Source organism: Equus asinus, chromosome 1, assembly GCF_041296235.1.
Source record: "Equus asinus isolate D_3611 breed Donkey chromosome 1, EquAss-T2T_v2, whole genome shotgun sequence".
NCBI lineage: Eukaryota > Metazoa > Chordata > Mammalia > Perissodactyla > Equidae > Equus > Equus asinus.
The window spans coordinates 177,690,593-178,844,025 of NC_091790.1; the positions used below are offsets into that span (position 1 = coordinate 177,690,593).

The following is a 1,153,433-nucleotide window of genomic DNA, read 5'->3' on the forward strand; positions in this document are numbered from 1 at the left end:
CCCTTTCAGACACCTCAAACTCAAATCTCCAAAATGGAAATGATTATTTCTTTGTCACCACCGCCTACCCTGTTCACACAATTTTCCAGTTGGAGAAAATAAAATGGTAAGAAACATGCTAGCAGTGTTGAACATAAAATTGGCTGTGTACATTGTAAAGCATAAGTCCCGGCTCTATTTATTCTGTGACATTGGCAAACTGTAATTTTTTCTTTAAGAGAAAAAATTTTAAAGACAGAAAACCTATAATCTCTTTCCTGATATTCACTGAATGATGGCACTACCAACCTGCAGTTTCTACTTAATGGCTTTCTATTGTCATTATCTTAAATTTTTAGTTCATATGAATAAATTAACAGAGATCATTCTCTGTACAAAAATTTACCGTCCTTCATTTATTTGACATTTCAGTCACAATTAATTTTCTTTTAATTATTACTATTATTTAAAAATTATGGAACATAGATAAAGCCTATTTTTTTCCTCCATAGCGTCTCCTCTATGTCTAAGCTGTTCCAACAGCCTTTGTGCTTTCTTACTTCTTTCTCTCATATTCATTTTGTCCTGTTTCTCTCTTCCCTTGTCTCATTCATAATTCCTGAGAGAAGTTGTCTGGAGTTACCAGCACCCAAAGAACAAGAGAAGCAACCAGACACAGTGTGAAATGATAACCCAACTCCATAACATGATATCTGAGACTTTAAATTCAATGGTCATTGCCACTCTTCCTCGTGTCATCATAGATCACCTTCCCACCACTCCTCATGCTCTAGGCATGCCGTCCTTTCAGTTCCTAAATTCTCCTGAGTCGTCTTTGCCTCCAAACCTTTGCATGTGTTCGAATACCCAATTCTCCCCCTACCTCTTCAATTTGCTAACTCTTACTCAGCATTTAAGTTTCAGCTTAAAGCATGTCCTCAGGGAAGCATTTCTAGACTCCTCAGATGAGGTTAGGCAGCCTTGTTGTAATCTCACATTACATATCGTACTTTCCATTAATGAGGCTTATTTTTATGCTTGGCTACAGTGGGTCTAGAGTAGACTTTATTCTGGGGATGGGTGAACCATACTAGTAAAGTGTGACTCTTTTGGACTCTCTACTGACTACTACAAATATTCGAGGTATCTCAGCTCTGTTTCATTGGAACTTGAATGTCTCCCAGCCATGGGTGAACTCAGGGGATTTTCTAGTTTCTAGTTCTCTTATTCTTCTTTGCCCAGGTTTATTGATTTTCACCCATAGATTCAAGTAAATTCCTATGCAGATTTCTGGAGCTCTTTCTCTAAAGAGCGCCACTCTCTCCTATAATTTTCCTTCAAGATTCTAGCTACTCAACCTCCCAAAACTCTGATTTGTCTCTTCATCTCAGCAAGATCACCATGCTCTGCTTGGGTACTCCTCTCCTACACTGTGGTCCAGAATATGTTTCTACACAGAAAACAAAGATTATTTTAGGGCTTATCTAATTGATTGGTTGCCTTTATCTCAGGAGTCACAGTCTCATGCTATCCATTTTTAGTATCCAAAAAAATTGTTTCATAGTATTTATTTATGGCAAGAGAGTAAGTCTGGTTCTAGTTCCTCTGTTATAACTGAAAGCAGAAGTCTCAATAATCTTATTTAATTCTTAGTTTTCAGAGAATCATTTAGGGAAGAAAAGAATGGATGTGGAAAGCAAGTAAAAGGCTATTGTAGCAGTCAGTGAGAAATGGCGGAGAGTGGTATGAGCAGAGATGGTTAGAATTACATGACTTTAAGATACATTTTGGGGTAGATTAATGGGAGTTAGGGGCTAAGGAGGAGCGCAGACTCAAAGACTCTCAGTCTTTTGGAGTGAACAGCTTAGTAGATGGTAGATCATGTACTCAAATGAGGAATAATGGTGGAGGGAAAGGTATAGGGAATAAGATCAGAAGCTCATGGTGAGATGCCTATGAAACATCCAGGTGGATAGGGATTGTAGAAGGCAGAGGAAATGTTAGCATAAAGATACAATTTTATAGTCTGCTATGGAAGATGTGTCAGAAAGAGCATCTGGCCGTTGAAGACTTGTGGGCCTCATCCATAGTGTAAAGTGTTTATCAGGAAGCAGCAGCCAAGTCAGCATCTACATTTTCAAGCCCTTTTCTATCAAGGTGGGAAAAAGTCACTAGCGCTCACCAAAAGAATATACATGAAAATGATGTGTGACTTCTAGACTGAAATGATTAACAAACTGTTGAGTCTTCCCCATGGTCTCTTTTTTTAATCTTCCAGTTGAATGGGAAAATATCTTGTTATCTGCAAGAGAGAAGATCCATGAGATAGAAGGAAACTGGATATCTGAATTAATGTATAGAAGACCTCCTGACTGGGAATGCACTCACATTGGATTGTAATGTGAGTTAAAAGTTATAAAAGTTAATATCTTTTATTGAATTAAGCCACTGAAATTGTGGTTTTATGTGCTATAGCAGCTATCATTACCTTAATCAATCAGGAGGGAATAAGATCAGCTAGAGATAGAGTAAAGAGAGAAGAGAAGTTAACCAAGAAATCCAATATTTTATAGTCAGATAGTAGAAGAGAAAGCACCTAGAAATATGTAGATTAATAGTTGCTATAGAGATAAGAGTGAAACCAAAAAAATAATGCAATATTACTGCAATCAACAGTAAAGAGCATTTCGAGAGAATAGGCAATTGGGTCAAAAGTTGATAAAGCTCAAGAAAGACTAAAACGGTATCCATAAGAGTTAGCAACATAAAAGCCACTGTTAATTTTAGCAAGAGCCAATTCTGGGAAAACAGATGAGATGCAAATGTGTGCAAAAATATAAGGCAGAAAAACATAGGTATAAAGAGATACACAGTTTAAGAAGAGTTTGTTTATTTTAAACTTGGGGGAAATATTATCCCAAACTTAAAACAAAATTTTAACGTAAAGGGGGAAGTGTAATAATGAGGGAGAGGTGGAAGAAACATAAAGGCTAGGTGACCATTGATGAGATGAGGACCTAGATTGAGAATGCCATCTATGAGTATATAGAGGTGTTTGTTTTTGATATAACAGAGCAGCACATTCCCTTCACTAAAAGAAGAGAGATGGAAGACAGAATGGGTGCAGCTAGAATTACATTTAGAAATACAGTGGAGGGAAGTGGAGGCAGCGCCACATGGTGGCTTCTATCTCCTCTTGGGAAGTTTTCTGCTGCGAGTTGCTCCCTACACTGATGAAGTCAGACAAGCATGAGGGCTGTGTTGAGGAAATATAAAATACTGTGGAAGCCTATGTGATAATCTGGACTTTCTTAACATAGCTTTAATGACTGTAAATACTGGTGTTTCTTTGTCTTTATGAGTATAGAAACTATGTCTATTTTGGTTATTATTGTATCTCCAGGATCTAACATAGTTCCTGGCACATAGAAGGGCTTAATGAATGTTTACCAAGGGATAAACGCCTAAATAAATAACTGAAAGAAGAATAGTGTGGTAGACACCTTCCAAGATGACTCCCAATGATCTTTGGCTCCTAGTATTCACGTGCTGTGTAGTCACATCCCACAGTGTACCAGAGTTGGTTGGTGTGACCATAGACCACAGTAGAAGTGAAAGTGTGCCACTCCTGAGGGTAGTTTATAAAAGCCTGCAGCCTCCATCTTAGATCACTTGCACTGGTAGAATGTCATGAGCAGTACATGGTGAGGAATTGAAGCTTCCTGCCAACAGCCATGTGAATGAACTTGGAAGCAGATCCTCCAGCCCCACTCAAGTCTTCAGAGACTGGAGCCCCAGCCAACAGCTTGACTGCAATCTCATGAGAGACCCTGAGCCAGAATCACTCAGGAAAACTGCTCCTGGATTCTTAGTCCCCAGAAACTATGTGAGATAATTATGTTAGTTGCTTTAAGTTGTTAAAATTTGGGGTAATTTGTTATGCAGCAATAGATAGCTAATACAGATGGTAAGCTATTTTTACAGAACATTTCAGAACTTGTTCTCTTTTTTTGCAGAACATTTCAGAAATTATTCTCTACTTTTACTCTATCTGGAGGGAGGGTTCCCCAAACTTCCACCATCCTTCTTGTCCCTACTTTTGACTGGTACTGTTTCACATAGAGGGGTCTTTTCAGCCTTTAAGTCAGTGAAGGAATTAGGACAAAACAAGTGCTCCCCAGTCTCAGGGAATAATTTACATTTCCCCCATTTGTGCACAGGATCATAAAAAAAAGTCTCCCCTCTTTATAATATAATAATTTTAAGAGTCTAGTATTTCTATTTAGTAACAAAATGTCACATGAGTACAAATTTTGTGTCTAAAGGCATAAGATACCACTCAACTGTGGTATAATGACTTTTTTCTCATTTTGTGAGATATTGTGTAGACTGACACAGAAGATGTAAAGACTTTTGAAATTGCAATGATTGCCCAATCCACACTGATTTATTGCCATATTTGACATGTTCTTCAGCTTTTCTCAAAAGCAAAAGCAAGTCAGTATAATAAATCATAATTGACACAAGCCACAAAATGCACTTTCAGCATAGGATGACTCCACTAATGCTTAGTTTTGTTCATCCCATTTCCAATTCGAAGTAATTAAAACCTCAGTAATAACAAATACAAAAACAAATTGGAAACTTTATTTTAGAGGTAATTAATTTTGGATGTGATACGATTCCTGCTCAAGTCGAGTATTGATTTTAATTAATGTCTGCTTTCAAAATGAAGCATTACATGGTAAAACCTATCAAGGATAGTTTAAAAGTTCATTATATTTTTCAGAAAAAGTAGCTTAATGAATTAAAATGAATACTGCCTGTTATTTTGTATATGGGCTTTTCTATTTTCAGTGACTATTATAAATAATAATTCTAGAATAAAAATTTTAATGAGTATCAAGTTGATACAGTTAATTGATAATTTCCCAAATAAATTTTGTTAAACAAAATAATATCTATTTTATAAAAATAAATTCTTACTGTATGAGGTTTCTCACCTTATCTATACAAAATATAGTGACATATAACAACTAAATTTTTAGATAACACATTGTTTCTTTTAGATATATAAGGAAAGTGCATTTTTCCTTTGTATCTTACTTAAGAATAATATATATTAAAACATGGACCTTTCTTCATTTGTGAAACTCGGTGAATACTGCAGTATTATTACACATTTTTTGTCAAATTTCTCATATTTATGAAAAATTTGATTGACATAATCATTTACATTTTATATCATAGTATAACTTATATATCTAATTAGCAAAAAATGTTTATACTTATTTTATGTCATATTACCCTATGCCATAGTAAATAGATTGTGATCTAGTTTACATTTGTTTTATTTAATAACTAGAGTGACATTCAATTCTTTGGTTAGATTTGACTTGTAAAAGAGATTACTTTGAAGCACAATTAGCATTGTGAAATTTGCTCTAAAATCATTTCAACACATATTTAAACTTGTTTTTGTTCACCCACAATGTAGGCATGCGTCACTGTACTTTGCATCTCACCCATCCTGAATGACAACTTGAAGAATCAACATATCAGCCAGGATACTAGAGGACCCTTAATTCTTAATCAAAATCCATTTCTATAATACAAAGAGAGCACATTCTTGGGTATATCCAACATCCTCTTGTGAAAAGTATGTGAAACAGAAGCATTATAAGAATTATAGCTGAAGAGCAGTCTCAATTGCTTATATGTGTGCATGTTTACACTAAAGACTTCAACATTTCCATGCTATATTTACAGAGAGCAAAAGTGCAACAGATGCGTGCGTATACAATATATGTTTCACCTAACGTCCAACTGGCTATTATCAACTGGTATTCATTAAATTGGAGCCTGATAGTTCCTTGAGGGCAGGGACAGACATCTCTCCTGCTTCTTGGTACCCACGTTCTCCCCACCATCCCCATGGTGTCTAGTACAATGTACAAAGCAGGTGATTAATAAATATTTTCAGTTGAGTTGACAATGCCTATGCAAACACTTCTTTCTCAGTCTGATAGCTCTTTATCTGTTGCTAGGCCTTCTTTTGTGGTAACGGGGTTAGAGATATATCACAATTGTACTTATTTATTTTCCCAATACTAAATAATACTTTTAACATTTTTGTTCTGCCAAGAAATCTTATGAAGGTAGACATAGAATAACCAAACCACTAATTTAAAAACACTAGTGTCAACAAAGAAAAAAATGCTGTTAATGGATTTCAGTTCCACTCGGTATACCACTTAGATGGACATCATTGTGGTGTTTGGCTGTTCACACAAGAGAGCTCTCAATCTCCAGACACCCTTGACTGAGGCACGAGATCCTAGACTCACACATGAAAAGGCACAAGCCAGCTCACCTCACCCAGCAACCCACATTAAGCTGTGCTCCTCCAGTGGGGCTCCAAAGAGCAGCACAGTCCCCTGCTTCCTTCTTTGCTTGGAGCTCCCAATCATAAATGCATCCCCGTTAATTTTCATTATATATTTTCACTATACATTTCATTTTCATTATATCAATGAAATATAGTAATATTTGATTAGTAAGCAAAACTGACAAAGTTGAGTGATTAAAACAAGGGAAAATCTAAAATTTTTCATAATTCTGTAAAGATCACACATTCTATAAATAGTTATACAGTAATGGTGTCTAATTCTATAATGGTTATCCAGGAACCATGTCTGTAGATCCGACTGCCCTTCTCGGAGGCTGCATAGAAGCCAGGTTGACGTTCTATTCTTCACTTTTACTCCACCTAGAGGGAGGGTTCCCCAAACTTCCACCATCTTTCCTGACCCTACTTTTGATTGACATCATTCCATGAAGAGGAGTCTTTTCAGCCTGTAGGTCTATGGAGGAATCAGGACAAAACAATTGCTCCCTAGTTTCAGTGGATAATTTACATTTCTCCCAGTTTGTAAATATATCCAGTTCTCTGTCTTCTGCCCAGAAAAGGCTCCTTTTCAGGCATCTCTTCTTAATAAAATCCTATAAACCTGAGCGTGCCTTTCAACTCATAATTTCATTTCTGTTAATTTATCTTCAGATGAAAAAATTTCAAAGGAGATAACTTTATGCATTCAGACTTCCACTGCAACAGTATTTATAATAGTAAAAATTGGAAGGAATCAATAATATATTCCCAATAGAGAAATGTTTAAAAATCTTTGATTTAGTCATTCAATGGAATATCATGCAAACATTACATTATAGTTATGCAGACTGGCTTGTAAAGTGTAAAAATCTGCTGTCAAGGATACGAGCAGATATTTTTCCAAAGAAGACATACAGATTGCCAACAGGTACATGAAAAGATGTTCAACATTACTAATTATTAGAGAAATGCAAATCAAAACTACAATGAGATAACACCTTACACCCATCAGAATGGCTGTAACTAACATAACAAAAAATAACAAATGTTGGAGAGGATGCAGAGAAAAAGGAACCCTCCTACGCTGCTGGTGAGAATGCAAACTGGTGCAGCCACTATGGAAAACAGTATGGCAATTTCTCAAAAAATTAAAAATAGAAATACCATATGATCCAGCTATCCCACTACTGGGTATTTATCCAAAGAACATGAAATCAACAAAACAAAGAGATTTATGCACCCCTAGGTTCTTTGCATCATTATTGACAATAGCCAAGATGTGGAAACAACCCAAGTGCCCATCAATTGATGAATGGATAAAGAAGATGTGGTGTATATATACACAATGGAATACTACTCAGCCATAAAAAAGACAATATCAGGGCTGGCCCCATGGTCTAGTGGTTAAGTTTTGTGTGCTCTGCTTCAGCAGCCTGGGTTTGGTTCCTGGGCATGGACCTATACCACTTGTCGGTGGTCATGCTGTGGTGGCGATCCACATACAAAATAGAGGAAGACTGGCACAGATGTTAGCTCAGGGTCAATCTTCCTCAGCAGAAAAAAAAAAAGACAAAATCATCCCATTTGCAACAACATGGATGGACCTTGAGGGTATTATGTTAAGCTAAATAAGCCAGATAGAGAAAAATGAACACTACATGCTTTCACTCATATGCGGAAGATAAACAAGCATATGGATAAGGAGAACAGATTAGTGGTTACAAGAGGGGAGGGGGATTGGGGGAGGATGAAAGGGGTAAAGGGGCACATATGTATGGTGACGGATAAAAACTAGACTATGGGGGGTGAGCAAGATGCAATCTTTACAGAAACTAATATATGATAATGTACACTTGAAATTATACAATGTTATAAACCAATATGACCACAATAAAATAATTTTTTAAAAAAATCTGCTGTCTCTCATTCGATAAGGAATCTGTATAATGAGGATCTTCTACAATAGCTACCAGCCCCAGAATTATGCCACCCCTGCTGCTCTTTGCACCAGTGAAAAGGGGAGCCACATGCCTGACCACACTCACTTCCAAATACGTCTCCTCCAGGTAATCTGATGAGTGGAATTCCAGCTCGAAGTGAGTCTGAGACATGCAATTTTTTGTACTTTCTAGGCTGTGTATCCTAAAAGGGGTTGGAATGCATATTGAGGAGAGTAATCTACAGGATCTGTTACTGCTGTTAGGAAATCGACAGTTGATTTTATCCCGCATAGTTTTAACAACTAGGTAGGTGGGGAGGAGCCAACGGGGCACAAGGTATAGAATCAATGAGCATTTTTAGGATGTTTAGAAATGATATGTTTAGGAGAAAATATTTATTATTATTTTAATGTGAGGATGCTTAATAATAAAATGTTTGCCAATGACCAATACATTCTAAAGTCCAATCAAATTAATGAAATCATAAATGATAAAATTGGCAGGCTGGTGTTGCAAAAAGAGAACTAAATTAGGGATCAATAGATTTGGGATTTAGTTTTGTTTTTTTGACCAACTAGATAGATTCCTCAGTAATTTCATCATTTAAGTAAATAACTAGTTACTTAAATGAGATCTCTGAGCAATCTTAGTTTCATTGAAATATTAAAGAGGGGCTTTCTAGGGGCCAGCCCAGTGGCGCCTCGGTTAAGTGTGCATGTTCTGCTTTGGCGGCCTGGGCTTCGCTGGTTCAGATCCCGGGTGTGGACATAGCACCGCTTGGCAAGCCATGCTGTGGTAGGCATCCCACATATAAAATAGAGGAAGATGGGCACCGATGTTAGCTCAGGGCCAGTCTTCCTCAGCAAAAAGAGGAGGATTGGCGGCAGATGTTAGCTCAGGGCTAATCTTCCTCAAAAAAAAGAGGGGCTTTCTAAATTTCTTTCTTATTTTTAAAAAGTGTTAAACTTCACCATTATTATTATCATGATTACCACACTATTGACTTACCATGTAAATTGTAGTTTATTTAATCTTATACTTGGGAAAAAGAGAAACCACTTGTGCCATATAACTCACATGAGCATAGTTGTTACTCTTTCCACAACAACAAGCCTTGAAAAATTAGATTGTATGAACATTAGAATATTCCACGTAAAGAAAAAAATTTCACCAAACAAATGTTTCTGTTGTGCTGGAATCTCTATGGTGTCTTATAATTGCTCATTACTGATAGGACATTTATTTTTCTTCCTTGGATAAGGAAAGGAGCTAGTATTTACTGACTAAATGGCATATCAGGCCCCGTGTTAGATAGTCCTGCAATGCCATCCTTCAGCTACAGAAAGCATTAAACAATCATACCAGTTGGATTTCCATGGCATTTTAAAATACACAAAGAACATTTGCAAACTTTATCCCATTTAATCCTCACAAGAATCCTAAGGGATAAATAATACTAACCTCGCTTTACCAAGGAGGCAACTGAGGTTTAGATAAGTAATCTGCCCAAGCTCACACAGCAAGCAAATGACAGACCAGAATCCAGATGGGTCTCTGTGCCTCAAAACCCACATCGTGCTTTAACTATAACATCCTGGCTAAAGCACTTGAAGAAAAACCTTCGTTAATTGACACCAATCTGCTAGAGTTCCTTCTTCCCTTTTGCTCTGGGCAAGATGGCACAATTCCAGGCAAAGCCTGCACTTGCTCCCATTATGTTACTTTCTTGATTGGTGACCTACAAAATGTAGTCATCCTCCCCTCAAACAAAGATTGAAGCTTCGCCTTGGTAAGTGTGCACCCTAGTACGAATGATCAGTTGATAGCAGTACAGCACAATGTTGCTTTATTGTCTTTTACTGTGATTGAATTAGCTCCCAGAAATTACAGCTCTAACTTATTTACATTTTCGTAGAAAACGGTATTGTAAAATATTAACAGGCATGTGCAAGATATATCAGATGAGGAAACTTTCTTCTCCCAGCATCACTCTTGCAGTAAGCTCGTAAGACCAAAGTGATGGTGAAAATGAGCTCTAGGTGCTGGGCACAGAAGCAATGAAGTTGTCCTTTGGAAAATCTTGTCACTGAGGAAAATCTAGCAGTGCCATATTGCCAGAAAAAAAAGTGGGAGCACTGAAAAAATATGAGACCCTGGTGTGTAAAAAATAGAGCAATAAATCTATTTTCCATCATATATAAAAATCAGCTCATATTTGAATTTACTTCAGAATAACAGAATAACATAGGAGAAAGAACGATAAGCAGTAAAAATTATTATTGCTAGAAATAGATACAGCCCTGGGGTAAGTTCCTTAAATGGAATCAGAGTATTAAAAAGAGAAGTGATCTTACAAAATCATAAATCATTGATTACGATACGATTTAACCTTACCTCCTGAGAATCTATGATGTGTATATGTGTGTGTGTGTATGTGTGTGTGTGTTCAGGGGATTAGAAGTAGTTTTAAAGTTGTTTTAAGCCATTAAGTTTTTTTTTTTTTGACGAGGAAGATTTGTCCTGAGCTAACACCTGTTGCCAATCTTCCTCTTTTTTTCTTTTTTTTGCTTGAGGAAGACTAGTCCTGAGCTTACATCTGTGCCAATCTTCCTCTATTTTGTATGTAGGATGCCTCCACAGCATGGCCAACGAGTGGAGCAGGTCCACGCCTGGGATCTGAACCCGCAAACCCAGGCCACCAAAGGGGAGTGTGTGGAACCTTAACCACTCTGACACGGGGCGGCCTCCAGCCATTAAATATTTTTAAAAGCTAAGAAAGGAAAAACAAAATGCTTCAAAATATAACGTGGGATCTATTTGATTCTATTGATGGTCTATATAAGGATTTTTCCTACAACTCCTGATTCAATACTTCCATTCTTTATCACACAGGACCATAGGCTATGAAATATACCTAATCATATTTTTGTTTAGGAATACATATGCATTCTTGGCACTGAACAATTAGCATTTTTTGTGGGAGCACAAAACAAAAATCCATTCATTCTCTTATGTTTCAGGATAAGGATACAGATAATCAAAAGGCAAAAGGTAAAAGAAATCTAAACAAAATAACCATCAACTGTTTGCTCACTCAGAACAACTTTACAATTTAACTTGGGGAAAAAAAAGACTTAGGAAATAAATCATAACCACTTCAGTATATAATAAGATATTAAGTGGAATTTTCCCTGTTATCTCAGAATTTTAGCTAAGGGCCAAAACCACAAATTAAATGCCAAATTCTAAAGAGAGTTATCTCAAAACAAAAATTGGGATGAGACCCTTAACGGAAAATTTCCTAAGAGTCTATAGAGCCAGCTCTGGAACCACCAGCTGGGGAAAGATGCAGTGCTCAGTTCCCTAACAGGTCCAGTGTTTGTGGTAAGAGGGTTTTCTTTTTTTGTACCATCCTTTTTTTTTTCCTCCAGAGCCAAGTGATTAGGAGAGGGAGGATGATTCTAAGTGACTCATTCATTGGTGCCATCCCAACTAAAGAAATTAAATGTGGTGGATTGAACATACATATTTACCCCTACTCCTTACAGAAGCCCTACTTAAATAACAGTTAACAGGAATTTTTTAAGGAACAATACCACAAGAACAAAGAAAACAGGAGAAAAAATAATTTCAAAAGCAGACAAATGGAGAAAAATCAGAATTTGAAAATCAGGATGAATGTCAATGGATCTACCAGCCCTAAGAGAGCTGGATCCTAAACTGGCAGTGGCAAAAGCCAAGAAGCAATCCAGTTTGCATTGCTGATCCCTGAAAACGTTCCACCTGTTGGAAGCACCAGATGCTTTTAGAAGTAAAGGGAGAGATAGACTGGGTGGCTTAGAAACAACAGAAATTTATTTCCCACAATTCTGGAGATAGAAGTCCAAGATCAAGTCACCGGCAGATTCAGTGTCTGCTGAGAACTGGCTTCCTGGGTCACAGAACAACTTCTTCTCACGGTAACCTCACATGGGGGAAGGGGAAGTTCTGGTCTCTTCAACACTTAACGGGCACCGTTTCATGAGCCAGAGCCCTCATGACCCAATCACCTTCGAGACTCCCCACCTCCTAACACCATCATATTGGGGGAAAGGTTTCAACATAGGAATTTTGAGGGGACACAAATATTCAGTCTATAGCAGAGGTTCAGTCTGGAAGGTCCAATATTCAAATAATGAGAATTCAGAAGGATGAAAGGAAATGAAAGGGAGGAAATTATCAAAGAAATACTTCAAAACGTTTTGCAGACAGAATAAAGATTCATAAATTGTAAGATCTAACTGAGCGCCAAGACTATGGATTCAAAATAGATCCACATCAAGAGAAGATACAGTATTTTCCAATTTCAAAAAAAAAAGAAACAAAGAAAATCAAAAGGGTCTAAATTTTGGGAGGGATGGGAAGGGGCAGGGGTGAAAAGAATGGATCTAGAATGTAAGTAGCTTTGGAAGTCTCATCAACACCACTGACAGCCAGAAAAAAATAGAGCAGTTATTTCAAAATTCTGAGCAAAACTTATGTTCAATCTATAATTCAACTCCCAGCCAAAATCAATTCAAGATAAGCATAGAGATGTTTTGAGATAGACAAAATCTTCACTATTTGCCTCCTGTGCGTACTTTCTCAGTAGCGGACCTTGGAAACAGACCTGGCATAAGTCAGAGGTGAAAAGGATCCCCAGGAAGACGATGAAAGGAGATCCCAGGAAGAATGGTTTGCAGGGACCTAGAAGAAACCAGTCCAGATCGAAGCCGAGCAGAAGTTTATAGGGGTATTTTCTCCAAAAATACTAAAAATAGAACACCCATTGTGTCTGAAAGCATTGAGAGAGGATTTATAAAATTTATTTGGTGAAAAATTGAGGTGGAATTGTAATGTGTACATGGGACATCAGGAAAATAAACAGAAAAGACTATTTTAATTCCAGGGATGATGAAGAATTACACAAGAAAGGAAAATAATCATGGTGTACACATGAATAGTATTTACAAGGTCATAAAAATGTAAAGTCTTTTTTTTTTCCGAGGAAGATTAGCCTGGAGCTAACATCCGTACCCATCTTCCTCTACTTTATATGTGGGATGCCTGCCACAGCATGGCTTGCCAAGCAGTGCATAGGTCCACACCAGGGATCTGAACCAGTGAACCCTAGGCCGCTGAAGTGGAACCTGCAAAATTAACCACTGAGCCACTGGGCTGACCCCCAAAATGGTAAAGTCTTAATACTGATCAAACCAAAAATTATAATTTAACTATCTTGGGAGGATGGAAGGGAAGGAATTTTATGTATGCTGGGCAAGAATCTATGTAAAATATAGCCAAATTTTCCATTTGGGAAGTCAATAGATATAGGAGGATCAAGAAGCAGCAGTATAAGCATGTTAGAATTGACTACCAAAAGACAACTAAATGAATTAAAGGCTTTTGCTTCTGGAGGAGGAAATGGTGCAGGGCATTGATGGCAAGAAGCTACTGTGTTTTTGTGAAGAGGCTTGCAAAACATTAACTAAATATGTGCAGTTTAGGGAAAGAAAACTTAAAAATAAAAAGATGAGCCTGTGTGAAGGGCAAGTGCAACTTGTTCCCGGCTTAGATATCTGCCTAGGCTGTAGAATTGCTAGTGTGTACCTTTGCCTGCCTGAGAGGAGGAAAGGAAGTACCAGACTGAAAGAAGAGGAGGCAGCCAAGCGGAGCCAGCAGCACGGGCACGGTAAGGATCCAAGTGTTGTCTAGTGTATGTTTTCTAGCTGTCATAGCAAATCACCACAAATTTAGTGGCTTAAAATAAATTTACAGTTTTAATTTACAATTGTACAGTTCTGTAGGTCAGAAGTCTGACACAGGTCTCCCTGGGCTAAAGTCAAGGTGTCATTAGGGCTGCCTTCCCTTCTGGAGGCTCCAGGAAAGAATTCATTTCTTTGCCTTTTCCAACTGCCAGAGGCCGCCGACATTCCTTGGCTCATAATGCTCTCCTTCTGTCTTCAAAGCCAGCAGAGGCCGGTTGAGTCCTTCTCACATCACACCACTGTGACCTCCTCCTTCTTCCTCTCTCTTCCATTTCTAAAAGCCCTTATGATGACATTGGATCCACCCAGATAATCCAGGGTAATCTCCAAGTTAAAGTCAGCTGATTAGCAACCTTAATTCTGTCTGCAACCTTAATTCCCCTTTGCCATGTAACATGACATATTTATGGATTACAGGGATTAGGATGCGGCAATCTTTGGAGGGACTATTCTGCTCCACACACCTAGGAATGGAATGGACAATTTAGAAGGCAGCTGGGCTTCAGCTATATGGCTAGAACTTGACCTGAGAGAGATTTGCACTGGTAAACCATAGGGTATCTCATGACAAAGGTCTGTAGGGCAGACCAATGTTTGCAGGCTTTAAGTGGGGAAAGGCAGAGTCAGCTCTGTATCATGCATGTCAGAAAACTTCGTGGAAAGAAACTCCAGAGAATCCATGTATTTGCCCAACTGTCAAGAGCTAACTTCAAATACGCTCCAAAAGGCACAGATAGCCAATCCATGATAGTCGGAGAAGTGGCAAAAACCAATAAGAAGATTGTGTCATACTGGTAAGTGAGGAGATATTTGCTGCTTTTCTCTAATATCTCTATCTGAAGCCCAGAGGCATCAAAGCTTTTGGAAGATTTAGGAAGGGGAATCCTGGAAAAAGAATGCACAACCACCAAGCTACTCACGTCTACGTATTCTTGGAAAAGAAGAAGAGCTTTGAATCCATATAATATTTATGTTGTAGACTTGATTGGAGTTTAATAAACAAAAGTGCCCGGAAAATTTACAGACTCTGACCAAGACGCAATAAAAGATGGTAAAAGTAATTTACAGCGTAACTATTGAGGACAGTTAGTGAAAAAAATTTAACTTCTCATATTTTTGCTTCTATGAGTCTATGTTCTTCTATATTCTTCAGGAACCTGTTACAAGTACATTAAAATCTGGAAGGCCGATTCAATCTGTGTGTAATCTAGATTACATTGGCTCTGGGGAATACAACAGAGGAGCACGATGTTTCTCAGCTGAGCTAAAGGACCGTGTTCTCTCCTCAGGGTCTTTACTTATTTTGAAACAGGAATAGTTCCTTTTAAAACTATATTCTCACTGTAAAATGAAAGAAATGTGGCTCAAGTTAAAAGTGGTAAAATCTTTTTCCATTTGCTAAGCAGTGATAGAATGACTGGTGCTGTTATAAATACAAGCAATGAGTTCATGCCTTCATGATCTTCAAGTATATAAATGTAATCAACATTTTTCTTCTCAAAGGTAATAAAAGCAGGAGAGGATCAGAGAAGGGATTTGCTTTTGTAATACAAACTGTTCGCCTTGCTGTCACATTCAGTCCCTTCGCTCTTACTCATCCACCCTCTTCAACATCCTAGAGAACCCTTCAGGGATGGAGCAACAGCCCAAAGATTGACGGAGGGTATGGGTTAACATTTTCTGAGCTGTTTCAACTCTGACAATGGAGACTTATGTATTTTTCCCTGAAAGATTTTAGAATAATTTTTAACGTTCAGAACCTAAGATAGCAAAACGCTTATCAAACCATTATGCAATCATAAAACAATGTATTCTCTTGATTTTGAGTTTCTTTATATCCTTTTATTTTATACATTCATTCTCTCTTTCCCTCTCTTTTTTTCTGTTTTTTACTCCATGTAGGAGACATCTCTATTACTTACCCATATTCATTTCTCCTTTCCTTCTAGGCACGCTGGAAAACCAATGAGTTGGAAGGGAACTGATATATGTCGTATCTGTGTGGAGATGTTTAAGTTGACAGTGCAAGACCCACCAGCACTCTCTTTCCCTGAAATTGGGAAAACACATGCTGAGAAGGAGATGCCAAAAGCTCAAAGCAGCCTGGATTACTGAACAACCACATTCAAGGCAGCTACCCTGCTGAGTCACTTGAACTCTCAACTGGCTTCACATGAGCAAGAAATAAATTTTTCTCTGGTCAAGTCCCAACTATTTTAATTTTCTTTGTTACTGCAGTATAACCTAGCCCCTCCTGACTGATTTACTCACTTTGCATTACCTATTTCACCATTTGGGTTTTTGTTATTTAATTTACCCTCATCCTTAGGCACTTCTTCATGTTACTAAACATGCTTGATCGATCTTCAGATTTTAACTTGCCAAGTATACATATATAAAGATACATAAGCATAAATGCTACAAAGAACCAGTTTCAATATAAAGCTAGCAGGAATCTGGTCCATTCAGTGTGAGTCTCAGGTTTCTCACTAGGGGATATGGGATATACTGAGCTACTGCTACTTGAGAAAGATGCCCTCCTATGGCTGGCTACATTCAAAGTGTGTTTATGCCAGAATCAGACAAACTCAGTTTTTAACTCTAATTCCACCACGACAAGTTCTTTGACTCTGAATAATGCTAAACTCTTTCAGTCTTGGAGGAATCTGCAAACTAGAGAAATGATATATCTAACTTAGGCTTTGGGAGTGATTAAAGATAATAAATGCAAAAATATTTGCCATAGAGTTGACAATCAATAAAAGATAAATATTATTATTAATATGTCCTTGTTTTCCTGATAAGATTTTGGAAGTTAATCAGGTTGTAGAGGCTTCAGGGAAGAAAATAAGGGTCCTAATTGTGCCCCTTTTGTTCCCCAGCCTCGATGTCTCTTTCTGCTCAACTCTCCTCTACTGATTTCCCAAATTCTTTCAGAGATTAGTTCCAAAATGTATCTACTTAGGTAACTGAAGAGAAACATGAGCCAGTATTCTTCTCAGACTAATAATAATCTTATTTGGGCAGACAGCACATTTGAATTCCTGGGATGGTGTTTATTTCTTGTATCACACACTGTTCATGTTACTGACATTTGACATGGGACAAGCTTTGTAAAGTGTACTAGGCTTCAAGAAAGCAACATAGGAACATGTTTCCAACCACGTAAGGCACCTGGTCTGAGTTTGGTAAGCGATTAGTTAGCATAGAACCTCTCTGTTGTCAGGGAGAGGCAGTGTGGATTAGTAATTAAGAATATAGGTTCACACCCAAGGTCTGTCACTTACGATCTGTGTGACTGGAAAAATCGTTTTTGCCTCAGTTTCCCTATGAGATTGGGTAACGGTAACGTTACCTACATCATAGTTTTGCTAAAGAATTAAACAATTTTATGTATAAATTTAGAATAACACTTGGCACCTAATAGGTGCTCCATAAGTGGGGCTATAATCCATATTATGATAGAAGGAGATACATTAGAGGGTCAATGATTAGTTTTCTAGAACCTTGGTTTATACCAGCTTCTCAGTTGTACATTATCTGTTGAGTATATATCCTTTCTTATGAGGGTAATGAGAGAATCCTCCAGGGCAACAGACTCCTCAGCTTCTCTTTCTATTTTAAGGAACAGGAGAAGCTGTCTAGCAGTAATGTAAGTAAAAATGGATGCTTAGAGAAATTGGCCAATGGCAAATTTCAGGATTTAGCAACAGCCCAGAATTATAGGTGTTTCTTCACTCTCAAATTTAAAATAACTAAAGCCAAATACAGCTGCTGGAAACATAGGGAAAGTGTGAAGTCTCCAGGCCTGGCCAGTCCTCTGTTTGAATGGAATCAGTGGAGGAGGAGTTAATTGTGAAGGAAGAGGAGAGAATAAGATTACAATAAGCTGGGATACACTGGCGGTGTTCTAGGCCTGCTACCCATGCTGTGGGTTGGAGAACAAAAACCAGCAAGTAAGTTCTAAACCAAGACAAATGTGTTATGAGCAGTCTAAGTCTGTTACCATAAAAGTCGGCCAGTAAGGCAAGGGAGAGGGGCTCCCTCCTTAGTCTGAGGGTCTAAGTTCATGTCCAGGAACTGACGGGAACATCAAGGATGCGGGCTGATGTATTGCATAGCTCTCTGGAAACTTGTTATAAGCAGGCAGGAGAAGTAGTTGGTAGTATTGGCTTGACAGCTGCCCCTCTTCAATAAATTAATTCATATATTTAAACATTTATTAAGCACTGAATATAGGCCAGGCCCGGCCCATTGGTTATGTAAAGAAATAATGATAGGAACAGGATGGGATTTAAGAGTAAGCTGTAGGGGGCTGGCCTGGTGGCCACGTGGTTAAGTTCACGTGCTTGCTCTGGCAGCCCAAGGTTTCACCGGTTCGGATCCTGGGCACAGACATGACCACTCATTAGGCCATGCTGAGGTGGCATCCCACATAGCCCAACCAGAGGCACTCACAACTAGAATATACAACTATGTACTAGGGGTCTTTGGGGAGAAGAAGAAGAAAAAAGAAAAAAAAAAAAAGATTGGCAACAGATGTTAGCTCAGGTGCCAATCTTTTTTTAAAAAAAGAGTAAGCTGTAGGACTTGGTGCTGATTAGATGGAGGTGGTGAGGAAGAGGGGACCTTCTCAGATTTTGTGGACTAAAGAAGCACCAGTTTTGGAGGAAAGATGAGTTTTTAGTTTCCACTGCACTGCACTTGCAAGACCACTAGAATGTGATTTTTTTTTGCCTTTTAAAGACCACTGTTACTGGAATAAGGAAGGCAGAAACCTACCGTTAGTGGTTTGAAGAGAAATTGGGAGGTGAGGAAGTAGAGATAATGATTGTAGTCTGCTCTTACAAGAAAATCATGAAGGAAGACACACTTGGTACTATAATTATAAAGAGACGTGTGGTCAAGAGAAGAATTTTTTTTTAATGAACAAATATTTCAATAGCTTGGTAAGAAGAATAAATCAGGAGAGAGAGACTGAAAGAAATGGTGGACCATTGGCTCCAGAAGAGTCAGGAGTTCAGATCAGGCTTGGAAGAATGAGCATTTAGCTAAAGAAGGAAAACCTCATTATCTGGGATGGGAGAAAATCAGAAGTTCTTTCTACACATGAAGGGAAGAGATTTGTTTTGGGTTCCTCAGATCAAATTGATGGCATTATATTGAGATAACATTTTGGCTAGAAATAAAGGCGAACGTAATGGTTTTTAACGTCATCAAAAGTGTAATGGATGATCTAGAGTGGTTGTATGTTATTTTTGACTGGAGATGGGTAAGAAACAGGTAAGTGACCATTTATCAGAAATGTTTACACATTTGAAGCAGAGCAGCTCATTCCAATGACCCAGTCCAACGCTGATTCTCTGATTTTCAGAAGTTAGTTTACACATTTGCTTTCTACTCTAACACTATCCTAGACATTTTTCAAAGGTGTAGAGAGCAGGCAAACATTGATTTTAAATTAAGCTTGTAGGAAGACTTTAAATCCCATGGTTGTCTTTGATAGAACGGGGAGAAGCGTGTTTTAACCTTTAAATGGTAAGTAAATGAAAGTAGCAATAAACCTAAATTTGGCCATGTGTGTCTTTGTAATGTAAAACAAACTTGAGGACACATTCCCCTGGAACTTATTTAAATAATGGAATTCTTCAGGGTTGTTGAGGGAAAAGAAAAATATGATTTTTCTATTATGTTTCATAGTAGAGATGGTGGTAGGGTGGGTAGAAGGAAGCAGGATGTGTAGATGTTGAAACATCAGTCATTAGCTTCTGACTAGCACAAGGTGGAAGAGGAATCACCCCTCTTATGCTAAAGAGTACAATTCTCTTAATACAATTAACGATTATGTTAATACAACCAACAATTAACAATATAGCGCACTCCTGACTTACATGAGCTTCTCAAATAAAAGCTTCCACTATAGAGACTGATTAATTCTTTTTAGATAATAGTACTGAATCTTTAAAAGCAATCACTAATGCTGGTACTTATTTATGGTGTGTGTACTCCATATTAGATATTCATTTTAGAAAGATTACTTTGAAATCGAGTACGGACTGAAGAGTAGAAAGACTGACAGCAGGGTTCTCTATAAGAAGGCAGGTGCAATATGCTATCCAAGAGGGACAGAGCCAGAAACAAGGTGCATGAGGGGTGAAGGGAAGGAAGCTGCATCTGAGAATAAACATTTTCAAACTCAAGAGCAACTTTTCAAGGAAACAACGTGGATCTAGCATGGACTATTCTTAAATGACACGAGATGGCTCCTAATGATCACTAATTCTTTTTCTGTGTGAAAATAAGTCATACCTTTAATAAAATATCCTCGAATCAACAAAAGCTTCTTTGATGACTTCAAGAAGCCACCAGAGGACGATGGCCTGAAGGGCAGTTGGTGAAGCAGTTTAGATCAAACCCACTACTTTGCCAAGAAGGTCTTCTTAATTTATTGATGTAGATACAGCTATAGATACATAGATATATAGGAAGAGAAGAAACAAGAGAGAACGATAAAGGTAAAATGTTAAAACTAGAGAACTGTAGTTCATTATGGTTCCATGTAGTTTTACCCATTGTAAAAAACGTACTCTTCTGGCGCGTGATATTGATGGCGGAGGAGACTGTGCGTGAGCGGGGGGGGGGGGGCCGGAAGGGTATATGAGAACTCTCTCTAATGGCCGCTCAATTTTGCTGTGAACCTAAAACTACTCTAAAAAATCAAAATCATTTTTAAATGGGTTAGTTAATCAAACAAAAAGTTTAGTTCAGGATAAAGAGAGGCTCAAGGAGACTTTCAATACCCTTAATTTCAAACATACACAAAAATAGGCTTATCCACAAGACAAATGAAAATTTCCAAACCAAGATAGCATTATAACAAATCAAATACTTAAGAAAACATCTAAAATCTTTGCTATAATGACGTTTTCTTTTCAAGAGAGGAAAATCAAAATTCAAGCATTATTTGTCCACAAATAATTTTTAGAGTTTATGGTTATTTTTTTCTAACCACTGTTTTCGTTTTTTAAATTCTTTCTTTTCTTTTCTTTTCTTTTTTTGAGGAAGATTAGCTCTGAGCAAACATCCGCCACCAATGTTCCTTTTCTTTGCTGAGGAAGATTGGCCCTGAGCTGACATCTGTGTCCATCTTCCTTTATTTAATATGTAGGATGCCTGCCACAGCTTGGTTTGATAAGCAGTGAGTATGTCCCCACCCAGGACCGGAACCAGCCAACCCCAGCCCACTGCAGCTGAGCACAGGTACTTCACTGCTTTGCCACCAGGCTGGCCCCATCTAATCACTGTTTTAAATTGAAAATATATAAAATGTGAAAGAGGATTATTCCACGAACACACAGAGGAAGAATTATCCTGAATCTCCTACTACACTAAATATTCCTGAAATGGAAAAAATGCTTCCTAACTTTTTCTGTTCTTTGACACAATTTTAATCATTGAATTATATACTTGGCATAAAATAAGTTTAAATTATTTTATAGTCAACCGTGATAAGATGCTAAGAGGCTAAGTATGTAATGTGCTGTGATTTTCTCTTAAACATAATTATGCCTCCTTCAGACGGACTCAGAGTGCACATCGCACTCAGCTCTGGACCTGTCAGTGAGGATCCTCCCAACTGTTTTATGCCTGATGTTGGGAAAAGGCAGTAACAGCCCCTCTAGCTAAACTCCTAAGAGTCATTAGGAACAAAGATGCAAAGCTCAGGCAGGTAGGAAGTAATTGCTTTTTAGGTAGAAAGTTACTAGTAGGACAAATCTAAATAAAAGATTTGACTACGTTGCAGAAAGTAAAATTACTCTTCAGCCTTTTCAAAAATTTCACTGCAAGAATACTGAGAAGATGCTGTTGTGTCAATCATATGAGCACAAAATTTGCAAGGTGCAAAATATAAGCTAAATCTATCCTCACAATCCAAAATACGTGGTTTCAAGTAAAATGACATCTGCTTCTGACAAACATCTTATAATTACAAAAACCGTATTTTACTTCTAAATAAATAAGTTACTTTCCAGACCATAAATACTTAATTGATCCAACCTAATGACTTCCGTTCAAATATATTTGTCATTGACTATGGATGAAAGTGAGCAATAATGTATGTGAGCCAAACAGGAAGAACTTATTACAGACATAGTATAAGAAGTATACTTATATTTTACTCCCCCCTTGATTCCATGTTTTATTCAGTGACTGTCCCATATTCTGTAGTCTCCCAGCACTTCCACGAAATTTACGAGACAAACACATTCTGCAGAGAAAACACGCTGCTTCCCCCATCTGCCTCTATCTTTATTCATGTTAGGGACACTTTGGAAATAATTTGGAGAGTAAGGAAACCTATGGGAAACCACGGACATTTCACAACCACAAATGACAAGCCCTGACATCAGACAATTCCTAGACACACCAAAGTGAGATGGTCAGATTTAGCAAACAAAAACATAGGACATCCAGTTAAATTTGAATTTCAGATAAACAACGACATTTTAAAAATATAAATATGTCCCAAATATTGCATAGGAGTGCACTGAAAATTACTTTTTACTAAAAACTATTCATTATACCAAAAAGTTATTCATTAAATTTTGTGCATCATAGTGCACTAAAGTTATCTTGTGCTAAAAAATTATTCATTGTTTATCTAACATTAAATTTTAACTGGGTACCCTGTATTTTATCTGATAATCATTTTGCAGATGCAATGTCTTTCTCTCCTATTAGACTGTAGTTCCCTTATGGCAGGAATGGAGTAATTTATACTTGAAAGGTTAACCTCTAAAGCAATGCCTGATACATAATGGATACACAATGGAAATGTGTTGAATGAATGAATGTAAAGGATGAAATTTAAAGAACTGATATAGATAGGCATAGATAGATAGACAGATAATTTACCCTATAGCTTATTTTGTTAGTATAGCTCAATAAAATAGTTCTTACTGGTACTGGCAATGAGTGAAGCCAGAGTTCCAGCCCCACCAAGGTTACTCCTTTGGAAACTAGAATGAGCAACAGCAGAGCTGTTATTCTCTTTCTGGCTACAGCTGTGGCTGTGCAGTGGGTGGAAATGGACACGACCTTCTTTTTGCACATGAGACATTTTGACGCTGACGTGAAACTTTGGTTACACTTGAGGAAACCACAGTTCTGGCTGAAACCCGAGATAAAGACCCACTAGAAGATCCAAGTCTTCAATTGAATATTGAGGAATTAAACAGAGAGTTTATGGTGAAAAGTGAAGAACTCTATGACTCTCTCATGAATTGCCACTGGCAGTGGCAGTTCACTCTAAAATCCCAGATGAGACCCCCACAGAAGCAAGATGTTCATTAAGCTACCCAACTGTCATACTAACTGTATCCTGTTTTGTTATTGTTTTTTTTTAAAAAAGTACTCTCCCAGGAATGTACTGAACTTTGTATGTAACTACAAAATTCCAGGACTTAAATGTGATTGACATGATAGCACATAATGTAAATGAACTTCACTAGCGTGCACACACACACACACACACATATCTAGAATATATATAAAATATGCAGAATATAAAAATATATTTATAAGTATAAATACATAAAATATATAGAGAATATATCTATCTGTATATGGATAAATAGGTAGACAGATTGATAGATCAATTCAGACTCTGAATGAAGGTATGTGGTTTTACAGGTTTATAACTTTAACTCACAATGACTAATATATATTGATCAGGTAATATATCTCAGAAATGACCATGACCCCCATAAAATTGTGAAATGTGAAAACATTTTATACATACAATACGTTTTTGACGTTCCCGCCCTTCAGATGCCTTCTCTTCTCCCACACCTGGGCTTTTGTAATGACCTATTTTCCAAGGACCTGAAGCTCCTGAGCCTCCCACTCCATCACCCTCCCCAGGACTGTCAGGTCTACATTGGCTGGTCCTCCAAGTCAGTGTTCCATTGCCCAGTCACAGAGATTTGGTTGCCAGCCTCCTCCCCATACAAACCTCAATAGCAACTTGACCACTCCTTCAAGGTTGGCTTTTGTGCCTTCCCAGGTGAATGACAATAATTTTAAATGTGAGAATGGAATTAGCAGAGACCACAGGACCCAACTGCCCTTTTCAGTAGGGTAACTTTGATTTCAACAGTTGTTTTGTGATCTGACCCAAAAGAGTGGCTAGTGATGTGACTTTTCCACCAAGTAAGGGAGGAGTTAGGCTGATTTTTGTTATTGTTGGATTATTTCGGCAAGCTAGTGGGTAGACTCGATAACTGAGACCTCCTGGAACATCATACACGCCCCAGAGCAAACCTTGTTTCTAAACAGTTGAAGTTCTTGGAAGTATCTTTTAGGGTTCCCTCTTTCTTAGTGTTTTAGGCATAAGCTCCTCAGCTAGAAAACCAGTGTTTCCCATAGTCTCACCCCACTCAATCTGCCCAAATTTAATTCACATTGTTTTTAGAGCATATGACATCACCTTCTTCCATTCTTGTCCCCATCCCCCTTGACATCAATTTTTTCCCAGCTAGTCCTTCTTGATTAATTACACAGCTCTAGGAAACCTCCCCTGACTACTCCAGTCCATATTAGACAATTTCCCTGACTACTTAGTGTACTTCTAGTTTATACACACACTTCTTGCTATGCAAGCAAAAATTTTCTTCCTAAGTGAAAACTCACATGAACAATCATCAATCCCCATTATAATTCCTGTAGAAGTTGCAGCATTTCTATTTTTATTCATGGGAAGAATAAGATCAAGCATCAATTTCTTAACATTTATACGTATTCCTGAATAAACATTCTAGATAGATTTGAAATTTGTTATTACACAACTACAATCAATTCCAGAAGAAATAGCAAATCATGTCATTAGCTCTGCACATTTAACCTTGTGTTCAGAGGCTGTGGATATTAGTGAGAGCAGGGAGTAACACTCGAAATACATTCAGAAAGCAATTTTCTATGCAATAAGCTTTCTTTAAAAATTTAAAGCTAAAGTACTATTTTTGAGACAAGAACACGACACAGGAGTACACACTGTACAGATAACCGACATCAAATGGTTGCTAGGAAGACAAGGGATAATTCCAGAACTTGACTTTCTGTGCCTTAGAGTGGACTCCTGGAAGGCTCCAAATTGGATCTCATATAAGTACAAAAATGTACATATAGCTAAAGGACATATAAATGAAAATCTTTGACAAGCTCATGACTTTTTAAGGCTCAGCGCAGAGAGGCTGACGGAGGACACCACCAGCTGCCTTATCTTTTCATTTAGGCTTCAAATTAGTTCTCAAACGTTTAGGGAACACCTACTAACTGTTTTTGCCTCTGTGCTAGGAGCTGGGTTATAACAACAAATAAGGCAAACTCCCTGCCATCAAGGTTCTCACAGTCTAGTTAGGAGACCGCCATAGAAACAAGCACGTACATTTCCAGCTCTGAGGCATGTATTGTATTTCTTTTGTATATCTTTCAGTCAAGCAATTAAAAAATCTTCCCGCGCGACCCTGTGCGAGGAGGCGCTTGGGTAGTCCCGTCCGGGAGGACCATAGCAGAGTTGAAAGTGCCTCCAAGCAGCTGTGCACAGCAGGACAGTTTGATTGGAGTCTGGGCAAGGGGCAGGGTCTGACTGGTCACAATCAGGGCTGGAGATTATTTGCAGTCAACTGCCCTAGAGCTAATGGGGTCGGAACTACTTTGGTGATTTGGAAAATGGAAAGAGAAAGGAGAAGGGAATCAGTTTGCCCAGGGGTCCCCACCCACTTTCTGATTGGACCTACTTAGCATCTGCAGGAAGGACAACAATAAAATGAAAAACATTTCCAGGGGTTACCCCAGAGGTCAATCACTGGCTGTGCGGGACAATGGGAGTCTGGCCTCCTCTCCTCTTCCAAAGGGCTGAAGGAGTTTTAATGAAGAGACATTTTCTCCGCGAAGATTCTAAACCGCAGCGCGTTCTACTAACTCCAGGGCTGCGAAGCCCGTGGCAGGGGCCGGGGGGAGGGGTGGCGCTAAGTGAATCGCTACACTGGGACCCGGACCCTGAGCGACAGCCGCGCCCCTCCGCCCCCCGCGCGCGACCCCGGGCGAGCCGCACGCTCCCCGCGGCTGCGCCCCCGACCCCGCCCCCGCCGCCGCGGCGCGCACAGCCCGGCCGGAGCGCGCTCCCGGCACACAGGCGCCGCTGCGCTCCGAGCGCTCAGACGCGGCCGCGGCCGCCCAGCGAGACCGCCTCCGCCCGCCCGCCCGCCGGCATGCGCCTCGGCTAGCGGCTCCCTCCCGCGAGCCCCACGCGTCCTTCACTCGATTATTCCTCTCTCTCTCTCTCTCTCTCTCTCTCTCTCGCACACGCACACACACAATCTCACACCGATCTGTACACTGGAGGAGAAAACATTTCCTTCGCGCCCCCTCCCTCTTCATCCCGAGAAGCTGAGGAGCCGCGCCGTGGGGGGCCCCGGACCGTCTGGAGATGCGAATCCTAAAGCGCTTCCTCGCTTGTATTCAGCTCCTCTGTGTTTGCCGCCTGGGTGAGTGAGAAGACCTCGGTGGGGCTGTCTCCGGGATCGTTTTGGACACGGGTGGGGAGATTTCAGCACATTCGGTACTTACTACCGCCGCCATCTAGCAAGGAGGAAAAAGGGACCGTGGACTGGGCATCCCACGGTGTGGGCGGCCGCGCGACTCTTGTCAGCAGCGTGGGAGAATGCGCCCCCTCCCCACCTCGCGCCTCCGCCACCTTCCATCTGCCGGCGGGGATGCGTGCTGCGGCCGCCAGGAGAGAGGTCTGCCTGTCGCCGTCCCTGCCCTCACAGCTCTTCGCCCTCCTCTTTTGCAAAGTGTGAAAAGAGCCTTTTAGATACACATGAGATAAATACAACCTTGGTGCGGGGCTACGTAGTGTATCGCGGTTTTGCGGTTAAGTTCTTGCTACAGATAGGATGGATTTGGATGAAAAATACACTTGCCGGATGCGAATTTAATACACGCACGCACACACACACACACACACACACACACACACACACACACACGCCAGAGCGCGCCCGAAAGGTAGTAACAGGAACAAGTACCAACCTGACTTTTCAGTGTTTTCCAGTACTTTTAATTTAGTCACTTTCAAGTCTGGGCAGTCACTTCAAAAAAAAAGTTTCAATTAAAATTTCTATCAAGTTCTGCCATTGCCACCAAAGTCAGAGAGGACCTGTAGGTTGATAGATGTATTCATGGATTCATCTGTCATCCACCACCTTCCAGGTTACACATTTACTACTGAAATTGCTTTCTGAAATAGCCAGTTAGAATATTTATCTGCCAAGCAGATTCAAGTGTTCTAGTCATTTTCTAGAAGAACTGTTAAGACTGGATTTTGCATTTTAATCAGGAAATGTCTTTTTTCCTTCTTGAAGATGTTCTACTACGATGGAGTATAATTGGTTTGGAGGCATTAACCTAAAAGTTAGAAAATATACCTTAGTTTGTGAGTACACGTATTTTACTTTTTTCAGTTGGAGGATCCCAATTTTTTTATTTTAGATTGTTCATAATAAAGTAGATATTAACCTACATTTTCATCCAATAGATGGTGCTCACAGTAACCTTTAGAAAGAGAAATCATTTTCATGTTTTAGCTAATGAGAATTGCATTGCAAATATGGTAATAATTGCCAATAGCCCCCCAGATACATGGACATAATTTAAATGCCAAAAGGCTTTATGAAAATCCTCAGGGGTGATGTGATATACACGTTTACATTTCAGACTTGCGGGGGAATCTGGTCCTGGTTTTCTCTAAAACCATACATTTGCTTCTGGAGAGGGAAGACGTCTTTTGAAAGTGCTGTGATCATCAAATACACACCTGTTGAATTTACATTTCCATTATCGATCTGTTTTAACAACAAAGCCAGATCCTCTTGGTACTTAGATTATCATTTGAGGTAAATTTCACTGTGGTATGGAAAGAAACCAGAGAATATTGCTTTGTACGCCATGCAAGTCACCTGCCCTGAGTGTGTTGTGAATTTCTTTAACTGAGAGACAATTCGCGTGGCTTACAATTCATCTTTTTAAAGTGTACAAGGCAGTGGTTTTTAGTATATTCACAAAGTTGTGGAACCATCACTACTATCTAATTACAGAACATTTGAACCACCCCAGCAAGAAACTCCATGGACAGTGGTTCCTCACTCTCTCTGACCTCAGGCCTGGCAACCGCTCATCTACTTTCTTCTTCTATAGATTTGCCTATTCTGAGCATTTTATATAAATAGAATCATCACAATATGTGGTCTTTGGTGTCTGGCTTCATTCACTTAGCATAATGTTTTCAAAATTCATCCATGTTGTATCTTGGATTAGTACCCAATTCCTTTTTGTGGCTGAGTGATATTCCATTCCAATATACAACATTTTGCAAAGTCTTTTTCTCAATAAAGCGTTATTTTTAGGTTGTTGTTTTTGGTTATATAGATTTCAGTTTATTAGACATTTTCTTTAATACTTTGATGAGGTAAAATTTAACTGTAAAGAATTAGATTGTTGAAGAATATCACAAGTTTATGTGATAATATTGAATGTAAGCCTGTATTAGAACTCAAAATGTGTTGTATTTGTTTGAGACTGGCAGGTGGCTACTTTTGTTATCCCTTCTCAGTTTAACATTGTTGCCTTCAGGCTGACCTAGGGGCCAGGCAACCTCAAATGGGATGAATGTCTTGATCTCCAGGTAGCACGGTTTGAAAAACAGGCACATTATCTACAAATGAAAAATTCAGCCTCCACTTCAATGACTTTTTCCTCAACATCTGCTGTAGTATCTGTGGATGTGTTTATTACTCATCTGCAGTGTCCTTGGAGCCAGCGAAGTAGCCTAGCATGTGTAATAGAACTCAGGAAAGGTCTGTCAACTGAGACTTGCTGTGCAGGATGACAGTTCGGATACAATTTGAATGTTAGGCTGCCATTCTTACCATTATCCAGGAACAAGTTGTAGAATTCACTAAGGTGTTCCTTTTTAGCAGTTAAGAATGTCTCAATGACCTTATCACTTTCTCTGTCCAAAATGTCTCGGTGTGTTGAATTGCACATATAGACCAATTGCTTCTTTCAAGGAACTCTGCAACCAGAAAAATTCTCATTAGATTATTTGAACTGAAACCAACCCTTTCTTCCCAAATTACTACTGGGGATCACTAGGGAGTAAAGAGGAACATCATGTTTGTTGTTTTGGAGGGGGGGAGTGTTAAATACATCTGTGAGTTCATCCCTCTGGATAATTCTATCAAGATTGACCTCTGGCCTCAACTGTTTTTCCAGAAGTAGCTAAATCACACTTCACTTCGCAAATTTTAGTGTGCATCAGAATCACCTGGAGGACCTGTCAAAACACAGATTGTGGGGCCCACCCCGAAGAGTTTCTGATTCTCCCAGTAGGTCTGGGGTGGGGCCTGAGAATCTCCATGTCTAACCAGTTGCCAGGATGTGCTGATGCTGCTGGTCCACGTCCACACTTTGACAACTACTGAGCTATTTTGACGTTTAAATGTTACCAAACTTTCTGGATTATTAACAAATTCTTATTGTGGACTTGATTTCTGATACCTACTTAATATTTTTTTTTTAAATCACGTGAGTAACACAACATGGAGATTCTTATTCAGAGAGGCAGAAATTAAAGATGAGTCCAAAATAATTCCCTAAGTGAACTCAGACCTTCTCTAAATAATTGAGTGGTTTTGTACTAGGTGGAGAGCTAACGTAATGACTGCACAACTCTAGTTATTATTTAGTCTTGACCCACTGAACAGGTAATGGGGAAAACTGCATGGCTTTCCTGTAAGGAGGCTTAACTGTGAGTCATACGGGAGAGGTAGGTGTTTTAAGAGCTTTTAAGGAATGGTTTCTTTCAACTAATGAGAATTCAAGATCTTTGAATTGAGTGAGTTATAGCCCTGCAAGGAACGCTAAATTCAAATGGTTAAATATTATTGTTAAATATGTAATAAATCAGATTCTGAACTTTTAAGTCCTGTCTTACTGCTTTAAGGGCCACATTAGGCACAAGTTTTACCCAATTCCTCTGCGAGAATTAATTGCTTAATTTACCCTGAGTATGGAATTGGTGGGATCCAATATGTTGTGACTCTCAGCTTGGTCTGTTTATCCTCTGAAAACCAATTGTAACCGGGAATAGAAAATATTCTTGCTTACCCCCCCCCCAGTAATAAATTGTTTCCATTCAGGAAAATTACTTACTTTTGATTTGCAGAGTACCAGTTTTTTAATTTCATCTCTCTCCTTTTTATGTAGATGATGGTTGCTTCCACTCAGGGCTGTTTGCCAAGATAAATCATTTCATTGATGAATTCATTTATGCTCACATGTCTGCACTAGCTATTTGGGAGCCTGCTTAAAACTTTATGTTGTGGGAATTTTGCTTCTGGCAAAAATTCAGGTTTTTCTGGAAGCGTGAGCTACATTTCCCCATTCTTCTTACCCCAGAGAGATTTGAGGTATGTCTAACCTGGTAGCTTTGCTTGACCACTCATTTGCCAACTGTTCAGACTATAGTATGGAAATGGAACCCCCTTCCCCCGCCTCATTTGAGGACCTCAAAGGAGGGGCTTGATTAAGAAGATGAGCTTGTATTTCATTTCCATTTACCATCTACTCAGTGTTTGCTGGTGCATATTTACTGCTGGACATTTTATGTACATTTTCTTGTATCACTCTCCCCGAAACCATTTGAGGTAGGTGTTTTCATTTTTCACATTTTACAGCTGAGGAAACAGAGGCACAGAGAAGTCAAATGACTTACCTAACATCACACAGCCTTTCTCAATCTGTATGTTCCTCTGACTCCCAACCATGAGCCTTTTTCTCCTTTCATTTCTAGGAGATCAGTTTGCTGTTTGGAATTTACCAGCTTGCTTCATATGACGTGTGATGCTACATTTCAGATTCCCCTTTGCATTCTTGAGGATGTCCGTTCATGATTTTCCCTATGTGCTCCCATATTACTTTTTTCAAGAAGTAAAAAAAAAAAATTTTAATTAAGGCGTAATTTACCTTTTCTAATGCGCCATCTTGAAAGTTTTGACAAGTGCATATGGTCATGTAACAACCACTGTAATCCAGATATGGAACATTCTCATCCCTATGATTTTAACTACATGTGTGCTAAGTGCATGACATCTACCAGGCACTAATAATTAAGCAGTGTGTAAATACACAGAGTCCTGATACTCATGAAGCCTACAATCCAGCTGATCTGATTCAATTCCCATGTTGAAAACCTCTTTAAATCTCATTTTAAAGATACTTTCTTTGTTTAGAACTAGTTGAGAATAAGAGTCTTTTCCAAATATCTCTTAGTGTGTTAAATATCTTAACTTTCAAATGTTTTAGAGTGTCTCTTACTTCATCAGGAAGGCCAGTGGGAAAAGTCAGAGTCAATTTAAACAAGATACACGGATGTTTTGACTGTGCTTAAACTTTTAATGTCTTATTAGGAGTCATCCGTAGCAGCAACTTCAGGTTACAAAAGGAAGGCAGTTTTTAACTGTGTTTGTAATTCTTCAGAGACGTGTATAATGTACTGTATAGGCATTAATGGAAAAATGATTCGATCATATTGCGCAGTCCTAAAACACGTATTTAAGAACTGTGCTGTCCAATACGATAGCCCCTAGGCCTGTGTGGTCAGCACATGGGGCAGTGCAGATATAGAACATTTCTATCACTGCAGAAAGTCTGTTGAACAACGCTGTCTTAGAATCAAAAAAAGCTGATCAAGTATCAATGGATAGCACCTATGAGAAGTTGTCAACTACAAAGACTTCTAAAGTCATGAAAATTATTTGAAGTGTTGACGTTATTTAGGCTATTTTTGGCCTATGTTGTGTCAGCTGTATGAAAATCACAGACACATTCTGGCGGCCTTAGTCACAGGAGCAATAGATGAAGAAAGTTTATTGGCCACTTTGTGGCTTTTATAAACTAAGGTTGAATGGGAAAGCTTAGCTGCTAGTTCAAGAGAGAGTGCTCTGTTCCCACAGCACACGTTCCATAATTTGTTCTAGCATTCACTGTATTGTTTTGCAATGTATCTGTCTCCCCCACTAGACTAGCTCCTTGAGGGCGAAGACTATTTCATTCATCCTTCAACTTAGCATTCTTAGATTTAGTACCTATAGTAGGAGTTGAATAAATCTTTAATGCATAAGGTCATAGGGAGAGAGTACTGTGGAGCTTCTTAGACAGCAGTAGCTTTTTGCTATTGAGATCAGCCAGTTTCCTCTGACCTTTCCTTCTTTCGATGCTAATCCCAGTTGGAGAGTTAGATCAGCATTCACCTTGACCCATCCATCTTTAATGCCACTTCTGGCACCAGAACTTCACTTTTTTTGATTCTCCTGGAAATGCACATAAGCATCACCTAGATGCAGACACTATCTGTATGGGAAAAATAAAGCCCCCATGATTGATAAGGCATGTGTAGTGGCAGGAGCAATTTTGAGTGACATTTAATTCTAGATGAGTTGGCACCAATGAAGCTTGGATATGTTGCAGGGGGCGGGGCATCAAGTCAGTGTGTGTGTGTGTGTGTGTGTGTGTGTGTGTGTGTATGTTCACCTCTTAGGGAGAGAGGGCAGTGGGGATAAGGGTGTCAGTAATGAGGAATGAAGCATCTTGAACCCATGAAGACTGTATTTTTTAGTCAGTCAAAAGCCATCATATTGGACTAAGTCCCCTCTAGTCAAACTGACCATAAGAGGTAGTGGCCCAAAGTAGTTCTGGTAACCAGGTAAATGACAGAAAGTACAGTTACGTTATGTGGATATGCATGCCTTTGGAATTTGTCTGTAGTTTGATCATTAATTCCAGAGATGACGTACTTCACCTGCCTTAGCCCTGAATGTAGCAGATGTTCAGCAAAGATTTGAATTGAGTTGAATTCAAATGGAACAAGGCATGGAATGAGTTAGAAATCCTCACAGGAGTTAAAAACAAAAAGAAAGACTTGCCCTTCTATTAGGATCTTTGCTTTATTTTCTTTTCACTCACTACCCTTTCTTTCTTCCGTTCTTTTTTTTGTTGCTATTTCCTCTTTGCCTTCACTTCCTTTAAGCACAAATTTAAGATTAAAAAAACTCAGCATCACTCAGTATCTTGATGAAGAGTTTGATAGGGAGGAGATTGAAGCTATTTGATACCATTATTTAAAAATATTTTTACTGTGTTAATATAATTTAGGGAGCTTAGTAATTAGCATAATTTTAGAAGTATGGGTTAACATTTCTTTCTGCCTAAAAATTCTAATGTGTTAAAATGGGCAGGTTGTCTTTTTTTTGTTGTTTCTGATATTTGCACAGAGATATTAAAGTAAATTCAATTATTCAGGGTCCTGGTTAATGTGAGCTTTCTGGTCTCATTCAGTAAGCATACATCAATTTATGTACACATTGATAAGAGATAAATTTTTTACACATTTCCTTGTAAGTATAGTCTTCATGTATTTGGAATAATTTATTAATTAGTAGGAAAGAAGGATTTTCTGTTAAAATATTCATAACAATGACTACAGGTACCTTTCCATTCTTGGAGAGTCATTCTATTCTTCTTTTTCTCTGCCTTCTCCATTAGAATTTACTCCATAATTTTTCTGTTCTTTCACTGCCCTCACTGGACTGCTTATTTCTTGAATCCTAAAGTTCTAACATATTTAGCTAAAGATGAGTCTAGAATATTACACCATTTCTCTGAAGTGATTCACTCAGTACCTTGCATGGGAATAAAAGAAAATGTTGCTGTTTAAAATGACCTCTTTTAAAGCGGAGATCATGGTCCCCACCAGAGTCCTAATTGTGTGCTTAGAATAACAAAATGCTGCCCAGCTATGAGGAACTTTCTAGCTTTTTTTTTTTTTTTGAGGAAGATTAGCCCTGAGCTAACATCCGCCACCAATCCTTCTCTTTTTTGCTGAGGAAGACTGGCCCTGAGCTACCATCCCTGCCCATCTTCTGCTACTTCATATGTGGGACACCCGCCGCAGCATGGCTTGACAAGCGGTGCCACGTCCACACCAGCGAACCCAAGGCCGCTGAAGCAGAACATGCAAACTTAACTGCTGTGCCACTGGGCTGGCCCTGAACTTTCTAGCTTTTCTCCTGGTTCTCAATCACATTGTCGTCAGATTAAAAGTTATTTCTGTAATGACATTTTCACCCTCTTGCCTTTGACACGTTTTCTTGAATAGGATACGTAAGCGTGGAATCTCACCTGGTATACAGAACTATGCAGAATCGTGGTCTCCCTGGAGAAGCGTATCACACATACGATATCATTGTCATGTTTATTTCAGGGCAAAAAAGGGTTGATAACCATTGAACCAGGTCAGTGGTTCTCAATCCTGGCTGCACTTTGGAGTTATCTGCTGTTATGGACTGAATGTTTGTGTCCCCACCACGTTCCCGTGTTGAAGACCTAACCCCCAACATGATGGTATTTGGAGGTGGGCCTTTGGGAGGTAATTGGGTTTAGATGAGGTCGTGAGAGTGGAGTCCCCATGATGGGATTAGTGTCCTTATAAGAGGAGGAAGAGACACCAGAGAGCCTCTTCTCTCTACCATGTGAGGACACAGTGAGAAGGCAGCCGTCTGTAAGCCGGGAAGAGAGCTCTCTCCAGGAACCAAATCTACCAGCTCCTTGATCTTGGAATTCTCAACCTCCAGGATTGTAAGATAGAAATTTCTGTTTTTTAAGCCACCCAGTCTGAGGTATTTTATTATAGCAACCCAAGCTGACTATACACCTGTGGAACTTTGAAAACATATTGACGTCTGGGCCCCACCTCGGATCAAGTACATGTGTGGGTGTGGGGCCCAGACGTGATTATTTTCTTAAAATTTCCCTGTTGATTGCAGAGAACAGCCAAGGTTTAAAACCACGGATCTAGGTCAACCTTGTGATACTACTAATCTTGGTTCATTTTTCTTAAGGTAGAGATATTGGCAAGTTTCACGCTATCCTAAAACAAAGCTAGTGCCACAGGACAAAGGCCCTGGAAAACTTCCCATCTCTCTCTCCTCCTCTTAAGGCAGTTTTAGTTTCAGAGTAACCCTAGAAGGAGGAGTATGGACTATAGTGGTTGACCTCATACTCTTTGCAAGCCAGAGGAACTTCAGGAGGCCAGACAGTCTTGGAGTTGGTCCAAAGATTCAAGTCAATCAGCAAGTGGGAGGATAACTGAACTAGCCTCCGAGATAGGATTCCAAGTGCATTTGTCAGGACATAGCACATGATATCTTTTGTTTTGTCCATGATAGATATTCTTGCTGTTTCTTTGTCTTGTTTATTTTCTTTCTCCATGCATAATTTGTTAGAGTCAGAGTTGTTTTCTGTTATGTAATAGATATGATTTAGCTAAATTTTTTTCATTTCAGCAATTTATCTGTGTGTGTGTTTAAAATAACATTTACATTGTTTATCAGGACTACGCTATTTATTTTTACTGTATTTGAAAAGCACTAATAGCTCCATTTAAAAGTTACTGAAGAATTTTTTTGGATGGTCCAAACAACTATTTTAATATTCTTAGTCATTAATGGTGAGGACACAAGCACAAATCAATTCTGTGAATCTTTTTTGAGCCTCTTCTTTGTGATAAATATTTCCCTAGAGAGAATATTCCTGTAGTGATCTGCTAAGCCTTTGCAAGAGAGAAAGATCCATACATAAGTAGCTCTCATATATGGCAGAGTTTGCAGAATATGAAAGTGTGAGTTGTATGAGAGTGTAGGCTAAATTCACCTCTGGCAAGGTTTCTAGGAGGAGATGGGGTTGGATGTAGATCCTGCGGGGTGAATGAGTAGGGCTTTGGGGGTCACCGTGGGGGCGAATGGCATTAGTGACAAAAAGGATGGCACACACAGAAAGATGGAATGGAAATGAGAATGTGGTCTTTGGAGGGAAGAAAAAATTGGGAGGGATGTGTAGTAGTTGAAAAGTCTCCAATAGTAGGTAGGATTTCCAATGGCTAATTGAAAGGTTTGGAGTTTGAAGTTTATCCAGCATATAACAGGGAACTATGGAAGGATTTTGAGCAGTGAAATGGCTTAAGTAGATCTCTTTGTTTTAGGATGATAACTCAAGTATCAGAATATAGGGTGGATTGGAGCAGAGTAAGACTGGGAATCAGGAAGCTCAGTTCAAAGACTGTTATCCTGTGGTAGCCAAAGTGGAAATTTGATAGATCATTTGGAGGTATGATAATACCATCCTCCTTATATAATACTTTAATGTTTAACAGGTACTTTCAAATATGTTACCCCATTTGATATAAGTATAATTGGTCTAATTGCTAGGACTTGGTGCCATTCTCTGGTGAGCGAGTCCTTGGTGGTCCTCAAGGGAGTGTCCTCTGTGGAAAGGTGAAGATGTAGAAAGGACCACAGAGTCAAAAAGATATTCAGGGAGGGGAAGTAGAGGCAGCAATACATACAAACTAGAGAAGTTGATAATGGGAAGGGAAGAAGAGAGAGAAATAGAGGATAGTAGCTTGGGAACTGCTCATTCACTGAATAGTAGAACTCCAGATTTGTCACCACAGGACAAAGGAATTGAAGCTAGACATTTCCTCTGAACTGATTCACTCAGTGCCTTGAGAAGCAATAAGAAGAAATGGTGCTGCTTAAAATGATGTATTTTTATCTATTTTAGTAGAGATCATAGTCCCAAAAACTTTTTTCTTTTGGAAAGGATGAGAAGAATTAGGGTATATTTGTAGTGTCAGGCTAATTTTATCAAGTCTAATCAAAACTATTTACTTCATTCACCTTTAAAATTCTTGTAAATACAAGATTTGTAAGTACATTTGTAAATATAAATTTCCTTTTTAAAATGGGCACAGGCACTATTGTGACATTTCAGTCAGTTGTCTGACAATAAATAGGCTTTCTTCACATCCACGATTTCAGATTGCTTGAAGGCTATCATATTCATATTTCATAAAGTGATATCTTTGTAAATTGCTTGCAACTTGTGTTTTACATAAAAGCAGTGCTATGGAGAATAATCCATAGAATAGGCTTCCCAGAACTTGGTTTTAAATTGATTTTAGCAATTTTTTTTCTTCTAATTCATGAAAAGTACTATAGGATTTTGCTATCTACTGTATGTCTCTTAGGCTACATTAAGGATACGTGAAGTGGTAAACTAATGAATCATTCCGTTTAGGAGAGGGATAAAGTGGCAGCTTTGTCAAGGATCGAAATGTAAGCATATTTTTCCCTGTGTAATGAAGAAATATAGCTGTATAAGAGTTGGATGCAAGGCTTGTGTTTACGAAGCATGGTTGATTGGATTATTCCTAAGTAATATTTGGTTATGGTAAATTTTCCTTTGATGGCCTCCAGAGTGGGGAAATGACGTGTGCAATGCATATATATAATATATATTTATATAAGCATTTCATATATAAATATATTTATATGTATATATGCATATGATAAATAAATAAGGATATATGTGTATTTTTTTCTGCTTCTCAAAACTGACATTGCTTTATTTTGAACATTAAAGGATTATATCCTTTGGGAAAATTGTTAAGTTAAATGGTAGGAATTATCCTGGGTATTTTGAACCTGACTTTTTCCTGCCTCCAACATAAAGAAAGGACAGGAAAAAGGTGTGTTTCTTCCCATGCCCTGAGTACAGTGCTCTCGCTCTCCAGAGGGGTTGAGTCCACTTTAGATCAATGGAACTCATTTCACCAGATCTTTATTGAGCAGTTACTCTGTGCTTAACGCTGTGCTTCGACTTTAACAGCTTTCTCTTTGAGGAGTTCATCCGGTTACAGATATAAAATGAACCCTGGTGGGAGCATACCAGAATAGAGAATAATGAAATAAGTGTTAGATTGTATGAATCAGATTTTTTAAGTCTGTAGAAAGTCATACAAAGGAGAGACAAAATAAAGATGTGAATTCGTTTAAAAACTGTCTATGAGCATATGAGCAGCACTTCCTCCTTTGGAATGTGTAACATTTACTGTTTCATCCCATAATTTAAAGCTCTTTTGTGTCCCCCCCCCCACTTTTTGCTATATACAGAAACAAAAAGATAAGCCAGTATTAGTCATTTCATATTATTCAAAGAGAAGCTTGAATATAGAAGTTGGTTGGGTTTTGCATCTCTAGTCTGAAATGCATTTAGTTCTCAATATTCTACCATACCTCATTCAAAATAATAGTGTAAGTAGCAAAATATGTAAGCAAAGTGTGGATGTTAGAACACTTTTCTTGTATGTTTTGTTCAGCCTATTGCTAAGAAAATGTCACATAACTTCTGTAATTAAGTCTTTCCCAATTTGAGGGTTAATTTTTGGTGGTGGCAGCTGCTATTTTATCACAAAGGTAAACTTTTGCTGCTAAAATTTCAGAGTGAGTTGATATGAATGTGATTCTTGCCTAAAAGTCTATAAAAATGAGGCAAGAATTTTGGATATAGATGTCACTGCTGTCTGGAAAATAGATTCTTGGAAAGAAGCACAAGGAATGAAATCACTTTTAATTAGCCAAGAATGGCTAGTACATGTTGCCCTTAAATCCTTTAAGATATAGCACAATCTGGGCATCATCCATCAACAAGAGAGTATCCCATAATGCTTCTCACTTGCCTACGTCTCCAACTTACTTTCTTCCTAACCTTTCATTACTTCTTAGCTGCTTAGTATTCTTGGCAGAAGAATCCAGAAAACACAAGATGCTTCTTAGTTCCTCAATAATTTCTTCAAAATTTTATACCAACTCCTCCACTCCCCCAAAATGATAAAATACCCATAAGAAAGTACACTAGTTGCCTATTTGGTGGGAGCTTTTTAACCTTCTCAAGGGAGCTCCTCCTCCTCGTCTTCCTCCGTCTCCTCCTCCACATTTTTAAATTAAAATCCTACAACATCTGTCAATTACAAAAGAAATCTTAATTTTTACAAACATGATGAGAGATTAAGCTGTATTAGATTCAATGGCATTCAGGTAAGTAAAGATAAGAAAATATTTAGCCAAATAGTCTCTGTACTAATGGTAATGGCATATAAACTCTTTAACCGTGAAACAGATTAGGTCTTCTCTCAATACTGGCAGAGAAAGTGTGCCTCCAAGCAGCAAGTTTTCCCTTATAAATACATGGGGAGTGCTGGCTTGTTTAGTGTGAGGCTTTGAGACTCTCGTACATAGTCTGCTGGAAATTCGTTTGGGTGATTGCACTACTGGAGAAAACTCACTGAAAATAGGTCATCAAGAAAAGATTGATATAGACTTTCTTGTGTGAAAGTAATTAGGCTTGTTTATTGCATTCTGCTACAATTCAATATGCCAGACTATGCAGTTTCAGTGAGAAAATATGTTCACATATAATCCCACTTAGGATTTGTAGACTCGAGTTTAGGTTTCCAGTGATTGATGCTCTCAGGATGCTTGGGTGGTATTTAATAATAAAGAATGAAAAGTTTTTTGCATATTATATATTCTTTCTCACTCACCAAAAAATCTCAAACACACATAATAGTTGATCAAAACACAGCTGGAAGTTCCACTATATTGAATATCACACACACACACACACACACACACACACACAGAGCCATGAAAATAGCAACAAACGCATCCCCTGTTAACCTAGAAAATCCTCACCTACGTGTTTTCTTGCTAAAATGTGTACAGTTCAGTGAACACACTATAATCATGACTTACTTGACATAAATTATTGCTTATCCAAGACCAGTGTTAAAAAGGCCTTTTGCAAGTTTGTCGCAGTGGATATTGAAATGCTTTCAGGAACTTGCATCTTAGGAGAAGGACTATCCTTTTACATTGTGTGTTTCTGTAATTCTCAGAAAGAAATTCTTCTGCGACTGACTGTAGTAGTGAAACGCAATAGAGGAACAAGAGTCTCCATCCATGGAAACCACTGAGAAAATAACAGATAGGATTTTGTGTTGTTCCTACACATTATTGGGAAGGACCCATAGGTTCATATGACTCTTGGTGTCGTATGATGCCCTCCCCAAGGCATGCAGGGTCCTTCAGAACCTGAACTCAGGCTACCTGTCCAGCTTGACCTGAACCTCTGCACCTGCCCTCCTTCACTTTGGGTCAAGCTTTTCCTTTTTCTTTGGTGGCTTGCGGCCCCTTGCATTCCTAGTTGTCTTTCATCTCTACTGTGAAGCCTTCTCTAACACATCACTGCTGCCTGCCAGAGAGGGGGAAACACCACTAACATTGTGTTTCAGTTGTTCCCCTTGCACTCTCTCTTGAAGGAGTCTAGTCTCAAATACAGGCGCTGTAGATGTTGATACACACACTGGGCTCTAAAGATCCCTGGCCCATATCGTAGGTGCTCAGTAGATACTTGTGACATAAATCAGTGAATGAAATTCCTTCCAAAGCAGTCACTTTAAAAACAGAAAATACAATAGGATCTATCCAGTCAAATGTTAAATATTGCCCCCACCTCAACTCATTCAGCACACTCTTGAGCAGAATAAGAGACTTGGGTTTGCATTTCCAGCATTCGGAATTAGAATTCACTTCACCCTCAAGTTCACTCAGTCCCTCTTATTTTAAAAAAGTAAACTAAAAGTAGGTCAATCAAACCACATTCTCATTTTAACAGATCCAAGAGTCTATATAGATTTTGGGCTGAATTGGCACCCGATCATGGACAACTTCCTAAGGGCTTTTACTCTTGGCATTCAGACTTTTAGGAAAGAAAATTAAGTGATTGGAATAGAGTACAATAGTGAATGCAGAAGAAAGGAAGAAAGATGACTGTGGCCAGAAACATGAGAGAAAGAGAACTATAAGTTTCTTTATTCTAAGTAGCGGTGGGAGAATCCACTTGTTGGCCTGCACAGCGGATGCACCATTTCTGTGGCTAAGTTTCCCCTATGTTTCCTGTCAACCTAGGGTTTTAATGAAACAAAGAGATACCGGATCCCTCTCGCTAACACCTCCACATCCCTCCAACACCCCAGCTAGTGCCAGCCAAGAGCATTTCTCTCAGCTCCTTTTATCCTTTCTTTAACCAAGAACAAGATCTGAGATATGTGAGATCCTGCTTGATTCAAGTGTAGAGAAAGCTCTGTGTATTTTACAGCCACTGGTTACCTGTTGCTGTCAATACTGTATTGTCAGCATTTTATCATGGCTCTCATGCTTTAAAATTTTTTAAAGCATAAGTTTTATATTTATAGAGTTAAGCTATTTTCCTTGGAAAAGAGAGCCAGTGTTCTTGACACCTCGAAGTCTTAAAAAATGTGAGAATAGCAGAATTATGCCCTGCCCTGCTTGGGGACCCATAAAGGATATTCTAAAACTATCTTTTGTGACAAGAATCAAAGTTTCTCCTCTTTGGGCTGCTGACCTTGTTTACAGTGTAGCTGGAGAGTCCACAATAATGTGTAAAACATGAAGAGATTATGGAAAAATAGATTGCTAAAAATAAAAGTCTATCAAGATGGGGAAAATATTTAGTGAAATACTATAGAAGTTAGTGTTCTGTTCAACAAAAATAGTTTCAATATTTGTGAGACAAATAGAAGTATTTACACAGGCTTCTGTAAATTCCCAACTCTGTGAACAACAATGATAAGAAAATCCAATTCAGGAAAATTTATCCTGGTTAGAATAGGACAGAGGACCCACTAAAATACATAATCACTTCTACTGGAAAAATGGTTTTTATTTTTAACTTAGTGTGAATTGTACTGATATTGAATAATAGATGATTTAAGAAATTATTTGGAAATGTTTGTTTTAATATCCCAGGACAGAATATAATCATTATAATTTAATAAATATAAAATTAAGAGACAGCAACACACCTGTGGAAAATAATTACAATACTCAGCTGTTTAATTAAAAAAAGAGAGTGCTTATTGAAATAATGATACTTGATAGAATATTAACAAGGTTATTAAAAGTTTAAAAAGCTGTTATTTTATTATATGATAGCTAGTAATAGCAATATTTGATCTGATGAAGGATTGGCAGATAGCTGTAAGCAATGATTAAAGTTCCTGTGGGACTTACTTTGGGAAAATCGGGTTTTAAAATACAATTATATAGGGAATGAGTGAATTTAGTGAAGTTTTAATATTATGAGCACAGAGAAGAATTGGGTGGATTTAACATTAATTTTTAAGGGATGTGATATTTTCATCCTACTGTTTAAAAAGGCTTTAATTAGGGGGCTGGCCCCGTGGCTGAGTGGTTAGGTTCGCGCGCTCCGCTGCAGGCGGCCCAGTGTTTCGTTGGTTCGGATCCTGGGCACGGACATGGCACCGCTCATCAAACCACGCTGAGGCAGCATCCCACATACCACAACTAGAAGGACCCACAACAAAGAATATACAACTATGTACTGGGGGGACTTTGGGGAGAAAAAGGAAAAAATAAAATCTTTAAAAAGGCTTTAATTATTTTAGTTATTTGAAATGAGGCCTGGGTCCAACATTCAGTATGAGAAGCCTTGCACCGAATTCAACCATTGTGGTTATGGTTCTTTGGAGGCAGTATTAGTCATAAAATTATGTGTACTCTATGATTTTGGAAAAGCGTAGTATGACTTGGGGAGTTTTTGATGAGAAATTGTCTTCTGTGACAAATCAGAAGGGGCGATATAATATTAGGAAATGTAGATAAGAGTTCTTTGAGTGACTTTGGAAGGACTTTCTCCCGTCCTGAAGCAAGGCTCTGGGAATGCTTACAGCTAAAGGTCACATCTTTAGCAATAGAATTTTTTTTTTTTTGTATTATATCCATTCGTAAATAAAGCATTGGTGTTTTCTTTCAAATTATTAGCTTAACATATGATAATACAAATTAATCAGTAAATGTGGTTAAAGTAATGGATATTTCTTCACATGCTGTCAGTCTACCATTAAAAAAAACTCCTCTCAACTTCTGCCTCATTTCTCTCTTTCCATTTACAGCTAAACTTTTGGAAAGTGTTTCCTATACTCACCATCTCCATTTGCTTCTGAACCCACTCTGAACAGGATTCTATTTCCACCACTCCATAAAACTGTCCTCATCAATCTCACAGTGTCCTTGACATTGCTCCATCCACTAGTCAATGTCCTTGGTCCTCATTTTATTGACCTACGAGCAGCTTTTGACAGTGATCACTGCCTTTCTGGCAACACTTTGTTCACTTGACTTCCAGGACAACACACTTGCCTGGTTTTCCTGGCTGTCTCACTGACCACCTGTTTTGCTGCCTACCTCAGTCACTTCTGCTGATTCCTTCTCATCTCTTGGCTTCTAGACATTGGAGTCCCTGAGACTCATTCCTTGGGACTCTTTTTTCTGTCTACACTCCTTGCCCAGTTATCTCGTCCCTATATTCTCTACATGGGTGACTCCCAAATTTATATCTCTAAACCAGAACTCTTATCTGAACTCCAGAGTTGTATATCCAACTGCCCACTTAGATATTAATATACCTCTCCAACTTGACATGTCCAAAATTGATCTGCTCTTCCTCCCACCCCAATTCCTAACTTCCACTGCCTTCTTTATCTCTTTTTCTTCTTTATCTCAGTAAATGACAACTTCGCTCTTGCAGTTGCTCAGGCTAAAAATCTTGAAGTCATCTTTGATTCTTCCTTCTTTCTCACAACCTGGATCCAATCTACAAGCAGACTTTTCCTGAGTTATCTTATCTTATGACCTCCATGCACTGCTGCCATCTCTTCAGCCTCCATCATCTCTTGCTTGGGTTATTGCACTGCTTTCCCAGTTGGTCTCCCTGCTTTGCCTCACAAATCAGTAGGGTGATTTTGTTCGAATATCCTGTCACTTCCCCAGTTTACCGTCTCACTCCGAATAAAAGCCAAAATCTCTACAGTTTTCATCAAGCCTTGAATGATCTGGCCTCCTTTCACTTCTCTAATTGCCTGCCCTGCTCCTCGCTCCTCCCTACTCCTGTCCTTGCCTCACTGGCCTCCTTGCTGCTCCTGAATCACCCAGGCACGTTCTCCTCCAGGCTGTGTTTTTGCTGTGCCCCCTTTTGAAATGCCCTTCTTCTATATCTCTTGATGGCCCAACTCCTCACCTCCTTTGGTTTTGCTCAATGTTACCTTTTATTGAGGACTTTCCTGGGCACGCTATTGTAAAATTGTAACCACTTGCCTCCCCCAAATGCCCTCTGTCTCCCTTTCTTTCTTTTCCTCTTTATACTTATCACTTACATATAAAATTTTAAATTATGTTATTTCTGTGTCTCCCCATTAGATTGTAAGTCCCCTGAGGGTTTGTGTGTGTATTTACTCTCTAGCCTCAGTCTCCAGCACAGTGCCTGGCAGTGTCTAGGTGCTCAGTAAATATTTGTTGAATGAATGAATAAATAAAACAACCCCACTTTTTAGTTGGATTTTGCTTGAATTCTATTTTGGCTGATATCACCATGTCTTTCTTTAGTTTGCATTGCCATATATAGCTTAAGCTATCCTTTTATTTTGACATTTCATGTAGCTTTTCATTAAATGACCTTTGAAAACACCATACAGCCAATTTTTGGCTCTATCTGAAATCTTAGTGTATTTTTTTCAACATCTTTCCTTCATCTTGTGTTGTTATTTCATATTTATGCATCCTCATTGGTTTGCGTACTCTCTGGTTTTTGCTTTATGCACTGTCTAGTCTTTGCATTTATGTTTTCCTGGGTCATATTTTTAATTCTTCTTTAACTTTAACTAGTAGAATGGCTTAAAACCTTTTTCTCTAATTGTCCGAAGGAAAACTGTTTATTTGAATCCTTCTCTATCGCAGACATGAAATGCCCTACCCACCACCAACACCTTCTTCCCACACCACCAGCCGACGTCCTCCAACTTTCTCTCTTACTGTTACTTGGTATTGTAAATACAAATTTGTTATTTTAAATACAGAACATTGTTACTAAGCTATTATTTTTTGCATTTTTATTTGGACATTCAAAATTAGTTCAGCAACCAGCTGTGTAACATATATCTGGATTACCTTTTATGACTTAGAGCTTACACTTTGTTGTTTTATACCATAATTTTATCAGTTTTGGTTGGAATCCTCCTTGAATTGTTTAAAGGAGACTTAGGTGACCTGTTTTCTGTATCAAGACATATATGTTAAAGTCTTTTTCTTGACATATGAAAGACAACCTGGATGGACATGAAATTATTTGGTTACAACCTTCTTTTTACAAAATATATGGCTCTGATTTTTTATAGTATGGCATTTAGAGTTACTGGGAAAAGAATGGAGTGTTCCACCCAAAGCCATTTCTTTCCTACCAGAGTGGCTGCAAAAAGAAGGCAAGGGTGGGGGGAGTGGAGCAGTACCCTGGTTTCTCCAAAATGCAATGCTTGTCTGGTAATGAGAAGGGACACACCGACTTCTGATTGTTTGGGACATTAGACCTCCAGATGTACCTGCTTTCTCTCCATAGTCAAAATAATTAAATACATTAAAAATTATGTATTTGCAACTATAAGGGTTAACATAATTATTTCACAAGTATTACATATGGCTTTTCTATGTCGCCATTTAAAGAGTAAAGTCATTCTACTTGATATATCTAGAGTTCTGGAAGAATTTCTCATTTATGTATACACACGTGTATATATGTGTGTGTGTGTATATATATATGTATTTCATTCAATGACTCTTAAGAAAACAATCCAGTCTTTCTGAAAAGGCGTTGGGATTTGACCCAAAAGAAAGATAATAGTCATTTAAGACCTTTCAAAATGGGCTAACCTTTTAACCATATATAACATTTTCTGCATGATAGTGAATTTCCTTATTCTTTGGGAAAGTCTTTTTCACCACTATAAAATTATCATTGCAAATCTTCAGAAATTATATAAAATATACAAGAATGTTTCACCCATAATTCCATCAGAGATAAATATTTTTAACATTTTGTTTTACCTCTTTCCTGATATTTTTCTGAGTAGACACACACACACACACACACACACACACACCACACAAAGGGAGGGAGAGAAGGGGGAGAGAGAGAGAGAGAGAGAGAGAAGCATAGATTTTAAACAAAAGATTGCCCTGTACAAATGGTTTGGTGATCTGCCGTTTGAATTTAAAATATAATGAATAATTTGTCATGTCATTAAACATCATGATTTTAAATTGCTGAATTAGTTAGAATATTGTTTGATTGTATGTGGAAGAAACCCCAAATGGCTTTGTGGCTCAAAGAAGAATCAAGTTTATTTCTGTCTTCCTTGTCAGTCCAGACTGGTGGAGCTCTCTCCTCCAAAGTCAGTGGAGATGGTTTACACTCTACAGTGTCAGAACGCAAGGTCCTTTATCTTGTTATTTCACCATCTCTGGGGTGTTATCCTCTTCCCCATGTCCCTGAGGTTCACAACCATGTCAGTATGCCAATCAGTGGGAAGGAGAAATAGGGGAATGACCTGGCCTACATTTTCACTTTAAAGATGCAGAAGAGAAGTTGCACTTTTCACTTTCAGAGCTTATCCAGGTGTCTACAAGGAAGACTGGACAATTTAAGTTTACTCTGGATGGCCAGGAGCCCAGCTAAACATTTTATTACTGTAGAAGAAGGGGAGAATGGTTATTGGGGGAACAATTAACAATCAGTCAAAATAGTATTCCATTAAAGTATGTTCTGACCAGTTGTTTGCTGTTATTCACAATGTATTAATGAACATCCTCATACTTCTGTATCTGTTCCATTGTAATATTAACTTCTCGTTGACAGCCAAGATTTTCTGAATATTTATCAGATGCCAGATACTGTGCTAATTATATATATTTTCTCAGCTAAATATAATAGTCTTATTAGGTGGCTACTCTTCTTTATCCTCATTAAGGGATATGACTGAGGAAATCGAGACTTTGAAGAGTAAGTTTTCTTTAGAAAGCTTAGAAGGGTAAATGAGACAATGTTAAATAGCTCAGTCACATTCAGAGGCCTAATAAATGGTAGATTAACATGAGATTCAGATCTAGGACTGTCTTGACTTTTGAGTCCAAGTCCTAACTCCTATTGTCTGATTATTTTTTTTTAGGGTAAATTATTGGGACAGAAAGTTATGCCACAAAGGTGTGCGTATGTCTAAGGCTGTTGATTCACATTGTCAAACTAGCCTCTGGAAAGAAGATACCAGTTGATGCTTCTATCGATGGTGTATCGGAGGGTCCTTGTGCCATTAGAGATTTAAGAGGCAAAAAAAAGGAAAGAAAATCCACTCATTTTAGTTTGCATTTAGTTTACATTTTATTTATTGGTGAATAATAAGGTTAAACACTTAAATTCATATTTATTATTGTCTATTTCTTTTGTCGTGAATTGCCTTTTGTGCAAATCTTTTGCTTTTTTATCCCATTGAGATATTGTTCTTTTACTTAAGAGTTATTGTATATTATGTATATACATATATATAAAATTCAGATTTTACCCCATTTCTTTGAATTTTGATATACTTTATTGGGTTGGGGGAGGATGTATTGTTTACATTCATTGTTCTTGCCATATGTAAAATAATTTTGGAATGTATCACTCTGAAAGTGAATAGACTTTAAAAGTGAAAGATAGCCTAAAAATGTCTTGACAGTTAACTCTTGCCTGAAAGTATCACCCTAATTTTAAAAATGATAATCCCTCTCCTGGAGTGTGGAGGACGGAAGTGAAATATGATGTCTGAACCCTTTTATTTGCATAAACTGATGACCTTTTTTATTTAAGTATTTTTAGTTATTTTGAGATCCAAATGCTTAGAAAAGATGTTGATATTGTTTCTCTTCTAAAACAAAGGATGCGCCCTGGGTTTTTGGGTCCATAAGAATAGACATTGGCCTAAAACAAGTCTAGCTGTGACCATAATGAGAAAAATAAATAAGACCTGTCTCTTCTAATCTTGTTTTTGCCCCTAATCAGTCTGCAGGTGTGGAATAATCATCGTTATATATTTTTTGGAGACAGGTACTAGAATTCTAGTAGTTTTAGAAAATAAGACGCCTAGGCTGTTGACAGTTTTGGGTGGGATTGATCCTATGAACTGACTGGAATTCTTGCAGACCACTTGCACTAAAAATAGCAATGCTCCTTTTTTTTTGAAGATATTTATTGAGATATGTAAACAATAGTATTTTAAAGGAAACGTGAACTATAGGAGAGAGTAGAGATTTTTATAGATGACAGGATGTTGTGAAGCCTTAGTGTATAAAGTTGTTTTATTGTAGCCATTGCTACACTTTTATGATTCCTCTAGTGTTACACACTATCGATCCCAGAAATAAAGATCTCTTTGTCTTAAAGGATCATTTGAGAGTCTTCTTGATGATTCCAATTGGCCTTATGAGGGAAGGATGTAAAAGGAATTGGCAACCTACAGGCTGTACACCAAACAGTTTAAGGAAATAATTTATAAGGCAATATAAAAGAATGAATCTTTCAGACACCCAGGCAGATCTCAAAGAAAAGGAAGTTTAGCTGAGCATCTTTCCCCTCCTTGATGTATTCTTCTCCTCTCCTCCCCAGACACATAATGCTTCAGGCTGCACTTGGAAGGCCAGCATCCACTCTTTCTGCGTCTTCTCCGGGTCCTTCTTGCCAGGAGTTCTAGGCTCTCTAATTAGCCAGCTGTTCTGCCTCTTTTCCCAATCAAATCTCCATTTCTTTATCTTGACTACTCAGTTGCATATTTCTTCACCAATTATCTATCTGATCAGTGTAATTCATGCTGGACTGTAAATGACCAAAATTAATAAGGACATATGTACATTTTAAAAGAGAAGCACATTAACGTCGATGATTGTGTAACTGGTATAAGTATAAATATTTTTGAGGGGTTGAGAACTCAGGCTCTTGGGGGTGGGATGTTTTCTGTAGCTCCGTACCTATGACTCCAACCTATTTTTCCCTCCGTTGGCAGTTTGCCTTCATTTCTAGGTTGGTAGTGAGTTTATTTAATAATCAACATTGCCTATGTGAAGAGAGACATTAGCATGGTTAATATTTTCATTATTAATAATAACCATTTGTTGAGGCATTCATGGTACCAAACACTCCATGTCTGTGCTCTCCTATAATATTATAATGCTATGATAGACATTATTGTTGTTCTCCTTTTTATTTGTCTTTTAGCTTCCTTAAACTCACAACTGGAAGGTGGCAGAGCTAAGATTTGAACCCAGGTCTGCTGATTCCAAAGCTTCTGCTTTTAACCCCTGTACCGTTCAGTGAAAATGGCTTTATTCATAATAGTGATTGGAGCTAAGGTTTGACATAAGTTCATCTTCGCATACACATTTCAAAGAACTAATCTCTTTGGGGAAAAAAATGTAACATGATTTTTTCAAAAACCAGAATCTTGAGTTTTTTATATTGATACTTTTGGTTTCAGGCTTACTACTGCCATGATGCTTTCAGAAGTATGGACGTTTCTCATTGTCATTCTTCTACCTCCCTTTGTGCGTTCCTTTCCCCTCATAGCCCAGAGCACAATGCTGTCTGGTGGGTTAGTCTGTCCCCTTTGTCACTGCCTATCTTAACACCCATATTTCACCAAGATGCCTCCCTTTAGCTAGCTAGAAGGGCTTCTTCACTTCCCCCACTAAGAGGGAAACCTGAGCCACAGTCTTCTTGCCTTTCACAGCGTTTCTCCACCTACAGTAGTGCACAGCAACTTTCTCTGCCTCTTTCTCCAAGCAACATGCAGTGAATACATTTACTGATCCATATGCAGAAGGAGCAACTGATCAAGAAACACTAAGTGATTGTGGTGGCCAGAAATACAAAGTAGCATGATGGTATATAAGTCAGAGTTATCCATTTCATGCATTCATTACTCATTCAACATTCAATTAGCGGTTATTTTGGTTTTTGCTGAGGAAGATTAGCCCTGAGCTAACATCTCTTGCCAATCGTCCTCTTTTTGCTTTAGGAAGATTAGCCCTGGGCCAACATCTATGCCAATCTTCCTCTGCTTTGTATGTGGGTTGCTGCCTTAGAAGGGCTGATATGTGGTGTAGGTCCACATCTGGGATCCAAGCCCACAACCAAGGCCACAGCAGTGGAGTGTGCTGAACTTAACCACTATGCCATGGGGCCAGCCCCTCAACTAGAGGTTTTAGTTGTTTTAAAGATTGGCACCTGAGCTAACAACTGTTGCCATTCTTTTTTTCTTTTCCTACTTCTTCTTCCCAAAGCTCCCCAGTACATAGTTGTATGTTCTAGTTGTGAGTCCTTCTAGATGTGCTATGTAGGGTGCCGCCTCAGCGTGGCTTGGTGAGTGGTGCTAGGTCCACGCCCAGGATCCGAACCTATGAAACCCTGGGCCACTGAAGCAGAGCACACAAACTTAACCACTCAGCCACAGGGCTGGACCCTCAACTAGAGTTTTAAAGAACTCATTATTTTCCCTAAAACCTTACAATATGGTGATGGATCCATTGGATAACTTAGTTTCAGGGGGGGAAGAAAAGGACAAGAAGAAGAAGAATTTTTTTCCAAGTAGGAAAGTAACGTCCATTGGTGGTATATTTAAATGCTATAATAGCAGAAAGTGATACCTGAAAATGTGTAGAGAGAGGTATGGCCTCTTCTGGTGCTGAAACAACAAACCATATAGGCCTTTGGAGACATCCAAAAATATGTGCACCTCTCATAGATTTCACCCTAGTCACTGGATTCCCTTCAGAGATTCCCTTTTAACCATGGAAGTATTTGATGGGTTTTCTCATGTACTACGCTTGGTGTTGGTATGAAAGAATTCAAAAGAAGCAGGACGTAGATGTTTCCCCATTCCAAAAATGTTTTTGTTACATACATTTCAGAAGGTGTCTCTGCTATTAAAGGAGTTTCTTGGAAGTCTTTTCAGATGCTGTTTTGGGTAATTATAATATAGATATAATAGGTATCATTTCTGTTATATTCAAACTATTTTCTAGAGCATGAGAAGCTGAAGTTTGATGTCAATCCTTACTGGGTTTTTTTTTTTTTTTTTGGAGAATCGTGTTTTTCTTCCTTGCAAGTGGCAAATCCCTTTGTACTACTACACTTCCTTTAGGTAGATGAAAGAATAATCTTGAATGCGCTTCTTTTGAGTAAACTGAGAAGTCTTCGCAAGAGGTTCTGCTGAATACTCTGCTTGCTGATTTATACCTCAGAACAAGGTGGATGCTACTCTAAGAACAGGTACAGCTTGCTGCAAAGAGAAGTATCTCATGTATTTATAATCCACCAAGGGTGCAGGGCAGCTCTTGGTAAGTAGTTCAGATTGATTAGCTTCAGGAGAAACACTAATGCAGGGTGTATATGCGAGAAGTGAAAGAAGGCATGGAGCTGAGGAGTTAATGATGGGAGGGCTTGAGGAATTGCTCTGAGCTGACACTACGGAAAGAACCCAGCAAATCCAACCTAATACTTCGGTTTATCCATTATCATAAAGCCTCAGATTATTGCTGTGTTTTAAATTTTCCTCGATAAAAACCTGCCGTCATTGTTTTCTTCTTTCTCTCTCAGTTTGTCTTAACGTTCAAGTCCCAGGGTATTAAAAATTTCTTAGCTCCAAAAGCACTTCAGTACTGATGGCCTTCACTGGACTGAAACAATAGGGACGGGAACATATCTCTATGTTCTTCGTCTTCTTTGCAAATCCTTCTAGGCATTACAGTTCATAGCCCAATTCAAATTGATTACATTTGCTTTCTATCCTGACTCAAGCTGTCTCTAGCTTCTAACACTTGGAAATGTATTCGTATATGATTTCCAGATCTCTCAAATACGTTTTCTGCATCTTTCTTGCTTCATTATATTCTTAATATTTTATATGTAACACTCTGAATATATGAAAGATAAATTCCACTATCTGTACAAGTTCAAAACTTGTTTTTTATGTTGTCAGAAATTTTATTTTATCTTTAAGGTTACTGAAAGCTCAGAGTTCGTTTGAAATGAATGATCAGTTATGGACTTTATCTCGTTTTTTCAGACTGTCTCTCTCCTGAAAAAGCTTGGATCCTGGAGCTCTTAGAAGTTAGAGCTGAGGATAGGAGTGGGTGGGTGGATGTGGACTTGGGAGAAAGGGAGACCCATGCCTCAGGCCTGGGCAAGGACCAGATCTTATTGGAAGGCTTTGTAGCTCTGTACAGGCCAGGCTGTGACCGTGGAGCAGCTTTCAACTGGAGTTTGACAGATCCCCTGAGGCAGAGTTAAATGGAGTATATATGGATTGAGGGGGCCTTTATGGATTATTGGAGACCAGCTAGGCGCCTGGGACAAGGGAGAGGTTTTGTTTTTTTTTTTTTTTTTGAGAAAGATCAGCCCTGAGCTAACTGCTGCCAATCCTCCTCTTTTTGCTGAGTAAGACTGGCCCTGAGCTCACATCCATGCCCATCTTCCTCTGCTTTATATGTGGGACACCTATCACAGCATGGCCTGTCAAGCGGTGCCATGTCCACAACCCAGATCCGAACCCGCGAACCCTGGGCTGCTGAAAGGAAACGTGCGCACTCAACTGCTACGCCACTGGGCCAGCCCTGGGAGAGTTTTTAAAGTAGAGGCAAATTCTGGAAATATCATTTGTGATTCAGGACCTAGTTGTGTAATAGCAGTGACAACTGTGTTCTCCGTGGGTGAACATTGGGGCATGTATTGCTCTTGGAACAGACCCAGATTCATTTTCTGGAGAAAATTCTGGCCTAGTCAGTAGATAACCCTCATGGCCTAAGTCTGAGCAAAGGTGAGACAGCCATTCACTGAGGCAGAGCAGGACACAAGAACAGGCATTGAAACCTGAGATACAGGTATCAGGAATCCGTATTTGGTTTTCAGAGTGGAGAGGTCAAGTTTGGAAGCTGGGAGGAAGTAAGAAACATGACCAGGGAGAGGGTAAATAGAAAGAGTGAACCGAAACTAGATGCCAAAGACACGATAATAAATATGAACCAGGGTCAAGCCCCGGCAACTCAGGAAACCAGTACAGCCCCGGAGAGACCTCTCATCCTTCAGGAGAGAGTACAAACACTACCTCAGCTCTGATGCCTGGCTCTGTCCTGAGAGAGTCACTCCCTCTTCTGTGAAACCATATTGTTCTGATGTGCCTTTTGTTGCTTGGATCCCATTGTATGGAAATTGTTTATACATTTTTCTTCCCATTCTAGTCTGTGAACTCCTTGGTGCCAGAGACTAGCTTACGATGGGGCATATCAATGAAGTTGACTTCACAAATAGATCCTGGGGGTCTCTTTATCTGTAGAGAGAACCAACAAATAGCCTTGATATATTGGTTCATTCTGGATTATGGTTAAGGGTGAGTTGTGTTGACCCAGTCTGTTCAGATGCCTCTCCCTGCTGCTGTAAATCTTTGCATTGGTCGAAGGGCATAGGAAATATGGACATACCTGGAGCCAGAAGTTGTGTTTATGTATTTTTTGATTGGCACTGTGATCAGCTTTTGGGATACAAAATGAAGATTATGAAGTCCCTGCTTGTAAGGTCTAATACTATGCATGATGACCACTGTTTCCTGCACATGACCTGTGTGCCAAGCACTGCTAAGTGTTTTCCATTTGTAATGTAATTTAATTGTAGCAACAAACTTATAAGTTTGTCATATCCATTTTACAAATGAAGATGAAATAGAGGGAGATCAAATAACTTGCCCAATATCATGTAACTAGTAAGTAGGAGAGCTTGCATTAAAGTGTCTGAGGCCAAAGAAAAGGGAGGATCTCAATAGTATTTGTCCCTATGTGTACCCCATTCTCCATTCCTGATTTTTACCACCGTGAATGCCCTTAGATTCTGAGTAATAGTGTCTGTTTCTTGAAAATGAAAGTAGTAACAGAGAGCACTATTTTAAGAAGTCCCTTCCACAATCCAGGCAAAGACATTATGCTTGCCAGTAATCTCATTTTCATATTCACAACTGCTCAAAGTGAGAAAACAAAACCAAAAATAGGGATGAGGCAATGTAATGTAAAGTTCCTAAGCAATGTAATAAAAGCTAAATTTAGTTAACTAGTATTACAGAAAAGATGTATTTTGTTAAACTGGTTAGTAGTTGGGGAAACAGAACAATGGATCTTAAAATCTTTTCTGTATGTTTGTTCCAGGATATAATATAAAACATAGATCATTTTTTAAAATGTTTCAATTGAATATTATGGAATTATATGGTTACCAAAAAAATGTTTTTATTGGTTAGTATTTTCCAAAATTTGATGAAATATTTCACAAGTCAAACCAGAATTTATTTATAATTAGTCTTTTGATATTTTATTGCAGGAGAGTCTTTTTAGAAAATAGTGATTACTTGGCTTTTGATTCTGTTTACTAAAATGATGTTGAGTAATTCCATAAATGCATATGAGAGCATGGAAGATTCTTTTGTTCCAGTTACTTGTTATCCTGAATTTTCTTTCACTTGTTACAATCCAGTGTCATGAAAAAGTTATTATTGATTTCTTTTTTTTAGTTTATTTATGAATGTTTATTTGTAACATCCTTCTTGGATGCCCACGCAGATGCAAAAATCTTGGAATATTGCTTTCTATATTTCTTCAGGATTCCATAGCCATGTAGGATAATGTAGAAAAATCAGCAGATTTACTTATTAATGTAGGAGAAAGAGAAACCAGAGGTGACAGATGCCTACCACAAACTCCCTATTCTGAATGCTCCTAACATTCGTTCAATGCACAGCACTTGCTATGAGTCAGGCACAGGGCTGGGTGCTGAGAATACAGAGGAGAACAAGACTGTCCAGTCCCTTGCCGCCGTGGAATACCATTGTTGTACATACGTGATGCTAATGCAGTGCAATTGTGATAGCATCACTTAATGAAGGTTGGGCGGCTGTTCTTTGTGGTTAAGTACCATATAACATATTGTATGGTGATTTTTAAAATTAATTTATTTAATTTGACAAACATGCACATTCTTCTTTCTGGCAGGCATGAATTTGCTAGGAGTTCTCTAGTTCAAACTTAATTGCTGATATCATTTGTTTACTTAAAAAGCCTTTGTTATGTTCTTTTATTTTGGTGATGAAGATTGGCCATGAGCTAAAATCTATTGCCAATCTTCCTCTTTTTGCTTGAGGAAGATTGTCTCAGAGCTAATATCTGTGCCAGTCTTCCTTTATTTTGTATATGGGACACTGCCACAGCATGGATTGATGAGTGGTGTGTAGGTCCACGCCCTGGATCTGAACCTGTGAACCCTGGGCCGCCAAACTGGAGCGTGTGAACTTAACCACTACACTACTGGGGCAGCCCCACGTGTTCATTCTTTAACAATGGAAAAATGGTAGAGGGATTAATTTTATTACAGACTTCTGTTGTTAAAGCACTTGACTTCTCTGCTTTGAATGGCTAAAGGTTACTAGGTTTTAAGATAATTAAAGGAAAATTAGGGTTCTGTTGTTCATTTTTGAGTGAAATTGTAACTATTAAGGAGCATCAAGTCAGTGGAATATAAATGCAAGCATTTTTATTTTTGACCTAGTCATTGTGCCCAGCCAGCCTAGGTTGAATTCCACTTTCCCATCATGTAATGGCATCCTGTGCAGGTTTCACAGCTTTCTGCTTCACTTTTAGATTTTAAGAGTCCAGTTCTGTTTAAAAAACCAATCTTGAACTCAATTTAAACCTCATCTTTTACCCATCCCTTAGCTCAAGCCTGAGGAATTTAAATTATAGAGAGACTTGATCTACCATTTGGCTCCTTCCTCCTCCTTCCTCTTAAACACTCCTCTCATTTGAGAGTCATATAGGAACAAAAAGAAAGGCTTAGTCCTCTAGTAATCCTCTCCTTGTTGGTTGTTGCTCCTTCTCTGGTTAATGCACTCCATGGGTGGGGTCCAAAAGCTGAATCTTTGTGGGGGCTTGTGTTTGCTTTCTCTGTATGGGCCTGTCCCCACTGCACAGATCCCTGACGTGGGACATCTGGTTCCAGATGGTCTTCCTCCATCTCAGCCCCCACAGCCACCCCACACTCTCTTCCTTCTGGGGTGCCCTTACCTGGCAGCCAGCCTCTTGAGTGGGATACCTGAAAAACGGCTTGCCCTCCCTTGTCTCCCCAGTTCTCTTTTCTTTTTTTTTGAGGACGATTAGCCCTGAGCTAACATTTACTGCCAATCCTCCTTTTTTTGCTGAGAAAGACTGGCCCTGAGCTACTAACATCCGTACCCATCTTCCTCCACTTTATATGTGGGATGCGTACCACAGCATGGCTTGCCAAGCGGTACCGTGTCCCCACCTGGGATCTGAACCAGTGAACACCAGGCCACCGAACCAGAACGTGCGAACTTAACCATTCCACCACCAGGCCTGGCCCCCCCCTTCCCACCCCCGCCCCCCGCCACCCAGTTCTCTTTTTCCCTCAGGGAGAAACTGGAAGATCAGCACACCCACTTGCTAAACACATGCCCAACCAGAACAGGAAGTTATTTGGAGATCTGTCAGTGAAGGCTTCCAGGCACACTCATGTAGCAGAATAATACAGAAAAAGTAATTTATATCCAAAGGAGATCTTTCACTTGAATTTCTGCTTTTTCTTTTTTCTTCGAACTCTTAAAGTCCAGATAACTTACAATTTTTTTGTCATTTAAAGACCAGAACACAGTCCTGTATACATTTCTGATTAACTTTTGGCAAATCCTTGAATTTAATTCCTTCTGCTTATTTCATTTATTCATTTAATCGTTCACTTTTTCAACTGATATTTAGAGAACATCTACTGTGTGCAATATCATTCTTCATGTGCTGGTTTCATGTTCTCAGCATGTTCTTAGATGACCATAGTTACTATAATAATTATTTTGAGTTTTAACATGTTGATTATTTCATTTTAACACAGTAAATAACCTTAACTCTTTGTTACCATTCCCATGAAGCAGGAAATGTATGTTAATTCCTTATTAATTAAATTTTAGTGGGGCTTATAATCAGAAGATATTCAGATAATTTTGTCCTGTGAATTTGAAAGAACAGCTTCCAGAGTTTCTAGAATTTGAAAGAATAACTTCTGTAATTTCTAGAATTTATGGTTGGGCTTCTAAAAATAATTAAAAAATAACTTTCACGTCAGCACTACATTAATGAATGCAAGCACAATTTTGTTCAACTCCCTGGAAAAATAACTACATTAAGTAATCTATAATAGTTCAGTTTTGACATAGACCTAAGAATTATACTTTGACTTCGATAGATTCAAAATAATTTCGTTTTTACTGCTTACTAAACTTGTTCAGTTTTATTTAAAGACTTTTTAAATGAACTATATTTATGTAGATTTATGTCTCCCTTTAAAACACTTACTGTTCTTTTACTGATTTGAGTCTTAGGATGTGCTTTTCATGTTGATTTAACCAAAGAAACTGTAGATAATTTAATTCTGCAGCAGGATGGACGGTGAGGAGGACTTTTCCTTTTCTTTGAAAATGCTGATATTTGTCCTTGGGTGAAAACCAAGTGGCCTGAGAGTTCGGTGTTCAATAGAAAACCACCAATAATTGAGGGAGCGCCTTCCCCGGGGCTTACAAAGAGAAGAGATCTACTGCAATGGGCCAGCAGCCCTTTCACTCCTTCCCAGCCTTTGTGAGGAGGGTCCTCGACAAGGGAGACACAGGGTGACTCATCGGGGACAGCTGCCTTACACAGTGCTTATGGTGAAGGGCGCTTCTCCCGGCTTCCCGACCTCAGCCTACAAAAAAGCCATGTAAATATGGGATTAGGCATGAGAATCATCCAGAAGGGTTTGGGGTTTCTGTAAGAAGTGGAAATTGACATCCATAAGAAGATTCAAATCCAAGGTTTTACTACAAGTTGCAAATATATGCAGTGTTTGCAGTGATTTCTTTGTTCTTGTCTTTATAGATACACACACACACACAAAGTGGGCAGCTAGGCTATAGAAGTGTGAAGAAAAACAAGGATTTGTGACATGAATTAAAATTTAGACCTGCTTTGAAAATAGATGACCTTTTCTGTACAGTTCTGCCGCAGTGAACCTGCAGCGTGTTTCTGGTAGATCCCCTGATCATTTTCCCACTACCTCTCCCTTTCACTCTTTTTTTCCCATCCCCCTGTTGTACCCCTCTCCTAGATTTTTGGCAAAATTGACAAGAGGCAGTGATCATAGTGAGGACAAGTGGTTTCCCTCCTATTTCACTCTCCTCCACTACACAAAGGGCACAAGGACCTTGACTACATACAACATTGCTTCTCAAATAAAATTTGTAGTTCTCTGTCTATATGGTAATACTCTTATCCTCACTGTAATGTTTCCATGGTACTTTTTTCTAGGAAACTGGAGAACTTAAGTCTATTCATGAATCTCTGGTCTCAGAACTTAGCCTGATGATAACAGTTTTAAAAGGGCTCTGCCTCCATTTAAAGGAAACAATTGTTCCCAAAACACAGGGTCTGTGATTGACTAAATACTGTATTAGAGCTTGAAGATTAAGTCTGGAATGTCTCCTGCCCTGTGAACCTTTGGGTTCAGAACATAAATTTCAGATTTAAGGAGGCACCTGGAGGAGTATTAATCACTTTCTGATATACAATTTGGTAATTTTATTCTTATACTTAATAGCAGTTTGTATATAAAATTATATGGATTGTCTTCTTACTATTGCACTGGAGGTTAAATAAAAGGAATTTTTTTATTAAACAATTGTCCATTTTGTTCAGCCTATTGCAGTCTGAGATACAGTTTAATGTTTTAGATCCAGTGTCATAAAGTAGGCTTCCATAGTTCAAATTAAGCTTCATGGTTTATAAAGAATTATAATCAAATTGAGGATTGTTATTGTTTGTCGAGCACCTAACTTGGTATTGAGTTTTCAAAAAATAAGTTTAGTTTGAAGATGTTTTAGGTGGTTGGCTTTTTACTCCCTTTCAAGGGTAAGTCTTGGATGGGGCATGGAAAGTGGCAGTAGGTTTTGACTATACATGTCAAAGCATGTCAGAGACATTCATTGGCTTGACATCATTTGTAGAGTAGTTTGCTTGTTCTTCATTGCCTCATACCAATGAAAATAGCGAATTTTCAGGTTACACCTACACTATTAAAAAATAAAGTTTATTATCTATACTTGTGGAAGTTAAACGGGTTGTATTCAGTATGCATATAGAATAATAAGTTGTAGTCATTTTTAAGTTGACAGTTTGATGTAATGGCATACTACTGTATTATGTTTACAGAGAGATTTCCCCTCAGAATGACTCCTCGATTTTAATTCTGTAAGGCAGATATTAGAATTTAAACTTAAATAATTCTCTTACATGTGAGTATTTTATCTAAACATCTTATCTAAATAAACACTATTCACAGGAGTTCACTTTCATCAGTAAGTAATAATCTGACTACTCAATAGATGGTGAAAGAAAGAATAAAACAGCTTATATAGTAAGAGAAATTATTATTTTTATTATTATTTGTGTGTGTGAGGAAGATTCTCCCTGAGCTAACTCCATTGCCAGTCCTCTTTTTTTGCTTGAGGAAGGTCAGCCCTGAGCTAACATCTCTGCCAGTCTTCCTCTACTTTGTATATGGGATGCCTCCACAGCATGGCTGATGAGTGGAGTAGGTATGCACCTGGGATCCCAACCTGCAAACCCTGGGCCACCAAAGCATAGTGCATGGAACTTTAACCACTTGCTCATGGATCCAGCCCCAGAGAAATTATATTTTTATTTACAAATATCACATTAATAAAAAAACTAGAGTAATACATTTTGCTATTATTAAATGTACAAGGACAAGTCTGAAAAATAATTTTTAAACAGAGTGATGTTTGTTAAAAACCTTGCTCGTTGGACTGAAGATCTATACACCATGAGAAACTACTTACGTGTGTTCAAAATGAATAAATATGCAAAAGAATTCCAAGACATTTATTTTCCATTATTGTATCTGGCTGAACAACTAGGAAAAGATATTTTATAAATGAAACCTTAAATTTCCCATTAATTTATTAGGAGGTATGTATATGCTGAATGATTTTGCATTTTATTGTTTGGCGATGGATCAGGACCATATATTAAACAAATGATCTCCGGATCTGCCTAACTTTTCATATGGTTTAATTTAATCATAGGTGTAGGAGAATATTTTAAATGATTAGAAAATAACGTCAATTTTCTCATGGTTAGGAGAGTTTATAGATTAAAATGTGTGGAAAGGTCTGAGGTCAAGGAGTTTTGAAAATATGTAAATTATCATATTTTAACAATCTAATTTATCTCATATAGACATATATAAACTTTTCAACTTACATACTTAACAAAATTAGGAGTAATTAAATGCTCTACACTTTTTCACATGTGTAATGAAATTAAATTCTGAATTTTTTAGATCATATTTATGAGATACTATTTTCAAATGCAAATTAAATAAGACCGAGTTATCATTTGAAGGCTGTATGCTCTTGTTTTAAGCAGATTCATCTTCTCATTTGTGTGCCCAGTGACGAAATGACAATTGAATTTAGATATTCAGTCTTTGGGTACAGAACAGGAAGAAGTTAAATGGCCCATGTGAGAATTGATTCGATGACTTGGTGTTGGTCATGTCAGGTTCTAACCAAGTGTGCCAAGTGTTGTCAAATAAGCGTAGAGGAAGAAGATACCATGTTTTAAATTAGAGATGGTTAATTACTTGCTTGTAGAACAATTATGAGTAAGTTCTCTTTAGGGTTTTGGTGAAATGTATCAGTGATGATTAGTTAGTTAGGATCTGACCACATAATCACAATTTTATGTGTTTAGCCAACTGGTGTTCAATCGCATATCTATCTAGTTCAGCCATTTCTGTAGCAGCTGAATTTATGCATCATAAACAGCATATCTTATCAAATGTGTGGTTCAGTTGTATTGGAAAAGAATATCAAGTATACAATATTTGTATTTCTTAGTTTTTATTCTATTTTTTCTCTTCCTTTTAAGAATGCTGGTGCATCCACCCTTTATGTTTCTTTCTGTCTGTGTTATATTTTTAGTTTCTGCGTCAGATTTATTTTTTCCCAGCCTTTCTAGTGAGGCTCTAGAATGGTCTTATACTTCTCTAATGATTTTCTCTCTCTATTTCTACTACTCTTTAATTACAAGTGACCATGCTTTAGGTAAGCTCCTCCTAAAAATTAGGAACTTGAATAAATTGATATTTTAAAATAGGTCACTAAATAACCATTTAGATCCTAAAAGTGTTCCTAGTAAGCAGTTTTCAGGCTAGAATAACATCATGTATGACACCATAGAGATAGTGCTACTCATCTTTTTGAAATAAATGCCAAATAATCTTGGATAAGGATTAGTGAAGTGCAAACATAGAGCAAATTATTTTTGTACATGGAAAAAAACTATAGTGTTGAATCTTCCATGGAATATTCATTGGTGCCCGAAGATTTTGTGGAGATTTATTTAGGATTTGCAGGATATTCAGCAGACGTATTTAAGCTTCAGTATTATTGTGACATTTCTGATTGTTCTGTGTATTAAGTATGAGTACTGTTGTTATGTTTGAATCAATTTGCTTGCTCTTCCATTTTGAAATTTAAGCTTTCATCTTGCTCTTTACATCTTGCCTTTGAGACCTATGTAGAGCAGAGGGTGGGGATGAGTTATGTGGTGAAAATAGGGGAATTAACTGGAAGTCTGAGTATCAGATTGAGGCCTTCAGGCACACTCCTGCATCCTGGTCTCCGAATGCTAAAAGCATGTGGACGACAGATGTGGATATTTGGCACTCTACAATGAAAAATCTGTGTTATCTTGTGATCACCATTCGACAAACTCCACTCACCAGGTACATCCACTCTGTATTTTAGTGTCTTACTCGTAAATAAGAAAGATCAGTCAAAGACAACCAGATATTTAAGCAAAGCCTCCAGTATGAAAGTCATCAAAACAAACAAATAAATAAACAGAAAAAAGGAGCTGAGAAGAAAGTGAGACAAAGCAGAAAGTAGAGTGAAATTTTGTAGTCTACTCAATATATTTAGAGAGATAATAGAAGATTTTACATTCATAATATAAGAACAAGATACTTTAAAAATATCGCAATTAAGAGAACAAGAAAGAGCCTTTAGAAATAATGAGGAAATAATGGTTGAAATAAACAATCAAATATTAGGTAGAAAATTTTCCTAAAAGTAGAACAGAATTCCAAAGATGTGAACAATAAGAGAGAGGAAATAAAAGTAGACTATCAATCCAGAAAATCGAGTATCTAACTAATAAGAGTGTCGTAAAAAGGAAAAAGAGAAACAAAGGAAAGAAATTTATGAAAGAAATATCAAGAAAATATTCTAGTTCTGAAGAACATGGATCTCTAAATATGAAGAGCCAAAAAAGACGCAGTATAGTCAGTGATAAAAGATCTAGACCAAAGGAATATAATTTAAAAAATGCGAAATACTGGGGATAAAGAAAAGATTCTAGGGCCGGCCCAGGGGCATAGTGGTAAAGTTCACGCACTCCACTTCGGTGGCCCAGGGTTCACAGGTTTGGATCCCGGGTGCAGACCTAGCCCTGCTCATCAGGCCACACTGTGGCAGCATCCCACATAAAATAGAGGAAGATTGGCACAGATGTTAGCTCAATGACAGTCTTCCTCAAGCAAAAAGAGGAAGGTTGGCAACAGATGTTCGCTCAGGGCCAATCTTCCTCACTAAAAAAAAAGAAAGAAAGAAAGAAAGAAAAGAGTCTGAAAGTTTAAAGAGGAAAGAAAAAACAGACTCAATTTACAAAGGACTAAGAATAAAAAAGGAATCAAATTCCTTAACATCAACACTGGAAATTAGAGGACAATGGAGCAGTACATGCCTCGAAAAATTAGGGGGCAAATTTATTTTCAACCTACAACTGTGAAGATACAACAAGACAATTTCAGACATAGAAAAATCTCACAGTTTTCATCTCATGCACTTTTTCTCAAAAGCTGCTGGAGGATATGCTTCAGTGCTCCAAAAAAAAAAGGGAATAAACCCATAAGGGATTCATGGAATTCAGGAAACCAAGGTTGCAACCAATGAGATAGCAATCAGAATGAAGGAAAATCTGAGGATACCAGCCAGGCAGTGGGCTGTGGTGCTACCAATTGGAACAGAAGGATTTCAGGGGAAAAAATAGAAATGTTATATGACAGAATTCATTGACTGCATCAGATAATTTAGAAATCGATACATGTTTTAGAGCTCTGGAGATGTTTTACAGATTTGGGGAAAGTTAACAATTGGTCCTGAAAAAACTAATCCAATTTTAAAAAAGGCATGGGTTATCTGCCAGAGAAAGACAAAGCTGGTTAAAAGGCAAGTATAATCATAGTACATAGCATTCATCAATATTTACATAATTATAATGTTGAATATTTCTAAAATATGTCCATATTGAAAGTTTGGAAAGACAAAAAAAGGGGTTATTTAAGTTAGACGGTAGGGCCAGCTGAGTGCTGTAGTCGTTAAGTTCACAGACTCTGCTTTGGTGGCCTGGAGTTCATGGGTTTGGATCCTGGGTGTGGACCTACATACCACTCATCAAGCCATGCTGTGGAGGCGTCCCATATGCAAAATGGAGGAAGATTGGCACAGATGTTAGCTCAGTGACAATCTTCCTTAAGCAAAAAGGAAGATTGACAACAGATGTTAGCTCTGGGCCAGATTTCCTCACCCCCGCCCCCAAAAAATAAAAAGTTAGAGGGTAAATACTTATCTATCAAAATAAAAAGGCAATATATAATTTCTAAAATTCAGAAGTCAAGAAATCATAGTGAAAGTATGTTTTCTAAAGTTATGGAGTTAAGTTACAGAAGAGATAGCTAAAAGAGTTGGAAATTGTGGCCTCTGGGAAACTGGACTAGAGAGGTGGAGTGAGATGAGGCAGGTACAGCTGTCTCCCATTCTCAGTCTTGCAGTAGCACTTGAAGGTTTAAATGACATGCATGCGTTATTGATAAAAATATTTTTTAAAAGAAAAAAAATTACCTTGGAGGCTGTTGGAAGTTTGCAGAGTAGGCGAGAGTAGAAGAGGCCGTCTTTGTCTTTCTGACTTCACTTCTTACTAATCATCCCTGCCCTCCCTCCGCCTCAGCCGTGCTGGCCTCCTTGCTGTTCCTTAACCACATCAGGCTTGATCCTGTAGGGGCTTTGCACCCCGTGCCAGGACTGCTGTCCCCTCCGGAATCTGCAGGCTCCCTCACTCATCTCCTTCAAGTCTTTGCTTGAATGGCACTTTCTCAGCCAGGCCTCCCCTGACTAGCCGGTATACAATTGCACCTGCTTATTCACCTGCCTTATTCTGCTCCAGTGCTTTTCTCCATAGCCTTTATCACCTTCCTCCATACTATACGACTGACTTATCTATTATCTTCCTTGCTTACTTCCTCTCTCCCCTTACTAAAATGAGAGCTCTGCAAGGATACGATGTGGGTTGATTGGTTAGTTGGCTTTTCACCAGTGTATCCCAGGTGCCCATGATGGTGCTGGGCACACAGTAGGCAATCAGTATATATTGGTTGAATGAATCAATTAACTAAGTGGAGGAAGGAAGGATCAAAGGAAGGGCAGAAAGAATGGAGGGATGGGTGAAACACGGGGCCCCAGTTAGGAGGCAAGTGCATTATTTCCTAGACAAGGTGGTGGTGGTTTGAGTCAAGGTAAGTGGAGAGAAGTGATTTGAGTTAGATTTTGAACAGAGTACTGATAAAATGGTGGGAAAATACGGTTATTTCTAAAGCCAAAATTTCATCAATTTTGTGAACTGAAAATAAATAAAACTAGGATTCTAATATATGTTACTAGAAATTAACAACATTCATAGCCATGCAAAAATGAAATTTTGAAATAATTGTTTCATTTAAACCCGTAGAAGTTCTGGATTTGGAGTGAAAAGAAGAATGGTACAATAACTTAGCTAACAACAGTAAAAAAAAGTTTTTGTAGAAGATTTTCCAACAGTTTTATAATCTATTTAGCTTGGGTGTAGGTTACTGAGATGAAGATTTTTGTGCTTTGGGATATAAAAACTCATATCTAAGACTAATGAAAGGTGTTCAATATTGCACTTAGTCTTTTTTCTATTGAAAAAACATTACATTCAGTTCTTATTGGTAACAATTTAGGGAAGCAAATTGTTATCTATAATGTTTGCTTAGAAAAGAAAGCCTGTATATTTCTTAATAATTATATAGGTACACAGTTATGACTGGCATGGATTTAAGCTGTGGGATAATCAGAAAGAGATTCTGTGTTCTCATTCTGACTATATATTTGAAAACACTGGTTATGGATTAACCTGATTACATAATAATTGGCCAGTTTAATGAAATAAGCTCTTTTTTTCTTGTCCCAGGAATAGCAATAACTAGTTAGTATGCATTGTGATTTTCTTTCATATTAGGAATCAACATTTCTCTATTGGATCACATAGAAAGTTACTGTTCCTGCCTCCATTCTGATGCACACCCGAGTAGATAGGAACAGCTGCCCTCCCACTGTCTCGGGTTCTTCGCTTCTTCCTTTTCTTGTCCTTCCACAGCCCCTCCCTTTTCGGAAACCTAGATGGGTGGCAGGATGTGGTGGGAAAGCGTGCTTGTAAAAGACTGCAACTTCTCAAGGCCCTTCCCCCTGCCGGGGGCTGCTGAGAGGAAGTTTCAAAGTGAAGAGAAAACGATACAGAGGAAGCAATCCCATTCTCAAGTAGTTTGCAATGGAAACACAATTATTTCGCCAAGCAGTTGATTGTAGCACTCGTTCATGACTCTGCCTTTCAGAGCATCAGATCTATCATATCATATCTCATATGTCATATAAGAAAAAGCATTATATATTAGGAGCCTTTTATTTATATACACAGACACACCTGAAATACTTTTTGTTTTAATGAGCTGTTCAATGTTTCATTAAACTATTCAATATTTTAGGCACCTAGACAACTGGAAGGTCAGTCACTACATTTATCTCAATGGCAAATCTACACAGGAAGAATATAACAGGGGAAATTCATTAAAGTTCTATTAAAGAGTTCTTAATAAAAAGTAGAGCTGTTATGAAAAGGGAAATGTCTGTCTGCTATATTTGAAATAGAAAAGTATGATGAAATATTTTCCAGTAGTATGAAAACTAAGATTCTTTTACCCATAAAGGGCTAATATATAATTGAATATTCCAATAATTGAACAGAAGTATTAGTAATTTTTTAAAAACCCTGTCAATCCAGGAGAGAGTTTGAAGTAAATTTCATATATTTATTGTGAACTTCAATCATTTTATATGAAAATAATGACAAGGCAAAGTTTGCATTTCATTATCGATGTTGTGTCCCTGTCCACTGTTAGAGAGCAGTCAAGTATGGGAAACACAAAACAAGAGATTTTGATAAAGTTGATGAGATTTAGCACTGCTTTGTGTCCTGTATTTATTGATCCTTTTTATTCATTTTTGTGTTAAGTATGTATTGAGCACTTATCCTGTGCCTGGTACTAGAGAGAATTCAAGGATTGACTAGTTTCTGCTATTAAAATGAACTCCAGATAGAAGGGAGACAGACAAGTTTTGCATTCAATGAAGGAGGATGACAGCTGCCGTTAGCAGAATGTATGGAAGCACAGATGTTAGTGCCTTTGGTAAAAAGGGGTCAAGGGAAGGGGAATTTTTAGGGTAGCAGGCTTGAGTGTGTTACAAGGGCCCAAGAACACAGTCTAGTGAGGAGAGAGAGATTGAAGCCCAAGAAGTCCTGGAAGAGGTAGGAGTTGGGAAAGTGTGGAGACACTTTTCTCTATGAGATACAAGGGGAAAGAAGTCTATGAGTGAAGGTTAAAGGTAATTGAAAGGTGGAGAGGAGGGAACTTGCAAAATTCCCTGTGGAATGGCTTCTGTTTTCTTGGTGATAACAGAATGTTGGGTCAGCTCCTAATAGTAAAGGGAGAGATTTAGCACAGTCACTGGTCTGGGAAATGTTGATGACTAGAGAGGGGTAAATGAATTATAGGTGACAGGGAACACTCCTTTGAGACTGTAAATCCTAATTTGTAGTTTATTCATTCGGTGAATATTTACTGAATACCTACTGTGTGCCTAGATTAGGTGTTGAGTATGCAGTGGACAAGACAGACTCATTTCCAATTCTCAAGGAGTTCACAGCCTTGCACAGTAAACAGATAGCAAAAAATTATTACACAAATTATTATTCAGTTATAATTGTGAGACTGTCTAAGAGTCATAATAGAAAGGACTTCTTTGAAGAAGAGGTATTAATATACCACATGAAGGGTGAGAAGCCTTGGATGTGAGTAAAGAGACAGAGAAGGGAGAGAGTGGTGATACCCAGGCAGAGAAATGGCTGAGCAAAGGCTCTGAGGTTAGAAGTTGCTTGAGAATATTAGGGCAGTGCTTGCCCCCCGTTGTGTCACGGTGCCTCTGGAGGGTGACAGGGGTGCCAGATATTCATCTGTACAGTACTTCTGTGTTACCCTAACATGCTGCAAAATGATCATTTCCTAACTAAGTCATGATATTAAAAAAGTTTGAGAAGCCCCCGTGCTAATATTATAAATAAGTCCACAGACAGCTGGCTTGTAACATGAGAGTTTATCTTGGGGTTACTTACAAAGAGAATGAGGCAATTCTCTTACCTTAAACAGCATGTATGAGGGACATTTTTCTCTCATTTCTTTTCTATTGAATACTGTCAGTACAATGGAATGGGTGGAATTACAAATTATTTAATATTTAACCAAAAGAATTCTCAATTTATTTACACAGGCAAATTAAATAATTCAGGAAGTCATTCATAAAGTTCTGGCAAAAGTAATCCAACTAACTTACTGGGAAAAACTGGAACTGTTGCCTGGAATTACACAGCCGCATGGTCTATGTTTATTTTTTAAATTGCATACTTATCCTCTTACCTCTATATTCAGCACCTATTTAAAAGAAGCAAAAACCTGGCTTGGCTTTTCTTAGCTGTATGTTGTTATACCTCTGTGGAATGATGTGTGTTTACTGCTGTCTTAAATCATTGGTTTGTGGTTGCTTGATATTATCTGAATTTTTAAATCACTACTTCTTTTTGTTTGTGTAGAAAAAAATTTTTTAGCATAATTTAAATTTCTGGTAGTGATTTGTGTTATCACTTGCAATGGTGCATATTGTTGAAAGTCCTATGTAAGCTTTATGCCTAGAAAAGATTCCACTGCTCTTTCTTCTTGAACCCAAATGTAAACTTCTGGAGACCCAGAGAGTGTGAAAGGCGTGGAAGTGTGTGTCCATGGCAATCTGCTAGCTGTGTGCAGGAAGTTACAGTGGCATTAAGCCATGAAAAGGATCAATTGTTTTTGTGAAAAATCCTGAAGACATGCCTTGAATTCAAACAATCAAGTTCATTAAAATCGTAAATCATCTGTTAATCTTTTTTTTTTTCCTGAAATATCCTTGGTGGTCAGTGGTGTTTTAAAGACCAAAATGAAAAATATGGTTAAAATCAGAACATAATGGGATTGTCGAAGACCACAGAATAAAATCTTCAATGCCTTTTCTTCTTGAAGAGTTTTAGTGAGAACTAGCTGTACGTCTCCTGACGATAGAACTGAACACGATGTGCGGTTTATAACTTTGATGCATCGATTCACTCGTGTGCCAAGCACCATGCTGGTTTTACAGATGAAGACCTCCCGGGGTTTTCTTGTTACATCCAGAAGTACTGCTAGATTTCCCTTATATAATTTAGTGGCCTGGGCATTAAGGGCTACCTTACATGAGGGGCTGATAAAATTACATTAATTCTTGTTGAATGTGCCATGAGATGGGGGTGATCTTTCACCCTCTGAGGAGAGCTGGATAAGGAAGGCCCATAGGGCATCACAGCGTGCTGCACACAGGCTCCTGCTGACTGCCAGGGGCTCCGTGGGAGGTGGAAAAGCTGTGTCAGGGCGATGCCGTTGTCATCACTTCCCCCGGCGTGGAACACCACCCCAAATCACCAGACACTCCTGATCAGGAGGGAACAGCGCATTATCTGGCCACTGTAGTAACTGGGGGTGTTCAGGTACAAAGTGAGTGCACAGTCTCAAGAGGTCTGGCTGGGCTCTCCTTGGGAAATGCCAAACTTCTTGGCCGATAATGCTCCTTGCTCTGATACCAGAGAGTCTTCTGGGAGTTCCATCCCCACAAGAAACGTTCCTTCTATTTAAATATTATACGAGGCCAAACATTTCAGTTAGTTGGAGATACATAGATAACGTTTAAAATGAGGGAGTTGACAGTTTCTGAAAGCTGTTTTTCTTGAGGTTAAAAAAAAGGTGGTTTAAAATAATTTGTATTTCAATAGCTACTATTTTCTTAGCTTGCCACTAAACTTGACTGACGTGTTAAAGAACTTTAGGCTTTATTCTGCTAGTTTGTGACCTCCCTGAAGAGGCCCTGTTTTATTTAATCTGTGCATCCCTAGTGCATGGCGTTTAGTATAAAGCCACTAACTGTTAAATTAGTTCTACACAAACATTCCATTTGTTTAGCATCTTTCTGATGGAACAAGGCATTCCACAGAATTGGATTTTTTAAGTAACTAAAATATGTCCTTTAAAACACAAAATATTTATTTTAAAATTTCCCAGTTTATGATAAAAATCTTTCTAAAATATAAATAGGTTTTTCAACTTTGTTAAAAATATCTTTAACATAATTTAACTTTTTAAATCACGTCTCATATCAGTATTCTCATCTGTAATAATTCCTTAACGCACTGTTAAAGAGTGAGTGCCATTTTTCACAACATTAAATAGTCCATTACTGGTTTTGAGGTTGTCTTTCTGACTTTTAATGGTGGTTTGGCCAACTTCCTCAACTATTCACTGTCATTTTTGATGCTATTTGAATTTCTTGCCTCGGATTTTCTCCTTTACATTAGACACAGTTGCCTATATTAGGTGCATTACTGTGGGATAGTCTTTGTGACACTTACTGTCTTCAGGATTCTTGATAGTTGTATGTATGTTGAGGATGTCAAAATTTCACCTCTAGGTATTGCTAATGTGACATAAGAGGAATTCTGTGTACTCATTTGCTTTGGAGATATTCTGTAACTATTCAGCTTTTAAAATCAATTGATTTCAGTTTAATTAAATTGAAATTTGTATATTATTGATTGCTTACTTCTCCTTTGGATCTTTTCAAATAGATTAAGTATGTTATTGAGTAAAACTGACTATAAAAACATAGGTAAAAAAATGTATATTTCTCCTTCTGTTAGAATTCAGTGAATGTATGCCTGAAAGTGTCTTCATGTAAAATGACTTGCCACACCCTATTTGGTTGCAAATTAAGTTTTTTGTTTTGCAAAGAAGATAATGAATCAGTAAAATTCTGAAGTTGAAAAAAAAGGAATATTGGGATGAACTCCAAATGTAAATTAAATATATATATGTCTGGACTAATAGCTATGTGTACTTTATCCCTAGCATGCATTGATATAATTATTATGCCTATTCTGTAGATATGGGAATTGAGTCTTAGAGAGAAACCTCGACTTGCCCACAGAGGTAGTAAGCAATATGAGGCCATTTTAAACAATGTAGTTGGGTAGTATCTCACATGGAACATGAAAGAAAGGGTAGAGCAAACTCCTGCCTTAGTAATACATTAAATAACGTGTGTTCATTCTACAAAATAATGTGTAAATAGAGTTCAGTTTGCTTCCCAGAAGAAAATATTATTGCTTATGTTAATATATTGTCTTATCCTTTATAAACACATTCAAATGAATTAATTCATTGGATCCCAAACCACTCATCAGTTAGGAGGACCTTATTTTTCAGATAAACGAACCGAGGCTCTGAGGAGGCAAGTGACTCTTCCGAAGGTCCCCAGCTGGGAAGTTTAGAAGCCAGGATTCACATTCCTAGCTGTTCTGGCCCTAGCTCTAATTCCAGTCTCTTTCCATTTGATATACAGCTTTTCAAAGTATCACAAATGAAAAATCACTTTTTTTTTTCCTCCTTAACTAGAGGACGAGTTGAGCCGTTGTGGGAGGCACTTTGCTGCAAACTATATGACATGAATATAAAATCGTCAATGAGATGTAAGTGCTAAATATAAAGACACAAGATCACTAAACATTTATCTTTTGCCTTTTCTTCCTGTAATCTATGTTTAGTCAGTATGACCATTTAAGAATAAATATGGGAGAAGAGAAGAGTATTATTTTTAGTGAAAAGTTTAGCATTTTTATATTTGAGTAGACTTGGAGTGGTAATTGTAGCATTTCTTGTTAATCATAGATCTGTTCAGTCACTCCATTGTTTTTTATTGTAAAACTCAAAACGTGAATAAAATAGTATTCACTTGAGTACAAAATGGGTATTATGAGATTTTATTTCTCAAGTTAAATCAATATGTCTTTGGCTAGACAGATAACAGATTATCAATTAAACATTTTCCACCAAAAAATATTTGTCATTAATGAAATTAATGGCAGAAGTACAAACTTCACAAAAGTGTGAAGTCATTCAAATGTTTAAAAAATATTAGTGAAAATATAAGTTCTATTTCAATATCTTAAGTCTTCATGATATATCATATATAAACTTCAAGGCCTAAATCCCTTCATAAAAAACATATTCTTTTTTCCCTTGAGGTGCAAAGATGCTACCCTTGATCTGTTGTAAGATGCTCTTTTTTATTTAAACATCACCATTATCACATTAGACACTGCGGGAGTATGTTAATTATCTCGAGGTGTCCCAGTGGCCCAGTAACTCCGAGGCAAAATGCCAGCAGAGTCCTGGTTGCCATCCAGGTCGAGAACACTGCATTAACTTGTTCAGTCTCTTGACATCCTCACAAACAGAACGGTAAACCAGGAGAGAAAGCATATTTGTTCCAACTGAGTTAACTATTCCAAAATAAATAATATCCAACCCCTGGCCAACCATTTGTGATTGTATGTAAAAAGTAACTAATGAGCTGTATTCTCCAAGGCTGTTAATTATGTACTGAACAGGAATGCTTTTTAGATATTGTTCCTCTGAGTGCACTAAACCTGGGTTATCTAGGCAACCTAATGAGCATCTTTGAACATCTGTCACTGCAGAGAGCTTTCAAGTTTCAGGCAAAAGTTGGGAAAAGCTGTTGCAACAGTGGATGAGTAAGACCTAGTGCTGTCATTGGTCAGGATAGGTCACCAACACAAGACTTGAAGATAAGTGTGCTGTAATTGATGATCGAACTGACTCCTCTTTTCTTAAAGTAGACTTTGGTGGTTCACAGAATGAGCATTGTGGAGACACCAATTCCATGGATATGGAATGCACATATCTGCATGAGAAAGATAGAGTACAAGTGAGGTACTTTGCAAAGAGTGGAGGCATTGTGGGAGGAGCGGGGGCCATAAAAGTATCAAGCAGAGGGAAGTGAAGCAAATAAAATGATTCTGCCAGCTAGATAGAACATCCCTATACTGCGCCAATCAATTAAGCCAATTGGATTTGAGCAATTTCCACTCACTTCAAATAAATTTTATAACAGAGCAAAAGAAGATGATAAATAATAATCACTTGATTGTCTAGTGGCAAAGAAACATCTAAACCAATAAAGCAATAGATGTAGTCATTTTTGTACAGTTATGAAGAAAATCAATGACTAATATAGGTAAGTGCTTATTAACAATTGAAAGACAGCTAATTATGGATGTCATCAAAGCATTTAATCCTTAAAATTTGCCAGTGGGGAAAGTGGTTCTAAAATGAAGAACTTCTTTAAAATGCAAACAGTATGAACTTTTAAATAAACAATAATCTTAAACTGCCTTAAGTCTTCTGAAACAAAGTGTAAATGTTCTAAAAATCTTGCTTTTTAAAATGTATTCATTTTGGAATGTAGCTAGGAAATTAGATAAGGATAGTCCCTTTAAGTTTAATTAAAATTAAATATTATGTTTTTCAGTGTTCACATTGTTCTTGTGGGACTCAGTTGAAGGTTTGAATATAGGAATTTATATTTCCATGTGCATTGAGTGTCCATACGTATCTTTAAGACTAAAGAGTATCAGGCACCAACAGTAAACAAATGAATAATTTTGTGACTGAACAAGCCCATGCTGTGCCCATGATGTAAATGTTACATTGTCTTTTGGATTTTGCTTCACTCTTGAAAGAAAAAAGTAAATACTTGAAAAATAAATTCAGAAAATACGAGTTGGTAGAAGCATATTTTTTGCAAAGAGCTTAAAATGGTTTAACATACCCTATCTTTTGTTGCAATATCCCTGTTAGTAAACAGGAGCTACGTATCTTCATTTTACAATTGTAGAAGCACAAGCAAGGACTTGGACTTGTCCAAGGTCGCCTCTCAAAGGGAGAGGCTAGATTTCTGACCCTAAGAATTAGCGAAAAGAGAAACAAAATTTTGATGTGTGTTTACAGTTTAAATTAGGTGAATCTACTATGCTCACCTGATTTCTGACTGAAATATTGCCCAAGCCTAAGTCGACTTAATGAGCAATAGTGTCTGACTTATTAAGCTTGTAAAATATATTGGCAAATCGAAAATATTTTAAATCATTAAAAATCCAGTGAAAAATTACCAGTCTGTTTATTATAATGAATATGCTTCCTATGAATAAAAGTTTCTTTTTACTAGACCGGTAAAACAAAAACTCTAAATGAAACATGTGACAAAAATGAATTTTCAGTCAGTACCGTGGAAAGAAGTCAAGAAAATCTTTCTGCCTTGCCCAGACATAACTACATAATGAATCAGTCAACACACTGGCTGCAGTTTTAACATGTGATCCACATCTATTTCAGAATAGATTGCCAATTCGTAAAGTTGCCAGATTTGCCTGTTTAATAAGATAGATACTTATGTTTGGGCTTAATTTTATCTAAGCAAAAGAGTATTGTATTAGAAGTAAGGCACAAATTAAAATAAGGCTTTTTCAAGGTTTACCATAAAATAGACAATCCAATCAATCTGATCCTCATGGCCAATAAGATGATGTGTGAGTTGGCTGCATTATTTTACTATGGCTCTTGTTTTTCACTTTCTTGGCAGCTAAAATGCTCAGATTGCCTACCATGTGTAGACTTGGCTATGGTTTCCTAAACTTAACTTAAAAATGCTGTTAATACTAGCTACTGCATGCAGTCTCTTGTGAAGAAGGAGAAGCTTTTACTACAAAATCCAAAATAAGAAGTGAAAAATGTGTTTCAAGCCTTTTTGTTAACCAGTCTTCAAGATGTATTTATACATTTGTCTCTGACCTATTTCGCTGTAGAATCAGGGATATTCTTTCAGAAGTGCATATACATTTAAAATTTTTAAAATACAGTATTTAGGTAATACAAACTCATAAAATACATACAAAGCATCAGAACATATAAAAAAGTAAAAATCACTCCCAATGGCACTGCATGGAGAAATTGACATTTCTGAATATATATATAATATTTTCAAAATTGTATCATAACTGTTGCTAATGTTTTATATCATGTGCATTTTGCACATCAGGAAGTATTTTTGAAACATGATTTTAATGGATTCACATTGTTTTGTATTATGAACATTACATAATTTATTTAAACTTCCCTCAATTTTTGTACATTAACATATTTTCCAATTGTTCACTGTTATTTTCAGTACTGTAAACATCTTGGTATGTGACACTCTCCTCATTTCTGTTAATCTTTTAAAATATATTCCTTGGAATGGAATTACTGTCTCAAAGGATATGAAGCATTTTAAGAATCTTGATAACTCTTCCCAGCTTACATTTCATAAAATTTATACTAGTTCCTGCTTCTGCTTGTATGTAGAGGAGTATCTAAAGATATTCTGGGCATCATTGAACATTACAAAGATAAAAATAATAACATTTGACAATTTGATAGCTGAAAAAATGCTATCTCAGTGTTACTTTAATTTCTGTTTCTTTGATACTTAGTAAAGTCTAACAGTTCTTTATAGGTTTATTAATTAATTACATTTGCATTTAAAAAACTTGTCTGCTCATATATTTGCCTTTATTGGTTTGTAAGAATTCTATATGTTTGGAATATATTGCTATATTTGTTCATTGTGCTTTAGCAGTCACCATTAGCTTAATATTTGTAATTTGCGTTTCATTAAACATTTTTCTGTAAAAGTTTTGAATGTTTTGTACTCAAAGCTATGAATATTTCTTTATGATTTCTTTTGTTTCTGCACACAAAGACCTTCTCCATCTTGTAATAAACTAAATATTCGCTTACATTTTTTTCTTAGTTTTTGTGCATCCCTTTTTAATCATTCTTTGATCCACTTGGAATTTATTTTGATATGTGTGTGAAGTGTGATATAACTTCTTTTTCTGAATAGCCCGTGTTCCCAGTATGGGTTGAACTTTCCTACTTTCCTTATCTGACTGTGATGTTTCCTCTATCATGAAAATTAAACTTGTATCTATACTAGGTTCAAATTTAGTGCTATATCCTTTGTTCTATTGATCTGCCTGTCAATTTATCTTTTAGTAACTGGTTAACCAAGCCCCCACTATTTCACTCTTTTTCTAAACTTTATTATCAATTATTATTTTCCATTTATGTTTCTATATGAACTTTAGTATAATTTTGCCAATTAAAAACATCCCGTTGAGATCTGACTTGTTCATTAATATAAAAAGAACTGATATCTTCTCCACATTCAGTGTTCTCATTTAAGGGTGTGGTAGGTCTCTTTATTTGTTCACATGTCCTTGTATATTAATAGTAGTTCCTATCTTTATTTATGCAGTTCCTTGATGTTTTATGCTTTCCATGGTAAGTGTGAATGGAATCCCATTGTATCCTCTAATTGGTTGTTTTAGTGTGCCAGTTGTCCAAAACCTCCCAAGCGATCCTAATCACAGAGCTACACAGCAGACATTCTTGCTCTGCATTTCAGTGGAAATGCATGGGCATAAGACTTCACAACAGAAAGGTTATTTGGATTGCTAAATCACAACACACTATTATTCTACAGATAGCAGTATAATAGTATAATAATGTAATAGTACATAACACAAATATCAGAGCACATTATTTTTATAATTTGATGAATTCCCTGTTTTCTACCCACTTTCATATGCATTTTCTTAGACAAATTTGGTTCTCTTCCTACTCTTATTATTTTTAGCTGTTTCTTCTAATAGTTATTTTTGCACATGTTCTTTCTCTCTCTGGTCCCATTATCACTATCTCATCAACAATTGGGTTTTTCTTTTATGTTGGAATAAATTCACTGTTATGTGTTAAGCAATGAATTTGTGCCATTTTAGTGTTTTCTTGGTGTTGCAGAAGGTTGACAGGGAAAAATGGGATACTTCATCTCCTATAGACTTTATTTTTATGTTAAGCTCAAACTAGCTTAATGAAAACTTTCATCACTCATATCATTTAAGCCTAAGAAATAAATTTTTCAAAGTTAAATCACCTTTTATTTTAGTATCCAAAAAGTAAAGAATTCTTCAAGTGAACTGTTATGATGTTGTAAAATCTTATTTATTAACTTGAGAAGATAATCAGTGATTTATTATTACGTAGAAAAAGCAGGCCACCAAGTAATGAAATAGTATAATTCAGTTTATGTAAATGATACATTTATTATATATGCATAGAATAACATCTAGAAAATCTTATATACATGCACAAAATTGTAAAGAATGGTTATCTTTAGGAGACAGGATTATAGGTGATTTTTAAATTATTTTTGCTTATCTTTATTTTTCTAATTGATCTGAAACAGGCATGTATTACTGCTCATGTGATAAAGATCAAAATCATTAATATGTTTTAACAGAAAATATCTTAACTTTAGAAATACAGATAAATCACATTAGGTTAAACACGTATATCTAAATATAAGAAATTACACTGGCTACTTTTCTAAGACAAACCTGTGAATATTTTGAACTTTCATTGAAAAGTTTTGAATAGGTTTGGTAGACATGCTAGAGTATGACACCTGCACTCTAGTAGCTTGTACCTTTCCAGAATTCCCTATCTTCAACAATATGAATTCATGTGCCTTCCTGTTTGATAATAAATTGCAATTTATGTTTTGAGACTATAAAAAGTACTTTTATTTTTAGACGTTTGCAGAGGGGAGAAAACCAATGTAACTCTTCTAACATTGGAAAGCAGCTGAAATTGGAAAACAAATGGTTTAGGAGGAAAATAATATATATGTTTTAAAAAGCAATATGGTTTTAAGGCATTTGGCTACATCTGAAGTGATTAATAGTAAGTATAATATTTGAACTATTACTATATCCTAAACAAACCTGTTATCTGAATCACCGTAATTAGCTAAATTATCTTTTTTGCATATATACCAGATACAAGTTAACATTCCAGATAGGTAAAAACAGGCTATGTCATAACACAATTAGACAGCAAGCTAATCCCTAACATTGAATGACGGGAAACTCCACAGAGAAAGTTTGCCATGTGTGATATTATAGACTGCATGCTATTCTCATGGGCAGATTTCATTTTACTTGGAAATGTTGCCTTAGTTAGCTACTCAAGTTTTTGGGTTAGCTCACTTGGATAAAAAACTCAGCTTTCTTATCAAACAGAGGCATTTACAATAGAATATCTGAAGAAATAAAGGACTTTTTTAGCCAGGGGATATGTTCACAGGAGTTCTTTAATCAAAAACTGATTCTCTTCTTAAAGGAACTCCTATTTCTGATTTTATTTTTTTTCTTCTCTGAGAGAAGACTTCTATTATTTTGTTTCCAGGAATAGATGGTTATGACTGCTGTAACTGTCAACCTTTTTTTTTTTATCACTGCCACTTCAATCTTACTCATGTCTGACTATCAAGTGATTTAGTGGGTAATAATTGCTCTGATGACACTAGAGTGTCTCCAGGAGTTTCCAGGTCCTTCTCCAAGTGGTCACCAGCCACTTTCTTCACCCACCCACGCCCCAACCTCTTTCATGTCAGTTAGAAATGGGTATTTATTGCATACTCTTCTTTAATATTTTCTCTTAAAATATACTCAATGTCTGAAATATATTCAGCTCTTTTCAGTCAACTCAGCAGACTATCTCCTTTTCTTTTTTAAAAGAAATCTAGATAAGAGGAGACAGTAGCATGCAAACAAAAAGTGTGAAAATTGCTATGACGCTTGTATCATGGTGGGCTGTCCCCAAGAATAAGTCCCTAGTGGCTTATGCAGACCCTCCATGAGAGCCCAACTGGCCTCTCGAACCTTTTCCACAATTTGCCACTTCTGGGTGCTCATGCCCTCCTCTGCCTGGAATGTTTCTCTCCCTCTCCCAAAGTCTCTCTTCGTCAAAGTCTTACTCAAGGCTTTAAAGAGTCACCTCTAATTCTGTTCCTTTTACTCTGCTTTTCCAAATTTTTATCATCAACTGACTTCCTTTTCCCTTCTTCTGAAGTTCCTTAGTGAAATATGCAGGTATCATTTACCTTGGAAAAGTCCACTTTGAGAAATCCAATTTTAGAATCCTCCTCTTCAAACTTCTATCTGTGGTTATTTTCTACCTGAAGTTTCTTTTTCTATGGACCACTCTATTTCTTCTCCCTGTCATATCTTTGGCCACTTTATAGCATCAAAATGTGTGTGTGTGTGTGTGTGTGTGTGTGTGTGTGTTTTGTCAGAGCAGTGCTGCTAGGCTGTATGGTGGGGGGCAGGTGATAAATTTTTGATCAACATGAAGCAGACACTTTCTTTAGGGTAAGGGCAAAATCAGAGGCATTTTTATAATTCAAAATATTTATAATGATATTTTTAGTAGAAAATGAGCGCTTTGCTTTTTTTTTTGGCTTGAAAAACTGAGCAAAAGAAATGCTAACTTTATATTTTCCATGATGTAGTTATCAAAACTTTGATTTCCATTATCTGAGTGTAAACAAAAATAAAGGAAAATGTATATATACACACACATACATATACATAATACAAATTTGCAGGTATGTAGGTGCTCAAGGTAAATACAAGATAGAATATATTGAAACAAACATTTAAGGTTACCTGAAATAATATAAAACAAATTTATCTCAGTTTTGTTAGCATGTCAAAAAGCCACTTCATGAAGAATATTTTTTCAGGATAAATTTTAGAGTAGCCTTAAAAAAAGATATACTAATGTCTATTTTCTTGTTCTGTATCATGTGTACAATTCATTCCTGAAATTTATTTCTTGGTTTTATCACTACAAAACACTCACACCAAAACAGACCTGGCAAATACTTTTAAATGGAAATAAAACATTAAAGCTAAAGAAACTAAAACTCACAGAAACAGAAAAAAACATTCTATAGTTTATTATTTTAATTTATTTGAAAATGTGTAAGCACTTTGATAGATTCTATTTTATATAGGATTTGCTGGTTTTCAAAGTATATAATACAACAAAAAAAAGTAAAACTAGCTTCTTTTTTCTTGCTCATTGGAGCTATCACATCTCATCTATCAGACATCTAAGTAGAATTTTAAAAGTGGGGTACTCTCTCACGCCCAAGTTCTATGTAATTAGCATATGAATGTGTAACGGATTATTTGAAGTAACAATTAAGGGAACAATACATAAAGGAACTGAAGAGAGCTACCAACACCTGGGAATCTTGTATTGAAAAAAGCTTTCTTAATGTAAGTAATTAAAAACCAAGGACAAATGCTCATTGTGTAGCATTGAAGCCCTACAAGGAAAGCTAAAATCTGCTGATATTTTGCTGTCATGTTTTAGACTGAATCATTAAAACAAAAGCTTGCTGTTTTATTGATTTCAATGGAATACTTGTTAAATGTGGGTTTTGTTAGGTATTTGAATCTTCTGAAATCTTCAACATGCATTTATATGACAAAATGTCTCACTTTTAAAAAATATTTATATTTAAAACATACAATAGATGATAAATCTTTTCCCTATGACCAGTGCAAAGTTTCAGAGGAAAATTCCAAGTGATGGCCAGGTCAGTTCAGGTATACAGTCAATTCTCTGTAATTTAGCTGTCCAAATAATTCCTGTAGGTGAAGCTCTAGCCCACTGTATTGCTTCATTTTGTTTCTCTTGAAGGCATACGTGCTATAGGGCTTTCTGCTCAGACAAAACCCCTTAAGAGAGTAACCAGTAGCTCAGGATTGTTAGGAATCCTTGATATTGGGGAAGGCTCAGAGGGGTGCAAGGCAGGAACCATGCATTATTGTTCCCACTTTCGTCACTTACTACCTGTACAAACCACTTACAGTTCTTTGGCATAAATTTCCCTATCTCTAAATAGGCATTTTTTTTTTTATAGAATGTTAAAGTCTAAGTCAAATGACCTTTGAGGCCCTTTCTAACATCCAGTTGTACATATTCCTTGATCTTGAAGAAACACTTGTCCCCAGAATTTAACCTTAAATGACTACCATTTTAAGGGACAACTCTGTTTGAAGAGTAAATTATGAACCTAATATTTAATTTTTAAGTAGAAAAACAAATATATACATGATTATTCGTAGCAGCATTATTCATAATACCCAAAAAGAAGAAACAGCCCAAGTATCCATCAGTCAATGAATGGATAAAGCGTGGTATATCCATAGTCAAAATAAAAATGGCACCAAAGTTAAATGGGGAAAGACGACTTTATTCAAGGCTATTGCAATAGGGGAGAGAAGCCAGAACCACGTCGGAACTCAACTCTGATGAAGCAGAGGGGGTATGGTTTTTTAAGGACGGGGCACCGTTGGAAAACTGCTGCAGGACGTTAGGGGGAAGTCATAGGCCATCTGTGTTTGCTAATTGGCTTTAACCAAAGGAAAAATAAACTCATCTTTATGACAGAAGATAGTTTTTGCAACTTGGAGCAAGGCACCCCAGCAAAGTTAGGCTCCTACACTCCCACAGAAACTGGGGGATGAGAACTATTTCCTTTTATGGTTGCATTTCAAAGAGATGGTTCCCCTATCCTTGAGAAGTACATTCCTGGTGGTAAGTGTGGCTATTAGAAAAGGTTTACATCTCAAAGAGGTAGAGAAAGAATTAACAAATACGTTTTCTAAACTAAAAGCTCTCAGAAAAGGGAGGTCAGGGGCCTAGCGTCAGGAAGAAGCCTGTCCAAAGGTTAGTCAAGCTGAGGGGAACTTTAAGGCCTTTTGGTCACCATAGAATGAAATATTATTATGCAATAAAACGGAATGAAGTACTGACACATGCTACATGGATGAACCTTGAAAACATTAATTATGCTAAGAGAAAGTAGCCAGTCACAAAAGGCCATATATAGTGTAATTCTGTATATATGAAGTGTCTAGAATATGCAAATCTATAGAGACAAAGTAGATTAGTGATTGTCTAGGCCTGGGGGTTATGGGGTTGGGGTTGTGGGTGGCAACTAAAGGATATGGGATTTCTTTTGGGGGTGATGGTGATGTTCTAAAATTGTTTGTAGTGATGATTGCACAACTCTGTGAATATACTGAAAGCCATTAAATTGTACACTTTAATGGATAAATTGCATGATGTGTAAATTATCTTTCAATAAAACTGTTATAAAAACAAACGTGTTGAAATGTGCTAAATCGCCAATGGAATATTTACCTATATTTATGAATAATAAAAATTTTAAAACAAAAACAAAATGCATTTCTCCAAGGTAAGTTTTGGTTTTGAATAATCTATAGATTCAGAATGTGTATTTCTGGTAGCTGTCTTATTTTTAATTTTTATAAAATAAGTTAGTAGTTGCTTATTACCGTATTGTACTAATCATAGAGTATATGACACGGAAGAGAGGAAGATAATTTCTGCAATATCCTTAGATGTTTGCATCCCTGAAATTGGGAACTGTCAGTAAAGAGAAAATAACCATGTAGCAAGAGTAATAAGAAATAGAGTTTCTTTTGCCACCTGATGAGAAAGATAAATATACATATGATACGGTATGGTATAAATAAATCTTTGCATTCAAATGAAAGCTATATTGATAGAACCCCAATTTATGAATAAATATTGTTACACTAGTTCATTAGTAAACTAGCTATTTGTATACTTTTCTACAGAAACAGTTCTGTCCACCTGATCAGGTTCCAAACCTAGCTCATAAGGTTTATTTTACCCATAATGCAGCTGACATGGAGTACTAATGTTAGTACAGTCTGTGATTAAGGGACAATGGTGCAGGAAGGAGGAGGATGAGTTATCACATCCTCATTTCTTGAGTGCCAGCGTGGCTCCAGGAAAAATTTTGAATTATGCAGAGTAAGACTGGCTTCCATCCATTTTCTTTTCTGTATCCCTTGCCCCATGTGCAAGATCTGGATCCCCTATCTGTAGGTCATGGGGCATCCACTACTTTTATGATGCCTCTAGCTGCCCGCTGCATTATTCCACTCAGGCATCTCTGTTCCTCCAAGGGGCAAATTCACCTTCCCTGTCTAACGTAACCCTTCTTCCAGCCAACATACACACATTTAAATACCCATTTCCTCAAGGCAGCTAATCTTGTTTTGCATTATAAAGGAAGCAGATTTTGAAAACACGATAACCTCTGGGTGTCCTAGAAGGATTTACAGATAAAACTTGAGTTGAAAACCTACAAGTAGCTCTAATTTAGTAGGAGATTGAACAAGCTGCCCTTTCTGACCCCAGTCTCTCTTTGGGATGAACCTCTCTAGGTTGCTCCTGCTTTACCCAAATATTTACTTGGTCCTTGCGTAAAGTTCAGCATTCTTTAGGTGTGCCCCCTAAAATTTACGCTAACTACCAGAACCGGGACAATGAAGGCTATAATGGTGGTAGTTGGAGTTGGGAGGAGACATTGGGAAGGTGACATAGAAAGGAGTAATCAAGGACCATTTATGGTATGAATAATTAGGGCATCTTATTTTTTTTAATTTGGACACACACTTTTCTACACATTGATAAATTCATTTTTCTTGGTTATAGATTGGGCTTATGGATACTACAGACAACAGAGAAAACTTGTTGAAGAGATTGGCTGGTCCTATACAGGTAAACATTTTATTATATAGTGAGATTCAACAGAAAATTTTATTGTTTTCTATCTATTTTTGTATGTAAAAGACGACTTTGTAACTCACGTCATTTTAACTTAGCTACATGGATATGCAATTAGATTAATAAAAGTATATCATATGCATAATGATTTTTAGTGGACTTTCCATTAGCGAATTTGATAGTGTAGGCATATTGGTATCAGATAGAACTGGATTTGAATCCCAGGTCCACACTAGCTATATCTCCTTGAAAATAATTCATAACCTACCTGAGGCTCAGTTTTTTCATGTGTGAAATGGAGCGTTGTTCTGAGCATTAAATGAGATAAATGAAGTTGACATAGTGCCTCCTTATAAATCAGAGAGCTCTCAATAAATGTTAAATACTATTGTTGTTATGATCACAGTAGTGATTTTTTTATGCATTTAGTAAATTTTGATGGGATTCTTGCTATCAGAAGGAGCTTCTTTCTGAATTACTGTGCTGAATTAAATGGAATCAGAGTCTAAAATGATTTTGTACAATTTCCGAACTTGGCATAGAGCATCGTGAATAGCTGAAGTTGGCTTAAAATAGTTACAACCAGAAATCCTGATCAGAAACCCTAAGGGAGAAGAGAAGCTTTAGGCCTGAGAGGAAGAGCGTGGGTGGAATCTGGATGGACCATGATATGCCTGTGACCATCTGAGACAGAGTTGAGGGGTAGAGTTGGGTACTTACTAGAAATGAGATTGGGTTGATAAGATGGAATTGGATTAGAACGGCTTTAACATGTGCCTAGCCAATTTGGATTTTATTGTATAGATGCAGGGCAGCAGCATGATGGATTTTTGTAGATAGACGTGCATTTTATGTCTTTTTTTATTCTTTCTTTAAAAGTAGTAAGTATTCATTATAGAAAATTTAGGAAACACGTTCAAGCACAAAGAAGAATATAAAAATCATTCTTTCCTCTGTCCATGGATATCCACTAAAAACATTTGTATATTCCATTTGGGCCTGTTTTTATTATATTACGTTTGTATACTTTGTACATAGAGTTTTGCATCCAATTACTCTAGAAATTATTTTTGAATATTTCCTCATTTCAGTGATGATTCTTGTTGATGATGGTACTTAATGTCTGCATTCTATTCTATTGAGTAAAGGTTTTATTTTTAACTATCCATTATTTTTGAATATTTAAGCTACTATAAACCATGAAAAATAGGTGAATAGATTGATATAAGTTTTTATTTGTATTTTTATCATTTATGTATATCCTTGTTATGTAATTACTGAGTAGAAAAAAAATAAAGGCCTTCACAGTTCTTGACACACACAGTCTAATTACCTTCCAGAGGTTACACTAATATATGGTATGAGTACATGGCCATCCCACTGAATGCTGTCCACCATTTGATTGATTTGATTTGATTGACAAAAGGTAGAGTCTCTTTTTTAATTTGCATTTTCCTGATTATTTAATTTCTTGAATCATCGCTAACAACAGGCTCTAGGTTAAGGTTTTGGGAGGACATATAATAGATAAATACTACTTGAGGTAACGGATATGTGAATAAGAATGGTAGATGTGAACAACTAGCATTCAATAGTGGGTGATCCATTGTTTATCCTAAAAAATTTCAATTTTTTTTTTTATTGGAAGTGTACATGTTATTATCTATTTGAATAGATTTGCATCTTAGTTTCTCTAGCCCTGGGCCAATTTTTCTCTATTATATATACCACTCATATAACATAAAGATTTTAAAGTAAGTTATTTTGAGTAATAAGTAAATATAACTTTTAAATACTTTCACATTACATTTAAAGTAGGAGTTTTAAGTAAAGTAGTTAAACAGAAGAGGAAAGATATTTGCCCTTAGTCTGACTTTATTAAAATAATACTAAGGCTAAAATAATATTAACAATGAAACAATCATCAAAGAAGATCAAATACAAAGACAAGTCCAAAAGAAAAAGTAAAAATTTTGTAGAAAATAATTGCTAACATGTTTTTCTACTTCTGAAACATTTGGGAATTTTGAGTATTCAAATATATTTCTGGTTATATGGCTCAAGAATATTGTTACTTTTAATGAATTACTTAAGAAAGTCTCCTTAAATGACTTTGATTATAGTAAAGAAAAGCCAAAATGCTTCTCCTAAAAATTTTTTTTTGGCATCTTTATATTCTTTAATGGTAAGTGTCACTTATTTTTACAGAGGGGAAGTTGGTTTTAGATAGTAATATATATGCATTGATATGAAAGATGAATTTTTCATCTGTTTTTATATGTACTACCAATTGGGTTCTAAGTTTAACTGATGTAACAAAGTATCATATTATTGTCTTTTCAAAAATGTTTTATACTTTGTAACTTTATATCTGACAACTATAACCCATTTTGTCTTTCATTTTCTCCAAAATTGAAATCCTAGTGTTTTGTGAAAGTTACAGCTAAATTTTGCCTCTAATAATTATGAGAAACATGTTAGGAAAGACTACAAATGCTTGGAGCACGTCCCTAACCATGGAAGATGACAGCGTGATGGATAGCCCCCCTATTTCCCCTGGAAAATATCTGCTGATGTCACCATCTGGGCATTATTTAATACAGGGTATCTTTTTAAAAGATTTATTTAGATATCAGCAGTAGTCGTTTGGGAATGCTGCTTCCAGGATAAACTTTTCTCCAAGGAGTTTTTCATGAAGATTAAAATTCTACATGTTTTGGCCTGTTACATTTATATTTTTATTTTTAACTATCAAGAATATCACAAGCCATCTTTTAAAAATTCACCACTCTATTGTTGTTTAGGTCATTTTTGCTATGGATAAAAAGTAATATTATAGCTGTTGTAGAAAACTTGATACATAGAGGTATGTTCATAGAATAAAAAGCATCCTGGTTTAGTTCTGTTTACTAACTTTCTAGTTTCAGAAGTAGAACTGAAGCAGATTATTTTCCTCTAACCAGCGAACCTTTAAACAGAGAACGCAGATATTTACCAGGTGTGAGTAAATGAAAAACAAGCTTCGATGCATCCTCCATTCTCCCTAAACCTAGACTCAGAAGATGGAGGACCTACAACCCAGGGAGAGAGAGGCTTACAGTTCTTAGCATCGCAGGCAAGGGCCAATGTGTGTTGACTGATGGAGTGGTAGTGGTGTGTGTTTTCCAGCAGCCTGGGTTCCCAGAGCAGATGAGTGTGCCTCATCACGTTAGAAGACAGCAGTTTTACCAGTGGCTTAGGCAGATAGTACTGTGGGTATGCTATTATCTTAGGAGGAAGTCACAGAGCTCTTCCTTTTAATGGGCTAATTGCATATAGACATGGCACCTATAGAGTGGCCAGGCTCTCATGGATGGGTCTAGGTGTAAACAATGCACAGTTGTTTGCTTTATCGTGAAGGTGTACCCTCCTGCTCGTAACTTAAGCCTATGGCTTCAGCTACTTTAGGAGACAGTCTAGTGATCAAAGGGGTAGACTCATTAAAAAGTGTCGTTTGCTGTGGGGGGAGGCGTCGTAGGTCTCAGAAAGTGATGTTCCAGAGTTGGGATGAGAGTAGAGTTTCAGAGGAGGACATTTTACAACTGCTTAGCTCAGACTGAGTGTGGATTGGTTATTTTGTCTGAATTCCTAGAGTGTCAAAAAGAAAACAAATGAAAGCTTTTATCCAAATAAACGTATCTCTCCCAAGCAAATCACACTGAAGCCATGTGTTTAAAATGTGGATTATTCACTATCAAGTTTAGTGTCTCTTTTTACTTTTAATACAAGTAGTTAAAGGTTAGGAGTATTTTCAATTTGTGTGTTTATCATCCCATCTCAAAAATGAAAAACTGTACTAACTGTATAAGATTTCAGAATAATTTAGTTTTAAGATTCTTAAATTTAACTAATCGATGAATGGCTGAAGTAAACTGGTTTTGACCAAACTTAGCCCTAGTTTTTTTCTAACAGCTTGTTGAGCTATATGTTTCTGTTCTGTCTTGTATTGTGCTGTCATTTAGATTTGTCAGATTAGCTGAAAGTTTAGAAGGAAGGACTTGCCCTTGAATATTTGTACATATAGAATTCTACTAATAAAAATTACTAAGACCCTCATAACATCTGTCTGTAAGAGAGCTCATTGCTTTACCATAAGCCATTTAAAAATATGGTAGGCATGTCAAATGTTTTTTAAATGGAATCACTTAGGCTAAGATTGTTTATGAAAGATTACACAATTATAATATGTGAAGAAACAGTAGAAATCCCTGCTGGCTGCCAGAAGGGTGGAGAAATCGAGGGTGGAAGAGGGGAACAGGTATTACTCTTCCGGTTGTACTGTTTCACATAGGTTAAAAACAACTTTTCTTTTCAGGATGCATGCTGTAATTATGCTGAGAAATGACAGGGTTGGTAAATACAGTCGACAGTCCCTTTTTTAAAAGTCATTATGGGAAGATGAGCACTGAGACGAAACAGGAAATTGTAAATCTGGGAATGTCAGCACTAAAATCCAGTTCTTTTCATAGTAACTTTGTTTCATTTAAGGGTTTCAGAAAATGAATTTCCTTCTTCCTATTAACCTTAAATTTTAGACAATGACTAAACAAAGACAATTCAGTGAAAAAAAAAACCTAAGTCATTAGACCTTTCTTTTTTGATGTCATGAATCATAGCCCTCGATTATCATCGGAGGTGTTAAAATATTCCTTCTGTTTGAGTTGTTAGGTCTTCCTAGTTTGAAGCAGTGATAAGATCATGAGAACTGGATGGACCTTAACGGCCCCCTTCTTAGAAGTAGCCACTATTGAAATGTAGTCTTTATTTCCTGGACTTTTAAAAATATTCTGTTTCTTTTTCACCATGCTTTAAAGCAACTTGAAATTGAAAATTTTGTATTGAAATATTCTCATGTGTTCTTAAACCTAGACACCTTTAATGTTTTAATTAAAGAGTTGCGTTGGATAGAAGTTAGGAGTCACTATTAGACACTTGGCTGAGTACCCTAGAATGAGGGCGACTTTAAATACTGAATTGATTCTGTTTCCTTGAATAGAATATCCTGTCTAAATAGTATTTCCATTTCAATAAATATACATACTAGAAGATGCTACTTATGGAAAACAAAAGAGCCATAATAGAAGGTTGTGTGTATAGTGTGGTTTGATGTTTCACATTTATTTTGGGAGGTATTTGGGTTTGGTGTTTTACTTCTCTAACCTAGGAGAAAGTAGGCCAAACAACTCAGACAGGAAGTTTGAAACCCTGTAGAATAATGGCTGATTTCTGTTTTGTCCAGGCCTCTTTTTATTTCTAGAATCTGAAATATCTTTTTTTTTTTTTTAAGATTTTATTTTTTTTCCTTTTTCTCCCCAAAGCCCCCCAGTACGTAGTTGTATATTCTTCGTTGTGGGTCCTTCCAGTTGTGGCATGTGGGACGCTGCCCCAGCGTGGTTTGATGAGCAGTGCCATGTCCGCGCCGAGGACTCGAACCAACGAAACACTGGGCCGCCTGCAGCGGAGCCCGCGAACCCAACCACTCGGCCACGGGGCCAGCCCCCTGAAATATCTTTTTAACATATTCTATTTTCCTCTTTGACTCATCATTGTTTATAGTAAAGACTGTTCTTTTCTCATTTCCAACTTAGGATGAAAGAGCAAGTTCCAGAACTTTGTGTCTAGGATTATCTCATTTCTATACAAACTTATATATTAATACGGGCAACCTTTTAGCAGTGGTTACCCCTGAGGAATGGGACTCTGGAAAGCCATGGGAGATAGGAGACTTCACCTCTCACTGTACACTGTTTATATTGTCTAGTTTTTTTAACGAGTATTTTGAAACAAAGGTTTTCAACTTACTTAGATTAGTTTTAGCTAAGAAGGGCAAGGTAGTTGGACAAGAACTACAGCTTTGTGTTTTCACCAGTCAGAATTTAGTGTCTCTGCTCAGTGAGAGGATGTCACAGACATCTAATCAGAGCACTTAGCATCAGGCTTCCTGGTCATCACTAACATGCAGGCTGACCAAGCAGCTGGACTGCTCTCTATTTCAGTTTTCTTATCTGTAAAAGGTTTTTAATAATGCCCTACTTAACTGTGCATGGATTAAATAAATATTGTAGGAAAGCTCTTTGAGCAAATACACCACAAATCCAAGTGATTATTATTTGGCAGTGTCTTACTTAACTTGAGCCCAAACAGATTGAACAAGTCTGGGCGTATCTAGTAATCTCACAAGAGGATTTAGAAGGAGTTGATTTGCTTGAATGCAAACTATAGTCAGGTATTTCCTATCATCTGTATATCTTTAAAAGTTTAACTAAGATTTATATTCTAAGCAAACTTTTCTTATGCTAAATGTGATGAGTAGAAATGCCTCTTTGTACAGGCTGAATAAGGTTCAGTTAAATGATTTAAAACTCAGAATTTATTTGTCTGCAGCTATCACCTAGTATAGAATTGAAAACAAACAAAGGTGTGGCTGCAGAAGAGCATCAAAAGTAAATACTCATTGCTAAATTGATCTAATAGTAAAACTATATACTAATGAGTATTCCCCCATGAGCAAAGTTAAAATTGCAGAGGCTCTCTAGTCCAGCCTCGTAACTAGCTCTACTGACAATATCTAGTAGAGTCTTGAATAGATTGGACAGTCCTTTGGCAGCTCAAGATGAGAAAATCTAGCTGTTTCTCCTGTCTGTGCTCAGACTCCTTGGCTTCATGTCTGATGTGTTGCTCTCCTTCCTTTTTCTGGACCTCCTTTATCTCACTCTCTATGGTCTTTACTCTGGCGTGCCCTAGTTCACATAATATATCTTTCAGCAAGAGGAAAAAAAAGAGAGACTATTCCATGGTTAATAAAAACCGTATAGGATCAGGCCACAGTTTGTGTTCTCACACAAAATTCATTGAAGTGTTTTCAACTCTTAGGAAAAATACTATTGCAATTATTTTAAGTTGACCTATGTCACCTTCCTATTTTATGAGTCAGTAAAGGCCGAGTGCAAGGCTTTTAGTTAGTTTTTTATGTTTTCTGTATGGTAATTCTGACTATTTAAACCAAGGATTTTCAAAGAGCAAAAAGATGAGAAATATGTAAATGACACATTTCTTATGTTCAGAAAGATTTCTTATTAAGTGAGCTCTAGTTTTGTGACTGAAGCACAGAATTACAAAATTTATTTTGAAATATATTCAAATATGTTTAGGACTGATTGATTTTATACCCTTTTTCCATGGAAGGTATATATGTATCTATATAGTTATGTCGCTATCCTGCTACCTATGAATACCACCTGTCTGTTTTGACCATGCAGTATGTTTATTCAGGTAAGAAACCTCTTGCTTGGGCCAGAGCTAGGACTTTTCCTGGCTGGAGTGCAGAGGATTCTAGAAGTTCCTTGTGGCCTCTGAAACACTGACCTCCAAACTGTTATAGACCGTTCAAGGAGCTTCTTAACTATCATGGCATATTCTGGGACACTTATAACAACTCCCTGGATTCATTCCTCAAACTATATGAGCCTTGAGTTCCATGGGGAGGGAAGAGAACTTGAACCCTATTTAGAGGTAGGTTCAGAGCAGTGTCTGATAACCTAGGGAGGTGGGCCTGATGGAAGTCAGAACCCTGGGAGAGGCAGTAAGGAGTCTCTGAGAGACAATTATTGTGGCAGAGGAAGAAACCTGGCAGCAGCAGCTGAGTGCAGAGTGGAATCTGACATCACCAGGAGCAGGTTCCAGGTTCTGTGTGATGCTCCTGGCTTTGAGGGACCACTCCCCATCCAGAGCCTACCTCGCTCTCAAATGCCTGCATGGGCTGTCCTGGAAACAAAGAGCCCAAGCAACTCTGCTGTGAGGTTCCTTCTCAAAGAGCAGGAAATTAGAAGAGGAAGACCGTGGGAGTTCCAAGATGGAAGCATGAGGCAGGCCAGTGCAGGTGCAGGCTGCCGGTCCAGTCAAGCAGCCACCTGTGGCCAGGGAGGTGATGGACAGTCTTGAGGAGGGAGCAGCATTGGTCTTAAAATCAGATTCTTGTCCACCTGGGCTAAACTTTATTGCTGTAGGAGATACTATTCAGCTCTCTAATTAACAGAATAACTTTTGATAACAAATAGAGAAAGAGGAGGCCCAGGCTGAGGAGACAGAGTGTGACAAGACTACAGATACCTTTCTGATCAGTTGCTCCCAATGACAGGATCTATGAAGTGTAGAGATCCTAGCTATTATCTTGATGAGTATCATGAGTAACGATCTGGTGTATGTTTTTCCCCAAAATGAAAATTGCTTCACTTGTTTCTCATTATAAAAATAGTACATGTTCATTTAAGAAAAATCATATATGTGACATATAAATATATATTTATATATATAAAATGTAACTTTATAAATGTATTTATACTTATGAATATAAATATATATTGTATTTATAAATGTATGTATATTTATATATAAGGTAAATATATAAAATCTAAAATTTATGTATAAATATATAAAATAACTGGAATTTATAGCAAAATAGCTATAAATCATAATGAATTGAAAAACAGGAAAAGCTGTATTTTGTAGCCCTTCACCACCTTAAAATTGAAACAACAGCAGAGCCACCCAGCATCAGTGTCAAAGCAAATTCATAATTTGACATACGCCAAAGTAGATTATTTCTAAACTGTGAATGGCTGATCTAGCTTTTTTACATGTGTGGTCCCTGTCCTTTTATATTTCATGAATATCTCTAAGAAGTAATAGCCATTTGCAGCAATTTTTGTAAATAACATATAGTTTTTCTTCCAAAACCCCAAAAGTTTGTTCTTGAAGATCAGTTGCGTTTATGCCTGTAGTGCCCTCTTAGATTCTTGAGAAGACTTTTAGGTTCAGTAAATCTGTGTTAGAATATGAAGGAGTTTGACTTCGTATCACTTCCCTGGTTTGCCTCCTACTTGAATGTGATTATAGACTTTTCAACAAAGGAAACGTTAAACTTTCGAGATCATTAGTTTAATTAACTGATACTTACTGGGTGTATAATATAGGAGAGGAAGATAAATCCTCTGCCCTCTCTAGGTCCTTCTGGCTAGCTGAAGAATTTACTTGATGTGAGACAGAATAACAGGAGAAAATATATCAAAATTTTATAACATGAATACATGGGAGAAATCCAGGGAAACTGGGTAGCTCTCCAGAATGGCCAAGCTGCCAGCTCAAATACCATCTTCAGCTAAAGACAAAGGAGGATGTTGGGGGTAGTGTTTTGGGACTTCAAAAGGGAGGAAGGCAATTCACAAGGAATTGGAAAAGCAAATGTTCGGTACACAGAACTTTGATAAGAGTGGGTTTAGCGAGGGTCCACCTCCTCCCAGTCTGCCTATGCCCAGAGTTATCCATGGTGATATCTTATCTTAATCTTTATCTTAAATTTCTCCTAAGCAGTTAGGGGTGAGGTCAAAGTTTCTTTCAGAGTCTTTTGTTCTTGAAAATAATCAAGGCAAAGAAACATATTTTGAGGTGGCCAATTCCGATCCCCGAAAGTAACATGAGCCAAACACTGTGCTAGGTTCGGAGGATGAGTGAAGAATGGAAGCAATCACAGGCATGCCAACAACAGTGGTTACAAAGTGTGATAAATGCCTCAGTGGTAGATTGTGGTGACCAAGGGGTTCAGAGAAAGCTTCCCAGAGAAAGGGACTTTACATTGAGATAAAAGCATAAAATAGGAGCTAACTAAGTCAAAATGGGTGAAAGCTTGCTCCAGGCAAAGGGAGCAGCTCCGCTAACCTGTGGGTGAGAGAGAAACTGCTCTTCTCCAGCCTCTGTAATAGTCTTCCTACCTTTGGACAGAAAACTAAGAATGTGGTGAGAGAAAATTCTTAGGGCCCATAAATTAATTCTGATGTAACTGGTCTCCTTATCCTATTGAAAATTCCAGATAATAAAATTTACACTATATTTTGATGGGCCTGACTTAATTCTTTAGTTACTGACTTATTTGTATTAAGGGATGTTAGGCATGATTTTACATCAACATTTTAGTTAGTAAACTAAAGGAAGAGGAAGTAGTAAAAAAAAAAGAGAGGGGTATGAGGAAGGAGGATGTGGTTTACAGAATCCAAATGGGAGAGGGTTTCAGGGAGACAGGACTAATCAACGTTGTCACGTGACTTCACTGGGAGTTCAAGGTGAGATGAAGATGATGGAACTGGCCTTATTGTAAGGGAAGCAGGTTTTAGCGGGGGTTCTTTTGCTAGTCTGTCTGGGGTTGGACTATCAACTGCTTGGCTTCAAAGTAGACACCATAGGCTGCACCTCTTTTCAGTTTCCTCATTTGTAAAAAGAGCTAATAACAGTACCTGCCTCAAAGGGTGCAGCAATGATTACATGAGTCAGTCTGCACATGGCACTTAGAATAGTGCCTGGTACATTTAAAGTGCTCAATAAAGATGTTATTTAGAGTCTGATAAATCTTCTGTAATATTCAGGACTTGTTTTGCACCAGGTTTCTATCCATCACACTGTTATCTTTCTAAAGTACAGAGGTGATTATATTATTCTCCTGCTTAAATCCTTTCAGTTGCTCCCCATCACCTGCAAAATGAAAAATGGACTCTTCCATGTGGTATCTAGTGAGTTTCCTGATCTGGTTCCAGCCCACCTAGCCTGTCCCATCCCCCATACTCGAGTTTCCCTCTGCCTGCTGCCATATTAGTGTTTTCAAAAGCAGATCCCTCCTTCACTTTCATGTACTATCCCTGTGCCCTCCTCTCTGCAGTCCATAACACGGGTACATAGCAGGTCACGTGTTTTGTTCATCTTTCCTTTCTCAGAATGTGGCACATGGTATGTGCTCAGCAAGTATTTATGCCATGAATGAATAAAGCTGAGAGGCAGATAGTGTTTTCATTTTACAAATGGAGAAAGAGAGAGATGAAGTCACTTGCCCGGAGTCAAAAAGTGAGCAGAAGACTAGAAACTTGACCCTGGGTCTTGACTCTCAGCGTTTTTTTCTGAGAATCCTTATGGCCACATCTGTTCTTTTGTTTCAGTGATGTGGCTCATAACATAAGGCATACAGCTGTTAGATTTTTGAATTCTTGTGTAGATATAAAAAATGCTGGTTCCAAAGCCATTCTGTTTGATATGGTCTCTTTTTGCTTTATGCATGTTTCTTTTTTAAGGAATGTGTTAAGAGCAGTCACTTCTGAAAAGTGGAATTGTGAGTGCCTTGTATTGTCATCTCTGCTTGCCCCTATCTTCTAGCTTGTCTACACTAAACATACGCTTGTTTTATTATCAAGTTGGGGACAAGGGGCTTAAAAGTCTATTTAACATCATATAAATTTATTTAAATTAGTTTTTATTCTATGGATGATTGACAAGTTGTTTTGCATCACAGAAAGTCTTCTGCCCTTCACATTTCCTCACTCTGTAATGGTCTGATGGTTTATGTATCTGTGGGGCCTGTATCTGGACCCATTTCTACTTGACCATAGCAGGTGAACTTCTTTACTGATCAATAAAGTCGGAAGTACGATATTAGTCATCTCTATCCTTAAGGAGTTGGTAATAAATTGTAATTATGTGGAAATGGATAATATTCCCTTGGAAAAGGGTCATATCATTATACATTTGCATTTCACCCAGACTTGATCTAGCCAGGATTCCATCGAGGGCACTTAAAGTATCACACAACTTGATTTTCTTCTCTGCTGTGGTGCAGTATATTCGCTTTGCATTCATTTCACATCTGGGATCATTATCCCAGCTCGCTGAGAATCAATTTCTCATAGTTGATTTTCTGAATCACTGTCAGCTCAGTCACATTTTCTACATCATTTACCAGAAAGTATAGTTTTTTAAAAAGTCAGAACAATTATGCAGGTAACCTATAGCCTTGATATGCCCTCATAATGTGCTTCATGAACAGCAGTCACCCACCCCTGGAGCTCAAATTCTTCTGCAAATCGATTGATAATGTTGCTGACCTGTAGATCAAAGCGTTGTCCATTCCAATTCACCATTTTCTAAGTGAGTCTCTATTGACATGAAAGACTTCATTCTCTTTTGAAAGGAGAACAGTTCATCTTTAGAGAGCAGCCTCTATTGTTTCCTTTTAGCAGAATAATTACATCTTTAATTTCTGTGGAGATAATGAAGAAAGCCAGTTCGGGATGTGTTTATGTGGCTTCAGAGTAGATTTGGGGAGAAGGTTCTATGACTTTTAATTATGATCCTTCATTCCCAAATGTACGTGTTTTGGTAAATTATAATAACTCTTCTATTCCTTTCATTTATGGAGATTGCTTGTTCATGCTTAAGAACAAGAAAGAGGCTTGATTTATAATTTTTATGCCATCAACATTTTTAAAAGTAAATTGAGTAGAAAATTAAATTCTAGCTTATGATCCAAATTCCTCTAATGTATCTGGCCTTTGTTTAATCATTTATGAGTTATCACTGCAAGACATTTATATAGATTAGATACCACAGAGATCTAAGGAACTATGTTTATTTGATCCTAATTAATATTTGACCTTAAATAGATAATCACAGCACTTTCCAATTTCCTAATGTTAAGCAATTAAAAAGCAAGCGACTGTTGGCCAGATAAATGTTAAACTTTGCCAAGTAGATATATGCAAGTTTTTCACCATATTTAGACTGTGTTAAAATAGATTACAAGACATGTTGAAATTTACATACCTTCGAAAGATTGTATGTTATAGGTCATCGCTGAAAAAAGTGTTTATCTGTTTAGTTATGTTAAAATTCATGCTAAATTATCATAGATAGTAGTTTAGTGTATGTTTGTTTGCTCACAGTGTGTGAAGATACATCAAATAAAAATAACTTTTTGTAACTGCGTGAAAGTGCTTCATATTTAAATAACATTAAAAATAATAAAATACTGGATTAGTAAGGAATTATGTTTTCTTTTTTTCTTTCTTTGTGAGGAAGACTTGCCCTGAGTTAACATCCATTGCCAATCCTCCTCTTTTTTTTTTTTTTTTTTTGCTTGAGGAAGATTAGCCCTGAACTAACATCTGTGCCAGTCTTCCTCCATTTTGAATGTGGGTTGCCTCCACAGCGTGGCTGAGGAGTGGAGTATGTCCACACCCGGAATCCCAACCTGCGAACCCTGGGCCACCAAAGCAGAGTGCATGGAACTTTACCCACTTGGCCACGGGGCTGGCCCCTGAATTCTGTTTTCCTAATTGGAATGTTCCTAAACTTTTGCATTTTGCCCCTTTTTAAAAAATGAAATTGCCAAAGGAGCAATTACAATGGTAAAGAATAAAGAGAACATTAAATATAGATAGTTTATAATCTAGACCGGTGCTTCCCCAGCTTTAGTGTACATAAGTTACTGGAGGGCTTACTAAAATGAGATTGCTGGGTCTGACTTCCAGAATTTCTGATTCAGTAAATCTCAAGTGGAGACTGCAAATTTAATATCTAACAATTTCTCAGGTGATCCTGCGGCCTCTGGTCTGGGAAAACTCATATTGTCCTATCCAGAATCTACATCAATCCCTGCTTGTATTGCCTTAATTTTTGGAATGAATGAATGATCGAGTAAAAAAGATACAGCATATTTGTGAACAAACTTATACATGTGAAAGTGCTTTAGCTCTCTAGATGTGGTATCTTGATATGACAGCATATTATTAATGCTTCTATTTAATATATTATAAAATTTTCAATGTTATTTTGAAACCTGCTCTCTGCATCAGTAAAGAAATGAGATGAGTTTTTGAACAATTGTTAATACAACTACAATTAATTTACTCATCTAGACAGGGACCTCTTTACTTACATAGGGAAGTTCCTGGCCTAGGTGGGTCCAGTGCGAATCCCTCACCATTGAGTCTGGCTACAAGCTATCTTTATCTTGAATTGCTCTAGATACATTTATCTCCAGCAATTTCCAAGGAACCTTCTTTTTCACAACCTTTTTGAAATCATTTTTTCTTGACCTGACTACCCAAGAAGTTATATCCTGATGATATCAAGATTGTATTATCAGTTTCTGGATTCTTTCTCCTTTTGTCCCTTTTTTAGTTTCCAAATTTCAGTTTTATAGTCCTCCTAAACTATGTTGTTAATAGCGATTTCCTCCTAATTTCTTTGGCTGTTAGTCATGTAACTTAGTGCTACTTTCAAAACTTTCAAAATAGGGTAGAAGTATTTATGGATTTTTTTTTTTAGTAGATGTTGTTCACTTACTTGTTCAGTAGCTGTTTGAGTTAAGTAGCTCATGGAATTGTCACTTTCAAGTCACTACTGTCAACTCCACAGAATAAATTGTTCTACTGCTACACACACAAATTACATTTTCTATCCTTGGGCTGTATTTTTCCTGGAATTTAGACTCTAACCCTGGAAGATGTTTTCGAAAATTTTAATAGTTGTCCATAGAATTTGAGGAAAAAGGCATCTGTCAGATCTCATTATTCTAGCAGAGGACTTGCTTGAAAATCTTACAGTGGACTCTAGAGCTTGAACTTGTTGGATAATCACTTCATTCATTCAACACATTTTAGTGGAGCACTTCCTATCTGGAAGAAGAAGACAAAAAAGACTAAGTGCAAATATCTATCAGTGAAGGAAATGACTCATGGGGACTTGTGTGCCGTGTAAGGGTGCATCCCATTCATGAGTGTCGAGTACGGTCATTTTAGTCTATTATCCTCCGGAGATATTCCAAAATTATAGGGATTAAATTTACACAAGATTTCTAAGGCTGAGCTTTGTCTTATTTTAAGTAAATATTACTTTTTGATAAATTTTCAAAATTGAAAGTTTTGAAAAAAATATTTTTTAATTTTCTTCGACTCAACTTTGACCCTTGGCCTGGGAGGATTCGCAATATACCCGCAGGTTATATGGAAAGTCCCAATTTAGTCATGCCTCGTAATGACTCGGTCAATGTTGGGGACTTCTGAAAAACTACTGAACACAACCCAGTTCTCACTAATCTCTGCAACCAGCCATAACTACTACTCCTTTGCATTCTGGACCTCCCTTCCTCCACATCCTAGAGACAGTGTGCCAAGTATAACATCTCAATCCGCTTCCAGTGCAGGGAGAAGAAATTCTCTCTCCTTGTTAGCCATGGGATATCCCTCATAGGTTAAAGACAGCCTCTTCTCCAAAACCCTGGGAAGATAGTTAGACTTAGTGAGAGGATCATGTTCTCAAAAGTTTCTAAGAAGCAGCTTGTCGTTTTGGTCAAATTCTTATCATTAAGCATAGTCCAGTACCTTCAGGATAGAATTCAATAGGCACCATATCCTGATTGTGACCTCTCCTTCACTCATTGAAAGTTCTGCACCCCACCCACGTGTGTGTACTATTAGATGCTGGTCAGGACTCTGGGTTGTTAGTGGCAGAGAAGCCTGAGGAACACTCATACTCTGATCTGATTATGAGTGGGCAATATTTGTTGAGTGTCCTGAATTTGAAACAAGAATTTTCCTCCTAATCAAAAAAATTAGGAAAGGACCTAGTGATTTCCTACAAATACCTAAAGAACTGTTCAGCTGTATAGAGCCACTGTTCGGCAGTGTGGAGGGTCTTTACATTCCTTCCCACCTCCATATTCATGTATGTAGTGAGAGCCCCAGACATCATATTTCTAACAGGAACCTCTTCTGGATTTTAAGGCCTGTACCTCAAAGGACATGATGAAGGGGAATATAAGTCTGAGAGGGAATCTGAAGTCTCCCCCGTGAGAGCCTGTGGAATGTAAGAGCTGTTTATCGTCTACACTAATCCTAACATCAGTTGCCATGGCTCTTAATCCATTTCTTGGAAAAGAGACAACGCCTAACAGGGTAGAGAAATAGAGCCTGTGTTAGAAATAGTGCTGTCGCCTAGATTTAAGGGTATTCCCTCAGTGGAGTACGGATAGGGGAAAACAGCTACACTCTGAAAGACCACCTTGACTTGCTAGGTCTCAACCTAGCGGAATAAAATGGGGACTAAGCTGGAGTAGTGGTCTATAGGACTCAGGTCTTTTAAGACAGAAGAGTCCCAAAATTCTGACAGATAACTCAGCGTTTCTCCTATAGAACCCCTAGGATCTCTGAGAAATGGGAGAATTAAGACTATCTTTATATCCCAGGTCAACTTTGGGAGATATGGGGCCACTGAAAGATTAAGGGGGCCTAGAGGGGCAGATAATGTTATTCTGAAGGGATAGCATACCTTCGGCCTGTAGTCTCAACCTTCAACATCAACACAGCCAGGCCTATCTTGCATATTTCACTTACCATCTACCAGCTCTCTGAATATTTACTGGCTTTGTCCCTCCTTGGACAGTAGGGCTGGGGAGTGGTAACTGAAAGGGGTTGGTATGAGTTCTACTCCCTTAAGTTTGTTGCCAGCCTGCCAAGAACACAATTCCCTCACTTTGACTGTGAAGAACCCAGTCTAACCTGCTTAAATCTCATTCAGTTTTTCGAATGTCCATGATTGCTAACCCTGGTCTGCAGGTATGTCTGCCTCAGTCCCTATAATCTATATACACACAGGTCAGTTTCTTCCTAGCCTCTCACCTGCCTGTGTCTTGCTAATGTTATTTACTGATTCCTGCCCCTCTGCCCCTTTTTATCAACTGATGGATTTCAGAGTCAAGTGATCCTTTTATTTTTGCCCTACAAATGTGATGGTCTGGTTGCCTTGGTTAACTTATTCTTAAAGGGTGTTGGATTTTATAAGATAACATAATTAATGATTGATATTTTTCTGTACAATTTTCCTTGTCAAAAGAAGAGAGAAAATTTAAGTAAAGTTATTTTTAAACAATGGAGGTGTCTGTTTTTAAACATATTTAGAGTTATTAACAAAATTGCCTTGCCAACGGCATAATTTCATTTAATTAAAAATCCTGTATTGCCTTCAAATCTCGACAGAATTACATCACAACACTCGTTAAATATGAAAACACAATTTTTTATGTGTTATATTGACATTGGCACAGCCCTAATATTTCTAAAAAGTACTTATGACTACGCTAACAAAGCTGATAATGTAAGGTCTTCATTTAAGTAACATTGTTGAAGAATACTGGATTGTGATTATATAATTATGTTTTATCCATGGTTGATCAATTTGTTTTCTTTGATTTCCTAGTTTCTTATTTTTATATATCAAAGTTGTTAAAATAGGAGAAAGATTATTTTAAAAAATAAACTAGTTATAGTTAACTAATGAAAGCAAAGTTTAACTTTTGGTGCCATAAAATGTCAAACTTGTCACCTTTCTCCACTCCCTAAGAGACCGTGAAGCATGAGCACCTCAACTCAAAGCAAGTCCCTGAAACTTCTCCTTGGGCACCATTCTTCCCTAGCACCCTGCCCAGTCCTCAGCCATCCCACACGCAACTCCAGCCGCTACCCTGAGTGCTGTCTTTTTTGTCTCAATAGGACCTGCTCTTTCAGGCAGCACCCCCTTCTCAGGAACTTGCCAGATGTCTGGTCTTCCATTTCTCAGACTTGCATCTGAAGTCTAAGGCATAGCTAACTCTGTCCTTGACAACTTCATCCCTCAGTACTTGTTCTCAAATTATTGTTTTACTGGCCTGATGAAGTCCACTCCAGTACAGTAATAGGAGCTAATGAGTTGATGGGAGCCCTCTCAGGGAAGGTGTTTACCTATCAGACTACTTTTATAGGTAGAATCCTTAAAAGAATAATTTCGTGAAAATCTCAGTCATTGTTTCAGTTTGTGAGGAAGATAATTTTGGTCAGCAAGCCTTTTTGTGCCCGTTAAATCATACCAGATAAAAGAATCATTTCACTTTCATCAGAAAAGATTAGATGTTTTGCTTGTTGTTTCATGCTTTAGCTGCTTTCTAGAAGCCATAAATCAAAGAAGTTATTACTACATTATAGTTTCTCTAAGACTTGTCACTCTGTTTTAATGTGATAAGATTTCTGTAGTGAGATTAAAAATATAGGTGTACAAAGATGTTAAATTGAAGCTTTGGTTGTAGTAACAAAAATTGGAATCAACCTTAATGTCCAAGAATAGGAGAGTGGATAGTGTGTGTGTGTGTGTGTGTGTGTGTAAAATAAGTTACAGTATATCGATGCTGTGGAATACCATGCAGCCATTTATAGGAGAATTACATATGCCGACATTGAGTTATCCCTAAGATGTCATTGTTTAGAGACAACAAGCAAGTCATATTAACAGGTGTAATATGATCCCATTTATTTAGAAAAATAAGAAGAAAAAAGACTATGGATATATACACATATATCCAAATGCAATGCATAGACAAAGGACTGAGCTCTTCCTCTCTTCTTCCTCTTCCCTTCATTTCCCTTCCATTTGATTTCTTCCTGAACATTTCAGTCTTAAAGCCATTAGGAGAGGTGAAAGAAAGTAAGTATTTGTGCCAGTGGAATGAAGCAACTGGCCCAGAGCCAGGTGCCAGAGTCCAAGTGTGGTGAGGAGGGCACCCACAAAGCAGGATTGACTGGGGCAGAGTATCAGATGTTAAATGAGGTAAGGAGGGCATCCACAGGGCCATGGCCTGGCACAGAGAATCAGAGCCTTAGTGATGATACAAGGAGAACATTCACATAGGAGAGCTGCCGGGTGTGGGGTGTTGGAACCCACATGGGGTGAGGAGGATGTCATCTGGGGTGGTGGCTTGGCTGTTCATTGTGAGGTGTTTGTCCACAGGAAGTAAGGAGGCTGTCCGCTTTGAGAGGGGTTTGCAGTAGAATGTCAGAGCAAGGTCATTAGGTAGGAGGGGTGTCCTGCATGGGGTGTAAGAATCTGAGAGTGGAGATGAAGGTGTTTCCACAGAGGCACCATCCTCTCAAATAGTGAATGAAAAAACCAGTCTTTATTATGTGCTTGAACCTCTTCTGTAAGTTTAAAGTTGCTTCCAAAGAAAAGGTTATGCACCAACCAGTTAGTAGGACCTACCTTTTAAAAAGGAGTAGGAGGTGAGGAGGAGTAAAATGGAGCCTTTTAGCATTTACTCTATAGTCATGTGTGTTGCTCTTTCACATTGAGAATACAAGCAAATTTTAATTAATAGAAGAGAAAGGGAAATACAATATTGCGGAGCCCACAAATATCTGCCTACCAAAGCAGAAATTCGATTACACTAGTTTCAACTATTGAATTACCCTCTAGTTTTAATTGAAAAAGAAAAATAATTCAATTGGAAATCCTACATTGAGTTTAATGATTTTTCTGTGGAAATGTTTGGATCAGAAAACAATAGAAGGACCTCAGAAATACATCATTTCATGTGAACCTCCCTTTATTCAAGTCTGCCAGGGATTCTAAGGAAAATGAATGAAAGCAGGATGTTACAGTGAGATTTTGTTTTGTAACTTTTTAAGTTTCTGTGACTTAGCCTCTATTAGAAGAATTTTGTTTGTGAGGCCAAATTCAGACTAAACTAAATAGATGTACCATGGTAACATTATCATTCTGGGTTCTAAATAAGCGTTTCCTTTTAATATGTGTACTGAAATGTCCTTATATGAGAAACTGGGGCACATGAAATGGAGTTTCATGCTCCATTGAACTGAATTCTCTGAAGCTGCATAGAAATGTTTGGAAAGTTTTAGTGGATTTATTCATTTTAGTGACCATATTTCCTCTTATGTTTGTAAAACGCATATTGCTGTGCATTTTAGTTATTCTGAAAATCTGAATTCATTTATCTCCTGCTTCAGAGACCACTCATGAGAACTAAGAGAATTGATAAATGCCAATAAATACAATAACAATAATTGTAGGTGATGATCATCAATTTATTCATTCAGTGCTAGTCCCTGTGGATACAGCAGTTGACAGAACAGATAAGGTAGTGCTCTGATTAAGCTTACATTTTGTTAGGGAGAGAAAGACTGAAAAACAAATAAGGAAACAAGATAATTGCAAAGTGTGAGAAGTATTGTGGAAAGAATAAACACAGTGATGTGATCAACAATAGCTTAGCAGAAGTGGGGAGGGCCTTTCCAAGAGCGGACATTTCAGCTGAGATATGAAGAAAGAGGAGGAACCAGCCAATGAGGAGGAGGGGTGTGAATGTTTCAGGCAGGGGCATGGTGAGTGCAAGAGCACCGAGACAAAGAAAGAGTTGTGTGCCTGAGTTAAAGAGAAAAATGGAGAGAGTACATAACCACTTATTTTTTGCCAAGCACTGTGCTAATGGTTTCCCCTATCTTAGCTCATTTAAGTCTCTGAGTAATCCTGTGAAGTTCATCCTCATATGATCCATATTTTTAGGTGGTAATAGTGAGGAACAGAGAGGTAAAGAGACTTATCCATGATTAGTCAGCTGATAAGTGATGGGGACAGGATTTTTATCCAGGAAGTCTGACTTCAGAACTCATGCTTTCAACATTGTACCATGCTATTTCCCAAAGAAAGCCCTATGCACACGTAAATTGTTCTTGTTATTATTATGATAAAGTTTCAGTTACCTTGTATAGCTTAGAAAATTCATCTATAGTTCCATATTTCATTCCTTAAAGAATGTTGTGCCCTGCTCTAGATGTCAAGCTTTCAAAGAATATGGACAAATTGGAGAGCGTTTGGAAGAAGTGCCCCTGATTGGTAAAGAGTCTTGACATATGTGAAGCAGGTGTGACTATATCATGAAAACAATAAAGCTCAGGAGACTACAGTGTCAGTATTCATATATTTACAGGACCTTCATGTGGAAAAATAACTGAACATTTTGTTTTAGCCCCCAAGTAGATACAATCTGGAGAGAAGTTACTTTTGGAGAACTTAGTTTGCCAAAGGGAATGACTTTCTAACGTAGAAAAATCCAAAGTCGGAATAAGTTATGCTGGGGGAGACAAAGAGATCCTGACAGCAGAGATGTTTAATCCTAGACAGAAAAGCTTATTATTAAAAGTGTGGTATAAAGGATTCAAGCAATGACTGGATAATTGAACGAGGGTGGTTTTTCCCATTCCTGAGATTCTGTGATCGACAGGCTATGATCAGAAGCCGGGAGAGTCAGGCTTGCCAGAGCATGGCATACAACCCCAATACCAGATGTAGGTGAAAAAGCAAGGTAAGATCCCAGACAGGAGAGTTGCAATTAAATATCAAAGCCTCATTGTCTTCTCTAGTTATCAAAGGGACTGGTGATCTGGCTTAGGCAGGAAAGTACCTGTCTTATTGAACATGTACTCGGCTTTCTACACTCAATATCATCTCCTTTTCAAAACCAATCCTGACACCCCAGAATTGTCTTTACTACATTACCTTTAATTCTCATTGCATTATTTTGTTCATCCATATGTCTTCTCCTTCTCGATCCTAGACTCACTGAAGGAAAATTCATATTTATGTTTTCAGATCTGAAAGAGTTACCCAAAAAAAAAGGAACTAAGACAATAAGGAGCAGACCCCTACAGGTCCAGAGAATAGGATCAGAAGATCAAAGTTGGATTTGGAAACCTAACATATTTGTGGGCAGCGTTCGCTTTCCTATTACCCGTCAATGTCCCAGACATGTGCTCTTTGAACATGGTATCAGAAGACTAATTCATAAAATATATTTTTGATTTAGAGGATTGTAAGAACCAAGCAGTTCAATACGAGGCAGATGAGTTATGATGGAATTAGATCTCAGATCTGGAAGATTTCCTCTATTTGGTTTTCTAGAGTTAGATGGGATCACAGTGAATTAGTTGAAAAGAAATGTTGTATGCTAAGCCAGTTTGTTGATTTTTAGAGATATAGTCTAGGGTCAACTTCTTGAAACTCCCAAAATTTTAGATAGATCTCCTAAACAGAGGATAGAAGTGGCTTCCTGGAGCTGAGATAGTTATAACCTCATTGTTACCTATCACTGATAGTTATAACCTCATTGTTATCTATCATTGGCAATACTTTTTGGTATTACTAGTGTAGCTGTCTTGAACACCTTTTAGAAAAGTGATATTTATTTTTTGGTGATGGACTGTGTGAAGACATGGATATTGCATTAACTAAGCCAGAGCAAACAGAGGAATTTGCTCTTCTGCAAGTGCATTGTTGATTTTTACCTTGTTCTTAATTTTGACTACTCCCTAGTATCAATTAGTTAAAAATATATAAAACAGATGTCAGCTGGGGCCCCCCGACCTTTCAGAGATCTGTGTTATGTTGGCTTAAAAGCCAGCCTGCCTCTTCATCCCTCAAGTTGCGCTGCCTGTGGAAGTCCTAAGCCCTCCTTAGGATTTCTGTAACTTTCAAGGGGCCTCCCTTCTCTGTGTCTGCTTCACTTCCTTTGCCCCAGCTCCATGCAGTCAGGCAAGGGCAGAAGACCTCATCCAAGAAGAGAATCTACTGAAATCTATTGTTACTGAAAAGGCTGTTACAGAATCTTCCACAAGTCTGGACGCAGAGTAGAAACGAGTTAAGATACTTCTGAATCCATGCAAAATATATTTTATTTTGCATAATAGATAAAGCCTTGAAGAGTCAATTTATTAGAAATCAAATATGGTTGACTTACATGACAATTTTAATATTTTATCTCTATTTGGGATTGATAGTCCCTTGGCGGTCACTCATAATATTTTAAAGTCTTTCTCTCCTTTAGCCTTTTTATGTATATACTTAAAGAATAGGAGCACTTGCTGGTTTAAGGGACTGTTGCAATAAATCTCTTTGCAATGTAAATGGATTACCAGCTTGTTTTATCTGATTTATAAATTGTTATGTACTGGAATTACTTATATTCAAAAACTCATATATTAAACCTCATCACTAAGAAATGAATTAGGAAAAAAAAAATGAAAGAGCCAGTGTTCAGACTTCTGTGCTCTGTTTACAGGAGTTTCCTGACTGAGACTAATTAAAAAGTAAGTGGAGATTCAGAAAGCAGAAAGGCTAGAGACACAGCAATAGACTATGTGGTTCTCACAAGCTGGTTAACGCCACATTAAAAATTTAATTATAGTTCATGATTCAACTTTAAGATTTTTAAAACTAGGCAATAAATTTGCTATCTTTAAATAGGAAGTTTGACTTAATTATCACTTAAACACTTTTTATTTTCTCATTTCAGACTTTTAATTTGGGTAATAAGGTTTCATCATCTATTTCTTTTATATTTCATAGGTTCTGTTAGCTCTCATTGAACTGTTTTTTACAAATTACTCATGAAAAACAAATTTTAGCTGTCATTATTTTCCTTAAATAATATCCATATGCAAGTTCTGTCTATAGGGCTTTCAGCTGGTTTGGAAGGACCACGATACAATAGCAAGCCTGAGAAAAGGTAGATTTATGCAAAAGGCAAACAGGCCTTTAATTCTTTGGGGGATTTTTTTTCCAATTCTAGCTCTTTCTATATTATTTTAAGAAACATTTCTGATTTTATTATGTTAGAAAGAGCAATCAAAATGATCACTGATGTCATATAATGTTTATTATTATTCAGCAATATACGTGTTTAAGGAATTTACTGCCGTTACATTATTCTTTATGTTGTTGCTGATGAGAGCACTATTTTATTGCCACTTTGCAAACAGAGTAAGGTAAAGCCTGAATTTTCTCATGGACAGAATCATCAGGCTAAAATTTTTATATCATTTTAGTCCCCTGAAACCAGCTGGCATGCTCTGAGAGGATCTGAGAATCCATAGTACCACTCAAGCTGCACCCACGGCAGAGAATTGGTCCAAAGAAGAGTTCAGTTAGGCCACCTTTATGCCACTCCACTTGATCATCAAGGCTCTCTGAGGAGAGCTTAGTGTAGACCGTAGAAAACTATGGCTCTCCCTCCCCCGAAACTAATGCATGGTTGCAGAGTGGCCATGGAGGATGACCATGGAAGAGAATGACTTAGCAATGAGTTCCCTGAAGGAATAGAAACTGTTCCCTCTTGACTGGTAGCACTGTCATCCTCAGTCACCCAAGCCAGAGTCATTCAAGTAGTTATTCACTACCTCCCCCTTCTAATTCCCACTGCTAATCAACTCCCTGGTCCTGAATTTTCCTTGTTTCTCAAATCTGTCTCTTCCTCTTTCTTTCCACTTCTCTCTGCCCTAGTTTGGATCCTCACTATTCTCCACCTGAAGAATATTAGGTGACAAAACCTGTTGCTGAAACCTCTTGCTAAAACTCCTAACCAATCTACCTGCCATCAATTTTGTCCTCAACTCTGTAACCGTAATTACCTACATAAAACTTCAATATGACGATGCCACCTGCAACTTAAATCCCTTCAATAGCCTACCTAAAAAGTTCACACCTCTTGTCCTGGCATTCAGAGCCTCATCATCTGCTCACCTCTACCCATTTCCTCTCCTCTCTCTGCCTTGCATTTTATGTATCAGCACATAGAACTTCCTGCTGTTCTTTTCTAATAACGATTCTTTCTCTTTTCTGTGCTCATACTATTCTTTCTGCCTGGATACCTTCAGCCCTGACTTCCTTCCCCACCTTTAATGTGATGATACTTACCCATCATTTAAGATTTATCTCAGGCATCTTGGCATTCGGGAAGCCTTCTTTATCTCTTGTCCCATTTGGATTAGATACAACTCTTTTGTGTCCCTAAAATATTCCATGCATATCTCTGCTGGCATACTTATTAGATTCTATTACAATTAACATTTGATACGTCTTGGGTCCTCACTAAAACATGAGTTCTTTGGTGACGGATGCGATTTTATTCGTCTTTGAATCCTTTGCACCAGACGTATTCTCACACTAGGAACTCCATAAATATTTGATGAGTGAGTGAATAAAATGAACTAAAAGCTATATTTAATGGAATTAAGTTTTGATGGGATCTGGAGATAATACAAAATATAGAATTCCTAGCTGGAGCAATGGATTTGTGGTATCTACCCACAGATTTCTTCTTAGTCCTTGCCCGTGACCAGTAGCATGCATCTAGATCTGATTTAAGAGAGAATTTTGTGATAAGTATATACAGAAAGGAGAAACTGATGGTTCTATGTAGGAATTAAGCCAGAATCTTTGGTCTTATAGGCACCAAAACAATGAAACAATGCTGTAGGAAAATTTATCAGAAGTCCTATCATAAATAGAAAGAGATCAGGTTATATATGTGTCAGACATCAACTCTGAATCCTTGGTACCTACCAAAGGCATGAAACAGAGCCACAGTCATATTGATAATAGGTATGTAGACAATAAGCATTGACTACAGACATGATGGTGTTGTCACTGTCACTGTTAATCTCTTGTGCGGCTACGTCCTTGCTATAAGACATTGGCTCATCAGTTATGGAGAAGAGGAAAAGTTTATGACCACAGGGGAGTTTATAGTGATTCCAAGACAACTTTCAGAGCTATTCTACAGGAAGAGTTTTTCTTCCTGAAACCAAAGAGTAATTTCCAGGGCTGTTTTTTGCTTCCATATTTGCTATCTCCTGGGAAATAGCCAGACTGCAGCAACAAAGAAAAGCAATCTCGCTCTGTGTCTCTCTCATCATTCCACAGATAGTTTGCCTGCCTCTCATTGAGGTCAGTTAGTTAACAGCAAATGCTGCAGAAAAGTCCTGCAGTTAATCAGCCTGCATTGCCTTCAGTCTCAATCCTGAATATTAAACACAGTGAACTCATTTGGAGAGAATCAGGCAAATATAAAGGTCATAACATTAATCACAAAGTTACCTAAGCCCTGAGCCTTTTCTTCCTTTTAGAAGTGATGGCTTGTCAGGGGGTGATAGAGCAACAAGAGCTCTTCGTGCTTCCTGGAGATTGTTAAATTTCAGTTGTGATTTTTCCAATTTTGATTAGTCAAATATTTGATAGCAGGCCACAGCAGAAGCACTGCAGTCTTGGGCTTCGTCACTATCGTTCTTAACATTTTATACTTAAAATGAAAGATGACAGAGGATGCTGTGTTTGTAACTGCTTAACAACTTTTTTAGAAAAACTAGCTTTCCCTTCCATACCAGATGTGAGATGGAGGGCAGAGGGAGGAGCTTCAACATCCTTTGCCAGATCCTCCAGTTTTCTGACCTTTTCTGGTTCCATCACACCCATCCTGCTGATCTCCACTGTAGGACTGAAACTCTGCCCTCTCTGCTTCTCCATCAAGGCTACTGAGCTTGCAAAAGCAAGGCACAAACAAAACACGAGCAGACACTTTTGAGCAGTGTCTCTACAAATTCCTGGTCTCCCACATCAGCAGACCCCTCAGTGCTTTCCATCAGTCTTAAATGTCCACTATTTCATTCTCCACTCTTTTCCTCAAGCCCACTCTCCTACCTGCCTCTCTCTTCACAGCTAATGACCCTGCTTCCAGTTTTCCTGAGAAAATAGGGAAAGGAGTTAAGAAGATTCATACTATCTGCCAGCCCGTTTACCTGTATTATCTCATTTACTATGCACAGTCTGAGAGACAAGAGATTATTATTCCTGTCTCAGATAACGTAACTGAGCCTCACTTGCTCAGTGACTGAGGTGAGTGGTGCCTAGAAGTGGTGAGGCTGGGCTGGAACTGAAGTCGGCTCAACTCCCAAACCTCGTTCCCTGCCATGTCGTGTGATCCTGGTCTGCACCTGAAGCTCTGTGCTGTGAACTGTCAGATCTCTCAGTCCCTCATCTCTGAGTGTTTAGAGACAAATCCATATTTTCTTGATTTTTTTTAATGTTTCTTTTTCTCTCATAGGCCAGTAATCCTCCATCCTTGGTCTGCATCTTTGCCCCTTCGGGACCTTGATCATGACCCTCCCATAACTTCGAGCTCCCTCTCGTAATAACTCTTTCCCCTCAATATATATGTATGTTTAAATCTCTTTATGTCTTTAAAAAAAATCTGTTCCTCATCCTTGCGTCTGTCTCTGGATGCTGCTCTATCACTCTTCTTTCCTTCATAGCAAGCTTTTTAAAAGCACTTTCTTAGCTATTTTGTCACCACCAGTCACTCTTCTGGCTACTGTGGTCTGAGTTCCAGGTCCATCATTTCACTGAATATGGGGTTTGGAGTTAAGAACTATCCAAATCCCACAGTTATCTTCAGTATGATACCTACTTTGGGATAATCCACCATTGTTGAAACCATCTTCTATGACTTTTGTGATACCCTTTTCTCCTAAATTTGCAATTCTCTTTCAGGCCACTCATTCTTAATTTATTTTTGTGCTTTCTCCTCCCCTCTGCTCCCTAAATGTTAGTGCTCTCCAATGTCTTATCATTGACCCTCTTCTCACTTACTGACCTTTATGGAAATATTTCATCCACATCCATAGTTTTAAATCACCACCTCTATGCTGATGTTCCCCAGTCTCTGTCTCTAGTCCAGACCTCTTAATGGCTCCCAGACCCATATTCTTGATTACCTAGTGAAATTCCTTGGAAATCTTAAAGTCTGTAGTCCAAAACCACATTCAAAATCTTGCTTTCCGTCCATTCTCCGTACAAACATGACTGGTGCCATGATACACCCAGGTACGCCCAGTGAGGATCTTAGGAGTCATTCTTTGTCCTTCCCCCTTGCTCACTTGCAAATAGGAATCCTTTAAAACCTTCCTAAATCCTTCAAAACAACACCCTACCTTTAGTCTTCAATTCTGCTGTGTTAGTTTGTACTCCCATAATTTCTTGCCTTAACTAAAGCTTCTTTACTTCTCTATAGGATTTATTTCACTCTCTGATTAAAGCATTGGTTAATTATGACCCATTATGAGTATCATCCTATTTGTTCTGCTTATTGATTTCATTTATACCCATCACAGATTATCAGGTTTTGATTTCTTGTCTTCAGAGTAATAATGTTTTACCATGTGAGTGTCCTTAGATCTTTTTCATTTTGTGTTATTTTTTTCCTGTGGTCTGCAAAAAATAAGTTTATTGCATTATGGAGCAGTAGTTTTTATCACTTTTTAAAAGATTTTTGTTTACTTTGTATTTTTCCAACTTGAAAAAGTCCTATAATTTTAAATAGGAACTTTGAAATAAATTTCTCACCTCTCTCTCTCCCTATTTATGCTGAATTTCGGTTAGTAATTTTCTTAACCATCATAGTGCTTAAGGAACATTTGTGCTAGCACTTTCCCAAATAAATTGATAACTACCTCCGTGACCTGTGTAACCCGCTGTCAATTGGATATATCAGCCAGGCTCGCAAAGTCTTTCTACTGTCCCGACGTGAGTATTCCATTAGGATAAATAATAAAGGAAAATGCAGTCTTGACTAAACAGCTTCTCATGGGAAATTGTTTGCATTTGATCTACTTTCTGTGTAGTTTTCATAGCAGCCATCATCTGCATTCGCCAACTGCTTTGCTTTTTCTAGCTCCAAAAGCCCTTAGCCCCAAACAGACAGACACACTGATTTGTGCATGGAAACACATTCTCGTTCTTGTTTTCAACGTGAGCAATTATCTCAGGCGTCCTTCTTTCTTTGTTTCAGCCAGTTTATGTATAACATTTACTGGTGTGACGTAAAATCACTTAATGATGGTTTTTCAGTAACTTGAGGCTTTAGTTTCTTATTTTTGAGGAAGCCTTCTTTCTCGAACAGCTGACTGCAGCATCAGAAAAATGTCTGCTTAAATATATCATCTTTCCATTTTGCTAGAGTTCTAAATTCGATGTTACATTTTCATTGAAAATAGCACTGGTTTATTTCATTTTTATATTTTAATAAACTGAAATTTAAATCCAAGTCGTTCACTGCTGTGATAGCTTTATACTGTTTCAGTGATTTTTTAATTTGGGCTTTTGGTATATTTGCTAGCATATATAAAGCAAGCCGCAGTAATTTATAAAGCTGTGATTTATAATGTCTGGAATCTTGAATGGAGTTTGTCAATTAGTAATAGATGCTACAGGCGTTACCACAGTCCACACTTCAGTATTACATTTATACTTGCCTTTTATTAATATTTTTGTATGTATACGTGTAGAGACGCAAACGTTTTCTTACATCAAAACCTGGACTAGGAAAGAAATTCATTAAGATTAAAAGGAGTATATTTTTTTCTTAATAATATCTTGATCTTTAAAGAATCAGTTTCTAAGTCTGCTCTTATTCAAATCTTGTTAAAGATCAGCAATTTACGGTAACCTTGAAAAGAAATCAATATTGAGATTTTCATCCTACTTCTATGAATTTTCAGTGGACCTATGCTGAATACCTTACACACTATTGGTAAGATTCACCAGGAATAATGCAAAGAAGTGAGAGGACAAACGATCCTTTTCTTTGACTTTCTTTTCATTTTCATCATTTTCTCACTTTTTTACCCAAATATTAAAGACTTGCATGGGCATTTTGTTTTTCTACTCATTCCCTCTTTATTTTACGCTTTAGTTTTCTTCAGTTGATATTTCTATGTTACAGACTGTGGAGTGCTATTTCCCTACATAGGATGTTTTTTCGAATGTGTTTCTATTTAGAACACTAATAGGTCAAGATGTATAGGACATGGACATTGAGGGGTAGGTAACTGTAGATATCTTATTGAAGCATTTATTCATTCAGGAAATGTTTATTTAGTCCTTAGGTGTCAGATCCTAAGAAGGGTGCTGACAGACCTATTTTGTTCAAATAAGTACAGAGTGTCTTGGCCGTTTGGGTTGCTATAACAAAATGGCATAGACTGGTGGCTTATAAACAACAGACATGTATTTCTACAGTTCTGGAGGCTGGGAAGTCCAAGATCAAGGTGCCGGCAGATTTGGTGTCTAGTGAGGACCATTTCCTGAGCTGCTATCTTTTTTGCTGTGTCCTCCTGTGGCAGAACGGGTGAGGGAGCTCTCTGGAGTCTCTTTCATGGGGCACTAATTCCATTCATGTGGGCTCTGCCCTCATGACCTAATCACCTCCCAAAGGCCCCACCTCCAAATACCACCACACTAGGGATTTGGTTTCAACATATGAATTTTGGAGAGACATAAACAGTCAGTCCCTTGCACGGGGATTCTGTAAAAATCAAACGAAGACGAATAGAAGATGCCTATGAAAATGTCCATTACTTATGCAGCCTCTTCCTTCCTGCATTCCTGCCAGCTTAATCTCTCTGATAAGGCAGCTGTGAGCTTCCTACTCTTCCAGGGCCTCAGTGCCCACACTGGTACCCAGGTGCATTTGATCACAGTCTGCCTTTCCATCTCCCTCTGTACAATTCCTGGCATCTGCTCTGCACTCATTGGACCTAGCTGATCTGCTCGCTTCTCTCTGAGCATTGCCTGCACTTTTCTGCCACCTTGAGGTTGTTCAGGTTCATCGCTCAACCAGACATACTCTTGGTTCCCTTTCTGCCTGTCAGATTCTGCCCATCCCTTAAGGCCTGCATTGTGTGTTTTTCATATCCACGTTTCCTCTCCTTCATCCCATCGACTCCTTTAGGCATTTATCTACTTTTTATTTAACGTGCCCCCAACCTTCTGGGATGCAAGAAGAAATAAGCAAGCAAACAAATGTGAGCTCATGCATTTCTCCTACAGAGCCTAGAATTGCTTTCTATTCTGTTTGGAAAAGAGAGTGAACAGGATATAAATATTGAATGCTGTACATTCATTTGGTGCACAATGACTATTTCACAAGCATTTAATTTGTTTCTACTATGTGCCAGACTCAGAGTTTGGCAATAAGATATAGAAAAAATAGATAACAGACGAAATACAGTCTGTTAGGTGCTCCAATAGAAGTAAGCAAAGGAGATTTATAGGAATGGTACGAATTCAGGTGAGTCAATAAAAGGATGAAAGAATGGATGAATATGTGAATGAATAATTTATTTTAGTTCTCTAGAGCTAATATTTAGTACTCTGCAATCCTCCTTATGAGTAACTCACCCTGATAATCTTCTGCTGCAATTACAACAGTGTCCTAATTTCTTCCTTCACAACAGTCGCTAATACCACTCAGGTGAATACAATAGAGTTCCTATGAATTCTGTTCCTATGAATATGAATGAATCCTGCTGTCTCAGATGCATCAACCTAGCTTTACAACATGGACTGAGGTCTCCAATTGAAACATTAAAAATATTAATTTGGGCATTTAAAAAATAATGTTTAAGTGTAAGGTTAATCTGTGTTTCATTATGAAACAACTAAAATATATTTAATGCTCTTTTGATCTATGTTTCATGCTTGTGCACAGTTTTAGCACTCTAATAGTTTACTTCCTCTGTTTTTCTGTTTATGATTGAAACATGATCTTTTCAGAGTCCTTTGCAAAAAGAACCTCAAGTTCTTCTTTTTTGTGAACTTTTTCTGTTTTACAGCCTTTTCACTAAAAAAATTCCTTTTACCGATTCTGCCTCTTTTATTTTGTCTTCTAATCACAAAAATTAAGGAGGCTTCCTGAACGTGTACTGTACTGAGCACCATGATCTAGTAGGTGTTTTCAACTGGGTCTACACTGAGTATAATCATTTGATGCACTTCATACATAATCCAGTTACTCAGGATCATTGTGCTATAAAATGTCAGACATCATACAATTTGGACATCAGATCTTTCTCGATATCCTTCAGCAGAAGTTTCGTAGATACTGCTCAAGAAAATTGTCATATAACAGTCAGAGGTGACTGGCAGTTGAGTTTAGAAATGTTTCAATTGGCCAGTTTTCTTTCTTTCTTTTTTTTTCTATTGCCATTTCATCTTAGATCCCTGTGAGCTCAAACTCATAAAACAAAAGACTTCCTCATTTTTTTGTCTGATTCAATAAATGTTTATTGAACACCTACTATGTGTGAGGCTTTTTAATAGATGCTGGAGTGTGGAGACAATAAGTAAACATAATTAATATCTTAGGAGAAGAAAAATAAAGTAAGGAGAGGGAATTGAGAATGACTAAGAGAGGGAAATGATTTCATATGTGATGTTCAGAGAAAGCCTCTCCTTTGAGATGCATTAGAGCAGAGACCTGATTGAGGTGAGAGAGTGAGAGAACAAGCCTTGCAGATATCTAGGGTGGAGTATTCCAGAAAGAGATGGCAGCAAGTGCCAACTCCCGAGGCCAGAAAAGAAGCCAGTATGGCTAGAGTAGTAATCACCACAGCGATAGGAAATGAGATCAGAGAGGATAGGAGTGGGGACATCATGTAGGATCAGTCAGCCATCTTAAGGAGTTTATATTTTATTCTGAGTGAGATGAAAAGGTATTGAAGGGACCTGAGCCAAGAAGTGACACACCATCTGATATGTACTTTAAAAGATTACTTTAGCTATTGATTGTATTAGTCTTCTTATGCTGCATAACAAATTACTACAAATTTAGTGGCTTAAAACAACACATATTTATGTCACGGTTTCCATGGGTCAGGAGTCAGAGAGGAGGGACCGTTTGTCTGGGTTCTCTGCTCAGGGTCTCATAGGTCTAAAATCCAGGTTCCAGCTGGGCCATGTTCTCATTTGAACCCTGAGGTCCTGTTCCAATGTTATGCAGGTTGCTGGCAGGATCACTCCCTTGTGGTTGCAAGATTGAGATCCAGGTCCCAGTTTTTTGTCTGTCTGTTTGTTACCATCTTAACCATTTTTTCTACTGTGGTAAAAATCTCATAACAAAATTTACCATCTTAATCGTATACTTAACAGCAGTAGTGTTAAGTATACTCACATTGTTGTGAAACAGATATGCAGAACTTTTTCATCTTGCCGAGCTGAAACTCTATACCCATTAAACAACTCCCCTTTTCTTCCTCCCGCCATTTCTTGGCAACCACCATTCTACTTTCTCTCTCCCTGAATTTGATTAATCATACAGTATTTGGCTTTTTGTGGCGAGCTTATTATTTGTTTGCTTTTGCCGTTTGTCAGGCTAGGGGCACTTTCAGATCTTAGGGGCCACTCTTAGTTCCTAGCCAGGTGCCCCTCTCACAAGCTGGTAACTTACTTCATCAAAGCTAACAGGAGAATCTCTCACACTTTCAATCTCTCTTTCCCTCCAATTTGCCAAGGTGAAGCCTTCTGTAACATCACGCACGTAATCACAGGAGGGAGTCCCCGTCAGCTTTGCCATATAACGTAACCTAATCAAGGGAATGATTATCTCATCATATTCACAGGTCCTGCCCACCCTCAAGTGGAGGGGATAATACAAGGTGTGTACACCAAGGCATGGGAATTGTGGGTGCCATCTCAGAAGTCTGCCTACTGTGTAAGTGGAGAACAATTATGGAAGGAGCAAGAGAAGAAACTAGAGACCAGTTTAGAAGGCACTAGAGATATCTAAGCCATTGCTTCTCAAAATTTAATGTGTATTTGAGTTTCCTGGAGATTGTGTTAGAATGTAGATTCTGACTTAGTAAGGCTATGGTGGGGGCCTAACTTCTAACAATCTCCTAGGCGACAGTGATGCTGCTTGTGGATTAGCAAGATCTAGGCTGATGATAACAGTGGCTTAGGCTAGGGTAGTATAGTGGAGACGACAAATGATCTGATTAGGGATATATTTTGAAGGTAGACCCAAAAGGGCTTGCTGAAGAGGAAACAGAGGCATCAGGGATGACCTCTAAGTTTAAGGGATGGCAAAGATTGTAGGAGGAACTTGTTACAGGGAAGAAATCAAGTGTTCAGTTATGGATATGCTGACTTAGAATACAAATAGAGATGATCACTAAATGCTATGAACAATAAATCATATAAATCATGTGCGGTGTTACTAGAGACCTAAAATTTTATGATTCTGTACACCACAACGATGAGACTCTTCCTAAGTGTGCTTGGAATTTATTGTACTGTTTTTAAAAATGTAAGCAATAAAAAAAGGCCTTATTGATTTGTGCAGCAATTTCTCTCTCTGCTTCTGTTACATTGACATTAATCAAACAAGCAGTGTTTTCTTGTCCCTGTGCCAATGTTCTTTACTGTGAAATTAACATATTATTTCTCAAATTATTAAAGCTGCTCGTAGAAGCGAAAATGTGCATCACTGTGCATATTTAAAGCATGTTGTACTCAAGCACTCTCCAGGAATAGAGCTAGATTTTAAAATAAAATAAATTTTCAGTACCTATTCATTCTGGTAGATGCCTCGCTAGGAGACAAATTGCCTAATTTTGCCTGGTCATATAGGCAGTTTCATGATGTGACTAATTATTATTTCTTTCCTGGGCTAAGTTATGCAGTTAGCTTTGTCCCATATTGAGAGCTTGCATGGAAATCAATCTTTACTGATTCCTTTATTACAGAAGGAAGATGGCCGAAACTAGGGTTGTATGGAGGGTCTGTTTACTTAGAATTTCTCTAAAAAATCAATCATGTAAAATCATGGCTTACCCACACTCATTTTCTGAAAGAAGAGCATTTGAAAGGGTCCAAGTTGAAAATTGTGCTGCCACCCTGCTCTTTCATGGGATGGCTGCAGAAATGCTAGAGTTTAACCAGAAAAAAAGTTTAAGACTTGGACTTGCAACATTTCATATATTTTAATAGACTTTTAAGTAGAGCATCCCTGTTCTTAGCACTGCTTTGGTGCTAGCGAAGTTAATGTCCAGTAACTTATGGTTATGAGAGATGGTTCTTGGTTTTGGGTAGGGGTGAAATAAAGGCAACACAGGGTAGTTTTGGTTTAGAGGACTGGTCATTCTGTGGAACACGTGAAAATTCACTTCACTGTAAGCCAAATCTTTCTAGGAAGCCCTGGGTTTTTTATCTTGTTGTTAAACAATAAAACTTGGTAAGTTTTATGACCAGAAAAAAAAGGGGAGAGGGAGAGAGAGGGGGAGATATTTCAAGGAAATCCTAGTGATTATGTTTTTATAAATAAGATCCTGAGCAGATGGAAATTAAACCAAAACATTCAATGGCAGGGGTGACGGAAGGTCTGAAGAGGCCTCCCCTAATGGAGAGTGCTGAGCAAGTCAGAACTTCACACCTGTCATCTGGACACCTTTCAATCTGGAACTCTGGGCTAGGACTGACTCTCTGATCTGACAGTTAGGCTTTCTGTTGATTTGGCAGAGTGTGATGGCTAAACAAAGCCATTTTTCAACCCTACGCCGATGTGGTTCTTCTTTGGGCCTCTTTTTCTTGTGTATTATATGAAAACCTAGAATCTATGTCTCACCATAATTATTTTATGAGTTAGTTCAAAGATGTCTCAGTTTTTCCCACTATTGTATCAATTTTTATAAAATGTATTAACTACTTTATAAAATAAAGTTTATTTTTTGCTTGATAACTTGAGAAGCTAACTTCTTCCCCTTTGCTTTCCCTAGGAGCGCTGAATCAAAAACATTGGGGAAAGAAATATCCAACATGTAATAGCCTCAAACAATCTCCTATCAATATTGATGGAGATCTTACTCAAGTGAATGTGAATCTTAAGAAACTTAAATTTCAGGGCTGGGATAGAACATCTTTGGAAAACACGTTCATTCATAACACTGGGAAAACAGGTAAAACGTTTGCATTTTGTTTGTGGCTTTAGTATGTTTTTTAGACCTAGAGGATGTTTAGATTAGTTTCATCTCATTTTCCTTTGAATAGTGCACTATGAACTGGATAGAAAGTATAGGTAGAAAAAATCAAGTAGAACATAGAAAATTGGAAGTTTAGACAATGTTTTGAAAATGTGTTCAAAAAATACAATGACCAAGGCCTGGTCCCATGGCCCAGTGGTTAAGTTCGCTTGCTCCACTTTGGTGGCCCAGGGTTTCTCTGGTTTGGATCCTGGACGCAGACCTAGCACCACTCATCAGGCCATGCTGAGGCAGCGTCCTACCTAGCACAACCAGAGGCACTCACAACTAGAGTATACAACTATATAGCGGGGTCTTTGGGAAGAAGAAGAAGAAAAACAATCAGATGGGCAACAGATATTAGCTCAGATGCCAATCTTTAAAATAAATAAATAAATGAACAAAATGACCAAAGTCGTAATGTCATGTTCTCCAGTAATATGACAATATTTATACCTCCACTAGAAGATGTGATAAATATAATGAAATATATAGTTAATGTAATTTAATAACTCCATCACTGGTTAGTCACTTAGTCAATCAGGATTTCCTTTTCTTGAGCATTATAGTTCGATCTTGTCTGCTCAGCCTCATCCTATATTCCATATTTGGATATGAAAAAAGCGATCGACTATAATTGAATTTTAAGAAAAGAAAGTACTAGCACTTCTATGTAGAAAGTTTCAAATTGTATACTATCCTGGGGAAGCACTCTCCAAGTGCTTTTTTTTTGAGACTATCTTTTTAAAACATGCAAAATATAATACTACAAAAATAATTCCAGTAACCAATAGATGGACAAAATAGTTTTCAAAAAATGAAAAACTTTCCTTTTCTCATATTATATTTTTTAACATTTATTTATTGTCATATTTTAAGTGAAATTGTATGTATATCAGGAAGTTAGATAAAAACAAATATACTCATGGGAAAAAAATTAGAAAAAATATTCAAAATTATAACAGTAGCTATGTTGGGATGGTTTTATCATTAGTGAATTTTTTCTCTATTTTTCATATTTTGGTAATATAGTTATTTGAATATAGTAATTTAATTTTAGATCCCGTTAGTGTAGGAATTTTTCTGCATCAGTGACTGATACATAATAAGCACTCAATGAGTATTTGTTGAATGAGTAATTAAGATTATTACATGTTATAGTATATTAATTAAATACATAAAAATATTTCGTCCCAAATCTTAACATTTTCATTACCAGTTTTGAAGGATGTTACAAAGCAGTCAAGCATATAATCTCCACTCTGTTTTTCTTAGTGGGTGTGGTCAAGCACTTCATTTTTAGAGCCACAATTTTGGGTTCACTACTGGCTCTTTAAAGTGCAATGTGGAACCTTGAGCCAGTTACTTAACCTCTCCATGACTCAATTTCCTTATCTGTAAAATAGGGATTATAATGGTGTCTCCTTCATAGGATTGTGTAAGGATCAAATGTTTAATCCGTGTAGAGTAGTTAATGTAATGCATGGTGCATTATAAGTGATAAATAAATGTTGACCATTATTGTTATTGTGCTGGCCATTATTAAATGGAAGTTTATCTCTCTAGCTGGTTGGCCAACATGTGGGATTCAGTCCCTAATGCCAGCAGTGGTTTCTGCCTAATGGAACAAAGACCATTTAAATCTGATTGAGAGATATTGAAGTCTTACATTAGGCTCTCAAGAGAATCATTAATTTCTAGACGACTTGTAGTACCATCAAATAATATCTGCTATGGAACTCAAATAGGAGAGTTTAAGATTTCGAGGGTTACTACTTAGGGTTCAAACATGAGATGGCTCAAACCTCTTCAAGAGGAATGGGATTCCCAGTCTCCTTGCCACAGCCTAGGACAGTTCTGGAGTTTGGTGAAGCCCAGCGTGATGTTTGGAGGGGTTAGGAGGTGGGACAAAAGCAGCAGCTCGAAAAGGAGTAGAAATGGGGTGAAAGTGAGAAGGTGAGGGGCACTCCCAAGAGAAGGCTTTCCTCTCTCCACTCTTCTGTCCCTTCTCCCTTTACTCATTCCCCTCGCTACATCAAATGCCTTAGGGAAGCCGAGTTTTGGAGGAATGACAGTCTCAGGACACTGAATAAACAGGGCAGGTGCACTGGCTGGCTTCTGCTATTAAAGTTGTACAGCAGTTAAGTTCTTTGGTTTAATTTACATTGGTGGCAACAAAATATATTAAGTACATTGTACAGAGTTACAAGTTCAGCTTCCAAAATGACAGCTCAGTATTTTTTTAATTTATCCAATAAATGACTTTCTTTTTTTAAAAAATGTTTTTCTGTTGTTTTTTGGTTTTTCTTGCCAGGGAAGATTCACCCTAAGTTAACATCTGCCAATCTTCCTCCTTTTTGTCTTCCCTTCCCTCCCCACCCCAAAGCCCCACTGCATTGTTGTGTATAGTTGTAAGTTCTTCTGGCTCTTCTGTGTGAGCCGATACCATCACAGCATGGCTACTGACAGATGAGGGGTTTAGTTCCGCCCCAGGAACTGAACCTGAGCTGCCAAAGCAGAGCACGCGGAACTTTAACTGCTAGGCCATCAAGGCTCGCTCAATGATTTTCTTAACGTACTTTTAATAGAAGAAAATTTAGCGGAAATCTGTAATTTTTATTTTCAGAAACTTAGATGCAACTTTATTGTTTTGTTTTGATTTTTTCAGTGGAAATTAATCTCACTAATGACTACCATCTCAGTGGAGGAGTTTCAGAAATGGTGTTCAAAGCAAGCAAGATAACTTTTCACTGGGGAAAATGCAATATGTCATCTGATGGATCAGAACATAGTTTAGAAGGACAAAAATTTCCACTTGAGGTAAGTCAGTAGTTCTGCTGGCTACTATTTCATTTTCTAAATCATTGAGATTTTATTAGTTTGTAATCATGTTTTATAATTTATACAGTTATTTCCTGTTTACTTGGCTAATGTCTGCCTTCCTCACTAGACTAAGCTCAGTAAGACCCATATTTGATTTTCTACTTCCTGGTAACCTAGAGTGTCCCGTTATGGAGGATCCATAAATGTTGATGAGTGAATAAGTGATAAAATTCTTTCCATAAAAAAGAAAAACAAAGGAAAAAAAGGGGAAATTATACCAATATACTAGAGGATCAAAGAAATGCAAATTAAAATCAGAAAATTTTTTGGCTTTAAAATTGGCAAAATAAATATAATAGATAATGAGTATATGGTGAAGTCAACACTTTCATACATGTCTGAAGAGTATAAATTGGTAGAATTTCTGGGAAACAGTTTACTTGTTGTATCAAGAACTTTAAATGTTTTATCCTCAATACCCATCGTTTCAATTTGTAACAATTTAGTCTAAAAAATCATTAAAGTCATGCTCAAAAAATTATGTGCAGGGGCTGGCCTGGTGGCGCTGCAGTTAAGTTTGCACATTCCGCTTCTCAGTGACCCTGGGTTCGCCGGTTCAGATCCCGGGTGCTGACATGGCACCGCTTGGCAAAAGCCATGCTGTGGTAGGCGTCCCACACATAAAGTAGAGGAAGATGGGCACAGATGTTAGCTCAGGGCTAGTCTTCCTCAGCAAAAAGAGGAGGATTGGCAGCAGTTAGCTCAGGGCTAATCTTCCTAAAAAAAAAAAAAATTATGTGCAAAGATTTATTTACAGTAATAAAAAGTTGAAACAAAAGGAAATGATTAAATATGTTATGATGGAATGTTATAAATCATGTAAAAATCATGTTTTGAATGATTTATTTACACGAAAAAGCTTCATCATAAGATATTAATGCTTTTAAAAAGCAGAATATAAAATAGTATACACAGTATTATTATTCTGATTTTGTAAAATATGAAAACTAATTAAATAGTGGCTGAGGGCACAGAGTCTGAGTCAAATGGACTAGGTTTGAATACTGGCTTCTCTGTTTAGTTATTGGCTATATTGACTTGACATTGTATGAACTATTTAATTTACCTAAGCTTCTGTTTATCTTCTGTGAAATTGACATAATAGTCACAGTACCTGCCTATAAAGTTATTATGAGGACTAAATGAGAGAATGAATTACTACTATTGTAAAAATAATTGAGGGAAACTAAGAAAACATTAACAGTGATTTTCTCTGGGTAATGGCATTATTGGTGCCTTTACTTAGCTTCTTTAAAATTCACATATTTTCTAAATTACCTATAATGAAACTGTATTATTTTTATAATCCAAAATCGTTACTGATAATAAAAATAAAACTGAGCTAATTATCTCTTAAAGGACTAAAAAGTTTTTTTACTGTGGACAATTATGTTCAAATTTATAGCTTCTAATTTTTTTAATATATTAAATATCCTTAAAGAAAAGCACACATCAACTTTGGTTTGTCAAAGTAATGAAAGTCAACTCACTAAACACGTAGGATTCTCACTTCTGAGGGTTTAGCTCTCTCACAATATTACCTATTTAAAACAAAGATGAAAATTAAGAAAAACCCTAACAACTACAAAAGCCCTCAGCCAGCAAAATAAGTGGTACAGAATCTGTGTGCTAAACCACATATGTTTTTCTTATTTAAAAGCCCCTCAAGCCATCTATCAGAGGTATTATTTGTGTGTTTGTTTTTATTGAGATCATGATAGTTTATAACATTGTGAAATTTCAGTTCTATTTGTTAGTCACCATACATATGTGCCCCTATACCCCTTATGCCCACCCCTCTGGTAACCACTAATCTGTTCTCTTTGTCCATGTGTTTGTTTATCTTCCACATATGAGTGAAATTATGTGGTGTTTGTCTTTCTCTGTCTGGCTTATTTCGCTTAACATCATACCCTCAAGGTCCATTCATGTTGTTGCAAGTGGGACAATTTTGTCTTTTTTTATGGCTGAGTAGTATTTCATTGTATATATGTATACCATATCTTCTTTATACATTCATCAGTTGATGGGCATTTGGGTTGCTTCCATGTCTTGGCTATTGTCAGTAATGCTGCAGAGAACCTAGGGATGCATAAGTCTCTTTGAATTGTTGATTTCAAGTTGTTTGGATAAATGCCCAGTAGTGGGATAGCTGGGTCATATGGTATTTCTATTTTCAATTTTTTGAGAAATCTTCATATGGTTTTCCATGGTGGCTTCACCAGTTTGCATTCCCTCCAGCAATGTATGAGGATTCGCTTTTATCCACATCCTCTCCCAACGTTTCTTGTTTTGTCTTAGTAATTATAGCCATTCTACCAGGCATAAGGTGATATCTCATTGTAGTTTTGATTTGCATTTCCCTAATGATTAGTGATATTGAACATCTTTTCATGTGCCTATTGGCTGTCTGGATATCTTCTTTGGAAAAATGTCTGTTCATATCCTCTGCCCGTTTTTTGATCAGGGTATTTGTTTTTGTGTTTTTGAGTTGTGTGAGTTCTTTGTATATTTTGCAGATTAACCACTTGTTTGATAGATTATTTGCAAATATTTTCTCCCAGTTGGTGGGTTGTCTTTTCATTTTGTTCTAGGTTTCCTTTGCCTTGCAGAAGCTCTTTAGTCTAATGAAGTCCCATGTGCTTATTTTTTCTTTTGTTTCCCTTGTCTGAGTAGACAAAAAGATGCTAAGACCGATGTCAAAGAGTGTACTGCTTATATTTTCTTCTAGGAGTTTTATGGTTTCATGTATTACCTTCGAGTCTTTGATCCATTTTGAGTTAGTTTTTGTGTATGGCAAAAGATAATGGCCTACTTTCATTCTTTTGCATGTGGCTGTCCAGTTTTTCCAGCACCATTTATTGAAAAGACTTTCTTTTCTCCATTGTATGTTCTTGGCTCCTTGTCAAAGATTAGCTGTCTGTAGATGAGTGGTTTTATTTCTGGGCTTTCAATTCTGTTCCATTGATCCGTGTGTCTGTTTTTGTACCAGTACCATGCTTCTTTGATTACCATAATAGTATATTTTGAAGTCAGGGATTGTGGTGCCTTCAGCTTTGCTCCTTTTTCTTAGGATCACTTTAGCTATCCAGGGTCTTTTGTTGCCCCGTATGAATTGTAGGATTCTTTGTTCTGTTTCCATGAAGAATGTCATTGGGATTCTGATTGGGATTGCGTTGAATCTGTGGATTACTTTAGGTAGTATGGACATTTTAACTATGTTTATTCTTCCAATCCGTGTGCATGGAATATCATTTCTTTATGTCATCATCTATTTCTTTCAATAATTTCTTATAGTTTTCATTGTATAGGTTTTTCACCTCCTTGGTTAAATTTATTCCTAGATATTTTATTCTTTTTGTTGCGATTGTAAATGGGGTTGTATTCCTGATTTCTCTTTCTGTTAGTTCATTATTAGAGTATAGAAATGCAACTGATTTTTGTAAGTTGATTTTGTACCCTGAAACTTTGCTGTAGTTATTATTTCTAATAGTTTTCCAATGGGTTCTTTAGGGTTTTCTATATATAGACTCACGTCGTCTGCAAACAGTGAGAGTTTCACTTCCTTGCTAATTTGAATACCTTTTATTTCATTTTCTTGCCTAATTGCTCTAGCCAATACTGTGTTGAATAAGAGTGGCAAGAGTGGGCACCCTTATCTTATTCCTGTTCTCAGAGAGATGGCTTTCAGGTTTTCCCAGTTGTGTATGGTGTTGGCTGTGGGTTTGTCATATATGGCCTTTATTATGTTGGGGTACTTTCCTTCTATACCCATGTTATTGAGAGTTTTTGTCATAATTGATGTTGGGTCTTGTCAAATACTTTCTTTGTGTATATTGAGATGATCATGTGATTTTTATTCCTCATTTTGTTAATGTGGTGTACCACATTGATTGATTTATGAATGTTGAACCATCCCTGCATCCCTGGTATAAATCCCACTTGATGGCTATAATCAGTTTGCCAATATTTTGTTGAGAATTTTTGCATCTACATTCAACAACCATATTGGCTGTAGTTTTCCTTCTTTGTGTTGTCCTTGTCTGGCTTTGGGATCGGGGGGATGTTGGCCTTGTAAAATGTGTTAGGAAGTGCTCCATCTTCTTCAATTTGGGGGGATAGTTTGAGAAGGATAGGTACTAAATCTTCTTTGCATGTTTGGTGGAACTCTCCAGAGAAACCGTCTGGTCCTGGACTTTTATTTTGTGGGAGGTTTTTTTTTTTTTAAAGATTTTATTTTTTTCCTTTTTCTCCCCAAAGCCCCCCAGTACATAGTTGTGTAGCCTTCGTTGTGGGTCCTTCTAGTTGTGGCATGTGGGATGCTGCCTCAGCGTGGTTTGATGAGCAGTGCCATGTCCGCGCCCAGGATTCAAACCAACGAAACACTGGGCCGCCTGCAGCGGAGCGTGCGAACTTAACCACTCGACCACGGGGCCAGACCCTGTGGGAGGTTTTTGATTACTGTTTCAATCTCTTTACTTGTGATTGGTCTATTCAGATTCTCTATTTCTTCTTGATTCAATTTTGGGAGGTTGTATGAGTCTAAGAATTTATCCGTTTCTTCTAGATTGTCCAATTTGTTGGCCTATAGTTTTTCATAGTATTCTTTTATAATCCTTTTTTATTTCTGTGGTATTCATTGTAATTTCTCCTCTCTCATTTCTAATTTTATTTATTTGAGACTTCTCTCTTTTTTTCTTAGTTAATCTGGCTAAGGTTTGTCAATTTTGTTTATCTTCTCAAAGAACCAGGTCTTAGTTTCATTGATCCTTTCTACTGGGTTTTGTTTTTTTTTTTTTTTTTGTCGCTATTTCACTTATTTCTACTCTAATTTTTATTATTTCCCTCCTGCTGATTTTGGGCTTTGTTTGTTTTTCTTTTGCTAGTTCTATTAGATGAGGTTTAAGATTACTTATTTGAGATTTTTCTTGTTTGTTAAGGTGGGCCTGTATTGCTATGAATTTCCCTCTTGGGATCACTTTTGCTGCATCCCATATGAGTTGGTATAGAGTATTTTCATTTTAATTTGTCTCCAGATATTGTTTTGGTTTCTCCTTTAATTTCTTCACTGATCCATTGGTTGTTCCAGTAGCATGTTGTTTAGTCTCCACATATTTGTCACTTTCCCAGCTTTTTTCTTGTAGTTGATTTCTAGTTTCATAGCATTGTGGTTGGAAAGGATGCTTGATATGATTTCAGTCTTCTTAAATTTATTGAGGCTTGCCTTGTTTCCACCGTTTGTCTATCTTTGAGAGTGTTCCATGTGCACTTGAAAAGAATGGATATTCTGCTGATTTTGGATGGAGTGTTCTATATATATCTATTAAATCCATCTGTTCTAGTTTAGTTCCACTATTTCCTGTTAACTTTCTGTCTAGATGATTTATCCATTGATGTAAGTGGGGTGTGGCGATCTCCTACTATTATTGTGTTGCTATTAATTTCTCCATTTAAGTCTCTTAATAGTTGCTTTATGTACTTTGGTGATCCTGTGTTAGGTGCATATGTATTTATATGTTATGTCCTCTTGGTGGAGTGTCCATTTTTTCATTATATACTACCCTTCTTTGTCTCTCATTGCCTTTTTTTTAAATCTTGAATTCTACTCTGTCTGATAAGTATGGCAACACCTGCTTTCTTTTGTTTGCCATTAGCTTAGAGTATCGTCTTCCATCCATTGACTCTGAGGCTGTGTTTGTCATTGGAGCTGAGATGCGTTTCCTGGAGGCAGCATATTGTTAGGTCTTGTTTTTTAATCCATTCAGCCACTCTGTGGCTTTTGATTGGAGAATTCAATCCATTTACTTTTAGAGGGATTATTGATGTATAAGAGCTTAATACTGCCATTTTATCACTTCTTTTCTGGTTGTTCAGTATTTCTCTTGTTTCTCATCTTGTGTATTTCCAACTGCCAGTTCAGTTTGGTGGTTTTCTCTGATGGTTTTCTCAGTTTTCTCTTTATTTATCATTTCTGCCTCTGTTCTGATTTTTAGTTTAGTGGTTACCATTAGGTTTGTATAAAAGATCTCATAGATGAGATAGTCCATTTTCTGTTAGCCTCTTATTTCTTTAGTCTAAGCAGGTTCCATCTCTTTCTTCTTCCTTGTCTAAGCTATTGTTGTCAAAACTTATTCCATTTTATGTGGTGAGTTTGTGATTAAAATGAAGTGACTATAGTTATTTTTGATGCTTTCCTTCCCTTTATCTTTAATATTATAATTAAGTGTTTGCTAACCAGTTCTGATAGAGTTACAATTTTTTTATTTTGTCTGTTTATCTCCTTGCTCAAGGCTTTGTAAGCCCTTTCTTTTTTTTTTTTTTTTTTTTTTTCAGGTATAAGGGCCTTCTTGATCATTTCTTGTAAAGGGTGTCTTGTGGTGATGAACTCCCTCAGCTTTTGTTTATCTGGGAAAGTTTGTATTTCTCCATCATATCTGAAGGCTAATTTCACTGGATTGAGTATTCTTGGCTGAAAGTTTTTGTCTTTCAGAATTTTGAATATATCATTCCACTTTCTTCTAGCCTGTAAGGCTTCTGTTGAGAAATCCACTGAAAGCCTGATAGGGGTTTGTTTGTAGGTTATTTTCTTCAGCCTTGCTGCCCTTAATATTTTTTCTTTGTCATTGACGTTTGACAAGTTTACTATTGTATGCCTTGGAGAAGGTAATTAGGGGTTCCATTAGCTTCATTTACATGTAATTGCAACTCTCTCCCCAGGTTTTGGAAGTCCTCAGCCGTTATTTCTTTGAACAAGCTCTCTGCTCCTTTCTCCCTCTAAAATACCTATAATCCTTGTGTTGTATTTCCTAATTGTCAGATATTTCTAAGAGAATTTCTTCATTTCTTTTTAGTTTTAGTTCTCTCTCCTTCTCCATCTGCAGCATTTCCATATTTTTGTCCTCTGAATTATTAATTCTCTCCTTGATAATATCAGCTCTATTTTTTAAGGATTCCAGATTTTTCTTTATCTCAATCATTGTGTTTTTCATCTCCAGCGTCTCTGATTTTTTTTCATCATTTCAATATCTTTTTGTGAGGAAGCCCCTCTGCTCATTAATTTTATTCCTGAGATCATTGAACTGTCTTTCTGAGTTTTCTTGTAACTCATTGAGTTTCTTTATGATAACTTTATGATAACTATCTTGAATTCTCTGTCATTTAGATTGTAAATTTCTGTGACTTCAGGTTGATTTCTGGGTACTTGTCATTTTCCTTCTGGTCTGGAGTGTTAATATACTTCCTTATGCTATTTGATGAGGTGGACTTTTGCGGTCACATAGCGGTAGTATCTGGTCACAGATTCCACCTGTCACCACTGGGTAGAGTAGGGGAGGGCAGGAGCTTTGTTTCCTGAGTCTGCTGCTACCCCTGGAAGATGTGCCTGTCCATTGGAAGCCATGCTGACAGAGTCCATCTGCATTTGCCTACTGGCTGCTGGTGCTTTACACACATAGGTGCAGGCTCTCTGGCAAGGATCTCTTGCTCTGGGTGACTGGCTGAGCTGGTGTGCCAAGGTGGGGGGAGGGGCACTTTCTTCTTCGTGTGTGATCATGTGCTCTTCCTCTCTGCAGTCACTGTCTGCCCATCTGGGCTGCTCAGCTTGGTGTGGATACCCCCACAATTGCTTAGCTGCCTCTGTGTGGAGTGTTCCCACAGGCTGGGAGGCAACTCTGAAAGCACAAGCATTCCCACGGAGGGCTACCTTTTCCCCGTTCTCCTCTCAGTCACATGCTGGCTGCCACATGAGTCCTGCACTCTAGATTGCTCCTGCTTGGGAAGGAGAGGAGATCTGCTTACCTCCCTCCACTGCCTCCTGGGGGAGTCCAGCACCCCCACCTTCAGACGTATGGCTGTGTGGATCTCTCAGTTGTCTATTGTGTTCTGTGAATGTCCTCTATTGGTTTAGGAATGTCATTTTCATTGTCTCTTAGGGGAGGGAGACTAAGGGAAGAGCTCACTCCACCATGATCCTGATGTCACTCTCTGTGGTTTTTTTAAAAAAACCTTCTCCAGGTAATTGTGCAAGCAAGGAAACTAAGGGGCATCAAGGATGCTCTTTTTTTTCCTGATCTCCCACATCCTATAAACAAATCTTCTCAGTTCTGCCCTTAAATGATACGGGAGGTTAGAAAAAGTTCACAGCACTCTTGTCTTGGATTATTAAATGCCCCTAATCTGGTCTCCCTCTCTCCAGCCTTGCTCCCTCCCCACCCCTGTGAGCTGAGATGATCAACAACTTTCCTTTGCCCTCAAGGGAAAGCTGCTGGGACTGCCTCACAGTCCTTCCTGGTGTGGCCCTGCCTACTCCTCCAGCTTCATCTCTCTCTTCCTCCCTCGCATATGCTCAGCTGAAATCACAACAAACTACTTTCAGTTTCCCACATTTCTCGTATTTTCTTGCCTGCTAGCCTTTTCTGAGCCAGTCCCTCTGACTTGAACACATGTTCATCTCTTCTGCCTTTTCATCTGTCAGCTTTTAAGCTGCCCATCCTTCAGGGGTCAGCTTAGAAATCCTCTCTCTGAAAAGACTTTAGTGAGAACTTAAAACTCTTGCTATTTTTCAGGTAGAAGCAGAAAGTCCTTGAGAGTTTCACGATTAATAGAGTACAGTATGATAATGTCCAGAAATGGTAACTCAGACCATCAAGAAAGGCATGTCTGTTCAGGAAAGAATAAAACCATATTTGAAAGAATTCTAGAAAAATAGTTAAAATAACATGTGATAATTTTTTACATTTGCTAATTGCTCCAGTAAATCATTACTTCAGTGTCCCCTGGTCATCACAAAATGCTAATTTCTGTTCTAGATGTGTCTAACTTTGTCTTTCCTTCCTCACTGAAGGATGGTCAGTAATAGTAAATGTCATCGTATGTACATGTAATTGATAAAGTCTCTTGAAATATACTGTTATAGAGTTATACGGTTTATAGAATTTTTATAATAGAATTTATTAAATTGGTAAATTATTGTCTCTTTGCTGACTTTTGTGAAGTCTTCATATGTAATTAAGCTGTCGTTGTTTTATTTATAGATGCAGATCTACTGTTTTGATGCAGACCGGTTTTCAAGTTTTGAGGAAGCAGTTAAAGGAAAAGGAAAGTTAAGAGCTTTGTCCATTTTATTTGAGGTAATCCTTATACATAGATTTAGCATTAACTTTTTAATCACATAAAATATTGATGTGAAATATCAAAACATACTTTTTTAACAAATAGAAGAGCTTACAAGTGGAATGATAGCTGGTGGTCATTTTCAAAGAGAACAACCCCTTGGCTAGTATGTTTAAAAGGAGGCTCTGGTATTCGTTAATTGCTTCCGTCTCTTCCAGCTTCTGTGAGTGCACTGATTTGCTTATTTGTACATGCAAAGCATCATAGCGATATAGCAGTAACCGTGAATCATAACGTTTTAAATTGTACTTTTCTTAGTGGAAAAAGAGTTATCTGGTTTTTGTTTATTTGTTTTTACCTTGCTGTAAAAAAAAGGTGTGCATTTGGAGGACATTACTTTTGACTACTTAAAATGCAATTCACTAATCTTTACATTTTATTGAACAGTCAGTCAAATATTTTGTCCCATTTTTAGAATGTCCTTCTTCTTTCACAGGTTGGAATAGAAGAAAATTTGGATTACAGAGCAATTATTGATGGAGTCGAGAGTGTTAGTCGTTTTGGTAAGCTACTTGTAGAAATCTCTTTTTCAAGATTCCACTTTGGATGCATATGAATTTTTACAATATACAAAAATCGCTTGTTCCAAAAGGAGGAAAGGAAGACATTTTTAAAGAGGAGATATCTCATACTTCTTACACTTGACAATTTATACATTTCTCACTAAAAAACAATTTATCAGAAATTTTTGTTGCATAAAAACCATAAAATGTTAATGTAAGTAGGATGTTGAAGTTTTATAATTTTATTCTTGAAAATAATCTAATTACATCATGCATTTAAAATGTATTTATTCTGTCTCTGCCTTGTACATCACTTGAAGATTCTAATTTCTAGCCAGTTAATTTTATAAAAATCTTATCTTAAAGTGAAAAGAAAATTGTTTACTCAAGTTAAATTTTTTTCCCCATTGGTTTCCTTGATAAATCGTTTGCTTTACCGATAAGAGGGCATGAGATTTTTGGAAGGTGAATGCTTACAAAGGACAAGATGCAGTATGCTTTGCTATTGTTCTGCGTGCTATCTCCTGGATCCTGTAATTTGTCACAGCAGATACTTTTGACAACATTGGCAAAAGACATCAAGCCTGTTATTATTATTTTATTTTTATTAAGTACTCACACACAGGGTATTAATGCTGCCCTGAGTTATCAATAAAATGAGTATTATTCCTCTCCAGGAAGCTGAAAAATTTGAAATCAGAAATACAACTCATATAGATCCTTGTCTTGAAAGCAGAAGCCTGGCCTGTGTTGATTCATCTTTGTCAATTACATGTGAGGACCTGAATTAACCGAACTTTCCAGAAGTCAGGAATATGTGAACTCCTGCCATGCAGCTTTCATTTTTTTCTTAAAGGTGCAGTCAAAGGCAAGATGTAGCTGTTATCTCCCTTTATCCACCTAGATTGCAAAATTCAACATTGACTGTCATAAGCCACAGTTAATTTTTCCCTGATTTAGTCAGAAATTGGATTCTATCCAGACTGAAAGAAGGCAGCTAATTTGAATTCTTACACTTAAACTTGGATCAAATGTGAATTCTGCTTGTTTCTACAGCTTACACCAGCCTGTGGGGACAAGAGTGGTGTTAACACTGGGTTGTCAGTCCTGACTTGTATAACTCTGGCACTTTGGCCACTTTCTCTTGAGGCCTCTTCAGTTATTTCTGAGGGTCTCTGGGAGGGTGCTTATATGAGTTTAAGAAACAATTTGCTCATTTTCTTTGACTAAAGTTTACTTTTTCATATGTACTGTCTGCAAGCCATTGAGGGAGGCACCTCCTCAGAGCCACTGCTGCCGTATAATACCCTCCCTGAGAATATGGATTCCATAACAGCTTTATCCTGTCTGTCTCCTGGCTCTTAATTCAGAAGCAGAATTTACAGACTGTTCGTCTGGCTGAGAACACATGCTGGTTTGCCCTCCTTTACCCTCGCTATCTTCTGTCTCTCTACCCTGCTGCTGGTGCACTAACGTCTTCCCGCCTCTTTTGCCAAAAAATAAAATCTTCCACGCCTATCAACTCACCCACTGGATACTTAATATTTCAATAAACTAAGCAAGGAGACTTAAAGCTGTTCAGCTGGTAGATGGTAGAGCCAGGCTTTAGATCCTGGCCTGTCCACAAGGTCTGTTCCACTATACTGCAGAGATTTATGTGAGTTATGTGTTTCAGAACACAGGAGCTGTGTCAATTTGATTTGAATGATTGTTAGATATGGTCTGACCAAACTAAATAAGCTAAGTATTCCTAAAGTTAAACGTTTCCATTTTGAGAGTTCTTAGGTTAAATCTAGTCCTATTTCAAAGTCTAGAAAATCTCCCCGTGCACAGTGAACTTGTCTTCCCACTATTGGCCCCCTGCCCCTGCTGCTAGGAACCTAGAGCGTTAAAGGCAGCGCTTGTCTTTAAACACTAACTCTGGAACCGCAGCTAAACTCCCAAAAACTGCTCCATATTCTCCATATAATGTGAGTTATCCAAAAAACGACACTTTTCAACCATCATCCAGATCATAAAGTCTATCTTGTTACATCATCGTTGGCTGGTTGCTCCTTTTAAAATATTTCTCTCCAGGAGACAGACCAATTTCTCTTCCCTTCCCTTCCTTCTGCCGTCCCTGCTCTGTGTTAGGCGTTGTCCTATCCATGGAGTGGTGAGAGAGGGTGATGTTGCAGTGATACAAAGATAGTACATTAATATTCCCCAAGCAGAGCCCACGGAAAGAGAACTGTTAGTTCTCCTACTATCAACCTCTTACAGAAGAGAGATCTGACTGATTGTTTAATCACCAGTGTATATTCAAATGGATAGTAATTAAACGAATGAATGACGGGTCACAGAGTAGTGTTGGCTCAGGTGTGATTCTCTCTTGTGTTAACAATAGGTTATTCAAATGAAGCACATGGTGTTTGCAAGCCACGAAAAACCAACTTAATCCAATTTTCTCATAAGATGATGGTGTAATTGAAAAGCACTGCTATAATAGAAAAGTCTTGTGATATCAGACAGAAACTTAAGACATGTATGTACATAACAGACAAAAAAGGGGCCAAAATAGTTAACACGTCCATAAGAGAGACTAGATAGGTGCTGTTGAAGTTCAGAGGCAGGAAGTATGGATTCCATATTGGGGTAAGGGTAGGAGAAATCAAAAACTTTCTTCTAGTTCTCTCCTTTCTTAACTTTTCCCCGCTTTAATTTTTTTTTTCCAATTTCAAGAAAATTCTCTATTTCACCATACCTGTTCAAGTCTCACCTCTGTTTTTCCTTTTCTGGCCTGTAGCTCTCTTGGTATCATTTCCCCCTTAATTTAGCAGTGAGTCCATTTCTGGCTCCTTACTTAATTAGTATTCTCCACATTCCCACAGAACATTTGTAAGATAAATTTGTCTTCAGCAGAAAAACAGTTGTAGTCCATTGATGATTAAGAAGAAGCTTATTTAATCAAAATTTTCAGATATTAAAAACATAAATCTGAAAATGAAAAATATTCACATATTAAAAATAAATATTTTTCTCAGTTTCTGAACACTTTGAGTCTGAATTCTAACAATTTCATCTTGACATAAGATGAGAGGAAGATGTACTTTTAGAAGTTACTAATTAATCCATTAATCCAAATATAACTTGAGTTTTCTAATCAATTAAAACTAGATTTAGGTTGTGTCTACACAACACTATCAATTTAGTCAATAGGTTTTTACTTCTAAGATTCAGTCTTATATTCAGACTGGAAGCAGTTATCTACAACTTTAATTATTAACAGCCTTCCTACTTCCTTTAAAAGTTTTTGTATTGTGGAAAAATAGCATTCGCGATAATCTAACTTTTAATCTCATGTTTTTCTTTGAGCCTTTCTGGGTATGTCCAGTCCTCATAGAGTTTGGAGCTGGACTAGACGGTTGAGATCATCTAGTCCAGTCATTTCATTTTATAATGAGCACAGTGGGGCTCAAAAAGACTCAAAGCTTGTACAGGCTTCACTCTTCTTGGGGTTTTCAACCCTGGCTCCATGTTTGAATCACCTGGGAACACTTTTTTAAAAATGCAGGTATCCAGGCCCCACCACTAGAGATCTGAGTTAAAGTGTTCTACAGTGGGGTCTGGGATGTTGGTATTTTTTTGAAAGCTCCCCAGATGATTCAAATAAGGGGTGAAACTACTGGTTTACGTTGTGCCACCTCACTTAGACTAGATTAGATTGGCTTCAGGGACTATATCTTAATGACCTAAATCTACTAGATGGAGCAGAGGACATGTCCACGGCTGGGTCGTTGAGGATGGGAAAATGAGTTAGACACAGCTCTCTCTGGTAAGTAGATTGCTGCCTATATGAGTGAGGGCTGGTACACAAAATGCTAAATGACCAAGGCAGTGCTATTAGTAAGTGCTATTGGAAAGATGCAAAAATAAAAATGAGACTATCCAAGGAAACAGATATAATTGGATTGTTTCAGGGTTCTAAGGCTAGATGGACCATTCAGGAAAGCTCTACTAATTTTCTGTCAGAATTCTCTATTCTAGATACAAGTTATATATACTTGTCTATATAGCAACAATAAATCAATATATAATTTTGTGTGTATATATACTATTTGGAATATTTAGTATAATATATATTATATAATACATGTTATAGTAATAACATATATATTATCTGGAATATATTTTCCACTCTTTGTCTTGCTTTTTACTCTCTTAATAGTGACTATTGATGAATAGATCTTGATTATCATGGACTAAAATCCATTGTGTGCCATTTCAGAAATCTTAACCTACCATAAGGTTATGAAAATAATTTTCTGTGTTCCCCTCTAAAAGCTTTATCATTCTGTTCACATTTAGATCCACAATCTATTTAGAGCTGATTTGTGATTATGGTGTAGAGAATCAAGATTAACTTCACTGTATGAAGTAGGGAATCAAGATGAACGTTTTTCCATAAGTTGATACAGCACTGTTTATTGAAAAGGCTGTCCATTCTAACTACACAGTAATTTTTTCTGTCATAAGTCAAATGACCGTGTGTGTGTGGATCAGGGCTCTCTATTCTCTTCCATTGATCTCTTTGCCTATCTTTGCTAAAATATCTCACTATCATGATTTCTATAGCTTTATATAATAGGTCTTCTTATCTTAGAGTGAAAGTTCTCCAATAACCTTGTGATTGTTCAAGATTGTCTTAACTTTTCTTTGCATTTCCATTTAAATTTTAAGATCAACATTTCAGTAAACACACACACACACACAGAAAGCCCTTGTGGGATTTTGATTAAAATTTCATTGACTCCATAAATCAATTTGGGGGAAAATCAACACCTTCACAATAATGAATCTTCCTACCCGCAAACAAAGTATTTCCCAGCATTTTAAGATTTTATCTAATTCCCTCAAGAAAGTTCTGTAACTTTCAATAGAGATATTTTATACTTCACTTGTTAGAATCACTTGTATTTGATATTTTATTACTATTATAAGTTACATGGTTTTTAATTTCAGTTTCTATTGTTTGATACTGGTACATAGAAATATAATTAATTTTTGTATATTGATCTTGTGTGCAGTGACTTTGCCAAATGCATTCATTAATTCTAAAAGTCTGTAAATTATTTTTCAGTATTTTACATGCACAATCATATTGTTTGCAAATTATGATGGTATCATTCCTTCCTATCCAATCTTTGTGACTTTTGTTTTCTTTTTCTTACTTTGTTGCACTGGCCTGGTCCTCCAGTTCAGTGTTAAATAGAAATGGTGACAGCAGGACATTCTTGTCTCATTCTTTATCTCTAGGGGAAAAGCTTTCAACAAGTCATCCTTAAATATGATGTTGGCTTTTGAAAATAATCTTCATCAAAATAAGGTTTTGTTTTTGTTTTCCATGAACTGGTATTGACTCTTATCAAATGCTTTTACTCTATTGCGACGGACATATGATTTCTGAATATTTTCTGTATGTAATATAATCTTTCCAGAGTCTTGCTGGTGTAAAGATAAAACATCTAACCTAATATACATAAGAATGTTTGGAATAGGGGGCTGGCCCCGTAGCCGAGTGGTTAAGTTCACGCGCTCCGCTGCAGGTGGCCCAGTGTTCCGTTGGTTCGAATCCTGGGCGCGGACATGGCACTGCTCGTCAAACCACGCTGAGGCAGCATCCCACATGCCACAACTAGAAGGACCCACAACGAAGAACATACAACTATGTACCAGGGGACTTTGGGGAGAAAAAAGGAAAAAAATAAAATCTTTAAAAAAAAAAAAGAATGTTTGGAATATGCCAGTTTTATCACCATTTTTGAAGTATATCTAAAATTTTCCTAAAATTTCAGTTCTGATTAAATACACAACCAAGCGTATGTCTCTGTTTCGTAGAAGCTTTGAAAAGCTGAGTTCCAGTGTTGGGATTCCAGCTGAGATGTATGTTATTACTTTGTAGGGAAACAGGCTGCTTTAGATCCGTTCATATTGCTGAACCTTCTGCCAAACTCAACTGACAAATATTACACTTACAATGGCTCATTGACATCTCCTCCCTGCACGGACACCGTTGACTGGATTGTTTTTAAAGATACAGTGAGCATCTCTGAAAGCCAGGTAATCTTGGAAATTCAAACAAATGAAGTCATTTAAAGCAATTTAAAAAGTATCATTTTCTAAGCTTTAGTACAGAATACCTGTTTTAAAGCATTTGCTGATGCTTTTGAAGCAAATATGTTAAATGATATGTTAAATTATCTTCTTTACAGTTGGCTGTTTTCTGTGAAGTTCTTACAATGCAACAGTCTGGTTATGTCATGCTGATGGACTACTTACAAAATAATTTTCGAGAACAACAGTACAAGTTCTCTAGGCAGGTGTTCTCTTCATATACTGGAAAGGAGGAGATTCATGAAGCAGGTACGTATTGAAATAGAATTTTCCTACAAACCTCACAGATTCAGCGTTGTAGGAGGTAATTGTGGTATAATGGAAAATATCCAAGACTTAGATTTCTAAAAATATTTTGATTGTTAGCTTTATAGCTTTAGGTAAGCTATTTAACTTCTCTGAATTTGTTACCACGTTTATAAAATGGCAATTAAAAATATCTTTTCTTTGCCACATGAATAACCCCATTTTGCAGATGAGAAACACTGAGATTCAGTAAGGAAAGTGATTTTCTAAAACACAAAGGAATAGATGGCAAAGCTACATACACACCTCCAACTTTATGGCATCTGCCTGTGCTGAGAGCTATAAGAGAAGAACGAACAAGGGGCCAAGGTGTTCAGAGCTTCTGGTTGAGGCGATCAGAAACCTCCATGAGAGAACCACATTTTATTTCTGGCTCTAATATTTGGTATTGTCTTCTTTTTTTATTTGCCCCCATCGGTATACTCTTTACTTGTCAGATCTTTTTTCTTTTTTGCAAGTCCCATAGTCATTTGAAAAGATGGCAGTAGAAGTAGACAGAAAAATCCTTCCTTTGATTCCTTTGCTTTTGCAGTTCTTTTTTTTTTTTAAATTTTGTTTATTTATTTATTTTTATTGAGGTGACATTGGTTTAGTACATGGAGCCAAGTCTTGACTCATGATTTGGGTTTTAAAGTGTGTCTTTGTGTTGGCAGCTCCCAGACAAGAGCTACCACTTAGTAGGCATTGAAACCAAAGGCACTGAATTATTAATGAATTGAAAAGGTCTTTTCCCCGGCTTCTTTCTTTGGGGGAAAAGGCGTTTGTCCTTGTCAGGCCCAGGCGATGGAGAAACGCAGGGGGAAAGTCCCTGGAGTGCCCTCCGTGTCTTTTGAAGCTGACTCAGCAGTCAGAAGCTTTGTCAGTGTCAGAGGACACAATCAGTTGCATCTACTGACTTGTCCTTTTTAGTTAACACTGAGGGTGTCCTGGTTCATGAAAGAAATAGTTGAAGTGGCCTTTGCTTTGGGGACTTAAAACCCTTCCAAGTACATGGTCTTCTTTGATCTCAGCCCTGCAATGAATTTTTGGCCGTGTATAATATTAATTTAATAATCATCTGCTTTTGAAGATTAGGCCTTAAAAGAGCATAGTTCTATTGTTTTAATGTGATATTTGTGAGAATTGTTGATCCTTTAGCAGCAACAGCAGAAAATAGAGCACAAGACAACAATGATGAATGGCTGCATTTAATGTGACATTAAGTTTCAAATTAAATTGCCCCAAAGTGAGGAAATTTAATTATATTTCTACCAGCCATCCTAAATACTAAAACATCCTGTCTGGTAAATAATAGACAATTGATTAGAAAACAGGAACAGATTTAACCATCTCCTTTTCTAAAATCGAGATGTCCAAATAACAAATTAAATAAATAAAATTCTTTTTTGACATGGGCTTTCATCAGTTTTATTTTATTAAAACCCTTCAGTGGCTCCCCATTGGTTTTAGAATAAAACTGTTTAATGTAGAACATTGTTGTTTTCACAGTTAAGTGATGAAGGCTGAAGGTAATAACAACAGTCATAGCAACCATGTATTGTGTGAGCCAGTGTTTTCAACCAGGCATCGAACCATACAATATCTGATTTAAATCTCGCATCACTCTTATAAATTGGCCTCATTTTCCTCATTTTACATTGTAGGATGCTGCTATTAAGTGGCTTGCCCAAGTTCACAGAACTATAAAGGGCTGGAGTCAGTGTTTGAACCAGATCTTCCTGATTCTAAAGCCTTCCAAAGCTCACTCCACTTGGCTTTATGTTTATAAGGGAACATAACTCCTGCCTCTACAACACACTGTCTCCTTTCTACTTTCTTGAACTGAATTTGAGAATGAGAATTGAATTTATGTTCAGGATTTAATCTTTATTAAATTTAATCTGAAAATAAGTTTTTATTACATGAACATTATAAAAAGTAGAAAATACAGATAAGCACACAAAAGAAAATAAAAATCCCCTATAATGTCACCACTTAGAAATAACCACTATGAGGATTTGGGTGAATGTCCTTCCAGACCTTTCTCTTAAATTAAAGATATATTATTATAGCTCACAAAAATGAGACTCCACTCACCTATATCTGTTTATTGATTTTGTTTTACTCACTGATATAAACACCATTCTTAATTTTATGTAGTATTCTATTGAATAGTCATAATGATTTTATTGAACCAATTCCTCAGTTTTGGACATTCAGTTTATGCTTATATATTTTGCTTTTATAAATATCTAACTTCTCATTTTGACCCAGAGAGAAGTAAGAGGTGGCATGAAAATTGTCAGAATTCTCCTCTCAAGAAATGCATTGTAGAAAAATACATTTTACTGAATACATTGCAAAAACTATGTGATATCTGTATATCCATGTATGCTCCTTGAGGGGAGAGACTAAATCTTATTCATTTTGCATTCATAGCAGGAACTCAATAAATGTTTGTGAATGAATACATATTTTAGCAGATCCTCAATCCTCCATTTTTGCATTTTTATGTAGAGCTGCCGTTTATTAGGCAGGCAGGTCTTTTGGGCATCATGGAATGGACACTGGCTCTTCTAGAATCACAGAATTTAATAGAACCATCTTACCTTGAAGAAGTTAGTAAAAGCCATCTCTGCGATAGTGAGAAATACATGTGAACAATACAAACATAGCTTGAGTGTCCAGTAGGTGAAGTTCAGCTTTATCCCATGGCTTCAAGCCCCAGATGCTTTCCCCCGCCCCCTTATCCCACAGCAAGCCTCTCCCACTAGGAAGCAGGGGCCTCTTGAAGCGCAGCAGAAAAAAGCTTGGGGTTTAAAGTCCAATAGACTTTTGGTTTCAAGCCCCAGCACTAATACTTATTAGGTACATAAAAATTCTCAAGTTACTTACTTTCTCTAAGCCTCAGTTTCTTCACCTATAAAATGAAAGTTAAAAATGGTCACCTTGGGGCCGGCCTGGTGGCACAGCAGTTAAGTTCAGTGCTCCGTTTTGGTGGCCTGGGGTTTGCTGGTTCTGATCCCAGGCACAGACCTACGCACCATTCATCAAGCTGTGCTGTGGCAGGCGTCTCACATATAAAATAGAGGAAGATAGGCACAGATGTTAGCTCAGGGCCAATCTTCCTCAGCAAAAAAATAGATTGTTAGCTCAGGGCTAATCTTCCTCAAAAAGAAATAGAAAAAATGGTCAGCTTGTAGGGTTATAGTGAGGTTTAAATGAGCTAAAGTTTTCAAAGCAGTACAGTTCCTTGAACATAGTGTGCTCCAGAGTTATAGCTACTATTGTTGTAATGTGTGTGAGAGAGTGTGTGTGTATATACTCATTATCTTATTATTATATTATCATTATGTATTATATTGTATATATCCATGTGTATATATATATATATATGTATATATATATATATATGGAGAGAGGGAGAGGGGGAGAGAGAGAGGCAAGCTATCCCAACAAGTATGGGGTATTATTCAAGATTTCCACGTTTAAGGCTTTGTTTGTTGTATAGAATTATAAACACACTTCAAATCTCATTTGCTAGCATTTTAATATTTTTAATGCAAACTTTTTAAAAAACAGTAAAATATAGAATGTCTCAAGGCAGGGAAGCATGAAAGGGGTGTCTTTATAGCATAATGTTGTACTTGAGCTATGAGAAATTTTCTGTAATTTCCTAAAAAATGTCATGATGAATTATACATCAGTAGACTCACCTCCTTGAAGGTCTGTAGTTGTCAATAGCATTCATTGAGGTGACAGGTACGTTCACACTATGCTTTAACTGTATACAGAAAAGTGACATGAAGATTGTTTACTTCTTAGGAGATTATATGTTACAAGTTGAATGGTTGACAGAGTTACTGTGTGTCCCTAGAGAAGATTGACTGAATTAGGTAGAATTTGAGATTTGTTTTGACTGTTTATCTAAAATGAATGATGTAATCATTAAGAACCACAAAACAATGAGATCATTTCTAGTTATTATTTTTAACATTTGTGGCAATGTTTAGTTTTGTTAAGATCTGCTGCTCCCTCTGGGGAACTCACAACCTCAATATTGGTTGTTTTCTGAGTCTGTAAATCTTCAAGCTCCTCTCACAGTAGTTGTCAAAGTACCTATCTCGGTTTTTTTTTTCTTTTTTGGTGAGGAAGATTTCCTCTGAGCTAACATCTATTGCTGATCTTCCTCTTTTTTTTCTTGAGGAAGATTAGCTCTGAGCTAACATCTGTGCCAGTCTTCCTCTCTCTGTTTTGTATGTGCATCGCTGCCACAGCATAGCTTGACAAGTGGTGTAGGTCCACACCTGGGATCCAAACCTGTGAACCTGGGCCACCAAAGTGAAGCATGCTGGACTTAACCACTATGCCATGAGGCTGGCCCCTCTCAGTAGCTTTTAAGTGAGGCTCATAAACCTCAAACAAGGATGTTGTGGCTTTATCAGTGTGCATTCACAAAGTACTTTTGTCATGGGCTGTGCTAAATACCAAACTTGAAGTCAGTGGGAAATAACTGGATAAAACCTAGTGACATCTTAGGTAATTAGGCTATTTTTCTTTGCTACTCCCGAAGAGTTACCACTCTTGTCTTTTCACCTCAGTGTCTTTTTCATGGTGAAAAGACATTTTTACTCATAATCCATGGAGCTAAGACTGGACCTTCGCCTCAGGGCACCTGCCCTTCTTCCAGGGTGGGCACAAAGAACAGCAAAGGCAGAAGGGGACTCGTATCTCCCCTTGGCCATCTGCATCAGCTTTCACGATGAGCTGAGAGACTTGTCGCAGCGCGGAGTCATCATGTTCTCCTCATTTGTACTTCTCCTTCATTTATTTTTTCTTTTCTCTTTCCACCTTTTTTTCTTTTTCTTCGTGACACTCAATGCTTTGCTTATTCATCTGTTGGTACTTGCTCTGCAAGTCGTGCATGCCTACGTATGACGGATTCACTTTGGTGTAAATTCACCGAAGTAATGAGAAGATAAATGACTTGGTGTCGGCTGAAAGTTTGTGAAGCTCTTACAACTTTTAGTGGGAAAAACATGTAATTTTGAAAAGCACAACCCGCTTTGAGCTAAATGGCAGATTTTTTACAAGTTGATTTTGCATTCCTCTGTAAATGGACCCATTATATTTCATAGCTTAGTAAGTTGAAGGATCAGAGGCTATCATAGGAATGAGCTTCCTAAAGGCAGGGACAGCACCATCTTATTTGTATGTCAAGAGTGCCTGGGACCAAGTGAATGAGATTTGAATGTTAAAAATAAGTTTTTAAGTAAGAACGTTTATTGCTCCCTGTTAAAGGAGACTACGTTCTCCTTCTTTAGATGTGAGGGTCCTTTGCATTTGTACTGAAGCTCTTACTTGTATTCCACGTGACTTGACATGAACCCAGGTTTGTCAGAGGCTGGCTCCTAGCCAAGGGCTTGCCGGAACCAGATTCTCCTTCTTGGCCAGCGTTCCTTAAAGAATCATGAACTATGACCTAGATCATATGTAGCTTGTGGAAAGGAAGTGGGATGTGTGAGTCAGTCCTGAAGAAGGAAATGGGACCTCAGCACAGTTCTGAACTCCCCATAATCAAGGAAATTATATTTTTTTACTATTTTTTATTTTATTTTTATTATATTATTTTTATTTTTAAAAATATGGACTGCTTCACAAATTTGCATGTCATCTTTGTCCAGGGGCCATGCTAATCTTCTCTGTATCATTCCAACTTTAGTATATGTGCAGTGGAAGCGAGCACTGTTAATATTTTTATTATATCACTTGGTGGTTTGTATATGTTGATCTAGAAAACCCTTCTTGACTTTCAATCCAGTTAATGTGCTTTATAGAGTATATGTCCTTCCAATAGCATAATTCAACCAATTTCAATAAGTAATATAAGGAAAACCTGAAAAATTTAGCGCAAATTAATAACTTATTTCATGGCCACCCAGCTTTATGTGTGGATACCAAGTAGTGTATATGGAATTAACTAGGTTGTTATTTAAAAGATCCAATCCTACCTTTATAGAAAGGTGATGATTTGGCAAGATCACAGACTACATACAGAAGTGCAGGCTGTTCTCTTGAATATACTCTAAAGTATTATATCTTTTTTCCATAAAATCCCTGTATTTCAACATCTAAAACATAAAATTTAGCTTCGGCTTTATAGTGTATTACTGTTATTGATTATGAATAAACAATAAGAGTGTTTTTAAAATAAACTTATAATTAAAATTTAAGTATAAACTATTAAACAAATTACCAGTAAACTCCTACAGATTTATAAAGAAGAAAGAAAAGGAATGAAAACCTGATGGCAAGGAAATGCAACTTTCTTTTTAGAGTCCTACTTTATATTAATGCTGATTCTTAAGATTTGAAGTATCCGCTGATTTCTACTATAAAGGCAAGATAAACATAGACATCCTACCAAAGTAGTTTGTGCTATTTAAATAGTAGTGCTTTGGGTATTGTGCAGCTGGTAATTTATATTTTTCTCGAGATTTTTATGCTTTGTGGACATGCATAAAACTTTAATGCATTTTAAGATAGTTTCATCTTTGGGGAAGAGAATAGTTCACTTTAAAACATTCCGACTCTCTAAAAAGTGGGATTGATTTTTGGAGGACAGAATCTACAAGTGATATTGTTCAGAACTGCTTTCAACCTCCTAAAAATGGACTTGGGAATTAAGAAGCAAAGCCGAGACAAGCCTGTTCCTCCAATGACAGTGCATATTGAGTAGCTCGCTTTTAAGATGATTTGATAGTCTTCTGCCATCTGGTGGACACTAACAGAAGTGTCACTAGCTAGAGTAACGATGACGAAGTCTAGACCTAAATTAGAATACATTTTCTTATTCTGAATTCATGTTTTTGACAATGAAAGAATTGCCTCTTGTTCCCAAAGGAAAACCTTATTTTAAATTCTCAATAAACAAAAATAACATCATAGTTTTTACAGTGAAAGCGTCTCTCTAATTCATATAAAGTTGTAGATGCATTTCTTTATGTAAAGTATATATAGTTATATTTTTCTGAATCATTCATATACGATTGCTAGCATAGCATAAATGTGCTCAAATTGCTAATACTAAATACTATATGTAAAATTTGTTTCAATTTATGAGACCAGTTGTTAGTTTTGGGTGCCCTCCTGTGTTCATGAGATAAACTGCAGACTACTATAGACAAAAGGCTTTTTGGTCACATTCTGATGCTGTTAAGCCATATTTTCATAGAGTCCTTGAAATACTTTTTGTAGCAGTGACGACTGATTCCCCTGAGTCAACTATATGTTCTCAGCCAGTGGCTTTGTAACTTCAAGTGTCCCCTGAAAGCAAAGCCTGGCTTCTGTGAGCATGTTAATTAATCTTTAGCCTTAGAGACCTTTCTCTTGCCCTCTTTTGCAAATCTATCTGACCTATGAAGAAATTGTACTTATTACTTTGCTTCATTAGCACAATATCATATAATTTTATAATTTTTATTCTCGCAATTAGTCCAAACTATCTCATTATGAATGTATCTCAGAAAGTATCATAGGACTCTTTCTGATGGGAGTAAATTTTTGGCATGATTCCCAGCATGGGCTTGAATTCGTTTGAAGACGTCCCTGAACTATTTTCAAGGATTTTTTTCAGATGAGACAAACAGATCTTCTAATTCCCTGAAATTAATTGCTTAATCTATTTAAGATGCCAAAGTGGGATTTTTTGTCAGCAGGTCTGAAAAATACTGAGATAGACTGTCTTCTATAATTGAATTCTCCTCGTCCTGAGCTAAACATGTTTTTCAGGTACCAAACAAGAGAAATAAAAACACCGTAAATTTGAAGATATCTTTTGTTCTTTATTTCTAAAAATGAATTCATATGCCATATATATTCAAGACAATGTTCTGGGCAATATGGAAATAAAAAGCTGTAGTCCTTATGTTTGTAATCTACTAGAGAAGTTAAGACTCGTTCAGAAAAAAATAATACGAGAACATGCAATTAATGCATTAATAGTGATAAAACAAGACAGGCAAGTGAAACTGACGCTGATCGCTTCAGCAGAGATCACAGCGTGTGTAACAGAGGAGACAGCATTTGACCAAGACCTTTCCTGAATTGGGAAGGTAGGACTTGAACAGATAGAGACAGGAGGGAAGGAAGAAGTATTTCAGATACAGGCAATGGCATAAACAAAAGCTCCCCAGTGGGAAAATGTAACTTTTTATCTTCTATTGAAATAAAATACAACAAAAATTTTCATAGAATAAGTTTTACTTGTTAAAATCCTAGAGGCTGACAGTTGTATTAATAACAGTACTTTTTTTTCCTCTCTGAAGTTTGTAGTTCAGAACCAGAAAACGTTCAAGCTGACCCAGAGAATTATACCAGCCTTCTTGTCACATGGGAGAGGCCTCGAGTAGTTTATGATACCATGATTGAGAAGTTTGCGGTTCTGTATCAGCAGTTAGAGGGGGAAGACCAAACCAAGCGTGAATTTTTGACAGATGGCTATCAAGACTTGGTAACTATGAGATCGATTGTTTCATGTATTGATAAGATTGTAGATTAATTTTCAAGGTAAGAATTCACACGATTGTGTATTGTTAGACTTTGCATGAAGCCCTCCAGTGGAGAGGAAGGGAAGCAGAAACCATACTATGCTAAACTTACAGGGAGTTACACTAGTTTCTTATTTGTGTTTTGGATTCCAGGGAGACCATGACTTTGCCACGCAGCATGTAGAGCAGACACTTAGAGGAGACGTAGGAACTGGAGATCATCCAGTGTAGCCTCTCCTTATAAAGAGACTCAAAGAACAGTTAAACACCTTGACTGTGATCTTACAGTTATGGAAAGCATGGGGCCTGGAATCTCAGTGCTCAAATACTGTCATGCATTGTTTCCCCCATGATACTATACCAGCTCAAGAAAAATAGAGTAGGGGACTTGAAAGTGTTTTCTTTGCCTCGAATTTCCAAGTAACAGATGTGAAATCAATTGAGTCAGAACTTTCGGGACATGAAGCAGGTAATCCTTAGGAAAGAATCCACTCTCTTCCTCCCCACCCATACACATGAATTAAAGAAAATAAAGTACGGATTCCTTCTGTGACATGAGCATCTCATTATTAAACTTTGCCTTGGTAGAGAAGTGTTGGCCATAGATTGGGTGAAGTTGAGAAAACTCCGTGTGAGTGTGGCTTAATGAAGACCCCACTGCAGGTCAAAGACGCTGAACTCTGCACTCAGACAGCTGGAGGCCTGCAAGCCCTAGGAACCTGCATTTAAACAAAAACTATCCTTGTTATCATGGTGTTGAATATCATCTGGGCAAAAGAGAGAAAATTCTTAGCAACTTTTTAATTCACTTGTCTAGAACAGAGACTCTGTGAACTGGGAAAGTTGTGGAATTTATGGGAATATACTATTTTTCATTTCATAATGATGTGAAGATGATAATTCTATTACTATCTGGCTTATATATTGTTAAGATAAAGAGATACATTGGTTTCTCATTGTGTTTTTCACATTTTGCTCCTTGAAAATGCCATATGTTTGTCTAAAATATAAATTTGCAGTTTTGAGAACTCATTTATGAATTTGATGAATTGAAGTTAAAAGTGAAACTTTCTAAAACTAAATCTAGTGTTTTTTATGTTTTTTCATCTTTTTTGTTTTTTTTGGTGATGAAGATTGGCCCTGAGCTAACATCTGTGGCAGTCTTCCTCCATTTTGTATGTGGGATGCCACCACAGCATGGCTTGATGAGTGGTGTACAGGTCTGCACCCAGGATCAGGGCCTGCGAACCCCAGGCTTCTGAAGTGGAGCATGTGAACCCAACCACTATGCCACTGGACCAGCCCCTAAATCTGATTTTTTGAAAGCCAATCCTATGTGTTTAATTGTCCAAAATATTAATTTTCAGTTTTGAGTACTCGTTTATGAATTTGATGAATTCAAGTTAAAAATTAAACTTTCTAAAACTGAGCAAATAAATGTCTAGTTTTTCAGTATCTTCCAAATTTACAAATATCATAAGTTCAACTTAACAGCATCTCATAAACAACTTCTTAGGTTAATAAAATATAAATGTTTTCATTGACAAATGAGAAAAAGCTTTCTGAGGACAGATATCTGGTATGTTAGTACTCCTATGAGAATAACACGTTTGTATAATGTCTTTCTTTTAGGGTGCTATTCTCAATAATTTACTACCCAATATGAGTTATGTTCTTCAAATAGTCGCCATATGCACTAATGGCTTATATGGAAAATACAGCGACCAGCTGATTGTTGACATGCCTTCCGATGACCCTGGTAAGTGCTCCCCTGATATGGCTTTGTATTACTAAATAAAATGAGGCTAGTTTAATTACTAGATGCATTGCTGCTTTCACTCTGACTTTACGTTCTATTGGCTAAAAGGCAAAATCATTTTGGATCATCAGGTAATCTTGTGATGCATGGAACCCATTTTTCATTCAGCCGATCTGGTGCAGGACAATAAGTAACTTTATTCTTAATATTGAAGTTTTCTATTTGTAAAATAAGAATGGTAAAACCTATTGTCATGTCTGTAATGGTCATCAAATGAAAATAGCTATCTAAATGTTAAGACTTTTATTTTGGATAATGGAGAGTTGGTTTCATTTGTGTTTATTTCTTTTTTCAGCCCCAAAAGCATTTTGTAGTAAGTATATCCATGATCCTAGAATCATGAGAGGTGCTTAGAAATAACTATACAAAGCATCTCAACAGTTTATCTTAGATATTTTTATCCACTTTTTATGATTTGGTGATGGGGAGGGGGAGTGCTTTCCTCTTACTTGATTTGCCAGTACTGTTTCACAAAAGTAAAACAAAAAAGTTGTTTCTAATTGTATTTTATTTGCATGCATCTTCTCTAAGTATTATGGGAAAATCTTTTGATCTCAAAGCATATGCAATAATGGAATGAAATGTTGACCATCATTATTTAACAATTTGCAAATTTATATAATTAAAATCTTCCTTTTGTTGGTAAAAGCAATTTTAAGGTAATAGAATGGATTATATATGTATTTATTTGTATATGTATGTATATACACACACACCATGCATATACATACTCATAAATATATGCAAACATACATACATAAATGTAAATATTCTTTGGTCATCCCTGTCATTAAGCTACTCACTGAAGTTTTTACAAGTTTTTAATGGAAACGAATGATTACAAATTATATTAATTATAGCATATTCCAGTTTTACTTGTGGAAGGAAAACTGAGGTGCATTGATTTGCCTTTGTGGTCTATGTGCCCTAGGAAGGACTTTAATCTGCTATGAGCTTGTTCACTGATTACCTCATCCTAGTTTTTCTCACTAGTTGAATTTTTAAGTTAAAGAATATATGTCAGAGCATTAACTGTTACATTATGTATCCTTCCAAACCACAGGGTACAAAACTTGCTAAGATATTTCTCAAGTTAAAACATCGATGACTGATGAATATGACTACTATCATGATGGCACTATCATTATTTAATAATTTTTCTTATGACCTGCCTCATGGCCTAGGTATAACCATCTTTCCTATTGCTTTTATTTAGCATTGTTTTTCAAAATCAGGTTATTTTTAAATGGAATGTGAGCTCTAAGTCTTATTGGAAGGTGAGTATCAAATTAACTGACCATAGTTTCAACTATACCATATCATGCTCCTCCATTGAATGTCATCTTTCACCAAAGTTCCCCATATTGATTCACCAGGAAATGACATCTTTACCAGTGCAACATTGACCATGTTGGCCAACATCATAAGTGAATCGATGAAATATGGCATGTAATAATCTCCTCTGATCCCATTGTGTATTTTAGGATAGGAATTATATTGAATACATTCACTTAATTTTACTATCTTGGTTTAATTATGCCAACCTAATTTCTGTACATAAAACTATTTCCCAGGAGTTTGCAAACAATAATTACTTTTAGCTACTTATGTTGTGCTTTTCTTACTCTATCCACTATGCCAAAATTTTAAACCTTCTGAATTTGTTTTTGAGAAGCTTATTGCATATGGAAAAACAGATCAAATGTCTATTTTCTGCAGAAGTGATTTCTGAGTGATCCTTTTAGACTGAATCTATATTGGCACAAAGTACAACATTCTTGTATCACTTGTTGCACTTTCACATTTGTACAAAATAATAAATATTATAACTTAATTTCTATTTATTCAAAGGATCAGGACACTGTTGAACTAATGAGAGGCTAGTTTGGATGCACCATTTAATCGCCATGGATGTCTCAGTCCCTTAAAGCATTTTGTACAGTAATGATGTTTTAGTAAAATATGGTATTTGATTTGATGTTTCACTCTAATATTTCTCTTAAAAGGCAAGGGTTAACAACTTAGATAGAGTATTCCTTAATTATTCCTACCAAAAGTTCTTCATCAAAAGCCAATTTCCCCAAAGTTTGGGGTCTTCCTATTTTTTGTAAAGAAAATATTAGTTCTCTTAGATCTCATTCTTTCTGATCTCAAAGGCTGTAATGGCATTTCAATCCGTATATTTTCAACTCATTATTGAAATTACATTATCTTAAATATTGTTCCTGTGAGATATATATATATGTTACAGTGAAAGTCTTGACAGCAGTGCTGTCTTGTGGTTTAGCATGATGGTGCCTATGAGATTTGTGAATTTTACGATTTATGTGGTTAATATAAATATAAGTGGCTATGGAGTTTGCTGCTCATTTCATAGTTTTTATTAGTACCATTTCATCCTGTCAGTCATGTTGTTTCATGACCTTAGTAATGTTATTATTTTGGGTCAGCTGTTTTCTAAATACTGCATTGTTTATTGCTTTTGTTAAAAAGAAATGAAGGAGGTAATTGTAATTGCCCTCATTCTTTCAGTCATAGATTTCAATTATTCTAATCAATATTTGTGAAGAAAAAACTCAATCTTCCAAATTGTGCATTTAACTTTGGCTGATTTAATGCTTGTGCATTTTAATTATACTTGTTGTGTACAATACCATAAACCACTGTCCATTAAATCTAATTATAAATTGCTATTTTAAAATCAATGCATAAATTCATATTCAGAAACAATTTAAATTTGTCAAGGAAACCTTTTTAATGTTAAACAGAAATGTATATTCTTTTAAAATACTTTGTAGAAAATATTTATGAATAAATAATTCATAAATATATTTATTTCATTGTAACTAAAATAATTGTGTTCATTTCTCTTCTATAATATAGAGCTAATTATTATACAGTTATAGAAGACATTATTAAGTACAAGTTCTAGGTTCATGATAATTTTATGTGTTAAGTTTAAATGCCTGGTGAACTAGATCAACACATTTTCCTGTTATTGTGTGCTTTTCAGTTGTGTAACATTTGTGTTTGTTAAATCACTGTACATCTGTCCTTACTCTGCCTGCACCATCCTGTACTGTGGATGTTGTTATATGATGATATTCAAAATCACAGTTTGAAGAGTCTTCACTCTGCATTGCTTCTACCTTTAGCACTGTGGAATTTGGCTTACCTTCTAACAATTAAATAAGCCTTGCTTGCCAACCTACATCAGTGTTGCCTTTTTGTGTTATGGAATATTAATGTGTTACTAACATGCTCTTTTAGAAAATCTAACATTACATGTGCCCCAAAACAAAACCAGGATGAGCCAATACCTTTTATTCAGTTATCATACAAATATGAATTTTAAGTGCTCACTCAAAAAAAAGCTATTCACAGCCTTCACTACCCGTCTTTTTGTAACCTTCATAGAGTCTGTTTTGATGAACTGTAAAGATTCCGTAAACCAGTATAATGTTTGAACTATTTCATTATATCAGCCTGAGTCAGACGAGTAGCTACTAAAACATCAGTTGTTTGTGAGGGAACAGCAGCCCGAAGGGTACCCAATTGTGAGACCTTATGCCAATCACCAGAGCTAGACCTTGGGTGCTGTGAACTCTCAGACCCAAAAGTATGCTTCAGAATCTCCAGGAAGATAGAAACAATATTCCAAAAATATTTTATTTCAAAATTGTTCCCAAGAAGCTCAGCAAAAGATTTCTAGATTGTTTGGCGGGGGATGGGGCCGAAGTGTTTCTGGGCAACCCCAGAATTTCAGTCAATTCAAATGATCTGAGTCTAATAGGAAACCAGAAGGAAGATCATTCCAAATGGGTTTATATTTACCAATATGAAGACACCCACACTTGGGGTCTTCACCCATGAGAGTGCCATGAAACCAAAAGGGTCTCCAAGGGCTGCTTGGGCCCGTACGTTCTGCTCCTAGGGCCTAAAGGGAGCTCAAAGAAAACTTCTTACTTCCTATTGCAGTAAACAGCAAAGCCAGTTATAGCAGAACTCACCAATACTCCTCAGGGGATATGATTGGGTAAAATCATGTATTTTAACTTATTAGGAACTGTAATCCATGTAGTTAATTTATACTCTTGTAAAAGGATAAAAATAAATCAAATGCAATACACACAGAATATTGAAAGGAAAGGAAATCAGTCCTCAACGTGATAATTATATATACCCCATATCTACCATGACAATTAGTAAGAAAATTACTTTTGCCCATTAAAAATATGAAGTTAGGTGAAATTAGACCTTTTTTTTTTTTTTTTTTAATTTAAAACACTTCCTGGGGCCGGTCCCATGGCCTAATGGTTAAGTTAGGCATGCTCTGCTTTGGCAGCCTGGGTTTGGTTCCTGGGTGGAACCTACACTACTTGTCAGCCGCCATGCTGAGGCAGCGACCCACATACAAAATAGGGGAAGACTGGCAGAAATGTTGGCTCAGGATGAATCTTCCTCAAGCGAAAAGAGGAAGATTGGCAACAGATGTTAGCACAGGACGACTCTTCCTCAGCAAAAAAAACTCCCTTCCTTAAACATGTTAAAGAGAACAGACTATTGTTGAGATTTTTTTCCTTAGCCTCTTAACAGAGAAAAATCTATAGTATGATAGATGTATCACTTAGAAATATTTGATTATGCTTTGCCGTTATTAACATTAAATTATTTCAGAAGTACATGAAAAGGAGTGACTCCATTCAAAAGCATTTTTAGTAAACTTACATATTGTCTCATGCTGAATTTGAAGATTTTTACATACGTGAACTTCTCCAATTGTAGTTTTTAAAAGACCATATTGAAAGTTCTTATTTGCCTCTTAGTTTAGTGGCATCTCATTTTTAAATTCAGATGTATTGGTTTCCATGAAGGCCGTAGAGATGCAATTGTTTCAGACTGTTGAATCACTTTAATTTGGAAACATAAAGAATAAAGAGCATGAAAAACAGGGTAGGAAAAGGGTTTCATAGAGACAAAAATAGAAAAAGGAGAACACTGACAATCCAAATAAAAGTTTCCAAACTCCTTCATGGTCAGTTTTAACAAGAAAAAAATAATAATTGTGAGTTAAAATTTAGAACTGTGATTGTTCACAGTGAATATTTTCATTTTTATGGTGCAGAAAATTGTTCATGGTAAGTAACTTTGAAATAACTGAATAGTCAAGACTATTAATTTTATCTAAATCCTCTTGGGAGCTGGGCTCACTTCTAAATTTTACTTGAATTCTCTTCTAAATAGAATTCAAGCATATAACTGTATTTTATGGTTTTACTTTTCTTAATACCTAGAAATTTTCTGATAAAAGTAAATTCAAGAAAGTCTACATTATAAAACAGGCCTGGGTTCGATAAACATTTAATGTTAGTTCAGTTATGCCTTTGAAAATTCTTTAGAATTTCATTATCTATAGATAATAAAAAAATTAATTCCATAGAATGCATTCCTTTGAGGATATATAGAGACATAAAACGTAGAATATAAGCTGCACTGGGATAGTGAAGAGCGTAAACTTTGGAGATGGAGTGCAATTCTATAAAATAATAGGACTAAGAGGAGCATCATTGTAATAATGCTCAAGCCCTCACAGTTACCCTGTCTCCCGTCTTCCTGATGACCTAGGCGGCGCAGATGAGGAGTAAGGAAAACTGCTCCTCTGGCCCCTCGGTAATCTGGCAGTGGGGCTAGATTTCTTGTTAGAGAGAACCAGCTCCTAATCTCTCCTAACATTTAGTGACAGACCCTGTTTGAGGATTGAGATATCCATATCCTAGAAATATACTGATTCTGGTCAGTTGGGAAGAGTAGACTGGAATGCTTCTAGTTGTTGCATTTTTTTGCATAGACAGCGTTAGCTGAGCTTCCCAGGGGAATCCCTCTGATCCGTTCTTCCCGCTGTCAGCCTAGGCTGGACCTGCTGGAAAACACGGCATTTTACCTGGTGCAGGACCTTGCATACAAATAGGTAGGAGCCCATATCCAAAGAATAAAAAGAGTTATTTGACGCTCAGTCAGAAGAGGAACTTAAGGAATAAGTAGCTGAGTAAGAAAATAAATCCTGTCAATTCTCCGCCAAATCTCTGGCATTTCCCTCACTGTGCTTTTGTCAGCCCTGCTAAGGATGAAAGTAAGTCTGCACTGATGAAAAATTATTGAGGTTTCTTTATACTCAGTTATGTCAGCCTCAGGGTCCTCCTCTCCCTTCTTAGCTTCAGTCACTTGGCGCGGGAATGGGGAGGGAGTCAGAGTGGAGGGTGGAGATGAAGATTTTGAATGCAGTTTACGACTGGTTCACGCAGTGCTGTTCTGTAGGTTTAGCAATGTTGAAGACTGAAATCTGAAATTTTTATTTTGAGAGATTCTGTATTTTCAAAGCTGACAGTCTTTTTTCCCCCCTTCTTTCCATCCAAAGGTAAACCCACAAGGCTAAAGTAGTTGAATAAAAATTTTAATAATTTTGTTTTTAACTTTCTAGAAGTTGACCTCTTTCCTGAATTAATTGGAGCTGAAGAAATAATCAAGGTATCGTAGCAATTTTTTATATTCAAATGTTTTAAAATTAAAATGCCTGTTTTTAGTTATTGGTTAGGCTTCAGATGTTGCATTAAGAAAAGTTCGTGCTGCATTATTCATTGTAGGCTTAGTTGCTGAGCTTTAAAGATTTATATAATTTAGATTATAGATTTGTATAATTGATATACATGATTCTTTTAGGAAGAAGGTCGAAGGCACTTTGATTAGTATAATAAGAATAAGAGAGAGAAAAAAGGTTTGGTGATAATGAAAAAAATGAACTTTAAAAATAATTATAGCAATGAACTATAAATCGGAGTATTTTTAGTATTCAGATTTTTCTAAAAAGCTAAAATATTTAACCAATTCTCAGTATTGATAGTTTATTTATAACTTAACCAGTAATTGATGGGTTAAGAATAAATATGAGCCAAAATATAAATTGTACATATTTTTTGCCCATTTAATTTGAATATTTGTGTTTGGACTATTCATGTTATAAGTGTCAGCTACTAGCATGCCTTTTAAGTAAATGGGTATTTAAGAATATTTGTAAATTTTAACATTGTCTTTTTTTAAAAGAGAGAGAAAATGACTGGTGTGTCTTATATTTCATCCTAAGCCTAAATGTACTATTCATCTTAACTGAGAGTATATGTTAAATCTAGGTGCTGTTGTTAATGTAGTATGAACATGTGCATATGTGTGTATGATCTCATAGAATGTGATAACTAATGCTATTATCTAGCAATAAATAGCAATTAGGTTGTGTTTTCACATGTCTGGTTACTTTAATAACGTATATCTTATTGCAATTCTCTCTTACAAAGAATTATTTTACCAAAATGATCAGTCCACCTTTCAACAAGAGTTCACAGAATTCAGCTAAGGATATCTCTGTGTGTGTGTGCACGTGCATGTGGATGTGTGTGTGCTTAGGAATGATCACCAGAATCAAGTCAAAGGCAGGAAAAAAAAGTTATTTTTACACTGTAATTCAAATCATTGGTTTGAATGGTGTCTTAGTTTGGGCCGCTATAACAAAATGTCATAAACTGGGTGACTTATAGACAACAGAAATTTATTTCTGACGGTCCTGGAGGCTGGGAGTCTGAGATCAGGGTGCCAGCATGGTCTGTTCTGGTGAGGGCCTTCTTCCGGGTTGCAGACTGCAGCTTCTCTTTGTATCCCCACATGGCAGAGAGCAGAGCAGATGCAAGCTCTCTCGTGGCTCTTATTTTATGGACACTATCCCATTCATCTAATCCTCCACCTCATCTACTCCTAATTACCTCCCAAAGGCCCCACCTCCTTACACCATCACATTGTAGAGTAGGACTTCACCATATGAATTTGAGGAGGACACAGACACTCAGTCCATAACAATATTCCTTTCCACTGATTCACGCAGGAAAGAATGGTGGAGGTTGACAAATACCTGGAATGTATGTGTAATCGTTTTTAAGCCTGAATAAGGAAACGAATAGTTGGGAGAATGTTTCTCAGCTCTTCTTCAAGTAGAATGCATTGCTTTGAAAGACAGAGTATCTCCAGCATATTCAAGGCTTTTCAATAAAATTTTTAAAACAGAAGCTGTGAAGAATAACAGGTGGGACACAGATCAAAACCACAGTGGAAGAGAGATTCACAGTAACTCCACAGAAAATTATAGGAAAGAGTATCCATTAAAATATTTGTGGTTTCAGATATGTGTAAAGTAATCATAGACCATGAATGATATATTCTTCTTGAAATGCTGACATGAGGCAATATGACCTCATAGAGATCTACAGGATTTTGTTGGGTAGGATTGATGAATGACCCCTCACATTCATCAGATTCTGAGAGGTGTCTGAACCTCATAAAGTCTAAAATCTACTGGAAAAGAAAGAAATAGAAGGGATATGTGTGTTTATGTGTGTATAGTTTTTTTCCCCAAATGATCTAACAGAAGAAAAGGTTAGTGGTGTTATGTTTTAAGAAAAATTTTATAGAAATCTACATAGCTTATGGTAGGAGGATGATGAAGTGTGTTTGTGTGGGAATATAAGCAAAGAGAAAGAGAAGCAATATTTGGATTTGATAGAAATTGTTAGATCATATAGAGAATATAGCTGACGTGTCTTGTGGGAACTTTACTGCGAAGGGGAGGAGAGAGGTAGAATGAGAAATGGAAGTTGAATCAGAAATTTTCCTGTGGGTGTTCCTTTTAGATAGGAGAGATCTGAGTTCATTTAAGCCGATGAGAATGTTCCATTTGAGAAAACAAATTTGAAAACACAGAATAGAGGGAAAGTCTCAATTGTATTCAGTTCTCGAGAAGATGATAGATAAGGGATTTAAAACACATGTAGAAATTAGGAAGGAAGGGGACCAACTTTTCAGTTAGAACAGGATGAGGGGCAGGGGTGGATTTGGTTGGTCCCTATTTTTGATGTTTTAATGTTAGGAAGGAGTGGTTTTTTGTCAAATGACTTCTGTTTTCTCTGTAAATGGGGAGACCTGCTGAGAATGACGGGAGAGGATAGGAAAATGGAGTTTTGGATGGAGCAGGAAAAAAGTTTGAAAGAGCCTTGGTAGAGGGTAAGCGTATGGAGTGATATCAGAAAACTAAGCAAATATTCATTCACATTTGCAAAAATGCAGAAGAGTTCAGAAACTCCATATTGCTAAGCTTAACACTGGTCCTCAGCGGAACTCATCAGATTATAAAACAAATGTTTGTGAGAACTTCTAAGGAAAGAAGTTATATCTGGCACCAACAAATTTTCACCAAGAGCAAGTCAATGCAAGCTATTCTTGTTTTCTTTCGTGTGAAGTTTTTGGGCTTGTAAATTAGGAGAATATTTTACTCAAGAAATTATTTGGCGGAAGCTCTTGGATTGTCCTTGTGAACAAGGTATCAAGCAGAATGCAAAATTTCATGAAGAAATTCTGACCACTAGTGAGGAAATTTGTCTAGGGAATCTAAGAGAATATCCATTTTTAACGTCAATACAATCCAGATCATTAAAGCTAACTTATTTCTCAGGGTTGTTACATATGCCTCAAGAAATACTTAAAACCAACCAAATAATTAACCTCTGGGTAATGAGGCGGTCATTAAGCTTGAAAGCTTGTGTTTCATACAATGCAGCTTTTCATGTGTGTGAGACACATAACCCTGAGTACACATAGTTTAACATTCAGGTTCTTTCTGCTGTATTGGTCAGGTTCCACTGACCAACTGGTACTCAGTCACCTTTTCTTCTTTTAAGGGATGTGGCCTTAAAAGATATAATAAATGACAATGCTAACAAACTGACGAAATCATGACTCGTGTGGACTAAAAATGTCATATCTTGATACCTTTGGCAATTTAGCTTTCTAAACATATGATTGGACATATTATAAAATGCACAGTTAAAAAAAAAAAACAGAAAGCATGGGTCTTAGTTGACCTCTAGCCAGAGAGCTCCTGGAAAACGCTACAGTGACTAAGTGTTTGTGAGAGACTGGGTCATCTGAATGGTGTTTCTCAGAGAAAAACAAAATTAAATAACTAGTACTAGAAGTATATTTTTGACAAGTTGTCTTTAAAATGTCTGCCTAAGACTTCAGTGCAAAGTATTTAAAACAAAATGGAAAACAAAAACAAAGTCTCTTCCTGTTCTAAATCTTCCTCTTATGATGGCTTGAAATCCTCTTGATTTATTCTGAATATATACAATGAAATATTCTGAATATACAACTTCTTTGGTCTTTGAAATAAATCGTTTCATTGCCATTCCATATTACAAGAAGCTAATTGCTATGTAACTTGCTGCCAGATGAACTAAACAGAAACAGAAAAACAAGAAAATAAATAGCATGCTAAATACCACTCTCAATATATAAATACAACCACAATATATCTTCCTTTCAAAGCTGCAGTATCTATTAATTTAATTGCTTTCTTCCATGGCATTAAAATAAAGGCAGCCATAAATAGGATGTCTTCGTTAAGTTTAATTACTCTCCCTAGAGGGTGAATGATCAAGGTTATAGGATAGAGGCCTGGCTTCTGTGGGATGGTGCTTTATGAGGAGAAATTCCCAAGATCCCACATGAGAAGATTAACAGTATAATGCAGTATATAAGATATTATTGACTTTGTTTTTCTCTTATTTCCTTATGTTCCGTTAAATCTTGTTTGCTTTTCAAAGGAGGAAGAAGAGGGAAAAGGCATTGAAGAAGGCACTATCGTGAATCCTGGTAGAGACAGTGCCACAAACCAAATAAGGAGAAAGGAACCCCAGATTCCTACCACAACAAACTACAATCGCGTAGGGACTAAATACAATGAGGCCAAGACTAACCGATCCCCAACAGGAGGAAGCGAATTTTCTGGAAAGGGTGATATTTCCAACACATCTTTAGATCCCACTTCCCAACCAGTCACGGAACTAGCCCCAGGAAAAGACGTTTCTTTGACTTCACAGACTGTGACCGAACCGCCACCTCACACTCTGGAAGGCACGTCAGTCTCTTTAAATGACGGCTTTAAAACTGTTCTCAGATTTCCACAGATGAACTTATCTGGGACCGTGGAATCTTTAAAAACAGTTTCTATAACGGAATCTCAAGAGGTGTCTACTGATATCAGTGAGGAAGAGAGTTTATTGACCGATTTCAAGTTCAATAGGGGAGCTGATGATTCTTCAGGCTCCACTCCTGCAACTTCCGCTATGCCATTTGTCTCTGAGAACATATCCCGCGGGTATGTGTTTTCTTCAGAAAACCCAGAGGCAATCACGTATGATGTTATTATACCAGAATCTCCGAGAAATGCTTCAGAAGATTCAGCCTCCTCAGGTTTGGAAGAATCTCTAAAGGATCCTTCCGTTGATGGAAATGTGTGGTTTCCTAGCACTACAGATATGACAACACAGCCTGATGTTGGATCAGGTAGAGAGAGCTTTCTCCAGACTAATTACACCGGAACACGTATTGATGAAGCTGAGAAGACAACTGAGTCCTCCTCTCCAGACCCACTGGTGTCACAGGGTCCCTCAGCCACAGATATGGAAATGCCACATTATTCTACCTTTGCCTACTTCCCAACAGAGGTAACACCTCATGCTTTTACTCCATCCTCCAGACAACACGATTCGGTCCCCACTGTCAAGGTGGTACACTCGCAGACAACTCAACCAGTATACAATGGTGAGACACCTCTTCAACCTTCCTACAGTAGTGAAGTCTTTCCTCTAGTCACCCCTTTGTTGCTTGACAATCAGATCCTCAACACTACCCCTGCTGCTTCAAGTAGTGATTCGGCCTTGCATGCTACGCCTGTATTTCCCAGTGTTGATGTGTCATTTGAATCCATCCTGTCTTCCTATGATGGTGCACCTTTGCTCCCATTTTCCTCTGCTTCCTTCAGTAGTGAATTGTCTCGCCATCTGTATACAGTTTCTCAAATCCTTCCACAAGTTACTTCAGCTATTGAGAGTGATAAGGTCTCCCTGCATGCTTCTCTGCCAGTGGCTGGGGGTGATTTGCTATTAGAACCCAGCCTTGCTCAATATTCTGACGTGGTGTCACATCAGATCACTACTCATGCCGCTTCAGAGACATTGGAATTTGGTGGTAGTGAATCTGGTGTCCTTTATAAAACGCTTATGTTTTCTCAAGTTGAACCATCCAGCAGTGATGTCATGATGCATGCACGTTCTTCAGGGCCTGAACCTTCTTATGCTTTATCTAATAATGAGGTCTCCCAACACCTCTTCACTGTTTCTCACAGTTCTGCAATACCTGTGCATGATTCTGTTGGTGTATCTCATCAGGGTTCCTTATTTAGCAGTCCTAGCCACATACCGATGCCTAAGTCTTCGTTAATAACCCCAACCGCATCCTTGCTGCAGCCTACTCATGGCCTCTCTGGTGATGGGGAGTGGTCTGGAGTCTCCTCTGATAGTGAATTTCTTTTACCTGACACAGATGGTCTGACAGCCCTTAACTTTTCTTCACCTGTTTCTGTAGCTGAATTTACATATACAACATCTGTGTTTGGTGATGATAATAAGCCGCTTTCTAAAAGTGACATAATATATGGAAATGAGACTGAACTGCAAATTTCTTCTTTCAGTGAGATGGTTTACCATTCTGAAAGCACAGTCGTGCCTGACCTGTATGAAAGTGTAAATAAGTTGAATTCATCTTTACAAGAATCCCCTGTTTCCAGTTCTAGCATAAGGGGCATACTTCCAGGGTCTCTTGCTTATACGGCCACTAAGGGTTTTGATCATGAGATTAGTCAAGTTCCAGAAAATAACTTTTCAGTTCAACCTACACATGTATCTCAAGCAGTTGGTGACACTTTGCTTAAACCTGTGCTTAGTGCAAACTCAGAACCAGCATCCTCTGACCCTGCTTCTAGTGAAATGTTCTCTCCTTCAACGCAGCTCTTATTTTATGAGCCCTCAGCTTCTTTTAATACTGAAGTATTGCTGCCACCTTCCTTTCAGGCTTCTGATGTTGACACATTGCTTAAAACTGCTCTTCCAGCTGTGCCTAGTGATCCAATATTGGTTGAAACCCCCAAGGTTGATCAAATTAGTTCTACAATATTGCATCTCATGGCATCAAATTCTGCTTCAAGTGAAAACACGCTGCACTCTACATCTGTACCAGTTTTTGATGTATCACCTACTTCTAATATGCACGCTGCTTCACTTCAAGGCTTAACCATTTCTTATGCAAGTGAGAAATATTTTGAACCAGTTTTGCTTAAAAGCGAAAGTTCTCAGCAAGTGGTACCTTCATTGTACAGTGATGGTGAGATGTTCCAAACTGCCGATTTGGAGATTAACCATGCCTTTCCCCCAAAAGGAAGGCATGCTTTTGCTACTCCTGTTTTATCGATTGATGTACCATCCAATACACTTATAAATAAGCTTATATATTCTGATGAACTTTTCACCTCCACCAAGGGTTCTATCACTGATGAGGTATTTGCTGGTATTCCAACAGTTGTTTCTGATACACTTGTAACTGCTGATCGTTCTGTTCCTTTAGGAAATGTATATGTTTCCATTACAGCTGTTTCTCCCAACAGAGGTGATTCTGTAACCACAACCAAGTTGCTGTTTCCTTCTAAAACAACTTCTGAGCTGATTCAAAGTGCCAGATCTGATGCTGATTTAGTAGGTGGTGGTGACGATGGTGATATTGATGATTATGATGATGATGATTATGTTGACAGAGATAGAGATGGCTTATCCATAAATAAGTGTATGTCATGCTCCTCCTATAGAGAACCACAGGAAAAGGTAATAAATGATTCAGACACACAGGGAAACAGTCTTGTGGATCAGAATAACCCAATCTCTTATTCACTCTCTGAGAATTCTGAAGAAGAAAATAAAGTCACAGATGTAATATCAGCCAGTCAAACTGATATGGACAGAAGTCCTAGTAAATCACCACCAACAAATGCCCTACCCCAAAAGCGCAAATATGGAAAACAGGAAAATGACGTTGAGACTGGTAATGCCCTGCTTCCTTTCACCCCGGAATCTAAAGCATGGGCAGTGCTTACAAGTGATGAAGAGAGTGGATCAGGGCAAGGTGCCTCAGAGAGCCTTAATGATAATGAGACTTCCACAGATTTCACTTTTCCAGATGCTAATGAAAGAGATGTTGATGGGGTCCTGGAAGCAGGTGACTCAGAAATAAATCCCGGATCCCCACAGTCCTCAACACCGATTCTTACTAGCGGACACTCAGACGTGTTCAACATTTCAGAGGCAGGTTAGTTATGCATCCAAGGGATAGATTGAGCTGTGGTGGTTTCTTCCTCAAAAATTAGAAGAACGATGGAAAGAGAAATTTGGTAAAATGACATCATTTTTTTTTGATCAAGACATTCAACAAATCAATTTTCAGTTTTTGAAGTATGATTTTATTCATTATTTCAAATGAATACTTGACACATTTTGGTTCTTAATTCTCTACAAAATAGATAAAGTGATTTTTACTTATTGTCAGTTTTTCTTATTCTACAAGATGCCTATTCCATGTGGGAGCAATTATGTGTGCATAATATAATTTTAGTATGCTGTTTTTTAAATGATAGATTGGAGTGTGCTGTTTTTATATGGTTTTAATTTTTGTGTTTACTCATGTTCTAAAATAGGTTGTAAACTAATTCTATTGAATTATAAGCTCTGATAGTAATACGATATAAGCACCTCAATCTGACCCACCCCATGGAAAGGGATTAGGTAATTGTCACATCCACCTCAGCTTGGAGAGCTTTAAAAAATTCCTATTGTTAAGTTTTGAGAGTTAATGGTAAGATTTTTTTTTTTGTTTCTAATTTTTAAAAATTGTCTTTGTTTGATTATCTTAACATTGCCTAAAGAGGGCAGTGTGAACTAACAAAATACATTTTACTTTGTACTTGGCTGTTACACACCTTTCTAAGAAGTTAAATAATGGGCATTAATATGCATAGTACGTATAGGTATTGTATGACAAGATGTAAAACACTAGAACATTTTCAGTAGAAATGCATTTCATTTGTTAACGTATTTTATGCAAATTAGTTTGTTGGCCAGATGTTCTTAGAGCAGATTATTTGCAGCATATATAATACAGATGTTTGCTTTAAATACCAATGGGGAAAAAAGGGAAATTCAATACCATTAAGCATATGAAATACTAGATAATTTCATTGAAATCATAAGAATTTTATAATTTGCTTTTATTAAATTTTAAGGCATTTTTTAAGTTCACAATGAAAATATTTAAATCTCAGCAGTAGATCAGAAATAACGTCTTGCACTCTTATTGCATAAAAGTGGTTACTTATAATCCAAAACATGCATACCAGTCTCATTAGGATAATTTTCCTCTTTGTTATTTCCATCCCCTGAATTAGTTGTATATTTTCTTTCAGTGTATCAGTAATTAAAAGTTCGTACATTTTGATAGAGAAGTTTTTCCACATTCTGACTTGATACCTATTTAACATTGCATTCCAGTTTAAACACTTAAACTCTGATATGTGAGAATGAGTAATGAATCCATAGGTCACTGCATTCATTAGTGTTGCTATATATATGAATTATCTGGCTTCAATTACAGTGCTTGTTTTTTAAATTTTATTAGATTTATTTTAAAGGAAAATACCAGCAATCTATCCGTTTTCTATCTTACTAGGTAGTGACATTATCAATATGTTTTTGCTAGATTATGCTGTAATGGAAAGACTATATATATTGTAAAATACCAAACCTAGAATTATTGACTAACACTTAGCAATTTCTCTTCAATGCACTAATTAGATTTATTTAATTATTAAGACTATGTTCTCCCACTGATGAGGAGAAAATAATCGGAATATAACATCCAACATCATCAAGTAACATAATTCATGAAGTTAATTAATGAAATAAGATCAAACAACATTAAGGAAAAATTCTTGCCTGTTTTTAAAACTATGTCTATAAAAAATCATATGTAGTCTGTCTTATCCAATAATTGAATATGCTTCTTTATCAAATGCAATAAACTTATTCTGAAAATTATAATTTTACAATGTAGTCCTAGAATGTAGAATAATTTATAGGATGTAGTCCTCAAAATAATATGGATAAGGCAGTTATTAGCATCTGCAATTTATGAATGCATAAACCGAGATCTAAAGGTACTAGATGACATGATCCAGGTCACATAGGCAGTTAATGCAAAACTGAGACTGGAAATATGTCTTACTAGTGTCTGTCTCTTAGAGACTATGCTTTCATGGTTGAGGACAGTAAAACATACATAATGCCTAATTTGAAATACCAATATTATACCGTTTTATTCTCAAAAGTTATTTTAAAATATTAATCTTAGTTATTTATTTCCTAATAACCTATTAGTAGATTCTTGTCGTATCGTTTAGGTAACTCATATACGCTACTGAGCCATATCAAAATAGACATTTTAGTCTCAACTAATAAATATAAAAATCAATACAATTAGTATTCCTTATCATAGAATAAAAAGCAACAGTTGATTGTACTTTCATGTGGTATTCCATCTTGTATAAAATATCTAGGTTTCACAATATGTAATTACCATGGATTTATCATTCTAACTCCTCAATTAAAGATTTTATTTTAAAATCAGACCTCCCAGAGAACTTATGAGGAAATTCTATATGCAAGACTCTATGTGTGCACATGTATGGATAGTGTGTGTGTAGTGTGTTGTGATATATATGGTAATTTGCTACGTATTTTATGTTATATGCATTACATATATGTCACATATATGATCATACGTATCTCATACGTGTGTGTGCATGCATATATATCAATAAGATATGTATGTATCTATATATATACCCATATACATATTGCTGTGAATATTTGTGGTCATTGAAGACCTGTGTATTTATATAAGCTCATTTTGTATATAAATTAATGTACACCATTGGTTCTCAGATTTTAATGTGGATCAGAATCACCTGGAGGACTTGGTAAAACACAGATTGCTGGGCCTTCCTCACAGAGTTTGTGATTCAGAAGATTTGGGGTGGTTGAGGTGGAGACCAAAATTTTCATATTTGACAAGTTTCAGGTGATGCTCATGCGGCTATTCTGGGGACCACACTTCAAGAATGACTGATACAGATAATAGTGTTAACCTCCGTTCGTAAATTACTAGGTGCCAGGGACTTTGCTAAACAGATATTCCAGTTATTACCTACAGACTTTCCATTCAGGTAACAATGTTACAGTAGAAAAAAATGTGAAAACAATCGTGTATAAAACAAGATGTTTTCCTAAATTTTGTAAAGGAATTTTCAGTGCATTCTCTATCAAATTGTGTAGACTTCTAAGTGAGCCTCACCACAATACGTAATTACCAGAGCATATGATTAACATAATGGAAAGTGAAGCCTGAGCTCCTCTCACAAGAATATTAACTATAGCTCAGGGATCAGTTGATTTACAGCTTTGAATTCCACTTTTTTCTAGCAAATGCATCCATAATTAGAACAAGCATCTTGTGAAATTTGGGTGTCATTTATACTCCTTTGATACATTTCCTAGATGAGTGGATTAAATTCTTGCCCCTTTCTGCATCATGTCTCCTGACAGAAGGAAGCTATCATTTTAAATCTTAATTTCCCTGCAGTTAGATATATTTCAATGCTATGTTTATAAATTTGTTACTCTCAAATTTATTCTTAAATATTTTGAGTTAAATTTATTCCCTTTGTCTTGTATCACTAATAGTAAGATACTTCATATAAAAGCAGCAAATGTGTCTGGTGTGAAGGGAGCAATGCAGACACTAATGGGAAAGTTAAATTTAATTCTCCCAGAAATTCTACAAGTAGACAGGATGTGGCCTCTTACTTTGAGGCAGTGTTGGATATTGTGGTAAAACAGTTCTGATGTTCAATCATCATGGTTTTCCAGTGCACACACCTCACAACAGAAGGGAAGGATTGTGACTGGCCACTGCACTGGTACCCTGCTGTTCTGAAACTCTTTTTAACAACTTGGAAGGATAGTTCCTGTTGCAGTGATTTGCAAAGTGCTAGAACAATGATGTATCCATTTGGTCACACAAATAGTCATTGCCATCTCTTAAAATTAACCCAAGGACAGAATTTAGACTTTTTGTAATTTATACTTGCATATTTGGAAAGAATTTCTTAGATCTATGTATTCCTTTAATCCACATGCAATAGTATTTTTATTTTTGATAGAGTAAAACAGTTGATAAGAAGGGGATTTTAAAAAAACTTTTTAAAACCAACCTAAATTAAAATTTGAAATAGTTTGCTGGATTGAAGCTGTCCTGATGTAAGGGTTATCCTAAGATTCTCTCTTCATTAAATTACGAATTCCTCCTAATTATTTACCTAATTGCAGGATTAAAACTAATTCCATTAAAATTAATTTTGGAAAAATCAAGATTATATACAGTGATTCAGTAAGTGGCATTGTTTTTCCTGATTATTTTACTTAAAAGCTAGGTAGTTTTCTTACTGTAACATTTCCATTTTCCTTTTAACAAGCTTTTCAAGGCAGTATGATGCTCACTTTTTGCCATGGCACCCCTACCTGGCTGCCAGTCTCTGTGTGGATATTATTGTTCTTCAGCTCTGACAGCCTGCCTTACATTTTAAACTTTATTTTACTTAAATTGGCTTAAAATTATAGACAGTTTTTGCATCCTAGAGTTGAAATTTTAAAGGTAAGCAACAACAATGAAGGTTAAAATTATTCGGTTGAAAATTGTTGTGACTTTTCCTTAAGCTTAAATATCAACTCTCTCAATTCTTTCCGACTACAGAGGCCAGTAATAGTAGCCATGAATCTCGTATTGGTCTAGCTGAGGGGCTGGAATCCGAGAAGAAGGCGGTTGTACCCCTTGTGATCGTGTCAGCCCTGACTTTTATCTGTCTAGTGGTTCTTGTGGGTATTCTCATCTACTGGAGGTAAGTTGAGTGTTAATTTCGGAAATGTATTTCATAAAGCTCAGATTTTGCCCTTTTTTGATCTGAAAGTTCTTCAAAGCATTTTCAAAATTCCTTCCACTTGAGAGCTACCGTTAATTTATACAGGTAACTATAAAAAAGGGGAATTCGTGAATCCAAAGACATAATAATAAAAGATTTGATTGTTCTTCATGCTTCAATCAAACAAAGGGAAAATGGAGGAGCTTTGGGTTGGGTTCAGTTAATATTTAACACAGTATTTTGACAGTTGTACTTTCATATTAATTTAATTAACATTCAAACATTATCATAGCATTTAACATAAATTTAGACTTCTCAGCTTAAATGCTCCAGCTATTATAATTTCAAAAGGTATTATTTAGGAAAACATAATTTTTGATAGAGTAAATGTTGGTTTTTTATAACATTGGATTTCGTACAAGATGTGTTATCAATTGCATACTAACAACAAAAAAAGTGATACATGAAGGTAAAAATCAAGCAATTAAAATATGAATATAATTGGAAAATAAAGTTAATGACTATATTAAGATGCATGGGATTTTAAAATTCATTATAAGTGACCTTGAGGGTGAAGTATAACTTCACTCTCATCTATAATCTATTAAAACCTTTAAAGGAAGAGGAAAATCACACTCATAAGCTTCACATCCTATAGCAAGCAGAACACACAGCAAATGAGGAAGTTTACTGGGGACACAGTGTAAATCAGTGTAACTTATAACTACGTCTGTTGGAAAACAAGCTCTTTATGATGATATAAGGAGTCATATCTGTAAACTAAGAAAGGGCATAACTTAGCACTTATATTTTTGTTTTAGAAGAGAATTTTGTTCAGAAGATCTATAATTAATTCCTTTTTGCTTAGTAACATCTTTCTATGTGTTCATATCACTGTTCTTTATGTGTTATCCCAAAATATGTTCTCTCAGTTTGTTAAAAAGTAATTGCTGGAGCCACCCCGTGGCCTAGGGGTTAAGTTCAATGCACTCCACTTCAACAGCCCAGGTTTGTAGGTTTGGATCTCGGGTGCACACCTGCACCACTCATCAGCCATCCTGTGGCAGTGACCCACATATAAAATAGAGGAAGACTGGCATAGATGTTAGGTCAGGGCTGATCTTCCTCAAGCGAAAAAAAAGAAGAATGGCAACAGATGTTAGCTCAGGGCTCATCTTCCTCAGCAAAAAATAAATAAATGAATAAATAATTACTGTGTTTATTCACAGTTTTCACTCTGTTAACTACTGTGGGAAAATATAAAACAAAGAATGAATGAACAAACAAGTGAATGAGAATCACTGCTTATTGAGGAGAAAGAATTTTCCATGAAAAATTTATAAAATGTTACACAAGAGCAAATGTATGGCAGCTGAAATCTCTGATGCCAAAAGTGGTCAGAGAACAAAGGATCTTGATAGGCCAGAATGGACAGGGTAAATGTAAAATGTAGGGCTTGAGATGGATAGGATTCAGGAAGTGGAGATAAAGGAGAAGGGCCTTCCAGGCAGGGACACAGCTGGTGGGAAGACAAGGAAGCAGGAGTCAGCTGGGTGTGTCTGAGTCAGTGAGGCCTGGCACGTGGAGTTGCATGTGGTTGGACGTTGGTTGCCTAAGGTAGAATGTTTTCATGACCAACTGTGTTTCATATCTTACTTCCTTTATAGAACAGAGTAGACTGTGGAATATGGAGAACAGATCATGCTTTTGTTATCCTACATGAGTTAGGAGACTTTTTTGTCCAGAACATGATGAAAACAAAGCTGCTTTCTTCACTAATACTTATAATTGCCAATGACTCTTGTTACAGAAGATTCCAGGCTCAGCAGAGTACTGTGAATACAGTACATAATCCATAAATGTTTGCTCAATAAGAATTCATATAGCTTTTCTCCCTGTTCCCCAGTGGGCTTGTTGGCCAAACTTCTTACCAACATTGATATCATGTTTGTTCAGATTACTGGTTTATATCTAATCAGATTTTCCCTGCCAACCCAGTTTTTTGAAGCTACTTGGAATTGAGGTTAAACAAATTTAAAATAATATGGAAAATAGGACCAAATTCTGTTTCACAGTAAATAGTCTTCGAATAAAGTTCTAATGAAGATGTCAGATGGTTTACACTTAGAAGATTGAAATAATTACGAGTTTTTTAATCTCCATTTCTTAATATTTCAAGTTTATTTTCTGTAAATTTGCAAATCAGTGTCTTATTTGATATTTCATGGAAAATTAAAATCCGGAATGATTTTTATCTTCTATTAATAATGGGTCATCCCATTTGTATTATGTGAAGAAAAACTATAAAATTACAAGTTGAAAAATATTAATTTGACCTTCACCAATAAGATGTTTCTCGTTTCCTCACAAATAACACTTTACATATCTTGAATACAGAGTGCATTAGTTTAAAATCTGAACACTCGATGGTTTTATGTATCTATTTTATATCTAACTATCAAATGTTTTGATAAAATTTGTCACTACTACTTATCCATTTCAAATTTAACGTGTCTGTCCTACTCACATCCATTTAAAGTTAGCTCTCTTCAAAATGTAATTTTTTAGATCAATAATAGTCTGGGGTATTTAGATCAATAATACTCTAGAGTATCAATAATGCTGTATTATTTGCTGAATCACAAAATGACAGCGCATTCTTCAAGGTTTGTTGTGTGAATTGTTCAAATGCCATTGTAGACACATTTTGAAACAATATAATTTTACTAGCCAATATGGAAACATTTTAGATCTTTGTGAAATCTACAGCCTGTGGAAGGGTTTAAAAATCTAATGACATATAAACAAGAGTCTAATAGTAAAGTGTTCCTTTCGGGTTTGTCCAAGTTTGTGTATTTAAACATTTTTATAACTTAATTTTTTAGGGAAAAAAATAAGCTAAAAGTGGTATAATAAGTCCTCTCTTTTGTCTAGTTTACCTAACTCAAGGTGGTCCCCTATGTTTTGTGTACACCTTGAGAGAAAGCATGTTGTAGCAAGAAGACAACAAATTAGAGGAGGTAAAATCTGGATCTCTTCTCCGTTCTGCCTGGCATTTGCTGTATGGCTTTGTGCATGTCACTTACCCACCTAGGAATTAGTTTCCTCTTGTTACCCTTTGTGGGAGGGTTTACTGGATCATCTTTAAGATTGCAGTCAGACCTTCTTTAGGGCTTTTTGATGAATGCAACACAATGAATATTGTTTCATCTTTGTGTAGGAATCTAAAAAACGGAATAATAATTACACATTTCTGGCTTTTAATTCTGAATACTGAGATGAAAATGTGTAAATTAAATAATCAGATTAACATTGATTGATAGGACCTATGTCTACAAGTTTACAACAGTCATCACTTTTTTCATCATGGCTGAGTGATAATTAGCAGGAGACACAGTTATCAACACTTAGCACATCGACGTGAAGACATTCACTGCTTATACAGAACAGATGGACGATAGATACTGAATCTTGTCATACATTAAATAATATGCCTGGAAATTATTTTCCAGATGTTTTAAGGTATAATGTACACGAGCCAAATTGTAAGTTTCTAAGATGCAAAATTACTTCATTAAGGAAGATTTTCAAAAAGTTCTTTTTAAAGAAGACAAAGGGCAAATTTTTGAGAGCTTTTTTAAGAGTTAGAACCTAAAATATTCCAAAAGTGTATTCAACAAAATGACGTCAAAAGCAGTATGGAAAAAACTTTCCATAGACACAGTTGTTCTGGCTTTAGGGAGTGGGAAGAAAAGCCGTATAAATTCTCTCTTGATCTTCAGTACAAATTTGTGAGTTACTGAGTGGAGCTCCCAACCCAGAAGTGAGGCCTCCTAGTACCATACCCCTTTTATGTAGAATGTCACTTCCTAGGTAAGACTGCATGCTGAAGTATACCTCAGCAATATAGAGATGCTCCACCCAGAATTTATCCTGTACTATTTTAATTTTTCCCACTTATATAAGCTTTTTGATATGATGTATAGGGTTATTTTGTTACTTAACGTAAGTAATGTTATTGGACCACTTACTTTCTAAAACCAACAAATATTTGATTATGTAGCTGAAAAGAGTAGAGTTGGTATTTACCCAGATACTACGATGAATATTAGCAACATGTTGAACTTCAACACCAATATGTTTTAATTTACTTTTTTCTATTCTATGAGATGCTACCTTCTCTCCCTTCTCTCAGATGCATCCTCTGTCTACCCATCCCCCCCATCTTTCTTTAGGTATATATTCCACCTCTCCCTCCCAAATTTTTTGAGATTTTAAGTTATCCCATTTGAGGCTCAGGTAGACAAAATTTTGAGTGTAGCTGAATAACTTATGGTTGGTGGGATTTACTTGCTACTGGAAATCCATCTACTCATTCAACATTTAGCACCTATTGTATCCCTGGCACTGTTTTAAGTGTTGGGTTTACATAATTCAAAAGACACGGCCCATCTTTTAAAAAAATGTAATGAGGATAGGAACAAAACAAATATATTGCAAAATAGTTACCCTAACCACCAATTAATAAAAACATTTTAAAAAATAATAGAGGGGCCAGTCTGGTGATGTAGTGGTTAAGTTCGTGCACTGTGCTTCAGCGGCCCACCGTTCACCGGTTTGGATCCCAGGCATGGACCTACACACCGTTCATCAAGCCATGCTGTGGCAGCGTCCCACGTACAAAGTGGAGGAAGATTGGCACAGATGTTAGCTCAGGGCCAGTCTTCCTCACCAAAATAAATAAATAAATAAAATAATAGAGAATAATGTCTAGGAAATGAAGGTCATCCTTGGATTAATTAAGCACATTTTTCAGAACACACACACACAAATGTGAGGGTGAATGGAAGTTTGTGTTTGGAGCAGCGGAAACAGAAACTGGAATGCTGGAGTCTGCTAAGGAACTCTGAGGCTACTCACAGGAAGATGCCACTGAGCTATCTTTAAGGAGGACAGTGTTTACCTGGCATATTAGTGAGTGAGGCATTTTGGTCAGAAGGAGAACCATGTTTAAAGCAAGGAGGAGGAATACTGAGTTAGGACAGAACAAGGCATATTCTTGTGATCTACAACCTGTTTGTATTATTGGACTGCAAACTTCAAGGAGAAAAGTCAAAAAAGGTGAGGGCCAAGAGAGATAGGGTTTAAGTACTGAAAGATCATGGGTACCATAGTCTAAAAACCCGTCAAGTACAGAACCAGAGCCAATGTGTCAAACTAATAGGAAGATAGATACTTGGCTCGATACGAAAAAGATGTCAACAGTAAGAGGCATATCACTGAAACAGGAAGGTCTTCTCCTTGGGTACCATCTGGAGGTACTTAGAAGGAAATGAGTTTTGAGTTAGTATAATAAAAAACTATCTAACAGCTCATAGGGAAATGAGCTTCTTGTCACTGAAGGTACTCAGACTGAACCTTCTTTATATGTCAGAGATGCTGTTGGAGGGATTCTCCTATCAGCTGTGATGTTGTACTAGGCTGTCCCTTGATGCATTTTACAACTTTAAGATTTGTTGAAAAATAAATAGAAACCCTTTCACCAGCTTGTGTGACTATCTTTTAGAGAAATCAAAGGGGTTTTGATGCTGTGATCTTAAAAGCAAGTATCAAAGCTGGTATTTCCATATCAGTGTGTCAGAACATGTTACATCTCTGGTTGCACAAGTAAGCCAAACTTTCCCTGTAGTTTCTTCTCCAGTCTGGTTTCAATTCTACTCAGAGGTGGACTTTCAATAGGACAGTTGCTTTGTCTTGAGAGCTGTGGCCCACATCCTTCTCATTCCTCATTCCCCTGCCATACTGCTGCCACTTTCCAGGATATGAGTGTGGCTCAGGCTCCCTTTGGCACTTGAATTTTGCATCCACTCATCTTCCTCCTGCACCTTCTGTTCTTTCTTGAAGACATGCTGCCCTTCTGTTGTCCTGATTATCTATAGTCTCAAAGGGTTGATTATCAAAGGCTTATACCATCACAACAGAGGGCTAGTTTTTGTTATGCACGCTATTGCTTTTGGATTTTTTTTTTTTTGCTTGTGACGTTAAGGTTATAAATAAACTATAACTTTATACTACTCATACTTATAACAGTGAATTCATTGAACAGATATTTGGGGGCACCTACAATATGACAGCCACTGTTCTTAGCCTTGAGGACTAAGCCTGCAGTGATTAAGACAAAGTACTTAGCCTTTGTGGGGCTTGCATTCTGCTGAGGGAGGACCAACTGAAAACATGTAAGAAAAATAAACACATACATAAATAGGGTATTTCATATAGTGATATATGTGCCAAATTTATATAGTGCCACAAAGCAAGCAAAAGGGCAAAGAATAGTGACTTGGTGGGATGGGCTGGTGCTTTTAGCCAGCGTGGTCAGGGAGGGACTCTCCGAGGAAGCGGTAATTGAGCCAATGCAAAAATGATGGGAAGACGCAGGTGGCCAGGCGGAACAGCAAGAGCCAAGGCCCTGAGGTGGTACTGACAGGGCCTCTTTGAGGGAGAAAGAGAGGTCCAGTGTGGGCTAGAGCATAGTGGATGAAGGAAGGAGTTGTAGGAGATGAGACTGCTGAAGTAGGCGGAGGACCAGGTCACAGATCTTAGCTTTTACTGAAATAATTGAATTTCTTTCTAATCCAGTGGGAGGCCACTGAAGAATTTTATGCAGAGAACTGATTACTGAAAAAATATCCCAAGTTATGTGTGTCATATAAGAACAGGTGTTATGTTAAAGTTCCTTGGGATAAATATCTTGTAGCTTGAATCTTTAAAATAGAAAATGAGATTGGCATTTTCACTCAAACGGGTATTTCTATTTCAGCTTAACCACTCATGAGTAATATTTCAAATAAATTAAATGACCCACATCAAAGAGTGTCATTAGCAGTTTGAATTATCTAAATTCTTCAAATTAAGAATGGTTTGCCTTAGTTTATAGCAGGAGTTGGTCTTTGCTCTTCTCAATAGTTTGTAATGTGCTCTTACCAGATGTTACTCTTATTATTCGAATGAAAATAGATTCAGGTGACATTGTAGGTCATAGTAGTCATTGATTCCAAATATATTCACTCTGAAGAACCTCATCAACAAGGCTAGCATCTGTTGAAAGGAGAATCACCCCTGGTTTTGGTTATATGCTCTTTATTTCCTCACTTTGTTCTGTCATTACCGCATTATCATACTTACAGCATAAAGCTGCCTTCTTTTTCCATCAAAATGTTACCACTGTAGAATTCCGTTTCTACATAATCATAGCTTGCTGCCTTTTGCTAGCAGCTGAGTGTGCTCAAAAGGGCATGGTCACTTAAATAGTGAGTGAAAATAGCTTTGGACATGCTCTCTTTTCCACTCTGGTCCTGTCCAAGGTGGCGGGACACACTGGTATGTACCAACAGTGGAAGAGTAGCCAGAACAGTGAGATGCCCTATCTCAGCAAAGTACTCTTGGTTCCAACTACAACTTCAAATGCCGTCTCTGCTGTCTGCATGTCTGGTATCTGCTCCCTCTTCTGCATCCGGTACGCGTAAAACTGAGATAAAATTGGAGGCCATGAAATTCTTTAATACCTGTGTTTTGTAAAATAGATATAGAGTTTTGCTCATGATTTAATTCTGGAAATTTCTGTCATAATTTCAAGCAGCTCAGAAATTGTCTTATTATCCATTGTCAGCCAGTAGTATAAATTGCTTTCTTTTCTTTCCAGGAAATGCTTCCAGACTGCACACTTTTATTTAGAGGACAGTACGTCCCCTCGAGTGATATCCACGCCTCCCACACCTATCTTTCCAATTTCAGGTAATAGCTTAAAGTGTGACCATGAGTAGCTGGTAGAGGGTGAATGACAAGCACAATATTGGAAGATTTCTCCTTACTGGAGAGCTGTGCAAATGACTATAGAGTAGGTTAGTGGCAACACAAATATTTATTACATTGTGTTTTAGGCACCCAGGTTTATACTTTGTTCTCATTAATTGTGAACATTCTTAACCATATAGATTATATGGCAAAAAAAACATACAGTTGTTCAGGTGTAATATATTAAAGAACATAAATACTTATAGCAATTAAATATCGGTTAAGAATAATACTGACTTCCAGCCATTTCAATTCCTTTAATGGAAACCTAAACAACAAAAGCAGATAAATCAATGTGGTAAAGGTGGATAGGACAAAATAGCAAAAATAAGGAGAAAGTTTAGTTCCTTTCTGATCATCTGAGTTTATGTGCGAAGAGATTTAACTACATTAGAAAAGAAAAACTATAAACTGGTGAGGGTAGAAGAAAAAGGTGAGCACGAAGAAAGTATGCTTGACTGAAAGACTTAAAGTATAAAAATGTCAAACAGTTGAATACCTGGGAAAACATCGACTATTTTTATCAGAACTTACCTGGTTAACAATATTTAAGAATAGCCATGGTTATTTTGATTAAGATACCCACTGACCCTAGAATTCACACTATAACTAACATCACAGACACTTAATTAACATTTTAGAACATTTCAGAATGAAAAGTGGTAAGAAAAAAGGAGTTGTCTAGAAATTTGTGAGCTATGGAAGAAGTACTGGAGGATAGAGGATGTGACAAGGACAGAGGAGGCACCAAGCCAGGGAAAACAACAGGAAAAATACATCTACGTGGTCATTTTACAGAAGCATTTTTTAACCTGTCTGATATCCCATATGTTAGAGGCCCAAGTTCTACATGACGTTATCTTCTGAAAAGAAGAAAACCAGAAAAGGATAAAGAGAAACATTTTCTTTCTAATTTTCAACAGGCATAGAAATTAGAAGTACTTTGGTCTTTCTCCTCTTTTAGCACCACTCCATCTTTAACCATCCCTGTCTTAATTTCTCTTTTTCTAGTTTATATTAAAATTCTGTATGTTTTAGTACAGCACAGTTTCTCAGTAACATACTTAGAATTCTGATACTGGCAGCTCTCAGTTGTCTGTTGCATTTTGATTCCCTTCCCTTTCAAACATACTTTTTCTACATGCCCCATCAGCGTGGGTGTGCAAATTAACCATAATATTATCCAAGTCCAACATAGTTTATTATTAGCAATAAATAGAATAATCCAAAATTCGGACCTTGTCCAAGAAATCCAAAATCCCCTGTTCTGCTCTCAGTAGAACAGTGATCAAGGGCATCTCCTCATTTCACCTGCTCAACTCTCAAGATGTGTTCCTCATCACCCAAATATGCACGTTTTCATGTAAAATCAGAAAATAAAAAGATGGATTAGTCTCACTTACTTGCAGACCAATTCATAGAAGAAATTGCCAAAATACATGACTGTAAAGAAAAAGTAGTCACTTTGCTTGTGAAAAAAAGGTTAGCTGTGCAGGATAATATCAGTGGGTTTGAAGGACCTTTACTAGAAGAACTAATAATTTAGATGTGACAAATTATTTCTGTTTTCTTATCTAATTATAAAAGTTACTTCTAGGCAAGATCCTTCTGTAGGTGTGAAGGTGGAATTGCACCTTTGTCTAGTGTTTCTTAAGCTTAACTGGCTAATTCAATTTTAGTATTCAGGTACACTCATCGAAGAGAGAGAACAGATGGATTCTAATTTTTTTTTTAAGTCAATAAATTCTTGGTAACTGAAGCTTAAAAATATTAAATGGCCTAGATGCTGAACATCTGTTGATGTAAATAACTGTTTCTAGCGAAATGTGTTTGATGTTTGCTTGTCAGAGAAATCACTTGTGAAATTGCATACTGTGAACTAGTAATATGTTTAATCCAAGGAAGTCTTTCCAGGAAAAAGAAAAAAAAATAACAGAGCCAGTTAAAATAATTTGGCCCCTTCACAATTAATTAACAGATCCAGTGACTTTGTTTATATGGCATATTTTCTAGTTAGAATTCTTGAAATTTTACAGATTAAAAATCCCAAAGGTTTTTGACATTATCTTTAATGAATAGTCTACATATAAATGTTTTCTATTATTTATGGAGAGAAGGAAAGAATGTTTTCAAATGTAAACATCTGACTATTTAACTGTAAGACATTAAACTGCACAATTTTATAAAACTAAACTTGTACTGTATATTATGTTTAGTCCATGGTGAAATTGAAAATATATTATTTCCACATTTTTTTTACCAGAATTTACATGCAACTCCCACTCGTGTTAAAGAAAGTTACCAGTAGAGAGCTGTAGTCCATTGATAGGAAGTGAGGCTTGGTGGTATTTACAATTTAACATTGAAAATTAATTCTTTTCTCTTTAGAGTATGAAAGGAAAAGAGATTCCTTCTCAAATCAGAATTCTAAAATGCAGATTATGATTGATAGTAAATATAGAGAAAATTGTTAATTGTTGTTTAATGTTTCATTGAATGCTGAGATTCTGTTGGGATTATAGGAATAATTAAACTTTGAAGTTGTTCTGGAAGAAGGCACTTTATAAATCTTTATAAATGAGAGGAACACTCATTTCTGTTTAATTATCCTTTCCAATCTAATTTTTTTATTCACTTAGATGATGTTGGAGCAATTCCAATAAAGCACTTCCCAAAGCATGTTGCGGACTTACATGCAAGTAGTGGGTTTACTGAAGAATTTGAGGTATGATTTTAACGTCTATTTTAAATAATATGGAAAGTAGTAAATTTCAAAGATTCAGCAGGAGACTATTTCTTGAGATTGAAAGCATTTTCACTTCTAATGAGAATATTAGTTCCATAATCACTTATGTGTTTAGGAGATGTGTTATGGTTGTCATACAACTTAGAAAATTGGTTTTCCATTTTAAAAGCCAAATTATACTAGTGGAAAAATCAAAAACATTGTTAATTCTCTCCTGTAAAATACAGAACTCAGTATTCTTTTTTTTAAATCTGAATTAGTACACTGATTCCTTTTAATTTTCTAAATTATATAAATTATACTAAACTACTAAATTTCATGCTTTTCAGCCAAAGTACATATAAACTCTTAATTGTAAGTATTACAGCAGTGTAAATGCAGAAGCATTTATAATACAAGGTATAATAAATATTATACAAGGTAAAATCCCATCTTCTCAAGAAAATATGCATTTGCAAAAAACATTTGAACTTCACAATCAGTGAAAATTTTTCAAGTAATATTCAGTAAAATACTGTTAGGAAGGGCATAAAAATTTACTGCAAATTTGTCATGGCCCACTGAACTATCAGTTAAGCAGGTTTTTCAAAATAGGGTGCCGTAAGCTCAGAGTTAATAATAACAACTACAAAAAATAAAAGTGACCGTTGTTGAGCCCTCCGTAATATGCCAGTCATTGGACTAAATGCTTCTCCATTCAACCTTCACCCAACTTTGGAAATTATTTGTATTTATTTCTGTTCATACTACTGATGAAATCAACTTCCACAGAAGTTAATTAGCAACTAATAAGTAGCAGGGCTGGAATTCAAACCTAGGTCTATGATTTTAAAACTCACGTCCTTTCCATGCCAGCAATCAAGGGCTCCTCACTCCCCTCTGGCCTCTCCCCTCTAGGAAGCATCACATTGCTCCCCCTCTCCTAACCCCAAATTGCCCTCTGGACGTCCCTCTTTGAAGCACTTTGAGCTCTGATCCCTGTGAGAGGGTTTCCACCATCCTCAGTGCACCCAGCAACTACTTCCCAGGAGTCATATCAACCAAGACATATTTAGAGAAGGAAAATGCTGTAGATTAGAAAGCTTTAAGAAATCAAAAGAAATAGAAATGAAATGTGGTATGTTTTCACTAAATTAAAAATAATAGAAGCCAGTTCATTTAATCTTAACAGAAATCTAAGTCATAGCTACATTGACTGTGATGGCAGTGTGAGGTATACTTAGTCAAGTGAGGTTTCCTTACTTAGTCAAGTAAAGTGGAATATATAAAAAATTACATATGTAAACATCAAATTAATTTTTCTTACCACAATAGAGATTACTGGGTGGTGCAGTATTAACTCATAGAAACTATTAGGCATACATCAAACAAAATTGTAATTGAAAGAGAGAGAATATGTCAAGGATAGGTCTAATCTTCCAAATGTTAAAAACCATCAGGAAGGGCCAGCCCCGTAGCCTAGTGGTTAAGTTTGGCGTGCTCCACTTTGGCATCCTGGGTTCTGTTCCCAGGCGAGGGCCTACACCATGCTGTGGCAGCAACCCACATACAAAATAGAGGAAGATTGGCACAGATGTTAGCTCAGGGCGAATCTTCCTTAGGGGGTAAAAAACCATAAGAAAAATATACAATTTATAATAAGAGTTGCTGATAGCATATGCACAAAGGCAGATTCACAGTTTTGACAACTGTAAAATCATTTTGAACATTATTAAACAGTTCATAATAATTAAATTAATAAAATAACTTCACATTTTTACTCAAAAAGTGTTTTTTTAATTCCATTGCTTTTAACTCACAGTCTGATTCAATAAAACTTTTCATTAACTTAATAATTAGCTTAATGACTAATAATGCTATACCTTTTAAGTGGTTCATATATTAAATTGTTTTTAAATCTAGAGTCAGAACGACTTGCTGGGAAAGAGGCCTTAAAAGCTTGTTTGGAGAAAGGCTGGGCCATTTGCTGATGAATCAGATTCATATTTGGGTTATGTACTTTCTCTAAAATGATGAGGCTTTCATGTTATCATCTTAATACTAAATAATTGTAAATTCCAAACTAATATGTTTAGGTAGACAGCATCACTGAAAGGATTTAAATTCATTTTAAAAGAGAATCAGCAGAAATAATTTTTCTCTACCCATTGAAGTTTTAATTAAAAAGAGATCTACTAATTAAATATGTAGAAAGTAATGTTATCTAAATTTTTTCCCCAAAATGGCATATATGATAAAAAATTTTAGTAGATTTTTAATGTTTTGACAGTTCTAAATCTGTTATAAACCACCTAATAGGAAGCTGTTTACTCTTTAAAATTACTCATAGTAAACAAAAAAAAATGTGTATCACTAATTCAGAGTTTCAAATAGTGCTGTGGTGGTCAAATAAAATTATATTTGAGTGTTAGCAAATCTGACTCATATGATAAAATGTGTCATAAAATATGTGGTTTTTCTCATCTCCGTTTTAAAAATTCATCATATTATTATACCACTGTCCCCTTTTAAAAGTGTTTAAAAGTGTTATTTTTTCCTTTTACATAAGTATAAGGTTCCAAATTGTTAGAAGTTTTGATTTGCATGCAACTGTTTGAAACATTCTGTTTAGTTAGTATTTGACAAATGTATTTATTGCATGATCATAGTTTTCCATTGTAAACCTAATATGAACGCTTTTTTTTCTCATTTGTCGTGTGCTGTGGAATTTGGTTTCTTTACTTTTTTGGCATTCATTCCCTCATTAGACACTGAAAGAGTTTTACCAGGTAAGGCATTATTTCACTGCATTTTTTTTTAGCCAAGAAATAGTTGTAACATGTAAAAAAAAAATTTTTTTTTGGATAGATTATTTTGTTTGTTTTGTCTCCCTTATTATATTTTAAGGCACTTTGTTTGAAAGGATGTGTGTTAAAATGTTGCACGTACAATTTCTTTGCAGGAAGTGCAGAGCTGTACTGTTGATTTAGGTATCACAGCAGACAGCTCCAATCACCCAGACAATAAGCACAAGAACCGATACATAAATATCGTTGCCTGTAAGTATGTCCTTCACTCAGCTCTGACTTTGTGGTCATTGTCACTGCCTGCTTTTAACTGATGTCCCAAAGTCCTCTGATAGCCGACTCAGTGTAGCTCTTTCAGGACCTTTGTATCAGGAATAAGGCTAGTGTTAGGTAATACAGACTGTTACATCACCCCAACTTAAACACATTCTGCAATTAATGACATCGTTTCTTTTAAACAGAACAAACTCAAATTTTAATCCAGTCCTTTCTTCAGGCCCCATGGGTTGTAAGTCTTCATATGGTTTCTGTCACTGTTTGTATTCCATACTCCTGTTTTCACTTGAGATCTCCCTACTTTATGTGAATTTACTAACCAAATGAGATTTTCTTTAGACTTTATTTTTCCTTCTACCGTTTTCCTCCCTTTCTTGCCATTCTTTCAGGATTCTTATAAAGAGTTAGTTGGATTCATTCTTTTTATTCCTTCTTTTCCTTTGTTCTGTTAGCTGTTCTCTCTCTTCCTCTCCTCGATGAGCAACTTTCTGGCTCTTTTCTTGAATGCGAGTTTACCTATTTTTTCCTATGAAATTACCATCGTTTTTCTATCTTCTTAGAGCACCTCTTGTTTACACCTGTTCCCTTTTATTTTCCTTTCTCCTCCATCTCTTGAAATCCACCTTCATTCTCCCCCCAAAACTTCTACTTATATCCTTCCTTGTATATTCAGTAGGCTCCCTAGATTTGTATGAACACAGTATTACCAGCTTGGTTATTTAAATTCTGGTTCCATTCTAGTTTCTGGAAGCCAATGAAGCTGCACTCTCCTCCCTTTTTTTTTTTTTTTTAAGATTTTATTTTTTCCTTTTTCTCCCCAAAGCCCCCGGTACATAGTTGTATATTCTTAGTTGTGGGTCCTTCTAGTTGTGGCATGTGGGACACCACCTCAGCGTGGCTCAATGAGCAGTGCCATGTCTGCACCCAGGATTCGAACCGACGAAACACTGGGCTGCCTGCAGCGGAGCGTGCAAACTTAACCACTCAGCCATGGGGCCGGCCCCTCTCCTCCCTTTTGTTATCACATTTTCTAAATAGTTTGCATAGGTGCCACCTTCCTTTCCACAGGGCCTACACCAATTTTTATTTTATTTTACTTTTTTGCTGAGGAAGATTTGCCCTGAGCTAGCATCTGTGCCAGTCTTCCTCTATTTTGTATGTGGGTTGCCACCACAGCATGGCTGCCAATGAGGGGTGTAGGTCCACACCCAGGATCTGAACCCAGGCTGCCAAAGTGAAGCATGCTGTACTTAACCACTAGGCCACGTGGCCCCCAATTTTTATATTTTAATAGAATGCTCTGCTTCATGTTTGTCTTCCTCAACTGAAGCAACTTTCCTCATTGCACATAAAAACTCAGTTATTTCTTGGACAGGGTGAGGTGGTTACACTATTCCCTCTACAAGCTAAACAGAAAATACCCACCAGGTGATTGGGAAGGGGGTGGAGGCTAACATTTGTGGAACACCTACTCTGTACCTGGCACTGAAAATGCACTATTTCACTTAATCCCTGAAACAACCTGGCAAAATAAGTAATAACAGTCCTGTTGTAGAGACGGAGAAAAACAACCAAGAAAATTTACCCAGTAACAACTCTTCTAAAAATATTAGAACCAACATACAAAAATAGGTCAGCCTGGTATCCAAACCCGTGTTTCCATTGCCATATATCTATTTCGACGTAAATTCCCTCCACCTTTGTGAGCTACTACTGTCACCGAAGTATCAATGTCCCAGAATCTCTCTTTAACTTGTCATGGTTCGGTCTGTATTCACTTCTTCATCCTTAAAAAGAATAGTCTGGCCTGTGAAGCTACCAAATTTCCTTCTAGTAACACCTTTCTTTCTTATTATGTAGTTCCCACAAGTAAATATAGTTTTTCTGTAGAACTGAAGTTAATCCCAAACTTCTTATTTTAGCACATTTGAATTACCGCAGTACACCATGTATAAATTACCATACTCTTCCTCCCCTTTTAATGGACAGTGCAGGATCCACACCCTCTGTTCTTGGGCATCTGTTCTTCTGCCTCCCTTTGCAGTAGTTTCTCTTGGAGGTTCTTCCCTTAAAAGAGCTGTTTGCTGTAACCAGTCACAGAAGCTTCCTAGGTCCCTTCTGCTTCCTTCTCTACTTACTTTTCCTCCATCAGCCTCCTGTTCAGAGTGTATATGCTGCCATCCTTCCTTAGCTTCCTAAGACTCCCCGTCACTCTTCTCTTCCCGTCAATGGCTCTCCACTGTTCCCAACTCCAGGATCCACCTTTAGAAACCCATCTAAGACACCAGCTTCAGGTTTACGACCTCTATGAAAACGTTTATTGTCTTCCCAAACCAACACGATTTCTGCCTTCATATCCCCCTAGTACTTTGTAGCTCCCTCTTGACACCTGAACATTCCTTTCTGAATATATGTCCATTCTCACCTTCTACATTAGAAAAGTTCTTGAAGGTGAAGGCTCTTGTTATATTTATCTTTATCTTTGTCATCTCTGTATCTCCCAAAAGCCTAGTAAATAGTTTTTGCATTGATTTTAATTGTATTTGATAAATTATTATGTAAATATAAATGACCTTTATGCTGAAAAGTAGTCCATGCTATAGTGAAATATTTTGTTTTTTTTATTACAGATGATCACAGTAGGGTTAAGCTTGCACAACTTGCTGAAAAAGATGGCAAACTGACTGATTACATCAATGCCAATTATGTTGATGTAAGCATGTTTTAATTGAAATGTTTATAGAAATTATATTAGACTACAAATTTTTTTAGGCTATGAATTTATTATACCACTGTGCCATACATATACTAGTGCTTAATTGATAGATAATAAAAAATGCAAATCAGCAGTAAGAGATCCCGTGACTAAACAATTTCAGATTGAATAACACTCAAGCTGTTATGTTTGGTTTATCTCCCTGGTGAGAGAGGGAATTCAGGTTGGGATTGTACGTTCAAGGCAGAATATATATATTCAGATAGGTTTATAACTCCTTAAATGTGAGGGGCAGGACCAGTGTTTATTTTGAATGTCCCACAGCTCCTAGCACAATGCTGTATATATAGCAGATGATCAATAAATCCTGACTGAAAAAATTTCCAAGCTAGTACTGGCTAAAAGTGATCAGTAAACCAGTTATCAGCCTTTATCCTCTTGGACATTCCTCAAGATACCTACCTTTGTGGAACTTATTGGAACTCTTCAGGGACTGTAGACCACTCACTCACTTACTGGTTTTTCACCGTGGTCAGTTGAATGTCAACAGAACTCAGTTGTTTTCCTGACACTGACCTTGCGGTCTAGCTGCCTTCAGGTTTGCACTGTGTGGGACACTGAATTCAAAGCAGTGAGTACCAAATACAAGTATACAATGGGTTTGTTATAGGCAACCACCTCGTGCTTCCAGATGAGGAAATATGTATGTCACACTGAATATGGGCTTTGGAGTTAGAACTGGTTTTGAGTCCCAGTTTTCCCATTAGCTAGTTCAGGGAGCTTGGAAAGCCACTTACGCCTCTGAGCTTCAGTTTCCTCATCTCCAAATCAGGGACGGTGCTTCCATTTTGCAGAGAGATTAAGGATTAGAATTAGTGTTTGTAAAGCATCCTGGCTAACCATGGGTGCTCAGGGAAGGATAGCTATTAATGATTAGCATTGCCCAGTCCCACCAAGGAGGCGGTAAGGAGACAACACCAGAGGTTTCCTGACTGTTGCAGACAACTGAGCCCCAATGCCTCAAACACTTTTCAAAGCAGCACATTTAAGGACCAGTTGGTAAGCCTAGTATGTAGACTTAGATTAAATGCACTTGGACTAAAGGTGCATACAATTGTGTTGAAGCAAAGAGAGCTCTTTTTTCTTTTTACAAAAATCATGGTTAAAGGAGAGTTTCTGTCTTTGCTAGTATTATCAAGTTTCTTCAGCTTTGCAAGTGTGTTTTCTATAGAAGAAATGTGCTGACCGTAAAAATTTAAGTATTGTACAATTTAAAATGGTGTACAAATCAGTTACAAAGAAACACTTGTCGTTTGTTTCTTTAGGGCTACAACAGACCAAAAGCTTACATTGCTGCCCAAGGCCCACTGAAATCCACAGCTGAAGATTTCTGGAGAATGATATGGGAGCATAATGTGGAAGTTATCGTCATGATAACAAACCTCGTGGAGAAAGGAAGGGTATGTGGGTAACCTATTGTGTCATCCCTAAAAGAGTGATTAGAGGTGCTTTAAATTTCTTTTAATAGAGACGGCATTAGGAAGCAGCAAAAGTTATGGAAGCTAGTCAGGATTCATTTCTAGGAAGTATGACAGTTAAAGGGAAACTGTTAACATTATAGATCAAAAAGTTTTACTATAAATCAAGCTATCTGCTATTTAAATACAGTCCTCGTACTATGAGAAAAATTAAAAGGGGCTCATTGAAAAGCAATGGAGGGTGAAATAGATTTTAATTCGCAGGAGCTGGATTCTAGTGCTGGCTCTCCAGTGACTCGGTACATCTGGCCTCACTTTCCTCATCTGAAAGGGGGAAATTTGGACCAGATCATCTCAAGTCCCTTTCAGTTCTGTGATTCTGTCCCTGGTTTCCTCTACAGCTAATCTGTAATCATTTAGGAGGGAAAGAAAATATTTAGAATAGTGAGGGAGTCCATTCCGCTCACGGTCTCAGACCCCTACTGACTTCAGGGATGACTCTTATGTCACACATTTGAAATATGGAAATAGCATCTTTTCTTTCTCTTTTGCAGAGAAAGTGTGACCAGTACTGGCCTGCCGATGGTAGTGAAGAGTATGGGAACTTCCTAGTCACACAGAAGAGTGTTCAAATGCTTGCCTATTATACTGTGAGGAATTTTACTCTAAGAAACACAAAGATAAAAAAGGTGGGTCAGCAAAGGATGGACATCATCAACTGAGTGATCCATCTGGTCCTTTTTTAAGTGAGTGGGTGGTATAACCAAGACAGGGTAAAAAACATATAACTAAAGGCACTGAGAGTTCTTATCACAGCTCTGCTTCAGTCTCAAAGGTTTCTTTCAAGTCTCTAAATGCCAGCTGAGGCTTTGGAGCTAGGTTGGTCACGATGCCCATGGTCTTAGTGGATATGATGCCCCATAGGATAATGGCACATTCAACTAAAAATAGTGGAGATTGACATAATGGAAGCAAAAGAACCAGAACAATGCTGTATTGGTCAGGATTCTCCAGAGAAACAGAACTAATAGGATATATATTTATAAAGAGAGAGAAAGAGATTTTAAGGAATTGATTCAAGCAATTGTGGGCACTGTAAGTCTGAAATCTGTAGGGCTGGCCAGGAGCCTGGGTATCAGGTAAGAGTTGATGTTGCAGTCTTGAGTCCAAATTCATCAGGGCAGCAGGCTGGAAAAACAGGTAGGGTTTTTGTGTTGCAGTCTTGAAGAGAATTCCTTCTTCTTCAGGAACACTCAGTCTTTGCTCTCAAGGCCTTCAACTAATTGGATGAGGCCCACGCATATTATAGAGGGCCATCTGCTTTACTCAGAGTCTAGGATTTAAATGTCAATCACATGTAAAAAATATCTTGACAGCAACATCTGGTATGACTGGTGTTGGACCAAACCACAGGCCACCATAGCCTAGCCAAATGGACACATAAAGTAGCCATCACAAATGATAGTGTGCTTTTTCTGCTTCATTCTGGAACACCAATATCAAGCTATAAATCCTGAGTTGATATTTAAGGACCCTGTGTGTGTGTGTGTGTGTGCATGCACGCACACGCATATGTGCCCATGTGCATGTGTATGTTCCTGTTATTGGCTGTCTGGACTCTTCTAGGGCTCCCAGAAAGGAAGACCCAGTGGGCGTGTAGTCACACAGTACCACTACACTCAGTGGCCTGACATGGGAGTGCCAGAGTACTCATTGCCCGTGCTGACGTTCGTGAGAAAGGCGTCCCATGCCAAGCGCCATGCAGTGGGGCCTGTCGTTGTTCACTGCAGGTGAGTCTCAGAGACGAGTTTCTAAACCCACAGAATTGCTTATGCTAACAAAAAGGGAATCAGTGGAACAAAGGTTTTGCCAAAATGGAAGTGATTTCATGAAGTGAGAGGGATGAAACTACATATCCATTTTCATAAATATCGATCACTGGGAAATGAGTATGCCAGATGCAGAATTTGATTGCTGAATATTTCAAAGCATTAGGTATTTTTATCATATTTATTATTCTATTTGATTGTTGAATTAGATTTCAACTCATTAACTGTGTGAGGCAAGTAGAACAATATTTTGTTATTAAACATTACAACATAATGTCATAGGATAAAAATGTTTAAGATGCAACCTCCATTCCTAGGAGTTCATAGTTGCTTGTGGAGTTATTATGCCAGGTTTACATTAAAGAGACTGAAGCACACAGAGCGTGAGGAATTTGGTAAAATACTTTTAAGTCATTTTTAAACAGTTTGGGTTCAAAATCCCTTTCTCATTTTCCTGAATTCTTTCTAATATATAATATTGAATGTGTTATCCATTCATTGTTGCTTAAGAACTTTAATATCCAAGACTGAGTTGATGAATAGAAATAATGATATATATATGTTTTTTTAATTAAAGATTTGCACCTGGGCTAGCTACTGTTGCCAATCTTCTTTGGTTTTTTTTTTTTTCCTTCCTCTCCCTAAAGCCCCCCAGTACGTAATTGTATATTCTAGTCGTGAGCGCCTCTGGTTGTGCTATGTGGGACGCCACCTCAGCATGGCCTGATGAGCGGTGCCGTGTCCATGCCCAGGATCCAAACCGGCAAAACCCTGGGCCACCAAAGTGGAGCGTGCAAACTTAACCACTCAGACTCGGGGCCAGCCTCCAAATAATGATATTTTAAAGAAAAAGAAAAATACTTTACGAGTTTTAGTCTAACATTTTTCAGTGAAAATAAAAATAGCAGTTAACATTTACTGACTGCTTATTCTGTGCCAAGTTTTATGACCACAGAAATCAAATGCATTTCTGTGTGCAATATTTTTGTCAAAGCATTGTCTGTGTTTTTACAGAAGCAAGTGTTTTCCTTTGATATACAGCTTATCTGACACGTTCTAATTACCTATTTGAGGAGTTATCCTCAGACAAAGTTTGAGAGACCTACCTTGAGTTTTTTTATCTGTTAACCTGAAGATAAGCTGAAGGAAACAGGAAAATGCAAGAAAAATAGCTCTGAAGGTCAGGAATTGTTTCTTAGCAAATGGAGAAGGACCAGCGTATTGTGCAGAGCAGGTACTAATTTTCCTCTCTAGCACTTCCTACTTGTCGGAGCATTTGAAAAGAAACCCTGTCTATGAATTCTTTCCCTCCGGTAGAGGCTTTGAAGAAGTCGATAGATAATGGTCCTTTAGAAATGACTGAAGTTATGCTTTATTCCTCACAATCTCACTGAAATGATATTTTTAGCTGAAAGCCTTATCAAATTCTTTTTCCCATTAATGCAGAAACCTTTACAAACATGCCTGTCTGGCAATACAGACCCAGGGACCTTTTCTTTTCTGAGTTTGGTTTCATTTTTCTCAGATTAAATGTCTATTTGTTATGCTGTCATACATAACATTTTCATTGTGTAATATATAATGAATAATAAATATAAATATTGAAAATTTAAAAATCTCCAACAGAAATAGTCAAGTTGTAACAAACAAACACATTAGATACAGAGAACAGATTGGTGGTTACCAGAGGGGAAGGCGGGTGGGGGGAGGGCGAAAGGGGTGCGTTTGTACAGTGACAGATGAGAACTAGACTTTTGGTAGTGAACGTGATGAAGCATGTACAGAAGTCAAATTATAATTATGTATACTTGATATCTGTATAATATTATTAATCTGTGTTACCTCAGTTAATAAAAAGGCAAAGAAATAGGTTGTTTTGCAGTTTGACCTCTAGCAAAAAGTGAAAAAGGAAACTTTGTTATTTGAAGCATGGTGCTTAACTACTACACTGCTTACAATTTTGGACTGCTCAGTTAGTTGTTATGCAGCTCATTTGCTTGGGGAAAGAACTTATTTTAAGGTACAAGACAGCCAGTAGTGACCCATCGTCAAGTTTATTTTATGCTTGATATTGAAACAGTTCTCTCTTTGTGTTCCCTTCAGTGCTGGAGTTGGAAGGACAGGTACATATATTGTGCTAGACAGCATGTTGCAGCAAATTCAACATGAGGGAACTGTCAACATTTTTGGCTTCTTAAAACACATTCGTTCACAAAGAAATTATTTGGTGCAAACTGAGGTATGATGAAAAGGATAATTTTGTATATCTAAGATTGGAAATGTCACTAAAATGCTAAAACTGGATAGACCAGAATTTGGATTACCCTTTAAATAAGTCTTGTAGGGCTGCTGTAGTACGGTACTAACAAGTGGGTGGCTTAAAGCAACAGAAATGTATTGTCGCACAGTTCTGGAGGCTGGAAGTCCAAAATTAAGGTGTTGGCAGGGCCCCATTCCTTCTGAAATCTCTAGGGGAGGACCCTTCCTTGTCTCTTTGAGCTTCTGGTAGTCCCATGCATTCCGTGGATGTCGCAGCATGATTCTAATCTCTGCCTCCATCTTCATATAGCTGTCCTCCCTGTGTGTCTGTATCTGTGTCCAAATTTTCCTCTTCTTGTAAAGACAACAGTCGCTACCTCATCATAACCAGTTACATCTACAAAAACCCTATTTACAAATAAAGTCACAGTCTGAGGTACTGGGGGTTAGGGCTACAGCATATCTTTTAGGGGGGGCACAATTTAACCTGTAACACCAGGTACTTGCATACAAGTCATGGATGGGCCAGCTAAATTTTGTCTATTTTGTGACCAAATGGAGAATGTCTTAAAAATGACACTGGTTACAGAAAAGATTCAAAAAAGAGTAAGTAGATTGATCAAAACCCATCCCTGCCAGCAAAATCCTCCTTTTTCCTACAGATAGTGAATGAATGGATTCATTTCCATATTTTAGAAATATGAATTATGCTCAAATGATTTCCCCTTTTAGGCCCATATAGTTTACCCATCTGTAACACAGGACAAAGTCTACATATCTGTGTTTTATTTTCACTATTTCTAAATAAAAATGAATTTAAATTGAAAAGTATGGCTAGCAGCATGAAAGCATTCCAAAACGTATGACTGAGTGGGCTTTAAAACCAAACCAAACTAAATTTCATTTTATCAAGGAAATGTCATTCTAGTCAGAGAAGACAAGGGAAGAGCCCCATAGTACATGAAATAGAAGATAACTATTAAAAACTGTATAGATAATTGTGCTAAACTATGTATGACTGATGAAAAGGAGAATTGGAATGGACAGAAGGGGAGGACCCGTCAGAAGTAAAGAAGTTAGGGAAGTCCTTGTGCAAAATGTGGAAGAGGGTCTCAGGTTCAAGGGTGGACAGAGAGGGCTTTGCTTCATCTCCCAGAATCTTCCTCCTCCTTCTCACAACTATCAATACACAAGAAATAAAGGGGGGAGGGATGAGAAGAGTTTTTCTCCCTCTTGACCTCCTTCTTTCCTCCATCTGACTTCCTGCCAGGTCTGGTAAGCAAGCATTTGTGGGTTTCCTCCCATTTTGTAAAACTCTTTTTTGTCTGTCAGTGGAAGATACTCTCCACTTTTTTACCTACAGACATGTAAGGAAAACCTGAAGTAGTGTTCCTTATTGTCATTGTTTTCCCAGGAACAGTATGTCTTCATTCATGATGCACTGGTTGAAGCCATTCTCAGTAAAGAAACTGAGGTGCCAGACAGTCATATTCATGCCTATGTGAATGCGCTCCTCATTCCTGGACCAACAGGCAAAACAAAGCTAGAGAAACAATTCAAGGTGAGTTCTCTTGGGAGCCTCTTGGGTGTCACCACAGAATCAAATGTTCCTACATCTTCTCTTTTGAGTCAACAAGGCCATGCGGACGGCTTGAGAGCACCGTAAGCAAGTGGCTTTGTATTGTTCTTTACAACAGGCTACAAAGCCACGTGGTAAATTTCAAGGAGCTTAATTTTGAGTAGCAAGAAGAAAAGTTGTTGGAAACCCTAGACTAACTTTTATAAATGCAGACTTGGTCTGGGAAAGGAGGGCACAGAGCTTAACAGAATGAACAGGCAGAACTTATAATACAGACTGTGTAAGTGCTCTTTTTACTTTGAAAAAACCAGACCACTTAACCATGAGTGCTATGGCTCAGGCTGTTCATGCTACTCTTTGGAAAAATCTATCTCACTTAAAGCCCCAGGACTAGAATAGGCCACGCCACAACAATAGCTTCTTCAACCCCAGTTTCTCCCACTCACCCTGTCGTGAAGCAGTGAGCTAGAGAGGAGAGCGTGTTTTGTCTGATATTGTACCTCCTGCAACCCCAGCCCTCTAACTTCCAGAAATCAGTCAGCAAAGAGTTCAGAAAACAGCTGTTACCAGACCTGCCAGCTGGGTTGGGGGGATTTGCAGAGTTGTGGCTTCCCAGAGGAAGGGAGGCTATGTTATTTTGCTCCACATTATTCCTATACTAACCTCTTACTTCCCAGGATTCCTAGAGAAACAGGGACAGTTTCTGAAGAAGGAATATCTAGGAAGAATGTGTAAGACTCTGGAAAAATCCAAGAGAGTTAACAAACCTTGAGATAGCATTTTTTTCTCTCTCTTTTCTCCCAGCCTACAACATAGAAGATATTAGTCACTATGAATTCCGTCTGACTTTTTGCCTTCTCAGCACCTTTTATGCTTTTGGAGGATTGAGAGAAAGGTTAGGGGGTGAATGGTGAACTTAGAACCTGCTGTCAGGAAAACATAAATGTTTTACTCAGCCAAGCTTATCTGAGTCATGAAGGAATGCTTTAACGAGAGAAAAAGTGCACAGTTCGGCTTCCAGAAACAGATAATAAATACACGACATTAACATCACGTTGTTAGGATAGCTTTTCCCTAAATTAAAAAAATATATATATGTTACCTATTTTCAACAGAATTTTCATTTAAATATCATTTACCCCCTAAACAATTACAGAAAATAATTGATATGGCTAATATTGAATAACCCAGGGTGGAAATGGAAAAATCAATTATGAAGTCAGAATCCAGTTAAAAAGAGAGACGGTTGACTCTGTTTCCTGTTAACGTCCTAACTAGGGAAAGGTAGGGGGTGTGTGCGTGTGTGTGTGTGTACTGTCCTATAAGAAAAGGTATTCGTTTATCCATAGAAAAATTTCTTCAAAATAAATTGCGTGTCTATTTATTCAACAAATATTTATCAAATACCTATCACATGCCAGGCTTTTGTGTTCGATACTAATTTTAAAATTAACATAGAAAAGCAAAGAGCCAAAAACATCCAAAGCAATGCTGCAAAATGAGAAATAACAAATAGAAATTTGCTGTAATGTATATGAAAGACTTGTTATGCAGATATAATAATTAATATTGAAAAACAGACAAATGAGCCAGAGAAACTGTGCGCATGTGGAAGTTGTTATGTGATAGGTATGACATTACAAACTGGTGAGGAAAGGACAGACTAATCAATAAATGATATTGGGACAATTTCCATGTTGAAACAAGTAAAATTAGTCCCTACCACACCTCAAACACTAAAATTACTCAACGTGGATTAAATACTTAAAGATGAAAGCAAAGTTTTATAATTATTATAAGACAATACTGGAAAATTTCTTTTGAGGACTTCAGGGTAGAGGATGGCTTCTTAAATAAAAACATAATTTACAGAAATCTTAAAGAAAAACTTAATAAATTGGCTATCAGTGTCTGTGTGGTTAAAGAGAACAAAGACATTGGCAACTTTTTAAGAGTATAGATTTACACTCAAGATGTCAAAAGCCCCTACAAATTAATAAGTGACAATGAAGTAGAAATATGAAAAGGCAGTCATTAAAGAAGAAATCTAAATGGCTAATGAACACTAAAGTTCACAGTCTCACAATAATTAAGGACATGCAAATCAAAACCATGATATATCATTTTTCATCTATCAGTCTGTCAAAAATTAAACACTGATGACTCTTAATTCTCTATAGAAACCCTTACATGTGTGCACATTAAGAAATATACAAGGGATGGTTATTGCTAAAACGTTGGAAATAGCAAAACATTGGAAATAACCCAAACATTTACTAATTGTGGAATAGATAAAAAGCAAGTAGATTATTCGTGTAATGAAGTACTGAAAGAATGAATAAATCCAACTATATACATATATATGTCCAGGCGCATACGCACATATCATGCAATTTACCTCCCAAGTGTAGGTGAGATTTAGGTGGAGGAAATGGAGGGTGCACACCCACAGAGGAGGACAGGAGGAGGATCCTCCCATGCCGAAAGTCAACCTAGAGTGATCTCTGCTTCCTCCAGCTTCCCTGGTGTAGAACATAAGTGTGCCAGAGAGTTCCCTAAACCAAAGTTTAGTTCAGGGAATTCTTGGAAAATATAGGCATATATATTTATATTCAGTATCTTATCTTGATTGGATCACATGCGTGTCTATGTGTGTGTGTGTGTTTGTGTGTATATTTATATTCAGTATCTTATCTTGATTGGATCACATGCGTGTCTATGTGTGTGTGTGTGTTTGTGTGTATGACTATTTGAGTGACTTCAGTGAAATAATGTGTATTTTTCTTTGACTCCCTTTCTCAGCTCCTGAGTCAATCAAATATCCAGCAGAGTGACTATTCTACAGCCCTAAAGCAATGCAACAGGGAAAAGAACAGAACTTCTTCCATCATCCCTGGTAGGTTATGTTGAATCTTGGAAAAAGAACTTTTTTAATCCTAGAAGCCTTGTAAGTAACTTGACAATATTTGTACATCTTGGAACAAAAGTAGTACATTCATATTTTTCTAATTATTCCTGATAATGTAATGTTAAAAAGGACTTTAAACTGTGAAGTCTCATCTAAAGATGCAAAATACCATAGAAAAATTAGCTTAAAGGTCAGAGACACTCAACTTGAGAAATGCGCTTACGTTTTGCGATTTGGGGGTGGAGGGGAGACGTACAGCACTGTGAGCATGGTTGTTTACCACAAGTGTTCTGTGTTCCAGTGGAAAGATCAAGGGTTGGCATTTCGTCCCTGAGTGGGGAAGGCACAGACTACATCAACGCCTCTTACATCATGGTAAGTCGGAGAAGTCACTGGGGAGAGTGCCTGCCAGTACCAAAACCAGAGTGGGCTGACTGAAGCAGTGACTGCAGACATGGGCAGCACCGTTGGTGGACATAAGTCAAATCTGCAGGCCCACAGCCCACAGGAGCAAGTAAAATCACATCTCTTGATGTTTTTATGGTCTGGGACTGGAGAAACCTCAAGAAAGGCAAATGAGTAGATGCAGAAACCAAACTCACCGTTCAGGACTGATGAATAGATACAAAACAGGCACCCATCTAAGAGGCTGCATTTCGTTTCCCAAGGCAGATTCCCTGAGCAGACCATGGACACACCAGCTTCAGCAAAGCCCAGTCTCACTGGCATTACCTCTCCAGGTTTGCAGCACAGTTCTCAGTCTGCAAACTGGGCTCACTGGGCACCTGGATTTCTGAAGATACAGTGCTTCCCTTCTGCGTTTAGATCTTCTATGAGAAGGATGAGTGCTTTAGTAGCTGTCATGTGGCCTTCATTTCCATTTAGGGTCAGTCAGTCACAGAGCTTGGGTTCAAATGAAAAAGTCCTAATTCCCATACCAAAACCACTGTTCCAGTTATCCATGAAAGAAAATACTGAGTAATATACACGAAACAGGGAGATGTGTGGTGCTGGCATATCAATACATGCCACGCTTCAAACGAGCCCACAGGGGTTAGAAATGGGATCTGAGAGACCCCAGAGCAGAAGGGGCTAAATGAGGCATGATTTTAGTAAGCAGCAATGTGGAAATCATTATTAACCCAATGGCACCAGCTTCCAGGTTTCTGCAGCAAAATCTGCAAGGTGCCTCCCTGGTTCCTCTCCTGTAGAGGCAGCCGAGGTGTCTAGACACCAAAGGTGTTCCAATGCCAGTAAGTATGAAATTTGGCACTCTGCTGTTGGGCCTTGTGGGAGGTGAGAAATACGAACTGACCTCTAGATTTCCACTCTCATCTAGTGTAGGAGACATGGCCCACATGCCATTTTGATAAGTTTGCTCCTGGAGCTGATAGCTGTGTGAACTTGGGCACAACGCGTAACTTCTTAAGCCTCAGTTTAATCATCTGTAAAATGGAGATCACAGTTCCTATCTCATAATACTGCTGTCAGGAGTGACTTAAAGAGAAGAAAATGCTTAGTGCTGGACCTGGCATAGAGAAGGTAGCCTGTAAACATTGGCTATGGTAATCACATTGTTATTTATAAACACAGTCTAGAAATAAAGACTGCCTTGACTTAAGGTGCATTAACTTAAAAACGTATTTTGAATGTTTCAAGTCATATGTCAGGGCTCCTTATATCTTTTCTTTGGTTTTGTAGGGTTATTATCAGAGCAATGAATTCATCATCACCCAGCATCCCCTTCTCCATACCATTAAGGATTTCTGGAGGATGATTTGGGACCATAATGCCCAGCTAGTGGTTATGCTTCCTGATGGTCAAAACATGGTAAGTCCCTCAAATCACTTTTGTACTTTCCTTACAGAGGCAATAGCAGGTCACAACAGCCAGAAGTCCAGCTTACAAACAAAGAAAGTAATTTTTTTTCAATTAATAAACTAATGTCACTGGAGTTGCACCTCATCTACTATGAGGCCTGATTTGGTTGTGCAATCTCTCAGGTCTGAAACTGTCAAACAACAGTTTTAAATAAAAGTAGATTAAAATTAACTTAAATTTAAGTATTTTATGACATTTCTTAAGAAAAATTAGAATTGCAACTATGAATGAAATCAGTCCATATACTTGTGTTTACTTTTTCTTTTTAACAGAACTTGTTAGGATATTTGAAGATTCCCTCAGTGTGAGGGCATCCATAGAAATATGAAAAAAAAAAAGAAGACCTATTTCATTGAGCCCTTGCATATGTACTTAACTTCGAGATTCACGTCTTGTCTGTAAAGTTAGACTGACCGTTTCAAATGACGTTGGAAATTGCTTAGCCCTTAAAATCCCTAGAATCTTCTCTACTTAGTTATCAGTTATAGAAGCAACAACTTACTGTTGTTAATGATAAGCTAAGAAAGCAAACTAACAAAGCAATAGTTTGATTTCTTAAGTGTGTTATTTTATTCTGCACATCAGTCTGCTTTAAGGCTTAAGATTTTGAGTAAATTTTGAGAGTCAAAGATTTTGAGTTGAATTTTCTATGACAACCAGTTAACTGCATTTCACAGTCTGACTTAGACATTTTATTAAAATCTAAAATCTTCTTTGGTATTTAATCCTCCAGGCAGAAGATGAATTTGTTTACTGGCCAAATAAAGATGAGCCTATAAATTGTGAGAGTTTTAAGGTTACTCTTATGGCTGAAGAACACAAATGTTTGTCTAATGAAGAAAAACTTGTAATTCAAGATTTTATCTTAGAAGCTACACAGGTATGGACAAAATTTAAGTGACAAACTTTTCATCTTAAGTACATGTGTAATATATGCTGATTTAAGGATCTTTTCTAGAAATAAAAAGAAGAAATCTGATTTCTTACACATTGAGGCAGATTACCCAAATAATCAATTTTAGTGTACTTGTCACTTTCATTTTCAAAATCTTACCGAATCATTAAACGGTCATCACTAAACTTCACCGTTCTTCTACACACACGGGAAATCAAAGATTTTCTCTTCTACTCAAAGCAGTTGCTGATAGAACTGAAACTGAAAATAAACACAACAAAAAGATAATTTCGTTAATCCTAATTCTCATGTTTTAAAGCAAGTCCTTACCTTGTATTCTCCTAAAGAAAATGAGAGAAATATTTCCTACCATTATGAGCTCACTGCTCTCTGGACAATGGACAATGTGTTGATAAGTGAAGAAATGCTTTGGAAGTGTGTAATACAATAAACTAGGATTGTTTTACCAAATTCTTGGTTATCTGCAGGGCATCAATATGAATTCTTTGTCAATAATTGTATATATAATTATAATACAGCACATAATTTACTGTACCGCTACAGTAAAATACTAAAAGATACTAATAATGATGAATAAGTCAGGTGAGATTCAGAGTACCTTCTCAATCAGAAAAAGATTAAATCCTCTTTTAGATGGTCTAAATCTTTCACTTTATTATCTTCTAACTCTGAAACTGGTAAACCATATACAGTATGTAAGATTTACTATTCTCCAGAATATTTGAATGACCAAAACATATAAACTTGATAATGCAAATAGAATAATAATGCAAACAATATAGCAATAGAATCGTTTCCTACTTGATTAAAACAAAAAAATGAACATGTTGATTCCAGTCCCAGATGAACAATGTGGCCTTGGGAGAGCGAGTTACGTTCCTTATTTGTAAAATGAGAGGCAGAAATAAGAGGAATACTATGTTCCCTGAGAGCATTTGACATTCCATCCCAATTTCCATCCGTTCCAGTTGTTCCCTAAACACTTCAGAAGCACCCATTCAGATCTGTCCTCTCTGGTACCCTCCTCCCATCATTCTCCCCAGTTAGTAAAAAGCTTATTATGAGAGTAATAATCATTAGATACCCATTATCTTGTCGTACTCATTATCTTGATTGCTGATCATGTCTAATATCTAGCTTAGGCTTGTGTAATCAGCACAATTTTTCTCCTGGTATTATGCAGAAAATAAACTAGAGAATAAGCATTCATGGTAGATCCCAATTCTGTATGTCTCCTCTATGGAAATAGCTGCTGTGAACACCTTGATCACCCAGGAGTCTAACATAAAGATGGGCAGTACCTCTAAACAATGGTCAGGCAAGAAAGGAAGACTCAAGTGGACAGTTGCACAGCTTCAAACATTTATAAGCACTTCCCCCCAAAATACGACAGCATTTGAGGTTGGTAGAGGGGTGAAAGTATACGCTAAATAGATCGGGATTTGTTGTAGTGTCCAGGAGATTTGGCGTAAACTACTGAAATCAGGAGCTGGGGCTTTTATTTCTTTATTTTTATAAGAGTTATTTTTAAAATGTATGAAACATTGAATAGATTTAAAAGAATGTTCATAAAATATGTACAAAGTATTAAAATAATACAATAAATGAGTTTAAGGAAAAGAACACAGCCTTTACCTTTGCAGTCCCTCACATGCCCCCATCCCATTCCATCCCTTCCTACCTGCTTCCTGAACCGTGTTTTTTGCTGTCTTGGTTTACTTTATAAATTTGCCATTTGCCTATTTCTTAACACCACGTTGTTTAGTTTTGAATAGTTTTGAACTTCATATAAATTATGTGTATTTTTCAGAGATATACTACTTTCCTTCATCATTATGTTGCTGAGATTTACCCATGTAATTGAGTATAATTCAAATTCATTTATTTCTGCTGTTTAGCGTTCCAATTTATAAATTACTTTCTTCCTTCTACATTCGGGTTATTACTCGTTTTTGTTTGTTCATTTTGTTTTGTTTTGCTACTACAAACAGTGCTGCTATGAATATATTTAGACACATGGGAAATTTTCTCTTGTGTATACCTGGGAATTCCCCTGCTGGATCACTGGGTATGAGCATCTTCAACTTTCTTCAGCTTTAAGTAATACCAACTATTTTCCAAAGGGGTTCTGCCAGTCTCCTCTCCCATCAGGAATACATGAGTGATTTGGCATCTCTACCTCCTGACAAGTGTTGTGGTGGGGATGAAATGGCATCTCATGCTGGTTTTAATTTTCATTTCTTGTTGCAAATGAAGTTAAATATCTTTATTTCCTCTTTTGTGGAGTTTCTGGTCATGATTTTGGCCCATTTTTCTATTGTTATTATTTTCTTATTGATTTATTGGAGGTTGTTTTATATTCTAGATACCAATCCTTTGTCAACTACACACGTTGCAAATACCTTCTTCCAGTTTGTGATTTGACAATTTTACTTTTTTCATGATCCTTCTTGGGGAATAAAACTTCTTAAGTTTAATTCATATGAATTTATTAATCTTTTCCTTTTCCACTCTTACAAGGAAACCATCATTTATTGTCTTAAAAAATTCCCTTCTGAAATGATAAGGATAACTGTCCTACATTGTTTTCTAAATTTTTTATAGTTTCACCTGGAATTGATTTTTTGTATTATATTTTGTGAGGCAAGAGTCCAATTTCATTATATTCCATGTGAATAACCTTTGTCCCAGCGTCATTTATAGATCACCAATACTAGTTTATTCATAAGCCAGATTTCTCTGTATGGATGGGCTTGTTTCTAGGATCTCTGTTTTACTCCTTTGGTCTCTTTGTCCATCCCTCTGCCAAAACCACCATGTCTTAGTTCTTATAGGTTATAATAATTCTTGATACCTGGTGAACTAATCTCCTATCTTATTTTTCTTCTTCGGTATTATCTTGGCTATTATGGACTTTTGCAATTCCATATAAAATTTAGGTTCTGATACTTAGTTTTAAATGTCCTGTTTTACTGAGGACACTTGAGGAAACTGGGGTCAGAGTTTACGGGATTTAGAGTCACATAGATTGTTTAGTCACTTAAGCAAGAATCGGAGCTGGGACTGAATGGGAACCTGGATCTCTGCCCTCCTCGCCGGCATTTTCCCCACCGAGTCATGCAATTTTGTCCTTCCCTTAGTTATTCTTGAGTAATATGGCTATCTGAAAAAATCTATGCTATTTTAAGACAAATTTTAACACCAAAGATTTCTTTTTACAAGTTCAAATTTAGCGGCACAGACCCACCTTTGGTACGTCCTTCCACGGCTTGATTGGCATGATAAACCCACAAGCAAGTTTTATTTTTAGAATCAAAAAGGGACTACATCTACACCTGGTAAACGTGGCATCACAGCAATTCCTTCCTTCATGACGGCGGTCGGGCTGCAACTACGCTGCTCACTCGTGCAGCCTGTTTGGTTTTATTACTTTACTGTAATTCCTGATTTTCCCCAGTTATTCCACTCACAATAAACTGTCACTCACCAATATGACTCTTTTAAAAACATTAATTTTTCTTCATTCTTATAGGATGATTATGTACTTGAAGTGAGGCATTTTCAGTGCCCCAGATGGCCAAATCCAGATAGTCCCATTAGTAAAACTTTTGAACTTATAAGTATTATCAAAGAAGAAGCTGCCACCAGGGATGGGCCCATGATTGTTCATGATGAGTAAGTTCTACTCTTTAAATCATTTCACACTAGAGCATGCTCTGGGTGTGTGTATATTTCATTTGTCTTTGTGCTAACTAATACTTTAGACCAATTGTGGTGATTCAGCCAGGGCGGATTGTCTAATTCTTATGAACAAGGTTAACACAGAATAGATTTTTCACTTCTCTTGGAGCTGCTGTTGAAGGCAGAAGACGAGTACTCGATCAAGAATTTGCTCTTACATTGTATGCTGAGACTACTTTGTGTGATGAGTCAGTATTTCAGGACTTGAGTTTTTACAGGTGCTAACCAGAGAGACATTTCTCAGCCACTCATTTCCTGGAATAGGAGTAAAATTGATTTATTTTTTATTTACCAGAAACAGAAATCTTTATCCAATAGATCTTTCCAGTCTTCTGTTATGAACAAATAAAAAATGCGTATGCTGGAATTATATGTTATATGCATATTATATATAATACGTGTTATGTAACATAACCTCAGTCAGATCATTTTGATTTATTGCCAGCCCCTTCCATAGTATAAAAATAGCAAAGGCGTAAACAAATATTAAACTTTTATAAAGTATCCCATTACTTATATCATAACACTAGCCAATATTTCAAATTAAACCATAGTTCTATGTGCAATAAAGTAAAGAAAGACAATTCATTGAAAATTTCAGTGTTCTTACTGCAAAGTTGTCAAGGCTGCATGCTCTGTGAGTTCCAAATGTGAAAGTGTGATACATCTGAATGGAGTCTTTGTCCCTTCCCTTTGCTTCAAGGCATGGAGGAGTAACAGCAGGAACTTTCTGTGCTCTGACAACGCTTATGCACCAACTAGAAAAAGAAAATTCCATGGATGTTTACCAGGTAGCCAAGATGATCAATTTGATGAGGCCAGGAGTCTTTGCTGACGTTGTAAGTAATAAAGCAGTGAACCAGACTTTTCACTGTTAAGAGTCCTACTTACTTCCCAGAGGCTCCCAAAATCATTTTATCACATATCAAAAAACATCACATTGGCTGATAACATTAGCATGCAGTTTTTTTCAAGCTGAATTACAAGTACTTCAGTCCATGATTCATAAAACTGGAACAATAAAGAATAAACATTTAAAGTTTATCTTCCAGAAAGTTGATGGATAGAAAATTTTAAATCTCATGCGTGCCTTTTGCAAGACTTATTCTGAAAAATAGCCTCAGTAGAAGCACTAACTAATCTGACTTATCCAACAAAATAAATAGTTGTTTTCCTGGGGTTCAAGTTCTGCCTAGCCTCAGCACAATCAGAAGACAGACCTCAAAGATTTAGACGCTGGACCTGTTCACTTTTTTTTTTTTTTTTTAAAGATTTTATTTTTTCCTTTTTCTCCCCAAAGCCCCCCAGTACATAGTTGTGTATTCTTCGTTGTGGGTTCCTCTAGTTGTGGCATGTGGGACGCTGCCTCAGCGTGGTCTGACGAGCAGTGCCATGTCCACGCCCAGGATTCGAACCGTCGAAACACTGGGCCGCCTGCAGCGGAGCGCGCGAACTTAACCACTCGGCCACGGGGCCAGCCCCAGGACCTGTTCACTTTTTTCTCGAGCCACATTCAATTTCTGAACTTAACAACTGGCTAATTCTCGGGTACTTTTAAAAAGAAGGAGCGACTCGTACAATCAAGAAAGAGGCACAGCACATCTGGAGAGAGAAGTCTCAACTCTGAAAATAATTTAAAGTTTTTGTTATTGTAGAAACAAGGTCTGGAAAGACAATAGGGAACTTAGTGCAAATGCCCCAATGGGAGGAGCTCAGGTGGACATCGAAGTGTAGGCTCCCCTCCGGCTCCCTGGTCTGCACGTGTCTAAGGGCCTTATCAAGGGTGCATCTTCAAAGCTTTAGCCCAGATCAGTTGTCCAGAAAGCGAGGTAATCCTTGCACACATGCACTTTAGAGGAACCCCTATTAAAAGTCTTATTCAGGCCAGTTGAGTTGTATTAGTCTTGCCCTATGAGAAATAGCTTTCCAGAGATTGAACTTTCACCCGTTTCCTGAATGCAGTTAATGATGCACTGGTTTACATGTAGTCCTAATAGTTTTCCACTATGATGCTAGTCACTGGCTCACGTTCTCTGCAACTGCTTTCCCTCTGCCACACCACCACCAGAGTTGACATCTGTAAGAGAAAAACTCCTTTATTCTTCTGTGTGGCTCTACTTTGAGACCACAGCAGGGCACACGCATACCCTTGCAGCAGGGCATAACCGGTCAGGCTGGTGGAGTGTGAAGAACACTTGGTAAACGGTGGATCTTGTGAAAGGCCTGCATTCTCTATGAGTCCCCGAGATGACAGTGATCTCAGATCTCTCCATAGACAAACCCAGTGGATTGCCTAGCAGCTCAAGAAAGGAGAATGAGTAGCTTATTTTTGAGTGGGTTACAGGTGCCTAGTGCCACAGGCTTTACACGCAAGTTGATAAATCAGTAACGGAACCCTGTCACATTCCCTTGTGATTCTATGAAGTAAATGAATAAGAATGGAGTGTTTCCCATTAGCCAATGTAGGTGGGCCAATTTTCTAGGTCAATAAATGTTGGCTAATTGAAAAACTACTTTAAATTTAATCAGAAAGAGACATTAATATAGATTGTGTACCTCTGCTGAGTATAACAGAGCCCTTCACACACTGCCCGCCCATGAACAGTGCTGAAGTGTGACTAAAAACATTCCTTCTTTACACAAACACGTGTCTTCTCTGAGCCTCCTGTTTGTAACCTCCCATTCTCTGTTCTCCAGGAGCAGTATCAGTTTCTCTACAAAGCAGTCCTCAGCCTCGTGAGCACCAGGCAGGAAGAGAATCCGTCCACCTCTCTGGACAGTAATGGCGCTGCGTTGCCTGATGGCAATATAGCCGAGAGCCTGGAGTCTTTAGTTTAACCCAGAAAGGGGTGAGAGAAGTCTACATCTGAGCATTGTTTTCCTCTTTCTAAAATCAGACAGGAAAGTCAGTTCAGTTCTTCTGTTTTCTGTTTACTTCCCATCACCTGACAGTAACTTTCATGACATAGGATTCTGCTGCCAAATTTACATCATTAACAATGTGTGCCTTTTTGCGAAACTTCTTGTAATTCACTTATTGTGTTTAAACTAAAATAATTGAATTTTCCAGTATTTCTAAGAACGGACTTGTATTTTTTTCATATTGATTTTAACAGAAAATTTCAATTTATAGATACTAGGAATTCACAACTACATAAAACATGTTTGTTTTTAGGTGTCAAATTTTTAGCTGTATTTGTAGCAATCATCAGGTTTGCTAGAACTGTAACTTTTAATATAGTAGATTGTAAATAAAACACCGTGTTCCCTATGATATTCAACATTTTACAACTGCAGTATTCACCTAAAGTAGAAATAATCTGATACTTACTGTAAATACTGCTCTAGTGTCTCCATGGACCAAATTTATATTTATAATTGTAGATTTTTATATTTTACTACTGAGTCAGTTTTCTAGTTCTGTGTAATTGTTTAGTTTAATGGTGCAGCTCATTACCTGGCCTTCCTCTACAGTCTTCTGATATTGTTTTGTGTTATCTCAATGATTAACTCTGTTTTAGCATGTAATTTTAACTTTTATGGAAAATAGAAATGCATTTGTTTTGAAAGAGATGTTTTTATGAGAATAACACCTTACCCAACATTGTTTAAATGGTTTTTATCCAAGGCATTGCAAAAATAAATATAAATATTGCCATCAATTTGCGTTTGCTTGTGAAGTGTTGTGCTGGGGCATTTTAGCAGAAAATTGTGGACATGGGTCCCACTGGGATGATGGAAGTGAGCAAAGGTTGATGAGATCAGACGGTGTACAGAGCTCTGATTCCCAAACTGCGCTTTGAGGCACACAGGGAACGCAAGAATTTTGCTTTTTTGAGGACAACACAGCAACATGTACTGACACTGCACGACTGCTACTAATAAATTATTTGGACCTAGCTACTTAATGAACAGAGCCATTACGTATTTCTTTTAGCTCAGGGGAGCTATGAAAATGTTACTGAGAAACTAACGGCACCATGTACCAAGAAATGTTGGGAAACTTTGGTTTAGAACCCACTGGGAGTTAGAAGCCGGCAGATTTGCCTGTCAGGGACAGGCCAAGCTGATTTAGAAGCCAGATGGATGGAGAGACAAGGACCAGGAGGTCATAAATCCCAGAGTGGAAAAAGATAAGACGTCCCATTTAAGGCAAATTGTCAGGATCCATGAGCTGTGTGGAGCAGAAGTGCAGGAAAACAGGGAATCATAAGCTGACTCTGATACTGGAAACAGTCCCCGGCCTCGCCAGGAGTGCCTGGTGAGAAGGGCACTAAGCCCCAACAATGCGTTAGTGCCCTAGACGACAGGCCAGGAAAAGTTCCCTTTAAGCCAGTGGTTCTCAGAGTATAGTTCTCGGACCAGCGGCACCAGCAGAACCTGGGAACTTGTTAAAAATGCAAATCCTGGGTTTCCATCCCAGACCTACCATATCAGAAACTGAGGTTGGGGCTCAGCAGTCTACTGCATGTTAAAGTTTGAGAACCACTGCTCTTTAGCAACAGCAATTCAGAAAGCCTCCAGTTTCTTCAAGCAATATCAGGAAATTTCCACCAAATCCTTCAAATAGAACCAAAATTAATTAGCTTTCCTTTTTTTTTTTTAGCTTTTCTTTGAAAATAGTAGTCCTGAAGAGATATGAAATAGGAAAAAGTCCAACAAATACTAGAGTGTAACAGATCACGAAATGTGGGTAAGCGCTGCTCTGCAGGGGACAAAAGTCAACGTGCTTCTTCCTCACCCTCTCAGGGAGGAAAGACCCTAAGGGTAATCTTGACTCCTTGGTTGATTTTCTAACCTTATCTCGTAGCCCTCTTGTTTTATAGTTTTGCTCCCCCGCAGTGGCTAATCATAGATTGATCTGAACCAGGAGTATGTCTGGTATAAAAATAAAAAATTATTTTGTATATTTTTCCCTTAGCCTTTGTTCCAAGAACAAACAGCCTTTGAGGGGATATGGAATTTTTTTCCTCCATGGTTGTGTATTAGTGAGGTGCTTTGCAGAATCTCTTTCAAGAGAAATTAATTACGCAAGTAACATGTATGATAATTAAGCATTTTATAAACAAATTCTAATAAATATACCAGAATTATAAAGTCCATCATAGTTCTGGCACAATACTCCTTGAGAACTTAGGGCAGCTGCTTCTTTATTTGTAATTAATGCAAACTTTTAATACATACATGTTCTACTGAATGTTACATAGGAATCCTACTTAATTTTCATATTTCTGACCTGAAACCCCCTAATTTGTTAGCATATAAAATGACTTAGATCATTCCTCTAATATACAAAACTTGGAAAATAAGATTTCTTTATAAGCAGATAACATTTTAAAATATTTTACTAGAATTGAAGTCCACTCACAAATGGCACATAGAAGCAGAAATACTAAGTAATTATTTAATTAAAATTAACTTTTTAGGGGCCAGCCCCGTGGCCAAGTGGTTAAGTTCGCGTGCTCTGCTTCGGTGGCCCAGGGTTCGGATCCTGGGCACGGACATGGCACTGCTCATTAGGCCATGTTGAGGTGGCGTGCCACATGCCACAACTAGAAGGACCCACAACTAAAATGTACACCTATGAACTGGGGGAATATGGAGAGAAAAAAAAAAAAGCAGGGAAAAAGAAAAGATTGGCAACAGTTGTTAGCTCAGGTGCCAATCTTAAAAAAAAGTCAAATATTTTTTTAAAAATTTAACTTTTTAGAGAAAGTGGGAAAAATTACACATTTGCCAAAATAAACAGAACACATTCTTTTATTATTATAACCATGACTGAATATCATCCACTCACTTGTTAATTGCAAAATATTCTGGTTCATTAGAGGTCTCCTCCCCACTAGGACATTATTGGTGTGGTAGAGTAGTAGATATTAAATGTTAAGGCATATAAATGAAACACACTGCACCAGTTTTAAGACTCTAGACATCCTTTGCATTAAATTATAGTTAAGTTTTTTCGAGGTAATCATTTTTGAAAAGAAAAACAAGATTTAGAAGTGAGAGTAAGAAAAACTGTGGGTGTAAGATTGAAACTTCTCATTACATACACAACAATAACTTCTAATCGGCCCATCAGTTGTGACACATTCTAAGCAGGCCACAAGAGACACAGACCTTTGAAAAACTTTCCAAATATGCTAATTTGCAATCCTTTCTCTGCAACTTTGGATGTGCCATTCGCTACATCTCTCACATCCTTATTATCTTGCTTCTATCCTAGGGGAGTTTCCTCAGTTCCGAATGACCTACACAGAGAAATGAACTGATGCAGGTCATTTTTTCCTTGCTCCAAACTTGCTTAATGAAGAAATGTATTGAAAACTGTAGTGTTAAGGTTCCTGATGAAAAGTATTAAAATAGAAAAGTCTCTTAAAGCACTTTTACTTCAAGTAAGTGTTTTAATGGTTTTTAAAGGAAATTAAAACTGCATTTCTTGGGCTGTTTAGAGAGTAAATGAAAAACATTCCACCTTTTGTCTGTACAGTTTGTCCAGTTCTAAGCTCATGGGGATACATAAAAAGGTTCAAAGAACCACCTAAAGAAAAAATGAAATAGAAAATTAGGCCAATGAGGAAAAATTGCTAACTGGGGCCATTACTGTGTATTCACGGAATCTACCTACATGCCCATCTGCTTCTAGGGTGCCTTCCTGTGACAGATAGTATTTCCCCAAAATAGCCCAACAATATCTTTCATCCCACATGTGACCCTTTTAAACTCATCCCATTGAGAAGTGGGGTCTATGGTCCCCCTCCTTGAATTTGGGTGGACTTGTGACTATAGTGAAAGTGATGTTATTTGACTTCTGAAGCTAAGTCATAACAGGCAATACAGCTTCTGCCTGGTTTTCTTGGGATGTTCACTCTTGGAACAGCACCACCATGCTGTGACAAAACTCACACATGGAAAGACCCATGTGGAAAGAAACCAAGGTTCTGGCCCAGGGCCCTAGCTGAACTTCCAGCTGACAGTTAGAACCAACTTGCCAGCTATGTGAACAAGCTGTCTTGAAATGGCTCCCCCAGCTCCCAGTCAACACACCTCCAGTGAGACCGTGTGGAACAGAGGCAAACTGTTCCCACTGAGCCATGCCCACATTGTAGACTGATGAACGAAATAAAGGGCTGTTGTTTTAAGCCACTAGATTTTGAGCTAGTTTGTTACAAAGTGATAGTAGCTTGAACTCTTCTTATACTTCAAAGCCTAAAAAGCTATAAACTATGTTTCCCAGACTCCTTTGCAGCTAGTCTCCTGGACATGAATTATGTTCCACTAAACACAGGGGCCATAAGTTCTGGAAATACAGATGATGTCATTTTACCATGCCTTGTTATATTATAATAAACCATATATTATGTATTTGCTTATGCTTCCTGAATTGCTGGCAACCCTTGTAGATTTAGAAGACAGAGACCATCTATATTTGTTGAATGTCGGAGTGAGAGAAAGGAAAGCATCAAAAATTACATCCAAAGCAGCGAGGAAGATAGCCATTTCCTGAGACCATCATCTTCGTTAAGCATCTTACATATTAAACCATTTGTGTAATCTCAGCCAATGTTAAATCTCAAATTTCATAGACTAAAAATTAAGTAGGACCACTTTGGGTCAGCCAAAATAGTTAAGGTTTTTAACATTATTAAAGTATTTTAACAACCCATGCCACTATGAGTTGCTCTTCCCTCATCTTTTCTCTTGGTCTTCTCTATGTTTTACAGACCATGCCAATTTCTTTCCTCTACCAACTCCCACTTGATTTCTACCTCCTTTTAAGTATTTCTCTTAACTTAGGGAGAAGAAATCTCCTTTATCAATAGTTTGCTAATAAGGCAGGCATGGTTTTTCTTTGTTGGATTTGTTGGGTTTCTGATCAAGTGTGGGGACTCGTTTCACCCTATGCTAGCTTCCCCAAGAACCTGGCTTGCAAGAAATGAATGCAGATTATTGTAGCCAAATGCTGGGCTGCTGCTCAGTTACGCTGGCAACAGCCCAGAATCATCTTCAATCAAACAAGACCACAGCAATATCAGTGCAGTTTCATCAGGCTCTCAGGCTGGGAGTAGGATTCCCAAGGTTTATGAATGTGTTCTCCAGTGCTGTGGTAATGCTGTCAATCAACATAATACTAGAAGACTCTAGAAACCTTCTATTCTGGTACACCACCGACTTAAACTAGAGGGATGGGACCTGTTGACCTTGCAAGTTCAGACTCTTTAACACTGTTTTACAATTCTTGCTAATTAATAAAAATTAAGAATGAGTGTTAGAACTAAAACAAAATTGAGAAAAGGAGGTTATTAGATTAGCTGTCGGTGACTATCAAATGTTGCACCAGAATGGGCAGCTTTTCTCACTGGGTCCTTTCCAGTGGAATTCAGGTCTGGGAAATGGAGTTCCATTGCAACCCATCAACAAATGTAAACCATTGCAAAGAAAGCTAACCTATACAACATAGAAAGATAAGATTAGCTACTTTGCATGGCTGTGCAGATTGTGCACTGCATTTAAGGAGGAACTAATCACATCACAGACATTGAGTATTTAATGTGATTAATATTTATTATTTGTATATTTATTGTGAAAATTTTCCATCAGAGCATAGTAAAGCATTTTGTCCTAATCAATTATATATCTAGGGACAATTTCTTGACAGAAGTGTCCTGAAGAAGGAGCACCTTTCTCTAATTCTCTAAAAAGCACAATGCGGGCTAGTGGTGGCCCTAGTAACCAGCCATAATAGAGGTTTCATAAATCAGAGTGCTTCCCAATTTTTATCAAGTATTTTAGGTGACTTCAAATGCTGATCAAATTTCAGTATTGAGTCTTATCATCTTGGGAAAGCCATTTAACTTTGGGAGACACGTTTTCTCTTCTGTAAAATCAGAGGCCTGACCAAATGATCACTCTGGTCCTTTCCACTCTACAACCACTTTAAGATTCTTGTTATGGAGCAGATATGTCTACGGCTGTTTTGAGCAGCATGGATCTTTGAGGAGTCTTCCAAAGGTATCCAGAAGACTGAAGCAAAATCTCAAAGCTAAAAATCTCATTAACTTTAACATAAACTTCAGGCAAAAATGCTATTGCAAAAGAAGGAAGAACACTAATGTTTAAACATCTACTAGGTGTCAGGCATTTCTTTTATATTATCTCATTAACCTTTATAATCGGCCTGTGAGTTACTGTTACCCTCATTGTATGGGGAAGGAAACAGGTCATAGGTTGTAGAACCAATCACACTGCTTCTCAGAAGACAAGCTTCAGCGTCTTATGAGTCTAGAACAAGGAAAACTGGACAACACAAATATCAATATTATCTGGAAGAGGCCAAAAGAGGTACAAAGATTTGGAAGACATGAGCATTAAGTCTACCAAAATAGTTAGACCAGCAAGTGACAAACTATGGCTCAAAGCCAAGTCTGCCCATCACCTGTTTTTGTAAATAAAGTTTTATTGGAACACAGCCATGTCCATCCATTTATGTACTGTCTGTGGCTGCTTTCACACTGCAAAGGCAGAAATGAGCAGCTGTGATGCCCTTTGGTCTTCAAAGCTTAAAATATTTACTATCTAGCCCTTTAGAGAAAAAGTTTGCTGACCTCTGTTAGAGCCATATGCTTATAACTATAACCTACCCATTGATCCTCAGATCCTACCACCACCACCTTTATTATTGAAATTTCTGCTGGAAAATTTGTTATTGAGAGGCAATGCAGTGTTTGATTACATCTGTCTTAACTCAAGCTCACTGACACTTCCTTTTCTAGCACTACCTCTAGCACTCACATTAGATCAGCTCTTCAATCATATACTCTTTATCACTCATTGTTGTCAGAAAGCCCAAATCAGTTATTGCCCCAAATCGATAATTATATTGAGAGCTCAACAGGTTCCTCCTTCCACCCAAGGTGCTGGTTCTCTAATTCCATCCCACTTGGGTGCTCTTCCAGATTGGAGTGGAGTCAATGTGACACAAGCTGTATTTCCTAATTGATTATGTTGAACTCAGTGTTGTGGTAAAAAAAAAAAAAAACAAGCAAAAACAAAAAAACCTGCCGCAACAGAATTTATTTATTTATTAATATATTGATCTCCATATATTATTTGTGACAGATGGGACCAGGCCTTCATCAACTTTGATCCTTTGCAAATAGCATAGATGCTTTCTCAACTTCCATATACTCCACATATAATAGCTGTTTATTTCAAGGGAAGAATTGGGTTCATATGCCAGGATATGAGCACAGGCCATGAAAGTCAATCAGGTGTTTCATTTATATCTCTGAAGGAAAATATTTATGCCCCATGGAACAAAAATAAAACAAGTTTTATTTGAAATTTAATCTTTTCTAAACAATTTGAGATATAATTCATATCCCACGCAATGCACATATTCAAAGTATACAATTCAGTGATTTTTAGTATATTCACAGAGCTGTGACACCATTACCACAATCAACTCTAAAACACTTTTATCACCCCAAAAAGAAACCCCAAACTCATTAGCAGTCACTCCCATTTCCCCTCAAAACCTCCCTAGGCAACCACTAATCTACTTTCTCTACATATAGATTTGCCTAATCTGGACATTTCATATAAACGAAATCATGCAATATGTGGTATTCTGTGTCTGGCTTCTTTCACTTAGCATAACATTGTCAAGGTTCATCCATGTTGTTGTATGTATCAGTAATTCATTTATTTTTCATCACCAAATAATATTCCATTGTATGGATATGCCACATTATGCTTATTCATTTGTTAGTTGGTACACATTATGGCTTGTTTTGTTTTTTGGCTACTACGAATAATGCTGCTATGAATATTCGTTCACAAGTTTTTATGCGGACATATGTTTTCCTTTCTCTTGGGTATATACCTAAGAGTGGAAGTGCTGGATCATACGCTAACTCTATGTTTAACCTTTTGAGGAACTACCAAACTGTTTTCCCCAGCAGCTACACCATGTTATATTACCACCAGCAGTTTATGAGGGTTCCAATTTCTCACCATCCTCACCAACACTTGTTATCACTTTTTATTATAAAATACTGGTGGATATGAAGTGGTATCTCATTATTGGTTTGATTTACATTTCCCTGATAACTAATGATGTTGAGCATCTTTTTATGTGCTTATTGGCCTTTTGTATATCTTCTCTGGAGAACTGTCAATTCAGATCCTTTGTCCATTTTTTAAATTGAGTTATTTGTCTTTTTATTGAGTTATCATAGCTCTTTATATATTCTAAATACAAATTCCTCCCTTATTTGATATATGATTTGCCAAAATTTTCTCTCATTCTGTGGGTTATCTTTTTGCTTTCTCGTTGGTGTCTTAAGAAGCACAAAAGTTCTGAATTTTGATGATTTCCAATTTATCTATTTTTTTCTTTTGTTTCTCATGCTTTTGGTGTCATTTATTTAAGAAACTACTGTCTAATCCAAGGTCATGAAGATTTATGCCTATGTTTTCTTCTAAAAGTTCTATAGTATTTGCTCATACATTTAGGTCATTGGTCTATTTTGAGTTAACTTTTAGATGTGGTGTAAGGTAGAGATCTAAATTCATTCTTTTTCATGTGGATATCCAGTTGTTCCAGCACACCTTGATGAAAAGACTATTTTCCCCTGTTGAGTGGTCTTAGCATTCTTTTCAAAAATCAATTGACCATAAATAGTGGGAGCTATTTCTGGACTCTTGATCTATTCCTATTTTATTCTTTTTTCATGCTATTGTAAATTGAATTGTTTTCTTAGTATCGTTTCATTCATCAATATTATATAGAGACACAATTGATTTTTGTATATTAATCTTTTATCTTGCAACTTTGCTGAATTCATTTATTAGTTCTAATGTTTTCTTGAGAGTTCCTTTGGATTTTCTACACATAATATCACACCATTTGCAAATAGAGAGAGTGTTACTTCTTCCCTTCTGATCTGGAGGTGTTTTATTTCATTTTCTTGCCTAATTGCCCTGGCTAGACCCTCCAGTACAAGTTGAATAGAAGTGGTGAGAGCAGACATCCTTCTCTTGTTTCTGATTTTAGGGGGAAATCCGTCAGTCTTTCATCATTAAGTATGATGCTAGCTATGGGTTTTTCACTGATATGCTACATCAGGTTTAAGAAGTTCCCTTCTATTCCTAGTTTGATGAGTGTTTTTATCATGAAAACGTATTAGATTTTGTTAAATGCTTTTGCTGTGACTAATGAGGTGATCGTGTGGATTGTGATTTAATCTCACCTGTCGCCTTTTCCAAACACTAAAGAAAAACTATAAGAAATGACCTTTACTAAATAAATCATAATGTTACAAACAAAGCATAAAATAGCACTATTGCAAAGGTTTGTACGTAGGTAATCTAAATAAATCTAACTGAATCAATTTGAAAAATACAAATACAGCTGCATGAGGAAATTTTTTCTTACTAAAAGATATACCTTCATCGGCTGATTATAGGAAAATATATTCTTGTAAGAAAAAAGTTGCACGATAAATTAACAAATAGCACAGTCATTATCATTTTCACATATACATGAAAAAAATACATTATATAATTATTAAAGTTATCTGGTAATTACTGGCATCTCCTGTTCTAAGTATTTTTATCTTATACTAAAATAGAGATTGGTATTTCAAAAACACCACTGTATTCACTTAATCAAAACTTATCGCGCTTTAAAAAAGCACATTGGCAAGCATGTTTGTCGCATAAACGTTCACAGCTGTGTTGCCTAGAAAGATAAGAACAAAATATAATTCTCAATTATGGTTTGATTGTGCTCCGTGTAGTATATACAATGCCTTCTGCTTTAATTCGTTCCAGTATTGGTCCATAGATCTCCTTCGAAAAGGGCCCCATCAGACCTTTAGCTTGAATTTCACCTGGAATAAAATGAATTTGTAATTCCCATTTTAAAGGTGATGTTAAAGGTTAATTTCCACAGCAAGAGTCTCCATACAGCAGTACACTCAGAGTCAATGAATTGTTGGAGGCCTAGGCATTTTTAAGATAGCTGCTTAAATGTCCCCTACTAAATTATTAGTTTTGATTGATTAATTATTACTTCATCAACACTCTGTAAGGAAAAGGGTTTAGATTGAAAACACAGTTGGACTTAAGGATAGCGTCAAAATTTATACATTAAGCTACATTAACTACTGCCAAGACAATCAGAGAATAAAGTACAGTAAGAAAGTAAAGTAAACCTAACTGGTCTGCTTTATTTGCTGATGTTATTTTTTTTAAAAAAAGCACAACATCAACAAAATGAATTAAAACCAGTCTGATTTGTTGGGCACCGGCATCTGTTAGGATTACTGAAACAGTAAGTCTGGGCACTTGTCTTAAAGGCCGTGGTGACCTCATCCCTTAGTACAGTCATATGTCGCTTAACGACACAGATACCTTCTGAGAAACGTGTCGTTAGATGATTTCGTCATTGTGCAGACATCACAGACTCTACTTACACAGACCTAGATGGTTAGCCTACTACACACCTAGGCTCCGTGATACCTATCTTATGGGACCACTGTTGTTGTTGACCAAAATATCGTTACACAGCGCATGACTGTACTTCTTCACTGTGGCTCCTCAATAACTAAGCAGGTGGTTTAATTTGATATTAGCTGATATTCTACTGTGGATATGTTTTCTCATTATTGTACATTTATATGCTTTGATGATTTCTCTCCCCCCATGGTTTCACAAGAGCCAAATGGGGTATTATATTCAGAGGTAATACTTACTGAATGTATCTGTCACCTTAAGGGGAAAGTGGAAAGTTGAAAGTTGAATCATTTAGTCCAAAATATTTTGAGCACTGATAATAGGCTGAGGTATGAAGATTAATAAAACACGGCCTATAGGCTTGAAGATCTGGGAGTGAATATCCTCTGCTATTTCAGTGTTACCACCCCCAAAATACAAAAAAACAAGGAAAGAAACCAAGGGAGTTAACTTTCCCTCGGGACCGCTTATGTGTTATTTCACTTAAGAGTCACGACAACTCTGTGAATTAGAGATAACAATCCCCACATTAAAAATGGGGAAACTCTGGCTCAGAGTTTGCACCCCATCACTCAGCCATCCTGTGACTGAACTGGGACAGAAATCAGGTCTAACTCCAAAGCCCATGTTCTCCATTCACCACAAGGTGACCTCCAGTCACTTCCAGGCAGCCAGGGCTTGGATCTTCTGAGATATCTCACTTTTAGTGAAGGCCAGTGTCATGCTCAAGAGTAATTATTTGATGTCCAGGCACTGGATGACTTGGAGATGATATGGAGATAGACTCGGTCCTCTAATGAAAGAACTTACCATCAAGTAACATCTTGGCCGCCATAGCTGTGGGTAACCCCACAGTTTTAGCCATGGCTGAAAAGCCATTGACGTCCCCATAAACCACAAGATCAATAGTTTTACTTTCTAAATGTCCAGAAGAATGTCTGATTCCAAAGCTGTCTCTCATCACAATCATATCTTTCTCTCCAGGGCCTTAAAACAAATACAAGACATGTTTAAATGCTACTATCATCACAACTCCAATATTGTATTTCATCTCCTGCTCCTGCCCTTCTGTTCTCACAAGTTTCTCCTTCTATTATTTATGGTCCTTAGACAATTATCTAATACATCTCTCTACCCCAAAGAACAAGTGGAAAACTCAAGGAAATTATAACTCTGATCACATTCCTCTAGCCAGGTTGGTATCGCCATGGCCTGGCTATAGACACAAGGGCACTGCTGTAGAGACCACCTACTTTTCTCCCAGAACACTCCTTTAACATTTCCCTAGTGCATGAAAAATTAAAATAAAACTAATATTTTTTTCCTTTCCCATATTATTCAAGTCCACTCTTACTTAATAGTTCTCTTGTTCTTCCCTCTGGAAAAATAGCCCAAGTGCTCCTTCCCTCATATTATACTTCTCCAATCCTACTGCTTGGTTCCAGCCCTCCATCTAATTCGCTAGTTGTACTAACTACATCTTATGGTCCTTCTTCTGGGATGCTTAGCTAATACACCGTAGCCTACCATAGGAAAGTTTCATGGCCAAATGCTTGGAAAGCGCATCCACAACAGACTCCGCCTGAGGGACTTGTTCATCCCCAAGTAAGCCCAACCTGAGGAGCACAAGAGATGGCTGCATTAGTTTAGTCCTATGCATATTCTCACTTGGAAGAAGAAGGGAGCTCCTTGGATTTTATCTTGAAAGGGCAGAATCACAAGGTGACAGTCCAAGTTAAGTTATAGGACTCTCCTAAACTGTAAAATATAACAATAACACTAGTAGTGTTTTAACCTTTAGACTTATCCCCAGGCTCCCCAAGGCAGTGCTCCTTGGAGCAGAACTAACACATTGTAAATCCACACAGTTGCAAGCTTTCTACGAGTTAAATTTACAGGTTTGTTCTCCCATGTTAAGGATACCAGCATAATGTGCCACAGCCATGTGAATGAGTGTTTTAAAGTCGTTGGAGAAAGACTGGGAGAATCTCCTCCAGGAGAGAAAAAATATCCCACCTTTCTCAAAAACTGTGTAGTAAAGTGTCTCAAAATAAGTCTTTCCCAAGTTGTGATTGCCATTGAATTTCTCTCTTTATCTAACTTTTTATCCCCACATGCCCACGGTACATGGTAATCTCTCTACAACGGGCCAACATCAGAGCAGCAAATTAATCAAAGATAATGTAAAATGTTTGGTTCTGTCTTGACCTTTCTTTGACTAGAAAGGACTAAGTAATCACTGATCCAATATTTTCTCTTAGTTGATTGGCAGGTGCCTACCATTCAGCAGCCTCCAGCTGGGTATCATCTCCTAGTTTCTTAAAGACAGCTTCCTTAAGCACATCATGCTTGGAGGAGGGTGAAATTCCAACTAGATCACAGAGGAGTTCTTTCTGGTTAAAAAATAAAGATAAAAATTCTAAGTCCCTTATAAAATAAAAAATAAGTTGAGAAATTATCCTACTAAGACTTTAGACCTCAAATGCACCTCAAATTTTAAATTAGAAATAATCAGAAATAGTAAATTATAACACATACATGTGCATACACATGTTGCACACCCACACACCAATAAATGCAAGGTATTCCAAAGTGATATTTCAGCAACAAAAATGGATCATAACACCAAATCAATACTAAACAGATGGTACCATATTTACCATCACATTTCCTGCCTTTTCATGTCCTCTCCATCACTTTTTCATCCATTCTCCCTCACCCCCCAGCAGTCCATTCTGGCCAGGATAAAGTGGAAGGAGCTGATTACTATGGTTGCCAGTAGCAACCAGAGTTCTTCTGTAGATTTAAGAGATGAGAAAGACTTTGTGGATAATAAAATCTCAAAGGAAGAACACTTAAACAGTGGTCGTAGCTTTTTCTCTGCTTTCTGAACAAAACATTTTTACAGGCTCTCAAGGAAAAAGTCATGCTTTAGATTAAGGATCAACAAACTGGTTCAGAGGCCAAATTTAGCTCACCACCTGGTTTTATAAATAAAACATTTTATTGGAACATAGCCATGCTCATTTGTGTATGTATTTTCTACGGCAGAATTGAGTAATCTGACAGAGACCGTAAGGCCCATAAAGCCTAATATATTTACAATACGGACTTTTACCAAAGAAAAGTTTGCCATCCCCAGTTCTAGACTGTAGCTACCAAGATACTGGGACCAGCCCCAAGAATGCCTGCACCCACCTTCCTAATCCAGCTGCCTCAACCTCAGCTTCACTCTATAGAGACTTATTCACTCCTGTCCAACAAGTACATTTATGAAAGGTAAAATTTAGTTTGGAAAGGCTCTCAGATACACAGTAAACTGAACTTAAAAGCAACTAGCTAGCAAGAATACCAAAGTTTCTTTGGGAGACTCACTGGGATGAGCAATATTGATCCTTTTCTCCTTGTGATAAATATCTAGCATTTCCGCTGGAATATAGGCACATTAATTTAACTTAGAGATCAGCTCATAACAAGCTAATTCCTGGCAGTTAGTGGAAGCTCTACTTTACGTTCAGTCCAAGCCTCCAAAGTCCCTTCCAACCCTGTGACTCTAGGATTTCATACAACACAGATATGGACATACACTCAGTAATTGAAAACAAATTACTCATGGTTACAAATGGCCAAATGAAAGAAGTGATGGGATTCGGGGGCTGGGAATCCAGTTCTTTGACACCAACAGCAGTTCTCCTGCAGTATCAGTTTCAGGAGGCCCAAGCTTAGCTCCTGTCACTGGGTTACCACTTAGACAAGTGGCAGAGCCCAGAGCTCAATACAGAGAGCAAGTGCAGCTGTCCCCAGGACTGAGGGAGCAGTCACGTAGTAGAAGTCACTGCAGGAAACAGGTGAGTCACCTCCATGTTCTCTCCATCCTCCCATAACGTGAAGGGAAAGAGGACTTTCGGGTTAGGGTTTATCTTCCTGCACATAAGCCACAGAATGTGTTCTTCTGCTGGTCCAAACCAAAGTTCAAACCTGACCATTTCAGAAGGCATTTCTGAAGAGCAGCAGACAATGTATAATTCTGGAGTCACTTACCCAGGTGACAGGGTTGGCCTCAGGTCGAAGGGCAGGAAATGTATCTCTATTTAAAAGACCCAATTTTACAAATCCATTCAAGGCTTTGGCATATCCCTGTTAACAAGAATTGTTAAGCAGTATATGAAAATTTTCTCTTCAAAGAAAAAAAATTAAAAAGCTTTCTTTGAAAAGAAGGATCTATCTTTGTAACTCATTTCGCAAACAGGTTGAAAACAGTCATTTGTATTACTATTATGGATGCAACCACCTTCAGGTTCAAACCAAAATCAGCAGTGTCACAATTCCACAGGTATACATAAGAGACCTTGCAAAACTTGGGTCTTTACTTCTGTTTCGGGATTACATGTGAGTGGTATTTTCTGACAGCGTAAGGGCACATTTCCTCTTGTGTTTTATGCTTTCAGTTCAGCAGAGTAGTATTTAATAGAACAGTTGTTCTCTCTCTTATAAAGGAAGAAGGACCTTGTAAGACTACTGCCCCAAAAGCAGATAATTCATTCATTCTATTCATTCTACTGATTAAAAACCACTATCCTAATGCACTTAGGGAGCAGGGAAAAAAACAGAGAAATTTTTCTAAAATGTCATCACTCTGATAAAAATTCCACATGGGTCCTTCATTGTCTACAGAACAAGTCTGAAGTCCTTGGCATATTATATAAAACCCACCACAACATGCCCCTCCAGCCTGACTCATTAATCACCATTTCTACCACTCACCATGCCCCGAACATGCTGTGCTCTTCCAGAGACCTGGGCCTCCGTGCATGCTGCTCCTGTGCCTGGAACGTGGTAGCCACCTTTCCTCGCCCATAAAATGTTTACTCCTCCCTTAAGGCCCAGCTTAGCATACCTACCGAGCCCCCTAGCTGAATGGGCACTCTCTTCCTCTCTGTACTTCTGTAGCATTTTGTACATACTCTATCACAGCACTTAACACAAGTGCTACTGGACTGTAAGTCTAGAAAGTGTGTGCATGAGTGTCCTTCACCCCCACGCCCTCACCCCATTATCCAGCATTCCAGTATGCTGAAAGAGATCAAATGACGATGACGTGAAGGAAGACCACAACAGCATGTTCCCCCTGTGAGCAAATCGGGGGGGGAAATGGGAAGGCCCAAATAAGGGGCTTTGTAGTTGCTGCAATTACTGAGAGAGAGAAAGAAAAGAAGGAGGAGGAGGACAAGGAGGAGGAGAAGAAGGGCAGGAAATTATTTTAGGAAGCAATAAAGTTATTAAAATATAAAATACTTCCTGTAGTCATTGGTTATTTTACCACTTAATGTGTGGTCAACTAGTAATTTTCACATTTCTGAAAGGTTGTATTATTCAAACTGTTCAAAGGTTACTAAGTAAAGAATTCACATTTACTTGCTCTAACCCAATGTAAATACACTTTAAAGAGGAAAAACAAAAAAGCAATACCCCCAGCTTGCATCTAAGACCTGACAAGTGCCAAAGGTCCCTTCATCTGACATCTCAAACACTGAGACATTTTCTATTTCTTAATCTCAGAAAATGGTGAGCAGATTATACAGTTTTTTCAGTGGCCTCTAGAAATGAATTTATTGTGTGTATTCATTCATCCATAAGCAGTTAGCCAACTGCTGCCATGTGTCAGACTTACACTGCGACTGAGGCCACAGAGATGAAAAATGCAGTCCCCACCCATGAAGAAACTGTCGTCCAGTAAAAGGGTCAGATAAGTCAAACAGATACTGCCTGGCACACAGTGAGCAAAACGACATGACCCCTGATGACCACAATTCAGTAGAATATTATAGGTGCTATGACACAGGCAAACACAGAGCTATGGGGACACAGAGGAGGAGAAACTCACATAGATGTGGGGGAGGGGAGTCAAGGAGAAGGAGTCAGGAAAGACCCCTGGGGAAGGTGATATCAAGCTGGGTCTGGAAGGACAAGCAAGTGACAGGCAGGTACAGGAGAGCAACCAAGACAAGAGTCTCCCTGTCATCCTTTGATGATAGTGCCTCATCTCCAATACGGGAAAGAATATTCCAGTCACTGAAAGATTGCAGACATTGCTCAGGATGGTGGCCTTCATGGATATGAACACTGTCACATCTTCCATCCTCCAGGAATCTGTGGGGATGCCTCTCATCTATCCACATTCTTGAGAGCTTATTCAATTTTTAAATCTCTCGAAGCCTTCAATTCCTGGGTCTATATGTTTGGAAAGACACTATACCTAACACTAGCAGGAAATCCTAATTCCTAAACTCCCCCCAAAAAGTTACTACTTATACTCTTAGAACAAATTGAAGAAAACAGAATTAAGAAATCTGCCAGAGCTGGGGATGGTTTGGCTTCAACTCACGCTAGAATCTCTGCTGTGCCTGAAGGCTCGTAGAACATCCCAGCTTCCTAGATCTCCTTAGGATGTTATCACTGACATCTCATTTGATTCCTGGACAGTGAGAACGTCACATTCATGAGAGTAGAGGTACCCGCCCTCCAGGAGCTTAAAATCTATTTCGGGAGACAAGAAAAATATATATATAAATCTAACTAAAAATGCTGGGATGTAAATGCTAGGTGCCAAAAAATGCAATAGAAGCTCTAAAGAGTAAGAGATATAGTGGTTGTCTTCTCTATAAGAATAAATAGGTGTTAGACACGGAGAAATGAGGCAAACCAGAAGCTGGTCTGTCCTGTGCCGACACTGTGCAAATAACCTCTGCTCTTACAGTAGTTTTTTTCAGTTATTCCCTGTCACACATGAATAACACCAGCAGTGTTCACTGCTTCCTGCTGCCTACCTCATGTAGGGAAGGGGAATGGGAAACGTCCCAGAGGAGGGAGCTGTGATTTTCAATTCCATGGTATGGAAAGCCTTATTGAGAACAAAGTCCTGAAGGAGCTGAAGGAGAGTGGTGCAGATACCTGGGGGAAATGTTCCAGGCAAAGGTAAGAGCCAGTGAAAAGGGAAGAGAAGGAGAAAGCATGCACAGAATTGAAAGGTTATCACTGAGGGGCCCCTGCGTCTTACATCTTCCAGAAAAAGTAAAAAAATTAGTAAATACTCAATAGACACACAAGACAAATCCCTTCTCTGGCCCCAGCCAGGAAATCTCACAGGACAGAGAGATCTGAAATCAGATCTCTGATTCTGAGAGATGTAGCTGGTTGTAGTGGGTCGAGTAACATCTCTCTTATAATTCACGACCACCCAGAACCTCAGAATATGACCTTATTTGGATCTTGATGTGAAATTAATCTGTATTGAGGGTGGGCCCTAAATGCAGTGACTGGTGTCCTTATAAGAAGAGGAGAGGACACAGTCAGACAAACAGAAGAAGGTGATACGGAGATAGAGGCAGAGATTGGACCCATGTGTCTACAAGTTAAAGAACACCAGGAATCGCTGGCAACTACCAGAAGCTAGGAGAGAGGCATGGGACAGTTTCCCCCTCAAAGCTTCCAGAAGGTACCAACCCTACCCACACTTTGACTTCAGATTCCTGGCCTCCTGAGTGGTGAGACAATAAATTTGTTGTTTTACGTCACTCAGTTTGTAGTAACTTGTTATAATAGTGCTAGAAAACTATTACACTGATTTGCTCTGGTCATACTTGAACTACTCTTTTGTGGTTAACAAATGTGCAGTGGACATTTATATTTATGCTTCTAGAATCTACACACCATTTTGTGGTAAAAACATTTTAGATTGCTTTGTGAGAAAAGTGACGCTCACCTCATCTTCAGCTTTAGGGACATAAAACAGAGGCCAAAGCAGATTGGCACATTTTATCCCACTGACCTCAGGGGCTAATGAGACAGAAATTATATTTCTAGCTATAAAGAAGACTTTCTTTTTTATTCTCACTGGATTTGAACCTAAGAGGCTGGAGTTGCTGCCACCATCTTGCCACTGTGTGGAGCCTAAGACTGCCGCCAATACTTGAAGGGAGAGCCAGAAGGTGAGGAGAAACCAAGTCCCATTGAGGTCACTTGACCCCCAAATCTCACCATACCTGAAGCTGGCCCTTCGTCTGCCCCCTACTCCTCATGAGTCAAAGATTCCCTTTATGTTCAAGCCATTTTGAGTTGTCCCCTAAAACATTCAATCAAGAGGGTCCTCAGAAAATAGACCCCAACCTGGTTTATCATCTTAATTATTCTGATTACTAAGAAAAATTAAGGGTACACATCACTTGCATGGAAACAGGCAACATACTTCATGTAAAGCACAGTCGCTTACCTTATATCTCAGCGTCCCCCGCAACAACGTGTGAGCAGACGGAATGCCATAGATCTCAGCATATTTTGTACTGTCTCTGTTGGGATAGCCTTCCAAATTTAATCCGGGGAAATAATCCATGGGAGTAACCACATCAAGAAATGAGCCCCCGCCTGCAACATTCACAACCTGAGGAACACATTGAGAAGACACACGTGGGGTTACAGCAATCTGTTCCCTTTTGCATTTATCTGCATTATTTGCACAATAAAGACATTAAAGTTTTAAAAGAAAGCATAGAGGATTTGGAAAAAAAATTGTTAATGAAATTACCAGAATCAGCATCCCATACTCAAGCTGTTCAACTAATCATAATTCACAAGGCTACTGTTCTCCCAAGCTTTAAAATCTGATTAAAGCATTTCATTTTTTACTAAGATCTTTTCTATTTTTTCCTGCCCCTAGATAAGACGGTACTGAATTATGTTCCACTACATTTTTGTTTTGTTTTTAAATAAATAATAAGCTAAAAGCAACAGATGAATGCTTGCTATGCTCAAATAGCAATAGCAATATTCTCACTCTGTTCTTTTTCTTTACTCCCATCCCCTTCTGAATGTCACGTCAGGCACCAGTCTTGTACATTTCACTCGCACGGCTAGCATTTATGGAGCACCGACTCTGCAGGTGCCAGGGATCACACTCACTGTGGAGGGAGTAAGGAGAGTGATGAATACGATACAATTTCTGTTTCCACTCCCTCCTTTATTCATTGACTGTCTACCAAGCACCAGGAGCTGTGCTACAGCAACTATAAGGAGCTCACACCCTGGACTAGACAACCTATGGTGCATGTTGGGGACCAGGAGGAAGGGAGATCTCCCCTCACAACGACAACGCAATGAAGGTATGGTGAAACTCAAAAAAGTGCTACCCCGTGATCTTCCTGATGTGAGAAGTTACATCAACTTCCAACTTCTTCTGGTTGCTCAGTACTCCTCTTACCCACACCCCTCCCCCCAGCACACACACTCAAAATGCAGTGAGGCATTTTTTTCCTTTAATTTTGATTAAAGGATTAAATTTTTCTTTTAGTATCTGAGGTTTATGATCATCCCTGAAATAATGGAAAACATCCTGGAGTGATAAAATCAGGGCTGAGGATTCTGGTTGGGGCTGCTGGTGAACTGAACTGTGTCCTGTTTGCACCACTGTGAACAATTTCTGACCACGTCTAAAGGTACACAAAACAATGTACGAGGGAGCTGCCAATGCCATTCAGACGGATTCTGAGGAATTCACCCAAAGGAATCTTTGCGTAAACTTAAAGATTCCCAGAGTTTATTTGTGGATGAGTTCTGCACGTGCCTTGGTATGAGGGAGAAAACGGAAGCGTATGTACATGTATCTGACGCCTCAGGAGGAAATGGGCTATGATGCTGACTGCAATGTCAGGTCTGGCCACAGCTCTCCGGTTAAAAGGCTCATTTTGCAGAATGTCAACACTATCTAAAATTCCAAGAGTTGGAATCTGAGGGAAGTGAGGAATGCTTTTCATTTAATTTTCTTATGAAACTCTTCTGGACTGCACAGCAAACATTTCCAGAGGGACCACTTCTGCACTACTTCTTTAAAACCAATTCCTTCTCTCAGGATTCTAAATTTCTAAAGAAATCTAACAAGAAGGTAAATGTTAACCTTTAGGGTCTCTCTCCACACCCATCTCACTTCTCTAACCTATGGCAATTCTAAAGTTTTGTTTACTTGTTTGAAGTTTAGGACATTTCTTTAAAGAACAATTCAGTAAAGACTACTATATTCTAGCACTTTACTAATCAGAAATAAATCAGCTGGTTCATAAATCTATCTGGAGAGCTTTGTGAAAAAAATAGGCAAAAGTAAGCTGAATGGTAACGATTCATTTAGAGTGAGTGACAGCTGCAGATGCAACCGGACCCCAAAATTACTGGATAATCATCATCATTTGATATCAACTCAAAGTTGCATTTCTAGTGACATATCACGGGGTTCATTAATAAGCCCTGTCCTGTTTAGTATTTTATTAATGACTTGGATGAAGATAGATATTTATCTATTTGGAAGAGAATATGTATTTTTTTTCTGACTTGACAATGCTCACCCCCAAACCCACTCTCAGCAGAAAGACTGGCTCATTACCCACTGCTGTGGCAGGCTGCTCCGAATCCAACCCTTTCCCCACACATGCACCCGCACCTACACCCACACGTCTCCCAACCACCGAGAATCACTCACAATAAGGTTGATTGCTAAACTAACCAACACAGGAAATACACAGACAATCATTTATTCAGGGCCCACTGTGTGCCAGGTGTCTTATATATATATGACTTTTAATCCATGTAACAACCCACTTTTCAGAGGTGAAAACTGAGGCTGAAAGAGTCACCCAGAGGCAGATTTGAGTCTGGGCCTATCTGACTCCAATGTCCATGTTCTTTCTACAATACCATACTGTCCCCTTAATTGTGCTTATTTGTGGATCAGTTTTTGAGAAGGATATTGATTGACAAGATACAGCATTCCAGATTATACCACCAATGATGCATCTGAAAATTGTGTTAAGGATGGTTGCAGGCAACAGAGAGAGCAGCAGCTCTTGATTTCCTACAAAGGAGGGGCTGGGTGTGGCAGCCAAGCTAAGGCAGGCAATGGCAAAGAGCTAGAAAACCCATCTCAGAGCTGTGTTCGCAGAGCAAGCATGATCCTTCCTTAAGAGTATTTGGTTAGCTTCGAGTAGCTTGGGAGAGGAGGCTGAAGGAGATGACAAAGCTCTGCCATGTCACGCCCTGGTGCCACCAATGTCCCATCACCCATGGAGGGAACAGAACTAAGAGAGACATGATCTCTGTGTCCAAATATGAAGAAGGAAATCAGATTCATTAGAATTAGGATTAGAAGTTATAAATTAGAAATAGTACCAGTGGCTGGAAATTACTACAAGGACATAGGACAATGAGACACATCCTAATTCATAGGCCTAAGTTGCTGGAAAAGTTTGTCTTCAACTTTAAGCAGAAGTCAGAGAGTTCACCTGGTTCCTCTGTTATGATTCTGTGAATTATATAAGACCTGCTCCATGGTGGAGGGTGATGGTGGCAGCGAGGATGGAGGGACGAGAATAAAAGAGAAGCTTTAAGAAGTTTAACAATCTGGGTTGGGAGACAGTCTGATACACTTGAATTACTGAGTGAATGATACAGCATTTGGAAAATTCTTAGACACAGCCCATCGAAGTGTGGGAGTTCAGACAAAAGGATAGTGAACGGGGGCTGGAAGGGTCAGGAAAAGCTGCATCCACAAGAGGAAACTTGAGCAGGACCTTGAAAAAAGTATCATTTTAGCAAAGAAAAGCAAAGCATCGTGTTTTCTGTTGGTGTTCTTCACAGTGTCAGGGAGATGCAAAAAGCACTCTTTTTTATAAAAGGAGTTCAGGATGAAAGGGAAAAACTTCAAATTCAACAACAACAACTTCTGCTGCCTGAAAATCACCTCTTGCTTTTCCTGAGCTCTCACCACCTTCAATTTCTTTATGTAGCTAATATTTGCTAGGGACTTATGACACACTTGACAATTGTAACGCAGATCATCGAGCCCTACTGCAAGAAGCTTGCAAGGTGGTATGATCATGCTTATCTTCAGACAAGAAGCCCAAGGCTCAGAGAGATTAAATGGCTGTTCTAGTGCCACCCAGCCACACTGGCAGAGCTGGAGCACGAAGCCAGGCCCACTGACAACAAATCCCTTGCTCTTTCTGTTGCACGGGTTGCACTCTGCTGACTCCTTCATTGTTATCATCTTTATCATTTATATGGTCTCCTGAAAATAAGCATTTTGCCCAACTGAAGCAAAAAGTTTTCCTGCATGTTAACTGATACCAAACATTGGCCAGTCTCTTTTCCACGCCTGCAGAAGGGGGAAGGAGCTGTTGAAATGCAACTGGAGATAGGCTGTGGCATATAAAAAGATGTGTGCCTGGTAGAAAATCAGGCAGTTTCTAGGCCAAAGCTTCTTGATGCATAGAATTGAGGAACTGGATGAAATCTAAGTGCCCACATCACACATCAGGAGGCTGATGCCCAGGCCCGGCCTTTGGTGACACTGTGAGGGATGCCAGCACTTGGACCAGAACTCTGGGGTCCTGTTTCTTATGCTGAAACATGTGAATATATCTTTCCAGCATCAAATTCAAGTGTCCTGCTTGTTTAGTAGAGTTTTAAGTGCAGCTGTGGTCCTCTGCTGACTACATCAGTTCTCAAATCCACCTGCACATGAGAATCACTTGGGGAATTTTTAAAGATCCCAAAACCCAGACGAATCAGAATCTCTCAGGAGGAGACCAAGACATCAGTAGTTTTTAAACTGCCCTGGTGATCCCCATGTGCAGCCAAGGCTGTGGGCCACACTCTACATCATAGGCACAGACGACAACGGCTGATAATAACATTCACCTTGTTTCTAAAGAAATTCTTTCATTTTGCTCATTTGTACACAAAATATATTTTGATTCACAGATACACTAAGAATCTATAATACTGCTTCCAGAATAATCTATTTAAAACACACAACTGATCGCATAACTCATCACTCCCTGCAGGGCGGAGACAAGGGTAAGGTGAGGGAGATGCCTAGGACACGAAATTGAAAGAGAAGCCTTCCGTCTGGTCATGTTTCTTCCCAAACATGAGTCTTCCCTCACGGTTAAGAGGATAAACTATGAAGGCAGACAGATCTGATTTGGATACTGGCTGTGCCACTTGGGATTTCTCTAACTGCGGCTGAGTTAGCCAAGCTTCTTATGCCTGCTTTCTCCTTAATAAACCTGACAGGGTTCTAAGAATCAAATGAAGTCACTGCTTAGCATAGTCATGAGTGGCAGCATCCCAGCTGGCACCTTCTTAGCCTTCGAGGATGAGCACATCTTGTCTTCTCTGCTAATTTTCCTCCTCCCAACTCCATCAAGGTCAAATCAGTTGCCCTCTCAACTGTATTGTGTGGCACTTTAGCAAACTTAGGAAATTCTCTCATTGGACTATAGCTATTTATTCCAGTGTCTGTCTTTCCCGCCATGAGGCGATCTGGTCAAAGGGGAAAGAAAAGTCTTTGGAGTTAGTGAGACCAGGGTTTGAATCCCAGCAGAATGATCTTAAACATTCTCTTTGAGCCACAGTTTCCCTGTTGTAAAATGATGAAAATAATACTAAGCTTCAAGAGCTCTTCTATTCTGGTGCACAGCAGCTGGGAAAGAAAGCTTAGTTTCTTCCCCCGACCCACTAAACCTTCTATTCTAAGAGCTACCCTCATTCCAGCTGTGAGCTCTCCGAGGTCAGGAATTTCATTCAGGGTGACAACCTTTGGTCCCTTGTCCCAAGTCCAGCACATAGTGGGGACTCAGTAAATGTCTATCATGCTGAAATAAATTGCAAGAAACTTTACACATGCAGAGAAGATGAGAAGTGAGTTTGCAAATTGCAGAAACAAATTGCCAAGAAGGCAAAGAGGAAAGAACAAGCACAAGCTTTGCTGGGAGTGGTGAGGAGACCACAGCAAATGGAACAGAAATTGTGTACTGGGAAACAGCGCAGAAGGAGAGAGCAGAGGACAAGCAGCACAGCCATGGTGAAAGGGCCTTGGTTTTGGGTGAGAGAGTTTGGACTTTCTTAGGCAGGGATTGCAGGTTCATGTCTCTAAAGCTGTGATTAGGCTCCTTCACCTTGCCATTGAGCAGATAGGTGGCAGGCTGCATGATGTTCATCAAAACTCCCATGGGACTCCAGCTAAACTTGTATCGCAAAGGATTGTCCGAATGCTCAGGGGCTGGAAGCCCCCCACAGTAGGAAACGTAAGATTCAATCTGAAATTAAAGAATCAATAAATTAGCGAGAATTAACAATAAATTAGGGAGAATAACTTATCTAAATAATTAATTGAGTACATTGACACAAGTGAAGGAAACTTGCTACAGTTTTTCCTTTCTTAAAGTTACTAAGGCTTTCAAAAATACATCCTTAATGCCAAATACATCCTTGATCAGTCACAGTCATATTTGATATATATGCATTTTCTAAAAGCCCTCTAGAGATTGTGACTAACATTAGTTAAAAATCCAACTATTAGTTCAATTCTGCTTGGTCAATTCCTCTTGAGTTTGGTATTCAAATTACATATTTGATTATAATTTGATTATATATTATAATATATAATTATAATTCATTAGTGTTAATTAATTAATAATTATAATTAGTTTATTCTATATTTGATTATATATACTACATATATATAACCTGAAACATTTAATTTGATTCATCACACTTTCATATCCAACATTTCCTTCTCATATGTAAAAGATACTTCATTGCCAACAGATTAACGATATTCCAAAGAATTTTTCCCACTTTTAAAAGTCAAACCTTATCTCTAAGGCAGTCTAAATTCTTTTATTAAAGAATATTATATTATGGTAGCATCTATTTCTCTAAAAATTTAGTGTTAAGACTTGGACATTGTTTTACCATACAAATATTTCCACTGTTACAAAATTTTACTTGAAATTTCCTGCCAAAAGTAGGGGTTAGAATATAGCAGCTTCTTTAACCAAAATTACAGAAAGATTATTTCTGTACACAAAAGTCTAGACCTTTTAATATTTCCCTAAATGGACTTTTGGATGTAAATTGGGCTCACCGTGGCTCCCACTTCTTTGGCCTTATCTATTGTCTCCATTGCCAACATATGATCAAGACCAGGGTCCAATCCCAATTCGCCAATGACTGTGATGCCAGCATCTGACACACTACAATAGGCGGAAAGAGGAGGAAGGAAAAGCTGGATATAAAATAAAAATAATGCCATGGTGCTACTTTGTTGAAAATGACTGACACTTACCTCTTTTCTAACTCTTTGAGTGCTGGTGTTATGTAGCTTGCAGTGATCATGTTAACTTTGTTTGTGATACATGCGTTGGCCACAAGAGGATGCAAGACATAAGGCAACAAGCTTAAAAACAGAAGAAGAAATTAATCAGAGATCTTCTTTCCCAAGCCTACCTTGCAACGTAGCTTGAATTGCGTGAAACTCTGTCCTAAGGCATCAGTCTGATTATATTCTCTCAGAAATGATCAATGACTCTGCGGACTGTAGGATAAATTCATCCAGTTATCACACTTAAAACTCTCCATGATATGACTTTCACCTAACCTTTCCATTTTTCTCCCCCGATCTCCTTCATAAATCATCTATGGGAACCAAAGAAGCTATTGTAATTCTCCACTCACAGCCTTTACTTTTCCAGCTCTTGGAAGGCTCCTTCCACCCATCCACCCCCATTCAGGTCATAATCTCCTTTAAGAAATGTCTGAAAAGGTACCTCCTCCAAGAAGCTTTCCCAGATTCCCCCAAAGCCTCTTTCCTAGGCATGCATCCAGCTACTTCTTCCTAAAATTTAATGGAATGTATTCCATTCATCCTTACATGTCTATGATTTTCTGTCTTGGGTCCTCTACTACAAGATAAAGTTGTTATTCTTTTTACCTCCATATCTCTCAAATGGCTATCAGGAGGGGGTTAAACTAAGCCAAGGTGGCTCATGTGTTACACTAAACAGTAGTTTAGGAAGGGCCAGGGGAGGAAATAGGCTTTAATGGCATTGATTGGTGTAAAGCTATGAAAATGGCTAAAAGTCTATAGGTGAGCAAAAAAATGAAGCTGTATTCAAGATTCAAGTTTGATTGGGTGTTCTAAAAATTCGGCTTGTTGTCTTAATTTGGTGCTGAGACTACAATCACAAAACATGAATTTCCATAAATGCTGATATAAATGACCATAATTATATTCTATCCAAGAAATAACAAAACACCCTGTCAATTGCATAACAATATTTAAGTTCTACAAGCGTATTGCCTATTTGGTAAAGCAATGTACAAAGTACCAACGAAAATATAAATACAAACTTATAAACATTATCATACTATATCACCATACTTGTCAAATTCATCCTGTGTACTTCATATTTTCTCTATTTCACATAAAACAAAACAATAAAACCACCTCTCAGGCACTTAATCCTCCTCAGGTCAATAGAATGGACTATTACTACTCAGAATTGTTATCATGTGGAATAAAATTATGTACACATTTTGTCAGTATCAATATGAAAGCCATTGATTTTTGTTTTTTGGGTTTTGTGTGTGTGTGTGTGAGGAAGATTGGCCCTGAGCTAACATCTGTTACCAATCTTCCCCTTTTTGCTTGAAGAAGATCATTGCTGAGATAACATCTGTGCCAACTTTCCTCTATTTTATGTGGGATGCTGCCACAGCATGGCCTGATGAGCGGTGCTAGGTCCACACCCAGGATTTGAACCTTCAAACCCCACGGCGCTGAAGTGGAGCACACAAACTTAACCACTATGCCACCAGGCTGGCCTCTTTTTTGTTGTTTTTTTTTTTTTAATAAAAAAGAATTATTACTAAATATGGTAGCCCTTTAACAGCCAACAAACAAAATGCTTTCAAAACTCTTTGTTGGAAAAGTGTTACTAGAGAATATATAATGACATTATCTTAAAGGGTAAGTGAGGATCTTTTGTCACATTTCCAACATTGAAACCTTGCCTGATAAAATTTCACCAAGACCTAATATTTTTAAACTTTAGCATTATCTGCACTAACCTAATAACATGTTGAGAACTAGAAGGGTAGGACTTTGATGGTGCCTTGTTTAGAAAGAGATTAGAGTTCACAATTCACTGTATATGTGATACAGTAACTACTCAAGGGGACATAACTCGAATTATTTGAGCAGACTCCAACCCAATTAATCCAAATAATTGGAAATGCCACTTGTGAAAACAGAGACAAAATACAAATGGAATTTTTAAAAGTAACTTATCAAATTTGATTACTACTTTGCATTAAATCATTAAAAACTAAAATTGAAAAATAAAAATCATAAGGGTTTGACAGATCATTATAAAATATTTTGTGAAACGTATTTTTTACTCATTTTATTTTGCTAGTCCGTATCACTGTGATTACATCAAAACATTCTTTCTCTAACTTAAAAAATAAAAAATTACTTAAGAAATAGTACAGGCTAACAATCTTTAACAGCATACCCACTACTCAGCAACAAAACTCAACTAACTGAGGAAAATTAAATACAAAACAGATTTTTCTATTGTTAAATCTTATTGACGGCCATCAGTTTGCTAAATTTTAAAATTTGAACATACTAATAGATTGTTTACTTTGCCCATTATCTTGTCATATCATAATTCAGATTTAGTTCCAAATATGTCTCATAATGTTATTTTTTCTTTTTTTTTAAATCAAGAAACAATGTTATACTTAGTTACCCATGTGTGGCAAAATAAATTCTCTTTGTTTTACTCAGAAGGCTAGAACATTAAATTTTGAATCAGGACTTATTTTCATAATCATATCACTGACAGACAAGGTCTACTGGTCATTAGTAAATTTTTGCTGAATAAAAATTAATATACATTAAATTTGTATAAATTGAATAACATTTTAAGTGCCCAAAGTGAGCTCACATTTAAATATATCAAGAGAGAGCACAAAAGTTCTCACTTAGAATTACCTTTCATTGTAGCTGTTTTCCAAGGCTGTTTTTTTAAAGAAGGACATCACAGAACTTCCTCCAAAGATATCACTTGAATCTGATCTAACTATGAAAGTGACCTAACTCTGAATGAGCAGGTAACTTTCTTCCTTCTATCTTGGAAAAATTATATTCTGAGAATAAATAGCTATTCTTAACATTTTGGTATTTTCAAAACCAAGTTCAATTATAGAGTGAACCTCATGTAGCTCTATATCTAGAAGTTAGATATGCATTTTTATTATAGTAATAAACACTGTATTTCAAGATCTGTTCCTATGATAAGACTTAAGATGGTCATAAAGCTAGAGAAGCTACATTTTCATTTAAGCTGCATAAGTCTAAAGGATAAAATAGCCACCAAAATGTATGAAACATGAATACCTCATGATCTAGCAATTCCACTTCTAGGTGGATAACCAACAGAAATGTGTATATATGGTAACCAAAAGACAAATACTAACATGTTCACAGCAGCACAATTCATAATAGCCAAATTTCAGAAACAACCTAAACATCCAAAACCGTCAAATGGATAATAATGAGATATTCACACGATGGAATATTACACATCAGTGAGAATGAATAAACTGCAATTATAGAAAACAACACAAGCAGCTCTCATAATCACAATAGTGAATGAAGGAAGACAGCCACAAATGAGAACATACTGAATGATTCCAATTGTACACAGTTGCAAACAAGCAAAAACTAATTTATTTGTTAGACGCCAGGATAGTGCCCACTCTTGTGGAATAGGACTAGAAATGGAAGGGCTTCAGGGGTACTATTATATTCTGTTTCTGGACGTAGATGATGGTTACATGGTGTGTTCACTTTGTGAAAATTCATTGAGCTATACGTTTACGATTTATGTACTTTTCTGGATGCACACTTCAATTAAAAAGTGTACTTAAAGAGAAAAGAGACGAGAAAAGGAGAAAGAGGAAACACAGAAAGAGAAATAGCAACAATAAGAACTAAGCATATGGCAGTCATTTCTCACTAGATACTAACCTGATGACAAGATCCTGTGTTGCCACCAAGGAGCCCAACTTCTCTTCTTGTTTACCAATGTCCACGCTAACAGGATTAATATTATATTTCTTTCCTAACTGTTCAATTTGATTCTTCATGTCAGAGCCTATTTCAAGAATAAAAAAGTCTAATTTTTAGATTTCCTTCACTAGTCAGGGAGTAAAACACATTTTAATATCTCCAAAGATAATTTTTCAAAGTTTAAAAACAAAATAGTCATATAAAATTCACAGAGTAAACATGCTTTAAAATCAATTTTTCTTCTTCTTCTTCTTTAAAAATTAGGCTTTGCTTACCTACTGTTATTTCTATGTTGTCATCTCTTGACAGGTATTCCAGTACAGGCTCAGATATGTAACCAGTTCCAAGAACCAAGACCTTTTTCTTGGTGCCTGAGAGTGTCTGAGTACGCTCCCTATAAATAAAAAGGGGGGAGGGGGAGAAAAATTTAACAAAAAAATTTTGAATAACAAAATCTTATCCCCAAACCAGATTAAAACTTAGACTATGAGGCAATAATTTTTCCCACATTTCTTCCAATAAGAACCTCAACAGGAGCTCCCTATACCAACATTTTTCATTAACTATTTTGGATTTTGTATGATGAACAACAGACCGTGACATTGCTGAGGTGTGCGTCCATAGACTGTCCTGAATTTCCGATACCACCAGTGAGGTGCAGATGCTCGACCACTGCCTGGCTTACTCACGATCGAGCAGCTTGGTCGCACACTTTATCCCTCCAGGGGACGTGATTCAAAACCACGCTAGAGGCTTTACATCAAAAAACCTTATTTACTCCTCACAACAATCTGAGAAAACAATAACTTGAGGAGGAGATTATTTTTATCCATATTAGACATTATTTTGTCATTTATCTTTAGGGCCACTTGAAAACAGTTAAAACCATAATTTTGAAATGACAAATGCCATGGGTTAAACATAGAAATCTAAGACAAGTTACTAGGCAGGATTTTAATTCTTAAACAGTTTATTCTGTTGGAATCTGTACCCCTGACAGACAACTCATTGTCTTTCCTACAAACTATGACTTCCAAGACAGTGATTAAGTCTTATCCACCTTTGTAAACCCATTAACGCTCAGAACATTTCGTCTTAAATATGGAAGATACTCGTTAAAACTTTCAAATCAAATTCTCAAATATCAATGGAAAACCATGGAAATGGTCTGGTGCCAGGGGCTTATGCAGCAGGCTCTGTTGTTGGAATCTTTTAGGCCAGGATGTCTCTCAAGTTTTACCTTTTTCATTAATTATAAGTGAATAGAAATAAATATAGGGGGGTGGGGATGGGCAAAATGGTACAAACTTGTAGTTATAATAAGTAAGTCATGGGAATGTAATATACAGCATGGTAACTATAGTTAATAATATTGTATTGCATATTTGCAAGTTTCTAACAGAGTAAATCTTAAAAGTACTCATCACAAGAAAAAAAAATTCTAACTATGTATGGTGACAGATGTTAACTAGTCTTATTGTGGTGATCATTTCACAATATATACAAACATCAAATCATTATGTTGTACATCTGAAACTAATATAATGCTATATGTCAATTATAGCTCAATAAAAAAAGTTGTAATAATAAATAAATAAACACAAATATAAAATGTTCCTGCCTCTCTTCACCCCCAACACATTCATATTACTGATGAAGTGAGGTCTCCTTTAACTACCATCCCCATCCCATTTCACCTCCCAGAAAGAACCATTATTATTTGGTTATTGTATGTCCTTTCTAACAACACTTTTTGTAGTATGTGTAATTAAAAAATATTATTTTGATGTCCAAATATAAAATGTTCACAATATACTTTTGAAAACTTGTTCATAGATTCTAATGCTGTCCATCTCATCAGCAGCCCCAAACTCCACACTCCAGGCTCCAGGTTAATAATCACTGTGTTAAGTGATGAAGAGAACATAAGAATAAGGCAGGGTTCAAGATAGATTAAATTGCCTTTCAAAATGCAGTCTTCACTGTCAGTCTCTTGGCACAAGATTCCACCCGGGAAGGAGGGCAGAAAGTCCTGGCAATTGGAGCCAAGTAGACCTGCTGCTACATGAAATATGATGTATAAGGGGGAGATATCATCGTGACTGGCCACATTAGACACATCATTAGGATTAGTTTATAAGAGATCATCAGATGATGAAAATCAAAAGACACAGAGAGGGGGCCAGCCTGGTGGCACAGTGGTTAAGTTCACATGTTCTGCTTTGGCAGCCCAGGGTTCGTTGGTTCAGATCCTGGGCGCAGACCTACGCACTCTTATCAAGCCATGCTGTGGTAGGCGTCCCACGTATAAGATAGAGGAAGATGGGCATGGATGTTAGCTCAGGGCTAGTCTTCCTCAGCAAAAAAGAGGAGGATTGGCAGCAGATGTTAGTTCAGAGCTAATCTTCCTCAAAAAATTTTTTAAAATTAAAAATTAAAGGAAAAAGAAAGAAATCTATGAAAAATAAACACACATGAAGTTTCCTCTGTAAGTGACTCTCCGATGGGTTTATAGAGCTAGCTGCTTTTTCAAAAAACAAATTATACACTCATGGTATTATCTTATGCCAGAATATTTCATTAGTTCATTGACACATAAAAAGTAAATATAAGCAAACTAACACATATGCAAAAAGCATAACAGTATACTTGATCTGACCAGATCGTGTATTTACTTCTTGTAGGCAGAAAAACTGAGAAAAAAGGATAAGGCAGTTTTGTGGTTTGTTTTTAATTTTCTCACTCTGGTTTCTCCAGAGAATTCCACGCCTGAGTTATTTTGTTAAATGTGCAGAGACCACTGGAGGAGATATAAACACAGATCCAGTACAATCAGCTGAAGGGGACCAGAACATTCCAAAGAGATGTCAATGTTTTCAAACTTTGAGTAGTAAAATCAACAAAGGAAACAAAGGCCTTAGCTAAGTTCCTTTCTAAGAAAACTATTCTCCAGAGTAGTTTTGCCACATTACTTTTTGGCACCTTCCTCCTCGTAAGACTCTCCAGGGAAAACTGACCTCTACCATTTTCTTTCCTCATTTCTTTTCTTAATTTCTAACCAAGAGCCCATTTCCCTAAACATTATATTAAACAAAAGAGAGTCCAAGAAAAACCAGACTGAAAGCACCACAGAAAGGGTTCATGTGCTCATTTTCCTTTGAGAAAATAACTGAGGCACGACAGTATGCAAAATGCTAGAGGAAGAACAAGGGTTTCCCCAAAGGACAAAAGGATGCTACAATATCATTCAGGGAAGAAGAATTCACACTGGTTTCAGCCAGTCACTTAGTTTGAATTTCCTATATTTACCGACATTTTCAAAATTTACATATTGAATAAACCTAACATCACAAATTCACACGGAAGCATTAAAAAATACTCATGAGATCCAAGATAAGAATAATTGCATAAAACAAGAGGATTTGAACAATGCTTACCTGCTCTCTCGGAGTTTCTGGATATATTTATACTTATCAGGCAATGTACCATTGGATGTAATCACTGCCTAAATGTATATGACACAAGACATCTCTTTAGTATCCACATTTTAGTCCCAAAAACATAGGCTTGTGACTGATAGAGAAGAGACAGAGTGACAGAGAGAGAAGGACAGAGAGAGACAAAGAGGAAGAGAAAGAGGAGAGAGAGGATGATGGTGGAAAAAATACACTCATGGAAAGAAATTCTTTTCATAACTTACATCTCGCACCACAGGAGAAAAATTCTGACTTTCAAGAGGTTGTGTTGCGTCTGACAATATCTGAAACGAAAATAAGATTGGTAAGAGATCAATGACATTGCAAAGAAGGCTTCTTCATGTTTGTATCCATATTAAAATATTAGTCAAAAGAAAAAAAGAATTTAGACTACAATTATCTGAAGATCACTGAATAGAAATAATCGGTAAGAGAAGTCAGTCTTCCACAAGCAGTGAATTCTGCCCCAAAGAGCAGGTCATTTTAGCACAACTTCCAGTTTTAAAACTAGAATGTGATTACAATCACCTTTGCTTGCTGGAAACACAAAACAGCTTATCCTTGCCCACCAGCGAGATGTGTCATACTGAGCATGCTGGCAAATATCACAAGCTTTACAGTCGCTCCTCCCTCAGAGGGTCTCTATCTCACTGCAAAGTTCAGGTTGCTCTATTAGAAGTCGAGAATGAGTCTTCCAGACAGCAGGGCCACCAACCCTGCAATAGGGAGTTCTCCTCAGATGAATATTAGTTCTACATATAGGCACATTAGCATTTCAAAGTCCGCAAGGAAAATGACTTGAGCAAGTAGACCTCAAGAAGTCATCCACACTCTTCCCATTATCTCGCAAGAATGTCAGATGGTCAACCACAAAAGCCACATCTCCCATATTAACATCCTTCTAGTCCTCCTCTTTTCTTCCAAGGTATCCAACTCTTGAATAGACTGCCAAGGGATAAAGGTCATGAGTCAGCATGGTTGCTTCTGTTGGTCAAGCCCTTAGGGAGACAATCCTTCCTCCCCAATCATAGGCTAAGGTCCAGGACACTCACCCAACTAAGAAAGAGCAAAATGTACCTAGCAGATGCTGGCAGGATAGTATTTATTTACTTGTTAAAATAAATATAAAACTAGTTTTGTGTATCTAAAACACAAGCCATCTAGACTATGTATTCCCAGATATCTATTCAGGTAAGTATACCTATAAAACAGGGTATACTTTGGGGACCCCATGGAACTGACACACCAAGGGTCCTCCCACTGCTTCTTTTTCCCAGGCACCTTTGGAGTATCCCCTTCTCAATCAAACTTCTCCACCTCCCCACCACCCTACAGGCCAGGAGCCACGAGTAGACAATAAAATGAGGATCAAATTTCACTCGGCATATGATTAAACCACCAAACTCTTGTGTGTCTTTTCACTCTCTCTGCTCTTTATGTCAATTCTACAGCTTTATTTAGGCCTTACAAGAACCATGGGAACTACCTCCCACCTTTCTTCCTTCCATTTATCTCCAATCTAAAACACAAATCTGATTATTTCTCCTGTGCCTATTTAAAATAATGCAGTAGCTTTCCATGACCTTTATGATAAAACCTCTAGCTCCCTATGTGACCTACAAGGCCCTCTACAGTCTGGTTCTGCCTCTGCAACCTTGGCTTGCCCTTTTGCCTCATACCCAACACTTGAGTCCTAGAAACAGCTCAGAGCTGCTTAGTTGCAGCATGCTTTCCCATGCCTCTGTGCTAACCCATGTAGATGCCTCACGTGCTATTCCTCTACCTGGACCTCTCTTTTTGTCCTCCAAGATGCAGCTGAAGAATTGCCTCCTCTGTGGAGCCTTTACCAAAAGCTGCCCCCAAGCACACCTTGAAAGTAGGAACTGCACTTGGCATCTCACCGTATGCCTGCTACGTTATAAAATGGTTAATATTTAATAAATATATTAGTGGATACAGGAAATAATTACTTAAAATTAAATGGATCTTTTTCCTAAGAAAACTGAATAATTGTCATGAGTCCACCTAAAGAAAGGCAAACAAAAAAGAAACGAAAAGCTGCTCAATTACTGCATTTACCTGTCTCCCTTGCTAGAATTCAACCATTACAACACTAGAAGCACAAGGGTCCTGAAGCATATGGTATGTCTTGTCACTTTCACATATAACACATTGAGAGCTCATCACTCTTTCCTAGATTAATTTCAAGCTATTTATTCCACTGTTAAGACCCTTCCCAATATGGAACCAACATAGTTACATTTTCTCCACCAGACTTGACAACTCACAGAAACCCAACGTCAGGTTAACTCCCACCTTTCCTCTCCTGTCTCCATCACATCGCATGCCTCCCACTCCCATGCAAAGGAACGAATCCTATACATCTGTCAAGAGCCAGCTCAAATGCCACCTCTTTTATAAAACCTTTCCTGATTTTACCCAACAGAACACGACCTCTCCCTCCACAACTACATTCACATCTTTCCAACAGCTGTCACATTGCACTTTATGGCAGGGTTGCACTCTTGTCTCATCCCCTTTCTGGACCTCATGCTTCTGTAGGTAGAAGCTGTGTTTTAATTCTCTTCATCCATAGCTGTGTCTTATTCCAACAGACACTCAGTAAATATCTCCTGAATTCAAATGAAACAAAACTTCTATATTGGTTCAAAATGATAGCCTGTGCCCTGCAAGCTACAGGGTCTGGATGGCCCTTAAGTCAATAAGGGGAATCTGGGGGAAAAGGACCACGCATATACTCTAAATACAGTTCCCACACAGTTAGCAGAAGAGAACATAGACAATATACTGAACTTTGGGGGGTAAGCAGATACACATATATCAAGACTATGAAATAGAGACAGTCATCAATTTTCACAAATGTCCAGTGCTTAAAGCTAAGGCTGAGATAGATGTCCCCAAAACAATCCCACCATAAAGTTTGAAGGACCATAGTCATGTAAAAAAGGAAGGAGGTGTGAGCAGTTTAGAGAAGTTGGCTTAGTCATCAGAATCTAAGCAATACCACCTCTGTCAAAACTTGGAGGAAATAACCAGAGCAGTAGTTGCGTTTCCTGCTCCTTTGGCATTGCCCTGAGGACGGGCCATGTGGTTCAAGGAGGTAAAAACATGCAGTAGGTTCACTGACTTTCTCATCTAAGGAAACATAAGTGGAACTCAGAGCAACCACAGCCTCAAGAGTGTGAGGGGGAAATGCCAGAAAGGATAGATTCAGAAAAAGTGAAGTTCCATGTAAACTCTGTTCCAAGTCTCTGGATGACCCCCCAGCTGAGCACGTGCAGGTCAGACTGTTGCAGCCCAGGTACAGATGAAAGAGCTGAACTTTTACTAGAGCTACCCTCCCACCTCAGGGGAGACAGTGTTTTCAGCTTAAGTCTAGCCAAGCTAATTGTCCACTAAAACAAAAAAACCAACACATTTCAGAGAAATGTAACATTCCAGAATCTCCACAGCATAACTACTGTATTCATATCATCCAGGAAACAATCCAAAATTATTCAACCTAAGAAAACTATGAACTGATCCATTCTTAAGGGAAAAGACAATCAATAATGTTCAACCCTATGCTGACCCAGAATTTCAGAAATATGAGGCAAAGACTGTAAAGTGGTTTTTATAACTATGCGCCATGTGATAAAGTGCACTCATGATAAATGAAAAGATAGAAATTCCCAGCAGATAAAGAGGAAAAAAAAAAAAACAAATAGAAATTTTAGAATTGAAAAGACAATATCTGAAATAAAAAATTCCCTTAAAGAGCTGAAGGAATTTATTCAATCTGCAGGGAAATGATGCCAGAGGGAAATGAATGAACGTCATCAAAAACGGTAAACAGGGGCCAGCTCCCTGGCGAGTGGTTAAGTTCATGCGCTCCGCTGCGGTGGCCCAGGGTTCGGATCCTGGCCGTGAACATGGCATCGCTTATCAGGCCACGTTGAGGCGGCATCCCACATCCCACAACTAGAAGGACGTGCAACTAAGATATACAACTGCGTACAGGGGGTGTTTGGGGAGATAAAGCAGAAAAAAAAGAAAGATTGGCAACAGTTGTTAGCCCAGGTGCCAATCTTTGGGGAAAAAAAAAAGAGGAAGATTGGCAACAGTTGTTAGCCCAGGTGCCAATCTTTAAAAAAAAAAAAAAAACGGTAAACATCCAGGTAAATTTATTACTACTTCTTTTATATATACATGCCTTTCAGCCACTTCGACATTTACAATTACAGAATGTTAGAACTGGAGGGACCAATAAGATTATATATTAAAACAGCCTGATTTTACAGGAGAAACATCTGAGGCTCAGAAAGGAAGGAGTGCCCCGCTCAAGGCCAGAATGCAGGTCGATGTCTCCAGTGACACCTGGCATTTGTACTGTCCTTCTCACGTTACTTTAATCCCTCAGCACCAATTCCAGACCCACTACAGATCCAACACTGAATAAGCAACCTTCTCAGCCTTAACTTCTCTTTGTCTTAGTTTCCAAATCAGTAAGGAGGTTAATAATGGCACCGACCTGATAGGGTTCTCATGAGCATTTAAAAATTAAATATAGAGTAAGTTGAATATAGTCTGGCACATGGTAGGTGCAATATAACATAGTGTCCAACCATGATAATGCTAGCTGCCTGCATTTTCCAAAGCCTATTATGTCTTCCTGTGGACATATTCCAGGAGGAAAAGTAAAAGGTCAAAATGAAACCACACAGGAAAGAAAGGAAGATCACAGCCTGGAAGTTTCACTTATTCATGCCCCGCTAAGTACTGTTTCATTTTAGTGTGAGAGCTCCTGAATGAAAGTAGGATGAAAAGGACAAGAGCTACTATTCATAGCTTTGGAATCATTGTCAGAGGTAGACATCATTACCAACAGAAATAAAGCAGGATGGGCATGAACATAAGATAAATACTAAAATTAGAAAGCTTATCTTTGGCAAAGAAAATGGAATTTAGATAACACAGTAGTATTTTAGTAGTCAGTCACTGATCACAACAAAAAATACATGACCTTGGCAAAGCTGTCACTCAACTAAGCATTAGTGATTAAAATCCAATGAAATTTTCCATATTTCTGATTTTTCAAATCTGTTAATCACAGCACAGTAAGAATGCTTCAATATGAACTGACTTAGCCAGCAGAAAGAATTGAATATAAAGCAAGTCTTATCTCACATGTCATGAACACTCTTACGCATTCTTATGTATGCAAAATATGCATAATGAGAGACAAATGTAATTGTAGTTAAGCATGAAGGCAGTTATATAACCATACTTCCCATGAGACAAGTAAGCAGAATATGCAAAATAAGGGTGTCAGTAAGTACTTCGGGGAAGGGTTGGCATTTCCTTTTACAACAGATTTCTTAGATACAGAAGACCAGAACATTCATAAGATGACTCCGTAGTTCTATTAAAGCCCCAGAGTTGTTGTAGATGCCACCGGTCTGCTTACCATTTCTTCAACATAAGGGTAAAGCATGTCTCCAAAGTACTCTGTGGCTTCAATTGGAAGCTCTGCCGGCAAATTGTCAATGGAACACATCAGAATTCCAGAGCCTTCAACACTAGGAGAAGCAATATGCTTTATTCAGATGTACAAAATGCTATTTGTAAGCTCTAACTTTTCCAGATGTCTACTCCATTATATTTGCTTCATAACCATCTGTAATTTTGCACCAAAGCATGTAAGAAAATAAACAGGACTTTTCAAACAAAACTTTTTCCTTCTTCAGCAACTCACCTCCCATTTGAATATAGTGTATATGGATTTAAGTGTTCAAATTTGCATGTGGTTTTTCTACCAAATTTTTTAATACATTTAAGCATATCTCTAGAAATTTACCTAGCCTTCATAAAGATGTAAAATACTGAGTATTTTAACACTAGTATATAAAGGTAAGTGAACGTATTATTATGCATCTAACAGCTTTAGCAAACTCACCTGTCATGAATAATGTGCTGGTCCGCATCATACATGCAAAAGGGATGCTCTATTGTCGTACACTCGGTCATAAACTCTATAGATCCTCCTGTGTCCGCTGAAATGTCACATATTGCCACAAGTCTGAAAATAACATCAATACTTAGCTGACAGCATGGAACTCCGAAGTCTCCAACAAGATAAAAAAATGAATAAAAATGTAAGGTGCTTAGAAAAATTTTCAAGGTGGATGCCTACTATTTCCTAGGCTCTTAGCTCTTTTTTCTACAGCTCACTGCTCAGGACACTGCATTCTTCTGGGATACACAGACTCTTCCACTGTGAGTTTCAGTCTCCACAAGGAGGAGGGAGAGGAAGAAGGAGGAGGAAGAGGAGGAGGGGGGAAGAGAGGAGAAGGAAAAGAAATAAAAGTGGGAAATCCCTTCCCTAGAGAAATTGTTGAAAACAGACTAAAGTTAACCTACTTAACCAACTCCCTCCACCCTGGTTAGTACAACATAATTTTACATGTTATTATATGGAAATCTCTAGAATTATGAACAAATGTCTCAGCTCAGCATTTGAAATCCTTTAAAGATTGACCACAATTTTCCTGCCCAATCTCCAATTACCACTAGCCTATATAAACACTATACCAGAGCTAGACTGTCCCGCTCACTGTCTTAAATTGTGTTTTGGTGGCTCCATATTTATCAAGCACCAAACCTACCACGTGAAATTCTCGTTCTCCTCACCCCTCCCTCTTAAGGCTTTGCTGAGCCCATGCTGTCTTCTAAAGTCTTGTGATATTGATTGCTTCTAGCATTCCCTTAGCATTTACTTCATGCCAGCTATGTGCCTGAGGGTAGCAACCATATCTTTTACTCTTCTCTATCCTTTAGCTTAGCAGAGTGCCAGGTAGACCGATGTTCCACAAATATTTATTGATTAATTAATTGAACATTTAATAATCATTTGAATGTATATTATATGTCAGGCAATGTACTGGTTACTTGTGACCAAGATAAATAGGATCCCTCTCCTTAAGATTAAGTTCTAGGGCCGGCCCCGTGGTTGAGTGGTTAAGTTTGCCTGCTCAGCTTCACTGGCCCAGGGTTTCACTGGTTCAGATCCTGGGGGCGGACCTAGCACCACTCATCAGGTCATGCTGAGGTGGCGTCCCACATAGCACAACTAGAAGGACCTGCAACTAGAATATACAACTATGTTCTGGGGGGTTTTGGGGAGAAGAAAAATAAAAAAAAGAGATTGGCAGCAGATGTTAGCTCAGGTGCCAATCTTTAAAAAAAATGATTAAGTTCTAGGAGGAGGGGAAAAATCATAAACACAGGAAAATGAATGATCATGATTTCAGAAAAAGAACCAGAGTAACAGACTAGAGAGAGATGGGAATGGGGAAGCAAGAGAGGACCTCACTGGGGAAGCTACTTTTGAGCTGCATGTGGAGACACAGAAGCTAAGAAAGAGTTTCAAGAAGGAGGGAAGGTTAACTGTTAAATGCTGCCAAGAGGTCAAATAAGATAAGGCAGACAACTGGTCATTAACAGGCAAGTCCTGTGATATGTGGATTCCCCATGTGTGATACCCTTACAGTGAGCCCTGCTGCTAAAAACTACCATCATTGCTGAAGTAAAGTCCCTACCTATGTGGTAATGCAGGGCAGCCTTCAACACCAGCATCTGAGAATTTGCCTGGAGCCAGGAGACTCTGAGCATCTTGGCGGGTTAGGAGACGAGGGGTGTTTTGTTCCCAGTAGATCCCATTAATTAAACAAGTTGTATATGGTGCGATCTGTAAAGCAACTTCCAAGTTCAACAAGATAGGAAACAGCATATTTCAATGCAGTGTGCTGAAAGACAGCTACCAGCAAAGTCCATGAGAAATCATTTAATGTTCCTTCTAATTGATTTCGTTATTTATCAGATCAGTGGCCATCTTTTGACGCAAAGACAATAAATACCCACCTAGATTTCAGTGTAGAATTACCCCAGGATAGAGAAATATATGAACATAAATATATTGTGTGTTCTATAATGTATTGCACAGCCTAGAAAAAGGAAAAGAAAAGAAAAAGGAATCAAGTGGCCTAGCACTCTACTTCCAGCTCCACCACCAGTGGAGTGTGACCTAAGTCATGCTACCTCAGCTTCTCTGGGCTCTGTTGTCCTTACCTGTCAGCTAGGGACAGTACGTACCCCAATTCTCAAAGGAATGCTGTAACTATTAAATCAGATAACTCTGTAAGGTCCATGGGTAAATGTGCTACATACATGCACACATGGTAACTAGGTCACTATAAGTTTTAGGATGCATCCAATCACCAACACTTCTGTGATTGGAGAAAAGAAAAAGGATGGAAATTTACTAGATTCAAAATTTTGCAGCTTGAAACTAGTTTCAGAATTTTTATTTTTCAAGCATTCTCAAGCTACAGGTGAGAGTCCTTCTCTATAACACGCTCTATATCCTATAACACTAAATCTAAAATCTAAAGATGCTAGAATCTAGAATCTAAAAATGATTTGTTGTTCAAACATACTTAAAATTATTTAAAACATTCATTTTCAAAATAAATGAATGCATTTTTGTTTTGTTTATGTTTTATTGGCTTATTTTGAGGAGGACTGTTACATGACCAAAGACTACAGAACACACAAACACATTACTCTTCTTATAAGATGGGGTCAGTGTGCCAACATCAGAAGGATTTTAATTATAAGTAACTTTTTGTCCAGTGGGGATGGGTTTGTGTTTATATAGCCACACTATTTCACCCTGGCCCTGTAATCAATGGCACGCATTTCAAGACAGTTGGCTGAGGGTGTGATTGCAATTTGTGGCCATAGAAGGAAGAAACCTATGTTGAGAGCAAACCTCATAAACACTGTGCTTTGCCAACAGTACTAACTAATCCAGGATAAATACAGAAATCAGCAATCCACGGGAAATGTTTTAGAACTACTGGGCACATGCAGACCTGAAGTAAAGACACAAACAGGCAAGCAAAGGGCATATCCACAGAAGCCACCCAAACCACTAAGCAAAGGCCACTCCAAACATCGATGAAGGCCAACAGCTCCTAAGGCTGACTCATGATACCCAGAGGGCTCACAACAAGTCAGTATGGGGAACTGAAAACCAACATCCACATTCGTAACTTCTCTCCTTGAAAATAGTCTCGCTATAGTGTATCATGAGCAACCCACTCAGAAGCTGAATACGATACTCACATCAGTACTAAAGCGGCTCATGTAGCGCTCAGGATACTTGTCATACTCTACGGGATCATATACACCATCTGTTTTCCTGACAAGATGATGATGGCGGCTTAACACCGTCCCATACACTTTTCTCAGGTCTTGCAGAGGAGAGAGAAATGAGTAAAGTGGGTGACAAACGATAAAAATTTATAGCTGTACAATATTATAACACAGAAACTGTTTAAAACAGTACAAGATACATAGTCAGCGTCCCCCTCTTACCTCCAGTTTGGCAAACTTCTTTTAATTCATGTGGTTCCACATACTCACAGGGTAGTTCATTGAAGATATCTTGGGCTCCCTGTAACAACACATGAGTAAACATCTAGAAGTCAATAGAAGAAGAGCCAACACATTTTCCTGCAAAGACTCCAATTCATTCTCCCCACAATGACGTAGATCCGCTTGTCCCGCCCTGCCACCAGGACCGTAACATGCAAGTACAGAGGAGTTTCTTGCACACAGCCTGCAAAACAGATTTACTCCAGTTTGAATGGCACACACTGGGAGGGGCTTTCATTTTTTACTTAAGTTAGAGTAAAAACAAGAGTGTTTAGAAATGAGAGTACAATAAAATATTCCTATTTGCTTTTTGCTCCATTTCAGAAGTTATTTCAAGTGGGGAAAGTAAAACATTAGATGCCCATCTCACAGTATAAAACAAATAGTGATGTCTTATTTCTAAAATATTTTACAACTGTAAGTTTCTCTGGGGGATCACAGATGTGTGCTCAAAACCACTCCACAATGAAGAAAGCATACATTCCAATCCTGAATTAAGCTTCCTAACATTTTATTGGCAAAACTCCAAGTCGTCTTGCAAAAGTTACCTTCTAGGGTCACTTTCAAACTTTTGGACATCTCAATGATGTAGGTAAAACAGATCACCCTAAGAACAGACCTTTACACCGTTAACAATGAGTTACCCCTCTAAAAAGAAAAAAGAAAAGAAAAAGCATTCAAAGCCTCTGACAGCTTGGAATCAACTAAAAGCAAAGAAAATAAGTTTGGACCATTACTGTTCTTTACTATGGGCAAAGTAGATAGGTAAGAAAAGTTTCAAAAATAGAATGCCCATTCACGAAAAAGCAGGGCTCTGAACGCCCCACAAATGCCCCCAGCCTTTGCATTAGTTTCAGAGTTTCAGACTGCTTTACAGAAAGAAGACAGGTGGAATTTACCTTCGATACATTACCAGTCCCAGTGAACACAAATGTTAAGGGCCCTATGGACTTTGGCATCAAACCCAGAGAAATTTCATAGCCAGCATCACGGACAGCTTGCACAGCCTGACTGCTGTTCCTGTAGTTATGAGCCATGCCAATGTGCTGAAAGCAAGCACATGATTCAAGTGAGTCTACCACCTGAGACATTTTTCTACTTTTGAAATGTAACACGTATTTTCAAAAAAGTAAACAAAATAAATATCTCACCATAAAAGGTGTGTGATGTCCCAAAGCAAGGAGCCTTAAACCCATTCCATGTAAAATGTTGATCATTCCTATTGCAGAATCAGACCAATAGAAAGACCATTAGTTGGGAGGAGTCGAAGCTGTTCTCTCTGCCTATTCTCCAACCTGTGGTGCTCTGAGGAAGCACAGACCACAGCATCTCAGAATTGGAAGGGGTCACAGTAGCCATCTTATGCATCCCTTCAGCTTCCTGCCATCAAAAACACCAACCCAGCTGCATCCCCGTCTATTCCCTCCACTTTCAATCCTGCTACAATGGAAAGAGTGTTTCTCTTCTTCTCTAAGGTTAATCTCTCCACCTTTGCTCCAGATCCCATTCCTTCTTGCCTCTCTAAAAACTTCACTTTTATTCCTTTCACTATCCTTCTCTATTGGGTCATCCTTACCAACATTTAAACATACTTCCATTCCTCCCATACCAAAAACAAATGAACAAACAAAAACAAAGCCATCATTGACCCTATGACCCCCATCAGCAATTTTAGTGACCTAAATAGCTAAACTCAGTGGACACTTTTCAGATCTTGACTTACTTGTCAGAGACATTTGGCAATGTGGAGCCCCTCTTTGTTGGAACACTCTCTTCCCTCAGCACCTCTGACTTGAAAATTTTCATCCCATATTTCTGTGCATGCTTCTTCCCATGCCCATTCCTTTTATGTAAGTGTCTTCTGCCCTTTCCTCATATGTTAATCAGCCTCAGAATTCTCTCCCAGGCCCTATTCTCTTCAATCTCTTCATTTTCTTCCTTAGCTAATGTCACCAAGTCCTAAATTTCAAGTACTTTCTGTATGCTGCTGACCCCAGGTCTGTATCTCTAACACAGATATTTTATTTCAAGCCCTAACCAACCCCACCTTATAGAGTTCTCAATCTGGATGTCTTGCAAATAGCAAAAACTCAGCATGCCTGTAGCAAAGACCTCAGCACCCCTCTCCTTTTTTATAGAACAGAACTTTCCTTCTTCATAACCCTATCAAATTTTCTTTGCTTTTTATTCTGAAGTCAACTTTTAAAGGAATAATTTATGTACAATAAAATGCTCCAATTTAAAGTGTATAGTTTGATAACTGTTAACAAATGTACACACCCATATTACTACCAACATAATCAAGATACAGAATAATCCCCCCACCCTAGTCGATCCTCCCAATCCTTGGCCCCAGGCAACTAGTGATCTTATTTCTGTCTATATAGATTAATTTCTTCTACAGTGTCATATAAGTGAAATTATAAGTATATACTCTTTTTTTGTGTGTCTGCTTTCACTCAGCATAATGTTTTTGAGATTCATATATACTTTGTGAGTATCAGCAGTTTGCTTCTTTTTATTGTTGAGAAGTTTTCCATTTTATGAATATGCCAGAATTTATTTATCCATTCCTCTGCTGATGGACATTTGGATTGTTCCCAGGCTGTTAGGAATGAAGCTACTATAAATAAGTCTTTACAAGAAAATAATTCATTCTCCTTGATAAATTATCAGTGGAATTTACTTTGTACATTGATATTCACGTTTCTTATTTCTTCTTGAGTTGGTTTTGGTAATTTGTGCCTTTCAAGGATTTGTCTATTTCATCAGCATTGTCAAATATATTGGTCTACTGACAATATTCCCTTATCCTTTTAATGTTTGTAAGACATATAGTGATGACCCCTCTCATATTCTTAATATTGGTAAATAGTGGCTTCTCTTTTTTTAATCAGTCTAATCGGAGATTTATCAATTTAATTGATTTTTTTAAAAGAATCAGCTTTTGATTTAATTGATTTTCTCTATTTTTTTTCCTGTTTGATTTGATTTTTCTCTCTTATCTTTTTTATTTCCTTCCTTCTATTTGCTTGCTTTGAGCTTAATTTCTTCTTCATTTGCTAGCCTCTTAAGATGGAAGTTTAGATCACTAATTTGAGAACTTCTTTTTTTTTTTTTTTTTTTAGATTTTATTTTTTTCCTTTTTCTCCCCAAAGCCCCCCAGTACATAGTTGTGTATTCTTCGTTGTGGGTTCCTCTAGTTGTGGCATGTGGGACGCTGCCTCAGCGTGGTCCGATGAGCAGTGCCATGTCCGCGCCCAGGATTCGAACTAACGAAACACTGGGCCGCCTGCAGCGAAGCGCGCGAACTTAACCACTCGGCCACGGGGCCAGCCCCAAGAACTTACTTCTTTTTTAATAAAAGCATTAAATGCTATAAGTTTCTTCTAAGCACCACTTTATTTGCATCCCACAAATTTTGGTGTGCTGTGTTTTAAATTTTCATTCAATTCAAAATATTTTCTAATTTTTCCTGTGATTTCTTCTTGACTCACGGGTTATTCAAAACTACGTTATCTTCCAAATATTTGGAAATTTTCTATAAATCTTTCTATTATAATTTTAAAGTCAATTTATTATACGCAGAGCACAAACTCTATGATTCCAAACCTTTTAAATTTATTAAGAATTGTTCTGGGGCCAGCCCCGTGGCCGAGTGGTTAAGTTCCCTGCTCCGCTTCAGCGCCCAGGGTTCACCAGTTGGGGTCCTGGGTGGGGACATAGCACCGTTCATCAAAACATGATAAGGCGGCATCCCACATGGCAGAATTAGAAGAACCTACAACTAGGATGTACAACTGTGTACTGGGGAGCTTCGGAAGAAAAGAAAAATGGAAGATTGGCAACAGATGTTGACTCAGGGCCAATCTTCAAAAACAAAAAAAGATGCTTTAAAAAAAAAAGAAAGGTTGTTCTGTGACCCAGAATATGGAGCATCTGGGTGAATGTTCCACGTGACTTGAAAAGACTGTGTATCCTGCAGTTGTTGAGCGGAGTTTTCAATAACCGCCAGGTGTGTCACAGTGAGTGCTAATGTTTTAGTGCCCTACATCCCTACAAATTTTCTATTTGTTCTGACAATTACAGACCATCAAGTGGTCTAATCCAATACAGAGTTATAACGTATGGTGGTGTTTCTCAACTACAGAAGGTTCAAAGTAACATTGCGAGAAAAATCAAGTGGCGCTTTCCCCTAAACTCCAGCTCTTATTCTTTCTACGCTGCTCCTCTGTTGGTTCCTGTCCTGTACCTTTTTCCTCCCTTTTTCCCCCTCCTGCTCCCCAATGACTCACTGCCAAACTGACCTCTCCTTCTAGTCTTCCAAACAGAACTACCCAAGAAGCCAGGGCCTGTCCATAGTTGTTACCCTCCTCCCTGCTCTCTTTCATTTTTAATATTTGTAATAAATACATTTTAATGATTTACCTTCTTATTCTATTCCTCTGATATTCATCACCCTTAGTCACATCTCCATGTTTATTTTTATTGGTGGAAATGAACACTCCCAATCCATTGCAACAGAAAAGAGAGGAAAAACGAAAAAAACAACTATTGACTCCCCAGGCAAATTTAGAAAGTGGGTGACGTCAAAGCCCAGGCATACCTACCTGCCACACCTGCCCACTGTCCAAACGCCACTACCCGAAGTCCTCTATGATCCACCATTTTCTCATAATCAATAAGTCGGATTTCCTGAAGAAAGGATAAACAATTTCTCAACCAGACCCATCAACATTAATTTCAGTGAGGAAAGCACATATATGAGCAAGTCTTGACTTGCTAACATAAGTTACCATTAGGTGCAACATGAAATATTTAGAAAATGCTGGGTCACAACCCAATGATAGGTTTGTATTACAGGTGAAAGAATGGTCCTAGCAGGGTGCTAAACACCCCTTGATGGTAGTCAACAAAACAATAAAGGCATGATTTTCTTTAACTTTTAGTCCAGCACCATCTACAAATATATCTACGGCTCACTCATCTTTTCTTTTAGTCTCAAAGAAAACAAGTCCCTCCTGAGACTAATCCTATGAGCTAGAGCCCAGCTCTTTTCCATGTCCTCTGAGACCACTCTTCTTGAACTTTTTCTCTTTCCTGCATCATCTCTTTTTCCATTGCTTCTTCCCCTCCATTCCAAATACACCCAGATCTCTTCCACCTTAAAAATAATAACAACCCTCCCTCTCAAGTCCATACACAAACCTATATCTCATTCTCTTTCTCTCCTTCCCTCCCTCTCTCTCGCTCTCTTTCCCTCTCTGACTCTCTCTCTCCTCTTTTTTTTCTCTCTCCATCCTTTCACAAGTAAGCTTCATTTAAAAAGTAGCACATGATGCATCCTTTTCACCTCCTCACCTTCACTAAAACCACATTCTTCCACTTTTCTTGAAAATCTTCCCTCTCTCAGCAATGTCTTATGAACTCATGCTTAAAAGGTATTGACACATTGGCATTACAGAATATTTTAAACATTTTATTTCCTCAAAGATCATATGATTTCTACCATGTGCATGAATTTAATAATGTTTAATATTCATGCAACTCCAAGTAATTGGTTACAAAATGCTGCCAAAAAGCAGCCCTGCTGGGTCCGTTTTTATTAATTTGCTTGTAATGAACAAAAGTTCATATAATAAAAAAATGTTTCTAAAGTACTTTTTAAGGAGTTTATCTGCTTAAGGTGAAAACATTCTTCTTATAATATTATTTCTATTAATTACTTTCTGAATTTGTTCTTTAGAAATACTGCAAATTAACTACAGCCCAGCTCTCGCATACATGAAATTAGTAGGCATGATTCTATATGTCTATATAAAATACATTTGCCTTCATTGCTTCTACGTTTGTGAACTCTCCTTTCCTGTGCTCTATTCTCAGATTCTAGTCGAGTTTCCAATGTTCTAGCATCCTTACGCCAGGTCTTGGACCTCGGACTTCTCTATCCACACCCACTCCCTACTCTCATCCAGTCTCATGGCTTTAGATTCCATCAAGTCTCTGACAACTACAAAATGTGTCAGGAGGAACTGCCCTCCTGAGCTACAAATTCATATCCAATGGTCCACTCAGCATCTGCCTTTAAATGTCTAATGGACAAATTAAACTCGACTCTTGATCCTCCCATCCAAGCCTGCTCTTCTTGCGGTAGCATCATCTTAATCTATGGCAACTCCTTTAAGTTGCTCAGGTCAAAATCTTGAAATTATCTCTGACTCCTCTTTCTCTCAGATTTCGCATTCATTTCATCAGTGAATCCTGTAGGATCACACCTCTAAAATACACCCAAGCTTTGTCCACGCATCGCAACCTCCATTACCACCACCCTCATGCAAGCCACCATCACTTGTAGCCTAGAGTCCACACTAGCCTAGATTAACAATCTTATCAATTTTGTTACCCTTCTTCCACCTCCCACTATTATCCACACAGCAGGCAAAACAAGCATTTTAGAACATGAGCTACTCTAACCCTCCACTCAAAAAGACCCTCAGGCATTTTCACTATTATTCTCTCTGTTTGGAAGACTCTTCCCAGATGGATATGACTTGATCCTCCATGTCCTTCAAATCTTTGCTGAATGCCAACTTCACAATGAGGCTCCCTCGATCATCCTATTTAAACTAGCATTGTCACCTCCCCAGTGTGCAGCACTCCTTTTCTCCTTCTGCATCATATTTATCTCCATTACACACATCACCAAATAACACGGGAGATGTCTTATTTATTTATCATCTGTCTACTCCCACCAGAAGGTAAGTTCTGTGAAAACAGGGATATTTTATTGTCATTGCAGTAAAAGTGGCAGACACATTGTAGGCACTTGGCAAATATTTGTTGACTGAATACTCTGTATTTTAAACAGCTAATAGTTTTCCCATAGTATTTACATCTCAAAAAATTCTTTTTTCCTTTTTGAATGCTAATAATGTAAAAATAGTCTTCAGTCCAGGTCTGTCACTACAGAGCTGTGCAACCTCAGGGAAGTCACTTCACTTCTCTGAGCTCTAAAAGAAAAATTAGGGTGGTGGATTACATGATCTGTGATGTTCTTTTCAGCTCTAAAATTCTACGTGGTAATATCTGACCAACAGGCCTTATAAATTGGTAATCATTTGTGGGAAACACTTCTATCATTGTTTGCATTTCAGAATACAAAAGGAATGACATATGTTTGGTTCCTCTTATTACAAACTCCAAACTTGCTCCACAGAGGAGCCCTAAGAGCAGCAGAACTATGCAAGCACTAACTCACAGGTCCCCTTTCTCATTCCAGCGGATAACATGGTATATTTCTTAGGTGCCGAAAGAGAACTAAAACTCCATTTGACAGTTAAAAGTAAAAAAATATTACGTTTCTCTGTTAACATTTATGACCATTGGTCACTAATTACCTGTTTTAGGATCTCATCCAATAAGCTCATATTGGCCTCCTGAGCCTTTATTGTGTGCGAGAAGAAAGCATAAGTCTTCTTGGACATTAATTTTTCCTCTGGGGGTCTTTTCACTCCCAAAATTAGACAAGCCTCAGAAATATCCTCCTGAAGAATGCCACCAGCTTTGACATAATCCTGGGAATGTAAATTTGGTTAAAAGTTATTCCACTAATTTGTTGCATTCTATTTTCTTTAATAAATAAGGGTAACAATTAAAGGCACCACCTTTTGAAAGAATAAACTCTGTAAGGACCAGAACAAATAATAGAACAACTATTTTTAATATTTTTACTTGCTAGGTAAAGCTAAATCTATCGTGTTTGACATGTATAGTAAAACAAATTAGAAAATTCAGCACATACTTATATTTAAGAACAGTTTATAGTTTGATCAAAACCACTAGCACACATGATTTAAATATATTTGTGAAATGTATATTTTATACCAACAATGCACTGAAACATTAAACACTAAATAGTGACATTATGCCACTATATTTTTAGAAGAAAGAGATGTCTGTAATATTTTTCTTCTTCTTTTGGTTTAATTAGTGTTTATTATTGCCCTACTCTGTACAATGGACTGTGTTCAAGATGAGATGATAAGATACAAAGAAAAACAAACAAGATCCTTCCTGTAAAGGAGCTCATGAAATATAGTAAAACGAAATCAGGAACACAATAAATGAGGCTGAATTCAAAGAACATACGATCAGCAGAATCTAAGTGATATATTAGTTTAATGGATAGTGGGATAATTGCCAGGTGAAATGAAAATATGGAAATTTAAATTAATCTGAAAGGCTGGGTAGAATGTGGAGATATGTAGAGGGGAAACACAAGGTGGCAATATCAGTAAGAGGTACTGAAGGAATATATACAAATATGGAGGCAGGAAAGTAAGATGTTTAGGGTATGATGGGTAAATCAATCTGGAAAATAGACTGAACATTATCATGGGTAATATGAACGTCATTGGATAAAAATAGTAATCATCGACATTTATAAATAAGTTACTATGTGCTTTGCTAAGCTTTTTGCATGAATTATCTCATTTAATTCTCATCAAACTCCCATGATGTAGGTGCTATTTTTATCACCATTTTATCAACGGGATACCTGAGGCTTACACAGTTAACTGAGACTGCACAGCTAATACATGGAGGCAGTAAACAGTCATTTCAGATTTTTAAATCAAAGAATGGCATTATCCAGGTAGAATAAAAGAGAATCAAAGGTGGCAGTTGAATTAAATGAAGATAAATCTAGTTAGGAATCTACTTCAAAGGAAAGTATAGTAGACAGAAGAGAGAGTAAAAGAATGAACACAAGGTTCACACGTGGTTTTTTTGAAAATGGTCTATTTGCCCATTTATAGTAGACTGGTTAAATAAACCACAATAAACCATGGAGTAATTACTACACGGCCACTAAATGGAATGAAGCAGATCACTGTGAACTGACATGGAGTGATTTCCAGGATACACTGTTCACTAAACAAAGCAAAGTGCAAAAGAGTATATAGAGTATCCAACCTTCTGCATAACACTGAAGGGGAAACAAGAATACACGTGCACACACACATGCTTATTTTTGCAAAAACAAATATAGGAATGACAGATCAGAAACTAATGAAAACCATAACCTGTGGAGTGGATGGGAACAGGATGTAAGGGGTTAAGTGGAGACCAAGCCTTCTATACATTACATCTTTTTACATGGTTTTAATCTTTGAAACTTGTAAATGTTTAACTTATTTGAAAAATTAAATTAAATCACAAGATTTAAAAGCAAACATTAGAATTTAATAGAAACAAAAATAAATGAATCCAACTAAATATCATATTGACAATGAAACCACATAGAAAAAAATCATTCAAATAACTTTGAACACAGTATTGTGAATATTCTTTGTAAGATGTTTTCCAAAGGGAAAAAAAAACTTCAAAGAAATATTAAGCTCCATTTAATAGGTTTATTGTTGTAATATTAGAATTGTGATTCCAAAACTATTTTATGCATATTACAGGATAAAGCAAAAATTGTGCATTAATGTTATGAAGAATTAAGATTTTTACTTTTGGAGAAAGATGCAAACATAAAATTTTGAAGGTAAGAAAAACCTGCCATATTAAATTTCAATTGGGAATATCCTACTGACTCGTGATTAAATAATATATATGTATATGGGTGTGTGTCTGTATCTATGTATTTCTTAGCTCTGTCCACTAAATGAGCCCAAGAGCAACAATATCTCAGTAACAATAAGCACATCTAACACCAGATATCAGATCCTGGTTTCTATTTACGAAAAGAAATCAAGGCTCCCTGATGAAATGGCTAATTCTAGGAGCGGGGCAGAAAAAGCACCAGGTGAGGCTAGAACAATTTGTTGTTGCAGGAAACAAGAGAGCTCAAAGATAAATGGATTCATGTCTAAAGGACACAGGAGCCCCCTTAAAGGGACTCTCACCACCCCAAATTTGGGATAATTGGAACATTAAAAAGAATAATGGTTAATGCATTATCATACATTAAAAGAAAAAGACCTGTGCATCCATAATGGTACTCTAAACAGCAAGGGAAAAGGGAAAAACTAAGGGAAATCTCTTTTCTACAGAGAATACCAGAGAATAAACTTGGGAGGGTGATAAAATCAGAAATTCATCACTTTGTAAGCCTCTCTGTAAAAACTGATTCAGGCAAAGATTATCAATGGATCCTAACTAACATCATTAGCTGAAAGGTTGTTGAGGAACAAGAAATTCACAAGTCCTAAAACATCCCACAGATGACTCTGTAATTGCAGAGGGAGAAAGGTAGTTTTGCAATGGAGAGATCTGGTGGGAACCACACCTCAGGCAAGTGATCACACAATCCTACCCAGGTGACGACCTGATATTTTGTGTTTTTGAGGTGATACAATGGGAAGAATATATATCACTTATGTAATGTACATGTCAAAAGTGTTTAACCTGAATCTAGTCACGAGGAAACAACCAGAGTAGTTACATCCAGAAGGTCACTGGCCTGGACTCTTCAAAAAGAGTCAATGTCATTGAAATAAAAATCAAAAGAGGGGTGCTATTCTCAATTAAAAGAACTAAAGAGACATAACAATAAATGCAGTGAACTTTAAGCTTCAATTAACATAAAAGACTATAAAGGCATTTCAGACAATGGGGAATTTGAACATGGACTCTCTGAGATGATGTTACGGAATTATTAATTTCTTAGGTGTGAAAATGATTACAGTAGTTATGTAAGAAAATGATTTATTCCTAGGAGATGCACAGTGAAGCAATTAATAATAAAGTGTCGTGATGTCTGCAACCTATTTTCAAATGGTTCAAGGATGAAAAAACATATGCATACCTCTAAAATGAAAATGAGTCAAATCTATATCATAAGATTATTGTGAAGAGTAAACGGAATGTCCACTGCAAGGGGCTTCACACAGTGGCTGGCAAGGTAAACTCATGAATAAATTCTACCCAAAAAAGTCTTTCCTGGAGACAAGTCTTATAAGTCAATAAGACAGTAGTGTCATTGATTTTTGTCTCCCCTGTCCCAGAATCAGGGTGACACATGAAGGAGAGAATAACTAAAGGATACTCTCTCCTTCTAAAAGTAATCCCTCTACCCCTCAGCTGAAGAAAGCATGGAATGGGGTGAAAATAACACTTTTGGCTGAATTGTGGACTTGAGTAGGGATTCTTTCTAGAAATCTCACTGTAATTAAAGGAATATTGTCATATAATATTTAAGTGACACTAGAAAACATTTTATTTACATTCAGATGCTCCTTAATTTTCATATACAGGTTCATTTTTTTCCCACATATTTTTTAAAAATTGGCGATATTTACCTTATCATGAATGGCCCGGCGATTGGAAGGCTGAATTAAGACCTTGTATCCCAGCTGCGTGATGCCTTTGATGTGCCGGGGAGCCAGAGGTGCCCTTCTCTCCCAGGCATTCACATCCTCCCTCCTCAGGGCCATCACAGCTTTGTGGTGAAGCCCTTTGGAGAAGCAGCGCACCAGCCTGTCCAGTTGGGTCCTATGTGCCCGCAGCATCTTGAAGCCTGGTGACTGTAAAGACATCGTGAGAGAACAGGACAACAGAAGGCGGGAGGGCTCACAGATCAGTTCTGGTCTCCTAAGAAATCTGCTGTAAAATCCAACCAACTCACATGATAGCAGATGCCAGATAGAGAAGTGGGGAGGGAAAACCTGGAAATAAAGTGTTCCTTTACCCAAACAAACCCAAATTTCCACAAACCAGGTTACTTATTTCCAAAATAAAAACAAGTAAAGGGCAACTTACAGGACACTAACCAATAACTGCTAAGCGGAAATACATTTTTACATACATGTTTTACCAAACATCTATTCCACACAGAAGTTTTAAGCAAGTCAACCTACAATGCAAATACAGGAAGATAATGGATGCCAACATTGATGGCATAAAGTTTGGAATCCTTTAATTGTGCACAAGATTCTTGACAATCTAGCTCCAACCTCTTTCAAGTTTCACCTCTGACCGTTCCCTAAACTCGTGCCACTCAGACTGTTTTGCAGCCTGTTGTCCATCAGTGAACTGCCTTTTACTTGTCTGAGGTAAGATATGTACAGAAATAGAAGGTAAGCACTTAGAAACCTTTATATCACATGATCATTTTTCTAGCAATTCTTTGTTATTGAATTTTATAAAAGTATCGGTCTCGGCAGATTGGAAATTTAAGAAAACAAAACAAACATGTTCCTCCACCACAGGTGCTAGAAGTTTAAGAAGAGCAGCTCTAACTCCCCCTTCCCAACCTGAGACCCTCAGCCCCACCTTCACTGACCCTCTTGTTCCTCCAAAAGTGCTGTTCCAGGGTTTTCTCTCCTTACCACATCCTTTTGCTATTACTTTAAACCCAGAATTGTCTTCATCAGTTTTCTAACTGCTATTCCAGATTGCATAATTTCATTCTTTTATTTAATCAAGAAATGTGTACAAGAGGTTTACTATGCATGCACATACAGCAAACTTTATACAAATTGTTAAAGCATAAATACCAAACAGTATTCTTTCCCTCTTCAGATGGTTACACACATTTAGTAGTCAAATGCCATTTCAGATGATAACTTGTTGGATCATTTGGATACTAAATCTTAGTTTTCTATGTTTAAGATTGGTATCAAAATACTATAGGGATGGGGCTGGCCCAGTGGTGTGGTGGTTAAGTTCCTGCACTTAGCCCAGGGTTTGCCAGTTTGGATCCTGGGTGTGGACCCACACACCGCTCATCAAGCCATACTGTGGTAGCATCCCACATACAAAATAGAGGAAGACTGACAACAGATGTTAGCTCAGGGCCAATGATCCTTACAAAAAAAAAAAAAAATTACTGTAGGGACCAAATGATTTCACATCTTCTAGAAATTTCCAACCAATTACTGCTAACATATAGCAAATTCTTATGGAACACATTTATGTTACATCAGACTGCAAACTCTCAATCAGACCCATCTTACAGATGGGGAAGTTTTGTTCAAACACTGGAGCATACAAGTACGTTCCTGGGGGCAAACAACTCCTTGCCACCCGAGATAAAAAATGTATAGGTCAGCTTACAACACAACAGACTAAAAGAATAAAGACAACAGCAAGGAGTCCAGCTAAGAAGGCTTTAGGAGGAAGAGAGGCAGGAAGAGATGACACTGCACACCGCAAGTGAGCCGCCGATGATGACTCAGCCAAAATACCAATATTCAAGAGTTCAGTGAAAGATTGGTATACACTATCTCCAATTTGGGGTTTATTTACATAGTTTTGTTTTTAAAAGAGATGACATTAGGTCCAAACACAAGCCCAAGCCCATAGCATTTATTCTCCCCCAAGCCAAAGGAAAAGCTGCAACGTCTCATTGAACTTGAATCCCTATGTTCTTAAAGAAAACCCATTTCAAAGACAAGTGATTCATTTGAACACACTGATCAGCCCAGAAATGGACCCATCTTCCCAGCAGGGGCTGTGTTTCACATGCCATACGCGACCAAGTGACCTTACAGCCTTTATTCTTAGTAGCAATTCTTGGCACTAACATGAGGGAACAGTGAGGTAATTTAATCTCTCCCCTCAGTCCAAACTTGATTTATGATCACAGCCTCCTCTCACTCAGTCACCTCCCTCTCCCTCCTGGCCACCTGCTTCGTCTGGGGTGGGGGGTTCGGTGTGAGAGGAGAGATACAGACACACGCACACATGTAATACACACACACATGTTTGCAAAGGCAGGCTTTCTATGGGAACTAGGAAAGGAAAGTGACAGGGGCTGACCTTCTGGAGTTTATTTGGGAAGTTGTTTCACTTTCACATTTTGTAGGGAATTCTTAAATCATAATTCCTGTACCTTTGTTTTTAAACAAATGTAGTAATAGTTACCGCTGATTTAACATTACATGCCAAGCACTATGCCGAGCACTTTACAGATGTTATTTCATCTAGTCCTTGTAAAATATTATTAAGTAAATGCTGTTATCCTCATTTTACAGTTGAAGGAACTGAACTGGAGTCTGACTAGATTTCTTGCTTTTAAGCAGAAGCAGGATTCCTAGCTTAATATGTAACACTTGGGATTTTCTTTTCATTGCCAAAGCCTGCAGATGCATAGGACAGCAACTTTAATAGCTGTAGTAAATGATTAGTTCTCCTCTCAGCATGGGCCGTGCCTCTACCCATCGCTTTCCTATGTGCCACCAAAAATCTTTCCTGTGTCCCTGCCAAGGTAAATTCTAAGTTTCTGGGTGGTTAGAAAAAGATTTGATTATAGCAGGTATGATGATGTCAGCAACCACCTGAACCGTGAAACTTGGTCTCAGCATAGAATTTTCCAGGCCCCATTATTCATTTCATTCTAAGGTTACCAAGAAATAAGTAACAGTAAGGATTCTGAATTGCTCTTAGGTAGGGCACTGCAAGTGTCTGGTGGTAGTTCATGGAAATGCCCAAGTGGGCTGTTCTCAATTTCCCTGCCCTAGATTTTGTGGGCTTTCTCTAGAACATCAGGAAGTAAACGTGATGTACATTTCTGGCAATGCCTTCAGTGACACAGAGCAGGAAGACCCCTGGTTTACACTCTGGTTCTAGTGAGGTTACTTGACAGTGCCGATGCTGATGAAGCCTGGAACACAAGCAAACAGGATGTGGAAAAGCCAGAGGAGGAGAGGTGAAGGAAAACAAAGAACTAAGGAGAATAAGGAGGAGGAAGAGGAGAAGAGGAGTAAAGGGGAGAAAGAGAAGCTTCTCATGGTCAGGGGGTGGGGGAACAAGACCTTTCCCCTGACAATTTCAAAGTCTTCCCTTCAACACACGAAGGGCCAAAGTTGCAAAGAGCATAAAAATGAAATTTAAAAGATTCTTCTCTATGTTTTTGTAAAACAAGAACAGCACTAAGGTATCCATTTTTACCTACCTGGGGTTGATTAGGAATTTGAAATATCTCTAAAAGTTATGGGAGCACCATAGTGAATTGCACAGCCAGGCACTGAGATCGGAGGACAGCCAGTGGACGGACTCTAGCAACAGAGTCTCACAATACAGCGGACTATATGATACCACCTCACCTCTCTTTCCATCCTTCAATCTGGGGAAGACCTACAAAGTTCTTTTGATTTAAAAATTATCTTATCACTGCAATGTACACATGAGAATAGGGGGCAAGAAAAATGCTTAAATGCTCTTTGTATTTTCTATCCTTTTCAAGAGAAATGAGAAGGTAAACGGTCATTAGAGAGAGAGACAGACAGACAGAACAACTGAGCTTGGCACTAGACACATATCCCACCATTTTCTTTCAGTGACCATGAAATAAACCATAGTCACTGAGTACATCATCAACCTAAATCACATAAAGGAACCAAAGACGATTTTGAGAGGTGTATTTATAAAAGATTATATCTGAAGAAAAGACACTCTCAAGGGCAGAGGACCTCAGATGCAGCTGTGAAGGTCCTTTCAAATGGTGAGCAGACTGGTCTTTTATACAATTACATATATTAATATAGAAGAAGCTAATAATTTGCTTCTAGAATGAATATTTTCTAATTTTTAAACAAAAATATAATAGAACCTACATTATCATTTTGATTGATCATCATTAATTATGGGAGAGATATTTTAATTTTCTCTTTTTAATTCAAAAAAATACTTTGTGGGTACTTAAGGTGTTAGAACATGATGTTAGATACTTGTAAAGAAGCAGCAATCCAGTCCTTGCTCACTGTCATGGGATCCAACAGGAGCAGGATGGGACAGCTTCATCTAAGTGGCCCCAATCAAAATCTGATGGTGAATTATCAATTACTGATTATAACTGAATATTAGAGTCAGAATGGACCTGATAATACAGACAGGGTAGTGAGGCCCATGGAAATAAGGGATGTTCCATGCTTCATAAAAAGCATTTCCCAAGCCTCTATGGATTAATCGTAATAAAACAGTCAGCTGTTCTGGCATAACTCTTCAGTGTAACTGGATTAGGTTATATTTACCTGCTATTGTTCAGGTAGTACTTATGCCATAAAAAAATGTATTTGATTTGTGCAGGTTTTCATGAGTAAGAGTGGTAGGTGGATGAAGAGAGCTGAGGTCTACACAGAGCTGTTTATTCTTCTATCAAATATTCAAAAATCCTTTAAGTCTCTTCAATCCTTTCCATAGCATCAACCTAATCAGAAAACTTTTTAAACTCAAAGACCACCTACCCAAACCAGAACAACATGCAAGCAAATACAAGAGCTTAAGTACAAAAAGGGCTAGGCTTGGCTCCTCCTAATTTCTGTTGCTTCCACCGGGACATATATAAAAAATTACAAATTCAGGGGCCAGCCCCATGGCCAAGTGGTTAAGTTTGCGCGCTCCGCTTGGGCGGCCCAGGGTTTTGCTGGTTCAGATCCTGGGTGCGGACATGGCACCGCTCATCAGGCCAGGCTGAGGCAGCGTCCCACACAGTACCAGAGGCACTCACAACTAGAACATACGACTATGTACTGGGGGGCTTTGGAGAGGGGAAAAAAAAAGAGGAAGACTGGCAACAGATTGTCTCAGGGCCAATCTTTCAACAAAAAAAATTAGAAATTCATTACTGAAGAAATTAAGGCCAAATCTTCCATCTCTAGCTCCCGTAGTCACAGATGTGCTCTTTGTCTTTATATTTTTTTTTAAAGATTTTATTTTTTTTTTCCTTTTTCTTCCCAAAGCCCCCCTGTACATAGTTGTATATTCTTTGTTGTGGGTCGTTCTAGTTGTGGCATGTGGGATGGTGCCTCAGCGTGGCTTGACGAGCGGTGCCATGTCCGCGCCCAGGATTTGAACCAACGAAACACCGGGCCGCCTGTAGCGGAGCGTGCGAACTTAACCACTCGGCCACAGGGCCAGCCCCTGTCTTTATATTTTAGATCTTTAAAATAATGCCACTAGAACATAATTCAGTGACTCTAAAACCATCAAACCACATGGGGAGATTTCTCAATGCTGAGTTATTTCTAATAATCAGGCATTCATCTTAACTAAATATTGAGAGCTTAAGGATAGAGTAGCCTTGAGTTGAAGGAAATAAAGTAATAGATGAGAAATGCAAATGATTTATATCTACCCTTCCAATTCATTCCAGAAACGCAAGTGTATTTAAAAAGCCATTGTTTCCCACGAAGCCCTGATACTGTAAATAAGGGTGGGCCATTCCGTGGCTGTGAGTCCTGGTTCACACTACGTATTTGGTAGCCAGACCATAATAATCCTAGAGAGGTCCAAAAGAGTTCCAAATTAATAGAACATCTGGTGATGGCCTAGAACTAACCCAAATACCTCCCAACCCAAGGCTTGTTAGAACTAGGCTTGTACGTGCAGCAATACTCCACACTTCCACTTCCGGTTGCATAGGTACCTTCTTTTAATGCTTCCACGTTAAACTGCTTATAAAATTGCCAGCCAGAAGTTTAAAAAACAAGTAGACTTATGGGGGTGGGGAGGGGGAGTCTAATAGTATTAATTAATCTGGTCTGAGAATATTCATATGTTCCCAAGCCCATCACCTACTCAAAGTCATCCAAAGATACAAGACCCCTGACTCTCCTGGTCTCTAGCCCACAAATTTAGTTTCATTGAGATGGAACGCAAAGTTAGTTCTGAATTGAAGTCTAATCCAGAACGTTTATCTGCTTATTTGTCTGTCTCTTTGCTGAACTGTAAACACTTTGAGGGAATGAATTGTATTTTATTCATCTCTGTTACTGGCGCAAAGGAGAACTCAAACGTTTTAAGAAAGAATGAATGAATAAAAGAGCAAATTTAAATGCACGTCATAAAGACCTATGCATCAGAGAAAACAAAACAGACACGATAAGAATGGGGACTTACATCCCCCCTCCCAGACCACCACAACACCTCACAAAAGATCTATTCTCTGCCAAGATCTCATGACCAATGAATGTTATGAAATGCAACATAATACGTAGGAAAATCCAGACCTGGGAGCTGAGACATTTAACTAGCTTGGGGGTTCCTTCTCAGTTTCCTCATCCAGACTGGAATATAATCCTGGAGTCCCTTTTAGTTCTAATATCCTGCTTCTATTAAGCATGGTACTGACTGGGCACTATGGATTACAAAAGCATTAGAATTTTAAAACATAAATGCGTACTCTCACTGAAGAAGATCCAGCTAAAGTACACTAAACAGGGAAACCAAACACCAAAAACACTAAGGAAGATAAGACATTCATCTAGGTACCTCCATTAACTGCAGTGACTGGGAGCCCAGAGCTTCCAACAGGAGAGGGATGCCTCAAAGGCAGCTTGGCTCTCCTCCACAAATAGCCTGGGTTGCTCCGCTCTCCACTCACTCTGTGACATTGATATGTAACTTAACCTATCTGTGCCTCATCCGCAAAATGGAGTCATATTAACTTCTACCTCTCAGGGCTGTTGTGAAGTTTATCTGAGCTAATGTGCATGAAGTGCTGAACATTGCCTTGCATGCTGTGAACACTCAATAAAGGGTAAGAAAAAGACTCCAAGCCTGCCCACTCCTCGAAGGTGAGCGCAAGCACACCACTCAAGACACTACTCTCCCTTGCTCTTTGTCACACTGTCGTAAGGCCTTCACAATGGCCTTACCTCTCTCTCCCCTCTCTGCTTGTATTTTTCAGGGGAAAAAAATGGAGTCCAATGAGCCCTCTATTTAATCTTGTATTTCATCAAATTTAAGAGACATTTTTTTCACATTTTACCATCCCTGAATAGGGATGCATCTTAAAATTGATAGCATCTTAGATTTGATGAATATGATAATAATGTTGTTGGTTATTTCTCATACCAAATGTATAGGGTTTCTGTGATTCCATGAATTCCATAGAATTTTCTGTGGCCTCACCAAGAAAACTTGCCACTGTTTATAATGTTATTTCTATGAGAAAATTAATACAAGAATATTTGGAAAAATGAAAACTTTTTTGTTAAATGGGCACAGCCTACACACCAAAGATCACTTCCAAAATCCTGAGCCAAGGTCTATTAAGGCTTAAATAAAGGACTAGTTAGTTAGGGAGAAAAATTTCAATTGCAAATAAATCAAATTAAAGTTCTGATGATGCTTTCACCAATAACAAGGGAGATTGATAACAAGTAGAATGTTCCAGGGGCCGGGTGGCACAGCGGTTAAGTTCGCACATTCTGCTTCTCAGCAGCCCGGGGTTCGCTGGTTGGGATCCTGGGGGACATGGCACCACTTGGCAAAAGCCATGCTGTGGTAGGTGTCCCAGGTATAAAATAGAGGAAGATGGGCATGGATATTAGCTCGGGGCCAGTCTTCCTCAGCAAAAAGAGGAAGATTGGCAGTAGTTAGCTCAGGGCTAATCTTCCTCAAAATAATTCATTAATCAATTAAATAAAATAAATAAAGAATGTTCTGGAGAGTAGGAAAGTACTTGGGTAAGTTGGCTTAAACCTTTGTCCTCCTAACCCACTTTGCACAATGGCCACCAGTTTACATTGCCAGAAGGTGTAGCCCCAAGTTCACTCATCTTCAAGGGGGAAAAACGGGGAGGGGAGTACAAGCGACAAACATATGCAAAATACACACACACAGAGACACACAGGCACCCACACAAGGTGCCACCGGTGTTTTTTTTTTTTGTTTTTTTTTTTTACTATTATAAAGTATGCGAAAGCCACTGCCCGAGTCAATGATCCTCTGTCCTTGTATAGTTACATCGGCATAATCACAACTACATCTCCACATTCCGATAACTGATGAGCCACAATATCAAAAAATGTTCATCTTTCTTTCAGGTTGGGGAACACTCTCTCTCCCTCCCTCTTCCCACGCCCCACCGCACTTCACTCCCCTAAAATGAGAGTCTAAAAAGCACATCTCTTCTGGAAGTTGTCAGGACATTTGGCCCCGTTCAGTCAACCAGAGTAAGCGAGAAACTGCTGCTACCCCCGTCCCCTCCCGGCTCAAGCGCTCACACTGGCCGGCACAACGCCTGCAGGGTCTCGGGGGTTCAGGAGACGCTGCCGTCCCGGGCGCCCAGCTTTCTCACGCCTCCTCTCTCTGTTAGAGCGTAGACAAGGAGCAACAGCTTGCTGGGGGGAGGGGGGACGACGGGGGATGGAGGCGGTTGTCTCTATCTCAGAGAGAATGGCCAGCCCGAGATGGCCAGAGTGAGAAGTTTTGTGATCAGTTTGGCTACGCAGGCCAGAGTTGGAAAGGTCAACGGCAACGGCGCAGAAAGAAAGCTGGGGAGGGGGGGTTGTCCCCACAACCTCCATCAACCACCCCCCGCAGCCAGGCATCCTAAAGAAGCGTGCAGTCCAACAATTAACAGGGTGTTCGTTCTCCAGCTTCAGCACCAACCCTTGACTCCCCAACAACCGCACCGCCCCCCACACACACCAAAAAAAAGAAAAGAAAAGAAATCCAAATGCCATCTCTTCCCTTTCCTATTCAGAAATTCCCGAGCTGAGCCGGCTGCCCTCCTTCCCTCGGAGGGGAGGCCCGGCAGCGAGGCCCCAACGCCCTTGCTCGCCCCGGAAACGGCCGGGGTCCCGAGTCGGGTCGCTGGGGCGCAGGGAGCAGGAGGCCCAGCTCGCCCACCCCTCGGCGGACCGCGGAGTCCCGCCGGCCAGTCCAAGCGCACGTCGCAAGCTAGGTGCCCCGCACGCCTGCTCAGCCCTCACCGAGCACCCCTCCTCACCTCGTCCTCTCTGGGGCGCCCACCTGTCCCGCCCCCTCCGGGCTCCCGCGTCCGGGCAGCTCAGGCTCCGAACTCCCAGCAGAAATTGGGATGGGCTTCAGGGGAGGGGTGTTTGCTCAACTTGTGAGCACGTCACGCCTCTCCCTCCCGCAGCCAATCAGCGGCCGCCCTGAGGGAACAACCTTCTCCTCCGCCAATCGGCGGCACTGCCAGCTCCTAGGTCATGCCCCGCCCCTGCCCCAGCTCCTGCCGGAAAACCCTTCTCCTTTAAGATCTCCGACTTGCGTCATCAGCTGGGGGCGTTACGTCTTTCCAGGACAGTTATTGACCAAGTTTGTAACCGTCCATAGCAGAGGACAGGCGGAGACGGAGAAGGGTGAAAAGAGTCCGAGAGTTGCACGCTAAATAGATGTGTGTACCCCCTGGAAAAAAAGTTACGAGTTCGGGTAGATCACGTTTGTTCAGCGATATGCAGTTTTCAAAGCATTTTCACAGCTTCGTAACAAGCCTGTGAAGCCAGACAGTTCTTAGAATCCAGCAAAGCTGAGTTTTAGAATACAGCAACTGAGACTGAGAAATTAAGTGTAGTGCATCCACATCCAATGAACGTGAAGAATCCATGTGCATACGACAAAGTCCAATGTGCTTTAAAAGTCCTAACTGAGCGGCTTTAGAGGGACAGGGATAAACGCATTTCATAAAGACTTAGCCTCAGTACTACAGGCTAACAAAACGCCTGAAGCCCCTCTGTGGTCTTAGGGAGTCAATGGCCAGAGGGTTATCTTCTCCTGTTTTTATAACTTCTCCAACAGTTACACTTTTCTCATATCTGCCACAAACGTGTTTACTATTAAATTCTCATGTCAACAATCTAGAGCCTAGAACATTCTTATAAACTCCACTCACATCTCCAAATGCAGAGAAAATTAGAATCTTCTCTGGATGTTGGGATTTTCCTCTGTCTCTTTAACTCCACATATCCAAAATTGTATTCCTAGTCATTCCTCTATAGCCTTCCCTTCTTGCTGTGTTTCCCAGCTTTGTTCTTGATATCACCAACTTCCTAATCACCACCTAGCCAGGGTTGAAACAACAAATTTGCTTCAGTTCTTCTTCTGGCCTGTCAACCTTACCCAAGGTATTGATTCTATCCTTTAGAATCCCTCTATTACTCTCATTCAAACCCCTTTTTGACACGACCTAGACCATATTGCTTTAAACACACAACTCTGATCAACTCACTGGCCCAGGCAAAAAGCTTCTGGGGCTACACACTATTCGTAGAACATTATCCAAAGTCCTTCACACAATGTGTGAGTTGCTTCAAGATATGGCCCAAATCAGCCATCTCAGCTTTATTTCTACAGCAGAACTAGCCTGAAGCCAACACTGAAACACAAGCTGTGCTTTGCTCTCTCTCTAAGGATTAAGAGCCTGGATCAGAATCCTTACTATTCCCCCTCAAGGTCTAAATCATGGGCAAGTTACTAAGTTTTCGAAAAAAGCCTAGGCTCCATTATCTGTTAATAGGATAATAATAGGAACTACTTCGTGGAGTCATTGTGAGGATAAAAATGAGATGATGTCCAAAGTGCTCTGCCAAGTGTCTAGATAAAGAAACTGGCAATTATTATCGATTTTTCCTCAAATATCTCATATTGGCCAGTTATCTGTCATTCTCATTTACAAAAATGTCCACCTCTCTAAAACTAACCCATTCTTTAGGGTTCAGCTCAAATGCCACTTTATCAATGAAGCTTTCCCTGAATACTCCAACCAGCTAAGTTCTCTCCCTTCTCTCATATGTATCTACCTTTCCTGTTGTACTCACCACAGTCTTTCCTTATATAATAGTTTTCTGTATTTATCTTATCTCCATCCCTCACCTGTCATCACTATCAGATCATAAAAAGCTTAACAGAATTAAGTATAGGGGGCTGGCCCCATGGCCAAGTGGTTTAATTCACACATTCTGTTTCAGTGGCCCAGGGTTTCACCAGCCCAGGGTTTCACCAGTTTGGATCCTGGACACGGACATGGCACCACTCAGAAGGCCATGCTGAGGCGGCATCCCACATAGCACAACCAGAGGCACTCACAGCTAGAATACACAACTATGTACTGGGGGGGCTTTGGGAAGAAAAAAAAAGAAGAAGATTGGCAACAGTTGTTAACTCAGCTGCCAATCTTCAAAAAAAAATTTAAAAAAAGAATGTGGCTGTGCCTAAAAAAAAAAAAAAAAAAAGCAAGCATATATATTTGGTCTTACTCTCTTTTTTTTTCCATTACTTCTAAAACAATGCTACGCATGTAAGAGGCCAGTCAGCGTCTCAGAAGGAAACAGATGGCACAATCCAACTGGTAAACTAGGAGACTTGAAGGGATTAGCTGTGTGCAGGGATAAAGGAAGGCAATAAAAGATGGTGATGCACCCTCAGACTAGCAACAGTGACAACTACTGTAGGCCTTAACAGGGCCAGGGGAAGAGAAGGTTATCAGAACTCAGAGTTCTAGCTGTGGTGTAGCTGAAGCTATACAGAGTGCCACCTAACAATGCTGGCTTTTGGAAGGGAAGGAGCTGCCTAAGTAATCAATGACCCCACCCAAAGAGAAAGCCACGTAAGGCAGGGGTCAACAAACTTTTTTCTGTAAAGGGCCAGAAAATGAATATTTTAGGCCTTGCAGGCCATAAGGTCTCTGTCACAAATTACCCTTTTCTGCCATTTGGAGTGTCACAACAACCGTAGACAACACTTCCATGGATGGACATGGCTGTGTGGCATAAAACTTTATTTATAAAAACAAACTGCAGGCCAGATATGGACTGAGCATCACAGTTTGCATGTCCCTAGCTTAGGGAATGAAGAATCCTACTTTACTCTCCTGCCCTCCCATCTCCTGCTGGTATCTTTTACTAATTGAACACAAGGAAAGCCAGAGGGTTGGCACGGTTCATAAAAGTCAGCCCCCGGGGACAGAGCAAGTAGAGATAGGGCAGAAGTTCTGGAGGCTGCAAAGAATATCCAGCTCAAAAGGTCTTCAGCAAATGCTCATTGAAATGCATGAATCATACACTTGGTCACTGTGAATTACTTTCCAAATGGTTGAACACTCCTGGGAAAACTACCAAAATTGCATTCCTGAATGGGCAAAGCGGGGAAAGGGACATGGAAACTCCACCAAGGGCCCATCAGGCTCAGGCAGCTTCTCTTTCTTTACTTTGAAATCTCATGCACCTCTGACCTACCACCCCAATAAAACATTAACCTGGCCCAAATCCTTCCTCTGTGAATTCCAAATTACTCTTCAAATGCTTGTGGTGTTCAGGACTTTTGCAAGATGTGCACACGAGAAGTACTATTTCTATTAAATACTAGTAAATTCTGTTAAATACTGTTAAAATGGGGGATTCAAATGTTTTTTGTCATAGTGATAATTGTTGTAATAAGTGTGACAGGTCTCATTTCTTCACAGTGAAAAGGGACAATGGGTGACAGAAAAAACCAGGTTGGATATACCCCATGTCAGCTCCCACAGCCAACCTCTCAGACTCTTTCAATATGAGAGAACCTTCCACCCATATGGGGTGCTAGGTTGACACTCCCAAAATTGGCAAGTTGGTTCTAGGCCACTGAAGTTGGCTACCTTTCTCCCACCTTCTTTGGCTTTCTCTCTTCTCTAGTTGGTCCTTACTTTGGTTTTGTTCTTCCTGAGAGACCATGAGAGTATAGTTAGGCATGTGGGCATTGGAGTGAGCTGGACCTAGACTTACTCCCTCCTTTTCCAACTCGCTCACAAGTCATTTTGTCTCTTTAAGCCTCATTGTCCCCATCAGGTCACTGAGAAACATCATAAGGTTCTGAAGAAGATTAAGAATGCATGTTCTCCATATATGTGAGCTATTATTGGAGCTTACTATTATATTCTGTTTCATCCTCCCCTCCCGCTTCTTTGTATTCAAAGCCCACTCTCAATCTTAAGTGAACTTTACCATAAAGAGAAAAGAAGTAGACATTTGAAGGCAGGAGGAGGAAGGAATCCAACATGCTCTTAAGTTTACTCTATTGATTTCTCAAGACTTTATATTTTTTATGTGAACAGCAATTTTTACATCACCTCTAATCTGCCCACCCTAATAAAATATTCTACTTATTTTAAACAGAATTTTCTGATAGAAAGGACAAAGTCAAATGTTGTATAAAATAAGAAATAGTTTAGAAAAATTTCTAAATGACAATCACTGTTGTTGCCTAACTCCCTAGTTATCTTGGGAATGAACATACATTCTTTACCTTCAAGGAATTTAAAAACCTGATCAGGTAAAGCAAGAGCGGGAACCACCCACACAGATAAATCGCAATTCCTGCAAACAGATTCAGTGCGGAGATAGTGACGTCCCCCGGGATTGTTTTTTTCCCTACCCTTAGATGAAAGGAGCAGAGAAAACTAATTGCTAGTTCACCTCCTCTACCATTAACAGTCCTTAGGCAACCTTCCTGAAAAAAATTCGAGAAAATTCCAAGCTTCTTGGCATTTCCAGGGTCAACCTTTGTTAGTTTCTAACGTTTCAGAAAGTCCCCAAGGGTCCGTTGCATCCCTTGAGTTACGCATGCCGGTGAACCTCACTGGGCAAGTTTGCTGCCCATGGTCACCTGCTGAGTAACTGTTATTATAGTCTACCGGGACTTCTAAATTTTCAGTTACACATCACTGTATTTTATAAGTTAAGTGAGAATTGTATGCCATAATAATATAAGCTAATTTGGGAAATGCAAATTTGGGAATATATATCCCTAATGATGGATCTGATATATTCAAATCAAGGAAGAAAATCAAGTGCTCCTCCTCTCAGCCTCTCTTGAATGAAAGTCTCAAAAGCGAAGATGTCTTGAAGGACTGAAAAAAGATTGGAGAAAGGAGGGAGGAAGTAATTAAAGCCAAAATAAAATATAAGCGTAATTGAGCTGGAGACAACTAACAGTCCAGGTTTAGGAGGTAGAAGAGTCAGGACTTTTCTCTTTCTAGTTCCAGTCTGGGTCAAGTCCTGAGCGAAACCAATCTTTTACAGTAGACGTCTCACTGTAGAGATAGGAAGGAGAAAGCAACATACAAATTATTTTTTGCAGTATAAGGAGTAGCAGCTAGGAAAATTAATCTCAGCGTAGGCAAAGTCACAGCAGGAAGCAGAAAATAAGATGGAGAAAGTACCCTGACATTGAACTGACTCTCATGATAATTGCCATCTGTATAGCTCATCAGAAACAAATATAATAGAATTTGAACGAACAGAGAAAAAATATCAAAGAAGGATGTTCCCATTGGATGGTGTAATGTTGACACTGCCCATGACAGGCACAGGCCTTTCTGTCATTGTCATTTTCTATTATTGAGTGACCCCAACCTCCTCAAACAAAACAAAGGCAAAAGCCTAAAAGACAAGAATTAACTAAATAGAGTACTGTCTGGGCCTGTATACGCAGGTTAACTCCAAACGTTTATTAGCTATTTTATAAACATAGTTAAAATAAACACTTCCAGGGCTGGCCTGGTGGTGTAACCATTAGGTTCCCTTGCTCCTCTTCAGTGGCCTGGGGTTTGCTGGTTTGGATCCTGGGCACAGACCTACACACCGTTCATCAAGCCATGCTGTGGTGGCATCCCACATGGAAGAGCTGGAAGGACTTACACCTAGGAGATACAGCTATGTACTGTGGCTTTGGGGAGGAAAAAATAAATTAATTAAATAAATAAAATAAACACTTCCTCTACCCTAAGAAGCTAAAAACCTAAAATACCAAAGATGTGTCAAGACAAACACCACCACAATGTATAAACTCCTAGGAGCCAGAGGCCTGTGCTCGGTGTCTTTGGAATCCAGTGTCTACTGGTGCCCACCACACACTGGGGCCTCAGGGATCTATGCAGTTATGTGAAAGAAGTAGATTTGGACCACAGATAAAACTGGGAAATGAAAAAGGAACAAAATGAAGGAGAACAGGAAAACCAAGGATAAAGAATGAAGTGAACGGAGGGTGAGGGGCCCACAGCAGGAGGATTAAGGTGAAGTTTACTCCCTACAAGCAAGTCCAGTGAGAGGAAAACAAGGAGAATGAACTGCTATAGAGAACAGAAAAGAAAAGTGATTCAAAAAGAGCAAAGAGGTCTCACGTTTTGTGAAAACACCCAAATCTTAGAATACCTCTGTTGAATTTTAAGAAGGGAATTAAGTTCAAGAAATCTTTCACAGCCAGGAACACCGTCTCCTGTTTCTTCCACCTCTCTTTCTTGGGCACAGGCTACCTTTGCCTGCTTATGTTCTGAGCTTCTCAGCTTCCCAGCTGCTGCCAAAGCTCCATGGGTCGTAGAAGCATGGCTGTGCTATCTGGCAAGCCCACAACAGCAAAATACCATCTCCCCTGACAGGAGGGGAACTGCGGCCCTAGCACCTAATGGAGTTCAGTGCCCTTTGTAGTGGGTGGAATAACGTCCCCTCAAAAATTCGTGTCCACCCAGAACCTCAGAATGCGATCTTATTTGGAAATGAGTCTTTGCAGATAAAATTATGCTAAGAATCAAGATGAGATCATAGTGGATTTAGGTGGGCTCTAAATCCATTGAAAATGTCCTTGCAAGAGACAGAAAAGAACACACAGTCACCAGGAAGAAGGCCATGTGAAGACGGAGCAGAGATTGGAGTTATGCTGCCACAAGCCAAGGGGAACCAGAAGCCACCAGGAACTGGAAGAAGCAAAGAGGGATTCTTCCTCTAGAGCCTAAGAGGGAGCATGGCCCTGCCAACACCTTGATAGTGGACTTCTGGTCTCCAGAACAGTGAATAATAAATTTCTGTTGTTGTAAACCACGTAGTTTGTGGTACTTTGTCATGGCAGCTCTAAGAAATTGATACAACTTTAAATCACCAAAGGTCTAGGTTGCCCTCCAAGGTTGGGGTGAGCATTCGTGTATCACTGTCTGAGGACACAAAACAAAATGAAATCATACAATCAACAAAGAAGATGGAAACATACATAGCTGCATAGGCAGAAATTTAAAGTCAAGTTTTCTTCACTAGATTGATCTTCAGAAGACTGTTTGCTCTAAATGTCTAGAGAAATTGAACATGGGCTACAGCTTCACTGTGAGCTCTGAAATCAGTGTGAAATACGGGTAGGCTGAAGCTGTTTGATTCTACTTTTAAAAGACCCGTGCACTGAGCTATGGCCTCTAGTGACTATTCCTATGGATCTTGGAGAAACAACCTTATAACTGTGATTTCTACAAACACATTTAGCAAGAGTACGTCCCTTACAAAAATGTATGAAAAGGAACTGGTGGAAACAAAGTTGTTTTTAATCACTTCCTCCCTGACAAGTCTTCTGTAATTCATGTTTCCTCATTAGGTAGGCTGACAAAAAGCATATCAGAGAATGGTGAACGCGATCTTGAAAACAGCATCATTGTTATTATTATACATGGTACACTGGCCACAACAACCCCCAGAATGTGATTAAGGAAAAAGTCAGAGGGGCTGGCCCTGTGGCCCAGCGGTTGGTTTCACGTGCTCCCCTTCAGCGGCACAGGCTTCACTAGTTTGGATCCCAGGCCCGGACCTACACACTGCTTATCAGGCCATGCTGTGGTGGGTATCCCACATAGAAAGTAGAGGAAGATGGGCATGGATGTTAGCTCAGGGCCAGTCTTCCTTAGCAAAAAGAGGAGGATTGGCAGCAGATGTTAGCTCAGGGCTAATTGTCCTCAAAAAGAAAAAAAGTCAGAAAAGTATCGCCTTCAAATAAAACAGATGAAAATCAACAAAATGGAGAGATGAGTGGCCAACTTTAGAGAGTGTTTTTAAACAAATTGCTGAAGGTACAAAGGAATTTCCCAGGTCTCCTTCTGTCTTCTTAAGAAGACCTCTATGGGATACAATCATATAAACATACGGTAAGTTAAATGCTTGTTTTCTGCCTGAAGCAATGATATAGTAACAGAAGAGTAGTGAGATTCATGGAATCTAAAAAAGGTAAACAGAGTCTGACCAGGCCAGCAAGGTGTCTGTATCCCTACATTAGAGACACGGGGGCAGATCCAGATTTTGGGGGGCATGAAATACTATCTGGTGGATCTTTTTTAATAAAAAAAGGTAAAATTGTAAATTCAAAATTAAGTACAAAAGTAAATACACCAAGAAAATAATTCACAGTAAATTATTAGAGGCTTGAAAATTCACGTCCCATTCTTCTGAGATCTCTTCAGGCAATTTACCAAAAAAGCTTGTACAAAAATGCTTCCTGGTTGCAATTCTGTCTTCTCTACCTAGAACACTCTATAGCTCCCACAGGGCTCACGTAAGGGTGGGGCCAAAGCTGAAGTCTTTTTACTTTATGTTACATCTACTTCTGTAGAGAAGGTTGCATCCAGCTGTAATAGAGACTTCCCTGTGCAAGAGAGAATGCACTGTCAAGCAGTGCCATGTATTTCTCATCGCAAATTAATAATAAACTGATGTATTGCTTGTCAATCTCTTTTGAGTTCAATTTGCCTGAGTCAGTCCGTAAGAACCAAAAGTGAGTGATAAGAATGAGGGAGCTTGAATGTGGGAACTCCAACAAATAATGTCATCCTGGTAGAACAACTAGCCGTACCATATATTTGACATCTCCAACAAAGACTGTCCGACTCCAAGCCCATATGTCCACTTCGCAAGAAATACTTGACTCTTTCCTTTCCCAGACACACACACACACACAAGATACACCTCACTCCATTCTCTAAGGAGCAATTATGACCTCAGTTTAGGATGAATTTATATCTAGTACAGTAGTTCTCGACCTTGGCTGTGCATCAGAATTACCAGGAAAAAAATGTTCTAATAAGGATATATGCAAAATAGATTTTTAAAAATAAGAGGAATAATCAACTCCGTTGGATCAAGGGATACACCAGTGCCTTAGTTAGAAAGAGTCACACCATGTTTCGCTGAGACAAGGTCACAGCAGTGCAGTTCATGAAATGCAGAGTAGAGGAGGAGATGTGCTTTTTAGAAGATAATGAATTGAGTTTCATGCATATTTAGTTTGAGAAACCTGCAGAATATATCCAGATAAAGATGTTTCATAACCACGTACTACAATTACATTCCTACTCATCTTCACCTCCTGGCGGGGTTGTGAGCTCCATGAAGTCAGATAATTTATCTTATTCACCTATATATCCTTGGTGTCCAAATCAGGGCCTACAATATAGAAGGGGCTCAATAAATATTTGATGAATGGATGAACAAACAAACGTATGGAGTAAATGAACCAGTATTTGATAATTGTTTAGAAACTGAATTATCTAGACTGATGCTTTTCTATGCACTTGCCAAGTCCCAAACAGAGACAAGAATTCTCTGATTCCTGGAGCCTTGACGGCTGGAAACCCTAATTCTCTTATTCTGTCTGCTTGGCTACCAGGTTCTCCCCAAAACTACCTTATCTTGGATTCATGCTTCCTTACTCCACGTGCCTGCAATTCACAGCACTAGTCCTAGTTATTACTCTCTAGCGCTGACTGCTCATCTAGAATGCCAACTGTTGTCTGTGCCCATATTCTCTGTATTCTGTACTCTGCCCTCCTTGCTGCATTTTCTCCAGTTGTAGCTGGATCCCAATGCCTATGACTGTCCTCACCTGGTCCCTTTCAATTTGTACTTCTTTCTATAGTGTATCAGTCAATGTACTAGCAGGCAAAAAATGGGACACACAAAGGCTGTAGCTGAGAGAGTTCAATGAAAAGTATTATCTAAAGAGATATGGACAAGGCTAAGGGAACCAAAAGACTTGGTGAAACATGCAGGGACTGGTAGGAGAGAGAAATCATTGCTACTCCAGAACTTAAGGGGCAAGAATGGGGAATAGTGTTTGCAGAGCCTGGAAAAAGTTCAGAGCTGTAGAAGAGGAACTTCTGGACAGAAGCTGTAACCACAGAATATAGCCACTGCCAAACTGTGGCCGAGCAAAGCTGGGAGAGGGGAAAATACACACCACAACCTGTTTCTTCTGCTGCCTTCCAATCCCCTGCTGCTGCCTCCCTTTGGCCGAACCTAGCTGAAAGTCAAAGAGCAAGAGAAGCCTGATAATGGAATCCAGAGAGGTCAATCCTGCGGCACACAGCCTGGGGCATGGTATGGATAAAGGTATGGGTCGGGGGAAGCAAACAGAGAATAACCAGTACAGTCCACCCTGTTTGCTACTCAGCTTCCACTCTTGACCTTTGTCTGGAGGAAGAACTTGTGACCCTAATGTAGGAGAAACACCAAACCTCACAAGTCACAGTATCATTGTTGAGTGATGTCAGTTCTGTCATATTTCCTACTGAAACCTAAATTTTAATGTTAGCCACCAATAGCACTCTTCATAAAATGTGAGAAGAAGAAAGGGGGAAAACAATTAATTAACTTAAAACCAGCTGCTACAGGGCTCTGGTCACAAGACCTAAACTGGTAACAATAGCTTCCCTGTTTTACTGTTCATTCCCTTACCCTCTACCAACACCTTGGCCAAATAGAATTCTTCATCTAGTGGAGTTACCCAAACCTTCTCTCCTGCAAAATTTGAGTCCTCGGTGATGTTGACTTAATTAACCTCATACAGTTTTCCGTTGACTAGTGCTTTGAGCTTGGAATCCTCGACTTTAAGTTTATCCTTTATGTACACTCTCCAGAGCAGCCAGAAGTGTCCAGTCCATTCCACAGTCCACCTCATGCTTGTCATAGCAACTAAGTGCCACAGCTACTTGATCTCTCACTTTGTCCTCTCCCTGAACTCCATCACATGCCACCTTCAAATGGCATCACATATGAGTAATGTGACATTATTGTGTGTTACATTGTATCCCATTTCCTCCCAACAAGGTGATTGTCCATGCACTCAAATATATGAGCATCACAATTCTAGAATCCTATTTTGAGGATCTGTCCTCTGGGGTCACTTCTGGGACCATTATCAGCTAGGGTCTCAGGGGGAAAAAGATAGCTCACAAAAAGAGTCCCTTGGCGTCTTTTTCTCCTCATACTCCAAACTTTGGCTAGTTTGGTCAGTTGACTCAACTCAACAAGAAATCTTGGAGCAGACTCTGGGAATGCAATCTGTAAAGGTCAGCCTCTTGGGGCACTGAACAAGTAAGAGAAATCTGGAGAGTGGATGTGTTGGATCACTCAGATAATAATCAGCATACTTGCTCATGCTGACATTTAAAAAAACAACCTAACTGGGGCCAGCCTGGTGGCTAGTGATTAAGTTTGCCTGCTCTGCATCAGCAGCCCAGGGTTCACAGGTTTGAATCCCAGGCACAGGGAGCTACACTCATCAAGTCATGCTGTGGCAGCATCCCACATACAAAATGGAAGGAGACTGGCACAGAGATTAGCTCAGCAACAATCTTCCTCATTCAAAAAGGGGAAGATTGGCAATGGATGTTAGCTCAGGGCCACTCTTCCTCACCAAAATAAATAAATAATAAATAAAGCTTTTTAAAAAAAACACTCTAACTTGTTTTTTTAAGGTATAACTCCTGAATTATAAATTTTAATGTTGAGAAGACTTTTAAATCTTCTTTACCAAGTAAAAACATCAATATCTGTCCCTCTATATCTACTAATCTAAAAGACTATACGAACATGTGTATGTAAGATTCTCTCTGTTCTAGAGGCCCCGGACCCCACTGTCTACATCCACTTCTAAATGGAAAGATCACTCAGCAAATGTCAACATGCCTTATTATTATTTTACTTTGATTGTATTTTCCTTTTTAGGTTTAATGAATCTGAATAATTTGCTGATGCAATTTTGTTAAAATGGAATCTATCAGTTTTAGAATATAATTTATTATAAATTATATTTAATATAATTATAACTGGAAATATTCTTCAATAATACTGTACATGTTTGCTAATGTCATTTGGAGCAAACAAAATTACCAGAGCATGTGTGGACTTCTTTTTTTTTAATTTCCTGGCACTAGTGAATGCTTGAGTCTAATCCTGACAATAGTAGCAGTCTTTGGAACTGATACCCTTCTCTTTCTTGAATTTTTCTGACCTGTCATGATGGCATGCAAACATAAATAAATAAATAACCCATAGGTGTGGGTTATCCATGTAAATAATTTTCTTTTTAAGATTGGCCCTGAGCTAACATCTGTTGCCAATCTTTTTATTTTTTCTTCCCCCATAAATCCCCCTAGTACATAGCTGTATATTCTAGTTATAGGTCCTTCTAGTTCTGCTATGTGGGACACTGCCTCGGCGTGGCTTGATGAGTCATGCTAGGTCTGCGCTCAGGATCTGAACCAGCAAAACCCTGGGCCACCGAAGCAGAGCACACAAACTTAGCCACTTAGCCATGGGGCCAGCCCTCATGTAAATAATATTAAAATATAGTGTAATATAAACACTAAAGAAAGTTTACAAATACTAAAGTGTTTCAATTGGACAACTTATAGAGGTCTGCTACTGATGGATGGAAATTAATTTTAATGGCACTGATTATCCTTAGCTTTAATATGGAGTGGAGGAGTGGGGAAGTGGAGAACTTAGGAAGTCAGGAATGTCAGGGAAGGAGAAGTATACTGAGACTGGAGAAGCTATGCAATCACTGAGATAGGGTCTCATTGAGGCTCAGCATCCTGGCTGAAGAGCCGTCATTTCTAATTAAAAGATTTTAACTGGTTAATCACAAAGGGACTTTGATTAACCTCAAGATCTGCTTCTCAAGATTCAGACATGATAGAAAGTATATAGACTTGTAGAAATACTCCAATATAAACTCCTAGGGATCTGAGTTATTTTATTTTGATTCTTGGCATAGTATTCCTAAGGATATTTTGATTGGCTCATGGAGAAGATTGATTCATGTGCTAAGGTTTTTAAAACAAGAATGTAGGAAAACTATATAAACAAAAATTGCAGTCTTATGGGTGTCGACACAAATAATCCATAACCAACCTATAAATCAAAACTGGGATGAGTTTATTATGAGCCAGAGTGAGGATTGTAACCCAGGAAGGCCTTAGAAGGCATTCCGGATAAGCATGGATTTCAGTACAGTTTTGTATCTTTTTAGAACAAAGAACGTACATTAAAGACACACAGGATACATTTTCATCAAAATTTCAAAGAGGTATTCAGTTGCAAATTAGCAGGTCAACATGACCCTGATGTCAGGAAAGGGACTAATCCAGGAGGGCGTGACCAACAGGGCGTTACCAATAGGGCGTAGGAGGGGAAGAATGCATTCTTATCTTAAAAGACTGCATTCTTTACTTTAATGGTTAAGCTGATATACAATGTATGTTTGATAGGCCGTAAGTCAGGCTTTTTAGTTCAAGCTGAATCAGTTTTGAACCCATATAGTTACCCCATATACCTCAATATGTAAAAATCTCGTCATGAGAAATTGATGAGTTCCTTAATGTTTTCTATAGAACATTAGTAAAAAATATGCTGCAAATGATCAAAAAATACATTAAAACCATAACCCTAAAGGTTTCCAAGAAAACAAATTAAAAAATAAAAAATATGAACAACAGAGAGTGGTGAAATAAAAGGGGTGAAAGTATAGGTCGTAATCTAAGACTATAATGTACATTTTAGAACGTTTTAAGGGAGAGATTTTTAAAGTATAAGTGTGTACAGTGATAAAATGGCAAAAAACATAAACAATAAGGTAAGTATATAGTAATAAAATGATAATAGGAAAAGTTACCCTATTTGAACACCTATATGCCAGTTATTGTGAAAAATGCTAAATCTGTAATATCTCATGCAGTCCATATGACACCCCATGAAGTAGATACGAATAGCCTCAATCAACTTGAGGAAACTGAGGCTTAAAAATGTTAAGCAAAGCCACTCAGATCTCTGCTGAGGAGCTGAGCCTGGATCAATTCCCTGGTGGACTCCAAAGCTCGTGCTCTTAACCACAATGCTATGACTCTTCTCAGAAGAAATAATTGCACAATTGAGTCTAAATTAGTAATTTTTTTAGTGAGGTGAATGCTTTTCGATACAATTTCCTGTCCTGGGTGGAACTTGCCTGTTCTACATGGTCTGAACCGTGGAAGCTTCTGTCTTCTCTAGGTGGGAGCCCCTCTGACTCCAGCGCCTGCTTCTCTCACTTTCAGAATCAATAGAAAATACAGCCTGTCTCTACAAAGATGGTCAATCCATTTCCAATGCTTGGGTGTATACTTTATGCTCTCTGAACTGAAAGAAATGGGTAGATCTAAGGGCAGAGATGGAGAAGAAGATGTGTCTGGAACCTCCTGACATAATCATTTTATAGATAATCATAGGTAAGGAAATTCTAAGGTGGCAACAAGGACCTTTGGAGAAACACTTGGGGGGAAAGCAGAGGTGTTTGAAGATTACCAGTAATGCACAAATGAAAGTAAAACTAAAGTTCTAAGAGACAAAAGGAGGAGGTGAAGAAAGCCCAGATGAGGTAACAGTTTTGGTCACACTTAAGAAACACCAAATATGAAATTGTGAAGAAGTGGGATGCTTGGGAAGTACAAGATTGAGGACTGGTTGGAGAATTGAGTAAAAAGCAAACCAATAGTTTTAATTAGCTAAATGACCGTAGCCAAAATGAGATAAGTGTGTAAAATAGAAATATGAATAAATACTCATTGCTCACCAGACTTCTCCCTTACCGCCACTAAATCTGCCATCCCCACCAGAGGGAGTATCTGCTCCTCTTGATAAAAAAAAGGAGAAGAGGAAGAAGAAGAAAAAGAAGGACAAGGAGGAGAGGAAGAAAATATCACTAGATTAAAACTCAGAGGTCTGATTGTGATAGTTCAAAAATAAAGGATGAGACAAGCAATCTCAAGGTATGTTTTAACTCTTGTCTGTCAGCTTCTCATACAGCTGACTTTAAAGCTTTAGTAACCATGTTGTTGAGGCTTTGCAGAGGATTCCCCCTCACCAGCCAGGATGGCTTTATTCCCACCCATTCATATCCATTTCATGGAACCAAAGATAAATTTGAGGAAGAAGGAGCAAAGGGCTTCTCTCCTGCATGTCTTTCTCTAAGCCTCTCACCAGCACCACTCATTATTGTTCCCCTTAACTGTCCATTTTGGGTGAAGGAGAAGAAGCAGAAAGAGGTGGCCCGTGTTCAGGCTACTGCTGCTGCTGCAAAGATAAATAGACTTATTTCAGCATGTGTATATTTAAAGCTACATTAGCATAACGTAACTGTTATGTGTGTAAATAATGGGAATAAAATAAATGAGAAAAAGAGACGAAACTGGAGAATGGAATTTCCTTTTTTCCCTACCTCATTAAGAGTATTAAATTTGTCCAGAGTTTCCTGAGGCCTGATCATTATACACAGTATATACATCAGTTTACAGCTTGCACCATGAATGCATTTCACTGCCTTTATTGATGGCGTATTGGTTTTCTAGGGCTTCCGTTGCAAAATACCACAGACTGAGTGGCTTAAACAGAAATTTATTTATTTTCTCACAGTTCTAGAGGCTTCAAGTCCAAGCTCAAAATGTCAGCAGACGCTAATAAAACATAGGCCGTCAGCTCTTTGACATTGGTCTTAGCAGTATTTTTTTGGACCAGTCTCCTCAGGCAAAGGCAATAAAAACCAAAATAAACAAATGGGATGTCATCAAATTAAAAAGCTTCTGCCCAGCAAAGGAAACCATCAACAAAATGAAAAGGCAATCTATTGAATGGGAAAAGATATTTGGAAATCATACAACAAATAAGGTGTTAATATCCAAAATATATAAAGAATTTATACAACTTAATATTAAAAAACCAAACAACTTGATTAAAAGTGAGCAAAGGACTTGAACAGAAGTTCTTCCAAAGAAGATGTATAGATGGACAATAGGCACATGAAAAGACGCTCAGCATCACTAATCATCAGGAAAATACAAATCAAAGTCACAATGAGGGGCTGGCCCAGTGGCGCAGCAGTTAAGTGTGCACATTCCACTTCGGCAGCCCAGGGTTTGCCGGTTTGGATGCCGGGTGTGGACATGGCACCCCTTGGCAAGCCATGCTGTGGTAGGTGTCCCACATATAAAGTGGAGGAAGATGGGCACGGATGTTAGCTCAGGGCCAGTCTTCCTCAGAGAAAAGAGGAGGATTGACAGCAGATGTTAGCTCAGGGCTAATCTTCCTCAAAAAAAAAAGAAAAACCCACAATGAGATATCACCTCACATCTGTCAGAAAGGCTATTATCAAAAAGACAAAAAATAAGAAGTGTTAGAGAGGATGTGAAGAAAAGGAAACCCTCATACACTGTTGATGAGAACGTAAATTGGTGCAGCCATTATGGAAAAGAGTATAGAGGTTCCTCAAAAAATTAAAAATAGAACTATCATATGATCCAGCAATGCCACTTCTGGATATTTATCCAAAGAAAACCAAAACACTAGTTGGAAGAGATATATGCACCTCTATGTTCATTGCAGCATTATTTACAACAGCCAAGATATGGAAGCAATCTATGTGTTCACTGATAGGTGAATGAATAAAGAAGTGGTATATATATACAATTAAGTACTACTCAACCATAAGAAAGAATGAAATCTTGCCATTTACAATAACATGGATGGACCCAGAGGGCATTATGCTAAGTTACATAAGTCAGACAGAGAAAGACAAATACTGTATGATTTCACTTTTATGTGGAATCTAAAAAACAAAATAAATAAACAAAACAAAACAGATTCATAGATGTAAGATACTAGTGGTTTTCAGAGCAAAGAGGGGTTGGTGGGTGGGAAGAAATAGGTGAAGGGGATTAAGAGGTACAAACTTCTAGTCACTAAATAAATAAGCCATGGGGGTGTAATGTCCAGCATAGGAAATATAATCAATAATGTTATAATAACTGTACGGTGACAGATGGTAACTAGATATATAGTGGTGATCTTTTCATAACATATATAAATATCAAATCACTATGATGTACACCCAAAGCTAACAGGATATTTTATGTCAACTATACATCAAAAAAAATATCAGCAGATTTAGTTTCTTCTGAGGCCTCTCTCCTTGGCTTGCAGGTGGCCAGCTTCTCTCTGTGTCCTCACCTGGCCTTTCCCCTGTGCGTACACAACCCTGGTGTCTCTCTGTATGTCCTAATATCCTCTTTTTATAAGGACAGCAGTCAAACTGGGTTAGGGTCCACCTAACAGCTTCATTTTAACTTAATTACCTCTTTAAAGGCCCTATCTCCAAATACCATCACATCTGAGGTACTAGGCGTGAGGACTTCAACGTACGAATTTTGAGGGGAACAAAATTCAACCCATAACACATAGTACGCATATACTGCAACATCAGCCTTGCACTGTGTACAAGCCATATTCCTGCTGCTCTGTCAATGCCAGATTAATAGTTATACCTCCTTTTCTTTCCTCCTTTGTGCATGTTCAGAGTTGACTGACACACAGTTCTTATTGTTGAAGTATACCATGAAGTAGTCTAGTGACAATAAATAATTTTCTGGAACTCCGTTGGGGTAAACTGATACCTATCAGGAATCAACTAGTCATGAAAATGTTGGCATGTGACTAGAGTCTGACTGCGTGGATCATAGAGAATCCTGAGGAGTGCATGATGGAGCAGTAGAGAAGAAAAAAGGTAAAAAGAGTATGATTTGAAACCAAAAAGAGCCAATACAAGGAGAAGTTTGAAGTAAGAAGGAGAGAGGGCCTGAAGAAGTTTCTAAATCAAAGCATAGACACTTGAAGAGACTTCTTTTTAATTCTCATGACCACCAGCATGGGTGTGCCCACACTTCAGAGGGCAAAGGAGAGTTCATAGACATGAGAAGGAAGACCCATATTGATGAGAAAAATCGTGCAGAGGTAGAATCAATAGAACTTTGAAGATGCCTGGAAAACACGAGGGAGAGAAACGGCAGAATTGAAAACATCGGAATCTAGTGGGGAGATCTTGACTAACAATAGGGTAGTGAGCAGAGCTGAAGAGTTATATTAGATAAACTGGATGCAATGTTCCAGCACGATATCTAAAGGAGAATATATAGTAGGAACTTGGAAATTCAAGAGTAGAGTTAGAAAAGTTAAGGCTGTAGATAAAGATTTGGCGTTTACACACGTAGATAACACAAATCAAGAGTTGGTGAGGATACTGAGAGAGAAAAGAAGAGAGTTGTAAAAGCCTGTATGGAAGGGGAAGATGAGACCAGAAGTGAAAAGAAAGTGAACCAGAAGAGTGCAACAGACTTCAAGAGAAGAAGATACTTCAACGAGAAGGTGGATGCAGGTAAATGGTTTAAAAAGCCTTTTTATTTTACATGACAATTTGATATCTGTAAACTTTCTAACCATGTTGTCCTGGAAATGTGATAAAAGTGAAATGTCATGTTGATACTAAGCAACATAATGAACCCTGATTGAAAGATTGCAACTGGACTGAGAGTTCTAGAGATGGCCATATACACCTGGTGAGAAGCCATAATTTTGGCCTTCACTGAGCACAGTCACAAGAGAGGACCTTGGAAGATACAGCTAAGAGTTGTTAGAAGAGATATTGGCTCGTGTAGGACATGGGGTTTTCCAAGTCAGGACTGCTCCCACACTGGCTCAATATGGATCTTACCTTCTTGCATAGAATGTCATGAGGGAAGAGGGAACAAAGAGAATAACTCCTGGACGGAGGAATAGATTGGTAGATTAATTGCTGCAAGGAATACCAATAAAGCACTGAAAGGAAAAAAACCTGTCAGAACAGAATTACATATCCTGCCAATGAAAGCCATTCAAAGATGAAGGTAAAACAAAAACATTTTCAGGCAAACAAACACTAAGAGAATTTGTCACCAGCAGTCACGCACTATGAGAAATATTAAAAGAAGTCCTAAATGATGAATGAAGAAAAAAAAATGGTAAATGTGAGGGTAAATACAAAAAACGTTTTTCTCGGGCCAGCTGTGTGGGGCAGTGGTTAAGTTCGCACATTTCGCTTTCGGGGGGGCCCAGGGTTCGCAGGTTCAGATCCTGGGTGAGGATCTCCACATCGCTTAGCATGCCATTCTGTGGCAGGCATCCCACCTATAAAATGGAGGAAGATGGGCGCAGATGTTAGCTCAGGGCCACTCTTCCTCAGCAGAAAGAGGAGGATTGGTGGCAGATGTTAGCTCAGAGAGGCTAATCTTCCTAAAAAAAGAAAAATTATAATTTTTAACTTTCTTTAAAAGATAATTGACTATTTAAGGCAAAAACAATAGCAATGTATTATAGAATTTATAATAAATGTGGATAGAAGATGTATAACAGTTGTGTAAATGATAGGGTGTATAAAAGTATACTATAAGATTCTTACATTTATTATGTTGTACATGAAGTAGTATAACATCTTTTGAAGGGAGACTGTGATAAGTTGACAATGTATATGGTAAACTCTAGAGAACTAAAATAATAGTGTTACTCCTAACCACTAAAATAATATAACAATATAATAAAGAGATACAGTTAATCAGATAAAAGGGAGGGAAAAAGAATTATAAAAAAAAAAATCTATCCAAAAGAAGCAGAAAAGGGAAAAAAAGGAACAAAGATCAATAGGATAAATAGAAAACAAATAGCAAGGTGGTAATTTTTAACCCAATCATATTGATAATTAAATGTGAATGTATTCCAATGAAAAAGGAAGAGAAAGATCTTTCTCTCTGCAGAAGCACACACCGATTCCTGTGGAGTGTGAGTGTGGGATGTCATACAACTCTCTTGCCTCTAAACAGAGGCAGAAACATAGGGGAGAAGGGGAAATGCTTCTTACCCAAAGATTTCAACGGGAACTCTAGTATAGGAAGAGTTCCTGATGCAAATTGAGTTCCAGGCTCATTTTAAACATCAAAGAAACAGAATTCAATATTGGGAAGTAGTATTTTTAATGTGAAAACAAGGCCAGCTGACATTATTTTCAAGGAAATTCATCAATTATGGAATAATCAAAATGATAACCAAATGTTCATGGCAATTTATTCCTGAATGTTGCAAAGGAAAGTTTCACATGCTGCCTCATGAGCTGGTACAAACTTCTCAGGTCATGAGATGCTGCTTTTTATTTATTCCTGAGTTTTACACCTCAAATATTAAGCAACTTCTTCGCACCAAGAGAGAGTAAATGATAAATTCCTAGTGGACGCAGGTCATATTAATTAATCCCTTTATTCTCATAAAAATCAAGTATGGTGGCTAACACAGTAGGTACTCAATAAATGTTTACTGAATTAATTAGAGAAAGAAAGGAATAGTGATGCACAAGAGCTAATTGGAGCTGGATTCTACTAACTGATTGTTAAATATTTGGAAGTTTCGAGAGCTTGTTATCGTTAGCTTGAAAGTTACCAAGATGAGAGTATTTACACCATGGAAATCACCAAATATTATGAAATCAGGGCTTTTTATTGGTGGAGGAGGGAGGAGCTGGTTTACCAGAACACCACTGCCCATCCCTGCTACTTCCACTCTACTCTGATCTTTTTACCCTGGAAGCATCTCTCCTCCTGGTGATTTCAGCCTAGGTTTAATCAACTCTGAGAGATGGCAACAGAGCCAAATAGTGCTTTCTCTGTTCATTTTGCAGAATCTGGAATATTTTGATCGATCACAACTCAAGAAAGGGTTGGAATCTGGATGTATTAGGAGATCATAATCTGGACTTAGATATATATGTGTATATGTATTTTTTCTCTCAAAACAGTTTTAAGTACATATTCATATAGACTTATGAAAAGCCTAATATTTAAAAGTTAACACTGATCAAGGGAACCCAAGGGAAACGCTAAACAAATTCTGGCAAACTAAAGGAATTGATGATATTACAAATGGACATAAAGTTTCATTGACATGTTCTAGAAAACAAGGAAGCTCTTCCCTCCATTCGGTAGCAGCTGCAGAGCCTGTTTTGTGCCTTGAACAAAAGGCATGAAAATTAATCTTACAAACAGTTTTACCAACATTTCGAAGCCAAGGTCCTAATATATTGAGCATGGCCACTTATGAGCATTCCCATGGCTCTTACAAAGCATCACTCTGACTAGACTCTATCTACAAAAAAAAGAAAAAAACATTAAGTGCTTCATCCCCAATGCACAACGTTTCAAAAGCATTATTCATGCCTCTGGTATTTATTTTAAAAGAATCTTTGTTTCAATTCAATGAGAAAATGCAGTCAAATAGATTGATTTTGAAAGAGCACTAGTTTCAAAAACCTGGAAATTGTTATTGCCTTCTTGATATTGAAACTCTTTATTCTTTCAAAAAACCAGATGTAGGTAGATAACTTGGTGAGCATTTGGAACTAACAGAATTTCTTATAATTTGGCTACTCAGAGGCATTGACCCTTATTATTCTCAGGTATATAGTAATAGAAGTAAATAATTGTTTTTATATTCCTACTATGGGATGTGCTATTTAACATAACCATGAATTTCCCATTCTTTAGGGGTCAAACACTGATCACCCTGAGAAATCCAATGTAGTTCCTTCTACAAATTCAACCTAGAGAAATCCCTGAAGAGTATCAGAAGTGTGTGAAATAAATATCCCGGGATGAATAAATGGGGCTGTAAGATGCATCTGACCCAAAATTGAAGCAGTTCTGAATAATCTTCTTTACCCCTTCCCTCTCCTCTGAATCCGCTCAAGCACAGATTTGTCTAAAGTGAGTGAAGCTTAAGCCGCCCTCTCTTACATGGACCACTTTCAAAACCTGAGAACATCCTCATGATGGTTAGCTTTATTTGACAACTTGGCTGGGCTGCAATCCTCAGTAATTTAATCACGTGCTAATCTAGATGTTACTGTGAAGATATTTCGTGGATGTGACTAGAGTCCATAATCAGCTGACTTTGAGTAAGGGACATTATCCTAGATAAACTGGGTAGGACTGATTTTATCAGTTGAAAGGCCTTAAGAGTGCAGCTGAGGTTTCACTGATGAAGAAGAAATTCCACCTGTGGACACAAAGGTGTGATATTTTAATCACAATGAATTGAGAGAAATATCTTTCCACTCTGACTTGCTCTCTGCCACACTGGCAGGCTGGCATTGCAGTAACCACAGGAATTTGGGGGATCTTCCTAAGGGGAAGTTGAGCTGGAAATACATTTAGTGTTAGTTTAGTAAATATATTTGTGGTTCGCAGTCACTTCCATGAATAGTTATTTCTAGCTATTGCAGCATAGGAACACCGTCCAGCATGTTCCTACTAACACTGTGCAAACGCATCTGGAGTCTGACACAAAAGTGCAAGGCCAGAGGTCATAGCAGGATAGGAACATGTCCCACAGCATCTGGGACCAGATATATGTGGGGTAGCAGAGATTTAGAAAGGTTAAAAAGGTGGATCCAGAAGCCAGTCAGTGAAAAGTCCTTCCAATTATCAGACACGTAAATTTTAAGCAAAGGAGATGATCCTCATTGACATCTGATGGAAACGGAGGCTATCATCCATGAAGAACCTATTCAATAATACATTTATATACAATGATAAATTCACTATACAATTTTTTGGATGAAAATTACTTGAAATAGATTTTATCACAATTCCTTTGATTATAGAATACAAACTTGTAGCGGCACTGTAAATGTTACATGTTTTATACTTCTCAATAATAAGAGAGGTATATTGACTGGTTTATATTGACTGGTAATAATGACTGACTTTATACCAGTTAATAATAAAAAATAAATTTCAACTGGGGCCAGCTTGGTGGCATAGTGTTTGAGTTTACATGCTCTGCTTTGGCGTCCCAGGGTTCACAGGTTCGGATCCTGGGTGTGGACCAAGATACTGCTCATCAAGCCATCCTGTGGCAGCATCCCGTATACAAAATAGAGGAAGATTGGCACAGATGTTAGCTCAGGGCCAATCTTCCTCACCAAAAATAAATAAATAAATAAATAAATAAATTTCAATTAACCATGGTAGATGAAATACTGAGTTATCTTCTATTCTCTTTATACCAAATGCCATATCATATGGTGAAGTGATCAAAGGATCAATAATACAGACAAAAAAGTATTAGCAAGGTGTGGTCAGATAATTGATAATAGTAATGTTATTTTTCTTGATTTTATGATATTTGTGGTATTTATCACCTTTTACAAATGTGTAACTTGTGATTTCTTTTCTCGTTCTAAATAGCTATTCACTTTTGTATCTAATTTTGCATTGATAATTTTGTATTCTTTTTCTTAAAGAGTGCCCCTCAAATAGAGTAAGCCTCAGACCTCACAAAACCAGGATCTTCCCAACCTGCCTCCATGTTTGTTTGTTTGCCTGTTTGTTTTGATGCCCCTCAGCATTTTCCCCACTTCATCATACTACCCACAGCTTCCCACTAAGAGCATGCCTTCACTTCCTTAATTCCCATTTCCTTTTCCATCTCCAAACAGGAAGGCGTTGTCAACATTTCTGCCACTGTCAAAAGTCTCTTGGTAACAAGAACTATAGGATTGGAATTGCAGAAAAGATGGTTATAAAGGAGAGCCATAAATCAGACAATCAAGGATTGAATAAGGCATTTGAACTCAATCATATGAAACAACTTTCCAGGCTTGAGATTTCTGCAATTACAAGAGTCTATTCTTTATTCCAATATGCATTCTCTTAGGATTTTCTTCTCTGCTAGAGACTATGAAACAGTTTGAGCTAAAGTTTTAAAGCTAAATATGCCTCAACGTATGCTATGTTAATATAACATTGAAAACAGCTCACCTTAGGATTTGGAGATCTGCTCTTATTTCAGAGTTGAGAGATTCTTCTAAGAATAAATTTGCTTTGGGTAAATGGAACCTGTAGAAAAGGGCAAAAAAACATTAAAGTTAATAGCAGCTGAGCTACACTTAAAAAAAAAAAAGAAAACACTCTACTAAATGTAAAAATCTGAAATGATATATTCTCTGGGGTTTTTTTCAATATGATCTTAGTGGAGATAGTGAAGTAACTAACAGATTAGAGTACTGAAAATTCCAGCCTGTCCCAGTATGATGGGATGGATCTTCGCGCAACAGTTTAGGAATCTTATTCATAATAATATTTAGGCAAAATTGTCTTGTTGCTAAGGTTTATTCCAGGAAGTAATGGATCTGTGTATAGCACTATATATATAATTGAACAGCTGCTCTGAGAAGAAGGAAAGTGAACCCAGAGTAGGAGTAATAGTCTTGGCAATGAGGAGGTAAAAGGCTCATGATGAAGACCCAGACCAGCTCCAGTAGGAGAAAAGGGGAAGGCCAGGAAGGGAATTTGAAGAGGTTAAGATCATGGAGGGACAGCTGTCCCAGGTGTACCTGCCAACTGTTCCTACACACCTGCCATGAGCAGGCCCTTATAGCAGACACCTGGGGAGTTTCCCTGGCAGCAGAGCCTTCCCTGAGTAAGAGGAGCAACATCACCTTCAAGCATCATTTACTAAGATTCAATACATGCGTAGTTTGGGCAATGGCAGTACGCCAAGGAATTTCAACACATTTTATACCCATCAGTCAGGAAGTTCAAATCTGAAACAGCACCAAAACGCTCAGTTTTTCACAATGAATTATACCTCCCTTCTCTGAGTTCCCATAATCATTTGAAAGTCTTAAGATTTTTTTATTATCTGCTATGTGCTCTAGTTGTGTCTTTGGAAATCAACTTCCCTTTCTAAGGAAATAGATTGTGTCTCATTCACATCTTCTTACACTGTGGTTTGCACAGCAGCTATGGCAGAGATGGGTGGGAACTATACTTCACAACTCCCCTTGCACTTACATGTGGCCATGTGACTAGTCCTCACCAATGAAATGTGAGTGGAAAGTCATACTTAGGGGCCAAGGCTTTTAAGAAGTACATGTGCCTTCTCTACGTTTTTCCCCGTCCGCTGGCTAGATTCACATGACCACAAGTCCGTGGGATCATGATGTCACAAGATGGAAGGAGTCTGGCTTCCAGATTCATTGCATGGATGAGAGCCAACTAGGAACACCTTCCTCAAATTATGATATCATGACATAAATGTCTATCATGTGTAAAAAGCAGACATTTCTGTCTTCTTGTTCCACAGCCAAGCAAACTACTAAAGCTCTCCACATAAAAGGCTTAATATAAATTTGTCAAATTAAAAGTGACAGGCAAAGATAGGCATTCAAGCTCCTGCAAAGAATCCCATATACATCCTATTTCATTCACTGTAATTATTTAGGGGGAGGGAGAAAAATGATGGAACGTATGACTTGTAAATTAAGATCAAGGCCGAAATATAAGATAGGAAAAGGTTCAATGCCTGAGTTTCAATTAGTCATGTGAGGTGTCCAGTTGTAGTTTTGCCATCTAACAACCATTCCCCATTCTTCCAGAAAGATCACCAAGAGGAGCTGTCCCTGGCCTCTTCAGGGTGAGAATGTGAAGTTGGAGCTGCTGCAGCCATCACACCTTGGCAAGATGAGAGCCCATCTGAAAATGATATTAACCTGTGGAATAGACCAATGCCAAGGGATGAAGACAGATTATGTTCAGCCCCTGGAACTAAGTGGATCTGAAGCTCACACAACCCCTGTACATTTCTCTTATAGAAGACAAATTCCTCTTCACTTAAGCCAACTTGGATTGGGTTTTCTGTCACCAAGATTGTAAAAGTTCTAACTCATAAGCTATAGAAAGTTTTGTTGTATAGGCAATACACCCTGCCACGTCTGGGTGCAGTTGATAGCTGTGCCAGATCCCTTTGACGGGCAGTCATGGGCATCAGGCTGGAGAACAAGGTACTGGAAGCTGTGGTGCTTACAAATGAAGGTCTGGGGCTATGCCAGGGCTTTACTCCCCTCCCTCATAAAATCTCCATTAATTGTCCTTCTCTAAGCCATCACAAATATTAAGAAAGACCAAAATTCTTTGATAAGGGTATTTCCGCAATTTTATCCTTAAAGTGTCTAAAAACTCTGCATTTTAATTGCTCTATAATGAACAAGCTGAATCAAAACAATGTGTTGGCCACACACATGCAACGTCTCTACAAGTCCCTGGCCCCCTCTTTCCCATCCTCCTGCCACCCCTATGCTTTTCCCATATAGAAATTCCAGAGCTACACTAGCTGAAAGTTGAGTTCCAACATTTTGCTCAATAGAGAGAACCAAAAGCAGGACCAAAATGGCTCTTCAGAACCCAGATGTAAGACCTAAGATTTGCAGTGAGATTGGTCTTGAGAGTCAAGGACCAGGAGTCGATGAGATGATAACAAAGACAAGGTTAGTCAGAAGGAGTGAACGGGATGCTGTCTGAACTGTTTTGGAGACAGAAACTAAGGAGAGCAACCAGGCTTTCATGAGATCTTTGTGACATGTTGTCTCATTTGTTGCCTTGATCCATTTAAAGGACCTAGAAAATGACCAAAACTGGGGCTCAGAAGTTCCTAAAGACACAAGGGCCAGGCTCTATTTATATCAACATTTGGAAGCCAAATACCCAAACTTCTCACCTTTTTGCGTCTCTGCCTCCCCACTCACTAGACATAAACACTACGTGGTCTTTAACAGGCAGTAGAGCCCCAGTTTAGGTCCCCCAGACTTTGCTTAATGGACTCCCTCCAAATACCGTCCCATATACTCACAGATCAGTTTCAGACAGTCTGTTGAGGAGGATAAGGAAAGTCACTGGCTCTAGCTGCAGTGTACTGGGTCACGAGTTCATATTCCATTTATGTCTCCAATAATTCTATTTTTTTCCTTTGCATTAGGCGTTCCAAGATAATGAATACTTCCATAGCAACAAAAGTCTGACAATAAACTGTTACCTTGATTTTCACATTTTCAAAGAAAAATCCTTCAATGGCAATCAAACCAGAAGTCTCAGCAATGGACACGCAATAATGGCTACAAGGTGAACAGCTTTTCTCTTTCATTTTCAAAGCAACATCAGTGATTGATTTTCTTGGAAAGGAATTTAGATTGGATTAGATGATCTTTTTTTTTTTTCCAGTTGTATAGCTTGTTATTAGCAATTAAAATATGCAGTTGCTTTTGAACCACACTGACAATAAGTGACTTCAGAGGAGATTTATTATATTCTGACACAAATGATTTATAAATGCAATTTTATTTTAAAACTTCCATCCTTTCTGTCCTTCTGGTTGCAATTGTCAAAGTATTCTGAAAGCAGAAAGTATGTGCATATTGAAAAAAAGGTACAAAATATTTCAGATATAGTAAATGCCTTACAGGCTGAATTCAAAGGACAGCTATGGCTGTACCCTTTTTTCTTTGTTTAACCAATCATCTTTCTTCTATGCACAACATACTTTAGGGACAACCCCCCTTACATTGTGTGAAACCAGAAAACACTTTGTAATGAGTGAAAATTAAGGAAAGACTATACTTATTACCCATGAAGAAATTGAGTTCTGGCAGCTGGAACTTAAGTTCTGGCCATTTCGAGGGTTTAGGACTCCCAGTGTTCACCAGCTATGACTCTGTAAGGGTTTGACTGGACCCCCAGTTAAAATACAGAGGTGTGCAAGGGGATCCCTGAAAGTTCAGAGCTTCAGCGAGCTCAGCCTAAGTCCTGAAAGGACAGATCGCCAAACGTCCACTCTAAACATTTTTAGACTGGCTTGAGTGGGTATAACTTTAAAAATGAAATACTCGTATTCACTTCGTTTTTCTGGACCTTCTGATTGTGGCTTTAGAGGGCCAATAATATAGCACTCCTCTCTTCCCTACCCCAATGGATACAGGAATCTGACAGAGATCAAAGTATGAACTTTATTATTGATATAAGCTAGAAGGAGGATGTGGCTTCAATGTTCAGCCTCAATGGATGTCATAACATTTTGTCACTGTATTAAACTTATCCCTAAGGGACACAGCAATGAATCTATTGTACCAAAAGTTGAGACCAGGCCCTTGGCCCCTGTGAGCTCATCATGACACTGAATCAACAGGCTAAAGAGGGGTTGACTGTACTGCTGGGGGTTGATTGATCGTAAGCGAAAAGGGAAAATTGAGCTTGCTAGTATATAATGAGAGAAACAAGGAGTTTGTTTGGAAAACAGGAGATCCTCCAGGACATCTCTTAGTCCTATCATGTCCTGTGAGTGAAGCCCACAGAAAACTATGAAAATCAACCCAAGGAGAACTACTGATGGCTCAGATGCCCCAGGAGAGAAAGTTAGGGTCAGCTCACCAGGCAAAGAATCATGACCAGCTGAGGTAAATATGGAAGGTCAAAGGAAACATGGAAAGGGTAGTGGAAGAAGGTAATCATAAATATTAGCTATAACCATGTGACCCTTTGCAGAAACAAGAACTGTAATTGCTTTGAGAGTTTTTACTTATTTTATCTGAATATTTTTGTCTTCTTACCTCTTTCACCTGTTATTATCTAACATAAGATGTGCTAATAGTACTTAACTAAGTATTTGAGTTAACAGGATATCAAAGGGGGAGTGTGAATCAGCCAGGACAAGAATGAACACCCAAAGACAAAAAAGAGACTTGTAACCTCTCCTGAGGAAAGATTAGCATGTTTTTCAGGTGTATGTGACAGAGTTGTAGCCAGTGAGGTGGAAGTATGACTTATTGTCATAATTTGAGATTAAGTATGGTTTAAGGAGATGTGTGTGGATACCAAATTAACAGGGATTGGACTGGGGTAGCTTGTCGATTTCGTTAGGTTGAACTACAATTTTCAGAATTCCCTTTCAGGTAAGTTTTTGATTAAGGTGGGAAAGATACAGGCGTAGAATAATACATGTATATACCTATCTGTATATAGATATAGATATCTATAAATATATCCATAAATATTTATGGATATATTTATGGATATATTTATAAATAAATATACATATAGATGTAGATAGAGATCTTTCCATCCTGACTACCTGAGCTGTGGACTTCAAGATCTAGTACCAGAGGTGATGAGTGTAGGTTTTCTTTTGTTTTTTAAAGATTGACACCTGAGCTAACACCTGTTGCCAATCTTCTCTTTTATTTTTTCTGCTTTTTCTCCCCAAATCCCCCCAGTACCTAGTTGTATATTTTGAGCTGTGGGTCCTTCTAGTTTTGGCATGTGGGACGTCACCTCAACGTGGCCTGATCACCGGTGTCCTGTCCTCGCCCAGGATCCAATCCAGTGAAACGCCAGGCCGCCGAAGCAGACCACATGAACTTAACCAGTCAGCATGGGGCCGGCCCCTCATGACAACAGTCTTATGGAAACTTCTTAACCAGATCCTACAATCGTTCTGTAAGGTCAAAACCCTCCAACAGGGCTGCTCGGTGGCGCAGCGCTTAAGTGCTTTGGCGGCCCAGGGTCTGCCGGTTCGGATCTCGGGTGCGGACATGGCACCACACATCAAGCCATGCTGTGGTAGGCATCCCACATATAAAGTAGAGGAAGATGGGCACAGATGTTAGCTCAGGCCTAGTCTTCCTCAGCAAAAAAAGAGTAGGATTGGCAGATGTTAGCTCAGGGCTGAGCTTCCTCAAAAAAAAAAAAAAAACCCTCCAATAAATCCTTTTAGTTATAGATCTAGATCTTGTAGCTCTGCCTCACTAACTGCATTCTAATACAACAGATTTCAAAGATAGAACCAATAGAATTTGCTGTCTTATTGAATTTAGAGTATAACACAAAGAGAGAGATAAAGAATGACTCCAAGTTTTTTGCCATCAGCAAAAGGAAAAGCCAACCCACAAACGGGGAGAAAATATTTGCAAATCACATATGCAACAAGAGGTTAATTTCCAAAATATATGACAAATTCATACAACTCAACAACAAAAACATGAACAACCCAATCAAAAAATGGGCAGAGGATCTGAACAAACATGTTTCCAAAGAAGATATACAGGTGGCCAAAAGCACATGAAAAGATGTTCAACATCACTAATTATTAAGGAAATGCAAATCAAAATTACAATGAGTTTGTACCCATCCTAATAGTTATAATTAACAAGACAAGACATAACAGATGCTGGAGAGGATGTGGAGAAAAGGGAACCCTCATACAGCACTGGCGGGAATGCAAATTGGTGCGGCCACTATAGAAAACAGTATGGAGATTTCTCAAAAAATTAAAAACAGGGATACTATATGATCTAGCTATCCCACTACTGGGTATTCATCCAAAGGACATGAAGTCAGCATTCAAAGAGATTTATGCACACCTATGTTCATCACAGCACCATGCACAATAGCCAAGATGTGCAAGCAACCCGTGCCCATCAATAGATGAATGGATAAAGAAGATATGGTGTATATCTTCTTTATATATATATATATGCAATAGAATACCACTCAGCCATAAAAATTGACAAAATTGTGCCATTTGCAACAACATGGATGGATCTGGAGGGTGTTATGCTAAGCAAAATAAACCAGACAAAGACAAATACCATATGATTTCACTCATATGTGGAAGACAAATAAACACACTCAGATAGGGAGAACAGATTAGTGGTTACCAGAGGAGAAGGAGGGAAGGGAGGATGAAAGGGGTAAAGGGGCACATATGCGTGGTGACGGATAAAAACTAGACTATTGGTGTGAACACGATGCAGTCTATACAGAAACTGATATATAATAATGTACACCTGAAATTTACACAGTTATAAGCCAACATCACTTCAATAAAATAACTTTTTAAAAAAAGAATTATTCTAAGGTTTTTGGCCTGAGAAACTAGAAGAATGGAGCTGCCATTTACTATGAAAGAGAAGGCTGAGATTGAACAGATCTAAGGGAGAAAGTCAAGACTGTGTTTATAGCGATGTTGTCTTCGACATGCCTACTAGACATCTCGATGGAAGTGTCAGGTAAGCACCTAGATTTACAAGTCTGAAGTCCAGGGGAGAGAGCTCGACTGAAGATAAAAATTTGGGAGTCATCCAAAAGACCATAGATAGTACTTAAGCCACGGAAATGGAGGAGGTCACTTAGGGAGTGAATGGAGAAGAAGAAAAGTGATCTGACAATGGAAAAATGGAAGAGGAAAAGAGTTGGAAAATGAAGAGGATCCACCACAGGATACTAAGAAGGGGCAGCCGATGAGGTAGAGAAAATGATGTCCAACTGTGTCGAAAGCTTCTGATAGATCGAGATAGATGAGGACTCAAATATACCGTTGGATTTAGCAATGGAGAGGTCGTTTCTGACTTTGATTGGAACAACTTTAAGTAGAGTGATGGGGATGAAATCCTGACTAGAGAGATTCATGAGAGAATGGAAGGAGAGGAAGTGGAGACTGAAAAGTCAATCTACTTTTCTGAGAAATTTTGCTGTCAAGGGAAGCAGAGAAATGGTGGAAGATGGTGGGAGATATGGGATCAAGGGAGCTCTTTTTTTAGATGAGAAATATTACAGCATATTTATAAGATAATGCGAATGATCAAGTAGATCAATAAAAATTAATGATTGAAGAGAGAGAGGAAGAATTGCTGGAGTAATGCCCTTGGGAAGGTGAGAAGACATGGAAAGACCAGAAAGATGTGGTGAAATCACTGGTGAACCCTTGAGCTTAGCAGATATAGATATAAGGACAGAGTCTGTTTCCGTTTACTGCACTGTGAAGAGAGGACCAGGACACAGCTCCTTTTTGCACAGGCAGATCTGAAAAGGAGAGAATGTGAAGGGGCAGAGCCAAGCATAGTCAATTTCTTCTCCAAAACTTACTGGTCAGATAAGCCAATCCTCTTCCCACAGGGAGAAGAAGGCAAAAGGGCTGGGAGAAGCTGCAAGTGTCTCGGTTGTATCCATTCCCTCCCTGGGAGTAGAATGGAAACTCCTTTCCTTCTAAGGAAACCCCAGGAGTAGGGGATAGGTGTTCCCTAGCATGCAGCATCATTTAATAGTACCCAGTGGGATACACATTCTGCACACCGTATTCAGAGATTTCTTTGAGACACTTAAAGAATCTGGCCAATTTTATGGAAATATTCCATAGATCTCCCTAATGGGATTCAATTGAATTACCATAACAGAAAACAATCTTGAGCCCCAACGGTGGAAATCTGAAGCACAAAGAAATTATAAACTCTAGTAGCTGTTTTTCAAAAATATTTCTGAATTCCTGTTTTTTAACTCACTTGAAGTTCCCCAGTTCTGGGGGCCGGCCTGGTGGCGCAGTAGTTAAGTGCGCACGTTCTGCATCTCAGCAGCCCAGGGTTCGCGAGTTCCGATCCCGGTGCGGACATGGCACTGCTTGACACGCCATGCTGTGGTAGGCATCCCACGTATAAAGTAGAGGAAGATGGGCACGGATGTTAGCTCAGGGCCAGGCTTCCTCAGCAAAAAGAGGAAGACTGGCAGTAGTTAGCTCAGGGTTAATCTTCCTCAAAAAAAAAAACGGAAAAAGAAAAGTTCCCCAATTCTTAGGTCACTAGCAATGACTTTTCGCTAGCGCCCCTTCAGTTGGCACCCTTCCCTATTTGAGGTCTTCCCTCGGAGCTGGAGCTGGAGTTAAAAGGGACTTAGGCCTACAATTAAAAGCCAGCGAATTGAAAATGCTGTAAGTAATCCACGAGTCAACTCACTTGTAAGATTGGGAAGCACAACCTTGTCAGTAAGTCCCACATGGAAGACAAAGATGACATTGGTCAATGACTTCCTGGACAAACTGTAGATTGCATCAAGATTCTGAAGTTCCTGGTACAACTGCCTTTGCAAGAGCACAGGCTACCTGGTATTCAAGAATCCCCAAAGGGGAAATGTGAGAATTCCTTTGGGAGGATATAGAACTTCCTGCCCAACTGAGCATGTCCTCAGTATCGGCAAGAGTAGAGAAGGTTATCATTTCTGAAGAGTCCTTCCAACAAGAAAATTCTCTCCCTCTAAGATCTTCAATGACAAAAGCAAAGTTTTAGCTGTTTAAATGTAATCAAGTTACTAACAATTGAAAAAGTTAGGAAGGTTTATGAAACACAGCTGCATAAAATGATAATTAATTTTATTGCTGACACTACTTTAGCATTCCAGTTGAACTTGGGGGAAATTTGAGATTTTAATGCAGTGTTCACATGAGGAGGGTTAAATTTACAATATAGTTGTAGCTTTCCTATCCTGGAAACTACTCATTTAACCTAGGAGAATAGCTCCATAAATTCAAGTACAAAGGACAGTAGATAAAGTGGCAAAAAAAGGAAAATCATGAGAGAAAATCTCTCCCATCTGTGGTGGAGGTTCTCAGAACTGACTACAGTTAGAATCACTTGGGGAACTTTTTAAAAATGCAGATGTCTGGGCCCCACTCCAGATTAATTGCAGTATAGTGAAATGAGGGGTGGGGTGGGGGAAGGGCACAAGTGATTCTGATGCACACCAGGGTGCAGGACAATGGTTCTCCATCTTGCTGCACTTAGAATTACCTGGGAAGGTCTTGAAACTTGTTGATGGCCAAACCACACCTTAGACCAATTAAATCAGACTCTTGGATTGCTGGAAACAGCATCAGTATTTTCAAAGCTCCCCAAGTGATTACAATGTGCAGCCAAGGTTGAGAACCACTACTGTGGAACCACTGGTCTGATGAGACCAACTGCTTTGGTTTACTTTCCTTCTTAATTTTGGTATAAATAAATTAATGTAAGTATGTATGTTCCATTAATAGAAGAGTATATTGGTATTGTTTTTGTACCAAGTATTGCATTGGGAGCAGAACTTTCCATCAAAAAGAGACTCAGGCAGAATAAGACTTGAACCATACAACGAGTCCTGAGAACTCTCCTCCGCCCATGGGCCTCGCATGGTTTCAAAGATGGAGAAGTGTAGAGAAAGCTATGGATGAGAAGAGGTGGAAGCTGCATGTTCAAGGTCACAGACAGAAGGAGCCTCGGTGATTGCAGAACTACACCTCCAGGCTTCAATTTCCTAGTCTGACTTTAACATGAGAGAGAACTATAGCTCTATCTTGTTTAAACCACTATTACTACTAAGTGTCTTTGAGCAGCTGAACCTATATCCTCACTAATACAAGTCCTGACCAGGCAGTCTTGCTCTAAAGGAATATCCCATTCGAAAAAGTGCTTTTACTACGTGTGGTTGTTACTCAACCTCAATAACCAAAAACTTTCCATAACTTCAACACAACGCCCTGTGAGCAGTCAGAGAGTCTCCCACGCAGTGGAGATTTCCACTCCTCATTCTGACACCTAGGGAGATGTGCCTCATATTTTGCCTGTGAATGACTTTCAAAGTTCAGACTTTGCAAAGGTAAGTTGAACAAAACATTAAAAAAATTTTTTTCGAATACATAAAGATGTTATTTAACATAGTGTAATATAAAATTCTTTCTTGTCTAATGCAGTCAATGCCAAAGTATGACATGTATTTGGAAGTTAGATCTTAAAAAATATAAATTTTCCAGCTCTCAGCCGTGATGTAGGTACCATATTCCCATTTAATAAGTGAAGCAATTCCAGAACATCCGCCTCCACTCTCTTAATTCAATGTTTTTTTCTATATTATATTATCTCATGTTGCAGCTAGATGTAATTCTAAACTTATACTATTTTTCTTTTATAATTATTGGTGTCTCTGTGAGTTGTAGGGTATAATAAGGAACCAGTTAAAGTTTCAATTTATGATTTTTTTCCTTCCAATTGTACTTATGCTGCAATTCATATTGTTACCACTGGATGGCACCAAATTTTACCTTTTAAAGTCGATTTTTGGTTGAAGTTGAGACTGGTGCACAGCAGTAAATATTTGTTAGGAAGTTAATCAAGAACTAAATACTTCAATCAGGTAAAATCACACCCTAATCCCCAAACCAACCAGCATTTCTGCACCACATGTTTGCAACTGAAGAAACAAAATATGTGTATAAATGAACTTTACAATTCAAAAGTGCTGACCACCAATGAATGTTTAAACTTGAAACTAGATTAATTCAAAGGAAAATTGTTCAAATATCTGAGTCGCAATAAACTCCAAGACACTTGCAGTACAAAGACACGGAAAATAATGCAAATATGCTCCAGCTACATGAATTCAGGTTGGAGAATATCTAAAGCTTGTGATAACCACGTATTTTCTCGAACAATCTGCTCCGAGTTCACTCGATGTTTCGTTCCCTTGATGGGTTTTCTCAGTCTTGCTGTGGTCTGTGAAGTCATCTTTTGATTTCTCTATCTAAGTAGCCTCCTCTTAATCCTCTTTCTTCTTCCCTCTAATGGTCATTTATACATTCAATCAAAATTGTACTTTAATCATTTCATAATATATACATTTCACAATGTATCAGATCATCATGTTGTACACCTTAATATATCTCAATAAAGGCAGGGGAGAAAACATGTATTTTATATACTGACTGGTTGGGTATCATAACCAGTCTTCTCATACACTAACAAGAAAACTGTGCACAGGAGAAGGAGGAAAGCCAGGAGAGGATAGTGAGTGGATGGCAAGAGAAAATTCTCGTAGGACAGTTCCTTCCTTCCAATTGCTCAGACCAGAAATACTTGGAATTATCCTCCACTCCTCTCTTTTTCTCACACTGCAGATTCAATCCATTGACAAACTCTATTTTCTCTACCTTCAAAGCACATACAGGACTGCTATGGTCTGAATGTTTATGTCCTCCCAAAATTCATATGTTGAAATTTTAATGCCTAATGTGATGCTATTAGGAGGTGGGGCCTTTGGGAGGTGCTTAATTCATGAGGCTGGAGCCCTCAGGAATGGGATTAGTGCCTTTATAAAAAAGACCCCACAGAGCTCCCAGCCCCTTCTGCCCTGTGAGGATACAATAAGAAATCTGCAACCCAGGAGAGGACCTTCTCCAGAACCCCACCAGGCCAGCACTGTGATCTTGGACTTCCAGCCTCCCGAACTGTGAACAACAAATTTCTGCTGTTTATAGGCTACCCAGTCTGTGGTATTCTGTTAGAGCAGCTCAAACAGACAAAGACAAGGACCCATCACTGCACCCTATTCCTTTTCCCAAACCCCGGTCCAAGCCAACATCATGCCTTGCCTCAGTTATTTCAGCAGCCTCATAGCTGTCTCGCTGCCACCACCTTCCCCCCTCCCTCCAGTCTACTGTCAACACAGCCACCAGTGGTCCTGTTAAGTGTGAAATATCACTCTGCTGCCAAAATCCTCCGATGGCTTCTTCTTCTTCATTGATTAGAAAGGTTGTGGGTTTTTAGGTGAACCTTTATATTTCCTAGTAGCAAAAATTATACGTGCTCATTGAAATCAACTCCATCATTTCTAAAATGAATAACAGACAGTGAAATTCCCAAGTAACCTCCTCTTCCTAGAAAAACTACTGTTTACAATTTGATGTGATATATTTTTAATACAAATGGGATCATATTGTGATATTCTTCTGCAAGTTACTTTATTGGCTTAACCTTACATCTTTGGACATTTTTCCTTGTCACTATATAGAGACCTATCTCACTCTTTTTAACCACTGTACCACAGTGATATGTTGAATGGCTCTGCCATGATTTGTTTAATGAATACCTGGTATATGGACACTGGGGTTGTTTTCAGAAAAATTTTTTAATAATACTTCGATGATCATCATTGCACAGGTGTTTTTGCATGTACTTGAGTATATGTCTGTAGGTGAAGTCCTAGAAATGGAATTGCTTGGTGACAGGGAATAAGGGACATAAATTGATGTCATAACGTTGATTCTCCTAGTGCCCATGTCCGTACCCCTCCTTGTGAGGAAAAGCTCCTCCTCCCCCAGTTCTCCCAGGGTTCTACATGGAAATCACAGGGCTTTGATATAACCCTCACCTCCCCTGGCCACAGCACAGATGATTACCTCCACCTTTCAGATGAGACGGATGAGTCTCCAAGAGCTATGATGACTTCCATGGTTAGTGAGTATATAAACTGAAAGTCAAGCTTAGGTCTGCATGACTATTAGATGCATTCATTGTCACATGCTGCACTTTGATGCAAATATGAATGATTCTGTTGAAAACCATCTGAATATGGAAGCCAATTAGATTCTCTGGGACTCAGGATCTGAACTCTGGTTGGGTTTGTGCTGTTTTCTGAGCAAGAACAAAAGGGGAAATCCTCACCCTGGAATCTAAATCTTTTACCTTCACAGAACCACAGGTCAGTGCTTCCAAGTAGCTGAACATTTGGATTTTAGTAATAAACCATGGACGGAATGTTTTACATCTTTTCTGGATGTTTGGGGACTGTGGAAACCAATAGAATGTGGTTAAGCACAGTGTTTACAGTGCAATGCTCTGTTAATTGCAGCATTTGTGATTCAAGGAAAGAGGAAAACTGCTAGCAACAGAAGCATAGAGACATTTATTTGGACCTGATAAAGCACTCAGATACGGTTGATATATATAATCTAGCATGTGCTTGTAGTGATAAGGGAAAAAAGAGTAAGACCGCAAATTTCCTTGCGTTATATGCAACGTGCTTCAATAAGAGAAGTTTGTTTGCCTGTGGTAGCAATCTCTCTTCTTACTCTTCTCTAAAATTACTGAGGTCTAGAGCATACGTCCCTTTTACGTTCCTCACCCAATCCCCATCCGGTTCTCAAGTGGACGGTGTTGCTCTGACAGAACACACCTGCCTGAGGCAAACCCGTGAAGCCAGCCAAGCTGCCTTCAGCCCAGGCCCTTCCTTAAAGCATCTGTCTTTCCTATTGTAATAAAATCAACATCAACAATGATGATGATGATGATGATAACAGCTGACATATATTGAACATCTACATATATTCCTAGGCCCAAAGGTCTGTGGCCCATACCTTATCAAATATTCTCATCATCATTTGAGATAGATATTACTATAACCCCTGTTTTACAGAAGACGATCCTGAGCTCCTAGTAACTGCCGAGGTAAGGAATAGGTAAGGGATAGAGCCATGCCCCAAACCTCGATTGGCCTGATTCTTAACGCCCTTGTTCTCAAAACGCCCTCTTGTGTTGTCCCAGGGAGGCCAGAGGCCAGTGAGTGGTCCTTCTCCGTGTTCCAGATTCCATCACCCCTTGCCCTTCATTCTGACCAGAACTTGCCAGTTCTGTGCCTTAGCTCAAGGCTGGGGAGTTTTGTTAACTGATCTCTAGGACAAAAATGTGCTTGGTTTATGAATTCTAACATCCGTTTTAAACACAATTATATGTGTTTGATATCATTGTCTTGATGTAAAGATATAATATCTTGAAGCAAAAGAGTGGCCTTGATGCTGAGCTCTATGGAGAGAGATGTGTTAAGCGGGCAGAGATTTCCAGATTTGTCCAAAAGACATTCCCAGTGAAAGGTAGGAAGCAGTAGGGGGCAGCAGAAGAAAGCCTCCTCTGCAGGCCACTCCTGCCCTGGGACACTCCTATCCCGGGACACTTCCTACCGTGCCTAAACGTTGCCACACTAAACCTTATTCGTTACACCAAAATAAATTCTCTCCATAATTTTGTTAATTCCATTTTATTACTTGCCCATGAGGAAATATGCTGGAGATACTCAGGAAGTACGCTGAAACTGTAGGATACATAATACAGGCTAATTATAAGAAGGAAAGTCCCCCCACATTAAATCTTGGGTTCCATTATCTTTGAGGGTCAATGGAACCTCAGTCTCTAAGGATGCTTTTTAAAATTGTATCAATGCCTATCATCTCCTTCCAAAACTCCTCCCCAGTTTTGTGAACCAAACTTAGAACAGTTACGCCTCGAAAGAGGAATGGACTTTCAGATTTCTTGAGGGTTGATTGTTTATTTTGCTTTGTAGGCTTCCTTGCATGTTTTTTAAATGTATATTGTATTTCTATATGGTCACAACTCTTAGTTGAAAATAACAGAAATACAGCTCAAACTAGCTTAAACCTAAAAGGTGACTAGGAAGTTCAAGTGAACACACAGAAGGCGTGAACACACAGACACCGCTGAATTCAGGGGCTCCAATAATGGCATCAGCCTTGGTCTCTTCCCTCTGTCTCTAAACTTTGCTACCTTCTATGTTGGCTTCCTTCTCAGGCATTGTTCCTGTTATTGTTGGACGAGATGACTCATGGGCAGTTTCAGCCTTAAAATTTACTAGCATAAAAATTCATGCAAACATGTTCTTTTGCAATAGCTCTAGTAAAAGTCTCAGAATTTGTTTAGCTGACTTGAGTCCCATGCCCAGATTTGAAGCAATCATGGTAGTTGGAAAGTGCACAGCTCCAAAAGGCTGGGCTTGTGCCATATATGCCTACCTCTGGGTAAACCCCAACCCAACACGTGAATTGAGAGTGGGGTGGTCAAGTCCTCAAAGAGTAAGAAAAGATGTTGGCCAGGAAAAAGATGCCCTCGACTCAACAAAGTCTGTGACTTAATCAGACTATAAACTTACCAAGAGTAAGGACTACATCTGGTAATTATTTATATTCCCCACATAGTACCCAAAATAGTGCTATACATGAAACTCATAAATATATTTTTATTTACTAAGTTTCTAGCTGCCTGAGTTTAATGGGTTAAAAGAAACATTTATCTAGATCAAAAGATATAATGTTTCCCTCCCTAAGTAAGTCACTGTTTAAATTCCACTATCTATTGAATAAGGATCATGTACAAGACACTATATATAGTAATTTTATGCATATTATTTTATGTAGTAATTAGTCCAACTCTGTGGGGAAGCATTGTTATTTCTTTCTCAGAACAAGGAAACTGAGCTTCTGAGAGGTTCAGTAGTTTGTTCAACACTTCCTGTAAATAAAGGGTGAAGCTTGGAGAAGTTTTTGATTCTAATACTGAATTCTTTCCACTGGACCAGAGGTGGACATTTAGAGGCCACAGATGTGTTTGGACAGAAAGTTTTGTTGAAAAATTGAAATAGAATGCTTCTAGGAGAGACCTGTAATCACATGTTTATGATATAGACCAATCTGTACTGACTGATCACTGACCTCATCACACGTTTATCACACCTGCCTGGGCTCCAGAAGCATTTGAGTTAGGGCCCTGCACAGGACCACCACGATGGGCTTAGAGAAAGGAGAAGCCATTCGTGCTCCGCAGGCTCGCATCAGTGTTATTTCCTTGTTAGAAGTGCAATATTCATACACTTTTGAAAATGACATCTAAATTACACAGTATTGGTGCAGTAATAGACTAAAAGAAAAGTAGAAAAAAATAGAGAGTACAATAACGATGAATGTATATGATAAAAGTGGCATTTTAATCAACAGGAAAGAATTAACTATTCAATAAATGGTGTTATCCCAACTGGCTGCACACTAGGGGAAAAAGATTAGACTCTGTTCACACTATGCAAAAAGTAAATTCTAAAGGAAGTAAAGTACCAAAAGAAAATATTAAAAGATATTTTCATAACTTGGTGATGAGGAAAGTCTTTGTATGCAAGTCATGAAAGTCAAAGCCATTGAAAACAAAAGGCTGAAATGTTTGATCAGATAAAATTAGGAAGTTCCATTTAACGGAAGGCATCACAAACCTGTAACAAGCTATGGTGAGCAAAGGATGTTTGTAAAACTGATGAAATTACAATCAACTATGTGGAATGTACCAATGTCAATTTCCCGGTTTTGACTGTATAATATACTACAGTTATGCAAGATGCTACTGTTGGTGGAGCCTGGGTGGAGAGTGTGCTGTGTCTCTCTATGCGTTCTTTTGTGCGTGGCAACTTCCTGCGTATCTATATGCGATGGCTAATTTTATGTGTCAACTTGACAGGCACAGGGGGTGCCCAGATGAAACATTCTTTCTGGGTGTGTCTGCGAGGATGTTGATGAGATTAGCATTTGGAGCAGTAGACTCAGTAGATTGTCCTCTTCAGTGTGAGTGGACATCACCCGATCCACTGAGGGCCTGAAAAGAACAAAAGAGCCGAGGAAAGGGGGATCCACTCTCCCTGCCTGACTGGCGGAGCTGGAACATCAGTATTCTCCTCCCTCAGACTGGGACTCGGACCAGCAGCCCTCCAGAGCTCATAACACTACACAGGCTTCCCCAGGTCTCCTGCTTGCAGACAGCAGATCCTGGGACTTCTCAGCCTCCAAAATCAAATATATATTTATATCTTCTTATTGTTTCTGTTTCTCTGGAGAGCCCTGATAAGCTATAATTATTTTAAGATAAAAAGTTAAATAAATAAAAGTAAATATGTGTGTGTGTGTGCACTGAAGAGTTTTTTTTTAAACCTGTGTTTAGTTGTGGGAAGTGATAAACATATGGGTATCTGTAGAGAAAAAAAGCGAATAAACAAAATTAACATTTCCATGGAACAGCATTGCCAAGAAAAGCTCAGGTTCTGAAGGCAACAAAACTGTGCTGGAGCCCTGGCGCCTGCCCTGGGCAGATCTGTGCACGTTTCTTAACCTCTATCAGCCTCAGTTTCTCATCTGTAAAATGGACTTCATAATAGCTCCCACACTGGGGCTATAGTGAGTAGTAAATGAGTTATCTCCTGCAAAGCATCAAGCCCTGGGCCTGGCAAATAGTAAGTATTCAATACACATTAGTTATAATTAAAATTATGCTCATTCATATTTAAAGATATTGTATAAGTGTCAATATCTTCATAATTTTGGATTTTTGTCATAGTTCTAAGCCTGGTACAGTATAAAAAAAGTTATGAGTTGGGTCCAGCCCGGTGGCGCAGCAGTTAAATGTGCAAGTTTGGCTTTGGCAGCCTGGGGTTCGCTGGTTCGGATCTGGGGTGTGGACATGGCATTGCTTGGCAAGCCATGCTGTGGTAGGCGTCCTACATATAAAGCAGAGGAAGATGGGCACAGCTGTTAGCTCAGGGCCAGTCTTCCTCAGCAAAAAGAGGAGGATTGGCAGTAGATGTTAGCTGAGGGCTAATCTTCCTCAAAAAAAAAAAATGTTATGAGAGCTATTTTCAACTTCATTTTTGTACTCAAAAATAATTTATGAAATCTTTCATAGGAAACAATTGGCGATTTAATTTTCTTCACTCTCTATTTCTCAGCACGCTGGAAAGTGTATTAGGCTATTGGCTATTTAGTCTTGGAATTTCGCTCACGGTGTTCTCAGGAAGCGTTGCCAAGGAGCACAGATGAAATCAGAATTGCGAATCTTTCTTATCCAGATCTCACTGCTAGCTCCCTCTCCGATGGCTGGTCATATTAACAACTAAAGTGAATCGTTATAATGTGACCTTTAAATTGCACAATCTTTTTTATTAAAAAATCATTATTTACTCAAATGGCAGCTGGGAGCCCGGAGCCCATGGTCACTTACAGCATTTTCTAATACAGGCAATTTTCTGTCCTAGAGACAAAACGTGAATGGACCAAATATTGGAATGATCAATGAAACGGGTGTGAGAAACAGAAAAGTAGATAAAGACCCAATTTAATGTCACTGACCAGTCTCACTATCATGAAGACATCAGATGTTCTGGAGGCATTGTTTTCACAACCAAGTACTGAAAGTTGTTTGGGTGGAGATAAACACCATTGGGTAGAAGTGGACATAAGGAAAATTCAGGAGGTTCACAATTCGCGCAAGTCAATCAGCTCATCAGTCCAAACTATTTTACAACTAAATTTTTTGAAATTAGAATTTATATTTTCATTAAAAATTTCAGATGAGAAATGCAAAAAAAAATAAGCATGATATAAATTTAAATAGCTGTAAAACAGCACATTCTAGTTTTTTATGAGACAAAATTTTAAAAGCTTCTGTCAGGAACGCCAGGGGACTCTAACTAAAATGATGAATTCCATGATGTACCCAAAAGGACTATTTGCCTTGAGAACTGTGACCTGTAGCAAATGTTTGGGGAGCAGCTCTGTTCCAATCAAAGGAAGAATTTGCAACCTCTTACTGCTGCTATTAATTATCCTCGCATCCAGGCATTTGAGATTTGTGGAATTTGCGAAAGTTGTTAAAAGCCCAAAGAAAATCTGATTTGCCAAAACTTAGCAGCATGTTATGGTTTTAATAAGGATACAAATCTGGCCCCAGTTTGATTTGGCACTGTTCTTGGGGTTAAGCTGCCCTGGGCGCTGCTCCCAGAGCCCATTGAACAACGTCTCTGGACATGGACAGCTCCTATTACTTCTCAGTATTGGTCAGGACTCTTCTGATTTTGAGCGACAGAACACTTACTCAAACCAGCTTGAGGAACAAAACACAAAGAAATAGATGGGCTCATATAACCGCTAGTTCCGTTAGGAATAGATGCTCACTTAATACTCAACCTGCTTTCTCATTCTTTCCCCCTTTGACATATAAAATGTGATGTTACATCATAATTATTTACCAGAATTATTTATAAACATATGGACTAATTACTTAACAATGATACAACCTGTATTAACCAACTGTAGTGGTCCAGGGGATAAACAATCCTCTAGAGTAATTGACCCAGCTCAGTCACTTGCCCAAGCTAAACTAATTGCAGTGACCAGACTTACAATCAAGACATTTTGATTGGCTGTGCCCAAATCGTGTGTTCTCCCAGATAAAGGGGTAAGAGAGTGCTAAACAGACCTAAAAGTGTCCAACTTAAAAAAATTAATATTTATTTGGTATTTAAAATGTTCCAGGCACTAAAATTACAACGAATATAATTACTATAATTATATATACTTATATAAATACTTACATATAATATAATAATAAATATACAAAATGTAACATAAAAATAATATATTTATGTACTTATATGTCAATTATTACATATATTTATAAATATATAATATACAGTTATATAATATAATAGAATAATATAAATATAAAGAAATATATAGTCACATACACTTATATAAATACTATAATTATAACCAATATAATTAATTAGTAAGCGTTGTACCCATAAGATTGCCTCTCATCCTTAGATCACCCTAAGGATCAGGTGTTATTCTTACTTTATAGACGGTAACACTGAAGCTTCAAGAAGTTAAGCAATTTTCCGAAAGTCTCAGTACCAATGATTAGAGGCTCAGGGTTCGATCCTAGGCCAGCTGACCCCTCTTGACTATTGCACTGTGCTGCTGGAAGCAGGCGTAACCTTTGTCTTCTGGTGTCCTTATGTAGTAAACATCTGCACTCTCTTTGATCTTCAAATATTTGGCCTTCACCTTTTTCCTGTGAAATTTCAAAGTAAATTTTTTTTTTTTCCCTTTTTCTCCCCAAAGCCCCCCGGTACATAGTTGTGTATTCTTCGTTGTGGGTTCCTCTAGTTGTGGCATGTGGGACGCTGCCTCAGCGTGGTCTGACGAGCAGTGCCATGTCCGCGCCCAGGATTCGAACCGACGAAACACTGGGCCGCCTGCAGCGCAGCGCGGAACTTAACCACTCGGCCACGGGGCCAACCCCTCAAAGTAATTTTGATAGTCTGATCCATGATTGAGGATATCACGGCTCAGGGCGGGGCTCAATTTACACAAGTGAGAAAACCAAAGCACTAAGATGTCTCGTAAAGACTAGACCCTTCTGCCCTTTAAGCAGAGAGCAACTCAGAGCTGAGAGCTTGCAAGGGCATGAAGAGGGCAACATAAGTGGAACCTCCCAATGGCAAGTCCTAGGGAGAGGGGAAACAGGCAATGGTAGGATGGTGGTCCCTTTCTGGTATAATTATTCGTCCAGGACATCCATTCTGGAGCTAAGCTATGAATGCTTATACCCTAGTTTGCGCTAGCATCAGTAATATTTCTCAGATTCTGTAAGGCAAGTCAGCTTTAGTCTTCTTTTTAAGTTATCTGAGCTCCCGGAATTCATGCCTACTGAAAGTGGAGTCAGTGTACCGATAACAGCTTGCATTTTCTGAATCAAAGAAGAGAAGCTCAGGACATCACAAATAGCACAAGGAGAGAATAAATACAACCAGAGATTCCTTGTCCTCAGGCTTTGATGTTAACACTGACGAAATACTTCCTACGATGACATGTGAAGGGATTACACTATATTCTCAGTGAAATTTTCCTTCAATTGTTTCCTTTATTAACGAATTCTGAATTGATATTCCAGAGATAGCAGTATATTTTATTAAAAGCTTATATAGAAGCATAAATATTATCCAAGGCATGTGCATAGTAAGGTGATAAATGACTTCTCCGGAAGCACATGCAAATTAAATTAACCCTGGAAGCGAAGTTCTGCTTTTTCAAAAGAATCCCACACAATCTGCTGCTTTCCCCCTGCTGAGAGTGCTAATTTATTTTTTCTTGACTAGAAAACCATGAGAAGATCTCTCTTAAGCCTGGGTTTTCTATTTATTAATTTGTTTCATTGATTTTAAGATACTTTAGCAAGAACCCTGCATCAATGGTTACAGTATTTTCAAGCTATTTAATGAAATATCAGACAATATGTTTCATAGTAGAAAGAGAATCCCTTTGGAGTGTTAAGCAGTTTGCTTCCTGCATAAGGCATCAAAAGACAAACAGTAGCAAGTACTTATTACAGCCTCAGAAGCCCAGGGACTGCATGGAATTCTTTGGTCAACAACAGATACAGAGAGACTAATATTAATTTTCTAAACATTTTATTTAGAAAGCAATTCAAGTAAATATGTTCAAATAAAATATTTAGTATTAACAGTGGTTGTTTATGACTTTTTTCCTCTATTCACAGGAGCTTGAAAACTCAGGGAAAAAAATAACAGCATTGCTCTGCTTGTCAAAGGCAATTTATACCATAGCTTATAGGTAGTTAGTAAAGACACCCAGGTTACATGACTTCTCTGTGTCTCCATGCCCAAGACTCTGGTTTGAAAACTGCTTCTGTTCTAAAAATTAACTTGTGGCTTTAAATATTGTCAGGGTAGGATAGCATAGCTATACTACTGGTGGTGTGATCTTCGGCAAAAAACTTAGTTTCTCTGAGTTTAATTCTTCATATACAAAATGGACCTAATTTCTAACTTCCAGGATTACTGTGAAGATTTAATAAGATAGTGAGTGCATATAAAGAACTCATACATCTCAACAACAAACAACCAAACAACCCAATTAAAAAACAGGCAAAAGATCTGGACAGACATTTTCCAAAGAAGATATACAGATGGCCAATAGGTACATGAAAAAATGCTCAACGTCACTAATTATTAGGGAAATGCAAATCAAAATTACAATGAGATATCACTTCATGCCCATCAGAATAGCTATAAGTAACAAGACAAGAAATAACAAATGTTGGAGAGGATGTGGAGAGAAGGGAACTCTCACACACTGATGGTGGGAATGCAAACTGGTGCAGCCACTATGGAAAACAGTATGGAGATTCCTCAAAAAATTAAAACTAGAGGGGCTGGTGGCATAGCAGTTAAGTTCACACAGTCTGCTTCAGTGGCCCAGGGTTTGCCAGTTAGGTTCCCGGGTGCGAACATGGCACCACTTGCCAAGCCATGCCATGGTAGGCATCCCACATATAAAGTAGAGGAAGATGGGCATGGATATTAGCTCCGGGCCAGTCTTCCTCAGCAAAAAGAGAAGGATTTGGGACAGATGTTAGCTCAAGGCTAATCTTCCTCAAAAAAAAAAAACAGTTAAGACTAGAGCTACCAAACGATCCAGCTATTCCACTCCTGGGTGTTTATCCAAAGAACTTGAAAACATGAGTGCATAAAGATGCATGCACCCCTCTGTTCATTGTGGCATTATTCATAATAGCCAAGACTTAGAAACAACCTAACTGCCCATGGATAAAGATGTGCTACATATACACAATGGAATACTACTCAGCCATAAAAAAAAGATGAAGTCTTGACATTTGGGACAACACGGATGGACCTTGAGGGTATGATGCTAAGCAAAATAAGTCAGAGGGAGAAAGTCGAATACTGTATGATCTCACTCATAAATAGAAGACAAAAACAGCAACAACAACAACAAACACATAGATACAGAGGTTACTTTGGTGGTTATCAGAGGGGAAGGGGGGAGGGGGGAGAGTGAAAAGGATGAATGGGCACACGTGTATGGTGATGGATGGTAATTAGTCTTTGGGTCGTTAACATGCTGTAATCTACGCAGAAGTTGAAATGTAATAATGTACACCTGAAATTTATATACTGTAATAACCAATGTTACCTCAATAAGAACAAAATGGGAAAAAAGATAGTGAATGCAAAATATTTAGTATACTTCCTAGCAAATAGTAGATGTTATATGGTATATAGCCCACAAAGTCCGATTTAGTCATTTAAAAAATTGAAAGAAAAATTTAAACATTAATATCAAACTCTGGAATCGAGAATATACAAGTTGTTTTTTGCAAGTAAGCTTCCCACTGAAACATAACTACATATAGTAAAGTGCACAAGTCATAAGTATATTGCTCAATAAATGTTTAAAATATAAACACACCCAGGTAACCAAATCAAGTAATAGGACATCACCAGTATTTCAAAAGTCGATTCCTTTGTTCTTTCTCCCGGTCACTACCCACTTCTCAAAGTTAACCCATGTTCTGACTTCTAACAGCATAGAAGAGTTTTGCCCATTCTTTAACTTTATATAAATGGAATACACCTTATGTACTCTTGTGTCTGGCTTCTTGTCCTTTAACATTTTGTCTTGAGATTAATCTATGTTGAGCATCACAGTACATTATCATCATTGCTCCATTGTATAAATACACTGCCATTTATTTTTCCATTAGAATGTTGATGGATTTTTGGAGCTTTTACTGGCTAATGCTACTATGACAACTCTCTGCACCTGTTTTTTAGTGCATATATGTATGCATTTCTGTTGGGTGTAATTTCTGTTGGGAGTGGAACGGCCCCGTCATAGGGTGTGCATATGTTTATTTTCGGTAGATACTGCTGAACCGCTTTCCAAAGAGCTTGCATCAATTTGCACTCCCAGCAGCTGTGTTTGGGAAGTCCACATGCTTGCTGACACTTGGTATTGCCCGTCTTTTTTATTTTAGCTATTGTGTCAGGTGTGCGATGGTATTCAATTATTTAATTTTAGTTTAAAATTTCCTGAATTATAATGATGTTGTAGACTTATTGACCATTTGGAAACCCTCTTTTGTGAAGTACCTGTTCAAGTTCTTTGCTCAATTATCTAATGGCTTGTCATTTTCTTGTTGATTTGTGGGAGTTTTCTTATACTCTGAATATATCTTTAACCAGACACATGGATGGAAAAATCTTCTTTCCCTATAAATCTTTACTTTTACTTTTGTAATGACCTTTTGATAAATAAAAGTTGTTGATTTTAATGTGGTCCAATTTATCAATCTCTTCCCTTTTAGTTACTAGCTGTATAAGTAACAAGTAGCATTAAAGACAAACAACAGATTCAGAAAACAGGGCCTCAGATGTTGAAATTAAGATACAGAATACAAAATTACTAGGTGGGAAATACTTATAAATGAAAAAATAGAATCTTTTAAATGAGAAAAACAACTGTTTAAAACTTCAGAGATGATTTGAAAACTTTTATTATTTTTACTGAAAATCACATGCACAGAATTGGCTTAATCACAACCCTTGAATCATGACACATTAGAATCATTTGCTCCAAGAATGGCCTTTTTTCATTTGTTTTATCCCAAAAATATAATGAACATTTGAAAATTCACCACCTAATCCAAGAATTAGAATATTAACAATAACTTACATTTATTGTTACTGCTAATACTAATAATACCACCTCAGTGGATAGGTTAGCAGTATGTTAAGCACAATTGAAAGCAAATTGAGGAATCAAAAAAGAGAGCTTCAAAACTACGATAATCCAACACAAAGAGATAGGAATATGGAAAATATGAAAGAAAATTTAAGAGATAAGAAAGTTCAAATAAGATGACCTAATTGGAGTCTAAGAAAGAGACAACAGGGAGAATGGAGAAAATTCAAAATATGAAGAGGTGATGACTAACAATTTTCTGGAACTGATAAAAGATAACAAGTATCATATTCAAAAAACCCATTAAAACCAAAGCATAATATATAAAAATTCACACCTAGAAATATTGTAATGAAATTGGAGAACAAGAAGATTGAAGCAAGTATTCTTCAGTTTAACCCATCACGTCTCTTGGGGCCAGCCAGTGGTGTAGTGGTTAAGTTCACACGCTCCACTGTGGCGGCCCGGGGTTTGCAGGTTCGGATCCCAGGCACAGACCTACACACCGCTCATCAAGCCAGGCTGTGGCAGCATCTCACGTACAAAAGAGAGGAAGATTGGCTCAGATGTTATCTCCGGGACAACCTTCCTCAAGCAAAACGAGGAAGATTGGCAACAGATAGCTCAGGGCCAATCTTCCTCACCAAAAAGAAAAAAACCAAAAAACTTCACACCTGCAAAACAGTTAGAGAGAAAGAACTGATGGATAGATCACCAGCAGCTATGCCAGCATCCTCAATTGCTGGAGAAAAGTAAAATAATGTATTGAAAGTTCACTGGAAAAAAAAAAAACTAACAACCTAAAACTATAAAGCCATCAAAATTAACTTTTAAGAACAAAATTTTCTTTAATGTATGTCTGAGTGTGGTGTCGTCTTTGTAGGAAAATAAAGAAAAACTGAAGCACATAGTGATAGAACTCCACTAAGAAACTTCCTAACTACTTCAGGAAGAAGAAAACAAGTTCAGAAAGAAGGTTTGAATGCAAAAAGGAATGAAGAATTTTAAAGAAAAATTGTAATTGTAGATAAATCTAAAGAAGTATTGATTTGAATTAAGATGTGCTAAGATTCTTGTCTGGAATAGGGGTTCGGAATCAATTAATTTTTGATTTTGTTAAACATGAATGGTAAAATTTCAAGAATAACCACCAATAAAATAGAAATAGGATGTATAACTTTCAAACTAGTAGAGGAAAAATATGCAACAAGGAAAAACCAACATGAAAACAAAATAAGCAAGCAAGAAAGAAAAAAGTAAATGAGGCGAATACAAAGCACAAAGTTGAATGGCAGGAAGTGGTGAAAGATTTCGGTACGAAGCCAAAAAAAAATAACTGAAAGACAGCTGGGCCAGTTATTTTATTATCAAACAAAATAGACCTTAAGACAGAAAACTTTTTGTGATTTTTTTAAAAGGTCACTATATAAAGATGAAAAATTCAGCTAGTCAAGGTGGTTTAAAAAAATTTAACTTTGCATACACCTAGTAAAATATCTTCAAAGTAAACAAGAAAAAGATAATTAAAAATACGGTGAGAAATGGACAAATCACCTGAAGAGGGGGAGATTTCAAGACAGCTCTCTCTGTTATTGGGAAGCCAGTAGACAGAAAAGGTTTGAACAGTGCAATAGCTAGATACGTAAAGAATCCTCCACTTAAAAAAGAGAGAATACGTATTCCAGTCAAGCAGAAAGGAAAAAAGTAAAAAACTGACCACAAGCCATAAAGCAAGGCTCAGGACATGTAAAGAATTGGTATCATCCAGACCACACTTTCTGACCACCATGAATTAGGTTAGAAATTAACAACAAAAAGAAAAATTTTACAACAACAAAGCAAATTCAAAACCACAATTCTAAAGAACTTGTGGGGTCAAATATTTCATTTTGAGCACTGAATCACTCAAATATAGAACTAAAACAAACAACTATAGGAAATGCGATTGCAGAAAATGAAGGCTTTAAGTTTTGGTACTATAAAAAGAATACAACATGCAAAAATTTGGAAGGGAAATGGGAATAAGTATAAGTACTATATTTTTAGCATCTTTCTTAGTGAATAAAAATTTTTGCTAAATTTTGATAAAATCAAGATTTAACTACATAAAAATTTTATATTTTTATACTGAAAGTGATTTTATACTGAAAGTGACACTACTGAAAGTGACTGAAAATACAAGTGTAGCTAACAACATTTGGAAGGTGGGATAAGGAAAGAGCTAAGAGAAAGTGTAAATTGCTGATTTTCCTATTTCCTTCTGCAAGGAAAGTATTGTCTAAAGTTGCTAAATTAAAAAAATAAAGGGGACAGCCCCAGGGCCTAGTGGCTAAATTCAGTGCACTCAGCTTTGGCAGCCCAGGTTTGGTTTCTGGGCATAGACCTACACCACTCGTCAGCAGTCATGCTGTGGTGGCAACTCACATACAAAATAGAGGAAGACTGGCACAGATGTTAGCTCAGGGTGAAATAAAAGATTAAGTATAATATCTAAAGTTACAAAGGTAAGCAGAATTTTTAAAATAGATACAAATTGTCCAAATTATAAAAAGAAAAACATGCACACATCAAAAAAAAAATTTCCATGTAGCGAAAGAAAGACTATGGAGAAAGCATTAACAGCAACATAATATAACAAAAAAAATAAAACCTAATATATTTATTATATCAATAAATATGAACTGTGAAAATTCTTCTGCTAAAAAATTCATATTTGGTAAATTTTTAAAATTATATATCATATATTGTATATAAAAATATACATTACATATTGTATATGAGATCATATGAAATCTGGTTTTTTTAACACAAATAAATGGAAAGATATTCCTTGCTCATGGATAGAAAGAATTCACATTGTTGAAACGCCCATACTACCCAAAGCAATCTATAGAATCAATGCAATCCCTATCAAAACTCCAATGGCATTTTTCACAGAAATAGTAAAAAAAATCCTAAAATGTGTATAGAATCACAAAAGATCCCAAATAGCCAAAGTAATCTTGAGAAAGAAGAACAAAGCTAGAGGCATCACACCTCCTGGTTTCAAACCATATTACAAAGCTATAGTAATGAAAACAGTATGGTATTGGCATAAAGATAGACACAGAGATCAACAGAATAGACTAGAGAGTCCAGAAATAAACCAACGCATATATGGTCAATTAATTTTTGACAGAGCCAGAAATATTCAATGGGGAAAGGATAGCCTCTTCAATAATTTGTGTTGGGAAAACTGAACAGCCACATGCAAAAGAATGAAACTGGACCCCAATCTTACATCGCATACACAAAAATTAACTTAAGATGGACTAAAGACTTGAACATAAGACCTGCAACCATTACACTCCTAGAAGAAAACATAGGGGGTAAGCTCCTTGGCATTGGTCTTGGCAATGACTTTTTGAATTTGACATTAAAAGCAAAGGTAACAAAAGCAAAAATATGCAAATGGGACTACATCAAACTAAAAAGCTTTTGCATAGCAAAGGAAGTCATCAACAAAGTGAAAGGTAACCCATGGAATAGGAGAAAATAATTGCAAACCACATACCCAATAAGGGTTAACATCCAAAATAAACAAAGGAATTCCTTCAACTGAAAAAAAAAGCCAATTAAAAATTGCCAAAGAATCTGAATAGACGTTTTTCCAGAGAAGACATACTAATGGCTAACAGGTACATGAAAAGGTGGCAACATCGCTAATCATCAGGGAAATGCAAATCAAAACCACAGTGAAATATCACCTCACACCTGTTAGGATGTCTATTATCAAAGAGACAAGAGACAACAAATGCTGGTGAGGATGCAGAAAAAAAGGAACCCTTGTACACTTTTGGTAGGGATGTGAACTGGTACTGCCACTACAGAAAACAGTATAGAGGTTACTCAAGAAATTAAAAATAGAACAACTATGTGATCCAGGAATCCTACATCTGGGCAAATATCCAAAGAAAACAAAACCACTTTCTTGAAGAGATATTTATACTCTCATGTTCATTGCAGCATTATTCGAAATAGCCAAGAAACAGAAACAAGCTAAGTGTTCATCAATGGATGACCAGATAAAGAAAATGTGGTATGTATTTATTACGGAGTATTATTCAGCCGTAAAAAAGAAGGAAATCTTTTCATTTGTGACAACATGGTGTGACACTATGATTTATAATAAGAAACAGATATTTGATCTTCATTCCTGTTTCAGGCACAGAGCTTCCAAAACCCTAGGAATTTCCCGTGATGAGAGCAATAAAGGTGTCTTCTGTTACATTAATGAGGTGACTTTTGAAAGCACCTAAGAATGGGGCCTGGTTGCCAGGGGAACCAAGCATGTCAACAGAGAGTTGGAACTTTCAGTCCCACTCCCCTGACCTCTTAGAGGGGCCAGAGGTTGAATTAATCACCAATGGCCAATGATTTAATCAATCACATCTCTGTAAAGAAGCCTCCATAAAAATCCAAAAGGACAGAGTTTGGAGAGCTTCCTGGTTGGTGAACTTGTGGGGATTTGGAGAGAGTGGCACTCTCAGAGAAGGCATCGGAGCTCTGAACCCTGCCCCCATACCTTGCACTATGCATCTCTTCTGTATAGCTATTAATAAATTATGCCTTTTTATAATAAACCAGTAATCTAGTAAATAAAATGTTTCTCTGAGTTCTGTGAGCCTCTCCAGCAAGTTAGTGAAATCCGAGGAGTGGGTCTTTGGAATTTCCAATCCATAGCCAGTTGGTCAGAAACACAGGTGAAAACCTGGGCTTGCGATTGGCCTCTGAAGTTGGGGTGGGGTGGGGTGGGGTGGGAGGAATCGGGGCTGCAGGGTGGAAGGAGGCAGCAGTCTTGTAGGACTGAGCCCTTAACCTCTGGAATCTGATGCGATCTCCAGGTGGATAGTGTCAGAAATAAGTTGGGTACCCAACTGAGTAGGACACCTAGTTGGTGTCTGAGAATTGTTTGATATGGGGGGAAAAATCTACCCATTTTAATTGGGTGCATAATTGGACAGGGATGAACTTAGAGGATATTACACTAAGTGAAATAAACCAGAGAGAGAGACAAATACTGCATGGTATCACTTATTTGTGAAATCTAAAAAGAAAAAAAGTCACACTCATAGAAATAAAGCACAGAAAAGTAGTTTCCAGAGGCTGGGGGTAGGGGAAACAGGGAGAGGTTGATAAAAGAGTACAACTTTCAGTGATGAGAGGAATGACGTCTGAGGATCTGATGCATAACGTGGTGACTAGAGTTGATAACACAGTAACATATAATTGAAATTTGCTAAGAGAGTAGAACATAAATGTTCTCACCAAAAAAAAAAAAAAAAAAAATAGGTAGCTATGTGAGGTGATGGATGTGTTAATTAATTTGCTGGGGGGAAATCCTTTCACAGTGTATTCATATATCAAATCATCATGTTGCACATTTTAAATACCTTACAATTTTGTCAATTATACCCCAGCAAAGCTGAAAAAAATAAATACAATCTGTTTTACATAAAGAATAAATATAGCTCATATTTACTGAGTGTTATAGGCCAGGAGAGTGAGTAACATAAATAACACAGTCAACCTTAAAAAACAACTCTCTAAGGCTTATTAGCCCTATTTTACAGACGAAGGAACTAAAGCGCAGAGAGAGAAGATAACTTATCCAAAGTCACGTAACTGGGTAACTGGTCATTGAGAGAGACAGGATGCCAACCCAGGTTTCCTAGCTCTGGAGCCTGATGGCCTAGCAGCCCTGTGCTGCCTTAACAGTCCAAAAAGGGGCACATTTAAAATATGTGTTTTTATTGGCGTAGAACATTTTTCAGGAAGGATATACTAGAAATTATCAAAAAAGTAGTTACCTTTAAGGAGAGTGCCTAGCGATGGAAGACACTTTTGCTTCTTATTTCAGTCTCTCTATTATTGTTGTTGTTTATCTGGGGGAGAGTTAAAGACTGTCATTCATATATTGTACACATACAAAAGAATATTTGGAGCCGGCCCAACAGCCTAGTGGTTACAATTGGCACATTCTGCTTTGGCGGTGGGGGTTCCATTCCCTGGGCACAGACCTACGCCACTCATTGGTGGCCATGCTGTGGCAGTGATCCACATACAAAATAGAGGAAGATTGGCACAGATGTTAGCTCAGGACAAATCTTCCTCAGAAAAAGAAAAGGAATATATGAAACATCCATATATATTTTGAAGCATAACAATAAAACAAATCCCTGTGAATCATCCATGTTAAAAACATTACTAGTACTGTTACACCTAGAGCTCTATTGTAACTTTCTGATCATGGGAATTAGTACTTTAAGTTTTTTAATTACAAAGTTCCACTGGAGGTATTTGGATGTCGCCACTACACCATTTTTGTCTTCTTTACACATTTCTAAATATTTTTAAGAAAACAATAAATAAACTGGAGAGGTGGATTGGAATGTTACATTCTCAAAAGAGTAACTGCTGTGTGTCCCTGTCACAAGCAGGGATGTGACAGCACGTTAAGCTTAGCAATGCCCTTCAGCAAACTGATGTGTACCTCGCTTGAGGCAATGTGGAACACTATTGAAATATCCATTGTAAGTTTATATAACAAGTTATTTTACAACCTCTCAAAGGGTAAGTGAATTCCAAGGGAAAAAAAGAGAGTTTATACAAGTACTTCGCTCAAAAATAATAAGTGCATGAAAAAATTACTCACGGCTAAAGATTCTCCTCACTGTTAACGATAACATGAGAACTGATCTCTGCCGGTACCGTCAGCTTTTGTCATTCTACTCTTTGTCTTTGCCAACATCACTTTTGGTTTAAAAAAAAAAAAAAGATAAAAGCACCTGAAAACCTTGAAACCCAACGATCTTTCCTACATGATTCTGGGATGACAAACAAGTATTGTTCAACTGTTCCACAATAAGATTAAGGACCTTTAATAATAATGTCAGTGCACTGACAATACTGTCAAAAGCTTTATTCTAATTCTGAGCACACAGGCAGAATGAACTGTGTCTTCAGTGCTTTTAGGTGTTCTTTTAAAAACCTTTAAAAACCTGGTCCCATATGAAATCTTCAGCACTTAAGGGAGAAGTTTCAATTCTTGAGAAAGCTACTTAGATGAAATAATGTTTTTCATTAGCAAATTGAGTACCAACGAAATTTTTCGTCAATTCAAGTTTCTTAGAAATAGATTTTATATAATACATTTTTTTCAAGTGATGGTTTACTTCTTTCACTGCAAACTGTTGAAATGACAATTCAGGAAATTGGATGGGAAGATGCTATTTGAAACACTATGCACACAAAAAACTTCTATCCTTCAGCATAATCTTGGTGTTGCTGACACAGATATGACTTCAGCATAAGGATCTTAAAAGTATGAGCCAATACAAACCATGTTTCTAGAATAATCTATATATTGTTAAATTATTCATTAATTAATAAATAATAGTTATAGTTATTATTGTTCTTATTGTTGTTTTATTAGTAATGCTCCCTTGTGTCACAGATTGGAACCCGACTCTGAGACGTGTAGCCTGCAGGAGGTTTGCTAGGGCAGAAGCTGGGCCAGGATGCAGGCCCAATGAAGGTCTCATCTGACCCCACGGGGAGCTCTGGAGCTGGGGTAGGCCTTCAGAGGTGTCCAAGTTGGGGCACAGGAGCTAGGAAGCTACACTCCCTAGTTGGCCAGTCTTTGAGGCAGGCTGCCCTAGAAGGAGGCCAGGTCTCAGGAAGAGTCAGTTTTCTTCAGCTGAAGGCAATCCCGAAGAGGTTTGACAGCCGCAGACCCTCTGCCAGCAGTATTCCCAGCAGCTGAAAGGGGTCTGGGCAGCACATCACATGTTCATCACATGTTATGGGTTGAATTTGTCTCTCAAAATTCCTATTTTGAAGCCCTAACCCCTAGTACCTCAGAATGTGAACTTCTCTGGAAATGGGACACTGCAGAAGTAATTAGTTAAGATGAGGTCATACTGGAGATAGTGGGCCCTTCGTCCAATATAACTGGTGTCCTTATATAAAGAGGGAATTTGGAGACAGACGCTCACAGAGAGAACCAGATCTCATCCGAGACCCACAAACCCACACTCAGTGATTCATCCCAGAGTCAGATCCATACACAGGCGCAGAGACGAGATGTAGAAGGCATCAGGGAGTTTGCCCCAGACGCCGCCTTCTTTTTAGCTAAAATTTAGGACAACTGCTTGTCCTAACTCGAATAATGCTTTATCTTCAGAGGAGAGAAGGAAACTCCTTCTGATGGAAGGCTCCTAGGATCGTTCCACGAGGCTCTGACCTTCCTTTTCAACATTTGTTTTAATAATTTAGATGAGGACATTGATATCGTGATGACCAAACCTTGAATAAAACAGACCTTGGAGGGATGATTACTTGTCTGTCACAGAACCAACATCCAAAAAGACTAAACAATGGGTAAACCTAAATGATGAAATACATCACACGAAAATGTAATACCATGTTCTTAGTAAACATATGTTTAAATATAGGATGAGAAATATATGATTAAAAATGACTCGTGGGTTTTCATTGACCGTTAGCTCACTATGAGTCAACTGTGAAGAGTCCAGGAGTTAATGAGATAGCAGGCTTCATTAATGAAGCCCACATGGAAAGTAGTGATCGTCCAGCTCTACTCTGTGCTGGTCAAACTACACCTAGGGTGCTAAACTCTGTTCTGGTACCACATTTCCCAGAGTTCCTGCCAAACTAGACACTACTCAGAAGAAAATTTTCAGAATGGTTAATGACCTTACATTACTCCATATAGTGAAGAAAACTGAAGAAACTGGTGAGAATTGCCCAGAAGAAACAGAAAAGAAAGATTGAAAGCTCACTTTAGAAAAAGGATATGTCTTGTTCTGAATGGTCCTGAGACTCAGGTAGAGCCAAAACCAGTGGATAGAGGTTTCAGAGACGCCAACAACCATTAAAATCAAAGAGGAACTTAGTAACCATTGGAGCTATGCCCAGAAACAGAAGCCTAAGTGGTCAGTTTCTGCAGTCTCTTAAGCCCTTGCCAGGTATGCTAGAGAAAAGACTCGTGCATCAGGTAGAGGATACACCTTTTGTGAATCTAAACTCTGTGGTTCACCCATTCTTGACCCACGTCTCTGCCCCACATCTCAATGCATACTCATTCACCAGCCCTTTTCACTTTATGTTTTACTCTTCTATCTTCCCGACCAATTATAGGCTCACAGAATCTTGGACTCAAAAGGGACCCAGGAGGCCCTCTGAAGCAATTTGTCACCCTGGCAGAAATCCTATATTTAAACCCCTGAGAGACAGGCGTACATCACACTCTGGCTGAGCTCCCCTCTGACACATCTCCCACTGCCCTCCTTCTAGTGTCTACCCACTGCCTCGGCCCTCTCACCCTGCATCTGTACCTTGCTGCTTCGAAGCAGTGTAGTGTAGTGGCTGAGAGCTTGGACTTTAGAACCAGACGTCTTGACATCCAATCCTGACACTACCGCGTACTAGCTGTGTGACTGTGGGTAAACTGTATAACCTCTTTGTGCATGTTTTGTCTTATGGAAAACAGAGATTCTAATACTATCTACATTAGAGTGCTATTATAAAGATTAAATGTTTTAAGTGTATAAAACACTTAAAACAGTGTGTGACAGATAAGCATTTAGTAAACATTAGCAATTATTACATTATGCACGCTCTTTCTTCTCTATCCAGGGTCTCTAATCTTTTCCAGAACCGCTACCTGCTTTTCACTCCTCTCTTTCCCCCAACAATACATGCACTCACGACCTTAACCGGAAGGCTGCTGCAGGTGGCTCTGAGTATGGGGAGGGGCCCACTACATAGTTAAGACTGCTCCCTACTATTCTTCTACCTCGACAATTTCCCCTGTTGCATCTTATAAATAATAAATGTAAAGACAGTTTCCAAAGGCCCATTTCTTGAACTAAACCGTGTCATGATGTTGGTAAAATAACATTCTATAAGAGAGCTAGTGTTGGAAAATATGTGCAGGTCTCTCCCTCTGCCGATGTCACCTTTTCTCTCATGCTGCTGGTGCCAACACTTCTCCAGTGGCTCAGTGCCCCAGCAGCCTGCTATAGCAACCACATAAATGTGGTCCACAAGCTCCCAAATTAATTACCTTCATGGAATAGTTACTTTGCTAGTCTTTACCAATCCTTTTCTAACCCCACCTCCATCCCAAAAAGATCTAAAATATGGGACAGGCAGAGCCTGCACAATTTTCCTACTTCATTATGACCACAAGTTTATTAGGAACAGAAAAGGTTTCCTTAAGAGAAAATACAAATTAAGAACATTAAGTTACTGCCATCAGAAACTAAAACTCCCCCTGCTGCCAATATCTCCCTTTCCTGGATGTCCTTCATGTTGGTCCTGGTGGCAATAGTTTGGCTTCTCCAGCTCTTTCCTCGACCCACCTCAATTTCCTCCAGGCAACTATAGCACTATTTCTTTCCGCCCTCAGCTGGGTGCTTGGTTTCTTGGATTACTTGAAACCCACCGCTAATTCTCCAGAGCCTTAATAAAGGAGAGTGGAAGGGGGCAAAAAGCTCTTTCCTTGCTGTGATACCATAGGCCCTATGCTATGACCACCGTACTTTCCCATTCCATGTATTTGTGGGGCGGGGGGGGGGCAGTGCATGGAGGGCAAAGAGTTGCTCAGCAATCACCTGTCACCTTTGGCTTTAATTCTGATGTCTCCTCCCAATCCATTCACAGATCCTGCACCACCACCACCATCGTCAACAGATTTTCCTAATTCACACCACATTCTCTACTAGTGTCATGCCACAGCTAAACTTGTTAATTACAACACAGCCTAATTCTACTTCTAACTAGTCCTTGGCTTCGTGACCAGGTCACTTCCCTCTCCTCCTTCAGTAGAGGGAACGACTCAAGGGGAGAGGCCAAAAGAATCTCTTATTCCAATTTACCATGGTTGATTAAGGCAACCGTAGGAGTGATGAAATTGACCTTTCTGATCACCTACAAATTCTAAGCCTGTAGAGAATTAAAGGAAACCAAATCTTTGGATGGTGCCTGATTCCATGTAGCATAGACACGTCCTTTTCACAGGGGATTCTTATCTGAATGCAGTTAGAAGCTTCTTTTTCTGAGACCTGTTGTAGATTACCTTGAAACAATTTAAATGAAGTTTCCAATAAAAATCCAACAATGCTGTACCTAATTTTAATTCACACTTCTAGGTATTTAAAAGACTTTTAAATATTAAGTAATTAATTCAAACGCCAAAAGGCAGAGCTTTAATAACATTTTAATAACAGGAAAACCTAGTAGGCCACAAATGTTTCACAATTAAGAAATGTGTGATATGGAAAAAAAATCAGATATTACATATACATAAGATATAAATATAATACATGCATATATACTCAGTAGGAGAGCCAATGGGGTTCATTATATGTTAACTGGAAGAATAAACACAAAATCAGGGATGGAATTAAGCTTAAAACTCCAAATATTAAGTTCTTATTGCCCTCCAGAAAATGCTTTATGTAACCCAGAATACAGCCCTCCCTCTTTTTCTTTTGATAATTTCTATTAAACAGAAAACATGAAGAAAGGGAAAATGTTCAAATGTGCAACAAAACTTGAACTGTTGTAAATATACTTTTTCTTTAAAACTAAGGGGAAAAAGTGAACTCAAAGCCATAAATTTTTTTAAAATTGAGATTGAGTCCTTTTCAAGGTATCAAAGACAAATACCAGAACATCTTAACTACATTACAAGTTTTCATCACAATACAAGGACTAATATCTGGTTTGGCTGAATGTTTCCTTAATGGACTTGTTTCATCAAATAAACAGCCTGGTTGTTTGCAAAGTAGATACATCTTAAATTTTCTGAATTTTTCTGCTTTTTATTGGAACTACTTCTTATCACCTTTTGAATTGCCTATTTGTTACTTCTGGCACCACGGTACATAGTTCACAGCACAGGGAAGGACTATAATGCCCAGTTTCTAGCCTTTCATACAGTGTAAAAACTGGCATCTAAAACAAGTATTTGCTCTCCTGAATATAGTGACAGCTTTACTTCTGCAGTCCAATTAGGTAAGTCATGGTGCCTAATATAAATTCTCCCTCTGCTAGACCTAATTGATAACAATTAAATTTCACCGGTAGGTCTATTCCATATTATTTTAAAATGTACCATCCCAACTGAACCACAGGTGATAGATGCTGTTCTGTAAAGGACTCTCAAAGGTAAGGCTACTTTGCAATTACAGGACAGCATGAAACCTCCATCTGTCTGCCCTTCTGTGTTCAATAACCACAGTCCTTGGGATCCAGCCAGCTAACAAAGGACAATACATTGCCATCCTTCTTATTAGATTATGCTGTTGACAGTATGATAATCCATGTGTGTGAGCAAGGCTGAAAAGAAGGTGAGCGATCAGAATGCTCTTTCTTCACAGCAAGCCTGTGAAGACCGTCATTTGGATTTTGGCAAAAGACACTGCCCTCAGAGCATCCCTGACTGGAGTTCTGAGTCTGCACTGTTCAGATTGTATCCTCAGAACATCTGCTTGATTTGTTTGTGCTTTGCCCACTCCCCTACCCCGTGTTGTCAGTTTCCTGGAGGCAGGAAGTCCAGTGTGTATTCCTCAGAGCTCCCTCGGGAACCGGAGATCCTCTCTGAACAGTGGGTAATCAATAAGGACTTGTTAGACTAATTTGTGTGCCACTCCTGTTTGCCAACAGTGCACAGCTATACCACATGGCTTGATCTAGTGCTTCAGTGAATACCTTATGGGTGCTTATAACAGTGTCACATGATGGAAAAGAACAGGGACAGAGGATCCTAATACCTGGATTTGGATCCCAATTTGCTGCTCACTTAGGTGTTATGGGAGAGTCTCAGAAAAATTCCCTTCATTGGGCCTTCAGACTGCTTGACACTCTCCCACAGAGAATCTTGAATGTCACCTTTTTCATGAGCTCTCTCCTACCTATCTTAGTTAAAATTACAACCACCACCAGCTCCAATCCAGAAGCCCTCTCCCCTGTCCTTTCTTGATTTTTCTCCATTGAACTTAATACCATCTCATATATTAGCTTACTTATTGACTGCCTCCCCTCTCTAGAATGTAATCTCCATGAGAGCAGAGACTTTTGTCTCCTTTAGTGTGTCACCAATACTTGGAACAATGCATGGTGATGGTGGACTCTCAATGAATATTTGTTGATGAGCAATATATCTACTACCATTTCACCCATGAGGAGGAGACGGAATTATTAGATAGGGACTGAACTAGGGCCCATTGCTGACTAGGGACTGGATGGGTTCCTTTCTCACAAGACGGGCTACATATTGCAACAAAGGAAGAGAGCATACAATATTTGCCAATTTCTTATTACAAGGCCCTCTTTGTTTAGAAGTTATGCAAACGTAGTCTTTGTGTTTCTTCTGGAGAATAGGAAGAAACTCTCCCTCTAGTGTCCTATTTAATAGAAATTATCAAGAGAAAATGAGTGATGACTAGATTCCAGGTTACAAAAAGCATTTGCTGGATTTGGCACCCCAGAGAAAGTTAATGGATGGGGGTCATAATCTCCCCTTTGGGAGATGGTACTTCAACATGGCAGAGAATCAGTTCAAAGGTTCAAGAATGTTTGCTTGTAGTCCATCCCCAATCCTGAGAGGGTAATGTCATATCATAGCCCAGAATCCTTCAGTGATTGAAGAATCTCATCTTCAGGCAAAGGACTGGAAGTGGCAAAGAAACATCTCAATATTGCTTAGTATTCTATTTGACAGAGAATAAATGGATTGAAAATCTCTTTACCATGTCTGTCTCTTGGTGTCTTGCAATTTTCCATTTTATTGCCATTTTAAAGAGTTAGAGAATAACATCGCCTAGAGAGAGAAGTCCTGTGAGAAAGAGCTGTGCAAATGCTGGCAAGTATACATGATAAGAATTCTTCCATCCTTCCTCAAAGGGTTCTAAGGCCAGTTTCTTGGATAACTGTTCACTGGGAAGAGGGAATGCTTAGTTTGATTTGTTGTTGGCATTTTGTTTTAAGACTTTTGGACAAATAGTCTGATTTGAAATTGATGCCTAGGGACTTGAAGTGCCATTAGAGCCCAATGATTAGAGTGGGAGCAAATGGGAACCAAGTAATAAATGGTGTTATGGCCCAGATTTGACTCATGATGAGTCCACTTGTTCCACTTGGTTCATGGACTCAACCAATGGTTATTTCTCTGATGCCTGAATGTACATACTTGGTACTTGGGAGAATTAACACACTAATTCCTTGACATGTGGGATAACAGCAGTTGCAGTGAAGAAGACCAGGTGGAAGCTTCTGAATCTTTCCTTATTCTAGCTGAGATAGTGAATAAAAAGCAAGAGACTTTCATTTCCAGTTGTGATATAGAAAGTAACAAGAGACTACTGCTCCAACCCTATTGTCAACAAGCTGAAAAAGCTTAAAAACTAAACCTCCGCTTTATTTAACTAATCAGGGAATTGAGGACACAAAAAAAGTAAACTGAAAAATGGAAAGTGATGAGCTGCCTCCATCACTGGCAGAGCATTGGGAACAGGAGTAATGCACCCTTCACAACGGTAAAGGGAAACCCATCAAACTTTTAACAAGCCTCTGGCAGCAGTGCATGTGGATTGGGATCCTGAGGAGCCCCAGCCAAGTGTGAGTGTGTGCCTTCCCAAATCTAACATTTCCCCACAGGTTTTCACCAAGCACACAGGGTAGATATATCAAAGATTGATGACAGCGCAGGAAAGCCAAGAGAAACACCCCCTGAAGTGCTCTCCAGCAACCCTAAATGCTGGTTACTAGGCTATGGAGTGCAAAGATCTCTGGAATCTGAGCAGAGCTCTGATATCAAGCACTTCTGAAGGGAAAGTCCTGATTTTGCCAAAAAAAAGAAAAAATTTAAACCAGAGGTCAACTGAATTTAACTAAAGTTGCAGCAAAGTCCAGATTCAGTTCAATTAAAAATTAGATCGTCTTAGGGTCCCATACTGAAGGACTGCCAGAAAGATTACATATTGTTTACTTTAATCTCCACTATTCTCTTACACATAGTGTCTGGCCATACAAACAACGTAAGACATAGGAAGAAGCAAGAAAATGAGATCCACGGCTAAGAGAGGAGAACTGTGACTAGAAGCAGATTAGGAGATATCTCAGATTGTAAAACATCCCATAATTATGAGAGAGTGATTTCAAAGTAGTTATGATGCACGTTAAAAGAGGTAATGGAAAAGATAGATAATATGTGCAAATAGATGGAGAATTTTAGCAGAGACATGGAAACTATAAACAAAAGTTAAATGGAACTGTTAGAAATGAAAAATACAGTATCAAAATTAAGAATTCAAGAAATAAGCTTAACAATACACTGGATCCTACAGAGGAAATAAGTAAACTTGAAAACAAGTCAATAAGAATTATTCAAATTGAAATGCAAAAAGCAAAAAGAGTGAAAAGTGAAACAGAACATCTTAAATTTCTGGGACAATATCTCGGAGTCTACTATAAACATAAGTGGAGCGCCAAAAGTAAAGGAGTAAAAAAATGGAACAGAAGAAATATTTAAAGAGGTAATAGCAATTTTTTCCCAAAAATGATAAAAATATATCAGTTTATGGATCCAAAAGTCTCAGTGAACCACGAATGGAGTACAGCACACACACATCTGCACAACATAGTCAAACCACCGAAGAACAAAGTAAAGAGAAGCTCTGAAAAGGCAACCAGAAGAAAAAGGCACATTATATTCATCGGAAAACTGGTATGGATTAGGGCTTACTTCTCATCAGAAACAATAAAATAGCTAATGGAAAAGACTAAAAAAGAATGGAAAAATATTTTAAAGTGCTATAAGGAAAAAATTTTTCAAACCTAGAATTCCACATCCAGCAAAATTATCCTTCAAAAATGAAGAATAAAAAAAGACATTCTCAGGGGCTGGCCCAGGGGCATAGTGGTTAAGTTTGTGCACTCCTCTTTGGTGGCCCAGGGTTTGCAGGCTCAGATCCCAGGCATGGACCTACACATGGCTCATCAAGACACACTGCTGCAGCATCCCACATACAAAATAGAGGAAGATTGGCATAGATGTTAGCTCAGCAACAATCTTCCTCAAGCAAAAAGTGGAAGATTGGCAACAGATGTTAGCTCAGGGCCAATCTTCCTCACACACACAAAAAAAAGACATTCTCGTTGGTGACAACCTGAGATTTTTTTTTTTTTTTCCTTTTTCTCCCCAAAGCCCCCCGGTACATAGTTGTATATTCTTCGTTGTGGGTCCTTCCACTTGTGGCATGTGGGACGCTGCCTCAGCGTGGTTTGATGAGCAGTGCCATGTCCGCGCCCAGGATTCGAACCAACGAAACACTGGGCCGCCTGCAGCGGAGCGCGCGAACTTAACCACTCGGCCATGGGGCCAGCCCCATGAGATTTTTGTCTCCAGAGGCCATGTACAAGAAACACTAAAAGAAGTTTCTCATCCTGAAGGAAAATGCTATCAAATGAAAGAGTGGATATGAGTAAGGGGAAAAAGCACAAAAAGATGTTATTATATACATATATATTTTTTAATTTATTTAAAAGCCTATCAATTATGAAAAACAAAAACAATAACACGGTAATGTGGGGTTTATAATAGATACAGAAGTAAAATATATAAGAATAAGAGAACAGAGGTCAGGAGAAGAAATAAAAGTACTTTTGTTGTTTTAAGATCGTTACACTTTTCATGAAGTAATAGAGTATTATTTGAAGGTACATCAGGATGAAATATGTACCATAATCTCTAGAGCAAATGTTAAAAACAAATGCAGATAAATACTAATAAAGTAAAATAATAATAAAAAATACTACTAATAAAAATATTAATAAAATACTAATATTAATGAATTTATTAAAGTAGTTGAATACAAGGTCAGTATGCAAAAATCAGTTGTGGTCCAAAACACTTTAAAATTATATTTTTAAAATATAATTTATAATTTCATCAAAAACATCATACAATTAGGAATAAATGCAACAAAGGGTGTGTAATACATCTACACTAAAAACTGTAAAGCATTGCTCAGAGAAACTAAAGAAGACACAAACAAACGGAAAGACATGCCTCCTTCATGGATTAAAAGATTCAATATTCTAAGTGTTTCCAGTCTCTCCAAAAGCAATTCAATCCCAGTCAAAATTCCAGCAAGGATTTTTATAGAAATTTACAAACTGATTCTAAAATCTTATGAAAATGCACTAGAATATCCAAAGCAATATTGAAAAAGGATGAAATAAAAGATTTCCACTGCCTGACGACGACCTGACAGCTACAATAATTAAGACAAGGTTGTTTTGGCCTAAGTATAGACCATAGATCAATGGAACAGAATGGAGGGTCGAGAAGTAGACCAATACACATATGGTCAATTCAATGCGGAAAGGAAAGTCTTTTTAGCAAATGCTTCTGGAACTGGATAAAATATGGAGAAGATAGACTTCTACCTCTATGCAACCATACACAAAAATTACTTTGAGATGGATTATAGACACAAATCTAAAAGCTACATCCATAAAGCTTTGAGCAGAAAATACAGGTATATATTTTCGTGACTTTGAGATAGGAAAATGTTTCTCAAATCACAAAAAGCATTAACCACAAAAGAAAAAAGTTGATTATTTAGATTTCTTTTTTAAAAAGTTCTGCTCATCAAAGGCACCTTAAAAAAATGAATAGTGAACTCACAGACTGGGGAAAATATTCACAGTATATCCTTAAGAAAGAACTCATAGCTGTAATATACTTTTAAACTACTGGGGCCGGCCTCATGGCCTACTGGTTACGTTGGGTGCGGTCTGCTTTGTCGGTCCAGGTTCAGTTTCTGGGTGTGGACCTGCACTACTCGTCGGTGGCCATACTGTGGCAGCAACCCACATACAAAATAGAGGAAAACTAGCACAATGTTAGCTCAGGGCAAATCTTCCTCAAGCAAAAAAAAAAGAGAGAGAGAGAAAGAGTGTCAACAGATGTTAGCTCAGGGTGACTCTTCCTCAGAAAAAAGTGAAAAAAACCTACTACAAACCAACAATAAAAAGAAAAACAGAGGCCAGCTGGTGACACAGCGGTTAAGTTCACACATTCTGCTTCTGGCCACCCAGGGTTTGCCGGTTTGGATCCCGGGTGCGGACATGGCACCACTTGGCAAAAGTCATGCTGTGGTAGGCTTCCCACATATAAAGTAGAGGAAGATGGGCATGGATGTTAGCTCAGGGCCAGTCTTCCTCAGCAAAAAGAGGAGGTTTGGCAGTAGTTAGCTCAGGGCTAACCTTCCTCAAAAAGAAGAAAAAGAAAAACAACTCCATTTTTTTTTAACAGGCAAAAGACCTGAACAGACACTTAATAAGAGAGGATATGGATATAGCCAATATCACATGAAAAGGTGCTCAAAATCATTAATCATCAGGGAAATGCAAATTAAAACCACAATGAGGTACCATTTTACAGCTCTTAAAGCAGCTAAAGTCAAAAAGTACACCAGTACCTAATGAGGAGGATGCAGAGCAAGTGATACTCTCATACATTGCCAGTGAGAGTGAAAAATTTGTATAACCTCTCGAGAGAATTGTTTGCAAGTTTCTTAAAAAGTTAAATATCTACTCTATAACCCAACAATTCCAAAACTAAAAATTTACTCGAGATGTATGAAAACATATGTCCACAAAAAAAACTTGTACATGAATGTTAATAGCAACTTGACTCATAAGAGCCAAAACTTGGAGATAATTCAAGAGTCCGTTAACAGGAGAATGGGTAAACAAGTTATGATATATTCATTTATTGGGATGTTAACAGCAAAAGGGACAAAGAACTGGTACTAGGAACAATGCAGATGAATCTCAAAACATTACGGTGAGAGAAAGAAGCTAAAAACAAAAAATCCATACTGTATGCTTCCATTTATATGAAACTCTAGAAAAGCCAAATATAATATATAAACAGAAAGTAGATCAATGATTGCCAGGGATCAGGATTGAGGGGGCAGAATTAACTTGAAAAGGGCACATGAGAGTTTTTGGGGTGTAGGAATGTTCTATAACTTTTTTTTTTTTTTTTTTTGAGGAAGATTAGCCCTGAGCCAACTGCTGCCAATCCTCCTCTTTTTGCTGAGGAAGGCTGGTCCTGAGCCTACATCCAAGCCCATCTTCCTCTCTTTTATACGTGGGACGCCTACTACAGCATGACTTTTGTCAAGCGGTGCCATGTCTGCAACCAGGATCCTAACTGGCAAACCCTGGGCCGCCAAGGTGGAACGTGTGAACTTAACGGCTGCGCCACTGGGCTGGCCCCAGGAATGTTCTATATCTTGACTGTGGTAGGTTACACAGTTGTATACAACTTGTCGAAATTCATTGAACTATACACCTATGATCTGTGCATTTTGTTATATGTGAATTATACTTCAATGGCAACCAATGAACCAAACTAATTAACTAATTAATTAATTAATCATTGTTCCTGGGAAAATGGCAAAGGTTTATAACACCCTTAAAAATCTAAAGGTTGCAGGGGTGGCAGTCTCCAGCACATTTCCATTTAATTCACCTATGTGGCCCCTACAATACTGATGGATCCTGAAGAACGACAGTAGGTGTTTTCAAATTCAATCCAGTAGTAGACCCAGTTGCAGTTGTGGTGCCAGATGTGAATTATTTGCTGGAGCAGATTAATACGATTTCAGATACATGATATGTAGCCATTGGTCTGGCACATGCATTCTTTTCCATCCCTCTCAAGGAGGACCAGAAACAATTCACATATGTGAGATGGACAACAGTACACATTTATGGTCCTCCACCAAGGCTGTATTAACTCTCCTACTTTCTGTCACAATATACTGCAAAGAGGACTAGACCTTCTGGACATTCAGTGTGACATGACCTTGGCCCACTATACCAAAGATACCATGATAATCGGACCAGATGAGCAAAAGTAGCTAGTCATGTCAAGATTTTGGTAAAGCACCTGTGTTCCAGAGGGTTTGAGATAAAGCTTATAATGACTCAGAAGCCGACCACATCAGTAAAGTTTTTTAGAATTTCAGTGGTCTGAAATGTACGCCAGGATTATCACACATCAGGTCTGGAGACAGTACATTTCACACTAGCAAATATTGCTCCAACCCATTTACTGAGTGAATGGAAGGTTAACAGCTTTTAAGGAGATCCAGAGAAGTAAAGGGCTCCATGTCAGGTTTAGGCTGTAGTACAAGCAGCCCTGCCACTTGGGCCATATAATCCAGCAGACACTATGGTACTAGAGGAATCTGTGATGAGAAAAGATGTGTGGAGTTTATGGCAAGAATCATAACATTAGCCACCTAGGGTTCTGGAGTAAGGCCATGGCATCTGCGGTAGAAAATTAGGTGTAGTAAGATGAAAATGGTACATCAGAGATCAGTCACAAGCAAGGCTAAAGGGCACAAGTAAGCTGCATGAACAGATGACCAGACTCCTGTGGCATCCATGAATATTGCAATGATGCCTCTCCCTCTTCTCACACCTATAGCGAGTGTGCTACCCTAGGCCCAGAGGACAAAGGTGAAAAAAGGCCAAGCTGAGTTCACAGATGGATTGGTTCAGTGTATGTGCAAGCCAAAAATTGGCTGCTGTTGCACTATATCCTCACTTGTGATGGGGAGGGGGTCTGAAAGGGAATGATGACAGGAAAATCCTCCCCAAAGGCAGCCTTTTTGGCCTACCTCTGGAGAAGAGGTGCTCAAAGGCTCCGCCCCTTGCCTCAGTTCGGGACATCTCCAAAGGACTCTCCATGCTCCACAGCAGGCTGTGGGAGTGGGTGAGGCTTCTGTTACCACCGCTTCACGGTTCGACTTCTCCCTCCACCCAATCCTGCTTCCCTCACACCCTTACAGACGTCATTCCCAATAGCACATCTCAATAATCTCCAATTCAGTCTGTTTGCCAGGAAATCCAACTTGCAACAATTAACAAAAAGAATCAATGTAATAAGTCAGGATTAAAAGTCCTACAGTTTAGAAAGCTTGTGGAAGGCCGGGAGAAATGTTAGTTCTGCCTTGAAATTCAAGTTATCCATTTTAATACTTGGTTTTTAGTTCTCTTCTTTCGGACTGCGGAGACATAATCCTTGAACTCTAGTGTAGACTTGGTGACATTCCAAGTAGGACTGCCACTCCACTACCTGAAAGCAGAGGGCGCTTTAGCCTGGAACATGTGCAAACAAATTACTTACTTTCCCACTATTTTTCTGCAGCAAAGAGAGGGTAGCTCACAAAAGGCTAATGCTTGCTGGCGGAACTGAGAGTTTGCTAGAGAGCCACTTTTATTGTATATATCTGTGTTGAAAGGCAAGGATGGTAATTAATGTCTAATATTAGGGGGAAAGACACATACAGTATAGGAACAGCCATGCTTGGGGTATGTTACTCAAAGGGGAAGTATTTCTTTTCCCCTTTCCTTTGTCAGGTTTTTTTAATTGGACCTCAGGTGCACAGAACTGCATTAATCATAATCCTAAATTCAAACAGATTTCCAACAATTATACATAAAAGCCTCTCTTTTATTTATTTGTTGTTCATTTGTTGGTTTGTTGGTTATAACATAATAAACAATTGTAAAGTCATCACTCAACAGAAAACAAAATGATGACAGTAACTTACATCCCCTGCCTGTCACCTTGAAACTCGAGTTCATTGTTGCTTCGCTTCCCTTTTATTATAATTACATTACATTTATATGTATTTATTAACAGCGTATGCTTTTGTCTGGGTTGTTTTAAAATTTATAAAAAGGGTATCTTTATCGTCTTTTAGTGTGTTATATTTCACAATAAAATAGGATTATTTAAAGGTTTTGTGCAGGATATAATCTTTGGGGACTTTTCACTTCAAATTACATTCCTAAAAATCACCCATATTGTCATATTCATGTTCATTCATTCATTTTATTGATCTTTCTTTTTCTATTTTAAAGATAACGTGTTAACGCTGAGCAACACAAAAATCTGATCCATTTCTAGAAATTCATCTATAGATATCACCTTTTTTTCTTATCTACTCTGTAAAGTACATTTTTAATTTTTTTCTTCATTTCTTCTCTTCTCTTCCAAAATGTCCGTATTTTCTTTACTACAGATCTTGTACACACCTTGCTTTTTCTTTTTCTAACATAGTTTCAGGGAACCATGGAATCTCTTGCTTAGTCTCAGGAGGAGGGGTGCTTGTTCTTCCAGAAAACCAGAACAGAGAAATTCAAAATGCTTTAATATAATGTCACATTTGAATACACCCTGTGTCTACACACGAACTTTGTTCTTGTGGGTCCCTTAAACCCACCTGAGGCCTTACACCAGTTGCGTTGTTTGTAAAGATTCATTCGGTTGGGCATAAAGAAATCTCCTGTGGTATTGAAAACACATCCCTCAGAGAATAAAGGACCAAGCTGTTGGGCATAATGAAAACCAAGTATTAAACCTAAGCCGTACAGGCTCTTCACACACCTGGAACAACAGCCTGAGGCTTTGGAGAGACAATGGCAGAAAATGAATCTCATGTGTATTCCAGATGGTTCTGAAGGATCACAGACAAAAAGCGCTTGTCCCCACCCCCTTTTCAGAGCAACTCCAATTAAAATTTCCTCCTCCTCTGAGCTAAATACTAACAGTTAAACGGTTGACTAAACCCCTGAGATGTGACTGTTTATCCTGATCCTCTCAACTTGCATGCGAATGTGAAGTCATCTTGCAGGAAGAACTTACATACATGCAAACTACTAAGATTACACCGTCTTCTTAGTGGGTGTGATGACCAACAGAACACACAGATCTCCACACTGAGATGAATATAGTTGGGCGTTTAAAAGGAGCTGAGCTCCACAGTGCTGGAGAGGCTGGGGGAGAGAGAGAGATCCCCACGCAGCTCTGAGCAGGACCAGTGGTGGAGGCTGCCACATCTCTGCAGATACAGAAAGAACACAGTTCCAACGTTCACAACAGCTTTTAAAAGAGCAAATATTTTCTATTCATTCTAAAGAAAATTATGTTTGTGAGACTAGAAAATTGTGTGGATGCAAATTCTCCAACCTAGTAATTATCTCTGATCCATTTCAATAAGCAAAGGTTTGGGGGAATTATTCGCCTATGAATCATTTTCACTGCTTTTTATTTGCAGAATAGATTGGAACCGTATGAATAAGAGACCTTCAACTCCTATTAACACTTTTGCATGCAACTGAGGCTCTCCAGAAATTAAAAGACAAACATTGGTAAATCAATAAAAGAAAACATTATTCTATTTCACCTTGGGCTCAGCCACCCACTGCCTCTCTTCTCTCCATCCTTGGAAATTTTTCTTTTGAGCTGACCCAGCTGGAATGTAGACAGGCAGTGAGGAGGTGGGGGTGGGCTTTGCCGCTGAAGGAAGCTGCTTGAGCAAAGGTGAGACTTCATGAGGAGGGAAAAGTGAAGCAAGCCCTTTGGCTGGGCTGCAGGGTTCATGTGGGGAAGGGGTTGTAGACAAGGAGGCAGTTTGTGGAGGAATTTGAATTTGAATATCGGGGGATAATCAGAAGCCACAGAGGCCACTGGGATGTGTGTGTGTGTATGTGTGTGCACCTGTGGGATGAGTGATGTCCAAGGACTCGAACCAAAAAGAAATGGCCAGTAAGTGGCAGTAGATCATCAGAGTACCACAACAAAAACTGAAAGACTGGTGTCAGACCGCCCACGACTAACATATTGGCTCTGCTACTTGCTAACTGTGCATCTTTGGGCAAGTTAATTACCCTGAATAAGGCAAAATTACCTCCTTTTGAAAATGGGGGTGATATTAGCAATTCATAATTCATGGGGTGGGTGAGGGGAATTTTATTTGCAGAATTGATTGGAACCATATGAATAAGAGATCTTCAACTCCTATTAACATTTTTGCACGTAATTGAGGCTCTCCAGAAATTAAAAGACAAACATTGGTAAATCAATAAAAGAAAATATTATGTTTATTACATAAAATCATCTATATAAAGTACCGGACAAATCGTTGGAGTAAGTATAAATATTAGCCACTATCATTATTAATTCAGGAAAATTAATTCCATGAGATGAGTAGAAATATCCATCCACTATTGCACGTAGCTATGATATAAAGAACCCAATTATCAACAGTAATGTAAAGCAACTAGGACATGTGTTTTTTCATTTTGAAGAGCCTTAAAAAGTGTCCTTTTCTTGGGATAAACCATTGCAGATTCCTATTTAAAACATCCTTAGGGCAAAGTGAACTTTATCTCTTTAAATTGCAAAGAATAAACACAGGTGAACTTCAACTTAAGTTTCTCTGTAAATTTTCTGTGGGAAAAACTTGGCCCAAGTCTAGGAAAAAGTTAACTCATATGTTAAAGGCAAGTCCATGCGGAGACCATACGGTAACAGCTCCATCAGCTGGGCCTTGCCTCCCTCAGGAGGAGCAGGGTAGCTATAGATTGTAGCAGATGGAGATTATGTTTTCTTTGTTTGGCTTTATGGGTCTGAGGCACAAGAACACGATGGAATTACTCACTTGCAGAATTAGGCAATTCCATACCACATAGTGCCTCCAGTTTTCTTTTTATTCAAGGAAAGAGGAAATTCAAAGGAACAACCATGCTCATTTTCTAAATAAGCTGCTTAAAAGTCAAGATTTATGTTACCAGTTTAAGTGGGTGGCTGTAGGAGGCAGAGGAAAGCTTACTGACATAAGGATGGAGTATCTGAGATCAAATCTCAGCTCTTTATTTAGGGAGAAGTAAGAGAAGGGAAGGGTTTTTTTGTTTGTTTGTTTTTATTGAGGTAACATTGGTTTATAACATATATAAATTTCAGGTGTACATCAGTATATTTCGACTTCTGTGTAGACTACAGCGTGTTCACCACCAAAAGTCTAGTTTCCATCCCTCGGTGTATAAATGCCCCCTTTATCCTTTTTGCCCTCCCCTCACATCCCTTCCCCTCTGGTAACCACCAATCTTGTTCTCTGTCTCTGTGTGTTTGTTGGTTTACTGAGGGGGAAAGGGCTTGATTTAGATGATCCAAATTTTCTTCCAGGTCTCAAATTCTGATTTTACATTAGCCACATTTTACATTGCAGTGTCTCCTAACTCCTCCAAACCAGATATGATCTTTCTCTCCATTAAAAATCTGTAAGACTTTCCCCTCCTTTAGAACACTTGCTATGCTTGATTCTGGATTATAACTGTGTGTCTATCTCTTTACTTCCCTGTAATTGACTGTAAGATCCTTTAAGGCAAGAGATGTTTTTTATTCATATTTGCATGATCCAGCAATGTATAAAAAGAATTACATACATCCACCCCTGAGAAGCTGGTTATTTCTCAATAACATTCTTGATGTCCTTCATTGACTGTGAGTCTGAGTCTTTTTTCCTTTTTATCCCAGCTTTATTGAGACAGGATTGATGAAAAAAATTGTGTATGTTTAGATAGTACAATATGATGCTTTGATAAACACATACATTCTGAAATGATTGCCACAATCAAGCTAATTAACATATCCATTACCCCATATAGTTACCTTTTCTGTGTACGATGGGAGAACACTTGAGATCTACTCTCTCAGCAAATTTTAAGTACACAATACATTATTATTAACTATAATTGTCGTGCTGTACATTGTAGCTCCAGAACTTATTAATCTTATAACTGAAAGTTTGTGCTCTTTGACCAATATCTCTCCTTTTCCCTCATCCTCCAGCCCCTGGTAACCACTATTCTCTACTTTGTTACTATGAGTAACATTCATATGGAGTTTCCTCCATGTTGTTGTAAAGGATAGGATTTTCTTCTTTTTAGGGCTGAATAATATTCCATTGTGTGTATATACAACATCTTCTTTGGATAAAGTGTCATCTGTGGATGGACACTTAGGTTGTTTCCATATCTTAGCTAATGTTAATAATGCTGCAAGGAACATGGAGGAGCAGATATCTCTTTGAGATAGTGATTTCATTTCCTTTGGATATATACCCAGAAGTAGAATTGCTGGATCATGTTGTAGCTCTATTTTTAATTTTTTGAGGAACCTCCACACTGTTGCCCATAATGGCCATACCAATTCACATTGCTACCAACAGTGCTCAAGGGTTTCCTTTCTCCATACCCTCGCCATCTCTGGTTATCTTTGCAAGTCTTGTGAGGTGCATCCCAGCCCCAAAGAAGACACAGGCCAAGGTAGCAAAGGCAAGAAATCTCACCCCCCTGAAGAAATCAGCAGTGCCCAGTTAAATATGACTCAAGCTACATCTTCTAAAACATTCGCAGTCTATCCCACCACAGTCCTGGTTCCTTTGACACTTTAGAATCCGAGCTTCCTTGATGGGAGCTTCATACCAGCTTCTTTGTTGGATGGAAGGATAGATGGATAGATAGATGACTGGATGGGTGAACATGGACAAATATTACCTGTTCTTTAAGAACTCTCTTGAATACCACCTCTGCAATGAAGGTCTGCCTAATTTTCCTAAATGAAAAGCAACCTCTCCCTTATCTATAAGTCTTATGGACAGAACTTTTTTTCCTATTTATCCACAGCAGTATCTCCAGCCTTTGGTGAGCAGTCAATATTTGTTGAATGAATGAAGCCTTTGATTACACTTCTGTCACAGAATAGATCACGGTTTATATCCCATTATAGTTTTCCTTTTATTAATAAACATTAAGCTGTAATTCCTGTGAAGGCAAAACTCACCTTTTCCCTTAATTTTTATTTCCTTCAGTTCTTACCACAGTAGTAGATGGTCAACAAGTATATGTTGAATAAAGGAATTAAGAATGACACATTTCTCCAACTTTTCCCCAAGAGCAATAGAAGTTGCAGGTCAATGGCCTATAATATTGCTCTAGAATTTCCTAGCATCCTTTAAAGGTCTGATCCCTTCCAGTTACATATTTGGAGGACATATTTCTGAGCACTTCAGGCCACAGAAGTGATCACTCACTGTAAGTGAGAACCAAGCAGATTTGAGAGTTCACGAATAAGAGGCAGGTGCATTGAAAGAAGGTTTGAGACAATTGCTAATCTTGGAGAAGACTAGTTAAGGGGCAAAGTTCAAAGAGAAGTCAAGGGTAACTAGACTCACATAGGGGAGTCTGAAATAATTGATTTTTCCACCACAACCAGGGTTTCAGAATACCAATAATGAGTAAATAAATGAGGGCTTGAAAGAAGGTCTGGCTACAGTAAGCAATTCAAAATCTCTCTCCATATTCATGCTATGAATTTCTGTCCCTTAGCCTGTACTGGACTATCTTAACTAAACTGATTCTATTGACATTTATTACTTGGATAGCAAGACTAATGTTAAACAAAATATTTTTTGTTGTTAGTGCCATCAATTCCAACTCCTAGTAACCCTGTGTACAGCACAGCTAAACGCTGCCCAGTCTTTTTGCGCCATCCTCTTGCCTTCTGGCGCTGCATCAGACAATGCTCTGCTGCTGTTCATAGGGTTTTCAAGGCCAGTTTTTTTCAGAAGTGGGCAGCCAGGTCCTTCTTCCTAGTCTGTCTTAGTCTAGAAGCTCCACTGAAACCTGATGGGTAGCCCTGCTGTCGTTTGAAATACTGGCAGCATAGTTTTTAGCATTACAGCAACCCTGAAGTCACCACAACATGACAGTCTACAGAAGGATGGTGTGGTTCCCTGATGGGGAAACAAACCAGGCTGCACAGGTGAGAGCACGGAATCTTAACCACTAGACCACCAGAGCCGGCAAATGAAATATTACCTTTGACTATGCTTCCTCAAAATTTCTCAATTTTGTGACCTGCCCTTTTGTGCAGTCCATTGCAACACTCCACCATAATCATATATTGCTGCTTCCTCTGCTCTGGACCTAAGGCCAAATGCCACCAGCTGACCTCCTAACGCTGTTGTCCAAGTTGGTTCTCGGCAGGAACCAATCAAGGAATAGGAAGCAAGAAGCTGCAAAAAGAATGGCAGAATCAATGAGAGGCTTGAGTTTGGTGAAAGAGGAGAGGCAGAGGCCAGAGACTCCAACAAAAACCAAGAGAACAACAAACCCCAAAGCCATGCAAATAGGCAGAAATCAGGAGACTGACAGGAATTGGAATTTGCAGGAAACCAGGTAGAGGCAGGTAGACGGAGAGCGGCAGCAGCACACACACACAAAACTGACAGGGAAGAATGTGCTGCCCCTGACTTGATTCCTCACTAACGCAGGAGAGCATTGGTCCTAACTAAGGCTGGCTAAGTGGACTGTGGCAGAAGATGACAGATCACAGCTGGCTGGAGAGGGAGGTCAGAGGCAAGAGTCCCGCCCTCTGGCCGAGACAGTCCTCAGACACTTAGGAAAGACCAGGAATGGCCAGCAGCAGCAAAATGCTGGAAGTTCTATTGAGAATGAGACTTCAAAAAATGGACAGAGGACATGAGCGGGCAATGCACAGATGACGAGAATATAGAGGTGGTCAGTGAACATAGGAAAACAATTCAAGCTCATTATCAATAAAAGGAAAGCACATTAAAATGCTTTTTATAATTGAAACATAGTTCACATACAATATTATGTTAGTTTCAGGTGTACAACACAGCGATTCGACGTTTATATACATCACAAAATGATCACCACAATAAGTCCAGTAACCATCTGTCACCGTACAAATTAAAACGCTTTTTGTTCTGTCATTTCAGTCCCAACCTTTGCGAGGATGATACTTGATGCTCGGTAGGGTGCCAGAAAATTTTGCACCACGCACTGCTGGTGAGAGTATGAGTGGAAACATCTCTGAAAAACAGGTCAGTCATATGTAGCTATATATATATTATTATTAATTATATTATATTATTTACTAATTAATAATTATATATTAACATATTAATTATATATTAATATAGTTAATTAATTATATGATTATTAATATACATATATAATAAACCACATAGAATCAATTCATTCTCTCATTAATGCCACAAGAAGTTTTTATTTTATGCCATGTGGTAGGTGCTAAAATAGACACTTGCCATCAGAAGCTTATGGTATCATGGGGAAGAGAGGAGTTAATCAAATAATCACAGATATTTATCATTACACTCTGTGATACGTGCAATGAAGGAAAAATATAAGGTATGAAACCATAGAGGAGTCACTGCTATAGTCTTAGTGAGCCAAGAAAAGTCTTCATTCCTCAAGGCATTGATATTTAACCTGAGATTCAAAAAGTCAAGTTTCAGGGGGTGAGGTTGGAGGGTCCCCGCAGCCAGGAGTGATTGTTAAATCAGGACAAACAGCAGAGGCCTAAGCCTGGAGGTGGAAATGCCTTGGTGTGTTGTCGCTTTTGTCTTCCTGTTGAAGGAGCTGAGAGAGTCGCAGTGTGCGGGTTGTGCAGGACACAAGAGAGGACGTGGCAAAGATTTAGGCATGATTACCCACCTTCCACCTGGTGGAGAAATCTCTTAAGCGTGACAACATATTGTTTGGGGACTTCCGCAAGGTAAGAGTGAGGAGCTCAGAGGTCCTGCTCCCCAGCAAAACAACAATTTAACTGGTAAAAATTATATATATATAAAAAACATATTATTAATTATTATATTATATATATTAAATTATGTATATACAAAATAATCACTAAAAGTCCCTGGATATTGTTCTTAAGGGTATACATACAGCAACTGGAGAAACATTCATTCAAGGAAATCAGCTAAATCCGGGTAATAATTGTGAGAGCCTGTGGCATTTGAACTCTGGCCCCGTCCCTTATCACCCAAGCCTTGGCTCCATGTTACAGAAGCTCTACCCTGGGGTCCTGGGTGCTCTGATGCAGGCAGGTGCAGTCAAGAAGACAGGGGCCACCTCGCCCCCCAGTTTCCCCCTAGACGGTGCAAGCTGCCTGCATTTCTCATTCTCTCTCCCAGGCCCATGTTGTAGAAACTCTATTCAGGGGCTCAGAGAGAAGCCCCTGCCCCATGCGGCCCCCCACTCATGAGGCAGAAGCTCTACCCCAGGGGCAGCAGGGCAGAGAATACTGGGGCTTGGGAGAGCAGGGAGACAGAGAGCGACCTCCAATAAGTGTGAGATTTCGTTTGGGGGGACGACAATGTTCTCAACTTAGATTTCAGTGATGATTGCACAACCCTGTGGATTTACGTTTAAAAATTAGATTGTACACTTTAAATGGGTTTTTTGAATGATACGTAAATTATACCTCAGTAAAGCTGTTTAAAAATTTGTGTGAGGCTTTTACTGACCTTTCCTCATGTTTTAAATGTATGGAAAGGAATTGGTTTTAGGACAAGTTCCATGGACTCTCAAATCCATTAAGTTCATGTCAAACTTCAGGGTCGTGCTGGGTGGTAGGTGTGGTGCAAAATATATCCGTAATTTTTGTTTTCTCTCCCTGATACCATAATAACTTGTTACAATTTGAGGAAAACAGCCCCCCAAACTAACAGTATAGTCAATTTACTGTCCTACTTGGTTATATATTTACAACCAGTTTACCTTGGAAAGTTCATCAATGAGCAAAGTTATGTCGCTCAGTGTCGTACATTACAGGATAACCTGAAATTTTTTTTTATGGTTGAGATAAGTATTTGGTTACAACTGCTTTGAAACGTCTCCAGGCTAAACTCATTGCAGCCCTGCCCTATAATATAAAAAATTAGCTTTTGATGATTCGTTGAAGGCAAGAGCAAAATCAACATTACGTCTTATAGGAGGCCAGCCCCAGTGGCCTAGTGGTTAAGTTCAGTGCACTCTGCTCTGCTTTGATGGCCCCGGATTGGTTCCCAGGTGTGGACCTACACTGCTCTGTTAGCGGCCATGCTGTGCTGGCGGCCCACATACTAAAAAATAGAGGAAGATTAGCATAGATGTTAGCTCAGGGCAAATCTTCCTCAGGAAAGAAAAAAATTTACATCTTACAGGAATCTTGGCCCTGTGTAAAAGTTTCCCTTAGACTCCTCTATGCTAGTGGTGTAGCAGTCTGTATCAGCACATTACCTAATCTGACTCTTCAATTTTCATAATGGAATTTTAACTCTATCCTCCATCTCTATTGATTTTTCAAACATTGTCCATTGATTTAATTAGCAATATATATTACAGATTATGTTACCTTAACTCACTGATGCTCAAAGTTTTTTAAACGTCCATTAGGAGAAACACAATATTCATGAAAAAGTACCTGAAATACAGTCTAACTACACCTGTAGAATCCGTATTTTTAGAAAAAATTAAAAATTGTATTCCTGAATCAAACTGCTTAGACCCCTCAGCACTTGTTTTTGTTAAGTTGTACTTTGACATTCTGCCAGTAGCCCAGGCTGAGCAAAGATATATAAAACAATTTTTAAGAGTTGGGTGTTTATTATAAGGACATTTCTGAGGATGAAATTCACTGCATCCACTCAGCGTCTTCTCTAGGAAGACCTACTCTGGGAATTTCTACCCTGTCTCACTACTAGTGTAGCTTTACTTCTTCCCAGTAAATCTCCCTACAGTTACAGTCAACCACGCCACGGGTGTTTCTCTCTTTTCACGTTTGCCTTTCGAAAGCGTAAAAAGAAGTTTGTGTCTCGGTGCCATGAGCCAACAAGACGTGGCCGAACAGTTTCATGTACTAAACCCAATCCAGGCTTGATTTTGGCTTTCCTGCCTTTAATCTCTCATCTAACTTTAAACTTTATTTTCTTATTATGTTTATGCGTTTTAGTAACTCATTTTTAAATTCTTCTGGGGTGAGGAAAATAATTTTTAATGCCGCTAAAGAAACCTTTCTCAGAATGTGATTCCTGCTAAATCAAATGAAATTCTGAGGGCGTTTCAGGTAGTCAAGTAGGAAAAAAAATCGTGCTTCATCACAGGGGTCCTCCTTTAAGTACTACTCTTCAACCTACTCTGCCACTCAGGATAGAATGTCATTGTAGGGGAAGAAAGAAATGATCTTTTGTAACTCATTTCTGAGGCTTTTTAATGAGCCTTGAGGCTATAATCTGGGGAAATTCAGGTGATGAGTGGAGTAAACATCCAAACACCATTTTCTGAGATGCCAGTGTGGTATTTCTGCTCAGGATTCTTTGTTCTGAGATATTTGCACTAGGACCCATGGCTGTGATGGAGTCAAGAATCCAGTGGCAATGGTACCTATGGCAGCATCCTAGGCAGGATCTTGGCTATTCCTTAACTCCCTTTATTTCTGTCTAAGTTCAGTTCAAAGCTCGGTGATCCAACTGGTGAGCAATTGGGTCTGTGAGCTAAATGATTTCCACTCAGTAAATTCCTTTTGTTTTTCAGATATACAGATTGGTTTGTGAGTTGTCCTCAGAAATCTTGATGAGTGCACAGGCCACTCTCATTTTCTTAAGGAAAGGGGCTGACACTCTGGAATTCTGGGAGGACCCACTTTCTGATTCAGGAAGTAAATACTATGATGCTGGTATCTGACAGGTGGTCCAGTCTTTAAACAAGCTCTGACAAAGGAGGGAGAAGCAAAGAAAAGGCAGAGTTTATTTTTTGTCAGAAGATGCTGAAGAACACAAATGCCATTTCTTCTCCTTATTTTTTAGGATGCTTTTAGCTCCAAATAACAGAAATCACAACTCAAACTGGCTTGAAGAATAGGAGATCTTCAGCAGACTCAGGTATTATAAGACCTGAAGCTTACACAATTTTTGAGGACCTCTTCATGCAAAAGAATGCAAAGTTACAAATTTCATACTGCTAGGCCACTTTCCAGGTCTTAGAAAGTCCTATGCAAGAGAAATGTCTTGATTTTTAAGCTTTATGTTAAATCTACCTCCAAAAATGATTTATACCTTCCATCACAAGAAGTCTAGAAGTAAATTTGTAGTAGGTAATCAATTCAGCAGCTTGATGATATGATTAAGGATGTAGGTTCCTTGTAGATTTATTTGCTGCCATCTTCAGCATGTTCTTTTCTGGTTATCTCCCCTCACGGTTACAAGGTGACTGCTAAAGTTCCAGGCAACAAATAAAAACACTAAAATATCCAGAAAAAGATGCTGGCTATTGCAATAAGGCAAGGAAAAAGAAACAAAAGGCATAAAGATAAGAAAGAAAGAAGTAAAGCTGTTTTTATTTACAGATGATGTGATTGCTTATCTAGAAAACCCTGAGGCATCTACTAAACATCTACACAAGATATTAAACAAATTTAGCAAATCACAGGATATGAGGTGAATGTACAAAACTCCATTGCATTTTTATAAACTAGAAGTAAACAACTAGAAAGTTAAATTTAGAAATAATTCAATCTACAGTAGGACCAGGAATATATAAAGCATTTAGAAATAAATTCAATAAATATGTATACGATCTCTGCACTGAGAACTATAAAACATTTTTCAGAAAAGTTAAAGAATGTCTAAATAAATGAAGAGATAAATCATATTCATGGATTGGAAGACTCAATATTGTTTATGTCAATTCTAAGTTGATTTATCGATTCAGCACAGTCCCAACCACAATTGCAGCAAGATTTTGTATAGAAATTTGCAAGCTGATTTTCAAATGTGTATGGAAATCCAAACTGTCTAGAACATTGAAAGAAATCTTTAAAAAGTAATAATAAAGATTTACTATAAAGTTACAGTAATTAAGATAGTACAGTTTTAGAATAAAGATTGACATATAAGTCAGTGAAACAGCATGCCATGTCCAGAAATAGACCTTCAATTGTATGCTTATTGTATTCTCAACAAAGGTGCCAAAGAAATCCAATGAGAAAAGGAATGGTTTTCTGACAAATCGTTCTGGGAAAACTGGATATGCATAAGGAAAAGAAATGATCCTCAACCTGTACTCTAATATCATACTCCAAAATTAAATTAAGATGGATTACACATAGACCTAAACATAAAAGCTAAAACCATAGCACTTTTAAAGGAAAACAGGAGAAAATCTTAGTGACTTTGGGGTAAGAATAAGTTTCTCAGAGAGGATGAATAAAAGAAAAAAAGATTCATAAATTAAATTTCTTCAAAATTAAAAACTGCTGATCAAAAGTCACAGTTAAGAAAATGGATAGGGAAGCTACAGACTGGGAAAAAATATTTGCAAAATATATTTCTGATAAAGGACTGGTATCTAGGATATATATATAACTCCTAGAACTTAGTGATATAAAGATGAGCCACCCAATTAACCAAGTAAGTAAAATATTTGAGTAAATAGTTTATAAAAAAGAATGTATGAATGGCTAATAAGCACACAAAAAAAGTGCTCAACATCATTAGTCATCAGGGAAATGAGATATCACTATATACCAACCACAATGGCTAAAATTAAAATGACTAATCACATCAAATATTTGCCAAACATGGAGTAACTGACATTCACGTGCGTTTTCTTGTGAAATGTAAAATTTGACAATCACTTTGGAAAACTTTCTTATAAAATTAAACATATACCTTCCTTCTAACCTACTAATTCCACTTCTAGATGGTTACTCAAAAGAAATAAAAACATGTTTCCACAAAAAGATTTGTATAAAATGCTTATAGTAGCTTTACTCAAAATTGTTAAAAATTGGAAAAATTTCAGACGCCCTTTCATAGAAGAACGCATAAAAAAACTGGTATATTTATACAATTAAATAATACTGCACAACTAAAAAGGGAAGAAACTACTGACACATGGAATAATATGAACAAATCTCAAAAACCCAAGGCTGAGTAAAAAGTCTTACACAAAAGAGTGCATATTGTATGATTCTATTTATTTATATAATAAATTTTTATACAATTTATACAAATATTTATATAAATAAATATATAAAGTTCTAGAATAGGCAAAATTAATCTATGATAGGTAAAAAACAAAAAAAAAACCAAAAAAACCCACCCATGCTATTGTAAGAATTTAAATGTTCCCAACTCGTTAGGTATGAAATTGGATCTCACCATGGTGATTGGCATTTTGATGATTACTAAGAAGCTTAAGCATCTTTTCACTTATGGGCCTTTTGGTTTCCCCATCTGTTTAATTCTTTGTCAAGTTTTGACCTATTTTTCTGTTAGTTTTGTTTTGTCATTTCTTTTTGATTTATAGGTTTCTTTAGTCAATCATGTGTTGAACATTTTAGCCATTTTATGTATTGCAAATAGCTTCTGTATACCCACTGGCTCCATCTTCCTGCTGTAAAATTTCTTCGTCAAAAGAAGTCATGTAGTATGATAGTAAATGAGGAATTAAGAGAATCCATGGATGGAAGTGCTGGCAAAAGCAATTTGTACAAGAAAGACAAAACTATACTGTACAGAATAAATGTCTATTCCAGCAAAGACAATGTAATGTCCTCCACGAGGAAGGAGGCCAATGTATCATACCAGAGGCTCTGCATTGGATTCTAGTATTGGCAAGGTGGTCATTCATCTATAAAGCCATATCAGTCTTAGTGAAAAGGAGGTCCGTTGAACCCATACATAACTTTCACTCTTGCCATCAAGGTCACTAGGTTTATGAACCCATTGGACAAGTACTGAGATGGCTGGGGAGAGAGAATAGGTCATCTTGTCCACCTGATAATTGAGAGATTCCATCACAGTTGACTCCCACTGATGACAGTAACATGGGACAAAAATATCTTCACCTGCTGGGCCACTCAGCAAGGTCCATTCATTTATGTGTTTCCAAATCTCCTTTTCACGAATTTTCCAACCATGTTGCTTCTGAGTCCTTGACTGAGAATTAGCTACTGCTTAAGAATGAATGTAGATGCATACTTCCTGCCATCTTTCCTTCGAATGGGCTATCATATATGTTACTCAAAAGCTCTTTCCAAAGAGAGGATTTCCCTCATTCGTCTTTGAAGTTTTCCCCTGTTTGGGATTATAATACTTCAGGGTTCACTTCTGACTGGTGCCCACATATCTTGTAGAACAATCTTTAAACTAGGCTCGTACTTTTCTTCTCTCAGTCAATTATTATAGCTAATGCCCCAACAGGCCATAAATATGAGTTAAACTATAGGTGACCTGAAAGTCTGGAGCATTCGCTCTTGCAACTTACTTGTGACTTTAGGATTTAATCAGGCCCAACTTGAAGTCTACTGCCTTCTTTTGAAAATAGAATCACACTCCACAAACTCAACTCTGTGGCTTAGTGGATCAGAGACACCTGGTTCATACCAGGAAGCATAGATTTTAAAGTTATTTGATGTTCAGTTGTCAGGAATCAAATCTCTTCCAGGGCTCATTACAAATCAAGAGATTTTTCTAAAATTAAGCGTAATTATTTGAAGAAGAGGACATGATTTTGCTCTAAAACCTAAAAATCTGCTCAGTGAATCTCCTCCTGAGTTTTGACAGTCCCCATACAGCATTCTGATCTGCCACTGACATTTATATCACCATTGAATTTGTTCCCGAGCTGTTTGAACAGACACCTGTACCAGCTCCGAAGACTTATTTTGCTCTGGATCCCACCCAAAATTTTCACCTTTCAGGCCACTTAATAAATAAGTCCAAGGAGCATCCTCAGATGTATATGTTACCTCCACAATAAAAAAACACCACGTGTTGTGATTTTTTCCTGAAAGGTATAAAGTGTGAGATGCAACAACACTTTCACTTTGTATGTGCTGTCTTAACATATCCCAGACCACTAGACCCCTAAAATATCACTGAAGTGATGGGTTCCTGAATTTTCATTGGGTTTCTCTCCAAACTTCTGACACTTCTGTCCCTACCAAGGCATCTGATAGACTTGCAACTTCCTGCGTAACAAAGTCAATCAGCATGATGTAATCAATACAGTGTTTCAGCATGAGCTCCTGAAGGATGGTGAGACTGTCAAAGTTTCCTGCAGTTTAGTTTGTGCACAGAGCATGAGACTCCCCATAGCTCAGAGGGAAGACAGGAAAAGTGTACTGCTGTCATTTCCAAGTGAAAACGAATGGCTTCAGGCAGTCTTTACTCACCATTACAGAAGAAAGGAGCATTAGGTAGATAGCAGCAGTATGCTGGGCCCAAAGGATAGGTCCATTTACTCCAAAAAAGAAAACATAAACGAGACACCAGCTATAATTGGAATCATCCCCTGATCATGTTTTAGAATCTACGTTGATCTTCTCCAAGATCAACTTATGTTTGGCACAGGCCAAATAGATAAATGTTATAGAAATAATTATATTTGTATCTTTTATGTGTTTGACACTAATATTTGAAAGTCCTCCAAGATATCCAGCAGGACAAAATTGGCTTTTGAAACTAAGAAAAATTATTTGTCTCTTGACAAAGCCTAGATTTTAAGACTTGGCTCACCATGGATTCCAAAGTTCAACTCTGAGATTCAGAGTAGAATGAAAATCTTTTTGTTCTGGAATTGTATTTTCCTCTCCTAAGATTTATGCCTCTTTGTTGAGAGAGCCTGTCTTATAGACAAGGAAGATATGGTAAAAATACTCCCATTAAGATCACTCCCTCATCTCAGGAATGTATTTCCAAATCTCCACCTCTCTCACTGCAAGACTTCATTAGATCCTCCTTTGAGAGACTCTCACTTCTCTTTCACAACTCTTTTTATACTTTTAATTATTTATTAGTTATTTCTAATTATATGTATTATGACTGGGATCCATCACAGCATGGACAACGCCCCTTTATTTTACTATTATTGTTATTGCCACAGCATTTAGTACAAGGCTTGTCTCATGGTGGGCACACAATAAATTTTGGTTGACAGACCTAATTACCTTTCATAATACTTCCCAAATTTTTCTCTCAAGCTTCCATCCCAGAACTCCTATGGGTTCTGGGGTAAAGCCTGAAACAACCCCCTATCTATTTGAAATTTACTTGATTTCTCATATTATATTTTAAACTCACTCTATAAAACATTTGTGCTTAATTAGACAGCAATATATATGTGTGTGACTTTTGTATAAATATGTATGAAAATGAAAATGCACCATGGATTACCCAGTGGCATACAGCATTTTCCTCCAGTTTCTGTGGGACTGAGGATAGTCCTGCCTTCTGGTCTGCTTCTCATTCTACTTTTTCATCATACTACTTTTCTAACTTTTTATATAACACATTAAATATAGACTACGTAAATGAAAAGATTAAATTTTCTCAAAGCTAAAAAATATCCAACCAACCAAATCACAGAGTATTCCATCTTTTACTTTTAGCAGTAAAAGTAACTTTCCTATGTTAATATAATCTGTTAATATAATATAATCTATAACTTTCCTATGTTAATATAAAAACATTTTTTAATAATCTGGGAACTCCTCCTCATAGCTAATTAAATTGCAAGTTTCAAGAGTGTAATTTCGTCTTCTATCATGGGGATATTAAAAAAAGAGCCAGCCCCATTGATGAATAATTATTCGTAAAGGTGAGTCAATCCTGGTTCCAGTTCTGGCTCTGATAAGCCCTATTCCTTTACTGTCCCAGGACATTTATTATCAGACTCTGCTGATTCCAATATTGTTCTTAGATAGGATAGCTTAGGATGTTCGGAGTTTGGAATCAAAAGACTAGACCATTTTGGGGGCCAGCCTGGAGGCTCGGTGGTTAAGTTCACGCCCTCTGCTTCCACAGCCTGGGGTTCACCAGTTCAGATCCTGGGTGTGGACTTATGCACGGCTTATCAAGCCGTGCTGTAGCGGGCATGCCACATATAAAGTAGAGGAAGGTGGGCATAGATGTTAGCTCAGGGCTAATCTTCCTCAAAAAAAAGACTAGACTATTTGGTTCTGCCTTTCACGACGTGAGTGACCTTCATTTCTGAAGTCCTCAAAATCCTCATCTGTAAAATGGTCCTGGTTAAACTTGGTCTTCCTAACTCACAAAGCTTTGTAGAGAGTAAAATGTGATCGTATACATAAAAGTTGTAGAAATGTAAGACAATACATATACAAATATTGTATTACCATTGAGTCATTTAACTCTTTCCTTTCCGAATCTACTTGGCTTCATCCCTCCCATTGACATGCTGATTATCTGGTAAATTTCAACAGTGATTGAACAGCTGTTATGTGGCAGATGCTGTTCCAGACATTAAGTAGTAGTTAGATAAGATATGAAAGGTTAAAAATGAAGAGCTTACCCACAACTAAAATATACAACTATGTACTTGGGGGATTTGGGGAGAAAAAGCAGGAAAAAAGAAAGAAAATTGGCAACAGTTGTTAGCTCGGGTGCCAATCTTTAAAAAAAAAAGACTGGCAACAGTTGTTAGCTCAGGTGCCAATCTAAAAAAATAAAAATGAAGAGCTGAATGTCCTTCAAAAATTAAGATTTAAAATACAGTTAAAAGTTGTTTACTTTTTGTATAGACAAGAAGTTCAGAACCATCCAGTTGCCTGCCTTGTGATAGACCCTTCCTGAAGAAAAAACCCCATGCAGCTCTTTCTGCATACAGTTGCTATGATCTGCACCAAGTGCTTTGGAAAAAACTTTCCTTAAATTCTCAGTTCCGAGAATAATGCACTAAAGAGTATCAGAGATATGCTCCGACTGTAAAGAATTATAAAACTAGACAAAATATGTGAAACAATCTTTTCAGTCATTGAACAACAGACAGTGCAGAACGGCAGTCCTTGACAGAAGGGAAATCTATGAGGTAAACTCCACATTTAAGTGGGCTTTCTGCCTGGAGGCACCTTACAAAGCAAGGCACAGGGAAGTGAGTCCAAACAGACAGTAACCATCTCACTGGATGGAGGGAAAAAATACCAGCGTGAGGGGCTGCCAAAGCGGCTGGAAACTGTAGGATAGGGTATGAGAGAGGAATGCATCATATAGAGAAAGGAACTCTAGAAATATGCATGGGGGCCCCTCGAGTGTTTGCCCATATATTTCTATGTATACATAGGGAGAAATTCCATGAAGCCTGATAGAGAATAACTACTGGGGGACTCTGAACTAAACAGAGGTTTTAGAGTTTGCCCAATGCTAGGAGATGTTGGAATTCTGACCAGCGAGAGTGGAGAGAACTTGCTGAATACTCAAGCATTCAGCTGAGACCCCCAGAAAAACTGCATCTTACTATGGCTACTACTGACTGCTCTAACCAAACCTAAACCCAGACTCCAGAAGGATAAAACTGACCCACTAGCAAAATGACTGCCTGCTTTAAAGACTCACCACTATTTAAAGGATAGAAAAATCTAAACTGTCAAGACTATAGTACTCATATGCCTAGCATACAATAAAAAATTAATAGACATACAAAGAAGCAGGAAAATCTGCCATATAATCTGAAGAACAAATAAGCAGTGGAAACACATCCCAAGACGACAGAGATGTTGGCTTTAGTGGGCAGGGACTTTAAAACAACTATTGTAAAAATCTATGATAATTCAAAAGAAGATAGCAGACATAATGAGTAAGGAGATGGGGAATCTCAGCAGGAAAGAAAAGTGTACTATAAAAGAAGAATAAATGGATATTCTGGAACTGAAAAATATAATATCTGAAGTGAAAATTCCACTGAATGGGCTTAATAGCATATCTGACACTGCAGGAGAAAAAATTGATACTCTGGACCCCACAATTGGGTGGCCCCTTAACCAGTACCCAAATGAATATGTCAGATGAAAAGACCTAATTGACCCCATCAGAACCTGTCTGAGGAATTAGAACCTTTAAGTCAGAGTTTCTCAATCTGGCACTATTGATACCTTGGACCAAATAATTCTTTATTGTGTGGGGCTGCCCTCTGCATTTTAGAATATTTAGCGGCATCCTTGGCTTCTATTCACTAGATGCTAGTTGTACCTTCTTCACAGTTGTGACAACCAAAATGTCTGCACACATTTTCAAACGCTCTCTGGAGGAAAATTGCCCTCTAGTTGAAAACCATCTCTCTAAGTGAATAAGAGAAATAGATCACTGGATTTCAGGCTATCCCAAAGATTATTCTTGTTATATGAACATATACACTCCGTTCACACTTATAAATAACTTATAATCACTGCTGACTTCTGTTTTTCCTGATAGAATGTAAATTTCAGGAAGATAAAATTATATGGTTCTTATTCCCTACAGCATACCCAGCACCTAAGCTGGTGCCTTGCACCTTGAATGAATCAATACAATAATGAATGAATGCTGAGTTTTACGTCTGGTTTTCTTAGGACTCAGAGTGGCTATACAACCCTGAGGTAGTTTCCCTTTTCTGTATCACCTTTCAATAAACTCCTGCATATCTATGTTTCTTCCTCACTATCTGAAAGAGTCTAACCAATATAAATGTTCTATTGTCATTCACTATGTACTGTCTCTGCTTCTCAGGAGAGTAACAGATCCAGTGATTCTCTTCCTTGATAAAACAACAACTATTGGAGGGCATCTTTTTTGTGTGTCTTAAAAGCCCGTATCCCCACTTTAAATCCTTCTACATATCTTAGTTTACCTTACTTTTTAAACATTTCTACAAAATATTTACAGTGCGATATTACATAGTATTAGTCCAGGAATCAGACAAAAAAACAATGTGAAAAGTACAATTAATGTTTAAGGTGATAGGACTGTGAGTGTTTGGGGTGAAAAATGTTTCGTGACATGATATAACTTACTGTAAAAGATATTTTTAAAACTTTTTATGTGAAATTTTAAATTTAATCAAAAGTACTCAGGATGTATAATATAATCTTGTTTACCATCATCCAGCTTCAACAGTTATCTATTCCTGGCCAATCTTATTTGATCTGTGCCTACATCCACTTCCCTTCTCCTATATTTTTAAGCAAATCACAGACATCTTATCATTTCACCCTTAAATAGTTGAATACATAGCTCTAAAATAACTATTTTTTAACACAAGCAAAATACTTTTTTCACATCTTAAAAAATATGTAATTCCTTAATTTTATTAAACACCCAGTGTTCGAATTTCCAGTAGTCTCAGATGTCATAAATGACTTTTATGCTTATAGTTTATTTGATTGCATTGGAACTGAAATGAGATTCACACACAGCAATTGGTTATTCTACTTTTAAGATCTTTTTTAACTGATAGGTTTTCTTGTTCTCTCTGTCTTGGTCCCTCTCTTCCCCCCATTCTCCCCTCTTCTACTTCCCCTCACCCATCCCCTCCCCTTTCTCCTCTTCCTTTCCCTTTCCTTCTCTGTCTTTCTCTCCCTTAACATTATTTGTTGAAGAAACGGGTTGTTTGTCCTGTAGAGGTTTGTTCCAAACTCTGGGTTTGGCTAGAATTTTTAAAAGGCAAATCCTATTCAGAGATATGTGCAAACAATTTACATTAGTGGAGGGTTTCATCTACTCCAGATTTGGTTAACATTTAACTGACAAATTACATTTCTATGGTTGGTCATCAAAAGACCTCACCATATTTGTTTGCTGTGATTAGAAGGCTCTGAATTGGTCTGGGCTTCTAGATCTCTCACACACAAAAAGTCCCTACTATTGTCATCAAGAAGAACAGAGTGAAATCAAACTGGAGATCTTTTCTCCATTTGGTGATAGATTTCTAGCTCCACTTAGGGACTCATACGTGAGGCTTTCTCTCTTTACTCTTACACCTTTGTACCCAAGAGCAACGTTTGTTTGTTTGACAGCAAAATATTAGCCCCAGAGACTTGTATTGAAGGAATTTTATTTCATCTTTATTTAGTAACTTAATCTCCATAAGACCAATAGCAACATGACTTCATTTGACACCAATGTCACCTCAAACTTGAACAGAAAACGAGCACAGTTATTTGTGATAACTTTGTGCCCACTGAAGCACATGATGGATTTTGACTTTTCCTCAATGTTCACTATGAGCAACATGTCACAATACAAGCAGAAAAATATAATAACGGAGGTAGATTTTCCTAACAAGGTCATTTAAGCATCAGGCTTCCTCTTCTCTATTGTCTGGAGTGAGATAACATATGCTGGACTGAACTAGCAGTTGAACTAGCAGTTCAACACCAAGAGCGCACAAATGACCAGTGTGTTGATTAATATATTTTTGTTTGTTTTTAGGTAGTCTGCCCTGGAGATGGAATGGACATATGCATTGATTTCTAGAGGCAATGAAATTTGTAACAAGATATCTTTAACTTACAAATATGTTTATTTTTTGGTTTTTAATTGACCTGACGGAAACATCATTTCTTGGGTGAAAGTAATCTGTGGTTTTGGCAAAAATGTAGCAAGAAAGCAATGTTTTATTTGTATCAAAATTTTTTCCAAACCAGTCAACAGCTTCATATTCTTACCCATTGAGATTTATGTTTGTCTTTAATTTTCATGCTTTTAAAAATGCTGTTTGGTAATAGAGCAAGCCACGATCCCTTAAAATCCTAAGCTTCACGTGTAACAAAAATTTACCCATTACAAGAGTTTAAAAGTGACAAAGAAAACATTTTTGTTTCTTCCCTAATTTTGAATTTGATATAATTTGTATTTTCTATGGTATATTTTGGGATGACCATTTTATAGAGACAAAACATACCTATTACAGTTATAATTTGGTCAATGCTTTGAGTTGTCACCAAATGTAAAAAAAACTATGATTTCTGACATTGCTAACTGCCACTAAAATAAGGGACATGTGTCAAACAGGCTGCACAGATTCTGAAAATTATGACTCCATGGCACCTTGTGGATTAATTTCTTTCATATTTGGAAAGGAGCAAAGTTCAATAAGAAACTCACTAAGAGTCAAACTTCATTAACAAGTAACTGCTTTGATGAGGCCCCTAAATAACACTTTCATTTACTACTGAAAAATCGATACCTTAGTCCTAATCTTGCACAATAACTTGTTCTCAAACTAAAATTTTGAAAGTTTGAACAAATTATATCCTTTGGGAAGAGATTATTGGAAATCAGGATTTGGGATCTGTTTTAAAACAAAATAGGAAGGAACTAACTACTTACATTATTAATTCTGTTCTATATTCTGATTTCCAAAACTGAACAAAACATAAGACCCGAGGTCAATAACTTTCTAAAGCTGCTCCCTGAAGCCCTATGGCTGTGCCATCTTCCTCTGTGCCAGAAGTCAATTCCAACAGAGAGAGCGGAAGATAAACCACCTCCCTCTGCAGATAATCCCATCACTAGCCACTCTTCCTTCCTAAACATGAAAGAATGTGCTGGTTAACTTCTGGTAAAAAGAAGGTAGACTGGGATGAGCCAATTTGCTGTTCATACTTTAAGAGTACCTGTTTCATGAATGAACACAAACATTTATGTAAGCACACACAGATATACACACATAGATTTAGTTAAGGGAAAAATAGTCACCTTTTAATACTTGTTGGGGGGGGGTGGATTGTAAGGTCTTCCACTGACTATTAGTTAAGTAGCCCTTGTCATCAGTTTTTACCCTCCCCTCAATTTAATCTCTAGACTCATATTGTCTTTAGGGAGATTCTCCTTGATGTTTAGTAAGCTCTAACAGCTTTGTCATAAGTCAGAGTTCATCGATATTTCACCTCCTGACAAGTAGTTCTCTTGAGTGCTTATTTTAGAGAATTTCCTTTTCACTTCTCCTACTTAATCACCACCACTTCAGGCTACTCAACCCTGTGAGCAGACAACCATTTCCTTTCGCCTGCCTTCTCTGGAACGAATGCACCATCCCAAATTAGACCTATACAAAGTCATTCCAGGTTACAATGACAGATCCTCCCTCTCTCTCTCTCTCTCACTCTCTCCCTCCCTCTCCCCACAGACCAATTCCATCTTTCCATAGAAGACTTCTTGTTTCAGTATAAGTCAAAGCACACTGGCATGGGTTAGTAGATGGGAATACCACATACAAGAACTTCCTAACTGGAAGTATTTTATGGCTTAGTAATTTTCCTCAATAATGTTCATTTTGTTTTCCACCAGTAAAACTGTGTCACCTTGAAAGTCTGGAAGAATTACATCCTGGGGTTTTGAAAATAAGTTCAAATACTTATTGAGAATTAATTCAAGAACCAAAGACCATTTTCTGCCCTTTATAATGACCTCTGACCTCATTCTGTTTACTCAAAGAGAGCAAATGCTTTCAAGATACAGACTATGCCACCTCGAAAAGATGGTTACCCATAGACTACAAGACGCTTCCCTAAACTTCCTCTGTGGCATGGGCAGCTATGAGGGAATGTGGCCAGCACCTGGGACACCATTTTCCAGACGGCTGTGATATTCAGGGAGAGATGGCACTTCTGCCAGCCGCGCAGATTCAGAATCCACCCAGCTGTGGAATTCCAAGACCCTGCATCTCTTCCCGAAGTCAAATCTAACAAGGATCTGATCTCAGCAAAGGATAAGGTGGGGTGTGGGGAGGTTAGGAAAAGAGAAACATAGAGATTCGATCCAATGATCGCTGGGCTGGGACTTAAAGCCCCAGAGTCTGAGGGCGACGGGATGGCGAGGGCGTGCGCCCTGGGGCAAGAGTGGGGGAGTCTCGACCCGACGTCTGCACGTGGAATCAGGAGTTCTCTGTTCTCGGGAACCCTCCCGGCCATCTCTTTGCCCGGGATCGCTGGCTCCTTCAGCTCGAAAGGGGCCCGGGTAGGACTTGGCTTGGAAGGCCCCCGGGGCCTGCTCACCCACTCGCCTGCGGTCCCCCCGCCGTGGCTGTCCATCACCTCCCTGCCTCTTGAGCGGCCGAGAAGCCCTTCAGGTCACGGGCTCTCCGCGCCCGGAGCTGTCAATCCTTCTCCGTCTTGAAATGCGGGTTCTGGTTGCCAAGGAAATTGCCGCCGCGCCCCTACGATGCCCCCGGCCCATCTCCGTCCCTCGTCCCGCCTGTCGCTGCCCGGCTCCTCATTTCCTTGAGCGCCGCCGGACCAACAAGAGTGAGGCGGGACCGCAAATGTAAACTCGTTCCCCGCTCCCCTCTTGCCACGGTCGGGGCGCTCCAGGAGCTGGCCAGGCCGGCCTGACCCGGCGCGGAGAGGCAGTCCTTGGGCTCCCCGGAGCCTGCGCTCGCGCCGTGCATCCGCGGTGGACCCTCCGCCGCGGCTGGGCCTGGCGGGAGCGCGAGGCTGAGGGAGGGGTGGAGACGCACCCGCGAGGCTGGGGGCTGCGGGGACCGGGTGGCGAGGCGGGGACCCCTGCGTCCCGCTCCCCCCAGCCTCTCTCCCCAGATGTGGCCCCGCTGCAGCGGGATGGCTGTGCTGGGCTGTGAGCTTGTCTAGCAGCTTCTACTGAGCAGCTAATAGTATAACAACCCGGCTTTGATAAATCTGAACTAATTACCCCTCTTAATTAAAGTCTTTAGCAGTTGTTTCACTGTTTTGGCAAGAAAACAGGGGAGACTTGCAGTTAGAAAACAGCAGAGCCCGAGCTCACAGCGGAGCTGCTGATTAACACTTGAAGCGTTTCAAGGACCTGGCACCCGCCGCAATTTGGTTTTCATCCATGTTTCCTCCCTGAATGGAAGCATATTCGGCTATAAACATATACACGCACATAAAAACATAGAGGCTCTCTTTGCCAGCTGTGTACAAGTCAGTATGCGCCTTCAGGATGCTAACAATAGATATCCGTCTACATGGTATTATTGCAATATGTGTGTGGGGATGTATATTACACACATCTCCTAGACAGATTGTTCCCATTTAACTGAGCACTACAGACACATCAGACGGCCCAGGACAAAGGCACCCTTCTGTTAGAAAACTCCACATCTTCTGTCTCTGAGCTTCATCAAATTTCATTACTTTACCAAAGTTGTAACTATTTGGAGAGACTATTATTCGCCCTTGGTGAATTTTTCGGTTCAAACTTTGGGTGATACTAACCCAGGATTGAACTTTTTAAAATGGAGGAAGGATGAGGGAGTCAGAATCAGTGATCTCTAACTGAATAACATGAACAGAGCCCTAAAGTTTGTTGATTAAATAAGCATGTTCCAAGTATTTATTTCCAACAGTCGATGAATCAATTTTCACGTGCAAGAATCAAAACCAAAATTCAAATTCATTCATAATGAACCACCCTTATCTAACGTGTATGTGTGCATACGTGTGCTCACAAATGTGGAATGTGCCTTTACAGACACACATATCTATGCGTGTATATATAACATACACACAGTGTTTTGTTACCTCAGGGAAAGAGGAAATGATCATCAACAATTGGCAGGCATCTTGAGACGGCAGAGTCAACACAATGGAAATATATACAATAATAAAATTAAAATGGTGCAGCATTCCCGGGTAGGATCTCAATAAATACACGCAGAATTTGTTTTAAAAAACAAAACAAAACAAACACCATCTCTCCACCCGCGATAAAAAGTTTTTCCAAATTAAGAAAAAAGTCAGAAAACAAACAAAACCCCCAAATTTTCTCATAATCGTTAGTGCCTATATAGAATATAATACACAAAACCATTTAGCAGGTGCATGCAAGAGGCGAAATGCCGGGGAATGCAGAGGCGTCTGGTCGCTAACGCATGGGGCTCAACATGCCCTGGGTTTGCAGAGGAGCTTGGATCCGGAGGTCCAGCTCTATTCTGCCGCTGCCTCAGTAGTGGGGACCCTGGCTGGGGCTGGGAGGGGACTTTGGCCTTGATCACTGGTGGCCCGGGTGGAGCCCGGTCTGCAGGGGCCCAGGGGGCGGCAGCGGCGGCGGCAGAGGAGGCAGCGTCGCGGGCGCTGGCTGCTGTAGAGGGGGCGGCGGGTCGGCTCCCGGCTCCCCAGCAGGTGTGCGCGCCAGCCCCAGGCTGCTGTCGTGCAGCTTGCGGACGTGCTTCTTGAGGTCAAAGTTCCTGCAGAAGCCCTTGCCGCACGTGGGGCAGGTGAAGGGCTTCTTGTCGTTGTGGGTGTGCATGTGGAAGGTGAGGTTGTAAACCTGGTGGAAAGCCTTGTTGCAGATATTGCACTTGAACTGCTTCTCCCCGCTGTGGGTCAACTTGTGGTTTTTGTAATTGCCTGAAACAGACAAATGACAGGGACGTGGATAGGAAAAGAGAGCTTGAAAAGGGAGGAGCGGACGGGTCGAAGGACAACGATGCAATAGAAACAGCTGCCGCAGCTCGGACAGCCGGTGCAGGGCTGCGCTCTGCGCCTGCACGTCTCTCCCCAAGTTTGTTTTTTAACAGCAACAATGGAGCCGCTCCCTCCACATTTAATTACATAAAAAGAGAACACGCGGTTGAAAAGAAAGACCCCCTCGGAACATGAACCACGTCCTTCTCTATTATTAATTAGACGTGGAGGTAGGAGGTTGGAATGGCAACATAGGCGCCAGTAACTAGCTGCGTTTAAAAAATCATTTTCTAAAATATCCCGAAACGATTAGGGCTTTCGGTAAGACCACCGTGAAAGACAGCATCTCCCAGGTTCCATACCTTTTTGATGAAATCCTTTGCCACAGAATTCACACACAAACGGTTTGTAGCCTGCGTGAATGCGAGTATGCGTGTTTAACGTGGAACTTCTATTAAATGCTTTGCCACACTGGTTACATTTGTGAGGTTTTTCCTAAGCGGAAGGGAGAAAAAGCAGAGAAGTTAAGGTATTTTGTTATTAAGTGGAGTCCTGCAAACTCAAAAACACACTAATTCTCTCTCTCACGCTTTTAAGCAGAACAAAGGCAAACCATACATGGCATTTCCCCCTGTCCAGCCAGCAAATTTTAAACACACCTTATGCTAAAGACTAAGTGTTTGTCGGCCATTTTTCTACAAACCGTTCCGAAGTAAACCAGGTGAAACTGAGACAGTCGAACTCACCTGGGTGTGAATGATCTTGTGCCTGCACAGGGTGCTGGCCTGCCGGAAACCCTTTCCACACACTTTGCAAACGAAGGGTCTGGCTCCCGTGTGCACCGGCATGTGACGGGTTAAGTTATAATGCGCGTTGAAGACCTTAAAGTTAAGACACATACTGGTTAGCGCAACAAGCACTTCGAAATCAAACCGGGCAGAGAGAGGGGAGGGAGGAGACAACCTCATAACCAGTGTGTACAAATAGTCACAAACGAAAGTTAAATTAAATTAAAAAGGAAGGAAGGGAGACCTCCCTTCTACATGGTACTTGCCTTTCCACACACTTCGCAAGTGAAAACTTTGGGCTTGGCATTAGGAGAGCCTCGGCTGAAGTCAGAGGTTTTGAACGCGATTTTTTCCGACAGAAGCTGGGCGCTTTCTTTCATGTAATGCTGCAGCTGAGCCTGAGACAAGTCTTTGAAAGCTACTCCCGCGGGGTACTTCTCCACCGCTGGGACCACCAGTTTATTCCTTTCTGCTAAATACGTTTTTGGCTGCGGGTGCAAAGGGGAACTGAGAAAGTAGGAGGCCACCGGGTGGATGTTAACGCCGGGCGCCGGGTGGCACGGGTTGTCCCCTCGATTCAGGTAGCACAGGGCTCCCATGGCGTGAAAGGAAGAATGGTTGACCACGCGCGGCCTTACCAGCTTGTACTGCTGCAGCGGCAGCGCGTCGCGGGCCAGGTCACCCTTGAGACTCAGCGCGCAGTTGAGCAGGTCGCTGCAGCTGAACGCGGGCGCTGCGGGAGCCGCTGCCGGCGCCGCCGGAGCCTCCAGATTCGCCTTCCGCGGCTCCGAGCCCGTCATTCCTGCCTTGGGACTCGTGTCGTAAGCCACAGGTACGAAGGGGATCATGCAGGGGATCGACGAGTTAAGATGCAGAGAGGGCTTGGGATCCCCCTTGGGCACGGCTCCCTGCAAGAAGTGGGGGACGGGCAGGGCCCTGGGCTCGGGGGTGCGCGCCATGATTCGTTCGATGGAGAAAGCCAAGGGTTTGGAGGTGCTCATCATGTTGCCCCGGGCCGGAGCAGTCGCTAACATTTTGGCAGTCCCGTTGTGGCAGCTACTGTCCATGTCTGAGTCGCCAGCGTCCGTCAGCCGGGGCCGGGCTGCACCGTCGTTGCCTTGTTCCCTGCTTGTCACAGACCTGCGGAGAGGGGGACGGGCACCATCACCACCAGCAGCCTCCTCCTCCTCCTCCCCAGCATCACCAGCCGAACCTCCCTGCTCAGCCCAATGGACTCCTGCCAGCCCATCGCAGAGTTCTTGGCGCACCAATGACTCGGGGACAATCACTACTTATTTCTATCAATAGAAAGTGTTGTGTCAATAACGCAGCCAAGATCTCGCCAATCGTTAACTTCCAAGAGGAGAAGGTAAACTAGATAATTGCTCAATTCGCTTCCAACAGTCAACAGGAAAACTTTTTTTTTCTCTGCAGTCAGTGACTACTTTTCATTGGTGAGTGAGGTTCCCCCGCCCAGAAGAGGCGGGGGCGCTCTCCGCAACTCCGCGCGCCCTCCCCTCGGCGCACACACTCTCAGGCGCGCACTTCGCTACCCTCCGCGCCCCCCCGCCCCCCCTTTGCTGTTTCCTCTGTCTTTTTAATTCTCAATCTGCTTAACCAGGGTTTAGAGGCCAAGCAAATCTGAGATCAATTTTCTCGTTTAGCTCTAAGTGACATCATCTAAAATCATTGTGCAAGGGCTAAATAAGGAAACGGAGTCTAACTCAGGGGCAAACGCCAGGCTATATTTATCAAATGCCAAGCTCCACAAAGCCGCGGCCGGGAAGCCTCCGGCTGCGAAATCCTAATTTTTCTTGCATGGTTCCGCCCGGCTGGGTCTGGGCCCGGGTCAGGGCTCCTCTACAGCCCTCTTTCTTCCTCTAGGGCCCAGGGCTGAGTGCTTCCGGCATCCCGGAGTCTCCGCCGCCAGAACCGAGTCTGGACCATTTGGAAGACGCCAGCAGGTAACTGGCCTCCCAAAACACCCCTGAGAATTCAAGGCCTTGGGAGGCTTGCTATGTGTTTGTGGTTTGTAAACGTGATGCTGAGACATAAGCTTGCGAAAGACACACTCTAGCCACAAAGTTGAGGAGGAGTTGCAAGGAATAAGCTGGTATCACACCAAAAGAAACCTGGACGAGGGCCAGACCCTACCCCCGACACAAACACCCACGCGCACTCTTATGCCTTTCCACTGAAAGCTGGGAAAGTGAATTTCTTCTAAGTACTCTGATAGAGCTCTCTTGGAGCAATTTAAATAGTAATTGTCGAGCGGAAAAGGGAAACTATTGATTCCCTCCCTCAACCTCCCTACTGCTGGTGTCCGCACGCCTCCTCAAATTAGCGCAGGCTGCAGCCAGGGTGTGTGTGCACCGCGGAGCGGCGAGCACTGCGACCTGCGGGGCGCGAGTCGTGGCCACAGCAACGCTTCCGCCTCCCAGAAAGAGAGCGGAAACCTTGCCTCTGCAACGCCCCCCATCCAGGCCTCGGCCAAAACTCCCCGGGAGGAGCCGTAGAGCGTAAGGAGTGTTTCCGGAAGACACCAGTGGCTGCGACCCCGGCTGCGCGGGTTCTCGCCACTTAGGAGGGCGCCGCCCGGAGCGCGCCCGCAGCAGCGGCGAGCACCCTCCTTGTCGCTCCCCTTTGCAAGCCTGAGATCGCGCGGAGCTTAGCCCTGTGACCAGGTGTGCCAGGGCCGGGCGTGCACCGGCAGCTGCGCAAGGAGGACTCGGCGGTCACGAGCCCGCGCCGGGAGGAAGAGGAAAAGCGCAGAGGTGCCAGCTCAGGGCCTTGCAGCCTGCACGCCCCTGTGAATGGCCTCCCGAAACAGCCCAGTTTACCATCTACCTGGTGAGTTACCCTGAGCGGATGCTTGTAGAACGGGTGGTGGCGGGTGCCAGACATCGGGCCAAACGGGTGTGGGCGTCCTCTTCCTGCAAGAGCTCTGGAAAGGATCGGTCGTGGAAAGCTGGATGCAAGCGGACTAGAAACCCTGGGATTGTTGAGCCCCTGACCACTTCCATCCCAAATGCGAAGTTGGACCCCAAACGGAGGAAATTGACCTCAAAATATTCCCTCCTCCCTACCCCATTGCCCAGCACACGCCAGGGGCCACTCACTCTGGCTTTTCGTGGTTGTATGCCCCGCCCCCGCCCGGCGAGCCGAAATGGGTGGAAACCGAAAGAGCCGGGTCTGGGAACGTGCCTTGTGCCCTACAGCGAGGCATAGCAGCTGGACGGGTGGTGGGGAAACTTAATTGCTGAGGAAATAGAGGAGGAGGCCTCTTGTTGAAGTTGCAGGCAGCCAAAGAGCCAGGGAGGGGAAAGGTCTGGATGCGACCGGCCTTAGCAACTATGCTTGGAAGTGCCTCGTTTCAAGTCTCAGGTAGCTTCGGACTGGGAGGGCAGATGCAGCGGTAGAGAGGTGCAGAATGAGGCGAGCGCGGAGCACCAGGGCCGAGTCCGGGACATCCACAACGCCGACGCACTTCGAAGCAGTTCTTGGCCCGGGCGAAGTCACGCAGGGTGCGCCCAGGCTGGAAATTTTCTTTCCTTTTGCTGCTGGGGCCGCACAGCCCGTCTTCTCTTCTGCCCTGCTCGGACAAAGAGCGCGGGACGGCTTTGCTAGGGGAAAGGGGTGGGGGCGTCCCACGACAGATGGGTCGCGGTTAAGACTTTAATTGCTCCCTTTTGGGGCGGATCAGGTTTCCTTTCCTACCTGCCACTTCCCAACTTCGAAAAATCCCCCTCCTGCTGCACTCCTCCGACACAGGGCCAGGTTTAAAGGAAAAACAAGGAAGCATGAAACTACCCGGCTCTGGAAAGCTTTGGAGCGCCCAGCTGACTTGTGCAACTCACCCGCTTCCGGAGCGTTACCTGCCTTCTTGACTGAATGCCACCAGTTTGTTTTACGTTCGTCGCGTGTCCCTCCCTCTTCCCTGCTCCCCCTCCCCCACCGCCTCCTCCTTAACGGTATCAGAGTCTTGATTTGACCTCGGTAAATTTCTCCTTCGGCGGACACTGAACTAAAAAGGAAAATTATTGGCTTAGGGCATACGTGTTTCGTATGGCTAATATTTCAACAATTTGCTTTTCAATGGTCTTTTCGGGATTTGCCTTTTTGACAAGCGTTTGAAAGTATAGTGTCATTTGAGTAACGCAGATGTCGTAAATTAGCAATTATGCCTTTCCTTTAAAACATAGAACTGAGCTTCCTAATCCTAAAGATGTGAAGAGATGCTTTATAAATCCAGGTCTTGATAGTCCAACATTTGTTAATGAGTATTCTTCATTCAAAACCTAACCTAAAACCTATGTTAATTTTTTAAAATATCTGTATTAAGTAAGGATTGTCTTAAACAAAATGTTAAATGTATTTAGGAATGGCTTCTATTTTATTGTCCAATCTATCCAGTACTTTGGGGTTTTTTCCAAATACATTTGAAAAATAGCAGAAAAATATCAATAAAATCAGAGCATTGTGGCAAACTTAGGAGTTTCTAAAACTGTTCAACACAAAAATTGTTTATTAAAAGAACTCAAGGGAGCATTGTTTGTTTTGTTAACGGCAAAATCGAAACTCAGTTATAGTTTCTTTGGATTTTCTTGGAAAATCCTATAATTCCCCCTTTATTCGTCAGAGCTGATGCTTCATTGTCCCTCCTCTTCCCGACCATGAAAGGCAGTATTTATCTGCCCTACCTACCTGCTTAAAATCCTTGTGGAAGGCACGTTTTAAGTGTCTGGTTTATCCTGCATGAGATGTCCTGAGGGAAGCAGAACAGTCCTTGATATGAACAGAGGAGATAACAAACTCTAAGTTAAGACCTTCTGAGAAAGTAAGGAAGAAGTTCCAATCCTCTAAAATAAAGTTTTCTCTTTTCTAGGAAATCTAATTTTGATTTTAATGCTTTCTAAACTGTATTCTTGATATTACTCAAGAACTTGCATAATTTTCACAGATGTTTTATTTACATCCTAGTCAAAAGCAAATGTGACTTGTCAAGGTTTCTGCAATCTGAAATAAAAGACAATATCATAGAGCCATTAATTACCAAATAATCCATAATCTTTCATCTCTTCATCCTTAATAAGTCACAAAATACTGTTGAATCTTTTAAAAATAAAAAATGGATTGGGAAATATTATACTTTATCCAACCTTCTGCCAAGTGCATTAATTTGTCCCTGGTCATGTTTTCAGGCCTTTCCAACATCCACAACCTCTGCCTCCTCATCAAAAACAAAAGACTGCTTTCTCTTTGCTTTTTATTAGCTACTACAAACTAAATGAGGGGGAGATTATTATTCTGACAACTCCTTCTCTCTAGGCGTTCAAATTCATCCACACTTTTTTTTCTGTTTAGTGAATAGCACCAAGGCAAAGTATCTTCTTTCTAGAGGAGGAAAAACATTCCTAAATTCTTCTACAGTTTTGCTCAGTCTTTATCTCTGACTGGTCTTTTGTTATTTCTTGTGTTGTGTTCTTGGAGGCAGCGTGATGGAATAGGACACAAATAGGAAGGGGTCTACAGGTTCAAGGAAAGAGTCTTGTTGAGTATCTCAGATTAGTTAATGAATACATGGTGGGAGCTAACTTTCCAGCACATTAATAGACACATGGGCGACAAGTTCAGCTTTAAAACTACTAGTGTGCTTTTAGTTAGTTTGGTAGCAAATAAAGAATTCTTGCTAATTTTGTCTAGCTAGCATGTGAAGGGCAGTATCACAGGTTAGGAGTACAGGAGGAGTCAGTCAACTCACAGAGCCCTCCTTTAGTTTGGGAGAGGAGAGGTGGGAGACAGGTTTGACTCTAGACAAACTATTTCTTTTATGTCAGGATTACTATTTCTTTTATTTCTGCTACTATTTCTTTTACATTAGGATTTCATTTAAACCTAGTGAAATTCTTCTTCTCAAAACAGCATTTACATATTAAATCCGTTTGTAAAAGTAAATGAAGAGCCCTAAAGGTGAGAGCTGTTAATGAGCTGGCAGGCCTTACAGACAACGGATCACCTGCCCTGGATTTGTTTCTGCTCCCCCACTAATGCTGGGATTTTTCTCACCCGTTCCCACAGGCCTGTGAGGTGTGATCCCTTCAGACTACCAGGCTCCAACTCAGGGCTGGACTTGATGGAAAAAGAAGTTTATAAACAAGCAACCCAATTTCTCCAAATTATTCGAGGAGCTGCCTAGAAGTCAAGCAACAGAACCCAGCAAAGTTTTGCTTGCGATTTACAACGATGTTGTTGAAATCTGGGAGGTGAACAATTAGAAGACGACAGCCAAAATATGCTCTCTTGCCCTACGCTGATAGCTGGTTATGCAATTGGCTGATCAGCGTTTTGCAGCCGTCCCCAGATCGTTGTTCAAAGTCATTTTGTGGTTAAAATAAAAACTACATTCAACAGACAGTCTGACTCCTTCCTTGATGCTACCCACGAGGGTTAGGGCGGTTTTGATGTTACTTTTAAACTTTCTTCCTTATTTTTCATGAAATAAAAGTCGGTAATACAAATAACACAGAGCAAAGAATGAGGTTAGAGAAATGGAGAAACAAGAGAGGGAAATCAAAATCCTTGAGCCAGAAATCTCTGAGAGCCGTTTATAGATTCAGTTACCTCCTGGACCCCGGCCATCGGTCGCTCCCACCCGGGAGCGTCCCGCGCCGCCCCGCCGTCCTCGGCCGCCCCGCCGGGGCCTCCATCACCGCGGCCGCCTCGCGCGCCCAGGCCCCGCCGCCCAGGGGAACTGCGTCCCCGCTGCTGGCGCAGGATCCGAGGCCCCCTCCTCACTCACGGTTCGGTTGCCCAGCAGAGCCATTTAACAGAAGCCCGAAGTGGAACAGAAAAGCTGACAACTCTCCCCGGTCGGGCTCTCCACTTATTGGTTCTTGCGCACGAGTCCCAAATAGTTAAAATGACGTTGGCAAGGCCGGGGGCGCCCGGGCTCTGGGAGCCCGCCTCGGAAGGGCCGGGGGCGGTGGCCAGAGCGTTTTGGAAGGGGTGGGAGCGAGGCGCCACTCTTGCAGCCCGCCGCCTGCCTGACCTGCTCGCCCGCCCGCCGCGCCTAGCGCGTCTGGACCAGCTCCGCGGGCCAGGCCTCTTGGTGCCGGGTCCGCCAGCGCCGCGCTGTCGCCAGCCGGTCACTCTGACCTCTGGCCTCCGGGCCGCCACCGCCCCTGCGGGCCCGGTGGTCCATGTGAGGCGCGATCGCTCTCCTCCTTCTCGCCGCTGCACCCCCGCGGGTCCTGCAGCGCTCCATCCCCCTAAAGCTGGGAGAAGGGCGGGAGTCTCCTAAGAGTTTCGGGAGGGGGTGCGGGATCGGGTTTAAAGACCGAGTAACAGATGGCGGAGGACTCCTGTTTGAAAAGTTTTTGAACAGAACATTCGCTAATAGACTACTTGCTTTGACCACTCAGGGTGTAACTGAAGGGTCATTCAATCTAGATGTCAGGTGAAAGAGAACAGGCCTGACCCTGTGGCACGCCCAAGAAGGCACTAGGACATCTTTTTATTAGTTTTGCCTGTCATTTTGAGTTTCCCCGGAAAACTCTTTCTTAAGCCAATTTTAAACGGGGGGAGGAGGGCACCTCAGAGTTCTCAAAAAACCTCTCATGCCCATTGTCATGTAAGGTATTTTTGTGCCCCTCACCCCCACACCTCCACCGATCCTCCCTTCAAACCGTCGGGATTGTGTTTAGAATTAGTCGGTGTCTTCAGACGGTCCGGGGAAAGGGAGAGAATTTTCTAACTAGATCCTCCTGCTTAAGACAGTTTCCTTTTACTTTCCCCTCTTGGTCCCACCCTCCAATTTGTCCTTTCATTCCGGTTCCTGAGCTCTCCCTGTCAAGTCCTTCTTCCCTTTTAAAAGAGGCAATGGGATGGCTGTCCACAGAGCACAATACCCCCGCGGCCACCTCCAGCTGGCTTCCGCAGTCCTGAAGGGGAGGACACGCTCAGCCCCTGGCCGGCCCCCTCTTTTTGGTGAGGATGGACGCTCTTCTCCCATCCCCCCCTCCATCCCTCCCTTAGGCCTCTCTCAGATCAGATCCTACAGGCGTTCTACAGGTTTCAAGAGGTGAGCTGTAACATCCAGGCCAAGAAAATCCCAAGAATAGGCTTGATCCGTCATTAAAGAATCTTACCAACTTTTACAATATTAAGTTAAATTATTGCCTTCTTAGGTTGACTTAATTTGGAAGTCTTTTTTTTTCCTTCCCAACGTCTCCTCTTTAAGTTCAGTTAATTCTTTGGTTCACTAACAGCGGGTCTGCCCTCACAGTTTCCCATTAGTTTCACAGAGGAAGAGGCTACTGGAAACACTGCGAAGCGTTAAGCGCCTCTCGTCGGTGTTGACGCTGGCAATAGAGGAACAGCTTCTAGTGGCCCGCGGTGACCTCGAGGGGCTGGCCGGCTGGTGTCACGAACGCAGCCCGCCGCGGCTCCCGGGCTGGGGTGGTGGCCCGGCGCCCCTGCCAGCGGCGAGGTCGAGGGTGGGCAGGGGAGCTGCGCGTGGGTAAAAAGCCGGAAGAAGGAATGAGGCTGTGAATCATTCAACGACTGAATGGGGTCCGTTCCTGCGGCATGTGGAGGGGAATAAAAACCCTCCTCTGCCTAACCCTGTGATTCACAGCTTCTCAGAAATTTACATAATACAAGGGCGTACACGTAAACCTAAAGGACAAAAATAATAATTCAACAGCACATATTCCATTTTCGCACCATGGGCCTGGATATGTTCCCAGTGTTGGCACATTAGCTGATTTCCAGAATTTTTTACTCACGATGGAGAATAACTGAACTTTCAGACCACTGTTGAAAGGAGAGGCAGAGAGGAAGAAAAAAGGGAGGGAAAGAAATTGGCTTTAATGACGCTGATTTAGGATTTCTTACTAAAGGCAAAAAGTTTTAAAAATTAAGAGCATATGTTGTGTTCAAAAGGCGGCCGGCATGACAGTAATTGAGATCCCTCACTTTCCAAAGGATCCGTACCCTTTTTATTTGGCAGACATCAACGTTTTATTTGAAAAGCAAAGTCATTACCCCTTATTGTTAATAGGAAATTCCACTTTATTATCTCCTTAAATAAGTGAAGGCCACGACATCTACTGCAAGAGAGACTCCACTGTCAACTGGTCTCCACTAGCCAATTCAAATATAAGATGGAAAAGTTAAAAGTGGCAGCTACAGAATACACGTGATTGCTGTGCTTTCGGATTAGTTCCTCCCCCACCCCCACCCCGCATTTGAACTCAGATGCCACTAGTAAATTCAAATTCTGGAGCCCCACTGGCGGTATTTTCTTAAGGATTCCCTGTGGAACGCGGGGCAAGGAGAAATCCAGGGACAAAATTTGTGGGATCCCAGTGTCCCCTTATTTTAGCCTCTAGGGCCGCCGCAGAGCAGGTGCCCTTTGGTCTGCGCTGTGCCTCAGCCAAGGGCATCTGGCGTCCAGCCGTCCCCCGGTGGGTGAGCAATGGGGCCCTACCCTCGTGTTTAAGCGCCGCGTTCTGGTCACGGGAAATCTGAAATGGGAAAGGGCTTTCTTTCCCCTCCTCTGCCTTCTGCAACTTACTGTTATTCCGGCTTTCCTTTCCTTTGCAAGACCCATGTGCAAAATTGGCTATATTCTCTAATATTCAATCCAACCCATAAGTAGTTTCCAGTCGTTATTTTAAATTAAGTTCTAGAGCTTTTAATTAAACCTGTACCGGCAGGAACTTGAGGAGAAAAAACGCACTTTTTCAAGTATGCAGTGAATTCTACACCCACCTGGCCCCCAATTATTGCCCCATAAAGAGTAAATTATAATCCCCCTCCTCCTCCCCACCTCTTCCTATCCTTTTAAAGCTGGATTCTTCAATTGTCTGTTGAAATTGAGAACAACCTTTCCTTCTTTCTTAGAAAGCTCTTCCTAAGTACTCCTACAACTCTTGGTCCCAGACATTTTAAGGGCTGGAATAAATGATGCCGGTTCCTGCTTGTTTTGGCCCTCCTAGCCAGGGCGCGCCAGGAGGGCCACACAGCTAGTGGGCTCCTTGTCAACCAGAAGGGATGGTGGCAGTTCCCCTTTGCCTTGAATTGTTTTCCTGTAAAATGGGACTAAATCAAAGCCCACTTCATTCTTGGGAGGCTTTGAGATTGAAAAGAGTGTGAAAAATAAAGCTACTTTACATGTGAAAAGCTATCTATCACCTTGTTAAAAAGTTCAGCTATAAACTTTTCCAAAATAGCTTTCAGACAACTGTATTTAAAAACAGCCCTTCTGCTCAATGATTTGATTTCTGGCTATATACATGGAAATGTTAAACTACACGTAAAGAGTCACATTTGCTAAATTATTTTTCACAACCTTGAGGACTTTCCTTTTCCTTGGGGGCCTGCTCCCCACGTTCAGTCCTGAGTTCCCCAGGGGACATTTTCTTCTGTAGATTCACGAATTAACCTTTCACAAAAGCTTTTCAAAAATCCCAGTTTGATTAAAGCAGGCTTCGTCTCTTTAGAAGCAGTTATGCATTTCTAAAATTAATCAACTTTCTGATAGACTATCTTAATTACATGAAAGAACACACCTAGCAATCACAAAATGCAACAAAAAAAAAAACTGGGCAGTTTGAGTGAATGACGATGAATGAGCTTCTTCGATACAGCAACTTGGAAGCGTGTTTTAAAAATTATTATCTGACTTCCATGGGAGGAGAGAGGACTTTTCAGAAGCCCTCCCCTGCCACAATCTGCAGCTTCCCTGGCCTTTCTGGGCTTCATTTTCCACTTTATGAAATCCAGTCCTGTTGTGTTCTGACCTTTTACTACATAACTCCTCTTTAATGAACCTTTTTTTCTACCTCCCTATCAAAATCTCCTTCCAAAGTTACAATTAGTTTTGCTTCCTTGGCGTTTTAAGGAAATGCTCTGAACAAGAAACTTCAGCATTTCAAGTTTTCTTTTTGCCTGTCACAACAAGAGAGGTGTTACCTGTTGGGGATCAGGAGGGAGGTAGTGGCAAAAGGCAAACTAGGATTAATTTAAAGCAGATAAAGGAAATAACGTGACACACCACTTTCAGTTTTTGCAAAGGTACATACTGAGAGTAGGGCCTCCAGAAACAAGTCTGTGCCAGGGCCCAGGAAAGAGCAACTACTCTGCCTGATGGTTCTTGAGTTTGGAATCAACTCTTTACTTCCTCTCTGACCTGAGAACCACTGATCCGACGGATGGAAGCATGGAAGGAGATTTTGGACAAATCTAGAATATGTTTATTTGCTGATTAAAAAAAATTTTTTTTGGCTCACAAATAAGCATACATATACAGCCACCCTTAATGGGACGTTGCAAAGTACAGGGAGATCAATAGCATGGTGGTATTCCGGAGTGGGAGGTGTGTGTGAAATCCTGTTCCTCGGTCTGGAACTCAGACGCTACAGGCAGGCGACCTTAAAGGAGGGATGGTGGTGGGAAACATCCCTCTGGTTGAAAAAGTAGTTCTAGTCCGAGGCCAAAGCGGGGCTCAGTATCTTCCACTGTCGCGAGCGAGCAGTTTCTGCCTCCCCAAGGCCACCGCGTGCCTGGCCCCAGCACCACCAAGGCGCGCATCTCCCTGGCCGCGGAAGTGCTGGGTAGTGACCCTGGGGCGCCCTCGGCCGGCGCTGGGCCTCCACTCTGTCGGCGTTTTCCTGACAGCCTAGAAGGGCTGTCAGTTCAGCACTCCGGGGCAGAACTTGGTGCTGGCTGCCTCCCTCGGCTCCTGCGATTTTGGCTCGGCTGCCGAGGCTGGGCTTGGTTCGCGCTGGGGCGGCTTGCTGCCTCCTCTGCCTCTCTCGGTTCCACTTCACATTTCCCAAGCGTGTGCACACCTCTGGTCAGGCGTCCAAACACTTCTGGACGCCATTCTAGGCTTCCTTAGACTTTGCAAAACATCAAGGAACACCAACTTGCCCCTGATATTCTCTTGAATTCAACCTACTGGGCACAGGCTGAGGCCTGGGATTCCTCGCTTGTGGTCTGGCACCTCTCGGATCATACTTATCCGGTTTCAGAGCCCCTGACCAACATCATCCCCAGTGGACCCAAAGTCGCGTCTCCAGCTGCCTGCCTTCCCACCCGCAGCTCCGGGACTGCTCTCAGCAACGCCGGCCCTTTCTGGAGACAGGAGTCGGCTCGCCCCTCCCCGTCTCCTCCTCTCCTCCCCCTAGGCTGGCCGTCTATATAACCCCAGGACTGGACAATTCTAGCCAGTCCACGGACACGCCAGGGGCGGGGCTGAAGATCCGCAGAACTGATTGTGATCTAGAAGGACCCTGTGCCGACGACGCTGGGGAGAATGGCCGGTGAGAGTTGCAGAGGCTGGCCTTTCATGGTTTCTTCTGAGTCCATCCCCACATCACGAAATAGTTACTGATCACAACTTACTACATGCCTCTAATTCTTACAACCACCTTCCTTATGAAGTGCCCATTTCAGAGAAGTTAAGTAACTTGCCCAAGGACACAGAGCTCGGAAGGGGAGAAGAGGTGTAGCTGTCAGGACTCCAACCCAGGCTTTTCTGGATCCAAGGCCCCGCCCTCTTTACGGTTCCCCAGGCTGCGTCATGTGCACCCGTTCCTGGCTAGTTCTTAAATCAGAGGGCTTCTTCATTTGGGAGACATAGAATTCATTTTCTCTCTCCTCCTCTTCTCTCAGTAGTACAAACTCACACTCCAGTGCCTACTTCTCCCTTAAAACGATCAAATATTGCACACGGATAAAGGTCGCGATTGACTGTCACTCGTGACTTCTGGAACCCAGGCTCCGAGCTTTGCGTTCACAGCCTGTCCCCGCCTCTGCTTCCTTAAATATCTTAATTCAACGTCAGAGAGAAGAGCAGCGTAAGGCCGCTCCGCACCCCATCTTTTAGCCAACGCTGGAGAGTCTTGCCCGGATCTCCCTGTGGGGGCACCGGCCCGGTCGCGTGCTTCGGGGACGTCCCTGCTTCGGGGTCCCCGCTCTTCTTCGCCTCTGCCCAGCCGCCCAGGCCCGTGGCTGGACTCCAACTGCAGCAAAGTACCGGGGCCAACGGAGCCGCCGGACTTCCCCAATGTTCCTGCCTACCCAGCGACAAGGACGGGAAGGGAAAAGGAGACCCGCTCCCCATAGCGTCCCCCTGCATAGTACTGGGGCCGGGACGTGGGGAGGGACACTCAGTGTAAGGACAGGATGTGCACTGTCCTCCGAACTCCAAGGGTCGAGGGCTGTCGGCTGGGCAAGGGGTTGCCGCGAAGGCAGCAAGCGCGCGGCGGCCGACTTGGCTGCTTCCTGGCCAGGAGATGCCCCGCCGCCAGCGGCGCGTGAACATCTTTCAGGAACATCAATCTCTCACCTCCCTTTAGGGACTCGGACCGGGAAGTTTCCATCTTCTGTTTTGGGAGTAATAAAAACGACCAAGCTCTTGCTCTAATCTCTCCCTTCTAAATGCGAGGGGCTCGGAAGGCCGGGTCTGCGCGCCTGAGCGGGCGTCCCACCAGCGCCCGGTGCGCTCGGCCCCCAGCACCCGGCGGCCGGGCCTGGGGTCCCTGCGGGACGCGGCGCGGGGCGTGCCCCTCTCGGGAGGCAGACGGCACAGCAGGAAGGGGTTTCGGGGCTCCCTGAGCGGCGACAGCCAAATGACCTCTTTCCCACCAAGCGCACCTTCCACGAGCTCAGGACCCTCTCATCCACGGTCGCCGCGGGCGTAGGAGGGCGGCGCCAGGCCGGGCCCCGCTAAGACCCCGAGGGGCGGGGTGAGAGCCCCGAGACACCGTGCACGGGCGTTTTCGCAAAAGTAGCAGGAAATCTCTTCTCCTGAGACGGACAATGAATAAGAACTAAAGGGAATTCAAGTGGAAAAATCCATGAATGCAAGAACGACCCACAGCTGGAGCTCAGAGTTTCACATTAAGCTGTGTGTGTTCTTTCCCTTTCCGGGAAAAGGCATTGCTACTATTTTTCTCCAACAATGTTTGGAGAAACTTTTCTTCTAGCCGTGTTATTTAACAAACCCATTCCGGCTGGAAACTAGACTGTATGAATTATTTTCTCCTGCAACACTCACCAGAATGTCCTAAGAATGTACTTTTTTGCCCTTCCGTCAAACCATTTAGGAGGGTAGAGCAAGACATGTTTTCGATGAAATTCCCTTTTTAAAAATAATACTTTCTAAAGAACACCACTTGGCTCCCTTTAATAGACAGATGTTTTGGCACTCACCCTAACAGCTACACACACCAATGAACAATTATTAAGTCATTTCAAGCAATTTGCAGTTATGTTGAGGAGCATTTCTGGGCAAAAACCCAAAAACGACTTTTCATTCTTTTTCAGAGTTACTTTATACATTTCTTTTTGTACACCTTTCTGTGGCTCAAAGGTTATTCCAGCTACTCTTCATAAAACTGTAAGCCTCTCCATTACCTGACTTTGACTGCTTTGTTCTCACTGTGCAGCTTGGAGTGGGGAATGGAGCTTCTAGAAATCTCTTGGGTATAGAAGGGAAGGAGGAGCAGAGAACATGAAAATCTGGAGAGAAGCTACAAGAAGCTGACCAGCAAAGAGGGCCAGTAGGCAGGTTAAAAAGGTCAGACCAGCAGCAAGACCCTCCTGCTGGCCCCAAGTACTTCCCCCGCAACACATGCTTTCCCCTTTATTTCTGAAGTCTATCAGCTAGATCTTTCTTTGAATGTATATATACGGCTAAGAGGGTGTCATCAGTCATTGATACTTTAGGACAAAATAGCCAGTTACTCTGAGATGAGCTGCATCAAGGAAATAGACATTTTACTTAAAGGAAAAGAAGGGTAGGTACTGTCGAAGTACAGAGCAGTCTGAGCTGTGCAGCAGCAAGTTTGGGGAGGGTACCAGTGGGCAATTTAGGGTAGCATGACTGGACACCCCATGGCTTGAAGAAAGGATGGTATTGGGCGTGAAGGTGGAGAAGAGAGGGAAGGAGAGCAGTCCCAGACAAACTGCCTTTCAACAATACTGAGCTGGTAGAGTTCGTCTCTAATCCAGGAAAGGGGAAGAAATCTCCTTCCATGTTTATTTTGTATCACAGGGTCTCTTACCCCTAGGACGCAGAAATTGAGCCAAAACCATATTGTATAACAATTCTGGACTAAATAGATTTTTGTGGGCTAGTCTGGGTACCTAGTCACCATTTATACTACCACGGGAGAATGAATTTGGAGGTCCAAGAAGTTGTTTCTAATTGCTAATGCCAATCTGTTGCTAATTGCTAAAGTATGAATTGCTGTTAGTAATACACAATGAGTATGTAGTCAACATTGCTTTTGCTAAGGAAATATGCTGCATAGTAACTTTTTTAAACCAATGTGTGTGCCCACTACATGCGAAGCACTGTTAATGTCTTTTACTCATTTGACTGTAAACAAAAAAATAAAACGCAAAGCCAAATTCTTGGGATGTTTGTAATACTGCATTTAATTTATACAAATCTAATAAATACAGAAGGGGGTTATGACCAAATGGATTTTTATTGCCTGTAAGCCGTTACACTGAGAAGAAGAATATGGTATGTTGACAGCAGCACTTACTATCCCATACTTTGGGACTTTTTACACTTGAAAAAAGAAATGTTCAGAATGGAACAAGACACGAGCCTGGTGGATGATCTAGTCTATATTTGGGTTTGATGGTCCTTTAAGCCCAGGAATACACCTGCAGGCCAATTCAGAGTACTAGGAACCAGGGTAAAGTTTTTACACACATCACAACAATGGCAAATTAACTATGAAACAAACCTTGCACATAAATGGTAAACTGTCAGGGGCACATCATTTTAACAAGGGTACGATAGAGCTGGCGCAGTGATCAGAAGTGGCTTCTTCTCACAATGGTGTATTATGAAAAGTACATATCTCACTTCACACGCAGGACATCACTTTGATGTGACTACAGAAAAAAAAGTCAAATATTCTGGAAAAAATGTTTATGGTCCAATCGCGCACACAGCTGAAGCTCATTTCAGGTCAAGTTACACAACAAAAGAGGCTGATCTTCAAAAAAAATACTTGGCATTCTCCCCTTTAACTCTGCTTCCAGGTTTACTTTTTAAATGTGGAGTGAAATACAAGCATTTTTATTTGGTTCAACAATCACTGTGATTACAAGGACAAGGTCAAAATAAACAATGTCAAGGCCCCTCCTCCTTGTCCTTGTCCAGAGCGGTGTGTTATCAGCCTTCTTCTTCATCACTGTCTTTCATGGTAATGCCCTGCAGTCCTCCTCCTTCGGAAACAGAGGCTGTCGCCTCCTCTACTGTCAAGCGTCTGTGTAGAGTATCATAGGTCTTGCTGTTCAGTGTGCCTTCCAACACACCCTGCAATCGGAAGTCCCTATAGGTTTTCTGGAGGAAGAAGAGAGAATTTGCTTAGATAACTTACGGATAACATCTATGGATGTATATATATCTATATGTTCATGCAATCAGTTGGCATTTCAATAAATGATCCTGGACAACCCACTAATGGATTCAGATTGTGGCTGCCCATGTCAACCACCTTATTGGTGTATTTCGGAGGAGAAAATGAAATGAGGAGACTTTGGATGGTGCTATTCAAACTACAATGACTATGAACAGATCAAAATGTTGTGACTATCAGAAGACAAATAAGCTTTCCCCCCAAATATTACTAATTGCACAGAATTAACTATTTGAATAACCTGCAACAAAGATAAAATATGTACTTAGTACACTTTTAATATGAAGGCATTTTTAGTTTTTTTTTTTTTTAACGATTGGCACCTGAGCCAACATCTGTTGCCAATATTTTTTTTCCCTTTCCCCAAAGCCCTCCAGTACTTAGTTGTATATTCTAGTTGTAGGTCCTTCTGGTTGTGCTCTGTGGGACACCGCCTCGGCATGGCTTGACGAGCAGTGCCATGCCCGTGCCCAGGATCCAAACTGGCGAAACCCTGGGCTGGGAAGCAGAGCGTGCAAACTTAACCACTTGGCCATGGGGCTGGCCCCGGCATTTTTAGTTTTTCAATTGAGGAGTCTTTCCTTTAATATTGAAAAATACATTACATTTTATAAAATGCATTAGCTTTTGGGAAGAGGTTTGTGGAGGGAGAGGATCAACTCTTATCAATAAAAGAAGTTTGCACTTTTAGCTTTTGTGAATTATAAAATTTATATGTACCACTGGGTAAAAATTTGTGTACACCCTAAAGGTCTGTATGAATTTTGCCCTTTCCTTTTCAAATTCCATTGGAATGTGAAATGTCAAATTCTGGCAAAGAGCTTCCCGAGATGGGCTAATAAAACATGTATTTACATTTTTTGGGGAAGCAGTAAATTGTAATTTGGTGTATTATGTCCAAAATAGAACAAAAGGCATCTTATTGTTTATATAGTGATTCTTAAAAATAACAGAACTCTGGGTTCTGTCGCACTTAAGATATGTAATCTACATAACTCCTCAATTTTCTTTTCCCCTTAAGTGTAATTTTCTTCATATATGATTTTTCTATGACTAAGCAAAACTGGCATTTTATTACTGATTTTTAAAATTGCAGGAAAAATCTAGAATGAGTTCAATGGGGAAACAAAGAACAAATGAAGATATCCCATTCTGTAGAGGTACTTCTAAGGCCATTTTAAATGCTAAATATCTTTTAAGCTGTTTTTACTGTCCTATGTTAGATTTAGAATATTAAGCAGTCAGATTTCAATGGACTGGCCCAAAAGTATCACTACATATCAACGTGCCACTGTTGTGTTCTAAATGATTGCTAGAAGGCTTTATTTTGGTTTGTACTTAATAGATGAAAAAAGTCAAGGGGAAGGAATGTTGCATTTTATGGTTCAATATTATAACTCCAATAGCTGGAAATTAACATTAAAAGATGCTTGATTTCACTCAACACAGTAGAAGGAAAATATAATATTCAGACAGTTGAGCTGAAGGTGCTTATTCACATGAGGTAGAAAGTGCTGATGGATGGCATCTTAATCCCCTTGATATCACACCTGGGTTACTCACAGACTTCTGGGAAGGAGGAGAACCCTTACAAGCTAGTGGGACCATTGGTATTTTCACATTTTATCTTCTTTCATCTGACTTATGCCCCACGGTATCACACCAAGTTTCAGAAGTAATATGCCAAAAGTAAGTATGGAGGATGAATAAATTTTTCATTTGGATAATCATTTGTTATAAATAAAATTCATATTTGAAAAGTCCACCACATGCCCCCAAATAAACGGAACTGTGAGGAATGCTATACAGTATCTGAGGTCAGTGTCTCAACAGCAGGTAAAGTTTAGATTCAGAGAGGTTTTTTTTCTTGAATGATCAAAACTATTTTCACTTGGATTTTAATATTTTAAAACACACACAACCACCATTCTCACATTATCTAAGTTATGAAGCTTAGTACTGCTAAGGTGGTACTCTCCTACATCAAAATTAGTGGTAATTTGCATCAGAACCTGTGAAGTAACTCTGAAAGTTTGCCTGGAGAATCTGGTAACTGATATACACGACATTATTACCATACAGATTTGTGGTTAGCCTATAACAGTCTAATAGTTAGACTGAAAATGTATCAGGCACACAAAATATTCATCTACAGATGATGTATCTGGGGATATAATTGTTTTATTATTTATTATTATTATTATTGTTCCAATGACAATTATAGACTGAGTTTGTGAGTTCCACTTTATTTTATTAGAATGACTTTCCTTAAACTTAGCATAATTATCAGTAAGTTGGCCAGGACAGATTTGTATTGTGGATGTGCCGTCCTGAACGCCTTCTAATTTACATATAATTAAAACTCCATATCCTTATTTTATTAGCAAGCAATAACCAGTTAGGGGAGCTGAGGGCAGGTTTCCCTGCAATCTCTCTCTCTTTTTAGAATTCATAAAATGTTATTGACACTTGGACATCCTGTGTGGCTGCCAATGAAAGTCTGCTTGGCTCTTATATAAGACAAGTGCTGGCTACGGGGTGCCGCTCACTTGTCTTCTTTTCTCCTAGTAAATGTCGTATGGTCACCAGGGAGAACACAAATCCATCAGCCATTTTGATTTGAGGATTCTATTTTTCCCCCTTCCCAAATAAGTCTGATCTTATAACTTTGCAAATAATTTCTTAGTCCTAAATATTTTGTGAAAATCTTACTGGAATTTGATTTTTGTTAGTGAGAAACATGAATGAACCAATGAATGTCTATGAGGGATAAAGTTGGTTATCACATAAATCTTGATGGCATCTGGGTTTCCATGGGCACAGAAGAATGACAATGCTTGTGAGCCGTAAGGACTAGATTGCCAGGGTGCTGGACTCCTGGGTAGAATACACGACTCTGCTGTAACATGAGGCCACTTCTAAGTGATCTGGATGGAAGGAGGCCTATTCAGGGCCCTTCACAATGCTAGACATGTGTTATTTAATAACTTCTTAAATTTACCGGAAAATGATCATTATATACATAACCATATAGGTTCTGAAGAATGATGCATCTTTGTATGAAATTGGTTAGTCTGTTTATATTCAAAGCAGGAAAAAAATAATTAAAACATTAAATCATTAATTCATCCCAATTTTCACTGTGGAAATAATCACTTTTAGTTATTAAATGAATCCCTAGGACTTGATTAAATCTATCAGCCCAAGAAAGCACTGGCTGAGTCTGGGGACTTGCTTGTGGAAAACAAAATATGGAAAGTCAAACATATTCATGAAATTTAATTTTATATTTATCAGTTTTGACTATTGGTAGCCATAATGAAGAATATATTAAAATAAGATAAATCATTGGCTTAGAGCACAATGGAAATGTCACCATGTAATGTGTAAAATTATTGTTTTTTTCTGTTAAAATATTCATTGGTGCTTGATCTTTAACTATAATGATGTACGAATATGAGAAAAGGAATAACTTTGAAAGAAAAAAATGATGGGCTAATAAAAGATGGAGTTTTACTCTAAAAACAAAGTAAAGAGCTTAATCTATCTATACCAATTGGCTGAATATGGAATTTCCGACGTCTTAAACACAGTAGACATTGGCTTGAAAATGTGGCTGATCATAAGGGTAACCAGCTAATCCCAACATTAGTCACCGTGTAGACTGAAACCGTAACATATACATGTATTTAGAAGGTAAACACAGATTATCCTGATTCTGTTTAATGAAAAACAAACTTCATTTGAAAGCTCTCCAAGTGACAGTTACAGAAACAAGGAAGAAACAATGGAGAAACTAAGGCAAATATGAACAGGTCATAGTGTGCTTTCAGTTTCTTTGTAAAATGAATAACACCTGGTAAGAAGGGTTCTGGATCAAAGGTATCTTGTACATTGAAATATAATGTGTTTAATAATATTAAAAATTAGCGGGTGGCTAGAATTTTACATGCTATTTATGAGTAATCATGATTGCTATTACTGCACATTATAGATCTGCTTCTATGTTCCAGATGTGCCAATTTTTTTACTTTAAAACAGAAGTTTCCTGTTTTGGGATCTTTCTAATCTGTGATAAGCTGTGTATCTGTGGCACAAAAGAATCTGTATTTAATCAGACTGCAGGAACCAAGAGAATGATGGAAATATTTTAAGGTGGATAGAAACTTCCTTTAAGGATGGAACACAGTAGTTATTCTCAAACTTTAACATTATTTGGAAAGCTTCTTAATACATAGATTGCTGGGCCCCACTCTCAGTCTGATTCAGCAGGTCTGGGGCAGGGCCCAAGAATTTGCGTGTCTAACAAGTTCCCAGGTGATGCTGATAATGCTAGGTCAGGAATGACACTTTGAGAATCACTGTGTATACGTGTGTGTATATATACGCATATCCACGCACATTAATATGTATGTGTATATATACACATGCAATAGTGTGTGTATATATGTATATAGGTGCATGTGCATATACGCACATACGCATTTGTATGTACCACTTTGATAAATGGTACTAAAGTGGAAGTAAAGGTCATTTGTTTAAAGGAACAGCTGATTCTCAATAGCTTATAGTTGTGTTTTTAACCATAAGGTAGGATTTGTCTCAATTAAAGAAAAAAGTTACACTTGGAGCAAATTTTGTGCTTCCACTAGAATTTACAAAACATGAAAAATCATGTTGAATAAAATATATCATTTTAAAGCCTGTATTCACTAAATATAACATGTATGTTATTACCTTTTCTCTTGAGGAGCAAAAGTCAAAATGGCCTTGCTGAACTGATATGACATCTGTTAGTAGTTTTCGATGGTACCTAACACTCAAACTGATCATCTCTTACATATAAGAAGTGGCATGCCTCCCAAAGAATTCAAGCAGTGATAATGTATTACTTTCATATCAGGACATAACAGAATAATGGATATTCTCCTTATCCTACTGGCAAATACAATTCAAATGCCGTCATAATGATAAATGATCCTAATAAATATGAAGGAAATGTATTAGGAGAAACATTTCTATACTCAAGAAAAGTCATCCAAAATTATTGTGGACCTACTACAGTTAGGTAAATGTGCTAGGGCCTTTGTGTACATTATCTTAAAATGTGATTACTTGATAACAAAATATTTTTTATTAGTGCAAAAAAGACAAATTTATTTAGTAATCTAACTGAAAATGGAAGCAAACAGCAGCACATCATTGCTGAAAGTGACGTTTTTAAAGTACTTACATCCACTCAGTTATATCAAATACCATTTTCTTCTATGTCAATATCTTGCCATTATTCTCTATAGCTTGGTGGGCAATTCACATCTAGACACATTTTGTTTACCTTCACAATCTTGATGAGTGTCTTCAGTTGGTAAATATGAAGCTGAAGGTCTAATCTATCAGCCAACCACACACAAATGACTTTCATGGAATTGCTGTACCATTGCTGGAAAGAAAGATGGGGGCAGAGGGGAGGAGGACAAAAAAGAAAACAACCTGTGCAGTATTCATTTAACAGATTCGGTAATGAGGGGGTAATGAAACACTCTGAAATGACCACAGATCAGCACTTGAAGTCAATAATGCTATAATTTCCTGTTAACAGAATTGTATGTTTTGCTAGAAAATCTGCTAAGTTGACCTAGGCTGTTCTTTACATGAATTAACATTACCGTCTTTCAGCTGTACCGTATTCATGGGAAACAGTGTTTCTGCACTTGCAGCCTGGCAGCCTGCTTTGTAATTTGTAGGTAACAATGGGTACTAACTACATGTTATGGGACTGAATGGACTGCCAAACAGCAGGAAAAAAACAGGTAAATTATTTTCAAAGGAAAATTTCCTATTAGCCTGTATGTATGTAAAAAATCAAAGAGTAGATGCGTTAAGCCATAACACATGTAGTCAATACCTAGAAATAACATTTTAAAGGAGTAATGACAAAAAGTACTCACAACTTTTTTGAACGGCAATCCTCAGTCACACACTCATCTACTATTGGTTGTTACATATTTGTCAAGATGTTCTAAAACCACCTAAAATAAAGATCTGACATCTTAGGAGGAATCATCAGGATGGAATTCTTGTGCCTTATAACAATCACGAAACAGATGTCAGTTGACCACATTATGAAAGGAAAAGATGCTTCATTTTGCAAGTTTTTGGAGGGTTCATATTGTTTTTTCTCTTTATAACAACTTTCTGGAGGGAGAAACTGAAATTCTTCTCTAATGTAATTTCCTGTTCCTACATAATGCCTGTGAGTATAGTAAAAGGAGAAATTTTATTCCTATTTTCAGAAAAAGGCAATCTGCCATCAGTGGTGATATTTTCAGAGATTCAGTGACTATGTGCCAGAGGTAGGTTCAGGTCATGCTGTAAGAATAATAATGCTACTCATTCAGATAACAGTGAGAAATATCAAAGCCCATCTAGCACTTAGGAAATGACAAAAGAGTTTTCAAGAGAAGGAATTTTGTGCCTTATTTGTGTATACAAACATAGTGACATTACAGATCACATATGTGTGTGCATCTTTTCTTAGGTATTCAAACAGAAAAAAAATCTTAAAAAATATTTTTCTTTATATAATAAAACAGTAAATTCAACTTCTAAGAAATCTCCAGCGATACAAATAAGTCTGAACTTCATCTGTACTTGTACTAACATTGTTTCAATAATATTTAGTATAAGAAGTGGTATTTTAAGCATAAATTACAGATGAATTAGTTTCACATTTCATCAGACTTATTTCTATTAATTTGTTAGTATACTGAACATGCATAAAATAATTAAAATGAAGAACTGATTTACTAAATACTATGATATCAAATAGATGAACGAACATTTCCAGTCTTTAAAATGTGGAATAGATCATGATTTTAAAAAAATGTTACTTATGTATTCAATTTTGCTCTTTCCTAAAGATCAATTTCTTAATTTTCAGGACATGTAAAGTGTCAGAAATAAGTTTTATAAAATGAGATACTTAAACTCCTAAATTCTTAAAAAATAAACTGCTAATGAATTTAGTATTTCAGCTGACATATTAAATCTCAAAATCTTCTATAGACTTTAATTTCTGATATTTAAATTCCATACTTCCTTATTTCAAATTATTTTTAGCCTCAACTTCCTGAGTTCTATTTTAACACAGGTAAATATTCACAGGTATTAGTGATATTGAATATGAGTATACTGAATTAAGACCCTCACCCCTACACCACTCTCCAGATAATTTGAAAGCTAAAATGTAGTCATAATGGTTATCACTCTTAAATAATAGTGCTTCTGCAGGGGATAATAAATTTTTCTTTTTTTTCAGGGCGACAAAATATGATATATTGTACGAAGTCCAGCATAACATATTAGTTAATCTTAAGTCTGTTAGACTGTAAAGTTACCATATATGGTAAGTTATATGAATTTGAGGAAAATAAAAATAATTTAAGATTACTACATATGCATCTTTATGTTCTTAAAATCCTAACATCTTTTAAAAGTAACTTCATTTTTCCATTACATATAAATGACACTTATGGTTAAGTGATAATTGAAAGGACATCTAATAATAAAGAAATTTATTATTAATATAACTTCTTTAAACACAAGGTCAAAATTATGACTTTAGAGAAACACATTTTGGGAATAAAATGATCTAAAGTTAACTATAAAAATAGAGAAAAAAGAGAACTATTGTTAAAAAAATGCTTAAGCTACTTTAGCATCATCTTAAAAGCAAACAAATTATTCTATAAGGAAAATTCTATAAGAAAAATTATTCTATCAGATAAGAATGCATATTTTTCATTCCTAAATCAAAGCATTTGGAGAATCCAGCTAAATCAAGCAAATGAGAAAGCAGTAGCTTAGCTTAGAGTTTCTTTTGCTACTAAGAATGAGGTAACAACAACAAAAAACCCAGTAGGACCGTTTCTTTCTTGTATATGGTGAAATACACACAGATACCCCTAAACAAGCAAGCAAGCAGACAAAACCATCAAACGGAAATCACTAGCACTTTCCTATTTCTGTTGCTGGAATTGATATGTTCTTCTTTTGGATGTGGAGTATGCTAGGTCCTGTTTTTGCATCTTGAGAAAAAAGTCAAAGGTAGGTTAGCTTTCTTCTCCCCACACCAAACCAAACCAACCCCCCAAAGCAAACAAAGAGGAAAAAAACCTGAAAAGGGTGAATGTGCAGTTTAGAGTAAATGTTAGAAAATGTCCTTCCATTTTGGAAAAGTTAATTTTATAAAACAACTTGGTTGACTATTCTCTTTTCCCTTCAGGGGATGACAAGGAAAGGGCGTCACAGCTCACACCGAAGTCCTGGGCATGGCATTACGGCTTTCTTCTTTGCTTGGGTCAACTTAGGACTAAAGCAGTAAGTGTATATTCTACTTTTTTTTTTTCTACAGCAATCCATGACAGCAGCCTACCACTTAAACAAAAAATAAGGTTTTTTTTTTCTTTTTTGTGGTTCATTCAGCTCCTGTAAGGGCATGCATTTCTCACTTCATTTTCTTGAGATATCTCTTTTAAAGCAAAAATAAAAGAAAAGGAAAGGCTAGGGTTGACTCTGTGAGACCCCTGTATTTATTCACACTTATTGTGCATGACTGTAGACTGGTAAATCATATTAGCAGCCCGTCTCCCCATCAAGCTGCTACTTGCTTTCCAGCCCTGGGAAGGTTCAACAAATCAACAGGAGCACGGAAAACAGAACATCAGTCTAATCTAGTGTTTAAGGTGAAGTTTTCAAACCCAATCTAAGAAGATCTTTAGAGCAAGCAACAAGCTGAAGGGCTCAGAAGGTGGTATTGACAATGAAAGAGTGTTGAAATATTGAGAAGCGCAGCACTTGTGCATTTTTAATAACAAGAGGGTCAACAAGGACACAGCTCCCTCAGTGCCAGGAGTTGCCACTGACTATGGAAATTGCCACACCAGAGCTATAAACGCTTGCAGTTCATCAGCTTTCTTAAACAGTTCATCAGCTTTCTTAAACACCCTGAACCCCCTCAGTGGACCTTTAGTCTTGAATTAACAAACCAAAGCAATGAAAGAGGGTGCAGTCTGAATGGCTGGCATTGATCCCCAACTGTGTTAGCACTGCTACAGGCCCTGAAAAACTCTCTCCATTGTCAATAGAAATTGACAAACCTTCTCTCCTAAATAGTGCAGCTGAGCCGGGCGGGATCCACGCAGCTGTAAAGGGCTCTGCTCTTGGGGCCGGGGAGCACTAACAATGGAACAAGCATGAGCTCTTTGTCAGTCCCAGACTCGGCAATTTTCTAACAAGGATTAAAGTTGTTTCTCCGCAGTGCTGGTGAAAAGAGATTTAGCAACATACCGTGCTTTCTTCATGCAAGTTAAAGAGAAGTAGCTAAGGAATTTCATTATTCTGTTGACTAGTGAGAATACAGAACAAATATATTAAATATGCACAGCTCCCTTTTCTGCCTGATTTATAACATTTTGAGGATGATTCAATTAAATATAACACTTATTGCCTGGAAACAGGCACTTCACATTTATTTTGGAAGTCTTATTTTTAAAAAGTCCAGCTGCTTGCCACCTGGAATGAGGTCTCAATACATACTAATGCACAATGCCTTTAGCCCTTCTGTGACTGATATTCCTAAATCTAAATCACAAGACCACATAGGGTTTATATATCGTGGCTGCTTCAAGCAAATGATTTCTGTCAGAATGTGGCTTCTGATGATGATGGCGAGGTAAAAATAGCTGCTTTGCTAGGGAACAACTCTGTGATATATTTGCTGCTTAAGTGTTTAGCTTTTTATTGATTATGAATTGGTACAACTAGTTGATATATTTCCATTCTTCTCCAGCTATGCTTATCTCAATAGGTGAACAACAGTGGAAAAAAAAAAAAAAAGAACCAACACTTTTTAGTGCACTAAGATAGGGAATGGCTAAATTTCCACAGTATGTATGTATGTATGTATTTATTTTAAGAAAAGCTGTCTGTTTTACAAGTGTTGAGGCACCGTGTTGAAATGAAATACCATCTGAAAATCTCACCTTAGGAGACGGGTACCTTTTAAACGCTAAGTTGAATTAAATAAAAAGAACAAAAAATAGTATTTTTGAAATGCTGAAGGTTTTGGTAAGTTGAAAAATACAAGCCATCCTTTAGATCATTTTGTAGCTTTAGACAGCAACAAAATATTTGGAAATGTTAATACCCTACAGTTCCACAAGTATATTAAAAATATAAATATCTCACTATACACTGAGCGTTCCTTTTGTCAATAGTACATCTATTTAATAGAACTAAATTCCTGGCCACTCATTTCCTATTTCTGAATGCTAAAATGCAAATTTAACATAAATGGTAAATTTGATACAGTAATACCAGCATTTACCCCCCTATTCAAGGCATCCCACAAAAATGACCATTTTTGGTTCTACAAAACAGACCTCCGAAACATAAGCATTTTTTAAGTGTAAATTTTTTGCTGGTTTGGAATAGGAGTAAGGGCTTTTTTAAGGAAAACTGAAACCAGCCAATTATGGTTAAAAATACCGGAACTGTTCAACCCAGCCTATACCTATCAACATTCCCAGTGAGCCCCAGAGGCAGACATTCATGGGGGAAGAGAGAGATCACATCCGGACACGGCAGCTCAGGGCTGGCTGTCACACACCAAAGGAGAAGAACATCAACCCAGAAGCTGAGAGGGCGAGTAGTACTGGCTCCTTTATGCTCCTATGGGCTTGACTGAGCCTACCTGTCACTTGCTTTCTCTCTGCCTCAGTTTTCTCATCCGTAATATGGAGGATAGATGATATGAATCTAGCTTTAAAATAAGATTTTTTTTTTTTAAATTATGAAGGATCTGTTTTGTCTTTTTTTGTGAGGAAGATTGGCCCTGGGCTAACATCTGTTACCAATGTTCCTCTTTTTTTTTTTCCTCCCCAAAGCCCCAGTGCATAGTTGTATATCCTAGTTGTAGATCATTCCTGTTCTTCCATATGGGATGCCACCACAGCATGGCCTGAAGAGTGGTGTGTAGGTCCGTGACTAGGATCCGAACCGGCGAACCCTGGGTCACTGAAGTGGAACGCGTGAACTTAACCACTCAGCCACAGGGCCGGCCCCTAAAATAAGATTCTTATGCTTTCCAGAAATACGGAGATTAGATTTGACTGTCAGAGGAATGGGCATGATTAGAAACAATATAACTTGTGATTCTTGTAAAAATGAACTGAAGGGAAATGCCAATTGTCATTCTTTTTCTTTTTATATGCTGCTCTTCTCTGCTAGAAAATGCAAGTCTAGAGTTCCAGGACTTTCCATTACTTGTTATTTTGTTTGCTTTTAACTCATTCATTTTGGCCTTTTAGTAAAGTACAGACATATAAAAATGAGACAATAAGTATAATGAGGAGTGAATGAGATTTATAAAGAACTGTGAGGTACAATTTTTCTTCTTATTTTTTTGCATTCTGATTATAAAGCCATTTGATCTTTTTTTAATCCTCCATAGGAAGTTCAAGTGCATCAGTTAAAATCTCATTTAATTCTTACAACAACCTCGATGAGGTGGCTATTATTATTCCCACTGCGTGTATGTGGAAACTGAGTTTAGATTAAGCAATTCACTTCTACAAGTTTATACAACAAGTATAAGTGGCAGGGTTAAGATTTATACCTTATATCTCGAGGTATAAATCTCCAGAGTCTGTGCTCATGACTACGAGGTTATCCCATCTCTTTCTAGAAAATAGTCTGGATTTCTGTTCCGTTAATAAAATCTCTGATTCTTTAAGGGTAGTTTATTGCTTCCAGTCGACAAGTAAGAAAACAACCATCACCATTCCTGGAGGTTCCTGATAGGCATTGTAACACAGGATTGTGAAGTAACACAGGACATTCTTATGGATTGTTTCAAAGAGGCCCATCACATTTTCTTATAAGTAAACACAATCCGCATTTCCAAAGACCAAAGATATTTGTAAACCCCAAAATGTAAATAAAATTCTTGAAAAGAGTCACACTTCCTGTCAGGAGAGCCAACCAAATGGCTCTGTGCCAGCCATCTCCCCCATGTCCCCTTCTTAAGACCTTTTAAAGTGCCATACACCCTAATGCTTAGGAACACTGGAAAAAAAATGTTTTCACTGAAACAAAACAATGCAAAGTGAAAAAAAAGATCTTTGGTCCATTCATAAGGGGACTCGATCTATACATGCAGCTTTCTTCATTTTTTTATTTTTATTTTTTTTACATAGAACAGAGAAGCATCTGATTCATGTCTTTTTTCTTCTTTGTTTGACAACCTCATATTCAGGGTGATTTTCATGTTTTAACTGGATCAGGAAGTCTGCAAAGGAGAGTTCATGAGCACTATGGTGTCTGTTAAAAGAGGGAAAATGTAAAATGTGCTAACATGAGAGGGTACGCATACACTACCTAATAAATACTTGTTGAATGTTGAAAACACTTTCCCACTCTTTAAGTTCATTACTTTTCTCCCCAAACTCCCCACACCTTTTCTTTTAAAAATAACCAAGATATTTCCAGAATTAGATCCTCTACAATTACAAAACAGAGTAAGTTACATAACAGGATAGGTTCCATAAATTGGGCATGGCACAAGCTCTTTTCCACTCACCACTATTTCATTAATTCCACATTCCCTTCATTCCAAAATGGCCAGAAAGCAATATTATTTAACGAGTATATCTTTCTCCACACTACATGAAGAGCATTAAAATCACTACTGTTCTTCCCTACTCATTATCAAGTAGGCAAGTGCCTCTCTCAGTTTATTCTGTAGCTCTGCTACTGGTGCTAAAAAGACTAGTGACTATAAAGTGAAAATTCCAGATGGTCAGTTGTTCCTCACTCTCCTACCTAATGACAAATGATGGGATGCACACTGGCTTGGCTAATCTTTTGACTGAAATGACGAATCAAAGATTTGGCTGAACTCAGTGGTCAATCCAGTACACTGGTGTATGTACCAGTTTGAGGCACAGACAGTCTATGAATGGTTTATCTGGGCGCTATGAGCTTTTCATCTGGATAAATAACTCATTTGGAATACTATACATAAAATTTTGGTCAATATTGCATTTAAAACAATAATGCAGAATATGGATAAAAATAAACTAGACTCCTGGAACTGCTATTAAATGGCAGAAGTTTGTTTTGAGAAAAAACCTAGACCTGAGAATCAACTTATTAGCAGGTCTTTCTGCTCCAGTTTCCTTATAAAAAATGAGAAACAATCATTACAAAATTATTTCGATAGTTCTGTAAGGACTGGAGTAAACTGCTACCTTTCTGTCTCTGACTCATGGTGTACTCCCACAGGAACCACTTTCAGTAAAGTGAATGACCTACTGCTCTGATATGTTGGGTTTCTCTATATCTATGGTTTCTGGACATGCCAGTCCCTTGGTCTGGACTTTTATCTCCAAGCACGTCTCCCTGGCTAGATCTACATGAACCTTTAAGACTCAGTTCAACCATTATTCCTGCTCTCAAGCCAATACTATTTCTTACTAGGCAGAATTAGATGCTTCCATATTTTCTGCTCATAGAACTCTGTACAGTTGTCTTTAAAAATATTGCACAACGAGCAATATGTCTGCCTCAATGGGTTGTGAGTATCCACAAGGCAGCAAGCGAGCCTTATTTTTATTGATATCTCCAGCCCTTAGCAGAATGTCTGGCACATTGCATGCACTACATTTAGCTGAAGGACTTAATGCTTTTAAATATTTGGAATTCTAAAGTGCTACATATATAATAGCGACAGGGTAGTTTTTCAATAGAAAAAAAGGGAGGAATATCAGAGCCAGGTTAATTGTTAATTTGAATCGCATGTTTCATTAATAAAAAAAAATTTAACAGATGTTAGCTGTAGAAATCATCAAAAAGTAAACAATTGCATTTGGCTAAAGAAATTTAACAGACTAAACTGGAGCTTTAAGTGTGACAGTCTAATTTCATGCTAGGGGATGAACTCAAGGAGAGAGTACCGTAAGCCAACAAACCCCCACGTCTATGTACATATATGAGTGCCCACACATACACTCTTACACACAAAGATATGATACCACTACAGGCTGAGATGTTGATGTGCTCAGCTCTTGGACTGGCCCTCCAGAGTTTGTCCCTCAAGCAGGGAGCTCCAGCATATGCCCGTGGGTACTGGTACCCATCCCTGGGGGTTATCTGAGGCTGTGGGGCATGTCTGGAAGTGCCGCCTGTGCATCTTCACCACTAAGTGACATGTCTTGGGTGCCTTCTATATTTGTTGGCATTGTGACTGTTTTTTTAAAAAAGGCAGAAAAACATCATTGCTGTGGCATTGTTGACTTCAGTTTGAGGGAACATGAGAGCTCTCTCCTGGGAGCTGGTATAAGCCTGGCTTTTGAGCAAAGAACCCATGAAGGGCAGAGAGGGAGAGTGTGCCCTTATCTCACAGTCATGGCATTTGATATTGCAAACATTGCAGCTAGGAACAAATTCTGTGTTGCCCTAATTCTGGGCAAGTTTCCAATCATCCACTTGAAACAGAGAAATAAACAAATTTCATAGATAATCACTATTATCTCTTTTGAAAGCGCACTGGATTTTAGTTCTCCATAGTACATCCATCTAAAAAAAAAATCTGTTAATACCTACGCTCGAGATGAAAACATGAAACATTTTTATGTAGAAATTAACAACTTTTTCAAAAGACCCTTTTGGTCATAGAAATGTAAGCTCCCTTAGGGCAGGGACCTTATCTGTCTTCTTTAACATTGTATTCTCAGCCTCTAGCAAAGTATGTGGCCAATAAATACTGGTTATATGAATAAGTGATTAATAAGAGGGGTTTCAATTTCCTATTTTAATTAGAATCCTACTGAGTAATTGTGACAGACGCATCCAACTATGTGGGACAAAACTGATGCACAACGTTTTATTCCCAACATCCACCACCATTCCTTACACATACTGAGTGAGTGGTGAATTGGATTTGTTTGCTAAACCTCATGCATTCAAAATATCACCTGAATGGACATTCTACATCAATAAACACATACATTATACATGTATAAGACAGGCAGTAACTGAGGGGAAAGTCAACAAAAAGAAATGTGGGGAATATATGGGACCAAATCAATGAGGATCCATAGAGCTAAAGTGTGGGAAAGTGATGTATTAGAATGCATACATAGGAATATGGCTGGAAAGAATCTGGTTCAGCCACATTCAAATACTGCATCCTATTCCTGACTCTAAATCCTAAACACAACAGAGAACACTCTGAGACGTTTCAAAGGACAGCCACAAAGATCATTAAAGGGCTAGAAAACGGCCTATGAAGAGAAGTTAAAAAATAGAGACTATTTCAGAGAAAGACGAACTCTATATGACTCCACTCATAGGTGGAAATTAGTATATTGAGAAGGAGATCTGATCGGTGGTTACCAGGGAAAAGGGGGGGTGGGGGGAGGGCACGGAGGGGGAAGTGGTGTACCCACAACATGACTAACAAAAATGTACAACTGAAATTTCACAAGCTTGTAATCCATCATAACATTAATAAAAAAAAAAAAAAAATAGAGACTATTTCTCCTGGAGTAGACAAGTATGACAGGTGCCTTAATAACAGTCTTCATATATAGGATGAATTATTCCCTAGAGGATGCTGGCTACCTGCTTTTTGTTCTTCACTGAAAGGAAAAGGGGAAATGGGCTCAACAAGCAGCATAGAGAATTTAGGTGAGGTAGGGGTTAGAACTTTATTTCAAACAATATATTTTGCCCATATTAAGATAGCAAAATTTAGATGGCTTCTTACCTAGGGCTGAGCCGAGATCAGGAAATTGAGGGCTCTCTCGAGTTTGGGTGTTTATAAGTACGTACCTTTGAAAATTGTTCTTTCATAGTTTCCTTTCAACACATTCAGGAAACACATCTAGTGATGGTTTACCACAACAGCCGCTTCCTTACACAGATTTTGTTTTTTAGTTGGACTTAGTCAATAGTGGCGATCTGGTTGCCACTGCTGCGCCCACTCGCGAATGGCACTGCCCTTGTAGATGGGGCTGGAGGGAAAGCTGCAGAGGGCGTGGTTGACAGAAGGGGAGCTCAAAAAGCCACAACAGAAAATGGCTTTCAAGCCATGTGTCATCTGCTTATGAAGTTAGGTTCGAAGAGAAGGAGAGTAGTAGCTATCAGTTCTATGAACACATCACCCTGGTCAGCTGATAGAGATGCTGGTCTCAGGGGAGGCCTGGGGACATTGATTAATAAGTCACCAGTGGCCAGTGGCAGTGCAAGCATGCAGTCACTGTGGAAAAACCAGGCTTTGCATGGAGAAGTCACAGTTTCCAGACCGTCTTAAACGTGAAAGTAGCCTGAAATCAATACTAAATAACTTTTGAAATGCTCAACATGTTGCTTTGTGATCATTTCAACTATCTTTTATAAAATCAATAGAAGATTCTAATTTCTTCAATGACTACTAAGTCGTTATTGGCTTGGGTGAGTGAATGCAAATGCTCATTTATGCATTTGGTGCATAAATTTAGAAAAATTTCTCTATGAAAATGAAAGTTCTGTCATCTTCCATTCATCAAAGACAAATTTTACCATTGCTAAGAGAGTTGAGGTGCTCAAGAACAATCTCTTTTTCCTATTCAAGCGAAAACCTCAGATCAGTTTGCATGTGAGTTTTCTTTTTTTAAATTCTGAGCACAATTAAAGGTGAGTTTAGGCTCTGGTGGAAATCTAAAGAGCATCAGCAAATCGGAGCACTGCTCAGCTTTTGAATTGCTTTTCTACTTCTCAGTTCTTTTAAATGGTTTTCTATGGCAGGAACATTTTTCTTAATTAGTCACAGCTAATTAGTGTTCTGGCATAGACAAGTAATCAGAAATGTCAGAGCTGCAAAGCTACATCTCCCTAATCCTTTGATAATAATTTAGCCTCCTGGGAGGGCCCCAAGCTGCGGTAAGTAGTGACTGACAATAAGGCAAAATTAGGTGGGCAGCCGACCATTAGGATAGAAAAATAAAAAGCACTACCCGATCCTGCTGAGCACCATCAGGCAACTAACTGCACCGCCAGATGAGGTGCCTGTTTAAGCCTGTGTTGTTAATTAGCTGATTCTACCAGACCTGCCACATATGTCCAGGTGCCTCATGCAAAGATGTGTATTTCTGGGAATGTGCCAAATGACAATTGTGTGCCATGCTCACATTTCAAGAATATAAGTAAGAAGTCCACATATTTCTTGAAGATTCTTTTGAATTATCAAAGAAATAAGATCAACAAGCTACAAGACATTTTCTTGTTGAGTTTCTTTCAGGCAATTAGGCACGCTTATCTCAAGTTTCTCAGGTTTTAATTCACCAACAGCTTAGATTCAAATGAGGGCCTTTGGCTGCTCTGAGCTGCGTCTGGACTTGCCAAAGCTATTTTGGCACACACCATACATCAAAAGTAGATCCTTTGATAATTTCTTACACTTACAAATAATAACTTAACATTAAGGATTCTTAACTAAAGCGAACCAGACAGCTGTAATTCGAGAGCAGAGGTTTTAAAGAGAAACAAACTTTAAGGAAAAAAATTAGCTGAGGAGCAAGCTCTGCATGGCATTTACTGAGGCAGACGACGATATATAGAACCAATTTGACTATGACTAGCTTAAAAGGGGTCAAACAACTTCAATGAGTCCAAATACTGTAGGAAAAACAAAGCAGGAATATATACAATTAAAAAAAAACACACCTGGAAAACAATATGTGAAAGCAGCTAAACAACACAGTATTATAGCATGTGAGATGGGAGATGAATGAAATGCTGCCCCTGTAACACATTTAAGAGTCAAACTCTTATCCTTTAGTACACAATGAGGTACCAGGATATACAACATAACAATGTTTAGGAATAAATAATCTCAAATAGCCTTGAGCTATCATTAAACTTATAGCATCCATCCCTTTCTATTGACGGAAAAGCAAAATAACGGTTATGACATGCGAGTGATATTAACATTTAATTTTGAGTATTGATAGGAAAATCATGGTTGGGCAGAATGGGCCAATATTTAATGTTTTATATTCGACTTCATTTTATATAGAGACAAAACAAAAAAGAAAATACTCTGCAATGGGAATCTATACTAATTTACGTAGTCTATATAAAAACTTCCCAGTCATTTGAAAGTGAAAGATCACTGAAAAGAGGAAAACTGCTGTTTTTAAGTCGATATTCCCATCCAGGAGAATATATGTATAATACTGTAGAATTGTAAGACATGCAAAAAAGCACAGAAATCTTCAGTCTTAATGGGTTCCAGCCTGCCTTCCTAATAAAGAGGCTGATAACATACACAAAGAAATTCATCTAGGGAATACGATTGAAAAAGTAGATGCTCAGTTCTAAATACATACCACCAGGGGTATCATGAAAGAAGTTTTGTCAATAGTTACTTTTCCCCATGTTCTGCTGATTTCAAGTATTCTTGGGAAATCAACATGATAATAAACTGAATCTTTAAATAACTTAAAAATAGTAGTGTTGATCCGAGGATGAATAAATTCTTGAATCAAAAAGTTTGGGCACTGCTGTGAAACATTACACTCAAAACTTCTGAGCGGCCCCCTTGTCTTATTGGGGAGTTCAGAGACAAATGAGAGCAAAGAAGTGCAAAATCAGTTTTATTTTGAGAAGCATATTCACTTGTAATAGTTCCAGTTTTTTTCTTTTTATCTTACCATATCTTAAAATGGCTACTGAACTCATTTATATAGTTTGGTCAATTTTACTTAAAATGTTTAATTTAGAGTTGTTTTACTGAAAAGAATTCTTTTCAAGGAAAGTCCTGAGAAAGGAATCCTTTTAAAATGCTATTTAGATGAATATAACTGATTAACTATTATTTAAAGAATTACTTTTAATTTAAGACATCACAACAATATTTAAAAAAAAACTCATTGGGATGAAACTCCTCAACAATTAAATATTTAATCAGTTTATAACACAAGAGAATGCTTAATCTGCATGATTTACCAATTAAATACTGCACCCTGATGTGTCTTCAGCAACATGAGGGCTAAAACAAAATTGTTTCAAAGGGAGTTAAGATGGGCAATGCAGAATGACTGTACAAGGGCTTAGAGTGAGGTAGGTGTATTGTTTGTCCTGGACAATACGATGCCCCTTAACTGCCTTGGGATTGTAACATTCTTGGACATTAGGAAACAACCGAAGAGGGTGCTCTTGTGGCCATTACTGTAGATGCCAGTTTTGACTTCTGAAACATCACTACTTCCCAACCCAGAGATCCAAAGCTCTCAGGGAACATGGCCAGCTGCTTCCCTGACACATGGGCACCTGTGGCTTGCAACTGAGTGTCCGGAAACAAGAGAGTGTGGGAAGAAACATCATAGTAGGTATTCAGAATGGAATTTAAGAATTAGGAAATCTTTCTCATACTTTTATATTGGGATTAGAGAAGTTGTAGATGGTTCTGATTTGATAAAGATTTTAAAGGCTGCTGACAACGACCTTTTGTAGGTAAGAAAAAGGACATTGGTGTAAGGGATTGCCTACAAAGCAGAAAAACTTTCTTTTGGTGAATCCAAGGTCTTTCCTCCTACAGGAGAACTTCTTTTAGATTTTTCTTACCTAGATAAGAACTTTTTTTAATTGAAAAAGTAAATAGAGCATGTAGATTTTAAACTTAGCATGTGTACTAATGATCACTTGAGAGGCAGAGACAGCCTCTGTTTAAAATATTCTGGTCACTCAGAAAGACTTTGGCATGAATACAGAATATAGGAGTTTCAACTATTTTCCTAAATTTGGGGTTCAGAACCATGGTGGTAGACACATAGAATGTCATATGACACAGCTATTCTTTTATATAGAAACTCTTTTCCACTGCATTTTGCTATTGCTTCTTGCGTGATATCTTGCTTTCACCTGGCCATCACCAAAAAACTTAAGAATTCCTACTCTGGGGTGCAAGACTCAGAATGCAAACAAGGCAGTGATTTTTGTTGCCATTCCTAAAATTAAAATTAATTTAATTTAGTTGGCTTAAAGTCTGGGAGGGATTTCAGAAACCATCTGGAGCTCTAGACCAACTTCTTCCGTCTGTGTGTACTAACTATAGCGAGTCTTAAATAGGTGACATAACTTCTTGAAACTCACTCAGATAATAATTGGCAGAACTGTGGCTGGAACTCAGGTTTCTGGATTCCTGGTCTAGCCCTCTTCCCACAACACTGTTATACCATTTCAAATTTCGTAAGTCTGAGGTATGGTGGAGACAGTATGGACTTTGAAACTAGACAGACACAATAGCAAAGTCTGGTTCAACACTTAACAAGTCACTTATCTTCTCTGAGCAGGAGATTCCTTAACCCGAAAATAAGGATGAAACAGGGATGATGGAGTCTTGTCCAGAAGGTTACGAATGATCTAGGTAAAGCACGCAGCACATTTCTGGTACATGGAGGAGCCCCAGGAATGGTGGTGGTGACAGCTAAGGCTATCATTATTATTTTGATGATTTGAAAAGATTAGGGATGTAGCTTAAACAAACTGTTCCTTTCATTAACAGCACGGATCTGCCATCATTTATTTATCCTTTTTTGAAGTTATTTCTGTTTTAAGCAGAAAGTGTTTTTATAAGTTTAACCACTTTATGGAATGAAGGAGAATGTCTTAGTATTTGTCTTTTTTTTCTGTGTGTATGAGGAAGACTGGCCCTCAGCTAACTTCTGTTGCCAATCTTCCTCTTTTTTTCCCTCCCCAAAGCCCCAGTGCATAGTTGCACATCCTAGTTGTAGGTCCTTCTAGTTCTTCTATGTGGGACGTGGCCTCAGCATGGCGTGATGAGTGTATATAGGTCCATGCCCAGGATCCGAACCCGTGAACTCCGAGTTGCAGATGTGGACCACACAAACTTAACCACTCGGCCACCGGGCCGGCCCTGGTATTTGTCTTAATAAACTTTTTTAATCTTCCAAGGGTAGTTTTAGTTTTAACATTTTAAGATCTAATGTAAAGGTCTAAGATTATCCTATTTAGGGCCTTTAAGATAATACAGATTTTAATCATCTCCCTCTTTAGGACTTTGAAGTTAAGAAATAAAAAACTTTCGATGGAGGCTAGAACAATAATAATAGCAGTGCAAGATGCCCAGGAAGCTGGGTCATGGCATACGGCTGTGTGGGTTGTACATCAATAATGGTGGGAGGCACCATTCTCCTTCACAGGTGCATTCCAAAACAATGGACATAAGCCTTCGGCAATGGTCAGTTTTTGGCCGTAGTCACTGATACAATTATTTAAATAGAACCCTAAGGTATTTTGCCACAAATACCAGGAGCAATTAAGATGCTCAATTGATTAAAAAGTTTTCGAGTCCAGTGATCAGTTACTAGTCTCAAGGAAAGTTTCACAGAATTTTCAATAGTCTTTCCATAGGTAGGGTATCATGCAGAAAAAGATTATTTAGTAAACCACATGAGTTCTGTTTCAAAGTGTTGGTATTAGAGGCAGGATGAATACCTGTCTGACAAAATAACTGTTTTATGTAAAAATATTGCTACATGTGGTATTTTTAAAACTAAGTGAATTTCACCCGGGTAAAAAGCATATCCTTCTTAAGGAATCAAGCTCTCTCATCACATGGCCAGAAACTATAGCCCCTGTACCCTTATGTAGGTTGGTTAAAACCACTAAGTGTTGACTCACTGTAGTGCGTGTGTGCATGTGTGTGTGCGTCTTCCTCTGCATCTGAAGTTGGGAGGTTCCATTTCCTTACTTACTCAACAACTACTTTAATTGGAATAGCAAGAAGTTTGTCATGATGCCTGAATAAAACTGTTCTCTTCAATCTTTTATCTGTAATAGACTAAGGTTGCTAACGGTATTTATAGGGTCATTATTTTCAACTGTTTCTTGACACCTAACAATATTATTTCAAGCTCCAGCCAAGTGGATTTCCAATAATTATATAATGTCTCTCAGTAATGATCTGTTGCTTAAGACACACATTCTACTTTACCTTTCAACACACACTTGATAACCTCTCATTTACGAACTGTAATTGAGGCAAATTCAGTCTTGGCTAATTAGGGGCTCTTAGTACCCCCTCATACATGTTACTCTTGATGACATATCCACAGAATTAGAGTTTATTTTTTATTTTTAATTACAGTAACAAAAACGTGCAACTTAAAAATATTAGAGTGTTTAAGGACAGTATAACTATTTTACAAATAACAAGCCCAGTGTTCTAGTGGGGATACGCAAAATGACAAAACCATCGCAAAACAGAATGGTTGTTTGTCAAAGGTTCCTTTTAGAAGCAAACCCACAGCGATGTCAGATGCTTAGGTATTGAAAGGAAAGTATACACAACCAGGACAATTAAACTAGCACATCATTTCAATGTTGGCCACCTTGCACCCACTTTAGTTAGCTCCCTTTGTTTTTGTTTAGAAGACATAACAATCCTTTATTTATTTATTTATTTACTTTTTATTTATTTTTTTGGAGGAAGATTAGCCCTACGCTAACATCTGCTGTCAATCCTCCTCTTTTTGCTGAGGAAGACTGGCCCTGAGCCAACAGCCGTGCCCATCTTCTTCCAGTTTATATGTGGGACGCCTACTACAGCATGGCTTGCCAAGTGATGCCATGTCTGCACCCGGGATCCGAACTGGCAAACCCCAGGCCGCCAAAGTGGAACATGCACACTTAACCACTGAGCCGGCCCCTAGTCAGTTCCCTTTGTTATTGTTGCCACACAAAAAGTCTTCAGAAGAAGTTTGCTGAACGAAGGGGAGTTGAAGTGGGGAATACCTTTATGGAGAAAAAATTCTACCTCTGTTATGAACTGACAGCAAGCTTTGTAGTAAACATGTAACCGAGACAAAAAATTGAAGATGTTAAGAAAACATACATACATACCTACCCCTATCTACAATGGCCTATTTCCAAAATGACTCCACCTTTTTTCATCATAGAATATGTGCTTTAACTATACTTACACTATGAAGAAATATAATGGGAATACATCAATTCAACTTTCCTTTTCTGATCAACATTTTTGAAAATTACCCCATAAGCCAAAAAAGTAAAAGAGAACTTGGAAGTGAAACAAATACTTGTAAATTCAGAGCAATACCAAATGGAAGCAGAAGTTGCTAATACGGTTTCAGTATTTTGTAAAAGAGCCAGCTGGATGGATGATAATTTTTCTACCCCTGCAGGGCATCAAAGCTTTTAGGAAATCATTCTTTTCACACATATTAACACTTAGCTTATTAAAACAGATGATACTTGTATTGTAAAACAGCCTGGGTAGAGGCTAGAAACATAAAGTATGAAAGGTAAGACTTCTTTTGACCACCCAACCTGACAAACAGTGAACACTGACAGGACAGACCACGGTGGGATGACGACGTAGCAGGACCTTCTGTAACTGCCACAGCTGAAGTGTCACCATGAAGCCCGTGAATTGCTGTTATGAAAACATTTGCAGTAACTTGCATAATTAAATGAAACTGCCAGAAAAGCATTTCTAAAATGCAGAGAAGATGTACATAAATAAATACAGTTCAAGGCAAATATTACATTTCAGAATCAGCATTGTGGGGAATGATGCAAAGCTATGTCACAAGCAAAGTACCACTTCCTTTGAATTGACTTAAAGAATGACAAATGAATGACAACATTGTTATTGAAATGCACTGCTCTCTTAGTCTCCTGTGCAGATAGTCAGTAAATGAAACTCGACCATGGTATTAAAAACCACAAGCCCACATTTCTAGCAGTGGCCATGCCTAAATGAAAACTTTCATACTGATCAAACGGCAGCAATGTATCTGTTAGCATACATCAGTGCTGTAAATCATGATAAAAATGTTCAATAACACTAGAGTTCCAGAAATTTGGCTTTACTGCAGCTTATTTCTTTGTTGAACTGAAGAGTATTGTATTGGGTTAAAAAAACTTTTATAGTCGGGGCAAAATCCAGATAACAAGATTCTGTTTATGGAATGCTGTGAAGGCAAGGGAAACGATGCTGTACACAATGGTAAACTGATTATTGTCTTGCTTGTTAAAATTAACCTTAGAATGTTTTTGAGACTCTCATTCTAACAGTGACAGTTTTCATGTACAAAGAAAAGGCAATTAAGGCTCCTGTCAGCAGTCAAAAAGATAAAATTATCAACTATATTAGCTGCATAGAAGACAAGGGACAAAAAACAAGAGCCTGCTTTGCAAGCATACCATCAAATGCAACTCGCTCCTGGACAGTATGACTATAATGCCAGCATACCTTGCAAGCGGAATTACTTACATCAAACAACTTTTCTATATACATTTCCTCATTGATCTTTTCTCGAAGAATATCCTGGTTTTGCCGAACAAACATAATATAGGTGTCTGCCAGATCCATTCCTGGTTTCTGTTGTGAGGGAAAAGCATGACGAATAAAACAATATAAGGTCTTAATTGTGAAAATATTATTTAACCACAACCCCAGAAAATCATTCATTATATCATTTCAAAAATTACACTAGGGGCTGGCCCCGTGGCCAAGTGGTTAAGTTCGTGCACTCTGCTGCAGCGGCCCAGTGTTTCGCTGGTTCAGATCCTGGGCACGGACATGGCACCGGTTGTTAGGCCTCGTTGAGGTGGCATCCCACATGCCACAACCAGAAGGACCTGTAACTAAGAATATACAACTATGTACCAGGGGGGATTTGGGGAGACAAAGCAGGAAAAAAAAAAGATTGGCAACAGTTGTTAGCTCAGGTGCCAATCTTTAAAAAAAAAAAAAAATTATGCTAGAAAAATATGCTCAAGACCAAATGAACAATGACCACCTTCAGTACTAAAGTAAATAAAATTTTCTTATGACTATAACTTGAGGTCATAGTTATTCATCACTATTAAAATGATTAGAAATATGTGGTTGTAAACTAGTAGATACCACTTTTTAAAAAATGGCTATCTTGGGGCTGGCTCCGTGGCCGAGTGGTTAAGTTCGCGTGCTCCGCTGCGGTGGCCCAGGGTTCGGATCCTGGGCGCTGACATGGCACTGCTCGTCAGGCCATGTTGAGGCGGCGTCCCACATCCCACAACTAGAAGGACCTGCAACTAAGATATACAACTGTGTACAGGGTGGGGTTGGGGAGATAAAGCAGAAGAAAAAAAAAAGATTGGCAACAGTTGTTAGCCCAGGTGCCAATCCTTAAAAAAAAAAAAAAAGAGAAACAAAGGAAGATTGGCAACAGTTGTTAGCCCAGGTGACAATCTTTAAAAAAAAAAAAAAATGGCTGTCTTGAAAGGTCAATATACCAAAGCAGTAAAAATGAATGAATATTTCAAAAAGTTCCCATATGCAATAATCATTTCCTAATGGCAAATACAATTTACTTTTCATCATTTCTGGCTGGTTTATCCATATATTTAAAAACAAAAATGTTAGCTTTCGTGGGGTTGCCTTCCTCAACTACCATGGGTGCCCAAGGAATACGAACCTGAATAAAACATTATTAGTAGATAGTGGGCAAAAAAACATTTAATGTATTATAAAGTGAAACATAAACCAAAATTTTGTAGATTATCCTTGCTTCTACTCATTCTTATTTATCAACATTATCCCAAGGATTTATTTTATTTTATAAACACAGTAAGAATATTGATGAACCAGTCTCTGATGAAGAGCCAAAGGTGTAGATCACATAACTTTCCAAAGTTATCCAACATTTGGTGTCTTCTAACGTTCGAAGAGATAGGGGAGGTAATATAATTCCTCCTTGCTATGGAGTCTACTAAGTCAGTACTAGGAAGGCATAAAAACTTGAATGGCTCCTAAAGAGTTTTCCTTCTAGACTTATCTTTAGTTCTTTCTTACATTTCATATAGCTGGACTAGCAAATGAAAATACTTATTTGCATGATCCACACCTGGGGTTGATTCATAATCTGTATTGAGTTATTCATTTGATGAGAATATGGCTTTAATAATAACAAAACGGTAGAACTGATGCCCAAATAAGTCAGTCTTGCATCATTTCATATCTATAGAATGCACTTATTACCTCCATCAACAGACTCATTTTGCAAAAGTAAGTATGGCAAAGAAATAAAGTGAAAGCAAATGGATCATTTAACTATTACAACTGCTGGAAAAACAACTCAAGGTACACATCCAAGTGATGCCAGGACAGTGACAGCACCTTCTACTTAAATAAAGGACAGAAAGTTCTCACCGCTTTTTTTGTTGGGGGCAGTATATTTTACATACAATGATAAAACTGCCCCTCTCTTAACCAGCATACAGTAGAGGCAATGAGCATATCTTATTAATAAAAATCAATTTGATCTTTTGGTAACAAAGTTATTTCAGGGTAATGAGAGTTACAGCAAGTTCTCACTGCTCTTATATTTAGCCTAATGGGAAACATATACTACATAAATTCAAGGATCCCTTCCAATATAACTTCGATACAACAAAATTAATTATCAGGTATAATTTGAAACAACTACTTATATAAATGTCTTCTCTGGTCTTTCCTTCAAGAGCATCCATACACAACGTAGGCAATATATTCCAAACCTAATGGAGGCAATTTACCAAATTCATTCTTTCACTATTTTTCTGCATCATAAGCTATAATAAAACTACAAGGATAATCAAGAGAAACCTAGTGGTTTCTTCTTTTTTTGGGGGGTGGGGAGGGCGTGTTATACATCAGTTTTTCAAGTGAAGAGGCAGGTTAATTTGTACAAAGATTAATAACTATTATGAATACTTGAGGACAACTAACCCATAAGTCTCTACGCCCGTCAAACTTTGTCAAAACACTGAAAATGAGAACATTCAGAAAAGATACTGCTGCAGAATGAAAATGACATAAGAACAATTTTCTATACATTATAATAACAAGTTAGCTCAGCTGAGCTTCAGTCAGGTGCTTGGGAACAAAACGCTTTGATATATGTAATAATGAGGCAGTTGGGCACAGCCCAGCTAAACTGGGAATTAAAGAATAGAAAAATGAGAGGCTTGCCTTGCCCAACATTTCGTCCCATCCCAACCCCATTTTCATTTCTGCTTTTCAAAAGTGTATGCTTAGAAGTTTAATCTAGTCAATCACTTCACCCATCAGACTCACTGGAAACTAAGTTATGGCCAGGAGGACTGGAGAATGACTTTCAACCCTTGCCATAGACTCTATGGTAATTTTTTTCTGTTTCCTTGATTACTTTCAAGATAACGTTAGACATCAGGAAACACAGTCCAGGAAGAGTTTATCTTCTACCATCTAAAACTAACAAACACTTTACTGTTAAGCCTAAAAGAAAACTAAATGCTGTTCCTTTTGGCAGACCCAAGGGATATAATTCTGAAATCTGTAGGATGAGATAGTTTTACAACTTTCTAAGGAAATAAGAATATGGTTGAGGGAGTGAGGTAAAGCCCATTTAAAAGTTTATTTCAACAAATTAAGTGTTTCTGTCTTTTTCTTTTTGAAATTACATTTTTTCCCCTTTTGGCAAATTAAGATCCACTTGCCTGGAAAACAAAACTGAGAATTACTACATTCCTCATTAGCATTATTTCTTCCTTTATCTTTGAGCTGTTTACCTATTCTTGAAACTGTGACATATGGGAATTTCACACCTAGTGAATATATTTTCATGTAGCTTGTGGCATGAGACTATAAGCATTAGAAGAATATACACAAGTAAGAGTAACTATAACAGCTGGTGACATTTACCAATTAGAATTAGAGTTCTCTAAAACACTTTATCCTTCCGTGGAGTATGAAGGGTAATTATCTCCGATAAATTGCTGAAAAAGATGTAATTTTCCGTTTAAACAGTTTCTACTTACAGTACAAATGTGTTTGGATAGAAGACATTATCACTGGTTCAGTGCACCTTTGTGCAAAGACTGTTTTGTGGCAGTAAAATTAACACACTTTGGAAGTCACTGCATCTAATTCCATTATTACAAGTTATCATGTTAGGAGACGAAGTTTAGTTAAAAAACAAAACTGAACACATTCTGTTAAGTTTTTGTTTTTTGGTGTGTAAATGAAAAGAATGCATGTGACTGCATTGCGGAGACAGGATATTGCTACACATTCTGGGCAAGTGGGTGTCCACCAACCTTATCAAAGGAGCAGCCTATTAAACTCCAACGACTGGGGATTTGGATGAGTTTTTATCAAGAATGTTGTGTTCTAGGGAGCTATAACTAGAAATCTTTTCTATATTGGTAAATTAGAGTTTTTAACAAATACGAGACAATAACCATTAAAAACCACATAGCAAGCACACTATATGTTAAATAGCACTTAGAGAAAGTAAACGCTTTTTTTTGTTCTCCCGTTTAAACCTCTGAGATCCTCAGTTCACTAAGCACTAACTTCTCCATCGTGTTTGTTAGGGTAGTAATCTCTACATCAAAATAGGAGTTCATGAATTATTTCTAATTTGATTCAGAAAGAACAGAATGTGGTTAACAAAGTGACAGTAAAAGGAAATAAAATCTAAAACAACTCCCCAATGAGCATAAATAAATCAATAAATATGGAAGCAAATGAAGTATGGTGTAAGGGGAGTTCCTCTGACATTGGCTGCGCAAGTTAATAGAATACACCAGTGAATGAAGGAGCTTAAGTAAGGGTGCAGACTCTAGCAAATTTTTTTCGAGTGTTAATCACTAGTTAACCTAGTGAGATGAACATGCTGTTTAAAAAAAGAGAAAAAAATTCCATGTTAATTATATGCTGCAAATGCTCTTACTTCCTGCTGCTACACCTAATCCCACAGGTGCAAGCCTTCACTTTCCCCATTCAAGGGTAGGTGGGTGCAACGCTCCAGTCATTTTTCACAGCAACAGATTTAGATACAGAAGAAGCCGCTTAACCTTCCCCTGGAGGTTAACAATACACTGTGCAAACACTGTCATCGTGTCTATTTAGCAAGGAGACAAATTTTTAAATATACTATTCCAGTCTCAAAGATTAACTTGTAGCTACAGTATAATTGGCTTAATTTTAAAGCACAGTTCTCATAACCTAGAAAAGCTTGCCTGAAGAGACAATCGAGTGGAACTGTGATATCCTGATTTGTGATAATCTGCCTGCTTCCTAAATAAAATACCTGTATCCAGTCATTATTACCATTTCAAAAAAATTGATCTTGTAAGATTTAAAACAGTAGCCTGTCTTCTCAACTTGAAATTGTAATAGGAACAATTTCTCTCCCAGCTGTGGCACTTCAGATTCAGGGACAGTCTATCACTGATCATCAGGCAACAGGGGACATAATTCTACCAACACATAACTTATCCTAGGTATTGTTAACAACAATGTATTTTCTTTCAATGTTTAATATATTCTTTATTACTTAGCATTTATGCAGCAATTTCTATATTTTCATATTTGAGTGCAAATGTTCTTAAAGTTAAACTACTCCAAATGCTTTTAAAAAGCTTAAGTTATATGTTCTCAAATACTTGAAAGAATAGAAGGTTTTGAGTATAGCTGTATCTTGTAAAAAATACGTATTTTACCAAATTTTCTACAAAGTAGAATAATTATATTGTATTCACACAGAAAAGCAAAAGGAAATAAACAGAACTGAAGCCTTCAAACTAGATTTATTCCAACTTATATTTTAGACAAGCCCAGGAAAAGGAATAATTTATAAAAGGTGGGGAGAAAATGTAAACGGAAAAGCAGGAGGATATAAAACTTTCAAGATTTTCTAATAATGGTTTATCTAATTTTTTAAAACAATAAACGAAGGAATTCCCATTGTTTTAGGAATATTCCAAACTATTATTTCAAGCAGTGAATTGGCCACAGAGTAACCTTTCTCTTTGTTAAATTTAGCAGTACTCAAAGTCCCATTAATTAACACCAGCACGCATTTTTGAGTCCAAATTGTGAAGTAGAGAATTTTGAATTAAAGATAATGGCACCCACACCCTTTTGAAAACACCTTTAAGACTTGGAGCATGTAACAGGTGTGTTTTAAATATTTACATTTGATTCAGTCCCACATTTCTAAGGGACAGCGTCCATTACTCCAGAGTTCTGCTCTGGTTAAGGGTCATCTGTCTGTGCCCTATGAGTATAGTCAGTAAAAAAGCAGATTCCTCCCATTACGCTATGAGAATATCTTATATCAGAATCTGTTATAGTTAATGCTCCTATAACTTATATAGTCATATTTTCATTCTTCAAGTTCACATGAATCCTTCATAGTATTTCTTCTAAGTAGTGACATTTTATGTATTCATAGATCTCAGCACTAGTATGTTCAAACATTTTTGTTGTATCACTAGGGAAAATCCTTCCAAAGAGGAGGCTGTTTTAAATATTAGAAGTAATACTGAATAATAGTTTAAGATATTAGCCTGAAATACTCACGAAAAAGAGACAGGTTGATTTTCAACTGAGACGTATGGGCTCAATTTTAATCTTACTATGCCTTGCCCATTTGGGATTATGGGCATCTTGTATCTCTCTAGCTGTTTCTGATCTATAGTAAGGATCACTAACATCTCAGAGTTTAGAGGAATACCTGCTGATACAGGAGTACCAGACAAGGAAAGTGCTAATATGTGTATCACACACTAGCTTTGTACTATTATTTTCATGAGTAATGATTATGATGATGATGAAGGTATGAAACCTCTCAGTTTATGATAATGTTCACTAACCTTTCCCTCCTCTATCTACAGTTGTTACATCAACTATAGAAACTACACTGAGACTTGAAGCAGTGAAATTAAAATGCACTAGGTATTATTTCATCCAGCTTTCAACATTTAGATGGACTGGGGTTGATATACTCCATCCCAATTTGGAAGCTTTCAGACTTTGGTTTAAAGGAGAGCTGAGGATGACAGAATGCCAGGGCCCAGAATCACTCCATGGATTTACCTTATATGAGAAGAGCCAGACAGACAAAAAACAAAAGGAATAAAGATGAGAGAAGCAAAACGCACATCTAGGAAGCACAGCAGGCCACCTCCCGTGGCTGTCTAATGTAAGACTCTGAATCCGGTCCCGGTGAGCCTCTCTGCCTCTCCGGGTGAGCATGTCAAAGTGGGCAGGTGCTCCATTCCCCATGTTCTGCCTGGTTCTCATTCTGATGTAAAATACTGAGTATTCAAGTGGCCTTATCTAAGTAGTAAACAAGATCAGAAGCAAAGGAAGGAGGGAAAACACCATTGTCACGGAACTGACCAGCTGTACCTTTAAAAGTCGCCATTGATAAACACAAGGTGCTTAATATTCTAAAATGAAAGAAAAATAAATGAGAGACAATTGAATATTTTTCACTCTGTGGAAGGCAAATGGTTCTTCTTTTGGAAAATGGTCACATTCTGAAGCAGGGGCTGGAAACTGCAGAGGAATGCAGGGGAGCAGGAAGCAGCATTCCAGGCAGAAGCAATAACAATCCTATTTATTTCAACAGTGCTTTGCATTTACAAAGCACTTTCTAGAGAATATGTTCACTGAATTCTCCTAAGAACCTAGTGAGGGAGACAGCACAGGGATTATACTGTTATCTACAGCTGGGAAAACAGGAGCCCACAGTCAGGCAGCTAGCTGGGGGCAAAGGTGGGGCTTGAATTGAGAGCCTGGGCCCCATGTCAAGTTTGTACACTATAGAGCTGAATTCACGCCACATTTGGGGGAGTTAGGAGAGTAGACATCTTTGGCAAGTGTCACAAAGAAGAGAGAACACTTGAGAGAGTTATTAATGAACATGAGAAAGATAAGCCATCTCCATCTTCTCAGGACAGACAACCAGGATCAGGCATCACCACTAGCAGGCCAATTAGTGGGGAGTTTCTCCTCTGCTTCCCCATTGTTCTTGGTCCCGGTAATCCTTACCATGTTCTCCAGGTCTCTTTAGCTGTGTCACCTCACCGTCTAGCACAGAGACCATATGCAATGTGTGGTACAATGTTAACAAGACAATTTTCAATAGGCATTGTACATACACACCAAAATGCCCTATAACTAACACGACCTATAGAACAAAATTCCAGAACACAGTTAGAAAGGACCTTAAATGTCATCTGGTTGTATTTCCCTCATAATGCAGAAATCTTCAGCACCGCATCTGGCAAAGAGTGGCATAGATTCTAATAATATATCACCTTTGTAAAAACAATTTTAATTATTTTAAAAAAAGATTTTGCCTTACACTGATTTCAGTTCTGCCTCCCACTAGTTTTTAGTCACTGTTCCTAGTTCTATTCTCTTAATTGATACAGACTGAGGCTTCTCCTGCTAAATGGGAATGCTATATGTTGAATGGGACTCTTGTCTCAGATTTGCGACTGTGAACTTACGGCAACCACTAACCTGTTTATAATCTTTACAGTTTTGCCTTTACCAGAATGTGATATAAATGAAATCATACAGTATGTAGCCTTCTCAGACTGGCTTCTCTCACTTAATGATACGCTTCTAAGATTCATCCATGTCTTTGCATGGCCTGATATCTAATTTCTTTTTCTTTTTTTGCCGAATAGTATTCCAACTGTATGGATATACTACAGATTATTTATCCATTTACCTAGTGAAGGACATCTTGGCTGCTTCCCATTTTTGGTGATTATGAACAAAGTTGCTATGAACATTTGTATGCAGGTTTTGATGTGGACATAAGTTTTCAAATCAGTTGGTTAAATACCTAGGAGTGCAATTGATGAGTTCCATGGTAAGACTATATTTAGCTTTGCAAGAAACTGCCAGTCTTCCAAAATGGCTGTACCATTTTGCATTTCCACCAACAATCAACCAGAGTCCCTGTTGCTCTGCATCCTTGTCAACATTTTACTATTGCCAGTTTTTAAAAAATTTTATCCATACTAACAGGTGTGTAGTGGTATCTCATTGTTTTAATTGACATTTCCCTAATGACAAATGATGTTGAGCATCTTTTCATATGCTTGATACCTGTATGTCTTTGTTCTAATTTTTGCCCATTCTTTAACTGGGTTGTTTGTTTTCTTATTGTTGAATATTAAGAGTTCTTTGTACATTTTAGATACAGTCCTTTATCATATATGTGTCTGTGGCTTGTCTTTTCATTCTCTTAACGGTGCAGGCAATTATTAAGTTCAACTTGCAATTTTTTTCTTTCATGGATGTTTTTGGTGTTGTATCTAAAAACTCATCACCAGACCCAAGGCCACATATATTTTCTCTTACATTTTCTTCCAGAAGTGTTATAGTTTGCATTTTACAAGTAGGTCTTTGATCAGTTTTGAGTTAATTTTTGTGAAAGGTGAGCCGGTATTCTTTTTTTCTCATAAGGTTCTCCTTAAAAGACTGTTTCAGGAAGAATGATGGCTGGAGTTTTAGCATAAAAAACAGTAACAGTCAATAGCACCTCACATCTTTTGAAGTTAGGATTCACAGGCATCAATAATAGAGGTGTCATGTCCAGCTCTGAGGGAGAAATTCCTCCCTTAGTAATCTGACACGGCCAGACCACATCTACGGTTTAGTATGCGCTGCTCTGGGGGCAATCTGACTTACTAATGACATGCTGTTATTAGCACCCTCAAGTCAATTCTGATTCCTAGTGGCCCTCTGTACAGCAGAGCAGAATTCTTTTAGCGCCATCCTCTCACCTTCCTGTGCTCTATCAGACAATGCTCCACTGCTATTCATAGGGTTTTCATGGCCGATTTTTTCAGAAGTGGGTGGCCAGGTCCTTCTTCCTAGTTTCTCTTTACTCTGGAAGCTCCACTGAAAAATCTGTCCACCATGGGGGACCCTGCTTGTATTTGAAATATGAGTGGCATAGCTTTCAGCATCACAGCAACACACAGCTGCCACAGTATGACAACCAACAGACGGGGAGTGTGTTTTTCTGAAACAAACACAAGCCACAGTGGTAAGAGCAAAGAATCTTAACCACTAGATCATCTGGGCTAGTGACACTACCAATAGTGACACTGGTAAGCTGGAATTCATCTAGAGAGTGAATGGCATGATAAAGAGTCTGGGTACACTTGCTATAGCTGTTTTCATGATCTGTCTATTTCCCTATCTCTTTCATCTCTAGATACTGAACAGGTAGGGGACAGGAAATGCATATTTTCATCATGGATGCCCAGGGCCTAGCACTCAGTATGTGTTAAATAAATACTTAATCAGTGAGTTCATGAAGAAGTTGAGTATGTCTAATACAGAAAATGAGAATTCCTTAGACAATATACCCCTTTGAATACCTACCATATCTCTTGGGAAGAGGAGGCACGATAATTATCATCAAATATTTGAAGGGCTATCTTGCAGAAGAGGGTTAATACCAAGGAAGAATTCACACACGTACAGAATTTCAACTCATTATACCTAAGAGGAGGCTGTCCTATGGTGAGCCTGCAATCACTGAGAAAATTAAAAGAGCTTGAACGAATCTTTGTGAGGGGGTTTCCGCATTAAGGAGGAGAGAGGATGAACTGCTTTCTGCGTCTTTCAACTCTGAAGTTCTGTGGGGTCTTACAGATCTGGTACAGGGTCAAACTAAGAACTTCAAAAGCTATGAGAACAGGAATAATTATGGTGTCCCATTCCATTTGTAATTCAAAATAACACAACTATGCTATAAAATGTATGTTAGGAATTCCAAAGAAGTTCATGTGTTCCTATGATTACTTCCTATGATTACTTGCCTCTTTCTTTTTAAGATGGCCAATATAAACTCTCCTTCCTAATTCTCCCTTTCTCTCTTCTGTGCTGCTGCTTTGCAGGACCCTACACATATGATTATTTCTGCTTATTGCCCAGTACTGACTTTCTGATTCTAGGTACAAGATAAGGAGTATGCCAAGACTTCTTTGGGAATCATTTGTAAAAGAAAAACCCAAAGGGACCCTATGCAAAGGCAGGAAAGTCTACGGCCTTTTCATTGAAAATGTCCATTTATAATAATTGTAGCAGCATTAAATCTGAGTGACTAGTCCACAGTATAAAATGCACTCACACATTTTAGAGATAAGAGCTACCTACATCTGACATACAAAGCTGGCCAGTACTCAAGCCACTAACATTCACGACGGCGACCCAGAGCTGTGATGCTACTCAAGTAAGGTCTTAACCAAAGATGAGATGACTTATACTCCATCTAGTTTTAAATTTTAAGTTTTTTTTCCCCATTGTACGCTAATTCTTTGAAAAAGTGATACATATGGCAAGATATATGATTAAACAGAACGTCTTAGGCCTTGATCATATATGTAATAGGATTTAAACTAATTTGTTAGCATTATCAACTTAAAAATGCTGCCCTAACTTGTTCATTATATTTATCATGTGAATTTTTTCATTGTAGCTAAGTAAGTTTCATAATTTTCTCTCATGGTATCTTAATCTTTGAACAAATTTACAGGTTATGAATTATTTCCCAAGAATTTTGTGAAAAACTGAATGTTAATATAAGCGAATATTGATTTATAACACTTTTGTATTTAGAAAACTACTTCTTTGATTTAACTGGCTCATCTCTATTGTGACTTTAACTCCCATAAGAAACCTGTTACAGCTTTCACATAAAGGGAAGGGAGAGTGAGCATTTTTCTATAAAGAGTGTGAGGTCTTTTTTACCCCATCTGAGAGTGCCATAACTACCCTCTGCAACGAGCTGACAGGTTCTCATGATGAATTGACCTCCTTAAGAGCTCCCACATCACAAGCAAAAAAATACACTGAGCTCCCTTGCCAAGCGTCGTTGTGAGGGTTAGTGCTTACTTAAGGAAAATAAACTACTCCCAGAGGGAACGGCACTGGTTTAAAGATTTGAAATAAACCCATTGTAAAACAATTATTTTTTTTAAAAAAGAACTATATAGAATTTTTAAAAGCAAATAAAAAAATACTTACTGGAACATCAACATATTTTGCAGCTGCTTTCACCTTAAGTGGAAAAGAGATAATTATGAGAATTATTTTCTTCACTGTTAGATAAGAACTATGACAACAGTCAAAAGACAGCAGAAGAGAACTCGTTCAAATACTTACAGTGAATGACAGAATGGATGAGAAGAAAGTGCCTTCATCATATCTTGACAGCTTAGACAACACCCCTTCCAACACTGAAACAAACTATAATATAGGTTGTAGTGAGCATTTCGAATATTACTGTGCATACAAACTAATAACTGGGCCAACAATTCCTGGACCAACTTCTCCCATGGCACAAACATCCAGAATGTGTAAACTGACAGCTGAGGGGCTGACTGGAAATGTTTACTCCTTCATTTTGAAGATAAACTCTAGGGTCTTTTGCATTGCTGGAAATACTACACACACGTTTTTTAAGATAAAAGAATAATGTGTAATAGGAGTCTGGTCACTACAATTTAAACCATTAGTAAACAACTTTAAATTCCTGAGCCTATTCCTTCAAACAATTTTCAACTTCAATATCTGTGTTTAGAAGTTCTCATCACAAGAAAAAACATTTTGTAACTATGTATGGGGATGGGTGTTAACTAGACTTACTGTGGTGATCATTTTGCAATATACACAAATATCAAATCATTATGTTGTACACCTGAAACTAAAATAACGTTATATGTCAATTACACCTCAATAAAAAGATACATATTTAGAAGTAATGATGTTCAAAGCTGGATCCAATTTCTTTCTATCATATATCAATTGATCACCCCAAACTTTTTCTATCTATGGAAGAGGCTGAATAGAAAAGAACAGATAATGAAAAGGAGGTGTAACATTCGGCGCTCTAACAACATTGTAACAAAGTCTGAGATTACTTAACAAATAGTTACTAAGCAGTTCTAATTGGGACATATAGGGATCATCCCTGCTTTTAGAAGCTTACAAAGTAGTTGGGGAGCTAAAACAGATACACAGACTGCAGGGTACAATAGAAAGAGCACTAGACTGAGAGTATATATCCTCATTCTATTGACTAGGACTTTCGCATATAATTAAATGGAATAATCACGTACGTGTCAGAATAAATACATGGGTTTACATAATTTTGCTTTAGAAAGAAAATGCAGATTTCATTTAATTCTAGAGGCAGGCACCACCTGGAGAATCTTGCCCAGTAGAGGTCAGTTACTACTATGTGGGCTCAGGCCAAGCACTGCACCAACCGGTCACCCATCAGTTTAAGAGCATGCGTGTGTTGGGGATGCGGGCATGGAATTATACTTAGTCTCAAAAGTGTTTTACATTTCTAAAATTTTATATTTCTATGAAATGAAAGTTAAGATGTGTACTGTCATATAAATTAAAATACGGAGAATTTTATCTCATGGAGCGGAAGCATTAAGATCTGACATGAAGATAAACAAGCGATATTAATAAGGATCTACTGCTCTACATCTTTCCTCTTCAGAACTAAAATAATATGCACTACTGACAAATTACACATTCCCAAAGGGAAAATCCTGACAAGGTTTTTTAAATACGAAAAGGGAAATTAACAAAGGCTGGTTTTTGTTCACATAGCAGCTTCTTCAACAAAGTGATAATAGTTCCAGGGACACAGCTTATTGGTCTCTGGTGACCAGAGGACTCGCTCCGAGTGCACAGGAGATAATCTTTCCTCTATGGCTGATCAATTACTGCAAAATAGTTTATGCAAAAGAAACAGAAACTTCCCAATAGGTTTCTCCATCACATCATTTGCGACATGATGTAAGAACACAGAAACAAAATCATGCAAACTGCTAAAATTTTTATTTTTAAAGAAAGAGAATTATCTATGGTTGGTTAGTTATCCTAAGGGATACAAGCAGCAAAAAACACAAAAATACAAATTGCTCACAACTAAATGCCAATTTAGCACTTTCTTCCTGCCTATTAGGGTTTCTTACCAATCACAGCTGGCTAACTCAACTTGATGTGGTTTGCAAAGACCCAGAAGACCAATACTCCAGGGCTATGTCAGACCAGGGGAAGGGAATTCCAAACTTAATGGCCCTCTGTGGAAAATGCCTTGTCTCTTGTAACTCAAATCTTGAGAGCCAGTGTGTGCTGGGTGATCTCATTTGCCACGAGGAGAGCGACAATTGCTATGGTTACCAGACAACCTGAATCACTGAAGGCTCTAGGGCAGTACCTGGTTCCTGGTGCCTTCCAGTGAGGATATGTTTACACATGTGAGTGATGCTGAGGGACAAGGCAAGGTAGAGGCAAGAACCCTGTGGATGGATTTAGAAGTCTGAGTTCAAGTTGTAGCTCTGCCACTCTCTGTCTATGAGACAACAGTCTGGACATTTATCTTCTCTAGCTTCAGCGTATTCATCAGCAAACTGGGGAAGATGACAGCTGTCCTGCCCATTACAAGGATGGTGTGAAGATCAGTGGAGATGACTTATGTGAAAGGACTGTGAAAATGGCAAAATACTAGAGAAATGTAAAGAATTAATATTATTGATATGATTAGCTAAGTCACTATCCACTACATAAGTTTAAAAACCTAAATCCATTAAGTCACAAGCTAATGGGGGTAGCTTTAAGATTAGTTAGTAATAATGAGTTTGGTTATAGGCGAATAGGTCTAATTCAATTAAATGATATGTATGAAGGCAGAAGTGAGTTGAGGCTGTAAGTCAGAAGACTCGCATTAGAATCTCATCTGTTTCTAGGTCACTTGGCTGACAGGAGACGGGGGAGGCTTTGAACACAGGTCTGGCTCCAAAACCCATTGTCTTTACCATCATGCTACAGAGTTGTATCCAATAAAATGATATAAATAATGGGCCCAGCATACACCAAGCACTCAATAAATGTTATGTTATGATTTTTATTGAGAACTTAATACAGGAAATACAAAAAATGAGTCTTAGACCCTTCCTTCCAGGAAGATACAAACTAGTGGGAGAGAGAGACATGTATAGGACTGGTCATGACACACGGTGGAAAGTGTTAAGGACCAGTGTAAACAGGCAAACAGTGTAACTGAAACAAGAGGAGGGAAAGAATGATTTCAACTGGAGGATATTGGGTAAGCTTCATTTACAAGGTGGCACAGGAGCTGAGGCACAGGATAGCAGAGAAGAATGCATAAAATGACACTTGGAGGCCTATTAGCAGATGAATTTAGGGCATAAATTTTCCCACCACGGCATCTGGCAACCTTTCTAGCTCGTCTTCTCTTTAGAGTATGAAACAGCATTGGGGTCTATCCCAGTCAGTCCTGTACACGGACCTGTGGTCTGCTGCATGCATGTCACAGCATTCTTTGTTTCCATTTTAACAATAGTGGAGAGCCTCTCCTTGGGTTTCTCCCTACCCCAAGTGGTCCCTGGGGTGGGGGTGGGGGTGGGGTCGCGATTCAGCAGGGACTCTAGTGCTTACACGACAGTGAACAGCGACTGCTCCTCCGCGATCAACCAGGTGAGCCATATGGTTCCTACAGGAAGGTTTTCTTTATAAGATTCTAGTCAAGGCACACGTGGTGGAAGAGCTACCTTAAAAACCAAACTCTATTAACATCAAGATTGACTAATAATGGTGTTTTTCATCTGGCTTTTAAATTGCACAAAACAGCAAGATTCCAAAGAAACCCAGTTCAATGCTGGGTTCAGTTGCCGTGTCTTTAACTGCTTCCTGTGAACTTTCTCCGCACAGCTCAGAGAGTATATAAACACTTACGGATTTGCCTTATGCTCTCTGTTCTCCTGAGTGTGTCAGGCTGGAATGAAACACTGTAATCTCTTTGTTTCCCTGCTCTTTATTGTGGATGCCATTCACTGGGTTTGTTTGAATAATATTTAACACCTAAAGTCTGTTTGGGTAATTACCAACTTTGTCTCATGATGCATACTCTTAAGGACATTAAAGACGAAAGCAGTTTGAAATGACTGGTAGAATGAAACAAGAAGTATGCTACGAGGCATGTTGGTTTACATCTCCCGTTGAATTTTACCAGTGTATAAAATTCATTTTCCTACATGTATGGAAAGTAGAACCACAAATTTTAAGAAGTGATAGAGAGGATTCCAGCTATGGATGGGCGGGTTCAAAACACAGTTCTTGCTTGTTTCAGCTGTGACATTTCGTGAAGTAAACAAGAGATATTTGCATCACTTAGGCTGCTAGTCATAAAACCTTCCACAGAAAAGAGATCCATTCATAAATAAGACTGATTATGAAAAAGCAGTTTTTTTTTTTTCAGGGCAGGGATTAGTGGGGCTGGGATATCTATTAGCAGATGTTTCAAATTTATTTGGTAAGATCAGGACTAACTACTATTGTTAAAAGTCCACATGGAACCAGAATATCATGCACTGGAAGAAAACAGGTTTCCTTACCTAAACCAGAATCTTACTGTTACGACACAATGCAACTCTCTTCCTCATCCTCTTTACTCCACTGTGAGTCCACTTCTTTGAACCTTTGTTCTGACTCCTAAAAGGTCTTTCCAGATTATACACATTTGTATTAAGGATGGACAGTATTTGACAGTATATATTTATTCACAACATACCTTATTCCATAAAGTATCTAAGGCAACTTCCAAACAGCACACCTAGCCCAGATACTGGTGAATTCTCCACACTGTCTTCTCTCATTGGTCCTTTTTCCCTTGCCCCCACAAAGAGAATAAACTATCTTATTTTGTATTTCTTCTTTGCTAATGGTGTATATTATTCCTGTTAAGCATCTACTTGGATTTGAACAGTTGTCCTCTGACTATGTGGCCTTGATTCAAGCAAGTAAATTTAATCAAATTAATCTCACCAGATTGAGAGTTTGAGTTGGGCAGATATTTTAATTACATTATCTGGGCAGTCAGGTAGGTTTTGTCCTCTGTCCCTCCTATTCTTAAGAGAAATTCAGGGGAAAATATTCTAGGTTATCAGAAAGAATATGCACGTGTGTATATGTATTTACAGGTATATATTTACATACTCCGTGAGAAAACATACACTCTCTCCTTAATTTCTTTTTGCAATAACTGAGGATTTAAGAAGTTGAATATCTTGCTATTATCCTTTAATTCACACCCAGAATCTACTGAGCCCCTATTACTGGAGCACATTAGGAGAGTGGTCCTTCTTGCATTCGTTGCTCTGTTGACCACTTCCCCTGACCAGTGCTTACTCACAGCCCTCCCAGACTTTTTCAGCATGCTCATCATTACACACAATGAATTCCATTCTCATCTACCTGACTTACAGCTGTCCCCCCTGTATTACCTGTCCAAGCTGGCCCCACAGCATGAATGCCTGTGTGGAGCAAACAGCACAGGAAGGACACACAGGCTGGTCAGAACAACCTAGACAGAAAGGGGATACCAGAAGACTGGGAGTGAAGCTACCACTTCCTCTCTGCTCTTGTGGAATTCTGTGTGGTGTCATGGAAGGATTACAGGCTTACAGCCCACAAAGGCCATATCCTGACTCTGCAGCTACCACATGACCTGAGCCCTTTGGTTCCTCATCTGTGAACAAGGGGATTGGACTCTGGTGATCAGGCCTGCCTTGGGGGATGAGGCCACACAGGTAGGGCTCCAGGCCTCCTTCCTAGCCTAATCAGAACAGCTCTGCTTTCATCAGTGCTGAACATATACATATTATATAGATATTCTAACATATATTCGAAGATATTAAATGTATCTTATAAAAATGTTTGAAAAGTCCCTGCTAGATGACCTCAGTGTTCTCTTCCGACTTCAGTGCTGTGTGTGCTATTGGACTGTAGGGCCTGAGAAAAGATGTGGGGCCCCAGAAGCCTCTATAAAGACATGTAAGGATTTTTGTTTTAGACTGAGAAAAGGCTGCAGGTTTTCTTTTCATCTAATACTCCTGTTTTTTTGATGAGGAAACTGAGTTGTGCAAGGAGACCCAGCTGTTAACACGAAGAAACAGGAACAGCGTCCAGCCCTTCTGACTATCCCACACATCGACCGATTTAATTCAACATAAACTGAGAATACGTCATTTCTTGTATCCTTTCCTTGACAAGATTTAATGTTCCTGCTATCATTTTTTTTTCACAGTAAAAAGTTATCTCAATTCTTTTCTGTCTAGAAACATCTTTGGTTTTTTTCCCTTTAAAGTGGCTTTTCATGTCTCCATAGACGTTCCAGTTAGAGTACATCTGCCTGAGAAGAGCAGCCACTGATAGAGGATCATTTCCAATGGCTGAAATCTTATAATCACATTAACAGTTTGATCCCATATCCCTCCTCTGAATTCCAGACCCAAATATCTGACCGTCTCCTTGGTATCTCCTCCCTCAGACATCTCAGAGGCAGCTCAGTCTCAATATGTCCAGTACTGACCTCAGGGCTTTCCCTCTCAATCTGCTCCTCTTCCAGGGCACCCTGCATCAGTAAACTGCATTAACATCCACCCTGTGCTTCAAACTATAAACTTAGGAGTAATCCTTAATGTTTCCCTCTGTCTCCCCATTACTAACCCCTTGTCTTAGTCTGTTCAGGCTGCTATCACAGAATACCATAGACTAGGTGGCTTACAAACAGCGAACATTTGTTTCTCACAGTTCTGGAGACTGGAAGGTCTATAACCAAGGTGGAAGATTCAGTGTCCAGTGAGGACCCATTTCCTGGCTCATAGATGATGTCCTTTGGTTGTGTTTTCACATGGCAGAAGGGGCTGGGGAGCTCTGGGGGGTGGTTTTAATAAGGACACTAATCCCATTCATGAGGGCTCCAACTTCATGACATAATCATCTTGCGAAGGTCTCACTCCAAAATACCATCACACTGTGGGTTGTTTCAACATATGAATTTTGGGGGCACATTCAATCTACAGCACCCTGCCCCCCACTGTATATCTTAAATGTCTTTGGATTAGTCCACCAGGGACCAAGGTAACAGCTTCCTTACTATCCCCTCTGTAATCTTCTTATAACGCAAATATGATTAATTCCCTACCCCGACTCCCTGCCTCTCCCACCCTTCAGTGACTTCCCATTGCTCTTAGGATGAAGACATTAAACTCCTCAGATCTGAAGTTGGGCTTTTTAACCACGATTCCACCCTGCCTCTCTGGGACAGAGTTGGGAATCATCAGGATGCAGTTAAAGCCGGAAGTGTGAAAGTCACAGAAATTGGTGGAATGAGTTCAAAAGAAGACTAACAATGGAAACCCAAGGAATACCATCATTTAGCTGCTACATGGAGAAAGGACACAGTTTCTGAGCATGTAAAATGTGTGTGCAATTGGGACACATGCTGTTGAGTGCTATGTGTGATCGAGAGCCCTGGCTCATTCTCAAATTATTTGTGAAGACATGTGGGATAAGAAGAGGATATCAAGGTGGGATTGAAGAGAGGAGGTAATAGGAAACAAGTGTTGCTTCTTTTTATCCAAATGTAGCAAATACACTTATCAATATGCATGGAACAATTAAAATATGGGAATAAATACCTGGGATACAATATAAGGAATTCACTATTCTACTCATCTACTTTATACAGAGTTAATTAATATGCTATAAAAATGTCTAGGACATGACTCTTGGAACTTGACAGGGTAAAGACAGTTAACATAGATGTTACATATTTTAATTTTTACAGCCTTTTTCACTTTTTATTGATTTCCTGGAGATCTAGAATCAGCAAGTACATTGGATTAGGAATCTAAAGCTCAGAGGTTTGAATCCTGACTCTATCACTTATTAGGTGTGTGACTCTGGTCAGTTTACTAAACTGCTTTGAGGATGATGTTCCTATCTGTGAAATAGGGTAAGCTCACCTATTTCATAGGTGTTGTGCAGTTTGAATAAAATAACACACGTATAGTGGCTGTTTCACAATAGGTATGTTATAAATACCTCCTCTAAAAAAATCACTTCTTCTTTAGTGTAGACAAAGGTGAACAGGCTATTTTAGAGGCTGTTTTGTTTTTAAATACACTGGAGTTTAAAGGTAGTCTGTTTGACAGCCTGGATGGAGATATTCATCAGGGCAGTGCTTCCCAAAGGCTGGCTCAGGAGGTCCTACATCAAAATCACCATGGCGACTGGTTACACTTGCACATCCCTGACCCTCTTTCCAAACTTCTGATTCAGAACTGCCGTAAGGCAGAGCATAGGAATCTGCATTTTAAAAAGCTCTCAGGGGGGCCGGCCCCATGGCCGAGTGGTTAAGTTCGTGCGCTTCACTTGGGCGGCCCAGGGTTTCACCAGTTTGGATCCTGGGCGTGGACATGGCACTGCTCATCAGGCCACACTGAGGCGGTGTCCCACACGCCACAAGATGGACCCACAACTACAATATACAGCTATGTACTAGGGGGACTTGGGGAGAAGAAGAAGAAGAAAAAAGACTGGCAACAGATGTTAGTGCAGGTGCCAATCTTTAAAAAAAAAAAAGCTCTCAGGTAATTTCTTGGCATGCTAACATTTAAGAACTATACTACAGAACTGTATTCATCTGCTTAATGAAATAAAAACCACCATTTATTGTTACTTCCTATGGAAGCTTCACATGGCTTGTTCAAACTACCAAATTAATTTATTTTATATTTTTAAATCAAAGAATTAAAGATTATTAATAATTGCTATTTGACTGCAGGAGAAATGATCCATAGAGAAGAACTATAATCTAGCCTTGATTTCCAAATATAACAGCTAGTTACATTAGGCTATTTAAATTAGGTAAAATTAAAATTTCAGTTCCTCAATTGCACTAGCCACATTTCAGGTGCTCCATAGCCACATGTGGCTAGTAGTTACTGTATTGGATGGCATCCTTATCTTGTTCCTGTTCTCAGAGGAATAGCTTTCAGTTTTCAACGTTGAGTATGATGTTGGCTGTGGGTTTGTCAATATGGCATTTATTATGTTGAGGTACTTTCCTTCTATACTCATTTTATTGAGAGTTTTTTTAAAAATCATAAATGGACATCAGATTCTTTCAAATGCTTTCTCTGCATCTGTTGAGACAATTGTGAGATTTTTATTCTTCATTTTGTTAACGTGGTGTACCATGTTGACTGATCTGCAGATGGTGAACCATCCCTGCATCCCTGGAATAAATCCTACTTGATCAGAGTGTATGATCCTTCAGGATAAACGCTTTTTTCATCACAGACAGTTCTGTTGGATAGTGCAGATTACTAGAACACCATTTCTTTACTTAACTCAAATATACCACTTTTTCAATTAACCAGATGCATTTGATATAGAAAAATTTAAATTTCTCACTTTGCCAGAAACAAATGCAGAGATGTTATGCAGCCCTGCTGCCTCCTGGGCAACCCTTCCTCCCCCCAACCAAATAAAACTAGTTATCGCCTTTTCTCCTTGGTGCCTTTTTAACACTTTATCAACTGCATGCTAGCATGCAACTCAGTGACTCCCATTATGCACCCTTCTCACAAAAGACAACTTCCCCAGGAGAACTGTGCTGACGGGGAAGCCTCCATGTGGATAAGATTTCCGTGGATAGCTCATAGACCAAGAAGCTGCTGTGCTGGGCTCCTGGGAGGATGGAAATCTCATTGTTCTTCCTCTTGGGGCTTCATTCTCCAGGTGTTCACCTCTCCCTCCACCTGACGGATGGTTTTCCTGGTAACCTTTTCCCTGTCCACTTGTTGGTGAGTATTGGATGTGTATGTGTAGGTGTTCTTGTGGTGGGAGAAGTCAGAGGAACAAGAACAAGTTGGTGAGGTGGTCCTATTCTAAAATCATCTTTCTTTGTCACTGTGTTCCACCTCAAGACGTGCTACCCAAAGAATTTGGTAAATACAAAAAAAACTTGAGGAAAAACCCCCAAATTAACTATAATCCCACCACCCACAGAACAGCTCTGTCAACATCCTGGCATTATCCTAACAGTCCTTTCTCTATGCCATGCAAATTCAGGTCATATTTTACATTTCTAAATATTCATTTTTTTCACTTAATACTATGTTATGAAACCTTTCATTTATCATTAATTGTCTTTGAAAGCACGGTTTCTTAATACCTATATCCCACAATTTACTGTACCACATCCCTCATGTTAGAGATTCAAGTTGTTTCCAATTGTTCATCAGAAACAATGTGACAATATCAACGTATATATATTTTGTGCATCTCTCTGAGTAGTAGGAAAAAATGCAAAAAGAATTATTAGGTAAAACGGTACTAATGTACTTGATATAGTTCCAAACTACCTACTTATAACAATTTATAACCATATATAGGCGATGTGAGTGTTCCACCTCATCTTTTCTAAAACTGGGTGTTAGCTTAAAAACATCTATGCTAATTGCTCTAAAAAATAGTATATCACTGTAGGGTTTTTATTTTCCTTTGCATTCCTTAAATTATTAATGAGGATTAATATTTTTCATCTCTATTGGGCATCTCTGGTTTTTTCTCTCTTTTCCAAACAACAGGTCCTTTGTCTACCATATTGGGGCTGGTTTTCCTTTGCTGTTTGTAAATTCTTCCAGTTGTTTTATGAAGCCTGATTTGCAGTTCTTTGACGGAGACTTGCGAGCGCAAGGGCTATCTCTGCTCGTATGAAAGTGGCCCCTGGAGCACATCCATTCTGTCTCCTCACTCCTCTTTCAGTTCTCAGTGCTCTCAGGTTCTCAGTCTCTTTCCCTATCAGACCTTGACCTCAAATGTCACCCATGGCAGTCTGTTACACTGTAGTGGGATTTTAAATCATCTAATCATTCAAGGGAACACTCCTTTATGCTCCTTCTCTATTTATACAATTAAAGACCATAGCTTTTGTCAAAGATATTTGAAGCATCAACCAGGAAATTGTGGAGGACTCCTTGGAGTGAAGAACCTCAAAAACCACCCTCCCAGCTCTCTCTTTCTGCCTCTGAGACCAGTTCTAGAGCCCCAGGGCTGTCACCACAAAAAACAGGCTAAATTCAAGGACAGATGACTACTCACATCAGCCTTGGAGATGAAGACAAATGCTAAGAGGACAGGAATGTGAAGTAGCACGGTTATCACCAGAAGTCAGAGTTATTTTTAAAAGGACAATTCTAAGAAAAGCCAAAATTATAAACAAAAAATCAAAAGTTGTTGACAGAGTCTTCATATTTTGCTCATGACTTTTCTTGCAGCTATTTTTAAAACTGCTATTTCTCAGTTAAGTATTTAGAAACATAAGACATATTTCTAAACATTCTCAGTTGAAAATGATTTTTTAATTTGATTTAAAAAGGCGAATAAATAATACATTACCTTTGAAACTAGGAGTGAAATGATTTCTTTTACAGTGTTGTCAATCAAATCATCTATTTTTGAATGGTACTGTTGCTAGATATTAAAAGACAAAGATGCATTAGTTGACATGGACACAGAACTTTTGTCGTAAGTCATAAATATTTTAAAGCTATCAGTTATGACATATCAGATTTACTTAAAATGATCATTTTGAACATTAGAAGAACAAAACCTTGAAAACGATCTACCCAATCAGCACTTTTTACATTGTGGTCTGAAAATTTTCCCATGTGCACTGTTGAGTTAAGCAGCTAATGGGGTTATTATATAGATGAATTGAGTTCTTATTCTTATTCAGGCGGAGGAATGTGAAGGATACTTTTTGTCTTCTCCTCTATAATTAAGGTGGCCGTGTATTTTTCTAAAGGGTTGGTTTAGCTGGAGAAGCAAAAAGACTAGAAAAAGATTTAATTAATACAGCATTTCATGTCTGACAACTCTCATTCATAAGTTATTTTAAATGTGCTCTAGAAATAAAATGAGCTCCCAACTGTTCACTCTAAAAGGACCTTTTTGTCTGCACGGGGAGCAGCAGTTTATACAATTCTTACAATATGCTCAAGCAAGGGCAAAATTAAAATTTCATCAACAAAGGTGAATAGATGGTAACAAATTAATAGGCCATAAAAGGTATAATGAAACGGCACTCACTCCCCATAGTTTTATTACTGCTTCCTCATGAAAAAGACGCCTTTAAGTAAATACAAAAAGATGTATTTAAAATAAACCTGAAAGACTCTTTTTTTTTTGCTTTCTTTAGAGAATCTGAGAGTGTTCCATTCTTAAATTAGCGGGAGCTTCAGCTTCTACAGCTTGTGAAGGCACATTCATTTAAACAGTAATTCTTCCTTTAGAAGCATTTATCTGACAGCCGATTGTCCCCAATAGCCACTTCACAGAAAATGTGACTTGTAAAGACTAACCCTATCTGGATGGTTCAAGGCTTCTTGGAACAGCGAACATAATGTGTAGAGCAAAAGTGCTCAGGTCAGTAGAAACATTAGAGCAACTTAACAGCTGCTCGTTGAATGGCTTCCTAAGATGTAAGTTTTTGAAAGCTACTTTTTCTTCTGAAAACATGTCTCAAAGTTTCCACACAGAACAAAACATCAACTTAGGTCTGCTTTGGAATACGCAGGAATGATTTCCCCCCATAGGCTCTGACAGTTACAAGTGGTCATCTACCTGCATAAATAAGACAGAAAGGAAGTATAATTTTGAAGCACGTGAATTATTTTCTTTTTCTCTTTCTGTGTGTGTTGACAAACGGTGTAAAATGAACCACACATATGTGAATGTGGAACTTTCTCGACATGTGTTCCACCCAGTGAAGTGAAATACTAAGTGTCTGTCTCAAAGCCTTACTGATTTCCAAACTTGTGCTGCCCAGAGGACACACGGAACAGAAACAGAGAGGGGACTTCTACTGCAGGACTGCTGACACTCTGGCTTTTAGAACACTGAAGAGAAGGGACAAGGGGAGAAAATAAAGAAAAATAAGGCAGAAGAAAAAGAGCCTGAAAAAGCTGGCTGGTAGTTGAGATGGCAGGGAAGCCCCGGACAGATACATATACAAAAAAAGGACCCGGCTCAGGCTGAAGCTGTCCGGCAGACTGGGCGGTGGAGGAGATTATGCAAATAAGCTCTGGCCCGGCTCTCCCTCCTGCCACTCTCCTTTCATAAATTCAGGTCTGTGCAGCAGGAGGAAATGAAAGACCAGACTGAGGCTCCTCTTTGGGGTGGAATAGGAACGGGACATAGGAGATGGGCTTCAAGCTTCTCACTTCCCTCTTACATGGAAAGTGCTACAGAACATACAGGGATGGAGGCACCCAGATCTCCAGCTGGAGCTCCATATTCTCAAATACACTTTATCCTCAGTGTTTAATCTCTGTTTGCTATAGATTTCATTTTTTAACTCAAATGTAATCCAATGTCATCAGAAGGCTATTAGACTTAAAACAGTAGAGCTTCCACCTGTTAAACTTTTGGGTTGTACTGATTTTGGCAATTCTTAAAATCAAGAGATGAGCCATTAAAGAGGTCCTTTATATACCCTGGGAAAGCCATAGACCTGAGGAGCCATTAAATTCTCCTATAATACTCATCTTTAGACTGCTATTTTCTTTGATACCTGATCTAGTCAAAAGCAGTGAAAGGAAGAAGGCAGGAAAGAGGGAGGGAGGGAGAAAGTTAGAAAGGAAGAAGGAAAAGTATATATCTTAAATGTACTACCTAAAGGGGCAAACCGAAATAGCATAAGCTTTGTTAGGTTTTTGTAATGTGAAAGTTTGCTATCATAAACTTATCTGAACAGCTCTGACTTACACTAATATTAAAACTGCTGGGAACTTCCAGAATCTGCTCTAGCTGCACAGTTGATAGAGGTTGCCTGGGAGCATTGTGGTTGGGAGTGGGGAGGTGGCCTCAGAATTCCCATTTTACATATACATTCTGCGAAGAGAATAACCCACATATGCCACATGCAGATAATAGAAAGTTAGCTAGAAAAAGTTATTCCTCAGGGGATTCAGGATAGCTTGCAAAGAAAAGCACAAAGATACAAAAAGAGATCACAGACAAGAACAGGTTTACCTGCAGAGACATTTACATTACCTAAGCTAAAACGGACAGATTTTTCATTTAGATTAAGAGGCCAAATTCTTGAAAAAAAATCTGCAAAGTTTTAGTCTTCAGCAACAAAAACCTATAAGATTCCTATCAGAATATTTCAAGTTGGACTGATAAACCTATACACTAGGGCTCTCTGGTAGATTACAGTCCATTTCTTCTTTTTTTTTTGAGGAAGATTAGCCCTGAGCTAACATCTGCTGCCAATCTTCCTCTTTTTGCTGAGGAAGACTGGCCCTGAGCTAACATCTGTGCCCATCTTCCCCTACTTTATATGTGGGATGCCTGCCACAACATGGCTTGCCAAGAGGTGCCATGTCTGCCCCCGGGATCCGAACTGGCAAACCCCAGGCCGCCAAAGCAGAACGTGCAAACTTAACCGCTGCGCCACCAGGCCAGCCCTATGGTCCATTTCCTAGACTAATTCTCCCCACATCTGCCTTCAAAAATAAACTTTGTGCTCTGCTTTTCCAGCAGATGACTCAGATTTAGATTAAGATAACTATGCAGGAATTCTCACTTCATCGAGCCCAGGGAATTCAGAGATCAGGCACAGGGTTGAACGCCTGGCCCCTCTACACTCAGGTAAACATGATTTCACCTGACTGTCCTCATGTAAACACACAAGAAATGAAGACTAAACAAATGCCAGTGCAATCCAGCATTCTAAAAAGATTTTGGTTCTTCTCTTGGGATGAGTTTTAAAGGTATTGGGTTGTTAGTTCTGGAAATGGAAGTGTTTTACTGTAACTGAGAACAAATCCTGCACAAGTAGGGGTCCCTGAGTTTCCCCATTAATGTGCTTTCATCCTCAAAGGATGGGCCATGGGATGCAGTGGCTCTTAGGGCAGATGATTGCCTAAGGCCCATGCAGTCATCTGCTTTTTGTAGTAATGGCTAATGTGGATTTCTAAACACGGGCGGTTTTGTGATCTCAACATCTGTCCCTGAGGGACTGGCCTGAGATTGCTGACTCATTACACACAGCTGTCACAGGAGTAGATCATTCACTCACTAATCACCCTATTAAACACCGTTCTGGGCTGCGGCTGAGCATGTTTGTATCATCATGTGCCACGTAAGAAAACAGAATCACAATTTAGGAGCACAGAAGGGGCTGCATTGTGAGTAAGGAGTAGGGAAGGTTTATCCCAGCAATGAAAATATAACAAATTTATTGACCATTTTGGAGAGGTGATTTCCTTATAATTTAGAAAAATATCTCTGCTAGGTTTACCTATGTAGCATATATTTTTATAAGATTTCAAATTGTGTAATAATCTAGTTTTTTCAACAACTTTATTTGTTGCTTACCACAGAATGGGGTCCACTGGCTCACGTATGCATGTAATATATTTACTAATTTGCAAGAGTTTCAAAACTTATCTCAAGCACACAGAGAGTGGGAAAGCCTGTGCAATTATGTGGGTATATTTACTGGAGATTAAAAGCAAAGCATAAAATTCTTCTTTTGCATTCAAATTCTTGTTTACCACTTTTCAGAGTTGCTAATGGGTTTTACACCTGTACATTTTGAGCTATATTAATTGTGTGAAAGTTGTGGGGAACTAATTGTCTCTGGTGAGAAGATACAGGTGCAGACATAATGAACAGTAGCACATTACTCTTCAAAACCATCCACCTATTAAGGTAAAGAATCATTTGACAATGCAACAATGTTTTGTCATTCGTGTATGTGCCTGTTTTTCTTTTTAAGGACTAGAGTGAGTTGTTTCTTATAGGGGAGGATTTTTAAAGCAGTGACAACAAATCCGTCTGTTCACTCAACAAATATTTACTAAGTGCCTATTGTGTGTCAGGTACTACAGTGTATATTAAACCAAGAACAATTGGATAAATCCAGTATTAATGGGAAGAGGCAAGGTGATTCTATAAACCCGATGAGAAACGAATGGGCTTATGAAGAGACTTAAGATAATATTCTTGAGCAGACAAAGGCACATATCTGGGTACTGAAAAACATGAGAAGGTGGATATGAGCCACTGATATCCAAGCCAACTGCCTACTCATTCAGATAATTAGAAATAATAAATCATGTTGTAAGTGATCAGAGAATGATAATTACTGAGCATTCTATAACACTTATGCATCAGTTACCTAGTATATCTGTAAGGTTGTATGCTATGGTATTAGAAACACATCTTTTCCCCTTGAATTGCTCAAAGAATGAAATAGGTGTATACAATAAATTATCGCCAAATAGCTAAGGTCAACCTACGAGTTAAATAAGTATGAAATTTACAAAGAGTGGGCCCTCTCATCCTCTGTCTTAGTTATCTAAGCTCTTCTGCTTGGATGAGAATTGTTAGCCTAGTAGAATTGCCCCGAATTTGACTCCCAGGTGTCAACTGTAAGACTTGTAAGATTTAACACACCCATAGAGCAAAAAAAATTTCGACTTATCAAAAAAAATATATATATTTAATCAAGTCAATCTTGTATGCATAAAAGTTTTCAAACCATGTTTCTCTGAGGTTCTGGAAACAACCCCACATGAGGGAGGGGAAAGGCTCCTGACACAGGCTTGCCTCTTTCCTGCCTCTGCTTGTGGTTACATGTCAGGCCAGAGTGGGAGGAGAGACCTTATTATTGCTGGGCATGGACCCCACTAAAATCCATAACTGGGTTCTTCTGTATGAAGTGACCTTGAGAGTGGCCTCCTGGTCCTCAAATTCAGGGGTTACCCTGATATATGCTGTATGTCATCCAAAGCCCCAAAATCTAAATCTTTCCAGTGTTAGTGAAAGTATATACTACAGATATATGCATGTTGAAAATGTTAATAATCACTCTCCTTCTGCATTTATTTAGAATTTAGTTTAAAGGAGGGTGAATTCACTGGGTTTTAAGTAATTTTATCTTTAAAAATCGAAGAGTAGTTTGTAGATTCTGCAGCCTAACAGGGAAGAAACATTCCCCTTGACATTATTTAAGGTGTAAGTATTTACATGTGTTCTGATGTGTCTTTGGGTATTGCTGTGTTACTGTAAGCTGTTAGTGTTATACACACACATAGAAACCAAAAACATGAAAATAGAATTATATTATTTTAATTTGAAAAGATGAAAATAAAATGTACATTTAAAAAAATAATACTTCAAATGAAAATGTGCTTTTACGAAAAAAATAATGAGACTTACCCACTGACTACCAAACTGGATCATGCCATGGGAAAAAAAAGATGACGAAGGAGAACACGGGGGAAGAACAAAGAGATGATGAAAAAATAATTACAATGGGAAAACCAAAGGCAACACAATGTCAACTTAAACAGATAATCTAAGAAAGATAAATCCATTTTCACCCAATTACCACTCACAACAAAAAAGAAATCACAGGGCAAAAATAAAATGCATTTCTGAATACAGAACCAAACAAAACATAAATCAAACTGAAACGATGGGATATTTATTGAAAAGAATGAAGCCTAGTTTTCAAGTATGTTTCTACTTGATCTCTAAAAAATGGAAACTTTTGAGTAAATAAAATTTTTTGGATGCAAACTCTGAACACTCTAGATTTGTATAAACAAAGTAGGTAACTTGCTAGCTTTCTCATTTGCTTGTGAAAAGCAAGGTTTATGTAAATACACAACACCTAAGCGGCCAAAAGATAGACCCAAAATTCAATGGCCACTTGTAAAATTTCAGGCAGTTGTCACATAGAAAAGAAGAAACTGACATGAGTGAAGGCAAAAAGGGCACTCCATTACTTTAGTAAAGGAAAGATCAAACACATGTATTGGAGAACTTGGTCTTTTTAGTCTAATCAAGTGAGAGGCTCCTGGAAACAGCATCCTCCTCTGCCAGGGCACCTGGTGCTGCGTTTCCACATGTGACACTCAAGCCACTTACCTCCTGTCCTCCATCCAGGGCGCAGAGTTTGGTGCTTTGCTTTTTGGCATCTACTAATACATTAAACATTGTACACACAGAAGCTGGAATGCGCAAGTCAGTTGTTTTGCTTGCCTTTTGCAGCTTGAGTTCAAATGCAGTTCTTGTTCTATCATCAAAACATGAATTCAGAGTAAGAAATTCTGACATATGTCCCACCTGTTTTGTAAAAGTGAAATCAACACTATAAGATGCTAATTTAAAACATGCAAATAAGGAGTGTGGCATTGCTTTGGAACTAGTGGGTGAGATGCTCTTCTTTTCAGGCATCTCATATGAAAGATCGGGCAGTGATATTTTATATTAAACATGGCTTTTGTAGTCAATCAGAAAATATCTTTACTCAGAGCTATTTGTTAGGCCCAGTGTATCACTTTTAATGGGAAAAACTTATAGTTTCACTTAACTGCCTGAATTATCATCCAAGTAGAAAAACCATTTACTTCTCTGTATTAAACCAGAACAAATCCTCTGTATGAGGGTTTACCAAATCAAAAAAAGTACAAGTCTGGAAAACTCTAAAACATCATAATTAATAAGCAACAGAGAATGTGTAAGTCTTTTATGTCCTTTAGGTTCTCTTTCAAATACTCAAAGTTGCATAAAGTTTCTGAAAGAAACTGCATAATAGGCAATTTGGAATTGGTTTTGCTAAAGTATCCAAGGACATCCTCAGATTTGAGACATCAGAATCACAGACGATGAACATAATTTTTTTTTAAAACATTAAATAATCTAATTCATGGCCTTGCCTTAAGAGGCCAATATTCTAAAGACAGGATTTTCTTGCTTTAAAGAATTCAAGATTATTCAATTTCTCCAACTAGTGTTTGCTATTCCAATATGCTGCCCACACTGTTCTGGTACATATCATGAACAAGGACAAATGGTTGGCTAATTAGGATGCAATACTGATTCTGTAAGATTGAAAAAGAAAAACATGAGGGGCTAGCCTGGTGGCATAGTGGTTAGGTTCACCCAATCTGCTTAGGCAGCCCAGGGTTTGTGGGTTCAGATCCCAGGCATGGACCTACACTGCTCATCAGGGCATGTTGTGGCAGTGTCCCACAGACAAAATGGAGGAGGATGGGCACAGATGTTAGCTTGGGGCCACTCTTCGGCAAAAAGAGGAAGACTGGCTACAGATGTTAGCTCAGGGCCAATTTTCCTCTCAAAAAACAAAAAATATATATATAAATGAAAGCACATTTGGAAGAATCCAAAGCCTCATAACTTATTTCTGGTTAAGTTCTGAAGCATGTAAATGGATATCTGGAACTCATCTGATATGGACAGAGAATACCAGACAACAGAACAACTGATGGCATTGATCATCATGCCATTTCACAGCACACAGACATAGTACATAACACATAAAGTACTTAACAGACCTTTTCCGTATGTCTCAGGAAGTACTGCCTTGGGAATTTAAAGCACAGTATTCCCAGAGAGATAACAATAAGCACAACAGAAATGATTAACATGGTATGGGTACTACTGATGATGGCAATGGTTAGGAGGCCTGAACAAAAGTATCAGGCCAATTTTATCAATTACATGGGTTCCCAGAATTTAGGACAGAGAACCTGATGTCCATTGAGTTTTGGAACAGTAGCACATATTAAAACTTTTCTTGTGACAATTATATAACAGGTACTTGGTGGAAGGTGGTATTTTGGGTGCTGGCATATTAAGCAGCAACTTGAAAACACATGTCTACCTTTTGACACAGGCCTCTATCATATCACTGGCCATTAGTTTAAGTCTTTGTTCTAAGTGGTGGGCAAATTCTTGTTCTGGCCAGTGTAGATCAAGGACAAACATTTGTAGTGCATCAAGTTTCCAAAAAAGGTCTTCTGATGTTGCTGAGCCATTGCTAGAAGAAAAAGAAAAAATGAAGAACATCATGAACTTCACTGTGAGTGATGGGGATCACCAATACATTGTGTCTTCCTTTCCATATCAGTTGCCATTAGTGGGAAAACACTACATAAAATCTCTAATGACCAATAATTTCTTGGTTCAACCTTCTAACTCTTTTTACTTCTTCTTAATGAATAAGGCAAAACAAGGACAACAAAATAGAAATAATTATTGTAGTAAGTTTTCACAAAAAGGGGCAAAATGGATAAGAATACTTTACTAAGGAAAAGAAATCAAACTGTATACATACGAAAAAACATTTTAAGTGTTCTTTACCAATCTCTAGACCAAAGATAAAATACACAAATATTTCCTCCTGGAAATTCAGAAAAGTATGTTTTATGCAAGAAAATCCACATGAGAGCAACTAGCACCCTTCCACTTCTATTATGCATATGTGCCTCTGTCATCATGATCGCTCTGTCTGTTTGCAGGTATGTAACATACTTAAGTTTCTTAATTTTCTCAATTGCAAGTAAAGGTGAAACAGGTACTGAGAATGAAATACCAGGCTGGGTGGAAGAGAAATCTTGCTTCAATTTTGAAATGCTTTGTGCCTTTCCTAGCTCATAATTAGACCTAACAGTACCAGGTATTGTCTAACACAGACATGACATTCAGGGTGTTCTGAAGTTGGAGCATAGTCCTGTATTTCACGTCCTTACATCTATCTAACTGTGGAGCCAAGATCTGCTGTGCACTCACTATGATGGTAAAGTCACGCCGGGGGACTATATTTTTACACCATACATGAAGGTAATTTGTAGTTGAGTACATATAATATCTGGGCAAAGGATAACACTATTACTTTCCATTATGCAAGTATATAGCCTAATAGGGAAACAGATGTTTTCCAAGTAAAATATCCCTATATTAAAACATATTGAAACTTAATTATAAAAGAGAACAAAAGAAAAGAAAAAGGCTGCTGTATGATTCATTTCCCCTTATCCTTCTGACAACTGTTTAACATATACTAACCTAAAATTTACATTTTTAGTTTACACAAAAGAAAATTAAAGAAATACAGTTTATTTTTTATCACAAAGGGATTGTAGAAAATTTTTACAAAAATAAAGTCATTTTAAATAACCACATTGTTTAGCTAAATATATCTTAATTAGCTAGCTTAAAAAAATCACCTCCTGCTCTGGCTAATTAAAAGCTTATTCCTGCCCCCTACCCCTGCCTCAGCATCTTAGCTCCATCACCAACCTACTTTGCTTTCCTCCTCCCATTCTGTCAGTAATTTCTCATGATCTCCTTGTCTAGCCAAGATGTCCTCAGAGTTCATTTCTCAAGGGACCAATCACAGCAAAACACTGAACACTAACCATAGCACCTCACTCACTGAATAACTCCCAGCCTTAATGTTCAGCGCCCTCAAAGTACCATTAAACAAAAGAGCCAGACAACCATGCTGACATCGCTGTGAAAAATGTTTGAAAAGAACACTACATTTAATTCTTTTTGCCATTTATATAACAATACAAGGAAAGAAATAACCAAGCAGAATCCTCCTAGACATCCATAGGGTACCATTAGGTAGATCAGAGGAACTATGTTTTAAGAGTAATTGAATATAATTGGCAAAGAAGCACATCTACTTCTTATATTTTTTTTACTTTGAAGAAATACAAGTAACTCTTTGAAACAGGTATATATTCTTTAACTGCACGACAAAACAATAACAACCATCATCAAAACAAAATCCCAAACAACAAAGGTAGAATTCTATTAAAAATGGACTTTCTCCTAATATGTGACAAATCTTTATAGAGAATATAGATAGGTGCTTTTCTCTGTTTTCTGACACTATGGTAAGATTACGAACAATAAATATGCTTAATTGGGAATATAATTAAGATAACAAGTGTTTGTTATAATTAAACAGATAAGTTTTGCCTTGAGCTGGCATACACAACTTGCAATTTATTCAGAACTTTCTCATTTTAAAATTATTTCTAATCAGTAACCTATTCCTAAAAAGTATTATTAACAGATTAAAGGATTTAAACGTAAATAATGGAGTCTGAGATAATTTCCTAAAAATGCCATCAGGAAACTTGCCTTACTGGCAATTCACGTTTAGAGCTAAAAACAAGAATGAAGACTCTGCGTACAGGAAGGGATCTGGAGGAGCGCTTAAGGCGATTTATACATCAGGAGATAGGGATGTATCTTCAGACTAATGGTTACTTTGATATTACTTCTCTTTATCAGTAGTTGTATTTTTAATCCCTTATATATGTAAAATGGAAATGTTTTTGCTATTTAATGCTTTATAACAAAAGTTCAAAAAACTAATTGCAATGACATTATAACATAAGATAATTCTGGGCACCTCGAGAAAGAACCTAATGTTGATAACCTTGGCAGGTAAAGATAATAAGGACTAACTTGTGAAACATATTTTTTATTTGCCCAGAATGATAAAAGTACAAGCATTTTATTTAAAAAGCCATAATGTGCCGTGATTCCTGTCCTGAGACACAGGTCATTTTACAAAGGGGCTCTCAATAATGAGATTCAGAGTTTACACATATCTCAAAGCTAATAAATACTAATGACAAAAACATCCCCAAATTTCACAAGGTAATGTCCATCGCACAATAGCGTTCTTGGTTAAAATCAAGGGGGTTAAACAGATAAGGAATAAGGAAGAAGAGGAAGTTAAATTATAAAACTGCATGAAGAAGTAAAAAAAAAATCATAAACTTATAAAGGTTCATTATATTTCCTCGATAATTCCTGAGCACACACAAGACACCACTCTACACACGATAATGGCCCAAAGCATTTCCCCGTAAGAAAAAGATTCCCGTGTAACCTAATATCCTACTAATTATTATGAGTACAGGGATGATTAATTTGGAGAAATACTGCCAAACTATTCTGCAAGTATCAGTCTCTTTCTTGGTCTTGTCTTCTCTCTTTTCTCGACTGTATGCAGTCCAGACTGGGAATAGATTTGACAGGTGGTGGCAGAATAGGTAGGAAGGATGCTGGACAAGCTCTTAACCAGTATGTTCTTTGGAAGCAGGAGATATTAATGATAGGAGTGAGGGCTTTGCAGTCAAGCAAACCTGGGTCAAATCTTGCCTCTGTCATTTACTTACTGTGAGACACTGGGCAAGTTTTGTTTCTTAACTTCTTTATGACTTTGTTTCCTTAACTGTAAAATGGGGATAAGGACATTTACCTCATAGGGTTGTTATAAGGCTTAAATGAGAGAAAGAATTTGGCACTGTACCTGAAACATAATAAATTCTCAATAAATGGTAGTTATTTTTCTTCTTCTAATGATTATTCTTTCTAGCTGACTTCATATGGGATCTTGAGCAAAGCGTGGACTATTGAGTTCATTTGATTGCTCTGATGCTAATACTTTGGAAACTACACAGTTATGAAAGATAATGATGATGATTGATGATAGCAATAATAATAACCATGGTAATAACAATCGTAATGTAGAATAGGAGTAGTTATCATTTATTGACAGCCTAGATGTCACAGGCACTTTTCATAGATTTTTAACCCTCACAAAAACGTCTTTAAGTTAGGTGTCATAACCATTTTACAGTTGAGGAAACTGAGGCTAAGAAAGACTCAAGGATTAATAAGCTAGGATCTAAATTCGGGGCTGATCGATTTCAAAGCCTGTGCCCTTTTCACTTTAATGACTCAGTTACTGAATCTGCAGTAGGTAGGCTCATCCCAGCGTGGAGTCAATAAATATGGTTTTTACTGATATAAAGCTTATTTAAAAACAACAAAGCACACCAACTGATATATGAAAGCACAAAAGAACAACTTGCTAGTGTTGGGAAATAAAGGAAAACTGCTTCTCTGCAACCTGCAATATTGTTTCTTTAAAGGTGAGATTAAGATAAAAATAGAAAGAGATTATATTCTTGAAACTGTTCTTACAATGGTTCTCCACATGTACAAGACAAATCTGGTGAGTGGTAACAAAGCGAGAGCCAACCAGAAAGCCTAGACACACCGTTTAGCACACTGATCGCCTGAATATGGAGAACTCTGGTTACATCACTTAGACTAGAGTCTACAGCCTGGGTCACAAAACGACCCCTGCCCTACAGATTACATATGAACTATGTCAAACCAGTGAGTGTTTTTTTTAAAAAATAGACATCATTTATCATTGATATGCTAAGCTTAGCTTAATAGCTTAAAAAACGGAAACAAATATAACCAAAACATAGTATTCCTCAACCAATGATGACAAATGCCATGCAATCTGAACACATCTGCACAGAACACAGCCAGGCCATGCACTAGCTAACACACCACCAGGAAATAAGTGAGGAATACACACGTGGACTCATATAAAGAAGCCATCCACGAAGGAGTAGAAAAGCTAGGAATCTGTGGAAGATTAAGAGGCAGACTTGGAACTTTTGGAAGAGCTACATTGGGAAGACTGTTGGCGATATTCCTGTAAAGAAACAAACAACGTGGGAAGGGACCACCATAAGCAATAACTACAGACGGCCAGGTGTAAAGTCATAAGGTCAGGATTGAAGAGGCAGACACTCTACGGACACCAGGCAAGATACCTACTTGACAGGCTGCCACGTCTCTTGCTCAAAACCTCTGTGAATTGACTGGGCGATGGAGGACTCCATGAGATCGACGTAGCGGACAACCAAGGGCACAAAGATTTCTTGCAAGTGCTTGTGAAATTTTCCATTACATAAAAGTGCTGAAATAGTCAAGCAGAAACAGTGTTTGTCAGAGGAATAATATCAGGCATTTGGAAAATGTGGGCAAAAAAACCTTTTCTTGAAAAAGTCTGACACAGAAGAACTGATAAAATACAAATGATAATGGATTTTGCTCTTCATATTGAATATTATATCATGAAAATGGATCAAAAAGTATAATTGACCTTCTATATATGGCTGTCAAAACCTCAAATAGATTCTATCTCTATAAAATGTTCCTGGCAGGTGGTTTGTTTCTACTTTTTAAGAGGTTTACTAACACATGAGCCATATAACCACTCGCTGGACATTCAGGAGAGCTGCCGGATCCCCTGAAGGTCTTGATACACCTAAATACAGCAGTTAAACACAGTTACAATCCTTGTGCTATGCTGTGTATCACAAAAGAGCCAAACCTATTCAATTCTAAGAGCTACGCTTGATGATTTCTCAGAGATACAAATGTTTAATGTAGCAGGAGGGGGCCTGTGGCCTCGAGAATGTCTATTCTGATTTATGAACTTTTTAGTTCCTTATGAATTTCCTTTTTAGTCATCCAATTTCCCATGTCTTTAAAAACAGCACATCACATGCAATTTTCAGTGGTCCATTTGCCTTTAATGAACTGTAGTATGGAACATCCTCCCCAAAGCAGGTGCAGAAGTCTTAGAATTTGTGCTACTGGGGCAAGACTGCTGGGCAAGGTGTACCTACCTCCTCCAGAAGATGGATGCCTTCTCTGCACAGGACACAATCTCATTATAATATAGGTCAGTGTTGTAGACTGAATGTCTGTGTTCCTTCCACCCCTGCCAATTCATATGTTGAAATCCTAACTCTCAACATGATCGTACTAGGAGATGGAGCCTTTGAGGGGTGAGTGGGATTAGTACGCTTATAAAAGAGTTCCAGAGAGATCCCTCAACCCTTTTGCCATGTGAAGACATAGCAAGAATTGAGTTGTCTATGAAGTTCCGATTTTTTGGAGCACGTGGCCAAGGGTGGAAGCACAGAAGGTGGTTAGTGCTCAGTTCTTTGCTGCAACAGACCAGGTGAAGGATGATGACGGTGGTGGTGACTTGGATGAGAGTGGCAGAGGTGGAAGATGGCAGAAGCCTCTCAGTATTCCCGCTCTCTTTTATGGATTTGAATAGCCGTATATGCTTATAGTTATTAAATCTACTTACTAACAACTCTAATAGTGTTATTGTCCTATAAAATACTCAGCTAAATATGCCAATTTCTCACATAATCTTCTTCAGGATAAAAATAATCAGAAAGCCTAAATAGTGTTTTAAAACTTGGGCAAAGTATGTGACGCTTACAAATTCCCACTACAGATTACTTTAATCAAGTGATTCTGAAATTTTTCAGAGGCTGGAAAACTACAGACATGTGAAAATAGAGTAGGAAGTAATTCTAAATACAGAAGGAACAAAAATATTGTTTTTTTTTCCTATCTCTAGCTCATATGGTTTAGTACTTTTTGTGGTTAATCTTTTCTGGCTATCTACATGCTAAAAGATTTCCTATTAATGTGGGAAGGATAATCATATTTAAAGATAATCCTAATGTTATCCTAATGATGTTTTCATTAGCACACTGAAAGAAGCTTTATTTATTCCTGGAGATTCAATCATAGAGCTAGACAGTACTATAGATCATGTAATTCAGTCCTTTTATCAAATGTCACCCAAATAAGGATGGTGAACATTAAGTAAGAAATATTCTCATTCAAACCATCTAAATCATTGTGGTAAACAAATAAAAAAATACACCCAAATCTTAATTTATTGGTTCTCCACTTAAGAACTCTCTATCTCCTCCTTGCCAGCATTTTTGGAGTGTCGATCATGGTGGCAAGTCCTTTAAATGTACTCTCTTATTTAATCTTCACAAAAACTCTATGAGGGAAGCACTATTATTTTTTTTCAATCTTATCAATAAGGAAACTGAGACAGAGAATTCAGGACACTTGCCTAAGGTCATTTAGTCATTAGAGAGTAGAACAAGGATTCGATATCAGAGACCCCTCTTAACTTCTATAGATTATACCATCATCCTTCAATTTACATTACCATAAACTATTATCTGTCTATCCGTCTATTCATACACCCGTCCAATATACCAGCAGCACATCAGCATCTTTTAAGACCTAGAAACGTAGATTATTTTAAGTCAAAAAAATCTTGCAAGTGACAAACACATTATATTATATCTTAGATGAACTATATGTTTTCAGAATTGGAATTTGAAAACCCACTTATAACAAAAAGTCAAGAGCTTGAGCAAAACTTTATATTCAATGAACTGAAAACTAAATTAACACTGCGAAAATATTCAATATGCTTATATTACCCATTGAAAGCTGGATAATTTTACATTGGTGTTCAGCTAGACTGTATGCCTAGGCCTTAATTTATACGGCCTACTAATAAACAATGTAAAGAACCTTAGGCTCTACATATTGATAGGTTCTGTTAAGCACTGTCATTATTTTTAACTATACCAAGACCAAAACAGATACTTATGTAATAAATTATTACAACTACAAATGAGCACTCTACCTCATCAATTCAAATGCTATTTAGTTTGTTAAAAGAGGTAGCATATAATCCCACTCAATATTATTACTAACGTTATAATGATTCTAAGAGTAAGTAGTAGTTGACTCAAATGTATTTCTAGCAACAGCTCTCTTTTTTAACACACTTGATAAGCACTGAATTCATTATCTTGTTCAATAAGTCTGCTTCTCTTCTTATATTCCCATCCTAGGAGTGAAAACAGAGATTGTCCGCCTGATCACTAGACCAGCATCCTGAAAGTTGTACTACAGGCCTTTCCTTCACTTCCTACATCCACTTAGTAATCAAGAACTGAGTATTTTATATCCTTATTATCCTAACACATCCCATTCCTCTCTTCATCACCACTGCTCTTGTGCTATTTCCAGCCTTCTCATCTCAGCCTTGACTAATGCGATAAGCTCTTAGCTGATCTTCAGACTCCTAATTTTCCCTCTGCCAATCCATCTCAAAATCTCAAGCAGAGGACTTCCTAAAATATAAAACTAATAACATTCCTTCCAAAGATTATAATCCTTTAATGGATCATCAGGACAAACTCTAAAAGCCTTAGTATGGTATGAAAGCCACCCATGATGTGTCTTAAAATGACCTCTCTGGCTCATTTCTGTTGCCTAACACACCTCCTCCTTCCTGTGGTCCAGCCAAATGATTTTCATGGTTCAGCTGAAGTATACACTTACTCCTCCAACCTTTCTCAAAATGCTTCGTTCTGCTGTCCCCTTGTCCAGTTACCGGTTTTCCCCGTTTACTTTCTACCCTGTACAGGTTTCTACTGCGATCCAAGCTATACTTCTGCACAAGTGCACGTCTGCACTTGTCTCCCTGTGGGTTGCAAGGTCCTTGAGGTAGGGACTATGTCTGTATTCCTAGTATCCAGCAAAGTCCCTGGCCCCGAGCAAGTGTTCAAATGTTTGTTGAATGAATGATTACTTGGATATAATATTAATCATAATGGATACACTATTATTCATGAAACTGTATAAGAACTTACTGAGACCTGCGTATCTCTTCATATTTTATATAAAATATATGGCATTGAGTAATCCTGTTAGGGGAAATCCTATTTTTTTTCTTTTATTATTTTTGAGGAAGATTACCCCTGAGCTAACATCTGCTATGAACCCTACTCTTTTTGCTGAGGAAGACTGGCCCTGAGCTTACATCTGTGCCCACGTTCCTCTATTTTATATGTGGGATGCCTGCCACAGCACGGCTTGATAAGCAGTGCTAGGTCTGTGCCCGGGATCTGAACCTGCAAACCCTGGGCCGCTGAAGCGAAGAGCATGAACTTAACTGCTACGCCACCAGGCCAGCCCCAGAAAGCCTATTTTTGACCCATATGTCCAAGATCAGACTGCTGAACATTCTACTGGATATGAATATTGGCTATTTTATGTCTCCTATTTTAACGAATGTAGCTAAGGGAGAATTTTCTCTGTTCAGTTGTGACTCTTGATAGCAAACTATTACATCCTGTGGAGTTAGAGAAAATGGAGATTTCTTATATTTCCAAAGACCTGTCACAAATGTTGAATTCTGGCCAAAAGTCTGCTCATGATTCAGGAGCGTGTTTCTTTTTATTTTTCAAAAATCAAATTATAAATCCATATTTCAAAGTTTTAGAAAACTGGAAGTTGGCGGTATTATTTCTTTGGTAATTAGATTCAGGAAAGTGGAGGAGGGAGAGGGAAAGAAGGAGGGGAAGGGATGCAGAGATGGAGAGAGAAAGAGAGGAAGTGGAGAAATGAGAAAATACACATAGAAGGGGAAAGAAAAGAGGAGATTTGGTTTCAAAAGGCAAGACCACAGAAACATATGCTATACTATACTCACAGATGTAAATGTGTGCTCTTTTTTCTCAATTGCTCATATGTAGCCCCAGGCAACAGAAAGAGTGCTTATATCTTCTCCAGATGGTTTAATAAAGATAGGCTATGATTTGAGGCTGCCAATGGCTACAAGATACCCATTTTAATAGCTCATTGGAAGAGGCAACTTCTCAGCATGGCCTCATCCAAGAATGCTTCTGACCTTACACCTGAGGTGTGGAAGTAGAAAGGACTGCTCAGAAGGAGTCTCAAATAGTGGGACATAAGTCGAGGACCAGTATCTGTTTTGCTTTGATAAAAATAATCGTTTATTCCAAAAGATTCCATGTTTCCTAATATCACCTTGTCAGAAAATAATAAAGCATCAATGACATCAAGCCCAATGGTACAATTAGAAATGACACAAAGAAAGCAAAAGGCTTAAATAAAAGGTAAACTAGGGATGCAGATGTGCCCAATTATTTTGAGCATCCCAATAATTAATAAACTAGTGTTGACTATTTACATACCAAAAAGAGTCTTACATTTACAAAAGTACTTGTCATAGGCTTATAACAGTAAGATTTCAACAGAGAATTTAAACTATGATCCAATTAATAACAATTACTGAGACAATAATCACTGTGTAAATGAAGAATAAGTAGGTAAGAGAACTTATGTATTGTTTTTAGGGTAAAAATATGCTGTTGACTCCTGAGCCCACATAATCAAAAAATTTTATATTGTGCTGCCCCCTTCCAATTAGTCAGCACCAGCAGACTACTAGGAGGAATAATTTTCTCCCCTAAAATTCTAATTAGGCACCCATGACCAGCAAGACAAACAAACACCACCAATCACAATAAAAACAACAGACTTTGCCATAAAACAATTACTCAAGGGACTACAAATTGTATCAATACTAAACAATGCAAGCAGAGTGGATTAAGATATAAAATTAATAGGTCACTCTCCATGTGACAAATGCATATAACAAGGATCCCCACTCCAGGAAATACGAATACGGGCTTCAGGAGAAAAGTCAGGAGAGCTGCAGGCTAGAACAGCATTATGCAAAAGGGAAAACACAAACCAAGCAAAAAGTCCCTTGAGATCTAGGAATAGCACCCAGCCAAGAATCAGGCACATTACGTAGGCACTCAATAAAAGTCTGTTTATTGAATAAATATCAATAAAAATCCACCCCCTAAAGGAAACTCTGAGAGTATCCCATTGAAGTTTAAGCAGAAAACTCATTGGGTCTTAGTCTTCCTTTAACGAAAAATTTGATAAGTAATTTTGTAAGTTTGGTAATTAATTTATACTATACTATCATAGTAACCTCCTAAAACCACACCCAACTCTTCCTTTCCCCTCAGGGCACTTGTTAAAAAACAGATATTCATCCATCCATCCGTTTATCCACCTCTCTCTCCACCTAACTAGAGATAGAAGGTAACAAGGAGTGAGAGTACTGATGTTATTATATTTCTTACTTTTTGGGAAACAAAAACAAATCCAAGTTTAAAACTATAATTAAAAATGTCACAGTATAGTACACATAACTGAGTTATGTTTCTACAGTCTATTGCGTATAGCAGTAGATAGTGCGTATATGTCCATATCCTCCACTAGATTACATGCTTTTTGAGGGCAGGAATTGTTTTTTATCCCTGTATCTGCAAGGTGACTGGGATTTGTAAATCGTAGGCATTCAGCACCTGTTTCTTGGAGAATTAATTCAGGAAAAAAAATCAACATAAACATTAACCAAGGCTGAGGGCAAAGATAAACAAAGTCTCTTGGTCCAGTAGTTCTCATGCTGTCTCTTATGAGACTGACATTAAAGCCAAACGGAAAAGTCTGTAATTCTATTCCAGTTACATACAGCCTTCTGATCTTTGGGTTATGTCCCATACTACTTGCCCCCATAATGGAAACAACTGAGTATGGCTGTAACATGATTGACAGTGCTCAAATGTGGGGCTCCTGTGCTCATGGCCTTCAGGAATTGCAGATGCTTCTGCAAATCTACTGTGAAGGACACATAGGCACCTTAAGAGCAGGTGATTTTCTTTAGGCCCTAGGTTCTAAGAAAATATAAATAGCAGATTAAAATTTTAAAATGTCTACATGTAGTAAAAAAACCAGAGCGGTACTGTGGAATTCAATTAAAAAAAGCTAGTGCCTCCTTGCTTTTATATTTCTTTTACTACACTGGTCAGTAAAACAAATTCTGATGTACAATTTTGAATTCAGTGAACTCTGGGGATTGGAGTTAAATACACTCTCACATTTTAGTGGTCATTTCATCATCTGTAAAAGTGCCTATCTATGAAACTAGGCTGGCGCACAGCCCTGCTATAATCTAGAAGTCATATTCTTTCTCCATTGTTCCTGGTATATGTTTGTATAGATATAGCTACAAGCACCAATTCGTGAATTTCAGATACACAGCTCATTTAAGCACTTGAGGTAGAATAACACGCAGGCGTCAGCCCTCTATATTTCAAAGCTTGAAGATTAACCTAATATACAATATGGTGACCTAACAGTTCTTCATTTGAAAGAAATCTGAAAAATAATCTCTGATACAGCCTAAGTGTGAGAATAACCCAGCGGGATTTCCACCCCTTCATTTCTTAATGAGTTTTTTGATAATGAGAGGTGACTTTGCCAGTCACTCTGGGCTCTATTATGGCTAATTTGACTCCACTTCACTCTCCTTGTTAATTATTAACACTAGCCTTTTTATCCTCATGAGACCACATTCCAATTTTTCTTTTTTCGATTTTTATGAGCCCATCTTTATGAAGGTGAAAGTCTTGGAGAAAAGGTTTTCACTTAGTGTAGAGCCCGGACATTTATTATTCGTTTAGGCAGAGACGCTGTGACATTGATTACATAAGCACGGGTGTTCTTCGGGATGGCTTTAATGTGCTAGCAATGTGAAAAGGCCGTTAATTAAAGAAGAAGCACCGTGGTATTTTTCACTTGGGAATCAGTTCCCAATAGAATGGTCATTTGCCACTTGCTAGCATATCCACAGATTAAAAGGTGACTAGCTCCGAGGGTTTGCCTTTCACTAGTGCTGAAAGAAATGATTTGTGCCATTTGCAGATGGCTTTCATTTGTCAGAAGCGGTCACTTGCCATATCTATTATCGACAGGACAAATGTGGATAATAGTATGCAAAGATAGAATCTATTTTTACCAGCTTTATAGTCATTCAGCAACATTTAACTATCGTGCTACTTGCTTCATTATGAAAACATTTATTTTCCCTCAGTTTTACTACATCTCTTTTTCAAAATTATTTCCTTAGATACCATTGAAAGTGATTACCCACCTAATTATCTCTTTAGATGTGGGGAGTGGATCAGGGTGGAGGGAGGCAGAGGGGAGGGGCAAGCAGGAACTCAGTCTTTTTTGGACAGACACGAAGGAGCCTGAGTTTGTTTTCATCATCGGTCCTGCTCTGGGAATCAGTGGGCAAATCTGCGGGGGCGGGAGAATGGGGACAGTCGCTGAAACTGTGGTGCAGCTGGTACTTTTCCCTTGAGGAAAACCATATTTCATCTCCAAGGGTTCTTAAGGCTACGACTCATCTTAATCATGACCAACTGTTAGAAAAGACACAAGCCCTAGACAAGAGTTTTTTCCCCTCCTTAAAATAGAAACCAAATTTGCTGTCTTGAATCCCTTTCCCCACTAATTAGTTCGGTCCCTGGAATTCTCATCACAGACGTTTCCTAACATACATGCTGAGACAATCTACACCTTTATCTGGTCCTTTCCCTACCCTTTAACTAACGCTCTTCCTCGGCCCTCACAACTCAAGGCCTTTATAAACATTTTCTGAGGTAAAAATACAAGTTCAAGGAATCTTCTATCTTTCTTAAAAAGATATTACTTTATAAATGTCCTAGAATCTGCTTTTGTTACCGTAGACTGAGACTGAGCGGGGACCAAGTGATCAGGACCCATTTCACCTCTGTCCCTGACTCCTGTCAGCAAGTCCCCGCCCGGGCACATCACCTCTCAGGGATTTAGTTTCTTCTGCTGGAAAATAAAGAAATTTGTCTAAGATCCCTTCCACTCTCCAAAAGATAAACATCTATTTTTAAATATCAAAGCCTAAAAGATTTTAACAAAAGAAAGATGGTAAACAACGAGTGGGGACATCTAAATTATTCATTAAAAAACAAAAACATTTCAGCTATTAAGTTTTCAAGGCACAAATAAAGTGCAAATTCTAACTAATATCTCCATTAATTGGAGACACGTTAGTAATTTTTATTTTGGAAAAGCAAACGGAAGTATTCAACATTATTAGTAATAAATTACAACCACTTAAAAATCTATATCAAATTAGTGGTATAGCATATGTGGGGATAACAGTAAGCACTTTTATTCAGCAAATTATCTCCCATTCCATGATTGGACATTTCAGAGCAATCTTTTCCTACCTTACCCCTGGCTAGATAAAGTTTTAATTAATCAGAATTGGGACTGTAACTCTAATTGGGTCAACACGGTCCTGTCGTGCCATGGCAGTGATGTAAGGATCTTTCTTTCAAGGCGGGTTTAAAGGATAGAAGTTTTATGTTTTCCCAAAAGCTTTCTGAAAGGACAATTTGGGTGCAGCTATAGGTTGACATTTAACATCTGAACTGAATTCCCTAAATCACCATCGGAATATCTCAGGAATTTAGTAACACATACAGAATTATTAACAATATTCTTCATTATTGTCAAAGGTGGTATTAATCACAAAAAAATTTATGTTTTACCAACTGCTGAGATATTACTCAGTGTTCTTGGCTTTGGATAGTAACTTGCGAGTTTGAGATGAAAGTCACTACATTCTGCTTCAATTCCCCAGACCACATTATAGTCCCAATACCAAAAGGAAATTATGACACTGGGGAACTTTTCTATTTACCTCCACTCCATAGAAGAGCTGTTTTTCTCTGAAATAATTGATGTTTTCTAAAATCTGTTAATCACTGCAAAATCGAAGCCAAGTTCTAGACTTACCTCCCAAATTGATAGTACTCAAAAGAGATGAGTAATAAATGCTTCTGTGTTTTGAGTAACGTACATCAAAATAACATAAAACAACACTTTACGCATTTAATAGAAGCCAATGTTATAGAAATTATTTAAATCAGGAGGGGAATATGAAACTCTTTTGAATTAAATATTTGCAAGTCTGGCTGAAAATCAAATTTCTGCTATTCTCATTTTAGTGTTCCTTTTTCTATAATTCTCATACATTCATACTTGTAATGTAAGAGCTCTTCTTAAAAATAAATATTTGCGGGCTGGTCTGGCGGCACAGCAGTTAAGTTCGAATGTTCCGCTTTGGTGGCCCAGGGTTTGCTGGTTTGGATCCCAGGTGCGGACATGGTACCACTTGTTAAGTCATGCTGTGGCAGGCACCCCACATAAAAAAATAGGGGAAGATGGGCACGGATGTTAGCTCAGGGCCAGTCTTCCTCAGGGGGGAAAAAAAAAGAGGAAGATTGGCAGCAGATGTTAGCTCAGTGCTAATCTTCCTCAAATAAACAAATAAATAAATAAATACTAAAAGATGCTAATTCATTGGAGTTGCAGTAGAGGTTCCCCAAGAAAATTCCTAACATCTACAATGTTTGTTTTCTTCATAAAATAAATTCTAATATATTGAATAAGTTAAATAATTCATCTTTACTGAGTATGAACTTAATAAATACCTCATCTTTGAATAAATTCCAAACTAACTCTATGATCAACTCTTGAGTTTTCATGCAAATAGGGAAGCAGTGTTAGAAATAATCCTATACTTATTTATTCTCATTTAGGGACTTAATGTATACTATGTGTATTTATTTTTGGCAGGTTTACTGTTCTATATTTGTCTTAAAATAATATTAAACCTGATGTAATTTTTCTTAGCAGAAACTGAATGATGATAATGATGATAAGAGACTAGGAAAGGCAGAGGGTTATCCAAAGTCTGCTAGCTGACAGGAGGGAACCAAACTGGAACTTAAAACCTGGCTGAGGAGAATTTGCAGAAGGAATGATTCACATATGGATTATTGAGTGTGGGGTTAGCAACTTCTGAGAGCAGACATTGTGGCTGAATCTGAAGTAGGAATTGTAGCTTTGCTCCTGGACTTTGCAATAAGATTTTTTGGAAGTGAAATTGGATAGGAGAATGAACAAGATGGTCAAAAGAATTAAGACTGAAACTTTAACAGACTAATATCTGTAATATTTATTTAGCACCTATTATACGTGAGCTACTCTCTTATTTAATCCTTACCATCAATGACAACTGTAGGTACTATTATTTTCCTTCTTTTATAGACGAAGAACCTAAAGTTTACAGAGGTTAAGCCACTGTCAAAGGTCAAGTAGAAAGTGGCAGAGATATATGAGAATCTGTCTGGCACCAAAGTCCATGTATTAATTAGTGCAACACGATGCCTCTCTCACTATAACAGAGGTTCTTAACCTGGTGTCCAAAATCTGGATGTCCATGGGGAGTCTGATACTACACCCAGTTTCATATCTACGTGGATTCTTTTTCCAGTAAAACAACTGCAGCTTTATCACGGACTCAAAGGGATGAATAACCAAAGAAAGTTAAGAAATGATGGACTAGAGTGATGAACAAAACCAATAGAGTAATTTTTTAATACATGAAGATAAATGTAAAAATAAGGATTTACACATAAACCTAGAAGTACGTAGTAGTAATGTTCTGGAAAGAGAGCAGCAAAAAGATTTGTAGCTTTAAACACAGCAAGTTTGAAATGTATCAACAGTGTGACAAAGTTCCTGGGAGAGTTAGAGCAGCTGGGGGCTGCAGGAAGACAGAGGAGACGGAAGGCAGCTCTCATCGGGGTCTGGGCTACTCAGCTCACATTGCGCTCACTGTGTTCTCGGCACCACACTCCAGAGCAATACTAAAAAACGGATTCAGGTCTATTCAGATGAAGGTGATAAGAATGGTCATAGGCTCAGAAATGCTATCATGGGAGGAAAAACTGAATGACCTGGGAATAATGGCTTGGAGAAGGAAATATGAAACAGATGAAGACTGTTACATTGATCAAGTAGAATTAGTCAGAACCAAAGGTTAGGAGGAGGCAGAATGCAAGTAGGTTTACGATTAGATTAACTGTATAGAACAGGGAGTTAGTGACCCCATGATCATTGCAAGTGTTGAAGCAAAGGCTGTCAGTAGTAACCAAACTTGGGTTTAACGGAAACTTTAAACAATCATCATAGGAAAGGCCCAAGAATCTGTATGCTAACAAATGCCCCTCTAAAATCCTGATGAAAAACTGTGTTTGTACTGGCTGCTAGAAGACCATGGACCAGAATAACTGTGAAAGTTATTACCGCATTGGGAAAGAAGTCTCAAGAGAGAATCTTCACGTTCTCTTTAATTTCTAAGTACTGAGAGAGCAAACCATACCACAGAGCAATATTACACTCTCTTCTATAGAACTCAAACTGTCTCAGGCAAACAGTATCATCACAATGCATGTTAGGAGAAGCCTTAACATAACATGATTTCTAGAATAACGATAAATTTCTAAGGTGTCTTTCAGAGACATAAGTATTTTTAAGTGCTTTAGGAATGTTAACCTTTGAAGATCTTTTGATTCACAGATACAATGAGAAGAGCACCTATGTTATCAGTTCTCAATAAAGGCGGGAAGCTAGGAATAAGAGGAATTTCAGAGGCCAATGGAGCAATGTGGGAGTGTTGCTGGTCTCCCACAATCCCTGGCCTGACATATTCAGGGAGGCTGAGCAAATGTTGTTATCTATGTCAACTCTTGTTGGGTGAGTGTGAGAGCTCTGTAAATACATAATAACACACACAGCAGTCTCCCCATCCTTCCCCATTTGACATACTAAAGAAAATGCAAGTGCTTACTGTCATTTCTGAGGAAATTATTAAGCAGTTGGAAAAGAGGAAAACTATCCCAGGAGTCTTGTGGTTGAGCCTCTAGTGCAGTATCCATATCCACTGTGAATAAAGCCCAAAATTTCTCTGCATGCTCTGCCAATAAATCGGGCCACCAGGCAAAGGCCTACAAAAGGAAGAAGAAATAATGTAAACATAGATTACTTGTCAAAAACATACACTAATATGGTGCCCCTTGAAAACATGTCAGTAAAAGTGAAATTGTAGTAGAATGTTGTAGAGTATGATACCAAATGTTTTAATATTTCTACTAACAGAAAGAAGAAATTTTGAAAATAAATACACCAAAACATTCACAGTAGTCATGTTTAAATTATTAGATACAAGGAAATTTTTTTGGTTTTACAAATTTTTCAAATTTCTAAAATTGAAATTCTAAATTAAACATGGTTTTTTTTAAATAAAGCAATGAATGTCATTTTACATTTTAATTCTATTTTAGATTTGATATTTTATTCAACGATGTCAAATTTGCTTATTATTTAAATGCATACCTATATAATTTATTCTCACATTTAAAAAATACTACCTTTTACTTGTAGTATTTTTTTTAATGAATCTAAGTTCTAAAGCTAAAACACACTTTCATTGAGAGTGATTTCCTGATCTTCCAATGTAAATTAGGTTCTCGTAGACATCTCTCTGATGCATGTTATTTTTATTTCACGGGTCTTAGCATTGCATATGGGACTACATATATGAATTTTTTTTTTTAATAAAGAATTTTTTTTAAGTCTTTTTTGCTTTTCTTTTTTTTTAAGATTTTTTTTTCCCTTTTTCTCCCCAAAGGCCCCCAGTACATAGTTGTATATTCTTCATTGTGGGTCCTTCTAGTTGTGGCATGTGGGATGCTGCCTCAGCATGGTTTGATGAGCAGTGCCATATCTGCGCCCAGGATTCGAACCAACAAAACACTGGGCCGCCTGCAGTGGAGCACGTGAACTTAACCACTCAGCCACGGGGCCAGCCCCCATATACGAATGTTTTAATGTCTGCCTCTTAAATTAGACTACAAACACTAGAAAGACAAGTCTGTGTCTGTTCTGTTTATTACTTTATACTCAGATAGGCATTTTCTAATGTCTTTTAGGTAATGGAAAGAATCACTTTAAAAAATCTCTGTTTAGGTGGGTGAAAATAATATTTGCTTTCTAGAAAGTTCTTGAAAATAATGTGGCCTGACTATAAACCACAGCACCAAGCCTGTAAGCTCATGGATCCCAGAAGCAGGCTACAAGCCCATGGACCCTAGCAGCAGCCCCACCTGCTCATGGTCCCTGCCAGCCCACGCACCCATAGATCCCAGCAACCAGTCCACCCAGACTCTCTGGCTTGGCTGACTGTTGAATGATTTTCACAGTGGAAGCTAGTCCGCGAAGACTGGAAGAGGTGATTGCTTCTCCAAATGCACAGACGCCAATGCAAGGCTACAAGGATCATAAGAATCAAAGAAATATACCACCAACAAAAGAACAAAACAAAGCCCCAGTAACCAACTCCAAAGAAATGAAGATCTACAAACTGCCTGAAAGAGTTCAAAAATCATCTTAAAGAAGCTCAGTGAGCTATAAGAGAATAAGACAAATAAATGAAATCAAGAAAACAATATATGAAAAAAAATGAGAAGTTCAACAAAGAGACAAACAATAAAAAAGAACCAAACAAATATTCTGGAGCTGAAAAATACAATGACTAAAAGAAATTCAATAGAGAACTTCAATAGTAGATTTGATCAAGCAGAGGAAAGAATCAGTGAACTTGAAGACAAGTTATTTGAAGTTACCCAGTCAGAGGAACAAAAAGAAAAATGACTGAAAAAGAGTGAAGAAAGCCAATCGAATTTACAGAACGTCTTCAAGCAAACCAATGATATGTATTATGGGAGTCCCAGAAAGAGAAGAGAAAAACAAAGGGGCAGAAAGATTATTTAAAGAAATAGTGGCTGAAAATTTCCCAAATCTGGAGAGGGAAATGGACATCTAGATTAACGAAGCCCAAAGGACACCAAATGGATTGACCCAAGAGGTCCATACTAAGATACAGTATAATTAAATTGTCAGAAGTCAAAGAAATAATTTAAAAGCAACAAGAGAAAATTGAATCATCGTATACAAGGGAACCCCCTCCCCTCCTAAGACCAATAGCAGATTTCTCAGCAGAAATCTCGGAGGCTTAGAGAGAGTGGTAAGATACATACAAAATGCTAAAGAAAAAACTGTCGACCAAGAATACTATACTCAGCAAAACTCCTTTAAAAATGAAGAAGAGAAAGACTTTCCCAAACAAAAACTGAGCAAGTTCATCACCACTAGACCTACCTTACAAAAAGTGCTAAAAGGAATTCAAATTGAAACAAAAGGATGCTAAAGAGCAACACAAATCTATATGAAAGTATAAACCTCACTGGTAAACATAAATATATAGATAAATGCTAATGTTATACTGTAATGGTGGTGCATAAATCACTTTTAACCCTAGTATAAAATCTAAAAGAGAAAAGTATTAAAAATAACTATTACTACAAAAATTTGTTAATGGATACATAGTATAGACAAAGTAAATCCTCACATCAATAACATAGTGTGTATGTGTGGGAAGTAAAAGTATAAGGTTTTCGTATATGATTGAATTTAAGTTATCAGTTTAAAATAGACTGTTACAAGCTCTTGAGTCCAGTTGAGAGGTAAGTCTTTACTTATCAACAATTACTTTAAATGCAAATGGATTAAACCCCCCAATCAAAAGACAAAGACTGCTGAAGGGATAAAACAACAAGATCCAAGTATATGCTGCTTATGAGAGACTCTAGATTTAAGGATACACCTAGGCTGAAAGTGAAGGAATGGAAAAAGATATTCCATGCAAATGGTAACCCAAAGAGAGCAAGATGGCTATATTTACATCAAATAAAATAGACTTTAAGTCAAAACCTGTCTCAAGAGACAAAGAAGGTCATTATATAATGAAGAAAGGGTCAATCACCAGGAAGATAGAACAATTATAAATATATATGCACCCAACATCACAGCATCTAAATATGCAAAGCAAACACTGACAGATCTGAAAGGAGAAATGGATAGCAATGCAATTACAATAGGAAACTTAATACTGCACTTTCAATGATGAACATATCACCCAGACAGAAAATAGCAGACTTGAACAACACTATAGACCAAATGGACCTAATAGACATAAACAGAACATTCCCCTATCGGCAGCAGACTACACATTCTTCTCAAGCACACACACAACATTCTCCAGGATAGATCACATGGCTAAGTGAAAAAAAAAAAGTCAACAAATTTAAGAAGATGGAAATCATCCCAAGTATCTTTTCCAACAGCAATGGAATGAAATTAGAAATCAATAACAAAAGGAAAACAGAAAAATTCAGATACATGTAGATTCAACAAGACAGTCTTCAGCAACCACTGAGTCAAAGAAGAAATCAAAAGGGAAACAGAAAATATCTTTAGACAAACAAAAACAAAAACACAACATACCAAAACTTATGGGACAGAGTAAGAGCAATACTAAAAAGGAAGTTTACAGCAATAAACCCCTATATAAAGAAGACAGACATCAAATAAACAACCTAATGTTACACCTCAAGGATCTAGAGAAAGAAGAACAAACTAAGTCTGAAGTTTGGAGAAGAAAGTAAGTAATAAAGATTAGAACATAAATAAGTGAAATAGAGAATGGAAAAATAATAGAAAAGATCAATAAACCTAAAGTTGGTTTTTTGAAAAGATAAACAATATCAACAAACCTTAGTTAGACTAACAAAGAAAAAAGGAGAGAAGACTCAAGTAAATAAAATCATAAATGGAAGAGGAAAAATTACAACTGACATCAAAGGAACAAAAAAAGATGATGAGACTATTATGAACAACTGTACATTAACAAATTGAACAACTTAGAAGAAATAGATAAATTCCTGGAAACATACAGCCCATCACGACTAAATCAAGAAGAAACAGAAAACTTGAACAGACCAAAAACAAATAAATAATTTGAATCAGTCATCAAAAACCTCCCAAAAAGAACAGCCTGCAGGACTAGACGACACAAATTCTTCCAATCCATGAACACCAGATGTCTTTCCACTATTTGTGACTGCTTTACCTTCTTTCATCAGTGTTTTATATTTTTCAGTGTACAAATCTTTAACCTCCTTGGTTAAATACATTTCTAAAAACTTTTTCTGATGCCACTGTAAATGAGATTGTTTCTTAATTTCCTTTTTGGATAGTTTGCTGTTGGTGTACAGAAATGCCGTTGATTTTACATCCTGCAATTTTGCTGAATTTGTTCATTAGTTGCAACAGCGTTTTTTACAGAGTTTTTATGGTTTCCCCACACAAAAGCACATCATCTGCAGAGATAATTTTACTTCCACATCTCCAGTGTGGGTGCCTTTTGTTTCCTTCTCTTGCCTGATTGCTCTGGAATGGATTTCCAGCACTACGTTGACAAAAGTGGCGAGAGTGGACATCCTTGCTATATTCTGGGAATATACTGCTACATTAGAGGGAAAATTTTCAGTTTTTCACCACTGAGTTATGATGTTAACTGTGGGCTTTTCACATAAGGTCTTTACTGTGTTCAGGTTAAGTACCTTCTATACCTAATTTGTTGAGAATTTTTATCATGCAAAGTGTTTAATTTTGTTAAATGCTTTTTCTGCATCTACTGAGATGATCACGTAATTTTTATCCTTCTTTCTGCTAATGTAGAGTATTACAATGATCTATTTGTGTATGTTGAACCATTTTTGTAACCAAGTGAGATTTATGAGCCTTTTAATATGCTGTGGAAATCGATGTGCTAATATTTTGTTGAGGATTTTCACATCCATGTTCATCAAGGATATTGGCTTGCAGTTTTCTTCTCTTGTAGTGTCTTTGTCTGGCTTTGATATCAAGGTGATGCTGTCCTCATAAAATGAGTTTGGAAGCATTCCCTCTTCTATTTTTTTTGAAAGAGTTCAAGAAGGATTGTTCCTAGGCTTTTCTTGATGAGAGATTGTTGATTACTCATTCAAATTACTTACTTGTTGGTCGTTCATTCAAGTTTTTTTTTTTTTTTTGATTCAGTCTTGATAGGTTGGATGTTTCTAGGAATTTATCCATTGTTAAAATGTCCATACTACCCAAAACAATCTATAGATTCAATACAATTGTTATTAAAATTCCACCGGCATTTTTCATAGAAATAGAAAAAACAATCCTAAAGTTCATATGGAACCACAAAAGGCCCCAGATAGCCAGAACAATCTTAAGAAAGAACAACAAAGCTGGAGACATCACATTTTTTTATTTCAAAATATATTACTAAGCTATGGTAATCAGAACAATATAGTGCTGGCATAAAAACACACGCACAGACCAATGAAACAGAATAGAGAGTTCAGAAATAAACCCATGCATATATGGTCGACTAATCTTTGACAAGGCTGCCAAGAATACATGATAAGGAAAGGAGAGTCTCTTCAATAAATGGTGCTGGGAAAACTGGATATTCACATGTAAAACAATGAAACTAGACCCTTATCTTACATCATACACAAAACTCAACACAAAATGGATTAAAGACTTAAATGTAAGACTTGAAACTGTGAAACTCCTGGAATAAAACATATGGAAAAATCTTCTTGACATTGGCTTCAGCAATGATTTTTTGGATATGACACAAAAGCTCTGATGAAAAAAGCACAAATAGATAAATATGACTACATGAAACTAAAAAGCTTCTGCACAGCAAAGGAAGCCATCAACAAACTACAAAGGTAACCTACGGAATGGGAGAAAATATTTGCAAAAAATATATCTGATAAAGAGTTAATATCCAAAATATATAAAGAACTCCTACAACTCAGTAGCAGAAAACCCCAAATAACTTGATTAAAAGATAGATAAAGAACTTGAATAGACATTTCTCCAAAGAAGACTTACAAATGGCCAACAGGTATATGAAAAGGTCCTCAACATCAATAATCATAATGTGATTTTCAAATGCAAATCAAAACCACAGTGAATTATCACCTCACACCTGTTAGGATAGCTATTATAAAAGAAACCAAAGATAAATTTTCTTGAGAATGTAGACAAAAGAGAACTCTTGTACACTATTGGTGGGAACATAAGTTGGTACAGACACCACGGAAAACAGTATGGATGTTCCTCAAAAAATTAAAAAATGGGGCCAGGCCTGGTGGGCCAGTGCTTAAGTTAAGCACGCTCCACTTGAGAGGTCAGGGTTCGGTTCCTGGGCATGGACCTACACTGCTCTGTTGGTGGCCATGCTGTGCTGGTGACCCACTAACTAAAAAATAGAGGAAAACTGGCATGGATGTTAGCTCAGGGTGAATTTTCCTCAGGAAATAAAAAATTTAAAAACAGAGGTATCATATGATGCATCAACCCTACCTCTAAGTATAAGTCTGAAGGAACTGCACTCAGAATCTCAAAGAGAGATCTGCACTGCCACGTTCAATACAGCATTATTCATACCAGTAGCTAAGATCAGACATGGAAGCAACCTAAATGTACATCGATGGAGGAATGGATAAAGAAAATATGATATTTATATATAATGGAATATTTTTCAGCCTTAAGAAGGAAATCATGCCATTTGCAACAACGTGGTTAAGTGAAATTAAGTCAGACAGAAGAACAAATACTACATCATCTCACTTATGTGAGGAATCTAAAGCAGTTAAATTCACAGCAGTAGAGAGTAGAATGGTGTTTTTCAGAGAATAGAATGACTGGTGGGAGTGTGAAACAGGGAAGGATTAGTGAAAGGGCACCACATTTTGGTGACACAAGATGAATAAGTCCTACACATCTGCTGTATAGCATAGTGCTTATAGTGAACGATACTGTATTGTATACTCAACATTTTGCTTAGAGGGTACATCTGAGTTAAGTGCTCTTATCACACTCACACAAAAATAATGTAGACTTCTCTGGGTATAGTATCTCAGTTTTGTTTTAATTTGCGTTTCTCAAATTATGAATGAGTTTGAACATTTTGTCATATGTTTAAGGGCTTTTTTTTTTAATGATTGGCACCTGAGCTAACAACTGTTGCCAATCTTCTTTTTTTTTTCTTTTCTGCTTTATCTTCCCAACCCCCCCAATACATAGTTGTATATCTTAGTTGCAGGTCCTTCTAGTTGTGGGATTGGGACATCGCCCCAACGTGGCCTGACGAGCGGTGCCATGTCCGCGCCCAGGATCCGACCCCTGGGCCGCTGCAGCGGAGCGCATGAACTTAACCACTCAGCCACGGAGCCAGAAGGGCTCTCTATTTTTAGTGAACTGTTTTTCAGGTCTTTTCCCCCTTTTTTAAATTTAGCTTTTGGTAGTGTTATGACTTTTTAACCAAACAACTATAAAACATTCACACTTCTGTGATACAGATATTTTTGTTATTCTTCCAATTAAAATTAATCATTTAAGAGGATTCATCATAGTATAGCCAGAGAAGTCCACATTTACGTTCAAGAACTTTCTAAGAACATGCGAGATTTATGGTTGCAAAACTTCATTTAATTTCTTCAAATGTAAATTAGATTCAAACCACTAAGCTCAAACCACAAAACAGAATGGACTATAAAATATTAGCACATCAAGCATTCTCTTAAAAACTTATATCAAAGAATAACGTTCAATATATTAGTAAAAAATATTACCATGTAACTAACTAGCAGATGGTAAATAGAAGGAAATGCTGACTAAAGGAAGAGGGTGCAGTATAAATAACTTTAGAGTTAGGGACATTTTAATGCCCGGCTCAATGTTTGTAACTTCAACTTTGCTGTTACAACGATATCAATGTGAAAAGCTGTTGGAAATGGTATATTCTACGTAAAGTGAGCTGTTGCTCTTTGAAAATGTTATCTTTGAATAGTTTTTGTTTAAATAGCTACTAGATTGCGTATATGACAAATAATATAAAGGTAAAAGATAAAATAGCATTCAGTTTCATTCCATATATCCTGTTCCTGTCTTTTAGAGCTGTGGTGGTGACACATAGAAGAACCGAGACTCCTCACTCTGAGAACAGAAATCCTGGTAAAAATGCAGTGCTACAAAGAGAGACATTTTCAAAGCCTCACTGCCAGTTCACAATAAAAACCTTTGCAAAAGGTTAAAATTAAGAAAATAACAGTCATGTTAGGTCAGAAATGTCTCAAGACTGGGGCTGGCCCCGTGGCCGAGTGGTTAAGTTCGCGCGCTCCGCTGCAGGCGTCCCAGTGTTTCGTTGGTTCGAATCCTGGGCGCGGACATGGCACTGCTCGTCAGACCACGCTGAGGCAGCGTCCCACATACCACAACTAGAAGAACCCACAACAAGAAATATACAACTATGTACTGGGGGGCTTTGGGGAGAAAAAGGAAAAAATAAAATCTTTAAAAAAAAAAAAAAAAAGAAATGTCTCAAGACTTTGAGAAAAATTTCCAAAGCTCTTTTTAAAGTTTACTTGGAGGACAGAACCATGATGAGGAATGGAATATAATTTTCTTTTAAAAAAAACAGCTTGGGGTTGGCAAGACTTTACCATCAACTCAAAATTTTCCATTATGTTTTACAGAAGTATGTATTTATATCTCAAATTGTATTCCTTGATAATATTGGTGGATGTAAGCCAATCTGTGATGAATGCTTATTGTTCTCCTAATGATGGTCAGAGAAAGCTTTAAGCAGTCACTGTCTTTGAAAATGAAAAGCAGTGAGGGTCGCAGGCTTAGAACACAGGTTCAGTTCTACCACCCATCCTCTCCTCTTTTTTGCCATCCGGCTGGGTGGCCAGCCATTCCACCCTCAGTTGGTAGTGGAAAGAGAGGCTGTATAACTTCCTTCCTAGAGTATTCTGGGGGATACTTCCTTCCTAAAGTACTTCCTGGGGATGGCTGAGGCTCCACAGCATGCAGGTCTTGACCAAGGAAGAGAAAACCCCTCCCAGAAATGCATCTATGTATAGGGCACCAATCAAAAGTCAGGATCATCTGGGTTAAAGTTATCTTGGCTCTACTGCTAATAGAAGGCAATGCTTAATTTGATTAAGAAATACAAAACAAAACTGGACTGTAATCCTATAGCCATACCATTTCTATCAAAGTTCTAACAATAAATAAATCTGGTACAGTGAAAACAACGTATGTGGCAGGCTGACAATACTTTGAAAGCTGTGTTTGTTTACTGAATGTAGTCAAAAACAGTGGCAGGTAAGAATGAACCCTGAAACTGGAAGCAGAGAACTGAGTTTTTGAACTTGGTGAGACTAGAGTGATCATGGAAAAATCAGTTCCCTGGGTGGATTTCCATTTGCTCATCTGCAAATTGGCAATAACAATCAATACTTGCCCTAGCCTCCTCCAGGGTTGTTTTGAAAATTCAATGAATATGAAAATCTCTTGCTGTACAAAAGTAAAAAACTATTATTCATTACCAGTCATTACAAAAACGAGTTGAAATTCACACAGATCTTTTAATGTGAGTTTAGATGTTTTAAAAATAATAATGTCCAACATGGACTGAATAGTTTCTACGTGCCAAGTACTGTTCTAAAGGCTCTTTATACGTTATCTAATCCCTTTCAAGTAAATGGTATAATTATCCTTATTTTATATGTTAGCAAACTCAGAGATTAAGTAACTTGCCCAAAGTCATACAGTTGGTAGGTAACAAAGCAAGGATTTGAATCCAGGCTAGCTGGAGTGTAGAGACCAAGCTCTTGCACATATAACATCTTCTTAATTAACTATATATTTCACATTATCTGTCCAGCTATCTATCTGTTGGTTGGTCGGTCTGTTTATCTATCAATCATATTTTGCAGATCACTGCAGACTAGTGCTACTGTCCTCTGATTTTTTTCTTGCCAGAGGATCTATTATGATCTGATTTGCTTATATCTTTTCTAATTTCTTGAGGTCTGAGGCTTTTAATTACTTTTACTCTCAAAATATAGTAAAAATTTATAATTTACAAAAAAACAGGAGGATGGCTAAATGAGTAAAAACAGTGAATCTGATTTTGGAAGGTATTATGTGTTTATTTTTCCCCACGAAAAGATCAGTTTGTAATCCTGTATTTTGTGGATGATCCTGAAAGCTCTGGAGACAGTCTAGTGTCTAGGGTAACCTCCCACCCCCAACATACACAGAGCAGCGTGATGCTGAGGGGCAATATTCTAGAAATTTTTAAGCTCTTTTAGAGCCAGCAGAATGGACTAGAACCTTCAGGGTGACACCTAAACTACTGTCAAGCTAATCATAAGTTTTTTGCTGCTCTTGATTCACCAAAATTCTCTCCCTAATTGAGCTTGTACATGAATATAAATACATAAATAACCAAATGAGATGATGAGATGAAAATACTTCAAAAAATGTCAGGGTAAAGTACTACTTTATTATATATTTAAAAATTAGTAATTAGCAAGCATTTTTGGTAGGGTATTTATGCCCATGCAATTTCATTTGAGAGTCACTACTGCAAACAGAATTCTGCCTTTATAACATAGCTTTACAAAAAACACTTCCTGGTCATCTTCTAAAATGAGACATTTCTTGGACCAGAGGCTAGTCTAACCCTCTATCTAGTTCCACTCTAAAAAAAATGTTGGTTTACCTCCCTGGCTATCCAGATATAAATACTGTCATTAAGATTAATTCAACTGTTGAGATTATTGTAATTTAGATAGTAGTTGGTGGTAACCACATCTTGTTCATGACAGTTTTTTGCATAAACGCACTTTAAGATGTTCCTTAGATGGCATGCTGGTGGAGAGGATTAAGAACACAAATACAGTCGTGTCATTTAACTATGGCAATACATTCTGAGAAATGCATTATTAGGAGATTCTGTCGTTGTGTGAACATCAGAGAGCGTACCTACACAAACCTAGATGGGATAGGCTACCACCTCCTAGGCTCTATGGTACTAATCTTATAGGACCACCGTTGTATATGCAGTCTGTCACTGACTGAAATGTTACGTGGCGTGTGACTGTAAGCAAAAACAAACAGAGAAAAAAAAGCCCTCAAATCCTCTTTCTCTTTTGGCTAGAATCCATTCAGAAGCATAATCTGGTTCAGACACTGATGTCCGTGTGAGTGAGCACATGCACAAATATGTGTGTCCGTGCGAAACTCCTCTCCCTGTCCTGGCTCTGCTGCTCGAGCAGCCCGGGACACAGCCTGCTGAGCGCAGGACCTATCAACCACTTGCAGTCAACTGAGGGTTAAGTTGCAAATACTAAATTACTGCTAGACATCCTTCTTGCCTATGGTGTCACCGATAGGATGGACAACATTGTATTTATAATATGTTAGGGACTTTAAATCAAGATTCTGCTGCACTAATAAGCAACAAAGTAACAACTTGAGCTGTGCCCAGGTTGCTCATGTTTCTTCCCTCCACCCCTCTACTGATATTCTCAGTGCTCCCTCCCTTTAGGCAGAGTCCTAGGATATGCCAGAGTGCAAGGAAAGGACGAGAAAGACAGAAAGGAATGGGAGGCCTCCAGGCTTGCACTGTAATCACCCCCTCTGTGTTTACATCCATGCTATGATGCCGAGTGTCAAACCTGGCAGCAGAACCAGGGCACGATGACCCTTCCGGCCGCTCGATTTAAGATTTAAACTGAGAAATAACAATGTGGTTCGCTAGCAAGTACTGGAGTCTAGAGTCTTGCCTGAATCTTCACTCAGTCACTAATCAGCTGTGCACCTCTGGCAAGTTGCTCACCCTTTCTGGGTCTGTTTTCCTACCAGTAAAATGGTGTGTGTGGGGCAGGTGTGCTGGTGAGGGCATAAGGCTTTCCCATCAGCACCTGGGACTTTCCCGCTTTGTCAAATTGAGTGGCCCTGGAAAGACAGCTGTCAGAACAGTTTGCCTACATTTCTGGTCAGATGCGGTCTCCTCATGGGAATGTGGAGACAGCCTTAAAGATTTTCTGGAAAGGAGCTTAAACTATCTTTCTAAAGAGAAAACACAGAAATTCAGAAGAAAAGTCCGAGAGGAGAGATGGAGGGGCCTTCAGAGAGCAGGGAGGACTGTCTTATAAGTAAGTTATTGTCAAAGATCTGAAGGACACGAAACCTGCCTAACTGAGAAAGTGCTGAAGGATAGAAACAAGCTCTCAGCCCTGAAAAGTAAAGCACCACTGCGGTGAGAAGCAGAATGGAAATGAAAGGAGCTGACAGACCAGCCACTTGACGGTCTCTCTGAGGCAGACACATTAACCTCCACTGAGGGAGCCGAGCTAGGTGCACTTTCACAGAGAAAAACAACTCTAGCTTGAACATCCAGCAAAATAAAGATCAGTGTAGAGAGCAGCCCACCCATTCAACTCTGGAAATGACTTTGGAATCAGACCACTTCACTCCCCAAAAGTGTTCAGAGAAAAAGGTGGATCTTCTGGTTAAAAAAAGAAAAAGGCAAAAAAAAAACCCAGAAAAAGATAAAACCAGAAGCAAAATATCAAAATTCTCTCAGCTGGCTTTTACTTAGAAGGCAGCAGTAATTATGCATACAATTATTAATAAGACACACGCACCGAAATAGTACCATGAAGATTAGCCCATTCAAAGAAATACTATCTTTAATCCTAAGGAGAGGAACTAAGTTGGCTTTAAAACTAATATCAGAGTGGGTTCTATCTTATCTTCACATAAAAGAGTTATTCCATTCCACTAGAAAAATAGTGGGAACAATTTTACTCACCTCTCTTCCCTGAGGAATTCCAAGAATTTGGAAGCATTGTGGAATGGAGAAATGCCATAGTGTTACAAAGCATTTTAAAAAGAGGTCATTATAACAGTTCTATATATTGGTATATGGTAGTGATAGTTATGAATTTTGATGATCTCTGTTCAATAAAGTCAATTGCATTTTTGTGGATTAGAAAATAAGTAATATTTACATTTTAATTGTGCTTGGATACATTATGCTTTAACAAGCTTGAGTGATTGCATGGAACATAGAACATTAATTACATTTAAAAGACAGGAGAGTTATTATTTCCCTTATTAGTGCAGGAAAATCAAATGTTATTTTTGTGAAATGTATGGGAATATTAGATGTACCTGTTTAGGTGAAATATAGTGTAACTGGACATCCCATCAGAAATTTTTTTAAATTTAAAAAGGTCTAATACTCTGATAATGCCTTTTAACAAAAGACAAAGACAACACATACATATATTTTATCCTATAATCATTTCCATTGTAACATAGCGGTGATACTAGCCTACAAAAGATCCTCCTGGGAATTCATTTCAAATTATTGAAGCAGCTGTTTCTTCAGTTTAAAATAAAATATCTATAACAAGTTCACACATGACAGATGCAAGGTAAAAACTAGATTCCACAGTGTGAGCTAAAAGCAGATGTTTTGAATGATCATATTCATAACCACATAAAATAAATCTTAGTTACCTAGAGTAAGGTTTTGCTTAAAATGTACTTCCGTAGCTCTTTATATTTTTTGAGAACTAGGCTTCATTAAATATAAGTATTCTATAAATTCTTATGTATCTGGCCCTTTTATTCTTGCTCATTTCATGTGCTTCCTCAAGAATAAACGCACTAATGGGCACTGAAATTTATTACATTTATTTAATTCCACATATTTTCCCCACTTAATTCAAAGTCAGAAACTCTTTTTTAAAAAAATAAACTTATGACTATATGAAAGAGTGACACTTTTAAGTCTTAAAATAAGCAGTTTGCCTGGTGAAATACTACTCCATATCTTTAGCGAATGTTAATAAATAATTAGAACTTCTAAAAACCGTAAACAATGCAGGTGTAGAGAAAATTTAATTTAAAGCAAAGCCTGATGGTAGAAGTAAAAGACTGGAGTCATCAGCTCTACGGTTATGCACGTCTTCTACTCCATTTTATCTTACTTTAGCACTACTTTTCCTTTTGTACGTTGATTAACTTACATTTCTAAACTAAGACACTCCTGGCATATGGGGATAAGCAAGTGATTTGACATCAGAAGATGTGGTTTGGGTTCCAGCTCTGCTTCCTACTAGTTGCACACCTTTGGCAGATCCCACGAGCTGGCCCATGTTCCTCAGAGCATGACTGTTGTCAGGAGTAGATATCAAATTATATACATATATAAATTCCTTTGTAACATATAGGAGCTGTATTTCTAGGAAATGTACTTATGTTCTCAGTTTTCTGCAGATAAATGGCCAGATGCGTATCAAAACCTATGGGGCAGGCCGCTTCTTTAGTGTTGTTCCCACTATGGCAAAGCATTCTGTGTATGCACATGACAGTTAAAACAAGTCACCTCCGCATGATGCTCTTCATTCTGCTGTAAGACTTCTATGCAGAGCTCTGCTAGATGAAGAACCTCTTCCAGCTTTCTAGCAGGAGTTGCCTGGTTCATGGTCTCTATAGCAAAAAAACAAGTCATAATAATGTTACCTTGAAAATAAAAAGCCAGACAGTCTAAGATGTAATGATGAGACCAGGGTGTGGAATTAGAATGAGAAAGCATATTTTTTGAGAAATAAGAGATGCAAGAAATATAAATGAATACATTCATAAATTAAAAAAAAAAGCAGTTCACCAGATTGCAGAAAATATTTCACCCGCAAAGCAATCACAGGGAACTGCAAGTGCTTTACTATTTAATATATAAGAGCTAACAGGTGCATCAGAACATTAGCTGCTCAACTTCTGCAACAAACAAGTTAGAATTCCCCTCAAGGTCAGAAACACAAAGAGAGCAGATACCAGTCTTTTCCCTCTCTCTGATTGTATTTGCAATACAATACCATTCTCACCAGATGAGTCATTCCTGGCATTAACAAAACCCATGCTTTTTTGGTGCTGTTTAAATGCCCAGCCTGAAATGTCTATAGTTTATGATGATCTTAAATTCAAGAAGTACAAAGTCACCTAAAACAACTCTGACAGCTTGCAGTTAACTGATTTCCTCCGCTCCTGTCCCGCCTGCCATCGTCCCACCCCCTCCGCTCCGCCAGATGGGGGAGAGGGGCAGGGAAGAGTTCTTTAAAGCTGTAGGTTCTTTCAGCATTAAGGCCAACCTGTATAAAAATCCCAGGCCACAACGAGATTAAGAGCAGCTACCTGAAATTCAGCCACGGAGAAGGCAAGGTAGTTGATTTCAGAGATACAACAAACTGGCAGAAATGAGAGGTGCCCTGTGTAAGGAAACTGTTCCAAATTGAATGCGAAGAATGTCCAGTTAGGACACTAAAGACACATGTTGTCTCAGACTCACGGACTCTTTCTCTACCCTAGTAAAGAGGTTATAAAGAAGGGAAATACAATTTTCAGAAAAAGAGCTCTTCCTGTGGAACCTAAAGAGTCTTTTTTTTTTTTTTTCCAGCAATAGATCTTTTCCCTCAACTTCTCCCTAAAACTCCAGCCTTAAATTTAGAGACTCTTTCATTTGCTCTTAACTTGTCCCCAAGGGATGTAACAGTAATGCAGTGAAACACTGCTTATGGTTGGTGCTTGTTCGTTAAATAGCTATTATATGCTTACTATAGGTCACAGTGGGGGGTTCCCATCCCTCCCCCCACCCCCAACCCGGGTACACATCCTACTAAATTTCCCTGAAGCATGGAAAGCCACTGCTCCTCTGTGACAAGGATCAAAGAGTACTATAATTCTTCAGAAAAATCAGCCTGCCAAACACCACATAGCTGAATGTGCCTACAATGTTCTTAGCTGTGGGAAGTAGGAAGAAGTGTAACACATGTCCCTGATCTTAAACAACTCAGAATCCCCAAATCACTACTGAAAGGATCCTTAGACATCAACTATCCAGTTTTCCATTTGTTTCATGGACACAACATCCTCAAAGAAGTGTGGAGTCAAGGAGGCTCATGACTTTGCACGAAAATCTACTCCACTTGAGGGCAGCTCTAGGTATCACAGTTGAGTGAGGAAGACAAGACACTTAAGAAAAGTTTGGAAACAATATAAAGCAAACATAGCAGTAACCCAGGAGATGTGAGGAGACAGATTCTGGAAGCAGGTGGGTTTAGGGGAAGAATCAGCAGAAAGGTAAGCAGGACCTGGGTAAGAAGAGGAGAGATGTCAAGAAAAGAGGGATTGTATGACAGAGAAGTGGTGAATTTCAGAGGTGATGATGACAAGGATGGTTACAAATGTTGTCATTTATTGAGAGCCAATTATGTGTCAAGCACAACACCATATTTCCCATGTGTTATTATACTAATTTCTCGTAGCAGCTCTAAGTCATTGATTTTTCATTCATCTAATTCACAGATAAGGAAACAAACTCAGAGAGATGAAATGGTGAAGGGGAGACCTGAACTTAATGTGGTCTCTTATCACCTCTGCCTTGTATTTGCCTGGATTCAGTACAAACGTGCTGGGGAAAGATGGGTGACGCGCCTCAGGTCAGATTGTGGCAGGTTCTAAGTAAGACAATAAGTAGACTGGATGACTATATTCTCTAGATAACTCAGATCAAATGTTTCTTAGCAGGGCTTCAGAATAAATTAATTTTAGAAAAATATATTTGGCGGTTGTGTAGAACAAGGAAGGAGTGGTAAGGTTGTGCAACATGGAACTTGAGGGTCACGTCTAGTACTATGGAGAACTATGGGAAAATGGTAGTAGGAACAAAAAGACAAGGAAGATGTAGGGACACTCTGAAGAATGAATCTACAAGCCCTTGTGAGTGACTAGAAATTACAGGCCACAGAGGAGAATGGCTCTGAGGTTTAGAGACTGTCTGGCTCAGAGAATGATGATGGTTGACGAAGCTAAGAAATGTGTCAATGGGCCGTTCCATATCTTTTAGGTCTCATTACCACATAAGTATAACCCAAAGGTAATTATTCTAAATTAAAAAGATTATGATGCATTGCAAAATTTGCAGACACACTAAGTTAGCCATCTGGATCCTCTGTCTGGCAAACTCCTAGTCATCACTCAAGAGCCAACTTTAACGCTACCTTCAATGTGGAACCTTTTCAGAGTTCTGGAGCTGAATGAGTTGCTCCTCTTTCTCAGTTCACCTATTACAGGCTCATGAGCCTGTTACTGGTCTGTGCCCTGACCAAAGTCGCAAACTGGGTCTCATTATCTTGAGCTCTCATTATCCTGATAGGCTTTGGATGACGGCAGGTATTTACTGAGAATGCAGTAGTAAAATTTTTTTAGGAAAAAACATGTTAAAAATTCAATCAATACCCAAATTATTTTATTGAACCTTGTGTAGGATTGCAAATAGCTCTTCTGTCACTAATACACCCAAAGTGGATGAACCACCAAGTCCACAGACAAAATGTGGCTATATTCTGAGAACACTGCTCAAATAACTGATGAATGCTGTGTTCTTAAATTATTAAAGAGTTTTTGGAAAATAGTTCTCAAAATAATTTTTAACTCTCAAGAGCATAAACTTATCTTCTTAATTTCTCCATTTTTATATTGAGAGTGTTGAATTAAGTTGAGGATTCTAAACCCAGGGGGCCAGGAATAGGTTTTAGGGGGTCCTTGAATCCCTTAAAATTTTCTGCTAATTTTTGTGTATAGAGGCATTTTTGGGGAGAGAAGGATAACTTTCATCAGATTCTCAAAGTGGTCCATAAGCGAAACAAATGCTAAGAATCACTGAGCCATATAATCTCCAAGATTCCCTCTAGCTAAGAGATTCTATGGGTTCTCCAGATGGTGGGCTTTATCTATGTTGGATTATATTACTTCAATGTATTTACACACATTTATATTGTGTTCTTCATAAGGAAAGGGAAAGGTAGCAAAATTTAATCATTTTTATCATAGAAGAGGAACTCATTTTTCCTACATACTTTAGTACACTATTTACTGAATCTTCATAACCATTCTGCAAGTTAGGGAATCATGACCCCCTTTTCCAGATTAGGAAAGGGTGTCTTGGAGAGGCTGAAGAAGGTGCCCATGGTCCTACAGACACTGGCTGAGAGGGGATTAAAATCTTACTTCTGGTGTCATCCGAATAATGAGACAATGATTTGAGTACTTTTTCATTTTCAATTCTCTGAATAACACAAACACACACTCAAAACAGAAACTTGTGAAATAGCTGAAAGTCTGAGGAGTTAATAAAGTCATCATATCCTTAGCCACAAGTACGCAATAATGGAAAAGAATCACAGAAACAACCTACATGGGAATATGTCAAAGCTAGCTTTTACATTTGACACCATCCGAAGCAAAAACTCTGAGAGTACGCTGTGTCCTACTGAAACTTGAAGTCTAAAACATTTTATTCTTCCTAGATTAAATTTACTGAGAGGATTGAAACTTTGTACTTGAACATAATGGCCACTCTAATGCTTTAAATAAATAGCATTTTTATCAAGTACACTACCTACGCCATCTCTGGCTGTCACCCATTCGACTACAGACAAGAAGTTAAATGCATTCTACAGTCAGATCTCTATTAGATAACAAAGTTATCAACAGCTCCATTAACAATCTGAACACTGTGAATATTTGAAAATTCCTCCCTAAAATGTTCACATTCACTTTCACTTTTTGATACATTTCTACAGCATTGTAAATGTCTCTACATTCTTCAAGCTTCACGTCAAGTTGCTGATTGTTGTAATACATTTCAAATAGTGACATTTACAACAAATATGCCAAAAGTAGCAAAGTTTTTTGATGACTTTCAATGCATTGCTCTTGGCTATGATTTCTCTTCATTTTGAAACATTTTTACTTTTCTATGATAATTCCTTGAAGCAATTCCTTTTAATTATACGTCTATACATTTAGGCAGAGATCTCACTGGGGAAAAGGTAGGGAGGTGCGAAAATGTAAGATGATGGCTTGACTGTTTTGCTTTAATTTTGCTTCCCTGATTCAGAGAGGGTGCATATTCCCAGCACATTCATAGTTGCTTCCTTTCCTGCCATTTCCTGTCAAAGTCCCTGGTGGTGGATACACAGTGATACTCATAGTGAAGGTTGTGAGGGGACAAGGGGAGAAGACCAGTAAGATCATTTCAGTTCCTTTCCCTTGATATAAGATAAATAGAAATTTGTAATGTATTTGACCTTAACTTTTGACAGACTGATTGTATCTGTACTTGTAGCTAAACAAGAAATTGAATTCAAGATGGTGTTGGGTTGGACCATGGAAATAATTCTATCACTATACTGCTTTGTCTTCTCCGTCTTGCACCTAGGTCATAATAACCAGCTCGAGTGCATCAAAAAATAATTCCTGAATATGCACTCGGATTTCCCAGTTGGTTCTTCAATATCCCCAGATTTTGTGGTCCTGAATTTGATCCAACAAACACTTATTGCATGGAAGGCACTGTACTAATGACTGAGGGGATACAAGGATGAACATGATAACATTTCTGCCTTCAAAGAATTTATGTATCTCTCTCCCTAACCAGCCTATAAAGTAGAGGATAGCTATATACCATCCATTTTTGGTCACTATGAGGAAATTCTGTAATAAAGCTCTGATAGAGAATTACATGCACTAGTATGCAAGAACAGGGTTATAAACCTGCAAGAAATATGATCAAAGATATGTCAATAAGAAGGCTTTAAATTGCTCACACATATGGAAGTCTTTAGAAAGAAAGTATTCTTCTAGTGAGTGTTGTGAGTTCAGAAACTTTAGACCAGAGAAAGTCAGCAGAAGCTCTAGCTTTTACTCTCTCTTCTGTTGCCTTCCCTCTCCCTAAAGAACACAAATCAGATGGAAGAGGATAAAGCCCTGACGTTCAGGAGATAACTGAGGTGAGAAACTCTAAGACTTAAGAAGGGACTATAGGGATAACTGCAGGTTGTGGGAAAAAAGATGAGGAAAGAGGGGCAGGAAACAGGAAAATGACCACTATCTAGGGGAAGGAGTTAAAGGAAAGGCCACAGTCTGGGAGGAGGAGGGAGAGCAGCAACATGAAAGCACTCACCTGGACACTCTGGAGGCCCAATCAGTGAGGCGCTGCCTTACGAGGTTTAACAACACAAGGAAGTTGAGTCAAGGGTACAACATCTGATTTCTTCTATCTGGAACCCCAAAGTTTATCCAATGGCAAGGACTGTCACCATCCTCTCTGTGGACTGCTGGTTGGCAAAACTTATCTACCCTCAGACTCAGCTGAGAATGATGGAATGAATCCGTCCGTTTCCTTGTGCTCCCCGCTCCACCAAAGTAGATAGTGATTGCTCCCTCTCTCTCCTCCCCCTACAGAAATATAAGGCAACACCACACTACTCATTGCGCTGCGTACTGCTATGAGCACACAGGTGATTTGTACAATGAGAGAGGTTGGAAAAGGTTTCATCTGACCTACCTCCTCCATGTTAGATGCCTTCTTTCATTCATAAACTCCTTTAGGCCAATCTAGCTGGCTCAAGGAATTTCTACTGGCTTCCTAGAATGTTCTAATCTGGACATTCTTGTCTGGTGTCAATGTTTTCCCTCTTTGCATGATCCAGATTGATGATTTAGGTGGAAAGACTAAGGTTTATTGAGATTTTATGACGAATCCATCAGCTCTAGACACAGCAACCTGTGGTAAGTGACACAGTGCCAGAGCCTAGGACAATCTGGTTCCTGGGAGTCCTAATCTCAGCCAGATAGCAATACTCATAGGCCTTCTCACCCCAAGAGGAAGGGAGGATGGGAGAGCAAATACTTTCTCTCCCATTAAACAAAACAACCCCTCATCTTCCAAACCTGCCTGTCACGTTTTTGTTTTTGTTTTTTTTTAAGAGTTTGACTAGGTTAGATGATTCTGGGGGAACTCTTTCTACTTAGTCCCCTAAAGGGAATGGTATAAAACTTGCTGGCTAAGAAGACCGTCTCAGAATCTAACAGAGAGGTGGTTTCTAAAACTAAACCCCATTTCCCAACTCTTTAGGATCAACCTGACCTATTTGCCCTGACATCAATCTCAACTAATGCAAGAGAATGACGCACCATTGACTCTTTCCTAGTTCATCTGACTGCAACCTAAATGCTATTATGGCTCTGAGCACTGGAATGTATATTGCTCTAATCAATGAGTGGAGTATCTTCAGCATAGATCTGTGGTTCTCAACTTCAGCATGCCTAGAATCTCCTGCAGAACTTGTTAAAACACAGATTGCTTGGCATCACTCCCAGAGTTTTAGATTCAGTAGGTCTTGTGTGGGGTCCAAGATTTGGCATTTCTAACAAGTTCCCAAAGTGATGCTGATGATGCTGGCCTGGGGTAAGCACTTTGGGAACTACTTTGTTGCTGTTAGTGCCCCTGAGTGGATTCCGACTTCTAACAATCCTGTGCACAGCACAGCACAACTCTGCCCAGTCTTTTGGCACCATCCTCTCATCTTCTGGCACTGTGTCAGACAACGTTCTGCTGTTATTCACAGGGTTTTCATGACCAATTTGCTTGAACTTAGGCGGCTAGGCCCTAGACTTAGTCTGGAAGTTCTGCTGAAACCTGTCCACCATGGTGCTGGTATTTGAAATTCCGGTGGCAGAGCTTTTGGCATCACAGCAACATGCAGCCGCCACAATATGACAACCGACAGACAGGTGGTGTGATTCCCTGACTGGGAAATGACACTGGGCAGTGGTGGTGAGAGCGTCAAATCTCAGCCACTAGACCACCAGGGCTGGCCTTGAGAACCACTAGTGTTTATGAACAACAGAGTTAAAAACAAAGGTGCCCTCTTTAAACTTTAGATTACTTCCTCTTTTACCTGAAATCAAACTACATCTTTATATAAACTTTATCTTAGGAAAAAAGATAACTTTTTTTTGGTAGAATCTGACCACATTTTACCTTTCTGTAATGCTATCCCAGATAGGATGGGGTACATATTTGGAGAATCCTTGCACGTACGAATGAAAATAATCTAGGATGTTATTGCCTCCCTACAGCTGTTTAAAATCCTTGAGAATACTAATGTCACAGTTGTTTGAAAACAATATGTCTGTGGCCTCCTAATTCCAAGGCTCCCTTTGGGGCCAACTCGTTTAATGACCCTGTCATTTCAAGCAACAGTTCCGATTAATACCTCCTTGGAATTAACCATGCTAATGATATAGTGCTTTGGAATAATTGTCCTGTGACTACAGTCACATTAACTACTTTACCTGGATTATCTTTCACATCAATAAATTCACCTTTTAGCAAACGGTCAGCTGTGGAACAAAGGAGAATTGGCCACTGGAGTATAGGCCAATGGCAGCCAGATTGGATCCAAATTGAGCAATCTCTACAGACTAATACTAAGTGGTGATCCATGAGTAATGGGCCATAAAAACCCAGACACATATGTGAGGTACACGTCAGTGACGCTTTGTGAGAGTTTCTTCAGGAGAAGTATGGAGACATACTCTCCTCTTATGATCTTAAAATAAGGGATGGTGAAGGAATTAGAGAAAAGATTACACATAAAATTTAATAGCTGGTTTAACCTTTGCCATAGGCTTTTATAGTTATGTGATTTATAAGAGTGGAGAAACACAGAAACCTTGGTTTGAATTTATAAAAGTTGTCCTCTTAACTATCAAGACCCTGGCTCTCCTTATGTTTTCAAAGCAGGAAGATCCAAGATCTCAGGGAAAAAAAATATCTTTTTAGTGCTGCTGGCTGCAAGGACTACAAATGCTTGAAAGAGAAGAAAGTTTTCTATAATGTATATTTAGTCTGCTCTGGCTAGAAGTATGTTGTAGGATTCTAATGATAGCATACAATTTTTCCACTGGTAATTTTGTCAGCTAATTGTATAACAAGGGTTTTTCTAAAGACTGGTCTTTAGCCATGAGATACACACACACACACGCATGTATATACACACACATATATACATACATATTTATACACATACGTATATATCTCACATAGGGATACACATTCAGCAGCTGAAACTAATAAATGGTCTCCTCCTTGGTTTTACTGCTCTACATAGACATTGTACCCATTTCCTCTCAATATAGATTCAGAAATTGAAAACCACAAGAACAACCTCAACTATAGTAACTGCCATGCCAATACTAAGTTATCATGTAATTAACATCAATAGCATCTTAAATTTCATGCTTAGTCCTTCTTGTTTTCTATTTACTTAAAACAGCCTTTCCACGGTCATTTGTTACATTCATGCAGAAGAGAAGTACTACCACACCTCCACACTCACATCCTCCTCCCGTCCCTTAAACTTTTCCCCATTCTCAAGGAGAAAACCTGTCTCTGAACAATGGGGCATTAGGCAAGGCAGGATCCAGGGAGGCCGTGGGGGGTGAAGCTGGTCTGCTCAGGAGTGGGCAATAAGGAAGGTCAAAGGGAGTCCAGAGGCTTGCCAGCTGGGAGGCAAGCTGAAGGAGAAGGAAAGAGAAGTTTCCTGGACACAGCAAGCACAATGTGAAAGATATAATCTGAAAAGATTTGTAACCCTGGGTGCTAAGAAATTAGTTAAAAGATCTTGATGTCTTGTATGTATGTCTTCGTTTCCTTTGACACATAATCAAGATCTGTTAGGGCAGCCAACTCATGCATTAGTGGTGATAATATACTTGATAAGATTTGGAGAAAGTCTCTTAGCTGGATAAGCGTAAAGACTAAATAGAGAGAGTAGGGTGGAGCTTAGTGGCATCTTGAATATTTCCACAGTTTTAACGTCCTGGGTCTGCCAGCCACTGTGAATGTGTGTCTAAGTACTGATACCTCAGGGATATTTTATAGGTTTCCCTTCTGAAATTAAAAAAGAAAAAAATCTGGCATTACAAATGCTTCGATTAGGCCTTTTAATTTAGTACTTGAAGCTATATGGCCACTTAGTTATGGCCTGCAAGTAATGAAATCCCTCTAATTTCCAAAACCATTCATCTGTCTGGGCTTTAAGTACTTCCAAACTCTGTTGAGAAATAAAGAGGTGAAATCTGTCAGTTTGCATTACCCTGGTTTTGTGCAATTGGAGGAGACTTTTTAATACATCTAAACTACTCGGATTAACAAGGTGCTGCAGGAGCCACACTGCTATATGTCACTTGGTTTACCTGTTGACACATGTTAGTAAATAAACGAGAGGGTTGTCAATCAGTTAGTTTCAAACTCTGGATTTGGAGAATGATAAATTCTACAAAATTGCTCATGAAAGGAAGAAAGCTTGCTATTTCAAGACTCCATCTATCTGTGAATCACAGTCCATATTAAAAAAACCCACAACAAAGACATGACACACTGTCAAGTGAGCTGAGTAAACTGACACCCTTTTTCAGACCTTTTAGGGAACAGGTGTTGAACACTTGTAATGAGATTTCCACGCATCTTCAGAGGAAGGAGATAAGACGCTAGCGAGAGCTGCTCAGAGTGTCACAGATCACGGCTGAGGGCCTAACTCCCAGTAGCCACCACATCCAAGAGCGCATTACATAAATGTTCTGTTTTCTCAGGAGGTGCTTATGTTCTTGCTAAGAATTTTTACAGAAAGCAAATATCCACCAAAGAGAAGCTTTTGGAAGAATATAAGGTAATTTTCCCAGATGCTGGGGAATCTGGGATATAGACAATTAAGTACTCCTGGCGCACTATCTTGTGCAGTTACCGCCTATTATTTTAGGAATCTTCTTTCTTTGGAAACTTTATGAATCAATGATTCCTGGAGCTTTCATGGCATCGTTTCACAGTGTGAAAGTATTTTTTTGAAGCATAAATAGGTGGCTGACAGTTCCATGTAGAAAATGAACTAACTGAAATGGAATATCCCATTTCTTATAAGAAAGTTAAAACAACTTTGTTTCAGCTCAAATACATAATAAACTTGGAAAATCATTGAGGAATTGAAAGGTAAAAATCATTACTTTGGGATAGTTACAATAAAGAGAAATACTAAATTCATAGTGGTGTATATTTTCTTCATCACACTGAGGTCTGTGATCTCTCCGGAGACCATATTTCTATCAGAGAGGGATTCCATTTATTTTTATCCATTAGTAAGCCCTTCTAAGATCATCTGAGCCAGCCTTTCCTTTCCCCACTGATCTATGGTCCCACTCACTTTGTTATGGATGAAGCACAACAGGCTCCCGTTTATACATGAGCCTGCCTCTATGTTCCTACTCACCAGCTTTGGTGATGGTTTTGTAATTTGTCTTAGTACGTGGCAAGGCAAGTCTCCATACTCTTTTTCTTAAATTGACTTAGTTATTCAGTACCCTTTACTCTTCTATTTAAACTTTAAAGTAAATTTATCAAGTTCTTCAAAAAAAAAAACCAAACCTTGGAATTCTAAAGGACACTACAGTAAATTTACAGATAAATTTGGGCGAAAAGTTTATATATTATACTATCAAATCATTCCTCTTAAGAGCATGGACCATGTCTACACTTATTTAGATTACTCTCTATGACCTTTGAGTTACAAAATTTTCTTTAGAGGTCTAGGAAGTTTTGCATGCTTTTGGCAAAGTTAATTCCTGCATGCCTTACAGTTTGGTTGTCACTGTGAAAAGTACTTTTTTGGTTTACGTTTTTTGGCTAGTCGACTGATGTTGCGGAGTAGCGGTCCACTGGGGATCTCCAGGACCTTTTGGGAATCTGCAAGGTCAAAACTATTTTCATAGTAATACCAAAATGTTTTTGCCTTTTTAACTCTTTCGATATTTACACTGACAGTGCAAAAGCAATAGGGGGTAACCCACTGTTGCCTCAGCATGAATCAACGCCGTGGTGCTAAATCATACTCGTCACTGTGTTCTCTACCACCATGCACTCAAGAAAAAAAAAGCCACTTTTACATAAAATGCCCTTGCTGAAATTGTAAGAATTATTCATTTTATCAAATCTCTGCCCTTGAGCATACATTTTTAAATATCATCCACGACAACCTGAGAAGTTGGTATAAAGCCCTCTGCCTACTGAAGTACAGTGATTGTCTAGAGGAAAAGCATTTGTGTGCTTGTTTGAGTCTAGGGCCGAACTTTTTTTTTCCACAGAGGACCATTTTTAGTTGAAAAGACTACTTACAAAGTATGGTTGTTCAGCCTTGGATATTTGGCAGATGTTTTCCAAAAAATGAAGTAATCTGCCACTTTAAGAAAAAAAACAGACAGCATTTATTGCCAATGATAACATTAGAGCTTTCAAGGAAAACTAGAATTTTAGAAAACTTGGATGTATCATGAGTTTGACAGCGTTCTAAGACTTTAAAGACTTCTGATGAGACAGGGTGATATTAATGAGGATGACTTTTTGATATTATATAATAATACTCATTAACACTAAGAAGATCATAACTCAGTGGACCAATATTTTCCAAACGATCAGTACATGGTGTTAAAAAATCATTCATGGTGAAAGATCTATTCAAAGTGCATGATGAACCAATTGAATTTAATGTAATAGTATGAAAAGTTCATTGGTATGATGTCAGATTCCACATTGCAATTAACTTGTAAGAAACTATCACTTGTTGAGTTTTGGTGTAGCATCATAGAAGAAGAACCACAATTTTCTGAAAAGTCTATTAAAACATTGCTCCCTTTTCCAACTACATATCAGAATGAGTCCAGATTTGTTTTTCATATACATCAACCAAAATAATACAGACTTAATGAAAAAGCACAAGAGAATCCAACTGTCTTCAAGGCAGCCATTAAAGAGATGTGCAGCAATTCTTTTTCATGAAAGTATTTTATGTTGACAGGTAATGGATTTATCACTGTTATTTTTAAATAATATTTTATAAATTTCTCAGTTTTATTTCTAGTGTAGTAAATATAACCCACCTAAACGAAACCTCTTTGGGATCTGCATTAATTTTTAAGAGTGTAATGGGTCCTGAGGCTAAAAAGTTTAAGAACCACGAGTGTAGAGAAAGGGAGAAAGGGTATTGATTTTAGCAGGTGAACTTTACATCTGGTGACCTTCTGGAACAGTTGTATCTAATAGGTTCTATTTAGAGTCTGTTGAATTTTCTAGGGAGACAGTCATTTCATCTGCAATGATGGTTTTTATCTCCCCTCTTTCCATTCTTTTCCTTTTTTTCATTCCTTTTATGTTATTCAAGACTCTCAGTACGGTGACAATGGTAGGGTATAAATTGTCCTGTTCCTAATCCTAGTGGGAATGCCTCTAAACCTTCTTCATTACATAAAATATTTGCTGTAGGTTTTTTTCTATATGGGTTTTATAAAGTAGAGGATGTCTTTCTAGGATGCTATCAGTATAATTTTTGATCATATATGAGTATTTAACTTTTTTTCCCTAACATCTATTGAGATCATGATTTTGCTGTTAGTTTGTTAGTTTTCTGATGTTGAACCACTTTTACATTCCTGGGATAAACTCCATTGATTGTGATGTATTAGTTTCCCAATACACAGTTGGATGTTGAGCTAATATATGTTTAGGAATTTTTGCATAAATGCTCACAATGAAATGGGCCTATAATAATTCTCTTTTGTTCTACTGTCTTTATCAGGTTTAGGAATCAAGATTATATTTGCTTCATGAAATGAACTGGGCAGCTTTCACTCATCTCTTATTTTATTGAATATTTTGATAGGAGTTATCTGTTCCTTAAAAGTTTGGTAGAACTCAGCTCCAAAACCAACCATGCTTAGGGACTTGGGGGTGAGAGGTCTTTGAGAACTATTTCAATTTGTTTAAAACTTATTGGCTTATCCAAGTTTCATTTCTTGTGCTGGTTATACCAATATACAGTTTTTCAAGAAATGTATCAATTTCATCTAGACCTTCAATTTTTGTATTTGCTTATGATACTCTTTTATTTTCTATGTCTCTTGCACCTCTAGTTATTTTTCTTTCATACTGTATTTATCTGTATCTTTTTTCTTCATCATTCTGGTGGATGTCTATCTTACTCTATTTTTTTTTCTATTCTCTGTATCACTCAGCTTTCCTTTATATTACCTACATCTTTCTCCTTTCCTTCTGCCCTCATTCTGATCTTCCAGGTCACTAACAATTTCTTCAGCTGTATTCATCCTGTAGCCTATCTTACAACCATATTATTTTCATACCCAATATTTCCACTTTGTTTTTCATGACTTGTTCCTGCATCATATTGCTAGCATTTTCCTATATCCCCTTGAGAACATTATGCTGTATTTAAATTCCTGCTCCATCAGTTCCAGATGGTACATACCACTTAGCTTATTGTCTTTACTAAGGGCTGCACTCCCCAGGAGTGTAGTTATTTTGGATTGAGACCTCATGATCATTTGGAGGTACTGAGAACAGGATGGTGGGCAGGCCCTCTGTGTCCTTTGCAGGGACTTTGAGGAGAGAGAAGCTTCAACTTCTGAGTAGAGAGTCCCAGGTAATATAGGATGAAAGGGGATAATTTCCTTTTGCTACTAATCCATTAAGCAACTCCTATGGACAGGGATTCACCATTACTCTGTTAGATTCCAAGCAGCAGGAGCACTTGGCCAACAGTGTCCTTAGGTTGTAATTCACTAGGCTAGAGGGTTTGGATGCAGAGGAGTAGAGGGGTGACTGCCTGAGGGTGGCTCAGCCCATTCCTGTTTTCATCAACATCTCACTACAGCACAGCTGTGGCTCTGTCTGGATAATACCGCAGATACTGGCACCTGGCCTACTGCCACCAATTCCAATGGTAAAAGGTAGGAAATTGATTGTCTCAAGGAAACGCAAGGGAGAGGCAATAGCAGAATTTAAAAGTTTTCCTGTCTTCTACTCTGTCTGGCCAGCCATACTCCAGGCTAGTGTAACTCGCCACCTGATAGATTTGTGAGATTGGAAACCAAACTTCTTTGAGCAGAGAAGTGAAGATGAATGAAATGATGGTGAGTGTACATATTGCTTTTTGGATGGCAGCTGGAAGGAGGTGCACAGCTCAGGATAAGGCATTCTTTTGGGGGGGACACCATGGTTATAGATCGAAGGGAAATATGTAGAAAGACAGAAGAACAAGCCACAGAAAAAAGAAGGGAGAGAGGATGGAGTAAAATTCATCCAGAAAGAGGGAGGTGGAATTGGGGTCAATATCATGGGGGATAACTCACCCCCTGATGCTCGAGAACAGCAGACTCGGGTTGGTGTAGATGCCGATAAGTCTGTAGATATAGAGCTGGAAAGCTGAGGCTTACTATGCTTACAAGGTTGAAAGGAAGCGACTGCCCTGAAATACTCTAAGTTAGGTATCATTTAAACTTAAGATCAAGTCCCTATGACAGCCTGACTTGCAAAGAGAACAGTGTTTAAGATGGAATCACGTTTTCATTTTCATATACGGGGTTAGCTATGACCATCCCTGACTGAGATGGTCCTTATTTGTTATAACACACAGTGCAAAAATAAAAAAGGAGGGAAAGGATGGATGACTCACTGACAAAGAGACTGTGGATCAAGGAAAGGTGCTGCTCCTTTAGGTCACAGAACACCTCAGCAGAGGCATGACACATCACTCTGTGTTGGCAATATTAAATCCGATAAAAAGGATGGAAGGCCCAAACCAGAGGGCAGCGTGACAGAGCTGCCAGCAGTTGTTTTACACAGAGTAACACATACTACTGCTTTCTGAGAATTAAACTCAGTTAAAACAGGAAGGATGTTAAAGGAATGCAGACTCAGAGTCAGTTTTGGAGGAGAGTGAGCTCTGTGTCCTTACATGTCTTCATGGTTTGTCTGGAGTTGACAGAACTCTTGTCCTTCCCTTTGGTCACTGAAGCTGGCGGTAAATAGGGAGCGCAGAGGAACTGAGGGCTTGCAAGCACTCCCATCATGCTGCCACTGGTGCACAAGGGTGCTCCTCATGTCCTCATTGGACTGTTCGCTCAGTTGGTTGGTTACCTGAGTAGGCAAAGAGCTACTGTGCAACTGCACAGGACACTTCCTGTCTAAAGTTACCTGGAGGTACACACAGAGCTTTAAAGCACCGTCAGACGTAAGCAAAGAATGTCTTTGTCTGCCGCTTCTAGTCAAGAATCCCTGCAACTCATCCTTACTATGCCCCCAAAACATCTTTGCTACATAGGAATTAATCTGTCAACATTATCATGAGGTAATTGGTGTGAGCACCAACTATGTAGTGCGGGGTTGTTATCCTGAGTGGCTTGTGAGTTGTTGGGAGAAAAGCTGAGGCAAGTAAACCTACTAGAAATCCACATTTTCTCCAGATCAGATGTGGAAAAGGCCAAAGTGAATTCATATCATTTGCATAGTACTTAAAAGGGAACACAGTCTTACCACTTTCTGGTGTGCACTACATAGAGTAAAGCTAATGGTGGGGCAAAGAAGTGGTGTTAATGCCATCTAATTCAATATGTTGATGAGAACGTACTGATAAGAATAGTTTAAAATTAACATTTCAATTGTATCATATTAGACGATGGAAATCAAAGTAATTTATGGCTATCAGAAAAAATTTACTTTCTTGGGAGATTTAAATAATTCATTGACCACTTGAAAAATACCCACAACTTTTCTTTATATATAGGGCAAAAATAAATTTTAATTTAGTCTCTATCCAGATGATCTTAGATACAAAATCACTGTAGCTCAAGCAAGGACTTCTTACTACACATACACATATTGCTTTAAAAACTAAAATTTTTTTTACAGATTTGTGTTATTTTCTCAAAAATTCTAAAATAAAACACAATTTGACTCAGAAGCAGAAATGGTCACCAAGATTTTACTTTTAGGCCAAGGTCCCTGCATCCATGCCACACTATCCAAAAAGGTGTGCAGTTTTTCATATATACTCATTTCTATACACACACGCCCTTAAGCGGAACAGATTTTATTTATTTATTATTTATCGCTACACTCTGACAATGGAGTGCTAAATTAAAATGCCACCCAGGTGGCAAACACACCCTCATGACGTCAGGACTGCCACAGTGCAACACCTTCTCTCAGAGAGAGCAAGCAGCGCAGCCCTCGGGGAAAGCATCACTATCCCGTTCAACCGAGACTCTGAAAATTAGAGCACTGGGGTTAGACCTGGGAACCTGGCAACAGGAGGGCCAGAGAGATGCTCAGCACAAAGTCTCTGCCTGCTCATCCCACGCTACCTTTTGTCCAAGGCGCCTCTATGGTTCCAGATTTGCAATCAGCCTAGGTGCCAAAACTAGGCAAGAGATCTCAGGTCAAGGCAAGCTCTAGGGAGGGTCTCCCCTCTTTTATCGTAAGTCACAGTATGATACGTAGTTTCAGGAGAAAGCAAGGGCTGTTATGAGATGTATTATTGTTGTTCTTGTCTATAAGAAATTCCTTGAATTAAAGAACGGTTTCTTCTGTAAAAATAACAGCTAATTTGCATCAATAAGGTATGTGATTAAAAAACAATTTGGAAAATGAAGTTTCAGTATTATTTTTGAACCTTAGATTATACAGAGAATGGATCTTATTATTACGTACAAAGTATAGGTAGTGATAAAATTAAACCAAAGAAGAAAACGAGTTGATTTTGTAACAGCACAAATCTCAAACATTTCTTAGAATTTAAAAAATATAGCTTTCTAGAAATTTAAGATCTCAAAATGAACTGTTTTCAAGATCTCAAAATGCAAATAATTCCCAAGAAGGAAAGGAGGCATTTAGAGAGAGGTCATTTGTTTTATTTCATCTATTACAAAGTTGTAAAATCCCTTTATTTCGTAAATTTGTGCTGCCAATGGAGAGTGTGAAGAATTCCCAAGAATGGAAGAGAACTGAGTGAAAACTGAGCATCATGCTGAATTACAGAAACAACTGAAACAGGTTAGTTTCCTATCTACAACCTTTGGCTTCTGTGATCCAGACCTAATGCCTCCTTGCCCCTCACCCCATGATAAGGGCATGAAATTCTAGTTTAATTTTTCCAATCTTGTAATTTTTAAATGTTCATTTTTTGCTCTATATTGTTAATTTCTCAGTGATTGGTTTGAATGACCTGTTGCAAGCCAGCTTGCCGGTTTACAGATGTTCTCTCTGCTATAAACAGTCTGATCACTCCCTGTACCATAAATTCATTGGTTTATTCAATAAATAGTTACTGAGCACCAAATATGCACCAGGCACTTTTCTCAGTACTGGAGATATAGCAGTTATTAAAATACAAAAGCCCTGCCCTTGTGGGGCTAATATTCTAGAACAATAATAGGATGAACGAACTGTATCATATGTTAGATCATAAGTGCTATAGAGAAAAATAAAGCAGAGAAGAGGGAGAGATGCTCTGAGTTGGGGGGAGGTTGCAAATTTTAATCACTTTCAACGCCTGACACTGTAAAATGTGTGGGGAAAAATAAAAAGATTCACATTCTGGAGTCCAACTCTTAGCCTTACACGAGGGACCTGTGCTGTCCAATTCAGCAGCCACATGTGGCAAATGAGCTTTTGAAATGGGGCTACTCTTAACTGAGATGTGCTGTGAGAGTCAAATACACACCAAATTTCAAAGACACTGTATGAAACAATAAGGTAAAATAGCTCATTAATAATTTTTTATATTGAATACACTTTAGATGATATTTTAAATATATTGGGTTAAACTATATTATTAAAATTAATTTCACCTGTTTATTTTTCTTTCTTTAATGTGATTACTAGAAAATTTTACGTTACACATATGGCTTCCATCATATGTCCACTGACAGCACTGTTCCAGACTTCCTTTCAAATGTCCATGCATTTTAACTGAGAGCAAATTTAACTATAGAAGCTTGCTGAGAAAGAGGAGGGAGGAGGACATAGGAAAAGGAGGAGACAACTCAAGAGGCAGACAGTGGGTTCTAATCTCCCACTTACTAGGTACGAGACCAGACACTGGCTGGTAGCTAGGAACCACTGCTTCAGTTTCCTGAAAAAGGAACAATAATATTATTTATTATAAAGGACTGTTGTAAGGAAGGAATGAATGGATACATGTAAAGTGCTTAGACTAGTGCCTGGCACGTAAGTGTTTGCTCTTATTACTAAATATCACTATTTTTGGAAAAAGTGACCCTATAAATATTAACCCTTCCTTTTGTGATGTGGCTGAGGTGTTTATCAAAAATTGCCATTACTGTGAGTCAGACAGCCTTGGAGGCAGGGCAGTGGGAAGAGCATGAAGGACTCTGGTGTCTGAGAGACATGGGTACAAATCTCAGGTCTGCTGAATTTTAACAGCAACAGCACAACCTTGTGCAAGTCACTAACTTTGTCTAAAGTCTCAGTTCTCTCTTCTATAAAGTATTTATTTTGTAGAGTTGTTTAGGGAACTATTGAATCAGTGTAAATAAAAAACTTCCAGGGCAATAGGCAGTCAATACATGACAGAATTATGACAAATCTTGGACAGAATTTGACTCTTTACATGGTATAAACTACCAGAAGATAATCATTATAATGCTCAAGAGAGTACTGTTTGAAAGTCTCATCAAGCATTTGAGTTCTTACGTATGCAACCGATATTCTCATTTTTACTCACTTTTAAAAGCACCCCCAAGAACGTTTACTTGGTAACTCTGTTAACTTGAAACCAAATGCAATGAAAGGAATAAAACTGCATTTCTTAAAAACCTCTCTTCTGTTACTTCAGAACATTCTTCCATTGAGATTAGCTTTCCCTTCGATCCACTTAAATTACTAAGACTACACTGATTTTTTTCTCTTTTCTCTGCAAGCATTTAATTTTTAAAAAAGTATTTTTCCTAGAGTTAGCAGCCTATGCAGTCGAACAGGGGTATGGATGTTACATACGTGTGAAGGGAGGCCCTCCATCTGGTGGAAGTCAAATGTACAGAGGACAGCAACTTTCCTCTCCCCACCTCTTTAATGGGAACAGGGCAACCGCCTCTGCCCCATCCTTCATGAGGCGCATTGTGACCCCTCCATATTTCATGGGGGAAGGAGCATGGCCTCCGTAGGTTGGGGATCAGGACATCTAACTCTATTTACTTGATGGCAGTGGGAAAGCCACTAACAACCCTGGACTTCTTGTCTGAAAACTGTATAAAAACTATTTTCACAACAGAAATGTTGTGGGAAACAAAATGCCACAAGAGGTTTTGAAAAAGTTTGTTAAAAAGCATGGGACTGTTGCTATCACAATGGGCTGTCATAAGAGGGGATGGCAGTCATGGTTTTTCCAAATTCATTTTTTCTAAAGTGCACTTTAGCGATCATTGTAGGTGTGTTCTCTCCCCTTTTCCTGGCTCTGAGTGTTTTGTTTCTGACACTTTCTGGGGTCAAAGGCTGGAAAAGAATTGAAAAAGGTAGGAAAAAAAGAAATAGAGCCCTTAATGGAAGCCTTCAGTTAAAAACAACCCAAGCAAACTTGTCTATAACATTGCATGCAAAATTTGACTACGATGAGAAAACCAGGACTAGAAAGGATCGTCATTTGTCTCTTGCTCCATTGTTTTTAGACGGAACTAACCAACCAACCTCTTGTCTCTCTGCAAAGTACTGAGTACCTGCTTTGTGTCAGTGGCACAGTGCTGGGGTACAACAGTTAACAAGTTCAGTAAAGACTCTGCCTGCAAATGGCCAAAGATGAGGCAGAGAGTGAATACACAGATATCAGCATGTGCAATTAAATTAATTACAATTGTGATAAGTAGTATAAGAAAAAACAAAACCTTTAAAAATTCGGAGACCCAGAGAACTCTTTCCCAGCAATTTCTTGAGAATGAGATTTCATAGCTTCTGCTCATTCCTATGATTAACAACTTCCAAACTTAAGAACTGCTCACTTTGCATTTAACAGCATTTATTCTTTTTATTCTTATGTTATTTTTCAGGAGTGATAAAGGAAAGATGGTCCTCTTTTCTAGCTGTAAGAGTCCTTCAAATATCGGCAACGGCTTCCAAATAAGATTAGGGTCCATGCTTAAAACATAATGCACAGCATTAATACAGCCTCTGGTATTTTGAATTCATATAAAAAAATATTGCTGAACCTTTATAAAGATAAAAGGCCTATATTTTCCCTACAGAGCATTAGCAATAGTTCCAACAAAGTCAAAGTATTTTCAGTATCTTAGTCAAAGTGATCTAACAGGAGCTCCAAAAAGCAGAGGGCTATTTATCAACGTCACAACACACCACCACTACGTTAGAAATAACTGCACGGCATGCACAGACATGAATTACCTGTTTCCTTTTCTGCGGGGCCTAAAACATAAGAAAAGAGAATTTAAGAGAAAAGCAAACTCTACCCACACTGCTCACATAATGTAAAAGGCCAACCAAGCAAAGAAAAGTAGCCCATTTCCTATTTCTAACTTAAATTTGATTTTGTTCTTGGTCTGATCCTGAGCACAAAACAAAAGCACTTCATTTTTTAAGATACAAAAAAGGGGGAGGGGAGATAATGAAAAACATAATTTTTCTCATCTGATAAGCATGCATTTTGTTTTTCCTAAAGGGGACTGCTCAATACTCCTACCTGACTAGATTTCTAGGATCCGTTTTCTAGAATGTTCTCACACTAGACTGCAGATAAGAGAAGGGTGACTCCAGAAAGGGAAGAGGTGGGAGAGTTCCTAGCTCAGTGTCCATTTGGTCCTATTATAGGCTTTCTCTAACACAGACTTGTTTTTATGTGTGATCCAGAAAAATAGCTACATCTTTCTGATCAGCAATGTTAACATGTTTGTCTAGCTGGTTAATGAAAGAAGTCCAAGGCTGCAAAAAATAAAAGAAGGTTCTTCATGTGTACATATTAAAAAGGTCTCTATGACTAGAAAAAACAGAGATAAACAAAGAAACATACTGCATATCTTTTCAGTATTCTTGGACGAGGTAATGGTAAAAAATATTAACTAAAATAGTTAAGAACAAAAGGATTCTCATAGACTTTTTGGATAGGGTGCATGACATTTGAATAAAACAACACTGTGTTTATTTAGGTTGTCCACAAACTTTTTTCTCTTTGCCAGATTTGAAAGGTTTCAACATGCCTATTTTTATATCAAGTCTTCCAATCTGTGTTCACAACACCCAATATTCCCAAAACATGAAAATTATTTGAATGAGTATTCAAAATATGAATGCCAATCTATCTTCCACTTTCTTCAAACGATCTAATATTCATTGCTTTTGCTTTAACACAACATGATACCATAATTAATGATGTTAAACTGGTAACTAAGGAGGTTTCATGTTGTTACTCTCATGATATAATATTGGTTGCCATAGTGATGGGATGGCTTTTTTGTTAATCACTCAGGAGGTTGGTTATCGCATGCTTGTTAGAAAGCTTGATCAGATTTGGAGAGAAAAAAAGAACATAACATAGCCAATTATAATCAATCTTTTTCATTGTTCGAATTTTGATGAAACTATCTTAATATTAACTAATACATTTATAATTAAGTACAATTTTATATTAAGTTACTAAAATTTTCCTACAGAATGATTTACTTTTATTTTCAGATATAAGTATTTAACATTGCAACTTTTTACCTCCCTAAGTTAATGCTACATATACTACACAAGCCAGTTTTATGATAATCAGAAGAATTTGAGGCCCTTTCTATTACTTTTAATTATATCAAAGGACTGAATAAACACTGATATTGTGACTTTGCCCCAAATTTCAATCTGCTTATTTCTAAAAATCTTAAATCTCAGTATCCTTAATGAATAAAACCTGAAGAGAAAAAAAATGCACAGTCCTCTCAAGAGATCTCATCTTTCAAATGTATCAATATATTGCAAGCAATTAAAAGTTGCAGGGAACTCTATCAGTTCATTTCAGCCCTTACACTAATCAACAAGTTTCCTCCTTCTCTGAGTGACGCTGTAGAACAGAAAATAAAATTATGCAGTACTACACTGTTCTGATCGGGAAAGAACACACTGCCCATAGTTTAAACGTTAGACATACTTACAGTGATGTCAAAAAATACAACCCATGAAAACACCTTTTGGTTTCTTGAAAACTCAAAGTAAGAACAAAGGACAACTTAAGCATGAATCCTGGGTCTTTCATTCAAGCAGAGTCCCAGGAGGCATATTAAAGCAATGAATAGGAAAAAGCTCTTCAGTGCACCAGCTGAGATTTTAATGAGACAGTTCCCTTTGCCACGGCACAGGTTTGTTCGGGAGAGGAAAGGACTGCTCACAGAAAATTCAGTGAATAGGCACTGTTGGCTCTCACCGCCACTTCGGCAATTGCTCACTGCACTGACCTTCTATTTTGGCATATTCTGTGAGTCTAGTGTAATTGATCAAGGCAGCTTTCTCGAGACATTTTCTGACCACTTTTTTCACCTCTTCTGCTGGTATGGGAGTGGCAATATCTTTCATTAAAACCTAGAGAGAGAGAGAGAGAGGAGGGAGAGAGGAGAAGGAGGGAGAGGGAGAGAGAGGGGAGAGGAGGAGAGATTTACTGTATAAAATAAATTCTGAAAACAAATTACCAAATTGTTCCAGACCTATTACTAGGAAGGGGTCCTAGGTAACACTGAAGGGAAGTAATGAGTCGGCACTTCACAACTGGGAACATAATCCTCCAGTCTTGGCTCCTCCTGTCTAAGCCTCATTTGTGCATATCAAAACCTCCCATAGGCCAAGCCACCATTCAGTGTGACTGTCACTTTTCCTCCAGGGACCCGTGACACCATTAGAGCAGCTGTTTCAGATCAGGATTATAGTCCTTGGGATAAGTCATAAACAAAGTTTGTTTTGCACATCCCTAATTTAAAAGCTTTAAATCTTTCGAGCAATATATATGAAAGGAATAACAAAAATTCGGTTAAGAATAAGATTCATTCTTGAGCTCTATAAAACACCAAGACCTCTATTCTCACTAATTAAATTTTCATAATTAGGATCTGTTGAGGGAGGAGAAAATTTCTTTGTCTTAGTGAAATGAATGGAGTATCAAATGTTAAAATACATGGAAACTTTCTGAAACTAAAAAAAAAAAATTAACAGAGCATTTGCTGTTGTGTTCCTACAATGTGTTTTTGGACTTTTCCTTAAAAAATATTACTACCGGCAAGAGGAAAACATAAAAAGCTTTTTTTTTAATTAAAAAAAGTGCATATATTTATAAGCACTTTTATAGTGACTCACTGATAATTTTCCTTAAAACTTTTTTAGTGACAAAAAAAATTACAAAGAGATTTGATTATACCATCAAACTATTTTTCCATATATTTAATGCAGTTTTTCTTGGTTTGCTTACATTCAAATTATAAAATATATGCAAAATGTTAATATAGAGAAGAACGCTTCTGTAAGCGTTCATACTATTCTGTGTTTTATCTTCAAAGAAACATTGAAAGAACATGAAGACATCCATTTCATTTATTTCATTCTTTATTATTTCATTCTTTTTCGATCAGCCTTGGTACTTAGGATTTTGTAATCTCAAATTTATTCAATCATTCAAGCACTGGAGATCCTTAACAGCATCTTTTAATTTTGTTAGGCAAGGTTTCTTTAGAAAACAGCAAACTTTATCACTTACAAATTTTCTTATCAAATTCAACTATCCTTCATACCCTTATAGCAAAATCTTTAACACACTGACATATATTTGGCACTTGAATTAGTATTGCGCGTTAGACCCTTTGCAGCCAGAAAAGTCCTTCTGCTTATAGTAAAAAAATATACAAGCATGAAGAGGCACTATTATTTCTAATGTGATTATTAACAAAATTTAAATTTAAGATTAATTTTGTTCCACATGCAGAACCATGAACTTTACTATTAGGCTTTCCCTTGGCGACAAACTTTTAAATAATAAACATAGCTGTTAAAATTAGAATACATATGTCTGTTACAGAGGTGAGCCTAGGGTGGAAATCAGGCAATATTTCATATTATCCAGGAGCTGGACACTTAATTTGGAGCGAGGGGCACTGAATCCTCCTTTCTGGCAAAGTGCAGAGAAAGGGCTGCAAGTTCAAACAGGGAGACACAACCTCTGTTTCACGCCTTCTCATCATGTTCTTTCAAGGCATCGTAAGTATCAAGAATTCACGTGTAGATTTTATTTTTCTAAGATGTCAGTACAGAGATATGAAAGTGAAAAAATGGTCTTTATGATTTCTCTCTCAACTCAGCCAGAGACATGATTAGTGACTATAACTGGAATAAAGGTCACTGTTCATCCTGCCACCTGTCAGCCCAGGGCACGAGGGCATCTCTGCTATTACTAACTCTTCCCTGCTGGGGGGGAGGGGAGCACTACCATGGAAACCAGAACAGAGAAGCTGCACGAGGTACCCAGGATGGGACGTCCTTCCAAAAAGTAAAGCTCTCTTTAAGGATTTTATCTTATCCCTGCTACCTGAATGAACAGGATGAAATTAATATTTTGAAAAGCCTGGGTTACATGCAGCTCTTAATATTATAAAAATTCTAATAAAACAGATAATTACTACAATAATATTTCTATCACTGAATGCACAGTAATCAAGGATAAGACAGGGATATTTGGATGAAACCAATCTATAATCCAAAGATGTCATTTTAGTCGTCAGTTCTAGCTGCCTTCACCTCTCCAGTCTTTAAATGATTGAATAATGTCTTCCATTTTTTGATTTTAATAAACGTGCTAACAAACAATGTAGTACCTGGAATTCATTTGGCAGCAAAATGGACAAGTACCTGAAGTCAATAAGTTAGGACCAAAATAATCAAATCACTCTCATTTTTTGCGTTAGATTAGGTTTGAAAGGGAAGTACCATCTTCATCTGTGTCTATAAAACGGTTCATAATCTAGTTGGAATCTAACGGCTAAGTGAAAAATATTTTTAATACTGATAAGGAATAGTTGTTGTTCATGTCACTTAACTGTTAGATTCCAACTAGATTATGAATTGTTTTATAGACACAGATGAAGATGGTACTTCCCTTTCAAACCTAATCTGCCACAAAAACAGGAGTGGAGAATATATACTTTCATTAATAAATGATTTTTAGCATGGATGTGAAATCTTGTTTGCTCTTTATTTTTGGCGGGAAAATGAATTTCCATGATTCATGAATTCATTTAAAGTTACACAAGTTGAAATAAATTCTAAGATGAATTAAGAATGAAAGGAATGATATGTTTGTGAATATTAAATGAAAAACTCATAGGTATGAGGAATATGACAGGGAGAAGTACAAATAAGTCAGGGGAGATAATAAAGGACAAACGTGAAATCTGAAAAACAGAGATGATTATACTCACCTGAAAAAAAAAAGAAGAATACTTACTTCATGACAGAAAGAAAGAGGTGGGAAAAATGGATGCCAAAGCCGTGGCATACCAAAAAGATGCCATGAGCTCAGCACAGGACGGCAGTGGGAGGCTTCAGAAAGGCTTTAGGGAGGAAAAGGAGGCATATAGGGAGTTTGAATGTAGCACTAAAAGGTGAGAAATTGCTGAAATGCTGTGGACTCAGAAGAACAGGCACCGTGAGGAACGAGACTGTCTGCCTAGTTGAATAACTAAAATACAGAGCAACTGAGAACGCAAACCATTTATAAAGCAATGTTCAAACATACCCTTTCAAGTAATGAAAGTGTAGCTTTTAGAGCACCTTCAGGTCGTCCGAAGGGAAAACAGTATCTTTAAAAACAAAAGAAGGAATAAAAAAGTTAAACATTTAATATTCAAGACTGCTAAATAATTCCCTCTTCTATCACTTGGCATTTCTGGAGAACAACGAAAGGTGGTTAAAACAGCATCGACCTTCTGGGGAAATTTTACCTGCGGAAGTTTGCCTAGTCCCACGATTTAAACATCTTAAACAGTAAATGCGTCAACTGTGATGAAAAAGGTTCAAAGTCTTGATGATACATGGACAGAAAGAACACAGGAAACGAAAAAGAACCTCTAGGGTCCTATGAGTAAAGAGATACTTAAAGTCCCGAATAATTTCCCTTCGAAGTTTGTTGCTATTCAAGCTCTACAAAAAAATGCACCGGCTTCCTCCTTTTCCTCGTACATTTATGTGCGGTTTAAGATGGAACCGTACACCACAGACCTAACTTCTAGGACAAAGGTCCAGTTAGACTCCTTTATAGACATTGCCTGTCTATGCTCATGTCAACCATTCCCACGGCCCCACACAAAACACAAAAACCTTCGGCAGCGCTTTTGCCCGCAGAGTCGTTAATCTGCGGTATTTCTAGTCCCATGGGATCCAAACACACCAACAACGAGGCGGGGGGGGCGGGGGGGAGGGGGGGAGCGGCAGGTTATGGATGTTCTGAAGTCAGGGGCAGAGGCGGGGAGAGTGAGTGGGCTGCTCAGAAGTTACTTGTCACGTGGTGCTGACAAGTTTATTGCTCTTTACCAGGGAGTCCCTCTTCAGGTCACTTTCCACTTAAAGAGTACAGGACATCAGGGCCACTTCATCCTGCTGGAACTCCTTGCTTTGTGGAACCATATTCAGCGAAGTACCCCCTCCCTGCCCACTGCACCGCCCCAAGACCCAGTGCTGCAAGCCCCTGGGGCTGTCCTTAGGCTGCCACCTTGCTCTGACTCAGAAATCTTTGAACTAATAACTTGAAAGGAAGTTTCCTCATTTCCAAGTCCTTTGCCATTATTTAGGGGCTTAGCAGACATTTTCTAAGATGTAGTTAACAAGGAAATAATTTTCTTCCATGCTGTAATTTGAACAGGTTTCCTTATATTTTAAGTTTGTTTTATAGGACCAAATTTTAAAGAAAAAGATTGATTTCTCACAAAGCAGTCATTCAATCTATATTAGGATTGGGTTTTAGTTTCACGAAACTTTCATTAGTCTCAGATAAATGCAAATAAGTCATTAATCTAGTCGCTTAAATTTTTCTTTCGAATACTCTTTATCATTTCATTTACTGTTAAAAATTTCTTTTGCTTAATCTTGCCTCTGTTCACCCTCTTACCCTCTCCCCACACACCAGAAAAGCCACAACCAATTTATTTTGATAGAGTTTTTCCTGTGCAGTGGCGCTTTTTAGAGAATTAGCAAATTAGCAAAGTAGCTTTAATCATTTTGTCGACCATAAAGCTTAATCCACGTTTCAATAAAACACAAATTGGGTTCTCGTAGTCCCCTCCTCCTGCTTAAATCTTTTCAGTGCATTTGCATAATCCACCCATTGTCTTTCCTATTGTTTATTTCCATTAACCTGTGGGTGACACATTTTATGAATGGAATGTTACTGATCCCCAGATTACATTTAGCATTTCAGGGCTCTGAGGTCCCACTGGGTATGTTCTGAATTAGCATTAGCTGCCCACGATGTGTAAATAATTCAACACATTTACAGACTACAAGTAATCCTGAATCAATAAAGTACAGAAAATAACTACACAGAAGCTTAATTAATTTGTACAAAACAAGTTTTAAAAGAAGGGAATCATTTTGTTCTGCCTTTCAGGATAAATATTTTGGGTTTTTACCACTTTGACGGCTCTATAATAGCAAAGTGAAGTGGAAAACACTCAATTATCAAATAAAATTCAACCAAGTTTAATACCTAATCTGGATAAACTGAAATCACCAATTCCCACTTCAATAAATTAATTGCACAGATAAATGAGCCTGCATGGACTTGTCCCATGATTAAGCTGTTTCTTTTCCTTACCCATTTTAAACACATTATTTTTAATCAAAGTTACGTATGCATATAGTCTAAAAGGAAACTTCTTCTAAGAGGCTTTTAATGAGAAACAGAATTCCTTTATGTCAGTTCCACCCCCTCCCCAATTAATTTCTCTAGCAAATGTTCTTAACTATTAGCTGATTCTTTTGGCATTTAAACGAACTGCACCTACTTAAAGTACACAATTTGATAAGTTTTGAACTGTGAAACTATCACCACAATCAACGTAATACACATATTCATGACCCCCAAATGTTTCTTCCCCACCCCAGGCAACCATTGATTTACTTTCCATCATCTGCATTAGTTGGTATTTTCCCTAATTTTATGTAAACAAATTATAAAGTATGTAGTTTCTTGGGTCTGATTTCTCTCGCTCAACATAGTTATTTTGATATTCATTTAAGCTATTGCATGTATCAACAGTTCACTCCTTTTTATTGCTTGGAAGTATTCTGATACATTTTTTATCCATTCTTTGGTGATGGTCATCTGGCTTGTTTTCATGTTTTTGCTATTATGAATAATATTGGCTTGAACATTCATGTAAAAGTCTTTGTGGACATATGCCTCCATTTCTCCTGGGAAAATACCTGGAGTGGAATGGCTGGGTCATACGTTAGGCACTTAAACTTTTAAAAACCTGCAAACTATTTTACAAAGTGGGTTGTATCACTTTACATTTCTGTCAGCAGTGTACGCGGAATTCCAGTTTCACAATCATGCCAATGGCTGCTAGTTCAGTGTGATTTTCTAAAATTTTAGTTATACTAATAGACATGTAGTAGTACCTCGTGGTTTTAATTCGTACTTCCCTAAAGAGTAATGATTTGAGCATCTTTTCACCATCATATATCTTTGCTGAAATATCTGTCAAAACAATTTTTTATTGGGTTGTTTCATTTCTTATTAAGAGTTATATATTCTGGACAGAAGTCTTTCGTGGGGTTGTATTGCACAAATATTTTCTCCTATTCTGAGGTTTATCTCTTTATTCCCCCAACAATGTCTTTGGAAGATCAAAAGTTGAAAAGTTCAAGGGAACATTTTTCCATTTATGAATAATGATTTTGATGTTTTAAGAATCTTTGCTTAGTCCAAGGACACTGAGATTTTCTGTTTTCTAGGCCTATCCATTTTGAGTTAGCTTTTGAATCAGGTGTGAGGTATGGATCCAGGTTAATATTTTGCATTTGGGTATCCAACTGTTTCAGCACCATTTGTTGAAAAAAAGCATACTTTGTAAACTTTGTACATTTGTTGAAAATCAATTGACCATATCCGTGTATTTCTGGACTCTCCATACCACGTTACCTCGATCATTGACTTTTGAGCAGACAACCTTGCCTTGTTTTTCATCTTAGGTAGAAAACAGTCTTTCACTATTAAGTATCATGTTAGCTGTAGGTTTTCCATTGATGCCCTTAGCAGGCTGAACATATGACACGTGATAATGTTAATTCTTTTAATACTACTGTTTACTAATTCTATCTTCGGTATCACTTTCCTTTCTGGTTGGTTTTTAAAATTCTCTTCACTGGTCATATTTTACTGTTTCTTTATATGCCTGGAAATTTTTGACTGGATGCTAGACATTGTTATTTTACCTTATTGATGACTGAACAATTTTGTATTCCTTTAAACATTCTTGAACTTTGTTCTGGAATGTAAATTACTTGAAAACGATTTGATCCATTTGACTCTTGATTTTTTAATCCTCATTAGGAGAAACCACGACAGTGTTTATTCGAGGAACAGTTTTTTTCCACTATGGAGACAAACCCCTCTAAGTACTATATCTGATGCCCATGAATTAGAAGGTTTCCATTCTGGGTGGTGGAAACTGGAATTACTCCTAGCCCTGTGTTAGCTTTGAGGATTTCCCCCTGTAATCCTTTCATATAGTTCTTTGCCCAACTTTGAATAGTTTCCTCACATACAAGGCACAGATCAGTATTTAGCTGAAGATTCTAGGGGGATTCCCAGCAAATACCTGTAGGTCTCTCTTCTTTAGAATTTTGACATGAGAACTCTGGCTGCTTTGCCTCTCTGGACTCCCAGTTCTGTCTCCTCAAGTCAAGATGTCCACTGGGGTCCACCCAGGTTCCTCCTCCCTGGGCCATGGCCTGGAAACACTCCTGGCAGTAAGCAGGGTCAATTAAAGGGCTGATTCATTTGTTTCCCATCTCTCAGGAAACACAGTTATTATCTTATGTTTAATGTCTTAAAAATCATTTTCTCCACATATCTTGCCCTTAAAAAAACTATTTCAGGTGGAAGGGTAAATATCATCCCTGTTACTCCATCTTGGACATAAGTAGTTTTTTTTTAAGACCACTTTCCCCCACCCTAAACAGAATTCCTGTCCTTCCTATGCTTCTAACACAGTTACACCATTTTTGGGGGTTAGATCTAAATTCAGTACCTACATTACATTGATTATGTAAATGTCCTAGATAGCTGAGACATAGTGTTTACTATGATTACTTTTAATGTGCCACTATTTTGTTTATAATTAATACTTGTCTTTGTTTTTAATTTCTTCTTTTTATATACTTAATCTAATACAACTCTAAACTCTCATATAATTAATACAGTCTAAATAATGCAACTCCGAACTCAGTTCCAGGGGTAAATCTCCTCTTAATATATTAAAATATCTCTGTTTTGTCAATTGAATCTACTTGAAGAATTTTCTGACCTACTCCCGTGAGAACTGGTTGCTCTCTAAGCTCAATGTCACTTGGCGTCTCTATTAGCCACTATTATGAAGATTCCCTCCTCTCTCATGTTGATTTCCTGTTTCAGGGATCTTAATTCTCCTCTTTGTTTTCTCTTAGTCTTGTAAATTGCATTCCCCAGAAAGGGAATACGGGAAGCATATCTTCTGAGGTCCTGCATATCTGGAAATGTCATTATTCTGCCATTGCCCTTAATCAAGACTTTTGCTGATAGAGAATTCGAAGTTGGAAATAATCTTTCCTCAGAATTATGAAGTTACTGATACACTGCTTTCTGGATATCAGTATTGCTCCTCACATCAAAATGAAAGCTGCAGAGGATCTTTTTTCATTTTGTTCACCGCCTGACACATAGTAGGTACTCAATAAATATTTGTAGACTAAATCATGTTCAGAAGCCATTCTGATTCTTGATTCTTTGTATTTCAGGATCTTCTCTTTTATCCCTAACATTCTACAAATTTGTGAAAATGTACCCTGATGGGTATTTTAGTCCATTGTGCTGGGTAATCAATGAGCTCTTTCAATCTGAACACTTATGCCTTTTAATTCTGGATAATTTTTTTCAATAATTTTATTGATAATTTCTTACCTTCAGCCTTAACTGTTTCTGGAATTCTTATTATTTATGATGAAACTCCTAAGCAGCTCCTTAATTTTTCTCATCTTTGTACTCCAATTTTCCTACCCCATGACTCCCCCTACTTTCTGGGAGGTTTCATTAACTTAATCTTTCAATCACGTGTATGTATTTGTATGTCATTTGCATACAATTTCTAAGAGCTCTTATTTGTTCCTTGAGGTTTTTTAACATCTTGTTTTTGTTTTATAGATGCTGTCTTCTCAAACCTCTCTAAAGATATTAGTAATAAATCCCACGACCCCTACCCCATTTTCCTCTTCCCATATAATCTTTGTTTCCAAGTTGCATTTTTTTTTTTTTACTTTACTTGTTTTGGGCTCTGTGTTCCATAGTAAATGCTTTTCTCAAACGTCTGATGGCCTTGGCTGTCTGATCATTTTCAAAAGTTTGGTATTAAAAAACTGAATGGAAGCTATGTGCACCCAGGTGGGTATGTGAAGACTATGGTCTTTTCTAAAGGGGAATCTGTCTGGGCTGTTTCAGTGGGAGTCTTTACTGTCCACAGCTTTAGGTCTTTTCTCTTGGGCTAGTCAGAGTCCCAGGAGGAGACACTTAGAATATGCCTGGAAGGTATAAACCTGCCTGCCTGCCAGCCAACATTTTGGGAGTCAAGTATGTGAGTTAGAAGAAGGCTGTGCTTCTCAGGTTTCAGAAGAAATGTTGATTTAATCTCCATGTTTCCGCATATAATCCCTAACTCCAACTGTGCCTCATGTTTCCTCCCCTCCTCCACCCCCTCTAATCCATCCAGATACCCTCTAATTTTACTCTCTCCAGGGAATAAATCTGTAGTGCTCTGCCAGGAGAGGGGAGGGGCAGCAGCCTGGCTGCTGAGTTGGAAAAGAGACCTGGGGATCTAAGCGTGTCTTACACAGATTTACAACAAATAGTCCTTAACTCTCAATTTCTAGAAGGGCTTAATACTGGCAGTTTCTAAACGTTTTGGTGATTGTATAGCCTCACGATCTTCTCTGTTTTCCCCAACGCTAGCTTATGATTCATTTTTCCCTAGGTGGCTAAATTAGATACCATTCATCTCTCTGACTTCCACATTTTTTATTTTATTTTTCTTTCCATTTTTTTCTTACTCTTGTTGTCCTTGTGAGTTTCTGTCTTCTGAAAAACACTGTTCTGTTGTTTTAGTTAGGTTCTGTGAGGAAGCTTAGCCAGCCATGCATTCAATCTATCTTTAACCAGAAGTTCCTCATTTATGTTTAACTTAATTTGTCTTATTATTTTATCTCTGACTTTGAAATTTATTTCTGGAATATGGTTGGGCCTAAATAAATAAATTTCTATATAGAAGTTATTAACAGTACTGTGGTTACTTCTTTAGTATGAGTTGATAAATAATTTCCATTCTTTCTAAATTTTAACATTAGTAAATTTAACATTTAGTAAGCCAACATAAGAGACTAAGGAAGATCATCTGGTAGAATCCTTATGAAAATCCTCATGGATAATTTAAAAATTTTTCTAAACTTGCCTATATGGACAACTAAAATTTCTTCTGTTTTATTTTAATCCCATTTTCCCTCATCTAGTCTTTGCGGACTCAGGAAAAACAAAAGTGGTAAAATTTATACAAACTCTGCAAACATCAGAAGGGAATATAAAAGTCAGCCCAAAATGTCTAGACCAATTCATTTCAGTTCTTGTCCTCAGTATATCAAAGAAATAAAAGCTAAAAAGAATTCTAGAGTAAATCTTTAGAGAAATTATTCAAAGAGGACGTGCATATATGAGAAATAGAGAAGCAAAATGTAAGAGACGGGAAACTAATACAATAAATGATGTGGACAACTGCCGTTCCCTGCCTCCTCCTGTGTAGTTGCCAGGCAGCAGTGTAGGGGACTGAAGTCCCCTGGTGGGTGGCTCTAACTAGGCTAACTCAATCACAGTGATCCCATTGCTCATCAGTGACTGACTGAGGCATCTAGTGTGTGGGCTTCCCCTGGCCACTGGGTTTGGTTAGGACTGGGCCAATGACCTACTTAAGGCAAATGAGATATGAGGGGTAGTTTGCTAGGATCTTCTAAGGAAACTTGTTAACAATCCTAAGAGAGAACCACAGAAAGAGATGGCCTCTAGTACTTCCTTTGAAGACTAGAATATATAGATGTGAGGCCAAGGGATTCCGTGGTCTTACTACCAATCTAGGGATAAAGCCATCCCATGAAGGAGGATAGCCAAGTGAGAATCACAAAGAAATGGAGCTGTGGCTACTGAATTCAGCCTGTCTTAAAGTTCAACCTATCTGAGACCTGAAGTTAAGTGAGTGTATACACGTATTTCTTAAACCAGTCTGAAGTACCATCTATTATTTGCAGATGAAAGCATTGATACCAATAACCATGGAGACTGATATAGATATTTAACTGAATGATGAGCTCTATCTTAAAAAGGTCAGAAAAGAGAAAAGTATATTAATTTTTATTGAAAGACATATACAATGATTTTAAGGGTTTCTACACAACTAAGAGACAACACTCTTAACAATGGCAAATGCAGGAACATTCTCTGCAAATGCAAAAGCCTTCTTCGTGTCTCCGTTTTGTTCACAAACTAATAAAGAATCAGTAGAGAATTCAATCTTAACTGTGTAAAAGTTGAATTCTGCTATGCTATCCAGAGCAGTGTTTCCTAAAATGAGTCTGCTGACCTTTTGGGTTGAACAGTTCTCCAATGTGAGACCATCCCACACATTACATGTCTAAACCCAGCACTAAAAGACTGATCGCATGCCTGGTTATTGTGACAATGAAAATTCTCCCTCATTCACTTATCTTAAGGTGGCGGTACCAGCCCCAGGTGAAATCACTAATGCTGGGGAACAGATGCACAGGATAACCTCTGAGAATTTCTTCCTTTAACATCATTTAAAAATCACTGAGTCTAAGCTTTTCATATTACAGATAAGGAAACTGAGGCCCAGAGCAGCCATACACTGTTTCAACGGTTAAATAAGTGTTTTCACACTGTTTAAGGGGAATGTTAATATTAACCAACATTATTTTTTCAGCAAGTTTACATGAAATGTTTCCATGTCACATACCTGCAACATGACAGACAATACACTGACATGGCAACACTACAGGATCTAGTGATAAGAGTAAAAGAAAAAGGAGATGTATTGGCATACTTCTGTTTTCAACTATTTATAATCAGGGAAAAAAGGAATATCATCAAGACGTTTATCTTTCACTCTGCAAATGTTTCTTAGTAACAATAGTTAATGTTTTTGAGCAAGGAACTGTGCTAGGCACCATGGCCCTTGTACTCACAGAATGTCAATAAAATAACTAACTACTTACGAAATGTATGTCATAACTATGTGGTGACTAGTCAAGAGCACAGACGATACATCCTAAAGGACTTCAGCTTTTCCACCCTTTGCCAGAATAATTGAGAAAGGCTCCACTGTGAAGGTGGGACTTGAGAGTCTCCTTGTCTGGTGACACAGAGAGAGGGAGGAATAGTCACCAGAGCTCATGGGAAGAGGCTACGCAAGGATGAGCAATGCCCAAGGAAGCGAGAGGTAGGGTGGAATGGAGACTGTAGGGGGAAGGGCCCTACCTAAATGAGTCATGGAAAGTGAATGGCAGGCTGAGAAGCAGACCACAGATTGAGAAATGTGGATCATACCTGGCAAGCAATGGAGGAGAAGCTACTGATAGTTCTTGAGTCGTAGCAGAAAAATAAAATAAACATTTGTAGGGGATTGGAAGGTTGAGTGAAGTAAGAAAACAAATACTTGCAGTAATGGATAGAGTACATACCTGAAATGGCTTATCTGATTTTCTAAAAGGGAAGAGAGTCTTTCTTTTATCTCCTCAAATCTCTCTTTTTCTTCCACTGACACAGTTCCAATTCCATCAGGCCTGAAACAAATCAGAATCAGTAATTTATACTGACAGAATCTTTACTTTTAAATATTTAATATCTTCATATATATACATATTTCCTTGAAAAATCCAAATAATTAAGGTATACATATTGCTTGTGTCTACAGTAGAAATTTACTGGAGACATTTGCAGCCATTTGCTTTGTATTTTGACCTGGAATGAATGGAAAGAAATTATTCTCTTTCAGACAGCCTTCAAGGTAAAAGATTACAATAAATATTCTCCAGATCTACAGAAAACAATGACTAGTCCTTGAGAATGGCAGTAAAAAGTGTTTTATAGTGGTACCAAACATTTGATCATTAAATGAATACCCCTGAATGGAACTATTACAAAAAAATATACTGAATGCCAGCTAAAATGTCTTAACTGCTTCACTCTTCCAAATAAAAATTAAGCTAATGTGAAATTGGAGATTTAATTTTAATTGCTGTAAGAATCATAGAAATTTTGGATACATGAAGTGGTTTACTGCCCTATTTTATTTTTCTGGTTAAATATGTAAGCACATAAAGCAAAATAAATATTTAGATTAAAACATATACAGAAAAGACAGACGAGCTATGTTTTTTAATCAAGATTTAGCGTTTAAGAAAATATCCCTATGGAATAAATGTAAGTTTTCATTACGATTTTTAAAAGTAGCTGTGAAGACTGAACGGAAATCTCCTTTTACTTAGGTTAAGATTGAAAATACAAAATATATCTAATGTCAGGAATTTAGAATTTATTCTGTACCAATCTAAGCATCTGGTTGTATAGCAATCAACTAAAATTTTGAAGATATAAATTTTATATATTACTGTCCTTAACACAGAGAAAAAGATATTTTAATCTCATATTCATTTCAAAATCTGTTTATATATTTCAACAAAATGAATCTTTCACATTTGATAATTAACACCAATAATCTCTTCCCATATTAGCTTATTTTTCTAAATATTATATTTTAATTCTCATCGACTCATGTATTTATCATTCCAAATTACTAATTTTTAATATTTATGCATAAAATAGGTAGAAATGAGGGTTATGAAAACAAAGAAAAATGAATGCTTAAAGTAACTCTCCCAACAAGATTTCTATTTGATGCTCTCGTTGTTTTTATATATATACATACATACATATGTGTGTGTATATTTTTGAATCTTGTAAACTAGTCAATTAGGATAAAAGCAATTAATTTTAAAGTTATACCTGAATCAAATGACACAAAGACCTTTTATTCATATCAAAATGTCATTTAAGTCTGAGAAGTTTCTTCCAGTATAGAGTAAATAATTTATTTCGGAATCTCACATCCTGCTGGAATTTATGCTTTGAAAACATTACTTACAATTATATTTCTTCCCTAAATAGAGAAACACAATTATTTAATTTTGGCAGAATAATACATCAACCCCATTTATTCCATCAGAATGTGTTTTGAATGTTAACTGCAGAAAAACTAATAGCAAAATACTGGTCTTTCAAACATTTTTAGGAAGGAGAAGAGAAAGTCTAATTTACAAACTACAAAGCAATGAACTATGAGCTAACCCCAATGTTTTATAATAGTTTAACAATGGAATTTTTCACATATCACTTCAGAGTCAATTCCCATAAAGCAATGATAGCACAAAAATCACATGGTAAACTACGAACAAGTATTTACGACGATCACAGAAGTTCAACTGGAGAGTTCTATATAAATTATTAAGTTGGTAATTTGGGCATTCAGACAAAACTTATAACTATGTTATGTTATTACAGAGAGAGCATAAAAACTCACACCACAAAGTTGCAGGTTGGTTATTTCACTAAATAAACCTATGCAAACTTGACGAAAAAGAGCAAAGCACTCATCTTTATTGTTCTGATGACTGACATGGCCCTTTGGCTTTGCTCTCTGACAGATACCAACCACACGGTTACATCTGAGTGAATTTTACTGTTTGCTCCAACTATCAAAGCAGATTGTGATCCACAGTGACAGAGCGAGTCGTCCTGTTAAATAACTTCATGGGGCACCTCGTCTACCTGACAGGATGCAGCCAGGGGTTCAGGCGACGAAAAGTGAGAAAGGTAAGTCAGGGTAATGCCACTTGTCAACCTTCACTAAGATCAAGACTGTTATACACAGTGCGGGGCTGTCATTTTCAGTGAGTTCATTACCATATTAGGTACACAGCTGACAGGTTAACTACAACATTTAATGTTTTGGACTAGCCCTTATTCACGTGTCTTTATTTTAGTGTATAGACAAGACTATGTACTGAATATTAGGTATATGAAGTGGCCTTCTATATCTAAATTGTTGGCAATTCTGCTGCAGTCAAGCCTAAAAGTAATAGCTCTTTCTAAAATTATTCTTTCAAATAAATGCAAATACTTCCTGTGTCATCAATATCTTCCTTGTCATGGTAGTTATTAAAACAAAGATAATTCTAAATATGCACCTGGTACTGTGCTAGCTGTTTTATATGCATAACAACATAGGATGCTCACAGAAATCCTTTCTCTAGCCTCCGAGAGAGGAGTTGCTGAAGCTCAGGGACTCAGGGAGGCTAAGTTGCTTCCCCAAGGTCACACGGCAGGTATCTGCAGGAGCCTGACCTTCAACCTAGGTCTCTTGTATTCCAAAGGCAAGGCTTTTAGCGCCCATGCCTCATTCTCTTTCCCCTATCTTTTCACAGAAAATAATAAAGAGCAATAAAAAGAAATCCTTATTAAAAAATGGAAACCATATCTGAGAAGCAATAATGGTGGAATTATTTTAGATATACTTACTTGCATCAAACATTTTCTATATTACTTGTATAAGGCAGAGAGCCTAAATATCAATAAAATTTAAAATACCTACCATTGAATCAGTGATTCAATTAAAAAAGACCTTAACAAAGGCAGTCCTAAAATTTGCTCTGTCATACATTTACAAAATCTGGACTTGCAGAAGCCTCGAGAGAAACTTAAACTAGTCACATTTTATGAACGTTCATCTAGTAGACTCAGGGTAATAGGGATTTAAAATAGCTTCATAAGCTCAGTTTACAAATGAGTTTCTGTCAGCTATCCCTTCAAAGCATGCCCAGAACTTGACTCCCCTCACCACCTCTACTGCTGCTCCGCTGGTTCCAGCTGCCATCAGTCCTCCCCTGGACTCCCCTCACCACCTCTACTGCTGCTCCGCTGGTTCCAGCTGCCATCAGTCCTCCCCTGGGTATGGCTGCAGTCTCCTTGATCTCCCTCCTCCAGTCTTGTCTTTGTCAGAGTATTGGCAACACACTATTGTGAGCCTTTTTCAAGCATGAGTCATACCCCTAACAATGGTACCACTCCTTGTAAAAGCCAGAGCCCTTATAATGGTCTACAAGATCTTATGTGATCCCTCTTCAACACTCACACTCTAATCTCCTCTACTCCTCATGGCAAGTCTCTCCATTTCACCCATGCTAGCCTCCTAGCTAGTCCTCGAACATAGAAAGCATGCTCTGCCTCAGGACCTTTGCATGGGCTGCTTCCACCAGCACACTTATAATGGTCTTGAAGACCTTATGATTCCCCTTCCCCACACTCACACTCTGATCTCCTCTCCTCCTCATGGCAAGTTCCTCCACTCCACACACCCTGGCCTCCTAGGTAGTCCTCAAACATAGGAAACACGCTCTGCCTCAGGGTCTTTGCATGTGCTGTTTCCACTGCTAGGGAGCTCTTTCCCTAGGCACAGACACAGTTTGCTCACTCACTTCCTCTGTATCTCTACTGACAGTACTCAGGATTATTGAGGTTATCTTTCTAACCATGTGACGTAAAGGTGTAACCTCCCATTCCCCCAGACCTCTTCTCTTTTAAAATGCTTTATTGCTTGCCATTGTACATATGGCTGTCATCCAACAGGGATATATTTATTTGTTTACTGTCTTCCTCCTTTGTGCTTACCTCTAGTGCCCAGAACAGTGGCAGGCATATTGTTGATGTTCAATACATAAACGCTAAAGAAATGAACGGATGAAATATAGAACATAGAAATATCAGCTATATAAGATTATAAAAATTCATGAAGTAGTAATATCACAAAAATTAGTATAATTGCTTATTAGTATTAATATTGCATAAATTATTTGGAATGTTTTTATCATATCACAGATAAAATAAGAAATGTTTTGAAAAGCAAACAGAAGCATGAATTATAGTTAAGTATTCAGGGTAAAAATATCTCTAACAAAAGTTAGCATGTATTTACACTTAGCAGAAAATTTTTATTGTTTACTTGCCATTTTACTTATTAAGGAAATGATTTGCTTTAAATCTTAAAATTAGAATTTTTTTCTAGAAATAATAAAAAAAGAATAATGTCCTTTGACATTGATAAAAACGTCAAATGATAAATTGAAAAATTGATAAAAATGTCAAAAATGATGTTAAAATGTGGTTATTTAAAATTCTAACATAAAAGACCAATTTTCTGATTCAACATTAATTGGGGTTTAATTGTACGACTGATAAATATTTAAGTGGTTCCAAAGAGAAGTAAGGGTATTCTCATGTGTCAAGATTTAATATTTTCATTTTTCCTGGGGCCTGTAGTTACTGAAGTTACATGATTTCAATAAAAATAGAGTATTCTATGAAAGAAATTTAAGATATGAACAAATTATAAAACAGTTTAATAATAGATGCAGATCTTTTAATTACAGATATAGTCAAATAAGCTATGACCTGGAGCTTCCTTCTGGTATTACATAATAAGCAACTGAACACCAAACGCAGTTGTGTCTATGTTAATTATACTTCAAAGAGTCTTAAAAAACAGAATTTATACAATAGAACCTTCTGCCACCGAAGCTTAATGGCCTGATCTTACATCTGCCTATGGGTCACATTCTTTTTTCATAGAAACCATCACATGTGTGTGCACTCACACACATACACACAACCATTTTTGAAAGGCAGATTCATCCAGAAAACAGTTCCTATACAGATTAAGGCCAATCGAAATTAATTTCATTAAATTCCTCTATAACTAAGGGATTTTATAATTTGTGCTATTCATCGATTTGGCAGATTAGGCGTTTTAAAACAAACAGAATCCTTTACACATATTGGACACCTTGTCCCGATTACCAATGCCTTCTCTCAGGAGTGCAACATAATCCTAAAGTGGGAAAGATGTTTTTAAAGGACGACTCAGGAACAAGAGGGACAAACAGTATTACTAATCTATTTTCGTTTATCTTCCATGGGTTTTGGGGTAGTTCAGATAAGAAATTAGTTTCTATGAAAGTAAAGAATGACAACATCACAGTTCAAGAAAGATCTAAGAGGAAAGGAGTATAAAACTGGGTTGCAGACATTTGAGTAGAAGAGCCGGTATCAATGAGAGAACCTGCTTCAACATTCAGATATGGACTAAGCTGGTCGCTTCGCTTTCCCTGGTTAACCAGTTCACAATCCACACATTTTATAGCCTTTTTTTCCCAATATAATACAAAATGTCAAAGGCCTATAAGACCAATAAAAACCAATTTTGGGGGGCTGGCCCCATGGCCGAGTGGTTGAGTTCGCGTGCTCTGCTGTGGGCGGCCCAGTGTTTCGTTGGTTTGGGTCCTGGGTGCGGACATGGCACTGCTCATCAGACCACGTTGAGGCAGCATCCCACGTGCCACAGCTAGAAGGACCCACAACGAAGAATATACAACTATGTACCAGGGGGCTTTGGGGAGAAAAAGGAAAAAAATAAAATCTTAAAAAAAAAAATTGATCATTGATGAGCATTTTTTTTAAAAAAAAAACAAAAAACCAATTTTGGCATACTTAATATCCATCTCATCTGGGTAAATTTGAGTAAAGAAGACTTGCTGGCTGTCAAACACGTTTTAAGGAACAATAGTCCTGTGACAAACTCCATCAAAAAGGGTTAGACAGCCCAAGTATTTTTGGGACAATACCAATCGCGAGACCTTGTTGGAGGTTCATAGTACAACCCTGGCATATTAAGGAGTCTGACAAGCCTGACGGTAAAGAAACCTGTTTAACTTTGTTTAAACAGCAAGTCCCAAAATTATGTAGCCATTATATCTCTCCACAATTCCCACTTCCAAAGCATCATTTAGTGCTCATGACCATTTGGTCTATTACTTAATGAAAACTCTAACATTTCCTATAGTTCTTTTCTCAATCACGTCTATCAGGTGGACAGATTCTAGACATGTAGGGGATAAATGTGTCCTGGGCTTTATAACGTCTAGGAGTTTGCCTATTGCCTGGAACAGCATGCTCAGGAAGCTTGTGGGTTGAATAAGTGCACCAGGAGTTAACAGTGTATAGAAAAGACTGGCAAATTGATGAGATAGATTTCCTTCACTCTTCCCCTTTAATGCCCGCCTCGCTCCCCAACTCATCAGGGAAGTTGGTTCATCCTGCCCGTTTGGTGATTTGGGGTAAAAGATATTTCACAAGCAATGAGTGGGCAAATGACAAAGTTCACGGTGCTTTTGAGTTTCTTATAGGCTTCTTGCCACCTGCCCTCTTCTATGAGGAACAGATGACATCTTAGCTTCCTCCAGAGAAAGTGAGAAGGGGAGAGACAGCAGAGGGTGGTATTTCTGAATTGTCAATTCTGCCTGCAGCACCACAGGTGAAAGTCACTTTGCACTTCGTGTATTTCCCACCATATCCATTTGTGAAGAGAATAAAAAGGAGACAAACACACAGCACAAGAATGAGAAATGTCAGAAGATGAGGGAGCAAACAATCTTTTATTTTTGTTCCCTAACCTGTAACCCCTTCCATTGTTTCAAACAAAATCATATGTCATTTGGATGGTCATATATTACATAATCAGTGTCCTTGAACTTCCCCTGAAATTTTAAATATCCAAAAGAAGAAATTAAGTCACCCCCCTATATGTTCACTGACATACAAGAAATAGATTTTCTATGGGAAAATATTTTGAAAAATAAAATTTTAAAATCATATTCTTCTCTTTTTCCAAATACTCTTACCTCCTAATCCTTTCCTTATTTGAATTTCCTACTGCATTCTATTTTCTTTGGAGGTTTTTAAAAAGAGTAGACACTGGTACAAAAAAGCTATAATCTGACTCTATGAAGATATGTGATCAGGTGACTTAGTTTCTATGTTAAGGTCGTGATGGACAGACAGGCTAAGGACAGCTATCAAGGTGTTTGATAACTGGCCTCTCCTGGAACCAAACTAAAACCATTGCTGCACACAACTCTAGAAGTCAAGAAAAATAAAATATCAAAAGGATTTAAAATAAAAATAAAGAGAATTAAGGTTGGCAGTGTTCTCTGATATAAATATCGCCTCTGCCCCATATCTAATGTTATTATTTTAAAAAAATAACGGGTTTTTCAAATTAAAAGACTATGTACACATCATAATTTGGGAGGAGGAATCCAGGAAAATAAAGACAAAAATTAAAATTTCCTTAAATGTCTCAATAAGAAATAACAGGTAATACCATTTTCTAAATGTAATTCCAGTCTTCTTTCTATAAATCTATAGATATATTGTACATTCTAATTTATAATTTGATTCTTTTAATGAAGTATAAACATTTTTTCACATCATTTAAATATCCTAATAAATGCTTTTTAATGAAGTATGATGTTTCAATATGGATATACCATAATTTATTAAAATACCCTTTTGGTAGAAATTTAGACTCTTTCATCTTTTTCCTACCATAAATACTGCTGCAATAACTAACCTTATACTACATCTTTTTAACCCATTTCTGATTGTTTCCCTGGGATAAATTTCTGAAAGAGTATGTTAGATTAAGTGGTGCCATAGACTGAGCTGTGTCCCTTCTGAAAATTCATGTGTTGAAGTCCTAACCCCCAATGTTACTGTATTTGGAGATGGGGCTTTTAGGAGGTAATTAAGGTTAAAAAGGTCATAAGGATGGGTCACTAATGTGATAGGACTGGTGGCCTTATAAGAAGAGGAAAACGAGCTCTTTCCTTCTCTCTCCATTATGTGAGGACACAGAGAGACGGCAGCCGTCTGCAAGCCAGGAAGAGAGTCCTCCCCACAGCCCGACCATTCTGACACCCCGATCTCAGACCGCCAGTCTCAAGAATGGAGAGAAAATTAATTTCTCTTGTTGAAGCCACCCAATCTATGGGATTTTCTTATAGCAGCCTCAGCTAAGACAAATGGGATCATATTTTCAGACATTTGATACATATTGCAAAACTGCTTTTCAAGAAAGTACTTATGAGCTTACACTGACCAAGGTACATGAAATTATTAATTTCTCTGCAATCTCATCAACTGTAGTCTGTATCATTTGTTATAATCATTTTCAATTTTATACACAAAAAAGCATATTTCATTGTTTTAATCTATTAATTTCTATGTTGTAAAAAGACACAATCTTGCTGGTTACATACGGTCTTAACATGGGCCATAAACATCATTACATTTGATTCATTAAGAAGATTTAATTGTGAACTCTCCTAATGAAGTCCCTTAAAATGTCACCTATAAAATTGTAAACAGATGCTCCAGTGTCATTCATTTACTTACTGAACAAATATTTATCAAGTACCTGCCCAGGTCCTGGGGATACAAGATAAGCACCACAAAAATGACTCCTGCCCTAATAGAGTTTTTAAGAGGGAAAGGCATAAAAAAGAAAACTCAGTAAGTGTACAATTCCATGTAAGAAGGACAAAAGTACAAAGCTCTGATACAGTTTAGATTTTCAGGGAAGGACTCAGTTTGGGACAATATTTAAGCTGCGATGTGATGGATGAGCAGCGTTAATCTGGTGGAACCTGAAGCAGAGGGGTTACAGAGAGGGTTCCAGGAGGTTCTCCCTATAGACGTCCAAATATTTTTTTCAAAATGCAAATTCTATCATGACTTCTCCTAGTATAGTGAACTGATTTACACCCCCAAAATCTCTCTTTACTACAAAACACTTCAACATTGCACAAATTATAGAAAATATACTGGTAAATGTTGTGCTGCACTTATAAGAAAGGAAAAAAAATTCTCCTAAGGGCAGGAAAATAAATAAACGGGGAGCTGAAACCACAGTTGGGGTGAATATGAACATCAGGGCTGCCTTGGGGGCAAATGTTGAAACCAAGGAGGCTTTACAGCCGTGTTCAAGGGAGGGCACCACTGTGTCAGAGACCTAATCTGCATGGGCTGCTAAACCTGAGATGCCTGCAACAAACAGGACCCCTGACTGGGCTATACTGTCAGTGGAAGGACCGGCTAGAGAGAACCAGCATGCTTGCAAAGGGGAGCCAACAAAGAAACCTGTCTGTTTCCACAGCATCTAACAGACCGAGCGAAAAAGAGTCTTTCCAGAGAACATGCACCACATGCCTGACCTCGTCCAACTGAGCACTATCTGTGCAGTCAAGCAATCTCCAGATGGAAAATAAAATAGCTCCAGCAGCAACCCCAACACCAAGTAAAAGCAAGAGCAAATCTCTTTGGAAGAAAGCATTCTCAACTCAGGCCTTGTCGAGTTTCCACAGATTAATTTCAAGTAGATGTGCTTACTACAAAAAAATGCTAGCTGAATAAGAAAAGTAACCATGGCAAAAACGCAGGCAGAAAGAACAGATGTAAAGACCTAGAAAATTTAGTTATTGCAATGATCAGAATATAAAATAACTAACTATGAAAGGTCTAAGGAAACAAAGAGGGGAACAAAAACCAAGAAAGAAATAAGATATGTTCAGAAATGACCAAATGAATTTAAAAAAGAACCAAGTAGAATTTCCAGAACTAAAAAATTTAATAATTGAAATTAACAATTCAATGAGTGGTTTAAAAAATAGATGTCATAGCTGAAGAGGGAATTGAGGAAGGAGAGAAAGGGTTGGCAAACTACAGCCCATCATCTGTTTTTATTAGAACACAAGCCACAATCATTTACTTACATATTGTCCATGGATGTTTTTGCACCACAGCAGAGTTGAGTAATTGTGACAGAGATAATATGGCCTACAAAGCCCAAAACATTTATTATGCTTACTGTCTGGCCCTTCATAGAAGAAGTCTGCCAAGTCCCAAAGTAGAAGATAGAACTGAAAATATTACATAGAATGCAGCAGGAGAAATAAGTAGATAGAATATATATTACAGACTTTAAGAGATAGAGAAGACAAAATGCCTAATATATGGGCAATTGGAGTTTTAGAGAAGAGCAAGATTGGAGGCAAGACAATATTTAAAGAGATAACAATATTCCAGAACCGATGGCAAACATGGATCTTCATATCCCAAGCAGGGTAAATTTAAAGAAATTGGTGCTTACCCAATGTTGAGTCAGGTGGATCAGAAATCCACAGTAATCCCAAATAGAATACACAAAAAGAAATGAACATGTGGATACATTATAGTGAACACAGACAAAAAAATAACCTTAAAACTATCCAGAAAGAAAAGACAAATTCTCCTCAAAAGAATGGTGATTAGATTGCCAACAGCCTTCTTAATGGTAACAAAGGAAGTCAGAAGTAAATGGAGTATAATCTTCAGAGCTCTGAGAGAAAATAATCATCAATCTAGAACTGAATACTAGCAAAATTTTCCTTCAAAAATGTGGACAAAGATAATGCCCAATAAAAATTCCCTATCTACAGGTACTCCATTATAGGAAATTGCAAAGAATGTACTTTAGGAAAAAGAAAAATAATTTCTAAATCTAAGCAAGTGTTTAGCATACTAAATATAATATCTAATTTGTAAGATTAGAAAACAAACAAACAAAGATACAACTAAAATACTAGATAATATAACCATGCAAGCCAGGAAGGGGGTGACTGGAATGTTCTAAGGTCTCTGAACTCTTTAGAGAAGGAGAAACTTGCTGATTAGCATTAAGACTTCAAAATTTTAGCAACACATATGGTAAAATCTCAAATGTTGGAACATTTAAATTATTGAGGGGAAAAAAATAGAAGAAAATAACCTGGATGAAACAAAAAGAGGGCAAGAAAGAAACAAAAAGCTTACAAACAGGAGCCAAAAAAGAAAGGCCAAAATAAAATGGTGGAAATGAACTTACTTATCTCAATATACGTAATAACTGTAATTGGACTAAACTGATTAAAAAAACAGAAATTGTCATATTGGATAATTAAATCAAAATGTTAGTTTGCTATTTATGAGACACACTAAAATAAAGAAATATAGAAAGAGTAAAATTAAGAATAAACATATATCAGACAAATACCCAAAAGGCTACATTAATAACCACATGAAAAAACTTTAGTGCGAAATGCATTATTAGTTACGAAGAGATAATTGCCATTCACTGGGAAGATTTAACAATTTTAAACTTGAATTCACCTAATAAACAGCTTCACAATATACAAAGCAAAAACTGGCAGAAGTAGAGGGAAGAAACCACCAAGGCAATGGTAGCTTTCCACTCACTGTGGTCATAATAACATAGATCAAACAGGCAAAAAATCAGTATGAGTTTAGAAGATTTGAACCACACAACTCCTGCCTGCCCTACCCAAACTATAGAATATACATTTTTTTTCAACCAACATGAAACATAATATTTGACACATACTTGCCGTAAAGAAAGTCTCAAGTTATGAAGAATCAGTACCATATAGATTACATTCTCTGAACATAGAGAAATTAGGTTAGAAACCAGTTCTTAAAAAAATAACCAAAAAAACTTCACTTTCTTAGAAACTTAAAAATATAAATAACCCTGTGTCAAAAATAAATTACAATGGCAAGTTAGAATTACTTAGAATTTTAACCAAATATTACATAACAAAATTTATATATGTGGGAAAGCAGTACTTAGTGGGAAACTTATAACCTTAAATGCTTATGTTAGAAAAGAGGAAAAGCTGACTAGTAATTAGGTAAACATCTAACTTAGGAAGTTAGAAAAAAATAGTCCAAGAAAGTAGAGGAGGGAATAATAAAACTAAAGACAAAATTTAATGAAATGGTTGACTATAAAAGGGGGCACACAAGGCAAATTTTAGGGTGATGGAATGCTTCTGTATGGCACTAGGGTGGTGAATATACGACTCTATGTGTCAAAACCCACAAAACTAAGAATTGTACAGCTCAGAGAGTGAAATTACTGTATACAAACTTAAGGGAAAAAAATCCCATGGTATCAACTCAGATGGTGAGGATAGAATGCATATTTTGACAAGTGACTCTAACTGTATCATATGACAGAACCTTACTAAAGAGAGAGGGGGAGAAAAGCAGCTGTCCTTGAACTTTGGGAAAACAATGTTTTGACTGGAAACTATAAGGCTAATGACTAAAGGACCTGTACACAAACACTGTAATCTAGCTGGCAAATTTTGAAACTGCTTGACATGTATACCGGGGTTGAACAAATAAGGAAATGGATGGTGGACAGGGGAAGCCAGGTTTCTCACTGTTGGAGAGAGAAGTTACAGATAAGCAAGAACGGAAGGCTCACAAGAACTTTGTGGTACTGGACTAGAGTCGGAGACATCAGTATGAATTCATGGATTAGTATACGAATATATATTACCTAGCTCTGGCCACTGAGAGGGCCTGGAAACAATGATATCCTAGCAACAATGAGCATATCCATATCCCAATCTTGGTTTCTAAATACCATTCTCTAACAAAAGGAACCACGCCTCTTTGGAGAAATGGCTGATTCTAGGGCTGAGGCAGGGAAAATACAAGAGGAGCTCGGAGCATATTTCAGTACCAGAAAGTAAGAGAGTGCTCAAAACAACAACAAAAGGATAGAGCACATCAAAGGGAGTCAGTCTGAAAGAGCTCTCAATGGCCCAAGCTGGAACGATTTGAGCAACAAAATAAAGTAGTATTGGATTATAACCCAAAGTATAAAGTAACCACAGATGAATCCATACTGACATAAATAAATGGTCCACTAAATAAACAGGGGAGAAGAGACAAATCTTCCTCGCAGAGGAATTCCAAATATGTAGCTAGTCTTCCCTCCAGGAAGTGGTGTTTAATTCCCCTCTCCCCGTGAGTGTGAGCTGGAGTTAATGACTTCTTCCAAAGAATCGAGTACGGAGGAAGCAAAACATCATCTTTACAGTGGAAAAACCTGACAAATGCTACCTTAACCAAGTGACCAAAGTTATCAGGACCAGTGATGTCCAGTGATATCATATCCTCCCTGACAGGAAGAGATGAGAGGGTATTTCAACTCTTCAAAAACCTATAACCCCAGTCCAATCATGAAAATGTTAGATAAATCCAAATTGAGGGATGTCTGACAAAATACTTGACCAGTACTCCTCAAAACTGTCAAGGTCATGAAAAACAAAGACTGAGAATGCCACAGATCAGAGGAGACGTGACAACTAAACGCAATTTGGTATCCTGAGTTGGATCTTGGGACAGAAAAAAGGATATTTAAAAAAAAAAAAAGGACTGTGGAAATCCAAATAAGGACTGGTGGTTAATTAGTGGCAACCTGCCAATCTTGGTCCCTTAGTCTTGACAAACGTACCACGGTAATTTATGACAATCACATTAGAGAAAACTGAAATAAAGAAACTTCCTGTACTGTCTTTGAAATTTTTCTGTACACTTAAATTATTCTAAAATAAAAAGTTTATTTTTTAAAAATTTAATGAAATGGAAAACAAAGAAGCAATAGAGATCCACAAAGCCAAAAGTTGCTTCTTTGAAAAGACCAATAAAGTTTACAAACTTCTGGTAAGATGGATGAAGGGGGAAAAAGAGAGAAGAGATAAAAATCAACAATATTAGAATGAGAAAGGGGAGATGTCTGCAGAGAGAGCAAAAAGTATATAAAGAGAACAAATTTGAACAACTTAATATCAATACATTTGAAAACAGATGAAAATCACTATTTCCTGGAAAATCCTAACTTGACAAAACTCGCTCAGGAAATAAATGGAAAGATTGAGTAGTTCTTTAACTGCAAAATAAACTGATGCAATAAAATCTTTCCACATGTAAGTCCCCAAGCTCAGATAGTTTTAAAGACGAGTTACTGATAAACTTAAAAAAAGTCACACGAATCTTATACAGAACAAGCGGGAATGCTCCCCAACTCATTTTATATGGCTACAATAACCTGGATACCAAATCCCAGAAAAAACAGTATAAGAAAGGAAAAGAACAGGCCAATCTTGTGCATAAACAGAGATCTAAAAATCCCCAATGACTGGCAACAGTGATGGTAAATGGTACAGATGCACATATAGAGCTTTTGTTGTTGCTTGATTGTTACATAATAAGTTCTTAAAAAAAAACTTTAGTATGCTAGAAAACTACATGGAGACCCAACTCAAGTCCCCAAGCTCTTTTCCACACCTAACTCCAGATGCTAAGGCGGCTCTAAAGGTCCCAAGCTGAAGAAAAGCTACACCAGAGGAGGAGCTCCTGCTTCTGTCGGTTGTTAACCTGATCTGTATTCTAACACATACTGGAAAATCCCTTTGCCTTGTCTCTTCCTCACTGATTTACCTTCACTGGGCTCTTTTATATGCATTGTTTCAGAAGAATCCAGGAGTTTTTGCTGCGAATGAATAGTGTGGAGGGAAAGCAGGAAACTGATTAGGTGGCCTTAACAATTATCCCCCAGGTTATAGCCTGGCGACTGACTTACCTTAAACAACAGGGTCTTGGCTCCTACTTTGAGCTTTGTCTTTGTCACCGTCCCATTAGGCCCACAGTGTCTTGCAGCAACCTGAGGGGCTGAGGGAATAGGGTGAAGGGGAGATGCCAGAACCTCAGCATGGCTCCTCCTAATGATCATGGACAGTGATGACGTGAGGCAATTTCACAATGCTTTTCCAGTCTCATCTCCCTGCCTGAGTCTTGACTACAGTAGCCTGCTATAAGAATGACACCCACAGTTCACCTTTGCACTGTCAGTCTTCTATAGCACAACGCCCAAAAGCTTATTTAATTACTATACTGTATGTGTAATATCACCACTTGATATTTAAGCAATATTTTATCATTTACAAAGTGTTCACGTAACTTTATTTCACCTATTTAGACCCCACATCAGGTAAGCAGCGTTGATATTATTATTCACAATGAACAGATGGGAAACTGAGGCTCAGACAGGACCAATTGCTTAGAATGAAATAGCTCATAAGTGGAAGAGCTGGGACAAGAAGACAGATGTCCTGACCGCTAGCTCAGTGCTATTTCCAACATACTACGTCTCTGCCCCCACCGCTCACTTTCTGTTTTTGTCTGTCTTGTTTTGAAAGGCATGATTATCTTGCGTTAGTGTTGAACTCGAGGTTGGCTGGGTAGAGATGTTATTGTTGGGAAAGTTTGAGGCAAATGTGGAGTTGTATAGTTTCTCATAGAATCAAACAAGGACCCTCAGCATATATTTAAAAAGCCCTCACTGATAACTGTCCCTGCCACCTTTGCACATGTAGCACACAAGATGAAATTGCTCAGAATGGCCACAGTGTGTAAGGATAACCTTGCTTAGGACACTTGATATGGTTGCCCACCTGCCCCAGAAGTGAGTCTCTAGATTGACAATTGAGGTGACATTTGTACTTAATCTCTCTATATCATATATCAAAAACTAGAATTAAGACGTGGTAATGGAAATTCTTGATGTGCCTATTTGATGCCATTGTCTATGATTTTACTCAAAAATTTATCATTGTCTATAAAATTACAGGCAGGAAGTTGAGGCAGAATTTCTGAAGTGACAGGTAAGAGAAAATGTTATCACCTCTGAAGACGGAGGAATCGTGACACGATGATTTGACTGATGCCCTGGAAGGTGCCTACCACTCTGGGATATGATCTGGAATCCACAGAAAATAGGGATTACTGTATATACAAACTATAATCATATAGTGGTACTACTGTACCCTGTACTTGAAAGCTAGCACATCTGAGCTGGCCTTTGTCAGGTGTGTAGCAGCTGTAAGAGGCCCTACTAAACTGAAGAAGAGTCAGTGAACACATTGCATATCTTACATTAAACTGGGAGATGAAAGTCATCTTGTGTTGCTGCTTTAGTTTCTCCACCCTCGGCCTGACTTACAAAACCAAGGTGTATAACCACACGTATCAACCTAGAACTTTGCCCTATGACGCATTGTCTCGCGAAGTCTCTTTTCTCTTTCCTATCAGTCATCAGCGGCACTATCGCTGAGTGAGTGGCTGTGTTATTCACGGACCTGTGCGGCTATCATCCTGCAGGAGTGTGTCTGCTTCTGTCCTTGACTCACTTTTTTCTTTCTTCCTTTCTTTTTCTCTCTCTTCCTCAGTCTTAGTACCAGCCAGAGCCTTTTCTGTTTAACTCTATTCTTTTATTCCTGAAACACTCAGAGTGCTATTCAGAGACGTGTCGGCACAGAAGGAACCCACCTAGAGAGCTCAACGCAGGGTAAACAGGAGGATGTGCTCTCGGAAAAATTTCAGATCCAGACGGCACCGTTGTCCTTTGCTTCATTCAACAACAAAAGGCAATCTTTTTTCCTTTTGAATTGTTGACAGAGGTAGTTTAGGTAATGAGCAAAACGACACTCTGAATGTGTGTCTTGACAGATGTAAAAGTGATCATAAAGAGAGACTATGGCAAACATTGTAGAAAAGTCAGACTTGACATTGACAGTATTTTTAACAAACTAAATATCAACTGCATAAATATCAGATGCTGCAGAGCTGGATAAGAGAAGCTTATTTTCATAAGGGGAGGTTGCTGAAACCTGAATATTCTATTAGCAAAGAAATTAAGAGTATAATTAGATACACAGTGAAATATTTCCACTTAGCATGAGGTATTACAGCTCTAACTATCTATTTTTCATGTTTTTCCTCCTTTTACAATTTACATCCTTGTGGCTGGGCAACAAAGGGAAGCATATTAGAGTACTCAATACTGACACAGTATTTATAATTATCCAGCACCTTCATGTTAGTATTTCCCTTCTTTCATATGAGAACTCTGAGTTTCAGAAAGGTTAAGCGATTTGCCCAACATGGGTCAGTTGGCAAATTTCAGATTCAAGTAGAGTTCTTTTGCCTCTTTTTATTCTCTCATTGTGACAGTATGACATTTCTGAATGACTTCCGTTAGACTCTAAAAATTACAGGAAACATCATACCTTTCAGCTTATCCTGGATAATTTCTACCCTAAATTGAGGTTCAAATTTCCCCAAAACCTACATTTCTTCCTTTCTTTTTTCTTAAGCTACATGTGACCTACATGTGAAATCAGAAACTGACTCAAATTTCTACTCTAAAACACCACTCAGAGATACCTGAATATGTACATATTTTAACCAGGAAAATGGATTTAATGTGTAATATTAAGTGTAATATATGCATGAACATATGAACATACCTTACACTTTACAGTGTACCATTATAAAGAAAACAATAGTCTGACAGAATAAAAGTAACTATGGCAACCTATAGATTCAAATCAGGCTGCCTCCCAGGCAGTAACTTTCCATTAATGTGTGTCAAAACACATACATTTTGGGGGCATGTTAGCTGAATTCCCTACTTGATGTTCTCAATTTAATTTTACCTTTTTGTGTTGCTCTAAAATAAACTGATCATACAAATTCTTTGGGTTTACCTGTTTCACCACAACCTTCTTACTCTCTTGTACTTCTGAGTGCTGCCTAACATTGGGAGGCCTATCTTTTGATACCCATGGGTCAGGAGGAAGAAAGACAGAGCCAGGAGATAAGAGACAGGTTTAGCAAAAATAGTCCCTCACTTTAGCTATAAAAGATTAGCTATCCTGTCATCATTACTGTCACCCCCAGTCCCCCAGGTTTGCTGAGTGCAGAGGGCTTAGTTTGGGGTAAGATGACTACGATCTGCAACATTCTCCTAATTTCCAATAAGGCTGAGTTCCAGAATGAAGTGAAAGCCTGGACAGATTCTGAGACTAGGCTCAGCTTTATTTTATTGTGGGATGAGAAAAGGCAACAGTGGGGACTCCAACAACATTTGCTACGTACCTACAATATGCAAGACACTGTGTTAGGGTCTACAGAGGATAATAAGTGAATGAGTGGTAATTTTTGCCTTCAAAATATTATGCAGTAGAGTAGCAGCAGCTGTGTGTGTATTTTGTATACAATACACACAATAAAGTTCATAAGATATCTCCAGATACAAGGTTTGTAGTGTTTGAAAAAGTTAAAAGAAGTCTTCTTAGAGGAGTTTTGTGGTATGACTGTTAGAAACTTGGGAAAATGAGAAACATTACAGGGAGAATAATCAGCTTGTCTGGGGTAAAGGCTACATGGAGAAGAATCCTTGGACTGCAGACTGTGTAGACAGAATGAGACGGTAAAGGGAAAACCCTGATACTATAGCTTAGAATTCATTTTTAGTTTAATAATCAAATTAGAATCACTGAAGTTTTTTGAAAAAGAGTATGGTAAAATTTAATCTGTTAATTTTGAAGGTGATGGCTAGACTACTGTAGGGGAAAACAGCAAAAGAGAGATGAATATAGACAGGCAAGAAAAAGTGAAGGCTAGATTTAGGGTAGATGCAATGGAAACGGTAAAAAGAGGGAAATTTGAGCAGTATTATGAAGACAGAACATTGACAATGGCAACAAATTGGGGCTATGAGGTCAAAGAAAAATGAATGGGCCATTAATGGGAGTGACAATAACACAAATAATAAAGTCATTCATTCATTCATCAAATATTTACTGAAGACTTACTGTGTGCCAAGAGTGTGACTTTTTGCCAGGCACCCTATTAGGAGCTAAAAGAGGTACAGGAACAGGAGCTGGTTTGGGGAGAAGACAGATTTAATTTTATACACAGAGAGCTGGAAGAGCCAGCACAATATTCAAGCTGCTAATTGTTGACAGAGATCTGCAGTTTGGGAGAATAACTGGGTTGGGATTATCTGTATAAAGAGAGGTCACAGTTAAAGGTGTGGAAAGGAGTGAGGTCACTGAAGTAGAATTTTTCACTGAAGTAGAAAAATTCTCAGAAAGAGGAGAATACTTTTTCAAGAATAGATGTGAGAAAAAACACCATACTGCACTTGGGCTCTGGAGGAACAGGAACTGTTAGCAAAAAGATGGTCAAAAAAAAAGGAGAGCTGAGACAGCGCTGCATCAGGGAAGGTACGCTGAGTTTTAAGAAGCGCAGGGTCTTGGAAATTCCACAGCCTCAACTTTTCAATGAGAGTAAGGAAAGTGAAGCTGGAGGAGGGGCTATGAGATGAGGTCATCAGGCAATCAATCCATTTCAAGCAGCCTAATAGCAGATGAAGAGCTGGAAGCCACACAGGGGACTGGTGAGAGAAGTCTGCGTAGGAAGATAAGGAACACAATGGAAAGATGAGGAGAAGAGTGACAGGATAACAACACTTAAGACAATATAAACTACCAGTTAACATTTTTTTGAACACTCATGCCAGGCACTGTTCTAAGTGCTTGATATAGAATTTAATCTCTATCACTATTTAAGATTTATGATTTATTTAACAGAGACACCATTTTATGTCCTTCTTACAGAAGGGGAAGCACAGAGATAGAGACACAAGTAGATTAGAAGCTTGCCCTACCTCACACAGTAAATAAGCATTAATTGGAACCCAGGTGGTCTAACTTCAGAATCCCTTGACAACTCTGTTATGTTGTGAGGCTAGTTGTGAAGCTTAAACAGGTCTGAGGGAAGAAAAGAAATATAAAGAGGAAGAGATGGAGTAATGATTGCAGCAAGGTAAGAAGGGGATGGGATAAGGGGTACCTCATTTATGGGAGGAGCCCTAGCAAATGTTCCCTGGAACAGGATCAAGAGAAGAGAGGGAGAATGACATGGAGAGATTTCAAGCTCAGACGTACATAGTTGTAATCATTGCATTAGGTGAGTTTTTGCCCTTTTGGTAAGGCAAGAGGTGAGGTTAGAGGCTCAGAGTGCTAAAAGGAGATACTTGTTCCTAGACTGTAGATTAGGGAAGGGGCTGGGAGGAGACCCTACATAAACCCCATTATTTATCTTGCTTTGTCAATGAAGGCTTATTCCACAGTGGAAAAGCAAGGATCATCAGGTATACACAAACCTATCAACAAACCCTACCCAGACACACATACGCATTACAATACAAATACAGATGACACTTGAGCTGTGCAGACCCTCGTACGAGGTGGTACATAAGAACTAAAAGGCAACTTCAAATTTCATAGATACTCTCTCTCTCTCTCTCAAGTGGCTTTAATGGCAAAAAGAAACAAAGTGCAGCCCACCAGACTGATGTACATTTTTCCTTTGTGAGTTTTTTTTCTCTCTTGCAAGAAGTGTTTGCTATTTAAAATTTGTTACTAGGTGACATTTTTCTCTCTTCTCAAGTCAACCCTACACATTTCACTGCACGTTTGCAAGTAAAAATACCTGTTGCCGTGCACATGAGAGGCGCAGAATGCAAAGCTGTAATGGAGCAGGGTTGGGTCAATGACAGCACCATTTTCTGAATGTTCCATCAGTTCTGTAAGGTAGCAGAGATGCCTGTGACAGCCTCTCACACCGTAACGGGCACAGTACTCATCTAATACAAAGACTTGGCCAGGGCTAAACCAACCCTGCAAAAGAAAAAGAAAAGATTTTTTGCTGTACTAAGATCTGCTTTTCTGTAGGCACTATTAGGCATTATAAACAGAAGCTGCATTAAAGTGTCTTTTGACATTTTTTATTAGTGGTATGTTTCATGTTACTTTCAGAAGAGCTAATGTCATTGATTTTGGAACTGATTTGGATACTGGCAACCTAATACTCTCTGTCTTTATTGCCATAGCAAGGCACGGGCAACCTGTTCCTCGCTATTGTCATTCAAAATTAGTCAAATTTATTCACAATATTTACATTGCCAGTCACAAAGAATGGCATTCCAAAAAACTTCAGTCTCTATGTGAACCAATTAAAAAGAGAATGGTACAGCAAACACTATAATTGAAATTACCTGGTTACAAAAAGCATTCTATAAAATGAACAGAAAATTTCAGTAAGTCTAGCAGTGGTAAACATGTACTATACAGGTATTTAAATATTTGAGATATTGTTCTGTTTGTCTTTCTAGGACCAATATAACAAAGTTAATGTTTTATAGTAGAAGTTTCTGTTTTTCTTGAAATGAGATGTTGGGGGGTGGTGGGTGTGGATGTGTGAGTGTGAGTGTGGGTGTGTATGTGTGTGTGTGCATGCCAACTGAAACAGAAGGCAGCCTGCTTGGCTAACATCTGAGGACAGGGTTAGATAGAGCTGGTTTAGAAAATGTTTTCATGGATTATATGGATTTATATGGATTAATTTAAGAGAAAGAAGGGAGAATAGACAGTTTTAAAAGGGGCAGGATAATCATACAAGAGAAGGAAAAAATGGTGATAAATGTAGAAAGATGAACTACAGTAAAGAAGAGAAGGAAGAGGAGAAAAAAGCACACCAGAATACTTACTCTGGAGATGGGACAGGCAGTGTACTAGACATACCACACATAATCTATCTTTAATATTTAGAACCATCATGCACGGTAGTCATTATGATCTTTATGTTGCAAATATATAAGCTGAAGTTCAGAGAGGTTTACTGAGTTGCTCAAGACTACCCTGCAAATCAGTTGTTGAGCCATGATTTACACCCAGTCATCCTGCCTGCAAACGCTCTTTCTAATCACACCATGTTCACTACCCTCTAGGTGCAGTTGAAGACACACTGCAGTGTTCTCCTCAGACTCCATATGACAAGTGAGTCGCCCACATAAACAAAATGACTTTCCAAAATTCAGGTACCAGCCCCATTGAGTGGAATCCAAGAGGAAAGCATCCTTTAGTGATGTTCACTCTGTGTGTGCTTGTCCCTGGAAAGATATCAGGGTTTTGTGATGCTTTGTTTTACTCTCCACATAACTGTAAAGTTTGGGTTGGATCAAGCTTAAACTATACAATTACATTTTGAATGATAAGTACTTAATCAAGAGTCTACAAATGAATTAATGAGGCATCAGTGTGATCATGGCAACAAGCTGTTTCATTTCTTCCTCTCCTAGCTCAATGGCAATGAGCTGAGGGGACACCCTGTCTGAAAACTTACTTTAAAGAGAATATAACTTTATTGCATGCATCTACTATGTTCAGTAGTCAAGAGACTAAGTGTTGACAGAAATAGGCATATTCTGGCTGGAAAAATTCCAGAGGAACTGCCACTGACAATATAAATCCTTGGAAAGGCACTATGATTCCTAGGCTATAGTTTAATGCCCACATTCTAAGGAGCCAAGCTTTCCTTCTAAAAGTAAATTATACTTTGTATCCCAAATTTTGGCTGGTTTCAACACATACAAAGTAGCAGTTTAGTGACTCAATTTAATTCCTTTTCCTTTTTTAAGGAATTCAAATTATCTCCGAGGGTTAAATGAAACTACAGCTTTCCTCTATTATATACAGCCCCTGTCATATTGTTTATCCCACTGCTTCTTTGCCCTGTCACTTAAGTTGTCTTTCTAGAAACAAAAGAGAGAAATGAAAGATAGCAACATTTGGTGAGCAGAATCTAACCCTTAAAACGTCTGTACAGGTCTCAGTAGATCCTACCACAGAAGTTTTTTTAATCTTCATTAAACCCTTATATTTTCATTCAGCTTCTCCAGAGAGACTGATAAACCACAGTTCAGTGTCTGTTTGACTCTATTCCCGTGTCTATTGAGTGGCACAGCAGTGGTCTTCAAGTGTATAATTTTCAAATTGGGAAGCAATCGATTGGACTCCTTTATCCCTAACTCCAACTACAGTTATTAAAAGAGTCAGGAATAAAATGCCGCTTCATAACAAGTATTTCTCACTTATTCTAACCTATAGGGGACTAGACAGACAGACTTGTACTCACCAAGCAAGAATAGGAATCATTCAGTCTGTGATCCAAGGTCTGCCTCTGAAGTATTCTAAAAAGGAAGGCGTGGTCAAGCTTGCAAGGATTTGCAGAAATAAACTCATCCATACCATGTTTTTGAAAACGGTCTGCATCTGTAAATTCAGAAAAGCATGTATAATCCATTTATTTTTCTGGTTCAATAATGAGCAAACGCAGTTTTTTAAAAACACAAAACACATGCCTTGTGACAAGAGAAGACTTCTATCACATAAAATATGATGCCAAGAATTCTGTACATTAACATAGCTTGCAATTTTTTTGGAGCCTAAATACAAATGACAGAGAAAAATCTGCCAATCATTTGGAATGAGGAAATTCTATTTTCATTCAAAGCCACTTCAAATATCCATCACAGAAATAATTTCTTCCAACTTTAAGAAAAGCTGATGCATTTTAAGTATATATTACTGAAGGAACTGACTGGAAAAGAACCCACGTCTGTTCATAAAAAACACAATGATGGCTGGAAGCCTGCTTTCCAAATGGCAAACTAGGGCAGAAATGAACACACAAGCTTCAGCTGGATCACTTCCAGTCTTTTTTTGTATGGAGCTTTTAATGGGACCAACCTTAACGTAGAAATGGCAATGAATGCTCTCAAGCTTCAAGTTTAAGAGACATGAAAAAGGGAGCATCATGTTTGTGCAAATATGCAGACAAAGCATAACGTCCCAAATGGCACTTTCAATCAAAGGCCCAAATTCATTGTTCTTTACAGATTGCATCTTTCAACGCCTGTAGACCCTGCGGGTTTATCAAAAGGCAAGCTTTTATGATTGCTTTCATTAATGGTATGTTTTGTCAAAGTCTTCAATGTGAGTTATTTACTAAGAGTAGAGAGAAAAAGCCTCATGCCTCCCAAAAGGAGTGCTGGGGTGTTACTACATTAGCTCTGTTAGAAATGTAGTGCGTATTGGGCAAGTAATCCGTTATCAAGATGAAAGTGGACTCTCCTCACAATGGTAGAGCCAAGGCTCCATTGTCCCTTAAAATTCACAGATAGATCTCATTTCTGGTCATCACAAGAAGCAGAGTCCTAAATGCAAGCTAAATGTAGTTTTTAAAACCTATATGGTACAACACTAAAATTGCAAAGGAAAGGAGACAAAAGTTTATTGATTAAACCCAATTATAGAGTCAGGCTTATAATAAAACTCAATATTGATCTGTGGACATGATGCTAACATAATCAGTCACATTTAGATATTTAGCCCAGATCATATTGATCCATGTCAAGTTCAACTTTCAGCCATATTTGTGGATGGAAGAACTGTATAATTCAAGCTGAAGGGTCTTCAGAATCAGATTTTAAAAAAAAGAGAAACAAACTAATTTATATCTCACATCAATGACAGATATGAAATGGTGAACGCAGCAAGTAAGCAATGAATGGCCATTCATTGACGATGTGAGGTATGAGGTTATCATCCATGGAAAAGGTAGCATATGTAGTCCTCTACATTTAATAGCTACTTAACTGAATGATTAAAGACGTTACATGCAGTAAATGAGTATTAATTGGATGAACACTAAACTGCCTTCCCTGAACTGAGAAATGAGACAGTCTAAATTTTCTTGTATTTTATTCTTATGTCTGATAGTCTTTTAATATAAAGTTAAATATATGATAGTGTGAAATAATATCAAATGAGTAGGAAGCAGACTATTACAAAATGCAAGGCACATATATTATAAAACCAGAAGACTATTTTGTATCTTAAAGAATTTATCTTAGAATCTTCATTTCTTCATTTATCTGAGTAAAAAAATCTTTTAGTGTCACCTTATGAAATTAAATTACCAGTTTTATAAAACATCTGCTGAATTGTATTCATTATTTCTTTCACCAGAGAAGGTCATAACAAGGAGTTAAAAATAACGCCCATTAATGGCTTATCTGTTGAGAAAAGGACATGTAATAAATTTCAGAGAAAAAAATCCATAGTTGTCCTTTACTATAAAGGTTTGTAGAAGCAAATTCTTATTTTAAAACAATGGGTTAACAGTATTTAAATAAAATATACAAGTTTCTGAAGAAATGAGTCTAGGTTTCATTTCTACAATTAAATCATTTTCAAAAATGAATTTACTTTACGAAGCAGCTTCCTCATGAAATATAACTTTAAACCATATATTTACTAATGTGACAAGCCTTTCTGAATCACACACATAAATGGAAAATTACTTTTCTAACAATTACCATTAGTGATAAAAATACTGTAATATTCATGGTAAGCAATTTAAGTCACAAAACTCCACATTGACAATGGAAAAACATACAGGTAAGTAAACCCACTAAAGATTTTATTTAAAAAAACCCCCCGAAACCTACAATCTCTCTGGGGCTATAATTCTATGAAAGTAAAATGTACTCTTTGAGGTTATCCCACCTTCAAAACACAAGCTGTTAAGAGCAAGCATCTCTATTCTGTTCTTCCTATGTGTGACAACCACAATTCAAAATATTTTATGCAAATACACTTCACCATGTACCATTATGCCATTAGTTTCCATGAATTTATGAGGAAATAAAAATAAATTGAAAAGGCAACAGTTTTGATCTATGTGAGAAATCTTGACTTAAAATTCTCTCATGAAATAAAATAACAGGCAATCAGCTACCATTAAAATAATACCTAGTTTCTTATTTTCATAAAAGAACATTTTCATATAATTTTCTCTGAGGATAACATACCTACATTTAACTCGAAGGAAACACAGAGATATCATCTGGATCAAATGGAAAACGTGCTTTCAAATCAATATCATAGCCAAATCCAAGGCTGGGAGACTTGCTTTAAAATTGGGTTACACTGGATTATCTTCAATTAAAGTTTATTTTAACACAAAATTATGGTGACTAGTTTTAAAAATTATTCACGACACTAATCAAATGTTCACTGATAATGACAAATTTCAGTTCAGTATGTCTTCCAAAACATAAGAAAATTATCAATGTACTGCAAACTGTCATAAATTCTGATGAGTGACCTATGGACTAACTACAGATGTGGGACATGGTAATTGAGGATACTGATGGGGAGAGTTTCTATGGTAACAGTTGGATATACACTTCAGCATCTTTAGGTGGTATTGTCCCCAGGTGTAGTAAAAGTGGATGGAATAAAACCCAAATTGAGAAAGATTACTATTTGCTATACATGTAAGGTACTAAAGGCTTTATTCAAATAGAACCTGAAAATTTAAAAATTTCATTAGGGTAACAGCTGTTGAAATCAAGAGAAAAGAATAAGAAGGCTGACAGTATCAATTTAAACAGTCAACACTGACTTGGAAACAATGGGAAGACTATCAGTAAGCTGGTAGGCCCCACTGCGGTGGGGAGGCCATGTGGTAGGCACTAACCACAGCCAGCCCCTGTGTGCTCAAGAACTCAAATTCCAGGAAAGGCATCTAAGTTAGAGTTCAAAACACAAGATGGGGAAAATATTTACCTGAAATATTTCTCCTTCCTTTGCAACTAATTTGAAAGATGCTGCATTCTGCATTTTTTGCTGCTCCTGGTTTTGTGAGCAATTAGGGATATAAAAGGCGAAGGGGAGGAAAAAGAGTTGGGGGAAAGAGCAAGGGGTCACTGAAGGAGAAGAGGAGGCCATTCATTAGCATTCTGAGACCATTCAGGTGTCCAGGCCTGGGACTCAAGTACCAAAAGGACCAAGAAGAGGGTGCTGCTAGCTAAGAGCTCATCCCCTCTTCTGCAAAACCCTGAGCTGAACTAAGCCTCAAATGAATCTTTTGAAATATAATAACTTGGTTTAAAATCGTCCTATGTTTAGATGTTTGCCTGTAGCTGCATTTACTGCTACCCACACCTGACTATAGTTTTCTTTTAGCTCAGACTCTCACTGAGTTTGAAAATTTACAGGAAGTTAAAAGTGGCACAGGGGCCGGCCTGGTGGCGCAGCGGTTAAGTTTGCATGTTCTGCTTCTTGGTGGCCCGGGGTTCGCCGGTTTGGATCCCGGGTGCGGACATGGCACCACTTGGCATGCTGTGCTGTGGCAGGTGTCCCACGTATAAAGTAGAGGAAGATGGGCATGGATGTTAGCTCAGGGCCAGTCTTCCTCAGCAAAAAGAGGAGGATTGGCGGTACTTAGCTCAGGGCTAATCTTCCTCAAAACCAAACAAACAAAAAGTGGCACAGAGCAGTACGTACCACCTCTCTTTTTATAGCACCCACATGCTGTTAATAGGAAGAGTTTAATGTTAAGATTTTACGTAGATCATCCTGGGTGGTATGTTCATATTTTATGTATGCATGTTTTATGCTGAAGACCAAAGAGAAACAGTTGATAAGATATATTAATTAGAAGTTTGTTCACACCTCTATTATTGACTCAATTTCTTAGCCTGATTTTGTTAAATTGATCAAAAACTGATGTATGGATGTACACATCTACCTTTCTGCGGCAAATAACACATACGCAATATTTTCACATGATGACAATTTTAATCAACACATACGGACCTAGAATCATGGGCAAAGTAAACCAGTATTCAGCATTTATTTGAAATAATATATTCAATGTAAAGTAAGACATACTTTACCAATGAAGTGTGCAATTTAACTTATTGGATCAATCAGGAAAAGCAGCATATAAAATTAAATACAAGCTTATACTCTGATTTAACGATTTAAAAGAAATTTGGCTTAAAATCAAAAAGAAGGTGACTTTTCTGGTTCATTTTTGACATTATTATCGAAGTCAACTAGTACCGTGTTGTACTACATAACATAAACATTGCACTATGTTGCATACATAAGGGAGAGAAAAATGAAAAACAACATGCTTCCATGGTATTCTGGTTGGAGACAGCAGAGAAGGACAGTGCAACCAAAGAATGTCTGTCAGTCAGGCCAAAGGCCGTGCATTGTTTGCAGCTAGAATTTCTACACATTCTGAGAGTCAAAGAAATAGGGAAGCAGAAGAGATTCACTTATCAGAGAAACCTGTAAATACATTATTTATATCCTAAAAAAGATAAGAAGGTGGTCTTCTAAGTTAGATTTCATAAACTTATTATTTCGTTCTAAATATCCCCTAAATGTTCAGTATGCTTAGTTTTAAAAACATGCTTTCTTCTTTTAACTTGTAAAATAGATACTTCAAAGAAAATTCAGGAAATAGAGGAAATGGGTAGCAACTAGTCTAATTAAAGTCATCCACTGTGAGCATTTTAGATATAATTCTATGTATATTTTTAAAATTGGGTTTTTTTTACACAATGAAAATAATACCACTGACATAATTTAGCAATTTTTACACTTAACAGTGAGCACTCTTTTTGCGTGCTATTGGAACACCTTCATAGCCATTATGCCCCCATAAATAGTAGAGATTAGGTTGTTTCTACTTTTCTGCTGTGGCAAAAATAGGTATTTCTGTTTCATAAATGGTAAAGTTAACCTAAATATTCTGGATTTGCCTAGAAAGTAGGAGACTGACATTGTAAACAAGATCATGATATTCCTTCAAAAATCGTAACATTACAAACATTTTAATACAATGAAGCAAAAAACCACCAAAATCATGAAAATACTTACCCTTAGCAGCTATAGGTCAGCAAAGAAATGAAAAACAAAGCATATTTAAATGGGTTAGGAATGTATTTATTTCTATACCTAGTCATTTTAATGATGTTATTTTCTTAGTTTCTACTAATGACTACAAGTTGTTCTTCCAAGAGATGATCAAGAAAGAAGAAAAGGGAATGCTATGGAAGTTAAGGAAGGAAGACAATACTAAGGGCAAATCTACTTTCTGGAGCAATCCAGTGGCATCTCTGATAGACATCACGGCCAGTATTCTCATTGAATATGGTAGGAACACATTGTTCTTCCTTGCTTTTTTTTCTTTTTTAAAGAAAGAAAGATAAAACAGCAGGGTCTGCTCTATAGAAAACTTTACTAAAATCCTGGAATAAAGAAAACTTCTGCTAACCCAATTGAAATAGTTTCGCATTTTAGAAGAAATTTAGCTTTTTTAGAACAAGTTAATAAGGGGCTAGAAAATTCAGTTACAATTAGCCTGATAACACTGCCTTGACAATGCATTGGTATCTAACGGTAGAAAGGCTTTGTTAGAAAGAGATTACCTGGCTATCTGAATCAAGTGATTATTAGACCCTTTATTAACTTTGTATCGTGTAGTCATGACCTTAATGTTCTAGGCCAGTGGTTCCTGACCACTTTCCTTGCCACTCTGTGCAAGATGGAGGACATCCATGAGCTTAGCACATTCTTTGGGTATTCCTTGCACTTAGGATGTTAAGAAAAAATACTGGAACACAAGTGAATGAGGAAGATATTTTCACAAAAATAATTTTCAAGTCACTGTAATTCAGTGGTTTTCAAACAGGTGTAATTCTTCCCCATCTACAACCCTGCCTCCTGGAACATTTGGCAATGTCTGGAGATATTTTTGGTTGTCAGACATGGGTTGTGGGGTTGCTACTGGCATCTATCTAGTGGGTAGAAGCCAAGGATGATGCTAAACATCCTGTAATATACAGGATAGCCCTCACTCCAACCCCTGAAACAAAGAGTTATCTGGTCCAGAATGTTAACAGTGCCAAGGTTGAGAAATCTTGCTTTAAGTTACAAAAAAAAAAAAAAAAAAAAAATCATTCTGCTTCTGGTCAGGATGGCATAAATGAAAAGAGATATACCCTCCTACCTGAAACAACTGAAAATTCAGAAAAAAATACATATAAAAAATAGTTGTCAAAACATTGGGCATCAGGAAACATAGGATAATGCTTCTTGAGAGAGGAGAAACAAATGAGATGAGCTTACAATTGCCCCAGGTTAATGCCAGGAGAAACTTTCAAAGCTGTGGCACAGGGAACAAGAACCCAGGAAGAGTTAGTGGTCTCTGCGTTGATGGAGCTGACAGCTCAGGAAAGCCAAGATGGCTCGAGTTTGCAGGGAAGCGTTCTCTTCCCTTGCCCTACCCACTTCTGTACTCAGTCGAATACTGAGCACCTCATGCATGTGAGGCAACTACTGGAGGCCAGGGAAAGAATCACTGTAAAGGATTAAAGGGGATAGTGCCCAAAACTCACACAGAACCTAGAAAATACTTGTTTCCAACAGCTAGAATATAAAACTTCAAAATTCATGGGTCATCAGTTAGAGTCCTTAAGAACAATCTTGGTCCAGAGTGGGGACAATTAATCCCAGACTAGACATTGTTTGGTCCCACCTGACAAAACTTAAGAGCAAAACCTGAAAGGAATGAATTCTTTCCATGTAACTTAACTGTGTCTCAGAATAAAGCTCAAGAACATTTTCCTGAAGAAAATTACGCCAAGGCACACCATAAGCAAACTGCTCAAAACCGGCACTGAAGAGAAAATCTGTAAAGCAGCTAGCGGAAAAAGGACACGTTATGTACAGAGGAACAAACAAAAATGTAGCACAGTTCTCATCAGGAAAAACAAAACAAAGCAACTCAGCAGAAAGTGGAGCAAAATCTTTAAAGCACTGAAAGAAAAATATCCTTCAAATGAAGGTAAAATAAAGAATTTTTCATATATAAAAAAGCTGAAAGAATTCATCATCATCAGACTTGCAGTACAAGAAGAGTCAAAGGAAGTCCTTTAAGAGAATGAAGAGTGCTGGAAATGGTAACTACATGGGTAAGGATAACATTTTCTCATGTTATTTAAATTTCCTTAAAAGGTAATTGACTGTTTAAGGCAATAACAGGAATGTATTATGGGATTTAAAACATATTTGGAAGTAAAATATATGAGAAGAACAGTAGAGTCCAGGAGGGGCGAAATGGGAGTACACTATCGTAAGGTTCATACACTATTCATGAAGTGATATAATATCACATGGAGGATTGTGATAAATTTAAAGGGGTATACTTTAAACCCTCAAGCAAAAAGGTGAGTGGAGTTGAGCTCATATTCCATCCTTAATTATTTGGCCTAAAGTGCCTTTGTTAAGATGCCCAGACATGACACTGAAGGGTGCTTAAAAAGAAGAGTAGTTATTTAATGCATGAAAAGTAGGAGAAGAGAATAATGCATGTCAAGATGTTACTCCCCTGGAGAAGAATCTTGAGAGTAAAAAGGTGTTTATTGAAAAGCCACAATTTGAGCTTAAAGTTATAGACAAATCGATTTATTACAGGAGAAATTAAAGAAGTTTTGCAAAGGAATATAACAAGTTAGAACATTTGGGTGAATGATTATTAAAGCTATGTTTGAAAATGTTTTTGTCATTTTACATAATTTGTTACTAATCACTTGTAAATTAAAATGAAAAATATAGTTCTTGATTTAAATTAGCATATGGAAAATGACATGAATATTAAGGTATTTAGAAAAAGTAAGCTTTTTTTTTTTTTATCAATCTATAATAGAAAATAGCCCTATTATCCTTCTGGATTATTAACTCTAGAAAGTGATGGTTGATCATTTTAGTATTCTGAAATCCTTTCAATGCCAATTGTTTTTGCAATACTTTTCCCACTTCTATAGGACACACAAGTTAAAATCACATTAAGTTAAATTTTCTTTTGAGAGGTTCTAGAGAATTTTCTTATACACTCTTGAGATTCCCAGAGATACCCAATGCTTGGCAAATTCAGGATCAGAAACCACAGGCTCGATTTACTCCAGATCTGTGGGAAAAATTAGATAACTGATTCTATGACTACTAATATGAATTATTTTTATTTAATTAGGTATCTGTTAATGATGTAAACTATAATACTGAACAAATTTGCCACAGATAATTTTATCTTATTAAGGTTATTAATTGATAATCAAATTATTTTTTAACAAAACTTACAAAGCTGAGCATCTGCATGGAGAGTTCCTCCTCTAGGATTCAGCTTCTGGGTTTGAATTGCAGGAATGGGTTTATATGATTGACCTGTGGCCCTGTACATGGCTTGAACCCATAATATTCTATCCTGTTCATCATCGCTGGCAAATATTACGGTGTCTCCTTCTTTAACAGCATTAAAGAACATCTGACCACCCTGAAGGCCTGTGGAGGGAGAAAGACATCGTTAGAAACTTACACAACTGGCGATTTGAATCTCATTCACTACATGGTCTCATGGAAAAGAATCAATCTGATATTAGCAGTTCAATGTTTTAAACGATTTTTGGTGGAGGATCAAATCCACAATCCAAGAATTGTAGGGAATCATAAGAAAGGTTTAAACTTTCCTGACACTCTGGAAATTAAAAATAGCTTAGGGACATGAACAGTCCATGACACAGTAACATTCTGCAAGACATACAAACCTACCCCATAGAAATGCATAGCATAATCTGAAATTTCATGCCAGAGAAGAAAGTCTTACGTTGGCATATTTCTCATTCTATAGGCAGGAGAAATACATGATGAATTTAGCAGGAAAAAAAAAATACAGGTAAGGCAAAAATGATACTTACATTGTATGGTATTTTATTTTTTGCAAAATTCTTTCGCAGAGAAGGCATTTACATTTTTAAGTGACCGATTCGTGAATGTGATCACAGATTTCTATTTTTAATCTCTATATATTAATTTCTTAATCTCTATATTTATTAATATCTATATATTTCTTAATTAGGCTTTATTAATCTCATTAATCTCCATATATTCATTCATTCATTCACTCTCTCACCAATTTTAGATACTAAGTGTCTAGTAGCATACCTAGTATTAATATGGAGGGAGGGAGAGAAGTATAAGAATGTGTTATTGGGGAGAAAATCGGTATAATATATAATTCATTTGCCATTTCTTTCCCCAAATCTATTTCTTATACCATTTTGCTTTCCAGTAAAGAAGTTTACCTAAGCGTTGCTGATATATCTCATATAATTTTTCTATTACAGTAACTTTCACATATGTCATCCTTGTACCAAGATAACAGAGATGACAAGCTATAGCCAAAACTAAGAAGCTCTCAAAAAGATATGATTTGAATCTCATACAGTCTTGTCCAGGTATATAAGTGAAATATGCACCCTATTCATTGAGTACAGTTTGAAATGTAGAACAAGCATAGGATATTTACGAGAATTTCATAAATACATGAATGGCAGGGAAAGTGACTGGACTTAGAATTACCTGGGTGGGGATCTGTATAATCCACGGTGTATCCTTCAAGCTGCATTAATTCTTGTGGTTCAGATTTTTTCTCTCTATAACTGCACATAGCAAAGGTGTACTGGCTAACCTGCATGAGAAAAAGTTTGTGGATGGGTTGCATTAAATTTTGTTTTTTATCAGAAGACGCTTTGCCCAAATTAAAAAAACCCATATGATTTGCATATAAGTTATTAAACATTAGCATCTTTCAAAACCCAGCTCAGAGACTAAAGCAACTTTTGTTTGTCAGTTTACAGTTAGGACTTCCATGCAAATTAATGATCTGTTGGCTATGATTCAATTAGCTATTAACAGAAGTGCCACAAAAAAGCATTCATGTTAAAAATAAATTTGGGAATCACGGGGTTAAATAAAGATAAACAGGCTTCTTTTACTGCAGGTTTTCTTATGGTCTTTAATACGCTAACACATGTTACAAATCTCTATGAGTGAGATATGTTAGGAGCATTGTCAAACTTACATATTCATGGAACCACATTTTCAAGCACACTTATTTCAAGATTTTAACCAAAGTGAAAAAAAAAAAAGATCTCAATAAAAGTTGGGAATTTATTGGTCCACATAACCAAACCCACAAGAAGGTCCAGACAGAGTGGAGTAAGTTCTTGGCAGCCATTAAGTTAACACTGCCAAGATCTGCTCCACCTCTCCGTTACACTTCTCTTTTGGAACTGGCTTCATTTTCTTGTGCTGAAGTCTCATGGGGCTAGAATATAGTTGCCAACAGCTCTGCAGTCTCCTCCCTGATTGTCCCAGCTTGGGTCATAAGGCCATATTTGGACCGATCACTGTGGCCATAGGGCAAAAGTACCATTATTAGCCCCAGGTTGGGACAAGAGCTCACATCTGTGGCAAATAATGCTGAATGCTACAATAGGCAGGCTCTTAGAAGTTCCTCCAAAATACAGAGGGGGAGGTGCCATTCCCAGACGGAGAAAAGAATGTTTGGTGGATGAATAAATATCTAAATTGAAAAATATCCTACAACACAAGAGTCCATGGAAAACAGTTTGGTTAATGTGAAGTATATCCCTTTTCCACGTTTAAACATGAAATGAAACTAAGGAAACATAATACCTTTCAATAGACAAAGATTACTTAAAGAGAACTCAAAAAGGAGCTAATTATGAAAGAAAAAATGATTACATGCACTACGTTAAAATTAAAAAATTCTCATTAAAGGACACCATGAAGAAAATAAAAAGGCAAAGCCACAGACCAAGAGAAGACGTATGCAAAACATATAGTCAACAAAGAACTAATATCAATATGAAGTGATATCTAAGATCAAACACTTAGGTTAAACAGAGAAGAGGAAATTCTGCTTCAAGACTGCAGCATCAACTCCTAGTCTAGGCTGCTGGCCTCTCTGGAGAACCCTGACTGATACAAAAAGCCTTACTACTTGTTATGTATTCCGTTTGCTCCAGCAAAACTTCTAAGCACTTATCCCAGGGAAACAAATGGACAAACATTCAAAGATACACGTGTAGGGTATTCACTGCAAAATTACACATGAAAAAATTGAAAAACCAACAGTGGTTTGTTAAATACATTATGGCATGACCACACAGTTTAATGTAATATAGCCATTAAAAGAGATATGACAGATTTTTTTGTCTGGGCATGGAACTATTTCCAGGAAATATTATAACATAAAGAACAGGTTAAAAACAAAAATGAAGAAGTGTTCTTTTATGGGTAAACACTACACACACATATCCACAAACATACATATACATATATAAATTCTATATGAGGATATACTAAATTATTTATAGTGATTATTATTGGGTGGTGCAATTATAGGTTATTTTAAATTACTTTTTCAGTGTTTGAGTTTTTTTCAAAGAATATAAATTACTTTTTAATGAGAAAAAAAGAGTACAGTCATGCACTGCTTAACAATGGTTTGGTCAATGATGGACCGCATATACGACCGTGGTCACATAATAGTAACATACGGACTAGATGTGTGCTAGGCTATACCATCTAGGTTTGTGTCAGTACACACTATGATGTTTGCACCATGACGAAATCACCTAATGCATTTCTCAGAGTGATGCATGACTGAACAACTATTTCCATTTTGGAAAAAAACATAAAGCCTTGTTTGGGAACAGTGAAGCCAATAACTGAAGACACCTGTGGTTCTTGCTGCTCTTAAATTTCCCTTTTCTTTCCTCATCTTGTAGACTGTCAATGAATTTACTTTTTCACCTCCTATGCATAAGGCTGACAGATGAAACCCAGTGGCTCCCATATAAAGAAGGCTTCAGTTTCCTTGTGTAAAAAGGTATGATTGTGGGACTTTTTTTGGTGGGGGGAGGGAGTGAGTAGAATAACATTACATTTCTATTATTTATTCTAAAAAGAAGCTCATTCTCTTACTTATGGACAATAACTTAGCCGGAAGTACCACTATTCTTCCATAAAGTAATTTAACATAGTGTTATCTTAAAAATATTCTGAAATATTTCAAACATTAACAAAAGTACAATATACTAGCATGGATATATACCCACCATCCAGCTTTGTTGAATCATAACTTCTTATAGATAGACAGATATGCTTTAAGTTTTTTTTGGACAGATGCTTATAATATACCTACTCAGACGCATTTCCTTTTCTCTTCCCACAGAGGTAATCACCATGCTGAATTTTGTGTTTATTATTTTCATGCATGTTTTATAACTTTTATTACACATAAATTCTTTTAGGTTCCTAGACCCAATTCCAGCGTGTGTGTGTGTGTGTGTGTGTGGTGTTTCCACATCAACAAGCAATGCTCCAGACACCAGCTGGGTGTCCTACAATTTAATTCAATTTTGACACTAGCAACGAGGAGACAGGATTAGGTTCTACAGATTAAGGGTTCAGTCCTACAAGACTGCCCCCCCGCACTTCAGATGCCAGTAGCAAGTCCAGGCTGTTACTTGTGTTTCTGACCAACTGGCTGCAGATTGGAGGATCCCACAATCCCCTCCTCTTACTTCAGAGGCCAGCTGCAAGTCCAAGTTCTCACCTCTGCTTCTGACCAACTGGCTATAGGCCACAGGTTCCTGTGACCCCTCTCTCCTTGGGTTTGATTAATTTGCTAGAGTGGCTCACAGAACTCAAGAAACTCATTTACTCACTAGATCACTAGTTTATTATAAAAGGATATAACTCAAGAACAGCCAGATGGGCAAGGTATGGGGAAAGGGTGAGGAGCTTCTGGTCTCTCCCACCACACGACTCTCCTCAAATCTCCACATGTCCACCACCTTGGAAGCTCTTCGAATTCCCTTCTTTTTGGTTTCTATGGAGACTTCATTACATAAATGTGATTGATTAAATCATTGGCCATTGGTGATTTATTCAACATCCAGCCCCCTCCCCTCCCCAAAGGTCAGGGAGGTGGGACCGAAAGTTCCAAACCTTTAATCAGGTTGGTTCTCCTGGCAACCTGCCCCCATCCTTAGATGGGGTTTAAAAGTCACCTCAGACACTCGCCTTATAGTCATGAATTGCCTAATTATGGGGATACTTCTGAGAAATGTGTCCTTAGGCTACTTCGTCCTTGTGCAAACATCAAAGAGTGTACTTGCGCAAACCTAGATGGTATAGCCTACCTCACATCTAGGCTACATGGTATTAATCTTATGGGACCACGGTCATATACATGGCCCCATCGTTGACCAAAACATTATGTGGTGCATGACTGTACTTAGGAAATTCCAAAGGTTTTAGAAGCTCTGTGCCAGAATGGGGATGAAAATCAAGTATACATTTCTTATTATAAATCACAATATCACATAAGTAAATTAGCAAAATCATGTATTTTTTGCACATTTTAAAACCTTATATGAATCAATCATATACATTGCTCTGCAATTTCCCCCTGCAAAAGTTCAATGTGGTGTTTAAGTGTCTTGATACATAGTCTGTCACTTGAATTGTCACACTTACCCAATGTCCTAATGATGCTTTCAGTTTCTTCTACTTGTTGCCTTCATAAATAATGCCACAATGGCCCATTCTTGGTACATCACTTGCCCCCCATGTGAGAGAGCTACTAAAGGACTACACTAAGGAGTGGAATTGCTAGGTTGTAGGGCATATGTACCTTCATCTTAACTAGATATTGCCAAACTCCTTTCCAATTTATACATACACCAGTGGTATAAGACAGCTCCTAATACTATACATCTTTGCCAAACTTGGTATTTTGAGTCTATTTTTAACCCATTTTGGTGGGTGGAAATGGTATCTTGCTGTTATTTGAGTTTACAATTCCCATTACCAATAGCACTAAGCTTTTCCTGGTATTTTTATTAGCCACTTGGGGTTTCCTGATCATACAGTTTGCTCATTTTCTAATGTATTATTTAGTCATTCATACCCTTTTCCATAATCAATTTTGCCAGAGGTTTATCTACTTTTTTGAGTACTTGCAAAGAATATCTTTGCATTCTGTTAATCCTATTTTTTGTTTTCTATTTCTTAATTTCTGCTATCTTTACTATTTCTCCCTTCTTGTTGGGGGGTTAACTTTATTCTTTTATGAATTTTTAAATTCATCTACTTAGCTTATTCATTTTCAGTTGTTACTCATTATTAAAATACACATTTAAGTTTATTCTAAGTTCCCATTAGGTTCATTTCAAGTTATGTGTAGCATTTTCATTAGTGCTGTTCTAACTATTTTTCATTATTTCTTTTTTACACGAGCTATTAATAAGTGTGCTTTTAAATTTGAATTTGTGGTTATGTTTTCCTTATTGAGTTCTAAAGTAATTCCATTGTGATCAGAATGATTCAGAATTTTGGTATTTTTTGAGACCTGCTCTGTCGTCTACTGCATGACCAGCCTTTATTAATGTTCTCTGTTTCCTTAAAGAGAACACATCTTTTGCAATTATTGCTCAGCGATTATTTATGTCCATTGCATTTAATTTAACTAATTGTGAAGTCAAATATTCTACATCTTTCTAATACTTCTTCTCATGCATCAATTATTGAGAGGTATGTTAAACTTTCCCACCAAGGCCATCCATCTGTGAATTCTTCATACAATTCTCTCAAACGTTGCTTTATATTTTTTGAAGATACGTAATCTTACACATATATGTGTAGGATTGTTATATCTTTCTAGGACTAATCTAATGTTGCTGGTAAATTTTTCTGTTTGTATTTATGTAGCGGCCTTTTGTTCCCCCCATCCCTAATACTGTTTTTTGCCTTGCAGTCTATTTTGCTGGATGTTCACAGAGCTATACAACCTTTCTTTTGGTTAGTATGTGCCTGGGAATGTTTTCTCATCTCTTCATTCTCAATTATTCTGTTTTATTTTAAATTCCTATAAACAATACATAATTGGATTTTTTAAAGCCCTGAAAATCTAGTCTTTTAACAGGCAAGTGAAGATCATTTGTTATATTTAGTGATATATTTGGATTTATTTCTAGTATCTTATTTTGCTCTTGCTGTTTACAGTGCTTTTTCTCTTATTCTGTCTCTATTAAACATTAACAAAATCGGTTTTCCTCTGACAGGGCAGAAACTATACATTCTGTTTTTATTCTCGTAGTGATCTCTTAAATCGTTTTGTTTTTGTTTTTAACTTATCTCCTCCTGAATACAAGAAACTTTGAGGACTTTACTCCCATGACCAGCTCCCATCTTACCATCTTAGTTGGTTAGACAGTATTTCAGCACTTTGAAGACAGTACGTCAGAAGGCTTATATATCCATGTTGAAGTCTGATGGAAGTCCAATTGTGGTTCCCTTGTAGCTAACTTGCCTTTTTCTCTCTGGTTTCTCTTAAATGTTCTCTTTGTTAACTTTCAGTTTCATTGTGAAATTTCTAGGAGTTTTATGTTTATCCTGGTTATTTGTTTTATTTCCGATAACTCACGACTTTCATCAATTTTAGAATCTTGTTCATGATCTTTTCAAGCGTCGATTCTGTTCCACTTTTCCTCTTCTGTCTTTAAATTCTATCAGAAGTATCTTGGAACTGTAGATTCTGTCCTCCATATCTTTCAACCTTTTAAAATAGCTTGTCTCTTCATTTCTTCATGCTGAGAGTTGTGAGTAATTTCTTCAGATTATAATATTCTATCATTAATTACATCACTAATTTTCTCTTCAGATGTGTCTAATCTACTGTTTAACTTGTCCAACAAGCTTGTAATTTCAGTGACTGTTTTAAATTTTTAGTAGTTCTATATAGTCCCGCTGCAAATCTGCTTGTTCATTTTTCATAGTGTTATGCAGTTTTTTGTTTTGTTCTTATACTTTTGAACCTGCTTATAAATTTCATCGCCTTAAATACAATTATTTTATAGTTTGTATGTGTGCTAGTTCTATTACTGAAAATCAAGTAATTGGTTTATTGTTTTGTAATTTTGATTATGAGCTCATATTCAGCACAATTTTATCTGTGGATATCTTATAAAGCCTAGGTTAAGGGTTCTTCTCTCCAAAAAAATTTCTTCAAATGCCAGATGCTCCAGATATATCACCAATCCAGATGAACTTTTTAAAATGTTAATTTCTTACCTTAGGTATTTCCCTTATATTTGGATAAAATAAGTTAGAATTTAAATATTCTCTGAGTATAGGCTAATAGCTACAAATTCTCAGGGGTCTTTTTACTCCACACTCAGAGCCTAAGGCCAAACACAAATTACTAGGCTGAGGGCAGAGTGTTTCCTAGCCTACCATTTCCTGAGATCTAGCTCTTTTAAGTACTTTATGAGAAGATTTCTGATCCAAATTCCCACTCTGAGAATGCCTCACAGTATGTTTTCGTCTTCTGAGGGAATGATAAAATCCAAAGCCCCTAAATATGAACATCAACACCCCTCATCCCATACTCCAGCCCCCGTGCAGTTACAGCATCAACTGAACAGCTTCACTATTTGGTCCCCTGAGGTTTTCCTTTCTTCTTGTAGTTCAGCTATACATTTTAAAAGATGTGTATTATATTTTATCCAGCATTTCCAGGTGTTTGCCATAAAAGAATTCTCTTCATTATCTTTAGGACTAGCCAAGACCACCAATTAAATCCTTTTGTTAATCTTTCAATTCTAATTGTTTTAATGGAGTTTCTAAATAAAAGGTCTAGCTTTTATATGTATAAAACAGACTATACATATCCTTTTCACTACACTCCAGAAAAAAAAAAATCTATGATGGGGTTAGTATATACAATCAAACATATGCTCAAATTTGTCTTAAAATTATTAGACATCAGGGGACGATTACAAGTAATACTTTTGTGATCAATTAACAAAATAAAAAATACACTGAGCAAATTATTCATAGGTTTTCCATTTTATTCTTTCATTTGGAAGAGTTTTAAAAACCTGACTAAGAAAGTTTGCTGACACATCACCCATAAACAATCTGGAACCCGCCGGGAGACAGATGAAGGGCGCAGGAAGGCCTGCCTTCCTCGTGTGGCTTGCAAACATCTCCAGCAATTACTAGCTAGAATACATAGCTACCACTGTGTTTGGGACTCCAGACAGACTATCTGACAAGACGTCTTCACCTGAACTCCCAAGCAGGAAAATATCACCTTCACTTTTAAAAGCCCACTTTCTATCTATTTCCTAATTTGGTAAAACCCTACTCCTTCTCCAAGACCCATGCAAACTTGTCCCCTTTCCCTTTCTAAGTGCATTTCCTTGTGTGTTATCTCCTTGATTTTGAATCACTGGCTCCCACAGTGTCTGGCATAGAGTCTCTACCTTTTAATTTCTCCATGAAATTCAACTTATGTCAATTTGATAAACACTCTGTTCAGCCACATTTGAAAATCTACTATTTTTTAAAGTACAATCGCACACTTATTTTGCTAAAAAAACCAAACAAAATAAAGCACTAATAGTCTACCAGCCCAAATTACCCAACTTGTACTCTCAAATGAATCCTCCTCCACTTGCCATGCAAGTAATATTTGTTTTTTTTAAATGTCAAGCTCTCCACTTAAAATGTTCAGGAAACAATAAACACGAAGCCAAATTCATGACTTCATCCAACTAGCCTGTCTTGAGCCCCCGCTATGTGATGGGCACAGTTATAAGAGGCATGGAGGAACCAGGGCTTTCTCCTTTAGGATACACAGATAGCTACGATGTGCTCATAGCCATAAGAAAGCCAACAAAATGCTAAGAAAGTTCAGGAAGAACAAAATGAAACAATAAAACCAAAAAATAACCTTGGAAACAACTAATTAGGGAGTGATTACTCACATTAAAAAGAATTCTTACCTTCTCAAAAACATTTGATTCATTTAAGTAGTGAGATCTTTCTATATTTCTATTTAGAGAAAAAGGCAAAGCCAAAATACTGGAAGGTATTGCAAATTAAAAATGATCAAAAAATGGTGAGTTTTGGAATTGTAACGAAACGTAAGAAAATGTATAATTTCATCCCAAATCTTATTTATATATACACAAGATAATATTATATTATAGTATACGTAGAATTGGATTTCTCAACATTATAGGTTTACTTTCTGACAGCATTGTCTTAACTTGTCTTAACATTCTATAAGGTAATTATTTAATCATTAAATTTAACCACTGGAATAAAATATTGTTACATTTGATAAAATTATAGATTTTGAATATGTGGTGAGGATTTTAAGAGAATACATTTGAAAACCAGAGACTATGATATCTAGAGGATTCAAGTCCCATTAAACCACAAACAGTTAAACCCAGAGCTAAGTTTCACTGGAAAGAAAACATAAGATTATTCTCTGAAACACACTGTTATTGAGAGATGAGGTCAATGGTCTTATCTCCAGAGTGTAGGGATGAGGAAACTGCCCTTCCCAAGGTCACCCAGAAGGAAATGGTCATCTTGAGTCTAAAAAACAAGCCTCCTCAGTCCAGTTAGGTATTCCTTTAACATACCACATTATTTTATAATTCACATTCTAAAACTTAAAAACAACTGAATTCTCAATAAGCCAATTACCTTTAATTTCTGACGAAGTTGTTAAGATAGCTATGAGATATATAGATATCTATAAGACTCTATAATCAAAGATAACTAAAACTACTAAGAGGATGGGAGAGAAAGAAAAGTCCACAGAGTAGTAAATAACTTGGGGTATTATTGCTTTATTATGTATCTTCTCTCAGGTACATCTTTAGCAAATCACCATCATTGTTTTATAGTAATTGTTGATATCTTTAACCAATATAAAATTATAATCCTTTGATCTGTTTAATATTTCTCATAAATTTTACTTGCTCTGAATTTAACATTGTCATCCTACTTTCTCTTTGTGTTTTTGCCTTTTGTTTGTGGTATATCTCTTACAACAAACCATTTTTGGTGGTTACAACAAACCATTTGAGAAACTGAATGATACTACTGTGACAAAACTTCTGTTTCCATCTACTGATTTAGGTGAGCCAGGCTTCTCCATGTTTATATCTGTAAAATAATATGAACAAAAAAAGGCATTGATGTGAAACCCTTTGTCCCTCTAGAATATTTATAGATAAAGAGGGAAGGGAAGCCATATGCAGCTCCTTAAGATAGGCATTTCCAACAACATTTGACCGTTTAATACCTTTTCTTCAAAATTTGTCATATACTTACACGCTTTTACCAGTGGTAGGCTACTCATAATTGCCATTAGACTTCAATATAAAAGAAATTTTTCATATTTAAAGCCTTTTGTTTACAGGAGTTGTTTTCCTTTTCACTGTTTTATTTTTCTTCAGGTAACCTAGTTTGACTCGTTCAAACAGCAGGAAAAGGGGAAATAAATCTGGGTGTTTAGCATAAAAATAGCTATGACGAAGCTATTTTTAGAGAAAGGGGCTTTTTCTCTTTTCTATGTTATTCTTTGTCTATTTGATAGCTCTGTTGTCTGGTTATATTTATTCATTTGGTTTAAACAAGAGTAACTTATTGTCTCTTAAAATCAAGGTGTTGGGAGGGTTGGTTCTTCCGAGTCTGTGAGGGACAATCTGTTCCTTATTTCTCTCTTGTGGCATTTTTGGCATTCCTTGGCTAGTAAAAGCATCATCTCTGTCTATGGTCTACGCCTTCATCTTCACACGGCCTTCTCCATCTATACAGATCTGTTCCCAAATCCCTTCTTTTTAAATAAGGACACCAGTAATACTGGATTAGTAGCTCATCCTTCTCCAGTATGACATCATCTTCATTACAACACTATTTCCAAACAAAGTTACATTCTGAAGTACTGGGGGTTAGGAATTCAACTCAAGAACGTGGTGTTTTTTTTTTTTTTTTTTTTTGAGGAAGATCAGCCCTGAGCTAACATCTGCTGCCAATCTTCCTTGTTTTGCTGAGGAAAACTGGCCCTGAGCTAACATCCGTGCCCATCTTCCTCTACTTTATATGTGGGACGCCTACCACTGCATGGCTTGATGAGCGGTGCCATGTCCGCACTGGGGATCCGAACTGGCGAACCCCAGGCCGCCGAAGCAGAACGTGCGCACTTAACCTCTGCACCACTGGGCCGGCCCCTTGAGGGTGTTTTTTTTTTAAATTCCAACTTTGCAGACTTTTTTTAATTGCAGAGAACCATGATAGAGTGGTCAAGAAGATTTTGAAGCATAAGTAATAGGAAAATAATATTTATTTCCTAAAAATAAAATTGCTTAGGAAGAGCCATGGAAATAAGAATTCAAGGAGAAAAAGCTAATATACAATCCACAATGGTTACAGGTGGATATAAAATGACAACAGTATATAGATTCTATTGGGCATGTGTATGATTCATCTAATTCTTTTTTAGAAATTGCATCCACTGCAACTACTTAAATTTCTGATGAAAAGTCTACAATGATCTATATCTATATAACATTATTTTAGGGGACATTAGCAAAATAGTTTGAAGACTGATCTGAGTGCTCCTTCACATCTGGTCTCCTAGGAAGACATATCTGGTCCTTCCTTGCTATTTTTTAGAGATCCGGGAATGAGTCTTTCACTGTCTACTAGTCAGAATGGTAAATAACTCAATTTAGTCTCATGTGCATTTACAATTTTCATATCTTTCTCCGTGTCCTTATGGGTATTTTCCCCCTCCCTTATTGAACAAATATTTATTGAGCATCAACAGTGAATTTTTCTAGGCTTTGCGGATACAATAATGTTCCCAGCATCAGAAAAAAAAAAAAAATCAGAGAAATCAAACAATCTCAGACAGTGAAAATGGAGAAGACTAAATTACAAATAAAGAGCTACCCGAAACAATTTTGAGCAGTGAGTTGTTTCGAAGGAAAATAAAGCAGAGTAAAGAAAGTGACATTGAAGGGGGCCTGTTTTCCACAATGGAGCCAGAAAAGGGCTCTCTGAAGACAATCATATTAAGGTATTTCAATGGGAAGAGCAGGGGGATAAACTAAGTTTAACAAAGGAACTTGCCATTTCAAATGCAAGTCCCACTTTCATTTCCCCCTCAATTACTCATCCTTATTTTTTCCAACTTATCTTTGACAAGACCTTGGGCAAATCACTTTAACGCTTATATACCTGTTTGATTTTCGGTAAAACAGAGACAACAATAACGTACCTTACAGGGTTCTGAGAGAATTAGCGATAACCAAGGTGGAGTACCTAGCACAGTGCTTGTCTGTTAGGCAGTCGTGTCTCAATAAATCAAACCCAGTTGTCAGGGCACCATCATCCTTCTCTCACTATTCTTGTGTGTCTTCTAATAGTCATTTCATTTTGGTTAGCGATGCAGTTTGTTGCTGTAACACAGTGAAGCCACCTGACTGATGTGGGGATTGAACTGATTTTCGGGCCACACGCCTCCATGCCGTGAATGACATGAGACTGCTGACTTTCATGTCTTGGCCTTGTTTTCCAGCCTCACTTGTTTTTCTCCCTCCCTGTCTCTCTCTCTCCACTCTCATAGGCTGTTTCTTTCCATTAGTGATTATGTTGTTGAAAACACTTATTGAACGAATATGTAAATGAAGAGACTGAAGAAGAGAAGAAAAAGTGGAGATGCCCCTAAACGTAGTTTTAGATATTATCCCATCTATATCTAATGGACATTATCTTGAACATATATTTCCAACGTATTTAAAATTGTTCTCTTAAAAAATGATTAAGCTTTAAAGCTCTTTGCATAAATTATGTTCACATTGTCATGCATTAAAGAATCCAGACTTATGCTAAAGATTTGCTTACCATTTAAGATCTAGCCTTAAAAATTACCTGTCCAAAGGCTACCGGTTTTTTCACATGCAGTGTAAAATGCTTACATCAATGTTGCTTTTTAATTTATATAACTTGAAGTACGGGTCAAGTTGCTGTTTTATGCTTTATTTTTTTTCTTTTTTTTGAGGAAGATTAGCTCTGAGCTAACTACTGCCAGTCCTCCTGTTTTTGCTGAGGAAGCCTGGCCCTGAGCTAACATCGTGCCCATCTTCCTCTATTTTATATGTGGGACGCCTACCACCGCATGGTGTGCCAAGCGGTGCCATGTTCTCATCCGGGATCCGAACTGGCGAAGCCCGGGCCGCTGAGAAGCGGAACGTGTGAACTTAACCGCTGCGCCACTGGGCCGGCCCCTATGCTTTATTTTTGAGTACTGCATTTCTAGTTAACTTTAAACAATAATTATTTCTTAACATGATGGATATATAAAATTTTAAGTACCAATTTCAATATCTTTAAGAATACTAAAAAAATCCCCAAAAACCAAAATACCTCCAGCTTTGGAGGAATCATCTACTTTCTAAAGCCATGGTGATTTAAATGATAAAGTACTAAACACTTGTTTTATTTTATTTTGTACTTCTTTTAATATTTTGTTTAACATCTGAATAGTCACCCAACAGACCCAGACCTGTCATAGATAATTGGGCCTCGAGTTTTACCGAAGAGTACAGATGGGAGAGTAACAGAATACCAACGACTAACAGAGCTGTCATTGACAATCAGGAAATCTGACCCAGGGTACAACTGAAAAAGGTGCAGCTTGGCTTTTGAACACGTAGACTCCAGAAGCAACTAACCATGAATCCCATCCTTCTGACTCACTGGTTCCTAGTTGTATTTCCATAAAATGACTGCATTTTATGTTTCTTCTGATTCCCCCAATATCCCCATGAGCTCTCACTTGTACCCATCTCTTTGGCAAGGTCATGCTAGATCATCTTCCTGAGGCAAACCCTACAATAAATCTGTAGTGTAAATTCAAGTGAATCTTTCTGAATAGCGTTAACGCCTGTAGCTACTGGTTTGATAGCCAGCACCCAGATTAAAGATAATCTGGAGAAGCGGCACTCAAAGAACTGTCAGTATCAGTTGGCACTAATAGTTAAAATATGCTGCTGAAAGGTAAGCTACAGGGACCAGGGGGTCACCCTGCTCCCTGAGCTCCAGCTGGAGGCGTCTTGCAGCCTCCACTCTGCCCCGTCACCACATGCCAGGGAATTAGATAGACACAGGTGGTCTGACCTGTTCTGATCTAGTATTTGTTTTCACTTACAAGCTTACTTGTGTATTACTGAACAAAGCTTATATAATACATTATATTGCAACCGAAAATCCTTTCAGTCGAAAGACAGAGCAATGATAAACATTCAATATCCTTAACCCAATCCACTCTTAATAAAGAATGGATTTGTTGAGAATTGGGGGATATAAACAGACTTTAATCTGAGGACAGGATTAAATCAGGTTTTGGCATCACTACTTTTCACAGGACACCTTAAGTTGTTGAGGTCCCACGAGGTGTCTGCATCTGGTCTGGGAAACCTCCTATTTTGATTTCAATTGCCAACCTGTTCAACACCTGTCTGTGTCCACACGTGTAAGTGCTAACTATGAGTTTTTAGAGACCACAGCGTTCAAGTTTGTATGTTGTATTCCTACTGCAGAGATCATGTTAACAGCTGGCAGCTTAGCAACTGCCACTATCTAATTTCAGTAAAGATTAAGGCTTAAAAAATCCTTAGCAGGAAACGTTCTTGGCAGAGGCCAAAAGGTGCTGCTAGAGTTATTATTAAAAAAAAAAAAATCCCAGGTCTTAATTTAATCAAGGAAAATGAATATATCTTCAAGATCATGATAGATTTGAGGGGAATACATATTTATTGTCTTTAACAAATGGCATAAAAACGATTTAGCAATCAATGTATAAATTTGAAAGAGGAAAGGCAGTCTTTTTAAAACAATGCTCAGAGTGGTTTGCATATATTCATTTATTTAACAAATATTTAGTCAGTTTCTACTCACAGTAGATTATAAGAAAGACAAGGTCCTTATTTTCATAGAGCATATATTCTAGAAGGGGTAAAAAGATAATTAAAAAATATATAAATAAAAAAGATAATTTTGGGGGCTGGCCCCGTGGCCGAGTGGTTAAGTTCGCGCACTCCGCTGCAGGCGGCCCAGTGTTTCGTTAGTTCGAATCCTGGGCGCGGACATGGCACTGCTCATCGGACCACGCTGAGGCAGCGTCCCACATGCCACAACTAGAAGAACCCACAACGAAGAATACACAACTATGTACCGGGGGCTTTGGGGAGAAAAAGGAAAAAATAAAATCTTTAAAAAAAAAAAAAAAAAGATAATTTTGATTAGAGAGAAATACTCTGAAAAATATAAAACAGGGTAACATGATAGGGAGTTGAGGGGTACTTTAGATAGGGTAGAAAAGGCCATTTGAGGTGACATTTGACCTGCTATCTAAATGGGTAGGTAAAGGAGCCAGCCATGGGGAAAAGGAAAGCAGTAGAGTGTTCAGAATTTCTATAGTGGGTTTAGGGGTAGCCAAACAACAACTGGGGGGAAGAAAGGTAGGGGACTTAATTCAAAGGCATATTTGCATAGAAATCACACTTAACAATAAAACCATATTATATATTTAGTTGAGGTACCTTTGGAGGGGGGCTGGTGACTTGGAGGTGTTAAACTCCAATTCTTGGCACTACAATTAATCTGGGGGCAGAACATTACAAAGCAAGGTACTACTCAGTGACAGAGACTCATCAAAGAGGGAGCTGGGGCCAGAATATGAAGGATCTTCTCTGTCATGGTCAGGGGCTTTCTAAACATAATAGAAAGTCATGGAAAGACTTAAGCAGCAAATTGGCAAAATCTGAATTATGCTTCAAATAGATTATCCTGGCAATTGGAAGAATAGATTGTAAAGAGAATGGCGGAAAGTGGAAGCAGAAAGAACAGCTAGGATGCTGCTGTAGGAGTCCATGAGATGATGATAGTAGTTTCAAGTAGTACAGTAGCAGAGAAGATGGAGGGAACTGGATGTAAGTGGGACACTGTTCTGGCAGTAGATCAAACAGTATTTTCTGACTGATATGGGAGCAACAGAAAAAGAGGGATCAAAGATGACACCTAGGGTTAGGTTCAAGTAAGCTCAAATATAAGTCAATTTTATGTTCCATATAGAGATGGGAGAAGGAACCCAAATTATAGATATTTATTTAACAAACATTTACTGAGTCTTTACTCTGTGACAGGCATGCTATATAGGTATCTGTAAAGATTTACAGGCATATGAATACACACATACAAAGATATACACACAGCATTTTAAAATGGAATCCTATAAAACAATTTTCAAAAAAAATAGGCCCACTAAAATTTAATCCAAATTTCACAATATTGTATTATTCTCACTTACAGGTCTTTTGTTCTTTCATGTAGGTATGAGCTATAAGAGGAATCAGACATTTCCCTGGAATTTAAACATGAAAATAACAACAAATATTTTACGGGAACACAGGGTACAGTTAAAAGGGAGGAATTTTTGCATTGGCATCACTGCCTGATCCATAGGAGATTCTCCTCACCCAAATCCAGCCCTATTCTCACTCCACCTTCTCTGTCTCTTTTACAATATTAGCTCTTGAGCTACAGGTAAAGATCATTTTTAATATATTTTAGAACTATTTTGAAGAGTAAATGCATTAAGTTTGTTAATGTCCAAGGGTAAATGGTATAAAATAATACAGCCACTATCTTTTTTTTTTTTTGCTAATGGAAAACCCAATTATCACAAAGCAAGTTATCTTAAAAAGGAAACCTAAAATAAGAAAACATTTTTCTCTAACATTTTGTCCCAAGTAAGCCCCACAACCAAAAGAATTTCCAACTTTCTTTCGTATTGGAAATACGTGTTTTGACAGATAAAATAACACATGCAACTTGACACATAACGACCGTTTATTAACTACAACAAAATGACTTGAGTGAAAAAACCAGCCAAAGTTTTGGTGAATGTTCAAGTACTCATGAGTCATCTAAAGCTTTATAATCTTACTTCAAATTATAGGTATCCATGCTGTTTTGCCTAGTAATTTCATTTCTATAAGAATACTCCTATATACATATAAAGATTAAAATATAAGGATTGTATGTATATTGATTCTAGCATTGTTTACCAATTTAAAAAAAGGAACAACCTAAATGTCCAAAAAAGGGGGATTGTTACATAAATTAGGTTAATCTATACTAGGAATCCAATCATCCATTTAAAAAAATAAAGTGGAGGTTTTTTGTTTGACATGGCAACTTATCTCTAATATATTTTTAAAGGGGATCAAAACAATTCACAGAACAAAAATATATGGAATGATTCCATTTTGTGTGTGTGTGTGTGTAGACACAAACACTGATACGAGTTTAGAAGGCCACACTATTAGTAGCGGTTACCTGGCTACTTGCGGGAAGGAGAATGGAATAAGGTGGCAATGCTGGCAGGGGTGTTAAAGGGGCCTTTCATTTTCTACCAGAAATACTTCTGTATGGTTTGATTTTATCCTACATTGAGCATGTCCTGGGCTTGTAAATTTTAAATCAATTTAGAACATAAAGCTAGAGGCCACTATCCTATGACTTTCTTGAACTGGCAGCAGTATATGTGTTCACTTCACATTACTATAAGCAAACATCAGCTGATGTCCTAAGACTAAACCCAGACCAAATCATGTCACAAGGTTGTGGCACTCTCCAATATGTGACAGCAGCCTGCTGCAGTAGATCTCCATGTGTGCTGCATATTTCAGAAATCAATAGGCTGGGGCAGCCGCTTTGAGTTTAAAGCAGATTTTGATGGCATCGCACTAACAGAGTGCGTCTCGTATGTTTGCAGCATGTACGGATCACTCAGTGGCATGGCTGACTGTTTACATCCTGTGCCAGCTCAGCTGATATGTAATTAACATGATGTCTTGATAGCCTGCTGTTGTTTGCAGCAACTTCAAGTCATGATTCTGACACATCGACAACAAGCAGTGAACACTTTGATACAGGGCCAAAACAACATAGATGTCTACTTCGGTTTCCAGTGACGTCACGCAGTAAGTAGCCTTCATGAGCATGGGACTCTAGGCCATCACTCACTGGCCATTTCTTTAATGCAATAACACTGTTTTTTACCTCGTGAATTAATGATCCACGGTGATTATTCATATATCTGTCTTTAGATCAACTGTAGCTGTTGACATCAATTTAACCATAGCATTATGACAGAGGAAATACTAGCTTAGTCTCTCGAGTCTGACAGGCTAAATTTGACTGCTTGACTCTACCACACCCTAACTGTGTCATTCTGGGTAAATTATATAACTCCTCTGTACATTAATTTTATCTGCACAATATAATAAGGATAATTATACGTACCCTCAAATATACCTTATTCGAGGAGTAAAGAAGATAACATGTTAAAAGTGCTTTACATAAAAGCCTCCCACAATTGCTTAATAAGCATTAGATTAAATAGAGCAATAACTGTATTATTAGGATAGTGCTTCTGGGATTTTTGGATTTATCATAGAATATGCAATACCTGGGGCATACTACAAATACAAATATTTCAATAGGCATTAGCAGAATATGAAATTATGAAAGAATTCAGTTTGGTTAAAGCATAAAAACAAATAGAGAATTTTAAAGCTATTAAGTGATTTTACTGTAATGAACTAAAATATTAGTGACATAAGCACTTTACACCAATGATATACTTCAAATCTAATACTAACATACTGAATAAGCATAAGAAAAATGAATAAGAAACATACACTAGTTTAATGTTGGTAAGATTTCAAAAATATTTTTCAAAATCACTGTTCTTTCAATTTGGCTTTAATCAAAATTTACCTTCATTAAAAAAAATGGAAGCTCTTAAAAAACATAAAAATCTATTTAATACTATAATTACATTGGCTTTAGAATCTAAATGGGGACCAAAACTATTCTTACTTAGAAGCTAAATAAACACCCCAACATTAATAAATCATTTATTTTCCCACTTTAACTCTGATTTAAATGTTTACATGAGTCCTTGAAAAGTCTTTTCACCTCTGTGGCTCCCTGAGAGGTCACTTTGAACAATGACTTTGCAGCTGGCCAAAGCTGACTCTCCATCAGTTTTTATGAGTACAAATTCTTGGGCCGATAGCTAGATCTCCAGCTATATCACTCATATAATACACACACAAGTGGTGATGAGATTCACATTATCACTAGAGCACCATTCTGCCGATGGCAGCAGCAGACACAGCAGGGGTACGCGGTCCTCCCTAGAAAAATGACTCCTTCACCTTTCAATAAAGCAGCCTGCAGGTATGGACCTACAAGCTGTGTGCAGACAGAACAAGAGCTGTCTTTAAAAATACTAATAAAAACTACCCAGTTTCTCCCAATGGGTCATTCTCATTGAATCTCTATACATATCTATCTTGATTTTGAAGTGTGTGAATTCAATTTGTCCTCCCATTACATTTGGAATTGAAAGGAAGATTCAATTGTATTTAAAATTTCAAAAAGTTCTCAGAGTACTGGCATGTATATTCCAGTATATTTGGGCATAGGATTCTCTGTGAGTACTTGTATGTATATATATATTTGTGTCAAGATAGAATGTTTAAATATGACTTCAAGTTTTAAGATGATGGGGCTGGCCCCGTGGCCGAGCGGTTGGGTTCGCGCGCTCCGCTGCAGGCGGCCCAGTGTTTCCTTGGTTCGAATCCTGGGCGTGGACATGGCACTGCTCATCAGACCACGCTGAGGCAGCGTCCCACATGCCACAACTGGAAGAACCCACAACGAAGAATACACAACTATGTACCGGGGGGCTTTGGGGAGAAAAAGGAAAAAATAAATATTTAAAAAAAAAAAAAAGTTTTAAGATGATATCTTTGGTAGAGTAAATCCAAATTCATTACAGTTTGGTGGTATTATTCCTAAATTTCAATTATGGAGTATACAGGTTTACTTACTTGGCTTTAAACTGGATTTTGCCTTCTAAAATGTTAAATATATATTTTTGTTATTGGGAGAACTTTCCAGCTCCCCCAAAACATGGTTAATATTCTTCAAAGACATACCAACTAATGATATTAAAATATTCAAATTCCTTACTTCTAAACTCTCTTATGGAGTGATAATCAAAGTATACATATTTGTCCTGTAACTTTTTGTTTTACTGAGGAAGATTTGCCCTAAGCTAACATCTATGCCAATCTTCCTCTATTTTTTAGTATGTGGGTCGTCGGCATAACACAGCCACTAACAGAGGAGTGTAGGTCCACGCCTGGGAACTGCACTAGGCTGCCGAAGTGGATCACATTGAACTTAACCACTAGGCCACTGGGGCTGACCTGTGTCCTGTAACTTTTGATTCTCATGATCACATACTAGAAAATAACATAAGACGTAAAAGATTACCTTGAACCTTACCTGGCCAAAAGCATGAGGTGATCATTTGACCTTTTAAGACTGATCTAATAAAGCCTAATTTTCATATCAAACAATCAGTACATTAGAAACTCTTTTAGCCTACTGTCACTTAGCCAGATCTCCAGACTAACAAACACCCTCTGATTCATTCTTCTTTTTTTTAAAGATTTATTTTTCCTTTTTCTCCCCAAAGCCCCCAGTACATAGTTGTATATATTTTAGTTGTGGGTCCTGCTAGTTGTGGTATGTGGGACGCTGCCTCAGCATGGCCTGATGAGCTGTACCATGTCTGCGCCCAGGATTCGAACCTGTGGAACTTTGGGCCACCAAAGCAGACCACTCGAACTTAACCACTAGGTCATGGGGGCAGCCCGTGACTCATTCTTTAAAACATAATGAATATGATCCAGGAATTGTGCCCCTTGGTGTTTACCCAAAGGAGTAGACAACTTATGTCCACACAGAAATGTAAACACAGATGTCTATAGCAGTTTTATTCACAATTGTCAAAATTCGGAAGCAACTAAGCTGTCTTTCAATAGGTGAATGGATAAATAAACTTTGGTTTATCCAGACAATGGAATATTATTCAGCACTAAAAAGAAATGAGCTATCAAGCTATGAAAAAACATAGAAGAACCTTAAATGCATATTACTAAGTGAAAGAAGCCAATCTGAGAAGGCCACATACTGTATGATTCCAACGATACGACATCTCGGAAAAGACAAAACTATGAAGACAACAAGATCAGTGGTTGCCAAGAGGTAGAGGAGAGATGAATAGGGAGAGTACAGGGATATTTAGGGCAGTGAAAATACTCTGTGTGATATTACACTGATGGATATGTCATTATACATTTGTCCCAATGTATATACCATACAAAACCAAGAGTGAACTGTAGTGTAAACTATGGAGTTAAGATGATTGTGATGTATCAATGTCAGTTCATCCTTAGTAACAAACGTACCAAGTGATGTCGACAAAAGGGGAGGCTATGCATGTGTGGGGGCAGGGGATATATGAGAAATCTCTACACGTTTCTCTCAATTATGTTGTGCACCTACAACTGCTGATGACTAATACATAAAACTCCATGCTTATTAAGAATTAGCTGGGTTTGTTTATTGGCATAACAACAGTTTATGCTTTAGAAACAGCTGAATGCTTTAGAAAGACTCAATAAAGACAAGTCACTAACACAAACATGTCAAATTAGATGTGAGTGAGACATCCATAGATAGAAATAAAATGACCAGAAAGATCTGCAATCAAACTGCTTAGCAAATGCATGGAAGTTCTTGTGCCAACGTAAAGAAATTAAACCTGGGAACCTAAGAAGATCCCTTACAGGTGTGGTATTTGGAGGACGAATCACCCAGAACTCCAAACAGGGGGCTCTTACTGAAAGCAACGCTTGGGCCTTATATCCAAAGAGTGTGCGTGTGTGTATCTTTCATTAAATTATTTGACCAAATATTGGTTCTAATCATATAAGAAAAGGTTATATTTTAGCCAGGAAAAAAATGGACTGGCTTTCTGCCGTGTAGATAAAACTACTTTTGACTAAATTTTTATACTTTTCATGCCATTACCACACCATTATGGTACATCAGTAATTTTATCCAGCAACGGATCTACAACGGATTAAGCTCATTTAATGTGTGGGTAGGAATTAATTTTTACAGACTGTTTTGTGTCAAGAATTCCAAAAGTGATTCTCTTTTCATATATATCCATCGGGGACAAAATAGCTTGGATTCATCACAGAATGAAACTCTTAGAAAGCTTCTCTTTAATGTAAATTTAACTTAATCAGTATATTCTATAAGCAAAGGTTATCCATGATTCAAAAAAACCCAAAAATAAGTCAGCCAAACTTTATATTCCAATAATCTATCTACGGTCAGAATCCTATCACAAATAAATCTAACAATCAAGGTGATTTAAAGACATATTTATGTGAAGTGACTTGCTCTCTCATGAACGTAGGATTTTCCAGAGCTTAAATTTCATCTGATATTGCAACAAATTGAAGGCAGAAGCTGATACGAAAATACACCTGCATTCTATTAAGCCAGACATTAAAGAGATGTGCAAAAGCATAAAATAATGCCACTTATTTCACTAAATTGTTTGGTTTGGAAAATAGTTATCTTACGTAAAAGTGTTATTTGTGTTAGCAGGTAATGGATTAAATACTTTTATTTTAAAATGAATTAAATATTTCTTTTTACTTTCTCAGTTTTGATTTCTAACACAGAAAATATTGATAGATATAACCCACATAAATAAAAGTATGAGAAACACATCTTAGAGCAATTACACAACAGGGAAAAAGTTTACTAACCTGAACAAGAACAAAGTAACGTTTTTTCCATCTTTTCCAAACCTTCTGTCCAAGGGCATACAGATATCTGGCAAGAAAAACAAGCAAAAGAATACTCTATATGAATAATGTTGTGGTTCTGCGTAATCATTTTTCTTCCCTAAGTATTTATTCTTGAGACCAGCCTGCTAAAGGCAAAGTTTAGTTCATCTGGAATCTGAGACAACACGCAGCTTCTGTATTACAAAATGACGCAGCTTATTCTAGGTTCTTGAAAGGGAATTGATTTACGTGGCTTATCAATTTGTCAGTTCTTACCACAAATTGAGCGAAGTTGGAGTCAGAAAGGATAATCAAAGAACCAGTAGGAACTGTATTCTTACACACACTTCTTAGGAGAGACAAAGGCTATGAATTGAGGATACGGTACTAAATGTTTCAGCTCTCAGATGACTGGGGCTGAGGAGTGTGGCCTGAGAAGGAGCGGCGTAGAGTCACGAACCCAGGGTGAAGGGTCACTGTCCAGCTGAGTGACCTCGAGATGTGTCTGCACCCATCTCAGTTCGATTTCCTCAACTATCAAATGAAAGGATTGGATTTGCTGATTTCTAAGGTCCCTGTCAGCTCATAATCTGCGCATTTATCTGACTTGTAGAAGCATCTTGCTGCAAATTTTCCTAACTATGAAATACAGATACTAATGCAGACAACATTGTGTAATTTAACATAGTTTCAACCAAAGCTTTTGTTTAACTTCGCACTGCTATTAGTAACCTAAATTGAAATGATTAGTCCATCATTTGAGATGAGAACTTTTGTTCTTACTGAATATACAGATATAAGCTTAAGTATCAATGAGGAAAAAGAAGAAATTAAAAACTAATGAAGTGTAAGCTTGCCATGGAGAGCTATTTTAAAATTATACCATGAAGCTACACACACACCTCCCACAAAAGTGGAAAACACTGTTAGAAGTTTAAAATATGACAAACAGTGGCCAAAATTTTAAATTAAAGTAAGATTTTTCAATATTTTATCACAATCCCTTTTTCTGAAGTGAAGGTTTAACATTATAGACACTATTCAAACTAACTTAATTACTATACAATTCTGAGTAATAATGAAGCACTATAGCTAACAGTCTATTTAGGGGCTTAAAGTCTCTAGACTTTCACAATCTTTCTGGGTTTTTTTGTGAGGAAGATTGGCCCTGAGTTAACATGTTTCCAATCTTCCTCGTTTTGTTTGAGGAATATTGTCACTGAGGTAACATCTGTGCCAGTTTTCCTCTATTTTTGGTGGCATGCTGCCACAGCATGGCTTGACGAGCAGTGCTAGGTCTGCGCCCAGGATCAGAACCTGGGAGCCCCGAGCAGCCAAAGTGGAGTGTGTGAACTTAACCACTGCGCCACCTGGCCGGCCCCAGGGACTTCCACAATTTTTAAAACTAAAATCTTCACTTGACCTTTTAGTTTCTGTCTTATTAAAATAACTCTCTTTTGCAAAGCAAAACAAACAAACTTTATGGCCCCTTTAAAAAAAAGAAATATGGACTATTGACTGAAGTGTGGTGAAATGAATAGGCAATCTTATGGAGTGTAATATAAGACCACCTTTCTGTAGGATAATGTGGCAATATGTAGAAACGGTCCTACCTTTTCATCCTGGAATTTATTAGGAAAATAATTAGACGTGCACATAAAGATGTATACTACATGAATACATAGAACCGTGTTATTTATGTTACTGAAACCTAACAACTTAAATGTCCAACAACAGGTGAATTGTTTACTAAAAGCTGGCATATTCATAGAAAAAAATACTATGCTCCCACTAAAATTATATTTTTGATAAAATTAATAACAAAGAATATCTCAATATAAAGTTATGTGAAAAGAGCAAATGCAGAACTACATACATACTTAGTGATTTGGAATTTGTATAAAATATATATATATGACATAAATACTCCAAAATATTAGTAATAGTACCTTCGAGTGGAAGATTTAAGTTTCTACTTAAAACTGTTTTTATGGAAGGTTTAAATTTCCTTCTCTATTTCTAAATTTTCCAAATAAAAAAAGAAACAAATGTAGAATTACTATAAGTCAAAATAAAAACTAGGCTCTTGCATTGGAAAACATCACCTACACTGTCCAAATCAATTATATATTTTCTTTCAGACACATCGGCCAGCTGAAGTGTTTGGTGAACTTCCATTCTGCTCTCATGAAATCCTTGATACCATATTGTCTGCACTTGTGGGGTAACTCGAATTCATCTAGCGACTGACAGAGACATCAACCACTACTGTTCTCACCTGTTCAGTGTCTCCTCCAGAGGTCCCTTAAAGCCACTGCCCCACCTTTGCTCCAGCCTCTAATTTCTCTTCCATGGTTCTGGTGATAGGTGTTGAGCTGCTCTCTTTCTGTCTTTCCTATGCCAATTTCCCTCTCCTGAAATGAACACACCCAAGCTCCTATTACAGGGTTAACAGCAATGACCTCAGGAGCTGTATTCTGTGGACACCACTGATGCCCTCTATCAAAGTGCACTAGCAAGACGTGCACCGAATAGCTGCCCTGGAGCCACAGAGGGCATTTGGAACAACCTTTGCCTGGGACCACAGCCTGCTTCTCAGCTCCTTTGAAGCGTTTCACTTAGCACGCTGCTGGGCAACTGGGTCAAACGTAAGTGAAAGGGAATAGTGATAGGCATCCCTTTAAAAGCAAGTCAAGTGTAAGTCTTGCTGCCAGTGAAGGTCCTGCATGAGGAATAATACTGTCAGCTGCAAACATCATTCAAAATGACGGATCAACAAATTTGGAATGAAAATTATGGTTTCTCTGAAGACAGAAAGCAGAGGGGCGGATGGATGCGATGCATACAGGTGTATACTGGAAGAAGTTATAAGATACAGAATAAAACACAATGAGACTGGACCAAGGTAAGCATTTGAATGTTGGGCCCTGAGGTGTTCGAGGCTGTTGCACTATAAGAAAGAATTCAATCGAATATATACAGAATATACAATTGACCAAATACACCTAGAAAGTAACTGGTCATAAGAGTTTTACTGTCCACATAAGAAAAAAAATTACATTCAACAAAAAATTCACTGCATAAAGGAAATGTTATAAATGCTATGCAGGAAAAATACCATAGTTTCTGTCCTTTAGTTTTCATATTGGCCAGACAAAAATTTCATGTAAAAAAATGGACATGAATAAAATACATCAGAAAAGATAACTCTACTGAACAAGAACACATTAAACTTCAACAAATTTGAGTTTTTTCCCTATAAGGATGATTTCTGGAATTAGGTATCAAGTACCACTGTCTAGCTGCTTTTTCACCGGTATAAGGGATTCTTGACATAAAAGACACTTACAATTGAGAGAAGAATGAAGAAAAAATATGTTCATCAATATTGTTTAAAAGCAAAAACTCAAAAACCATCTAAGAATCAAAGAGTAAGGAATGATTAGGTTGCCATTAAAAGTGATGCCAAAAAAGAATAATATGGAAAAGTTACTATAAAGTTAAAAGAAAGCAGTCACACAAGCTTATAGTATAAAAATGCAGAAAGATGCATCAAAATGTTAAACCTGCAGTTAATATCTGGCTGGTGAGATTAAAGATGAATTTTATATCCTTCTTTATGCCTTTTTGCATTTCCACAATTTCTACATTGAGCATATCTTCCATCGTTTTTAAAGTAAGGCTTATTGTTGTATTTTACTTAAAGTAAAATTCACCCGTTTTAGTTACATAATTTGATGAGTGTTGACAAAGTCATGTAACCACTATGGGAATGAACTTAGACATTTCCATCGCCCTCAAATGTTCCTTCATGCCCTTTTATGATCAATTTCCTTCTCACATCCCCAGCTCGCTAACCACTGATCTGATTTCTGACCTTATAGTTTTTCGTCTTCCAGAATGTCATATAAATGGAATTATACACTATGTAGCCCTTTGTGTCTTGCTTCTTTCTCTTAGAAGTATAAAGCTTTTGCACTTCATACATATTTTCGTTGAGATTTATACATGTCACGCATACATATGAATAGGAATTCATTCCTTTTTATTGCTGAATGTTATATTTCATTGTATGAATTTACTTCAATGCATTTATCAATTCACCAGTTGTGGACATTTGGGTTGTTTCCACTTTTTTGGTTATCACAGATAAAGTTGCTATAAACATTATGCACAGGTCTTTGTGTGGACACGCTTTCATTTCTCCTGGGTAAATATCTAGGAGTGGGATCATTGAGTCATATTGAGAGTGTGTGTTTAACTTTATAAGAAATTGCCAAACTGTTTCCCAAAGTGGCTGTACAATTTTGCATCACCACTAGCAGTGTATGAAAGTACATCATACATTCATAATAAACAAATTATTAAGGATTTGGGGGGTGTGGTCATTATAGCTCCATAAATAATATTTCTGGCATGACTAAGTTGAATACCTATAGACCAAAGATAACACTCTTTGTCACTTTGTCCTGAGTACAGTGGAGAACTCTTATAAGCTTTAACGGGTTAAATGGATTTTCCAGTTTTCAAGCCTATTCTCAAGTTCTGGAATTTGGAGCAGTCTAAATTCTTTGTAGGTGGGTGGTCTTATCAGCTTTAGGAGGCTTGAAATGTGGAAAGTGTATGGAAAAAGGAGCCAAAATCATTTGAGTATTTGGTTACAACAGGATAATCTATTAGAAAGCATCTGTAAAAATCAAAATGTATTCTCTCCTAACTCATCTTTATGCCTAGCTTTGTTATTGAATCACAGTTCTGCTTTTTTAATGTTGAGTGTTAGTTTATAAATTATCTCTTTTATGTATAAAAATTTAATGAGATTTTTTTTAGTTCATAAAAATATACTAAAGTTACATTTAATATATGTTCTACTAGGCAACAGATTCAGTTCATTACACTTAGATTGTGATGTTCAAGTATTCTTAATTACTGAAAGATGAGTTACTCTATATAGAGGGATTGCATCTATAACAAATTTTTAAAGAATCTGTATACAATAGGTTGACGACTTCAAATAGTCATAAAATGTAATATGATCTTTCTTTAATGATTTAGAAAGGATCCTATAGCATCTCAGGGTCATTATTATGAACATCAATTATAACTGCATAATTCTGTAAAAGGAGAAGGTACAGATGATAGGGCTAAATCTATTTGACATACGATGGCAACAGCATTAATTACAAAGATCCTTGGAAGCTATTTACTTGTCATTTATTTCTGTTTCATAAAAATCGTTTAGAATTTTAAAAACTCTATTAGTAATAATTTCTTGTCATCTGAGTTCTGGACAAATTTTTTTTTACTGCTTTATGAATCTGATTCCACTTAACAAAAGTGTAGAGAACATCATCCAAGAAGTGTATTTGCTATCCTGGAGAGCGAGTACCTTGGCTACTGTACTACAGATTGTTGGTGGGTCTGCTCTGCAGCTGTATTCTTCCTGAATACTTTGTAACCCGCTGAGTTATTACTAGTTTCCTCCCCACTGTATGATTAACCTGAATAAGAAAGAAAGTTTTTTTAAGGGTATGTAAATCAGACTTGCCAAATACCAGTCAAACTGGGAACACACATTTAACTGGGTTTTATGTGACAATTTATAACGTTAGCCAATAAAATAACTATTTATCACACAGCACGAGAGCAACATTCACTAATGGGTAGTGTGAATTTTTTTCATATTATTTTAAAGAGGAAAGCAAGTTTTTTTTTTGTAGGGCTTTCAACATTTTCACCAACCTACAGAACTTGGTTTTAAACCAGATATTTTTGCTCATCCCTGTTAAATTATTTCAATTAAGTAAGAAATGAATGGAAAATGAAGGAACGCATATATCAGCAGTTTTCCCAGTCAAACTACATTCTTCAGTACTCTGTTAGAGTATGGCCCTAGGAAAAAATTCCCTAATCAAAGTTAAATTTGAGAATTTTTTTTTGAATTATTATTTGAATGGGGATAAAAGAGCTATTCTACTGTACATAACGTATTTCAAAAGCATACATTTCCAATGCTAACTTGTACTAAATATATCACTTTTTCCATTGAAATATTTCCACTGCATCACAATACTCATGTAACTAGAGTATTTTGGATTATTTAAAAATAACTGCTCAGATACTATTTAAAAGTATTTACTTTCATCAATGCATTCAACTTAAGTAAGGTATTAGGAAATTGTTCCCTTTGAACAAAAAATTGCCTGCTTAACTTTAAAATCTTCTCTTCTTACATGGGATTAGGTAACAAAGAAATTAGTAGCACTGACACAAAGCTTGGATTTAACACATAAGAGTAAAGCCTTGAAGCATTTGGTTTTATAAATCAGTATAAACACAGCAATAATCTTAAAGTATTAACCCCTCTTCTAGTGCTGTTTCTAATGGAGAGCACTATTTGCTCCAAAGAAACAGAGGAACCATTGCTAGGAAACAAGGCACAAAACCAACTAAACGTGTATCGATGTTTCATTTGCCTGTAGTCACAGGCATTTTTTGGGGGGTTTCTAACTGTTCTTAGCTCACGCTCTATGTTGAAATATCAAAGATATGAGACAACGAACTTCTCAATTTTTGATTGTATATTTAAAATATAGTGTGGATGCATACATTATGCATACACGTGCTATTAGGAAAAATGTCAAGAGAAGAGAAAAAAGAAAAGAATTTTGGTATGGCCAAACCTCAAGTCAATATAATTACTATCAACAAGGCAAACGGCATTATTTTTCACTTTCTATATCAATATTAGATACAGTCATTAGAAAATCTCAATACTTCACACTAAAAATTCTACAGTCTCCATGGTATCAACATGATCCTTAAAAGAGTTATCTGTTAACTTCATTAATACGTCAAATGGAATATATACTACAGTTGTTTCTAAAAATTTTCATTTGTGGACAAACAAAAGCAGGGTCTTTATGAAACCCACCAGAATGTTCTGTGATAACAAGAATAAAAACTTTTTAGATATATGGTGACCATTAACAACATGCATTATCATACTACCAATAAAAGAGTCTCAACAATAGATTTATGGAATAAAATGAAGTTTGGTAAAAATAAACTTCAAGCAAAACAAAAATCAGTAGTTACTATTCTTATTTTTGTTTAATTTTCAAATAGATTTACATTTCATCACATGTTCACACTGCAATGTTTGTAAAAGAATTATTTTATTTTTTTAAAGTTGGCATCTGGACTAACATCTGTTGCCAATCTTCTCTTTTTTCTTCTTCTTCTCCCCAAAGCCCCCCAGTACATAGTTGTGTATTCTAGCTGTGGGTCCTTCTAGTTGTGCTATGTGGGACACCACCTCAGCATGGCCTGATGAGTGGTGCCGTGTCCGCGCCCAGGATCCGAACCGGCGAAGCCCTGGGCCGCCCAAGCAAAGCTCGAGAAAACCACTCGGGGCCAGCACCAATAAAACTATTTTAAACACTTGTTTTTACACAATACACCTTTGAATATGTTTTTTAAAAAATAGATTAACATATTACATTCTGTGATTTGTCTTATTTTAAGCCAAAACACTTCCAAAATTACTTTTACTAATAAATTAAGCCATTTTAAAATAAATGCTACATATTCTCTGCTAATGACAAAAGCTAACGAAATTTCAAAAACTCATTTTCTGATTAGTTTTGAAAATTGAGATTTAAACTCATCTTCATAACACAATATGTCTGAACTACAATATATCCTATATTGCTTTAATATAGACTAAGAATAAAAATAGAATAAACAGCCAATATTCTCTAACTATGCCAAATTTGAAATAGAAAATGGTAACATGAAATAAAGAACTCATTTATCCACTTTAAAAACACTTTATTAAAACCTTTCTAACTTGAAGATTGCCCAAAGAGCACTTTAACACACAAAATTTTCCAAACATATTACTAAATACTGCAGTTTAGTTTCAATTAGAGTGGTGGCATACAGTTCTAATAGAAAGGAGAATATGACAATTTACTTGCACTGAGTCCATACTGTGGGAGTTCATGGTTTTAGGACTTTATGATGAAAAATTATCACTAATGAATATTTGAAAAATGTAATTGTATACAGAACATGGGAATTATTCAGTGCTTAAATAAAAGGACTATTACTTTTGGTGGATCACTTGTGTCTAGCTTTTTATTCAAAGAAATGAATGATAAAGCCTTTTCTTCTACAAACCATTTTTCAAGGAAAAATACAGAAAGAAAAAAAATCAATATATAGAGTAGTTTAGTCCTGGAAAGGGCTTTCTTAAAGAGAAACCTCAGTCAAGGATGAAAGAGCAATTAATGCAGGCTCAAAAATCTGGGCCATTCTGATAGAGTTCGGTTAACATGTGGCAGAAGTAATCATCCACTTGTGAAAATGATTTTCAGTTCATTCTCAAACACCTTTCAGACACTCATGATCCCATTTAACTGACAACAATACAGGCTATCTGTGGGCACCATTGCATTTGATGTGAAAACCAATAGGGACCAAATGCCCTCAGGCACTTTCAGTCATCCCTGCACGTTCTCGGCGGCTGCTCGCATAAAAGGAATCTTCCTTTCACTACATTCTTTCTTTCATTTAACCCCACAAGCTTTGTTGGTTTTTTTTTTTTTTGTTTTGTTTTGTTTTCAGCTAAGGATGAGCAAAAGAAACTGATTCAAGATAACAGAGTGATCTGGGCATTAAGAAACCTAGAAGTAAATACTTTCTAGTTGGCATTTATACCTCCTGAATTCTTCTGGGAAAGCTTACAAGAGGTGGGGCGGAGGAGGCAAGTGAAAGATCAGCACCCAAGAAAAAGACATCACGTTTTGAGAGAAATTATGAATGAAGAAAAATCAAACTCCTCTTGTTGAGCAAGAAGTTAAAATGTGTGTGCTTTAGGAACAGGAGACTTTGAAAAGCAAACTTGAGTTGAATGTAGAATTCCTCACTCATTTTCTCCATCACATTTTGCAGAATCGGTGACATAAAAACCGTCACCCTTCCTTTTCCTGAGAAGTCCCATCTTCCACTAGTTCAATCTCAGCTAAGTCTGAGTTAAATCTCAGCTCATATCAGCATTATCAGATTAAGTATAACGGTCTAAGGTATAAAAGCTGTCATTTAAAAACTGGCTTGCCATTGCACAATTTAGAATATGAATAGAGGCAAACCGCCAAAATGAGAAGAGCATAAAACCTCACTCCACCTTCAGACAAGACACCAAGAACTACAAGTGACCACTCTTAAAGGAGGTGTTTGAAAATAAATGGCAAAGCACTGCCTAGAAACAAAGCTGAACTGGGGAAATTATATGAGTAGTTCCATGAAAAGTAGTTTTAAACAGCCAGACACAAGCTAAAGAATCTAAATCAAACTATTCAGAGAAATCCTTTATTAAAAAGGAAGTTTTTCCTGTATTTATCTTTGATAACTGATCATCAGCCTTCTTTTATATCTCAATTAGCAGAAAAGTACTCTAATACATATTTGTTAATGGTTCATGACCTCACTAACGCTGTTATTTACAAAATTATACTCTACCACAGAGGGCATATTTTGTAGGCATGGTTTCATGGTTTTCTTGTTTAAATGTCCTTCAAAATATACTAATACTTTTCAGCATGTGCAGAAGCTCCGTTGGTTTGTTAAAAGTTAAAAAATTAGTGAGCTGCTTAAGTTGATTATAAAATGTCTCAGAGGAGGGTAAGAGGGGGAAAAAACATCCAAGCAATGTACTGAGCAACCCATCTGAACCAGGCAAGCTTGCACAGAGTCAACTCTGCAGCTCCATCCTCTAGGAGGAGAGTAGAGGCTGTAAATATCTGAATCTCTGGGGGTCACGCGATGGCACATCCCAAAGGGATGGATACTCCACGTCACTTGGCAGAAAAGATCTGGGGCACCTAAGGACTAAAACAAAGTAATTCACTTCGGCAATCCCAGATATTTCTGTGAGATCGTCCATTAAGCTTCCTTCTCCCTGAAAATGCAAAATTGTTTGGTAACAATAAAACAAAAGTTTTAGCAAAGGCTATTATATATGTATCAAACTATATCTTATTGACTATTAGAAGTACTTTCCTTTTTCGGGCACAATATTCCCAAAGCAAAGCAAAATGATCAAACACTGTAAAACATTATATACAATATAGGTATTCCTGAGTTAATAGAGATATGATATTTTAGTTCTCAGTTTCCTCTTCTGTAAAGGGAGATATCTGTTCTACCTTCTTTATATTTAGGATAAACTCAACTGAAATATGTACATAACACGCCCATTTTATAAACTGTATACACTCAAAAATAACATCATCAAGAAGGTAATTTGGGATTCAGTATTTTCCACTGCACGTGTCTTGGGACATCTGGATACAACGAAATATTATGCAGAAGAAGAACAGGTTTGGTGGACAAATAAATGTGAGAAATACTGAGCTAAACAAAGCTAAACATTCTGTATGTGAGGAGTAGCATGAGCCTGTCGGAGACCCAGACTTACAAGACAGTGAGGAGTGGGGAATGGTAGGGCAGAACAGGGTATGTAGTATCTCCAAAATGAGAGAATCTTTTTCATAAAATGTCTTGTAGAGGTAATGTTCTCCAGCATACACTTCAGGAACTAGCTACTAGGACTACGTTACTGCTAATGAGTCTTTAAGTAATAAAACTATATAACTCAGTTTTTGCATTCTGTTCAGAATATTCTAATCATAATTAGAATATCTTCTTCACTTCTAACATCATTTTACCAGGAATCTATAAACATTTATGCTTGAGAAAAAACATTTTCTGTAAAATTTGGATCATAGTCTCCATGGATTATGTTTGACCTAAAAGGTCTCTTGTTCTTCAATGTTACTGTCTGGTTTTAGTTAACGAGGACATTTTTGGAGAGCTCTGAAAATTATAAAAATTGTCCACCTCCATCTTTAAAGTAACTTATCGTCATGTGAGTTATTTACAAAAGTATTTGAATTCCTTTGACACCCAGCATGTTTCACAGATTCTCTTCCCCAACAGCCTTGGTCTACCTAAACCATGTCGTTTGAGCTTCAATTTCATGCTTTGTGACCAATCTTACCTGTAGTCAAGGAGGATTGTGGAGTTCTGGTTCAAGGCAGGTGTCTGAGCAGTGAGATCCCCTTACTATCATTCCAGCTTCGACACAGTACCTTGGCCTTAGTGCCTCAGTCCCTGCCCTGTTGCCTAGGCTTAAGTGCTGGTTTGATAAGTTGCCCAGCACCCCAGGCTCAGGACCCAGCTCTGCTCTTGTTCTTGCTAGTCTCTAACACCCTGCTCTTGAATTCTGGACATGCTACTCAGTCACAGACATCTCTTTGATTGCTCATTGATAAACATGGCCTGTGCTGGGCTCCTTTGATCCCTTCTTGGCTTACTTTCACAGTCAAGTACTCCGCTGTACAAATATTCTGAAGTTCTTGCTGCTCTTCTCATTTTTTGTGAGTTGTCTGTCTTATCATCAGTCCCACACATTACATGTTACAATTTCATCCATGACAACAATTTAAATCAATTTAGTTTTTAAGCCTCCCATTTCCAATTTCCTCCCATCCCTAATTTCCTCCCATCCCTCAGTTCAACTATCGCTTTCTTAGAGAAGCCTTCTCTGACATCCTTAATAAGGTCCTGTTCCCTTATTACCTATAATAGGGGAGATGTGGACATTTCTTCCACTGCCCCGCCATGGCCTGTGGCATGGCATACTGGACTGATGTATATTTCCAGCACAAGACTATCAGCTCTGTGAGGGCAAGGACCACATCAGTTATGACGCACCCTCTCCCAGCACCATGCCTTTATATAGCAGATCTTCCACAAACATTTCTGGAATGACTAAATGGCTGCGTCTAGTTTTGTCATCAGGAACAATTATAACAAGAATGCAGTGAAGGAAGTAAATCTAGCAAAAAATTATATAATATATATCAAGGCAAAAGAAAAAGCCTTGGATAGAGTTTGGATTTTCCATAAGGCTGGTATGTTTACATTTATTTAAGAGTATTCAAATAGTTTTAGCAGAATGTCATCCTAATATTTAACTTAATAGAAGCAGCTGCTATGAAAGCAGGAACAGAGGGGCCAGCCCTGTGGCCGAGTGGTTAAGTTTGTGTGCTCTGCTTTGGCAGCCTATGGTTTTGCCGGTTCGAATCCTGGGCATGGACATGGCACCACTCATCAGGCCATACTGAAGTGGCATCCCACATGTCACAACTAAAAGGATCCACAACTAAAAATATACAACTATGTTCCAGGGGGTTTTGGCTAGAAAAAGGAAAAATAAAATCTTTAAAAAAAAAAACAAGAAAGCAAGCAGGCACAGAGTTTCGAGAGTCCAGTCCTCCTACCACCCTTTATCCAAAAAAAAGAGACTCCCACGGCTTTGGTCAAGATAGTTTGAACCTCCGCTTAAAAACTGCCCTGAAGTCACAGTATCACAAGAGCCTTTTAGTCAAAATGGAATAGAATATATTCTACGTCTAGGGGGCCGGCCCCGTGGCCAAGTGGTTAAATTCATGTGCTCAGCTTTGGCAGCCCAGGGTTTCATCAGTTCAGATCCTGGGCGCAGACACGGCACTGCTCGTCAGGCCATGCTGAGGTGGCATCCCACACAGTACAACCAGAAGCACTCACAACTGGAAGATACAACTATGTACTGGGGGTGGGGCTGGGGGGGTGCTTTGTGGAGAAGAAGAAGAAATAAAGATTGGCAACAGATGTTAGTGCAGGTGCCAATCTTTAAAAAAAGAAAAAATAAAAAGAATATATTGTATGTCCAAAGATCTCAAAATGCTACCAGATTTCTAACTTCCACTAACATTCTTTTTTTTTTTTTTTAACTTTCTGAATGTGAACATTGTTGGAATCTCTGAGGAGGCCCAATAATTTAGTACTTCTTTTCTTTGCTTGAGTCCTGAACAAACTGGCTTAAGACAAAAGAGTTAACAAGAGGCTAAAACATCGCCTTATTACTGATAAAGATAGAACTGAGGAATGCGGTTTATTTCTGTCGCAAGTGGGCTTCCTTGTGAGGTTCACTATTACTATCAGACATACTTTCCCCACTGCACTCACAGACAGTGCAGGACAGGACAGGCCTATCCACGTGGAGATCCTGCCACTGACAGACTTCTGCAGGGAAAAGCAGAGAACAGGTATTCCCTGTGGATAACTCACCTCCAAGGGACACGGGGAGTGGAGAGGGCTGATTTAGGCATGCCCAGTCCCTGCTCTCAAGCTAACTAATCAGATAAGTCAAAAAAAAAAAAAAAAAAGCGGGGGCGTGGACAGAAGCCAGGAGTGTTACTGTCATGGATATCCCTCCACATGGAAGCAAATACTAGGGGTGCAGAAAAAGTGCCTTTTCAAAATAGAGATGAAAGAGTGAAAATAATTGGGGGAAGGGAGAGAAGGAGGGGGGAAGGGCAGGGAGAGAGAGAGACAGACAGAGACAGAGAGAGAGAGAGGGGGAGAGAGAGAGAGAGAGAGAGAGGAGAGTGTGTGTGTGTGTGTGTGTGTGTGTGTGTGTGTGAGAGAGAGAGAGAGAAGACAGAAAAAAGAGAACACAAATGACTCTCTTAAGCCCCTTTAACTTTTAACTGCTATGTGCCTAGTATGACTTTCACTTTCTTTCACCTGTAAAACAGGAATTGCAGTATTTCCCCGACTATAATAGACAGCGTCACTAAATAAATCTAGTGAAATGATGTACTATGTAAAAAGGCCTTTGAAACTATAAAGCACAATGTAAATCAAGGTGGCCTCATCATTATTTTATTAGTAGTAGTATAATACACCAAAAAATATTTCAATCTAACCTTTTTTGACGGACTCTTTGGGAAGTTTGGGGGGAATGGCAATGAATTTTTCAACTTTGTCCATTTAGGGGAAAAAAAATTTTCAAAGAGTGGGGCAAAAATTTAAGCGTATGTTTTTCTAAAATGAACTATGATGTCATACAAGTTACAACAAAACAACTAGTTTTTCTCATTCACCAAATAAAAGTAATATTTCTATAGAGCACATGTATTATGTTTTATTCAATCAGAACTGAATTTCTTGGGTTCTTAAACAATTGTTCCTTACTCACCAACTAAAAAATTCTAGAATACTATGGAAAAGTATACTTTGATGTTCAGTTTCTCTCTCACACACACTTATTTGGAGGAGAATGAATAACAAAATAAAGGCAATAGCAATAGCGAGGGCCATGTACAATCAGGTTGGGATTCATTGGGCTAGGCTTGTAAAATGTTTCTTTTTCACCTTTGACTTAAAGCTTAAGAATCTCCTTTATTTATTTTCCTATTAAACTATATTCACAATGCTTCTGCCTATGAATGCAGGATACAAAAAAAAAATGAAATCAAGATAGTTAGTAGAAAAAAACCTTTGACATTTACAAAACATTCAGAATTTCATGTCTCAGATATTTTTGGCTAAAATTGACCTTAGTGATATCTTTGATTATTCATATACTACTAACATTGAAGCTCGTCTATACTAATTTGATAAGATGTCTTAACAAGTCTGTTATGTCCAAAATAAACTACCACTTCACCTTCTTCTAACCTTTTCTTCTTACATTTTTTTAAAAAAGAAAATGTCTTAAAGATTACTTAAGACAACTTAACTACTAGTGCCACCTTTATTACTGTGTTCTCTACTTTATTAGGTAGACAAAATATTTTCTATTTTTCGGGGAATGCTTGTGCCATCTGCTGGAGAAATACCTTACTACTTTCGTCAAACTAACACCACTTCCAAAGATACTTGTGAGCAACTTTCAGACTCTAAAATGCAACTTTGGAGTAAAATCTGGTCCTTTTCTTTCTTGCACTTTAAGGCATATGTCAGTACAGGAAATCAGTGACTTTTTCTGAAAGCAACACAAACATACATTAATTCAAGTAATTCAATATTCCCATTTTAATGGAATCATTTGACAGTTATACATTCATAGGCAAAGGTAGATGTGGAAGAGGGAGAGAAACACAGACGGGGGAAAGGAGCTAAGTAACAACTTTACAATTTATTTAAAAAGTATACCAGCACCTAATCTTATAATAAACATAAGCAGAGGGTCTCTCCAGAGCATTTAGCCATACAGCTAGGGATGAAGATGAGAATTGTGTTACATGGATATGTAGAATATCAAGATTACCTCACAGAAAAGAATTAAAGCCATTCTGAAGATATCACTGGGGCTTTCTTAATAAATAACCACTACCACAATAATAAAATGGAGTGCAAAAAAATCAGTCCATAGAAGACAATGACCTCTAAATATTTTTACCCCCCTACTCTCTGCATGGTGGCATCACCTAAAGCAGAACTGGAAAGAAATTTGAGATCTGTTCATTTTCAATTAAGAAGCCATGCTATTTTTTCCTAGGAAATGAAAATGAGAATCTTGCTTTAAAGAGCCATATCACAATTACACCCCTGAGTGCGGGGTTTGATTCTGTTGCTGGCACATAACATATCTGCTTTTCAGTGGGACGCATGAATTATTAGAAAGTTACTATAATCGTGATTGATTAGAATCCAAATAATTTTCAGTTTATGAGAGGGCCTTCCCCCATCCTCTTCTCTATAATCAGGGGAAAACAGATAAGAAAACACTCACTGCAGAGACTGTGGGACATACTTTAGAGTTAGTGCTCCTTCGTGGTAACTGATTTAATGTTTACTTTGTGCCGTTTAGGACAGAAGATACGTTCACCACAAACATTAACATAAGGTAGAAAACACGATGAAAAGTGAAGATAAACCACCATGGGAGTTCTTACAAGTCAGAGATTCTCAGACAGATGATCACAGGTGAATAAATGATCCTTAATCATCAAATAAAATTAAAATATATTTATGAAATACTTTAAATACTCTAAAAGGCAATATAGAATTCCAGTAAATATTGAGAATTTTCAACACCAAAATTTGAAATTAAAAAAGGTTTCTGCTTAGACTTACTTTTTTAACATTTATGTTAATTAATCTTTTTATTCAATCTGAAAGTTAAAAAAATCAAAAGCCAAAAACATAAAAAAGTGAGTAAAATGACAGGCTATAATATTGCGTTATAATATATTCTGTCACTGCATACATTCTATATTGATATTCTTCAAATAACTATTTCCAATGCATTTCATCATCATTGTTTTCTTTAACAGGTTACATCTTATTTTTTGAGATTTAGGGAATTCCAGGCATTGTGCTTTGTACTTTATACCCATTACCTCAGGTAATGCTCACTACAGTCCTACTAGGTTGGTACAGTTATTGTGCAAACTACAATAAACATATAGTTTATAACCAACTTCTGATACTTTCAATACTATAAAAATTATATGAAGAACCACCTTAAAGTTTTAATTAGCAATATTTATTGAACATTTATACTTCCTGACTTTGCTACAAGATTCGCTTTACAATTACAGCTAATTGTGAAGAAAGAGCCTAGCTACGACATACATGAAACACTCACCTTCATGTAAGATTTATCTCATATACGGAGAAGACAGTCTTGATTTACAACAATAACATCGAGACCCCTCTCTAATGGGTAAGGTGCATCCTGTACCGGGTGCTGGATTGGTTGTGAAGGAGAAAGTGTTCACCTATACAGGACGCCATCCCCTGGGGGTGGGTGTTAAGATAGGAGTCTTCATTTGGAGAAAAGAGTAAGAGCAAAATAGTAGGGGACCCTGATGAAGTGCCATCTAAGTCTGGTCAGCCTTTTGAGTAGAGCGCATAGTATCGCACAACAGTAGATAAATAGGTCAGAATCCACCAGAATGATGGCAAGCTTTCCTGGAATTTCTCATATTCTCTGTGATTACTTTCTCGTTTGCTCTCCCTCAGCATAAAGACTCTCAGAAACTCTACACTACTTAAACTGCCCAAGGAGACACAAGGAAGGAATGTCTACACCGGAAGAGAAGGAAAATGAGATGAAGGTAGTGCACAGCTGAGGCCCAGCATAACGGGAAGGATGTGAGAGAATTCCTCCCGGAGGGAGAACGCAGTCCCAGCCTCACAGTCCAGTCCCCATCTCTCCAGGAGATTCTCCTTCCTGAAGAAAACATGAGAGGTTTGGGGTTTTCTCTGAAGGGTAGCAGTATTCTCTTCCAATAGTTTCCACTCAGGAACAGAGGAACAAAATTAACCACTTATTAAAAAGAGAATTAGTATAGACCTTATACAAGTATTACACTTAGGTAAGAATTCTAAGACTGGCGTCAATTGAATCTCAGTTTTTCCTAACTGTAAATTGAGGTAATGACTGGTTTCTTAATTGCCTCAAAGGATTATTCTGAGGATCAAATGACCCAATAGATATAACAGCTCTTTCAATAAATGTAAAGATACTATAAAGATGTAAACAAATGCTGTTAGCAGCATTGTGTTGAAATCTAGGCCATGTCTTGATATCACTATATGAAATTAGATTTGAGAAATGCCATTAATTGGTTAACTTATCTACATAATATTAAAAAAATAACATCTCAAATTTTCACTTGATTAAAAGAAATTTTTTTTGGAAAGTGGGGATGAAAGTGACTAATCAACAAATTCTTCCGACTCATATGGACCCAGCTGTATAATCAGACAAAAAAATAGCTTAATTTTTCAGACTCGTTTATCATTAGTGTAAGAAAGGAACCTTTCCTAAGAAATACAATTTCACAATATGTCAAGCACTTTTGATAATTTTTAACCCAATAATTTTTCAACAGTTGTAAATTTAGAAAGTATGTCAAAATTCACTTATTCTTGGGGCCATCCCCGTGGCTGAGTGGTTAAGTTTATGCACTCCACGTGGGAGGCCTGAGGTTTCCCCAGTTTGGATCCTGGGTGTGGACATGGCACTGCCCATCAGGCCATGCTGAGGCAGCGTCCCACACAGCACAGCCAGAAGGACCTACGACTAGAGTATACAACTATGCACTGGGGAGCTTTGGGGAGAAGAAGAAGAAGATAAAAACCAAAGATTGCAACAGATGTTAGGTCAGGTGCCAATTTAAAAAAAAAATCCACTTACGCAATTCAGCGGTTCTCAGATGTTAGCAAAGAATGACATCTTACACTGAGCCTGTGAAAATAGATTGCTGGGCCTCACAGGCCGAGTTTCTGATTCAGTAGATGAGACCTGAGAACGTGCATTTCTAATAAATTCTCAGGTGATGCTGATGTTCCTGATCCAGAGACGACACACTAACTACTGATTAATCTATACCTATTCTGAAACAAAAACTAACAAAAGCCTCAGTGTACTTAAAAGGCATTTTACCTAAAAGTATACAATTAGTTAAGGTTTCCCTAGAGGACTATGATAAATTTTTTCTAACTAAAATAAACCAAACAAAATAACGTTTTTCTCTTTTCTTCTTAAACTTGACCATAGTGCCCCCAAGTGGATGAAAAAGTTACTAACAAGAAAGGAAAACGGAACAATTCTCACTGGGATGGAGTTAGATAAATTTATCTTTGTTTTTCCCAGAATCCCCAACCTAGAGCTTGGCCCAGGACACACTCAGTACAGGTTAATTTAAAAAATATCCACACATCCTTTAGAAGGACCTACCCACTCTTGCCTTCAGCGTGTTATTTATAAAACACTAACGTTGGGCCAAGTAATGCCAAAATCTCTTTTAGCTCTTAAATTCTATGCTGGTATGAAGTAATCACAAATCCTATTTAAGATAAAGTAGAATATAAAGAAATAACAGAGAAACTAATATTATGCTATGCTCTCCTCTTCTCACCACCACGTAGTTCCTCAAAGTTGTGATGGTATTGTAACAATAATTCATTTGCCGTTTAGAAAGAAAATGATTTGTACTGAAATGACTGAATATAATGCAAGGTGGTTAAATGAGCTAAACCCTCGCCTCCTCAACATAGGATACTGGCAGTTGTCTATTTGTGCCAGATCCTAGAGGAATTCTTTGAAAGGAAAATTTTTCTTTCTAGATGTAACCAATAATATCTTTACAGTACACTCCTGAGAAATTTATTATTTTGTAGTACTATAATTCACTTAAAAACCTATCAGCTGAATATGTTTTTTATTTTGACAGTTATATATGGAATCAACAAACTGAGGGGCCTTAGTCAACGCCACAAAAAGGATACGGTTGATATGTAAAAATTATTTATAACACAAAACATTGGTAAAGAAGCTTGGAGCTTAAAGCCTTGACAGTGACTAAATCTTTTTCTTAATAACTTTCTTACATGTGTGTATGTATCTCTCTGCCTATCTCCCTGCCACCTATTAGCATTTATATATGTCCATCTCTTCTTCACTTTTCATTGTTCTCTTAATTTCAGAAAGACTCTTGTATTTTAAATGTCCAGTCTAAAATTTTTGTAACTGCTCAAATCAACACATTCATTCTACATAACAGAAAGATAGAAATTCAAAGGGCAGAAACACATGTTGTGATGGCAGCACACAATGGCACTGGTATATGCTGAAGGGGGCTAATGAATACATTCACTTCTCTGCGTTTTCCTTAGCTTCCTTAAGCACATGTATTTCTCATGTGAAATACCGAGAAAAGTCTCATGTTATTTCATGCCAATTAACAAATTGCTAACATGTCATGTTAATAAAAAAAGCAATTGACCTAAGTAGGAGGGCTAATTAAATGGAGTAAGATAATTAAACGATTCTCAATATGTAATCAAAAATTATGGCTGGAAGTGTTTCACAATGTTGTCTTTTTGTTTTCAAGTATCTGCCTATCTGCAAAATTCTAATCAGTGTATCCATATGCATAAAAGACAGATCCAGTGCAGATGTTAATTTGTTGCATGATAGAAATCAGGTGTTCAATTACAAATAATGGGGTGTATGCGAGAACGTCCAAGATTTCCATTTAGCTGAACACATGCATCTCAACTGACAAATGATTGCAAAGCATTCATATTGGAATTAGCTACTAACATGCACTCAAGGCACATCACATTCAGCTCCTTTATTATCCTCATTATATAACATTCACATCTCCAGCCCTGGGTGTTACCTAATTTGCCACTGATTTACGAGTCTGAATATTTGGTGATCTAAATTCTATTTATTGTACCTGAATTCTTTTAAAGGATGATTTTGATTTTGATTTAAATTCTAGAGCACTTTAACATGAGAAATTTTGTTTCCTAATCTTACATTTAAACAACCAAAACCATTTGCTTTTGTACTACGGTAAATTCCTTGAACTAAGAATATACTAAGCTTTTACCATGTAAAGTCTATCTCAACAAAGCCCTCCCAACATAGTAACTAAATGTTATTTTAGCAAAATAACTACACAGAGGAGATCAAGTATACTCACTTGGCTAAAAGATATTACGCATATTTGCTTTTTATATAATTTGCTACAAAGACACAGGCTTAAGAGGTACTTAGGAATTAAGATATTCACCATGCTGAGCCTACAGACTGATGCAATTCTGAGAGGATGAATAAATATCAGATTGATGCTAAACTGTGTGTCCTAAATCAAGACCCTAATATTTAGAGTTTGCAAATTAGTAACTCAATAACTAATAGGGCCATGCCTCTAAAACCTTAACCACAGACACAATGGAAAGGATCCTTTCATTAGATGGCAGAGTAACAGCAGTGTACACCAACGGGGACTTCATTATTTTAATAGAACATATATAAAGAAGGAATTTTTAAAAAAGCAAAATTGTAATTCCTTTCATTCTCTTATTTCAATGAAATCAATTTCAAAATATATGACTAAGGTCCCTTACTAATTAAGAAAATAAATGCTTTTTCCGTATGTGGCAACTAGCAAAGCCTCAAAAATTACTCAAAGAATGGAGAGAAATTCTCTAAACCAAGAGTAGAAAAACGGTGACCTTTTGGGCCAAATCTGACCCACAGATGTGCTTTGAAAGCACAGCACTAAGAATATATGTATATTTTGAATTTCTTTTCATGTTCTCTTGATTCCCATAATCCTGACTATACCACTCATGATCTTATAATCACTTCACACATTTATTTGGCTTGCCTGGCTTTCGGCAGCATTTCAGTTTTGTGAACACCTAGGGTGATCACTTGAGAAAAGTACTGTTTATTATTAGGCAGTGTTGCCCAGCAGTTTAGGGAATAAGCTTGGATCAGACAAACTTGGGTTTAAATCATGGTCACTTACTAGTTATATGACCGATCAAATTCTTTAACCTCTTTATGCCTCAGTAATCTCTGTAAATTTAAATAATAGATCAATTATATCATACCAGAGTTGTAAGAACTAAAGAAAAACATAATTAAGAATATATCCTATAAGAGTATAATCAAAGGATATAGCATATAAATATATAAATATCACATAAAATTTAAGAACTAAATAAGATTATATATATATTTAAGGTGCCTAGCTACCTTAAATATATTTAAAGTGATCACTCTGCTTTATTTTGAAGTAACAGGTATCAGAAGTCATACACTTCATCAGGTTGCTAAAGAGTAGTATAATAGATGAGTACTCTAAAAGGGTAATAGTCTACCAGATAATAGATACACGTCCCATTTAAAAAGTTTCCTGCTGTTAAGGAATCTTTTCATTGTGTTCACATGACTTGCACAGAAGAGGCACAGCTATTCAAGTCATCCTATTTATACTGACCACTATTCCTTCAAGAACTAATGAAGACTATCACTGTATCACTGATGAAGACGCTTACACGTTTTTGAAACTTTGACAAGAATTCCATGGCAAATAGACCTAGTTTAAGGGCTAATGGAAGACTTCCGGTTGATGGGATACAATACTGAGTCCAACATCAGAGAAAGTGACTCACTTTTTGGGGCCTCTTGGAACTTTTCAAAAAATTCCACTGTAAGTCTTACTTTTCCAATAAAACTTGAGGATAACAAGACCTCAGAAGGAAGCTTAGACTAAATCTTACTACAGGGGAGAAGGAGAAAATACAGAACAGGACAAATTGTCCTTATAGAAGTCCCCTTTGTAATTGGGTTTCTCCAAACCCAAATTTTATCATAATATAATCTCCATAGAATAAGGAATAAGACAAAAAATGATATCTTTTTGCATTGAAGAATAATCAATAGTTACAGATTATAGATTCAGAATAGTAAACAAAGCAGACTCAACAAATAGGAGTTATTTATGATTAGTTGTTTTCATAGTTAATTAGATAGCTGCCCTTGTACAACAGTGTACTAGGAATTCAAATGCGGAATTAAATATAAAACGGACAGAGACCATGGCCATAGGATCCTTACAAGTAGGAAAGCTAGGCATTTTCAGATATAATTAAAATACATAGTAGAAAGTGCTCTAGGATTCAATGACAAAACCCTGAATTCTGTCAATTGAGCATGTCAAAAATTCAGGGTTACTTCCTACTAAGTAGAAATCGTATCTGTGAAGGTAAGTAAGATGAAAAAGTAACCAATCCATTGCATTTTCAAACTGAAAGCTTACTGGGGGAGAAAAATAAACACATTTAATCAGGTGAGACCATTTACTGATGAGAGTATGATGTGCTAAAATTTCTACACATTTTAAGTAACTGAGTATGCACAGCACTTTAAGATTCAGAAAACCTCAATCAGAAATGTGGAAGGGTGCTAATGAAGATTAAGAGAAGGGGGGCCCAAGCCTCCCAAGTTACTACTTGGTCAGACTTGGTAACCTCTGGTCAGACCAAACAATTCATTGATGGGAGTAACAAAAAGCTGAAATTGATCAGACCATTAAGAAAAGTTGAAGATCTGAGAAGACTTTCATGAAGCCTATATACAACTATCTGTCCTAGGTAGTTTAGACAAGTATCTGTGACGGGTAATAAAAGCAAAGGAAAAAGAACTAAACATGTTTCTGGGAGTAGAAACACCATGTAACAGAGAAAATTCTGAAGTCTAATACTATGACTATAAGAAGAAAGAACCATATTTATGCCAATACAGGAAAGAAAGACAAAATTAAGTGAAAAAATTAAAGGATCAATATAAATAGAAAAAAGCTCATTTGATACGAAAAATCTCTTGAAGAAATGGGAAAAGAAATCTTTTACTAGAGTACTAGAATAAAATAAAACCAAATCAAAATACAACCCAAAATTTACATATTAAAGTCAAAATTATTGGAATATAAAACATAGATGAAAAAATGAGCTGAATTATTCAACTCAAGAAGCTAGAAAAAGCACAACTCAGAAAAACTAGAGAAACAAGAAGAAAGGAAATAATAAAGATTTGGACAGAAATCACTGTAACAGAGAAAAAAATAGAGAAAATAAATGCTGGTCTTTTATAAAATAAAGAAAAATAAGGGTTGGTCCTTTGAAAAGATTAGTAACATAGACAAACCTCTTCAGTAATAATGAAAAATGGAAAAAGATGTAAAAACATTTGAAATGAAAAAAGATAAAATGAAAAAAGGATACCTATACATACAACAGATTTTTAAATACTAAAATATTAATAGCTATAGCAAATATATCTGAAAAATGATACATTTCAGATAAAAGGATAAAAGTGATGCAAAATGTACTAGAAAATTTAGACCAAAAATCACTAAAAAATTTGAAATGGCTATCAAAGACCTCCCCACTCACTGCCTCAAGCTTTAATTCTAGATAATATTACAGATAAGTTGTGTTCTGTTTTTTAAGATTTTGTTTTTTTTAGAACAGTTTTAGGTTCATAGCAAAATCAAGAGGAAGTACAGAGATTGTCTTTACATTCCCTGCCCCCCCACAGGCAAATCCTCCCCAACATTCCATACAAGAGTGATACCTTTGCTAAAACTGATGAATCTACACTGACAGACCATAACCCCTCCAAAATTCAGAGTTCACATTATGGTTCACTCTTGGTGTTGTCCATTATGTTTTTGGACAAATGTATAACGATATACATCCATCATTACAGTATGATACGAACGGTTTGCACTGCCCTGGAAATCCTGTGTGATCTACCTGTTCATTCCTCCCCTCAGCGCCTGGCAACCACCGATCTTTTCACTGCCTCCATCATTTTGCCTTTTGCAGAATGTCATACTGTTGGAATCATACAGAATGTAGCCTTTTCAAATTGGCTTCTTTCACTTAGTAATATGCATTTAAGGTTTTTCCATGTCTTTTAATGGCTTGATAGCTAGCTTCTTTTTAGCACAGAATAATATTCCACTTTGGAGATGTACCACAGTTTATCCACTCACCTATTGAAGGACATCTTGGTTGCTTCCAAGTTTTGGCAATTATGAATAAGGCTGCTAAAAACATCTGTGTGCAGGTTTTGTGTGAACATAAGCTTTCAACTTCTTTGGGTAAACACCAAGAAGCACAACTGCTGGGTCATATGGTAAGAATATGTTTAGTTTTGTAAGGAGCCGTCAAACTATCTTTCAAAGTGGCTGTACCAGTTTGCATTCCCAACAGTGATGAATGCGAGTTCCTGTTGCTCCATATCCGTGCAGCATTTGGTATGGTCAGCGTTTTAGATTTCTGCCATTCTAATAGGCATGTAGTCAGAAAAGTTTTCAACAAACTTCCAATGTCAGAAAAATCCCTCTTATGTGAGTTGGTTTAGTAAAAAGAAAGAAAAAAAAAATTGAGAAAAAAAACAGCCCAACCGGTTTAATGAGATTAATATAACTTTGATTCTGAAACTTCAAACTGGCTGAGAAAATTAAAAGTAAAATATTGTTGGCCAATTTCGTCTACAAACAGAGATGAGAAATTTGGCAATGGAGATAAACATGTATTGCAGAAAGAGAAGCTCAGCTAGTTAACCCGCAAATGAAAATTTACTCAAACTCATTAGCAATCAGATAAATTGAATATTTAAATTTTATTTAATTAAAATTTTCAATTTAAAAATTAAAGTTAATTATTTGTTTCTCTAGGATTTGGGGCACAGAAAATTAAATACTCATACTCTTATTTATTATTAAATGTTTTAATAATAAAACATTGTGTTACAAGAACGTAAGGATGGTTTAACATCAGAAAATCCACCAATGTAAATCACTATATTGATGGTTTAATGGAGAAAAATAATATTACTATCTTAATGGATACAAAGAAAGCATTTGATAAATGTTCAACAATTTTGGTTTAACAAGCAATTTAGTAAAGCTCTATACCAAGAACATAAAGCAAATATTATGCTTAATAAAAGAAATTTTAGATATTGTGAAGGTTAATTTTATGTGTCAACTTGACTGGGCCATGGGGTGCGTAGATAGGGTGTTTCTGTGAGGATGTTTTTGGATGAAATTAACATTTAAATTGGTAGACTGGCCACCATAATGTGGGTGGGCCTCATCCAACTAGTTGAAAGCCTGAATAGGACAAAAAGCTAACCCACCTCCTGACCAAGAGAGAACTCTCCTGTCTGACAGCCTTTGAAATGGAACATTGGCAATTCCTGCCTAACGGCCTTCAAACTGGAATATAGGCTCATTCTTGTTCCACAGTAGCTTCTGGCCTTTAGACTCAAACTAGGACATTGGCTCCGCAGATTTTGGAACTGACAGACTCCATAATCACCTGAGTCAATTCCTCATCATACACCTCCTAATACACACACACACACACACACACACACGTTTGGTTCTGTTTCTCTGGAGAACTCTAATATAGGTTTAGTTCTAAGATTGGGAAAAGGCAAGTTTGCCTGCTGTCACTTCTGAATAAAATAGCACCAGAGGCCTTGGTCCATTGTATAAGACAAGAAAAAGAGTAAACACAGTAAATTAAGAGGAAAAACCTGCCATTATTTGCAGATTATATAATCACCTGCAGAGAAAATACAACAAAATAAACAAACCATCAGAATAAGAGAATTGATCAAGTCAGCTTATTGCAATCAGTACTGTGCTTCTGTACTACAAAAGCAAAGGTGGAAGGATGGACTGCCTTCCACACAATATGGGAAAACTGGCTTGTTGAGGAAACAAAGTTGAAGGCCTCCCTTATAGCATCTCTAAAAGGGAGCTCATTATGGGTCAAAGACATAAAAGTAAAAGCTAAATCTACAAACCTAACAGAAGAAAATGAAGGAGATGAATTCTGTAATTTAGGGGCGAAGGACACTTTTAAAATGACTCTAAAAGCACAAATACACAGAAGAAAACTGATGGATTTGACTGTTAAGCATTTCTGTTCAACAAGGTAATCCAGCAGATAATACATCAAAACCAACAAAAGATTATCATCTAGGACTTCTCTGTCAACAGAGCTGATAAACATGGCAATTTAAATTTAAATTAATAAAAATTAAATAGAAATTTTGGCTCCTCAGTCACATCAAGGGAGCCTTGTTTATATTGATGAACTGCAGACAATTCAGGTGTCCAACATTAGATGACTGCACAGGTAAAATGTGATACATACTATGGAATGTTACGTAATATCAAGAAGCACTGACCTAGAAGGATATACAGTCATGCACCCCATAATGATGTTTCGGTCAATGACAGACTGCATATACTAACCCCATAAGATTAGTACCACAAAGCCTAGGTGTGTAGTAGGCTACACCATCTCGGTTTGTGTAAGTATACCCTATAATGTTTACACAAGGTTGTAATGACATAACAACACATTCCTCAGATTGTACCCCTGTTGGTACTGAAACGTGTCTGTATAACATTGTACATAGGTCTTAAATATTTAAAGTTTGATTAAAACAAAAAGACACTGAATATCTTTAGCACAAAATATACAAACTTAAAACACATACATACACAAAACACTACATGTTTTATAAGGATACGTAACATTTAAGGATACATTATGCAACACAGAATGCATACCTATGCAGGCAGGAGCAGAGCAAGAGCGAGGATCAGGGATGAAGGGGTTAAAAAGCAAAAGAAAGGATGGGCTGGTGCTGGTGTGCAATGAAATGAGGAATATGAGTATTCAATTTCCTGTGCCCCAAATCCTAGAGAAACAAATAATTGTTTAACTTTGTTCAAGTACGTGTCCTTTTAATTTATTTTAACTAGGAATTTGAGATTTAATCTAGAATTTTAAAAGTCCAATGAATCACAACTACATTTACAAGTTGCCACGTAGTGTTAACAGAACTTGCAATTTATATATTATAATGTAACTATATCTTGACATCATTATTTAGTAAAGTAGTAGATGTTTCCTAAATTGTGATCAACACCAAAACAAAATATCAATACTCCAGAAATTTGAATGCAATTTAGGAATTCAACTTAGTGTTATAGCAATTGAAAAATCATACTAAGTTTTAAAATACTATGAACTCCATACTTTCAAGTTCAATAATCTAATAAAAAATTAAATTGCACCAAATTAAAGAAACATTTAAAATTTTATGATTGTTAACCTTTCTTAACCATAGATCATTTTAACAAAGTCTGTTGTGGGTAGGCTCTTGAATTTGGAACTAAATTTATATCTCAGCTCTTACAAATATTCAAACTAATTATTTCAGAATGAATGTAGAATGACACTTTAATTAGTAATGCGCCTCCTGGCAATTAAGATTCTCTTGCTTCTCTCAGCAATTAAAATGGCAAGGCATATTATTAAGGTCCCATGATTCTTCATACCTCTTACTGACAATTACCATGAGAAACATTAAAGGCAAGATTGTAGCTATAATCCATTCACTGAATATTTGATAGGAGGATAAACACTTTCTCCTCTTTGCCTAGTAATTTTTCATTTCACGCAATTACCTATCAATCATTAATGCAGTTTATGCTCTCAATCACAAAGTTCAATTTTTCATTTTAAATAACTTATTACAACCAATTGATTTTGTAGAAATGCAAGTTGCAGGGATATTTTAATTAAGAAATAATTTTTGACTCATTTATTCATGATACTACTTTAATGGTCAGAACGTTAAACATAGAGGGGTTGATGCTAGAAAATATCATTGCCGGAAATATGAGATCTAAAACTACTTTAAGCTGAACATATTAACAAAGATATATGTATAAAATTTTTAATAGTGCTGGTGGAGTCAGAATAAAGAGAAGCACCTTTACCTTTTAAATACCTAAATTTTTTAAAAAAGGATCTTATGTGGCAACTTTCATGTTCTTTTTGATGATTCTCTTATAACTCCAGTTTTTTATAATATATACTACAATAGGAAAACATCTCAAATTTACATGGAATGTATAGCATATATATAATACTATATCATAAAATTATAACATGGCATTTTTTGCAATCATAGTTTGAATTACCTATTGTTTATTGATAATAGCTAAAACTTACCAAGTGTTAATTACATGCCAGGCACTTTAGCAATATTAACTCATTTAATGCTCATAGCAACCTTTTGAAAAAGGTAATTATTATTATTCCACTTTACAGATGAAGAACTCAGGCACAAGGAGGCTAAGCATTCACAGCACGATTACACAGGATAAGGCTACAATTAGGCACCCTGGCCGTGCACTCCAGCCACTCCAACAAAACTACTGCTATGGGATGACATTGTCCTTTCATAGTCTTAATTATGCATTAAAACATTTCATCAATTATTCATATCTTTCACTATCAACACACCTACTACATCCACTCTCTCAGTCTCTCAGACTTTCACTCTCAGTCTTTCTGACTTTCAGCCTCTCAGACTTTGATACTCACTAAGTCTAATGGTTCAACCTCTGAGTGAACAGCATACAGTTGTCTACAACTAAGCACAAGTTTCAGGGAGTGTGAACAGATCCTGTCACATGTCCATAACTGGGTCTTGCTGAAGGTCAAGGCAAAGACTAAACACATGGGAATTTGTTTTCCTTCGAATAAAAAAGGCATATTTGTGTCCAAAGCAAAAAGAGACATGTTAATCTTGTCCATACCGGCTGCAGTTCCTGCAACTGTAACATTACTTTCCTATTTTATTGTAGCTATCTTACTCATTTTACACTATTTGACTCATTTCAGGTCCAATCTTTATTCATTTTTTTAAATGAGGTATAATTGACATACAACATTGTATTAGTTTCAGGTGTACAACATAATGATCCGATATTTGTATATACTGCAAAACGATCACCACAATAAATCTCGTAAACATCCACCAACATACATAGTTGCAGATTTTATTTTCTTGTGACAAGAACTAAGATCTACTTTCTTAGCAACTTTCGAATATGTAATACAGTATGGTTAACCATAGCCACGTTGCTGTACATAACATCCACATGACTTATTTTTACAACTGGAAGTTTGTACCTTTTGACTTCCTTCACTCAGTAATTTCTTCTGCTTTGGTCATCATAGTCTACATCAGCCTAGAAATCTATCTCACCATTCAGATTTGATCAGCTTTCTTCCTAAAGTTTTTTCACATTTCATAAGGAGTTCAGCCCTTTCCATCCTGAAATTTGTGCCATATTTGTTTAGCTTAAAAAATACTCAAAACACATATAGTTCTCACAATCACTACCTACAGGGACAATATTTTTCAGTTAACAGATATTCTTCTCAAATAATCATTATTTGAGATTGGTCACTCTGGTCAGTGAAAAAACAATGAAAATTATACTCCACTAATTTGGGCAACACTTGTGCCTGCGTATATTAATGCCTTTGAAGAAGGGTAAAAAAGCCAAAAAAAAAAAAAAAAACTGTCTGGTTTTTACAATTGTTTTTGAATTCTGGTGTAAGGGTTTTTGGAAACATCTTCAAACCACCAGTTAAAATAGGTTCTATGAACCACTTACGGTATCTTTTCAGCTAGAATGTCAAAGTTATGGAAGGAGCAATCAATATCTGATAGTCCATCACATTCTGTATATATGATTGTTGTATTTTCCCAGCTTAAACTGTTTTCCATTTTACAGTTTCCTTCATTTTATAGCCTATGCTAGTAGGTTAACAGCTGTTCTGTTTCAGTGGAGAAAGTACTTAGCTCTACTGTATCTAATGTATTTCTTGTCTGATTAATGTCTGATTAACGTCCCTTTTTAAGCATCACTATTTTTATAGCAAATTTCACCCATCCATTCATTCTTTCATTCAAAGAGTCTGGCACATGGTAATCAATAATATGTGTTGAATGACTGATTTGATTAAACCAAGCATGTATTCCGTGCCTGGTCAAACGATGGTGAATAAATAATAAGCTCCAGTCTATAAGGAGTTAGTCTTAGCTGGAGAGACAAACAAGAGTGTAGACGGTTATAATCCTATAATAGAGCATGTTCAGGGTCTCAGGAGCACAGACTCGGGATGCCTGAGTCAGCCTGAAGTGGAAAGATGAAGACTATCAAGCAATTTTCATATTGCCTCTTAATTCGAAAGTACATAAAAATCAGCCAATTATCAATCAATATGTGATTTGTATTCACTATGTTCTGAAGCCTATGGGCAAAGCAGTAAAGTAAGAGGATCTCTGCCTTCAGAAGACAGCACCCCAGGTATAGATATAAGACATCAACGCATGAGAATCTAAGTAGCAAGAAGAAAGTAGTACATGGTAAACGTCAAAAAAGAGGACAAATGGGATCTCACAAACAGCTGAAGAATTGGTAAAACTTGAAAAAGATAAGGCATATCTTGTAAAGATAACATTTACATTCTCACCAATTGAGCAATTTCACTCTTAGGTATACATTCAAGAGAAACTGCACATACGGAGCAGGAGACATACATAAGATGTTCACAGCAGCACTGTCTGAAATAGCAAAAATGTGGAAATCATTCAAATTCCCATTTTGATAAAGTGGATAAATATAGTGTATTTATATGATACAGGAAAGATTATATATATAATTAAATGTAGAGATCAATGTGGCACATAGCATGGGCCAAGGATTATGACTAATCCAATTCTATGCATCTGACGTATAATAGAAGAGGGGAAAAAGTGAAGAGGATTTTGTATCAAGACAACAGCGTGCAGTCTGTTAGCCTTTGCTGTGTAACATACCACTCTAAAACTTAGTGACAAAACAACAATCATTTGTCATTTCTCATGAACCCATAGCTGGCTGAGCAGTTGTACTGACCTGAGCTGGGCTCTGCATGACCTACTTATAGGGCTGCGGTCAGCTACAAGTCACCTAGTTGGCTTTGTCATTTTGTCTGGGCTCACTCATATGTCTGAGACCTTGACCAGGACAAGTGGGCTGGTTTAGTTATGCTCCTCCAGCAGTCACATCCATTCATGTCCTCAGGACAAAGGCAAAAAGCAAGGGAGAAAGTGAAAATGCATAAATGTTTTTTGAAGCCTCTGCTAATGTAAAGTTTGCTACTGTCCTAGGGGCCAAAGAAAGTCATACGGTCAAGCCTGAAGTTAAAGGGGACAACAAAGACATAGGGCAAAAGATGTGAATTTAGGGAGCCCATTTATTGGGTCCGTTTATACAATCAACCTACTACATGTACAAAAAATAAATTTTCTAAATAAACCTATCTCCTCCTTCAATGAAGCAAAGGTTGGCTATGACCGACATAAGGTCAGTCCTAGGCAGAAAGAAGAGGAGGGAAAGCCAACTCTTCTGGTCCCTGCAGATTATGAGGAAAAGTAAGATGGAGACGCAGAAGGCAGGCCATTAGAAACGCACCCTGGAATTGAGGAGTGTGGCTTCTGCCCTTCTTCCCATTTCTGATTCTGTCATGCAGTCTGTGCTGTAATGAAGCCGGAATGGTCCCAACAAAGCAGAGGGAGGGCTGGAGTCTCTTTTGAGTCTTATGGTATAAAAAGGACTTGGCAGTTCCCTCAAAACCAGGGGCTGGGGATGAAGTGACATGGCAGTTAGCTGAGAGTCTTCTCATGAGGAAGATTAGATTAATTATAGAGAAAATAAACTGCCTTTCTTGGCACTTTTGTACTAGTGTGAGAAAACGTGTGACCTAGTGCCAAACTGGTACGGTCTGCTTAAGTAAAAGAGTGAAAGAAATAGGGTTGGGTTAGCAAACGTACGTTCAGTGTACATGAACTGAGTGATTGGTTGAAGTTGGGGATTTGTGTTGGGTATAGAAAGACAAAAAAGTTGAAAAGACTTGAGGGGGCCAGATTTTTGAAGAATGTGAATGCTAGGCTAAAAAATGTGAATCTAATCTCATAGGCAATGGGGAAGTAGACATATAAATAGTATTCTTAAATTCCTGAATGGTTTACAAAACAGACAAATATAGGAAAATCAGTACAGAAGTCATTAAAACATTTTTTTTGTTAACATAGATTGAATTGGGGTTGGCAGAAGGAATGGAAAGGAATTTATCTGTGGGAAACACTACAGAGAGAGAGGGATTAACTACTATGAGTGAATATGAAGTGGTTAATTAAAGACAAACCTAAAGATCAACCTAACTGGAAGAAAGCATATGGCTGCCAATTTCAGAAAGGTAGAAATAGCTGATACTCATATTGTTTCTAAGTGATCTTTGGTCTCTTGCTATATCCTTTTAATCCATTGTCAAAGGAAATTTTTAAAAAATTTTCAGAAGTACTGATATGTGAAATAAGCAAAGGCACTAAAAAACATTCACATTTTTTATAAGGGCAACAAATTTTTTTTACAACCATGAACCTAAGATGTGCTTTTCTTCTCTGATTTGAATACTAATATACTATCCTTAAGGACACAAATGATCCCAGGATGAACAATTAGAAATTTTAATACTTGCAAAACCTTAGCACTCTCTGTGCATGTCATCAACACTGGTATTAACTCATGTTAAAATTGTGGTGACGATTCTTTTTATAATCAGAACACACATTCATCCAACTAAAATAAAGTCATTTGCTATCTTCCCCATTATGTAACTGACAATGATTTTCAGGCATTTCAAATACAGTCTAGATATAGAACTGCAGCTGCGATGTTCTATCCTGTTACCTATGCCTGATTCTGCTAAACTCTAGCTCTGATTGGAAAGAGAGGATGAGAAAATATTCCTTATGATCATATGTTATCATTTATTGAAAGACTGCCAAAATGAAATATGCTATTATACAAATCGGGGCTAGATTTGGCTGGGGAGCTAGTCAACAGCAAATCATCCAAATGGAGACAACACTCCAGTTGGTAAGATAGTTAATATAATTCAGGTAATAAGAATTTAAAAAAGAAAGACGCAGGTTAAAAGTAGAGCTGGCAGTGAGGAGGGAAGGGCATGATTCTATGTAGCGAGGTCGGATGGGCCCCTCTGTAGAGATGACATCTGAGCAGAGACCTGCCGTAAGTGAGGGGAGAAGATGTGAGGTAAGAGCTTTCTGTAATAGCACCAGCAACTGCCAAGGTCCTGCACCAGGAACCAGCAGAGAATGTTCAAGCAGCAGCTTCCGAACTCCAATCTCAACAACACCGATCTCCCCAAGCGATTATTTTCACAAAACATCAGCATACATAATTAGACTAATTATTCAATTATATGAATGCCTTGGGTGCTATGGTAACTACAAAATAAAAACCTTTTACTAAGTATCGAGCAAGCTGTTCAGGCTTATCAATTCCTCCGTAAGTGAAGCACATAAACTATCCTTTAAAACACACAAAAAACACCTGAGATGAAATTAAAATGAACTTATTTGGTATGTAAAAATTGAGAACAACAATGGAAAACTGGGCAAATTTTAACCCCCCAACTAGCAAGATGTGATATACTATTTAAAGCTATGGAGCTCAAGTTATTAATGATTTAAGCAAGAAAATTAAAAGCAAAACAATTGGATTAAATATACAAAAGGCACCAGTAGTTACTTAAAATATGCTTTAGAAGCATTTGCCATTTTTAAAATAAGCTAGACTGCACTGGACTAAAATAAAGGGAAAGTTCGATCTTATTTTTTTCACTTGCTATGAAATAATCTCCACGTCTTTTTTGTTTTTAGAACCTGAGCCTCTCTCTCAGACAAACCATTCAAGTCAGCTGCTCAGACACGGTTGAGAGCTCTTATGTTTTCATTTTTCTCCCTTAGGACATACAGAAGACAAAATAAAGTTAGCAGCAAAACACACAAAGAGAAGTAAACTACCACCACCATCTATGGCCATAATAACTATCAAATAAAAACATAAACTTAATAAGAAGCAGAGGGCCCTAATGGGGGATATAGCCTTCATACTCTCAAGGAATCAGTGAGGATTTGGGCACTTCTATCTTTCCATTTGTCTTTGAGCTTTCTCCTGAATAAAGTCAAATGTAGTTAAAACTGTAAGAAGGTTTTATTATAAGTTCAGGGACTATAATTTTTAAAAATGATGTTTAATACTGATTGTTACTAGTTAATTGAGCACTTACTATGTAACAGATCCAGTGCTCCACGCTCTATGAGCATACCTCGTTCCATGCTCAGGACAATCTAACTTTATGGTATGAGTGCGGCTATGAGAAAGAACTTGACCAAGTTTGCATAAAAAATGACAGTCCTAGAATCTGAACCCAGGTCTGTACAATGCTGAAGCCTGTGTTCTGAACCACTCTGTATGCTGCTTCCTCTTTATGGAGATGTCCTTAAAGAGAATAATGTAGCTTGAAAATCATTCAACTATTTCCATCCTGCCCAGGAATATGAATATTTCCATCTGACTTTCCTTAAAGGAGAGATCTAACTTGAGGCTTAAAATAAAGAATAAAAAGAAATAGATTTCAGAGCTGGAAGAAACCTAAAGATCATCTAGTGAGCTCAATATGTTGCTCTAAAGATGAAGCAGCTGAGGAGGCGCCTGACTACATCCACACAGAACAACCTGAAGGCAGAGCTGGCTGGAGCCCAGGTCTCCCAGCCCAGGTTCCCCTCACTGCCAGGCAGCAGCCCTCACAGCTGCTTGAGAAGGAACGAGGAAGAAAAGGGTTAGAGGTAGCGGGTGAGATGGAAATAGCGCTACATTTTTTTTAAAGTGCTTTTTGTTCTGTTTCATATTTAAAATATTTATGGTTTATTTTGCTTTCTTTTACTAGCACCTCAACTCAGACAGACCTTCTTTAGGGTTTTATCAACAGCTAAAACATATTGAGTATTATTGTGAGCTAGCTAACCACTCTCATAAGCACATTAGACATGTTAAAATATTACCCCTCCAAACAATGCTATGAGGTAGCTGCTGCTACCATTTTCATTTTGCAGCTGAGGAAACTGAGGCACAGAGTTTTCATAGTTTTCCCAAGATCCCATAGCTACTACGTGATTGAGTGAGGATTTGAAGGCAAGCAATCTGGCTCCAGAACTCACATTCCCACACCACACGGCTCCTTTAAATGTTGGATGGACAGGAGTCCTTCCAGGATCACCTCAAGGAATCTTCTCAAATGAATTTCCTTAATTATCAGATTTTAGATAAAACAAATTTAACTATTTGTAATTAAACGAAAACCTATTTGATTTTTTTAGTTTGATAACTGCATCCTTTCATCACAAAAGTATTATAAATACATCACAGAAAACCTGGAAAATAGAGAAAAGAAAATTTCACCCATAGTTGTACTATTCTATTTAGTATGTTTAATGTATTTCCTTTCTGATTTTTATACGCATTTGTTTTTTAATATCATCAGAGTACAAACAATTCTACAGTGTGTATTTTTGAAATTAATCCTATACAATAGAAGCCTGATGTTTCAGTCAGTCTTCATACCTCCTTTTCCTGCCTTGAGAGGGTTCAAATAAACCCCCCTATCTGCCAATTTGAGCTTAAAGTTAAAGACAAACTAATTTATTACAGGAGAAATGAGACAAGTTTTGCAAAGGAGTATAACAAGTTAAAACATTTAGTTTACTGACGATAAAAGCTATGTTTAAAAATGTTTCTATTATTCTGACAATTTACTATTCACTAGTAAATTAAAATGAAAATATAGTTCTTAATGATTTAAATTAGCATAGAGGAAACAACAAATATTAAGGTTATTTGGAAAAGGAAAGTTGGCTCTATGACTTATTCTTTTTATTATTCTACAAGGACTACAGTAAAATCTGTAAGGCACCACAGGCAGATTTCTCTTCTGAAAGCTGCCTGTGGAATAAGAACCAATCATTTGTTAAGAACCTAGCAAACGCTTTGTCAGAAGCTTTGGCAAGGCTCTAAGAAGCGGGATTTCTCTGAAATCAGGATAAGCCAGAATGAGGTAAATTCAATTTGAGAATGCAAATATATATACCTATACAGACTGATGTATAGATTCAGGTGAAGGTCAGATGTCAAAACATGGTAATTTTAGACAAGGACACGTAGAAAAGTCATTCTAAAAGGTTCATTTAAAATGATAAATCCATTTTTTCTGGAAAAAAAAGCCCAATTTGTCCTTTCTGTAAGGCTGGAGCCTCCAAGCAAATGCTACCTTCACTAAAATAAGAATTTCCTCCTTTTGGTCATCAGACTGTCCCCTAAATTGGCTGAAGATCATAAACAAAATAACGCAATTAGTTGCAGTCATTTTACTTTATGAGCAAATGCCATGTTTGAATTTGAAGCATGCGACTCAAAGTTTCCCCAGGCCTGACACGCCAGCCCCTGCACACCTACTGGTCATCTCCACGGGAAAGCGAGAGAAAGAGAGTGTGGCCAGCCTGGTGCTCAGCCTGCTCTTCCTGCTAGAAGGCGAACAGTGGTCTCTCCCCTGAAGCAAAGATGGACTCAGTGCCTTTCATACCTCTTTGATGTAAATTAGAGTTTCATACATGAAAATTTCAAAACACTTCAACACATCTATTCATTCAACACATGTTCATATAGCCAAGCATGACTCTATACAAAGAGAAATCTTATTTATATGTCAGTGATTTGGCTAAATTTATCTTACTAATTTTTAACTCTGACAAAACTCTTCTATAGTTATATACTCATGAAGTTTTCATTCATTTTTTACTATAAATGCAATCAGTTGTTTGCAGACTTCTGATAGGTCCTGGCCATAATGTTCCCATCTATGTGTGACGGCCAATTTAATTTTCTTCTTTCTCCTTTTCAGTTGTAGATTTAATTTTCTTAATAGTCACTTGTTTTATTAGTTCCATTTTATTTTGCCTTTCTTTTGGTTGAGAAAATAACACTTGAATTTCGAAAATGTTATGTAATAAAAACAAGGATAGTATTTCTGAGATTTAAGTTAATACTATTACTTAGCCACTAGGCTATGCTAAAGGATAGTCCATTTGTTCAAGAACACTTCTGTCTTCCAGCTACTCAAAAAAGCAGGAAAATAAATTCAAAAGCTGGACATGAATTATCTAACCATTCAAAATATAGCCAGTAATTTATTTAACGGATTTATATGTTTTTTATATAATTAGTTTATATGACACACTCCAAGAGAAGAAATGAACCCAATCTGTTTTTTCTACTAAACATATGTCATATGGTAATATTCAGTTTGATTTTAAAAGAATTAAATCACCATTATGTTTATTTTATCCAAATTAAATATCAATTTTCTCACCTGCATGTAGTCAATCCTATTTTTAAAAAAACTATAATGTACAGTTATGGACTGAATAGTTATCAGAAACATGAGTTTTAGATCAGATATGTTTTTATTTCTGCTTCAAAATAGAATAGGTCATTTTAAAATGTAACAGTTGGGAACCAAGCACCATTTATTTAGGGTATTCTTTTAATTAACATACTCTATCCCCTATAACTTGTATTTAGAACTTTTATGCTTCAATTTAAGAATGTAGCTTATTGTCATTCTTATCACTTTTCCTTAAAACTCTCAGGAGCGCACTATCATCATTTTCATCATCATCACTCATAGTGGTATCTGTCCTTGATTACACACTGGGAGAGGCACAAGGCAGTGTAGTTGGGGACACACAAAAATATAGATAATATTGATAAAATGTATTTATTTAGAGACAATACAGAGGCCATACATAAGTGATAAATGAATAAAACAGAGTGCGTGTTAGAAGAGTTCATGTAAGAGATATACTTGTTGCCCACATTACTAAAACAGAGAATGGGTTTTTATGAGTTAAGTCCCAACGGATTTCAAAGTCTAGTTCTGAAAAGTGCTCTCAAGATAAAAGTCCATAACCCTCCATTTTATTGTTTAATCCACTTGACAACTCTATCCATAAGAGGAGTTTGCCATATTTTGAAGATAAATTAATCTTTTTTTAACTTGACTTGTCTCTTTTTCAATTATTCATTATTCATGTGTTAATTATTCATTGCAGGATGAATTATTGACAGAACACAATCCAGCCCCAAAGCAAAATGCTATTAATCTACTCCTCCTTTTATATTATTGCTTTGGCATATGACAGAACACTTGGAATAAAAAGGTTAGTTGACTTTCCCTTCTTTAATGTAATTAAGTCCAGTAAAATCCATTTATGAAGCACCTCAGAAAAAGATGAATACTGTAGCATGATGTGGGTCAAAGCATGCTTTCTCATACACATCTACACACAGTGGTGATATTCAAAATATTTAAAACTGCTACCACACAGGCACTGAGACACCCAAACAGATGCTTTTGGTCAAGCCTCTGTACCGTCCCTGCCCATAGGGATAGACTGCTGGTACAGCAATATCGACAACTTTTAATTCTGGTTGATCATTATTATCACATCCAATACTGGCATTAAATAATTCTCATTGAGTCACTATTATGAAATATAATATTCTTAACTTAATTATGCCATATAACAGCAACTAGCAGAAGAGCATCACAGATACTTTCAGTTCTGGCATTTCTTCCTTTTATATACCATACACTGCAGAGGTACCTCAGTGTCTGGAAATGCCTGTTACTATCTTTCAGCAATGGTAGACAATGACTGTTGTGGCTGTGATCTGAAGCATTTCTGATCTGAAACCAAGGTGAGTTCTTGGTTTTCACAGATTAAATTGAGAGACTATGATATATTCTCCCTAGTAACCCCCTTCACCTGTAGTCTTAGGCAGAAGTCAACTCCAGACCCATTCTGGGGGTCCCGATAAAGTCAAAGGGCGCTGAGATGTGATACAAACCTATTCTTTTTCAGTGCAAAGGAGTCATTAAAAAAAAAAAAATCAAATCTTGGAAGGGGGCTGGATTGTCCCACTGGTCCTGGAACATTCCAAAGCAAGAAATTGCTAGGGATTAGAGCAGGGCCTCCCACAGAAGCTACAGGCTGCAGAACTTGCCATGTGCCCAACTTCATCTTCAGTCTTGGTTCTTGGGACAATCAGAAGACTCTAGGGGCATTCGCCCCAGGGCTGGCCAAGCGTAAATTAAGGGTTATCTTGCCATCATAACCTATGTTCCCATTTCATGTTGTGCCATTCATCAAAAGGAAGATACTAAGTTAAAAAATAGTACAGAAATAACTCCAGTGCCGAGAACACATCCTGTACTTTTATGCCTAACTCTAGGCTCTACTAGTCTCTAAGGACTAGTAGACTAGTCTCTATGCATTTTAGAGCAGTAGTACTCTAACTCTCCAGTCTCAAAGCACTCTATTGCAGATGCACTGAACTTGTCATCATTGGCTAAAAGCCCTTCCAGAATTCTTGCCCATGTATATGCTATGTCATGTGACTGGAACGTCCTTCCTCCCCACTGCCCACTTGCTGAATTCATACTTCAAAATGTACCTAAAAAGTCAGGTGTCTCAGATCTAACTCCAGCTGGGATCAGGTGCTATTTTCACCGGTTCCCATTCCCCTTCTACAGCACTTATCACTATTATAATTATTTGTATACAAGCATGAATCCCTGACTAGCCAGTTCCTTTAGGCCTAGGATGGTATCTCACTGAGGTTTGCTCTGGTTGGAACAGAGTACTCACTATATGTCTGCTGCATAAATCAACAGTGAGCAGACGATGGATAAATGAAAGAGCGAACTCTCAATGTTAAATCCCAGGCACTCCATCAGCACTGTGAGCTGAGTCATAGGTGGACTTTACTTTGCGTCACCACATTAAAGGTGCCATAATGTGGGCTACCCAAATTACACTTCCTTTTTCTAAGAGCCCACTCTCTGAGGTGTTTGTCCCCTTGGTGAGACTATTCTGACACTGCACCCACTGCTCAGCCAAACCACAGAAGCAATATGGCCCCCAGTCCCATCCCAACTGTAGTATAGACATCTGGGCTGTCCTCTGCTCCGAGCCTCTGTTTTCCCTAATGGCCATCCAAAGAATCCTTATGTTGTTGACTCATCAGTTAACTCACCCATAACGTTGGTGATTTGCCTCCAAAGCCAGCAGATGCCTCTCTGTACAAGAATGCACTTTTCTTAGACTGTTAGATTTGTTGTTGCAGGGTGAGCCACTTTAGCAACTGCTTCCCTCCATAGTAAGAAAAACTGTCACATTCTTTCCTAATGGCTAGCAACCCGATGCTGGGAACTGGCTGTAGTAAATCCTAAAGTGTTAATCTGAGAAAGACCTAGGTTTTTGATAAACTCATCTTATTGTATTCAAGAGTTCAGACCTGTTCTCTCACCAGCTACAAGGGAAAAAGAACCTTGGCAGAGATGAAAGTCGACTCTGACCCTTGGCGATCCCCAGGAGGCAGTCCCTACACTTCCAGCCTATCTGCCAGCATCACTTTCCTCCAATATTGATTCACTTTTCACTCACACATTGGATGAACACTCATATCCCTCCTGTCAAAACTTGTACAGCCTTCCGAGTTAGATCTGAACCCACTCATAGCTTTAATATATTCTATGTAAGTTTAACTATTTCTAGGGACCTGAATGCTAGGCTTGTTTCAACAATTACTGTATTTTGAAAAATATTTCTTAGACGTTATCTCCATATATCACTGTTCTTTATCAATATAAGTGATGCATAGTACCCATGCAACCAAGTTCCAATGTTATGTTAGCATGCAAACAGTTATATTAACTAAATATCCACGTATTTAGCTATAAAGATATCTATGAGTTTAAAAAAATTGAGTTAACCTATGTATATCATTTTTTGAGAAAACTCCATGTGAAAGGCTAATACACTGGGTCTCCCATTAAACTGACAAAAATGATACATTGAAATAAAATCCAATAATTAAGGAGAAAACCATCTCCAAGTACACACTCACCCACTATGTTTCATATGTGGTGGCTTATCCATTCGTACTGCCAATTTGATTTTTAAGTCAGAGTCCTGGCTATTTTTTGGAACTATCATTCGGTGCAAATCAGCGGACTTGGAGCTATTAGAAGTTGGGTATAATATTACCTGTAAGGGACAAAAAAGAAAACATTTAAGTGCCCAATACAGAGTGCCTAAGAATTGGAACTGAAATCTTTTCTATATGTTTCCTGTTTGAAATGAAGGTGTCATGGCCAAATGTGTCTAATAAATCATTTGACTCCCACCACAGCAGATGGTTTTTCAATACAGACTCATTTATTTTTTTTTTTGACAAATATCTGTTTTCATATTATCATATAATGAGTTTTCTTCCTGTGTCACTTCATAATGAATTAATAGCACAACAGCTACCGTTGAATTGACAGCTAAAAAATACTTAATAGACACCTATAATTTCAAGAATACTCTAAACTCCTCAGGGCAAGGAAGTTCAGAAAGAAATATTCTTTGAAATTACAGATAGCATGCTTAAAAAGCAAAACCAATTATGTGAAGCAGCAAAAATACACCTTATTTTAATAATTTCCTTGCAAAATATTATTAAAGGAAATCAATTCAATTAGAGATGGAGAAGACTGATCATAGCACATTATCTGCTCTAGATCAATACCGAAGAAGAATTTGTTTCCTGACTGCGTTTTCAAAACGATACAGATGATATTATCATGACTGAAACACAGCAATTATTTTTAATAAAATTGCCAAATTATCAAGTGATTATTTCACAACACTACAGCTCCACTAAGTCAACACAGGAAAGAAAAGCCTACTCTTCAGACGTTAGGTGCCATATAGACAAAATGATGTATTTTCTGCTTTTTAGTCAGTCATGACACTATTTAGACAAGGCCTATACCCAAGCCTTAACAGACATCTTAAAATGGAAGCATCATATTCTGAAGGACAAAATAAAGATATGAAATGCAGTGCATTTCATTTTAAGCTATCCTTATTTTAAACCAATGTGAAAGGTAAATAAACCAGAAATTTAGATGTAGGTGGAAAAATTATAAACATGCTCAAGTATGCTAAAATGTTTTTAAAGCCTAACATGGCAACTGAATTTGGCATGCTCTGTCTGCCTACCCCCCCCAAATCTTCATTTCCATATATAAGTAGAAATATTCACTGAGAAATTTTCAAGCAAGGCTCTTTTTCTCTCTAGGAAAGACAACATAATCATAAAAGTTTCTCAAACGATTCTGAACTGCCAAGTTGTGAAATGTATCTACTGTTTTGAGACTCTTAAGCCTTTCCTAAAACCCACAGCTAAGCTGAGTCCAGCATATCTATACACTTAAGCATATAAAGGCATATTCAAGAACAGATTAAATGGCATTGTGATGTTTTCAAAACTTATGATTGTATTCTAGAATTAGTTACCGCTAATTAGTTAGTAATTAGCTAGCTGACTGCTAAAGCCAATGCGATGTTTTACAGAATCTTTCTCAAAGGACAGGAAAGAAAAATAAGTTCGTAATTTCCGGCTCAACCCAGTAGACAAAAGAATGTCATTATCAACTTAGGTGATTCCAAAAAAAGAATCAAAGACTAAGACAGAGCTACGTATCCTCTGTGGCCGTATAGCTGCTGCTTCCCTACAAGTCTGGAAAGCTTTTTCTCTTTCTTCATACACCTTTTTTTTTTTTTTTAATTTAGTTGGCATGAGCAACTCAGACTTTATCCCTTTTTAATTCTTCCTTCTAAGTTCATACAAAAATTGGCATTGTTCCAAACTCTAAACATGTTATACAGGAAGAGAATATTAAAATTAAACCTCTGACAATTTCTCATTCTCTAAATGCTGAGGATGGGTTACTAAGATGAGGTCCCCAAACAACTAATGGCAGCTGATCCACAAATTAAGGATCATCCCAGGATTGAAGACCATCATTTCTGCCACATTTTCATCTTCTGATGGGTACTTCTAACCGAAGTCAGTGGAAAGAGTCACTGCTTCTCTCTGCTCAAACATTTGAGAGCTCACTATGCAGGGACACACAAAGATGAAAGAATATGGATGGCTCAGATCCCTCAATGAGCTCATAGTCTCTTATTAGCAGAGCTAAGAGCTTGGATAATATCTGATACCACGACTTTTTCCTACTACCCTTCTATCCCTAGGGCGTGCAGCAATTTTCTGATTTCGTTAGTCTCCGGGTTTATTCACCATCTATTTGGCATCTCTGTTCTATCAGGTGTATGGCTAATTTCCTGTGTTAAATTTCCCCCATTTGAAAGACCTGAAACAGCCTCTGTTTCTCTGGATGGAGTGTGACTGACAAAGGTGTGAACAGTGGCACATAAAACAAATGGAGAGCTATAGATATGAAAACTACTCTATTTCTAAAAGAACTCTACTGGCAAATAAACTCTAAACTTAGTCATAAAAATGGCCTGTACAAGGGCCAGCCCCATGGCCTAGTGGTTAAGTTTGGCATGCTCCACTTCAGCAGCCTGGGTTCAGTTCCTGGGCACAGACCTATACCACTTGTCAGCAGCTGTGCTGTGGTGGCAACTCACATACAAAAAAGAGGAAGATTAGCACAGATGTTAGCTCAGGGATAATCTTCCTCAGAAAAAATAAAAAGTCAAATAGTTTCCAAGTTCCCAAATTGCACAAGTAGAAAGTGGTCATACTCCTTTAACATGATTTAGCCATGGATGATAACAGACAACGAAGAGGCTCCCAGTGTGGAGAGCTCAAAGACTCAGGGAGAATAAAGGACAAAGAAGTTCTTTTCAGAAACATATTAAGGGTCTAATCTGGAGACCTTGAAACTTCCAGGGCAAGGTGTCTTCACAGTGCCTGCCATGGCAGGATTTTATTATTGTCATTGGACAGTTATTGCTGTGTATTTCCCACTTCACCCTTTTTTCAAATGGGAAACTTAACTGTAGCTCTCCTGTTCCTGGTCCACCACTGAATATCGGGTTTGTGCTAGGGCAGGGTGAGGAGGAGAGGTGGAAGAGTAGGAAGTTAACATAAACTTTAGTTCATTGGTCGTCGGGCTGAAAAGAGCCATAGTAGGACCTGATGGAGATGTTGGATGCTGGATTGGATGTAAGGACAAGATGAGACTTTGGGTTGTTTCTCTAGAGTTGAAGTGAATGTGTTATGTGTAGGAGGAAGGGTAACACCTCTTGTTACCCTTGGCTGTAGGGGTGAACTATGGCAGATCACCTAACTATCCACTAGGATTCATGCCTTTACTAGTATAGAACTGTTGCTAGGAAGCAGCTAGTCAACCAAGGACTATATTTTCCAGCTCCATTGCATTTAAGTAGGGACACACAAAAGTTCTAGCTAATGGAATACGAAGTAAAGTGGTAAGTGTCACTTTGGGGAAAGATGATTAAGATACAGGTATGTCTTCTTCATCCCTCTTTACTCATCTGCCAGCCAAACGCAGAGAGCTCCAATGCCCTAGGAAATGAGAGCACCATAAAATAGAAGAAACTAACGCCCTGAATCACCATGTGGAGGAAAGCTACCCATCTGTCAGGAACACCCATAGTCAACTGTTACACAGGTGCTACTGTTTTGAATTACTGAAATGCTGTCATTTGTTTGTTACACCATTTAGTAGTATCCTAACTGGTAGATTAACAAAGTGTTTTGCTTCATAAATCTTTCACAAATAAGTGCTTAAAAGAATTTTTTCAGGTTAAGCAGTTCCACTTCAAGAGGACTTAGTTCATGTTCCGAGAGATGTGTCTGATGTTGATAGTACAGTAATTAAAACACTTAGACATAAAAATTTACTAAGGATTCTTCTGTATTCGAGCCTCACATCTAAATTAAATTATAGCTCTGTTCAAAATAGCTGGCTTCTCACACTATCTAGCAAAGTATTTTGTTCTTTGCTATTTATTTCTCTTAACCTTCCTATACACACTTCTGCTTCGTCTAGTTTATTTTTGTCACCAACACTCTAAATGTCTTGTCACTTAGCATGACACAACACATTTTATGATTTCTTATCTTATATATAAAGCCAATGTATCTTCTTCATAATAAAATGTCAACATTACTTGCCATCTTTGCTAAGGTGTAATGAAAAACACAAAATGGTTTTTTAGGCTATGTTTAAAACTCTGTCACATTTAATATACAGGAAGAAAAAAACTTAAAAATAAAGTATAACATAACATTTAGAGTAGTATGAGGTCAGAAGGATCTTTCTCTTAAAATATACTCGTATAAGCTGGCACCTCTACATTGTTTCCCCTCTCTTAAGAAACCTCAAAGCCAAGCCATGTATATTTGTGCATGTATCACATTAGTTGAACTTTGTGACCTATGACTTCACAACTCTCTATATTTCTAAACTCTATTTCAGTAAAGACTTAAAAAAACTAGGGGGAAAAATATAGGAAAACTGAGGGGAGGCTAGATAGACTCTGGGGCTAAGTAAAAAGTTCACTGCCTTTCCCCATAAGTATCTCTTAGCCTAAAGAAAGAAAAAAGGCCACACGAGCACAATAATTGCATGGTAGTCCTCTGGTAAAATAATAGATATGCATATTTGGTACAATTCTAGCTCAAAGCTAGGAGCAATCAAGACAGACGTCATAGAGGAATTACTGTTCCATTTGGGAGTATAAAAGAACACACAAGACTCACAAGGCAAAAACATGAGGAAGCGACTGAGTGATAAAGATATGAGGCGCTGGAAGTGAATAACTCCAAGAGTAGCACCCTAGAAAAAGGCTCACAATTCTGACGTTGACATTCTTACCACCACCTTTGCTTCCCAAGCCCTTCCGCAAGCTTGATTGTTCAGCTTTTTGTTCTCTGGATCCAACCTCAGTCAGTTTCCATTGCTTGCACCAAAAGAACTTCAACCAATACAAATGCTCATTATATTTTCTGCCATGTCAATTATCTATCTCATCCAACACTAAGGAGAATACCCTGTGGACACTCACTTTTGAAGGTTAGGAAAAGGAAGAGAACTCGACAATTGAGACCAGAGCCCAAGGAGACAGAAGAAAAACCAGAAAGGTGTGACGTACTACATTCAAGATGGAGAGTGTTTCAGGAAGCAGGAAGTGGCCAACAGTGCCAGATGACAATCGAGAGGTCAAGCATAGTAAGGACAGAAAGGCTATTACTTGGTTTAACAACCAAGAAGTCACTAGAGATCTCAGCCAGAGAAAGTTTAGGTGAGGGCAGACTGTGATGGTTTGAGGGACAAAATCTATTTGAGAAATGGGAGAAGACTTCACTTAACTCAAGTGAGCCAAGATTAGGCAAGATCAGTTCAGCTAGAAGGGACACTGTGTGCAAAGGCAGGAGGGATGAGGATATGGCCAGGTAGGTTCAAAAGAACAAGAAAGTGGGAAGGTTGTGCTGATGAAGGAGACCAGAAATGAAGACTAGGGACAGACGGTGAAAGAAGGTGTTTTGCTGAGGAGTTTGTATATTATTCTACAACATGCAGTAAAAAGATGCTTTTAAGCCAGGGAATGACATAATCAAATTTTCATACCCTTGAGTAAAGAATAATCCCCCTCTATCCAGCTGTATACATTCTGGAGAGGACTCATGTGACTCAACATGTGGCCAGGTGTCCTAACATCCAACCAAGAAATGAATTAGCTTTAAAAATACATCTTTAAACCAGAGTAAGAAGGGACTGAAAATGCTCTTAGCTGGAACCATGTTTCAATTTGTGATTAAAAATCCTTTTTGCTGACAGATGTCCTTGAGACACAGGATATTTTAAGGAAACGCCCAAGGGAACATCTCTTCAGATCAGTAGAGCTACCTCCAGGAGAAACCTTGACTTTTTTGGGTTCAGTTGACATTTTTCTATCTTTCTCATTCAACTAACAGATTTTATAGTTTAGCAAAGATTCACAATGACTATTCTCTGTGAACCTTTCAAGTAGCTTCTTGAGAGCTTAGGGACCTTAAGAGAGTATGTATTGGGAAAGGACTAACTGAATTTACTTCATTTCAATACATTTTTCTTTAGCACATCTTAACAACTAGCATATACGTTCTCCAATATCAGAGTCCCTATATTTTCAGTGGGTGGAGAAGATGAATCAGATGATTTTTCTGGAGAGAAATCTACATCCTTCTTAGTAGCATTTTCCAGTGTTTTAATACACTTGAGGTTGCTTAATCTAAATTATTTCTCCTTTGATTTGATACTATTGCTTCCTGTCCTGCTTAGTTGAAACAAAGAACGCCCGCTCGCTCTCACTGACACAATGCTCTTTTGTATACTCAAAGATTAGAATAAGTCTTCTGTCAACTGTATTGTCCACGGGCTAAATCCAGTTCCCTTTGTTTTCAAAGCGGGAAAGAATCCTAGAATTTACAATATTGAGATGATCAAACTCCCAACTCCTTATCAAATGTGTACTTGGCCTGACAGAGAACCACGCATCCCCTTCTTTCTATATAGTACTTTTTTGATAAGGCCTTTTTCAAAAAAAAGGAGAAACTGAATAAAAGACAAAGAGGAAAGTATTATCTTAATTATATACTTTTTCCCTGGTATTAGCTTGTTAAAAGATAAGAGATGAAAAGCTTTGTTATTTGCATGATGGGATTTGAGGAAAGGGCATCTAAAAGAAAAACCAAGGTGTGTAAATTATTCCTAAATCTTTTCTGATATCTCTACTTAACAATGAACCATCATGTGAAGGGGCTTTTGGAATGCAGTTAACAGAGTATGCTCCCTAAAGGTAAGAGCTATTTTGTGGTACATAGAGCAATAATTTATCTGTGGCTCAAAGGGTTATTTAAACCACTATCTTTGATTTAGCCATTCTTCACCAAGGTCCCCCACTTCACATCCTATAGTAAACACTTACCAAGAATTTGTTGGTTGCTTGGTTGGTTGGTTGACTAGATGGATGGATGGACAGATGCTTAGAGAAATTAGAAACAAAAATGTGAACATACAATTGATACTTGATGGAGGTCAAAAGAGAAAAAGGCTTGCCAACTAAAGTATTGCCAAAATTTGATAGCAGAAAATTACAGTAGTAAATGCCAGAATTTGTAGGCCATTTACTTGCCAGTCTCTAAAAACTTAGGAAACTCTCATCTTTCCATTTCTGGATGGTGCCAGGCAGAATAATAGTCTCCCAAAGATGGCTATGTCCTAATCCCCAAAACATGTGAATGTCACCTTACATGGCAAAGGGAGACTGAAGTAGCAGATGGAATTAAGAGTGCTAATCAGCTGACCTTAGGGATATTCTCCAGGTGGGCCCAATACAATCACAAGGGTTCTTATATGGAAGAGGAAAGCAGAAAAGAGAGTGTTAGAGTGATGTGAGAAATAGTCAACCAGACCTTGCTGGCTTTGGAAATGGAAGGGAACCATGAGCCAAGGAATACAGGCAGCTTCCAGAAGCTGAAAAGGTAAAAATCTGCATTCTCCCTTAGACGCTCCTGTACCATAAATCAAATGGCAACCCTGCCAACACCTTGATTTTAGCCCAAGGAAAATCATTTTGGACTTCTGACCTCCATAACTCTAAGATGATAAATTTGTGTTATTTTAAGCCACTACGTTTTTGGTAATTTGTTAAAGTTGCAATAGGAAACTAATACATGGACAATAAAAGCTGAAATTTGATCATAAACACTAAATTTACCTTTTAAATTCCTTCTGCTACGTGTGTGGTTCGATATACTTACATACAGATTTCCTTAACAAGAGGTTTTGTGTACATGTGTGATTATTTCTCTCACATTCTTGAAGTATTCTGCTCGTATGAAAATCTTTTGTATGTAATTTTTCTCACTTTGTGTTAATTAACTTAAAGTTTTGACTTCCTGTACCATAAATCAAAAAAATTTTTTAAAGTATTGACAATGAGGATGATTATTTTGATTACTAGAATGAAGGCCATCATGTACATATCACTAACAAATTCCAAGTTCCATATACCCAAATGATGATCAGCATTATTTCTTTCATTTCAAAGTCTTCTTTGAAGATTTTGAAAGACATAGCCAAGTTTGTCACTATATTTTTCATAGCCGAATTAAAGATACTGGCCCTTTATTCATCTTATTAATGACTTTTCTTGATTGTTAGGTATTGATTTCATACTTTTCCTTGGACGAAGCAATATATTCTATCACAGCTACATCTCTGTTTTTTTAAGACTTATCCAGACAGGAAAGCATCATTATTATTCTTGATCTATTCCCCTCAGCCATAAATTATGAATAGCAGTAACCTTTATATTTCCTTACCAATACAGTTTCTATTAGAGAGGACACCGCATGAGTGGCTTTATCATGTTTCTTTTTACTAGTTTGGTTATAATAATGCCTGGCATTTATAAAAGAACCTTTCAACTGAATGTCTCATCGTGCTTTTTGAAATTGAAATTAATTCTCACATCACCCTTAAAAGATAGGCATTACTCTTGTTATGTAAATAACTTGACACTGAGGTTAAATGAACACCTAAGGAAAATTACTTCAAGATAACAATAGACATCTTCAGTTTTACATCCCCTCCCCATTCCAATACATTATTCCCTTAATTATTTCACAAACATTATAATAACTAATTTAGCTTTGTTCACTCTTTGGTTATTAAGCACTATAAGAATTCTTACAGCCAAGTCAATTTTATTACTGTCAATCCATAATATATGATGGTAGGATAGAAAGGAGGGAGTTACAGACGATGTCTAAACTTGGATAACTTCAACTGCATCCTTAAACTGAAGAGATGGAATATACAATTATAGCAAAATGTTTTGGGATTGACTAATTTACAAATAAGCATTGGTATTTATATTAAAAACCAACTATCACTCTGAAGAGTGAAGATGAATTCTTATTCTTCATTTGAATAATAAATTTATGCAGGGTCTAATAATCACCTAACAATAATTTATGCAAGGTCTAATAATAACCTAACAATTTGCCAAAATGATAAGACTCATGAAAACATTCCCAATTTGTCATTCTATATGTATGCAAACTAGTCACAAGTTATTTAAATAATAGAAAAGGAAGACAAACAGGAAAGCATGAGGTTGAGAAATCTTGGTGACACATTTTCATGTCCTCCAAAGAACTGAATGAATTCAGAAAAATAAATGATAAGATGGACAGGTGCTGGGGAATAAATGTCAGGGCAGAGAGACACAGGTTAAATGACTTGCTCATGCCCTCATGGTTATTATAGCAGAGCTAATATCAATACCAGAATCAATGTCTTCTGGAAGCAGGTTTCAAACTTTTCAGTTTGTGATGCTCAACAACCAACTAATGTGAATCTTGCACCTTTGACCTAAAGACTTTATTTTTGACTCATACAATACATATAATAAAAACTAGCAGGGGATAAAAGTACTTAGCTTTTCGGTACCAGTGCTGAAAACAATAAAGGTGGAATTCTTAAGTGGTTTTGGATAGCTCCAAGACACACAAGGACTTCTTTTCTTAATGCAATAACTAAAAGAGGAGGTTAGTAATGGACTTGAGGACGTTCCAACCTGCTTCTTCTGTGTATTATAAGAGATGAACTGAACATACTAGAATCTCACCCTTGCTACAGGATCCAAACCAAGTATCATTGTGCAATTGTTGTTCCATTTTATCATTTGGTTAAAGTGACTCATTCTACTGTCTACTATAACTTTGCAGAGGAGAAATGAAATGGAATCAGGCAAGCTTCAGGAGATTTATTCATTTGTGCAGTCATCCTTCCAACATTAATTAGACATGTATTGTGGGTCAGAAACTGGTAGATACTGTTGCTGAAATGATAGTATGTCTTAGGCCTTACTTTCAACAGGAAATAGAGATATAATATTATAAGGTTCTTATACCATAGACGAAGTGTTACAGTATCACTTGAAGTTAGACTTTGATGAGTTAAAGCAACATCGAAAATAAGTTATTGGTAATAAGCCAACAAAGAAGAAAAAAATAGAACCATACAAAATATTCAATTAGTCTAAAAGAAGAAAAATGGGACAGAGGGAATAAAGGATATATGACACAAAGAAAAAATACCTAAACAGATTTAAACTTAACCATACCAATAATCACATTAAAATATAGTTTAAATACTCTTATTAAAAGGCAGAGATATAAAAAGTAAAGATCCAATTGTAGGAAGCTTCAATAAACATTTTAAACAAAAACAAACAGATTAAAGGATGGAAAAAAGATTTAATAGCTAACACTAGTTAAAAGAAAGCTGGGAGGGCTAAGATAAAGTAGATTTTAAATCAAAGTATATACCAGGGGTAAGGAGGGTCATTCGTAATGACAAAGCAGTCAAGTAGTGAGGAGGGAATAGTGATCCTAAATATTTATGCACCTAACAACAGATCTTCAAGATATGAGAAGCAAAAAATGATACAGCAAACCCCAAATTATACTAAGATTAGTACCAATCTCTCAATAACTGATTTAAAAAACGTAGATAGTAAATAAGGATATGAAAGATGTGAACAGTAACTTGAGTTATTTGACATTTATAAAACACTCTCCTGAACAATGGAAGAATATGCAGTCTTTTCAAATGCACATGGAATATTCACCAGATGCACCATATTCTGGGCTATAAACGAAGCCTCAATAAATTTTAAAAGGATCAAACTCATATAAAGTATATTGTCTAAGCACAATAGACTTCAATTAGAAATCAGTAACAGAAAGAACTCTGAAAAGCTCTCAAATACGTGGAAAGTAAATAACATTTTTAATAACCCATGGGTGAAAGAAGAAATCAAAATAAACCTTAGAGAGTATTTTGAATTAGAAGAAAATGAGGGAAAAAAAATTTGTGGGATGCCACTAAAGCAATATTTAGAGAGTAGGCATTTATAGCACTAAATGCCTATATTAGAAAAAAGATTTTTCTCAAATTAATGGCTTCAGCTTTTAAGAAAGAGAAAAAATATCATGAAAAAAACAAAAATAAATAAAACAAATAATAAAGTCAGAGCCAAAATATATTTTTTAAAAGTTTGCAGAAGGAACTTTATCAACCTGATGAAGACGATCCACCAAAAACCTACAGCCAACGTTATACTGAATGTTGAAAGACTGAATGCTTCCCCATAAGATCAGGAACAACACAAAGATGTCCACTTCTGCTCAACTCTGTATTGGAGGTGCTACTAAGTACAACAGGCAACAAAAAGAAACAAAAGTTTCTAGACTGGAAAGAAAAAATTAAAACTAGCTTTATTTGTAGACAATATTGTCTATGGAAAAACAATCTACAAGAAAGCTATGAAGACTAGTGAGTTTAGCAAGATTGCAGATATAAGGTCAATATAAAAAAGTCAATTATATTTCAATATACTAGCAATATCTAAATTAAAACTACCAAAGGAAGACTCAATATTGTTGGTCACTTCCCAAACTGATCTACAGATTAAGTGCCAATCACAATCAAAATCACACTGGGTGTTTCCCGTAGACATCTACAACCTGACTTTAAAATTTATAGGGCAAAGCAAAGGACCTAGAAGAGCAAACACAACGTGGGGTTGGAGGGGGGAAAGAACAGAACAAAGCTGGAGAACTATCAGAACTTGATATGACAGAGTTATGATGAAGCTCAAGTAATCATGGCAGTGTGCTATTGGCATCAAGAGAGGAAACTAAATCAATGGAACAGAACAAAGAGTCCAGAAATAGACCCACAAACATACAATTGATTTTCAAAGAAAGTGCTAAGCAAATTCAGTGAAGAGAGTCTTTTCGATAAAAGGTACTAGAACTGGATATTCACATACAAAAAATGTGAATGTTGATCTATCTGAGCTCTAGATACAAAAATTAAAAGTGGAGCAAAGATCTAAATGTAAAAATCTAAAACTATAAAACTTCTAGAAGAAAACATAGGAGAATTCTGAACTTGGGTTAGACAAAGATTTCTTAGATATAGTACCAAAAGCACAAGCAATAAAAGAAAAAAATTCATAAACTGGACTTCGTCAAAATCAAAAACTTCTGCTCTTTGAAACACACTGCAAACAGAACGAAAAGACAAGCTGGAGACTGGAAGAAAAATATTTACAAATCACAAATCTGATAAAGGATGTGTAAACGACATATTATGGTCTTTTCCAAACTCAAGAATAAGAAAACAAGCAAGCCAATTAAAAATTGGGGAAAATATTTGAACAGATTCTTCATCAAAGAAGATGTAGAGATGACAGAAAAGCACACAAAAAGATGTTCAACATGATTAGCATTCGTTGTTCGAGAAGCGCAGATTAAAACCATAATGAAATAACATTATCACCTATTAGAAATAAGGGATTAGCACACTGTCTGTGTCTAACATTTGTTCTCTCTAGAGCAGAGGCAGCCTTCTATTATTCTGGGGAAACTGAAATGTCACCTTCTGGTACTATAATCCCCGACATGGACCCACCATGGAGGACACAGATTTATAACTTGCTCACCCACTTTTAGAGGTGAGAGAGTAAGAAAATGCTTTCCTCTGTCTCTGCAGTGAGGATGCCAGCCCCGACCTCAGAGAAGGCCTGAGGCAGACTCACTGAGGAACAACTGATACCTGTTAGCAAAGTTCTCCTTTCCCTCAAAGTCGGACTTAGAATAAGTCGCTCCTCTAACACTTCACGGTATGTGATTAATGAGCCAGATATAATTAATTGCTGCTAGAAGAAAATATTTAGAAAGAACTTGTACCATATATAAATCATATCTGGGCCTCTACCTGTCTGTGGTCCTGCTTCTTGTCACGGTTATGGCTTCCGAGATAGGACAAGAAAACCTTGTGAGGAATGGTTCCATGAGTGGATTAGAGCAGGGAGACCTTTTCCTGTGATTTTTAGTTTCAGAAAAGCTACACTACTTGCTAGAACCACAAAAATAATTTAAGTCTACTGCATATGGTGAGTTGGGTTAGACAGATATCAAATGCAAATGAACCTCCATTCCATTTTGCAGAAAATGCTATTAATTCACTGCCTAAAGTAGCCGTCATCAAGTGCCGGTGCTTTCAGTAAAATAGAATATTAAACTTCGCTTTCAAATTGAAACAAACTCCTGTGATTATGATTTCACTAGAAGCTTCTCGAATGTTTTGATTCATATGTAGATCAATCAAATTCAATTAATGCCTAGAACATTTTTTAAATCCTCAAATATAGATTTTTGTCTGTTTGAGTGAAGGAAAGGACTAAAAGTGATTTTTAGGAATTTAACTGTATGATTATTTGCTGAAATGAGAAGTTCTATGATGGCAGCCTATAAACCAAGCAATTATAAACATGCTTTAAACTCAATGGGTCCTGACCACTTATATGTATGGGATGTGCAGTAAATTATACTGAATTTGGTTAAAATAATTAGCTCCTAAAAATTTTAACATAAATGAGAAAATTATAGAGAATTCAACTTAACCAGAACTACATAAATGAGAAAAACTAAAAAGGATGTACTCCAGAAAAACAAGAGGGGCAAAGAAAGAGAAAGACTAACCAGTGAGTGAGAGTTCCTAAGACAGTATTTCTCTCTCAAGAAGACGGATGCTTGAACACACCACTACATCGCTTCTCTCTTGTCAAGTTTCAGAAACAAAAATCATGCATATTCTGACAACTCCTCAGATGGATCGCCTTTGATGCTTCATAAAACAGAAGAAACAGCTGGATGAAACAGGCAATTATATAAGCTAATTTTTACTTGCTACATTAAGATGTAACAAGCTGTTTGAAAGATTATAGTTCATTTCAATGAAATACTCAATACAGCAAGCCTCATTTATCTTCATATTTAAAATGTATCTGAAATTAACCAACACCTGCTGTTTCCATATAGTATTTACATTTGTAAAACAAGCATAACGACTGCCACTTCGAATTATTAGGTATGAACATCTCCATATTAAGAAATGTTGAATAGAAACAGATACTCAAAGAAAAAAAAAGATGAGAAAAATACAAAATTAAAACCTTAATTTCAAGAGTATTACTACTCTCAAAATGTATATCTAAGAGGTGAACAAACTTTTAACCTCTGCTATCTTGAAATATTGTTTAATCAAATTAGAAGAAAAGATGATGTTCTGGCTCCATTACACTATAAAGAAAAATAGAGTCTCTGATTTGTATGTGTCTCCATCTTCAGAGGGCAGAACCACCAGTATCCTCCCACGTATACCGATAACATGGTACCAAGGCTATGGACTCAGAGTCCAAGAACAGACAATAGGTTCTTCTTCTAACAACTGTCAGAAAGAATGTCTTTACAGCAACATGGCTAAAACTAAAAAGTTATTTGGGTAGAAACTTCAAAAATTTATTTTGTACTCAAGAACACCATTTGTCCAGTTAGTTACCCAGGAGTACACTAATTCATTCTGAAAGACTCAGTGGAAATTGCATTGCCTACAAATAGCTGTGTGTGAGATCATTATTTAGATTTTTATACAGCTATGTTAAGTAAGCCTTACTTTTAAAGTTTTTTAGGACAAAATCATTTTGATTACGATGAACTATACACTTTTGGGTGCTGGACTGCTTAACTATTTACCTGCTAGGACATACATGCAATATGAAAAATTCCACGTTCTGTCTCCAGGTATTCCCTTAGCACCTGGTGGAGGGTTGGCCACCAATTCGAATGAAAAATCTCCATATGCCACCTCCACTTCCATAATAGGTGTTTGCATCTGCCACCTACAAACAAAATCTGCATGCTGAGCACTTGCCAAAGAACATAACCTTCAACTGCCCAATGCCTATTTAAATTTGAGCTATCATCTCACAAAACTGTATGCTAGGATAGATTTTTTTCTTATTGTTGAGTTCCTAGTTCTCAACCTTGGCTGCACAGTAGTATCAGTGATACTATTTGCACCAGTGCTTCTCAACCCTATATGCACATTAGTTTCTTCTGAGAAGTGCTTAAAGTACTCCTTCCTGGCCTTACCCCAAACCAACTAAAAGAAAAGTGTGGGCCCAGAACTTGAGTCTTTTCAAACACGTCCTAAAGCGTCAGCACTGACACAAACAAAGGCACACTGGCAGCCAGAGAGTAACCTAATAAGATTTGAATCATTGTATAAAATGATATAAAATGTACTCAATGACTATGCATAAAATGACTTTAGTTTAAAGAATATTCAGTTCCTGCTTTATGTCACGAAATCAAATTGGCGCACACCCACAGCATGATTTGTAAAATATTGTCAAATTTCCTCACTTTATTGGGTGTAGTATTTAATGATTGTTTTAGGGCATAGACTTTGGGGCCATAAAGCCCAAGTTCAAATCTTGACTCTTTCACTTGCTAACTTACGGGTCTTAACCTCTGATCTCACTTCCCTTATCTAAACATGGAATGTTACTACCATCCTCCAAGACAATTAAATGGGATTGTTTTTGAATAGTGAGCAGTAATACTAACCAGTAAACCAACACAATGAGAGAGAACTAGAACTTTAATGACAACAGAGATTTCCTATTTCACCTCGCTCAATTTATAGACAAGGGGTCTGAGATCCAGCGAGTAAATGCCTCCAGATCACACTTAACAAAGTCAGTGGAGATAGCCTTACTCAGTAGGGCAAAACTGATCAAAGATGCCCTTCAGTGAATTGCTTGGGTGAAAACTAGTATCTGATAGATTTGTTGGCGAAAATCTCCATAATGGCGGAACCTGCAGTTTCTTCAGCGATTTTCACTATTTAGAATATAAATAAGTTTTTTTCTCCTATTGCGCTGTTACTTTTGAACACAGTAACAAAAAGAACTCCAAAGAAATACTGACCTTTACTTTGCAAGTTTGTTGTTGGTTGTGGTACTGGTACCGTATTTCTGAAATGATTTTGTATGCATTAAAGACAGAAAATGAGTAAATATATTGATGCTTTGGGGAACCAGTAAACTCATGATTTTTCTTAAAAACATATTTCTTAACCAGAAGTGATGATACATAGAATGCTAGTACCTAAATTCCATTATCACCAAAAGGAACCTAGTGCTGATTATAGACCTGAGACAGGGAGAGTACAGGGCAAGTCTGTTAATATCTCAAGTGCCAGAAAACAAAGACTGATGGGATCAGACTAAATTAACATCATCAGTACCAGGAAAATCTGCCACTACATGACTCCTGATATGATGCAACGGGGAGCACAAAACCTCCCCTAGGTAGTGTTCTTCCCAAAAATGTTTACCTGAATTCAATCATGAAAAGCCAGTAAGACAAATCCAGAATGAAAAACGTTCTATGAAATTAGTTCAAACTTTTCAAAAATATCATTACAGTGAAGGCCAAAAAAAAAAAAAAAAGCAGAGAAAAGCATTGTAAAATAAAGAAGACTAAAGAGTCAAGACAATCAAATGCAATACATGATCCTGGGTTGTATTCTGGAATGGGTTGGGGGGTGGAACCCAGCTTTTATAGACATGGGATAATTAGGGAACTCTGAATGTTGACTGCATATTATATACTATTGAATCAATATTAAATTTCCTAGGCAGAATAATGGAATTGAAGTGATGTAAGAAAATGTTCATTTCTTAGGAACATTTTGAATGTTCTTAGGAATACTTTGAAAAAATATTTAAAAGCCTTCTTTATTATACATCTTTTTAAAACCAAGCTTTTACATGCTGGAAAAATTTAAGTCTTACAGAAAAGTTGCAAAGATAGTATGGAAAGTTTCTGTATACCTCTCAGTTTCCCCCATAATTAACAGTATACACTACCATGAAACTTACATTGGTGCATTACTATTAACTAAACGCCGACTCTATTTGGATTCCAACAGTTTTTCCATTAATGTCCTCTTTCTGTTCCAAGATCCAATGCAGGACACCATGTTACATTTAGTTGTCACACCTCCTTAGTCTCCTATGATCTGTGTGTGACAATTTCTCAGTCCTGTTTTTCCTGACCCTGAGAGTCTTAAAAAGTACTGGCCAATTAGCCTGTATAATGTCCCCTAGTCTGGTTTGCTCTGATGTTTTTCTCATACCTAGGCTGGATTTATCTTGGGGTTTTCCAAAAGAATAGCACAGAGGTGAAGTGTGCCCTTCTCATAACATCATATTAGGGGTACATGATAGCTACACAGCATCACTGGTAGTGTTAATCTTCATCACTTGGCTAAGGTAATGTTTGCATGTTACTGTTTTTCTCTTGGGTTACTTAGGTGTGCTTCTTTTCTCATTGCCCCTTTCAGTGCAGCTACGTCATACTGCCATAATACAACTCAGTTCATTTGTAACCGCTGCATTTCACACTGGGATCCCTTTGACATCCTTGACTGATGTGTGTGTGTGTTAGTTTACACACATTAAAATATATTATTTCTGATGTACAGTTCTATGGGTTCTGGCAAATACACACATTCACACATCCAACACCAGGTACCATACAAAATGGTTCCCTCACCTTAAAAGTTCCCTATACACCCTTTGTAGACAACCATTTCCCCCTTGGTCAGTCTCTAGCAAACACTCCTCTGTTCTCTGTTTCTATAGTTTTTCCTTTTCTAGAACAAATCATACGATATGTAGTCTTTTGTGTCTGACTTCTTTCACTTGCATTTAAGTTTCATTTATGTTGTTGCATGACTTAATATTTTTAATGCTGAATAGTATTCCACTGTATGGATGTACACCATAGTTAGTTTATCCATTCCTCTGTTGAAGGACATCTTACTGCTTCTGGTTTTTAGCAATTATGAATAAAGCTGTTATAGACATTCACATACAGGCTTTCGTGTAGACATGAACTTTATAAACCCTTGGGTAAATACCTACAAGGGCAATTGCTGGGTATATGGTAAGTCTATGTTTAACTTGATAAGAAACTGTCACGTTTTATTTCAAAGTGGCTGTACAATTTGGCATCTCCACCAACAAAGATTAAGTTTCTGTTGTTTTGTACCCTTGTCAGCATTTGTCAGTATGGTCATATTTTAGCCATTTTAATAGATGGTCAGTGATATCCCCCTGTGGTATAAATTTTAAGGGCTGTGTTGCTTGTCTGTCAAATTCAAATGTTACACAAAATTTTAATTAAAAAATTTCACTTTAAAAACTAAGACCCCCGGATATATATTCATAAAGCTTTAGACTGTAGATTTCAAGTCGTGTGAGGCCTCTTCCTTCAAATTAAAAAATTTGTTGCTGTTTCTAAGTATAAAAGTAGATAAATATATGGGAACCATTACCGATAGCTCTATCATCCAGAGATGATCACCAATTTCTTCTAATTGTGGGTGTGCACAAACGTGCTCACTATAACACATCTAACAGCAGGAATGTGTGATATGTCTGAGGAACAGAAAGAAAGCCAAGCATGAAGGAAGGGTGACAGTAAGCAAGGTGCTTATAACAGGAGATGAGTTTGGAGAAAGGAGGGTTAGCTCATGAGGAGCAGGGTTCTGCGATGTTGGTGTGTGTCAAAATTACCAGGAGGCCTTGTTAAAAAAGATTGCAGCACCCTACCCCCAGAGTTTCTGATCCAGCAGATCCAGACTGGGGACTGAGATCGCATTTCTAACAATTTTCCTGGTGCTGATGCTGCTGGTCCAGGGCCCCAGCTTGTGAACCCCTCTTGGGCATGCTAACTATGATGAGGGGTCTTATTTTTATTCCAAATAAATGAGAAGACATTGGAAAAGATTATAAGGACAAAATAATGTGATTTTTAATTTTAAATAGAGCACAGTGGCTGAGGTGTGGAAGCTGGATCAGAGGGGACAAGATGATAAAGGGGAAAGTACTAGGCATACTATCACTACCAAGGAATGATGGTGTCTTGAATTAGGGTAGAAGAGACGTTAATGTGAATGTATTCAGGATAAATTTAGGGAAAAGCTGACAGAATTGGCAAATAGATTGGGTATTAGGGTGAAGGAAGGAGAAACAAAGGCAATGTTGAGGTCATTGTCTTGACAAATACCTCTATGGAAGACTTTATGGGGGTGCTGATCATAAGTTCTATTTCAAAAATATTTTTAGTTTGAGATATCTGTTAACATACAATTAGAAATACCAAGTATGTAGGTTGGACATACAAATTTGAAGCTCCCAGGAAGAAAAATAATAGAAAATTGGAAATCATTAACACACAAATGATATTTATAATCATGGAACCTACTGAGGTCATTAGTTTAGATCAACAGATCTCAAACAGTGGGGATTCTGCACAGCTCCCAGGGGCTTCTGGCAATGTCTGGAGACATTTTTGATCATCTTGACTTAAGGGTGGGGGAACTACTGGCAGCTTTTGACTGGAGTCCAGGGATGCTGTTAAATATCACAAAATGCACAAGAGAGCTCCAAACAATAAATTATCCTTCTCAAAATATCAATAGTGTGCTGAGGTTGAGAAACTCTTGTATAGACAGAAAAAGCTATCTTTCTTGTTTGAAAGGAGCAAGGCAACATAATGCCTTTCTCAGACATACAAGTGATTGGAAAATATACCACTTATGTACACAATTTAAAAATTTATTAAATACATATTTGGTCAGCTGAGAAATGAATTAAAAATATCTCAAGAATTACTTTATAGCATTGGACTTAAAATGGCTATTAGACAGTGAGAAAATAGTTACAATAAAGAAATAAGGTAAAATTAATGTAGCAATAGCTTAAATGAAAAATCCTGATTCATAAACCCATCAAACCACAGGTAGTCCCCAGGGCTCTTCTGTTAAATTATGCCACCTATACACCTTTGTTGAATGAATAAATGCAAAAATATATAAGCACATGAATGAATGAACAATATGGCTTAGTTCTCTTAGGTATTAACAGATACATGTAAAAAAAAAAAAAAAACAGAAGAGGAAACCTGGAACGTGAGTGCAGACTCACAATTTCTGGCATGTGGGTATAGCTTCACAAAATCCCTAAAATGCAGAAACTCCAACAGTACAAAGGAGATAGAAGAGGAAGAGGATTTGAAATGAATAGAAATCCCAACTTTGCGGAAAAAAATTCCAATATACACAATGATCCTAGTCTCCCTCAACTCCAGCATCACACAAGCTGTCCACCATCACCAGTAATTTTCAAGCCAAATTTCTAAAGGCTTTATCCTCTGGAAAATAGCTGTGAATGCAGTGTTCAAGTCTGGGTAAGACAGGTGCACATTACAGAAGATAACTGCATAGGCTACTCATTGGAACACATCTATTTTGTAAACAAGACCACAGAAAATCTTTCACATAGAGAGGTGTTAAGATTACAAATCTACTCTAATGTTAGTGCTTTTACTGCCAGAGGAAGCTGAGTATAGTGGAGAGATACCAGAATTAGAGGATACATATATTCCAGGTACGAGGAGGTGACTATAGGAAAAAAAAAACGCCTTGTTAAAAGAAAGATCTGTGAGAAAGACCTTCTCACAGGGAAAATGGGAGAGGCAAGAGAGATAAATACACTTAAGAGATATTCTGTAATTAGTCTAATCATAATGAACATAAAGAACAGATTACTTCAAACATAAAGATGATGCTTTTAACTCTGGACAGAAATGTTTAAATGAGAATTACCTCTCACCAAGAAGGACAAGTTGGTCTGTACCATACATACTCACTGGCCAGTGGAGTACACATGTGAGAAAAATGAGTCAGTGACTGATCTTCTGTGAAATCCCTACACACCCAAAGCCTATCAAACGACTTTCTACGTTATTATTATATTTAATAAATCAGAGCTGTAAGCTGGGCTCACGGGAAATTACAAATAAATTATTTTATCTAATTTATAATCAGAAAGTTCACACACTGCATTCCGATCCACCTTAACTCTGAATCAAAAAAAGTTAAAATCGTGTGACCTCAGACACACAAGGCTGACCATAACTCACCCTTCCCAGTTCTTTATCCTCAAGGGCCAGGACCCCAGTGCTTTCTGTGAAGAGTTTTACTTTGACCACGGGCCGAGGATGGGTAGTGGTGAAATCTCCTTGAGTTCCCCATCTGCAATGAAGTAAAAATGATTTTCTTTAAAAGGCATTATTAATTTTTTTTTTCCAGATAGACGTGTCTCCTTAGAAGGTACATTAAACAATACAGAATTTTTTCTGGCTCAATGAGATTTTTTAATCTTTGCTTTTGTTTCTGACAGATGGCACAGTCAAGAAGGAAAATAACAATAAGCTTTACAGCTTGTAATAATCATTCAGCTGTTCCAAAAATTAGCACACTAGAGTACAAAATAGAGTGTGCAATAAGAAATCAGGTTAAGGTAAAGAACTATAGATGTAGCTATTGAAAACTTATTTTATTAATTCAAATACAAATTACTACACCATTTTTATGGATGCTGGGGAAAACAGCTAAGGGTTTGTTTACTTAAGAGGTGGTTTCTCAGAAAACTATTTTTACGTGTGAAGACTTCACCCTACACCTTCTAGGAAAGTCTTTACTAGATATTTTATTTATATTTTACAAGGTGGAGGTAATTAACTCAAGTCTATTACTTTATATGATCTTTTTAAAGCTCCTGTCAAAAAGAAATAAATAGGCATCATAAAAATATAAGTGTTTTTCAGTTAATTTCCCAGCACGCTCTCCTAGGAATGGAATAAGTCTGTCGACATCTGGCTTTTCAAATCATCATGACTAAATAACATGTTTTCCTGGCTTATCTTTTAATTAATAGCATCTTACCTTCACCACACGCCAATTCATTCTAGTACATTTACACACTTAACTGGCACACACCTGATATTAAAAAACCTTATAATGTTTCTCATAAGTCAGAGATCACAGACATGAGATTCAGCACAGCATGAAGAAAATGCCATTAAGAGTACACAGAAGAGGAGGAAAAGTGAGATCTAATGAAATAAAGATTTCTGTTAAAGATAAATTACCAAATAAAAATACCAATTTTCTTGTTTTGCTTTAAAAAATAATTTACCATTTTCATGACACTGTCTGAACTTTATTTTATAAACCTTATTCAGAAAGCTTAGGAAATACAGAAAACTGAGGCAAGTATAATAAAAATTGAATAACTGTGATGTCTTCCTCTTCTGTCACAGCAGTTATAACATCGTAATACACATACAGTAAAGCAGAGGCCATTTCAACGACTGAAGAAACTAGCATCCAGTTGCAGTTTGTTCTTTTGAAATTAACTTCACGTGCCAGAGAGAAGAGAGAGATTCAGTTAGGATGGAAAAGCAGCTTAACTCTTAGTTCAGACTTCTAGAAAGGGGTTAGCAAAGAATCCTTTTGCCATTTCATAGAATTAAGATAGTGTGAGATAAAGTAGAGCTACAAAAGGAATAGTAATAGGAATAAAAATAAAAATAGATTCAGAACCAAAATAAGGGAGTAAAGAAAAATTCTCAGTTTAGTGTGTGGGACCTTAAGCCTTGAATGCAGTCAGGCAATCTAGAAGACAACCCTGGAGTAGACTCCCAGGACATAACCTTATTTATTCTTTATCACGTGGTTAAATTTTGAAAACTAACCCTCAGAGACATTTTCTTATAATTGAAATCAAAGATGTGTAGTAGTCATGTAGACAGTCTAATAGTTTTCCATAGGATTTGCTGACCTTTTAAACTAAATTCTCTTCATAAAAATTCTTTGGTGTACTAAATTATTTTTTCCCCTCTAATATCAAAATCCTTTGAAAGTATTTATACTGTTTTCTATGATCATTTGAAATTCCCAAACTACTCCAATATGCAGTTCTCTAAAGAGAAAAATATTTCCTGACACCACCAGCTATCACTGAGGGACGTGGTGAGTTTCATCTTTTACCCTCATCCTTCTGCTATTTTACATGAAGTGAAATGTGTTGCCAATTCCACTGTTAAATGGAATGAGATGAACAATAATGCATATGTAAGGAACTGTGCTCACTCATGATTCCATGAACTTCTAGTAAACTGCTTTCTATCTCGGATTCCTCACAAATTAGTATCTTCAACAACTATTCTTCAGTCGTACTCATTAAAAACCTTGTAGGGCCAGCCTCAGTGGTGCAGTGTTAAGTTCAGCACCTTCGGCCTGGGCAGCCCAGGTTTAGTTTCCAGGTGCAAACCTACACCACTCATCCGTGGCCATGCTGTCGTGGCAGCTCACATACAAAAAGAGGAAGACTAGCAACAGATGTTAATTGAGGGTGAACCTTCCTTAGCAAAAAAAAGATTAAATAAATAAAAACATTTTATTGTGAATATCCTATAGAAAGCATCTAAAAATGAGACACAGTTTAAAGTGTAAAAATAAAATCAACATTCCCACCACTCTGTTTAAGATGGAGAATGTACCAGGACATTAGAAGAGAAACGCTTTGTGCCCTGCAATGGTCACATCTTCTTGTCCCCAACTGATACTACCACCAAAGTAACCAGGATTCTGGATTTTATATTAACAGTTCCCTTGAATTTTTTCTTAAAGGGAATCTTTCAAGCATTTTTACCTAGAAGTGTGATGATTGCTCTAGGTTTCTATAGTTTGTCTTTAATGGGTAAAAGAAATTCTCTTTTCCTAGCTCATTATATACACACACCTAAATAAATCAGAATACAGATATGTGTGTTAATATATACATATATATCATAGATATGTGACATATATATCATAGACATGTCACAGATTATATATATCCTCCTCTATATGTCATATATAATCCATTTCTGGATTTTCTCTATCACAGTTATATATATTATATGGAGAGTCATAGATAAATCATAGATATAGATGCTCTATTTTATTAAGCATTTTCCTGTATCTATTGAGATAATCAGTAATTGAAATTGATTATATTGATCCATTTTCTTGCTTTTCAGACCTAAACCTAATTTCTTCTTCTTAAAAAAAATACCTGATTTAGTATGCTAATATTTTGTTTAGCATTTTACATCAAGGTTCATGATTGTGACTGGCCCGTGGATTTACATTCTTGTATTTTCCTTGTCAACTTTGTTATTCTAGCCCTACTAAATGAGTTGAAAAGTGCTACATTTCTATTCCCTGCAAGAGTTGTGAAACGTGGAAATTATTTGTTCATGAGCCCAGCCTATCTTCATGGGAAGATATTTGCTATTGATTCTATTTCTTCACTGGTTATAGTTATAAAACTACTCAGGTTTCCTCTTTGAGCCAATTTTGATAACTACTATTTTTCTACGAATATATTTCATCTAAGTTTTTCTAAATTATTTGCACAAAGTTGTAAAATCTCCTTATCTTTTGAATCTACAGCATCTGCTATGTCCCCTTTTTCATTCCTAATAGGTTTTTTTTTTTCATTTTAACCTTAACAGAGGTTTATCTCTTTTCAAACTACCATTGATTGACTTTGATGATCCTCTCTATCGCACGTTGGCTTTCTATTTCATTAAGTCTGCTCTTTGTTATTTCATTCTAATTTACTTGTGTTAATTGCGCTGTTCTAAAATTTTAAGTTGAATGCATGACTCATAATTTTAAGCCTTTCTTTTGTTCTAGGTAAGCATTTAAAGGCTATAAATTTCCCTTAACCACTGTAAGTACAGCATCCCATAAATTTACAATGTAATATTTTTATTATTCAGCTGTATGCAGATATGTTTTCAGAATTTCTAAATGAATATGAACTTTTCCTTTTTCTTAAATTCTATATTTATTGCGTCAGATTAGAATATATAACTTGCATGGTACTAATGTTCTGAAATAGTTGAAACCAGCTTTATATTCCAGAATTTATAGGTAGGTATTTATGTGTGTGTGTAACTTTTCAATGAATACTTGAAAAGAAAAAGTACTCTCCATTGTGGGTATGGTGTTGTACATATGGCCATAAGATCAAGCTTGTTTATGCTGTTTAAATCTATTTTATCCTCAATGATTTTTGGTATCCTTTATATAGCAAGGTAGAAGTATTAAAATGTCCCACCAAGATTGAGATTTTTTCAATTTCCCTTTGTATTTTTGTCAACTTTTGGTGATGTTAAAATGTTCAATAATAACCATCTCCTTTGAGTATAAACTGTTTATTATCTCCTACAATCCCAAGGTCATGATTACTTTTCAACCCTTAGACTTGTGTAGAATGAGAGAACTAACACTATACTAGGAAGGGCAATAAGATACAAATAAGCTTGGAAAAGTCAGAGAACCAATTTAATCAATATATTGCAAATAGAGATACTAATTGATTAGAAAACAAAGAGTTGGCTGAAATTTATAAGAAATCATTAGTAATCCAGAACTTGAAAGGGAATCCAGGATATTCATTTCCCAAACCAGGATGCCAATGAAGGCAGGAAACAGATGAATATCACAGGCCCCAGCATGCAATTCACAAGAATACATCTACCTACAAGGTCTGGGACCTCTAAGTCAAGAGCATGCAGCACTCACGCCCAGCTCCTGGGAAATAAGGAAAGCTTAAACAGCATGCTTTCAGGCAGGGAGAAGGCAGGAGGATACCAGTAGATCCTAATTGTAACAGCGAGGGGACAAAGCTTTTACTGACATTTGACAGAAATGTGCAGTTTTAAAGTGGTGCATAAATATTAATATGGCAGCATTTAACAGTCCTTATAAATCCCAACATCCCAGGATACAAAAAAACTGGCACCACCTTAATAATTTCTCCTGTGAAAAGTAAAAGTTAAAAAGATACGTACTGATATAAAATGCCTATGAATTCTATGATGAATGAATTAAAAATCAAAGCCTCCCTCCCCACTCCCCAAAAAAAGGCAGAGGAAGAAGGGAAGAAGATAATACGCCTATCTTCAATATTCACCAAGATATTTCCTTGTTTTCTACTTAACTGGCATGTTTAAACACTTTAAGGGATTAATACCAGTTATTATCTTTCTACTATTTCCCCTGTATTATGAGATAAAAGAATACATTAATCTTACTGTCAATTTGCTTTGACTCAAAATACATTGCCTTTTTCTACTTCTATGAATGTATTATTTATGAGGATTCAGACTTTCAATGTAAATCTTCAAATGAATAAAATATCTACAAAGCACCTTTATGAGGACAGCAGGACTTCCTGGCTATGAAAACACAGGGCAGTTCATAGACGAACTGAAATAATTGACATTAATTATGTATTTAGCTAAAAAATAAAGTATACTGGAAATTTATATCAGGAGCCAAAATATATGTTCATGTCTACTCATCCAGTAAGGCTACTGTTAAGAACTTAACCTAACAAAATAATAATGAGCATTGAAAAAAATAATCAGAAACATATTCACTATAGCATTATGTATAAGAGCAAAAGCAAGCAACTTAAATATCTCCTATTAAGGGAATGATCAAGTAATTTTTGGGCACACAATGGAATATTTTGCTGCTATTTATGATGGTTATGAAGTGATGTAAAACCAGGTGTGACATAAAGAAAAAAAAAAAAGAGGAGGCACAAGACTGAATGTGGGTCTTTTATTCATTAAAAAAAAAAAATTGTGTAGCTTGTATAGGCCAGACAATATTCTAGTGTCAGCAACTGAAGTTTCTATTCTATTGGAACTCATATTCTAACAGATGCTTATAGACAATAGTTTTGTTATATACTGTAACACACATCCCTCCTCACCCCCAGCCTGCATTCTTAACAGCTGGATACCTACCTTGGCCTCTTACAGGAGCTTAAGAACTAGATTTATAGTGCGACCTGAAAGGATTCTCAAAAATTACTAGCATATTTATTTCAAAGTAAGGTGAAACTCATGAACAGTAAAACAGTTATGCCAAAAACCATTCAAATCCCTTAACTCAAAATTCTTATTTATTGTGAACATATAATGCACCATGATTATAGAAGCTTAGAATCTAAAAGCAAGCTCAACCTACATTCCTCATCTATGACCAGCACTAGTGAATTAAATAGGGTATATGTAACTTCAAAAATTATTTCATCCATCCAACTATATGACAGGCTTTGGGAACGATAGGAGTCTTTGAAGAAAAAATCAAGATGACAGACCTGTACTAATCCTGGCTCAGACTGGTAGGGGAGACATATATACAAACTCATAAGTACAAATAAATCAAATCATACAGAATTAAACAGGGTCCTAAACCACATTTTAAAATTACTTCTGAGGGCAACTAATGTCTCTTTACTAGTCATCTGCATTTCTTTTATGATTTGCCTTTTTTTTACCGTTGTCCACTTATCTATTAGTAGGCTTTCATTTAATTGGTGATTTTTAAAAACTCTAAGATAAACATTAACCATTTCTGATACATATGACAAATATTGTCACCCCTAGTTATTTTCTATTTAACTCGTTTGTGGCTTTTCTAAAAAAATACTAGGTAGTCAGTGCTATCAATTTGATACATAGTTTGATTTTGACATCCTACTTAAGTCTCTCCTTAACCGAAAATTATATGAATATTAACCTATATTTCTTTCACATTTCCATTGTTTAAATCTTCAAGTTACTTGAAATTTAACAGTGGTATTAAATGGCAGTTTCAATTCATTTTTCTTTTATCCCAATTTCATTTGGTTTAGAAGCCAAATATATTTATATTATTATATAAACTTGGGTTTGGTTTTGAACTCTGTCCTAAAGATCCAGCTCCTTAGCTGTGCTCGACTGTTTTGATTATTGTAGCTTTATATCATGATACGTGTTTGAACAAAAAGGAAATTAGACATTTTCAATTTATGTCTCTATTCAAGAAAGTGGGAGGTCTCTCCATTCATTAAAATATGTTCTAATATTTCTTGGTGAAGTCTCTAAATTTTATTCTTCAATGTAGGTCTTACGTATTCCTTGTTGAATTCATTTCATAATATTTTTTGTCTTGGGAGTCTAAAGAATCTATTTCCTTTATATTGTCTGACTATTGCTGGTATACAAGAAAGCTATAAACTCTTTTTTCAAATGATAGCTTGCCTTATCATTTCCAATCTAATGAATGCTTTTTAAAACGATGTCTTCTTCACCATTTTACCATCACTTTATTACCAAGATTGAGTTATTAAAGTAATCAAATAACAATGACATGATTCTAAATACATCACTAATTTTGTAACAGAAAACACTAAGGATCCAATTACAGGAGTAGAAATAAAGTCCTTAAAGAATTACATATAATTCTTAAGATTTGCCATGCTGCGATTATTTTAACAGTCCAACTATAAATTATCATTTTCTTAATTTAGGCATTTTTAAGATTAAAGTGATGTAACATTCATCCAAGAATATTTGCCTAAATAAAAGTTTTGGTTCATAACTTAAACATCCAAACACCAAATATTTGGTAGCACTGATTTAGATATTCTTTGGGAAGTAGAAAATCTTTCAAGTATTCTGCAATTGGTTTAAAATAGGTCTGAAGTCTTTCTCCTGTCCTATGGGGGATTTATCCAAAAAACTGAATTTGGATTCACCCAATTCATTATGAACAGTCAGGATTGTTTTGAGCTATTTTCAATTACTCATATTTGGTAACAAGATAGATGGGCACTCTTCACAAACTCCAAGGACCAAGAAGGGATGCAATGAGTTGATCAGAAAGACTCCATAAAAGGTATCCTCAATATTGCCAAACAATATTAGCTGCAGCTGTGTGCCTTCTTGGGGACTGTATTCCAGGGAAACTTACCTAGTTTTCTGATGGCACATAGCTATGGCCCTGCTTGTGAAGCTATCTTTATGCAGGTGAGCTCTAGTATGCTTTAAATTCATAAAGAAACCTGTATCCCTTGTCTGTAACTGTTGGTGTCTTTCTATCAGTCATTGTCCTGCTCATCATGGCCATGAGTACTCTCAAAACCATTGTGCAAAGATGTGTAAGTAAAACAGGTACATTAACAGGACGTATAAAATATACCTAGTAGATACAATATCTCCCTACTACAAATATACACAGCTATCTCTTTCTAATTGAATAATTTAAAATTGGGAATTAAGTTTAAAAAGAATTGCTAAGAGCCTGATTATATAAATAGAAATTAAAAAATAAAACACTGAAATATTTTAAAAACAATGTTAAGCACTGTGCAAATGCTTTTAAATATACCATTTCTGACTAATATGAGCAATTAAGACACTTTCATGGTAAGCTTTTGCTAGTCAGAGGACACTTTCAGAAGAGCAACTTCTGATATTTAAAAAACGCTACATTTCTAAGTCATTTCCCAGGGCCCAAGTATATCAGTTTTATCCAATATTGATGGACTTTTACCAAAGATGAAGGAAAGAATGGTGAAGACAACTATGTTTTCATGGGAATGTGGATGGCTGGTGACATGTCATTCACAATAGTCAAGACTATCAGAAGTGAAGGGACTTATTTTAGAAAATTCAATCGTCTGATTCCAATAGGCTGCTTGAAATTAAGGTCTGGACTCCTAAAAGACTGCAAAGACGACACAGATTTGAGAGTTATTAACATAGAGATGGCATTAGAAACTACAAGAATGAATGAGTTTGTGAAGGGTGCTCATTAAAATGCCATGATGGTAGGAACTTGTATCTTAGAAGTCCAAGCCTATACATGTTTCTATAAGCTTGTGTATGTGTGTACCTAAACGCATATTTATTATTTTTAAATAAATGGGATATTCAGATTGTTCTATAACTTGTTATTTTATGTAACACTACATATTGAACTTTTTTATATATTAGTACATGGATTTATAGAATTCTTTTTAAGCCTGTAAATCATTCCTCTGGTATGGCTGTGCCATAATTTAGTCAATCACTCTTTTCTTGATGGGATCTTAAGGTTGTTTCAAATTTTAACTACTAAAAAATGTTGCCAAAGACATTCTTGTATATATTCAATTGTTTTTACATAAGTATTGAAAGAACAAAAGACCAAGAACAAAGTTCTAAGGCAGCCCAATATTCAAACTATTCTCAAATATAAACGGCTATCCTAAGTGATTAAAAAGGTCACCTCAAAAGTTTACCTGTGTAGTAAATAAAATTTACCACAAATGTCCCTGTTATAATCAAAAGTCCAAATTTTTAAGTTATTCATTGTAATATGAAATCCAAGATTTATTAGAATTTCAAAAGTTTATTATAAGCAAATATTCTTTCCCTTTAATAATTTGTGAAACAGATTTAAACTTTTTCATTCAAACATATATTTAGTATATTTAAAAAACAGATTTTCTATACATATAATTAAATTGGTTTAACTTGGGTGATGAAACAGTGTTTATAAAAATTGCCTTATTTAATGCCATGACTGTTGCTGACACACTTTAAAAGTATTTGAAATTTCAATTTGAGATATCTAAATTGAAACACATAAAGGTTAATAATGTACCCAAGGCAATATAGCAGTGGCAATAAATGAAATTATGACCTGACTTTCTAGGCCACGAGCATAGCAGTTATCACACAAATCACACTGTCACTTAAGACATCACAGTATACTATTCTATCCTTTCAACAAAACCCAAGGAATTATTCTGCATAGCTATACATCAATGATGATAACCTTAATGAAATTAATGACTTGAATATCACAACATTGTTCTAACAGTTTCCTATAAAGATGTGTGAAGGAAAAAGATTGATAAAAAAAAGTCCAGTATCTGAGGCCTCGCCTAAGGTACAGTACAGGGGCAGTGAGAAAGGGTTAAAGAGCACAGACCCCAGAGACAGTTTCTGGGCTGAAATACCAATTCCAGCATGCAAAGAGGGACCCTGGGCAAGCAACTCTACCATAACTTAATAACACGTTCCTCATAAAACAAAGGGAAACAATTCATGTTAAGACCCATAATGGCACAGCACCTGTCATATAGAAAGTGCACATAGATGCTAACTATTCCTATTAGTATCCATAGTATTACTTCAGCTTTACTAAGCAAAATGATACGTACCTTAAAAAAAAATTTTTTTTTTAAAGGAAGATTAGCCCTGAGCTAACTGCTACCAATCCTCCTCTTTTTGCTGAGGGAGACTAGCCCTGAGCTAACATCCATGCCCATCTTCCTCTACTTTATACGTGGGACGCCTACCACAGCATGGCTTGCCAAGCAGTGCCACGTCCGCACCCGGGATCTGAACCGGCGCACCCTGGGCTGCAGAAGCAGAACGTGCGCACTTAACCACTGCACCACCAGGCCGGCCCATAGTTTTAAACATTAAAATTTTAATCTGTTTCATAAAATTGCGACATTAAAATCCAGACAATGTCAGAAACAAGAGAGAGAGACATCAACTAACAGCAAAACATAAAGAAAAAAAGAGGGAGAGAGAGTGGGAGTGAGGAAGAGAGAAGGGAGAGAGAGAGAGAGAGGAGAAAAGGAAGGAGGATTAATCAAAGATCTACCTGGAATAGGTAAACAGAGCTATAAACTGAGAATTACTCTGAATCTTAATGTATTTTTGCACATTTTAATCTTCCTCCCTTTTAAAAATAATTTACAGTGTAAAATGCTGACATGATGCAAATTTTAATGGAAGAACTAGAAAATATCCTTTAAAGTAACTAAGTTTTATCACTCTAAGCTTTGGGGAAGATCTCTCAAAAAACATTGTACTAAAACATTTTATTATGACGAAAAAACAATATAAAGTTATCTATTTCTTCAACATGACAAAGAAAGAAGAAATCCTGCGATGACATCTTGCACTTTAAGGTAGAAAAATATTTGGGATGGCTCGCGGTAGGTAATGATCACTTTCATAATAAGAAAAATCCTAAGGGCTTCACCTTCCTTCTTTCTTATTGTCTATGGGATGTTTTCCCTTCTTTTCAGAGAGACAGCTCCCATTCTGTTGCTCTAAAGATTGCTAAACCCTCAAGAGTAATAGGATAAAATTATCCTCTAAAGTCTGAATTTCATTTATGAAGTATTCATGCCATTAAACCTCCATATCCAGAGTAATGATATTATACTTGTATGCTTTTCTTCTGGGAAAGTCTAGCAAGAATGTTAGTATAAAATCAGGTTTCAGAAAAGATAGAAGATAAAATCTCTCACGAGCATTTTCCTTTCTCTCCCTCAGAGCAGGATAGTTCAAAGACAGTAGCCTGAAGGATCTACTTTTAAAGAGAACCATTTGTCACATCTTTCATTACAATGTCACCTGGTTAAGACAGTACCAAAAAAAGTCTAACTTTTTATAAGATGGAAACCAAGATTTTTAAGAACTATGTATAGAAAGACAGGCTAAATGATATAAGATAAATTAATTTAAGTTTAACATATAAGGTTTGTTATACATACACAAATCCCTAGAAGGGGGTTTAAATAATATAATGCGATGGTGTAGAAATGAGCACAACTACACTGCATAAACCGATAGTCACCTATGGAAATTCATCAATATATATTGATACTGTTCTGATACCCTCAACTTGGAAGCTTACGTGAGAACATCTGGTTTGTTCCTGTGTGTGACATGAAAGTAAGAGGTCGATGTGTTATGTAAACTGGAAACAACACCTTTCAAAAGGAATAGAATTAATACATTATCCATTGAAGAAAGTACCACAAAAATTTGAAATCTAGGGTTTCAAACTATCAGGTGACAATTATCACTAGTCAGTACGGCATACTGCTACTAGTAAGCTGGAGTGTCCACTGGTTACTAGTACTTGCTTTACCAGATCTTTCAACAATTGATCTCTAATACGATAGAACCTCAAGCAATGGTTAATGTTCTCTGTGGCCAGCCATCTGGGTCTAAGAGTGTTTTCCTTTATATTTTCTTAATTTGAAAGCCTTGGAATTGCCAAGGTACTATAATGTTAGTGCATCCTATTCTTAATGGCTTACATTTAAAAGCAAATGCTCCACAGCTGTTTCCAGCTGCTCCAAAGGTAAAAGACTCTTGGTCCTGTCTTTGACCAGTAACAAGGCTGGCGGGGCGGGGGCGGGGGGGTGTTCTGTAAAGGGGAAATATCAGACTGGATCATCTACACAGGCTTGTTTCCTTTCTCCTAGAAAAAGTCCTCCTGGGGCCTCCCTGCAGATAAAACTATTTTTTTTTTTTTTTCCTAAATGACAGTTTCTTTAGGTGAAATAAAGAGATTTTCCAATTGCACAAAGTCATTTGGGAACAATAGAAGTCTGAATTACACAAACACTCCAGACTCCAGAGAGGGAAGAGTCCTCTGGGACCACTCCCGAGGGGGTTGAGAAGACACCAAAAGCATCATCAAGCATTCAGCAAGGGCATGTTGCAAGGAGTGGAGGCAAGCAGATCCTGAAGAATGCAAAACACAGCAGGGGCCCCAAACCAGCCCCAGTTGCGTCCGGTAGTGTGCCAGCACTGCAGGACACTGCACAGAGGTGACACGGTCACAAGCAGCCTTAGAGAAATCTGACCAAGCAGTGGGAGCTGGTCATTTTCACAGCCCAAATGGTCACTGCTGGCACTTGCTGCTTCTGGTTCCTATGAGACCGACCCCAGTGTTACTCAGGAACAGAAATCCCCACTTGTAAATTTCTGATGGCTAGTAACTACTTAATTTTGTGATACCCTGGAACATAAATGCAGCACTGACACGCTTTTAACAATTAAGGACGTTTAAATTGAGTTTTTGAAAAACTTATTTGATACTTATGAGATAATGGCAAGCCCTCTAAGATTTTAAAGGAGTAGAAGTCATTGCTATGATCTGTTTCACCAATATTTACCTAGTTGGCCCTTGAAGGAACATTTTAATAATGACACTTTCCATAATTCTTGTCCTCACTTGACCAACCTCTGGAATGATATTTAATAAGCACCTAGTATGTGCCCATCATAGAGATGAATGCTAAAAATACAAAGATGAGGGAAAACAGACTCTGGCCTTCAGGACTCAGGCATGTGGGAAAGGGAGAAGCGAGAAATGTAAACCAATACCATAGCACTGAGAAAGGCTACAGAGTGGCCTTCATCTTAAGACCGAAGTCTAGCGCATCACCTTCCTATGTTTATGATTTATTTTCACAACTGCAGCTCCATCTCCTACTGCAACCACCAGTGTGCTCCATACATAACCACCACACGTTCCATATTCGAGAGAGAAGACTAGGATGTGCGAAAAAAAAAATACAGACTTTGGGGTCTAAGAGGACTGAGTTTCAAGAGCTGAGTTATAATTTAGGTTTGTCAAACTTTGAGGATCCATTTTCTTATCCAGAAAATAGGAATAGTAATAAGTCCGACCTGACATAAATGAATAAATGAAATCAATAAGAAAACACCTACCATAATGTCTGGAAAGTGGGAAGGCATACAAAATGAATGGCTGCTCTCAGTGTACCTGAGCACCCCGTTTTCCTGATGTCAGGACAGAGGTCCAAATGACCGATCCTGACTGCTTTCTCATACCAGTTTCTCCAAAGGGAAAGAGGCCCTGTGGGTGATCTTGCATTCTATTTTCAGTGGAAAGCAGCAGCAAATGTGTCAAATATGATAAAAGACAAGTCCTGAAAACCCGAGGTTGCATGTATATTAGTTGGTAATGCAGCTTTTGTTTATAGTTCTTTGACTTCTGGGAAGCCCATCAATGCTGAGTTACCTCCAGAAAACTTGTCTAATGCCTGTCTTGGCTTTCTGTACTCTTTACTCAGTGAACCTAAGGCACAGTTGTTTTCAGAGTCATGGTACCCAGGCTTGAGGTAGGCAGCACTTGGGGGAACGTTGCATCAAACTCTAGGATATCATAAAAGGTATTTGGAATTCCTGAAGACTTTACTAAATCTTTATAGGTTCTGTTTGGAAAGAATTCTGAAACCGAACAAAATGAAGACTCCAGTCCTTATAGTACCTTGGAGCGGTACGAAGCTGCTGCTTATCTTGTTGGTCTAAGAACTTCATGGTCTAGCTGGGGCCTTCCGTTGTCAATGTATCGGTGGAAAGTCCAGTTTAGAGATGAATTTCTCTCTCTTAAGATTCAAGCCTCCCCCTGGCAGGTCTCTCCTCTCATTTTGGTTAGCACATACAGAGGGAAACTCTTGGGTTTTTTGTTATCTCCTTCATTCACTCTGTCCCTGAGCTACTATGGTTACCAACAGAGTCTTGTTTGAAAAAGGCGGAGACAATAACAAAATGGAAACAACAGCTACAGAGATGAGCTGACTAGAATGACAAAGCCAAGAAATCAAATAGTAGGGATGTGGTGGTATAGGCAGAGCACTACAAAGCATTGGAAGGAACAGGCAGATAACGCAGATTGGGTACAAGCCAAAAAAATCAGCAAGGACAGGAAAATCAGAAAATGATAAACCAGGAGAAACAGTACAGGAGCAGAGGGCTAAGGTAGCCTGAGAAGCAAGATTAGAAAATCTGTGGTGCCCTTTATCCAGCTCCAGAGCTGGAGCTACCAGTCATGAACGATTAACTAGCCTCCGGCAATGATGAGAGAAGAAAAATTGCTGTTTCACACATGAGCTAGCTTTACAAATGGTTCTTTCACACCAAACTCTAGAATGTGAAAGCAATTCTTTTACTTTTCTCTAGAAAGATTCTACAGCTCTGAGAAGTACTAAGAAAGTCTATGTTTATAAACAAAAGTCAAAACTTTTAAGTGCACCAAGGTTGCTATCACGGAAGATGGGAAAGGGTAAAACAGAAAATGTAAAATAAGGAAATAAGATGATAGAATGAAGATTAATACCCTTAACATGGCTCTCAAGGTGGGGCATATCCCACCCTTAGCTATTCCTCAAGCCTCATCTCAACCCACCTAACCCCAATCTGTGCCCATCCAGAAGGCTCCTGCACTTGCCTGTTCCTTCAATAGAAGTACTGATTCCTCATCGTCCTATTATTCCCCTGCCCCTGTCTGGTTAACTACTTGTCTTTCTGTTGAAAGCTCACGGGTTATTTCCTAAAAGACTTCCCTAACTATCTCTACTTGCGCCACTGAACCACCTCCCTAATAAGTTAGATTGTTGTCATATATTTGAGCAAGATTATCTTCCTTTTCTTCAAAGCAGTTACCCAGTTTTTAATTATATGGTCCTGGGTGTTCAGTTGTTAATGGCTGTCTCCACCCTTGAGACTACAAGTGCCATTTGCCATAGCCATGTCTGATTTTCATCATCACTTCAACCCCAGCACCTGTGCAGCACTTAGCACAGAACAGGGTTCAACAATCATTTGCTGAATGAATGAATGATGCCATATGCTTTATTCTAATCATTCCTCGAAGGATTATGAAGAGAGCCACAGCAGTTGGATGAGCAAGTTTTCTTGACAGTATATTTTACTGTGTTAAACGCAGACGGGAAAGTGGGTCAGACTAGGAGCTGTGCTTTTGAAATTACTGCCACACTGGACAACTGCACAAGTTGCACGTACAATAGCTCTAGATCAGACTGCCATTGATACACACAAAAAATAAGCAAAATATTTCATGTTTACAGACAGTTTTTATGGATAACACAACCAACTCAAGGTGGGGGGATGTTGTTACATACAGGCAATCATTTGAATCTGAAAGCCATCTTTGTTTTTTTTTTTAAAGATTGGCACTTGAGCTAACAACTGTTGCCAATCTACTTTTCTTTTTTTTTTTTTTGCTTTTTCTCCCCAAATCCCTCCAGTACATAATTGTATATTTAGTTGTAGGTCCTCCTAGTTGTGGCATGTGGGACACCACCTCAACATGGCCTGATGAGTGGTGCCATGTCCGTGCCCAGGATCCGAACTGTGGAAACCTTGGGCCGCTGAAGCCGAGCACACGAACTTAACCACTCAGCCACAGGGCCAGCCCCTCATCTTTATATTTTAAAATATGACATTACATTTAACTAAAATAATATTGTCAGTGATTTTAGCATATTGATAGTGGTTCAGAAATATCCTAAAACAAGTGAATATCTACATATCAGAATTGTCCTGACTGATAAACAGCATATGTACATATTTTAAGTGTGTTTATCTGAGATTGCTGTTCATTTCTTACCCTATCTCTCTGTCTCAGCCACCTGTGAAGAAGTGGAACTTTCGTTAGGCAAAATCTGTTAATGAGTGGCAGGTGTGTTTTAATAATGTATTCAATTAACATGTTTTTTGAGAGTGTACATTTATTTTTTTAAGCTTTTTGGTGCTTGAACAAAACTATTTTGTGTATTTTTCCACTTGGTTTTTTAGGTACACTTTTCCTGTCCAATCACCACTGCTCCTGTGCCCTATTTAAGCCAAGAACTATTACAGAATACTTCACAAGCATTAATGCTACATGACTGCTGAAGTAGTAATCATAATTTTCTCTATGAGGAAAATCACTGAAAGATCTTTTATTCACTAAAAAGTCTTCCCTGAAATAAAAATGAAATAATGAGGCAAAGTCTCTTTGCACATATTGTAAAACCAAACGCCACCTTAAGATTAGAAAATAGTTTACCTCCAACTTCCCTTTTAATACCTCACAAACATTAAGTTAACCAATCAAATAATGTGTCTGCTGTGCATAACTTCAGAGGAATCACAACATTTAACTGTGATTTGTATTCCAATTTAATCAGGTAAAATACATTCATCATATTTGTCAATGGAAGCTCTACAGAACTCGTGGCAAAGCAAGAGCCAGCATCATCTGAACATTCTTTTTGTTAAAGAGAAGACTGTGGTTTGAGAAGACAAAATATTATCTGGGTCTTTGACCACCAAAATCACATGCATTTACAAGATAGATGGAATTGAGTTGTCTGGTTAGATATTATTTTGGAACTAAAACTTCCTTTTTTAAATTACCTATATATATATGTAATTGTAGCTGTTGCTTTGTTAATCTATATTTACATATGCAAAAGTTAGAAGCAAGCAATGTGGATGAAATTTTTTTTTTGGAAGATTAGCCCTGGGCTAGCATCCGTGCCCATCTTCCTCTACTTTATATGTGGGACGCCTGCCACAGCATGGCCTGATAAGTGGTGCATAGGTTCGCACCTGGGATCCAAACCAGCAAACCCCCGGCCACCGAAGTGGAATGCGTGAACTTAACTGCTGTGCCACTGGCTGGCCCCTGTGTGAAAATTTTTTAAGTAAAAATAAGCACAGCTGTGTATTTGGTTAAATAAAAATTTCTACTTTTGCTACAAAGATGTCTTTTTGAAAAATACCCTCATACCTTAAAAAATTATAATATTTTAAGAACTTTAAAACACAGTGAAATTCCAACTCAAATTTAAAAAGCATTTTCTCCAAGAAACTCCATGTGATTTATAAAGGAGATTTTAATAATATATAGTGTTTTTGTTGCTGCACAAATGTTCTAGATGTGTAAGGTGGGATATCAGTGTTGTATAATTTGGAATTTGTGAAGGAAGACGTGGGCCAGAGAAAGTGATTTGTACAATGTCACTTAGCAGATTGTATTTAACTGTGTAGCAGGTGGAAATTAGGGTGACCACTGGCTCCCACGTGCTATTATGTCCATTCAGACAAATGTTTAACTTCCTCATGAATATTAGGTTAGTCAGTGCATACCTATAGTTTCATGTGTATATCTAACTTTTGTTAAGTATCTTCCCTATAGATGAATTACTCTCACTGATGCTTAATTAATAGATTCAAGACGATCTTGTTGTCAGTTATTGGGGGAGGGTCAAATAGAGGTCAGTCACTGAGCCAGATACTGGGGATGCAATGCTCATCAAGACTGGCCTCTGCCTTCAGGGACTCACAGTTTTGGGGGAGCAGCAAAGAGAGGCAACTACTACATGCACTGAGAGTTTGGGGAACAGAGAACACAAAAGGTGTTAAGGAAGCCCTCCGGGGAAGGAGAGGGGCAGGGGCTCAGGAAGGCTTTAGATGGAAAGCACTCTAAACCAAGCCTTGAAGGAAGAGTAAAGGGTAGGCAGCTAGGTGTAGAATGAGAGGAAGGCAGGCCAGGTGCGAGGGCAGACCCTGGTTTTCCCAGGGATGGTATCTTCTCCTGCCGGCAGCATTTAAAAATGTGCATGGGCAGAGGCTAGGGAAGGTAAATAACCTGTGATGCAGGGGACAGTTCCACGGATGAATACTGCTCCCAGAAAAATGCAATAGCACTTCTGCTCAGAAACACTGAGGCTAGCAAGATAGAAGAGGTAGGGTGGAGAAGTAAGAGGGAGTTGGGGAAATGCAGGGCCTTTCATTTCATGCTTCATCCTGAAGGCAAAGTGAAGTCAATAAAAAATGTTAAGGAAAGGAAGGGCATAAGCAGATCTGTGTTTTAGAAATCAGAATGAAATGGATACAAGAATGGAGGCAGAGAGACCAAACAGAAGCTCCTGAAATATAATTAGCAAGGACCCAAACCAACATGCTGACAATGAAGATGTGGGAAAGGGGAGAGATTTGCTGGGGATTACAGAGGAAGAATTGATAGGACTTAAGTGTAGGGATCAGAAAGAAGAAATGATAAATGCCCAAATTTCCGGCTTGGGTACCTCTGTAGACAGAGATGAGACATAACTAAGGTGGTAAACAGAAAGGAGGAGTGTGTTAAAGGTGAAAAATAAATATTTCTATTTTGAATGCGTTGAATTTCAAAGAGTCTGTGAGATACCCAAGTGAGGACATCCAGATAGAAGAATATGCTGTCCAGTATCAATCTGGATAGCTAAAAAGATTCTGTTGATTGTACAATTACTTTTAGTAACAGTGTTTTGAACCTGAAAGCTATTTCCTCATATTCTATCATAGGGGTTGGCCCATTGCAAAAGTTTCTTTCAGAATGAACAAGACTACTTACAATATGAATTATTTGCACATTAAAGTAATACAAAATACTATCTAATAAAAAATATTCTACTGGGAAATTCTTGCTCATCCATGCCATATGGATAAATATTCCTACATCAGATTAATTATCCTCCTTGTAATACATCTTAATTTATATAAGTGGTGCTATAAAACTGAAGAATTTTGATCAAATTATAAGAATGTGCTGTTTGAGTATTACATCTTTGGGTTGATTTTAAGAAAAGGATGATTATAAAACAGATGTATGCTTTGTCCAGGCCATCACAAGCGACACGATGGAAAGAGAACAAAGCAAAACAACGCATGCAGTAGCTAAGTAAAGGAATTAGCCTCTTTATGAACAGAAAGAGCAGCCCCATGAAGTCACAGCACAAAGCCACGCTCAGCTTGGTGTAAATAAGCTTTCTCTTTCTAAAGATCCCACCAACAGAGGAAAAACAGCAAAGGTCACTGGCTAGGTTGGAGACCTTCTCTGAAAAACTAAGCCACAAAACATTCACAGTTATGCCCAAGAAAATATTAATGATGAAATTTTAATGTAATCACCAATCTGTCTGATTATATGGGAAACAGGTCCATCTGTCAGTGAGTTTATCACAAAAAGTCCACAAACCTGCTCTGAGCCTTCCAGAAATAGTTACTTCTACAATTTTAATGAGTTTTTGGCGGAAATCAAGACCCTTACTCTAAGCCATTTATATTTCTAGTTCCACTATAAGTAGAATGTGTGCTTAAGCAAGGAGCTCAAATAAATACTGAAATCCACCAAAATCTTGCCACAACCTGAATTTGTTTGAAGCTGAATTTACGAGCAGGTTTATCAGTCTGCGTCCTACTTACCAAGGGTCTTATTCATTAAAGAACTAAGGAATCGCTGCCCTAGCAGTTCCTTCTGCAACCTTCACCTAGAATCCAGTATTTGCAGAAAGAGAACATGAGAAGGATGCAATCGCAGACACTGGCCCCTATGTAAAACAAGTAATTAGCTGTGAATGTTTTGAATTGTTAAAGGGAATCTACAGGAAAAGTTGTACAATGTTGATGTGAATGTTGACCTTCAGCTACTGATTTTATTTTAACAAAAATATGAGACATTACTTTAGGAACACAGTTTTTAAACGCAAAAGATGGCAGGTTAAGTCTTTACACCCCTAAAATAATATTCATAGTAAATAAATAGTTTCACCTTTGTTCCTAGATATCTACCCTATTTAAACGTGAAGTAATATAGGGAACAAAAACAAGAAAAATGTAGAAGATTTCATTTCTACCCTTCTGGTAGAGCTATGTAAAATGTGATTTTATCACATGCAAATATTAAAATTTTTAAAGACTCTCATGAGAATTTGCCAAATAAAGTATGATCCAAATGTTGCCATCTGCCAGCAAAGCTATATCATGGCAAGAAAAGGAAAATTAAACATTAGAACACAGTGAGAATTTGACAAACTTCCTCCAGGTAAAATTTTGCTATTTTATAAGCCAAAAGGTATTAAATCTTTGCCAACCAAATCCATCTTGTATGTTACGTAATAAGGAAATCTGTGCCAGGATAACGAAAGCGCTACTTGTCTATGAATTGACTAATTCTTCACTTTTATTTCTTTTGCCAAACTTACCATCACGGTGGTTTCTTTGGTGGTCTTAAGTCAGGGAAGTCTTTTCCGAGAACAAAAGAAATTTAAAAATAGGCCTGTCTCTTCATCTTTCAAACTCTTTTTAAATGATGTTATGTCAATATCTTTGCAGCAATATTTCCAGAGCCTATAGCTTTAATTTGGAAGACTTGAAAATGCAAAAACAAACAAACCTCAAAAAACCCTGAAGTTTACATAAAATTTCTTTCCTTAAAACAAAAGAAAACTTAAGGAAAAACACTGTCATATCTTCTAGATAACAGGGTTTCTATACTTAAAGAGTTCTTTTCAAATTTCCGAGAAGGAAAAACTAGCATGACAATGAGTCTCATTCTACAAAAATTACCCAATAATTGTCAATACTTTAGAGGATTTAAATGTCCACTGCCTTCTAAACAGGAAGGGTTAGAAATTATTATTTAAAAAACTATAATAATTTAAAAATAATCAGCTTGTGATTAATCTTACTACATAAATTAATGACAAAAAAATCTCATAAATAAAAGATAATGAGGAAACTCACTGTCATGGATATATTACTAAAAGTGCTTTAGTACGGGGGAAAATGTCACGCAGGTGGTTTGAATAGAAATTTCCTAAATCAAATTGAAAACCTTTCGCTAGACTACGTAGGACAAAGAGAGAGAAGACTTGGATAAAATCAGAAGTGAAAAAGGAGACATTAGAACTGATGCCACAGAAATAAAAAAAATCATAAGAGACTACTATAAAAAATTATACACCAACAAATTGGATAATCTAGAAGAAATGGATCAATTCCTAGAAACATATAAACTACCAAGACTGATTCATGAAGAAATAAAAAATCTGATTAGACCTATAACTAGGAAGAAGATTGAATCAGTAATTAAAAAACCTCCCAATAAAGAAAAGCCCAGGATCATACGGCTTCACTGGTGAATTATACCATAATTTTAAAGAAGAGTTAATGCTAACCACTTCCCAAACTCTTCCAAAAAATTAAGAGAACACTGTCAAACTCATTCTAAAAGGCCAGCATTATCCATATACCAATGCCAGACAAAGAAACTACAAGAAAAGAAACTACAGGCCAATATCCCTGATGTACACAGACACAAAAACCCTCAACAAAATACCAGCTAAACAAATTCAACAGGACATTAGAAGGCTCACACACCACGACCAAGTAAGACTTATTCCCGGGATGCAAGAATAATTCAACAAACACAAATCATTGTGACCCACCATATTAAAGAATTAAGGATAAAAATCATGTGATCATCTTAAAAGAAGAAGAAAAAGCATTTGACAAAATTCAACATCATTTCATCATAACAGCTCTTAGCAAACTAGGCATAAAAAGGATTTAACTCAATATAATCAAGGCCATATATGACAAGGCCATAGCTAACATCATACTTAGTGAAAAAGAGAAAACATTTCCTTAAGATCAGGAATAAGGTAAAGGTGCCCACTCTTACCACTTTTATTCAACATGGTACTGGAAGTCTTCACCAGAGAAATTAGACAAGAAAAAGAATTTAAAAAGCATACAAACTGGAAAGGAATAAGTAAAATTATCTGTTTGCAGATGACATTATCTTGTATGTAGAAAACACTAAAGATTTCACAAAAAACTGTTAAAACTAAAATTCAATAAATTTGTAGGATACAAAATCAATATATAAAAATCTTTCTATACACTAACAACAAACCATCCAAGGAGGAAATTAAGAAATCATTCCCATTTACAACAGCATCAAAAAGAATAAAATATTTAGGAATAAATTTAGCCAAGGAAGTAAAAGACTTGTAGAATGAAAACTACATACAACTGATGAAAGAATTTAAGGAAGACAAAAATAAATGGAAAGATAGCCTATGTTCATGGATTGGAAGATTTAACATTGTTAAAACGTTCACACTACCCAAAGCCATCAACAAATTCAATGCAATCGCTATCAAAATTCCAGTAGCATTTTTTTAAAACAGAAATAGAAAAAACAAATCCTAAAATTCAAATAGAATCACAAAAGACTCTGAATAGCCAAAGAAATCTTGAGAAAAAAGAAAAAAGCCAGAGGCATTACACTTCTTGACTTCAAAATACATTACAAAGCCACAGTAATAAATATAGTATGGTACTGGCATAAAAACAGATGCACAGACCAATGGAACAGAATAGGGAGCCCAGAAATAAACCCACGCACATACGATCAACTGATCTTAGACAAGAGTGTCAAGAACATACAATGGTGAAAAGGTAGTCTCTTCAACAAAAAGGGCTGGGAAAACTGTATATCCACATGGAAAAGAATATAACGAGACCTTTATCTTACCCCATACACAAAATCAACTCAAAATGGATTAAGGATTTAAATGAAAGATTTGAATCTATAAAGCTCCTAGAAGAAAACATAAGGGAAAAGTTTCATGACATTGGTCTAGGTAATGATTTCTTGGATAGGACACTAAAAGCACAAGCAACAAAAGCAAAAATAGCCAAGTGGGACGACATCAAACTAAAAAATCTTCTGCACAGCAAAGGAAACAATCAACAGAGTAAAAAGGCAACCTGTGGAATGGGAGAAAAAATATTTGCAAACCACATACGTGATAATGGGTTAATATCTGAAACATATAAGGAACTCATAGAACTCAATAGCAACAAAACACATGACCCAATTAGAAAATGGGAAAAGGATTTAAACAGACATATCTCCAAAAAAGATATACAAATGGCCACCAGCAATATGAAAAGATGCTCAAAATCAGTAATCATCAGAGAAATGCAAGTCAAAACCACAATGAGATACCATCTCACACTTTTTAGGATGGTTGTTAGCTAAAAAAAGATAAGTGCTGGTGAGGATGTGGAGAAATTGGAACCCTTGTAACAATGTTGGTGGGAATATAAAATGGACATTCGTTAAGGAAAACAGTATAGAGGTTCGTCAAAAAATTTGAAATAGAACTACCAGCTCAGTCCCACTTCTGGGTATATATCTAGAAGAACTGAAATCAGGATCTCAAAGAGAGATTAGTACTTCCATGTTTGTTGCAGCATTATTCACAATAGTTAAGATACGGAATGACCTCAATGTGTATCAATGAATGAATGGATAAAGAAGATGTGGTATATACATAGACAACGGACTATTATTCCACCTTAAAAAAAAAGAGTAAAATCCCACCATATGTGACAACATGGATGCATCTCGAGGGCATTATACCAAGTAAAATTAGCCAGTCACAGAAGGACAAGCAGTGCATAATTCCATTTGTATGATGTATCTAAAACAGTCAAACTCAGAAACAGAGAGTAGAATGGTGGGTGCCAGAGACCGAAGGGAGGGGAATATGGGGAGCTGCTGTTCAACAAGTTTCAGTTAAATGAGATGAATTCTACAGACCTGCTGTACAATATATTGTCTATATTCAACAGCACTGTATTCTGTAGTTAGAAGTTCGTTAAGAGAGATTTCATGTTGTGTTCTTACCACATTAAAAAATAAACTAAATTTCACTTGCAAAGAATGTCAGTCTTCATCTTATTATAATTATGGCAATTATATTTCATAGTTACCTAACTGGAAAAAAAAATCTGTGTATAATAATGTATATATACATGAATGTATACACTATATTATCCAAAAGTGAACATTTTCTCTATGAAGGTATATATAACCAGTCATTAAAATGAATATAAAGATTTAATTATTATACATGGTATCAACATTACACTTTAAGTAAAAAAGTGCTAATAAAAGAGTGTGTGCAGAGATCAACCTGGCTGCAAAACCTTCACCAAGCTGAACCGGTCTTGGAACATTATTCAGATTTCTCGGGCAGAGAAAGGTCAGGGGAAGCACCCTGCTCTCACATAGAGAGGATGACAGAGAAGCATTTTTGATTCCTACTGTGCCTGCATCTGCAGGTCACCAAGGCCATTTGAATAGTACTCTGATTTACAGAAACAACTTCCTGTATTCCCTCCTCAGCCCGAAGGACCTGCAAGGGTTCCAAGATACTTTTAAAAACTGTTTGAGATTTCCCTATATCCGAAACAATCCCAGTAACATAAGGTTTCATTGAATGTAGGACTATCCTTTCTTTTGCTGATCCACATGTCAACTGTAGGGGGTGCCCCCAGGTGCATTTCAATTCCACAGCTCCAGTACAGGTTGCAGTTGAGTACCCTGCACATAAGGTATTAACACAGTGCCAACACGGAAGACACGGCTGCAAAGTTACCGTCAACAACTGCAGCATGCTCTGCTGCACAGTGCTGGTGATCCTGTGACAGCTGCATTTTACCAGAGCAGATATAAATCTTCAATGACATCCACTGAGAAACAAAACCAATGTTGATAGCAAACATATGACAGCCAAAGAATGTTGTCACTTCATAACTGCCACTGGGGCATTATTCATGTTGAAAACGACCTCCTTTTGATTGAAACTAACTCTCCAATCTTAAAAAAAACAAAAACAAAAACAAACCTGGTTATGGGGTTCTTACCAAATAAATATTATATGACCATAAAAACACCCAAGCCAAAAACCTCACACAGGACTCAGGAGACAAAAGCACGTTTCACTACATAAAATAACGTTCTTTCGTGTTGTCAAGACTACTCAATCCTTCATCAAGTGTGAGCCCGTCCTGGAAATTCTCTGAACTTTAAAACAAGATACTAAAAGGTTTAAAGAAAGTAGAAAAATGAACACATGAGTAAGGAAATTGAAAACAAGTACACAAAGCAAAGATTTAAAAAAATAGCGAGTATATAGGGAGAGGCAGAAGCAGAAGAACATGGCTGAGTGTTCCTACGTACATTATGTCAATTAATTCACAATATAATCCTTGATATAGGCACCACTGTCCCCATTTTACCAATGAGGAAACACACTCAAAGAAATTTAAGTAATTAGCCATGGTAACATGGCTAATGTGTGGCAAAGTTGGGATTTATACTCTGGGCTGTCTCATTCTTTCCTTTACAAACTATGTGGTCCTGATAAATACTCACTATAATCACCTTGAAATGAACATTTTTATGTCTTAAAATTGTGAATTCTTAAAAAAGTCCTACTTCCTTAACTTTCATTTCCAATGTTATTTCTATTTTTAAATATCATAGATTCTGGTCATTCTGCTCATATTCTAGATGTCTAGTCATCAAACACTATTCAGTCAGGTTTCTTAAAATGCCCTTCCAACTTAGCAATATTCTTCTCCTTCATTCATTGATGAGTCTAAGGATCATGGCAAATCCTTTACATGTGCTACCCTCACTCTCTCTCCACAGCAATGCTCTAAGTAGTTACTACTGCACATGTGTCCTAAGAGAGCATTGGTCCTTCGTTGCTCCCTAGAGCACCGTGCTCTGGTCGGAGTGAAGATCTGCAGCAGCTGCGGTGGGGGTACGTCACCCCTAGGGACACCTCGTTGTCCTGCTAGGCTGAACTCTAGATTTAAGGCCAGGAACAGCTAAGAATACAGGCGTTTCTTCTGCCTGTATGAGTTAGGCGGTCGGCATTTGAAGCACAGCAACGGCAAAGCCTTCTGACCTCAGGACTTAGTCTGGCTCCAATACATGGCATGTCCTAAAAAAGCAGTCGTCAAACTTTCTCTCACATACTTCGTAGAATAATTTTGAAAAATTATGTACTCTCTTCACACATTTTGAAGTTGACATCTAGAAATTTTAAATGTAAATTTAAAGAGTTGCAAAGGGTATAATTTCTGGTGCGTTGGAAACATTGACATTTAACATAAAACAGTGATGTCATTCTTAAGTGAATCCAGTGGAATCTATCATAGAGACAGTATTCCACCATCATCCATTTATAAAAACACCTGTATGGGGCCAGCCCCGTGGCCAAGTGGTTAAGTTCGCATGCTCCGCTTTGGCAGCCCAGGGTTTCACTGGTTCGAATACTGGGCGCAGACATGGCACCGTTCATCAAGCCATGATGAGGCGGCATCCCACATGCCCCAAATAGAAGGACCCACAACTATGTACCAGGGGAGTTTGGGAGAAAAAGGAAAAATAAAATCTTAAAACAAAAAACACGTGTACAACTCTTCTTTAACAGAAATTTGTTATTCCTTTTTTCCCTAAACTTCTACTTTGATTCCACTTACTCCTCATAAATTCAGAATTTTATGTACTATAATACACTTTAGTGCTTGAATATGTTTTATTGATGACCCTATCATAATTATCTGTACCAAGTTTATATATATATAAATTTTTATTTTCTCTCATTACAAGGCTCAACATGTAGAGAAAGAGAGAGAGAATATTTATTTTTCGTTCTGGAATGTACCTCAACATTATAAAAACCATATATGACAAGCCCACAAATAATGTCACACTCAGGAGTGAAAAACTGAAAGCTTTTCCTCTTGTTCAAAGGAAATAAAATTCCTATCTCAAAGAGATATCTGCATTCCTATGTTCACTGCAGTCTTATGCACAGTAGGCAAGACATGGAAACAACATTAAGCGTCCACTGACAGAAAGAAAATGTGGTATATGCAAACAATGGAATACAATGCAGCCTTACAAAGAAGGAAGTCCTGTCATTTGCAACAACACAGATGTACCCGAAAGACATTATACTAACTAAAATAAGCTAGACACAGAAACACAAATATTGTATGATCTCACTTATATGGAATCTAAAACAAAAAAGTTAAACTCAGTGTAACAGAAAGTAATATGGTAGTTACCAGAGGCTGGGGGGTGGAGGAAAAGGGGAGATATATTGATCAAAGGGTACAAACTTTTAGTTATAAGACGATTAAATTCTGGAGACCTAATGTACAGCATGGCGACTATAATGAATAATAACGTACTGTATACTTGAAATTAGCCAAGAAAGTAGATCTCAAGTTCTTACCATACACACAAAAAAGCTAACAATGGAAGGTGATGGATATGTTAGTTTTGATTTTGGTAATCATTTGATTACCAAATGATTTGATTTGTGGTAATCATTTCACAATGTACACATATATCAAAACATGTTGTATAACTTGGATATATGCAATTTTTATTTTTCAAAAATAAAAATCAAAAATTAAAATTCCCTCTGAATTTAGTTATTACAATTACTAGGGGTATTCAAATGACAAATGAGTATTAAAATAAATAAGAAAAGCAAAATAATTTATTAGATATGCATCTCCTAATAAAATGGATAGCGCTTTTTTTTCCGGTTAGTTCACGTATCCAGATGACTACTACTTCATTCTACAGTGGGACAGAGTTCAACATCTTAACCCAGGTTTTTTTCTATTGTAAACTCTACAAAAATAAGCAGATGGGACATTATTATGGCAATGTCCATCAGTTTGCTTATTGCAATGCGTTCCTATTTAAATGTCCCCAAACAATGCAGTGATTGATAAGCAAAAACTATTTTTCAATCATTTAGCAATTGAAAACTTGAACAAATCCTCCATCAACTTTTTGGAAAGCAAAGAAATAGAAGCCATCTAATTCACAGAAGAATTCATTACATCACTGGTCAATCATGTGCTCAAAACTAACATTATTATTATGCATTTTCCTTTTGAATGGTGCCCTGGAGGTTCTTCCAGTCTGGGACAAGGACCACAGTAAGACTCAAGTTGGATGAGAGGTGTACCTTTCTTTTGTAAAGTCAAAGAAGGAAGACTGTTGAAAGGGATTTGGGAAGAACTTGCACGTAACAGGCTCTTTCCTAGAAAGAAGTGCTTTAGGAAAGACTACTTACGAACTAGAGGATTCAATTACGATTCTATTAAAACTATACTTGTGCCTGTGTATCTCTTGGGAAGTCGTCTTGTTTACCCAGGTGGTCCCACATCTCAGCGTAGCAAGAGTCTGGATGTGACCTTGAATTCCAGCCTCAAGTTAGCACACACAAGCAAAAAAACTGGCCCTTTAATGTGAATATGTTTCCCATGGAATTTCTAGAAAAAGGGAAACTTGAGGCGGGAGAATGAGGACTACACACTCCACTAATCAGGGCAGGTGCTGGCTCAAGTACCATACCCCGACACTTACCAGAAGACCATATTTTTTAATACTATAAATAGCAGAGAAAATATTTTAATAAGATTACTGAGCACCAATGAGCCATATTACTCTGGCTGGTGCTAGACGGGAACCAGGAGGTATAATAATCAGCCCTTGTCTTGAAGGACCTTCCAGTTTATTTCAGCCATCTGCTCAGAAAATTAAATTCAAGCAGGAAGAGGACTTGCAGGTGATATTATTAAACCAGCAGCTCAGGAGAAAAGGAAAGATGGCAACTACAGGATGCATCATTCTGTGAGGCATTGGTGTGATGTCAGAAGTTCCTGGCAACGTGGGGCATCTCCAGAGAACTGCACCAGAGAAAAGTTAGATGTGGACACTTCCCATGACAGAAGGCATTTGCTAACCAAGAGAGGACTATAAAGAGCACTGGCATACAAAGACATTTTGCCCCTTCACCTCCTGCCTCCTCCCAACCTCAGCCCTACCAAAACATAGTAGAGGAGCATCTGAGCAAGCAGAACAAGCAGCAGCATGAAAAGAACAGACTACAGTATCCTTTTCCCCAAATACAGGTTTCTGAGTGAGCTGGAAGGAAAAAGTTTTGAAACGGCTAAGTTTTGATTTAAACTGGTCTGAAATTTGTAATAGCTGAACATGTTAATACCTGAAAATGACTAGAAAAACTATGGTTTTCGCCAAGATGTCTTCGAAGGGTCTGGTAAGGAGATCCTGGAGTATGTCTGAGAGTAGTACTGGGATAAAAATTAAGTTGTTTGCTACCTATACTCCTCCAAGTTTAGCCCATTCAATAAATTGGTTACAAAAATCCAACAATAATGAAAGCAACTGCAAAAGGATGCTCTGAAAGAGAGTCACAGATAAGGGGAAGTTACTTACAAGCTGTAAATCCATCACAGAGATGTTGATGATCATAATTATACAAACTTTCTCCCAAGCTCTCTCACTGCTCTTTCTCACTGGAGCTCACTAGTACCCTCTAGCCAGTTTCTGGAATCTTAATCCATCATATTGTCCCTTTAATTCAGATGCTACTAATTATGAGGATCCCCATATTAGCTTCCTATTTGCAAATAAGCTCCCGATGAATGTAATTTCTGTGTTTGTCTCATTTGTCTCTTTAGGCTTTATTTTGTTCTGTACCAGTAGTATCAGTCTTAAAGATGGAAGTGAGAAAAGACAGAACTTCTGTGCAGTTTGAGTGTTTTCCCTTTGGTTCATTAAAAACAGACACACTTTTTGACAGATCATTTTAAAATGTCGTACATTCTATCTCTGGTCCGGGACAGTAGCTGGCTAAAGAATTATACTTCAGAACTAATTCTGACATTACTAAATTACGATGAAAACTCATACACTTTAAAAAAGCATGGCTAGCTTCTGGGTTTCTATGCAGCCTGTAATCAATTTCTCTGGAACACCTGTCCCAGCACCCTGTCCTTCTGGTAACCCTTCCATTGGTAGCTACACTATTTCTTCAATAGTTTGATAGATTACTACAATTCTGGTTCAGAAGTTAAAGTTCCTAGAAATGGGTACTGAAGCCATCATTTTCATGAGGTAGAAGAATGTTCTGTCCTAATATCCATAAATATTTCTCTAATGATGCAAATCATCAGTTTTCCTTATTGTTCCTTGCCTTTCTACTTTATTAAAGACTGATTAACCTTCAAATGTCTTTAATAAAACAGCACTATGAGATGAAAGAGATACAGAGGGTTTGGCAAAAAAAATAGTGTTGCTTCCTGAGACATATTTTTTTCCTATTGTGGTAAGAACATTTAACATGTTATCTATCCTCTTGAAAAATTTTAAGTGCACAATACAGTATTGTTAACTGCTGGCACAATATTATACAGCAGGTCTCTAGAACTTATTCATCTTACATAATTGCAACTTTATGCTCATTGAAAAGCAACTCTCCATTTCCCCTCCTCCCAGTCCCCCATTTGTATCTGACAAGCAATTTCCTTGCTTTTATTTATTTCCCCAGGACCAAGATCTATCTTGGCCCTCCATAGGGTATCATTTGCTCTTGTGTTTTAGGTCCTCAAAGGATATTCATCATTTGCAGGGAAAGAGTTTTAAAGATCACTACATAACAGATTTGTGACTACTACGTGACATAATAGCTCTCTTCCCATTCCAGTCTGTCATTCTCACCATCCCTCCATTTCCCTTCAAGTGGTATAATCAAGGGTACAGGCTAAAACTCAAATAGCAAAATATCAAGAAATGGTAAAAAGCTAAAAAAGTGTATAAACAATGCTTCTGTACCTCACAGAGAACAAAACTTTCCTTGGTTCATGGAGAGACTATAAAACAATGACTTTAACATCCATAAATAAAAGTTTTCTCCGTAACTGAAAAAAAGTTTATCTAAATTCTCTTCCATCAAAAAATAAAAACTTATAAGCAAAACTTTAACAAATAGATTACCTCACTACTACTCTTTATAAATCAAACTTGTCCATAAACATCACTTTTATTAGACCTCAGGTTCTATACAAGCTATGTAACCACCTCACATGCTGCTTCCACCTAATTGCTGGCAGGAAATCTGAACTACAGGAATGAAACAGGCAACGGCTAGAAATCTTGATTAAGTTTATTGAAAATATGGACTAAATCAGGCACTTTAATTAGTATCAGACAGAAGGATGAATTGATCTCCAACAAAGCACAAACTGTTGAAGCAATAAAATTTAGAAAACGTGTCTGAGGCATAATTCACTATGATGATGGAGAAGATGAATCTCCTTCCTGTTGTGCAAGACGAGTTCCAGACAAAAGTAACCAGACTGCTGAAAAGCTGCAGTTGGTCAGCATTCAGGAGATTCATTTTTAAGATAATCTGCCCCTGGGATACAGGGATAAATACAAATCTTTTAATTCATTTTAAAAGCTAATTCGGTGTTCATGAGGAAACAGAGAAAATCTCTTTTAACCAAATTTCCTTGTGGTAAGAGTAATAAAAACAGTACTGGAGGGTTATTGTAGTATTTTCTCTCTAACTTCCATGTATTTTAATTCATTTAAATTGTCCACTTACACGTTCTCTATCAGCAGAATCTCTTTACGAGTACATTATGAATATATTAGCAATTAAATGAGACACCTTATGAAAACATTTACTATTTGTGAAAAAAAAGTGTTAAAATAATAAAATGATTTACATAAAACTTAATTCATTTGATTGACCAAAACAGTTAAGTATCAATTAAATAAAAGACTTTGTAGAAATTATGCAAAGTGAAAAAAGCCAGATACAAAAGACTACATATTGCATGATTTCATATACATGAAATGTCCAGAAAAAAAATTATAGAGCTGTAAAGTAGATGAGTGTTTTCCTGGGGCTGGGAGTGGAAGCAGGAGTAGATTGCAAACGGGCATGAGGGAACTTTTTGAAGAAATGTGTTTTAAAACTGAACTGTGATGATAGCAGCACAAATGTATAAAGCTATGAAAAATCATCTAAATTGTAATGGAAGAATTTTATGCTATATAAATTACACCTCAATAAAACTCTTTAAAAAGATTCTGTAGGAAATAATGTGGCATTGAGATTCTTAGGGCATTTGTACTCCCTCAAGGTCTCATGGACTAGTAGGATAGTGGGTGCCCCCGCCCCCACCCCCCATGCCAACATCATTCATGTTTAAGGCCCGAATCCCCACTGTGATGGTGTTCAGAGGTGGCATCATTGGGAGGTAATTGGGTTTGGATGAGGTCATAGGGTGAAGCACCCTTGATAGGATTGGCATTCTTATAAGAGGATGAAGAGATACAAGATGTGTTTCTCCATTATGAGAGGATACAGCAAGGAACCCTGGTCTCAGACTTTCACCCTCCAGAACTGTAAGAAATAAATGTTGTTCGAGCCACTCAGTCTATGGTATTTTTATTGTAGCATCCTGAACTGAGAAGTGGAGTGCTGCTGTAACAACTATCTAAAAATGTGGAATCGGCTTTGGAACTAGATAATGGGTAGAGGCTGGAAGAATTTTGAGATACATGCTAGAAGCAGCTCATAGTGTGATGAAAGGTCTTTTAATGGAAATTCTGCTGAAGGCTCAGAAAGAAAAGAGCTATAGAGAAAGCTTTCATCTTCTTAGAGAATAAATAATCATGTATAGAATATTGGTAGAAATATGGACAGTAAAGGCCATTTTGATGAGGTCTCAGATGGAAATGAGGAAAATGTTATTGGAAACTGGAAGAAAGGTGATCCTTGTTATCAAGTGGCAAAGAACCTGGCTGAATTGTCTTCACATTCTAGTGTTTTGTGAAAGGTGAAACTTGTGAGCAATGAAATTGGAGATTTAGCTGAGGAAATTTCTAAGCAAGGTGTTGTCAGAGCTGCTTGGTTCCTACTGACTGCTTATAGTAAAATGCAAGAAGAGAAATAAATGGAAGAGAAAATTGTGGAGCAAAAAGGAACCAGATTGTAAAGATTTTGAAGATTCTCACATTACAAAAAATGAGAAAGCATATTCTGGGGCCAGCCTGGTGGCACAGTGGTTAAGTTTGTGGGCTCTGCTTTGGTGGTCCTGGGGTTCACTGGTTCAGATCCTGGGCGAGAACTTACACACCACTTATCAAGCTATACTGTGGCAGGCATCACACATATAAAGTAGAGGAAGATGGGCACAGATGTAGCTCAGGGCTAATCTTCCTTAAAAAAAAAAAAACGAAGAGAAAGCATGTTCAGAAGAGAACACTAAGTGTGTGGTGGACCAATCAAGTGATAAGGAGTTTAGTATAGATATGAACCATGGAGCCAATCAACCATCCCAGCAGCAATGTTGCCAGTTCAAACTGAAGGAGATGGAAATGGGAAGAAATGAAGGAAAACTTCAAACTTCTTAGACCTTACAGGACTGGACCATGGATTCAGCTGCGAACATACTCTATTCCTCAAGACAGGGAAGCACAACCCCAAAAGTGATTCAGAGAGCATGAGGACTGTCACTCCCAGCACAAATCCATAGTACACTGGGTGGAAGGGTGGGGGTGAGGTGGCAGGGCTGATTCCACCTCAGTTGCAAAGGGCAGGACCCCTGCTCAGCAGAACCATGTAGATGGAACCATTGCCTTGGTTTCAACATGCTAGACGGCAGCCACCTGGAGCTGCAGGAACAGAACTTCCATCTGGCAGAGCCATCAGGGCACAACCCCTGCCCAATAGAATCACAGAAGTGGGACCACTGTCCCAGTGGGAACTAGGGGCAAGACCACTGCCTTAGTGGATCCAGAAGGCAAAGCACTGAGTCAAAGAGGATTACTGTTGAGCCTTAAGGTCTAGTTGAGTTTGTCTAGCTAGACAGACTTGGAATTTGTCACCCCTTTCTTCCTTCCAATTTCTCCATTTTGGAATTGGACTATCAATCTCATGCTTCTCTCACCATTTTACTTTTGAAGCACATAACTTATCTGATTTCAAAGGTTCACAGCTGGAGAAGAATTTTGCCTCAGGATGAGTCATACCTTGAGTATCACCTCTATCTGATTTATATATTTAGATAAGACTTTGGACTTTAGACTTGAGAGTTGATGCTGGAATAAGTTAACACCTTTGGGGCTATTAGGATGTAATTAATATATTCTGCACGTGAGAAGGACATGAATTTGAGGAGGTCAGGAGTGAAATGCTACAGAGTAAATGTTTATGTACCCCCTCAAAGATTCATATGTTGAAGTCCTAATCCCCAGCGTAATGATATTTAGAGGTGGGGGCCCTTGGGAGGTAACTGGGTTTGGATGAGGTCATGAGGGCTCAACCCCTATGATGGAATCGGTGCCCTTATAAACGGATGAAGAGACATAAGATCACGCTCTCCATTATGTGAGGACACAGCAAGAAGGTGGCCTCTGTAAACCGAAAGGAGGGCCCTCACCAAGAAACTGACCATGGTGCACTTTGATCTCAGACTTCCAGGTTCCAGATATGTGAGAAATAAATGTTTGTTGTTTAAGCCACTCAATCTAAGGTATTTTTATTATGCAGCCTGAGCTGACTAAGACAGATAGATTAAATAAACTAACGTTAGTGCCATAAAAGAGCTTCCCAACCAGTGAGTGGTGACACACTGGTATGTTTCCAATGGGTTTCAGGAGTGACAAGACCCCATTTCTTTCAGTCACTGGGATTAGGTATGATGGGATTTGGGGCTTGTATGTTCCTACAGCTGATAAGCTTCTTTTCTGACTCTACTAACTATACAAATAACATATTTCACTGACAAAGGCTCCTTGATGAATGAAAATGAACATATTGATATTTATGGGATGCCACTAACGCAATGCTTAGAGAGAAATTTATAGCCATAAATGCCTATGTTAAGAAAAAACAGGGGCCGGCCCAGTGGCACAGTGGTTAAGTGTGCACGTTCCGCTGCAGCGGCTGGGGTTTGCCGGTTCAGATCCTGGGTGGGGACACAGCACCACTTGGCACGCCATGCTGTGGTAGGCGTCCCACATATAAAGTAGAGGAAGATGGGCACGGATGTTAGCTCAGGGTCAGGCTTCCTCAGCAAAAAGAGGAGGACTGGCAGCAGTTAGCTCAGGGCTAATCTTCCTCAAAAAAAAAAAGAAAAAAGAAAGATCTCCAAAAACCTAAGTTTCCATCTTAAGACACTATAAAAAAAAAAAAAAAAAGAGCAAACTAAACCTAAAGAAAAAGAGGAAGGAAATAATGAAGACTAGAGTGGAACTTAATGAAATAGAAAATAGAAAACAATAGATGAATTAAATTAAGTTTTTTTTAAATTAAAAACATGGACAAACCATTAGCTAAATAAACTTAAAAAAAAGACAGGAGATTCAAATTACTAGAATCAGAAATGAAAGAAGGAACATTACTACTAACTTCATAGAAATAAAAAAGATTATAAATGAATACTACGAATAATTATATGCCAATGAACTAGGTATTTAGAGGAAATAGACAAATTAATAGAAAGACATGAAATATTCAAACTGACTCAGGAAGAAATAAACCAGCTCAACAGATCTATAACAAATAAGATTGAATTCACAATCAGAGAATTAGCCACAAAGAAAAGCCCAGCCCCAGATGGCTTCACTGGTGACTTCTACCAAACATTTACAAAAGAATTAGTGCCAATTCTTCATACTCGCCCCCCAAAATATGTAGAATCATGACACCTACCTCAATATTACCACAGAGATTTAATACATAGAAATGGAAAAGCTATTAGGTTACAATTCTAGTAACTGAAATAGGATCACGTACTACCTTTTAAGTCACACATGCTAGCCCGTGCTTTCCTCATAAATGACTTGCAAACATTTTATAGCTAATCATTAGCTTCACATTTGCATGTTGGATTTTCTGTTTGTACTACATAGGGTTTCTGCTACAGTTCTAATTACAGTATCATTATCCAGAAAGGCACGCACTGATTCTAACAGCTGAGATAAAGGTAGCCAAATAACAGTTTTAGAGCACAAAACCATACAATTCTGCAAATAAAGAAAGCACATTTCTTTGGGAGTGGGGGAAAAAACACATTTTTTTTTCAATTAGCTTACTGTGGCCTTGAGGCTTCAGCCTGGTCTGTCTGCAGTTTTTCTCCTCCTTCCACTTCCATTGTACAGTAAACAATTCGATTGGGGGCGACTGACTTCAAACCTTGCACTTCCATTATGACAATCTAAAGATGAGAAAAATTTTTTAATGATACGTCAAGCTTACAGCATTTAGCAATATATAGAGAAAGCACTGTGAACTGCAATGAGAGAGACCAATTGATAGAATTATGTGGTAAAATCAATGGTATTTTATCACCTTTATAATCCACGTCTATTCATGAAAGGTACAGTAAATAACATTTTGAGGAAGTCTGGTATCTGAAGAAACCTCTCCTACCAGGAATTAAAGGTTGAAGTCTCAAAATATAAGCCCTAGTGAATTAAGTGAGATAAAAACTCAGATTCTTAAAAAATTATGGCAAGTCTGAATAAGGTAAAGCAGAATTTCAAATAAAAATTCAGTAAATGTGATTAAAAGGAGTACATGTTGAGTTTCACAAAGCGACAAAATATTTATTACTAGGAGACTGTCACCATCACACCAATTCACTGATATTAATAAGTGATGTCAGAAACTGTCTATATTCACTTATTTTAGATCACTATTTATAAAAGAATATTCTAAAGAAAATTTAACTATTACATTTTAACCATTCCAAAAAGAGTTTATGAAACAGTTTATGAAAATTTATAAAGAATTTTCTTTATGGCCAACGTGTATCTTATTATCAAAATATGGAAAATATAACTTGTTACTGAACATCTTAATACTAACTTGACAAGAAAAAAATTACTCATCCAGTAAAGATATGTATTAATTTAATGCAGTAAACTGGAAAAGGGTGGAGAAGCTGATATTGTCCTATGTACCCATATCTCCTGGTAGAAAGGGAAATATATTTTTTCAAATGTGCTTTTTAACTTGTATAAAAGGCTTCCAATCTTAACATATCATAACCTAACATTTTCACTGTATATACACATAAAATACGACTATTATTTGCCATAGATTTTTTCAATCCAAACCTACATCATGAAGTTCTCTAAATTCTCAATTTATAAAATTTATTCAACAGCATTCATTTCTTTGTTGATCTCATGTTGTATTTGTACAAACAAGGTTAACAGTATTCACACTATGTAGCTACCAAAATATCTACCAAAACATCACTACATCATTTATTGATCATTTAATACATTATTAAAGTCATTATACTTTGCATAGAGTTGTGTTATGAATCTTGAGGCAAAATGACTCAGAGAAACCATCTTAAAAAGAACTGTCCTTTTTTTCAGCTCTCGTACAACAGAGGGATTATGTTTACAAATACAAATGCATACTGCTTTTGTTTTTTCATAAAGATATGTGGAAAACTGATCACTGAAAACTCAAGGTCAAATTCAGAACCATTTTCCTTCCTCAACTAAAACTTTTGTCATTTTTTTCACATTGAAACACATACCAACATATGAATAAAAATAAGGACAACTGAAAACGATTAAGAACTAACAGAGAATAGAAAATAGCTGCTGTAATACTCTAGGAAATTGATATGAAGTATTAAATTTTAGTTAAGGAAAATAAGCAAGAGTTATGCATTTTTAATAAATCAAGTTTTTATTAGTAATATTGAAACTCATTAGATCCTTATACAAATAAAACTAACCAGAAGCTGAGACAAATGAAGTACATAACCACATCAATTAAAAGCCAACTATATATGGAGTTAACCCCACGACTCTAATGACTTAATTCAATAAAAATTCTTGTTGGTCACTTAAAACGTATGAAATAACAGAAGTGTATACAAGACAAGTCTAGAAATCTTGACAGCATTGGTTCATATCTGGGAATATGGCTGTTTGCACTGCATCGCTTTCTCTTGTGTGTGTAATAGCCAAAGCGCAAAAGAGAAGAAAGGAAGCATCTGCTTGCCACTATTTCTGTCACCTCTATTACAAGCTACTGTAAACAGGACCTCCTAAGACATATAACTTGTGAAACTGCATTTGGCTCCTCAAAACAATACTCCCATCTGTGCCAGGAATGTTTTATCCCGAAGAATTGCTACTTTCAAAAGATGTAACTTCTGTTATGAATCCATACATATAAAGAAAACAACACAGTTCTACAGATCTGATTTCCAAAAGGAACTAAAAAAACACAGCTAGTCTCAATCATTAATAATAAGGACAGCCAAAAATTCCACGGACCAACAACTAACCTAATTTTAGCTAACTGCTTCAACTAATCCCCAGAAAAACTTGATAATGGAACTATACAAAATAAAACTGATCTATGTTTCTCCTCTGCCCCGATCTCTTGGTGACTGATGTAATAAGGATAAAACAGACAAAGTTACCCCAGAAGCAAAAAGAAGGGAGGCATGTACGAAACACGAAACTAGATAACATGCTTCTGATTAATGCGTTATCCACAGAGTTATGTGGCCCCCAGAGGTGTGTGGGTTGTGAGAAAAATGAAGCTAGGTAATATGTTGAATATTGGGACCATATACCATCAGATACAGAGCAAGTCACGGGGTCTGCCAGCTTAACACCAATGAAACATTGTGTTTAACTATGTTCAAGTGTGTAACTGTATTTGTGTATAACTATATTCATGCCACTGACACCATTTCCCTCACAACATAAAGACTCATATTTTCCTGGCATTACTTGAATATTTAATTTTAACATGCCATTGTACGGCTTAGTGTTTTGTGGGTTAGCTTGTCTCTTGCTTTATTATTCTCCCTAAAAGCTTTATGAATAAAGAGACCTAAAAGTAATCTTGTATGGCTAACTGCTGTTTTTTGATACCATCAACTTCCTTAATTCAATAAATATTTATTGAGTCAACTGTGTGCCAGGCATTGTTTTAGGTTCTTGCTACACTTTAGTAAACAAAAAAGAAGACCAGCGAAGAACTTACCTTCCTGCAGCTACATTCTAGTACACAGTCAGATACACAATAATCGACAAAATACATAAGTGAATTACATGTGAGATAATAAGAGTTGTGGCAAATATTGAGCTTGGTAAGGAAATAGGGTGTGCTGGGAGAAGGGAGGGGTGGAAGGCAATTTTAAAGAGAAGATAAAATTTAAGCAGTTTTTCAAATCTGTGCTTCTTCCTTAGACTCAGACTTCAGTTCTTAGAAAAAGACTCCCTTCACTGAACCAACTCCAAGCCTGACGGACCATGCGAGAGATCCTTAAATTAGATTAACTGCTTGTCTTTCAGTTTTCTTAGGCTGAAATCTGGGGCCTGAGGAGCAAGGTTTAGCTAAGGTATTGGGATAATGATTCAGTTTAGCTGGCTGAGTCAGAGGGCCTGGGCCTAGGGACAACACCTAGTCTATTCTCTCAGGTGTCCTACACAGAAGCACTTAACGTGACTGCATTTCCTGCTGGACACATAACTCCTGCTTAAAATACTATGGGCGGAATTGAGCCAATCCTATTGTGCTATGGGAGGAAAACGTCTGCCTTATAAAGACATAGCAACAGAGGATGTCAAAACAATTTCATAAATACAGAAGCTTCTCATACCATGCAAAATCACATTTTAACTCAATTCTCTTCCTAACACTGTTTTAACACACTGGCAATAAAATACACAATAACAATTCATAACTTCACTTTAACACTAACTCACGGGCATAATTTTGTCTTCAAAAGGGGAAAGAGAATTCATAAGTAGCTGATTATTTACCATTGTTTTACAATTTTTAAATAGACAAAATATTTTGAACTGTTTTCAGTTCTGAGTGTTCAGAGATGATAGATTTATACATGACATTAATCATTTAAAAATCACTAATGAACTTAAATGCCAAACTCTTGTTAGAAAGTTACACTTTACTTTAAAAATCATTAAAATTTATTAAAATAATTAAAATTAAAATTTTTAATTTTTAAATTTCTATAATTAAATAATTGATTCTGTTTCATACAAACATTATAAAAAAGAAAAAGGAGTTGGCAATTTACATTTTCATCAGTAGGAAACCTAAGGCACAAATGAGGAGGAAATTCCCAGAACTGAGTCTTCAGTCAGAAGAAAACCTCAGAAATGCTCCTCTGACCTAAATTTCATCTATTAGCCTATCAAGAAATCGTTAGCCTGAATGTTAAGAAAGTGAGAGGCGTCTGTCTTATCCTCATGCTTGAATTTATCTGAGGTGAGTACACGGGGAGAAAAGAACAAAAGCAGACATTTGCTTTTTCTGCCATAAACTAAGCAAGCCAAGTGTAAGAAGTATCAACAAAAGAAATGTAAAACTGGGCCACTTAAGACTTGAGGTACTTTTCCTCATCGATCAGCAAACTCAAATAGCAGTACTGCGAACCAGCAGAGACAGAATATAACAATGCAACGAAGGAGGTACAAGCTAACACAATTTTTGAGAGTTATAAATTTAAGCTTGATATTGCTAGAGTATGTATATGTTGTGTATAAACCCATAGATATATATGTGGATTAGCCCCTATAAACAGATTACAAAGGAATGTAATCGCGAAAAGCATCAACAGGTGGCTGCAGTACGAGTCAGCATCAAATCAGGGGCTTCCAGTGATTTGTATAAAGGGGATGAAGCCGAATTCTTGGGGAACATAATTTTAAAGGCATGACATTTGTTCTTGTTCTTTATAATATTTACTGTAACTATAATGGAACTGCAAATCCTGGAAAGGAAGAATTCTCTACTTCTCATCATCTATATTCACCCAATATTGCGCATTGCAGCTGGTTTACGTGATTTGATTCTAGAAGTAGGTGAAGTAGATGAAAAACAAGGCTAACCAAAAGCCTAAAAGGAGTTTCCAAATTACTGAGAATTCAATGATATTTCCAAATCCTATTTCCTCCTGAGTGTGTTTCTGTGCTCACTTTATCAATAAACTTACACTAGCCTAGTTGACACAAATAAGACTGGCCGCAAAACTTTTATTATTTAATCCTAATACCGCGGTTATGTTTAAAGGACAATTTGCATTAATTTGCATTCACAACCTGATTGTCTAGCAAATGAAGAATAATTTAACTTCTTCAAAATATATGACACTGTTTTAAATTTGAAAGGTTACCAAGGTCAGCAAAAATTACTCTGCAGCCTCACTTATGCTGTAAGCGGTGAGCACGGGATAAAGCCACTTACCTCTAAGGTGAATGACAGCACCACGTCGGACTTTGACAGCTGAATCTCATTCTCATCTCCTATGTCCAAAAATGCAGAATTCTGTGAACGTTTTAATTTTTGTAATTTAAATTCTGGACCGCCTTTCGAAACTGGAAGGCTTTCCAAATTGGCCATTAGCAAATTCACTGAAGACCGCAACTCTTCTATATACATATTCTCCATCTCTTTCGATATAAATTTGGGGAATTTTCTTTCCTTGAAAATAATGTTTAAAATAACAATGTTATACAAGTCATTTCAATTTTATCATAAGATTATATGATGTATACACTTGACTGTCTTAGAAACTGTGACACTCAATATAATCCATTTACTGGATACTTTAGTCTTTAAAAGCCTCAGACTTTGGCAATTTTGATTGCATATATACGTATCTTATATACTTTATTGAGGATCATTATGGTACACAATGAGTAACATTTTATACATTTTCACATTAACTTTATTTTTAATAAAATGTTTGCTTATGGGGGGAAAAAACTCTGAAAACATACATATGAGAAGTTTTAGTGTATAGATGAATCTTAATTAGCCACTGTTAGCTTTGAAATGCTTAGAGTAACCAGTCTATAAGAAAAATGTTCAGTATACAGACTTTGCCTGTTAGGAAACAAACATTTTAATAATATCTCTCTTTTTTACCACAGATGTGCATTTTTGGGAGGGTATACTTTTTATAAATAAGCATTCAAAACGAAAAACCCCTAAGAGTAAACAGCAATATGGTCATATTTCTAAAATTAGTTAATTTTCACATCACACAAATGTGCCAAGATCCCTTATGGCCATAAATTCAGTTTTTCAGTAAAGGTTTGGAAAAATTTAAGTTTAAAGCAAAAGGCCAAATTACAATAAAAGCGGTATGTGAAAAGGAGTAACAATATTAATTTAGAAGACTCTATTTTCTTTCTGAATTACATGAGCATTGCCAACCAATCCTCATATCTGCAATCAGATTTGTTTCTTTCACTCAATGAAAAAGACAGTCCAATTGATATTTAGGTAGATTTTGACAGATGTTGCCAAAATGCTCTTAGAGAAGATTATACCCATTTATATTCTCACAAGCAGCAAAATGAGGCTTCCTCACACTCTTGGCTCTTTCTTTAATCTCTGACACTTAGTTGTTTCTTAAGGTAGAGCACATACAGCTTTACAATATCAAGTGCAGCACAATCTGAGGACTCCTGTACAAAATGCTGGGGGATGAAAGCCGCAAGTAGCCACCTCTCAAGTGATTGCCTCATGCTCCAGAAAAATCAACGCCTTTACTATCATTTCCTTTGGCATCATTCAAAACACAACAGAAGAAATCCACATCTCTAGGATGACTGGTACACATCCAGAGCACCCGTGTCAACCTGCGCCTAATCTCGGACTCACTTGCACCGGTTCGTTTGCAGGATGGAAAGGAACATCTGGCATGGCCAAACCAATCAGTCTCAGAGGCTCAGGCCACCTGTCTTTCTTTCCCCTCAATGTAACTTTCACATATTTCTTTTAAAATAATTTACATATAACATTATAATTGCATATTATCACAGAGCAATTAAATATCCATATTCATCATTAACTTTCCCAAGGAAGATTCTTAAGTATCCTTTTAACATTCCTCTATAATTTGAAGTAACGTTCCAAAATACTAAGTTTGTATCCTCAGGAAAAACATGTAACTTGCTCAGTTATAGAATACCTTGGTTTCCTTTGGGGGAAAAATGTTTTGGAACGGTTTTTCAGTACTTGCCAAAGAAAAATAGCAAAATAATCCATAAAAACAGATTTTTACATGTGAGGATTACTTCTAAAAGCTGTCATGAAAAGTATGCAAAACCCAGAGATACCGAAAGATGAGAAGGCAGGTCCTTGCAAAGTCTTTGGGGGGCAAAGGCCTCCCAAGGGTATCTGAGGAAATATACTTAGTTCAACTTGCTGTTTACTATTGACTAAAGGTCCCAGACAGCACAGTTACAAGTTACCTTATAGAATTTTGTCTGGAAAAGATGCAGATAACGTGTGTCTGGTGAGTACGGTAAGCCAATGGTCACAGTTTAAATCCTTATTGGGAGTTAACCACTTTTATATCTAATGCATGAATCTTATTTTAATTTTGCCTAAAAAGACCTAGTTTTCAAATACTCTTTGGGCCAGTTTTAATATCTAACTAGTTTGCTCCTTTATTATGCAATAAATGAAATCTTTGTATGCTTATTTTATATTTGTATGAGAATTATAATTTTGCCTTTTTAAAAATTATACTTTAGCAAAGAAAAAGGTAAATATGTCACATATTTGAAAGTTGGGATGCACCAATTTTTCTTTTCAAATTTTCAAGGTGTTATTTTATGGAAAATTTAGCACTAGCACATCAAAAAAAAGCTTTTTTTTATTTAGCTTTAATTAAAAACACTTCATTCGCTATCATTTTTCAAGGAAGAGACTCAGGAATCATCAAAATGGACTGTTTTATCAGAATTTTCACACTTTTCAGGAAATAGACTATCAGAATGTTTTCTCTGAAAAAACAAAAAGGCAACTGTTTTAAAGCATTGAGGTTTATTGATAGTATTTCATCAACTTTATTTAGCCTGCTTATGTTGCCTCTTTCTTGGAAACAAAACCAATTGGACATCAGACAAGTACACGTTAAATTCGATCTTTTAAATTAGAACAAAATCAGAAATGATTATTCTCTAGTTTAACTGTGCGTTCCTCCTGTAAACCATGGTCTAAAACTTCTAATGTAGTCCTCGGTCCAGAATAGCTCATTCGTGGCCCTGACATTATACACATGAAAACACTGTTCGCTCCATGAAAAAATTCCCATTATTCAAATTGAGTCACCTAAGTGCTCTTAACCTTCTACTAGATGAAGCCTGGGCCAGAGTGTTGGGTGGAAGATGGTGACAACTCTCAGATTCTGGAAATACTGGATGCAAATGGATTTCCTGAAATTTGGCATGAGTTATGAGAAAAAGAAGAAAGTCGAAGGTGATTCTAAGTTTTTTGGCCTAAGTGGAGAGACAGCACTGCCACAACTGGCCTACCTTGACCATCTGACTGGAAATGGCAAACACCCTCCCTCCCTCCCGAGTCTACCTTCTCTGCTTTATTTTCCACATAGCAAACGACCACCTCCCACAGCTCAGTTGTATGGAGTGCTTACTGCCTATTGTGAGTCTCTCCTCAACAAAATGTAAGCTCCACCAGGGCACGGCAGGAATATTTCGGTCTGCTTTCATCCCAAGACGACCACATTTGTCTGGATGTATCCCAAGGGCCTAAAGCAGTGCCAGGCTATTTTACTAGGTGCTCAATAAATATTTATTCATTGAATTTATGGATAGAAAAATTCAGGCTCCAAAAGATTACATAACTTGCCTAGCATTATATATCTAGAAATAGCAATCATGAATTTGCCCACAGGTCTTTCTGGCCCAGTCCACATTATTGCTACCACTTCCTAATTATGCCTTGGCTAAAACATTAAAGTCAATATTTCTACTCCTTGAAACAGAGATTTCTGCCCTGTGGCATTATTGTTTTTATATTGTGTTGTGAAGTGAAGTAGGAGGTGCTGATTGCCAACTATTAACTATCAATAAACCACACTCTGGACTTATCAGACTGAAGAGGCAGGAAGGGCTGGAGAGTGAACCCAGGGTCTGGAGTCAAAAGACCAGGGTTTGAAGACTGCCTCTGCCACTTACTCATTATGTAATCTTGATGAAGTCAGTAATCTTCCCTAAGCCTCATTCTCCTTAGCTATAAATTAATTCATTATATCACCTACCCTGTGGGTTCATAGGATTACTGCAGAGATATAATGCAACAAGGTCAGTAAATTATAATTAGCCTTATAAATATTTTACGAAGATAGCTTAAATCTGGCAAAATTGAAGTAGAAAGCAATTAAACATGTCCTATCTGCTATGTCAATATATTCACTGAAAGTCATCTTATTTTTGGTGTTATTTTTTTCCCTCCTATCCTATCGGCTTCACTTGCTTCTCCACACATTTTCTACTTTATCAATGTCCCTGATGAAATCATCGGGGTCTCCTCAAAGAGAAGTCTCTGTATGTACCTCACTGACCCTTCTCCTCTGCCTCAGTCGGGAGGTTATTAACACACATTCTCCTCCACAGACATGAACTTGAGAACACACCCAAGGCTCTCCCTCCTGTTCCGTAACCCTCTAGAAATTCATCTAAACTTTATTCTAAAGCATCAGATATTCATCCAAGGCCTTGTAGAAGCAAGTCCAATTTATGACAATATGCACAGTCTAAGGCATAATCTATATACAAGTAGGCAACTTACAAATGCTGATCACAGGTCCAGAGTCCCGCCCACAGAGTCTGGTACTTCTCTCTAGATTCTCTCCTAGCATCAGGCCCTTAAGAAAATCAAGTGCCCTTCCAGCCAGCTTCCAATTCAGGTTATGGTTTTGAGGAAAGCATTTTTCTCCATCCCAGTAGCCTCAAGCTACTTGATTTCTATCCAATGAATTCCATATTAGAATCTCTAGAATAATGGAGTGCCTTTCTCGATATCCAGAGGACAATAACACTGCATGTTGTCCTTTCAACCATTGCGCTTTGTGTCAACGTTAACTCTTTAGCCCCCAATGCATATCATTCTATGTCTTCAATCATCTGAAGATTCTTCCTCATACATCTCTGGCTTGGTTCTTACAACTTACTGTCATCTATGTTACCCAATTTCTCTATTTTTCTACTTATCTCCAATTTCTCAGCTGTTTCTCTACTTTATTTAATAGACATCTAGATAAATACAGTATTAGCATTCTTAAAACATACATATTCAATACATTTGTCTCTGCAAAAACAAAAAATTCAATTGTTAAAATCAGTACGGGACATATCTTCTCAGGAGTTAGAAAACTTCACTTTTATGACTTGGGAGGTATAAACATACACTCACGGAGCTGTAAAGTAAAGATTTGTGTACTTCATTGAATAAATGCTATACCTAAATTTTAAAAAAGAAAAATCCCTAAAAAGGGAGGATTCTTCAGAGAGGCAGACACAGTTGGAGAGAGGGAGAGGGTAAATCTATCCATAAAATAGTCAAAGAGAGAAAAGGAAAAAAAAATCTTGGGGCTGGCCCGGTTGGGCAGTGGTTAAGTTTGCACATTCCACTTTGGCAGCCCAGGGTTCACCGGTTTGCATCCCCGGTATGGACCTATGCACCACTTGTCAAGCACTATGCTGTGGCAGGTGTGCTACATATAAAGTAGAGGAAGATGAGCATGGATGTTAGCTCAGGGCCAGTCTTCCTCAGCAAAAAGGAGGAGGATTGGTAGTGGATGTTAGCTCAGGGCTAATCCTCCTCAAAAAAAAAAAAAAAAACAAGAAAAAAATCTTATTCTAAGATCAACAGCATTATAACCTCAAGTCTATTGGGAAGGACTAAAATTTTTTTTATCACTGAAGCCAATTAACACATCAATTTACTAAAGAATGATTTATACAATGAAGTTCTATCATCTCTAAAAAGTCTTGAGTATTAAAAAGAAACTCATGGGGGGTGAGCCTGGTGGTGTAATGGTTAAGCTCATGCACTCCACTCCAGCAGCCCGGGGTTCGTTGGTTCAGATCCTAGGTGCAGACCTACACACCGCTCATCAAGCCATGCTGTGGCAGCGTCCCACACACAAAATAGAAGAAGACTGGCACACATGTTAGCTCAGAGCATATCTTCCTCAAGCAAAAGGAAGAAGATTTCAACACATGTTAACTCAGGGCCAATCTTCCTCACCAAACTTCATGGGTTTTGTTTGAAATCTATTTCTGTTCATAGAAACACAGTGATTACACAAATAAAAATAACTAAAATACTGTACTGAACACACTGAGACTCTGTACTAGAAACTTTAAATTATATTTTTCATCCATTCAATCAAATATTAGTTGACATCACTATGTGCCAAGCACCATGCTGGATACTTTGAAATATATTAAATGATTTCACAGGGAGGATGTTTTTCTTCCTGATTACATTATGCTTAATGCAATATTAAAGTTCTCTGAAATCTGGCAGTTTGAGAAATATAGGTATTGCTTTAAGAATAACCTAGAAAAGTTATCACTGAACTTAAACATTTCATATATAAGAATAGATAATATGCTCCATTTAGATAATAAGCCTTCAGATACTTAGGCTTAAGAGGCATGCATGTAGAGGAGAAAATTATACAATTATGCTGCCTTTATCTCTACAAAACTCATCCAGCTCACAGAAGTCTAAGTAAAGAAAGAAACACGGAATGCTATGTCAAAGCTAGTAATTTACCTTTGCCATTTTCTCTGCCAATTGCAAACGGCCATCAAGTTCCCTTCTGATCTGGGCTGCTTGTTCATCCGCATTATCCAGCTTAAAAACAAAACAGAAGTTACACGTATGTGATTACTTAATGGCAGTGATCTACAGATTAAAGCAAAGACTAAATGACTCAAAAAATTTTTTAATAAATTTTCTAAGCTACCTATTGAGAACACAGAAGGTTGTTTAATTAGATTGGCAGTCCAATTAAATTTCCTGGGCACTTTTCAATGCGGTTTTGTTCACAGAAATGTTAATAAATCTCTAAGGTTAATTGCTCAGTTTACAAAATAATCTAATAATAATAATAATTCTTTGTCCAACTTGTCCACAACAACTCTACATCAAGAAGTTCTTGTTTCCTCTAGGTTACATCAAATTGTCATTTTCAGTCCATCCTACTGTCTTCATGAAGGTCAGAATTGAATAGTTCCAGATAGATAAATCTCTTGTTTTGTTCTTCCAAATTCCCAGAATGCTTTTCTAGATGGTGAGATACTGAATAATGTTTCACACTTCTTTGTTCTTATAAAAAATATTCCCTTCATTTTCATAAGTTTAGTGCTAAACTATAAAAGTACTATTTAACTGATTGATTGATATAACATTCTACCATTTAAATTGTCATATACTCCTTATTCTAGTACTAACAGACTTATACTACACCAAGAAATCCTGGGTCCAGCCCCGTGACCGACTGGTTAAGTTCAAGCACTCTGCTTCACTGGCCCAGGGTTTCACTGGTTCAGATCCTGGGCGCAGACATGGCACCGCTCGTCAGGCTATGCTGAGGCGGCATCCCACATGCCACAACTAGAAGGACCCACAACTAAGACACAACTGTGTACTGGGGTACTTTGGGGAGAAGAAGTTAAAAAAAGAAATCCTTTTACAGACTGGTACCACATTAGAATTCCATACTCTTGTTCTAAATTTTATTGAAAGCAAGAAAAACATGCTATCATCATCTTATAAGATATTTACATGGAAAATTACTTTTACTTCCCACTGAAATAATCCTTAAATTTTCTCTTGATTCATTCTCCCCAATTATTCATCCAATCTTCATTAGTTTATTATAAAACCTGTTAAATCAAAAAGGTCCTACTAGCCACGCACAGTGTGGGATGCACTGGGTGGGCTACAGACGTGAACCAGACAGACTTTTCTCTTGACTGTAATTCCTTCCTCTCTCACTTCCATCATCAAGAAACCTAGACCACAAAATACAACCATACGTTAGTAAAGGTCCATCTAAAGACTGGATTAGTACTGAGTACACCATTAAACATCCAGGAAAACACAGCTTAACTTTGTCCAATGGCTAAAGAACTACAAATTGACTATATTAAAAACAAAAAAACCCAAAAAACAGCCTTAAAAGGGCCTGAAAAAGATAAGTAGGGGCAAATTAGGTGAACAGGATAGTGGTGTTGGAACGTATACAAGAGTCAAGAAAAGAGGAAGACATTCCAGTACAAGGACACCAAAAGTCTAGAGGCGAGACTAAGCACAGTGGTCTTGGGAATGCGATACTGCGTGGGTAGGGAGGGGGGTGGGGAGTGCATGGGAGATGGGGTGAGAAGGGGAGGCGGGGCTACTTTCTAAGTTTCTCTTCACAGCCAAATTAGGGAGCTTGGAGTTGGTTCCTAACAAACTGGAATTCAGTGAGAGATTTTAAGCAGGATTTTGGAAAGGAAAGATCATTGTCTCCAGCACAAACAACAGGTTAGAGGGGCATAAGGAAGTCTGCTTGGTTAGTTACTTACTACTTATTTATTTGAAAGACAGACAGATCTGGGATTACTTTTCTAAAAAATGTTTCCAAGTTGACAAAAAAAATCAAATTAATTTAAAAACAAGTTTAAAAGTACACAGAATTTTCTTAAACTAAATCCTTGTTACAAAGGAGTTTCTATGCCTTCTCAAAACCAAATACACTTATTTTCATTAATTAACGATTCAAAATCAAACAGAAACAAGTTCCTCTTCACTGTGTCTAAAGTCAAAATGTTTTATATTAAAAACTAACGTAATTGTAAAGGAAAAGAATACATGATAAGCGTCTGTTCCAGCTAACTGAAATCAAGATCCTAAAAGCAAAAATCATGCACAAGAACACTGTAACTACAACACCTCAAATACTCTAAATGTAATATGAATATCTTCCTATCTTTGCTTAAACACTAATATTTTTCCACAGAAAAATTAAAAACAAATGGTTACTCACAAGTAAAGTGCTATAGTTTCACCAAGAAATAGCATTTAACATCTTAAAAGGCCATAGTTCTCCTTCAAACTTAACCACAAAACACTACTTAACATCTTTAAATATATCTTCATATTAACAGCTTTTACTTAATTTTAAGTGGAATTGTTAGAGTCATTTCTGGGTTTTGCAAGTGTTTTCTTTGTAAGAGACAGTATTCTACTTTTTAAAAATATTAAACCTATTAAAACCTTAATTGCATTTGTCTGAAATAATGAAGGCAAAGAAAAGTAGAGCATTGCTGTACTAAACTGTCTTTTAATAGCTTTCTCTTAATAAAACTAAATGTTCAGAGATTGAAAGTTTACTAACTTTGGTGACTACTGGTATGATTTTGTGAAACTAGAAGAGCATACGTCCAAACATGTTTACAAAAAAGGAGGAAAAGCTAATATAAAGACAATGAATAAAATTTTTATTATTTTTGTTTTATGTAAGGCTAGACAGAATTAAAGGAGGTAAATCAGTTGGTTCAGGTTTTTTTTTTTATTATTATGATTATGATAGATTACAACCTTGTGAGATTTCAGTTGTACATTATTGTTAGTAATGTTGTGGGTACACCACTTCACCCTTTGTGCCATCCCCCCACCCCCCCCTTCCCTGGTAACCACCGATCGGTTCTCCATGTCTATATGTTAACTTCCACCTATAAGTGGGGTCATATAGAGTTCATCTTTCTCTGTCTGGCTTATTTTGCTTAACATAATACCCTCAAGGTCCATCCATGTTGATGCGAATGGAACAATTTGGTCCTTTTTTATGGCTGAGTAATATTCCATTGTGTATATATACCATATCTTCTTTATCCAGTCATCAGTTTCTAGGCATTTAGGTTGGTTCCACATCTTGGCTATTGTAAATAATGCTGTGATGAACATAGGGGTGCATGGGATTCTTGGGATTGCTGATTTCAGGTTCTTAGGATAGATACCAAGTAGTGGGATAGCTGGGTCATAGGGTATTTCTATTTTTAACTTTTTGAGAAATCTCCATACTGTTTTCCATAGTGGCTGCACTAGTTTGCATTCCCACCAACAGTGTATGAGGGTTCCTTTTTATCCACAAACTCTCCAACATTTGTCACTTTTGGTTTTGGATATTTTTGCCAATCTAACAGGTGTAAGGTGATATCTTAGTGTAGTTTTGACTTGCATTTCCCTGATGATTAGTGATGATGAACACATTTTCATGTGTCTATTGGCCATCCTTATATCTTCTTTGGAGAAATGTCTGTTCATGTCCTCTGCCCATTTTTTGATCGGGTTGTTTGTTTTTTTGTTGTTAAGCTGTGTGAGTTCTTTGTATATTATGGATATTAATCCTTTGTCAGATAAGTAGCTTATAAATATTTTTTCCCAATTAGTGGGCTGTTTTTTTGTTTCGATCCTGTTTTCCCTTGCCTTGAAGAAACTCTTTAGTCTGATGAAGTCCCATTTGTTTATTCTTTCTATTGTTTCCCTCATCTGAGGAGTTATAGCATCCGAAAAGATTCTTTTGAAACTGATGTCAAAGAGTGTACTGCCTATATTCTCTTCTAGAAGACATATTGTTTCAGGCCTAATCTTTAGGTCTTTGATCCATTTTGAGTTTATTTTTGTGAATGGTGAAAAAGAATGGTCAATTTTCATTCTTTTACATGTGACTGTCCAGTTTTCCAAGCACCATTTGTTGATGAGACTTTCTTTTCTCCATTGTAGGCCCTCAGCTCCTTTGTTGAAGACTAGTTGTCCATAGATGTGTGGTTTTATCTCTGGGCTTTTAATTCTGTTCCATTGATCTGTGCACCTGTTTTTGTACCACTACCATGCTGTTTTGATTACTGCAGCTTTGTAGTATGTTTTGAAATCGGGGATTGTGATGCCTCCGGCTTTGTTTTTCTTACTCAGGATTGCTTTAGCAATTTGCGGTCTTTTGCTGCCCCATATGAATTTTAGGATTCTTTGTTCAATTTCTGTAAAGAATGTCCTTGGGATTCTGATTGGGATAGCGTTGAATCTGTAGATTGCTTTAGGTAGTATGGACATTTTAACTATGTTTATTCTTCCAATCCATGTGCATGGAATGTCTTTCCATCTCCTTATGTCATCGTCAATTTCTTTCAAGAAAGTCTTGTAGTTTTCATTGTATAGATCCTTCACTTCCTTGGTTAAGTTTATCCCAAGGTATTTTATTTTTTTTGTTGCGATCATGAATGGGATTGAATTCTTGAGTTCTTTTCCTGTTAGTTTATTGTTAGTGTATAGAATTGGTACTGATTTATGTATGTTGATTTTATACCCTGCTACTTTGCTGTAGCTGTTGATTGTTTCTAATAGTTTTCCTATGGATTCTTTGGGGTTTTCCATATATAAGATCATGTCATCTGCAAACAGCGAGAGTTTTACTTCTTCAGTGCCTATTTGGATTCCTTTTATTTCTTTTTCCTGCCTAATTGCTCTGGCCAACACCTCCAGTACTATGTTGAATAGGAGTGGTGAAAGTGGGCACCCTTGTCTTGTTCCTGTGCTCAGAGGGATGGCTTTCCGTTTTTGCCCATTGAGTATGATGTTGGCTGTCGGTTTGTCATATATGGTCTTTATTATGTTGAGGTACTTTCCTTCTATACCCATTTTATTGAGGGTTTTTATCATAAATGGGTGTTGGATCTTGTCGAATGCTTTCTCTGCATCTATCAAGATCATCATGTGGTTTTTGTTTCTCATTTTGTTAATGTAGTGTATCACGTTGATTGACTTGTGGATGTTGAAGCATCCCTGTGTCCCTGGTATAAATCCCACTTCATCATGGTGTATAATCTTTTAGATGTATTGCTGTATTCGGTTTGCCAGAATTTTGTTGAGGATTTTTGCATCTATGTTCATCAGTGATATCGGCCTCTAGTTCTCCTTCTTTGTGTTGTCCTTGTCAGGTTTGGGGATCAGAGTGATGTTGGCTTCATAGAATGTGTTAGGGAGTACTCCATCTTCCTCAATTTTCTGGAATACTTTGAGAAGGATAGGTATTAAATCTTCTTTGAATGTTTGGTAGAATTCTCCAGAGAAGCCATCTGGTCCTGGACTCTTATTTTTGGGAAGGTTTTTGATTACTGTTTCTATTTCTTTACTTGTGATTGGCCTATTCAGATTCTCCATTTCTTCCTGGTTCAGTTTGGGGAGGTTGTAAGAGTCCATGAATTTGTCCATTTCTTCTAGGTTCTTCAATTTGTTGGCATATAGTTTTTCATAGTATTCTCTTATGAACCCTTGTATTTCTTTGGTATCTGTTGTGATTTCTCCTCTCTCATTTCTAATTTTATTTATTTGAGATTTCTCTCTTCTTTTCTTAGTGAGTCTGGCCAAGCGTTTGTCGATTTTGTTAATTTTTTCGAAGAACCAACTCTTTGTTTCATTGATCCTTTCTACTGTCTTTTTAGTTTCAATATCGTTTATTTCTGCTCTAATTTTTATTATTTCCCTCCTTCTACTGACTCTGGGCTTTGTTTGTTCTTTTTCTAGTTCTGTTAGGTGTCATTTGAGGTTGCTTATGTGAGCTTTTTCTTGTTTTGTGAGGTGAGCCTGTATTGCGATGAATTTCCCTCTTAGGACTGCTTTTGCTGCATCCCAAATGATTTGGTATGACGTGTTCTCATTTTCATTTGTCTCCAGATAATATTTGATTTCTTCTTTAATTTCTTCAATAATCCATTGTTTGTTCAGAAGCATGTTGTTTAGTCTCCACATTTTTGCACCTTTCTCTGCTTTATTCTTGTAGTTGATTTCTAGTTTCATAGCATTGTGATCAGAAAAGATGCTTGATATTATTTCAACTCTCTTGTATTTATTGATGTTTGCTTTGTTTCCCAAAATATGGTCTATTCTTGAGAATGTTCCATGCGCACTTGAGAAGAATGTGTAGCCTGCTGTTTTTGGATGAAGTGTTCTATATATATCTATTAAGTCCATCTGGTCTAATTTTTCATTTAATTCTATAATTTCCTTGTTGATTTTCTGTCTGGATGTTCTATCCATTGGTGTTAATGGGGTGTTGAGGTCCCCTACTATTGTAGTATTGTTGTTGATGTCTTCTTTTAGTTCTGTTAAGAGTTGCTTTACAAATTTTGGTGCTCCTGTTTTGGGTGCATATATATTTACAAGTGTTTTGTCTTCTTGGTGGAGAGTCCCTTTTATCATTATATACTGTCCCTCTTTGTCTTTCTTTACCTGTTTTGCTTTGAAGTCTACTTTGTCTGATATTAGTATAGCAACACATGCTTTCTGTTGTTCATTATTAGCTTGGAGTATTGTCTTCCATCCCTTCACTCTGAGTCTGTGTTTGTCTTTGGAGCTGAGGTGTGTTTCCTGGAGGCAGCATATTGCTGGGTCTTGTTCTTTGATCCATCCTGCCACTCTGTGTCTTTTGATTGGAGAGTTCAATCCATTTACATTTAGAGTGATTATTGAGATGTGGGGGCCTACCGCTGCTATTTTATGTCTTGTTTTCCGGTTCTCTTTAATTTCCTTTGTTTCTCGTCCCATGGTTTAGTCTGTTCTGATGGAGAGCTGCTACTCTCTGTTGTTGTCCTTCTACTTATGTCCTTCGCTCTTGGTTTTGTAGTCCCTTTTCTTTTTTTGATTTTTCAGGAATGAGGGTTTTCCTGAGCATTTCTTGAAGAGCAGGTTTGGTGGCAATGAACTCCCTTAATTTTTGTTTATCTGGGAAAGTTTTTATTTCTCCATCGTATTTGAAGGATATTTTCACTGGGTAGAGAATTCTCGGCTGTAGGTTTCTGTCCTTCAGATTTTTGAATATATCATTCCACTCTCTTCTAGCCTGTAAAGTTTCTGCTGAGAAATCTGCTGAAAGCCTGATGGGGGTTCCTTTGTAGGTTAATTTCTTCTGCCTGGCTGCCCTTAGTATTCTCTCCTTGTCATTGACTTTTGCTAGCTTCACTACTATATGTCTTCAGGTTGGTCTACTTGCATTGATAAAGTTTGGAGATCTATTGGCTTCTGTCACATGAAGTTCCATCTCTCTCCCCAGGTTTGGGAAGTTCTCAGCCATTATTTCTTTGAATAGGCTTTCTGCCCCCTTCTCCCTCTCTTCTCTCTGTGGTATACCTATAATCCTCAGGTTGCATCTCCTAATTGCATCAGATAATTCTCGGAGAGCGTCTTCATTTCTTTTTAGTCTCAGCTCTCCCTCCTCCTCTGCCTGCAGCATTTCTATATTCCTATCTTCAAAATTGCTAATTCTTTCCTCCATATTATCAGCCCTACTGTTCAGTGCATCTAGATTTTTCTTAATCTCCTCTATTGTGTTCTTCATTTCCAGTATTTCTGTTTGGTTCTTCTTTATAGTATCGAACTCTTTTGTGACATAGCTCCTGAACTCGTTGAGTTGTCTATCTGAATTCTCTTTTAACTCATTGAGTTTTTTAATGATGGCTGTTTTGAAGTCATCATCATTTAGGTTGTATATTTCATTGTCCTTGGGATTGTTTTCTGTGTGTTTGTCATTACCCTTCTGTTCTGGAAATTTAATATATTTTTTCATATTGCTTGATGGTTTAGATTTGTGCCTCCACATAGAGATAGAGTTTAGTTACTGCTTCCACTTGTTTCCACTGGTGTGGTGGGGGGACAGCTGTTTATACTGCTCCAACCAGGAACCCTATCAGCTGTTGCTAACTGGGCCTGGGCCCCTCCTCACAGTCACAGTGATCCTGTGGGTTCCCTCTTCAGCTGTGGAGGCCATCACAGGGGGGCTTCAGACTGCTGGTGCCTACTGTTGCAGACCACCTAGACGTGCTCCCTCCTTAGGGTCTGCAGCGGTGTTATGGGCTTTCCCAGCGGCCAGGGGCAGGATCACTTATATTTGCAGCTCTGTCACTGTCGGTGCCCACAAAATCTCGCTTGTCCACTATAGGTCACAGCAGAGCTATGGGCATTTTCTACAGTCTGTGGTTAGCTCGCTTAGCTATGCTACTTTTGTCCCAGGGTCTTCCAGCCTTGTGGCTGCCGGGTGGGTGCTCTCTACTAGTGCTGTGCAGAGGCTATCACTGAGGCTTCTGTTAGACTGCAGAGTTTCCCCTTGGGCCACAGAGCTGGGTCGCTGGAACTCCACCCAGCCCCAGTCCTCTCCCCTAGGATCTCGGGGAGCCCATTGCCCTGTCTGGGGAATAGCCAGATACATTGAGTTCAGTGGCAGCTGGTTGGCTGCTGCCCTGCCTGGCATTCTCCTCTTTGGGACCCTCCCGGCATTGTGGATGCTGGCTGGGGCCTCTCCGATAATGGCCGGTAAAGACTCTGCCTGCTGCCGGGACAGAACTCTAGAGTTTCTCCCCTGGGCCGCGTAGCCAGCCGCTGGAGCTCCACCCAGCCCTGGTCCTCTCCCAGGAGATCTCCGGTAGTCCCGAGCCCCTCCCGGGCGAAAGCCCGGTCAGTGGAGCCGGCAGTGGCAGCTGGCGGGCCGCTGCGCCATTTGGGATTCTCTCTGGGAGCCCCCAGGCATTGTGGATGCTGGGAGGGGCCTCTCCGCTAATGGCAGGCAAAGACCCTGCCTGCTGCCCTGACGGGACTTCAGAGTTTCTCCCCCAGGCCGCATAGCCAGCCTCTGGAGCTCCACCAGCCCTGGACCTCTCCCAGGTGATCTCCGGTAGTCCCGAGCCCCTCCCGGGCGAAAGCCCAGTCAGAGGAGGCGACGGTGGCAGCTGGTGGGCCGGCGCACCGTTTAGGATTCTCTCCGGGAGCCCCCAGGTCTTGTGGAGGCTGGGCGGGACCTCTCCGCTAATGGCGGGTAGGGGTTTTCCCCACTGCCTCTAGTGTGTAACTCTGGAGCTTCCCTCTGGGCTCAGGTGTAATTGCGGGGGGCTTAGGTAGGGCTCTGTTCACCTGTTTCCACTGTCGCTCCTCTGGTGTGCGCTCTCTCCTGCCCTTGGCGTGTGGCGATGTTCTGGGGGCATCTGCTGGAAGAAAGCCGCCCACAGGCTCAAGGCTGTTCGGGGGTCGGGGTCGGAGAGTTTTCACCTATCTCCACCTCCTCCCGGAGGGAAGTCCATCCGCCTTCTGATGCATAGCAGTGTGGGTCTCTCCGACGTCCTGAGATGCTCTATAGATATCCTTTGTCAAGCGATGAATGTCCAATTAGTTGTAGATTCGAAGGGGGAGAGACAAAGGAGTCTGCTCATGCAGCCATCTTGGATCTTCTCTGTTCAGTTTTTTTTTTTAATATGTAAGAATTTTAGTTTAATGTCCCATGTTTCATTTTTCTTTGAGTTTTGGATATTATATTTTTAATTATTTAATTGAAAGTTTACATAATTTAATTTTTATGAAGGTTTTCTTAAAGGTTGACTTCTCAATTTAGGTAATTATGGTTTCATATGTAGTTTTAAGAAATGATAGAGAGATACCCATTGTACACTACTCAGTTTCCATCAATGCCAACATCTTACAAAATTATAGTATTTTACCACAATCAGGATACTGACTTTGATGCAATCATCCATCTTGTTCAGAGTTCCTCAATTTTTGGTACACTCATTTGTGTGTAATTTCTATACCATTTACTATCTACCTAGGTTCACATATCCACCACCACAGTTGAGACACTGCACAGTTTTAACATGTTATGTTGCCCTTTTATAACCACATCCACCTCACTTCAGCCAATTCTCAGTTTTAATAATCATGTACTTCATTTTACACAGTGTTTAAAAATAAATTCTAATAAGGCAAATGGATTGTTTTAATTTCTATTATGAAACCGGAGAGGAGCTCCCACGAGAGGTTAATGTTTGTAAACATCGGACTGGGGCCTCGGACCTCTTCTCAATTCACGTCTTCACTGCCTGTGTGCTCTCCTCAAAGCCCATGGCCATAAAGGGCATCTACTCACTGATAACTCCCACATGCATATCTATAGCTCCAACCTCTCACCAGAGTTCCAGACTTACAGTTCCACCCACCTATTTACCATTTCAACTTTTCTTCAGAAAAGGCACATTATACTCCTCAAGCCCAAAATGGAATCTTGATTTCCACCCCAATCACTCCTTCTGTGAGTAATGCTATGTCATATCAATTGTGCACTTATTTACCATATAATAATGGTATTAAATCGACAGTTGCTCAAGTCCAAAACCTAGACGTCAACTTTGACCTCTTTCCCTCACAACTCACATCCAAATCCAATCTAGAGTCATAGCGAGTGAAAGCTAGAATCACATAGTTGAGGGAGACCAGAACTCAGGTACCGTAGGTTCTTAGCCAGGAGTTTACTTCTTTTGCGGTGGAGTGTTTCCCTAGCCACTTCAAGTACATCTCAGTTTGCCAGTACTGTTGTACATACTGTTATGGAGAAAATATTTTTTTTCTTTCCTGAACCCTTCAAAGAACTTTGGTTTGCACATCACCTCCTTTCCTCCCATCCAAAAAAAAAAAAAAAGAATAGAAGAAAGAAAAGTCTGAATAGATAGTTTATAGATGTGGGGATCAGACTTTAAAATGTTGGTGACACACCTGTCTCTAGTGCCTGATTCGGGCTATGAGAAATAAAATGGGGATGTGTGGACTCTGGGGTTTGTGGTAGGGGCCAGAGGCAAGTTTTCACTCCACAAGTACAACTTCATCTTTTTACTTGATTTTCTTTCAAATTCTTGATTTCACTGTATGTGACAAAAGATTATTTACCTCACAGATGTCCATTCCTGGCATAGAATATTTTCCAGGTCTTTTAAAGACAGTCATTCAACCCTGACCATAACCCATGCCCAAATGTATCCTTAACCTCTGCAGTGCCTCTAGTATCTATTTTACCACTTTACCAAAATATTTCACTGGCTTAAATATTTAGTTCAGAAAATATACTTTTATTTTCCTCCGGTTCATTACACAGGGATTACTGTTTCCACATTCAGAATTCTCTAGGCTAGGGAGCTCTTAACCTGGATCTTTGGGAGTCTGAACCATTCAAGCTATGAGCAAAATTTTGTAGAGATAAGCATTTTTTTCCTTGGGCAAGTGTTTCAATTTCACAGTTTAACCAAGGGGTAGTTAACTCAAAAGACATAAAGAACCATGGCTCTAGGAGAATCTTCTTTGTAGAAGCCTCTATTCACTTGCTCTAGAGGGGGCTGTATGGCTTTCAAACGTAAGCCTGGAAGATGGCCACCTCAGACCTCACATCAACACCAAACCTGTCAGAATTTTCTTAAATCCTTTGTAAAGGGACACTGAGACACAGGCTCTGAGCAACGCCGACTGAAGGGTCCATGGTTACTTTACTAACTCTTTACTTTTTTCTACACCTACTGTACAGCAAGCACTATTAAAGGCTCTTCAGTAGCTACAAAAGTAGTGGCCTTCCAGGAGTTCAAATTTCGGTAAAAATAATATGTAAAACAGAATATAATTACCATAAGAAACCTACTGATCAAGCATTATGGGAATTCAGGGATGGAGGAGACATTTTCTCCTGGCTGACAGTAGCAGGATGGATTTGCAAAGATGGAAATATTAAAAAATGGACTTTGAGGAGAAAATGCTGACCTGATGCAGCAATCTATTAGCCTTGACTCGAAAATCTCAAACCCTAGGCTCTCCTTCGCCATTCCTCTCATGTTCCATAGAAATGGCTCTGAGAAGAGAAGGTCTCAGACATCAGCAAATGTCCCTTTGCAGAAGTCCTTGGGAGGACCCAAAGCCTGTATTGGTAGCCAATTATCCGACAGTTAACAAAATTTTTAAAACAGCATAAAAATAACTTCAAGTTTCATCCAGCAGCTCCATTTTGTAACTTGTGATATCATTCTGCTAAAGCTTTAAAAACTATGAACATCAAATACTTGAATTCATTAAATTTGCTCACATCTTAAGGAAAAAAGATCTTTTATAAAAAGCACTTTTCACAGTACCATATAGCATCATTGCCCTCTCTGATTATTTTCTAGAACCAAGATAATTGTCTTTGTATTAACATCGTCAATCACTAAAAAGAGGGATTAACAGCTGTGCTTTTCCATAATGATGCCTTTGTACGTGCTAACCCTAGTCAACTGTGCCCTTCTTTCTCCCACTGAAAAAAAAGTAGTTTTTTCTCTGAGTTCCCACTCCAATTATGGCATAAGTCATCTCAAACAAATTATATTGTTATTTTCTTGTAATATTCATCTTTATCTTTTAGTATGAAAAATACAAGTTAGACTAGGTTTTGCACTGTTACATAAATTTAGTGTTTTCCCTCAGATTAATTCATATGCTGGTCCATTGTATTCATATTATCTATAAATCTAGGGATTTACTGATAATACATCATGACAAGTAACTGGCACAAATCTAACACTGATTCTAAAAGAACACTCCACCCAAAAACTTATTATCACAATTTTCTAGTAGCCCAGTGTTTGATTTGACAGTGCCAAAAATGCATGGATTTTGCCACATGGACTAAAAACACTGATCAAAAGCTTTATTAAGTATTAGCAAATTAATTTAATTCATCAGTAAATGTGTTAATTCTCCACCATCACTTGAATCACAAATTATAATAGAGTGTAACTCTACCCTATTGACTGACTATTCCTGCTCTGCTTCCTGTGCTGGGCCCCCTCACTCACTCAGCCCATAAGCACACATGGCTGGTCCTTGGCTGTTCTAGGCAGAGTGTCTGCAGTTGTTTCTCACTGCAAGGTACTAAGTCAGCATACAGCTCTGGCCTCTCTTCTGACATCCAGCTTTCTATCTCCAGTTGAAGGGAAGGCCTTTCTTTTCAGACATTGCACAATGGCCTGATCTGATCTTCTTTACCATCCACTCTTCAATATGGCTCCCCTATTTCCACATATGATTTTCACTACCCTAGATCAGGCTAAAATCTCAGAAGTAACAGAGGGGAGAAGGAAAGGAGGGAGTAATAAGTGACAATAAATGAATATGGATGAGAGAGAATGATACCCAAACACCTGAGACTAGTACTCAGGTCCTCCCATACTGTATGTCAATCCAACTTTCTAACCTCTTAGATAACTCTATCATCTCAACAAATTAGTTTGTTCATTGTTTACCAACCATGTTACATTTTCACAATCATATATTTTGTTTGTGTTTCTCCTGAGATACTCTTCTTACCTATCATCAATGTCAAAATATTTGTTATTTAGTACCTGTAACAAAGCAGGCACTATCTGATGACATATCTTTCATAGTTGTCTTATTATTTTTGAACTTCTCAGATATTTATGACCTCTACCTCAAACTGCCCCTTGTTAGCTCACCCGACCCTAACGATAGGAGTAAACCAATCCATCTGCAACGGTGGGATTCACATAACCAGTCCCAACTTTTATGCAAATACAAAGGATAATACCACCTGTATTTGCAAGGTTCTTGGACTCTATCTTCCCTCCATACTGACCCATCTTCCATGAGGCAATCTCCCTCAAAAACAAAAACCTGCTTCCTGCTTCTTGATCACTGAGAATTAGCCAATGACTAGAAGGTAACTAAAATTCTTTTTGAAATTTCGTACAACAAAAAGAACATAAGGAAATGAAGTTATTCCCCTACTCTCGAGAGCAACACATTGCCTATATGATGTTATAGGTAGCACTCTGTCTGCTGGAGGCAAAGCTTTTAAAGAACTCCCTTATATCTACTTTCTAAATTATGTATAAAAACCCGACTCAGAAATAGCAATTCTGCCATGGATTCTTGTAGAACAGTTCTAAGAGTCTTAAAAATGCATTTCCCAAACCACACTTTGCTTTGAATACTTAAAAGTAGGGAAAAGATGAATGAGTTAATTAGACATAAAATTACCCTATGCGAACTGAACTAAACTATATTAAATAATGGATCAAAATGTTCAAAAGCAAGAACATATGAAATTTAACCTCAAATGTAAAAACCATGGGACTTCAATAGCCTGGAGAATATGCATGCATATTCTCTAAAATGGTAGATATAACTTGGCAAATTTTTATACATCATGAAATTTTCTTTAGTATTTCATCTGCCATTAACATTTTATCTTCTGGACAAAAGTAATGAGCTAATATTTTCAAGCAATTATTTACTAATTATAATTACCTCAATAAAAACTGAATACAGATTCACATTAATAATGAAATAATGCTGAAAATGAGAGAGTTTAGCACTAAATAATGCAGACACTATCAGTGATATTAGAGAACTTTGTCAGAGCAGGTCACAACTCTAGCCTCATCAGGACTTATAAGGGGAAAATTTATACAGTACTTACTATATGTCAGGAACTGTTGTAGGTTATAAACATTATTGCCTTTAAACCCCAGAGCATCCCTATGGAATAGGTCTTCTCATTATCCCATTATAGCAATGAACAATCTGAAGCACAGGTTAGTTTAATCAATGTTCCAGGTCCGGGTCACATAGTTAACAAGTGGCAGGGCCAAGGTTTGAATCCTCAAATTTGACTCTAGGGTTCAATTTAACACACCTTACACGCCTTCACAACACCTCACACTTGCATTCTTTCAGTAACTCATTATGAGTGCCCCAAAGAGGAAACATTAAATATCACTGTACAATTTATGGTACAAAGATTAAATATTTATCCTATCCTCAGGTGGTTAAAATGCAATTCAAAAGGCATATAGAAACATCTATAATAAAAGTAGAATATGACAGGTTTTGGAGTATGAAAGGGAATTTTAAGTTCCTCACGGGTTTTTTTCCCCACTCCCCCAATATTTAAAAAAAAATGAGCGGGGGCAGGAGAGGGGAAGGCTTTGCATAGGTAGCATTTTTCCTGGATCTTGAAGAATGGAGAAGGGGAATTCCAAGTGAAGAGAATGTGAGACAATTAAAATCCAAGAAAATACAGGGTATAGATGAGGAACAGGAAGTGATTCAGTTTACCTGGAACGTGGGATCTGCAAAGAACTGTTACATGAACAGAACATGAAAAGGCAGGTGGCGGGGCAGACCGTGAACGCCACAGCTGATGGCAGCTTAGCCAAAGGGAAGGAACTTCATTCTGTTGACAAAAGGGAGCCATTTTTTTTTTCCTATTCAAAGTTGGATCATAATGAGAACAAGATGGTGCTTCAATATTAATCTGGCAACACAAGGATGTAGGACCGGAAAGGTTCCCGGAAGCAACTAAGAGGTTACTGCCATGCTCCATATGGTGGTACTGAAGTCTCCAGCTATGACAATGGTTGTGCAAATAAGACAGCAGATCAATCATGCAATATATATTATGGAGGAAGCAGCAGTACAAGGTAATTGTTTGGATTGGGAAGGCAATAAAATCAAAAAGGCTCACGGTTATGAGTCAGAAAGCTGAACATACGTAAACAGGAGAACCAGGTTTGGGGTGAGACAAAATGGCACTTTGAACCTACTGAGTTTGAGGAGCTTCAGATTCATCAGTTTGCCACGAGCTATAGCTAAAGAGTGGAAAGAGGAGCTGACCTACACAGAGAGTGAAAGGCAGTGATACTCAAAACAAGCATAGTGAATTTTTGTTTTTTATCACTACAGTATTTCTCAGCAGATCTAACAGTGCAACAATTCCAATAGCACCTAATTTCTCAAACAAAACAGGGTAGTGAACCTATCTATAATTTTCAAACATGATTGCCCTTGGTACCATACCTCATACAAAGTGGAGTTCACAAACCTCTGCTGATGATTCAGAGACTGAGATGTAAGCCTTGTCCATGTGGAGACCTTCACATCAGAATCAGGAAAATACTTCACAAATAGGAAATGACATCGTTTTAAATATTTAACAACAGAGGTCTCTCTACCAGTTTGTAACAAATAGCTAGAATCAATCACTGCCACCCGTTACACAAGTAAAATCTTACTAAGATAATGATCAGTTCGCCCCACTCTAAGGTGATTAGGGCAAACGGAAGTATTTAATTTTTTCTAGTCTAAAGCAAAGAGGATTTAGAACCTCTATAATCAGCTAAAAGTATTAAATATCACTAAGTATTCTTCTGTGAGTATACATCAAAGCCTTTTCCTCAGCCTTTTCAAATTGCTTAAAAAAAAAAAAAAAGGCGCTTTATAAAAACAGAAGTTGTTCTGACCATCTACCAGAAGAAACACATGCTGAAGCTTTTCCTGTTAACTCCGTTTTCTTACCTTCTGGTTATTCTCTTAACCCACTCCAATGAGGTTTGCTCCCAACCACTCCATGGAGTCTTTCCTTGACAAAGTCGACAGTGTTTTCCACCTTCACAAATTCAAAGGTCACTTCACTGTCATCTCACCTGATCTCCCAGCAGCACGTGGTACAGGTGAACACTCTCCCCCTTGAAATGTTTTCTCTTTGCTTTCTTAACACCACACTTTGATTTTCCTCCTAGCTTACAGGCTCTTTCCCCTCTGTGTAGCCTCTAAATCCACACAGGACTCTGTCCTGGATCTTTTTTTTTTCTTCTTGAGCTCTAGACTCTCCCAAAATGATCTTATAATGTCTTATGGCCTAAAATACTAACTTTACCAAAATGATTCCCAAATCTGTATCTCCAATTCTGACCTCCTACTGGAATTTCAGACTTATATATTCAACCACCACCTGCCATCTCCACATAGACACCTGACATTTCAATTTTAGCTTTTACAAAACAGAACTCTTGATTTCTCCCCCCACACGGCTTCCTGCCCCAAAATGTTGCTCCATGAGAAGAGGGACCACCACATCCCAAGAGCCTGGAACAGTGCCTGACCCGAGTAGGCACTATGTTGAAAGAACACCCTAATCAAAGATGTCCGATCAGATCATGGCTAATATAAATGCTGCATCAGACAAACATTGACAATTTAAATGGAAAGAGAGTCATTAAAGCATACTATCTTTTCTATAAAATGTGAGAGAGAGGAATAGGTGAAGGTTACTCATAGTTCCAGAGAACGATATGTCTTAAGCTACAGACTTAAGCTGATCCCATTTTCTGCTTGACTTCCTGGGCTTTCATCTTGTCCCTTTCCAGGCAAGCAGGTGGTCCAGTGTTCTGACTCAACCTGAAGTTCCCAAGGGTGGGGGCCGAATGAAATTCTGAAGCACAATACAGGGCATGGATCCAAGAGGGTATGAAAACAGACTCGTAGGGGAAATCCAGTAGTCTAGGAACTTCATAGGCAACAGAGAAAGAAAAGAGGACCACAGGAGGGCAAGGAGCAGAGCCTGGTGATTACTTGAAGGATTAACATGTAGCTCCTGTTCTACTTTTGTTCTTTTAATAATGCTGGGCCATGCCCACACATGGGGTAAGGTAGGGTATGGAGCCACAGGCAATCCGTTCTTTAGACCAGGATCTTTCCAGAACCCCATTTGGTTCCTGTCATTCCTTTGCATATAGCCCAAAAACATTCCCCATCACATGATAAATTCCAAGCTCTTCCAGCTAACTTCTAAGGCTCTTAATATACAAGTCCTTTCCTAACTCTTATGCACAACACAGCTAACACATTCCAAACCATCTCACTCTCTTTGTGCCTTTGTAAATGTTATTTTCTTTCTGTCTGTTAAATTTCTATCCATCTTCTAAACTCCAGGACTTTCAGCCTTCCTAGACCCTTCATTAAACTTTCCCTAAAGCTCCAATAGAGAATTGGGTTTCCACATTGCCAAATCACCTCTTATTCCTGGGCACACATCTAGACTGTCTCCCAGCCTCCTCTACAATTAGATGTGACCATGGCTTTAAGTCCTTAGATGGACTGTCAGGCCAGTGGTCTCAAGCCTCAGCCTCAGCATCATGCAGAAAGCTTTATAAAAACAGACACTAGGCCCCACCTCCACAGACTGTTTCACTTTGTCTGAGGTGGGGCCCAGGCATCTAATAGTTTTTAAAGCTCCTCAGGTCATTCTAATGAGCTGCCAGCGTGGAGCATTAAAGAAATCCATACAAACTATCCAAGTCAAATTAAGATACGGCCATTTACTGCTCACACTGTGCTGTATACACACCCCCAGTAACACACTGATTAAATCTACTGTTACATTTTGTTTATATACCTGTCTCCTGACCACATGCAAACACCTTGAGGGAAACAACTAAATCTTGTCATTTTTGCATTTTCATTGCTTAGTCCAGTAAATGACATTTTTAGAAGGTATTCAATAAGCATTTTTGAATGTATAAGAGAAACACATAAATCACATATATATCTCATTTTAATTTCGATAAAATATTTTCATCAATAATAACGACAAATAAAGATAATTGCTTATTATATTTGAAACAGCATATTCATGTAATCTTTTACACATTAAAAGTTGAGAGAAGGTCATGAATTACATTAGCAAAAATATTTTTCCCCTACTATTACTACTACAAAGATGCCTGATCTCCTTAGATTTGCATTCTCATATCATTTAAAAAAGTGGAGAAGTTGGGATAACATCCTAATTTCTATAGTCTAGATCTGGATAAAGAAAAATCTAGAAATAAATGTAAAGAATGTCTGAAGGTAGCCTATATTTGTATCTGGTGAGATTTAGGAGAAAGCAAAAACAAATTAAACATTTTAGGAAAAATCTTATTTAGGAATATTCTTATGTAATTCCTCTACATGTAGGCCAAAGGTAAAAGAAATAATGCACAAATGAAGCAACACTGATAAAAGCTATAATTTGATTTAAGAATATATTAAAGTTGTATTCACAACTATAAAAATTTAATTTTTAGAGAGAAAATTGATTCAATCTTACTAATCAGAGATTCAAATTCATTTAACTAAAATCAGATTCATCTAATTGATATGATACATTTATTTTACAAAGAAGTGAACATGTATATAAATATTATGGCTATTCCAATTATTAATTCCAGAATTTCAAAAATCAGGTATTATAAAATCTAATCATTCTTAGGGTCTTCAGCGTCTCTGTGCTGTATCCTAAAACACAACAACTGCCATTTAATGACATTCACTTGACTAGCATCCTCAACCATTTTGAGATTTAAAATTACACACACACAAAAAATATACCTTGCTAATTGTCATTTCTACAGCTCTATTTTCCTATTTCGAAAGTGATTTTTGTTATCAAATGGAATTATCTCTGTAGAAGGTGCTTTTGTATTTCTGCCTAAGTAGACAAATTATGTTAACAGAATGTATTATCAATCACATGTTCCTAGTTGAGAGAGAAGACAGCAGCGTGAAAGGCAGGGAGCCATTTCCTCGGAGGATTCACCTTCCTGCCCCTCTGGGTTTCTTTTCACACACCTTGAATGGGGGCTTTAGAACAGGACCTCAGGCTTCCAGCGCTTTCAGGGGAAGACTCTCCCAGGGAGAGGAGCAAGAAACGGCAATGGCCTCTATTTCTTAATTTCTTTAAAACTCCTAGAGCTGAAGTGTTTAATCTGAAAGCTAGAATTTCTAGGGAAAGGAATCATAAACCTGAACACTACTTTTTAACCACTCATAAATATTCCTGCTTATCCCTTACAAATACGCAAACAGTTGCATACCATTACTTAACACAGTTCTTGCAGTCTTCAGAATATAAGGAATTGGGGGGAGCGGGGATATTTAGAGAGGAAGATTTCAGTTAACTTTGTTTTGACTCTGGTAAATACAAGTGAGATTTTCTTCAGTTAACAGAATGAGATTATGAAAGATTAATGAAGGTTGCTTTTGGCAGAAAAGACAAGGATTTAGATAGCTGTAAAATTCAGTTACTTAATACTCTTAAAACACAAATATAGAAGTAAAAGGGGGAGAATTACTTTCCCCAATACTGCCTTCTCCTCAACCTCAAAAAGGTGGAGCCGGCGACTTAGCAGTGTGGCATTTACAACAGGACTTGTTCGTTTTTCTAATAATTCTAGCCACTAACTACGTCTCATCTCTGTGTACCTATCATACAACACAGTACTTGGCACATACTTTCTAAACATCTACTTCCCCACGTAATTATGGAGAATGAGTTAACTAATTGATTTAAACATACTATATTACCCCTTGTCATATTTTAAAATAATCTTTAATAAACACGTTTAATTACTGCTCAAGGAAAGGCAGCTGATCAATTAATGGTACCACTTAAGTAATAGCATTTTCATTCAAAAATATGAAATAAAAATTATTCTTATTTATTAACAAGACTATAAAATACATAGCTTTAAAATCAACTTTGTTTCCCTAAAAGTATAACAGTATTTACTTGAAATTCACTGCATTTCCTTAAAATTATTCTGAAATTAAACTTTCCACTGAGAGGCTGTTCGTCTTTCACTCCTGTTACTTTAACTGTACCACTAATATATTCTGATTCAAGAAAATGATGGCTAACAATTTCAGATTCTTGTTACGTTGTTCACTTTAGAACACAAACTTTGAGCTCTTTTCCATATTTTTTTCTTATTATTTTGTTTGATGAATGTGCACCAATGCAGACACTTTCTTCTCAAGCCAAGAACCCAAAGGATGACAGGAAGTTTTAATAGCGCAATAACTAATCTATGACATATTCAAGTTGTTCTGATGTTTTCTGTTTTTCTGATAACATGTAAATAATTTTTCTTTCAATTATCCCTGTTTTCATAACTTAATTGTGATATGTGCTATCTTCTAAATTAGTGCTTTAGAAGTTTCCTTTATGCCTTGATTTTTAAATTAATAAGGTCCTGGCTCTGATTTGAAGTAATGTAAACACCTACGGTTCTTCAGAAGACAGCTTCCTGTTTTTCCATTCCAGCTGCTAATCCTACAGCTCTGGGACAAGGGGTATGACCACGTGAGGCTCCTGTCAGCACCATGTGGCAGCCCTGGCACTGCTCCCTTCTCACTCATATCCTTTCCTTCGAGTCTCCAGGGGTTGTCTGGCTGTTGCCATCCTGCACATCTTAGCAGAACAGCTCTCTATCTTGAGCTTCTGACCCTGAAGCAAAAACACATCTTTGAGATTTCCTAGGGGATAACTGTTGGCTGAAACAAGAGACCAGACAAGGATAAACAAATACAAAAGCAAGAATGTCACAGTCAGTAAGTGTCTCAAGGCCTTTCCTGAGACATAGGGAAAACGGAGTAAATTTCACCGACACAAACTTAGAGCCAGGTGCCAGCAGCTCAGCTAGTTTTAGATCCTCTCTCTGCTCCCCCGAGCCCTGCTCCACTGGTCCTCTTCTCAGACTAATCCTTTTCTATAAGGGACAGGCTATTTTCTGTGATTTCTATCACTTTTTGTTTTTTAACTTCTGTTGAAAGGCAACAAAAGAACAAATAGGATACATATGACTTTGAGGGGGAAAAAAAAGAATCTCAGCTGTTATCCTTAATGATCCATTCTCATAATTTATGTAAAATAATTATTATTAGAAAGGAAAGCTCTTCCTTTTTTTTTTTTATTTATTTTTAAAGATTGGCACCTGGGCTAACAACTGTTGTCAATCTTTTTTTTTTTCTTTCCTGCTTTATCTCCCCAAACCCCACCGTACACAGTTGTATATCTTAGTTGCAGGTCCTTCTAGTTGTGGGATGTGAGACGCCACCTCAACGTGGACTGAGGAGCGGTGCCATGTCCGCGCCCAGGGTCCGAACCCTGGGCCGCTGCAGCGGAGCGTGCGAACTTAACCACTTGTCCACGGAGCCGGCCCCCGTCCCTTATTTTTAAGAGCAATTTTATAATTTCTTTTTTGCTTTTAAATCAAAAATAAACCTTAAGCTTTTCTTTCAAACCACAGAAATGCCGAGAATTCCAGTTTCAACTCAGATACACACACAGTTTCACTCCCATCCTTACTCCCATCCTTACAATAAAGAGCTGGACAAACTGAAAATCAATGAATTTTCTTACACTTATTAGAGAACTGAGGTTGCAAGGCAAATCACTAACTTAAAATATGGAGACAGGCAAAACAGAGCGATATGGCATTTGGAGCAGATGTCATTGGGGGTCATAAACAGTAGGACCACTTACTTGACTAGTAATTTGGACAAATTACTAGAAGCTGAGTGCAGAGAGAAACTCCTGAGGCTGCAATCATAAGGGGGCTCCCACATTTTACTGGGCTTTCCTTCTAGTAACCCCACCAATTTCTCATGGTAAGGATCCAAACAGGATCCCCATGTGGAGCTGGCAGAAACAGGGGAAGAAAAGCCATTGTCACACCTCCCAGATTCTTCTCTCTAACAAAGAAAGACTTTGCCAGAAGGAAACACTCAAAACTTACCCCAGCTGGGGGAAGAGAAGGCTGCCCGCTGCAGTCCTTTGCAGCCTTGCTGTCTTGTCTATTTGAAGAAACTAACAACAAACCCAGAGTGAATAAGGGACAACACTTCAAGAGAACAGGTTGGGGAATATTTCACCCAGGGAAGAGAGCAAGGAACATGGGCCGGGAGGGAAGCGATAGTCTTGGACAAAGGATAGAAACACTTGTGAAGGTTACAGCCCGAAGACATGGGTCCACTAACAGACTGAGAATTTATCAGATTATAAGACACTCCCTTCTCCTCAACACCTTATCACAACATCAGTATGGCTCCAGCATAACAATAAGGTCCCAGCTAAAAGAGCCATAAGACACAGATCCTCTCTGAGGAGGAATACTCAGGGAAGCCCAAAGTCAACACAGGAGACAAAGATAAGGCTACGAGAAGAATTTGAAGCTTCTTGTAGCTGCAGCTACAACAAACATTAAACACAGCCCAACCCCCAGTCAGATTAACATAAATCCTCACACTAAAGACAAATATACCTCAGTTCCTATTACTTGATGCATGTCTGACTTTCAACAAAAAATTACAAAGCATGCCAAAAGGCAAAAAAGAAAAAGAAACAGTCTAGAGAAACAAAGCAAGCATCCCAACCAGATTTAGATGTGACACAGATGTTGTAATTATCAAACAGAATTTAAATAAAGATTATTAATATGTAAATGGTTTTAACAGAAAAAGTTGAAAATATGCAAGAACAGATGGGTAACATAAGCAGAGAGATGGAAACTCTAAGAAAGAGTCAAAAGGAAATGTTAGAAATCAAAAACACTAACAGAAATGAACAATGCCTTTGATGGGCTCATCAGTAGACTTGACGATTCTCAGGAAAGAATTAGTGAACTTAAAGAAAGGTCAACAGAAACTTCCCAAGTGGACATGCAAATAGAAAAAGAACTAAAAAAATGAAACACCAAACTATCCCAGAACTGTGGGACAATAGCAAAAAGGAGTAACCACATAACTGTAACACCAGAAGGAGAAGGTGAGAATGGGACAGAAGGAATATTTGAAGTAATAATGGCTGAGAATTTTCCAAACTTCATGACAGACACCCATCTACAGATCCAGGAAGCTCAGAAATATCAAATAACTGAGACCTAGGCATACATTATTTAAACTGTAGAAAACTAAGACAAGAAGAAAATACTGAAGGAAGCCAGAGGGCAAAAACACCTCAACTAAAGAGAGTCAAGGATAAGAACTTTATCAGGTTTCTTGTCAGAAGTCATGTAAGCCAGAGGAGAGTGGAGTAAACCTTGAGTATTGAAAGAGAAAAAAGGCTAACTGATAATTCTCTATAAACATGAAGGAGAAACAAAGACTGTGACAAACAAAAACTGAGAGAACTCATTGCCAGTAGTCCTGCCTTGCAAGAAATTCTGAAAAGCTTTTTAGAGATAAGGAAAATGATATGGGTCAGAAATTTGGCTATATATAAAGAACGGAAAGTGTCAGAAGGAATAAATGAAGGTAAAATATGATATTTTTCTTATTCTTAATTGATTTAAAAGTTAACTGTTTAGAGCAATAATAGTAACAATGCATTGGGTGATTATAGCACATTCAGTGAAATGAATGACAGGAATGTCAGAAGGGATGAGAGTGAGGGATCGGGAATTCTCTATTATGAGATAGCTACACTACATTTAAAGCCTTACGGTGTTATCTGAAGGTATACTTAGATTCTTTAACAATGCATACTGCAAACCCTAGGGCAATCACTAAACAACTGAAAAGAAAACTAGCAGTATTTCAAAAGAGGCTATAAAATGGAATCACATAGACTGTTCAATTAAAGGTGGCAGAAAAAGGGGGGAGGACAAAGAACAAATTCAAGGCAGTGATAAAGCAAAGATTGTAGAATTTCATCCAACTATATCACCTTAAATATGAACAGTCTACACACCATTAAAAGACAGATTGTCAGATTGGATAAAAAAAAAACCAAGAGGCAATTTTATGCTGTCTATAAGAAATCCACTTTAACTAAATAATCAGAGGGGTTAAAACTAAACACATGGAGAAAGACACCATGCTAACCCTAATCAAAACAACACTAGCATAGCTATATTAGTTTAAGACAAGATTTGTTGTTAGTGCCATGGAGTCGATTCCAACTCCCAGTGACCCTGTGTGCAGCAGAGCAGAACCGTGCCCGGTCGTTTTGCGCGATCCTCTCACCTTCCAGCACTATATCAGACAATGCTCTGCTGCTATTTACAGGGTTTTCATGGCCAATGTTTTTGGAAGTGGGTGGCCTGGTCCTTCTTCCCAGTCTTAGTCTGGAAGCTCTGCTGAAACCCGTCCACCATGGGGGACTCTGCTGGTATTTGAAATACCAGTGGCATAGTTTTCAGCATCAGAGCAAACACAGCTGCCAAGGTATGACAGCTGACAGACAGTGGTGCAGTTCCCGGACCAGGAAACGAACCCGGGCTATGGCAGTGAGAGCTCCGAATTTTAACCACTAAAGTAGACTTCAGAAAAAAAGATTATCAGGGATAAAGAGGGATTTTACATAACAATAAAGGAGTTGATTCCACAAAAAGACATAACAATCCTAAATGTGTATGAACCTAACACAGCATCAAAATACAAGAGGCAAGTACTAACAGAACTAAAGGAAAAGTAAGCCATTATAGCAGGAGAGTTTCATTAGAAGTATGTTCCAAGTCCTAGAGGACAGAAATCAGGGGGGCCACACTCTTGCTGTAGAAGTGATTTTAAAAAGTAAGCAAAGAACTAATTTAAATACATTTTGAGATGATAAACAAACTGTGGGAGAAATGGGTGAAAGAAGTCAAAAGGTAAAAAGAAAAAAAGATTTTTTAAATAAGAAAATGGTAACAATAGTAATTATTGCTATTATTATTGTGACCCCCAAAAAAGCCAAACCATAAACTGATAGGTTCACAGGCATTTCTTTTATGACCCTGTAACATCCAGTATAAATTCTAATGCATTTGTAATAACTCATTTTAGAGGTCTATTTGGCTCTATTAGACTCTGGCCTATGGAGAGAGAACAAATCTTTTATTTTGCTCAGCTTGGTTTCCCCAACACCTAGCAAGGTTTTTGACTGAATGTTCAATAAATACCTACTGAACATCTGAATTTTACTACTAAATTATGTTCATCAACATTTACCTGCATAAGTGAACTATTATTTCATTAAAAGTACAAAGTCCCATTAATCTTTTCAAATAGAAGATTTTGGTTTTGCATTCATCCGCCACTGTTATCAAACCACCACCTGATTTAGTAACACAGCAAAAACAACTATGATGAACGCATGAACTGTTCGCAGGGTTAAGGTGCCACCCTGCTTTACTATCAATTATTAATTTACTCATTTAAAACGATCCACAAATTAGTAATGCCAAGTAATTGATACAGACAGAATATAGAAATTAAGCAAAAAGATTAAAAATATATGTAAACTTATGTACATTACAGAAATGTAAGTGAATGAGTGCATGAATTTTAAAATGCCAGACTCTGTCAATTTAAATTATATGTCAAGGCATAGTTAAATAATTTATACCTCTAAAATAAGCAAACAAAATGCAAATATGGAAGGAATACATTATTAGACAAATCATAGGGTCTAAAGATGAAAGACATGAAAGAAACATTTTATTCAATTTCAAATGTATGTTTAGAACAGTAACTGAAGAGAAAAAAATATTATGTACTCTGTCATCTCTTTAAATTACATAGTTTAGCAATCATCTTCAATTCATTTCTATCAGGCTGGGTTAAAGAAAAAAAATTGAAATTTCAGTTACTTCCATAAAACTTAGAAGACCAGCATATCATTATGAAAAATTATTTAGCACTGAGGAATACCTGTTTCTTATAAATTGCCCAGCTTCTGCAGATAACAGATGATTTCCATTTTACTATTCGGGGCATGCCCTATATACCAAATAGGCACAAATCTGATGTCCTAAAATAGGGCACATGAGAACATTTATTTACTGCATAAAATGTACCGATATTCTTCTCCCTTTATCAAATAATTCTTTCAAAGCTTCTTTCAAATATCACTATTTATTAAAATTCAATGTCACTCAACTTTTCAACCAAAGTATTACAGAAAGTAAAGTACATCTTCATAGGCCTGTTAACACTTGATGTTCATTCTGAGTCAGGCAGGGGAATGGGAAATATCACGGACCACTTACCTGACATGCATTATAAAGGAGTTGGTGTTCCAGTTTTTTAATACCCAGAATCTGCTGAAACATTTCATAGAGTTGTTCCTTGCTCAGAATAAGTTCAGAAACAGCACTTAGAGTCATTCTATTTGGCTGTTTGCACAAGTCCTCTTCACCCCTGTAAATGGCGTCATATTTGGCTATCCACGAACTCAGCACTGTCTCTTTGCTCAAGCCATCAATTTCTGGCAAACTCCGCACACGTTTTTCTATGTTTTTCTTGAATACCTCTCTGAAGTCATTAGCAGAACATCCTCCACTCTGAACCATCCTGGCCACTCGATCACTCTTCAGAAACACCTGAAAGACAGACACAAAAAAACCCCAAAATACTAATTTACAATTAGGCAGGGACACCAACAACACTTGCTTTTAGCAATCCAGCCAGAATTATGACACCTAATATTCTACAATGATTCAAAATGTTTTATAATACGTGGTAACTAATGACACAATGGAGACCCTCATACCTTCTAAAATGTTGAAACGTTTGGGAGAGACAGTAATGAGCGCAAAGGAACCTGTATGATCCAACTTAGACCAACATGCTCCCCACCTGAAGGTCACAGGCAACTCTGCAACTAAACGTTTTAGGAGTTGGTTAAGAAGGTAATTGGAGCATGAACACCCAACTTCCTCACCTGTACTTGAGAGTTCTGGCTCGTTTTTCAGCAGAGAGAGGGTCCCCAATTTTTTTAGTGAGGATCTGAAGGCCAAAAGTGTGATAAGTCTAGTATCCAAGTCAATAACCATCATGTATAACTGTCAATCAAAACTGCTCCACAGCTAGGAAGTTGGGTACAACTGTCCCCAATCCCTGATTTCATCAACTTCTCACATACTTTTCACAGTTTGGGAGAATGGATGATAGAAAAGCAAAACCTCAGGGCCGGCTCGGTGGCGCAGATGTTAAGTGCGCACGTTCTGCTTCTCGTGGCCCGGGGTTTGCTGGTTTGGATCCCGGGTGCAGACATATGGCACCACTTGGCAAGCCATGCTGTGGTAGGCGTCCCACATATAAAGTAGAGGAAGATGGGCATGGATGTTAGCTCAGGGCCAGTCTTCCTCAGCAAAAAGAGGAGGACTGGCAGCAGTTAGCTCAGGGCTAATCTTCCTCAAAAAAAAAAAGAAAGAAAAAAGAAAAACAAAACCTCTAGAAACTTCTAGCTGCCCATGAATACTAAGTAAGAAATAAAATACAAACAATGACAACCAGAGAGTAGGAAGAGATGGGGAATAATTAGTAATAAGGTCATATTGTGCAAGAGACATCAGACTTGGCATTAAATCTCTCCTTTCTTCTAAGTTACAGACCCAAATTATCAACAAATATCAGCCACGATCCATTAAACATCTATTCCACCATCAATATTCCTAAGAGTCCTCTATAGATTATATTTATTTCTGTTTTCTTCCTATAATGACAAAAAATTATTCCAGAAGAGTCTGTAGGACTATTTAATGCAGCCCCCATAAGTTATCTGTGTTATTAAGCTTATGGAACAAAAACTCAAGTAACTTTTAATCTAAGAACTGACTCATAATATTGAGGTACTCCCAAGTTATGACCCCACTACTTGGATCATGCTACCATGTCTGTCTGCGTATGGGCAAGTAGCATGCATATTCCATATAAAGGGACCTTACTTGTCCCACCGACCGGCACCTGAAGCAAACCTTTCCCCTACCACTCTCTCTCTCTCCCCTTTTAGGGTCATTCACACTAAATATTCATGTTTCCCATCTTTGCTCAATGGCCAGAGGATTGCTGACTCTCAAATATTCTGATTGACTAATGTACTGAACTAGGTATCTAAATTCTACATCCAACAAACATTGATAATACATACACACAATACTTCCTCTCTCTACCAGCTGTGGCTCCATTACTTACTATAGGAAAGACTGTCTTATTTTCTGTTTCTAAGCTAAAACTAATTAATTTTTAAGTGACAGGTATAAGAATAGTGTTTTTAATTGATCTAGATCAAGGAATATGAAATTAAGATATTTAACAATATATTTTATTTAAGAATGCCATTAACTACTTCAGAACACACAGGGTTGTCTTCATCTCCTTTCTCATCCTCATCCAATTGCACTACTCTCATTGGGCACTAGAATCAAGCTAAGCTATATATATATATATTTTCCTAATTTCTGTGATAGCTGAATCTTGTTAAATGGGAACATACAGAAGCTCTGTAGTCAAAGAGGGTTCATGGCACCAGTTGTCAATCTATTGCTTTTCAGCACTACCTTCCCATTGCCCTGCCTACGGCAGCTAGCACAATTTTAGAGGATGTTAGAGGGACATTGGAGGAAGAAGGGCTCTTCTTCCTAGTTCTCTTCTTACACCTGGAGGCACATGGCACCAACCCATGGGCAGTTCTTTCCAGACCCCTGAGGGAGACCTCCCAGTGCACCACCCCCACAGGCAGAGTCCCAGAGCTCTGCCATGCAGCCCCTCCCTAGAGACAACCTCCCTCCAGCACCTCAGAAGGCAGATTCCTCATGAGTCCCACTAATGTGGCACTTCAGTGAATTTGTCCTTTCATTGGGTGCTGTGCTTCCTATATCTGCTATTCCTGTATTCTTTAATTTTCCTTACCTGATATATCCAATTTTGTTTTTGTTTATATCAAATTTTCCCTGTTCAATTATTGTGTGGTTTCTGTCTCCAGATTGCACCCTGATACAGAAATACTGAAATGCTGCATGTAACATTACTTCCATGGGAAAATATTTGAAGTTGAAATAACTTTTAAAAATTTGGTAATTGTGTCTAAGGCTGGAATGGCAAGATATTTTTAAAGTGAGATATAAATATCTTAAGACTGCTTCAGAAAAACTTTTAATTACTTCGTATCTAATACTCTAAGTTGGCAGGCATTTTATTTTTTTCAATTTCTGCCTACCACAGTCAGTGTTAGATTCCACCAAGTAACCAAACAACATTTTGAAGCAAGGAAACTAATGAACTTATGTTTTTGGAATCTTTTTTTTTTTTTTTAAAAGATTGGCACCTGAGCTAACATCTGTTGCCAATTTTTTTTCTTCTTCTTCTCCCCAAAGCCTGCCAGTACGTAGAAGTACATTCTAGTTGTGGGTCCTTCTAGTTGTGGCATGTGGGACGCTGCCTCAGCATGGCCTGATGAGCGGTGCCATGTCCGCACTCAGGATCCGAACCAGTGAAACCCTGGGCCACCGAAGCGGAGCACACAAACTTAACCATTCTGCCATGGGGCCGGCCCCTGTTTTTAGAATCTTACATGCCCCATAAAACCATACCCAACACCATACCAACAGTCCAATTATACGTTATTTAATCAACATTTACTAAGTGGTAACAATGTGTCAGGCATTTTGCTAGGTGTTAGGGACACAAAGATGAATGCGCCAGACTCTGGCCTCAAACAGCTCAGACGACCTGAGAGAGACAGGACCCACAATGAACTGTAACAGGGTAAGAGCAGTAATAGAAACCTATGCAAAAGGAGACAAAGAAAAGGAAAGTCATTAACTCTGTTGTCTGGGGAGCAAGGTTGGGAAGGAGGGGGGCACAGGACAGAGACATGGGACCCATCATTTGATTGACCTGTGGGTTAAGTGAGGAGAAAAAGGAGAATAAAATACATTTCAGGAAAATAATAGAACAGAAGTAAAAAGCACAGAAGCATAAAACAGCATGGCCTGTTGAGGGACATGTAAGAATTTTCATACTGCAGGAGCATTAAACACAGAGTGAGGGGAGCAAAAGTTGTGCCAAGCAGACCAACAGAGACCAGATGACAAAATGCACCATGTGCCAAACAAGGAATCTGAGCTCTCTCTGATGACTGGGAGTCAGTGATGGCTGGGAGTCAGTGATGGCTGGGTAACTTAGGGACTGAAATTCTGAGGAGTATGATTTAGACAAATAACTGGCACCAGCATCAGGGGTAGATGACCACCAGAACAGAGAGTGGGATATCAGTTATCAGATGAGTACAGTAGACCAGGTGAAAAACAGTAAGGGATTGATCTAGGACAAAGGTCATAGGCTAGAGAGAGAAGTAGAGGCAAGAAAACACTGGGAGACAGAATTAACATATCATGGTGATTTACAGAACATGCAGGGGCAGGAAAAAAAATATGATTCAGTTTTTTACTAGGGTGCCTGGATTCCACTAACCAAAAATAAATACAGGTGGAGCAACATATTTGCATGTGTTTGTATATGGTGAGGGGTGTTAGGGGAGTCATGGATTATTAGTTTAGTTTTGGTAGAGGTCAGCTTTGAAGACAAACTATAGTAAAAATACAGAGTCAAGAACAAAACTCTATGAATGCCCTACATTGAAAGGGTTGGCAGCAGAACTGGATCCAGGAGAAGCTGGTAGTATCAGACAAGTAGAAGGAAAAATATGACATTAACAATCAACAGAGGAGACAGTCTTAAGAGAGAGAACGAGCATCAGGTGCTGCAAGAGAAACCAGCTAAAAGAAGAAGAGAATTGACTAGTCTTTATCACCACTAGGTCACCTTGGGCAGAGAAGATTTAGTGAAGCGGTCAAGAGTGGGGGCCAACCTGCAGGAGGGAGAAGAGGACAAGTGGCAATAGAGTTAAGACAGTAAATAAAAACTCTTCTTTTAAGAGGCTTGAATGAAAAAGGAAATGAGAGAGAGGAAGGCAAAAAGCTGGACTGGGAAATCACATTAGGCAATGAGAGAGACAAGTCAGGAAAGAGAGGCAGTTGAAGGTATGGACAACAGATAATAATGATGGCGCATCGCTTCGGAGATTAGTTTCTAAAAGACTGTTGTTTTTTCTCTCTCTCCAATCACTCGCGCTGGGGGAAGCAAGCTGCTATGAGGCAAGGAACGGAGGCCCTCTGTCTAATAGCCCCCAGTGAACTGAGGTCTGCCAAGAACCATGTGAGTGGGCTGGAAAGTAAATTCTTCAGCCTCAATTGAGCCATGAGATAACTGTAGTCTCAGCCGACAGCTTGACCCCAAGTCCATGAGAGACATTAGGCAGAAACATTCAGCTAAGCCACTCCAGACTCCTAATACTGAGAAAGTGTGAGGTAATATATATTTGTTGTTTAAGCTGCTAAATTTGGAGATAATTTGTTACAAAACAATAGATAATACATTCATTTATCCACATGGTTTATTCTCTTACTTCATTTGGGTCTCAGAACATCATATCCTGAGAGGAAGCCCTGCTCCTCCCCAATTCATCATACTTACCTGCTTACCTTGCTCTGTTTGTCTTTTTAGCACGTAGCACCACCAGATATGTATTGTCTATCTCTCCTTGAAATAGAAAGTAAGCGCCACCAGAGCAGAGACTTGTTTGCTAGTGAATCCAGTGCCTAGTGTAGAGCCAGTCCCACAGTAAGAGCTCCATAAAGATTTGTTGAAAAAAGTAATGACTATCTATAGACATTGAACTCTGCAAGGCGAAAGAAGAGGATTAAACAGGCATCCAGCTCACAGGTTTCCTACAATATGGACATCTGTGGGAAGGGAGTCAGGAGAGGGATAAATAGTGAAAACCTGAAGGCATAAGAAGTGGTATAGTTGAAACACATAAACTCCAGAAGCCAAGAGAGGTTTTCAAGAGGGAGGAAGAGCAATGATCTGAAAGCAGGAATGAGGAACAGTTCTCCTGGCCCTAGGCGGAGAAGAGAAAGGAAGGCTACTTTCTCTCCCTGTGTCCTCTTTGGGATTCCATGCTGTCCACCATCAGTTAGTTCTAGGGCACTCCACTTTGCAGATGCTCCCAATCCTGACACTGTCACAAAGCGTGATCCACCAGCCCTTCTATCCTAACCTCACTTCAGCTTCAAACTTGGAACTCCAATACCACCCAACATCTCTCCACAGATGTCCCGCTGGCACCCTAAACTTAACAAGTTTTAAATCTTTGATACCAATGTTAGATTACCAGATACCTTGAGAGACCTGGAAACCATTCTCAACTCCTCCGTCTCCTCCATGTTATTTTTTCCAACATACAGCTAGTCACCAAACCCTGCTGATTCTGCCCCCTAAACTCCTATGGAATCCTTCTTTGCCTCTTCATTCCTCACAAGAGTTCTTCATGCCCGTCTCTGTGGGACTCAACTGGATAAGACAAAGAGCCTCTGAACTAGTCTTCCTGCCTCAGAAGTCTTCCTGGCAGCCATCCCACTCCAACCACCATTTTTCCCAACTTGTTTTCTTCGTTGGTATCAAATAAATACTTCTTGTAAAAGAAAAATCTGGTCATTTCAATCCTTCTCCAGTTTAAAATTCTTCACTGAGTTTCCATCAAAACCACCAAGGCCTCTGAAGTTCTACTTCAACTGGCCCCACACAAGTCATTCTCTCTCACTCAATCTCCATACTCCATCTCCACTGCCTTCTCTCAAAAACTTCACACTGCCCATCTCACCATCATCTAACTATCTCTTATCAACTCTTTAGACCCACACTCAGCTGACCTTCCTCAGTGATCCCTTCCCCATTCCCTCCGAATTGCCCAGATCTAGTGTTGTTTGTATGTGATAACCGGTTTAGATAATTAAACTAATAATTTCCCCATCCATGCATTTGCATAATTTAAGTAACTAGCCAGGAAGGTTTACTGATTTTCAACTATATGCTTAAAGAAGAAAGAAGACATAGACGTTGTCCAGATGAATGGAGGAAGGAAAGACATCCTAGTGGGAAGGAAGCCCAATAAGTGATAAAAGAGGAAAGTGAAACTAGTGTTGTGAGGAAAATAAAATGTATATTGTCTAAAAAAACACAATATTGTTTAATTCTCATAATCTGTGCTGTTCTTACAGAAATAATGAGTTTTTAAAAATAATTTTTCAGGTGTTCTCCATTACAAAACTGTAATGATGATGCATTTAGTCTCACCAGATATTAAATCTCTCACTCCTGTATCGTTTCACAACAACAGTTATCAAGTTAAAGGCAGGTAAAGCGTGGCCACATGCTCACTGGTTCTAGAGCTGGTCTCCCGGTCTTGAGTGCACATACACCAGCTTTCTGCTCTCAGCCCCGGGATCCCCCATGAAATTCTGTCTGGAGGACATACAATAGGGCTCCACGCTGGTGCTGAAGCAGTTATGAGAACTTAGTATATCAATCAACCCACTGATGAGCACCTATTTTGTCTCCCTAGAGCTCTTCAACCATTATCTCCTCAAATCCTCACAAATGCTCTGTCTTTTACAGATTAAGCGGTCTAGGCTGAGAAGTTCAGTGAGTGGCCCAAGATCACAGTTATTGGGAAATTAGAGACTGAATGCTGGCTTTGGGAATCCAAAAGCAACATTCCTTTACTTACTCTTCTCTCCCACTTCCCCACTCCACCATACCCCACTCCCGCTAACAGTTTATCCTCTAGCAGCCACATGTTCTGCTGGGTGCTGGCCAACACCTACGGAATAACCAATTAATGACCTTCTTGCGAAAATGCCACCAAATACACAATTGATTCAGTGTGGGGGTTAGGAACCTGACATCAGAAAACTATACCATAGAATGTAAGTTACGTTTCTCACATTTCAGAGAGTTTTAACTTCTACATGGGCCCCCTATCTGAGCACCACCAATACCATCTTTTCCATTCATGTACTTAGCTCATATACTAAAGAAGTCTGAATATCTTAAAGTCATGGTGCACTAACAACAAAATTAAAACGTGATAACTACCACAAGAAATTATATCTGCAAAGGGTAAGTCTGCACAGCTGTCCAAATAAGATTTCAAATACACTTTTCCACAGAAGCACGTATTGTTCACACATTGCTTTTGATCTGAACCATGCATTGCTTCTTTGATTCAAAAGGACTGTATAATGACAAGAAAAACACTATCTGCTTGCCAAATCATTGTGGCCATCCATGAGATGGTTCCTGGGAAGGCTGCCAACGTGTTAAGCCAGGAGAACGTTGACAAAGTACAAGAGCTCCACTTATAAGGGATGTCTTTTTCTCCTTAATAATGCCAAGTAAACTGTTCTCTAATAATTCTCATAATCTATTCTATCCATGGAGAAACAGTGATAGTTTTTTAAACTATTCTTCAAGTGTTCTCAATTCATAAAGCTTTAACAGTGATTAATTGTCTCACCAGGTGTTAAATAATTTCTAGTTTTCCAGTGTGAACACTAGTATTTCTTATCAGGTCATTTCGCATGCCCAAAGCCAGTCGATGGATTCCCCGGCACTGTATTGTGCCAGTCTCCATCCATTGTAGTCTCCCTCAGTCTACCTTTCCAGCCTTCTCTTTCACTGCTTCCGAGAGCATATTTTCTGTTCCAATAAAGAGGAACACTTGCTTAGCCCTCAGTTCTCTCCATGTTTCCCTCACACCTCATCCATTTGTTCCATAAATATTTAGAGACATACTATGTGCTAGGCAATGTGCTCGGCGCTGGGAATTTACTGGTGAGCAAAATAACATGGGTTTGCTGCCTTCACAGACCTTATAGTGGGGGAAACAAATAATTGCACAAATTAAAATGACTGCAGCTCAATAAATACTGAGAATTTCTGGAGCCATGAAGTTTGTAACAAGGTTTTGAAAGTAGTCAAGGTCACAGAGGCTTCCCTGAGGAGGTGAGTGGAGATCTAAAGACCAAAATTAATTAGTTTGGAAATGAGGAGAGACCAAGGGACAGTGGGAGCAGGGGGGCACAGCTAGTCCAAATGGGCTTGAAAAAGGTTCCTTGGGCTGCAGTGAAGGGACCAAGGGCACAGTGGTATGAGAGGAGGTACAGGCTTTGTAAGCCCTGGGAAGGCCTCTGGTCTTTAGCCCAAGAGCACGGAATACCATCCAAACATTTACGTCAAGGAATTTCATGATAAAAACTGCATTTTGAAAAAAGCTAAATTTCTTCTACGGGCTTTGCATATATTAACCCTCACAACCACACAAAGTAGGTGCTAGTATCTATTTTACAGGTAAAAAACAAAAGCATAGAGAGACAGAGACACATGCCCAAGGTCACAAAACCAGACCATGGAGGAGTCAAGATTTAAGCCCAGTCTTGTTCCATAGTCCCCCCCCGTTCACCACCATGCAATTGAATTTGGCAATTTATCAACTTATGGCTCATTAAATGGAGCTGGAGAGGGCAAGGAGTGGGTGGATTGCGGATTAGGAGGTAGAATGTACTCCTGCTATTCTCTACCTTCTTTGTGAAGCCTCCCACAGCTTGACGCCATTTCTTGATTCTGAGCCCTCTCAGCACCTTCTCCATCCTCCCTGAAGGTATTCAACATACCTGTCCGCATGTTGTAGCAAATTCTGTGTAACATCATTGCCTTTCTCCCATGCTTAGACTAGGAACTTCATTAGACCCACACGTTTAAAGCCTCTTTAGGGTCTGCTATCATTAGACACTCAAATTTTAAAAGAAGTCATTAGGTCCTTAGAGTAGTAATGGACTTTGGAAAGTTAATAAATCCAAAGGGTGGTGTTTTGACCAGCGTAGGATGAAGTTTTCACTGATTCAATGTAAAAAGGTGAATACAAAGATCACAAAGTAATTTTAATAAAGCTAAATTTATTCAATATTTTAATACCAGAAATCATAGCAAGTCACTTCTTTGTAACACAATGTTACAGTAAATTGTGGGTTAATTTTTTTGTTGTAGTGGTTAATGATCCTTCTTGGCAAATAATAGTTAAAAAAAAAAGTTATACTTGACCTGTTTTTTTTGATTCATCAATTCCAAAAGGTTTGGAAACCACTGATTTAACCAGTCCCATTCCCTTACTTACCAAATGTGAATAAATTATAACTTAAAACCAATAGTAAAATATCTTAGTTAAAAAATAAACTTAAATGATACCTCCAGACTTTATCTGTAAACTAGGAAGCAGGTGCTCTCAAAGTCCATTCCTTTTAACTATAATCTAAACTATAACTAAACTAAGATCTAACTATAACTTAAATCCCTTAGAGCAAGTCTAAAGCCCCCAAACTATCAAAGTCTTCTAACACAGTCTGTGGCAAGAACTGAGATGTTTATATTCAAATGAACATAAATGTGATTTGAAAACTATAAAGCCTTTAAAAAAAAAAAAAATACTGTGGCTGGCCCGTTGGCATAGCGGTTAAGTTTGCATGCTCTGCTTTGGCAGCCTGGGGTTCGCCAGTTCAGATCCCGGGCGTGGACCTATGCACTGCTTATCAAGCCATGCTGTGGCAGGCATCCCACATATCAAATAGAGGAACATGAGCACAGATGTTAGCTCAAGACCAGTTTTCCTCAGGAAAAAAAGAGGAGGATTGGTGGCAGATGTTAGCTCAGGGCTAACTTTCCTCAAAAAGAACCCCCATACATATAGTATTCCCATCATCTGATCAATTTTACAAAGTTTTCATAAAGCTTTTTTTTCTATTATCAGGTAACAGCAGATCCTCTAGTCTTCCTTGATAGGTATTTTCCATCTCACTGATTAGCTTAAATCTCTCTAAGCTGATGGCAAATTCTCCTTAACCCTATCACTAGAGAACCTGAAACTAAAGAATTTACCAAGCCACTCACTCTGAGCACAAATATAAATGGAGAAACAACACCACTGGGCACTAGCTGGGCTTCCAATCTGTATAACACTGAGACCCTGAAGAAGAAAGATCATGTTCACAGTGGACCAGGGAGCCATGACATGGTATGTGAACTTCTAAAGTAAATTTCTTTTTTTTTTAAAGATTGGCACATGATCTAACAACTGTTGCCAATCTTCTTTTTTTTTTTCCCCTGATTTTTTCTCCTCAAATCCCCCCAGTACCTAGTTGCATACTTTAGTTGTGGGTCCTTCTAGTTGTGGCATGTGGCACGCCGCCTCAACATGGCCTAACAAGCAGTGCCATGTCCACGCCCAGGATCCAAACCCTGGGCTGCCGAAGCTGAGCGCACGAACTTAACTACTCGGCCAAGGGGCCTGCCCCTAAAGTTAATTTCTATATGTGTATATAAAGCAAAAGAAAAGTGCCACCTCTCCCAACCATCTTCACCTTTCCCTTATTTCATTCAATGTTTCATGGTATGATAGAAATGTCTGAAAGTTCCTGGGTTGGGCTACCTTACTCTGCCTATTCTATGAAGAGGTTTTTTGGGTTTTTTTACTCCTCACTATAATAATAAAGAAAATAAATTTTAAAAATTTATTACTTTTTGAGTCTCATAATATCTAATCTTCAATGAGTATTTTAAATGATTTATCTTTATTATATGGAACAAAGAAAACATGCTGTCTTCCAGCTTTACAATATTCCAACTTCGCCTGTGTAATGCAGCTCACCTCACCCTCACTTCTGCCCCACTCTCTTCTCATCGGCTGGGAAATAACATAACAAAAATCAGAGGGGAATCTGATCTGAGTGTTCAAGGTGTGACACAAGCTGAGAGACTCTGAACCATTCTGAGTCGGTTTCCTCACAGGTGGAAGAGGGATAATATCACTTTTTCCAAGGCAAGTTTTTTGAGTATTATATGAGATATCAGTGAAGTAAGTTTTTAAACAGCGTAATGCAAAGCATGATCCATGGATCAATGTCATACCCCAATTGTCATCTGCCCCTCAACAAGTACAAAGTTTTCAGAAACCTGAAGTCATATGACATTACCATGACACCCAAAAGCATGATCTTATACCAACATTTTGTTATGAAAACGTCTAAACATACAGAAAAGTTGAAAAAGTTTATAGTGGCTTGGCAATCACTGAGTTAACCAATCCCATTCCTTTACTTATCAAATGTGAAGAAATCATAACTTAAAACTAAAGCAATCTCGTGTTCTGACATACTTCCTACCTAGATTCTACAAATAACATTTTACCCTAGTTTTTCTTTCACGTATCCATCTGTTCCTCATCAAACCAAATTATTTTTGTTATGCACTTCAGAGTAAGTCAAATATATGATTTTCTATATATTTTTTAAATTCACAATGGATTAGAAAACAAACACTGGTCCTTTGCTGCAGATCCTGTATATCAAGAAACTTTTCTTTGAGAAGATGAGTGATGCAGACTAATGTTGACGCAGAGGTTGGGAGAAAAGATATTTTTAAAAACCAAATCATTACATTTTCCACAACACTAGCAGGATAGCAGAGAATGAGCTACTACCCTTTCAGATTCTAGGTTTATAAACCATGAATCTTGAGGACAGCAAGTTATCTACTCTTATTAAGACAGGCCTACAGCAGAGGAATGAAGTTCAAAAATGAAAAAGGAAAAACTCTGGAAAGTAAATCAATCTTAGAAGCAAACATTCTGTTAAATCAAAGAAAAATGAACCCAAAACTTGTTGACTACATTTCCCTGGCATATAGTGGCTGTCAAATATTTGTTGAATGAATTTTGCAGTTTATACCTTGTAGTTATTTATTTTTCCACCAGATGGCAACTATGCATGGAATAACAATATAGGTTTTTCATCCCAGAATCTGATTTTCAGGATTGTGCGAGACCTCAAAGGCATAAATCCAATCATCCTTCCATAGCCTGAATTCTCTCACCACCACCACCAATAAAATGACATCCAACTCCTGTAGGGAAGAGAAACTCTCTGCTCTGAGGCAATAACCTGTCTATAGGCAGAACCAACCACTGGAAAGTTCTTTGTTTCCAGGTGGCAACATTCTCCCTACAGCTATCCTTCTCTCACCTAGTTCTAACTCCCAGAATAACAAAGAAAGTCTAAATTCTTCCCAAGGCCATTCTTCAAGTGTTTGATGGCAGCTAACACTGTCTTCAGCCTTCCAGGCTAAAGATACCTCAGACGACAAGACCCCCTTAAGTAACCTGGTAGCTATCCTTGGCACACGCTCCACTTTTCCTGTACGTGTTCTAGTGGAGAATTCCCTTCAGGTCTTTGTTCAGTTGTCGATCTTCTTGGTGAAGCCTCCTCTATGTGAAATTGCAATTCTACTTTCCACAGCTCCCATGCTACTTTCAGTTTTATTTTACTCCACACCACTTAACATTATTTAACATATTTTATATTTATTTTATATTTTCTTCCCACTAGAAAGCAAGTTCCCTGAGGGCAGTGTGTTTTGTATGGTTCACCCCTGTGTTTCCAGGGCAATCATTATTCGTTGAATAATGAAGTGATTAATCAATGAACCTGTCATTGGGTAAGATCTCACTATCAAGGAAAAGGACAGTAATTAATTCTAGTCACAAAAGCAATGTTATTAATGCAGAAGATACCACACACACTCAGATGACCCACTTAGATGTCCAATGGCTCATCCTGCACTTATTTCCAGCTATATTTTTATGAACGTTAAATTGAGTCTCTTCTCTCCGGTATTTGTTAAGCTGATTTCAAGGACCCAAACCTAGGAATTTACACAATTCCCTTGTGAATTTCATCTATTGCCCACTGTTTCAGTACGTTGAGATCTTTTCACACCTTTAGTGAATAGGTGGTCTTAAAAACTATCCTTTTCCAGTGTGGGTTGCCCAATCCAGTGTGTGGACTGGCCTAGCTGTTTCTGCTTTTTTGGGTTTTCTTCTATACTTCTAATTGTAATTCACAAATTGTCAAAAAGTGTCTACTTGTTTTCTCACAACTCCCGTGGCAGTGTGACAGCGGTAGCAGAGAAACCAGAACTGGGAGAGAAAAGAAGCAAGCAAGTATGTGCACAAGTCATGCATAAATCAGAGAGCAGCTGGACACATGAAATATGGCTAAATGTGTCTCTTAACTTAGCGTAATAGCAACTATTATTTGTGTAGTGCTTTAAGATTCACAATTACACTTATACTATATCTGATTACAACTGTGATGCATCCTTTTCCGAAAATTAATTGACCCTCTGAGACAGTAGAGGTTCTTAAACTTGAATGTCCATCAGAAGCAGCTGGAGGACTTGTTAAGACAGCTCGTTGGGCCCCTCAGAGTTTGACTCCATATGTCTGCAGTGGGGCCTAAGAAATTGCATTTCTAACTAGTTCAGGTGATGCTGATGCTGCTGGTTTAAGGACCACTGCGCTGAGATGCTTTGCCCTGAGAACAGGATATGAATGCAGGTCATCCAAAATAAAGGCGTCGTATTCTTTTCAATAGTTAACTGTACTTCTCATGCCTGGACTTTTAAAAAGGCTTGATATCAATTATTAGGGGAATTGCAAAAATCCTACCATTGGCAAACTTAAGAAAGCCTACTTAAAAACACTCTAAATAATCTTTTTTTTTTTTAAAGACAAAAGAGCTACCAACTCCAGAATCAATACTTCCTAAATGGAAGCACCCATTCCTAGAGCTCAAGTTTCCTTTTCCACTCAGCTATACCCAGCCCACATCTTTACTCTCCCACATATGCCTTTATCTTTCCTAATTTCCTTGAAATCTCATGAGTTATCACCTCCCGCTGGCAGTTCCAATACCTTTATCTAGGACTTTTCCTCCAAGGCCCACTCCTTTAAGTCTTCAAAACTGGACTCATCCTAATACTTTCTCCTTTACTTAAAAACTAGCTTATTAAGCTAATTGTAGCGTAATGGTTAAGACCAGGAGCTACAGATCCAGACCAAGTTCAAACAGAGGCTCTGACACATACTGGCTGTTTAGCTTGGGGCAAGTTACTTAGCTTCTCTGGGTCTCAGTTTCCTCAGTAAAGAATGAAAATACTTATAATGTCTACCTCATAAAGTTATTGTTAGGATTAAATGAGTTTCTACTTGTTAAGAGCAAATAACAGCACCCTGGTATGTTGTAGCTATTGTCACTACCACCTTCACCATCCCTATCACAATCGCCAGCTTCACTCAGGCTGCAAAGCATTTTTGAGGGAAAAGCCATGCAGCATTATAAACGTGGGCACTACAAGATAGCGGTCCAAAACAGTAATCTTAAAATCAACATAATAGTAAATCACCACTGATGTAAAAGCAAATGGTGGGTCATTTTGTTCATAAATTACCACAATTGAGCACTTACCATATATCAAGGCTTTTGCTAAATTGTTACATTAACCTAATTTGTATAAACCTATATGTTCAGCTGTAGGTTGGGTAGTGGACATCACCCAACAAGTACTTTGGGTTCCTCAAGTCGAGCATACTCAAAGTTTGAACTCCTCTTCTACCCCAAACTTGCTTCACCTAACTGTATTTTCTACCTCACTGAATGGCATCACCACCTAGTGGCCCAGGCCAGAACCAAGAAGTCATCCTGACTCTTCACCCTTTCTCAACTCCTCCTGGCTCACACCCTCCTCTTGTACATTCACTGTGTGCTACTGAACTGGAGATGAACTGAAGACAAAGGTTGTGGGTATAAGGAAGCTATGATCAGTGTTACCTTGGTCATTAAAAAATGAAGTAGAAAATTCACATCAGCAAATGAAGTCATGAAAGAGCATATTATCTTGGAGGTGGCCCACCTTATATTCATCTCACCCAATTCACTCCCCACTGCCTTAGTTCACATTTTTACTTTATCACTCTTAGATGATTCCAATAGCCTCTGGAATTCCCTGTCTTCATTTTTCAAGTTCCTTAATGAAAATTCTACATGACACTCAAAACTTCTTTACAAAACACTGCTGTTCACACTGTTCTCTCCATTAGAATGACCTTTTTCCCAATCCAGTAGCTCCATTTCAAATGTTACTTCTTTAAGTGTTCCCTGCTTCACTAGCTGAAATCTACTCCTTCATATTCCCAGAAGCCTCTATCACTTCCTTTCCATGAAATGTGACCCTCTATAACTTGATACTTAGATTTCTACCTAAATATTTTCAGTCAAGTGAAAACAAGCCAATCTGAAGGAAGCAAAGGATGAACTTGGGAACTTGATTCATGTGAAGGCTCTCTGGAATAGCTCTATGGCAGTGGTTCTCAGTCTTGTCTGTACACTGGAATCACCTGCGTAACTAAAAATACTGATGCCTGGGTCCCAGCCCAGAGGTCTTAGGTGCAGCCTGGGCATCAACCGTCTTAAAAGCTCTCCAGGTGATTCTGATCTGTAGCCAAGGTTGAGAAGCACTGCTTTATGGGGAATAAAAAAAGGAGTGAAGACATTAATAAAGGATTTTAAAATAGAAGATCTGGTGGAAATCAGTAGAGATGACAAGGTAGGCAAACGGTACTGTAGAGAAAGTCATTTGGTAGAGTTAAACTAATGGCTTATAAATGGTTCCAGGCTGAAGCTGGAAAAGATAAGATGGGCAGGGAAAGGATGGTTAAGGGAAATTCTGCTTGGAATGAGAAAAAATAGCATGTGGTGGAAATGAGAGGTCAAATGAACTCAGAGAGGGAATTCTGAAAAAGACGCTGTAAGTCAGGAAGTTTTCAAAAATGACAGACCCTGATGTGTGGCAACAATCTGCTGAATTGGGAGGTGAACGTTACGGTTGTAGAAAAGTTTTGAAATCAGGGTTACCTTGGTCATCAATGACCAGGAAGAGGAAAAGTCAAATCAGCAGCTGAAATCATCAAGGAGCACGGTACCTTGGAAGTCTGACAAAGATGACAGCATGATTGTGGAGAGAGGTGTTATAGGTTGTGGAGTAGCTGTGAGAAAGGGAAGTTTTGTGGAGAGATTATGATGGAACAACTCTAACACCTGTGCATAGGGAAGAGATCATCTAAAGTACATTATCCCCACTTCCTCCCCCAAAAAAGAGGAATTTTTCTCTGTCCCAAAAAAGTTCTTGTGGTTTAGAAAACCAGGTATGTGTTTTAAGATATTTCTGTGTTGGTAATTGTAATAACCCATAATCTTACTTTTCATCATTAACATTTTAAAAAATGCCATAAATATAAAACCAAATAAACATTCTAAAATACAAAAACTGGCACTCGTAGGAAACGATGCAATAGGAACACAGGGTTGCCATTAAAATGACTCCTTCACAGTATCAACATAGGAGGCCTTCCTCTTTTTGCTTCAATGCTTCTCCAAACCCTGATTCCTTTCCCCTACTTGCTTCTGGCACGCTGCTTCAAAAACCAATGAGTTTGTAAAAGGAGAAAACGCCTTCACTGTACACTAAGCTTAAACACCATCAGAAACGCCAGATCCCTGGCTCACTAAATCTTTTGATATACTCATAGTATTGTAAATGTTATGGCTGACCAAATTTCTACAAGATAACCGCATTATAACAATTCCAGAGCAAGAGACAGGAATACTGTCAGTGTAGTGTGTCTCGTAACACGAGAAACTGTATAGATTAATTCCCCAAAGCATCACCCAATCAGAGATAAATGGTCTTAGAATCATTTTTACTTTAGTAAATATTAAACCTAATTTATCCTAGTAAAAAAAAGATTAACTTTTATAAGAAACATCAACCCCCTACCTAGCAGAGGTGAGCATGGGGAATCAATTTTATTACCAGAGAATGCAAAAGGATATACAAAGGAGAAATGTAAGGGAATCCAGAATAGTACTGGTATTAGGGGCAAAGTAATTCACATTGTGGTCCCATGTCATTATGGTAAAACATATTTGTATCACTAGGTACAAAAGAAGATGGTATAGCCCACAGGATAGGTAAAAATCTACCACAACAAATAACACCTAACATTTGACATAGCAGTGCTTTTCCCAGGTCCTAGTTATTAAACCCAGAGTAAAAGCGGTTTATTGATCTGTTTACAACATTCTAAAGACAAGGTTTAAAACTGCTGTTTTGTTCTGACATAAACCGCTATGGAAAGCACTTAGACCACCGCCTGCTACACGGTAGGCACTCAGCAATGATAGTTCAAGTTCACTGACTCGACCTTTCCTTCCCCACTTCAAACAGATTCTAATCACCCTTTAAAGAACATCCACTGAAAATTCTCAAATCAAGACAACAAACATTATGTTAAATGTTCAATGTCCTTATTAACAAGTGACAACTCATTATGTAAGTGCATAAGTGCTAACTACTTACACATGAAGGTAAGTCAGGTTTAAGGCTGACAATGATGAATAAAGGAAAGAAAGGAGAAACCAATGAGGGCACAGAGGAAGGACAGACAGAACACAATGTGAGTGTCAGTGTGAAGTACAAATTCTTTAAGCGCTAGGTCTATCATGGAACATGTACCCCACATGAATTTGCTAGGAGTACACGGATCTGTAATGATCCTGGCTAAGAGTACACAGAGCTGTCAAGTTCCTAGAACCCTGGGTTTGCGGACTGCCAGCACTGCTAGATGCATCCATCTCTATAGCTCCAATGATTGTCTTGGGCAACCAGTGGAAGTCACTTTAGCCACCCCCATAAGCAGAGGCACCAAAAGTGGCCAGAGAATGACAGCTTATCCTAGCTTAGGACCTGATCCTACGAGGAGTGGCTCCCATAGGGCCTCAGTGTCCTGTCTCTTCAATGTGATCCTTGCTTCCCCAGGAAATGACTTTGCTCTCCCAGGGTAAACTTAAAAAGGCACTCAAAACAGTTTTTCTGCTAAATCCTCCAGTACTGGTGCTATGCACATCTTTCAAGGCACATCTCTTAACTTAGTCAAAACATCTCCAGGGCTGGGTATAAAAAGGCCTGTGGTGTACCAGCAAGGCATCGCTCCCATCTGGTCACGTGTCCAGATTTTGCTGTGTCCCATTCCCCCTGGCCTTAGATGAGCATCCCTTACCCCGTCTTTAAATAGTCTTCCTCTGCATTGCAGTAAGAACCAACTATCACCCTTCTTTCCATCTCTGAATTCTGCTATTATTACCACCACTAGGCAACCCACAAAATTCCTCTTAGATCTCTCTAGAGATCTCTCTCCAGGGTTGCACAGGAATTCAAACCCCACTGTCAGCCCTGGAGAGTTCAAAGCTCCTCGTTAAAACTATGCATACTAAATTGTAATAATGAATTCTTGGCTTAAAAATCCTAATTTTCTATTTTGTCAGAGTGACTTAGGATGATAATTTACAAGATTAAGTTCCTATTGTTTTGTATGATTGGGATAAACTGCGCCGTTTTTCAGATTAACACATAACAGTTGATTATGAAAAAGACATTTATCATTATTTATTCATTCTCTCAAGAATATCTGCCTGCCCAGCACTGTGCTAGATCCTGGGAATATAGGAAACAAAACAAACACAATCCCACGATGTCATAATAACTTCTACATCGTGATTCTTATCTCCAAAATGATCTGGAATATTTGAAATATTTAATGGCAAAAAATAAACTAGGCAGCATGGTGGTACACATAAATAATTACACCATGACTAAATATCATAGGAATTCTTTATCATTTAAATCTCTCTACATATTATGAACATGTAACAATTAGGATAAGCAATATTGGGCACTGAAATATTTGCTGTTCACTTAAAAGCACGCTAGTATTTTACTTTTAAAACTGCTATAACTATGCATATGCAGACCACATAAAATGTACTAATTGCATGAATAATTGCTTGAAGAGAACTGTTTGTCAATAGCGAGAGTAATAAAATTCTGCATAGCAAAATTTTCAAATCAAGAATAAAAAGCACAGCACAATGACTTCAAAATTAATATATTGTACTATAAATGTAATGTCAAAAGATACATTATTTTTTACATGCCAGGAAGAGTAAAATTCATGTTTTTCAAACTTAATTGATGGTTTCTGTATTATAAGGAACAAGCAAATATATTCACAATTTTCTTACCAAAATAGAGCCCAATATATGTACAAAAACAGGGGAAAAGTTTGTCCTTGGTTTTAACATGCATGTGTACATAGAAATATATGTGTACAGAGAAAACACATATACTCACAAGAGTAACATACATTGACAAAATATTACATTTAGCCAAGGTAAAAAATGAAACAAAAAATCCTGCTAGGCCTTTTTTCTGTCTTTGAGGCTTCACAAAGAATGTAGAAAACTACCAAAGCAACAAAAAAGGACACAAAAGCACACTTCAAACAAACTGCTCATCAGTATTAGGACCTGATTTGACAAACAGGTTTAATCCACTTCCTCAAAGGTCATGCTGTCAAGGTGAAGGATGAACTTCTTCCACTACTGAATTAGGCTGGCTGGCATTCTGACAGACAGGGTGCTCCTCCTCCTCCACAGGAGTCACTTTATCTGCCCTTCCTGCAGGAGAAAGTTCATTATTCGTCCCCTCTTCACTAGGTGTTAGGGTACCAAGTAATTCATTAGCCATTAGAACTTGCAAAGATTCTGTTCCATCTTCAACATCCACTTGAATCCCCAAAGCCTTAAGAATGTCACATTTGCACATGGGGCATGTCCCATGGGCTAGAATCCAGGGGTCAATGCAATTCTTGTGGAAAAAATGTTTACAAGTCAAAACACGAACTGTATCATTAGGCTTATAGAGTTCAAAGCAAACTACGCAGCTATCTCTATTTGCACTTATTTCCTCGTCCCCCTCCTTTAGCACCCGAAGTTGAAGCTGGCTAAATGCTTTCTTGAGGTCTCTTCTTAATCGCTGCCATCTCCTGTTCTGAATCCTTGCTACCCAAAGTCTTCGAATATGATAAAAGATGAAATATGCTAAAGTAGCGGTTGTGACGATCACAAAAGAGACAAAATAGTGATTCATCCAGATGAAGTGTCTCCTCCCCACCTCAACCATAGCTGTAACGTGAACTCCCTTCTGAATTAAATGCAAGATCTCCATGCCTTTCAAGTTACCAATCATCACCACGACAATGTCTTCAAATACCTGATGAGACATGGGAAAAACCTGATTGCCAGTTCCTGGAAAGTTATAAATGATCACTCCGCTGGCTCCCTTCTCAACAGCCACTTTAATTTTCTGTGTGAAGGTACAACCTCCCCGTTCAATAAGTGCGAGCCACCTCTCTGAGTTTGTTGATCTGCCAAAAGTGGTGCTGGGATTACAAGCATTTTGAATTTTCCCTTCTGGTGGCACGATAACTCCTGCTATTCTCTTCAAAGTGGAGCTTCTTCCAAATACTCCAGTCTCCCCCAACTCTGACAACATACGATTCCCCACATGAAATGATATGTTCATGTAAGCGGTCCAAACAGCACTGGCTCTGCAACAATTCTGACTAAGAAGCCAAAAAAGACTGAATCTTATAAGCCAGGAAGATGCGATGCTGTTTCTCCAACTGCCGATCTTGAGTAGTTTCATCTCTCACTTCGCCTAGTGACTGAAGGACCAGCCCAACAGAAAGATGTCGCTTCCACATCTGTTGACGATCAATTTAAGATAACAAAATGAAAAAAAAAAAACTTTGCGGGTGAAAATAAGTTCCACTGTCTTCCAGCATGTCTTAAAGATGTCTCATGAGTTTCAGATGTTTTATTAGAGAGAGAGAGAAAATTTTAAACTGAAAAAAATCCCAGTCTCACTACTGTTAACTCCAGATACTGCTTACTGTTGGGTGATGTGATTATGACATCAAAGACTCCACAGCCAACTAGAGAAGAGCTTGCAGTGTGCTGTAAATTCATTGGCTTAAATGTTTAACATGTTGTTATGGGTGATTTCTGTGATGTTATAAAACGGATTCAATCCCTGAGCTACATGTAATGTTAGCAGGTATCACTTTAAAAATTAGAAGTCATATAATGCATTTTAAAACCGGAAAGCATATGCAAAAGTGCCATATAATTATCATTTTTGTTCACAATAAATGAAGTTATTGCCAACAAAATGGCAAATTTTGAACATTAAAAATTAGAGGCCGGCCCTGTGGCCAAGTGGTTAAGTTTGTGCGCTCCGCTTCGGCGGCCCAGGGTTTTGGTGGTTTGGATCCTGGGCACGGATATGGCACCGCTCATCAGGGATGTTGAGGCGACATCCCACATAACACAACCAGAGGCACTCACAACTAGAATAAACAACCATGTACTGGAGACTTTGGGAAGAAGAAGGAAAAAAAAGAAAAAATTGGCAACAAATGTTAGCTCAGGTGCCAATGTTTAAAAAAAAAAAAAATTAGCACGATGACCAAATATGTGGTAAAAGCAGTGAATTCTGTAACACCATTTTTGATTCACAATTGGTCACAGTGTGAATTTTGTACTTATTATTTAAACCACCATAGTAAATCTGTTTACTAATACCTGTGCAGAGGTGGGTTGGTCCAGTTTGGTTTTGATTTTTGAAATTAGAGTATCCTCTTAAATTATTTCAGCCTCACTTCCTCATTCCTCACCAACTATAGAGATGACAGCAATAAAGACAGAAAAGACTAATCTCATTTCTCTGCAGACCTTGACATCTGTTACTAAACAATATTTTTGAGAGGAGGAAGGATGCATGGGAAAAAATTACATCTAGCACAATACATTTTAAACAAAAATGTAGGTATTGATTTTAAAAAGAAAAACTTCAAGGTTCCCACTTAAAGTTAACCACTGACCACCCTAACTGCTAAAGGTCATAAATGCCCTTAACTAAATGTTTGCCAAAAAAATCAACAAATGTCCCTGGTGGAAGACCCCACATACACACTATCAACTCTGCCTATATTTTTGCTACATAAACTTATGTCAATGGCACAATATGACTTCACAACCAAAGAATGACTTGTGAGCTAACAAACATGGGCATCCACTGGTGCTGCCATATACTTTCTTGGGGGTATATCTCAGTGGTTCATATTCACCAGTTAGGAAACCAGTCAAGGATTCTGACCTTGAACATAAATATCCCTGACCTCTATAAATAGGATGCAGAGAGACACTTCAGGGTGGGTTTCACCAGAACCAAGGGAGCTAGCACTTCTTATGAAATGTGAATCAGCAACAGGATAAGTTGAGGCAGGAAAGAGGGAGGAGAAAAGGGCCCTATGGGCCCAACAAAAAGTAGCATAAAAAGAAAATATTGTTGTGAAAACTTTCAGCTCAGAATGGCCGATTTTCTTTCCCAAAGGCCATTAATCTGAATTTACTTCCGCACAACTCACTCTTTAAAAAAAAAGACAGTGTAGTACATTACAGACTCACAAAGTGCCAACTGAGTTAGACACCAATGGTTTATCGTATCATCCATAAAGAGATTGCCATCAAAACCTAAATCTTTCAGCCTCTCATTGTTACACAGGTGTTTATGCATCTACTAGGACCAAAAAAAAAAAAGCAAAATAAGGCAAAAGATACCACTTGGAAAGGAAATTGCAGGAAACTTTCAGCTCTGCTCTTTCTATATTATCAAAATGCCCCAAATAGAGACACACTAACCACCATTTTGAGAAGAAAAGAAAAGCATTTACTAGGGTCACCTGTAAAAGGGACATCTGCCACCATAACTGATCCACTCTGCTAGAATTCAGGGCTCTGGCAAACACAAAGGTGACTTTTTGCAAAGCTTCCCTAAATGAGGCTTATAATAATTTAAAATACTTCTACATAACCAGAAGTGCTACCTATAATAATTATTTAGAACATATTACCTACCCAGTGGTAGCTTTGGAAACCATATTTCCTTGGTATTAATTAATTAACCACAGAGAATTGAATTAAGATCAAATCCTATAATGAAGTTTATTGTGCAGAGATATTATTAGACATCAAAAATATGAAAACAAAGTATAAAAATTAATATAAAATACTTTAAAATATTATGACTAATTTGCTGTGACATCAATGTCACAATCATTATAATTTGAAGATAAAGACTAATTTGCTTTTAACATGTACTAATGTCCTCATTTGGATAAGGGCAAAAATGTTAACAATGAAAACTTATTAGAAAAACAACAAGTTCAAATGGCTGAGCATGATATGGAGTTTTATTTTAAAAACACACAAATTTTACCCTTTAGTACTTGGGTAGAGAAGCTGAAGTTGAATTTTCTCTCTACATAAAGTGCTAAGATAATTCATCTAATTTTAATCTTTGGAAAGACTCAGTTACATCTTCAGAAGATTCTCTGGGTTTCTTAAGTTTTCAGAATGTCGCACTTGCACATGGGGCATGTTCTATGGGCTAAAAGCCAGGGGTCAATGCATGCCTTATGGAAAAAATGTTTGCAAGTTAAAATACGTACTACATCTTGGGGTTTGTATATGTCGAAGCAAACAACACAACTGTCTCCATTTGGATCTAGTTCCTTATCCCCTTCTTTGAGCACCCGCAGTTGAAGTTGACCAATAGCTTTCTTCACGTCTGCTTTTATCTGTCTTCGCCTGCTGCTGGAAGAATTGGGCACTCTAGCTCTCCAGGCACAGTACAGAAAAAGGTAGACAACTGTAGCAGCCAGGAAGGTAAACAGGGACATGACATAATGGTTTATCCATGGTATGTGCATTCTCCCCACTTCAATGACGATTGTCACATAGACTCCTTTCTGAATCAAGTGCAAAAGTTCCATGCCTTTCAAGTTGCCTATCATTACTGCGACGATATTTTCCGTTCCCTGGTGAGACATGGGAAATACTTTGTTACCCGTACCTGGATAGTTATAGATGATCACCCCATTTGCTCCCTTCTCTGCCGCCACATTGATTTTGTGTGTAAAAGTACAGCCTCCTCGTTCAATGAGAGCCAACCAAGAGTCTGCCTGTTCGGGCCTGATGAAATTGGTCATAGGATTACAAGCGTTCTGATTCCATCCTTCAGGGAGTACCACCACACCAGACACCCTTTCCAGAGGAGAATGATTCCCGAACACTCCACTCTCTCCTAATTCTGATATAATCCGATTTCCCACTTGAAACGTTATATTCAGATAGGCTGTCCAAATGGCTTTTCCTTTTGAGTCAGGAAGGCTAAGTAGTAGAAAGATGCTAAGCTTCAATAGTCGAGAAGAAACACAACTATGAGTCGAAGGAGCAATTCTAAGTAGGCTCATTCCTCTATTTGCCTATTAACTGACAAACAAAAAAACAACAATCATAAAAGAAAGTAAAGAAGCTGGCTTCGATTGTTGGCAGAAGATAAAGCATGTAAATGGAAAAGGTCTGTGTGGATCAAAGATATCTTGCTCCTTCCAGCATTTTTATTTTTGGCAGATTATCTTTCTTATAAATGAAACAGAATAACAAGAGTTGTTGTTACTACAATGTGATTTCAAGAAAATTATGACTTCCTAATGGGGAAATTGTGACATCAGAGGTAGTTAAGCCAATCCAAGTGTTTATGTCAGTGCACTGCATACTGAAATCCTATTGGCCAAAAAGCTACCAAGCAATGACTCATGGTATACAACAATTTGAATAAACTCTAAAGCAATAAATAAATAGATAACTTTTTTTAAAGCCTTGAGTTTCTTTCCCACTCCTAGATAGATCGAAAAGCTGCCTAACCACTTTATATTCATTGTTTTTCTATCTGTAAGGCAAAGTAGTTATCATTCACATATTTGTGAATGTACCTGGCCAGTCACCAGTTCTCTGTGCTACCAAATATGCCACCCTTTGGGAAGCAGGAACAAATCATTCCCACTCTCTTCCAACATTAAATGCTTATTCCAGGCCTAAAGATTCAACATGAGGACAATGTAATCAACTTATATTGTTAGCCAGATACACTGCCATCTTGCAAGGCAAATTCAACTTTGTTCCCTAAAACAGCTATGGACAACCCACTATGTGATATGATAGGCAAATATTAAGCATGGGTCATATATTAAAGAAAATAGATATACGCCTACTTTGTGGAGATTATCTAGCGAGAGCAGATTTTAAACAAACACACAAATGTATAACTGCAAGTTGTGAAGGGAAACACAGAGTATCAAAAGAAAAAATAAATGTAAAGGGGATTAAACTTTGATTAGAGGTCCAAGGCATTGCTCTCTAAAGAAACTGATGCTTAGTCAGAGACTTGAAAGATAAATCAGAATTACCCAACCAAAGAATGAGATAAGCCTTCTGGCGGAGGAACAGCAATTTCAAGACCTTAAGATAGGAAGGAACATGAGTTTGGCAAAGTCTAAGAGGAGAGCACCAAGGGTGATGGAGGAGGAAAGGCAAACAGCAATAAGAGGTTCAGGGTCATAAACGTTAGACTAAGGATTTTGGATTATGTCCCAAGGACAAAAACAACACACTTAAGGGTTCCAAGCTGGGGAGGTGACTTATAAGTGTTTTCAAAATGTTCTCTTTTTAGAAAGTACACTTTGGCTGCCTTCTGTGGAAAATGGATTGGAGGAGAAGAATACAGTATGAGATGCGGTTAGGCAAAAGACAACAGTGGCCCAGACTCTTGAAATAGCAGTAAAGAAGTGAAGACATAGCCAAGTCTGAAAGTTACTTTAAAAGTTGAAATAACAGACATGGTAACTGGAAGGGTAGCAGTAAGCAGAGAAAAGGATAGCCACAAGTATCATAAATCACTACATTACTTTAGCGCTGCAAACAAGAGCATCTTTACTGCTTTAAACGTGCTTTAATGCTTGCTTGCTTTTAATTCTTCACCAGGAGTCTGTTTCAGGGAGTGAATAAATTGGCAACACTCACTCAAACATTTATTTAATACATATATAGGACACATCCTATGCACCAGGCATGCCATAAAGCCCTGGGGACACAAAAAGAAAAGACAATCCTCATTTGCTAGTGTGCAGAATGGACATCAACATTTAAATCACAGGCATATTGAGAGAATTTTGTCATTTTGGCAAAAGGATTTATTGTACTCTCTGGACCATAATATTTTAGTTAATATTTGATTTTAAAAATAAAATTGGAACCAATCAACTTGCCCTTTCATACAATTTTATTTAGGTATCATTCAGTTCACATCTGAACTGTCTTTACATGTAGACTTTTCCCAAGTTCATATGGAGTGGGAACTCCTGGCTTATTCTATTAACATTGACAAAGTGAAGCCTTACTAAGAAGACAGTTTATATCATCATATTAGAGGCTGTTTCTTAGATTTGTGATTATTTAACCTTTCGGGATGGAATTTAAAATATAATGTAGTTGTAATTTTGCTTTTTAGTTTGCTGATTTTTAAGGGTGAAGAGTTTAAACAGTAACCACACTTTGGCTCAAAACATATATCAACTCTAAATGTTCTTCGTATGATTGAAAAGACTGATTTGAAGAATTCAGAGTATTTTTTTCATTATAAGACCTGAAGTGGTTAAGGCAACGATAAGCAGAACTTCCCCTCTCTCCCACCTGAGTCTTAGAACAAATGCACCTATAACAAACAATCCTTTATTTCTAACACAGTGGTTTCTCAGATGGGGGTCAATTTTGCCCCCAAAGGATATTTAGCTATTTCTGGAAACACTGTCTCCAGATTGTCACAACAATGGGGAGTACTACTGGTATCTAGCACCTAGAGGCCAGGGATGCTGCTAAACATCCTAAAGCACACAGGACAGTTGTGTGAAATAAATAATTATCTGGTCTCAAATGTCAGTAGTAACATTAAGAAACCTTGCTCCAACAGAGCAGGCTTGGGAGGGAGAAACCTTCCCGAAACTCTCTTATCCTTGATGGACAATCAGATCTAAGCTCTTATCATGCAGTAAGCTTTTCTAATTGGCAATACATCCATCAAGGATGATGTCCTCAACTCATCTTCATTTCCACAGTTCCCCTTGGAATAGGAACAGTGAAGACCTCCACGAGTGACCTATTAGTCCATGAAGCCTGACTACAAATCACATCCGTTTTATACTAGAAACAGATCCAAGATGGTTAAATGGGTAGGAAGAGTGGTAGGCTGGAGGACTGATGCTACTCTCACCTGTTCGTTTTAGACCATTTATTCAATGCATAGACCTCCTTTCTTTTTAACAGCTAAGTAGTAAAGAGGTTTTCATTCTGCTGAATTTTGCAGATAGGCTACAGAGAACTGAAATATATTACTAGGGTGGGTTGATCCAGTGGTTCAAAAACTCCCTGCTCCTTCCGTCTTGCCATTCTGCCTGTTTAAGTGTGTTGATTTCCCTCTTACGTCAGCTGACTTCATGAGGATCCCCAAGGTGGATATTATTGTTCTAGGTATCAAGAGGCAGAATAGCAGACAAGATTCAGAAGCACAGAGACTTTTCTACTATCTCTATATAAGAGCAAGGAATTTTTTTTCCCCCCAGAAACCTACCAGACTTCCCTCAATGTCTCTCCGGCTATCAGTACTTCATAAACCCATGCCTAAAGGAACTCCTGGAAATCGGAGTAGAGTCACCATGATTGGCTCAGGTTAATCATGATTCATCCTGCTGTGGAGAACCCCTTCCCTTGGCTGAGCACATGGTAAGAGAGAACACGAAGATAATCAGTCCTCTGCCACCAAAGGAAAAAACGTGTGAACTGGAAGGTGAGTAGGTTAACAAAATGGCAGCTACAGGTGCTAAATTCCTGAGGTTTACCCAAAGGAATGATACTTACGTAATCATTAACCACAACAAACTTGTAATACTTATTACACTCAAGGTACTGATATGAGCTGAAGTCTATGTTACAGAGGACACAACATGGCCCTCTTCTTAAGGAGGTCACCATCTAAACAGGAGAGTTATACACAAACTAGGTGTATGCATCTATATATCCTATGATTCTGGGTTCCAATTAAAATTTCAAGAAGGTTATAATTTTCATTAAGTTTGGTAGAAAAAAATCAGCTGATCCATCCCTCTGCTGTTTATCCGCCTCTGTTAAGAATGCTCAAACTTCCAGAAATCTCTACCCTGATAAGAAAAATAGTCAAACACATTCACATAGCATTGCCCAGGGACTATCTTCGTGATGCACGGAATACCAAAGAGGCTTCAATAAATTAGTCCGCAAGTTGCAGTATCCAGGGCTATGATATTATTAGAGATCTCTTGGAATCCACAAACCACACTGAATTTGCATTTAAGCTTGAAAACAACTGTATAGGTTTTCTGCAAGTAATTAAATGCACCATAATGGGATTTGGGAGGAACAGAATACTAAGTAGTTTACTGAGAACAACAAAAAAGGAAATAATGCTAATGATAAGTATTTTCCAAAAGCAGAATCTTTATTTTTAAAAATTTATAAAGATAAAACTAAATTTTAGTTTAAATTTTATTATATTTGTTTGCAAACTGGTAAATCCTCAAACATTAATGTATTTTCTTTCTCCCATAATAACTTAATCACTACTCCCATATATATTCTCTCAGACATAAGCAACAAAAAATTTTTCTTATATTCAAGTACACTTTTTCCTCTTGATATTTCAGAATCCAAGGAAAAGAGTGCTGAACATGCTAAAACAGAATACAGTAAGTTTTGAAAAAGTAATGCGCTTCTGAATTACGTTGACAGTCATACAGTATAGTAGGGAAGGTCCAGATGAGTGACACAACTGGGAGGAAAAATATGGGAGGATGGTTTAAGATCTCTGTTAACTTAGCAACAAGTACACACGAATCTGAGTTTTTACAGTAGATTCCAACCAGGAGATTAAGTGTGACAGAGGAAGGTGATGGAGGTAGGAGAAGGCAGTAAGAGCAGACAGGACAGCTATTATCAGAAGGCTCTTAACTGAGGTTAGCATCGCCAGAGGTCCCAGCAGCATGCAGCTCACAGACAGCACAGAGCTCATGGCAGAGGCAGCAGGCCCCAGGAGCGTGGTCTCATGAAGCCAAAGTTTCAGGGGCAAATACTAGCAGAGAGCTGAAGCAAAGAGCAGAAGCAGAGAGCAGGGACGCTGAAAAACCAGTTCACGGTGGGACCAGAGCCAAATCTAGTTGATAAGTAAACTCAGAAGCTTCTAGAAGAAGGGTCTCGAATATTTCCCCTATTTAGATCTGGGCTCTGCTCCCAGGCCAAAAGGGCCTGAATTTAGGGTTCAGGAAAAGGAAGTTTAGCTGCCAAGATAGGAGGAAATATGAATGGGGTCCCAGTAAGCTATTTTACAGACAGAAAATCACAAGATTTACACAGGCTCTTCCTTAGTTATTATTAATATTAACCAATATAACTTTTAATATCATTAAAAGCTCTGGTAATTAAATATATTAGAGAAAAAGAAACATCTAAAACAGACAATACATTTTACATTATATCACTAACCATGATTATTTCACTATGTAAACCAGGATTATTATTCCTATTTACCTGCATGCCTAATGGTGGTACACATGAGGAAAGTTTAATTTGTATAAGAGCTCTGAGAAGCCTTTGTGACATTAAAGAAAAGGAATACTCACCAACATTTCTCAAACACCTAACACGATGCCTGGCTCAAGAGCTTGTTTGAATGAATGATTAATACGGTCAGGTTTACCACACTTGAATACTTTCCACTGCTTTAGTTTGGCCTTCATAATCATTCCCACAGTCTAGAATTTTGCAATAGCATCTTATCTAATCTCCCATCACTGTTTTGCTCACCTTGAAGTCATTCTGTTGCCATGGCAACCTATAGGAAAAAAAGGAATGAAGTTTACAATGGCATTCCTGTTTGCTTAAAACCTTAAGATGGCTCCCTCTATCCACAGGATAATACTCAAGCTTCTGGGAATGGGATATAAGCCTCTCCAGCCTGGTTCTCTTTCCTTCCATCCAGCCTCATTTTCTACTATTGTCAGTCCTGAAATTTACGCTTCTTCAATTCAAATGGCATAGAGTTTCCTGTGCTCCCATTGCAGCGGCCACTATATATGACCTTATACAGGCTTTGTTCCTTCCACAAAACTTAATCTGTCTGTCCCTATGGTGGGTACACTGATTAAAAAATGGCCCCAATTGCTTTCTCCCCTGTACCAATGCCCTCTGCAGCATGACTCAGCAGGTCCTTCCATCAGGAGGTGGGATTTACTTCCACATCCCTTGAATCTGGAGGGTCTGGTGATTTCAGCTGGTGAATAGACTTCATCGGAAGTGAGATGTGCCAGTTCCAAGTCTAAACCTCAAGAGGCCTTGCACTCCTCCCCTCACTCTCTTGTAACCCTGCCACCCTCAAGTGAAGGCAGCTAGCCTGACAGAGGAGGAGAAACTACTCGGAAGAGAGCCAAGCTGTTCTAGCTGAGGCCATCCTAGATCAACATACAGATGGGCAAACATGTGCAAGAGCCCAAGATGAGCAGAGATTATCTACATGATCTTCAGGTGACCACAGACACATGAGTGAGTCTAGCTAAGACCTGAAGAATCACCTAGTTTACTCATGAACTCCTGAGCAATAACAGATGCTGACTCTTTTAAGCCACTGAGTTTTGGGGTGGTTTATCATGCAGCCGCTGATATAGTTTCCTCCACAAAATTATCTACTCTATTAATCTCCTTGAGGGCTGAGATTGAGTCTTTTTCTCATTTGTTTCAAGACTCAGCTTCCAACACAGTATTGAGCACATACTTAATATGTGCTCTCAATGAAGAGTGAATTAAATTGATAGTCACTATCTTCCGTATTCTAACCTGCACTATTCCTCATGCAATAACTTATCTATTTAGTTTTATCTTCTTAAGGGTGATCATTTCAGAGTACAGAAAAGAATATGCATAATGAATTCAACCTTTAATTCTTCTAGAGATTTAATACTCATAAAACTGGATTTCTTCCAGCCACACCTGAAAGTAAAGCTAAATGAGCATTTGGAATATGACCAAATCCCTTTAAATTTTAATGGATATAAATCAATAAGTTATACTCTCTTCTGCATTTTGAATTTAAGTCAAAGTCTACATAACTTTAACACTAAATTCAAAACAACTTTTTATTCTCAATCTATCAAGTTAGAACATAGAATGGTCATCAATAGTAGAAAGACACTGTTACTAGTCTGGGAAGTAATGGGGGAAAATCCTCACACTGCGGCCTCTCCATTAAGAGGGATGTGGGAGGAGCTGAACATCCCTAGGTAAACACAGTGTAAGGACAGTATTTGGTGGTACTGTTATCTTTGTTTGAGCCTAGGACAAAATACATCTTAATATTAACACAACCATTTAGACTGGACTTTTGTTTGAAAAGGTGGAGAATATGCAATATATTCAACAAAGGAGAAAACATATCCAAGCAGAATCTTCTGAAGAACCACCAGAACTTGTCCTGTTCTCTTAACAGACTATTCTGCTCCTTTAGTTAATAAGAGCCTAGGATGAGGAGCCAATGGGTGTGGAGGATGCTTTTGGGGCTTGGTCATTTCAAAGTTGACCAAAAACCCTAAAGTAGATTCTAGACCTCCCTAAGTCACAATCAGTCCCTAAAGGTTTGCATAAACTTTGCCTTCCTGAGACTAGTCCCCATGGAGTGTGGTTAACTCTGATAGCAGCACAGAGGAGAGTAAGGAGATTTTCCCATTTAGATCTCTTACATTTTCCCAATTCACAGGTCACAAAATCCTTACTCATTTATTAGGCAATTTAATCCCTCCTGGGAGGCAGCAGAGAAGAAAAAACACCAATATGGAGTGACCACACTGAGTACAAACTGTAAGGAAGCACACAGCTGTACCAAAGACCTGCTATGAAACCCAGTCTCTGCCACACGCTGGCGGTGCGAGGTAAGCCAAACTGACCTCAGTGCTGTCATTTGTAAGATGGGGACGTAATGCCTGCCTCCTGAGGCCGTGGTGACTACTGGATGCCCTATTTCACATCTATTGGTAAATCACCAAGCACACTGCTAGCAAGGCTGGGGCTCAATAAATGGGCCTTTCTTCCCCTTCCCAATTCTATAAAGCCTCTTTCCTCCATTCTCCACCCAACACAATTCTTCTCATCCTTTGAGACTGAACTTAGTCTCCCTTTCTCAATCTCCCCAGCCAAAACCACCTGCTTTCTGTTTGCACCTATTTGACTGTCCTTTAATTCTACCATATTATATAGATGCTTATATGTCTGTCTATATCTTTGCTTGACTTCAAATGTCTCATGAGGAGTAGTGTCATCTATTTTTATAAATTCTATTCCCGCCTCCTTTCCCTTACACTAGCACCATAAAACTTGCTCAGGGTCCCTGACAAATGTCTGACTTTTCAAGCACTTATTCTTCAAAATATTAAGATATATCAGCAGCTTTGGCAACCTCTGTTTTATACAGACGCCCATTTAAAAAAAAATTAGAATGGGCAATGATTTGACAAGTCTTCCCTCAGCTAAGAATTACTGTGACAACAGTTGCCCAGAAAAAGGCTTATTTAATATCACAGGATCAGAGGCCATCTGGCTTACATTTTCTCTCCAAAAGTCAAGAATAAATTCCATCCACATCTCTGTATCTGAAAAATGGAATAATACACAGCCACAAGTCACAACTGTTCCTGACATATAAGTACACCCTACTGAATTAAAAATCCTCTTTAATTATCTTTCATATATCAAGATATATACATATACCTCAAGTCATAAACCAATGCTCATTATCAGGAGAAAACGACATCAGATTAATTTTGTACATTTCAGTACCTCAAAGAAAGCCATAACATCATATCAGCAGTAATACTTAAAGCAAAAAGTTGTAAACACAACCAACTTTCTCATCAACCCAGAAGGTTTCTATCCCCAGCCCAAGATGCAGTCACATCCTGCAATCCCCAGAAACCTTCTGATGAATCCAGTCCAAATTATGCTCTTCCTACTATAAACTATCAAAGTTACAAGATTTTGTATAAAAAAACAGTATATACAATATATATTTTTTTAAATAAAAATAAATCAAATAGTATGTATATTAAGAAATAAGCACTATTTTCTTGATTTTTCTATATCCTTAGAAAATTATATACTACCTTGTGGTATTTTTCATCCGGGTATTTAAAATAATGTTACTTTTTTCCCCCTCTTATGAAGGCTTTTTGGTTCTCTCAGATTATAAGTTCTTCAAGGGTAGGACTTTGTTATATTCCTTTGTCTTCCTACAGATCCTACTACACTTAATTTTTTTACACTTTTTTTTTTTTTCTGAGAAATATTTGTCCTGAGCTAATGTCCCTTGCCAATCTTCCTCTTTTTTTGCTTGAGGAAGATTAGCCCTGAGCTAACATCTGTGCCAATCCTCTTCTATTTTGTATGTAGATCACCGCCACAACATGGCTGACAAGTGGCGTAGGTCCGTGCCCAGGATCCAAACCCACCAACCCTGGAAGGTCAAGTGGACCACACCGAACTCAACCACTATGCCATGGGGCCAGCCCCCTACACTTACTTAATTTTATATAATAAAGGTGATTCTCCAGCATAAGCAGCTGACATGTCATGTTGTTTTTCCACATCCTCTCCAGCAGTACAATCCAAGAACCATCTAATCAATACCCACATTGACTTTTTTCACTCATTCATGTAAATATTTATCAAGAACCTACTATGTGCTTACTTCTAGGTGGTAGGGCTAGAGCAATGATCAAAAAAATAACTTCCTGTTCTCATGAATCTTTCATTCTGTGTACCTGGGGATGCAAGGACGAGGTCAAGATTGTATCTTATCCAAGAAGCTTACACTCTGACGTAATAAATACTCTAATGTGCGAAGCAAATGGCAGAGAGGCACAAATGGCTATATCCTGCCCCAAGATGGAGCAGTGTACTCTTACACAGCTCTGATACCTTAAGTTACCACTTTCCCTCATATACTCCACGCAATTTAAGGTAAAGCAGCCCATACAGCACATTTTGTTCACAGTCAAAGCTTCCTTCATTCAGGCTCTTGAAGGTTTTAAGTTTTTATATTAAAAACAAATCTTTGTTGTATATCATTTTTCATAGTTAGTCTCCTTAGTTTTACCAGGAATAGAAACTGTCAAGTTTCACAGGTTTAATTAATTCTGATACCAGACTGCCTGGGTTTGAATCCTGTATCTACAGTAGCTTTGCAACCTTGGGCAGGTTCCTTGAACTTATATGCCCCAGCTTCTTTACCTGTAAAACAGGGATAGGAATAGTACCGATTTTTTATGACTCTAATGAGGATGAAATGAGAAAATGTACAGAATCTAAGGCACTTAGAATACTGTTTGGCTCATACACAGACTGGTATGTGTTAATCACCACCACCATCATCATCATCTTTATAGTCTTATTCATTCTATTGGAAAAGAATGATGCCAGGGTCCTTAAGGACTTTCTCAATCCTATAATTCTAAGAGAGTCTCTATATTGACATAGAACATTTGGTATCAGTTTTCATATGTAACATTAAAGACTAGAGACCTATTACATAAATGCCTATTATCATCTCCACCAAAACAGCTAAAATGTGATTGCCCATTAGAGACCAAGTATTTTGTGATTCATAAAGGATGCATGAAACCAGAGCTTGTTTTGAATATTATTGTCATAAGGTACATGCCAACTCAAACAAAAGGTCTTTTTTGTTTCCTCATACCCCCAGACCTCCCAGAAAAACAAGTAAGAGTAAAACAAAGAAGCAAAGCTTTTGATTAGCTCTCCTGGCATGGCATTTCTCAACATGTTGAAAAGAGCCTTGTTCCACTACCAACTCAAGTAAAACTGAAAGTACATCCATGTCATCAATAACATAAAATTTGAGATTTAAGGAAAAGAGGTTATGTTGGAGAAGGCAAAAGTGTTTGTAAAATGCACATTAAAAACCAGTTCTGGGCAAGAGCTAGAGTTGAAATACTGTTCTAATGTCTATCTGAGATTATACTAACAGATTACGCAAGTGGGAAAACTAAATGATATTCCATATAAATGAAGGGGGAAAGTGATACAGTTAATCTGAAGATACGTGGGAGTGACAGCCTCTTTACCTACGAGTATATAACGTGGACATGATACTCATGTTTCTATCCTCTCTACAACTTTTGAATTGTTTCTATTTGTCTTAAGTTTTTAGCTTGATTTTCTATACCTTACTTTTTCATTTTAAATTCTTTGGTAAATTTCTTCTTTAATGCTTTTCTCTCAATCATTTAATAAAATCAAACCACAAGTAGGGCCATAGGGGAAACAATTATAGAAAGAATTTATGGTAAACTGGAGAGATGGACCTACACAAAATTTGTTATTTTATGTTTATATCTCAACAAAAACATACATGCAATATGGGTCACTAGATGTGGGGCATAGATCTGTCATACACAAGAATACAACTACTGAAGGTGATTAATGTAGTGTTCTTCAAACTGTGCCAGCTGATATTTCAAGTATAGTACTTTTATAATTTGTTCAATTATAGTAATTTACAATGATATTGCTATTAATAACGATACAAGCTTCAATTTGAGTCTTTAACTGAACACTCGGTGTTTAGCACTTTATGTTTATCTCATTTAATATTCACAACAATGTGATGAAGTAAATACTATTAGAATCTCCATTTAATACATCAGAAAACTGAAGTCACCAAGTAATCTGTTAAACACCATACAGCTAGTTAAGTAGATGAACCAGGATTTGACTCCAATGTCTATCTGAATGTCTCATAGCCCAGTTACCTTTGCTTTTTATGCCTAGGTCCAGATGCATAATTATTTCCCATATTGGATCCTGGACAAGAGCAAGTTTTTTTTTTTTTTATGCTGAGTTAGTTCCTCACTTTTTTTTTTTTTTTAATATTTAAATCCTTTAACTGACCACAGGAAATGTACTGCTGTGGTTTTCCAACAAGCATGAGCTATGATTCCACCTGCAATATTTGGAGCACTGCTCATTTTGCCAATTATGCACACATCTATTTTATTCTTTAACTCCATCGGAAAGGTTAATTACAGAAAATTCAACCTAATTAGTAGGGGTTTGTTTGCTTTTAAATATTTTTAAGATGTAATACAGAAAAAGAAAAATATAGATAATAATATAACACTCATGTACTCATCACCCAACTGTAATGAATCTGAACATTGTGGATATGTATTCAGTTCCCAAGGCTGTTGGAACAAAGTACCACAAACTAGATGACTTGAAACAGTGTTTGTTCACAGCTCTGGAAGCTAGAGATGGAAAATCAAGGCGTTGGCAGGCTCCGAGAAAGAATCTGTTCCATACTTCTCTACTATGTTCTGAGGATTCTAGCAGTCCTTGGTGTCCCCTGGTAGACATACTACTCCAACGTCCACATCTACCTTCATCTTCACAGGCTGTTCTTCCCTATGTCTCTCTTTTCTCATTGTATAAGGATGCTAGTCATTAGATTAAGGGCCCACTCTACTCCAGTATGCCCCCACCTTAGTTTAACTAGTTATACCTGCAACAACCCTATTTCCAAATAAACTCACATTCTGAGGTTCTGGGAAAGATTTGAATTTGCGGAGAACACTACCCAACTCAGTACAGTATATTTGCTTTTCATCTTTTTCTTTTTTTTTTTTTTAAGGAAAATTAAGTTACAGACAACACTTGAAGCTCCTTATATACCAATTCCCAAGCCAGTAATCCTTCCGGAGTCCCCAGAGATAAACCCTATCCTGAATGTAGTATTAATCCCATTAAAGTTTTATATGCATGTATTATAAATATAGAAAGTTACACTGCACATTATAACTTTATAGACATAGAACTATACAAATCATGTTGCACTTTGTTTTGCTCATCATTGTCTGAGATTCACCCATTCACTTAACTTTATAGCACTCTCTTGTATGAATATGTCACACTTTATATTTATTCACTTGTCTACTGATGGATATTTGGGCTGTTTTCACTTCTTCCATATTTCAAACAATGTTGCAAAGGACATTGCTGTACAGGTTTCCTTGTGCTGGAATTTCTCTAGAGTATACTCTTGCATTTTCAATTTCCATGTCACAGGGTATAGGCATCAGGATCTTCAAGTTGAACAGATATCACCAAAGTGTTTGCAAAGATTTACACTTCAGCCAGAAGCACGTAAGTACTTATTTCTCTTTAGTCTTAAAAAAATTTCATGTTTCCAAATTTGGAAAACTGAAAGATGACAAATGGTCTCTCATTACTTTAATGTGAACATTGTTGATTACTAGGGATGTTAATCATCTCTTGACACTTTAGTGAGTTGAATGATGACTCTCCAAAATACACATCCATGTCAAATCCCTGCAGCCCGGGAATGTTATCTTATTTGAAAAAAGTCTTTGCAGATGAAATGAAATCAAGGATTTTGAGATGAAGGATCATCCTGGATTATGGGGTGGGTCCAATTCCAATGACAAGTGTCCTTATAACAGAAACACAGGGAACATTTGGCAGACAGAAAAAGAGAGGCAATGTAAAGACAAGGAAGACACTGGATGTGGGCACAAGCCAAGGAAGTCAAAGAATGCCAACAGCCACCAAAAGCCAGAAGAGGCTTTGAAGAATTCTCCCCTAGAGCTTTCAGAGGGAATGTAGGCCTGCTGACACCCTCATTCCAGATGTCTGGCCTCCCAAACTGTGAGAGAACACATCTGTTGTTTTAAATAAAAACAAGAGTTTGTGGCCATTTGTTACAGCAGCTACATGAAACCAATACAGTTTATTGGCCACTTAGATTTCCTATTCTTTGGATTGTTATTCCTTTCCTTTATTCATTTTGTTCAGGGATTGTTTGCCTTTTCATACAGATGTACAGGAGCTCTGCATATATTTCAGAGAATAAGCCTATGTTGATTGCAGGCATTGTAATATCTCAGTCTTATTTTCCTCCTACTTTGTTTCATTTGTAATATGAATTATCTCAGCTTTAGTAGAATTTTTCATTTATTCATTTATGGTTTGTGCTTCCTTTGGTTTAAAAAAACAGTCTTTTTTAAACCTATCCTTGATGTTCTCTTATGTTTTCTTCTAAATTTTTGCTTTTCATATTTCTGTACTTAATATATTTAGAACGTTGTGTGGAGTGTGAGGACGGCATCCAGTATTATCTTTAACTCCACATGGGTAGCCAACTACCCTAGCAACGTTTATTCATCAGTCCACTATTTCTCCAAAAGTTTGTAACACCATCTGTGAAACGTTATCAAGTTTATATTTATGCGTGGGTTTATTTCTGACCTATTGGCTTATTTACCTGCCCTTCTATTAACACCACACTAGCTCAATTATAATAACTTTGATCTCTAGTAGGGCAAATCTCCCCATGTCACTTCTCCTCCTCCTCTATAGTCTTGCTATTCTTGACCCTTTGCTTTTACATACAAATTTCAGTATCAGTTTATCAAATGTAAAACAAAACAAACCAAACCCTATTCGGGGTTGTAACTGCAACAACTTGCTCACTACACTGAGGATAACCGACACCCTTATGACACTGAGTCTTCCCATTCAGAAACATGGTATATCTCTGCTCTGTGTTCTTCAGCAATGTTTCATAAGATTTCTCCCCTGGGGCCTTGTAGTATTTTGTTAGATTTCTATCAATAAAGTACTTTGAGTTTTGATGCTTTTGAGAAGGATTTTTTTCCCACTGCTGTTTTCTAATAAATTATTTAATAAAAGTGCTACAGATCTCTGGAAGTCTGTCTAGTTTTTATCCAGCAATCTTGCTGAAGTCACTAATTTTACTACTTTCTCTATAGGTCCTCTTGAAATTGTCTAGGTAAAAAGTATACCATCTGCAAATATGGGTAGTTTACCTTTACAAGTTTAACGACTCTCGTTTTTCTTGACTGGGACTTTCATCACAACACTGAACAGTAAGTGACGACAGCCATTCTTGTCTTATTCCTGATTTTCATTTGAAAACTTCAAAATCTTCATGATTATGATATTTTCTGTAAATTTATGACAGGTATTCAAGAAGTTTGCTACTAGCGCTTGTCTTTATCTTGAATATTTTTATCATAAACAGACGTTGAATTTTATTAAATGCCATTTCTCTAATATTAATATAAGCATTTTTTTCTCTCAATGTGGTAGGTGATTATAGTTTTTCTAATAGTGAATCATTCACACACAACCATACTTCATGATGTTTATCACTGAATTTTATTTACTAATATTTTATTAAGGATTTTCACATCCAAGTAAAATGAGACTGGTCTTTAGTTTTCTATTCTTATATTTTCCAAATTTGGTTTGTGCAAAGATACACTAGCCTCATCAAACAAGCTTTCCTTAAAAATTAGAAGCTATCTTTCCTTGAAGGTCAGGTAAAACTATTTGAGCCTAGGACTCTTTTGTTAGAACAGACTTAATTATCACTTCACTATCTTAATGGCCAACAGTTCCTTCAGGTTTTCTATTTCTTCTTGAGTCAGTTTTGTTTTCCAAAAGATGTATCACTTAAGTTTCCAATTTACTAGAATTTTATCAATTTCATGATTTTTTTAAAAAAATTGCTCTATCTGTAGTTAAATCTCATTTTATATTCCTAATTGTGTTTATCTGTGCTTTTTTTTTAATCAATCTTGGTAGCATTAGTCTCACAGGTCTTCTCCTAGAACTAGATTTTAGTTTCATTTCTTTACTGTTTTTAAATTTCTATTTTATTTTTGCTTTTACTATGTTTACTTTTGTTTATATCTCATAAGTTTATTCTGTGTGGCTATTACCTACAGAATTAAATACCCAGACTCAGAGAGCAGTAGATCAATTATCTCAGGCAAAAATGTATTTCACAAAGACTATAGCAAAGATTGAGAAGTATAAGTTAAACAAGGTAAACCAAAAAAAGCAGCTTTGGTTTTAGCTTTGTCCAGATGCTAGTCTGTCAGTCCACGGCAGTTGTTCTGAATCTATGATCTGTGAACCTAAATATTCCCATCAAGAGGCTAATTTTGGCATTACAGATTTACCAAATCTGAGTAGTGGAAGAATCTATTTATACAATCTCCTCTCAGAATGGCATTTGAGGCCCTACTTTCTTCTTTGCAATGATGACTGCCCCTGTTATCAGGTTTTATTTGAGGTTCTTCAATCTCTTTCATCATATATAAAACCTCTTAAGCTCCCCTTTCATCCTCCCAGCACTAAACAGCATAGGAGTTCTCTCCAGTGACATGACATCATTCTTTAGTGAGCAGACATTATTGAACTGTCCATTGTCTCTAGTTAGCTTTGGATAGGCCTCATAATCCTGCCTCCTACAGAAAGTTTCTCCCTCTAGAGCCAAAATGGTGAGGGGTTGGGTAGGGAGTGGGTAACTTGAGCCTGTGGACAAGCCACACGAATCCAATTTTGACTCCTCTATACGTCACACAGGATTCCCGTGCCTTGAAATTTAAAAGCAAATATTGTTTTGCCTTTACTTAAAAGACACAAAAAGATTCCCTCTTCCATACTCCTATGCCTAGGAATATATGAGCATCATTCCAGGCCTGTGTACCAAGGCCACCTATGTGGCCCACCTGCAGTTCAAACTGAGTTCCTACTCCTTTGAGTAAGGTCTGAAGTGTATAGTCCTGCCTCTAAAGAAAGAGCCGCTTTCCCACAAAGCCAGCTATACTCATCTGCCATGGTCAAATTCTCCACAGTGTAAGGCTTAAAAACTGTCACACAATCTCTGACAGAAAGTAAGTTGTACAACTACGAAAACAAACCACAGTGCAAAGCTCCAGAGTAAAAATCCCCCATTATTTGCTCTTAGTAGGGAACCATCAAAGCTGAAAGTCATCCACCCTGGCCCTAACAGAGATATTAACAATGTATGATTGTGTTCCCCTAAATTTTACTAACAGCCACAATATTTCATACACAATTCAACAAGAAAAACTAAGAATTTTTTTTCCCTAAGCTTGCAGCAAACTCATTTGGACCACAAAACCTGATCTGAAGTAGTATGAGTCTATTTACAGTCACTCAGAGCCCAAAAGAAATAAAGTGGAGTTTAGTCTCTACTTGGAATATAAACATGTCTTTCATTCCATTAGAAGAGAAAATTTCAAATGTGGATCATGTCTAACACTTGCATTATATCTGATTTTCAATATATCTATAAAATTTGCCACTTAAGGGAACTTTATAATGAGCTAAATGACAAAGACTTCTTGTAGTGTAAACAATCTTTCCTAATATCTATTCTTTACATTCTACTTTTGAATTCAGGGTGACTGATTCCAGCTTATTTTCATATGTGGCATTATCTATCACCTTTTACCATTTTGTGTTAATTTCTCAAATAGGCTGTCAGAACCCAATTAAGAAGTTTTCTCCTTGTCACAGTTTGGTCCCACCAAACAAGCAAAGATGACAGGTATTTAGTCGTAATGCTTCAATAGACTGACAACTTCAAAAATGTGTAAATTAAAGGTATGAAGACAAAAAAGACCACAAGTAGTTCTTAAGTTTTTAAAAAAATTTTGAACAAAAACATTAAATGGATAAGGCCATGTAAAAATTTTTTACAAATATTATAAGCCACACTGACATTTAAGAAGTGGCAGAACCTTTTTCTCCCAATGAATATTGACTACAAAAGGCTTACAGATAATACTGCTTAGATTTTCCACCTGGAAATTATCTTGGAAATGAAAAGATAATAACTAACTTCCATACCCAAAAGTTAATAGTAATAATGAAACAGCTTTAATATTAGGGAGAGTAAGCAACACTGTACTGTAGAAAATCTTCTTATACAACGTTTAGAACTGAAATCTTTCTTTCCTTTCAACTTTTAGCTAACAGTGCTTAGATTTAAGAATGCACCCTGGAGAGGGCATAATCATTTTCTCCACGTAGTAAAATTACTGGGCAGAAAATACTGAAATACTAATTATCTCAGCACAACAGTAGTATATTTCACATTCTTTACTTAAAAAAAAAAACACACGCATTTAGAGTTTACTAAGGTAGAAACTTTATATGTGTAGTTTATCTGATTCTCATTATGCAATTCAACCATCTTAATCTGAGAACCCAGAGAACTTCATATCAACATTCTCCATTATATTCCTACATATCTGGAAATGTTTCACACATGGAAAATCACAGAAGAGGGTGAGGAGAGAGGAAAAGAAGGGAAAGGAAGAGGAGGGGGGAGACAACCAGAAAGAGGGAAGAGAGAGGGGGAAGAGAGAGGGAGGAAGGGAGAGGAGAGGAGGAAGGAAGACAGACTAGGGAAAGTCACCCAGAGGATGTAATGAGTGAGCTCAGTCTTACAGGACAGGCAGCAAGCGCTCCCCAGGTAGATAAGGATGGCAAGAGCCTTCTAAACAGGGCACAGGATAATGAGAAGCAAGTGTACATTATATTCAAGTAATCACATTATATTCAAAAATCACACTTTTTCCCCCCCCATCACTAACTAGTTATGTATGTATGAGGAAGTTTCGTGAAATAAGGTGCTATAATTTGAATGTTTGCATCCCCCCAAATTTCGTATGTTGAAATTCTAACCCCCAATGTGATAGTATTAGAAGCTGGGGCCTTTGGAAGGTGGAGCCCTCATGAATAGGATTAGTGCTCTTATAAAAGAGACCCCACAGAGCTCCCTAGGCCCTTCCACCATGTAAGGACACAGTGAGAAGGCACTATCTACCACCCAGAAAGTAAGTCCTTGTCAAACACCACACTGACCTGCCAGAACCATGATCCTGGACTTCCCAGCCTCCAGAACTGTGAGAAATTTCTGTTGTTTCTAAGTCACCCAGTCTACAGTGTTTTGTTACAGCAGCCTGAATGGACTAAAGACATCAAGGTGTAAGAGATGACAAGGAACTGATCAAACAGGTCCATATACAACCCGAGCATTACATACAACACTTGAAGGAGAGATCACTGTAGAGCAGAGAAGCTGAAGCACTGACCACTGACCACCTCTCAGACACCATGTGGGAGGCAGGAACCCTGACCACCAGCTGGTTTGGCATAACAGCAAATAGAAACAATGAAACGAACCCGTTTTTCAGTCAGAGAGTTACCTGGCCAACAATTTAAGGTCACAGGGAACTCTATCCTGCTTTCTCCTCCAGCCCTGCTGCATTTACAATGATCACTTCCTACTTATTATTTCAATAATAAAACTTTCATGGATGGCTACCTTGCGCCATTATAAGTGTACACAATTTTGAAGAGCTAAGTAAAGGAAAAGCCACGATGTAAATCCCTCCATGTTATATGGACTCAGGCCCCTTCGTATACTTGCTGATAGCCATGGGGGCAAGCCAGAGTTCCTCAATTGTGGGAGGAGGCAACCACAGCTACCACTCACTTCAGAGGGCCCTGGGGGTCCAGCCTGACTGTGCAGAGAGCTCTGTAAAGAGGAGGAAGGAGGAGGGGGAAAAGGAAGAAAGGAAGGGGAAGAGGAAGGAAGAAGGGACTGGGAGAGAGAGGACCAGCCTGACTGATGTGTAGAGCTCTGCATGGAGGCAGCAAGCTGGAAGCCCCCGCACAGAGCCCTTCCTCTCTGCTCCCTAGCTTGCTCAAATCATTTCCTTTCTCTGACTAACCTGCTAAGGAAAGAAGAGTGGGCCAAGTTCACACCATGCCTATCATCTATGAGTGCACAGGAGCATGCAATGAAGCCAGTTTAAAAAACATAGGCTGCCAGGCACAGAGAGAAGGGGAAGGCTGGTCTCCATTTTTCTTCCCAACATGCATGGAACAGAAGTATATTTAATACCTTACCCTCTTGAAGGACCCTCCATATCCATCTGTAATCATCACTGGTGTAACACCTTCTGTGCATGCTACACCATCAGATATGCACATAATTGTATAAGCGGAAGATAAGCTACAATGCGAATTAAATTCCTCTATGGGACTTAGAAATTTTTAGAACAGAAAACTCTAGTCAAGCTAAAATCTTAGCAGTGCATAAAGGATTAAATATATTCCAAGGTGACTGAAAAAAAATCACAAAAGCAGAAAATCATCACTTACTAGCCTCATCAGAAATCATGCAGAGATTAAAGGCCATTGGGGAAAGAAAAATTTCCTCTCTGCAACTATTTCTTGTAATTTAAAAACTCAAAGCACTTACAAATCATCGCAAAATGGAAAGAGCTTGCTCAAAAAGGAGAGTTCTTGCAATAGAAAACTACAATTACAAAAATAATGTTTCCTAAACATTACGCTTTACATCATTATTTCTCCCCAATTTTGGAGCACTGGACTATTCCAAATCCACACAATCAGTGGGCACTCAAATGCTGGCTAAGTAGAAATAAAACAAATCTGAGTGCCATGCTGAAGGTGTCAGCCAGGCCTACGGAGTCCATCTAAACTGCTCGAAAGATGATAAGTGTATCCCACAGCGAAAACATAATCTCATTAAATTAAATAACAATGTTAGTTTTAAGTTCTGTGATTTGAGAGGACATGCCAAACATTTGTAAACAATTAAAAATACACAAAAACAGTATTCTTGCTGTTAAAAATGTATACTCTTAAATACACCTAGACAGTAAATAAATTTTAAGGTATTATAAGAATGTATCTACTGATACCTCATAGAGAGATATACATGGGGAACCTTTGGGTTCTTCTAGGATGCCCCCAAAAATGATCTACCTTTTGTCACCTTCCTAAAATCACCAACAATCCTGGGAGGTAGGTACATTAGCATCTCTGTTTTACAGATGAAGAAAATGAAGTACAACAAGGTTAAGTAAGTTTCAGGAGTCACACAGATAAAAGGTGTTAGATCTGGAATTGCAACCTAGAGAGAAAGAGAGCAACTTTTTCTGCCTGTTTCTCCCCCGTGTTTAAACTCTATTTTCTCTGTGATGAAGCCTTCACAAGTCCTATAAGTCAGAGATTTCTAACCATTTTTGTACCAGGAAACTTTTGGCAGTTTGGTAAAGTCTCTGGATCTCTTCTCAGGATAATGCTTTTAAATACATTAAATTCAATTCACAGGATAACGAAGGAAAGCAGTTTTACTGAAATACAGCTATAAAAGTATTTTTAAAAACCAATTCATGCTATAGCAATTTATGTGCATCTTTAATAATTCACTAACAATATGTAATGAATGGTTTAAAAGTACTATAGTTTCAGTGTAATTCATGAACATGAACAGTACTTCAAGATAGCTGCAATAAAATATGTGATACAAAAATACAAGTATTTTGACTGGTGATAAAGCCACAGATACTGCTAGCACCACTGTGGTTTATTGTCTACATTCATAATGTAAGCAAATGCTAAATTTCAGTTAGAGGTTAGTGAAAATAGAAGTGTGATGTTTACCCATCTGAGTTCACACATTCCCTGAATTCAATCCAGATTAAGAACCTCAGATGTAAATTGCAACTCATCAGTTTCTCTCCAAAACCATCTTTTTCTCTTCTAGCACTCATCATGTCCTTTCCTCACATCATGGCTGGGAACACCGGGAAGGTACCTTAACCCTTAATAGAATATCGAGTACTTAAGAGCAAGGTAGGACCCAGGCACCTGGAGGGCACCTGCACAGCACCTCACACATAGGAGATGGCTGAAGGTTTATAGGATAAATGCATACAAATTTGATATTATCCCCTTGGCTAAAAATAGGAGACATCTCCTAAACAGCTTGAAATATTTTTCAAATAGATGTCCTTCAAGACACCAAATCTTACCTCATCAGCTCAACCACTTTTAAGTAAAACTACCTTCACTAACCTGGATTTGTATGCAAAAGAATGTTCCTCCCAATGATCTTCTGAAAACAAGATTCCCCATCCTAGAGGTACCTTCAGTGACAAAAATGACTATTTTTTTAAACTGTAATGTGTTAAAGAGTAGGGACTATGTCTTTAGCGTGTTTTACGGGGTATCAAAAGAAAACAGGCCTTTCAATACATATTTTGAAAATGATTACTATAAAGGCAATTACACAAGCTAAACTAAAAATGTACTAGAAACAGATGATCAGTGACTATCTTAGCTAGTCTAGTCATAGTTTTGCATGTTTTACCTACTTTTTATGCTTTTGAAGAGCTTATTCTATCCACTTTTTTATGACCAAGAGAGGAAAAAGTTTTAAATATACCAAGATGAGACTAGCACCCATTGGGAGTGTGCTAACAAGGATAAATGCGATTCCTCTCAAGATCTCACCCCTGAAACCACAGACAGACAAAAAGCTTTAAAAACAGAAATTCAATCATAAAAAGGCCAAGAGTAAATCTGATACAACATATGTAGAGGAAATGAAGACTGACATTTAAATAAGCATAAAACTCCATGACTCTTTCAGTGTCCTAAAGAGTCAGGAAATGGGATTACTTACCCCTGAAAATTTTTAAAAAGTGAACAATGCTCACGATAATAGGAAATTTTTTAAAGGTTTTTTTGTTGTTGGTGGTGAGGAAAATTGTCTCTGAGCTAACATCTGTTGCCAATCTTCCTTTTATTTTAATTTTTCTCCCTAAGCCCCAGTAGATGGTTGTATATCCTAGTTGTTAGTCATTCTAGTTCCTCTATGTGGGATGCTACCACAGCATGGCTTGATCAGTACACCTGTCCACACTGAGGATCCAAACCGGTGAACACCACCAGGCTGCTGAAGCAGAGCATGCAAACTTAACCTCTTTGCCACAGGACCAGCCCCTGGCAATAAAGGAAATTTCTAACTCTAAAATTAGGAAGAACTTTCTGCTACAAAAAGCCAATTCACATAAGATACCATTTATCTAATGAGGTAAATAACTATAGTTTTCAAAGAAACGTTACTTAACCTTAAGGTGTCAAGGTAATTTAAAGTAAAATAAATAAAACTAAGCAATCTCCTTAAGAAAGACATTTAAAGTTAAAGAGCATTTCCCTTATTAAAGCGCAATCTTAGGAAACATAATCTGTGACCACAGGGGCTCAGGCGTCAGAAAGCTGCAGCAGTGCACTGCTCAGAGATCCTCGAGGCGCTAACTCGGCAATTTCGCTGGAGGAGGTGGCGGCTTTACTGATTCTGAATATAAAGAACCAAGAGCGTCTGATAGGGCATCCAAAAGAGAGCGTGATAGTTACAAACACTCCCAAACGTGTCTAAACTCTTCCTGAATTGTTGCATCAGGCTAAAGAATAAGAAGTCTGTGGAGCCAGCCCTGATGGCCCAGTGATTAAAGTTAGGCCCTCTCACCGCTTCAATGGTCCAGGTTCACTTCTGGGTCACAGAACCACACCACTTGTCTGTTAGCTGCCATGCTGTGGCGGCAGCTCACATAAAAGAACTAGAAGGACTTACAACTAGGATATGCAACCATGCCCTGGGGCTTTCGGGAAGAAAAGAAAGAGGAAGACTGGCAACAGATGTTAGCTCAGAGCCAATCTTTCCCTGCCCAAAAAAAAAAAAAAAAAAGACTGGCATAGCACAAAAATAAGTACCTCAGATATGGCAAGGCCCTACCTCTGCAGTGTGGTAACCCTAAATTGAGCACTCTCTCACTGGGTTTGGGGATTAAAGAATGTGACACTGAAGTAAACCAGATGTGCTTCTGCTCTTTGTGGCTACCTGCCTTGGATCAGATTTCCAGATCACTGGTCAAACTGGAGATCTGCAGTAAGTCTACTCACCGTCAGCCCACTGTAAAGACAACATCCTTTTGTAAGAATGGAGATGGAGAAGAAAAGAGAAGGAAAGAGTTAACAGAGGTCTGGCCCTGTCCTCTGCCACAAACTTGCTATGTGGGCTTGAGAAACTCATCATCTCAGTTTCTTTTAAAAATATATAAAGAAAGAAGAGGAAAACACTCAAACAAGACGATTTCCTCGGCTATCTTCAAGGAACAAAACTCTACAATCTATGAATTATCCAGTTTTCATGGCAAAACGGATGCCATCAAGAATGCAGACAACTCCACAAAACACACCGACAGGCAGCATAAAGCAAGCTGCCCCAAACAGAAATAGGAATCTCAGACACAAAAACACATTTTCCAGATGCTTACAGAATACTTAATTTGAAATGCCATCCGGAGAATTTAAGAAAACGTGATGTGAAATAAAATGGCTAATATCAAAAATAACAAATTCAATGTGATCTGCAGAGCTCAACGCAAATTTAAAACCTCACTGCTCATTACTGGGTACTGGATTTCATCTATGAATGTGTTGCCCTTTTTCCTACCGTCCTGCCACAGGCTGCCAATCTTGGTTTACTTAGCGATCATCAATTCACTATGAAAAAACAGGCCTTGTCCATGGCATTATTTCAAAGTTTATAAGAGATTTTGACAGGTCAAACATCCCTTGGAATATGAAAAGTAACATTCCATTCCAAAGTAAAATGACAAAGAAATTTTCATCGAAATATTTAAATATAGATCTGCCCAGCCCTTTTATCTCTAGCCTGCACACACAAGACTAAATAATACTCAGATTGTGCATATTAATTGTAAAAAAGTAAGGCAATAACATCAAACAAAACAACTACCTTAAGAGACTCTCAGGGGGCCGGCCCAGTGGCATAGCAGTTAAGTTCACACGCTCTGCTTCAGGAGACCAGGTTTCACCAGTTTGGATCCTGGGCACGGACCTATGCAGTGCTCAAGCCATGCCATGCCAGGCATCCCACATACAAAGTGGAGGAAGATGGGCACAGATGTTAGCTCAGGGCCAGTCTTCCTCAGTAAAAAGAGGAGGATTGGCAGCAGATGTTAGCTCAGGGCTAATCTCCCTCAAAAAAAAAAAAAAGGCTCTCAGTTTTCACAAACCATTTAACAACCGCACCTAATTTTCAAAAAAATATTAAGAGAGGAGGGTATAATATCTAGGAAAGAAGGGAGGTGAAGGAATGATACCAAACTGATTGCTGGTGGTAGGAAGTTGGCGATTATTCCCAGTTTCCTTGGGAAGAAGCCGACGACTAAAATCAAATTCCTTGGTGTTCTGAACTAGGAAGACAGAGGTTTTTTTGTTCGGTTTCTTTTTTTAACATGAATCTGTATAAAAATTTTTAAAAACATAGTCTGGAGATTTGTCCTGGAACTACAGTATCAAGCCACGCTCCTTTGTTGGTTCTTCACATTTTGGAGATGCGAGAGAATGCAGGTCAAGGGAAAGGAGAAGCGTAAAGAAACTAACTCTCGGAGACTGTGCACAACTGGAGGGAGCTTTAGAGGTCATCTTCGCCCTCCAACAGCGGGGGAAACAGGTCCACAGCAACGACATGAGTTACACCAACATATTCTACTCACGGAGCTCCTAATCCAAGAAGGGTGGTAGCTGGAATGAGGAGAGAAGGAGAAAGATGATGCAAACCACTGTCACCAATGATTTATGAACAAGAAAATCAAATCCAAAGGAAATAAAACGGGGTGCAGTCTCTACTTGTATATGAACATGTCTTTCACTCTACCAGAACAGGAAATGGATGAGTATCAAAGGTAAGGAAACTTACAAAAATGAAAAAGAGAAAAAAAATTTGAAAATAATTGCAGCATAAGAAGGGACTGGTAGTCTTCTTAGTGTATAAAGAACACATATAAATTAGTATTTAGAAGATGAACACCCACATGGAAAAATGGACAAATATATAAAATAGCTAATTCACAAAGAAATATGAATGACCCATACGCAAATGTTAAGCTTCACTAATAGTAAAATAGAAAGAAGTGAACCTAACAGCTGGCATTTTATGATAATACCATATGCGAAGGGAAAAAATGGCATTCAGATTGTTTTGGTAGCATGAATTGTTACTATTTTTCTTGAGGGCATTTTGGTAACCCGTGTGAAGAGTTTAAACAACGGTCAGCTCCTAACACCCAGGAACACCACTTGCAGAAATTTATCAAAGATGAACCAATTTAAGAATATACATGATCACTTCAGCATTTATGAATAATTAAAAATGGAGAAAGCTCAAGTGTCCAACAATAAGAAGGAAATTAAAGAAAATTTGGATACAGGCTCAAAATGGTCTGCTAGGGAACTATTTAAAACCACGTTTATGGAGAATATTTGCTATTAAAGGATGATCATGAAATAATAGGAAAAAAAGTTGACTGTAGTTTCATATGTACAAAAGAGAAGCACCAAACTGTTAATAGGAGTTGTTAATAGGTGTTGGAATTAGAGGTGATTGTTTTTTTAAAAAGATATTTTTAAAAAATTTTATTTTTTATAAGTTTTAGGATTACAAAAACTTTAGTATTTTTAAAACTAACATAAACATATATTACTTCTATTAAAAAGTGTTCTTAAAGTAATAAAGTAGAAAACTTCTGAATCCCAGAATTTAAAAATACATTTTAAGTTAAAGTATGCAATATAAGGGCTGAAACTATTTTGAAATGAAAATGAGTAATTTTCCCTCGTATATGAAATTTGAAAATAAACCCTGAAAATATATACATTTTTTTTTTAGTGAAGGAATTCTCATTTGTCTCATTAACAAAAAGGAAATATGAAAAGCAAATGGTGATGAGGGAAAACTTATTTCAATACCATTTTGGTAATACTTTAAAGATTAAATCCTTCTAACTCTCCTCCACTCTTTGGAAGCAGAAGAGAACATAAACAAAAGGAATAAGACTACACAGCCTTTGTGAAAGGTTGTGAATAAAGCCAACTCTCAAAAGGGGGGAAAAAAGCTCCAACACCCTTTTCTTTTTTTTTTTCCTGCTTTATCTCCCCAAACCACCCCGTACACAGCTGTATATCTTAGTTGCATGTCCTTCTAGTTGTGGGATGTGGGACGTCACCTCAACGTGGCCTGACGAGCAGTGCCATGTCGGCGCCCAGGATCCAAACCCTGGGCCGCTGCAGCAGAGCGCACGAACTTAATCACTCGGCCACGGAGCCGGCCCCACCAACACCCTTTTCTTGCACAGTAAATTGAAAGCTTCTCTTATGCTGAAAGCAAGTAGTAAGCAATTATATACCATCTTCTGGAAATCTCCAAGAGAAAAGCCATTCCCTTTTCCACATGTCCGTTATAAATCACACTGTCATTGGTTATATCTGGATGAAATCCATCTGAATTTTGTGCAACAGAGCAGATACCTAACAGGAAGACCACTGTGGAAACTAACACGTTGCAATAAACCGATGGTTACCCATCACAGAATCAGCTGTAGTTTCCTAAATTGAAAAAACAAAAACACAAGCAAAAAAGTTACAGCCAGAAAGAAAACGCAGAAAACAAGCCAGATAGGACCAGAAAAAAAAAAAGCAAGCAGAATCAGCGTCCATCTTATGTCCTCCTCCAGAGAGTAAGCTCCTTGCAGGGGGAAAAAAAAAACTTGAAAGGCAAAAAGAAAACTTCAATTAAAATCAAAAGGTGAAGTTACAGCAGAATCTAACAACAATTAGCAACCGTAAAATGATCAAGACTATAACTGCCAACTTTTATTAGGTCGCTGTGTATGCTGCCTGCCATTTCTTCCTTCTTTTCGTGTTCCAGTCCTCTGTCTAGTTAGGCGGTTTAGATGCTCGGGTCCATTTTTTTTCTAACTATGCTAATTTTATGAGAAAAAGGTTGAAGTTTCAAAAACATATTTCTTCTTTATTGTTATTACTTTATAGGCCTGTATTTAAACCAAACTTAAGACATCTTATAAAAAAAGACATGATAGTGCTCGCTTTGGCAGCACATATACTAAAATTGGAACGACACAGAGAAGATTAGCATGGCCCCTGAGCAAGGATGACACGCAAATTGGTGAAGCGTTGCATATTTAAAAAAAAAACAAAACAAAGAAATGATAGAAATTACAGTCATATGAAATCATTATCTTCACAGTATATCCTTCTATATAACAGATTAAATAGTATTCACAGTAAATATTAAAACAGACCTAGATATGGACATACAAAGACACACGCACACACCCCCAAGTGGGCACCACATATAAACACCCAGAAAGATCCAATCCTGTCATGATCTTGTTGAAATTCTCTACCTTTTAAAATAATAAACGTACCATGAAGAAATGTTTTTGGTCAAATAAGGTAGGAAAAAAAGTATTTGGAGTCACATACTAAGATCCCAGGTATTAAAGAGACGTAAAGTAGACCAAAAATCAGAAGGTACAACCAATATAAGAACAGACAGACAACTCTTAACTGTTTGTAGAAAACATAAACCTACAACCAAGAAAGAAAAAGCTATTCATAAAATCATTAAAGAAATAGCATTTATGAAGCTAAAAAAATATCCAACAGACTTTGAAGGTACTTGTATCCCCAGAGAATGAAGATGTATTTTTAATTTAATTGGCAACACATATTTAGTACAGTTTTACATATATGTGTATGCATGTGTGTGTGTGTGTGTGTGTGTGTCTCCACAGTTAGAAATGGCCCTCACAGCTAAAGTCAACTAAACCTGATAAATGAGAAAATCACCACTGATAGATTAATAGTTGAAAACAGTTGTATATAGCAAACAATATATAACATCCCTGGAAAAACAGACTTCAAAAGACATAAGCAGCCAAAAAAGAACAGAGTACTAGGTTGGGGGAAAAAAAAAAAAACAGCAGCCGCCCAACCATGCTTCTGAAGGATCTGCCATCTTGAAGGAAATACAAAATCATGAAATTGAGAACAGTCACAATTAAAAGAAATTCTATAGCAATACGGAAATTATACTGGTAGAAAAATAGAATTATGGGAAAATAATAAAGGACAAAATAGACAGTTTCTACATAGAGCAATAAGTGCTGAAATAGTCAACAGTATTTGCTGAATGTGTTTGTGCACTACATACTGGGCACACAGTGGTAACCGGGACAGAAATGGCTCCTTCCTGGAACATTATACTCCAGAAGCTTTACGACCTAAGTCAACGCATTTCTTAAATTACAGTGTGAATCAAAAATCAACCAGGTGCAAGTTCAAAATTCAGATGCTCCATCCTCAGGAATTCTGATTCAAAAGGTCTTGGGTAGAACCTAAGAATATGTTTTTAATAAGCTTTAATACAAAGAGTGAGGTTTTAGCTCTGCTGTTAATTAGCTACACAGCTTTGGGCACAAGTCACTTAATTTCATCTCATGGATGAGAATTCTGTTGAAAAGGTTTATTCTAAAGAATAAAAGTACTTCCTGAAGTGCTTTGCACAGTTGTATTCAAAATGGCAATAATGAAACAGCTGTGGCATACCAGAAAGAGTGCCAAAATCTGGATTCACATTTAACTTAGATGCTAACAAAATACATAACAATGGACAAGTCATTTAACCAGCCCGGTGGCATAGCAGTGAAGTGCACACGTTCCGCTTTGGCGGCCTGCAGTTCGCCAGTTGGGATCCTGGGTGCAGACATGGCACCACTTGGCAAGCCATGCTGTGGTAGGCGTCCCACATATAAAGTAAAGTAAGATGGGTACAGATGTTAGCTCAGGGCCAGTCTTCCTCAGCAAAAGAGGAGGATTGGAAGCAGTTAGCTCAGGGCTAATCTTCCTCAAAAAAAAAAAATAAAAAGAAAGAAAGAAAGATAAAAGTTAGGTATTTTTGGTAAGCTATAAAAAAAATACTAGATAAAGGTAATAATGAATAGTAGAGACCACCAGCATTGTTAGTCATAGCAAAGTATACACAATTATTATAAAAAAGGGAAAAGACTTTTGTGGGGAAAAAAATTACCTTACTTGTTTTTCCAACAAAATATACTTACTTATTGAAGTATGCCATGTGGGAAAGGATAAATCCCCAAATGTTAATCATGAATGTAGTTTCCAAAAACACGTTACTAATATCAAAAATCTTACCACCACATTGAGCGTAAGACAAGTGGGATATAGTCTCACGAGTAAACACTGGCTGGAAATACTATCCAAAGAACAGAAAACTCTTGGTCACCTAGTCCAACCACCTCATCAATACTTACATCTCTCCAACTATCCTAGCAAGTAATTATCTCTAACAGTTGTAAGAGAAGCATCTAGGGAGCTTCACCACCACCCCCCAGCCCTGGCCCCAGCAAGATTTGCCCTGAGCTAACATCCGTGCCAGTCTTCCTCTATTTTTCAGTATGTAGGCCACCAGCACAGCATGGTCACTAACAGAGCAGTGTAGGTCTGCACCCAGGAAGTGAACCCAAGCCACTGAAGCAAAGCGTGCTGAACTTAACCACTAGGCCACTGGCACTGGCCCTGGGGAGCTTTTAAAAGTACAGATTCTGGGGCTGGCTCACCGATTAAGTTTGCATGCTCCGCTGCGGTGGCCAAGCGTTTCGCTGGTTCGGATCCTGGGTGCGGACATGGCACCACTTGTCAGGCCACACTGAGACGGCATCCCATGTGCCACAACTAGACTATGTACTGGGGGAATTAGGGGGGAAAAAGCAGGAAAAAAAAAAGAAGATTGGCAACAGTTGTTAGCTCAGGTGCCAATCTTTGAAAAAAATAAATACAAGTACAGATTCTGAAATTCTGATTCAGTAAGTCCCAGGCAGAGCTCTGGGACCTGCTTGTGCAATATGACTCCCAAGTGATTGTGAAGTGGAGCCAGCATCTGGCCGCCAGTGATGCTGCATGCACTCACCAGCCCATTCTGTATCTGAGCAGCGCGACCCAACTCCAACAATGTTAGCTTGAACTCTTCTCCGCTACAGTTTCTGCCTTAGTCCTAGTTTTACTCTTTGGACCACATACAACACAAGCCAAATCTGTCTCCAGCCTAAACATTCCCAGTTCCTTCAATAACCCACACATATGTTTTAAACCTAACCCTAAATTTGTCCACATCTTTTTACTTATATATGGTGCCAGAAGAGAACACAATCCTCATGTAGAATACAATGGGATACTCTCTCCTTTATTAGAGTTACAATGTTTCTGTTAACACAGCTTAAGTGTGCCTTTTACTGGCCACATATTATGATTACTTTGTTTAAATACACTTATTTTGGAAAAATTTCAGATATACACAAAAGCTGCAAAAATAGTAAGGAGAGGTCTTTGCCCAATTTGTTTTCCTCATGTTAAGATGTATAGTGCCATGGTACATTTACCAAAACCAAAAATTAGCTATTTTAAAAATTACATCTTTTTATAGAAATTATTTTCCTGAGCCACATTTCCTTCATCCCAAACACAGACTTTGGCTTTTCTTTTACTACATGGTGCAAATAAAGGCTTTTATATTTCATCTTTTACGATTCAGGGCAAGATTTCATCTTGCAAGACTTTGACTCAAAGACTTAGTCTTTGAGTCTTGCAAGATGAAATGTAACATCTTAAGATTTTTGAGGTCCCATACTTGTTAAAATACTCTGAGTCAAGGTCCTACTAGACTACATCCACTATTGCCACCAGATTTATGCCATACACATATTTGGTAAGCAAGGCTTCTGTATGTTCATCCTATTCAACATGCCGCTGCTTGGGGTAACATAAACCCCTCTCAGGTTGCAGTAAGTAACTTCTGAGACATACCGTCAATGAATGACAAATCTAACCAATTACCTGTACATCCAGTTACTTTGTTTTCATGCAAAGATATTCTCTGCGTCAGGGAAGTTCAGACACATTGCATCTCCACATTCTCATTTTATACTCATTTAATATACGTTTGCATGGTCTGCTTCTTCAGCTGAAAGGTTTAGAGCATCTGCACCACGGAAGGAATCCATTCCCTAAATGACTCTGAAATGCTTAGGAAAGAAGGGAACTCTCTGAACATCTATTGGCAACTCACTCAAACAGTTAATGACCATGTGTGAACACCTGTGCTCACAGAAATCCAGACAATTCCTCACGAGTCACAAACAAAAACCAGAAGAAATAGCAAGGTGCTATTAGTAGTATTATTCCTTCTGGAAGTAAAGAGAATTCAATTTATCCTCTTGAAATTAGTTACTGGCCTTAATTATTATAACTCTTAGGGAACAAAGTGGCACAAGATACGAATTTATTATTGAGATCCTGATTACAAAGGATAGTTTAGACATGTGGACCCAAAGAAAGCTACACTCAGCTATATTAATCACTGCCAGATGATATTTTTTCTCAACAGTTTACTTCTCAAAAGATGTGAATAATTTCCAATTCTGTTTATGTCTCAAAACCAGGCTGTGGAATTGGAGGTTTTAAATTGCAAAATAGAATTGACAATGCTTTCAGGAAGGTGGTCAACTCACAGCCTTCCTATCACACCAGTGAGTTGCTTAAAATGAGAAAGTCATTTAAAACAAAAACCTTTAAGGAAGCATCAGAATGCCAAAACAAAGCTCTTCAAACTTACCTCATAGTAACTCCGAACTGCATTGCAAAACGCTTCATCGGCTACAATTTGGGTTTCCCCGTTGAGGAAGGCCTGGAACCGTTCTTTGAGTAACTGCAATTGCTGCTTGTTAAGCTATAAGAAAAAGAGAGATTTAGTTGAAAAATTACCCAATCCATGAAATGTAATGACTCTTGAAAGTTATATTTGGCTATATATTTATTAGATTTGACACCTAGAATTAACTTTATGGTAAATAAAAGCTAAAAGAAATCCTACTATTTATACTTATGGCTCAATTGTAAATGTTTCCAAGTCACTTCCCCACACCCTCTGGAATCCTGATATTGCAACGAAATCCAAATTTCTACCCTGGACAGAATTCCTGTGATTACTCTCCAGGCCTGCTTTGCACAGACAGAAAAAAACTAAAATTTGGATGAGTTTACTTGTGCAAGATTTCCAACTGTCCTGAACAGAGAGGACAGAGACAACAAGCGCTCTTAGAGATGAGCGGACAACTATCAGCCCTGGACAAGAGGAACAGGAAGGAAGACTGCAAAGGACAGAAGGACCCTGAGAAAGAATCCTCTAGAAAGCACATCTGTCAGACGCCAAAAGTTTGGATTGCATGAACAAATATGTTTGTTCAACGCCTGAGTTGAGATAAAGAGATAAGGAGGAGACAATCCAAAAGAGAACAGACATGCAACAGGCGGGCAGTGAGTGCATCTTGAAGTGTGTTGTGGGAAGAGCTGTGACCCAGGCAGAGCACTGCAAGTTTACAAGCACATTTTTCCCCCTGGGTCTAGCTACCGTAATTATTACTGAGGGTGGGTTAGACATGAACTGTTACTTACCAACCTATCTTCTAGTCAATCAACTATAAGCGGAATCAATTACGCACTTAATTTGTAGGGCCCTGTACAAAATGAGAATGAGGAGTCCCTTGTTTAAAAGGAAAAAAAAAATCAAGAATTTCGGGACAGCAGTGATAAAGCATTAAACCAAGAATGGGCCCCTTTGAGCATGAATCCCTGTGCAAGGGCACAGGCTCATGCTCATAAAGCCAGCCCTGACTACAGGAGCATCAGTTTCACTAGAGGTAGGACAGAGGTCATGCAGAAGCTAACTGGACAGAGAACAACATAGTCTTTCAGACAACACAACAAATCTCAAGATGCATAAGGAACAGGAAAGGAGTGATCTTTCCATTTCATCCGATCCCCATCAGACTATTAAAGAACTCAGTCCAGTTCTGGATTCTACAGAGATATGTAAAGCATTTGGAAACATGCTGAGGATAAAATGATTCAAGGATTAGAAAGACTAAACAAACTGGTATGATTTGGCTTCGAAAAGAAAGCTGATGTGAAATAAGGTTAAATCTGTTCAAAAGGTTTATTAAAATAACATTCAAATATAAAGAGACAAGCTCTTTCAAAAAATGGGTTTTATTTAGGAGTCTAACAAACAAGACAGTAAAGAAACTGTCGCTGGTAGTAACAGATTGATAAAGAAGTGCCCTATTGCACTCCAGTGTAAAAACAATAACAACAACAAAAACCTCTTGCCCTGAGCAGTGAAGAGAGAAGACCATTCCATTTCTTTACTAAGGTTATCTCCGTTTTAGGGAAAGTTAACCAAGCTGAAATGCAGGAACGACACTATTACATTACATTCTCCGTTTCTATAATAGGAAGAGAAAACAAGGACCTTTTGTGTGTGTGTGTACTAGCAAGGCAAATTAAGTCCACGGCTTTAGCTCTCACAAAAGGCACCAGATGGAAAAAGGACAGCAATTGCTGAGAGCAAGACAGCTGAGAACACTTTAGTTGCCAAGCCCTGGGAACTGCCAAGAAGGGCTTCAGCTTGCAAACCAAGTGTCCAGGTAAAATGGAAATGTATGTGGGAATGACAATGAACCGGAGGGAACCTCAATGATCATTTGTCCCAACTCCCTTATTTGATAAAATAAATATCATTCAAAAACCAGAACCTGTGGATTTCTTCATGTCCTTTAAAAATTCCTGTAAATCTTTGTAATTTCTAATTTACCAGTGTTTAAGTTTAGCCATTGTATCAATGACTTACTTTTTGGTGATTATGGCATGGAAAATTCATGAATACATTCAAGGAAAGGAGATATGAGCAAACTCTCTTCTTAGAAACTCCAACAATATTGGTATAGTTCACAAAACATGCCAGAGATACCTGGCTAAATATAAGGCTTCATCTTTTTTATGAATAAAAATTACTGCAGTTATATTTAAGACAAAATAACAGCAAATATTCTAGTGATAAAGTCAATAAATGGATACTTTATTAATATGGAGAAGAGGTCTACATTTCCACATAAATGATATGAGGAAATTAAATTTAAAAATCTGGCAGTGGGGATAGCTGTCACAAAGCAGAGTTCTCTAAATGCTATCAGCATTATTTTAAAAAACTGTATTACATACATCAACAGATAGAGAGACCAATGGAATAGACCCAAGAAATAGACCCAAATAAAATCAGAACTGTACTATAAAATACCTTTATGGTGCCTCAAATCAATAGTAAAAAGTGGTCTAGTCAATCAATGGTGTTAGAATAACTGGGAAGCCATGCAGAAAAAAATCACATTGGACCATCACACACACTGTTACATCAAAATGAACTAAAACTTCCAATGTTTTAAAATTTAAAAGATGTAACCATAAAGGTACTAAAAGAAAAAAATGGGAGAATCCCTTTAAACATCACATGAGACAAACCTTCCTAACCATGAATCAAAATCCAGAAGGCATAAATTTAATTGCATAAATATTAAAAATAAATTTAGCATGGCAAAAAATACCATAAGCAAAATCACTGGAAAAAAGACTAACAAGCAAAAAAAGAAAAAAATAGAATTCATATCCTAAAGAGGTAATTTTCAAACACATAGATCCTAGAAATTGATAAGAATATGACCAATAAGCCAATAGAAAAATGGACAAAAATGGATATATTCATTCATAATTTAAAAAACGCAAATTAAATCTATAGGAGAGAAGAAGGTTTCTGAGAAGATGGAGGAGTAGGAAGCACCAAAAATCTGTCTTCCACCTAGACAACAACTGCGTTGACAGTTACATTTTTGTAAAAAAAATATTTTGTAACTCTGGAGTCTATTAAAGGCTTACAACTTAGAAAGGAGGGCTTGAATGGAAATTGAATTTGGTCAATTTCAGATCTTAGCCCTATAGCAGCTGCCCATACCCCAACCCCTACCCCTTAACCCTGAGACAGCAAAAAAATTCCAGCAACCTAAATTTTCAAAAATATAAGCCACCACTCTCATAGAAAAGGGGCAACAGGACTTGTATTTGAATTTCCTTCCATCTGTAGAGAGAAACCATGGAAGAAGGATGGCTATGGGAATTGGACAGATGGAAAGGAAGGGTAAAAGAGTTTTCAGCCTATACTGCTTTATTCATTTTAGGTTTTAAATCACAGGACCCTTTTTATCAACTCAAATTTTAATTAGATTTAAAATAAGCTATAATAGCAGCTTTGAACAATTATGATCCACGACAGTTTAAATCTGATCATCCTGCAAGGAGAATAGACAACAAACCGACTGACTTTTTCAAGTCCCCTCTCATGTAGAAGAGTTGAACTTAACCGCATCCTTTTTTTTTTTTTTTAACATTTGAAGATTGAAGATTTCTAAGAAACTTAGGGGGTTTTTTGGGCTTTAACATGAATTGTTTTGTTTAAAACAGGGATCCATCAAAGGCGATGAACTATCAGGGTAAATGTTCCAGAGCACGGGACAGATGAAAAGTAATACTCACTAGCATCTCTCATGAGACTAAAACATAAGGACAGCAACACACCCTTCTAATCAATGCATTAATCTTTCACAATCCATACCAACTAGTCTCTAAGCCTCCATTTGAGCCTAAAACTAACTAACACACACACACAGCTACTTTATTCCCTCACAATGAAACCAATGCTAATTTTGGACAGCTATCAAGAATTGAAACCTGCTTCCTGATGACTTTCACACAAACCTAGTTACAGGCCGTCAAAGACAAAACAGACTAAACGTTAACTTTCCTTCCTCAACATAGTTCAGGAACTTGAAGACATGTACCAGATTATTTGTGAGTCTTCTCTACTCCAGAATAAACTTTGCTGATTTCCCCAATGTCCTCAGGGTACTCTCCAATTTGTCCATAAATTAAGCATTAAATAGCTTTATTTAAGTTTTATTTAGGAAAGTATAAAAAAGCACTTTGAAAGCTATAACATTAAACAAATGAAACTCATTACAAGAGCAACGTCCCTCCTAAAATGTACTGGGTAGACTGATCGTGATTCTCCTAGGATAGTGTGGCCAACAGAGACAAGTGGGAGGATCACTTCCCACATTCTAAGCATTCCATGTCTATTAACTCAAACTAAAAACAAATTAACTCTTCTTGGCAGTCACATCAACTGACTCACATCGTGCTTATAATCAACAAAAATTTCTAAAACGTTCTTACACGTGCTTCACTAAGCCATGTTTCATCTTGCTAGATTTATTTGGTCCATTGTTCCAGTTGATTAAGAGTTTTTTAGAATTCTAATTCCTTCACCCAATGACCCAAGAGCTTTCCTAGCTTTGTTATATCCGCTAACATAATACGGTATTATCCATAGTCCTCATCCAGGTCATTATAAAAAACCTTCATCAGTTCAGGATTAAGAAGGAAGCAGGAAATCTGTCATTACGTGTAATGATCCAGTTTGACACAACTAATTAGCATTCTTTGGGGCAGCTGATTTTATTATTATTCAGCCTCTATTTTAGCTTTGCTCATATATGGTCCTCACACTAGCCTATTTAACCATGAAGGAATAAAATATTTTTCAAAAATAAAAATTTAACTAGCAGCAATTATCTAATGGGAATTTTAAAAGTGCTTTTTATATGAAAATAAATTGCAGATACTTGACTAGAACATAAATATCCATGAAATACCTAAACACAACCAAGAGATTAGCCTTATAAAAAGAACACTTCCAGGGGCTGGCCCCGTGGCCAAGTTCGCGCCCTGCACTGCAGGCAGCCCAGTGTTTCGTTGGTTCGAATCCTGGGCGCAGACATGGCACTGCTCATCAAACCACACTGAGGCAGTGTCCCACATGCCACAAGTAGAAGGGACCCACAGCGAAGAATATACAACTATGTACCAGGGGGCTTTGGGGAGAAAAGGAAAAAAAGAAAAAACCACTTTGAACACTGACAGTTAAAGCTAAATTTTATAAATCCTAGCTGGCAGTGATAATTTATCTATAATAATAACCACCACAGGAAAAAAAAAAAAAACTTCTAGAGTTGAGATGTTTTATGTTTATTAGGGTTTTTTTTTTAATGTTCAAATTAGATTCTAGTCCTTTCATTCGAAGTCATGATCAACTGAAGACTTATGCCAAGATCTTGGACTACAGCAGGAGACCAGCCATTATGCTACTCAGGAACCTGGCAACCACTGCTGTGCAGAGCCTGCCCTGACCTGTGGTCCCCTCATCACAAGTCCTGATGCTCATGGTGGGGGCTGCATGCCATCCTGGTGAGTAAAGGCGATCACCGTCAGATTTCACAGCAAAGTGGCAGGTGAAAGTGGGTACTGTACAGTGGGTACTGTAGCTCCAGGATTGGAGGGTGAGTGGGTGAGGTTGTGTGCATATACCTCCAAGAGAGGTAGAGAGACTTTCTTTCAAACAGGTAAAAGGATTTACTCCAGGCACAGATGGTCTCTGAGATGAACAGCATAGCTTTAATGCTTTTTTTTATTTTTATTTTTTTTTTATTTAAGAATTTTTTTTTTTTTAAAGATTTTATTTTTTCCTTTTTCTCCCCAAAGCCCCCAGTACATAGTTGTATATTCTTCGTTGTGGATTCTTCTAGTTGTGATACATGGGATGCTGCCTCAGCGTGGCTTGATGAGCAGTGCCATGTCCGCGCCCAGGATTCGAACCAATGAAACACTGGGCCGCCTGCAGCGGAGCGCGCGAACTTAACCACTCGGCCACGGGGCCAGCCCCTAATGCTTCTTAATGAGATGTAGTAAAAGATATTAATGGGAAAAGACTGAAGGATAGGTGCTATCTTCTTTTTCCCTTACGACACTCTGGCAAAAGATCTACATAAAACCACTGGGGCAAAAAAATCAGCACCTCCCACATTTCTGAAACAATAGACCTCCCCAAACCGCGTATCAGAACAGAATAACACAGGGGCTCTGGCCACGTCTCATACATTACAAAATCCTGTGGGAGGCATTGCTATTAATAGCTTTTTATCCGAATAACTTTTATTGCCCCTTTCTGTAAGCACAGCTATTTGAGACAGTGAATATGCCCATCTGAGTCTACAATTACCAGCCTCACTTGACCATGCACATGGTCAAATGATTAAGTTAAGGCCAATGAGATATAAGTGAAAGCGTATGTGACTTCCAGGAAATCATAAAAAGTAGATGAAGCAAACACTTTTTGCCTGTTTCTTTCTTTCCTCTTTTCCTACCAGCTGGAATTTGATGTGCTAGCTGGAACTGTCAGCTTGGCCCATAAAGATGATGGAACAGCAAGATAAAGGGAGCCTGAGCCTCCTCCCAGTGTGGAGCAGCCATTGCAGTGCTGGACTGCTACCTCCCACCTTCCTTTATGTGAGAGAGAAATAAGCCTTCGTATGTACAGATCACTCTTACTTGGGGTTGACTGGTGATATGTGACTGAACAAAATCCTAACTGATACAGATCCCAATGAGATGCTCAACCAGGGGAAAATGCCATAATACTACCGTCCCTTGCTGGTAAAGTGTATCTTAATTTATTCCAAAAAAATATTCTTTCTGTAATGTTATTTTATGTGAAAAACTCCTTATCCAATGAACTTACCCCATTGAACAATGAACACCAGAGTCCACATGCCCGAGGTACATTAAAAATAGTTATTTTGGCAGACTGAAATCTGTTATCCCACCGTATTGAAAGAGGGGATGAAAAAGCTCCAAATATGCAAATACATCTTTAACATATTTTAGAATAAAATGTATATTAAGTGATGACTAGAGAACAGCAAAGTCCCATTGCATTGTGGACAAATGGGCTCTGGGCGAGGCTTACTCAGCCACTAAGTGAATTACTTCTATCCATATTCTCATCAACCTCTTAGTCGAATTCAAGCCTCCGCAAAATTATTTGCTATTATGGGACTGTCTTGGGGGAGGGGTGCTGCTGGTAATACTGAAACTAGTAATGCCAAATCCATGAATTCTATGAATTTCCTCGCTGCACTGTACTTAGCATGTTCTACGCATGTCTCATTAAATCTTCCTCCATCTCCTATAAAGCATTTATCCTCATTTTACAAATGAAGTTAAGCTCAAAGAAGTTAAGCATCTTGCCTAACTTCATATCTATAAGAGGCAGGAGCAGAATCTGAACCAGTGTCCCGATCTAAAGCCTACATCCTTTCCAATACCCATATTATTCTGTTTCCCTTATAACCACACATTTCTTTCAAGGGTAAGTGTTCATCCTTTCCGATGTGTTATAGACAGCTTATATGTATTTGATTAAGTCCCCCACTAGAATAAAATTTGCCTTAGAGTAAGAACTTGATTTTAGCTCACAGCTCTAATTCCATACTACGACAATGCCTAGCACATAGAATGTTTTTTTTTTTTTTAAAGAATAAATAAACAAATGTCAGTTGGTTGCTATAAAACTACTGCTTACTAGCATCCTAGGTACTAGCATCACAGGTACTCTCATGCTCACCTGCTCCCACAAAAAAGTTGGTTTATCACGCAATTATAAAAACTCACGATTACCTCAAACCACCAAAATGGCTGAGAAGACAGCCTCTCAGATATTTTCAGCTATTTCATGAATTAGTAAAGATATATATAACTAATAGGGCAGCAGAGTGAGTAATTAAGGGCACAGGCTCTAGTGTAAGACTACTTCTGCTACATTCAAGATTCCCCACAATTTGCAGGGCCTTCAGCAGGTCACTTAACCTCAGTGCCTCAAGTTCTTACCTAAACAATGAGGACAGTAATAACACACATTTAATAGAGCTGTTGCAGTAAATAAGATAGGGAAAAGTACTTAACCATACATTAACGCTTTATAATTGCTATTATTTTAGAAATACAAGGTGGTTTTATTTCAGCGACTGCAGAAGTCAGAGACAAAAACCAATCTTAAGATGGATGCATATGAACAATTGACTGCCCAGAGCTGTGCTGTCCAATACACATGGCTACTGAGCACTTCATATGTGGTTAGTCGAGTTGACATGTGCTCCAAGTCTAACCCACATACCAGATTTCAAATACTTGGTACAACAAAAAGAATATGAAACATCTCACTAGTACTTGCATATTGGTTACATGTTGAAAAACATCTTGTATATATGGGGTAAAATTAATTATTAAAATGACTGTTTAATATGGCTACTAGAAAATTTTAAGTTACATATGCGGCTCACATTATATTCCAACTGGATGATGGTCAAGCGTCCCTTGAAGACACAGATGCACATAGCCATGCTGCACCCTGAAACTCACACTCATACCCTCACTCACAACAGCAGGCCCCACAGTTTATAAGCTTGTGGCAAAGCCCTGTGATATGACCAACAGAAGAGAAACTGAACAAGAGCCAAAATGCAACACCTAAGTATTTGCTTAGTGTTTTCCATTGTCAGAGAGTAAAGTAGGGTTATTAGTTCCATGTTATGGATGAGAAAACAGAGGTTAAGGTACAAAACCAGTTAGGTCATAGAACGAGGATCCTAACATAAGTCTCCTGAATCCAATTCCACAGCTTTTACCCTATCACTACATGCCCCTTCTATCCCACTGCCATGTTCTTATTTGACTATGTCTTCATTTAGCTGAGTCTAACAAGAGACAATCAAATGAAGTGCTGAGTAGTTATTCAACAGGACTGTTTCATGTTCCTGAAAGTGGTGATAGGTAAGAAAGAGAAATGGTGAGCCTTCTTGGTCATTATCCTCAAAATCTGCTTTAGAATCCTCTTATTCATTGACACATCATTTCAGCCACCACTCTGAGAGTGGAACGAACCTATGATAATAACCTTTAATGGCTCCCATTAATAGTATAAGTTCAACAAAATCAAATGCCAACCAACTGTCATGGTCAGTTTTTTGTGTCAGCTTGACTAAGTTATGGGATCCCAGATAGCTGGTAAAATGTTATTTCTGGGTGTGTCTGTGAAGGTGTTTCTGGAAGAGATTATCATTCGATTCAGTAGATTGAGCAAAGAGATCCACCCTCACCAATGTGGGCGGGCATCATCTAATTCATTGAGGGCTTGAATAGAACAAAAAAGGCTAAGAAAGGGAAAATTGTCTCTCTCATTGAGTTGGGACATCCATCTTTTCCTGCTCTTGGACATCAGGGCTCCTGGTTCTTGGTCCTTCAGACTCAGATTGAATGATACCACCAGCTTTCCTGATTCTCCAGCTTGCACAGGGCAGATCGCGAGATTTCTCGGCTTCCATAACTGTGTGAGCCAATTCCTATTATAAATCTTCTCTCAATACCTATATATATATCCTGTTGGTTCTGTTTCTCTAGAGAACCCTGACTAATACACCCATTATCATAAATAACAGCCTTAGCAATCTGTTACAATCAAGCAAGTCAGGGATGACTATGGGGGTAGAGGGTTCAAAGGGAAGAAACCTCAGGAGCCACTCTGAAAAGGTCTTACTGCAATCCACAGTCACTTCCTCCTTCACTAAGGTCTGACAAAATCAATACGGCTTCCTCAACAAGTAGTCTTGGAGGTTCACTATGGGAAAAAGGCAGGAAACAGGAAGCAGTCCAGCACATGTTGTCACCTCACAACCTACCAAGTCAGAAGCAGAGTCTGTCACAAGGCAAAGTTTCTAGTCAATACCTTCCTACAAATAATTCTAGTGGACTATGTCCAGGTAGATCACGAGGGGACTGCCCTTCTGAAACAATATGATTTCCCCTTGACCACCTTTAATTAATGTGTAATTTAATACCCAGCAATAATAGCTAATATTAATTGACCACTTACTACATAGTAAGCACATTTCTAACCTCTTTATAAGGATTATTTTAAGCTCCCTATGAGGTGGGCTCCTATGTTTCAAATATGAGGAATCTAAGGTCCAGAAAAGTTAAGAAAGTGGTCCAGGTCCCATAATTTGGGGGCAGAGCCAGGTTTATCTGACTGATATGCTTAGCCACTGGCTACACTTAGGGTTTCTTCTTGAACTCAAGTCACATTCTCCACACCCAGGTCAAGACACGGGACCACCAAAATCTAGCAAATCCAAACATGTGATCCGATCAGTTTGAAGAGGTGAATACAAGTTCCCCTCCTTCCCATTTACCTACAAACACGATCCCATCATGCTCCCTCACATCACTGAGTCTTCACACACACAGTTAGTTCCCTCTGCCTGGAATATCCTTCCATCTATGAGAACATAACTCTGATAAAACCTCCTAGAAATCTCCTTCTTTCTGCTCCCCCCAATTAGGTCATCCCATTCTCTGTGCCACTTTCGCACCTCATACATACATCTATCATTTGCTTAATGTGGTTTCCCCTTACTAGGGTACAGGTTCCTTACATATGGATGCCAGTCATTTTTATGTCCCCCCAACACACACTAAGTACAACGTTTGCTGATACAAATTCAGGTAAGTGGAAGAAAATCCAGAGTGGAAAAGGATATCACCTTCACTACCACTTTTCTGAGCATGTATCCTGTCATAACCATTGGCAAAAGACTCTAGTAGTGACATAACTGAGGAGTAAGGAACAGATACAGTCTTAGAAAAGAAGTCTCAGATAGCTTGTGTGTTGTCCAAATAATAAGTTCACAGCCACACTCAGTGAGGCCTGAAGAAACAGTAAAAGATTTCTTTGTTGAGCTGCAGTGTGAGTAGTACTGTTTTGCAGATGATATTGTTCTCAAGCAGGAAGAACTTTGTGCCTTGGTACCATCTGGTATTTCATGGCAAAGTTCCATATGCTGAAGCCACATTTGCAAGAAACAGTGATTCTACGTTCATGACAAGGAATTCGGACAGACTCAGCAGCAGACAACTGTGTACTGGTCTAAAAGCTTAAACAAGCTGACCAGCTCCAAGTCACACAATGGCTTTTTCCTGTAGGTAATAAGTGGTTTGGGATAGCTGCTTTTGAAAAAAGAAAATGGGGGCTGGCCCTGTGGCCAAGTGGTTGGGTTTGTGTGCTCTGTTTCGGCGGCCCACGGTTTTGCCAGTTCGGATCCTGGGCACAGACATGGCACTGCTCATCAAGCCATGCTGAGGTGGCGTCCCACATGCCACACCTAGAAGGACCCACAACTAAAATATACAACTATGTACTGGGGGGGGGGGGTTTGAGGAGAAAAAGCAGAAAAACAAAATAAAAATAAATTTAAAAAAAAAGAAGAAAATGATGTAAATTTGCTTTCCCCAGAAATGTTTGAAGTTTTAACTTTCTAAGTAGATACATCACGAATTAGAAATGGCTATTTGTAAAGAAGAGGAGGAAGGTAAAGAACTTTCAGGTTGCCATATTTGTTGACCCATCCTTCTGACACATGCAGTGGTAGAATCTAGTAAGATAAGCATTAAGGTCACCCTACTCCTTTAATTTAGTTAGAGTGCATTTGACTGAAAGTTACAGAAGCTCCAACTCAAAATGGCCTGTTAACAATTAAGAGGTTTATAATCACATATCTCAAGAATTCCAAAGGTATGAGGGTACCAGAGTCAGTTAATTCAGTCGCTCAATGATGTCATCAAGGAGCCAGGCCTCCTCCATCTGTCTATAACCCTCATGTGCGGATTTGTCCTCAGCTTTATTGCCTCCAAACAAAGCCATACTAAATCTGTGTGAAGCATCCTCACATGATAACAAACAAAGATTGAACAAGAAGATATTTTTACTCTGAAAAAGGGGTGGAGTGAGGAAAAAACTTTCCCAGAATCAGCACACCCTCCAGCAGACTTCCACCCACATGTTACTGGCCAGAAACGATTCTTGTGTCCATTCCTACAAAAATCACTGAAGTTGGAAAGGGAGTATCATGACTGACTGACCAATTAGGAGTCATCCTGGGAACTCAAGAAGAATCCAGCCCCTCCCGCATAATAAGGGGGAGGCCTGATATGTGAATAAAAACCAAGGGTTTGGTGAGGAAGAGGAGGAGCTAGAGAGTGGCTTCTGTGTAGGCAACTGGCACTGCTGCTCCATCCTGACTGTTCCAAGGAGGAGGCCGGAACTGGAGAACTGCACAGACAAGACCAAGGCTAATGTCTCCTCATGCCTATTTCCCTAACAAACAACCAAATTCTAGTCCGTACCTCAAACAGATATCTTAGTTACAACTTTAAGAATCATTTATTTCAAATCAACTAAATCATATTGATTACTGCATTTATATCCATGAACTTAGGGACAATAAATGCAAGGATCACATTACTCTCTTAGTGAAAATTATTTCCTATTTATATCCTTCTTGAACCTTGCAAAATTTAGCTGGCAAAAATGCGATGCTACCTCCAAGACATCATGGCAAACGTTCGGATTAGCAAATTCAAGGATTTGTGAAGATTAAACAGATAAAAGCCTTCTTCAAGATTAACACTAAAAGAACTGAGCACCTAGACTGGGATGACATTAATATTTGCTTTAGATTTTTGGATTCTAAAAGCAATTCTGAATTCACATACAGAATACATATTGCTAAGTAAAGGCAAATGTTTAGCACATTTGTTCACCAAGGGAGGTCAAAAAAAGGAGACAACAATTTTCCCACAAAGAGAGAAGAGCAAATAGTTTATTCTACCAATTACAAAGCTAGCTTCCAAGTAATTAACAAGAAAACAACAACAAAAGATATTTTAAAATAAAGCCAGCTACTTCATGCAACACTGCTGAGTCTGAGCTTCACACCATGTCCTCCTGTCACACCAGTGGGCTTCTAGATAAGGCTGCTAAATTAAAGGTAGGATGTCCCAATAAACTTGAACTTCAGAGAAACGATAGATAGATAATGGTAAAATACTTATACTAACAACTACCTGAAATTTTTAGTATGCCTCAAGAAATATTTTGGACATTCTTATACTAAAAATGATCCATTATCTAAAATTCAAATGTAACTGGACATCCTATATTTGTATTTATATCTTCTGACTCACTCTCTAAATCTTTGATAACATCTTCCTTTGGTTCTTTGGATTGTCTTGTGTTTCTCTACCTGGTTATCTTTGCCTCTTAGGACTTGATAATGGATTGTGGTTCAGGTCACCTCAAATTCCTTTATCTTTTCAGCGCTGTCTCAAAAGGAAACTCAAAGGAAATTTCCACAACACAACTCAACATGCTGTGCAAGACAAACAGATGAGACACCACTAAGAGGCAAGTGTGATCATTTTCAAAGAATGAAAAACCAGTTAGTTTCCCAACCCTGGCTGGTCACAATCTTCAAAAGCTTGTTTGAAAAGGCAGACACTGAAAACCTACTCTAACCCTACTATTTCAGGATGTGAAATAGAGTGACCTGGAAACCTATTTAATTTTTACATTCAGCTAGGTTAGGGTTGCTGGACCTGGATTCATGAGCTAAGAAATCCACTCAGCTAAAGCAGAGGTAGAGAAGCATCAGTGAATTGATTTAGATGTATTTACACTGCATAGTGCTTAGCTGTCACTCCAGAATTTGTATTTTTCATTAACCTAAAATGGAAAGACAGGAATGCATGATACACAGGATAGGACTGAAACCAATTTTTAAATGAGGCTTTTACTCATGACGAAGAAATAGGGGCAGATGTATCTTCTGGTTAGTATAATTATGAATCACATTTTAAGATACAGGCACTTCAATTCTTATACTTTGTCTGCTTGGAAAACACATAACATAAAAATGCTTACATATATAGCAAATTTCTCATTAGAAATAGTGATAAAGGACAATTTCCAGGGCATGGGGGGATTAAAATAAGGAACCCTGAGGCTCATCCGTCTATTCTATCTAGGGGAAGGCTGAGCACAGTATGGGGGAAAGTAAAAGCATGTTCTCCTTCACTCCATGTCCAGGAGAATTAGTCCTCACATACAACGAACCTTACCGCCTGAATCTTTCAGAAGGTGGTGACTTTATACAAACCTACAAGAAAAGCTTTAAAAAAAAAAAAAAATACTGGCTATATCATAAGAAATTTTAAAAATTCAAATAAACATGAAAAGGCTCTGGCAACAGAAACAGAAATAAGCCAACCTCCAAATACAACAAAAACCACAGGGATGGAGAAAGGCCACTGCACAGTGCCACTCCCTGGGACCAGATGTCCCACACACATTGCCACATAATACACTGATCCAAAGAGAAAACCTACACGGCACCAAATGTATAGAAATAAAGGCTGCTCAACAGTGAAATGCCACGTAATTCAGGCCGTGGCACACACACATCCTGGTCCTAAAAGCCTGTCTTACTGGTAAAAGGACGCCTTTGGCTCTACTTAATCTGCTGCCCATCTAACGAGACACATAGAGCCAGGCCACCTTGAAGGGAGAGCCCCTATTTACACTTCATTGATACTGAGAAGCATTATCAGCTCCATTTTATAGACGAAAATATAAATTCACAAAACAGATGTCCAAGAAAACTCAAAAGGGATTCAAGATGCTAACAACTGAAAGATAATCTAGAATGTGCATATATAGAACAGAAAACTTCAATATTTTCTGCTAAAGCAGATCTGAAAATTCTCTTCCCACTAGAAAACATTTTCTAGTGTTAGTTTCTGTTAAGGTAATTTCTCTCACAAAAATTCTATTAAACCATATTTATCCTATAAAATATCTATTTACATTACTAAATTACAGAACCACCCAAAATTACTCTTGTAGCAAAGAATAGCATGTTCTCATACTTTCTGGAACAACTCTCTGAAGTACTATAAATTCCTGAGATGTACCTGAACATTACTGTAAAATTTGGCTATAAGGTGGAAAAATAATTATAATATCAATATAGAGATCAAAATAATACATTAACAAATACAAGTTAGCACCAAAATCACTAGTATATTACAAAGAATTACATTAAGTAGGTAAGATAAAAAAAAACACTGGGTAAATTTTATACAATTCATAGGCTTCTGTGTTACAGTTTTGTGATTTGTCAGATCTTCGTAAACATCAGTCACACACCTTATCTTTGCCTACCAAAATGTCTGGTATTCTACAATGACAAACTCTTTGGGTTAGAGCATTTTTTTCAGGCCCCCTTTCTTGATAAAATTCCTGCAACAGGTTAGATGTAAACTCATCAGTTCTTTAAAATGCACAGCAGCTTAACATTCATTCACTAAGCTGACAACGTGCCCCTAAAAGGATAGGGCACATCGATAATAGTTTTTCTTATTGATAAGGAATTGAGCAAGGCAGAGGGAAAGGAGAAGAGAGAGGGCAGACACAAGGCTTTGGAAAGCAAGGAAGCAAGAGGAGAAGGGGAGTGCATAACATGCTAAGATTGGAACTTCCATCCTCCAAAGGGAGACATCCCTGGAAAGTGAGCAATGGATGTTCCATCAGAAGATCAAGTCATTCAACAGCCCTCAGGTAAAAGACAACTTGTCACTGAAATAAACTGGTACCTGGAAACTAATTTCTTAATAGTATATCTTATAAACATGGTTTTTAAAAAAAAAATCTGATAGGGTATAATTAAGTCGAAGATAACTCTTCTAGGAAAAAGATTGATTATACATATAATACATAATACATATATATGATATATATATTATGCTATATGCACACGAAGCACAGAAATCCATTCTCACATCATTCATTGTTTAAGCCTAAAGCCTTACACATCACTTCTGTATTACCACATCACCTAGAGATTCCTAAATGCTTGCAAACAGAAAACTTTAAACTTTAAAGTAATAACTGCCTCGACTTTTATTTAGAAAGCCTATGTTACTGTTTAATGCTTTTTCAAATGGTAACTCAGTAATGTTTACTGAGAACCTATTAATACCAAGTACTGTAATAGGGAAGACAAAAAAGAAATACGCCTACCCTCAAATAAGAGGTTAGTGACATTTGGGGAAAACACCACCTCATTTTCCAATACCTTGTAAAATAAACTGCTCCTTTAAAAGGAGTGTTTGAATACAGCTATAATTGAAGAAAGCGAAATTTTTTCTTCCTATGACCTTGGTTTGTAAAACAGTACACTTTAGCCAACAGCTATGGCTGTCAAAAGTTATATGACTAATTTAAAGCACACTCCGTTGTATATATATAAACACACAAATGCTTGCAGATGCTTGTGGACATACACACATACTCCCCTCCCCACCCACTGGGGCGTAACTTCCCCCCACAAACAGAGCAGAACTTCCCAACCAACGTGCTGATCATCAAAAAGAATTTTTAGACTTTCTAAACTACTACTCAAAAACTTAGACAGTTGAATCATAGTTGAACATTATTTGTATGGCTCCCTCCACAAACTTTCTTAATTGGGTAATTGTCCTTTTAGCAAACAATACGTGATACAGATCACTCCCCACCAAGGAGTGACTTTGCAATCCTACACAAAATCGCATCTCCCTCTAACATCCAGCTCAGTCAGTCAATAGGGTTAGTTTAGCCACAATCTATTCATAATCAAAAAGTTTTGTTTATCATGCACATGTCAAATATTTAGTTTTTATTCCATTTAGTTTGCTTTTGCTTTTCACAATTCTTCCTGCTAACATAGAAAGCAGTGCTGGTTATCCACATAAAATATTTAGTTTTCATTCCATTTAATTTGCTTTTCATAATTCTTTCTGCTAACAGAGAAAGCAGTGCTGGTTATCATTACTAGCTTCTTGTATTAGTATTCCTAAATCGAATTTAATTGTGTGAATTTTATCAACTATTTATGAATTTACCTACTATTGCTTTCATTTTATTAGTTAACCAAAGTCTGACTTGAATTTGGTAAGTTGGAAAAAATGTTTGCTTCCAATATAAATTAACAAGATTTAATGAAAAGAATTAAGTAAAAGGCCTTTAGAGCTCTGAAATATTTTTCAAATGTTTTATCCTATAAATTAACATCTACGTTATTTGAATTTCTAAATTTTAATTGTTGAATTAGATGAAATTCATCTCAGTACTTCCCAATTCTATTTTTTAAATTTTTGAATAGTCTCAAATTCTTAAGAAATAGGCTTTAATTTTTTTAGATCAAGTTTCTAAATTCATACTAGCTCAGTCTCCTTTAGAACTTCATATCTAAATAGAATGAATTTTTATAAATCTCCACTAAAGTGGGCAACATTTTTTCTTTTTAATCTATGATGTCTTCAGATAATAGTCAAAAAAAGGTTTGACTCTAAATAGGCAGTAGGATGACTATACCAAATCTGGATTTGTGTACTCTGACAATTCTTTTCTATGGTCTAAATGTCTTATTTCATTGTAAACATTATCAAGTCAAGCAAAAGTATGAAGCTAACCATGCTGTACCTTCCTGTAATACATCCATCTTAAACATAAATAAGCTATGAATTAAGATCTTCAAAATTATCTATGAGCTAGGTTACAAGAGTACCATACTGAACTCCAGAACTCAAGGTCATACAATTAAGGGCTGAGGCCAAAAGATCTCACATAAACTGCAAAATCACTTATTTTACCAGTTACATGATATTCTCAACATTAGATTGTATAGAGGACCAGTGAAGCAAAGGATATGGAAAAGCTATCAGCTGTCAAAATTCTTGGAGATAAAGATGTCAGATGACAGAGACAACACTAATTCCAAAGATTATTAAATCAAAAGAATTTCTGTTATATCTTAACAAATCCCCCATTATTAAATCAAAAGAAGTTCCATTATATATTAATGAATCCCCAATTATTAAAAATTGTCTTTTTAAAAAAATTTAAAATTCCAGAAAAGAAATGTCTGTAAGAATACTGTTTTGTAGAGAAACACCCAAACTACTGGGGATGAAATACTCTGTGTGGTAGAAGAAAACCACGAAACAAACAAGATATTATACAAACAGGACTTATGTTTGTGTTTTGCAGTCACAGGAATATGTAAAGGCTTTGACATCAAGAGTTTATTCTGAAAACATGGCAATTCAATTAACACATCACTTCATTCCAAAGAAGCCTTCCTATAGAAGTCTGCTTGAATTCCACGTTAAATTATGGTAACAAAATAGTGCATATAATATAACCCAAGCTGCTACTGTCCCATCTGTTTTCAGCTTTTATGTGAAGCAATGGGATCAGAGCATCATTTGCTATTGCTTCCTACCACAGCATACTGAAGGTTCAGAAAAGTTTGTTTAATAAAGAGTTTGAACTAAAAGGTGTGTGCATGTTTTCAGAAAATTGTCAATACTCTATTCTCACCTTGCTGATCTGTTGTTGGATAGTTACTAGCTTCAAAATATGGCTAATTTGACACTGAAGCATCAGAATCAACTAAGTGAAAATTACAAGGACTGCATGAATATATATTAACATGTAATGACGAGGCTTATGGATTCAAAACAAAAATTAAAATTTGAAAAAGGTTAAAACAAGTCATCAGCTCTGTTTAGTTGGTGTTATCATTTGTATCCTAACATTGTAGAACAACATCTAAGTATGCGTAAAGAATAAAGTCATTATTTTGAAACTCTTGATAAGAGAAAGTTCAATTTGATTTGAAATCCATTTAGATTACAAAATAAATGTATGTGCCACATTTGTTACTAAATAAAAAGGAAGACACGTTAGATTTCAAAAATATTTGTACCCTTAATATAGGGCCAGCCCTGGTGGCCTAGTGGTTAAGTTTGGCATGATCTACTTCAGTGGCCCAGGTTTGGTTCCCAGGTACGGACCTACACCACTGGTCTGTCAGTGGCCGTGCTATGGCAGCAGCTCACATATAAAAAGATTGGCAACAGATGTTAGCTCAGAGCAAATCTTCCTCAGCGGAAAAAAAAAAAAAAAAATATATATATATATATATATATATATTTGGACCCTTAATATATAATCAAATTTCCAAATACTTTGTTTTTCCATCTCAACCACATATTACAAAGAAAATGTCATGAATTCTTTCCTCAAACCCCATACAGATGTCCCAATCCCCTCAGTTTATGCCCTGGAGTGCAGTATAGACAGTACTACCACATTGCACAACTCCAGGGGGGCATCTGTTATACTGAATAAACATGAACAGCATTTCCTGGAATTATGCTAGAAGGCAATTCCTTCTCTATATATGAATGTTTTTAGTGTGTTCCAACACACAGGTGGGAACACTCTGAAACGTGGCCAAAAGGCAATGTTTTGAAACACTGTTGATCAGCTTCTGTTAACGTAAGGTACGCATATTTTTCCAAGTGCTCTGTACTACAATAAATTTGGCATCCCTGACCTCTATGTGGCACCAAAGGGGATGGTAACACCTCTCACTGAGTCTCACTTGGCCAAACTCAGAATTCCAGTTCCTGGTCCAGATGCTTTCTGGTAATTTATGCTAAATTCTAGGCGTTTCTAACACGTGTCCTGAAAAATGGAAATTTGACAAAATTATAACCACAGTGATGAGGATCAAGGCTGCCCCTGCCCCAAGGAGAAAAGCCCAAGGCGTCCTGCCCTGCATACTGATCTATATCATCCTCCAGGAAGCAGAGGGGGTCCTGATCTGGTCTGACCTGATCTGACCTGATTTTTTTTTAATTTTTTAATTTTAATATTTTGAGGAAGATTAGCCCTGAGCTAACATCTGCCACCAGTCCTCCTGTTTTTGCTGAGGAAGACTGGCCCTCAGCTAACATCCACGCCAATCTTCCTCTACTTTATATGTGGGACGCCTGCCACAGCATGGCTTGTCAAGTGGTGCCATGTCTGCATCCGGGATCCAAATGGGCGAACCCCAGGACGCTGAAGCGGAATGTGCGAACTTAATCACTGCATCACCAGGTCAGCCCCAGACCTGATTTCTTATCTAAAGTTATAGGACCACCCAATAACCAGACCCCACCTACACTGCTACTGTTTTAACAATTTTTTTCAAGCTCTTCCCTTTGTCTTGTAAAGAAATAACTCACATACCTATGCCTTATAAATTTAGCTCTACCCCTCAACACATTGCAGCTCTTACTGCCCATGGGTCCTGTTCCCATGCCTGCATCTCTTACTGCCCATGGGTCCTTTCCCCATGACTGCAGCGCCTCACTGCCCATGGGTCCTGTTCCCATGCCTGCAGCTCTTAGTGCCCATGGGTCCTGTCCCCATGACTGCAGCGCCTCACTGCCCATGGGTCCTGTTCCCATGCCTGCAGCTCTTACTGCCCATGGGTCCTGTCCCCATGACTGCAGCGCCTCACTGCCCATGGGTCCTGTTCCCATGCCTGCAGCTCTTAGTGCCCATGGGTCCTGTCCCCATGCTACTCCATACCATTCTCTGAATAAAAGAGCACTACTGTCAGACCTTGAGAGTCCAAGACATCTTTCGTTCAACTCCTCAACTCACCGAGCCTGTATCAACAGGATCAGGCATAACTGCTATTTTGACCTGATGATTATTTAAAAACAGCAGACACATGAAAAACTCTGACAACCTAGTAGAAGTTACCCTTTTGTAAGGGAAATTTATGTTTGTAAGAGAAATCTCCATTTGTAAGGGTGTCTCCCACTCTGTGTCAGGAAGCGGAGGAGGGTTCTAAATCTCTAAAAACTCTTATGAAGGGAGATAGTAATGACTTAAATCTGCCTAACAACTTTACCCTTGTTTACTGTACTTTTCTTGGTAACCTCCCGTAACGGATCCCATCGTAACAGAATGTTAAAGGTATTTTTCAGAGGTCGCCAGGGAGCCAGCCAGCCAGGAACATGCACAGAACTCAGCCTGCCAATCAAAACTCAGCCTGCCAGGCCTTCCCCTTAACAGCCAGCTCTCCCTGATCTCTTAAACCTTACCCCATACCTTGGACAGGCCAGACAGATTAGAGCGCTTGGCCTCCTGTCTCCTTGCTGGTCAACCTGGCAGTAAAGCCTTTCTTCTCTCAAAGGCCAGTGTTGCACAGTGACAAAATTATTGAACACTCCTCTTAGAGTAAACTCTGGTTTGGATATTCGGTCTCTAGTTGAATTTTTGAAAACAATTTACTAGCATCTATAGCATACTTGCAGGTTAGGAGAAATAAAAAAATTATTTTATTAATTGAAGACAAAAATCAGCAGGTGGTCGTTACCCACACAACACTGCTTATGCAGAACGGAACACATTTTAAAATAAAGGGTTAGAAAAGGTTTATCTAGGCCAGACCCTAGTAGCCTGGCTATCTTTCTGAGCATATCCACATAGCTCAGAGAGAAAAAAAATTAAGATCAGCAGAAACATGAGATAACCATACAAGTATATGTACAATTTCCCAAAATGATTCTATTTTTCCTACCTAGAATGCTAAATTTGTTTAAAAAAATCAACATCATTTGACAAAATGACATTCACAATCTAATATCTTCGTAGAGAAGCATCAAAGCTATTATTAGAAGCAAATGGAATCCAAAAAAATTAAGCACACTTCCCTTTATCCTCTGTTAATAACTTCCTTGTTGTTTTTAGATCTTGGATTATGATTTTATATACATGTGTTACCATCCCATGCCCATGAAATTATAAGTTCCTTTTAACTGAAAATTGCCAAGCCTTATTTTTATATTGCCTGTAAGTTCTCAAGTTTCTCACTCCCTCCGGAATTATGTACCCAACCTCAGCAGAACAAGGAAAGGATCAGGATGCAAACAGAGCGAACTTTTCAGAGGTTGAAGTAAAATACAATAAAATCTTTGTAATCATTTACATGAAGCCTCTTCATTCCTACATATTCAGATGACCACAGAGTTCATAAAGCAAAGCAAATGCAATCTCATATCTTTTCTGAAATCCTCTTCTACTGGATGCAAAGCACGATTGTATAAAATATTTGTGATGTACTCCAAATACTGAAGTTAAGAGCCTCAATTAGGTATAAATGACAGGAATTTTAGTGCCTATGTCCCTTAAAAGAGGATTTCCTACTCAAAACATAATAAGTTGTTCCCAGTTTTTAAACAAGCACATATCAAATCATCTCTATCGCTCTTAAAACAGTATACAAAATCAGACTCACAGGGACATGGGGCAAAGCTTCTTACATATGAAGGAAGATGTGATTTGCATATGTTTACTGACCTCTCCCTAAGCAGTCCTCAGAGCTGACTCCGGCCACCTTTCAGAATTGGAGAGAACTGAGTTCATTCAATTATTTCTTTTTCTACCATGAAAGACTGAGATTAAAAAACAAAGTGATAACTGCAAACCATCAGTGTTTCTTAAATCAATCTTTATCAACAGAGTTCAGGGGAGAAAATCACCAGAAAAAATTAAAATACACTAAGGTTAACATATGTTTAGACGAAAAATTTAACTTAGCACAGACTAAAAATAGTGTCTAAGGACTTCCTTATTTCAGAAAAAAAAAAATCTAGAAGTCCTTAAAGCAAAAATAAGAGGCCAAGGAATCCAGGTACTTTCAAAACAGGAAACTACATTTCTATAAATTGAACAAGACAAAAAAAATTCACTATTTTCTTGCCAAATGGATTATCCCAGTCTACAGTCAGGAAGCAATGGCAAAACTAATATGGAGCTTGTCTTATTTGAGTTTGCTTACTGACATCTTCAGGCACCCTGTCTGAAAATCAGGATCCAGAGATGTAATAAATTTATTATGGCTCTGAGCAAAAGTTATTTTATTGAAAAAGTATACACTTTTAAGAGTAACGAAGCAGATGGCAGTTGACAAAAAGCAGAATTAAAGACAAGGTGAATTGAAACGCAAGGTTAGAGAAAAAATTGAAACTGTCTTAATAAAGTTATATTTCTAATTTTTAAAAGTACAAATAGTCATTTTTATTACTAGCTTGGTACATTTCACCATGCAAATCACTTTGTAAATAAATACGGTGGGACAAATGTTTCTGAATTCTCAGAAATTATTTGGGGTTTCAAGGTTTTTGAAACTTCTGAAAATTCTGTAGAAAAGCTTAATTTCATTAGACTACATAGCCATTATACTGATTTAGAGAAGACTCTAATGATTCCAATAGATTTAACTGAGTATTATTCAAAGATGAGATTGTAAGGATGCAGAACTCCTTCCTGCCTGGACCTTGCTATTAATCTAATTGTCACCATTTCTGAAAAAAGCTACTTATCTTTGTGACTTGATTTTAATGTTACTTTGTCTAACTCTATTCAAATTATACTTAAAAATTTTAAACATTTAAAGCCAGCTAGGAAGAATCAAAATCTAAATAAGATTAATTTCTTAAGTGAGCATATAAAAAAAACTACAGCTCATGTGAATCTTTAAACTAATTCAGAATATCAGTCACAAGTTTGTATTTATGTGTATATATGTATATATATTATAGGTATAGATGTACAATGAGTAATTTTATACAGACAATATAATCAATACGCATACGCATATCATATGTAGGCACACATAGGTATATACACACACTGTATATATACACACTGTACATACAAGCAAATTGTATAGTTAACTATAATCAATTGTAGATATAAAATGTATTATTAAGCACTGTATAATTAAGCAAACAAGTCATAAGCTTCAGGACCAACAAAGAAAGGCATTATCATATTGCACATGATGGGGTTCAGGGCAGGCCACCCCAAAATGCACCACTCTGGTATGTGGATTATTTTGAGCTGAAGACAATAAAGGCTCAGACTCAGCAAGAACATTCAACCTTTCCCCTCTAACTGCCTAAAAGAATTTTAAAATAAAGGCCTGTCCCTGGGACAGGCCATCACCATACATAACTTTGGGTTCCGGTAGACTAGGAGGACCCTTGCTAAGCCCACTCTTATCAAAGTTCTGTTTACCAAACATTTGCTTTTCCATTTCCACGTGAGTTGCCTTCCTCCCCTTTGAAGACCCAAACCACTACCCCAAACGTCCTCCTTGTCTGTAGCTGAAGATACTTAAACAGGCAGCCTTGGCCAGTTAGCTGAGTTGCTCAGCTTGCCTGAGCCTCTCCCGTGTATACATGTTATAAAGATTTGTTTAATTTTCTCCTGTTATTCTGTCTCATGTGAATTTAATTTGTTGTCTGGCCAGAAGGACCCAGAGCAGGTAGAGGAAATGTCTTCCTCCCCTACACACAACAATCTTCAGTTGTGAATATCAGTATCTGCATATATATTTAGATAATATAGAATTATGTATAGACATATTCAGCTAAGGATGGAGGGAAGTGAGAAAAGCCTCCCAAAGAAAAAAATCAAAACAGAAAAAGGTAACTTGGAAGAAAGAGACTACGTAGGAAGACAACAACAACAAACCTATCCTTAATACTATCAGAAAAATAAAAAGTGCAAGAGAAACAAGAATATGAAGCTATAAAAACATTCAGCGAAGAAAAAATGCTCTTGAAAAATAAATATATAACAGTAGAATTGAAGTACTCCATAGAGGAGTCAGAAGAGAAAGAAGTCCCCCAAAAGGTAGAGGGGGAAAAAAGATATAGAAATAAAAATTAAAAAAAAGAAATAAGAAGACTACCTAGGCAGTCTAATAACAGGCTAACTGGAATTCCAGAAAAGAACAGAGAAAACAGAAAAGCAAATCATTAATAATTCAAGACAATCTCCCAGAAAGGAAGCACATGAATTTCCAGATTAAGAAGGCTGAGTTTCTACCACAAAAGGTGAAATTAACATGAATCAAACCCCATCATTGCAACAACAAGATGAGATATTAGAATGGCTTCCGACTCTTCATGGGAAACTAAGAAAACGGAGCAAAGGCTTTAAGTTTGACGGACACTGATTTCTACTTACAATTCTTTATTCCAGTCAAACTATTGATTGAGTGAGTGAGTAAAGACATTTTTCAAAATTCAAGGATTTAAAAAATATTCCTCCCATGCACCAACATCTCTCAGGAAGCTGTTGCAGGATGTTCATCAAAATGAGATACTCTCCCAAAATAGAGAAGGACGAAGTCACAGAATGTACAAGCTTCCACCAAGGACTGAGGGGAAGATGATGGTGGAAATCTTAGGAAGACAGATATGCAACAGTCACAGAAGGCAACCCTGTCCAGACTGGAGCCCTGTGACTCAAAACCAGATTGGTTAAGGGCTGTCATCATAGTGTACTTTGCTGTTGTACCTTTTTTTAACCCGATGAACTCATTAGAAAACATGTTCCACCCAAACAAGGGAAAGACCAAGAAAGAGAAAGGAAATCCAGGAAATGGGAAAAATTACTCAGAAAAGGCAAAGGGAATAACCAGGATAACAGCAAAGGGAAGTTCCAGGAAGACCCAGAAAGCAGCATACAGCGCAACATGTCCAGACAGTAGATGGAGGTCTCAGGAGAGATGGAACCACCAAAAAAAAAACATATCAAAAAAGATGTGTTTCTGATCATGATCAATTCTGTGGAGGGCTGTGATGAAAGGCTTTTGGATAGCGTGGGAAAACTTGCAATTGGTACAGTGAAAACTAAGCAAACAGATAAACAAGTCATCATTAGCTTCAGGACAAACAAAAGGAAGGAAATATAATGGTACTGCACAAATCCCAGTTGTGAATAATATTTGTGTATGCATAATGTAAATAATGAACACTGATCTGAGAAAAAAATTTAACAACTCTATGGCAATAATGGAGGGACAGAAGAGAAGCAAAGGAGATAGTGGGATCACAGCACTCAATCCTAAACCATGATGACAGGAAATCAGCAGATAATGTCTAAAATGGATCAATGTAACCACATCAGTATAAGAACATTATGTAGAAATATGGGCATGTGTAATTGTCAGAACAAAGAAAATGGAGATGTATATGGAGATAACATTGTCAAAGGGTTTTTTGTCCATTTTTATTCACTTTGCCTTGCACAAAGGAGTTGCTCTATAATGCTTATTACTGAATGAATAAATGAATGACCCTTGCAAAGTAAATATGGTAAGTGTTGGAGAACTTTGTTAGACAGCCCCAAAGGGGTTCTATTTATGACAATATTGACATGGAAGATGCATATTCAAGATATTTCAAAATTATTAAAGCAGAAAAAACAGTATTTTCAATATATTATTTGATATGCTATGAGATTTAATATAGCCAAATAAATATTATGGGTACTCTGGGGGACTAGAATTGGCCACCCCAACTATGTCTCTTTGGCATGAGGATTATTTTTGGGCTGGTTACTTTTAAGAACTGCAGACAGGAGAAACTCTGAAAAGCAGAAGTTACCCTTTGTAAGAGACATTTGCATTTGTAAAGGAAATCTCCATCTATAAAGGTGTCTCCCTCTCTGTACCAGGAAGAAGCGGGGATGACCTTATCTCTAGAAACTCTCATCAATGTGGAAGCCAAGGACTCAAGTCTGCATAATAACCTGACTGTTGTTTACTGTACTTGTCTGGTATCTCCCATAACTGACTCCCCCAACCCCCAACATCCTCCTTTGTCTTTAGCTGAGGGCAGTATTTAAGATGAGAACTTCTGCCATTTTGGAGAGTTGCTCAGTTTGCCTGAGCCTCTCCCCTGTATACATGTTATAAAGCTTTGTTTAATTTTCTTCTGTTATTCTGTCTCATGTGAATTTAATTCGAGTCCAGCCAGAAGGACCCAGAGCAGGTAGAGGAAATGTCTTCCTCCCCTACAGTACATATTTGATTATTTTATCAGTATATCTAAAAGTTTAAATATTCAAGTTGGCCCAAAACTTTAACATCTACTCATTCAGGCACATAATGCCTGAAATGCTCTGAGCTTTCCCTGCTGCTCTAGGCACTCCCATTTGGAGCTCCCTCTGTCTGGTATGCCTCCCCTGCCCAACCTTTCCACACTCCTGCTTCACTCAAGCTGCTCCTACTCAGCTTTTTCTAAGGCTCAGCTTCTATATCACCTTCTCCAGAATGCCTTCTCTGATCCCTAAGGCTGGAGATCCTCCTATCCTGTGTGCACCCTCATCACCCTATTAACAGCCCCATCATAGACTTGCACACACTAAATTTCCTGTCTTGTCTCTTTTCCACTAGAAAGTAAGACAGTGATTAGAGTGACTGTATCCTATTTATAATTGTATCCTGGGCAACAAGCATAATACTTGGTAATTGTCAGCACATAAGTGTCTGATTAACAAATAAGTTTGTCATTAATTTATCTTCATTTAGCACCTACTACGCATCAGGCATTTTGTGGGCATTGAGAATAAAATCAGAAAGAGAACAAACAGTCTGCCTTTGTGGAGCTTATATTCTAGATGGAGAGACACAAACATATATAACACAATGTAAGCTGGTGCTAGAGCTATAAAGCAAACTAAGGCAGAGTAAAGCGATAGAGGAGGACAGGAAGGATAGAGGGGGATTATCTGCTATTTTAGATAGTGAGGGAGGGAAGAACTCTTTAAGGATATAAGACTGGAGGCCTGATTAAGTGAGAGAATAAGTCATGCAAATATCAACGGGAAGACTATTCCAGGTAGAGGAAAGAGCCGAATGCCAAGGCAGAGAAGGGAATGTACTAGGTGTATTCAAGGCACGCATGCCACTAACTGGTTAAATAGTTCACATGAAATCATTTCACCTCTCTTATCCTTGTTTCCCCCATCTACAAACTCTGAAGTCCATTAAACTAACAGCAACACTTGCAGCCCAGGCATCCTACTACCTGGCTTCACTGCTCCAGCACCTCCTACCACAACTCAGCGTGGAGCAGATGGCTGGCCAAGTATGCTGGCTCCCTCAGACACACACGGAGTCCCTCCCTGACTTCTCTCATGAATTTAAGCCAAACGGAGGGGTTCATCTGACACTGATGGATTACACCAGTTGAACAGTACATGTTCTGGCATGTAACAGTTCAGGCGCTCCAAACAACGTGCCAGCCAGATCAAGACTTAGAAGGCTCACAACTGGATTTTACTCCAGCAAAGAGTCAGGGCTTAAGTTACAGTGAACATAAATAGGCCCTCAACATTCCTAACTCAAGGATTTTAAAAATCAAATCTAACAGCACATACAATTTTCCTCCTTATTGAAGATAACTGATTAAAATGGCCATAGAGAATCCTGGTCACCTTGTACTGCTTACTAACAACCCATGTAAAAAAAAAAATTGATAATAAACAAATCCTGGAAGCTAAGTTTGGACAACAAGCACCCAGAATAGTACCAAGAAAATGGTAAGAATCTAAATAAATACTTGACAAATGCATGAATGAACGACTGAGCAGTTAATCACTGGGAGATGGCACAGTTCCGAACTCAGGAATCACTAGGGCACAGACTCGACACCTGAAGGACCGTGATACCGACTTTTTCTGAGCTCCAGATCTTCCTACAGCACCCACTCCATTAAGAGTGTTACAAAGTCAGGGCTGGCCCCGTGGCCGAGTGGTTGAGTTCGCGTGCTCTGCTGCAGGCATCCCAGTGTTTCGTTGGTTCGAATCCTGGGCGCGGTCATGGCACTGCTCATTAGACCACGCTGAGGCAGCGTCCCACATGCCACAACTAGAAGAACCCACAACGAAGAATATACAACTATGTACCGGGGGGCTTTGGGGAGAAAAAGGAAATAACAAAATCTTTAAAAAAAAAAAAAAAAAAAAAAGAGTGTTACAAAGTCTATTTAAAATAAAGCTGCCTGTAATTCTTCTGAAACTAAAGGGTATCTCTCTGTTAGGGGGAGAACGTGTCTTCTATGTAGACAAATGTATTGAACAATAAACATTATCATAGCTGAAGTAGTGGCTATCAATATTTGAGAGCCTAGTACGAGCTATGCAGGCTGAAATGTAAACCCATTTAATCATCAGAACTAATCTATACGGTAGTTTTTATTATCTCTAATGTACAGTTAAGACACACTCCAGCTAGGTGATGTTCCCAAGGTCACACAGAGCTGGCTGGGTGTGGAGCTAGTATGCAAATCCCGGGTGTTTGATTTCTGGGTTCAATTTCTCTCTTGTGAAGGTAAACAAACAATATGAAGGTTTTTTAATTGTTTGAACCATTATCATACAAATGCAATAGAGAGTGATTGTTAGCTAAAATTTAGAAATACTTTGTACTGATTTAAGAATATTTGTGTATCAGTGACCATTTTACCAACATGCCACTTATTTCACTCTCCTCAAACAAGCCCAATACTTACTGTTACATGTCCTAAAGACCACGTTCCCTGGACCACGGGGTAGGGAAACAAGCAGAACTGTTCATTCCTTTCCCTTTCAATATACAGACAGATTTGGCTAAGAAAAACATGCCCTTTAACACCAAGATAATTTGGAAAAGCCATCTTGCTAACACAAGGGTGTATGCCAGAGCAAAAGAGGACAAATCTCAAGCAAATAAGGGCTATTTCAAAAGCTTTTAAGACTCTGCGGAACATAGAAATACGGGAGAACATGCGTCAGCAGATGATGACTTTTCCTAGCAAGCAGCATAAGGGGAGTGACAGGTAACAAGTCAGGCCCTATTCATGGTGCTGAAGGTAAATCCCAGCTCCACCATTTGCTAGTTACTGGGAACGTAACTCATTCTCATCATCTCTACAGCTCTGTTTCTGATTGGTCAAGTGGGGATAATAATAGTATCTACTTCACAGGACTGACGTTAGAATGAAATGAGCTAATACATATAAAGTACAAAAGCCAAACATAAAAGACAAGTGTCTGGTACTCATTATCTATCTGCACTTAATAAAAAAATCATCAGTTCCTAGACAATTTAAGATTCAGAAGGCAGCCAGCCAAAGCAGGTTTTCAGTGTTATCAAACGCAGATTGTGTTCACACACTTTTAGAAGTTTTATGTAATGAGTTTTTAAATACGTATTTAATGTCATGTTAATTTTTTTCCTAGATAGTTGAGATCTTCATGTATTGAATGTTTCCTAGGTTTTAGACAGTAAACATGTTTCTCATCTAATCTTCACAACTCTGTAAGGAAGATGTCATTACCCTCATTTTACAGGCGAGAAAATGGACTCAGAAGTTAAGGAAGCTGCCCACACAGATAACTGATAGAGTGGGATTCCAAACGCAGGTCTGTTTGATTCCAAAGTTTAGGCTTTTAAACACTATGCTACCCTAACCCCTCATTTCCTCAGAGACCATGGTTAGCACAACGGTGCTTTTCAGGAAGGTTAAGCTCCCCAGTTGGGGAGGGATTACTGTATGATTATTTCTAAAAGGAAAAGTCAACAGTTGAGAGAGACATTCAAAAGCATGCAGTTAGACCCACAAAGGCTTTAATTCTATACAGCTGCACACCCACCGTGCCTTTTTCTGATTCCCTTTGCCTTACCCCTAGACGGTGTGGTGTGTAAATAATTTTAGTAACTGTAAATTAGTCACTTACTGACATTCCAAATAAACTAACTCCAAGTGCTTTAGTAAAATATGATAGTGGAAGCTATCACTGATTGGAAGAACTCCCAGATTTTCAGTGTATTCACGAGACTGTAGTTAAAAAGGGTGAAGAAAGTATTTCATAATAGAACTTCAATAATCTATATTGAAAAATTAAGCTTCTAGAATCTGGTATCCATACTGCAGCTGATCTGCTGCCTCTCATTTGTTATTTCACTGGGGAGACAATAAGCTTGCATTCCTTTTTGTTCACAATTCTAGAAAAATAAGTCAACACTGGGTAGCAGAGATGGCTAAAATAGTTTCTGGCCTTATAATACAGCTTTAATATTCTAGTCAGATGCCAGTTGTCAATCACAAGCTAACAAAGGGAAATGTGATAATTAAAGTCAAACTTGTCCCTTAATAAAGGAAGGCTTAAAGGCAGGCACCCTCAAGTGTCTAACTGCTGACTTGGCTGAGGGAGACAAGCACCCGACATATTAGTCCTAGAAAAACAGTTGATATTGGCAAACCCAAATCCAGGCTTATGACCTTCACCTCCTAGTCACTGTTCTCAAGTAACTGAGTAGCAAGGGTGAAGTTATCATGTAGATTTAGTTACCCATATCAGAAACACCAACAAAGTCATGCATACATCTAAGACAGACCATCCCACTAGGAAAACAGGAATTTTAAAAATATTTCTACTTTGTTCCAAAAATTAAGATATTTTTTAAACAAAATCTAGGAAGCAAATAGATCCTACTTAATCTTAGGATTAAGTAAAAGAGGAACTGGAAAGGTTTTCAAAACATCACATCGCCTACCCACTGGTCACTCAGTAGTGATCTTTAAAACAGTATCAGTCATAGGAAATTGTGATTTTTTTCTTTGAAAATTGAAAACAAAATGCCTAAAAAGGACACAAAATGTTTTCAATTTTGCAGAAGGAAAATGTATGCTATTTTTAAAGTTCCTGCTTAGATGTGAAGAAAATCATATTGTGGATAATTATGTAAGTAATAACAGTTCCTTTGGAAGCCATATGTTTAGACTTATAAGCAAATATTTTCCCTTTTATATGTTGTATTTCAGGACTGAATAGCCCAAAGGTTCCATGCATATAAAGTCACAAGAGAGCATAGAAAATGTTTTATTCTACAAAGAAAACCCAAATGAGGAATGACAACCAAATCACAAAGCTCAGAGCTTGTGATGGAAAAATGTAGATAACCTGAAAGACAGCATATGCTGCTAAGCACCACTATCAAAAAAAAAAAAGTCACAGCTGCCATAAGTACATATTTCTAGATCACAGCAAGGCTGCCATTCAAATTTCACTGTCAAACTGGGTTGACATTTATTGTGAGATACATACCACAGAGTTTGGGAGACCCCAGTTAAGTAACTGAGTGAGACAACTAATGTGACTTTCTGCTTTTTTAACAACACCGCCCTCAAGACAATTCAGTTTCATTTCATGATTACTGGATAAGACGACATTCAGCTCTTACTCTTCTGCCAACACACGGTTTTAAAATTCACAGCTAAAAATTAAGAGTCCACATCTCCTCCTCTCCCTCTGGATGGGTCTTTGGCAGCATTTCTGTTCCCTCCAAATGCACACTACGGCAGAGCTATCTATACCTTGACACAACTTGCACTGGTACAATTCTGAGGACTCCCTGAGACCTCCAGGCCACAGTATCTGATGCCATTCCTTGACTCCACCTCTTTTTATTCATTCAAAATCCATCACCTCACACTGCCAATTCTTTACCCTGCAAATCGCCCCTCCTTAATTCATTGTTTTTTAGAAATGCCATTAATCCATTTGCCAAAAGTCAATATTCTCAACAGTATCTGAGCTCAAATAAAAACTTCCTAATTATAGACTTTAAAAATGTTATTAGTGGTTTAAATACCTTCCTCTCTTTTTCAGGGGCAATATGGTAGAACATAAAAGGCCTGGGTTTCAGAGGGACAGATGCAGATTTGAGTCTGACAATTGTTAACAAGGTAACCTTAGATGAGTCATTTAACATCTGAGGCTGTTTTCCCTCCTCTAAAATGGAGATAGTAACAGAAATCTCAAAGGGCTATTGTGAGGGTTTCATTGTTTATAGTTATAATTATTATTATAGCTAACGTTTAGCGGGCACTTCTATCAGGTATTGTTCTAAGCACTTTACATAATTAACTTTCTTAATCCACACACCCACCCATGAGATGGGAACTAGTGTCCATTTTATAAATAGGGAAACTGAGGCAGAGAGCACTTAAGTGACTGCCCAAGGACACCAGCCATAATTGATGGGACAGAACCAGAATTCAAGTTCGTCTGCAGAACTTAGTCCTCAGAACCCCGTCTCACTTAATGAGAATGTTGTGTGTAACGAGTCTGTTCACACAATACCAGCCACACAAATAAATGCTCTTTTCTTCCTACCCCATCTCCACCTCAGCCTACATCATGCAGATCATGAAATCAATTTAGTAACTTAAGTGGAAAAAGAAAATACTGTTATAGAAAAAGGTTTTTAGAAATATAAGACACTAAGAGGGTCCCCTAGATCTGAAGAAACAAAACCTCACTTGAAGGAAGAGAGCCACACAGACTATTTTGGCAAGTGACCTCCTCAGAGGTGAATCCTCACACACAGTATCTGCAATTCACAAGGGCCACCAGTCCCATGCTATGGACCAAATGTTTGTGTGCCCCCTGCAAAATTCATATGTTGAAGCCTTAATCCCGATGTGATAGTAGTTAGAGATGGGGCTTTGAGGAAGTAATTAGGATTAGATGATGTCATGAGGGTAGGTTCCTCTTGATGGGATTAGTGGCTTTATAAAGAGGAGGAGACAAGAGCTCTCTATCTGCCCTATGAAGACAGTGAGAAGACAGCTGTCTATGAACCAGAAAGCACACGCTCACAAGACACTGAACCTGCCTGCCCTTTGATCTTGGGCTTCCCAGGCCTCCTGAATTGTGAGAAATAATTGTTTAAGTCACCCATTATACAGTATGTTGTTATAGCAGCCTGAGCAAAGACAGCTCATCCCTCACCTCAGTACACACTGGGCATGAGGTGGCTTTGTTTGGGGCCCATTTAACAGAGGATAATCGAGAGAAAAGAGAAAAGCAGTGTTCTCTTCAACTCAGCACCCAATACAGCGTGAGCAGAACAAACAGATGAAAAATGTAGAGAGTCAGCATCTACACGCTGAGGTGTGTATGGCAGCACCCAAGGGGCAGTCCCAGACAACCACCTTGCCATGCCGCGAGGCAGAAGCAGCAGCAGTTGCAGCATGAGCTGCTGGAAGGCATTTGTATGTTTGCAGACAACCAGGGCAACAGAGCCTTGACGAGCCAACCTCAGAGCAATGGCGCAGGTCTCAGAAGACAAGGGAAAACAGAGCCAAAAAAAGAAGAAGAAAACTGAGCCAGGAAGAATTCTCAGTGGTCTATCAGCCGTTACTGAGGCATTTTCAGACAAATGGAGTGGACTGGAGGCTGCTGGAAATTCTGAAGGTGTAGGTAGGGCAAATTTTATCTTGCTGCACATTAGTATGAAGGGAGTTTTGAAAATATCCATGCTGAGGCCCAACACGAGGAATTAATGTAATTGGTCTGGGGCAGGGCCTAAACATCTGATTGATTTTTCAAAGCTCCCCAGGAGATACCAACCTACAGCAGGAGTTGAGAACCACAGCATTGGGCTGTTAAAGTCTGGAGAAACACTGCTTCCAGTAACTTTATCATGTAGGTGTTGAGAGTTATTAAAGCGTTTACAATACTGTTGTAAAAAAGATTAGATCTATTTTCTAGAAAGGACATTCTAGTAGCAGTGAGGAAGAAAAGACCAGCGTCAGCTACAACGTAGGCTACAGGTAGTCTATTCATCCATCCATCCACTCACCCAATAAATATTGGGCCTTTACTACTTAGGAGGCACAATAAATAGATGAATAAGGCACACCACTCTTGTTCAAGAAGTTCTCAATGAAGAAAGAGGAAAAAAGATAGTGTAATAAGTAAGATGAGAAGGATATAATGGGAGTAGAGGGGAAAGAAACCTAAATTTAGTGTTAACAGCCAAGGTATCAAAAGCTTTCCAAGATGAACTGAATTCTGAGCCCAAGTGGGAAGCTGTGGGAGTCACTAGGCAAACAATGCACACCATTGCAGGCTGTGAGAACCTCCTATCATGCTTCTATAAAATTAAGCGATGCAATAAGGCTGGAAGGAGGGCAACTGTGGGGACCTGAAAGTAATCAAAACTAGAAATGACTCAGCTGAACAGTTTCTGTTTCACAGCGAAGGCAACGGGATACCACCAACTGACTTTAAAAACTGAACTGATGTGGTAAGTGTTTTACAGGGAAAAATTCAGTCTAACAGCAGAGAAAGGATGGAGGAAGGGCAGGTAGGGAGACCAGCTAGAAGGCCATTCCAACAAACCGGGTGAATAGTGAGGACTAGCAGGCCAATGGGTAGGAGGGAAGATCCCACTTATTTAGGGGTGGAACTGGAACGGAGCTGATCCACTTGATATGGAGGAGCGAAAGAAAGAAAAGAGTTTAGAATTAGGATGACCATGTGAAACCACTAGGAAAGATCAGAACAGAAGAACAGAGGCAGAATGTGGAATGTGAGTAGCTCGTGGAAACTTCTGAAAAACTGATTATATCAAATGTTTGGAAAAATAACAGTGAATCAACTTCAAAGGTATATTAAAATAATTATACATCAAGACTAGGTCATGTTTTTTCAAGAATTAAGATACAAATTTGATTAATATGTCACTTCAATAGGTCAAACTTCTGGAAACCATGTAATGATCTTAATATATGCTAAAAAGATATTTGTCAAATTCAATATGGATTCCTGATTTTTTTAAATTAAATAAATCTTAGGAGTAACTTTATCTCAAAACAACAAATGGCATTCCTAACGGATGGAAAATTGACAATAATCTCATTGAAAGCCAGAACAAAACAGTCATTTTTACATATTACTTTCCATCTAGAAAAGGTGAAGTGAATAGCTACTGGTAAATAAGACAGTTCAGTAAACTCAATGGATACAAGCTAAATTTGCCCAAAAAAATCAAGAGCTTTCCTGAATAGTAAAAATAATTGTTTAATGTAATAGAAAATCCACTGGTTGGGGCCAGCCCAGTGGCACAGCAGTTAAGTTCACATGCTCCGGTTCAGCGGCCCGGGATTCACCAGTTCAAATCTCGGGCACAGACTAACACACCGCTTATCAAGCCATTCTGTGTCAGGCATCCCACATATAAAACAGAGGAAGACGGGCATGGATGTTAGCTTAGGGCCTATCTTCCTCAGCAAAAAGAGGAGGATTGGCAGTCAATGTCAGCTCAGGGCTAATCTTCCTCAAAAAAAAAAGAAAAACCCAGTGGCTAAAGTAATCACAAACTAGAACATGAAAAAAATATGAGATTCAAAGATCTATATAAAGAAAATAAATCTTTACTAAAAAATTTAACGGAAGGCTTAAATAATTGGAGAACATACCATATGTTTCTGGATAGGAAGCTGGATGTCAGTTCTTCATGAATCCACATACGTAGTTAACGAAAATCCAGTAAGTACAATGGACTCTTTTACACCTAGACGAGATACTTAAACCATATAAAGCTAGAAGAAATAAAGGTAAAAATCTAGGCTCTTGATAGGGAAAGACTTTCCAGGCAAAGGAGATGACAAAGAATCAATGATTTTGGGGCTGGCCCCGTGGCCGAGTGGTTAAGTCCGCGCGCTCTGCTGCAGGCGGCCCAGTGTTTCGTTGGTTCGAATCCTGGGCGCGGACATGACACTGCTCATCAAACCACGCTGAGGCAGCATCCCACATGCCACAACTAGAAGGACCCACAACAAAGAATATACAACTATGTACCGGGGGGCTTTGGGGAGAAAAAGGAAAAAATAAAATCTTTAAAAAAAAAAAAAAAAAAAAAAAGAATCAATGATTTTAAATACTGCACACAAAATTTTCTGTCAAAATAGATCCCAAGGAAAAATAAAAAGCAAACTGGAAAATTGTACCATATGAAATGGACAAACCATTAACAACTTTTAGAATTAGATCTCAATAAAAGAGAAGACAATTCATATGTTCTAATAAAAAAAAGCACATTAAGATTATTTTTATTGATTAAATGTTTAAGTTGTAATGCTTGGTGCTAGAAAGGATGTGGTGACACACGAACTTGCAAACGTTACTGGTGAGCATGAAAACTGGTAGGGCATTTCTGAAAAGCCAGTTGGCTGGAGGCCTAAAGATTGCTGCTTCTTCTTAAGCAGCTCCTCTTCTACAATAAATCAATCCTACTAAAATAATTCCAAAATCACCGTTCACTTACTGAGTGCTCCTAGTGATAGCACAAAGTTATCAGCACTGAATTGCTGATATTATACAAATGAAGACAGCGTTTAAACTTTAAGGCTGTCTGCTAATAGGAAAGATAAACACAGGTGGCTAACTTTATTACCGTGCATTGAGCACTATGAAAGAAGAATCAAGAGGGTATCCTGGACACAAAAGGAATAGAATCCAGACAAGAGGTTCAGAAAAGACTTCCTGGGGTGGGGGGTGGGTACAAAGGGTGAAGTGGTGCACCTACAACATGACTGACAAACATTAATGTACAATTGAAATTTCACAAGATTGTAACCTATCAATAACTCAATAAAAAAAAAATCCTAAAAAAAAAAATGCAAATATACTTTTCATCTAAAAAAAAAAAAAAAAGAAAAGACTTCCTAAAAGACATGTAGAAGGCATTTCTCATTTTTATGTTTACACACACGATGCATGTCATACAATGAACAAGTATTACATTTTTTGGCATTCCATTAATATCAGCAAAAAGTTGGCACACTAAATACTTTTTTTTTTAGCCTTCTTTTCTACTTGTAGCAGGCTAGTTTTCCATGATTGCACTTCAAGTTCTCATCCCACTTTTCTTGTGAAGCTTTCCTTAAAATCACCTTTTACATTTTAAAGGAATGTAGACAGCTAGATCTCACCAGCTTTGCTGTCTGATGTTTGGCATTCACATTTTCCTTAACCCTCTTTGTTCTGCATGCCATACAGATTATAAACTTCTGTCTGCTTAGTTTTCTGTCTTGTGTAAACTTTGTATATTATAGGTCAAATTTTTTATTAACAGGCTTTAAAAAAAATCAGAAACAGACAGAAAAATCAATCCAGCAAACCAAAATCTGTGGTTCACAGATGCTGAATTAAAGTCTTGTAAGCATTTTAGATTTTAAAATAACTTTTCATTTTTAATTTCAAGCACTGTACATTGACATAAGTATTAATCCCTAGAAGAAGGTCTAAGTTACTGAAAGTTGTTTGTTGAAAACAAAAAATTAACTTGCTAAAATGTATTCGTCTTTCCATAACAATTAAAAAAAACACACACTGGAAATATACTGACAAAAAAGTCATCTCAAGCCAATTTATTTCCTTCAAAGTTAAAGAGCTATTTTTCTTTTCTAAAAATGAAACAATGTGTTAGCACAGGCTTATATTTAGCAATAAAAACCAGAACGATTTCCAAGGAAAAGTTAGTTAAGACTCTCTAGTTTCTAGGCCTGAATCCTTCATTTATTTTCAGATCATATTGTTTAATAAAAGCATAGGTTATGAATACCCTCTGTTGCAGAGTATGTCTCTTATCATTCCTACAGTCTAATTTTACATTTGATATCTTCTTTGACCCCTAAGTTATTTAAGTAATGTGTAATTTCTAATTAAATTTTAAATTAAATTTAATTAAAATTTAAAAATTTTAAAATTTTTTAGCTCTTCCAAATTTCTAGTTATATGGATTTAGGTAAGCAAGTAAAGACACTGTTTCTATTCAACTCAAGTTATTTGAGGGTGACAGTCAAATCTCCTAGAATTTATATTTGCCTATTTGTTAAATTTTAAAATAACTGAGTTAAATTCTCTCAACTATGACTAAAATACAAAATAACCTCCTTCTAGAAGTCTTAGTTGTATATATTCAGTTGCTGTGTTGTTTTGCATTACAAAAGTTTGATGACGATTATACTTGTTCTTGGCATACCACATACCTTTTAATCAGTGGTGATATGAAAAATATTTAACCAACAGTACACCACAATGTCTGTGAAGAGGCTAGATTTTACTCTATTTGCAAGCTAACCAATTAGCCTGCCATTGTTATATAGATGCTGGCACAAGACACGAGACTCCTGGGTTAGAGATAAAGGATGTTATTACAACACAGACGGCAGCATCAGCTTCACGTCCACATAGGTTCTCCCTGCTCTCAAGTCCCATAGGGGTGATGCAGGGCGGCTGAAATGGGATGCTGAACACAGTGGGTTTGGGTCACAGCTGAAGAATCCTGGAGTTTAGGAAAGGACAATTTTTTTAAAGAGGTTACTAGCACATCCACACAAACTTTATCCCAGAGGGAGACAATATATTATGCTGATTAGGAAACAAACCTGCCCCCTGTGCCAGAGGAAAATAGTTTTGTTTTTCTTTAATACTGCGTTTCTTTTTCACCACTAATTACCTTTAATTCAACATATTTGAACCTGTATTTGCTTGTCACCATCAAGAATTAACCCTATATGGGACCATTCTCCCTAATAAAATATGACAGTAAACACGGTTTTCATTTACCTTCCCAGCCAACCTTCTCAATTTTACTGTTAGATTCCTGATACTTTTTTCAACAGTACAGCTTCTGCGTTTTGAAAATCCTTTCTTAATAACTGCATTAAAATTCACAGTCTTCTTATGAACAGTTATTTAAACTGGATCCTAAGTTTTAGTAGTTTCAGGGTACACTGCTAATTCTTCCATTCCACTCTATGTTCCTTACTACGATTCTTTTTTTATATATATATATATATATTTGGGTAGAGTCCTTTTTCAGATCTAAAAATTTTTCTCTACTAAGCATATAGTTCTCAGACCTGTAAAACAACAACAGTAATGGGGATTTTTCTTCTGTGTGAATTGTCTCACTCAGCTACTGCTATGTAAAAACACCTACAGAATCTCAGTGCACATAATAAGCATTTGTTTTCACCCTCACTAGTCTTCAGCGGGGGCAGCTCTCAACTAGGGTTGCTGTTCCACTTGTCTCATTCTGGGGCCAGGCTCAAGGAGCAGAAGCTACCAAGAAATGTTCTCCTCACTGTGGAGGCCAGCAGCTCTTAGGGGGCCAACCCCAAGTGGATAACACATTTCAAGCCTCTGCTCACATCACACCCACTAACGTGCCATTGGTTAAAGCAAGTCAAAAGGCCAAACTCAAAGTGAAGGGGCAGGAAACTGAACTTGGCCCAGAGTGAGTAAGGAGGAAAGTGAGCATTTGCTGGACAATAATCTAAATTATGACAGTCATCTAAAATATACAACTGAGTGTAGACTCCTCGGTTCCCAGTCCTTCCCCTACTCACCCCGGCCCAGTGAATATTCCTTCGAGGTCTTCCAGATTTGAGGGTCAAGGCAAGCAAAGTCCACTGCAGCAAATCTCCCATTTCGTGAACAGTCGTCGGTGAGGAAAGTCAAGAGCCACGCATGCAGAATTCACTAATGTGTGTTCAAATTTCTTCATTTTGCCACCCTACGCACCACCCCCCATCACCCACCCATGATACTCCAATCTTCTGAAACTACGTACTAAAGCCGCTTGAGTGGAATCTGTCCATTGACTGGTAACTTCCTAGGCAGGCCCACTGCTTCCATGAGTTTAATCAACGGCCAGCCAGCAAAGGGGCTTTTCTTATAATCTGATCCTATCTGTGCAGACCTACTAGAAATTCCTCAAAGTCTCAGGCTACTCAGTGGCATCCTTCCATGTTTTCTCGCACTGTTGCCAAGTTTTCTAATTTTCATGTATTTGTTGGTCCTTTCCATATTTTTAGAAGAAAAGTGGAAAGTATGTAGGCTCAGCTTATCTGAAATCAGAAGTCCAAAGAAAGACTATGATAATTTTAAAAATCTATTTCTCTACACATTACATAATTTTACATAAATACATAAATATCATCACAGTCATGATTGTTCTTTAAAAGTAGTATTTTTTTCTTTCCTTCTTGAGTCCATACTACTCCTCACCAACCTTCTCTTTATAGACTGAGTCTTATAACTAACCTCAGAACACCGCCCTGCCACCCCCCACAAGTGCTAACAACTGATAATACAACTTTTGTCTCCATACTTTCAATTCTACAGATACAAATGTGCATACAACTACATGAACTACAGAGATATTTTAAATCGTAGTTATTGTTTTATTTTACAAAGATGGGTAATTACAGTTTTTGGTAGGCTGCATTTCTCACTCAACGGTACCTCCAGGTAACCGCCCCCCTCCCCTGCCCCAAGTAATCTGGTTTAGCTCTGAAGCATTCTTCTAGGGCCTGCATAATAGTACGTGATATGTGGCTGCACCACAGTTCATACAAGCCATTCCCGTCTGACAGCACTTACATTGTTTTCAGTTTCATGTCACTACACATAATGCACGAAAAACCATTCTTAAACATATATCCTTACTTAAAGGTGCTTTTATTCTATGGGGTAGAGTCCTATCATGTATTTAATTAATAGATTTTGAAAGATCACTCTGTTAAGTTATGTATAAGAATATCTTTCCCAGGGGTCGGCCCTGCAGCACAGTGGTTAAGTTCAGCACGCTGCGCTTCAGGGGCCCAGGTTCAGATCCCAGGCACAAACCTACACCACTCATCAAGCTATGCTGTGGTGGCAATCCACATACAAAATAAAGGAAAGATTGACACATATGTTAGCTCAGGGCTAATCTTCCTCAAGCAAAAGGAGGAAGACTGGCAACAGATGTTAGTAAGGCCAATCTTCCTCACCAAAAAACAAACAAAACAACACCTTTCCTGCCACATCCATGACACGCAAAGCCTTATGACCATTTTTAAATTATCTGATAGAAAGCAACCTTTTTGCCACTTTAATTTGCATCTTTTCATAAATTTGATTTTAATTTGCTCTTCTTTGTCTACTCATTTCTTTACTGATTATCTTGCTGTCTTTTTCTTGTCTATTAGTAAAAGGTTTTTCCATTGAATTGCTATAAATACTTAATCATCTGTACCATATTTGCAGAAAATGGATACTGACTACTGACCTTGTTTATGCCTCTCCCACTACGCAAAAGCTTTATTTCATAAAGTCAAATATTCTCTTTTTTATAGCTTCTGTATTTCTAGTCTTGGTTAAGAATGTCTCCTCTACCCCTAGGCTTTCTTACACTTATGTCTTATCCCATTAGTACTTTTTTCTTTTCTTTTTTTAAAATTGGCACCTGAGCTAACAACAGTGGCAATCTTTTTTTTTTCTGCTTTTCTCCTCAAATCCCCCCAGTACATAGTTATATATTCTAGTTGTGCGTCCTTTAGTTGTGGCATGTGGGACACCACCTCAACGTGGCCTGATGAGCAGTGCCATGTCCACGCCCAGGATCCAAACCAATGAAACCCTGGGCCACCGAAGCGGGGTGCACAAACTTAATCACTCGGCCACAGTGCCTGTCCCCCCATTAGTACCTTTTTTCTAATACAGAAGAGAATTCACATTTATTTCCTTCAACCAACTATCATTCAATAAAGAATCTACCCTTTTTTGTAATGGAATTGTCACCTCATGATAAATCTTCTATAAAAGAATCTATTTCCAGATTTTGTTTTGTTCCACTGCTTGTTTATTCTTACCACATTGATTGTAATGAATTTACAGTATTGCATGTAGAGAATATTCTAATTTGAGTAGCCAATTTCCTCCTCAACAGTTTTCAGGCATTTATTCTTCTCCACAAACTTTGAGTATTTCGTCCAATTTAAGAAAATTACCATGATAGGATCTGAAGTTGAAAGGCTTTAAATCTGTATGTTTATTCTGAGTGACTACATGTTTACAAGCTACTAAACCCTCCATCTAAGAAATGTAAAATCATCTGAACAAATGGATTGACATCAGAAAAATTTTAGTTTTCACACAGGTCTCATGTTTACTTTGGTGAATTCATTACTAAGTATTTTATAGTTTTGTCACTCTTCTAATTTGCATTTCTAGATGCCTAGTGTAGAATAAAGAGAAGTATTGATTTTATTTATTTTTTTTTTAGATTGGCACCTGGGCTAACAACTGTTGCCACTTTTTTTTTTCTGCTTTAGCTCCCCAAACCCCCCTTGTACACAGTTGCATATCCTAGTTGCATGTCCTTCTAGTTGTGGGATGTGGGACACCACCTCAATGTGGCCTGACGACTGGTGCCATGTCCACGCCCAGGACCCGAACCCTGGGCTGCCCCAGTGGAGCACGCAAACTTAACCACTCGGCCACGGAGCCAGCCCCAGAAGTATTCATTTTATATCTAGCAACCTATCAAACCTTTTTTTTTTTTTTTTTTTTTACACTAGACTCTTGGGTTTTCTAGGTACAAAATAACATCTATCCATAAAAGAGAAAATCTCCTCTTTCAATGCCTTTACTATTTACTAAAATCTTCATAAACATGTTAAATGTAGTGTAATTGGATAACTTGATTATTAAAATAATGCTGGTGGCAACTATTTATTCTAAATTTTGAAGATTAGCTTTAAGTTTCTTTCCATTCCTATTTTACTTAGTTTTCATTGGAAATGACCAATGAAGTTATAGGACATCAATAGATGCTAAAAGTATTTTGGTTATCTGCACCAAATGTGCCAATATAATGGATTATGTGCATGGATTTTCTGTTCTATTCACATATTTCTATTTTTATTTTTTTTGCTTTATGTTTCAACTGATATGTTTGGTGCACTTATATTTTTAGTTTACCTTCAAATTAAACTTGTATTTTTATTCAATATATCTCTTTATCCTGTTCTCCTTTTCCAACATTAATATTGCTCTATTGACTTACTTTGCATTTCCTAGTATCATTTTAATGCATCTCTATATTTCAAATGTTCTGAACACAGTAACACAAAGCAATAGATAGAAAATTAAACCCAGCTGTATGCTAAGTTTCATTTCTGCCTTTTAATTTTTATGACTCATATAAGTCATTTGAGGCCTTCCATCTTTGTGTTTTAGGCATTCTATATTGCTATTTTCGTTTCTTTTCCTTAATTTGAGGGGCTAATCAAGTTATTTTTTCGCCCTTTATTAATTTGGAGATTCTGTTACTGTTTTCCACTCTATTAGTAGTCACCTTCCTTCTCCCTGTTCTCATGACCCAATATGGCTATTATTTAAAGAGTACAAATACTCCCATTAAGATAAACTGAGTTTTCCCACCATGTCCCTCTATTTACCCCCTTACATCTCCTAGTAAGCTCCACCTTTTGTCCGTTTTATTTCCCCTCTCCCTGAATATTTTTAGAATGCTTCTATTCTCTGCCCACCACACCCAACTGTTAGGTTGTCTGATAGTTTCCTTTTAGGTTTTCTTGGGAGGCTTAATGTGCCCATATTTTGCACTTAACTTACAAATTCCCAGACAGCTATCTCCTTCCATTTAGGTTTAATGTTATCTATGCACTAATATGTCAAGGTATACAGTGAATATTTCCTTTCTCTTTTCCCCTCTTGAAGTCTGTTCTGATTCATTTACTATTTGATTAGCACCTGTTTTTAGATGGGGTTTGTGGGTGAGACTCTGAATTCTTGCATATCCTCAACATCTACCCCTCACCTAAGCAGGTAAATAAGATGGAAGTTAAATTCTTGAATTGTGGTCCATTTCTCTCGGTACTACGTGGATACCCACATCTCTTCTCTTCCTGACTTGCAGATGAGAAAACCAATGCCAGCTGGATCCCACCTCCCACCATTTTCTTGGTTTTTTTTTTTTTTTCTTGGATCTAAATTGTTCGAGAACATAACTTTACCAGAATGTGTCTAGACTATGGATCTTTCTCATCAGGTGAGCCTAGACACCTTACTGAGACCTTCCAATTTGCAGGCCCAGCTTTCTTTAGCTCAAGTCAGAAAGACTGTCTATTATAATGATCACCTTTCCTATTTATGTCCATTTTCTCTCCTTGCTGACCTCCAATTTATTTTCATTCCAGGTCTCTGGAATCTACTCTTCCAACTCTCTCATTTTTCTCCTCATGATTTCTGTCTTTTCATATTTTTGCTCCGATTTGAGACTTTTTGCAGTTGATCTTACAGGACACTACATCAGGTCTCAGCAGTGACCAACCTTCCTCTCCTTTACTCATGAAATCAATTGTTTAATTGGGAATTATGCTTAAGATTTTTAGGTGCCACAAATGAATCTCCATAGGTGCTCTTGTTTTTTTCAAGTGTTTACATGCCTCCTCCAACATTTCTACTTCATTTCACATTTGGTTCTGGATTTCCCTCTCTGGATGCAGGTCTCATGTAGATGCCATCTTTGTTGGCTCTAGTCTGCTGTTGTTTCTCTAATCTGGCTACATGTTAGATTCACTTGGGTGGTGGAGGAGTTTACAACTCCTGATGCCCAGGGCCTATTAAACGAGAATGGCTAAAGGAGGTCCTCAGCCATCCATACTTACATAAATTCCCCAGGAAAGCCCAGCTTGAGAACCAGAGCCCTAATGCTGTTCCGAATCTCACCCATGTGAGCTTTGTAAAGAAAGGAGGCTGTCAGTCCCTTGGAGGGACAGCAGAGGGACGCCTCTTTGTTTTCAAGCCTACCTATCCTCTGGCACCCCAGGAGCCCAGATGATCCAGTCTACCTATTCAGCTCCCTCTTGGGTTTTTAGGGGAGTCGGAGACATCCAGCATACCCCTACTCCCAAGAATCTTCAGATCTCTGAAGACCAGGATCTGTCTCGAAGCTGTTTATCCTGGGGTCCCAACACTGTGCTTCCGGCAAAGCTGAGAGCTCTGTTCAAGAAAGCCCCCCATCATTTCCCTTCCCCAAAGCCCCAACTCACACAAGGTCTCCCTTAACCCAGTTGCCTACAGGTCCTCCTGGCTCAGAAGAGCTGGGAAACAAGGCTGGAGAAGAAATAAACCACACCCAGATCTTCAAACTGTACCCCTTTAGAAGGATATGGACTTCTGCCTCTCATGTTTCCAATGTTTACAGTCAACATCTAAATACAGTTTTGTTCATGTAAGTGGCAAATCAGCATCACTGGGGAGATGGGTGAGAAGCCAAGGAGAATAGGAGGTCTGCTAAGCATTAGAATGCCAACAGCCATTTCTAACAGGAGAAAGGAGGATTAAGCAGTCAAAAACTGCAAGAAAGGAGTGATCAGATAATGCCTGAAGCAAAGTCAAAATGATTTACAGATACACACAAATAGATAAGCAGTACACTTATAGATTAGATTTATACAACAAGGATGTTCAGCTGGAGACGGGTGAACAGGGACTGACATTCTTGTATCTCTTCTATTATTTGTCAATGTGAGGAAATTTTGCTTGTAAGAATTTAACAAGAATTTCGAGAGTCAAGGATTTAACAGTGAGTGTGTGGTACCCACTAGTAAGATAAATATATAGCAAAATATTTTGCCTTCCAATTTTGAGACACATTTTCACTAATGTTGTGAGTCCTATATTTAAGACAGGATTCCAACTACTACTTTCAGAGCTCTATTACATGAAAATTAAGTAAAGGACAATAAAATGTCACCAGATTCTTTGCTATAAAAGTGGCTTTTAAACTTGTTTTGGCCACCTCTTGTTCAAGAGAGTTTTAAAACAAAGCTCACACTGGAACAAAGATGAGAGCGTAACCAAGCCTGCTTAGGACCCTATCCTCCCCAGCCCCAAGTATTTTCCCCACTAGAAACCAAGTGTCGGGGCGGGGGCCGGCTCCGTGGCCGAGTGGTTAAGTTCGCGCACTCCACTGTGGTGGCCTAGGGTTCAGATCCTGGGCGCGGACAAGGCACTGCTCATCAGGCCATGTTGAGGCGGCGTCCCACATCCCACAACTAGAAGGACCTGCAACTGGGATATACAACTATGTACGGGGGGGGGGGGGGGGGGGGGGGGTTGGGAAATAAAGCAGAAAAAAAAAAAGGTTGGCAACAGTTGTTAGCCCAGGTGCCAATCTTTAAAAAAAAAAAAAGAAACCAAGTGTTGGGGGGATAGAGCCCTTCGTTTTCTCAGTTACGTCCCCAGTGCTGGAAGATGCCAGGCATGTAGTGGGCCTTGCCTAATAGAAGAACTAACTCCCCTAAGACTATGCGGGAATACTTGGAAACCACTATTCTTGACTTTTGTCTACATATTCTCTGGGTAAGCCATTCCATAAGGAATAAAACTTTAATCAGAGGAACAGCTCATGCTCTTACCCAGCTGAGTGACTTGGGACAAGATATCTCACCTCCCTGAATCTCATGAGAGTTTTACAAGTTGCCTCCCCCCTCAAAAACAAAAGCTCAAAGTTTAATCACTTAGGTTTCATGCTATTTGCAAGTATCATGAACTTGTGCACAGACTTTCTTGGGGCATTGCAGGAAGGTCTATGAGCTATTTACTATTATCAACTACAAAACTTTCTGGATGATGTGTGCTTTCTCTGTAAATTGACAGTTTGACTCTCATCTTGAGCCCAGACACATTCCAACGTGAGGCCCAAATTCCAGATGACGGAAGATTTATTCAAGTTCAAATGGAAGTTTGGAAATGGGCAATCATCACCAGGTTTGTGTCCCCAATAGCTTATTAATCTCTACTCGAATACTAACTACAGTATATTGCAATGATTTGCTTCCATATCCATCTCCCCCATTGAAGAGTAGCTCCTGGAAGATGAAAACTACATTGTATTCATATTAGTAATTAACCTAAGTGCCTAGTGCATCCCATAGCACTTTGTAGGCTCCCAATTGTGTGTCTGGAACAGGGAAAAGGGATTAAATACAAACCTAACAAAGTAACCACATTCCAGGAAATCTTCTGGCATTCACAGGTAGGGCAACCTTCAGGAATATCTTTAATCACTCACAAAAATTCACATTACTCAGGGACTGTGGCAAAGCAGCACCAAACAGCTGATCTCTCACCCTCACCAGACACCTCCCAAGGTCCAACCACCAGCTTAAAAAACTGGAGAGGTGTTTGTGCAGTACTTACATGGTCCAACTAGAGAGAAAAAGAGTTCCTGACAAACAGTACTCAAAGACTAGATGATATACACACAGTCCTCCTGTGAGACTCAGAGCTTGCTACAGGAGACTGAGATAGTAAAAAATTAACTTAGACTAAGAAAGTAAAAATCTGCCCAGCATTCATCAGGCTGGAATAACAGACATAAACAGAGCCAAGTTCAAAGTTAATAGGAAGCAGTATTTTCTCAAGGACATTCTGCTACTGTAAAGTGCCATAACAACTCCCTCCTTTGAATTGTCTGTGTTTTCTTACGAAGAAACTTAGTTCTCCAAAATCATAAACTATAAGACACTTTGCCTCTGAAATTATATTGCTCAGACTGAAGCATTCCACTCTTGCCTGGAAGATCTAAGTCACTTTGACAAAGAGAAATAGCCTTGATTTACAACCCAGGTGCAGAGCTTCAGAAAGAGGTTTCTGGACACAACTTCATGGCTGTTAACTTTTTAGTTTCCAAGGAGACAGGACCATGATCCACTTTGCAGTGATACTGACCCATTTACACACCGTTCTGTTTTGCTTGGAACATATCAAAAAGTTGCTTCATTTAAATTTCACCTAAATTCCACCCATCTCCAAAATCCTATAACAACTCTATATTTTCCTTTTTTTGATGAGAGGTCCCACGAGTGGTTCCTCTGGTGGGTGTCTCCTTCATTGCAATGAGTCAATAACTGTGACCATGTTGAACTACAGCTTCATCTTGGATGGTCTTCAGTTGACTGGGCTACTGGCAAGACCTTGAAGAGGTCTTTTGGTATCCATCCTTTCCATGAGTGAGTTCAGATTAAAGCAAAACCTTACGCAAATAAAACTGGTCTCCTGAAGGCCACAGGGCTCCACTTCGTCACTTGTGTTCAGTCAGGTTGAAGTGGACTTGTCCTCCTCAGGATTTAAGTCTTCAACCAGTCACTAGGATTGAGGAAGCGCCGGCCTCAGCAGTAGAAACAGTTCATTGCTTCCCTTTCACTAACCCTTTCAACACTCAGAACACCTTGGCTCTTATCAGATGTTGATGACAAAGGAGGAAGCAGGACTTGTCCTCTTATCTCTAACTTCCGGTCGCAGGGTTTAAGATGCTCACAGTCCATATGTCCTCAGAGATGGAAAGTATCAGATGGCAGAGGCAATGGCAATGGTTTTTCTTAGTCCTCAGCTTGGCCGCACTGGACACCCATGTAAGGTAGGAGGATGAGAGGGTGAAGGAAGAATAGGTTTCAGCATTAGGGCATCATCTAGATTGGAAGGAATGCCGACTACCCAGCCAGAGTATATTCAGGGCTTAATGTTTTCATAACCCATCTCTCATCTGTCAGAAAGCAAAGCTTACTGCTTTACTAGCCCATCTCCCCCAAGGCTCACACATTTCAAGGAAGGGTTAGCCTCTAATTGGTTCATTTATTCCAAAGGCCCAGTAATTAGCGGTGAGAGCTGCTATTTAATTGCCTCAATGACTTTATCTTGCTCTGGAAAGCACTCAAAAGGAAAAGGGTCTTGCAGGGGATATTTGCTAAGGAATACAAAAAGCTCAGCCATTTACTAGAAGCCTTACATCCTAACGCCAAAACATCTCTACTTTCCAAACCCAGAGGATACAATACAAATCCTCCCCCTCCCACAGCAAAACAACATGCTTTAAGACATTAACTGACAGCTAAACATGTCTATAGATAAATGTGAACACCTAAAAAATGCTTTCAAAAGTTAGTTGTAGAGGCCAAAAGGAAAACATTCATAACTTGACTACTTAAAACTTTAAAAAATTTGTGTATAAAAACACCATTTAGAAAGGCAAAAATATGTGTGGGGAAATATCTGCAATGCTAGTGATGAAGAGCGAGTTTCCTTAACATAGAGCAGAGATTTGAATAAGCAGTTCATAGAAAAGGAAATAAAAATGGCACTTACCCATTTTCTTAGAAAAATGAACTATAGTTCAAAATAGAGGAAAGAAGGAAAGAAACGAAATTCCACACATTCACATAAGAATATGAATCATTTGGGGCAGATATTTTTGAGGAGAGAAACACGGGTCCCTGTATCAAGATTTGCAATGCTAAGCTTGTGGATTAAAAACAGAAAAAAAAAAAAAATGAATGTCACAGTGGATGAGCTTTTCCTCAAAAGGGATTTTATTATAGTTCTTATAACCCAAGAAAATGCTCCTAACCCTCCCCCTCCAATTTAATTTTTGAAACTAAAGACTCTGGATAGAAATGAATTCAAACACAGGAACTACAGGACTTTAAAATATCAAGGCACATAAAGATCAAACTAGCACTTCTTATGAATAAAACATCCCACTTAATCCACATGAAATTGTTTTTTAAAATAAGTATCTAAATCTAGTGCTCATATCCCTCAGTCATTCTTCAAATTATAGCTCATGAACACCACCCGGGTCTAAAATTTGTTTCAAGATAGCTCTTAAAGAGACTCCAATGCATGACTAGTTCTGCCTAATTGATCCACTACTTGAAAATTCACAGGCGGAAAACTCGAGCCTTGTCTAGAGCCAAGCTCTCCCCAGAGTCCATCTTTATAACTTTCCCTCGCCATCAAGTCTTAACACGAATGGATTTAGGAATATTAACTATGAGCAAGTACAGAAGGAAATGGGAGGACCTAAAATAAGAAAGCACAGCAAAAAGGAAAGAATCACCTTTAATTCAGAATTAAATTTGCAGTGTGCCACAGCATATGTAGAGGCACCAATTCTTAAACACTGTAGACCACGTTGACCAGAGCAAAATTAAGTTGTGCGAGACTGTGCCGATGGGGTATGAGTAAGAATGACCAATTCGTAATGTATGAGGTTCAGATGCTGAAGTTCTTTAACAGCAGAGTCTTATATAAGAGGAGAAAAAAATATCTTAGGTATGAAATAATTTTGTCTAACTTTTAGATTTTATACCACAGAAAGAAACACCGGGGAAATCGGAGATGGGAGGAGATGGGGTTCTTTTCAGAGACAGACAGACACACAAAAATAAATTCTTAAATTTTGTTATTCTTGCTTCTTCTCTCAAACATTCTAGTCTTCCTTGAGTGATTTTCTTTGACTCTCAATGTGAACTAAACCTTGAGTTTGTTCTGAATTGGGCAAAGGATAACAGTCAAGCACATAGTGAGATAGACCCGCATAGCAATTGATGGCAGCTGCCAGATTAACAAAAGCTTTTCAAACACAATGTGAAGACTACACAGGATGCCATTATCAAGTGCATTGTGATTTACTGACTATCAACATATTTCATTGCTGTTTAATTATTCTAAGCATAGCAAGACAGGATGAAAGAATTTTTACAAAAACAGCCTATCTTGGAAGTTTTTCAATTTCAGGGTAAATTTTAAAATGGAAAAAAAAAAAAGAACTCAATCTAATTATAAATCACAATCTAAAATATTTGTTCAGAATCGAAGGCATAAGTATTACAAATTACCAAATGAGTTGATTAAATCACAAACAAATGCATCTTTCTCTCAATTTTGTCATTAAATGATTTAATGCATCTAATTATTTCTCAAAATCATCACTGCTAAAGAAAATACATTTTACACCAATGTTTCATGCCTTAAGGAAACTAAATCAAACGGCTAAGTCAGTCTAAACAACAGACCAGTTCTCACAGATCACATCTGCTTGTGTTGAATATTAACACCGAATGAACCTAAAAACAAAAGGCAGACTCAATCTCTGCCAATCAAATCAACACGTGGTACCCAAGCAAAGTGTATTCCAAGCACACCCTTGGGGAAGAGAAATCACTATTACTCTGGTAAAATACTACATCTGAAAAAAATTAGTCCAGAAAACACACCATTTTAAACTACCTTTAACGACTTAAAAATGCAACAGTCTTTAAAAACAGCACCCATAATATTCTCAAAAGTGCCCTGTAGAACGGCATTATGGATTTCAAGGAAATTAGATTTGATTATCTTTCAAACAGCCTATTTTCTTTGCAAAGCAAAGCAAGTGAAACAATGACAAGATGTTCTGTTTTAAACATGAATGGAATGAGCAAATAAAGGTAGCCAGCCCACTCCAGGCCCAGAAACAACTAACACAAAGCATCTGGTCTCTCAAGAGCCACTGCTCACCTAACAGCACCATACTTACGTCAACTTCTAGTCCAATACACCATAGACAGACTTTGTACCATTCTAATATGATTCATGGCAGACTGCATGTTTGTACAAACTAAAATATTCATATTGGACTGTTCAGAGCCGTGCGTGCAAACGAAGAAATACAAAGGCTGTACCTTTCAGTCATACTATTACATGCACTGGAAGCCTCCCGAAAAGAAACACCGATTCGTTGTGTCAAACGAGGAAGAAGGCCATTCAGTGTCTTCTTTATGATTTCATAAGTTTTCCCTCATCTTTCTTTCCACTTCCACTAGTTAGAACTCCTTGGTCCATTCCTCCAACTCCTAACCTTTGAACATTATTCCTTGAAGTTCACACATACAATTCTCATCTTCACAGTACCTTCAAGAATGTCTACAGAGGCACTCTAACACCATAGGGAAGCTCTAACCAAGTTCTCTCTTTCCTTCCCTATCTCCTTATTGTAACCACCAAGAAAAAACAGGAGAGAAAAAGGCACTGTGAAACTCCCCACACCATCCTCCTCCCGGACCCAGCCGTCACTGCTTGCCCGGACAGCAGCTCACCCAGACCATGGATCAAGGCAAAACACTTCCCTCTGATGAAAAGCCAAAGTAGCATATACACCTCCCCAGAGACTAACTGGGTCACCTGAGGTGTGAAGTATTAGTTGAAACAAGGATAAATTCTTTAAACTGGAGCCATGGCCAACTAGAGGATATTTGTTCACAGCCTTTGTGACTACATGAACCTATATACATGTCCTATACTAACCCAAATACTAGAAAGCCAACCAAAGGTTAGCCTACACAAAGGTCTTTATTTTAGTCTAAACATGTGGTAGTACAGAAGAATCTTTCTGACTCAAGGCTTAATGAGGATCTCTTACTAAAATCACTATGGGAAACTCCACCATTACCTCCATCACAAGTTTTTTGTAAACTCGATTGTATTGAAACTGTAGAGAGACTTCTGTTTTATTATCACTCTACTTCATGAAGTACTTGTTCCAGGAGGAAAATAAGAAAGCTACACTATGGGAGGAATGTCTGATGTTTGCTGAGCTCATAAAAGATATTTATACAAACTTGTGCGATCTTTTGCTCGATTTTTCCAAGACAGCGAGTGGGGAGGGGAACAAATCTCCTTTGGCAGAAGGGGCTTGTTGATGGCTACTTTTAACAGCTAGGTGGTGACTCATTGAAAAGACAGCCTCTTATCCATGGCAAGGAGGGCAAATGCAAACATCTGCTCAAGCGTGCCTCACTTTGAGAAAAACGGTCTTCCATTGTGAAAATGCTGGTCACATTTTCACATAGTCACAGGGTAAACTCCAAGTGGCTTTATAAACAAAACCTTCAACAGACTGAAGTTTGTAATCTTTCCACCATTCAAGAATACTGCACTTTCCTTTAAATACCAGCTGTGAGATATTGCCATTTATCTAAAAACATTACTCATAAAATATGGCTAAATAATGGAAGGAACAGAACACAAAACACAATATTCTTTTTAGACTAAACAGAGGGAAGCATGTTTTTATATGCTTAATGAATAGCTCATTAAGTAAATAAACACACAATATGTAATTAACCTAAAGAAGTAAAAATGGAACCAAATGCAAAACTAAAATCTATGTAGGTGCCAAAAAGTCTGAACGAGGAGATTAAAACGTTACTACTGGCACTCAAATTGGTCAATTTATACCAACAAAACAAAATATTCAGTTGCTCAAGGAGTTGGTTCAAAGCCCCATATTCACACTTCTTTCAGTCAACATGTTTATTGATATAGAAAAAGTGTCACTGATGCGCAAATTGGGAGTTGAGTTTACATCCTGACTCAGCCACTTAGAAGCTACAAGACTTTAGAAGGCTGCCTCTGGCTCCTCATCAGAAAAAGGATGTGTAAGCTCTTTCACTCAGTTATCCAGGAAAGTAAATAACATCACATGCAAACAGTGTTCCATAAATAGCATTTACACACAGATTATTTCATGGTCCACTGTCTAGTTTGGTACCTGAAATATATTATGCATTCAATAAATGAATAAGTAAGTACATCCAGGGTCATAATGCTAGTTTTATTCCTACTAAACACTTGATTTATGATATAAATATTAGAAATATTTTTATAAACGTAGTCACGTTGGAAACTTTAACACATCACAACTCTCAAAAAGCACATAGTGTTCAACATAACTTGTCAAAATTAGAGAAAAATTTTTACCTCATAAACAGATAATATGCTCCCCCCCCCCGCCCCCGCCCGGCAAACACCCATATAACCTTTACAAACGCTGATCAAGTTCCAGGGCACTGATTCTTTTTTTTTTTTTTTTTTTTTTTATTTATTTATTTTTTTTTATTTATTTTTTTATTAATGTTATGATAGATTACAACTTTTTGAGATTTCAGTTGTACATTTTTGTTAGTCATATTGTGGGTACACCACTTCCCCCTCCGTACCCTCCCCCCACCCCCCCTTTTCCCTGGTAACCACCGATCAGATCTCCTTCTCAATATACTAATTTCCACCTATGAGTGGAGTCATATAGAGTTCGTCTTTCTCTGACTGACTTATTTCGCTTAACATAATGCCCTCGAGGTCCATCCACGTTGTTGTGAATGGGCCAATTTCGTCTTTTTTTATGGCTGAGTAGTATTCCATTGTGTATATATACCACATCTTCTTTATCCAATCATCAGTTTCTGGGCATGTAGGCTGGTTCCACGTCTTGGCTATTGTAAATAATGCTGCGATGAACATAGGGGTGCAACGGACTCTTGAGATATCTGATATCAGGTTCTTAGGATAGATACCCAGTAATGGGATGGCTGGGTCATAGGGTATTTCTATTTTTAACTTTTTGAGAAATCTCCATACTGTTTTCCATAGTGGCTGTACCAGTTTGCATTCCCAGGGCACTGATTCTTAACTTGAACATTCATATGAGTCATCTAGGGGTCTTTTTAAAATTCAGATTCTGATTCAGTAGACATAGATGGGGCTTGAGAGTCTGCATTTCTAATAACCTCCCAGATGATAACGATGCTGCCTAACTCCACTAAGGTTTATGCCAGGAATGCATACGTGGTCCAATATGGTAAAGATGTCCTAAAGAAATCACATTAACAGATTAAAGGACAAAAGCCATGTGATCGTATCAATTAATGCTTGAAAAGATGATATAGATAATTCATCACCCTTTGCTAACAAAGTGTATTAGCAAGCAAGGAACAGTATTCAAGCTTTGTTCATTTAGCAAAAGGTATCAGAGCATATCTAGCACAAATACCCACATATAATAGTCAATGGTAAAATACCAGATATGTTCCCATTAGATCAGGAAAAAGACAAGGATACCTATTATCACTGCTCCCATTAAGATACATGCTGGACTTTTTAGTCAATGCAACGAGAAAAGAAAATGATCATCGAAAAATATACACAGAAAAGGAAAATTTTAAGCTGTCTTTACTGGAAATTCCATATCTATCTATAGATACCTCACTTTACCGTGCTTCCCATATACTGCATTGTTTACAAGACCACCAGCAAAAAGATCACAACCTGCAGAAGGCTCAGATGATGGTTAGCATTATTTAGCAATAAAGTATTTTTTTTTAAAGATTTTATTTTTTTCCTTTTTGTCCCCAAAGCCCCCCAGTACATAGTTGTATATTCTTCGTTGTGGGTCCTTCTAGTTGTAGCATGTGGGACGCTGCCTCAGCGTGGTTTGATGAGCAGTGCCATGTCCGCGCCCAGGATTCGAACTAATGAAACACCGGGCCGCCTGCAGCAGAGCGTGCGAACTTAACCACTCGGCCACGGGGCCAGCCCAGCAATAAAGTATTTTTAAATTAAGGTAAGTACATTGTTTAGACATAATGCTATTTCATTAGGCTATTACTTAATAGACTAAAGCATAGGGTAATATGCATAGTTTTATATGCACTGGGAAACCAAAAACCGTGTGTCACTGCTCTATTGTAATATTCACTTATGGCAGTGGTCTGGAACTGAACCTGCAACATCTTCAAGGTATGCCTGGATGCGGTAAGCTACAAGAATTTTTCTTTTCTCTTCAATTATTTTTTTATTGAGCTCATAATAGTTTACATCAATATGAGATTTCAGTTGTACATTCTTTCTTGACTGTCACCACATAGGTGCTCCCCTTCACCCCCTGTGCTCACTCCCCAGCCTCCTTCCCCTGGTAACCTCTGAACTGTTTTCTTTGTCCATGTACTTGTTTATATTCCACATGTGACTGAAATCATATGGTTGGTGTTAGTCTTTCTCAGACTAGCTTATTTTGCTTAGTATAATTCCCTCTAGGTTCTTCCATGTTATTGCAAATGGGATGAATTTGTGTTTTTTTTCTGGCTGAGTAGTATTCCATTGTAGATATATACCACATCTTCTTTATCGAATCATCAGCCGATGGGCACTTGTATTGTTTCCACATCTTGGCTATTGTGAATAGTGCTGCAATGAACATAGTGGTACATACGTTACTTTGGATTGTTGATTTCAAGTTGTTTGGGTAGATACTCAGTAGTGGGATAGCTGGGTCATATGGTAGTTCTATTTTTAGTTTTTTGAGGAATCACCATACTGTTTTCCATAGTGGCTGCACCAGTTTGCATTCCCACCAGCAGTGTATGAGGGTTCTCTTCACACTCTCTCCAACATTTGTTATATTTACTCAGTGATTATAGCCATTTTAACAGGCATATGGTGGTATCTTAGTGTAGTTTTGATTTGCATTTCCCTCTTGATTAGTGAAAGAATTTTTTTTTTTAACTAGTAGAAAACAACTTTGGTAAGGATTCAAATATAAAAACATACAAATACCTAAAAATATTTAAAAGTCTCTTGTAATAGAAAAACTTTAAAACTTCTAAAAATTGTTACAGTATTGGAAAAATCTTTCAAAAAAAATTTTTGAAGGACATAAAAATAAACTGAATAAATGGAATGAGAGCTTTCATGTTTTTATTATGGGGGAATCTATACCGTGAATGTCTCGAATATCTCCCAAATTACCCTATAAATGCAAAAAAAATTTTAAAAAGCCCAGCTTTTAAAGACTGACACTGAATCTACAATTTATGTTCAAAGAGGAGAAAGAAATATCAGATGTTCAAAGAGCTTTCCCTTCCTAGAGCAAGCTTAGATCGTTCCTGCCTCAGGGCCTTTGCACTTCCCATTCCCTTTGCCTCAAATGCTATACCTGAAGTCTTCTGACAGCTGGCCCTGTCTCACTCATTGGACTTCAGCTCAGAAATGCCTTCTCTGACTTCTTTATCTAATGTAGATATACACACACATGTCCATATACACTCTAGGTGTGTATATCCCACTATACATCTCAAACCATAACTATGTTGTCTTTGTCCACCTGCTTAATGTTTGGCACTCCCAATCAGAACATATGCTCCATCCGCACAGGAATCATGTCTCTCCTGTCATCTCCAGGGACTGGCATAATGTCCAGTACACAGGCTTGTTGTTCTTAAAATTTTTTTGAATATGCTCCTCAAAACACAGTGTCTACTTTTTCACTATTATCAACCATCTAAAGTTTAAGTGGTTAAATAATTATGCATGCATACAATGAAATGTGAATAATTAAAGACAGCTGTTAGTCAAAGTACATAGACCAGAACGTAGAGCAATCTCATTTCTGCAAATTTATGTATACAAAGAACATAAGCATGCAATTCTTACAATGACTATGATTAATAACATTAAGTGATTTTCATACTTTAATATGTTTACATTTTCTAAAGTAACCATGAATTATTTTTAATACAGAAAACTCAGTATGGGTGTGTTATTGGAAGTATGTATGCAAATATTAAGGAAATAGGCCTCTTTATTTCCCAATTCCCTTATTACCTTTGTCCCAACGTAGAGAAACTCAGAAAACACATTAAAAATTATACCAGTGAGCTCAAGTCATATAGCTCAGTGCCGTTTGTAGAAATCCACTTAATCCCTTAACCTGCTGCTTTAAAAAAAATGCAACTACTAAGTGAAAAAAGCAAATATGGCCACTATTTGTTCTATAAAGGGTAGTTACAATCCAAGAAAACTCATTTCTTCCTTTTCCAGGTAGGAACAAGAACAACAAAACCCGCCTGAGTTCTCGTGCTGGTAATGCACAAGGAAGAGCAGAGGAGAAAATGTTTTATTACAGTATCTTATTTCAGGATGTGGAAGAACGTTAGATTGCTACCCCTGTGCCACACAGCTTGTCATTTTCCATGGTGTTTCCTATCAGAATCATGTATGAAAACGCGACACCATAAATCACAGGAACCTCTCACCACTAGATGGGGATCTTGTGGCTTGGCAGCTCATCCCTCTGACATCACTGGTCTCTTGAATAGACGAGCATCTGAGAAACAATTCATCTTAAAGTTTTCTTGTTTTAATTAACAATTTGCAACTGACCATTATGAAGTTTAAATAGACAGCTATCAAAAACTTCTTTAAAATAACCAAAATGACATGCTTAAAGACCTGGGTTTTCCAGTACACACTTGTACTCAAATTTAACTGAGGCGGGGAATGGATTATTTAACAAAATGAGAATTCCTAGACTTAAGCTCTCTAGTTTTGATCTCCCACTTGTACTGTTTTGTTGTTTTTTTTTTTAACCAGTCTTGAATGGAAAGAACCACTATGAGGCTTGCACTGAGGTTTCTGCTTCAAGTAACTGACAGCTATGCTTGGACCAATTGCTGGGAAAGGCAATCCATCGCAGTCACTCATTCCTAGCCATCAATGCTCTTGCTTCTGCGGTCTCTGGAGGAGGACAGATCTGATCTGAACTCTAGTTTTTTGGAAAAGTCTAGAGCAAAGCTTTAATCATGGCCCTTTAGTTTCCTTTCTTCACTTCAGTGCCAGGCTATCAGCATTACCGATATTCCTCTAAAAGAGAAAACTAGTGACCTTGTTGTAAAAAGACTTGATAAAGCAAAACAAGGCATATCTGGAAATCATGATTTGGAATATAAGTACTTACAACCACTGAAGACTATCATGTTGCATTTTTACAACCACAGGTATAAACTGTGTTAACGGTTATCTTTTTCTTTCAGGAAAATATTTTTAATATAATAAAACATCTGGTCTCTGAAATCCTGTGCAAATGAATAGCTGATAATTTTAAAACCCCTGACAGTTTTATTTAAAGACAAAAAAATAATTTAATTTCCCATTTTCATAGACTATTTCTATGATGGCATTTTAAGGAAATGTCAAGGATTTCGGTATAACCAGAGTACGTGGTAATGAGGCAATGAAGCAGAAAATACTTAAACTCTTCTTAAACCTCTGAATTATCATCATGAATGGCAATTATTACTCCAGATTATAATACAGAGATGCCCTCAGGGCATACTGTACCACATAAAGGGTCCATTTCTCTATATTAATGGCTCTAGATCAACACACTTTTCAAATTCGTATACGCTTTATAGGCTTTTCTAGGTCCTGCCTTGAAGTCAATGATCATCTTTCATTCTAATCACTCAGCTACCTATAGAAACTCTTATCCCTCACTTATTTGCTATTTCTAATTCATACACCTAATAACTAGACAGACAGGTTTGTTAGAACCATACATGAAACAACGAATAACCCCCAAGGATTGGTAAGGAGAATTCTTAATACAAGCTTGTGTGCCTCAGTGGGAGGACTTTGTTTTATCTATTTCACAATATGTTATCCATTTAATATTAGTTGCATCTATGTCTTGTTTCCATTAACTAAACGTTTCATGAGGGCAAAAGCCACAATTCCTCCTTGTGTTCCCATAGGTAATACCCAGCAGAATGCCTTGATGAACACTGAAAGAACTCGCACATACTTATTGTTCACTTGCTTGACCTTTTATAAAGTTTAGATCCAGATGATTAACGTCTTACTAATTTTAACAGAGGATTCAAAGATCAAAAACCCTCCGTACTTATTAGCTTACAAGCTAAATTGTAGTCCTTCCAAATCTTTTACCCTGACATGTCACATAACCATCTTTCCTGGTTATGATTCAGGCAATTAGATTGATAACCAGGACAGGTATGAGGAGCTGCCACAGCCGAGGGTCTCAGCCGTGAAGGACTGGAGAAAAGCCAACACTGACAGTGGTACCGTTACACATGCAACAGTTACCAGAAAACACTAACTGTCTCTTGTAACTCACAAAAGAAACCCCTCCCCCAATAAAGAGAGGAAAAGGGAAAAAAGTGTGCATGGATACTACTAATCTGCTACGGCCCTGCCCATAGATAAACTTGAATAGGGCAGTAAAGGGAGGCACACTGACCTATTACACTAGCTCTTTATGGATGTTTTATATGGTTTTAAACTTGAACTCGCCAACAAAATAGTGCTGTCTTCCAAGTAGGAGTCATGCATTTTTATCTGTATTTATATTAATAAATTGTTTCCACTGGATATGCAAATGTTTGTTGTATGATCATTTTTGAAAGCAGAAATAAGAGTTACTAACTAGTTACTTCAGTTTTTTGGATATTCTTACTGTGGCAGAGCCAACCGATATGAGACTTGCACTGTCAGACGCTATTCATAACATAATTTACAAAATTATAACTTACAAAAATTGATTCTACATAAATGTTTTATTTCTCAGGATGTAGAAGATTAGTGTTGTCTTTTGAATGAATATATTAGTTTTGTGATGATCTCATTCTACACTGAAATAAAATTCCTTAGAAGCAGCAATAAAAAATAGTGTGACCTCTATCATTTTTCTTCCTACTACTTTCACCCACAAAACCAAACGAAAACACATCTAACAAAATGTTCTGATTGGAAAACGAAGCCCAGAATCTAGAATTTATTGCTCAATTAATTCCCTCTCTAGGAACTTCACTACATTGGCAAGGACAGCTAATGGATTTATAAGATAAACGCTGCTTTAACACTGACTTGAATACCTTCATGTGTCTAGATAAACAAATTGATCATCCAGAGTCATCTATTAACAGCAACCCTAATCATCTTATCTTCCTCTCACGGCTTACCATATAGTCTGAAATATTCTAATACAGCAATCTCAGTGAACAATACAGATTATTTAAACCATGAGATACTTAGGTTAGCACTAAGAATTTTTGCCAGAACTATCACCTATGAAATTTTTTCCTCTACGGCTATCAACTGTATTCAATTCTAGAAATCTGTTAGATTAGCCAATTATCTAAGGACGGACGACATTAAAACCAAAATAAGTCAGTTGGAAGGGGAGCTCTTTCTTAATGATTCCCAAAGAACGTTAAGGACTATCTGTGTTAATTTATGGGAAAGGGGAAAAATATATTATGACACGACAGCTGTCTGTCTACTGCCTCTTGGCTCCAAATCCACCCTTCATTGCCCGCTCTCAGAGACCAGAGCTGAACACTGGAAAGCATTCCTCCTATGCAGTGAACATGTTAATAAGCTTTGTCAGTAGAGGATGCTGGAGGGACACTGCAGAAGGAAGGGGCTTTCTTTCCTAGTTCCAGTGTGCCTGTGTTTGCTTCTCCTTGGTCTTATCACCCAGCTACGAGCAGTGCAAGCAGGCAACATACAGTGGTGCCCCACCCCAGCCACAGAGCTTCAGTGAGCTCATAGCCCCAGCCCAGTACACACTTCACCATAGCCTCCTAACGTGGACACTGCACACCCTAGCCTTCATTCCGCTTGGCCAATGAGCATGTTCCCACTGAACAAATCCCTGTGTGTCCATCCTCCTGCCTGGGCCTGCCTGCACCTCTAAGGTGTTCTCTGCCTGCCAGTCTCAAGCTGCCTGTAATCTGGAGAGGGGTTTCCTGCCTGCCTGGCCACTGTGGACTAGCCCAGGCCTGGACAACTCAGCAAGCTTCTGACATCCGGTGGGCTACAACCACACCTTCTACAATGAGGTCTGAATCCCAGCCTGGGGGAGGGGGCTCCCTTTCCAAGTCTGTTCGTGCCTTGTTGCATTCGTTTGCTAGGGTGCCATAATGAAAACCGTAGACTAGATGGCTTAAACAACAGAAATTAATTCGCAGTCTCAGAGGCTGAAAATCCAAGCTCAAGGTGTCGGCAGCTTCAGTTCCTCCTGAGGCCTCTCTCCTTGCCTTGCAGCTGGCCACCCTCTTGCTGGGTCCTCACGTGGTCTTCCCCACGTATGCACACTTCCCTGGTGTCTCTGTACATCCTCATCTTTTCTTATAAGGACACCAGTCAGACTGGATTAGGACCCACACTAACAGCCTTATTGTAACTTAGTCACTTTTTTTTTTTTTTTCGAGGAAGATTAGCCCTGAGCTAACTACTGCCAATCCTCCTCTTCTTGCTGAGGAAGACTGGCCCTGAGCCAGCATCCGTGCCCATCTTCTGAATTTGGTTTAAATGTAAAGCAAACCAAATTCAGAGAGCTCTGAGCACAGGCATGCTATCCACCTGACTGTCTGAAGCCCCAGCATTTCCCACAAAAACATTCTACTTCAATAAAATCATGATATTGGGTGAATTTATGGAAAGCAGTGTTTTCGAGACCACCATCTTGGCACTAGGGATGCTCACGATTACTTGATTGGTTATTGTCGATACGTATTTTCAGTAGAAGGAAGAAAACTAGGAAATGTGAGCTTGTTTACTTTTAATTACATGTACATGTTATAGATGTGTATACATATGAAACTTCACACTAGTAATTCCAATCTAAATTTAGGACTACAGGTCGCTTATCTTCTTCCTAGTGTGAAGGGACTCTGGAGGGCTTCTGGAGTACTTGGCAAGGCTCTATTGCCGTATCTCCAAAATGAGGGTCTTGTGCCTTTAGTAACTCATTAAGCACTATAATTTTTTATGTGGTTTTCCACATGTATATTGTTTCATATCATAAAAAGTGCTTTTAAATAAAATCGCAAATTTAAAGATAAAAAGGGTCTAAGACACTATGTTCCTTCACATCGTAGCATGAAGCATCTTTATACTTTAAAATATCCACAAATATAAACTATCAAGCCACAAAAACACATGCAGAAACCTTTAATGCATATTAGTAGGCAGACTTTTTTTTTTTTTTTTTGGTGAGGAAGATTGGCCCTGAGCTAACATCTGTTGCCCATCTTCCTTTTTTGCTTGAGGAAGATTGTTGCTGAGCTAACAACTATGCTAGTCTTCCTCTATTTTGTATGTGGGACACCACCACAGCACAATTCGATGGGCCTGAGATCTGAACCTGCAACCCTGGGCTGCCGAAGCAGAGTGCACAAACTTAACCACTACTCCACCAGGCCAGTCCCAGTAAGTAGCTTTTTATACATGGAGATAAACGAATTTTTTTTTTTTGAGGAAGATCAGCCCTGAGCTAACTACTGCCAATCCTCCTCTTTTTGCTGAGGAAGACTGGCCCTGAGCTAACATCCATGCCCATCTTCCTCCACTTTATACGTGCGACACCTGCCACAGCATGGCTTTTGCCAAGCAGTGCCATGTCCGCACCTGGGATCTGAACCAGCAAACCCCAGGCCACCGAGAAGCGGAACGTGCGAACTTAACCACTGTGCCACTGGGCCAGCCCCAGATCAATTAAATTTTTAAGAACATTTCATTATATTACACTGTGCTAAGCAGGACTACTGATTGGGAAGATAATTAAATGTTTCCTCAGTTAGCAAATTATCTGTTCAATCATTTACCGTTGCCTTTTTCCTCTTCACTTTTAAGACTCCAGGATTCTCGGTCCTCAGTTAATCAGGGATTTCATTGTTTTTTCCCTCCTGTATATATTTTTCTTTCATGCAACTTAGCAGACTAAAGTTCCAAAGGACTGAATATTTTACTTGTACCAACATCTTGCTCAGTGATTTCTGAAGAAAGTCAATTCCCCTTCTATAAGATGGAAATAATGATATATCCATGGAAGTTATATATGTTGATACAGAATTGTTCTAAAGGATGTTCATGACATATTGATAGAAAATAGAACTCAAGAAGTAGTAGCATTTACTTCTAGTTAGCTAAAGATGTCGTAAAACTCTGAATTAACAAATGCTAAAAACTAAGAAGCTTGTAAAGAAAACTAGTATAAAAAGAACTTCTTAACATGGGAATTACAAGTATTAAAAACACAGCACGGGGGCCAGCCTGGTGGCATAGTGGTTAAGTTCATGCACTCCACTTCAGCAGCCCAAGGTTCACAGGTTCGGATCCCAGGCGTGGATCTACTACCACTCATCGAGCCACACTGTGGTGGCATCCCACATAAATTAGAGGAAGACTGGCACAGACTGGCTCAGTGGCAATCTTCCTCAAGCAAAAAGAGAAAGACTGATAACAGATGTTAGCTCAGGGCCAATCTTCCTCACAAAAAAATTAAAACACCACTGTCTGTGTATGGTGGTGGTGGGGGAGAGTTGTCTTAATGACAGGCCAATGCCTTGTTTATCTTCAGAATCTCTCCACAGTACCAGCCACATAGTATTTATTCATTCAACAAATGTTTCAGTCTCTAGTATCTTCCAGGTATTAAGGAAGAATAGATGTTAAAAATAAAACCTAGTTCTAATACTATAGCAATTTTTGAAGTTAGAAAAGTGTCCTACTACAAACTTACCATATTGGACCAATGCTATTGTTCATTAATGCACACTGAAAACATATTGGACATTTTCAGTTGGCTCTCAATGCACTGTTTGTCAATTGTTTCTTGGACCTCATCGAGCTAGGAGTCAAATTCTTTTGGTGTTATATCCAACATGGAACACAGCAGGAAAAGCTACGATAAAAGGATCAAGGCCCTACCACTTGCCATTCTTCCTCCTCCGCTCAGATTTTAAAGCAGCTTAGGAAGGAAAAAAGTTTAAGTCAACACTATTATCTTAAAGACATAATTAGCTTGCACTTTTCGCCATCTGTACCAAGTCCCTTTTCATCCTCCCCACCAAGATGTAAGTCAATACCTATATTACATATTTTTCTTCTCTTCCCACTCCCAATTTAAAAACATACTTAAAGCAAAATCACGAAAAAGAACAAACAGTATCTTCTATATGAGTCCAATTTTTAGATTTAATTACATGAACAACCCAGAGTAATTATACGGCTTATTTGCTAAAATGTTATTGTGAAGTTATATAACAACATTTCAAACTGTTTATTACCATAAATCGAGTGTTAACTGTTCCCTAGTCAAAAACCACCCCCAGTTGTAAGTTACCTTTCTTATTTATGGTATAGAGCCTTTCAGGTGCAGAAATTCTCTTAAAAATTGAACTTTGGGGGCCAACCCGGCTCAGCAGTTAAGTTCGCATGTTCTGTTTTGGCAGTCAGGGGTTCGCCGGTTCAGGTCCTGGGTGCAGAACTACGCACTGCTTGTCAAGCCATGCTGTGGCAGGTGTACCACATATAAAATAGAGGAAGATGGGCATGGATGTTAGCTCAGGGCCAGTCTTCCTCAGCAAAAAGAGGAGGATTGGGGCAGATGTCAGCTCAGGGTTAATCTTCCTCAAAAAAAAAATTGACCTTTGTCATCACACCAAGCTGGACTTAAGTAAATGCCTGGAAATGCGTAGAGGCTCCAAAGGGGCGTTCTGACATCACTGTGTAAAAACCGCACAATTCTGAAGAACAGCCTTGTCTCAATTCCTGTTTAGGGCTTTACTTGGTACCACCATTTTTAGTACGGCACAAAAAGACAGTGGTTATTGGGAAATACTTAATGAATAGGTGGTGTTTCTTTTTAAATTACAGATGTACTAGCTTCCCATTTTTTCAAATACTTTCCCTTCAATTAATGCTGAAGAATGAATATGTCCCATAAAATATTTACCAGGGAGAAGTGAGGTCTGATTGAAAGTTTTAAAGGTAGTATTTACTATCCATGCTAGCTTTTTTTAAAGTAACACCTTTTTTTTTTTTTTAGAGTAATTTTAGGTTCATAACAAAATTGAGGGGAAGTTATGGAGATATCCCCTATACTCCCGCACCCCACATATGCATAGCCTCCGTTATCAATATCCTCCAGCAGAGGGGTATATCTGTTACAAATGATGAGCCTATGTTGACATAATAATCACCCAAAGTCCACAGTTATACTTTAGGGTTCCCTCTTGGTGCTGTTCATTCTATGGAACAAATGTATAATGACGTGTATCCACCGTTATGGTATCATAGAGTGTATTTTCACTGCCCTAAAAATCCTCCGTGCTCTGTCTATTCATCCCTCCCCTCCCCTCACCCCTGGCAACCACTAATCTTTTCACTTTCTAGTTTTGCCTTTTCCAGAATGCCATACACTTGGAATCATACAGAAGCCTTTTCAGATTGGCTTCTTTCACTTAGTAATATGCATTTAAGGTTCCTCCATGTCTTTTCATGGCTTGATAGGTCACTTCCCTTTAGCCAATTCCACTGTCTGGATGCACCACAATTTATCTATTCACCTACTAAAGGACATCTTGGTTGCTTCCAAGTTTTGGCAATTATGAATAAAGCTGTTATAAACACCCATGCGCAAGTTTCTGTGTGAACATAATTCCTTTTGGTGAATAGCAAGGAGCACAATTACAGGATTGTATGGTAAGAGTATATTTAGTTTTGTAAGAAACCACCAAACCATCTTCCCAAGTGGCTGTACCATTTTATATTCTCATTAGCAATGAAGGAGAGTTCGCGTTGCTCCACATCCTCACCAGCACTTGGTGGTGTCAGTGTCCCAAGTTCTGGCCATTCTAACAGGTGTGTAACAGAACCTCATTGTTTTAACTTGCACTTCCCCCCAGCCACTGCTTTTCAAAGTTACTGCCTTAATGCACGTACAGGGGCATGGTGGCAAAACCAGTCGTGTTATTCCCTCTTACAGCTAAGTAAAATGAGAATGAGGGAAAGTTAAGTCAATTGGTCCAGATCACACAGCTGGCATGTGGAGTCTGACTTCAAAGTCCTTAATCACATCAAGCTATTCTGCCTCCCAACTGACATCTTGCTAAGAATTTCGGAAAAAAAGAAAAGAACTATCAAGCAGAGGGTATTTTTGGTGGTAAAGTGATTAGCAAAATCCTAAAGAGAAATGAGGAGACATATTAAGCAGATCACATAAACAAAATGACATTTCTTCTCACCTTAGTGAAGCCCAAAACAAACATAAACTTTTGAAATATCAGATGAGATACTCTAAGCATCTTAATTGCACCACTATAACGATAACAGTGTTGGTAAAAGTCATATTCTACAATACAGGGCTCAAGCTTTTGGTATGTCCTGTCAGCTAAGAATGGTCTTCTCATGTTTAAATGAATTCATGACACATCAAAATTAAATGAAATTAAAATTTTAGTGTCCATAAACAAACTTTTATTGGTACATGGCCACAGCCATTGATTTGTGTACCGTCTATGACTGTTTTTGTATTACAATGGCCGAGTTGAGTTGCTGAAACACAGACTATGACTCACAAAGCACAAAACATTTACAAGGGCCACATACTAATACCTATGTCAAAATGAATGTGCTCTATTTTCATATGTTTTGAAAACAGCCAGCATTCCACTATTATTTTTATTATAAAAGAAACTGCTGTTGATCAAGAAACTATGATGCCAATCAAAGAGTTAAGTCAGTTTATTAAATTTGTTGTATTTGAGGTAATAGAAACCCCCTTTAGACACTCTTGATTCAGAGTCGGGGTACCGTAACAGGCTAGGGAGGACTTAGTCCTAGCTCAGTCCCACAAAGCTTCTGCACAAAGCTTAAAACTCAAATTAGAAAGCGTGAACGAAAAAAAATCGAAGCAGGCAGTTTTATAGGCAAAAGTCAAGATGCAGTTAAGATGTAAAGGAGGCTAAAAAAAGAGAATGTTCTGCATAGACTTTGCAACACAGCTTCAATAAAGAAAGTGGTTTGAATGTGTTCCTCTTGCAACTCATTAAATTTTCATGCTACACATAATGCATGGTTTGCTGACCCTAGCCAAAATTGTTAATAGAGCTCGCCTACTAGAGATGTACTCCTAAGCTAACCCAAAGCATTAGCTAATTTGCTCCTGGCAAGAAATGTGCTCGAGGTCCCAAGTAATGCTCAAGAGCTCATGAAGTTGTTCACATGACTATGCTTTTTACCTCACAGCTGGAAAAATCGTTAATAGCTCAATTTACAAAGCTGTACCCCAGAAAAATTCATCCAGAACTTGTAACAAAAGATCAAAACATTAACCCTCATTTAGAAGTCAAGGAAAATTCTGTTTTGGGCCCAAGCAAGAAGTGCCCTAGGAGGGCAGAAACACGGAAAAACAACAGAGATAGGCCTGAAGAAAAAAAAAAAACAGCCATGGCTGATAATGAAAAATACCAAAAACTTCATAGTATAGTACAGAGAAACTTAACAAAATTCTAATTTAAGAAAATCTAAGAAAACCCTCAAAAATTTAAGAAAACATATGACCTGGAACACATCTAACTCTGGAGCTGGGTCTCGGAGAGTCTCTTTCCCACTGTGCACCTGTTCCACCCCCCTCTTCCTCTTCTCCTAAGGTTTCTCATCATCTACTCCAGCAGGCGACTATCACACCAAGGGTGGAGGTGTTCCATAGCTTTGGAAAAGCTCTCTAGGGAGTTCTGTGCCTCCCCGAGCAGAGAGCTCCAGCTCCACACTGGACCTTCCCAAGCCCTATAAGCTACACGTGTGAAAGGCATTGGCTTGCAACCGCCCAGTCTCAGCCTCGAAGTATCTTTTTGACCCTTGATCTTCAGCTATATGTCTTACTCTTAGCTTTCCCGGTCCCTTAAACGTTAACACTCACCATTTAACATAAAAATTAGGAAGGTGATAATAAAGGTGATGATGAGACCAGGAACTGAGTGTTTCCATGTAATGTGTATCATTTAATTCACACAACCACCACCAGGATAAATATTTTCACCATTCCCATTTCACTGATAAGACTAAAACTTAGGGAGATTAAGAAATTTGTGCAAGGCCACACAGCTAATAGGAGCTGGGACCCATCTAGTTATAATATGCATGCTCTTAACTCCATCCTGAAACAACACTCGCACAGGCACTGGAGGATCTGAACTCACAGGCATCGTCTTAGAGTGCTTGTTTTCTTGAAGCTTTGCCAAAGATTATTAAACTTTTGGATTTTTGCCAGTCTGATAAAGAAATGATCTCACTGTAGTTTTAATTAAGGATTGGGTATACTTTAACATGTTTAAGGACCATTTGGACTTATTTGCTTTATCTGTTCCTATCTTTTGCCCTTTCTACTAGGTTATTACTCTTTCCAGTTTTTCATAGCTCTTTACAAATCAAGATTAGTCCTTATTCTGTGGCATATAACAAAAATGTTTCCTAGTTTGTCTGAGTATTTTGACTTGGCTTATGATATCTTTTGCAACACAAATGCATGTCTTGTTTTAATTGCTTCTGGATTTTGAATCTTGTAAAGGAACATTTTTCTCCACTCCTAAGTGCTTGTACTATTTCATTTTCTGTATTTAGAATGTATTCTGAATTTGGAATGTATTCTTGCATATCATGTGAGAAACAAATCTAATTTTATCATTTTCCATATGGCTATCCAGTTGTTCCAAAATTATTTATTAAAAAGTCCATCTTTTCCTCAATGACTTGATATGTCACCTTTTTCATACACTAAATTTTTGACCAATGAAACAAATGTAGACATAATCCAATAGCCAAAAACCATAAACAATCCAGATGTTCTTCAACGGCTGATTAAAAAGTTCAAGGTGGAAAAATATCAAGAATAGCCAGAAAAAGTACAGTAACTGGGGAAAGGGAAGGGTTGCCTGGCCCTAACAGATATCAAGTCTCTATAATTAAGAATTGTGGTGAAATTATAAATATCTTTACTCTTGATCCAGAAATCCCATCTCCAGTGTATCCCCAAAAATATACTGGCAAGAATACAAAATAACCCAAACACAAAGATACTGTGTCACTATTCGTAAGAGTAACTAAACTATGGTTCATCCATGCAATGCAGTGACAGTCTCTACAGAGACCAGCCTACACTGAGCGGTCGACCATTCTAGGTTGAGCGATCAAGGAAAACTATTAAACGACAAAGCATGGAGCAGAATAATGTTTCAATGTGATTCGTTCTTCTTGAGTGAGCATGGGGGAAACATAATTAAAATGGGTTGAAAATTTCCCAAACACTCACTATTTTCCAGTGTTCCCAAAGAAAAACTATTAACATGGTTACCTACAGAGGGGAAGGAGGGGACAGGGTTCGCAGCAAGATTTCTGTGAATATACCTCGCTATCTAGTTTTTAGCTTTGGAAACAGTTTTCTTAAGTTTTTAAATGCATTAGTTTTAATTAAAAATTTTACTGAGTTAGGGGCCAGTCCTGTGGCCAAGTGGTTAAGTTCGCGCACTCCGCTTTGGTGACCCAGGGTTTCACCGGTTTGAATCCTGGGTGCAGACATGGCACCACTCATCAAGCCATGCTGAGGGAGCATCACACATGCCACGACTGGAAGGACACACAACTAAAAAAGAATACACAACTATGTACCAGGGGGCTTTGAGAGAAAAAGAAAAAAATAAAATCTTTAAAAAAAAAAAATTTACTGCGTTAAATGCAGATTCACACATGTAAAAATGCACAGATCAATGTCCACTTTGCCAGTTTGCTCCAATGGTAACAGTTTGCAAGAATATAGTATAATATCAAAACCAGTATACTGACATTGATATAATCCATCCATCTTATTTAAATTTCGCTAGCTTTATTTGTATTCCCGTGTGTGCATGCATTCAGCTGTATACAATTTTATCACCTATAGGTGATAAATGCTATAGGTGATAATATAGGTCTCTATATTCAAAAGCATGTATACAAAAAACCACAAGGATTCTTCATGTTGACCTTTTATAATATCACCCACATCATTCCTGCCACCCCCACCTGGCCCTAACCCTTGGAAAATATTAATCTGTCATCGATTTCTAAAATTTTGTCATTTCAAAAATATTATATAGTACTTTTGCTTCTGAGAAGATTGGGTGGACGTACTTTTCCCTACTCCTCCCATTAAGTACACTAAAATCCCTGAATATATAAAACATAAGAATAGTAAAGAGAAAAAGGCAGCCAGGCTAAAAACTGCAGGAACCAAGGAAAGATATGGTAGTCATTTTTGCCCCATATATCCCAGACTCGGAGTTGAAGGGGTAGGAAACCTGGAAGTGCCAACAGGGGAAAACCAAAAAAAGCCCCACTGAGAGACTCCCTTCTCTTTCTTGCTAAAGGACCAGGAAACAGGCAACCTAACAAGACAAAACCTTTAGGCAATAACACTCTATTCCACCAAACACCACAGAAAAAAATTATGCCCCTATCCCCAACCATGCAAGTAAAGGTCAAGTGGGAGACTGGAATTCCACCCTCAGACTTCAACAAAGTTCTCTACCACTCTGGGTGGTACCAGAGAAGGCCAAGTAGGGAGCTGGAACTGTCATGCACACTGGGAAGTAATGAGCGCCCAGTCCTTCTGTGTCAGTAGAGACAACATGGGGACCCTGAACTTCAGCCCCCACACAGCAAGGCAGCACCCCTCTCTTCCACCAAGGCCTAGTGGAGACTAAGGACTTTCACCATCACCCACTGAGAACACCAGGGTGTCCATGGAGAGAGGCCTAAATCCCACCCCCACCCAGCAGTGATTAAGACCCTCCACCCCCATTGTCAACTGAGGCTGAGTGAGGAACCTGGACTTCTACCTCCACCTGGTAGTAATGAGGCACTGCTGCTCCTCCTCCTGCTGAAACAGCAAACACAGCCAATTAAAATGAAGTTTAAATAACACCCAGAGTCCTATAACATAATGAAATGTTATAACATAGTCTTATAACTATAAAAATATCCAAGTTTCAACACTGAAATGACAGATGTTAAAGCTATCAGATAAAAATACTTCATAGAACAATTATGAGTACATTCAAAACTCCTGAAAAAAAAATAGAAAGCCTCAGCAAAGAAATGGGAAGTCTCAGCAAGGAAACAGAAAATATAATAAATTTCAGAAGGGAAATACATAATACCTAAAATAAAAAAACTCAATGGATGAGCTCAATTCGCAGAATGGAGGAGACAGGGGAAAGAATCAGTGAACTGGAAGATAGAATAAAAAATATCCAATCTGAACAATAGAAAATACTTTAAAAAAGTGAGCACAGCCTCAGTGACCTGTGAGACTAGAACAAACTTTCGTGTCACCAGAGTTATGGAAGGAGAGGAGAAACAGGGTGAGTCTGAAAAAGTAATCAAAGAAATAACAGCTGAAAACTCTCCAAATCTGCCATAAGACATACTACAGATTCAAGAAGGTGGAAAAGAAAACCCAAATAGGATAAACCCAAAGAAATCCACGTCAAGACACATAATTAAACTTCTGAAATCAAAACATAAAGAAAAAAATCTTTAAAACAGCAGATAAAAATGACACCTCACCTTAAAAAAGATAAAAATTAGGACAGTAAATTTCTTATTAGAAATCATGGAGGACAGAAGTGGCACAATGTTATTCAAGTGCTGAAACAAAAACTGTCAACCTACAATTCTATAACCAGAAAAATATCCTTCAGAAAATCAAGACATTCTCAGATTGAGAAAAAATAGGAGAATTTTTCATTAGCAAACTTACCATAAAAGAATAGCTGAAGTGAGTTTTCTAATCAAAAAGGAGACAGTAAAAAGAACAACCCTGGAGCATCAGGAAGGAAAAAAACAAAATAAACCAAAATATAGGTAAGTACAATAAGCTTTCCTTCTTAAGTTTTCTAAATTATGTTTGATGGTTGAAGCAAAAATTATAACATTGTCTGATGTAGTTCTAAATGTATGTATAGGAAGTATTTAAAACAATAATATAGAAAAGGGACAGTAAAAAGACCTAAAGGGAAATAAGCTTTCTATCTTTCAACTGAACTGGTAAAAGGATGATACAAACAGACCATGATAATTTACATGAATTTGGTAATACCTAGAGCAACCTCTAAGAAAGCTATATAAAGAGAAATACGCATTGTAGATAAATCTCTAAAATATATTGAAGTAACCCACAGGAAGGATAAAGAAAACAGAAAATGAGAGGAAAAACAGAAAACAAAAAATAAAATGGCAGACTTAAGCCCTAACATATAAATGGTTATACTAAATGTAAATGGCTTAAATTCACCAATTAAAAACAGAGTTTGGCAGAGTAGATTAAAAACTATAACCCACCTCTACACTGCTTACAATAAACTCACTTCAAATATAGTGATATAAGCAACTGAAACCATATGTAAGGAAAAAGATATTACACAAAGGGAATTAGAAGTGACTATATCAATATCCAACTTCAGTGCAAAGAAAATTACTAGAGACACAAAGAGATATTACATAATAAACGAGTCAATCTACCAAGAAGACACAGCCAACCTAAACGTGTATGCACCAAAAAAACAGGGCTGTGAAATAGGTGAAGCAAAGCTCATAAAACTGAAAAGAGAAATATATAAATATACAATCATAGTTAAAGACTTCAACCCTCTCAACAATTACTAGGAAAAAAGGCAGAAAATCAGCAAGGATATAGAATAACTCAGCAATACTGTCAACTAATGGGATCTAATGAGAACACCGCCCAACAGAATACACATTCACTTCAAGTGCCATCAGAGCACATAGCAAGACTATATCCTAGGCCACAAAATAAACTTCAAAAAATTTAAAAGAATTGATATGATACAGGGTATGTTCTCTGATCACAATGAAATCAAACTAGAAATTAATAAGACAACAGGAAATCTCCAAACATCTGAAAACTAAACATATTTCTAATAGTCAATGGGTCAAAAGGGAAGTCGGGGGCCAGCCCGGTGGCACAGCAGTTAGGTGGACACATTCCGCTTTGGCGGCCCAGGGTTCACCAGTTCAGATCCCAAGTACAGACTTGGCACTGCTTGGCAAGCCATGCTGTGGTAGGCATCCCACATATAAAGTAGAGGAAGATGGGCATGGATGTGAGCTCAGGGCCAGTCTTCCTCAGCAAAAAGAGGAGGATTGGCAGCAGATGTTAGCTAGGGATAATCTTCCTCAAAAAAAAAAGGCGGGGGGGGGGCTGGTCCCGTGGCCGAGTGGTTAAGTTCACGCACTCCGCTGCAGGTGGCCCAGTGTTTCGTTGGTTCGAATCCTGGGCGCAGACATGGCACTGCTCATCAAACCATGCTGAGGCAGCATCCCACATGCCACAACTAGAAGGACCCACAATGAAGAATATACAACTCTGTACTGGGGGTCTTTGGGGAGAAAAAGGAAAAAAATAAAATCTTTAAAAACAAAAAGGAAGTTGAGAAAATTTTTGAAAACGTAGAACTGAATAAAAACAAATACACAATATATCTAGATTTGTGGGACATAGCTAAAGCATTGCTGAGAGCAAAATTTACAGCACTAAATATACAGATTTAAAGTCTTAATCTAAGCTCTCACTTCAAGAAAGTAGAACAAAAACCCTATGTAAGTAGAAGAAAGGAAATGATGATGATAAAAGCAATCATCAATAAGCAACAATAGGAAATCAATAAAGAAAAAAAATCAATGAAACAGAAACTGGTTCTTGGGGAAAAAAATTGGTAAGCTTCTAACAACAACAAAAAGAAAAAGACATTAATCACCAATATCAAGAATGTAAGATCACTGAAGATTCTGCAGGCACTAAAAATATGAGGGAATACTATGACAACTTTATGCTCATAAATTCAACAGTTTACCAGGAATATTCATCAATTCCTCAAAAAACACAAGTCACCCAATAAGAAAGAGATGATCTGAATAGCTCTGTAACTATTAAGGAAACAATTTGTAACTTAAAAACACTAAAAAAAAAAAAAAAAACAACCTCCATGGCTTCACTGAAAAATTCTAGTAAACGTTTAAAGAAGAATTATCTATGGTTCTACACCATCTCTTCCAGAAAATAGGAGGGATAATTTTCCATTTTAAGAAGCTGACCTTACCCCAATACCAATATCAGACAAACACAGTAACAAAAAAGAGAATTGCAAAGATCCTTAACAGATAATTAAAAAATAGAATTCAGCAACACATGAAAAGAATTACATACTATGATCAGGTGGGGTTTATTTCAAGGATGCAAGGTAGTTCAATATTTAGCAGTGGCTTACGTGGTTCAACTCTTCTAAAAACCTTGTCGATTTTTGTCCAGCAGTTCTACCAATGGCTGAGAGTGGGGTGTTTATGTCCCCAAGTAAAATTGCAGATGTCTGTTTCTCCTTTCAGTTCTATCAATTTTTGCTTCATTTTGAGGCATTGTGGTTTGGTATGTACCTATTTAGTATTATTATGTTGTTCTAGTGGATTTACTCTTACCATTTGGTAATGTCCCTTCTTTGTCCCTAATAATTTTTTTGCTCTGAAATCTAACTTTTCAGGTATTGATACAGTCCATCCTATTTTTTATTAGCATGGTATAATTTTTCCACCCTTTTACTTTCAACTTACATGTGGCACTGAATTTGAAGTGAGTTTCTCGAAAGCAGAATTTAACTGGGTCTTTTTTTTTTCCCCACTATGCCAATCTCTGTCCATTGGCTGGTGCATTCAGAACTTTTATTTTTAAGGTTATTATTTACACGTTAGCACTTAAGTCTGTCGTGTTTTTGTTTTCCATACGTTTCTCCTGACTCTCATTCTCTTTCTCTTTTATTGCCTTCCTTCAGGTTACTTGAACATTTTTAGAACTCCATCTTGATTTCTTTCATGTCTGAATTTATCTCCCTATATAGTTTCGTAATGTATACTTGCTCTGGGAATTATATATAACTTATAACAGTTTACTGACAAACAATTTATCACCTAAAGGGAAGTGTGGAAATCTCACTCTCTCTCTTAGGTCCTTCTACCTCCCCTACTTTTAAATATCATTGTTTTGAGTATTATTTGGTGTTATAACTTGTTTCAACCATCAAGATTTATTAAAGTCATGAGGAAACATTTAGTCTCATAAATGAGTATTTATGATTTGTTCCTTCATTATCTCCTTTCTGTTTCAAGAACTTTAGCCCATCTTGAAGTGAAAGTCTGTTAAACAAGGTCTTTGTTTTCCTTCATCTGAGAATGTTTGTTTCTTCTTTTCCTGAAGAATAATTTTAATAGAAATAAACCTTGCAATTGATAGTTCTTTTCTTTTAGCACTCAAATATTCCAAGATGTAGGTCAATAAATGCTAGGTCTGCGTGGTCTCCATTTGAGTGGGGGGAGACAGGACACTGTGCCACTGTGCCGTTCTAAACTAGCTCGTCACCTTAGCACATTTTAGAGTTCTGCTGTGGTTGTCTCCCACTCCACTTTTTTGGGGAACTAAAGTGTGCAATTTTTTAAATATTTTTTTAAAGTTATATATTTTAAAAGTCTACTCATCTCCAACCCAATATCTTAGAAAGTAAAGTCAAAAAGTGAAAATATGATGGTACTATTCTGTCCTCCCTTAAAAGGAACAGAGTCATTATGACCTAGAGCGCTCAGCCTGAGGTCAGTAATAGTAACACCTAGGAATTCTCTTGGTCAAAGAGCACTTGCCGTCCTCTCTCTCCAACCTGATCAATTCCACCCACCATTTTAAGGTGATATGTAAAATGCATACTGCTTCCACTAATCAATTCTAGCATGTTATATACTTCCTTCAACGTAAGGGTGAAACAGAGATGTGAAAGCAAAACAGAAATTTTCTTCCCTTCATACTTTGAAGAGATACTAGATCAATTTTAACAAACATGTTTTACAAGGAGAAAAATCTTGCAAACGGCATTGCAAGACCAGCCTCCCAGATTCCTACCCTTGCTTGTAAAAGCCACACTCAAAACTTTTTCAATTATCCTACGGAATGAAAATGAATGTTAAAATAAGCTAGTAGATAGATTCATCTATCTTTCTTTTATATCATAGGATATGTGAAGGCATTATATAAAAGTTGAAGGAAAAGCTTGCAATATAGTTCAACAGTTATGTAAATAGTCATCACTCTTAAGTAATCTTAAGCCATCAGCTTCTCTCATTTCATGTATCAGATGTATTTTAAAATCAATTTAAAAATTTAACTTGAAAGAGGCCTTTTAAGAGAATCATGAGCCCAGCAGACAAGATAAAACTCATATTTTTTTAAAATCTGCTTTTAAAAGTCTTCAATAACAAATTTTCCATGGGGCCCAAAGATGGCTTTATATCTCAAAAGTTGCATAATAATTATAGTTCATATAGACCAATCTCATATAAAATAGCACAAGAGTAGCCACCTTTTCAAACACTGTGAAATGCAGTAAGAAAGGAGAGATGAAAGAAATACTCATGAATTTACAGAATGAAGCGTACTGTACAACTATCCATCACACCTCATAGTAGTGACCATAGTATATAAAAAAGACTGCACAGGTAGAAACAATCATCCCCATTTCAAGGTGAGAAAACTTTAGACATAGGAAAGCTTCCTAGCCTGCCCAAGGGCACACAGCTAGCAGGACGCAGAACCACTATTCAAATCCAGGCCGTCTCCAGAATCCCTGCTCTTAATCAAAAACCACACTGCGGAGACGCTAGTCCTGGAAAATCACCAAACGCATGTCTACTGCAAGATAAAAAGGCGAAATGAGCGTAAAATCTATAAAATAAGGATTCTATTTTAAGTGAAATAAGGACAAATAAATGCCATTCCATCCATTGACACTGCTACAGAAATAGCATGAAATCAATTAAAGCTTCTTATCTGACACTGCTAAAATCAAAGGATGCAAACCCCACTGATTTGTAAATTCTGAAAAATATGCAACAATTTAAAAAGCAAGCAGTAAGTACCAAAATAAACTAAAAAGAAATTTAACTGTTCCCATATACAGAGCATTAGCAAAGGATAAACAGAAAAGACAGCCTCAATAGGTTTGTTCAATAATTTGCATTTTTCAATTTGTAATAAACTGCCAAAAATTTGCATCCAGACACTGGGGTATCTTCAATTTTCTATCTAGTAGGTTACTCAGAAAAACAATAAAAGCAAAAAGATTAATCGTAAAACAAATAATTTGTAGACTGCAAGAGTAAAAGAAGGTTAAAGATGGTTCCAAGTCCAATAACTAAATATCCCCTTCAGCTATAAAAACCTCCTTCTATTAAAAAAAGTCATTTGATGTTTTCCGTCTATAAATTCTAGCTATAAAACCATGAAACTCAAAAGCAGGTACACATAAAATGTCATCATTAAAAGAAAGCAATCAGGACTTTCACTGAACGGAACTTAGAATAAAAACAAACGAACCAGAGGATTAAAGTGGAAATAGGAAGAAAAACTCAACATCTTATAGTTTTTCGGGGCTTTTTTTTTAATGGAGAAATTAACATTTGAGGGTCATACCATTAGACTATGCCAAGAGAAATTTAGAAGCTGTGCTGGAAGAAGTACCACCACCCAAAACTCAATGACCTACTGGAAAGTCCGCCTCCCCGTCTTCCTTCTCCCCCACCTTGAAATGATCAGTTGGGGCTATTATTCAGCTCCTCTCCTTATTGCAAAAGGGAAACCAAGTCCAACATTACACCATTAAGCAAGGTTTAAGTGACTCAGAACTATATTGCATTATCATCCCAAGCAACAAAATATGATTATGTCTTACTGGTATTGTTGTTGGGGGATTTTTCCCCCCTCTACTAAAAAAGAAATGTAACCCTATATCATTCGTACTATGAAAAATAGAAACATTATAGTCTCAAAAAACAACCAGCATCCTCAATTATGGATTTTAATCAGAACTTACGATCACATTTATATTTCAATGGGAGATATATGGGTAAAACTCATTTTTAAAGTAAAAGGATCTGAGATTTGGGAGTTGTATGCCCAAATGGGGAAGTAGCTCAATAATTCCTGTTGGGGTGGGGTAGGGAGGTTGTGGTTTTTCATTAAGTCTCTGGAATTGCTGCCAATAAAATTTCAATCACATAAACTTCACTCCTAACTTTCCATTTCAGCAGAGGCCAAAGCCCAAATTTGTGAAGAAACTCACTCTCACACTAAAGCTACTCTAAGGTTAAAGATGATACCTTTCCACTGTGAGCGCTGGAGGAAGAGGCTGATAAGAGGGCACCACACGAAAGAAAAGCACACATTAGGATTGCAACCATAGCTCTACTCTCAAACACACACACACAGGCACACAAGACTAAAGTTTTAAATTACAATAACTTTCCCCTTTGAAAACTCGTGAAAATCTGTCCAGTAAAAGAGACACGCCAACACACAATATAAGGAAAGCTACATTTCAACACTCCAAAAAAGAGGAATGGTCCCATTCCAGTCAGAATATGAATGCAACACAAATTATGCTATAAAATATTCTCCCTTTAGGGGTATAAGTATGCTTATGCATACGTGTATATTTCATTTACTCAACTCATTCAAAAATATCTAGAGCATTTACTATGTGCTAAGCATTGTTAAGATATATATCAATTCTGTCCTAGTCTAGTGGCAGAGAATGACATGTAAACAAACATAATTCCCTCAAAAACAGTTTTTTTAAAAAGTACCTTGATTGGCAAAGCCAGTTTGCAAAATCAAGGTCTTAAGTAAAAGAGAGAGAGATGAATATAAAGTGTGTAAAAAAAAAAAAAAAAAAAATTACACACACACATCTTATATGCAATAGTAAATAAAAATGTTAACTTACAAAAGAATCTTGAGTAATCATCATATAGGAATCTGGTTTCATAGGTGGCCCTTTGCTTGTATCACTTGTTCAAGAAAAATGTGATGACATACTGATTGTCAAATATCTTACCAGACCCATGCAGAAGTCATTGGAGATATACAAGCATATTGCCCTGCAACTGGTCTTCCATCTGCATCAAGGGGAGATGGAACAAAGAGACCTCCTCTGCCTATGCTACCAGAAACGCACCAGCATAACCACGGGAGTAGACAGCAGTATCGTTTTCTGGTTCTACCATTGAAAGGTAAGTGAAGGAAACACATGTAAAAACGGACACACGTTAAAATGCTGTTATACAAACATATAAAGTAATTCAAAACCACAGCCACAGAAGCCAAGAAATTATAGTACAATATAGAAAGTGCATAGTGAGATCCACAATATTGAGTAACAGTGAGACCCACTCACGCACCACCCAAATCCCCTTTGCCATGAAACTAAGCCATTCTTACACTGAGAATGAGAGACTGCTGGATTTCAAAAATCTAGTGAAAATATACACTATGATACCATGATGACGGATATGTGTCAAACATTTGTCCAAACCCATAGAATGTATAAGACAGAGTGAACCCCAAGGGAAACTATGGGCTTTGAATGATTATGATGTGCGAGGTTAGGTTCATCAATTGTAACAAATGTTCTACTCTGCTGTGGGATGCTGATGATGGAGGGAACCATGCATGTGTGGGGGCAGGAACTATATGGGAAATCTCTACCTTTCCCTCAAATTTTGTTGTGAACCTAAGACTGCTATTAAACAGTCCTGGGGCCAGCCCTGTGGTGGAGCGGTTAAGTTCGGTGCACTCCACTTCAGCAGCCCAGGTTCAGATCCTAGGCACTGACCTACACCACTCGTCAGCCCCCCTGTGGCAGCAACTCACATATAAAGTGGAGGAAGACTGACACAGATGTTAGCTCAGGGCTAGTCTTCCTCAGCAAAAAAAAAAAAAAAAAAAAAAAGTGTTAAAAAAATACTTTAATGATAATGAAATAGTGCATTTCTCTTCATTTTTCTTACCCTTCTCAGCTTATGTAAATGCATTCGTCTTCTGAATAGCAATATGGTTCTTTGACACCTATTTCCTATGAAAAAACTGGAGAAACCAGGAAGAGAAAAAGATAGCTTGACTATCCATGCATAACTACTAACATTTTCATATTTCCTTCCAGCCTTTGTTCTGTCCATAACATTTTTATTTTCATTTTACCTAACTGTGATCATATGGGATAACATTTTAATAGCAACATGACAGGTCATTACAAGATTCAAAATCTTTGCTACTTTAATAGATGAAAACAGTATCTAGTTGTTTGCATTGTTTTAATTACTACTGACCATTTTCCACCATACTAAAATTAAAATGTTATTGCGAATCAGTTCAAGAAAGAATTAAGGAATTGATAGGTATCATGCTTTATGTTTAAATACAAAAACTGAAAAAAGCAGTCGTTTTTAAGTAACAAAATGGCCTTAAAAAAGAGAGGAAAGTATATTTCCACTTCTTGATATTTAATCTATACCCGAAGAGATTTCCCTTAAAAATGTTACTTCAACAGCAATAAGGGCTTTTTAAAGAATAGTTCAAGTTAACAATACAAGTCCTTGATTAATGGAGACACGATTTATAAGAACTCCTAGAAGAAGAAAAATATCAGATTGGAGTGTTCTGATAAATTTGAGCTGGTTCTTAAACAACAAGTAAGGTTTGAACTGGTGTGGAAAAAAGACGGCACCTATGAATCAGAGTGTAACTAAACAAACAGGTCTGGCTGAAATAAACTTATAAACTGTTCTGGAAGGTGTGCCCTGGAAGAGAAGAGATAGCTCACATGATGGGAGGAGGTGAGATAGCTAAGGTAGAAAAGCTAAACAGAAAATAAAAATAAAGGCCTAACTCTTGGGAACTTACCGTAAATAAGGGAAGAAGAAATCTGAAGTGCTGAAAAAGAAAAGAGAAAAGCCAAAGCATGAAGAACTTAGAGTAGGACAAAATTACCCAAATTTATCGAGGAGATAGTTTCAAGGAGCAGGGGAACATCCCATGCTACAGAGGGGCAGGAAAACACCCACTGCAAAGAGGCTGATGGACTTGGTGGGGTAAAGGCATTCCAGAATCCAGTTTCAGGAGGACGGACAGGCTGAGACAACTTGCATATTTTGCAGTTTGGCTTTTCCAAAAAGAGAGCAGCACAAGCCTGCGTTCCCCTTATTAGCTAACTTGCCAATGTACAGGGAAATTGAAAATCAACAAATCAATTTTTCTAAGAGTGGTCAGGTTGATCTCATAGAGGGCACACCTGAGCCAGACGCTGAAGGAGGGAAATGAGTGCGCCATGCACATACCTGAGGACCAGAATTCCAGGCAGGGAACAGCCACAGCACTGAGAGCAGCCTGTCTGGCATGTGTGAGGCTGTGCACAAAGGCTAGCAATGAGCGGAAAAGAACAGGGAGGCAGGGAAGGTAAGACATGAAGTCAAAGGCTGACAGAGCAGATCTCATACATCACCGTAAGGACTTTGGTTTTTTTGCTGAGCGAGTTTTGAGCAGAAGAGTGAGAAACCACCTGGTCAGAGTCTAAGGAAGAAAACCAATTCAGTCACTGGAGCTGTTCCTACAGTGCTTTTGTGTTTAGCAACAGTGTTGAAGAACTTGCATTCACTGTGTTGGCTAAACTTGTAATGACCTCACACTGAGCCTCTATGGAACATGTGCCATGAACCAGGAACAGTGCTGGGCCCAGGGTAGCAGGAATCACCTGGTTCTATCAACTCCAAATACTCAGAGACACCGTACAAATATTATCACTTAAGCGTGCCATGACATGGAAAAGATCAGGAAGCACTTTTCTAGAGGTAGGCAAGCATTAATATCTACATGAGCAATTAGGTACAACTTTACAGGAAAAGGAACAAAGAAATAATAGAATTATATTTTTATAAATCTCATTTATAGGAAAACAAATCTTAGTTGTTGGAATGCAAGTTACCTTTGGTTTTTACATTTTGTCAAAACAGGAAATAAAGATGAAGACAACGAATTGAAGACTTAAGATCCTTTACTCTGATCTACTTGTAATTATCTCCTTATCTGTTCAACAATTATAGCTTCTAGTATAGCTCACTTTAGTAAATATGGCATGTGTGAATGAATTAAGTATATATGTTAGAATTTACTTTCTATGCAATAATGTAGGCCATTCTATTTTTCAAATTTAAACAATTCAGTTGTAGTAAGGATTATTAAAAGTTTATTGATAGTTCATAAAAGTACCAATAAAAATTTAGTAACATTCATGTTTGGTTTTATTAACTGATTTAAAGTAAATATTACTTTAGTTTGTCAGTCAAGAGATTAAAAGTATTTATCACATGTATATATAGGTATACATGTACCATGCATATCTTATTTGTGTAATACATATATGATAAGTGTAGATCCACTTTCTTATTGTAATATTGACCATCACCACTACCACATGTACTCTCCAACTATTACTAAACAAACATGGTTTGAGGTAGCACCAGTACAAGCATTAAAAGGAATCTCATCACGGATAAAGGATCACTAAATGACCCTGTATCACTGCATCACATCTAGCACGGCATTCTACAACACAACACTGAAAAGAAGCCATGTGCCAGCAGAAACTTCCAGATTCCTTCCTGTTTTCTCGCTTCATCTCTTCTGTTCCTCTGTACACCAGAGCAGAGTGGGCTAAAGTGTGCCAGAGTCACACCAAAACATCTTAGGAAAAACGCTGGTAAACAGCACAGATGCACAACATAGCCATCTGAGCACCTCATACTAGGGTACCTAAGACTAATGAGTTACCCAAAATAGCCACATACCACAAATCAAGAAAACTGACTAGTGGCAGCCTCCAACTTACAAGGGATTGTGTTATTGTATCAACTATCTGAAAATCATAAAACAGTATTTTCATTATTTTTCTGAAAACATTTAAAAAATAGCAAGTTGATAAACACGATAAAATGTATCATACTAAACAAAGAGCCAAAACATCCTTCATCAAGAAAAACTAGAGAACTTCTCTCAAATATATCCACTTCAAAAAGAAGCCTATGACCACCATTATAATATCCCTTTGGACATTCTTAATGCTATGATATGAAACAAGTATCAGAGCAATACTGGAAACGACTACCATTTGCAGACAATGTCTACAGAAAAGATAATGGTGAAATCTACTAACATTAACATTTAGTAAAGAAGCCATGTACTTAATAAAAATTGTTCTCATACCAGCAACTTGGTAGAAATTAACACAAGAAAGCCCATAGGGCTAACAAAAATTATATTACTAAAACTGAGTAAGTTTAAGTAATATAAACAAAACTTTCTAGCACAACTGTAATGTAGGAAATAACTCAAAAGGAGAAAGATGCATGTTCCTTTACCAGAAAAGCTAAATACAATTGCAAAAATATCAATTCTCTTTTAGTTAATCCCTGTGTTTCCTGGAATAATAGTCAAACTAGCAATAGAAATTTATTGACAAAATAAATCAAAACTTAATTCAAAAGAATATATCGTCAAATACTCTAAAAGAGAAATATGGAAGGGCAAGGCAGTTAAGCCCTACAATTCATACTTTTATTAAGTAACAACCATTAAAACCCTCAAGTACCATCATAAAGTTAGAAAAGCAGATTGATGTAAAAACATTAGAAGTCCCAGAAAAGATCTAATTATGTAGAAACTTAATACATGATAAATTAGATATCAAGCTAAAAGATTGGGAAGAATTACTTTAAAATAACTAGACAATTATCACCAAAGAAAACTTTCCATTTAAATCTACACCTTCTAGCATAATACGCCACAGCTACAATAAATAAATCGTAAACCAATTTATCAGAGTAGGAGTAGAAATGAAAATTGAGTATTAGTTTGTGTAGGGATATTAGTTTCCCTCAAGCTTTGCTGCAAGAGTTGGAGAAAAAGTCAAAAAGGAAGACGCAAAGATCTGATTATGCAAAAAAAAATTAGAACCTTTCTGCACACCATAAAATAAACAGAGAAAAAGAAAAGCCAATTTGGATTCTCAACTTTTCCTTCTAAAACCATTCTAAGGAAGAACTGAAGACCTTCGGCCTTAGTCAACTAAATCCAAACTTAAAGAGCCCAATTCCTACTAAGTGTGGTATCCAGAATATTCCACTCTAAGCAAACTATCTAGTATGACCAATGTATGAGTCAGAGTCCCAAGACGTGGGACACCCAGAATGGCATAATATGGGGAGGGTTTAGTTACAAAAGGGTGATTTACAAGGTGCGAGTATAACGGAACCACAAAGGATGGTACTGCCGCCTGCGCAAACAGGAACTGAGCTGTTACCACTCCTGGGCTGGGAAGGAAGAGGTGAAGGAGCCCTTACTGCATCTCTGAAGAGCCATGTAGTTGTTGCTCTGTGGGGAGCAGTGAGCATTGGCTAAGGATGACCTTGCAGCTCAAGGAGCTCTCAGGGAATGAACACTTTGACTTCTTTCCTCCCTGCCTCTAGCTTCTGCCAGGTTCCCATGTGCTACACCCAACCAGAAGCCGGAAGGCAAGAGTGCAGCTAGGTCAGCCTCTGGGGCAGAAAGCAGGGTCCAACGTAGCCTAATGTGGAAAGCTCTTACTACATGGTATATGAAAAATATAGCACACATTCTATATACAACAAAGTTATAAGCATGTGAATACATGTATTAAAATAAAAAATAAGTTGACATGTTAAAAATGGCATGTGTTTATATTCTAGAAAGTCAAAGACCATTCTACTACAAAATACAGATGGAGGAGTAAAGGGGAGGAAATGAGAAGGGAAACGAAAACACTTATCTACATTATCCAGTAAGGGCCCAGGCAATGATTAGTTTGAAAACAATCATGATTTTGCTCTAAAGACAATTAAAGGAAATAAGCTAGAGAGCCTGCTAAATCTTTCAATAACCACAATACCAAGGAAGTGTTTTAAAATGGAACTATATTCAGGAGCAGAAATCAAAAAAAACTATCATTTTGAATGTGGAAGATGGCACAAAGGAAAACAATGCTTTAATCTCATAAGTAAGGTACTTAAGAGATTGTGCTGATTTTCAGAATTAGCTAAGGATACCTGAGTTGGAAGAAAAAAGGCTTCATTAAAGAAACAATGCTTCCTTTGAATACCAGATGACTCCCGTTTCTGAATGAATGCTAGGCAAAAGCTTGTACTCACTAAATGGGATATTTTTCTTTCCTACCAAAAGCAGAAATTTCCTCTCGATAATATATAAGGATGGAGAGAGAAAGAAAGCCACAGAATTATACATGTATCTGCCATAACGGAAAAGGTAGCAAAATGGTAAGTTTAAAAAGAACGTAACTAGTTTGATCATATTGCTACTTTGACCTAAGAAGTGTCACTGTCTAAGTTACAACCAAACTTTGGAATGAAGGGATATTTGATGACAAATAGACGACAAATTTGAGATGTACTATTAACTAATGACAGTGTCTCGTAGCCCCTGGTGAAGGCCTCCAAAGACATTTGGCTGCCAGGCAAGCTGACTCAGATCTAGTGAATTGTCTCCTCTAACCAGTATGATTCTGTTTCAAAAGAAATAGATTTTCTCTTATCCCTTTGGAATCCTTATCAAAACCTCTGCTTACAACACTATTAGCCTCTGACCCCTCCTGGGAGCTCAGTCTGAATCAACCCAGACCTAAGGAGCCAGGGAGTCCCATCCAAGTGCCTGGATCACCGTCATCTTCAACTCAACACTGCTACTCATGCATTGCCAATCTTGAGGAAATCCACCACCATCCACCCAGTCACTCAAATCCAGAAGTTGGGAGTCATAAGTCCCCCTCTTCCTCATGCTTATCCAATCCATGAGCAAAATCCCATTGATCTTCCCAACACAGCATCTCTTTATCTACCTACTCAACTACCACCTCAGTCCGGGTTGTCAAGTTTTTGCCAGGACCTTCCTGGATACTCCCCTTGCCTTCCTCTAATCTATATTCCCTATATCTTCCTAGAATAGGCTTTCTAAAAGCACTCATCTGATCTTGTTACTTCCCTTTTTAAAACCCTTCATAGGTCTCACTTTACAGAAGAAAACCCAAACTCCTACAAGAGGGTTCTGCAAATCCAGTTCCCACCGATGGGGTTCAGGGCAGGCTGCCCCAAAATACGCCACTTTGGCATGCTGATTATTTTGAATTAAAGTTCCTTAAGAAATAGCTAATGCAAGGAGGACACTTTGACTGACCTTCGTCCCCCTGAAAGTTGGAAATAAACCCCTGCACCAGGAGGTAGAGAGACATCATTATCGTCAGAGAGGGAATTCAGGACCAAGGCAGTTGTATAAACAAACTCTGCTTAGTTTCTTCACTAATTAGTACCCAAGCCTAAGTTTGTATTACCAGTTCTTCAAATTTATTGTTTCTTTGCCTAAAAGTATAGAAGCTGCTTGCTTTGGTCACTTCTCTGGGCCTCATATTCTTACGGAGCCCCTGTATATATGAAATGAAATTTGATTTTCTCCTGTTAATCTGCCTCATGTCAATTTAATCCTTAGACTAGTCAGAAGAACCTAGAAGAGTAGAGGAAGGATTTTTTTCCTAACACCATCTATCTGCCAAATTTCATCTTTTGCTGTGCACCCCTCCCCAAAGCCTGCCAGTTCACGTCCTGGTGCCTCTACACAGTTGGCTCAGTCTGCTTCAAATTCATCTCACCTCTTATTCTCCCTACTTATCCACATATTGATCATCTGAGCATCTTTCAAGATGCTGCTCCAGTTTCACTTCCTTCATGAAGTCTATCCTGATGACATGCATCCTACACAGAACTGACTGCGTCTTTGTGTCCCTCTATGATTCTGTATGACACCGTCCCATACATCTGTGTCATCCTAATGTATTTGTTTATATTCTAGCCTTAGCACCTCCGCTCCTTCAGGACAGGTCACTCTTCCAAGCAGTGTGAATCTTCAGGTCCTAGATGCAGAGTATTTACTTAACAAATGAATAAAAGCCTTTTTACCCATTAAACCAGCACATTTTAGATATATTTATTAGCCAAAAATCTTACCAGAACATAAAAGCCCTAGACTGGACACTGGGTCAGCCTAGTAACTAGAACAAGAAAGGACAGAGAAATCATCCCTAATCATGACTGACACTCGAGTCATTCAGAGAGCATAAAAAAATCAATACCCAGGCCAAGCCCCAGAGTTCTGATTCACCTGGTCTCGATGAGGCTTTTCTTAAAGGCTTAACAAATGATTCCATGATTTATGAACCATGGGGCTAGAAAAAAAGCCTGCTTCCTATTCTCCACTCCTGGCCTTGAGTGGGAGATAGAGGAAGCTATCACCCATTTCTCACAGTGACCGCATCCCAGCATTTGAACCACAACTACTAAACTAAAGGGCTGAGGGCTACTAGAAGGAGAAGGGTATTTCACACCCTTCTTGGCAGAAACACTTCAGATACCATCCTTCCTGGTTCAGCTAGCAGAATGGCCATTATCTCCCTGCCATCTCTCAGTCACAGGTGCTCTACAGGACCAATAAGACAGGGTGAAACCATGTAGCTACCCAATGGGGAGTTCTGTTGTTTACCATCAGATACAAACAAAGGCTGAAGGAAGACACTGAGGAAACATTCTCTTCACCCACAAGCCCAACAGATTCCAATGCTAACTCTGGCTTCACAGATTAAGGGCAAGAGAGGCAAAAATCAGCCTATCGGGGGATGGTGGGGGAGCTATCTGCCCTATTCACAACATGTCCTTGTGAGAATTTCCCAGCCAGAACAACCCCATTTGTGCACGTGACCCTACTGCCACTTCTCAGCACACTTGATCCAAGCTAGATCAGAGTGTCCCTCTCTCCTAGGAGTTCAGAACAACTCACTCCAGGCAGCCTGCTGTAGCTAATGCAATAACATGTCAAGTCCAAAGCTGTGTAGTAGTCACAAGCATGAAGAAACTGAGTATATACCAGACTGCAGTGGCAAGAACGAAAAGACATCCGGAGAGAGGCTGTGCAGCCCCAGAGAGAAAAAGTCTGGCTGTATTTGTTCCTAAGAGTTTTCAGTTCCCAAGTTAAAGCCTGGCTGATCATCCTGCCCTTAAGTACTATGATACGCTCCCCGTGTAATACACCTCCCTCCCCCAGCTCCCTCAGGTAGGTTTTATTACTCACAGCTGAAAGAATCTTGACTAGGACATATTTAGTCCAACTTTGTCTGCCAAGTGTAGTATTGGGCAGAATCAAGGAGACAGACATTGCCAATGGCCACAAGCTTAGCATAAATCAGGGAGGACCCTAATCTAAAACACAAATAGTATCTACGACTCTGAGGTTGGAAGTTAAAAGGTGATAGAAGCAGAAAAGGCCTGGGTAGTCAAATGCAGTAGCATTTTGAAAGTGAAGAGAATAAAGCCAAAGGCTGAAATAGAAAATGAGTTAAATGTGAAAAGGACAAAGAGATGAAGAAATAGGTTTGAGGTTAGAGGTCAGACAGCTAATAATTATCCAGTTTATACTCTAGGAGCCTGGCTTCAAGTTTAATATTCAGCCTACTATATGACATCTGCCTCACAGTAAAAGTACACGTGTGATCACGTAGGTTGTGGAGTAAGCTGTAACAGAGTCTACACTGCTGTTGTCATGCTTGGCGAGACATTTCTAACAAGGTCCTATGGTTTATGGAACTGAAAGCAGCAACAGACTATAAATAAAGATGTTGCTTAAAGCATTACATACAGCAAAAGAAAAGGAATTAACTGTAAGATTTTAAGCCTCAAGGGACATGCATTAGGGAGATGGCCATATTTGGGGCAACCAAGGAGATTGGGTATAGAAAGGAAACAAGAACTAAGCTTCTATCATACAGAGATATGTATCAATCAGCTTTTACTGTGTAACAAATCATCTTAGAACTGTAGCTAAAAACATCCAGTATTAGCTCACAATTCTGCGGACTAAATTTTCGCAGCTGGGTATTCTGCTGCTGGTTTTGCCTGGACTGATTTATCTATTAGTTAGTTCTTGCTGGGATATAAATAACCCCAAAACTTAATGGCTTTAAACAAGGACTATTATTTCTCATAATCCTATGGATCAACCAGGCATGTTTTCTTATCTAGATCAACTCAGCTGTGACTGGATCCCTTTGGTGACACCCACCGGCCAAAGCCAGTCCCGTGGACAGGCCCAGAGTAAGTTGGAGAAGGAACTTCCTAAGAGCCTGGGCACAGGGAGTGTGACGGAGGCCTTTTAACAACAATCTGCAGTGACATCCAAGAAGTCAGTCAATGTGCGTTTAAGAAGTGAGAGAAGACACACAACCTGTCCTGGAAACACTGAACTTTTCTTCCTTTCTAGAAATCACTGCCTCACTACACAAAACTTTAGGCCTAGAAATGAAAACTTCTAATGTAACAAAATAACATATCTAGATTTTATCTCAACTGTCAAAGACAGAGGGTTGAATTTAACTTTCTGTAACAGAAATCTGTATCGTCTCAAAGATGATAATGCTTACTTTAGAGAGGTGGGAGGTGGAGTCATCCAGTTTCACGGAAGCTCTTATGGTGAGGGGATTGCAGAGGGGTCCATCCTCACATCCTCACTCATCTCTTTCCTCCCCCAAGGCCGCTCACGTACAGGTGAGCACCACCAGGCAAATGGCTGGAGCAGAGGGCTCTCTAAGGCCAACACATCCTACCCTCACTGAGGGATATTTCAAAAACTTTGTGGGGTTACTTGTGGTTGCCCTAATGATGGCAGGTGTAGTTGGCATTAGATGAGCAGGAGCCGGTGACGCTAGACGAGCGACTACATGAAGGGCAGTCCTGGGGCTTCAAACATCCTCCAAGACACCCACATAAATGGAAAACCCACTTATGATTATTTGAGCCTGATGCGAATTTTAAAGTATTTTTGCATGGTTTTAATATACGCACCGTCTTTCAGAAATACAACCACTATGCAAATCCAGAGAAGACAGTATTTTGTTTTACTAGAAAATTCACCAACAGTTATTTGCTACTTTGGAAAATGGTGCTAGCCATGGTATTCAAACTAACAACAGAATATATTTACATCAGCCTGCGCTGGTGACTGGCACACTCAGGGATTTTATATAAACATCAGTGCATGCATCTTAAATTATATCTTCTAGGGTAGTTGTGCTCAAGTATTTACATATTGATTTACATGTTACTTTACTAAGTTATCTTTAATTCTATATGTTATAGCTAGGGCATTGTATTGATTTCCTTAATTATCTTATACATGTAAATGATTAAATTATGAAAATAGCTAAGTAAATATTATAGATATATTATCTATGAATTCTACATCAGGATAGAAAAGGTGTATTATAAATTATTTGTTATAGAAAAGGGAGCAACTGGTCCTGATGCAATTAACAAGTGATTTAGTGTCATCACTATCTGGTTTTAAATGCATGTGTTAAAAAATAGTTAAGTTCATGGGGCCAGCCTGGTGGCACGGCAGTTAAGTTCACAAGTTCCACTTCCGCGGCCCGGGGTTCTTGGGTTCAGATCCCAGGTGCAGACATGGCACCGCTTGGCAAGCTGTGCTGTGGTAGGCGTCCCACATATACAGTGGAGGAAGATGGGCATGGATGTGAGCTCAGGGCTAGTCTTCCTCAGCAAAAAGAGGAGGATTGGCAGCAGATGTTAGCTCAGAGCTAATCTTCCTCAAAAAAAAAAAAAAAATAGTTAAGTTCACACACTAGTTCTCCAACATTAGTTTTTAGTTACTTTCCTTGCAGATTTAGGTTATAATCATTCACATATTTGAATGGCCCAAGAAGAATTCTATTCTCACAGCCCAAGAAGAATTATCATTTCTTTTATCCCAGGGCCCCTAAGCCTCCAGATAGCAACTACATCAGCCCAGTAGCAAAGTCACCTATGAGAATTAGATCATAGCTTATGTAGCTACAGAGACATCTTTCTAGGAGGCAAAACATGAGAGGATAGGGAACCAAAAAGACCAGCTTAACCCCCATCCAACATCAATGGATTTTTGCAATAGCTCCAAATAACCAAAGTAGTTTCAAAAAAATTTGATTTTTTAACATTCTTCCTAGAAAGGGTTACATGAATCAAAGATTAGCAAGTGCTGAGACATAGTCTTGGCATCATCTCTGGCTTTCCAATGTGTCCTTAGCTAAACTATGTAACATGTACGAGCTTTAAATTCTTCAGCAATAGACCTAGCCTATGTATACATACCTTGATCTGAAATCATGAGACAAGTTTGTATCCTTTGTATGAGGATAATAAAAAGCGATACCCTTTGGAGAGGGGAAACAGAATGACAGAGACAGAAAATTGGTGCTTTGATACAAAGGATAATTTTAAAATGTATTTAAATTTAGATGTAGCAAACGATGCATGTGTGATATCTCTAACAGAGTCAGTTCCCTGGGGAATCATGACACCTCACAAAGGAAAGATAATTTCACCATAAAATTAAGCAGTCTGACAAGATAGACTACAGAAGGCTTGACTTGAAATTCCACACTGATCAGAATAGAAAAGCAAGGAAAAAGGAGGCAGTTAATGAAGAGATGGTAAAGAACGCCTGGGTCTAACAGCAGATCTGAAGTGGGAAGATGACTCTACAAAACGAAAGTGCAGGTGAGGGTGGGAGGGGTCATCAGAAGCCAAAAGTTGAAAGTGAAAACAGGATCCAGGGGGAGGCCAAGTTTGAAGGCATTATGAGCAGAGAGGTCTGACAAAAAGATGAACAAGGAATTCAAAATGAGTACATTGTATCTGAAAGGAAACTGGGATACCCAGCAGAGAAGTGATCATAGATGAGTAAGGCAGCAATCCAGTTTCCAGGCAACTGGGGCACCAGGATGAGAACAAGACTGAACACAAGCCCAACCCAAAGCTGAGTCTACGGCCTTCTGCTCCCAGCTCCTTATATAGGCCCCACTAGGGACAGAACTAGGCCTGCCTGGGGGAGAGGCTAAACCTACAAGTTTGGGTGAAGTGTCACAAATGCAAATGAACTAGTTTGAGTAGAAACACGATCTAGACATAACTGAATTGGATTTCACATTCATATTAAAATTCATCTAAAATTAGTGGTAAACTTTTTCATATTTTTAAAGCTAAGACATACTCTGTTTGCCTTTTACTCTAAAAGGGATGCTCAATGATAAATTAATAAAGAATCCTGATTTTCAACCCAACAAATCCCAGATTTCTAACAGATAAGTCTCCAAAAGAACATATATCTTCAACCACTATTTCTAAGAGTTCCCTTCTCAAAAGACATGCTATAATAATGCAGATACAATCAAAGCTACACTCAATACTATAAAAGGAATTTTAAAATATCATTGGATATCCTGTATTATATTAATAGAAGACTGGCACTCAAATACTAGCATGGAAAGTAATCTAGATTAACAAATTAAGCAGAAAATACCTCTTTTTGTATATATCTATACTGAGGTATCCTACGTGAAGGTTTGTGGCCAGGGACTCAGGTATAACATATACAAACGATGTGTATCCAAAATCACATCAAATAAAGGGAGAGTCTGATGTGGTTAGAAAGGTCAACTACTCGAGTTTAAAAAACGAAGGGGGAAGATTCACATAAGGCAGTTTTAAGAGACTCAGCAAAGCTCACATGTAAAGACAGACACGTGGCCTAAAGCAACATCTAAATGAAAAGATGGAACAAAATTTTATTCTAAGGCCTGTTTGTTGTCAAGTCCATATATACATGCGTGTGTGTGTATATATTATACATGGATTTTTTTTTTTCTAGCTTCTCTCTTCATCCTATAAGCTCATAGAAGGGGCAAGATCAAGGTGCTTCTGAGAGATTTAAAACGTTAAGCCTTTTCAATCACTGTTTCCCCACTCATACGATCTGAGCCAAATAAACATCCTCAAATTCTCTACCAAAAATCCCAGGAATTAGGAAGAAGAGGGGTTATCACCATCAATCAGAAGCAGGATAATGGTGGCAGAAGACTTGAGGTAATAAATATCTTTCTCACAAGTCCTCGGATTGGTGGCTACGTGACATCACCGTGGATCCCATATCACGTCATCTTCAAAAATCATGCTCCGAGACCTCTGACAACTGGAATGCAGCACACGAACCTAAGGATTACCTTCATAAAGTCTCGACTTCTTTGCATGGCACTCTGGGACATCTACAATTTGACCTAATTTTACTTTCTCCCCCCAAAATGCCCATTATGCTGCAAATCTCACCAGATTACACAAAGTCCTCCCAACATATCTGTCACTCTTACTCCTTTGAGTCCGTCTCCTTTGCTAAAATCTTATTCAAGGCCTAAGTCAAGTGCCATTATCTCCTTGGTGCCTTTTCTACTCACCCAATTAAAATTAGCCCTCTTGCATAGATGTTCCATGCTTTATTACTTTTCACTTTTTACATAAGAAGTCTCATATTTATAAATTTGTCTCCCCTCTGGGAGTCAACACCAGGCCAGCAAGCTGGGGAGAGAAGCAGCCCATCACCCTATCTATCCCACTTCAGGCTTCAGCCTGAAGCATGCCCTCACGTAGACGGAAGAATCTTCAACCATAAATGAAGTTTCGGGTTTTGACTATGGCATAGGACTGAACATAACACTGAAAGGAAACTTTATGGGACTATGGCAACAGGAGAATTTGATATATCATCCAGTAAAAGTTACGGTACCTGAGATTCTATCCAAGGAGAAAGCCTAAAAATCATCAAGAGATGTTTAAAGGGACAGAAGAGAACACAAAGTTGCATTGATAACATATCAACACAATGGTTAAAATACCAGGAGAGAAAACTGGGGCACATACATATTCTAAAAATTCAGGAGTAAGGAAATATGGTGAGTTCTAGCTGTTCATCTACAAGGATTTCATGATTAAGTTTGAGACATTTATTGTAATGCAAGGTACTAAATGGCAAGCATTGCATCTTACATATTCCATTTAGTCATATTAAAATTGAAGTGCTGAGGATGTTCAAATATTAAGTGATAAAGGTACTATAAACTCTAGTAAGCCAAGTTTATTCATCTCTACTCTAAGGAATAAAAAGGTAAAACTGATTTAACAACTCTGTGCAAGAAAAACTACTTCATATGCTAGAAAGACTGCACAGTAAATTGGAGCCTAAAGCAAAAGGTGTAAATCTCTCAAACACCAAAAAAGTTAATGTAAATATTTTACAAATGTTGAGAATCTTGATGGGTATGCTTTGTAAATCTCAAAAGTAAACTTCAGAGATTGAATTTAGTTAGATGCAAAAGCGGCCCCACATAGGAAATCTAAAGCCAAGAACGAGGTGGTTGAAATGCCACCTCAATTTTTAAACGAATTACATATATCCAGAGTGTAGCATGACAATTATAGAAATAAAGGAATTGTGATAAGCTATGAAATAGAAGTCTGTGTTGGTAATTCTTCAAATACAGAGCCAAAAATTTGAAGGAAAAGGCAAACCAGTTATTTACATCTTGGTAAGGAACAGGCTGAACACAGTCAAAAATGAGGTTCCAGGAAAACAAAATACTAAAGTTGATGTGATAGTTAATGTTTTGAGACAACTTCACTGGGCTAAGGGATGCCCGGATAGCTAGTAAAACATTTCTGGATGTGTCTGTGAGGGTGTTTCCCAAAAAGATTACCGTTTGAATCAGGAGACTGAGTAAAAGCTTATCCTCACCAAAGCCGGTGGGCATCATCCAATCCACTGAGGATCCAAACAGAACAGAAAAGATGGAGGACAGTGAATCTCCTCCTTTGCTTGTGCTGGGACATCCACCTTCTCCTGCCTTGGACATCAGAGCTCTTGGACTTTCAGACTCAGACTAGAAAGAACTTACACTGTTGGTCCCTTAATTCTCAGGCCTTTGGACTCAGACTCAAGTATATCACCGGCTTTCCTGGTTCTGTAGCTTGCAAATGGCAGATTGTGGGACTTCTCAGCCTCCATAATCTGTGAGCCAATTCCTGTGATAAATCTCTTCTCTTTCCCTCTCAATCTCTTTCTCTACACACACACACACACACACACACACACACACACACACACACACACACACAGAGTTCTAGTTCCCTGGAAAATCCTGACTAATATAGCTAATTAAGTCACAAAGTCAACCAAAGCTTTTCACTTTCTCAGATGGCCCTCAAGTTGGCATCTGCTCCCTTCTAGCAGTACACCATGCTATGCATGGCCTTGCAGCAACCCTCCATCAAAAGCTGCTTAGAGCGGGCAGCAGCCGTAACTAGGGAGCTTGTTAAAATGCAAATTCCTGTGCCCATCACATACCTGCTGACCCAGTAGGCCCAGGAATGTGCATTTTGAAGGACTCCTCATGAGACTTTAATGCACGTTACAGTTTGAGAATCACTGCTCTAAAAACCTGAATTTAAGTCTCGCTTCTCTATTCCTCATATCCATCTCTTCTAACTTAATTCAACACTCACCTACCAGAATTTTTCTGGATAAACTCCTTTCAACTCTGACAGGTCTTTTACTTTCTTCAATAATTGTGTGCAGCTCTATCCTTTCCCTCTTTATTGTACTTATTGTTCTTATATCATTCTACTTGTTTGCTGAATAACAGTCAACATATTATAAGCCTTTGTTATAGCAACTCAGATTTCTTCTTCATTTAATCACTAATAAGAGCCCTATAAGAAAGATTCTATTCTTATGCCCATTTAACACACAGGAAAATTGAGATTGTAGAAAGTAATTCGTCTTCAGCTCACACTGCTAGAAATTAATAGTTACTATTCAAACCCAGAGAGCCTTATCAGTTATTGCTCTTATTTACTTAAACTTTAATGTCCTTGAAGCAGATTTTATATGACAAATTAGAAAGGAAGCAAGAAAAAGTGTTCCTGGCACAGGAGGAGTAGTGGTGCAAGTGGTGAAGCTATTAAAGTTCTGGTTAATGCTTATGACTGAAGGCAATCTAGCTAAACCAATGAAAGACAACATGGCGCCCAGACGACAGAAGCATTAGGTAAGAACAGAAGGTAACTATCGTTACAGAGCAACTACATGGCCATGTGCCAGGGGCAAAGGTTTGAATCTTCTGTATAATGAGAGGATCTCATTAGAATGCTCAATATCTGCCTATGGCTAATCTCTCGTAGTTTTATAGACGTCCTTGATAAAAGAAATGCCCTTACTCTCAAGCCCAGAAACTACCACGACCAGGAGAGAAGTACCCACTGCAGCAGTGTTCCAGGAGGACAAGCCCTGCTTCAGCGACAGAGGCTTAGTCAGTGCTGGAACAATGAGGACAAGGGAATCTGAATCTCTCAATTTACACGGAAAGAGTCAAGAGGAAAAAAAGTCTCCCCTCAAACTGGGAAACACTGCAAAACCTCACAAGGAAGAGACGACTAATCTAGAAGTTACCAGGCACCAGGTCTATGCTGAGTGCTCTCCTCACAGAGGAGGAGCCAGGGCTCACAGAGGCTCTAAGGTCTTCCAGATCAGACGCTAGAAAGTGGCAGTGCTGTGATTCCAACAGACGCCATGGCCTCTAATGCCCTTTCCCTCTGCATCTTGTTTCACACTCTCTCATTCAGAGGTCACTGCAAGTTAAGATACTTCCAAGTTAGTGGACTGTATTGATACTTTGCATGTGTGTGTAAAATGCTGACATGTTCCTCAAGAGTTTCAGACACCAAGGCAACCAGCAGCTTCAAGCAACTCACGCTAGATAAACTCAGAAGTAGATAGTGGAAGAGGGAGAGAAACTACATCTAGGAAAGCTGAAGATTTACACACAAAAGCTACTGAAGGGGAGCAGAATCTGTCACCCCAAAATACACCTCTTTGGCATAAGGATTATGTTGAGCTGATTAAGAAACAGCACACATAGGAGAATCTGAAAACCGAGTAGAAAGAAACTCCAATCAATGGAAAAGGCAACTAAAATCTGCCTAACTACCCTTGTTTACTGTGCTCTGCCTGATAACCTCCCATAAGTGGCTTCCTCTCGCCCCAACATCTTCTGTCTTTAGTGGAGATGGTATTTAAGGTGATGACTTGGTCCATTTCAGGGAGTTACTCATGTTTCCTGGGTCTCTCCCAAATACACACGCTATTAAACTTGTTTTTCTCCTGTTGATCTGTCTCTTGTAACAGGGGTCTCAGCCAAGAACCTAAAAGGGTAGAAGGAAAGCTATTTTTCCTCCCCTACACTATATCTTTCTAAAGACTACAGAAAGAAAAAAGGTTCCTGAAGTGTCTTAGAACAGCTTTTCATGTTCTATTAAGAGTTTGGATGCAAGAGCATGGAATCTGCTTTCCAAAGTCCCAGGCAGGTTAATAAAGAATTACTAACCTTTCAGCCTTCTGCACCCACAGTTTTCATGTGAAGGCTAGGAAAGAAATCAGTCTAAACTTAGTGTCCTTTCTCAGCTATCTAGAAATGATTCAGAAATTCACATTTCTACCAGTGATTAATAAGAAGGTTAGCTGCCCACTAGTCTTCATAAACACAAATCTAATTGATTCATGCTTATCAAAATTTTGAAAAGCTCTTTTTACAAAGAATGTTGGCATATTCTCAAGTTTTCAACCTGTAAAATATCTGGGGAAAACATTTTTTTCACTGTACTTAATCTCCTCAGTCAAAAATCTTCTAAAACAATTTTAATTTGCATTTTACCAAGCCCCTTAGAATACACTTACAGGCCAGCCCTGTGGCCTAGTGGTTAGGTTCGCACGCTCCGCTTCGGCGCCCCAGGGTTTTGCCGGTTCAAACCCTGGCTGTGGACACGGCACTGCTCATCGAGCCACGCTGAGGCTGGATGTACTGACAGCCTATTTGTACTCAGGACATCAGAAGTGCCATTGCTACAGATTTCCAGGGAAGTTCCTGAAGTTCACGGATTCTAGAACTCCTCAATCTCTGCCCTCTCCAGCTGCCAGCAACATCTTTATCACCTACTCGTACTTCCCAAGCAAAGTGAAAAGAGCGTCTGTTGATTAAGAAATTTTTATTAAATATTTCTTTGTTTATGTGATGTAGGTTGCTGCTGTGGCTGATGTAAAAGAACCACTTGATTGAGTCTTTGCCTTCAAGGAGCTTTCAATTTAAAAAGCTACTAATAGCAGCAGCAGCTCAGCAGCAGCCAGCGAAGGCACTCGTAAGTTTACTAGATGCGCTCCCTTCACCGGGCAACATTCTTACTCTGCCAAGGGCATACCATAGCTAGCAGGCTCCTCACTGGCCACCCCACGCGCTTCTGCTCTCATTAGGACTAGTTAAGTTGTATGTCTACAGTGAACAGTTGTGTTTCTCAACTCACTCATGTCAGTTTTACTTATCGTTGGTTGTCTGTTATTTAAATATCATATGCATCAGTTTGGGTCTACCAAGAAGCAGACACTAACATAAGATTGGACATGCAAAAGACATACTGGGGTAACGTCTCAGTCCATTTAGGCTGCTATAAACAAAAAGACTACAGACTGGGTGACTTAAACAACAGACATTTTTCACAGTTCCGGAGACTGGGAAGTCTAAGATCAAGGCACAGGGAGATGCAGCATCTGGTGAGAGCCCACTTCCTGCTTCATAGAGGACCGTCTTCTTGCTGTGTCCTCACACCTCTGGGTCCCCTTCAATAAGGGCACTAATCCCATTCATGAGGGCTCCAGTCTCATGACCTAATCACCTCCCAAATGCCCCACCTGCTAATACTATCACCTTGAGGGTTAGGATTTCAACATATGAATTTTGGGGAGACAAACATTCAGTTCATAACAAGTAGGGAGCAGGAGAAGACAGGGAGTGCCCTCATACATGATGCAGATCTGATGCCTATGGAAGAAAAAGAAGGAAGGAGGATTGGACTTACAGCAAAGGTCCAAGAAAGGTTCAACCAGGCTGATGGGAGTCCTCAAGCTAAAGTCACCTGCTAGCACAGTCCCACAACTCAGGGGAATGGGCCTGCCTTACCACCCCATCTGTGCCCTGTCATTGGCCAGGAGAAGCCCACAGAAAACACAACCTCATAGTGAAGGTAGAATCACAGGGACAGCAGCTGGGCTATCAATCATGCTCCAGAGCAGGAGACCTGAGGGGTGCCTTCTCCTGGTCACCTCAGCATGTAAACCAAACTTACAGCTATGATTCAGTGAGCATTTTCTGTGTAAACTAGAGCATTTTTCATACCTTAATACTCACAATCATGTACTAGGGTACTATTCTCTCTATATCAAAGACAAGGAAACTGAGGCACAAGTAATTTGTCCATGATCAAACTAATAAGTGTCAAAACTGTAATCTGAATCTAGAAGTCCTTACTACCTCAAAAATTTGAGTGAAAAAGCAGTCTTTTTTTCTATTAAAAATTAAGTTAAACACTCTGTAAAGACTCACTGAAACCAAGTTGGTAAAATATTATTGTCACATTAAATGTAATTAACACAACTGAAAAGATGGGAGAAAAATCTTGAAAATCTAGGAAGATTCTCCAGCCATCCACTCAATGATGGCATGTGCCAGACATTCTGATATTTTTATCAGACAAAATTGATAAAAATTCCCTGTTTTCATGGAACTTATAGAGAGAGAGGGTAGGGGTGGATAATGAATATGGCATACAGCATATCAGGAGGTGATCAGCGCAACAGAGAAAAAGAAAAGGAAAGCAGAAATTTGTGACTAAGCAGCAGGAAGGGGCAATTTTAAACAGGCAGAGTAGTTGAAGCTTCACTGAATGGACAGTTGAGCAAAGGTGAAGGAAGGGAGGGAGGGACACCTGGAGGAAGAACACTCAAGGTTCAGGGAACAGAAAGAACAAAGGGCCAGAGGTAGGAACATGCCAGCATGTTCCATCAACAGCAAGGAGGTGAGTTTACCTAAAGCAGAAAGACTACTGGGGAGTAGCTCCTGCAGATGAGGGCAGAGATAAAGGGGGCAGATCACGTAGGACCTTGCAGGCCACTGTAGACTTCCCCCTTCACTGGGAGAGTGGGGGAACCCACTGGAGGTCTTGAACAGAGAAGCAATCTGACTTTTGTTATAAAGGAAACACTGACTGCTCACAAAGAACAGATTAGAGCTAGGGTTGGTAAGGATGGAAGCAAGAAAACAAGTTTAGAAGGCTACTGCAGAATCCTGCATGTAGACTGCTTTGCAATCTCCACTCTAAAAAGCCCAACAAGAAATTAAAGAAACCCCACAAATTAAGTTCCAAAATTAAAGAATCTAAAATGGAAATGATGGAAAGCACATGAGAGATGTGCCTTATGCTAGAAAAATAATGCGTGACTACAGTCATTAGAATGATACTTAAGGAAAAGGCCTTGGTCTGTGGGCCAGTCTTTTGCCTGTTTGCTCTCCCATCTAGTATCCTGCTTCTCTATCACATGACTGCACCTCAAACATCAGTGCTCAGGCTTCCTTGACAGCTGGCTACTAGTGTCTTAGGCTGATGAAAGACTAGCAGGAGACCTGACATCATGAGGAGGGGAAAGGTCAGGGTATTTTTCCCTCTACTTCCTCTAGTTCAGGTGGCGTCTCCAGCAGTACCCACATCTCCATCTTTCCAGCTCCCCATGGGCAGCCCCCTCCATTGTTCCAGTTACTACTGAGTGGCCCTGGATCCCAGGTTCTGCTCTCACCAGGCGGCTCCTCTGCTACAGTTCAGCTCCCATCAGGCAGCTCTCCTTCCTGCCTCTGATAACACCAACTCCTCCCTTTGTCCCAAGGGATGGTAGCTGCTTCCCATAGCTGTTAACCTCTGCATTGCATAAAAGATTCACATTTTCTCTTTTGGCTTTTCCAATACATTTGTAATTAGTTCCCTAAATTAAATTCCCTTTATTAAACCACTTCATGATAGTTGTTTTTCTGACTAGGTCCTAATATACTCCTACATCAAAAGATACACAAATAAATGTACATTTATATATTGCATTCAATTAAAATCTGGAAGATACACATATGTCATTCTGTATGATCCACACTATCGATATCAAATCCCTCCCAGGGGAATCAGGTTGGAGGGGTGGTAGGGGAGATAGGAGATGAAAACAGGGAGGCAGGAGAAAAAAGAGGGGGGAGGTAGGAGAAGAGGTGGAGAGGCATGTACTGCGTGCCACGGCTTCAGTGCTTTGCACACATTCTCTTATCTGAAGCCCAAGGCAGAAGTCCCAGGAGGCTCCTCGTGGCATATAACTCTGGTAGAAAACTCCATCCCCGTCCTGGGGAGTCTGCTGCCATCAGCCAACACAACAAGGCTCCAGGCACTCCATGGGCAATGTCCTAGGAGCTGCTAGAAACGAGGGTCTGGCTTTCACCTGTGCTGTACTCACAGCATATCATGATTAATAAGTCAGAGCAGAGGAAGTATATGCACAGAAAAGTCAATAGAGAAACTTGAGCCATTAAGGTGTCAAAACAAAGATACCATCCGCGATGCTACAGAACATCACCAAATAAGCCACTCCACATCACGCTATTTAAGCTGTTCCGGAACAAGGAGTGCTGCACACATGCAAGCACTGAGGGACCTCCATGAGCAACCTCGGGGCTAACACATCATTACAGATAAACAATATGCAGCAACAATGACAGAAAATTTAGCTTCAAGTACAGGCAGAGAGCAATAAGTCCTATAGAAAAACACTTAAGGTTACATTGTGCTGCATAAGTATTGGGTATAAACAGAATGCTGAATTGACCCCAGGGAAGACAAGTAGCCTCACTGATCAGAAAACATGAGTTCCAGCACTACAGCTATTAATCATCACTTAGTTTAATCCAAAAAGGAATCATGTCCTTGAAAATCACAGTATAAATGCACATCACTATATTTGTGTAAGACCTAAAAAAATTGTTAGTGTTTACTGACTTGTTATATATGAAAATACAACCCATACAAATATAACCTGTAAAAGCCTTGAATTACTTAAAAGCCTTTCTCCCTGGAGAGGAAGTAGTTTGTGGTGGAAGCTGAAAGCTTTTTAAATGTGACTTTGATCCCCATCTGTTGTAGTCAGGCCGGGAGAAGAAGAATGATGGGAAAACAAGCACGATCCTAGAGAAAGGGGTTGCTAATTTCCTGGAGGGATCATTTCCTTAGCATTATTAGTATATTCTGCCCAGAAGCTAGCTCTTCCTGCAACTCCATGGAGAGGGAGACAGGAAGGGAGCAATCATTGAAGTGAGAGTTACTACACACACATTATTTAGTCCTAACAGCAGTCCATTCCCCCAGATACAAAAAGGTATATACAGAGAGAGAGGGGTTGAAAAATATGGTTATTGTCATATCTGATAAACTGCAGACTGGAATTCAAATTCCCAACACGGATAAATAGGACTTTCCTATTCACACTATAAACAATCCCAAGAGAATTCTGAGGGAATAAAATGGCAAATTGGACCACAGTGATAGGATGTCATGGGGAGTTGGCCTTGTGACTGTAAGGTGCAGGGTGTGGTCCTGATACAAAGTGACATGAGGCCTAACAAATGGAATTTAGCAAACAAAAGGAGCCACAAAAAAGAAAAACCTAGAAATGGGAATTTGAAGTCCTCTAGATATGAGACTCAATCTGAAGTAAATGTAGACTGCCTCTGTATCTTTCAATCCCCAACAACTTCTGAGAGATGGACACTATTTTCCACTGCATGACAGTCTCTTATTATCTGCTCCCTTGTTGACATACTGTCAGTGGCTGAACTCCCATGCTAAATCCCTTCTCGGCTTTCCTCTAGTACAGAGACTGGTAAGAAAAGACTAACATCCCAGCCTTCTTTATAGCCATGGTTCGCCAATAAGACACAGAAAGAAGTCGAGGTGGGGAGGGGTGCTTCTTTCCAGAGTAAAGTCTCTCCATGATAGAGTCCATGGCTCCTTCTGCCTGGATCATCAATACCTCACCTGCAGGTAGCTGCAACCATGACGGCAAAAGCCTCATGTTAGGGATGGAAGACTAGGAAAACAGGAGGCAGCTGCTTTATGACAGCATCTCTGAGCCCTCACCCCAGCCTGTGTTCTTGCGAAGTGATAAAGCCCAATGGTTGAAGCTGCTATCAGACAGGCTTTCTGTTGAGAGCCAACACAATCCTCACTGGAATATCCCCAAATCCTTTTTTCCTGTGTTTCACATCTTGGTAACGGTATCCCCGCCCTACAACTGGCACCAGCAAGATCCTAAGAATAATCTCTAGACCCTCTTCATTCGCGTCAGTCCCTGAGTGCTTCTCATTGTTTCTTAAACATCCTACAGCCCTTCTCTTGCTCCTCTAGCTGGGCTACCATCTCATCCATCTTTCATTCCCCACTTTCATTCATGCTCTCCTTCCCTAGGATATTAAAATGCCACCAAACTGCCAATCGTCTTAGAAACACAAACCTCTACTTATGGGCTTTTCAGACACACCAACATGAATTCTTGGCTCCCAGCCTGCCTCCCAAGAGCCTTCACAATAATGGGGCCCAAACGTGGGTAAAAACCTCGTGAAAAAGAGCATTGTAACTAACCTCAAAAAAAAAAAGTAAAACAAGATATCATGTGTTAATCATATATCCAAAGATGTCTAACAAACTCTTTATGGAGCACAGTAAGCACTATATAACTTCATTAAAAAATAAAAGAAACCAACTTTCCCAAGACATCTTTAACATCATATTCAAGGTTATTAGCAAGGCTGCAGCAAGATGGGTATTCTTACAAACTATTTATATGTCTGCGTATGTATTTCTATCTCGATAGCTTTGTTCAAGAAGTACTCAACATGTATCACGTGTCTCAATTGTGCCCTTTGACTTGATATTCCAAGTCTAGAAATACTGTGAAATCCACCCCTTACCCCTATGAGATATACTTAGATGACCATCATGGCATAAAGTGTTATATAAAAATGAGGAAAGAGTATACAATCATTTAAAAAGTGTCAGGAAGAGTTTTTTTTAATAGGAAAATATTCAGGGTATAACAGGGAAAAAAAGCAAGACACAAATGTGTTTACAGCATGATCAATGAGGGAAAAGAGGCACGGAAACAACGATGAGGATGAACTGCTCAGCTCTCTCTGCTGTTGCCGCTGGTCAGACCATAGGTATTTCTCCCCTGATTTCTCTGTATGCTTCTGGACTTGACCACAAGCACGTATGTCTACATTCAGGAAAAATACATAGTTCTGGAGATTTACGAGAACAAAAAAAAGATAGTAAAAACCAAAAAAGAGGAATTCAGGTTGGAGTATCTACCAAGTGATAACAACTTTCCACAGCAGATTCACTGTTGCTTTGGGGAAGGGAATGGGAAGCCCTGAGGACAGGGGTCCCAAGGGCAGGCACTTGGAGTCAAGATCAATAACCTCTCCAGCAGTTTGACAGACTCTATCACAGTTTATGAGAATTCAGAATTCCAATTATGAGGTCCTGGTATTTTAAGTTTTGTATTCCAACAGTTTCCCCATGCAATCCTAACTCCCTCCCTTTATAAAGCCACTGTTGAAGATCATAAAAAGAAGCAGTCACCTTGTGTCAGGCTCTAACTGTATGTAGTAACGCTTTCGAGGGTACATGATTTGTCTTGCAATATATCCACGTTCTCCTGTCTTCAGTGAAATCTAATAAAACAATTTATTTTTTTCGAGGAAGATTAGCCCTGAGTTAACTACTGCCAATCCTCCTCTTCTTGCTGAGGAAGACTGGCCCTGAGCTAACATCCGTGCCCATCTTCCTCTACTTTATACGTGGGACGCCTACCACAGCATGGCTTGCCAAGTGGTGCCATGTCCACCCCCAGGATCCAAACCAGCGAAGCCGCAGCCGCCAAGAATCGGAACATGTGAACTTAACCGCTGCGCCACCAGGCCGGCCCCTAATAAAACAATTTTAAATAAGAGCTCTTATATGAGAAACAAAGTACTTATTTTGCAAGGAAAAAGACCACACTTTGGGAAGAACCTGAAGATCCAAGGGTTTGGAGGCACAGAGATGTGAATTAGAATTCAAACTATCATTTACAAACTGAAGGACCTTAGGCAGATTGCTTACATTCTCTGAGCAAATACAGAAATAGAAATAAAATGAGCTCAAACTGCTAAGACTTAAAAATGTCATTTAATGCTACTCATTTCTTTTAAAAGTCATTTTGTGTTTTATCCCTTGCTTTTTAACCTTTGTGTCCTGAAGGACATCTCAGAACTTGGTAAACATTAACATTTCTGGCACTTTATGTATAGTTGACATTTTAGGCTATACATTTTTGTGAAGATATTGAGACTATTTTCCTGTGAGGTCTCTAAACAGCAATATGTAATTCTAAAATTAACAAAAACATTGGGGGCCTAGTGAGGTCCCTGGTAAGAAAAATCCCAAGTAAAAAAATGCAGTATTTAAGCAAATATGCTGAAGAGAGCTGTCTTTGAGGAGAATAAAAGAAGTTGCTTCATAAAAAGTTAAAATGTTCTCATTGTCACACACTTGGCTCCTGGGGGTACAAAAAAAAAAAAAAAAAACCAGATGGTACTACCTACCGAAACCATTACATATTGATATGGTCAGGGAGCAGGGCCTGAGGGCCATGCACTATAAAAAGAATAACTTCTGCCAAAAAGCTACCAATGGAATTCAGATCTCTCCCGGACCCCAGCACCTCTCTCACAAGTTGTTTTTCAGAACATATTCCTGATTCCCCTCACTACTCCCTTCCTTATGGGTCTGCTCCTAAAACTGCTAAAAATATTCAATTTAACTGGGTTTTGGTTAATTGAAAGTTTATACTATTTTACATTAAAGAAAAATATCCCAGAAGACTCAAAATTTTATAAATGATTGACTGAACAAGGCACTCATATATATATATGTAGAAAAGAGTTGGATAACTAAATGAGAATCTTTTAAGTTTTATTCTTATCTTAGCTAATGTTTAGAATAACCGGTTAATGCCTATAAGCAAAAACATGATGCCAAATGAGCAAGTTTCTCTCGAAATTCCATTCTCCAGCCAGATGTTTATCTATCATATCAAGATTATTTTAGAATCTATGGGCCTTATTCTAGTTAACAACTCCATTAATATGCGGAGGAGACAAAGAAAACTAATAGGTCATATAGAAAATTAAAACACAGGAAAAATATGGACTATTTTAATTATATTCAACATAAATATCCTATTATAATGTCCTTGATTCTCCTAAGCAAACTTTATATTACTCTGAACCTACAGTAAAGCCAACAGGCAGGTGAAGAGAAAAGACATTTGTTAATGTCTATCAACCTGAAGAGTGATCTGAAAATTTATCCAAATAGAATGTTCTGAGATTTATAAGTGTGCTAATAAAGACAGTAGGATAATTTCAAGGAGTTATCTCACCATAAAGAAAAGAAAACACCATCCTTTACTGCCCAGCCTCCTCTATTCCAAATAAGTGAATTTCCAAGAGTTGAAAGATATGCCCCTATAGCCAGATGGAATGTAACCAAGCATCTAGCACAACAAATTCTTTTATAACCTTTTGGAACCCCCTAAAGATACAGATAAGAAAATTAAGAGCATAAGAGAAATTAAAAAGCAAATCATTTAAAAATGAAACTAGGGGCCGGCCCAGTGACATAGTGGTTAAGTTCGCACACTCCACTTCAGTGGGCCCTGGGGTTTGCAGGTTCGGGTCCTGGGCACAGACCTATACACTGCTCATCAAGCCATGTTGTGGTGACATCCCACACACAAAATAGAGGAGGACTGGCCCAGATGTTAGCTCAGGGGACAATCTTCCTCACTAAAAAAAAAAAAACCAAAGAAATGAAACTAGACTTTAAATTTTTCATTAGCAACAATGGAAGCTAGAAGATAGTGGAATACCACCTTAAGTTCTGAGGGAGAATGATTTCAACCCAGTCTTCTATGCCCAGCCAATTTCTCCATCAAAATAAAGAACATTTCAGACCTGCATGGATTCAGAAAATTCATCACACACTCCTTCTTGCAAAGGTACATGTGAAAAGGTTCAAAGAAAATGAGGGAACAGGAAAACAGTGTCTCCAACCCAAAAGATTTATGAAAAGAGAAGCACAACTCTCCGCCTGTCCAAACCCCAGGGTGGATTAGAGTAAGCCAGAAGGCAACAGGAGGGACATATCTGGGGGAGAAAGGTACAAATAGAGAAATTGAGGCTATCCTTTGGAATAGTGATTCTCAAACCCAGTCAGACACGACCTCCCATGTGCTGGATGCTCCCCTTTGCCCTCTGATCCATTTTCTCCTATTGTCTACCCTGCCCTGAGCGGCTAATGGACCACAACAGCCAAGCATCTTTGCTCCTCAGCTTCTCTTTGGGTTTCTCCTTTGGTGAAGTACCAGCATGAAATCAGAGGGAGGAACTAGAAAGACGAGAGAGACTGACTCCCTTGGCACCCTTCCTGCCATGCAGAGTTTGGCAGGAACAGGATTCTTCACCTGGTAACCAGAGCCTCCATCAGACAGCCTTTCTCCCATGGCTTAACTTCCTGCCCAGCTCAGGTCACAGCTCCCTCCTTCTGCCCACAGAGGCCTAGAGGTAGTAAGAGCGTCCCGCTTTAGCCAAATCTTGAATGCTTCACCATCCCTCACTGTTTCCCTTAAACCCACCTGACCCTCTGTAACTGGTAAATCGCCCGTAGGGGTGTGACAGCTATTTCCTACTGGGCCCTAACTGATAAAAACCCCCCGTTAATTTTAAAAGAAAACAAAACTAAGCCTTTTGCTACACAGAATTGAAATTTATAGCTAGGCTATATTACCTGCACGTTTTCAAAAATATAAATTAATACTCTAACTGGAATAGAAATAAACTAACTGAAATAACATGTATCTTAGTAAACAAATGCTTAGGCATAGCGGTTCCAGAAGATAAAAACAAGATGCATTCTCACACTTATATAACCAAGAAGTCTGAATTTAAAGGCAATATTTAACTGAATGTTGTCAACACTTCTTTATTTTTGACATTTTGAAATAAGGGCTAAATAGTTTTTGTATATATCTATGAAATCAAGGAGAATGTGACAAGTGAAATTGAAGGTTGACACAAGCATCCTGTACTGGTAACAAACATCACAAGCGTCACTGCTGTTGGTGACATTATTTTTAAAACGGGCAGCAATTCTCAGGAAAGTTCCCAACAAAGTTTAATCTTCCCTCAATTTACCCAGGAGTCATATTTCTAGAAAAATAATCGCTACATATTAAACCCTTGCAAAAGATACTTTGCATTTTATAAGCAGTTATGCTCGAGGCTCAAATAATTACAAACCAGCTTTACCTAGGTAACTGTCCAAGAGGACACTCAAATGTCATAGACAACTCATCGTGCATTTCAGGACTTCTAGAATGCCTAGACTCCCCCCCCCCGCCCCCCCACTAAATACCAGTAGCAATCCTCCAATCACTGAGAAAATAAAAAACACCCCACAAATTTAAATGTCTGCTAGAGGGTATTACTATCCTCATTGAGAACCACTGGTCTATCATATGCAACAACTTAAGGAAGCAATGAAGGAAAACAAGATGGGTAGAGAAGAAAAAATAAGACTCCAAGAAAAATATAAAGTTTTATAAGAAATGCAACCAAGCATACTATGAGGTTTTGCAATGAAAAAATAGATAATCTTGATAACGTAAACTCCATTTAGTAGTTTTCAATTTCTAGAATCAACTACTCAACAACATGCAGAGATCTTAACACAAAATAAATCAGCAACCTTGGGAGGGTATTTTCCCTCAGAGTAAAAAGTCTGGATACAGGTGCTGCTGGCAACGGTTTCAGAATCAAGTGTGTCTGACCCAGTACCTCTGAAATTCCTGCAGTATTTTCCTCACGGTCACAAGATGATTGTCTCCTGTCTCATACACCAAAACTTAGGTCACATGGCCACCCATAGCTGGAAGGGAAGCTAGGGCTGGAAACATAGCAAGAAAGGAGGAGGGCAAATGACTATCAAGCAATTAACACGAATAGCAGGAAGAGTAAAGCTATAAGGTCTATAGTGGAAGGACCGAGAAATAAAGGGGTGAGTATATTAAATTACAAAGCTGATTGTAGGCAGACTACACATATAACAGAGACCTATTATAACTAAAATCATATCTGTTAACTTTAAAAAGTTAGCATAAACATGACAGTTCATTTCTCTCTCAGAAATCTGAGCTGGTTCTTAGCTCTCCTCTGCAAAGCTATCAGAGCCCGAGGTTCCTTCAAATGTGTTGCTCTGCTACCCTCAATAAGTAGCAACCGACTCCTCATCCAAAGGGCTGCTCTAACTATTGCCACACTGACACTGATATTCCAGGCCGTGAGAAGAAGAAAGGGCCCAGGGAGGACACCGTCCTCCCCTTTCAGAGAATAGCTCATAGGTCTGCACACATCACTTCCACTCATACCCCACTAGCATGAACTTAGTCTTTTGGCTATATCTAGCTACACGAGAAGCTGGAACAAGTGTCAGACCCTGATGTTCCCCAGTCAGCAACAATCTGTAACTATCTGGGACAAAAATTTGTATGCTACATACTTGGGCCTATCTTGGCAAGATTCACGCTCTGCTCTCCCCAGAGAAATCTCAGCTGTCTCAGGCCTATCTGCCTGAATCCTGTGAAAGCAAAGACAATGCCTGAGCAATTCCTCATGCAAACGGATGGTGTCATGGGACTCGGTCCTGTTCTCATGAGGGAGAAAAAAAGTTGGCATCCCCCAGGGCTGTGTAGTCTTGACCCACATTCTCTGTGGACATACTCACTCCCGTGGAGGGGGAGAGCAAGATGAGAAATACAGTCTTCAGCCAGGCAACCAAGTGCCCAAATAAGAAGTCTATTGCTTGTAAGAAGAGAAAACTTACGGGAATCAACTAGCAGAAACCACCTTCCAAGCAGAAGAAAGGGGAGCCAGATGCTTGTGTGTGCGAGCTAAACCTCCCCACCCTGCCCCCTCTACAGGAAGTAATGGCTCAAGTCTGAGAAGGCCGAAGTTGAAAGTGGTGCAGGCATCTTACTTCAGTTTATGAAGCATTTGCAATAATAAAAACAACAGTGAAGAGTGAAAAGCATTCCCACTGGGAATGGGGAGAAGTGGGACAGGAGACTCTTGCTTTTTATTCTAAGTTCTGCAAGGCTTGGATTTCTAACCATAAGACTGGCTATTATTTTAATAAAATAGCTTAAATACATTTCACAGGTTATAATCTCAAAATAATCCTATTTTACCATATTGTTCATTATAACATATTTATGAACTTAGTGAAGTCATGTTGAATAAATACTATCTATGACCTCCATTCCATCTTAGACGACATCTCCATTCAAACCTGAACCATTGCCACAACCAGTCTTCCTGTTTCCACTCTTGCCCCTACAGTCTATTCTCAAGGCTGCACAACTTTAAGGGGGTGCCTTAAATTTCATGTAAATAGTGTTCCTGGCCTTGTGCAATGTAGTGGCACTGTCTATTTTCAGATCAAAGAGATCTTTTTAGAAGCTTAATCAGATCACTTCTTGAACCTGCTTAAATACGTCAATAGCTTCCCATCACACTTAAATTCTGATCTCACCACGGCCTAAGGAACTTACATATGCTAGCCCACACCTACCTCTCTAGACATCACTTCCCACTTCCCTTTTTCCCACTCCACCCAGCCACCCTAGACCACTTTGCTGTTCTTCATGAGAAAAGCTCATCTTATTCCACCTCGCGGCTCTCTGTACTTGCTGTTAACGTCATCTGTGATGTTCTTCCTCCTCCCCCATCCTCAAGCGGCTCGGTCCTTCACTCAATTCATATTCTGCCCCACCATTACCTGCTCCTCAGAGAGGCTCTCTTTGACTACCCTACCTGAAAGAGCTGCTGATGCCAAACCCCCTCCCATAGTCACTATCTCCCCTTTAATATGCATGCATCTGTTGATTATCCATCTCCTCTACTGGAATATACGCTTTGTGAGCCCTTGTCTTGTCCACCCCATACTTCCAGTGCCTAAGACAGTGCCTAGCCTACAATATCTGTTCAAACATTGCCTCAGTATTTGCTGACTAAATGAAATATGCTTTGTAGAGTGACAGTTTTCTTTTCCGAATGAAAATCATGAGAAAATAAAGCTGTGTTAGATGCTTTTCAGAAATTTTACACAGTCTTCAACAGCATCTTGCTGTGGCAAGCGTGAGTCATTTTACAGATGAGGAGATGGCAATTTAGAGCGGACAAAGAAGGGCAGAACCCTACTCTCCAGCAGAGGGGGTTCCTCCAAACAGAACACTGAACGTGGAAAAGCTCAACAAAGAGGAAGGGGGCAATGCAGAAGGGGACAGACATTATCACTGAGCTAAAAACAATACCACAAACAATCTGGTTTCACCCCTTTTGATTTATGTGTGCCAGAACTTATGGATAAGTTCTGAGTTTCATCATTTCATAGTTGAAATGAAGAACAGCTAAATTTAATAAGTACCCAATTAACGTCAAAGATTTGCTCTCTGAGGCATACTTCGTGGTCTCTGTACCACATCTGAAATCTCTGCTTATCATTAGTAATTTTTACTTCACTTTTATAAAACAAAAGCGTAACAAATACATACACACTTGTATAGTTTCCCCCACAAAACGGTCCATACAAAGAGCAGCTCTGCCAAAGCTTAACTGTGGGGCGGCAAAGCCACCATGTAAGAACTCAAGCTGTTCAGATGTTGTAAGAAAGACTGAATTCAGCATACGAAATGCAGCTTAGAAATATTAACATATGAAAAAGTCAGTTGTGAGATTGAACCTGAGTTACGAGGGTCACCAAGGTTGGGGTCATCTCCATATTGCTAAATCCAATTAACATTTTCAATCCCCATCTTACTCGACCTCTCTCAAGCTGCACTTGACATCGTTTTCTACTTCCTTCTATTCAACAGTTCTTCCCCTAGTTTCTGTGACACAGACCATCCTAGCTTTCTTCTTATGTATCGGGCTGTTCCTTCTCCATTTCCTTTGCCGGCTCAGCCTTCTCTCCTGTCTTTTAAATCCTGAAGTTCTTTAAGACCAAGTCATTAAAACCTTCTCTTTCCTGGACTCTCCTTCCTCCAGCCACATCATTCAAGCCCATGGCTTCAGTTACAATCCACACGACAATTCTCAAATTTACCTCTTGTACCCGAATCTCTCCCGAGCTCCAAAAAATTGTCCTTTGATCTCTACTTATTTGAAGGACCACAAATTCAACATCTCGCCTATTAAATTTCAGCTTCTTATGGCAACATCTGTGTTGGATTAAATTGTATATCTCTATGCCACTTCTTTTAACTACTTATGAGGAAATAAAAAGGAAAGGAAAAATAAAGTCCAAAGCCTAGGATTCTAGGACATGGTGATAAAACTATAGAAATTCTTAGGGGATTATACACTTGAATCACATAACTTTAGTTTTTCATAGTTATTTGGACATTTTGGCTTCTCCCTCTGTCATTTTAGGTATATTGTTCTAATATGTAAAAGTAGAGTGGTCCTAATTGAAGCAGGGATGGGAGAACAAGAAAGTGCTTTATCTCAACCTCCCTACTTATCGCTGCTCAAGAATATACGCGATGCCTCTGGTAAAGAAAACCAGAGCTTCACAAATGTAGTCTAGAGTTATTGTGTTATATTTCAGAATTGTTCCTTATGACATTCAGCATTTTGTAAGCACTTTCTGGTTAAAGCAGTACCTTGAGTTTTAGATATGTTCCTAGAGAACCAAATTAAAATAAGATTCTCATCTCTTTAAATAAGATTTGGAATATATTTCCCTAAATTTGTTAAAGAAGTAAGAATACCAGTTCATGGCAGCAGAATTTAATTTTTCCACCTTCCAATAAAAAATAATCAAGCAGATCCATAAAAATATTTTAAAAGGAAATGACAATGTATACTAAATATAGAGTCAAAACCCACTTTTAAGAGGCTGTATCTTCACTTTTCTTCAGGGATTATGAAGTTAGTGGACATTCCTCTTGCAACACGTGCTCTGCTCTGACCAATGAATCAAAACAGTAAGAACAACCATGAGAAAGGCAATGGAAGACTGATGTCACGTCACTACCTGTCCCTGGCTCCAGGACGGGAGAGCTGAAATGCCATATAGCAAAGACAAAACAAAAAGCAAAGGAAACACTGGAAAAAAATGGAAAACAATGATTAAACATCATATTGGTGGTGAGTAATAAAACGTTTCAAACTCTTATAAAAGCAAAGACCAGGCAAAAATTATTGCATTAAAAATAATTTTCAATAGAGAATAACCCAAAATATGTTTATACAGATGTGTGTACATATGTTTATACGTGTATATAAGTAACATGAGTGTAGGTGTGTATGTTTTATAGTGACCTGTCAATATCACTAAAAAATTCCCCCAAAAGGTAGTTTCAACATTAAAATTGGCCAAAGTAGAATCCTTGTCCAAAACACACATACTAAATGGATCAAAGGAATCCAAAGGATCACTTTTCACTGATTCTAAGTATATACATATAAATCTTTATACTATTAAGAATCTGGCATCAAAATTCATGAATACTCCTGGAAACGAAAAATAAATTAAAAATACATACAATTATAGTAAGATAATTTAGTCACTGATAAAGACAACAAATAGGAATAATTACTATAATAATGTAATTATTAGATAGCAAACTTTTAATCCTAAAATCACAATATACACTAATTTGTGATATAAACTTAATTACATACTACACTGAAAGAACAGTTCAGTGAACCACACTGTCGACATAATTAGAAATCTCACTGAAGCGAGAAAACTGCACTTGAGATTTTTAAATTACTCTTCTGATTAACTATGTAAATACTGGTTCAAGGGGAAAAAATCTGAAATTTTTATTTTTTGCAAAATAATCTTAAATTTCATAATCTAACAAATAGACTGATGCCAAATTGTATCTAGAGGTAAGTTTATAGCTTTGTATATTTTCTTGCTTTTTTTTTTTTTTTTTTAAAGATTGGTATCTGAGGGGCTGGCCCCGTGGCCCAGTGGTTAAGTTCGCGCACTCCGCTGCAGGCGGTCCAGTGTTTTGTTGGTTCGAATCCTGGGCGCGGACATGGCACTGCTCATCAGGCCACGCTGAGGCAGCATCCCACATGCCACAACTAGAAGGACCCACAATGAAGAATATATATAACTATGTACTGGAGGGGCTTTGGGGAGAAAAAGGAAAAAAAATCTTAAAAAAAAAAAAAAAGATTGGCACCTGAGCTAACAACTGTTGCCAGTCTTTTCTTTTTTTCCCCGTTTTTTTCTCCCCAAATCCCCCCCAGGACATTGTTGTATATTTTAATTGTGGGTCTTTCTAGTTGCGGCATGTGGACACCACCTCAGCATGGCCTGATGAGCGGTGCCATGTCCGCGCCCAGGATCCGACCCAGCAAAACCCTGGGCCACCGAAGCAAAGCGCGTGAACTTAACCACTTGGCCAAAGGCTGGCCCCTACATTTTCTTATTACAACAGAAAATAAATCACCCTAACTAAGAAGCTAGATGAAAGAACTACTTCCTTTTGTTTCCCCTTACCCAGCCCCCTTAAAAAACAAACCAACCAACCTTAAGGGAAACAGGAAATAAAATCAAAACAAACTATTGATTTATAAAACAATAGAATTTATAAAGTTAACATGTATATTTGTAAAAACAAGAGTATCTGGGATATCTAGTGAATTTTTTAAAGAAGATAAAATCTGAAATGACAATAGATTGAGAAAAGTGAGACTTACGTCCAACTCCATGTTAACATACCTGAAAATCTAGAAATAGCCAATTCCCCAAAATCATGCAATTATATTTGAATCTGGAATAAGGAGAAAAATCTAATAGGTCAAAGAAAGGGAAAAAATCTAAAACGGGTTCTGAATGTAGTTAATTCCATGAGTGAATTCTTTCAAAAGTCCAAGAATCAGACACTTTACATGCCAAAAACACTATTCTAGAGCACAGATCAAGTTAAAATGTTTCTAACACTACTATTCCTTAAAACCGAACCCATTTCAATGACAGCCCAACACAGAAAATGATAAATCTCTCTTATGAACACAGACGTAAAAACTAAAAATTAGAAGTGCAGGGAACCCAAAATTAAGGGTGTACAGAAAATGACCACAATCAAATAGGAATTATCCTGGAAATGCAAATATGTTTTAATAGGAACCTAATAATCTAATGTGACATCAGTAAAATAAAACAATCACTTCGATATGAAAAAGCAATTTAACAACATTCAAACATTCCTGATATTTTCTTAATGTAATAAAAACAGGATTATTTAAACAATAAAGAATATCTATTCTAAAATACCAACCAACAATATATTCACTGGTGGAATACCAAAAGCATTCCCAGTAAAACCTGCACTAAGGCAAGTTATTGGCAACAGGTACAAACACTGTTCTGGACATTCTTACAACATAATGACAAGTGAAATGGTTACTGGATAGAACCAGACAAAAGTCATCCCTATCAGATGATTCAGCCACCTACCTAGAAAATCTAGAAGGATGAGGTAATAGTTACTAAAACAATGAGTAATGTACGGTAGTATGATCAGTTATAACAAAAATTAAAGAGTTTTGCATTTACCCCATCATAATGAGAATAGAATAAGTTAACCCACCTTAATAACAAAAATTATACAATGCTTAAAAATAACCTTGATTATATGTGGACCGGCTCCATGGCTGAGTGGTTAAGTTTGCGTGCTCCGCTTCAGCGGCCCGGGGTTTCACTAGTTCAGATCCTGGGCACGGACATGGCACCACTCGTCAGGCCATGCTGAGGTGGCAAGCCACAGGCCACAACTAGAAGGACCCACAACTAAAAAATATGCAACTACGTACTGGGGGGATTTGGGGAGAAAAAGCAGAAGGAAAAAAAGACGACTGGCAACAGTTGTTAGCTCAGGTGCCAATCTTCAGAAAAAATAAACCTTGATTATAAATATAAGGAGTCTATATAATGAAAACTACAAAACATCACCAAGACAGAAGAGGCCTGACTAAATGAAGAGATATGCCACGTTCCTCAAGACTGAGTAAAAAAATATATATATATAGTTTCCCAAACAGGCTTAATTGACAAAAAATGACAGCATCTAATTTGGAGCACACGCATCTAGTAGGCACCTACTAACACTTTACATGCATCATCTTATGTAATCATAACAAGAATTCTAGGAGATCATTATTCTCATTTTACAAATGAAAAAGCCAGGGCCCAGAGAGATGAAATGGTTGCTCATACAACAAACACTAGAAAAGAATGAAGCCAGGCCTTCAGAAGCCAGAGAGTGATTTCCTAGCCAATATACTATACAGTTGCAATATTTTTAAGAAGGGGGGGATAACAGAGAATGATGAAAGGAATTTGACACAGAAATAGGAACTAATCCCATCATATACTAAAATATGATAAAATTATCTTAAAATTATATGGTAGTAGCAATACGAAAAAGAACTAGATTAATTGGAATTGGTAACCTAGAAACAGATGTAAAGAAAAACACACACATAATCTATATATAATTATTGACCGTTAGCCCATGAGAGGATTTCTACTTGTTTTATTCTCTACTATACTCTCAAAACAGTGGATAGTGTATTACTCACATAATAGGGGCTCAATAAATACTTGACCAATCAATGAAGAAAGAAAAACATGAACTAATGAAGAATATGAACAATTCGGCCTTACAGCTCACTAACAAAGGAAGAGCTTCAACATTAGGCTGCAAGAATTGCTTAGTTAATTGAGGGATGAAGTCAAGTCAACTCCTTGCTTCAAACTTTAATTCCAGATGAGAAACTGATTGGCCAAGAGCATAAATAAGGAAAAGATCAATCGAAGTGTCTCTTAAAAAAAAAAAAAAAAAAATGAAAGACTACAGAAACAGTCTCCACAAAGGAGCACTATCCTCAACATATTGCTAAAGGGTTCATGTTAATAAAACCAAAGTCTCAATAGAAAAATGGGAAAAGGATATCAGACCACATGCATATGCACATTCACCCTCACAAGCATTTAGAAAGAAGCAAATTAAATTATCTCAGATATCAGATTGGCAAAGATAGCCCTTAAATTGTTCATGCCCTTTGCCCCAGTAACATTTGCACTGTAAAAATTCATCACCAACTTGATGGTTATAAAATGAAAACACTCAAACCATGAGGTTTACAAAGTGACGTCACAGTTTCAAGAAGCGAAGCAGAACATCAGTGATGCTCTACAAAGTAGAGGGCTCCCAAAGGCAAACCAACCACTCAACCTATTATCGCAATTTGAGGAGAACAGAGACTTTTGAAACAGCAGAAAAATGTCAAAACTCTCTTAGGTAAGTTCTTGTTTAGTTTTAATTACTTCAGACAATTATTTGAGAATGACTTCTAAAGTTTATTTTTTGAAAAACGTATATGTATTACTACTGCATACAAGGAGGAAACATTCTGCCAATTAACGATCCTGTAAGATCTTTGTGAAATTTACTCTTCAGTTAGATATTACTCAGTGTCAACCCCAACTTTGAGACTTCATTGTATTCTCCCTCCCAGTTCATTCTGGAACGGAAAGCAACACTCAGGCTTACCTTCAGCATCCTATATTTTCTGTTGCTAATGTGATGATCTGTGGTTTTATAATAAATAAGTTATACAATTGCTAATGTTCAGATCCTGCGCACAGACCTACACCACTCATCAAGCCATGCTGTGGTAGTGACCCACATATAAAACCGAGGAAAGACTGGCACAGATGTTAGCTCAGGGCCAATCTCCCTCACCAAAAATAAAAAATAGTCACTGGCCTCTCACTGTATTGATTCACAAAAGCCTAGATTATTATTTAGATGTATTTTTTTGTTCCTTGCTTAGAGCATCCGTATAGCCTTTTCCTTAATATTGAATACTGGCTTAATTACTCTAATCTCACTCATTGCAAATCCTTTCACCTTACTTCAGTGAAAATAAGTCATTTCCCTGTAGCTTCCCTTTAAAACAGTGGTTCTCAGCCTTAGTTGTGCATTGGAATCACCTGGGAAGCTTTAAGACCAGAACCCCAAAGACTGATTTAATTAGTCTGAGGTACAACCTGGATAATGGAAGTTTTAAAAGCTCTCCAGGTGATTCTAATGTGCAGCTAAGGCTACGAATCACAGGATTTTTTAAGGAAAGGAAGTCATATTAAAATCAGTAGGTAACACAGTGGTCATAAAATGAAACGTTATGGATTTGGGACAATTCCATACTTTGATTCTTGAGTACTCTTAAAACTCTAGAAAAGGTGTTATTTGTTCCAACAATAACCCACTGTTTACAATCATTAGGTCTCTTCTAGCCTAAAAACTGAAATAGCAATAACACAGGACTATGCAACCCACCTCTTCCCAAAGAAAGGTCTAAGTTAATTTTAAATGCATATAAAGTAGCGCAATAATTCAAGAGGCCTGCCTCACTAAGAAATGACAACCGGTAGGACTTTCCATTCAGAATTCCCATACTTCATTACCCGGCAATTGGCTTTCCTAATTTCGTTTTGAAGGTCTTTAATGACCTTACAAACTGTGCTATTTATCTTGTGAGTGTACAAACAAAGGGAACTGTTTCCATTAAAAGAAAAAAAACTGAAGAGGGAAACCACACAATCACAATATTTTATTTCACTTTATAAGCAGTTATTCTATGTCAAAATTACAGCTGATTTCATTTTTGAAAGAAAGCAGCAAATGTCAATATCATTTAATCCATTTGAATTCTCATTAGCACAACTCATTCCACCAAATTAAGTGCTGTGGTCTCAGGACACCCTGTGGAGGATTAGATGAATCAGTTGAAGAAACAAGCATTTTTTTCTGAGATACGGTTGAAGACCAGTCTGAGGTTTTACTTTAATGTGTGGTTTCCAACTCACTCCCCACAGGGCAATGTGTTCCCTATTATTAAAAGCAGCAAACAGCATAGCCCATCCCTTCCATATTTGCGTTCTAAGGTACCAAAGCCCGAGGAACACAAAAGGATGGCTTTTTAGACTATCACCAGGTCTGCTGGAAACCTGCAAGCAAGAAAGCAAGGCACGCTGTGGGGCTTCTAACACTGCTTCCCTGGCTTGAAGTCATTAGCTCTACACCAACAGATATCACCATTTTTATGGCTTTCTTTAGAAGGGTGGGGTGAGTCCTAGAGGTCTCAAAGCAGATTAGGAACATTTTTTTCCAGGGAAGAGTAGAAGACTGACTTTGCCTGTTACCTTTTCTCCCTCCTACACCTAATTCTCTGAGACATGGACTAAATGTATCCAACAGATATTTACTACGTTCTTATACACCATGCACCGTGTTGAGAATACATCTGGCCACGGTTGTACCTTAGGCCCCAAAGGTGGGGCAGGGTGGCACTAAGTCACGATGACTCCTGGCACAAGATAAGTAATTCTCAGCCTTTGGGGATTTGTAGCTCATTTTTCATAAAAGTGGCGTTCCCTGAGCTTGAGGATGGCCTAAGCAGTCAGAAGACTTAAACAAAACACACAGAAAGGACTACCATTTCCAAAGAGAGATAAAAGTGGCCACTTTATTGTAGTATAACATTCAGATGGGAGAGTTGTAGGCAAGGGCCTGCTGTATATTATTTCACCCAATATTATTTCCCCACAATGCTCTCTTCCTGATCAATTTTACCTAAGGAGCTTAGTTCCTCACCATCTGCAATTTCCCAGTATCTGTATACTTTTTTTTTTTTATTTTTTAAGATTGGCACCTAACGTCTGTTGCCAATCTTTTTTTTTCTTCTCCCCAAAGCCCCCCCAGCACATAGTTGTACATTCTAGTTGTAGGTCTTTCTGGTTGTGCTCTGTGGGACGCCTCCTCAGCATGGCTTGATAAGTGGTGCCAGGTCTGTATCCAGGATCCAAACCAGCAAAACCCTGGGCCATGGAAGCGGAGCGCACAAACTTAACTACTCGGCCATGGGGCCAGCCCCTGTATACATTTTTGAAAGTTAGAATTATTGAGGAAAATTATGCAAAGTGGTGGGCTTATTATATAAAAACATTTAATAAGGCACAGCTTAGTGTGATTTCATTGGCAATGCATATAAACCCAAAGAACAGGGGTTTATGAATCACATGGAAAGTTATTAGGTACCATTTTAATTTTTTTAATTCCCTCTTCATTACATCTAGTTTTAAAAATTAATAGTTGGCTCCTTCACTATCTGACTTTTACTAAATAATAAAAACAAAAATAATGAACAGAGCAACCACCAACTAGAAACCTCTAGACTTCTGGCTAACCAAAACCTTTCGCATCTCAATTCACGCACACCTGAAATTATAAACTGAGATCTGCAGTCTGTAAACCCACATCGACGTGAGACAATGGACTTAACCTCTTCTCTGGGGCTCCTTAGGCTTGTCAGATTCCTCCTACCGTCTAAATACCAAAGACCCCTTTTACTACTTTCACCTCCAGGGTCTCAAAGTTTTCCAAAGCTTTGACAAATTGCCTTTATTAAGTAATAACTGGTTTGCTTCACCTGCGTCATTGCTTTTTCTAGTTTTGACACTGATCCCACCTTTAACCAATGATCTAGAAGCACCCAGAGTTTATTATTGCTGTTGCGGTTGTGATAGTGCAAAGCCAGTCCAGGTCCATGAGAAGAGGCTTCAGCACTACTCACAACTAAAGTCATGTGCCATTGGCTGTTTGTGACTTCCTATTAGGATCATGTGTGAACTCCTGGATGTGTTCACTTAGCTAGTGTGAACACCCGGTACAAAGGTTTGTCACAGTGTCTGGTCCACATATACCCCTAGAATTTTCCATAAAGCCAAAAGTAGTCAATTAGAGCACTTAACTGGCATAAACTGACAACTGTTATTCCTCTGAGGCAAATTTGTCCAGACAAAAGCAAAGACAGACATGTTTTAGTCAACTGAGTTTAATGCTACTAAGCTTTCTTAAGTAACTCACGGACACAATCCCTTACTAGCTTTTTGGCCATTTTAGCTAAGTGAAAAACAAACAAAAAACACCACAACTCAGCTCTGGTTCACAGAAACTCACCAGCCCTAATAGTGAGAGGGCTCTGACTGCCCGGCGAAGGCTCTGTTCTCTCTGTGATTAGTTCTCTTCATTTATAAAATAAGGACCCTTTCAGATCTCCATTTCTGAGTTTCTAAATTCTCAAAGTTGGGAGAAGTGAGTAAGCAGCAATATGCATTTCAATGACAATAATTTAACCTATTAAATCCTTTTACTGGATGTCTGAATACCTGAAGATAGAGAATAAAAATACACAATAGATAGGTGATTCTGCAATTATCCTGTTACTTCTTTTATATAACCCAACTGTGTAACTCAAGACTTACAGTTTGGCATTAATTACTGGCTTGTGCATCAAAATCACAAGAATATAGTTCAATTCCCATTTCATCTTGTCCTAGGAGGAAACCCGACTGCCAAGAATTGCTCCAGCTCCCTTTAGCAAGCTGTGGGGCCTTTTGAATAAGTATTTCCCTTATTCAAATTTGGGTTGTTATGGGGCCTCACCCTTACTACACAAAATTTACAAAAATTAATCTGACAGCACTCAGTGCTCTCAACATTTAGAAAATAGAGATTTACAAGCATTCCAAGTATTTCTGCACAGAACATATGCAGCATTTTGCTTTTTTGTAGCTTGGAATTATTTTAGGTAATGCCTGGATAAGATTTTAATAACTGTCTCCTCAGTAGTATTGTGAACGCACCTGTTTGCCAATTCAAATTTCTGGAGGAACAATCATTCTACTTAAACAGGAGTCATGATCTGCGCTACTTGAACAAGCCAGGGAGAGTTCGTTTCACTAACAAAATGCAACAAGTGTGCACACTACTTGTGAGTACTCTTTACAAAAGCATTTTCAAGAATGATATTCCAAACAGGAATAGTCTGTTAGTTTTGCCATACATTTTTATACTTTAATACTCTAAAAACAAGCTTAAATGCAACGTGAACGATAAAACTGGACACTGGATGGTATTCATAAACTTCTATGACCACATACACAACATATATGCCAAAAGTCCACTTACACTTAAGAATGACTACTGAAGTTGAAAGTCGCTTGACCTAGAGTTGAGAAGAGGCAATGGTTGACTGACTGCAACATAACTCGACACAAGCAGCGGACGGGAAAGTATAAAACTTACCTAGGAGTGGAATGGAAAACTCTGCAGGGCACTCAAAACTGACCTGAGGAATGGTGGCTTCAATCATGCCAGTTAGTTTGGGATTAGGAAACGCTACTGACATACTTGTTTCCTCCAAAATGAAGTGTCTGCCTACAAGATCCCAGCGTCTTTCCTAGCCCTAGCACTCTGACTCCGAATTACCTAGAGGGTTAGGTACTCGAAGGAGCTGCGTAATTACCCACCAGCTGTAGAGAATCATTCCACAAGCACGCCCAGGGAATGACTGATTCAAAACAGCTGCTTACTTTAGGCATATTTTAAGAGACTAGTAAATGGGAGTGGGAGGGTGGTGGAAAGACTGCATTTACTCTCAACTAGTTGTTTTTCAAAAGTCAATTCAAAAGCTCTCCAAATTTCTAAGAAATGCCTCATATGCTGAAGTTAATACTTCAGAAAACTAACAAACAACTGTGCTTCCAGGTATGCCTTTAGCAAATTACCATCTCTCTGGGTCTGCACATCTTGTCCCAAACTAAGAGGACTTACAGATTTCTACCGAAGCTTCTCGAGTCCACATTCTATTAAAGATTTCCTAGGCAGTTTCTATTGAAAACATTTACTCAATTATGGTAATTTGAGTCATTACTTTTGTCTCCTACAGAACATTAGACCCTTGAGGTCTTGTTTTAAAACTAAAGTGGGCAGACGTTACACCTGAAACAACTCCCTACCTCTTGGGGGCAAGAAGGAGCATTCATTGTGAAGTGGTTATACACCAATCCTTTATTTTTCATCAATAGTGTATTTCATTAGGCCTGCCTGGACCAGGAATTACTAATCCACAGCGACTCTACAAAGCTGCCTACCCTCTCTCTGTTAGGATCTGATGTCCTAATTACGCAGCAGTATAGGAAAGCTGTCTATTTAACTCTTCGCTGAGGAATAATTCTACCCCTTTGCCCTAGTGAGAACTCCTCTCAAGAGAAGAGTTCAAGATTCCACCTGTTTCGCCTAGCTACACACTCATTCAGACCCAGGGCAAAGCCAGTTCTAGCTGGGCCAGGTGAACAGGAGTGCACCACCGATGTTAGAAATTAAAGTTGACGGGAGTTGCATTCTAACCCGGCCAGAGCCGGGTGCCACCGCCGCACGGCCGGAGCTGTCGGGTCGGTCTGGGTCTCATGGATGCCAAGCCGACAGCTTCTGCCAACCGGGCAGGAGGAGATGCGCCCGCTGCAACCCGATACCCAGCGGGCTAAAGCACTGTCCTCCCAGAAAGACCAACAAAAACAGTGTCCTGCGTTGAGCAGAGGAAAGCGGACAGGCGCCCCAGAGCTCTCCCGGGAGAAAACCCCGGGGAGGAAGAAGTGGCGGCAGGAGGCGCCGGGTCCTGCACGCGACTCACCTTCTGCTGCCTCCGGGCCATGTCGGTGGGCTGCTTGGCGTTGAAGGGATACGCGATGCACCTCACCACGAAGACGTAGAGCTGCAGGCGGATCCTCCTCTCTTGCTCCTCGTCCAGCTGCCGTTCGGGCTCGTCTCGCCCCTCACTGAGCACCGAGGGGCTCGGGCTCACAGGTCTGGCCGCACCGCCGCCGCCCGCGCGCCCCGGCGCGTCCCGCCGCCCTTCCCGAGCCGGCGCCGCCGCCGCTCTCTGCGAGCCGCCTGCCGCCACCAGCACATCGCGGCTCTCCTCTTCCAGCCCCTCGTCCGACTCCTCTTCGCTGGAAGACGGGTCCAGCATGGTGCTCGGGGCGCCCCGCCGCTCGGCCCGCGACCACCAGGCGCCTCACCCCGGGCGGCTGCACCCGCAGGTCTGAGAGAGCCGCGCGCCCTGCAGCAGCGGCCGCAGAACGAAAGGGAAACTGGCCAGGGCTTTCCGGACACGTCGAGTTAGAGACTGGAGTGTTTCCTACCACAGGGCGAAAGGGGCGGGCAGGAGCGGGAGGAGGACCAGGAGCGGGGCGGGGGCGGGGGAGCCGCCGGGATTAAATAGGCGGAGTTAGCGTTGGGGGGAGCCCGAGCACCTCCTGAATTGCTCGGCCGGCCCGGGGCCCGCCAGCCCCGTGCTTCTGCAACGCCGGCCGGCAGGGGCGGCGCGGCTCGAGCGCCGGGCGCAGGTGGGGAACCTGTGGCTCCTACAACAAGCAACACGTGGAACAGAATGTGGAGGAGCGGGCGCGGGGCCGCGGAGTGCGCGTGCGCGAGCCGCCGCGCTGCCCCGGCCCAGGTGCCCTGGTGCCCTGGCGCGCCGTTTGCAAAGGCTGGGAGCAGCTGAGCGTAAAGGCTCTGTGCGCGCCCACCTGGGGTTTCTTGGACTGCGGTGACCCCGCCGCCCATCCTCTTTGCTCCCGCAAGCTTCCTTCCCTCAAGCAGGCGGACAGCGGGCGGGAGAGCGGCTCTCCCTCCCCCCAGGTGAGAGGAGCGTCCAAAACATCTCTCATACCCGAACCTGATTCCCAGGGTTCAACCCCAGCGCGGAAAAGTGAGGGCGGAGCCGTTCACTTCCAAATAACGTTGGGAAGGCACTTTGAAAAGTCTCGCTCTGTTCTGCTGCTGTTTGACTCTCGTGCTGAAGTCCAAATTATAAAAGTCAGAGGAACGCTCTTGAAAAGAAAAAAAAAAAACACGCGAGGCTTTCGTTTTAAACTGTTTTTATTCATGTAGACGCTGAGTAAAACATTTTATATTTGCGAAATGGCACTCTCATTCAGCTCACACATAGCTCAGTTATTTTCTGGGTTGGGATGCAGTCGACTCAAAACAGGTTTAGTGTAGACATTTATTCAGCAAATATTTGAGCGCACGCCCCGTGTCCAGCACTGTTAGCATTTGCACGAGCCTGCGGCGCACTGGGGCACACAACACTTCATCACTGTTGGTTCTGGCCTCAAGTGGGCGTCTCGTAGCTGCGCCTGACGCCTGTCTGCGCAGATTTCTCAGTCCCAACGCCACAACCACCTAGGAGTTTCTTTTTGTGATTTTGTTTCTGGTGTTCTTAATCCGGAAAGAGGGAGAAATAGGGAAAACAGTGCGTTCAACACAAGGTGCAGCGTGCAGTGGCCAAACTGGCAGGGAGGTGATGAAGCTCAGTGGAAGAATCACTGGGCAGATAAAATTACCGGCTCTGAGCTTGTCTACCCCGCGGCTAAATAGCAGCTTTAGCTTTTTCAAGCCACTTCCACAGTTAAGTACGGGAGAGAAAAGCTTTCCTCTTGCATTTACTGACGTTCTCCCTAGATGGGGTGAAAAGACAAGGAGGCATTTACTCCTGGGGAGCCTTGCCTATTTATCAATCCTTGACGGGTGCCCACAGTGATAAAAGGTGTTCTTTGAGGGCATGACTGCTGGCTGATCAACTGCCAAGAAAAACGAAATCTCAAAAACTGATGTGTTTAAAGGCAGTTTCATTTTTGACAAGGTAAACAATACATGACAAGCTTATTCATTTAAGTCATAGCATCTGATACTTATGTACATAGCACCTTACAGTTTGCAAAGTTTCGTGAATGTGCTTATCTAATAGTGTCACCAAAGTAACCTTTTGAGATGGGTGATGATGATGATGACGACCATTTATATGTTTGTACCTGGTACTGCACTAAGCCCTTTACATACATTATCTCATTTATTTTAAGCTCAGTTGTACAGATAAGGAACCTAATACTTAAAGAATCCTCTTTGCTACAGAACTAACAGCTGATGGGACAAGGACTCAACATAGTGAGTCCTTTCTAGTTACAGATAGTGACTTTTCTATTACAATGTATCTGATTATAAATCAGTATGTTAATCATATGATGTTTATTAAACTGACAACTAAAATAAGAATTTAATTCCTAGGGACACAAAAGTATAATTTAAATATATCACCTTTATTGCCCTTCCTCTTCTTGCCAAGGAAAGGTATATTTTTCTGTTTCCTTTAATAATTAGTTAATACTACTTGATGTGATAGCTTATTATTCTCTTCCTATTAAAAGTGGTTACCAAATTAAAGATTCTCCAAACCTGGGAGAACCCACTGGAAAACAACTAATATTTTTTGAATAACATATACGGTGTTTTCTCTGTGAAAATGAAAATGATTTAACAGTCATAAAGTAAAGAAATATCCGCAAGATAACAAAGAGAATGTTTAAGGATTTCATTAATTAAACATACATTCATTAGAAACTAACATATGTTAAAACTATGCTGAGTATATTTAGAAGAACAAGATACTGTCTCTGATCTTAAGAAGTCTGCAGGTTAAAGAATGATAAATGAGAAAACCATTTATTTTTTTTAAAAAGAAATATTGGTATTGCAATCTGATGATAGTTCTAATAGCCCAAGAGATAATGGTAATAGAAAGAAGGGATACCTCAATCAGGATAGAGTAAGGGAAGGGTTCCAGGGTGCTTGACATATGTCTTGAAAAATGATTCAGAGCTGTTGGGGTGAGGGCACTGTAGAAAGGAGGAACCACATTTGCAAAGGCATGAAATTGATTGCCACGTTTGGACAACTGCTTATAAACCAGCATACCTGAAATGAAGGGTACAAATAAAGATGAGGAGGATGAAACTAGAGAATAAGCAGAGGCAAATTCAGCACTGAGCAGAAGGACAGCGGGCAGGCATTCGTGGCCTCCTTGAAGGGCAAGCTTTGGAATGTAAACTATATCCTGAAGAAAATGGGGATGCACATAAAGGTTTAAGTAAGGGAAAACATAAGGTGATCTGTAACCCTTAAGTAATCCATCTGGAGCAATGTAAGGGCAGTGAAACCAGAGGGAAGATACTAAGAGATCACTAAGGAAATCTGGGAGAGAAACATCGAGGGCTTGAATTTAAGACAGGGGACAGGAGAGGAGGAAAGCTTAAGAGATGAAAAAAGGAATTAGTAGGATATATACATGAGGACCTGAGGAAGGGATCAAGGATAGAATACGATTCCCAGAATGGAGTAACGTGACTGATAATAGATGAGATACGGACTTATAAAAGAAAAGTAGTTTTGGAGAAACATCAAGTTTTGAGTTTATCAGAGAGATCCTAAACTCAGTTGGAAAGGCAAAACTGTTACTCAAATCTAGATAAGGGAATCATCAGCATATTGGTGGCAGTTGAAGCTACAAGTATGGATGATAAGGTCCAGAAATCAGTGTTCAAAGTGAGAAGAGGGCCAGTGCTGGGTCTCTGAAGAACCCTTCCTGCCTCTTTTCCAATTAAGGGATGGTTCAAAAAAAGGAACCTGAAAAGAAAACCTGATCATTAAAAATTAATTGTGCCCTGATAGTTTGTAATTAACATTTTCAATTTTGTGCTTACACTTACATTCCTATCAAATTTCTACCTTAAATATTAACTTTTCAGATAATTATAACATCTACTGATGCTCTGGGATAATTGAATAAGTGATACCCAACTTAAGACTGATTAGTTTATACCGTTTCAAAAATACATGAAATACACTTGAATTTATTCAACGGTTCATTTTTACTTTCGTCAAGGTGAGCATAAAAATAAATTGAAGTTATACTGCTTTTTAATAAAACACCTCTAATGCTATGGAAAGATGGATGCATGGTAATAAAATAGAATATAAAACGTGTTTTGGCAATGATATTTAAGGAAACAGGTGTGTGACCTGAATAGCTATAGGCGGTCTGTTTTCTGGTTGAGCATTGATTTGTGCATTTGACCTGAAAGAAAGGTATTAACTCTTTCAAGTCACACAGGAAATAATTCTTTCATTGAACAGACGTTCTTTGGGCACCCCCTCTAAACTCTGCACTATTCTAAGTAGATAAAAACAATAAAATTTAGTCCCTGAGGGGATGCATATAAAACAAATATGAGCAAAATAAGAAATTATGGTAATATATGCTATTGTGGCAATAGAGAAAAAATTCACAAAATATCTCATAAATGTTTTGGAAGTGGGCAGTCTATTATATTTTGTGGTATAGTTATAGCTAAAATTATGTTACAACAGAAAGAGGAATCTTTTTCAGATCAAATGAAGGACCAATTTCACAAATATCTATAGGAAAACTGCCAACTCAGAAACTCAGCTAACAAAAGGAGTATGCTTTTACAAAAGTAAGATAGAAACCACAAATTTTTTGAACTTTAAAATGAATATTTACATTTTATGAAGCAATAATCCTCCTGGCAGCCTCATTTAAATCCCTTTTCTCCCTTTGCTCAGCTTTTTCTTTTTCTCCTCTCCCGTTAGAATTTAAGTCCTAGCAGAGTATTGTTCTGTAACTCCACTTTTTACAGATAATGAGTACAAATATATGCAGGCGATCAGCACAAATTGACCGTAAATGAGTAGTCCACATTGACACACACATACACACAAACACACACACACACACAAGATGCAGTCAAGGGATTGTTGTTAAGATTAGATAAGGTAATACATGGAGGGTACTAAAAGACTGGTATAGAGTACATTCTCAGTAAATGCCACGTATTTTACTGTTATTATAATTGCTTTATTATTTAGCTCACTTTTAACCATAGAACTATAGAAACAAATTGTAGATAAACTAGTAAATGGTTCTATGAATTTATTTATTGGGTTTTACATAGCTTAGACTCTGTAGTTCTAAATTATATGCCTTGAAACAACCAGGCTAAAAAAACTCCCAAATATGTGTTAAGGTGTTTTATTAAGATCTCAAAAAGATTTCATAATTTGTATAAGAAGATTTGACCCCACAATAAGAAGCTACTTTCCTTCTGTTCCTATTTAGTCTGTGAGCATTCATTAATGATTGATTACAGTTCTGTTCTTTAATTTTCCATTCTGTGAGAAATTTGGAGGAAGTATTGGAAATGAGTTGGTCGTGAAGTACAGGGAGCAAAGAAAGGTGGAAGCATATTGTGACCTACATGCTCAAAATGTCATGATAAAGGTCTTGCATTAATTCAACATAGATAATGTATGTGATTATTATGGTCTCCTAGAGAAGCAGGTTTTTAACCTGGAAAAGGATGTTTGTGTTCTAAATGTTAATAGAGATAGAAACTATGTGAGCTTTTTGTGAGAATGAATAAAATCTAGGAATTATGCTCATAAATGGATAAGGCAATAAATAGAGCTTTTTTCTTCTAGCTTTCATAGTTTTTTGCACTTGTACTGACTTTGTTGTTAAACATATTTTCTGCCAGTCAATAACATTTATTGAGTGTCTATTCTATATTAAGCACTATACTAGGACACTGTAAAGAGAACACTGCATTGATTAACTAGGATTTCAAACAGTCTCACTTAAGAAATGAGAATTCTACTGCAGAAAACTTACACCATTTCAACAATGATGCTCAAGAAAATTAAACTAAGTTGAAGTAGAGGATTTGGGGAGAAAATTATAAGGGATAGTCAAATGACATCAAGTGGGAAAAATAAAGATACGTCTTTATTCACTATTTACTACAGTCTAATCTGTAAAGTGATTAACAAACTTGTCCCCAGGACCGATTTATGCTCTTAAAAGTTATTAAGGACCCCAAGGATCTTTTAGTTATGTGGGTTATATTTATTAGTATTTCTAATATTAGAAAAAGAAAACTCAGACAATTTAGAAATAGCTATTTACTATTTCATTTAAAAATAACAATGCCAGGGCTGGCCCAGTGGCATAGTGGTTAAGTTTGTGTGCTCCACTTCAGCAGCCCAGAGTTCACAGATTTGGATCCTGGGCACAGACTAGCATAGTTCATCAAGCCACACTGTGGCAGCATCCCATGTAAAACAGAGGAAGATTGCCACAGATGTTAGCTCAACAACAATCTTCCTCAAGCAAAAAGAGGAAGATTGGCAACAGATGTTAGCTCAGGGCCAGTCTTCCTCACACACACACACACACACACACAAATTACAAACCTATTGTATAACATAAATTACATTTTTTTATGAAAAATACCCACTATATTTCCAAAATAAAAAATTGAATGGAAAGAGGGGCATTATTTTATGCTACAAAAATCTCTTTAATGTCTGGCTTAACAGATTTCATGTGGATTCTCATATCTGCTTCTGCATTTAATCTGTTGCAATGTACTGTTTTGGGTGAAGTAGATAAGGAAAATGCATCCTCACGTAGATATTGGGAGGAGTATATTAATAGCCCTTTTATATCATTGTGGATATTCTTCTTTGATACTACACCAAAACTCAACAAGTCGTAGTTACTTTAAGGTTAGTTGCAGTGTGGAATCTAAAACCACATCAGTATTACTCTGTGATATTAAAATATCCATTAGTCTATCTTGCTCTTTGAATGGTTCTTTTATTGACTTTGTAATGTCATTTGGAAAACACTAGTTCACTGAGTAATGCAGATTGCCCAGAAGTTGACACATTTTATTTTATTATATAGTATCCAAAAAGTCACATTTGTCAATAACCACCAATCTTATCAAAAAAGTCATTAAGTACTGGAAAACTATCATGCTCACAGTGGCAGAGATAAGTTTTACAAAATTCTAATTTTTGCCTTAAAGCTTGAATTTTGTAACTGGCAACAATGCTGTCAGTTGTTTTTCTTAAAATGACAAGCTCATTTCATTCACTTTTGAGAAAATGTCTGCCAAATATCTAAGTATCAATAATTATAATTTGTCCTTGTTCTCTCAAGTAAAAATGATGTTTTATGAAAAAGCGGCTGGTTCAGCTGGCATCTCAAACAGTTGGTTCTCCTCCAAACAACCTTTGTACTTCATTGTGCAACAGAAGTGTATGTATATACTTCCCAATTTACCTCACAGAATATAGTTTTTTTAATGTGTACCCAAGGGTTGAGATTTAACAAAATTAATACTTTTTACTGCTTAATCAGAAATATTCCTAGCTGAAACTGGCTTTTTTTTTCCTGTGAGTGTGTACCAGTGAAGACACAATGATTACTAGTAGATTTGGGTGCCATTGCCTTGATTCGTGCTGAAGATCCAGCATGAATCCACTATTGCTTCTGAGCTGTCAATGCAATGTCAACACAATGAAAAAGACAAATAATGTCTTAGTAGTCACATGAAAATAATTTCAACTTTGCAGACCTTCCTGATAGAGTGTCAGGGAGCCCCAGGAGTTTGAAGTCCACATTTTGAGAATCCTTAGTCTTCAGAGTTTGGTCTTTAATTTTGCTATTGCATAATTAACACATTGTTGTTACTCAGTAAATATTCACTCTCAAATATTCTTCTCTCTGCCTAACATAAGGATAAAGTATGTATTACACTGTTGGACAAGTATATCCTGTGGGTCTTATTATAGATAAAGGTATAGATTGGAAAAATGTTTTCATTCCTATTTTAAATTATCAGGTATTTAATTTTTCATGAATTTTTATGCAGATAATCTGCACTTGAGATTAAAGCATTGTATTAAATTAGCAAGACTGTTCTAGAGTACTAATAAACAAAATAATTTTTTACATAAAGATAATTGTGCATTTGATAGCATGAAAAATTTAATTTAACATCTAATATAGTGTCTTGGAGCTGAATTTTAAACATCATGCAATTGTTATACATCTATTAAATCTCCTTAAATTTGTTATTAAGCTGTAAAATACCTAGCCACATCTGAGAAGCGAACATAAAAACATATCCATGGTATGATTAAGATTTTTCGATTTTAAGTTATATTTTTTCTATTGAGGTGGACATAGAGGAATAGCATTTTTATTAATAAATGACAAATTTAAATTTAAAACAACATTTAGAAATTTGGATTCAAGAGTCCACATTATATAGAAAATGATTCCTAATAGGATATTCTTAGAACCTGTACTAACTATTCTGAGAGGATAAAGCCAAAATTTTTTACTGTTTGTAGTCAACATCATTTTACATCTCACCCTAAAGTAAATAACATGAAAATAAAATCTATATAAAAATAAAACAATAAGAACCCTTTTATTTACACTGATCTTTTTGTATAATTTAGTTGTAGGGGTAAATGAGTTAAAACCAAATAGGAAGGAAAGTGTGTGTATGTGTGTAGAAATTATAGATCCTCTCTACTACTAGAAAACTGTTCCTATTTTTGTAACTAAGCTCCTGACTTTCACTCATCAAAATTAGGACCTAAAGAAATAAATTTTAAAATAAGGAGAATACTATTTAAAATCATAGATCATGGATGAGCTCCAGGAGTCCCGAAGCCCCTAACATTGTACACAAAATGTATTGTATCCACAGAATATTTTTCTAAGGAGACATTCCAAAGCTTTTATTGTGGAGTTCAAGACACCAAAAACGAAGAACCACTGAATCTGTGTTTTGATTAGAATGGGGAAATTCTACACTATATGAACCAGGTAAATCATGTAATGCCTCAGGGCCATATCTGATAACTAAAGTGAACCAAAGATTAAGGATATGAATCATACACATGTAGCAATGTCTTAATAATTAATTGGGGAGTTATGTCCATCAATTTTTCCATAATCTTCCTAAATTGGCTATATGTTCTATGTTAAAATAAGAAGGATTATTACAAGTGTTTATTCAAAAATATCTGTATCTAAAATCTAAACAAAATAATGGGCACAAATCACTTATGAAAACATTTAAATGCTAGATAAACATAGGGAGACTCTCCTACTAGTTATATAGTATCGGCAGATAGTTAAATAGGTTTATTATCATGCCTGAATTTCTCAGCACTCTCAGCACTCTTTAGGAATGTGGCTCATGGCTATTAAGAACACTTCTACTTCTCAGTAGTTCTGTAGTTTTAAAGCATCTTTCTGGACTAGCCTGGTGGCAAGGTGGTTAAGTTTGCGTGCTCTGCTTCAGAAGCCCAGCGTTTGTAAGTCAGGATCCTGAGCGCGGACCTAGCACCGCTTGTCAAGCCACACTGTGGTGGCATCCCACACAAAGTGGTGGAAGATTGGCGCAGATGGTAGCTCACTGACAATCTTCCTCAAGCAAAAAGAGGAAGATTGGTGACAGATGTTAGCTTAGGGCCAATCTTCCTCAAAAAAAATTTTAAAAATAAATAAAGCATCTTTGCAAGGTGTTAATTGGTGATGTTCCTATGTCATTTAGAGACTGACAGTATTCTGGGCTAACATGTCTTGTTTCATAAAATTATAAATTTATATTGTAATAACAGTTGTTTATTTGTCTTATTAGAATTCTTAATTTTTAAAAGAAAAAAGAATTACAAATCTGAGTTTGTATCTGTATTTACCAGGTCATCACAAACACACACACACACATTCAAGTTATTCAATATTTCTTCATTTTTCCTCATTATATTAAAAGATTCTCCTCCTACAATTCTTTTTTTACTGATAAATCTTTTCCACTCCCAAACTCCGAAAGATTTTTATATTTCCAAATTGTACAGATATAGAAATATCCATAAGATGGTGCTGTATCTTTAATTTAATTTGTCCAGATACTTGAATGCTAAAATACACCTATTGCAAATGTGGTTAAAAGACTAGGGTAGAGTTTAATCTTTGACAAGTCATGCCGTAGAGGTGTCAGTATAAGTGTATTCAGAATCTTTAGATAACTTACTTTTCATACATCACACAATTGCCAAAGTATCTTTGTCCCAGATTTACTTGCCAACTATAGGTGAAAAAAATAATTGAAATTCTCATTTCAACTGACATTTTCTGAAGAACAGCCATTTTTCACATACCGTATTAGACAAACGAAGCAGCTGAATTATATACAGTATCGATTTCTACCAAGGTCAATAATAGTCTTTAAAGGCCTTTTGAAACATCCAATTTGACAGAAATTAGAAATGACATTGCACACAAGCACTTCCTTTCAAATGTTGAAGAACTGTAGAGGAATGAACTCAAAAGTTTTCTATACTGAGTAAGATTATTTACCCAGTGAGGGAAAGGTAATTTAAAATATGCTAATTGTATAAAGTATTTCTGATTTAGGGTAATGCAGTCGAGAGAAGTAATCCTGTTTAATTATCACTCATAAACAGATTTAAAAAAACAGAATGCTTAAAAATTGGGTAAAGGAGACTTCATTTTTAAGATGAACAATCTTACGCCAAAGGACTAGAAACATTGTAGTGGAGGTGACAAGGGAAAAAGTATTCATGAAAAGCATGAAGGGATGACAGGAAATATTCCGGAGGCATGAAGGGCAATGTTATCTATTTGGTGTATCCAAGGCAGGAACCGCGTCCCATCGCATAACCACGTGAAAAATCTCAAATAAAATATTTACTGCTATGATTTGGGGGGGCATATTTAATTCTATAGAATTGCTTTTCCACCAATTGTTCAGAATTTTTTTCTACCTTTGAACGGTGCTATCTTCTGAATGACACCATCATTAGACTTCTTCATCCCATACGATGCTATAATTTTGAAGAAAACTTTGAATAGATTAGCAGTCATTAAGAAGTGCTAGTAAGCAGAGAATCCTATGTAGGATTATGTTGCAAAATAGCACACCATAGTGAACAGTTATTATTAAGAACTTACACATTTAGGCTAAATTTTCTGTTAGCAAAATATCAAAATATACTGGTGTTTTAAAAAATTATAAAATAAGTCTAAGAAATATGTGATACCAGATTTGTTAGGACATCCTTACCTTCTCAAAAATTTCTCAGAATTTGACGTTAGTAACTTTCCCTTAATATACATTTTCTTTCTCATTCTGAAATAGAAAATCTAAGTAATATTGGGGTTTATGTAAATAAAATAATGCAACAAAACTTATATTTGTGTGCTTTAGAATAAAAAATTTAAGAACCTAAAATAATGTTGTTAACCATTTCATTAAGGTAATCCATCAACCGTTCAAAGAATTGTTTGCCCATTCACTTGATCATAGTGTTGGTTATATAATAATGCATAATAAATATTTATGTCAAGGGTACCTTCCCACAGACTCCTTTCTATGACAATTATGTTCTGTATTCAGTAGGGAAAAATAGTATTATGACGTATAAGAAATAGCTAATGAGCATTAAAACGATCAAGAAGGTAAATATTATTTATAAGTTTTGTCTGTATATCTGTTTTGAAAATAGGACCAGCTGTATCTGTTGAAAGAATAATACCTCATCAGGTGTTTCAGAAGAAATCAAAGAGAAGATGAAAGTCTCTAGCATTTGGAGAGACTAAAGATACCACAGGGCACAGGCTGTGTGCAGGAAATTTTTCAATAGCAGTCAAAAGGCCATGAAGAATGATAAGAAAGTAGCAACAGACGGAGTTCTATTATGGAAATCCCCACAGTTTAATTAACTCAATGGATATTTATTAAGAATTCACTATGGAGGCTGGCCCTGTGGCCAAGTGGTTAAGTTCGCGCACTCTGCTGCAGGCGGCCCAGTGATTTGTTGGTTCAAATCCTGGGCGCGGACATCGCACTGCTCATCAAACCATGCTGAGGCAGCATCCCACATGCCACAACTAGAAGGACCCACAATGAAGAATATACAACCATGTACCGGGGGCTTTGGGGAGAAAAAGGAAAAAAAATAAAATCTTTAAAAAAAAAAAAAAGAATTCACTATGAGCCAAGAACTGTGATGAGTGGAGGGGATAGAATGATGAGCAAAAACGACACAATTTCTCCCTCATGAAACATAAAATACAGAGTGAAGATAGACATTAATTCAAAACCATACAAATAAAATATATAATTACATGCTGAAATAATTGTCATAAAGTAGAAGTGCTGGGTATAGTGAGAGCATATGACAGGGAGGTGTGACCTAGTTTAGCAGAGGGATGAAGGCAGCAAGTGGTGCTTAAGCAGAAATCTTAAGGATAAGCCTGAGTTAGAAAAAGTCTTTCATAATATGTCGAGGGTTTGCTTCAAAATTATCTGGGGTGGAGGTGGGGTGAGTGGTGCTATAGATAATATTAGACATATATTGTTAATACGAATATGTTTGATAATTTCAATAATAAATACATTTTTTTTTTTTTTTTTTTGCTGAGGAAGATTTGCCCTGAGCCAACATCTGTACCAATATTCCTCTATTTTATATGTGGGTCACCACCACAGCATGGCTGCAGACAAGTGGTGTAGGTCCGTGCCCAGGAACCAAAGCCAGGTTGCCAAAGCAGAGCATGGTGGACTTAAGCACTAGGCCATGTGCCAGCCCCATAAATACACTTTAAAAAAATAAATATTATTTCAGGCAGAAAGTGGGATGTATTTGGAGGCCCTGAAGCAAGAAGGAATTTGGTTTGTTCTAAGTCTCTGAAAGAAGGCCATATTTTTTTATAGTAAAAATCAGTCAGGTTGTCCACTAGAGATTCAGAGACCAAGAATAGTTGATGGCCATGGAAATGGAGGCAAGGAAGTGATTGGAAGGAAGTATAGGAGGTAAAATTGAAAGAACTTGATGGAGAAATAGATAGTAGGCAGAAATGAGAGGAAGATGTTAAGAAGGCCTCCTAAATTTTTGAATTTGTGCTTGAGAAATTATTTTAATTAAAAAAATTTTATTTTATCAGATTTCAAAAATAACACTTCAGTCTTGGTATCTTTCTCATACTATGGAACTTTGAGCAATTCAGTCCTTTTTTTTTCTCTTTTAAAAGAAGATTTAAGTCCCTACTAGGGTGTTAATTTCTTCCTATTTAGCTTTTATTTCATCTAGAGTGTGGGGACTATAAAATTAGGTAAGCTTTTCAAATAGAGTAAAACCAGCTTTACTACTCTGGATCCCGTCAGAGAATCCAGGATATCAGTGGTATTTGCATTCCTGATGTTTATTTCTCTCTGTTATCTTATAGAGTTTCCAAGTCAAGAATTGCAAATATATGGTCTTTGGATCGATATAATAGATTTTCAAGAAATAAAACAAAGAAATCATTATGATGAAAATCTACAGCAAAAATGAGAAGATTGATCTTTTCCTTCCTGCAAAAATGAGAAGATTGATCTTTTCCTTCCTTTCTTTCAGTACTAGAGTTGGTTTATAGCTCTTAATATACTAATAATATTGATAGATTTAATTACATTCCTAACACTTATTAACTAGAGACCAGAAATGATTCAGGATTAGGAGTAGCTATTAAAAGATTTTAGCTGAGACAGAAGGAGTTCATTCAAAATCCTCGCTGGAGACTTATCTGTCACAGGATGAAGCACTCACTAAAATGAAGGATATTTAAGTAAAATTTATTGCTTGCATACTGCTAGTCAGTTTCATGTCACTGATGCAATACTGTTCAATGTTCCCATTTAATATTCTAACAGGAAAGTTTGGAGCTGATGTAACTCTTATCTATACCACCAAAAACTTTTTCAGGAAATCATTGAAGTTTTGGGATAAAAAGGCAGACAATATTATAACAGAAAGTAGAACAGTTAAATAACATCTCTAGTCCTTGAATTTCTCTATGACTTGATGTGAGGAACAAATTGCTTACCTAACCTGAACCCAAGCTAACCATAGCCCTGACCTGAATCCTAATGAATTTAAAGCAAATGTGTTAAAACTGAGACATCAAAGGGGCCAGCCCTGTGGTGTAATGGTTAAGTTCGAGTGCTCTGCTTTGGCAACCAGGGGTTTATGGGTTCAGATCCTGGAAGCAAACCCAAGCACCACTCATCAAGCCATACTGTGGTGGCATCTCACATACAAAAAGTGGAGGAAGATTGGCACAGATGTCAATCCAGGGACAATCTTCCTTGAGCAAAGTAAGGAAGATTGGCAACAGATGTTAGCTCAGGGCCAATCTCCCTCACCAAAAAAAAAAAAAAAAAAAAAAGAGTGAGACATCACATTTGGCTATATCTTGCTATATGGTAAACAGAGAAGGAAAAAGGACAAATGGGCATGTTCTTCTTATCATAATGACCTATCTTTCAAATTGGGATGCTCATTTGGCTGTTTTCTGAATTATCTGTATTTTGCAACTGAAGCTCAATTTTTTAAACTGCAGAACAATATTAAATTCAAATATTTTCCCATTAACAAAACATGGTTTAGGGTGGAAAGCATCCACATATAAGACTGAAACAACATTGTCATTAATGTTAGGATTTACAGAACATTAGTTTGGGTACTATTAGATGAGTGGCACATGTAGGAAACAAGCATCCTCTGTATATTCCATACAAGTCTAATGCTGTAAGAAGGGACTTCGTTGATATTTTTTCCTATTCTTGCCAAGAATAGAAGTTAATTACTTCCCTAATGATAAACATACTTTGGGTTCTTGTTATTTATGAACTGAGGATACTACTTGAAAAGAATCACTCAATTTATTTTAACAAATATTTACTGAGCACCTGTTACACACCAGGCATGTTCTAGGAACAGAGATACAGCAGGAAACAAAATAGACTTAAAAGAAACACTAGCAGTTCCATAACATTTTTGACATTCTCAAAGAGCTTTGATGGCTATTACTTTGTTTTTTCATGATGGTCTTCTCAAGAAAGCACAGAGAGATGAAATGATTTGCCAAGATTTAGCTCCTTACTTGTTAAGATATTCTCTTAATTCCAGACCTATAACTTTCTCCTGAATTATAGACCTTTACTGCATCCTCTGATTATCTTTACCTGGATGTTTGGAAATACTAATTATTTCCTGTGTAAGTAGCAGTGTTGTGCAGACTCTGTACCCATATAGTCAAGGTTCAAATTCTTTCTGTCACTTAGTTAGGTGACCATAGGTATAGTCAATAGAAAACTCTGAATGGCTTCCTCTCTAAATCACCCTAAAACTCAGTGAAATAGACAACAATCAATTTTTCTCTCTAACTTGTCTGTGTGTTACCTGATCTAGGCTGGGCTGTGCTCCAAATTACAGGTCGGTTCCAGGTCCGCTCCTCCTGTTTTCTTTGGATCGATAGGGTATCTAGGTCATGCTCATCAGTGATGGCAGAGGCATAAGAGGAGAAGCCATTCCTGAATGTATATTTCCAGCCTCTGCTTGCGTTATGTCTGTTAGCATCCCATTGGCCAAAGCAAATCACATGGCCAAGACCAAAGTCTAAGTAAAGGGACAGGGAAGTACACTCTGTCCACCATAAGACCAAAGCCAATCACATGACTGATCCAAGCATCAATGGGGTGGGGAAGTGAGGGTGGGGGAGAGAGAATATTTTTGAACAGTGATTTAATCTATCATCTCTTGCCTCAGTTTCTCTCTATGTAAACCCTTCCTAAGGTTGCTATGAGAATTCAACAAAGCACTTAGGATGTTTGACACATGCTGAGTGCTGGGTAAACAGTAGGCACTACTATTTCTATATGTCTCTGCTCTTTTAATGGAATCTCCACCTCCAGGCCTCTTGTACCCATTCCATTTCCTCTCATATCCACCCTTTTTCTCCAAGGAAGCACATTTGTTTGACCCAAGACAAAAAGTGTACACTTAGGTCAGGCTAGCTCTAGTGACCTTATCAATAAATGACTCATCGATAGGGAAGGTCAATCAGGCAAGGCACACAGGCTTTTTATTTAAAGCACATCTCCTCATTGTGTGCTTTCTCATCCAGAAGAGATTGCTAGCATCCAAATTCTAGATTAATGAGGTAAATATACTTATTTATATTTTCTAAATTTTCTGTGATTTATTTATCATTTTTTTCTTTCATGGTCTTTTTTTAAAGAAACCAAAAAGAATGATAATAAAGATAACCTAATTTAAGTGACACCACCTCTGTGAAATCCTCTCCAATTTCTCCTCCTTCCTCTGTGATTGTCAATTTTTTTCCTAAATCTTTATTCCAGTAGTGACTCCATTGTGTTTGACATGCTTTTATTCCTGTCTCACAAAGTCAAATTTATGGGAAATGGTTTCTCATTCTTGTTTCTTTCCTAACACAGTAAACGATACAAGATAGATGATCAATAATATTCACTGGATAGAATTAGGGATAGGACAGAAATGGAACTTAGCAATAGATCATTGGATTTCACTTCTGCCCCACTTTTTAAAGTGATGTTCACTAAAAGACACAGTTACTGTTTGTAAATTATACCTTAATAAAGTTGATTTTTAAAAACAAGTTTCCCAGAAGGCAAAGGATAAATGTCCTGTGGAGTATTACCTCTTTTACTGGCAGATAATGATAGTTATTGTAAAATGGATATGAAATAATACTACAGAACATTTAAAAAAGAGCTTTGGGTAGTACTAGAGAACCAGCATTGTACAAAATATGGAGGGTAGCCTAAAAATAGTCTTTTCAACAAATGGTATTAGAACAATTGGACACGCATACATAGAAATGAAGATGAAGTATCATCTCACATCATACACAAAAATTAACATAAAATTTATGATAGACTTAAGGGAAAAGCGAAATCTATGAAATTTCTAGAAGAAAACATAGGAGAAAATCTTTCTGACCTTGGGTTATGTGAAGATTTCTTAGATAAGATGCAAAAAACAGACCATAAAAGAAAAAAATGATAAATAGATCCTATCAAAGTTAAAAACTTCATCTCTTAAAAAGACACTATTAAGAAAGTGAGATGGCAAGCTTTGGACTGGAAGAAAATATTCACAACACATATACCTGTCAAAGGACTTGTTTCCAGAATATATCGAGAACTTATACAACTCTTTAATAAGAAGTCAAACAATCCAACTTAAAGATAGGCAAAAGATTTAAACAGATACTTCTCAGAAGAAGATATACAAATGGCAGTGAACATATGAAAAGATGCTTAACATCATTAGCCATTAGGGAAAAACACAGATTAAAACCACAATGAGATAGTACTATATACCCGTTAAAATTAAAATGAAAAAGACTAACAATACCAATTGTTGGTAAGGATGTGGAACAACTGAAACTTACACTCTGCTGGTGGGAATTTAAAATGGTACAACCACTTTGGAAAATTATTTGGCAGTTTCTAGTACAGTTAGACATACAATTACCATATGACCCAGCAATTCCACTTCTGAGTATTTATTTACCCAAGAGAGAAGAGAACCTATGTCCACACCAAGACTTGTATATGAATGTTCAGATCAACATTATTCACAGTAGACCAAAGCTAGAAGCTAGCAAATGTTCATCAACAGGTGAATAGATGGAGAAAAATGGTAAATTCATACAGTTGAAAACTACTCAGCGATAAAAAGCAATGAACTACTGATATACGCAACATGGATTAATCTTAAAAATGTCACAATGAGTGAAATCAACCAGACACAAAATGTCATATGTATAATTCTATTTATATAAAATTTTAAAAATTGCAAATTAATCTGTCAAGACAAGAGAGATCAGCGATTACCTGGAGCCAGGATCAGAGGGAGAAATGAATTGTAAGGGGCCACGGGAAATATTTTGGGCATTATGAAAACATTCAGTATCTTGATTGTAGCAGTAGTTTCATAGGTGTATACATCTGTCAACACTCAACAAATTATGTAGTTAATATGGATGCAGCTCATCATTTGTAAATTATACCTCAATAAAGATGATTTTAAAAATAAAACGTTTCTAAAAGGCATGGAATGAAAGGACTCACAAAGAGTTAACATTTTACTGGCAAATAATATTTATTGCAAAACAGGGAAAAAATAATACTGCTGAACACATAAAAATACGTTAGTTAGTGCTTTAAAAATCAGCGTTGTCTAGAAGATGGAGAGCAACATGATCAAAGACAAAAATGTTTGCTTATCTTTATTCTCTGAGTCTATGAATTCTTACTCCTGCCTCACCTCTACTCCCAACACTTCCTTAGCTGAACAGATGGATGTTGCTGTCCTTTCTTTCTTTCCCCTCTCTCGCGATCCCTCTCCCCTCCATGTGTTGGAAAAAAAACCCTATTATTTTAGGCACTGCTGATTACACAAAATGGTTGATTTTTTTTTTTTAATTTGGGAAAGAATTTTTAGGTGTAAAATTAAGATACTAGAGGTAGTACACGTAATCCCATTAAAGTGATTGGAAGTACTGACAAAAACATGAATTAAACATTTTATCCGCAGTCTCCAGAATTCAGAAAAATTACTCCCAAGGTCACAGTAACATACAAGCGCTTACAAAAGCTCATGAAATTCGGACCTAATTTAGCGCATCTCTGCGGAGCCTATTGCTGGTTTCTAGTTGCTTTCCCCTCACAATTGGTATGCTTGAATCTGCAAGTTGATTTGACATTTGTTTTTTCTTTCCTACATATGAAGTTTACAAATAACAGAGTAGAGTTTAAGGATCTGTTTCCAAAATAAACTCAATTTTCTTGTAGTCCAGTGAAAAGTCACAATTAAGCTTTTAACACAACAGTATGAGTTCCAACTAATTTAATTTTTTCAACTTGACTTCAAAGGACTAATACTAAAGAACCAGCGTAACATAGTCACATGAGATCTTTTGGAATTCTAATAGAATCCGCATATTCAGGGCCTTTTTACCTAGAAGCACTGCTGTAGATATAAATAAATTTCCTGTCGCAAATGTGTACCTGCACATAGTTCCACCACACTTACAAATTTTCAGGAGCTGGAACTGGGGGCAAAGAATAGTTATTGGGACAATAGTAAATAATCAGAGTTCCAAACTTATCCACAATGATAACATCGTGGATGGAAATCTGAGGAAGTTTGCAGCATTTTGAATATACAGCAAAATACTATTAACATTTTTCCTTGTCATTATCAACTGTTTATTTGAATTCCAGAGTTTGTGTAATAAGATAGCCAGATGCTAAAATTCTGAAGATAACCAGCAGTGAATTCAAATAATGGGTTGAAGACTGACTGGAAAAATAAAACTTGCTTTCCTGAAACAAGGTGGCCTGTGAACTGTAAAAGTACAATCCTGGCATGAATGCTTCTTGTGGATACTGTTCATTTTCAGCTGTAAAATTACCTGTAATTTTCCCAAAGCTACCTTAAGTTTATAGCCTTTCTTCCCGTAACAGAATTCCATTATTATTTGAAATGTAATATCTAATCACACTAAAAGCACAATATTTAAGTAGCTAATAATAACAGTGATAATAACAACTAATGTTAAACCCAGAAGCATTGCTATCTACATAAAGGTGAAAATGTGGATTATGAGCCAGGCATTTTACTAAGAGTTTTATATACATTTTTTCACTCGATTTTTACAAACACCCCCAAGAAGGAGTTTCCATTATTATACCAACTTTACAGCTGAAGAAATTGAGACTCAGAGACGTTAAGTAACTTCAATGTTGCTCAGCTAGTAAATGGCAGAGCTGGAATTTGCATGCAGACAGTCTAACTCCAGAATGCAGTCTCTTCACTACAAGTGTGGAATATTTGCAATATAGAGAGGCGGTGAAAGGCAACTGTCTCTAACTTTTAGGTAAAGGATGGCAGAAACTAGGCATGTTCCTTAGAACACCTTGATTTAACCAGGGGTACAAGAAACTTGTATTGATTGCACACGTGTCAGGTTTTGTGGTGGGCACTGAGGTCCAAAATTCCATAAGACTGGGAGTCTGCTGTTAAGGATATCCTAGGCTGGTGAAAGAGACAGCTATATAAAATGTTAAATGAAAGAAAATCAGGCAAATGCTGTGTATACAGGTATGAAGAGAGTGTTAGGGGAGCCCAGAGAAGGCAAAGATTGAATGGCTTTCAGAAAATCCATGCAGCCTTCCTAGAGAAGGTAATATCTGAACTCACACTCATCAATGGATAATCTTCTTGGCAAATAATTTTTAAAACGTGACCAGGCAGGGGCCGGCCCCGTGGCCGAGTGGTTGAGTTCTCGCGCTCCACTGCAGGCGGCCCAGTGTTTCGTTGGTTCGAATCCTGGGCGCGCACATGGCATCACTCATTGAGTTATGCTGAGGCGGCATCCCACATGCCACAACTAAAAAGGATCCACAATTAAGAATATACAACTATGTACTGGTGGGCTTTGGGGAGAAAACGGAAAAAAATAAAATCTTTAAAAAAAAAAAATGTGACCAGACAGCTGTGAAGCAAGAGATAAAACAGATGCAAAAGATAAGTAGTTGCAGGGCTTGCCATCCTAATATCAAGCCCACGAGCACTAAGTAAATTTTCAGTAACCTGAAATTTGTTAATGTTTTTCCCTAAAGCTTATTTCTGGAGAGTAAATTAAGTTAGTATTGATGAACAATAACAAAAAATCCCACTAAAATGAAAGAAGTTGAGCACTAATTTGCAAGGATTGGAAATCAAATGCATTTTGAAAGGATAGTGATTTGAAGATAAAACCCACACCAAAAAAATTGTTTGATTCTTGAAACTACATATTAATTCTGAATTATTTTTCTTCTAGTGTATATTTCTTTAATTTCAAATATCATTCTGTATTATTCAAATGGTAATAACTTCAGAATACTTATTACAAAGAAGTATATCATCTCTATTCGTTTAAAAACAGTATAAAATTCATAATGTATTCACTTTAATTTAATTTTTATTTGCCTTATTTTTTAATTTAGGACAAAACTGTCATAGGTTAAAATCATCTGCTTTGTCTCTCTCAGCCCTTTGCTTTCCAAGAATGACAGTTGTGGATAGAAGCCCTCTGTTAGCCATATAGTTAACCTAAAAGATGAAAAGGTCACCAAGAAATTGCCTGGGGGAGCTCAAAGGTGGGTTTGGAAGCATTTAACTATTTTTCCAAATTGTTTTTTTCCTTTTGTTATGTTAATGAGATGCAATCACCAACCACCATGAACCAGACCAAGCTACACCACAAGAGCTGCGCCTATGACCTTTGCCTTATTTTCAATGCTAAGATCTCCTCTCCAGGAGGAGCCTAGGCCAAAAAACCGTAACCCGCAGTGTATATGGAAGCATGTTTTCCAACTGAGCCTGTGCAAGCGAATACCCACCTCTCCCTTTTGACTGTTCATTCCCCATCCAAAATAAAAGATCCCTGCCTCCCTTTGTTCAGGGCCACCATGACTCTGGAAATGATTCCTCATGGTCTCCTATGTGCTGCAAATATACCTTACTTTGTGAGACAACTACTTCTGGCAGGGAGTCTGATTTAACTCACCAAGAGAGGAACTCACTTTCGTTCAGTAATGAAGGGACTCACAGAAATCACTGGGTACATCTCTTGGCTTTGCACCAAATTCAAGCAACTTACATTAGCGAAAGAAAGCATAAGAAATAAATCCATTGTTTTATTTGTTAATCTGGAAGAAAAGGACAAGTTAGTGCAAACAAGTAGAAGATTTTCCTGAGAGAATGATATCTAAGTCTTTAATCCTTTGGTATATTCTCTAATTCCACTATGATAGGATTGTGATTGAACAGGAGATCCTCAAGATTTTAAGACCAGAAGTCCTTCTGGCAAAAATACAGTATTTTATAAGGTCAACCAAACTGGGTCAAGGGCACTTTGATCAGAGAACGAACTGAAGCTTTTTTGATATGTAAGCCCAATTAACACACAAGTACCTCCAAATCCAGTTCAAACTGGTTTACACAGTCAGAAAACGTATTGACTTATGTGACTGGAAGTTCAGTGGTCAGACAGATTTTAGGTCTGTTTAATTCAATAATTCTGGTTTTGTTTCTTCAGTTTCCTGTCCCGTGCCTTCCTCTGAGTATTGGATTTTTCCTTAGGCTGCTCCTTGCGTGGTAGTGAAAATGCTAGAGTATGTCACCTATCACCACATCACAGAAAGGAAGAAAGAATCCAGGAAGCCATCTTATAATATCAAACATGCTTTTTTTTTTTTTTACCAGAAGCCTTCAGCAAATCTCTTTCAATTAGCCAGAATTTGGTCTTATTCCCATTTGCACCTGAGTCTTGGAACCAGAGACATGCCATGTGCTGATATGCTCACATCTGGATCACTGAACCAATCATTGGAATTCACCTTCATTCCTAGACCAATCAGGTCAAGCCCTAGAGCTGGAGGAAAAGTAAGCTTCTCTTGAGGTGCCTGAGCTATGAAGAGGCATTGTCATATGATCAAAGATGAGGTTCTGCTGGGAAGGGGTGTTGGTGTCGCAATCCAATGTACACATCAGGATAGATGGGGAGAGGACTGATGGCCACTCTGAGTTTATTATAACCAGCATTTCAATATATACATAGCTGACAGCTGTTAAACATACACAGGTGTTCTGGATGAAGTAATTAGCGAATGCCAGGAATTCTTAGTGATTTCTCAAGGAGCCCTCCCTTGGCCTCTGTTTTGATATTATCATGTTTTTACTGTGCTTGTATATTTTTATCTCAGAGCAGGCAAGGCCTCCTAGGCAACGGCCCCTCCTGCTCCCGATATTGATATGTGTCTCCATCTGTGCCCCCAGGCGACCGCACGCACCTGGCTTAGATTGCCTCGCCCTGGAGGTCTTAACTGTCATTGGCTGACCGGCCTTCTCACCTCTGGGTCACAGTTTGTTGGCAAGCCTTTTCCAGTGATTATTAACCCTTCCTGCGTCAGGGGCAGCTACAAGGGGAAAAAGAGGCCAGATGGTAGGACAAACAAACGTTATCAACCACAAAACCGTCAATATAATAAACTAAATGTCCAGGGGCATTTTGAGAAAATTGGTGGAAAAGCTAACTCCCAAGAAGGCAAAGTGCAGTCAACAGAAACTCTGAATGGCTTCCTCTCTAAACTGTATAGGAATGAAAAGCAATCATAATTAATAATATTCTTAATTGTTGGTAAGAAGAGTCTGTCATCCTTCCTGATTTCTCTGCATATTGGAATTTGCAGGCTCGAATTAAAACTTTCTTGAACACTATTACTAGTTGTCACATTTATCTTGTCTCTCATTGGTTTTTGTCATAATAATGTATTACATATAAAAACTATATATGTGTATGTTCATGATTAAATGGATGGACATACTGCACGTTATTATTTTGGCAAAAACCATCATATACACACACATACATATTTAGTCCTTAGAGAGGTTACTACCTTGCCCAAGGTCACACAGCCAGTTGAATAACAGAGCTAAGGTGTAAATCCAAGCCATCAGGCTCTGGAGACTGTGTTCTTATTCTAGATTATATCTTCCTGCCCCACAGAATACTTCCCTCTTCACTTTGGGGGTACTCTTCACCCATTCTGCCCACTCTTTCCTTTCCGCTTACTTCTGGAGCTTATTCTGAAGTCTTCATCATTCTCCTCTTACAGTGAGCTCCCCAAAGATCTCCTGGTCACAGAACAGTTTTCCACTCATTTCCTTTTCTGTTATTCAAGCTCTCTTCCCCACCTATTTGATTCTGCCTACTATAAGCTCCTATAACTGTCTCTCTATATTAATTTTTTGCTCTCCTATTTAGGCGAGTTTATTACAAGTGTTCTTTCCCTATGTCTTTTCTAAATCAGAGCATAAGTGTTAATTCGTGGACTTATCTTCCCTCTTAGCTTTATATTAACATATCGTTTCGAATTCACGCTGCCTGCTACACAACTCTTTTTAATAACATTTAATAGGAAACTACTTCCGTCTTAAGTATCTTAATGTAACATTATTTTTCTGGTTGTACTTTGGTTTTTATTTTGTTTTTTATATTACTTTTGAATATATAGTTCATTAAAAATTTTTGCAGTGTTTTGTCTAATTGTGTTCCATTTCATGTCAAGATGTTCAAAGCTCTTAGCCATTTTTTGGCTGAAATAAAGTAGAACTGTTGACTGTAACACGGAGGAAGCAATAATAAATTCATTAGATTTCTATTTCTATTTATACTGTAAAAGCTAATCATTTTTAGTATTTTATTTCATAGTATGATATCCCCATTAAAGTGACTCGTTTTCTTGAGGAAATATTGCATTTGAATTTCCACACATTTTCACAAAAGAGACATGTTTGTTTGAAGCTGTAATCTAATCATATAGACATTCTGGCTTGTTGTGTTACCACTGTTCAGCGCGTGCCTAGAATCAGAGACTAGCTTTGCTGCAGCCTAAATGGTGCTTTTATTCATATTAGGAGAGAACTTTCTCTTCCTCAAGACACGTACAGCCATCCGACAGACAACTATGGCAGGAAATACACAAGTCCAGGGCAACTGTGAATGTGAGTGACACTCTCTAGAGCTGTATGTAACCACCTGTAGGCCCTGACCCCGAGAAAGACCCCGAGAAAGTCAATGCTTCTATTTATTTCAGTCGTCTTTTTCTGACATTACTCAGCCAGCATGGAAAAGAACTGAAGTCATCAGACATGATGATCTGAATTTTGTGCAACTTAGAACCAGGTATACTAAGATCAAATAAGAAAATAATTTGAACTTTGGGTTTTCATGGCACCTCAATTTCTACTGAGTGACAATGAATCTTGCTATTTATCAGAACCTTGCTATTTATCAGTTTCAGCCCAAATTTCTCTTCCTGTCTTGATGTTTCAACATAGCGTTTCAACACTCTCTAAAACAATATGAAATGAAATGACATTTTAATTGCTGAATATAATTTAGCTACTTAAATCGCAAAATTTTATTATACTTTTTTGAGAAAATCACATTCCTTGTGATGTAATAATGTAAATATCTTATTTTAGTTAGAAAAGTCATGTTCTCCATCTGTAATTTGCTTGATTAGCACTGAAAAGGGTAAGACAAAATAGATGAGCTATTATTAAAAGTTCTTACACTTGAAGAGTAACTAAAAATCAGTTGGGTTTGTTTGGAAATGGAGATGGGGATATGTGTGTTTATTTTAAGTGAGATTTATGAACTTTTGTAGTGAAGCAAAAAGCCACCTTAGTGACCAACTATGTGCAACATAGGATGAGATAGAACATTTTTGACCAGGTGAAAACAATATTAGTAAGAATTTAGAAAAAACCATAGGAAGGAAACTTCAGATATGGATCTCAATCATAACAGAGGTAAAACACGTTATGGGCAATTCAGAAAATAGAGGAGAAATCATATGCGTGTATGTGTACATATATGTGTATGTGATATTTGTGCTTAAGTTCAAAAGTACTGTTTAAGTTGTATCTTAAAACATATATTGACTTTTTAACATTCTCCATTCTCTTTCATTTTCTCTGCCTAATTTCCGTTAAGAAAATATATGGAAGACTTTGAAGAAAGTCTATTGACTAATTATTCTTCCTATTAGTAAATGCTCATTTTCTCCTACATTTGCTGTTTTTCACCTTTGATGAGCATGACAGATTATGATTATATGTTTTATGCATTTGAGACTGAATCTGGAATAAGGCTTTTGGATCAGTAGCCTACTCATCTATTACTTTTTTTCTTATAAAGCATGGGAACTAGGGATGAGATTAAAATGTAAATAACCACTATATTCATAAATATTTTCAGTTTTTGAATGAGGTTAAGATGAATAATTAGTTTGAATACTAAAATTTAGTCCAGGACATATCATCAAAATGTATCATAACCGAAATTCAAGCTAATTTCAAAACCATGAATTCACAAACCAAAAAGTTTCTTGGTAAACAAACAATAATTGAAAAGCTGGACAGTAAGATAATCTAGAATCAAAATCAAGCACCCCAAACTTTGAATAAACATAAATCTCAGTGATTTTATATCTCAAGCAATTTATAGTTGTTCAGCCCGGGTGTACCTAGGTGAAGTATATCCATGGTCTTAGATTATAGATAGTATAGAATAAAATTGATATACTAAAGAGGAGCAGTTCTGGATAAAAGACGCCAGCATATTAAGAGGCTGGATGACAAAATGAGCATAGGAAGAGTAAATAGAAACAAGAGCTTTTTATTAGAACTTAAGTGAAGGAATAGGGACCAAAGTATGTTACGAGTTGAAAGGTCAGCTCCAGATAATCAATGGTATCTTGAAATTCTCCAGAAAACTGATTTTTCTTTCTATTTCAATGTTACCAAAGAGTATGGATATCCAACAATAATTTTCAAGAACTGAAATTTCCAGAGATACGTGTAATATATCCTCTATAAATCATAGAGTATCAGGTTCTCCAAATGGTCCTCTATCTGGTGTCCACCGAGCCCTGTGTCTGAGAGATGTTAGGATAGAAACACCAAAGCATAAAGTTTGGTTTTTTGTTTTCTTTATTCCTTAGAGGAATATCTGTTTCTTTCTACCTTGATGAATTGAGCTGGATATCCCAGAAAGAAAGCTCCCCAATACTTTTCTCTTTTTAGTCCAAAGCCAAGAGCAAGACCTGAACAGACATTTGTTTTAACATTTAGCAATTCTTGATAGAGAGACAATTTTTTCCAGCCTAATATCTTGTTTCTGAAGAAATTTTGCATGAAAAGGTGCATGTCTGAAGGAATTCACTAGAGAAAGCCTGTTGGCTGTTTGTTAAGAATTCTCACAGGGGCTAGCTAGTGGCATAATGGTTAAGTTTGTGCATTCTGCTTCAGTGGCCCACAGTTTGCCAGTTCAAATCCTGGGCACGGACCTACACACTGCTTGTCAAGCCATGTTTTGGCATCATCCCACATAAAATAGAGAAAAATCGGCACAGATATTAGCTCAGTGGCAATCTTCCTCAAGCAAAAAGAGGCAGGATGTGAGCTCAGGGCAAATCTTCCTCACCAAAAAAAAAAAAAAAAAAAAAAAGAGTCCTCATAGCATAGTATTAATCCTGGCAATTCATCACGAGTTGGAGGCTGGTTGTCAGATTTACAAGCTTAAAAGCTTGATAGCATATTAAGAATGAACTCTTCTTTGAGAGTGTACTAACAATAATCAAATTCGTAGAGACTGATGTGTATAATCAAATGCTTATTATTGTACAGCAAGAAGAATAATTATGCAAATCAAAATTCTTGCACCTATTTAATGAATTGAATGTGGACTTTTTAGCAAAAACCATTTATAATCAGGAATTTGGAATGAGCATGAAATCAGAGCAAAGGGAGTTGTGTTGGAGAAATATAATTAGAAACAAAATCTCATCCTGACCCAGAAAACCTCACCACAAAGGTAGAGGAGAAAGAAAACAATTTTGTTAGTGAATAGCATTAAACCACAATGTGAGGAGCATCACTGGCAATCTGCTAAAGAGATTGCAAAGACAATGAGAAATCTCACCCTTTTGTATAGCCAAGCAGAAACAGTCCATTGTGTAGATGTTTTCAAGAAGAACAATAACTAGCTATTAAGTAAGAGAACTTAGCAACACATGTCACACCTAGTTTATCCTCAGTTCACTTGGTAATCAGGGTGACCATCTGTGTTTGCTGATTGGCTTTACCGAAAAGAAAATTAAACTGCTTATATCTTGATGACAGGAGGAAGTTTTGTAACTTGAAGTGATGCTCCCACCAAAGTTAGGCCACTACCCTTCCCCACAAACTGAGAGATAGGGTGCTATCTTCCTTTATTATTACATTTCAAAGAGATCGTTCCTAGGTCCTTGTTTTACTGAACACAAACTCAGGTTCATTTACCCACTGCACAAGAAGTGGGCCGAAAAAAACTGGAATGCCAGGCTTGTGGCAAGGAAGGCGGTTTTATTTCTGGTGACATCAGCCAGGAGATGAGAATAAACACTCAGCTTCATCTCCCTGAAAGACAGGAGGCAAGGGGTTTTATTTATTTATTTGTTTGTTTATTTATATTTTTGGTGAGGAAGATTGGCCCTGAGCTAAACTCTACTGCCCATCTTCTCCTTTTTGCTTGAGGAGATTGTCCCTGAGCTAACATCTGTGCCAATCTTCCTCTATTTTGTATGTGGGATGCCACCATAGCCCAACTTGATGAGTGGTGTATGGTCCTTGCCCGGGATTCAAACCTGTGAACCCTGGGGCTTAGAAGCGGAGCATGTGAAATTAACCACTATGTCAGTGGGCTGAGGAATGTGACTACGTGCAGGGAGACTGCAGCGAGATAAGGGAATTTGCAGGTAAGTGTCCTTGGTTGTCTGCTTCCATGATGAGTGGTGGATTCCAGTGCCAGGGAGACAAGGAGTCGGGGTCTGGGAAACTTCAGTTTCTTGATATTTTTGGACATGAGTTTTCCTTCAACAAACTTCATGGACCTGTAATTAGCCAAGACTTCAGCATGAGGCCACTGGGGTTTTAATGATTTGTAACTTCTATTTGTGTCCTTTGAGGTAGAGGTCAGTGTTCTAATCTTAACATCAGCTTCATGTGTATGTGAAGCTCAGGGACACAAAGATTAAAGAAACCGATGGTTACATATGAATGTAACTAAAGAAGCAGGGAAAGGGGATGGGTGCTTTTGGTTTTAACTCCATATATGCTGGGTTTAATGTAGGGGGAACTAAATCAGGGCTGATATCACTTTAGAGAGACATTCCTAGGTGTTGAAGCTGGCAAGAGGCTTTAAAAAGACATATATGGTATGATCTCACTTATATGTGGAATCTAAACAAACAAACAAGAAACCCCCCAAAACCAACCAACCAAAAAAACCTGAGCTTATGGATACAGAGAGCAGATTGGTGATTGCAGAGGCAGGAGGCAGGGGGAGGGCAATATGGACGAAGGGGGTTAAAAAATGCAAACTTCCAATTATAAAATGAGCCAGGCATGGGGATGTAACGTACAGCATGAGGATGATAGTTAATAATACTGTATTGTATATTTGAAAGTTGCTAAAAGTGTAGATTTTAAAAGTTTCATCATAAGAAAATAAAGTTTTGTAACCATCTATGGTCATGAGTATTAATTAGACTTATTGTGGTAATCATTTTGCAATATATACAAATATCAAATAGTTGTGTTGTACACCTGAAACTAATATAATGTTATATGTCAATTATATCTAAATTTAATATAAAATAAAAAGACATACATTTCAAAGAGGAGAGAAAGAACTTAGAAGCTTTGACAGGACGTTTTCACATATTGAAGTATATGGGGTAAATTCTGGTTCCAAACTGATTCGTCTTGAACTAAAAAAGCCTGACTTATGGCCTATCAAACATACATTGTATATCTGCTTTAACTGTGAAAGAACACTCTCTCTTAAGCTGAGAATGCATACTTCCCCATCTACATCCTATCATAACGCCTGTTAGTCGTCCCTTTCCCAACATCAGGGTCATGTTGACCTGCTAATTTGCAGCTGAATACCTCTTTGAAACTTTGAAACCCATGAATATGTATCATGGGTGTCTTTAATGTATGTTCTTTGCTCTAAAAAGATATAAGACTGTACTGAAAACCATGCTTCTCCAGAGAGCTTTCTTCCTTTGTGGAAACTGCCTTCCAGGGTTATAATCCTCACCCTGGCTCAAGTAAACTTCGCCTTATCTCTCATCTATAGAATGGTTACTGGTTATTTTGTGTCAACAGCTTTCTAAAGTAAATACTCCAAGAGGAGGGAAGGGAGAGAGAAGTTCTCTTATTTTCAATAGGGAGAATTAAACCTGTTGTTTTTAATTTGTATTTGCACTTAGAGGTACAATATTCCAATATTTAATTTGCATCGACTTGTGTTGGCCAAATTCCTTTTCCTCTAGATGCTTGGATTTTCACTTCCTAACTTTGCTTCTCTTTCTCTCTCTTTAGCAAACTCATTTCTCCATTCATTAACATATTCCTCCTTTAAAGATGATGTTACAATATTTCACTCAATCAAGTTACAATTAGCCAGAGGAGCCATTCAGTCTCTTTGAGGAAAATTTGCTTATTGGTGCTTTATATGTTGATTTCAAAGTTCGTTTCTTAGAGCAAACTCATTTCCTTTTTTCCAAGTGTTACCACTCAAAATTGGGGTTCTCTTGCCTGATGCACATAAACAGCCAATTAATTACAGCATCAGCCTTTGGGAAGAGAAATCAGCTTTATTCTGTGAGATCAGTCTGCAGGGAGACAGGGGGCATCTCAGACAGGGCACCCCAGGGAGACAGGGAGTGTCCTCAGACCTGTCTGCCCAATTCAGGATTTGGGGTGTAATTTAAGAGGTTAGGGAGAACAGGCTGGCACACAGAAACACTGGTGGAACAGGTTTTGGTTGGTGGACTTCAAGCACTTATGGTAAAGTTCTAAACATTTATGACAGGGTTCTAAACATTTATTATGAGGGTCTAAACTTTTATGATAGAGTTCTAAACATTTTTGATGAGGCGGGGAAGGAATTTTAACACTGAATCTTCCTGAACGACGGACCCCTCGCTTCTGAGAAGAGTCTGACTTTCAAGATCTGGTCGTGTCCTGGTCCTTGGGTTCCATGGGAAGGAGGATCTTTGGTTCTGCTGTCATTTCGGGTCAAGATTTCCTCTTCTGCACAAGCTCTGGCTATGTGACTTTCCAAATTTTCTGAAAGACAGTTCTTAATCACTCTGTTGATAAGATGGGGTCAGTTGAACTGGTCCTGGAGGGCCTGCTGTTGCGCGAGTTTTTGAGAGGCATTCCTTGTAGCTCTACATAGAAAATCTAAGAACACAGAGTTTACCTGAAAAAGCAGACCCCTAGAGCGGGAACTCAGCAACTATTACTGATTGATTGAGAAACCTTATTAACTGAAAGCCTAGCATAGTTTTCTTTCCGGTTCAACTGGTTTCTGTATAAAGTTTCCTATTGCCAATTACAGGAATGGTTTCCATTTCCCTTTGCTGCTAAAGAAAGTAGCAGAATTAAGCAATCAATGGCATTAGCAAAACAATGACTACTTTCAAAATGGAAACATTTCACTTGACTTGTGAATCCTTATTCAACCCTTTGAGATTTACCTGAGCTTGTACAACCAATTTGTTGTGAAAATTTAGAACAGAAAGAAATCTTGCCGCTGAACTAGGACTAGTGACCTACTTGGCTTCTCTTTCCTGATAAGTACATCCAGCTACTTTATTAGCATGCTCATTGCTGTGGGCTCTGCTATTGCCTTTGTCACCGTGAGACAGACTCAAATTAACATGCACAGAGGAAACCTTTGCCTTGATTCCCATAGGACTGGATTTGTCTGAAATCACCCTTGGAGGCAGCTGTGCTGATATCTATGTCCACTGATTTAATAAGGAACAATCACCATTCTTAAGAGTAACAAACTTTCAGCTGCTAAGTTAGTTGTGCTTCCTGCTTCAGAGGCTTCTTCCTCCAAATAAGATACTTCATTCTGGATAACATGGAAAACAAAGAGAAATTAGTAGTGCATCTCTAAACAGCCCCTGAATTAGTACCTGAATGTCATATTTCTGCAAGACAGTCTAGGAAGACAGTTTCTACAAGACCACTACAAGCTGCATTTATGGATTTAGAAACAAGAACCAATTCATTCTTTTTTATGTCAAGATTTCCTATTCTCCACCAGATAATAAATAATAATTTATGAAAAGCTACAACTCATTGGTATTATTTCTGCATTTTTAGGGACTTTCCCTCATTTGGTATATATTTATCTGAGGTTCAAATCTGGCAGAGATGTTTCGCAGGGAACAATTTTCCTGATACAAAGGAAGAATGAAAGGCACGCCGCCTGAAGGTTACAAAAAGTCATGGTCTCAAGTGGGAAAGACAATGGTCTCATTAAGATCCCAGAGATCTGAGAATGGATCTATTTCTGCCAATTACCAGATCTGTGAGTTTAGGTAAATTCTTAATCTCCTCCAGGCCTAATCCCCTCATCATTTCCTCATACATATTTTTTACCTCATGGCACTGTATGTAACACGATAATATGGTTTATAATGTAGTGTTTGGAGAAGACACAAAACAAAACAGCGGACACATAGCAGATGTTTAATAAAAGGCAGCTATTATTCTCTTCCTGTCCAAGGTTCTATAGCAATCTGTTTAGAGATCACTGAAAAATGGCAATTATAATTTGCTTGGCACTATTCTCCTGGACTCAAATGCATAATTTCTGTACCTGATATTAGTGCAACATATTTTCATAATGAGCTCTAATTTGTTCCTAACACATTATCCTTTTCCTGCAAAAGCATCCAAATCATGCATTAGTCAGATCAGAAAAACAACCCATCAAAATATGTATCCATGCTTCCATACAAAAATGTTCCTTATATATTTATCATCGGATAGTGCAGCTTTGTTTTTACTCAAAACTTCATATCAGACAACAAGATTATTCCCATGGCGTATATCTGAATAATAACCATGAAACATGATATATTAAAAATATCCATTTCTTAAAGGGAGAAAGGGAAATGAAGTTTTATGCGATCAAGAATCTTAAAATAGGGGCTGGCCCTGTGGCTCAGTGGTTAAGTTCGCGTGCTCCACTTCAGCGGCCCAGGGTTTCACCAGTTCGGATCCTGGGCACGGACCTAGCCCCGCTCATCAAGCCATGCTGAGGCAGTGTCCCACATAGCAGAGCCAGAAGGACCTACAACTACAATATGCAACTATGTACTGGGGGGCTTTGGGAAGAAGAAGAAGAAAAAAAAGAAGATTGGCAACAGAGGTTAGCTTAGGTGCCAATCTTTAAAAAAAACAAAAAACAGAGTCTTAAAAGATCAAGAAGCACAGAATTTCAGTACTAACAGATCTTTTGGTACTTTAGAGCTCATCTTGTTCAGTCTCTCACTCCCTCCCCCTATATTTTTCTAACAAGGAAACCAATGTTCTTAGATATTAAATAATTTTGTCATGATATTAAGACCAAAACTCAGCTTCCTGACACTCTATTATATCATGGTGGTCATTTTCTTCCTTATTTATTTGCACACAGAGTTTCAAGGGAAAGAGATAAGAATTGGCAAATTTTCGAAGCTTCAATTCTCACTCCCATCTTCCCATACCTGTATAGATTTCGAAAGTAAAGGGTGGGGTGACTGTTTGCTAGTTTTGCCTCTCAAAACCTTTCTTCTGGTAACAGGACTAATTTTTCCTGTGGACATCCACTCTGCTCCTACTCTTGGTAAACATGGGGAAACGGACTGAATTCCCTTAGTAAATACTTGTTAAATGAGTGAAATAATGAAATAAACTGTATTTTATTAATCAGAAGTACATTACAGATTTTGAAAAATAACAATGCATAGAAGAGGAAGGCATATTATTTACTGTGTCTAAAGACAATTTGGGGTGAGTATGTGTATTTTTGGCCTCAAGTTTCCTAAAGATACACAGTTGCAGTGCCATACAAATGGTAGTTATTCTTAAGATAACAAAATGCAGCAGAAGGCATTTTGCAGAGCATTTTGTAGGAAGCAAACAATAAGGGCCGGGAGGAGCACAGATGGGATCTTGGATCTGCTAGTGTCCTCTTGTACTGTCGTGTTCACTAGAGTTAATGATACACTAGAGTGAATCCTTCTAGGCAGGATCATCAAAGGTTTATTTCTTTAAGAAATGAAGTTTGGTTCTCCTGCCAGTCAAAAAATCTTAATCAGCTGAGGTGGTGGCTGAGGGTAAAGGCAACATGGTATGGATGATGTAGGAAGGCAGTTATACTCACCAACTATAGTCTAGTGATCATCTGTAGAAATGAAGATGGTGTTTAAAGTATTAACCAAGTTTTATTTCTCCCACTTCGTCTACTATTTCACATAGGGTTTGTGGCTGGTGGTTATTTTTGTAATTTAGTTCATAAATGATAAAATATCAAAACAGCACTGTAACTATGTATGGTGAAGGATATTAACTAGACTTGTGGTGATCATTTTGCAATACATATAAGCATCGAATCATTATGTTGTACACCAGAAACTAATATAATTATATATGTCAATTATATTTCAATAAAAAAATTTAAAAATGAAACAAAGAATAGCATTGTGAGTAATCTAGAGGAGGAGAGCACGTTAGCTAAGAATATTGAAATTGGATTTGGATACAGTAACTGATAAGATTTGTAGATTGTTCTTCTTGAGGGAGCAAATGAACATGTTTCCTTTTGCCTTGTTTTCGTAGAAGCAGCATTCTTCTTTTGGGATGAGAGAATTAACATCTGGATGTTTAGGTATTGAAGAAGGTAGTTTATTGTTGGGCAATCAAGGGATGGAATTTAGAGGATAGTCATCAGATGGAGCTGTCCAACATCTCTGAACACTTTTCTCATGTTTTGGTAACCTTCTACGTTATAAATTCAGCCCTCCCAGGAAGTAAGAAAATTCACATACCTGGATTTACTTAGATCTATGGTGCAAGGGTGTGGTCTACAAGTCTAGACTGACAGATACTTTTAGTATTTTGAAGACATTTTTCCAGTTTTCTGGCTTACAAGGTAACTGTCATTTCTTTTTTAAGATAATTTTTCTTTGTCTTGCTGCTTTTAATTTGTGTGTGTGTGTGTGTGTGTGTGTGTGTGCTGGCATCTTGTATTTCACTACACTATATCTAAGTGTGTACTGATTTCTATTTATCCTCATTTGGATTTCTTGGGATTCTTCACACGGAACATTCTAACTTTTCATCAGTTTGAGAAGGTGATTAACTATTACCTTTTCCGATGTTAGTTATCCCTGATTCTCTCCATTCTGTTCTTCTAGAATACTATTTTATGTATATTAGAACTTGTCATTCTACCTTCTGCATCTTTTAATCTTTCATATTTTCCTTCTGATTTTCTCCGTGTGCTGTATTTTTCAGTTTCTTCAGATCTATCTTCCGGTCATCACATTGTTCCTCATCTGTGTCTAATTAGCTGCTTAATCCTTCCATTCAGGTTTGCTAATGTAAATTTTATTAGATTATAACATACATTTAAAAAGTACATAGATCATAAGAGTAGTTTAATACATTTTTACGAAGTGAACATACTCACTTAACCTGCACATTACCGGCATACCAGAAGGCGCCTTTATGCCCCATCCAGTTCCTTTTCCCATCCCAAGGGTAACCGATATCCCAACTTAAGAAAACTGGTTAGTTTTGCCTGTTTTTTGACTTTCTCTGAATGGAATCCTAGAGTATATTCTCTTTTGACTATGGCTTCTTTCTTCCAACAACATATTTGTGCTGTTGCATGAAACTGTAGTTTGCTCTTTATCATTGTTCTATAGTATTCTGTTTTTTAAAATATATCACCATTGGGGCTGGCCCCATGGCTCAGCAGTTAAGTGCAGCACGTTCCACTTCAGCAGCCTAGGGTCCGCCGGTTTGGATCCAGGGTGCGGACATGGCATCGCTCAGCAAGCCATGCTGTGGAAGGCGTTCCACGTATTAAGTAGAGGAAGATGGGCATGGATGTGAGCTCAGGGCCAGTCTTCCTCAGCAAAAAGAGGAAGATTGGCAGCAGATGTTAGCTCAGGGCTAATCTTCCTCGGGAAAAAAAAAATATATATATATATATCTCACCATTTATTCATCAACTTTACTGTAAGTAGACGTTTGTACTTACCCAGTTTTGGCCTATTAAAACAACACTTCCATGAATATTCTTATATATGTTCTTATTATTAATATTTGTGGGCATTTCTCTTGGGCATATATCTAGGAATAGCAGCTTGATAAGGTGTGTGTATGTCCCACATCAGTAGATTCTGCCAAACAATTTTTCCAAGTGGTAGTATCAATGTAAATGTCTACTGCAATGTATGACAGTTCCAATTGTCCTACATTGTTGTCTATTCTTATCATTTTGACATTTTGGTGGAGTTGGTAGTATAGTAAAATTGAACACATTTTTATACACTGGCCATTTCAATTTCCCCTTTTTAGTCAGCCTGTTTCGGTTTTGGCTCAATTTTCTCTTGGGTTGTTTGTTTTTTTAATGGATTTGTTTGAGTTCTTAAATATCCTGAATATAAGCCCTTGATAGTTATATAAACTGCAAATATCATTTCCCAGTAGCTTTTTCAAACCCTATAATGGTGTCTTTTAGTGAATGCAACTTCATAATTTGAATGCTGTCCAATATATCCATTTTTTTACTGCAACTGCTTTTTGTGTCCCATATAAGAACCATTTGCCATCCCAAAATAATAAAGATATTGTCATCTGGTTTTTTTCTATTTGCTTTATTTATTCATCTTTCACATGTGCCCTAGATATACGTCAATTTAATTTTTGTATAATGTATGAAGTAGGGAGTAAAGGTCCTTTTTATTTTATACAGATATCCAATTACTGCAGAATCATTTATTGAAAAGCAATTCATTTCCCAGTGAGTTGCTGTGGTGCTTTTGCTGTCTGGTTCCATTGTTCCATTTATCTGTCTTTGCACAGTTTTAATTATTGTGGCATTATAATAAGTCTTGAAATATGATAGTCTAAGTCCTCCAAGTTTGTTTTTGTTCAAGATTGTCTTGGCTATTAAAATTTCTTCTAATTTTTATACAACCCTTAGAAACAGCTTGTCACTTTACACACTCGCAAGCACTCACACACCTTTCTAGATTTTTGGTTGGGATTGCATTAAAACCAGAGGTTAATTTGGGGAGAACTGACAACTTAAAAATATTGAGGCTTCTAAATCATAAATATAGTGAATGCTCCTTTTATTTACTTGATTTTCTAAAATAAAGTTTTGAAATTTTCATTGTAGAAGAATTGCACGTTTTATTAGATTTACTTTTAGGTATTTGAGGATCTTGATGCTATTGCAAATGACATTTATTTATTTGCTTATTTTTATTTATTTATTTATTTATTTTTAGTAAGATTAGCCCTGAGCTAGCATCTGCTGCCAATCCTCCTCTTTTTGCTGAGGAAGACTGGCTCTGAGCTAATATCCATACCCATCTTACTCTACTTTATATGTGGGACACCTACCACAGCCTGGCTTGCCAAGCGATGCCATGGCCGCACCCAGGATCTGAATTGGCAAACCCTGGGCCACCAAAGTGGAACGTGTGAACTTAACCGCTGTGCCACCAGGCCAGCCCCCAAATGACATTGATTTAAAATTTTCCTTTCCACTTATTCATTGCTAGTATACAGAAAAATATTGATTTTTGTATATTAACCTTGTTAATCCTACAACTTTGCCAAACTCATTTATTAAGTCTAATAGCTTTCTGGTATATTTTTCTGGTTAAAAAAATATACACACACATGTCATGTACCAATAAATAGTTTTGCTTTCCTCTTTCTGATCTTTATATCTTTTATTCTTTTACTTGTCTTATTACACACGCTAGAATCTCTAGCACTATGTTGAACAAAAGTGGTAAGAGTGGACATTTATGTCCTGTTCGTGACATCAGGGCAAAGGGATTTACTCTTTCATCATTGAGTATAGTGTTACCTATGGGTTTTTCATAAACAACCATTGTAAGATTAAGAACATTCCTTTCTGGTCCTAGTATGCTAAGAGTTTTTTTTTTTAATCACGAGTAGATGTTGAATTTAGTCAAATAATTTCTTTGCACCTATTGAAATGATCATTCTTTTCTCCTTCATTCTGTTAATGCAAAAAATTATACTGATTAAGTTTTGAATGGTTACCCAAACCTGCATTCCTGGGATAAATCCCAGTTAGTTTTGATACATTATCCTTCTTATACATAGCTATTTTTGATGATTTGACAACTTTAAAAAAGAGTTTTTGCATCTGTATTCGCAAGGGAGGGTGGTCTGTAATTTCTCTTTCTTGTAATACCTATGTTGACATAAAATGACATGGTAAGTATCCACTCTTCTTCTGTCCTTTGAAAGAGTTTATCTAAGACTGGTATTATTTCTTACCTAAATGTTTGGAAATTTTCACTAGTGAAGGTTTTGGAGAATGTAGTTTTCTTTGCTTTATAAAAATAATTGATTCAATTTCTTCAATAGATTTAGGAATATTTAATTTTTTCTATTCCTTTCTGACAAATAATTGCATATATTTAAGGTGTACAATGTGAGGTTTTGATATATGCATGCATTGTGAAATGATTACCACAACCAAGCTAATTAGCATATCTATCACCTCACGCAGTTCCATTTATTTTTGTCTTTCTATTCTTTCTCCTGTTAGTTTTGGTACTGTCAAAATTCAATATGTTTGAACAAAAAAGTTACTAACTTAATTTTTCATTTTTATTCAACTGAAACATATAAAGTTGCTTCTAAATTCACAACTTAATTATATGTAGGACTAAACAAAACTAATTAAAAGAGCTTTTTAGTAGAGCACAGGCTGCCAAAATAGCAAATTTCCCTTGAATTTGTTAATTTGTCTATTGAGTGGTTCCTATGGTTTCTCTACAGCATTATTCATTCATTTTCGAAGTATTTTTAGACTGTGTATTTGGCATAAAACAGAATTAAGAAGTAACGTAAAATGTACTTTTACCATATTTGCTTGTTATTAAGCCATTGTCTTTCTGTTTCAAACCTACTCTTTTATACTCTGTCTTGTCTTACTCGGGCTGGGGACTCTGCAGACCACATTGTTGCTTTGCCAGTTGCCTCCCTGTCAGATTTTGACAGTAGAGGACTCAAAAGGAAGGCTGGAGGCCTGGAAAAGGAAGAAGGGACTTGTTCTTTCCTGTTTTCCTTCTCAGCAGTGGTTTTTCGCCCTGGAAGTGGCAGTAGGTTAACAGTAGCAGTTGGTGCTGGTTTCTACTTCTTCTCCCCAAACTTCTACAACCAGTCTCATTTTGCCTCCTCAGAGAGACCAGTACCAGTTGGCTGGCAGCCTTTCTTCGGATATCTGAGTCCCAGCTCCCGGGGCCTTCTGCTAAGATCCTGAGTTACAGACACCAGCCAGGCAGTCCAGCCTCAAACTACTAGTTTTTCTGGTCTTCTCACTCTTCGCTTGATTATCCCAGCCTTTGGGGTGGTAGCTTCCTCCTGCAGTTGCTACCTCCATGATACTTCAGGGCTCCCTTTTTTGTCTTTTCAATTCTCCTGTCCCAGTTGAATGAATTCCTTCTATTAAATTCTCTTGGTAAAGTAGTTGTTGTGATTTCTGCTTTTTAAACTGATAGACCATTTCTTTTTTTCTTTTTGCTGAGGAAGATTCACCCTGAGCTAACATTTGCTGCCAATTTTCTTTTTTTGCTTGAGGAAGATTAGCTCTACTTTGTTTGTGGGTTGCTGCCACAGCATGGATGACAAGTGGTGTAGGTCCACAGCCAGGATCCAAGCTTATGAACCCAGGCCACTGAAGTGGAGCATGCAGAACTTTAATTGCTAGGCCAAGGGGCTGGGCCCATAAGCTGATACATCGTTTACAGTCTTTAATAATTCAGCTAAATTTTTGCAGACACCATTAATTATTTCTTCAGAGAAACTTTTTAGAAGTATTTCTAAGTTGATAAATATATATTTCAAGATATTTGGTACATACTTTTTAATTGCAGGAAAGTTTGTGTACATATCACCCAATTGCCAGGAAGGCTGTATCAACTAACATTGCCTCCATAAATATAAGGGATTATTTGCTTTTTTTCTTTTTGTACTCTCAACACAATGCTTCTTATAAGATTTTTAAATATGTCAATTTGGGAGGTAAAAAACTCTTGTATCACATTGTTTTTTAATGTACATTTTATTTTTATATATTTAGTCAAAGATTTTTAGCATTTGTTGGTCATGATTTTTCTTTTATGAGTTGCTTCCTTTCTATAGAGGTGTTCTTTTTTTTTTTTGAGGAAGTTTAGCCCTGAGCTAACTGCCGCCAATCCTCTTTTTGCTGAGGAAGACTGGCCCTGAGCTAACATCCGTGCCCATCTTCTTCTACTTTGTATGTGGGACGCCTACCACAGCATGGCGTGCCAAGCGGTGCCATGTCCACACCCGGGATCCAAAACGGTGAACCCCAGGCCGCCGAAGCGGAACGTGCACACTTAACCACTGTGCCACCAGACTGGCCCCTCTATGTGGGTGTTCTTTACTTGAGTAATTTGTAACAGTTGAAAAGAATTTATTAAATTTCTATGTTAAGTTTTAGTGTTTGATCCTTGAACCATCAACTTTTTAAGTTCATATTATATAAGTACCATTGAGGTTTAAGCTAATTTCTCTGCCTCTTCATGTCAACCTCTTGTTTTATTTAAAAAATTTCTATCACTGAAATAAGTGTTCATTAACCTGTCAGGAATTGTATCTTGACCTGCTCTAACTTGGTCAAAGCTAAAATACAGTTCTCTTAAGAAATAGTGCTCAAAAAAAATAAATCCATGAACAGAAGAATTGAATTAGTTATAAAGCTTATCTATTTAAGATTCAATAAACTATGTATATTAACTAATTTGATTACAAGATTCATTAGTGAGCAATAATGACTTAAAATATTATGCATTCCAACTATCACATTTGAATTTCAATAGAAGATTTACGGGTACTAAATATTTTAATTTTAAAAGAGTGGAATATTTTAAGTAAGGAATATTTTATGAACTTGCATATTTTCCACAGTTCAAAGGTCATCAGCAGTCACTCACCAACCTCATCTGGAGATGACAATTCAGTAAGGAACCTGCTAAATTTTAAATATAGAAGATGAAAACAAACACGAGTAAAAGTGAAGTAAAATCCCATAGAACATGAAATATAAAAATAAGCTTATATTTAAAAGAATTCAAAATGCAAAGGAAACATCTTAAGCTCATGCAATTACCAGGACAATATTGCAAAGCTTTAATTCAAATAGTTCGTAGTCACTGGATTCTAATTTTTACCTTCACGTTGCATGATCTTGAGTAATTTAAAGCTCTTTGCCCATTTCCCTAGTAAATGTGGGAGAGATGATATGAGTGATAAAAAAACATTGGAAAATATTCTAGTCTTCTTAGGAAAAAATCACCCTGAAACATTCTGATTCTTTTTTGTTATGTATCTTTCAATTGTCTTGTGGGAAACAGCAGAAGAATGACACGTATTAACGTTTAATATGTAAAACATATCCTGATACAACTTGAAAGGAAGGGCTCTGGGTCTGTAGTGTCAGATGTGCTGATGTATTTCTTATAGGGATCAGAGTAGGGTAAGGAAACAACCTCAGAACTCAATGAGAATGAAAAGAAGTCTGGGAAGGCCTGAGGGCAGTGTTGGTTCAATGGCGCGGGTGACATATAATATAGGCAACAAAGTACATTTCTCAATTAGGGAGGAATTTGTATGAGTTAAGTATATGTTCAAGAGTGACATCAGCAACATGGCTGAATAAGATGTCCCTTGGTATCCCTCCCTCAACAACAAGAATTTGGCATCAATCCATGGACAAAGGTCCCTTTGTGGGAGCCATGGGATCCAGCACAATATGCCAAAGAACCCAGGAGTCTCGAGCACCTGTGCGTTGGGTAATAGACATACAGACCTCAATCTTGTCTGTGGACTCTCTGGTGGCCTGTAAACTTGCTCCAGCCCCTCCTGGGTGTGGTCTGGGTGCCCCTGGAGCACAGCATTCTAGACAATCACCCTTGGGTGAGAGAGCACTTGGGGAAGTCCAAGTTTTCAGTGGAGAAATTCTAGCATCCCATTGGAGCAGAAAAATATGAGTTTGGATGCATTAGAGAGGGTAAAAGGAAGAGTTTGACTTTACCTGTGTCATCTCTTTCCCAAAGGTGGCACAGCTCAGTACGAAGTGAGAACTTATTGGCCTGTGATTTTCCTTGTGGGGGAAAGTGAATGCATGTGAGTGAGAACCCAGCTCCCCCAGCTGTGTGGGTTGTTGCCAAGGATGCCCATTTCCCTCTCGCCCTATACAGAGTACTGAGTGAGCTGCATATCTGAAGAAAGGAAAGAGGCTGAGAGAGTGGCAGATAGGACTCTCAGAGGACATTAAAGGGACGTGGATCCTACTAACCATACTACAGACTCCATCAAGAGCCCCACCCATGAGATACTGGGGATGCCTCACCCATGGATCCCCCCTAGTTGGCCATGAGCAACCTCAGTGCTCATTAAAGGAAATGAGGTTTACATTTTATATACTATTTGTCTGCACTGGTTGAAGAAATATATCTTTATTGGACATTTATATCACTGTGCGATGTTTGCCCGTTGCCATTAATTTCAATAAACAAAGCTCAGAAATTATTGTTAGTTCCTAAATTCCAATGCTTAATGAACACTTGTAATACGTAAATCATTTGCTAGGTTTTATGAGCTTCTAAATATGTGTAAGTGGTGTCCTCTGTCTTCAAGTTGGTACTTAAAACAGGAGACTAAAACCACGATTAGGAAAAACTAAATTCATGTGTTATAAAACCCAAGATTCAAAGTAAATACTCTGATATCCTAACATGGAAACACATCCTAAATTATTCTGATTTAATAGATTAGACCTTTCCCTGACCTTTAATTTTCACCTTAAAATATAGTGAGAAGTATAGACATAAGAAGCCCTTTCTTACACATTTTTTGGACATCAGTGATTCTCTCTCCATGCTTTACTGGCCTAAAGGTAGATTAAAAAACTTTCTTTAAAGTGCTCTGATTTGGAGTAAGCTCATTGATTGTTTCCTTCCTGACATTACTTTGTGAAATTAGATTGGGGCACGCTTTCCCCTGAAAAGCTCTATATCCGCAAATGTTTCCGATTACATGAAATCATTCAGAGTGAAGGGTCATCATGCAGAGAAGAGCGTCCGACTAGTCCCTATTGCCAGGAATGACAGAATAAGAGAATATGAGCTTAAATTGAAAGAGAAGAAGGGATTTAGCTCATCTACGGGGAACGTTCTATTATTTAAACCCTTCTGTCTTAGAGAAGCGTGGATCCCTTGTAGTTAATAAGAGCCAAGGGCTACATGGAACTTACTGTGTGTCAGGCACTGTTCTAAGTCCTTTATCTGTGTTAACCCACTGATAGTCTTGTGAAAGAGATATTGTTTTTATCCCTGCTTTACAGATGGAAGAGTTAGGATTACACACCCAGGTGAAAAAAAGAGAGAGAGAAAAAAGTTCCATGCTCTCAACCACTCCATTATTGGGCTCCTTGTGCTGTCTTAGTTCTTAACCTACCCCAGCTTCTATCAAGCTTAGACTTTCTGATCTTTCCTCCAGAGCTAATCTTCCCATTCTTCCTGATTGACACTGCTTCTCCAAATTTTATATGCTGAATCATTCAGTTTTAATTAAATCTCCCATAATATTTTAGAAGTATTCTCCCTTTAATCTTCTGGGGGGAGTTACCCAGAGAGGAGAGTTTGCCTCTCCTGTTTCCTAGCAAAGTAATTGATGTTTCACATTTCTACCCAGCAGCAAAATTTCCCAGTGATGTTTTATGTATCTTGTTAATCTTATTCATAAACACTTCCTGTTAAACAGGAGTAATCAGTGAAAAAGTATTTCAAAGAAAAGCTTGGTAATGAAATTATCTAACTGCCAATATAAGAAGATAAATGATTATGTTTAAGTTCTCTATAAAAGAAATGGTCTGTTCCTGTTTGCCAAAGGTTTTTCCTAAAATCTCACACTACGTAATACTGAAGGCTGAGATAAGCTTAGTTAACTGAACTGAATTTCTCGTTAGTTAAAAATTATGGTGTGCCCCCTCCCAATAGGCATCCTCATTTCCTGCTATCATTTAGTTGTGCTTTGCATTATTTTCCCTGCTACCATCTGCCACTGAGTTATGATCTCATCAAGTTTCTAAACCCAGCTGGGTGGAGTCTTCTAATGGCTTCCATTGTAACAGCATCTAACTGTAGAAGTGATGATGGTGGTGAATTACAGCCACTCTGCAAGGAATCATTTCTGATATAACATTTTTTAAACTTTTTATGTGATGGGTAAGATCTAAAACTGCCTTGCTCTCTAATGAGTTCTCTTCTCATTCCACAGGTATCTGAGTCTGATTTGAAAACATTTAGACTTTAAAGAACCTTAGTGCAAGATTCTGTGGCCAGGTAAAACTCTGAATAGCTTCAAGTGACTCTGGACAAAGCAGAGCACACTGAGAAAACATCAATTCTTGGATGTTCTCTATATAGAATTTCTAAAAGTGTGATCCTCTGCCAACTTCATCAGAAACACTGAAGATGCTTTTTAAAAATGGAGATACTGGTCTCCCTCTAGATCTATTTAATCAAAATGTCTAGGCACTGTGGATTGAAACCTGCATTTTAAATAAGTATTACAGGTTAATCTTACACATTCATGTTTGAGAATCAATATTTTATTATTTAGAAAGCACCTACCCACAGAAGCAGTGATACCAGATAGGAGTTGTGGACACAGTGGCCTTCAGACCCTTTTTTTTTTCTTTTTTTGAGAAAGATTAGCCCTGAGCTGACTGCTGCCAATCCTCCTCTTTTTGCTGAGGAAGACTGACCCTGAGCTAACATCCATGCCCATCTTCCTCCACTTTATATGTGGGATGCCTACCACAGCAGAGCTTGCCAAGCAGTGCCATGTCCGCACCTGGGATCTGAACCGGCAAGCCCTGGGCCACCAAAAGCAGCTGCGCCACCGGGCCAGCCCCCAGAACCTTTCTAAGAAAATGAGCTTCTAAGTTGCTACGGTTTACATCAGGTGCAGAAAATGAAGTAGATACAGCTACCAGGGGTCCAGCCGTGGATAGGTGGCCTGCATAAAGTAAATTTTTATGGTATAGACATAAGATATATACTGAGATGGCTTGGTGCAAAATTCAGCCCAACTAGAATGTTACTTATTGGATAGACTCATCAATGTAATGTTACCCTAGTAAGAGGCAGGGTCCTAGGCCTTAGTCTGAAAAATTCTAGGTGAAAATGGGCCTTTGTTCTGGCTCTTCATGGAGTTCAATGCAATCCCAGCCCTCAGAGTGATGTAGACTTCTGAAAAGGAGTACAGATCTTCCTCAACTTACGATGGGGTTATGTCTGGTAAAGCCATCGTAAGCTGAAAATATCAAAAATTGAAAATGCATTTAATACATCCAAACTGCTGAATATCATAGTTTGGCCTAGCACATTAAATGTGCTCAGAACACTTACATTAGCCTACAGTTGGGCAAAGTCATCTAATACAAAGCTTATTTTATAACAAAGTGTTAATATCTCATGTAATTTATTGAAAATTGTACTGAAAGTGAAAAATGGAATGGTTGGGTAGGTACAGAATGGTTGTAAGTGTAGTGGTTTTTTATCCTCAGGATCCAGTGGCTGACTGGGAGCTGTGGCTCACTGCCACTGCCCAGCATCACAAGAAAATATCATATGTATGAAAATATCATATGTATCAAAGTATCCCTAGCCCGGGAAAAAAATCAAAATTTGAAGTATGGCTTCTATGATATGAATGCATATCGCTTTCGCACCATCATAAAGATGAAAAATCGTAAGTCAAACCATCGTAAGAAAGTTGAGGACCATCCACATAGCTGCTGGGATGGGTTCTATGCTTCTTTACTTTCCAGGGCATCCTTATAATAACCTAACATTGCCTAATTTGGCTTGTCTTTTCCTTGCAGTCTCAGAGAGCTTAGCACAGAGTTAGTATAAAAACCCATTTAATAGTTGCAATTCAGTGCCAGCAAAAGGGGAGAGACCATCAGTAACAGAAACAAGGCAATTTTCATTTTATTAAAAACATCCAAGTTTCTAATGACAAGTTGTGTTTATGTCTGCTCTCTCCTAATAGTAAAAGGGGAAAATTGCAAAACTGGTAGCCTAATTTGTGTGAAAAAATAGTATTAAAAATCCTCATCTTTCACGGACCACATTTACTGAACATTTCTTTAAAATTTTATTTTTTTCAGGAGGATATGCATAGGTCTGGGGCTCAGGTGCCAATGAATTGAATGTGATTCAATGAAAGCAGCTTTAGTATAGAAGTTTGAAGGGTATTCCTCCACTCCTACTCTCTGGGAATTCTTAAACAAGATGAGGAAAATAAGTGAAATTAATAAATAAATAAACGTAAATGATGTTATGACTATACTGAGTTTTTAGATTGAAAATAGGAATAATGAAGTGGAATGAAAATGTTCGAGAAACATAAGCTTCACTTCAACTGGAAGTCTCTACAACTGTATTTAATCTCATAATCTCTTAGTCCTCAATGGGCAAGGGAAAGCAGCGCTCAATCTTTCTACTTCTTCCAAACCTAAGATTGTATGATACATACGATTTTTGTATTTAAATTTCAGATTTATATGCATAGGCTTTTTAAGACTCTGTTAATGTGCATGTACCTTGCTATTGAACAAGACTCTGTGAAATTATGTTTCATAATTGAGGTTACTGAGTACACAGGATAATTTAGCACCAAAGTCATGATAAAATTTATTGTTAAATATTCACTAATCTACAATGCATGACTATGATCAAGTGGAGTACTGCATACTTGGAAAAGAATTAAAATGAAAGCTAATGAGACTGACCAGGCGAATCGACGGGAAGCAATGCATATTTTTCTACAATCTTCAGCTTTCTTTTTATTTCTCCTTTCTTTACTACTAATGAGCACTCAGTTTTGAAAATCTGTTATTCCCCGTTGTTCATTTCTTTCCAGGCCCTGTGAGGTGGCCTTCTGGGGAAACAGCACTGATTGTGGCACCTAATCTTTTTCGCTTTCCCCGTCTCTCAATATCATAATCATAAACCAGCTGTTCTCCACTGACACACCTATTCTTCACCCACTCACCTGCCCTCAGCCCTGCCTCCATGCCTGTGATTCTTGCTTTCTGTCTCATGGTTCCTTCTTCCCCCCATCACTCCCAGCCCTGCTGTATTCAAACCTGTGGAGTCAGGTCCTCTACCCAGGGTGTACTCATTCTGTATGCTTTTACTTTCTCTGTCTTATCTTGATCAAAAAGGATACCCCTGCAGCCTTTTCCTATTTTTTTCAAATTTTGTGGTTCTCTATTGTGATTTCCATTGTTTTTACCGAAATCATTTAAATTAAAAAGTGATCAGAGATACCTAAATCAGTGTCTGCACTCATCCTTCTTTTCTCCATCTTTGACAGTACAGTAGACCTGCCCAGTTTGACACAACTAAACTATTCTTGTTTTTCCATTTATCTCTTTATTTGCTCTTGAAGTTTCTTCTTTGCCACTTCCTTGTCTGTGACCCCCTTTAATTTGATTATGATCCTTTCCGGGTGACCAACTATTTCCTTGGGATACCAATTGCCTCTAAGAGCTCCTTATAGCTTATATTCACAGATACCAAACTGCATTACAGCACTCTGATATCTCTATTTATTTCTGAAATTTCCATTTATATCCTCCAGTAAAATTTCATTTTTCCATTCTAAATTCTGTTGAAAAAGTAGAACTCTCACTCTCATGGTTTATCCTTCTCATAGTGCCTACTTGTCCTCCAACTCTAAAACTTCTGGATTTTATTTGGCTTTTTTCCCCCTTCACAACTCTTTCCCTCTAATTTTATTTAATCCATCAATTCCATTGTACTCTATTCCCACATTCCTTGTCTAGGCTCTAGTTATTTCATACTTGGACTCTTTCAATAAAAACATTTGATATTTGGTAGGAATTGTTCTGAGCATTACAGACAAAGAGATGAATATGCCATTATCTATGCTCTCAAGGAGTTCTCAACATAGTGGGGAAGATAGTGGAAATTGAATCTTTTCTTTGTGAGAAAAGATCCCATTTAAAACAGCCAGCAGCCTCTCTATTTAGGTGAAGGTTGTAAGTTGGCTTGGAGCAGCTTTTACATACTCTGGAAAGAATAATTTCAGTAGTCTGCTTTGGTTGTATTGATATAACATAAGTCATTAGTTGTTGTTCTGGGGATAAGTGATAACAGCAACTGAAAGTGGTCACCTCTTCCTAGTATCCTGATTTCAGAGAATAGACTATTAGCAAGGAGGCAGGAAAATGTGATTAGGAGGCAAAAAGTCCCCCGGGATCAAGGAGATTAAGATATCAACCCTGCATTTGGAGTATTCAACATTATCAGAACTTCTCTGATTGATTGATATGAGTCCGATTAAGGTTTTCTGGCAGGAAAGGACGTAGAGAGACCAGACATCTTGGTTCTCCTGGGGCTAAGGGGTTTCTAAGCATAGGGCATGTTTAGTGCTAAAACTGAGAAAATCCAGGGCAAACCGGAATGAATTGGTGACTCTGTCATGGGGTGGTCATCTGAGGGAAGGGCAAGTCTGGACTGTTCATCTCAGTTCACTGCTAGGGCCTCCACACTCAACTCTCTTCAGGGGTCCAGGCAGGTAACATCCACCTGTACAGCTGCTTGTTACAAGACCCAAGAAAACTCGCTGTGTTAGTTTGCTCAGGCTGCATTGACAAAGTATCACAGACTGGGTGGCATAAACAACATACATTTATTTTCTTATCATTCTGGAGGCTAAAAGTCCCAAATCAAGGTCCCAGGAGGGTTGGTTCCTTCTGAAGGCTGTGAAAGAATGATCTGTTCCAGATCTCTCTCTCTGGTTTGTAGATGACTATCTTCTCTCTCTGTTTCTTCACATTGTCTTCCTTCTTATTTCTGTGTCGCAATTTTCCTTTTCATAAGGGACACTAGTTATATTACATTGGGGCCCAACCTAATGACCTCAACTTAACTTGATTACTTCTATAAAGACACTACCTCCAAATAAGGTCACGTTCTGAGGAACTGGTGGACTTCAACGCAGGGATTTTGAGGGGAAGAATTCAATACTTGCCATTCATATTAAACAATATTTAAGAGTAATGGCAAATCGAAACCATTCTGCATCTTGTGTGACCAACAGTAACCTATCACTGGAATCTATTGCACTCTCTGGGGGGACCCTACTAAAATTTCTGCTTATCATATGTCACAATCATTTCCAGATTATCGAAAGTTTAAAAGTTATTTTCCCAATGGTGTTATCATGATGATGAATACTATTTAACATTCTTTTTTTTTTTTTTTTTTTGCTGAGGGAGATTTGTCTGGAGCTAACATCTGTTGCCAATCTTCCTCTTTTTGCTTGAAGAAGATTCACCCTGAGCTAACATCTGTGCCAACCTTTATCTATTTTATATGTTGGTCACTGCCACAGCATGGCCACTGATGAGTGGTGTGGACTGAACTCAAAGCTGGGCTGCTGAAGCGGAGCACGCTGAACTTAACCACTAGGCCACGGGGCCCGCCTGATTTAATATTCTTATATTCAAGGCAGATTTGGGGGACTTCTCATAACTCAAGGTATATAATTTTGGGGGCCTCATACAAAATGTCCTATCATTGGCAAAGGCTAACCAAGTCTCCTGCCATTCCCAAAAACTTGGGCATTTACTATGAAGTCTCAGAATGGAGCTTTTCGATTCTTGTGTAAACTTAAATTGGATGAGCTGGGTAACAGAAGCATCTGGCTTTAATTTCTGTTTTTCTGAAGTTTTACCAGAGGGATTTTTATAATGATTCTGTTTAACCCTCATTTTCATTTGTCACTGTCATCCTCTTCTGTGGGAGTCTTAAGTTTACCTTCTGTCACCTACTGGTCATTTAGCAGAGCTAAAAATATAAAATTATCTTTCCAGGCTTTAGTGTCAATTACTATCTTCAAGAAATAAACCCTATACATATGTTCTTAAATACTTAAATTCCCATCTTGCTTCACTATCGGATTCACCCAGATAAATTCAGTAACATCGTACAGTTTTTAAAAAGAAAAAGCTCTAATATATTGCCATTTCAAACTGCCTTTGCAGCTTAATGCCATATTTTTCTGTTATAGACAATTGTAAAGGCTAAGGGATTGGTGTTTAATTTGGTATGGAATGGAACAGTAAGATACCATAAAATGCTATAATGATAAAATAATACTAAATGTAATTTCGTCTTCTCTGTATTGAGAAATCAAGACACAGCACTTAAAGAACAGGAGATTTCCTTCTTTTGGCCTCTTCCTTCGTCCTCCTACATGGGGTGTAGATAGGCCAGGGTTCCGCTGTGCCGTACAAAGGGTTGCTAGGAGTTGGAATCCACTCGATGGCGGTGCTGACAACAAAATAGCAGCTGTACTTCTATCATAGCTAATTCAATCTGGGTTTACATGGGTAAATAACTATTCTTTAATGTGGGATGTCCCCTGTGAAGGAGAATACAAAGTATAAATACAATAGCTTTAGTACAAAGAAAATAACCTCTGATGATATTGCCTCTTTCTGTGTGTTATTCATGGCAATGCCAACCACAGATATGGTGAATGTATGTTGGAAAATTTCCCCAAATACTGTTTCCCAGAGTTCCATTCATTCTTGCACTACCTTCACAATACTTGCCACATCCCTGTCCATTTTCAATATTATTTATTCAATATTTTTGTTAAATTGACTTTCTGTAACTAATGTAAATGGAAATTGATATAATTTGGAGTAAGTAGAAGGCATTTATATAAATAAATGCATTGAAAACACTAAAACAATTAAATGATAGCAAAACACTCTTGCCTGCCAAAGGCCCTGGATCCGAGACCTGATCTCCATCTCTTTAAAGGGAACAGTTAGATTTAGAGGTATGTTTAAGACGCGCTGGCGAGAAAGTGAGACTTTCTCTTTGGTATAATCAATGGAAAGATAATTGAAAAGGGAAAACTTTATCTCTATGTGATTAAATTTTACATAATGCTGCATGAAACTTAAAATCATTCAGGAGTACTCATCTTGCACTTCAGAAAATTCTACTATTTGATCTCATTTTTCATAAATAAATAAGAGATAGTAATGATCAAAAACATGGTGGGTGGTTGGGTGTCAGTTGTATTCCACGATGTAGTATAATTTCACTCTGTTCCTTTGTAATCCCTCACTCTGAAAGCAGACAGAAAGATAGTCAACTACCTAACATTAGCAGTCCTTGTTAATTTGTTCTGTCTTCTTGTATTTCTGCTTTTGAATTAGACATTAAATAATTTTAAAAAATAATTTCAGTTTACCAATGTGTGGTCCCAAGGGTAAAATCATGACCTCATTGTGGTATAAGCCTGAAATGAACATCGGGAGCAAACTGGTTAGGCTTGAATGGACACTGAACCTTGGACACGAAAATAATAAGCATCATTAAAGAACAAGATGAAAAGAGAGTGGATCATTTTACAAGCAAATATAGATTTGTTTAATTTGAATGGTTTCTGATTACAGAGCAATCTTTCCAAACCTTTGAGATTCTTGTTTGGAAACTGCGAGAACACAAGGATGTGTTTCTGCTGAAACGATGCATAAATGTGCTGCCTACAAAAGTGGGGGCTTCGGGGTGCTGCCCACAAAAAACGGCACATTGGGGGCAGATGCTATAGGTGCTTCTCAACAGGGGTCCTTTTATGCCCTGGGTCATCAAGAAAGGGTTGATAATTTTATTGGCATAGGTTTATCATTAACAGGAACTTTAGTGTGTTCTAAAGCACTTTCAGCATCCACAGTAAATCTTACGAACATTTCTAGTTGTAATTCAAAGTTCTGCATTCCCAAAAAAGTGCTTTTTTTCATAGTGCTTATCAAACGAGTGGGAGTTTTATTTATTCAGGTTCTCCATTTGGCACTTGATATCAGGCATCTCTCAAATAGAAAACCTAAAAAAATTTGTTCTCTGTTTTCATTCTGAAATTCATCTGAATTTGCACAACACTGTAATGCTTCTGTGCTTTAAAGATTAGGTTGTGTGTCAGACAGCTATGCATTCACCGTGATCTACTTCCTTTTCTTCTGGGCTCACAGATACACCTCATTTCCTAGCCTTAGGTGCTATAACTGAGTTCTAGCCAACGGGATGCAGAAGAGTTATGTGCCACTTTCAGATTAGTCCAAGCAAGGCAACTGTATGATTTCCTCTGCTTTCTCTCTCTTCCTCTTGGAATTCAGTGGAGATCTATGAGTTCCTAAGAGATGGTGGGACCACAGAATGCAAAGAGCCTATGTCCCTGAATGACTTTGTGGAGCAAGTGCCCCCAGTCTACCCTGAATGGATTTCGTGTGTGTAAGAAATAAACTTTAATTACGTTAATCCACTGACATTTTGGGGTAGTCCCTAGACTAACATAGCTTGATATGATCAAAAATATCAGATAACAGATGATAATTTTAAGGCTGAAACAGAACTGGAGACCATCTAAACCCAGGCAGCTCCCTGACAGAACCACATGTGACCCAGGCAGCACACAGCCACTTTCCTGCTGCAGACAGCAAGCAGGAAGGAGAGTGGTGCCCTCTCCTCACTCCGCTCCGGGACTTAGCAACAACATCTCTCCAGGCTATCAGTCAAGATTTCAAGAAAAACACTCTTAACAAAATAGTCTAACATTCTTATTTTACAGATGAAAAAAATAAAGTGAGACAGCGACTTTAAAAGATTTGCTCAAGATTACTAAATTATTAAATCAGGACTGTTAACGAGGTCCCCAACTTGTAGTCTAGTTGATTCATATTTACAGGTCATTAAAAGCACTTCTATTCTGAAGTGCATCAAGATCATTACGGGGTATAAAGTTCAAGGAACTCGGTCTTGACTTTAGGCAAGTAAATATCTGTAGGTTGAAATAAAACATAAAGATGTACACCTGAAATTTATATAATGTTATAAACCAATGTTACCTCGATAAAAGAAAATTAGATTAAAAATGGTCTCAAATTCTTACTTCTCCATTGAGAAGTAGAGTCTAAATCCCCTCCCCTTAGGCTGGCCCTTGTGAGTTGATTGACCAATTTAATGTGGCAGAGGGGATGTCAGAGATAAGGCCATAAAAATCCTTGAAGCTTCTAGCAGGTTCTTTTGGAACACTGTACGAGAGCTCTGAGTCTTCATTTAAGTAGTTTGACCACCCTAAGCTTGTCAGCTGTAGTGGTCACGTGTAGGACCTCCAGTCAACTGTTCCCACCGAGCCCAGCCATCTAGCCATCCCTGCCAATGTGCCAGATGTGTGCGTGAAGCCTTCTTGGACTCCCCAGATCAGCTCATTTCTCAGCTGAAAACCACAAACTGAACAGAAGAATCGCCCAGCTGAGCCCTGCTTGGATTTCTATCCCAGGAAAACAGGAGATATTGTAAAAAATGATGGTTGCTTTAAGCAGCTAAATTTTGTTGTAATTTGTTTCATAGCAATAGATATATGGGAAGCCCAGTGAATGAGATGTTCTCTTCACTGTGTAGGATAATGGTTAAAAATCTGAAATGGAGTCAGTTTCCTGGGTTCAAATCCTGGCCCCACCATTAACTGGTTGTATAATCTTAAATTACTTTTGTGTGTCTCAGTCGCCTAACCTGTAAAATTTGGAAAAAAATAGTGCCTACCTTATAGGGAGGATTAAGTGAATTAACATATGCTTAGAACATTGTCTGGTACATAAGAAATAAAGCAAGAATTGGCTTTATTCCTTGCTCATTACAGTTTCTCACCAAAATGCTCATATACATCCTTCCTCTGGTTGGCTCAGTAGGCTGTAAATGTGTTGGTTTATCAACCATATCAACTTGGTTAAGTTGGAACTACTTTTCCCAGAATGCCCTTTCCTGTATGGTTTTAAGTCAGAGCCAGACAAAAGTGGAACTTTTGCAGGGTCTGGAAGGCAAAAATGAAGCAGTGGTCATTTCTCTTTGTATTAGTTTCCTGAGGCTACCCAACAAATTACCACAAATTTAGTGGCCTAAAAAAGAAATTTATTCTCTCCTAGTCCGGAGGCCAGAAGTTGAAATGAGTTTCACTGAGCTGAAGTCAAGGTGTCAGCAGGACTGAGCTCCCCCTGGAGGCTCTGGGGAGCACCTGTTCCTGTCTCTTCCAGCTTCAGGGGGCTGCTGGCATTCTTTCACCTGTGGCAGCATCACTCCAGCCTCTGGCTCCCTGGTCACACTGCCTCCTAGTATTCTGTGCGTGTCAAATTTCCCTCTTCCTTTTTCTTATACAACTTTGTTGATTAGATTTAGGGCCCATGTGGATAATCCAGGATAATCTCCCCATGTCAAGATCTTTAACTTAATCGCATCTGAAAAGACCCCTTTTCCTTATTAGGTAATATTTGCAGGTTCCAGAGATTCTGGCCTGATGTCCGTGGGTGGCTATTATTCAACCTCCTATGTTCTCTCACTATAATATTAATTCTGTCCTCTGATTGACTCAGTACGCTACTAATGCGGTGGTTTGCAAACCACAGCAACTTGGTTAAGATGGAAATTCTCTTCCCAGACTCCCCATTCCCTGTCTGGTTCTAGGTTAGAGTTGGTCAAAAAATGAATTTGTACAGGGTTTGAAAGGCAAAAGTGAAGCAGCCATCATTTCTCTCTGAAGATCATTGTGGTTGGTGCAGATTTTCCTTCCTCTCCAGTGTTAGCTGAAAATGAAGCAACAGTGTGGTCTGACAACCTCAAAATGGCAGGTCGTTGTAGGCCACATTATTAGACGTATAGGACCTAGAATGATGTAGATGATAATTATATACCATTTTATGTAGATCAGATCTCAGGTGGTATCTTTTTTTGAAGATACACCCTAATTTAAAAATATTCATATAATGGGGCAGGCCCGACGGCCCAGCGGTTAAGTGCGCACATTCTGCTTTGGTGGCCCTAGGGTTCACGCTGGTTCAGATCCCGGGTGCGGACATGGCACCGCTTGGCAAGCCATGCTGTGGTAGGCATCCCACATATAAGGTAAAGGAAGATGGGCATGGATGTTAGCTCAGGGCCAGTCTTCCTCAGCAAAAGGAGGAGGATTGGCAGCAGATGTTAACTCAGGGCTAATCTTCATCAAAAATAAATAAATACATAATAAATAAATAAAATAAAAATATTCATACAATACAGAGAAGTAAAAAGAAAAAAGCAAAAAGATCACCTTTACTCCCAACTCAGAAATAACCATTTTAACCTTAAGTGAATATCACTCCAAATAGTGAATGGTTAACCAGGAAGAAAGGTGAATAAATGAAAGGATAGATTCTTAGACAGAAAGTTGCATGGAAGTAATTTTATACACCTGAAGGGAAGGCAACTAGGCTGGGCATAAAATTTGGGGTTATATACTTTTATTTCAGGACTTAGTAGAACTTTGCTGACTTCTTTTGTCACTGAATAATTTTTTTCCTTTCTGGTGGCTTTCTTTTTCTGTGGAGTATCTGAAGAATTCTCTTTCTTTGTCTTTTAAAGAATTTATGTTTTTAAAGCAGTTTGAGGTTCACAGCAAAATTAAAAGAAAGGTACAAATTTTCCATATCCTTCCTGCCCCCAACACGTGTAAGGGACTCTATCTTTGAAGCACAATAATTTAACTAAGACGCGTTTCGGTCATGCATTGCTTAAAGATGGGGACACGTGCTGAGAAATGCATTGTTAGGCAATTTCATTGTTGTGTAAACATCTTAGTTACCCACACCAACCTCCATGGTATAGCCTGCTATACACCTAGGCTATATGCTACTAATCTTGTGAGGCCATGGTTGTATATGCGGTTCATCGCTGACTGAAACGTTGTTATTCCACATATGACTGTGTATAGATAGTTCCACATTTGTTTTTCTTGCGTTTCAATGTGCCCATTTGATCTATATATTTGGATCTTCTTCATTTCAGGGAAATTATTTTTCAGACCTCTGATTACTCTTAGTAATATATAATATGTAATATAATATAAATATAAAATGTTTTTAGCTAATTATTTTAATCCCTTTTTCATCCTCTGCATTTATTGGGGTTATCTCAGGCCTTTCCTCTGTGTAATTAACAGATCTTCAGGCTTCTCAGTTCTAGTCCTTGCTGATCCTAAGTTATTGATTAGTTCCAAAATAATGTATTATTTCTCAATTTTTTTCTTTAGCCATTTATATAGTTGCTTTACCATTTTCTCTTTGAGTTTGTGTTTTATAGAATTTCTGTTTAAATTCTATTTTGCTAGGGCTCAAAGCTATGCTGGGGACTTTTCTTTACCTTGGAACATGTTTTCATTTGTCTTTGCATGCTCTGTTCTCATCCTTCTCTTCCTCCTCCCTCTCTCTCTACTATGTTTGCTTATGTTCTTCTTCATTTTTTAATAGTTGTTCTTTCTTCATCAATAGTTATTTTTTGCTTTTTTTCCTCTGCTTCCCCCCCTTTTTTTTTTTTTCGCAGAAGATTAGCCCCGAGCTAACTGCTGCCAATCCTCCTCTTTTTGCTGAGGAAGACTGGCCCTGAGCTAACATCCATGCCCATCTTCCTCTACTTTATATGTGGGACGCCTACCACAGCATGGCTTGCCAAGCTGTGCCATGTCTGCACCCGGGATCTGAACCAGTGAACCCTGGGCCGCCAAAGTGGAACGTGATCACTTAACTGCTGCGCCACCAGGCTGGCCCCTGCTTACTCATGTTTAATGTGGTAGTTTTATCCAGACATTCTCAATGTTTTGACACAAAGCGGTTGAATTCTTTTTGGCATCCTTAACACTTTACCTAAGATTGATTTATTTTCTAAGATTGGGCTCTATATTTTATCCTCCTTTCTGAAATTTGAAGTAGGTGTGAGAGCTAGAGTTTGAGCAGCCTTATTCATGGGACTTGAATGCTGAGTTCCTGTTTACTTGGTTAATGGCCCACTCCAGTCTTCATAGGGTCTACACTATCTTGTCCAAGGTATGTGGTATTTTCAAGAGACGATGGTTTCAAGCTTTAGCTTGTTCTCCTATTTGGAATTAACCCCTGGACAGTGGTAATCCTTAATAACATTTTCTGCCTCTACTGAGTTTCTAAGAGCCTGAAGTCAATCATATTGGGTTCTATTCTCAAGGCTTTCCCTGCTGTCTACTCATGTTGTATATAGTGTATGTCTCTCCAGATTGACAGCATTAGTGAGAATTTTTAGGATTTTGTCAATTCACTTTTTCCCTCAGTAATATTTGTTGGAAGTTCAGAGCTATATACAAAAGCTCTAGAACTTTCTATTTTTTCTTTGATTGCAACAGATTTGTCATTTTTGATTGCACTTGAGAGCAGATCTTGCAATCCGGTTTTGCTTTGTCACTGTTAAAAAGACTTTTGACAACACATTTGAAAAACTACGATCAATCTGAAACTGATTCAGAAGAAAACAATGGAGATAATAAGGTGATTCAAAATTTTGACAGTTAAGAAACACTTAGAAAGTGTCATTTAGGAAGGAACAGAAGATCTTTACTTACGGAAGACTCAGACACAATCAGTAATTGTAAAAATCCTTCTTTTTAAAGGAATGAGTGGTTTGAGTGTGTGTGACCTCAGAGACAAGAAAAATATCAGTGGGTTGAAATCACAGGGGAATTTGCTTCTGATCGATACAGTAAAGAAACGTAGGAAGTAAAAGCATGCCTACATCTGGTCCTTAGCTCTTGTTTTTACCTTCTTAAAACTTCCTCTCCCTGTGATGTCTATGGAAGGCACTGCGTGATTCTTACCAATTCATGAGGATTTTCCGGATCTTCCTATTATTATTTTTTTCTCTCCCACATGTCTTCTCCCACTGTACTGTTGAACTATTAAAGTACACATAAAAGCAAGTGTGGTTTTGTAACTATTTGTATTTTTGTTTGTCACCTGAAATATTTGATCCACCTTAGTGCCTGATATAGGGTCTTAAACAAAGAGTAGATGATCAGCAATTTTGACTGAATTAAAGACTGTATTTTAAAAATACATTTGCTCTTTACGAGCCATTGAATTAGTTGATTCTAACATATTTGTCCTATTAATCAAAATTAAATTTATTGATAGCCTCTCTATGTATCCTAAAGTATGTTTTATTTAACAAGAAATATTTTACTTGGTTGTATTCCCACTTATCTAAAAATTCATTCCTTAGAAACTTCACAGGATTATTGGACATACAACACTCACACAATCTTCTGGGTATAATCATTAAATTAAAAAAAAGGTAAAGCCTTATAGTATGGTATTATATTGAGTGCAAATAAATATTTGGCGGTATTACAGCCCATAGTTTTTGGTGTTCTAATAGATTGCAAATCTCATCTCTGCTTAAATTGAGAGGATTTTAACATTCACTGTAAGAATATATCATAGAAAAAAACCAATTCAAATGCCTTTTCTATCCCGCTACAATCTTCATAATTAATGAAGTCTTTCATTATTTAAATAAATATTCTGAAACCATTTGTCTGAACTAGCAGCTACATATTAAATTGAATTATTGATAGTTTTGAGTTGGCAATATTTAAGAATTTATGTATGCTATAAATTTAAGTGTAACTAATATATTTTTTAAGCAATGTGCTTAGCTATGATTTCGCTTCCTAATTGGTATATCAATTGACACTGTTGTAACAAAAGCCTTTATAATGGATTATTATATTTTGCTTTAACCACTGAAAACATTGAATATATATTTTAACAATCCAATTTACATATTTTCCTGTTTGTTTTATATTCGCTACTAATCCTGTTCCCTGCCTTTCTATTCCTATCCTATGCGTTGGCACCCTTTCTTATTCTTCTCCATTGTTCCCCCACATTTTGGCTTGGTCACTCCTGAGTGCTTCGAGCTTGGGTCCAATTGCCCCTGAAGATCACTAGATATTATTTGTGGAAATCTCCTTCTCTTTCTTCTCCTCCTCCTCCTCCTCCTTGTCTTCCTCCGTTTTTTTCCCTTCTCCTCCTCCTCCTTCTCCTTCCCCCCACCCCTGCCTCGTCTTTCTTTTTCGTCCTGCTTTTGAAGAGGAGAGGAGAAGCAGAATTGAACTCATCTTCCAAATGTTCTACTATGTTTCTGTAAATTTTTTCCTTCATATTTTAAAAACAATCCTTCCATTTTGTTCTATATGTTGCATATCTCTTGCTATTAGGGAAAGAAAGATAGGAACTAAAGGAAGAAAGCCAAGGAAGAAAGGAAGTGAAGGGAATTAAGAAGAGTGGAGAGGGAGGCTGGCCACATGGCACAATGGTTAGGTCTGGAACTCTCTGCTTTGGTGGCCCGGGTTCGTATGTTCAGATCCTGGGCACAGACCTACACCACTGTCAAGTCACAATATGGCGGCCACCCACATACAAAAAAGAGGAAGATACGCACAGATGTTAGCTCAGGGTTAATCTTCCTCAAGTGAAAAAAGAGGAAGATTGGCAACAGATGTTAGCTCAGAGCGAATCTTCTTTACCAAAAAAAAAAGAGTGGAGCGATAGATATGGAAAGTTGAAGAGAAGAGAAAGAAAATTTGGAAGGGGCCTACAAGGCAAAGACAAAGTTTGTTGTTTTAAAGTGAGATCCACGAGCAATGATGAAATATACATGGAAGAAATGGAATGGAACTTGGTAATTAAATTCTCTACGCCATCCCCCTTCTTGGCAGATTTTCCATTAGTATTTTGATCTCTAGCACAGTTTTCTATCTCTCTGACTTCTTTTTATTTTGTAGAATTAAAAAATTTTAATGCACCCTGACAAGTAAAACAGAAAAAAATAACCCAGATCATCCTCCTCCAAGAACTCTCGAAATTCTAGTATGCTGTGACCCAAATCACCCCAGCTCGCCCCTGTGCCCATCTCCTCCAGGACCCCTGCTTCCCACGCACAGCAGGCCGTCTCCACGGACTCAGGGAGATAGACTGTAAACTTAATTTCCCTTCCAGTCTTTTTATTTTCTTTGGTGCCTTTAAACAAAAAGTCTCACCTACAGATTGTTATTGCTCACAGGTTTATAAGACAGAATTTAATACTTTTTTTTTGATGTGACCATTCATTTAATGTTTGCTTTCCTGCATCTGAATATGAAGTTAAAAATGTTTTTCTTAATGTATGTCAGTATTTCTCAAAATGTCTTTGTGGATTAGAGTTGAGTAATCCAGCTTAAGTCAGTAGGGTTCCTTCCTTCCATCTTTCTTCCCTCTTTCCCTCCCTCCCTCCTTCTTTTCCTTCCTTCTTTCCTTCTTATTTCCCTTAGATAATTATTTTCCTGACACAGTAGAGAGCTTCCTAGTCCCTCAGCACAAAGGAAGTAGGTGTTGTTTCCTAAGGGAGAGGCTGCAGCAACTCCTAATGTTTGTACATCAAGACCTTACACTGTATATAAATACAAGCTGTGCTCCCTGTAAATACAAGGACCTTTTTATACTCTTGGAATTGTTTATTCAAACAATTGACTGAAATATATTTTTTAGATAGGAGTGAATACTTTGCTCGTGGCCTAGCTCTCAGCTAATAATTATTTTCTCCGTCCTCCACCCTCTCTCTCATGTAGGTGGGGAATGAGAAGTAGGGAGACCTCTTCTTCCACAACGAATGTAGATATTGAACATACTTTATAAAGCATATATCTGAAGTATTAATAATTATTTCTACATGTAATCTGAAGCAAAATTTAAAGAGGTGAACCACCACAGTTGAGTGTGGCACGGTGACAATGTCAGGAAATGCTGTTATTATAATGTTCCAATTTGAAAAAGCAAATTCTAGCTGGAGAATAAAATGCGAACATCAGATTAGCAGAAGCTAATCTCGGCTTTCACATATAAAATATTTGTGTTTTAGTGAAAGGCAAATCCTTATCTGCCCTTTCCTTCCAGCCTTCTCTGTCTCCAGGATGTTTTATTTGTGAAATTAGCCTTTCTTCTAAGAATGAAAGAGCTAACACTCTACAGAAATCTTTCTCATTTGGTCTGTCTCCTTAAGCGATCGGTTCTGCAGGACCCTTAGGTTCGTGGAGATTATACGTATTTCATGAAGATCATCGTGTAACCTGGGCAACAGTGTGGGCAGCTTTGTGCTATTATAGGGTGAACAACATTCAATGTCACATCTCCCCTTAAAGAGAGTTTACAGGGAGTGGAACCAGAGAGAAAGGAAATTTCTGTCAACAGCCTAGATTGTGAGAAAAACAGCCTGGGAAAGTGGATAGTATTTCAACACAGATATGTTGGATCATTCTTTAACTTGCTAATCAAATCACGAACACTGAAGATCTGTGTTCGTATCTTCTGATGAGGTGGGGGAGGTAGAATAGGTAGGCAGAGCCAGGAGCCTCAGGGGTTAGGATAGGGCAGGGACAAAAGTTAGAGAAATGCAGAGGACTGTTAGAAATCAGAGAAAGCTGAAATGTACACAGCAGTTTATTTTTCAGAGAAGCCTGATGTTCAGGAAGGACCAAGAACCTAGAATGAATGGAACTATTGTTCAAGAGCTGATTGTGTTTTCCCATTATGTATGAGAACAGGAAAGATGAAAACATTCAGAGAACTGAAAGAGAACAGGAAAGGATGTGGGACCTGGGAGAGCTTGGAAACTAAACATGATCGAGAGCTTTCTTTCTTTTCTTATGTGTTCTCTCTATCTCTCCAAGTTCTTTTTTCTTTCTTTCTTTCTTTTTTTTTGAGGGAGATTAGCCCTGAGCTAACATCTGCCACCAATCGTCCTCTTTTTGCTGAGGAAGACTGGCCCTGAGCTAACGTTCATGCCCATCTTCCTCTACCTTATATGTGGGATGCCTACCACAGCATGGCTTGACAAACAGTGCATAGGTCTGCACCCAGGATCTGAAGCAGCGAACCAGGGCTGCCAAAGCAGAAATGTGCAAAGTTAACTGCTGCGCCACCAGGCTGGCCCCTCTTTTTTTCTCTCTTTTTGATTATGTAAGTATCATATACTTACTGTTGAAATCTGGAAAATGGAGAAATATATGGCAAGGAAAATAAAGAACACTTGCAAGCTACCATTCAGACAACCAACAATATCATGAACATTTTGGTGCATTTTCCTCTTAATCTTTTTTCTTTGGCTTTTATATTTTGAAATATAGTTTTAGTTTTTATCTAAGTTACACATGCATAAGAGAACAAGTGCTCTGAAAAGTTTTTTAGGAAAAATGGCATTTTCAAGTTTTAATGGATTCTTTCGATACTAATCTCCATTACTCTAAGTAACATGCTTATTTTGCCTTCTTTTTTTTCTTTTTTTTTTAGTTTTAGGCATTGTCTCTTGACATGATATAGATGCTGTTGCTAAAGTATAATTTTTAAAAAGGCAGTATCGTGACTCTCATGCAATCTTAAAATGAAGACGTGTTAAACTTAAGCTTTAAAATAATAATTCAATTTACTATTTTTCATGATTCCGTGGGTTGGCTGGGCAGTTCCCGGGTTCTAAGAGGGCAAGAGCAGAGGATTTCAGGCTTCCTAGACACAGTCTTACCTCACCATTGGTCTGTTGGTCTAAGTGTGTCACAAGCCAGCCCAGATTCAAGAGGGTGGAGAAATGGACTCCAGTTGTTGACGGCAGGAGCGGCGATATGACCTTGCAAAGGGTGTGGCCACAAAGAGCTGTGATTTGTTAGGCAGCGGTCACCACAAAATCCTTTGTAATTTTTGTTCCCTGTCTTTTTGTTTCTCTTCCTTTTCTGTTAGAAGCTTTCTTCAAGCATCTGGAGATCCACCAAATTCTGGAGATGCTGTTCAATTGTATTAAAGGATATGGCACTAAAAGGCTGATGGGAAGCTCTGCAATTATTCACTGCTGGCTGATCTGACGCAGCATTTGTTTGGGGACCTTTAATAGTCAAATTCTCCTGGAGAGTGTTCCTAATCTCCTACCTGGAAGGTATACACTTGGCTGCTGGGGTTCTCTGTCCTGAATCCTGATAGAAGCCTGCCTTTAGTGTGGTGCCCTGTCTCAGCTATGCCAGTGTCCCCTGTTTCAGGTACCCTCTGTTTGATCCTCTCTAGAGAATAAACGTCCAGCCTTCAGCCAGGTCAGGCAGAGGAACTGTGGATTTTATTGTTCTCTTCAACAGGCTCTAGCAAAATCTCTTGCTCTTACTCCATGTTCAGTCTCTTCCAGAGGTGCCTGGTGCCTTCATTTCTTCATGGGCTATGTGGTATAAATTGGTTGGCTTCTTGGCTTTCCATATTGGCAATTTGGGATTCAATTTACTCAGTAATTCTGAGCCAATTCCCAAACATCTGCTTTCTAGCTGCCAAAATCTTGTTGTTGTTATCTCCTCTCCCTTTCTTTGTCTGTATGAGTTTGTGTCCCCACCTCCTTTATCACCGTTTAGTGTGGTTTCAAATGTGACTACTGTGTGCATTCAATTTCAACCAGAAATCTCTCTGCTCTATGCATATACCATATATTAGTTCATTGTATGTGTTTATTTTTTTCAAAGTTTGTTTCTGTGTAGACCAGGCCACGTGAAATTCTTGTAGTTACAATGACCCTTCCAGAAACAATGGTACTGCTATACCTGTGGCCTTCACTGAAGAATCTATAGGTCATAGGATGCCATGTTTCGTGTCACCACTGTGGCCACAGCTGATTGAAGTAGGGATGAGTATCTGACCCAAAGGAAATGAATCTGCCAGTTAAGTCATGGCCTTTGAAGTGGACACACGCAAGTGCTCTATCTTGTATGCGTTATTCCATGTTGAATGGTGACTGCCAGTTTCCTAAGGTGTTGGTATTAGAGCCACACATATGGAAGGAGAAAGAAGTCTATTATTAGTAAAAACAAGAACAGAAAGATTAACTGTGTCAACATCCTCTTAGAACGCTGGAGAAGGGAACAAAGGATGTCTGCAGCTGATTGGGAGTGAAAACCTTGGGCCACTAAAATTGCTTTGTACTAATATACCAGTGCTCTGTGAAGCCTGTTTGATACTGCTTACTGTTTAATTTACTTCCTTATATATCTGCCCAATAAACCCAGATTAATTAGCCTAAGGTAATCGTAGTTCTGTTCCCTGTGCAATCTGAAAATAACTAGGTCCCTCTATAATCCTGAGCAATGGTGAATACTCTGCCACCATTACTGTGAGAATAATAATCCTGGGAGGGGAGCCTGAAAATATCAATTTTGTTTTACATGGTTTAGGATGAGCACACTCTGTTAAGGATGTATGAATAGAGAAAAATAGCATCTCAATTGAAAACTGGAAAATACAGTTTATAGTTTCCCCACTAATTACTTAAATTCCTGAAGCAAGTCACCTACTTTCTACTCATTTTTTTCTTTATCTTCTAACTAAGGGTTTTGTACTGGAGGACTCAAGGATATCTCCAAGCTTTCAAATTCTGTATCAACACATCCATGTCATAAGATTCTTCAAGATCATGAAGGTACAGCTTGATGTGCAGCTACTTCATTTCATTGCTACCCCGAACAACACTTTCTCCATTCCTTCCAATTCTCTTCCTATTTCTCTGGTATCATCAGTCAAATTTTCTTGTACACAAATATTTGATTAGTAAATCAGCGAAGTCCATTGAACAATGTTTAGATGTCTATGGAAAAAGAGACGATGTGCAATGAGTGTCAGTGTGAGTGTGTGTGTGAGTGTGTGCGCGCATGGTGGCTATGGGAAGGGGACATGGTGGGGAAGGCAGGGAGAGAATGCTCGGGTGGTGGGGAACCTGTGGTGTCTAGGAATACATTAGGTAGGGAAAATGATACCTTTGAAAAGAACTGTATGCCTCTTGGAAATAGTAATTTTTCAGTATGAAATAAAAACAGAACTAATGCTAAGGTTCTGACCCTGGATCAATAAAATTACAGAAATTTGGTATGAAATAAATTTTTTAAACATAAAAGTACATTCATCTATCTCTCACTTAACAACTTAGAAGAATAAGGTGAAAAGACATTAAGCCAAAAGGCTACTGGTGGAGATTTCAACAGGGAATATTATAATTTGTCCCCAGAACACCAAAAGTCACAGTAATTTCCTAAATAAGCTAAAAATAAAAGAAGCACCTAATTATGACTAGAGTTTCTGAGTGAGTTTTCTTATTAAAAATGCAATTAAAGTTTTTTTAAAAAAGTAAACAAAAACATTCTGAATAAAAGTACAGTTTTGTTTATCCCTTTAGCTAAACGCATTCTAAAACTACACTATCTCCTCTAAAAATTAAAAATAGAACTACCATATGATCCAGCAATCCCACTCATATGTATTTATCCAAAGGAATTGAAATCACAGAGATACTTGCACTCTGGTGATCACTGTAGCATTATTCACAGGAGCCAAGATAGGGAAACAGCCTAAGTGTCCCTGGAAAGATAAATGAGTAAAAAAATGTAGTGTACACATGCCTTAAAAAGGAAGGAAATCCTGCCATTTGTGATAACACGGATAGACCTGGAGGACATTATTCTAAGTGAAATAAGCCAGACACAGAATGACAAATACGGTATCCTCTCATTTATATGTGGAATCTATAATACTCACACTCACAGAAGCAGAGAGTAGAAAAGTAGTTGCCAGGAGCTGAGGGGCAGAGGAAAGTGAAGGAAGTGAAGGTCAAAGTGTACAAAGTTTCTCTTGAGCAAGATGAATAAATTCCTGGCGGTCGGCTATACAGCGTAGTGCTGATAGCTATCAATACTGTACATATTCCTACTTAACATTTGCTATGAGGATAGATCTTATGTGAAGTGTTCTTGTCACACACACACAAAAACAATGATAATAATAATAAAGGGGGCAGGAGGAAACTTTGGGAGGTTATGGATATGTTTATGGCCTTGATGGCGATGGTGGTTTCATGGGTGTATCCCTATCCTCAAACTCATAGAATGGTATACAACAAATATGTACAGCTTTTTACATGTCAATCATACCCGAAAAAAGTAATTTAAAAAGAAAATAAAACACTTAGTATTTGGCCTTTTCCAGAAAACATTTGCTGACCCCTGCTATAAGGCACTAATTTTCCAACTTCAGTGTTCATCTAAATAATTAGGAATCCTTTTAAAAAATGTAGCTTTCTGAGTTCCTCCCTTGAAATGTTAATTCAATAAGCCTGTGGAAGCCTAGGAATTAGCATTTTAAATACTTTCTTCAAGTAGTTCTGATTCAGATAATCTTGAGCCAAACACTCAGAAACACTGTGTGGGGGTCAACAAGAAAAGCTCAGGAGGTAGTTTGTAGGAAAATTCAAAGAGCTTTCTGCAGTATTTTCATCTTTTTCCACCAAATTAAAACCGAGCCCCAAGGTCTTTTGTCTTTCCTACAAAAGACAGAGTTCTCCTCATTAGAAACTCTCCCTTTTATGTAAAACAAATACATTTCCCCTGAAGTATAGCCCTGGATATTTCATGAAGAGGCTCTCAAAGTAGGTTCAGTTTGAGACATCCTCTCAAGAGGTTTGGAGCAATGATTCACTCTCTGCCAGTCATGTGTTCATGAAGAAATTTTGATTTGTTCCTGCTCATATAATTTTACATGCACTGGAATAATTTATTTAAAAGGTTATCTCTTGTCCTTGGAGAATTTTCTAAAGGAAATTATTTGGGCAAAAATAAATAAAATACTTTGCTTAGTTTGCTAACAGCTTCTCACTGAAATTTACTGTAAGGTGAATTCAATATTGAATTTCTTCTGTTCATACCTCCAGAAAGGAAATTATAGTTTGACAAGCACACAGGCAGCTCCTAGTGTTTAATATTTTAGTGTTAAGCGTCAGGATTATCATGTCTCGATCATCAGAAATGATTAGCTAGTAATACAAAAATGCTATTTAGGGCAAGAAATTGTGAAGAGACCGCGTTCTAAGACTGTGTTTCCCAAATAATTCTGATCCAAGGAAGCTCACGGGTCTTGGTTAAGAGTGTGCATTCTGAGGAACTTCTCAAGATTCTGATTTTTTAATCCAGAATGGTTCCCAGGAATCTGTATTTTTAAAAAGAAGCCAGATGATTCTTATGATAAGGAAAGTTTAGAGAACATTGTTCTCTAACAACTTAACAAGGTTAAATTTTAGTACTCACTCGTCATCATTGCAGGCTCTCATTTCTTCAACATTTAAGCGTTAGAGAAAAAGAAGATGGGCTTTGTTCTTTGGGCATCATGGGCTCCTGATTTCTTCTTCATGGAGATTTCTGCTTCTTGTAAGAGAATGGAGATGCCTGATTCCAATCTGTTCTATCACCTCAGTTCTTTGGCTGTTTGGTACTCACCATATTTGCCTTAGGTGTATTGGGTTCTTAGATGGGGCAGTTCTGTTTTATAACAATCCATCTTTTAACCTCTTTGCAAAAAAATCCGGCCTGACTTTCCCCACTCTGCCCATTTTATATATCCCCATCCTCGTGACTACTATATTGGTGTATTGTGACAGTACAAAGATTTCGATGCATAAAACACTTCTTTCTATAGGCACATATATCGAAGAAAAATATTTGTTTGGTGGGTGTTTGGAATAGTGAATTAATTCCAAACCGAGGAGGAGGAAGTTTCCATAAGGTGTTTTTTTTTTTTTACAGTGATATATTTTTTTTATTAATGTTATGATAGATTACAACCTTGTGAGATTTCAGTTGTACATTTTTGTTAGTCATGTTGTGGGTACTCCACTTCCCCCTCTGTGCCCTCCCCCCACCCCCCCTTTTCCCTGGTAACCACCGATCAGATCTCCATAAGGTGTTTTTGACCAGAATCAAGAAAGGAGTGTATAGTTTGAAAACATTCTCAATCTTATAATATGATTTTCTATTTTTAAAATGAAAACTAATTCCTACGCTTTTCATTTCACCTGAAAGAAAAATGCAATAGACGTTTTTGATTGGTGGGGGTATGTGGAAAACAACGATTTTTAATTAGAAGCAGTCTCTTCCCAGAGGGAACGTGAGGAGTAAAATTTTAACAAAACAGGACATGGTTTAAAGATTTTATCTAGGATAGATAGTTTCTAATATATTACTTCCAATGTTAAGATTCTGTGATTTTTTAGACATTCAGAATCTCTTGTTTTAAAATATAGTACTCTGATCACTTTCTTCCATTTCATTCTTCCTACACATGTGTTTGATTGTAATATATACAGAGTTAAGGAGAAAAAACCCTGGATTTCTACTTATTCCTAGGATGTAGAAACCCGAAAAGAACACACTCCCGTCAATGAGAAAGAGCTGGATAAATGACAAAGTCATAACTTTTCTTGAACCTGTCTGAGAACTAAGGACACAAAGCAACTGAACACTCTGAAACTTATGGAGGGAGAACTTCCTGCAAGGAGAGAATGGATGTGTGGAATGGATGACCTATAGTAGAGCAAAGTAGGAGGAGATGTCAGCCACCATACTTAGGCTCTGACAGGAGAAATGGGATGCCTGTCTCTAGGCAAAAATATTATTTACTTCAACCTCTACTATTCTCCAGGAGATGTTTGGCATTCAATCAAAAATTCTGGAACACACAAGTAAGAAAATTAAAATCGCTCTCAAGAGACAATGACCCAAATGTTAGAAGTGTTAGACAAGGAATTTAATTGCTCTTTAAAAACAAACTTTGATTTTTAAAATAGTTGTAGATTTGTGGAAGAGTTGCAGATATAGAACAAAGAGGGTTAACATCTGGTTTCCCTGATTGTTAATCAGGACACGTAGGGTACCTGTGATGCATTTGTCACAATGTTGTATCTAACATTGATACATTACTATTAACTAACTTCTGAAGTTTTGTCAAATTTCGGTAGTTTTTCCTTAATGCCTTTTTCTATTCCAAGATCCTACCCACGATGTCACATTGCATTTAGTCATCATGCTGCCTCAGTCTCCTCTGGTCTGGGATATTTTCTCAGATTTTCTGAAAAATTGGATAATTTTGAGGAGTACTGGCCAGATATTTTATGGAATGTCTCTTGATTTGGGTTTTTCTGATATTTTTCTTATGATTAGACTGGATATTTAGGAGGAAGACCACAGAGGTAAAGTGTTGTTCTCATTACATCTTACCAAGGGCCCATGCTGTCAACAGGACATGTCATTGATGAGGTTGACCTTGATCACCTGGCCTAGGTCATATTTACCAGAGTTCAGCGTGTTCAGCTTTTTGCTTGCCGTTAGGATAGAGTGGCAACTTCCAAGTTCCTTACATGTGGAAGAAAAACTGGAAACCCCTGTTGCGTTATTCTAGAAAATGACTTATTTCATCTATAATTTAAAATTCATTTGCTCAGAGTTTTGCAAGTTTGTCTCATGATTTTTTAAAAAAAGATCTTTTAAGGGTTCTCTCTTGTCACTTATAATTTGTGTAGCTTTGCTTTTTCCTTTTAATCCTGGATTAAACTGGCTAGAGATCTGTTTACCATGTTAAATGTTCAACTAACACTTTTGAATTTGCTAGTTTAACTCTTTTCTATTTTCAAATCCATTAATTTTTGCTTTTATCTTTATTAATTTATTCTTGTTTTCATTTTACAGCTTTTTGAGTAGGGTGTTTAATTAATTTTCATTTTGTATTTGTATTTCTATAGGCATTTAACACTAAACTCCTTTAGTTGTATCCCATAAATTTGATATGTTATATTTTCATAGTTATTGTCAATAAATTTAGAAATCTTGATTTGTGCTCTCTCTTGACCCAAGAATTATTTTATTAGCATGTTTTTAAATTTTTATGTGAAAGACTCCCTTTAAACTTTTTTTTTTGTGGTGGGAAAGATTGGCCCTGAGCTAACATCTGTTGCCAATCTTCCTCTTCTTGCTTGAGGAAGACTGTTGCTGAGCTAACATCTGTGCCAAACTTCCTCCATTTTCTATGTGGGATGCTTCCACAGCATGGCTTGATGAGTGGTGTGTAGGTCCACACCTGGGATCTCAACCTGTGAATCCTGGGCCACTGAAGCTGAGAACACAAACTCAACCACTAAGCCACCAGGCTGGCCTCCCTTTAAACATTTTTTATTATTCATTTCTAGGTTCATTGCATTGTGTCAAATAATGCTGTTAGTATTATTTCCATTTTGGAATTTATTGAGTTTTTCTTTTTGGTCTAACATGTGGTCAATTTCCTAGTAGGTTACATGTAGAATTAAAAAGAAAGTACATTCTCTATTGTTAGAGTTTAGAATTTGACACCTATCTATCTATCTTTTTTTGTTTCTTTTTCTCTGAGGAAGATTGACCTGAGCTAACATCTGTGCCAGTCTTCCTCCATTTTGTATGTGGGTCACTGCCACAGCATGGTTGACAGTGGTGTAGGTCTGTGCTTGGATCCAAACCCATGAACCTGGGCCGCCAGAGTGGAGTGCACTGAACATAACCACTATGCCAAGGGTCCAGCCCCTATCTGCCTTATTATAACTGTTTTGTTCTTGTATATTTCTCTTTACTAATTATTTGTCCCTCCTTTTTTTTCTTTGCTATTTTCTATTTGTTTCCTACTACAACAATATTAAAATTAGCTAGTTTCTTTGTTCATATTCATTTCTCAGCTTCTTGTTCAAGTGATGTATTAAAAAAATGTTCTCAGGAGAAAATGAGTGCGAGATGCTGGATAGGGCAAAGGTGAATAGAGCTAGGTAAGGATATGGGAGCCTAAGGGAAGTCTGAGCATGAATGGCACCACGCAGTTAATCTGGCCCAGGGGGTTTGGACTTTTATATCCCATATCATTCAATCATTAGCTATAGGCTGCAATACATGAGCTGGAAGTAGTCTCTGGAGAGAGGCTGTTTCTGTTGCTTGTTGGCAATCCTCCCAAGAAGGGAGCACCTGTGAGCTGTTAGCAGCCAACACTGACAACAGCTAGGAGATAAGTGTGCTGACTTGGTAAAGTGGATCCAGAAGGGAAACGAAGATCATTCAGTACAGCTAATAATCTCTTCTTCCCCTTCCCTACCATTAAGTTTAAGGTTGCTTTTTATTTCCCCATTGAAATAGAATGCAAATGATATAGGGAGGGAATACAGCGTGTACTGCCAAGCTTACCATTGTCTTACATGTACTTCACAGGTTTATACTACCAGTCCTGAAATTGTTAGAGTTTGGGATCCTTGATTTTGTAGCCATATTTAACTAACTTTGTTCATTTTATATATTTTTTTCTGGTATCAATTGCCTGAGAACTTTTATGATCTATTTTCATATCCATTCCAGATATAAAAATATTTTTGGAGATACCTAATTTTTAGGTAATAGCTGTGTGAGCCTATAAATGACATTGTGGAGCCTATAAATGACACTGGCACAAGCAAGCTGTGGAGAGACTGCTTTGTCTCACTCTGCCCTCCCTTCCTGTGAGCCTTCAGTGAAGCCTGGAAAACTAAACATGACATTTGCCAGACTCTTCGCAGCTAGGGCTCTGCGTGTGACTCAGGTTCCGCCAAGCGGGGGCACTCACCACAGCCGTACAGGAGGAAGGAAGTGACGTGGGGTAGTGGCTGTGTATGTGAGCTTTGATCTTGAACCAGTGGCATCTGAGGCTCCCAGGGCAACTGTGATGCAAATTCTGTTGCCTGTTCTCTAACGTCATGGATGCCAAGTGGCAGGTGGTACTGCTGGAACAACCCTGTAGTGTGGTTGGGCATTTCTTCTGGTTGCATGGCTTCTGCCTGGTTTCCTAGCCCTGCCTGAAACCATATGCTGCCTAAAAACTCGCAGCAAATCTCTCCATCCTCAAACTCTCTAGAGTGGATTTTGTTGTCGGCAGCTGAGAACAGTGACCTAGACAGTGACAGGAAGAATCCTAAGTAGGCCAGGATTATCCTCATAATAATATCTTGGTAAGGTTATCACATCCTGGTTCTGCTCCTTAGGTTTGTGGGCCCAGAGACCCATTCCTGTTGGTTCTCCAGGGTGGTCGGCTTGAGAAACTGACACATACTGCTGAAACTGAGGCTGAGACAAATGAGACTGAGGTGGGTGTAAACATAGATGTTAATTAAATAATCAAGATGTCAGGGAAATTTCTCTCTATATTCAAGCTACATGACCTTAAGCCTAGGTAAAGAAAACTGGGACTGAATATGAAGGTGACAGAAATGAACCTCGTAGACATCAATATATCAATATTTATTAAGTATCAAAAACATGATAACCTGAGAGGCAGAGTGAGTACAGCTTTGCAGGATCTTCCTTCTGTTTCTCAGGGGATGTTCTCAGGGTGGTAGCAAAGGTGGCAGAGCAGTTTGTGTTGGGTATCAGCCACCTGTCTTACTGTTGGGGCCCTGGGCCCTGAAAGTCTTGTGCCATATTCATGTATGCGTGTATGTTATGCATCCTCACTTTACCTGTGCCCATATTTCAGGACCTAGGAATTTTCCATTTATTTCCACTTAAGGGTGTGGTCATAGCCTATCATAAGGTGAAATGACAAATCGTAATGATGAGCGAGTGAGAGAGTAGAGAGCAAAGACTGGAGGGATTTATATGACCGTGTAACAAATCTCTCAGATAGCAGTTTGAGAGACTTGTCAATAGAACTAGAAAGCTTCAAGTTGGTTGACTCAACATTTCCCTACCATGGACGGACCTGGATGAACATAACGAAGTTCAAATTTATTAGCTTTTTGTTTGTTAAAGTTTATTTTGAGACCTGTTTTACCTCTAAGTACTGTGTTACAATCTGGACATTGCTTAGACCTAAACATGAGGTTTAGTTGGAAGACATTCTATCTACCCATTTTCTGGTTAATTCTTAGGTTATTATATTTAAAGCAGAAGTAAAGAGGAAAGTTGATTTCTTGATTTACCCTTCAAAAGGCAATCTTATTTCCACTTCCTGGAGTGGACTTCATTCAAACCATCAAGTACTAACAACACCAATTTGCCAATATTCTTAAGAAACATCTACCTACACAGTCTATCTTTAGACTTTAAGAATGAAGGCTTGTGAAATTTATCTTTCCTCTAATTTTAAACTTAAATTTTAAGATCTATTTTCGCCAGCAAATGCAAGTGATTATTCTCAGTCATTTTGACTGCATCTTGGCTGTGTTTCAGTTACTTATATCTAGCATATTTTAATAAAAATATCTTCTATCATTTAGGTTAAAATTTAAAGAAAAACTTAATTCATGGTAAAGGATTTGTCTCTTGTCCAACCAATATAATCTGTCATTTTTGATACAGTTTATCTAAAAAAATTATTTGAAGAAACTTGGCACTTCAATATAGTTTATACAACTACATCTTTGCCATCAAAACTAGCAAAAAGTCAATTCACACTTAGAATAAATTTTGTAATAATCTTAAAGAAATGTTGCTTTGGGAGTTTGAGACATAGCTGATAGATGGTGAATGAGTCTCAAGGATTTTCTTAAAAGCTCTGTCTAGAAAGGCCAAGGAAGATGCATTTTCTCCTTCTATTAGGAAGACTTGTAACATTATGAATAGTCAAGGTATTAGTTATTTTGTACTGATTGTAAGTAGATGCTCCTATAGGCTTTATACAAGTTCCCCAAACTATCTCCTTTAATATACATTTCAGGAATAAAAGTGCATCTGGATAATTTTAAAAAATTGGTTTACAATTTCAGTTGTATCATGATTCTTTTATTGCTACAAGGCTGCTCATCCCATTATCCTTGGTAGTTTTCCTTTCTCTTCTCTTGGTCTTTCTTTATCTTTAGCAAGACCCATTTTGAAACAATTTACCACAATTTACAATACAAATACAAGAACAATAAAGACCCTTAACAAAATACAAACATAAACATCAGAATGAAGAGAGCAGAACTAAAGGTCATGAGTTACTAGGTACTGAAAAGTATTGTGCTTGAGCCCTAAACTTAAGGCTGCTTGTCTGGATTCAAGTAGAGGGAGTTGTGATGGCCGTGGTGGCAGGAAAACTAAGGATCATCAGAGGTAGGCCTTTGGTTTAGCTCCTTTAGAGAAAGGAATTTATCTTGGGGTCTTCTTTAAGGGGAATGTAATACATGGCACCTGGCAAGCAATCTCAGAGAAAATGTAGAGGTATTTCACATCTTACTGATTTTTTTTTTATGTCTAGTGTAACAAATTTGTTGAATAGACTGAGCTCAGAAAAAAACAAAGTTTTTCTTCAACATCTGCCTTCAAACATATTCTAGAGATCACCCTTTCACACTCCTTGAGGGAAGTACAGTCATGAGTCACTCAACATTGGGGGTATATGTTCTGAGACATGCATCATTAGGAGATTTTGTTGTTGTGTGAACATCATAGTGTACTTACACTAACCTAGATGGCATAACCTACTACACACCTAGGCTCTATGGTACTAATCTTATGGGACCACCATTGTATATGTGGTCCATCATTGACCAAAATGTTGTCATGCAGTACATGACTGTGTAGATTCTACAGGTTCCTAAGCATAGTCTCATTTTCAGGTTTTAAAGAGTCTAAATGCAAACATTAATCTCATATCTAATTAATCTTTATCTATTCCCCTATCTTAGGTCTGATATAGAAATTGGGGATCAGCAGGGAAGAAATTGGGGATTTGATTCTTTCATTTCCCTACCACCTCCTCTCCCTTCTTCTTGATCTTAAAGGACCATGGAATCGAGGGGGCGGGAGAAATGAAGTTAGAAAGGCTTAATTGACTGGTGGTATTGTAATTTGGACATCAGTGCCCTCTATTGGGGAAGGAGTCCAAATGGAGGCTGATTTCTGCTCTTCAGGACCCTGAGAGGATTTCTACAATTCGGTATTCCTTGGTAAGGAAGAGGTACTTATCTGCTAAACTCATCTCAACTCTTGTTCTGCTGTGGAACACTGATAGTCTCTTTCTACCAGACTCTCTTGAAATAAGAATGGTCAAAGCTGATCCAAGCAGTCCCACCATGGATAACAGAAATCATATGTGAAACTCTCAGAGAAGAGCCCTCATTTCCTAGAAGATAAAGTTGCCATCCCACCTTTGTAATCCCAGTAGTGTACAGTAGGTTGACAGTAAGTATTTATGGAATAAATGAGATGTCTGGCAATTCTAAATTCCATAATTCAGTGTTGTTACTCATCATCCCATTGTCACTAACACCATTTAACATTAATTGAATTTCTTGTGTGTAGAAAACTGTGTTGTAAAGAAAGAAGTGGGGTGACATCAGCATCATGGTGACATAACATGTCTCTCCATTAACAACTAAAATTTGAGATACATCCATGAACAAAAAATGCCTCTGTGGTAGTTTTGGAATCTAGCATCATATGCCACGGGTTCTGATAGGAATCTTGGTCACCTGTGCATCAGGTAACTGGAAGACAGACATCAGTATGGGCTGTGGAACTGTCAGGAACCTGTTAACTGGCTTCAGCCCCTCTCCACTGTGGTCTGGGAGCACCTGGAGAACACCAACTTGGGCAGACATCTGTGGATGAGAGAGCCTTTGGCGAAGTCCAGGTTCTCCACAGTACGAGTTCCAGCACTCAGTTGCAGCAAAAAACAAAAACAAAAACAAAACAAGTTGAGATGCATTGGAGTAGGTAAGAGAAACTTTTTCACCCCTCCCCCTAAGGCAGCACAACTGAGAGCTAGAGGAGGCTGGTGACCTCTCCCATGGAGGAGAGGGAGAGTGGTGAGTGAGTGTCTGGCCTCCCCAGCTGTGCAGGATGCTGCTAAAGAAACACATTTCTCTCCCACAGCACCCAGAGTATTAAAGTGGTACCTCCAGGACTGGAGGGAAGGAGGCGATTGGGATGAGGCAGATAAGAATATCAAAGGGTGACAGATAAAACTAGGCTCTTGGTGGTGAACATGATGTATTCTATACAGTAATTGATATATAATAATGTACACCTGAAATTTATACAATGTTATAAGCCAGTATGACCTCAACAAAACTTAAAAAGAAAAGAATATCAATGGAAATTAAATGGACATGGTTCCTGCTGACTCTATTCTGGGCTCCAGCAGGAACCCTGCCCATGAGCTGCTGGGAAAACCTCACCTGAGGATCCCTCAAACTTGCCCACAGTCACCCCTAACACCCTAATGGACTAAGCCACACCTTCCCTGATTCTGTAGCTGGCTCCTTGTGTGTGGTCCTAAGGTCAGTGGTGCACATACACAAGGAGTGCGCACAGAAACCAGTCCAGGATCTGCAGGCAAGGGAGAAACCACAATCTTGAGCTATAGCATCACTTTCTGGAAAACTTCTCTGAAAAAGAGAGTTTTGAAGCAACTTGTCTGGTGGGTTGTAAGAGGAGAAGACATAAAAGCTTAAGAATTCTCCCACAACAAGGATCAAGAAGCATGAAGCAGGTGTATCCATACAAGGTCAGAGAAAGCATCAGAATATATAGCAGGACTAAAGAAAAATATCTATCACCAGCTAGTAAAGATTGGAGGAGGTGACTGTTACTTCAAATGCAAAAACAGCAATGCAAAACTCCAAGGAACAGGAAGAATCAAGGAAACATGACATCACCAAAAGATCACAGTAATTCTCCAGTAACTGAATCCAATTACAAAGGGACTGTGATTTACCTGATAAAAAAATCAAAACAGCCATTTTGAGGAAATTCAATTAGATACAAAAAAACACAAAAGACAATTCAATGAAATCAGGAAAACAATGCATGAACAAATTGAGAGATTTAACAAAGATATAGAAATTATGAAAAAGAACCAAACAGAAATTCTGGAGCTGAAGAATTCAATAAATGAAATGAAAAATGCAATAGAGAGCATCAACAACTGATCAGACAGAACAGAGAATCAGTGAGTTAGAGGACAGAAACTTTGAAATAACCTAAGAAGAGGAGAACAAAGAAAGAATGAAAAAGAGTGAAGAAATCCTGAGTGATCTACGGGATACCATCAAAAGAACCTATATCAGAATCATTTGAGTCGCAGAAGGAGAAGCGAGGGAGCAGAGGGTAGAGAGCTTACTTAAATTCAAGATGATCTTTTCCAGGGACATTATAACAAAACTGTCAAAAATCAAAGATAAAGACAGAATCCTAAAAGTGCAAGACAAAAAAGATTATAACCTACAAAGTAACCCCCATTAGGCTATCAGCAGATTTCTCAGCAGAAATGTTATATGCCAGAAGAGAGTGGGATGATATATTCAAAGTGCTGAAAGAAAAAAATTGTCAGCCAAGAATACTCTCTCCAGCAAAGTTATCCTTCAGAAATGATGGAGATAAAGACTTTTCCAGACAAATAAAAGTTGAGGAAGTTTATCACCACTAGAATTGCCTCACAAGAAATGGTGAAAGGCGTTCTTCAAGCTGAAATGAAAAGATGCTAATTAGTAACATGAAACATATGAAAATATATAAAACACTGGTAGAGATATATATATAGTCAGATTCAGAAAATTCTAACTCTGTAATATGATGGACTGTTAACTACTTAAAATGTTAAAAGACAAGAGTATTACAAATAAGTCTAGCTACTATAATTTGTTAGTGAATACACAATATAAATAGAGGTAAATTATGACATTAAAAACATAAAAGGAAATAGGAGTAAAAGGGTAGAGTTTTGTATGTGATCAAAGTTAAATTGCTATAAGCGTAAAGTAGACTGTTTTATCTATAAGCTGTTTTATATAAGCCTCATGGAAGCCACAAAGTCAAACCTATAGCAGATTCACAAAAGATAAAGAGAAGGGAATCAGAGCACACCACCATGGAAAATCACCAATTCACAAAGATAGACAGTAAGAGAGGAAAAAAGAACAATGGAACAACAAAACAGCCAGAAAGAAATTAATAAGATGGCATTAATAAGCTCTTACATGTAAATAATTACTCTGAATGAAAACAGATTGAATTCTCCAATCAAAAGGCATAGATGGCTGGGTGGACAAAAGCACAAGCCACAAACTATATGCTGCCTACAAGAGATTTACTCCAACTTTAAGGACACACATAGGTTCAAAGTGTAGGGATGGAAAAAGATATTCCGTGTATGTGGAAACAAAAGAGAGTGGGGATAGCTATATTTATATCAGATACAGTATACTGTAAGCCCAAAATAGTAACAAGAGACAAAAAGTTCATTATATAATGATAAAGGAGTAACTCATCAAGAAGATACAACATGTATACACACCCAACATTGGAGCACTTCAGTATATTAAACAAACACAAAAAGATCTTAAGGGAAAAATACACAACAATACAATAACAGAGGGGGACTTCAATACCCCACTTTCAACAATGGATAGATCATCCAGACAGAAAATCCACGAGGAAATGTTGAACTTGAACCATATTTTAGACCAAACGGACCTAACAGATGTATATAGAACATCCCATTTAACAGCAGCAGAATACACATTCTTCTCAAATGCACACAGGACATTCTTCAGGATAGATCAGATGATAGACTACAAAATAAGTCTTAGCAAATTTAATAAGATTTAAATCATACCAAGTAGATTTTCCGACCACAATGGTGTGAAACTAGAAATCAACAATAAGAGGAAACCTGGAAAATTTATATGCATGAGAAAGCTAAACAACAAACTCTTGAACAACCAATGGGTCAAAGAAGAAATCAAAAGGGAAATAAAAAATATCTCAAAACAAATGAAAATGGAAACACAAAGCTAAGTTAAGGCTGGACTGGTTCAGAGGCAGATCTTGGGAAGTCTTGAATACCTGACTCAGAAACAGGCAAAACAGTGCAGCTGAGGTTTTCGAACCCATGCTACCTAAACATTAGGAATGGAAGTAGGGGCACAGAAAATACCATCCACTGAATACATTCTATGGTGTGTCTAATTAAGAACAGACTTCATGCCGAGTGCTCCCAGAAATTCACCATCTTTGCCAGTCTCCTCCGTATCACTAGGCATTCATTAAGTTCACGGGACATTGTGTGAAATGTGGAGGGTCTACTTTCCAGGTGCTAATGGTTTTGTGTGTCTATGGTATATGTGTGTATACAGGTGCTGGGTTGCAGCATTCACCTGGCTCCTCCTAAATTAAAAAACCCAGGAACACAGCCTTCTTTATCTTCTGCACCCTGTTTGTTGTGAGTTATCAGGCAACACACTCTGTGCATGTGTGTTAATGAGTGTTAATAGTGAAAGTTATAGGGTAGACTATTTACAAGTTGTTCAACAAAGGTGCATAGCCCCTGGGGCCTGAATTTCTCTGCTAGCTAACTTAAACTCTCAAAAGAACTTCCTTGTTCTCAGTCCAAACATCACTGTCATTTTGTCTAAAGTATTTCTCCTTTAAATCCTAACCATCTTTTTCCCAATTAAAACTCTTTGCTCCTTTAAAATTTATCCCTTGCTTTCCTCTCCTTTTCCTTAGGTTCTTAGGTCTGGTACTAACCAGTATTGTGAATTTAGTTAATTCATTTGACTTTCTTAGGTCTGTTTTCCAACTGGGTTGGTTTGGATTCTCTTGACCTGTCTTTTCAGTTGAAAATGATAAAATGTATGTAAAAGCTCTCTGTGAATTATTAAGGTGTAATGAAGATAAGGGATAATTATCATTTATGTTTCTATCTTTTTTAAAAAAAATTTCTTGATCCCCCCGACGGCCTCTTATAGCCCCACCTCATGCGTATCCAGGATAAGTTTTCCATTGCACTTTACAAAGAAGAAGACGGTGAGAGTATTACAGATATTTAACAGCTTCTGGAAGAGTGTCTGTGTCAGTGGTAATCAGGGGGAGGGGCTTTCTTTTTTCCCATTCTCTCTTTATACATATATAAAGGAAACAGTTTCTGTTTCTTCCAGCTATCTGAGATTTTAGAAAGTGGAAGATGTGGATACAAATGACCAGTAGCAATATTTCAAATTTCACTGTCTCATGTTCCACCTATTCTGTCAGGATCCCAAACTCTTGCAACCCATCTCCCCACCAGCCTCCTAAGCATTCCTGGAAGTCTTTGGTCAGTTAACACAATGTTGCTATCTACCTTTTCTTTTTCTTTTTTTCACTCAGTCTCACTTCATCTGGTTATGACTCTGCCCTCCAGATATTACTGCATCTTCCAGATTCCAACCCACCTTCTACTACAGTTGAACCTGGAGCTTGAGGGAGATGCCAACGCTGCATGGGGTGCTGCTGTGAAGTGGGAAAATATGCTTTATTCCCTTTTCTGTGCAAAGGTAGAAATGCTGCCGAGATGCCAAATGGCACAGAGTCTTTGGTGAGAGTGGTATTTCAGTTTGTACTTGTATTTCATATCCTCAGTTTCAAATATGAATTCAAAGGATGATTTGTCTGGGAGACAAATTGGAGTGACAGATCCAAGACCAGATCAGACTTTCCATTCCCTTCCAGGGACTAAGCCTTGCTTTCACAATCAAGCTTGAGATAACTGCATCCTTTTCCCTGATGGATGGTTTTCTCTCAGGAGGTGTTTCAGTCTTCTAATGGCAGAGCCAGAAGCTCAGTTCACCAGACATGCCCAACAAAAGGTGAAAAAAATTATATTCTTAACTTCTGGCACCAGAATGCCTTAAGAGATGACGCTGTCTTTAGGCAAAATACCTTGATAAGTGACTGGAGCAGATGAAAGCTGAGACCCAAAGGCCTGGGCGTTGGCTGTTACCAAGACACTTTGTTGCTAATGGGTGAGGGTGAAGAGGAGAGAAGTGATGAGAGAGATGCCATGGGGAGAAAGTGGGTCTGGGTCCTACAAGGAAAAGGGTATGATTGCAACGTGTGGGACTGGGGATGTTCAAAAGGACTTTTAAAATACAGGAAAGTCCTATAGGTGATTTTTAATTGATCACTATGTGGTTCCTGTATTCTTATCCATTTGGGGAGGGATTTGGACTGTCACAGAGCACGGAATAGAAGAGTATAGAAAATTTAAGCCAACGTCACTCAAATTTTATGAAGTAAGAGGAGCTTTCAACTGACACCTGTGCTATGTACGGGATAAAACCAGCTAAGCCTCAATCTAGGAATCTCTCTAGAAAGTTCATTCCAACTTGTAGTACAATAGAGAGGCAAGAATCCAGCCAGTGGAAACCATATGCAATTGACCCACTATTTGGAGAGGTTCTAGGATGAAGCTAGATTGGACAAGTAGTCTGCTATTCTGGGGAGACTATAATGTCTTGGCAATGGGAAATGAAAGAAGAGTTAAGTTTTGACTTGAATTTTAAAAGCATGAAGACACAGTATTTGGAAGAGAAACAAATAAAGAAATTTATGTCATTGGATAAAGGCCCAGAAGCAGCACACAGAGAGAGATGGCAAGACCTTTTCTTGACTAAAGTTAGGAAAGTGCATCGAAAGGCCTTAACATGGGGAACATTCATGGTATGGGCAATAAATTCTTGTGGGGAAGGGATGCAAATCAAGGTGCAAAGTAGTTGGTAGTTATGAAAAGGATAAAGTGAAAATAATGTGTGAACACCATAATTTTGGCTTTCTTTTTTAGAATGTACTGGTAGTAAGATTCCAGAGGTAGAGAGCACGAGTGAGAGATGGAGATGTCATGAGAAAGTCGGGAAGAACCTGGGGATTGTGGAAAGGAGAAGAAAGGAGTAGCATAGAGTAGAGAAAGGATTGCTTATTTAGAGATAGATGGCTGTGGGAATGAAAGAGAATGAGGCCTGCATTTATGATGTATCACTATGGCATAGGTGATTGTCAAGAGTAATTCTAGTTGTTGGTATTAGTTGCATCAACTCAAACTTCCGTTTGCCGGGGTCTTGTTGTACCCTGTGCCTCAGGCAGCCTCCAGGCCCCAGCACCTTACCTTTAAAACCTTTTTCAATGTAGGGCTGCTCAGCATTAGTGAAGTGGATTGAACAGAGACTATAGCATAGATAACAGCTTCCCAGACCCAGAACCAGGATCTCTTATCATATAGGATGCTCAGAATGGAGATGAGTATAGTCAGAAAATAAGAGGTGAAGAAGATAAGGAAGATAGCAAGAGACCTCAGGGCAGTGGAGTGAGCGTTCACGCTGGAGTTGCTGTGGTCAGTGTTGTGATGTTGCATCTGCTCCAAGTGTTGGGACAACGAGGTCATGAGCAAGATGGTGGAGGCCAGGAACAGGAGGAAAGGAATAATCAACACAACCACTGGCTGAGATAAGGCAAATTTCTTCAGAAGCATCTTAAGTCTTTCAACCATAGTGTTGTTTCTAAGGAAATGCTCCATGGAGATTATCTGTATCTTCATGTGATTCCTAATAGCTGAAGAGATAAGAGTCACACCAGAAATCAGCAGAGAAGCCAGTAACAGCCAGGGAACCAACCTCAAAATTCTCCACCTCAACCAGAGGAAGGTGGGGTGGGTGAAGGAAGAGACTTTGACGCAGTAGACGACAGCAAGTAAGCTGGTTAACCAGAATGGAAGAGGATTTAAAAAGTCCCAGGTGATCGAGTAGTACCAAAATACATAGTTAGGGTTGAAATAGGAGCAAAAATTATACAGCATCGATGCCCACTGTAGACAGAAGCGGCAGATGCCCAGGCTGGTGAGAATCACGTCCACAGGTGACAGCCTCTTTACCTGCACCCACTCTCTGCCCAGCACTGCAACAATTAAGCCACTCTGCATAATTATTGTCAAGGACTCGACCACATAGATGACCATGAAGAAGACAGTGAGTTGGATGGGAATCATCCTTCTACTCCAAAGTAACCTGCTGGAAACAGACTCAGAATCTCTGGACCAATTTCCAGGTAGGGAACACGTTTTGAGTCCCACTACTGTCTCATGCTAGAAAATACCTCCCTCTGGATGCAAATTTTCCCCAGCTCTTTTTTGACTTTGCCATTTTCCTATCTACTGGATTTACTTATGCTTTGCTTGCTGGTTTGTAATCAAGCCTGGATGCAAGGAAATGTTTGAATGTGGCTTCCTGCTCCTGAGGTGATTTGATTGTTCCCATAGAAACCATACTTATTTCATCATCATGGGTTTATTTCCTCTTCATCTGTACGAGATGTGTTTAACTTATTTCCCCATCTTCTTTAAATGATATCTTCACTCTTTTAACCTAAAATTTGAACCACAGGAATGATAAATCCTTTGCTGCCCATTCACATCCTGGGTAATACATCTGTTCTGCTGAGTGCTATAATAATGCCAATTTCAGAAGGTGTCTCTCCAGCTTCTGCAGTAGCTGGAGGTGGGTGCTATAACCAAAGTGTGAGTGTAAATAATAAATAATAAAGAAAAGTCCTTACGCTGAGGTTCCACCCACAAAATTGCTGGAACCCCAGTCCTTCAAGTATCCTCATCCAACACAGGCCACTTTCAGAACTGCCCGTCGAATTCCTCAACTCAGAGAAATTGCTGCCCACTGGCCATTGCACTCCCTACACTGCAGGTGTGGCATCCTCAGCTGTTGTTCTGTGATTCCAGTGCCTTCAGCATACACTTTGTCTGTTTTGGGGAGTTGTTCTTATGCCGTTAACATCACTGTTTTGTTTTTCCTCCTTATATGGCTAGGCTCTTTTTGTCACTACTCACATTGTTCAAGATGAATTGAAAGAGGGCCCTCTTATCACTGTAAAACAATTTTTTAAAATTAGGCCTACTGAATAGAGACGCCTAGAAGACTTGCTCTCTTATTTGTTCTATTTGTTGTCATTGAGCTTCCCCTTCTCTGACTAGCCTGTGGAGACAAACGGCATCACTGTGGTGGTAACATCAAATGCCACTGACCCGGGTGTAACCTGGTTCTGTACAATTGCAGCCCTCTGTAAATTACCTTAGGTATTTCCGGCAGTGTCTCCTGTGGGCTTGCAAACAAGTCTGATCCCAGTGGGTGCTGGATGGCGCCATCTGTCAGGCATCTGCTGAAGACGCTGCACCTGCCGGCTGCTTCCCTTTCCAGCTGTGTAGCATGGCCTCTGCTGCACTCTTCCCCATCATATGTTCTTGCTACTCAAAGCCCCACCCTTGAGTCCTGAGCAACAAGTAGTCTGTGATGAAGCAGATCTGTGTTCACACTCTGAGCTGTCTGAGGGGCTTGGAAGCTGAATGTCTTGCTCTTCTATCTTTTGTAATCTCACTTGAGGTAAATTTGTTTTGCAGTTGCCCAAACAACTACCATAGCACCCTCATGACGCAACCTCTTTTTCTGTATCAATTCTAGGACCACAGTTCTGAGTATCTGATGTTGCTGGTATGGACATGAGCACATGGTGGTGTGTGGCACCTTGGAACATGAAGAAGGTAATTGAAAGCCTCAGGGACAAAAAGATCCCTATAAGCAGGGAACTTGTGAATTTGTAGACTTCGGGTGTTGTTTTGGACAAGGACAAACTACATATTACTTCTAAATATCTAGGAATTAACCCGTAGCTATATAGGCAGATTAAAATTAGGCCTAAAAAGAATGAATTCAGGAAATGAGTTCAGGAAAACTATTCCAGATAGACACTAAATATTTAATCAGTGGCTTCAAAAGCAAGAGGAGAATTCTAATAATTGCTAGTTAGAGATGGAGACAAAGTGAAAATCATCGATCCCATGCGTGAGAAGCACCAAGTCTGTATGGACTTTTAATCATTCAAGGAAGACAAAACAGAAGCAATCCAATATGAAGCTTAGAATTCTTGAACATGAAACAAGAAACCACTGAACTCATGATGCAAAGGTAAACCATAGCTTAAATCACGTGCATTCAAATTTTCTTAAGAGGGTAAATCTCATGTTAAGTGTTCTTACCATGAAAACAAAACAAAACAAAACAAGAAAGGGACACAAGGAAATTGTGGGAGGAGTTGCATATGGCTGTTACCTTAATTGTTGTGATGGGATCACCAGTGTTTGCATATGTCTAAACTCACCAAATTGTACACATTAAATACGTGTAGTTGTTTGCATATCAGTTGTACCTCAATAAAATAAAAGCAATAAAATGAAAAACAATAACTGAGGCCCAAGTTCCATCCCTAACACTGATTTAATTGTCTGAGGTGTAGCCTGGGTATCAGGATTTTAAAAATCACCCCATCTAGACCTTGAGAGTTTGATGTTAAGTGAAATAAGCCAGACAGAGAAAGACAAAAACCATATGATTTCACTCATATGTAGAAGATAAACACATGAATGAAGAGAACAGATTAGTGGTCACCAGAGGGGAAGCGGGGTGGGCAAAAGGGGTAAAGGGGCACATATATATGGAGATGGATAAAATCTAGACCATTGGTGGTGAGCATGATGCAGTCTATACAGAAACTGATACATAACAATGTACACCTGAAATTACACAATGTTATAAACCAATATGGCCTCAATAAAATAATTGAAAAAAAGATCACCCCAACTAATTCTAGAGGCCAGCTCGGTTTTAGGTCCACTGCTTTAGAGCCTTCTCTCTGGAGAAGACACCTGAATGGGTGGTGAGAACCAAAGAACTGCTACATGTATTTTTATTTTGAAAATCATCTGTGAGGGGGCGAAGTAAGCTTTTAATTTCATAAGCTTTTAGCAGTTGGAAAATGACAGGAGTGTCCGTTTCTCCAGGAAATATTTTTCGTTGATCCATACTATGAAGATGGCCCTCTTAAAATACAGTTTTATCCCTCAGTGCGTTCACACAATATGAATCTTGCTGGAGCTCTCTTGGTTTCCAAATTAGTGACTATGCACAAGTTTCTTCTGATATAACCCAGAAATCTGGTATATTAATTACGCTAGAAAAGCCACAACTTTCCTGTGAGTACAAATGAAATGTTTAATGCTATACATTTCAATATTTTCAAAGCAGTCACCAACTCTATGTGTGTTATAATTGTCTAATAGCATTAGAACCTGCATGTCATACAAAATGTAGGGCCATGGCTTCTAAACAAAGCTTCTCCTCTGAAGAGCCTATGAAGATTTATACTCTTTATATCTCTTTTACCTTCCCTGTGTTATATAAATGTAGATAATTTGGCTTTGGAGGTAACTTAAACCGACTCTTGCTCCTACATATAGTAGGGGAAGCTTCTTTTCAGTCTGCGACTCAGCCTCATTTTTCCAGGTATATATTTCCTCTGCGGAGGAAGATTGCATCCATCCTTAAAGACTGTGGGATAAGCTATTTCATCCTCACCCCAAAATGAACAGCATGCTTTGTTCACCTACATTTCCCTTTGTAACTCCATTTCCTGAAAAATAGAACTCCTTCCCCCACAGGCTGGGCATGGAATTTTGTGCCTTTGACCTTGTTAAAGCAATCCCAGATTTGACAAAAAACAGTGGATTCAGATATTTCCCAATTAGCCAAACACATTTTCTTCCTTGTGTTACTAGCATTCAATAACCAACAGAATTCATCTTTTTCATGTGGCAATGACTCCCAAATGGTAAGCATTTTAAAAGAATATCTATAGTGACTAATGTGGTCGAAGCACAGGGTCAGAGAGCATTCTCTCTCTTATTTCTAATTCTGTCACCAACCTGTGTGGCCCGAAGCAAGTAATTTTTTCTTTGCTTTTTATCTCATTCTTTAAATAAGAATCATAGCATGAATCTGTTTAGTCTCCAATTTATTGAATGTACACATTACTGAAGCCCTGAGATCATATACCTAGTCAGCTGGCAAATTGCAAATTATAGATAATACAAGAACTATAATTTAATACTAAAGTGATGCTACCCAAAGGCCTTAGACAAAAGTCTGACCAAAGGACCAGCACTGCCATCAACAACAAAACAACCATGATTCAAGTGACATACATAACTTCACTAGGCATGACCCCTGTTTTCATCACCCTTACGAGGCGCTATCCCTGATGTCCTAGAACCTTCGAATACTCAAGGTGCACAGCTTCTGGTGATCTGTGCTAACATGGAGGAAGATAACTCCCCCTTCTCTCCTGTTATATTCAACTAGAGGGGTCCCAAAGTCAAACACACTCTCCAGACCCTCAGAGATGTTTTATTTACTTTGTCTTTCTCTCCCTGGGACATAGTATAAGTCCATAAGGCTGGGAGGAGTTAGGGCATAACCATAATCACTGCCCTCAGAGCCACTTCTCTCTTGTAATGTTTAAAGCCCTGGTTCCCTTGGATTAATAGCATCAGCATCTCCTGAAAAATAGTTAGAAATGCAAATTCTAGGGCCATACCCACACCTACTGAATCTGAATCTTGGAGTGGGATCCACGAATCTGAATTTTAACAAGCTATCTAGGTGATTTTGATGCTTGACTGAGCAGTCACTAGGAACTGACTTGACGGCACTAAGTTTAATCTACAAATGAGAGAATTTTCCTCCAGAAAGATAAAACTATCAGTTATAATTGTGTTTACTCATTCATTCATTCAGCAAATATTTATTAAGTGTCCATTGTGAGCCAGGCTCTCTTCTGGGCCTTGGGGATGGAGAAGGAGAAGTTTGGGTATGTTAAGTTTGAGATGCCGATTTTAGATACTGTTTTGGAGCTAATGAGTGGGCAGTTGAGTATATACTGCTAGAGTTCAAGGATGAAGTCCGAGCTGAAAATGCAAATTTGAGATTCCTCAGCATATAAAGGTGTTATTTAAAAACCTGGGACTTCGTGGTATTTCCACGAATGAGTGTAGATAAAGAAGAACTCTGAGGACTGAGCTCTGGGTCACTCCAATCTTTAGTGATCAAGTTGATGCAGAATCAACAAAAGAGACCAGGGAAGTAGAACCAGTGAGGTAGAAGATGAAAGTGTTTCAAAGAGGTTTGAGTTATCAACTGTATGAAATCTAGCTCATCCATGAAGAAAGGTGACCACTGAGAACTGACCGTTGGATTTTAGCAACACTGAGGTTGTTGGTAACCACGTGTTATGGGTTAAATTGTGTCTCCTTAAAATTACTCATGGAAGTCCTACCCTCAGTACCTCAGAATGTAACTGTATTTCGAGATAAAGTCTTTAAAGAGGTAATAAAATTAAAAGGAAGCCATCACAGTTGGCCCTAATTCAATATGACTAGTGTCTTTGAAAAAGAGGAAAATGTGGTACAGACATGTGCATGCAGAGAGGGAAGACACCAGAAGAAGATGGCCATCTACAAGCCAAAGAGATAGGCCTTAGGAGAAACCAACCCTGCAGACACCTTGATCTCAGACTTCTAGCTTTCAGAACTCTGAGAAAATAAATTTCTGCTGTTTTAAGTCACTCAATATGAGGTACTTTGTCATGGCAGCCCTAGCAAACTAATACAGCATGCTGAGGGCTGCTTTGATGGAATTGTGGGGATTAGTCTGATTGGCTCAAGAGAAAGTGTAAGTAGAGGAATTGGAAACAAGTATTGATACACTGGGAAACAGATACATTGATTAGTACCTGGAAGGGGATTGGGGTCATAAATTTTTTAAAGATGAATAACAACATGTTTGCATCTTTTTATATGATAGGAATGATCTAATAGAGTTGGAGAATGAGAGAACAAGGCAGAGAGAGGAAATGAGAATTACTTCTGGAGCTTTGTCCTTAGTAGGCAAGAGGAGGGATCTAGCCAAGTGGAGGAGTTGGACTTCATTGTATGCAAGGATGTTTTTCCTTAGTAGCAGGAGGAAAATAAGTATATACATGGTGATAACATGTAGAAGATCCTTTCTTATTGTGTGTACTTTTTCAGTGAAGTAGGAAGCAAGGTCTCATAAGTTGAGAATGAGAAAGGGATGGAATTGTTGCAATTTGAAGACAGGTGAACTTGTGCAGCAGATATTTAGGAGTCAGACACAGGTAGGGGTTGTGCCTTGCAGGACTCTAGAGGGCAGCATTTACATAGACTAGTCAGCAAGGAGATGTGGTGGCTGTGGCTATGAAAATGTGCTGCTCAGATTCCCTGCTGCTGGGAACAAAATTGACTGATGGCCCCAGCTCCAGCCCTCTGGATCCATACCCACAACTGCAATAAGGGTCATGCTTCCCATGGGCTGCTCTCACCTAGTGACTGAGCATGGTGGGGATGGAAGGCAGAATAATGCAGATCCAATCTTGTGAGCTGGGGGACTCCTGAACAGTGTGACTTTGGCTTGAGGACACTCTTCTCAGCCTGGCCAGAATTTTCTTAGAGCTGTCCTGCAGTCTAAGAATCTTTCTGCCTAATCCTTTCTCCTCTCTCCACTCTCTTATAGAGATCAAGTCTCATCTCAGTCTTGATTCTATCTCTGTCTTCTCCAACTTCATCCTTTTTTTTGTTTCACAGGCATTTCTCCAATAAATCTCTTGTACATTTAATACCATTTTGGTGTCTGCTTTGTTTGTTTTTGGTGAGGAAGATCAGCCCTGAACTAACATCTGTTGCCAATCTTCCTCTATTTTGTATGTAGGATGCTGCCACAGGATGGATTGATGAGCGATGTGTAGGTCTGCACCCGGGATCTGAACTTGTGAACCCTGTGCCACCAAAGCAGAGTGCACGAACTTAACCATTACACTACTGGGTCAGCACCTGGTGTCTGCTTTTTGGAAGTCTGAACTAATATAAGTGGTACCAGGAGTGGTCTGAGAAACAGGTGATAAGATGCAGTTTTGAGACTGGCTCATTCATAGCCCAGCAGGCAAAGAGAACCTCAATATGACTATTACTTGGGGCACAAACAATGTGTGGCAAAATATGGTGGCCTGATTGCTAAAGATTTCACCAACAGTGACCTGGGAAAACATCCCAGTGGAATGAACTGCCCTTGCAGTTCTGATGATTTAGTCATTTGAAAGATACAGAGAGAATAATACCTACAAAGACAGTGGAGTTGACTGGATATACTGCTAAGTTGTATTGATATACTGGAGCGGAACAAGATGAAACTGAGGTCCATTGACAAACAAATAAAGGCTGTGTAAGAGCCAGAAGCATCCTTGGCAGATTGTAATGTGGCCCATTATAATGAGGCTCTTACAGTGGAAGAGCAAAAAGCAGACACACTAAGTGAGCAGTAAAACGAAGATTTGATAGTGTTGCAGAGACCCAGGGCCACTTAAGTGTCCAACCAAGCCAGATCTGTTAGGGTAAAGTCAAGACCCTGGTTGGGAAAACCCGGGATACTTAAACAGTGGATGGAGGATATCTGAGTGTCTGCTCCTTAGGATTTTGAACACTCAAAACTTTCAGAGGTGTCCCACCATACCCTGTAAGAGCTAGTATATCTGCCATGCTGGGATATGCTGAAGAGGCCCCTCCCTACAAGGCAACAAACACTTTCAGGGGCTACCACATCTCCTCTCATGGGTGGCAGGCTGATAAAAAAGGTAAAGTCTCGGCAGGACCTAGATGGGGACATGGTGAACGTGATAAAAAGGGAATGGGATTAAACTTAAAAAGCAACTGCAAGAATTGGCTAGATGGATTAATAGCAAATTAGACTCACATCAGAGAAATGCAAATCAAAATCACATTCTCACACCGGTTACAATAGCTATTATCGAAAGGACAAGAGGTAATAATTGTTGGTAAGAACAGAAAGAAAAGGGAACACTTGTGCACTGTGGGTGGGGACATAAATTGGCAGTCATTAGGGAAAACAGTATGGAGTTTCCACAAGAAAAAATAGAACTACTGTATGATCCAGTACTACTTCTGAGTATATATCCAAAGGAAATGAAATCACTATTTTGAAGAGATATCTGCACCCCCATGTTCATTGCAGCATTATTGGCAATAGCCAAGATACAGAAACAAATTAAATGTCCAGTGATGAGTGAATGGATAAAGAAAATGTGATATATATGGTACCGCTTCACAACAGGAAGAATACATGGGTCTGGAAACCAATAACTGAAAGCAAAAGTGACCTCACTCACCATCACTCCCAAAGATTCACTGGGGATTTTGTACTTCATATACTAGCAACTCTGCTCTCTACAGGATTGGAGGTCTTGGTCCCAATGAGGGCATGTTCTTGCAAAGGGATCTATCAGGGTCCCATTAAACAATAAGATATGGCTACCACCAGGGCACTTTGGACTCCTTGTGTTGAGAATTAACAGCTGAGGCATCACCATCATGGCCAAGGTAATTGACTCTGACCATCAGAAAGAAGTAAGGCTAAATTTACACAGTGGGGCTGGAGGGGATATTTAGAGAACCCAAGTGATCCTCTTGGGTGCCTCCTAGAACTTCCTTGCCTTTTTGTAACCATAAATGGACATGTGGTACAACCTTAGCCTGAGAAAGCCAAAGTCTCAGATGTCTCAGGAATGAATGTTTGAGTCTAATCACGAGGTTAGCCACTAATACTTGCCAAGATGATAGCTGAGGATTAAGGGAACCAAAAATAGATAGTGGAACAGGAAGAGAATGAGTACCATTTGCGGTCCCGAGGCCAACTGCAGCGGCGGATATTATAGTTCGTCCTTGGCTTTTAAATTTCCCTTCAAGATGATAGGACCAAAGAAAGTGTGAAGGAGCTGCTCCCTGAAGCTGCATGGTGGAGTAAATCTGTGGTGCGAGGGGTAAAATATACTGACCACAAAACGTACTGCTCAGATCTTTTACTTTGAGGAGTGTAACTGCGGGATGAATCCAGCTGCTATTTATCTGGATCCATCTCCACATTCACACTGAGGCCATGCTTCTCACGAGTCCTTCCCAGCCAATGACTTATGACAATGAAGGCACTAATGCTGGCCTGTTCCTGCAAGACAGGAGACTTCTGAATCATATAACTTGGCTTGAGGATTCCTCATCAGCATGATTGAAACTTTCTTAGAACTGTATTATAGTCTAAGACTTGCTACCCGGTCTTCCTTCCTGCCCTTTCTTCTTCACTAGGGTCAGACCTACATTATTGCCTGAAGGATATCCTCACCTTCTTAGCTACCTCTATTTTTCTTTCATAGGCATTTATAAAACCAATCTTTCACATCTAATCCTATTTTGTTATTGGCTTCTCAGGGGATCTGAACTAACATAGGGGCTGAGTGATAATAGAAAGTTCTTCGTTATTCTTCCTTTGGTTGACATTTAGTCTTTGCTGACAATGTCTTTCCCTAAGAAGCAAGTTTATGGAATAATCTACTGTCACTTTTCTACCCCCTCCCACACAAAAAAGATTTGAATAACTTTAAATATATGAAATTTTTTCTTATACCTATTATGCTAGATCTTTGCTCATTTTACACCTTCATAATTGAAAGCTAAAAAAATTGAAAGCTAAGGTCTCTATTCTGCAAGTTATCTAGAGAATACTCATTTGTTGACATACCACTGATAATTGTTGTATGAAATAAGATTTATTTCTAACACATAAACTTTCTTTTTTTGTTTTTAGGCACGTAATTCTTTCATCCTGTCTTATCCTTGAGTGGAATGAGCTCAAGAGATAGGAAGCTTTTATGTTTTTCCTAGGATCCGCTAAATATTTAAAAATTCTTTTTATTATTAAAAAGAAATCATGCTTACAAGACTACATAACTTTTAATATTTGCCCAGCTTGAGAAAAAACACTTTGCTAATTTTCTCCTCCAGGACATTCCATTCAATGGATTTAAGAATTTCCCATTTTGTCCATGTATTGTAAATATTTTTAATTTTCTGTACATTATGATGTCTTGACATCTTAAAAAAACCTTTCTGTCTGGGAGGGACTGCCTCCCCCCCACCACCAGGGCTAGCCAATTCTTACAGATATCAAAGGGCCCTGCCAGGAGCATGTGTGTGATATGAAAACTGGCCCTAACTCTTCTATCTGGCTGACACAACCCAACAGGCAATATTCTTCTGCCTTAATCCTCCAGGGCCGGGTAGCAACTAGAGCCCCAAAACCTGCTGAAACTATTCACGCTAGTTAATCCTCAAACACCCCGCCCTACCTCACGTTTCCCGTGGATACTGCAACAAAGGCTCTGACCTAGTGCTCCTCCTAACCACACTGATGTCTTTCCCACGTGGCCGTGCATCACACGCTGTGCCTCCTGTCTCTAGGACCTGTAAATACGATAAACTTTGTTTTCTCCTGAGCCTCTCCTCTGTCTCCTCTTATCGCCATACCCAACTGACCATCTCATAAAAGAATATAAAATAGTGTGAAAGATCTACCCACACTTGGTGTTCTTTATAGTGGCCTTTTCTAGGCTATTTCTATAGGAGTGGTTCCTACCTTATCATTGCAACTCAGAGATTTAAGAAAAGAGCAGACATTTAATATTTTATACATTAGATAAAGAACTGTTACTCAACCTACCCAACCGTGATTTGTTGTGGTCCATCTGACTTGTCTGAAAGAGACAGAAATCTGTGTTACTCTGTTGTGAAGGAAACATAACATCAAAAATAATAAAATCTAACTAATGGAATGCTTACTATGTGATTTACTAAGTGATTTATAAGTATTTTTCACTTAATTTTCACAACAACCCTATGAGGTAGGTACTGTCATGAACCCATATGAGGAAGCTGCAGAACATTTAGTACAGGTGGAACTGGAGTTCTGGTTCCTCTCATACCCCGTGACCTGTATGTGCTGAGGCATATGCCTGAAAGTTATTACAGAAATAATTGGAATACCCATTCTTCTGCCACAATATTCTTATTAAAAATAAGTATGAAGTGTAGCACAAAGAAACATAAAAATAATCAAATCTTAAAAATGTGAAATCTTTTTTTGGCGTTCTTATTTTTAGACTCCAAATCTAAGAGTACTTCTTACTTGTACAAAGTTTAATTAGAAAATGTACATAGCAAAACAAAACAAAAAACTAATACTATTTTTTCAAATTAGTAAAAGAAAAGACTTTATAAAATGTCTAATAAAATTTTCAAGACAAGATTTTCCAATGGTAATTTGCATTCTTTGGTTTGCTTATAAATACTGTAATATTTCTACTAATGAAGAGAAAATGAGGCAAGTAGAACACAAGTCTGTGGAGACTATATCCAATTAATAACATATTTTGACTATTTGTTTTGCATATATATTCACTTATTTGTATTCTCTTTCATTTTCGTATATACGTGTATTTGCAACTTAGTCTCTTACATCTTTCATTAATCTCCTTCTGGAGAAAGATATTGGAAACAAAAGAAGTCGAATTCAAATCTTATCATATGTATGTAATATAGTCACACTATGTTAAAACATGCAGCATGCTAGTTTCATTATCCTTTCCCAGTTTTTCACGATATAATCTATTGTTTTAGATATGATTCATCAGCTTATTTCTCCCCTTGCTTCTAGGTAAACACGAGAAAGTGCCCTCATGGGCAATGAGGAATAACAGTGCATGACTTGGATAAACTAGCAGGTCACTTAGTAGTTTATAAATGAAACCCTTAGTCTCATGGTAGCATACACAGGGTTTATGAGGAATCAAAATCCAGATCAGGATCTTCAGAGTCAGGGTCTTTACCCACAGTCTCCTCTCTTATAATGCTCCACAGCTGAAGTAGGGGTGAGAAAAAAGGAAACAGAACAGAAAGAGTGAATATGAAGGCTGAGCATTTCTAACTTTGGAGTTGTTTTCTTCATATAGAATATTTAAAGATTGTCTTGCCTTTGAAAAGGGGAAATAAGAAAGAGGAAAAGGTAAAGATATTTAGGTTAGTCATATAGTATGTGGGATAAAGGAAAATTGATACACCTTCCATGCAGCAGTAAATGTTTTATTTTAGAATCACTTTTCTTCATTAAGTAAGAGAATTCAGTTGATCCAATAAGAAAAAGTTATCCGTAAGTATTAGATTTTCTTTGGAATCAATAAGCAAATTAGAAGTGAACCCCTGCTTCTGATGCAACAACCTTGGATGGGGAGTGACGGTGAACGGGACCAAAAAGGTGCAGATTCTTACTTCTGATGCTGAAGCAGGAGAAAGAAAAGTTTATAAGAAACCCCAAGTCCTACTCAAAAACCTGTACATTGTCCTTGTTTCAATAAAAATTTGAGAGCCAACTCCAATTTTTAGGTATTACCCATTCACTCTTGCTATGAAAATGTTACTGGACCTCACCATTAATCAAGCCCCAGTACAAGAGGAGCAATTAGTCTTATATCCATTGCCCTTGCTCCCAGCCTAAGGGAGGACACCCTGGCCAACAGAAGAACCTCTTGTAAGAGCACAAGTGACAGGAAAGAAGAGATGGGTGCTAGGGCCTCTCCCTCCTACTTTGTTCTTTGGAGCAAAATGAATTGACCTTTGCTTCAAGAGTCTGGGTTTGATGAGTATTCAATTTAACTGGACCAGGATAAACCATCCTCAACCCCTTATTCATTTAGCTAACTCAAACCATCTGGAAGAATTATGTGGTGTTTCTTACATTCCAATTTATCATCTTTGAACTTCCCAGATTTAACATCAGTAGAGAAGCAACAAATCGGTTCCTCCTGCAGTTATATCCATCGCCTCAAACGGCGACGGTTGCTCATGACAACAATATGGGAGTCACCGCCGACTCTTTCTTTCTTTCATATCCCACAACCCATCCATTAGCAAATACGGATATTCAAAACCCATTATTTCTCACCACTTCTACTACTACTATCCTGCAGCAAGCTCCCACCATCTCTCACCTCAAGAATATTGCAATAGCCTTTCTATCATCTGCTTGACTCCACTATTGCCAACCACTATTCTCAACACAGTGTTCGGAGCGATCCTTTTAAAATGTGAGACCAACCACGTTATTCCTCTGCGCAAAATCCTCCAATGGCTTCCTACACTATAATGGTCTACAAGGCCCTACAAGATCTTCTTTTTCCTAACCCCATCACTTCTCTGACCATGCAGGCTCCAACTTTAGTTTCTTAGGGTCTTTTCAGTTCTTATTCCCAGTCCCACTTAACTTCTTCTCCCAGACAGCTAGTTTATTGTCTCAACTCCTTCTAGTCTTTGCTCAAATGTCACCTCCACAAGGAGGCCTTCTATTCTCCCTATTTAAGATTGCATTTTCTCCCTCACTGCTACCACCTCACCTGTTCTACCCTTCCCTCCTTCCTTGTTTCTCATGGCACTTCTTCCTAACTGATATACCATATACTCAATTTTCTGTTTAGTGTCTGTTCTCTGCACTAGAATGTAAATGTCATGATGGCAGGAATGTTGTTTTGTGCACTACCATATCCTCAGTGTCCACAACAGCGTCGGGGTTAAAATTAGCCCAGTGAATATTTTCTTGAATGATTTACAGATTGAATTTTGCTAATGCTATTCTAAGCTTTTCGAAGCCTATTCCTAACTTCTTGAAAATATCTGCTCATGAACACGAAAGGGACCAAATGAAGGAATGTGGTAGGTGATTGGAAATCCATCCCATGTTGGGAAAATAATTCAAGATGAATACTATAATGGTTTTGAAACCATAGGGATCTCTTCATGGAGAAATCCAGCATCTGCATTAACACAGCTACAAGTTGCCACTGCTGGCAGTTTGGCCTTGTGTCTGGAGGATATGCTGATTCATTTATTATTTCGTGAAGCAATAGTTCAAGATTTCATTTAACCAAAGAGATAAGTTTGTAAACAGTATCACGGAAGTAAAATCTAGTGGTAATGAGGAAAATAAAAAGAGTACTTGAGAAAAATGTCAGTTGGGTATAATGACTCTGTGATTATGAAATATGATAATAAACAATATGCTGTTGCTTTGAATATCCTCAAAGATTAGATCTGTACAGGATGTTCTTCTTTTCCTCTTCTGTAGTCATGTGTTAAAATAGCACATTTTTTTGAAATTACCTTGGAATGCAATGACCTGACTAAAGAATGTTTACAGAGGAAAAATCTACTAGTCTCTCCTCTTCCCCACTCACCCCATCTTTTCCTACAGATACACAGACCATGTTTTCAGGTCCCTTTGTCTTCATCCATTTCACTCGCTCCCTTTCTCCTTGTAACGTCTTCCTTAGGTCCTCCAGTGTTACTGTTGCTACCATCTTAACTCACCCATCTGGAGCAATGTTTTTGACAGGGCCTCACCTCCCATGTCTAGTGCTTGAGCCACTTCTTGGTTCGACACCAACCGTTTTCCTCTTTTATTCCTTTTCATTTGTATTTCCTCTCCTACTCTCAATTCCTCAACTGACAACAGCACCTAACCAAACTTTTGTAAAGGAGATTAACTACTGTTCCTGTGTCTCAATCTTTCCATTTGCTTAGCAAAATGGATTTCTCTTTCACTGGAACTCTGTTCTCCATCTACTCCTTCATCTCAGTCAAGTCCCACTTTCTTTGGGATTCCTTTCACATTTTGTCCTCCCTTACAAACATTATCTTTCTCTCTATCTCCTGAGGCTTTTTATATGTTCAGACATTCTCAACACCCCCAGATGATAAAATCAAAACAAACAATAACCAAACAATAAGAACCAAAATTACACAAAATCCTGTGAATCCTTGTAGCCTTTATTCAACCTCTAATCTTATAATGCAAAACTTAAGGCTGTAGACTCACCCGACATTTCTGCTTTCTCCTTCTGCTCACGCTTTATAATCGATTTCTTCTTCCACCATTCGGTTGAAAGCACTCACCAGTATATCATCCATTACCTTCTTCTAGCCTTCTTTTATTTTGCTCCTAATGACTTAGTGAGAACCTACTTTATGCAAGGGACTACATTAGGCAGTGTGGAGCGAGGATAAGACAATGAACACACTAACTAACCTTAGATTGCTTCTAAGGAGAAAGGTTAGATTATTTACTGAGAGCTGGTTAGAAAATGAGTAGAAAAATGTAATTGGATGTAAAAAACAGAAGCTAAGGGAAATAAGAGTTGTATATGGAAGGAGCACAAGAGATGAATGATGATTACAGTAAGTGAAGAGTGCTAGTCTATAGTGAGAACAGAATTCCCTGGTCAGATTGGCTGGGTTAGAGTTCTGGCTTCACCACTTAGTTCTGTGACTAGGGTCAAATTACTAACCTCCTTAAATTTGTTTTCTATAAAATAGGAATGCAACTATAACCACCTCAAAAGGTTGGTTTGAGGGTTTAAAAAAAATCCATGTAAGGAATTTAGCTCATTGCCTAGAACTTAGTAAATATTCATTTAATTGTCTTTATTATCAAATTGCCTACAGAAGATATAGGGGGATACCTTGAGAGATGAGAAAGGGGAAGAGGTTAAATTTTTTTTAATTTTTATTTTTAATTTTTTTAAATTGCAGTAACATTGGATTATCACAATATATAGCTTTCAGATTACATCGTAATATATGTCGAATTCTGTGTAGATTACATTATGTTCACCACCTGAAAACTAATTATAGTCCATCCCCTCACATGTGAGCCTAATCGCCCCTTTCGCCCTCCCCTGCCTTCCCCTATGGTAACCACCAGTCCAATCTCCATTGCTATGTGTTTGTTTGTCATTGTTTTTATCTTCTACTTATGAGTGAGATCGTATGGTATTTGACTTTCTCCCTCTGACTTATTTCACTCAGCATAATACCCTCAAGGACCATCCATGTTGTCACAAATGGCCGGATTTCATCATTTCTTATGGCTGAGTAGTATTCCATTGAGCATATGTACCACATCTTCTTTATCCATTCGTTCCTTGATGGGCACCTAGGTTGCTTCCAAGTCTTAGCTATTGTGTATAATGCTGCAATGAACATAGGGGTGCATGTATCTTTATGCCTTTGCGTTTTCAAGTTCTTTGGATAAATACCCAGCAGTGGGATGGCTGGATCATATGGTAGGTCTATTCTGAATTTTCTGAGGATACTCCATACTACTTTCCATAGTAGCTGCACCAGTTTGCACTCCCACCAGCAGTGAACAACGGTTCCCTTCTCTCCACATCCTCTCCAACATTTGTTGTTTCCTGTCTTGTTAATTATAGTCATTCTGACCAGAGTGAGGTGATACCTCATTGTAGTTTTGATTTGCACTTCCCTGATAGCTAATGATGTTGAGCATCTTTTCACATGCCTCTTGGCCATCTGTATATCTTCTTTGGAGAAATCTCCGTTCAGATCTTTTGCCCATTTTGTAATTGGGTTGTTGGTTTTCTTGTTGTTGAGATGTATGAGTTCTTTGTATATTTTGGATATTAACCCCTTATCTGGTATATGATTTGCAAATATCTTCTCCCAATTGTTAGATTGTCTTTTCGTTTTGTTGATGGTTTCCTTTGCTGTGCAGAAGCTTTTTAGTTTGATGTAGTCCCATTTGTTCATTTTTTTCTTTTGTTTCCCTTGCCTGGTCAGACATGGTGCTTGAAAATATGCTGCTAAGACCGATGTCAAAGAGCATACTGCCTATGTTTTCTTCTAGAAGTTTCATGGTTTCGGGTCTTACATGCAAGTCTTTAATTCATTTTGAGAAGATTTTGTACATGGTGTAAGGTAATGGTCTACTTTCATTCTTTTGCATGTGGCTGTCCAGTTTTCCCAACACCATTTACTGAAGAGACTCTCCTTTCTCTATCATATGCTCTTGGTTCCCTTGTCGAATATTAGCTGTCCATAAGTGTATGGGTTTATTTCTGGGCTCTCAATTCTGTTCCATTGATCTGTGTGTCTGTTTCTATGCCAGTACCATGCTGTTTTGGTTACTATGGTTTTGTAGTATATTTTGAAATCAGGGAATGTGATACCTCCAGCTTTATTCTTTTTTTCCTCAGAAATCCTTTGGCTATTTGGGGTGTTTTGTTGTTTCATATAAATTTTAGGATTCTTTGTTCTATTTCTGTGAAAAATGTTGTTGGAACTTTGATAGGGATTGTGTTGAATCTATAGACTGCTTTAGGAAGTATGTACATTTTAACGATGTTAATTCTATTAATCCAAGAACACGGGATATCTTTCCATTTCTTTGCGTCGTCTTCGATTTTTTTCAACAATGTTTTATAGTTTTCAGTGTACAGATCTTTCACCTCTTTGGTTAAGTTTATCCTAGGTATTTTATTCCTTTTGTTGCAATTGCAAATGGGATTGTATTCTTAATTTCTCTGTCTGCTACTTCGTTGTTAGTGTGTAGAAACGCAGCCGATTTTTGTATGTTCATTTTGTATCCCATGACTTGACTGTACTCGTTTATTGTTTCTAAAAGTCTTTGAGTGGATTCTTTAGGGTTTTCTATATATAAAATCATGTCCTCTGCAAAGAGTGAGAGCTTAAGAGGTTAAAATTTAATTTGTCAAACATTCCTTAAAACAAAGGAATATTTCAAATAGCTGTGGTGTTTTTTTTGGTGTTAGAGGACTTACGTTAACATGATTTTGTCTGTACTGCCTGTTGTTCACCGCATTCCTTCTGTACTTAATCTTAAATTTTTGAAATTTGTGATAGAGACTACTAGCTATTCTCAATATCCATTTCTCCCTTCTTCTGTAGTATCTTGATTTTTAGCTGGTCACTTTGTAGTCCATTTAAGAGACTACATTGCCCAGACTCCTTTGCAACTAAATGTGACCATATAACCAAGTTCTGGCCAAAGAGATGTAAGCACACATGAAGTGTGGAGTTTCAAGGAGTCTTCCCCTTTCTCTATCTTGTTGCCCAGAAGGTGGATATAAGAGCTGGAGCTCTAGCAACCATAGTGGATCATGAATCAGCCTGCTAAATATTCTGAGGCAACAAGGTACAAGAAGCCTGGGTCCCTGATGAGCATGGAGCTGCCATCCCTTCCAGGGACTGCCTACTTTTAGAACCTTTTAAAGAGAGAAATAAACTTCTATTTTACTTAAAATGTTGTTATTACTATTGTTGTATGTAGCTGCACCTAATCTGACATAGATTATTTTCAGTTGCCTTCCTTTGATAATTTACTTCAATTTTCTCTGTTTTACTTATATTATTGTCTAAGATTTTTCAAAATTTACTCACAAAGGGCAGCAGGCACTTCAAATGAGTTGAATTACATTTTTATTTTCAAAAAATTTTCTGTTAACTAGCGTTGTAATATTGAATTAATTTGGCAGCACGATTTCATTATTTTCTATATTACATTAATCCATCTATTACCCTGGTAGTAAAACAGACAAAGGAACAAATAATAGTTTTGCTAAGTGGGAAGGTAGAAAAGTGGATGACTGATCATACACTGGAGAGAACTGTGAAGAAATAACATTGTTAAAAGAGGTTAAAAAAATGTTGCTTTCTTCAAAGAGTAACTTGAAAAGGGGCCAATTATTTTAGTGTGGACTTTGTCATGAGAGGTGAGAAATACTGAAAAAGTGATGTTTGTGTTCAGACGCCTCACTCACAATGTACGGAGGCGGCCTCCTTTAGAAGTGATTGTAGTAGTACATAAGTAAGAGGCCGGCATGGATGGAACATAGTAATCAAGATTTAATAAACACGGGTCATAAAGGCAGCATAAGTCATTGAGGCTGAATTCAGAAGATGAACAACACAGACTTGTAACCATGGAAACACAATGGGCCAAGGATAATTCTAAATCTCTGATCAGTTTTTGTTTAGTTATAAACGCCACTTGGAAGAGAAGGAAAATGAAGTGCTGAGAATAGCCAGATATACACCTCACAAACCTTTTTAAAGCCAAAGAAGCAGAGAGGTATTGAATGTTTGCCATGACTAAAGGTAGGCTCATGTGCCAATACTTGTCTAATCAGACCCAGGAATGGGTCCTCACAGAGGAAGCGACTTGACTAGCAAATTTTTCATTCTTCTTTTGGTATAAAAGGTAGAAAATCAAAGTTACTAGAAACACAAGACAGGATATGTGAAGTGACCGATAGAAATAAAATAATGTAAACATTTTTAGACCATTTAGTCTATAACTCCAACACACTGAAAGAAGAAAGGCCACAATGTTACTAAATTTCAACTTATTTCCATCTCATTCAATTAACAACTGTTTATTGGCATCTTCTATTGCATAGGACTGGAGTTAGCAATGGCAATCCACCTGAGACTCAGTTCTGATGGGGAAACACAGCGGCCAGGAGACATGTGAAGATGATCCTTGGAGCGCAAAATTCATTTCCTAGAAGTGTTGGTACTTAAGCTCAACACTCTGCATAAGGAAAATCTCTCAGACCTTCAACAACAGTATATTCATCCTTATTTTATGCACAATTGGGTTAAATTTAAATCTCTGGCTACCAGGCACCTAAGCATATAGAAGCAAATCTAAGAAGAAAAGAACAAAGCCACTACAATGGGCACCCTGACTCTGATGAGGATGACAAATGTGACTACTGAGTACACGAGTGATGAATAACAACCTGAAAAGAGACTGAAGAGCTTTTCTCAAAAGGATGATGAAAACCTTGAGGATAATAATCTGCAGTTATTAGCCTTAGGAATTGATGACCCTGCTTAATTCATCTGCCATGAATGTACCATAGGATGTAATAGAGAACAATAAATAATTAGCGATAACTAACATTCATTGAGTTCTTACTAGGTGCTAGGCATTTATTTTTTATCTAGGCATTATTTATTATCTCATTTAATCCTTGAAACAATTGTGTGCTATAGATAATATTATTGCCCTTATTTTACAGATGAGGAAAGTCTCAGATATTTTAATTAATTTGCAATGTGTCAGTAAGATTTGTTGGACTGAAATATGTTCAAATTCTGGTCTCTAGGATTGCAAAACCCCTGCTTTTTAAATATCTTTATAGCACCCTTCACTATCCTATCCTGTTTCTCAAAAAAGAAATATTGTTTTTAACCCATTTTCTTTCTATCTTCTCTTTTAGAAGGGAAGTGAGCTAATCAAGTTATATTTGCAATAGCTGGGTGTATTGAGAGTTTAGCATATGCCAAGCACTGAACTAAAATTAATATGCATTATTTCACTCACTAGCAGAGCTATAGCAGAGGGGCATTGTTAGTATCACTGCACAGCTGCCAAAGAAACAGTGTTACAGATGTTTCACTCATCCACAGGTACACAACTTTTAAATAGTGGATTGGAGTTGGGATTTAGAAGCAGGTAGTCCTACTTCTCTGGCCGGATGGAGAATCCTGGGCTCTCTCCGGCACTCGAAGTCAGACTTTCATCTCAGTCTCTCCCAGACTTCTCCAGCTCCCTCTTTATTTCTTTCACTTACGCATTTCCCATATTACAATTCTTGCACATTTATTCCCATCTTGATGTCTTCTTCTCAGAGATCCTGAACTAACATAGTTATTTGGTGTCTGCTCAAAAATTTGATAAAGGAAGACTCACCAGTAGAGGGTGGAATGTTGTTTCGAATTTGCTCAGCAGGTTTTGAAAGGTATAGGTTGATAATCCTTTTAACAGAATTCTGTTCCTTGGTGTCCAGAAGCTTCCATCTCATTGTTTATTTAAAAAGACAATGAGATTGGGCCTATTCAAAGTAGAATGTCACTCCCATTTTGACAAGGCCCTAAAAGAGGTTGATGCAGGGCATTTCAGGGCATTGATTGATTCCAAAGCAGCATCTTCTCTGCAGAGGGGCTGGGCCAGGGGCCTGGGTGCTACGCTCAATGTCTGTGAAATAGAGGCTGGACACTGCAGGAGGCACAGTCCCACATCCTTTCTGTTCCATGAGGAAAGCCTGGAAAGTATAGCTGTCGCCTCCCCCAATCAGTTATTTGGGGGGACTTTTTCCTAGGTTCTGGCCAGTTTTCCTACCTGTCTTAGTGTTGGGAGGTGCTTTGATGATATTTTTCTGTTTTAATGTCTATTATAGCAGGTGATTGTGATTCTGCTAGCTAAGCCCTATTTAACTTCACTATGAATCTGAAATAAAGATAAGCAACATGAAATTTTCACATAAACGTGCATCACTTCTTCAAAAATTTGAAGCATTCTTTATGAAAAAAAGGTTTTACAGGTCAGCTCCATGACCAAGTGGTTAAGTTCGCGCACTCCGCTTTGGCAGCCCAGGGTTTCGCCAGTTCAGATCCTGGGCGCGGACATGGCACTGCTCATCAAGCCATGCTGAGGCGGCGTCCCACATGCCACAACTAGAAGGACCCACAACTAAAAATATACAACTATGTACCGGGGAGCTTTGAGGAGAAAAAGGAAAAATGAAATCTTTAAAAAAAAAAGGGTTTTATTTATGTGGGACTATATAGTTTCTAAATTCCCTTGGAGAGCCAAAGGTCTTTGAGTCCATGTGTCTACAAGTATGTAAATCAAATCTATTTATTGTATTGATGTAAGACCTATGATTTTATTAATTTAGGTAGTAACCACAGATGGTCTTTGACTACTGTCAAGCATTTTACATGTTTGTGAATGTAGAAGTAAAAAAGTAAATGTACTTATAGTCTAAAAGATTTAGGTTATATATTTCTTGCTTTGGGCAATTAAAAAGTCAGAAAATATAAATGATGTGTGATAATTTAACAATAACCACAATCAATAAAAGTAGCTGGATTAGTTTCTATGGCTGTTTTAGCAAATTACCACTAATTTAGTGGTTTAAAACAGCACAGATTTATCATCCTGCAGTTCTGGAGGTCGGAAGGCTGAAATGGCTCTGCAGGGCTGTGTTCCCTCTGAAGTCTCTAGGGCAGAATCTGTCTCCTTGCCTTTTCAGCTTCTGGAGGCTGTTTGCAGTTTTTGGCTTGTGGCCCCTACTTCCATATTCAAGGCCAACAACGTGCACCTTCAAATCTCTCTCTCTCTCCTCTGCTTCAGTCACCACGTCTTCTCTGTCTCTGTCGTCACATTGCCTTCTCTGGCTCTTCCCGCCTCCCTCTTATAAGGACCCTCGTGATTACATTGGGCCCACTAGGATAATCCAAGCTCATCTCTAAATGCTTAATTTAATCACACCTGCAAAGTTCCTTTGGCCATGTAAGGTAGCATATTCACAGGTTTTGGAGATTAGGACAAGGACATCTTTGGGGGACCCTTGTCTGCCTACCATAGGAGTCTTAATAGTAATAACAGGTGCAAGTTAGGACAATGATAGTTAAGAAAACTATAGGGATTCCATATTTATCTGGTGGGAGTATAAATTCTATAAGGCATTTTAGTAACGTGTACCAAAGAACTTTTTTTGGCCTTCCAAAATATATTTGCATGTGTGCATGTATACATATATATACATACACACACACAATATTGTTTATCAGAAAGAAATTTAATTACAATAAATGGAAAGAACTCAAAATGCATCATTGGGGAATTAAATGCATTTTGATATATCCATAATAATGTACCAACAGTATCTTTAGTAAAATCATTTTTGAAGGATATACCAAAATATGGAAAAGTCTGTATGGTATTTTCATAAGTGAAAAAAAAGTTACACTCTATTATATACCATACAACCCAAGTATTTCAAATTTACAGACTATAATATTTAAATATGGGCATATATAAAGGCTGAATGGATATATAGCAACATTGTTACTGTTCGCATTTGAGTAATAAAGTTTGAGTAGTTTTAATTTTTGTGGGTGTGCTTCCCTACATTTCCAAGTTTTGTATGTTGAATATATATTAATGTTATAATAAAAAGGAAGAGTAAATATGTTTTTAGAAATCTCAGTGATCTTAATGCACTTAGGATAAAGATTTTTTAGAAGCAAGCATTAATTATGTAAGCACACTAATCATAGCGTGTGCGATGGTAAAGCAGAGGTGAATGGATGGACTGCAGCATCTTAATTGTGACCGCCACAAATACTTTTCAAGCCCCTGTTATTTCTCAGAAGCACCTCAAAATTCTTATTTTTCTGATTAGTTTATTTTGATATTACTGTCAATATAATTCCTTAAGCTTTCCACTTATGTAAAGTTTAGAGAATTTATTTTTCCTGTGTGCCTACTTACTTAAGCTCCTTTTAAAATGTATTAATATTGTTATTGGTTATCTTGCTGTCAGATTTTAGTTCATAGAATTACCATAGTTCTAAAAACACATTGTTTAAAAATAAAACCATGTAATTACACACGCATAAAAGAAAATTTCTGTGGCAAAGCTTTGGGTTGCCCCAGAATTTTATTACATAAGGAGATGAATGCTCACTTAGAAAGAAAGCTTGAGGAATAATCAAAACAACCTATTCCTCAATTATACCAGTTGAAAAATACTTGTGTATTTAATGCTTCTTTGTACCAAGATCTTAGAAATAGGCTATGAACATATAATACTCTTCTCTACAGTACCCCACATAGCCTAATTTTAGTAACTGGGAGACATTCAAGACATTTCTGTAAGTCATTCAATAGGTCAGCAGCAGAGATTCAACAAATCTTGCAAGTAATTTTCCCTGGAAGTAGAATGCGTGATACCATTTGACCTAGACACATAGAGTGTTGGAGCTGTAATGATTTTGGGGGTGGTTTTCCATGGAGTGCAAGGATGCTTCTGTGGTAACCCTGACACTTTTCAGGGTTTAGCCCCAAGAAATAGGTACATCAAATGACCAATTTACTGAGGAATCAACTGAGAACATTCTTTCAGTGATTGTTTTAACGTTCTAGTGAATTTTCAGCAGTTTGTATTCGAAGGTCTAAGAAGGTAGAATGATTAACATCATGACAATAACAGAATACTATTTGCTGGAGGCCATCCAGGAGTGCTGTGCCATGACTTCTCTGTTCTTAGACAAGTTGCTTAGCCCTCTGGGCTTCAGTTTTCTCTTCCCCCGGTGGAAGGCAGGAGAGGGTGGTTGAGGCTTCAGATTCTAAGTGACTCCTCTAATCTTTTAGAGAGAAAAGAGGTAGGATTTCACTCAGATGCTCTTTTGACAATTAGAAAATGTCTGAAAAAGAGATGCTAAGGCCAGAGAGGAAGGAGGTAAATGTCTCATATGAGGATTTGAGGAAATTTATCTGAGAGAAAACAGAAGGGAAACCTATTTTAAAATATATGCGGAGCCATCATAGAGCTGTTATCCGGGTAAAAGGATCTGGAGAATGTACCCAAATGCCAGGCAGAATGCCCTACACAGAGAGGGCAAATGGAATAGGTGCTTTGATGCTGGAGGGAAGACAATATTGGTTCTACCGAAGACAGGACAACTCACAGTGACAATGGGACAGGCTGCCATATACAAGGCGGAACGCTCACCAAGGTTGGTGTTTAAGAGAAATCCAGAGGATCTGATATGCTGTGGAAAAGGTTTACAGGTGGAGTGAGAGATTGGGCTATAAGATTTTTCTATTTTTAAAGTCTATTTTTCAATGATTAGAACAATAGTATATTATGAATGAAGATAGACTTAGCTAAAATTTGTTTTATTTTTATTTTAAATGCTTAGGAAGACAGTTTGGGGAGTGGGATCAGAAGACCTTGCTTTAGTTGAGGTTTTGATTCCTCCTAAATGTGTGACCTTGATGAAGTCATTTAAAGTCTCTAAGTGTCCTCATCTGTGACGCTGACTAGCTGTCTACTTCTTGAGTTTGTTGTCAGGTCAGATTAGAAAATGCACATGTATGAAACCCACATGTGAAACCCCGTTGTGTTGCTCAAAGTGCTAGACAATCATTTGCTTCGTGTTATTATTATTTTTATTGTAACTTCTTTCATTGATCATATAATAGGAAATTTCTCCATTCTCATAACCACTCTAAAAGGATTATCCATCCCTATTTTACAATTTAAAAATGAGACCAACTGCAGGTTAAATTATTAGTTATGTCTAAATCCAGAATAGGACACAGATTTTCTACTCAGCATAGAAATGAAGAAGGTCTTTTCAGGAAAAGGAGACATTACTATGAGCTTCTTCATTTCAACTTACTGTGTTTGAAATCTGTATTCAAGGCTACTGGTGTCTGATGTGTAATTTGATCAACAAATGGGTGAGAGCCAAAAAATGACAGAGAGAGGCAAGGGGCTGAAACTAGGGTGTATATCACAGGGAAAAATAAGAGAGTATTTGTAAATTGCACAAGATAAGCTGGCTCCCTAATAATCCTGACTGAGTTCAACCACTTGAAGAGCAGTTGTGGGATGGGGGAATCACTTAATTTGACATCGATTTTTTCAGAGTTTAAGTTGTCTCTTTACATGTCTCTTGGAAAGGTCATATTTTCAATTTCCCTAGTGGGTGAAGGAAAAATAGCCTCTCATTAACTTCGGACATTTTTCTCTTTACTTTTTGTGAAGGATTGAAAATTTAAAAATGAAAGTAAAAGACACATTCTATATTTGCTGGCTCTAGGAAGTAGGAGAAGAAAATAGAAGGCAGAAGGAACAGATAAACCCAAAAAAGATGATACAAGTCCTGCCAAAAGCAGAAAAAAAAAAAGAAAAATTTACCTGAGCTGCCAAGAATATTTACCACTTGAACAATGCAATCCTGGGGCTGGCCTGGTGGTGTAGTGGTTAAGTTCAACCGCTCTGCTTTGGCAACCTGGAGTTTGCAGGTTCAGATCCTGGGTGCAGACCTACACACCACTCATCAAGCCATGCTGTGGTAGCATCTCACATATAAAATAGAGGAAGATTGGCAACAGATGTTAGCTCAGGGCCAATCTTCCTCACACACACACACACACACACACATACACACACAAATGCAACTGTCATTATAAAAGAACTATAGAAAGCCATAGAATGTGAGGCATCCAACTGACCACTGAGATGTGATCAGCTCAGAAAAGTTGGTGGCATGTTGGTTCTGAGTTGAGAGAATACATACAAATATAAGGAATGGCTCCATGTTCTAAACTACTGTGATTCTTAATTGATAAATTTGCTTTTCACAAGAAATGAAAACAACTCTTACAATGGAGGTTAATGGAGAATAAAATTCTTGAAGTTTTTGGGTGGGATTAGTTTCATAACATTGTCATAGCATTTACATTTTTCAAAGCATTAATTTAAAAGGTAGATTGGATGGTAACTGAAAGGAAACCTATGAGTAACAAAAGGAGAAATGTTGAAAGGAGTAGAGTGATTGGTGGGTATGATGTTTTTAAAGCAGTAATGTCAAAAGTTGGCCTGTTTATATAATAATCATAATTATGATAAATGACCTTTATTTAATGGGCAACTACTTAGACAAGGAATATCAAACAGGTTTTTGGAAGGAAATGCAATATTTAGCCAATTTTGTCATTGTACGGACATTTGGTAGTGAGAATGCCAGAGTACTGACCAAGAAAATTGACTTACAAGGCGTGTTTGCCAGCAAACAAACACCACAAATGGACAGAAGAAAAGAAAAGACCGCTGGGAAAAGACTGCATCTATATGGAGTCATATTTTTTTTCTAGACTTTGAAAGCCCCTGAGCAAAACTTCTTTGTTCTATTTCTCTTTACTTTCTCTGAACTTCTTCCATTGATGCTGGCAAGCTTCTGAAAAATTATGGAGAAGATATTTGAGCTCTAACCTGACCAAAACAGTAGAGAATATTCCAGTTTTCTTTCTCACCTTGTGACAGTCCTTGTGTCGTCACGTGTTCAAGTCTTGATTTGTTTAATGATCTCTCCCAACCATACCAAGATGCTTAAATTAATTGTCAGCTGGAAAGGACCTCTAATCTCAGAAGTAGCTCAACAATTTGGCCTTAACCATAGACATGGAGATTAATACTGCTGACATGTGGCAAACCAAAAAGAACCCAGGCCCCAGGTCGGTAAAGAAGGTAACATATTGCAATTTTCTTTTCCTTCCTTCAAGCGAAATTTGTACTCGTAAAAACTCAAGATGAATATTGGTAACATCAATGCTTCTCCTTTTTTATGGTATGCTGAACTGTATCATAAAAAGGCATTAATAAATAAGGATAACTACCAGTGAAAATTTTGTGACTCGAATAATATTTGGAAACTACTTTCAACGATTTATTATTTTATTTTGATTAATGGACTTATCAGCTCCCAACATCTAGAAATGAATTTTGGCACAGTCCGTTATGAAAAAGACAACAAATTCATGAGTAGCTGATTCAGATGCAAATGAAGGCCCATAGGTGGGTGAAACTTTACTTTTTACACCAAGTTGCCTTTCTGTACATACAGAGGCTTTCTCTTATGGGGAAACTTCTTTCTTCAGTCTCCTGCCCTCCTCTTCCTCTGGGTTCTCCACTGTCTTCTCTAGTCTTCTGTCACCCCCATAGGGTCTACCTTCATTTTCCAGGCAAGTTTCAGGGTCACTGAGGTAAGAGAGCCCGACAGTTCCCATAGCCAGATAGTGATAGATTCTCACCATCCCTCAAAGCAAGAGACTTCTTTTCCTTGTCTCTTCAGAATGGACCATCCATAATACACATTCAATTGCATCTCATGGTACCATGTTATAAACAAACAATGTCTGTACTTTACCAAAAGCCCCTCCCCATCACAGTAAGAGGCGGATGGGAATAAAGGAATAAGAGGGTGCAAACTGTCTGATCACCCATTCTCCTGACATCCCCCTGCCCCAACACATATTTGATTAGCATCCATTTGGAGGCACTTTGTGATGTCTTTCTAATATTGGCTCTTGAACTGTTTAAACAAATTGTAGACTCTTTTTTTCATGTTGATATCAACTTGGAAATTAACTGCTGTAATTTCTTGTACCTTCTGAAGGATGAAGAAACGGGGCATAAATAATATTTAAAACATCCTGTCAATTCAGGTAAAAACCATGGCAAAAGTTCTAATCTTGTGAAATTTGGCTTTTACTTCTGTTTTCAATGCTTATGATCCCTGGTTTTTCTGTTGCTGCTTTAAAATAACTGAGAAAGTATTACTTCGCACCTATTTTACTGTGGTGTTGTGAGGATCACATGAGATAATGTATGAGAAAGTGCTTTGAAAGGTGCAAAAAAATTAAATAATTGTAGAGTAACATGTTCTCAAAATAAGCCTTCAAATGATTCCCCCCCTTTTTAATCTATGTAGGTTGAGCGCCAGGGACTACTAGCAATGCAGCTAGTGCTTAATCTTCCCTCTTTCCTTTCTGGCAGAACTTTGATGTAGTGGGGACAGCAGTGTACCAGCTAAAAAGTCATCTTCCCAGGCTCCCTTGCAAATAAAACCAGTCACGTGTCACAGTTTAGATCACCCAAGTATGGATGGAAGTTATTGGATAGGATTGAACTCTGGGCAATCGGAAAAGGATGACTAAACCCAACCGGCATGTGCCCTCTGCCCTCTCCTCTTGCTCCTTCTTCCTTAATGTGGATGTTTTGGCTAGAACTGCAGCAGCCATCTTATGACCTTGTGGTGACCCTAACTCTAGAAACCACCAGAAAACAAAGTAGAGTGGAAAAAGCCTGAGACGTCTGGATCATTGATCATACTTTTTTTTGAGGAGCCGATACATCAAGTCCTGGAATATTCAACTCCAAATTGGTCATGCTACATGGAAAAAAATTTCTATTTTGTTTAACTCACTTTTTCCCATATTTTTTATTCGTGGTCAAGGCGGTTTCTAATGGGAACAGGATAATTGTATCTATAATTTCTACTACTTGATTTTAAATACACATATATCCAATGGTAATATTCGATATTTCTACTGGCATCTCATATGCATATTATATGTCCTGTTGGCATTTGACATGCAAGGACTCTAATGTTCAACTTATCCTCCTCACAAAAGCTCTTTCTTATCTTTTACTCTTAAACTCAATGAGAGGCATCATTTGTCTCTTGGTCAATGAAGCCAAAATGTGGGTGCTATCCTCTTAGTCTTTTGGAGATATTAATTTTACCTTCTTGTTATCAATTCTCTTCTTTGTACTTAGTCTTTAAACCTTCTTTATCTTTTGTCCAGTTCCTAGTGATCCTTCTAAACTGCCAGTAATTCACTAATTTAGAAGTCTTAAATAGCTCCAAACTACCTGTCTCTACTTTTTACCTTATCATGACACACATAGAAAATGATATCTATGTTAGGGTAAATGGATGAGATGACTTGTCCAGAGTGAACAGCCTGGGCTCTTTTGTTGAACCCTCAGCCACCCCAGAGCTGAATTGTTCATGGAATGTGTGCCTGTAACACGCTCAGTATATCAGTTGGACTTGGCACGTTCTTTGGGAAACTTTGGCTCAGAAGATAGAAAGTCAAAATATCTTAACATGTCATACAAAGCTTCTTCAGGGTCTAATCTTTGCCTTGCCTTCCATCCTTATCTCTAGCTGTGTGCCTTTTCTGTTTCTTTCCTTATCCTCCCCAATCCATGGTTTTATATATATATAAAAAGATATATATATTTATATATATAAATTATTTTATATAAAATTATTTATATATTATGATATGCTACCATTTATATCAAAAGGCAGAATGTATATGTATAGTTTGTAAAGGCATAATATTTCTCTAGAAAGATACAGAAGAAACTGGTAAAAGTATTGGCTCAGTGGAGGGGGGCCGGGTAACTAGGGAAAAGAAAAGGGTTGAGATTTACCTTTCACTGTTCATATATTTTATCTGTTGAATATCACACCAAATGCATTCATTACCTGTCAAACAAAGAGGAATATATTTCAAAGAAACCACGTTCCTATTTAAAAAAGAATGAATTTCATATGTCCATGATAAGGTCTCAACTAGTCAGTTTTGCTAAGCTACAAAGAGATTTTATGGCAAATGATTAAGGCCACAAAATTTATTTCCCAACAGTTATGAATTAAGGGTCTATGCTCTTGTACATATTTTTTAATGTACATAATTTTTAAAAACTCTAAATTTCCATAGCTTTATCAATTATACCCACTTGAAATATACTATATGGCTTTATATTTATTTGTATATATATGGTTTCCTTCCCAAAGTACATGGCAAGTATCTTTAGGTCAGTGACTCTATCTTTATTGATTGATTGATTTTTTTTTTTTTTTTGCTGAGGAAGATTCACTCTGAGCTAACATCTGTTGTCAATCTGCCTCTTTTTTTGCTTGAGGAAGATTAGCCCTGAGCTAACATCTGTGCCAATCTTCTTCTATTTTGTATGTGGGTCGCTGCCATAGCATGGCTTGACAGTGGTGTAGGTTTGGGCCTGGGATGCAAACCTATAAACCTGGGCTGCCTAAGTGGAGCACGCTGGACTTAATTACTATGCCACTGGGCTGGCCCCTATTTTTATTTTTTTAATGCATCAAAATACCTAACATGGTTTCTTATAGATGTCAGGTCAAAAATGTATTTATTGATTGTGCAAGAAAGAGATTAGTAATGGGGCTTAGCATCTTTAGTAATACCTACCTCTAGCTGTGTGGGATCAAAATGTAGTAATTTATTTCAATGCCTGCAAATAAAAACTTAGCATGTGCCACTTTTGTTAGCAATTGAGTGATCTTAGAGAGTTATTAGCTATTAACTGGATTTATTCATTCTACTCCTCAAATAGACTTCTAGATACATTCACAAAACTATGAAATAAAGGTGGAATTGTTGCTGTTAAGGTTTATAATGAAAGTCATCTAGGGGCAATTCACAAAAGCAGGTATATATATATAATCACTCATGTACACCCTACTGCTACTCCTCTAGTTTAGGAAAAGGAATGAGCTTAATGTTCCTTCTACTTCAGTGTGTTTATCTTTCTTAACCTCCTGTCATGACTCTTCATCCTATACGGCTTTCTTTAGTGATACACTGGAAATTTGGAAGTCTCAATAAATGCTTGTTGAAGCAATGAATATGTACAGACTACCCTTCCTTGTGACTTAACGTTCGAACAAGCACTTTTGGGCAGACCCTAAAGGGATTGATCTGCATGAATTGTTTTGCATGAGGTCTTTTGTTTATGACAATAGAGGAAGAAGGTTTCAGTGCCAGAAGGCTCAAGTAGGAAAGAGGAGAAAAGGAGGAAGTGGAGGGACAGTATGCTGTATGTCTCCAGCCAAAACTTCTGTGGGAGAAGGGATATGCAGAAAAAGAATAACCAACTTTCAGGAAGAACACATGAAAGAGCAGAGCCACAGCACTGGGAGAATGTCAACGTCTGGTGGCCCCACTGGTTCTTTCTAGAGAAGACTTCAAGGGCAATAAATGTCGTGCGGCAGCAGCGATGTCTTACAGAATTAAAATTGTTTGAGAATGCATATGATTCATTGGAGTTCCAGAAGTAATTGTTGGGAATCTAAACGGATGAAGTTTTAGTTGATGTGATGACAAGAGTGAAATAAGCTATTACCATTATTCTGTCTCCATGAAGATCATAGGTTGGACATTTATAAATAAATGTAGATAAGGCATATTCAAACTTACATGAATGCATTTGGTAAAGAAATACCACCATGTGCATGTGTTCATAACATGTCAACTATTTTTTTCTGAATTAAAAAATATTAGTTTACTTTGGCTTGAAACCAGGATAGGAAAAGTGTTGTTTGATCAAGTGTTAAAGCTCATGATGAATAAATATCGTCTTTGTAATTAAACTTCATGAAATTTTCCTACTAAGAATATTTTTGTGTTCTTAGCAACAGATGTAGTGATAAGAGATCTTGAATTTTTCTACATTCTTCTGTTAAAAAATACAAACCCTAGAACATGTATATATATGTTTGTATGTGTGTGTGTTCCTTCATTTACAAAATGGGAATATGTAACATTTATGACCTATGCTGAGTTGTTAGGTAAAATCCTCTTCATAATGTGAAAGGAGCTGCTTTCAAAGCAATGCTGTATTTTTTGTATTTTTCTTATTTAACCATTGGGAATTCAATGTTTGCTTGAATCATCAAAAAATATATTTCAGACGGCAACTGACATTTTCTCATATTAAAAAAATAAATCCTTGAGTTGACAGACATCCAACAGTAGGAGGGAAGGCAGGAGCTGACAGTTGCTTCCTCGCACAGGATTTTAATTACAGAATCAGCATGCAAGCTTCAGAAGCCCCCAGGAGCTGGTAGCTAACATTGACTGGCGTTCAATCCATTGCTAGAATGATAAGAGGGAGAAGTGTGGCCATTACTAGGTTTCAGCGGGAACATGGAGAATATCTCTTTCTGGGACCAGGAGTCTTAATTTCATACAGGAAAAAAGACTAGAAATTTCATCTCTATAGCTTTATCAGAAAATGAGTAGTTTTCTATAATTAAAATTTTATAATTGAGGCTTAGAATTTATTCACTGTAATATTTGTCATTTAGATATTTGTCACATCTTTTAAACAGATATTAGATATTTTCCTGCCTTCTTAAACACAGTGTTCTGCACAAAATATGAATTTTTCATATGTTACCCAGTGGTAAATTTCAATCGTTTCCGATTTGCTGTGGACACAATGAGACCCTATTTTTCTAACTCTGCCTCTTCTATCAGCTCTTCTTTCTCAGCATCAGCTTCTAGCATAGCAGACTGGTTGGTCTTTCTAAAAGGTTGTTTTCTGTAATCTAGGGACACAGATGACCAAGTCTGTTAAATTAAAAAAAATTATTTCCTCATCATTGTAAATCAGTGGGTTTTTATCTGAGACTCAAAAGAAGACTTCTTTTCCTGGGGATTCAATCATTTTGTTATTGCCACTTTTTCTAATCAACCCCCCAAATATTTACAGAGCCTCTATTATGTACCAGGCGTCAGAGAGGTTGTCATAATGTATCTTTTTGGTGAGGAAAATGCTGCTGAACCCAAATACTTTGGGAGGCAGGGAGGATGGGTCTCGATATTTCTGCTCAGGCCTTCCACATCCCCAGGCACGGTTAGAAACGCTTGCCTTTTTTTTTTTTTTTTTTTTTTGAGGAAGATCAGCCCCAAGCCAACATCCGTCACCAGTCCTCCTCTTTTTGCTGAGGAAGACTGGCCCTGAGCTAACATCTGTGACCATCTTCCTCTATTTTAGATGTGGGATGCCACCACAGCATGGCTTGATAAGCAGTACATAGGTCTGGGTCGGGATCTGAACCAGCAATACCGGGCCACCAAGCAGAGCTCCCAAACTTAACTAGTGTGCCACCAGGCCAGCTCCTAGAAATGCCTGCTTTTATGATCTTCTATCTTCTTCTGCATCAGCAGAAAATCAAACATGATTTTTGATATTAGAATCAGAAGCATAGTGTTTTCTGTGGCATGTCACCCTTACAAGGCCTTAGATCCTCCTGGGTAAAGTCCTAAGCTGACCGTAGAAAGAGCTCTGGTCCACATCGCCATGCAATGAGACCCGTCTGCGTGCTTCTCGGGGAAAGAAAGATCGCTCATTCTTAGTCTCTCTGTTAAGATGGTCGCCTCCACATGCTTGCTCAAAAATAAAGGCCCCACATGAATTTGGGTAGACCAAATTTAAGAAAACACATAGCAATAGCAAACATCTGAAAGGAGATAAGGGATTTTTGCACCATTGGTTAGCCTCAGCTCCTTCGTGGAAGAAGAAGGTAACTAATAGACAAACAGACCCCCGTCCCACAGTTCCCCTGACTCTTCAGCTTTACCTTTGAGGGAAAATCAGTAGTTCAAACCTTGGCTCTTTTTATAAGCTTCATTCTAGTCCAGCTAAATTAAAATCTCTAAGCTCCTCTACTATTAATATAAAAAAAGTTAAGCCTTCCCAGGTGACTGTAACGTATGGCGCTGAGTTCAATTGATTTAAAAGGCACGGTGAACAGACGATGCCTTTGCAAAGGCCCGTTCCAAACAGCCATTTGAATTTTATTTCTGAGATAATTTCACTTAAACGGAAAGTTAGAACAAATATGATTTAAAATAATCTTTGGAAAATTTGTAAACCAAAGACAACCCGTCAGGGACATACTTTTCCTCCAAAGGGATAATCACAGACTACAAGATGAGAAAAGAGTGTGTCATATTTTGACATTTCAATAAGGGCTGTTAATCACAGCCTTACACTTTACAATTGAAAAATTTCCATTTAAATACCATTTGTTAATGACAATTTCTTTTGCAAGTCAATCCATATGTAATCTAAGAGTGGAAATAGTTCATAGTCTATCTTGAATTAAACATCAAATTGAAAAAACTTTTGCTAAAAATAATCTGGAACAGAAAAGATATTGTGCAAGACACTAAAAATGTATGCTTTGGAAAGGAAAGTAGGTGAGCTAGTTTCTACCTATTTTGATTTTTTCTTTATAAAGTCTTTATATAATAAAAAGGATAATTTATAAAAAAAATTCAGGAATCAGAAAGTTACATTAGTTCTTTTTGACTAACATGGAAACTTTAAATGAAAGTGTTATAGCTTTCTCCTCCAGGGTGCCTGGAATTCCTTAAAGAATAAAATTTTAAAACTGTTGGAATTGAGAGAAAATCACTGTGTAGCTTCTTTAGAGAAATCTATACTGTGTCCTTAAAGTAAAAAAAAAAAAAAAACCACACTATAAAGAATCAGAATTATTTTCAATATAGTTCATTTACTTTCTGAGCAACTGTTTGGAACTCTTCTGGGTAAAATTAAAGTAGCTGCATACGTTAAGAAAATAACCAAGAACTGAGCTTGCCCCAGATTTTTTCATGTGAACAACAGTGTCTTAGAATGGTTAAAATTGCAGGGAAGAGATGTGCTCAGGTTAACTCAGCAGTGAGGCTTTATCTTACGGAGAAGTGGGGGACGATGGGATCTCGGGTTGCCATCGCAGCCAGCTGCTCAGCCATGTTGATGTCAGTGCCTCCAACTGATGGTCATCTGTTATCCAGAAATGGGGCACAGAATGGTCATCAAATAACTTCCCCGTGACTGTAGACTGGGAGTCTCAGAACCTGCCCTCATAACCACTGACACACACCGCCTCTCTGCAAACTCTGAGAGCCTCCAGGGAGCCTAGAGAGCCCAAGCCAGGAATTGAATGTTGTAATCCACTTAGGAGAGAGGACACCAACTGTAAAACTTTAGAATTTAATTTCGTATCATGGGACTTGTCTATTTACTTCACCTCATTCCCTGAAATTATTAACTGTGAAAAATAAAAAAGAAGAGAAACTGGTTACTTTACAAATATGCTATTATAACGCACAGTTGAATGAGGGGAAAATACTCCCAATGAGGACCATCTAGGGTGGCCTTGAAGCAGAGAGAACAATTGGGCTTCTCCATATTGCCCAAAAGTTAAGCAAAAAGAGCTTTACACTTGACTCAAGATGGTCCAAATCTAAACTCCGCTTCACACATTCTAGTTGGGGAATTCCAAGGAGGCTGCCCATTTTTTTTTTTTTTTTTTTCGCGAGGTGACCAGCAGGCTGTTTCTCCTCTCAAGACAAGAGCTTGTTGCAGGCGGATGGCTCATAGATGGGTTGGGGCTCAGATGAGGAGCTTTGAAAGGGAAGGAAGTAAATAGGAGAGGCAGATCGGGCTTTAACAAGGATTGTGTAGAAAGAGAGGGAAAGATCAGTTTTTGACCAGCTGTGTCGAAAAGTAGAAATTTGAGGAGAAAGACAAATATCTAAACAGATCTCTGCGATGTGTATGTGTATTTTTCTGATGCATCAGCATGTTGTGTCCCCAAGTAACCCAGTCTTATTATGGTCATATTGAGATCTCAGGTCTATCATTTGATTTGCCTACCTGCAACTCTGATTGAATTGGTACCCTCTAACATCACATTTTCCAGGATGCTTGATTTATGGTTTTACAAGAATGGAAGGCAACCACCTTAGAATAAGAAAGAGATTGGGGAAGCCAGTCTGGAACAGGAATCTGCTGTGAGAAAACAACGTCTGGAACATGATGTATTAGACAGAGAGATGAAGAGGAAATCAACCCTCTTATAATCAGCAGAACTTTGTCACAGTTTCCAAAAGTTAAAAACTCAATGAAAAAATATCCTTAATGGCTTATTCCCTTGAATAATCATCAAAGCCTTTTCATAGGCCTTCAACGTCAATCTCACTTTGTCCTTCTGCTTATCTCAGCTCTCGTTCCTTTCAAATGTGTACTCGAATCTCTTTTGAAATGTAGTGGCCTTATGAAGTTTGTTCTCTTTTGGTTAAAGGCTCACCCTGTGCTGTGGCTCCTAAAGCAATTCTTGAGGGTGTATGTGGGGGAATCTTGGGTTGAACTGTACCCTGATATGTCAAGAAATGAGATTTGGCAGTCCCTGGTCTCTGGCTGATGATCTCATTTCTTCTTGAGTACACACAAAAGCCATATTTCAAATTTTCAGGTCTATTTTCCCCCCACACAGCTGAATTAGATTTAGGCAGTGTTATCTCAGAATGAACCAAGAATGAAACCAAGAATGAAAAAGTATGAGAAACTCTATTTCTAACTTGCAAGCTGGAAATGAGTTTTTATCTTTCTTCCTCAGATGCACAATTTAGGAATTACAGTCCTTCCTGGACAGAGAGCTGAGGTCTCTGACATTCATAATTAGCCTGGAACCTTGTCAGTAACTGAAACCAGGTCCCGTGGAGACAGAGCTGCCAAGATCAAGTAGGTTTGGTTGACAGTGCTGTAAGCTGTTTGCCATCAGGAATTTCACGGGCATCCCTGTGTCAGGGATGAGGGAAAAGGACAGTGTTTCATGGTTAGAAAATGCACTGAACTGTTACAGAGCTTGCAGACCTTGGGGGCTAAGCAGAGGCTTATGTTAACAGGATAGTCAGCAGGATCCAGTATTAGGAAATATTAGGAATATTAGAAAATGCAGTTTGGTTTTGGTAGCAGAATGCTCATCAATCACAGAAAGAGGATAACACAAGGAATGTACTTACTGAGTTTATGTGTTGAAATCATACCTGCACGTGGACAGAAAGGTCAGTAGGTACCCTACCTATGTGTTCAGACTTAGAGGCAACGGACAGAGGTCTACCTAGCCAGGTGTTGTGAAGTGCAGTTTAGTGAGACTGAAATATCTGCGTTAAGCCAATGCAGGTCTCAAAGATGGCCAGAGTTCCTACCAAACTGAGGCATTCCTCAGAACCCTTGAATTCTCGCTATTAGGGAAGATACTAATGGAGTGTAAAACAGCAATGCCTCAGACTAAACAGAGACATTATGACCAGAGCTTCATTGTGAACTTGAGGGCCCAGTGGTGATGCAGGCACAAGCCAGGCTGCTGAAGACAGATTCCCAGCCAGCAAGTTCTGGGTGAGCAAAGAGGCAGACCCTCACCCTGCGTCAGAACCCCCTAACTATCCAGGCATATGGGTCATACCACACCCCCCCAAATTTGCTTTCCCAATAGCAAGATGTTTCCCAGATGGGGCTGTTGACAGCACTTCAACAAGAGTTCCTTGGCATTTTGCAGACCTCTTCCTGATTGAGATGTGCAGAAGTAAACCCAGAAACCCCTGGATTCCAGAGAGAAATACCGCTTCACCTCACCCCTAATTTGTTTGAGCTACAGTGAGGAAGGATAACTGAAGGCAGAGAGCAATAATGAGGATAAAAAAAATATATCCCATCGTTCTCCCTTGGAAGGAAGCAAGACCCACAGGGCAGGAGGAAGAGAGAATTTAATTCTGATGTTGCTGGGTTGGTTTTTTGGATAGCTGTCAGTTTTCCAGTCTCAATGTAGACTCATTTTTATGCCAGTTCTAAACACACACATACACGCACACTCAAATGTAAACTATATACACATATATTTGTACCTATGTGTGTTGTGCAGCCACACTGTAATAAATGTTTGTATACTTTGCTATATATAATATAATATTATATAATATATATCTAAGTATGGGTCATTTTCAAAGGGCTAGAAGAAAATTTGTTTATTTTTTCCAACAAATTCTCACTGCTCACTCATAAAGATTCAGATCCTGTTTTGCATGCCAGGAGTATAAGTCAGACAAGGTCCTTCCTCTCATGGAATCTATATTCAAGTTTGGGAAGACACAAAATAAACAAACAAGTAATAAAACGAATTAATTCCAGGTGATAATAATTGTTACGAAGAAATTAAAACAGAGCAATACAATTGAGAATGCCTGGAGTGAGCTGGGCAGGTTAGGCAAGACCTTGCAGAGTACAATTTTACTTGAAATCAGAATAATCTGAGTCCAACCATATATGTATTTGGAGGAGACAGATGCACAGAAAATCTGAGGCAGAAACGAGGGTGGTCATTTTGAGAAACTGAGAGAAGTCCCTGGAGAGAGGGAAATGAGCAAGAAAGTCGAGGAATTGAGGTTGAAGAGGTAGGAAAAGTCAAATCACTCAAATTTTTGTAGATCATTATGAGAAGGAAACATTCTGTTCTCACCGCCATTAGAAACTACTGGAGCACTTTAAGCAGGAGACGATACGTTTGCTTTTACGTTTTAACACGTAAGTCCCTATAGTTGTTACAGAGAAATGTTCCACAAGGTAGAAAGAGTGGAATCAGGGAGACAGCCCTTGCAATTTCAGACCCAGAAAATGAGAGGGCCTTGGGAAACACTCTGGGCATTCTGTACATAAGCCAAAGAAAATGTAAAAGCAAGCCTTCCTAAGTTCAAGGTGATCATCCTACAGTTGATCTGTGGATTCACAGGCAGCCAACATAATCCGGAGTCTCCACGATATATCATCCTCAAAGCCCAGCATAGGATAAAAAATCATCAGGTATGCAAAGAAACAGGAAAACTTGACTCACAGTCAAGAGAAAAAGTCATCAGCACAACCTTTCCCCCTCCAAAACTGTCCACAGGTTCGATTTAACAGAAAAATATTTTAAAGTAAGATTACAAAAAATTTATGGAAAATGTATTCAAATAACTAAAGAAAAATATATTCTTAAGAGTAAAATAAGAAATCTCAGCAGGGAAGCGGAATCTATAAAAAATTGCAAATGCTAGAACTGGAAAGTATGGTAACTGAAATGAAAAATTCACTGATTAGGCTTAACAGAAGATTTGAAAGAGTGGAAGAACAAGTCAGTGATCTTGAAGATATATCATTATGCATTTTCCAGTCAGGAGAATACAGAGAAAAGATTGGAGAAAACGAACTGTCCTTTAGCAATATGTGGGACAATATTAAATAGTCTAACATATATGTTACTGAAGTCCGAGGATAAGAAAAGAATGAGAACAGGTAGAAGAAAATATTTGAAGACAATGACCAAAAGTCCTCACACTTGAAAACATAAAGAGCCAAGAAGCCCAGTGACCTCAAGCAGGATATTCTTCCAGCTATTGATTCAGAAATGCATTCAATATTTATTGAGTGCTTGCTGAGCTGGGCAAGAGGGAATATACATTTGAATACGGCATGGTCTCTGCCATATTTAACAACCTTCATCCGTAATATCCAATATGCTAACCACTAGCCAAATCTGGCTACTGAGCACTTGAAATGTGGATAGTATAACATAGTAAAATGGTAATATTTTGGATTGAATAAAATATATTTTGGAAATTTATTTCACCTTTTCTTTTTACCTCTTTAAACTGTGTTAGTAGAAAATTCAAAATCACACATGTAGCTTGCATTATATTTGTATTAGCACTGATTTAGGAGATGATAGTTGTTAAAATAGGGTCCCTACATAAACATAATGTAGTAGCTAAGTCTCAAATCAGACCCAGTGGGACTTAGACACTGTTTATTAGTATTTTTTATTTTATTAGTACCCCTTTCATTTAGTACAGTTTTGTTTGTTTCTTTTGAGCTTGTTTTAATTTGTGTTTCTGGAGAGGAATCAGAAACATAGTGGGTATCAGAAAATATCTGTCATTAACAGTGAGGAACAGCCTGTTCTGGACTCAGTATAAGACACTCAAGATCCACAACAGTGAAGGGAGGTATGACTTGGTCTGCTTATTTTACATTGTTCTTTTGAGTATATAACGAGGAACATTAAAATGCTTTAATTGTGTACAGTGGAAACTACCTCACATTCCATTTGAAATAGAGTAGAATTTTTTAATTTTTATGTTTTGCTCTTTGAACATCTTTTTAACGTTTTATTTGGTAGACATTAAATTAGGGGAAAAGTTTTAGCTATAATCATTAAAAACTCTGTTCAATAGACTTTTTTTATTGAGTTAAATTTCATAGGTATTAATTATTGACCTATTAAAGAGAAAATGTCTAAGCGATTTACTCATTCATTTGAGCACATGCTACATACCAAGACTACAATAGACACTAGAACGCAACCACTTACGTGATTTATGCGACTCTTGCCCTCAAGGAACTAGTAGTTCTGTGCATGGTTATTTCCTTTGCAGAGTTAGATTTTTTCCCCCTCAAATGCTCTGCTTAATTTTGGTCTTTGATCTTACAGATTTCAACTTTTAGGAAGTGAATAGCATTAAGTTCTCTCTTTAGAACTTTCCTCTTCTGCTACTATCAGATATGATTCTCCATCCTCAGATGCAGCTGTGGGGTTGCACGTTAGGGTGCCCAAAGGGCCATGGGGCTTGAGAAGCTAGTGGGTGGTGAGATGGCTCAGAGAAATAGGGTTCCTAAAATCTATTAGAAATGATGGTGGCTAAAAGGTTCATGCTGATAGTTTGCATAATGACTACAATCTCCTGGAGTTCGTTCATAGTTTGTCAAACAGTGAAATATTCAGGAGATCACCGCTGTAGGTCTTGCTGTCCCTGGCAAGATAACAAGGTCATACTTTCACCAAGTAAACTTTATATGAATAATTTTGCTGGGACTATTTTGTTCAAACAGATTTTCTTTTTCCATCTCCACAGCAGCCTTGGCCTGAGCAGTGTCTGTTTTCAGCAATACATATATTCATAAAGGACATTGCAAATCTGTTGCTGCAGCACCTAGAACTGTAAAGGATGTTCCAACAGGTGTACAAAGGTGGGAAAAATCTCTAATGAAATTACCTAAATATGATTAGAATCTGACTTGCTCTAAGAATCGAAGTATTATATACAAGACTTCCATGTAAAGTTGGGTGGGAGAAGTAAGCAAAGGCGTCTTTCTCTTATGTTCCTAGATTTCCATCCAAAAAAACCAAAGAAATATAAAATATAATTAAAACCTACAACTGTGTTAGAAACTAGGGGGAGGTATCATCCGTGTGGCAGAAACATCAAAGAAATTGTGCTGGATATAAGTGTTAAATTTGCTTGCTTATTCCAAAAAACAGCATCATTGATGGGAAAAAAATAAAGGAGACTCTTTAAGAACACACCCACACTTCCTGAGGAGTAAACACTATTTGGACCCTCATTAGCCAGTATTCAACACTAATATTTGATAATAAAAACAGCAAAGGCCCACATTTAATTAGACCAAGAAGGAAGTTTGAGTATTGGTCATACCAAACGGAAAGTTAGCCTGGGCTAAGGAATGGATAAATAACTGAAGAAAAAGCCTGCAGTGTATCCATACATTGGAATATCATTCAGCAGTAAAAAGATATGAACTACTGATACATGATACAATATGGATGAAAAGCAAAAACCTCACATAAAGTAAAAGACGCCAGATGCACAATAATACATAGTGCATGATTCCACTTATACGAAGTGTCGGAAAAGGCACATCCACAGTGACAGAAGGCAGATTAGCGGTTGTCTGGGAATGGCACTTGGAATGAAGACTGACTAGAGACCCACAAAAGTAATCTTTTTGGGATGATAGAAATACTTTAAAACTGGATTTTGATTATGGTTATATAAAGCTAAAATTAACTAAAAATCATTTAACTGTACCCTTAAAACAGGTCAACTTTATGGTCTATATAAACATATCTCAATAAAGCTAAAGTTTGGTTAAAGCTAAAGTTAACTAAAAACAGAAAACAAATGTCAAAAACAATTCTTAATAAGACATAAAGTTAAAAAATTCAAATGAATATCAACCGGGTCTAAATTAATAGCCTTTAGGTGGATGATGGAGCGTAAGAGATGCTGACAAAAATATGATAAACATACACTTAAACAACGTTGGGTGTCCACTGTATCTCAATAAATCTGGGAAAAGAAAAAAGAAAACCCATATGAACACTAAGAAACCATATTCCTTAGAAGAAAGCAGCTCTGTGAGTGGTTAGCTCTGAGCAGCTCAGAGAGAAGTTGCAATTAGGGCAATAGTGTAGCCCAGAGGTTGGGTAATTTTTGATGACTGCTGGTGGAAGCAAAAACGCTGTAGGGAACAATTTGTGCAGGTTTGAGTGACTAATCTCAGCCGAGGCCTTGTGAATGTGTGTTAGAAATGAAGATCCAACTATTGGGAAGCGAGCTTCTTTCTAACTTATACTTTGCTTATATGACAATAAGTATGATTAAGAAAACACAGAGTGATTTATACACAGAAAATTGTTCTTTAAGCAACAGTTCTTTTATTTGTTAGGACAGGTATTCCAATTGTAAGGATGAGAGTTGATTTCCATTCAGAAGCAATCCATCTCAGTTTCCATAAAGCAGCTTAGAGCCTGGTTCAAAATGTAGTTAATTTTATTTATGTGATGCCTTCTAGCTTCTGGGTACCTAAAGAAACATAACTCAAATCATGTTTTAAGATCAAGATGTTAAATAAGCTTCTCAACTTCCAAAAGACAAAAGTGCCAGGGGTGGGAGAGGGGGAGGGTTTGAATTGGCAATGAAAACCAAAGTTGTTGATTTTTTTTTGGAGGAAGATTAGTCCTGAGCTAACATCTGCCACCAATCCTCCTCTTTTTGCTGAGGAAGACTGGCCCTGAGCTAACATCTGTACCCACCTTCCTCTACTGTATATGTGGGACACTTGCCACAGCATGGCTTCACAAGGGGTGCATAGGTCCGCACCCAGGATCCAAACCCCGGGAGGCTGAAGCAGAGTGTGCGAACTTAACTGCTATGGCCCCAGGCTGGCCACCAAAGATGTTGATTTTTGATAAGAAAGTTCATTCTGTAATGTATGGAAAAGGGACACAAACTAGCGATTCCACCATTGCCTATCATTAAAAAGCAGAAAATGTTCTAAGGATTTGACCTCTATGTCTGAGTGTATCAAATGCCCAGAAAATAACCCTTTATTCAGGTCACTTGACTGTGTGGTGACTTGATTGCATTTGAAAATGAGTTTTGTGCTTTCATCAGAGCAGTCAGTAAGACTCTGGGAAACTACATTGACATCATGTTGTTTTCAACACATATTTGGTGGAGATATGACTTAGAGGAGAAACTTCCCCCAGGGAGGTCATTCTGTGGCTAAATCATCTTGTATGGAGTTAACATAAGTCCATTTTTTATCAAATTTTGTTTTGTAGGAAATCATACTGTCGAGTCTGTTCAGTAGTAACTAAGACGGACCCGTGAATAAGACAGCATTGGCATTCTCCTCAGCTGGCCTCACTTTAGACAGGCTTCTTCCTGACTCCAGACTCCTGACCTCCCTTTCCTCTGAGCATTTGCTTTAGAAAACACGTAAATTCCTTCTCTGAGCCTTTGAGATATAAACCTTTTAGAAGCCTCTTGCCAGTTTTACAATCCAGGAATGTCTTCCTCCAGGACCTGGGAGTCATCCCTTTGAAAAGTAATCAGCAAGAGGATAGGACCCTATCTCCTAGTTTCTGTAGGAGTAGGAGCCTAACTTCTGATGTCTATGGGCACCTATTAGCAAACACAGATGGCATCCTTACAGAGAAAAATATTTGCAAACTCAGGAATAACTCAATGGCTCCACATGTCTCATTAACCAACCTTCCCCCTGTCATCCTCCAGCACTCTTCTACAAACTCACCCCAGAGCTTAAAGACTCTACTGCCTTTTGTTTTGATAGAGATGAGTTCAAACTCAGTTCTGGCCTGCTTCTCTGCTGCAACAGCATTGAATAAAATCTTGCTTACTTGTTTCACTTTGATGGGTGGAATTTTTGCTTTGACAACCAAATGTGAATGTGACTGGTGGGCATGAAAGCCTGTAATGTTTCTATAAGCTGCCTCAGAGAATTAGTCTGACAAGAAGTTTTTTTGGTGCAAGATGGGTACAGGCTGGGATGAGGGAAAAATTCATTTGCATGTAGTGATATGTCTCTAGCATCTTCTTTGTCTGTTCAGTCTTAATGAAAATAACAGAATTAAACAAGGAATTACATTTCATAATTTATGTAGCTATTTTATCATAATTATTTTGACAGTTTCGGGTGTTTTCTTTCAGGAATAGTATTGGCTGGAGTGGGGAAGAGAGGGTGTACTCCATAGGGACAAACTCAGTCTCACATACTTAGGAGAAATCAGGCCAGACTCATTGGGACCCCTGAAAGCGAAAATCAAGGACCTTAGCAAAGAAAGCCACAAACCAGGGGAACTTCCTATTCTCATGTTAATGCTTCTGATTTAAGACAGTGACCCCAAGGAGTGTTGTTTTTAGAAAATGTCTTTGAATTTAGAGATTATACCCGTTTGTAGGTATCTGTTCATTATGAACCGAGCTCCTTGAAATTTATTAAAAACTAAATTGAAGAGTTGTGAAAATGTTAAACATGTCGTGAATTAAACTTTCCTTTTCTTGAGACTTTTTACTACTGTTTGTCTTACAAAGCATCCCCAGTAGAACGTGATTAAACTACAGAAAAAGGAGTTTGGTTGTAATGGCGTTTACGGTAGTAGTGCGGGGAGAAGAGTGGAGTAGAGTTTATAATAATATAAAGAAGAAAAGGCGATACAATTGTAATCGCCAGTTGTTATCTGATTAGGCTGTCCCACTCTCTTAGAATAGCACAATTTAATAGCTTTATTTCTAAGTTGAAGATCCATTTCACAGTAAATTGCCTAGTATCTCTACAGTTGGAAGTAAAGTTCCTGAGTTAAAGTCAGTCTTTCTTGGTGATGAAGTACTTTCAGATTCTGGGAAGAACAAAGAGAGGCTATAAGGTGGATCTGGGGGGAGTGAGACGAAATACTCCTGTTTACGACAAAAACAGACTTTGACGCCTCCTCCCCAAATAGTTTTCTCCAAATCAAAAGCAAAGCAGAATCACATGCAAGCTGATGTTTTGCAGAACTCACTGATGTCAGAGTCTGTAACTGATTTGAAGGACGTCAGTTTAAGCTCAGTGAGGGGTTGTCTTTGAAGATCCGGTTTGAGGCAGTTGCTTTACCTTTCGGAAGTTCCTATGATTTCGAGACCCTAAACCATATTGCAGATTAAATCTAATCCCGCACCACTTTAAAGTCAAAAGTCTTTCACAAGTGTACCTTGTCTTGGAGAAAGATCTTCTCTAGGACCCCCATGGGAACGGGTATTTTCCTGGCAGCCTATATTCTCTGATGGGCGATTATAGAAGCTTGAGTTTAAAGGCATCCTTCGTCTGGTCCCTTGAAAACTACTTCTGATTCACTGTTTTTTCAAAGGCCAGCCTTTCGGCTGGCGGTGGCCGAGTGGTTAAGTTTGTGCGCTCTGCTTCGGTGGCCCAGGGTTTCGCCTATTGGGATCCTGGGTGCGGACAGGGCACCGCTTATCAGGCCATGCTGAGGCGGCGTCCCACATAGGACAACCAACAGGACCCACAACTGGAATATACACCTATGTGCTGGGGGGCTTTGGGGAGAAGAAGGAAAAAAAAAAAAGATTGGCAACAGATGTTAGCTCAGGTGCCAATCATCAAAAAAATTCAAAAATAAATAAAAGGCCAATCTTTATCTTCTTAGTGCAGAAACTCTAACTCCTTTGTGAAGATCAAACATATGAACACGCATCTCCAAGGATGGCCGGGCCATGGGAGCTCCCTCCTACTCAGGTTGCTACGAAAAGGAATTGCCCAACTTCTGAGTAGCCACTAAGTGCTTAGAGGATCCGCAAAAATTCATTCATATTGTTAACCCATCAGTTTTTAGACTCATATCCAACAAACATGAACAATATTGTCTTTGAAACACTATTGATAATATGTTATATCCTTCTAGCACTTAACCATTTAGAAAATATTTTCACAAACATTATTTCAATCTAATTTCATAGCTACTGCTCACACATCCATTCTTGTATTTATTCAATCAACAAATAATTTTGAATGATTATTAAGTGTCAGACACAGCCATATGAACTACATATTTATAAATTCATTTTTGGATTGAGGAAATTGAGAGTAAGGGAGATTAAATGACTAGTTCAGCCTCACAGAGAGAGCAATTTTTAGATCCAGGGCTTGCCCCCAGAAAGTAAGACAAATCCAGTGCCCTTCTCATTACTTTTAGATTTGGAAGCGGGGTTTACTCTGGAAATGCAAATGGCTAAGATCCAGTGCCTGCTGCTGTCAGGTTACGTTTGAGCTTTAAAGTGTCTTTGGAATCTTTCTTCCAAGTAGGTGGGCAGACTAGCTCAGAAACCACAGAAATATTGTGATAATCTGTGTTTCATTATTTCCAGAGGCGAGGAAGTAAAGACAGAATTAAATCAGGTACATGATGTCAATTTATATCACCTTATCACATTTTTATGGGTCTAGAATTATGTAACCATGATGCTTTTATGTGTATGTGTCCCGCAATATCAGCCTCAAATAAAACTTGTGCTGTTATTTGTTAAGTGCATTTCTCTGGGAAGCTCACAATGTTCCAAAACTAGTCATCTTCCTAATTTTTATAACATTGTGGTAAGGAAACAGTGGCACAGGGAATTGAAATGTTTTGGGCAATGTCAGAAAAAGTGTGAGAGGGACGAGTTGTGTCTATACACATAAATTGATTTGAGTTCAGTCAAAGTATCAGATAACAGTGACAGTGTTAATGTTAGAATTTTGTGATAGGATACTAATTCTGGATTTAATTTATTCTTTTAGAGAATACAATCGAGTTTCATAAGGATATAGTTGCAATCAACTTTTCTTCCAATATTTATGTAATGCCAGCAAAGAAGCATTGCCATACATATCAGTCAGGACAAATGAGGTTATGATATGGTAAAATATTCTCCATGAATTCTAGTGTTTAATACAATAAAGGTTTATTTCTGTATCATGTTACATGCTCAAAGCCGGGCAGAGGCCGACTCTGCTCCACAGAGTCACTCAAGGATTCTAGTTCAGGGATGCAGCAACATTTCAATGTGAGATTTCAGGATTTGCCACAGTAGGGGAAGAAAGAGACTGGAGAATTGCACAGGAAGTTTTTATTGCCTTAACCTGGAAGTGACACAGATCAATTCCACTCACATTTCTTTGGCCAAGACTAGTCACATGGTCCTGCCGAACTGCAAGAACTCCCGAGAAGTTTACTTTTCCATATGTCCAGGAAGGAAAGGAGAACTGGATATGTAGGATTTATCTTAGCATGTTTGTGATACTTGCAGCACACAGATGGGATCTGAGAGTAGAGAAGATGAAACAGTGTGTAAACCAATAGTCTGAATAAAAGAAAACACAACTGGCTATTCAACAATGTGTGTAATTCTGCTTTTCAAAGTATATGTTTACCAATCCATCTTTCTACATATTGTTGATACATAATAAATAGTTTCTTTACATACTGTGTTAGTCATGGTTCTCCAGAGAAACAGAACCAATAGGATGTATATATATAGAAAGAGATTTATTTTAAGGAATTGGCTCATGTGGTTATTGCGGCTGGCAAATCCAAAATCTGCAGGGTGGGCTGGCAGCCTGGAGATCCAGAAAAAGACAATGCTACCATTACGTGCATAGGTCATCTGCTGCAGAATTCCCTCTTGCTTGGAGGAGGTCAGCCTTTTGTTCTATTTGGGACCTCATCTGATTGATGAGGCCTGCCCATATTATGTTGCGATTGTGAATGGTATTCAGTACCTAAATAAATGTTAATCTCATCCAAACGCATCCTCACAGAATTATCTAAATTAACGTTTGACCACACATCTGGACACTGTGGCCCAGCCAAGTTGACACATAAAATTAACCATCATACATACTCAAGTGTAACTCCACCAGCTATGAGAGGAAGGAAGATGGACTTGCCCTTATGACCAATGCCCTCAGCATGAAATAGTCTTTTAAAGCCACATCCAGGTTTATGATTCCTTAAGAATCAATGCTTTTAGGGGCCAGTCGCATGACAGAGTGGTAAAGTCTGTGTGCTCAGCTTCAGCGGCCCAGGGTTTCGCTGGTTCAGATCCTGGGCATGGACATGGCACTGCTCATCAGGCCATGCTGAGGCGGCATCCCACATGCCACAACTGGAAGGACCCACAACTAAAATATACAACTACGTACTGGGGGGATTTGGGGAGAAAAAGCAGAAAAAAAAAGAAGATTGGCATCAGTTGTTAGCTCAGGTGACTAATCTTTTGTTTATTTATTTATTTATTTATTTTTATTGAGTTAATGATAGGTTACAATCTTGTGTGATTTTTGTTGTACATTAACGTTTGTCATTCGTGTTGTAGGTGCACCACTTCACCCTTTGTGCCCACCCCCCACCCCACCTTTCCCCTGGTAGCCACTAATCTGTTGTCTTTGTCCAAATTTTTAAATTCCTCATATGAGTGGAGTCATACAGAGATTATCCTTCTCTAACTGGCTTATTTCACTTAACATAATTCCCTCAATGTCCATCCATGTTGTTGCAAATGGGATGATTTTGTTCTGTTTTGCTGCTGAGTAGTATTCCATTGCATATACATACCACAACTTCTTTATCCATTCATCTGTTGATGGGCACTTAGGTTGCTTCCATGTCTTGGCTATTGTAAATAATGCTGCAATGAACATTGGGGTGCATAGGACTTTTGGAATTGCTGACTTCAAGCTCTTTGGATAGATACCTAGTAGTGGAATGGCTGGATCGTATGGTAGTTCTATTTTTAATTTTTTGAGGAATCTCCATACTGTTTTCCATAGTGGCTGCACCAGTTTGCATTCCCACCAGCAGTGTATGAGGTTTCCATTCTCTCTGCAACCTCTCCAACATTTGTTACTATTAGATTTAGATATTTTTGTCATTCTAATGGGTAAGGTGATATCTTAGTGTAGTTTTGGTTTGCATTTCCTTGATGATCAGCGATGATGAGCATCTTTTCATGTGCCTATTGGCCATCCGTATATCTTATCATAAATGGCTGTTGTATCTTGTCAAATGCCTTCTCTGCGTCTATTGAGATGATCATGTGGTTTTTATTCCTCAGTTTGTTGATGTGGTGTATCACGTTGATTGATTTGCGGATGTTGAACCATCCCTGTGTCCCTGGTATGAATCCCACTTGATCATGATGTATGATCCTTTTGATGAATTGCTGAATTCTGGTTGCCAAAATTTTGTTTGGGATTTTTGCATCTATGTTCATCGGTGATAGTGGCCTGTAGTTCTCTTTTTTTTGTGGTGTCCTTGTCAGGCTTTGGTATCAGTGTGATGTTGGCCTCATAGAATGTGTTAGGAAGTGTTCCATCCTCCCTAATTTTTTGGAATAGCTCGAAAAGGATAGGTATTAAATCCTCTCTGAAAGTTTGGTAGAATTCCCCAGGGAAGCCATCTGGTCCCAGGGTTTTATTCTTTGGGATGTTTTTGATTGATGTTTCAATCTCTTTCCTTGTGATTGGTCTGCTCAAATTGTCTGCTTATTTTTGAGTGAGCTTTGGGAGATTGTAGGAGTCCAAGAATTTACCCATTTCCTCTAGGTTATCCATTCTGTTAGCATAGAGTTTTTCGTAGTATTCTCTTATAATCCATTGTATTTCTGCAGAGTCTGTTGTTATTTCTCCTCTTTCATTTCTGATTTTGTTTATTTGAGCTTTCTCCCTTTTTTTCTTTGTAAGTCTGGCTAGGGGCTTGTCAATTTTATTTATCTTCTCAAAGAACCAGCTCTTTGTTTCATTGATCCTTTCTACCACCTTTTTCGTTTCAATAGTATTTATTTCTGCTCTGATTTTTATTATTTCTCTCCTTCTGCTGACTTTGGGCTTTGTTTGTTCTTCTTTCTCTAGTTCGGTTAGGTGTAATTTAAGATTGCTTATTTGGGATTTTTCTTGTTTGCTAAGATGTGCCTGTATTGTGATGAATTTTCCTCTTAATACAGCTTTTGCTGTAACCCATATGAGTTGGTATGGCATGTTATCATTTTCATTTGTTTCCAGGTATTTTTTGATTTCTTCTTTAATTTCATCAAAGATCCATTGCTTGTTCAGTAGTGTATTGTTTAGTCTCCACATCTTTGTGCCTTTCTCAGCTTTTTTCTTGTAATTAATTTCGAGCCTTATAGCACTATGATCAGAGAAGATGCTTGTTATTATTTCAATTTTTTTTAAATTTGTAGAGGCTTGCCTTTTTCCCAACATATGGTCTATCCTTGAGAATGCTCCATGTGCACTTGAGAAGAATGTGTATTCTGCTTTTTTAGGATGAAGTGATCTATATATGTCTATTAAGTCCAGTTGTTTTAGTTTTTCGTTTAGCTCCACTATTTCCTTGTTGATTTTCTGTCTGGATGATCTGTCCATTGCTGTGAGTGGAGTGTTGAGGTCCCCTGCTATTATTGTGTTGTTTTTAACATCTTCCTTTAGGTCTGTTAATAGTTGCTTTATGAACCTTGGTGCTCCTATGTTGGGTGCATAGATATTTACAAGCGTTATTTCTTCTTGATGAAGTGTCCCTTTGATCATTATATATTGTCCCTCTGTGTCTCTCTTTACCTGTCTTATTTTGAAATCCACTTTGTCTGATATAAGAATTGCAACACCTGCTTTTTTTCCCTTGCTATTAGCTTGAAGTATTGTCCTCCACGCCTTCACTCTGAGCCTGTGTTTGTCCTTGGGGCTGAGGTGTGTTTCCTGGAGGCAACAAATTGTTGGATCTTGTTCTTTAATCCATTTTGCCACTCTGTGCCTTTTTATTGGAGAGTTCAATCCGTTTACATTGAGAGTGATTATTGATGCATGTGGACTTAAAGCTGTCAATCTGTCGCTCATTATCTGGCTTTCCTGCTTTTCTCTTCCTGTGTGCTTTATCCTACCCATTTAATACTGCAATTTCTTATTCTGGGTTTCTTAGATTTATCCTTATTTATGTTTTGTGGCTCTGTTCTGTTTTTTAGTTTAGTGGCTACCCTGAAGTTTGTATTTAGAATCTCGTGTATAAAAAGAATCAATGTTTTTAGTAATAATCCCTTCAGAATTACTGAAAAATAGTTTGCTTTCAAATATTAAGCTTACAAATGAAGTCTAAAATCTAATGGCATTGTTTCATCCTGATTAGTTTAGCAAATTTCTTTACAACATTGGTTTTTTGGGAGGATTCTAAATCATTAAACCATTATAATCTTTTACAAAAGTTTTCCTTAGATTTTCCTTCAAGTATGAAAATATTTCTCCCCACCCAAATAAAATTTTAAAGTGTGTTTTAAAATTAGATTCCTTTCTATGCTAAGAGTTAGGAACTTAGAATTCAGCAGCGTGTTGAAAAGTAAGAAGTGTATTGTTGCCAGAAAAAAAAGTAATCTAACATTTAGAAGCAGAAGAAAGGAAGAAACTATGAATTATCACATAATAACTAAAACAGAGGACTTCATGAGATATGTTTTTCAATAGTTTTTCCTTTGTAAAGAACACTGGTAAAGCACTTAATCTATCTGTGTCTCTGAATTAATGAAACAAGCGTAATCATGTTGTCACCTATTTCTAGAACGTTGGATCAGGATTAACAAGATAATGTGTAAATTGCTTTGAGAATCTCAGATGAAGGTCACTGAGTAACAAAGTAGTTAGCTAAGTACTGATTACAATACACCCACACATGCAAACATATACACGCACTTCTAACATATTCTGACATGTACGCATGTGTCGTAATGGCTTCCACCTGTCCATGTGTTATCTAGAGCAGAGTTTCTCAACCTTGGCTCTATTGACATTTTGGGGCAGATAATTTGTTGTGGGGGCCATCCTGTGCCTTGTAGGATGTTTAGCAACATCCCTGGTCTATCCACTAGAGGCCAGTGGCATCCCTCACTCCAGTTGTGACAATGAAAGTGTCTCCAAACATTGTTAAATGTCCCCTGGAGGGCAAAATCACCTATGCTCTAGAACTACTATTTAGAGGCTGAGAGAGAACCAATGTGAGGGAGTTCGAATATGAGAAAATTCATAAATTAGGCTAAAAGAAGGCTTTCAAATTAAGAAGAGAATAAAAAACTTTTTTTAAGGTGATAGTTTAAAGGAGACTTTTTTTTTGAACTTGATAAGCTGACCCAGAAATTTATATAGGAGACAAAAAGGACAAGAATAATTAAGATAATATTGAATGAAATTGGTCAGGGAATTGCCCTTTTGATTAGTTGCTGTATTAATTAAGGCATTGTGCTATTCAAACAGGAATAGACAAATAGACCAATGAAACCTGACAGAGAGCCTAGAAACAAACATAAGACACCCCTAACATTTGTGGGATCTGGGGCAAAAGTGCACATGGTGGCCCATATACCATATGTTTAAATATTTAATCAAGCTAGCAAACAATTAAAAGAAATATGTTTTATCTTTTTACCTAGACATATACACATTTACAATGACCTGGAAGGCAAGGTTTAAATGTATAATTCTTGGATTCCTGGAGTCCTATGCCAGAATGTGACAGTAAAGGAAAAGCAGGTCTCTGACTCCAGCTCCTGACCTTTAGTCTCATCCCATCCTCCTCCCATTCTCGAAGGTCTCAGGCAGACATATGTGTTGACACTAGAGCCCTAGCCTATACATCCAAGCTCTTTCCACAAACCCCCCAAAACAGCCTCCACATGGCCAGCCCTCATCCTAATTGGTGGTATGGTCCCCCCAAGGAGGAAGCAGATTGTGCAGCCCCTATAAGTAGGCACAGAGTTGTTTGGGCAGGAAATTCTGGGATTCAGGATTCCTATCACTAGGTAGGTTTAAAACTGGGACATGGGCTCTGGGTGGGCATGTTCTCTGCCTGGCCACTTCCTCTCACGGTGGGAAGGGATATGGCTGGAAGAGAACCAGAGCAGACACTTTGAAGAATGGATCCTAAGCCAGAGACTTCTCTTCTTGGAGTCTATGTGTGGTTTTGCATGAACATGTATGGAAATGTTTTTATACGACAGAGTCTTACAAACCAGTGGGGAAAGACAGGAGCATTCAATAAACAGGATTGGGATAATCGGTTATCCACATAGAAAAAATAAAATTATAGCTTTTCTCTATAGCAGCACAAAATACATTCAAGCTCTATTGAATGCCAAAATATTGAAAGCAAAGCCTTAAATCTTTCTTTTTTTGGGTATAAGAGAATAACTATGATTGCAGGAAGGGTAACATCTTAAACCACAGAGAAAAGTCAGACCGATACAAGAAGAAAATTATCACCATGGGTTCGTAATTGATATCCTGTTGAGAAATTTAAGGAAATGTTCAGTTATTTTGCAAACATTCACTAGAATTAGGTTCAGAGCCTCAATTCAAAGAACTCTTAATTTGTTTTAATGAACAATGTAACTGTCGTGGCCACCCTGCTCAGGTGAGATTGAGTGTCTCCCCTCCCTGCAAAAATTCGGTTTAGATGTCAGGCTGACAAGCCACACAAGCTCCAAGAGGCTATGAAAAATTGTGCTACTCACATAATGAAGCTTTCTGGGGATAGCAGGACAGTGCCAAAGCAGATTAACCCAAAAGCTCAGTCTAATCATGAGAAAAACATCAGACAAATCCTAATAGAGTGACCTTCTGTAATATATCTGACCAACACTCCTCAAAACTGTCAAGATCATCAAAACAAAGAACGTCTGAGAAACTAGGAGGCTAGGGGAGCCTAAGGAAATACGACAACTTAATGTAATGTGGTACCTGGATGGGATCCTGGAACAGAAGAAGGACATTAGGTGAAAACTAAGGAAATCTGACTAAAGAATGGACTTTAGCTAATAATACTGTTCCAATATTGGTTTAGTAATTGTAACAAATATACTGTCATACTAATTAAGGTGTTAACAATAGGAGGAAGTGGTTGGAAAACATACGGGAATTTTCTATATTTTATACTATCTTCACAATTTTCTGTAAATCTAAAACTATTCTAAAAGTAAAGTTGTTAAAAAAACTTTATTAAAGCTTTATTTTAGAAAACTGGAACCAATGGGTCAATAAAAGAAAATACAGTCCCCACATAGGGATTATTCTTATAAGGAAACTTGACATGCGAAAAAGGTGGTTTCAAAAATCAGTGGGGGAAATATGACTTCTCAAGTAATATTACTGGGGCAATAGGTTTATACATACTGAAAACTTAAAAATAAATTCTTATTCTCTGTATACATGTAGAATAATACATAAAGGGAACAGATTGATGAAAATTAATGAGGATTTAAAGCTAATTTAATGAGGGTTTAAATCTAAAAACTTCAATTTCATAAAAAATAAAGTAAACAAAAGGAAAAGACAGTCATTCACCAGGACAAGATATATACAATTAAAACAAGTGTCAAAGGATTACAAGTAAGAATAGGTAAAGAAATTCTACAGATTAATAAGCAGAAGTCCAATAACTCAATAGGAAAATAAATGGGAAAAAGATATAAACAGGCAATTCGTAGAAGAAATTAAAAATAATCATTGTCATTAATAATCAAGGAAATGCAAACTTAAATCATGAAGTGTTAATTACCCATCCAGCAGATTGCCTAGGATTGCAAGGAAATTTCAAATATCAACTGGTGCAAAGAATGAGGATAAATGGAAATTACCAATAATTCTGGTCGGAATGGAAATTGGTGTGACTACTTTCAAGTGTCACTTGGCAATGTGTAGTGAAGATGAAGATATGCACATAGCACTAGGTATCTGCTGTACCCAAATTCTCACCTAAGTGCACAAGGAGTCAGGAATAAGCCTTTTCATTGCAGTATCATTTGTAATAAGGAAACATCACAAAGGTTCTCAATGTACATCAGCAGAGGAAATGCAAATCCTTTACGGTACAGTCTTACGAGGAAATTTTTTGCATTCATTATAAATGAATGAAATATGTGTATTAGTATGTTATATTTTGAACATATATTGTTAAGGGAAATAAAATTGCAGAAACATATATGAACATGAACAAATAACAAACCAATTTTAAATCATATTTATCTAGTCATGAAGACAGATCCCTAAAATTTTTCACTGGCAAGTTTTTATTAATTTAGTTTGAATAACAACAGAAAACTCAAAAAGGTTTACTAAGTAATTTTTGATAATTTACATTTACTGACTAAAATTAGTAGAATTTTACTTTGTATCGATACTTGCAAAAATACACTGTCATTTGGCAAAAATTGAGAAAATGAGAAAATTTAGAATTAAACTTTTGTTCAACGTCTACTTCATATGATGCCTATATTCTTAAGTTTATGAAGTGTATATCTTCAGAAAAACTACATTTGTCAAACAACATTTTACATGAAGAAAAGGACTGTTCTGTTTTGTTTTGATTTGATTTCTGAAATCTCTGCCCTGTGCACAGTTTCTAGAGCACAAGTAATCATTCCAGAATTGTTGAAGAAGAGAGCGAGTGGTACGTGTCAGTTACCGTAATACAAATACCTAACAGCCAAGTGTTATGCCCTGGCGGCTATAACGCAAGGTTCTTGGTCATATTAACATTATTGCCATGCACTGAATTATTTAACATTAAGAAATATTCTACTTATAGTTCAATATAAAATTTCAAACCATATTTTTTATAATACCCATGCTGTTTTCTGTTACTATTTATCTTCTGTAAATTAGACTAATATTATCTATAATCACAAATAAGTATATACCATTAAATATAATATATATCAGTAGTTCTTAACTGGGGGTAACTTTGCACTCCAGAGAACATTTGACAAAGTCCAGATATATCCTTGGTTGTCACAAATGGAGGACGCTTGCTATTGGCATCTAGAGGGTAGAGGTCAGCGATGCTGCTAAACATCCTATGATGCACAGGACAGCTCCTCACAAAAGAGACTTATCTGGACTAAAATGTCAATAGTGCTGTTTTTTCAGAACCCTGATTTATATTGAATGAAGGAGGAAAGACATTCAAAGATGAACCGGTAAGCTAGTTCTTCAAAGTGAGCAAAAGTGTAACGGAATAAGAATCTCCTAGAATGAGAGATTCCAATGCATGTTAAAGGCTGGCATGCTTTGTTCGTTTTGCTTCTTTCCCTCAGTGATGGCTGGTGGAGGTGCCACTGTCCTCTTCACTATGCTTTGAGGGACTGGAAGTGGGGCAGATCCTGGCTGAGGGCAAGCCCTTATCTCTGCAGTAATTAGAAAGAAGGAGCTTTTGCCCAGAATAGAGAATTTGAAGGGGAAGCTTAAAGAATTTGACTCAAAAGAGAGTTAAAACTCTTCATCTCTTGGCTCTATAACCTATAACATCACACAGTTAAATAAAGGAGGTGCAAGTACATAGCTACCAACATTAGGAAATAATCCGCCAGTGGAGATCTCAGCTTGCAGGAAAACACAACAAGACCAGATCCTGCTTCCACAGAGTGTGTGAGGACTGTACATGTACTTTTCCCTCATCTATTTGAACATGAGCAAAACCCATTAAATAAGCATGCGAAGGCAGTGAAAATAGCTTTAGTAAATAGCACCAGATGAACGGAGAAGGAAAATAATTTAAACTAATTGTGAAGACCAATGGCAAGACTTTAAGTGTATTAAAGGCCAAATAATAAATTATGTTTGGCTGACTTTGCATATTTTTCCATAGCCTATGCAAATAATAATTGAAATTATGCTAATTTAATATGTCGTGGCACTCTTAACTTAATCTTAACCATAAGGGCAAGAGGAAAATGCTGAAAACTTGTTTATCACTAACCCCAGCTGACATTGATTCTGAATTAAATTAATTTTTCCACCTTTAAGAAATTGGTGAGACAAACATCAAATATGTCTTCTGTAGGAGGAAGGTTAAAAGCATTATTATGACTGTGAAATAAAATATCCACATCCACAATACGTAAGTCCATGCACGTCCCCTAGAACCATGCCTGTTGCACAATAAACAGTAGGTGTGAGCTACTATTTTTATTAACGCGAGGTCCCAACACAACTTTGACTCTAATAAGTATTTTGTGACTAACCAAATGAAGGAAGCATAAGTGCAGTGTTCTCAGACCAGAAGTCCTCATGTTGCTGATTCTGAACATTAGGGAAAAATATCTAGGGGAAAACCCATCTACTTCTAAGAGGAATATATTCTCCTGAGATATCAGACCAGTAACAGCAATGCACAGTTATCGTTCTTTGTGTTCAGCTGATGTTCTTCAAGCAACCCCTCTTCAGAGTTGGAAAAAGAATAAGCAATCTGAAGAGGAACAGAAATCTGGGTGAGAAAAATCAGTGGGACTTGCCACCTTCCAGAAAGAACAGATGGGATGACAGTTTTTAGCCATGTTGAGACAAGTGAAGGGAGGCATGGACTGTTGATGCGAATCAGTTGAACATCGTATGGAATTCCACAGAAAGAGTAGCTCAGTTGGAAAGTATTTGTTCTGCTGATGATAACATCAATAACATAAAACCAGCCTGGGACCTATAAGAATAAAACCGTAGAATCTTATTAAAGCTCATAAAATGAGATCTGAACAAATGTGGTACAAAAAAATGCGTATTGAATATAATCACAAATCAGTTGGTAGCAATAAATGCTGAGAGCATAAAGATGTTACAGGTAAGTAGCATCTAGAACACATGTAACATGCATGACAATGTAATTCACATTGTATTAAAATTTGTTAGAAATTTTTTTTTATTTTAAAGATTGGCACTGAGCTAACATCTGTTGCCAATCTTCCTCTTTTTTTTCTTCTCCCCAAAGCCCCCCAGTACATAGTTGTATATTCTAGTTGTGAGTGCCTCTAATTGTGCCATGAGGGACGCTGCCTCAGCACGGCTTGAGCAGCGGTACCGTGTCCACGCCCAGGATCCGAACTGGCAAAACCCTGGGCCGCTGAAGTAGGGTGTGTGAACTTAACCACTTGGCCACAGCATCAGCGCTGAGACGTTTTTAGAATTTTGAAACATATGAGGTTATTTTGAACTATCTTTCTGCTATTAGCTACTAATTTACTAATTCTTTTTGCATTGTGGTCAGAAAACATTGTCTAAAATTGATTGTTGTAATTTATCGAGATTGTTTTGTGAACTAGTTCATGACCAATTAATTTGAAAAAGAAGGGGAGAGATGGGATATGGTTACAAATACAGTAGACAAAATAACAAGGACCATGTTAAAAACTTTATTCCAATAATTTTGAAAACTAAGTTGAAAGTCACTCATAATAAAATTTTTGAAAATTTGAATTGATTCATAATATCAAAGCATTATTAACATTTAAAATCTACCTCCTAAACAAAAATCTAGATGGATGGAGCCGGGACAGATGAACAGATATGTGATAAAGCAAGTAGAATAAAATGTTAACGATAGAATCTAGGTGGTAGGTAAAGTGGTGTCATTAAAATTCTTTCAACTTTGCTGTTTATTTGAGAATTTTAATAATGAAATGTTGAGGAAATTTCTATATATTGATGTAGTTAATTTCTCTCAAGTCTTGGAAGAAAGACAATCCATATCTAATATAAATAATTCCAGAGAATAGGAAGAATGGGAAAGATACTCAACTCACATAATAAGAGTAGCATAACTTTGATAATAAAATTAAACAAAGTCAAAAAAAGAAAAAAATTATAGACCAATGTTGTATATGAACATTGCTGCAAAACAAGAGCTTTCTGACACTGGGGGCAGGGGAATGCTTCTTAAATAAATTGCATAGAATATAGCCATAAAGGGCAAAAAGGGTGAAAAACACAAACGCTAAAGGAAGAAACACATACATTTTACTATATTAAAGTTAACAATTCGGTTTAAAGATAATCTACCATGAAAAAATAAAAACAAAAAACAAAAAATCTGCCAACCATAAGAAGGACTATTATTTAAACTCAAGAATTACTATAAATCAAGAAAAAGAAATACTGGAAAATTAGGGAAAATATGTTTACAGTCAATTCAAAGAATATGAAATTGCAAGGACTAATAAATATGTGAAAAAATGCTCAACCTCACAACAAATTAGGGAAGTGTTAAAGTAGTGTTAAGATAAAATTTCTGTGAGAATGGCAAGAATTGAAATATCTAACAATAAATATTGAAAGATGTGAGCAAATGGGAACTTTTATATATTGCCGTTGGGAGTATAAATTAATGCAACCACTACAGAAAGCAACCAGGCAATCCTCGGAACATTGGAGATGTCCATACTGTAGAACTGAGCAATTTCAATTACACTGACGTTCTCTAGAGAAACTCGTACGTGTGCACAGTGAGTCATGTACAAGGATATTACTAGGAAGAAAATATATTGTCCATTATTAGGGGAATCCATAAAATTGTCTTTTAAAATAAAACAATGCTATAGAGAAATTAAAATGAATAAACTAGATCTACACATATTACTAAGAAAAATATATTGTAAAAATATACCTATAGAATAATGAGTTATATAAAACTTTTAAAACACTCTAAACACAGTACTATAAATTGTTTATACATACATACAAATGTAGAAAAAGTGAAGTCATGGATAGATGGGAATGATACATACCAAATAGAGGCTAGTTCTTACTTCTGGTGGCAATATTGAGTTAGGGGGGCTTTAGTTGTTATCTGGAATATTTATTTCTTCGGGGAAAAATATATGGAACAAATATTACAAATGGTTGTTAATTTTTAAAATTTGCATGGTGGGTCCATGGGATGGTGGATATAGTGTTTTGTTACTATTATTTTCTATACCTTTCTATATGTTTGAAGTATTTCATAATTAAATATTAAAAAGAGATAAAAACAATTGATATCTATTATATATATTCTAAAGACTGTGATGTTCATTCTCTAGATAAAATATTCAGAGTCAAGCCAGTCAGATATCAGACACCTGCGCTACAGTTGTGGCCTTTTGCTCTGCCCTCACGCCACTCCACCTCACCTCCCCTGGCCCCACTTCCACCCCAGCTCATTTCAAGACTTTCTTTTCCTGAGTGATGTTTTGTTGTTCTTCTGTGGGCTTTTATTATAGAGTATTCTCAGAAACAGCTCAGGAGGTGAACTCTTATATTAATGTCATTAAGGATGGGATCTTCTCTATCACCAAGGTAAGAAGACGCAGGACTCCATGGATAGGATCTTAAAGGTACTGTAATATATTTAGCTTCAGCTGATTTTCCCTACACTCTTTCTTCCTCTATTTTTTAAAAATAATTCTCTTCGATTATAATATGTATAATCCAATTGAAACCTTTCTTGGAAGGAAGTCCAGGGTAAAAGTTCAAAAAGAAACAGATTGAAAGAAATTATCAAGAGGATTCCAAAAAGGAGTTGAGTCCCCAATCCTCTTGCATAAAAGCTGCGATCCATATGGGCAAAACCATATTTTATAAACAATGATAAAATAGTAAGGACTATTTTAAGGTGCTTCTTAAAAACTAAATGCCTGTATTATATCTTGCAATCCTAATAGTTAAGCACTATTATTGTGATATTTTATAGACAGTGAAACTGGGGATTAAAAAGTTAAACAGTCAGTCAAAGTAAATGCAACTAGAAAATAGTAATAGTCAAGCCCGGGTATTTCTTACTCCAAAATCAGGCTCTTAACTCCTATTTTTTACTTGTCTAATATTAAGTTAGAAAATGGTACTCTGGCAAATAACCTAAATGCAAAGATTTTTTGATAATATTGTACAAAAATCTTCCTGTTGCATGCTTTTTAGTCTCTCTTCACCTTATTTCCCCTTCCCCAGGCTTTTACAACTCCACTCAAACATTCAAAACAACAATTTGGTCATACCTTCTTTAAAATCAACTGATCAATGATCTTTTCATATCAAAGATCTTTGTGCACTCATATTTATCCAAAAAGTGAAAATGTGGACTAAATGGTCTTTGTTGATTTTGATTTTTTTTTCTCTAAGAGTGACAGGAATATTTATTACAATGATGCATTTTCATGAAGAACTTGTGGAACCCATCGCAAGATCTTGCTTTAAAATAATTCTTTGTACGTTGGGTTGAATCAGCCCACAGCTAATGCTCACCTCTGAATGAAAGGGAATAACTGATTTTCCAACTCTTCAGAGAATTCTTGTGCATATTCTTATAGGAATTCAGAACGATACTTGAGAGACAGAGGGCACAATTAAATCGTCATTTGTTATGTTTTTCTAAGGAAATAAAAGGAGGAATTAGAAAACATCAACAGGAAGTTTTTGGAAAATCTGCTAATTCACAAGCTGACATTTTTCCATGGAGAAGCTTTGGAAGTTAGGCTGGCGATGATTGCGTTGATAATTCAGATATTTTTGCTTCGCCTCTTAGGAGGCACTTAATCAGACTCTAATAATAATAAGGAACAATGTGAAAATCCCTTGAGAACATGCAGTTATGGTGTGATGCATCTTTCAATTCACACGCTGACATTCTGAGTGCTTTAAAAAGGTACTCCATCAGCCATTCAGATAGTAGGAATGAAAAACAGGTGGATTCTGAAGAATAAAAATAGAAAGAGACAAATGAGGATCAATATCACTTGTGTGCATGTTTAGAGTATCACATCCGTCTCTTCAGTTCACCAAAGTTCAGGTGTAGCTGGAAAGTGATATCTGTGCCTCTAAGAGCCAATCTGTCAACAGCATCTTCCATCCCTACCTCCATCTCCAGATTTTTTTTTTTTTTTACCATAATTTACTGCTTGTAGTGAGAAGCCTTAGAATGATGTAAGGAATAAATATTTACAACTACTCCCACAAAACTCTTACCGCCTCAATAATGCAAAATATCACCAACACTGAAGAGGTGTTGAGGGCATGCCTGGCCAACTTGTGTGGCCAGGGACACTTTAGGAATTCCACTGGATCTGAGATTTTAAAAGGACCCAACTCCATACAAAGCAAAGTTTGTTCTTTTTTAATGCTGAGTAATATCCCATAGTATAAATGTATCAGTTTGTTCAACCACTCACACTTTGAAGGACGTTTGAGTTGTCTCCAATTTTTGACTGTTACTCATAAGCTGCTATAAACTTTTGTATATAGGTTTTTGTATGAACATACATTTTCATTTCTCAGGGATAAATGTCCAGGATTGCAATTGCTGGGTCACATGGAAGTTTCATGTTCAGTTTTTCTTCAAGAAACTGTCAATCTGTTTTCCAGTCTAGTTGTACCATTTATATTCCCGCCAGCACTATCTGAATGATTCAGTTTCTCCACGTCTTCACCAGCATTTGGTGTTATCGCTATTCTTTATTTTAGCCATTCTGACAGGTGTGTAGTAGTTTTAATTTGCCTTTACCTAATGGATAATGATGTTGAATATCTTTTCATGTGTTTAGTTAACATCTGTATATGCTCTTCTGTGAAATGTATCTTCATATCTTTTGTCTATTTTCCAATTGGATTGTTTGTTTCCTGAGTTTTAAGAGTTCTTTACGTATTATCAATATTAGTCCCTGAGGTTTGCAAATATTTTCTCTCATTCTGTAGCTGGCTTTTTCATCCTCTTAATGGGATCCTTTGCTGAACAAAAGTTTTAAATTTTGATGTCCAATTTATTAACTTTGCTGTAATGGACTATCCTTTCAATGTCAAGTCTGAGAACTCTTTGCCAAGCCCTAGATCCTGAAGATTTTCTTTTTTTCTCCTAAAAGTTTTATGATTTTATGTTTTACATTTTATATTATGATTCATTTTGAGTTAATTTTTGTATAATGTATGAGACTTAAAGTTTTTTTTTAGTTTTTGCTTTTGTCTGTGAATGTCCACCTCTCCAGCACCATTTGCTGAAAAGGCTCTTTCCTCCATTGAATTGATTTTGTTAAAAATCAGTTAGGCATCTTTATGTAGGACCATTTCAGGGTTTTCTATTCTGTGTCAATTATATATGTCTATGTCTTTGCCAATACCATGCAGTCTTGATTACTGTATATATATAATAAGTCTTAAAATTGGGTAGACTATTTAGTCTGGCTCTGTTTTGACACTCAAAAATCTGTTTAAAGCCTACTTTAAACTTCCTTGAATGCTCTTATTGGATATATAGAACCACCTAAGTACTGCTTCAATATCCATAATGTTTGGAGAATAGATTCAGAGGAAGTTGAATAAGATACCATAGCATAATATTGCAACTAGTACTTGAGTGTTTAGTTATCATCCCTGATTTCTATATAAGTTTTTCTGGGAGACAGACCAAGGAATACTAGGTAAGAATATCTCTCTCTGAGGGCAAGCCCCATAGCTGAGTGGTTAAGTTTGCATGCTCCACTTTGGCAGCACAGGGTTTGCTGGTTCGGATCCTGGGCACAGACCTATGCACCACTCATCAAGCCATGCTGTGGTGGCATGCCATGTAGAAGAACTAGAATGACTTACAACTAGGATATAAACTATGTACTAGGGCTTTGGGGAGAAAGAAAAAAGAAGATTGGCAACAGATATTAGCTCAGGGCCAATCTTCCTTGCCAAAAAAAAAAACCTAAAAAAAAGTACTCTTTCTTGCAAACTTGCTTCATATTTTGTAAAGCATTTGGCTAATGTCAGATTTTAAAAGGCAAGTTACTAGAAATGCTCAAAAACACCTTAAGGAATTGTATATAGTTTCGTTTCTTTGTTTATATTCTTCAGTCAAATGAATATACGAAGTTAAAGAAAATAGATGCAGGAAATGGAATGTAAATAGTAGCCAGTGAGATTTCTCTCTCCATGAGAAGACTGAGGTTCTTTATAACCTTCACGGTTCTGGCTTTAAGAAAAACAGGGAAGTAAATATAATTAGCACTAGCCTTCAGAAATACATTAACTACAAAGCTGGCTTTAACTCAAAATATAAATTATCTAGCACATTAAATCTCACATATAGTCTCGAATACATTTGCAATAATAAGAGGATGTCAAGTTTCAGTTCTGATGATGGATTCTGGCTCTGTTCAAATTCTAAGGAGGACCCATGGGTAGTATCTGTATGCAGGAGGATGAGGGCATTCCAGAGCAACTTACCAGATTCCCAAAGGACAGAACTCCTCACTCCCAGTGGACTCCCAGCTCTGACCAGGAGCAATTACTCTCTCAGCTGAGATAGAGATTAAAAGTTTATGGAAAGGAATGTCAAAGACTGTAGTCAAAAATGACTTCCCAGACTCTGAGGAATAACCTGTCATTATTCATTATTCATTTAACGTTTGTTAGATGAACCACCCAAAAATCCCTGTGGCTGTGAAGAAAAAATATTCCTGCCAGACTACAGCTTCTGTCAGACCTGCCTTCTCAGGGTGAACTTACTTTTGGGTTGAATTATTCTCTGAACTATTTTTCTGAGATTTTAAATCTCCACATATGCTAATTCTTTTTACATATAAACAAAGAAACAAAAAAAGAGTTATATTTGTCCCAACTTACTTTCAAATATGGCCATAAAATCTTGACTGTTGAATTAAAATAATAACTTAATAACATGCCAAACAATTTAGGACATGACTATTAAGTAGCTATCATAGCATTGAAATTGAAGGAAAAACAGAAAGGATATTCTTACACATATTTGTATGTTCCGGAATCACTTCATCTTATAGAGGCATTATATTTTAAACTAGAAATGCAAGTATGACCGCTGTCCTCAGCTTCACATTTGGATGGTTCAAGTGCCCATTAGTTACTTCTTGATTCATAAGTGCTGAATAAATGTCAAACTCAACAAATTCAAAATTGCATTCATGAAGTAGGCCTCTCTACTTCCCAATACCACCATAGAGGCTCCTCATCCAATATTTACTCTCTTACTTAAGAGCTGCATTTTACACCAGTGATTAAAATTGGAGATTGAAGAACCATCTAATTAACTTAACTTGTCTTGATTCCAAACTTACTAGGGGAAAAAAAGAATTATAATTAAATTTGACTCTTGTGGAGACTTCCACTTTTGCCAAGATGCAACATTAGGAACAGAATTTACCCTTCTCCCTAAAACAACTAAAAAACATGAAAAATTATATGAAACAACAGTTTTTGGACATTGGACATCAGGCAACACAGGACAGTGATCTCTGAAAGAGAGGAGATAATTGAGTCCTACGATTGCTCCAACTTACAGCATAGGGAGCATTTCCAAGCAGATCCTGGTGTTCACCTGAGTTGAATAGATGGAGCAGAGAGAGGAGGACAAGTGGCTATAGTTTGCAGGGTGGAGGTCTGGAGAGGACAGAAATGCACAGATAGAGAGATCTCCAGAAATCTTGTCCACTGTTATGCTGAATACTCGTTAATATATGTCTGTCAGGAAACTACCTGAGGGTAGGAAAAGAACCACTCAAAACTACTAGATGGGGAAGTTCCAAGGGCTCACATAAGGCTAGGAATCATTCATGTTCCCACCAGCCAGAGTGGAAAACTTCAGAATTAATGGAGCATGAAGTACAATACTCAGAAGGATTTTACATCAGTGGTAGGACAAATGTAGCCCTAGACTAAAGGTCATTTTGGTTTCCCCCAATAAATCTTAAGAGCAAGTCTTGAAAGGATCAAACTGTTTCCAAATAACTTAACTGTGAGCCAGAATAACACTCCAGCATCTTTTTGGGAATAAAAATTTATTTAGCATTAAATAAAGTAAAATCAGCAATGTCAGCCCCTCAATTGAAAAAAAAAAAACAGGTATGAAAATAAGAAGGAAAATACGACTCTTAGAAGAGAAAAATCAAACAATAGGCATAGAGGCAAAAATGACATAGATGATAGAATTAGTATACAAGAATATCAAAACTTATTAAAACTATATTACGTATGTTTAAGAAGGTAGATAAAAAAATGAGTATGCTAAGTAGTGACAGGAAAAATATAAAAGACCCAAATCAAAGAGATGAAAATATGCTTTATGGAATTAACAGAAGATTAAACACTGCAGAAGAAAGGATTAGTGAACCTAAAGATGTAGCAATAGAAACTTTCTAAAATTAAACACAGAGAAAAAATTGACTGGAAAAAAATTTTCAGAGATTCAATGTACAATTTAAAGTGATCAAATATGTGTATAATTATAGTTCCTGAAGAAAAAGGAAGCAGAGAGAAAACATTTCAAGGAATAATGGAAGAAAGTTTTCCAAATTTAATTTAAAAAATGCTGCAAATGCATTAATGCTTAATAAACCCTAAACACATAAAACATAAAGAAAACTACATCATTACCTCACAATTAAGTTACATAAAACCAGTAATAAACGAAAATCATAAGAGTAGCCAAAAAAAAAATACACATTACACACAGAACAATAAAGTTAGTAATGAAAGCACATTTCTTATCAAAAAGAATGTAAGCCAAGGGCTGGCCTGGCAGTATGACAATTAAGTTCACGTGCTCCTCTTCAGTGTCCTGGGGTTTGCTTGTTTGGATCCTGGCCACAGACTGTTGCACTACTTATCAAGCCATGCTGTGACAAGTGTCCCACATATAAAATAGAGGAAGATGGGCAAGGATTTTAGCTCAGGGCCAATCTTCCTCATCAAAAAGAAGAGGATTGGTGGTGGATGTTAGCTCAGGGCTAATCTTCCTCAAAAAAAAAAAAAGAAGAAAAGAATATAAACCAGAAGACCATGGAAAATCTTTAAACTCCTAAGAGACAAACACTGTTTTTCTAGAATTCTAATCTAGAATTTTATTTCCAGTGAAAATATCTCTCAAAAATGAAGGCAAAAGAAAGATTTTCTTTTTGGACTTACATAAGCTGAAAGAGTGAAAATTATATCAAACAGAAATTGAAATACAAAAGGAATGAACAATGTGGGGAAATATAAAAGACTTTTTGATTTTTTTGTATTTTCAAATTTCTTTAAAAGATAATTTACTGTTTAATTAAAAAATAATATCAATACATTTTGAGGTTTATGATATATATAGAAATAAAATGTATGACCACAATAGCACAAAGTTATGAGGAGGGTTATAGGTGAGAACATTTGTAAGAGTCTTATCCATGAAGTGATATAATATTACTTGAAGTAAATTGTGATAATTTAAGGATATATACTATAAACCCTCAAGCAACCACAAAAATTACAGTAAATGTGAACAAATGAAATAAAATGAAGTCATAAAATATAGTGAAGTAATCCAAAAGAAGGCAGTACAAGAGGAAAACAAAACATAGAACAAAATAAATATAAAACAAATAGTAAGATGGTAGATTTAAATGCAACAATACCAATAATTGCATTAAATATAAATGGCCTAAACATCTAAATTAAAAGGTAGAATCTGTCATATTTGATTAAAACAGAAGAAAGCAAGATCTAATTATATTTTGCCTACAAGAAACCCACTTTAAATATAAAAACACAAGAGGTTAAAAAGGAAAGGATGGAAACAAATACCCCATGCTAAAACTGATTTTAAAAAGTTGTAATAGTTACATTAATATCAGTATATTTCAGAATGAAGAATATTAACCTTGATAGAGCATTACAAAGTGATAAAGGCATACCTTCTTATAAAGAGCGCATAGCAACCTTAAATGTTTACACACCAACCAAATAACAGAGCTTCAAAAAACATAAAGCAAAACCTGATAAAAATGCAAAGAGAGTTGACAAATCCACAATTATAGGTAAAGATTTCAATGTTCCACTTTCAATAATTGATAGAAAAAGTATACAGAAAACCAGGAAGGATATAGAATAATTGAAAAACGCTATCAACTAACTTAACCCAACTGACGCTTTAGAACGGTCCACCCAAAAACAGCAGAATACATATTCTTTTCACAGGCACACAGAATATTTACCAAGATAAACTATAGTCTTTCCTAAACAAATCTCAATAAATTTAGGAGAATTCAAATTCTATAGACTCTTCCAAACAATTGAAGACAAGAAAATACGTCCTAACTCATTCTCTGAAGCCAAAATTACTCTAATACCAAAACCTGACCAAAAAGAACATAAAAAAAGAAAGCTACAGACCAATGTCCCTCCTTAACATAGATGCAAAAATTCTCAACAAAATTTTAATAAATAAAATCTAACAATATATAAGAAGTATAATATATCATGCTCAAAGTTTGTTTAATTCAGTGTAATTTAACATATTAACAAACTAAAAAACAAAACCATAAGATCATCTCAAAAGATGGAGCAAAAGCACTGGACAAATGCCAACATCCACTCCTGATAAAGATTCTCATTCTCAGCAAATTAGCTACAGAAGAGTTTCCTCAATCTGATAAGAGGCTCTGAAATTGCACAGCTAACATTCATAATTAATGGTTGAAAAAATGCTTTGCCACTAAGAGAAGAAGAAAGACAAGGATATCTTAAGGCAGAACAAGAAATAAAAATGGAAATGAAGAAATATCACTGACTTTATTCACAAGAAGATATAATTGTTTATGTAGAAAATCTCATGAAATCTACAAAAAAGCAGCTAAAACTAATAAGTCAGCTTAGCAAAGGTGCTGAATACAAAATAAAAAGATATTGTATTTCTAAATCCTGGCAACTATCAATCAGAAATTGAAGCTAAAAAACAATAACACTTAAAATAGCATCAAAAAATGAAATATCATAGCATCAAAAAAATGGAAAACTTAGGGATAAATATATTTAAAGATGAACAGGACTGTACGCTGAAAACCGTATAAGGTTACTCAGAAAAATTAAAGAATGCTAAAATAGAGAGACATAGTGTGTTCATGGGTCAGGAGACTCAAAATTTTTAAGATGCTAATTCTTCCCAAGTTGTTTTATTAAGTATGATTAGAATTCACTGGGTTCCTGTTCTGGTCTCAAAATTTTTCCCTTCTGGTACACAATCTAATTGAAATTGTCGAAGGTGGTAAAAGTCCATGAACTCCCTCAAGAAGTGTGAGGGAAGGAAGGATCCTGGAAGCTAGTCTGGAAGCCCAATATCTAAAATATACAAAATTGTTTGAGGAATTGGATTCTTCAAACTAGAAACAGATTTCCTGGCAGTCATATTTAGATGGATCAAACATACTGTCTTTAAAACATCTCTCTCCTTCTGTCCCAAGCTTTTCATGAAAATTCTCTCCCACTCTCAGGATGACTTGGAGTTTGAAAGCCATTGCATGAAATATAAGGTACGTCATTTTTAAACTTTATTAGAAAATTTCTTCCTAGGCCTTAGAATACGGAGTAGACGTAGAATCTCTTCTATTTGTAGTTTCTTTATGTAGGAGCACCGTAAGCCGCCACTATCCTTAGAAACTCTAATAAACACAGTATCTGACCCTCCTGAAGAGTCCAAGGGTGTTTGCAGCTCTTAAAAAAGGAAGACAATGTATCAAGAAAAAAAAAGTGTGCTAAGTAAAAAAGGATAGAATGAAGCAATTAGAATAAATAAGAAAAATAATGGCAATGCTGGCTATTATGTGGATGCAAGAACACATCAATTTTCTTTGAAGGAAGGAGAGGCTACGTGACATTCCTGATTTTTTGGTAATCTTCAGTATGTACTTTCTAAAGAACAATAACCACAAAGACAGAGTCTGACTCAGTGGCCCAGCCATAGACTTACTGCTGAGGGGAGGTCAGAGGGTAAGCTCAGCTCAGCAGGCATAGGGAGCCACAGCTGTCGAAATTCATCAACAACCCTGTACACAATGCTCCAGGGACCCCTGTCAACACGGCAGGGCGGGGTGGTTCGAACTCTCTAAAAATCCCTGAAGTGAAAACTAATGATGAGAATCATTTAATAGAGTGAAAGACTCATTCGATACCTGCGTGCCACATTATTTCAATAAGATAATTGAACTTGTTTTTAGTATTGCATACAGTGTCTAAATTTTCCCATGTTTTCTTTGTGTGCTGAATTCTGTAAATGGAGATCTATTACTTTAAATGCACACGTTGTTCACAGTTTCACCTCCAGTGTTCTCTCACAACAAAGGAGTAAATGGGTAAAAATTAAATGATCCTCTGGAAATCTCTGCTTAGGTGTTATAAACTAGGAGTAAGCTTTCTAACCTAAATCTAAGGTTTCAATGAGATTCTGGCTGAGTCTTCTGAAGGAGGAGTTTGACCAAAGCTGGTGACTGTGTGTGGGCAATTGCTTCTGTGTGATGTGCTAAAGAATAATAATAATACAACGGTAATAAGAATGCTGTCTAATATTGAGCTTTTACTATGGCCAGTGTTTTATGCATATTAACTCATTGAATCCTCATAACCCTAGAAGATATTCTGCTGCCATCAGTGGCCCATTTTCAGATGAGGAAACTGCAGCATACACAGGTCGAACACATCTGAGGATAGGATAGTCAGTGGTGGAGCAGGGATTCCGTCTGGGGAGTCAGCCTCCAGATCTATGTTCACAAGGACTGCTCAAGACAGACAATGGTTTGGGTCTCCATTTGAACCAGGCTCAATTTGCTCAATTTGCTCTATTCTCTGGCTATAGGTTACATCGCTATGTTTGCCATGAATTAATTAATATACTGACTCTTTTGGATATAAGATGGGAGCTTCATGCTGCCTCTCCCTTGCACTTAACAAGGAACTCTGCCGTAGACTAGACTGATGGCAAGGAATGTTTAGGCACAGGTGGGTCTGAGGTACTTTCCTCCCAAGACTCCTAGGACCCCAGAGAGGAGCAGAGGGCATCCAAAGTCCCCTAAGCCTTGAAGTGGTGGCTCAGTAGGGCTTGTGGCTGTGTTGAAGGTATGCTAATTTCAGGGACGTGAGATGTGTGAGCCAGGGAGCATGAGTAGGTCTTGGAATCAGAAATGAATCATAAAACCAATGGGAATTGTACGTTTCAGAAGAGCGTACATCTCCGTGGAAGCCAACATGGACAATTGCTAATCACGAAGACCAGATGCATCTCACTTATCCAGTGAGTTTCATCTGTAAGATTCACAGAACTTAGATAAATACTGCAAGAAGGGAATAAGAGAGGGGATCTAAAAAATGAAAACCTGAGTTAACTGAGTTCAACTCTGAAATCAGTTAAAACACTGAAATAACTAAATTGACTTTGATTTAGTTAAGTTAAGGGTTCTGCTGCCAAAAAAAATGGGGGCTTGAGAGCTAAATTAAAACTTCTTTCAACTTGGACCTCATGCTTTTCCTGGATTTTAATTCTAGTTGTTTTTTTTTCAACCCATGTTTACTAATTTGGCTACTCAGCATTTCTTATTGTGTCACACATCTTTCTTGAATTATTTTCCTTCTTCCTTTGATTAACCTACCTTCGCAAGCTTTGGTTAGTGGTAAGCTCTCTTAGTTTTATTTGGTTTGAAAATTCCTTAATTTCCTTTCATTCTTGAAACATACATTTTCTAGATATACAATTGTGGCTTGACAGGTCCTTGTTTTAGCACTTGTATGTACTTAACTGTTTCCAATTGTTCTTGAGAAGGTAGTCTTGGTCTGATTGTGGTTCCTTATGTGTACTCTCTCTCTTCTGTGTTCTACTATCTCACTATCACATAGGTGAGTATAGATTTCTTTCTTTTTTTTTTAAATCCTGCTTTAGATTCCTTATGCTTCCCGAAAATCTTGATTTCTTTTATTAGTGTTGGAAAATTGTCACCCATTGTATCTTCAATGTTTGTGTCTTCCTCATTCTTTTCGTTATCTACTCTTGGAATGCTGATTAAACATACGTTACATTTTTTTTATTCTAGCTTGTATTTTTCTTAACCTTCCTTGTAGAGTTTCATTTTTATGTCTATCTCTGTGCCATGTTCTAAGCAATTTTTTGGAATATATCATAAAGTTCACACACTTTCTTTTCTGGTTTGTATGGATGCTATTTAACCTATTCATTAAGCTTTTAATTTAAATTATACTTTTCACATCTAAAATTTGTATTGGATACCTTTTCATATCAATCTGATCACTTTTCAAGGTCTCTTGTTCCTTAATGTATTTGCTTTATATGTTGCCATAACAAACTACCAAAAATTTAGTGGCTTAAGACAATACTCATTTTTATCTTAAAGTTTTGTAGATTAACAGATTTGTCCAAAACAAGTCTCACAGGACTAAAATCAAGGTGTCTCCAGGGCTGCATTCCTTACTGGAAACTCTTAAGGAGAATCTCCTTCTAGGTTTATCACACTGCTGGCAGAATTCAGTTCCTTGCAACTGTAGGACTGAGGCCTCTGTTTCTTTGCTGGGTTTCAACCAAGGGTCATTCTCAGCTTCTAGAGGCTACCTGCGTTTCCTGGCTTGTGACCTCTTTCATCTTCAAAGCCAGCAAGAGTGGGTCCAATCCTTCCCAGGCTTCAAATCCCTCTGACGTCCCATTCTGTCTCATCTCACCCAGCTGACTCTTCTGCCTTCCTCTGCTGCTTTTAAGGACTCATATGATCACATGGGCTCACCTGGATAACCCAGGATAATCTCCCTGTTTTAAGGTCTGCTGATTAATATACTTAATTATATCTGCAAAATCCCTTCACAGCAGTACCTAGATTAGTGTTTGATTGAATAATCAAATCTTAGGGGGGGACATTTTTAGAATTCTGCCTATCATACTTATTATATTTCCAACACCATCTTTTATATTTTCAAACATTATGCTTCCTCATTATATTCTGTATTTGATAATTAGAATATCTGCTGTCTTCATAGTTTGATTCTGTTTCTTTTGATTATGTTGGCTCTTGCACAATATGCTTCATGTCTTGGCAGAATTTTCGAGTTTTGATTATAACCTTAGCAATTCTTTGAACTCCAGGTTGAAGAAGATGTTCCTTCATTTTTCCAGGTACTTGGGAATACTACGACCCAGGATTGTTTTAAAATAAAGTTTCAGTTTAAGCACCCCCAACCACACACACGCTGGTATTGAGACTTTAGACACCTAACTTGCGTGGTTATGAATTTTCAAGGGAGATTCTACTGCTCCACTCAGTGCGTAGGTCAAAATGTTAAAATTCCCTTGATGTTTCCCTCTCTAGGCAGGTTTTTGTCCTAGCTCACATTTCATTGAGAATATAGTCCTTTGAGATCCTAACGCTACATAGTTTTCCATTGAACCCCTAACTTGCCTGGGTCCCACCTTTGTCTCCCATCCCTTGTACTCTGTATACCTATTAAAGGAAAATTTCAAGATCCCTAGGGCTTAGCAGTTGTCACTTTCTATCTTTGCTTAGTCTCTGGATTATTGCTGGTGCTTCACCATCTTTCTCTTTTGAGGACTTCCATCATTTTCCTGCCGACTACAGTAACATATGTTATATAATATTTTTAATTATTTGGCCTCAAGAAGATCTCCCCTCTCCCGCCCCTAGATCTGTACCACTATGCTATCATTATGAAAAGCCCCTTTATTTCTTGTTTCAAACCCCATGTCTTTTTCTTCCTAGACAAATGAAGATCACCATGGTTGGAAAAACCTTTTGTTTTCTCCTTTAGTTATATGCTGTTTCTAGTGTTTACTCCTGTACTAGTCTGATCTCACCCCTGCAATGGGGACCTCTATTTTTGATATTTGCAATCCCAAAACTTACCCAGTAAATTTTCACTTTGACTAAAGTGCTTCATTTGGGAGTAACATGGCTGATGCTGCCCTGGAGTAACAATTTTAACTATTTTCCTTTTATATTAAGTTAGAGTAATAAAACTGACCCAGTTTGTTTGGGTTTACTCTTTCATTGTTAGTACAACCCTTCTCCCTCCTAAAAATAAAAACATTTATTTTGGTAAAATCGACACAGTCCAGCAAAAACAACAGCCCTTCATTAACTAAACAAAAAAATTTTGAAACAAAAGTGACATCACAAAGATTCTTATCAGATATTGAGCCATTGCAGGCATATAGTAGTATATTTAATAATGATCTTTTACATATAATAATATGTACTATACATGTCAAGATGCAATTAATGTGCTATGATATTGTTTTATCAATTTTTGCTAGTGAGTTTAATTAATAATATTGGGCTAAAAGTGTGCCTCCCTACCTCCCAGGCTGAAAAGGAGAGAACAAAGCCTTGGATACCAAGAAGGTAAAAACAGTGCTCACATTTGAAAGGAAGGAAGTCTGAATTCCCGAGATGCTGACACGTACAGTAGCAGCTGGAGTGAGTGAAGGATACACATATGCCAGGGGAGCCCTCCAAGCACTTGCATGAACAGACAGTAAATAGGCACTTAGTGAAATTGCTACTATTATCTAGACAAGACCCAATTCTAAGCAAGATACTGGGATTTAAAGTGACAAAGATTTCTGGTTAACCTTTAAGTAAGGATCAAGATAATAACAAAAACACTATCTACCACAGAGTGGGAGGACAAAGATTTGTTTGATCATCTATTGAGGTTGCCTTTTGGAAACTTTCAAAGGCAGTATGCAACTCTCAAACTAAAAGAGCCTGAGAACTTTGATGGAATTGGGACAAATGTGCAATGGATGAGTTAAATCATTTTTGATATTTCAGCTAAACATAAAGATGTAGCAAGAGAACTATGTGGCTCACTTAAACAAATTTTGACTAACTATTATTTTTCCTATACTCAGTTGGCAGCTGTTGGAAGTAATCCATTAAAATGATTCAAGCTGAAATGTTTATATTATTTTCTTGAGGGCAAAACTTACTCATTATAGTTTGAAAAGTCATTTGATTTTTTCATAATGAAAATGTATTCATCATATAATATAATTCGGCAGTGATAAATTGAAGGACTAGGAAGAAAGCAGAAATGTAATAAATACTATGGATCGTAAACAAATGTGTAATATATGCTAGGGAAGGGAATAAGAGAACAGAGTGAACACAGACGATATATACAAGCAGCAATATTATATTTTATGGTTTAAATGGACAAATTTTTCCAAGAAAAAACTGATTAACTTTGCACTGACCAATTAATGAATAGACAAATAGTAAGCACGGACAATCTATCATACAAATTTTAAAGAAATGTATTCTTTTTTTAAAAAAAGCCTCTTTAGTATATTTAATTTGCAAGAATAACTTTATAAATAATGTCACTTGCAAGAAAACTAAACCAGATCTGATGAATTCTATGGAAATTAAAAATAGCAAAGGTTTTTTTGAACCTTGTCTTTCATTTTATTATTATTATTTTTTTGCTGAGGAAGAGTAGCACTGAGCTAACATCTGTGCCAATCTTCCTCACTTTATATGTGGGTCACTGCCTCAGCATGGCTGAGGAGTGGTGTAGGTCCCTGCCTGAGATCTGAACCTGCAAACCTGGGCTGCTGAAGCAGAGCACATGAACTTAACCACTAAGCCATGGAGCCAGCCCCTCTTGCATTTTATTTTCAACATGAGAATTGCTGTGTTTTAACTTTTCCATCTTTTCCTAACTGCACATTTTTGTTGTTGCTGTTGTTTTTGATTGCTATTTTTTTCCCATTAGCCTAATTTTGGAATGCCAGTAGGCCTTACTCTTTCACATCCTGAGTGCCAGGAGACTATTCTCTTCCTACTTTTGTTTGAATGTTCAGTTCTTTTTTCTTTTTGATTTGCCCATAAGTAATTTATTTTTCTCTTTTGTAAATATATCAACAGTTTTAAGTTATTTTTTATTTTCCATCTAGCATTTCATTTCAGTGTTGACATAAGGGAGTTATGTGACGTTTTTCTGTCTGTATACATAGTGACAATTCATTTAAATTTCTGAATCTCTTCTTTCTACATATGATGTTATATATTTCTGAAATAAGATGACACTTAAGCAAAATTGTTATACATATACATAAATGGGTTAATAGTTTTATAGTGTTTAGCTTTCTTTCCTAACTATACTGCGCTAATAGTGCAAATCATAGCAAGTTTTATCCATAGCTTTACAAAATGCATTTCTCAGCGCACTGAGATCATGGAAGTATGAATTACATTACTCTAACCATGGAGTCAACTAGAAATTAATCCTTATCTATGAGTTTTCTGTTGTTTAGTGGATTCAGCTATAATTTTGGAGCTACTAATTCAATTTCAATTTTCACACTACATGTATGTATCAAGAATAATCTGATTAGGATTTTTTAAATGAGGGAATGCACATTTTATTTAGATTAAACTTTTATTTTGCACCACCGGATGACCACAGATTTGGTTTTCCAGAAAATTCCCTTGCACAATACTACAGAAATGAGTTATCCAAGTACCTAATTAATTTGTGTATTTTTTAATTTTTAGCTTCAAGGGAAGTTTCTCAAATAATAAATTGACATTTGAAATGTTACACAGAACCCAAAGTGTAAGATGAAGCAAATAACCAATTCTCTTTGAAGGTCAAGTTATAAATGATTCTTATGATGAAGCAAGATGCATATGGTCCATGAGCAAGATATCCACCATGGGCTTCTCATTGAAAGCACATAGATGTTCTTTGGTTGCATCTCAAAAGAAATGTAGACTCTGAGTTATGACGGCAGGTTTTAGATGTTCACTGGACTGCAGCAGCCACACCAGGTTTCATTTAAATGTCAGCAGCTTTCCAGAGCCAAATTTTGCAGTGAATTCTTAATGGTTCCCAAAACTCACCACAGGATAGTCAGAGTATTTGTGCTTTTCATGTCATGGTCTGATTAATAAGTGAAGGAGCCCAAGAAGGGTAAGTGTTGAGGTCAAACATGGGCACGATCCAGGTGAATATGCCAAGCATCACCACAGCAACACCCACAATATTAATGCCAAGTCCAGCTTTAACCTTCAACAGGAAAGAGCATAAATGTCAGTCTCCTAAAAAGAAAATCTACGAGAGAATTGAAATATTGTTTCAGGAGGCATATGTTAGATTTACATGCGCCCAACGATTAGTATAAATCATTGATTTCATAAAACAAGGAATTCTTCCATTCATGTCAAAAGAGAATTTTGTCCCCAACTAAATGCCATTGAGCTGGAAAGTCTCAGAGAAGTTCCTCTTAGGAATATACTGAAGTCATTCTAATGTGAGAAAAATCCTCTTAAAAATCTGCCATTCATGGGGCTGGCCCCGTGGCTGAGTGGTTAAGTTCGCGCGCTCCGCTGCAGGCGGCTCAGTGTTTCGTTAGTTCGAATCCTGGGCGCGGACATGGCACTGCTCATCAGACCACGCAGAGGCAGCGTCCCACATGCCACAACTAGAAGAACCCACAACGAAGAATACACAACTATGTACCGGGGGGCTTTGGGGAGAAAAAGGAAAAAATAAAATCTTAAAAAAAAAAAAAAATCTGCCATTCATGTTAAATCAGGATTTGAGTTTCATGGCTTTGTACTTCAGTCACTATGTAATAAATGGATCCTTCGTATTCACTCATATTACTGTTAGTTTACCCTTTGGTATTCTTTTATTGAGATTTAATAATGCCACTTCTATTCATCTTTCTTAGAGTTCCCATTTTTCTAGCTCTGATATCAGCATTTTGGTGTCCATGAAACATCTCAAAGTTGCTTTCTATCCATTAAAACAGAGATCAGCACACTAATGCCCATGAACTGTTTTTGTAAATAAAGTTTTATGGGACCACAACCATGCCCATTTCTTTACGTTATTGTTGGCTGCTTTCAAGACACAATGGCAGAATTGAGAAGTTGTGACAGAGGCCATCGGCTCACAGAGTTTCAAATATTTACTATCTGGTTTTTTACAGAGAAAACTTGCTGATCTCTGCATTCTCTGTATTAAAACATAGAGACCCAAAGCAAAAGGGGAATACCTAGCAATTAATATAGAAGCCTCCTTTTCTGTCCATGCAAGCCACTCATTTATTCCAGAATCCTGTTTTCATTTTTTTAAACTCACATATATTGGACATTGCTTATATTATATTATGGACATTTTCTTTACCAAAAGGATATTACACAACTTTTGCATAGAGTCATTTCTACAATTTTTACATTTCACGGGTTTAAGGACAGCAATCTACGTGGAAGGAAGGGAGCTGGGACTTTTCTGGAAACTGCGTTTGCGTAGCAAACTCCCTGAGTTTACTTTGATTATATTCTTGTTTGCTTTGGTTTGGAAGTTGATGATCAAGATTGTGGGGAGACTAGAATATTCTCAAACTAGTTCTTGACTACCACTACTTTTGTATTTGACAAAAAATATGCACGTTTTGTCACCTAAATTTTCTATTATTGCTTGCTTGTGCTTTCATTTCAGATGCCATTATTAGAATCAGAACAAGAAAGATGACTTTTGATCATCAGGCACTGAGTGCAATGTCTTATTCAGAGCAAACATCAGTTGCGTAAATATTTGTGATAGCAAACCACAGTACTTGATTGCTAAATTTCATTAACCTTATTACCTCCTGTTGCTTAGGTCAAGTTGGATCCTGATCTTCACATCTAAATCAAGCATATTCTATGCTCTTTTCCTTCTTCTAGGGCATTACTGATGCATTCAATATCTCTGCATCTGTGACTGTAAATTTAATGACATGTTCACTTCTGGTTATTACTCAAAAACAATTCTATGACCTGTCATGCACTCACCTTCAGAAACAGAACTCAAGCCTGGCTTTTCTTGGCAGTTGGTTAGTGTGTAAAAGAGGAGATAACCCAAGACATCACAAAAAAAGTCTGTTGGACCAACAGTATTCTTTCAGCTCACTTACCATGTCAATAACTTTTAGATGGCCATATGAAAAAACAATAGCGTTGGGTGGATTTGCTACTGGAAGGAGAAATGCAAATGAAGTACACAGAGTAGAAGGTAGCAAAATGTAAAGAGGGTTCACGTGAATGGCTTCAGCCTGTAGGAAAAGATAAAAGAAGTCTAAGGAACATTTTGAGGTGGCACCAAGCATCAGAATGAGCAAAATTATTACAATAAGCTTTCCTAGAAGCAGATTGAAACCTAAAGACATAAAATTATACACAGAAATGCAGTTATAACTTGAAGAATATTTTCCAGAAAATTTGTCTTCCTCTTATTCCTTTTCATATGGTTATTGGTGCCCATTTAAGTATTATAACTGTTATTTTTAGAAAGTAAAATATCATTTATTCCAGAAAGTAAATAAAAACAGCAACCACTTATTATTTATCTAGTGCTAGGTGCTGTGCTAAGTTACATATATATATGCTTATATATGTGTTTATATATAATATATATATAAAATTTTATATATGATATAATATATAATATAATAAACTTAATATATTTACATACATAACTTAATTTTCAGACAATGACCTTATGAGATGGCTACTATAACCCCAAATAACAGATGAGGAAACTGAGGCCCAGATGAGGAAACTGAGGCCCAGAGAGGCTAAACTAACTTGTCCAAACACACAGCTGGCCAGCAGTAGAACTTCAGTAGGGTCTCAGGTCCCTCTGGCTCCAAAGCTTCTCATCAAACTATTAACGTTACTGCCTCTGTGACATACATTTTAGAATTTGTTTGGGAATCATCACAGAAGAAGAGTTACTACTATTCTTAATTCATCATATAATGTTCTAATTGCTCCATGTTGAGAAATAAAGAACAGAAAAAACCAAAATGTTTTACCAATATGAACTGCCTATGTTTCTTTTCTAATTTGAAGCAGCAGTTCAAGAATGCCAACATATGCCCCTGAACGAGCGGCAGAACAATGCTAGAGGGGCAATTCTTCTTAATTTAAAGTACTTTCCTCTCACCAAACCCATCTGTCCCAATAAGAAAAACATTTTACTTCGAGCTATTTCTTGTAATTGCTAGCTAGGTGGGAGAAGAAGGAAGGCAGTCTTTCCCTCTCTCTTCTTGCAAATCCGCTTCTTACTTATCATTTTAAAATTCCTCCCTGGGCAGTGGAGAACTGTGTCTAAGACATTTAAGCTTGAAGCCTGAAGTATAATCCTAGATTTTCATTCACTTGCAAATCACTTATATGAACCCTTCTCAGCAATTCAGGAATAACCTTCTGGAGGGAGACATGTCAGCGTTAGAGATCTAAACGCTAAAGTTGCCAGGAAACACTGAATCCCAAAGTCTTACAGCTGCAAAGGTTCTAGGCTGACTCTCATTTATCTGCCCATGAAAAATCTGGGTGGAGAGAAGGTAAGTGGTTCACTTAAGATTGTTCTGCTTGAACATGGAAGAAAATAATTCTTCTGAGTTGAGGTGTCCTAAAAAAGCATCAATACAAATCAAACCACTCTGTAAGTTACCTCCTGGGGGACCATTCAAGCCAAAAATGACTCCACACCACAATATGAGAACAAGCAAAGTAGAACCCTATTCTTTAAATGAAGACTATAAATGAGATAAATGAGATACTCACCAATGGCGATAATATTGGGAGAAGGAGGGTAATGGTAGCTGGATTGCTGGCTACCTCTGTTAACGATGTGACTATCAAGGAAGACAGCAGAATTATCAGCCATAGTGGTAATGACCCTAGAGGAGATAATTTATTTCCTATCCACTTAGATAGTCCCGATATCTAAAAAAAAAAGAATTTGCAATATTTGTTATTCATGAATAATTCATTTTAATCAAACACAATTTAAATATATAAAAAGCATTATTTGCTCTAAGAACTCAACTTCTTAAATATAATTTTAATCTCATATTTTTCTGTAGTTTGGTAGATCTAGGTGGCTTTGACATAGGGAAATACTCAATTATTTTTATTTAAACATACCAACGTGCTTTAGGAAATCTGAATTGTCTTCTCCCAATTTTCAATTAAATTTTCTCTAATATATGTGGGTATTTTAGTCATGTAGTACTATAGGACTTTATGAAAAGAGCAGCTCTTCTGGTCTACCTCTCTCCACTCCTAAGTTGTGTTCCCCAGAGGCAATAGCTTTCAACCCCTGTTAGCTATTTATAGCTATGTTTAGGTATTCAAAGCAATTTTTCAAAATTATAGTTTTTCCTAGTTTTCACATTTATACATTATCTACTGACTTCCTAATATATGACACCATCCACCATAAACATATTTCCTGTGCCTCCATTCCCTTATACCCATCTATTAACATTTTTGGTTAAATCAATATTTAAAGTTTACCATTATGATTAATATTGTTCATACCTGAGTCTCTTAGTGTACTGTGACTGCATTTAGCTTTTTGTTTTACTGTTTTTTTGTTTGTCTGTCTGCTTTTCCAGGGAATCATTGCCTCAATCTTTTGTTTGCTTGATTTTCTAAGTACTTATCACTAATTCTTCAGCATACTCTCTAGTAAAATTGGAAAATTCCCCATGAGTAGACAAACATATTAGGTAATTGTTCTTTCTCATTTTCTCTCATGAAGTTGTCCATTATGGAATATTCCCTCCTTTGGCTCCATGTGGACTAGCTAATCTTTAGATCTACTCTGCTGTTGTTTTGAAACCTCTCTTCACTGGGGTACCATGAATTCCTTCCCTACCCTCTTATATGGGAATCCTTTCTTGTTAACTCCTTTGTGTTGGTGAAACATATTCTTCCATAGCTTCCTGAGAACTGATATATGGGAAGTAAATTTTTTTACTGTCTGCATGTCTGAAAACCTCTTTATTTTCTTTTCACACTGTTTTGATAGTTTAGCCTTTGCAGAATTCTAGACTTGAAATAATAATCACTCAGCAGTTCCAAGCCATTGCTCCATTTCCTGTGGCTTCCAGTTGAGTTCTTTAGAAGCCTGATGACATTCTGATCTTTGATTCATTGATCATCATACAGAAAGATTGGCTGCACTCAGATTGGCAGATATGTTATTCTATTTTTCTCCCCAAATGGAAGGGGAAATCCTCCATTTGTGAGAAGATTTCAGTGAGCTAGTGCATGTGTGAATCTTCAAGCTCATGACAAACTAGGATTGTTATCAGTAAAGCTCTAATTACAAGCTGTATGCTGTCAGATGAAAAGTTGGCAAGAACATCCCCAAATGTGGATGCCAGATATTACGTATGTTATTTGCGGTTTTGACTTACATTTTGTTTGTTTGTTTTTGTTTTGACTTTTAGATGGAAAAAGACTGTCTGCTATTTAAGTCACATTAGCACAAATTCATCCTAGAATATAACAACATATACTCTAAGAATGGATTTTGTTTATGTCTGACTAGATGCAGCTGGAAAAGATTACACCACATATCGGTCCCCCTCCCTGGAAGCCACTGGGATCATATCATCACACCGAAGTTTCCAAAATTCTACGTGAACTGCTTGGATATTGAGCACTCAATAGCTTTCTCAGTCCAGAATCTCAAAGTCTTTGGTTCTAAGGAATTTCTTGCATTATTTTTTGGAAATATTCTTATATTTATTCTTTTTTCTTTTCTCTTTCTGAAACTCTTATTAGTTGGCTGTTGGACATTTTGGATTGATACTCTAATTTTCTTCTCTCTCTCTCTTTTTCATTTACCTTCTCTTCATCTTTTTGTCCTACTTTCTGAGATAGGTTCAAACTTCATCTTCTAACCATGCTACTGAATTTTTAAATTTCTGTTACAATATTTCTTATCTTCAGTGACTCTTTCTTATTTTCTGTTTATTCCTTTTTCCAAAAAAGTAAGATTTTATTTTAGTTTTGTGTCTTTGATGTTTCTAACATCTCTTTGAGCCAGCGATGACAAATTTTGAAAGTTTTCTTTTGCTTCATGCATTTCCTTCCTTTTTCTGTGTTCCTTTTGTTTTTGTTCTCATTTTTTTCTTACTGATTATCATAGCAGAGACTTTCCCAATTGTCTGGTGATCCTGGACTGCGTATTCATGTTTAAAAGGGAGGCAATAAAATGATGATTGGAGGCTCTTCGTGTCTAGGCAAGGATTACTGAGAGGCAGACTTTACTACAGGAAACTAAGCTATGAGCTAGTATCTCGTTGATTCAATTTTGTGAAAGAGTAAATCTAAATTTTCTACCAGGAAGGAGAAAGAGCAGTTGCCTGTTTATTCAGGACTAGAGAGAGTATCTGGGAAGCTCACAGCTCCTTTGGCACTTTTTAAACCATCCTGCATTTTTAGTCTTGTTTTTTTTCCCCTGCTTTCGGTTAATCTGCTGCTTCCAATTTCTAAACTCTTCCAGGATCCTGTGGATGAATGAGTTTCTTTCCAGTTGGCTCTTCCTTTTGCAGGCCCATGTATTTTATCTTTCTCTACTTGTTCTACTACACAAAGTCAGTTACCCCTCAAACATCCTCTTTCTATCTTCTAAATTTTATCATTATCTCTTGTATGTCATCATTCCTGCTGTATAGTCTTTATCTTTGTGAACAGATACTCTTGTTCTATTATTGCCATTAGTAGAGATCAGAGAAAAATAGTGTTAATCCTCCACGTTTAACCTAGGAGAGAAATTTTGAGGGATGTGTGAAAAAGGAAGAGGAGTTATTGACTGACAAGAATTGAAAAGTGACTACCAGCTCACGAGAGTTTAGTCATGTTAAAACAAAATAGGGGCATTCAAGAGAGAGGGAATTCTAACAAGGTGAATGCTTTAGAAGTTGCTTTCTCATGATTCCCCACTAGAAGGGTTATCTATTTCTGGACATTTGCTAAACTAATTACAATTTGGAACAAAATTTTTAAAAGTTAACTGTCTCTAAATCTTTGTAAAACCAGTTTCTAAGGGCATATTTGTCCACAGTCATAGTTTTGAAGCTCATGGCTGCAGTCTGACCGCTTAGGGCTAGGGTTACAGCGCGCATCCCATAGAAGTCTGATTGTGCGCACTAGGATTTTCACAGCAAACTAGACCTCCTCCACGGCTTCCTTAATTCTTCTAATGACAGAGCCTAGTTCGTCACACTAAGTCCATACCTTTTTGTTTCCTTAGATTTTGTTATTCTAGGGTCTGGCCAAAGCTTTTAAAACTACTTTGAGTGTCTAGGGTCAAATCCAGACAGATATTCTGGGAAGGAGAGATGAACAAAGTTCACATCAATGCTCAGAATTACCAATTCTGATTTACTCACAGTTCAAATTAGCAGACATAGGAATGCAAGTTATTTATTCTGAGAAACCAGATCTCATGACTGCTTAACTAGTAGAAAAGTGCATTTGTCTTATATTTCTGTCATTTATATTTGAGCACTCTATAAGGTGAGCCAAATCTAGACCTAAAATGACTTGTAAGTGGCACACAGAATTTAGACAATTTCTAAAACTTTCACCTATTACTAAATCCTATTGCTGAAAGCTCAGTATCCAAATGCCATACAGACAAATTGACAATAAAGTCAGAAGAAGGAAGAGAACAGAGCAGATAGTTATTTGTCTTGAGAAGTATAAAAACTTAACTTCCCATAAACTAAAAGGCTGGACACACCTCCCTTGTCATCCTTTTTCATTTGATGACTGAATAAGGAAATGGAACAGCCATGTACTTTGAGTGTTTCACAGAAGGATATGAAATCCAGAAATAAGAGTTTTTTAATTATTCAAAGAGTAAAGGATTTTCATGGACTTTTTGGAGAAGGTACTTTTCTTCCAGCAGCCCTACAATGACCAGGGTAATTTCAAGGGACAAGAGCTTCCTAAGACTTCTACTTTATATCAACTGGATGGATAGGCCAAAGAAATAACCAACTTTATTCCTCATGGTGGTTTTATTTCTCCTTAAAATTAGGTACAATACAATATTAGACACGATTATGTGAAATTCTATCTGGACTTCATTCAAGAAACATGTATTAAGTACCTTTAATGCTCCTATTATTTCGCATTCTCCTTCCTTGGCAACATTAGGACCAGGATACATTGAAGAGAACTCTGAGAGCTACTCAAATTCATCATGAAATAAGGTAAAGGTATGAACAAACAAAGAGAATATGTTTTACTAGGATTCACTGTGCATATGATTTTTATGTAAGTTTCTCTTACTAAGCTAGTCTTCTAATACTATTTTGTGGATTAAGAATTCCAATCTTCTTTGCTTTATTCCTTTTGACATGCTGGGACATCATAGAAGATGATGTTTTATGCTTGCAGTCTGTAAAAATTCTTGAACTCTGAACTCACTCTGTGTGGTATACTTACTGCATGGCTATTGAATTCTGCATCATTAAAATGATGGGATGAAGTTGAATATGCCAAAAGCTTGAGTGTCTCTGTGTTCTTCTTTGGAACAGTCTAGTTAATTTTTAAATATCTTAGACACAGTATTACCTCACAGCCATCTGCCAAGGCAAACCCTCCACCAACAAGAATCGCTATATCCCAGGGCATGAATGACTGGAATTCTTTCCAAGTAATCAGTGGAGAGTAATCAAAAGCAACTGGAAAACAAAAGTTCCACAGTTACACATTGCTTAAAATATGACAGTATGACATATTTTAAAAAAATTATCCTAAATAGCCATCTTACAAGAAGTTTTTAATATTCCTATGTTATTTTTAGATAGGGGACTTGATCTGGACTTTGGGTAGTTTCCACCTGGCCTAGGAGGAACATTATATTATAAAAAAGGAAAAAATACCGTAACTTGGAAAAATCCTTTGGATCATATTATAGAATAAATTTAGATAAGTTATAACCTTGTAATTTATAATGCTATTCCTTCATTCCACTAACACCTTTGCCTACTATGAGTAACACAGTGCATTGGGCAATACTATTCTTTGCTATGCAAAATGTTTGTAATATTCCATTGGTTCTATTATGTCAGTGTAGCATTATAATTATTATTCACTAATATTTATTTGATTTTTTTTTCAAATCACAAGAGGGGTCATAATAGATTCATTAGGATTCCAGTTTAAAATAATACAAAATTCAGATTAAATAATTTAAATATCATTCATGAGACCCTTGAAATGCTCATTGAGCAGTTATCATAAAGATTTCTCTTGATATTTGGGTCCTGATGGCTTCATTGATTTGTTGAGAAATAAGGTCATCCATGAACACATTCTGCCCGTTTAACATTTGTGTGTAACAGACAGCCTTCCGCACGGTGAGATTTTAATGTTACTATTAAGCGTCCTTCCTATCTCTTTCCCCTAAAAGTAAACCAAACCTACCCTCACTGTTGACTAAAATTTTTCTATTTCTTACTTGGATTAAGACCACATATGCTGTTAAAATGCAGACATCTCTGAAAAGTACCTCCCATTTAAAATGTAACCTATTATGTTTTATATGTCCTTTTTAAGCCTAGTATAAATGAATTTATCAGGGAGAATAGGAGTTGAAGAATGAGAAGAGAAAGACTGGTGGATAGAGGCAAGGCTTTTTCTGAGGGGGCATTCAGATGTGGGAGCCAGGGAAGTTAAGCCAAGCATCACTTCCTCAATACTTGCCCATGTCAGGCCTTTGGGCTTTGACTGCAATAATCAGAATCTTCAGGGTCCCATAGGAATCAACGCTCTGTTTTCCACTGTCTCCTTATAACATATTTTCAGATGTTCTAGTCTCAAGTGAAGAATATTTGAGGCATTTATAGGAATAAAGGCATTTATGTCTATGCTTTGCTATTACATAAATAATGTCCTAGAAATCTGACCCATTAGTCATTTACCAATTCTGATGCAAGGGGTCAGGTGGACCACCCAATTGCATGAATCCCAGCAAAAAGAAAAGAAAAGAAAAGAAAAACCAGTAACAACAAAAACCCCACAAGGGGCTGGCCTGGTGGTATAGTGGTTAAGTCCCTGCGCCCTGCTTCGGTGGCCTGGGGTTTGCAGGCTCGGATCCTGAGTGCGGACCTAGCACCGCTCATCAAGCCACGCTGTGGCGGCATCCCACATAAAGTGGAGGAAGACTGGCACAGATGGTAGCTCAGTGACAATCTTCCTCAAGCAAAAAGAGGAAGATTTGCAACAGATGTTAGCTCAGGGCCAATCTTCCTCACACACACACGAAAATAAATAAAAGAAAACCCACAACTTGAGCCAGCCCTGAGGGTCTAGTGGTTAAAGTTCTGTGTGCTCAGTTTTGGCAGCCTGGGTTTGGTTCCTGGGTGTGGAATCACACCACATATCTGTCAGAGGCCATGTTGTGGTGATGGCTTTTATAGAAGAACCAGAAGAATTCACAATGATGTATTGAGACCTTTGCGGGGCAAAAGAAAGAAAAAAGAGGAAGACTGGCAACAGATGTTAGCTTAGGGCAAATCTTCCATAAAAACAAACCAACAAACCATGCTAAGTTAAAGCCTTAAAAAAAACCCACAAGTCTACTCTACTAGGCTCTTTCAAAACAATTTTAAGTCATTTGTCTCACATTCACAACACAAGAATCTAACTACCAAAACATGCTGTGTTAGCATAAAGCATAGATGTGGGTGAATCCTATGCTTAAGAATATGTGTGTGTGTTGGGGACAGGGAGTGTATGCTCATGTAACCAGGCATGCTTCTTTGCCTATGTCTTATAAAGACAATGAATGCTCCCATTAAATACCTTTTCTTTCAATCATGACACTGGGTTATAACTAGCGTGGGGTGGATTTGCATGCTCTCCAGGACTACTATGTAAGGTTGTGAATACTCTTCCCCTTGAAACTCCTCACCACTTTAGACCTCACCATTTATTACCAAGAGCTCATCATGAAGTAATGACTTCCATGTTCTTGTTCCTATGTTTGTCAAGAGTAAATTCAATTCTGATTTTGGCAGGGGAATGGGGCTTATCATAGACCAAACAGATTCACTGGGAGCAGCTTCCTAATGATGGTGCATAAAGAAATCTACTTCTTGCTTCTGCAAAGTAAGATGACCCCCCTTGTAGGCAGATGGTGCGTGCTGGCTGAATAGGAGCTGCAGGGTACAAACAGGGGTTATGTCAACATGTCCATTCCTTTTGTTCTAGGTGCTAATCGAAATCAATGGCATTTTGTATTTTTTGCTCTTCTATCAAATTCATTCAGAATTATAAATAATACTCAACTAATTTCTCCTGTAGGTGTAGTCTTAGTCAATGTCTTAGCTGGGATAAGAAAGAATAGGAGTCCTACAAGTAAGGCAACGGTTGAATCTGTAACAAAACCGAGATACCTGAAAAGGAACAAATGTGTATGTTAAAAAATGCCATCAAGAATTTGCGTGAACCAAACACCAATTGATTCAGGTATAGGTATAGGTTATTTATTTCGGATAATCTGCTCTAAAACCTATGGATTTCTAACTAAATGGTGTAACTTAGTGGAACCAAAAATCTCAGACCATGCTCCCATTGTTTTCAGATGTCTCCGTATTTCCAAAACCATGTATACACATGCTGACACACTGGGCCAACGTGGCAAATTCCCTCTTAGGTAAAGCTTACAGATGTGGTAAATAATTTCTTCTTTGAATTATTTCTTTTAATCATATTGGCAGAGAATTTAGGTTGAAACAATTGCTAGACTACGCAAAGTCCTTCATAATTGTTTTATAACATCCTACTTTTGAATCGTGTCAAGGCATGGATGTTTCTAGGGTCATCTGAAACTCTTCTGTAAATTGTGAAAAGGAATTTATCTGTTTTTCTAAGATATAACATCTGCTTCTGTGATTATAGGACCTAGCCACACCACACAAATGAAGTCAACCCATTTAATACTTTCCACCCTGTGAAACTCAATCAAGAATATTAATTGTTAGAATGGATTATGAGATACTCATAAATGATCACTGTAAAAAATTAAGAGTGATTTAGGAACAGATGGGGTCTTAGAATCACCAGGACATTCCAGAAAGTGAGGTAGGTTTTCAGAAGCCTCGACAGTTAAGAAGCACCTGGAGATCAGCTATGAATGAACCAGGCATAAACAATTTGAATGCACTTTTAAAAGTCAGCATATTAACTAGTGACTCTTTGTAGTCTGAGAAGAACTATGTATACCCTAAAGGTTGTTTTGCTTCTATGTAACTCAGCAATGCCCATGTACTATAGAAACTCTCTCCTCCTGTAATTTACTTGAACAATCTAAATAATCAAGCAAATGCATTATTTTATTCAATCTGACAATTTTATTAAGCAGTCTGTTTTCCCTAAATATGAATTTTCTTTGTTTCCTTGTTGAGTAAAAAGCTACCTCGGTGTAATTTATTCAACAAACTTAACCAATATTTATTATTTTATTGTTCCCTATTTCTTTTATTTCACTTGCAATTTTTGGGTGGATTTTTGCCAAATTAGGTCAGGCATCATGTAATCTGATTTTGTTTTATATGAAAAGACACATTGACTTCAGTCCAAGTTCAAACAGATGGAATGGAAACATTAGGTGGTAGATATAAATCTTGATACATCATTCTAGCTTTGGAAATTCTAAATGCTTAAAACCTCTACATTACAGTATATTCTACAGAATATATAATTTAAGTAAAATCAAGCCATAAATACTGAAATAATTTCTTTCAAAAGGCTTTTAAAACTATTATTTTATTAGTTTATTTTAATTTTATTTTTAGTTTATTATGAACTGTTAGGTTATCTCAATATTACAAAATATGAAACTGATACAAATTTTATTTTCTTTGGCAATTTATAAATTTATAAAAAGGAGGAAGAATTTTGTTGTTGTTGTTGGTATAGGTCCTATTACAAAACTACAAAGTACTAATCAAACAAACAATAGTTTGTTTCAAATAGCTTACTTTGAATAACTGAATGTTGCCTTTTGTTTAGACTTCTTAAAATGAAAAGTTTTAGTCCCAAAAGAAATAAAAAGTATATAGAACTGAAGCTGATCCTTTGAAACATGCCGCCACATTACACTGCTATGCTTGTGCGCTCCCTAGGAATTTGCACACAGACTTTGCACCTTTAAAATATGTTGGCAATGCCTATATAACCAGAAGGCTCTGATTCGACAAGAAAGAAATTTCTTTATTCCATGTGGGCAGAATATATTTCACCCAAACAATTTTGGTTTCTGCCCCAAAATACATGGATTCTTGCTGGGGTATGTGAGATAGGAAGTCCAAATTAGAGATCTGCTGAATTTAGGAACCAGACTGGTTCAGTGAAAGATAGATTGGGAACACAAATCTCAACACCCAAGTATTTATATTGACATGTAGGATGGTCCTTAATTTAGAAAATTATGCTACAATCTTCCCCCTCACTTCCCATGACTCAGCAATGACTGCTGGTGTATAAGACACTGAAAGATAAAATTAACTCTGACCCAGCTTCTAACATTAGTTTATAAAGTCGGTCTTATTACTTATTCAGGAATTCCTCATCTATAAAATAGGGGCAGGAATGGATTGACAGTGAACTAATAAAAAATGGACATAAATAGAGAAAAAGGCTATTGAACCAAATAAATAATCCTCCATAGATGTAAAAAAATTAAGTTGGCAAAAATCACAGAACGTGAGTTCATATCAGGTTATGAAAAAGCATTGAGTGGCATTTATTTCACAAAATAAACATTTATTATCATGCTTCCTATAGGGGGAAATGCAGCACTCTTATGAGTTCCATTTTACAGATGAAGAAACTGAGAGGTGGATGACTTGCCCAAAGTAAGCGGAAGAGCCAGGAGTGGAATCCAAGCCATGTGGCCCCAGAGTCTATACTCCCCACCACCAGAGAATCTGGCTTTCCTGCAGGCTATATTTCTAATTTTGTAAGGAGGGAAATAGCTTCGTCTAAAGGAGCCTGATTTTTAGGTACAGGAGAGTTTGGTTATCTTGTCTGCAACCCTCTCCTAGATTTCATTCCTTATCAATTGTTTTCCTGAAAAGATTAGAATTAAAAAATCTTTTCAATGGAAAGGGAGAAAAAAATCTCACACAATCTTTCAGAGTTATAGGAACCACTTAGGAGAAAGGCCAAGGAGAAAACAGGAAGAGCTGAGGAACATAACACGTGACACTTACTCTGAGAAAAGCACAGACCAGCCAGAAATGAAGCCGGGATCTCGGCTAAACCACAGCAGGGCCATTACCAAGAAGAGGACCAAGGTCACAATTTCTTGAGACCTGTGGGAAAATGCCAATCCTTTCGTTTATTTTCTCAGTCTGGACATTTGTAGAAACTCGCTGAGCTATTGTCAGGGGTAATCTTAGAAGACTGTAAACATTGTAAAACCCGGATGTGTCAACACCGTAATTGGAAAGAATCAGCGAGATCAGAGGAGGACGTTACTCCTCTGTGGGTCTTTCAGCTTCTTGTCAATCTACCCGGTAAATCTGAGTTAGACGAGATATGTGTTTTGTCATGATGAGTTATATTCACAAAGGTTAGAACATTCAGCACCCTTACCAAATGTTGTCAATGCACGACAGATGATTACGTGCTTATTTGCCTGTAAATAAACCCTTGAAGTATAAGCAGCATACCTCTGTGTGTGTGTGTGTGTGTGTGTGTGTGAATCTTACCTTATTGGCCCAAGTTTTTGGTATTCTTGTTTAATCACCTCGGCACAAGCCTTTTGTCTGAATGTTTTGGTCTTGCCACATTTGAACATCTCCTTAACACTGAAAAGAATAATTAAACATGTTAGGCAAAGGATTCTCCCTTTACGGAAGATAATTTGTGTGAAAGTTTCATAAAACATGAAAATATGACTCTCCCTAATAACAGACATCTGTGCCTTTCGCCTTTACCTCCATCTCCTTCTTCGAATGTTCTCTCCTCTTTTTTCTGTTTTTGACTGATTTGCACATTTTTCAATGCTTAATTTCTCTTCCATATTTTCCACAACATCTTCTACTTATCTCTTCCTTTTCCAAGTCCTTTTGCACCATTAGAATTTTGCCATGTTCCACTCATCTTTAATTTAACACTTTATTATATACCTGATTGTTATATATTTTAATATGTAGATTGCATATCTTGATTGTTAACTGTTGCATATGTCTAAGTTTTATCTCATCACTTATACAACAAGTTATTCGAGGGAAGGGGCAGTGTCCTAGATGTTTTCTTTGGCTTGGACTCTCTAAACACTGGTATACACAGTAATTATTGACTCATTATTGACTCAAAGGCACTATTAACTCAATAGTACCTTTGTCAAATTTAGGAGACATTTGTCAGATGTATCATTTTGCACAAAATATGCTAAACTTGAGTTATACACTAGGGCAGGGAAGTCACATACACTAATCATGGACAGAGTCCAATCTATGTCTATTCTCAGAACTAAATCAACTCTATTACATTTTTTTCAAGTTTTCCACCCCTTATGTCCTAATAGCACCCACTAGATAATTTTCCAAATTGTTTCTAACAGTAACTGCCAGTCTCTATTTCCTTTAGCTGCTGATTTTAGTGACCCTTTTCTCCTATGACTAATTTTTCTGTCTTGAAGTCCAGGGTCTTCAAAACCTTGAAGAACTTTTGTGAAGCACTGCTCTAGACTGAGATCTATGGGGAAAAAAGTCCCTCCAGAAGAAGAAACAAATGGAAAAATGGCTAGATTCTTAGGGACTATCTCTTGGAATGTCTATGAGTGGCTCAGTTGGATTACATTATTTGTAGGTATAGAAAGCACTTCTGAGTGTAGAGCCAAAGGAAATGAAATCTGGATGTCGAAGAGATACCTGCACTCACGTGTTCATTGCTGTATTATTCACAACAGCCAAGATATGGAAACAACTCAAATGTCCATTGACAGACAAGTGGATAAAGAAAAGTGGTATACACAAACAATGAAGTATTATTCAACCTTCAACAAGAAGGAAATCCTGCCGTTTGTGAGAACATGAATGGACCTGGAGGACGTCGTGCTAAGTGAAATAAGCCAGACACAGAAAAGCAAACACTGCATGATCTCACTTACACGTAGAATCTAAAATAGTCAAACACATAGAAGCAAAAGGTAAAAGGAAGGTTGCCAGGCACTTGGGAGAGTGGAAAATGGGGAGGTGTTGGGCAAAGGATTCAAAGTTTCAGTTATGCAACAGAAACTCTGGAGATCTCCTGTACAAAATAGAGCCCAGGATTAACAATACTGTATTGTATACTTAAAAATTTGCTAAGAGGATAGATCTTATATTAAGAGTTCTTATTACATAAATAAATAAAGAGGATGGTAGGAAACTACTGGATTTTGGATAAGTTTATGGCATTGATATTGATGATGGTTTCACGAGTATATACTTATTCCCAAATGCATCAAGTTTTGTATACACTAAATATCTACAGCTTTTTGTATGTCAATCATACCTCAATAAAGCGGTTTTAAAAAAAAGAAAGAAAGCAAACAGGGGCATTCCTTCTGAAAAATTGCTGGGGTAAACATGGATATTTATGAGGGAGTAAATAGGAAGACTGGGGTGGTGTGAGGGTAGCTTTCACACAGACAAATTTTATTTATTTTTTCTGTAACTCAGCTACTCAAATTTGTCTGGACTGTTATTCTCTTTGAAGGAGCAGAGTTTCCTCAATTCTTAAGTCATCCATCCTACACATTCATAATCACTCTCCTGCACACACTCCAACCACTGAACATAATTAGACGGATGCTGTTGCATTTAAAATCAGTGAGGTAATATTTAATCTTTATAGTCTCAGTTAAGTTACTGACTAGCACCAGTCTTGAAATTTTATCCCTTCTCACAATATAAACACTACTATTATAAGAAACTAACCTGTGGGACACTTTGAGAATCATCTGTAGAATAGGAAAGTAGAGTTAAAAAAAGGATGAGTCTCCTTAGAAACTGTTTTCCACCCAGTAGACTGCATCTGTACTTTGTCACTTTGGTGGGGGATAATAAATAGTTAAGCCAAAGCCAAATTGGCTTTGCTACAAATGAAGGTTAATGCCTTCACAAAGGAACTGATGAAGCAGATGACAATGCATCAACCTCGCCATTTAACTAAGTTCGGTGGCACTGACAGATGAGCTTTTCTTCCAGATAGGTAGGGGTCATTTATAATGCGTGAGTTAACTGTGTTAACGCCAACACACTAATCAGAATGTATGGTAGCCTGCCAGGGGAGTGGCTGATAATTTCTGTTTGTCTATCTCAAACCTCTGGAGGTGAATACCCTGGTAGACTTTAAAGGACACTGAAAAATTAGCTGGAGCATGAAGCTATGCAATGTCTACCCAAGAGTGGACAGCAAGGGGACTGTTGAAACATGCCACTGATGATGATTTATGGACTTTGCCTAATGCACACACTTCACAGGATTCTTTTCCTTGTAGAAAACACATTTCAATACATCTTCCCTTTATCTTCCTAATTTCTCCTTTTTAAGTGTTGGGCAATCTTAAAATAATGACAGTGCTTGCATATATATTTTATAAAATCATTATATATAGCAAAAACGGAGAAAACAACAGTGGGTCTGTGACTGGATGCTTTCTCCACTGGTGTGGGAGAAACCTGCATCCTGCATTGTTGCCTGTACTATTGAACAGACCCCCAAAGGCTTGGATTTCCAGGAAGGGGCATTTAGTACGCAGCTGGCCTCTTCCCACTGATGCCCACCTGCTGAAGTCAGTGACATTCCACACATTTGCTTTGGCAGGAAGACTGCCACACTCTGCTCCCACAATCTGGACCAATAGATTTTTTAAAAAATCCTCAGTACCATCTCCCCACTACTAACAAAATTGTAGCAGTTCTAGAGAAGAACCAGGAAGAGGAACGGAGAGGGAAGAACACAAGTCCTTATCTGACCAGGCTTGGAACATTCAGGCCAAGGCACGGACAACCACCAGATCTCACTGCTTTGCTTTTCAAAGGAAGTACCTGACTGCAGCCTCACCTGCTTGGTGGGTCACGTGCTGTTTTACTCATAGGGGCTTGAAATCATTTAAATAAAGCCTTATAAAAATTATTTGAACTGTTGTTTTTCAGGAAAAAGTCCCGAAGGTTTAATAGACAGCCTTTCCGCCTTTCTTTTTGGAGTATTGTTGTTTGTGTTGAATACGTAATGCTGCAGTTTAGATTCTGCTGTGGAGCCCTGCCTGATTTTAAATGCTGGCCGTCATTGAAGTCATGTAACTCACTGGTGCTTATGAACCACCAGCTTCAGTCCTAGCCAAGGTAATATCTGCATATTTGCCTAGAATATATATGTTTGACATTTTAGCAGCTCTTTATTGATCAGTATTTCTTTCCTTGACTTCTACACTTTCAACTGGGGCCCAGACGTGTTAGAATTACAGCGTTGGAAGCCAGCTGACTGATCCTCTAGTTAAAGTCTGTCATTTTACAGTTGAAGACACTGAGACTGAGAATGGATCAAGCCTCACAAAGATCACTCACCTGGCTTGTGAGAAGCCACAACTGTATCCCTGGTCTCCTCATTCCTGATCCAATATTCTTTCCATAGAGAATACTCTCAGACTTTGATTTTAGTTTTTCAAGGATGTGTCAACTTTCGTGTTAAGATGAAGCAGGAAATCTTGCATGTTACAGTTTAAAGTAACTTGGTAACCTGAGGGAATCCCCACATTAAACTACGAGGAGGGGCAAAATTTCTTAAGATTCCACTTTAACAATTTGTACAGGGTCCTCATCATGGTGAGCTCCTTATGTCCTCCGGATCTATCAATACCTTATTGGCTTAGGATTCAAAGGAGACCAAGATAGACTTGCTTTCTACAAACTCTCTTCCACAGGCAACATTGCTTAGGTGTTATTCTAGCTTATCCTTAAAATATGTGTTCTTAGGTGTCAGTTTTGTAGGGAAGAGAAATGCAGGAATGCAACATGCATGAAATAGGTCAAAGAACGTTGGGTGAGGACTAAGAACTTGGAACCTAGACACCTTTGTTTATCTGATTAACATGGAATATTTACTTACTTGAATCCTAGGAAAAGCCACTGAAGCCAGATCCAGGACAAGAGTAGAATAATAATAGCAGCTGGGAAGGTGAGCATAAACCATGATCCAAAGTTGATGCAACGACAGTCAGGGTAGCGTCTGTGTGAAAATATGGAAAAGTGTTCACAGGAGTACAAGTGGCATCTTCTCTGATGGTCATTGCTAAGCAGCAGTTCACATATTTGCTGTGCTACCAGCCAAGAAGGAAGATATGGGACATACTCACCATTACACATAGTAGTTACTTTTCTCCTTGAAAATAAAATAAGGGGAAAGGCTTAAGCTTGTTTCCCCTCAAATTATTAGACTTGGATTACAGGTCAATGACCTAAGTTAGTCTGTTCAGCCTAAAGACATTTGGAAATGCTACTTGGATTAGGGTCAAAATAATCCCCCCAAACCACTTTCATTTTTCACCATCTGTGCCTCGTATCTTGAAATCAAGCTGCGTCGTTCTCCCCACCTACTATGGAGAATCCTGTGAGATTTGTTTGGCTAAAGATGGGCTTTTCAGCATTTTTGCCTGGAGGTATAGTTCATTTAGGAAAATGAAAGCCTGAAAAAGCTAACCTCTGTTTTTCCATTTTGTTTTCGTTTTTTTCTTCAGTAGTAAGAAGTATATAAACAACCACCAGGACTATGGTCTCCATCATCATCACCATTAGGCTTACATCTAGAGCGAACATTTTGAATGCTAATGAAATGGTTGGCATACTCTAAGTAAGGGATTAGTTTCATTGTGGTGTTCCTTTTTCTACTTCCTCATACCCTCTAAGTGAAGTGACTGCAAGTGTCTGCCTGATGCAAATGAAGATTTCTTATATTGTGAACTATGCTAATTACATTTAATTCTGAATAGAATCCTTTTCTTTCACTTAACACTGTGTCTTGGGGGTAGAGTGGTGAATTAGATGGACGTAGTCCAGGCTCTTATAAAGTTTACATTTAAGTGAGGAACACAGGCAATAAATAGGTAAGCATATAACAAATCAGAAAATAAAACAGAAAAATGTAATTAAAAGTTATTAGGAGGAGGGAGAAATTTTACACAGGGTGGCCAAGGAAGGTGATATTTGAGGTGAGATCTAGATTGCAAGAAGGGCTAGTTTATGTAAATAACTGGGAAACAGTATTCCAGACAGAAGAAATAGCAAGTACAAAGGCCCTGAGGTAGGAGTGAGTTTGGAATGTTTGGGGATCATACAGAAGGCCAGGGAGGCTGTAGGTAGTGACCTAAAGTTATAGTGACATGAAATAGAGTCCAAGGAGCACCCAATAGATGTCAGATCATATATTACCTTGTGGGCCATCAGAAGTAATTTGGATTTTAGTACAAATGCAATTAGGAATAAGTGGAACATTGTAAATTAGTGATGTGATCTAATTTAAAGTCCACGTAAATTTGTGATTTACATAAAACATGTTGGCTAGGTGGCTTCTCAAGATTGAAGACAATAAGAGTGGAAGCCAGGATGTGATAGACTGAGCTCCAAGATGACTCCCAAGATTCCTGCCCCAGGTACATATGCCTTGTACAACCCTCTCTCCTCTGTGTGCATAGAACTTGTGCATATGATGAGATTTCACTCCTGCAATTAGGCTCTTTTATGGCAAAAATGAAAGGATTTTGCAGAGGTAATCAAAGTCCCCAGCAATTGACTTTGAATTAATCAAAAGGAAGATTATCTTGAGAGGACCTGACTTAATCAGGTGAGTCCTTAAAAGAGAGACTTTCCTGCTGGCCTAAAGAAGTAAGCTTCCATGTTGTCAAAGGAAGGGACTACATGACAAGGATCTACAGGTAGCCTCTAGGAACTTAGAGGGATCCCGTGCCAATAGTCAGCAATAAAATGGGCACCTCAGTAATTCAACCTCAGGGAACTAATTTCTGCCAACAACTTGAATGAGTTTGGAATAGGATGCTGAGCACCTGTGGAGATCTCAGGACTGCTTGTCACCTTGATTTCAGCCTGGTGAGATCCTGCACAAAGGACCTAGATAACCTGTGCCTAGACTCCTGACAGACAGAAATTAGGAGATAATAAATTTGTGCTATTTTAAGCCACTAAATTGATGGTAATTTATAACAAAGCAAGAGAAGACAAATACACAGGGGAATCTATTAGAAGACAAAAGAAGTTTTGCAGAGGAATAGAGTAGAGAGTAGAGTAGATTTTAGCTTAAATTAGATTGGTGGCAGTGAAGATGAAGAGAAGGCAATAGATTTTAAATATATTTGGGACAAATGTGGGAAACCCGGAAAAGGTGCCATTTATTGAAATTAAGTCTGAGAGGAGAACAGGTTGGCAGAGGGTAATGGAGTGGCAGATTAAGAATGTTGCTGTAGGCCTGTTAATTTGAGATGTCCCTTAGTTTTCCAAGTGGCCATGTTGGATAGCCACTTGGATAAATGAGTCTGGAATTGAGAGGAGAGGGCAGGTTAGAGATGTAAAACTGGTAGTTATCCACATATAGGTGATATTATAAACCATGGAAATGAGTGTGATAATTTCAGGAGGAAATGCAGATAAGAGGAAGAGAGAATTCACCCTGGACTCTAAGTTTTAGAGGTCAAGCAGAGGTGTAGGAATGAGGGATCTAAGTACATTTAATTCTAACAAAAATCCTGTGAGGAAGGCACTATATTTCCATTTTACACAGGAAGACACTGAGTCTGAGAAGGTTCAGTGGATTGCTCAAGGTCACAGACTGCACAGTCAAGCTGGGTTTTTAACCCAGGAAGAGTGTTTAAAACACAATCTCTTTTCATCAAAGCATAGTGTCTTCAACTCCAGCTCCCAGGTAAAAATAGAAAATTCTGTACATATTGCAAAATATCCATAAACTAGAATACAAACTTTTTGTTTTAAGGACATTTTAGAACACTACAGGAATGATTGCATGGTAACAGAGACGTGATTTGACCTAAAGCATACAAGAGTGCTGATGCTGAAACTTAGGAAGATACTGATGCTGCAATCCTTATGCCCAACTACAAAATGATGAATAACTTTAACAGTAATGAAAGACACAGAAATGGTCTCAAAAGAATGGATGTAGTTGTAGAAATTTGCAGCCTTGTAACACGTTTTGGCCACTAAGAACACTGTAAGTTAGTGTCCACACTGATTACAGTTCTTTTGATTAATGACTGCTTTGATTATTTCTGAGTCAAAGCCACTTTTCAGTTTTGTATTTGTGTATTTCCAGAAGTTTCTTTCCAAATATTAACTACTTGTTATTTATGAGCCAGGCTTAGATTTCGAACAACAACGACAGCAAAAGTAGAAGCAGCAACAACAATGACTAGCTTATTGACAATTTTCTATGTACCAGGCTGTCTGCTAAGAGCCACAAGGCATTATGCCATTTGATCCTCACAGTAATGTTGTAAGTTCTAGTATTGCCCCCATTTTTCAGATAAAGAAATTGATGCTTACGGAAGTTAATATACAGCAAAATTGAAATCTGAAGCAAGGTCTGAGTCCAAACTCTGTAATATCCAAATTTCTTCTTTGATGCTTGCCAGAGAAATTATTTCTGAGAAATGCATGTTGCTCATCTACACAGGGGACAATTGTGGTAACTCTTGAAGGTGACTTTTTCTGGGTAACTGGTTCGCCTTCTCCCTCTGGAATTAGCCCGGAAGAGAGATTATAGAGGTGGTCTTTGAATTTAGGGCACCTGGAAACACATGTCTTTTACCACTTCTTGTTTTGTGGACCTCTTGTAGATATTACTGAACACATAATTAGTAACAGTGACTGTGCTAGTCATTGATAATACAACTTCCTTCCAAGCTGCTCTGGACACCCACAGATTTCACAGCTGACACCCACGAGCTGAACAATATTCTTTGATAATCAGTAAGCTATGAAATTTTACTTGTGATAATCTTCCATTCTTACTCTGGTAGATTTGCTTTTTGTATTTAACTGATAGCTGTTGTGTTCATTAGATGATACTGATGCATCAAAACTACTCTGCTATGAAAGCAGTAATTGTCCCTCATAATATTGCCCTTAATAACTTTATTTTAATATCAAAGCATTATTTAGTTATTTAGATGATTCCCAAGAACAATCAGCACTTCATTTATGAAAGTCTTCATACCGTTCATCTCAACCAATGTTTATTGATCGCCTACTTGTGCCTCTTGTGGGCTAAAATAAGTATAAGATCGTGCTTCATTCAGCCTTTACAGCTTGCAATCATCAGAGGTGGTGGTGTGCATGTGTGTGGATAAGACGAGTTTATAAAATGTGAATATAGTTTATGATAAGAGGAGATGGGAATGGCAGTTTAGGAGAAACTGAACAGAATTTCAAACGATATAGCAACTACACATGTAGAAAAAGAAGCTGACAGAATTGGTGGGTCTTTCATGAACCAGAGTAGGAAGAAATGGGTTAATTCAGGGTGGTATTTATTAACAATAGCGTTAGGAAAGGCGGAGATCTGGTGATGACTGGAGGAATACATCAGTGGAGGAGAAGGGCATAAGGGTCACGTAGAGAGCATTGATGAAGCAGGATTTACCTAATGAAGAGCCAATAAAAATCTAAAGCATCTGTAAGACTGTTACAGGAGGTAAGTAAAACATAAGATACTTCCTGAATGCCCTATTCCAAGCATTAGTCAGACTAATGGTGAATTAATCACAGGGGAGTCAGAATTTAGGTGGCACGGGTACTAGCTTCAAAGATTAAGAATGCAAGAAATTTCATTCTTTATAGTTGAGTTAAATAATTAGCTTGGTCTTGTTAGTATTATTCTAAAAATCACCTTCCAAGCTATCCATCAGCTCGTGACAACAAGAGAAAGGTTCAGTCTAACTAGCCAAATATTCAGCTTTGCAACTATTTCAGATAATACTTATTATGAATGCATGTTTATATTTTATAAAAAGAAAATGCAACATATGAATGTGAATACCGATGTGGTCCTTATTTGTTACTGGCAGCAAACTTGCTTTTTTAGAATTTTGCCAACATGGCACCTTCACATATGGTCTGTGAGGCAATGAGGCTGCAGAGTGGAAAATGTACCAGGCCACTTGCCTTCACCTGGAAGTTTCCACTGACTAGTGATCCTCTCTTAAGTTCTCTGAGCCTTGGTTCCTCATCTGTGAAATGAGGGAGTCATATACATAATCTGACATTTCTCTGTCTTCACTTGTTCTATTCTTCCCTCTCATTATCACTCAGGAGGATGTCCTTCTTTTCCAAGACTAACATTTCTACTCTTGTTTCTAATTTCATTCTGCTTCCGCTTGACTCTAAGCCAATCAATGTTCTCTCTCCTTTTTTCCCCCAAACCTCACATATCTCTGTGATTTCTACACTCTAGATTTTTAATTTCTGTGTTCATATATATAGCCCCAAATTTATAACAAACTTGAACAATGCATCTGCAAATGCCTGCTGGAAATCTCCTTGTGGAGGGGCTCTTCGCAGGCTATTTAAATATATTCAAAATCAACTTATTAATTTCTCCATGAATCTGCCATGTCTTCTCTAGAAGTTCATGGCATCACTATGCAGCTGTATTGGCAAAAACTCCCAGAGTTTCCTTAACCCCTCCTTACTCTTAAACCCTCACGCGTAATTACTCACCACCTTCTGGCTGGCTGTGCAGTCTCTTCAGTCTAAATCTTCCAATCGCTTCACCGCTAGCCTTGTTCTGCCCCTCATCATTTGTCAGCACTTTCGTAATGGACTCCTAATTGGTCTCCTGTCCCCAGACTCTCAGAATGCCAATCAATCTTTGCACTGCTTTTCTAAGCTGTGCAAAAACATGCACAGACTATTCTACTCTCGCTCTTGAAAACCTGTCATAGACTTTTTGTGTTTTGATTTTATGAATTATTTGCATTCATTTTCTCCATAAGCATGGTGTTTCTCTCTTTTAAGATTGGACCACGTTGTATGGACAAATTTTCTCTAGTGACCAAGGGGTGCTGCACACACCTACAGTCCCCTTTTAGATGCATGTCCAGCTATGTTTCTAGGGAGGTAATTTTTTATGGAGATGGACTTTGGGGTCTGACTGCTTTTGGTTTGGTCCTCAATCTGCTAAGCTGAACCTCAACTTTCTCAACTCTGATAATAATAGTAACCAACACTTACTGAGCACATGCTCTGTGCTAGGCACTTTTTATAGTGCCAGTTATTTTATGTAAAACTCTAAACAACTCTCTGAGAGAGGGATCTTATTATTGCCCTTATTTTTCCGGCAAGGTAACCAGCTTAAAGAGATGAAAGAATTTCTCAAATTCACCTAGCTTGTAACAGGAGAGCTGGAATTTGAACACAGACATTTTGACCCCAGAGGCTATGCTGTTAATCGCCATTATATTCCACCTCCACAGCAAGGATATACAAGATACGTGTACACTATGATGTATGTAAATTATCTGGCAAGGGCTCAATACATGTCGCTTTACCTTCTCCCTAAATGTCAAAAAACAAATGTTATTATGTTTTTAAAATTTTCATGGTTTTCACATATGTACGTTTTGTCTAGACAACCAGATGGAATCTTGTTCCTGGCAGGTTTTATTTTTTGCATTCTCCAAAAGAATTCAAAACAGTGCCTTGCACATTGTCAGTTCTCAACAAATGTTTGTTGATTGACTGAGTGAATGAATGAAAGTCTGTTTTGATTTGCACTGAATAAAATTTAGCTTTCTCAGAATTCATTGTTCTTATTTTCTTTGTGTAAAAAAAAGAGAACAAAAGATGTATATATATGCATATATAAACATTTTATATATATGAGATAGATAGATAGATAGGGAAAGGCTTTGAACTGTGTACTCCAATCTCTTCCTCCCATTATTTGTAAGATGGCACCTTTCTCTAAACATCAGTGGTGGGAAATCATTGACTCTCAGGTTTCATGCATTTCTTTGTTGCTGGGTGAGACCCAAAATGAAATTGTAAAAATTGATTATTGGTATTGCTCAAAAAGATGGCAAACAGTGTCACGAGGGAAAAATTGACATTATTGTAGTGGATTTGAAAATAAAGGACGATTTCTTTCTAGCTCCAAACATCTGGACAAAGAATATAATTTTTTTGTGCAGTTTTAAGTTCCTGGGACTTTTTCTGATGAAATTGAATGCATTTCGTTCCATTCTTGCTTTCAGATGCTGTTGTAGTTTTTAGGGCTATAATTTAAGAAAAATGTTATTAAATATCTAGCTTATTTAATAATATCAGTTATATTTTTCACATGAGTTGTTTTCCCCCTTCTATGCCACTGTTTTCTATTAAGAGGGGATGCTTTGAGTTTTTTTTTCAAGTTTGCATTTAATTCCTAATGTTAAAAAAATCTTTTGAAGAAAAAACACCACTAAATTTCAAGTACATTTTAAGAATTTCCTAAATTTAAAGAGCATTTTGGCCAAATTCCCCTGATTAGGAAAATTAGAAGATTAGCCAATTAGAGAAAATAGTAACTGAAACATCTTGTTCAAAGAGCTACAATGCTCTCAATCTGTCATCGCAAATGGATTAATGCATTCAAAGAGTCAAGGGAACAGTTAAATAAAAGAAAGAAAATTTGGCTGATACTTTGTGCAAGAACACAAAGATCAAGGGTGAACTCGATATGGATTACTTTGACAACAACATGTAATTTCATGGGAATGGTGGAAACCAGCAGTTCTTTAACACCAACAAGGATAAAACCATAAAAGTTTGCTGTAAATTTTAGAAAAAGAGATTTACAGAAAGGACGAAGATGTGGAATCTCTTTCCTTGGGAAATTCATGAGAAAGGATAGAAGTCCAGCTTTCAGAAAGGGATCAAGTATATTTCCTGTCTTAGCGGATACATATGAGGGGGTACGTTGGATGAACACTCTCTGGCACTGTGAATTTCAGAAGCCTCCCACTTATAAACCAATGTCTTTCAAAGCTTCCAGTGTAAGTTTGTTGGAGTGTGCATAATGGATGTGTACTCATAGAAACAACAAGTACACCTAGAGGTCTGTCTTATATCATCCCTAAACTGTGATACTAGTGTTTTTTTGTACACAGGTTCTTGTTCTTTCTAGAATGAAGAGTGACTTGTTTTGAGTCTTGGATTTCTTGGAAAAGCTATGCATGCGCAAAATCTTGCAAATAATTTTAAAAAGTTCCTGCAGTCTGTGAATCTGCTTCCTAGGGAGTAGCTTTCCAGCCTCTGAACTGTAATTTTTCTGTGAAAAGGAACGAAATTCTGTTCCAGGGCATTCTTAATGCTGCACACCTTCCTGGAGCTCTGACAATTATCTGTGCTGTTAGTTGAAAATATACCTTGGGTGTAGAGCCAGTTTGAGCTCTCACATGAGTCGTGAACTTTCAAAGATTCTTTTCTAATTTGGACTTGCAGGCTATTGTTTCAATAGTTCTTACACAGTGCTAAGTATTTTTACATCGTTTACTTCATTTGAGTCTCACAATAATCATATGAATTGTGACTATTTTAGATCTGAAAAATTAAGTCTTGGGAGTGTAATGTACGTTTTTATTGTTCAAATTTACAAAGTGAAAATTGTGGAATTTTTAGCCCAAGTGTTCTGACTGTGTCCACAGATTCCCCATTTTCTGCAACGGATGATATCACCGTTCCAAACTTGCACTTAGGATCATATATCTGTCCTTACAATACTTATTACTGCCATTTCTTATAACTGCCCAATCCTTCAAATCTGTTTAAATTCCAAAGCCAAACCTTTTGTAATTAGCACCTTTGTTCACCACTCATCATTCAAGTTCAAACGCCAATCCTCAAACCCTACATAAATTATCCCACGCAAATAATCCCTTTTCATTTTGCAGTCTTATTTGTAGTGAAAAATGTTTTCCTTATTTGATTAGAGTTTTCAGCCAGGGGTTATCTCTTCTGAGCTGACCTGGGGACTCTGTAGGGACCTCTTAATTCACTCTGTGCTACATATTTAGCCCCAGTATAAGAGAAGGTCTCTATAACTAAAGATGTCCTGATGGAGAACAACAGAGAGTTAACTCAATATAGCATCTCTGTCCTTGGATTCTCTGAATCAGGTGAGAATAATTCTTATAAGTTGTATGCTGTCCATCTATTAAACTAGCAATCCAGTAATGTTACTTACATATTGAAATGCTCAGCGAAGATCAAGTTGGTGGAGGTACCAGTGATGGTTGTCAGTCCACCAATGGTGGAAGAGTAAGCAATGCACAAGCACATAAGTTTACACATCATGTGGTCCTTCTCTGTTCGATATTTGTTTCCTGTGCCTGCGTTCTGTTCAACAAGAAAATGTAATATGAGAACAGCTCTATTTGTGTTCATAACAAGCAGTAATAGCATTTGTTGTAGACTGAATGTTTGTGTCCCCCTCAAATTCATATGTCGAAGTTCTAACCTCCAGTGTTACGGTATTTGGAGATGGGGCCTTTGGGAGGTAATTAGGGTTAGATGAGATAATGATGGCGGGGTCCTGGTCTGATGGGATTAGTGCTCTTATAAGAGGAGACACCAGAGAGCTTGATTTCTCTCTCCACCATGTGAGAACACAGCAAGAAGGCAGCTGTCTGAAACCGAAGGAGAGAGTCCTCACCAGACAATGATCCTGCTGGTACTTCTACGTTGGATTTCCAGTCTCCAGAACTGTGAGAAATGAATTCCTGTTTTTTAAGCTACCCAGTCGACGGTATTTTGTTATGGCAGCCTAATTTTATAGCATTTATCTTTCCATCAATAGAAATATAACCATAAAAATATTTAACCTGAAACCACCAAATTATTTTACCAACATAATTTCATTCATTTGCTCAACCTTTTTTCTTATTCCTGAACCAACTCTTCCCCCTCTTCTTCCCTTCTCACCACCACTCCCAAGTCTTTCAACTGGTTTTCTATTGAACTGGCAGTGCATTGTCAGTGAGTTCTTCAACTTCTTTTTTGGGGTGTGTCCCTACCTTGGTGCCTTAACCGATGGTCCCCTGAGGATACTACTTCTGAAATTGAGTATTTTCAACCCCATATCCTTCAGTATTGAGAGATGGAGTCATTGTCCTCCTTGCAACTCACGACCACTTAGAGAATGTTAATCCTCTACTCAAATGAAAACAAATCCATTTTTTAAAGGCTCCTGTAATTTGGGTATCTCTTTCTCCACTCTTTTGAACGTGATATTCTGATCTCTTGGTTACCTATTGATTTCACTTAAGATGACATTTGCATCTGGCATGCAACATTCCTCCATCCTCCAAATTCTGTCAGCATCAGGATAACTATAACATGTTCATGAATGACCCATCAAATATCCCGTCCTCAAAGAATTTTTCTCTTATTTCCAGAGACTTTCAAATCTGCTCTACCTCAGTCACTCTCTCCCATAGTTACACCCTGGACAGCAGCACATCCTTAAATGGTTCCATCTGGGAAATCACGATCTCAAATGTGTTTTGTTTACAAATAGGACTTGCTAGAGGGCAAGCCAAAAGCAACTTCATTCTCTCTCTTACCCACGACCCATAAAAACACACTCTGTTGATCTGACTTTTGCTGCCCCTTGGGTGAAATCTGGGGCTGAATCTATAGCTTTTCTGGTCACTTCATTTAATAAATAGTCTTTTGGTCATTTTTAGTAGGAAAAAAGCAAAGACGTCAGTAATTGAAAGCAACAGTACTTCATTTAATAGCAAAAGTCCCAACTTTATTTAAAATTAAACCTTCTCTTCTCGCCTAGATCAGCCTGCTTAAAAGCCCATAGCTGGAAGGGGGTTTATGGGTTTGGCTTTTTCTCTCTCTTTCAGCTCCAAATCCTTTCACCACTTGCTAGTCTGCTCCTAAACCCTCCATATTTGGAGTGGCAGAGGATGGACAGGATCAGGAGAGGAGTGGTAGGGATTAGCAGAGGTCTTACGTGACTGGCATAATTAAAATATGACATCAGTACTCTTTAGGCACCGTGGCTGTCCAAAATGACTCCATCTGGAAGGCGCTTTTATGGATTCTTAAGAGTCCTATCATCCAAATAGGAACATTGGATTGCTGCTCCTTCTAAGTAGTTAATGCATCTCTTCCACTTCTTCTGACACACTTGTGGTTTCAGCACATGATGGTCCCTCCAGTCACTTTATGCTGAGGTCAACTAGCCCTGTCAAGAAGCCCTCTTGGGGAAAGCAGCTTTTCAAATGACCCCAAATACCACTCCTTCCATGTGTTCCCTCCATCCTTTACATGGAAACAGGTATCTCTGCCCTGTTAGGAGTGAAAGCGCAGCTGAAACTCCATGACGTAAGGAGATTCAGCCATGACCTTTCACTTTCAAGCTTTTCAAGAGTGTGTCAAACACGAGTCCACGGATCTCTTCTAAGTCTAGGGGACAGATTTGCAAGTTCCCCAAGTAGTGGTTTCTCCACATCCATCTCACCATCAAGAGGCAAATGGGAGGTCTTCCCTTCTCTCCTCCTTGGTTGTGCAGGCTGGAGGGAGGTTGGGAAAATATTCCAACTTTCTCCAAAGGTGGGCTACATCTCAGCCGTCTCATTTTCAACACTACGTTTGAGTCTAAAATTGTTTTTTGTCATTTCCTTTGCAAATCTTGTGTAAGTGGAATACGGAAATACTTATGGTATGTGCTTGATATCATAGTTCTTCAGGGATGAAACAGTCTCATTCTACCACCCTATTAACCAAGAAGTCTGCTCCTGCAGCGCAGCTTCTTTTTCCAACTTTGCTGCTGCATTGCTTCTATCCCCGCTTCAACTCCACTGGCAAGTCGAGGTCATGGAAGCACCTAGGTATTCCCAGTAGATTGGTCCTCTCCTTTCTTCACTTCCTTTCTTATCCAGTTTAGATTCCATGGTAAGCCAACTCAGTAACTTTCTTTTTAAACCACTTTATTGAGGTACGATTGACATGTACAAAGCTGTACCTATTTAATGTATACCACTCGGTGAGTTTGGGGATAAGCACACACCCATGAAACCATCACCACCATCAATAGCTTTCTTAACAAAACCCTAAACTCTGTTTCTTGTCTCTCTTTGAATGGTAGTTATTTAGCAAAATTTCAGCTTTGAATGAACCCAATCATTTACTTTCTTTGTGCCATGTCTGCCCCTGAGTAGCCAAGTACTGTTGGTGAAATTATGAACATAGTGGAGGAGATTGGATCCCCTACGTCCATGATCACAAACTTCGACTGCTGTGTCCTTGCTGTCCCTCTACCCTACTATGTTTCCCTGACCAAATTGCTCTGCCTGTCTCCACAGGAAAACTTAAATCCCTCCCTGTTCTCTTTACACCCCCCCCCAACGCTCCCACCAGCTCTCCACAGGTAGCTTTGCCTCCTGTTCCACAGGTAAAATAGAAGCTGGCAGACAGAAGTCTCACTGTCAAATGTAGAACCCTACTTGCCTCTGTTCTACCTTCTTCTCCAACTTGACGTATGTAATAGACTAAATGTCTCTCCTCCAACTTCTTGTTTCTGGACCCCAAACCCTCAGAACTTCTCAGAAACCCTATAGAATAGACCTTACTGGAATTTTCCCAACAACGTTTAACCATTTGCAAATCATCTTTACAAAAAAGAGGAATTTCTTAACCCTCCTTCCAATTAAACTACTGCCCAACCTCACCTCCATTTTCATAGCCAAACTACTCAAAAGAGTTGTCTACATTCACTGACTCCATTTTCTTAACCACTCCAATCCGGCTTCTGTCTCCCGAATCCACTCAAGATGCACTTGCTCTGATTATCAATAACCTCCATATCACTAAACCCAATAGATACTTTTCAGTATCAATTTTGTAGACCTCTCAGCAGCACCTAAAAAACTTAATCACTCCTTTCTGCTGGAAAATTCTTCTGTGGGCTTCTGTGATGTCTTGCTTTCCTGGTTTTTCTTCTACATCTCTGCCTGTTCCTCTATTTCCTTTGCCAGTTTGTTTTCCTTTAACCTTCCTTAAAACTAGAATTTCTTGAAACTTCGTCATAAGCAGTTGTCTCTTCTCACAGTAATATTTCTCCTTAGGAAATCTCACATATTTTCACTGATTTAATGAATATAGATATACCAGACCACCAAACTCCTGTCTTCAGCCCAGACTTCTCCTTTTAGGCCTATATTTCCAATTATCTGCTCAACATAATTTGAATGTCTTAAATAAAAGATGCTCCAGTCCCCAAAGTTCAAAATCAAACTCGTGACTTCCTTCCTCAAATGTAGTCCTTCAGGATCACCTATATAAGATAACACCATTACCATCATCATCCTTACGAACACTTACTGTGTGCTTACTAGGTAATAAGCACTGTTTTAGGTTAAAATCAAATAAACGCTTTAGTTCATGTTATTCTTACAACACAATGAGGTTAGTACTGTTATTACCCACTTTGTATGTCTTGAGACACATAGAGGTTAAGTGGTTTGCCCAAAGTCACAGAACCTGGGAATGGTAGACTTGGATCTTGAAAGCATGTAGAGCTTATACCCTTGGCCACTATACTATATTGCTTGCCCTTGAAATCACCTCTTCCTCATCTCACCTTATCTATTTAAATATTGCTGAACTCTGTTTGGTTTTCTTCATCTCCCTAGCCTTGGTCTAAGTCAACATTATCTCTGGTTTGAGTTACTGTAATAGCCTTCTTATGGGTCTCCTAGAATCAATTCTTGCTTATTTCACTGCAGCATTAAAAAAAAAAAAAACTAGATGTATTTAAGAAATATACAAACAGAAAAACTACCCTGTTCCACGCAGATAAGCATGCTGTCTCACATTGGCACTGAAAGATCTTTTTGAGAAACTATAATAGGAAAAAATTTCTACTCACTAAAAGCCATCATGGAAGTAGGAATGGCATTTAACCTGGCAGGGTCAAGTGCACTGGATTGTAATTTGTGTTTTACTTTCTAATTAACTTAAAGGTTAGCTCCCAGGGGTATCTATTCTTCATCCTAAATAAGTTAATCTACAAATGTCTCCTTTTGATTTATATTTCCTTCATGGAAATGATTTGTATTTTCCTTATGATAAAGGTTTCCATTGAAAATTTGAAAAAGAAATGATATATAAATAAAATAGCAAAATAAGTTCTAAAATTCTTAGGAGTGATGCAGAGTGATAACTGAAATTTAGAGTTTAAATATTAACTACTTTAGTATAGGAAAGACTTCAAACACAAACCAGAAACTGATGCATAATTTGGATATTATTAAACTGATGATAAGAATGGAAACTGAAAGCTGTAATGTGTATGTAATTTTTCATGCCACATTAAAACTTCCAAAAATAGAAACGAAGAAAAAATTGGATTTTATATAAAAGCCTAACTACAATTATATGCATATCTATAAAACAATTATTAAAATACATTGGCAGATATAAAATAAAAAATCAAAATAGGAAAATGTTAATATATTTGCCATACTTTATCTCTTACAGGTTTCCCACACTTTTTCCTATATAAAGACCTTCAAAATATATATTAGTGCTACTGCACATAAGGTAATGTTTGTACAAATATCATGGACAATGTAGAAACACATTAAAAATTCAAGGTAAATTCAAATTATACAGTAAATGGTAACACTAATATATCATAATAGTACTAAGTGGAAGTATTTGGAGGTTGGATGGGGTGCACCACTTGTGTTAGCTAGCCAGTAAATATGAGCCCCACGCTGTCAACTCTATTGTTATTTTTGCTTAAGGCATGTAATTGTTGGGCTGAACTCGTTGAAAAGATGATGCTGTAGTAAGTGGTAAAGATTGAGGACCAGAGGGACAGTAGTAGAGGGCAATGGGCAGAAAAATAGAGCTCTTAAGAAAGTTTGAAATGAGCCTCTAATTGAGCCAACTAGTGGTACAACAACTACAAAAGGAAGTAGGTGAGGAGACCTTAGCGGATTAGTCTTCTGCCCAAGACAGTAGTTTCAATCTGAGAACAAGAGTTTGACCCTAGCGCAAGAGAGATTGGAATAAGTCATCTGGGACAGAAAGCAGGACCCAGGCCCTGAGGGCAGGTGCTTGCAGATATCAAGACAACCAAATAATCACTATCTTTTCCCAAAAGTGGAGGAGGAATTTGGTGTGTATGTGGAGGGGACATTTTTTCCTGAGAGTTTGGGAGAGAAAACAAAAATAATTCCAAAGCAAAGACAGGAAGAGGAGCAAAGCAGCTAGAGAGGTGAGGCTGGAGACAGTCAGGGATGAAGAGGCCAGAGAAACCTCCTGTGTTGAGGTGACCAAAGGGCATCGCCATGGATATATGGTGAATGGGAAAGTGTTTGTTTTACGTATTTCATGGCAGGAGACTTATGTGAAATTAAAGATACAGAATGATGAAATTTAAATGAAAAATATATCCCCATACATATATGTGCCTACAAACAGACTAAAATGAAAAGTGTCAAAATATTAACAATGGAAATAATGGGGTATCTGCTATCTTCTTGATATTTTTGCATCTTCCACAATCATAAAGAAGTTTTTTTATATATAAAATAATCACAGATTATTAGAGCAGACAAGTATTTAGAGATTATCTTGTCCAAAGACCTCATTTTTCAGAAGAGCAAAATGAGTCTCAAATGTATCATAGCTGGTCACTGCAGAATTGAAACCAGAATCTATGTATGTGGGTTCCCTCTGAGTGATTTCCCTTGTACCATCTTGCCTTCCAGAACACTTTTGACTTATGTGAGTTTTTAAACCTACATCTAACACTTTACGTTTAATTACATTACATTTCATATTGCTTTTTACCATAGCAATAGTAACCTACCGTGTTTTTATTCAATCCCGCTTCTGCCCGCCCTGCATGTGTTATTTCACACAAATGTATGACATCCTAGACCTCGTAAGTATGCCTTCCACAAATTCTTCCAAAGTGACTGAAAAAGTTTTGTCTAGGACATGACCAAATTCAGAATCCTATGACAACATCATGTGGGTGATCCTGAGGGGACATTTCAGAACAGAAATCCTGCAGGTCCAGATATGACTCACTATTGCCACCTGGTGGCAGTGACTGCAGATTCCAAGGGCATGTTGCACATTTCCTGGCTCTTTTGCTAAAAAGGCATCCACGAATCAGCATGGACTAAACCAGTGGTCTCCACCGCACTGTACAAATAATTCATTCGGGTGAATGTGGCATGAAAACATTAGGGTTTCTATTTATAGTTAAACAATTATGCAAGGCTAATTGCACAAAATATTAGTTCCTGCTGACCATTTTCTGTTTGCCGAAGACAGCCAGTTTAAAATCTTCCAGCTCTTTTTGTATATTTATTTGCACTTACTTTAATAATATTCATATGATACCATATCTCGATCTCTCGGGCGCAGGCATTACAATTAAATTTCCTCTATGTTAGAGTATGAGAATTTTTCTTTCTTTCACAGACTCGTCTGCTGAACACACTCATACATTCGTGTCTCCATCACTCTTCCATTAGGGCTATATCATAATTTTGCTTAGAGCAGAGTCCAATGTTCAGAATGTTGTCTAGAGATCTACTAACAGTTGAGCAATATGATTTATATTAGTTTTCCTGTTTTGTACTCTTTCCTCCCCCCTCATTACTTGCTTAGTTTTCCAAATACTTAACAGTAAATCAGCCCCAAATATTCCATGGTTATTTAAATCTTCTCTCCGAAAAATCAAATGATAGATACCTAATCTACATCAAATATTCTACCAATTTCATTGTCTTGGAGACATCTCTTCCAGAGCCTTCCTACCTGTCCTAAAGATAGTCATTTTTTTCTCTAGATGGGCAAAGAGCTGTTTGGACGTTAGTGTACCCTCTCAATTCATCAATAGTTTGACTGGGTATGGATTTCTAGGTTGGAAATAAATGTTACTCAGAATTTTGAAGTCATTTTTTTTCCTACTGTCTCTGAGTTTCCAGTGTTGCTGTAGAGAATTCTTCAGCCATTCATATTCTTTATCCTTTTTAATGAATCAGATTTTCCCTCTTTCTGGAAACTTTTAGGGTATCCATAGTATTCTGAAATTTCACAGACCTTCCCTATGCAGGTCTCTTTCAAGTCTTGTGCTGGCACCCAGTGGGACTTACACTCATAAAAATTACGCTCTTCCGTTATGGAAATTTTCTTGACGTTTTGATGTAGTCTTTTCCAGTTTTCACTATTCTTTTTCTGAAACTCCTATTATTTCCTTATCTTGTTTCTTCCTATTTTTTCTACTAAACTTTCCATTTATGGTATATTTCTATATCTTTATACTATGTTTTATATTTGTATATTTATTTTCATATTTTATTCATACATTTTATTTTTTCTCTTCTTGTTCCTCTTTCATAGAATGCCGTTCATATTTCACAAATGCAATTTCTTTGTTTACATATTTGAATATACTAATGATAGTTTCTTTCTCCTGTGTTTTCATCTTCTTGCACAGTCTCTGTTTCCTGCAAGGTTCTGTTTTCTTTGTATTTGTTTGGGACCCTCTCTTCATGCCTGTGGCTTTCTTCAGATATCCAGGAATTTTGGGTTGTTTGCTCATAGAAAAGGCAGTGAAATGATGGTTGGAAACTCTGTGTGTGTGCTTTGGGATTTGTTGTTGACGGTAGACTTCACTGCAGTATGATCTGACTGGGCTTTTTTTGGGAGAAAACCCAATGCTATGTATTTTCATCTTTTCTCTCATGCTGATTGCATTCCCCACAGAAGCAGCTCCTGCTCTCCTGCCTGCTGACATCTGGAGGGTAGAGACCTGGCTCCAGGGATCAGGAGGGGAGAAAGCAGGGATCTCACTGTTCAGGGTATAAACAGCTACTCACTGCCACTGTTTTCACTGTGAACCCTCCCCTGCCTCTGAATGGTGTCTGGTGCTCCTTCCCCTCAGCTTTACTGTGGCTGAAGAGAACACTTCTGTTGGGTGGAGGGGGAGCAGTTGCATCCATGTGGAGTTGGAGAAGAAATTTGGGACTTTAACTCTTTCTTAAGCAATTTTTTATTTACTCCCATTTTTAAACATTTTAAAAACTTTGAGAGCTGCTGCTGTGTAAATTGTATTGTTTATTGTCTTTCCTCACTGCTGACTTAGGATTCTACTTTCATTGCATGACTGAGTCACTTCCTACCCATTCTTTTATGTTCCATCTTCCAAAATGATTTTGCTGTTATCTCCTCTTTTGACATCTATATAATTGTGACTTTATGACTTAAAAAGTCCCTTTGTTTTTGTTTTAATGGAGATTCAGGATAGAGTGGAAGTAAGTGGACCTCTTCAATCTGCCATCTTATTGGAAGATGCAATATTTCTCTTTCTAAATTAAAAAAATTAATTAATTAATCTTAATAATTAGTGCATGGATTGACGTTGGTGCTTTCATGCCACATACACTGGTGGATGATGTAGGTGAAAGGGGAGGGAAAGTAAAATCTCCATAGTGTGCAGAGGGCTTGACAGTGGGGCCCTCTCGCCACTGTTTTTCCTCAGCATATTGAGTTTACATGTGATTGGTTAAGTAGATAACAGGTAATGCTTTCTAGTTTTAATTAAGCCAGCCCTCCCATAACGTGCACATGGCTTTAAATAATTTCTGTAGAAGATGATTTGTATAAAAAGACCCCAGGATGAAGATAATACATAAGTAAACAGCAAGAAAGTGTAAGAAGGATCCTTGTCTTACTCCTGATGTGAGGTCTTCATGAAGATCTGATGAAGATCTAATCAGTCAGAACCTGAACAACTCAGAGGAGCTGGTAATGAAATTGAAGTCATCAACAACACTCCTTGAAATGGGATTTATATCTGCTGTTGTTAATAAAGAGCTATGTTGCATATTGTGAACTGGGATATTAATTTACAGAGTAATAGTATGATGAATAGAAAGATATTTAAAATTTAGCACTCAAAACATGACAACTCCATAAAATATTCTATTTTTTCAGCAATGTGGAAAATCAGGATTAAATCCAGGATTCTTTTTACAAAATGTTATTATCATAAATGTTAAATATTTAGAAGCTTCCTTTGTAATTTCTTAGTGAAGACCAGAAAAATAAAAATGTACATGACATTGGGAAAAATTTTGTTGTTTTTATAGTGGTAAAAATGACTGCTATAAATAATATAGCAGATTTCTCTAGCCAGCCACATGACAAATCAGATTCCCTAATAAACAAAATGCTATTTAAAATATTAAAAATCACCTTTTAAATGTATCACTCAACTATGTAAAAGTAAGGAATCTGGCTTGATGACAAATAAAGTAAAAATGGGAATCTTAAGTTAGTGACTAGGCAGCTGTTTGGCTGGAGGCTTATTATTATTTATTTATTTTTTAAGATTTATTTACTTATTATTATTATTCTGTTGCAAGGAGAGCTCGGGATGGAAGATAATGCCTAAGGCCCACCTGTGTGGGGAAATGTATAGGAAAACACTCCTACAACTTGTATCCTTTGCAGAAGTAGACATCAAGGAAATGTCATGCTGACTTAAGAGAAAACATAATGTCCCCTGAAAACTCCTAACCGCAAGAAATTTTTTTTGCCTAAATTGGTATTACCTGTGTGTCTAAAGAAAACCAGTAATATAACTGAAAGCCCTTCCAGGCAGCTAAAATCCAGGACTTAAGGAATTCTCATACAAGTCTTAAGGAAAATTAATATTTCACTATTTAAAAGCACAGAACACACAAGAAAATAAGGCAACAAAAGTGAGAACCAGCAGAAAACAAAAATAGGCCAAACAGAGAGATCCACAAGAACCTCACACACTGGAGTTTTAAACACAGAATACAAGTAAATTTATTATGATTATCAAAATTAGAGAAGAGGTTGAAAATATAAGTAAGGAGAAAGAAACTATAAAAATTAACAAATCTTAAAAAGGGAGAAATAAAATTTATAGGAATCAAAATTTAAATAACTGAGTTGAAAAACTCAGTGGGTGGGTTAAACAACAAAACAGACATAGCTGAAGGGAGAATTAATGAACTGGAAGATAGATCTGAAGTTATTATTCATAACGTAGTTCAGCAGGAGGCAGAGAAGGAAAATGAAAAGAGATGTTAAGAAGCGTAGAAGGTGTGGAAAGTTTAAAATGTTTAACTGGAGACCCAGAGGAAATAATGGCTGAGAATTCTCAAGAATTGTTGGAAAAAAACAATAACAGATTCAAGACACACACACGCACACACAGGAATCTTTAAAGTAACCAGAAGATTGCCTCACAAAGTAATGATAATTTGACTGTTAGCTTATTTCTCAACATCAAAAAAAGTCAAAAGACAATAGAAATAGATCTCAATGAGCAAAGAAAAAATAATGGTCAATATAGAACTCTATAACCACAAAAATACATTTTGGGAATTATAAAGACTTTCATATCAAACAAAATTGAGAGTTTACCACCAAAAGGAATTCTCTGAAGCACACTCAAGATATATTCAGACAGAAGGAGCATGACCCCAGGTGGAAGGTCTGACAGACAGGAAATAATGATGAGCAAAGATTTTAATAAATATGTTCATCATCCTACAAAACGTTGATTTAGAAAATTATACAATTTATAGGGAAATAATAGACTAGAACTAAGAAATTGCAAAAGAGTAGCATGTAAATAGGAAGAGATGGTCTAGTTGAAATGTCCTAAGGTCTTTGTCCTGTTCAAGAGGGAGGAAATAAATAGATTATCTTCTAGATTTTTATAAATCAAGCATACATGGTGTTATAGTCTGAATTGTGTCCCCCTCCCCCAAATTCATATATTGAAGCTCTAATACCCAAGGTGACTATATTTAGAGATAGGGACTTCAAGGAGGCAATTAAGATTAAATGAGGTCACAAGGAGGGGAGGCCCTAATCTGATAGGACCTGTGTCCTTATAAGAAGAGGAAGAGAGACTGGAGATCTCTTTTTTCTGTGGTCATGCACAGAGGAAAGGCCACATGAAGACACAGTGAGAAGGTAAGTTGACTACAAGCCAGGAAAAAAGGCCTCACTAGAAATCTACCCTGATGGCAATTTGATCTTGGACTTCCAGCCTCCAGAACTGAGAGAAAATACATTTCTGTTGTTTAAACCACACATCTGTGGTCTTTTGTTATGGAGCTCTAGCTGACTAGTACTCATGGTAATTTGGTCAAGACAGTTTAAATTATAGACACAGCATAAAACATCAATACAAGTTTGAATGTCTGTGTTTGTGTGTATATGTGTAGGATAAGATAAAAAAGAAAGAAAAAATAAAGTAACTGCATAAGAATGCAGAAAACAGTGTTGGAAGGCATATTTTGGAAAAATAGAAGTCTGGCATCAAAAATTATTCTAAACTTATTAAATCACAAAAAGTTCAAGCGCATCAAACTTGTCAGGCAAAAATTTTCAACCTGGATAAGAATACAAAAGCCAGCAATATGCTTTTTACAAGAGCCACATGTAAAATATAAGGACATAGAAGTATTGAAAGGGAAAGGATAGAAGAAATGCCAGGTAAATGCTAGCCTAAAGGAATCTTGTGTTGCTGCAGTGTCATCAGACAAATAAATACTAAGACCAAAAACCATCTCTCTAGATGAAAGGGGCACTGCAAAGTGGTAAAAGCATGAAATAACCAGGAATATATAAACATTCTAAACTGGTAGGGAAATAATAACATAATCTAAATAATCTAAAAATACATAGAAATCAAAAGTGACAGAACTATCAGGAGAAATAGACATATCCATATGATAAAAGGAGATTTTAACAAAAGTTTCCTTAATTGCTAGGTTAAGCAGACAAAAACTTGGTTAGATCACAGAAGATTTGAAAAGCACAAGCAGCAAACTTGATTTAACAGACTTTTGGAAAATATTGCACCCAATAAGCTGAGAATATACAGTCCTTTTTAAGCACAATGAAATGTTTATATGTGCTAGCCCATAAATCAGCCTCAAGCATCGTTGAAAAACTGGCGTCGTACAGGCCAGATTCTGACCATGGTAAAATTAAGTTAGAAATAAAAAACAAAATAAAAAATAGCTACAAAAACCTGATTTATTTCAAATTTTAAAACATACTTCTAAGCAGCTCATGGATGAAAGAATCTAACATAATGGAAATGGGGAAACACAGAGAGCTGAAAAATATGGGATACAGCTATAGTAATGGAAGAAAATTCATCTCCTTATATCCTTGCTTTGGAAGAGAAGAAAAGCTCAAAATTAGTGAGATATATATCTAATTTAGAAAGTTAGCAAAAGAGCAGCAGAATAAATGCAAAGATAAAGTGGAACAAAGCAATAAAGAGAGGAAATTAATAAAGCAGAGTACACATGAAATAAAGAGAATCAAAGAGCCGAAAGTTGTTTTTTAACATGACTTACAAAATAAACATATTTTTGGAAAGGTTATTCAAAGAAAGTTTAAAAGCACAAGTGAGGAATGAAAAGAGATATAACTGTAGATACTAGAGATATTATTATAAGTACTGTAGAAATTCAATAGGTAATAAGTGGATATTATAAACAACCACATGCTACTAAATTTTAGATAGAATGCATCAATTCCTAGAAAAATGTAACTAACTCGAGGAAAAATAAAAAATTTGAATAATCTTGGGGCCGGCCCAGTGGCCCAGCAGCTAATTTTTCATGTTTTACTTCTGGGTGGCCTGGGTTTTTCCCGTTGGGATCCCAGGTGCGGACACGGCACCGCTTGGCAAAAGCCATGCTTGGGTAGGCATCCCACACATAAAGTAGAGGAAGATGGGCATGGATGTTAGCTCAGGACCAGTCTTCCTCAGCAAAAAGAGGAGGATTGGCAGTAGTTAGCTCAGGGCTAATCTTCCTCAGGAAAAAAAATTTTTTTGAATAATCTTAAAGCCAGGAAAATAATGGAATAATTTCTAAGTATATATGCCTTTGGCTTTCTCCTTTCCTTTTCCTGCTAGCTGGAGTTAAGAATGTATAGACAGAGATGAAGCAGCCATCTTGAACCATAGGCGGCAGTCAAGTGTGGAGGATGGCAGAACAAAGATAGAAAGAGTCAGGGTTGTCATGGTTGTGGAGCCACCATACCAGCCTATTTCTATTTTGCTGAAATTGTTGCTATTTCGGGTCTTTGTTGTTATGAACAAACCCATACCTTACTGAATATAAGCAGTCACACTGAAAAGAAAATAAGAAGATGGTTAAGGCAAAATTTTGGGCTGTAGCTAATTGGATAAGGGGGTGGAGGTGATTGCAAGAGGAAAGGAGGTGGAATCAGAAGAGTTCACAGAGAGTTCTAAAAATTATGCTCTATTTCTTAAGCTGGGATGTGGTATGTACCATATTATTCATTTTATTACTCTTTAAGCTTTTCAGTTACGTTTTATGCATATATATGCATAAAATATTTCATAACCAAAATATATTAAAAATAATTTGAAACAGGAGAAATGTATCCCTTTTTTAGGAAATACGATTGGAAGCTGCATAGAAGAACACTGCTGAGGAATTGAAGACACAAAATACAAGAATAAATTATATAGCGTGGGAGGCTTACTGTACAGTTAGAGGAAAGTACAGATGCTTCTAACATGGCTGAACTTATGTTATCTGCTAGATAACATTTCAATAATATAACATGAAAAATTACATTTTGGTGATTCAAAAATGAAAGATATGTGGGAGAAAAGATATCAACAGTCAATCATTTTCTTAACCACAAAATATTTTGTGGAAACACAGCTAAGTATAGCCATGAATGGAGCGAGGGCTTTGACTGCAATAAAGATTGAAATCTAGGGGCTGGCCTTGTGGCCTAGTGGTTAAATTCAGCACGCTCTGCTTCAGTGGCCCAGGTTTGGTTCCTGGGTGTGGACCTACACCACTTGCCAGTGGCCGTGCTGTGCTGGCAACCCATATACAAAATAGAGGAAAATTGGCACAGATGTTAGCTCAGCACGAATCTTTTTCAGGAAAAAAAAAAAAAGATTGAAATGTGGAGTGAGGTCATGTTCACAGGTTGATGCTGTGATTCCTTTTTTTAAAAAAAATGTTAAATAAATTCTTTATTCAGAAGTGAGTTACCTCACCAACTGTTGTTATCGACTTCTTTCTTCTATCAGAAAATATTCCTGGCAGAATTTCAGACGGATTAGGTTTTTACCTGCTTGTCTATTGCCAGGCATTTACCTTCACTCTGGTCTAGACTATTTGTGGGGAATATTGGGTGCTCATTACATAGCAGAAATTTCACCTTTCGTTCTGCTATGATACCATTGGTAATGAGGCTTGCAAATCCTCAGTTGAATGGAATGAGTTCTCATAAATAGGACAGTGAGCAGAATAGTTATGATTTCTTTCAAAAGTTCAACTTCATCTTGTGTTCCCAGAGGCCCAGGAAACAGTCAAGTGAAAAAAGACCAAGTAAAGGGTACAAATTTTCAGCTATAAAGTAAATAAGGTCTGAGGATCCAATGCAAACATGGTAATGACAGCTGACAACACTGCACCGCATAACCGACGTTTGCCGAGACTAGGACTCACATTTATGGAGGTATAATTGACAAAACTGTAAGACATTTAAAGCGTACATTGTAGTGATCCAACAAATTATGCATTACAAAAAGATTACCCCCACCCAGCCAGTTAACACATCCATCACCTCACACATCTACTTCTTTCTTCTTGGGGAGACATTCAAGTCCCACTTCCATAACTGATCTCAACCATCCAACAGTATTATCAACTGTAGTCGCCAAGTTTTACATCCGATCCTCAGGATTTACTCATGTCATAGCCACAAGCTTGTACTCTTTTACCAACCTCTCCCTATTTACCCCGCCCCTCAGCCTCTGGCAACCACTTTTCTATTCTTTGTTTCTATGAGTTTTCCATTTTCCTTTTCTTAGATTTCATATATAAATGATACCATGCAATATTTGTTTTTCTCTATCTGGCTTAAGTCACTTAGCATAATGCCCACAATGCTCATTCATATTATCTCAAATGGCAAGATTTCCTTCTTTCTCGTAGCTGAATACTATTCCATTGTATACATGTATGACACATCTTCTTTATCCGTTCATCCACTGACGAACGCTTAAGTTGTTTCCATATCTTGGCTATTGTGAATGATGCTGCAATGAACATGATGTGCAGATACCTCTTTGAGATCCTATTTTCATTTCCTTCAGATATATACTCTGAAGTGGAATTGCTGGATCCTATGGTACTTCTATTTTTAATTTTTTGAGGAATCTCCATACTGTTTTCCATAGTGGCTCTACCGTTTACATTCCCACCAACAGTGTACGAGGGTTCCCTTTTCTCCACATCCTCACCAACACTTGTTATCTCTGGTCTTTTTGGTGCTGCTGTGAGTCCTAAAGGGTGTGTGGTAACCTCTCTTTCTCTGATCACCCTTCTATAAACGACAGGGTTTAGCTGGACGAGTGAAAGGAGACACCTAGTTGTGTCAGGTGAGGACTGAGCAGCACTAACAATTGGCTTTCCCACCCAATTTCTAGGAGAAGAGAAGAGTAATCAAGGAGAATGAGCTTTTGTTTGTAGCATCTATCTGATCTAATCTAAAATATCTTTTTTTGTATTCGATCTAGGGATGAGATATTCTAGAAATGGTATCTCCTTACTTGGCATAATTAATGCCCCTAGTCCCTGACATTATGAACCCTGCTTATTACTGTTTTATGGTTCTTTGAATTCTTGGAGAACATTAAACAGTGTTGTCTTATAGAATTTGATTTTGAATTATAAGGATTTTTGCCCCCAAACTAAACAACACCTAATTGAAAGCAAGATTCAATTTGTTCAAGGAAGTTTTCATTTGAACTTTTCCCTTTGGTGAACTACAAATTATGTAAAATAAGTGGAAAACAATTATCTCAGATCTTTCATTAAAAGCTTACTGATTTTCCAATTCCTTTCATTTAGGATGCCTAGAGGATTAGAAATTGAGCTAGGATAAAAATCTGGGGTATCTCTTTGAATAATACTAGTGCTTGTAAGGAAGGGAAAAATCTAGCAACTTGATTCTTCTTTTGGTATCTAAGAATTGATCTTTGGATACCTGGAACTCATCTCTCATGGAAATAACATGAGAGGTGATTTGTCTCTCAATTGCCCCACTAGAATTGACAAACATATCCCCCCCTCCGACCCCCGTCAGTGTCCATTTTGGGTCTTCCTTTCTTCTTATTCCTTTTCTTCTCTAAAAGTATTTCAGCTACTTTTGCAGTTTTGCAGGGTTTATGGGCTAAGAACCTACCCATCATTTTTATTCTAGGCACAAGCAGGGAGCTCTGCTAATGTCTGGGCTGTGGACTATGGTGAGAAGGGAACTCGGTGAGTCACGGAAAACATCTCTTTTTTAGGTACGCAGCATAGGAATATGACTCTTAGATATGAGTACTCCTTGATTAGTTCCTGGAATCTGAATGACTCCTAAATATCCATCATCTTCAAAACCAACATACAATCATCACCATTATCATCAGCAGCAGGAGCAATGGCAAAATTATCTTGATTATCATCTATATCAGAACTTCATAGTTCTACTAATAAGAATTTTAGGGCTGATAAATTTTAGTTCCAAACTCTTATTTTACACCAAAAATGAAATGAGAAAACAATCCCGAGAAAGAAGAACACAGCTAGAGGTATCACATTCCCTGATTTCAAACTATATTATAAAGTTATGATGGCAGTATGATACTGGCATAAAAGCAGACACATAGACCGATGAAACAGAATCAAGAGCCTAGAAATAAACTCTCATATATATGGTCAACTAATATTTGACAAGAAGCCAAGAATACTCAATGGAGAAAAATAATCTCTTCAATAAATGGTGTTGGGAAAGCTGGATAACCACATGCAGAAGAGTAAAGCTGGACCCCTATCTTACATCACTCACAAAAATTAACTTGAAGTAGATTACAGGCAAAGATAAGAACTGAAACCATAAAACTCTTAGAAAAAAACATACAGAAAAAGCTCCTTGACATTGATCTTGGCAATAATTATTTTAGATATGAGGCCAAAAACACAAAACAAAAAATTAAATAAGTGATATTACATCAAACTGAAAAGTGTCTGCACAGCAAAAGAAACAATCAGAAAAATGACAAGGCAGCCTATGGAATGGGAGAAAATATTTGCAAGTCATTTATTTGATAAGGGGTTAATATCCAAAATATATAAAGAACTCATACAACTCAACAGCAAAAATAATCCAATTTAAAAATGGGCAGAGGAATTGAAGAAATATTTTTCCAAAGGAGACCTACAAATGGTCAACAGTTACATGAAAGGGTGTTCAACATCACTAATCATGAGGGAAATGCAAATCAAACCACAATGAGTTATCACCTCAGACCTGTTAGAATGATTATCATTATAAATGCATTATGCTAAGTGACGTAAGCCAGACGGAGAAAGACAAATACTGAATAGTATCATTTATATGTGAAATCTAAAGGAGGCAAACTCACAGACACAGAGTAGAGTGGTGGCTACTAGGGACTGTGGGCAGGAGAAATGAGAAGTTATTGATCAGAGGCTAGAAACATCCCATTATAGAATAAGTTCTGGGATCTAATGTACAGCATGGTGATTATAATTAATACTACTTCTATATACTTAAAAGTTGCTAAGAGAGTGGATTTTAAATGTTCTCACCACAAAATGAAATGGTAATTATGTAACATGATGGAGGTGTTGGCTAATGACATGGTAGTAATCATTTTGCAATATATCTGTGTTGAATCAATATGCTGTGTGTCAATTATATCTCAATAAAGCTGAAAAAATGAAATTAATCTGATCCATATCTTTATCTTGCAAACTTTTCAGTTTGCTTCTTTTCTTGTTATAGTTTATGTACAGAATGAGTTATCTTAATCTAATTATCATTATTTGAGAAAAACATTACTGAATTTATTCATTCACTCAGCAAACATTGACAAAAATGCTTACTCTATGGCAGTCACTATTCTAGATATTTGAGATACAGATAAACAAATGGACAAAAAATTCCAGCCTCTGTGAATTTTAGATTTTAGTGGAGAAAACAGAGAATAAACAAAACAAATAAAAATGAATTAAATTATATAGTTTGTGAGAAGGTAACACATGCTTTGGGAAAAAAAAAGAGCACGTTCAAGGGAGATTAAGAAGAGGGATATATTAGTTGCAGTGGAAAAAGGTGGTCAGGGAGAAAGCAATATTTAGTAAATGTTAAATGTATATTTCTTAATCAATATTACTGTGATTGCTAAATTTAGAATTTACTTGGTGGTAATTTGTAATTTTCTTCTACTCATTGGGAACTTTTTGCTTACTATATGCTAAACTTTATCAGTATGTACGTTATTGCTTTTAGAGAGAAATACATAATTCTAAAAAATGAAGTAAACATTGATCATTTTGGACTGATTTAATTGCATTAGCAAAGAGATTTTAATTAAATTTAGGAAAAATTCTTAATTTTTTACTAAACAAATGGTGATTCAAATGTATAAAATTTTAGTAATTTCACTAGAAATCAAATTTATTTGTTTAGTAGGAACATGGCAAAATGGTACAAATTACAAAAAAAAATCTAAGCCCTTTCTTTTTCCTCTTCTTTGAAATTTATTCTAAACTATTGGCCCTCGAAGGCAGTACTATTTGGATCTTTTTTGACTAGTAGTTCAAATTCAAAGTCAAACCATGCAGGATTTATTTTAAGAAGAAAGCAGAAGACCAAAAATTTATATTTAGGAATATAAATAGTCCTTCCATTTTATTGCTAGATTAAGTAGGTATAGATTCTTCCACACAATTAATGTTAAATTATCTAGTTTAAACCTGTCAAAGAACAGGTACAATTTATTATAACACAAACTATACAATATGTTTATTACTGAGGAGAGATTTATAAATGTTAAAAATCAAAACAGACCTTGAATCTACAATGTGTAAAATACTGTCATGCTGTCTCTTCTTATAAAGAACACCTTTGTAGGGCAAAAAGTTATCCATTAATTTTTCTTTTACATAAAGCTGAATTTTTATGCTTTGAGTCCTAGAAAGACCATAGATTCATTGTTCAAAGGACTTTCTCTCTTCTCCCAAACTCAGATCTCCATCTTCATTTCCTAAAAATGTCCCCAAATTATCTTACTTTTCCCCAGTGAAAACTTACTCTTGTCTCTGTGTTCCCCATCTCAATCAGTGGCATCACAATCTACATTTACCTAGGTCACTGTAGCAGAGGCATCTTCTACACTCTTCTCTCTCATCCCCAAAGTCTGATTAATCAAAAAGTCCAGGTAGGTCCATACCCTCCACCCCTTGCTTTGTCGCTACAGTAAGCTCCTCAATGAGCTGAATTGACCATGCTGCCCTCTGACTTAGAAATTCTATTTCCCCTAAGAAAAGCTCTAAACTCCTCTGCATGTCATGGACAGCTATTTTTAACCTGGCGCAACCTATCCAAACGTTTCACTTTTCACGACTCAGCCTTAGGACCTGCACTGGAGATGTTTCCTGTCAAAACCACTGATCTCTATATATTTGGGTCTTTGAATTCACGGCATTCTCTGATTGGAATATCTCTTCCTTTTTCACTCACTCATTAATTAATATGGTAAATATCTATTGAATATCTACCCTGTGCCAGAGCAATGGAATGTGCTGGGGGATTACATGGTGGACAAAGGACAAAGGAGACATGGTCCCTGCTTGCACGGAGTCTGCACTCTTCTGATTGCACATGCCATCTTCCTTTCAGACTCAACTCTCCTTTACCTCATACTCCTCCCCGGCAAAATGCCCAGATTGAGCTAGTTGCTCCGCTTCTGAAGGACTGGGCTTCCGTGTGTGCCTTTATTGTGGTTTCGTCACACATTTTTAAAGTCCATTTCCTCACTAGACTCTGAGCTGCTTACAGTAAGGAGCGGGTCTTTTCATCAATAGACTTTCCCATAATACCTAGGACAGTGTTGGATGTTAAATTAATTTGAAGGACCTTGACCCCAAATTTAGGCACATGCCAGAAAACTGGGTTTCTAAAGATGATTGCAAGAAAGTTACTGAGTACAAGTATATTCTGTTTAGGCTTGTCAATTTTCATAACAGTTTTTAAAGGCTGTTTCTAATGTATTCTTCTGTAATATACCTGGCATACCATTAATTTTCTAGGTTTTAAAAGAATTACTTCTATCTCTAAAGATGATAATGTTATAAATAAATATTTGATTGTCATCTTTAAAACTCTTAATATATACCATAGCTAATGGCTCAAAACTTATCTTTGTATTCATTTTCTCTTTACACAGAAATCACTCTTTCCTTGAAGACTTCTGTAAATAACAAGAGGGTTTTCTTTTCCCTACTGAGTTGTATACTAATGCCGCGTAGCCTGAGGAAGGAACATATGCCCCACTCTCCTATTCCTAATGCCATGGTTACTGTAAAACTATTTCTATGCAGGATTATTTTCCAGCGGTCTTGAGAGCTATTGCTCCCAACACAATCTAGTATAGTATTTTTATATTGATTTATTCTGTGGAAATGAATTCTATGGGATAGTTTACAAAAGTCTCCTTCCTTCCTTTAATAGCTCGATTGGCTACAACTCCTCCGTTTGTACTTGACAGTAGCAACTCATGAACTGCATTGAATTTTTTAGTGGCAATGGGGACAATAAAGATAACTGTAATTGCGTGAATAGGAGTTGCTTTAAGTTCATAACCTGGAATAAATGAGGAAGCCCTAATGCAAAGGCAGCAGGATTTTAATAAGAAAATGAAACAGTATTCTGAGACTAGAATTACATTTCTTTAAACTACATATGTTAACTGCCATCACTATGAACCTAGTAAAAGAAAATGATGCTAATTTTCCAAGCCTGAAATGTTTCCTATTGGGATGTTGATTTCAGTCTATCCATGAAGGCTTATCAAACCGTTACACCACGCTTTGACTTAGGCAAGCAAAGTAATTTATAGACAAGGAAGCAAGTAACAGATTTTAAAATGTATTCGTGTCTAACTGCAGATCTAATATAATTTCATGTATAATTATTTAGAAAGAATCAAATTTAATGTACCTGTTCCACCTCCATCTTGCTTGAATTTTTTTCTGTATCATTACTGTGTCTGAAAAATAAATTGACCCAGTTTATAATTTTATTAAAATGTAATTTGGAAAATCTTAATCAAAATGTCAATATTCTTTACCCTGGAACTGGTTTTGTTTTCTCTTTGCTCTCATTTGTTTCCTCTCCATTAACACTTTCTGCAAAACATTAAATAAAAGAAAAATAATTTAAATAAAAGGTTATCAGTGTGTATGTATGTGTGTGTTTGTATGTGAGGAAGGAAGCATTACTAGAAACTGAAAATAAATAAATTCACCTGTATTGACATAACATTCATCTTAATAAAGTATTTCATAAACATAAACATCTCCCCCACATTTTTTCACTGTATCAGAGCCAGAAATAACCACAGTAAAATGTGATGCTATTTCTAAATAGAATGTAGGAATTAAAGATTCCCAATATTATGCAGGAAAGTCATTTCAGCATGAAAGAGTAATCTGGGGGTCTACTGATAAAGACATGAGACAAATAGAGAGTTCCACCAGACTGGCTGGAGGATAGAAAGGGCATTTTTTCCCCTTTTGCCAGATAATGTAAATTCAACCATTAATTTAAGGTAAAATATTTGATTAATGTAATTCCCTTGTATAAATGTTGGGAAATATAGAAAGAAAAATGTTAACTCACATCATGCACATATGGACAGTTAATTCAAAATATAACCCAGAATTCTTGGGCCTGGCTGGGTGGCAAAATGGTTAAGTTCACACACTCTGCTTTGAAGGTCCAGGGTTCGCAGGTTTGGACCTAGCACTGCTTGTCAAGCCATGCTGTGGTGGCATCCCACATAAAATAGAGGAAGATTGGGACAGATGCTGGCTCAGCAACAATCTTCCTCAAGCAAAAAGGGGAAGGTTGGCAACAGATGTTAGCTCAAGGCCAATCTTCCTCACAAAAAAAAAAGAAAAAATATGTATAATGCAGAATTCTTGATTTTATGTCTGTTGCCCACATAACTAAACCCCACTGCAGCCATATCAACATGTGATACCATCAATTTCCAGGCCATTGTTGGTTGATCCATTGAAATAAGTCATCTGAGTGGCCTCGACCTCTGCTTCAGCACTCATGATCTGCTGTGACACAGCCTCTGCGATGGGCATCACCATGGCAGCAGTTGAGGTGTTGCTAAGCCACATAGATAGGAAGGCGGTACTGCTCATGAACCCCAATGTCAGCCTGAAATGAGAAGGCCTTTAGTACGAGCTGTGCTCTCTAGTTTAACTAGCTCTCTAGTAGCTATCTGTAAAGGAGTGGGAACTCATTTTTTCAAAACATAGAACGTTAAGTTTCCTCCTAGATTACCAGCTCTGAGGATAGTCATAGCCAGGTAGAAATCAAAGTGACACATGTAAGAGTGGAGTTCTTATGAGATTTGTCTCCCAGAAACCACAAGAATCTCGTCTCTTCAAACAGAAAAATGATTAAACATAACCACACTGCAAGTTGGGAGATGGTATAACAGCTTATAATATTACAGCAATATTTGAATGCCCTTATGATGACATTTACCTTAAAATACTACAAAGACGAGGTGGAAACCACTTTTGAATTTAGGATCCCTTTTTCTTTCTTCAATCTTTTGGTCATATCTCTGTTTATTACTATGTATGCCAAGAATTCACAGGGCAAGGAGAGAGATTAAAATTTATAAATCTGCTTTTTACTTGTTCACTACTCTGGTTCAGTAGATCGTGGGTGGAGGAAATGGTTAAAATTGCTAGCTACCATGAGGTTCCAGAATTTTCTGTAGATTCTATTATTTAGGCTCTCCTGAATCTGACATTCCTGGCTGTTGTCGAGAACTGGATATATTGCATTGTCTTTTCTTATAAATAGAGTAGTTCTTCTCCCTGAAAAATAACATACCTAAGACTATTGGATTTTAAGCTATGTCTATAAACTTTCCTAATTGCTTGGGAGACAACATGATCTATTTTGAGTAGGAGGCCCCACAAAATCATTCAGGAGCATATCTTTCCATATGGAGTCATTTATGAAATTCTCTGACTCCCTTTTAAAATCGATCACAAGAAAAATTCCACACTATACGTTTCAATTTCAGATGAGATGGGTGTTTTCTATGTGTAAAACAAAACTTTTTAGAAATCTGTTTAAGAAACAATTAATAATAATAAATAATAAATAATAACAATTAATAATAATAAATAATAAATAATAAACAATTAATAATAATAAATAATAAATAATAATGATAAAAAACGAGGAACACTTTTAACTTAAAGCACTGGCAAGATGTAAAATCTTCCAGTAAAAAACCCCCTTGGGATCAGGTAAAGTTTCTGCATGGTGAAAATGCCTTAAATTGAAAAATCCACTTAGCGATATAATGGGCAGGATTCTTGTTCCACTGTGCCATGCACTACCCCATCTCCTGGGGTCAGTGAGCAGATGGTCAAGGAAAAGACACACATTTCTATAGCACCCCAAGAGGCACAGAACACCACTTTAGTTTAAGAGCAAAATGCCCTTAATACATACATGTCATAAAATTTTTAAGTAGTAAAAAATTTTAAAAATTTTGTCTCATCTGACAATTTCTTTTGTATTTAACAAAATGATTTGCTCTGTAAATGATAATCACAGATGTGGTTACACCCTAGGATGAATTAGGAAACCAAATTCAGTACAATTTTCTTATTTTCAAAGAAAATTTTCTTATTTTCAACCTTCTCAGACTTTAAAACATAATACCATTATGCAAATAATTGTGACACTGGAAATTTTTAAGTTCATATCTATGTTCTTAACCAGAGCTGGAATTAAAGCTAAAATAGCCAATTAATTTAATGGGAAAAAAACATTCATTTCAGTGGGGGAAAATCAGTCAAATGAGTGATTTCACATTCTATAGATGAAACTTCTTAATAGATCCTTTCACTTTGTAACAGTTCATTTAAAAAGAAAAATGTTCACCTTGGAATTTTTCTGCACACATTTGTATTTTGTCAGTAATGTCTTTGTCTTTGGTTCTTAACATCCTCCCTGATGATCAAGGATGCTCTCGAACAAGTCTTGAATGTGTAATCAGCCAAATAAACAAGATAGAACTGAAATCTACTCTGAAGTCTATCAATCTTGTCTGTTGAGGTTAAAGGCTTCTCTCAGCTTTGACTCCTATGGTGCATAAAGGTGAGAGAGTTGTGTGCACTTTTTCCAATCTCCCTGTAGTTAGACCCACAGTGAAAGGAAAGTTGTTGTTTTTCCTCCTGCAACTCAAGTACACTTTATATCGCTTTCACGTTTGCAGAGAAAAAAAAGTCATGAATTGTACTGAGCTACAAATGATTGCCTGGATGTGCATTACTTATTTGGTTGTTTGCTCTGTACAAAAATATGGTCTGTTCAGAATGTAAACCTGGAACAGTAAATGCGGTACTTACCATGCTGGGTTCACACCCACCATCATCACCATTCTCAGAGCAATCCTTCTGTGCAAATTCCATTTTTCTATTGATGTTGCTAAACAGATGACTCCAATTAGCAGTAGGTGAAAATCTTTGAAATAAGAAGATGCCACCTGAAATTACAATTAAATCCATGTTTTTTATGTTGGTGGGGAAAAATAACGTTGCACAAGAAAGACATTATTTTGCCGCTCTTAACTTTGACCTTCAACTACATAATCTTTATATTTTGTTGAGAGGAATGTACTTGTGTTTGAATACAAATTTAAATATGTTCTTCACTCTTACCCAGAAATAGTAGTGTTAAGGAAAAATACACAGAAAAAAAAGGGCCCAGGGTACTGAATTTTTCAATAGCTGAGTAACATCAGCCAAGTGCCTTCCATGCCTTAATTTCTCCATCTGTAAAATGGGATTAATTGGTTTATATTCCTATGGTAGAATAGCAATGACTGTGGTTTGGGAAAGTCCTGAGTCAAGCCTCCAACTTACCAGTATCTTCATTACCACCCATTACGCCATAACTACAGAGTCACTCCTTCATATTTTGAATGGTTTACCTTCAAGATTTACTTACTACAAAATAAATACCCTTGAATAGGGGCCAATACTTTAAATCAATTTTAGCTAATGCCATTCAGAGATTAATAGAGGGTACAGAAAATTTGGGCAACCATTTGCACCAACATTTACCAAAGAATGCTCTGAAGTATATTAGCTACATCATCCTTTTCTCAAAAAAAAAAAAAAAAAAAAAGACTTTGTAGTCAAATGAATTTAGAAAATCTAGAGTTTTGAAATACTAGACTTTTCTTTCCTGTAAGCCTCCTCAAAACCTTTAAATACCAACATATACTGCCACTCTCAAAGAGTTGGATTCCATATACTACATATTTTTCAAACTTATTTAATCATAGAAGCCTTATTTAATTTTTAGGTGGAGTACCTCATGGGACTGATATTCAATAGCTGTAACTTTATGAAATGATTGGCTAAACTAAATCACAATGCTGTGCTGAAAGGAGAGGATTATAAGAGGAAATATTCCTTTAAAAAATCAAATAATGTCCAGCAAAAGAAATGGAAGAGTTGGAACAAAACCATTCTAATGTTATGAAACCAGGAAGGAATAGGAAAATCAATTTTGATGATGATTTTGCTCTTTTTAATTATATCTGTATTTTTAATATAACTTAACTAAGCTTGGTTTCATTTCCAAAAGGTAAAAATTGAAAATTACCTTTGGAATTAAAAGCGAACGAGTGGACATCTTTATGTTTTATGAAAAGTTAATTTATTATGCTTTTAAAAGTCTACATGATTGTTGAATCTTATGGGTTCAATCTCTACCTCTATGTGTCTAAAATAATATCTGGCACACAGTAAGTATTCAATATATATTTGTTGAATGAATGTTGAAGACACCAAAATCTTTACATCTAGACAGATAGGTCTTCTGAGTTCCAGACTGGTGTATCCAACTGGACATTTCTATTTGAATTTCCCACAAATATCTAAAAACTCAACATGCCCAAACTAACATTTATCTACTCACTCTGCATCCTTCAAACATAGTCTTCCTCTTGTAGCCCCTTTTGTGATGAATGACACTTCCATCTATTCAATTGCCCATGCCAGAAACCTGAGGGTCAGCCATGATTTGTTTTTCACTTCCAATGTATGTGTATTGGCCGCCAAGTCCTATTATTTCTATTCCTTTATATCTTTTAAATGTGTCTACTTTTCTCTCTTCACATATTAGTGCCTTTATTAAGCTCCTCATTGTTTCTCACCTGGTTACTGTGTGATCTGTCTTTTTCTAATCCACCTCTTACCATTATCATAGTTATTTTTCTAAAATGTAAATCTGATCACATCATTGTCCCTCCTATCCTCCTTCCATGGACCCCATGTCTTTTGAGACCAAATCCAGTCTTCTCAACATGTCTTACAAGACTCTTCATCATTTGGTCCCATCTCACCTCTCCAGCTTAGACTTTCAGTGCTCTACCAATTTCCCCTTATATGTGTAGTCCCCCAAACAAAGAAATGCTTTAGCACCTGCTTGTCATTTAACCTGGAATGATCCTCTTCTCTCACCTTGGCTACTCTCTAATCTTCCTTCATAGATGAATTCAAATGTCAATTCTTCCAAGATGCCTTCCCTGACCACTGTAAGCTTGGTTGGATGGTACTTTCTTTTGTTATAGCACCTCTTAACCTATATAGTGATTATTTCTTTACTTAACTGTACCCTTCATTTGACTACACACGTTTTGAAGCCACAGATGTGTCTTATTTATCATTGTATTTATAGGCTTAGTACACACTTGGCATGTTTTGGCACGCAATATATGTTGAATTAATAAATCCCTAGACTCAAGGAGCTTATAAGTTATTAGATGAGGAAAAACAAGTAAACAAAAAGCGCAATAACATATCATAGGTGCATGAGAGCCACCTCTTCAGTAGAGTTGAAGTTCAAAGGGTTAAGTGACCACTTTTTTCCTAGAGGAATTGGGAAAGTCTTCTTATAGGACTCAATACTCGAGTTGGTATTGAAAGGTGAATAGACATGTGAATTTTCCTCTGTCCTTATCTCTTTTGCAATTTTGTTCATGGAAATAAGCCTCAATGACCCTATTTCACCAATAGTCTGAGAATTAAATGAGAGAATAAATGCAGAATTACTTTAAAAATACAAAGGAACACATAGAAGCAAGCCATTATGAGTAAAAGATTAAATACAGAAAGAACTTCAGGACCCCAAAATAGTCCTGTTATAATCTCTCTAGATTATACCAGCAGTTGGCAGACTTTGAAAGGGTCAGAAAGGGTCAGCAAATATTTTAGACTTTGTGAGCCTTATGGTTTCTATCACAGCTACTCAGCTTGTCTTTGTAGCACAAAAGTAGCCAAAGACAATATGTAAATGAAAGAGCATGACTGTGTGTGTTTCCAATAAAACTCTATTTGAAAAATTTCATAGTAGACTGGATTTGGCCCTCAGACTCACAGTTTGCAAATCCCTTAATAGACTATGCAAACAAACTATGGCTTGCAGCCCAATTGTCTAAATAAAATTAGTTGTTAAACCTAGGGAGGAATTTTCACATTCCCTGTTTTCCATTGTATTACCCATTCTTTGGTTTTCATCAGTTAACGTATTTGTAAAAGAACGCAAGCAGATGTGTTTGTTTATAGCCTACTTGTATAGGAGGTAATAAGAGAAGGTGCTATTGGTTTGTAAAATTATGCTAATAAATAAAACTATTTTCAAGGCAAACTTGATATGTCAAGTAAAATTTCTAATGAAATTTGAAATCTATTGTCAAGATCAAGGTAGTTATATTTCTGTCTCAAAATGGCTTTTCATCAAAAAACATGATAAAAACTCCAACTTTTGTAATCAGAACACCTGAGTTCTCTCTTAGCCATGTAATTTACCAGCTCAACAGCCTTTCTACAAGTCAATATACTTATCTATAAAAGTTAAATAATACTTCGCATCAAATTTGTGAGTTAAATGAGATTTTTAAAAAAGCGTTTTGTCAGTTATGATGTATATGATTATAAAGCCTATATTTCGTTTTTTTTTTTTTTTAAGATTTTATTTTTTCCTTTTTCTCCCCAAAGCCCCCCCCGGTACATAGTTGTGTATTCTTCGTTGTGGGTTCTTCTAGTTGTGGCATGTGGGATGCTGCCTCAGCGTGGTCTGATGAGCAGTGCCATGTCCGCGCCCAGGATTCGAACCAACGAAACACTGGGCCGCCTGCAGCGGAGCGCGCGAACTTAGCCACTCGGCCACGGGGCCAGCCCCCTTTTTTTTTTTTTTAAAGATTTTATTTTTTCCTTATATTTCGTTATTTTTTTTTAAATCTTTACTTATGTTATATTGCTAAATCCAATGGTCAATTTCCAGTGTTCATATTAGTTGACGTATTAACAAATTTGACACATTTAATCATTGCTTCATCTTTAAAACATTTGCTTCACTTGGATTCCAAGACCCCACACTCTCCTGGCCTTCCTCCTACATCAAGAACCTATCCTTCTCAGTCTTCTCTGATAGTACTTTCTCTTCTTGCCAATCTCTTAATGTTGTAGTTCTCCAGAACTCAGCTCTTTGTCCTCTTTGGCTTTTCCATCTTCACTCACTCCCTAAATGATCCCAACAAGTCTTAGGGCTTTAAGTACCATCTATATGTTGATGATTCTCAAATCTGTATTTCTAGCTCAGCTCTCTCTCATGCATGCTGGATTCATTTGTATCTAACTGCCCACTTAACATGTTCACTTAAATATCAAATAGGTATTTCAAACTTAATGTTCAATACTGAACTCCAGGTCTCAGCCTTTCTCCTACTCTGCCCATAGTCGTCCCCATTTCAGTTGATGGCAGTGCCATTTTTCCAGTTGGCAGGTCAAAAAGCTGTGAGGCAGCCTTGACTCCTTTCTATCACATATGCCATATCAAATTATTCAGGAAATTTTGTTGGTTTTACCTTAACAATATATCAAGAATATATTCACTATGCCTGGTCTGAATTACCCTGGTCTCTCAGCTGAATTACTGCAATAACCTACCATCTATTCCCTCCTTTCTACCTTGTTTCTCAACCCAATGACCCAAGTTATCCTTTTAAAATAAAAGGTAAATCAATCATGTCACTCTTCTACTCAAAACTTTCTAGGAGGTCTCACTTCTTTCAGAGTTAAAACCTTACAATGACCTACTTTGGCCCTAGATGGTCCAGTCTCTCTTCACATTGTCTCTGACATCATTTTCTATCATTCACCCCTTGGCTTCTCTGCTCCAGTGACACTGCAGACATATACCTGCTTTAAGGTCTTTGCACTGGGTATTTCCCCTTCGGCAATGATTGTTCCCCAGATACCCAAATGACTAACTCCCTCAGCTCCTGTAAATGTTTTTACAGGTATTGACACTTCATTGAGGTCTATTCGGATCATCTTAGTTAAAACTGCAACTCTCTCCTGGTCCTCATTATCCTGTTGCATTTTTTCCATAGCACTAATCTCCTTCTATCTCACTATACAATTTATCTGTTCATTGAGGTATATTGTTTATTGTCTCTTTTCTCCTAGGAAGACACTTTGTCTGGTTTTTTGTGTGTGTGTGTGTGAGCAAGATTGGCCCTGAGCTAACATCTGTTGCCAATCTTCCTCCATTTTATGTGGGATGCCACCACAGCATGGCTTGACCAGTTGTGCTAGATCTGTGCCTGGGATCCTGAACCTGTGAACACCATGCCATCGAATTGGAGCATGTGAACTTAACCACTATGCCATCAGGTGGCCCCCATTTTGTCCATTTTTATTCACTGATGTATTCCCAAGTGCCTGGCAGAGTCTTAGCACATAAATATTTATTGAACGGCTGAGTAAATATGTAGTATAACATAAATATGTGTGCATGTGTATCTTCACTTTATATATGTAAAATTTACATGTAAATATATTTTCAATAATAATAATAATACCTGCTTTGGAATATCCAATTGGGCACACTATTTAGTATTTCAGATTTTATTCAAAAGATAGGAGAGAAATTCAATATTTGTTGATATTCTTCAATACAACAATGTGCTCAGTAAGATGTAGGTATTGAGCATTGGCTTAACAAATAATTAGTGAAGCTAAAACTATGATGGCCAAAGAGAAAGATGTGTAGGGCAACGAACTTAGATGAGGATTCTAATGACACCATATTCTCCTCAATGACAGAGCTGAGATTGCAAGATGCTGCGGTAGGCTGGAATGATAGTTTAACACTGTCAAACAAACGTTATATAAAAACTCATAAGAATATTTGACACTTAGTATGTATCTCTGTTTCATACATATTATTTGATTTGATTGTTATGACAACCCTTGAATTGTGTTGCATTATCATTCTCTAAGGAAGACAAAGAAAGGTTTATTAAGGTTCATGATCAGGATCATTAAAGTAGTTAGTGGTGAATATCAGGGTTTAAGCTCACGTCGTCTGAGCTTCTCCAGCCCTTTCTCTGCAGCTTTGGTCAGCTATTTCCAAGTAAAAGGTCAGTTACTTTGTCTCAAAATAGGATCACAAGACTGAAAAACAGTTCTCTCCACTAAAAGTCCTAAGGACTTTGATTTGTTGTGAGATCTCATTAAGTTTAATAGGTGAAGAAAGTCACATCAAGTTTAAAACAAATTTAGGCTGAAATAGCAGAGGGGAGAGCATAGACTCATTTAGCTTTGCAACAGTCAGAATGTTTCTAGAGTGATCTATTCTCTTTTGTCAATGTGCAACTAATAATCATATTAATGAACATAGAATGAGTGCTTACTATGGGACAGACATTAGTTACATTTATTAACAATTTAATTCCAAAGTCTCATTGACAAACTAGAGGTATTTCCAGGAAGAGAAAAGAAGGTGGTGGTGGTGAAGGAGGTAGGGGTGACAGGGTTGAAAAAAGGAGCTGAGGTCTGGAAACCACAGAGACTGAAGGTGGGAAGACTTAAGGAAGCAATGATGTTTACTTTCAAATCCAAGCAACACCATAATGGGGAAGAAAAATGAAGTTTATTTGTGGAATCTCAAATATTAGAGAAAAGTTTAAAGAATCAAAGTGACTTAATTTCAGACTTGGGCTCAATAAAGCTGAATTGCTTAAGTGGTGAAGTTATTCAAAAATGGCATGGATTTCCTTGTGGGATATTCTAGGCCCACACACAGGAAGCCTTAGATACTTCCTGAGTGATCTGATCTGTAAGAGACATTGTGGAAGGAAATCCCTTCCCAGGATGAAATGACCCAGAAGAACTCCCTTCCTAGTCTAACATTTTATGACTGTTAAATTAGTCTGAGGCTGACACCTTGGAGGATAAAGGACTCTTGAATAGGTATCAGCAGCCTGAGTAAGACGACTGCCATTGGTACTGAGAACCTTATTGCCTCTAGTCAAGACTTCGCATCCTGAAAAGAGGCAGAGATGTTTCTTTGGCAGCTTCCACAAAGTCAGGCTTACCTAGGCACCATATTCCTCCTGTCTCCCTCTAACCCCTTTGCTACAGAAATGCCCCATGACTCCAGTTAATCTTGTTTCTAGCTCAGCCTCTATAAAAGTCAATTCAGAAGAGACAAAGATGTGAGTGTTAAACTTAATCATCTCTGGAGGTAGGACCACCCAAGCCAGCAGGACGGGAGTTAATACATTGACATCCTATTTTGGAGAAATTGCCAACCCCTTCTTTGAATATTTCCTCTATTGAGAGCCTTCTAGCATGTTGCAGCATTCGAGAAAGTTCTTGAATTTTAGACTCCAGATTCTCTGGGACAACAAATCTTCAGCCTGGGAATGAAAGGAACTAAAGTACAGCCCTGGCTACACTCTTTTCCAAATCAATGGTGCTTAGAAAGAAAAGAGTCAAGGTTATGACGGAGGGGAAAATGTAGTAAGAGGAGCAGAGAGGATCTGAAATGCAAAAAGATGGACTTGAACTCCAAAATGGGGAAGAATGGCATGAAAATAAGAAAGGGAGTAGCTTCTCTCGCAGAAAAAAAATCTCTACCCACATTACAAGACAGATGAACCCCATGATAGCAATATTGGACCTTGGCAGAAGATAGCCGTCCAAAGGGGATAAATTGCATGGACTGGCATCATATACTTGACATCTTTCCTGAGAATGTTTCAGCTGTGGTTTAGGCAGTTGTGTGCCGGGTGGCTGGAGGCTGCATGGAGATCGACATTCTGGTTTCAATGCATTTCATGCTTTTAATGGGAAATTGAATCCATTTTCTTCAGTTGGGTACCTTTAGATTGTATGAAGGTAAGAAAGACCTCTCAGCATGAATAAGCTCCTCTCAGCAAGAACAAAATAGAAATACATGTGGAAGTTAATTTGGCTTTATCTTTTGAAATGGCATGTTTCTGGAAAAGAAAACAGGGAAGCCTTTTCTTCATTAAGAACATAAATTGCTTTCCCAACACTGTGTGAGACCTAATTCTGCTGAATAGAAAAAGCTTGTGAAGGATGTGAAAGAGTTGGCCTTTTTGCTGAGAGGGAGGCACCAGGCATAAACGTCAGCCTGGGAAGATTGGACACGCATTTCTCCTGCTGACGCGCATGACTCAAGAAGCCACAGTCTGTGTCCTGTTTTTGTTACACATGCAGAATTGTAGAGAAGAGAAACAACTGGAAGTTTGGAACTTATGTAGAAGCCTTATCAACAAGATTATTGCCCCCCTTTAAATATAACTTTTCTCAGTGAAAATATCAACACAAAATGTCGTCTAATTACAACAAACATTTGCAAGAGAGCTTACCGTCTTAGAAGGGATGATCCCAAACAATGGGAACATTAACCCAGGTAGCAAGGCTGTGACGGAGAGAGGCAAAGCTTCTGTAAGCCAAAATATGGCAACAACAAAGAGTACGTAGGCACATTCTGCTTCCTGGAAAGAACAAAGGCAAAAGCACAACGTGAAATAATGAGGCTGGGAAGTCATCGTTCAAATCACAACCACATTTGCTGCATGGAGTTTTGTCACAGGGAAAGCAAGCAGAAACTCTGAAGGCCTCTGCACCTTTGAGTTGGGCTGTAAATAATCACGTGTTAGGGATTCTAAGAGGCAAAATTTAATACACATGAAAAAAACGAAGACATAAAAATACCTTCATCCACTAAGTTTCCTTTACATTTCTTGTGAAAGAGGTAATTGCGGATAGTCAACTTTCTGTGCTCATATCGGTGTATACGGATATTTGTGCTCACCTTCCTTTGGCTTATAAAATGCACTCCCAGTTCTGCTGGAAATACAGAAATAGCCATTTCTGCCTTCCCCCTGGGGCAGGCCACACCTGGTTTTTAACTGTATTCCTTGGTGCCTGGTTGGGTGGGACCTATGCACACCGGCCTTCCTCTCCTTCTACTAAAAAGGGGAAATCAACCGAGAAGAAAATTTTTGCTGTACTTTGTTTCAGAGAATGAAGGACAGTGTCCAAGTTATGTGGCATGGAGGAGAGTGAAGTAGCTCCTAAATGACATGGATCTGGAGATGAAGAGCCTTTGCCTTATTTTTTGGAAAGACAGCTGAGCTCCTGGGGGGACACAGGGAGACTCAACATGACTGAGACTCTTAACAGAATCTGTTGCTTTGCTAGGTACAAATGGTTTCTGTTTTATGGGTTTCTGTTTTATGGCATTGTAAAGAAAGAGTTGAAATTTATCATTATATTTGGCTTATATAAATAATTTTTCAAATTAATTTTTAATTAATTTTTTTAGCCCTAGAACATCTGCCACCAATCCTCCTCTTTTTTTTCGCTGAGGAAGATTGGCACTGAGCTAACATCCACGTCCATCTCCGTCTACTTTATATGTGGGACACCTACCACAGCATGGCTTGACAAGCGGTGCATAGGTCCACACCTGGGATCCAAACCTGCAAACCGGGGGCCACCAAAGTGGGACTTTCGAACTTAACCACTGAGCCACCAGATAGGCCCCTTAGATACATAATTTTGATATGAAGTCACTTGGAATGTACTATGTTATCAACAAAGGTTAGTATCTATTATATGGTTTGATTTTGGCCTCACATTGTTTAATTTCTGCAAATTCCAAGCAGCATTTGAGAAATGTACAAAACTGCTGAGTGTAATGAAGTCTTTTATTTTATTTATTTATTTTTTGTGAGGAAGATTGGCCCTGAGCCAACATCTGTTGCCAATCTTCCTCTTTTTTGCCTGAGGGAGATTGTCACTGAGCTAACATTTGTGCCCATCTTCCTCTATTTTATGTGGGATGCTGCCACAGCATGGCTTGACAAAGAGTGCTAGGTCTATGCCTGGGATCCTGGGCCAACAAAGCAGAGCTCACGAACTTAACCACTACACCAGTGGGCAGGCCCCTAATGAGGTCTTTTACTTAATGTTTTCTCAGGGCAATAAAATTTCTGGCTCTCCTGCCCTCTGAATCACCCACCTCAGGGGGAGTCCTCAGGGTGGGATGCACTCACCCAGCATCCTTGAACTTTCAGTGGGTTTCTGAGAAATCCCTAACAAGCTAGGATTATGTCATATCTTTATTGTGTCATCTTTTTAAAGGAGAAAGAATCAAGGTATTCTAATGTTGACAGTTTTATAGAAAGTCTGCCTCAATAATCCTGACAAACAGTAAAACAGTGAGACAGAGCTGAGCCTTAACTGAATCTTCCTCACTTAGTCTGGAGAGAATTTGTGAATACTAGCTTAATTTAAAATGCCAGTGCAGGAGAAAGACCAGGCCTGCATTTTCTCTTAGTTAGAACACATGGGTAGCCCAAAAGCTCCTCCTTATGACTTTGTGTTTTCTATCATACTTGCAAGAACCTAGATTTCAAAGATAAAATGGACCCTTTCACTATCTTGCTCTTTAGCTACAACCGATGCTCTCTGGGGCCTCCCTCTCCTCCTGTGACTTTACCTTTCCAATCTGCCCCTCCGCCTCCACCCTACTTCTTGCGGTACAGACAAGGCTGTTACCAAAACAGATCATCTTCCAAGAATCCACTTTGATTTTGTCACTCCTTTGCATACAGTCAGATTAAGGGACCAGCCACCCTGACGATTATATGGAGCACCAATCTATAAGGGACTGCTAAAACACCAAAAAAAAAAAAAAAAAGAATATATGGTGCCAGTTAATTCTGTTTACCACACATAACCCCTGCCATAGTGTTGGAGTTGCTATGCATTTGAACTTGACTGAGCATTGCCCAATTGCTATTTAAAATAGTTGTATCAGTTTATATTGCCACCAGCTGTGTGAGAAAGTTCACTTCACCAGCAGTTTGTATATAGGACTAATTTATTTATTTGACAACCTGATGGTATGAAAAGTTCTTCTTAATTTAATTTGCATTTGGTTGAATACCATTGAAGTATTTTTTCATGGTTATTGAACATAATTGTTTCTCTCCCGCAAATTACCTTATTTATAGTCTTTTTCCATTTTTCTGTTGTGTTGTTTGCTTCTTTTCTTCATGAATTTGTGGAGTTATTTGTAGATTTTTAATAATATTTCTTTATAAGTTATATATTTGCAAATATTTTTCTTCATCTCTGCCTCGTCTATGAAATATGCTTTATTGTATTTTTGGTTGACAAGAGGATTTTAATTTTAATGCAGTTATTTTAAAATTCTTTATTACATTTTGTGCTTTTTCTACCTTGTATGAGAAGTTCTTCCTATATTTTATATTCCTGTATTTTTTTCTAAAGTTTAATAATTTTCAAGTGTAGGGGCTTAATTTATTTTTATAGGAATCAGATACTTAATTCTTCCTAAATGGATAGTCAAAATGTCCTAGCTTTTTGTATTGGATAGTTCATCTTTTTCCTACTAATTCATGTTGCTCTTGTATATATACATATATTATAAATATATATATCTCACATTTTCTTTATGCATCCATCCATCATTGGACATTTAGATTGGTTCCATATTTTGACTATTGTGAATAATGCTGCAATGATCATGGGAGTACAAATACTTCTTCAAGATCCTGATTTCAATTCTTTTGGAGACATAAGCATAAGTGGGATTGCCAGATCATATATTATTTTAATTTTTATAAGTTCTATTTTTAGTATTTTGAGGAACCTCCATACTGTTTTCTATAGTGACTGTACCATTTTACCTTCTCACTAACAATATACAAGGGTTCCAATTTCTCCACATCATTGCCATCACTTTTTGTCTTTTTTTTTTTATAAAAGCCATCTTAATAGGTGTGAGGTGATAGCACTTTGTGGCTTTGATTTATGTTTCCCTGATGATTAGTGATGTTGAACACCTTTTCATATACCTGTTGGTCATTTGCATGTCATCTTTGGAGAAATGTCCATTCAAGTCCTTTGCCTATTGAGTATTCTTGGCACCCCTATTGAAGATGAGTTGACCATATATGCATGGGTTTATTTCTAAGCTCTCCATTCTGTTCCATTGGTCTATATGTCTTTATGCCAATACAGTACTGTTTTAATTATTGTAGCTTTGTAATGTATTTTGAGATCAGGAAGCGTCATGCCTCAAGCTTTGTTCTCTTTGCTCAAATTCCTTTGGTTATTCAGGGTCTTTTGTAGTTCTACGTGAATTTTAGGATTGTTTTATCTATTTCTGTACAAAATGCCATTGGGTGGGGCCGGCCCGGTGGCGCAGCAGTTAAGTGCCCACATTCTGCTTTGGCAGCCGGGGCTGTGCCAGCTCGGATCCCGGGTGCAGACATGGCACTGCTCGGCAAGCCATGCTGTGGTAGGCATCCCACATATAAAGTAGAGGAAGATGGGCATGGATGTTAGCTCAGGGCCAGTCTTCCTCAGCAAAAAGAGGAGGATTGGCAGCGGCTAACTCAGGGCTAAACTTCCTCAAAAAAAAAAAAAAAATGCCATTGAGATTTTGATGGTGGTAGCACTGAATCTGTAGATCGCTTTGGTAGCATGGACATTTTAGCAATGTTAAGTCTTCCAATCCACGAACTTTGGATATCGTTCCATTTATTTGTATCTCTTTAATTTCTTTCATCAATGTTTTATTATTTTAAAGTTTTCAGTGTAGAAGGGGGAACTCCATGGTTAAGTTTGTTCCTAAGTATTTTCTTCTCTTTGATGCTATTGTAAATGGGATTGTTTTCTTAATTTTTCTTTTTGGCTAATTAGTTGTTAGCGTATAGAAACAACTGATTTTTGACATTGACTTTGTATCCTGCAACTTTACTAAATTTATTTATTAGTTCTAACAGTTTTATGTGGTAGTATCCTAAAAGGTAGTATTTAGGATTTTCTACATATGAGATGATGTTATATACACACAGAGATAATTTTACTCCTTCCTTTCCAATATGATGCTTTTTATTTCTTTTTCCTGACTAATTTCTCTGGCTAGGTCTTCCAATACTCTGGTGAATAGAAGTGGTGAGAGTGGGCATCCTTGTCTTATTCTTGGTCTTAGAGGAAAAGCTTTCAGTTTTTCACCTTGAGTATGATGTTAGCTGTGGGCTTGTCATATGCATCCTTTATTACGTTGCAGTTCATTCCTTCTATACCTAATTGGCTGAGAGCTTTTGTCACGAAGCGGTGTTGAATTTTGTCAAATGGTTTGTCTGTGTCTATTGAGATAATAATGTGGCTTTTTCATCCTTCGTTTTGTTAATGTGGTGCACACATTAAAACTGATTTGTGCAAACTGAATAATCCTTGCATCCCAGGGACAAATCCCACTTGAACATGCCGTATGATCTTATTAATGTGAAAATGAATTCAGTCTAATAGAATTTTCTCGAGGATTTTTATGTGTATGTTCATCAGGACTATGGGCCTATAATTTTTTTTGTAATAGTGCCTTGGTCTGGCTTTGCTATAGGGTAATGTTGGCCTCATAAAACCAGTTTGGAAGTGTTCCCTCATCTTCAGCTTTTTGGAAGAGTTTGAAAAGGACTGGGGTTGATTCATCTTTAAATATTTGGTAGAATTCACCAAATGCAGGACAATGCAAATCTAATCATCTAGCTGGATGAGGTAGCTTGGGTCAGGTCCTGGCTGAAAGGCTGGGCAGTGTCTGCTTCCTGTGAATACCATCACAGACAGTGGTCAGTCTAGCTTTTTTCATAGCTTCAAGAAAACCACTCTCCAGCCCATAGAGTGTGGCACTGAACTTGATCCTAACCCCAGAACAATGTGGGAGCACTTTAGATCACAGTTCTCACCATTGCTCCACTTGTTTGCTTCTCTGGCGCATCTGGTCTACAGAAATAATCATTTGCTTTGTGTGTAGAGTGGAGAAGAGGGTGAAGGTGTGGGTGGTCCTACTTTCATAAACTTCATTTAAACTGCTGATCATAGGCGTTATGGATAGAAAAACTTATTTAAAAGGTGAAGATATGTGCCAAGTCAAGCAAATCTGTTTTTCTGACTTATAACTAAGTAAGAGGATAGAAAAATAACATTTATGAATGCCTACTACATGCCAGATACAATACTTGGTGTTCTACATGATTTATCTTATTTAGTCCCCATCAGAATTCTATGAGGCACGTCTCGCAGTTCCATGTTGAACAAAGGATCAATAATGACACTGCTAGTGTGCGGTAGAGTTGGGATTCATTCCAAGTATAAACTCCATGAGAGCATATCTTATTTCCTTTACTGCTCTACCCTCAGCACTTAAAACAGTACCTGCAGAAAATAAGCACTCAGTAATATTTGCTGAATGAACGAAGTTTTTCTTTTCTGTGTTCTTTCTACAATTATTTTTATTCATGTATCTTGATGCCTATATAAAACACTCCATCACTATCCTAGGCATAAAATTCTTTAGTATAGGAATCTCTTTTCTTTGCCCAGCTCTCTTTTCTGTTTTCCCTCCTACTTGCCTGGCACTGGATCTCTGGACCCTCTCCCCAGTGGGTGAACATCTCCACATTTTCCCCTGAGCTCTTCTCTCTCTTGCTAACAAGCCGGAATCAGAACTAAAAGTTTTATCTGCACAGGCTACTTCCCAATAGTGACATTCTCCCACTTCCCAAGGCCCCATTTAACGATGTCATCATATAATATCTTGTCTTAACCACCTTGCCTAAGTGCAGCCAGGGCCCTTGTTGCAGAGGTAGAAACGGCAAAAGACGCTATGACTAAGCGGTTTGGATAATGGTTCCCCCCGCCCAAAGTTCTGACTGTCAAATTATCTCAGAAAATGTGGCTGATTATGTTTAAAAATCACCTTTGTTCTCTTTTAAATTATAGCTCTAGATGGAATTGAAATATAAATTAGGCTTTAAAATACAGTTTTTTTCACCCCTTCTCCCCCTTTTTTAAAGACACACTGACTGATATTAGGGAGTAATTTGGCTGATGAATTAGTACATATGTGGGTACGATCTCTCAGCTCAGCTTGAGAAAAGTGGGACCAATCACAGACTGCACTCACTGCAATTGATTTTCTAAAGAGAACACAAAGCAATTAAGAAAGGAGAAAAATGATGCATTCTAAATCTGTGTGCTACAAGCAAAACACTATTATTATTTGACAGAGCCTGTAAAGGGCTTCGAATGGTTCGTCATATACCTTCCCCTCCCGCTGCAGTGATTTCTCAAGACTCAATCCATATTAATTGCAAAGCTTAAAATGACTCAAAATATCCTCATCTTGGAACATGGAGAGTAAGAAAGAGCTCAGCTATAAAGTCAAGGAAAAATAAATAACATTTGTTGTTAGTTTTTAGGCCAAATGGATAGCAAGGAAAGTCAATTGGTGGCTCCACTATGCCAATTACTGGGGAATTTTTAACTCCTTCTTTTCATTTAACCTTTGCAAATAATTAGCAATGGAGATGTACTGTGTTCACACCTCACGCTCACAGTGGAACTGGAAATAGCCACAGAGGTCATTTAGCTCTCCAACTTGACTATGCGTTAGGGTGTGATCAAAATGCAGTCCATGGATTGGCTTCTTTAGGATCCTGACGAGTTTGTTAAGCATGCATCCTGGACTTCACATCCAGAGGTTGTGATTTTATGCAAGTACCTCACATGAATCTGGAGCAGCCGATCCACAGATAACATTTAAAACTCTTTTAAGAGTCTTGTTCATTTTGCAGATGAGGAAATGGACCAGTGGGGAGATTGACAAAATTACTTGTGAAGCTTTTCAGAAGACGCTAGATAAGTCAAGACAGACAAAGCTATGCAGTGGCAGAACTCCCTAAATCTCAGGAGCTTAAAACAACCCAAATTTAATTTTTGCTCACACTATTTGTCCATCACGGGTTGCGGTGACTCTGCAATCTAGGCAGAGTGAGACCTCATCTCAACATGCACTTTTGTCATCACAAATGCAGGAGTGGTGGAGTAAGGCAAACTGTGCACAAGCTTTCAAAGATGCGCTGTAAATACCGTTAAAGAAGCAATGTTGTCAACGGGCTTGCGAGTTAGACAGGCTTGTATTTAAGTCCTCCCACACTCTGATAGACTGTGTGACTCTGGGTCAATTGCTTAACCTCTCTGAGTCTTGTTTGCTCATCTGTAAAATGGGCATAGTATTGACTGTTTCTAATGATTGTTTTGAGGCTTATAGAGGACATTTGCATTTATTATTGCTATCAAACAAGGTTTAAAAACCTATCATGGAGGGAAAAGAATTTCTTTGTGGAAGAAATACCCTCCTGTTACACCAACATTCTTGTTCTGTCCTGTAGTCACTCTTTTCACTCTATTTTAAATTCCATCCTTTCCTCACCGTTTTTCTCCTGCATCCTATCCTTTCTACAAGATCTGGCTTGTCTCTCATCCTTCTGCCATGAGAGATCATCAATCCGTCCATTCAGCATAGTTATCAACTATCTGCTACGTGACTGGCACTGTGTTTGATGCTGAGGAAACAGAAATTAAACAATATGTTCCAGGTTCTTGAATTATTTACAGTCTAGAGGGGGAGGCAAAGATAAAAGCGAAATGGAAAACGTACTCTAATGGGGGCCAATGTATCCATGAGGCAATAAGAACACTGAGGATATTCTCAGTTTGTATCATAGCCAGAGCTGCCTTTCCCAAGAAGGACAGGGCAAGGGGAGAGGGCATTCCAGAAAGAGGAGACAGCATATGCAAAGTCAGAGAGGCAAGAATAGTCACCGTTATTCTAGGGACTGCAAATAGTGAAATATTGCTGATGTGGAAAATGTGAACGTGGGAGATAGGTATTGGTGGCTTTGGGGTAGGTTGTTAGGACAAATAAATGGCAAAATCTTAAAGACCTTAAATATCCAGCAGTGCATACATGCGTGGTTTAGATATTTTTTCCCCTGTAGGCAAAAGGGAGCCACTGAAGAAGTTTGACCAGGGGTATAATAGGACCAGGTTGGCATTTTTAAAATAGTACTCTGGCAGGAGACTTTAAGGGAAAGAGTGGGGAAAAAAGAAAAAATGTGTGAGGGAAAAAAATGAAAGAAAGAGACGAAGACAGCCTCAAGGAAAGCAGTGCCAGTAGGAATGGAGAGGGGGAAGCAGATGGCGGGGTGGGGGTTTGGGGGGAGGCAAATGTAGGAGATAAAGCAACATAGATTGAATGGTGGGAGCTTAGGAATATCCAAGCATCTGAGATGACATGCAGGTTGCAGGCTTGGAAACAGAGTGAAGGGTGGCAGATTCTCTGAGATAAAATAGATGGAGCAGCAGGTCCTGAACAAGTGGGGCAGTGTGGTGGGGGAAGGGAGGGGCTGGAGGATGATGAGTCCCTAGAGGTTTATCCACCTTTTAATTCCATGTCTATAACACAAACGATTTGTTTAAATCATTTGGCATGTATTTATATACAACCTTATTTTGTGATTAATGTTTGCCATAGTATGTATTGACTTTTCAGCAATTGTGCAGCTACTTGAAAGCAGAAACATTAATTTAAACTTCTCCTGATATCCCACAGTTCACTTGGCACAACACTTTGGGCTTACCAAGTTCTCATACCATTTTCATGAAATAAAGATATATCAAATTGGGATTCCCTGGTTTTGCTTATCTACCACATTACTGTTAGCATGATTTCTCTTTATTCTTTTCTTTTTCTTGCCCTCCATCATTTTGATGCTCTTTTCTGTCTAAAATGTTCACTTTCTTGGAGTTTATAGCATTTCCCCCTTATCTTAAATCCCTACAATATTTTAAACCAACATTTAAAACAATGTCAATTGTTTCTATTAATATGTTTAGTTATTTGAAAATTCTTTATGTTTTCTTGGAATATCTCCCCTTCTTCTTTTTTCACAGTAGTCTTCTTAAATTCTCTCCCATTCATTTTAATTTTGTTTTCCAGACTTTCCAACCTACCCCTTTCGTCCTTCCAGTAAATCCTCTATTCGTCTAAAGTTTACATTTCTTCTCAAACATTGTATTTCTTCCATCTATTTAGTTTATTTAGATTTAGAACCATAAGTCTTTCATTATGTATAATTTCTTTTATTTATTAAAATTTCTATCCTGACTTTGAAATTCATGATGTATAAAATGAATATATTGCGAAGGAGACATAGGCAGCACATGACAGCTGCAGAAATAGAGCTGGCGCTGAAAGCCATATTTCCCCCCTCCATAATCCGTGCTGTTCTCGTGCACTGATGCTCTGCTGTGTTGATTCCCAGTCTCTTCTCTTTTCAAATCTTTCTTGGTGTAAAATATTTTCCGGAGAAATCCAGAAGTAGCTGAGAGAAAATTGAAATCTGGTCTTGGTTTTACAATCAATCAACTAGGAACTACTGCTCAATATCTGTGTGGCTGGTTCTCTGTCTCTTTTTCTCAAAAAGTGGTCCTAACTAATGGATAAACTAGATGGAGGGAGACATATCTCGAAGAAATGCACTCATAAACAGGAAATATTACTGTTCAATTTTCTCCTCTTACTACTCCTCAAACAAACTTGGCCTTCTTTTTATCTTTTTGTTTCATTAATGGAAATACAAAGAAAAGCCAAGAACTGGAAAAGTAAGAAAGGAAATAGAACATATTGAGAAGAGTAAAAAATTAACAAGATGCTATAAATAGTCATAAAAGAATAATGTTGCACAGAGAATATCCCCGGAACTATGGCATGTAGCCGGGGACAATTTTAACAAGTTTTTATCTGGGAATATGTAAGACATTTCCTCTCCAAAATGAGACAAATTCAGTGCAATGATTAATTTCATTCAAATATTTATGTAAATAGCAATTACATTACAGGGTTGTTTTACTGATCACTAACTACTAACTGGGGAAGGACTAAGACTATCTTTATGTCTATGTGACAACTAAAAAGGCAACATTTCTGATGATTCAGTATAAGTCAATAAGAAAACAGGATTTCACTGGCAAAGTGGCATTTATGTCAATGTATTAGGAATATATTTACTACCACTGTGGAAGCTATAAAGACAGATATTCAGTTGTGGTTGAGATCACTGGCTCTAGAGTCAGACAGATGTTGATTGGAAACATCTGTATTGCCACATTTTGGCAAGCTATCTACTTGTTTCTGTCTCTATCTCTAATCAGTAAAATTGGACTAAAAATAATACCTAACTCATAAGGACTAAATTTGAGCTTTTGTTTGACTTATGCTCATGAGTTTCTGGGGTGAGGTATATTCTCCTTTATTATAAAATATAATTTCCATGAAAACATTGAAAAACAGAGACCTAAGGTCTCTTTCAACTAGAAGATATTAAGATGCCACCATGATACCACAACTTAGTGAGCATTTGGGTACAGATATGAAGGGAATGGGTACCATACCCTGACAAGCTGACATGACCAGCCCGTACAACTGGGACTCTAGGACATTCAGCAAATGACACACATAAAAAAATATTGCTAATTCAGTTCTCATAGGCCCATCTCCAGTGGTTAGAATAACTGCAACTTTCTACTTTAAAGGCATTGAGTAGCATGAGGTCAATTGAGGCAATGGGCTAAGGTACACCTCTTCCATAGTTTAACCTATGTAAAGCATTATCACAGAGAAAACTGCTTGAGATGTTGATAAATGATTACCAAGGCACACTTTATGTAACTCTTCAAAATAGAGGATAAATCTTCAAAAATACAAAATATAGAAAAGACGATAACAAAACTGCTGCTAAAGCATGAATTCTGAGTTGAGAGAACCCAAGTTCAAATCTAGCTTCCATAGCTTCTATATGTCCTTTCTTGAGTCACACGACTCTGAGAATCAGTTTCCTCAAATGTAAAACAAGAGTGATAGCACTTATGTGATTGTCTTATTAGTTTGTAATGAAGGTTAAATAAGATAATTTGGGTAAAGAAGCTGGCAGAATGTCTGGAACAGAAGCATGCTCTGCAAGGTGAATTTCTTTTCCTTCCCCTTGAATATTACATTGAAAAATCACTTAAGGTCTCTCATCTTTGATGCCACATTTTTGACTCAAGATAGAATTAAGCCAAGGATTAAGGCCTTAGTATAAGGTCTTAAGTATAAGGGTTAAGTATATAGAAATAACTCAAAAACCAGTCGAAAAATGAAAAAAAAACAGTCAATAATTCATTGTTTGCTGGTTCTGTATCACATAGATTTATTCTGTTTTTATAAAGCAAAATTGACTTTTTCTTTTGCTTCAATTCTTTAGTTATTCTATTACTGTGTGTTTAGAAGCATAGGGCTCTCCAGTTTGGTAAACTGAAACTTACAATAAATTGATTTGCATCCATGTCAAAGTAAGCCTCTACTCAAATTTTATGCCCTCCAAAGGCCCATATTCTATGAAAAAAAGTTCTGCTGTCATTGTAAAGAGCAGTTAAAATAATATTCTTTGAGTTTAATTAGCTGTTGATTGAATGATTGAATATGCATTTAAAGTAACCCAAAAAATGAAATCATGTTATTGTACTAGGAAAAAAATCTTCCTATTACCGTTAATTGAGTTTTAACAAATGAATTGATTACAGGGAAAGGAAAGAGGAACACAGTCCATCAAATGCAACCTGATGCCAGGTCCCTGGTTTCCCCACAGACCTAATGTACCCTTGTTGTGGCACCTTGGAAAAAAATTAATGACTGTATTTCTTAGCAAGAATACACCTTCTGGTTAATGAATCATGCAGTAAACCCGTTGCTTTTTATTTATTTACTCGTTTCCTCTTTCAAAGGGTTTATTATATTCAGTTTATCTGAAAATTACAGAAGATAGTCAGAGTACCATGCATTTATGTTGAAGAAGCAGCACAGAGGATATGCAATCATGGCCTAAGTTTGTCTTGACTAATTTCTTATTTACGCTGACGTAAGTAAGGACTTATGCAGAGACTAACCCAGAAATATTGAAACATGGCAGATGTGCAGGTATGAACCAGGAAGTGCTTATGGTACAATTCAGCTAAGTCTAAGGGACTTGAAGGACAAGGGGAGTTGGAAAGAGAAGGTCATCATGCATGCTAGATGGAGCAACAAGTCTTCAAAGGGGGCTGGGGGTGGGCATTCAGATTAGAACCCTGTGTCTGTGGCTCAAATTTGTCGTCTAGTGGTTGCCAGAGACTCCTAAAGGAGTGCTCAGAAGTAGCTGGAGTGGGAAAGGCAGAGAGGAGAGGGGAGGATTAGTCACACAGAATTTGCAAAACAAAACCAACCAACCCAAAAACAACAGACCTCTGTTTTCACTAGAAATTCTGCAAGACTTTGGGGGCTCGGAACAATGTTTGATCAAAAGGGGTGGGGAGGCCTTCCCTCCCTCCATGGAGTTCAATGAGGCCTCAATGCAAGGAGAGGCACAGCCCTGGAGGCTGTAGCTGGGTAGTGGCCCCAGGCAGGATACAACCCACAGCTGCGGGCAGCAGAGGCCAGTCCCCTCATCAGCTTTGCAGGAAGAGGAGACCTTAGCAGAGTCAAAAAGGCCTTTAAATTAGCTCACCTGAATTTGCCTCAGAGATTCCCACATCAGGTTCTGACTTCTGAGGGAGGCTGGAGGACCCACCGTTTCATAATTACTGGGGTTCTATTTCAACCCAGATGGTGTAACCTTGATTAATACTTGTTAGAGAAGAAAATCAGAAAAGTTTTCTTCTATTCAGAGACAAGGTATCATGGGGTGGGGAGAATTGTACCAGCTATAGAGTCAACACAGTTGGGGAAACTCACACTGCCCCACTTACAATATGCCAGCCACTGCTCCAAGTCAGAGCCTGAGGGGCGCTTACTCACTTAATCCTCGCAACAAGCCCGTTACTATCCCAATCTTACACAACAGAAAACAGAAGTACAGAAAGGGTAAGTGACTTGCCCAGGTCCCATAGATTGTAAGTGGTAAGTCTGGGACCTAAACCAGAGAGCCTGGCTCCGGTGCTTGTCCTCTTACCAGCAAGTGACACTCACCATGCCTGGCACAGAGACGGTGCTCACTAAATGTTTGCTGATTTAAACAATTTACCAAGGGATTAAAAACGCATTGAGTCTATCATTCTGACTTAATAGACTGACTACACTTAAAAGCAAATGGAAAAATGCTTACACATGCACCAAAAACAAATAAAATCTGGAATCATCAGAACATGGTACAATAACTTATTAGATTTTATGATTAACCAAGGAAAATTACTTTATTGTTTCAATGTCTTCTTATCCCATGAGGAAACTAAATTTCCAGGAGGTTCTGTGACCCATACCAAGTTGTATAGCTGACAAGTAAATTAGTCTGTGCTCAACCCTGGAACTCCCCATTGTTCTTCTAGCTCTTTCCTCCAGTGTCACGTAGTCTCAGGGGAAGGGATTGATAACTTGAATGACAAGATCTCAACAGTTGTGCATCTTTTGTCCTTCCTCTCATCTAGTTGACAGGTAAAGAACAATTCTGATTGCATATACTATTTAATTATTTTAGTTAATTATACTGAGAATCAACCAACACTAACCATTAAAAAGGAGAAAAATGGACCAAACACAACGTCTAACCATCCTGACTTCAAGCCCAAAGCATCACCACCTATTTAGCTCTGAACCACACAATTACACAGCAGCAATAAAAGATAAGTACATTAGGAAATCCATCAGCCTGTTCTCCAGGCTCACTCACCTTGGTGCGGAGGATGATAGGCAGGGGCAGTAAAACCAACAGAGTGAAAGCTATGAGGAGAAACTTGCGATAAACCAAAATATAGCTGAAGAGTTTCATTGTCCTGAGCAGGTGGCTTCAATAGTCTTCTCAAAATAAGGCAGATGTTAAATAACCAACCTGGATTAATATTTCTCCAGCTCATGATCCTCATTCACTGCCCTAGACTGACCAACATGAGTTAAAATTAAATCTCCATCTTTATTGTTTTACTATCACAATTAACATGGAGAGATAAGCCCAAGAGTGCTTTCCAGAAATCAAAGACTATTTGCTTGCACGGCTTTTGAAAGATGAAACTGTTCTTTCCTTATGTTCTTAGTTCACATTAACTGGAATTTAGACTGCCCAAGTTTAAGAGAAGGGAAAATGTTGAGGTTGGTTGAATTTGCCCACAATGAGGCCTTTCTACTTCATTTGATGTCCTTTGACTTCAGGCTCCCTAACTGGAATAGTTACTACACTTGCTTGGCAGCTTGAGCAAGTTTCTATCCGGTGCCTCCGGTGTCTTTTCTAAGGAAGCCAAATTTTCAGCGTTGGAATTAAACTAGTAACTCCAATTTCAGTGTATGGCAGTGTGAAAGGGAAGGTTTTTGGTACAGAGGGATTTTTTGGGGGGCTTGTCAAATAACAGATTGAGGCAGGCTTCTAGACTGCCTATGTGAAGTTTGGCTCAGTGAAGAGCCTCTGACCGCTCCCGTTCGGAAATCCTCTGCCCTCATTCAAAAGATAAGTAACACTGCTTTTGAATTGAGTAGCAGTTTTCTCTCCAGTACCGCACTCAATTGCACAATGATTTCTTCACTGTTTGAAAGCAAAGTTCTGTGTATTTCTTGGTCCCTCTTGCCTTTTTTGATAGGAAATTGAAAGTTACCATAAAGTCTTACATAAGCCCTCCCCTTTAAGACTTTTTTCAGATTGAGTTGATACTATTGTTCTGATACTGACTAGGTATTTACAAGGGAATCTTCATAAAGATGAGTCATTAAGGCCATCCAAGGGGGGTGTGTGCGCGTGTGCGTGTGCACATGCATGTGTGAAGATGGGAACTGTTCTAACTCCTCAGGGCTGGGGACTATTTAGTTTGTTTTCATTGTGTTGTAAATTAATCATCCAAAAACCTCAACTAAGCACCTACTATGCACCGAGGCCTAACTCTAAAGAAAATACTTTCCCCTGTAAAATGTATAGTCAATTTCTCTGGGCACAAATAACTTTACTTTCATATAATCTATTGTTAGCATTTAGACTTTATTTCTAATACCCATCAAGGAAATTAATTCTTTATCCAACACTCGCTGTGTTTTTAATGTAAATGAGAAATCATTTTTTTCCTCTAAAAATCTAAATTTCTAAAGATATATCACATATAGTGATTCTAGAAAATCAGAATAATAAACAGAAGAAATAGTCTCCAAATCAGAAAGGTGTATTGTATCTTGAATTTCTCAGATGAAAGAAAGAGAAGATAATTATAAGTAATAGTAATAGTGAGCAATAATTAGTAGGCCTCAATAATAAATAATGATTTTTGTCATTTTATCACACATAAAAGGAGCTGAGTTACTTAAAGCAGTTTCAATACTTATTTATTTCTATATAGCAGTTCATTGCATGCTTTCTTTTTTTTCCTATTTTTTAAAGAAATTACTTCTGTTCTCAGATTTCCCTACGCCACCTGCTGAGACCATTTGAGTCTCACTTTCCCACCATCTGAGAGGATTTACTCTGTGAGGTGACACCAAAAATGAAAAGGCATTTGTATGACATTTAATGGAAATGAAGGCCTCGACACGCAGGGAACGATGGCTCTCAAACTGGACACGGGCTAAAGGAAAAAGCACTTGACGTTTGTCAGGGCCTCGTTCCTGTGCCTTATTTTCTCTCTTCCGGTACCCACTTCTTGCCCAATGAAGGTTTGCAGGGCCCTCCTGTTAGGGCCTGGGGCTCTAGCCAGCTCGTCTTCTGTGGGTGCCCCTTTTTACAAAACAGTTCCACTTTTTCTGTAAGTCCAGTCAATCTTCTATTCTTCAGCAGTTTTCTCTCCACTGTCAGAGAGAGAAAAGGTCTGACAAAATTATTCACACTAAACATGAATGACTGATATGAGCTGCATACCTTGGCAAGAGTCACCAGGAAATAAAACATAACAAGAGACTTTGGACCCCTTGGAAATGTATTTTAGGGTGTCCTTCAAATCACATCACATGGTTAACTCATTCCATTATTGTCAGATTTCACCTCTTCTTTGTACGGAAAAACAGAAATCTCTCTTAATCATGATTGTGCTACGTTTTATCTATCCACCCTAAAATGAATCACACCATTGTGTAATCACAGATTAGTTCCTTTAAAACTTGTTCTTTATAAATATAAAAATATTGCAAATATTCTTCATTCAGTCAGTTACCTACTAAGTGCCAGGGAGCATTTACTCACCACCTCATTTAATCTTCAAAACCCAATACAAGGTATTGGTAATGTATGCACTGTTATAATTATTGCTCTGTTATAGATTTGGAAACTAAAATTCAGAGGCCAAGTAAAATGTCCCAGGTCCTAAGTGGTATAACAACGATTTAAATCCAGTTCTTTCTGACTCCTAAGGCAATGCTTTTTTTTATTCTATGCCATGTGTCTACCATAATGACTATTACTCTGATGCTAAGCACTAAATCATCAAATCTCACATTTGTATACAGACACATGGTTTGGTTGGCTCAGGGACTATGTCCATTGAGCCTTATGATTGGACATAACCTATGTGAAACTCAGGTTCAGGCATAAAGGGTAAAAAGGTTCCTTCTTTGCATATTCTGGTTACCTTCATTAAGAACCTAGATTGTTCAGGATGCTTAAACTGTGTAGAAAATCAACATGAGGGGAGTGGCAACGAGCTTTTAAGTGGCCTTCCCACTTGCTTCTCTCAGGCTTGTTTTCTGCCTGTCTTGCTCTTATGCCACATTCACTCCCTAATGTGTGCTTTTCTTCAGCCTTTCCCTCTTCCAGGAAGATGCTTCCCTTCTCTGTGTTTAAATCCCACCCATCCTTGAAGATTGACCTTGTGGAGTCATCTCAAATCCGCTGCTTTCTATAAATCTATCCTGACAATTCCTGACTTTCCATGCACCCAGTTCTGGAGGCTCCTTGGTTCAACTGCATCCTAATAATCTGGAGCACAGGACAAAAGTGCGGACTCCCTGCCCTGTGGGGGCAAAATGTGACATCATGCATAGTTGTCTCCCTACAAGTTTTTATATGCACTAACATTTGCGAATCTTTGACTTAGTATCTGTAAGATACATTTTGGCCCGGAGTAAACTGACTTAAATTAATCACTATTTTAATAGTGAATGTAAATCTTAAATCCTCAATAAGATTGCTAACTCTTTGAGTACAGGCGACATTAATTTACTTCCCTTATGTCCCTAGCAAAGCGTTAGACAAAAATGAATACTCAGGAGGTTTCTCTAAATTTACCTATAAATATAAATAAATGAGAACCAATTAGCCTCATTGCTTATATAGGATGGTTTACAAGAGCAGTTACTCAATGGAGTATTTAGGTTTGCAAAGAGATATGGCTTGTTCGATGGGGGGGTATCTGTTCCATTGCAAATATACCCATAAAGACTTAGATGAGAAAGTGTATAGACTCAGTATATACTTTAACTAGGGAAACAAAAGTCAAAATGCTTTTACTGTTGATGAAAGCAGCCAAGCACATTTGTATATAAAAAGACACCGCATGGGGCCGGCCTGGTGGCGCAGCGGTAAAGTTCGCACATTCTGCTTCTCGGCGGCCCCGGGTTCGCTGGTTCGGATCCCAGGTGCGGACACGGCCCTGCTTGGCGAAGGCCATGCTGTGGTAGGCGTCCCACATATAAAGCAGAGGAAGATGGGCACGGATGTTAGCTCAGGGCCAGTCTTCCTCAGCAAAAAGAGCAGGATTCGTAGCAGTTAACTCAGGGCTACTCTTCCTCAAAAAAAAGAAAAGACACTGCATTTGCTTCAGTTATGTGTTCCTATTTTCATACTTTGAATTCTTAGAATTCAAAGTGCATGCCAGTTTTAGTCGATTGCTATTGTTGAGACTATCAGACTCAAGGAATGCAAGTCAGATTTTCTTCTGACAGTCATTTGTTTCTAAGTCTTGATTAGTCCCTAATTCTGAAACTCACTCATGGTGCCTTCCCATTTATATATTCTGGCTACCTTCATAAATACCATAACTTCCAGACACTGCACTGTCAAGGGTTTACTCTCTAAGTGCCACATGTAAGCTGTGCTGCCAAAGCTTTTTAGATACTATGAAAACTAAGATCACTTTTTCCCTCCTAACTGGCATCTAACAGTCATTTACCTTGGCACTTTTTTCAATTTCTTCATGTTCACTTTTGTATTCCTTTAGGATAATGAATACTCCTGATGAAAGCAAAATATTTAAATAATGCATATGGTGAAATTTCCGGGTCCACATCAATACCTCTATCAGTTTTTATTTTCATTTCCTAATATAAGGGATAAAGTCACGGGCTAGGGTAGGATACTCTATCCCAGAGACTCCAGATTCATGCACAAGTCCCTAAACACCTAAATTGGTATCATTTATTAACCACAACTTCAATAATCATTCCTCCAATGCCGTGAAGTAAATGACTGACTGAACAGAATAAGATTGAACTGTGCCCCACAAGGTAAGGACCTAAACTCCTGTGAGCTGAGAAGCAAAGCAAGAACTGAGAAGCAAACGAGCAGGACCTCCTTCTGGCAAAAACAGCAGCTGCAGAAGACCCAGCCACACCCTCAACCAGGACGGGAGGACAGCTTTTCTCTTGATCGAGCTTGACCATGTCTTCATTTTGGACTTTCTGGGAGATGAAAGGGGAAAATTCAGGGGTAGAAGAAGCAAGTAGGGATGTTGGGAAGAAAGGAAGGAGAGAAAGAGCATTCTGGAATACTTAGCATACCGTTAGAAAAGGACGTTGAATAAAGCTACCCGAACACGCCTAGAACTCTGTTTACTACTGCTCCCTGCTTGTCGCTCACTCCCCTGCCCAGGCACTTTATGTAATATTCATATTCCAGCAGTCTTCACACATGACACTATTATAATCCTCGTGAGAAGTTTCTGGGTATTCAGAGGTGAATCCGGGACTCCTGGATGTAGTCTTTATTGTCAGCTCCTGGATGAGAAAGCAGACCAGAGTTTAAGGTACTCTGAGAGGATGGATATGACTCCAGGACTCTTAGAAATGGAAGCCAAGGATCCACAGAAATAGATCATATAGAACTACCATATGATCCCCGCTGGTCCAAGGGTTCACTTGTCTTATAAAGTCAGAAGGATTTCATCTAGTTCAAATCAGGCAGTCAGAAACTGCTTTTGCGTGTAGCTAGAGAGACAAATTAAAAAAAAACCAGTGAGGTGAAAATTTTCCTTTGGTAATCTGAGTTCTGCTGTGAATTCACTGTTGCTCACAGCCAAATGTGTCCATTTTCCTCTCTCAGAAAAAAAACAAATGATATTTTTCCCAGCAAAAATATTGTCCCTTTGAGCTTGGAACATCTCCTGTCTTAGATGACAATAAAAAGATAAAGTGCTAACATAGTTCCTAATGGGGTTTTCATTTTAAGTCTACTAAGTGGCATTGACACAATCCAGCTTACTGTCAACCTGACCCATCTTCTTTGGAAGTGATTTTTTTACCTAAGTATAGAATATTTCACAATATGTCATTAACATGAATACAGGAAGTTAGCCAGACTACCCCCAGCAGTAATTTTCTGTTGGCATAGCTACAGCATTCACCGCTTTTTAACCACTTGGCTTCTTTTATTATTTGAGTTTGGCGGTTTTTGGTTCAAAATGGTTGCTTATAGAGTGAATGCATTGTTTAAAGAAAGAAATGTGTACCTTGTGACTACGTATGATCTTATGAAGAAACACACCAACATTTATTCAGACAAGTTAGTTATGCTTACATTTTTTCCCATTTTCTTTTTTCTTTTTCTTTTTTTTTTGAGGAAGATTAGCCCTGAGCTAACTGCTGCCCATTCTCCTCTTTTCGCTGAGAAAGACTGGCCCTGAGCTAACATCCACGCCCATCTTCCTCTACTTTATATGTGGGATGCCTACCACAGCATGGTGTGCCAAGCAGTGCCATGTCCGCACCTGGAATCCAAACCGGCTAACCCAGGGCCGCCGAGAAGCGGAATGTGGGCACTTAACCGTGGTGCCACCAGCTGGCCCCCCATGTTCTTTACCACAGATTCACAGAAATATATTTTCAGAACAATATTTTCTTCTCAGTTTATATGACTGTATAATTAAACCGTATTAATCGACAGATCATTAGGACATGGTTTAATTGTACTTTCACCTGGATAAACATGATATAAAATAGAGGTGAGGAGTACTTTGAACTCTGGGAGGTTTTAAAAGAACTGAGGCTAATAAAATGGACCCAAATAAAAATCCTTCTAGTGAGTGAATAACATACTGTGCCTTCACAATGGAGTTTGCCATTGTCATCGAATGGGGAAGACAGTGTGCACATAGCAAAGAACTCCTAGTGGCTTAGTAGGGCAAAAGACAAGTGCTATGGGAGGGCAATTAATTCTGACTCTTCTGTTATTTTTCATAGCAATCTTCATTTTCATAGTCCCTAAAATAACGAACTATAAATCCTTGTGGCAAGAGTCTTGACCTCATGTGGTTTTCTCTACTTTTGGAGAATCACAATATCTCTGATTTGGAAAATTGTTCTAGGTCCCATGAAATGTTGGTGCTCAAAGGCCCATTCTTTCTCACTCCATTCTTATATACCTCTAATGATGGATGACTCATCCCTCATTCCATATTTAAACATCCCCTCTCCTCTCTGTTAGATTTTTTTTCCCCTGACATTGAGCCAAAATTTGTCTTCCTATAGCTTCCATCTACTGTTTTAATTCTGATTTCTGGAATCTTCAGGGGAAAAAAATCAAGCTGTTCTTCCACGTGACAGCCTTTATGTATTTGAAGACTCCTCTTATCCTTTTGCTTCAACTATTCCTCACATACTCAAATTTTAAGTCTCTTCACTCTCCTGGGCACTCACCTCATATTAGGAACATGAATAAATTTTTTCTATACCCCTAACCTAGTTCCTGAGTTCAAAGCTCTATTGCAGATGCTGTTTGGCAGAGAGAAACAGGATGGGACCATCACCAGCCTGGTTCTTGATGTGGTTCTTGTAGTAATGAAGGCTGCATTATCCCACTAAGTGGCTGAAACATTTTGAGCTTACTATCCAATAAACATTGAAAATATTTTTCTATGTGCTATAGTTAGGTAATCTCTATCTTGTCGTCCTGATAAATATGGCAAAGTTTTCCTATTAATTTCCATCTTGTTAGATTCTCACACATGCTTTAAATTGCCATGACTTCTTCATTCATCACATACATGCTATACACATATTTAATGATAGTGTCCTCCATATTTTTATCCAAAAACCATTGATAATACATTCAACAGGTTCCCTTCTCCAGATACCTTCCTTCAAGTTGACACTCTTGCACTGAAAGCAGCTTTTGGATACTATCAGTAACTCTGGTCTACTGAATCGTGTCCTTTTAGTAGTCATTCTAAAATCGGGATTGACATCTCACTCACTGATGTACAGTTAATAGCAATGACTTTTGTCTTTTTGACAATCAGGATGGTATTTTCCTGTCTCTTGTCTTTGAGCACAAATCCATATCTCCTATAACATTTTTGAAATCTACGGTCCCAGAAATTTAGATTACACATCTGGTTATGTCTACCCTTCTACTCCCCTTGGCTAGTGTAAATGCCAAAAAGGACATTAACAGTTTTTTCTAAGGCATAAGTTACTTTCAACTTCACTAGTCAATTCTTCCTCTGTAATGTGAAATATGCATTTGCCTGAATAAGAAGTGTTAGTAATTATACTTATTGTATCATTTATTTCTCCAAAGAAAGAAGGATTATCTATCAATAATTATCCAAAAATTAGAAATGTTCATATTTTCTAGAAAAGAAATGTTATCAGTATATGTGTGAATGCGTACATATAATTCTGTAAACAGACACCCTGGAAACCACATGTGGAATTCATGTAAACCTAGTAGTATTGAAAATCACTAGCATAGCTCCTCATGGCCACTCTTTCCTCTCTTTTCTCCTGTAGGGATATTATGTATTGGGCAGACTCAGCATCAGCCACTCAGGGATCTTGGCAGAGGCTGCTGGGGAAATAGAGAACCTGGACTGGGAAATACCAAGACTGAGAGAGTGAAAGGACCTCAGACTTTCCCCTCAGGGAAAGGAGGCATCACCTGAAATTATAAAGACCCAAGGAAAAAAGAATCAAATTACTGATGGCTGGTATTTTGTATTTGTCATATCACTGATTTCCAACCACAATCTCATTTTTCCAGATGAGGCTCTAAGAGGTTAAGTAGCTTGCTTGAGGTCACTCAAATGCAGTCCAGATCCAGATCTCTCTGATTTCAAAGCTGGTACTGTCTCCCTCCAGCTCACTACTAGTTCTAGCTTCATATGGACACCGTAATTGGGTGCCAACTAGTGAGGAAAGCACAGAGCACAATTCTCCAAAAGTGACAATAGCTAAAGACAGAGAGGCTAGAGTCACATCTGAGTAGCCTCTCTTGTTTGCTATTTCTGGAGAGAATGTGGCAGACAGGGTGCAGCCACTGGGAGAAGGGGTCTACATAACACCCTGGCCAATTGCACTTGGGTCAAGGCAGCTGTCCGGCCCAGGTAATTTGTTCTTGAATTAGGAACAGTGAGTGGGGTGTAAATGCTTTAATTTAGAAAACTTGGCAGAGATTTGGGAGGGGGTGGGGTAGTGGCAGCTTAGTGTCCATGAAGGTGCCTGGTGGTGACCTGAAGGGCCAGCATATCAGGCTTATGTCTAGGGTGACAAATTGTACCAGTTTTCCCAGGATTGAGGGACTTGGGACTTTCAGTGCTAAAATTAGGAGACTCCCTGGGAAACTAGAATGCATGGTCACTCTGTTGCGACATCAAGAAGGCTCCTAGTCCCTGTTCACCCAGAGATCTGAACACTATATTGACTCTGTCCTCTCATTCCCACCCCTCATTCCATCCATCACTGAGGCCTCTTCATTTTACCTTTCACAATGCTCTCAAATCTCTCTTGTCTCCCTCATCTCCATGAGCACTGCTCTTTGTTCAGACTCTCACCACCTTTTTATTACTGGCTTCCTATTTGGTCTCTGTCTCCATTCCTGACACCTTCCACAGTGATGTGTCCTCCACAATGCCACCAGAGGGCGGTCCCAAAATGAATCTGACCACACTATGCTTCTGTTCAGACATATCAATGGCTCTCCACTCTGCAAAAAAGAATGTCCAATATCCATACATAATTTCAAGGGCCCTACAGAATATAATGCCAATCTATATTTTCAGCCTTATCTTTCTACACTTCCTTGCTTCACATTTGATGCTTTTTTATAAAGCAGTTCCCCAACAAATTATCTACAGTCTCCCCCTGATAAAAACTCTTTTATACCTCCAAGACTCAGCATCTGATTTTCATTCTACTTGGGCATTATTCTAAGCTTTGACCATGTACAAAATTTGTCTTTCAATGGTCAATTTAATCTCTCTCAACTTCAAGATTCTCTCCATATCTAAAACATTCAAGGCAGGTCTCTGCTATTTCCCCATCCCCCACTTTCATAAAAGATTATTGCTTGATTTTCATCTTTTATTGTGACACTCCCTCGGTCTGACAGCCTCATGGTAACTCTTTTCATCTTAACTTTTCTGGCTAATTCCTGTTGGCCTAGTTAATGTATCATTATGATAGCCAATAGGTTAACTTTTTCACATTGGGAGAAGCACTCCAGTTGTTTACTAAGTAGATAGGTTCTCAAAATATGTAATGTACCTGGATAGTTACTACCAGTTTGAAAGTTCCTTTCACTCTTCAACTCTTTCAAGACCTTAGCTATAACCTCCTATCATCTTTCCTCGTTGCCTGATTACTTCTCTGTGGGCATCCTACAGGTAAATAAATGTACTTTTGTAGGCTTCATTATTCTCCCTTTAAAAATCAAGGATTTATATTATACTATCTCACATCTCTTTTGGCTCTTACATTCTATGTTTCCAGGACTGACTTATATTCAAAGAACTTCTTTTCAATACATATATTAAAATGTTCCTTTAAAAAGATATGGACTTCTCAAAAATTTCTAGAAAAACCTAGAGATTTCTAACCTTTGAGGCAATGTTTATCGTAAAAATGAAAAAAATACTATTAAAAATATAAAAGAAGTTGTCCTAAGTCATCCAAACAAGCAGTCTAGAGATTTCTACCTAAAACAGTTTTTAACACAACCTACTGCCATGGAGAGCCTCAAGAAATCCAGTCTACATAGTATAAAGGAAACTGTAAGATGATTCTACACAGAATCACTCATCTTCTCACAGACCCAGGAGCTTGACGTGATCACTCTTCCTGGAAGATATTTTCATAGACATTGAATAAACTGTTTCTCAGAACTGGCTTCATTGCCGCATGTTTTCACTAATTGTCTGGTGGCCAGTACTTCTGAGAATGTGCACTTTGAACTTGGGTGAAAGTCACCACTAGTCGAGACTAGCTTGGAAGCAAGGAAAATTGAGGCAAAAGTACAAATACCCTGATGAGGATGCCAGGACAATCCAACGGGGAAAGAAGAGTCTTTTCAATAAATAGTATTGGGTCAAGAGGATATCCACATGCAAAAAAGAGGAATTTTGACCCCCACCTCACACCGTATACAAAAATTAACTCAAAATGAATCAAAGAACTAAAAGTAAAAGCTAAAACTATAAAACTCTTAGAGGAAACATATGTTTAAATCTTGGTGATCTTGGATTTGCCATTTTTTAAATTGTTTGTTTGTTGGTTTTAATCTAGTTTTTTTAATTGAGATATAATTGGCATAACATTATATTAATTTCAGGTGTGCAACATAATGGTTCAATATTTCTATGTACTGAGAAACGGTCAGCATAATAAACCTAGTTAACATCCATCATCACACATAATTACAAATTTTTTTCTTGTGATGAGAAGTTTTAAGATTACTGTCTTAGCAACTTTCAAATATACAATACAATATTACTAACTCTAGTCACCATGCTGTACATTATGTCCTTATGACTTATAACTGGAAGTTTGTTCTTTTTGACCACTTTCACCCATTTTGTCCACCCCCTACCTCACTGGCATGGGTTTTTTAAGATATGATACGAAAAACTCAAGAGACCAAAGAAAAACTAGACAAATTGAACTTCATCGAAATTAAAAATTTTTGTGCTCCAACAATACTATCAAGAAAGCGAAAAGACATCTCACAGAATGAGAGAAAATGTTTGTAAATCACATATCTGATAAGTTTCTACTCTCTAGAATACATACAAACTATTACAACTCAACAATAAAAAGACAAATAGCAATTTTTTAAAAAATGAGCAAACAATTTGAAGAGACATTTCTGTAAGAAAATACAAAAATGACCAATATGCATACAAAAAGATGCTCAAGATCATGGGCCACCAAAGAAATGCAAATCAAAACCATAATAGAATATCACTTCATACCTACTAGGATGGCTGTAATAAAAAAAGACAGACAATAACAAATGTTGACAATCGTGTAGAGAAGTCGAACGCTATACATGGAACGTAAAATTATGCAGCTGCTTTGGAAAACAGTTTGGAAGGTCCTCAAGAACTTAAACATAGAGCTATATGAGCCAGCAATTCTACATTTAGGTATATACCTAAGAGAAGTGAAGACATGTCTGCATGCAAAAACTTACACATGAATGTTCACAGCAACATTTTTCATAATATGTTCAAAAAGTGGCAATAGCCCAAATGTCCATTAGATGATGAATGGATAAACAAAGTGTGGTATGTCCATGTGATGGAATGTTATTTAGCCATAAAAAGGAATGAAATTCTGGTACATGCTACAACATGGATAAACCTTGAAAACATTATGCTAAGTAAAAGAAGCCAGACATAAAAGGCCACATATTGAATGACGACACATACGTGGAATGCCCAAGATAGGCAAATCCATAGAAACAGAAAGTAGATTAATGGTTGCCAGGGGTTGGGGAAAGGGGGGGATGGAGGGTTACTGCTAATGGGTATAAGATTTCTTTTTTAGTTATGAAAATATTCTGGAATTAGTGGCGATCGTTGCACAACTTTGTGAATATACAAATCACTGTATTGTATACGTTGAGTGAACATTATAGCACATGAATCATCTAAATTTAAGAAAAGGTAAAACTACTCAAGATTACAAAATAAATGTGAAATTATTCGAAAAGTACAAAACACTTCATCAGCAGGTTTCAAACTTTTAGTCTCAGTACTCTTACACAAAATTTATTTTCTCCTACCCTATTAGAAAATAAAACTGAGAAAAATTTGAAATTTTTACCAATTTGTTTTAACCAAAAATAATAATCCCATTATATGCTAACATAAACAGCATATTTTAAGAAACAAATTCACTTTTCAAAAAAATTTGTGAGAATAATGGTATTGTTTTACATTTTTTGCCAATATCTTCAGAGACTGAAAGCAGTTGGATTCTACATCTAATCTATGACCACGACATATATCATGCTGCTTCTGGAAAACTCTACTGTATACTTGTAAGAGAATGAGAGAGGAAAAAGCAAATAATGTCTTTGTCTTATTATGAAAATATTTTTGACCTTACAGACCCTCTGAAAGAGTCTTAGGGACCCATAGAGGTCCCCGAACCACATTTTGGGATGCACTGAACTAAACAAATATGAGATACGGTATGTTATCAGGAAGGATAGGGATTCTTATGAGGTCTTATGAGGGAGTCAGCAGTGTCCATTAAATTTGATGTTAATAAAAAGAAATCTTCATACTCAAAGACTGCTATTAAATAAGAAAATTATAATTGCTAAATTCTAGAACACAGACTGCTCTGTGTTATGATAATCACAGATATCACTACAGATTGAGGTAGCCAGGGGGGTAGAATAACCATATGTTTTTTGTTCAAACCTGGACACTTTGGAGAATAAAAGAGATGTTGTTAATAATTACCCAGGGATTGTCCCAAATAAATTGCATCATGTGGCCCCCTTAGCCAGGACAGAAACTGAGTTAAGCTGAGACTAAAAATAAAGATTTTGGATACTTGGCAGGTCTTGGGAGAGAGTTCTGGTTGGAGGGAATTACATGGTGAAAAGAATGGAGGCTGACCTGAGTGGATTAGTTCATGGTATAGAAGACTTTTAGAAATCCTGAGAGCTCACAGAATCTGAAGATTAACTAAGAATTTTACTGAGAATTGTTTAAAAAAGAGACGACAGATCCAAAATGGAGTCGTTTGTGCTAAGCCCCATGTCACCAAACTGAGATTAAATAACCAACCTAATTGCAGTTTCAACTTAAACCAGTCATTCTGGGAGGCTGGCCCCGTGGCTGAGTGGTTAAGTTCCCGTGCTCTGCTTCGCAGGCCCAGGGTTTCACTGGTTCGGATCCTGGGTGGGACATGGCAATGCTTGTCAGACCATGCTGACGCAGCGTCCAACATGCCACGACTAGAAGGACCCACAACTAAAATATACAATTATGTACTGGAGGGATTTGGGGAGGAAAAGAAAAAAAAAAAAGAAAAAAAAAAAAAAGATTGGCAACAGTTTTAGCTCAGGTGCCAATCTTTAAAAAAAAAAAAAAACCCCACTCATTCTGGAATTACCTGGTTAACACTAGTGAGGTAATCCCCTGATAGATCCCTGCTGTCCCCCAAAGGAAGGTGACCTTGCCTGAAACAATCAGCTCTTTGCTAAAATAACTTACTTGCCCTGCCTCTGTCTGCCTACAAAAGTCTTTCATTTTACACAACTCTTAGGAGCTCCTTTCTGTCTGCTAGATGGAATTCTGCCTGATTCATGAATCATTGAATAAAGCCAATAAGATCTTTAAAATTTACTCAGTTGAATTTTGTTTTTTACATATTTGGTGGCAGCAGTGGGATCCAAAGGAAACTTCTGACAGCTTCAGGAACAACAAGAAACACAGGCATTGGTACGCGTGAACGTTTTGAGTTCTCTGTCTTTCTCACCATTTCTGAGGGCCATGGGTAAGTTCCCCTTTGTTATGAGACCCACTCTCTTTTCATCAGACTCTGGATCTAATTGACTTTCCAGTCCAGGGTTTACCGGCTCACCTTGAGCTGGCAGATGGTCTCACTTGGAAACTTGGTTCGTCTGCAGTCCCCACTGGTGGGGTCTGCCAGTTCAGTTGGTAGTTCTATTGGTGGTGGGCACCCAAGGCCTCTTTTTTTTTTCTTGCCAACTTGTAGTAACATCTCTTTGGTTACTGCTGACATAGTTAATGTGCACATGGTTTTGTGTAGGTAAAAGGTATTGCTAATGAGAATCTTGGAAGCCAAAAGGCCACAAAATTTCTGGGCATGGGTGAAGCACTTAAAAGCTGTTACAGTGTTTGCCACATAACTCTAAGACTCCTGCGTTAGGAGAAGTTGATCATGGAACAGGTTAGTTGACACTAGGTCACCTGCCAACCTCAAGAACATTTCCATGCAGTGAGGTACCCTGTAAAACACCACACAATCCCCAACCCAGTGGCATATCCATCTTAGGTATCAGTTTGACTCAAAAAGACCCCAAAACTCAAAGTCAGCAAAAGACATGAGATTCTTAAATTCCAAAGAGTCGAGCGTGCCACCTTCTGGCACACCTGTTTATCTTATAGCTAAGAACTATAGTCCCAGAAGCTGTAGCTATATATAAAAATGGCAAAATATTACTATAAACTACTTAGAATTACAATGACCATTATGGAGAATGTTCCAATTAGACAAGATTATTCATTTAGGAAGTACACTTGAAAGCAAGGGTTCCCAAATCACATAAACAGAGTGGGACACCTACTTTAATTGGTATGCAGAAGCTTCCAAAAGCCTTCAAGATTCCAAAATAGCTTCATTGAAAAATTCATTGCAAAAGGCTAGTGAAAAATTAAAGACACAAGACATATGTAAAACAAAAGACAATAAGACCAACATGACTCCTACTGCTCTCCTCTATCCTCCTTTACCTACATTCTCACATTCTACTAATTCTCTAATTGCCCTGCCTTTCCATGCTGAAGAGATCGTCAAGCCTTTACCTTTTAAAATAAGACCACTTGAGGCCATAGGTGATCCTCTTCAGGTATCCTTCATTCCTTGGTCAAAGACCAAATTAGTTAAAGAATTCCTTAAACCCAGGGAGGATCCCCAAAGGTTTTCTAAAGAATTTAGAGTCCTTATCAAGACCTATGACCCAGGGGTGCCAGATCTCTATCAGCTTGCACACATGTTGGTAGGACCTGGTGAAGCCCCAAAATGGATATAGGAAGTAGAATGATGCCACCCCAAGGATGATATTTGAGATTCTTGATCTTCAACACAGGCCGCTATGGACAAGAAAAAGCTTGCAAAATCGCAACTGATCTTTTAAAAAGCTATTCCTATAGTCTTCCCATCCTATACTGATTGGTCTATTATTCAAACAGGCAAACAAAAAAATATTACTCTGTGGCAGACTTTATAGTCCATCTGGAAACTCTCTTCCTACAGCAGTCTGGGTTCCATACAATAAGTGATGTCGCCCAATCTACTCTAACTGTCCTATTTGTAAATGTATTATCTCTCGAGATTAGTGGATTGATAAAAAGACAGAACATAGAATGGGAGGCCACCAGTCTGAATGAACCTGTGACAATAGCTAAGCACTTTGAAAGGACTTTGGGACAAGACTATAAACAAAAGTCTGCCTTTAACCTATTAGCCTTACAGCTACAACAGCTCCAAGGCCAGGCACCTAAAATAACACCTCGGCCTCCTACATTACACCTTTCTGGGAGTCCCTCATCAAAACACTGGACCAAAGGTCCATGTGTTATTTGTAATCGACTGGGACACTGGTAAAAAGATTGTCCTCAAAGGCCTTGTACAAAACGTTCAACATCAACTCAAATGCCCCCATATCGGTCCCTCCCAGAACTGACGGTATTCCAAGGGATCTTCCAGTAAACTGCTACCAGTAACCCCCTTAAACAGTCAAGGGGAAATGAAAATTAAAATCAATGGAAAATCTTGCCAAATTCTGGTAGATACTGGAGCTACACTCTCTGCTTTAAATCCCACTCTCATAGGACAACAAATCCCTTAGAGAGAAAAAAAGTTTCCATAGTGGGGTTATCTAGTAAAAGGTCCCATAGTCGTTTCAATCAGTGCAAATGACTATGGGACCTTTTACTGAAAAACATCCTTTTTCCTATGTGGCACATCCCCAGTCAATCAATTAAGTTGAGATCTCCTTTCTAAATTAAAAGAACTATTATTTGTGCCTCCAATGGAGACCTCGCGTCACAATTTCCTGACTGTCCTGAACCGGATCTTTTATGTTCCTTACAATCTGTCCTTGATATACAAAAAGAAGAATTCCAGCAAAAGATCCCTAATTAAACCAAGGTGCCCAAAACTCTGTGGGCTACTTCTAACACTGGTATTGAGAAAATAAAAAGTACAGAACCTGTAGAAATTCAGAAAGATATAACTAAACCTCTTCTTAAATGGCCTCAGTATAGGTTAAAGCCTGAAACCATACAAGGTCTCTCATCAATAGTAGAAGACCTGATCGCCCAGGGGCTAATCATTTCCTGTACCAGTCCCCGTAACCTGCTGATCTTGCCAGTCCAGAAACCTAACAGACAGGGATAGCGATTTGTCCGGGACTTGAGAGTTATTAACAAGATAGCAATTCCCCATTTCCCCGTTGTTCCAATCCTGAACACTCTTTCATCACAAATTCCACCAGACACAAAAGAATTCACTGTTGTGGACCTATATTCAGCCTTTAACATCCCTGTTTAGATCCCAAGAGCCAATATCTCTTTGCCATTCTGTAGAACAATCAGTAACATACTGGGACAGTCATGCCTAAAGAGTTCACTGAGGTCGTTCCTCGTTTCTCCCAAGTGCCCCACCAAGATTTAAGTACTCTCCAGTTCCCTGGGAAATTGCCCTCTCTACGGTATGTAGATGAGCTCTTGCTATGTTCAGTTACCAAACAGGTGTCCATAAAGGATTCCATTTATTTGCTGTAACAGTTGGTTGGAAAAGGACGTAAAGTCTCTAAGGAAAAATTACAATGATCTCTAGACACTGTTCATTATCTAGGTCATAAACTAAGTGCTAAAGGAATTCAGCTATCACCAACACAAATTAAGCCAATCCAAGAATTCCTTAAACCTATAACTAAGCGACAGCTTTGTGGATTCCTAGGCCTGGCTGGCTATTGCTGACTATGGATTCCTAATTTTTCTCTATTGGCCTCCTTAGTCTATGAACTTAGTAAAATTTCAGTTCCTGAACTCCTTCCATGGGAAGATAAATATGAGCAATCCTTTATAAGACAAAAACAAGCACTGCAAGAACTGCCTGCCCTAGGGCTACCTAACTATTCAAAATCTTTTACCTTATTTGTGCGTGAAAGAGATAACCGAGCTCTGGGAATGCGCACTCAAGAAAATGGCAATAAACATAGGCCTACTGCCTATTACAGCATACAATTGATTCAGTTGCTGTAAGCTTATAGCTTCAGCTGCAAAGTTAGTAGAAGCCTCAGTGGATTTAACTCTGGCAAATGACATTTATTTACAAACTCCACACACTGTGCAAAGTCTTCTTAATGCTGAATTGACTCAACATTTCTCTGCCAGTAGACTAACCTCCTGTGAGATCCTTCTGCTTTCACCGCCTAATCCGCATCTTAAATGTTGCAAGGTTCTTAATCCTGCTACCTTACTGCCCCTGCCTGACATAGGCAAGCCCCATGACAGCAAAGTAATAGGGTCCCATTTTGTGACATGGCATCCTGATTTATGAGACGCCTCTTTGACTAATCCTAATCTAATTTCGTTTGCTGATGGGTTATACTGTAAAAATGAAAGAGGAAATTTCCAAGCTGGCTATGATGTTACTGCCCAATATGAACTACTTGAGAGGAGAAACTACCCATAAGCTAAATCAGCCCCAAAAGCAGAGCTCCAGGCCCTACCAGAGCATGCCAGTTATCAAAAGGACAAATTGTTAAAATTTATACTGATAGCCAGTATGCTTTTGGGATCATCCTTGATTTGGAGATGTTATGGAAGCAAAGGGGTTTTCTTAAATCCACTGGAATCCCAATCAAAAATGGACAAGAAATAAACAAGCTTCTTACCACTATTGTGTTACCTTCTGAAATTGTCATTATCAAAATTGAGGCCCACACTGAAAAGACTGAATCTGAGTATCAGGCAAATACCCTGGTTGATTCTCAAGCAAAGGCAGCAGCAACAGAATCAATAAAGGTTGTGGCACATGTGAATGAAATCCATCTGCTTTGGCAAAAAAAAGACTCCTTGTTGCCAGACTTTTGCCACCTCATGTCCTTGCAACATGGCAACAGTCTGCTCCTGAATCAGAGAAAATTAAGATGGGCAAATAATGGCTGTAAATTCAATGAACAACAGGGTGTATGGGAAACCCAAGATGGCCACTTTGTTCTTCCCAGCTCCCTAGCAAACCACAGTTTTCTGTTTCCATATTCCTCCACCCACAGTGGTGCAATTAAGATAACTCATATCATAAATAAACATTGATGGAGAGACTTCTATAAAATTGGGAAAACAGTTTACAACCAGTGTCTGACCTGCCAGGTCCATAATCTTGGGAAAATTATTTTTGATCCCAGAGCATACAACCTGGATAGGTGAGGCCAATGTCTAAATAAGTAATTTCTGCAACAAGACAAGTATTAAAACATAGTATGCAAGACAATTGTGGGGAAACAGAGAGGAAAACGCATAACTCTGCCAAGGGAGGTTGTGGGGAATAAAGGTGAGGGTGAGTTAAGACATGAAGGAGGAATGGTATTTACTAGACAGACAGAAGTGGAATTAGGGGCATTCCAAGCAAGGAATATAGCACTAAAAACAATGGCACATAGAGGGTCTTGCATGTTCTTTGGTGCGGCTGGATCATAATATCTGTGCAGGAAGGATGGGAGAGCAAGAGGCTGGAAAAGTTGATGGAACCTAAATGATGATGGACCTTGAATGCCAGGTTAAAGAATCTGGACTTTGTTCATGTGAAGAAGTTTAAATAGGGGAGTGAAATTATCAGGTTTATCTTTTGGAAGGATTACTCTGAGGTTATTGGAGCCAAGAAAAAGAAGCTGACTTTACTGAAAGGATATTGGGTGATTCATGAAGTCCCTGGGAGAGCTGAGGAACCGGGTTCAAAGTTACTTTGAAGAATGACACCCCAAATCACGTTCAGAACTGGCTCTATAGGAGATGACCATCTGAGACACTGCTGCCTCTGGATGCTACAGTGACTCTGTTGTCAAAACCAGACTTACTGCCACAAATCTTACCAGCAAAATGGAATCTTACCAGCAAAATGGAATCCCCCTTCCTCCATTTACTCACTCCAGAATCCAAGTATTGCACGGGAGAGCCTCATTATAGAGCCTAGGCCTCAGGCCTATGGCCTTGCCACCAAGCAGCCAGAGAAGGTAGATTCTGGATTCTACCTTAAGAAGGCAGATTCCATGTTGTTGGAAATTCACCAAGCATAAGAAGCCTGGCCCCAAGGTGCTGGGTTGTCATGGCAGATGGACACCTCATTTGGCAGTAGAGTCAATGACAAGTTGGAAGCAGACAATCTTGAGAAGAGTTCAAAATATTTTGTAATAGTTCAGGTGATCCATGAACTCTGATGCCAGTAGTGGGAATGGAAAAGAGAAATCAAAACTAAATATGTGAACTTTTAGGAGGTGGAATCTATTAAACCAGAAGACAGATTGGATAAGGGATTTGAGAAATAAAGGGCCTTGGGGAACTGGCCTTGAGGGACAGGGAAAATGCTAATTTTAACCAGCATTGGGAAAAAAGAAGGGCAATTATATTAAATTATGTTAAAGGATGGTAAATGTGAAAATAGGGGAATATATATTTTGACATTTAAAGAGTTTGCTTTTAGTGATCTAGAAATTCACTTTTTGGATATTTCATTTTTGAACAGTACTGACCAAATGAGATGCTCATGTATTTATAAAACCCTTGATTGTGTTCAAAGAATTGAGATGCTCACTCAAACCCAAAACTATTTGACTTCTCTGGAATATAAATGTATTATATTTTTGCAAATTTAAGAGACAGATAGAGAGAAACATTAAAAAGCTGACATTTTTGGCAAGTCATCAGATGTTACTTTTCCTGGCATTTAGTTCTATCTAGTTAGTGGTTTACCTATTTAAATACATAGCTTGTGTCCCAATTTAATATCTATAGAGAACATTTCTCTCCAAAACAATTTGTGGTGATAGCTACTATAATCTTACCAATCTGAACTATGAGGAAAAGTGACAAGAAAGAAGAATTACTGTTTGTTCCACGTCTCCCATGAATCTTTTCCACTTGAGTAAGCACTCTGTCAATTTCTTGGACGCGTCACTGTGGGGAGGCAGTGGCTCTGATCTGGCCCCACCAGCAAAATGGCAGCCAGTGAACATGCTCCTGGGCCATATGGAGGCAACCTTGGCAGGCACAGTTTTCCTCCTGGCCAGATACATGGAAAGAATGAGGCCCTGTAGCAGTACAAAGACCTTTCTAGACATTGACTGCATCCTCAGAGCTCCCACAGGTTCCTTGGGACCTTTGTTCAACAAACCAAAGCTCTTTCCTTTTCATCAGTGGAATTCAGGCAGTGAGAAGCTTCTCTGTTTTTACATTTGGGTTTAGGGCATGTAAGCATTTATTTCCCTCGGAAGCAGTTGCTAAGTAAATAGCGTCCCTCCAGCTCTGAACAAAGATCTATCTTCATACATTCCTTTCATCCAGATAGTTCTGCCTAGCTACTGCAATATGGCCTGAAAAATCTGCCTTTCATCTTTTGATTTCGTTGTTCTTATAAAAACAAACAACAAATCACAAAGTACTCCTGACATCTTTGTACCATCATAAAACTTTGTACTGTCATAAAACAAGTGATTGTAGATTTATCAGAATAATCTTTACTTGGCTGAATACAATATATATAATCTAATAAAGAAAATATTAGCTGTGATGTAATGGAAAGAGGCTCAGGGTTGGAGTCATTAGCTTCAGGTTCTAATCTTGGTTCTGCAGATTGAGTTCAAGGTATGTGAACTTGGGCAAGTCAACTAGCATCTTTGAACATTATGTAAGAGACAGGACTGTCTCAAGGACATTGAGACATATGTGATAATATTTTGTTAACCCGTGAGAGATGCACAAACAGAAATGTCGCTGACGCAGCCCACGAACAGAATGGATATGATGTACACAGGACCCAGTTTAGCATACAAGGTCTTGGATAATCTGGCCAGACTGAGGAAACACTCTCCTCTTTCACCCTCCATCATCTCCCCTAACTCACCGTTCTTCAGCCACCCACTGACCATGCATTTCATGTCAGGGCTTTTCACAGTGCTTCTCTCAGCCAGCAATTCTCTGCATTCCATTCCTGCTTCTGCTGACCACTTCCTGCCCATCTTTCAAGTGTCAGCCCTAAATATCTGTTCTTCTATAAACCTTCCTGGTCCCCCAAAGTGAGCTGGGTCTATCCTGACTAGATACTAATAGTTCCTGGGCTTCTGCTTTATAGTATTTCTCAGAATTGTAATTTAGCAGTTGTTTCTACAATTAATGAGATAATGTCAGTATTTACCACTACACTGTAATTTCTATCAAAGCAGGGATGATTTCTGTCTGGTTACTGAGAACTAGCTCTTAGGTCTTTGGAGAGTGCCTGGAATATAGAAAGCACTCTAGATTTACCTGGATGTTGTTAAAAAGTACTGTTGTCCAGGCATTACCTCAGACCATTTAAAATAGTATCTCTCAATGAGAGCCCAGGATCATAATTTCTTGAAAGGTCTCTCCGGTCATTCTATCATCAAGCCATTTTGTGAGCCACTAATTACTATACTGTGTCCTTATCATCTGTTGACGTGTCTATCTCTTCCAGGAGGCTCAGACCTTTGAAATAAGACTTTGAACTAAGACTTTGTCTTGTTCATTGGCCTATTCTCTGGATCTAGGATAGAATTGAGTATTTCTGTGAGTACTCAAAATATGTTTTTGAATGAATGGTTAGATGAATGTATATCATAGAAAGAGAAATACGTACATGTCAACACTTTTACGTCAGATATGTGTTGAAAAGGGAAAATGTTAACTAAGACAATTATTTCTAAGTATTACACCAAGGTATTCTCTACTGAGTGAGAAAAATCTATCATAACCTATTGTTGACAAAATTCCAGATGCTTTTTTCACTCTTGGACAGTACAACAGTATTTCAAGTCATATAGAAAGCTTTCCAAAAGTATTTGGTTGTGAGAGAGAAACTAGATTGAGAACTATTGTGAATTGAAGCTGACACATGTACAAGTTCTGTATATACACAAAAGGCTAAAGTATGCTAGTAGAAGAATCCTTGTGTTTTCTTTTTAGCACTAAATCTAGAGCAGCTGAACAGGATAGTGTTTGGAGGAAAAAAAAGGAAGGAAGTTCAGTTTTTCCAAAATTCAATTGCCAAGAACTACACTCATTTAATCAGGGGGCTTCTGGTCAAAGTACAAATAAATAGGTTAATATGTGGGGCATTCTACTTGCCTGCAAGACTTAGAGCTTTCTATATTTTAGAGTAGGAGCCCATGAACTTCTTGAATGCATATCTATGGGCATGTACACTTTTTCCTAGGAAAATAGAATATAACTTTCTTCAAATTCTCAAGAGTCCAGCATCCAAAAAAGGTCGCCACCAGAGGGAGTTTGGGGCCACTACTGACCACTTTGGCAATAGCCCAGTGTGGGCCAGGAAACCTGATGAGGTCTTCTGACCCAAACAAAGCAGACCTGAAACTCTACAGCCTTGTCCGCACTCTCCAGTTCAGCCACACAGTGACCTTGAGGATTATCTTCCTTTCCTGTCTTTATTTTACAGTTTTTAGTATCCATTCAGTTTAAATTTACTTTATTTAATTTAAACGTCCCAGAATATTCATCATCCCAACATTCTCCTCTTCATCTTCATATCTTCATCAGCATTTATTTCCTGACAACTTATTTAGTCTCTTCTTCAAGCTTGCTTCTTTTGGATTATGCTCATCATATACGCATAATGTTTCAGATTGTGGCCTACAACAAGACCCCAAGGAACACTGGTTTTTGATGGGCAGATAGGATAAGAACTTGTGAAAAAGGAGATAGATCCATCAGAGAGATAGGAGAAGAACCATAGAGACCAACAGAGGGTCAAAGACAGCATGAGCTACAAAAGGTTTAGTCCTTAGATGTGGTCTTGGATGGAAGTCATGGCTGACATCACATGACAGCACTTTCCAGGGGTTGTGAAGATACAAATCAGACTGCAGTAGGTTGAAGGGTGAGTGTGAAATGAGCCAGTGGAGCCAATGAGATGGCAATCTCTGCAAAGAAGGAAAGAGGGAGGCACAGGGCTTCAGGTTACTTATTATTTGGACAGAAAGACCTATATATGCTGAAGGAAAGGATGCAATGAAGAAGAACATTTTCGAAGCAAGAAGGGATATTTGATGGAACAAATTTGATCTCAACATGAGAAAAAAGTCTATTTTTGGTGTTTTGTTTGTATTTAATTGTATAGTCTCTTTGAAGATGAGCTGTTTATTCATCTTAGTAGAGTTATATATAACAAAGTGCTGTCTCCATAAAGCATAGGTCCAGGAAATCAATATTAAGCTTATATTGAGAAAATAAAGATTCCTTATTATTCACCTCAAAAATATCTCTGTATCCTTACCTCAACGCTCCTCCCCTTTAATGCTAGTGGGAGACATATGTGTTCTCCTTTTTTATTTTTTTGAGGAAGATTAGCCCTGAGCTAACTACTGCCCGTGCTCTTCTTTTTGCTGAGGAAGACTGGCCCTGCGCTAACATCCAGGCCCATCTTCCTCTACTTTATATGTGGGACGCCTACCACAGCATGGCTTTTGCCAAGCTGTGCCATGTCTGCACCTGGGATCCCAACCGGCGAATCCTGGGCCACTGAGAAGGAGAATGTGTGCACTTAACCGCTGTGCCACCGGGCTGGCCCCCATTGTCCTTTCTAAAGCAAACACTCGCACCACTGGTCTTAGTCTCACAGGTTTTATGCCTTTGATGGGGTTCAGGGTAGGGTGCCCCAAGATGTTCCACTCTTGCATGCAGATTATTTTGAGCTCAGAAGGCTCAGGAGCATTTGAGCTTCCCCCAAATTGCCTAAAAGAATTTAAGATAGAAGGGCATGTCCCAGGAAGGAACAATCACCATAGATGACTCTAGGTGTGGAAGCCGGGAAGTCATCTAGCAAAGGCCATTTTATCCAAAGTTCTCTCTCTGTCTGTAAATGGCCCAGCAAACTTTTGTTTACCAAATATTAACTCTTCATCTTCCTGTATATTGCCATCTCCCACTTTGAAGTCTCAGAACTCTACCTTCTTTTCCTTAGTCCTGAAAGACATATATACCTCATTTTGCCAGAGTGTCTTTGGAATTCTTCATGCTTATATGAATTCCCCATGTATATGTATTAAACCTTGTTTGATTTTCTTCTGCTGACCTGCCTTATGTCATTTTAATTATTCGACCAGCCAAAGAACCAGAAGGGGAAAAGGAGGGGGAATTCTCCCTTTTCCCCTACACCCTCTTTCCAGCATTTCTAATCTCTCTCTAGATACATATATATTTTATTCATCGCTGTGTCCCCCAAACCTTAAGCTAACCTTTAAAATCAACAATCTACTGTTCTTAATCCTTTCTCTCTAAACTTTTCAAAAGAGTATCTTTGTTACCAAACCAGATTTATTTCTGCCCACTGCCTGGAAAGCCAAACACCAAGATGAGGAGATTGTAGTGGAGAAAGGATTTAATCACAAGGCAGGAAGGTGAGGAAGTGAGAGAATGAGTCTCAAATCTGCTTCCCCAAAAATGAGGACTCAGGGATATTTTTGGGGTAGGGGGGCAAGGTGGTCTGAAATGTGGAGATAGATGATTGGAAGTGAGGAAAGGTGAGGTGATTGATGATCTGTGCAAGCATATTCAGACTTCATGGCTCTTCATAGGATGCATGCTCACAAAATGGCAGTGTTGGCGTGATCTAAGGGTGGAGTTTTTAGCCTCTTGATGTTAAAAGGTCACTTTTCAGATAACCGTGTGGGCCCAATTGATGGGCTGGTGATCTCAAACAGCCTGAAGTGGACAAGGGGATTTAATTCCTGAAAACAGCTCAAACATCCATTACCATGGTGACCCAGACTCCAGGGAGATGTTATCCATAGGAACCTACTGGGAGTCAGATAGCATATTGCCTAAAAAGCACAGTTAACAATAGGCAGGGGAACAACTAACAACTATAATCAGTAATTGCAAAAAGGAAAAAAAACTTTAGTTACTAGCTACTTAATCATCAGTGGCTAACTGTTTGCTGGTTTCAATCCCCCTCTATTCTTTGGTCATTCCTCATTCTTGAGGGATTTGGGGCAATGACCAATCTAGCTACTTCCTGTTGAATTGGGGCATAGATCTGGGTTAAAGGAATGAAACTGTTTGGCACTCATTTGGAAATATTCTCTTGTTCCCAGTTTCAGGTTGACATTTTGCATTATTAGAATTTTTGTACTTTGCTCAACAGTTTTGGAACAACATCTAAAGGTACGTTTTATAATCAAGTATCCAACCAGAAGAATAAGAAGTGTAGCCAACCCAAATTTTAACAGTCCCTGAAAAATAGACCTAATCTCAGTGGGGCCTCCATCTGATCTCCAGGTAGGGGCAGACCTCTGGTCTTAGTTCCTGATAGTCTTTTGTTTTATTGGATATGCATCAGAGACTGGATCAACACCCTTCACCCTGATGTTTCAGTTGTCATTGGTGATAGCTATCATAGACTGTCTGCCCAGGTGTCATCACTTAAGAAACTCAAAAGAAGAAAGTTATCAACTCATAGCAGTTGGGAGGCACCATAAAATGTACAGAGCATGTCTGGTTTATTTAATCAGAGGTCATTCAAAGTTACAATATGGTTTCTTTTCTGCAATATGTCTTCCCTGATGTCAACCTTGTATTGAGCCAGTATCATTTTTTACTCTTTTTCCTGAATTTCTACTTACTTATCAACCACCCACCACCCACCTGTCCCAAACCCCCAACAATCTGGTCTTTGTTCTCACTACTTGCCTTTGCATGTCTCCTCACCTGCCAGTGACGAGAAAGAATTCACACCTTATGCCTCCTCTGCCTCTCTGCCTGCTCACTTGCCAGACTCTGGAGCCAAGTCTCACTTCCTGCTTACTTTGCCCCATGGAATTCCTTCTCTGTTTTCCATTACCATTGTTTCTAACTTTGGCTCTTGCATGCAGTAAGTATTCACAGCTGTATAACCCACGGTGCAGAAGGCAAGGGTATCACACTTGCAAAGAATTACTACAGTGTATTGTAGTGGTGAGCAGAGGTCCTGCAGTATTGTGGTAAGAAATATATTATATATATTTACATACATATTTATGGTAAGAAATATATATATTTGGTTTCTGACACAGAGCTCCTACAACTCTTAGAATTTCCTAAGTGATGAGAGTGCCCAATGTATCTTTTGTTATGTTAATGATGGACTTTTGGCCATACCTAAGGATGAGGACTGGTTGCCAGGGGAACCAACCATGTGGTTAGAGGGTCAGAACCTTCAGTCCCACCTCCCAACTTTGGGGAGGGGTGAGGGGGGGAAGGTTGAATCCATTTGCTGATGGCCAATGATTTAATCAATCCGGACTATGTAATGAAGCTTCCTTAAAAAGGATGGGGTTCAGAGAGCTCCTGGATTGGTGAACATGTAGAGATTTGGGGAGAGAGCATGGAAGCTCCATACCCTTTCCCCATACCTTGCCTTATGTATCACTTCCACCTGGCTGTTCTTGAGTTATATCTCTTTGCAATAAACAAGCAATCTAGTGAGTTGCATGTTTCTGTCAGTTCTGTGAGCCACTCTAACAAATTAATTGAATCTAAGGAGGGATCATGGGAATCTCCAGTCAGTAGCCAGTCAGTCAGAAGCACAGGTAACAACCTGGGCTTGAGAGTGGCATCAAAAGTCGAGGGCAGTCTTGTGGACTGAGCCCTTAAACTGTAGAATCTGATATTCTCTCAGGGTGAATTACCCAGCTTGGTGTGGTGCTTAGTGGTGGTGGAAACCCTCTCCAAACTCCCACAAACATTAGAATTGGATGATCAGAACATTTAGGTCCTTAATTTAAGTTTCTTGGGTTTGCGTTCTAGTCCCTCCACTTATGACTTCTGTGACCAGGACGGAGACTTACTCTCATTCTAAAAACTGAAGATAATAGTAGTTCTTAACTCGTAGGTTCATTACGAGAACCAAGTGAGTTAAAGCACTTAGCATAGCACCCAGCATGTATTAGGCTGAATGTTATATGACTTATGAAAACACCTATAATTTATTAATTTTTATTAATTTAATAGAATAACTGTTTACTATTTTTATTACAGGCATGCTCAGAGATGCATTTAAGTCCCAGATCTGCTCTGCTCTTCAGTCTAGATCCAGAAGGCTTCTAGGATAGAACATAATGAAAAAAGACTCTATCCAGAGTGTTGGGCACTTTAGACAACGCTGGCACATAATCACAATAAAGGTTGGTTATCATTATGATTCCCCAGGTGAAAGCCTGATGAAGAAAATCCAAGGTTCTCAGGAAAATAGTCCCCTTCATTTAGTGGGAGACCTGAATGAGGAGGAGAATCTCAAATCCTCCTATAGGTTATGCTGACTATCCATTCAGATCTATCTGACAGACTTTGAGTCCAAACAAGGACAGCCTCTGAGGTGGAAACTGTCAGTAGATATGGACCTCCACTGGATGAATGGTTCTCATGTGCTTCAAATTCTATCAAGATCCTGAGCTTCTTGTGAAAATAACTTGCCAGAGAGACTTCGATCTTTAGGTTGATGACACAGGTAAGTCAGGTCCACATTCTAACCCTGAGTACATCCTGGTTCATTCATTCACAGTCAGCAGACATGTTTTGAGTACCTGGTACATTCCAGGTACTATGTTGGGTGCAGTGATGCAGTGATGTACAAGTAGACACAATACTGTTCTCACTAAACTTGCTCAAAGAAGAGAATTTACCTGTGAAATATTGATGGACTGTATATATATATTTCAGAGACTCTAGCAATAGAACTATAATTTTTGTCTCAAAAGTTTCTTGCAATCTGCAGTACCTACCAACTTATAACTTTATTTTTAAACTTAAAATAGGACATTAAAAGTTAAAAACCATAGCTCTTCATATAAACACTTCTTCGTATTTTCTGGGCACAGAAAGGTGATCACAAAGTTTTACATTATTTTCAACAACACCTCAATAAGTCGTTGCCCCCCAGTTTAAGAAATTCTCCTCTTACCTGAGACTGATTTCCAGGAATCAAACCCTCAGGCTCAGACATCTTAGTTGTAAGTGCTACTCATTTTCCCAGTTCCTCTGTTAAGTTCAAATTTCCTGGAAAACTAAGCCAAGGTCTGTGATTTTCTTCCTTCCTTCTTGCCTCCCTCCTTCTCTGCCTTCCTTCCTTCTTCCATCCTTCTCTTCCTCTCTTTGTTTCTTTGATGCAACACCAAACTACAAGATGTCTGTGTTTTGGCATACTTCTTTATAATTTATAAAGAGAGCAGTGATTTATTATAGGAAAATACTTTGCAGAGAAGTTATTTTGCCAGTCATTTAATTTTTTTGGAGGAAGATTAGCTCAGAGCTAACATCTGCCACCAATCCTCCTCTTTTTGCTGAGGAAGATTGGCCCTGAGCTAATATTTGTGCCCATCTTCCTCTATTTTATATGTGGGACGCCTGCCACAGCACAGCTTGCTAAGCAATTCATAGGTCTGCACCCGGGATCTGAACCGGCCAACCCCAGGCCGCCGAAGCGGAACGTGCGACCTTAAGCACTGCGCCACTGGGTTGGCCCCCAGTCATTTAATTTTTATGGTGTTTTTTTTGTTCTGAGTTGGAGCATCATGATCTAACTTCTTGCTGGCTTGAACTGCTATATCTTTTATGGCTCCTGTTTGCAACAACCAAGCTTTCCAGACAGTTCCCTTATTTTCTTCAGGTCACCCCCTAAGGCTTGACTTCTCAAAGTTGTTCCCTACACTCAATCTTTCTGACATTCCTCCAGGTCAAAATATATACTTGATTCTTCCTATGTAAGAACACAAAAGCAAAGCAAATTTAAGATATTGGTGACTTCTCTTAGAGCAACTGTAACTAAGTGGAAAAGATATAAATACCAATGACAATAATAATAATAATAATATAATGATAATTGCATAAAATTTTATATAATAATAACATAGGCAATAGTATTATGATTATAATAGTTACATATAGACATTATTATCATGTTATATACATGCGTCTGTATACGTGTGTGTGTGTACTAAAAATATAGTGCTAAAAATCACAGACAATGAGTGCTTTGGGAATTCAGAGGAGGATAAGATTGAGGATTGAATTACTTAGAAAGAGTTTAAGCAAAACTTACATGTAAAGCTGGCTCTGAAGGATGAGTAGGACATAGGAAGAAGAGGCAGATAGACTCCTCAGGGAGAAAAATGTCATAATCAGGGGAAGAGCCAGGAAACACAAAACATTCTTTCTTTAGGGACTTCAAAAAAGCCTTTTTTCTTTCTTGTTATTCTTTCCCAGGAGTTGCACAGTACTTTAAAGGAGATAGTAGGCCAGAAGATTGGAAAAGTGGAAAGGGAATAGGTTGCGTAGGGCCAGGAGGCCAGGATGAGGAGATTGGACATGGGTATGATACCTGGCCTATGTGAGCCCAGCAAGCGGGGCTGGTACTGTCTTTGGATGCACACCTTAATGAGGTGTTTCCACTAGGGGAGCTCCTGAGACCCATTGACAGGCTTAACAGGAAACAGGTCAAGATTTCTCCCTGTCTCCAGAATGACATCTATGGACTGCCAGAGTTGATTGAATGGTACAGATTGCTCATTCTTAATTAAATGCTGTCGTGGGTGATCATTTTATATTCTGGGTCAGCGTCTATCTGCTATTTTATATATTGAGGATTCTGAAAATGCTCTGTTACACATGTGCTTACCAGCAAAAGAAATTTTAATTGTATTTTATCCTACTTTTTAAATGTTTGAACATATGATAAATATAGAATATACTTTAAGGATTGTGAAATTCTACTTTATTTATTGTTTTCATTCACCAGCAGTTAATCCAACATCACTTATTACATATCCCATTTTCTTCTCACTTACTTGAAATACTACTTTAATCATATATTGAATTCCCGTATATACCTGGCTATCTATTTTGTTCCATTAATGAATTTTTGTATTTGGACACCAAGATCATGGTTCTTTTACTTTTCCCTATTATTAAAAATTAGTTTTATTGGGGCTGGCCCCGTTGCTGAGTGGTTAAGTTCGCGCGCTCCGCTGCAGGCGGCCCAGTGGGTTCGTTGGTTCGAATCCTGGGCGTGGACATGGCACTGCTCATCAAACCACGCTGAGGCAGTGTCCCACATGCCATAACTAGAAGGACCCACAACGAAGAATATACAACTATGTACTGGGGGGCTTCGGGGAGAAAAAGGAAAAAAATAAAATCTTTAAAAAAATTAGTTTTATTGAGATATAATTTGCATCCAATTAAACTCACTCATGTTGACTGTAGACTTTGACAAACTTTACCAAATATATACAGTCACATAACCAACACCACAATGAAGATAACAGAAGATTTCTATTACCCTGAAAAGTTTTCTCATTCCCTTTTGCAATCAATCCTCTCTCTCTGTATATCGTCCAATCCTTGGGAACCACTGATCTCATTTCTGTGTTTAATTTTACCTTTTCTAAAATTTAATATAAATGGAATCATACAATAGCATTTTGTGCCTGGCATGTCACACTTAGCATAATGGTTTTGAAAATTCACCCATATTTTTACATATACCAGCAGTTCTTTTCTTTTTTTTTCTCTCTGATAGTATCCAAATTATAGATATACCACAATTTGTTTATCCAGTCATCATTTGATGGATAGCAGACTGTTGCCAGTTTTTGGCTATTCTAAATAAAACTATTATGAACACTTGCATACATGCCTATTGTGTACATATGTTTTCACATCTTTTAAGTAAATACTTAGGAGTGGGATTACTGAGTTATTTGGAAAGTGTGTAATAAAAATTTACCACACTATTTTCCAATGTGGTTGAGTTGTTTTGCATTCCTACCAGTAGAGTGTGAGTTCCAGTTTTTCCACATCCTTGTTAATGCTTGGTATTGTCAATTTTAAAAATTTTAATCATTCTGGTTGATGTGTAGATATGGCTTAAATTTGCGTTTCTCTATTGAATAATGATGTTGATTATATTCATATGCTTATTAACTATTCTAACATATATGCTTTGGCAAAGTCTCTGTTTAAATCTTTGGCCTATTTTTTAAAAAATCAGAGTGTTTGTCTTCCTACTATGCTATTCCTATTATCATTATTATTGACTTGTAAGTGCTCTTTATATATTCTCAACACAAGTCCTTTATCAGATATATGTTTTCTTTGAAATCACACTGCATATGATGATCTTACTTACATTAAAGGTACTCCTTCTGTTATTTCAAATTCCTCATAGGAATTCTGCCTTACATGAAAATGCACTATATATTGACATGGGAGAAGCCTCTCCAGTTAAAATAGTGATGTTCTGGTGAAAGTTTAAGCAAAGAAAGTGGAGTGGTCACACAATTTCTGTGCATGTGAGCACTGCATTTCTAAATATAGTTCTTTATCTAGTAGCTGGGCAGAGGCTATAAAAGCATCCACTTCTCTTCCTTATCTTAACTGTCTCCTGCCTTTTCTTAGAGTGATTTTTTATCAGAGTCTTGGCATATTGGTCATCTTTTCAATCTGAGTTTTTGCTTTTTTGTGTTTGTTTGTTTGTTTGTTTTTGAGGAAGATTATCCCTGAGTTAACATCCGTGCCCATCTTCCTCTACTTTATATGTGAGATGCCTGCCACAGCATGGCTTGATAAACAGTGAGTATGTCCACACCCAGGATACAGGCCAGTGAACCCTGGGCCACCAAAGCAGAGCATGTGAACATAACAGCTATGCCACTGGGCCAGCCCCTGAATCTGAGTTTTTATTGCTCTTACATACCTAACTCTACTTAGGAAGGAGGTAGGTTATATAAAAACATAATAAACACACCTGCATGCTTTTATCATCATTTATTACTTATTGAGAACCAACCATAATGATTTCATATGATTTTGCAACAGGAGGTTCCAAAAATCACCAGGGACCACATCTCACTTAAATTTCAACTCCTGGATTGTTTAATAAAAGACATCTCCCATCATTAAATCAAATTATGGATTTTCTTAGATCAAATTTTGGTAGAAATCCTTCCACTATATCTTTGATACGTACTGCCCCTAAATACTACTAGCACATATAATCTTCCTTGCTCTGTGACTATGCCTACTGGCAGAACCAGCACAAACTTGGCCTCAGACAGATTGTGGCTGGACCACTGAAGCAAGACCTTTCATGAAGAGAATTTAAATATCTTCTTCTAGAATTCAGCCACCATCCTGCGGATCTGATGCAGTAAACTGACAAATATATGTGTCTAGCTCAGAACTCTCCTTCAAATCCAGATACATATATATAGCTGTTCAAGGATTTTTCCTTTGATTTCCCCAAAATACCTCATTCAAACTTATAATCTTTCCACCAGAACATGGTCTTCTAGAGAACAGCACCATCACTCATCCAGTGGTACGGGCAAAATCTAGTTTTCGTTGACAACTTTCTCTGCTTCACCCTTCATCCAATCCACTATCAAGTCTTTCTAGTTTTATCTCCTAAATATCTTTTGATTTTTTTCTTTTCATCTCCACCCTATCAACACTATCAACACCACTCTAATTTAAGCTACCATCACTTTTTGCCTCTAATTGGTCTTTCTGAATTAAATTTTACTGTCTTCCAATCCTTTCTCCACATTGTTTCATATCTGGTATATCACATCCCTTTCTCTCTTTTCATTGACTTTCCATTGCTCTAAAGTAAAGACTAAGCTGCCCAATGGTCTACAGATCTTTGCTCTGTCTGCCCCCAACTCCCTTTCATGCATTATGGTTCCCGTCACTCCCTGTGCTTCAGTGGCTCTAGCCTTCCGTTCCTTATATTTACCATACTTCCACCCCAAATGAAGCATTCACATATACTCTTTCCTTTGCCTGGAATGAAGTTCCCTCCCTTCTGTGTCTAGTTAATTCCTATTTAGAGATCAATCTGAATTCATTTCCTCATGGAAGTCTTCCTTGAAGTTGTAATTTTACATTCATCTGTGAGCTCATCTTATTAATATCTATCCTTTACCCACATCTAAGTTTTATGACAACTCTCTATTTTTTCACAACACCTAGCATAAGATATGTGCTCAAAATGTTGTTATTAAATCAATAAATGAGTAGATTATTCCTCTGACTGAGCCTTCAGTCTACTCAGAATGTGTAAGTCTTCCTTCAAGCATCTTCTCCCACTCCACCTTCTCTCGATCCTTACATAATTTAACAATCCCAGCTTAAGTCACCTCTGTCTAGACTGCAAACTGCTTGAGGGAAGGAATTTTGTCTTCTTCATCTCTATCATTTCCACATTGCCTAGTGTGATGTTTTGAATGTAGTAGATGCTCAGGTACAACACTGTGAATGAATGAAGGGAGGGGGTGAATGAATGCGTGACCTACCCTTTTTAGTCTTCTGTTACTCTGACTGTTGTGTACCTGAGCCTCTTGGCCATCTAATTTGATGTAAAGGTTTGTTACTCTAATATTATTCTAATTTCTTGAATAGTGCCATCTGTTGCCTGTCTGACACAGTCTCAAGCTCCTTAGCTTGATTTGTGCAGATTCCCAGCCCAGCGCTATGCAAAGCACATCCACCCAGGCTTACAGGCCTCCATGGCACTAACTCTCTGCTCTGGACATGCTCTTTTCCGCTGCTCCTTACAGATGTGCTCCTTCTTGTCTCAAAGTGTATATGTATGCTATTCTTCCTGTTGAAATGCCCTCCATCTTCTCCCCTGCCTTTTGGAATCTACATATATTTTTTTAAGATTGACTTCACGGACTTCATCTTGCTGCAAAGTTACAGCAGTATATATTGTGGTAATACACTTACTGGTTTGCGGATCAGATAAATTTGCATTCAAGTGTGAATTCTGGAATTGCTAACTCTGTGACCATGGTTGAATTTACATAACTGCTTTAAGACTCAGCATCCTCATTTATAAAATGGGAATAATGAGAATATGTTGTTTTCTCTTTGCAAGTGGGAAAAATAAAAAGGGTTGCTGTGAGGATTAAATCAGAGAAGGCACAGAAAGTTCTTAGCACGGTACCTGGCTTATGGTGAACACTTAATGTTCAATAACTACTGGCCATTGTTGTTATAATGATAGTAATTGATAATAACAATTTAAAAATCTTCGGTGACTTACCCCACACTGATCTCTCCTTTCCCTGAGTTTCTTTTGCCCTGGGAGTCAGCTCCACCAGTTTGGACTTCATTGTTCTCTTATTATTTCATATGTGTAGGTTTTGCCTCCTCAAGTTAATTGTAGCCTCTTAGAGGGCACCTAATACAAAACCAACCACACAGTAGGGATGCTGTAGAAACTTGCCATTGGTTGATGGATTTCGCCTCCAGGCTGCTGAAATAAAACCCAATAATGTCGCCACGGGAAACAACTCAGATCAGGAGTGGGCCCTTTCTGAATCTTCTGAAATCTAATTAACCGAAGAAGGGTTGTGCTGTTGCACCAGACACACTGCAAGAGGAGAACAATTACTATTCTTTTTGAGATCAGAATGGAAACCATTCCTCATGTCAAATGTTCTAAACCTGGGCTGCAGAACATGACATGTGCTGTTCTCCCTATAAATTTCAGAGTAGCATCCTTGCAATCTCTATTCTGCTTTTGTAAACATGCATTTGTCTTCAGACCATAATTTCCTTTTCTGAAGCCACAGATCTGTCAACACCTGTGATATGAAACCTTTTCATCATTCTGAAGATGATAATTAAGAATGTTCACCACATCCCGTGGTGAATAGAGTGAAGACTGATCACAAAACATCCAGGAAACAATGAGGAACAAAAATCACTTCACTCATTTGTTATTTGAACATATTGCCTCACATCCAAATACCATAAAGTTATGAGTTAGAGCTTCAACATATGAATTTGGGGAGGACACAAACATTCAGTCCATAGCACCTAGCATCCTGAATTTGATGTTTCCCCAACTTGGGCTGCCATTAGCTCCTTAACCTAGTACTTCTTAACATCTGAACAGCTCTTGGTACTCTGTGAGTTGGCTTTTCAACTCTCTTCTCCTTCAATCTTTTCCTCTTTATTGATTCCACCAACTCAATTTGGATGACACATTACTCCACAGCTGGCTCCTCCATTGCTGTTCTCACCACTATCTCACAAACACCACTCTCGATATTCTGGCATTCTAACCCTAATAATACATCCCACCCTTGTCTGTTCCTGAATTCCAACCCTGCTGCTGTTGTAAAATCATATATCAGCCAGATAGGACTAGACCCCAATACAGAATAACATATACGTTTGCTCAGTTCTCGCCAACTGCAGCTGGGTGCTTGCTGCTGCGTGGCAAATTCATGTATCCAGCTTTTATTGAATTTTTGGTACCCTCCTTACCTCTGGCTGCACATATAAACTTCAAAGTAGTGGAATTTTAAGAAAACTATGTTTGGATTGAGAGAAGAAACTACCTTGAATTCTGTTCTGCTTTTAATTTAATGTATAATTTGTTAATCACAAAACTATAGCAGAGATACGAAGCATATTATTTATTCAGTTTATAGACAATGTTTTATATTTTATATAACTTTTTTTTAACTCCTTGCAATAACTTTATGTTCCACAGATGGAAAAACCACCGGGAAATAGGCACTACAATTCCTTTTGTCTCTTATTAATTATCCCGTATTATCTATTTCATGTGCTTATGTCATACTTCCTAATCTAATTACTGTATTAGTAAGCTTCTTGAAACAGAAATGGTTAAGAAAATGGCCTTGGAATCAAAATGTCTCTGTTGAACAGTGTGTTTAATACCTACTGTGTGCGCTTGGCCAAGTTACTTATTAGTCTTTTCTTTTTAAAGAAAAAAGAAAGTTACTTATTCGACTTCTTTTTTAAAAAGTCTACATAACAGTGATAAGAGTATTCCCCCCATAAGGTTGTTGTGAAAATGAAATGAGCTCATGCATGTAAAGTGCCCAGTGTGTTACCCAGGACATAGCAATCACAAAATAAACACTACCTGCTAAAATTACTGCTGTTATCGTCATCATCATTGTTGAGTCTATAACGGTTGCTCAATAAACCAAACTTAGTTGGAATATAAAATGATTCATCTTCCTCAAATTGAGACCGCTTCATGGTAGTCATAATTACCCATGAATAGATACAATGTTTTATCCAAATTGGTACACTTTTGAGAGTTAAAGGGGATCCATTAATATTTCTGCTGGGACTGCAGGCATAAACTGAATCTGCTCTCTGAAAACTGGAATATATGGTGATAGGGAATAATATCCTTAGGGAATGGTTTTCCACAGTTCTATTCAATAGCTCTGTGCACTCCTTTTCCAAACTGGTTTTAAAGATCTAACCACTTAACAGCCGGCCAGAACTTAACATGGCCTATAATTTTACTATCTGATATAAATCACAACATCGAATTATTAACTCTAAAATCAGCAATTCTTAACTGTTATTTATTCATTGATTCTCTTGTCATGAGTAGTTGTTTATGCATTCTCTTGTCATGAGTAGTTGTTTATGCATATTTATTTATAAGTGAAAACCGTGCCTGAAATATCTAAAGAATCCAAAGGTGAATTCCATCCCAGCACTGGGAGTTCCAGATTTCTGTCATTATTCATACATGATAATGGTATCTACGTATTGTCTGGAAACATCCGTGTGTGTATATGTATATGTATACATAAGATATATATGTGTATATATACACATATATATCTTATCTTTATATTCTTCTTGTGCTTTTTTTTTTTGGTCTTTCTGGCTTTTCTTTTTAGATTAAATGCCTCCTTTACCGTAAGGGCCAGATCCTGAAAAAAGGTATTAACATGTGCTCTCCAGTTAGAGTGAAAACGACGGATGGGTTGATACCAAATAGAATCTTATTAGTTCTCTGTCTTTATTTTAACTTCCTTCCTTCTCATCCCCAGCCAGTTATTTTAAGCATAAAACACAATAAGGGTTTAATAAATATTTGTTAATAGATACCACCATGCTGGCATTGGAAAAAAATTAGGTTATGAGCAATAAAAAATATAATCCAATTCATACTGCCTTGTTTTCTGTAGAATCATTTTCATTCCTGTCACATTGAATGAATAGAGCAATGAATTCTGTGAGTCTCCATATGCAATTTTCCTAAAGGGATATTCATTTACAATGCCAAAAGTGAAAGGAAAACAAATGATTTTTTCCTTTTACAATGGCCCACTTCAGAGAGTGCCGAAAGGCCATTTCATTTTAACTAGTAATTTGTAAATTTTGAAAAATGCCCTTCCTCTCCCCACATCTCCATTCTGTCCTGACTCCAACCTCACCAGCACCAAAACAAAACAAAAAAGATAGCTAGTGAGTAACAAGCTTTATCTCAACCTCTGGTTTTTATCCTTACTTTTACTGCTGAAGTATGGGGGAAAGGTAATTTCCCTCCTCACAACCAGTGCTGCCTTCAGGACTAGTTAAAGCTTTCTTTGGGGCAAGAGAGAGTTTTGCAGGCCCATTATAAGGAAATCAAAGATGGGTGACTTGTGCTTTCTTACTAATTTCTTGCAGAAATAGATCCAGATTCTGCCACCAGTATTTAGGATTGTCATCAAAAATAAAATATAAGTTTTTAGGTTTTTTCAAATTAATAACAAGATATTTTTTTCCCTGTGTAGATAAAACTACTGATCCAATTGATGGAAAGCTCTATTCTTGGAGTTATTTTTATTTCTAGTGGAATTGAAATTATGGTCCTCCATCAACAGCCTCTCTTCAGGACTTCATTGTGGTCAAATGCAGAACATCCAAGGATAATGGCTAGTTTTAAGGCCACTGTACACAAAGCCATCTTTGTTCACCATTGGAAATAGAGCTCATAACTCACTGTACTCGTGGTAGAACCTCAGCACTTGAATGCCTCCATGCTGTAATGATTTGTGAAGAATAAGACATCCAGGCAGGTGATATGGAGACCAATTGACAAATCCAGGAGAAATAAATACAAACAAACAACTCAAATTGTCACCCACTTCCTCTAATTTTCTGTTTTTAGCATTATCAATTCCTTATCTTGTGCATGATTTCTGGATTAGAATGGAAACCTTTATTCTTTACCTTTGTACAATCAACTCTCCTTATAGATTATGATATACAATAAGGTCTAGATAAGTATATAATGAAATGAGATGTGACCTCACACTCCCAGGACAACCCTTAAATAAAATTCCTTCCACATTCCCATCCTACTCTTGACCACTTCTCGCCTTGAGACAAAATGTCGCCTCCCCTGAGAAGGCTTCTCTAAGCCACCCAAAGATTAGGCACTCCTGTTACGTGCTTCTGAATACCGCTTAACTTCCCTTGTCTGTAACTACTTGTGGAACCAGGGCTGTCCTAGTTCAGCCATCTGAGACATGCTCAGTTCAGGGATCCCAAAGTGCAGGTATGGTTCTTCCTCATTCACTACCCCCTTGGTTTTCAGGTTCTCTCCTTTGGACTTATGGGTGTCCTGGTGTATAGCGTATCTTTGTCTCTAATAACAAAAGGATATACTACAGGCACAAGCAAAGGAAGGTCACATGGCAGAAGTAGAAGAAGAGAGAGAAGTTCAGCTCCAATTCAATTATCTAGAATTTTGAAATCAAAACTCTGATATTTTAATATCAGCATATATATGTTTGTCATTTAAAAATATTTTGATTAGATTTATATAAAAAAGATGCATCAAAACTTTGCTATTGTTTGAGGTCTCTCAAGATTTTAATCTGGCCTTCAGGTGCAGTTGGATGGAAGCCCAGGCAAGGCACTGGCAAAGGTGGCATGGGTCCCACTGGCCAGGCTCTGGTGAGGTGCTGGTGCAGCATGTTCAAGAGGGGAACCAACTCGCGTAGGTCTTGGTATAGATGATGGGCCATTCTCTCCTGAGGAAAGGCAGGCAAGAAGTCAGTCTTCACAGGGCTCCTGGGTTCTTGAGTATGCTTTTCCTGGTGACCATTCCCTAAGTCCACTTACTCAGTTCTTCTGGAATGTTCTTGGACAATTTCTCAGGACTCATCCTCAGGCCTCTGTTGAAGTATCCTTACTTCAGTTTGCCCTTTCACTCTTGTCCCTTTTTCTCTTTCATTCCTGTCACATGTCCTCTTTCTCCCTTCGACCCTTCCCCCTTCCTTTGCTCATTTACAACAGATCACCCAGCACAATGACTATTATGTATTATGTACTAAGAAATATTTTGGAAGAGGTTATTTGGCGGCATTTTTCTTAGTTAAATTTCTGCTGCTAATAAGTAAGAATAAAAAGTGAAGAAGCTTATCAATCTTTCTTCGAATATTTTTCTCCTACTGCTCCCTTCCATCTTCCACTCTAGTAGGCATACTTCACTGATGAGCTAAGTGGACAATCAGTGTTTACCACATTATGTGCAAAATTCATTAATTCAACATGTATTTGAGAAAATTACTTGACTACCTTCTTGCCCTCATGGAACTTACAGTCTATAAGACAAACAGTGAACAAGTGAAAAAACCTAATATATAATTGCAAATCATGGTAAGTGCTATTGTAGCAGGTATGAATTACAGTTCAAGTGAGCCTGAAATGTCAGATTAACTGTTTTCTTCAAACAAAATTAAATTGACCTGTGAACCCCTAGCCTATCAAGCTGGCGGGAAATTCAATCTCAGTCATTTTGAAAGGCCACCTCCTGCTCTTCTCTAGGGTTGCAAAGAACCCCCCAGGAAGTTTTTGAGTTTCCTGGAATATGGGGGGGGAAATCGGCAGTCTTCAAGCCAGCAAGACTGGAATTGGATTTTTTGAGGTCACTGTTTGAGCCCACAGGGTCATGGTTGGGCAGGCAGCCTGTTCTCAAGATACGTTTGAGCTTAGAACTCTTAGCTGAGGCAATTTGTCTCGTTCCAAGGGACCAACATTCCTAGAGCCCTGCTCATTGGAACTCTGAACCTTCCCTGAAATACTGCCAGGAAACTGGAACAGGACCCACTGCCGGTAGACTCACACTCCTCTGTCCCTTTCCCAGGGTTTGGAAATGTTCTCTTTCACTCTCCACCTACAGCTTCACAAGCATAGGCCTCTCTTCTCTCCCCTCTGGAGTACCTGGCATAATCTCCTCTTTGAATTAAGCCTTCCAAGAACCTGGAAAAGAAAAATAAATAGCTCTTATTATTTTGATTTTTCTATACCAGCAAAAAGAAAATGCAAATTATTATCTCGATTGATTATCCTGATACAATACGCAAGAAACAAGCAGGTGTTGCACTGAAAGATGGTCACAAGGTGGAGCCTGTAAGAAGTCAAACAACGCCCACCTGGAGGCTGAGGGAAGAGCAGGGCTTCCACGCAAAGTGCCTGGAGGTGGCCTAGAGCCCTGAGGGCCTCCTGACTGAAGGACCAGCTTGAAAGAAGCTTATTAGACGATGGCAAGAGTGTTATGAAATCAAGTTGGAGAGATAATAATAGAGAATCTGTCCAAACACCAATCGCTTATTGTACCCTTAACTATACTATCTCATACAACCTCACAACTGGCCTTTATTAAGAACCTTCTAGTAACTATCACAAAGACACAATTCCTACCTTCAAGATGTTCATATTCTGAGGAAGAGACACAAGCAAACTATACAACATTGTGTTGAAGGTGAATCACATAAGCACAAGGAACAATTAGAAGAAAGATGCCTAATCTAGACTGGGGGACACCCAGAAGGCTTTCTGGAGGTGTTGAATCAGGGATAAATCTTAAGGAATGTGCCTCGCAAAGAGGGAAAGGCATCTCATTCAGGGGGAGCCGCATGTATGAGGGATAAAAGGATGAGCGTTCCTTGTTGACTTAGGGAATGCTGGAAGTGTCTCACAAGTATCAGTAGCGCTGTTTCTTAAGATCTGGTTAATTCACGATTTTGTACAGCACGCACTCTGGAGCCAGGCTGCCTTGGTTGGAGTCCTGGTGCCTCCATTTCTTAGTTGGGTAACAATGACAGTGTCCTTAAACTCCTATGTCTGAGTTTCTTCATCTGTAAAATGCTGATAATAATAACACCAACCTCCTAAGGTGGTTCTGAGGATGAAAGGAGCAAATCAAAGTAAAGAACAGGCGTGTGACTATATCATACAGATTATGTATTTCTTATGCTTAAAAATAGTCACAAGCAGATCCTAAAACATTTTTTTTCGTTCTTTTTAAACTGCCATACTCCATTCTTATATTACATCGTGTTACCATAGTTGTTAAGTCACTTTCAGGGGAAAATAAGGTGGAATACTCCAGGTTTCTCCTTTTTTTGGGAGGCAAGAAGGAGATGCTCCCCTATGGGTACTCTAATGTTCATTCCGAAGTTCAACAGTCTGTACTCCTTTGATCATCATAATATATTTTAGTGTCTAAGATAGTAGGAACTCAGCAATATTTGTTAGACAAATCAGTAAATGAATAGATTCGATAAATACCAACTTGTATTCTGGGGAGAAAAACAGGAACAAACTATTCTTCTTAGCTAGTACCTTCACAAATCATACCTGCTACAGATTGGAATAAACAATTCATGACTTGCGTGGCTAAGTCATAGGAGCAAGATTTAGTTTAAATATGATACTTGAGTATCCATGTTTATGTCACTGCACAGTCAGATTTAGAAGTCTATCCTAAACCTCTTGTACTACTCCAGCATGAAATCAACTCTTTCAGAAGCTAGTCACAGTTCATTTTGTCAAGACCTTGTTTGGATTTCCTGCCTGTGTGATATATTTATGGTTTCTACCCAGGGAAAGTCACGAGTGCGGCTCGTCAATGTTCCGGACCCAGTCTGAGCTTCCCTCTCAGATTTCCTCTGGATCCTGTGGGAGTACTGCAGGGAGAGGAGACAGCTCACCCAAGGTCCCACTTCAGGTACCCCCCTTACCCCCTTTGTATTGGTTACTGTGAGATTATCCCTTTTGGTTTCTTATGTTAACCTCTTTTTCTGACCCTAAGAAAATAAAAGATAGAGTTCAAACCAAAAAGGCATCATTCTCATCCTAGTATGTGTCTTCTATAGTATGTAGTCTGGTTTGAAGTCTTTCAAGGAAGAAAGACTCTTGAGAACCCAGTGCGAGCTCTATGTGGAGTTGTGAAGTGGGCAAAATTTCCTTCTGGTGCTCTTCCCCCTTGTCTCTACAGCCCTCCCTCCTGACCTGAGCCCCCTTAAACCCTGACTCTACCTCTAGCTACTCAGAGTTCTCTTCCACAATGTCCAGCATACGTGTGCAGTTCCCCACTCACCAGTCTGTTCTGAACAACCCTTTCCTATAACTCATCTGTTCATTTATCATTCTACAAATATTCATGGATCACCAACCATGTGCAAGACAGTGCATCAGATGCTCTGGATACAACAGTAAGCAAGACAAACATGCCCTTCCCTAGCGGAATTGCATTTGGTGAGGGAGACCGACAGAAAGCAACTAAGTAAAATAATGACAAACTGTGGTAAAACTATGAAGGAAACACGGTGGAGAGAGAAGCTACTTTAAGGTGGTCAGGTAGATTCTTCTGAAATCCAAAGGATGGGAAAAGGCCAACCATGAGAGAACAGAGAAAACATGTCCCATCAAGATAAAAACACACATAAAGGCTTAAGATAGGTAAAAGCTTAGCAAGTTTGAGGGTGTTGAGGAAAGTCAGTGTGGCCAGTGCCACAAATGAGGTGGAAGGTCATTTAAGGTCATTCTTGAAAACAGAATGAGGTAGGGAAGGGGAGCAGATCATCCACAGCCTATGGGTCTTGATGAGGAGGTCAGATTTAGAGTCTCGCTCTGAACTATCTATTAATTTTAATGAATAATTTTATTCTAAAAGCATCTAAGACCATTGGCTTCAGAGTCAAAAGGCTGGATTCAAATATTAGCTCTGACACTAACTATACCTTCTTTCAAAAATCTAGCCCAGAGGCTTGAGGTAGGAATTAAAGATAATGTATATATAGCACCTTTAAACCACATGTCCAATTAATAGTTGTTATTCTTGTATAAGTTAGCTATTACTGCATAACAAACTACCCAGAAACATATGAATTTAAAACAAGAGACACATGTATAT

At 37.9% G+C, this 1,153,433-nt stretch overlaps 8 protein-coding genes, 2 non-coding genes and 1 pseudogene across 24 annotated transcripts; 3 read left to right on the top strand and 8 right to left on the bottom strand.

Moving 5' to 3' along the window:
* Nucleotides 1-13,749: 13,749 nt before the first annotated feature.
* LOC123287559 (putative uncharacterized protein C6orf52 pseudogene) lies at nt 13,750-23,500 on the top strand (annotated as a pseudogene).
* Nucleotides 23,501-26,254: 2,754 nt separating this feature from the next.
* On the top strand, nt 26,255-203,498 carry PTPRZ1 (protein tyrosine phosphatase receptor type Z1). 4 transcript variants are annotated; one of them, XM_044760653.2, is made up of 30 exons: nt 26,255-26,641; nt 83,064-83,129; nt 118,250-118,429; nt 121,161-121,312; nt 130,408-130,503; nt 130,983-131,049; nt 136,991-137,148; nt 137,301-137,451; nt 145,815-145,999; nt 147,669-147,795; nt 154,334-154,380; nt 158,556-162,147; nt 166,702-166,846; nt 174,570-174,661; nt 177,361-177,446; nt 180,215-180,235; nt 180,409-180,505; nt 183,160-183,242; nt 184,571-184,705; nt 185,278-185,412; nt 186,350-186,513; nt 188,656-188,791; nt 190,226-190,372; nt 193,193-193,286; nt 193,600-193,673; nt 195,000-195,128; nt 195,913-196,059; nt 199,628-199,770; nt 200,540-200,675; nt 202,534-203,498. In XM_044760653.2, exons 1-30 carry the CDS (start codon nt 26,584-26,586, stop codon nt 202,672-202,674), a joined length of 6,984 nt encoding a protein of 2,327 aa, XP_044616588.2. In that variant the 5' UTR covers nt 26,255-26,583; the 3' UTR covers nt 202,675-203,498. The 4 variants fall into 4 exon arrangements, with proteins under 4 accessions (XP_044616588.2, XP_044616665.1, XP_044616621.2 ...); XM_044760730.2 differs by having other exon boundaries at nt 158,556-159,555; XM_044760686.2 differs by lacking the exon at nt 180,215-180,235.
* On the bottom strand, nt 143,127-143,233 carry LOC123288352 (U6 spliceosomal RNA). Its single transcript, XR_006532024.1, has one exon. It is a non-coding gene; the product is annotated as a U6 spliceosomal RNA (small nuclear RNA).
* A 6,403-nt stretch (nt 203,499-209,901) lies between the features above and the next one.
* On the bottom strand, nt 209,902-266,143 carry AASS (aminoadipate-semialdehyde synthase). 3 transcript variants are annotated; one of them, XM_014839145.3, is made up of 24 exons: nt 265,985-266,143; nt 256,605-256,829; nt 252,696-252,872; nt 249,909-249,993; nt 246,450-246,517; nt 246,198-246,344; nt 245,239-245,317; nt 244,987-245,114; nt 243,399-243,547; nt 241,757-241,879; nt 241,268-241,379; nt 236,025-236,084; nt 235,762-235,829; nt 232,600-232,718; nt 232,283-232,409; nt 228,530-228,640; nt 228,329-228,437; nt 227,358-227,498; nt 221,627-221,794; nt 217,399-217,494; nt 215,638-215,750; nt 214,885-214,973; nt 214,168-214,344; nt 209,902-212,732 (listed from the first exon to the last, which is right to left on the bottom strand). In XM_014839145.3, the coding sequence occupies exons 2-24, from the start codon at nt 256,812-256,814 to the stop codon at nt 212,614-212,616; spliced, it is 2,775 nt and encodes a 924-aa protein (XP_014694631.1). In that variant the 5' UTR covers nt 256,815-256,829; nt 265,985-266,143; the 3' UTR covers nt 209,902-212,613. The 3 variants fall into 3 exon arrangements, 1 of the variants encoding a protein (XP_014694631.1); XR_006520863.2 differs by lacking the exon at nt 214,885-214,973 and having other exon boundaries at nt 210,151-212,732; nt 265,985-266,119; XR_006520874.2 differs by lacking the exons at nt 209,902-212,732; nt 214,168-214,344; nt 214,885-214,973; nt 215,638-215,750 and adding an exon at nt 219,743-219,894 and having other exon boundaries at nt 265,985-266,119.
* A 95,309-nt stretch (nt 266,144-361,452) lies between these two features.
* FEZF1 (FEZ family zinc finger 1) lies at nt 361,453-364,607 on the bottom strand. The gene is made up of 4 exons (XM_044760379.2): nt 363,605-364,607; nt 363,297-363,431; nt 362,913-363,045; nt 361,453-362,493 (listed from the first exon to the last, which is right to left on the bottom strand). Exons 1-4 carry the CDS (start codon nt 364,403-364,405, stop codon nt 362,135-362,137), a joined length of 1,428 nt encoding a protein of 475 aa, XP_044616314.1. The 5' UTR covers nt 364,406-364,607; the 3' UTR covers nt 361,453-362,134.
* A 14,159-nt stretch (nt 364,608-378,766) lies between these two features.
* Nucleotides 378,767-875,273, bottom strand: CADPS2 (calcium dependent secretion activator 2). 10 transcript variants are annotated; one of them, XM_070512639.1, is made up of 30 exons: nt 874,752-875,273; nt 750,505-750,618; nt 693,714-694,046; nt 667,021-667,101; nt 660,664-660,900; nt 655,500-655,621; nt 619,484-619,595; nt 598,598-598,737; nt 557,586-557,652; nt 535,483-535,591; nt 534,205-534,405; nt 525,335-525,471; nt 522,851-523,038; nt 502,351-502,452; nt 493,097-493,160; nt 489,780-489,903; nt 487,738-487,758; nt 466,963-467,066; nt 452,587-452,743; nt 440,103-440,244; nt 439,858-439,977; nt 435,316-435,471; nt 433,557-433,704; nt 432,843-432,857; nt 427,008-427,082; nt 415,878-415,961; nt 415,740-415,772; nt 404,157-404,264; nt 385,128-385,232; nt 378,767-379,716 (listed from the first exon to the last, which is right to left on the bottom strand). In XM_070512639.1, exons 1-30 carry the CDS (start codon nt 875,088-875,090, stop codon nt 379,546-379,548), a joined length of 3,909 nt encoding a protein of 1,302 aa, XP_070368740.1. In that variant the 5' UTR covers nt 875,091-875,273; the 3' UTR covers nt 378,767-379,545. The 10 variants fall into 10 exon arrangements, with proteins under 10 accessions (XP_070368740.1, XP_070368751.1, XP_070368761.1 ...); XM_070512650.1 differs by lacking the exon at nt 487,738-487,758; XM_070512660.1 differs by lacking the exon at nt 439,858-439,977.
* On the bottom strand, nt 713,573-714,965 carry RNF133 (ring finger protein 133). The gene has a single exon (XM_014839149.3). The coding sequence runs from the start codon at nt 714,838-714,840 to the stop codon at nt 713,707-713,709; it is 1,134 nt and encodes a 377-aa protein (XP_014694635.1). The 5' UTR covers nt 714,841-714,965; the 3' UTR covers nt 713,573-713,706.
* RNF148 (ring finger protein 148) lies at nt 717,490-718,643 on the bottom strand. Its single transcript, XM_014839150.3, has one exon. It carries the CDS (start codon nt 718,508-718,510, stop codon nt 717,599-717,601), a length of 912 nt encoding a protein of 303 aa, XP_014694636.1. The 5' UTR covers nt 718,511-718,643; the 3' UTR covers nt 717,490-717,598.
* On the top strand, nt 745,891-745,997 carry LOC123288338 (U6 spliceosomal RNA). The gene has a single exon (XR_006532003.1). It is a non-coding gene; the product is annotated as a U6 spliceosomal RNA (small nuclear RNA).
* Nucleotides 875,274-956,183: 80,910 nt separating the features above from the next.
* Nucleotides 956,184-957,089, bottom strand: TAS2R16 (taste 2 receptor member 16). Its single transcript, XM_014839117.1, has one exon. The coding sequence runs from the start codon at nt 957,087-957,089 to the stop codon at nt 956,184-956,186; it is 906 nt and encodes a 301-aa protein (XP_014694603.1).
* A 75,888-nt stretch (nt 957,090-1,032,977) lies between these two features.
* On the bottom strand, nt 1,032,978-1,109,823 carry SLC13A1 (solute carrier family 13 member 1). The gene is made up of 15 exons (XM_014839151.3): nt 1,109,668-1,109,823; nt 1,095,409-1,095,537; nt 1,087,061-1,087,197; nt 1,084,648-1,084,835; nt 1,083,733-1,083,790; nt 1,083,603-1,083,651; nt 1,061,671-1,061,822; nt 1,052,530-1,052,649; nt 1,048,140-1,048,238; nt 1,047,639-1,047,740; nt 1,044,712-1,044,818; nt 1,041,991-1,042,100; nt 1,037,173-1,037,334; nt 1,035,519-1,035,656; nt 1,032,978-1,033,621 (listed from the first exon to the last, which is right to left on the bottom strand). Exons 1-15 carry the CDS (start codon nt 1,109,764-1,109,766, stop codon nt 1,033,484-1,033,486), a joined length of 1,788 nt encoding a protein of 595 aa, XP_014694637.2. The 5' UTR covers nt 1,109,767-1,109,823; the 3' UTR covers nt 1,032,978-1,033,483.
* Between the last annotated feature and the right edge of the window lie 43,610 nt (nt 1,109,824-1,153,433).

What these genes read in the sequence shown, in the direction of transcription:
- PTPRZ1 (XM_044760653.2), top strand. Translation starts at nt 26,584, where the DNA reads ATGCGAATCCTAAAGCGCTTCCTCGCTTGTATTCAGCTCCTCTGTGTT. An exon ending in ACCTATCTTTCCAATTTCAG is followed by an intron (nt 174,662 to 177,360) that starts GTAATAGCTTAA and finishes TTATTCACTTAG; the next exon opens with ATGATGTTGGAGCAATTCCA. An exon ending in GGTTTACTGAAGAATTTGAG is followed by an intron (nt 177,447 to 180,214) that starts GTATGATTTTAA and finishes TTCCCTCATTAG; the next exon opens with ACACTGAAAGAGTTTTACCA.
- AASS (XM_014839145.3), bottom strand. Translation starts at nt 256,814, where the DNA reads ATGCTGCGGGCACATAGGACCCAACTGGACAGGCTGGTGCGCTGCTTC. An exon ending in ACCCTTATGTTGAAGAAATG is followed by an intron (nt 236,085 to 241,267) that starts GTAAGCAGACCG and finishes TTTTCGTTTCAG; the next exon opens with ATATTGTCAGACGCAACACA. An exon ending in TTTCTCCTGTGGTGCGAGAT is followed by an intron (nt 235,830 to 236,024) that starts GTAAGTTATGAA and finishes ATATACATTTAG; the next exon opens with GCAGTGATTACATCCAATGG.
- FEZF1 (XM_044760379.2), bottom strand. Translation starts at nt 364,405, where the DNA reads ATGGACAGTAGCTGCCACAACGGGACTGCCAAAATGTTAGCGACTGCT. An exon ending in CTTGCGAAGTGTGTGGAAAG is followed by an intron (nt 363,432 to 363,604) that starts GCAAGTACCATG and finishes CTTAACTTTAAG; the next exon opens with GTCTTCAACGCGCATTATAA. An exon ending in CAAAGGATTTCATCAAAAAG is followed by an intron (nt 362,494 to 362,912) that starts GTATGGAACCTG and finishes TGTCTGTTTCAG; the next exon opens with GCAATTACAAAAACCACAAG.
- RNF133 (XM_014839149.3), bottom strand. Translation starts at nt 714,840, where the DNA reads ATGAAACTACTCAAGATCGGCAGTTGGAGAAACAGCATCGCATCTTCC.
- RNF148 (XM_014839150.3), bottom strand. Translation starts at nt 718,510, where the DNA reads ATGAGCCTACTTAGAATTGCTCCTTCGACTCATAGTTGTGTTTCTTCT.
- CADPS2 (XM_070512639.1), bottom strand. Translation starts at nt 875,090, where the DNA reads ATGCTGGACCCGTCTTCCAGCGAAGAGGAGTCGGACGAGGGGCTGGAA. An exon ending in GCTGAAGCCTCAAGGCCACA is followed by an intron (nt 619,596 to 655,499) that starts GTAAGCTAATTG and finishes ACTTCATTGCAG; the next exon opens with ATGGGGAACTCAAGGAGATT. An exon ending in AGGATAAAGAACTGGGAAGG is followed by an intron (nt 598,738 to 619,483) that starts GTGAGTTATGGT and finishes TGTCCCTTACAG; the next exon opens with GTAATATTATACCCAACTTC.
- TAS2R16 (XM_014839117.1), bottom strand. Translation starts at nt 957,089, where the DNA reads ATGATTCCCATCCAACTCACTGTCTTCTTCATGGTCATCTATGTGGTC.
- SLC13A1 (XM_014839151.3), bottom strand. Translation starts at nt 1,109,766, where the DNA reads ATGAAACTCTTCAGCTATATTTTGGTTTATCGCAAGTTTCTCCTCATA. An exon ending in CAAAAACTTGGGCCAATAAG is followed by an intron (nt 1,047,741 to 1,048,139) that starts GTAAGATTCACA and finishes ATTTTCCCACAG; the next exon opens with GTCTCAAGAAATTGTGACCT. An exon ending in ATCTAAAAGTTATTGACATG is followed by an intron (nt 1,033,622 to 1,035,518) that starts GTAAGTGAGCTG and finishes TTCCTGTTGAAG; the next exon opens with GTTAAAGCTGGACTTGGCAT.